The sequence below is a fragment of the Cuculus canorus genome, chromosome 1, assembly GCF_017976375.1.
Source record: "Cuculus canorus isolate bCucCan1 chromosome 1, bCucCan1.pri, whole genome shotgun sequence".
NCBI lineage: Eukaryota > Metazoa > Chordata > Aves > Cuculiformes > Cuculidae > Cuculus > Cuculus canorus.
The window spans coordinates 141,851,584-142,818,163 of record NC_071401.1 but is presented as its reverse complement, the minus strand read 5'-3'; the positions used below and the strand labels follow the sequence as shown (position 1 = coordinate 142,818,163).

General features: G+C 42.2%; 11 protein-coding genes and 1 pseudogene across 48 annotated transcripts in view; 7 read left to right on the top strand and 5 right to left on the bottom strand.

Annotated features, from left to right (window-relative positions):
* WNT5B (Wnt family member 5B) overlaps positions 1–11,619 on the top strand; it is a 78,987-nt gene extending 67,368 nt beyond the window's left edge. Inside the window, exons 4-5 of the mRNA XM_054071733.1 lie at positions 2,716–3,008; positions 11,065–11,619. Coding sequence (XP_053927708.1) covers positions 2,716–3,008; positions 11,065–11,523 — 752 coding nt within the window. The 3' untranslated portion in view covers positions 11,524–11,619. The remainder of the gene's footprint in view (positions 1–2,715; positions 3,009–11,064) is intronic.
* Positions 11,620–19,899: 8,280 nt separating this feature from the next.
* Positions 19,900–67,004, top strand: ADIPOR2 (adiponectin receptor 2). Of its 4 annotated transcripts, none has more exons than XM_054083715.1 (8): positions 19,900–20,035; positions 44,154–44,384; positions 57,091–57,210; positions 59,103–59,274; positions 59,934–60,120; positions 61,177–61,364; positions 62,585–62,778; positions 64,297–67,004. In XM_054083715.1, exons 2-8 carry the CDS (start codon positions 44,217–44,219, stop codon positions 64,426–64,428), a joined length of 1,161 nt encoding a protein of 386 aa, XP_053939690.1. In that variant the 5' UTR covers positions 19,900–20,035; positions 44,154–44,216; the 3' UTR covers positions 64,429–67,004. The 4 variants fall into 4 exon arrangements, with proteins under 4 accessions (XP_053939690.1, XP_053939680.1, XP_053939706.1 ...); XM_054083705.1 differs by lacking the exon at positions 19,900–20,035 and adding an exon at positions 27,047–27,138; XM_054083731.1 differs by lacking the exon at positions 19,900–20,035 and adding an exon at positions 28,606–28,629.
* Positions 67,005–75,590: 8,586 nt separating this feature from the next.
* CACNA2D4 (calcium voltage-gated channel auxiliary subunit alpha2delta 4) lies at positions 75,591–208,629 on the bottom strand. 2 transcript variants are annotated; one of them, XM_054067780.1, is made up of 39 exons: positions 208,206–208,629; positions 202,550–202,631; positions 196,210–196,326; positions 194,645–194,704; positions 192,933–193,095; positions 190,601–190,732; positions 189,483–189,543; positions 188,729–188,879; positions 185,207–185,281; positions 183,871–183,960; positions 176,422–176,535; positions 175,289–175,367; positions 173,100–173,233; positions 169,965–170,042; positions 168,595–168,675; positions 166,129–166,203; positions 165,096–165,182; positions 161,761–161,832; positions 157,683–157,744; positions 156,966–157,033; positions 156,782–156,827; positions 155,233–155,330; positions 153,406–153,499; positions 151,909–152,004; positions 149,238–149,365; positions 145,914–145,994; positions 103,192–103,253; positions 102,006–102,020; positions 100,061–100,105; positions 99,066–99,128; positions 93,359–93,429; positions 92,454–92,529; positions 90,568–90,620; positions 89,527–89,582; positions 88,068–88,088; positions 82,344–82,461; positions 78,233–78,345; positions 77,528–77,610; positions 75,591–76,765 (listed from the first exon to the last, which is right to left on the bottom strand). In XM_054067780.1, exons 1-39 carry the CDS (start codon positions 208,310–208,312, stop codon positions 76,679–76,681), a joined length of 3,294 nt encoding a protein of 1,097 aa, XP_053923755.1. In that variant the 5' UTR covers positions 208,313–208,629; the 3' UTR covers positions 75,591–76,678. The 2 variants fall into 2 exon arrangements, with proteins under 2 accessions (XP_053923755.1, XP_053923746.1); XM_054067771.1 differs by lacking the exons at positions 75,591–76,765; positions 77,528–77,610; positions 78,233–78,345; ... (1 more) ...; positions 88,068–88,088; positions 89,527–89,582 and adding an exon at positions 171,285–171,302 and having other exon boundaries at positions 89,604–90,620.
* Positions 84,218–88,061, top strand: LOC128852273 (uncharacterized; annotated as a pseudogene).
* On the top strand, positions 107,037–131,073 carry LRTM2 (leucine rich repeats and transmembrane domains 2). Of its 2 annotated transcripts, XM_054067790.1 has the most exons (5): positions 107,038–107,826; positions 118,387–118,518; positions 119,967–120,128; positions 123,862–124,452; positions 126,315–131,073. In XM_054067790.1, the coding sequence occupies exons 3-5, from the start codon at positions 120,062–120,064 to the stop codon at positions 126,767–126,769; spliced, it is 1,113 nt and encodes a 370-aa protein (XP_053923765.1). In that variant the 5' UTR covers positions 107,038–107,826; positions 118,387–118,518; positions 119,967–120,061; the 3' UTR covers positions 126,770–131,073. The 2 variants fall into 2 exon arrangements, with proteins under 2 accessions (XP_009555386.1, XP_053923765.1); XM_009557091.2 differs by lacking the exon at positions 118,387–118,518 and having other exon boundaries at positions 107,037–107,826.
* Positions 208,630–225,115: 16,486 nt separating the features above from the next.
* On the bottom strand, positions 225,116–271,980 carry DCP1B (decapping mRNA 1B). 2 transcript variants are annotated; one of them, XM_054055889.1, is made up of 9 exons: positions 271,788–271,980; positions 270,432–270,472; positions 266,619–266,746; positions 245,196–245,262; positions 242,887–243,022; positions 237,834–237,962; positions 236,244–237,083; positions 229,786–230,034; positions 225,122–228,005 (listed from the first exon to the last, which is right to left on the bottom strand). In XM_054055889.1, the coding sequence occupies exons 1-9, from the start codon at positions 271,938–271,940 to the stop codon at positions 227,925–227,927; spliced, it is 1,824 nt and encodes a 607-aa protein (XP_053911864.1). In that variant the 5' UTR covers positions 271,941–271,980; the 3' UTR covers positions 225,122–227,924. The 2 variants fall into 2 exon arrangements, with proteins under 2 accessions (XP_053911931.1, XP_053911864.1); XM_054055956.1 differs by lacking the exon at positions 237,834–237,962 and having other exon boundaries at positions 225,116–228,005.
* CACNA1C (calcium voltage-gated channel subunit alpha1 C) lies at positions 256,300–737,535 on the top strand. Of its 23 annotated transcripts, XM_054055139.1 has the most exons (50): positions 256,300–257,217; positions 332,932–333,254; positions 336,906–337,010; positions 539,598–539,737; positions 546,415–546,554; positions 565,678–565,839; positions 567,660–567,856; positions 586,454–586,557; positions 594,095–594,267; positions 617,175–617,265; positions 626,441–626,467; positions 627,783–627,943; positions 628,750–628,975; positions 636,054–636,261; positions 637,078–637,198; positions 639,107–639,221; positions 641,059–641,179; positions 641,307–641,376; positions 647,451–647,583; positions 649,324–649,453; positions 653,327–653,386; positions 656,784–656,890; positions 659,400–659,487; positions 660,484–660,591; positions 661,294–661,346; positions 661,452–661,598; positions 662,506–662,707; positions 663,144–663,302; positions 666,282–666,392; positions 683,639–683,722; positions 684,340–684,423; positions 704,195–704,227; positions 707,265–707,393; positions 711,035–711,100; positions 714,261–714,352; positions 715,119–715,284; positions 716,185–716,312; positions 718,197–718,293; positions 719,942–720,044; positions 722,255–722,356; positions 723,822–723,949; positions 725,065–725,214; positions 726,151–726,503; positions 727,380–727,406; positions 728,822–728,950; positions 729,416–729,525; positions 731,490–731,593; positions 735,582–735,905; positions 736,172–736,304; positions 736,534–737,535. In XM_054055139.1, the coding sequence occupies exons 1-50, from the start codon at positions 257,088–257,090 to the stop codon at positions 736,563–736,565; spliced, it is 6,486 nt and encodes a 2,161-aa protein (XP_053911114.1). In that variant the 5' UTR covers positions 256,300–257,087; the 3' UTR covers positions 736,566–737,535. The 23 variants fall into 23 exon arrangements, with proteins under 23 accessions (XP_053911114.1, XP_053911195.1, XP_053909669.1 ...); XM_054053694.1 differs by having other exon boundaries at positions 256,301–257,217; positions 736,172–737,535; XM_054053786.1 differs by having other exon boundaries at positions 256,302–257,217; positions 725,080–725,214; positions 736,172–737,535.
* Positions 737,536–745,947: 8,412 nt separating this feature from the next.
* Positions 745,948–773,679, top strand: IL17RA (interleukin 17 receptor A). Of its 4 annotated transcripts, none has more exons than XM_054055682.1 (13): positions 745,948–746,098; positions 753,920–753,944; positions 756,557–756,703; positions 757,539–757,663; positions 758,718–758,844; positions 761,139–761,186; positions 761,278–761,435; positions 762,605–762,682; positions 763,121–763,196; positions 763,282–763,296; positions 764,424–764,525; positions 766,280–766,321; positions 766,947–773,679. In XM_054055682.1, the coding sequence occupies exons 1-13, from the start codon at positions 745,973–745,975 to the stop codon at positions 768,461–768,463; spliced, it is 2,586 nt and encodes an 861-aa protein (XP_053911657.1). In that variant the 5' UTR covers positions 745,948–745,972; the 3' UTR covers positions 768,464–773,679. The 4 variants fall into 4 exon arrangements, with proteins under 4 accessions (XP_053911657.1, XP_009555384.2, XP_053911783.1 ...); XM_009557089.2 differs by having other exon boundaries at positions 766,944–773,679; XM_054055808.1 differs by lacking the exon at positions 764,424–764,525.
* A 143-nt stretch (positions 773,680–773,822) lies between these two features.
* Positions 773,823–775,570, bottom strand: TMEM121B (transmembrane protein 121B). Its single transcript, XM_054064978.1, is given in 4 exon segments — positions 773,823–774,050; positions 774,053–774,114; positions 774,116–775,029; positions 775,072–775,570. Coding segments are annotated over 4 exon segments (1,431 nt in total). The 5' UTR covers positions 775,438–775,570; the 3' UTR covers positions 773,823–773,961.
* Positions 775,571–783,078: 7,508 nt separating this feature from the next.
* Positions 783,079–792,470, bottom strand: HDHD5 (haloacid dehalogenase like hydrolase domain containing 5). Its single transcript, XM_054056033.1, has 8 exons — positions 792,321–792,470; positions 792,030–792,230; positions 791,157–791,269; positions 789,867–789,960; positions 789,352–789,385; positions 788,789–788,963; positions 788,282–788,470; positions 783,079–787,685 (listed from the first exon to the last, which is right to left on the bottom strand). Exons 1-8 carry the CDS (start codon positions 792,411–792,413, stop codon positions 787,316–787,318), a joined length of 1,269 nt encoding a protein of 422 aa, XP_053912008.1. The 5' UTR covers positions 792,414–792,470; the 3' UTR covers positions 783,079–787,315.
* Positions 792,471–801,385: 8,915 nt separating this feature from the next.
* ADA2 (adenosine deaminase 2) lies at positions 801,386–822,560 on the bottom strand. 6 transcript variants are annotated; one of them, XM_054055997.1, is made up of 10 exons: positions 822,370–822,560; positions 821,030–821,355; positions 817,839–818,064; positions 810,753–810,963; positions 807,512–807,639; positions 806,292–806,382; positions 805,878–805,986; positions 804,740–804,897; positions 803,699–803,901; positions 801,386–802,854 (listed from the first exon to the last, which is right to left on the bottom strand). In XM_054055997.1, the coding sequence occupies exons 2-10, from the start codon at positions 821,340–821,342 to the stop codon at positions 802,746–802,748; spliced, it is 1,548 nt and encodes a 515-aa protein (XP_053911972.1). In that variant the 5' UTR covers positions 821,343–821,355; positions 822,370–822,560; the 3' UTR covers positions 801,386–802,745. The 6 variants fall into 6 exon arrangements, 5 of the variants coding, with proteins under 5 accessions (XP_053911972.1, XP_053911946.1, XP_009555381.2 ...); XM_054055971.1 differs by lacking the exon at positions 822,370–822,560 and adding an exon at positions 821,770–822,276; XM_009557086.2 differs by having other exon boundaries at positions 801,388–802,854; positions 822,374–822,529.
* A 30,035-nt stretch (positions 822,561–852,595) lies between these two features.
* LOC104055897 (chromatin remodeling regulator CECR2) lies at positions 852,596–947,241 on the top strand. Of its 2 annotated transcripts, XM_054055466.1 has the most exons (19): positions 852,596–853,055; positions 902,508–902,602; positions 923,249–923,432; positions 924,178–924,317; positions 924,813–924,917; positions 925,526–925,575; positions 927,865–928,034; positions 928,779–928,856; positions 933,586–933,742; positions 937,176–937,305; positions 937,590–937,627; positions 937,731–937,822; positions 938,089–938,215; positions 939,576–940,003; positions 941,188–941,316; positions 941,438–942,254; positions 944,331–945,738; positions 946,583–946,688; positions 946,970–947,241. In XM_054055466.1, the coding sequence occupies exons 1-19, from the start codon at positions 852,855–852,857 to the stop codon at positions 946,973–946,975; spliced, it is 4,461 nt and encodes a 1,486-aa protein (XP_053911441.1). In that variant the 5' UTR covers positions 852,596–852,854; the 3' UTR covers positions 946,976–947,241. The 2 variants fall into 2 exon arrangements, with proteins under 2 accessions (XP_053911441.1, XP_053911500.1); XM_054055525.1 differs by lacking the exon at positions 928,779–928,856.
* The last annotated feature ends 19,339 nt before the right edge of the window (positions 947,242–966,580 follow it).

The window sequence follows — 966,580 nt, the reverse complement described above, 5'->3', positions numbered from 1 at the left end:
CTTGGACCATCAAGTCCAACGATTCCTATCTGCCACTAAACCATGTCCCTGAGCACCTCCTCTATCCATCTCTTAATTACCTCCAGGGATGGTGACTCCACCACCTCCCTGGGCAGCTTCTGCCAGTGCCCCATGACCCTTTCTGTGAAAAATTCTTTTGTGATGTCCAGTCTGAACCTCCCCTGGTGCAGCTTGAGGCCGTTCCCCCTTGTCCTGTCCCCTGTCACTTGGGAGAAGAGGCCAGCTCCCTCCACTCCACAACCTCCTTTCAGGTAGTTGTAGAGAGCAATAAGGTCTCCCCTCAGCCTCCTCTCCTCAAGGCTAAATTGCCAGCTACAAATTTGCTTTGTATTAGCACAGGGTTTCACAAGCATTTGTCCAATCCCACCTCCCAAAAAAAGCCATAGTCTTCCAAACTTAAGTCTAGCAAACACCGTGGTTTCTTCCGCTTTGTGGGCAGCGAGGGGAAAAAAACAGCCCTCACTGTGACTTGCTTCAGGCTCTCTCAGCAGCCTAACTTGCTTGTGCAGATCCAGGGGCTGCACGCGGAGTTGTCCCACTGCTAGATCTGAAACGTGGAGGTGCTTAAATCATGGACAATAGAAGCGCAAATCTGGTCTTTGCTTTCAGTACAGGGGTCTCCTTAGAACTGGAAGGATGCTAAGCACCTGGAGCCATGCGGGCTCTGTTGCATAAGCTGCAACAGTGGGAGGTCCTTTCCTTGTATGTAATTTTATCTCCAGAGATGCAGGGAGCTCTCTACTTAATAGGATGATTGGTGTGTCTGCAGGGCTCTTTCCATGCAGGCACAGACTGGTAGGGGCAAAACCTGCACATTGGACCGTTATCTTAAAATACCCATAACATACAGAACAAACTAGATGAGGAAAAGCTGGATTTTGCTTACTGAAAAATGACCATAACTCCGGTATGGGCTAGTCTCCGCTGAATCGCCTTAACTAGGAGTCTCTCCTCTTTACCTTTAGGATCAGGGATGTTGCAGGGTCGTAGTCCTCTCCTTGTGACCTGCTAGTAAAGCTTTTCCTTCTATGCTATGTGTCCCGTAGCATTTTATCAGCTTTGTGCTGTACTCCAGAGCAGAAGCCCTCAGTGTGCAACTCTCATTTGGGAGAGGGGGAAGAAATACCCACGAGTTATTCTGCAAGGGTAGATGCCATTCACGGCCTTGCCTTTGTCTTGGGTCATTACCACTAAGCTGGTGATAAGCTGCTATTAATTACAGATTGTCAGCACATGCAAATTAGAACAAGAGCATACCAAAAGCATCAGCTCAGTCCCACTGAGCGAGCTGCTGGCACTGAGAGCCTCATGGGCTGGTGACAAACTGTTCTTGGAGGATCTGCCCTCTCAAGTCATTCAAATTTGCTTGAAAGCGTTAGAGGGTCGCCTTTTGCTGGGGTTTCATGTAAGCAGCTTTTCACAATCAGATTGCTCATTCCAGTAAAGCTTTGGCAGTTGTTCACTTTGTCACCTGAAAGTTCGGTGACCTACACAATGACTCTAAAGGTGTTGGTTTAGCTATTCATTACTCCATGTGGTTAGAGCAGAGGTGTGGACTGCCTCTTTCTCCTCCTCACCCCCTTCAGACCCACAGCACTCCTGGTGCAGTACGCTTAGCCTCATGCAGTGTTCTGGCTGCGTTGGTGCCCCGGTCAAATTGGGGCTGAATTGCTGCCAGGAATACATAGCTGGAGACCCGATCCAGCTGCTTGGCTCAAAGCCTAAACGGTATAGAGAATCCATTCCAAGCAGGGCAGGCTCTAGTAAACCTGCTAATGGAAAGTATTTTCATTTATTATTATCTACATGGGAAAATTTTACTTGTTCTAGCACTACAGTTCTTTGGGAGAGCCCATGCCTTGATGTTTTTGAGTGAAAAAAGGGTTTCCTTCAGTTTATCTCTAAACAATTCTCAGCTGATCTTATGTAGACCAAAATAAGTTCCATGAAATGAGGTGCCCGTAAAGACTGCTTGTCCCAATTAATAAAAACTCTTCCAGAGTGATACCTGGCTCAACCAGAATGGTCCTCTTGCACAGACCTAACCTCATTAGTCATTCTCAGTGATTATTGGCAGATTCACTGGCTGAGGCAGCAGCTATATTTCACCAAGTTGAATAACCCTCTTGCTGCTTGAAAGTTTCCTTCAGGTTAAAATGGGAGGGTAAAATGGGGTTGATCTGAGGGGAAGGAGACTGGGCAGTCCCTGCCTATGGTGTTGCTGTTTCTTTTGGGCAAGGCCTGGAGTTTCTAGGGCTCTTAAATGGTAAAATAAAAATAATAACCCTCGAGGAGCAGCACCTACAAATTCATGAAGAACATGCTCTTCTCAAGAACATTCCTTCAGGCATCAGCAGGAATCTCAGACCCTTGCTTGGTGTGTGACAAAGAATCAGATTTTGGTTTGATCCTGGTTACACAGAAACTGCCAGTTTTGGACTGTCAATTGACTGGAGCTGTTATCGTGAAATGAAAACAAAACTGGGGTACAAGCCTGTGTTAGGACAGTTCTCCTGCTACCAGAACAGCTTGGTGTCCATGTGCTTGACCACCCATTCCTTTGTTCCAGTTGATAGGTGTACCTTTGCAGAGCATACTGTGTCCTACTCTCCAGAGCTCGTTCACTTGCTGCATGTTGCATTTGTTAAATGAGATCTGTCTCTTGTTAATTTGCTTCACGCATCTCTCTTACAGGTAGCCGAGAGACTGCTTTCACCTATGCTGTCAGTGCCGCCGGGGTGGTGAATGCAATCAGCCGGGCTTGCCGGGAAGGAGAGCTCTCCAGCTGTGGCTGCAGCCGGACTGCCCGGCCCAAGGACTTGCCCCGAGACTGGTTGTGGGGTGGCTGCGGGGATAACGTGGAGTATGGGTATCGTTTCGCCAAGGAATTTGTGGATGCCAAGGAGAGGGAGAAGAACTATGTGAGAGGTTCAGAGGAGCAGGCTCGCATGCTGATGAACTTGCAGAATAACGAGGCTGGTCGCAGGGTAAGACAAATGCTCACTCTTTCCACTTTCTCAGAGGCAGATTTAGAAGGCTTGAGACAGACAGATGCCAAATTGCTGGGAAGTTTGATGAGGGATAGTCCCAGTGATTCCCCAGTAACTCCCTTGAAATGATGTCTGGTCACATTTTCTGCATTTTTGTGAATATTGGAGACAATATTGACAGTATTGTATTATAATTTTAATGGCAGGCTTCCACTGCCATTTTTTCGGTCTGTTGAGATACTGTATGGCACACCTGTGCAGACACATAAGACCTTTCTGACTAAACTAGGTGCTGTCGCGGTCCACTTTCAAGATGTATGTCTCAAAAACTGGACCCCCAGAGTTACCAAAGTGATGGGCTGGTGGTGAAGAGGAAAGTATGTTGACATCTACTGCCATTGTGAATTTTGGTGAATATAAGGCCAGAAGCAAACATCAAATCGGGCTGCCTGGCTATCTCTGAAACTTATGCCGTGCTCAGTTACCTCACTATTGGGCAAAATTAATAATTTGCGTCTAGGTGACAGACATTTTCTAAGACTATGCACAATTTTGATCTGGAGACCCATAGGGATGGAGAATCCATCATTTCCCTTTGTAGTATGCTACCATCATTAATCACCCTGTTTCAACACTTGCTTCATTATCATTTGAATTTATCTAGCATCAGCTTCCAATGAGCTCTTTCCCCAACTTTTATGGCTAGATTCAACAGCCCTTTAGTAATCAGAATTTCCTCTGCATAGAAGTATTTATCTAACGTAATTTATTCACCACTCTTTCTTGATGAACTAGACTGAGCACTGAAGACTCTCACTTTCAGATGTTCTCATCAATTGTCAAATCATTTTCATGTCACTTTAGTGCGTACCCTTTCAAGTTTTCCCATATCCTTTGAGAAACTGGATACCCAAACGATATGTGGGTTCTAGTATTGGTCTCACTGATGCTGTAAATGTAGGTGAAGTTGTATGTACGTTTGCTTTTGAGAAAATTCCTTAGTCTGTGATTAATAGCCTGGAAGGTGTAGCATCATTCATATGCAGAACAACTGTATAATCTTGCCTCTTTCCAAATATAGAACAGGAATGCTTACTTGAAATTTGTGCCTTTTCCACAGGTTGTTTAAAATTTTTATCCTTCTTTCCTAGTAGTGAGCTTTTATAAGGTTAATTTTATTTCTAATGTATATTATTCTATTAATTGTACTTAACCTTGCTTTTTTGCACATTCTTAACTAATATCCTTAGTCTACTTATCAATTTTCTGGCCTTTTTTATTTCTAATTGTTACTGAATTATCTTGCCCCTTCACATGTATGTTTGTCTTCTGTGTGCAATTTGGGTTTCATTTTGCCACCAAAGATGATTGGCTCTGTTTTTGGTTTTTTTTGTTTAATTGTGAAATCAATGTGTCAGGTTCAAGCATTGCAAATATTCCATGCTTCTTCTGCAAAATCAGATTGGGGTAAATTTGCAGTAGGTAGAAAACTGTGGACTTGAAATCTGCAGAATGCAGTGGGTTTTGATTTGAGGTTGGGGTTTATTTTGACTTGGAAGGGCAGAGGGTCTGCATTTGCTTAGAAATAGGGGGGCATTCCTCCGCGGAGTTTTCAGTGGTATGAAAGTGATGTTCTTCTTTGCATTATTCAGTTTGAACACCTTACATGACTGGAATCATGAACTTGGATTACTACAAATAAATATTCTGCCTAAAATAGGGAGTTAGTATGTTATGAGACTTTTTAACAGCCCATCCTATTGCCTTGAGGGAACTGGAGACAGAATATGGCCAATAGTTGGAGGCAGCAGTTGAACTGTAGTAACAGCTATATTAGAAGATTAGGTCAGAAGATATTTGCACCGCAGCGTAGGTAAAAATCTGCTCTTTCTTGTTACTCGTTAGATTGGAAAGAATCTCACTGAGCTGTGATTGCAGAGGTTGATACAGTTTTAGATGGAAGAAAGCTTTGTCCTGCTTTAAGGACACAGCTAAATACAGTTATATCCTGCCTTCACTGCAGTGCAGAATGTTGTTGAAGTTGTACTTGGAATGCTACAGTGCCCATGCTTCCTTGGACTCCATAGACAAGTTCTCAAGGCGATTTTTGTCTCTCCAGTTAACACACGACTTGGACAAAAGCTTTTGAAAGGGCAAGACAGTGTTATTTCAAGCTTGGTTTTTGTAGACTCTGTAGAGCAGATGGCCATAGAAAATAACCTTAGATTAAATGAACACAAGTCATTTTAGATTAAATTAAACGGAAGTATGAACCAGTGTGTAATTAAGCTTGTGGATTTCAAAGAACAAACTCTGATAAAAAAAGGGAGCCAGTTAGTAAATGCAGCCGAGGAACTTGATGTGAAGGAGGTCTGGAACTTTTTCAAGTCAAGGATGCTAAAGCCATTACAATTCTGCATGCCAAGCAAGAGGAAAAAGCTTGTAGGAAGAACATCCAGACCTCACTGAATGAATAACTGCCACAGAGAAACTGTTAGGAGTAGACTGAGAGCCTACTAAGAATGGAAAAAAACCCAACTGATAGCAAATAAATAACGAAAAGCTCTGTCTTTAGAGGTCAAAAAGTGTAAAGATGAAGTGAGAACAGTAAAAAAATAACACTGAGTCAGAACTTGCAAAGGGTAGTAAAATAAACAGGGGAAGTCTTTTAAACTTTGTAAATTGGAGGAGACGGGAAGAAAGGAGGCTGCCAGTCAATGGTGATGCATCTGTGTTTAAAGACAGAGCAATTTTTGTCCCCAGAGTAAACAAGTGCTTTACTTGGGGATTCAAGTCAGAATGGGGGTCATTGCTTGTGAGGAGGGAGTACTGTATGTCTGCTGCCCAGTGTAGATGTCTTTGTCCTCAACTCTTCTGCCTAAGGGAGTGAGTGCTCAGTGTAGGGTTTTTAATCCCCCTGGGACTGTGCTTTGTGGGGGAAGCCAGGCAGGATGCCCTAGGCAGTGGTTGGCAGTGGCCCAGTGGCCAATTGTGCTGGTACCTGGTGGCAGTGAGGAGGGCACGAGGAGGCAGCTGTCTTGTTCAGACAGGTAGAGGAAGAGGAGCTGAGTGGCAAGTACTGAAGTTTGGGGCGAGCAGGTCTAGGATCGATGAGATGATGCAGCAGAGTGCTGTTGGAGGGGAGTTTGGCATCAGGTCGGATGATTCAAATGGGAGTTAAGTTGCAGCAAAGGGTTAGAAGAACAGAGTGCTCTGGAGTAAATGAGGCAGGGGCTTCGGAGTGGATTGACTGGATGAGGATTTGGGAGTGGTGAGGAATGAGATGCTGAGATTGGGAAAGGAGATGAATATGAAAGGATCTGGATAGAGTTGAGATCTGGGGTCGCTCTGAGATGGCATTACTTCAGAGTTGTCTGGTCAGGATGGTATTTAGCTGGTACTTTCCACTTGGCTCCTTCCACCAGAGTGGCCTTTCCACTTGGTTCTTAGAAATATATTTGTATGGGTGAAAAGGAGAAAGTCTAGAAATGGAAATCATCACAACCAATGTGGAAGCAAAACTCAGACAGCATAAAGCTCTCAAGTCACAGGGAGTGTCCGCTTTCTTTCCTGGATGTCTGAAAGAGCTGTTACCTGGCAGCATGGGCAGTGTGACCTTCACAGTGTTTACACGAGGACCTGGGGGATAGGATGTCTTAGAGGAAGAGGCAAAATGGGAAATCATATGAGAAGATTTTCTCCAAGACAGATCACACAGTCATTTAGAATATCATTGTTTTCCTAAAAAGCAAAATAGATGTGGTAGGTCTTGTTTATCTGAGCTTCTGTGAGATGTTTGATGTATTTCCCACATGGGAAACTCCTGGTTAAATTAGGAAAGATAAAGAAAAATGCAGCAGTTATGAGATGGATGAGAAGCTGGTTCAAGGACAGACATCAGTAAGTTGTATCAAAGGACATGTCTTGATCTAACAGAGTTTAATTAGCAGAGATTGTCAAGGGCTTGCCTCAAGACCAACACTTTTGTTTCTCAGCCTCAACACAAGAATTAGGAGTGGGCTGATGACATTTGTTGATGTTACCAAGGTGGCAGGTATTTTGAGTACAAAGCAGAATCCAAATAAATAAACAATACAACATTAAGACAATCATTTGAGGTCTTGTATGGAAAACATTTTTAGTCATTAGAAAATGAGTCGCAGCATGTCATCTACAGATGACTGCAGACATAACGTGGCTTGGAAAGTGGTAAATATCACATAATGTGCTAGGGAAAGTCTTTTCATAAAACATGGGAGAATACTAATGCTATTGGATTAAGCTCTCGTGAGGCCCCAAAATAGTATATGTTCTCATATTCCCAAAATGACCTCAGACTAGAAAAGGCTTGTTATGGCTCACCCAAGGGATAGGAATCTTTTCTTAAGAAAGTGGGCTAGAATAGCTTGCCATGTTTAGCCTAGCAAAGTGAAAGTTGAGAGAGGATATGACTGATGTCTGTGTTAGTGGGAGAAATAATAGGGAAGGAAAAGTACTTTTTAAGCAAAAGGCCAATTGGCATAATAGCAAATGGGCATAAAGTGAATACATTTAGGCTAGAAATTAGAAAAAGATATTTTATCTTTGGAATAGTGATCAGGATAATCGTGGCTGAAAACCTAATTGCTTTTAAAAGGGCTCTCTACATTTAAAGATAATGTTATTTGAAGCAATGCCTATAACAGCAAGAGATCATACTTAATAACCGAGGACATCCCAACTAGTCCTGCATGCTAAACTTCTGAGATTCTGGTTTTGGAAGTGGCAAAGTGCACGTGTAACTCCACACTCCTGTAAGCTAGTACTGAAAGAAAGGAGTACTGGAGACACAGCAGTGAGCACTGCTAAGTGGCCACCAGGTGCCATCCCACATACAGCCTTTCCTCACTTTCCCAGCTAGTGTTTCAAGTGATGTCTTCTGATTTCTAGGCAGACTTTTGGCACATACCCTCCCCTCAGTTTCCTGTGAGTGAGAAAGTTCTCCTTGAACCCTGAGGAGCTCTGATGGCAAGAGAGAAGATTGTCCTTTCTCTCTGTGGTTTTCAGAAGGAGCTGAGAGGGACCGGAGGGGACCAGAGATCTTCTATTTTTCAGGCAGTGCTGACCCCATCATCCCTTCACTCCATGTCAAAGTCCTTCTGGTGGCAGCTCCTGGCTTTATTGCCCTTATTTGTTTGTCTTTGTCTGTTATCTTAATGTGTCCTTTCCTTCCATCTGTCTTTTTCCTCCAGTTGCGTTCCATTACCCTCTGTTATTTCCCTCTATTCTCTTATCTGTTGTCCTGTCTGGTGGACTGTGATGGTCAGTCCTTCTGCACTGTTTACCCAGTCAGCATATGGCAGGCTTCAGTCATCAGTCACTTGAGCCAGTGCCAGGAGAGCCTGGAAGGGGGTCTGGCTAATTGACCACCTAGGAATACCCCATTAATTCTCTTCCTGTTCCCATTCTTGCAAGAAAAGAATTGGAAAAGAACTTGGGCTTATGGGAAGGGGTTTTAAGCCTTTCCATTAAGAAGCATTTTCAACCTGCTTAAGTGGCATGGCCATCGATCAGACCCTGCCCTCAGAACTGCATGTAGGGTCTGTTATTCTTTACCTTGACCTGAGCCCAGTCAGAGAGGAATTCTCCAATTTCCTTTTCTTTCTCCCCATCCAGGAAGCAGAGGGGGAGTTTGGAAGAGCCATTTAGCGGCTGAAGCTATGGTTACCTCTGCAGGATGTTGATAGTGGGAGCTATGGGGGGCTGAGTGGCGCCATGCTTACCTGTGATAACTGGTAGCATTTGCGTTCCCCAGCACAGCTACTACCCACATGGGCCAGATGTTTTGAGCATCAGTCGCTTAAAGCCAAGTCGGAACAAACTCAGTCCCATGACATTAACTGAGAGGGATCGAGTTGCAGTGTTTTGCTAAAGGAACAAAGCCCAGGATTAGGAAGAATCGTAATACTTTATAAAAACACATGCAAGGGCAAGGGAGCCACGAGTGGCCTGGGACTTGACAGAACCATAACCCAAAAGTGCTAACACAAGCTTATAACAAGCAGGCTGGCAATGCAGTGAGGATATAGTAAGTGTCTGGGGCTCGGGAAATTCAGCTGTAGCTCTGTCTGGTTATAGTACAGCAGGAATCCTTAAGTAACAGTGTGGTTGGTCCTCTGCAGTTGTAGTTTGATCCAAGACAAGTGCTTAACTCCCAGCCTGTAGCTGTTACATTGCACTGTGAAGGATTGCCTCAGTAAATTGAGCTCCGAGGAGCAGAACTAAAGCTTCTCTGTTTTAAGGACTCACTCCATTGACTTTCTCAGGAGGTGGATTGGCTTCCATGTGATTTAGCCATTAAGCCAAATTGAATCTTCACTAGCTGTAAAAAGCACTAGATATTAGTTAGGCGAGGAGCAACCAATTATTGTAGGAGAACTGACCTCTTGCTGCTGGTCCAGAACATAGTCTTAGGCAGAAGGTTTTGCTTGCAGTATGCTTGATTGCCTTTAACACCTACTCCTTGGCACTTGAATGCGGAGAGCTGGGAAGCTTTCCACTGTGGCAGTGAGTGAGGCAGAAAAGAAACCCCAGTGTTCAGCTGCTTTCTTCAGCAGACCTGGCTAAAAGACATCACCGTCTTCTTCAGAAGCGATTTTCTTCTTTCTACATCCTAGGGTTTTTTTGTTTCTTTCCTTGATCCCCCCCACCAGATAGAGCTGGTGAAGATTTCTGCAGCTGATGCCAGATAGCTCCACTTGGCCCATGGCGCCTGGCAGAGGCCCTTCCCTGTGAATGTGCAGGGTGCAGGATGCTCATGGGAGAGCAGATGTGAGCAGATGTGCTGGTGAGAGCATGAGGAGCAAGGGCTGGGAGGGGTAAGCTACCATAATGCAGCATAGTTCTGATTACGTGGAGTTGCCAGCTCTTCACTTTGCAAACTGTCACTGCCTGTGAGTGCTGCCAGGTACTTGTGTAGGGTGCAGTTTTGTACTTGCTGCTGAAATCTGTGGAAAGAACAAACCCAAGCTGCATATTCAGTTTATTTTGAGCTTTGTTGTTCTAGAATATTTTTCAATGTCTCTCTCTCTCCTCCCGGCTGGTGTGGGAAGGAGCAGAGTAACCACCTCTACCCTTTACATTGTGTACTTGATCTGCTCAGGGTGCATCACTCACACTGGCCTGAGTTTTCAAGACTTCGTTAATTTTGATGCCAGATTTTCAGCAGTCTGATGCATCTACGGCCCCCGCAGACTCCTGAAAACGTAGCTGAAAGTATCTTGGAAGAGAAAGCACCGAAAGCTTGTGTTTGCTGTTCAAACAGTGGGCTCTTCTGCTTGGAGACAGTCCCGTTGGCGTAGGGCAGTGTCTGGACACAAGGTGGCGCAGGTTTGCAGTTAGGGCTCGCAGCTCGGCTCTGCTCTTGAAGGTGGTGGGACCTCGAGCAGAGGTGACCTGCTCTGCTCCACGGTAGAGGTGGTCATCGTTCCCACCACTGCCACCCCTGCTTGCTTCTCTCTGGAAAGCGATGACGCCCCTGGACACGGCTCCTGAACACCCACCATCAGTGGTGATGGAGGGAAAGGGTGTGGGGCTGTGGATTTATTTCAAAAGGATGCAGATGTATCCCTGCAAAGATACTGTCAGTTCCTGGTGTGGGTTGTAGGAAATGGGCAGGTTCCCAGGTGTTCCCTTTGTACTGAATGGAAAAACGTACACCACAATGGTGGCCTGTGAGACTGGGGGAATTTCCACACAGAGAGGACTCTTCCCTTTTTTCTGGCTCTTTACCCTGCCATCAGGTCAGAAATCCGCCAAGGGAAAACAAGGTGGGGTTGGGAAGTCATGTTTGGAGGCAGTGTAACCAGAAATAGAAGTATGTAGGGAACAAGAACACACAGCAGTCGCAATAGGAGGAAGAGGAGACTTTTGTCTCTTCTGAAGGGCAAAACAACAGACACGGGGGGATAATCAAAGCGGTTATGAAAACATGATGAATTCATTGTAATTAAGCCAGCTGCCAGCGCAGCAAGAATAAACACAGCTTTGCCTGATTGCTTTTCTCTTCCTGCAGGCTGTGTACAAGCTGGCGGACGTGGCCTGCAAGTGCCACGGTGTGTCGGGCTCCTGCAGCCTCAAGACCTGCTGGCTGCAACTGGCTGACTTCCGCAAGGTGGGTGACCTGCTGAAGGAGAAGTACGACAGCGCCGCTGCCATGAGGATCAGCCGCAAGGGCAAGCTGGAGCTGGTGAACAACCGTTTCAACATGCCGACGCAAGAGGATCTGGTCTACGTTGACCCCAGCCCGGACTATTGCCTGCGCAATGAGACCACTGGCTCGCTGGGCACTCAGGGCCGACTGTGCAACAAGACCTCGGAGGGTATGGATGGGTGTGAGCTGATGTGCTGCGGACGGGGTTATGACCAGTTCAAGAGTGTCCAGGTGGAGCGTTGCCACTGCAAGTTCCATTGGTGCTGTTACGTCAAGTGTAAAAAGTGCACAGAGATTGTCGACCAGTACGTCTGTAAATGAAAAGAGCCACCAAAGCAACAAATCTATATTATATAAATCTATATAAATATATTTTATATTTGTATAAATAAACAGATGATGATAATAATTAAAGAAGCTTATTTAAGAGACATTTTGGTTTTGAAATTTCCCCCATCAGGCCATCTGGTTTGCCGTTCCTTCAGTTCTGCTGGGGAGTTTGTCTTTGGGTACAAGTCCCCTTGGATGTTTCAGTCACGGGGAAGAAGCTGAAGAGGTGCTGACAAAGCGAACTCCTCCCTGCACATAAGCACACACTTATTTCATTACAGACACAAAGCCAATGAGAAGGTGAAGAGCAGATTCTTTCTGCTCCGTCTTTGGTAAATCTCAGTTTCAAATCCTGCCACCCCACTAAACCCACTGGGGAATTCAGAACCAATTCACGGTCCCTTTAAAGGGCTTTGTTGCGTTAGAGGGAAGCTTAGCCAAGGCTCTTCTACAAGAATATGGTTTAAAATCCAGCATCCTGTAAACCATTCCTGGATGCTGCGCAGACCACAATGTGGTGGAGGAAGGTTTACAGCCCTGCTGTTGTAAGGAAGAAAGGTGTGACCTGTGGCTGACCAGGGCACAGCTTGGGAATCGCCATGAAGCCAGCACCTAGCTCTTCTGCACCGCCTGGGGAAAGGGGAAATCTGTCCATCTCAGACTACATGACTACGTGCATGAGGGAGATTTTTTTTTTTTTCCTTTTAATCCTATTCAGAAACTTAATTTGTCAATATAGAAGAGAAGCTGCTGGTTCCCAGGGATGTTTGCAAAGGCAATATACTTCATATTTTGTCAGCAGAAAGAGGTATTGCACGTACACACATGCACATGACTGCATAAGCACTCCTCATACCACTGCTGGTTTTCCTTTTTGAAGTGGATACAGGTGGTCACCTTGTTCAGCTCTATTAAATCCTCCTCACCACCATCCCAGATGTATATTTTGTCTTTAATATTAAACACCCCTCAATGACATTTCTTTCCCTCTGTTGCTTGTGTATATGTGTGGTTTTGTTTTATTCTTTTGGTGGGGTGCCTTTTAGTTTGCCACTCTGTATTTCAGAGTCCAGGGGCCATGCTGTTCCCCGGCATAAGCTAACCACAGATACGTTCGCTCCTAGAATGTGGGTGTATGTTCACCGATGGAAGTCTCTTCTGTGTTTTTCCTTGGTAATAAAAGAGTATAATAAAATTGTACTAGGGCAGAAGGCATTACTAATGTTTGCTAATCAGTCTTACCACATTGGGATTTTAGTAAAATCCAATTCATAAAGCAGGGAACAAATGCTGCTTCTAGCACAAGACATTTCCTATGCCTCTCAGCATCTGCAGAGTTTCTTTGCAGTCAGAACAATCAAGAGAAGCCAGTCCCCAAAATATAAAGGTTTGCTAATATACATCCCCTTTGTTACTGACATTCCAGCGGTGTTGGGGTTTTTTCTACTGTAAATTTTAAAGTGCGCAAAATATGCCAATAAGCAAAGAGCCAGTCAGAAAGATTATTATTTTTATATTAAACCGCTGGTTCTTATAAAGCATTACAGTTTTACAGATTCCACCATTTCAACCACCAGAGAAGAATTTATATGTACCTTTCATACTTCAAATATTTGAGGGCTCCAGAAAAGCATAAGGAAGAAAAATTATGTTTAATAATTAGGAGCTGTTGTTTTTTTAAACCAATGTGTCCAGTTTTTATTTTATTTTTTTTAATCCAACAGGCAATATATTTGCTGGCATCCCAGAATGCAGTTTCTTGGAATATAAACAGTGGCCTAGATTTATTTTATTATATAAAATCCAAAGCCAGTGGTATTGTAATTCAAAGTAACGGAAATAGTTTTCCATGCATGGAAAAAATGTGAGTGCAATGGCCTGATCCAACTCCCATTAAACTTCAGTGGGAGCTGGACTGAGCCCAAGATCGGATCAAATGTGTGAGCTATTCACTCCTGGGATACTATATGTTTCTAGCCCAGTAATAAAACTTACTCTACCTTGGATACATCTAAAAAAGACCTTTCCTCCCACCACCCTCAGCCCTAGTTCTTGTCCATCCTTATTGTGCCAGTACTTAAAGGTGTCGGCTATTTGTATATGACACCCTCAGGCATTGTTAATATGTCTAATAATTCAAAATGATTTCATTTGGCCTTTCCAGTGAAGACCACACATTTAAGGGATTCGCAACTCTCCTTGCAGTTTGGCACCACAATTAATTTTGTGGGTGTAAACAACTTTGGGAACAGAAAAATGGGCATTGTTAGGGCTACTATTCGTCTGAGTGTCGCTGGATATGTTGTTCTTGTCCACCTAATATGTCATCTGGATGGAAAAAGGATGATTTTTGGCCTTTTGTCCCAGCACTCTGGACCTCCAGCAGCCTGGATGAAGACAGCAGTTCCTATTGAACTGGGACCAATAGGAGAGAAGTGACCATTGGACTTCTCCCCCTCCCACCCCTCCCTTTTTTTTTCACAAGACCGAGGTCTCAGTCTTCTCAACTTTCTGGGAGTTTTCTCTCCAAAAATTTGATCCCACTTAACTCTAGCTTAAAACTTAATTTCCATGGCGCCCACACATGAAAGAACCTCCTTAGGGTGGTAGTTAGTATAAAATAAGAGCACAACTGGTTTGGTTTGATGTAAAGCCAAAGAAAGTCAAACAGAAAGCTGCAGCAGAACTACTTCTTTACCATGAAAGTTAAAAAGCAGTGGATTTTAAGTTGTGCCTTGTTAGATAAACAGAGTGGTAGAAGGATGCAGGAGTAGGGAGCTAAGCTTGATCCTGAGCCCTTGCCGACTTTCTAATCTTCAACAAGTTGCTTAATTTTTTTGCCTCCAGCCTCCTCCTGTATGAAACAAGGAGTGAAATATCTCCTTTTCTGTAAAGCTCTTTGAGAAATCTGGCTAAAAAAAACATACTTGAAGGCCTACCCTCTACGCTCATTAACTCCGGCAGGCAGTCGTATCCCCATTGTGCAGGGACATGCTCGATTCAGGACAAAGAGGCTCAGTGGCTCCTCAGAGGGTCAGATGTGCGGAGGTGGTTGCTGGAGTGCTCAGCAGGAGTCTCAGAGAGTCTGTTGCAGTGAAGCCCTGCTCTGGCACAACACTGGAGGGAAGTCCATTCTACAAAAGAGAGGTGAACTTGGGGCTTGTTTGTTTATGGGTATGGAATATCTGGTAGCAAGAGTGAGGCTTAGGAAGGTTAGTCTGGTTTCCGAATCAAATATCTGCCTGCTTAAATTCTGTTTGCAGTTTCATACGGATAAGATTCACACAATACACTATTATATAGTGTGTGCTGGTAACTGGCTGCCACATTCCAGCCCTGAAGTCACTGCACTTCAAGGCTGATAGAAATGACCACCCGTAAGTCATGTAAAACTAAAATATTTTGGAGTTAAAGGCACTATGCAAATACACGGTTATTGCAAGTCAGTGAACATCAGCTCCTAAACGGAGCAGAACAGGATGCAAATCTGTCATCATTTTCCAACTGGCTAGTAATACATAAGTTATAACGTGAATGAATGAGGCCTTAGTATGTTCTGCTGCAAGGTAAGCTAAGCAATGGCTGATCCCAGAACAGAAACTTCCATTTGATATTAATTGTGGTAGAAAGATAGTGGCAGCATTGTGAGAAAGTTTAAATGAACCTTTTAATACTGCTCTACTTTAGGCACTTGCATCTCTTGGAGGCTCCCATTCTTTGTCCCCAAAAACTCTGTGCCTACCCAGAGCTCAATGTAACACAGAGACTGCTGCCTTTTGCAATTGAGGAAACAACCTAGTTGAACCCAGACACACAGCATGAAGGTAACTTACACTTTCTACCAGGACCCAAGTTTTGTAGCCCTGACAAAGCACAAATGAAGCAGATCTTGTACAGTCCTATAAAATCAAACATGCATGGGTCTCTCTGTGCTTACTTGACCCCATCCAGGGAAAAGCCTAGTAGGTTTAAATTACGCTGTGGGAGCAATTCCTAATCACCTGTGGCTACAGAAATACAGACAGTATTTTCATCATCTGACACAGACATAGAACATCCCAAGGAGACCTTGGGAAATACCTTCCAGTGACTAAAGGACATTTCTGAAGTGTCTGTCAACGAGCTTTGCCAGAACTAGCTGCTTATATGGCCATTCACTTTCATTTAGCTTTTGTTTAACTACACTTCAGGTTAAATAGTTTCTAAAAGATACTCTATGAAATCAAGTTCATTGAAGGGCGGGCTCTGAAGAAACCATCGTATGGCAGACAGTGAGCAGATATGAACATAATATTGGATCCCCTTCTTCTCAAAAAATAGAGTCTGGCTATGTCTAACCCATGGGATCCAAACATGTGTCTCATCTCCTAAGCTCAGATGTGTATCCTGGCCATCTCCTGACTCCCTGCCAGGGCAGGGCAGGCACCAATACCCCACATGCAAAGGCTGACTGATGCAGAGACCACAGAGAAGGTAGCCTGTCCCAGCTCCAGTGCCAGCGTAGATAGCTGGTCACTTTGTGACTGGGCCACGTTGTGAGCACACCAGCTCTGCAGTCTAAATATAACCAGCCTCAAAGATAAGCAAAACAGACTTCTGTGGCCAACAGGACACATGCCAGAAAGGACAAGAAGAAGGTCAGCCATTGTAAATCCCCAAATAACAACAATCAACCCCCCAGGATAATAAAATAATCACAGCATGCTCATGCCTTCCACCCCATTGTCAGTCTCCTGCAGGGCCTGAAGCTGTTACTATACCCTGTTATCTCTTAGCTCTTTTTAAGTGACAGTTGAATTTATCTGGGTTTTTTTTTGTTGTTGTTGTTTTTTTTGTTTTGATTTTTTTTTGTTTTTTGGGGTTTTTTTTTGCATTGGGATACAAAAAAAAGGGATAACTTACAGCATTTCTTCAAAGATAGAAAGGGGGAATAAATAATAGAGTTGGGAGTTCTCTTTCTCTGTGAGCAGGGATAAAATGCAGCAGCCATAAAATGGAGTACTAAGTATTGCCCTGAAACACTCAAGCTGGATATCTGCCCCAAGAGTCACAGCAACCTCTCCACGCTGCTTGCCCAAAGCAAGCTGGGTCTGATGGCTCAGTGGCACCAGCAATAGCTCGGTCTGTTTGGAATGTGGTGACTGCAGCAAGCATGAGCCTTCAGCAGCAGTACAGAGTACGCAGTGAAGGTCAGGCCCTTGGTGCTTTGAGAGGAGAAGATGACTTTAATAAGCAAGGAAATGCAAAGAGAATGAGCAGGCACCGTTTAACTGGGAGGCAGGGAGATGATGATACCTCCCCCAGGCCCTTTCCCCGTTAGTGCTGACCCATAAGGCTGTCACATGTTGCAGCCGTCCTGGGGAATTCAGAAGGGGGCCGTTCAAGTATGTTTGTCAACAGAGATTAGGCAGGTCAAAAACTTGCAGAACGTCGGCATATGCTGAAAAAAAAAAAACCAACCAAAAGGTCCAGGCTCTTCCTTACCCTGGGGCAATTTTATTCCACTCATAATTTGTCTTTTGGCTCTTCCTGGAATGCCATATAGTTGTGTCACTCCTTCATGTGACTGCAAGAACATGGTGATCACACAGCATGCGTAGGACAAGGCATTGCTATGCAAGAAACATTAAAATCCTGCCTTTCAGGAACAAAAAAAAAGATGTGGGGTAGACCTAGGGTCACCTAATGACTCTCACAGTCACCGTGCTGGAGCAAACTGTAGCCTTGCCCCATTCACAGCCCCAAGGAGCTGCACAAGTGCTTGGCCATTACTCTTCTTGGGCTGAGAAAACATCCAGCCCAGGTTTTTAGAGTGGCAGCCCTCTGCAATTGACTGTGATGAGTCTGGACAGTCTCAGGTTCACCAGCAAATTTGTTCTCCCTTGCTGGGGAACAACAGCAGAGTTAACTAAAGACCTGCCAACTTTCACAAAGTGCGGGGCTACGTACTTAGGACAAAACCATTCAGAGGCAGATTTAAGGCAATGAATATCTTATATTCATGCAGTAGTTTCTAGAAATTGTCTATAAATGCTCAGGAAATACATAACTCGTGTTTTAAAAAATGTGTCTTTCCGCTTGAAGTTTTCCCCATATAGCAGAACACAGCTTTCCTTTTGATTTCCAAGCTCTCAAACCAGCATAAACCACTCTAATTCAGTTTATTTAATATCTAGTGAAGCAATATTCCTATCTCAATTTCCCTCTTAATTGTCTGCACCCATGTTAAGTTATGGTGACAGGAAATGACGGATGAAAACGACATGCAGTTTTTGTATATATTTTTCATCAGTGGAGTTAAAAATACTTTAAAATCATTAGCAGCATTTTTTACAGATGAAATACTGAAAGACGGAGCAGGAAATACTTCATCTGACACACACAGGGTGGAGCCGGAGCAGGAGCTGCAGCTGCTGCTTTCCCTGCCACTGTAATGGCTGTCAAAGAACATTTCAATGTATTAAACTGTAAATACATGTAGTAGTGCAACTGCGATGTTCTGTAATTACTTTGCTTCTTTCAAAATAACAAAGATTTTAATGAATGTGTGAGATGCAATGTATTTTAAAGTGGATAAAGGATGTTTTATTAGCAGGAATGGCTAGTAGTTATTTAAAATTGGTGAGTATTAGGGATAAAAATGTTTCCAATATTTATTTATAGGGATAATTTTGGTTACATAACTGTTTTGTTCAGTAGTTTGAGCTAAAATTTCTGGAGGTGGGTACAATTGTATTGGAGTGTGGCTCAGCAGAGCACTAAAGTCCATAAAGCAACACAAATAACTGGCAGACAGGTCCTCCCAGATCATCCAGTTGTTATCCTTGGCAGCCGTTAGGATCCTCTCCTCAAACAGGATAGTGTTTTAGTGTTTTGACTCATCTCACTGTACAACACACAGACGTAGGTTTTCCCCATCATTTTCCCCGAGGAAAAGGGAGAGCCTTGATCTCCAGGTCAGAGAGGTTTTCCTGCTGTTCTGCCTACGCTCCCTATCACTTAACAGAGGAACCTCTTGTTCTCTTTGCTGTTCCCCCTCCACGTCCCTACACCAGACATAAGCGTTTGAGCCCTCTCACACAAGCTAGGCTTCCCAGATACCTCCAGCGGCACCAGGCTGGGTAATGCCATCTGGTTTTCATCATCTTTCTGGTGGCCTCCTCACCCTGTACCATGCCCTGGAACACGCAGGTCAGTCCTGAGCATTAAATCCCCACCCAGTGGGGCCTCTTCCCAGCTCAGCAGGACCCGTGGCAGCTACCACAGCGCCTGGGGATCCACCACATCTCCCCACCCCAGCGAGTTCCATAGTGTGTGTCTCAGCCTGGGTGGCTCCATGCTGTCACCATGTGCAGCCCCTCTCCACGTCAGCAGGAAGGGGGGTTTCCGTGACACCACTTTTCTGTAGGAGAGGGTGATGCTCTTGCTGCCTGCTCAGGGCTGAGAGGAAGCAGCATCACGGTGAACTCCCCGCATCCCACTGGTATGAGAAGTCTTACTGTTACGAAAAGCCCGCTATTAAAAAAAGTGGAATATTTCTATTTAAGCTAAAGCAGAGTTAGGTTTCACCCAAGCAATTGTGGTTTTTGAAAGGCAGACAGAATGTCCCTCTGACAGTGTTTTCCCAGGCATTATTCTTTGGAGACGATCACACCTTGTGTGCAGTGTGATCTGTGCTGCACAGGGGTGTCTGCTGTGGGATCACCTCTGCTCGGAGTATCTCCATTACCCCAAGGTCAGGCAGAGCTGGCTCCAAAAGCTCAAAATGAGCAAGATTTGACTGTTAGGAAGATCATAACATTAAAATTAGTCCCTGGAGAATAACAGACTATGCATAAGCTCTCTGGGAGGAGAGCTTGTCAATGGGGGACACACCCTGTCCCAGCTCCTGTCTGGCTGCACACGGTTGATGGAGATCTCCTACGTGTTGCCCAGGACTGATAAAGGGTGTTTGCTTTCTCAGCCCCTCTAAAACGAGCCCTAGGGAGTCTACTTCCCGCCATTTTCGGTGCCAGTCCCACCCCGTTGCCTTGGGGGCCGGGCGGGGCGGGGCGGGGCGGGGCGGGGCGGGGCGGGGCCCCTTCAGTCCCCCGCCGTCCCCTCCCGCCTCATGCGCGCCGTCCCGCGCCAGCGGAGAACAAAAGCCCGCGCTAACGTCACTCGCCGCCCTCGGCCAATCAGAGCCGGCGGAGCGCTCACCCCGCCTTTTCCCACCCCGGGCCACGCAGGCACTCAGTGCGCATGCGCACTCCCAGCTCTCCTGACTACATTTCCCGAGATGCAGCGCGGCAGGCCCTCCCCTCCGCGCTGCCGTGCGCAGGCGCGCTGAGGCGTCCGCCATTGGCGGCGGCGGCCTCGTGCGATGATGACGCCGTAGGGCAGGGAGGAGGTGACAGGGCCGGGGAGGCGGCGGTGGCGGTGGCGGCGGCGGGAGCAGTTGCCGCAGGAGGGGGGTGGCGGCGGCGGCGGGCAGCACCTCCTGGCGGGCGCTGGCCGTTGCCAGGTGAGTGCCCGGCGCGGGCCCCGCGCGGGCCCGTCTCCTCGCAGCGCGGCGGGGGCTGCGCGGCCCGGGCCGGGGGGGTAGGGGGGGCAGAGCGGGGACCCAGCGTTCGGTCCCGCCCGGGAAAGGCAGTGCTCGGGGCCGCCGCTGCCCCCCAGTGAGTGAGTGACCGGGTTCCGTGTCTGCGGCCCCGCGGGAGGGTGTTGAAACAAGTGGTTTTGCTCTTTCCCTGAGAGAACCAGCCATTCGCTCGCTTAGGAGGGGCGACAAAGACATCGAAACGAGTGGCAAAATTAAGGTGCTCAGGATTGTGGAGAGGGGACATTGTGTGTTTAATATCCATTTACCCTTTGTCCTTCACTGTTTAATTTTTTTCTTTTTTTTTCTTTGAGCTACGATATGGCCAGGGTAGGAAGAAAATGACAGTCTGTATTTGTAATTTTATTAATTAATTCTTAATGCCTTATTTTATTACAGTTTTTTTTTTTGTTTGTAGCTTCATTGTCTCTTGAGCAGATGAAATACGTTGCCGCGGTGATGGATATTAAAATAAGATTATATAGCAGTTGTATTTGTTGTTTTATGTGGCTGTGATTACTCTTGTATTCCAGAGTTACAGAATAGCTACTCTGTTAGACGAGAAGAGAGTCTTTTTTTTTTTTTTTTTTTTTGGCAATGCCGGATTCTTTGGCTTTCTGTGAACTCTGTGTCAGTGAATGTTTGAGGACCTGTGGGAGGGTGGCCAGAGGCCTAAGAGAGCTGAGGTTGTGGTCAGGGTGTTTGCTTAAGGGCATGAAGGAGCTGGGCTGGAGGAGGCTTTAGGCCAGTGAAGCGCTGTAAGTGGGTCAAGAGCACTGTAAGTGGGTCTTGTTCGTAGCCTCTTATAGACTTGTTGCTTGTCAGGACAGGGAAATCTGCTGCTGCTGGTCTTCCTGAAGTCTTTTTATGGAGGCGATAAAAATAATAACTCCTGAGCTTGCACAATAAGGGAACTTTGCCTTGTCCCCAGAGCGCTCTGTGTGTGTGTTTGTGTCTGTGTCTGTAAACACCCGAGTTACCAACAATAGGTAATGTAAATATTCGACACTGGAGTAGCCACAGTATGGGTATTTCTAAGTGACAGTTAAATAAACTTTTTAAAAAGTTGATTTGTTTTTGTCCTGAGAGAATTAGGCATTGATTTCTCATTTGCTTAGGATGGGCAACAGACATTGAAACATATGGTAATCAACTAGAAGACAAAGAATATATGACAGCTGTTGTTCTTACTGAGCTGTTCAAGCAGCGTTCGTTTATTTTGTGCCTGTCTTAGCCTCACAAGTCAGTTCGTTTAGTGGCTTTAGTAGATGTGTGTGTTGGCATTTGTTTAAGAAAACCATTAATATTAAACTAAAACTTTTTTGACTTACTGGCCTGGTCATTTTGTGTATGTAACTATTGTATGCACTGGTCATAAAAGCTTTTAGATATTTGTTATTTAAAGATATATTTTATTCTTAATGCAGCGCTGAAGTTCTTCAGCCAGTTGTATTGTCTTGTGTATTGCAACTGTCTATTTTTTAAAATGGATCAGATTTTATAAGACTGGTCAGGTCCTCTGGGCAAACACTTCTGGGCGTAATCTGGTTTTCAAGATTTGAGGTCTTACTGTGTAATTTGAACACTTGTTTTCACTCCCTTGTTCTTATTTTTGTTAGGTAGTGCTAAATGTCCTGGCTGTGGTCTTCACAGATCTGGAAGTCAATGAAGAGCTGTGTAGTGCACAGTCCTCTCTCTGAGTTGTATTCTAAAAATCCTCGGCATTCAGAGGCCTTTTTGTACTGTTGCAGTAGTGAGGTGCTTGGTTTCTACAGAATCTTAGTGAGACTATTTCAAATTTGGTGGTAGCTGCTGTAACAGAGGGAAATATGTTTCTAATCGACAGAACTAAGTTTTCTGTTATGGAGTTATGGGTGCAGCATGCTCATAAAACACAATTTGCTTTCCTTTTTATCTTCAGCTAAGAACTACTACTGTTTGTAGGCAAAAGAAAGGAATCGTATAGGGGTACTGGCCAATTCCAGTGGTGAAGATTTTATGCTGTGGCTCTTGTGTTGTAGAGGTAACTTATGTGTAAACTTCAGCTGTACTGTGACACTTGTGAAGACTGAGAGTGTGTGTTAGTAAGCAACTTGAAAGAAGTTCATTGTTGTGTTGGAAGTGTAAGATTAATTGGTTAGCACATGGAAATTACTCCCTTGTCTGAGCTGACAACTGAATATGATTAAATAAGCCTGTGGATACAGTTGTTGGCAGCTTTGTTGTGAAAAACATGCCGAATAGTTGCCGATGTGGAAAACTGAATCAGAAATAGTGATGGAGGAGCTAAAAGCTGAACTCCAACTCAGTCCAGGTTTTCAAAATGATTTCTGAGTATAAATCAAGTAAGAAAGAATAATCTGGTGTCAGAGCAAAGAGTGTATTTTTGGCATATTTCTTAAAGCCAAACCTTTCTTGGTGAAAATTCCTCCAACAAACTCTTATCTGTTGTGTGCATGTTCTCAACCATAAGTATAAAATGCAGTGAGTGTGGGAGCTTAAATTGTGTCTGGTATTCAGGAGAGCCAGGCACAACCAAAGGCCTCCCCCTTATCTTTGCCCAGCGCCACCCGAGTCTTTACACCCATGGAGTTGTATCAGCACTATTGAACTGGTAGCATCGCTGTGAGTTTGCTCAAGTGACTGGAGAGCAGTGGTTTTGGCAGTTCTGGGTGAGATTCAGGCTTGAAGTCTTGTTCCTGGATACGAGATAGAAAGGCTGGAGTTTGAAAAGCCTGTGCTTCTGATTTGTCGTGAAGGAAGTCTAATGAGAATCGGCAGGGCATGTAATGCAAGTGTTTTTAATGCTTGGATCTCTGCTGTTATCTTATGTCTTCAGTTGCATGTTCAAGAGCTGTGTCCAGCATTCATGTAAAAAGACAATATTAAACATGAAAAATTTTTGGTTTTACAGGTTTCTGGTTGTGTAACAGTATTGTCCAAGACACTGCAAGGAAACAAGGCTTGCTTTCCTCAGTGGAGATGATATCTGTGCATGAGGAAAATCTTGATGAGGAAAATCTTGATGAGGAAAATCTTGATGAGGAAAATCTTGATGAGGAAATTTTAGGAGGTCATTGGATTATTATACCATCAGCAGTTCAAAGGCTTAAATAGAAGTTCTGAAATGGAAATAGCAGTTTTGAGTATTTATGATTTGAAAGTGTGTCTGAGTCATTCAGTGAATTTTCTGGCAGACGATGTTGGTAGACTTGAAAAGATGTTGCACTAGATAATGGTAGTGATTATGAAAAAGTGTTTGGGACAGTATTTAAGGGTAATATTACTACTCTAAATTGTATTCTCTGATAAAACTTGTTTTAAGTGCCTTATCCATTCTACAAGGCATTGTATTTCAACTGGTTGTACTTAACAAGGTGACCGACTGCCTTTGCTTTTTAAAGCAATATGTTTGAAGTATGATGCTGCAGATCAGTATGTAAAGCAATAAGAAGCAGGAGGTGAGTTGTTTCTGTGTTAGTTCCTACTGCAGTGCTTTGAAAAGAACAACCATGTGGCAACAGCTGGGAGCAAGAGATTCAGACTTTCATCATCAGATAACTGTAAAACTGAGCTGAAGTTTAACTTGCCTAGTGATTACAAATATTGTCTGGAAAGTTTGTGTCAGTGGCCTGACTTGAAAGTAAAATCTTTTTATCTTAGACTAGTTTGAAGATGAACCTCAAAGTTTCCTTTCAGGGCACAGTGACAATTTTTGTATACAGAAGACTGCTCACCACCTTGTCATGTGGCAGCACGTGTGATGATGAGCAGACAGCCCCTTTGAGGAAAAGAGGTCCCACAGCTTACACTACTGCTGCTTGATTTGAGAAGGAGCAAAGTACTTGAAGTGAGGAGATGTTGACAAAATTTAGGTGCTCAGAATTTTGAAGAGGGAATATTGTATGTTTAATGCCAGTTTGCCCTTCACTGTGTTTTTTAAGTGGTGTATGTTTGAGTTATGATATGGTCAGGGTAGGAAAAAAATTACTATCTATTTTTTTTTATTGGTAGCTTAATGGTTTCTTGAGCAGATGAAATATGTTGTAGGGGTGGTGGGTATGAAATAAAATTAGATGGCAGTTGTCTTTGTTGTTGTATGTAGCCATGATTACTCTTGTGTTCTAGAGTTACAGATCTCTGCTGCTCTGTTAGAGGAGAAGAGTCTCTTTTTTTGGTGATGCTGGATTCTTTGGCCTTCTGTGAACTCTATGTCAGTGAATGTTTGAGGACTTTTCAGGGCTGCTTTGTGGTTAAATTGTTGCAGAAAGTGGCCTTTAAATGTATAGGTAGATACAAGGTTTGCTATACACATAATTATAAGTGTAGAAAAATTTGCAGCATCGTTCAGATGGAGTTCAGTAGCTGTGAAAATGGAATGGAGTCTGCTGGGATGTGCCAGCTGCTATAACGCTCTGTGAACAGGACTAATTAAACCCTTTTGAGAAAGAATATAGTCAGGCACAATTTGCAGGAGGAAAGTGTTGGAACAGGCAGAGCCATAATCATTAGCTCTAAGTTACCTTTAGACAGCAGATAGTAGACAGTTTACTCGCAGAATGGATTGAAAGTCAAGTCTGAATACAATGAGTACTGCAGTGTCCTGCTGGCATGCTGGCAGGTGGAAGTACATTGCAAACTTCTGTTGAGACCTGCTGCAGGAAAGACTACTTCGTGGCCTGCACTCCCCCCCAACTAATTCTCTTCTTTCTGGCAGTATTTTGGCTCAGAATGATTAGCATTCATGTTTCTTCTTCTAATGCTGAAACCTGAACTCCAGTATAGATGTCATAATGTTACAACGTTGCCTGCTTTTGAATAGGTCATGTAGAAATCTAGCTGTCTTTGCCAATGAGAACTGTTGTTTTTCTAGATGTAGCTATGATCATCTGCATATATTCAAAGGTAAGGTGTGGCTAGGCTAACTTATCATAAATACACTAAAGCCATTTTTCATATCTTGTCATCCAATTTTCCTGCTTCTTAAATTAAATGCTCTTTTGGTTCCCATTTGGTTCCATCTGCTTAGGGGGATTTCGGAGACTGCTGTTTTTTGTTGGAAGCCAAGGTCAGTTTTGTTGCTCTGTGTAGGTCTAAAGGATGATATTTCTTATGCTACTGATTTTGTTGGGAGATCACTGTCTGTGTTAAGCAGTTTTGCAGCTTTTAGGTCCTTTGTTTGCTGATGGTTATGTTCATTACTTGACTAGTATGATTTTCTCAACGTGTTGCTATAAGCGTGGTTTAGTAAATTGAGTGTTTATGAATATTTAAATAAACAGGCTGTTTTTCTGGAGGGAACATGCCATGGATGTGTTTGCCGTATGAAATGTTTTCTTTACATAATTCTGTAGACTTTAGTAAGGTACTTATTTGTGCTCTTTTGATTTCTTGTGCAAACTACTTGGTGCTAGGTTTTTGGACCTGTGGCCATGCTAAGGATTTCAAGCCAACCTATATCTAGACATTGTTTCTGAGATTTTGTAAAATGCAAAACTTCTGATGAAAACAGAGTGATTGAATTGAGGCGTTAAAAGCTGCCTTCCGAGAGCAAATACCACCTCTGCCTTCTGAAATTAAATCTGAATGGTAGAATTCCTTTAGCTAGTGGTAAAATTCCTCTAGCTAATCTTTAACTCCTGCTTGTACTAGAAATACTTGTGTCTCTGTTTCTCAGTCTGCAGTGTGAGCTGCTTTACAAAGCTACACTACGCAATGCAAAGATAAGTGAAGCTGAGAGTGGCTATACTCTCAGTCCTAAGAGTATTGGCAAGCTTTTATCTGCAGGGAAAGTGATTTTAGCATTTGGACTTTAGTGGCTAGCAGGACTTGAAATGAAGAGCCCGTGAACATGCATTTTGGCTTCTCTCGGCTGACAGTTTAGGTATGCTTTTGTTATGAGGAATACTGCAGTGCATTTCCTAGTGCACTGCTCCTGAGATTTAGTAGTTGCCCTTCTCTAGTGTAAACTGAAGGATGTACTTTTGCTGTTTTCCTTTCTAGTGCTTAAATTTATGTTTTGGGCTGCGTGGCTGGTGGAATTTGTGTGCATGTGCATCATACTTAGATGATTACTAGTGCTGTGGAGATTAGTTAGTGGTGGTGGGATCTGGTACTTTCTGACATCATGGCATGATGCAACAAATTTGCTTGTGAAGAACAGTATGCTTTGCCAGTTGTGTTAATTTAAGCAATTATTTGTGTGTCTGTGTTTTCCCTAGAACAGCTTATAAGCGTTGCAAGGCTGATAACAGCAATATTCTGCTGCTCTCAGTATTAATCTCTTAAGCAAATAGTTTTTCATTTTAATGGAACATGACTGTTGAAATAGAAGGAAGAGCCTGTTCTTAATTCTTATTAAAGTAGCTGTGTGACAAAGTGCCAACTGTTGGCTTTCTGCCTGCTGTACCTTCAATGGGGAACAAACTGGACTGTTTTCTGAGACTGGTGTCCTAAGAGTTGAGAAAAGCATAACAAAGTCAACAAAAGCTTTACTTAGTGTTTTTCTGACCTTTATATAGTCCAAACTAAGAGGAGGATGCTGGAAAAAAGCTTGTGTTCTGATCTTAATGTCCATGGTTAAGTGCAACTGCTCTTTAACTTCCTGTTCTGTTACTTTTTAATAATTGGCAACCATAAGACTTCTGCAGCATTACAGAAATAGTTCAATAATGGATGTGTTATAAAAATCCTTTCCTTTTTGCGAACTTTACTAATGCAGTGAAGGAATTTGCTAGGTAGCTTAGACTGGATTTGTAAGATACTTCTTAAGGGGCAATTTTCAGGTAAGTTTTTGGTATAGAAGAGAAATGCTGAGTTCTCTGACCACCTGATAATTATTGATAATTATGAATTATTCATTTAACTCCTATGAGGGTTATAAAGTAATGGTTTTTGATGGTGGTTTGGTTTTTTTTTGTTGTTCTCTTTTTTTAGGTCATCCTCCAGAAACACAGTGCGTAATTTGCCAAAACTTCCTTTTCTTTTTATTAGAAGTTTTTGTAGGTGTGCTGGCGTATCAACTAGAGGTAAGGAGAAGTGAGATCAGTAATAAAACATTAAAACTTTCTAGGTTACAAAATCCAATGTTTGATTCAGTAGGAGGTGACTTGTTGCTAAAACAATTGAGATGATGTATATTGGTTTTAGCTACTGTATCTGTAAATCTTCTAATTTGGCCTTGATCCTATTCTCTGGAGTTTAAAGGCAGGATGTTTCCTGTCTTCTGCCATGAAGACAAACTCTGAATTTCAAGTTAAGCTGGTCCTTGATAGGAAGAGAGGCTGACCAATTATCACAATACTTGCATAAATATTTCTGTTCGAAATATATAACTGGTGTGTGATGCCGTTGAAAGTGCCAGTTATGCCAACTGATTTGGAAGGACTCCAGTGTGTGGGTCAGTTTAGGGAAGGGGAGGTGATACACATGACTGTTGGAGGCGATACCTAAAAATCTCAAATACTCTGATAAAGTCAGGGTTGATGTATCCAGGTTATGCTCTGCATAACTGTGGATAGTGAAAGTCTGCTTTGGGTTTTGAGCAGCAGTCTTAAAATGCTGTTGGAAAAGTGGTACAAGATGCTCTCAGAAGGATGTTAGGTTTCATTCTTCTATGTAAGCGCGTTCCAGCTGACTTTTTCTGTGTCAGTTAGCCAGTTCAAATACTCCCTTGTTACACATCACAGTAAAGTCATTGTGAAAAACAAAGTGTGATTGCAGAACCCATGACTGTTTTCCTCTGAAAAGTCATATCTTGGCTCTGTTTCAATAGTTCGTTATTATATAAGTGCCCGAGGGCTTATCTGCCTGCAAGACTCACATGAATGTTTTGTGCAGTCTAAGGTCATCCTTGAAAAGGTACAGTTCCACATTCCTCTTCTTTTAGCAGTAAGTATGATGTGCCCAGTAGTTCTTGTAGTACCACCAGAAATCTTACTACCTTTTGAAGGCATTATCTGATGTAGAGATTAATATTCCCTTAAAACTCGTTGTTCCCTCCTTGGAGATCCTGTTCTGATGTAACAGAATATTTGAATACTTTCTCATTTCAAGCTGAAGGGAGTCCTGAATTGGGTGGTAATCTAAGCTATGTCTTTGTAATAAATGAACAGTTTAAAAGCATTTTATTTGTTACAACATTCAAAGTCACAGGTTACGGTGGTGGTATTTGGGGTTGGCCAAAGCATAGTTGCATAATGCCTGTTGTGGAATGACCTTTAGTCATAGCGATGATGGACTAATTCAGAATTACTGGCACTTAAAATTAATTACTAGGCAGACATAAAAAGGGAAGGTGTAGAGTGTATGCATTAGTGCTGCTTGCATTGTCTGCTGCTTCTTCAGGGGATGTGACAGGTAATAGACCTGTATCAGCATATTGTGCTGATGGTGATCCAGTTGCTAAACAAACATGCAGGATGTGTATGCTAAAACTGCTTCTCTTCAGTGATTGTCCGGCTGTCTCTGTTCATCTTTGAACTTCTGATTTGATTGTGCTGGAAATTTTGGTTCATCTGGTAAGTTGCCTAGAGAACTGGTTATACTAGAGGGCAAGTGGTCTGTTAGTGAAAACCAGTGCTTTCTGTTGGAAATATTGAATAAGGAGGCCGTACAACTAGGAGGCTTTGAACTGTTGGGTATAAGACTTAGACTTGTAAGACTTACATGGTTTAGAAATATTACCAGCACTTATTGTACATAATGTAGTACATGTAGTGTTTGAGCCAGCTTTTCTGACTTTGTATACTACTTACAGTATGAATCAAGTAGGTTGTGTAATTTATAAACCTTCCCTTCTTCGCTGGAGCGCAGTGAATGTCACTTTGAAGCTGGCTTGTGAGTGCTGTGTGCTTTACAACTCCAGTGACACAAGATCCTAAGATAAACTCAGTGTTTGTCTAGTGAAATTTTTAGGCTCTAACAACTTGTCATGAAACAAAGCAGAGAAAATGGAAATAGATTACAGGAAAAGTCTCTGCATTCCTTGCTGTTTTCATGCTGTGATATTTATGTTGTAGAGGATCCCTCCCAAGCTCTGACTTCAGACTCTTATGTGGACCAAAAGCAACATTGTATATGTGGCTTGATCAAAATATTTTCTGACTAATTTTAGGTGACCAGATTAACATGTAGATTAATGTATTTGACAGTAATAAATCGGTTTTAACAAGTATTGAGGCAGATGTTTGTTTGGCAGAGAATTTGTATAAAATATGGTATCTGGAGTTACATTTTATGGAGAACGGTGTAGCAGAGATGGTTAAATTTCTTGCTTTCCTCCTTTTTTTTTTATACAATTTAGCTGTAACCATGAGGAGTTTTAAGTCAGTTATCTTGATGAGTGAGCCTACAAAAATCAAAGGATCCTAATTTAAATTGAACATGTGCTTTTTGTCATTTACTATAAATGTTTAATAGCTGCTGTATAGCATGCATACTCTAAGGATTTTTTTATTCTTCCATGTCTGTGTGAATTCATTAACTAGTTTTAGGCTAACTTGGAGAAATGGCCTCATATGTATTTCACATCCTTCTTGTAGGAATACTGGACTGTAAGTTTTCCAAGCTTGAATACAAACATCAAAAACAGTTGTAGGTTTGAGGTGAGAGAAACTGGTCTGTGCTTCCTCATCGGTAGCACAAATATTTGTAAGAGAGCAGTAACAAATTGGAGACTAGGAATACTGGGGTTTTTTTGGGAAACACATTTTAGTGGTTAAGGTAACTGCTTTGTGCTACTCCAGGGAAGGTACAAGATCTGTTTTTCATTGTTCTGAACTGCATTTCTCAGCACTGAGACTTAACGAGAAATTTGTACATTTCTGGAATAAGTTGACACTTAAGGTGACAAGCTTGGCTTCCAAATTGGCATTGGTATTTGAGGTGAGTGCTAGGTACAGGCATGGGCATATAAACCAGTCAGACACGGGACTTCAGTTAGTCATTCTTCTCCCCATCAGGAGGGAAACTAGCAGTGAGTGAGATATTTGATAGGGTTGGAGTTTTTGGTTGATTTTTTTTTTTTGTGGGTTGTATTTTTTTTTCGGGTTTGTGTTGTGGCTTTTTTGTGGTTGTGTGTTTTAGTTTGTTTTTTTGGGTGTTTTTTAAGAAAGTTTTTCCTTAATCATTTGCTCCTGCTGTTCTGACTTTGGCGATTGAAATCAATGACATCAAATTGCTACGGCAATTTAAGCACTGTTTGTGGAAGAGGGTAAAAAGCATAGTCAATAGTTAACAGATTTTATCTAATCTGCCAGTAAGAACCAAAATAAGGGCATACTGAGTGTTTTGATTTCTTTTATTCTCTGGGAAAAGGTGAGTCATTCCGTTGAAACTTCAAATTCCGAAATAGCTATAACATAAACTAGGCAGGGGTAAACAAGAAGTCACTCTGACTCAGGATCCTACCTTCATTCTGGACCTGCTGCTTAAGCTTGTGCTTTTGCTTAAGCTTGTGCTCCTCTGGCCAACCTTCTATGTGTAATGAAAGTTGGCTGCATGATATCCACACAGTTTGCCTCCAAGCCATGCTGAAGAAACATATTTACATTCTTACTTTCACTTGCTTAGTTTTCTTGCCCTTGTGTTTCACTCATTGCTAAAGTGACAAGACCTCCTGCCTGAAATGAAGAGATGAAGAAGGTTTGGGCTCAGCAGATTGTGTTTTACTGAGGTTACGTTGATCAATAGTATGAACGTTGTGCTATGGGTGTATTCATGGTATGGTTCACTTAATGTCCCTAGGCTGCAGGATGAAGTCCTGGCATGCGTATGCCAAATGTGCCAGGCTGCAGCACCTCTTGCCGAGTCTTTGACTGTGCTTTGTCCCTAACCTTTCTATTTAGACCATTGGAGTCTGAAGCCAAGTTGCAGGACCACCCACTAGTCCCAGCCAAGCTGGCCATTCAGAGGAGAAAGAACAAACTTGGCAAAGGAGGTTCTGGCAGCTATAGGATTTTTCTGTTCCCTTGTCCTCTTATATAAGTCCCTGGCCAGAGCATCTTGGGGTAGTGCATACTGGCTTCTTGAATGCCTTTGGGGAGTTACTGACATTGTTAGGGTGCTGTGCCTGATGTCCCTGAGAAACTTTCTATTTCAACTCTCATCCTTTCTTCTGTGGAGTTCTTTCATTTCCTGTCTCATAATCATTTGACTTCCTCCCTGTTTTGTTTTTATTCATTAGGCCCCTTGCAGTCCTTCCTCAGGGAAGACTCTGAGGTTATAATAAGGGTGCCCATCCCCTAAGGAATGAAACAGCTTCTATGCATGAATATATAAGCAATGTATGTTACGCATCCATTGGTATTTTAGGGGCTTCTAGAGTTATAGGTGGCTTCATGTACTTAACACACTTTGATGGATTTATCCTGTCCAGTTTCCTTGTGAATCCTCATCCTGTAGCAAGGAGTTCCAAGGTTTACCTGTTTGCTGTGTCAAGAACAGCTTCTTTTTGTGTTTGAGGTTGTTATCTGTTAACTCTGACCTTATCTTGGCTGATAGACAATGCTTGGTATTTTCACTTGTTATTTTGGGTGGCTGTGCTGTTGTTGTAGACATGAAGATTAGGAAACCTTGTGCTGTGTTGAAATCTTACTGCAATTTTGCGTGGTCAGCTCTGGTTTTAAATAAAACTTCATTTGCTATTGCAAAGCAAATTCTCACATCATTTAATAAATGTGTAAAATGTCATGTAAAACATCTGAACTATTGCTGATTATCTAGCACGTTGTAAAAATAGGTATTGGATTTTGTATTTCATAAATGCAAGGCTCGTGTCACTTCATACTCTTGTTTCCTTAGTTACAGCTGCTTGCTTGTCTTCATAGGTCTGGCCTTGCTTCGTTATCTGGGCAGGTCAAGTGTCCTCCAAGATTTTATTTCTGTTCTCTTCCAGCATACTAAATTAACAACACTGACTTTCCTTAGAACTTAAAATCTGTCATTGCCCACTTTTTTTACCGGGAGCATGCATGCCACTGCTGTTTTGTCAATACTGGAAGAACCTTTTGTGCTTTTCATAATAGTATCCCTCGGGATTTTAGAAGTGGATAAGGCAATGTTTGTGCTCTGTTTACACCTCAACCCTGTATATTGGCTGGGTTTCCAAGTGAACCTTTGGCATACAGATTAGTGGTTGACTCCTACATGTAAGACTCGGTCTCTACAAAGAAGCTTGGCCTGTGTTTGCTCAGTATTGGTGACGGCTGTCTGTGCCCATCAAATATATCTGAAGAGCTGTGTTGTGTCTCAGTCACAGCCATGGACAAGGTAGCTAGTCTTTGCATCAAAATTAGCTTATTTGCTAACAGAAAGAAAACAAACTTCAGCTAGAATGAGATCTTATTTGCCAACTCCTTTGACAGTAGGTGTTGTGTCACCATAGGGTATTTTTTTTTTTGTCTTTCCAAAACAGTTTATCTGAACAGTTCTACGTGTATTAACAACCCTTACAAATGTAGTTGGGCTGGCGTAAGAATATCTTCAGTGAGTATTTGAAAACCAGGACAAGTAACTATTCAGTAGTTTGCTGACCCAGTTCTTGCTTTCTGCTTGCGTTCCTCCTGTCTGGGCCCTTGTCCAGGAAATCAACCCAAATTCCTACCCTTCCTACTTGTAAGAGTGTGGGTGCTTATCAACTTGGCCATGTTTCCTTCCTGTTCTTACGGCTTTTTAAAGAAGTCAAGTGTTTTCTATGATGTCTATAATTTCTTTATGCAAACGGAAAGAGAAGATGGTGACTGCTTAGCTCACTGTTTTTTGTGATTAGGTACTGTCATAGGACCGTACATACCTGTACGAACGGGCCTTTGGTACAAACAGTGACCGGGTCTCCCTGGCAACAGAATTCCTTCTGGGGAAAGAACGTGTTACAAGTTCAGGTGACCCATTTGGTTGCTTTTCCTGAGGCTGCTTCAGACTTTATTATTATATTGTAATTTTCCTGTAACACTTTATCAATGCTCTTCAGAGTTGCAAAATGGGAGAAGGAATGGAAGACTCCATCTATGTTGTTATGCTCTTGTTTATGGGCAAAGAGGCAGCACCACTTGTGTATATGTCTGTGTGTATAAAAACATGCATAAATGAAGCTGAGAATCTTTTGTTAGTGTAATGGAAATCTTAACAGTGACTCAAATCATTAGCCCGGATTTAATTGTTAGAGGAAAAAATAATGAGCATATTGCATTAGAGTACTTATATACAGGAAAGCATTGGCAAGTGCAGCTAAAATTTTAATAGGTACACCATTCAGATTCTGTCCCTTCTCCTGGCTTTACTTCCACCCTTACACTGTTCCTGTGGGTCTTTAAGTCAGCAGCTTTGGACTGCTGGACGTGATAGCAGGAGGTCATCAGCCTTGAGTAATTTATTGGGAGGAGTAGAAGATGTTGATGTTGCCTTTTTCTTCTTCCTTCCTTGAGGATCCACTTAGGTTTGTTTTGGTTTTGTTTTTTTTTTTTTTTTTTGTTTGCCAATATGCTTTTACACCTCTTTTCTTTCTTCATTGATCTACAGCTCCAGGCTGTTTCTGAATTTACTATATATGGTGCTTTTTAGGCATTTTAGTTGCTTTTCCTTTGTTATCCCTAAAGCCAGGTTTGTCCAGCTCCAGGCCTGCTTTTTTTTAACTGACCATTAGTGAGTTGTTCATAACCATGAGGTCTCTGGTAGCAAGACTGTGCCCTGTCTGTTAACCCAGACCTGTACTCCTCTGCACCACATCCTGTCTTTCTGCTTCTCAGAGCCTCTGTTGTCCTTTTAGGCCCGTATTTCCTGACATCACAGTAAATACTTCGTTCTGTGGAGGATAACTGGAGATTATAGTACACTAAGGTAAACAAAAGTAAAATAAGTTAGTTATAGTCATCTAGTTAATTAGAGAAGCTACTGTCACAGCTAAACCAGGTAAAAGGCAAGTGAAAAAAGGTTCAGACAGAGTAAGCCTGACAGGACTGAGTCCTGAAACCTTGTGGCTCAGTGTGGAGCTCATGGCCTGCTGCTAGCACTGGTTGTGCTCTATTACAGGGCTGCGTGGGAATGATTTCCGTCTCCCCCTCCCTGTTCGATGCTTGCAAATTGCTGCCTATCACCCACAAGTCCAGGAAGGGTGTTGCAAGCCCTCCTATGACTCAAGGCTCCTGAGCAGGACGGAGAAAAGGATCCTGGAGGCAGCCCCTCTTCTCTATCTTTTCTTGCCTTGTGGTGATCTGTGTAGGTCTGAAGGTAGCCAGTAGCACTTTATTGTGTTAATATAGCCACCATTACTTAGTGTAAGTGCTTCACGTAAGTCTTGGTTTCCTTTATGAATTTTATAGTTACAGTAAATGCTGGGTTTTGTGGGTGCTAAAGGTAACCTGGATGTCTAACTCCAGCTTATTCTGATTTGTGTTAAATTAATGTTTTATTTCTGTAATAAGGTATTTTTATAAGTGTAAATATTGTCTGTTTCCTTAGAGGAATTTTTTGCTTAATCTCCTGTGGTGACTGTCTTCTGTTGTGAGTTATCTACTGTGAATAGTTTGACATAACAAAATAATCTTTATTTTCCTTTAATGGTGCTGGCTGTCATTCATCGACGTTACAGCCAGTCCTCATCTTACTAAACAAGCGGTGTAGCTCTGTTATCAAAGGGTGGATTGCAATTACATGCTTCAAGGTAGGGACAAGTATATTTTTCACTGAAGGAATATAGAAGTGCAGTGCTCATCACAACAGCTCACTTACCGCATTTTTTTTCTTGTTATTTTAGACAATTCCAATGTGTGTTGGGGGTTTTTTTTAGTGGTGTTGGTGTGGTGGGGATTTTCTGGAGTTGGAAGACTTATGAATTACACTTCACCCCCCTTACCCTGATATGGAAATATGAATGCGTCAATAAGTGATACTACTTCACGCATACCATCTAATGTGTATAGTCTCAAAATGCTTCCTAGTTACTTGAAAATTAATTTGGAGCGTGTTTGTAGTCTGAAGCTGTTTCAAACTTAAAAGCTACACTAACATAGCTGTGCCCATTGCACTGCAGGCTGTGGCTGTATTAGCAAAAGACCTCTGCAGGGAACGCAGTTATACTAGTGAAAGTTGTTGTGCCAAGGTGGTAAAACAAACCACAGCAAAATGAGTCTGAGTGTCTTGATTGACAGCCTATTTTCATGTTAAGATAAATGCTCACTCAAAGGACTTGCATTTACGTGATTAATAATTTTTTTTTTTTTTTAGAACTTTAGCAGTAATCTCGCAGGGTATAAGATGACAGTGGGTGTTTTGCCATCTCTTCTGCAGGACAGTAGAAACTAAAAGATTGACTGCACGTCTCTGCTTTTGATTTATGTCAGTGACATATTTTGATATCGGTGTACTTGGTCTTGTTTCAGAATTTGAGATGATTCCGAACAATGTCACCAGGAAAGAAACGTATACCTGAAAGAGTGTCACTAAACCATAGAGGAAACTGAAAGTTCACTTCAGCTTATTTCTTAACTCTCGACAATGTTTATCTTTAAAAAGAAACAAATGATTCTCTGGCTATTGCATTAAGGAAGTTAAGATATGTAATTAATAAGTAGCTTTACCAGTCTTGTGTAGAACTTCAGCCATTTGACTAAGTCTGCTTCTGATAGACGTAAATTAAGTGCAGTCTTGTTACAGTAGATCTGTCTCGTTTGCTTGAGTTTTGATGGTTAAGAAAGTATCTGAAAAAGATGCTGCACTGCTTTTTTGATCTTAGATTGATATAATACTGTGGCTGTGGTTGTTGGTTATTCCTGCAATGTTCTTGTAATGTTTATACTACAGAGAAGTAGCAAATATTTAGCGTTGTCCCACTTGTGGCAAAATAACATTATGGTTCTTGGGTAGAGGAATATATGCTGTTTTCAAGTGAAGAAATGCCATTGAGCCTAAGTGAAGGAGTGAGTTTCCTTTGTTCATATTTTTTTATGGATAAGGGTATGCAAACATATTTTGTAGACCAAACCTGTCGGCCACAAAATAAAACACTGATGAGCAAGCTCACAACCTTATGAATAAAGTTTATCAAGGTTATCAGCCAACCTAGAGAGTAGGTGCTTCCAAGGACTGTGGAGAGTGTGATGATCAGCTTTTTGCAACCAAGCTTCTGAGATCCTGACCGCTGCATTAAAATCAGTAATCTTAATAAGGTGTCTGATTTGCTGTGCCGGGTGTGGTCTGTAGCTGGTAAACAGGTCATAATAAAGGCCATGGTATGTACATATATGACAATTAAAGGGTTGGACCAGCAGGTAACTGTTAGTCCTTAGCAGGTTAGCAAAATACTGCCTATAATATACATAAAGAATTAAAATCTCGGGTGTGTGGTCCTACCCTTTCTGTCATGTTCTCTGTTCTGCCTCTCTGACAGTGTATTGAGCCAATTCAACTTGCTAGTTTTAAAAAGAAAAGGATTATCTCATTCTCCTCCCTGGGTTACCATTTTTCCAGATTGCCACTTGGGACGGGTTGTGAGAAACATCTGAGTGCCTTTGGTGGGGGGGCAGTGATGAGACATGAGGCTGTTTGTCCACCCAGGGGAGAGTGGGGCTGCCCCCTCTTGGCACCAGTCAGCCCTTAAGTTGTGTCCAGGCAACCCAGTAAGAATTACAGAAGGCAACTGTCTTAAATGCTTTCCTGCTTGAAGTTTGCAGCCTAAAACATGTGTATTACGCTTTGGTTTTAAAAGCAAGGTGGCAGTGTTTGTTTTTGTACAGTTGCTCCAGGCATTTTCTTGAGGTTTAAAAGATCTTGCTTCAGTTTCTAGAGAGATTCAAACACACAGTTCCTAGGAGAGTGTTGTACCTGCCAGGGTAGACAAATGTTTGCCCTCTGGATTGCTGCTGTTGATCCTGGTACCTCTTACATTCTCATGTAAAGATCCTCTGTGTAGAGGAGTGAAATGAATGTAACTTCAGTTTAGTAGCCTAGCTCTGGATTTCAGTGCCTGCTCCAAAGACTGGTTTCTTCATCTTCACCCAGCAGTTCTCTGAATTGGGTGTCCTTGAGGCAGTAGTTAAAAGGATGTATTCTAAATTTTCACTTAAGAGGAAAGTAATGTCTAATTTCAGTCTTTCACTTTTAGGCAGTCTGTGATCCAAAGTGTTACTAACAAAAATCAACTGCATATTTTTTGTCATTGGCAACCATCAGCATAAGTTGGTATGAGTTAGTAACATGCCATAGAAATAAAATCATAAAAGGCCACAAAGATGGAATGTTTCTCACTTGGAGAAACTAGAAACTGAGCCATTAAAGCTGGGGGGGGGGGGGAGGGGGGAAAGAGGAAGGAAAGAACCAAAAGCAAGTTTTCCAGGTCTGGGCTGTGTTTTTTTGTGGAACATGATGTGAAAAAAACTTGAACTTCTGTTGCTCATTTTGTACTGCTTTTGTGGCAATTCTCTTGGTTTTGGTTTATTGAAGAGTGAAACTAATTTACAGCAGTCATCCAGTCTATAACAACCGGACATTGTGCACTGGGGGTGGGCCAACCTCTGACATAAGGCTTAATGCAGTTGCAAAACCGGGGTCCTGTTTGCGGTACAAATTGGACAAATGTTGTAACAATGTAATGGGATCCTCTGAAATGGAAGCATTTTGTTACTGTAGGCAGGCTGCTGGCTTGTTCCCTTTCTTTGGATCCAAATGCATCAGAATATGCTTGATTGTTTGCCTCTGCAGCCTGCTGTGAAATAGCTTAAGCTGAACTGTCCGGTGACAGTTTACAAGTTACAAAGACAGCTTTTTGGCCACTGACCCTCCACGGGAGTCTGTTTGTTTTGTAGATGTCTCTTTCTCTAGGGAAATTACATCTAAGAGAAGAGGTGCTGGATTACTTCCTTACTGTTCCTCATTGTTAAAGATGACCTCCAAAGAATTTTTACAGCCTGATTCATGCTTTTTCTTTAGGGTACATTGAGAGAACAACATTTTCTGTGATCTTCCTCTTTCACCTGTTCATACATACCCTTGTTTGCTTTGGTTTTGGCTATAGTTTTGGAGAATATTTGGAATATTGCTGTAGATGTTTAAATCCTTGAGATAAAGATGGACCAGTCACTGAAAAACTAAGGAATAAAAAAGGATGAAAATCCTTTATTTCAAATTATGCAAGGGGTGATTCACAAATCTACTTAAAATATATGGATTGCTTATCTCTTCTGCTTTGTTTTATGCGCAGTGAAAAAAGCAGCCAACCAGCAAATACCCCATATAGTTAATAAGTGACCCAGCATGGGTTAGCTGGGCCACAAGTACGGTGATGCTCAACAGGAGTCTTAACTCATGTGATGCAATGCTTGCTGTCTGGCTTCCTCATCCTCTTTCCCTCACCCAGGCTGTATCCTCCTGCCTTGTATTGGCACTGGTGCTTACCTAATTTCCCTGGTTAAATGACCAGGGTATCATATAGGCAGAAAGTTGAAGATGACTCCTGCCCCTAAGAAAGCCCCAAAACACCCAGCGCCTTGCCAACAGCTCACTGTTGATGAACCTAATTGAGCACTTGTGTTGGTGCTAGGGAGTAGGGGAACCAGATGGTTGATAGGATGATCCCATTGTCACCTGAGAATATTTTAAGCTTGTCTGTGATGTTACTGAATACTGTTGTTGTTACTATACTATTTGGAAGGGACTACATGTGACAGAACCTCCCTACCAGAGAATAGCAGTAGAAATACAGTGTGCCAAGAAAGCTACATTTTGTCTAGTCTGCCTTGTTTCAGTCAAGGTAGCCAGAATCAACCATTTTATAGGCAAAAATTCCATTCTGTCACCATATGTAAGTTGTGTTCTTCTCATGAACAGTCTGTCCATGGGTAATCATAGAATCGTAGAATCATAGAATGACCTGAGTTGGAAGGGTCCCACAAGGGTCATCAAGTCCAGCTCCTGTCTGTGTATAGGACAACCCCAACATCCATACCATGTGTTTAAGGGCATTGTCCAAATGTTTCTTGAATATTGCCAGGCTTGGTGCCATGACTGCTTCCCTAGGGAGCCGTTCCAGTGCTCCACCACCCTCTGAGTGAAGAACATTTTCCTAATATCCAACCTAAACCCACCCTGGCACATCTTCCTGCCATTGCCTCAGATCCTATCATTGTTCACCAGAGAGATCAGTGCCTGCTCCTCCTCCTGCCCTTGTGAGGAAGCAGTGAACTGCTATGAGGTCCCCACTCAGTCTCCTCTTCTCCAGGCTGAACAGACCAAGTAACTTCAGCTGCTCCTCATATGACTTCCCTTCTAAACCCTTCACTAACTTTGTGGCCCTCCTCTGGACACTCTTCATTAGCTTTACATCCTTCTTATAATACGGCACCCAAAACTGCACACTGTACTCGAGGTGGGGCTGAGTATGGGAAATACTTTGCCATTTGTACTTTGCTAACAGTTCTGGAAAGGGACTCCTGCCTATTTTTTTTTTATTAATATTGTTATTAAGGCCTACTCTAAACAGCTTTGGATTTGGTAGTTATTCAACCCATAGGTGGTTTACTGTTCTCTTAAATTTACTGTTCTCTTAAATTTACTGTTCTCTTAAATTTGCTGTTCTACTGGCTACCTAGTGATGCTGTCACAGTTGTGATGGTCCATGGACGCAGGCAAGGGGAGTTGGTACATTGAGACAGTATCTCTTACAGGACTTTTCAGGTGCTCGAGTCCTTCATTAAATATTAATGAACGTTCTGAGAAACAGCATAGCCTGAAATTTTCATGATGACCTTTTGTTATTTTGATAACTAAGCTCTGTTAGGGAGAATGAGCTAAGTTGATGAAGGCTTATCCAGTATATATACATTGCTTATGTTAGTTTAAGGGATGCTTTGAAAAAGATTAGCAAGGCAAAAACGTGCAGTGGGTGCCATTGCCATGAACAGGAAAGTTTGTCAGTTATGTTTTTGATCAGTGAGAGGGGAATGGAAGAGGATGCCATTTTCATTCTTCTTCCAAATACCGGAAAGAAATAAGTTTGAAGGGATAGTGCTTGTGCTGCTTGCAGAGGAACATTTTGGGAAGAGCTGGATGCTGAAGAGACTGCTTTGCTTAGGAGTCAGAAGGGACTGACTACCTGGGACTGTTTTACCCTAAACAGGAAGTTGCAAATCTCTTAATTTTAGCTACAAACGCTACCCTTGGTGCACTTTCTTTGCTTTGCTACCACGTGGCATTGTTTTAGCTTAGGTAGAAAACCAGTTGAATTATGGCAATTTAGAAGGGCTGTACCACTCATTCTGGAGGATATTTGGGATGATCTTACAGAGTGTGGTAGAGTCATCTTGTTGTGTTTTCCTTGTCATCTTAAGGAGTGTAACTGTGTGTTAAACGTGCTCTGCAATTGTGGATGTTGACTCCTCCAACATTGCACAATTGCAGTAAACTGCTGAAATAGTTTTGTCTTCCGATTCTGTTTTTGGAAAGACGGTGACTATCTGTCTACAGCCTGAAGCTGGTACTGTCTCTCTTTGCTGTGAGGTTGGCTTCTGAACTGAGATGAAGCGAAATGAGCAGCTGGGAGTGATGACCACTTGGGCTTTGTAGGTTGTGTGGTGGCAGCAGCATGTTGTAGGCTAATGGAGTCCTATATTTTGTGTTCGTAGACTGCATTTAGACCTATGACTATTAAACTGGCAAGTCCTTTCCAAAAGCCGACTTAGCCTTAAAAAAACCAAACAAACCAAACTCTGTAGATGCTTTTCTTAGCTGATTTTTGAAACACAACGGGAACTCACTGATTGATCTAGCCGTTGATGTTATGCTTATTATATCTACAATCTTTAGATGGATTTTAAGCTGTTCGTGGCAGCTTCCTCTTTAAATGGAAGCTAATTTTAATGAAAGCTTTTTTTTTTGTTGCATGCTGGGAAAAAAAGTCAAAGAACTCAAATATAAGATTTATAATCTCAGTGAAACACAAAACAATCTCCCAAGACCTCAAGTGTTCTATAGCTTTTCATTTTCCAGGTTTTGTTTTCATGAACTGCCTGGCCTTGGAGACAGAATGGGGGAATAATTCATTCACAGTGTTTCAGCCATGGTCTTCTGGCTAGGAGCTACTGACCACTCTTAACCTTCTTGTTTACTTACAGAAAGGTCAACCCTTCACTGAACTGTGGAGTCATAGAAACTTTACAATAGAAATTAAAGACTGTGTCTTTTCATAATCTCTTCTTTTCTTTCAGTGGTGAGCAAATAGTTCTGGCTATTAGCCACTGTTTTGTATTCAGGCATGTGGTTTTGGCTTTTGTAGTACAGTTTTTCTAAAGGACTAAAACCAAGCAGCAATGCTTTCTGGGCTATCTTTCAGCTTGCTTACCATTGTATGCTCAGTAAGGGCAAGCATATTTAGCACTAAAAGGATCCTGCATGAAGGACAGCATGGAAACATCTTAGTTCAGTGAGCAATTTCACTGTAATTTCAAGAAACAACAACTTCTATTTCTGCAGAGCTCTATGGTTCATCTCGACGGCTGAATGCAAATCTCAGTCGCTAGAGGTGAAACGTATCTTTTGTTTTTAACCTTAGTGATTGTTGGCAGCAAGTGCTACTGAAGTAAATCTTTAAGGCCTGATTTTAGAAGACTCTTGGCATTCTTGTGTCTTCTTGCATTAAAGAACCTTTCGCAAGCATCTTGGCCAGCTGCAGTTAAGCCTGTTGTGTTGGTTGTTACTGCGTCTGTTTAAGCATTACTCCCACAATGTCATAGAGGTGATGTAAGGACATGCTCTTGGGCAATATAGCACGTAGTACAGCACACAATGGCAGTTCTATTGCTTAAAGCTGGTAGAAATTAGAACTAGTAAAACTTGTTGGTTAAATGTCTAATGCAAATTGAACAATCCATGAAACTGCCTATGGCTGTTTCAACGAACTCTACCTGTTTGCAGTGTTGTGTGGAATATCAGGCAAGGTGTGTGTGTGTGTTTGTAACTGTTGTTTACAAACAACTGCTCTGCTTATGTTCTTTTTGGTTTTTTCTTTGTTTGATCTGCAGCTTCAAATTGGCACAGTGTCCTTTACTGACATCAGTCTCCTATAAGTTGCTTTTTAAATTAAGGCACCCAGTCACTTTCATTTTAAACTGTAGTTCTTGTTGCTTAGTCTTTTCTCTCTTCCCTAGATCTGGGAAGTTTTTCCAAATGGTAATGTGGTGATGTCTTCATGTTCTTGCGAGGAAATAGGATTGTGAATTGACTGCTTGAAATATGACAAAACCGGTCAAGATTTCAGTTGTTCTGTGGCTTTCTAAATATTTGTTCGTGGTCTTAAAATCCACTTGCTTAAATTCTTCTTTGGGCTTCCTGAGTAATGTTAAACCTTGGCTTAATTCTCATGGGCTGTTAGTCCTGTGGCTCTTGTTCTTACCAAGTAAACAGCTGTGGCCATTTTAGGTGTTACATCTCAGATGGAGGTTACTGACCTTGTAGTGGAGCTAGCAAGAAGGTGGGCATACCATCTGCTCTGCTGTCATCTTGTAAACTTACCTTCTTGGGCGATTAAAGCAGTGTGCCATACTGAACTCGGGCAACTGAGGTATCATTTAGTGCTGCAAAGTCTGTTACCTGCTCATTAGCAGCTCTCTTGTCTGGGGGATTGCCAGGCAGCTGAGGGGGTATAATATTACAAACTGCTGCAGCAAAATTAGCTGTAGCACATTTGTCAGAACTGAGAACTAGCTTGCAGTGATCGTATGTAAATGAGATTAGTCCCTGAAAGGAAGGAGTACATTATTTATTGGCTTTTTGGAGGTGGCATTGTATTACAAGATGGCCAATATCAATATATGGCTTATATTTTTTAATTTGCCCTCCTACATTATGACAAAGTTCAGCATCTTTTATTTGGCACTAAAACTCCAATCTAATTATGCACCCTGGCAAGTTAAAACTAGTTAGATGGGTTATCTTAATGTTATGTGTTAGTCACATCTAAGTGCCTAGATGCTACAGTAATTTAATGACACCAAGTGATTAGTGCAAAATGAACAGATTCTCAAAGTCATTCTGAAGCCTTCTGAAGCTGAGTGCTGATTCACGCTGATGGCTTCTGGCACTCTGATTTCTAAGTGCTCTGCCTGTTCCTCCCAAGGCAACCAGCATCAAATGGATATCTCTTGCGTGGCTATTGAAGTGAGCACCGCACAGTGATGTAAGACATAAATAGGTAACCAATAATACTCTTGGATGAGGACCCAGATTAACAGGTTGGCATTAGGTAATCGTCTTCAAATTTACTTAATCTTTAGCATCTTGAGTTAAATTTACCCCAAATCCTTTTTGGGGTGTTGCAAGTTTAAAATATAGTTACTTTTCTCAGTAGAATGTATACTTTTCTGTGGGGATTATCCATTTATGATTGCTGTGATGGAATGAATGGTGTTTAAATCTGCCTGGTCTAATTCCTTATATGAATAAAGGTACAGACTTGTTGGTAGCAGTAATTGTGAATGTGTTAATTTAAGCAAGGGAAACATAATCACTGTGTGTACTACTGCCCTCTTTGCAGTCCATCTAAAGTTAGTTGCTGCTTGAACTCTGCTTGCTTGCTACTATCCAAGCAGCTGCACCAGTACTTAGTGTCCTAGTTTTAGTGAAAACTAGCCCAAATTAATTGAAATGAGCTTTATAACAGCAGAAAGCTGACAGTTAGAGTTTGTTATAGCTAATTTATTTGTAAATAGTATTGACAGCCCAGTGTTTGCAACTTTAAAACTAACAATAATAATTTGTAAAAATACAACTATACTTCTGTGAATTTACTGTTTTACGGAGCCCCCCCCGCCCTGTCATCTTTCAAAGTTTGTGTTTAACCTGTGTTAGGATATGAAAGTATTGTGTTAGTGGTGACAGATGAAAATTCCTTGTCCCAACAGTGTGGAAGTCTGTATAATTGATCCTGGGGAAGCTTGGACACATATAAAAGCAGTTGTCACAGCAGTTTGGTAGCTTTTAAGCATGCTCTTCTTCCAACCAACTCTTAACACTCTTCATTTTAACTTCAGTTTAGTTATACAATGTGTTTGTCTTTCAGAGCCATAATCAGCCAAACCGAACCAAGAGGAAGCAGAATATTTGAGAAGGCTCCTAGCATCTCATGAATGAACTAACGGAACTCGATAATGCTCGTTATCCAGAGCCAGGGCTACGGCTCAGAAAAGGACACATGTCTGACACTGCAACGACACAGACAGCCTTTGAAGAGGACAGCTCTGAGCAGAGGCTTCTTTTAGTGGAACCACCTCTCTGTTCTGACCAAGAAAATGTAAGTTCTATAATTATGTTAGGTTTACTAGGGAAAAAAGAATTTTGGCATAAGTGATTTAGTGCTTGAAGTTAAGTTCCTGAAATGTGACCCGTGAGCCTACAATCTCTGTACTTCCTAAGTAATTGTTATAAACTCGGGAAGATGCCAGAAATATTCAGTTGAATGTGCGGATGACAAGATGGGGCATACGTGTAAATTTACTAGCTTTGTGTTTTTTATTCCCTCCTCAAGGAAAAGAGATTTGTACTCGTGTTGTCTGTTCTGCAACTTCCAGTTATTTATAAGTGAAAGGAGAAGATATATTGACTCTGCCTGAATGTAATCTGAACCTTGGCTGTTGTCTTAGAGATTAGGACAGAAAAATCTGTTTGCAAGTATTTTTGTTGCAAGAATGTCCATACTGGATTAGAGCAATATCCTATCTCAGACAGTGGCCAATAAGAGGCTCATAAGGAAGAGTACGGGGTGGGAAAACATGTAGTGTTCCTTCCCTAGGACACCCTTCCAGCCTTTAGTAGTTAGTGGCTCACAGATTTCCTGAGCCAGTGGCAATGTTCTTGAATTTTTAGTGCATGAGCCTTTGTAGATTTTAGCAGCCACAACATCCTGCGGAAAGGCGTTCCGCAACTTAATTAAGTATTGTATGCAGGTAGTGTCTCCAAGCATTGGACAAAAGTACCTTCTGGTTAGAGAGTTTCAGAACTGTAATTAATGCTTTTGTCCGGATACGTAGATGGGTATCAGTACAGTTAAGTGGAAGAGGCATTCAGCTTAGGCTCGCTATTAAATTTACACGGCTTAATGAGTTTAGTGTATCAGCTCAGTCATAACAACTTGTGTAGTTTTAGCCAGCAGCAAAAACATGCTGATGCCACTTAACATAGCCTTCAATGCAGAAGAGCTAGGCTGTTGCTGTAATTACATTTGCCACAGATTCTGGGTGTGTGCATGGACCACTGTCGTGGTTCAGCTGACCTGAGAACCTGTGTTAGGCTATCTGAACTTGACTAGTTTGAGTCTCTACTGAATTTAGTTTCCAGTGTCTTTGTAATGAGAAATCAGAACGGGTATTCGTGGTTAACAGGCCAGGGCAGTGCACGGTAAGTTGTACAGTGCTAAAACTTCTATGGGACGTTCTCAGTATCCTGATAACAGGAAATACCCAGAGTCTTTTCCTTTGCATTCTGTGGAAGGTTGTAAAGCATGTGTATAAGGTGCAAAGTATTAGTCAACAGCTGAATTTGCTAAGGTATGAAAAAGAAAAATGGAGTTGTGCTACCAGGTATTTTTAATACACATATTTATCTGACAGTGTGTTTGGGTTTATCCTTTTTGAAGACCGTTTCCATTCTTGGGTCTGAATTTCCTGGTTCAGTAATTTGAGTTACCTGTTGCCCACAGATGGAATAGCATAAGTGAAAAGTCCGTAACTGATTATGGCCCGTAATTCTTTGTGTACAATTGCTTAGCCGAATAGAAATTATTAGGATGAGTTAAAGTATTTAAATTTAGAATTGTGGACATAAAATGGTTAAAATACTCTCATTCTCTCTTCTGCTTTTTCAGGCATTGTCAGCATGTGTTAGCCTTTTTTTCTCATATGTTTGCTTTCATCCTTAGGACAAAAGCATGCCTTTATTTTGCTTTGGCTCACTGCAAATATTTAGCTTCTTTGTAGTTGATGTCTTTTCTCTGCTGCCACAGAGATTTGATTTTGCCATTTGGGCCTTGCTGTTCTGTCTTGAACTGTGTAACTTTCTCTGCCTTATATAGCCTCCTTCTTTATTGACTTTTTTTTTTTGGCCCAAACTTTTTATGTCCTCTGTGATTTCTTGTTTTTAATACTTTTATATCTTTCCAATTTTTTTTCTTAAAAGGTTGAATAATTGATGCTTCAGATGGAGCATCCCAAAACACTCTGCTGTCAGAAGTACCAATATTAGCTTGCCAAATGGCCTTCATTATGTGACTGACAGCAGTGTTCTAATTCTGGAAAAACCATTACACTATATATCTGCCTCTGTCTTTTATAAGCCTCAGCACAGCTGTTACTCAAATGCCAGCTAGGATTCACTTTTTTACTTTGCCATACTTTCTGGCTACATGCAACTGCCACCAGTAGAGATGACTCACCTCACCGCTTTAAAAGCATGATTTTTCCTCTGGCTTTGACGAGGCTCTTGTTTAAAGAACAGTAATATAAGGTTATTGTTCTTCCTACTACTAAGGCACACAAGCTAAATGTAGCCTTATAAAAGGACTTAAGTTGTGCCCCCTACATTAGCCTTCTGATGGCTAAATGCAACCACATTGAAGTTGATGGTAACAATCAAGGAATTCCTGTGTTGGAAAAGGAAGGTGGATGAGAGCTATATGGTGTCTTGATGGTAGAACCACCATGGTCATTTAATATGCTTTTAAATGCTTCTACTTTTGACAAGCTAATCTTATTTGCTTTCTTGAATATCATAATATAGATGTATTCTAATGCACCTGATATTTCCCCACAGCTTACTGGGTTTAAGGTATTAGTGTAAACAATGTGTGCATATTTATCCTGTGATAATATTGCATTGTTTGCTTTTCCTTTTGCCTCCTATTAGCCTATTTATGTCATTGCAACTCCTTTGTATAAAATCTACCCCAAACTCTTCTGTACAAGATTTCTTTCCCTCTGCCTACTTGTATTACCCACTTTGTTCTCTGCTTGTAGGAGGAAGCAGTCTGAGCTCTTAGGAGATAGTAGTTGATTTTGCTTAATCATTTTAATAGTGTTTTTTAAGGACGGATTTACAAGCATACTATTGTATTGCTCAGAATTATTTTCCATCTTCCCCACAGCTTGCATTATATACTATCTATTTCTAATTTTGATGGGCCAAAATACTGGTCCTCTTAAAAAATAAAGCACCTTCATGGAAAATAAATATAGGTGGTTTAAAGACATCAAATTTAGTCCTGAAGGTTTTTTTGAGGCCTTTGTCTCTGACACCAGTAACCTATTATACCTGGGTGGTTGCATAGCTGTGAACTAAAAATTATATAAAAGATCCTACTTTCTGTAAATCGTGATATTCACTAAATACCCATAGCAAAGATTTACAGGCTGCATTGAGCGTGCTTATCCATAATGATAATAAAACAGCTACATCCTGCCAGTGCTGTTAATCTGACAGTTTTTTATACTGATGCTTTTAAGAAGATATGGATCATATATGATCACTATCCTTTTACATCTGAACATTTTTAGTCTGTATTTTATCCCATAACTCTGTCTTCTCTCTAGAAGTGCATATATGTTCATAGATTATCTCCTCTTCCAAGTATCTGTTCCAAAGAATAGATAGATATCTTGCTATCTTTTTTTTAAATGTGCGATTGGCAGATGAGAACCTTCTGTGACTTTGAGAAATAGTGACCATTTATCTCAATGTGAAGGATTTGGTGGTGAGAAAAGGATCAGGCAAGCTGCATAGTTCTTCTCTTTTAGCAGTGTAACTTTTTTTTCCTTTTCTCTGGTTTACATGTGCTGTATATGTGCCGCTAGGGCATTTTTTTTCAGCAGGTGCCTCCCTCCTGTAGCATGCTGGATTGCCTAGCCTTTGGGGCATAATCTTCCTGTGTTAGTGTTTCTGTCTTGACTGCCTTCTGTAATTCCAGCTTTAATAGTTCCTAAGGAAATATCTCTAACTGTGGCCTTAAGATGGCACAATCAATGCATGTGACTTCTTATAATCTGATGAATGATGTCTTAATGCAGCCCTAAAAAAACTGTGCTTTACCTTTTCTTTCCATACTGTAACCCGTCCGGTCCGTGACAGGAGGTAAATAAAAGAACAATTTTCTTTGCCTTTATTTCAGTCACCAGGCTTTTGTGTTCCTGAACGATGATTCCTTTCACACAGTTGAGCTGTGTTGTGCAGTTGCCCTGTGTGGCAAGGAAATGCACCCTTGAAGGGGTGACCTGTTGCTCTAAAGTGTTTGATAACTTACGGTGCGGGTTTGGGAGAAAGTGTGCGTAGCTCTCAAGCCATCTGAATGGACGGAAGAAATTTGAGCAAATACTTACCAGAATTGCTTCTCAGGGACATGGGTTTTGACTTCAAGTGGAACTTACTTGACCTCTGACAAATTTAATGATACCTGCAGGCAGAGTATTCCTAGAGCACACGGACCAAAGCGACTTGAAGGGAGACAGAAGGATCTTACAGATTTTCAGATAAAAAAAGTTTTAGAATAATTGGAAGGGAAGCAAATGACTCGAGGCTTTTAACTTGAATCATAGAATTTACTCAAAGCCTATTCTGTTACAGAAGTGTGTACATTCTATCTACAAAAGTAGACTACAAAAATAGTTTTGGTATTGACAGAAGAGTGCACAGAAATTAATGGAATTGTCAACTTGTCTTTATGGTACATGCTATGTGTGTTAAAAAGATTTAAGTGAAATCTTGAAGGCTGACAATAGACATTTGAGTCTCAGGAATAATCTTTCTAGATCTGATATTCATAAATTCTGTTTGCCATAAAGTTTTTCCATTATAGATTTATTTGAAAGTTCCTTGCTCAGTTTGAAACCATTTAGCTTTATTTTCAGTCTAGCATTTTACTGCTTGTATGTGGAATTACAATAAAAAACTTGGCATCTGCTTCTGTATTTGCCTTCTTCCTGCATTGCATTGCAAGTTTTGTTGGTAGAAGTTGTCTTCTGAGTGTGTATGGGAGAGGCCTGGCATAGCAGAATCTGATGTCCTACTAAAACACGTTGGCTTTTGTTTTAATCAGATCATGTTCAAAATTCATTCTGTAGACTTGTTTATCACCTCTTTCTTTCCTCCATTTTTGCTGCTCTTGGATAGAATGTTATTTTTTTGAAAGCATGTGAATTGGCATTTCACTTCAGATCAAAAGATCTTAGTATTTGAATTTCTCCTTCACTTGCTGTTCTGAGTGCTGGAAGTAATGCATATTTTACTCAGACCACTAGTCACTGCAACGAGTGCTCAAATCTAATGTCTTTCCCTACAAATGTACTTTTTTTTTTTTTTACAGCAAGGCATTTTTGGATACACAGACTACAGTATCTTCAAGTATTCCCACTTAAGCAGTACAAATACATGTGAAGAGTCTATGGAGACAGTTTTCAGGCTTCACAGGCTTGAGTTTGTTGGATGTTGATGCATCATTCACTGACAGTTGATGTGCCTGGTTTATTAGCAGGCTTTTAGAGCTTGAATGTCTGCAGAAAAGAACAGAAACTGGTGACCTGGTCAACCACGAGTAGACAGTGTTCTGCCCAGAGGGCTGTTAATGTGAGAAATGGCCATGTTTCTGTCTACCCTGTCTCTCAGAAAACTCCCATGTGAACTAACAAAAAAGTTGTAATAGGTTATGGCTTGTGGAGTTGCAGATGGGATCCACTGCCTCCTGTTAGTCTGGAAGGCCTCAGCCCTTCAAGAAGGGAAGAGTTGGTACTCTGCTGAGTTTGCTGCCTGCCAGCTGGTTTTGTAACCATTGCGTGCTGTGCTGTGTGTTGAAATGAGGAAAGGGAGGGAATGGTTTTATTTATAACTCACTGGCACTACTGTTTCCCTTGACAAGGGTTAGATTCCACAGTTTTCGCTTTTGTTTTTCTGGAGGTTGTATCTGCCTGATTTGGGCAGTAATGGGGGATGTGGTGGCGTTTTGGAGCGCTATAAGAGAAAACATGTGTTGTACTGGTGGGTTTACTTGCAGCTTCCTCAACTGTGTTTAGATTGATTGACTGCTCTTATGTTAAATTCAGCAGTACGCTTTTGACCTCTCTCTTTGATTATTTTTTGAACAGAATATTTTCCGTAAGCATGCTTGTTTTGTTTTGCTACTGTCAGGATTAACAATGACAGAGGAGCAGAAAATGGCATGTGAGAGTCTTCTGTAGTAGAAGCAATTCCCGCACGCTTTTCCTCAAAGTGTACTGATGAGCATGTGTGGGTGTTAAGGCCTTTGGCCCTTGTCAAGTACTGGGCATTGACAGAAAATCAGTAGTTGCTACTGCTTAGAGATTCCACAAACCGTTTCTATCTGAAGATGTTTAATGAGGGAGCTAGGTCTAATAAGGGTGTATTAGTGAAGTCGCTGAAGCCAAAATGTGACTTTGTCCTAGGACTATTTGCTGAACGAGTGTTAAACGTTAATGCTTGTTTTTAATGAGTGCCAGCAAGCAGTCACCCATGACCAGTTGTATAAAACTGTTTCCAAGTGCTATATTAAATGGAGCGTAGCTTTTATAAGAAGGTGACCTACAAAGGAGAAATACTAAACTCCAGGAACCTTCAAGTACTTAACATTTTGACCAATAGGCTGAAAGAGTCTTTGGCACAGTGCTAATGAAAGACTTTTTGGGCCAGTGACAATAAAAACAGCAGCACACCCTGCTTAGAGGGTGAATGTAGTTAGCCTTTTGGAAACTGTGGTGTGTCTATGTTTACAAGTCTGTCAGATTAAGAGAGAATGTAAACTCTAAATGACAAAGCTGTTACTTTAGAATAACATGGTATGTGCAGAAATTAAGGGAAGTCAGGGCAAGTTTTAAAGTAATATGCTTTTCCAGTTAATTACTTACAATCTAAGGAACATAAGCCGATGAAATTCTGAAAAATGTGCAACAGGCTTTTAGGAGAAATGTCATGGCACCACCTATCGCTGCTTTCCCCTTACGAAAGACCAGTTGATAAAGGTCAGTTCACAGAATGTGTTTTTTCAGCAACTCCTCTGTGCCAATCTGGCTAGCTGAAAAGGATGTTACAGGACTGCCATTAGAAAAATAGCATTTTTATATTGTAGACTTGAATGTATCTTGGCCATTATGTTGAATGCTCTTGAGTTACTGAATCTGGCATGCTGCCTCAAGAAACATTAAATGACTTCAATGTCATGTTAAACACTATTAATCATTCATCTGATGAGCTCAGATAAAGAAGAGCAAAAACTCCCAAGTCATGTCTAGACTTTGTGACTTCAGTTTAATATGGAGTATAACAGTGGTATTGTAAATGCAGCGACATGTGTTTTCTAACTTTCATTTTAAGAAGGGAGTTGTGTATAAGTACTGAGTCATATAATATCCCATGACTCGGTATTAAGCAAGACGTTTGCTTTTTCTGAACTATCTGTCCTGTGTAGCAATGATGTGTCTGTACTGTGGCAGAGTTCTGTTGGGACACAGATCAGGAAGAGAGTGGGAGAGGCTCTATCGGTATCTGAAGGAGGCAACAAGAACATCAGAACAGATTCAAACTGCATCACACTCTGGAAATTCATGTGATGGTAGCTTTAAGGCACCAGTGACATCTTGGTCGTGAATTGGCATCACAAACAGGTGAGCTTTGAGACATGGCTGGAACTTGGTTAACTTCAGAGCTTAATATTGCATAGCTACAAGCACGGTTAGTTAAGGCCCCTGAGTAACTGAGTGATGACTCTGTCCAAAAAGGAACCCTGACATGGAAGAGTTCTGCCCTTTCTGGGTTTGAGGAGACTCATTGCAGTTACTAGTGTTACTGGTTAATGAGTGCAGTCCTGGTTCTGCATCAAATAACGTAAATGCCACCAGTGAAAACCACCAGATTTCTGAAAGCGCATCCTGAAAGCTGCTGGGAGTTTTGAGAGTATAGCAACCTATTGAAGTAGTCATTAGTTTAACTTCCCTTAATCCATGCCTAACTAGGTCCTTAAGCACATTTCTAGCTGATGGATGCTACAAAAAGGAGGACTGGAGATCATTTGGTATCCAGTTTATACGTGTTGAAAAGAAACTTGGCCTTGAACGTGATCCCCGAAGTATTCTGCAGTGGATCTCTAAACCAAGAGCTAATGCTCCCTTTCTTTTTGTTGCACTGTGTTGAGCTCCTTAAATCACTTTGTTGCCTGAACCAACTTTATGTAATGGGAAGCTCATGTAGCAGAACTCAGAGTAATTTCTGCCAGATTAGTAGCAGATCAGTTTATCAACCCAAGGATCAGAAAGGTGCCAGAAGCAGTGTAAAGAAAGATGGGAGTAAGGGAGGAAAGTACCACTTCTGACAGAGTAAGCTTCTCAGGAGCCTCTATTCAAGTCTGACTTACGTTTCAGTTTGCACACTCTGCTGAACACGAATTGATGAAGTTGTCTAGGGATATTGCAGTCTGAAGGGATGAGCAAGAGCTTGCTTGTCACCTGTGAAAGTAGGAGTCGTGTGCAAACTCTCAAACTCTTCAGAAATCTTTAAACTGACATAAAGAAACTACAGACCTAGAGAACCTACCCCTTTACCACTTGAAGTCCAAAGAACACAACTTTCTCAAAAGCGGGGAAAGGGTTTCTGGAATCTGGGGGTTTTTTTTGTTTTTTTTTTTTTTTTTTTTTACTGTTGTGAGTTGACTCCTGACAGGCTTTTCCATTAATAAACAGTGTGTCTGTTAACAGATTTGAGAGCAATAGTGTGAAAACTGTTCATCAGTATGAGAAGGACAAGCTGTTGTAGTAGACAAGAGAACTATATTGCATTTACTAGAGCAGGTTTTACTGCGGTTTATTCTTTAACAGGGTCTTTGGCTATGTGATCTGACTCCTTCAAACTGTGTTCAGGCAACAAATTCTACTGCTAAATGTAAGCTTTTTTTTTTTTAAATGGTTTATGCTATTGCTATAAAAGCAATGTTAAAATAAACTTTTGTAATGATAGGCACTGTGCAGTTGGGCTCTTAGGTTTCTTGCTTGTTTGGCGCTCTTAAGTCTAGATTTTGCCATTAAACCTTTTCTATCCCTACCAAACCCCACTCTGAAAACCTTGTTTAGATGATCTGTCCCTGCAAGTGTGTTGCCTGGAGCTCTGTACAAAGTGATATAAGTTTTATTTCTACGTCTTTCTTTTACTTTCTTGTCTATCACTGTTACCAAAAAAGAATCTGGGAAACTTCTCAAAATAAAGTGAATATGGATAAACCAGTAAACTATTTTCTTCTGGCCATTGTCACTTGTCCTCGAAGTTTAGTTCTCAGACTTCTGTTGTATAACTTCCATCTCATTAGGAATCTGTACTATGTTGGTAGCTTTAACACTCTATGAATTTGCAAGGGGGATAGGATTAAAATTGGAAGGATTGTTTGGCATTTCTATGGAATTATATATTCTAATATATTCTATGTTATATATTTTGGACCCCTAGAGTGTAAGTATACAGAAGCCACGATTTCTGATTTGTAAGAGGCTGATTCTATGCATTGCTGCATATGTGCAGCAGAAGAATGACAGCTGATGATTGCAACCAGTTTGCTTGCTACAAGTGTGTGAGGGTTTTTATTCCAAGATACTCTAAAATGTTCTAAAGACATCACAGAATTTAGCCAATATTTGAGACTGCCTTTAAAAGAAATTGAGTAAATTACATGGTGTAAAAGAACGCCTGAAATGTTAGCTGAATGAAAATCCTTTTGTCCAATGATCTAGAGAGTACAAAGGCAAAAGTTATTCTGGAAGCACTTGGGTCAGGATATACCATACCACAGGAGGAGTGGAAATACTGTGTTGTTCTGGGCTCTCGCTCCTTGTATGGTCTTAGGCAAGTGAGATTATTTACCCAAGGTGTTCCCCATTTTAAAATGTGATTCTGTGGGCAGAACTTGGAGAGAACAGGAGCTAAAGCATATGCTTGCTTGTGTTGTTATATTCTAGAAGTATTCTTGAATTTCTGATACAGTCAGCCCAAGAGAGAATGTAGTTATCCTGTGATATGGAGGAACTTGTGACAATGGAAATTTTATGACAATACGCCTTCTGAACAAGAAAGTGTTTTCCCCTTTCGGTCATTGTCTGACAAATGAAGGTCAATAGACTCTTGATTTCCAAATGAAAACTGGCATTGGTGTTGCACTCAAACTATAGATTTCTAGCTTCCGAGAAGTGCAGTTTACTCTTCTTTCTAATGAGACATTATGGGAAGGAGTTAAGAGAGGCTGGATGTTCCAGAACAGACCTCATTTTGCCTCCTTAGCAAGAAAAGAACTAAGAAGCTGATCTTTGTTTTTTTTTCCCTTGAATGCTAATTTTGCAATTTAATGGCAGGAAGGAGATAGTAAAATCAATTCCATTTTCTGGCAGTAATCTGGACTGTATAAATGGTATGAATTCTTTTTATCACTAAAAGAAGCTCAGTAATGATTTCTATGTAGGCACGTTGCCAAAATGCAAAGATTTTGGACTAGTTCATAAATAGCTGTGCTCTTCGAGCTTTAGAGTCTGTTCAAATTTAAACCTTCCCATCAGTCTAGAAATAGGAGTATGTGGAGAGGGGGAAATGAACATTTTTTGGCTTTGAGTCACTGGGCAGACTGCAGTGAATACAGGCTTTGATTCTGTAAGGGACCTTTTGTCCTTCAGTCCACCCAGTTTCGTAAATTGAGGATTACTAACTTGTTTACCCCATTCCAGCTGGTCATTGTGTGTTGCTAGGGAAAGGAATTCTAAGGTAGCTAAAAGGCATAGCAGTTCTTGTATCAAGAACACTGGAACTTACAGAAAAGCAAGGCTGGTGTTTAAGGTGTCTTGGAAACTGAAGATTTCTTTGATTGTGCAGACTATCGTAAATGTCTTATCCAGACTCCCATGGCAGAGGTCTTGGACTAGATGAACTAGATGGAAGGTTCCTTCCAACACCAATCATTCTATGTCTCTATAACCTTGAGTTAATTATTTATCATATTGAAAACTGAGAATCCTAACCAGAGAGATCCATTAGTATAAAAAGCCAGTAAAACTGATACTGTGGGAAGTAAAGTCAGTGAATGTTGTTGAGTAGGAATGAAACAGAATTTGGTTTTTATTAGCATACTTTCTCGTCCAACAAGACATGTTGCTATTTTAAAAGGATATTAAACTTTTTTACATCTTGATGTTGCCTGATGCCTTTCTCAGTAGAATTAATGGGATAACCTAGGCAGTAAGAGTGTATTTAATTCTGTCTTATGCTGCTCTAGGATCTGCCTAGAGCCTATCAGTATTGGTATGGATCATCTTCTATAAAATGTGAAAACATTGTCCAGACTTGCTCAGATGGGGCAGTGACTGGAATGATAAATGAAGGTGAGTAGGCAGTATAAGGGATGTGGATTATGTGAAAAGATTAAATTAAATCGAGTTGTCCTAATGTGGACAACATGAGGTCATACATAGCATACAAAGGATGTATACTATGTACTGCATAGCAGAGATCTGGATAAGCAAAATTGGGTCAAGAACTACATAAAGGGGAGATTTCTTTGAAAGATGAAGCTTTAGTGGCTACTGCAAGCGTTGGCTACAGAAGCAAGTATCAGCGTGTCATTTCTCTTTCAAAAAACAAATATCGAAGAATGTAGATAGCTTACTGTAGGTTGGAAGAAGTCTCCTTTCTTTAATAAAAAGTAGAAGCTTAAGCAGTTTGTTCAGTTAACCAGCTCTGATCTCAGACTAGAAGTTCGGGACACTAACCTGAACAATACTGATAAAAATTCTTAGGTAAAGTATGCGAAATTATATCTTGGATTATCAGTCACTCTGGATGGCATTATTGATAATTAATATTCATTTTAAAGTTGTTAACCTTGATATGGGAATAGTGTGGTGTCTTGTAATATGGAGGAGGCCAGTCTTCCTACAAATTGTGAGGGTTTCTTGGCTTGGTCATGAGGTGTGTGACAGCTTTCTGTGTGAAGCCTGAAGGGTACAAAAGGCTCATTCTCTCTTAGCTTTCTTGAACTTGTTTACCTTGGAATGGAGTCTATGATGGGCCATGAGCATTTGTAGTAACCAAACAGGAATGTTGAACTCTGTGGCCCCCCATGCTTTTTTCCTAAACAAGAAAGCTAGCGTGTATCATAGTGTGTAGGTGATGTCGTAAGTTCACATAGGGTAGAAAGCTTCAAAACCTCATGACTCCTTCCTGTAAAGTTATTAGTAATATGTACCACCTGAATATTCAGGCTCAGTGATTTTTTTTTTTTTGGTTGTTTTTGTTTTCATAGTTCACTTGGAATACCTTGGTTATAGATGTTTATTTAAATTTTGCTTAAAGTTTTCATGCCTGTTACTACTTTTCTTTGATCGCGTACCTTTGTCCAACTGACAAAAGTTTCATACTAGTTTCTGAAATGCCTTGAAAGTCAAACAAATGAGTAAATGTCTATTACTAGATTGAGCTGAACAGAAGCATCAGTTAAACGGAATAGATCTTCAGGTTCAAACTAAAAATTGAGGTGAGGTACTTCTAACAAGGTAAATGGATTCCTCTCCTTGGCTTGCCTGTTATTATCCTAAAATGCCTGATGTATTATAGAGGCATTAAGGCAGGCGTAGTGATATTGAAACATAAAATAGGAAGTAATCCTTCCCTAGAGGTGGGAAGGCTGCAGGGCTCAGACTCCATATCTGGGCTTTAATGAAGCGTAGCTTGCAGAAGAACACTGCTTTCTTCCAAACCTAGTGCAAACCATGTGCAAAATGGATTAGACACGTGAGGAGTTTTTAGATGCATAGGAATGTAATAATTTTCTTGCTGATTATCTTGAATTCCTTCCTCAGTGCAGTACAAGGAAAGAGGACTTCTTTATTTGCCAAGGCCTCAAATCATAGTTGTGTATGGAAAACAACACTGCTTTTATCTGTTTGTCTTTATAAAAAACATTTTCTCTGTTTCTTTCCCCTCAGTGTTCTGAGGATGATAAACACAATGATGAGTCACCTCAAGAAGATGAAGGGTTTATGGGTATGTCACCTCTCCTGCAAGCCCACCATGCTATGGAGAGAATGGAAGAATTTGTGTGCAAGGTAAGGACATGTGGAAACTACTGAAATTACTGAAATAGCTTCTTTTTTTAGGATGCTCCAGTGGGCAACAGACTGTGCCTGCAGCAACTACACTACTAATGTGAGAGCGAGCAGGTACACACCATCCTTGAATGGGCATCTCATGTTATAACTGGTAACATTACAGCTTCTCAGGATCTCAGTCTGTCATAGATGAATAAATTGTAAAGCCTGGAACAAAAGAGATTGTAAATGAGACTCTAAAGCTGATCATGCAACTGAGGAGTTTGTCTTGAGAAACACCTGTGAGTGCAAAGCAGAATAAAAGCCTTCTGCTTCCAATGTTTCTGGTTCAAGGCACTTTCATTTACAAGGTCGTTTTTTTTTCAGGTTTCTTCAGACTTGCAAATATTTTGCTTTCTGAATATTTTCTATCAATTGTAGAATAAGCTTGGTTCTGTACTTGAAAGGAAAATGAGGCTCTGTTAAATCTATATCCAAGTAAATTTGTTGTAGATTTTGTAATTGCTGACCTTGGCTCAATTTTTGCTGTTTTTCACAGCCATAGGGCTGTATCAGTCTCTGACCTTTCATACACTTGTTCCTGTTGGTTTTATGAACTACTCTTTGATATTTTTACAGAGGGACTCCAGTTACTTGGTGGTCTTCTGTGTGGGGGTTGTTTTGTAGTTTGTTTTTTTTTTTTAACTAAGCATCTTTTCACTTTTTTAGATGTTCTGTAGGGTGGATTGTATAAAATGAATTCCCTCCTGCTGTTCCTACCTCAGTTCAAACATTTGGTTAATGAAGTAAACCAGTTAATTTTCATGTGTAATGTATTTAAGAACCCAGTCTTTAATTGGGTTGGTTATTTTGATTACTTTTGTTTTGCATCCATGAAGGACTGTGGAGAATCAATTAAAAAACTCTGTGCTCTTGTTGAAACTGAAATAAGAATGTAGCTTTTTAAACTTAGTGTTTCAGGACTCTTCGGGCTCGCTCCTGTATTATTAGCCAGGCGGCAAATCTGAGGAACACTGCAGAAACAACCCCGGTACATAAAGCATTTCCCCGATACCCCTCTGCTTGGCAGTGCTGCTTCTCAAGCCAAATTGAAGACGACGTGTATCTTATTTTACTGAAGCAGTGTTATGAACATCTGTGTACACTTTTCTCCTTTGGAACCAGCTGCAAGAATAGTTGTGTGCACATACCCTGTCTCTTCCTCTAAAGAAGAAATCTGATGGAATTGAGAGTCATGGATCTATTGCCTTAACTGATCTGTCACCATTTCTTTTGGGAATGTGGGAACATTTTTTTCCAATCCGAATAAGGAATTAGACACTTCTCAAAGGACTCTGGCCACTTCATGCTTTCTGGCCCATATTAGTGCTGCTGGGTAGCTTTTTTGCTAGACTGCCCCAAATGCTAGCAGATATGTAGTCATAGTGGGTTGTGGTTGGTAGAACAGACTTTTACCTGCTTATTTCTTGGAGACAATTAAGTGTAAGTTTCTTCAGTTAAATGGAAAGGATGATCTGTGAAAATAACAAAACATGGAAATGAATTAAAGGCTTTCCCTTGATGTAAAGACTTTCCACTCATTAGCAAAAAAAGCCCAGCAGCTTTCCTGTTCAATGAATTGCTGAAATATTTCTTTCTTAGGGTGATGCAGCTCAACTTTGTAACGATACTGTTTTGAATTTAGGAACAGTGACTTAAGCATTGTATTTCAAGTGTAAAGCCTCTTCCCCAGAGACGTCCCATCAACCCGTTTCTGCTTACTATAAAATAGATTAATTATACTATAGATTTAACTCCAACCGTTTTACTAATACAGGTTTTCTGACTTTTGCCATATACATCAGTGGAACTCAATTCCCTGCCTTTAACAAAAATCTTCTAACTTCTAGGTATGGGAGGGACGATGGAGAGTCATTCCCCATGATGTTCTACCTGACTGGCTAAAGGACAATGACTACCTGTTGCATGGACACAGACCACCCATGCCTTCCTTCCGGGCTTGTTTTAAGAGTATCTTCAGAATACATACGGAGACTGGTAACATCTGGACACATCTTCTAGGTATTTTCAGTTTGCTCTAATGCTAACTTGTTTCATTCCTCTCTTTCTTTGAGAGCAAGATAAAAAGGGGTGAGGTGGTCAGCATTATCATTCCATTAGTACTTTAACAGGTTATTATCCCTCTTCTAATTTTATCTCAGCATGATTGGATGGGATTTCCTTAATTATGGGATTCAATACAAAGGAATGAATTAAAAATTTCCAGGTTGTTAACAAATTACTGGTAGGTATTCTTTATTCCCAAGTGTAAGGTGTTAATGGAGATCACATTTCTTGTCACAGGAACACACTTAAGTTGCACCTCCTGTGAGTGGTTTTCAGCTTGCAAGGAGCCTTGAAGGGAAAGGATTTCTTTGAACTACGCCCTTCTCTCTACATTTTGCAGCAGATTTTTTTTCATTGCTCTTGAATGTCCAACAAGTTGTCAGGCATCTTACAAAACAATTAAAATTATAGAATCCATGCAAGTCTGTATTGCATCAATCTGAGGCAGAAATGGGGTTGGAATGCATAGTTGAAGTAGTTGAAGTACATTATTCTGCATGTGTGCTGCTGGTTGTTGCGCACCTCCTATGTTTAGTGCTCCTGTGTATTAAAGTCATGCTTTCGGAAAGAGAAACTTCCAGTATGTGTGAACTGGACATCTTTCTGCTTTTCAGGATGTGTGTTCTTCCTTTGTCTGGGAATCTTCTACATGTTTCGGCCAAACATGTCCTTTGTAGCACCTGTGCAGGAGAAAGTGGTTGTTGGATTGTTCTTCTTGGGAGCCATACTCTGCCTCTCCTTCTCATGGCTTTTCCACACAGTTTATTGCCACTCAGAAGGTGTTTCCCGGCTCTTCTCCAAGTAAGTGCTAGAAGACAGAATAGGACAAATAGGAAACGGGTGGGAAAACAGGGTTGGGATTTATGCTGGAGCACCGGTATAGGAGTTGTTCAGTCCATGACTGCATGTACTTTGGAAAAGAGTGTAGCAGAAACCAAACGCAGCTTCTTCTAGTTGTTTCAGCGCAAGTTTTTGTGCTGTCATTTTAATCTTAAAACTCTTTCATTTTCTGCTGTTTGGCAGGCTTGTGCTTGCATCTTTCTGCTGTAAGTAATTTATCTAGAGCTTAGTTGCAGGACTTTGAATTTTTAATGCAACTGTCACTTCTTGTCATGTATCAACTGTTTTGAGTAACTTTGAATCTTAAACTTATGTAAGACATCTCCACAATGTGTATCAAGGCATTCTTTTTTCGGCTGACTGCTAAATATCTCTTATTTCCTGAGATTTCTTAACCTAGGACAGTGTAATCTGTAAGACCAGATTACTAAAGTAACCCAGCAATTAAATCGCCTACTGAAAAGTTAACTTACATTGTTTTGTAGGAGCATTTGTCAGGGTGTGGAAAAAAAGCAGTGGCTGTGGGAATTCCTTTTCTTCACTGGTGTATAGAAAAGCACTGTGGGTTAAAAATTGTGAAATTACTCCCCATTGCAACATTACTCCCCAGTGGTCACTTAAGCTGATGTCTAAGTTACTCGTGCTTGTCGGATACTAAAGTGCTTGTGTTGGCTCTTCTTTCACTACATACTGTGTGCCCTTTTTTGTGTTCAGAGGACTCTTGTGCTGCTTTTTTCCTCATCTGAGTTTCCTTCAAAAAAGCTTTGATCTAAGGGCTGCTTTATTTATTGCTGCTGACTGTCCGAAAAATGGCCTTACTAGCTGTCTGTCAAGGTAGTCTGTTACTGTAGGAGGGCACTGGTGGAAGAGTTGCCGTCAGGAAGTAAGTTACAATAGCGAGAGTAACTTCATTTTGCAATATAAAACAGACAGTTGGTTTACTAAAGAAGAGAGTATTGTAATGAGGACTACCAAAGATTCACATTTCTTATAAAACCAAATTTTGTTTCCTTCTAGGCTGGATTATTCTGGCATTGCACTTCTCATAATGGGCAGCTTTGTACCATGGTTGTACTACTCCTTCTATTGCAACCCTCAGCCTTGCTTCATCTACTTGATTGTGATTTGTGTCCTGGGCATCGCAGCCATAATTGTCTCACAATGGGACATGTTTGCAACCCCTGAATACCGGGGTGTAAGGGCAGGTAAGATCTGAAGTTAATTGCTTTACTTTTTGACTGCCTTTCTTCCTTTCTACTTGCCACTTGGAAAAACAGTCTTGGGAAGACTTAGGAGAACTTCAATTTTATAGAGAACTAATACTCTTGGATTGGGAGCTTGATGGATTTTCTTTCAGTGTTGATTTATAGCCAGCTGGATGCACAGATAAGGGCTGGTGCAAGTCCTTGAGGTGCATTCTTGAAATGGGCAGTAACATATGAGGTAGGAAAGGTAGTGCAAAGTATTTCTAGCTGTATCTAGCAACTTTGCTCTCTCAGAAAATGACTGACTGCTTGGTGTGTGTATGTGATTATTCCGTCTACAGTTTGTCTTGGTTTTGTAATACTAGACTCGGGCACTAGCAAATCATTGAATGATTGAATTAATCTGAATGATTTGCCTAGGAAAAATGTATGTTTAAGACAGAGAGCCTAGGTTTTATCTTAACACAATCAAAAGAACAAAACCAGATTTGATTTTGTGTTCTGAGGTAGGAAGAAAGCAAGCTTTGGGGGCAGTTTTGGAATTGGAACAAAGCTGGGTTAAATAGTAATATTTCATGTTAATTAGCCTGAACATGCTGTCTATGCTAACTCTAGGTTCCCTGGGCAAGCTACAGGTGTACCTTCAGTGTATTCAGCCTTCCAAACTTAAAATCTGGATGGGACATGATTCTTTCCCCCGCACACACTTTTTTTTTGCAGGATTTCTGTGCTTGCTGCTAAAATCTGAATGAATAAACCATGTTCTCATGTATGCCAGATCGGATGAGCCTCAGATGCTACTTTACATTTCCTAGGACTACTTGTACAGTATATGATAAATAATCTCTTTGTCTCTCGTTGTCTTGTTCTTGAGAGCTTATGGTAAAGGGAGACATAGTTCGTGTAGTCTCAGTGCCCTCTATAGTCCAAAATGTGGAACTGGCTTAAAGTACGTTAAAGCTGGCAGACACGATCATTAAATGAAATATTTCAGTATCTGCTGGAACATAAGTAGCTTCTGGTATATGAAGGAAGTTTATGCATTCTTTAACTTCCTCTCCAAAAAAGCTCTTCTGGAGACCTCCAGCTTCCATAGTTATCACCTTTCTGCTGCTTTGGCAAATACTGAGTTCTCCCTCCACAGCTTTTGTGTTTTCATTGTCTCCCTTTACCGCCTCTGTTTTCAAATCTGACTCTCCCACATTTTCTTTACCTCCCAGGAGTATTTCTAGGTCTGGGTCTTAGTGGGGTTATTCCCACCCTGCACTTTGTCATCTCTGAGGGGCTCCTGAAAGCAGCCACAATGGGGCAGATAGGCTGGCTGGCACTCATGGCATGCCTCTACATCACTGGTGCTGCACTATATGCTGCCCGCATCCCGGAGAGATTCTTCCCTGGCAAGTGTGACATCTGGGTGAGTCTACAGAATGACTGGAATGAGGAGACCAACATGAAAGCTGGTTCCCCTTGAGGCTGGAGGATGTTGTGGCGATGTTTTCTTATTGCAAGTATGGAACTGGTGCACCAGAAACATAGGGTCATAAGGGGACAAGCAACTGTGGGCTCTCTGAGCCTGGCTTACCTGGTGCCTCTCTTGCTGAGTGACCACAAGCTGACTGGTCTGAGGTAACTGCTGGTGTGCAAATTCACCCCAGCACACTTATTAGATAGCTTTAGTAGATGAGTAAGCAACTTTGTGAACATTTTTGTGTCTGTTGAGGGTCCTGCAAACACACATCTTACCTTGCTTCTGTGCAGAATGGTGTGTAGTTATTTTTCTGTTCAGCATTCCTTGGGATCGTCACCACGTCTGGCTTCTTATCTTTTGCAGCCAGTGAAAACGCTGTATAGAGTTGGTAGACTTTGGAGGGATCTCTGATCCAGAAGAAGGAAAGTGGGATGAGAAAAAGTGGGTGGGTAGGGGAAACTTGGGATAAGAGAAGAGATCACGAAGATTGTAGAGGGAAGATAAAAAGAAAGAAATCTGGTGGAGCAAGAATAGAGATAAGAGGGAGGTGGACCTTTGGAAGGCCACTGTGCTTCCACTAGGATAGTTAAAGGCCCCTAAAGAAGATTAGAAGTGAGAATGAGGCCTGAGTTGTTTTGAGTGGCTTTTGCACAGCACCAGTTTCCTAGATTTGTTTAAGTGGCCAAACTAAGCCTCATTACAGTAATGAATTAGGCTCCAAAAGCGCTGGTGTACCACCAGCTTCTCTCCAGGCTTCCTGTGGAGCCTGCAAATGCATACTTACAGAAATTTTTCAAGAGCATTTTCTGTGTCAGTACAGCTTCCCTTGAACAAGGGCATGCTTTGTCATCTAGCTCCCTCATGGTTTTCATTCTGCTGTATTATAATCAGTAGCATCCTGAGCATTCATTCAGAACATCTGATTGCTTCTAGGTTTTAGTATAATACATGGGGGTTGGGGTGTGTGTGTTCTGTTCTGTTCCTCTGTGGCAGAGAAATGAAATACTAACGTTCTGAAAAATCCATGTAGTAAAATTTTATGCCTGTAACCAGAGAAGAGTTTGTACCCGTTAACTGGGTGAGATAGCCCTTTTATCAATAGACCACCAGTGTGTGTGGTACAGGAACTCATTTTGAAAGCATCCTGCTTAAGCCTTTTACCCGAAATCTTGGAATAATCCTTGCCCCTTCACAAGGATGCGCTGTAGCATTAATGTTTGTTACGTTCTTTCCTTTGACTCAAGGAGAGGGCGGAGGACGTGAGTGCAGTTTGATTATTTTGCTAATGATAAGGAGAGGGATGGGCTTTTAGTACAAAATCTGAAGAACTTTGCAGCTTGTGGATTGAGGTACTGCTACGTGTTACTGTGTACTTCAGCTGAATGTGTGGTGGCTTTTTTGGAGGCAGGGTAGCACAAGAACCCGGAGTACCTTCGCTGAACAGAAGTGTTTTCTTTTCCGCAGTTCCACTCCCATCAGCTCTTTCACGTCTTTGTAGTGGCTGGCGCTTTTGTGCACTTCCACGGCGTTTCAAACCTCCAGGAGTTCCGTTTCACAGTCGGAGGAGGCTGCACAGAGGAAGATGGGATGCAGTAAAACCAGCCTTCAACCCAAGATCGTAACCAAAACAGTACCGCGAGTGCGGTTGAAGCATACAGGCTAGCAAAATGAATACCTAAGAAGAATCCAAGTTTCAACTGATGGGGCGTGGAGCTTCATGGGGATTCTGACTAACCAAGATAAATCCTATACCTCAAGCAATGGAATAGATCAATTTGAAGACCAGGAAATTCCAAAACCCTAATTTATTCTTGGGATCTACAGATTGAGCTACAGAGGACCCTTCCAAATCGGCTTCTGTTCAATGCCATATTGATTTGTAGAAGTGGGAGGGATAGCTTAGCAGTTTCCTTTTTTTAAAAAAAAAAAGAAAAAAAAGGTTCAATTTATATCCTCTTGGAGGGTTTGGGAGTTGATTTTAGATGCTCTTTTGGGAGAAAAACAAATTGTAAATAAGATTTCTAACTTTCTGTTTAAATAAAATTTATATAAATGTTTTAAACAATGGGTGGGGGGGGAAAAGGGTTTTTGTAAAGAATGCAACATGCAAGTACCACACACTGTTTCAATTTTGCACAAAATAAATGATTGCAGGAGGACCAGGTAAAATTCCCAGGAGTGAAGCATGTTGGCCGTGCATATTTTCCTGGTGGCCAGCATGCCCTGGGCGACGTGGGGTCCTGGCCCGCAGCTGGAGTAGGTTCACTATGAGTACACAAGGGTTGTGAAGGCTGGATTAATCACGTTGTCATCCAGGTCACAATGTTAGCAAGTCTATTTACTCGAGTAACTCAAAAGACACATCTGCACCTTGCCTAAGCGTGTGGGACAGCTGCCTTCCAAGCTTGCGCGGCCTGTGTAGTTTTGGATAGTGGATCGTACAGTAAGTTGTTTTGGTTCTCATCATATGAATTGGATCATGGTGGGATAACTGCACATGAAATGACAAACAGTCCGACTCCATCAGTGCCTGCCTATACCCAAAGGCCCCCCTTGGGTGTTTTGTCTGAAGGAATTATGGTAATGCACTTGTCAAAAGACAGTTGAGCATGTGAGGGGAAACAGAGGTAGCGTTAAGATGGACTGGAAAGAGGAAGCTCTGTGCTCCAGGACTTGGAGTTAACTGTTACTGCAGACCTCAAGCACATTACCTTCTCATGTGTCAGGTTCCATATGCCAAGGGAGTTTGCAGGTTTTTCAAGAGGAAAAATCCACAATTGGCCCAATGCAGTTCCATTTTTTTTCCTTAGGTCTGCTTACCATCTGTGCTTTAGCAATGGGACTGCTGGTATTTCTTAAACGTAAAACTAAGAGTTCAGTTGGGTTGCTGTGGAGCAGACACACCTCCTATATAAGGGGAGGTATAGACCCTTCTCTTGTGTAATTGATGTAGCTTGATCTTTGGAGCCCATTCAGAAGCTAGACTGAAGGGGAGAATCTTTGGAGTCGTAAGATGAAACTTGGAACGTTTTGTTTGTTATGGCACAGGTATTGCTTGGAGTGTTTAGCTGGAAATTCAGAGTAATTACCTCTCATAGATGAGTTAAACAGCTCATAAAATGCTGTATTTCACAAGGAAGGAAGGTAAAGGGGGGGGGGGGGTCTTGTTGTTTTTTTTAAGACTCCTGCAAGTTTGAATTTTCATCCTTCAAGAGGAAAATGTGGATTGCAAAGATCTTCCTGTACCTTCGATTATCACAGTGTGTTTTGGGGAGTTACTTTGCCTAAGGGAGTCAAGTAGAAGCAGAATGCCTTTTGCAAGTTGATTGGATATTAAGGCTTCACCCCTCAAATGGAGTCTTTGTAAAGCCTCTGGGAGCAAGATCAGCTGCAGAAAGAGGTGCTGCAGCAGTCTGTGAGCTTAGAGGGATGTGTTCTCAGTAGGATAACTACACTGGATGCCTGTAGGGCCAGAAGTTGTTTATCACAGGTCTGTGTGGTACTACAATGAAGTAAAGAGCAGTATTAACTTGGATGTAAGGGCTAATAGCACTGGCATCCCTGACAAAGGGGTAAGAGTTGCCTGGCAGGAAGTATTCTGGTGTTTGAGAAAAGCATGGTACATATCAGAATGGGAGTTTTTTGTAAGGTGCTTTGGGATACCTCTGTAACAGTACCAGCAGAAGTGGCAGTCTCCATCCGGGATCATCCCACCTTCACTCCTTCAAGGGTGATTGTAACCTGGTCCTACGCAGCACAGAACTATTACAAAAACACAGTACTCCACCTGCTATTCTTAACCCAGTCAGTCTCTCCGTTCTAGAAGTTTGTGTGTTCCAATGAAAACAACCTAGCTGTGCACTTTTCTGTAGCTCTTGCTGAGAACTCTTCCCAGGTTGGCACCTGAATGCCTTACTCTCAGCAGTCAGAGGCTTGCTTGCTCTGTGTGCAGGTTATTGCCATAGAATAGTTAGGACCTACAGCTTCTTTCCCTCCCCATTAAATAGTGGCCTTGTTCAGTATATTTCTTTTTAAAAATTGCTTACTGTTGCAAGCAATGAAGCACATTCTGGGGTTTTGATGGCTGGGGGCTCTGGTGATGGTTCCATATAAGATGGGATCTTACTACTTGCTGTATTCTTAACTTCTGCTAATAAAAGAACCAAATGGCATATTGTCTGGTTTGGGTCTTTCTGTGCTGTGTGTGAAGTTTGAAAGAGTCTCTCTCCCTTTCTTCCTTCCCAGCGCAACACTTCACAGATAAAAGGCTTCTGCTGGTGCAGAGGCCAAACTGATGCCCAAAGGCCTGTTTACAGGTGGTTGAACCAGTGCTTGCTGAATGCCTCTGAGCAAAACCCAATTTGTGTGACTGAAACATGAGTTGTGCCACATCTTATCCTCTTGATGTCCATAATTCATGTCAAGTATGTGCCTGGTGTTGACCTAAGAGGTCAGAATATAAACATTGCAGCAGACAAAGGTGTTCATGGACTCTGCTGCCTTCTAGTTACAGTGCTAATCTTGAGGGAAATTGGTTTTTCAAAAGTCTAGACTTCTTTTCAATGCCCACTGGGGTTTTCAGCTGTGTTACTGGGCTGATAGCGGTGTGAGGGTAAGGAGGTGTTCTTAGGTCTGTCTGGTGCCACTACTTTGTGAAGCTGCTCATCATAAAAATTCCCCTGACATAGAATTATTCCGAACTTGCAGAGAATAAAAAACCTGGGATAACATTTTTCCTGTCCGGTATCTGCTTGTTTTTGACCTGGGAGAAGTGTGGTACAAAGAGAAGAAACTCTGATTTATGGACAGCCTTGGAAAGCCAAAGGTGTGGCACCGGGGAGGGAAAGCCTGCAACGAGGAAAATGGGCAGAAGTGACTGAGGTGGTGAAGCGCAAGAGCTGAGGGGAGAAAGAGGGTTAGCCTGGAGAAGAGGAGGCTGAGGGGAGACCTTATAATTACTCTCTACAACTACCTAAAAGGAGGTTGTGGAGAGGAGGGAGCTGGCCTCTTCTCCCAAGTGACGGGACAGGACAAGAGGGAATGGCCTCAAGCTCTGCCAGGGGAGGTTCAGGTTGGATATCAGAAAAAAATTCTTCACAGAAAGAGTCATCGGGTGGTCGAGTCGCCTTCCCTGGAGGTGTTTAAGGAACGGGTGGATGAAGTGCTTAGGGACATGGTTTAGGGAGTGTTAGGAATGGTTGGACTCTATGATCCAGTGGGTCTTTTCCAACCTGGTGATTCTGTGATTCTGTGGGTACTGGAGAACTTGGTTGTTGTGGACAATTTTTTAGGTGAGTTGAGATTGGGAAGAAGAGACGTTTAGGAGACCTGGACCAAATTCCTAGTGTAGAAGAAATGCCTTCCAGCCCGTACCCAGGTAAGGAGCTGATGCCTTCTCCTGGTGTGCAGGCTAAGGGCTGGCACTGACCAGAACAGCACAGGCCTGTGCCTGGAGTGGGGCCTTCTGCTCCCTCATCGCTGTTCCTCAGCTGTCAGCAAACATCTGTGAACTGCCTGGGCAAGATATGCCTAATCCTTCTCTTGTATTGGTTCACACTGAGCTTGGGCATCTCTAGCTGTGCTGCTTAGCAGTTACTTGACTCAGGGTATACGTTTTGCAGTGACTTGTAAGAGAGCCAGCTCCAGCAAATGGCTGTGACAGCTTGAGGTTTGGCATGGATTTTATATTTTTTCTTTTTAAAAACACAAAACAAATTCAAGGAGTGTGGAAAGCTTTGGCACCACATTACGCATGGATTACACTAAGAAAAGCTGCCATGTTTGAATGTACATTGGATTTATTCTGTTTTCAGAAATCAGGATGATACTTAAAAGTTGCCTGGGAAGGCTAAAAAAGCTTTATGCACCACCTCTCCTGCGTGTAGTTGTGGTCATGCTTTGTCCTCTCCCAAGAATCGCTTGTTTCATTCATTGTGGAGGGTGAATTTATCCTGAGTGTGGATTAAAGCACTGCCATCGAAGTGAATGTCTAAGGTCATTGCCTAACTTTTTTAGGTACTGGAAGTAAATGAAGCATATAATTAGGATGGTGGAGCTGAGTTTGGTTTAGTTGAAGGTATTAGAGGCTTCCCTGCAAAACTAAAGTTCCTCCCCTACTGCCACTCCTTTTTCTTCTTTACCCCTCTGTCTCCTATGTGGCATCAAGTAATTTGTTTGAACCAGACTCTCCTTCTCATCAGTGCTTATATATTTGTTTGGAGTGCCTAAGCCAAAATTCTCCAGGCTGATTTCCAGGAGGTCTGAGCACTGATGTGCTTTGAATAAATTTTCCTGAAAAGATCAGCTCCCTGGAAAAGACGTGTGTTAATTCCTAGGTCCGTGTTGCTCTTTGTCAAGAAGGAATATCAGCCTCAAGCTCAAGGCAATGTCAAGTGCATGACACCGTGTCACGTTCGAGTACTTTAACAACAAGCAACATAGGACAAACACACAAGGAAAACCTGGATCATCTTGTTCACTGTTGGGAAGGCAGGCTCCTTGGGGAAAGATGGTAGCATGCAAGCCCGGCACTCCTGCACATGCACAAGGGGATGGTTTGATTGCTCGGTCTTAATTGTGGCATTTCCAGGAGCGTCGCTTTTGCCTTTGTCTCCTCTAGCAAAATTCACTTTCTGAGCTGGGAGATGTTTGCACTGGAGCCTCAAGATGCTCTTGCTTTTTAGCAGCTTCATCTGTGGTATGGGTACAGCTGGGCACAAAGGCTGTTCACAGCTGGCATAAACCCCAAATCGGTCTAGTTGTAAACGAGATGAGAAAATCATGGGCCTGGCTGGTTTCCCAGAGCAACGACGCATTTCCCTAATGGAGGTAAATGATGCCCAGACCCGCTCCAACAGCTATCTTTTGTTTTCATCTCTAACCATGCTGAACCTGTGCGTATGGTTTGAGGTTTGCTTTCGTGCTGGCTGGAGCCAAGCTCCCCTCTACCGCAGCAGTTGTTCTCTGCAGCTGACACCAGACCAGGCAGCTCCCTCCTCTGCTCCGCTTGCAACAGGAGCAGCCGGGGCTCTGGGGTGGCAGCTGCTGCTGGGAAAGAAAAATGGGAAGCCATCCCTCCCGGGAGGCAGCAGCCGCTGCCACCACCTCCTTGCCTACTCCTGGCTGTGACGGCCAGCCTGGGGCTCTGCCTTGGCTCTTGCCCAGCTACCCTGTCCTGCTGCCTGCAGCCTTTTTTTGCCGCCTATGCCAGGGAGACTCCTGCCAGTTCTGAAAGTGATGCTCTGTCCCTCTGAGCTGGGCAGTGGGGAGTGACAGCAGGTTCCAGTCTTTGCTGCACAGTGCTGGAGAAAACCACCGCTGGCTGAAATTTAGACAAGCAAGCACAGCTTGGGATTTTGGCTAGCGTGTAACCTATAGCATCAGCGTACTTGCTGTTGCCAGCATAGGGACTTCCTTGGGAGCTTCCCGATCCTTCCCTGCTGCCCATGAGAGGCCGGCCGCTCCCACGATGGCCAAGGGGTGGCAGGACCTCTGGGAATGCTGGCAGCCTCCTGCCACCATCCGCAGCCTTTCCTCATGGAGGGCTGAGGAAGCACTTACGTGCATCCCTGTGCTCCTCAGAACGCTGGCGGGAAGAACAAGAGCGGCTGCTGGCTCTGGCGGGGCCAAACGGAGCTCAGTGCACAGCCCTCTCCTACCGCCGTTGGGAAAAGCAGGGTGCCCGGGCACCCAAAGTGCGAGGCGGCAGCAGGAGGCAAAGCAGGAAGAGCTAATGGAATTTCCTGTGCAGCCCACAAGGTATTTACTGAAGAAATGTGCTTGGTGACATTTGAATGGGGCTATTACAGTTTGCGTCACTTGCAGCTGACGAGCTGCATTGCTGTGGCTGATGTCATGGTAAGTAATGACAGCAGCATTTGCTGTCTGAGTGACTGGAGGCGTGAAGGCTCTTTTCAAGTGTGGTCAGAGGTGGCATAGGGGCCTTGCAGCTGGGGCAGGGCAGGCCAAAGGTGTGGGGGAAAAACTGTGCTGAGGGGTGGGGCAGCTCCCCAGCATCCACGGGCGACAGGAGCAGCAACCTCCTCCAGCAAAGGGTCCAGCCAGTGATGGAGGCACACAGTGCATGGAAGTTTGATGCTTCTTCCCTGCTTGCTTTGGAAAAATTGCTTCATGCAAAAGTGCATGCGACGTTTGGCCCCTCTAACCCCACCTCCCCTGCAAGCAGAGGCATGTAAGAGTGCAGAGTTTCTGTGCAGAAAGTACCAGTGGCTTTGTCAGCAGAAAAAGCGTCTGTTAGTAGAAAAGACTTTGAGGTGCTCTAGTCTGAGAGGTGCCCATAGAATGGTTTGGGTTGGAAGGGACCTTAAGGATCATCTAGTTTGAACACCTTCCACCAGACCTGACTGCTCAAAGACCCATCCAACCTGGCTTTGAACACTTCTAGGGAGGGGGCATCCACAAATTCCCTGGGCAACCTGTGCCAGTGCCTTATGATCCTCATGGGGAAGAATTTCTTCCTAATATCTAATCTAAATCTTCCCCTCTCCAATTTAAAGCCAGTCCCCCTTGTCCTATCACTACATGCCCTTGTAAGAAGTCTCTTCCCAGCCTTCTTGTACTTCCCTTCATGTACTGGAAGGCTGCTATAAGGTCTCCTCCAAGACTTCTATTCTTCAGACTGGGAGAATAAAACCATAAAACCAAACGAGACTGTGGTATTGGTCCTTTGCTGTGACAAGGGAGGGCATCTCCCTCTTTGCTCTACTTGGAGTGTATGGCTTCTCCATGCAGCTGCTGTCGTCTCCAGCCTGCAACGTGCCAGGCTCTTGCTGAGTAGAAGCCAAATCAGACCAGTCTGCTGAAAAGCTGCTGCTTTTGTGACTGCTCCCAATTGCAAACAGCTGCTGTAAATCCAGGGCTGAATTTCCTACTATTTTGTAAGATGAGGTCATACCCATCTGGCCATACTCAAAGGTGTAGTCATCTGTCTGCTCTGTCCTAAGGCATGATTGAAGGGAGGGCACATGTACACAAAGCTGTGTGAGGTATGTGTCCCCCTTCTCGCGGCTTGGACGCCCTCATTGCCCCTTGCAGCATTTGGGAGGGGACACGGTTGCTTCAGCCTGCGGTAGGGTGTTTCTGAAGCCCGTAAGGAGCCTAATGGGGAGATTTCAGGTCCCTTCCCAGTTCCCTCTCCACCTATCCGGAGCAAATTGACTGCAGATTTAGGGCTTGTGAAGCCTTTGGTTAGTGCGGCAGCCAGACACGGTTGGGTGGGTCCGAAGGACACCCCTTGCTGCAGAACACCGCCTGTGACTTTTCTCCCATCTAGTCTTGCCTTCATAGAACAAATCCTGGTGCCTGCAGTTTGTGTGCTTACAGGGATGGGCAGGGACTCGCAGGAGGTACAGTTGTGATTTTTAGTGCCATGTAACAATGGCAGCGGGATGCTGCTCGGCTGGAAGTGAGAGATGCCTCCTCTCACAGCTGCTCCGCTGCTGGTTGAGTCCTGTGGTCTCAGATCTCTGTTTGATTTTCTGACCTATTTTCATCTGCTGTGCCCAGCATACGGCTGAACAACGTTGGGAGCTGGAGCAGCTGCTCTTCCCAGGGATTTTTCTCTCACTGTAGGGCCATGAACCATTATCTCTGCCAGTCGAGCAAAACAAGCAGTGGAATTTGCTTAACTCCATATCAGAGGCAAGAAACGGGTATACGTGCTGGGGTCTGCTTTGCTGGGGGGAAAAAAACCGGCAAGCCATACCTGGGCACAGCTCATCCCGCCATGGATCAGCAGCACCACGGGAAGAAAAGGGCTGTGTTTGCATCCTAATAAATAGCTGAGACAAACCTCATGTACAGAAGCAGAACTTCTCCCAAGTGACAGGTGATAGGACAAGGGGGAACGGCCTCAAGCTGCGCCGGGGAAGGTTCAGACTGGACATCAGGACAAAATTTTTCACAGATAGGGTGATTGTGCACTGGCAGAGGCTGCCCAGGAAGATGACTGAGTCACGATCCCTGGAGGTTTTTAAAAGATGGGTAGATGAGGTGGTTGGGGACATGGTTTAGTGGCAGATAGGAATGGTTGGACTCGATGATCCAAGAGGTCTTTTCCAACTTGGTGATCCTATGGTTCTGTGTGTCTCGGGAGCACCAGCCGCTGTGGCCAAGCACACCTGCTGAGGTTCCAAGGGCAACCATGAGGGGGAACTTGGGAGACTTGCCTCCTCCTCACTCCCTGCAGCAATTCCTCTGTTCCTCCAGCCGTGTGTCTAACGAGTCACACCTCCTCTGCGGGCAGCAGGGAGTCTCCCACAGACCTCAGTGCAAATGGTGCAAATAGAGCTTCCCAGGGACCCTGAAGTCTCCTCCATCCTCCTGTGCAGGAGGTGGGTAAGAGGAGATGCCTAGGATGTACGTATCAACCAATGAGCGCAACTGCATGGGCTCTCACTGAAGCACAGTGGGAGCGAGTGGTGCAGCCTCGTTAGTGGGCGTGAGAAGACATCTCCACCCACGGACCTGTAGACAGAGGTTGGAGAACTGGGCGGCAGGAGTGGGGCACCCCCAGAGTGGCCCTGGCTCAGGTGGCAGGGGACTGTGGGGTCATATCTTACCCTCACCCCCTCGCAGGTGCCACTCTCCTCTGGAGAAACACCAGTACATTTCCCATTTGTTGCCATCTGGTTTCACCGTCCAGTCCCCAACTCAAGCCCTGAAGTGTGAGTGGCAGGGGAGGTGTTTGTTGGGGGGCACAGGGACACTTGGGGGGCATCTAGTGAGCAAGTGTGGCCTGATGGGTTGGGATGCGATCTGTGGGATGCTATTGGCACAGGCTGAGGTGAGTGCTTGGCAACCACCAAGCAGCCAGCCATGCCCACAGCCTGGATCTTGCTGCCCAGCGGGTGCCTGGGGAGGCGCTGACACAGCAGTGCTAAGAATCATAGAATCATTAAGGTTGGAAAAGACCTCTAAGATCATCCACTCCAACCATCAGCCCCTCACCACCATGACTACTAAACGATGTCATGAAGTGCCACCTCTACATGTTTTTTGAGCACCTCCAGGGAAGGAGACTCCACCACTTCCCTGGGCAGCCTGTTCCAATGCTTCACCACTCTTTCAATAAAGAAATTTTTTTGCACTCCAGCACCGACTGCACGGAGGGTGAAGTTCATCCTTCTGCTGCTCACTGCAGCAGCTCAACGCTGCAAATGGAGCAAGTGGCTCCGCAGCCTGTTTCCCAGAGGGTGCTCAGGTTTTAAGTCAAGGCCTGTAGCAAAGCTTCAACCTTATTTTTTGGTTTAAGAAATTTAAGATCTTTAAGAAAAAAGTTCTCACGGTTGTCCTATTCCCTCCGGTTACAACCTATGCAGAAATTCACTGAAGAAACTAAACTGAATTTAATTGACATCTTCACTCCCGCAGTGCAGGTCTCTTATTGTGGACTAATGCACCTGAAATCAAATGTGGTTCATGTATAGCAGGGCAATGTGTATTTATATCTCTTTTTTTAAGCTGCGTGGAGATGAGACTGCTAATCCTTTCTGACAGGGATGTTGCCCTTGAGAGTGGTGCCCCGGGAAGGCAGGCACCGAGGGCAGGCGCACAGAGCTGTGGGAGCTGTGCCAGCTGGTGGGGGATGCTCTGAGCCGGTGGCTCCTCTGTCTGCGAGCAACTCCTGACTCCTTGGGCTTGACAGTAGCCCTTTTCTCTCCACACTGCCTTCATCTTCCTTGTCCGATTCTGGCTTTGATAAGGTCACTGCATCTGAAGCCCGGGAACATCTCCACCTCCAGATTTACTTCCAGTAGCGCAGCCGTTCCTCTCATTTTTGCCCTAACACCATCTCCAGTGAGGCAAAACTCACCACAGCAGGAGCTGTAACATCCTGAAAAATCCCCAACAGACTTGGTTGTGATCAGTGCTGTCCTTTTAGTGTTGGGTGATACTGGTGACAAGAGAGGCAGCATCCATATTAACCCTAACACACCTGAGGTGTGTTTGTGGTCTCCTGCTCATGCTGGGAGAAGGACAACCTTCGTGTGAGGATGAAGCCCTTTCCCATAAAACTGCCCTTTGCAGCAGCTGCTTCTGGGTCTAACCCCGGCGGCAGCAGTGGCTGTGTGAGTGGTGGCTTGGTGGGCTCGGTGAGGAGCCCCACAGCTCCACGCACACGTTGAGGGCAGCATTGTGGGCAATGAGTGAGGAGGGTGTGGGTGCTCGCCCTGCAGGAGGTGGCAGCTCGGTGTGATGAACCATGTGACAATAGGGGGGTTGGGAGGGGTGCAGGAGGCTCTCAAAGTGGCTTGCCTGGAAGAACAGGCCAAGGTAAGGCACTGAGTTGCTACCCGGCTTCCTCGGTGCCACTGCAGCGTACCAACGGGTGCTGGGGTGGCTACAGACAGGGATGGTGCAGAGCTCAAAGTGAGTACTTGTTTCCATCTGTAGCCATTCCTCTGGCATCCCTACTCCTGGCACATACCCCACTGGTGCCAGGACCCCTTCTCTGCCCAAGGGGTGACAGAGAGCCATGGGCTGTGGAGTGCAACCAGCTGAACTGCACGGCCAGGTGCTCTTCTTCCCATAGCTGCAGTAAAAACAGTGGTGTAGCGAGAAGGAGCGCTTCTTTGCATCCCCATGAGTTGCCAGAGTATCCGTGATGGCCAGGCCCCTGCAGCTGCGTTTGCAGTTCCTCCACTCGCACCCTGTCCCCATGGGCTTGGAGGGGAGAGGAGTTTCTGGGAGTGTAAGGTTGCGATTAGCATCAAATATAACATGATGAAGCTTAAGTATCTATTTAAAATATGCCATATATTTTGTTCTTAACAAGACGGTATGGAGCAGTTCATACAAAAAATAAAAGGAAATACGGGTGCTCCCCACCCATTGTCCATAAAGCTCTGTGAGAAATGGCCTATGCCCACCAGCTGGGAATGCCAGGCTCAGGCTGCCCGCCCTGGGACAACCAAAGGCAGCTTCAGTGAGCAGGGTAGTGCTGCTCCAAAGGGAAAATTGCCCATTTCTTAGCTGCTTCTGCAATGAAACTAGCAGGCAGTGGGGAACATATTCCCTCTTTTGGTGAGCTGTACATAACCCCTTCCCAGGGGTAAGTCCACAACTACGCAAGAATTCAGATGCTGTGCTAGCAGTTTTAGGAGGTGTCTCCTCAGTTGAGTAGCCGTAGCTGCAGCTAACTAGTCAAGCCGTGCTACTTCCCATCGTCTAGTTGCATGTTAAGTTAGTGCAGTTCAGGTTAGGCTCCACATCCTGCCCCTGGAATCCCGGTTGAGGACCACCCCAAGACCAGGAGATGCTGCCTACTTGCTGGGAACCACTTAGTGCCCTGTTATGGCAGGGCTGTGCCTGGGTTGCTCCAGTCCTGGGTGCTCAGAATCCTGGTGGCTCCCACATCAGACAGTGTCCCCTGTTCCTTCTGCTCTCCGAAGGCCAGATCTGCCCCACTGAACTCTCTGCCTCCTAGGACAAACTATCCCAAAGAGGATCTGAGGGAGGCAGTGTGATGGTGAAATCCGAGCCATGCCAACCACCTTGGCCATCGCATCTGTGAGCTGATGGCCAGGAGGAGCAGCTCCATAGGTAGTCTGCTTGGAGCCAACCCTGCCGGTCCTCGCACAGGCCTTCTGCTGCAGACTTTTGAGGAAGAAGCAGCTTCCACCACTGGCAACACACTGAACATTGTGGAGAAGGACACAAGACATGTTGTGCTGTGTCATTAACACCTCAGTCTCCTCGAGGAGTCGCAGTGGGCGTCCAAGAACAGCCTGTGACCCCTATCTCCGCCTCTTCCACCACTCTGGTCAGTGGCAGCCCCCTTCCTTCCTGGGTCTCTGCCGCATAAGGTGTGTTGTTGCAGGCAGTGTCACCGCAGGAGCAGCGCCAGGGGCAGAAGGAGCAGTGTTGGTGAGACGGAGACCTCGGCAGCGCCACCACAGTCTTGGGCATTTTCCTAAGAGACAGGAGAGGAGGTGTCAACTTGCCTATAGCCAGGACGGTTGCTGGCAGAGGGAAGGGAGCCTGCTCATTGCCTTTGGATGGGGGAGCTATGCCTGTGGCACAAGACCAAGAGGAAGGATCACTGGGAGCAAAGAAAGGGACTGGTTTGATGCCCACGGGCCATAGCAGCTATCTGCAAGCTAGGAACCACCCACCTCCCTGGCTCTTGCCATGCTCTGCCCAGCACCCCGATTTTTATCCCTCAGCCTCAGAGGCTGCAGCAGGATCAGCTCCCATCTTCACATTCCTCCCGCAGCTCCTTCCAGAGTCCCTTGCCCACAAGTGGTCACTGTCCCTGTTCCTGGCCCCACAGGGCAGGGACAATCAGCTGTGATGCCTCGCACGCTGTGTGAAGGTGCCCAGGAAAAACTCCTGCCAGCCTTGCAGGTGAGAGAGCTGCCTGGCTGACCAAGCCCAGGTCACAAGGGCTGCTTACAGGAATTGGGGTTCTTCCTGTAGGTGAACCCTCTGAAGAAACCCAGCAGCTCTGTGATGTTAAAGCTCCAGCCCTTCCCAGGTGAAAGTAGTGTGACCATTCTCCTGCTAGGAAGCCCCTAGGGGAGTCACACAGCCGTGTCTGGGTCCAGCCAGTGGGGTGGACGTGCAAGACACAACGCAGGGGTGCAAGAGGAGACATATGCACATGGGCACAGGCACATCCATGGTGAAACCCAGCTGTGTGCCCTCCCCCCCGTCCTGTGCAGCCCCTCGGTACCTCAGGGTGAAAAGCATGGCACGTGTCTGGGCGCCGCCTCAGCTTCTGGGACCTCATTCGTTCACACTTCACAGAAGCGTTATGTGCGAGGATGTTAAGGAAACTGGCAGCAGCAGGCAGGGAGAAGGAGGATGACTGCCACACAGACCCATGGGGCCCTGATGCAAACTGTCTATGGGTAACCACACAGCCTGGGAGACAAAGTAAGGAGGACAAAGGAAGGGCAGGTCACCCTGCATGGGCTGGAGACATCTCCAGGTGCTAGAAGGCAGCAAGAAATGACAGGCAAATGAAAGCGGGCAAAACACATAGAGAGAGCTCAGCTTCACAATGACAAGCTGCATCACATTGCTGCCCTTACAAGGAGTGAGGGATGAAGATCCACCAGGGGTGGGTTACAGAAACACCTAGAAGCACTGCTGACCCTCTCTCTTGGCCTGTCCCACCCTCATGTTCATACAGTGCATCTGATAGCCTTGGGTGGAGGTGACCGGCTTCTTCTTCAGGGACTGGAGGGCAGAACTGTCACCCCCTCTTCACCACAGCACAACCCTACCCACTCTGTGTCTCTTTTCCTGGCTGTCTCACAGGTCAGGCCATGCCCTCCACCCCATGACAACTGTTGGAACAAGTTTTCCACCCAAGCAAACATGGAGACAAAATGGCCTGTGGACATGTACATCCCTGCTGCACGTGGAAGGATATATTTGACCTCTTTTACATCCAGCAGAACAGGTGGGAAGATGCTGCAGTCACAGGTGGCATCTATGACAAGGACCAGGAGGTTACTGCTGGCAATCTGTTGTGCCACAAACATCCTACAAAAAAAAGAGCATATGGGAGAAAACACATCCCTCCTGCTGCAATTTCAGAGTGGCTGCCCTAGCATCACCTGGTCCTGTCACACCTTTTTGGTCTCAGGAAGCTCCAAATTGGCTCGGATTTACAAATACTAGGCAAAAAAAAGCCAAAATCAAATGCAAAACTCAACCAACTAACAAAGAAACCTCCATCCAACAAACAAAAACGAACACAAGCCCTCCCAAACACATGGATCAGCATCAAAATGGGGCACCATGTCACAGTAGATGACACCTGAGAAGGCCTGGCTTCATTTAGAGCATTCAAGCAGACTACAGAAAGGTCCAGTGACGAGCACAGGCACATGCCAGGGAGAATGTGTCTAGATATTATATTTTGCCCGATGACACGCACATGAGGGCTAGGACAGCATCACTGCCCAATTGTGCAGGCAGCAAAGAGCTTGTGTGGGCAGAGCAGGATGAGGGCAGGCATGTGTTTTGGCTGCTTGTAGGCTTGTGTGCATGTGTGTGGGCAGCTCAGGCATGCCTCTGTCCTTACGAGTCTGTGTGCACCTGTGACTGTGGGTTTGCACACTGGCACATGTACGTCTGCTGCACGCCTTGGTGAGCATGAGGGGGCAGGGGGTGCCTGTCCAAGCATATAGACAGCGGTGTTACCGCAAAACACTGTACGTCTTGGCATCGCACCAGCCCGTGCCAACCATCCGCCTTACGCCTTGCAGGACTTGCCTGCCTTCTGGCAGTGCAGAGGCTGCAGCCAGCTGAAGCAAGGCTGAGCTGCCCACGCTGTCATCCTTTATGTACAGCCCTGGCAAGGAGGCTGCAGGCTGGTCTGGGGCTGCTGGGCACAGGGAAGGCCAGGGACAGTGGGCTCAGTGTGCCTATGCTGGTGGCAAGGCTGCAATGCTGCAGCTATTACCTGGCTCTGTGCACTCCCAGTCCTGCTAACCCCCTCCCAGCCAAGGGAAAGGGCTTCTAGATCAGAAATACAGGTTTGTGAGGATACGATTGGGTGCTCCATCCCTGGAAGTGTTCAAGGCTGGGTTGGATGGGGCTTTGGGCAGCCTGATCTGGTGCCCATGGCAGGGGGGTTGAAACTAGATGATCTTTAAGGTCCCTTCTAACCCAAAGTATTCTATGATTCTATGACCACAGCACTGACCAATCTTACTGCACTGGAGAACTGCCCTTTCTCCCTGGTTATTCATCATCTAATTTTGGTGCGTTCTAGCCCCCAGGGATTTTTGCATTCACTTTTAGACGTATTAAATATCACATGCTGCAGCATGGGACCATTTAATTATTATTCCTGGCTGATGACTGCTTTAGGTGCTTTGACAAACAGGTATTAACCCATACACACAGTCATTAACCAGGATAGAAGTGCTCCATGCACCAATCTGCAAGTCATCATTTTGCCCAGGATGGAGCATCCAGCCTTTTCTTGGGCCACTGAGAAACATCTGGGCTTGTGAGTCATGATGGGGAAAGCCTGGGTGCCCTAGTGCGCCAATGGCTAATGCTCCACAAAGCCTGCAACAGGGCATGTATCTCTCCTAAACATAAATGATGCAGATGTGATGTGCCCAGTATGTAGATGGTGCAACTATGCCTGTAGCTATGAAGGAGCTGAGCAGGACTGATGGTGCTGGTGAGATGCTGCTTCAATCTCCTGTACCGTAAGTCAGTGAATCAAGCAGGACAGACAGTGGGAGACACGGGGTTTATCATAGAATAGAATCATAGAATCAATTACATTGGAAAAGACCTTTAAGATCATAAAGTCCAGCCGTAAACTTAACAATGCCAAGTCCACCTCTAAACCATGTCCCTAAGCACTACATCAACACACCTTTTAAATACTTCCAGGGATGGTGACAAGCACTTTCCTGGGCAGCCTGATCCAATGCTTGACAACCCTTTCAGTGAAGGAATTTTATCTGATGTCCAGACTAAATCTCCCCTGGTGCAATTTGAGGCTGTTTCTTCTCATCCTATTGCTTGTTACTTGGGAGAAGAGCCCAACATGCAACCTCATTACAGGTAGTTGTAGAGAACAATATGGTCTCCCCTCAGCCTTCTCCAGACTAAACAACCTCAGTTCCCTCAGCCAGTCCCCGTAACGCTTGTATTCCAGACCCTTCACCAGTTTTGTTGCCCTTCTCTGGACACGCTCCAGCAGCTCAATGTCTTTCCTGTAGTGAGGGGCCCAAAACCGCGCACAGCATCCAAGGTGCAGCCTCACCACTGCTGAGTACAGGGAGGGTGATCACTTCCCTACACCTGCTGGCCTCGCTATTTCTGATATAAAGAAAAAAAAAAAAATCATCACCCTGAGATTATTCAGTGCCTCCCCAGCTTCCACCACTCAGCAGGTGGCTGTAACCACCACAGTACAAAATAACTGGGGTGGAAATGTCTGCCAGCTTTCCGAGGGAGGGCAGATGGGTGCTGGGCCCCAGTGAGGAGAAGGCACTGCAGCAAGGAGGAGAAGGCACTGTCAGACCCGTGATGGAGATCTTTGCAGCAACAACTTATCACATGAACGAGGCAGTTTGGGCACTCAGGTGCTCTGGATCATAGAATCATAGAATCATAGAATCATAGAATCATAGAATCACAGAATAGTTTGTGTTGGAGGGACCTTAAAGATCATCCAGTTCCAACACCCCTGCCATGGGCAGGGACATCCCACTAGATCAGGCTGCCCAAGGCCCCATCCAACCTGGCCTTGAACACCTCCAGGGATGGGGCAGCCACAGCTTCCCTGGGCAACATGTGCCAGTGCCTCACCACTCTCCTGGTGAAGAAATTCTTCCTTATGTCTAGCCTAAATCTGCCCTTCTCCAGTTTATACCCATTGCCCCTCGTCCTATCACTACAAGTCTTTGTGAACAGTTCCTCCCCAGCTTCTCTTCTTCAGGCTGAACAACCTCAACTCTCTCAGCCTGTCCACGTACAGGAGGTGCTCCAGCCCTCTGATCATCTTTGTAGCCTCCTCTGGACCCATTCCAACAGCTCCATATCCTTCTTACGCTGAGGATTTCAGAACTGGACACAATACTCCAGATGAGGTCTCACAAGAGAGGAATAGAGGGGCAGAATTACCTCCCTCGACCCGCTGGCCACAGGATCTATCCAAAGCTTATGCACCTACACAATACCTTTTTGTCACCAAATCTTCAATCTCTTCTTCTAAAACATTTGGCAAAGCCTCGTTTTCCTAAAGTCATGCTGACTAGTGCAGGCTGTTTTCATAACCTTTAAGTCTTTCCTGCAGTGGGTCCAACTGATCCTAAAGTCAAACTAAGCAAGACTGGTATTTTTAAAGAGAGATTCCTGTCAGATCTGTTTGGATGCCTCATGTTAAGAAAAGCTGGACCAGCAGAAATTAATCTTTCTGCATGTGATACAGAGCCATGGAAAACAGACTCTTTTCACTATGAGTTTTCTGTTGTTTTGCACTGTTCATTCTTTCATGAAAATGGAAAATAAAAAAAAGTGGACCTGTGTTTTCAGCTTTTTTTTTCTCTGTAGAAAAACAGAAAAGAAGGAAAATGAAAAAAAAGAGGAAAGGGAAAGCTGAAAGCATTGCAAAAAGGAAAATTTTCAAAGGGGAAAACCTTTTCCAGAAATGTCAAAAAACAGAATAAGTTCCTTTCTGAAATCAGTGGAATGGAAAGATATATATATTTAAATGCATTTCCCCCCATTCTACAGCCACCTCTGCTTATCAAGAGATGGTTATATTTTTTTCTTTTTTTCTTGCTAAGTGGTAACTTGGTTATTTGCAGCTCCTTATTGTCCAGCGTGGCTGCTTAGCTCTGTGGCCAGAGCTGCAAATGTGACATTGACCATAGGATGGGCAGAGCAGCAGGTGACTTCTCAGATTTCAGCTGTCATTGATGGGCTCTGCAACAATGCTCATGTGCTGTCATGAGCTAAGAATAGGTGCGCAAGCCCCTAAATGAAAGGGAAGCTGCATTTCTTACTTTTGGCAGTCTCCACACTCAATCAGCCCGTTGGTCTCCTTGATGGCTGGCTCATACACGAAGACAGGGTACTCGGTGTCGCAGGGCTGCAAAGTGTCATGCTTTTTGTGCCTATGAGCTGCAACGGTAAGGAGATGAGGTGAGAAATGAATAATAGAATCACAGAACCATAGAATCATTTAGATTGGAAAAGACCTTCAGGATCATTGAACCCAACCCTGAAACTAATACTGTCAAGTCCATCACTTAACCATGCCCCTAAGCACAACATCTACTTGTCTTTTAAATACCTCCAGGGATGGTGACTCCACCATTTCCATGGGCAGCCTCTGCCAGTGCCTGACAGCCCTTTCTGTGAAGACATTTTTCCTGATGTCCAATCTAAACCTCCCTTGTTGCAATGTGAGGCCATTTCCTCTCGTCTTATCACTTGTTACTTGGGAGAAGAGACCAACATCCACCTCTCTACAACCTCCTTTCAGGTAGCTGTAGAGAGTGGAAATGTCCCCCCTCACCCTCCTCTTCTCCAGACTAAACACCCACAGTTCCCTGAGCCGCTCCTTGTAAGACTTGGGTTCCAAACTTTTCATCAGCTTCGTTGCTCTTCTCTGGATACACACACAAATGAAGGGCAGAGGATCGTATAGGAACAGTCTACACTGGGATGGAAGCATTTAAGTCTAGTGATGTAGGCTGGAGGAGCAGCCCTGCATTGCCCCTTGGACAGTGTAAGTACCTATCAGGGAAGGAGAATGAGATGCTGCAGAAATCAGCCAGGCAGTGATCCCTGCTCCCACTAGGTGGTGTGGGAAAACCGGACTATGTGAGAAATGTGCCAAACATTCCCACTCGCCTCCCTGAAGCAAGCCCGAACCCTTCCCTGCTGAAGCCCCAGCCATGAACCCCGGCAGCCACAGCAACCCAGGGACTCCTGAGGCCACCTGCACGGGGGCATCTGGGCTCTCGTACCCCAGTGTTCAAAGGAGAGGAGGTCTACTGAATCAGCAGTGTTTATAAAAGTCCCACTCCTCAGCCCTGGTTCACACACTTATTTAAACACTCAGAGCTGCGACTGGGCTGGTCCTCAGTGCCTGTGCTGAGGGATCTGCCTCTGCAGGGACCCTTTGGTGGGGTTCTCCATCAGCTGCTGATCCTTCCTGAGACCACTAACTTTTCAGAGTAAGCCCACAGTAGGCAATTTGAGAAACTGAATATGTGTCACATTTAAAAGAAAACACCGCCAGCAAACGGATCCGGCCTGAGATCGCAGGGAAGCAGATGACAGCTCTCAAGGACCAGCAGAGACCTGGCTAATGTGTGGTGCTGGATCCTGGAGGAAGCCATCCACAGCAGAGGATGGGACTCTGTGGGACTCTCACATTAATTCGGGGATGAGAGAGAGCTGAATCGCTTTACTGAGCCTCCCTCAAGAACCAAGGGCATGCTTTCTGGGAGTTCATCCTTGCCTGAAACTGACTTGGGCTCTTCCGGCAATTTTCTGTGGCCAGATATAGCCAAGCCACCTCTTACCTCTGTAAGACACAGAGGAACATTCCCAATGGAAATACAAAGCTTTATTGTGAGGGGAGAGGTGGTTGTGGCTGAGCCAACAACAAATATGAGAAATGGTTTCTTCATCAGCTTTGGGTCTGAGCACAAAAGACTTGCTCTGCAGCCTTCCACCCACACAGTGGCTGCAGGCAGCACTGCTGGGGGGATAGGCAGAGAAAAGAGTCCTTCTGATGAGGAGGAGAACAGCTTATCTCTTGCAGCAGTGGCATTGGTGATTTATAGAAAAATGCAGCAACACAGGCTTTAATCAGTAAATGTATTGTAAGAAGGCACCAAGAGGGCATCTGTGATCCTGATGCATCCCTGTAAAATCTTCACTGAGATCTGTGGTATCCTCTCCCCTGACACTGCTGGGGCACACAAGAAAGGGGTAAACACCACCCCATGGAACTTGCCCTCTAAACAATGTGGATTATGTGAGAAAGTGAAAAGCTAGATGATTTTCTCTGGTTTTTCACCATGGTGATTCAGTGACACAAAACATCCACTTAAGAGCCGGGAGCTACAGCCCAACCTCTCTCCTTTAATGCCTTCCCTAGGTGAATATGAGGAGTACTCAAACAACGTGCCAGCAGTCCAGAGTCCCCCATAGCTGTGCCCTGTGCTTTTCTTCTGAACTCTCAAAAAATGTAACTTGTAGGGCAGCCTCCTACTTAAATCCTCCCAGAGGGTGGGACCCACCTTTCAGTATCATGGTTAGGTTCATCTTGCATAGATCCAAAAGCATACAGGTCTTGATTTCAGCATGATGCCTTGGTCTGTATTCGTCTTGGATTCACACTAAATTAGTCAATTAAACTCACCTTTTTGGGGTCTGGTAGTGACTCTGCCATGAGCCAGGAGCTGCCTGCCTGTGTTCTGTTAGTATTTGCCATCCATCTGTGCAAGCTCCGCACTAGAAAAGCACTGAAAACCCCCTCCCATTTTTGCTAATGCAGAATGCCTTTGAATAGTACCTGTCACAGGGATGAACAGTCCTGAGGGCATTCAGAATAAGCAGTACAAGACCCTGTTACTGAGGTAGATTTCAAAGGCTTAGACATTTCTGATGAAACACGCAGAATATATCCATTCATTGTAAAGACAGAAGCGTCAAACGCTTTCTGGCTTAAACCAGCTCCAGGGCTGGTAAGCATATTCTGGCCAGTGAAGTGCCTGATGGACTAAAGGAGTGTGAGGAACCAGAGTGGGAACTCTTTCCTTCAGCCTTGATTCACTGTACTAGCAGCTGGGAAATCAGCCCCAGACTCTGAAATAGGTGGCCAGACTACCATAGCCTGGGCCAGGGTCAGACCTTCGTAGGGATATGCTTGTGCCAAGACCACATTGGTCCCTCATCCACGAACCATCAAAGTCCCATTGTGTTACCCCTGGATTCACAGCACTGAGAGACTGGAGCTGTCACAGCTGTATAGCTGCTCGCAAGAATTTAGCATGTTGCTCATGTCAGGAGTGGCAAAGGGTCCTGACATAGCAGAGATTTCATCCAGGTCCTCATTTTTCCCCCATTCCCGGCAAAGAATGACATTCTCCACTAGCTCCAGCCTACTGAGGTAGTGTCATCAAAGTGGATAGAGTTAAAACCATACAAAAAATGGGGCAGAGGGCTGATCAGACCACCAGCTTGTAAAATATGGGATGGAAGGAGATTTGAGGCTCTCCAAGCCTCAGCCAGCACTGAATCAGGGCCATTGTGCTGAATGTGGGCTTGGAGAACTGGGCCTCAAGGGCAACTAAAGAGACAGTAAAACCCACACCCAGGATAAACCCCCACCCTCCACCAGTGCTTACCAGCACTGTTTGCTGGCCTGACCCACACAAATGAGCAAGAGCTGTACCTCAGCTCTGGACACAGGACCAGAAAGGCAACACTTAAGCAGTAATTCTGGGGCAAACTGGAATGTGGTGGCACTTACTGGAGCAGCCCATGCTTCTGGAGGCAAGTGTTGTGAAGTACACTGGGTTTGATGCCTTCAAGGGCAATTTTGCAGTGCAGCATGGGCAGTAAGTCACAAATAGAGGTTATGTTTGTGTTTGCAATCTTTCACAAATATCTGTGATTTGACTTGCTCTGGCTTAGCCTCACCACACGCACCAAGCTGTATTTTTAAACTGTGCTAAACTGGCACAAGTCCCCTGCACAGACCATCTTGAATCAGTTTCTTGGCACAGACAAAATGAAAAGAAGTCACTTTAAAACCTCTTAACTTCTGTACAGTGACAAGACCTATGACACAGATTATGCTTAAGCCTTCTGCCGCTTAATTTGCTTGGAAGCAAGGCAGCTACAGCAGTATTGAGAAGTTCAGAGGATCCCAGTAGCTTGTACTTCATCAGCAAAATGCTTGGGTTGAGCCTCTGCATGCACATGCTGGACATCAAAATGCTATCATCGCTCTGAGAGTCTGGTGGTCAGGGATTATTAAGCAGTCAGAGAGGCTGATAACAAGTTGCAAACTTTATAGCAAAGAGTGAGTTAATTCCAGGCTGTCATTGCTACCATCTGCACTTCCAGAAAGACTTTGTCAGACATTTGGCAACCAATCCTTCTAAGCAGCAAAGGCAGCCACTGCACATTGTTATGAACTATACAGCCCAGATTATGAACTCTTTCCCACCAGCAGTAATCAAGGATAACTGCACCCAAGTCAGTGGCTTTACTCGGGGACACATGAGACAAAACCTGCCACTTAGTTACAAATACAGAACATAATTTCATCAATTCTTTTGTAAAATATCCTCTGTGTACATTACTATGCAGTCAAAAAGAAACCTTTGTGAGCTACAGAATTCTAGAAATAGTCCTTTCTAGGCTGTATGCCTTGGCTGGAAGTATTTTTGTCTTAATTAAAGGCTTTCAGACCTGTGGTGTTGTCCATAAAAGCAGACAATGTTATAAACACAGAGAGGAGTGAGATGCTGAGAACAGTGAAAAAACTGTGGAAGCAAACATGCCTTCTCACTACCTCTGAAAAACAGATTTGCATGATTATTGCAGTCTGAATACATCATGCTCGTATTCTAATGGCAAGTCTCGCCTTCCCAGGAAGCAAGAGAACTTGGGAAGCAGAAATAGGCTCAGTGCTGCAGAGCCAGAGGTGCACAGTCAAACACTAGAACCCCAACCATTAATTCCCCTGCACATATCCCTGAATAAATGTGTACTCAATTTCTCTCCAACAAATGTCTCCTTTTCTCCATGCATTTTGCATATACCAGCCTTGGCATGCAGTCAAGAAAATGTTAACATTTCTGGCAAAAATCTACAGCTCCTTCTTAACAACATGTGCAAACCATTTCTTCCAACCGCAATAGTATTCCTCCACCCTGCTACTCTCCCCTCCTCCACGGATACTCATTTTTTTCATCCATAGTCACGCTCTCTTTCTCTTTCTTTTCTTCATAGAGTAAGACACATTCCAACTGTCATTACTTGTCTATCTCTACCTCACATATACGTCTTTCTGGGCAGAGAGCAAATCAGCAAATACAAGTTGGATATGGAAGCAGGGAGATACAAACAGGGTCACAGTCTGGACTCTGTCTGGAGGGATTGCTAACTAGTGTGTAGGAACAGATTAACGAGCCAGAGCATATACTTATCAGTTGAACTGCTTGAAAATAATTCTGTGTTATCCTGGAGCTGGGCTGGGATTCATCACAAGAAGCTAAGTCATGGGGTGTGGAAAAGAAGACTTAAGTTGCCTCTCGACAGCTGAAGTCTATAAGACTGATAGAGTTTTTCTCGCGAGAAGGCACAGGGTTGGTCTTTGGTTTTTGTGTAACGGCCGAGAAGAACAAGGCAGCTGGGAACCAAAGTGCTTTAAGGACATGCCATGGTACACAGGCTACAGGCTCACAGTAACTAACAAATGATGGTTTGGTCTGTGCCCACAGTCAATGAGGAAGCTACTGTGTTCCTTGTTTTACTGACTTCTCAGTGACAGACCTTCAATCAGCAGCTGAGCCAGCTAAATAAGCAACAGCATCGCTTGCTTCTATGCAGAGCAGGGAATTCAAACCAGGCACAGCCTTGTCCCTGCCACACTCTTCTGCAAGTTCCCCACTGTCCAAGAGGTGGAAAAAAGCCTTTCCTAGCCTGGGATTTCTAGCTAAATCCCCCTCTTTTCGCTGTTAAGTGGTACTACTTACAGTGATGGAAGACTGCCTTGGCTGGAAAAATCGCATAACACACACAAACACACAATGAAGATGGAGGCACATGACAGTTTCACATGATGGCAGTGCAGAGAAGAGATGGATTTGGACACCGCAGTCATGGAGGTGATGCAGCAGAGAGATGATGAAAGCACAAAAAGAAATGGTGATGAGCAGGGCAACAGTGAGAACCCCCTCCCTTTTTGTCCCTTCTCCTCAAGCAAAGTCTAAATCAAACTGCAGCCATTTAGCTGCAGCATCCTCAGCATCTCCCTTCAGAATCCTCAGCATCTCCCTGCAGTATCCTCAGCATCTCCCTGCAGAAACACCAGGTCTGTCTGTCCTCCAGAAAGAGCAGTCCCTGCTGTACCACTACAAGTACTGCACTTGCTCATCTGACTTTTTCCCAGGATTTCTGCACGGACACACTTGCATTATCCTGATGTGTGTTAAGCAGCAGCCAGGGCCAAACAGAGGATATCTACAGCTTCTACTGGGATCTCTGGCAATCCTTATTGGAGGAAGTGAATGGGACCTAAACAATATCCAGACATTGGGCTGGATCTCTGAGTAGGAGGAAATTTTGCTTTCTAAAAATGACTGTTTCCCCATTAATCCAGGAGAGTTCAGTGCAAAAGACTCAGTCCCATGGTTATCAGGGAAGGTACCACTCTCTCCGCTAAAAGTACCACTAATACTGAGTAATTAGTGAGGACATAGTAATGGCACTTACATGTCCTCGAAGAGCACTCCCCACCTTTCTCTCTGGATTGTCTCTGGGCCATTAAGGTCCCCCTTGCCTGCAGGGGCAGGGGTAGGAACTCAAGAGACCCCTGGAATGTTTTTAGCAGGCAGCACTCAGCTGCATGGCAGGTCCCTGTATTTCAGCCCAGTCATACCCCTTGCTGCACTTGTGGCAACATCTCCTCTCTTCCAGAGAGAGTCCAATGGGCATGGGAAGACCTCAATGTCTTGTTAAGACTTACAGGCTTCTGGCTAGCTTCCTGAGACACGTGCTGGGCTCCAGAGAGCCTGCTGCTCCAGCCCTGCTCTCTCTTGTCCCATGGATTACCGTCAGGAAAGGCGGGAAGGAAGTATGTCCAACCCAAAGGTTTTGCAGCTGACGGTCACTCTCATCAAGGTGAGAAGCCCTGGTAAGAAATGCCTTCCCCCATCATAGCAGTTACCCTGAGGAAAGCAAGCAACATGCTCCGAGCCGCACACACCTCACTCTGACTGCTCTGGTGCTGTGGAAGCCTGAAATGGGGGTGGAAGTTGCAGGAGACAGTGGTGGTGGGACCTGGAAGCTGGATTCCAGTGTCCACAGAAGGAGAGGTGGCAGGGCAGATGGCAGGCTCCTTGCACGAGGCCAGGCTTGCCCATCCAGCTTCTTCTGCCACCAGCAGCTGTAGCACTCACGTGCTATCGGGCTGCTGGACTTTTGAGTACTCACCATCTGCCAAGTTGTCTGAGTGCCAGAAGCTACTCATGTTAAACTCCAAAAGGAAGCTGTCAAAAGAGCAAGAACAGAGGATGATTTTTCAGCAGCCTGGAAGGATGCAGGTGTCAGGGAGATGGCCCCGTTGCCTGGTGAGTATCAGTTCTAAAATGTTTACTATGAATTTGCTGGCAGTGGAAGTCTGAGTTTTCTTTTTGTTTTTTTTTTTCTTTACTCCCCACAGGATGAGACTGTAGCACTGTATCATGGGATCTGTACTGTGGAATAACTGAACAGGCTTTTATTTGAAGTGCATCGCCTACTGTGCAGGGCGCCCTCCCACTGAGTTCAGCAGCCTTTAAGGTTAGGAGGGGATCCAGTCACCATGAGACCTGCCTGAGGAGCAGGCATGGATGTCATCAATAGAGCCTGTACACTGGCAACATAGAGCTAGCTGCACATCACATGGAATTATTCTAAATTACACTCAAGCCCTAGTAGCTGGATCTTTTCCACACCTTGACATTTGCACACTGAGCAAACTAAGCCATGGGACTTGCATCCTCCATCCTTATTTGAACTTGAACTCTGATTCCCTCCCATCAGTTTGAGGTTAGCCTGAATCCATACCTTGATTCATGGCCTCCCTTCCCTGCTTCCTTGCCTGTCACTCAGACCTGAGCTCCATGGTTTCCTTCCTTTAGCCTTCGACTCCTGCAAAGTGAAGGTGTGCATTTGCTCATCGCGGGCAAAGGAGACAGGCAAGAGGACTTTGCATCAAGGATCTGCGTGGGGCCCCAGGAGACCCAAGTCCTATTTCTGGTTCCACCACTTTGTACTGAGTGACTTCAGGTAAATCCCAGACCTGCTCCAGGCCTCTGACTCTCAAAATGGGAATAGTAATAGCTTTCTATCTCCCAGGAGCAAGGCACTGAGCTGAATGTCAGGAGAAGGCTGACAGCAATGCTCTACGCAAGCGTCTCCAATTGCAGCTTCTTCAGCTCTCACTCCCATTGGTCTGAGCCTCCCAAACACCCCCAATCTTTTGGTACTCACATGAGGAAATCACTTATCAGCCATTTCACTGCAGCTAGAAAGGCATAAATTGGCTGGAGAACAGAATAAAAAAAAAAGAGAAATACCATAAGGACTTGGTCAGAGAGTTATAATTGTTATGCAGGACCCCACATTTCAGACCAATTCCCTCTACAGATCAGAGCTCTTGAAGACAGACAGGCTGGAAATTCAAGTTCTGAGCATCACTGGAAAATGTTCAAAATACATAAAAAGCCAGCTGAGCTGCCTTGCTACTAATAATATCTTCTCACCCCCTCCCTGTCAGGGTCAGGGAGTTTATCACAAATGTATGAAGGACTTTGAAGATGTAATTGCTTGATGATTTCTCTCCAGTATGGATGACCTTGAGAGCTCAGAGCAGAAGAGAAACACAGCTAAATGGGACATCACCAGTTTAGGATGCTTTTGTATTCTGAGAGCAAGTGGTGTTTCTGGGACAAGTGATAGCATTGCCCAGGATTTAGTATCATCTGCCATTGATTGATTACGCTTAACTGTGCTTTCATCCAGCTTTTCCTCAAGATGGCATGACTTCTATCATCTTCCTGCTTTTCAGCTACAAATTGGAAATCCGGCATTGTCCCAGGGACAACTAATCTGCAGAGGATTCTGCTGCTTCTTTTCTTCATGGTAACCATATCTAATTTTCATCCCTCCCTCTCATAATCATGCCTGTATACTTAAACCCAAAACACATGCGGCAGTCACAGGATGCAAGATTATGTTCCATTACAGCTAACTGACTTATCTTCAACCAAAAGAAACCAGCAAATAGTAAAATATATAGAATTTTCACTGATTTTTCCTTTGAATGATGCACGTGAAAAATGGTCTTTTTTGATTTCTTCATTTTTGAGGGAGCGGAAAGGGAGAGATAAAGGCCAAAGACTCACCCTTTTATTCTCTTCTCAATTGACCTAATTTTTGGCAGCTCATATTTTATGACATTTCTTTCAGTGACCAAAATTCTTGAGGACATGATCGAGGAATTATTTTCACTGTGATTACAATATTTTGTCAATCTAGCTTAAGTACAGCTATTGCCAAAAGGGTTATACTATTAAAAAGCTAACACATTATTAAAAGCTAACATTTTCTTGCAAATTCTTTTACTGGAAAAAAATGACCACATAACACTGTAGGATGCACTTCCAGCACACTACATTTTGCAGTATCAATAGAAGACAGGAACAGCAATAAATGCATCTCTGTTTAGAGTTGCTTCAACTAGTCTTAAGTGGCTTGAGCGTTCAGTAATTACTTAGTTCTGCCTGACTGAGGCCAAGTTAGGAAGGCAGAGTCAGATTAGATTATTAGTTTGTATCAGACTAAGAGAGGTTGCTTTTGGGTACTGGCAAAACTACTCTCTCTGATAGCATGTTCCCTGGGCTATCAGCATTCCTTGGCAGCTTTAACCCCCTCTCTCTGCTGCTCCAAGCCCACTCATGCTTCCATGAGAGGCTGACAGCTTTCTCCCAAATGCTCTGTTCCCCCACAGTGAAATTCTTCTTTTTGAACTGCTGAGTAAAACCATGCCCTGTAAAACTATTTCTGTTTGTTTCAGCTGCAAGTTGGTTCTTCAGCTTTTAGGAGAAGCTTGGAATACTCTAGGTCCTGTTCTTTCCTTGATAATTGTAATTTTCAGTGAGATCCTGTCGGCCAATAGAGAGCCGATAGAAATCACTGTCAGTGGCCATCACTGCCTCAGAAATCTGCTTTAGATGAGTTTGGACATTCCCATCACTTGAAAGCAAACAACTACTTGGTTCTTTTGGGGACGGTGCTACATTAAGGTGGTGGAGACATCCTAGGAGAAAGCCTCCACAGCCAAGTGCAGAGAGGGCTGCTTGCCAACAGATACGTACGCTGAGCAGAGGCCGGGCACCGCTGTGGTGGTGGTAAGGTACTTTGCACATCGCTTGATAATCATACATGGTTACCCTGCAATCGACACAAAACGCAGCAAGCTGTCAAAAGCAAGCAAGGCAACTGCCTACAGGAGGCACATGTCAGCGTGCACTACTTTTCCTGTAAAAGTTTCTGTATGGAAGAACTGAAGCAGTGGCCTGCTTACACGTGTCTTTGCTGTTTGGTCAGTGCTGGATTTCACAAAGCAAGAAATACAGACCCAGGATTAATGTAATTGGGTCAGTACAGAAGGAAACATGTCCCTAATTTCAGATGGTGAGCAAACCAGGCTGCGGGGCAGAATTATAATTGTATCTACCTCAGGTCCCTCTAGTTCTTGTTTTCAAGGCACTGAAACTGTGAACTCTCTTTTGTCATGGGCCGGGGTAGTGGAGTGAGACAAACAGAGGTATTTTTAGGAGAGAGAGAAATGTGCTCAGCCAGCTGCAGTGCGACATCTGGGGGGGCTCTCAGACAACTGCTCATACAAAGGTTTTCCAAGTGGCAGGAGGAACTGAAGCACTTTATGCAAAATGCCAAGAAGTGTTTCCCATAGCATCTTGCCCTGGAAAAGACTGAGGAGCAGCTGCTTTCTGGCAAAATGGAGATCAGGAGTAACTGTTTCTCTTGGTGCTTCGCAGCAGTTAGAAACACAGAGGATAAGGAGAAACAGGGTGTGTGGTGATGACAGCTAAATAAGTCAGGGAGGGGGCAGGTAGCTAAAGGAGCTCTTGTAGTCGAATAGGAATCACATGCACGTGCATTTTCCCCTGCTCAGTGGTGCTGCTTATGGGGACCAATATGCTCTGACCGACACAGCAGCTGAAGAAGGAGAAGTACAGCATGGAGATCCCCCACTTACCGCCTGAACATGCCCATGTTTAGCAGCTGGGTCATTACTGAGCCATCCACTGCACCAAAAAATTTTCCAGTCTGCAAGCAAAAGAAAGGAAAAAAACCAGAATAAACTGTCAACAGTAAAATTTCCAGATCCTTGATGGCTCTAGCTGATCTGTCTGCAGGCCTAGTACACATAGTGAGTGTTTTGCAAGGAGGTAATGTCAAGCTTTGCCCTTTAGCTGACTGGAAATCTTGAGGGAGGACTTCCCCCATCACCAGCTGGGCATCCTGCACCATTCCTACTGTCTTGGAAATGATTTAGCCCACGTAAGTCTCTGCAGCTTGTGTCAGAAAACGGCAGACTCTCATGCTGCAGAGACCCAGGCATATGAATTCACTGGGATCTCCTGTAGGTTTTCGTGCATCCACATTCTGTGGATCTGAATGCCTGAATCTCTTCCCCTTGAGCCTCTCTGCTAGCCCGCAGCCACAGTGGCTTTGGAAGCCTCTGCTCTGCTGCTGCCCTGGGCAAACTGACTCACCACGCTTAAGTGCACCATACATATTTATTTAGGTAGAAAACACAATTTTACAACTCACTGCTGTGCAAGTTCTAAGCAGGCAGTAACCCAAACAACACAATACACAGCAAACCATCACTTTAACCTATAGGGTGTGCTGGCACAGCCAGAGCTGTTGCACATCCTCCACCCACGTTTTGGGGGGCAACAACCCCCAAATCCCGCTTACATGCCAAGACTAAAAGCAGTGCTTGTGGCCCTCTAGTCCCATTTACATTTTGAAATCAATAACCTAAAATACAATACCAAATCCAGGGAACACTGCTCTGAAGATTGATTCAAACAAACAACATTTCTGGCTTTCCTGATCACTAATCCATGACAAATCTATTGCGAAAATGATTCTAATCTGCCAAGTCCACTGTTTCATTTGCAAACAAGTAAATAAAACACTTGCAAATAATAAAAACACGGATATGAGCTGTTCTCTCTCTGTTTTCCTGGCTCATGAATCTTGACAGAGTAAATAGCTCCTGTACATTACGGAGCCATTCATGCAGTTTTGGGGGACATTTTACTTTTCTACTGGTAGGCTACCAGTTGTTTAGCATGTATTAGTAGATGACAGATTATTTCATCTATTTGAGTGGGGCATTTCCACTAAAAAACTCCAAACCTTAGGCAGATTTACCTAAGATCATACAGTAATCATCTAACAGTAGTGGTACATGGTTATGAGCCTCTTTCCAACAGGCTTTAGAAGGCATTTTGATGTATAAATCAATACAGAATATCAACTTCCCTTCAAGCATTCAAGCTGTAATCATCCCAGAAATAGTCAAATATGTGTGAGCAAGCGCTAACTTTTTTTCACCTCCCTCCCTCTTTCAATCTGATTAGGGGGGGTGAAGAGGCCAGCTGCTTCCATTTAATACCAGTCTACAACCCCAGCAGGAGCCAGAGCTGTGGAATTTAACACAGTGCAAGATGCAGCTGTTGTGTCAAGGCTAGAGGGCCACTGCAGGATTGCAAATGGGGTTCACCCTGTTCCAAGATGCTGATGTCTGTTCTGCTTTCTCCAGGTAGGGCACTGTTCTTCTAGTATGAAAAACTATTAGTGTAATTGAGAGTAAAGCCTAGGGAACATGTTCAGAAAAGCATCGGCAAACTGGCCTTCAACACTGAATCAGACATTCAGAGCTTGGTGTTGTTTTAGGTACCCTGTGCAGATAGTAACACAGGAAAGCATCACTTGGCATAAACCAAAATGGTCCTGTGCTGAAGCTGCATTTTGCAAAGCAGCTCTCATTACTACCTACTTCCTCCAGTGACTACCTGCTGATCTTCCAGACATCCCTCTGCTATGTTTCTCCTAACTCCCAGCTCTGGGCAGGTTTCCGCAAGCCCTTGCAATATCAGAGGTTCAGAGCACAAAGCATTGCCTCCGACATCCTGCGTGACATGTAGTGTATCACATCCTCCTGTAGTGGAGAGTACACAAGCAGAGGTGCAGCCTATGCACAGGAAAGAAGTTGCATCCTGGAACACTCATATGGGTCACAGGGTCCATCACTATGTACAGACATATGTGTCTGTGATTTGTTGGCTTTTATTGACCAATTTGTACTTTTGGTACACACAAAAGCTTTAGACGAACGGGATCTGCCAAATAGGCCACACTTTAGGTGAGTGGGCAGCCTCTACTCTGCATGGCTCAAACAAAGCCAAACCTCGCTTCTCCACAAGATCTGCCCAGACCTGGTAGGATCTTGGCCTTTTAGTTGACAACCTGCACCATGTATCTGGAGTCACCTGGGCAGAACTTGCAGACATACCCTACAAGATGCCTCAGTGAGAAGGCAGCATCCTAAAGAAAGAGATTTAGCTAGTGAGGGGACCCTGGATGCAGCAGGCGGAGGGAGCTCCAAACCTGTGATCCCTAGCTATGCCTCCAGCTGGCAGTGAAAGGCGGCTAAAAACTCAGGGGCACTCATGGGGCCATGGCTGCAAACATTAGCAGAAACATAGTGCAGAACAGCCCTCACTTCAGCACAGCCTGGGCCTTTCACTTCCCTTCCTCTCCTGCCCTAGATCAACTGGTCCTCCTCTTCATGCACTCCCTTCTCCTGGCTCTGGCTATTAACTCTTTGCTCCCTCCATGATGAGTCTGGATGTGGGGATTAGTTTGAATTAAGAGATTACCAATTCTTCCCCAAGTAATCTTGCAGGGAGCTTCCAACTCATCACTCATTAAAATCCCAAGTCCCTCTTTCTTCCATGGTGGCTTCTGGCTGCCTCTAAGCTTTCTCCTGCCTTCAGGTAGAGGTTATGAGAACCACCCTCCCATCCCGATCCCCTATCCCAAGGGCAGAGCAGGGCAGAGCTTACACGAGGGTGTCCTCACCCTTCACCTACATGAAGCTACTCTGTTTTCCAGTGTAGTCACCCAAGAAAGGAGGTTTGGGCAGCAGGCAGCCCTGGGAAGGCAGTAGGCTGAGTGCATCATAAAGCACTGCGGCCCCAAGAGACTGAGCAGAGAGATGGAGTAAGACATACACAGACACTTTGACATCACTCTACTATTCATAGTTTGCACTTTGCCCTGGAAAGCAGGTGTTTTGGATGTCAAAGCTCCTTGGCTGCCTTTGTTGGGGAAGCAGGGATGCAAGTGGGGCCCTGCTTGTGCTGGAGCCACCACACCCCACACAACTCAGTGGGGCAGATGACTTGATTGTGCACCCTCTCTCCTTCTGCCTCTGATAAGCTCCATCCCACCCTGGCTGGTGCGGACAGGCTGGCCTTTTCCCTGCCACTGGGCTTATAAATTTACCCAGGCAGCTGAACCACGCTTGCTGGTTCTGGTGTCAGATATGAGGCAGGGAGAGAGGGCAGTGAACCACCTGAATTCTCCAGAAAGGCAAAACCCCCTCAAAAATCTATGTTCCGGATTTCTTTTTTTGCATTATGTTAAAGGATGTGCTGAAGGAAGAGTGTGGGATGAGGTAGGGAAGGCCTACAAGTGAATGTTGCAAGTGATCCCATGTAGCAACATTTGGGTAGCAAGGCTATGAGACCCAAGATATTGATTTAATAATGCTGCTGCTGCTGTCTTGAATTTTGTGCAAGGCTTAACAGTGTGGACATTCATGGTGCCCCTGGGAAATAAAAACAGTAACTAGAACAAGATAAAGAAATCAGAAGAAAAGTAGTGGTGAACTTTCAGAGGTCAGGGGAGGTAATAGCTGGAGGAGATGACAGCTCTGGTGCCTGCCAAGATGCCTGATCTTGGAAGCATGTGGATAATGCTTATCATTTAGCCAAATCCACTGTAATGCCATGTTTCTGCTAGTCAGATCTTTCAGAGATGAGCTTTTCGAAAAACCTGTTTTCCACAAGATGCAGGAAAAAAACCCAGAGACAGAACCCAGGAAAGCAGTGCTGAGGATGAACAGTAGATGCAGTACCTAAAGGGTGTAGTTGCCTTGATCTATGGACACACTCAGTAAAGTACCTTTGAAAATGCCATTGAGGTAAGAGGAGAAAACAGTGTCTCTTAAGACAACCAGCCCACCCCAAATACACAAGAGCAAGGATCCAGTACAACTTTAATGTCATTGAAGGGGCAGTTTCACTGGAATATTTAGTGTGCTAGGTCAGTCACTTTCCCAACAGAAAGCAGGTTGATTATTCCTTGCAGTATGCCCCCTTGATATACATCTGTATCATTCCCTGGTGCCACTATATCACTGTTTCATTTTGCTCTGTGAGTCTCAACAGTTCTCATCTTGGCCCCTCTGAACTTACTGCGTAGTGCCTGCAGAATTCATGATCTCACATTTTTCTTTTGCCAGCCTGTTCTGAATATGCTAACCAACACAAGCCCAAATGGGAATCTATGGGACTTTCATAGCTGATGTTTTCCATCTAAATATCCATCTAAAAATTCCTCTTCTTTCTTTTCTGTCCCACTTACTTTTAGATCAATGCCCTTACTTCCACTTCACCCTTTAACCATAACTTGTTTAACAGCCTTTTGTAAGGGACTCTGTTCAAGGCTTTTAGGAAAACTGGTCATCCATTCCCCCTTATCTCTTGATTTACTCACACTTTTAAAGAACTATAGCTGATAAGATAGGTTTTCTCCCTTTATAGAAGCTGTGTTGCTTGTCCCAGTCATATCCATTGGGTGTTCTGTTACTTTAATTTCCATTTCAACTTGTTTGTCACATCTTGAAGAAAGTAATTTCTGGGGTCAGATCTACTGCCTTTTGGAAATACACATACACTATTTGTTAAACTCCAGTACTATGGCAATTTTAATGAAACTCCACACTTTTATCAGTAGCAAAACTGCTTCATTTCCCATTTCTGCTATAAGCCCACTCTTGCTACTGAATTATTGCTTTGTACTTTATGAGACCGTTCCAACACATCACTTTCTGACATCCAAATCTATGGCCTTTTATTATTTTGAAAATATGCTCTGTGGTGAATTTACCAGGGAGCAGAAAAGTATAGATACACCGTGCAATGCTGGTAGTATTGACTTTACCCAGGCTACATGAAATACCGCATCACAAACCGTACCTCCTCAGCTCCTCAGAAATGGCCGTGGAAGCACTGGCAGTAAGAAGAAAGGAAGCAACTTTTGTTGCTTGTATTTTTATTGCTATTCTAAGTCTTCTTGCTTACTCCTTTCACCTCTGCAAGCCCAGCAAATCTTCTAGTTCTTCAGGTGTGCTTCTGTTTCCAAGTTGCTTAAATGACTTCATCCTCCTTTTTGCCTTTGGCATTTTGCTCTTACCATCCCCTCACTTTCCTTTCCTGAAGAATGCCTACTTTGGCTTTAGAGGCACTGAAAAGCACCACTCCTTTCCTTTCCCTTCCCTAGTCAGGGCGCACCTGCCTTCTGGGATTGTCTCAGATTATCTTTCAATAGCATCTGTGCCAAGGGAAAGGAGTCTAATTTCCTCACTTCTGATAAACAGATATTTTGACTAGTTCCTTCCTTATCACTGCAAACTCCTTCCTTTACCTAGGATGTGCTGTCACTCTGCTGGGAGGCTTCCTGCTCAGCACACAGCTGAATTTAATTATACCATGGCCACTCTTATCACACAATCGAAATTCACTTGTTTTAACCAGCTCTGGTGGAGTATTTAGGAAGAAGCAAAGCGCAATTCTTGTCCTTCACTCATGCTCTCTTACCTCTGCAGGTCTTTTGGAAACAAGTATAAAGCCGTTATTATCAATGAGGAAGCAATTCAGAATCTGTAGAGATGAAAGAGAAGGAACATTTAAGACCTTTTTTTCCATGGCTGTCTGGTACGTACCACTGTGTGCAGGATGGAGTCACGTGGGGTTGTGCTTACAGCAGCAGCCTCGGTATTTCCATGTCTAGCCCAACAGCTCAGCTACCACGAGTTTTACACAAGTGACTTTTCCCTCTCTGCCTCCATTTTGAGGTGTTTAGTTTGTTAGCTGTCACAGAGATTGTCTCTTGTCAGGGCTGTGTGCAGGCCTTGCAGGCTCTGAGCCACATTTAAGAAGACAAGGCATCCTGCAGGAGGTGACAGGTTATTTGGAGAACACTTCTCCTTAATAAAACGGTATCTAATGCTTTCCACCTTCAGATTTCGGAGTGAAATAACCCTCTCCTCACCACTGAACATCATCATCAGTGCTGGTCTTATTTTTATTTCGCAGAGCAGGAAATGGAGGCACATAGTTTAGATGAAAACCTTTAGGTCTCACTGGGAAAAACTAGGATACAGAGGAAATCCTACATGAACATCAGAGGAATATTCTCTGTTTATCCAACTCTCTAGGACAGATGAGATGCCTAAGACCAAGTTTGAAGCAGTGGCATAAATGCAAAGAGGGGTCTCCAGCATACGTGTCATGATAACAGCCACTCTGTTTGGCAGACCTGGGATGCCAGTGAGACTTTGAGGAGATAAACTATCCTTAGAGTCACTGTCTGGAGCTCCCATGCCCCTTCCCAGGCTCAGCTGGTGTCTCGCGGCTGAGGGGAAGAACTAAACTGTAGGTTTGTTTCAACCACGTGAGATCCTGCCCCAGCGATGCAACATCTCGTAAGGAGGTGACAGGCAGTATTTTTTGGGGGGGAGAAAGAGATCACCACAGAGCAGGCAGTCAATTGCACCCAGAATGGGTACAGAGAAGAAATCCGTGCAACTTACGTCATCTTGACAGCTTAGCGGACAGGCACCATCCAAGGCACTGCACTGGAAAGGAAAAGCAGGGAATTAACCATGGTATGATCTCATCTTACAGTCTCCCTCTGGGGACTGCCAGACTAAAGGTCTCCATTCTAGCATCCCATAGGCTCTGCAAGTTAGCCGGCATTTCTACCAAGATAAGTTCTACAGTGTGCACCGGTACCACCTCCAACAGCTCATGTGGCTCTGCATGTTCCCCACCTCTGTGAGCAGTGCCCCCTTTGGTGGGAGCTCTGCCTTCCCAACACACTTCAGGCACTACCTATACAGTTTGAACAGAGACTTGTTAATGAAGAGGGCAGCATCAAACACTATGGCTGTGAAAGCAAAGATTATTGTGCACCAGTCTGAAAACAGCATACATTTCAGCATTTGCTAGTATCTGGACTAAACACATGGCATGGTATTTTAGATCAGGATTCTTCTCAGGCAGGGATTTTTTTTGTTGTTGCTGTTGGTTTCTTTACTCTCCAGACAGCTAATGACAAAATAGGATGTGAATGGTGCTTGTGTAGCCCAAGGCACCATCCATTTGTTTCATTTAGGATTTTTGTGTACCAGACTTGACATGTGTTTCACAACACTGAGCCGGGTGGGGACATGAGGGGTTAAGTGGTGAGTAACAAACCCCTTCAGGTGATTATTGATTTCATAATTGTTCCAAGTTTGCCTTGGCTGTGTGTGTCTGTCTCTTTGTGTTATATTTTAATGCTATTTTCTCTAGCAGTGGAGAGAAGAAAGCTGACATGGTGTTGCCATTTCTGTACACGGGGTCCCCTTCCTGTCAGAGGTTTTCTGGGGTCAGGGAAGAACACTGACGTGTTACGTAGACTATCTACTCTCAGCCTGCTGCCCTTTACTTCTGTAAAACTCATATATAAATCCCAGCCCCTTTTCTGGATGATTCTCAGTAACAAGAGGTGAATTTGCCACTTCAAGCCACAACAAGGTCACTACTTTCAGTTAGAATTTGCTTCTCTTCTTGCATTATATAGGGAAAAACCCGAACATATTTGGGTTTCTGTCCCTCTGCTCAACTTCACAGGAGGCTCAGAGATGCCTGAATTTGTTTCAAGCCCTGTGGCTTTGAAATATCACGTACTCTAACTGGCTCTTTGAGACTCTGGGGATAATGGTTTAAAAACACCCCTTTACCACAGTTGCAAGCATCATCTCACCCCTGCCTCACCACAAAACAACATCGAGTTGTTTTGTCTCCCTGAACATACACACAGTGATGGCCCAGTACTTTGTTCCTGGGTGGTTCTTTCCTTTGGTCAGCAGAGAAATCTGGCCATGGTGAACCACTGTTATTGCCTTGGGGGATAGCCAATACAGAGCTCTGAGCTCAGAACAGAAACCTGGGTAAACCAGAGCAGTTTCCTGCAAAAAGGACCCATATCTCACAGCAACTTCTTCCGTGGTGTGAGGAATGAGCCTTGCTGCCACTGCTCTTCCAGACCCAGAGAAGCTCCAGCAGTGCCCAGTGCTGAGCTGGCTGAGCAGCAGTGGCAGCACGGTGAGGAGCCCAGTTTGAGAGTGCTGGCACTTTGCAGGGAGCCCGTGAGGAGAGGACGGAGTTAAACCTGTGCTCCCCGGTTGCTCAGTGACCATGTCCACTGCCTTATGGGCACAACTCCCTCTTCAGAGACCAGCCTACCTCACAGCACCCTCCTGCTGGTGGTCAGGTCTCTGAAATGCTGCAACCCAGGCACTTTCAGCTTTGCCAGACACTTAATTACTGTGAAGACAAACACAGTCTATGACAGGGCTTGGACCATCTCCAGCGACTACAGACAAGGGACAGTGCCTATAAAACACTGGCACACAAATGGCAAAATTACGAAGTCGAGCTGTGGTGAGGCACGCTGGGATGCCTCCCTGTCTCCAGCTTTTGTCTACTTACATCACTGTCATTGGGCTGAGAGACGGGAGGCACAGCGTGGACATCCAGAGCAGCACAGCATGTGGTGAAGCAGAAGAGAGAGACAGAGAAAATAAAATCTGTTAGTCATTCTTCTGTCGATCGGTGGTCACGTCCTGGGAAACCATACGCAAGCTTTGTTCGTACCAGCACCCACCAGGGCTGCAGCATGCAGGCACTTGGCATGCAGGTCTCTTTTCAGCTTCTTTAATAAGCCTGCCCAGTTTCACTTAATGTCTATGTGGGCTTGTTTGTGTGAGAACTGCCTGAGTATGGCTCTCAGGAGATTTTTAAAATGAAGCTCTCTGCTGACACTTCAGGATGTGCTACGTGCTTTGCAGAAGTCTTTTTAGATCAGGTTAGGTTTATGCGATCTCCCACCTGTGAGGATGCTCCTGCCACTGCAGCCAGCTCTGGGCTTTTCCACTACCCATGTGTACTTGCCTCCTGCTGCCCTATCCTCTCTATCATCCCTGTCTGACGGCAATTTCCCCGCATCTCTATCTGGTGGCTCTATTGACAGCAGAGAGCTGCTTCTGCTGAGTGGTCTTTTGATCCTGCCAGTCTCATCCTCCCAGTATTCTGCCCTGAAAGCAAAGCCTGCTGGGAAAGCCCCTGCGTGGTAAGGAAAAGGTGTTTCACTTTTCCTGCCTCTCAGACTGGAGAGCTGTTTTAATTATCCAACTTCTCTCAGTCCAGCAAGTGTCCAAAATTAGGACAACACTCAAAGCTTATCCCTGGAGCAAATAATTTTTATTTTGGCAAGCTAGTAGCATTTTGTCACAATTATCAAGATGATAAGAGAGGGCAGTAGATTTTTTTTCCATGTGCCCAAAACTGCAGATTTCCATGAGGTTTCTGAAAGGCTGAATGAACAGAAACATATTTCCAGAATTAGATGTGTCACATGCAGCAGAGCTAATGCCTGGCCGGGATACTGACACTGTCAACATGGCATTTGTGGAACAGACTCATGGCTCACACGGCATTAGTGCCATCAAAGGATTACGGAAATGTGTGACTTCAAATTAATCTACTTCATAAATCTTTTAATAAGAATTTTACAAAAGCCCTTGTCAAAATGTCATTGTATGTGATGTAACATAGCATTGACCTCGCCACCAAAGAGCATTAAATTGTTTTTCTGCATTATTGCTGATGTTCCTACCTGTTGCATGGCCATCCAAAACTTGCGTTGGAGCAAATCCAGCTTAATTTGCACACCCACGGCTGTGAGAAACAAAAAGGTGGGGAGGGTAGAATGAGGACCGTGCAAGAGAGAGAAAGAAAAAATGCAATTAGGAAAGAAGGAGCAAATATTCACCCAAAGTGATGGGATGGAAATTGCAATTGCAACCTGCTTCCAAGTGTGAACGGTAAGCATTGGGGGATCAGCGCTGAGTCAGACTGCCGAGTGAGAGTCAGAGGTTTAACAAGGTAGAGAAAAAGGGGACACTGACTGTACTGACGTACTGATACCTGCCTCCCACAAAACACTATGGAACTACAGCCAAATTATCAAACAAACAACAAAAATCCTTCCCCCACCTCCACGAGAGTGAGCGTGTGAGCTTTCATCTTTGTCTTTTGCAGATCTGCCTGGCCAGAGTGGATGTTTCTGTTCACTCCAGCCTTAGCTCCTACATCACACAGCATCAATCAGAAATAAAGTAGGCCAGTGTGAGGAAGGGATTAATTTAAAAACCCACCTGTCTCAAGGGAAGACCACAGTGATTTAGATTGCTCCTAAGCCACTACAAAGCCCCCCAAAAAAGAATACCACTTGATGGAAAAGCATCGGTTAGAAATAGTGCTTTGTTACCCAGTCCCAGCCTAGTGCACACTCCACTGAGCAAAAGCGTGTGTGTTTCTTAATGAATTGCGTCCCAATTTCTTAGCTTAATTTCTCTTGTATTCCCAGCATCGTGTTCCTGAAGTAAGGCAAAGCTGCACATGAGAAGAAACAGAGCAGGGTCTCCCAGACTGAATAACCTAGCTGTCCCCAGTTAGGTTGCCTATAAATACGTGTAATAACCGGTGCAGCCGTGTGCAGCCTGGCATGGTGATGGAGAACAACAGGGCTGTGTGTCAACTATTTGAATCCAAGAGCTCTGCAGGAATTACAGCCTCAAGCAGGACCTCGAAATAGAATATAAAGTGCAAGTGAGGGAGAAAAGAAATGCAGAGAGGAAGAGTTTGAGCCTTTTCTCACAACCATGAATATCAGGCGGATGGAGCGTTGCTGTTTCTACAGATTTCCTCTGAATTAGCAGAAGCTTCAAAGCGGGGAACAGATCCTTTAAATCTGAATCACACCGTGTGGGTGCTTTTAAGTTAACAGTATGATCTGATGCTCTAATTCAGACGGGTATGAATTAAAAGTGGAGTATGCAGTGGTATATTTTCTTGCAGCATGAAGAGAGACCCTGGCACCTTGCGTCAGTTCTGCCTTTTATACTAGTGTCACTGTCCTTCTCATCACATTCCCACTGATGCTATATCTTACCAAGTCTCATTCACAGGTGCACTTCTTGTCCAGCTTGCTCTGCTGTAGGCTGAACCTGACTGCTTGTACATGGGGGAAAGGAATGATTTTGTTGAGCTGTTTTGCTCTGAGCCTCATGGAGCATAAACCAGACAAAATAAAGAATGCAAAAAAAGGATGAATGATGGGGCTGACTCTAGCCCAGGTGAAGATTCATCAGCTTCAGTGCGGCTATTTGAGACAGAGTTTGGCTTGGTGCCCTTGCTGACAAATTGGCAGTCCATGACAGTATTGTTGCTGCTGAGTCTGATGAGGTCCGTGTGTCTGACTTGGTAGTAGCTTTAAATAAATTCGTCATTACCCTTTAAAACCAGCTCAAGAAAGACTTACTCCCCTTATCACAGCAGATCACATCAATGGGACAGAATAATACGCAGGGCATATAGTTTTCATAAGACTCGAAGAGGAGTTGATACCTACATAACTAACCTTGTAATGCAGAACTTTACTGAGTGGTTCATGTCTTTGCCAGTGGGAACATTTATCTTCAAATTGTTCTTCAAAGGGAGCTTTACCCCTGGTTTTGAATCCTTGCCTCTGCACATTACGGCACAGTCTGAAGAGGTCATTGGAAGCAAAGCTGGGGACTATTCTGCCTTGTAGCCAAGTTTGTCTGTATGGTACTCATCAAAGGGAACCACATCAGAGGGATTGCTCCATGCTCCTGTCTGGCAGCACCACTCCTCACCAGTTGGGGGGGACTGGCAACTCCTGGCAAGAGCTGTGAGAAACATCCAAGCATTCATGTGACCTGAGGAAGATGTGTGAGCTGAGGAGGAACAGGTCACAAACACCCTTCCAGTGCTAGTAACAAATAGCTTCCTGGGTGCCTTTAGGCTGTTGGTGAGGATGGGTAGAAAGGAGGAAAGCAGTGATTCAATCTGAGGTAAGGATGATGCTACAGCTCGGGTGAGGGGGACAAAACCAGAATAATCCCCATGCTCTACTTGTTCCAAATTATAACTGATTGTTAATAATCCTTTCTGCTCTGGTAACTAAGAGCATGCCTCAGAGCAGGAAGATCCAAGGTCCATTAAATGGCTCTGGTGTGCAGCACAGCAAAAACCATAGAGTCCTCAGAGAGACTGTGGCTCTTTGTTCTATTCCTACTTATGTGCAAACAATCTATGCAACTGTAGAATCCCAGCAATGAAATAACACATTAGAACAAGCAATGCTGAACACCTTGCAGAGCTAGATATTGCTTCATCACATCAACATGCTACCCAGACCTGTGCGTAACTTTCCACCATCAGGAACCTGCCTGCAAACCCAAGCAGTGCCTGCTGGATGGCTGCTTTCTCTGGAGTTGTGTGTTGCCATTCACTGTGGAGATAAGAGCCTTCCCCTCCACCTGTTCATCCCTTGTTGAGCATGTCTGCCTCATTAGCTCATCTTCTGCTTGTCTCTCTTTCTGTCTGCCTTCCCTGCCTTCTCTCTTTGATTATCCATATGCTGTTTTTATAAGGAGCTTTCCCCAAGATTTAATTCTTGGGCCTGCTGCATGATGAAAAGGCATAACAAAGAGTCACAAGATTACATCCTGTAGAGTGCTTATCAAGATGTACCCTACCATTCACAACCTGTTTTCACGGCAGACAGTCCAATGGTTAAATAAAACCCATGATTCAAATGGAAGAAGGTGCCAGAACAGCAGAGTAGTCCAGCCTGTACTGTCCATTTGCTTTCTCCATTCCCTATTTCTGGAACATTCCTATTTTCCCTCTCGAGCCAGCAGCAGAACTACCTCACTCAAAATTTTACTTCAAGTTCCCTAAAATTTTTACTTAAAAATTACTTCTGGGCAAATGAAAATGAATTAAAAGCCCAAACCAAGGGCAGTCTGCTTATGGTACTGGATCTGACAGACAATGCAGTTCAAGCGGATCAGCAAAAGAGTAATTCTCGCAAATGTGAGCTTCTGAGGTCCTCAGCAAGCTTGAAGAAGGCAAGCAAGGGTCTGATTTTGTAGGGCCAGGTTGCAGAAGCCCCTGAGAGAGCACAGAGGGACACCTGACAGAGGCAGCGCATGGATTCGGGTGCTTATTGCACCCGTGTACTGGCAGACTGCGTCGGGCAGGGCAGGGGATGCCTCTGTCACTGCATGGATGTAACTGTATCTACACTTGCCTAGACATACAGCTAAGCATGCTCTCCCTGCTGCGCACCAAATTCAGAGAAGTGAACTGTGGGTGCAAATGCTCCTCTCTTCCACCCATTCCCCTCATTCCAGCTAACCCCTACCAGCACTCCTCACATTTTCCCTGAATACCCAAGAAAACAGGCACTGGGTTGTGCTCCACCCAAGCAGAGAAGCATTATAGCAGCCTGTTTGCTCTGCTGCTAGGGACACTTGCTACAGCCAGGCAGGATGTAGCCAGCCTATCATGGGCACCTCTTGCTTACAGACACACTGCCTTCTCCTGCCATCTCCAGAGCATCAGTGGGAGGGGGGTGCTTTGCTTCTGAGCCCTCTGGTTTCTCCCCTGCTGTCTCCACTTCACTGCAGCTGCTTGCTTCACCCCTACACAAAACCCAGAGCTCGTTCCTTATTCTCGTGCCTTTCTCTCCAGGTTCATTGTCATCAGCCATACCAGGCAGGGGAGGGATGGACCGGGGGGAGGAGGCATTCAACTCAGTGCCTCCTCTCATAACCTGTGCGTGACCAATCTGCCTCCCAAGGGGCAGCAAAGGAGTTCACCCTGCTCCAGCACCTCCTCACCCCTCTTCGAGCCCCTCGGCTGCCAGCATCCGGAGAGATGGCGGCAAGCGGAGGAAGAGAGAGAGAGGGACTGACAGTGGCTGCCTTTTCTCCAGGATGGGTTAAGTGAAATGAAAACCTCCTGAGCTCCTTCCTCTATGTGTTTCGGAGCAGATCTTGCCTGCCTGGCAGGGTGACTCCTCTGCGCTGTCTGTGCGCACTACTCTGTGTGTGTGCTGCTGCTCTCGCAGATGTACCCCCAGCTGTCACTTTGCCGCACGCAGTTGCTCCCTCTCCCGCCTCTCTCTTTTCCTCTCCCTCTATTTATTATTCACGGAGGATTACAGTCCCTTTCCCACGCTGCCATCTCGCCGTGCGGCTCCTCTGCCCCCTGTGCAGGGTGAGTGGCTGGCAAAGAGGGGCTCCTGCCAATTAGGGTCCACTGAGAGCCCAGCCAGCAACAGAGGGACTTTCTACTGGATTTGCTCTGGGATTGTACCAGGATCGCTGGAAGACCTGCCATTCTCACAGCTGCCATTCTACTTTCAGCTCAAGAGGTAAGTAGAGGCGTTCCTCTTTCATATTTCTCCCCCTGCTCCCCAGCTATGTGAGATCAGTGGGGCTGCCCCTCATGAACTTGCTTCCCAGGGCAGGAGAGTGGCAGCCAGGGCAGCACCGTCTGCCAGACAGCACGGTGGAGAACTCCTGGTTGTGCAAGGCTGATGAGCTGAGGCACAACAACAACCCTGTCACAGATGCTGCTGGTACTGGTTCCAGTCCAGTTGCAGTGTGGGCAGCTAGGAGCAACTTCTCCCAGCTCTGAATGGTATCACCATCTTTTACTGCAGCATGGGCAGCTCAGGTGCAGCTTTGAGGCTAAGGGTTGGTGCTGTGGTCACTGGGTACTGGGCAGTTCCCTGTGAGCCCTGGCTTTTGTCCCCTTCTCAGGGCTGCAGAGAGGGGCCAGTATACAAGGTGCTACACATCTGACCTGTGGTGGCTTTGCTATGTATCATTTTGGTATCAGCAATCTTAGTAAGAACAAACTAAACTGGAGAAGCGAGGACCAAAACTGGACAGGTCCAGCATTCAGTAAACAGGTTTTAGGATGAAGGGAATGCATACACATAAGTGCGTGGGTATGTTCAGTTCCACACACAAAGCCCACAGACACAACCACAAGACATGAGGTGAAGGATGCTTTATCACAAGCAGAACCAAAATAAGTCACAACTTGCTTCCAGCATTCCTGCAGGATGAGCCTGTGATTTCTGAACTTTTGGGTGGAAGGCACAGCACTGAGAGTGGGGGTGAAACACAGCACAAAGAAACTTCACAGCCTTTTCCAGCACTGCTTGGGAGGAAAGGGGAAGAGTAATGTCCCAAATGAGCTGATGTGAAGCCACCTGTGGATAAGAATATGTATGTGAGCATTAGCATGTGTGTGCATATATACACGTGTGCATGTACACACATGCACAGACACGTGTACATATACATCCCGCACAGGGCATTCTGCCCCCCTTCTCCCTCTGTCTGCCCAGCTTATTACTGCCACTACATCTCAAGCTAATTAAGAGAGACATGTAAAATTGGAGCTCTCCTGCTTTGGGAAAAGAGGATGTTTGGAGCTGTTACTCCAACCAGGTCATGACCGAGCCAGGCCCATGATGTGGACTGCCAGATAGAATGAATGTGACACATACACCATATCCCTGATGCCACTGGTACTGAGCAGGGCATAGCAGTGGCTGCTGCCGGTGCCTGATCTGCCTCCCAAGGATGGAGAGAGAAATGAAGCCCTCATTTGGAAAGGGGCTGGAGCAGCTATATTGTGGGGTATAAAGAAGCAGGGGTTGAAGAACCCTTAAAAGACAGGGGAACCTTAAAAGGCACACAGGGATGTGTCACAGAGCAGGGGACATTTCTAGCAGTGAAGAGGAGAGGGTGCCTTTCCAGAATCAAGGACCATTTTTCTTCTGGCTTTGTCACTGGTGGGGGGTGGATCTTCTTCTAAGTGCTGTGGGCAAACAACATTTGCAAGGGAATTATTCCACATGAGAGAAAGGCTTGCAGGAGTTGTCTCCCTGTCAGACATCAGTGCAGTCTCTGTTAGTGTGTCTTGCCCGCTTGGAGGAATTATGCTAAATCCTGAGCAACGGGGTTGTTTGCAAAGAGAAAGGAGGGAAGCCCTCTTATGCAATTTTTATACCAGATCATAGCTTTACCCTTCTCTCCAGCAAAGTGAATGCCACACGCTAGCAAGGTGCACTCCCAGCTCAGATATCTTCATGAGATACTCCAGCTTCCCGCTCTTTCTCTGGCTTTTCTAAATCTGATGCAGAAAGAATTTTCTGGACTTTTCATCACCACAGAAACTTGATGAGGGCAAACCTGTGTCTCAGTGTGGTCAGCAGCAGCACAGGTCTGTCCATGAGGATACCTGGACAGGAACAGCTAGGGAGCAGCAGAGGCTGGAACAGGATGGTGACAGGCTTAAGCTTGTGGGAGGCCATTTCTGGGCAGGTCTTTGGTGACTTTTCAACACTTGCCTGTTGCTGATTCAAAAAAAAGAGATGAAGCAGTTTCCTTCACTTGCCGTATTTGGTTGCAAGCAGCTGCTTACACTATTTGACATCTGTCCCAGCCCTGGATAGCTCAAGACATAATTCAAATGACCATACTGGGATGCTTCTACCAACTGGGTAATGCTCCAGAGTGCTACACCATGACACACGCTCCACTTCTCAGTGGGAAGGAGCTGGAGCTGGAGTTCTGGGGTGTTTCTGCCCCTACTGCATGGAAATACCTTGTAACACATACTTTATTCCTGCCATGGCTTTACGAAATTCTGGCTCATAAAAATGCTTTATGTGGCTGAGGGTATCTTAATAGAAAGAAGAAATTGTTTCTCTACAAACCAGTACAATTCCAAGCTGGAGAGATGGAAGGAAAAGTTGCTTCACCTGCAAGGGGTGGGATTACATGAAATATGATTTTATTCGCATTGCAAAACCAAGGAGCTGAAAGTTAGGAAATGTCGGGATTGGGAGCAGGGTGCCATCTGCATGAGGCTGCAGTCCTGATAGGTAGGATCACACACTGTATTTCCACAAACTGTTTCATTTGGGGCATCAACTACATGGTGCTCAGTGAGTGGAGCAGAGGGCTGTACTTTTATTCTTGGTACTGCAAAGTGTGTGCTTGTTTTATTTGTTTACTGCCTGCCATCCAAGCCCAGCAGGCAATACATCATTATTCATTGTCTTGTGGTATTCTGAAGATGCTTGCTGTTACAGTTTCCCTATAGCTGATGTTAGGAAATTTATGTTCCTGATGAGGCAAGAGAGAGGGGTTATTTACCTTGCTTTTGAAGGGAAAAGAGACTTCCCCTTTAGCCACAGAGGGAGGGAGCAGCAGGTGCAGGACCAGAGCCTGAGGCATCTTGGCTGTTGGTGCCATTGAGTCCTCGAGACCATACCAGTTTGCGAGCTAAGCTGCCAGCATTTTGGAAAACAGCTGTGAGTGCTCAGCAGTTCTGCAAAATGGCCCCTAGGGTCTCATGTTGGGCACCCGCAAAATTAGGAATGTACAGACTGTGGCCACATGCCAAAATTATGGTTTAATGTTTAATGCTGACCACATAAAAATAGCTTTATTTATTACAACATCCTCATTGTTAGCTTGAGTATCATATGTCCTTTGCACTGAGTATGGGACAGGGTCCTGTGAAAAAAAATTAAACAGCACTTGCTTGGAGAAGCAAAGGCTGTGTTGTAATGCATATATGCAAGTGGCCGAATTAAGGTTGTGCAAGTATTAACTCACTTTTAAGCTCCTGGCTTTGCAAGCCAAATGGCATATTTTATCATAAGGCATTTTTTTTTTTTTAAATGAAAATGACACTTTCTTGATTCCTCTTTTATGAATGGGAAAACAAGAGTCTTTCCATTATTTATACACTTCAATGCCTCATAGCCATCACAGGATGGACTGAGATCTAAATTTACAGCAGGGCCACTCAAGTCTGAACTTGTTGACTGAAGACAGGCCCTGCCACTGCACTCCTCCTCACTCCAAGGAGATTGAGAAGCTGGGAAGCTTCCTTCTCTATTGAAGCTCCCCTTACATGAGGAATAAAAAGGTAGGACAACATCCTGAGTCTGGAGAGAAGCTGATAGAGGCAGCTTGACCTAGCGCTCATCACTTGGGCACTCTTTCTGCTCCTGATGAGGCTCTCTGCTGCTGGTGCTCCACAGAGCAGGGTATGCTGCTGCTGTTTTGCTGCAATGTGCTCCATGTGGGGTAAGAGGAGCTGAAGGTGAGCCCTGCTGTCCTCACTACTTGCATTTAGTGATTCTGATGGGATTTGAATGTTGGAATGCCTGTATCTCTTCTGTGGCTGCAAACCCTCCAGAAAACTCAAGTCATGCTAGATTTTAAAACCTTCCCCAGACTCAGCAAGCTTTGTAGCATGGGGCTGTGATGTGTGTACTAACCCAGATGCATCCAAGTATCCTGGCATCCAAGGATCCTGGCTGGAGCTCTGGATCGTGAAAGCTGTCACCACGTCTTGCTGAGCTATGGGCAGTGTTCCCATTGTAAGAGTGGAAGTGTGTCCCAGAGATCCTTAGGACTCTTGGAGCTACAGACAGCAGCCTGGACCCCATGCAGTTTGTGTGGACTTTGCGGGGATGCCCTTCTTGGATGCCCTGGGAGGGTGATGGAGGCAATGGGGAAGGGGAAGAAGAGCTCCAGGCTCTCTCTAACAGGAAGCACTGCCAACCTCACGCCACAGTGGCAATGAAGTGAAACACATCTATGCAATTCACTAAGGCAGAAAAAGGTGTACTTCGGAGTTCAGTATAACTGCATCATGTGCAAACAATGAGAGTCAACCTTTCCTTGGGAGGTTTGCTGGGACCTGTGTGTGTGCTGGGTCACCGACCCCCCTTACTATTACAGCAGAGGATTTTTACTGCTGGCAGCTCGTGCTCTGCCCCACTGCTCTGCATGCATGGATGATCCCTGCCCCTGTGAAGATGCCTGGGGGACAGACTTGTGAGGTGAAATGGTACTGAAGTTCTTCCCTCATCCCACCGTGGTTTTTACCTCCGCTCTCTCCTCCTCCAACAACCTAAGTGCAAAGCCGCTACCCTTGCAGCCAGTGGTCTGATTCTGAGAGGCCAGCAGCAGGGGAAGCACAGCCAAGGTGCTGGGTGAGAAAGAGGGGGTGGGCCTCTCTCACTCAGCAGCTTAGGTGGCAGCAGTTCTCCATCATGTTGACTTCTCCACTAGAAGCAAAAGTAACAAGAGTCGAGCAGTAGAAAGGCTAGTGAGCTTGAGGTCCTGGCATATTTCAGAATACAGAATATAAAAAAGGGCAAAACCAGTTCCCGGGCTAATACAGCCATGAATGGTGACAAATAAGCAGGTATGGGACACTTTGTGTGCATGCAATCACCTGCACTTGTAGAAGGTCACCTGATTTTAGGAATGAGGAATCACAAGGAGAAAGGCATGTGGCTGGAGTGCCTTGGCCCCTGTAAGATATAACAGGTCTTTCTTCGTATTAACCTGGAAGCTCCTTGATTTGGCACTCTGGCTGGGCTGTTTGACAGATGTCTGACGTAGCGCTCCAGGGACAGAACTGTGAACTAAGAGTTTATATTGATAAAAAAGCCTTGTATTTTCTTACCTTGCTGGTAAATTGATGCACTTCCAGCTACTACTCTATGCACGTAAATATATGTCTCATCTCAGACAGCCTGGCGCTTCCCCCTGATGGATCTGCTGCATTCTTTGCCCCTAATAAGAGACCCATGGAAGGTGGTGGGCCATCTCAATATTTCTGACCCCTCAGAGAATACTTCACAAACGTGGGCCCTTATATATATCCTTCCTCTTGAATACCACCCGAATAAAAACAATAGAGAGATTACTTTGGGATCTGTAGCACCATCCAACTAAGAAGTCTGGAAAATACCTGTGTGAGGTTTGGGGAGGGCGATGAGAACCACGGAACCAGGATTCTCCCACCAAGCCATCTTCTCTGCCTGGAGCCTCTCCCTGGGATATGTCACCCACCCATCCACCCCCCATCCACCCCCACCCAGGCAGGCTTGGCAGGAAGGAGGGAGCGGCATTTTAAAGGCCAGCAAGCTGGAAGACAATCCCAGGGTGCAAAGGAAGAGCTGGGAGCAGAAGGGTGCCTCCCTCAGTCAAACCTACCGGGTTGGAAGCACCTGCAGTCCTTCTGTCAAGGGGCTGAGTGCAAGGATTAAGGGCCTGAGCTACTACTGGCCATGGGATTAACCCCTGCAGGAAATTAAAGTTGTAGAGAAGGCTCTTCACTCCATAGCTGAGAGAAAGAGAAAAACTGGGATGTGGATTAGAATTGGCAGGGCTGGGCTGGTGACAAGCCACCACCCACAGCCAACTGTTCTCGGCTGGATCAGAAAATGCTATCTCAGTCTTCATGTAGACGCCCCGCTCCACATCTCACTGGGTTACCAATTTTTGCCAACAGTGTGAGAAGAACAAAAACATCACTCTGTGGCAAGAAAAAGAGGAGGAAACTGAGTAGCCAGCTCACGTGTCCCTCCTCTGAGCCACTCTCCAACTTCCTCACCCGCTTCCCTTCTCAGTTGCCTCCGTTAGGCATGGAGGAAACACGCACGTGGTCTGTTGTGTTCAATAATACTCTGCGAAGATGCTGGCACACACATGGCTGGATTCCTTCCTGTCAACTGCCCCCTCAGCTCTCCTCCTCCTGCTGCTCCAGGCCTCCTCCATACGCTGTGCTCTCACTGTGCTGGGACTTTCCTGTCACTCCTGTGCTGGATATCCCAGTCTCCCTACCTGCTTCCACAGCCTCACTAGGAATCCCACTTCTCCACAGCAATCTGCGTCTTTCACAACAGTGCTACTTGTCATGGTTTCCCTTCTGATGCTTTGTGCTTTCTCAAAGGGTTCAAGAAAGCTTGATGCCCTTAGTATTTCCAGCAACTCCAGACTTGCGTGCTGGTCCAGGAGGCTTGGGATGCAAATATTAGGATGTAAATATTATACAGGGTGAGGAATCAAAAAAACTGACTTCTCTCCTGATTTTGCCACAGGCCTATCAGGAAACTTTGGAAAAGCCCAGCCCAAACTCCTTTATTCTGTGTAAATGGTAAGCTCTATAAATCCTGTTCGCAGGAGAGGAGAGCATTTACAACTCCAAGTGATCCAGTGCAAGCACTGTACTTGGCACCCTTGAAAATAGCGAATGAGGAACTGACTTGGGCTCATGATGAGGCAGCAAAAGCTGGGCAGCTGAAATTTCAGCCAGCCAAACCCAGCAGCCATTTCTACCTCTCTTATAGTTTACCTCGCCATAAGATGGGGATAAAGTTAATCTTTTGTTGACGGGCTTAGTGGGGAAACATTTTTTAACACTAATCACATTTGCATTTCAGAGGTGCCTACACATGGCACTTTCAAAGATCAGAAGATTTTTGATCTCATCACATCCCAGAGAACAGGGTGAAGTTTTTTTCCCCTACACTAAATCAGGGATTTGGCAGAGTCCCTTACAATACTAAGTGGTATTACATGCTTTTTACTTATTTTACACCTTTTTGTATGAGGTGTTTTTCTTAGCTGTGATCAATCACTGCAAGTCAGATGGCACAATTTCTTCTGCAACAGGATTTCTAGTGTGAATTTAAAATGTGCTTTCCATTGATTGTGACAGCACAACACTAATGAATCCTGAACGCATGTGTTAATAAATCAGCAAGTGCTGGCAATGAAGCCCCCAGCTATTTAGCATAGAAGCTCGCCAGGGCACTGTATGTCTCTAAAGTGCTGCTGAGCTTAGATGTCACCTCTGGGTGCTTTTGCAGTCCAAATAAATCACAGATGAGGAGCTGCCACTGAGACAATGTGACTTTTTGTGGTCAATAATTTGCTCGACTGACCTAGATTTGTTGGGGGACCAAGAATGGCCATCATCTCCATGCCATCTAAACCCTCTTGTGGAACTGTAAGGAGCACAATTGCCCACTAGGACTCATCAGCCAGGTTACTTCATGAACTTCCAGTTGCTGTAATCAGACCCCCCTGTATGCTGTATACCAACTCTTCTCTGCTAAGGGCTGATGAAGGAACAAACATAGAACAACATGCTTTAATCACTGGACTCTGGGGTACCACTGCATTATGGGTGATGGTAATAAACAAGAATTCTAAAAGCAACACAGAGAGGGGAGGGAAAAAAAAAGATAATCTCCTTAAAGTGCCCTCCCTCATCCTGCAGCTCTTCTGATAAAGGCTAAAGCAATTCAACATTGGAAAGGGGAAAGGGACTTTGCCATCTCTTGTCAAGGGAAGTGCGGGGGAGGGATGAATGTCTGTGGGTACTTCCTGATAATTTATTGCTGACATCTGTTGCGGCCTCTATTACCCACCCTTTTTTAATATAGGTCACCCACAGGCCCTGCCAGTACTCGTAAGCCAGGTTGTTAAGGGAGTCTGATCCCTGAGCCATGATCCAAGGGTTAGTGCAAAGGACTAAAAGGGATAATCAGAGACAGAGGTTTCTGGGCTCTATTTCTGACTGCAACTCATCCTAGTAACACAGTCACCCGTGTCTCTAGCCTCAGTGTCCCCATCTGGAAAATGGGATAACTAACCATCTACCTAGAGCAGAGGCACTACTGGCTACATCCTCAGCCTTACTTCTGGGAGTTATTACATACAAAGAACAACAACACCTACAGCTGTTGTAACAGCCATTCATAGAGTCGATTGAAAGCTTTGGATAGAAGGTGTCACAGAACTGGGAAATGTTACTAAAACAGTATGTGGAAACAGTAAAATGAAACACTCCTCACCTTCACAGTGTGCTTTTTGGGACCTGACTTACAAAAGCTAAGGCTTTCAAGTGATACTGCAAACATCACTTGTGTCTGGACAGGGAGAAAGGAAGCACATGACAGTGATAATGCCTGCTGTAGCTTTCATGACCTGGCAAATGCTGCAGAGCCATTACAATCTCCTTAGCATCCCCCCCAGCAGTAAAGTTCCCTGTTCTAGCTAATTAGGGGAATCCTCATTAGAGAGTCCTCTAGAGTCTGACAGCAGGCCAAATGTCCAAGTGGCACTTCAGCTCAGTGTATTTTTGGCCGCTGGAGCCCATGGGCCAGAAATGGATGATTTCATTCTGTTGCTTTGAGCTGAACCTAAAAGAGTTGTCTTTCTGTCCTCTCCGAAATGGCAAGAAGGAAAGGCCACCACCAGCCCCACAGGCTACTCTGTTCATTTCTCCACAATCTGGGAAAGAGATTCAACTCCAAGCACATGGAAGAAAGCTCTGGACACCGTGTCCTGTGGTTCACAGGGCATTCAGCTGACATGTTGCTGCAGGGAGAAGGAACCATCTATTAAACCTGGAAGAAAGACTAATGGCTGGTCTGTGGAGTCCTTGGGTGACTCCACAGCATTCAGAAATTCAGCATTGCTGATCAGCCTTGAGGCTTCAAACCCAGGCAAGGCCATGCTAGTTCAGAAAGGATCGTGCAGTGCCTCTCCTATGGGATTCGGGGTGCCAGGGGTGCCACTCCTAGCTCTGTCAGAGTCCTTGCTGCTGGAAAAGTCCCTGGCTGTCAGACTGAAAGCAAACAGACAGATTTGGTGGTGCTCTGGACAGTCTTGAGATGTGGGCAGGTGCTAGTTACCCCTGGACTACAGGGATCCCAGTGCTGCATAGGCAGTGAGTGCAGCTGTCCTGGTGCTTTGCAGAACAGAAGGCATCTCTTGGGCCACAGCAAACCAGCTAATTAAGTCAGAATTCTAAACAAGTCAGAGAAAATCTTTAAAAAAGAAACTATCAAAAATTCTCTCTGCCTCCTTGCTCTCTCCCAGCTGCAAAATCTTAATCACTAAGGGTCTAACACGCTTATGGGCAATAGACACGTGGGAGAAACTGGGTTTTTCTGAATCCTTGGAATTAAAATTTCCATAAACATACTATTTCAAGTATAAATGCAGAAGCTTACTGGTCCTTGCACTTTGGCAGTCATCTACTGCTCTGCCACATGAGCATATGTTATGCTTGGAGAAGCAGGCAGTTTTGTGCAAGACATGGATGTTGGATAAACAGAGGTCACAGAAGAGGCCCCGGTACATGTGCAAGCCCAACTGTGTGCACACATTTGTGAATGTAAGCTAAGTTGGTGACTATATCTGGATACATACATGAAGACAGCTGCTTCAAAGTCTTAGAAACATGTATGAGTGCATAAAGGGTGGCTGCTATCTGTGGGGCAGAGTCTGGTGTTTATACGACATGCTTTTAAAATAATCTTGGGTTTATCAAGGCGCCTCCATCTTTGTGCGTGTTGCAACGCAGGAGACAACATTAAAGCCTGAACAGGTGTTAATCACTATGCACTGTAATAAATTCTAAACATAGGGAAAGGGCTTATTTATACACGGCTGCTCCTCCCACCCTGTACTCTGTGCTTGAGCCTTGGTTCTGCCTGAAAGGAAGAGGCATCCATGAGGTACCAGAAACCAGCGCATGAGCTGAATTTTCCTACCTGACCAGAAGGAGCTAAGGGTAGAAAGTCTGACCCTGTCACCATCTTCACTACTGGGTATGCTGATGATACTCCAGCCTCCCACCGTTTCCCGAGAATGGTGTGGCTGAATTGCACAGAGCAGCAAGAAGGACATGGGGGTACACCACCCCATGGCCTGAGTGGGACCCTGGGCTGAGGGGAGGCTGCAGAGGGAAGCCATGTCACAAAGCACCCAAGGAAGCTGTTTGTGTTTTTTAAAGCTTAGCCCCCCTGATTGGAGTCAAGCCAGCTGATACAGATGGGGTGTTACAAAACAGAGCCAAAAGGCAAGAGCACAAGGAACAGAGCTATCTATAACTATGACAGAGTTAGATGGAGCGAAGGTGGGGAAGAGGCAAAGACAGAGCGAGGCAGGCAGCCCCTGATGCTGAGAGCAAGGACACAATCATTCGGCAATGGGATTTGGAGCTGATAGACTCCCGCTATCCAGCAGGCAGATAAGGCTCTGTGGCTGTCAGCTTAACTCTGCCATTTATTCTTGTGCTGTAGGGAGTTAAATAGAGCACACGGAAAGCCTGCTGCCGGGGAGTGAAAGTCAAGGAGGGAGAAGGAAGGAAGATACTGTAATTGGGCAGTACCCAGGGAGTCAGGTGCGAGTGGCTGTGGGCAGAACCCCTCCAGGTAAGTGCTTGCAGCTTTTCACTCTCCTCGTTGATATTGACAGCCAGGGACAGGAGCTTCAGGGGTGGCATTTAGGATGGAGATATTGATATGGGGAAGGCTGAAAGTCTCCTTCTCAGCCAGCTCTGGATGGGGACAGATATTTGTTTTGGCTTCTCCTTCAGTGGGGACTGCAGGGATGGGGCTACATCTCACTTTGTGTAGTGGGGGCTGCAGCAGGTGAAGGTTGGGTCGATTTCGGTGCCGTAAGAGCTATTCATCTATTTGGTGCATTGGCATTCGGGTATACGATCTAAATAGCCTTGCAAAATGTACTAGTCCAGGCGCCAAACCTGCTCATCTTTCTCATCAAGATGCTAATTTAAATATTTCCTGGTGGTTTACATTCCCACATAAAATAAATCAGTCATGGGAGCGTGGGGGAGGGGGAGCAGCTGGCACGTGTGTGGGGAGAGTGTGCTGGTGGTAGTGTAGCACCCAGCTAAAATAACGGCTGTGAATATTGTTAGAGCCCCTTGGAGAGGATGGAAGATGGTTTATTTCTGTACCATGGTTGAAATGTGTCCATCTAACTGCTGCTGTGATTGTGAGTGGCATATCAGAATGCAAGTAAAGGGACAGGAGGGTCCATGGTGTTTCCCCTTTTTCTGCTTGCCTATATCCAAAAGGGAAACAAGAGGCAAGGAGAAACCTGTTGTCAGTCACTTATTGTCAGGGGAGAGTTTATGGTCTTTGGGTTTCTAATTAGACTGAGTATTTTTCCTTCTTCTAATTAAGATGTAATTCGTCTCTTTTCAACACTCCCACTCAGTCTCCTCCGCCCCAGGTCCTTCCTTCTCCTTCGAGGCTTGCTCACTCTTCAGCTCCTGCTGCAGTGTGAAATCCCCAGGCTGAAGCAGTGCTCTGCTCAGCCCTGTTATAAGCCACCACATCCATTTTACCTTAAAACAGAAAGGAAGCTCTGGTAGGGAATACGGGAGGTGGGGTTAGGCGAGAAGCAGCTTGGCAGCTGCTGGTGCCCAGACCTCAGTGAGCCTGAGCTGTTCGTCAGGGAGAGGATGCACAGGTGGTACCAGCCTGTGTAGTGGTGAAAGGGAATGAGCTGGAGTCTGCTGCATTGGCAGGGTGACCTCAGCAATTCATCAGGTTAACCTTGAGCATGAGGCTAATGTAGCAGCCGTAGCAGGCTATTCATGCACAGGCTTTTCTCTCTGGTACTTGGGTGAATCAGACCTTACGTCTGCACTGTGAGGTTCAAAGTGAATTAACATTGCACCCTCGTCATGATGTGCCTCCTGAAACATCCTCCACCTCACCTTTAAAATGGAGCTGATGCCTCAAAGGCAAAACTCTAGCTAGGGAGGGGAAAGGACAGTGCTGTGCCCAGCCCCATACCCTGCACAGAGGGAATTGAATCCCACCCACTCTGCTCTGCTCTCCCCCTCCAGGACTTGGCAGGCAAGCTACAAGGTCATTCCTCCTCCCTTTTGGGCCGTGTGCCAGGCTGGCTGGTGGATGTGAAGACACGCTGGAGAAGACAACAATGCTGCCTACAACTGCTGGCCACAGGTGGAGGAGCCGGTTCCTCATGAGGTGGCAAGAGGCTTGTTGTAAGTAATGCCTACTCAGGTACTAAGTACGATGATCCTGTTTGTAAAGGGAGTGGAAAGAAAATAGGTCACATCAGGGTTAAGAATAGGGGAGAGGGACAGCTAAGAACAGAGATGTTTGAACTAATTCCTGTTTAGAGGCCAGGCTAGGTGGGAGGGAGATCGAGACTCTGAAGCTGAAGATGGGCTTAAAGTGGGACAGCGAGTGATGATAGCTTCTAAATTCCAGCGGGCCTGGGAGGTGAGAAACAGTGAGACAGATACCACTGCACAAAGATCTACCCTGAATGTTTCTCAGGTTGGTATCCCATAAGACGTAGATTCATTTCTGTGGCAGGGGTTTATATGTAGGCTGTTGAGCAAGGCTCCCACCTCTTTGTGGCAGGAGTCATGACAGATTTTAGAGGGGAATGGAGGATGCAAATGCAGAATTCTCCTACTGGGCACTGCCATATGTAGTGAAAATCAAGAAGTAAATAAAGAAGATCTCTTTTAAATTAAATTGTAGTTCAGCCTGTGCATCTTCCCAGTGGACTGGAGCATCTGCTGCAGTATCCTTGAGCACAGAGCAGACTGCTAGGGCACTGTGGGGCTTCAGGGAGTGTACCTGCACTTCAGAGAAGCATTTGGGGACTGCAGCAGGGTAAAGGAAGTACTTGGACAGTGTCCATCACTACTGAGTGCCCCAGCAGCAGAGCAGATCTGTGGTTTCCCTTGTTCCTGCCTCCCCTGAGCAAATTTGAGGCTGCCACTGTAAGTTGCTAGGGGAATTATTTCCTTTTCCAGAAAACAGGCATCTTTGTAATCCATCCTCACAGACTAGACTGCAATATAAATTATTTATAATGAATGCTACCGAGCCTTGACTTAATCTGATATACCTGGATCAGCTTTCTGCCACCTACTAGAGTCACCAAACACTTCACAAAGTAACTTCATCTTCCCCTAACACAAAAGCACATACTACTCTTCCTTCCATAGAGCTGGAAGACAATTTCAAATTCTACCTATTACTTTCCTCCCTTCCCCATCGAGCTGCATCCTAACCAGTGCAATGAATTCCTTGGTCTCAGCTCATATGCTAGTGGATGCAACTCTTGCAGGGACTGAAAATGAAATCAGACCTTCTCCTCTCTATTATTTTAGTAAAATATTTCCAAGGGCACAAAGCAATATATAGGTAACAACAAGACATTTCTGGCACATCCTACACGACTGCAGAAACTTGGCATAAATCCAGTTCCTGAACATATCCACAGCCAGCTGCCTGAGACTTTGTTCCTACCAGCTACTGCCAGCAAACATACTGGTTGACCCCACAGCCACCAAGTTGGGGCCAGTGGTGGGTAGGTCTTTTGAGAGATAAGCCCTTAAGAGAATGCCACTTGTATAGCATTACACACAGTCTGCTCTTGCCTTTCTCAGTGTACAAAGCAACTAAGTTTTATCTCATCATCACAGCTGTCAATCTATTATTAATACTGTATTTTTGTTAAGCATCCAGGAAAAGACAGCGTCACTTGAGTGACTCGCAACTCTATCCCTTTCCTACTCTAGCTCCCATTCTTTAATTCTGTCCCTACAACAAGAACGCAATGCATTCTGAAGAGAGTTAAATATCAGACAGACAGTACCTGCACTGTGCTGATCCACAGGCTACAATCTGCTTTTATGGCAATCTCTGCTGTTGACCCCAAACTTGGCATGACAAGAAAGCACAGAAGTGGTCAGCATAAAGATATCTTGTATTTCACCATAAAGATCTGTAATTATCATTAAAAGAACACACAGATTGGCACAGCCTGGGCTGATGTACACCTGAGATCTCAACTGGAGGACAGAAAAAATTGTTGAAGGAGTTGTAAAAGACTGATGAAATCAAAAAGAGCTGAGACACTCTCTCTGAACACTTATCCCTTGGTGCTTAATCAAGCCATAGAGCTTGGGATCCAAACTGTGTAGTTCCCCTTGGGCTACCAGTCCACAAATCGGTCCGTTCTCACAAGGATTGCTGGTAACACAAAAAGGCATTACACAGGATGACAGGGTTTGTGTGTGAAGGCAGCATCACTGACAGAAACCAAGTCAACATAAAAAAAAATGGGCTATGGGTGAGACTAAACTCTAGAGAGAGTGGCGTGAGGGAAAAGAGGAAGCGCATGGCTGACTGCAGACCTGTTCCATGCAAAGCTTCTCCAGAGCATGGTTCTCCACTGGGTCCCTTTCCTATGGCAGTCATTTCACAATTCCTTTGGAGTTAAGAAACACAACACCTGCTTGTTGGATCTTTGGAAAACAGCAGGAGAGAAGAATCTGCTTTCCAGTCCAGGAAAGAATGCTGAGACAATAGATGGATCCACTTTAGCTACCAATCACTCCTAAAATGACTCTACCAATCCCAAGTGATATTCTTCTCTGAGGAAAAGTGAAGAATGGAGAAGATAGAGCATGACATACAGAAAACCTGCTTCAGTTTTAGTCAAACGCTCAAACTTGTCACCTTAAAAGACAGTGAGGGAGCTGAATTCACTTCCCACATTGAAGAAACTAATCTCAATTCCACAAAAGAAATTAAGATGAAGGATGCAAATGTTTTACATAGACTGCTTAAACATAACTCCCACTCCTCTAATGACAGGAGGCACAAAGCTCGCTTTCCTGTTGCTGCTGCTTCTTTGTCACAGAAATGAGAGTTTTAAAAGCCATTGGCTTCCAGGGAGTTGGTAACTAGTGCTCTGGTGCCACTCACAGGATCTGGGCCCACATCGGGAATGGTGACCCACAACAGCTCTAAAAAAAGATGTTTTGTGGATTGTCTGGCCTTAGCTTTGAGACACTTAATAAGAAAGGGTGTGTATGCTAACCCTTTTCTAACATCCCTTTATTTAACTAACAACCTCCAATTTTCTTCCTCACCTTCATTTCTATGGACAATTTTGGTCAGAGGTGATACTTCTGGGCTATTGCTATGGAATTCAGAAACTATTTTGAGAGCAATGGCAAGTAGCAGGTGTCCAGTGGTTTAGGGTCTCCTTGTTACTTTATAATAGCTTTCTTGGTAATACAATCTAATTAATAAAAAAATCTCTAGCCACAAAGCCCACACAACATACCGTAGATATGGAAAGAAAATGATACCCTGATTTAAAGTCTAGCTTAGACCTGAGTCTGATCCATCGCAAAAATTAGGATTCAAACTGCAGGAGTACAACTGAGATGTAGGTTGTTTTGTTTTCACATTTCTGGAAAGCTTTCCACTAACATGCCTATTTCTGGGAAAAAAACAACAATCCAAACCCAAACCTTCTTCAATACTTATCAGTTCGTCTTCCCTCAAAGCTGACTGTTGAGAAAGAGCTGTCCTTTATTTTAGGAGGCACTTTCCACCACTCTCTGCTACATTCTCCTCTGACAAGTTCCAATGCTCTCTTATGTGGCAGGAAAGTCATCTGGGATGCTTACTTCCCTGTGAAATTGGAAGGATATCTACGTGTTTTCTCTTAAAATAAAGATGAAGAGGAAACTCATCTTTAGCAGTAAAGATGCTAAAGTGTCAGCAGTAAAAGGATGTAGCTGTGAGGAAGCTCATTACACTGCAGGACATTGTAGTGAAGAGTCTTGCTGTGAGGGTCATGTTGTAGCTATAGCTGTGTTCAAGTTGTGGTGATGGGTAAGGATGGCAAAGCACTGTTCTAATACATGTACTCTCTCTTGTTTGCTTTTCACCTACCAGTGCTTGGCTGTTGGCTGTCGCTATGTGCTGCTGACTCCTTCTTTGCTTGCCCTTCCTCCTGCAAGTGTAATAGTGGCAACCTGGAAGTGGACTGTAGCGGCTTGGGCCTCTCTTCCATCCCCTCAGACATCCCCACAAACACCAGGACCTTCCTCTTTCTCAACAACAAACTCAGCATCCTGCCAGGAGCAGTGTTTTCCAACCTCTCTGCTCTACAGAGGCTGGATCTATCCAACAACTTCTTGGACCAGCTCCCTCAGAACATCTTCAGTGACCTGGGGAACCTGACAGAGCTCCAGCTGAGAAACAACAGCATCCGGGCCTTGGACAAGGACCTGCTACAACACACGGCCCTGCTGCGCCAGCTGGATCTCTCCATCAATGGCCTGGCCCAGATACCTTCAGGCATCTTTGATGACCTACCTGCTCTCCGCTCCCTCTCTCTCAGGTCCAACCGCCTGCAAAGCCTGGACAGGGTGACCTTTGAACCGCTAACCAGCCTGCAGCAACTCCAAGTTGGGGATAACCCCTGGGAATGTGACTGTAACCTCCGAGACTTCAAGCACTGGATGGAGTGGTTCTCCTACCGAGGTAAGTGCTCATGCAGTGGGGGCGAAGTGTGGAAAAGCTGGTTTTCCATGGAAAGGAAGGACTTTGTCTAAAGCAGGCAGAGAAGAAACATGAGCAGATACATCTGACAGGTCAGGTTGACCTGAATGCCAGATCTTAGCCAAGAAGCATGAGGCACATGCTACCACACTAAGAGACAGTTTAGTACCACTGCACCTTCGTATAGCAACACTGCCAGGCTGAGAAGTCCTCTGTAGCCCCAGATCTCGTTTCCTTGTTTTGTTTCCAATCTGAAAGATTACTTCTTTTGAGAGAGAGAGAGGGAAGAACTATCCTCAAATATCAAAATTTTAGGATTATGAGTTCCCCTGACCTTTTCTGCCTAAAGAGAAGAAATGCTTTTCACACTTGAAAATAACTATCCTGTTCTCTTTCTTAAGTCAGGAGAACTAAAGGCCAGATTTGGTTGTAAAGCACCAGGTTTGCTTTCAACAAAAGAAGCCTAGTAGACAGTTCCACTTAGCAAAACATTGCAACTAATATTAGCATACCTAAATGCTCAAATTATCAAGCCAGACTACAAGTCAGACTGGCAATAAAATCATGATTTCAAAACAAGCAGTTTTTGACAAGTTTGTGTTTCCGGCTTTTCCTTGTAATATGGAAGGCTGGAAAGATACATATCACTTAGCATGAATGCTGATGAGATGACACGCTTTCAGGAGTCACGACTCAAAGAAAGATGGCAGATTTTAAAGGGATGACAATTGAAGGCCTGACCTTTTGTTGCTGGAGTCAATGAGTAGGAAAGGGTCTCAAATCATGCGGAGAGCAACAGTCAGCTGTCACATCATCGCTGATCACAGCCATGCTGCAAAGAGATTATCTGTACCTATGGCTTCACTGCACTCTGAAATATGCAGTTGTCTGAGCAGAACCAAACAAGCATAGAAGTGCCACTTTCCACTTTTTTCTTTTTGTCTGTTTTCTTTCTTGACTCTCTTATCACAGAGGAGATAGAAAGCACATGGAGTTAATTTTGCTTTTTTTTTCCCCTTACAAAGAAATTGCCCAGACTCGCTCAAGCATTTGTTTCAACATCTGTCACCACATTCGCAGAGGGTGGATGGATTAGTGGTTAGAAGATGGGACTGTGTGTCTGTTGTTATTTTGAGAAGATACAGCCTGGTCCTATATTTTTTCTTTCATTTCTCCTTTTCTAAAATGGTTCTACTGACACTTACATAACTCACTAAACTGTATGAGGCTGACTTAATAGATAGTTTCAGAGGGCTTTTATGTCTTGGCCCAAAAGATGTCCATGCAGATATCATGCGCCATGAGTTCTACTGTGAAATCCAACCTAGGCAGAAGCATCCCAGACAGCTGTCATGGTTGATACTGTTCCAGCTGTAGAGGGGTAAGGCATGCAAAATATCTCCTAGTTAGGCATCAATAGTTTTAAAGCATATCATGTGTGTTCCTTCTGTCCAGTGCCTGAAGGAGCACCTTCATCCACATCCATCCACCTTTGACAGGCACTGTGGATCTAGCAGGACATGGAGGTCTGCAGATCCCCCTGACTTCAGTGTTACCCTTCAACTTTAGAAACTTCCTGCACTAGATCATGGCTGCCTTTTGGGGATGGGAGAAGCTCTCTGAATACTCTTGCTACTCCCTTACGTGAGGGATTGGATTTTATAGCCACACCGCTACAATAAAGCAGTTCCCGGCTTGATAACCACAAAGCTTCTATGCCTGACTTCTGTAGGGCAAATCCTTAGCAGGTGTGAATGGAGTCATAAGAAGTTACACGGCCCAAGGATCTAGCTCTGCCGTCACTGTGAAACTGTGGTTCACTCCTATTATCTCTATTGGGACAGGTGGGAAAATCGACCAGCTGGCATGTACCCTGCCCAAGGAGCTGAAAGGAAAGGATATGAGAATGGTGCCCATGGAGATGTTCAACTACTGCTCCCAGCTGGATGATGAGAACAGCTCTACAGTGCTGGACAATACTGGCCCACCCTGCACTAAAGGAAGCCCAACTCCTACCAAATCTAAAGCAGGTCCTGAAGCAGAAGTGGAGCCCAGCGTGGGATGCCCTCAGAAACAGCGATATAGGCCTGTGAGCGTGCGCCGGGCTATTGGCACTGTGATCATCGCAGGGGTCGTTTGCGGGATTGTTTGCATCATGATGGTGGTGGCAGCTGCTTACGGTTGCATCTATGCCTCCCTTATGGCCAAGTACCACCGGGAGCTGAAGAAGAGGCAGCCCCTCATGGGTGATACAGAAGGTGAACATGAAGAGCAAAAACAAATCTCTTCTGTGGCATGAAACTTTTCTAGGAAGGAAGAGACAGCAATGAACAAAGGTATCTGAGAGCAGTCAAGTATGGGGTTCTCCCAAAATACATCTTCCCAGACAGATAGTCAGACTGTGCTCTACTCACCCAAGTGGTGCAACATGCCTCTGGGGGGTCAGGGCACATGGCTCAATTTCTGTTCCTCTGCCCCAGGCCCATTTTGCACCCTTTTACCCTTGGGCCCTACCAGACAAATAAAGTAGAGTCAGACCTCAAGTGCTTGTTGTGCCTCATGCCCTTGCACAGAGCTTCCCTTGCATGCCTGCTGTGGAGGCAGCTGGCACCTTATGGGAACCTGTGTCGTTCTCTCAGCTTCAGTCCTGAGTTGTCCTGTCAAGAGCTCTTTGCAAACAGAGAGCAGCTCTATGAAAGCTTGTGTAAGGAGCAGGACACCAGCAGTGTCCCTGCTTTGCTGTTAGGGTCCTGCTGTTGTGTGACAGTATGTTGCTGCCCACTCTGTGAGTCAGTGCTGCTGAGAGCACATTGGAAAGGAGGGAAGGCCTCTAGGGGATGACAACAGTCAGGAGGAGATTGCCCTTCTCACTTTTAGAGGTGGAAAAATACCTATATCACTCTAACATGCTGCCAGGGAGCACAGTGTCCCTTTTTCTGCTACTGGCCAATTCCAAATCTGCGAATGGACACACACATGTCATCTGCTATAGGTGCACAGATACAGACTCATTCTCACGCACACAACCCCTCTCCCGACTCATTCTGATCCCAACACACACACAGTCAGTCCAAGCTCCAGACACTCAGACACCCCGACCTGCGCATGGGGAGTCACATGTACCCATGCTGATCTGCCCTTTGTGTGCAGCCGAGAATACATTCAGCCACTATACCTTACTTTCATCATAATAGTGCATAGCACCTTCTGCTTTGGACAAAATACATGCCCCCTGCCATGAAGGAGGAAAAAACCCCATCTCAGCCATAGTGCAGAGCCAGGGAAAATGGGCAGAGAGGATGGATAGAGACAAAGTTATTAATGTTACAGCACAAGTCTATGGAAATAAGTATGCAGAATGAAAAAAAAAATGTGTTCTTGTTATCTACTTCATGTTTTCTATGATAAATTGAGAGGGTAAGGACATGAAGTCTCCATTTGGAAATGTTTGATTGGCAGGGCAGAAGTGGGTCATCAGGAAAGGCTAGAGGAGATGACGGCTTACCTACCTTGGTAGTGTAAACCATGGTGAGGAGTAGTGTCAGCCTAAGGTAAGGTGGTGGGAGAAGAAGACACACAATCCAAGAGCTGGCATGAAAGCGCAAGCACAGGGTGCGGAGTATGGTTATGCAGCTGGTGTGACTGAAGAGAGGGGGCACAATCCTGCATGGTCTTCTGAAGGTGAAGGGTGAAACCTGGATGACAGCGCGGCACAGGTGGGAGAGCACAGCATAGCCCACATATGCTCCTCTCACCATCGGTGTTGTGTTCACTGCCATCCACAGCTGCACATGAGTGTGCCCACACACACAATTGTGCACACTGCCACTGTCACGTAGGGTGACTTCCCTGAACCAGACTTAAAGCCCTCAGACTGCAGTGCCTCCTATTAGTCTTAGCTCTTTCTGACCTGATGGGGAAAAAAAAAGTGAGGGGGGGAAAAAATGAAAGGAACTCAACATAAGGACTCATTTTGTATCACTGGAAGTGCGATAAAATGCTGTCTCCAGGGGAGAGCACACATTGCCATGGTAACCTGCTCTAACCCGTCACAGTGGGTATTCCTGGGCGAGGAAGATGACACCGGAGGTCGTGCATCCACAGTGCCTGTGGATGGTGTGATCCCTGCCATCAGGAAGCAAGCTGGCAGCCAGCCCAGCTTTGCAGGGTGTTTCACTAGCAACCTGCGTTCAGAGCCCAGCACGCACTGCAGGTGGACCCTGCCAGGGCATGTCACCTCTTTCCCCGGCTCCAGCTGGATCCCATGCCTTTGGACAACTCACAGCCCTCCTGCTTGCTGCTGCTGGATCCCTGTGGAAGCAATGCACGCTGGCTCCTCACCTGCTTCTGGTTTCATGCAGGTGGTTGTAATATACCATGGGCACACAATTCCAAGTCTTTAATCAAAGCCTGCAGTGGCAAAATCTCTCCTGGCCTACCCAAGGCCACCAGACGGAAAGAGACGGAATGCTCTGGACTGTTTTAGCTTGACTTCTCTTTGACATAGGGATGCGTGGGACAGGAGAGGATGTTCTTCGGGAAGCAGAAGACCAGGCTGCCCTGGAAGAAGAACTGGGAGAAGCAGTCCATCCAAAAGTGTGTGTGCACATTGTACTCCTATTCCCAGCACACTGCTTGTGGGGAAGAGGAAGAGGAGGAGGCAGGCTGGCAAGATGTGAGGAGGAAGGACTCTTCCCCCATGCACTGTATAGCCACTCCAACCATCCCATCTGCTGCAATCGTAGCCTTCTCTAAAGGGCGGAACTGGTGCACTGCAGACTCTGTATGTGTGTTACTGCTGCTCCACATTCCCAGCAAGCCAGGATTAGACTGTCTGCTGGATCCAAACCTCTCCCCAACCTCCCTCTCAGGGGAACTTCTCCCTTTACCATACTGGACTCCATAATCATACTTGAAATGGGACTTGAGTCAGAGCGGTATATTTATAGATCTATATTTTACTTGCATCAGAGAATGGTGAAACATTGCACAAAACAAAAGGGATCTATATATGTGTGTGTATGTGTGTGCATGTGTGTGTATGAGTGAATAAGAGTGAGTGAGAGACTGTTTTTAATGGGATAGACTAGAGATAAAATGAATGGGAGGGAGGCAGGGGAGAACACAGGGATTGGAAGGGAAATCCTCCTTTCCCTGCAATTTCCCTGTGACCTCCTCCTGCCCTGATAAATTTTAATTTGTTGCTAATATTTTCTATATCTCGTGTTGTGAGGCTGATTATGTCCTTGCCCATCCTTTCCCTATGGTTTTCATTTATAAGGCAGAAAGTCTGGATTCATCTCAACCCTGGACAAGGGACTTCTATGTTTAGAAACCCACCTAGGAAAGGAGAAGATGGGAAAGGGGAGAAAAGTGAGTTGCTGAGAAAAATGAAGGCTGGCTGCTACGGGGAGTCCCATTGGAAAGCAAATACTGTGCTTGGAGGGACAAGGACCTAAGCTCTTTCATACAGAGCATAGTAACAGGGTTCACTGGGAAATGTCCTCTTTATAACACTGCTTGCAAACGAGCTCTTACTCTGTTCGCCAGCATGCCTGGAATGCAGGCTGCCCTGGTGTGACTGAGCTGCTGCACCATCCACAGGCCCTCTAGGGAGTATGGTACCCACCATGGTCAGAAATGAAGCTCTCCTGTGGGATGCTGGATGCAGAATGAGACCCAGTGTTCCTTGTGTGCCCAGGCAATAGGTTCCAGTGCTGTGTGGGGACAGGGGCTCCCATTCCTCCTGCCAGCATGGCTAGGTATGGAGGGAACCCCTTTGAATTTGTCCTTGCTGCAGGCAAGTGTACCAACACCACATGCAGGTGCCTGCCTTCAGGAAATGGTTGTCTGAGGCAGGCAGGTCCAACATTCACCAGGGCGACGTAGGGGCTGGCAGGGCCACCAGAAACCCCCCTTTCTGCTCCCACAGCTCCCATTCCACACCCACCCACCTGTGGTAGAGGCAGGCACATCTCTTGCAGGGAACAGATGGTACTTGTAATTTCTTTTTCTTTTTGTTACTGTTTGAGGGAGAGCAACAAGATTTTCTAAAATGATTGAATGGAGGTTTCTTTGGCATGAGACAGAAATTTTTAAAGGTATATTATATTTCTGGCTTGTTGTTACAGAAGAATAATAAAGAATGTATTTTCCTATGCTCCTTCTTGTTTAAATGAGAAGTCTGATAGCAACCTTCCCTCTCCCCTCTACCCCCTGCAAAAGCAAACACTGCAGGGATACAGCTGGCCAAATGAAAAAGCCCCTGAATTTCAAAATATGCGTATGCTTCTCTGTATACAGTGTTTGAACTTGGAATGAACAAGCACACATATACACACACATACACTGTATCAGTGTAAGTTCTAGGCAAGCATGTACCTGTAGTCAGGGTGAGGCTGTAGGGCTAAATACACCGACAGTCAAGGTGAGACCCTAGATTTAGAAACACACACACACACACACACAGTGCTCCAGGGACAGAGACAGACAAGGGCGATTGTGTAACAAGGATAAGATACTGTGGCAATCAGCTCATTACATAAAAGTAGAAAGGGCCAAATTAATCCCTAGTGTAAGAACACAGAAGCCAATGGAGTTATATTCAGGTCAAATTAGATTCCAAAGGCTTTTTTTTTTTTTTTTTTTTTTTTTAATTAGAGCATAATGTTCAATAAAACTTACAGTAACAAATAGTGAGCTATGGGTTCCTATATCTCCAGATTCCTGACACTCCTGAGCAAGGTTATTTTGAAATGAATGGAAATTGCTACCTAATCCTATTGCACCCCCAAGTACACAAGCTGTCACCCCTAGAGCTAAAAGAGTCTCTCCACCAGCTGTTCACTGGCTAGGTCTATCACACATAGCTAAGAAGTTTAAATTCCCCAATTCTCTACTTTCAATGCCATGCACAGATAATTCATCACGTATTCTTCCTGTGAGAAAGAGCTCATCTGGATGCATATGGAACCACAAAAGATGTTAAACTCTGCCACAATCAAACCCTTGTGCTACATACTCACACTCCAATACCCTGTTATATTCAGTCTGATCTTATGAGAGAAACTGGGAGCAGAACCCACGTACTCCTAATCCGATAACAGCTGAAGCATCTGTTCTGCTGAAAGGTATGTGCCGCAGGAGAATCACCATTATTGTTTAACAGTATGGTGTCTATGACACATAGTTTAATCTAATTTTACCATGTGGGTAGAGGAGCACACATAGATACCACTAAGCAGTTCATATAATACCTGAAATATAGTGCAGAAAAAAAGCAAAGCAAACATGCTCATCTGATGACTCTAAGCTTTTTCAGTTTGTGAATTATCTGGGAGCAGGCTGTGATTTTCTGCAGTTTGATTATCCTCCGTTGGGCAAATGTATTTGCCCTGTACACATATCTACTTATGCACACATGTAACTCCATATATAAAAACATGCAATTATGTATATGCATATATAATACTTGTAAAATACATAAAATAGAATTCCTCCTCACTGTCTTGTTCACAGGCAGCTTGCTGTGCTGGCTTGAGCAGCATTTGCTAGCACTGATTGGAAGCACAGGTCAGAGGGTCAGCTTCTATCCTCTGATTAGACAAGAGCAAGTCCTATCATGGGATTTCCAAGGACCAAAAAGCCTTCCCTCTGCAAATACTGTGGAAGGCAGACAAAAGAATACACATTTTCTATGGACTATGGCTACAGAATGGAGTGAAAGTAAATAAAGATTTCCTGTGCCATTTGTGGGAGCTCAGCACATCAGTAGCAACCCTGGAAATCTGGGGACAAGGCAGCTCAGCTTTTCTCCCTTTAGAAAGTGGGGGAGAAACCATCCACGGGGGCTAAACCTCTCCTTCCCACGGTGGCACTGACTTGCGGCCAGGCAGAGGCCATGAGTGGGGCACCTGGAGACAAGGAGAAAGCAAAGCGTGATGCTAAGAACAACTCTGCCTTGCGTGGCACTTCTGGACCGGGAGAACAACATGCTGCTCTTTGTTTTGGGCTCCAAGTTGAGATTTGGATTTTCTCTGTGTCCTAACGGGAATAAACTCATTTGTTATAACAGTTGTAGAAAATCAACTCGTAAAGGGCATCGAATGAGTGACAAATGCAGCTATTTCATTTGAGAAAATACTCACAGACGATATGCTGAGATATTCACCCAGCTCTGTGTCAAGCTCAAGGGAAATATCCAGAGTAACAACAATGCTTTGCATTTCTATAGTGCTTGCCTTTGGCAGCTCTCTTGGAGCTTGCAAACATTAATGAATTCACAGAGGCAGAGATTCAGAGAGTATAAAGGCCAGAAGGTACTTTAGATCATCCAGTCTGACCTTCTGTGTATCGCACGCTACTTGGAAAGTCTGTGGAAAAGAACCATAAACATTATTTGAGGGTGGCAGAAAATGCCATGCTGTGAAAGGCTTAAAGAGCTCAATCTGTTTAGCTTATGAAACAGAAACTAGAGATGTTATCCTGTAGGAAGTCCAAGAGTCAGTGTTTAAATGCAGCTAAGGTGAATTTTCCAGAAAGTCATCTACCTTTGATTTGAAAACAGGCAAGAGATTAAAAAAAACCTTTCCCCTTGCTACCTTACTTCAATAACTATTCAGGCTCACTGTTAGCATACATGCTTCATATCTCCTTTGAATCTGTTTGGTTTCACTTTCCCATCATGTGGTTTTGTTATGCTTCTCTCCTCTAAATTTAAACAGCAAGTGTTCAGAAACCAGCATCTTTCCCAGTGAAGTTACTTTATACTCTAATCAAATAATCTCTCAGTCTTTTTGGTAAAATAAGCAGATGGAGTTAATTAAGTCTTTTGCTGTAAAGCATTTCCTCTGGAACATATTTGTAGCCTTTTCATAGGATCATAGAATCATCAGGTTGGAAAAGACCTCTTGGATCATCAAGTCCAACCTTACCTATCAACCACTAAACAATGTCCCTGAGCACCTCATCTACTTGTCTTTTAAATACCTCCAGCGATGGGACTTAACCACCTCCCTGGGCAGCCTGTTCCAGTGCCCAATGACCCTTTCTGTGAAAATTTTTTTCTGATGTCTGGCCTGAACCTCCCCTGGAGCAGCTTAAGGCCATTCCCCCTTGTACTGTCCTCTATCACTTGGAAGAAGAGGCCAGCACCCTCCTCTCTACAACCTCCTTTCAGGTAGTTGTAGAAAGCAATAAGGTCTCCCCTCAGCCTCCTCTTCTCCAGGCTAAACAACCCCAGTTCCCTCAGCCACTCCTCGTAAGACTTGTTCTCCAGCCCCTTCACCAGCTTCGTTGCTCTTCTCTGAACACACTCCAGAGTCTCAACATCCTTCTTGTAGCGAGGAGCCCAGAACTGAACACAGTATTTTAGGTGCGGTCTCACCGGTGCTGAGTACAGAGGCAGAATGGACCTGCTGGCCATGCCGTTTCTGATACAAACCAAGTTGCCATTGGCCTTCTTGGCCACCTGGGCACACTGCTGGCTCATGCTCAGTCGGCTGCCAATCAACACCCCCAGGTCCTTCTCCTCTGGGCAGCTTTCTAGCCACTCTTACCCCAGTCTGTAGCACTGCATAGGGTTGTTGTGGCCCAAGTGCAGGACCCGGCATTTGGCCTTGTTAAACCTCATGCCACTGGTCTTAGCCCAGCGGTCCAGCCTGTTTTTGTCACACTTCTTCTAATTTCTTTCCAATTTTTCCACCTCCTTTTAAAAGTATTCTCCTCATCTCTCAAAACCTTTGCTCTGTTCTGTATGTATTACCTCACTATTGCCCTACAATAGTAAATACAACCTTTCCCTACACCTCCAAACCAACAACTTCTCACAATAAACTGGCTAGGCTGTGTGACCGTTGTTCCTACTTTATAGATGGAGGCGTATAGAAACACTAGGGCAACACGTGAACAAGTCATTTTGAGGAAGTCAGATTATGGGAAACTACTTCTGATCCCACTCAACCACATTTATAGTAGTATAAATTCTCTGGATTTTAAACAAGAATCTCCAAATTTATGCAATTTTTGGCAAGAGAAACATCTAGCCCTTTATTTAAACTGATGGTCCCCTTCTTGTAGCCTCCATTTTCTCATCCACTCATGGTTTCATACAGTTATCTTTCAGAAGTAATTACCAGATGTAAATGTATTTGATTCCCCAGTTATTCTTTCTCTCTCCTCTTATTTTCATCCTCTCGTGACTGATCATCCCCTTTTCAGAGACTGTCTCTGACCAGCTGCTTTTCAGATTCTCCCTTCTCTGATCTCCTCAACTGTCACTTCTCAGCTGCCACAAAACACGCAAGCCCCCACATCCCCATCTGCTTTTTAAAGGCTTGTTAACATAAGCAAGGGCTTTTCTGCTCACTCTTTACTTTGCAAAACCCAAATCAATCATGAGAAATCACCACGCTGTCAAAGGCTGAGAAGGGGCTGAGGTCAGCACCAACTTGTGGCCTTCCAGGTGCTATGCTGGGGCTTTCAACTGCATTAACAAGTGTATTTTTATTCAGTCATGACTAAAATAATGGAAGTGTATTTTTATTCAGTCATGACTAAAATCATGGAACGCGTCAACTATATGGCAAAAAGGCCTGGCCTTGTATCCAAAGGGAGTGCAGAAGTGAAGAGGGAGTGCCCCAAGCAACTGTCTTACAGCTTGTTTCCTTACTGGTAGTTGTACTGTGGCACACTGAGACAAGGGACTTCTGCTTTTCCCTGGTGATGGAGAAGGGAGTGCAGGCTAGCAGAGTCTCATCTCTTTCTGCTCAAGGTGCCATCGCTTTCTTACAGACTTTTCAAGCTCTAGCTTAAACCCATTTGCCTTTTTACTTCAGATTCCAGCTAAAGATGCATTACCCTAATGGCTAGAAACCCTCTTCTAGTTTTGAACCCTAAATATTTTCATTGTCTATATACAGTACATTGGCTTCATAGAACCTATGTACGTTAGTTTAAATGTTTCCTACAAGATGCAGTTATTACAGCAATCCTATCTGCTGAAGACTTTCTTTCATGTGGTTAAACAGCTGGGTTCTCCCGGGCTCCTCCTAATGGAGATGCACTTCCCTTTACTCTTATCATGTTTCTATCCTGTTTGTACATGTCTCAGCCTGTATTCCTCTGGCCAAAACCATAACAAAACTAGAAGGAGAGGTGTCAGAGAGCTCTGGGCAGGAATGCTAGCACATCTCCATCCCCACTGCGAACACCTTTCTAGTTACATTCGAAGATGATATTTGCTACATCCACAACTGCATCACACCACCACTTGCCATCATCCTACTTTCCTAATACAAAAGATTTCAGCATTTTACCAACATGTTTACCAACTTTGTCCTGATGCGTTAAAAAAACCCACATTCCTTAATTTGGCAAACAGATCCTGAGAACATGCACATTTTAGAGCCAAAGGCTAGAACAAAGGAAGAAAAGGGTGGAGCATAGCAACGTATATCTGACACATGACCAGAGTTGCTGGGAAATGCTGAGTCTACCCAACTGCCTTGCAGCAAGGATCTTAAGACTGAATTTGGTGGACAAAGCGTCTCTAATTTTTGTGTGGGCATCAGGGGGCAACACAGCCTATGCTGAGGATACTCACTGAGACTTGGCAAAACAGGCCCAACAGTTCCCAGAAGACAAGGACTGCCTCTAGCCCTGCTTGCTGTGCCTCCCCTCATAGCTCACAGAGTTCCCAGCTTACAGAAGATTTCTCATATTAGTTCTTAAGAATATGACCTTGCCTGTTGTACCACTGAAATTCATTCTGTTTCTGGTACTCCTACCAAGGTCAAATAAGGCTTTCTCTACAATATCCTGCTCCTTTCTTGTACTAGAGATATCTTCTAGCGTTGAAACACCAGGACACTTTCTTACTGCATATTGCTTGCTATCTGTGCCAGTGTCAAGTTAATGTTAGCACAGACCAATTCCATAGCTGACCATGGGAGAATGCTACAACTAATCCTTTGCTAGACAGGTGGTCTTGCTGCTGCCATCATCCTTTCCAACTTCTGCCTCCCTGCCCCTTACAACTTCTCTACCTTTCATGATCTACTCCAATCTATTGTTTCTTACATAGCAAGTGCTTTACTAAAACACAGAGATGAGACCTTCAAAATTTCTTTTCCTTCCAGGAAAACGGCCATCTGAAAGGAAGCTATTGGGTTAGTCTGGTATGATCTAGCATTAGTGAACTCTTATTGCCTGACTTTCCCCCTAACTACTTGACCATAACTATACCTTCCTTCAAGATCTCCTCTAAAGTGCTACAAACATTACAGAGATCACAGATCTGAGACTGATGAACTAATTTCTCCCCCTTCCTTAACTCTAACTGCTGAATTTCCCTTTTCCAGCCTAGATGGAGTAATCACTGTGAGTGGAGTTGAAAAAAAATCCTTGCTACAAGCCCATGTTTGCATGCCACCTTTCCTGAGGCCAGAGAGCACCCAAGCCCAGCATTGAATGCACAAAGCAGCTTGAGCTGCTTATTCCCAAGCTTGTTTCTTTCCCCAAGGATGATGTTGCTGTCCTTATCAATAATTTGACAACAGAGTTGTCTTTGGTTTTTGGCTCAGACTATAGTGTCCTTGATCTCGACTTCACTCTTGCTGCCCAGAAGCAGCTTCACTTATTTTTTTTTTCCCAAATAGCTGAAGAATCTTTTGCTGTTTGTTTTAGTCTCCTTTACAAGGTCTAACAGAGCTTGATTTGCAAATAAACCTCACTTTATCCTACATTTCCTGACCTCTAAGATGTAGCTTGCTTTGCTGTCTGTTCTTTTTCCATTCCTCACAGGCTCTCTGTAGAGCTAGTTTAAGCAGCCTAAGATTTGCCGGTGGTGGCAGACAGATGAAGGGCAACAGAATCAGGCTTTGCCATTTACTGACTCCTCACAGAAATGTGGGCTCCACATTTCTGAAATGTCCCCAAAAGCTGAACTTCTTCCTTCCCACATCCCAGACTTTGCACTGCTGCCTGTGAAAACAGTGTCAAGACTACCCCTCCACATGCTCCAGGTAAGCAGTTTTGTCCACATCTTGCCTATCTTCTGCACACACATCTCTCCCCTGCCTTCCCACTGCCTTGGGGAAACCTGGCACTTCCCAGGGCTTCCAGGCAAGGGTTCCTAGCCAAGCTCTCCTGCAGGCAGAAGCAGCACGCTCACCTTTCAACTCCCCTTTCCTCTCACACTCTCTGTGCCTCACCACCCAACAGCAAGCCCATACCCACTGCAAACTACCCATCATGCAGCATCTCCGGATGCAGATTTGCTGGTAGTCCTACAGAGTAAGGATAAGGGGGGAAAAAAGGACAATGGTTATCAGTGCAGCCTCTGCACAGTATGGACAGTGAGAGCACAGCGTATGAGCATTAGGGATAACCATGGAATATTTCTGAGAATGTTATTGCAATAAAGCTCTAAGCAATCTGGTCTGATCTCACAGCTGACCCTGCTTTGAGTAGGAGGCTGTCTAGAGACCTCCTGAGGTGCCTTCCAACCAGAATTATCCTATGGTCCTATGAACAGCCTTCTGCATCCCAGTGAGGGAAAGAAGGAGAAGCAAAAGGTCTTATGAGGGGAAAAGGCTAGCAGTAGGAGACCCATTACATAGCCTTACGATGAGAAGATTTGTACTTTAAGTGGATAGGTAGGGCAGGAGAAGAGAACTCAAGAAGGAAATAGGCTGAGTTTGATGGTAAAAGGAATGTATCTTAGATGCAGACTAGAGATGTCCTCAGGTCTGCTAAATTCCTGTGATTCTCACCCTAGAAAACTTGTCTCCTTGTGCCTTGGCTGAATTTAAGCCAAACCGTCTCAGGAGGTATTTCCTATAACCTCTTCTGCCATAATATCTACCACCTTCATCCCTACAGACTGCTTCTGTGATCCCTCTCAGCATCTTCTCACAGGACATTGTTTCTCTACTGAACTACAGGTCCTAAGACAGGTCGTGACTTCAATTATACCTATACCACACCCCAGGCTATGGTCCTTGCATGGACATCACTACATTCCTCCATGTACTGTAGATGCATAGATATGAACTGCTGTGGGGGAAACACACGAGTGAGGCTTTGCAATCGGCCTTGAAATCACGTAGGATTTAGGTGTGCACCCTACTTGGTCAGAGGTGTTAATGCCACTTGCTTGGCAGTCTGTGGATCTTCACACAGCTCTGAATAGGAGGTCCTGACTCGTTTGTGACCCACACAGTTTGTCAGTCCCCCTGAATGCTGGGTGCATATCAACAAACTCAACACACCCAAACCAGCTACATATTGACTACACCTTCTCATCCGCAGGGATTTCTTATGGGCATATCTGCATTCACACACAGAAAACACGTGTGAATTTGTAGCCTCACTACAGACAGGAATAAGTGCAAATTGCTCCATGAATATATGCATCCTTGCACACTCCTAGTTATACACACAGACTGGCATCACAGACACACAGCACACTGCAGAGAAAATGATTGTGTTTGCAAATACGTGCTCACTTGCACAAATCCCCTCACACAATATGCATCTACATATATCCTACATGCAGTGTGCTCTCAAAAGCCCACGTGGCCCTGGGCAGAGATACAGTCCCTTGCTGATGCTGGCTAGGCAGGAGTTAATGCAAGAGGGGTTAGGAAGGAAATTAAAAGCAAAAAAAAAAAAAAAAAGTTGAAAACCCAGCACATGATTCTTCTATCACATCTGTGAATCCTGGAGTGCGAGAGTAATTGTCTGCAATGAGTCAGACCAAAAAGCACAAGGAAATGGTTGCTATGGCAACCCTTGCACTGCTCTAATTCGGCTCAGAATTAAAATGATATCAAATAATTTGCAAGCAAAGGAAACATGGCAAAGATGCTGGGTGCCAACCTAAAAAATCCAGCTATATGCAAGCCTCTTCTGAGCCAGTGTCAAGGGCTCTTTTCCCTTCAAGCATGACAGCCATGGCAATCAGAGGAGCTATAGAGGCGGCAGTGATGAATAACCTTAGGCTTGAAGATTTCTGCTATGTACAGGCAAGAATGGGCTCCTGGCCTGGACCTCCAGCCTGGAACAGGCTCCACGACTGGGAATGTCCTGGACAGATGCCTCAGTAGCAGGCAAAAGAAATCCCACTGCTCACAAGTTGTTATGGTGCACCATTGAGAGAATACCCTGAAATAGCTGGTGAGGGCATGGTGTGGGCAGGGTCATAGAAACTTACCCACAGTGGGGGAATTCTATCTGGGCTGGGTGAAGCTTTGCCTGTTCGGGCTGAGGAAAGGAGGGCTGATTCACTTGATTTTTTCTTCCTGATAAGTGTGCAAACTCTGGCACTCAGCTGAGACTACAAGGAAGTATTTATTCTACAGAACTGGCTGTTGTCTTAGTTTCCTCCCAACCAAGGGCTCATTCCCAAGGCAATAGGCAATGATGACACACACAGGAAGGAGGCACGATCTGTGTGCTGAAGCTCTGAACAATAGATACACCATGGCAGAAAAGGAAACTGCCAACGTCCAGCCAGGATGTGGAAAATGCTACAGCAGATGTGTCAGATACCTATTTTCAGCATTCTTCTGAGAATAAAATAAACATATTTGACCCCCTTGTCACCAGTAACTGTCTATGCATGGAGATATCTGGATGGAGCTTTGCAGGCAGAAGCTTATTCTTTCTGCCTTTTCACTAAACTGGCAGGAGGATAACGAGCTCTGAGCATGGAACCATGTGGCCCCAGCTCTGACACCAAACCTTGGCAAAAGATAGATCTTCTAAGATCAGAGCCAGTGCAAAATAAGGCAACCATCTTACTTTTTTCTGGCTTATGGAATAACTAGTATCTGCTCCAAAACCACCCAAAACAGTAGCTTTTACGCTCACAAATCTCTCCCCCAACGCTCACTATGTAAAGTAGAATGCAGTGGATGGCAGGCAGGCAGGCAGATGGACAGATGAAAGATACAAGAGACACTGGTTTTGGCACACCCATGGCATCGTGTAAGGTTAATATCCTGGCCTGTAGACTACTGCCTCAACCCACAGGCCAGCCAAATGTGTACCAACAGATAACGTCCTCTAGACAGATATCCCGAGAGATGGAGAAGGCATGACTACTGTTAGTACTAAAATCTCTAGCATTTCTGCCTTACTGAGTGCCCTTAATGTTTTCTACAACTGAGATTCAAGGCATAGCCTCTTCAGATGTCTTTCATTTTGTCAGATGAAAGGGATGCCTGAGAAATTTCCTGGGCTTCAGGGAATGCCAGGAGGGAGTAACATCAGGCAGAAACCTGATATAGGGGGTGATAGGCTAAAAATGTGTTGAATATTCTTTCTTCCTGTGCTACCACTAGATGCAGGTGAAACCATGATTTCCATAAAGGCACCCAGGTGATGCCTTGGGAACTCACAGAACTCCCAGCAATGAGACAGCATTGGCACATCTTTCAGCATCAAAATAAAAGCATCATTCCTTCTGCATACTGCAAGACACATTCAAGAGATCAGCTGCTTTCAGGTTTTGTATGGGTAATGTTATGCCAGTCTCCAGGTCAGTCTAGTGAAATAATTTTAATTCTCCAGCTCAGATGCAGTTATTCCCATGTAAAAGGTGCTTATTCCCATGCATTTTAATAGTTTCTACAGGTGCAGCTGTCAGTTTCTAGAGAGGAGGTTGAAATGTTTTATCCACTCAAGCAATAAAACTGTAGGAATTATGTGTAGATTAGTTTGAAAAGATGCCACAGCAACATAACTGCTGAAAAAGCCACCCGCAACTTCTCTCTCTCTGCTTGCTGGTAAGAGACAGCAGGCAGCCAAAAGTGGGGACCAAGGCAGAGGATGGAGACATGTCAAGATGGTTAGTAATTACTTTTCAAATGAAGAGCTTCCATCAGAATGAGAGAGGTTGGACTTTAACCAGTGGTATAATGGCAAAATTACTTCCCATTATCTATTTTTCAGACTGATTGATTTCAAATACTTTTGAAAAAAATCTAAGCTTTTTGAAAATCTGCTCCTGCTGTGAGTACAGAAAATACTGTCTGAAAATACTGCCCTTAACTCAGTGTCCCAAAACTCTCTGTAAAATAGACTCTATATCTCTTCACTCACCCTTGTCTGAGCTTGCCCAGGACTCTCCTCAAATACATCTGTATATACTGTTGGTGTCATGAGATAATGATTTAGATATGCTTCAATCACTGCAGATAAGAACTAGGAGTAATTTCCAATATGAACAGAGGAAAGAGATAGCATATAAAATAAACCTGCATCTCTCAAGTGCTTGTTTGGATTTTTTTTTAACTGGGCACCACGGAGCCTGTGAACACCCTGTGGTTTGCTGGTATCAGCTGCTTCCCATCTCTGAGATACAACCACCATGGCAAGGAGCCTAATGGAAAGAAACTCCTACCTGCCCCTATTGGGACTGGCAGCCAGCTGACAGCCATGTAAGTTGAACAGTGAGAAGCTCAGGCAATGAAAGAGACGTCATACACAGCCCAAAGTGACAGCTAAACTCCTGCACAGATTCCAGCAGTTTCACTGGGGCTTTAAATCACTAAAAGCTTCTGTCAGTAGCTACATGTGATTTCTGTAGCATATCCCCTCAAGATCAGAAAGCCCCAGGCTACTGACTCACAGGAGAGAGCAGATGACAGTGCTATCTGGGGCAGGACTTGGCTTGGAGAGAGTGCCATCACAATTCCTTATTTTTCATTTCCAACAAAGTTAGTGTGCGTGAAAGGTACTGGAATGACATCCCAAGAGAACAGCTGCCTTTAATTAATTATAATTAATCATCCAGGCATTACTTAATGTTTGCATAGTGCTTTGAAGTGTCGAAGCACAATATAGCAAGTAGATGTTACAAACTCCAAGAAACAGGCATAGCCAAGGTGCAGGTAGGTTTGCCTGTGTGGCTTCCCACCAAAGAGACCACACCAACTCAGCTTACACAAATGGACCCTGTCTTGGCTCCACTATGTCCTCCAGGAGAACCTTAAACCCTTCGTTCATCCCCCCTGTGCCCCAGGTACACAGTCTCGGCCAACAGGAGAAGGAGAGGGATGGGTGAAACAGGGAGAGGATAGGGCAGAGGAGACCACTTGTTGCTCCTGAATTTGGCCACCTCCTGGTCTGTCTTTGTGTGGAGTAACTCCTTTGATGGCAAGAGTAGTATCTCAGTCTTACCTCCAAATATGTTCTGAGATTCCCTACTGAGCCAAGCTAGACTGAAACAGTCTTAAGGAGACCCTGTACTTTCCCTTCCATCTCTTTCCTCAGCGCTCAAGCCTGGCTGCTCTCTAATCCCAGCTGATTGCTCCCTCGTGCCCAGATGACATCCAGGCCTGTGTCATCTTCATGGACACTTGATTTTACTAGTTTGCCTTTCTCTGCCTTGGCTGGAGACTGCCATTCAGCTGCCAGAAGAGAAGGGGCCCAATGCTCCTTGGCACTAGCATTCTCCCCATGGGGGCAGTGGGGATGTTGCCCCCCACCTCCATAGGAATGGCTGTAAACCCTAGAGCTTAATTTTTCACTGTATGCACAGTGAACATTTCAGAGCTCTTACAAATTCCCCCCCAAGCAGTGTCAAGTCAAATAAGTGACAGTAACAATGAGTGGCAGAATGACAGGCCTGTTCATATCATCTGTGCTTCTACAGGGGCACACAAAAAGCTTCTATTGTTCCCCTTTCACAGAACTGTAACACCATTTACCCACAAACTACAAGTTTACCCAGATATTTGGCCTTCCAAATCAATAAACCAATGTTGGGTACCAAACTGACTTCTGGTAGTATCCTAACTCTAAATAAGCACAGTATCAAGCCTATTGAGGGCTGACACCATCAAAATAAGAAAACCACAACAATATTCATCATATTCTGCTCTGATTGCCTTTTGTCATGTCTCTACTTCCTCCCCTTCCCTCCCCTCTCTCCTGTAGCCAGAATGGTATTACAGCACTGCCTAGCATCCTTTGCGCTGCAGCCTCCATTGTGGGATGAAGTCCCCCAAAATTAGGTCCTAGCCACTCAGGATGATGTGGATACTCCACATCAGTGTGAGGTGAGGTGAAAAGACCTACATCCTTACTCTCGAAGCTGCTGTCCTCAAGATCAAACAGTAGTGAAACAGGTAATGTGACCACAATTCTTTTATCTTCCTTTTTGTTATTTTTTTTTTAACCACTACTGGTATTATGAAAGATTCAGACAATGAATCTAGTCACTACTAGAAACAAAGCAGATGGTAATGTAGTACTTTTTTGCTCCCTGAAACCCCACAAAATGTGTTGCAGATCTGCATCCAAGGCAGCAGATGGGACATACATCAGCAAACCCTTTCACTCCCACTGAAGTCAACAGGGGCTACAGCTGGGGGCGTGAAGGATTTTGGACCCTTTGGGAGAAATTATTTCCCTCTGTGCTGCCTTGCGGCCCATACTTTGGTTGAAATATGCATAATTTTCCTCACCACGTAAGAAACAGGGAATAAAAACACCCAGCGGAATGCACCACATGTCAAAGTAAGCAGAAGACGCTTGAGGTCAAGTCACCTAAGTGCCTGCTAGGGGCAGGGATTGTGGTACCTTTAGGGAAAAAGCAATCGAGATTTAATTTCTGTGTATCAACTTCTGTGCTCACTGAGGATTTGTTCCATAACATTCCCACAAATGACAGAAATTTTTCCTTATTGTTAGTGTTTTAATGTGATTTCTTCTCCTACCCTCTGCTGCTTTCTCTGCTCTCTTCTTCCCTCTACAGAGGATCCTGCCCCTTCACAGCATGTCCACACAGTCAATTCAGCATTCAGCATAACTGAGGGGGTGGAAATCTCCACAGGGGTTGTGAAAAGCTCTGCTAACGGAAGAGAAATGGCTCTGTCAGGGGCAGATCCTCCTGTCACTTGTTCTTTCTCCAGCTCTTCCACCTAGAAGTTTGCTTCTTTGCATTTATACTGAATGCCAGATGAACTGTTCGAGTGCTTCTGCTCTAACTCACAGATCAGGAAAAGGAAGGAAAAGAACCAAGAAAATACATCTTTTTCTTTAAAAAAAATGCTTTTTCTCCTTCCAAATTCATGCTTAGAAAAAAGTTCCAGTGCTGCACAAAGACCCTTCAGTGCTATTTCATTCTCTGCTGGTTACATTCATAACATTGCCAGCTGGTATCAGTTTTGAGAGCAGTTTCTATGACCCAAGCACCCACTTACCATGAACACGGGTCTCTGGACAGACTTCACAGTAATTTTCTGACTTTGGGCTTGAAATGGTGGTAAATTAGTGAAAAGTGCTATTTCATAACACCCCTCCTTTGGCTTATAAGTACTTTCTCAATGCTCAGCTGATACTTAAAGAGTAGTACACTCAACTGGAATTTACTGAAAGCCTGGAAATTAAGGAATGCTTTATAAGATGAAGTTAAACTGCCATCATTTTACTGACTACTACTATGGAAGACCATTGTATCCCACATAACCTAGGCAAAAGCAATGGTTGACTCTCATTCTGAAGATATCTGCCATATGGTCTTCTCTCTACTGGATAGTCCTGTAACAAAAGTCATCTCTGTTCTACTCAGTCATCCCTTCCACTGTACAGGACTCCATTAACACTAACCATTGTTCTACCAGCAGCTTTGCATCTTGGCATGTTTCTGGTGATAATTACTCCATTACCTGTTCTGTCAATCTTTTTCCTTAGTAAATGCTTCCAGGTCTAAAAAAAATTCCACTGAGCTACATCTTCTCTTCCCCAATACTCCTACACAGAACATTTACATTGGATATGATGCCAGCATTATTGATTAATGTTGATTTGTTTCATTAAATGGCTGCTCTATTTAACTTGTGGGTTTACTGTACTTCAGTAAAGGCTGAAGCAATTGCTGCAGAAAATATGAGAAGCTTCAAAAGCTTTGGGGTTCTGTTGGAAATAATACGCTTCATGAATTTTCAAAAAGTAGACACAAAGTCTAGTGAAGGCCTGCCAAATAGGGTTTAAAGTTCAGATATAGAGATAAGTTAGGCAATCTATGGATTGGAAATCAAGCAACAAGCCCATTCCACTGGCAAAACTTGTTTTCCAGCTGAGATAATGATAGAGAAGAATGAACATACTGTTATTGCAAAACCCAATATGACTCCTGCAAACAGTTCAAAAACTGCTTGGACTTCTCAACACCCATGCTCCAGGGAAATAGGCTCAATCCACAAATTCACAGTCATGGAAGATGGGCTTCCATTCAAACAGCCAGTTTCTCTTTCAAAAGCCTATCAGCCATTCAGTACCTGTTCTATTATTCTCTCTTTAGCCTAGTTTTCAACATCACAACTGTTGTGGCTCCCGTCATTTCCCTTGAATGACAAGCTAACAGCTCTCAGCTCCCATTCTGAATACAAGATGCAACCATTTCATTCACGATAGAAACCAGAATGTCCTACCTGCAGCAATACCCATCTTTCCATCCACGGATACAGCCACAGCCGTGCTCACTGTCACCACTTGTGGTAGGCCACCTCCCTCTGTCAAGACACAAATAGAGCAGGCTTGGTTAGCTTGCCACCAGAGAGGAATGAAAACACAGCAGGAGCAGCTTGCTCATATGCTTTCACATCCAGGCCAGTGTGTACATGTGCCTCAATCCCAAAACATCCAGGAGTCTGAAGAACTACATCTTTCAAAATGCATACGCAACCTAAGGGGCTATGAGTAGGGTTTTTTTCTTCTAGATAATGTCCCGTGATAAAAAGTCACAACCTCTGCATGGAATACAAAGGACTTGCCTCTGCAATTTGAGAGCATGGCATTTGGCATGTAGAGCTTCTCTTTGGCCAAAAAGCTGCCTTGTTTCATGCACCAGCTAAATGCTGTAGACAGAGTGGAAGCAGGACAGGTAATTTTGACACCAACTCTCACACAGAAAAGACCAGGCTTATGCCTAGCTCTGTTACCCAAACCAGGTCAGCACTACAAACTGGAGAGACAGGCAGCACTTCAAGGTTCTTCCAGGGTGCACTCCATTTTAGAAACAAAGCCTTCTGGGACTTTTCTTCCTAAACTCTGTTGCATGACAGAGTTAACAGATCCCAGGATCTCCTGATTATCCTTTAGCTGCTGCTTTAAGCATCCTGTAGGTCCTGTGTCACATCTGCCAGCCACGTGCTGATCTCTTAGGTCCCTTAGGGCACTTAAAATAGCATGGTTGGACAGGTTTAAGCAACTGAACCCCACCTCCCTTCTCTTTGTAAGTGCAGTTGTTCCAGCCTGCATTTGTCCATGCGACAGATTCAATTCCTGTGTATTTTAAAGTGATTAGATTAGGTTCAGCTGGGGCATCTCTTTTGGAACTGCCAGGGGACAGCTTGAAGGTCACCATGATCGATTTAGCCTGCAACTAATTCCCTTCTTGCATGCTGTATGAAAATCTTTTGTTCAGGCAGATGAGTCAGGGATTCTCTCTTTCCCAAGAGCTTCAGCATTTGTTATTGTTTTCCATTCCTGCCTCCATCATTCTAGGTGGTACCTACTGTGTCCAGAGCATAATTCACTGTTTACCACAGTTTAATCTGGACTCTCTCACTCAATATTTTAGACTAAAGCTAGATTAACTAGCTCAAGGATGTCAGAAATAGTAAAGCCCTTCTGAAATAAATATCCAGCCTTTATGCTCACGTGCCTTGAGCCTGATCCTGCCTTTATGGTGAACCCCAAATGTCTTGCCCTTCCTAGGAGGGGACAAAGAAGGAAAACACACTTAGCATCTCTAGGAAAAAAAAAAAAAAGAAAAGAAAAAGAAAAACAACACCTAACACAGGAGAGATCTATGCTGCAAGAACTACTTGTCAAGCAGGGCCTTCCTTGATGTCTTCTCTTCGGGACTTTTGGACATTGGAAGGAGATGCTCTGGATAAATTATTCTGATGACCTGCAGCCATTCCTGCTGGTTTCCTCCCCAACAAGGAGGTCTTTGGGCTCTTCCCTTTCTGTGATAAAGAGTGCATCTGAGATGAAAACCCCATGTCACAAGGCAGGCATGTACTGAGTCATGTGGAAAGCATGAAAGGGGGACTTTGGCATCTAATCATCAAGAATTTCTTAAGAAACTGGGAGGCCTGTTCTGGCCAAAAGGCGGGGCATCGTTGCTTCATTGGGAAGGTGGAAGGGCCTAGACTCTGCTCTGACAGCAAAGCAATGAGTATTATTTCCTGGCTCTTCACAGGCACCTTGTGTGATCTCATGGATCACAGTCTCTATAAGGTCAGCTGCTCATCCCTAAAGGGACAAACAATCTCCACTACAGCTTAGAGCAATAAGGTCTTCAGGGTCAGGCACTACTTCTTACAATATGCCCATAGGGTTTCAGGTAAATGGAGACCTGGGCTTGATTGAAGGTTTTAACCAATAGCCATTTAATACAAAAAAAACGTGGCAGCTGTTTGTCTTCTGTCTTTATCCATGCAAAGCTACCTGTGATTTCTAAGAAACCTCAATGTTCAGCCAGCAGTGACTGCTGAGGCCAGGGTAATGGGTGCCTTAGGAAGCCCCACAGGGTGTCACTGCATTTTCTAACCCACGCCCTATTCCAGAGAGCAAAGGCCATGCAGATGAGTAAAAGGTCCCTCCTACCATGCATCCCCCACTCTTCACATTTGCCTTTTAAGTGAGATTTAAGGGTGCTGGGCAGAGAGATGCTTTTATGGAAGTTTTCAAGCGTTTTCTCTTTCCATCCTGGTTCATCTCTTGCCTCCCAGTCTGGTTTTCTCTTCTTTGCTAGTTGCTTTTCCACCCACCAGCCTCCCACCACTGTACCACAAAAAGCTTTAACAGCTAAAGTGCTGAGCTCCGTGACAGAGATGGAGTGCTAGGGGCCAGAGACAAGCACGTAGGGGATTTCTGCCTTCTGTGTAGGAGTGTCACATGAGTATTTTGTTTGGATTGTTTCTTTCTAGGCTGTTCTGCTCTCTTCCAGCCTTTGAGGAGGTCCTAGCTGGCCCTGCAAACTCACAGGAACCACCAACAAGAGACACTGAAAAGCTGTTCCCTGCTTCCTTGCTTTCCTCTCATGCTTGAACTCCTCAGCTGGGCAAGAGGTGTTGTGGTCTAGCAATATGATGGGAAGGACACAGGGCATGAATGAGATGCCCTCACAAAAGGAAGCTATGGAAAATCCTTCCCCCTTTTCCTCCACCATCTTCTGTAACAAATCCACCCTTTCCTGTTACGAAAAGTAGCGATGGGAAAAATTACACCCTCTAAACTTACACTTCCTGACTGAGTGCTTGCTGATACTTCACCAATCCCAGCTTATATTGTCATCCAGTATGCCTGATGATGTTCCTTTCCAGGTCTGGTGACACCTACGTGTATCATTCCTTCTGTGATACATTTACCTTCTTCTTCTCACAGTTCACATGTTCTCTAGCCCTGCAAGGACCTTGTGTTCCTCCACATTCTGCCTCCCTAAATCCTTCAGGTTATCCAGGTCCTGCATTTCCAAATGTCCTTCAATTCCTCTGCAACCTCACTTTATGCAGCCCCTAATGCCTTCCCCACCACTTGGAGCTTTATCTTTCTGCCGTGTCCTGTGTCTTGGCCACAGCAGCCTCTATGCTGGTGTGAAGGTAACACCAAGAGGCCAAGTCTCAGAACTTCCCACTAGGCAAACGGCAGGCATAAAGGGATTGGGACAAGTGTGGCATGGGATGTGAGATGGGAAAAGCTTTCTCTTTCTCCCTCCTCAGATGTGGTTTTCAGGTTGGGGTTACCTGCATCATCTTCTGAGACAATGCTGTAGATGAAACTCCCAGGGGGATGTTCAGCTGCCCGGCGGTACCACAGAGGGAAGTGGTCCATGGTGAAGATACTTTCTTTGTCCTTCCGTGTTAGGAATTTCCTGCAGGGAGAAAATCCAGGGCAGTCTTTGTATAGGGTATGGAGGAGTGGCAGCCCTCCTCAAGGCAACACAGCCCGGAGCCTTCTCTTTTTTAGGATGAACAATCTCAACTCTTTCAGCCTGTCTGGGAGGTGCTGCAGCCCTCTGATCATCTCTGTGGCCTCCGCTGGACTTGTTCCAACAGATCCATGTCCTTTCTGTGCTGAGGACTCCAGAACTGAATGCAGGACTCCAGGTGGGGTCTCGTGAGAGCAGAGCAGAGGTGCAGCATCACCTCCCTCTCCCTGCTGGTCACACTTCTGACGCAGCTCAGGATACGGTTGGCTTTCTGGGCTGCAAACACACATTGCCAGCTCATGCTGATGTGGATGGCTCATCCACCAACACCCTCAGGACCTTCCCTTCAGGGCTGCTCTCAACCCATTCTCCTCCCGGCTAGTGTTTGTGCTTGGGATCACAGAATATTTGGTGTTGGAAGGGACCTTAAAGATCAGCTAGTTCCAACCTCCTCGATATGGAATTGTTGGAACGGGTCCAGAGGAGGGCTACAAAGATGATCAGAGGGCTGGAGAACCTCCCATACGAGGACAGGCTGAGAGAGTTGGGGTTGTTCAGCCTGGAGAAGAGAAGGTTCCCAGGAGATTTTATAGTGACCTTCCAGTACCTGAAGGGGCTGCGGGAAAGCTGGGGAGGGACTGTTCACAGAGGCTTGTAGTGATAGGACTAAGGGCAATGGGTGTAAACTGGAGAGGGGCAGATTTAGACTAGACATGAGGAATTTCTTCACGATGAGGGTGGTGAGATGCTGGCACAGGTTGCCCAGGGAAGCTGTGGCTGCCCCATCCCTGGAAGTGTCCAAGGCCAGGTTGGAAGGGCGTTTGAGCAGCCTGATCTAGTGGGAGGTGTCCTGCCCGTGGCAGGGGGGTTGGAACTGGATGATCTTTAAGGTCCCTTCCAATCCAAATCATTCTACAATTCTATGATCGCCCAGAACCAAGTTCATCTCTCGCCCTGGGAACTCCGGGGTGAATTTCCAGGTCTCCCTCGCTACCCAAACGCCTCGTACCCGCCTCGGGCAGGCGTGGATGTGCCTCCCACCCCGCGGTGCTGAGGCCCCCCCGGCTGGGCAGCCGCCAGCCAGGCCCGCCGCTCCAGCCCGGCGCCCGCCAGGTGCCGCTGTTGCCCCGGGCGAGGGCAGGGATCGGGCGTTTCCCCCCCCCCTTCACCATTCGCTACTGCAGGAGAAGGTGGAGAAGAGGGAATTCGGCAGCCTCCTGCAAAAACAAACAAACAATCCCAAACCGAAAAGAAGAAAACCCCACCCCAAACCGAAGGTCATGCTGCTGGGGCTAAATGCCAAACACCCAGCGAGGCACGGGCTGAAAGTCCTTGAGAAAACTGTGTTGGTGCTCCTGAAGGGAAGAGGATGAGTTCTAAGGGCACGGCAAAACAGGGAGTGGGTGCTCGGGAGAGACCTTGTGAAAATCAGGTCATTGGCTTCCCTGGAGGTCCCTACATCTCGCCTGACGAATCCCCTTTGTTTTCAGGCTCTTGTTTTGCTGTATGTTTTGCCATAATCATTCCTTCATAAGGTTCCTTCCTTTCAGGGGATTCCAGAAGCGCCTCTCATGTGATGTGTGGGGTCCATCACTGCAGTGTGGTGACTGCAGCAGTTTGTAACAGAGTTGAACAATGCTCCTGATGAGCATTGGGGGACAGGGAATCATCATATTAGTCTCCTGCAGCACGCAGCATTTTTTCCCTCTTTCCCTTTTTTTTCCTTGTTGCTACTCTGACTTACCCAGTCTGCCTCAAAAATATGAAGAGTGGCACTTTTCAGGCACAGCAAAGTGCTCTGCCTTGAGTGTATGACTCCTGTTTGGGGAACTCGGGGGCAGTGAAACAGCTGCCAAGAAGCTAAGGACTGCCGCCGACACTGTCCCCTTCTGTTCCATTTGCTGGTGTGCCTCTGTGACCTGTCCTTTCTTACAGCAGCACGCACCAGCCTGCCTATTCAAAACACAATAAAAATGCAAACTATACCCTTTCCATGTCAAAACTCTTCACGGAATGCACACTTCTGCCTTGAGGGAGAGGACAAGAGAATGAATTGTATGTGACAGATGTCAGTCACATCACTTAATGGCTCACTGGAAGGCACTGAGACGCTACTGTGATGTGCGCAATGTAAAGAGGCAGAACAGAATAAACCTTGAAGAGGAATTGAGACAGAAAGATCAAACCTAGCCAAGCTGGAACGTCATCAGGGTGCTGGAGTGCAGAGCCTCTGCACTGCAAAATGGCCCTGGAGAAATATAGTAACTGTGTAGCTGACTGAAGTCAGGGAATGACTGAAGGTCTTCATTGATATGAATGTACTTTGGGACAGTATTTTAAGAAAACAATCAAAAGGACCAAAGGACCCCTACCCTAACTCTGTAAATAAGTACCAATGCCTTCAAGGTAACGCTGCTTTCCTTTCTGTTTCCCCAAATACATTTCTAAGGCTGGTGGTGATTTTGTGCTGCAGTTTAGAGGCTTACCTGTTGGAAATTTTCTCAGAGCCCACGTATAGGGAACTTCTCATGAGTCCAGCCCGAGTGCCCAGAAATGCCATCTCAACACCTACCTCAGACTCCCTGTGGAACAGAAACACATGAGCAGAAGCAAACAGTTTTCAGAAGAACAGCTGTTTCCCTGTCCCAGGGTGAGGGTCTTTCGAACTGGAAGCCACCCCTGGAGATGTAGTCCCAAGTTCATTTGCTATATAACTCTTTTACACCTGGAGTGACACTGGCTACTCCCTGCTAATCGTTGTTACTGGCTAGCAATTGGCAGGTTTACACTTCTGTCTAGATTCACACCTTTGAAGTCTGCTCATTTTATTCTCTTCTAAGCAGATCATGAGCTCTTCTCCTCCTGCTAGCCCTGCTCCAGGCTACCCTCTTGAGGCTGAAGTGAGGGAGAGGAACAACGTAGAGAGAATGGCTGTGTCAGGGATGCAGAGGATGGGCAGGGTAGCAGAATGACTCTGAAGAAATAGATTGATTTTGATGTGTCTTGCTGGAGGTATTAAGGGTACAGATGGGACAGCTACATGGTAGAGAGCTGGCTGCAGTGCGGTGGCCTTAAAGTGGGGAGGTCTGTTGATATAGCTGTTTAAAGATGTGCTGATATTTGGGTGTCCTAGCATGATTACCACTGGTTTAGCTTCTTTTAGTGGTAGGGATATTGGTAAATTAAATGGGGATAGGAGTCCCATGGCCACATATCTGCATAAGCAGCATGTTGTCTGCTGAAAGAAGATCTGTGTGACATGATACTAGATTACAAGCAACAAGTTCCTCACTGTAAATAATGAAGTAGAAGGATGTTTCCTGAAGCCAGCCCATCCACTCCCTCCCTGAGGCTCAAACTGAAGACAACACCAGTAGAGACAAGATCAAACTCCTTTTTTTTCTTTTTTTTTTTTTTTCACTGCAGGTAAGGGAGCACATTCCTTGCTACCTGAGATGGAACTTCTGCTGCAGTCACCTAGGAAGTCAAGCCAAGCCGTGCTGCTGCCATCCAACGGGATAACTGATGCGTTAGGAAATAACTCACAATAACTTTAAACTGAAATGGTCTTAGTGCCCTAAGATACCAAACTCTTACCAACTAAAGAGGCAAATAGAGTGCATCTGAGTTAGGTGCTGCAAAGAACTGGTGCTGAAGACCACTTATAGTGACACCTCTGGATCATGTCATTCTCCAGAGGTATTCAGACGTGGGTTGTATTAATGTTGCATTACCAAAAAACCCCTCACCAAACTAAAGGCTGTTCTGAGAGGGCCCATCCTGTTGGAGTCCACTCCCAAGAGACACTCTTTGAGTTATTTTTAGAGCTATTGAGCTATTTATATCAGCTTTTTGATCTATTTCTAAACTTTCTTGTCTGCTGTACAAGGGTCTGTGACTGTTTTGGGCACTGCATAAGCCCACAGCACCTGGACATGCTTTTTCCGTGGTGTTTTACCCAGATTTATTTCTCATACACTTACATGGACATATTGAGGGCTAGTGTTGTCCAGTAGGCCTCCATGGGTGCAGTGACTACTGCATCAAACAGCACTTCTTGGACCAACTCCTCATCACCTAAGAAGATGGGAGAATAGAAAACAGAAGAGAAAGATATGTTACTCACTAAGTGGAAAATTCCTTGTTAAGGAGCATCTGCCTGGCCAGGACAGTGGAGCAGTGTGGCACAAAAGAGGCTTCCTCTTACAGGGCTGAGAACAGGATGTACAACCCTGGGTGGTGGAGAGCACAGGAACAGATGTTATAACTAAGATTGTCAGACTGGTTCCCCTGTAAACTCAGTGGAAGCATTTGGGTTTGAAAGTATGGGCAAATGAGATGTTTTCAAATGAAGTTACTCATCAGAACTTCATTCCAACCTTCTCCTTTGTTCAACAGGCTGTCCGCAGTCATTGTCTCAAATCTCTGGCTTGACCTTTCTTCTGGGTGCCCTGTAGAGAGTATGCCAGCCTCCCCATTCCACTCAAGAAGCTTTCTTCAAAACCACTGGTGACTTCTTCATGGCCTCTACTCTGTCTTTGTCTCATTGGCTTCTCTGTTAGCCCTCCTTCCTTCCTGTAAGTCTCACAAAACACTGTCCTGTCCTGGTTTCCACCAGATACTCAGGTCAGTCTAGGCTACCAGTCTAATCGACTCTGAACTGGAACTTAGAGGTGCTTAGGAAGCTTTGAAGTATCATCATGTGCTAAACTACATACTCTAACCCTCCATTTATTTAACCTACTTCATTTCTGTATTGCCCTGTTTGCATTCATCTCCTGTGAGGATGTGATGGCCATTGTATTGCAGATATTCCCCTTCCAGTGCTCTTGTAGATGGAGCCATCCCCACCATTTCAGTGTTTCTGTATCCACTTTCTGTGCTGAGATCTGGAGTCTCCCCTAATGTTTTCTCCCAAGTTCTCCCAGCTTCCTTTCTCCTTTCTTTGTCAGAGCTGTTAAGATCTATCTCTCCATCCTTGTTGTCTTTCAGACTTCAAAACCCAGAGCTCACCACCAGATCTTTCCCTCCCCAGGCCCTACATGTCTAGGATGTGTCCAAATCCTATTTGTTTTTCCTCAACAGTACTTCCAAGTCTACACGCTTCTCATAGCTCTCCTGAAATTTTCCTTCTCCACCTCTCTGGCTCTTCAACTTGTATCTCCTCTTTTCAGCCTGCTCCAAAGACAGCAGGACTTGTCTGCTCTCACTGAGAGAGGAACAACTATTGGATTACATTTGAATTTAGTTTTAAGAGATTCCCATCCTGGTGCAAGGGATGAGCAGCAGCGGGAGCAGAAAAGATAGTAACTCCAAAAAATTTTTTTCCTCATCAGTTACCATTTGTGTTTAGAAAACAAAATTAATAATCCTTGTTCTGAGAGAATGTACAGCCCTTGGAGGATGCTGCCTGGGCTCTGGGGAGAAGAGGAGTCACAGCAGCTTTCCTGATTCCTCTTGCCATCGACCCCTCTAGACCAGCTGGTCAGTCTGTCTGAAACATGGTGTGCAACCCCTGCCAAGCTTCATTCAAGAATTTTATCTTTCAGTATTTCCTATGCTGAAATCTTTGATAAGGCTGAGTTATGTGACAACTTTGAAATGGAAAAAAAATCCTCTGATGGAGACAAGGAAGTGGATCCTCAGCTCATTTCCATTTGTGAATTAAGCTGAGGTTAAGTTCAGTCCTGACTTGGTGAGCAGCTGCCAGAGGAGTTCAGTCTGACGCCAATCAGTTTATCACAGTCCCCTCTCCCCCATGACGGGTACAGGGAAAGCCCAGCAGGGCCCTTTCAGTGCCTGTGACTTACATTCCAGGTCAGGCTCCTCTCCGGTGAGGAAACGGATCACAGCCTCCAGCTGGCTAAGCTTCCGGTGATCTGGATCAATGTCAGTGATGCAATAAATCCTGGTGGGGAGTGGAAAAGAAATACACAAGGGCAAAGAGAAACAACAGTTAAGCAAATGCTTGTGGAAAATAATAATGGCAAACAAGATTCAGCAAGAAAACTAGGGCTGCAAAGATTTTGCTGCTGCTGGATGCTGTGCCCACTCAAAATCTAACAGTGTGGCTATTAGTCAAACACTGCCAGCAGACCAAACACCAATTAATCTGGCTGCTGTGCTTTGCAAGGTTGCTGTTACATTCTTCAGTATAAGCTCACATTGCAACGCAGCCATCCTAAATCCTTCCAGCAGTTTTCTGTGTTGTATGTTGTGTAAGATGTCTACCTGTGTCTCTATAAACAATAACAATGTGATGGAGGGACCTGAAATACAGAGTCATGTGCAATTTGGGTGAGAACAGAAAAAGCAAAAGACAGAGAAACAAAATGTGATATGAGAAATGATCTTGCAGTGTGATATAGTGGCAACAAAATCTGTCCCAAAGTAACACAGCTGCAGGAGCCTCAGGTCAACAGTCTGGGGAGAAGCAGAAGAATGTATTACAAATGTTCTGTATTATAAAAGAAACCAGTCTTCTAATCCTTCTTCCAATTTTGACCACTTCTTTGTCAAGATAAGGGAAGTGAAGGGGCTGTAAGAGAGAATTACAACTCATAAAAGGGCCTGAAAGGAGTGATTTATGAGAGAAGTCTGAGAGAAATGAATATGTAAAGTGTGGTAAGCTGACACCCCAAGTTAGGAGTAGAAGTCACTGCTTGTGTCTGAAATGCGCTGCCTGTGAAACTTGACAGTGTAATGGGAGGTGTGAAGGGATGCAAGGTTTCTTGAATATAGTTATTTTGGCTTTGATACAGGCTGGGTTCATGTGCTTGAGTGTAACTGAATGTTGGGTTCATGAAAATCCCAAAACTCACAGCAATAAGTGGAAAGTGCCATGCTTCACCCTGTTCCATATCCAAACCAAGCAAACCCATAAATTATGCTTGCTATTGAAACAGGGGTCATAAATCACCTCCATGTTCACTAGAAATTAGGTCTAGGCTCAGTTCAGAAAAATGCCAACTAAAAATAAGCTAGGATTTAAAAAAGCATTTCAATCTCTTGCCAAGCTTGTAACCAAATTTTCTGACAGGTCTGACATACTGTAGATTTTGTAGCACAATTCTGAGCAACATGAGGAGAAGCAAAATAAGTCTGAGCAAAGAAGACCGAGGATAAATCTTGGGATATGTTCCTTAGCAGAGGGACATGGTGGCTTTGGTGGAATCTCCCAAAGGAAGAGGTGGAACTGAATCGCCTGGAGATGATCAGGCCATTGCAGGTACAGTCGCTGAACAACAGTACTTATTCTCTGGGCCACAGAGGACAGTGAACTCAAGCCACATTGCTGGGAACTGAAGCCAAAATCTCATGACAAAGTCCTGTGTCATTGATGGGATTTCTTCCACTTACCATTCATCTGCTAAAGACAAGTCTGGCTGGAGCAGGTCGTGCAAACCTGGAACCAGATAATACACAGAGTATTTAGTTAGGTAGCAGGCAGGTAAATACCAGCTGTGAAGGAGAATTGAAGCAGTGGGGTTCAGAGTAGCTACCTTTTCCCTTAGGACAGCATGGCTGTTTTAGATTAACCTACCTTCTTCCACTGAAGTGTTCCCCAGCAGAATGTACTCCCCATGTCCCCTGGACAGCACAACACCCAGGCTGCAGGAAGGAAACCGGAGGGCTTGTGAGCAAAGAGAGATGTAATCCCTAAACATGACACTGCGTTCCCTGCAATTACAGCCCTTAAAGACATTAACTCCCTCCACAGCTATCAAAGAAAAGAACATCATCAAAAGAGGATTAAATGAGATCCGATTTCAGCACAAGAGGCTCAGGAACCTGTCTGTAGAGGTATTGGGCATTTTTGGTGACAATGTTTTGGCCAATGTTGTAGATTCAGGTCAACAATAACATTTCTCAAATCTGTGCCAATTTCAAACCATTTCAGCTATTTTTACATGATTTCTTATGTGACATTCTATAATTTTCAGTTTATAACCATGTTTTGTTTAGATCCTTAGACCAAAAAATAAAACATACTTGGTGGAACTGAAAATTGAACATATCTCATATCTCTGAAATGAAAAAACATGCTTCATCTAAGGTATATCTTTTGGACTCTGAACCTCAGATGAATCATAATATTCCTTTTGAGTTTACTCCAAACAATATTTTAATGGCTCTAGTAACAAAGAAGTTATTCACGCTGCTCTGCCTGGGAGTCGTAGCCATTTTTATGAAGAAAAGGAACCTGTGTTCTGTCCGTGATGGCAAACACTGTGTTGATGTCATGTGAGTCCCTGCTCACCTGAAGGGTGTGCCACTGATGTCCGTGAAGAAATAATCATTGGTGAGGAAGAGGACTCGTTTCTGGAATAAAAGCATGAATAATAAAGTGAGAGACTGTCTGACAGGCCAAGGCATAGTGATGATGGGGGCCTGGGATATACGTCCCCAAGGCTAAGCAAAAAGCACTTGGTCATTACCACACTTCACACCCTGCTAGGGCTGGCTGGAGGCAGGGATGAATGTGTAGTATTCAGCATATTCAGCAACTTGTGACTTTCAGGATCCAGGCAGCCACTCTTTCTTTCCATCTAGGGCTTCAGTTGAACCCTTCTTTGCTCTACAGCTCCTGCAAAGGTTGCAGGAAGGTGTAGGGGAAAGCTGCCCTCCCTCTCGCACCCTCCGAGTCAACATGCTGGGGCCCTGCTGCTCTTCTGCTATACACTGGACAGAGCAATCATGATGGCTTTGCACGTCATCATCATCCCAAGCAGGAGGGGGCCTCAATGGAGCAGGTAGGAAGGAGACATGGGGTTAGAGGAGAGGTTGGATGGCAAACCTGCCCACTATGTGGGTGGGCAACCAGGGCCAAATCTCCCCACTCGTGTGGGAAATGCTGAGATTCCTGACATTTGCTTTCATGCCAAACTGGGACAAAAAATTAACGTATTCCAATTCTGTTAAAAAACATCAGTAAAAGAAGCGATTTACATTTTCAAATTAAAGAAAAGTGCTGATTCAAATCCAAGCCTTTTTTGATTCACATGAAAATATTTTTTTCGGACTGACATTTCAACTGAAGATATTTCAGACTATTGAAAGCTGCTTCAGAACTTCAGCTGTTTGCCAGACTGGCCTTTTCCTGTAGGAAAGTGTTGATTTCAGTGGAACTCTTTTCCAAAGGAGAAAAGTTTTTGGAAAATTTCTGTCCAACCCTTATGCCAGCATCTGAACCCTAATATGTTTAAAATCCCAGCCCCAGTCTGGAAACGAGGTGAGAGAATATGTGTGGAAGACAGGGAGTGAACACAGAAAACTCAGTGTTCCCCAGGGAAGGTTATGCCTGCTCTAACGTGCTCAAGCTGTGCAGCAGTGGAAGTGAAGCAAGGCACAAAGGGTGAGCCAGCACCAGCTCCACAATGTGCCCTGATTTTGTGCACACAGCCAAATGGAGATGGGGGTTATCGTTAGGTGAGGGGGAGGCAGACAGTTAAATTGCCTTGCCTCCCTTTTCTCTCCATGCATGGCAATCATGTACTGCTGACAAACAGGGTCTGAATCTGAGTCTTTTTCTGAGCCAAAGTGTTCCAAAAGTGCTGTGATACCACCAAGGAACAGGGCATGTTGGTGTTTTGCTGGCTCTGGTGAAGGTATGGGAAGCATGAAGGTTCCCTTTCCTTGCCAATCTGATCTGATGGCAGAAGGGAGAAGGCACGGGGAAGGAGACCCAGGAGTTGTAGGCCTGCCACTGGGGGAAAAGATGCAGTAGAAAATGGCTCAGCGGTGTCACTACTCTGAGACTCTTTCCTTCACCAGGGCTTGTTCTGCTCATCGTTTGCTCCCCTGACCTGCCCCTCTTCCACCCATACAGCCACTCAGCACTGGTGCCTTGTGGGAGGGAGGATGAACTTCTCTTTATGCATGGTAAGGGGATGGGTGGCCAGACCTACCCAAGACAGCTGGAGGTATCACCACTCATGCATGGGAAGGGAAAGAAGCAGAGATACCCTGGAGCCAAGTGGTACTGAGGAAGATCAGGCAGGACTTCGCCACATAGCAAGGGACAAGACAAGAATACAGGTACATTGGCAAAGCGGTAGGATGGCCAACTACCAGCACCTGCAATCTGGGAACACGTGTAATTCCAGGTTTTGTATTGTCACTGCACTAGGCAGTCACTCCTGGCTAAATATCGTTATGACTAGTCTACCACAGCTTCTTCCCATGTCCTCCCTCTTTTGCTTTCACAAGCACAACCTTGTTGTCCCCTAGCTGCAAGCAAAGGCAGTTTTGCCATCAGATCTCTCTTACAACTGCCCTTTGTCTTTGATCTGTGTTTTTCTCTCTCTATGTCATCACTTTCTTTGTTTCAATCGCTGTGTGGCTTCATCAGCTACCAGAGTAGAAGTGGGAATTGCTAAGTTTCACTCCCAGTCCCCACTCTGTGTGTGCTCTGATAATACCAAAACTGTCACATACTCAGCTTCAGTCTCCTATTATGCTTCATAAGGCTTGCAGAGTTGCAGAATAAAATAGGTAATCTCTCTTACCAAGGCTACTTTTTGTTACTTTTCTTCCCTGGGTAAAGGAGCAGAAAGATAACCCTAAAATATTGAACTAAAAAAATATCTTTGGATGACTCAACAGAAATGTTATTGAGGACACACAGAGACAGAGGAAGAGGTTAAGCTAGAGAAATAAGCAATCTGTATTTACAAAGACTAGATCTTGCTGGAAATCCCCGACTGCTTTTCTGACAATGACATAGATAACGGATGAGTGGCATAAAGGGCATGAAACTTATCTGGGTTTATATAAAGCACTTGAAATGGCTTCTCATGAAATTTTATTCCAAAGAATCAGTTGCTGTGGTCTTAAATAAGTACCATAAACAAAAAGAAACAGGAAACAACAGGCTTTTGAGGGAAAAAGACCTAATGAGAAGAACAAGACTGTCTTAGGAGTCCTGATGTACAGTGATCTGCAAGACAAAATAAACCAGAATTTCTCTGCATACTGAGAAGAAGTCCCAACTGCCCTAAAAATTAGCGATATTGGGCAAAAAGAAGGGGTGGGATTCATGGTTAAAATGGCAACTGGAAAAAATACATAAGAAATCTGGAAACAAAGGTGGCCATTCCGGTGCAGCTGTGGGAGGGAGAAAAAATTGATGGGACAGCAGAAAGGAGATTTGGGCATCCCTGCTCAGAAATACCCTATTGCAGAGAACAGATGCTCTCTACAGAGTGACGTGGAAACAGTACACAAATTTTTAATTTGAGTACTTATAGTAATTATTATCACTAGTGGGGCTCTAGTACTTGTGTACCAGAAATTATATAAGACAAAAAGGGCACAAAAGTAATTGCTGAACTGATTGGACTGAAAAGTGTGCAGGTATTTAAAATGTAGATGTTGCCAATGTGCAGCAGAGGAGGGGCAAAGCCTTTAGGTACCTGATAGCTGCAAATGCCAAAAAGAGAGTTTAGTTACAAGATCTAGTAGTACAACCATTCAGAGGAAATGGAGGGGTGTCTTCATAATGAAATGGCATAATTTCAGCAGTAGTTGTGAGGAGTCGGTTTGTTGGAATTGGTGCGTGCTGTGGCTCAGCATGTGAGCAGTTCAGCTCTTGCTATGAAAAATGGAAAATTTTCCTGAAATATGGAAGATTTCTGGGCAGTATAACTTGCAGGACTCTGGAATACTTCCTAACAGGAAATGATGAAAGCCAAAATCTTTAGGAGAGTTAAATAAACGTGAATGAAAAAGTACCAGTGAATGTAAATGCAGAAGACAATTTTGCACTCATTCCAAGGGAAGGTGTATAACCCCGCATTAGACCTGGTAGGAAACATTGAAAAGTCTCCATTTCACTGGGACTTTTCATAAAATGTCTGTAAATATTTGCATAGAAATTTAATCCTGGACCTGGATAAAGAAAATCATATTCTGACAGAGTGGGGGTCAAAGTTGTAATGAATGTGTTTAGGTAAGGAAAGGGAGCTGAAAAAGAGCCTCCAAACCTTGTTCTGTCTAGGTCAATTCAGCATAGCCTTCCCCATTCTAAACTCTTGAAGATCTCCAATTCATTTCACAGCCCTATAAACAATGAACAGCAAGCTCTTTGACTTTGTGTGGACAAAGTAGGGAACCGTGAGACGTTTCCAATACCTTTGCAAGAGTAGAACGTTGGCAGTTGTAAAGAGCTCTTCTAAGGATGCTCTATTTTATGTCTACAGCACGTTAGATACATGGTGAAACAATAAAATCCTAACACTCAGAAATGCTGAGTATTAAAACCTCATCCTTCATGGTTCTTCAGCATCCTTTTCCCATCCCCTCTCTTGTGTGACCTGAATAGAAGGATAATTTCTTACCCCTTTATCCACCGGGACTTTCACATCCATAGAGAGGTAGCCCGTTTCCCCATTGATCATGGCAGTTCTCAGCTGCAGAGGTGAACAAGATCAGTATTAGTGTCTCCAGGCAGGGAAGGACAGGAATTAATAGAGCTACTTGTCTTTAATGTACAGGAGCTGGCAAAAAAGGATGACTCTATGTGTCGCCTCCTGCCATCCCCATCCTCTTTCTTCTTTTAAACTGAAAACCTATTCTCAGTGGACAGGATCCATGTTCAGGCAGGCTGATAAGTGACACAGAATAATAATGGCTTATGCTGATAACTTGTTGATGTGCCTCTTTTAGTGAAAGGAAAGGATCCGGAAGATATGACATTGCCAGTCCAAGTTTCAGACTTCACCTTTGGCAGCCAGAAAGTCATTAGTGCTTTTAGAGCTTGGAAGAGGAGACACCCAAGAAACTCACTAACTTCTCCAGACTGCTTCCAAAAATCTTGGACATATTCTTTAACTGATTGATAAATTATAGTCTGTATCCAAGCACTACTTCTGAGGTGCAACAAGACAGCTGTTTAGCACCGCAAAGCAAGACCATGGGATAGCAGGGTAGGTGGCAAGAAGACCACTTTATTCATCTAGGTTCCGAAGGCAAACTGTCATTTTCAGTGACTCCCAGCCTCTTGCAAGAAGGAGCCAGGGAATTTTTCCACAACTGGCTTTAGCTTTCTGTGGAGCCTGCCAGAGCATATCAGGCTATTTCTTCAGCCTGGATAGAAAAAAAAAGGTGGGAAGTACCTTATTCATTCACTCAAATTGCTTCCTTACTTCCAGAGACAGGCCTCCATTCAGGTGCTGGCCAGTCTCAACTGCATTTGCTTTACAAACCATAGTTCTGTATATTATGGCTGTTTGATGTAGGTTATTTAGAGACCTAGAATATAAAATTTGTGTTTCCCAAGGCCCACGTCTTGGAAATCAAAACACTGACTAGTACTATTACTGCTTTTTGTCTAAGAACATTTGACCTCCTGCCAGAGCCACAGCTTACTCTCTATTAGTCTGACAGCCTGCAGCATTTACTATGGGTTCAGTTCAGATATTGTTGTTTCATCCTTATATTCTTCCTGAGCGTCAGGCATCTGCTGTTGCCTCGTAAGGCAGCAGAGAAGTGAATCAGTGGATATTCGAGATCTCCCCAGCTCCAGCTAGTCTGCAGGCAGGGAACTTGTCCTGTGCCCAGCCCCCAGGTGACAGTGGCTATAGGTTGGTGGCACAATCCAGGCTTGCTGCTTCTTCCCCAACAGCTTCTCTGGCACTGAATAATCAGTTACAGTCCTGGTGTCTGGGAGCCACCATAATGCTCTGTCCCTTTTAGGCAGGACACATCTGGCAACAGCTGGCCTCCACTTTGAAAAATGCGTAGAGAGTTTGGATGAAAAGGTTGTCTGGTGCATGGCACTCATTTCTGACACCCCAAACAGCAAACTCTTCTGCTCCAGGGCAATGAGTCTGTGCGGTCTCCATCACTGGCGGTGAGAGGTGGTGACTGCTTTTCCCTATCTGTTGTGTAGTTTCAAACCAACACAGACATACAGTTCACCTGAGGGGTCTCACAACATCTAGGTGTTTTGCCACTCAGTTTCAGCTTGCTTCTTCCTTGCAGGCTAATTGCTTCTTAATGATTCTGTCAAGGCTGTAGAAAATCTGTTTGGGTGACAGCTCCTAGAGAGCTGGAAAGGATTTGTTGAAACTTCCCTTTCCCCCTCACACTGAGAATATGCCTGTGGTGCTTTACAAGCAAGCCCAAAGTTCCTTGCTCCCCAGCTACAGATAGTACTACTGGTATTTTCCAGGGAGTGCCGTCTTCCCTCCCCTAGATTTCTTTTTAGCAGCTGGCTGTATTACACATCATTAGCACTTGGGCATATTTTTCCAGTCTGAATTTGCTGCTTATCAGTGTTGCTGAGATTATACTGCAGCTGATGTTGAGTCTGTCATTGATCTAATATCATAGCTGCAAATCTGAGTGTTGAAATGTTGGCAGTTTCCTGCTGCAGTGGGTGTATCTTGAGAGTCTCTAGCCCTGCTGAAATCACACTGCAGATATCGTTTGCATCACTGAATGTCTTTATACCCTCAGTGACTGCAACCTTTCTTTCTTCTAGAAGATGCAGCACAGGAACACAAACTGGCTTTGGTTTTCATGCCTCTTTTGACATTTTTTTCCACTGGATAGTTTTACAGATAGAAACCTCACACTTCGCATCAAATTTGCATTCAGGTATCAATGTTAAAGCTGTTGGGAACCTGCATTTTTGTGTTCCCACTTCATGTAAAGACTCCTATTTTTAATCTTTCTTTCCACGTTTCCCACCCACTCCCCTCACATTTGCTCTCTCAATTTGCCACTCTTGCACTTCCCAAGTTCCTTTGGTGTGGCCCTTTGTGCTTGGCCTGCACCGGCAACCATAGCTACTTTGATCTCCTTGATGGGCAGTTCATTTGTCCTACCTGTTTAAGTGGATATCTATAGCATCAGATCCGTTTATCTCAGCAGTCTCCCCTGTAATCCAGAAGCATATGTCCCACAGCTAATTCTATCTTACTCCAAATTCAGTTCTTATCTTAGTAACTTAAGTATCTATACTCTCCTAATTCTTCTGAGTAAAGGAATAGCAGCCACAGAGAAATCTCTCTACTTTCTCATTATATCTGCATTCCTAGTTGCTCCACAATGCTATGTGCAGCTGTTGAAGTGCACACTGTTTCTTGTTTATCACTTTTTAATAATTTTGCTTGAAAGACAGTGGAAAAAGTATTTTCTGATCTTTTATCTCTGGTCAGCTATTGATTTCAGTGCCTCCACACCTGTGCAATAAGGCGGTTTATGGAAATCTGTTTTTCACAAGTGTCTAAGTCCATCATCCTCTTTATCTATTATGAATGTCGACTGCAAGCTTTAGTTTCTTTTTGAATGCACTTTCTTCATTGTTGCAGATCTCATTGGTAGAGTGGATTCAGCTATATCTCACATAGTACAGGTATGGGTAATGTCATGGGATGCTGCCACACTCCAAGCTATCTTGGCTTTGTATTAAGGCAGCATTTGGGCCAAATACGCACAGACTGGCTTCCTGGAGCACTCTACAAAGTGCTTCCTTCCTCCCAACAGCACTTTCCCGCACTATTCTACAAGAAGGAAAACTCATACTGGGAAGGAAGACAAGCGATCTGTAGGGGAGTATAATTCTTGCCCTCTTGTAGACTTGCTTCCCCACCCCTTCCATACAGGCACACAAAGTAATTGAAAGAAGGAACTAAAGAAAAGGGTAAATTCACTTTCTGATACTCACTATTTCATCCTGGTCTTCCCATTCCACTTCTGAGAGATCTACGCTGTTGTAGTTTGGCTTAGGCTTCAGTTTCTTTCCTTCTTTATACTGGCATTTATTAAGACAACAACAACAACAAAAAAGAACCACCCAAGTAAATGACTAGAAAACTTCCTAAACTAACTCTTTAAGAATTGACATCTAATTTGAAAAACAGAGGTGTCTCATTCATTCTCTGACTGTTAAGGCAGTGTTTGGGTTCAAGTGCCTTCTTGGTCCCATGCCATGTATTTCTTCATGCAGGCAGTGTGGGGCTAGGACAGCACAGGTGGGAGAGGCTGTTCCAATAGTAAGGGACATGCAGAAACTTGGTTAAACTTGTAGATAAAGATTACAGCCTCTTTTATAGTATATTCTTCTAAATAGATCAGTACAATACATTTGCTTTCAGGAAATAATTTTTTTCCCCCAGCTAAGAGTGTAATCCCATTAACAATGTAATACCAGCAGATCTTTTCTGATGGGGATGAGGCTATGGCTCCACTGATAGAAAGGTAGGCATTTCACTAAGGGCTAACTGATGCAACAGAGCTATTTCCCTGTAATCATCTGTGTGAAGGAAAATGTGTGAAGCAGAGTAAGAGAGGCCAATTTTAGGTGGAGGATAAAGCAGTGCCTTTGCCTAGCTTTGCCATGCCCCAATCTGGAAACACTGATTGTCCGTTCTCGTCACCTAGTGACGTAAGCACCAATGCCTTTGCCTCCCTGTGCAAAGCTGCCTTCTTGAAAACAGGTACCATGAAGATTTGTGGTGACAAATACAGCCCTCCCCTGCTCTCTCATGGAGTACAGACAGGTTACCTTACACTTCATACATGTGTGTGTGCATATATACCTCTGTGCACGTCAAATTGATTTCTCTGGCCCTCATGCTTCTGGATGCCTTTTTGTCTGAGTCTGGTAGCCTTTACATCTTGATAAAATATGAGAAATCATTCCTGAAAGCCACCGTTTCCAAGTAAGCAAAGGTTATCAAATTCACAGCTGTACGTACCAGAGGACGGAGGTCTGGATGTGAAAGGATGTAGCCATTATTGGTGTTCAGAAAGGCGTATCCATGGACACCCAGCTGGAGAAAGAGTCGTTAGAAGAATTAGTGCTTTAGCTAGAAATACTGCTTTGTAACGGGTGCCACTTATGCCTTGGCACCACTGATATTGAGAAACATTTTCTTTTTAAAGGTATTGACCAGAACAAAATTTTATCCATCCCAAACCATTTACCTCCAGATCTCTGGCCACTCTGTCTGAGCAGGCTGACTATGCTTAGAAGCATAAAAGGATGGGGAGGTAGTTGATTTGTGTACACATTCAGATAAAGATGCTCTCCTAGAGTCTGATTGTCCTTATGGACAATTACTACACAGAGAGAGAATAAGCCTTCCACAGCAGGCGCAGAAGTGCTGCACATAGTGGTGGCAATGGTGGTGAACGTAGTAAACAGTATGGAAACAGTGGTGATAGGTCTTTATGCCTTTCACTACATATGCACAGCAGTGAATGAACAAGTGAGTGTGAATCTCACAGATGGCTTCCTTGGAAACCTGGTCAGTTTTCAGAGGAGCTCTGCATTATGTTTCATTGTTGGCAAGACCAGACCTATCCTACGCCAATTGTGCAAGCCTGTAGTCTTAAAATGCTTTCTAAGGAACAGCAAAATCTAATAAGAGCAGGCACTGGCTAACCTGATCTGCAAGATGTTTCTGAGAGAACAATTACTCTGATCAAACCCATATATAAAATAAATTCCAGCTAAAGTCTGAGTTGCTCAAAACCTATTGCACTTGGCAGAACAAGAGGTGTCTCAAGGAAAACAAGAATGGCTAAAGTTTCTATCTCCAAAAAAATGTTGCAGCTTTATGTTCCTGCAGAGACAACACTGGAGGGATAATAATAGGAAAGTGGGTAGGTAAGTAATTTACAATCCCCCTGTGCCTTTTTAGAGGGAATGGATTCTGTGTTTCACACACCTTGGATCAAAACTTTGGATTCTCTGTGTGTGAAATGTTTTCACAAAGCACACTAAGCTCAGCTCAGTGTGGCAAGAATCAATCCATGATATTGGATTGGGACTTCAGCAAACTTCATTGTTGTTCTGTTAAGGCTGAAATTTCCCAGCTCAGTAAGTGTGATCATAAATGTAACTCTGGAACTGCTCCTTTGTAACCTTTATACCAGGGTATTCAAGTTGAAGATCCCAGGTTTCCAGACTGGACTGGAGTTGGAAGATCTGGGAAGTCGTGTCCTGCCTCTGATGTAAAGAAATCCTTCAGATGATTTTACCATCTTCCCTGGCACTGCTTGGAGGAAATACCAGTGTCTCCCCTTGGCGCAGAAGAAAGATTATTGTGACACATGGTCTTTGAGTGATGTGGAGGGAGTTGAAAAGGTGTTAGTCTTATAGTGAAAATAAACATGTATAAAAATTGAAGCTCATGGACAAAGTTTCCTCAGACCCAAAACAGCTAGCTTTTGCATGTGCCCCCACACTCATAGTCCCTGGGTTGCTTGAAGGATCATTTCCTACAGCTACATGTGAATGGTCTGCCCTGCATCCGTATCTGGAAGTGCCACATAAATTCATAGCTTCTGATAGCACTTTCAGTGCTGTTAGGCTTCAGAAATCAGATTTTGGACAACTACCTAGCTGCTAGTAGTTGTCTGATAGTTACTTAAGAGAAATGGAAAACTTTAAATGATTTTGTGGTGATCCTTGGATTCGCTTGCTGTCTTCTGTGCAGACTGATCGAACAAAAGGTCACTGCACAGAATTTACAGCAGAAACAAAACTAAACGGTGGATCTCATGTGTGTGTGTTGCTACAGATGAACATTTTTTTTTTGATATGTTGGACATAGAGCTAATGAAAAATTGCTGGACTAACAATTCTGAAGGGCAAATATGATATCTAGGTACAGCACAGGAGAGTAAGAGCCAACTTTCTGTACACTGTCCTGCCAAGAAATCTTCATGGTGATCTCTAAAAAGAAACCTCTAGGCATGACTGTGGAGTTGGCTCTCCATAGTCCTTTCAGTCCTCCATTTTTCTGCTAAGAATATTGACAGTGAAACTAGTTTATTTTTTGACAGCTGGCATGGCAGATTTGGTCCACTGGGAACTGGATATATAACTTTAATTCTTCTAAGATGGGCTGTCAGATCTATATAATCTCTGAGGGATCTAAGTTGGTGACCATTAAGATGCAAAATCTCCATGACCTGTTGCCAGTCTACTAGATCACCCAGTCCTTGTGTTTCTGAAGCAGCCTAAGAGCTTCTAGTAGTGAGTAATTTCCAGTGTGCTAGCTATGTAGAAACCACACGTCATCACATCCAGCACCTCTTGCCTTATGCTTATAGTTCTTCCTAAAGGCAGAGAAATAATCTTTCAATCATATCTGTGGAAGAATGACTGGTGACTTTGCTGTGCAAAATAACAAATTACATTATTTCTGTCTTACCTTATACCGTGGAGCAAGTTTTAACAGCTCCCTCAGTGGCACATCGGAGCCCACCACACCCAGGAGAATGCCATGAGATCGCTTAAAAACAAAGGAGAATCCATTTTTTGAAGAAAAACTTTGATAGCTCTCTAATGGAATATACATCGAATATACATACATTGCCTTCCTACTAGTGTTTCACGTGATCTCTCTAGGCTGGTATGGATATGAATTCATTCAAACCAACTAACATAATTACTCCGTTGTTTAGGGAGAGGAACATTTCTACCCAGTACTTGTCAGCATTTCTCACTATGATTCAGAATTAATATAAAATTATGACAAGTTTTGAGGGCAACCCCCTGTATTCAGTATGTGCAAATAACAGTAAGGGCAAGTCAATCATGCAAATTAGCATGGATGCATAGCTAACTTGGGCCAATTAAACTGAACATCAAGTACAAAATTGTTAACCATGGAAAAAAGAATGCAGGAAATGCGGAACTCGTCGTTTAATAAACATCTGGGTGGCATGATGGAAAAATGACACACAGGCTCTCACTGCAGCACTGTGATAATACAGTTTAAGGCCAGCCTCAAGTGTAGAAGGCAGACAATTGTTTGTAGGACCTCAGGTGTAGAGTTTATCCCTTGTACAACAATGGTAAGTACCATCCATCATTTTACAAAGATGTTGAAAAACTGAAAATGTTATGGAACAGTGGAAAAAGGTTTTCAAAACCCAGAGGAAATGCCCTGGACGTCTAGATCGTTCAACTTTTGTGTCTCATCAAAAGATAGACAGGTTTGACTTTATTGCAGTGTAGAAGATGCTTCCCAGGGCGATACCAAAGGGTACAGGCTTTTTAGCAGAGAAACCATTATGACAGAAAGGTGAGACCAGGAAAACTGAAATTGGAACTTAGATGCCAATTTTTAATGGAGAGTGAGAAGCCACGATGGAGAGCTTAGGGATGGATGTCCTTCAGTGATACTTTTGCCAAACACAAGTAGTTAGGCTCATGAAGGACCATCTATATGTAATGTAAAGGTCTGCAATAAAATGCACAGACTATACAAGGTAATGATCTCTTCCAGCTTGAAACTTTATGAGTCTGTGAATTAGGCTTAGTTTGAAATTGGAAGGGATGAAACAGGCAGAAGTGTCATGCTTAAGGGGTATTTGTAAGAAATATCATTGAAAGGAAATGACAGGCTATCATTCTGACAGATAAATTATCAGCTGCACACCCTGCCAGAGGTCTACCACCGTCCCAAATGACCAGTCCTTCTTTCAGAAACCCATTGGCTATAAAAACCCACAAAGGTCTGATGCACCTTTTCCCCTCTGCTGGCTGGAAGGAGAGCAAAGCCTGTGATGTACTCACCGTCTCATTCTTTTTGCTGAAGACTGGCATAGCCACTGTTGTCATGAGCAACAGACTTTGAGCTTGAGATGCAAAGAGCTGCCACAGAGCAATGAACCGTGTGTTAGCAAATGCAATACCACAGATAACTCGAATGAAAGGCACTGGAATTCCCAAGGACCCCAGATGCTGATTACAATTAGCCACCTCCTTGCCTCCCACCCCCCCCCTAAAAACAGATGGCAGCACTTTTCAACACTCTGTATCCAAGAGGATGACAGGGATGATGTAGGGTGATGAGCATGAGATGAAAGCCAGTGAAATATGTTGAAGCAGGAGACATTAAAGAACTGGGAAGAGATGGGAACCTGCAGAAGCAGTGGGAAATTTATACCCACCACGCACTGGAAGTGTAGACATGAGTACTTATGCAACAAGTGTAAAAAACACCAGCACAAGGAGAATAGAATAAAGAAAAGCAACAAAAATCACAAACGAGATAACATATATATTGCAAACACATGAATACCACAAATGAGAAATACCACAGGCAAAAATCTAAAGGGCACAAATGTACACAGAGCTTTCTTATATGCAATTGTTACTCAAGCATCTAAGCTTAGGAAAAACAGAGACAAAACCCACGACCCAAACAGATACAACATGGTGAGACATCTCTACGGGGGATACAGAACACGCACATACATTGGGGTAACAGAGGCTCTCAGTACTGCAGAAGACAGATGCTCTAAAAACACACAAGAAAGGACGTAGAACAGGCAAGACACATGCAAAGGAGTCTCCCACACATTCCTAGCTAGAAAAAGAACCTAAACCCTCCATGCCAGTAGCATTTCCCTTCCACTTCTCATTTGGTCGAGTAATTAGAAAGAAATAACCTCCTTTCTCCATTACTGTATACACACTAGGAGCCACTCCATAATCTATGCAGTTGCTTGACAGAGATTTGAGCCTAGTGTTTTGAGCTACTGGTCTGGATGACCCTTTGTGGAAAATTCCCATTCACAGGAGCTTTCACAGTAACACATAGCAAGTAAACTTCTCTGGCACTCACCAGACACGTGGAAAGAAAAGATCCAGTGAACTAAGCTACTGCACAACACAGACAGCCCTACCTACTCTGAACCAACAGCACAGCACAGCTCTCCAGTACATCCAGCATTTCCTCTCCTCTTCTTGTCAGTGTAAGATGGTTCATTCAGTGCTGCACCTCCCAACCCCCTCCAGATGTACAGGCCAGCTGTGGCTGTGAATGCTGGCACTGACACAAGAACTGGCACAAGGGAAACAACGTGCTCACAAAACACAGGGTGAAGTTACCTCCTCAGACTGTGGCAGCTAGTGAGAGACAGGGATGAACAGATGAGCGAATACATGAATGGAAGAATGAATCAAAGATGGGAGAGGTTGGGGTTGAGGAAGTGAATGGCAAGCCAAGGAAAGAGGTAAGAAAAGTGATGCAGCAAAAAAAGTGCAGCAAACAAATCCTTGTGGCTGCTTTGGGAAGCCTGATCCCATACACCCATGCCAGGGACAGCATGCCTGCTACTAAAGTGAACTTCCTGGGTAGTTAGCAGCATTTCTGGAGGTTTTGCTTAGCTTAGCATGCTTAAGTACCATGTCCCCAGCTCTCACCTGGCACAGTTCCTGCAGCAGAAGACAATCCCCACATCATCCTCATGGAGCTAGTGTGCCACAGCTGCAGCCTTAATGGTCAGCCACAGCACAGAGGCGGGGAACAGTCGCTTCCCACAAGAGCATAACTCCTATGCACGATGATGGCGCAAGCCTGGCTGCTTTGGAGGTATTTCTTAGGGTTCGTGTGGTCTTACCTTTAAGCACAGCATCAAGCAATGCCACATGGGACCTGGACTTCCATGTTCCCTGCTACAAAGCTAAGCTCAACCCCTAATTTGACTCCAACACACAGAGAGTTCAGGTCTCTCACCATGGATCTTAAACCTAAAAACTGTGCGTTCTCTCCGGCTCCTTTAGGGCTGTGGCAGACACCTTAAAGCTGCTGCTGGCCAGATTGGAGCCAGTAGCTTCAGTCCCACAGTGGGATTCTGTATGGAAACCTTCTCAATGTTTCTAGAATATATTTCCCGTCAGGTAGTGTAAACAGTCCTGAGACCTGAGGTTTGTTTCTGGAAGAGGGGAATCAGGAAGAGATCAGCTCTAGCTGTCACAATTATGCAGACACTTCTCCGTGGCGTAGAGTCCAGTGTAGGAAAAAAGCTATATCTCCCTGAAAGCACAGAGAGCCTCAAAAGAAGAACTATAGCTTTCTTTTTCTGCAATGTAAACAAGGATGGAGACAGAAATTGTGGAAAGTCTTCTATTTGGGGAAGTGCAGGGGAAAGCTCCTTCAGTGGTGGTCTACTTCCTTCCCTTCACTCCTTTGGGTTTTAAAGCTGCCTTGGAAACACCACATTTTAATAGCACCTGCTCATGGTCCAGGTGTCTTAATTCTTCCTGTAGGGCAGGCCTGAGACAAAGCAAGGGTCATCAGAAATTCTGACCATCTGGTCCTTTCTTTCCCCTTCTAGAAAGTCTGATTTGTCCTTTACCCACAGGGCTGAGCACAGGGCTGCTGTGGTGCTTTTAGATCTTGCTAGACCGAGGAATGAAAGAGTGAGCCTGCTTCCCAGACTGAGATCTATATGGTTGAATGGCAAGCAGCATGTTGTTAGCTACTGGACTGAAGGAAATAAATTTCCGTGACCTGTATCTTGAGCTGTAAATAATCTTTCCTGTGAATAATCCTTTAGAAGGTAACCTGCTTTCACAGGAGTACTGCTTAAGTCATGCTGTGTCTGTGTGATTATTCCTGGGCTCCTGGGTCACTGCAGATTCAGACCTGAGTCTGCATACACATCTCAACTCCAGGAGTGAGCAGAAAGAAATACTGTCTGTCTCAGCAGAGCCAGAGACCTGTATTTTCTATCAATCAACGAACTCTTGGTTTTACATAAATTTCAGGTCTATATTTAGATTCCGATACATGTAAAATGTTTAGATGGGAAGCTAGGACAAGATATATATGCCTAACGTACCAGCTAGGTGCCTAACACCTTTGTCGGTTTGGCCCATAGGCCTTACTGTTAACTAAATATCTGTGCTGTAGGTCCTTACCGCACTGTCCATGTAGGCTTCGGTCCAAATAATGTCGTGATCATGGTTGATGACCATGGGGCGGCTGAGCACATGCAGGTACTCCATGACGTTCTCCTGGACATCCGCCAGTGTGGAGATTTGAGTGTAGTAGCCTTCATGGAGAAACAGAGGTATGAGTCACTCTGATAATGTGTCTTCTGTATTTTTAAATGAGTGTCCATGCAAAGCTAGAAAACTAGATGTCAAAGACTGCATCTACCCAGATGGTTTATCTGCTTTTCACAAAAAGTGCCTTGATGTGGCTTGTGTGCACAAGCTTCAGTGGATGTGCGTTTCTGTGGCAATCTAGTTTCAAAGCACTATCTCTGTTCTTCCCAAAATACTTGGACCAATGCTCAAGACCAGAGTCTTAGTATAACCAGGATTGTGCCAAGCAAAGTAAAATGTTGCTCTAGATCTTAGGAAAAGCCATCTATTAATCAGGCTGTCTTTGGTCTTGAAGGCCAAAGATATACAAACAAGGTATTCCACCAGGCTACTCACCTGCCTGGTTTTATTTTAAGCCCAAACTCTCAACTTTTCTTCCAGGGTTTTCCAAGCACTCTTCAGTCTGCCTAGTTTTTAAATCCAGCTACTTCTGTCTGCCCATTGGAAGCAGAATGTAAAAGTGCAACTTACTTATTTCCAGAGCTTTGTCCCTGCAGATGGACTCTTAGCAGTCTTAACTACCACAAGAAGTACAGGGGAAAAATGTTTCAAGTTATCAAATGGTCCTCAAATCTAGCTGCTTAACTGATTAGAGATGCTAACACGGCGTAATGTCACAAGAACCCTTGTCATGCTTCTCACCACATAGAAATGATTTGTTGTACTTGGTATTGGATGGCATATACCAGATAAATAACTTTTGTTATCACTAGGAAAGCTCTGCCGTGTGAATGGGCTCATGAGCTTTGTGATGTGGAAACAGATTTAGTGTGCTTGAAAACAAGGACTACGAGAGCTATACAATATGTTGAAAGAGGAGAACCAAAATCAGTGAGCCTTCTGCAGACCTCAAGTCTAGTAAGTGAGAATTCAAGTGCAAAGAGCATATTTTTATTCCCAATTTGGTTATTCAGGAAAATCTGTTCTCACATTTTATGGTGAACCAACAGTTCCATGAATTTCTTGTCACTAATCTAATGGCTGAATATGCAATCTGAAATCCACGGTTTTGTTTCATCCACCAAAACCTAAAAATGTTACCTGTGATTTGTAGTGCTAATAGATGAATGGTTGAGCCTAGAACATCCCCAGCTCAAAGACATTTTGCCAGCAACTCGTCTGTCAGTTATTTTTAACAACAAATGCACCCATACATTTTGTAGTGGGATGGAGCCACTGCTCAGACAGGAAGGAGTCAATATACCTAGCTAGTTCAGCCCCCATCTCCGGTTTTCTCTTCCTTTCCCTGTTTAAGCGGTATACTGATGTAGCAAGCATTGCTGATTATCTCCAGACACATAGAGGCCAAGTCATGGCCAAATAAGGTAGCCTTTCCCCCCTCCCCCCCCTTTCCCCCCTTCCTTTACCCTTGCAGACTCTGTCAGGGCTAACTGGACTTTTTATCTGACCCCAAAATCATAGAGGTGACTTGCCTACTCTGAATGGATTTCCCCATTCATTCCATTTCATGCCAGCTAGAACAAATATTATTGTTGGGGTGGGAGTAACAAGCTATTCTGGTACTTCAGTGAAACCACTGGCACACAAAGAATTTGGCCAGGATATGGAGGTAAACCTGCAAACCTTGTGAAAAGTGTTCTAAAATCTTCAAAGAAGAGATGTTCATTTTACATCTCAGCCAAAAGATGTCAGGCTTTCTGACAGAGTTGGGTTTTGACAGATTGTCAAAAGTCAGCAACTGGGACACAATAAGCACAGGGACTTAGGTGGACTATAGCCAGCATGAATCTCGGTCATAGTGTCCCTTGGCACCATGACAGGAAAATGTCGCGCCTCAGCACGGAGAACTTGTGTTAGTTGGACACAGGTACACTTCATGTGGACTAGCAGGGTCTGGTTTTTTCCCTAGTTTGTCTTCCAGTCGAGGGCTCATGGGCCCCAGCTCTAGTGGGGAAGACTCAGAGGGGTCCAGGGCCCCATGGGTGCAGTCCATGTGTAATGTGTGTGATGGGGGTAAGGGAACCATTCTCATACAGCACCTTTGTTGTTGCAGGCAATCCATTTTACATTGGGGGCAAAAGTGACTTCCCGTCCAATGAGGTAAGTGAAAACACGGACCTGAGAATAGAAATTAAAAGATAGAGGCATTAGGCTGTAATATGCTACCAAATCCAAGTGGCTGAGGTTTGGCATCCTGCTCTACACTGATGTGAAAGCCTGTTTGTGGCACAGAGCAATAGCTCTGCCTTCACATGGAGACAGGATCTTCTTGCTCCATTTGTTTCACATTTTATGAGCTGGAACTTCATTTCCAATTACAATAAGTTTAGAAAGCCAAGTAGCACCCGAGATCATCTGAATAGCAAGGCAGAAGTGCAAATGCTGTTTGATTTTATGATAGCAGCTCTGCCAGGCCCTCAGCAACCACATGCAGAGAGGTTTATAGCTCACAGGAATCCTTTACCCAGGGGAACAGCTGGCCACGTGAATAATTTAGAGAAACCTTCACCATTTCTCTTGTCTTTGACCAACAACAAAAGAGCCAGTCCTGAAATAAACTGCTTTAACAGCTCCATGCTCTGGTGTCTCAGTAGGCTGCTTCTCTCCCTTTGTGCATTGTTGCTAGCTGGGATGAAGTAAATAAATAAATAAGGAGGGTTTAGGATAAGCCTCAGTCTACTCCACTTTCACAGTCTGCTCTGCTACTACAAGCCTGTAATCACAGACCTCAAAGTAAATAGGGCTGAAAGGTACCTGGAGAGGTTGTTTGGGCTGTTCTGCTACCCACCATAAAAACTGGGAAAAGAAAAATCTTTCCCAAACAGGACTGAATGGGATTAAAATTCTTAATATAAGTGGGTTTTTTAATTTTAAAATACTCAGCTCAGTCTTTATCATCTTATCAGGAGAATGTTTTGATTGCCCATTGGAAAATGAAGTATATGAAAAAAAACCTGCACAGATATCCATTTGTGATCCTACGACCTCTAAAATCACTGCAGCAGGCTCCTGCTAGGCTGCTTTCTTTTGTGTTTACAGCAGGATGCATGCAGGTATTGGAGGATGTGCATGCACAGCTCTGCCTGTCATCCTGGCTCATGCTCTTCTATTCCCACCACAGCAGGGTAGCACCTTTCCTTGCCCTTCTTTGTTTATCACTTCCCAAACAAACCTTCCGATCTGGCCAGTTGTATTTTTCAAACACAGCTTCATAATCCTCCACTGCTCCGTCTGTGATCAGCATGATAGCTTGGTTACACAAGCCTCCTTGACCGGCGTCTCTGAACTACGAACAGAGAGGGAGAGCATTAGATGTCTCAGCACAGGCCATTTCCATGTAATTGCAGCATATTTATTCATGATGGGCCAGACCCTGACTTCATATCGCAAACCCCACACTGTGCTCAGAAAGAGCTCCGCTTAAAGAAGGACTATGTGTGTATGCTGCATATAATTTTTTTTTATTTATACAACCCTTCCTGGCACATGTGGACACAGGAGGCTTTACAGAAGTAAAATAATATAGGAAAAATGAGTGCTGTGGAGGAAGGGTGCAATTCCCTGCTGCCTCACATCTTGCACAATCTCATTCGTTTATGCAAAATAACTGTTGACTGACCATAAACACTTCAATTCTGATTTGACAGCAATAACTGCAGCATTTTATGTCAGAAAATGTGAGAGGAAGGGGAAATCAGACTCGTTAGTTCAGGGTAAATCCATCAAACTGCCAAAAAATAGCAGAGAAAGGCAGGAACACATGAAAAAAGAAGGCTACCGGATAAAAACTGAAATATGTTATGAATGTGCCAAAAAAAGAGACTATACACTGTAAGGACAGATGACCTGTTTGTTATCTGTGCCTAAGTGATATTTAAGGTAGAGTGGAAGGACACTGGAATCTTGGTACAAATGTTGATGTGTTCCCAAGGACACGTGGAGAGGAATTGAAGAGGCGTGTTTCTTACGGGCAAGCCAGACCCTTCCTGTTCAGCCAGAAAGACCAACCTTTGAATGTTGCTTGTCTAGTGCTCCTGCAGAGCCATTTGCCCTCTCATACCCTCCAGTACACTGGCTTTAGAGGACCTTGCCTTCTGCAGCACCAACACAGGTTTTGAGTTAGCAGTCACCAGCAGAGGTAGCAGAGGATATCAAGGCACAAAAATGAGCAGCTACTTTGCCGCAGTTCCTAACTCATCGTCAGTGTGCACTTCTTCTTGCACAGCATCTCACTGCTTCTATGTTCTGAGCAAGGAAAAGTCTAATCAATGAAGGAAGATACAGAAACTGATGCAGAGTAAAAAAAACATGGAAAGAGGAAGATATGACAACTCTGCACAAGAGATTTAGGAGAGACAATAGCATGAGATGGAAATTGTGTGGGATACTAACTGAAGGGTGACTAAGATCATATCAAACAGCAGCAAATTAAAACGGGAGAAGTTTAAATAAGAGAATATATCTTATTATCTCATATCTTATATATCTTATAAATGAGGAAAAAGGTATCCAAGTGGCAAGACTGATTGCATAAAATAAAAGCAGGCGCTGGATGGCGGAACAAGAGCACAGAGTGTGAAGTGGGACTTTTAACATGTTTTAGGCTTCAATTCACAAGTCCTTTCTGATTTGGGAATGCTACATTAGGACAGAAGGCAAGCGCATTTACCAATAATGATGGTACTGTGGTTCCACTGCAGAATAACATCATGAACATTGATACTTGGAAGCCAGCTCCAAGTCCAGATTTCTCCAGTCATTTCACCACTCTTATAGTTACTTTTTTTGATTGTCCCTTATTATGAAATTACCAAGGTCAGTTCCAATACCACCATAATATCTCCTTCCACCATTGTTTATGTTATCAGTCCTGCCTCCTTCAGCAGTTCTCTTAATATCACTGAAGAACCTCTTACTCTACTGCAGTAAGTGTGGATTCAACATCTTCTAGATGACCACACATATGAATTCATCTCTCCCTGTTTCATGATAATCCCATTATTTGTATCACTAACCAGAATCAGTAGGTGATCATGAGAGAGAAAGGTGGTCCAACAGGGTCATTTCTGACTAACTGTTCTCAGGCAAAACATCCATGCAAACTACCGAATCAGGATGAGGTGACTGAGTGCTCTCCTCTTTCATATTACCGGATCAGCACATTCAGAAAGGAGACAAACTGTACCTCTGCTGCTCTGGTCATGCCAACCCAGCAGTGAGAATCTTTTGTGTCTTTCTCAGAGTCTCCAGAGTCTGGCATTTCCAGAGATCCAAAAAGCTTCTACACCTTGTTCAATGCAAAAATATCTAACAGTGCCAGCTAGAGTATAAGCGGAGCTCCAAGAAGGGTCAAAGCACATCGCCTTCCAGGCAAAGAGACTCAGGGCAAAGGCTGAGGATGCACAACAAGAACAAGCACAGGATACTCTTAGGTGCAAATCAAAGGGGAAAAGCAGTTGACATCCACAAGGGATTCTACTGCAGACCACTAGGCAGGAAAAAGACAAGGAGTCTCAAATGAGCTATTCCTAGGACAGGGATCAACTTTGTGTAGATTAGCAGAGAGAACGGCTGGTGCGAGCATCCATTAAGGAGGCACAGGCCTATGATGGTGTGGGAGGTGCTGTTAGAATGAGGTTCAGGTCACAGATATGGGAATCTTGTAGTTATGAAAGCAGCTTATTCCAGACTGTTGCAATCTACAATGTGTTTTGTTTATACAATTATTAAATTAACACTTATTTAAGGTCACCCACAATTTTGTCAAACTACTTAAGACAGCTCTTCATGTAGCTTACTTCAGGACTCATAATACTGAGATACTGAGAAATTAGATGCTGTACCAGAACCAGCAATCTCCTAATTACAGGAGTAGATAATATTTTCAAGAGGGAAAATGAGATCATCAGTGTCATAGAAACAGAGATTAAAAAGACAGATTTAGAAAACAAATGAACAAGAGGTAATCCCTGATTTTTAGTTCCTTTTGTGGCTGGCTGCAGCTGTAGCAAATGGTCTGACAGGATTCACATCAAGCTGTGAGCATAATTCCCTGCTCTGACTGAAGTCTCAGGAGCGTGAAAGAAGGGGAGATGAGGAACAAGATGTCTACAGAGCAAATGTCTGAAGAGATGCAACCTAGATCTGTAGTTGGTGAATGAGGCACAGAGCTACATATTCTCCTGTATAACTTTGGTCACATTGCCAAAAGTAACAGTCATGATCTAATTAATTCAGGGTCATAGTCTCTTGTACTCTCCTGTTTGCTCATTGCCATTTACTTTGCAGTTACAGCCTGGCACAGAGTTACTAGTGAAGCAATAAGCATAGCTCGGTGATGTGCAGGGATGCATGCTGATTATATACACATCTGGCCAGATGACTGAGCAGCCCCTCTCTGTCTCTTCTTGTTCCATTCTTATGCAGACCTGCCTCCAGAGTGGCCTCCAGAATTACTGAAAATCCAATCTTAGTTGAAAGTGTCTTTTTGGTAGCAAATTAGCAGTAGAGAAGGAAACAGAAGGGCAGTGAAGAAGAAACAAGAGATGGCATTAAGCAAAATGGCATAAACTGGTAAACAGGAAATCCTGAACTTTGCATATCCTGAAAAATATGCTGCAGAATCCAGGTCCATGAAAATGCAACTGGAATCAAGGGAAGACTTATGAATGTTCAGAGAAGAAGCAAGAAAGGGAGAAAAAGTGTACATTGCCAGATAACAAAAAACAGAGGGAAATGGTCAAGCCGAAACACTTTATAGCCTCCATACTTCATCATCAAAAGGACAATATTATAATGGCTGGGTACAAGCTGAAGTGATAAGAAATAACGAACAGAATGACTGAATTACAGACAGAGTCACAAAGTGGTAGCATTAAATAAAAAGTTAATTGAAAGCATTTGAATATCTTTGCTCAACAGGAAGGGAAAGAATTGTAGAAGGCGTTGCTGGACTACTTGCCTCATGGGCTGAGACCTGATTGGGACTGTATGAAAACCCAAAGGATGAAGAGGGAACCAGCAGAAAATGTGTTACAAGAAGAGAAGAAACTAGATGGGTAAATTGTCTTTAAACATCTAGCACTTTGCTAGAAAAATTACTAACACTGTCCTCCTGTGCATGTGCAAATGAAACGCTTTCCCACAGAAGTGGGGCATGAGAGGCCAAAACTTCCTTTGATTACCCACATGAGAAGGTGGGCTTATTGTTTTTATGACACCCGTTTGCTCAAGTTACACTGAATTTTATGGCTTACTGAAATCTAGTTTATGATCAGTGTCACTGTTTTTTCACCTGTAGCCATTTTACAGTGATTGACTCATAATTAGCCTCAAAATTTATGTAAGGTCTGAGTTCTGCAGCAAGTCAATGTACCATTAAAACAGCTTGGTGTTAAGAGGAGACATCATTCCAAAGTGTCTTTAGAGAGCAGAACCTGGGGTTTCTTTTCCACCACAGTGTCAGAAAAATAGCAGATTTCAAAATACTCTGAGTGAATCCTGGGAAAGGAGGACTCATAAAAGTCATAGATTTTGTGCTATCTAATCCTAAAAGATTTGTATGTAACAAATATATGGATGTATATATACTAGGATTAGGGATGTGTGTTTGCATATGTGTATATGTACACACATATCTGGCCTGTCTATAAAAAGTTATAAAGAACTTTACATTGAAAAGTATAGTCAGAGGCTCAAATACTGCACAGGAGCTGGAGAGGAATACTGGGGAGACAGATCAGCTGGATAAGAATTAACAACGTGACAGCATTTGAAGAAACATAACTGTTGTCTTAGGTTGTGTTAAAAGGACTATGGTGTGTAAAACAAGGAAGGTAATTATTCTGCTCTGCTTAGCACTTGATAGCACTCAGCTGCAGCACTTACATGCTGTTGGGAGGATGGTGTCTCAGGGAAGGCAGACAGAGTGCAAGCAGCCAACAGAAGAGCAGCAGCCAGAACAAAGAGTATAAATCCTACAGGAAAATGGTGAGAGGACAAGAGTGTGCCAAGCTTGTTGAAACAAAGATGGCAGTGAGCTAGACTAAAACTTGATAAACAAGAAAGGAGCTCAAAAGATAGCACTAGATGCCTGAAAGTTTTGAAGAACTCTGTAAATGTGTGCTTAAGACCACTTTTCCCTGGGATGCATATTTTATTGAAACCACTTGATCTGTTGCTAATTTGAAACAGAGCGTTTAAGTGGTTTATTGAGCATGGCAGAGAGGGGCAGAGGAGGCTCTGGCTAACTGTTCTCCTGAAGCTGTTCTGCAAATTACATCACAGATTAAAATACTCCCTGGCTAACCCAGAATGTAATGGAGGAAAACAAAGATAGTGGGACACTGTGCTCTTCTTCAACTCCTCTCTGCTACTCATACCTCACCGTGTAGGCCCCTACTGGGCTATTCATTTGAAAAGCAATTGGACTGAGGGGAATTACCAGGGAAATTTCGCAGTCATTTTCATTACAGATATTATTACTGGTTGTCTGTTGTAATCAGCAAAGCCTGTTTCATCAGTGTGATGTAGTAATTTTCATTTTCATTCTCTTGTGTATGCTCCTGTGAACAATAACAGGACAGTCTGTGAGGAACTGCTATGATTACAAGCTGAGAATGTGAATTTTGTCTGATGGGAAGGGGGTGGGCAATTCCACCAAGGTTTCCCCTTCTCCTGCCTGCATTACTATGTCAGTACAGATTTGTTTCAGGGCACTGATGGAACCTTTTTCTGCCTCTATTGCTGTTATAGATCTAAGAAGCTCTAGGAGAAGATTTCAGGGAATCCTTAAAGCATATGAACATTTGGCAGGTGGTACCATTTTGCCTTAAGCTGTGGTACTCGTAGAGCCTGGGGTTCTCCAGCTGGTGATATTAAGGTACTCTCTAAATGGGGCCTTACCAGGGAAGCTACAGTTTCGGGAATATTGCTGCAGGACAACAGGCACATTTCTACACAAGCATACAATGTATGTGCAGCCTCTGGTGCTGCCTTATGTGCACCGAGACACTATGTCTTTCTGAATGTCACTAGGCAGACAGGAATCCTGGGATGAGTCCGCAAAGTGACTTGCAGGAGGTCCTGAAGGTCTCCTGCTGCGTGTGCAGCCATCCCACAGCTGGTTGCAAACAAGAATCCCAGATGATTGCTTCAGCGACCTTGGACTGAGGTCCATTTTGCCAAAGAGGAGGCAATCATGGTACATGCTACAGCAAATGACATGCTGCAAGAAAGCTGTGACCAATGTTACTGGGAAAGAAAGCTGCATAGAAGAGATAGATAGCTGTTTGCACCTTCCTTTGATGACAAAATTACTGTTTCTGAAAAGACTGTTTCTGTTCTGTTTCATGGACAGCAGTTCCCAAGGTGCAGAGAAGCACAACACCAGCAGTCACAGAGAGAAGAGACACTTTTCTTTATCTACAAATGCTCAAAGAAAAAATGGTCAAATGCCCGAGTCAGTTGCCTCTCCCCAGATCTGAGTTGATAATGAAAGGCATCAGTGGAGCAACACCTCAACTTGAGTGAATAACTTCAGAAGGTTTTATCACCACTTATTACTCCTTCCCTGGTCATCTTGGTAAATATCTTCCCCCAAAGATGTTGAACCATTATTAATAGGAATGCCATCGGCCTGTTACTACAATGCCAAGGCTACACCACACTCTTCTCAGGCTATTATTAAAACCATTATGCTTCTATTGCCACTGACAATTCAGCTCAGCTACCACCAACCCTGGGTTCAACTCTGATTGTGCTTACACAGACATAAATTAGCAGCAGTATTACAATAGCCAAACTTAAACTTTCACTTTGTAAAATAAATAAGATTGAAAATCCTTCCCAAGGGTGTCAACACCATCATTATGGCCACTAGCATAGTACCATGTACATATTTTTGTCAGCAGTATAGGCATTGGCATCTTTATGCCAATCCCGCTACAGACAGTGCCATGAAGAGGTAGAGGTGTTCAGCTGCTTCTTTGTTCTCTTTTTCTTTTTTAACATTCCTTAAGAAACAGAGTTAAATGTTTACCTCCATGGTACTGAAGTCCCAATTGTTCACATAGGGCAGTGAATTGTTTACAATTCTTATCACAGGACATGATCAGACTGACTGATTAATTCTCCTCTGTCTGTAAATTCTTCCCCAAGCACTGATACTCAGCCAAGTGACATTGAAATATATCTGAAGCCTGAGAATAGCCTTTTACATCTTCATCATCAGCTCCTTACAAAGGCTCACTAATAGCATTACTTATGACCAGAATTATTGCCCTCAGCTGATCAGTTGTATTTTATTGCTACCATATATAAACAAGGTGCCTGGGTGTGAGGCTCATTAAGGAAATACTCATGGGGCCACAGCCTCCCCAGCTCCTGATCCCTGCTGGGCACGGATTGGCAGCGTTGAGGCATCACACACAAACCAACATCTCCACGAAGCTGGGTCACCCCTGCACACCACTTGTTGTAAATTTGGGTTCCATGAGATCAGCTCATATTGCCTCCCCTGCAGCACTGTGAGGGATGTGCCAAGACATTAGATGTAGAAGGGAAATTAGAGGTGGACAAGGACACTTGTGCCTGGTGCAAGCATCAACACCGACTCTCTTACCTCCCTCAGGATTTTGAAGGACTCTGTCAAAGCCTTGTTCACAGTCCCCACTCCTTTTGCCTGCAGTTCGTCTACCAGTTGCTTGAAGTGCTGGCAAGGAGAAAGGGGGAAAAGGCAGCCATGAGTTGCAGGTAGGGTGCATTCTGGGACCAAGGGAGGAAAGGGGAACTTGGAAAATCTGTGCCATTGGACTCCTGATACATCACCACTGCTGTCAGGGCAGTGCAGCACTGTAATGGATGGAGGCAAGAAAGTCAAGTGGCCACTCCATTGGTGTGCCTTCATGTCACACGCCTTTGCTCACACACCCAAGGCACAACAGCATTTCTCAGTTTGTGGGCTGCAAACCACTGGCAGTACATGAAGTCTAATGAAAGGGACAAAACTATCAGAAATTTGACTTTTCCTTATCCACTCCTTCAGGAAAAAAAAAAAAAATTCCTGTACATGCAAGAGCAACAGGATTAGGAAAGAGGAAAAAAGTCGAATGCATGTCTCCTATTTAAGAGACATTGATCTGGTTGTAAACAAAACCCCCAGAGAATATGTTCTGCAAGTTAATGTCTAAAAAGGCTTAGGGATCCTTTGGGAAACTTCAGGAGACATCACTCTTTGCAGCCATACTCCATGACCCAGGGCTGAGCTGGGAAAGAGATCTGAAGAGAAATATGGTTGTTGAAGACATGGAGGGATGTGCTGCCTCTGTGGTTTTAATATATAGAGAAAAAGGAAGGAAAACCCCCCAAAACCAGTAAGAAGATGTAAAATGTAAGATGTAAAAATACAAGGCAGCCCAGAGGGTGGTGGAGCAGCCGGATGAAGGCTGAATGCCTCAGGGCTGCTGAGCCCTCCTAGATCAGAGCAGCAAAACCCCTCATCAGAGAAGTCTTGCTGAAAGTCCACCCTGGTGAAGGATCAGGCCAGGCTGAGAATGTGTTCACCAAGAAAGGGATGATTTTTATCTTTTCTGAGGGCTGAGGATGTAAGGTTTCAGAAACAGAGAACCTTGGCACTCTGCACTCTGTTTTTCCACAGCAGCACGAGTTTTCCACTCTTGCTCTGGTTGCAGTGGTGCACACTGCTGTGACGCAGGGAAGCTGGTTGCTGGCATTTAGCCAACCAGCTGACCCTATGTTGCAGTGGCTTCGTGCAAGCAAAGGTGAACCAAGGACCCAGCACACACCACTGAACTGGGGCTTGTTTCTGAAATGCACGCCCACATGCTTCTGGGAGGTGACTGTTTCTTGTCCCTGGTGTTTCATATCACAGCATCTTAACCCAATGTACTACAATAAGAGAACCAGGTGAATAGCATCGATAGGAGTCTGGTACTCACCTCTCTGTTATCTCTGTCTGCTTGGACCAGGATACCTTTAAAACAGGGTTCGATAAAATGGACATAATCGTTGTACTGCAAAAGAAAATAAAAAGAAAGGGATGGAAAGGGAGAAAATTCACAAAATGGATTCATGTACTAGGTGACTGTTCAGAATATAGTATGGTGCATTATGCCACTTATACATATTTCCCTTAAGAACTGTTTGTAGTGATGATGGCAAATTATAATTTTGATAACTCTTGTATTTGTTTAATTAATGAGCTAATTATGGTGCTTTGATGAGTACTATCTGGGCATACCTACACATACAAAGTTACTTTTTTTCACTTGCATTGTAGATAATTACTTTGAACTGTTAGCTTGTGCCCCTGGCCTTGTTTCTGGCACTATTTGCACAAATTTTGACTTTGAGACTTATGAGTCCCCAGACACCAGCTGAACCTTGCAAGTGGTTTTGTAGCCTACTGCCTGATGCCTCCGCTGCACAGCTGAATGGCAGCGTATCAAGTTACCACACAGCCACCAAACTGTGGTAATTTAGTGGGGCGTATGCTTCTAGCCCGATACATACATGGCATAAAACATGCTAATGTAAACATTTTTCCTGCAGGGTTCAGAAGAGCATAATTCATAAGACCATGGTTGTCAGACCATTGATGCTCAGCTCATCAATAGGAGCTGAAGTCAGACTATAATGTGCCTGAGCCAGTAGGTTCTTAAGTACAGTAAGGGAAAATATTTATTATATGCTTTATCTCAGATTGGTTTTGAAGAATAGAGGATATTTCAAACTCCTTAATGTTTTCCCTCCATTTTTCTGCCAACACTGTTCACTCTTCCATCTATCCAGCTATATAAAGACATACCTGTCACCACTGGGGTTTCTAACTATCTTACACAATAAGAAGCAGTCAACAAAATTAGACTTCGCATGTCAGTGACCATGCCCTGACAAAGTTTTATAGAAAGGAGCCTGGAGAAAAAGATAGTGCTTAAATTAGCTTTGAAAATTAAGATGTGAGCAGCCATTTGCCTTTAAACTTGTGCCACTGCCCCCCAGTCTTGGTGTGGATCATAGAAAAGTTTTTCTTTCTGTGGGCAGTGGTGGTGGTTCCCTGTGGGTGACCAGTCCATCCTCATCTGGGCCAAGGCTTAAAAACGGAAAGAGTCACAGAATCACAGAATGACTTGAGTTGGAAGGGTCTCACAAGGATCATCAAGTCCAACTCTTATCCCTGCACAGGAAAACCCACAAATTTCAAATTTATATGATGTGTCTGAGGGTGTTGTCCAAATGCTTCTGGAATATTGTCAGGCTTGGTGCGATGACTGCTTCCCTGGGGAACTGTTCCAATACTCCACCACCCTCTGAGAGAGGAACCTTTTCATAGTATCCAACCTAAACTAACCTGATCACCTTCTATGACAAAATCACTCAACTACTGGATGGGGGAAAGGCTGTGGATGTAGTCTTCTTGGACTTCAGTAAAGCCTTTGACACAGTTTCTCACAGCATTCTGCTTCAGAAACTGTCAGCCTCTGGCCTGGACAGGCGCACACTCTCCTGGGTTGAAAACTGGTTGGATGGCCGGGCCCAGAGAGTGGTGGTCAATGGAGTTAACTCCAGCTGGAGGCCAGTCACAAGTGGAGTTCCTCAGGGCTCAGTACTGGGTCCAGCTCTGTTCAATGTCTTTATCAATGACCTGGATGAAGGCATTGAGTGCACCCTCAGCAAGTTTGCAGATGACACTAAGCTGGGAGGAAGTGTCGACCTGCTGGAGGGTAGGGAGGCTCTGCAAAGGGATCTGAACAGGCTGGACTGCTGGGCCGAGACCAATGGGATGAGGTTTAACAAGACCAAATGCCGGGTCCTGCACTTGGGGCACAACAACCCTATGCAGCGCTACAGACTGGGGGAAGAATGGCTGGAGAGCTGCACGGAAGAGAAGGACCTGGGGGTGCTGGTTGACAGCCGACTGAATATGAGCCAGCAGTGTGCCCAGGTGGCCAAGAAGGCCAATGGCATCTTGGCTTGTATCAGAAATGGGGTCACCAGCAGGTCCAGGGAGGTTATTCTCCCTCTGTACTCGGCACTGGTGAGACCGCACCTCGAATACTGTGTTCAGTTCTGGGCCCCTCACCACAAGAAGGATGTTGAGGCTCTGGAGCGTGTCCAGAGAAGAGCAACAAAGCTGGTGAGGGGGCTGGAGAACAAGTCTTATGAGGAGCGGCTGAGAGAGCTGGGGTTGTTTAGCCTGGAGAAGAGGAGGCTGAGGGGAGACCTTATTACTCTCTACAACTACCTGAAAGGAGGTTGTGGAGAGGAGGGAGCTGGCCTCTTCTCCCAAGTGACAGGGGACAGGACTAGAGGGAATGGCCTGAAGCTCCGTCAGGGGAGGTTCAGGTTGGATATCAGAAAAAAATTCTTCACAGTAAGAGTCATTGGGTACTGGAACAGGCTGCCCAGGGAGGTGGTCGAGTCGCCTTCCCTGGAGGTGTTTAAGGAACGGTTGGATGAAGTACTTAGGGACATGGTTTAGGGAGTGTTAGGAACGGTTGGACTCGATGATCCAATGGGTCCTTTCCAACCTTGTGATTCTGTGATTCTGTGATTCTGTGATTCTAAACCTCCCTGGCACATCTTCCTGCTATTCACTCGGGTCCTATCATTGGTCACCAGAAAGAAGAGATCAGTTTTATATCCTTTTTCTACTGCAGCACCCAAAACTGCACAGAGTACTGAAGGTGGGGCTGCACCAATGCGGAGTGGAGCGGGAGAATCACCTTGCTTGATAAGCTAGCAGTGCTGTGCTGGATGCATACCAGGACACGGTCAGCCCTCTTGGCTGCCAGGGCACTGCTGGCTCATGTTCAACTTGCCGTTGACCAAAACCCCAAGATCCCTTCCCACAGGGCTGCTCTCAAACCTATCGCTCTCAAGTCCGTATGTATATCCAGGGTTGCTGTGTATCAGGTGCAAACCCCATTTGCTCTTGTTAAACTTCATGGGGTTGGCAATTTCCCAGCTCTCCAATACATCTAGATCCCTCTGCAGGGCCTCTTTGCCCTCATGAGTGTCAACAGCTTCTCCCAGTTTCATGTCATCAGTGAACTTGGTTAGTACACTTGAGCCCTGCATTCAGGTCGTCTATGAAGGTATTAAAGAGTACTGGTCCTAAGGAGGATCCCTGCAGAACGCTGCTAGTGACTGGTCACCAGTCTGATGTAACTTCACTCGCTATGACCCTTTGAGCCCAACTCAAAGGCCAATTGTTCACCCACTACATTATGCGTTTATTCAGCTGTATGCTGGACATTTTGTTTAGGAGGATACTGAGAGAGACAGAAAGATTACATCAACTCGTCTTCCTTGGTCAGCGAGGTGGGCTACCTTGTCATGGAAACAGTACTAAGCCTTGTAGTTACGCCACTGTAGCACCTGTAGTTTACTAAGGAGACTGAAGAGTCAGTATGAGGCACAAATACGACAACTCAGCACTGGAAATGGGACATACTTACTGCAATGATGTTGACAAAGTCATTTTCTCCCAGCGTATCTAAAATGGTGACTATGGTGTGTTTGGCAATGGTCATCCGCAGGCCCTTCATGCTCCCACTGACATCCACAATGATGACAATGTCCTTGGGAGAGGTGGCTGCTTGGATGTACCTTTATAACCACAAAAATACAGGGAAGCAATGTGAGCATACAAGAGAGAGGAACACTGGACGTGATGCTGTAACACGATACTCGCACCAGCATAACACGTGCTGCGAGCATGGCTATACAGCAGGGTCAGACTGGGCATGCAGCGGAGCTCTTCCTACCAACCTACTTTTCCCACTGGCCTCAGCATCTCAATTCCTCCACTGGTAAGTGCTGGGCCTGCTGTAGATGTATGGCCAGACTCAGATGGCTTGAATAACTAAAACCTCTTTTAGCCATGTTGAGTGGGCTGAGTAAATGCCCCACGTTTCTGGAGTTTGAACAGCCCCATCCCTTTGGTTGCAGAATTATAAGGAGGCTGGAACAGAGGGATACACTGGTGGAGATTTCTATGTAGCACATGTTAGATGCCATATGGAAAGATGGTACTGGCAGGTGGTAGGGCTGCCTAACCTGCTATTGCCATGGTTTATGTACCACTCTTCTCTCGCAGGAGCAGCATGGGGCAATAACTGACAATCAGCAACTCACCGAGGTGTCGCTTTGGAAAAGAGAGTGAGAGGAGAACCGAAAGGTGCTTTGACCAGGTCTTTCTAAAATTCTTACCAGCCACGATTCCTACAGTCAAAGGAGATGACTCCATTCTCGTCTGGTAACCACTTTATTCCTGAAGGGAGCAGCAAAAGGAGCAATCAACACACATAGACTGACAGGTATTTGCTTCCCACTCCGCAGGCACCCACACTTCTGCTGCTCACCACGGAGACCTGGCTACCCCGTGAGGGCATGAAGGTCTGGCCAGTGATAGGAGGGGCTGTTCTGCAGAAATACAAGCAGGACTGCATGCTCTTTGGCAATTCTTAGTGAACTGTTTATTACATTTCTATTAAAAATATACCTAGATATAGTCTGTTCCAACTTGGGGAGCAATTGCACTTAGTTTGAACTTTCTGGCACTTTGATGCAGTTCTCAACAACATCCTTTGCTCCCCAAGGATGATTAAGAGCCTAAAAAAACAGCGATAGTGACAGGGATGTGTCCCAGATTCCCTGCTAAAGGCTCCGTTCACAGCCATCTCTGCTTTCCTCTTCTACAACACGTGACAAGTCACAGAACGAGGGCATGCAGCCATCTGACGAAGTAGCCACCAGACCAAGTTACAGCTGTGGAGGATCTCGTGGATTCCTCCGAGCACAGGGCCTCCCTCTTGTGCTGTGACCTTATGTGTCACTCGCAGCTGGCGCGTGGATAAACAAGTCAGGCTGACCAGCTGCATCTGCCATGTGTGGCCTCAGAGATGGAGAGCGGCTGTAGCTGCCACTAAAAAAACACAGGGAAGCATTAGGCAGGGAGCCCTCCTGCAGCCTCCACACCCTGCCTGTCAGATTTGCAGGTCCTGCCATGGTGTTTTGTGAGGTTTTTGGAGGGCAGCCTTTCTGAGTCACAACCCTGCAAGCCAGCCTCTCTGGTGTTGCAAGGGCAACATGCCCTGGGGGCTGATCCACTTGGGGAAAAAAGGGTCTATGCTTGCTGTGGACAATGTTCCTTCACCCTAAGTAGCAGCAGCAGCCCATGTACTGAGTATTTTGCTCACTGCACCCTGCCCTTCATGGCGACACACCGCCCCTAGCCTTCCCACACTGGGCTCTTCCACGGCACAAACTCTGTCCTGCAAGACTATTCTGTTGCGCTAAAAGAGTGAAGGTGATCTGAGCCCTTTTACCTGGATAGAGCCTGAAGAATCCAGTGGAGCTGCCAAAGTACTGCCAGGTCAGCGTGGGATCCCTTTCGAAGTTGTCCACAAAAATAGGATTCAAGGCTTCTGACATGTAAACACCATTCAGGATGGCAGGGTCTGTGGGGGAAAGAATAGGAAATGGGGGGAAAAATGTGTACAAAAGAGGGGGAGGACATTCGCCATCCCTGATGGAGGAGGGGGACAGGAACAAAGGCAAGTCCAGGAGGAATGCATTGGATACATCATTCAAGTAAATCCTGGAGAGTTGGCCACTACAGGTGATCTCAGCTTTGTAATACACTGCTACCTCATTTCTTTCTCTGGTCTTGTCTGCCCTTGGTTATTACATCTGGTTGGAAGAAGGCTCCAAGAGACCCAGGAAAACAAGCACAGTGCTGAGCGCAACAGGCATAGCACACAGACAGGACTCAGCTGCTACCTAAGAGGGGATATGTGGCTGTTACAAGGCAACTGTCTGATGCACCACTTAGGGAAATAGCCTTTCTACAAAGAATGTTTACATTTATGCTAGCTGTAATTACCTAAGACAGAGGAGCTTTAGGTTTTACATGCCATTTCCCTCTCTCTTGCTCACTCTCCTCTTTTCCACAACAAGTCTTCTTTTCTTCTTCGCCTGCCCTTGCTTTCATAAAGCTGAGCTGTCCTCCCGTGACCCTGTTCTCATCAGGATCAATAGAAAGTTGCAGATTTGCAAGAACCTGGAAGAGGCAGTGTATATTTGATGTCCGTGTTGACTCATTGCCTCAGGAGACCAAACAGAGCAGCAGCAATAGAAACAGGGAATTATAAGACACTGGTCATTCTAGGATTAACTGCATTAATGTTGAAAGGGATGAGAATCTGACCTACCACTTCCTCTTTAGTCACTTTACTAAAGGCAGTTTTGGTCAAAATAGGGGAAAAATTGAACTGTGACTCCCCAGAGATGAGGCCAAAGTAACTCATGCAGGAAGGGAGCCAGAAGAGCTGTAGAGAGCCAGGCTTCCTGCTGTCTGCAAGAGAAGGGGTGAGTACTGCCAGGCACTTCTCCTGGGTGAAGCACTGGGCATGGAAGCAGCCTTTCTCTTCCTCCATCTCTTGGTGATCCTCCAGGCAGAGCCAGAGCCATTGGATGGGTTTTGTCTCTCTGTACAGACCACAAATTAGCTAGCTGGGCAGGGTCTCTCTGCTGTCAGTGACAGCAACCATTTGGCCAACTCTTTCTGGATGCTGTGGTAGGCAGCAGACTACTTCATGTAGCTCTGCGGTAGATACCCACAGCCAGCTCTGCTGGTGGCTCTATTGTAAGCAAGATTTTAGTGTCCAAGGCTGTCAGACCAGATGGAATTAATTTGAAATTGTGGGAGAAATAGAACTCCTGCTATAATCCTTCTAAATAATATAGCAGCTATGAACACAGTCATAGGCATCTGCCCTGTTTTGGTCCTGAAGGCTGTAAATGAGCTCCATCTTTTAAAGAAGTAATGATGCCTTTTTTGTATTGCCAAAACACATGCAAGGGGAAGAGCTGATAGGGAGACATGCAAAGACTCAGTTCAGGCAGCTTTGAATGTTGTCCAAAAAGAGCAGTAAAATGAGGACAATCACAACTGGTGTCTCAGCCTGAGGGTTCAGCAATGTGTCAGCCAGCCTGGAGATGGATCAGTTTCTGGTGTGTAGCTGGAGTGGTATGAACATGCAGATGCGGAAGACCAGGCACAGATGAGTCCATGTGAACCTTGGTGCCTCCCTAGGCTCTTGCACCTGCCAGCGTGCCAAAGGCTTGCTGAGAAGGGAAAATACCCCAGAACAGTCATGTCCCAGTAGCAGTTGTGAATTACTCCTAGTCCGCTATGGATATGCTCACTGGGAATTAAAAGTATCCTGGTGAGATGTTAGTGCCTCATAACACAAAGTTACTTGGGATCTGATTTTTCAGCTGAAATCAATGAAATCCTTGGCACTTAAAGACATTTGTAGGTCCAGCCTTTTGTACAGAGTAACAATTGCCAATAAATTCACATCACAGACCTTTTCACAGCTTCTTTGGTTGGATAGATGAACCCTAAGAGACTACACTGCCTACCTAAGACGTAGGGCTGTCCATCATTAGAGGTCTTCCAAGAGCGGATTATACCTAAGCCCTGTCACAGTGACAGACCACAGCACACACATGACTGTGCCCGGGGACAGTACCTTTCCAGCCCTGTTTTCTTTTCTGTCAGTTGTTTTTTTTCTAATCCCATTTTTTCTTTCAGTATTATTGCTTTTAATTTCCACAGCAACCTACTAGCAGTAAGAAAGGAGAGGCCACTACCTTTGTTGTAGACATTGGTGGGGAGCTGGATGTCACTATATGTTGTGTTGACCAGCAAGTTATTGAAATGCTCATTTGGCTCCAAAATGAATTCATCTCCAAGCTCCACATAATTGTCATTTTCATCCTTCTCGTTAATCAGGACTGAGTTGTAGTAATCAAACTGTTGATGAAGACAATGGAAAAAAGAAAGGCAACGCAATAGATTAAGACAAACTATTACCAGTACTGCTTGAAAAGAATGCTCTTTAAAACACAAAAAAGGGACATCTGGATAATTTAGGCTTCAAACAGGATCGAGATGAGCAGCAAACAAGACCCATTACCAAATGAAAAGTGTCAAGCTGCCGAAATAATGGTTTCTGCCCAGTTTCTTATTGCCGGGTGCCCATATGACTGAAAGCATGATCATAACCCACAGCAGAAGAGCCACCTGAGAGCAAAAGGACACAGTGACAGATTCTTGTGGTCTCTCAGAGGTGTTTAAATGACTAGCCAGAGAGATGGAGTGTCTCACTAGGGCTGGCTCCCTGATTTGCTACAGGGCAAGCCAATGCTGACCTTACTTGCCCTGCCTCTACAGCTGTCATTTGCTGGAGTTAACTCCTGATGTACATTCAGCTGGGATTATCCTCTCACTCTGTCAATCCAAGCAGAAGGTGCTCATCAAGAGTAAAAGATAAAGCAAAAGGTGCTCAAAGACAGTGCAGTTTTCCCCATACAAAGGTCACCAGGGGTTTAGTGGGTTTGATCACTTTAGTATATTCAGGGCACTCTTCACTCTTGGATAACAGATGTTATTAAGATGTTTTTGTATCTAAGGGTAGAAGCTATTTAAGGATTTATGTTCAAGCACTAACAGTAGTCAGGGGTGTGTGAACTGTGTGTGCAAACACGTGGTCATGTACCTCAACCCACCCATGGCCCTTACTGTGAATGCAGCTGTCCCAACTAGAATGTCTGTAACGTGATTCTTAAATAGAGGTAGGAGAGGTGAAATTGGTATGTAGTTTGATTTCAAGAAGCATTTTCATTCCCACTCTTTCCCAGCATAGAGAGATGTACTTGCAGGAGTAGCCTGTACATTTGCTCAACAGTCTGTGCTTGTACTGTGGACAGTGCACTTCATCAAAGTTTTCACTCCAGTTCCCTTCACCAGCAACAATCCTGTAACTTCATTACAGTTTTTAACAGAAAGCCAATTATCCGAATTGCTTGGACAGCAACAAGCTTTCACCTAACAAGAAATCCTGACAAGTGGGTGTCTGCAGGCTAGGAGAAAAATTATGGGAGCTCTTGAAAAATATGGTGAGAATCTCAGGTCATTTGGATTAACAGTTTTGCTGTGGGTATTTGTAACAGAGTCCTCCTCATTGCTCATACACTCTCAATTTTTAGCTCATTTTTCCAGTCAAGTAACCCACAAAGCACCAGCTAATTTATCACATAATTACAACATTGGTATGCAGTAAATGTAATGCAAATAACATCATGCAATGAGCCAAAGGGATGGACCTCCTAGGTGTTACTAGATTTGGGATCTGCCAAGGGAGTTGCTTACTCACACTGGTTTCTAGATAAGCTGAGTGTCCTGAAGACAAGGAAACTCCTAACTTGTCCAGGAGCCTGAGGTGTCTGGATGCTGCTAGGCCTGCCTTTTGGCTAGTCTTTCTGAGGATGTCATATTTTGTCACAGATAGGGGTAAACTTACCTGCAGTGAGGAGTTGTACTCATGGTTCAGATCTGCTTCTTCTGCTGCTTCCACCAACCTCTGATGCAAGCACACAGAAAGAAAGATGAGGGCATGCTGTGAAAAGACCTCCAGGAGCACTTCCAGCTGTGTGAGCCATTCACACGGTTAGTGAAGAATGACACAACTGCCCCCTTCACCACAATACACTCACCAGGCTATAAACCTCTCTCTTTCTCTCCTTTTCCGCTGACCTGCCATTCTGTGCTGCAACTTTACAGCTTGGAAGGTATATTCACAGCTATTTATTACCGACTACATCCACACCTACTTACTCCAGGGTCCCTGCTAAACCCCTGAGCAATATTAGATATCACAGGACATATACAAACAGAAACATGTCCATTTAGAGAAACAACAGCCAGACATTTATTTTCCATGGACTCTTCCAAAAAGCCATGGGAAAGACATTTCAGATCCAGTCTGATGTCAGTATCTCATCAAAGGAAAAGGCATTGTGGGAGTCTCAGTCTGGTATTGTTATCAAGACAAAGACCATGACGTGATTTTGTAAGGGGCTCAGCAATGCTCTGGCCACTTATGAGCTCTTACCATTTATGGGAAGACATGTAATCAACTAGTATTCTCCAATATGATGCCTCAGGGCACTGATTCTCAATTGGCACTGACTGGGAAGGAATCCAGCTAAACATGAACATGTTTTCAGAGTTGCACAATCCACAACAGTCTCAGCAAAACTACTTTTTGCTCCTTCACAAAGGATAAGGCAATCCAAATATTGAAAAAGTCTGGCTATGAATTTAATGTTCTGGGCCAAAGCTCTGAGTCTAAATGTGCCCACATTTCACTTTGAGATTCAAATGATGTGTTTCTGGATGATTTTTCCAAATGAGATGCCTTAAACAGTCAAGGCTCTGTGTCTACAGAAATATGCTTTGTATAGTGGGTAAATATGAAGGATTATAATAGATCCTTAGGTGCAAGAAGTAAGAGGGCCTATAATGATTACCTGCTTTGATCTCCAACAGAGCAACAGCTAAAGACCTCTTGCCACCTCCTCCACACTTTTCCATGTACACATCCAGAAATCCAAGCACCTTCCTTGCAGCTTATGTTCAGGGGCTGCAGGAATTTCTCGAGCCACACACACAGCTGAAACAAGCTACCAGTCTTCAATATCTCAGAGGGCATTATGTAAGGATGAACTTTATTTTCGCTTGTGAGAGGTTTTTTTACTCTTTTTTAAGCAGCCACACAATCAAAACTCTTTTCTCCTAAAAGAGTGTTCATTTCCTCATATTTATTCCTGGACTGTTTTTTTATCTTATTTCCTACTTTAGGCTGAAGGAGAAGCCAGTATTACCTTGTCTGAACGCCCACATCCTCCCACCAGTGTCTACTTAAAGCTCAGAGCAAGCCAGCTGCACCAGCAGGCATTTGATTGGGCAAAGAAGTCCTCATGCAACCTCTGTGCCCACACACTCCTGGTACAGGCAGAAGGCCTGCGTCTACTATTCTGCATCTGACAGGAGATGATATCTTTCCTATAGGCCTTGTGGTCATACCTCAACAGCTTCAACCTTTCTGCGAAGCATGCTTTCCATCTGCTCTGAGAACTTCTTCACCAGCTCCAAACCATCCACCTCTTTGATCTTCAGAGTTGGCTCTACATCTTTGTACTTCTACCAAAGTGAAAGCAGAAAATCCTGATGAGCAGGAGGCTTATAAAGAGAGGGGTGAATCTACCATTGTTAGCTGGGTATTGTCATTGGTGAAAATGAGGGAGAGTAGGACAAGGGCAGCTTTCGAAAACCTAAAATACATGTTGTACTTATATAACATTATATGCGTCACATACCTGAAATTTACTTAAGGCAGAGGCTGGGGCAAGGGAATGGAGCTGTATGCTGTCATTACATCACCTCCTACACCGTATGTGCTCTGGGGCACTACTGGGAGAGATGTCATGCTAGTGCGTGTCCCGTCCTCCCACAGTGCTATCGTAGGGGTAACAACTTGTCAGGTCTGCAGCAAGAAGAGTCTGCTCAGTGCTCAGGTGGGAAACTGCTAAGGAAAGGTCAACGAAACAGTTATGCTGCTATATTCATCACGCGTGAGCATGATTTGGACCAGAGCAGTGCAGAGGTGATTCCCAGAAACTAGGAGTTACGAGCATGGCTACTTAATGCTGCCTCCGCTGGGGAAGATGAGAAGGATCTGAATCTGAAAACAGCACAAGATAACCATTTTTTTCTGACCATGTTTCATATAATCTAGGCATTAAAAATCTCAGAGTACTCCCAAACTGGGTAACTGTAATCTGCCTCCCTAAATCTGCCCTTTCAAGACTAGATATAGTGGCCTTTATTTCTCCATTTCAAGAAGTTCCAAAGCCAACAGAGATAGGCAGAAAGAAAGACTGAAAAAGCCTGTAAAAGGACACAATACGATTAACCTATTTCAGAAAAGACAGAGCCTTATGTTCTCAGCAACGTGGAAGCACGAAGGTAACCGATTGAATTTCCTTGGTCCCTCATCATCGATTCTCTCAACAGTGAATACACATCCCCTCCATCTTCATGTTGTATTAGCACCATAGGAGCAATCTCAGGCAAGTCTGGACTTATTGTACTGGTACAAAATGAAGTGGTGAAAAGGGTAAGGGAAAATTCATTGACCATCCAAGGACAGCCTTGGGGATGGGTCAGGCTGAGGAGGTAGAACAGAAATAGCAGCAGCATCCAGCCTGCAGCAGGCATGATGAGGAGGCTGCTCCCTCTGCCTGGTGTGATTAACAGCAAGGGTTTTACTGGATTAAAAATGCCAGGCCTCGCATCGCCTCTGCTGCAGCTGGGTAGCTGGGACAAGCCTGGGGGAGGAGGGAGGTTGGGTTGAGTGTAACCACGCTGCCAAAAAGAGGGATGTGCAACAACAACCCTTCATCTGAGGTCCCTGGCTGCTGACATCCCAGCTGGTGCCTGTCCCATTTAGCTCTGTGTCATGGTTTTGTCTAGAGAGAAGTGATCTGTGCTGTGCTAGGCTTTAATCAGGCCCTGCTCGGGGGGAGGAGGGTAATCTCTCCTGGGAACGCTAGTGAAGGGGGGGACTACACCAGCACGGGCAAGCAAGAGCTTTACAAAGTGACCTGCCATCGGTCGTATCTTGAATTAAAAACCTTTATACCTCTCAGTTATTTTTAATGTGCTTTTGACACATTGACAAGTGGATATTATTAGGGTAAAAGTAATCATGATTAATCACAAACAGTCTGCTAATGCTGTACACATCTTAGCCCTGGGAACTAGCCAAAGCTGGAAAGACAAAACAAACCCAAAGAACTTTCTGCAAAAGTTTCAGTTGGCTGTGAGGAATTCACCAGGTTGGAGCTTGGATCCCCTTTGAAATTTTTTCCAACAAATGATCCAGCACTCAGTTTTTTATCTGTATTCCTGCCACTAAAATCTCCTGCTATTAATGAGTATTCCTTAGAGTTCCCAAAGGAGGGCAACAGGATAGTACCTGTGTTTTCAATACTGTTACCAGACACCATGGCTGAAAGTAGGCAGCAAATGTCAATACAGGTGCTTGTAGAAGACTAAAATTGACCTGAGTTTAGGGTTCAGGTTATCAAATCATTAAAATTTACAAAACAGGAATCAGCTACAGGCTTGGGAGAACTAGCTGAAAGGATCTGATATTGAAAAGGGATTAAAAAGTCAACTCTGATCTAACAGACAATCTTTTCATATTCATCTAGTACGTAGTATTCCCTTAAAACAGCAGGAGCAGTTCATTAAGATTCTTATTCCACAGTGATGGGGGTGGCGATTTAAAAGTGGAAGATCCAGGATTCAGTATCCCAAGTTTTATCTGTGAACAGAGATATGTTGCCAAATATATGTTCTTGTTCCCACCTCCATGAAATTTAGCCCATTGAAGTGCACAGTGTTGCATTACTAGTGAGACTATATTAAGAGTGTGAAAGACATTCCTTTCATCTTCACCCAGGAAAATGTCTTGGCCGAACTTCTTTAATTTGTCTGTTCCTTGCCACATAGTTATATGCGGTGCTTTCTAGTAATTACATAGCTGGAGCTAAGCCCTGCTGTCCTTTCTCAGTCCTATCCCTTAGGAAAGGCAATCGGAACCTCAGCTCCAGAAGGAAACTGGAGGTAATGCTCAGAAACACTTACAGTGCATCATTAACATAATGTAGTAGAAGAAAAGTTAAGTTTGGCTCTGCTGAAGCTGATGGTGTTTCTATCACTCCGAGGCAAGCCTTGAGAAGCCCCGAACCACCATGGTATCCTCCTGGCATGGCTGCTATTGGTGGCCTTAGGCCGTTGGTCGTTGCCTGGCCCACTGCAGCAGTAGGACTGTGGCAAACTGTTCCTTAGCTCTGGGAGATGCTACTGCCCTCCTCCTACTCAGCCTTTCACACTGCCTCTTTGCTGCGGCTATGTTGCCCTCAGCTGTCCTAGACCCCAGCCAGCATCTTAATATGGATCCATTATCTCTGAGCCAAGCTGATATGCCAGACAAGTGCACAAGCTTATTTTAACCTCTCCTACATAACAGTCAAGAGAATATAATGAATGCTTTAGCCATCAAACCAAAACCACTCTTCAACTTTTGATAATCTTGTGAGGTTTAATTTGATTATATCTTGACTGCTTGGGAGAGAGAGCTACCCAGGGGCTTCCTTAAAGCTCCCTGATACAAGCTGAGAACCTGTCCTTGTGGATTCAAGAGATGTCTACTAGTTCACCAGGTCTCTGTGAGCAATCAAGCCAGTAGAAATTCGAGTGTTTGAGTGTGCAACATGATATTAGGGTTCTTCTGGGGCAAAATCAAAAAACCCCAAAGAAATCCAAACAAACTCAAAGCTGCAAAAGGAAACATGCTTAATATTAAAGAGAAGATTAACATGCAAACTATTGAGTAACTGAAAATTGATGGCTCTCAAAGCAACAATAAGCTCGTTGCTTTGAGCCTATTAGACACAAGGGAGACATGAAGTCGAATATGAAAGGTGCTGTTCTCTCTCAGTTTGTATTTCCTCAAAGGCAAAATGCCTGTTGACTTAGAAAAGCGCTGGGGAAAGAATTGTCTCGGCCTCGTACACTGTGCTCCCCACCCTTTCTGGTGGTCTGCATATAATCATGCACACACAGAAATACTTCATGTGGAAAAGAGGCAATGGCCCAAAAAGAGAGAGTTGCCTGAGGACCACTTGTTTGGATTTTTCGGACTTGATATGCTTGGCTCCTCAGGCCTGAGTTGCTTGCAGTCAGTGCCAGTGCAGTGATCCACACAAAGCCATTTGGGGTCTGCCAAGGTACATCTCACGGGGTATAAAAATGTTGCCTATTAGTAAGGGATCGTCTGTGTCCTCCTGAACCTGTCCTTCTGCAGTGCTCTAAGAGTCAGCGATGAACAGGGAGACTTCCAGGATGGGTTTTTGCTTTGAGTTGCTGATTTGTGAGAAAGTATCTGACCAGTGCTTGCTGAAGATCTAGAAGCCAAGAGGACTGTAGAAGTGCTAGCTGGTCCTCCCCTGTTTTCCTAGTCCCAGGGAAACAAGAGGATGTCCCTGAGACTATTTCCCTAGTCCCAGGGAAATAAGGGGAAATGAAAGAGCTCAAGAAATGGGACTTGATGGGTGAAAGGTAAACCTAAGCTGTTTAAAATGCTTAAGTAAAGTTAGGCCAGTGCAGGACATGCATTTAGAAGATGGCTGTGCCGGAGAGTATTAGCAGACCAAGGTTGAATCAAGCGTACCTTTACTCCATTCTGGAAGTGGTGACAGCGATTAATTGAAGGACATTTTCCCTCTGAGTTGGGGTTGACAGTATTCCACTCACGGGTGTCCAAGAGACTGTGCAAAGCACAATTATTCCGTGCTGCATCCAAGCCCCAACACACACAAGAGCAAAGCAGACACTTTCCTCTCTCCAAGAACAAAACCATGTGGAGATGGGCTGTGGCAGGCAAGTGCGATTATTTTATAAGGCTGTCAGACCACTAGGAAAATATATTTCTGCCTTGACTCCCCTTGACGTGAATGCTAGATTAGATTTGGTTACATTCAGGCTTCTTTTTCATCAGAAATTAGTTTCCTTTGCTTCCAGTGAAGTATACCAAATGCTGATAGAGTTCTGAATTTTTGTTCAAGATCTGTTTGCCGTGACTGTTGTCATGTCAGTTGTGCTATAGTAGCATCTATAGGTCTCATAACCACTATTCCAAAAGGGTTGAGATCCCAAAAGTCAAAACATATAGTGTTGACAGAAGGAGGTGAAATAACCTGGTTCAACGTCTCCAGAGGGCCAACACAGCACAGCTGTATCGATACCCACCTCAGTGCTGCCTCTGCCATCCTTGGCCTCCGCAGTTAAGGTTTGCAACATTAGTATTTTCAAGATAAGCCCTGTTTTGCTTAGTCCCATTGGGACACCCTCAATCTTTAGAAGCAGCCACAGAAGAAGCACAAGTTGGCCGTGTTGAAGCTGTAAGGAGAAGACATATTGGCTGCAGTACTTCTTCACACGATTAAACTGGCACCCTCCGCTTTTCCCAGAAAAAGCTGGTATCTGCAGACTGTCTGCTGGACAGCTAATACCTATACAGCGTTAGACACAAATACTTGACTATCAACCCTAATCTGTACCTCCTGTCTACTGGAGCTCCAGTACCCACCAGAGATGCCATAGCATGTCACTATGAATCTGACAGTATCACCTGGGGACCCTGTAGAAGAAGAGGCAATGTAGAAGCATCATTGAAACTGATAAAAGCCAAGCTTTTTCCTGCATTGATATCACACTACAGCTGCCTTGTGATTAGGGCATGAAGTACCTATACCAGTGCAGAGCTGATAATCAGTACAGACCTTTGTGATGGACGCTGAAGGCCTTTTTTGGCCAAGCCTAGCAAAGATGATGCTGCAGGAGGTGCTCTCTTCCTCCAACCAGAAAGCAACACAGTGGGGACAGGGAAACTGAGGTCAAGGCAAGCCAAATGATATCTAGATCCCATTTTGCACTGGGATGTGGGTGTCATTACTAGTCAGAAGACAGAAATCAGACACCTAAGAGGCCTAAGAGGCAATGTATGGCTTGTGCTGAAGAGAAGATTCAGAGAAAGAGCAAAGAAAAGGAACTGTACAGCTACATGAGGTGGAGAGGGAGCTGTGCCCCACTCCTCCTTAGCAGCCACAAGGCTCCCTTGAGCAACACTTGGGAGGTGCTGATTCATGCAGACCTGCTGCTGTAGTGATGAGTTCACCGAGCCTGAAAGAGAATCAGCCATTCACCCCTGACTTCAGGAATTAAAGGTAACAGGGCATCTTCTCTACAGCTGCAAATGGAAATATTCATTTAAAGCCCCTGGAACTGCACTTTTAATGCAGGCAGAGTTTAGTGGAGCAGTGCCTGTGGTTTGGTGACCAAGCCAGGCATGCCAGAAATGAAGCAACAGAGCTCTACACCTCAGCAAAATCACAGCGTCATGGCACCTGCCTCAGAGACCCCGTCCAAAGCAGAATTTTAAAAGCACAATTCAAAGAATTGATGAGTGGTTAGAGGAAGACAGATGAGGAAGCAGAAATAAACAAGAATGCCATCTGGAGAGCTGCAGGAGAGGACAATGGGGTGATGATGAGCAGGTGAGTGATGAGCAGGAGGAGAGAGACTGATATACACCTATATTAGGTGGATCCTCCTCTCCAGTTCTTGGAGAAGGGCCACAGAGCGTCACTGTGTGCTTATGGATTTGAACCGGCATGGTTTTGAAAGTTAGCTGGAGACTTGTGTGTTTTGCTTTCTTCCATCCCGGGGAGAAACATTGGAGGGCAACATGGGAAGATGACGTGAAGCCAAGGGAACCCCCGCAGCTTTTGCCTACCTTCTGCAACAGGAGAGAGCCTGAATACTTAGTCACAATGGAGTACAGATCCCCACCAAAGGCATCTGCCCAAGACTTCACCCTAAAATAGAAAAGAAATAAAATCAGCATTAATAATTCAAAATCAGCAGAACTGTTTACTTCTTCAAGTGGGAAAATTCTCCATCATGATGAGTATGAACCCTTCCTATAATTCTTTAAGCCACTATAGGTGACAATGACACTGCTTTCTCCCCAGACTGCTAGGAGGAGGCAAGACCTGCTCTTGGACATTCTGCCGAGGACATTGCTCACTGAGGAGAAACACTGAGTCCTGCTCGTCTCGGTCACAACATTTTGACTAAGAGAGAAACTTGTCTCGCCTAATTTTAGAAGTACAAAGGTTGTACATTTGGGCTTAGGTATCTTTCCATTTCCTCTGTTGTCAGTAAAGTGAAATGAATAGCTCTCCAGACACCTATTTGTCTTCACTGACTGCAGACAGAGCCTGGGGTGAAGGGCGAGACATCTAATTTCAAGGCAGCTGAAGAGAAATAAGTGTCAGACCTTAAAGAAGTTGTCAAGATTCACCCCTTGGATTCAGTTCCTAAAGCTGCATGCGGCAGACACTAACGAGCCAGATGAATTTGCTGTTCTCAGTGGAGGTACTACAGCTTGATAATGCCAGAGTAGATTATACTCCTCATCACCGCAAAACAGTACTCGTGTTTGTGCCATCCTGTAAGTAACTGATGATAGCAGTAGCACGTGGACAACAGAAGAACGTTTGAAGAGCAGCCTGAACATTGAGCCATCCAAATCAAAATAGATGGCTCTCGTAACTGACAGAGCACTTTATCAGAAATCTGTTACATGATTCACATTAGGCAGTTCCACCTACATGCAGTTCCTTCAACAAGGATTCACTTAGGAAAGATTTATTTAACGGAATAAACGGCCTTTTCCACTTACTAGAATACACTACTTATTTACAGGGTGCAGAGTCTTACCTACGGCTTCTACTAGATTTCTTCCAGTCCTAAGAAGGCTTTAACCTCAGGGCCTGGTTTCCAAGAGCACTGCACCACTTCTGTGGCAGAATAATACACCAATACAGAGAGGAGCTCTAAAGTAAAGCCGGCACAAGTGGAATAATCACAACAGCAAACTTCAGAAGCCTGTTTAGGCTCCCCTCTTGCAAACAGGGACAAATAGGCAGCTATAGGGGATGATATGGAGCATACATACGGCTTCTGCTCTGAACTGCACCTCTCTCCACTGCCTGTAAAAAGAACATAATGAGAGAGTGGGTGCCTTTTTAATCACTCCTTAACTGGCAATGAGGAATTAATTTCTAATCACTGTGATCTAGCACCAGCTAAAGCAAACAAGAACAAGGCTGCTTCTTCATTTTTCTTTTTTTTTTTTTTTATATTGTTCTCTGCATCTTATTTTGATAGGCAGAACTTTTATCTCTTCATTTCATTCTTAGAGAAAAAAGAATATGGGCATTTGTGGTGGGACAAGGATATATTGCCCCATATCAGATTTATTTAACAAGTCTAGAATAAAAGAGGAAACGTGAAACAGGGACCCCATGGGATACTTTCCTGTTTGTTATAGTGATTAATGCATTCCCTGAGGTATGAGAATCTCTGAATCAGCTTTTAACTTGATGCCCAGCTGCTGCTGCTGGTTTTATAACTTCTATGTATGAGATGTTTTGTGTTGATATTAACTAATATTCTCCAGTTTTCCCACCTTTTACTGTAAAAATGAAGAATCTTAACATGGAGTTTGGGATTATAGTAATTTTAGCAGGGAGATTTATTTTTTCTTCATTTTCCTCCACCAAAAATTAGGTGCACATGATCCTGATCTTTTGTGTCTGCGGCCTATTCCTTCCATCCCTCATCATTTTTCCATGCAGCAGTGTGGAAGAGTCTGTGACAATAAATTCTGACTAGTGGGTGCTGTTGGGCAGCTTCAGCGAAAGATGCTATTATTGAGGTAAAAGGTCCATGATACAAGCTTAGCAACAATCAGTCAGTAGAGAAGCCAGTCACAGACAGTTTCATGGGAGACCCAGCTCTGCTGCTTGTGGAACTGTTTGTGAAGTCCTTAATTCCACCACGACCTGGGATTTTCCACTTTGATCACAACAGAAAAAGGGAAGATCTTTTTTTTGCCTTTGAGGGTGTGGCAAAAGAAGCTAAAATGTATGAACCTTGAAACTTCCAGTAACAGCAGAACTTGAGATAAAAAAAAGGTTGGGGTTTGTGTAATTTCGCAGTTCTTGTGCAGGTACTATATGTGTTGGATGCTCAGCCTAGGAAGGTTCTCCCAGCCCATCGGAGGCAGCAGCCCCACAGCCACTTCTGAACTACAGCTCTGGCTCAGCGGCTGATATTTCTGCTGGTCTCAAAGCAGAGGAGGAAGGAGGTGCAAAGGCAGGGAGAAGTAGAGAGAGAGAGAGACGGAGACTGGCAGCTTTGGAGGACTGGTTGGAAATTTCAGAGGCACAACACAATGAGAGGGCACTAAGATCCCAAATCCCTCCGTGACAGGGCCAGAGAGTGAGAAATTAAAAATATATGGTGGCATTTTATGGAAGTTCAAAAAGAGGAAAGTGAAGAGGCAGAAATACGCTGGCATGTGCATATTTAAAAGACAATTACTTGCCAGGGAAGGGAGTGACCTTAGAGTGCTAGGAAATTAAGGGCAGCCTGCTGAATTTAAATAGGTTTCTTTATTTTCTCATAAACAAGTGGGAGAAAGAAAAGATCAGTCTAAAATTCATCACTTTGCACAAAATTTTTGTCTAAAGTTGCGGGCTCTGCTCACTCAGAAGCAGATACATAGAGGCAGTAGGGGCAGCCTAAAGAGGCCATAACAGGTTGATTTTCACCTCTCCCACCAGCATTTCTTGATGCTTCTGAGCAGCCAGCCCCAAATCCTCACTATCCTCACAGCTGCAAGCATCCCTGCCTATACCACGGACAGCTGATGAGTAGAGCAGTGGCCAAGAGAAATGAGGTGGTGGTTTCTATGCTGAACCTTCACCACAGACACGTTACTAGTAGTTGACTGAGCAGATTTTTTGCACCACTGGAGTTAAAGCTGGATGAGCTTTGCAAAGATGTGAGTAAGTTGGCAATGAACCAAGCATGGTGCAGCAAAGCCAGACACGATTTGGGGAGAAGCACAGGCCAACTTTGCCTTGTGTCACTTAACTGTGATTGAATCCAGCTGGTGTTTAAAAGCCTCTTGTTTTGTGTCACCAAAATGTCACTGTATAATCCATGGAGCAGGTCCATTTTCTGCTGATTTACTCCCTTTGGTCTTCTGGGCAATGTGTTCTTCTACTGAAATTTCATTTGAAAAATGCAACTTTTGTCTTTTCGTTAAATTCATGAATGGATTTGAAACACCAGGGATTAATTCAGCTGTTGGCCCGGTGCTGGTACCAAGGGAGAAAAGCTCTTTTTCTATTGTTGATTCTTCATTCCTGTATGTGAATAAGTTCCATATTGTGCAAAGTGACGTGACTCTTTTCTCAGCAGTAAAGGCCTATCACATTATAATCAAACACATCAGAAAAGGATTTGGTCAGAGATTGCCTGCCTGTAATGCCAGCACTTGTATTTAGTGGCAAAACCAGCAGAAAGGGCAGACTGACTTCTTAATGCCACACATTTCAAGACCAAAAGGTATTTTGATGCAGTATTTACCCCGAGCATGGAAAGCTGACTTTTATTTTACACGGTTTGAAATAATCAGAGGTTGGATACTATTCTGTATAATATATGTGTCCTTTTTTGTCAAACCTAAATGAGAAGGACTTTGCTGTGCAGCGGAGAATAAACTTGGTGGCAAAGTTTCCTGAGACTTTCCTCCAGTTAAAATCAGAACAATGCTTGTTAATCATCATAGAATAATAGAATGGTTCGGGTTGGAAGGGACCTTAAGATCATCTAGCTCCAACTCCCCTGCCATGGTCAGGGACACCTTCCACTAGATCAGGTTGCCCGTAGCTTCACCCACCCTGGTCTTGAACACCTCCAAGAACGGGACATCCATGACTTCTCTGTGGAACCTGTTCCAGCGCTTCACCAGCACCACAGTAAAAAATTTCTTTCTAATACTTAATCTGAATCTTCCTTTTTTTCATCTTAAAACCATCGCCCCTCTTCCTATCACTGCAGTCTTTGATAAAGATCCCCTACCCATTTTTCCTGTAGGCAAATTGTGACCACATCGGCTGTATTGGCAAGCACATCTGCAAGAGTCTTATTGGCAATTTTTCAATATAAGCCATTTTCTCAATCTCAGGAAAGGGCTGACTTTGGTTGGTTTAGTATATATACCCTCCTGAAACTTGATGGCAGTGTTGTCTCCTCTCCAGACCAATCATCTGTCCTGTACAAACCGACCTATGCCAGCTCCAGAGAAGCTGCCCCACAACTTTTACCAGCCATGGTGCTGACATTTTTAATCCTTAAAGGGTTTAACTTACCTAAATCAGCTTAACAAGGCAAAGTTTTTATAAACTGGGTTTTCTGGGAGCTGTTAGCCTCCTGGTGGCTGCTGGGGCAGGCTGCACTGCTGGTGGGGAGCCTTCCAGCAGTGACCGTGCGGGAGGAGCTGCTCGTGCACACCAACACGCACGCTAGTGTGGGTGCCCTGCGAATCTACATCTAAAAATGTGCAGGAAAATTCCCTGCATGCGCACTAGCACCTGGACCCAAATGCAACGCAGCATGTGCTCAAAACATGGCTGTTTGTATTGCAGTCCAGCTTTTCATTTTCTATGCTCCAGAGCTTTGGGAAGGGCTACTATGTCCTTTGTAGTAAAGTGGAGCAGGAACAAGCAGGAAAAGCTGCTGTGGAGTCTTTCCTCTCTGTAGCCTTTCTCCTCTAACATCCGCTGCCATCTGTACATGAGAATAAACGTGTGCGTGTGTTATGCAGGCTACGTACGTGTGCACAAAGGCTTTTTTAAGCTGCCCGTGTATCAGACCAGCACAAGGGATCAGAGCTTCAGAGGTGCAGACCTTGCACTGCACCACCTGGATCTCGTGTGTGTTGAAGAGATGTGTCTTTGCTCGAACACCCCATGCGTATGCCTTCTGACCAGATCCTGACCACTGCTATGCATCTCCAGGGTGTCCCCAGCAGGCTGCAAACCAGCAGCATCTGCTGGAACTGCTCTGCTAAACTGGGGAGCTGTTAAACTGGGGCCACTTACACCTGCTTCCATGGTTGAATCACTGCAAACTGCAGCAGTGGTGGAGTTTTACAAATGTGTTTTTAAATTGGTTTTGCCTTTTGCTGCCCAGTACGTCAAGCAGAGTATTAATAGACGTGAAAGTGCCTAAGTAAAGCAGATGAGCATCATTGCCCTGCTTGACAAATGGAGAAAAAGAGGCATTACATCCTTTCTAGATCTGGGAACTGAACTTGTGGATCGTGTGGCTGCATCCTTTTCCAGAAGCCATTGTCACCATCGTAAGAAAACTACAACCCGTTACTCCTGCAGCGACGTGCACTGCCAGAGAAGCCTGCACCCACAGCGCCTGCCACTGCCAGGGAGGTACTGCCACTCATCCACCCATGCCCATGGCAACACTCACTCCACACCAGAAATGCCCCGTGCCAGAGAGAAGGAAACACTTACGTCTCCAGCGGGATCTTTGTCTGGGCCCTGGTGGAGGGCAGGAGGCAGAAGAGCCAGAGCATCATCCACGGGATGGCCCAGGGCCCCATCCTCCATGAGCCAACCATCAGCAAGGGGACCGGCCGGTGTGATGAGGGGACTCCTCGTCCTTCCTGCTGCCCCGGGGGAAGTCCCACGTGGCCCTCGCCATGCTGCTGGGCAGGGTGCCCTGCTGCTGTGGGGCTGAGCCCCGGGGTCACCCCGTCTGCCTCCGCCCTAAGGATGTGACTGCTGCTGCCGGGCGCCGTCAGGAGTCTCCAGCGCAGGGCAGGTGGCCAAGAACCTACTGGGGACCCTTGCTGGTGGGCACCCACAGGTGCCGTGTGTCTCCGCGCCCCAAGGAGTATCCGTGCTGGGAGGGAGCTCCGTGCTGAGAGCCGCAGCAGCTACGTAATCCCCCGCCAGCCCCTTAATCCCCTCGCCGAGCAGCAGCAGCTACAGATTTAGGGAAGTGGAGTGGGATAAAATCACCCAGGATTACTCTGATTCCTGAAGACGGGTCTCGCTTCTCCAGCCGGAGGTCAGGCCGTGCCTGCTTTAAAGGGGTCGTGTCCATACCCTGGAACAAAACCCTTCAACCTTTGATCTCTGTCTAGCAGGCCTCTCTGCTGCACTGCAGGATGTTGGAGGGTCACCTTGACACCGTCTCCTCTCCACTGGGAACCTAAGGTTGGGACCGGAGTGTGGTGTGCACGGTGGGCTCCTGCAGGCACTGGCCAGTTCGTTGCATGCCACTGCTTCATGCTGAGGTTTGCAGAAGACCAATGAGGACGTGCAGAGCCAGTGCCTTGGCATCATTCAGCACAGGTCCTGCCATGTCTGGGAACCTCACACAGGTGAGGGGAGAGGAGAGAAAATGGGCAGCGGGAAGCGAAACCAGCAAGAAAAAAAAAAGGACTCTGCCAGTTGATTGATCGTCTCCTAATGTGAGCGATTATTTATTAATAGTCGAACCTCTCAGTTTGGGCAACATTCAATTGAGATTGCCATCCTCTCATCTGTGTCTAGAGACCAATGAATCAAAGGAGCCAAATGGCTGAACTTGATGAATAGCAGCAAGTAGCAAACTGCACACTCAGATGAGGGGCGTGCGATAAAAGCTCATTATTGTAATGAGAAATATGAATTATAAATAACTATAGATACGGCAGTGCAAAGATTATAAATTACTAAAGTGACCTGTTGAACAACTTGATTCTATGGCTAAGGATTAACCTGTTTATTTATTAGGATATCTCCCAATCATCATTAGCACCTTTACAAATGGCTTCTCTAATATGAAATGCAAAGACACTATAGATCTTTATATTTCTTATAAGGGTGTGGAAGGGAGAACTGGCTGACAAAACATGGATAAAACTAATGCACATATTATAGATGTGCTACTGAGTGCAGCATTGGTGCCGCACATTAAATGGCATAAAGGAAGTGGCAAAGGAACTACAGAGAAGGGAATAAAACTGTGAAACATGGAATAGAGGTTAAATTGTACAATAAGGTGTCTGAAAGCCCAGGGTGAGCAATTAAGTAATGAGGGGAATAACTCACTTCAGGATAGGATGGTTTCATCATTTATTACAATCTTTATTCCAGATTTAGTATCTTTTTTAAAGTTACAATCTCATTCAAGCAGAGGTTGTGGGCCTGAAGGGCGGAAATTTCCATATGATGTTTTTAACTTTGTGTGAAGGGTTACACAGGAAAGTTGAAATGCTTCTTTCTGCCCTTAAGAGCTACAAACGAACAATTTTCACTTACACAAACACTCTAGAGACAGTGTCTTCAAGGTACCACACAGCTGTACAGCAAAAATCGTAGTCAACATACGAAGGCAACGGGCAGAGCACATTTGGATCTTAGTAATGCATTTATCAGGTGGCCAAAATGCAATATGGGGTCTTTTGTCCTGAAAAGGGGTACGTACAGACCTGAATGCTCCAGGGGGAATCTAGAGGAGAGCACAGTACAGAGAAACATCTTCTCAGAAATGATCCTTGCAGACAAGGAGTGCAGTTTTGCCTGTGGGAACAGAAGAAGGTGATTGCCCTTCCCTTGACTCTGTCCTCGTGCTGCTGGGGCTGGGGCCCACATGGCCGGCTTCTGCTGCCTCCTCCTCCCTCTGCAGCCTGAAAAGAGGAGAAGATTGCTCTTAGAGGAGCTAGGAAGACTGACCATCAAGGTCTCATTTCTCCATATTTACCAGGATTAACAACGAGGGGTACTGTCCGGAGTGTCAGGCTTCCCCGTCTGAGGGAAGAGAGGAGAAAAATTCATGTTCAAAAAAAAAATCTGAAAGGAGATCTGAAGGCAGAAGAATCAATGTTTTAGATAGCGTTTTCTCTCCATTTTGCAAGGAGCCATGAGCAAATAGTTATTGCGAGTGATTTTTGTAAGATCTTTTCACTAACCCTCCCAGCCACTCTGTGCTATTTGCAGCTGGGACCCAGTTTAATCCAGATGGGTTCTGGCAAGAGCCCTTGTCTGGATGTGTTTGGAAAGCCTGAAACACTGATAGAAAACACAATGAGACACGGCAACACGCTGAACTGGGAGAACCAAATCCCTTTATTTGGATTTATCTCATTTACTGGATATATCTCACTTAACCCCTTAACGATCTAAAGTTGCAAGGGAGCAAGACGAAATGAAAATAGCACAGAAAACTGAAAAAGCCCAGGTGACTGGAGGGCCCTTAATGCATGCATTGAGGTACTTCTGCAGAGCTCAGCCACCACAGTGTGTGAGCACAGTTGGAGCACAGAGAGGAGATAAGCGACAGCAGGGTCTGATTGTGAAAAAAAGAAAATTAATCCCAGGAGAAAGTATGAAAGCAAACACTTAATGAGAAGTGAGAATTTAAGGGTGCAACACATACCGGGTGAGTGAATAGAGCAAATTACAGCTAAATTTGCAGAACTATGGGTCAATTAAAAAATGCCAGTGTGATTTTGTGCTGTATTCACTGGCAAGGGGAAGATTTATCAGCTCTATTCATTTCTGATTTTACTAGAACCTGAGTTCAGTTTGGATTATCTTGTTGTGAGAAGATACTCACAAATATCAAGACCAGACAAAATAAAAATGTAATCAAACATTTTTTTTGATGGTGCAAAACACTGGTGCAAGCACAGTATGAGGAGAGTTTACTAAAAATAGTAGAAATCCTCATTTGTTTAATGCATTCATGTGGTGACGCTGACCTGGAAATGCCTGAGCAGACTAATGTGTAGTCTTACTGTGGGATAAATAGAAGAATGAGGCAAAATGAAGAAATGGGACCTCTACACTGAACATCACAAAAAGCTGATTAGAAAGATGTGCCAGGCAAATCGCAACCTCTTGAGGCAACCTCTTTGCATGCATAATACTGGTCACTAAGGCATGTGTTGTAGTGGGCAAGTATCTCTTTGTTAGGAAGGCAGCTGGAACAGGGAATACAGCAACAGCCTTGGACATATCAAAGAGATTAATATGCAGGAGATGAAGCGCAGGCAGGACAGTCCTGAGGTATCCAGCTCATTATGACGCTACTCCTGTTTGCCAGGTTTATCGTGCTGGACCTTGTCACCAGACATACTTCTTCCCCATTACAGTCATGGTGCTGGTCTCCCAGCTGACCCATGCAGTGGGGCAGGGGCACTCACTCCTGTTTTGTAAATACTATGGAGCAGTGTCTCAGGGCCAACGTGGAGTGGCATCAGGATCCCTTTTTTGCACACTGCATATCAGGACTGGGGAACAAGCTGCAAGAGATCAGCATTGACTTGTTTTTCAATCTGGAGACACCAGGATCTTGCTGTGTTCCTGCCATCACTGCATACCTCAAAGCAAGATTTTGCTCCATCATGATCCCTAACTTAAAACATCTGGGATATAATCACTTAATAAGAATAATTAGCTTTGATTTTGAATAACTTAAAGCAAAGCACTATAGGAATAAACTACGCGATCTTGTTCGCAGCAGATGCATTTATCTGAGATCATAATTTTGTGCCTCTCATTATCTCTTGGCAAGACTCCTTAGATTAGATAATTATCTGGGTAGAAAAGCTCCTTTCTGCCTTGCTCAAACATTCTGATTGTGAATCTGCTCTCTCAATGATGTTTGAACTTGTGTCCTGTTCAGGGGATAGGGAAAGCTGCCTGGCTGAATAGGACTTGGGAGGGTGCTGGTCTACAGCAGCTGAATATGAGCTTGCAGTGTGCCCAGGTGGCCAACAAGGCCAATAGCATCCTGGCCTGTATCAGAAATAGTGTGGCCAGCAGGACCAGGGAAGTGATCATCCCTCTGTACTCAGCATTGTTGAGGTCACATCTTGAATACTGTGCCCAATTCTGTGCCACTCACCACAACAAAGATATTGAGCTGCTGGAGTGTGTCCAGAGAAGGCTAAGGAAGCTGGTGAAGAGGCAGGAGCACAAGTGTCATGAGGAGCAGCTAAGGGAACTGAGGTTGTTTAGTATGGAGAAGAGGCGGCTGAGGAGACACCTTATCACTTTATATAGCTACATAAAAGGAGGTTGTGGCGTTGGTGGGTGTTGGTCTTTTCTCCCAAGTAACAAGTGACAGGATGAGAGGAAACACGCTCAAGTTGTGCCAAGGCAGGTTTGGATTGGCTATTACAAAGTATTTCTTCACCGAAAGGGTTGTCAAGCACTGGCAGAGGCTGCCCAGGGAAGTGGTTGAGTCACCATCCCTGGAGATATTTCAAAAACGTGTAGATGTGTTGGCAGTGTTAGGTTAAGGGTTGGACTTGATGATCGTAAAGGTCTTTTCCAACCTAAATGATTCTATGATTCTATATGAGGATGGTGTCTCTGGCCTGCCTGAGTAGGTTTAGCTGTTCCTTAAAGTGGTTTGGAAAGCACTTGTGCAATGTTTTGCCAATATTAGAGAATTTGATCTCCCTGTCCCAGCAGCCGCCAGGAGGAGGTGGCCCTTGCCAGAGGCAGTGATGGAAAAGCACTTTCAGTTGTGGTTTTACTGGCTCATCATTCAAACCTCTTCTGATCAGGTTTCGGTGCTGCAGAGAGTTAGCACTCACAAGCTGAGTTTGCAGAGGTGTGGATTTAATAGCTGAGTGGGGATGGAGAAGAGGGCTCTAGACTCACTTCTGCATGAGTGCTGATGCTGCAGGCCCTGGCTTGGGGGCTTGGGAGGTGTCTCTGCTGCTCAGCACTGCCCTCCCTCCGGGTTTGGTCTCATCAGGGCTTGTGCAATCTCAGCTGAGCTCTGGAAAGCTGCAGTGCAATAGGGAGATGCTGTTTAGTCTAGGACTGCATCGTCCCCGTGACTTGAAGCATGCCTGGGACCTGAGAAATCTGGATTGGTGAGACCTGGAAGATGTTCAGCCCTGGGTGGTGCTGGGTGAGCACAACCTCTTTGAGTGCCCCCTTCTCACCACAGTTAATGTGGGAAAATGATATCTGCCTCACTCCCAGGTGGGTTTTGGGTTTTAACGGCACCTGTGTGCAGGGGCAATACTTCCTGCAGTCTGAAGCTGCATGTGGAAGAGTTCCTCTGCCAGCGGAAACCAGGCCGATGAGTGCTGGTGGCCACAAATAGACCCTGCTATACTCCACAGAGCGGGTACACAAAAGCTTTTAACCATGGGAATGAAGTTAATACCTGGATACTTCACCAGGATCTGTGAAGAGCAGGACAGATTCACCCCTAGTGTAACACAAGGCGTGAGGACATAGAGAGTTGTGTCCTGACCGACATATAGGCAGATGTTATACCACTGAATTTCTTCATTTCAATTTACCTCAGGAGTGGTGAATAACGGATGAATATCTGGCCTGCAGAGCATCATCAGGAGACATCAGGATAATGTGGACCACACGTACCTTTTAGACCCTACATTCCACCTGAGTGCTCTAAACATCTGCCTGCAGACCCATTGATCTGCAAGATGCACACTCTCCCTGCTGTTTATAGAAGCAGACACATAGGTATCATATTAATTAATGCCTTTGGCTGCTTACTTCGCCTTTTTTCCTTTTAATTCTTTTTTTTCCACAGCTCCACTCTAAATTTAGACTTCTTTAAATACTACAAGATGAAATTAACATTTTTATTTTTTTGCCAGCAGCATTTTAAACCCTCATCAGGCACAGTGTTCTGAGCAACAGAACATTTATAGCATGGAGGGAGACACCAAGGGAGATTAGAATGTACAGGAAACAAAGAGTACTGAAGCATCTTCCCCCTGTCTTGGAAGGCAAGATAAAAACAAAAGAAAAAAAGGAAAATGAAAAATAAGTGAAAGCAAGGTGCTCTGTTTGGGGAGAATTGTGAGTGGAGAGCAGCCTTCCTGAGTGCTTCTACAAAAGACACCCAGAGGGAAAGTCAACTTTATTCCTATCTGTCTACTGCCAAAGGGTTAAACTTAATCTTTTCCATTTCAAGTCCACATGATGTGAAGGAACTTGATTAGGAGGAAGGAAAACCCCATTTTAAAAGAGATTAAAGCCTTTTGTGATAAAGTGGCTGCACTAGAACAGCTTTTTTTTTGAGGGAGGAGGCTTTGCTTTGTGGGGAGCCACAGGAATAGTGGTGCCTGAAGTGACTAAGTAAATTATGCCACTTATTCTTCTAATCTCCACAGCCGCCGAAGACACTTGACTCAGTGCACGTCTAGCAACATCGTTTGTGTTGCCAAATCCTTTGTATTAAATGCATGATGCGATGACCCTATTCAGAGGACATGCTACAAATACCTCCTTCTCCCCGCTCACTGTGTTAATAAGGATTCCGGATTTTGCAAGGTTATCACACAGAGGTATTTGGGCCAAATTAGGGTTGCCCCAGCCTGACTGTGCTAGAAAGAAGGAGGGTCCCTCCTCTCATGTATTCTTCTGTGAGGGTCAGCAGATGTGGAGGGAGCAGAGATGAGTTATTTGCCTTCATGATCTGACTTTACGGCCTCACCTATTTTCTGAAATCCTGATGAGGATTTATTAGGTAACGGCTGTAGCGTGCTTTGGAAATAGAGGGTGCCCTCTAATTCTCTACTCTCTTGCAAAGGGAGATAGTGTAGCCCCTGGGGCCAGGTACCGTCTTCTTGCTTGGCAAGCATTCTACAGGGACAAGGCAGCAAACCGCTCTGCTTGCTCCCCTTGATTTATTTGGGTCACACTGCCAGTGGTCCAGGGGATGGACTGAGCCCACAAGGACGTTTTATCTGCTCCCTGGCAATGAAGGTGGGTCAGAGAGCCAGCAGAGCTGGGCTGCAGCACTCCGCAGCTACAGCACTCCGCAGACCTCTCTGTAGTGATCTGGGCATTAAACATCTGCCTGTCAGGAAAAATGGCATCAATACAGATGAGCTGACTCTCCCCAGTATAGCATCTGTGGGCCACAGGCTGTGTGGCTGCGGGTTTGCACAACGTATACAGCAGTCATGCCTGATCCCTCGGGAAGCTACTGCATGCTACTGTAGCATAAATAAAGGGCAATGTCTAGGCAGAAAGCATTTTTTCACACACACACACACACGCACACACACACATATATATATAATATTTCAAAAGATTCCTGTTAATTTTATTTGTATTGCTGCTGACACTAAGTGTCCAGGCAAGATCTACTACAGAAATGCATATCAGCATTGCACGAGTATTCAGAACTCAATGGAAAATCTTTAAGGTTTGATTTTTTTCCCCCCATTCCTTTTGATTTCACAGAAGGGAGCAGTTTCCCAAAATTCTAGGTCACAAATTATAACATTTCATGTTTCCCTCCTTTGAAAACAGGACTGTTTTTTACCCACAAAAATCAGAGGCTATCAGTTTCAATATGATTAAAGATAAAAGCTGGGCTTTAGATACATTTTACCACACATTGATGTAGGTGTAGATAAAAACAGTCCATTCTTTCATGAATATTAATGAAAATATGTTTTGTGATTTTTAGGCAACCATCAATTGTTATTAAAAATATCCTGGCAGTTTCGAAGAAGAGAGAGGGTGGGGGAAGGGTCCGCAAGGCTTTCCACATCTGATTAACATCATTTTGCAGCAGCTTGCATTTTGCTCCACAATTAATCTGCAGCGAGTGTGAAAGGTGTTTCCCTGACCTATGGCTGCTCTGGGAACAGTCTTCAGCCCAACCGAGCACAGCAGCACTGGCACTGTCTCCTTTTAACCTCTGGTTATAATTCCAGTCCCTTCCCGTCTCCCTAAATTGTCTCTGAGTCTCTAATTAGCCCAGTCATCTGCCAACTTTCATAACACACACTCACTCTTCCTCCCTTCAACATCTGACAGCATCTCGCCTGGTGAGCAGCTTTCAAAGAGATTTCCCCTCCGCCCCGCGGGTCTTCATGCTGTGAGCCTGCCCTGAAAGGATGAAGATGCAAAGCATGTTGTGCCCAGAAGGATCATTAAATGCCTTCTTTGATTTCCTTCAAGGAGCACAAATTAGCTGAGGAAGCAAACCAGTGCATTTCTTTCTAGCAGGTCTTGCTGATGTTTTTCAATCTCTGTTAGCACGGGATGATAGAGCAAGGAGAACCTTGCGGTGGATGGGGTGTCTCTGGGTTGCAGCCACCTCCTCCCAACATAGGTGCTGGCCAAGGAGAAGGTCCACCCCCAGGAAAGCGTGGTTTATGGGGATTTAGGCTGGTCTAGGCACATAAGTTATGAGAGCAAATAATCTCTCTCTTACCACTGGAAGGTGCAACAGTGTGCAAAACTATATGTCTGAAAAAATCAGTGTCCAGCAACCTCGCTTATTCTGCTTACTCCTGCCGTTGTCAGCATCTGGGCAACATGTGGGACAGTCACTAGAGAGGCAGGGACAACTTAGCAAACCATTTGCTTGATAAGGACAGAGCAATCTGCAGCACACTTGAAATAAAACTAAGAACTGCATTTACTGTCTGTGACAAAAAGTGCAATCTCGAATTACAGGTGCTATACGTAAATAAATAACGCATGTGTATATTGCAAAAAGGAAAATTCTCATTTCAAGTTGTGATGTCTGTCTAAAATCATCTGCTGTTTGCTAAAGAAGCACTCCAACTGCCTGCCTTCTGCTTCGCACAGTGGAGGTTGAAGTTAACATCTTTCTGAGCCAGAGGCTCATGAAGTTTCAGACAGAAGCCAAACAGTTGTGCCTTGAGGGATTCCTTCACAGGAAATCTGATGTGCATAAAGTAGGCAGAGCGGCACTGAAATCTCATTAGTGATGGTTGCTTGCTGCAGCTCTGACCTTAGCTTAATTTGTTCAAGTGATGCTGGAGTTAATTGGCATTCTCGGTTTGCTGTCATTCGTTTTTTTCTAGCTGCAGTTTAAACCTAGCTCTACTCTGCTCACCAGGACTATAAATCCCCTAGAAAGAAAAAGCATTACCTGGCTTTTCTTGTACTTTAAGATACGGCCTTGCACTCTGACAGCCATTAAGCCACTTTATCTCTGCATAGGGGCCAAGATGTCACAGCAGGCAGCAGTGAAACTGGTGTTGTATGCTGGTAATTCTGGTGGAGCGCTTCTGCTCTGAACACCTACAGCAGCCGTTAGACCACATTGTCTTTGTCCATTTTTCATGTACTGCATTGCTAGAAATGAAAACCACATCTGAGACACTGCGATGGATGGAGTCAGCAAAGCTGCTCTGACAATGCCAAACTAAGAGTGGTGGCAAATGCTAGTTTGAAGGGGAAGGTGCCTGTGCTGCCTCTTGCAGAGCATCTGAGAACTGCACCTAGGTGGGAAGGAGAGGGATGACAGCCTGTGCCAGCATGGGCAACCCATCACGGTGTTGGTGGAGTGTCTCAGGAGAGCCCTGGCCAGAGGTAGGTGATGGTTCATTGCAGGTGCACATAAGTGCTCTCAGCTGAGCAGCTGTGGCTGTGCAGAAGTGGCTGCGACCCAGCACCAGTGGCCTGCCATGCTGCACAGAGACCTGCCTTTTTAGCATTAGTGGTGTATATAGTCTAGATTATTATATCAGGCAAGTTTCCCCCTGTGCTTTCCAGCCTTATAAGACTACCAGCCACTGAGTGTTACCTAAACATAGGGAGCCCAGTGCTAGAGGGAAACTTTGACCAAACACAAGAGGTGGGTATTACAGCTTATGCTGTTAGGCAGCCTTACAGTTATCTGCCTTCCGTCCCTGAGGAACAGGGCCAACCAACTCTGCCAGGATACTCTGCCTGCTCAATGAGGAGGTGAATTCCTGAGATTACATGAGGCCCGGAGACTTAGAATTCATCACACCTTTCAGATGTAAACAGTATCCAGGAGTTAGCAAACTGCTGTGGCTATTGCCACAGTCCTCAATTTCTCATCAGCTTTGTCCCATCTTTATTGTGCCATAAGTTCCCACTTGTGTCCTAGAGGTTTTCCAGAGCTCTGCTGATATTTTTTCCTGTGTGCTAATGTCTGGCTTCACATCTACCAGCAGCTGCTTTCTCCTTGTCTACCCAGGAAGAAACAGAAAACGCAAAGGTTATTCGCTTCCAAATCCTTCCCTCCAAGGATGCTCTGCAGCAGCAAAGGGCAGGCTGTGCTATTTCTCATCTCACCACACAAACATCTGGTCAGGGTGATCAGGAAAGAAAGGAGCTCACTCTTTTCACAGTCCTCCCAAAATGCTGGGGGGAGGCGGGAGAAGGCTTTCAGATACTGCATGCTGCTGGTTAGACCTAGGCTAAAAGATGAAAAAGAATAACTCGATGCACCTAGAGTGGAATAAGATAGAAGCAGAGGAGGTTGATGTAACTAACACCTCTTAGTAAGAATTCATTGTTTAGGAGGGTTAGGAAAGCTGAAAGGCTAGAATAGCTGTGGAGCCCTTTTCCTGCTTCTTGGCAGAGAAAATGCACATTAGCTGGATTTAGTACGGTGCTGCACATGTTAACCAAGTAGAAAATTGTTATTAGCACTAGAAAATTGCAAGCTGTGCATATGGCATTTCAGGGCCAATAAGGTACAGAAACAAATGCAGATAATATGCTTGAGAGCACAGTGAGATCTCAATCTCTGTACAGGGGCTCTATGTAGACAAAGTGAAAAGTTGCTGGGTTCAAGAGTTAGAAAGATGTTTTTACTCCCACAGTGGTTTTCAGCATTGCTAGGCAGTGCTGTGCTGGGCTGTGGGCTTTCTCTGAAGCACATAAACTGGGGTGCCAAAGGACAGGGGCAGAAACAGATCTCAATAGTTCAAGAGTCCAACCTGTTCTGGCAAACTCACATTTTGGGAAAGTTGCTAACACATGGGAGATTTTCCCTTTTCCTTTTTGACTGAAAAGGGACTTTCTGTTAATTCCAGTCTTTTCTGAAATGCCACTAGCAATTGGTCACCTCTGGATAGACTGTCAAAAGACCTTTGAGACTCCCGCTAAGCTGATGCAGTCATTTGGCAGAAGAAACAAATTTCTAAGGAGGAAGCACAACAGCAGCTTTGTCAGCAGCATGTCGCAAATCGCATAAGAGACACCGAGCAAAGAGCTGAGGGAAGAGCAGACACTAATGGGACAGGAAGGATAACGTGAAACTTGCAACAACTGGCCTCTTTAGCATGGTCTCTATTACACAGCTGGAGAGAGTAGATTTCAGAGCAACGGTAATTTATTTTTTGATCAATACAGGAATTGCATATGAAAATACTGTCGCTGTTCCATTTCTCCTGCTGGTTTTGTTCATTTGTCTGACTAAGAACAAGCACAGGGCACATCAGGCTGTCACATGCCAGCCTGCAGGATACTGCAGAGGAAGGGAGAAGAGAAGGGACTCCTGCTGGGTCATATAGCACCTGCAAAGGGAAAAAATATAACATCAGATATCCTGCATTTGTCAGAACTCATTTTTGATAGCTGTGCTGCTGCTGTTGCCTTTATCTGTTCCTTGCTTTTCCAGTTTTTGCCACCTACACAATATGCTGATCCCTTATGAAGTGCTGCATCTGTGAAACAGAGCGGTTTGGGCTGGACTGAAGGATTTTTCTGTTTGCCGCAAACAGAAATGAAGCGATGGAGAAAGAAATTAAGCCCTAGTGAGGCAGAACTGAGTATCAGTCTCTACCTTTGCCTCTTGAATTCTTCTGTGACTTCCATAAATCCATTACGGAATGACTCTTCATGTCCACTTTAAATGGAAGTAATATTTTCTTCTCTTTTGCTTTGCGAGGGTAATTTGTAGAAAAAACACTTCTAGGCACTGTGTAACTGTCTAGCTATTCGTTTGAAAGGACTTTTAGAGCAATGCTGAAGACAAGAGAATACATATAAGAAATAGAAATCCCTTAAAATCATGTAAGAGTTCTCAGCCAAAGATGCTTAAGTGGATTACAAAATCATCATTATTGTCATCCTTTCAAAAAAAGAGCAGATCGCTTTATGATAAGTATTGATCAGACTACTTCTGTCCCTCCGTACTGTGCATGAACCTGCCCATCTTTCCCACCGTCTGTATATCCAGACCTACCCTCTCAGCACCAGTGTAATTAAACATGGTGGTATGGCGTGACAAGAAAAGCCTCCAACTTTTCTCCTTCTATCACCTCCTAAGTGGGTATTTTATCTCTGAAATCTTTCCATTTCACAAGTTGTTTTCTTCAAGGCATGCATAATAGCACTTGCAGAGTTCTCTGCTTTGCAAAGTCAGCTCTGGTTGGAATGCCTACTCACGTCTCAGAGATGAGGCCCTACGGTCTTCATCTTTGGTCATCTGGCTGGTTCAATGCATTTGACACTGAAGAACATTTGTCTGCTGGAGTTAGTGACCTACTGCAGTCAGGGATTAGTTTAAAGTTTCTTCTGAACTTTAATGCTCTCTAAATTTCTGCTTTTACAGAAGGAAGTGAAATTTTTCATGAACAAAACTGTTTCATTTGTGCTCTTCCATCTCCCCGCTTCCTCTTCCAATTGCCACACCTTCATTCCTGTACCTACAGATGAGCTGAAAATTCCCACCTTTCACTCCTGGTTTTAATTATTTTTTTTTTTTTTTTTACTGTACATAGGCAGCATTTCTTCATAACTCTCAGTCAAAAGGGTTAAAGAAGATGAAGAATCTCCGGTTCTGCTTCTGCTCATTCCTTCGACCCTTCCCTTGATGTAGGTCACATTTTACAGTTCCTACAGGGACTTTTCCCAAAGACAACAAAGCTTTTATTTCTTATGGTAGTCATCATCTTCATCCTTGCTGATGCTGCAATCATCCAGACATTCACCAGTTGTGGCATATGGTTTTGGTAACACATGATGATGGCTTGTACGTGCATGGCAGACATGGGCAAACATTTCCTTGTGAGCAGCTGCTTTGGAGGAACTGGAGGTGGGGATTATAGGAGCTGAGGCAATGGTAGGGAAGAGCACACATTATCTGGAAGCACTAGGTTTGGGCTTTCAGGTGTAGAAAGAGGAGAAAGGAAAGGGATATTGCAAGAGGGTGAGACAGCAGCGACAAGCAGTTGATCTGCTTGCAAACATAGCTCTAAAAGAGACAGGAATGGTACCTCCGTTGCCAAACAGCAATCTTAATGTATGGGATCCCTGAATGATGTTATGCTTCTACAGCCTGATAGATCCTCTAAATTCAAACTCTCAGCCACACGCCACTGTATCCATAGAAGAAGCCAGAAGAGGCAGGACTTCCCTGATAAGAACCTGAGAAGGGATCCTCAGGCATAGAAAAAAAACCCCTTCTTAGATGAATGAGAAATGCATGCACTTTCAATAAGTGGTAGGTCTGCTCTGAGTGGAAAGAAGGTGGCTGTTACTGCGCCAGGCTGGTAAGAAGCAGTAAAAGTGAAGGAAAACAAAGCTTTTGTTCCCAGCCTGAGTAGCCCTGTGCTGGGCGTGCTACCAACAGCCTGCACGCTCCTTTTCCTCTTCCCTCTAAACACATATTTACAGGCAAGCACTGAAGAAAAACACACAGGTGGGGAGGCTTCTGACATAATAATAATAATAATCTCTCTATTTTAGTACATTTCAGAAGCAGATTTCAGGTATCAGATGAAGAAATACAGTCCCAGTGGCTCTACCCACAGTTAATGTGTTGTAACAGAGATGTACAGCAGCACAGTTCAGGGCAATTCATAGCAGCTCTGCATTCAGCACATGGGTCTATGCAGCAGGCTGCCAGCACTTGGGCAAGAAAAGTGTTACTATTTATGTATGTATAATCTAAGGATATTAGCATCCCTCTACATACATGGTAGAAGCTGTAGGACTTTGCCATCATTTCCCACAGTTCTCTTATGGCTTGAAAGCAGGCTTGAACTGAAGGAGTCTATCCTACTCTAGTCTAGTCTAGTCTCTTGCCCATAATAAGATGTCACCCTTTCTATTTCTTGACTTCTGTTTAGTCACCACACGCTAGAGGCTTTTTTTCTTCTGCCTTTTTTGACTGGTGGCATTTGTGCAGACACATTGTTCTGAACTCAAAGCTTACTTTGCTTTTTGCAGAATTTGTGTCCAAATATAGTAAAAAGGGCTTTAAATTAATACATGCCCCGAATAATCTTAAAAATGTTTTTTTTTTAATATATTTGTGACTGAAGCTGCTACTCTCTGAAAATGTGTGGTGACTTCCTATTGTGTACACCAGGTGTTTATTCTAAACTCATTCTTTGGAAGTTTTTAGGATGTTGCTTACCTTTTAAAAGGAAGAAGCATGGAGATTACTTGTAACTCAGATTCTTTCTGAAACAGCTTTACAGTAAAGGTAGTCACACTTTCTCTAAAAGATACTCTTTAAAACTGCCTAAAAATATCTTTTTTCTCTCCCCTCTATCTTTCCAGTGCTAATTTTCTGCTTGTTTCAGTAGTTTTCTCAGCTACACATACAAAAGCAACCTGGTTCCAGATTCACTTTCACTTCCATGCTGGGCAGATTTATATCTGAATAGCCTGTTCAGGTTTGATAGTACAATCTCCATGACATTAAAAAAAAAAAAAGAAAAGGAAAAAAAAGGAAGGGAAAATTCACCCAAACATCCGCTGTATTGTGAGGAAAAGTAGGGACTGGCTTTGGTGTCAGTACTGGTTCAGTACAAGATAGAAGATGGTGGCAGTGGGGAAGGTGTTTGCAAAGGCTAAGTTTAGCCCAGTCAACCTAATCTCCTGAGCCAAATTAGGTTTGTACTGAGACTTGCCCTCAAGAGGATCCTGTCTTTCCACTGGCTCTGAAGAGAGCCTGGAGAGATTAAGCTCAGGAACAGTAGTCACCCTTTCTGGAGGTATCTGCAAACACTCATGGATTTCCACACAGACCAAGGTGAGTTAATAAAGTCACATCTTGATCTTTGTGGCATCTTACAAGTCTTACAGAAGACGCAAAGGCCTTTTAGATCCCAGTTTCGTAAATGCCTCAAGTCGGTTTAAGGCGCTACTGCAGCTCAAGTGTCCTGCCTCACTTTCCTCACCCCACATTCCACCCACTTACACCCTTGGTTGCACACTCCTTTCCCTACACCAGTGCAGGTGCCTGGGCTGCTGCCCACTTAAGTCATCTGGGTTAAACCCAGCCTTGGTGTGGAGGGAGTCTTAACTTGGACTAATTCTGCTGTAACACAGTTTACCACAGAACAGTCTTAATCAAAACCGAAAAAAGGAGAAAAAATAAAAGAAAAAGAAAGGAAAGACGGGTGTGGGAGCAGGGATGAGCAGCTAGGAGTGGGTGGCTGGGACAGGCTGCCTCTTCAGCAGCAGAGCCAGCTTAAAGTGTTTATAAAGCTACAGCTTTTGTTTCTTCAGTGTCTTGCACAACCCCATTTTCCTCCTCTTGTTTGTATATGCCACGCTCCCTCTTCCTATAATCCCAACTCAACTGCACACAGATTTATGTCTAGGGGCCAGAACAAGCTTGTCAGAGATACGCATAGCAGTTTGGAAAAGGCAAGGACTTGTAAGAGTCTCTTCAAAGTCTTTAGGATTAGCAGTGAAGTTTACTGTAGGTTAACTGAGGATTAATTTTTTAGTGTGCTATTCATCTCCAGGACCAGAGCTTTCCCTTTTTCTAGGTTTCAGCAATCTTCTGGGTAAAGCTGCAGTCTCATAACATTTTCTACATTGGAGCCTCAATGAAAAATGTCTTTTAATTTTGCCTTTTCCTCAGCAAAGATCTGCAAGTTTGCTAAAATATTAAACCATGATTTTAGTTTAATATCCTAAAGGGACAGAGATATCGAGAATACTTGCTTTCATGACTGAAATTCAAAGCTCAACACGTTTTAAATAGGCTGGAGAGGAGGCAAAGCATCCTGCCTATTCAGCTGCATCCTGCTCCTGGAAAAAATTATTTTTCTGTACAATTTTAATTATTCCCTTTGCAGCTACAACAAGGAGTAGAGAGAGGAGCAGCAGAGAGCTAATGAATAAAAATCAAATTAAGGATTTGAATTTTCTGTGAGAAGGGCCTGAGGAAAGATTTGGATGCCATCACCAATATTATGAATTTCCATGATAAACACTGACAAGAGACTATGCTTCATTATTTCCCCAACTTTCTACTCCTCGTCTCCTCACGCCAGTTTAGTAAGTGTGGAATTTCCTAAGGAAGTCGAGAGCGGTTAAATGGAACTACACTGATTATAATACCAATTCAATGATTAACACATAAAGCATGGCTGCAACTTCTGCAATTCTTGCTCAGACCCAATGTACAAGGTATTTATTCTACTGGAAAAAAAAAAAAAAACAAACCAAACCAAACCAATCCAAATTCAGCAGTACATCAAGAAATACACAGATAATAATAATAAAAAATATTACCCAGGCATACTGTGGAAGCATCTAAAGCAGAGTCCTTACATACCTTCTGATTTTCTGCTTGCTAGCTTTTTTCCTTTATCAGATAAAAAAGAAAAACAGACTCAAAGAACGGCAATCCTAACTGCTGTGGACTTCTCCTCTCCCAAGGCCTTACTAGCTTAAGAGGTCCCTAGTTCTACGCATCTTTAAAAAAATAAAATAGGGGAACCCAAGTGTTCAGAACCACTCTAGCTCAGAGGTCATCCTGAAATAAACTTTCTGGTATCGTGCTCAGACCTGGCTGCGTAGAGATAGTCCCAGCCGACAAAAAGACTACTAAACAAAACACAATATCAAAAGGCAGAGTTTTCAGTTTTATGTGAGGCTCCAACTATATTGCTAGAAAAAAGCCTTTTTCCTGAGACAGATACTTCAGTTTGCCATAGAAAGAAAGGGGCATAGCACAGTTTTACACTCCGTTATGACTCCAAGCTCAGTCTCCAATTCTCAAACGCCTTTGGAAAAGCAAATCCTGCCATGTGAAATGGAAACCTAGACAAGAAGTTTGGCTTCATTTCTCAATAGAATTCTCTCACTACTTCTTCTCTTCTGCCTACAGTCATTAAATTCAGATTTTCTTTCTAAGCCCGCTCCATCTTCTTACCTCTATTGTTCTTAGTAAGCATGCAACTCAGCCAAATCAGCACCTCTTCTTTAGCAACTACCTTTTTCCTCATTTCATAAAAGGCAGATTATGCCTCCTGAACCATCCTAGCATAATACAGTGAGAGAAATCAAATTCCATCAGTGTTACTTGGTGTAGATATAACCAGAAGAGAAGGCAGCAAGAAAAAAAACCTGAATTAGCTCTATTCTTGTCTATAAATCTCAGCTTGTCAAGCATAGTGCCAATACTGCTGTTGTCATAAGTGTCAAGAGTTAACAGAAGATGCTTCAAAACAAAAATGTCTTTAATTTTTGTAAAAGATACCTTACTCTGAAAAGCAATAAATAAGGATGTTCTAAAAGTATCTACTTGCCTTTTTTGTAAATAAAAATGTTTCCCCCATGACTAGAAAAGCTATCAGAACCACAGCTTGAGATGCTTAAGGATTATTTTTACCCACTGATTACAGAAGTTCTTTGTGTCAAATAAGGTCCTAACTATGTGTCCCATCATCTTTAAATTGTACTCTCAGATAACCCAGTAACACAGACACCAATTATGCATGTATTTAGTTTCATACAAACTCTTCCATGCAGATTCCAATTTCATCCACACCAGTTCATTCAGAAATAATAACAATTAACTCAGCAGAATCCAATAAATAATAATGGCCACATAAATTATTACGGCTACAAGATTAGAATTAGTACTTACTATGTTTAAAGTCTGTCCTTCCTGGTACCTTCTCAACACGTTCTTTTCATTGAATGTGCAAGAATCGTAAGAAATTTGGTAACAAAATGGAACTAGAATATGACTTGCTCTCTGCAAGTTACTTAGTGCAGGAAAAGTCTAGCAGTTTTGTAGGCACGAGTCTCTTGGGGTTATTCACTTGTGTATACAGAAAACAGTTCTTGACTTTTTAAAATATTGATTTAGAGCCTTTCTCAAGGAATGTGAGTAAATCCCTCCTCTCATCCCCCCAATCACATTTTTATACTAGAGAAAGGCCAGATGTATGGAGGTGGGGGCAACTGTTTGAATCGTTACAACAATTCTAATTGAAACCTGCATCCTAATCTACACTGAAGAACCTACACAGATGAGGCAGCTGAGTTGTGCCTATATCAACGCCCATTGCAGAGGAAAGTGTATATTCATTTATGGATTTCAGATTGGGTTCTCTGCACTCACAAAAGAAATGCCTCCTCAGCAACAGCTTTGGCTTCCTAAACTGTAGTAAATGGGCACTTCAGCAGCAGATGCTAATAAAAATATACATAAAATTTCTTTGAGTCATTTATTCTAATTGATTTAAAACCTCTTGTGTCTTCTGCCAAGTGTAAAAACATTTTGAAGTCATACAAATACAAGTGACCCAGCAATTCTAAATACATAGTCCATGGTACAATAAAATTAAATCAGCACATAGTAGGGATTATCCATTTTATTTATTTTTTTTTTTTAGAAATGGATCAATGGAATTACTGTGTGCCAAGAACACACTAAAAATTTAATAGAACTTTTACACCAGGTAGCCTTCCCCTTAACAAAGTTGTACATTGCTTATAAGAATGTAGATTGGATCTGGAATAATAGAAACATGAATCCAGTGTCATCCCAGAACAATGTTGATAGCAAGTACATTCACAAACAAACCCTCCCCCTCCAATTCTTCAAAACACCTGCAGTCTCATTTCTACATCTAGCAAAAAATATTCTTGTTAAAATAGAAAAGGATTTTTCTACAAAACTTTCGGGGAAAGTAATTTTTATCTAAATTGCTTTTCAGACAACTAAGTACGGTGATAGATCAGCCTTCCCAAGACTCCCTACCAACGTTTCACCTAGGTTTCCACGTTCCTAAAAACAGTCCAACATTGCCACCATGTGGTCAGAGATGGTCACGTTCATCGCGACAGTTGCCTATGACGTCTCGCGGAGGGAATCCATGACAAATACCTAGTCAAGGAACAACCACAATGCAAGTAAAAAAGGAAAGTGAGTTCTGAGAACTGAGTCCTGATGCAGGGATGCCAATTCTAAGTATGGAGCAATATAAGAAAAATAATCTAAGATCTCTTGCGATTAAGTCTTCAGTATCGTGATGCTCCCCCCTCTGAAGGCACAATCTGTTTCCACTCACTTCTTTCTCAGTACAGCATGTACTTGCCAACAAGCAAAATCTACGTGTATGCATAATGCCTAAAACCATTCACTTCTTTAAACATAAACGTATTTGAAAAATCTGAACTCTTTTTCCTGGAGTTCAGGGAGCAAATGAAATCGAATTTTAAAATCATCGTTCACATAGCCTTTTTCATTGATGCCTTTCTCACACTGAAGAGATATGCTTCATAAATAATATTTAAGAAGTTGTCATCATTCTGAAAAACAAAACAGGCAATTGTTAGTGCATGATAGGCATTTCGAGTAAAGAGATTAGAAGGTTTTGCCATTTCACGAACTAGATACTTTTCCACCTAATTCTATTTTAAAAAAGCCATCAACAGGAAGGCTTTTCCTCCACCAATAAAACATATTATTTACAAGCCTTAGTAGCAGTCTTGGAAGAATTGGAGGTGAATATAAACTTTACTGCAGCAAACATGGCTGTATCTCTATAAGAAGTAAAGAGTAGACAGAAAGCAGATTTTCCAAATTCCCAGTGGGTGAAACTTGAGTCCACGATTCTTCCATGATAACATGGTGATGATACAACCCTGTAATTTCCTCTCTTTGCCCTCATTTAGGTAGGGATTTTCCTAAGTAGTTTCCTCCATTAGGTCAGTGTTCCAAGCATGTCTGAAGGAACAGGGAAACAGCCTAGGTTTTGATCATATACTACGTCCTACCTGGGCAAATCCTTGGATCTTGTTTAGCTCTTTCAGACTTAATGCTTCTAACTGATGCTTCTTAAGATCATTTTGTAAGAACGAGTCAACCCACAATAAGAAAGAATGTCCTAAGTAGCTCAGATAAACATGAGGATAATTAATTTGAGAAAAATCAAGAGCATCCAAGATTGTAGTTTCATTTAATGGAAAATAATAGGTAAGCAATTGGCAGTAAATAATTTCCAGGTATCTCAGCTAATCCTAACTACTACCAAGAACGGCAGGGTCAAATATACATCTCACAAGTACAGTTTCAGAGGGTAAAATCAAATTTTCCTTCATTAGTTTAACTTTATTTATGATTTTACTACTTCACAGATACTCAAAGTATGTAAAGACAGGACAATGTGATATTTTTATTTTTTTAATTCTAAACTGAAAATACAGGGGAAATGAGAAAAGTCTCTAGTTCGTTAAAGATACTATTTTATTTCTGGGACTATTACTTCAACCGCATTTTAAGTAACTTCAACATTCTAATGACTTTTATTTCTATTCCACAGCCATACAAGCATAGTTTTGGCTAACAAATCGGACTGTTAAACCTGTGTCTCTATTCCTTGTGCTTTGTAGCCAAGTCTTTAGTTACACAATCTCTCCTGAACTTCGACTCTTCAGATATTGATCACAGGGCAACTTAAATTACTCATATCATCCCAGAGCAGTAAACAATCATCTCATACATAATATTGTTAATGCTTTGACACATTTGAACCAGAAGAACTGCAGCAAAAGGAATTTTAGCCTCTGAACTAGAGAATTATATTGAATAAACTGAACTAGTGTATTTTTAGGTTATCTAACTCACACGTTAAGTTGCTCACACTCATCCTACAGTTTTAATTTCCCATCTGAATTCCTCGTACTGCTAACACACATCTCTGAAATATTTGGCAGCTAGGATAATCACCCATTATTTATCCTTAGCTAAAAATATAATAGATATCTCTCTGGCTCGCAGGGTGACCTTATGAAGCTTACAGTCATCTTTGTTCTTTTCCATCAAATTTATTACTTTTCCTCAACCTGAAATCAGATGCATTAATCAAAATGCAGTTCAGCCAACACTGTGCAAGGAGAGGCTGTCACATACCTGTCTATGCCATAGTGCTCCGTTAACCCAAAGCCATAAGTAGCACAATTCCCAACCCATATTTTAATTATTCATTTAGCTTCTAGACAGACAGACAGAACCAATGAATTATAGGGTGCTCATATCAAAATGGGAATTGGGATTTTAATCAAAATAGAACAATTCTTGTTGCTTTACCTGGATCAGATGTAGAAGTGTTTCCTGCAGCTGCATCTTGGTCATTGAACTGTTGTTAACTACAGATGGCTCTGGGGTTTGCAGTGGCAGGAGAAGGCTAGCTGAGCTAGCAGCAGGTTCTTGGTTTGCTGCTGCTAGCCGCGCACTTTCATTTGCTTTTGGTGGAGCAGGCGTGGACTGAGTGAACACCATTGGGGACATCAACAAAGTAGGAGTCACAGTGGCAGGAATGCGTTGAGGGGAGATTACCTGTTCATATAAAAATAAAGACATCAATCAAACCTGTCTACTTATGTGAATAAAGATGATGAAGACTGCAGACCAACTGGCAACAGGTACAGAGACTGCTGGAGATCGATACAGTTATGCGAAACTCCAGTTCAAGACCACCTATATAATTTATTTCCAGCTTAAAAGGTCTTCCATCCAATTTGAGATTGCACCAATGAATTCAAGCATGATTAAACCTATTTGACAGGCAAATGATCTAAGGACAAGAGTATTTTATCACAGACATCAGACTACTACTAAATATCAAATCTCTTAGAGAATGCAGCTGTGAAGTCTTCTACATAGGGCCAGCAAATTGTTAAGTTTAATTTTTGAGAATATACTTATATGCAAATACCACTACTAAAGACTAATCTTTATTCTAAATACTAGAAAGTATTTTCCAATTATAACATTCAAATTACTTTATATATATATATTCTTCTCATTTTACATAAGGAAAGTGAAAAGAAACAGGAGATTAAGTCATTTATCTAAACAGCTGCACTGAGCTGGTGGCACCGTCAGAAATGGAACCAACTCCTAACCAACACTCAGGTGACAAAATCAAAAAGGCCCTCAAAGAGAAGGAAAGCCTTGATGGTGCAATAGTTCTGCAGGTTCCCTCGTTATCATATCTGTGCCAATCTGCAAACATAGGTGTCAAAGAATTTTTACCTTTAAATTTTGCAAAGCGTCTTGGAACACTAAAACACCCAGAACTAGCAAATACTGTCAGATATAATATACAACATAATGGAAAGTTTATTCATTCAGTTTGCAGATATTAGAGCTCTCTCTAGGTAATTCTAGTAATAAATCTTAAGCCTAGTCAGCCATCTCCTTGCTATTCAAGTACCTCTTTTTCAAAGAATAAAACATACAAATTCATACAAGCTCACCACAGATCTTTTGGACTGCAGCATGATTTACTGCTCCAGTATGAAGGTAAAAGGCTACTGCATCACTTCACTCTGTGTCCTGGGTTAATTTTGATTTTGAAGAAAAATTAAAATAGGAAAATAAAACCTGAGATTTATCTCCTAGGTGTGCAAAACAACATAATTCAATACTAAAGAACATTTATATTTTTGTAGTTTGTCTTACTCCTAGTTATGATTGCTCTAATGAAGACATTTCTAAACAATGTTAGACTACAATACAAAAAGAAATAAAAAGAAACAAGGAGGACTGAGACCTTCCGGTGTTTCACACAACACTTCAGGAAGTGGAAAGACTAGGGATCAGGAGACTCATGGATACTAGAAAGCATGCAATATGCATCTAACAAAAATCTTCAGCACATTAGGTAAATATTGCTTCCGTTTCTCAGATACAGAGTACTACTTAAAAATGAAACTCTTGACCTAAACTAAAGCTTTTTATTTCTGCCCATGGCATGTAATCAGAACACAGACTTTATGGTTTCTATTATAAGCTCCCGGATGAGTTAAGGTACTCCTAACTCCATGTAGATTTGCTTTGACCAGTAAGGTAGTGCATATGTTTGTGTACCTATGCTTGAAAAACAATATTCATTTTAGAAGAAAAACAATGTAAGTCCAAAGGGACATCCCTCTGTGGAACGAGACCTTCAGACTGCACAGATGTTCTTCTGTAAATGAGAGGGTTGTTCTCCTGCCTGTGGAAGACTGGCTACCTTCAGACACTTATCACAATGCTTCTGCTCTACTCATCCATGAAGCTGAAGTAACTTCTCTTTAATTTACCTCAAGCAAAATTGGCAGGGATTGCTTAAACCAGATGATTCTTCCTAATGTGATTTAAAGAATGCATATACAAACTGCTCTCCAAGGGCAAGAACCTCCAGCAAAGGGATGGCGGTGAACAGCTGGAGAAGATAAACTGTTCAATTAATACAGCTGAAACTATGACAGACTACGTCAAAGACCTAGATGACACGTCCTCCAAAATCAGAAGACATTTCTCTCGAGTCCAAGGCAAATAAACAAAACCTGAAACAAACTGTGCTCTTAATAATATACAGCTACTACAGTTTAACACATGTAATGTTGTGGTTTAAAAGACACTTGAAAAATTATTTGTTTTCCTTGGATAAAAATGACTTTTTGGTAGGACTTGCCAAGCATATGGAAACTATATGGAATAAGCAATATTGCCATCTACTGGTGACACAGCTAACATTGACAGGTTACCACAAAGCTTAAAAATATTTATCCCAGAAGAAAACCAGAAAAGATATGTATTAGGGACCTGGACAGGCTGGAGAAGTGGGCCTCTGAGAACCTCATGAGGTTCAACAAGGCCAAGTGTAAGGTCCTGCATCCAGGTTGGGGCAATCCCCGTTTTCAATACACGATGGGGGATGATGTGCTTGAGAGCTGCCCTGAAGAGAAGGACTTGGGGGTGCTAGTCGATGAGAAGCTCAACATGAGCCGGCAATATGAGCCTGCAGCCCAGAAGACCAACCGTATCCTGGGCTGCATCAAAAGAAGCGTGGCCAGCAGGGCCAGGGAAGTGATTCTGCCTCTCTATTCCCCTCTTGTGAGACCTCATCTGGAATACTGCGTCCAGTTCTGGAATCCTCAACTTAAGAAGGATATGGAGCTGTTGGAACGGGTCTAGAGGAGGGCTACAAAGATGATCAGAGGGCTGGAGCACCTTCCCTACGAGGACAGGCTGAGAGAGTTGGGCCTGGGCCTGTTCAGCCTGGAGAAGAGAAGGCTCAGAGATTTTATAGCGACCTTCCAGTACCTGAAGGGGGCCTACAGGAAAGCTGGGGAGGGTCTATTCGTAAAGGCTTGTGGGGATAGGACCTCTGTTTCTTCCTACATGTGCAGAATCCCATGTGCATCAAGTGCTCCTCTGGAACATGAACATCTGGTGGGTGCTATGGGCATCTAACTGTTTTTAGTGACATTCCTTAAAACTAAGAACATTTAATTTAAGAATGGTTCTGGAACTTTAGAGACAGTTACTGTTAAGATGAAGCTGGCTAAAATGCTAACGTGACTTTGTCTTTCAACTTTAATTCAGAATTTTTAAATGAATGTTTATCTACAGAATCTTAAATTACTTGTCTAAACAAGTTTAACGTACCTATTGTAGTCCTCCTCCTCTGAATGTTTACAATCTCATGCTGAAACAGCCATCAAGACAATTGAGAGGTAATGGTGCGATGCTCACACCTAAGATAGTAGGTACCATGCACATGTTCAGAAGATGTAACACTATGTACAAAACACATTCTTGATGGAAAATGAAAAAACGAGCTGTAAGATAAGTGGCTTTCTGAAGGAAAGATAAATTTGTGTCAAGGTTATTGTAAGCACTTTTAAAACCATAATTCTGATTAACATAAACACTTGAGCATGCATGTATCTATAATCACAATAACTCATGCTGAACACTAAGCATATGCTTCAAAGCCCACTGCAGATGAATGCTTTCTTTTTGCATCTTAAGCACAAGTTACTACCGGCATAAAGAATACTTCACAGAATAGAATAGGGCTGGCATCACACCAGACTGAATGCGTCCATGTTCAGCTTTTGCTTTTTTAATTCTTTTTTTTTTTTTTTTTTGGTAATCCATCTCTTCCTTTCCACATGGGAGACCACAGTTCTTATACCACATGGAGATGCAGCAGAAGCCAATTTAAACTTGAACTTGCAATGTGTCAGTTGTAGAAATGACTATTGCTTTCATTCTCTCAGTGCTGCTGATGGATCTAGTGTGTTCCTTTAATACAATTTTTCCAACAACAGACACTGTCCAGATACCTTTCTATTCCTGTCAGACATTTTAGAATTTGCTTTTTCTGTGTGCTGAATGAGTGTGTAAATGAGGCGATACTAAAAGATAAGTAATTACAGTGGACAAACCTTTTGCTGCATTTGTTGTCAGAATCTGTTTCGATCAATTTTGCATGAGCATGTGCAGATATATTTATGCCAATTCAATTTCACTCGAATGTCTGTCTGCAGGCATGGCAGCACTTACAGTCTTTGGTCTATAGTGAGGATGCTATTATACAAAAGATTAATCTTGGTGTGTTCTTTTTAAAAGTTGTTCTATATTTTTACCTTCCAATATTTTTTTCAAAAGTAGGAACACTTCATATGGCTAATTAGTGGCATTCCACAGGAATACAGATTCGTTCCTTCATTTTTAGCCCTCTCACTTTTTTTGCAATCTGCTGCATTTAAGAGGCCATCCCTTCCAAATTACACAGCTTTAAATATCCTAAACAATAATTAGTCTTAATTACATCACCATTTTTATTCTATGCATTAAGAACAGTACTAAATGCATCAGAAGAACTGCACCTAATACTGTTTTGATAGCATCTGTGGCTGTTTCTACTCCAAAAAGCCACTCCTAGGCAGTCTCAATCTACTTGGTCTGCTCACAGCAATGCAAAGTGAGATTGAGAGTCTCCTTAGTTTTTTTGGTTTGTTTTTTTTTCCTTAGGGCAAACTTGCTGCAGTAACTGCAGTGAATGAGACTCATTCCAGTCAAGAGTTTTCTCTCAAGCTATTGTACTATTTGTACTCAAGCATAAAATTATTGAGATTGCATTGCTGGCATAACCTTCTTTTTCAAATATACACAAAGTCATCAGACATATCTGCATCAATACGGATTTTTCATTTGAAAACATATCAGGATAATTGCCATTTTTTATTTATGCATACTGGTTTATAACGTATAGCTAGGCAGTTGCCTCATTTCACTTTTACCTTCAAAGTAGGAATGTGTTATGCCTCCATACTTTTAGTACATTTACCAGTGAATCACACTATTTCTTTCATTTATAGCAGGCAAGTTCTATTCCCAGTGAAAACATAAGTAAATTTTTGTGACTCTGCATCTTTTTTTATTCATTAGTGCTCCATTGGTAATTCTGATTACTATCTGTAACCAACTGATCCTGAATAATTTCAATGACTAATCCCCCCAAAACTCCTTCACGCTGATTCAATTCCTCTGACCTTTCTCACGGAATGAGAAATCTTGACCTGTCACAGAGTTAGTGACAGACATATCTCTTTATTGTTAGATGACTGTTTCAGCCTCTTAACATGTAAGACAGCTACGTGTAGAATAAGGAGGATTCTTGGAGAATGCTCAAGTCATCTGTAGTCTTTCATTTAGTTTTGAAGAAGTTGCAACAGAAAATCTTTTGAACTTTACACTGAAAAGATGAATGCTTCATCATTTGGGTAAGTAACTTCTCGGCTCCAATACAATACAAGTCAGGCTTCAGTACAACACAAGTCTTTTGGGCACTCCGTCCTCAATACAGGAATTTAAAAGGGGCTTAGTTGCTTACTCATCCCCAAACAGGATATTTAAAGACATTCGAGTGTAGAAGATCCTACAGAGAATGAAGTTGTTAAAAAGACAGTAGTTGTCCAGGATGGGGCATTTTGTTATTGCTCATGATGCTTTTCTGAAGAACAGAAAAATGTGCTCATGAGAGAAACAGTCTCTTGACATCTCCTGAATTTTTTAAAACACTGGTCTGACTTTTAGAGTCACAATCACCAAAATAAAAGGGTTTGGGATTTTTTGAAGGCATTCAGGTATAATGCCTTTTTTTCAAAATAATACATTGCAAATAAAAAAAAAAAAAAACTAATGAATAGTTAGAAGCAGCAGTTAGAATACAGGATAACTAACTCAGCAATATACAAATACTTAAACCCCCCTGCTGTTAGAAAATAAGTGACCTTTTTAAGCATCTTTAGCACTTTCCGCAACTGGCATACGAAGGAATGCATATGTGCACAGAGAAAGCTATGACTGATTTGTAAGAAAATAGAATTATTAAACCCAAAATACTACACTCAATAACCAGAAATTACACACAACAGTCTGAGACCAAGTATGGCAACTGAAAACCAGGTGACTTTTCAAAGCGCTTCTAGAAAAAGCCAAGATTGCAGTAGTTTTGGTCATTATCAATATGCAAGAGGTGTAGCCTTCAGTACTCACAGTATCACAGCTCAGTTAAGCATAACTTACTTGATGTTGTTAAATTATCATCTTCAAAATGAACAATGTGCAACACGTAGCAGTACAGTAACAAGAATACAATGGCCAGAACAAACCAAAAGACTAACCTTACAAAACTCCGAGTTCAAAAGATCGTTAGATTTGTCTTTATTTACTTATTTTAAATTCTGAAGTTGCCCATTTACCTGAAAGAGAGAGCTCTGTTTCTCAGCAGCCGGTGCCTTTTCTATCCAGGAATCCAGTGGTTTCAGTGTATTGGTATTCTGAGTAACAACAGGAAACTTAGCTGCCAGAGTTGGTCTGCTAGATACATGCAACTGTTGCTCCTGTTGCACTATTTGGAGTTTTTTCAATAACTCTTGAGGTGAAATCACGCCAGAATTGGCTGCTTGATTGCCAGAGAGAGAAAGTGGCTGTCTAGGAAGTTTGGATTGTTCTTTACCAAGTGTCTGAGACTCCAAAGTCTGGCCTCGTAGGAAACCATTGAAATACACCAAAGGTGGCTGGCTCATATTATTTACTGGTGCTGTTGGTGCTCCAACAGCAGCAGGAGTCCTGCTGAACACAGAAGCTGTTGAGTTTGCAGATCCTGTTGCACCAGGGTCCATTTTAGTCACTGACCCTGACTGACACTGTAATTTCTGTAATAAGCTTTGCGTGCCAGCAGTATCCTGAACTACGTGAGATGTTGCAATACTATGAGAAGTCACAGGCTGGAAGAGTCCTGTGAAATTCTCACCCACAGGGTGGATATTGCCATTTTCACAGAGCCGGTTCTCAGGAAACTCAGCAAGTGGATGAAGGTCTGTTCCACGCACCATAAGCTTCTGAATGGCAGGGCAAAGCTGTTTCTCTGCAGAGGGTGAGTGCCTGCTAGGTTCTTCATAGGACAGTGAACGTACCACACCCTGCTTAACAGGATGATTTTCTTGATGCTGTTTACTAAGAGGTTCTGAGACATCTGGCTTTTCTTGTTTGCCAAACAGTGCATTCAAAGACAAGTGCTGCGGTTCAGGATCCACATTCTGCGAGGGGATAAACAAAAGGAAGTAAACATAGTTCCTTCATGTATAAGTTACATTAAGTGGCAACAGTATTCAAGGAAAGCAGCATTCAAGGAAAAGCCAAGCAGTATTCAAGGAAAAGCCAAGATGACTGCTATGCTCTTTTCTCCCAAGAGAATTTTTAATAGTTTAGTCACAAAGGAAGGGCAAAGAGACAGTTGTCAATGTGCTAATGTGGGAGAAAACCAGTGAATCTGAGATAGCAGTGGCTTCACTTTAAATACCATGAAAGAGCATCTTCCCTTTTAGCCATCAGTACAATACTGTTAAGAGAGAAATCTCCCCTTGTACGAAGCAGGGCCACTTTTTCTGTATCTCCTTGTCACAGCTGAATTCAATTTTTAGGAGTCTGCAGTGTAATTTAGCTTGAAGAGGTATCAAGAGACTTATTTATTTAGGTTAACTTAAATCACCTAAAGAAAAAGAACGCAAAAGATGTGGTCCAGCAATTTACTAGACCAGCTTGTGATCAAAGCAGCATCTGAAAATGTAAAGACTTTCTTCTTCTTTGTATTCCTGTAATTTACATGCTTCCATGATACATGATGAGGGTTGGGAGCCTTTTATAAAACAGATTAATCATTCATTAAAATAATTCCTTACTGTGATTCTACCTCAAATTCTTACACTGACCTTCTGACTCAAAAAAATATTCCCACATGGCTACTTGACTACAGCAGCACTAGTCAGAAAACACGAAAACCATTTTACCTTGCTTTGCTGAGATATTCGTTGATGCTGATTTTCACTAGGCTTCACAGGGATTGGTTTGATTAGGTTGGGGTTGTTATAGATTGCAGAAGAACTGGTTATTTGTTTTGGCTCTGAGCAGGTCTTACACTGCAACAGAAAGGAAGTATTTTTTAGGAAGTGGGACAATATCTTTTCCCATAGTTCTGCTCTATAATAAAATCCAGACACAGTCAAGTACTCAATAACCAAAAATGGTAGTTGCAGCACTGATTATGAAATGTTTATGCTATTGAAAAAACTATAACAACTGCAACCTAATTTTCTAAAACCACAAAGCATATGTAAAAATAAGCATTTGGTTCCAAGGTGCCCTGAGTATGAGGCTTCCCTATAATTTAAATGTCAGTTCTCTTTCTTACTGTCTGCTTTTCCCGCACTTAAAAAATTATAAATAAAAGCACCTTAGAAACCAAGCAACAGACATGCTTTTCCTGCACCAGCAGGCAGCTAGAAGTTGTTTAGATACATGAAGAATTCATGTGCCCATAAAGAACATTTAAAATGCTTTTTGTTTAAAAATTGTAATTAAACTCCAACTTTTTTAATAGATATTCTACATTGGGAACTTGGAGAATGTGTATACCTGCACAGAAAAATAATTGAAGATTTAATCCATTTTCAGAATCAATATGTTTTCCTATTAAATATATGACACGATTAATAACAATATTTATAAAAATGGGCTGAGACAGATGATCAAAAGTGATTAGGGACGTGGAATGACTGATATATGAAGGGAAGGGTATGATTTAATTCAGAAAAAAAACCACAGAAAAAGCTGCATGAGAGTGAAATAATAAATGGAATAGAAAAAGGTAATTAGAAAAAACACAAAATAAGGAATTTAGACATTGAAACTAAATTGGGTATACAAGGACTGCTATTGTCAGCAGAAAAGAAAACAGTATATTGGAAGTCATTGTCACTTGATAAAACTGAAACCAAGAAACTGGAAAGACTTTTTAAAGCACAATCTAACAAAAAAAGTTAATCCTATTTAACAAGAATATCCATAGTCCATTACCTGAATTTGATGGGCTCTGAATTCTATGCCACAGGACTACTGGTTGGGTAAGGAATGATCAGTTTTGGTTTCCCATTCTTGCCTTCAAAGTGTGCATTACTGGGGACATAACTCTGGACTGGACACACAGCAGAGCCACTGCTGTGCAATTACAGAAATGTCAGTGTCTTTTCCAGAACTTTCCAAGAAAAACTATTTAGGATGAAAATGTGCTAGGTGAGAAAATAACCCCCACTCTCAAATATACCAACCTGATCATTTAATCCATTTCTGACACCTACCGCAACAGGAAAGACACAGAATAAATATATATATATATATATATTTTTTTACATGTTGGATAACATACTCTCAGATATTGCAATTTGAGTTCTGCAGAATTTAAATAAATCCATTTGGCCCTTACTTCTCCAAGATACTTAAATAGGCTGACTTCTTCTTAAACTACGAATACCTCAAATTCCACTGGCATACTCTGCATGGTCAGAGAACTAAGCATATAAAAATCAGATGAGAAGCAGTAGAGTTTAATAGAGTTACAACTACATAAGCATTTTTCAGGACAAATTCCACAGCAAGATGAGTGAAGGACATTGACCTGACTTGGTCTCATTTCCATGATTTGATAACATAGCTAGTAGGCTGGTATCGAATACAGAGAAGTATGCTAAAGAGGAAAAAAAGCCTGTGATGATTTCAAAGGAATCTGTCACTACTGGTGCTCAGAATATAAGGTCATTTTGGTAGAAGAGTAGCACAGCTTGCCTTGCTGATGAGTAAATTAGGAGTACCAGCACGACATTTTAAGCAACTGCCAGGTGGACAGGTAAAGAAGCTATCAGATGCCATCATCATCAAACAGCAAAAAGCAGCATAAAGGAAATGTCACCATGATCTTTAGTGACAGAACCAGGAGAGCACTCATCAGCCACTCATCACCACATCCGATGATTACTACATCTTGCTTTACAGGTCTGTCCTTTAGTAATGCGTCTTGTCGAAGCTATGCTCCTACAAAAGATGCGCAAGAAATCAAAAGGTTGTAAGATCAAGTCAAAGAAATACTATGCAACATTGGAAAAAAAACCCAGAAATAGGTGGTAAACATCAATCAAAAAGAACAAGACCACCACTTAAGATGCTTTAAGCACTCTTGGTATAGTCTTAGATAACCAAGGCAAAAAAACTGCTCTGTGTTGTGAGATTTCATAGCCTACCTTGATCTCAAGCTGAACAGAACACTGTCAAAGGAAATAATGGACAAGCATGGTACCTCAGCATTGCAGTTCTCGTTAAGTAAATACTGTGTCACATCCCAACCTCATGCTCTGCAGCAAAAATCTGACTTCTAGATGTGAGCTGTAAAAACCTATCAAGTACAAGCAGAAGTTGCTATAAGGTTTGATACAAGGACAGAAGGCCAGCCAAGACCTGATGGAACTTAGGAGAGCAATGTAGATAGATGTCTATGCTGAAAGTGATGAAGTTTTGAAGTTGTTGGAGCTAAAAAGCCCTGGAAAGTGAGGATTTCTACCTCACTGATGTAAACCAGGCACAAGATCATGTTAATGAACAGTCACATGATAGTGTACAAGGTGCTTTGCAGAAGAAAATAATAATAAAAAAGGATGGAGGGCTATGTAGTTTTTTTGTGTAATCTGTAAATGTGTGACTTAAATTGGGAATAAGAGTTATCCTTCAAAGTCCATTACACTCTTAAGAAAAGTAATTTCATCCTAGGATTTAAAAATCCAGCAAATTTCCTTACATGCTTTGAAAATTGATATTCTTATTCTGCAGCTCCCAACACTTTTAAAACGCCCTCTTCTCCAAAACCATACAGAATTAAAAAGAGAACAACATATTTCAAAACTGATTCCAGAACATCAACATTATAAGTCATAAGACATACACTGGCTAGGACGTAGATGTCATAAAGCAGACAAAAAAGCATGTATGCTTGAAATATCATAACAGTAAACAAAAAAAAGAGTTGTCACTGCCTTTATTTATTGCATTCTTCCTAATTTTATATTACTAACAAAACAAGAAAAAACACACATATACACTTCTTAAGAGGTCTGTACTCTTAGTACTCATGCCTCAGATGGAGAAGAATTTTCATGTTATTTCTTTAGCAATCACTTAAATGCAGAAAGATTAAAGATGAATTAGAAGCAAATTTGCAAATGATCTTATTTGCAAGGAAAATAAAAATCAAACCCCTACAGTTTAAACAACAGATCTCCTAGGAATTCCTATCCTTTGTCTTGATTTTCTGTGTGCTCATGCAGAAATGGAAGGTAATTTTTTCAAAGATTTATTGCCTTCTTCTCATAGAATCTGAAGCCAGCCTAATATTTTTCCAGTTTTCCATCTGCGCTTTTTTCTACATTTATTTAATGAAAACTGCTTAAACATTTCATGTCTCAAATCACACTCTTTTATACCAAGACTAGATATTGATTCAGTGTTAAAACAGAAAAGATACCAGGTTTTGGATGTGTTCGTTCACTATAATACATGAAATCCCTATTACAGAAGTTATGAAGGTCCTAAGCTTCAAAAGAAGCCACACCACAACCAAAGGGGCTACATTTCACCATAGCGCAAACAGATTGCTATTACCCTTTTGAGGATCTTATTAGTAGCCACATTTGAGAAAAATAACTTTCTCCTTTCTCTTTAAATTGCTTATGTTTCATATATATCTATATTTCTAGACTCTGAACACTTACGAGCTTTATTATTGCATGACAACACATGAAATACAGGAAACAGCAGTAGGAACCTGCAGGCTTTGTAACAATGTGCAGCATATATATGAATAGTTTAAATTATTAGATTTTTTTATTCCCCAAAGTAAAACATTTTTGATTGCTCAATAATACAGAACATTATTAGTCCATTAGTTACTACTTTATTTAGAAGCCTCAAAAGACCAAAGCAGCACACGGGCTGAAATCATACTACATTTCAACCTTTTAATTTCCTTCCATTAGTGCTTGAAAGTAGCTAACCACAATTAAAAGCAGTAACTTCACTGTTAAAGGTCTCCTCTGAAGTAAGTTATCTGTACAAACCACAGAAACTAATAGCAGGTTTGAATACCCCACCCAGAAAGAGGACACAACTTCAGGTGCTATTATGCAATTTATGCTTGTTCTTATCCTCTAGCATTCAACAAATAATCAATCATATATATACATATTCTCCTTTCAGAAGGTTTTATTGATAGCATTCATTTCTTTTGAATCTTTAGCAAATCCTGACAAAATCTTTCTATCAGCCACTTCCACAAAATCACAGAATCATAGAATGGTTTGGGTTGGAAGAGACCTTAAAGATCATCCAGTTCCAAATCCCCTGCCATGGGCAGGGACATCCCACTAAAGCAGGCTGCCCAAGGCCCTATCCAACCTGGCCTTGAACACCTACAGGGATGGGGCATCCACAGGTTCTCTGGGTAACCTGTTCCAGCGCCTCACCACTCTCATGGTGAAGAAATTCTTCCTTAATGTCTAGTCTAAATCTGCCCCTCTCCAGTTTATACCCATTCCCCCTGGTCCTATCCCCACAAGCCTTTACAAATAGCCCCTCTCCAGCTTTCCTGTTAGGCTCCCTTCAGGTACTGGAAGGTCACTATAAGATCTCCTCTGAGCCTTCTCCACGCTGAACAGGCCCAACTCTCTCAGCCTGTCCTCGCAGGGAGGGTGCTCCAGCCCTCTGATCATCTTTGTAGCCCTTCTCTGGACCCAGTATGGCAGTATGTAGAAATTAGTCAAAAAATCATAGAATCATGGACACCTCCCACTAGATCAGGTTGCTCAAAGCCTCAAAAAATGAGAGCACGCTGCCCCCAATCAGTTTCACTTCAAGTAAAACTAAAAGCAAAGGAAACCAAAACCTTTTAGTAAAGCATGAGCAAGTTGACATCATACTATCACCAAAAAGAAATGTCTTCTTTTAACAGACAGCAAGTCCCACCTTGGTATATTCATCTTTGGCCTTGGTGAGCATCCGTAAGATATCCACTTCCTTGTTATTAGCAGAATTCATGATCATTGGGGACACTCCTGTTCCTGTGCCCTGCTGTGCTTTGAATTGTTCCTGCTGAGTTAGGCTGAAGGTTGGAGGTGAGAGAAGAATATACAAGACACAAAACATATAAAAAGATTAACCACAACTACTTTAAAAAAATTAATCAAATCTCAGATATTTTCACCCCTCCCATCATTAAAACGTGCATAATAAAGATCTATATTAAAACGCAATGTGACAAGACATGAGATCCATTTTCTCCAATCTTGAATACACTAGGCTATAAACTAAAATTTCTGTAACTCAGTCAAAATTTCTATATCCAGAAGGAGCAGGGAATTTATAGTGTTATTCAGTTCTGCTGATGGTGGAGGATGGTAAACACACACAAATCAGTCATTAACTACTAGCAAATGACCAATTTCCTGCTCCAGCTGTTTTATTATTATTATAGAATACTGAGAATTAAAACATGCAGCCAATTGGCTGAGCGACAGGGTATTTTTTATCTATATGCAACATTGCTATTATAAACCACTACATGTGGTTTACAATTGCATGAACCCTCTGAAAACTAGTTTTTATTGTAGTAAATTACCAGTTTGAGAGTATCTAATCACCACCAACTGAAACTTGAGTTAGTTAACTAAAATTAGCTGTCAAAAACCTGAGTTTCCTAGGGTTCATTGCTTAATTCTGTAAATTCATCCCCATCAATTATTTCTTGGGTCACAACTGACTCATTTTAGAGCTATAAAATATACAGCAAAAGCAACAAACCCCCCTAAACAGCCCCCCACCATTGTCACAGTCTGTGTTTCACAATGTTTTGTCACTGCAAAATGAAAAGCAGCAGGTATTACTTTAAAAAGAAACATAGTGGAAACATGACTACCTCCCCATCCAGTATTTTGTAACAAATCCTATCTAGAACACAGCGGTACAAGACTTAAAGCATTTTGCTATGGATCGAGATGTGTGAGGATGAGCCTTGTTTGGACTTGTACTGCAGGGCACACAAATGGGCTTTTGCACTCTTAGTAACTTTGGCAATCAAAACTGATGTCACTTCCTCAGCATGCCTCTGGCTACAGAAGCTGTTAAGAGCGGGAGAGATGACCTGAAAAGGAGAGATTCTCAGGTTTGACAGTGCCTTTGCATTGCACTCTGTTAGTACATAATGCTGTCAGCTTGCCTCTATCTGCCTCCCATGGCTCTTCTTGGGATGACAAAAGACCTGGCTCCACGTCATCTCTCCTACTGTCCCTTAAAAGAATTGTAACACAACATGTCCAACCATACATACTGTAAGCAATCAGTGTATCCAATCTCTGCCCATTCCTATCAGGCCCATTCACTGTATTCTCCACATTATACCTCTAAAAATTTTAGATTAGCTATGTTGCTAAAAATCTGTAACACTTCAGCTCTTTCCTCTTTCAAACAAACAAGAAAACCTGCAGAATATAGTCATAAGGAAGGGATCATTGCAAACAAGCCAAACATCAGGCCAAGCAGAGGACAGAGCAGAAGAATTAGCCCTGTCCATCCTAGACATGTGAAGAAAGCATTACCCATGGTATCTTTAGATAAAAATACAGCTGAGAATACAGTGCTGTTTGAAATTTTAATCACTGATTAAACTTTGATTGCAAAACTATAGATTGCATAACATATATAAAATATTATTATTATTATATATGTAAAAGTAATGATTTAGAAGCTAATTAAAGTCTTGCTTTATATTCCAAAAACAAAGTGAATTTTGTAGATATTGCTAAGCAATGAGGAGGCTGGAATTCAGACGTGATGCAGAAACAGGATAAAAACAACAGAAGTTGTATTATTACAGTATGCCTTCATGATAGGCTGCATTTCTATTGATATAAGAAAAAAATAAGGTAAGAGGAACATTAAAAAAGAACATCTCCCCAAACTGAAAAATACATTAAAACCCCAAAGAATACAATTCTGCAAAACAGAACTCGGAGTCATCAGGAAATAAATCAGATGAAGAGTTACACTCTGATGTAGCTTGAAAGCTGCACAGCAAATTATTAAAAAAGTATAGCAATACAGTGACTTATTTTTGATTATACAAAATGCAGGTGTGTAACAATTTTACTTGCAACAAAGTCTATAAAAATAGGTTTAAAGTAGAAAGGTATGACCATCCTAGTCAGATAATGTGCATGTATGTACAGAAATACATACATTAAAAAAAGCACAAAAAGTCTTGTTTACCCATCACTTACTTTTTCATGAGCTCTGCAATTCTTTGGCATTCTTCCTTATCATAAAACCAAATCCCATATATGGACACTGTAAATGCACATCAAACACAAACTATGAGCATCTTCTCAAATAGCAGTTCTACCTGGTAGATATTTTAAAGTGACCTGTAAAGGAATTTTTAAATTTATTTCTGTCTTAAGTTTTCCCCATCTATAAACATAAAAATGACACCTCAGATCTGCCAAAATCAAAAAATATCTAAGGCATACCTCTAAGGATATGAATTACAAGCTCTTGAACCTGAAATAAAGGCAGAGGTATTTGATCCTTTTTTTCAGAACACTAGAACAGAGGTTTTTTTTTCTTCAAAACCTTTTTCCTCTGTCATTTTTTTCAGTTGTCATATCATACCCATCAGACTCCAGTGGCTAGTGCCCTACAGGTAGTGTTGCACGCAAATATAAGCAAGATTTGTTTAGTTTTCAACACTCTTCATCATCAAAGTTGTTAGAGTAGTACTAATGCACTTACGCCTCTCTGCTGATTTCCTATAATGCTGCCTATTATTTTCACCATCAAAGAAGTAATTATCTGTAGCCAACCTCAGGATTAGAAAAATCTATATCTAAGTTCAGATCTTCACTAAGGTAAGTGCCTGCATCTTTGCACAGCAATGGCAGAGTCAAATTTATTAGTAGTTCAAGATTCTCAAAGGTACACACCGCTAATGAAACCATCACAATGGTAACAGCCATAATGGAACTGTAGATAGCACAGCTTTCACCATAACAAACAAGACACTTTCTTTTTACACTCATGACCACGCTATATATCTCTTGTAAGACAGCCTGGGAATAAACGTACAACACTGCCTGAAAACAGTCTGTCCATATTTGTCAGGGTATCTGTCCTATTTTTAACCTCAGGCACAAATTTCCTATGAGAAGAGGAAGGGAGAAGCACTTAAAGGGTTAATATAGATCTTCCCCTCTCTATCACCACAACCTCAAGTAAAATCCACATTCCCTTTACATGACATGAACAGCCACTCTGTTCCTTCCCCTTCCCCCCTCCTATCACACTGCAAGGAAGAGCTTTTCCTTAATCTTACTAAGAAATGGCAATTCCTAACATGTCTTCAAACACAGTAGGGGCTAGATTTTATTTGAAAGGGGCATAAATGGACTAAGTACCTGTTTAAAAATGACTGCAACGCTGATTCTGATCATGTAATATTTCCTAGTATTAGCAGAATCCTAAAATCATTCACTTCTTCAATTTCACAGAATCAAAACCATGGCGTATAAAATGTAAGTCGGCTTTGTTAATGTTTGGAAAAAGAAATGAATGCGCAGCTGTTTGTAAGACACAAGTGTAATACTTATCTCCATTCCCGCTCAAATTTTCAGCCATGTGTTGTCCTTTATATAACTAAAAATGGTTCAGCTGTTTAATACAGCATACTGGTGAAAAGCCTAAAAAAAAAAAAATCAACAGCCACCCTGTAGGCACACGATAAGGAACTTTAAAATATGCACAGTCTTTTCTATGATTATTCAAAAGTGTGATGAAGATTTCTATTATTGTCCTAGGAAAAGGTAAGTAACATAATATGCACCAGTAAGTTGTACAAATGTGCAATACAAGACTTGATCTGAACTGCACAAATAATCTCCTTTTTGTAACAGATATTAATATTAAAATGTGCATTTAAAATAGACATTAATATTCTAAGACATTCCAGTAAGCATCCAATAATAAACTGCAAACCTGTAGCAAAGCATGTGAATGATTCACAAGGTTCCAAACTACCAACCTATTATGCAAAACCAAACATCCTCCTGACAAAACACATTTGAAAGCCTGTTGTTGTCTCTATTTATTACAAATAACACTATATTCTTCAATGCAATAATGTAGCAAGCAGACTGAAAACCCCAGACAAGCCAAATTTGTTTTAAGCAAGAATCTTCTTTGTTATAAAAGAATCCTCAATGTAGAAGAGCATTGACAAAACTTTGTCTATCTGCTCCATCCTCTCAACCTAATCTTCTTCATGTCTGTCACAGTTGGTGGCATCGACAATATGCAAGACAAGTTGAACAGTTTCACCTTTTGGCCAACTGATCAAATACGTCGAACGCTATTTATGAGTATCTGAGAAATCTGCAAGCTGACATTCGCATGAAATCTGCAGTGCTTCCGGCCACTGAAAGCTGAAAGATTGGAATCAACAGCAGAAGCAAGCTGGTTTACGTCAACTCAGTGACAAACATAGGTAAACTGTCTGATTACCGATGTAAAAAATATTTCAGGTTTTACAGAACTACAACTTATATTTTTAAATACAACTCAAATGCACACCCATTCCAGATTGCAAAATAAGGACACTCACTATTGTCTGCCCCACCAGACCAAACCACCACCCCAACAATATTTCATATCTTAACTGCAGCTTTAAGTCAGAATTTTGCAGCTCCAGACACCCTTAACCTAGATGTTAGCTAAGCTTCACATCTACCCACCGACCCACCCTGACTTTCTTAACTCAGTCAAATGGTACTTCCAACCTCGACTAGGAAGCACAGCTGAAAGTAGGCTAAGACCAAAAACTCAACAACCTCTGAGCTTAGAGCTCACCCATTTAGTAGTGAAACCTATCCAAAGAGGACAATCCTCTTCTTCCTTCCACACTCCTCCCATCTGTCCAGAACAGATGAATGTTTCAGAAATACACTGAGAGATAATCACACAGCCACTCTATTTGTTGTGGCACAACGTACTCTGAGCTCTTTTATGCATGAGAACAAGGTACCCATGAGAAGGCAGTAACTTGGTAGAAATCTGAGATGGCAAGTATCCCAAGTACGCTAGCCTATGTTTTCATATTGAGTGATCATCACCTGGAGTAATCATGGTGTAAATTCATACTACAGTACTATATTCTGCTATAATCTAAGTTTAAGGAAACAAAAATATAAACAATTGTAGTGATAGTAGTAAAAATGTGTATTAATAGCCATTTTCTTGATTAACAATGAACACAAAGTGGCAAAAAAGATTATTTACATGTATGACAACACACAAATCCCCAGAACCAGCAATAGAATCTAAGATGATTACAAACTGTAATTGTCAACTAGGAACCTGGTACACTCTCCGCTAACAAAAACTAAATACACATAGAATACAAATTTCACTACAAGCTTTCTACTAGTATGAAAACACTGCATGTCTTATCAGGATTAAATCTAAACAGATTACTCTTATCCGCCCTCCATCTCCATCAGACTGTTCGACAAAAAGGAAAACCTGATCTAAGTATCATCTGTAGGGTGGTAATTTCACTAAAATGTTAAAAATGAATCATTAAACAGTGGAGGCACAACTGAATCGCTAAACAGCGGAGACAAAGAAAATCCTTCTACTGCAGCATAAAAAAGGAAATATTAAGTCACTTTTAGGCCCAGCTTCAGATATAAAGTTATCCAAGAAGATGTTATTGTGAAAGAAAAACAGAAAAAGAAAAAACAAATCAATGACAAGTATCTTCTGCTAACCAAGTGAGCCAGTTACATGAAAAGTAGCTAACAAAAGCCCAATAAAGAGAGCTAGCGTTATACTGACAAGATCGTAGACATCTATTCATCCATTTTCAACAGTTCCAAATTTACTAAAAGAAATGAGATTTCAGTAATGACTGGTCACAATACAGGAAAAAAGGGCACCAAAGTTATGATGTTAATAAGATTACACAGAACTAGGAGGATATAATCAAATCAATAAGACACAATTAATCTTGAAGAGGAATAAACTAAATAAATTACTTAAAGCATCTACTTGAAATTATTAAATATTAAGAGATATCAGTCCTTAGAATTTTTAGAATTTGAAAAAGGTAGGTTAATCATTAATTGAACCTGAAAAATATTAACATTGTGTGAAGCCCATTTAATAGAGCTCAGAGATAAAAATTCAGTAAGTATATTACTTAATTTTAAAATCACAACTGCAGAGCCAATTCTACAGCTTCCGTCTTACAATTTTCATTTTTTTGGCTACAGATTTCTCCTGTCCTCACAAACACTAAAGCACTCGGTACTATTTATAAGTAGAAGCTGACAGCTGCTATCTACCAGAATTGTAGATGACGATTTCTAACCTCTCAAAAGCTGAAACATTTATTTATTTATTATGATGAAGAATTTCTTATCAACTTCCATAGTTCATGCTAATTATCCTACTAAACAGAAAGGCATTTCCTCTAGGATTATTTATTTCACTTTTCATCGATCTAGCTTCAATTTTCAGCTATTAACATTTTTGTCTTCTGTACAGACATTTGCATTATCGAAGTTTTGGGTTCAGTGTATCTGCTATTGCAGATACAATTAAGCTATTGCTCCCCAGACTGCACACAGTATTTAACATTGGTAAAAGGAAATAGAGATATATCATAATGAATGACTAAAGAATCTACTGTACCTAGAAACTGTTTTACACTTGCTAGTATTAAAAATAAATACATAATTATTCTTCAACTTTCATGTTTTGTTCTTGTTATCACGCTTCTTAAGGTACTTTATTCCCTACATATGGCCTAGACTCTTGCTCCCAAATATGTAAATCTAATCTGGGATATATTAAAATGCACTTTCTCCACACTTATCTTACAAGATAGCCAGATTCCTTGACACTGGTCATCTTTTCTCTGTGCTACCTACCATTCAGCTAATATTTGACTGTTCAGCAAACTATCAACGCTTGCATTTTTTTCCAGCACTTTTTAGAATACTGCAGCCTTCATTTTGCAGGATTTACTGAAAAACAGCCAAAGAAGGTTATATACACAAAAAATAATTTTTAATCTATGAATTCTTAACTTAAAACATGAATCAAGGCATGCCATGTTAATTTTGTGTTTTTCTACTCTCATGCAAATGTGCTCACTTGGTCCATAATGCCATCTTTAAAATTATGATGCAAGCATATGATGTTCCTTCCACTTTGCTTAAGCTCAAGTAGGGAAGGAGACTTGTTTGTTGAAGCTCTACAGCCTGCTCTGCAGCATAAAGCAGGAGAGAACTGCAACAAAGGAAAGATGTTATAAAAATCATGCTGCTAAGGCAGCTGCGTGCTATCTTGGAAAGCTGAATTTCATCTCTGATGCTGCCCCAGAGATATTATGCAACGATACACAAGTTGTGAAATGTCATCTTAAGTGGCTGTCACTGATTGTGTATGTTTCATTTCTCAGTGTTTGATTTGATGTCCTAGATCTGGATGTAAGATTTGAGTTCATGCTCTGCAAAAGCACCAGCTACTTATAATCACAATCTAAGTCTGTAAGAAGTGTTTTTGAACATGTGAATGAGAAATACACTGGAAAAAACAGGCTTGAGTAATATAAAGTCAGGCACCCTGCATTTAATTAATCTCTGCCACAGAATCCCAATTTGTAAAACGGGAAGAATACTACTTCTAAGCTGAGTAAGGTACAACAGTTCAGCTTATTCATGGGTTACCAGTTAGTATACAGATTAGTGCCACAGAGAACAATAACATAAGAAAAAGCAATTAATAGTTCTGTCCCTAGTGCCGAACTTCAGTGGCATCTAATAAAGCAAGAGGCCCATATCAGTAATGAGGAAAACCCAGCATACTGAGTAGCCACTTTTTACATCAACATCATTCAGACCATTTGATAACTGAAGCAAAGTCCTTATTGCAATAGAAGATGACCACATAATTTAAAATTCCATATGTGAAAAAGAGAGATTGCACAAGCAACATTAATTTTGATGTTTGCTAATTCAGGAGCCTTAAAGTCTTTTCATTCTTTACAGCCTTAAAGTTCTTGCAAACACAACATTTTGCTTAGCTATTTCGGTATTTAAAAAGAAAACACTAAAAAACAATATTAAATTTTATCATTTTATACCACATCAATAGTGATGTGGTTCATCAACAGGACTGGAACTTTTAGGTCTCTTGCTTCTCTACATTGCATAAAGCAGCATAACACAAAATATATATAAACCAAATGTATTCATTTCTACAATTTGGGGAATCAGCTTAAATACATCACATTACCTCTGGAATTTCTTAGAGGGGAAATTAAATTTTTATGATATCCCAGGCACAAAAATGCCAAACTGAAGCAAGGTAAGAGTTTTTCAAACAACAAACCCCTGTATTTTGGTATGAGTTTAACCTAAATTTCTAAAAAGCTGCTGAAAGAAAACCAACCTGGTAAATTGTCAGACACTGATTCTTTCATTTAAAGGTTGATAAAGCTACTGATCCACTTAATTGTGGAACTTTTAATACAGTCAGCGAAAAGGATGACTTGGTATTTCCATTATTTCAAATGTTCAAAACTTTATATATGAACAAGCAGGAAAAAAAGCCAGTAACTAAAGGGAAAAGAACGCTGCTCAGAGATATCTTAATGCAAACTCACGGATCACACATGGAGAATGAAAAGCTGTTTTTCAGCTTGGTCGGTCAAATTCAAGTGAGGGGTGAACTGTTCAAGCATCTTCATTAAAAAAAAAAAACAAACGCCTCAAAACAAGAAGAAAATATACAACAACAAAACCCCCAATACAATTCAAAAGCCCCTCAAAACCTCTTTCCCTAAAAGCAGATGGTTTGAGAGTGGGCAATGATTGGCAACATTACTGAAGTCAAGAATAGGTTCCTCATCACCATCTGTTTAATTCTGCCTGGAACTATGCCTGAAAAATCAACACAAGAAACAATTTTTTGTTAACAGGAGGGACCCTGAAATATTCCTGCCATCTTCTACAAGCCATGAAAGTTGGGTGACCAATTTGCAGACCTAGCAAACAGAGCTAGCAAACAGTTCCGATTTCATGAGGCAAAAAAGAAAAAACTGAGATGGTGGATTGTTTATCACACCATGTCTGTGGCTCTACTGTGCTAGCCTGACTTCAGGCAAATTTTTCATCAAAATTTACCAGAAATTCTTTATAAAAAACACTAACTCTGTAGCAGACATAAACAAGACTGGCTCACTAGAACGTCCCTTTAGTTGCCTCAAAGCTAAAGTAACGTTAGTATTGTAGGAAACTTTAAAGCCCATTGATCCATTTATTTCCATGAAGCTCAGCAGACAGAGCAGCCCATCATCAGGTTCTTTAGCTTTTGGAAAAGAGCCCAAAGGCAAACTGAATTTGCAAGATATCCCCTAAAATTGCATTCTGTTGATGCTACAAGAAATTTTTAGTCACGACACAGGAATAGCATCTATGTTATGATCCATCTGGCTTACTGCATTTATTTCCAACCTCCCCCCCCACTGGTCTTCCAGTCACATCCCCTGACATTGCATCATCAGTTCCAAATAATTTTTAAATCATGATGATGCATGACATAGAAACTAAGGCAGGAAGCCTGTAGATGCCAGACTATCAATAATTTCTTAAGTAACAAGTTGTTCTTAATAAATGTTTTATTGTTCTTATTCATGAGTTGTTCTTAAGTAACAAGTGGTTCTCATTACTATTTCACAACAGACTTCTGAAATGTCCACATCAGACAGGAGCTCTGCTGCCTTTAGTAATGGAAACGATTAAACAGTCTCACTCGAGGAGTGTAAAAGCTAAGAGAAGAGGTATTAAGATTAAAAATTGTGAGTAAAAGTACCATTTCATTTTCCATACAGAAAACTGACAGACACTGACTTTAGAAAGGTAAGTGAAGAAGTCTGCAGCAAGGCTAAAAACTAAATGCAAAATCGTGAGTCAACAAAAGCATCCTTCCTGTGAAAAACATTCCATCAGAGAATAGTTCAGTGTAAAAGAAACATGACACCCCAACATCTGAAGCTATTATCCGTACTAGCTTACCAGTGCTCCATATTCTCTACTAAGTTTCTACAGCAAACCATAAAACATGTCTTCAATGCACTGAAATGAAGCCAAGCCCTGATCTGCAGGAATCATCTGAACACAATGGAAAAATGCCACTACACAAATCTAGGCTAAATATATATCCATAACTTCTGTTAGCAGGAAAGTTTACAGTAACATAACACTACCGCAAGTGGAAGAGTAGAAAAAAGTGCTTTTCTTGATTCTGTGCAGATCACATCATACCTAGTAGCTAAAAGCAATAACTCTCCTCCATCAAGGAGAAGGAGACAACACTTCCCTTCCAACTTGGAGGCAAAAAAAAATAATTTTGCTTTTATTTTAAAGAATAGGAAGGAGAGCTGCCTTCACCTTTGCTATTTCCAGTCTTTTTATTTCGATGCTGTCCTCCACTAGGGTAAGAAAAGCAGCAGCTTCTTTGTTGTGGAGTAAGTGGGCTTCTAAGTCCTGTGGAGATAAAGCCTGCAGTATTGTATGTGACATGCATGGTTGATAGAGAACTTATCAGGATATGAACATCACAGTTTTAATTTATAATTGAGTCAAATCTGAAAACAGATTCCCTATAATTTTTAGTACCTACCAAAGGTGAACACACATCTCTAATTGCAGATCTACAGTTAAGTTCAGGGTCAAGTTCTTTTCCAAACTCTTCTGATGCCCTTTTTTTCAGTAAAATGGAAAAAAAAGGAAAAAGAAAAAGGTAAACTATTCTAACATCATCTAGGTACTCAATAGCATGTTATTTTCCCTGAAACCTGAATATTTACTATAATCAGTCTGATGAGCTGTCACCCCAAATGGTTTAACTCCCACAAAATCATGAACAACTTCAAAAAGGGCTTCATGAGGAAAATAAGCAACCTTAACTGTAAATGATGTTTCTAACTTTGCCTGTTGTGATCTCATCTCTTATTTATTCGTTGCATACCTTCAGAACCTAAGTAATGGAAACACATTCGCAGATCTGGCCTAAGTTCTTAACCCGTGACAACAAAAGTCTAAGTTGCTTGTATATATCTACATGTTCTTGTAACAAGTAACACCTAAGAAATACCATAAGATTAACAGAATTATAAAAAACCAAATACTGTATTTTTTCCACTTCCACACTCTGTACATGCCATCACTTTGGAGGCAGAAAATTTCTTCATTTTACGTACACCATCTCTATTTCTGAAATGGTTAGAAAAAGAAGGAAAAAAATCAACACAGAAAAAAAAGGGAAAGATACAATCAACTACGCCTCCTGAAATGTTAAAAATTTAGTTCACACTTACAGCATAGCATATGTATTTTTTATTGGTTTGCCACAGCCTCGTAACATGTTACATTCAATACATCAAAAAGTTCTCTACTGCTCTGTAGCCCTTCCTTATCTTACAGTAAGCTTCTACATTGCCCTCAATAACATCTGCTTACCTGTAGAGTTGCTGTTACAAATTTTTAAGTCCATATGATTTTTTTAGTGATACAATGTGATTTCATGGGCACAGAAAGGACCTTCTCTGTTTTCACATAATGACAGGCAAACAGTAATAGGTTTACTCCAGTTGTGGGTAGGTTCCTGCTGTGCTTAAGCTAAAGTAGATAGTTGCACCTTGGACCCTCTATCGTTCACCTATGCCCACTGTATTTTTACATGCTTGAAAACTGAAGGATCATTACATTTACTCTCAAAGTATAAATAAAAATGTTTAAAATCTATTTCATTACCTACATTTTTCTTGTGAAAGTCATAATTTTTTAGTTTATTTTATGAAGATACAAATGTGGCCTCTTTGAGCTACATTATTGCTTCTCCCTTTTGATGCTATAATTCTTTTTTAATGTATCTGTATATCTTTAAAAAATTTATTTTAACTCTTGAAGATACTGTTCAGATTACTGCAAACATTAGCAGTTTGCTGAGTTTTCTACTTTTTCACACACAAGACATGCTGTGTATGTATGTATATTCCAGAGGGAGAAACAGAATGTACTCCTGAGATCAAGTTTGTCACCAAGAAAATCGAATTTAAACGGTAACCATTTCCTTGTTTTAAACATGTAATCCACCAGAAAAGCACACATTTATCAAATTCATTTTAGATTAGCAAGTAGACATTTCACAATAGCAGTGCTGGGAAGTACCCTGCAATTTTTAAGCCCTGAGTATGGAACAGAGATATGTTTCTATTCAAATAAAAATTTGGAATTTTGTATTAGGTTATTTTCATTACAGCAGTTGTATTATTTTCATACAGAAAGTAAAAGTGCCTATTTCATTTTGCTTCAGCAGTCAGCAATATTTTACTAGCTCATGCATAAACCTTTAGGGATAAAACATCAGTAATAATCTCCTTCTGCTTTTAACTCTCTCAGTGCAAATTTGAACTTCTACTATGTCTTATATTTGAAAGAAAGAAATGCAAAACATTCATGTGAGAGAAAAAATAAAAACCAAAGAGAGATGACAACAACAGAAGCAAAGCACTGCAGGAAGGCATACGATACCTTACATAAAAATCCAATGTTATTTCTCTCCTTTTTTAATTATTATGAAATTTTATGAACCTCTTCATTGAAAGATGCTACATATTCCTGTGTAGAGGATTTAACACACACTACACAAATAATATTAAAATTGTACAGAAAGGCAGCTTGTTTGACAAAAAAACTGGTGGAGCTGAAACTAAAGTCCATATCCTGTCTAAGACAATGACCAGCACCAGATGATTCACAGGAAGAATCTTCCTAGTGCCTTTATTGTTGACTTCTGACCTGAAGCATATGCCTTATATCACTTACATTTTTTTCCTCTGGCTCCAGGATCTCTGGTTAGTTTTGTTCATATAAATAATATCTCTGCTATGCAAAAGGATTACTGAAACAGTCTCCAAAACATCTAGGAGAATGCATGCCCACAATAACGAAGCTAGCAGGTTAGCCCCACGTTTTTTGTCTTAAAAGATTGCTTTTCATCAATACACTATGATACAAAGACTTAATATTTTATAAAATTTTATTAAAACAAGCTCTGCATTGCAAAACCAACAGCTGGGCTGCAGCCACAACCACTAAAGTGCAGCAGATAACAAATAATAAGCCCAATGCTGTTACTAGTTTGTTTGCCAGTTAAGACAAAAAAGCAACACTGCATTTGCAGCCTCAGTGGAATTCCACTGGAACAGCCGCACCGTGTTTCTGTATAGAACACATTCCTTGTCCTTTAAAGGGTATGCTATCTTATACTTGAGAAGGGTTTGTTTCTTTCTTCCTCCTGTAATTTAAAAGTATTGTTTACTGCCGATTTAAGGCTTGTTTTGGTGAAGAGAGCACTGATGAGGCACTCAAGAGCTTGTATTAAATCAATACTAGACAGAAGTGAGCAGTTTGTATATGCACTGTGGGATACACTTGTTCACATATTTATCTTCCATGTTTTGAAAGAAGGTTACAATTATTTTTATATATATACACACACTTATAAAAGAGCGTTAGTGAGCAAGCTCACATTCCAAGTGAAGTTTTCTGCCTATGTCAGGAGCGAAGTCCACCCCCTCCTAGACAAACCTATTTTTTTCAAACACAAGAGGATATTATCAGAGCAGTCCGTGCTGATATACAGAAACCAGAGATTGTCATGGCTTGGTGAGGTGATGTGCTGACGGGTGGATGGCGCCCATTATCTTCACTTCTCAATCCAAGTTTTCCTGAAAAACCACAGGGGGAGGAGAAGGCTCCAAATGAACATAAAGCACAGAGGACAAGCAAAGGATTAGGAGTGAAGAGCAAGGAAAGGAAGAATAATGCAAGAGATATTGCAGAGGTTTCAAAGAGCTGGAAAATAGTTTCTAGATTAAAAGACCAAGCTGTCAGTAGTTCAAAGCAACATTCAGATTTTAACTTAGGTACAAGGCAAGTATATAAATAACTCTAAAGTAAGAAACAATTGACAAAAGGAAATTGCCTTCAATATATATAAAAAATATACTCTGGTACAGCTGTTTCAATATTCGTTGGAATTTTAAAATGTTTCAAGCCCTTGTTCGGCAAGCGTATCATCCGCTACCCAGCCACCAGCCAGGGGAACCCGAAACGAAGTACAAAGGGAAGCTGGTGCATGAAACTCAGCTTAACTGCTTCTACATCAAACCTGGAGGTAAGACAACATTACCCAATTATGCGTATCTACCTGCTGGGATAAGTATTCCCTTTCTATTTAAATAGAATGGCTTGTATAATGTATGCAACTATGCTAATAACTCATAATTGTTGGGGACAAGGTACGGTGAAGTCCTGTATGCATGATCACACTGCCACAGGATTTAGGGAATTCTGGTAATTCTCAAAACTGTGGCATTAAGTAGGTGAATGGCTTCTCTTGGTAATATATTGTCTTTTGAACATCTAATGCACATTGCTTTTCCACTTCCACTTTGACATGAGAGCAAAAAAGTGGTACGTAAGTATGAGGAATGAGAAAGATGAAGAGACTAAGAAGTAAAAAGCAAAAGCTCAAAATATTAAATGCATATGTGTGCACATGAAGGAACTATCCTGAAAAGGGGCTTAAGTGAGAGATTTCTAAAAAGCAGCTAGCTCTGTAATATTTTCATTTGCAGAAGAAATACGTAGGCATTCATGTACATATTTATGCTGATTTGGAAACATCTACCATTTTATGCTATACAAGGAAGTACGTATGAAGTAGAGGGTGTACAGGTAGTCACATCAAAATAACCTCTTTAAAAAACCTCATCTGTTCCAACTTGAACTTTTGAGCTTTACTGCATAATATGCCTATCTTATCTTACAAAGATGTCCGGAATTCCCAGTGCTGGCAGTACACTCTCAGCAGTAAACGTCCAGACAAGCTAATGTTGCTTATATGCTGACATCCATAAATGGGAAAAGAAGACTGTGCCTAGAAGATACATGCAGTATTATATTCCTTCCATTCTATACAGAAACTCACCCACAACTGCAGGATGCCTTATACATGCTTTTAATTCTATTCCATACACTTTTCCTACCAATCTGTTTTCACAGGCAGGGATACACTTCCACTATACGCAAAATAATTACCAGCCATCGAAAAACTTCATAGCTTTGTTATCTTGCCTGCATAGCCTGTTTCTTCTCACATGACATACAGTTTCTCTGACTTTCAGATCGGACTCCCATCACTCCACATAAATTAAAACCATTGTCAGGGATACTGCACTTCTTTTCTTTATTTTTTTTTTAACCAACTTCATTACAAAAGAGAAACATATCATTAGATCAAAAAGATGGCTGCAGTCATCACAGTTACAGTTGCAAAACTTGCTATCATTGCAAAGCAACTTTACAAATGCAAAACATTCTAAATTGTTTGCTTTGCTCAGACTTCCACAATAATGGTACCAAATACTCAGGGTAGGAAGGGTGAGGAAGAATACCTCTTTAGGAAAATCTCTGAATTGAGCGAGGTGACAAGGGATATGGTTTTACTGATCAAAACTTCATCTTAAGGCCTTCACAACTAGTATGTACAATTTCCACTGAAAAAAAATATATTTTACTTAATTTAAAGGAAAATAGGAATAATGATGTGGCCTTAGAAAATATAACTTCAGAAATACTAGCACAACAATTTTGCTTTAAAAATAACAAACAGAAAGGACATATTACAGTTCCTCCTCTGGTTTTGGGGGGTTTTTTGGCTTTTTTTATTTTTTTTTATGTATTGTTTTAATTTGAATCCTAAAAGCCTAAATTGCAGAACTACATTTATTTTCCACAAAAAGCACAAAAAATCCCAGCACTCCAAAGTAGAATTACCCAATACAAGTAAATCTTAGACCCACATTAATAATTTAGTTTGGTTGTGGCCTCTGCAGGTCACTTAGTCCAGCCCTTCTGCACAAAACAGGGCTAGCATCAGTAAGATACAGAGTTAGGAAAAGAAGAAATTATGATCAACTAAAACTTACCACAGAAAAGTACATGCTATTGCACTTTTTAATTAAAATTTTTTTTACAGTAATTTGCATATATGCATACTTCTTTCCAACAAATTATCCTGTTCCTTTCACTACATTAAAAATGCAATCCTACTTCCATAGACTCAAGCAGAGTTTAGCTTAGAAAAACAGATTGCATACTCTAGAACAGGCATCAAGATCATGATTCCCAGTCTTAAAAATCGCCTGCCTTGAGCCAGCACTGCTGCACATCCGTCCACACCTGACTGCAAAAGTGTTCAGTTATGCCATCAAGTTACAATGCTATTTTTAAATCTTGACAGGCAGGCATTAATGATTTTTAGGCATCCTCAAAAATTAAACTGAGAGACAAAAAGCACAAAATCTAATATATAAATGTGTGTATATATATAAAAAATTATGGGTTTATGCATTAAAATGTAAATCGATATCGTTACCATCTCCAAGGAACGGTTTATTATTTTTCTTGTCATTCTGATGGAATTTTTACCATCTTCTAAGCACATTAAAATCATTACTACACTGAAGTATAGAACGCAAAGGGAAATGTAGTAATGCCTTTATAAACAGATAATTTCTGAGTGTAGGTACAAGCAAGTCACCTAACTGAGCACTAGACAACATTTCACATGAAAAAAAGATTATCATCACTATGCATCTGATAAATAGCAGGAGAAATAAACTTATTTGCTTCTCTCAAGAAAATTAGCACACGCCAAATGACAAAATCATTGTTGGACACAAACTATAAAATGAGTTTAGAAAAAAAAAGCGCATGCAACATGACAAAGCTCATTCTGTCTGAAAGTCGACCTCAATCTTCTGGGATTAGAATCAACTCTTACTACAATGTTAATGTATTTTCAATATGCGTATTTTCCTTTTAAATTAAAAAAACGGGAAATAATACCTATGTTTAACATCGTTAGCATTCCAACGCTTTCAGCAAAACTGAGGTTTCACTTTAAGGTCAATAACATCTAGGGAAGACAATTGTGACCTCTGCTGCTGTTTCTGTCTTGCTGGATGCATGATGAATTTTTATAAAGCTGATCAAAGGAGAGAAGGTGGAATGGGAAGAAGGAAGAGTGATTTGTTTATTACTCAGAGACAAAAATATCTCCAAGGACGGAACCTCAGGTAAACTACATGCATTCGTATTCTGAACAAATGGCAGTAGTCAGTCCAGGCAGGCTTTTTTTTTTTTTTTAAAAAAAAAAAGCTTTAGCCAAATCTGTTTAGCAAACAACAGGCTGAGAAGAACATACCTCTAATGAGGGCAAGGCCTTTCAGCCAAAATTACTTTGAATTTCTATAGTTTGAGCCTTCATTTTTCAAACACTTTTGTTCCAAATTGACAAAGATTTCTCGGAGTTTTAAACTACAGAAACATTTTCTTCAACAAAACATGCAGATTCTAGCAGGCCAGAATAATAATCCTGCAATCAAACTTAACCTCAAAAAAACCCTGTTTTTAAGTCATTTGGCTGTGACAAAAACATTGCGTTCTGCTTAACGATGCAGCAAGAGGAAGCCATGTAATTAATATTTCTGTATCAAGACCTGAGAGATCTGAACCACTAAATTTAGAGAAAAATAATACCAATTGAATGAAGTTAAAAACGTTTAATGGTATTTGTTTCAAAATTCAAAAAGACCAATAAGCATTTGGGGAATAACCAACTGAACACACACTTCAATTTACTGTTTTCATCCTGTTGGGGTTTTTTGTTATTGGGTAGATACTGTATGTTGGCAGGTAGTAGGCTGATAAATAACGCTCTCAATTTTAAACTGAGATTTTTACTGAAATAAAAAACCAACTAGAAACTCTATTACATCATAAAAAACCAAAGCCTGGAATATCTATTTTGCCTATCTCAATGGAAACAATTGAGCAAGTAGTTGTTTGTTGGTCAATACACAAAAGGTTGAATCTAAATATACACACAAGTAAATTTAACCACTAAACAGTGGTTTCATTATCAAATAAAAACAAATTTCAGGAGAAATAAGAGATTTAAAATACTGAATTATAACATATATCATGCAGTACAGATTAAGAAGATATTTCAGGGTAAAAAAGACACTACCGTATCCAAAAGAAGACTGATTTTCATTACATATTCATTTTCCATATCACTCAAATTCTATTACTTTTGTCTCCTGGCTTCCCTTAGAAGTGAACTTCTAATAGTCTTCAAACTAAGATGTTGTTTACAAAAGAAATGCTACTTGCAGGGTCGATTCAGTGGGACACTTGTAATCCATTTAGTATTTTTTACCAGAATATAGTTACTTAGAAGGGTGAACTGAAATAAGCCATAGCCTCCAAGAAGATGAGTTGTTCTACTTGGAAGGGCTCTAGGATGCTGTAACATAGAATGTAAGAATAAAAAACAATAGTTTGAGAAAAATATCTACTAATATCTTTTCCTAAACATTTTACAACCACTTGCCCCCCAGTATATACTTGGAAAAATTTTCATACATAAAAAATTACAACCTAGAGGGACACCCCACCCAAATAAAACCAAAAATTTTGGCTACTTCTTTGGACAGCTGGCAAACTTTCCTCTCCCTCCCACTGCAGCTCACTTACTCACACGTCTCTGATGTGTGGGTATCTGGGAAAATAATACTAAATTTTCAAGGTTCTGATAGATGTAGATGGCCAACTTAAACAGGTATGAGGTTACGTACTTATCACAGGCGTCTAGATGGTTTTACCAAAACCAGGCATGTCTGCTCTGCTTTTGTACCACTTCCTGAACCTCAGCAAAAGCTGAGAAGTAGACTATGCCACATCTGACTAGGAATCTTCATTTAGTTGCAAGCCTAAGAGACTACATGATCAAAGAAAGGCTTTGCTACAATTGTGGCACATAAATGTAAAGTAACTTCTATGCCTAAACAGGTATAGAATCTAGTGAAACATGGCATATTTGTTCATTTGTAATGGAGTTTCTTTCTCCACTTGCTACAGCACCTAATTAACCTGTATCAGATCAACCATCACAATTGGGATACTATTAAAAGGTATTTTCTTGTATTTTTCCCTGGCAGCTGAAGCACCCAAGGTGAAGCTAGCTCTAAGATATGCAACTTTATAGCCACCAAATTCTCCGTCTCCTGTAAACGTGAAAAACAATGTTCGGTGATGATAAATCAGTCAAGAAATAATTCACTGACACAACATACACTTATCACTGTATAATATACATTTGGGAATAGTTGCAAGTAAATTATTATATAGCTGGTCAGTGCTAAAAGAAGAAAATGAAGTCATTTACGCAATAATTTAGAGTTAGACATTCCTTCGGAACTGTCTCATATTAAACAGCATTAAGCCTTAGGCAACAGGCTCTAAACATTGGTTTTCACAATAAATATCAACAAAGATTAAGGGAAAAAGTAGTAATATATAGTTAAAATTACTCAAATATAGAACTCAGGAATTTTTTTAAAACCCTTAAAATGTTTAGATTATCTAAACCAAACCAGAACTACTGTGTTCCTCAAAGCATCTAAAATTGCACTCAACTACGTAAGTGTAAAGGTCACATTGAAAATACCTATTTGATCCATAAAACTTCTGTTTCTTGGTGGACAGCAATTTCTGCTGGCAGTAAAACCGTAATTTGAGATTCCCTCCTGGCTTTGAAATGAATAAACCTAGCTCTAGCCTAACAGATTTCCCAAACTAAACTTCTCTGTGAAATAGTGGATCAGTGCAAACATTAACTGGCATGGATCCCAAATCCAGCCTGGAAAGTCCTGGGATTAGACTGTAGGTGTCTGGAACACAGTGTTTAAACAGTATTTCAATTCTAGATGAATTCTTCTATCATGTGGAATGATAGAAGAAATAAAAAAAAAAATAGAGTAAAAAAAGTAAGATCAAAAAATATTCCTTTTCTTATTTTAAGTATCCATAAAACTTACATTTCTTGTGTATAATTCTAGAAAGCTTTTTCTATTGTAATCATATATTGGAGGCAAAGCAGTCTTTACAAAATGATAGCTATACCACGACAAAACGTTGACAGAGTTGTTCAGTACACAAGTACCACCTTTTGCTGCCAACAGCATTTATTATAGAGCGCGTGATACAACCAGCCACAGATATTCAACTGTACTGAAACGAAGTCAGTTTCAACAAACATTCAGAATGCTGAAAGCAACAAAACACTGGGCAGGACTTCCCTATTCCTCCCAAATCTTGCTTTTATATTTTTCTGAAATTTACATTGTAACAAACCCCCAAAATAAGTCCTGTTATATAGGAAAGCAACCATATCAATCAGAAAAAAACAGAGGAAACCCTGCAAATGTTATTATATCTAATAAGGAGATATGTATGAAACGTACGGTAAGAAGTAACCAACTCAAATGAAAGGTTAGAAGAAGAGAACGTCTTTCTAGATCCAGTTAAATATTACTGCTAAGCTTCCTACTGTTTTGCCAAATAAACAGCTATTACTGAGTATTCCTTGTTAGTATCAGGAAGCAAGAGATAAAAATAAGACTAGGGCCTAAAACTCCAATTTTTGATGAAAACTGCATTTAGTAAGGAAGAAGCCTGAAACCTTAGCTTTGCAAAAATTATAAGGACAAGTTGCACAATAAAGCAAAACACAAGGAAAACATTCAAAAAGAAAATTCAAGGTGGATATTCAGAATGGTGTTTGGATGAGACCCCAGTGAAAACAGATACTTAATATGGAAGAGGTTCCTTTATTTTATGTAGCAAAGGCTTTGAAATACACGGTAAGGAAGGGCTAGAAGTATCTGCATCTCAGTGGAGAAATCACCATGTGAATAATCTGTAGGGATCTAAAGAAAACCTGGAAAAGTCAAACAGGTTGATAAATAACTTTTCTTCTCTGGGTCTGTAGCGCCAGTTTGCTCTGGAAACAGATTTTTTTCAATGAAAATCAGAGAAAACAAAAGTTTTTCCTTTGAAGGTCCAAGACCTTCAGTTTTCTTGAAGAACTAATGATTAAGCCTTTGTAATAGTATTTTAGGAAGATAAATAACTAGTGGGAACATATTCCTGTATCTGGAATACATCTGATATTAACTGAAATCCTAAACTGGTGTAATTTTTTAGTAAAGCAAATGTGAATCTTCTCTCAGTGAACAGAACTCTCAAATACAAAACATATAGGTTTACCTAGGCTTAGATTGAACAGCTAACTGTGGTAAAAATTAGACCCATAGACATCAGCTGAAAACTACTTTATAAAACCTAGTAGTACACTGGTTGTGAACCTTGTTATTTGTTTTTTCATGGTTGCACTGTATCATGGGATACAGCTAGGAGGTCAAGAAGCTGTCAGATGTTGTGGCTGAGAGACCCAAAATGGAAAGAAACATGTTATTTTCATGTTACCACTGGGAAATCATCAGTGGAGGTACTGTGGGTTCACCCTAGCCAGCAGCTCAGCCCCACATGGCTGTTCACTCCCTTCTCTCAGCGGGATGGGGAGAGAATTGGAAGGGCAAAAGTAAGAAAATTCATAGGCTGAGGATAAAGACAGTTTAATAGTTAAAGCAAAGCTATGGATGCAAGCAAAGCAAAATAAGGAATTCATTCACTACTTTCCATCAGCTGGCAGATATTTAGCCATTTCCAGAAAAGCAGGGCTTTATCATGTCTAACAGCTACTCGGGGAGACAAAAGCCGTAACTCCAAATATCTCCTCTTCCTCCTTCTTCCCCCAGCTTTACACACTGAGCACAACGTCACATGGTCTGAGGTATCAGTTCAGGTGAGCGGTCCTGGCTGTGTCCTCTCTGAAATTCCTGTGCATCTCCAGCCTACTCACTGGCAAGGGAGCATGAGAAACAGAGAAGGCATTGATGCTGTGCAAACACAGTCAGCAGTAACTGCCCTAAAGGAACCATTGCCTAAACAGAAGAACCCAGAAAAGAAGCCTTCTCACTTTGCTGTTGCACAATTAGCCAAAAAGCCCTGGACAAGTTACTTGAACACAGGCCCACTGCTCAGAAGGACACATTAGTGCTCAGCTTTGAAACCCTGTAAATCTGAAATTCTGACATCTCTCAGTGAATAAACAGCTTACACCCCTTAACCCCCCCAAACAAAAGCTAGTAAAAACCCCAAACTAATCACAGTTTACATGTAGTACTCAGACTAAAGACTGTACTACTACTGCACATCAGCATAGTTATGACAATTTCTAATTACTCTTTATACCAATTGTCTCAACAAAAACGAAAAATTAATAGATCAGATTTCAAAAGTTAGATATTAGTATATACATACATAAATTTTGAATGGAATTTCAAAATGAGGTAAGAAAAGATTATATATACATAGAAAAGACTCTTCAAAATCAGATAAGATAAATAGGTCCCACGGTACTTAAAGTCCTGATGTCTAGTCTAGGTTAGCCTGGAGACATCTGCATTTCTTTTCAGTTTCTTTGGGAATTTCAATACTTTGTCAGCCCATCAAATACTCTCAAAACCAGAAGTTTCATTTAGGTTATTTAAAATATTATTTCTCAATTGTTTCTACCACACAGTGTGTGTGAACAACAGTATTCCCTCTTGATACACTTTCCAACTCCCAATTAAGTTTATGAAGTAAAAAGGTCTAGCAGATTATTGAACTAGGCTGCTTTTATCCTGTGAATTTCCTCTGCTTTTACTTCATCCAGAGAGATCACTTCCGCATCACAGTTTACATAAAAGATTCTTGCAATCTGTTTTTATGCATCAAGCACAAAGTCATACTACAGCTCTGCTTTTATTATATTTATATTTTATTTATTATTTTATTATATTTATTATTTTATTATATTTATATTATATTAGTATTTATAACTGCTCATTCTCATATAATTGCACATTGTAACAGTCTGTATATATATCTACATGTGAAAGTACAGCTTTCTCATGTCTTCCACTTATTTCTGAGTTTGCCTGACATTCACTAATTCTTATATTAACAACAATCATGAAAGATAAACACAGAGCCCAAAGTAATAACTTTGTCTTTCATCAGGGTTTAAATTATGCACAACACGATGTTGTCAAGAGTTTCCCTGATAGTGTAGAAGTAAACTGACTTCCAACTCACTGTAAGGACAGTATTCTGGAGCTGGAACAGAAGACATGGTTTGAATTTTTATGCAGAAAACCAAGTCTACAAATATTACTTTAACCCCCAGTATATCTGCATTATGGTGAGGGTTCCCAACACTGACTGGGATATATTCAGAACACACACAATATATCTGTGAGTCTCTACATCCATCACATGCACAACCATATGAAAGTCTACTATTTGTCAGTTAAATGAAGAGATTACTGTTAAGCAGGTTCTAATAGTTTTTTTAGAGAGGTGGCATTTTAGGAAGCACTGAGTGACTCTTGTCTTTCAGCATGTCAAAAAGCAAAATGTGTCCCATCAATTTTAACTGTTAACCAGCTAGTTTTAGCCCTTGAAAGCTGCAGTCTAATCATTTGGACTTCCTTAACCAAGAACAGACTCTGAGGCAACGACTTCTTCAGCATTTAACCCAACATATCACATACTTACATCTGGCATTTCTGTACAGTAGAAAAGGGTCCTGCAGCTGGAAATCAAGGTCTTTAGTAATAGGTTCTGTTCGATTTTCCATGCTTAGTCTGTTCATAATTGTGAAGCCATGCCTTGGAGAAGCTGATCTGAAAATGATCAGTTAGAAATCACATCAAGTCAAGGAAATAAAAATAGTACCACTAGAATTTCTTTGTTGCACAGTTCTCCAAAATAATTTTATTTCTAGGGGATACTACAAAAAAAAAATTTTGTGGTCAAGGAAATAGCAATTGACTCTTGCAGCATTTCGTGCAATCTTTTTAATTATGTCAAAATCCTACATTATGTATGAGAAATAGTAGAAGCATCATTGATCTCTCAATAGTAGCTACAAAGTGTATGCCAGATCTGTGATACTACCATTGGAGGTCAAAGGACTTAGTCACAGCATAATCAGATCTGCATGTCCAGTTTTGACTTTAAGTTATAAAGCTTACAATTTGTGAACAGGGAAGATGTTACAAAACACCACTTTGTCACAGACCATCGGCATCCCATTATCCAATCATCACCATCTACGCTATAGTTTCTTGCTGGAGTAGAAAACAGCAATTGAAGCAATTAAGTCACGGGCCAGAGCAAATATATTCTTTAACACTCAGGTTAACAAATGCAGCTATTAATAGCAAACCCATCGATTTTCCATGCCATCTAAAGTGTAAGAACAAAAGTGAGAGTGCTGAGACACTAGAACATGTTTCCCAGAGAAGCTGTTGATGCCCCATCATTGGAAGTATTCAAGGTCAGGCTGAACAGGCCTTTGAGTAACCAAATGTAGTGAAAGATGTCCCTGCCAAGGGTTAGACTAGATGATCTTTAGAAGTCTCTTCCAACCCAAACCATTCTGTGATTTTATAACTCTAAATCATTATGCTTGTTCATGGGGGTTTTACCAATCAAGTCAGTTAGATACTTTTTATTAATGTGAGCTGTTAAACCTATCATGATCCTGACAGGAGATATTACTTTCAAACTAAGTATGACAATAAAGGAAAAGATGGTGGCTAAACATTTGTGAAAAGTGCCATCTTTAGTATTGCTGGTGGGTGGACTTCTCTATGAAATCCAAAGCATAGGAACCTGCATTACAGGACTGGAGTCGACAGAAAATTAAATGAAAGAGGAGCTCTTAACAAGAATCCTTGTTTCCAACAGTCACTACTTCACTTTTAAAAAGCCAAGCAAAGAAAGAGAAAACAGTCCATTTCTACTAGTGTTGACTCAGTCAGAAGTCTGATTTGTCGGCCATTCCTCAGAATTTGCAAAGGTGAGAAGGTGATAAATAAGTCTGCTCAAGTAAAATGATCACTTTATATTGTGGCAACAGTAATGAAAAGCAACAAAGGCAACACCAGCAGTCTTCAATGTACCAGTCTGTTGGCAACTTTTTATCCACAAGACTTTATGACTTTGTTCAAAGCCACAGGAAATTGAAGTTAAAACCGAAGGGGGGGCAATGTATGTTACTGGCAACTCAGAACCTATTCCACACTGTTGCCTATAGGCAGGTAGGGTAGAAATCTCAGCCGTCAATGGAAATTACCTCAGCCAACGAAAAAAATAGTGAAAGATCACAGATGCTAGAAGTGCCAGGTTACGCGTCATCAGTTTTAGAGTCTTAAAACCACCATACCAGAGAACTACTAGTTCTGCTTTGCAGTACAGAACTAGCCACTTCCACCTACTGCTAGCACTACTAAAGGTCAGTTCTTTCCTCTCGTGGTAGTAATTATAACAGCATCTTATCTCTACTTGCCTGAAAGTAGTTTAGAAAAATTACTGATGACAATTTCCACTGCTGGTACAAAAGCGCCCAAAAGATTAAAAGCAGCATTCCCACTTCACACAAAGCTCACAGTCTCCTGGGCCTCCCTGTCACTTCACACATATATCTCTCACCTTCTCAAAACACCTTCTTGTCTTCTCAGTTCTCCTACCAGCTCCTCAGAAACATAAATGTTGAAGGAGAAAGTTTTTGCTTTGGTGTCCCATCCCAGCAGCTACTGCAAGATCCGCTTACTGCATTATTTTCTGATCTTAATAATAGTCACAGGGAAATGCTGGAGCACTAACTTGGAAACCTAAATGTAGGGCAGGCTTCGCAACAGATCTTAAGTACATGCTAGAATAAGCAATGTAATCACTGCTTTGAAAAGCCACAACCAGAGCTGCTGCTAAAGGAAAGCATTAAACGCATCCAAATGTTGGATGAAATATGCATGAAAAAAGAATAATCACACACAAGTAGTACGAAAGTTCCCTAATTAGGGAACACAATACTTCCTAAGTTCTACCATTCCCTTACTTTAAGGAATAAAATTATTTATTCCATGGAAGGGGGTGTCAGATACCTTTTAAACAGTAAATCATAGAACCATAAAATAGTTTGGGTTGGAAGAGACCTTAAAGATCATCCAGTTCCAAATCCCCTGCCATGGGCAGGGACATCCCACTAAAGCAGGCTGCCCAAGGCCCTATCCAGCCTGGCCTTGAACAGGTCTAGGGATGGGGCATCCACAGGTTCTCTGGGTAACCTGTTCCAGCGCCTCACCACTCTCATGGTGAAGAAATTCTTCCTTATGTCTAGTCTAAATCTGCCCCTCTCCAGTTCATACCCATTGCCCCTAGTCCTATCACCACAAGCCTTTGTGAACAGTCCCTCCCCAGCTTTCTTGTAGGCCCCTTTCAGGTACTGGGAGGCTGCTATAGGATCTCCTTGGAGCGTTCTCTTCTCTAGGCTGAACAAGCCCAACTCTCTCAGCCTGTCCTCGTATGGGAGGTGCTCCAGCCCTCTGATTATCTTTGTAGCCCTCCTCTGGACCCATTCCAGCAGTTCCATATTCTTCTTATATTGAGGATTCCAGAACTGGACACTATACTCCAGGTGGGGTCTCACAAGAGAGAAATAAAGAGGCAGAATCACCTCCCTCAACCTGCTGACCACATTTCTTTTGATGCAGTCCAGGATATGGTTGGCTTTCTGGGCCTTGAGTGCACATTGCTGGCTCATGTCAAGCTCCTCATCAATCAGCACCCTTAAGTCCTTCTCTGCAGGGCAGCTCTCAGTCACATCATCCGCCATCGTGTACTGAAATCAGGCATTGCCCCAACCCAGGTGTACGACCTCGCACTTGGCCTCATTGAACCTCATGAGTTTCCCACGGGCCCACTTCTCCAGCCTGTCCAGGTCCCTCTGGATGACATCCCATCCTTCCGGTGCAGCAACTACACCACTTAGCTTGGTATCATCTGCAAACTTGCTGAGGGTGCGCTCAATCTCACTGTCAATGTCACTGATGAAGATATGAAACAGCACTTGTCCCAGTATGGACGCTTGACGGACACCACTCGTCACGGATCTCCATCTGGACTTCTAGCCATTGACCACCTACTCTCTGAATATGACAATCCAACCAGTCTCTTATCCGACGAACCATCCACCCATCAAATTCATATCTTTCCAATTTAGAAAGAAGACGTTGCAGGGGACCATGTCAAAGGCTTTACAGAAGTCCAGATAGATAAATGCTATGTCCTAGTTAAAACAACATACGAGATTCTACGGTTTACCCATACTGAGATATAAATCGTGTTTGGAAGTCTAATTCAAATGTAAGGTGATATCTCCTTCCTAGTGATTTCTTCCTCAGATTTGCCTGTGCCAATTTCAGGGATTTTTTACTCTTGAACTCATCCAGCCATGCTCCATCCCAGTTAGCTTTTCCACACCTGCAGGTTTCACCTGCAGACATTAAAATCTTATGTCCTCACCTTGTGTAAACAAACAGTGTTCCCTCCACGTCAGTCTTCTCCTGAAGAAAACGAAAGTTAAGAAAGTTGAAATCAGGGCAGCATTTGCTAGCCGTCAGCAAGTCTCATCTTTATCTCTGTTTTACCAGTACCATCAGTTACATCTCTCTCACCTAAGCCATGAAAAAGTAATTAAACCCAAATTCATCAGCTGGTAGTGAGAGACTAGAGCTAGCTAGCACAGGACACCATATAGTGGACCCAAGTTCTACAACAAAATACGAAAAGCCTAAAGTCTCACCACCGTGAGAATAAACACTGAGCTGGATTAAGGCTCAACTACCTCTGAAGGGCCACCCAGGCCAGGTTCTAGGAGAGGATTTTCCAAACAGTGCCTGCCCTCAGGGGCAACACTCAGGACAGGGAAATAGGAAACCACACCAAAGACAGATTGCACAGGTTCTTCAAATACAGGACCTAGGCCTCACCATTGCAGCAAACCAAGAGCTATCTGCAAACAGAATGTTAAATTACCAGGAGATTCCTCAAGCTAACGGCTTTTTTAAAGTCGTAAGTACCCTTTTTATTTGCAACTCAAGTTAATGATATTTTAAAGAAAGTAGCCTTTTTGTCTGCAACTCCAATGCACTTTTAGAGGTGTTTTGGTTCTTTATATATGTCTGGATCACAGAGGCTCTCCCGAGGGCCTGATTTAAACCCCACTCCCCTACAGCCCTGCCGTGAAGCACAAAACCTTTAGTGCCTCATGACCTTTTCAAGACCTGCCTCCAAGGCACCACAAGGCTTCTCATGCTCCCAGAGAGGCTGTGCCTCACCCAAGACACCCAGGCCTCTGCCAAGGCCTGAGGCAGCCCCTCAGCCCACCCCTTGCACCTTGGCCATGGCAGGGCCATACCCCTCCCTATGCCCAGCCCCTCACAGGGGGCGGGGCCTGTCCACAAGCCCCACCCATATATAAACCACGCCTACTTGGTCAGGCCCCGCCCCCTCAGGCCCTACTTAAGCCCCTGCCAGCCCCCCTTAAGCCCCGCCCCTGTCTCAAGCCCCGCCTCCTACTTAAGCCCCTACTCCAAGCCCCGCCTCCACTCCAAAAGCCCTGTCCCTTGCCCCAAGCCCCGCCCTCCTTCCAAGCCCCGCCTATGTAAGCCCCGCCCCGACACAAGCCCCTCCCCTGGTCCAAGCCCCGCCTCCCCATCCAAACACCATCTACCCTGCCCAAAGCCCCGCCTCTCTGCTTAAAGCCACGCCCACTCGTCTAAAGCCACGCCCTCTTCAGGCGCGAGCGCTTCCCGCGGCGGGCAGGCGCGGCGTGTTGGGGGGGGGGGGGGAGAAGGAGTGAGGCGCGTCGTGACGTACCCACTCGTTGGCGCGGTGGCCGAAGGTGTAGAGCGCCACCTGGCTGGCCACGTCCACGATGCTGCTGATGTAGGGGTCGTGCTGCTGCAGCGCCGCCAGGCTGATGTCCAGCCCCTTGCCCGGCACGGCGGCCCCGGCCACCGCCGCCGCCATTTTGCCTCCCGACAACAACACAGGGTTCCTAGTAGGCACAACTAATCCAACGCCGAAAAGGAAGGGCTGGTTCTTCTTCACCCCCTCGTCCCCGCCTCGCGCGACGGGAGAGCCGAGCCCAGGCGACTCAATCGAGCGCCGAGCGCCTGAGTTCAGGATCGCTGCCGGTGGGGAGGCTGTAATGGCAGAGCCTCCGCTTTCGAGGGCTTCTCTTCCCTCCGGGCTGGTACCCCTCGTTCCTAGGCCGCTCCCTGACAACTGGGGAGGTCGCTGGCGGGGCTGATTGTCCAGAGTGGCAGCTGTGAGCCCTTGGCACCAAAGGCGATGGGATGCGCTGCCGGGTGCCGAGCAGGGAGTCCTAGAATCATAGAATACTTTGTTTGGAAAAGATCTTGGCCAGCAGGGTGAGGGAGGCCATCCTGACGGCAGTGGGTGTAAACTGGAGAGGGGCAGATTTAGACTAGACATAAGGAAGAATTTCTTCATGACAGTGGTGAAGCGCTGGCACAGGTTGCCCAGGGAACCTGTGGCCCATCCCTGGAGGTGTTCAAGGCCAGGTAGGATGGGGCCTTGAGCAGCCTGGTCTAGTGGGATGTCTCTGCACATGGAAAGGAGGTTGGAATTGGATGGTCTTTAACGTCACTTCCAACCCAAACTATTCTGTGATTCTGTTCCTCTGTTTTGAGACCCCAGCTGGAGTTTTGTGTCCAGTTCTGGAATCCTAAACATAAGAAGGATATGGAGCTGTTGGAATGGGTCCAGAGGAGGGCTACAAAGATGATCAGAGGGCTGGAGCACCTCCCATAGGAGGACAGGCTGAGAGAGTTTGGGTTGTTCAGCTTGGAGAAGACTCCAAGGAGACCTTGCAGCAGCCTTCCAGCACCTGAAGGGGCTACAGGAAAGCTGGGGAGGGACTGTTTACAAGGACATGTAGTGATAGGATGAGGGGGAATGGATATAAATTGGAGAAGGGAAGATTTAGACTAAACATAAGGAGGAAATTCTTCATAATGAGTGTCATGAGGCACTGGAAGCTGTGGATGTCTTACCTCTGGAAGTGTTCAAGGCCAGGTTGGATGGGACCTTGGGCAGCCTGATCTACTGGGACATGTCCCTGCCCATGGCTGGGAAGTTGGAACTGGATGATCTTTAAGGTCCCTTCCAACTCAAACCATTCTATGATTCTATGACTTTTGAGATCATCAAGTCCAACTGCATCTGTCCACTACTAAACCATATCCCTGAGCACTTCACCTGCCTGTCTTCTAAACACTTCCAGGGATAGGAACTCAACCACATCTGTGGGCAGCTTATGTTAGTGCCCCTTAGCCTAAGAGGGAGAAGGTGTGGCATGCACCATAGTGTGCAGAGCCTCAGGAGAGCAGGAAGCCACAGGCCAAGGTGGAGCTGAAGCCACTACGGGTGTACAGGAGAGGCTGCACAGTTAGCACGTGTGTCTGTAAGCATACGGTTCTGCAAGGATGCGTGTACTGCCTGTGTGCTTACACGTGTACCAACACAGTGCATGCACAGCTCTTGAACAGGAAGATCAATGGTTCAGATCGATGAATACACACAGTCTGTATTTGCCAGCATACATTCACAGACTTCTGCAAAGAACTTAAGGGAAATAGGACACGAGTGCAAACTAAGCCATCATACAACCCCCCTCTGTGTGTATATATATATATATATACACACTCACACATATATGTGACAAGCATCTGAAACATAAACAAACATACTATGATATGGAGATATACAAACAGTAGAGGAACAGATGGCCGAGACATGAATTTAGGTACCATATTTTCCTATCAGACACACATATTTATTATTAATCTATTGATATCAATAGTTTACAGCAAATTAATGAGCTTTCTGTGCCATGCAAATAAACTCAATAAGTACTTACATGTAAAAGATTTGTTTAATGTCTAGCCTGAACCCCCTGCGAGAGCAAATTTTTTTTCTTATTTTGTCACCTCAGACTGATGTAGCAGTTTTGGAAGAAGTTACCACCTTCTATATACAGAAGCCATAGGGTGATATATTTCCTTCCAGAGAATGGGATACCCTGCAAGAAATAAAGGCAAAGTTGATGGATGCTATCTTGTTGGTTTGCAGTGTCCCCAACTCAAGATTTTTTAAAGAGCAGTAGCTGGACACGGGATAAAAACTGCTGTTTTGTTTTCTTCCCTCCTTTTCACTCTAGGCTTTGAAGAGCCTGAAAGGCTTCTTCAGAAAGGACACAGAGAGACACTGTTCTTTGAGATTCAGGAGAGAGCATGCAACTTTTGTTGTAAGCCCAGAAGGCCATTAAATTTCGCCTTACTAAGATTAAGGACCTACAGATTGCTCTGCAAACATATACTGGGAGAGGAAACCTTTATATGTACCCTTTTATTGTAATCCATCTCACTCTTAGTTCCTCTTTTTCTAAAGCTACCTTGTTTCAGTTGGAGCTGTAATGAAACAGAGCTTTAGAGTTTAGAAGTTTGTAGGTGGTTTTTATATACTTGTGGTAGGAAAATGGCTCTAAGCAGTTCCATTGCAGTGCTCTGGCTGACTTACAGATCCTGTGGCAGCAAGGAAGATGTATGGGTTCATGGTGGACAAGGGAAGCTGCTATCCTTGGTCTGGAAATGACCAGAATAGAATGAGAAAAAGAGAAAAGGTAGTAAGCAGGGAAGATAAGTCATATTGCTCAAATAGACTTACAATTTTCTCTTATTGCTGCTTAGATAGTCCTCAGTTCCCAGTTAGGCTCACCTAACCACATTCCTCCTCAGTTCCCAGTTAGGCTCACCTAACCACATTCCTCCTCATGTGCTGGAGTTTCTCCTTACTGTCTTATCTCCAATTCTTGGCAATTCTCCTGCTTACAAAAAAATGCTTGCAACCAAGGCATAGAAAGCTCAAACTCTTGGATTCCCATTCCTGAAGTTTCCCTTTCTAGATGCCTTTTCTCCATCCAACAATAATACTTCAAAAATTATGTCCTGCCTTTTGAGTTTTTTTTTGTTGGTTTTTTTTTTTTTGGTGTTGTAAAGTCCTGTAAGGAAGAATGTGTTATGGAAACTGTATTTCAAATGCTATTCATTTGAACTGAAAATACTTACATATAGCTGTTATTGGGCATGAGAAAGCAGTATACAGAATTTAGAAGATGTATTGCAGCCCTTTTCCAACTGAAAAAAGAAAATGTTTGAAGCAGGAATAATGCGTCTTTCAGCATATACAACTTGCCTTGTTTCTGTTGTTGCTCCTTTTGCCAGGCCACATAGTAACCAATATTTGAAGCCTTGCATGTTTGTTATGTCAGAGAGATAGACTGACTCGCTAAAGCGTGTTTCCTGTGTCTTCTCTTGACATACAAAGATGGTGGAGTGTCCTGTTTCCTTGAGCTCCATGGAAGCAAACACAACTGTGAGGTTAAATATTTTTAAGTAGGCCTGTCAAAAATTTGGCGTGTTGGTTTTTAGTCCCCTGTGTTGATGCTTCTTTAGAACCACTTCCCTCCTGGACTGCTGCATCCCTTTCTGTAGTTGGCCAGACGGTTCTCTAGCCTTGTGTTTTGAGTTAGCAAACTTGTCAAGGTTCTGATCAGGCCTGTTTATATTTTCTGTTGCACTGTGAGGTAGCCTCTGCTGCTTCCAGCTGTTTTGCTGTATAAGTGGAATGTAATTGCTCCTTCCATTTATTTGAACTCAAGGTACTTAATAAAGCCATTAGTTCTGCCCTGCTTTATGGGATCATTGGATAGTACACTAAAAATTTTCCAGTGAAACAAGATCTTGTTAAGAAGAGAAACACTGTGAATTCTCAATGCATCTAAAAAGTTAAGGACATTTTGGCAAAAATGTCACAGCTGAAAAAGGTTGATTCTTTAAACTGCAGTTATTTGCTTACAGTCAGTAATCCAGTAGTCCATAATAACTATCAAATCATGTTAGAATGATTTTGCTGTAATTTGTTTATGAAACAAAGTAATTTTCTAGCTTTCAAAATGTCATAATTTCATGAAGTATATAATTAGAATGTCACATTTTTGTCTTCCACCCACCTGGATACTATTCTGTTGAAAAAAAAATCCACACCTATGCTTTTGACACAGTATGAAAGGGATTTTGTGTAGGCAATATCCAGACTGATTTAAGGCAAAATCCACACAGCATGACATTCTTAAGCTCTCCATTAATAATAAACATTAAGATGGTTAGGCCACACCTTTTCACAAGGATTGTTCAAATAGGTATTAGCTTTTGCTTCAAATTCAAGAATCTATGGCACCTGTAAAGACTAAGCCATACCTCCTAGGGCAAATTATGGTCATTGAGTATATGATTTTATGTGAATATGTTTGATGGCACTGCTGGGCATACACAAACCCTGTCCCAAGCCCCAGCCATTCAGTCCTGCCATTCTGGCACTGTGGTACTGTACTGGCACAAGTGCATGTGTGGCCACAGTGTGAACCAGTCAGACTAGGGAAACGAACTGACAGAAAAACAAGTCTTCATACTGCTGCTGAGATCACAGCTTCAACTGATGGATTTCCTATCTGTTCACATTCAGTGCTTTCTCTAAGCAGCAATTTTTTTTTTTTTTAATAAACAGCAGGAATTGCTTGAGAAAATATAGTGTTGAGCACCTTGTTTGCTTCACTTTCTCATCTCTAGCCCCTTTGGAGTTGTTATTGCATGGTAGTTGCCTTTTCCTTTCTACTCCTTCCCTGAAGCTGTCAAAATTTTCTTCTCAGTCTGACTAGGGGCACCACTGCTGCTGAGGTGCTGAGGCAGTACTAATAAGCTCCTCTTACCCCATCCAGAGACACTTGAATATCTTTGTGTGGTGCTTTCCAGCATGTCGGCTTCCTGGGGAAGAGTAGGTGGCTCTTGTGGAGCCAGGACGATGCCACAAGGCTTGGTTACCCATGCTCCACATATTTCTGGGGCTGTGCTTGCAGGTCTGCAGTATGGTACCTCTCAGTTCCCCTGTGGTTTGTGCTAAAGGCTGGTTGCATACCTTCCCAGAAGCTATTGAATTGTACAGTCTTTTCAGCCCACATTTATTACAGGCTCTCAGTAGTTAGCATTAGAGTGCTTTCCTCATGCTCAAAAGTTAAAAATTGTTGGTTGTACTGCTGGACCACTTCTTAGCTCGAGTCCTAATGGTTATAGCAATTTTAGTCTTTTTGTTAGTAATTTATTACTTGCTAAATTCCTTAACGAGTGTAGGGTCAGGCTATGTAGTTTCATCTGGTGCAGTTATTAAAAAAATATCTCCCTGTGCTAGAACTAAATCTGCTTACTTTCATTCCAATTCAAAACAACTCTCCCTCCTGCCCCTAAATAAATGCCAGTGCATTAAGTTATAATAGTAACGTGCAAATGTTTGTCTGTAATGTTGCTCCCTTGTGAATTTTATGAGACTGTTTTGAGATTATCTGCAAAAGTTAGTCCACACAAGAATGGGATAGTATTCTTTGGCAATCTTGGGTTTGAAATTCTGTTGTTATGTATACTATGTATGAAATCATAGAATCTCAGAACGGTTTGGGTTAGTATGAACCTTAAAGTTCATCCTGTTCCACCTCCACTGCCATGGACAGAGACACCTCCCACTGGATCAGGTTGCTCAAAGCCTCATCCAGCCTGGCCTTGAACACCTCCAGGGATAGGGTTTCCATGACTTCTCTGGACAAGTTGTTCCAGTGCCTCACCACCCTCACAGCCACAAATTTCTTCCTAATATCTAATCTAAATCTACCCTCTTTCATCTTTAAACCACTTCCCGATAATTAACTGTAACTTACTATGATTTTCAGTTGAAAAATGATTTACTATGCTTTTCAGTTTTCTTCTGCCTGTAAAATCCTGGTTTTTTACCAATAGACTATTTTTTGCTTTGACTTATTTTTTAGTAAATGATCCTGGTAGCAAGTAACTCTACACTTTTTCTTTTGCTGTGCATTTATTTGCAAGATACTGAGCTTTTTTAATAGGCCCAGCTTCTGCCAGTGGCCTAGTTGGAGGAGAACTAAAGGAAAGTTCCCTACTATTATTAATTGAACTACTATATTTTATATATAACGTCCTACATAGATATTCTTCTGGAGTGAAGAATTCTTTTTTTTTATTTAGCTTTCTTCACTTTTAAGAGGACATAATCTGAGCTGAAAAAAAACCCAAACCAACCCAACAAAACTCAGAAGACGACTATTTTGGGAGGAGGAAGGGAGAGGCTGTATCAATATAATGACATTAAATTATAGTGTTATACAGAAAAGAAACCTTTCTTGTGTATATTTAATCAGTAAAAAATTCTGATTTTTGTCAGTCTTAGATTTTCAATGTTTTAAGTGACTGTATGATTTCAGTGCCTTATCCTTCAGTAGAGCAGAAATGAGAAAATTAAAAAAGATTTTTGAGCATGCAATATTTTTTTTCCCCAGTTATACCAGTTGACGTAATAAGGGGTGTTACCTTTATCTGTAAACTTTGCCTAATTTCTGTAATTATACAATTGTGAGTACAATTCTGTCAGCTCTTTTAATCAAATTCTATATTACACCTTCCAGTCTCTCTGTAATGCTGATAATGTGCTAAACATACACTGTTGATTTTCCTGTTATAACAAAAAGTACTGTCAAAATTTGTTGGCTTTTTTCGCCTTCTTTGTTTATTTAATATAGCAGAAATCCTTGACTTCCTTCAGTAATATTTCTCATAAGGCTTAATTTTACAAGTTCCTTTACTTTCATCCCCATACTTCTTTAATTACAGTGTAAAAAATTTACACTGGATTTTATTGTGAGAAGGCAGCTGTTTTGGGCCAGTACTTTAGTTCTTCAGTAATTTTATCATTACAACTGTATTTGCTCATAATCAATAAAATAGTGTTGATAATCATTATATTGTTGCTGTCCTGATAAACTGCCATAAGCTGTTTTGATCCATCAGTTCTTTCTTTACACAACTGGTTGACTAGACAAATGACCAAAATACTGATGAGGATAGGGTATTCCTGCTATTCCCCACAGGTTAATAAGATATAACAGTAATTATATCTTACCTAAGATAATCCCTTTCCAACCGCATCCTTCTGGAGCTCTAAAATACCTATTTTCTGGTTAGTTAGATGGCTTCATTTATTTAATTCATAATATGGCAAGACCCACTAGATAATTACATGAAGTCAGGACCTCATTTTTCCACCTCACCTGGTGTTGAAGCTCTTGCCGTATTAAAGAAATGTAGTCATAGCAGAGACAAGCTGCAGTTGCTGCTGCGAAGAAGCTGGTAGCAAGGCTGGAGAAATACATGGGCTGAATCTGGTGAGAGGGCTGGGATAGAGTGCATAGAGAATTGTGCCTGTGGTGCCAAAGTATCTTTTCATAAAAATTAATTCTGTACATTGAAATCAGCTTTTTTTTCTCTTTCCTCTTGAATTAATTGATGAAGTAAGGAGAAGCTCTGAACAACCGTTACACCTGTAGCTGTTAGTGTTACTGTGTGAAGAGACTTTGCATTGTTGCTTTCTCAACCAATTGAAGTATCTTCTTGGGTTTTGTTGTGGTTGTTTTTTTGTCTTCATTGAAGAATGTTGGTGTGTATTAAAGACTGATAAAGAATTTAATAGCCTTAGCATAAGTGAGTGAAATTAGAGTCCTTTAGCAATATTGAATTCTAAGGAGCTGCAACAGATAAATGATGATATAAGGAAGGATCCTTAAAGTTAAAATAATCAAGCAAGTAAAGTAGATTTTCTGTCTTAAACATTCCTCCAGTCTTTTGTAAGTCTCTGCTTACAAAAATTGCTGTAGGGAAATTTTTGTGATGCTGATGGCTACTTCATATCTGCTCCTGCAGGTGGTAAGACCTTGTGAAGGTTCTCCTAAATATATCTCCCATAGTTAAAGTTAGACTTGTACATGACTTTTAATTGAGGACACTTAACTTATAATAGCATAGTCTTTACATTTTGGTATAATGCTTTGGGTGAACATTTTTATTTGTTACTGCTTTTATTTGGCTAGTAAGTGTCAATTAGAGATTTATTTTTAAACAAACTTTCTTTCAAACTGAAAATTGACTTTTTTGTTATGCAGCATGTTGCAAAAAGGATCCACAATTACCTCTATGCTTTAAATGCAATTACTTGCTTCTTCCTGAAATTAAGGAATGCTTAATTTTTAATTTATTTCTCCATTTTGGTCATTATTTCTGTTGCTCTAGTGTTTGTAGGCATGGGAAGAAAGGCCTGGGTAGAAAAAGGAGCTCAGATTTGTGTAACTGCACCAGAAGATAAAACTTGATAACATTTGAAGTGTTGCCCTTGGAAACAGTGAATGCAGTCTATCCTTAGTTTTTAGGAGGGATGAATTTGGGCAAAGGCACCTTCCAGCAGGCAACCAATAGAAGATTTAAGCACTTTGAATGAGATTTTGATATGGAAACCCAGGATATTAGCACCACAAACCTCCAGTGGGCATCTGAGACTCGGCTTATTACACTTTTGTGAATTTGTTTCCCCCATTGAATTCTGAGACCTGCGAAGGCGTTTGGCAGTCCCTCTCCTACAATGTGATTTTGTCATTTTCTGGTGATGCTGTGCTATGTCTTCTGTCAGATTAAATTTACAGGCATATTACCTTGCTTGACAGAAACATGAACTACATGGATTTTTCAAAGAAAAACTTCCATAAGCAGTAACAGGCCAAGGTTTCTTTCATCCTCTTATTTTTTTCTGCTGGTTTGCCTGAATCTGTTAATTTTATTATCATCCTAAATTAATCTTACAAATATAAATTTCAATTGAACTTGCTTTGTGATCTACAGTGAAATTGCTGTGTCATTTATGCAGTAGTAAACATAGTAAGACCATGTAAAACTAAAACAGGTTCCAGATATTTTTTGTTAGGTGCTTCTGTTATTTACTCTTGACTTACTACTGAATTTTAAGAAAAGATCTTTCTGAAAGTTTTAAGTGGCTTCTGAGGGAGTTCAGTTATTAGCAGATCAGATAACAGAATGTATTTTATGGTTCTTCTAGAATCATAGAATGTTTGAGGTTGGAAGGGATCGCTGGAGGTCATGTTGTTCAACCCTCTCAAACAGGGTCACCTACAGTGGATTGCACAGGACCTCCACTACTCCAGGGGCGGAGATACCACAGCCTCCTTCAGAACTTCCCTGGGCAGCCTGTGCCAATGCTTGGTCACTCTCATAAGGAAAAAAAAAACATATTAAAAAAATTGTTTCCTAGTGTTCAGTGGGAACCTCCTGTGTTTCAGTTTGTGCCCCTTGTTGTGTCACTGTCTCTTGTCCTGCCACTGGACACCACTGAAAATAGCTGGCTCTGCCTTCTTTGCACCCTCCCTTCAAGTATTTGTATGTATCGACAAGATCTTTGTGAGCCTTCTCCAGGCTGAATAGTTCCAGTTCTCTCAACCTTTCCTCAGGGGTGTGATGCTTCAGACCATTAATCATCTTTGTGGCCCTTCACTGGACTCCCTCCAGTACATCCATATTTCTCTTCTACTGAAGAGTCCAGAACTGGACCTAGTACTGCAGGTGTGGCTTTACTAGTGCTGAGCAGAGGGGAAGGATTACCTACTTTGACCTGTTGGCAATAATTTGCCTAATGCAGCCCAGGATACCATTCACCTTTCCTGCAGCAAGGGCAGGAAAATGACACCTCATGTTCAACTTGGTATCCACCAGGTTCTTTTTTGCAAAGCTGCTTTCAAGCTGAGTGGCCCTCAGCATATATTGGTGAATGGGGTTGTTCCTCTTGAGGTGCAGGACTTTGCACTTCCCTTGTTGAACTTCATCCAGTTCCTGTTGACCCGTTTCTCCAGCCAGTCAAGGCTGCTCTGGATGACAGCACGGCTCTGGTGTATCAGCCACATCTTGTAGTATGTATCATTTGCAAACGTACTGAGGATGCATTCTGTTAAACAGGAGTTTAACATCTTAACCAACTCATTTAGCCCTTATTCAAAGCAATATAATTTCCCCCTTTTGATATAAAAGCCAATGTACTTGGTTTCATCTCTGAATCCAAATGAAAAGACAGGGAGCAAGGGAGCAAAATGCATGAGGCAACTTAGTAGATTGGATTATAAAGGAAAGATAAGGACTGGAAGAGAACTAGTGATAGTATTGTGTTATTGTTGATATAATACACAGACATACAGATTGGAAAAGCAGGATGCATGTGGAGTCACAGCTGACAAGATGAGAAGACAGAAGAACCAGGGAGAATGGAATGGAGTGCAAGAGCTGACGTGGGACAAGGCTTGCTGTGGTGGAGCGAAAGGCAGGATTAGTGTGGGGGCAAAACTGAAGGAGGCTTGCAGACAGAATAAGATACCTACTGGGAATTAAGTGAAATGGAAAGGGTGTTGTTGTGTAGATCTTGGGGCAGAAAAATTCAGGTAGATTTTATAACTGAAAGTAGAGTATTAGAAGTGTTTTGATGGAATAAAATGCTGAGCACAAGGATGGGTAAACAGTGTGCCATCATTACTGGAAACTGCCCTTCTGCCATGATCATTTTTTAGGTCACTTTAATCACTGCTTGTGACATGACCTAGTTGGAAGTGGTTGCTGTTACAGAACAGAACGTATGGAGAGTCTCTCCTCACGCAGCACTGAGCAATTAGGAACCAGATACAGCATCACGGGCATTTTCTGTCTCTGTCTCCGGGTGGTTTCTGAGGGATACAGAACAACAGGCGTTTTTTCTGCCTCCTTGAGGAAGACGTGGATTTAAGAGTTGGAGGAGATGTTGGGTGACCATCAAGAGAAATGTTGTAATAATTCAGGAAGCATTTATGAAAGGATAAAGCCTGTTAGAAAGCATCTATGTTTTCCCTACTACATGGCAACAGTTGCCACAAGATATAAAAGCCCCCTGTACAGTTTCAAGAGAGATGATACAGTCTACCATTTTCAAATGTCTTAGTATCATTAATTCCAACAGATAAATAGCACTTACATTTTATCCTGAAAGTAACTGCATGTCAATAAAGTCTGCTGCTTGAAATATGGCTTAGGATATAGAGGGAGGAAAAGGCGTAGGGTACTATTTTTAACATTCTATCTTGGATATTGCTGTTTGCAAAAATTATATAAACCAAGCTGTTTTGTCTGAGCTTTTGGTAGTATATGTATGTGTGTTTGTATACAAAGAAAACCCACCCCACAACAAACCAATCAGGCCTAAAAGGCGAGAGGGGCTCGTTTTACTAGTCACTAAACATTTCAAGAAATAAAATGATGTAAAGCTTTTCTGAAGTTTGATTTCCTCTAGCATTTGGTTATCTGCATTAACTCCACCAGTGATGACTCCATTTTCATTCTCCTGTAAGTGAATAAGATGGCTTGGTTTATGGGTTTTTCCTTTCATGTGGTGAATCCATTTTACTATGCTAGGAGAAAATTATAACCACCTTAAGTCTGTAGTTTCATTGATTCTCAGGTGTCCTACAGCACTGAGGAACTTGGTCTTTATTCTGTGAATGACAGCACTGTACTTAAACTGCTACAGTAACAGGGAAAAAAAAGGTCCCAAATTTGTCATTTCCATAGAAGTGACTCTGAACAGATCTTTGATTTAAAGCAAAAATAGTAGTAACAGGAATAGAGATTCCACAGTTGGTTTATAAGGACCAACCACCTGTCATGAACAACTTTGTCCTGCAGGGTAGACTTCTGTGGGATCCCACACAGCACATTCCTAAACAAGCTGAAATACATCCTGAATTCCAGAGTAGTGATTCCAATGTTTCCCTTGCTCACTTCTCTCAGGATGTTGAACAGCAGAATATCATGTTTGCTGCAGCCTAGGATGTCCTTGACCTGTGCGTTGCCCGGCTCTTCATCCTTTTTCATGACTAACAGGTTGACCACCTCTCCTAGCCATCTCATTCTTAATCTGTATCAAGAAACTGTAATCAACATCTTAACATGACTATTCACGCAAAGGAATTGATTTCATGAAATGGCTAGTTCAAAATTACAAACTAAAGAAGTTGAAATAAGTTTCTAAAACTACTGGGTAATTATCCAGACAGAACTGCTTAAAGCTCTCCCACTCCTAATATTAATAGGAGCCACAAAATTCCCATGCTGACTATGAGGGGAAAAATCAATATCAGCAAACGTACATACATATTGATTTATCTTCCCTTTTGGTTTTCTAATTTAGTAAAGGCTACTAATGCAACATTACAGAAAGATTCTCAGGAGAGTAAAAAGGCTAATAAGATCAGGTATCACTGTTTGTTCTGTGGAAGCGAACTGACTTTATGGTACATAGTCAACTATTGAGTTGCCCAGTACAGGAAGGCCAGTGCGTACTTTTGAATCATGCATGTATCAGAGGGCATTCTTCCAGGCAAGTAGACTAAAAGAGGCCATCAATATGACTTTTTTGGATTGCAGACCCAGCATGCTATTAGGACATGCAGGTTAGAGAGCAGAGGTCCCAGGAACCAAATACTAAGAATTTTTTTACCACGTAGTAGTCCAAGAAACATTGTGCACGTATTTGAGTGTTCTATTATACAGGTCTGTTCAGAGCAGCTAGTAACCTTTGTCAGACTAGGTTAGAGGGGAGTTTTATGATCATGTACACTTTCTTATGCAAATATTTGATTTTTAAGGTGTTTTTTCATGTGTTGTATGAGGAAAAAGAAATACATTACGAAAATGATCTCTTACTCATTCTGAAGAAAGTAAAGGGACGCAAATGAGGAGGGGGAATGTTTTTTATGATTTTAAAACTGAAGTTAATAACTGTTCAGAAGACTAGAAAATTGTCATGTGGGAAAATAATTTGGCTATAAACACACATTGCAAACTTAGAGATGAAATTAGGTCATGATATAGCGCAAGCTTCTCTGTGTTTGAAAGAATATGACCATTTAGAAATAAATATTAATTTCACATAGACTGTACACTTATCACAGACAGATCAATCTCAAAACGCTATTTCTTGCACTGAATGTTATATCTTAAGATATTTAACCTTATAACAGAAATATATACTCCTTGTTATGTTGAAACATGGAAGTGCAACAAGTTATAAAAAGGGAACAATATTGTCTGTATTCTTACTGGACATCATCTATTATATATACACTGATTGGCAGGTACTTCCTACATTCCACATAGTTGAGTTTTTTCCTCTTTTTGAGGACAAGACATTCATGATGATGCAGTTAAAAAGTAGGACATTTCCTTGTCCTACCAAAGGACAAGGAAAAAGCAGATTACTGAAAAATAAGACTGAATAATTAGGTCATTGAAGGCCCAGGCTTATAGAGGTATTTAGTGTCCCAGAAGAATAGCTGATAATCTGTAGTTACAGGATGACTGTAAAAGTTGAGTTCTGTCTACCAAACACCAAATTCCCATTTTTTTTCAACTTTTAATTAATTTGGCCATTAAGACATTTTAGTAGAGATGCAAATAGAAGAACAATCTTTGTCCCACTGTATTTGATGGAAAAAAACATTTTCATTAGTCAGTTTTACTGGACCATCAGCAAGTTCTTGCTTATGGAAAGGGATTACATTTTGGTCTGGAGTACAAAAAGACAAGATGGCTATCTCCAAATGACCATGACATAGTTTATAAATGACTGTGTTCAGACTGCTTTTGCCCAGTTGTCCATCAGCAAAGACCGTGATTACTGTTTGGAGCTACAGTAATACTAGTTTGGCTCAGTATAGAGATGTGCCTTTTTCTAGGGGCAGAGATTTTACTGTAAATATAACCTCTTTACTCAGTCCTTTGGTTCCAAAGACAGAGCAGATAAATCAATATCACAGAAGTAAGGTATTCCAGCAGTTCTGTGAGAAAGTAGTACTTAAACGTAACTTAAATATTGTAAGACACAACTCCATGGAAACAGAATTTCAAGTTTACTCAGCCAGGCTTAATTCTTATTACTTTCACATAATCTTTTAGATATGATTTTCTTTTTATGCATCTCCTGAAACACACACCTTCACTTACCCCCAAATTTAAATATATATGTTATTACTGCACAGCTGAAACATTTCTATTCATAGCCCTTATTTTGCCATTTGAAAAACAGGAGTAACTGATAACAAGTGTAGGTGATCATACTGTTCCACCAGCCCTGGAAAGAAAACACAGACTAAACCTGCAGAAGATGTGGAAGCTATTCTCTCTGAGCAGAGGAGTGCTAGAGCTTCAGGTGTGGAGTTCAGCCTAGCTTCTGAGGTCAGTGATTCTTGTGGTCTGGGATGTTTTTGGTCCCATAGCTTGTTGTTTTTCCGTACTGAGCATATAGAAGCTACAATTCTTTTTATGGAACTTTTATTTGAGAAGATTCAAGTCTGTACATGACAGAAGGTCTTGAAATCTGGGCAATTTTGCTTGTCAGATTGCAAGTTGTAGCTCTGAAGCATTTACTACTCATTTTCTTTGGGAATTTCTAATACATGAATTTTTTAATATCATAGGGAAAAAACACGTCTTACCCTTCTCTTAAAAATAATTGGGGTTTCCTGCCCTGACACCTGCAGAATAAATTCAACCTGAAACTTCAGAAGTTTAAATCTAAACAGTTAAATCTTTGCTATCAAAACCTGAAAAAACATCTTGTGGCAGTGTTCCCTTTTAATGACATTGTGTAAAAAAGTGTATTTTTTAAATTAAAATCAATTTACAGGGCGCCATTTAGTAACACCATAGTTCATGCGTACTAATATGGATTTTCGGTTATTTCATTACAAACTCTCAAATAACTTCACAAATATTTCTTAGTGATATGCAGAAATAATATATTCATCTTATTTTGAAGTAAAAATAGGAAGAAAAAGGTTGCCATTGGTCAATATAACTAAAGAAGCAAGATACCCTTGAGATTAGATATGAAATAATGTACCAAGTCCTTTGTGTTAACATTTGAAAAAGCAACTCTTTGTTCCTTAGGAAAAATTTAGTGGCTCCATCTTTGTTTAGGACTGCTGAATCATCTTCTGAAATCGACATGATTCTTTGACTTTAGTGAGTTTTGAATTGGGTCTCTCGTTGTTGCTTGCACAGTCACAAAATCTTGTTTAGTGACCAGAATATATATGGGTTTTTTTACCCATCGTGTTGTTTCATAGGTAGTGCTCTGCATGTCCTGCCCAGGTACCTGGTCATTGAATCAATGAGTATTTTAGATATTTAATTAAATAATTTTGGACTTGTTAGTGGAAAACCATGAACACCCGTTACATCTTGTTGTCTAGAAAATCACTTGTCAACGGACAGACTAGCTATCAAGAAATAGTTCTGGATAGCTCCTAATGGAGGACTGTCTTGATGCTCTTTCTTTAGGTAAAGATTTCACTGACTCTAAGTTAAATGGACACTAGCAAGCAAAAATTTGCATGGGGAAAATCTTTAATGTATTTTAGCCACAGGCTGCATTGTTTAGAAATAATTTTTAAGAGGCACCACTGGTACTGTTTGTTTATCTTCTGCTTTTCATTCTTATTATAATGATCAGCGTCATTCTTCATTTGTAATCACTTCTGCCTTTTATTTCTTATGCACTACTCAGCTGTTCTCAATCTCATGTAGCTTGGTAGATGTTGTTAACCTCTTTACAACCAAGGATTTGCCCATATTAATGAAATACCTCTGAAGAGACCTAATGCATCATCTGTCTGGACAGTTCTCTGCTAGTGATAAAATAATGAGAAGATTCTTCAAAAACATTGCCACTGTTCAGAAGGTTTGCCAGTAGAAATACTGCTAGAACTGCATGTAAATGATGCAGTTTCCCTTACTGAGATATCGGTTAATTTTTCAGGTTTGCGGGGACACTGTTCTTCCTTGGAATTCTTCAGGGATTTTTCAGGATATATATCATTATGCTTTACTGAAAAAAACTGTTTCTTGATCATTAGTTTTCTAATCTGAGGAAAGGAGGCCTACTTGCATGCAGCTTTTGCCATCACTGTTTATCTAAATGTCTGAGTGATGCGAGCAAAATATATGAAACAGATAAGTCAAAATTCAATCTCAGAGAGTGAGATGGATGGATGGATGGATGGATTCCCATACACGTTGCATCCTGTCATGAGGAAATCTGCCTGAAGATTAAGAGAGTTTGCAGCCTTGTGTTCTCCCAGATCTTTCATTACTTCCAAAGATCCATGAAGCTTTTACTGCAAAGAAAATCTTTTCCACCCGAAGTTCACAACAAGGTTGCCTGTCCTGCTTAATCATAGAAAGCCATGTGCATGCCATGATCAGGTTTCATTCTTGTAACCATGTCTCTTCGGTGCTCTCTTCCCTGTGAAATGTGGAGACCAGGACCTTTGGGGAGAGGAACACAGAACATGGAGAAGAAAGATTGATTTGATTCATGGTGTTACAAGAGGGTAAAAATCTTGGGGGCACATCTAGGCAGAGACACGACTAGAAGTTAGCAGGGAGATGTTGAGTGTTTTTTTTCTGTTTCTGCGAGTAGATGTTAAGTGTTTCTTTCCATTTCTGCAAGTTTCAATGGTAAATTGCTCTACACGTACAAAACTATTGTACACATACACACACCCCAGTCTGGGAACAATAGCTTCCACAGTGCCTCACAGATGGAAGGGAAAGACAGGGAGACGTCAGTACAAACATCCCTACTAACTGTATACGGTGGCCAGGAAGTAAAGGGTGGAGGACATGACAGTTTGGCTAAGTCAAGATATGTCTAGAAACCAATATTATGGAAGAAATGGTCTTTCTCTTTTTATGGTACCCTAAATGTGGTCTGAACCCAGAAAGCTAAGTAGGGATAAGAATGGAAAATTAAGAAGATTCAATACCTTAAATAGTCCCAGGTACAGAAGAAACAAAGATATATAGTGCATTATTTTTTCCTTCATTTTTTTTTTTTTTAAGGGTCTGAGGAGGAAATTGGGAAAGCTGGTACATCTCTTTTATTCAGTAGTGAATTTTAAGAGATACTCTGGCTTATCTTTTGGAACTTGAATAGTTTTCATGTGTTAGTAAGCTACTGGATAAGAGAAAGTATTTGTAATAACAAAGGTCTTGAGCAATTCAGAGGTCATCGATCTTTCTCTGATTAACAGTTGTTGTCACTTGGGTATGAAGGATGGCCACACTGTCTTCCTCCATGTTTTGTTGTTATGAGAGTAAATGATTCAGAAGCACTTTTATGTACCACTTGTAGCAACTTCCATGTGTTGGCCCTTCATAGGCTGACATTTTAGTCAATGAGGTCATAATTATCCAGTAGTTTTCCCCCCTCCTTACAACTCATGGCTCAGTTCACTTGGTGGGTTTTTTTTTTTCCTTTTAGAGTTAAAGATAATTTACTTAGAGAGGGGAGTGCAGTGTGCTTTTTGCTTTGTCAGATATTCTGTGGCATAGCTAGCTGCGGGTAAGTGGTACTGTGAGCCCCTTCTGGAATCACTTCTTACATTTAGGAGAAACAGGGTGATGGAAAACATATCTGCTCCCATCCTGCTACATGCATGCTTTCTGATGAGAGATGATAATTCAATTGATGACGCATTCATGATGCACGTTGTAGTTTTTCAAGTCCAGTTCTGCCAAATGTGTGAACTGTAACAGGCCAAATGCAGTCTTTTATTTTTGTCTACAAAGAGCTGAATTTGGCTTTGGCATTGGTTCTAATTGTTTAAAGTACAAAACTAACTTTTTTCCTTTCTTTTAAAGCTATACAAAGGACAGGGCTGCTAGTGTTGCAAAATAATTGAGTCAGAGCCTGTTGCAATCAAGAGATGATTAGTTTCTTGTGTTTTTGTGTGTTCTGATGTGAATTCAACCGATCTATTATGTCTGGTTTGTGTTCCTGGGGATGCACTATTTTTATGTGGAACTTGCAAAAGCAGACACAGTTCACTGATGTTTATTAATGACCTTGTCTTGTCCTCTAAATTATGGACAGTCTGCTTTGAACATGGGGAAATGCTACTAGCAGTCATTATGCGGATGTTCGGGTTTTTTTGTAGTTGTTTAACCTCTCCAAGGCCCTGCTGCAGTTCTAGATGTAAAAAAAGAGAGAGAAACTGAATTATGGGTGTTTAAAGCTGAAATATTTATAGAAGCAGTTTTTTATTTAAAAATAGCATTTGTGCCTGAGAAGATCAGATGTACCACTTCAGTATGAAAAACAAAACCAGATTTCAGTTGATATTATTAATAGAAATTGCATGGAAATTGATAATGTAATTTAGCTGAAAATATTTTCTTCCAGTCTAGGTTTTGGAGTGTTTTTGCATTTCTAAATGTTATAAAGAAAATAAATAAGTAGATTTTGTATTTTTATATAGTTAGAGGTTGCACAGACAAATAGTTGAATGGCTGTCTATTAAAGAAGAAAATATATGGATTATCATAACATATGCGATAGAAATTAGATTTTTCAAATTAAAACAGAGGCAAGTGATATTCAGAAAAATAATTTTGCTTACTATGAGAGGATGGGATTCCCATTTATCACAAGCTATAAATTAAGATGAAATTGCGTTCTAGAAATAGGTTCAAATTTAGACTGCATTATTTAGGATCAAAAGTTTATTTAATTACCTGTGAGAGAAGCTTGCGTCGACTTTCAAAATCCATCCTTATTAAAAATGAAAAGCAACAATATGTGAAATCCAGAAGTCATTATTGATTTGAAGTCACTATTTAGGTTCATTAACATTTTACCTGAATGAATGTCAAGTACCGCAGGATGTGGCCCAATTGATTTTAAGGTGGTGGCAATGGTTAATGCGCCCGTATCAAAAGTGTATCCCAAATTAAGTAATTTGGAAATGTTTCCTGATTTGAGAAACCATATATTGATGGGACTGAAGGAGTAAAAAAGTATCCTGTGTTTCTCCTTTAAGGCTCAGGCAAAGAATGTAACATACTGTGCTGTTTTTCAGCTCAATGAAAGAAATTCTTCCACATGTTTTGTAAAATGCAAAATTACGATATGGAGTAAAGTAAATGGCTGTTGTGAGTTACTGCTTTTCAAATACTATCTTAGAGCACACTTGGGGGAGGGTGAGGGAGACAAGTGCCCTTGGAGCAATGATCCACAACTCCAAATCAAAAATGTAAATTTGAATGTGTTTTGAAGAGAGGTTTTGCTCCACTTCCTTCAACGTTTGAAAGTATTCCCAGTACTGTGACAACACACTCAGACAAAAAATTTGAAGAAAAAAAAGTCTGTCTAAAACTTTTGGTACGAACTATAGAAATCAAAGCCTGTCTGAACAAAGAAAAATTCCTGCTTCATGTTTCTTTAGAATGACAGATCTCCTTGGCTTGCAACCTCCTCCCCAAAACCAGCATGAAGCAACACCCTTGATTAGTCAAGAGAAGGCAGCATGCAACCATTAATATTAACTGTATCACACCACACCATCTGGCTCCACCAGCTTGGAAATGATGGTCTGTATTCTTTAGTCACAGCTGACAGGAAACAGCAAATTAATTGCAAGTACAATTGTCATTTACCTTTTACCTCTTATTCTCGACTCTCCATTGTCCACCATTCATTTTGCCTTTGAAAAATGTAAGACTTCTAACTGTATTGATTGATCAATTTCTATGAGAATATTTGTTGTATACTAGACCACTAAGTATGAAAAGAAAAAGAAGTAGGTAGAAGCTGGTGTGAATTTTAAGTTTTCTTTTAAAAAGGACACAAACTATTTTTTAACTACAGATTTGAAGGTATACACTCTTCTGTGAGGGTCCATTTAACATTTACTCTCAGAGATATTTATGGACAGAGAGAGGAAGGAATGTTAGCTTGTAAGAATACTGCTAGGCAGCTGCCTACTCATCACTTTATTTCCCAACACATAATTGACCTTTGCTTTATTTGAAAATGCATTTGATCTTACCTCCATAAGTATGGTTTTGTTACAAGCAAAGTTGCCAACATCCCTGCAATTTAGTCTGGTTCAATCTGAGCATAAAGAACAAGATCTTATTTGCTGTCTTCATAGATGCTCTAAAGATTAATTAGCCCATGTTTCACAATGCTCTAAAGAGTTAAAAATGCTATGTAAGCAGTATAGTTTCGTTCTTCACTCTAGAGTAGCCCAGCTTTTAATTGCTCTCCTTACCATGTTACCAGGAATTGAGCTCTTGCAAAATAAGCAAAATCAGTCGTAGTTATTAATCGAATGAGACTTCAAGTAGAATTTAGGGTGACAACAGATGCAGAAAAGCTAGTGAGCAGATTGCATCCTTCTCCTGGAATAAGTACTGAGCCAACAAAACTATATGCTTTTGGTTCCACTGTGCTGCTTAATGCGCTGCCTTTCTGTAACTGCAACATAGATCTGATAGCTCAACAATTTATGGTCACTTTAGATTTCACTGAGCCTTTTAGCATAGTTTAGAGGACCACGCTGATCTCCTGGTCTTATAATTATATTCTGACCAAATTCTTACAATAGCTAAATAATTTCATGTGACATTTTTCAATTCCAGTCTCAAAATATGATGTGTTAATTCAAAATGAAGCTTTAACTCAAATGTCAGTTCTATCTTTGTAACTAGTAAAATGATTTTTAAACAATTTTTATGTGCTCTGAAGTTTTTTCAGTGCAAGGCATTCTGAATATCATCAGTGACTATATTTAATGCTGCTTCAGACTATGGGAGCTCCATCTCAAGGACTGAGAAACTTAGAATGTGGGGAGCCACGAGTATGTTCTTAGCTAGAGCCAGAATATCAGCTCAAGCTGATTGCTCCTTTGTGTCACTCTTAGGGCAAGAGTGTGATTCATCACTTCCGTTTTGCTGAATACTGAAGTGCAGATGCATCTTTATAGGTTAGGTTTTATACTTCCACTGAAGACTGAATGGCATCCTGATCTCATTTGTAATAATGCAAGCTGGGAGTACTTGGTTAAAACTGATTGACCTACATCAGTATGCTTCTTGTACAACATCCTGTCAGATTCAGCAGCTTCACTGGAAATTGGTTTGGTCTTAGCAAATACATGTATTTAGTTCCCTTGAAAAGTATGTGATTTCTCATGCACTAGGGAGCATGTCTGGATTCTAATTGTTATTCGCTACTAGAATGTTTGTGAAATAAATTCACCGAACCTGCTTAAGCCACATGCTCTTCCTGTGTGAAAGTTCAGGCATGATGTATCTTTCAATGAATGGTTAGACTTGACCATGAGCCTGCTTCCATTTTGACAATAATACCATCTGCCATTCTTTCATAGTGTGCTTGTTCCTGTCTTTGTAACTCTCTTGATGACTACATTGTTTTGATATGCTAGGCTAGTTAAGCTGCAAAAATGTAGTTTAAAAATAGCTGTATGATTTTAAAATGATTTTTAAAAACTGGAGGAGCACAGAAGAAAAGCTTGTTTATATATGGTTATAAATCTATTTCTATAGTTCTATTTCTGGTAAATTGAACCTATCTGATACACTAGAGTAGCACAAAAAGGAAGATTTATGTAAGTATAGATATGGAGTCATTTCAGGCTGTGGTCAGGATGATCTTACTGGCATGTCTTTGGTTCACTGGGTCAAGCAGAGTTTGTTTTATTTTTTTCTGGCTTTTAGGTGCGTTGTCAAACATCACTCCTCCCCCTTCTCTGTAGCATTCTTTGTCTATCAACCTATATTATTTCGAGAACAGAATTTCCTTTCTAGTTTCTTCCTTCTTCAATTAACTCATGTCTTTTACTTCTAGACGTCAGGCTGCAAAAACATCAGCACAGTAATGTACGGCTAAATACAGATATTCAAAATGTGTAATGTGTCAGTCCATCCCCTGGGCACAAGTCTATGCCTATTCATGTTAGAACAACAGTCATGTCTTATTAAATTAGGTACTCTTTGTGCAACCTGTGTACTGTGGATTTCCTCTGCCATACGCTGCATAAGCTCCACTGTTGTGCTTGTGCTGATAAGAGTTCCTTCCTCAGGCTGCAGTGAAAGGCAGCAGCCCCTGTTGTGCATGGTAGCAGTTGCCATAAACACGACAGTCTTGAATGGAAGAGAAATGGAATCAGAGGGATGTAATAGTCCCATATTATTTAAATATTCATTTTCTATATTCTCAAACTCTACCAACCTGGAACTTGCAGATTATACATTTCCTTTGGGATTAACAGGGAGCACTGACCAGCAGAAAGCTGAGGATGTCGATGCCTCCATTTTCCTGTCTTCCTCCAAAGTTCAGGCTGTGTTTCTTCAGGAGATGGCAGCAGATGATATAGTAATTGTAAAAGTCAGAGGCTTTGCTACAAAACTTGGAAGGGTGGACACAAATTCCCTTATTTCTGTCCAACGGTCACTCAGTTAAATAACAGAATGATCAAGCCTTTTCTATAATGGTGATACAGATGGAGCTGAGCAGGATTTCTGAGCAAGATTTGGAACCTTTTTTGTTCCTTTGATGCAAGAGAAGTAAAGGAAGGTGGCGAAGTACAGTTGAAAGTGAATGAACAGTTTTGTTTCACCTGTTCTTGTTTCATAATTGTAGTATATCAATAGACATTTTATACTGATTACAATAAAAGAAACGTCAGTGAAGGCTCATACAAATTTTGGCATTTTTGCCCCTTTCAGTCTTAGACAGAACAGCTTATGTTGGGAGGGACCTTGGACCCTGCTTGAAGCAGGGAAGGGAACAGATTGCTTAGGGTTTTGTTCGGCTGATTTTGAAAACCTCCAAAAGGTGCCCTTCTGAGAAACTTGGTCCAGTGCCTGACAGCTCTAAGAGTGAAAAAAAGTTTTCATTATGTCATTGGACAACCCTGTATTTCAGTTTATGATCATCACTTGTATCTGTCTTACTCTGGAAGTCTAGAAGAACAACATAAGGAACTGGGTAGGGAGGCTTCTTCAGGGAGTTAGTTGTTAAGGAGCTAGGTCTGAAATATTTAGCTTACTTTCACTTACTCAATCTTCTTCTGAACTCAGAAGACTCAAACTGTCTCACGGACAAGTAAATGAGGTATAAAAGACATCTCCTGACAAGGCAATCAGAGAACAAAGTGACAAGTGCCACCTCTTCTGTTCTCTCTACAGGTTGTTCTTTTTTTCAGCATTGGTTAGATATTTATATTTTTTTTTTCAATTCTTTTTTTTCTATAAGATTACTTAAGCATTGTTATATTTTATCAGCTTATTGGTCTAATGTCCAAAAATCTGGATGAGGATCAAGGCCTGAGTTATTTACAAAAATACAAGATGTAACTCCTATTTCTTCCAATTTAAGAAAACAATGCAAACATGTGAGGAGGACAGGACAGAAAGGAGGTATAAAGGCAAGGAATGATGTGATGCAATTGCATATGCTTACTCTATGGGTAATTGGCATGAGCTTTCTATTCTCTTTTGAATTATTTTTTTCTTATTAAAAATTATCAGTTTTCCTTTCCATAGTGTGAAATAATGAATTAAATAAAGACTAAAAAGAATTCATAGTGCTGTGAAAATAGTGTTACCAGTAACAACTCGGGCAGCTTTAGCTGGTGATGTAACCTGTTCTGAAACTTACCTGTTTCCTTACTTTGCAGAATAGTGTAGTTTTGATTAGCTGGTAGGAAAGCAAGAAGCCTTCCCCTAACAGAATAAGATTCTGTTACTATTTTAAGTTCCAGCAAAAGGTGGTCTTCCTCTAGTTTTCACTTACTCATGCTCAGCCTAAATCAAAGAGGATATTAAACCTGATCTGGAGGGCTTACTTCTTGTGATGCATTCTTTTACATAAAACAGCGTTGTGTGTGTGTGTGTGAGTATGTTAGCAGCTTAGCTTGGTTATTCTCAATCTCATGAAGTTCTTGAGAGGCAACTCTAATAAACTAGTGTACACATTGATGACATAAAATAACTGAACTCAACTATTTATGTTAAGGAAATACAAAGATTTCCTTCAGACCATGTGGAACTAGTGAATACAGATTTTAGCGTTGTTTATTTGTTTCATTTTGCTTGTCTGAGAGGGGAAGAGATGAAAGTGGAGACATAAATAAACTGCTCTGGTTGCATGCTGGAAGGGTAGCTACAACGTTTTTCTCGTCTTCTAAAGCTACAGGTATTTTTTAAGAAACTGCAAACATAATGAACGTTTCTCACACTATGTTGATTCAAAATCTACCATAGTGTATTGACCCCCAAATCAATTAATGCTCTTAACTTTGCTGCCTGTCATCTATTTTACCACGTATGTTCCATCAAGGTTCCACTGCAAGCTAAGGAAGCTTTAGAGGGCATATATGTAGGAAACCATGCACTGCATATTGCTACAAGTATTTGGAATATGCTGCGGCAGTTGTGGAGTTTACAAACAGTGACAGCCACAGAACAATTTTTAAATTAAAGCTCTTTGAATAATTGCCGTGTGCAAGCCCAAATCCATGCAGTTGGAGCAGGTTTAATTTATACAGTGTTCAGGAACCTTTCCATAATGCCATTAGCATCTCTCCAGCAAAATACACTTTGAAACACTGTTTCACACTTCCAGAACTTCTGTAACACTTATTAAAGTCACACTAAATGAGCTTTTGGATGTCCTAGGAGAACCATTAGTCAAGATGGAACCATAATGAAATGTACTGTTTTAAATTTGATGATTTAACCAATCCAATTAGGGTCTGTGTAGCATTTACTTGTGTTTAGATGATGATTTTATGGAAATAAAGAGAGCTATTTTGAGCAATCTGTTGGAACTAATTTTGTTTTAAAGGATGGTTTGCAAAGAAGGGCTTTAGATCACTTGAGTGCAAGGTTTAGGTAGTATTGAGATAAACATTGCTATGTGTCCATATTATCTTTAACTTAGAACCCACTTGAATTGAGCATAAAATCATTACTCCACTAAACACAGTTACCAATAATTTTAACAGAAGGCACCAGGAGAAATGCAAGATGTAGAGCAGTCGTTAAGACTACGTAAATTAAAGGTGCCGCAGTTGAAATAGTCGTTGATTGCTGAGTGAGTTGTGAATTTCTCCATGTTGGAAAGAAGTAGTCATGAAAAAAGCCAGAAGATCACCACAAAGATTGTGTTTCAAACAGATACACTTACTGAGCAAATTTAGTCCTTCAATATAGAAAGTCCGATGGTGCAATATTAAATGCCTGACATTATACATAAGGCAAATATCACAGTAAATAACTATACTAACGAATTAATCTAATCATATTCCTAGTGGCTGATATATGTATTTTTAGACCATTTTATCTCATTAGGGATTATTATATATCCTCCAAAATCTGTCAGAATTCCAAACTGTTGGCTTCCTTGAGTTTGTCAATAAATTTCTATGTCGACAAAGCAGATTTATAAAGTTCCAAGACTTTAAATGCCAAAAGAGAAGGAAGGAACTTGGTCTTATAGCACACCCCTAGGATTATTTTTTTTTCTTTTTTTTTTGAACTCAGTTTATAAGTTTAATATTTGGAATTGGTTGTACAGGCTAAATATAATTTTCTGCGTTGCATTCTTATTTTGGTTTTCTGTAGTTTTCATTGTTTAATAATTAGATCCATGGAGGTTTCCAAATGCCAACATGCTGTAGTCCTTCTGGTTGCTGTAAAGTCTTCCTTAACAGCTTGCAAAAATGTAGTCTTTGAAGAATCCATCCCTTCCCAAAATAGTCCTTCTTTATACTGGCCCTAAATCTGAACTTACACATGGTACTTAGATGCAAACAAGATATTATACATACTATATATTCCTCAGTATTTTGTAGAACTATGTTAGAAGATTAGAATGGTAATAGCTTGTTCAATTTTGTGGTGTAAGCAGTGGCAATTACCTAAGATACCCTCAACAGTTCGCATGATGGTTTGGTTTTTTGGTTGTTTTTTTTTTTTGGCAAAAAGTGTAGGCTGATTGGATTAAAAATCAATTTTTCATTGTAGATCTTGTAGATATTGTCAGGTCATGTCTTTTGTTTGACTGATGATTTTAGACTATATTTAACACTAATTATTTTGCTTTTTTCTGTTGGGTTTTTGTTGGCTTTTGTTGTTTTTGGTTTGTTTTTTTTAATTGGCAGTAGCTAATGATGAAGTGCTGAGTTTAAATCTCTTTGTATCAGTACACATCCCAATCTAGATAGGCCCAAGTATTTCTTATTTAAAATAGAAGTGATGGAACACTTTTGTTATTCTCAAGTTTTTCCCTTAAGCTTTTATGGTAGAGTCAACAACTGTCCTTTTCCCTTTCTGAGGAACAGAGATTAATTCTGTTTCAAAATTCTGGAAAGGTGTTAGACCTTCTTCAGTGGATTAATTACTGCTGTGGCTGGGTGTCCGTGAAAACTGCCACAAGTTCTCCTCAAGTCTGATAAGCATACCTGCATTTATATTTCACTTGGGAGATGCTACACTTTGAATCTGTGCATGAATTCATACAATGCTGCATAGAAATCATTAAACAGTAATCACGTGTTTACAAGAACAAATGTTGAGCTCCTTCATTTCTGCAGTTGGAATTAAAACAATCACCACTGCCACCACCCACTGAAATCACAGATCATAGCTGAAAGCTAAGCTTGCTAGCAAGAATTGAATAAAATCACGCTTTCAGATAGCCAGGTTGCTATCTAGAAGTTTTTGCAGCCTAGAAAATCAAAACCTACTTGAAGACTATCGACTTAACTTACTTACTTCTTTGTCTAATGATAGTTTATTTCAATTACTAGCTACTTTCTTAGCCAGTTGTCAATTATTTCATTCTTTCCCTTCTCCCATTTAGATCTAGTATTGTCTGTTGTTTACCAATATTAGGCCTTAATATGCTTTAGTAGGCCATACAAACATCCTGACAAATATTGTCATTTTCCTTCTTTTTGTAGTTGCTTGCTGACATGTGAATGTAAATGTGAAAGCTAATGACTGAAATTTCAAAGCAAAATAACAAGTCCTATTAATTTTAATGTGAAAAATAGAGCTAAGTTTTCCAAGTTGACTTCAAAAATCAGTCTTTCTTACTGTATAACATTTCAAAGGTTCCTGTGCATATGGCACTATTCCAGGTTTTAAGAAGTGAAATCACCTAGACATCCTGATCATCAATCTTCTTTTTGTCTTCCATCACATATTTCTTTTTTTTCTTGAGAAAGTCTCCTGTCTTCTAGCTAGTTTATAGTTTTGAAAGGTCTGCAGTTCCCTGACCACACTTTGAATAGCTTTAGATAGGACTATAAATTGCTTCCAATTAAAATTAAGCAACCCCACAAAAAAGTGAAATTAAGAACATTTTCAGAAGTCTGTACTCATAGAAGTGAGCAGGTATTTTTTTCAGTAATAACTAGGGAGTTCAAACAAAGAGGACGATACTCACATTTTTACTTGATATGTAGTTCAGAAGAATTAAACATAACTTTAAGAACAATTCTAAACAGAGCAGTCCTGAAATATGAGGAAAAAATTGCTAACATCAATATTTGATTTAAAGAAAATACAGTGTAGTCGTGCAACACCATCAAATAACCAATGTTTCTACTATACAGTGTATGAACCAACAGCGCAGTATTGTCAGCAATGGCAGAAGTTGTTAACACTACCATCATGTTAACATGATGTTATTCATGCAAAATTATTCTTTCAATGTGTGCAATGTATGCAGGACTGATTGGGCTATTGCTTTAGGTTTGAGTGCTCTGAAGGAAGCGGACACTAGGCAGAAACCAGAATTATTGACAGATTAGGCTTTGAGAAAAGGAAGGTCAAAGTCTTCATGCAAAGATTATGCTGGTTTTAGATCCCATTTATTTAAATCAGTGAAAAAATCCCATATTTTTCAGTGCAAGAAAGTGCTGATTCTTACAGGAAGCCTTCTCTGTTTGTTGTCAGAGGTGCAAAACCTTAAATCTGTGGGGAAAAAGAATACCTCTCAGAAAAGCAAAAAAAAAAAAAAAGTAAAAGCTCTGGCATTGTTTCTCTGAGCTGGCCCTGGGAAGAATCACATTTGTACCATGAGTCTTAATACTATTTCTGCAGATAAATACATTTCTTTTCCACTTTTGAATAATTTCTTATTTTATAGTAAAAGGCATTACTGCCAAAGTAGTGTGAACATAATCTACTGCAATTAGATAGCTAGATAACTTATGCAGTAGGCCCAATGAAAACCCTAGATAATTTAAAAAGCACTGAGACTGCTTAGAGAAGCCTTTCAGATAATTTTGGAAGTTACATAAATAGTCCAACGCAGAGTTATTTTATGCTCCTGTCTGTTTTCATCCAATTGCTTTCCAGGTCTATCTGCAAATACAGGATGACAGTAACTCTTCTTTTTGAATCAAGGAGACACTCTCCTGTGCAACCTATTCAGGTGATTTCTGTTCTGAAAAGGCACGTGGGTTCCAATACTGAATTTTGAAGAAGCTGTTGTTCAGAGTGTAGTCTATCTAGAGCAGGGTAAGAGAGGGAAGTAGTACTACATTGTACACAGAACAAAAAAAAAATTCCTGACGTGTAGAATGGAGTGTTGCATGTTCACATTATGCACCCTACAAATCATCTTTGACACTTTGTAACTTTAAATAGCTGTTTCTCAGAAATCTCTGTCCTGGTGCTTTATATGGCGCTCATGACTATTGTACTCGGAGCAATAGCAGAACAATATTTTTCCTCCTAGCATTCCTGTGGGGTAGAAAATTAGTATCTCCACTTTAGAGCTGGCCTAAGGCTGAATATACATTGGATCATTTGCCTAATCTATAGGCATGTGTGTGGAAGAAGTCTATAAGCACAGGTTCAGTCTGGTGTGAGATACCCATTATGCCGTCCATCGTACCTCTGAATCTGCTGGCTGCTATATCAGGCAGGGACTAAGAACTTTCTACTTTTCTATTGAAAGAACAATTCTATCATAAATCTTTCATGATATTTCTCTCACTTGTATGCTCATCTTTGGGCTGCCTGTGGGGGGATTTAACTCTGAAGAAAGCCAAGTATGCTCCCCCTTCAGAAGGCCTTAGAGCTGCTCAGAGTATTGGAAGTTCAAAAATAATAGAAAGACTTCTTGTCCTCTCAGTCTGCATGCTTTGCCTTTCGAGTCCTGGCCCAGAACACTCAGGATTCAGAGGCTCTGCAGGGAAGGTCTGTTGCCCTCCCTGAAGTCTCCAAACTGCTGCTCTAGCAACCCTAAAAAAAAAAAAAAAAAAAAATCTACTCTGTGTTACTCCTATGAAAAATGGAAAGAAAGTGTAAAGAATGGAAAGAGACAAGTTTTAGGCCAATTGAATTTTCCTGGTTTCTTTGGACAGTAACGCCTTGGGTTCTTTCCCATGAGAATTATTATTAAATGTGAATTTCAGTAATTGCTTTATTAAGAAAAAAAAATCTTACAAGCACTTTTACTTCAAATGCCACCTCTTCACCAAACCAGTTTCCATGAATGACATCTTCTTAGTATACTTTATCTGAACAAATACTTTAGAGGAAGGCATGATGTTCACTCTTACGTCACTTGATTCTCCTTCATTAGCAGCATCTTTCCATCTTAATTGTACAATCAGGTCCTTTCCACTTCTCTGTATAGAATATTATTTGCATCAGAATTGCTGAGTAAGGAAATGACAAGTTATAGTAGAATTTTATTTATGCTGAAGAAATCAATGCCAACTAATATTCTTTTTTCTTGTTCTATTTTTCTTCAGTATCTGATTTTTGGTAATTGGCCCAACTTGTGTCCCACTGTGGGAGCTTGGCAGAGAGAGAGGGATAAAGAACAGAGAAAAGGATTTGTAGGTGGCAGGGACAGCTTGTGTATGTGGCTGCATATGTATGTGAGCTGGCATAAAGCAAGGCTATGTGGATGTTAACTGTTTAACTAATACTGTATATAAATCCTTAGCGAGACGAGAACACAACCCAACAGGGCAAAAGAAATATTTACAGGTGTCCCACTGGTATTTGATTTCTGTGCAAGAGTGATCAGCATCCACTTAATTACTTCCCCAGGGATTATGTCCATGCAAGGGTGAATCACACAACTCTTGGTTGACTCATGGTTGAAAAAATGGAGTTAGCACAATCCAAAATGGCAAGTAATTGTGGCCACAAGGAGAAAAATAAAATGTATATTTACACAACAATTGTAGGCAGTGAAGGGTTTGCTGTTCATTCCTTCTTATAATGATGAAGGGAGGACATTTTTTCTTTAAGAAAAAGGCAACTCAATTTGAAAATGAAAGTTAATTAATTGCCATTCCACCTCTAGCTGTGATCTTGCTTGATCTGGTAAGTTAAACAGGGTAGGTGCATGTGACATTATTAGAGAAAAACTAGGCAATAGAGGACAAAGTATTTTAATTGCTCAGAAGAACTCTTCCTCCTGAGTCAGAAATAAAGCTGAGCCTCTACATGCTGTCAATGGCAATAGGTTGTTGGTGAATTACCCTTTGAACAGCATCTAATGCAGAACTTATGATGATCAGTGGTTATTAGAAACCAAAACAACCTCTTTTTTTGGACAAGTCCTTTGGCTGCATCAAGTTTTTGGTAAGTGCTTTACATCTGTTCCAGCTTGTCTTGTAGTTCCAAGTGGATATGTTGTTTTCTTGTTTCTTAGCCTACGTCTGTTAGGTGGTGGTGTTTTCTATTATGAGTTCTATCTTAAAGCCAGTTAATTTAAAGTGGTGTTGGGAAAGTCTCAAAAAGAGACAGATGATATGTGCCACTGCAATCCATTTGTAGGGAAGGCACTAAGTTCGTTTGATGGTAATTCCTTTATAGATGTTTTGCCAACTTTAAAATTTTCTTTTTGTAGTTGAAATGGAAAACTACTTGAAAAGGAAGAACCACAGTGCTTTAAGTTCCACAAACAGTATTGCACGCATGTGTTGTTTAACGGATACTCCGTTATCATGAGGATTTACAGCCCCAGGTTTGCATGTAGGGCATTATATTCTGGACATCCACCTCCGTGGAAGTCAGAGTGGTTTCGTTTCTCAGGTTGTGGCAATTTCTGCAGCAGCTCCTGAGGGGTGTTTCAGAACTCTGCATCTGTTGTTTAACATGGCAGCTCAGAGAGTCCAGATACATTTAACACACACTGCATTCAGTTCGCATTTTGTTTTAGAGGAGTCATTTCTGCTCTCTACGGAGGCTTCAATTGGAGAGGGCCAAATGACAGGCATAAGTAAGGGAAGCGGTGGGATACCAGCGGAGCACTTTGGTGTTTCCACCAAGGATTTTGCAAATCCTAGCTCGATTAATCTGTTTAAACATCTGTGCATCCTCTCCTCTCTGCAACTCATCCCTGGGTACGCCTGTATCGCGATGGATCGATTCGCACCCGCATCCCGCTCTGCTAAAACCGCTTCGGCAGGCGATATCGTGCTCCTTGAAATGCAGCTCACTCTCGCATTCCCGAGTGGAAACGCAGGGCAGAGCCCACCCCGCTGATAAACCGGATCGAGCCGCGGGGCTCGTGGTGCGGAACACGGGGCTGGTTGCCACCACGGCGGGTGCCACCGCTCCCCTCGCCTGTCCCCCCTCTCCAGCTCGCCTCCTTGACGTCATGTCTGTAGCCAGGCTCCAACAGGCGCAGTGAAGGCAAAAAGCAGCCGCGTTAAACTTTCAGATCGAGTCCGGCGGCTCCCAACGCAAGGGGCGGGGGGGGGGGGGGGCTGCGTGCAGCCGCCGCAGCTGGAACATCTGGAAGCGTTCAGTGTGTCTGTCTGTCGGCGGGGAGCGAGGGCGCTGAGGGAGGGGAGGGAGTAAGGGGCTGGGACTCTGCTCTCTTCCTCTGCAGAAACAGCTCCCTGCCAACACAACGCGCTCAGAATGGCTTTGAAGAGGAGGAGCAGCAGCGTTTGAACATCTCTCTCTTTTCCTTTTTTTTTTTTCCTTCCTCCTTTTCTTACTCTGCTAGTTGGTGGATTTTAAAAAGACGTTTAACCTTCAGAGGTTTGTCCTGGATGCTTTTGCTTTTTCCTTTTTTTTTTTTTTTTTTTTTAATCCTCCCCCCTCTCTCTGGTTTCCCCCCTTCCTGTTCTTTTTTATGGTTTAACAGCCAGAGGTGCTGTGCTAAATTCTTGGAAGGGGCCCGGATGTACTGAGGATGCATTGCAATCTCACTAAAGGAGGCAGTAGTGGAAAGGATCAGTTTTTGGTGTTTGATGCAATAATGGGAATCAGGTAATAATAAAAGGGGAAATACTGCAGCTCCATTCTTCCTTGAATTTTACCAAGCCGATTTTCGGAGGGATTAATCTGGACTCCTTTTTAAATGGTCAATGAAAACAAGAGGATGTACATTCCAGAGGAAAACCATCAAGGTAAGCCTGAGATTTACCTCGGAGGGTCTCAGCAACCCTTCCCTCCCCTCGCTTTTGTCCGTGCTCTCCCGGTTCGGTTCAGCGGCGGGCGGGGAGGACAGCCCTTGACAGAGGTTTCCATGCGGAGCACACGGTTCCTCTCCACCGGGAGACCGCCGCAGCCCCTCGGGGAAGGGGGACTTAATAGGAACATTCCCCCCCCCCAAGCAGAGTAAAGTTGCATTAAGTCGCCCCCTTGAAGCGGAGGGGCGAGGAGGGCGAAGGGGCTGCGCGGAGCCGCCCGCTGGTCCGTGTCAGAGCCAGGTTTAACCCACCGCGGGGCTGAGATTAGGGGATCTTGCCCAATTAATGCCGTCCCGGTCCTTCCTAACGCCCATCTGGCTTCCTAAGGGACCGGGAGAGGAGTCCTTCTCTTCTCTTTTACGCCGTTTGATCTCTCACACGAAAGGGGAGGGGAAAGGGGGTATTATCTATTTCCACACATACACACGAACCTACCGAGAGAACGAGGGGCACCGGAGAGCGCCTGTATTTAATATTAAAGTTGGGTTTTACTTGGGGCAGTGATTTCTCGCCGAGCTTCTCTTAGGATCGCCCGCATCATGGATACCAACCCGTGCTGCTGTTCCTTGGCATTGGCAAACGTCCCCAAGCTATTCCCCGTAGTAAAACTTTGTTTGTCCAAACTCCAGAAGCCTTCCCCCCCATCCCCCACCCAACCCTGAACTGCCGTTCATGAAGTTATATTTATCCTGTTACCTGCATGTTGTCACCCCCTCCCCTCCCTTCCCTTCCCTTCCCCACCAGCCCTCGCTGCACACACATGTCGGTGTTGCAGAGCAGGCAGAGCCATTTCCATCTCTGCGAGAGAGGAGCAGTGCTCTGGCAGGAGGGAGCTGCTGGACTGTTTCTCTCTTCCCAGCAGAACCCCCCCCCAGCCATGGCCAACTTCTTCCCCAGCATCCTTCCCTCGCCCTCAGCATCCCCCTGCAGGGCAGCCTCGCCCTCCTGGGCCACCTTTCTCACCCGCAAATGTGTCCCTGCTGTGATAGAACACCTGGTCCAGGGGTGCCTGGGAGATAGCGGCCTGGCAAAGCCCCCCCAACCCCTCATCCCCTTGTAGGGGCAAGCCAAGAGGGTGCAGCTGGAGAGGTGTGTTAGCACTGTGACAGCCCTTAATGGTGGAGAGGCAGTGGGTTTCAGAAATAACACCCTCCCCCCCTTCCGTCCAATTAAATTCACATTAAAGAGGAAAAATAATCCCAAGCCCCCCACCCCTAGCCACTCTGTCAAAATGAGGTGGGAGGGAAAGGGAGCAGCCCCTGATCCAGAGTGCTCCTTCCATGTGGGAGCAAGTCCGCAGCACATGCATTCAGCAGACATAATTGGGCTGCTCTTCCTGAATCAGAGCTGATAAAGTGGACGAAGAGCTCAGCCTCCATAGCAATATGCCAATGCTATGGCAACCTAAATCCAGCTCCCCCCTTATCAGCTGCAGTGATTATATAATTGGAGGAACAGTTTTGCATCTGTCTCTTGATGCGGATTGTCATTACTCCCAGGTGAAAGAGCAACTTCTAAAGCAAACAGGAAATCAGCCAGGTGGAAGAAAGTTGTGTTCCTTGATAGTGCTTGGGTTGCCATTTATTTACGACCTATTTTTATTTTGTGCAAACAGCACCTGAAAGGTTACATTGATCAGTAGTTGAGAGAAGACCTGGTGTCAAGGAGATGGGAGTAAACCAATCACAATGTGGAATGGAGTAATTAAAGCAACCACAGAGAGCCAGTTGCAAGGTGGAGATTAAACAACAAAAAAAATGAGTAGAAAGCAAAGCTGGGTCAGTCTGCTTCTTGTAAGAGGGAAGATTGTTTTGGATAAGTCCTTACTCGTATGTCCTTCTCTGTTCTTAGCAGTGAGGTGAATATTCCAGGGAATATCCACAGAAGACAAATTTTTATGTCTGTGGTTGAAATTTGAGTGACACAGGTAGGCCTCTGCCAGCAGCTGCTGTCTGCACATGCCTGTCCGTTATCAGCCTACCTGAACAGCCTTGTGCTCAGGAGCCTGGGCAGCACGGGAGCTGGCGAAAGAGTGGCTTATTATAAATAATTAACAATCAATCAATCAATCTAGAAGCCGTTAGTCAGATTGTGAGGACTGTGGGGAAGAGGAGTTGTATTTGGAAGTGTTTTGTTGACTTCTTCACTGCTAATTTGAGTAGGTTTGTAATACACGCATTTTACGCTTTTGAATGTGACTTTGTACACTGAAAATCTTTCATCCTACACGAAGAATTTCCTCATTTTTGGGGGATGTTAAAATGTAAGTCTAGTGTGTTTTCATTGCAGGCTCCTATTGCACAAAGAAAGGGGAGCTGACAGTATTATTTGTTGATGCTGAGACACTTCTCAATGTTTATTTTTTTGCTACACAACGGAATGTAATTTCATAACAATTAATTATTCATTATTACCATAAAGCATGTGTTTATCCACAAAATTTAAAAAACGCACCCGATGAGCACAAGAAAAAGCTTTCAAAAACTAACTCCATCACAGTTAATGCACATGTGGGACCGGGTGGAATCCTAGATGGGCATCTTTAATGCATTCCCTCATAATAGTTTGAAAACTTGCTCTCATAATATAAAACGGAAAATCAGTTTGCAAAGCCACATCTTACAGTCCTCTCAAGGGAGGGACCAGAATGAGTCAACCTGGCCTCTGGTGTTGCAAGTTTGAATCTCAAACATATTTTAACCATCTAGTTAAATTTCATTGCTTGCGATTCTGGCATTCGGTGGGAACTTTCCTGGTGTGATTTGGTGACCACCCGGGAAATGAAATAAAGCCAGTAGCTTTTTCTGTGTTTTCCAGTTCCAAGAGGAGGTGGAGGTGGCAGAGGGTGGGTGGGGGTCCCGGGTTCTGCCTCTCCCAGGAGGTGGCACTACAGGGCTGCGGAGCCTGGAGCCGTGGAGGCGCTCTGGTGGGGTTTGGCAGAAGACACTTCTGGGTCTGCTTCACCCATCCCCTGTTTCTCGGGAGGAAAGGCCAGATGTAGCACTGATAGATACGGATCTATCCCGGAATAAAATTCATCAGGATTGAGGAGCCCCTGGTAGGTTATTTATTGCATACAGTAATGAGTGAAAAGCCATTTCTGATACCACGTCTGAACTACGCTTCCTTCAATTTCAGATAATGCCTTTGGGCTTTGTCCTTATTGCACATTTTGAACAGATTTCTACCTGCTGCTTGTAAAAAAGAACCCCCTCAGGTATTTGTCAGCCATAATTAGGCCTTCTTGCAACCTCCTTTCCTAACCCGCACATATTCTGTTCTTGAAATCTTTTCTTGTAAGATGCTTTTTTTTCCATAGTCCTTGTATCTTTTGTATGTGTTAAATTAAGAACTAATTAGTATTCCTTTTATTTCTCAGATGCCTATTGATAGTGGGAGGCTCAAGTCACAAGCATAGTCCCTAATGCATTTTTCTGACCTGAAGTGAGGGTCAAACCCACAAATATTCCCCTTAACTTTGCAGGTATAAATTCAGAGATGACTTTGTACACTTCACAGCTGATTTCAGCTGAAGGGCTGAAATCTGTCTCATGCTGTGCTACAAGACAAAACCATTGGAGATACGGACTAGAATTTATCGGGTATTTGCTTTAATTTTCTGCTCTATTTTCAGAATGACAGTTTTATTTCCTGTAATTTTTAGGGGCAATGCTTTTACATGTTAGAGGAATTGTGCTCTTTCCATGGTGGCAAAGTGATCAGATTATCAAACTCAGTCTTCATTTTTAAGTATTTGTTTTCGTGCTCTTGATTTACTGTAAATGTTTGTCTGAATAGGCCTTAGTTGTGGGTCGTGGGGAGTAGGGCTAAGTGGTTTGAAACAGTTTATCTTCAGGATTTACGGGGAAAAAGTCTGAATTATCATTTTAAAATGCAGCACTAAAATTCCAACCCCCATTGATTTAACAATAAATGCTTGTAATTATAAAATGTGATCTTCTACCTCAAAGTTCTTGGGAACATTCCGTAAATGTTAAGCATTTATTTCAATTTAATATGAAATGACAGTGTAATGTAAAAATATTTACTAACAGTACTGAAGCAATCTGCGTAATACAGTGAACTGCATTTTCTTGTGAAAGCTGTCAGTAGAATCTTCAGGAAAGTATTTAAGTGCTTTCAACCATTTCCTATCCTTAAAAGGAGTATTTAAGTATCCTGCTAAAGGCATGGAATTTGAAGTGTATACTTCTGAAAGTTTTTCCTTGAAATGATCTTCAGTGGTAGAGACCGATTTGGGTTAGGACATCATCAGTGTTCCTGCTGACTGGTTCTTCCTGAAGTTTGTGAGTTTCTGCTATCACAAACGCTTGTGAAGTCCTGGCTGGTATGCTCTGCAATCAAGACACCTTTATGAACCCACTCTCAGTTGCATCTTTGCTCTGCAATCAAACAAGTTTTTGGGGTTACATTTGTGTAATTCACTGCAGGAGATGTGACACATCCTTGCCACATGGAATCAATTTATCCTACCAAGATATTTCCTTTGAATTATTTGTCTTACTCTTTTTGTTTTGTTTTGTTTCCTCAAAGCACTTTATTTTGTAGAGAACATGTCCTATAACTGCATTATTATCATATATACTTAGGCTTCATTTCTTTACATTTTGTGGAAAATGGGTCTGAATTAATCTGAATGGCAGATTAATCTGAATGGCAATCACTCTTAAGTGTACTTTTTGCATGTGTGTGTACACGTGTACAAATTGTCATTGTGGCCATTTGACTTGTTGAGGACTGTCTTGCTTAACCCTTTCTGGAAATGAATTCAAGGAACAGCCTCACTGAACTTCAGGAACAGCAAATGCAAGTCCTCTTTGAGGCAAATGTGTTCTCTAAATTTATTGTCTATCAACCAACATAACAGATGTGGCTATGTGCAAGAAACGTCTCTCTTAAATTATTGAAAACAACAAATCAGATGAACAGTGAAGAAAGCTTTTACCAGTGGCAGATATATGCTTTAGAAAACATAATGTTATTAAATGGTTTCATTGCCTCTATTTTTTTCCTAAGACTGTAGACAAACCCAATATATTTTTTTTTTAGTCAATCATTTGTCTGAAACACTTGTTTTTTATTGATGTAGTGGGGGGGAGATGAATTTAAGACAGTGTATTAATTAAAATGTTTACTACTGGGTTTCAGCATCATTAATTTTATGAAAAGATGACAATATTAAGCATTCAGATGTTGGTAACCACTGAATGCTTTTCCTTTTGACATAGTTTATCTATTATCTAATAAAATTGTTACAGTTTTTTTTCTTGTAGTTTTACCAATGGAAGCTTAAGAAAGTAAGTTAATATTTATCATTTTTAGCTAATTTTTCCTTTGTTGGAGTAAAAGCTGCTTGAGGAATTTTGTCCTCATCCTTCCCTTTTTTTGTTTTGGGCAAGGAAGTCACAGCCAGTCTTCCAGTACTTCTGCTGTAGAGCAGGTGTAATTGTCGGTGTCAGAGATGTCCTTCTGGGAGCTCTGAAATATAATGATGATGTTATATGATTACAAGGGCACCTGTTATTATTGCAGAGTTGTCATGCAATAAGTCAGGCTGTAGTCAATAGTACATAAAATCTTTGTCTGAAAGAGTCCTTGAGACAGTTTTCTCAGTTTCTATGGATGGGACATAATGATTAGGGTGATACAGACTTTATTAAGAACTTGAGAGAGTTTCAAGGTAGCTCTCTTTCATATCTAAGAGTTACAGGTATCTCTGTATTTTATATAGAGATCTCAAGAACAAAAGGCCTTGCTGAATTTCTCCCTGAAACCTAAATATAACATTAGTAGATTGTATGGATTGGATTGTTTAATATAATATTCATGGGGTGATGGGGGGGAAAGAAAGGATAAAAGATTCATATAAGTATCATAGAAGGTGACAGAAGATGTGATGAAATCAGATTTTGTCTTTATTTTGTCATACTGGCAGTTGTCCAGATATCAAGGTGAATTATTGTGACCTAGAGCTGGGAGATTATTAGCCCAGTTTATCCTCCAGAGAAGCTTGGATTGAAGGGAACCCACCAATAATGTCTTTGAAGCTGGACTGCTCTGTATGTCACCTTCTCAGGCATCTTTCTCAGAAAGGATAGTTCTGTGAGACACTGCTCTCACTGATATGCATTTCACTTCAAATAATTGCATTTCTAGGGAGCGGGGATTAAGTAAAATCATAATGTAGGGTGGAAGGAACATGCAGAGGCCAGGTAGTTCAACATCCTGCTCAAAACAGGTCTAATTAGATGAAGTTGCTCAGGGCCAAGTCCAGTCAAATCTTGAATGCTGCTGAGTGCAGAGACAAACTTCCACAAACCCACTGGGCAGCCTATTGCAATATTTAACTAACCTCAAACTCAACACATTTTTCCTAGTATCTACTCTATATCTTTAAATCTCTGTATTTTAAGATGGAGAGCTAGTTTATAGCTAAACTGTGTTTCCGTGCTTAATCGGACATAGTGGCCGTTGTTGAAATTTTGAGAATTTGAGGGACTTTTGCCTTGATGCATTCTACCAGTTCCAGAATAGTTTGCTTGGTTTTTAGGAAATGTTATGACAGTTTATAGGTTAAGTGAGGCAACCCTGAGAGTCTCGATTGCTCTGATAGACACACTGAGTTTTTAAGTGCGTTGTGTTCCTGCACTGTGCTAACTAGCTTTCATGCAGAATTGTGGCTGGAGACAGAGACAGGCACATATAATGATGAGATAGTAGAAATCTATGAGTAGTTCACTTTAATGTTCCGATACCTGTTAACATATCAGGCCAATAGATGAATCCCGCTATAATATATAAACATTTAGGTAAATCTAACTACTTATTGTTGGTATAAACATACCCACACATAAAATCATCATGGAAGTGATAACTATAGGGCTTGAATCCAAACAGGATTGGCGTCCTAACTTTGATTTAGATTCATTTTTCCCTACTGACCAAATAAAATTGAGATAACTATTAGTGGGTGTTCTATGGGATGTATATAGGAATGCTAAGACTGTGTATTTTTAGTGGATTTCTGCAATCTTCCTTTTTCTTCTGTGTGTGTACTTGGTTGTTTTAGTCTCAGATATTGAATTCTAAGTCTCAGTGGTTGTCTCAGCAGGCAAAACATACAGAATCCATGAAAAAGATTTGAGTTGAATTTCCTTGAACAGCTGGGAGGAGTTTAATATTAGAGTACCAGTTAAAGTCTTGTCTGTGTTGGTGGGAAAGGTTATTTAACCTAGCATCTGTAAGGAAATAGAGGAAGTCTACAAGATTCATCAGCCTCCTGACCTGAGCACCAAAAAAACTTAGCACAGATAAGAGGAAGAGAAAATTTGCTTCTTTGATAAAGGACAGAAGATTTAAATAAAGTAGTTCTTAAGAGTGCCTGGAGATTTAATAATTTTCAAACCAGACCCAGAAATGAGACCAAAAATCTGGCTAATCCCATGGGAAATCTCTTTGCATCTTGTACATAAGTCTTAAGAGCTAATTGTTTTAAGGAAAAAATTGTCTGAAATCCATCTAACTGTCAAGGATGCTTTATCGTATGTTTAAAATATGCTTCTCTAAATGGTATTGTTATTTATCTCAAATTTTTCAGGTTTTCAGCCTGTGATGTGGATGGTTGCCTTTGGGTATTTTGGAAAAAACAATTAAATTTGACTGAACATGACATTACAATTACAAAGTAAATATGCTCTAATTGAGTAATTAACTCAACATTTCTTCCTAAAGGCACTGTAGGAATGAATTCATGTTGCTGATCAGATTTCAGATTCTTAATTCCAAAGGAGAAGAAAAGACTCCTTTTCTTCACTATGGCTGGCTACATGTAAGACTTCTTGAAATTCCTCAGTTTATGAAGTTCCATATGAATTTTTCATACCTGAGATGTTCTTGCACTTTCTGTCAGATGAAATAACCTTTTAAATATATAAAAAGAGTACCTGTGTCTCTTTGTTTGCAAGTCAGTCCAACTCTGTTAGGTACCAGCTATATTCTGCTTCATGCATTATTGACAAAAAGTTAATAACTCTGAAATTGATATGTGCATGGTATAGCTATTAGTAGCAGAGTTCATGCTTTTTAGATACAGAAACGCTGCCACAGAATCCATGTGAATTCAGGAATTAAAATTGGTGTTTTTGAAGATAGTGGAAAAATGAATTATTGCACTTAAATACACTGCATAGTGTATTTAAATACTCTGCATAGTGTATTTATCTTGAAATTTATGTTTAAGTCTGATACAGATTGACAAATATCAGAAAGCCAAAAGTTAAGACTGGTGTGCAATGCCAGACTTTGCAGTGTTTTCTATCTTGTAGCTTTCATACAGCTGCCAAAAGACTGTTTTCCATGTAGACCCTATCTGTAAATATTAGAAACTCAGATTTAGTTAAGTATCAAGAGGTCTGATATCCTCACGATGAATTTAACATTGACAGCAAAGTTAGCAAATTAAGTCAGATAAGCCCAAGTGCCACTAAGAAAACAAAGGAAATCTATAGTATTCATTACATTCTTGATCTGTAAACAGACTTCTGTGTAGGGAGGAAAGCTTCACCTGTGTGCAGAAATTCCTGTAATGCCTAAATTGCCTTTTATTGCTGATTGCATAGATGCACAGAGAGTTTTCAGGCATAATTTAAATTTTAATTGATGGCTTTAGAGAGAAGTACAATGCATTTATAGAGTGAAAATGGATCAGGCTTAATTGTGGTTTGAATGGAACTTTTGCAAGACTGTATTCAGGAGCAACAGGTAGGAGTAGACTATATGAAATTTTGATACGAAATTTTTACATCACTTTGCCCTAAATGAAAATTTTAAGTGAAAAACTTGAGATTTGCAGACATTAGTTATATTTGGTGCAGACAGTGTCAAAATTGAACTCTTAAATTAATGAATGGCTTGAGTGATATAACTCTAATATCTCATCTGTCCCATTCTCACTGGCTTTGGCTCAAATGAACAAATTCTGCGAGTGTGGAATGTTTGTTAGCAGGTGTTTGGGATTGTGGTAGTCCTGTGCAGAGCATTACACTCTGCTGAGCTCTGAAAAAAACATTTCCTGTAGTTTTCTTTGAAGAGAGTTGGTTGTTATTTGTTAAAGGTAACGGAGTTTATTGCTTAAATCAGAATTAGGGGAAACCCAAATTCTTGGTGAGTTCATGAGGGACTGTGTTCAAGCTTAATTCTTGTTTTTTATGATTTTATATTTTGACCTAAAGAGTTATAGTTTAATTTTAACTTTGGATTTGAAAGCAAATGCAGTAGCACAGCAGTGACTAGAATAAAGAGTATCTTTTGTCAGTTTAGCCATTATAGCAAAAGTTAGAAATAAAAGCAGAAAGGGAAAGATTAAGATGAACTTGGCTTGAAGACTTTTATCTGCTTTAAGGCAAAGAGTGTCAGGAAAAATCATAAGAGATGAAATCTTGCGTCGTAATTCACATCCAGTGATAAAAGATGTTATGCCAGGAAGTCAGACAAAAAATAACTAGAAGTACTTGCTACTGGCAGATCCTTAAAAAAAACCCCAAAAACTTAAGTATTTTAAAATAAAATTTATAAAAGTCAGATATCAAGATTCAGAAAATTTGAGCAGGGAGCTCTACAGATGCTTGCCAGAATCTCCACAGTGTATTAGCACATGGTTGAAATTTGAAGTGCTTTAAAATGGACCACATCTTTAAATACAAATAATTCAGCAAAACATTGCAAAAATTTTAACGCTGAGCATGCAACTGCTGTTATTCCTATGAAACATTATGCTTAGACATGTTCTTAAATGCTTTTAATTTGCAAAGTGAGTTACACAACTTACAATATTTCTGCCAATAGATATGTACTTGACTAGAACACACATACTGCTCTCTTAATGTAAAGCTTATATGGAAGTAAGATCTAGTTTGAATTTTGTGGTACATATGGGTCAGCAGTTTTCTGTGTGTTTTTCTAGTACTTGGCATTCTTGTTGAGAACTTTTCTGTTATCTTGCTTTGCCTTGACTTTGCTCTTACTTCACCAGAACAACTTTTTTACTTTGATTTGGGGGTATGCATTTTTGGCATTGTGTCTGTTGTGATTTAAGGTGGTTTCTCATAGAGAACATTGCTGCATAGAATACAGAGCTAGGTTTGACTGAACGTTGCTAAAGATGTTGGCATGCATGCTGTAGGGCCACAGAATGCATTATTTGTGAGAAATATGGATGGGGAAACCCTATTTGGAGTCAATTCTACAAATATCAGAGGGCAGGACATTTTTTCTTATAGCATATGTAAGTGGTGTTTTGATGCTTCAAAAAGAATATGATGTAAGCTCATCCAGATGGCTTAATGTATTGGTGAATTTTATTACTTGTCTCCCTATGTCAGTGCTGAAATACTACTTTAAAATACTATTTAAAGATAGAATTACTGTAGAAGATGGAAAGCCCCATTTGTCATCTTAGGATTTAAAACTCTAGTTCATGTAGCTAGTTGTTTTAGTAACAGCAATAGAAAGTGTCTAAACGTGATTCTGCAGCTACAAAACACCAAACGGAGAGGTTTGATGGATTGTGAGGTGCTATTGGGCAGCTTAATGTAGAGACTAGAGTGCAGACATTTAGAGGATCAGACTATATTTGAATTTATTTCCGTGTTAAGATATAAACTTCCAGGAAGTCAGTTATACCTCCTAAAAGGCTGTATTTCTTTCCTCTTGAAAGGTAGGAAAAGAAATGTTTTCTGTGAAGTTATCTAGCTATGTTGCCACATATTTACACAGTCATGATCCCCGTAGTATGAACATCTCCTAGTGTTAAACACTCTATTGCTCTTCCCAACATGCCAGGTCAATAGCCTTGGAAAATTAGTTTTCTTTTTCTCCGGTAACTATGTTGTGAGTGTGTGCTTATGTGAAGGTATTACCCTGGGAGGCAGAGGAAAAGAAATTAATATGGCATTTACTTTTAATAAGATGTTACAAAATGGTGCATGGTTACTGATGTCATCAAGCCTGTAACACACAATGACATGGTGATAGTGGGATGGTTGATCAATCTGTCTGGGTGTAAGCCAGGGAGAGCAAGCCCTGCCCTGATTGTCCTGACTGCACAAGCAGGTCTGAATCTTGTGGTGTGGTCAGAATAGCAGGTTGGTTTGTTGTAATTGTCCAGCTGTGGTGATCCAGTGGAGGGCTCCCAATGGTCAACCCTATAACAAAGGTTATCCCGTGATTTGCAATATACCTCTGCAGTTCTGCTGACTCTCCTTTCCTTTGCCTTTGTGCCTCCCTTCTCTGTATAGTCTTGTCCAGAATAAACAACTCACACCTACTTTTTTCCCCACTGGCCCCAGCTTTTCAACATCCATACCCACATTTAGTGGTTTTGATACCGGTACCTAGCTTTACTTGGCATTGCTGACACTGTTACCTGGGTGCTGTTAGCAACAGAACTCCAATACTTCCCTTCAGCTAAGTTCGTTCTCTGCTTCAACTCTCTCTTAACCATGTGCGAAATCAGGCCATTCCTCACAATGCTACCTGTAACTCCTGTCAGCTTCTCACTTTGTCATGTTCGGTAATTTCTTATGTCATAACCAGTAATTTTCCATGGATTTTCTAACTGTATTCAGTTACTCATCCCAGGATTGAGTAATCTGCCTGCAGCCCTAATACCAAGTATTCTGAGTAGTCTTAACTTTAGAGAGTGCTGTATATTAATAAGAGGATTCTCTGTACTTATAACCTTTCCCTGGTGATCAGCAGTTTTATAGTTAGGAGATGTCATGGTCATGGAAGGAGATTAGTATCTTAGGCAACTGGAAACAAATGATCAAGCAGGTTTGATCAGAGATCCACAGGAGTCAGTCCAGAGGTTCTTGGTATGAAATTGGAAACAGTTACTTTATCGTCAGGATATGTGGGGTTTCACTCTGGGATGCAAGCTGTAGCGATAAAGTGTGCTTCTCCTGAATGTAGATATTAACCTGATCAAATGTGAATCTGATAGAAAAGGGGACTGCTGTCTGTACTTTCTGGGGACTGTACATGTTAGGAAGTGGTGTGCACAGAGTGTACTTGCTGCTAACGGATAAGAGGAATTGTGTCTCTCTCTTCCTCTCAGCTCTACACATACTTATCAGTAAGCACCACCAGAGCTTGAATAGCAATTTAGCTCTACAGGCATTTCTGATTTTATCTGCCATCTTTGCAGTGTGCATCATGGGGCATTTTTATTTTGTTTTCAAATAGTTGGGAAAAATGATCTATGCCCTGGAACCATTAGAATGTCTCAGAGATGTCTGCAGTTGGACTGTTGCCTACACAGTTCTGTATATGTATAGGCTGAAGCATAATTTGCTTAGTGGACCAGAATGAATAAGTGACTGTGATGGGAAGGATCTAGCTGTGTTATGAAAGATTTGGAAAGAAATAGCGTGGTATGAATTAAGAGAGAAATAGTCTATGTTTTCAGATTGTCATTCTTCATATAGTAAAACTAATTATTTGGCATAGATTTCATTTTACCGCGCTGTAGGTGTTTGAATTGTGTAGTTGGAGCTAATCATCAAGAGTTCATGTGTAGTCAGTTGAGAGGAAGGCAGCCGTGGCCACAAAACATAACAGATATCTAGAATAGCTGGAGTAGACTGCTTTTTTGAGCTGCTTAGCTGAGTATTGACTATATAGATAAAATGTAGATGACTAAGTTAGACTAAATGCCAAATTTTAGATTGCTAGCACTACTGAAGTAAATTCCACCTTCTGTGTGTGTGTTGTTTTCCAATTTGGTTGTCAACAATACACTGAAGAAAGGAGTTACGTGCTTTAGTAAGTCACCTGTCTTTCAGGTGACCTATGTACATGCAAATAGATTAAATGTATACTTCCTGCCTGAATGCATGTCATTAAATAAAAGATTGTTGAAGAAAAGCACCACCAAAAAAAACAATAACTCAGGAAAAAATACCTTTTGGAAATTCAGGGAAGCTGCTTCCTGAGGAATATTCCAGTCTCTACACGGTGAGAACGATACATTTTTCGCCATACTGTGTTTTGGAATGGAGAATATTGTGAATTCAAACTAGGTAGCTGCAGGAAGGAGATGGGGCTTTTCAGGCGATGTCAATAGGGATGGTAAGCATGTCAGAAGACACAGCATCAGAGAAACTGTGCTGTGATCAGCTCAATCTGCTTCTTCTAGCTAGTGAGTGTCATTAGCCAGGCTGGCTGGAATGTACAAAATTTACAAGGAAATATTAATAGTTAGGTAGTAGCAATGTATGGAGAGTTTTCCTCAGTAACTCTTTGGTTTGTGTGTTTTATGCTTTTGGGTGAACAAATACAGCATGCCTAATTTGGAAAGGGCCATTTTTTAATCATTGCAAACTCACACAGTAACACGGCCCTGAAGAGAAGATAAACTGAGATGCAAAATTCATTTGGTCTTATTAACTTGGCAACTTTATCCAACTTGGAGCATGCTGGCAGACAGGCTTCTGCCTGCCAGAGCTTAAAGTACCAGGCAAACTGCTCTGAGTCTGCAGTTTCAACAAGAAGAAGAGCCCTGGTCCCTCTAGGATGCAGCCAGGGGGGTAATAAAAATGTATTTCATTCTGGTGTAGTCAGGAGAAAAGTTTAATCCATCTTGGCAGCGCAGGGCAATTTTTATCATTGTAAATAAAGGGTGATGCACTCAATTTCTTTATATATTCATAATACTGTAGTATCCCAAAGAATATCATAGAAACATAGAATAGTTTGGGTTGGAAGGGACCTTAAAGATCACCCAGTTCTAGCCCCCCTGTGATGGACACCTCCCACCAGATCAAGCTGGCTAAGGCCACATCCAACCTGGCCTTGAACACCTCCAGGGATGGGGCATCCACCACTTCCCTGGGCAACCTGTGCCAGTGCCTCACCACTCTCATCGGGAAGAAATTCCTCCTTATGTTTAGTCTAAATCTGCCCCTTTCCAGTTTATTCTCATTACCCCTCGTCCTATCACTACAAGTCTTTGTGAACAGTCCCTCTCCAGCTTTCCTGTAGCCCCTTCAGGTACTGGAAGGTCGCTCTAACGTCTCCTCAGAGCCTTCTCTTCTCTAGGCTGAACAACCCCAACTCTTTCAGCCTGTCCTCCTATGGGAGTTGCTCCAGCTCCCGGATCATCTTTGTAGCCCTCCTCTGGATGCGTTCCAACAGCTCCATATCCATCTTATGTTGAGGATTCCAGAACTGGACACAATACTCTAGATGAATGTATCTTTTCAAAATATCTTCTCACTGCCATGAGCAGGGATATGAAGATTTTCTGTATCGTCCTACTATCTATTTTCCCAGAATTTATAGCCCCGATTCTGTCATGCCACCCTTTGCATAAGCTATATAGTGACCAAACACTTGACGTGCCCTGGAAGAAATATTAGCTGCTGTCCTATGGACTATGCACAGTAGCTATTAGAGCTTCGTGAAGAGCATCAACAGGAAATTCTGCTTACAGAAAGTGAAGTGTAGTGGGGTAGACCAGTTCAAAGCAATATTTACCCTTCTTGGAATAAGCTCCTTCTTGTGAAATGCTTATAAAATAATTGAAATTTTTGAATTCAAATTTCAAAATTGAATTTTGAAAATAGGAAGTAAGGGCAGTTTTCAATAAATAATAACAATTAAAAAAAGTAGTATTTCTTATCAGCAGCTTCCACTTTAAACTTTCTATAGAAATCACAGACATATGCTACTCCTCTATGGGAAGTTTTCTATAATTTTGCATAGGGTTGGCTATAATGTTTTCTGTCATCATTTCACCATTTGATTTTGAATGCTCTTTTACTGCCTGTGCCTGGTAATGATGACTCAAAGCTTGAGACAAGAGGATGTTTCAGGAAATGTATAGATTTAAGTGGGAGTAATTTACTTAAAATAACACAACTCTTTTTGTAACAGTACTTTTCTGATTAAGCCATTGTGCTGCAAATAACTTGAAATAAGGACAACAATGGCAATCCCCAGTTATTGTGTGAAAATGTTGCATTTATCCCACTACAGGCCTCAATATGTTGAAAAAGATACCATTTTACAGAGAAATTTCCAATTGATGTATTTTAAATATCATCGTAACAGCTTTGTGTTTCCTACTGTCTTTGGGCTGCCTGTGGATAAAAGATTTTTGAGGACATCTGCCAAGATGAAGAATCTCACACATCGTTTTCTGAATCCTTTTGTTTGAGCAGCAGTGGGAACATTAGGAAAGTACCCAGGCCTGACCTGGGGAGGCAAAGTGGAAATGACCTCTGACATTTCACAGTAAAGTTTTCCAGTAGTTAGGTCTCCTTGTTCTTAGCAGTGTATACCTTATTAGACATCTGAGTATGCTTAGTTACGGCTACCAATTATTTAATCTTGTAAGAGTTCTTCCAGTGTGTTGAAAGGGTCATGCGATGTCAAAAATCTTTCCTATGCTCATAAATTCTGATATTTTTTTTTAACTGTCTCTTATATACAACTATATGATTTGGATGGTTTTTGTCTCTCATTGTAAGACTTTATCCCACTACACATTTGCTGGTACATCTTTTTCTCAGTTCTTTAAACTACTTTATTATTCTTTTTGAGGTGTGGATTCTAGAACTGAGGTCTGCCATGTTATGTTCCATAGTAATGGAACACTGATCAAGGTATGGTACAGACACGTTACCTGGGCTTTTGGGGTCAACCTGCCAGTTCAAACTCATGGAGGTCTCCGTTGTCTGTGTGTTTGTTCACTCTAACCATTTGTTAGCTGGCTCTCAGGACAAAGCAGCTCAGTCGTGAAAGAGGAGTTAACTTGCATTCATGCTCCACTTCCAAACAGGGAGGGCACAATACCGATAACAAGCTACAGAGGTAGAGATGCTTACTCCTTGTAAATAGGCTGCATGTTTGGGGTTATTGTGGTTTGTGTTTTTTTGGTTTTCTTTTTTTCTTTCTTTTCCTCCTAATGAGCAGCAGAAATGTAGAATCTCTTGACCAGTGTTCAGATACTGTGGAGGTAGATGGTTTGTGGGAAATTCCTTGCCTCTTTTGTTGTGTTGATGCTATGAGGTGCAGAACACCCCAATTCAGGAACACAGAAGCCTCGGTTTCACTGCCTCAGCTGTGATCTGAAAACTGTCAGGAATGATGGACTTGGACCAGTGGTTACAGTGTTAACTTGATGACACTGAAAAAGTATTGCCCACTGAGTTCTAAGCAAGTGCTCTACAAAGCTGGTGTTCATCTGCTCTTGCCACCTTTGCTCTGGTACGTGTAAATTAAGTAATAATCAATGAATCTGCTTTTGTATAAGCAGGATTTTTTTATTTTTAGAACGAATCTATAAAGTCTGTCTCAAACATCTGTCTGCATCTACTGCAGAAAAGGTCACAGAGAAGCTGGTTAACAATGTTTAATAAGACAACTAGAGACATAAGAACTATTTCAAGGTTACGTGTTACAGTGTTCAACATAAGATGTAAGCCAGATACTGTTTTTTTCTCATGTAGGTGCTTGCAAATATTGGCTTTTGATATTTTTTCCCACCTTTTGTTAATTTTTGCTCTCCTCTTTTTGCTACAGTTGCAGTCTTCTGATTTTAGTGCCATATTTAGTTTGGAAATGCTCTTAACTAGCAAGGCAAGTCAAGAGTGCTTGGGTTTGCATCTGGATATTACATATGCTTAGTGTTCAGACTTAGAACATTCTCCAAGAGGATACCAGTAAAGAAAATATGCTACAGAAAAGCCTGCATGTAAGAGATAGAACATACTACTTTAGCTACCAAACAACTCAGTAAAATTCATCTATGCAAAGTGACTATAAAATTATGACTCTAAATATGCTACGATGCCTCTAGATCACAAACAGCTTATTTAAGTATGTTGTCTTTCTTCTTTTTTTTTTTAATTGCATTTTAATATCATCCTGAAATTGAAACAAGACACTGTTTTCCTTTGTTGTATAGCATGGTTTATATTCATGCGGTTAGTAATTTTCTGTGGGTTTATTTTAATGGAGGTTCATGAGGGCTTCCTTTTTCTTGCTTTGCAGAACACATTGCATATGGAGCGTACTCTTTAGATTCTGTGGATGAAAGGAAATAGAAGGATAGGACTGAGGCAGCATATTTTTTTTCTTTCCTCAGTTAAAATTTTGCCATATTTTCCATGACAACTTTCTAGCACCTTAAAGGTGCCAAGCTACAAAGACCCATCCTGTTTGAATACTTCTATTTTTTTCTAAAATTATTAAGACATAAGATAACATTAATATGACTGAAATTCGGAGAATTCCCAAACTTATCTATTTTCACTTCCTTAATTCTTAGGATTTAGTAGAATTTTATGTGTAGTCTGTTTCAAAACTTTCCTCTTTGATTGCTTTTTTCTGTTGTTTTGTTGGTCTTTCACCAACCGGCAGGGAAAAAAACAACAAACCCAACACATTTTAAAAATAGAAAAACGTGTTTTTTAGAACACTAAGATTAATAGCTGAAATCAAAGTCAGTTTTGACACTTGAAACATCTTTTAATAACTTTTCCTTTGAAACTGCCTGCATTTCAAGAAGGGAGTGCATCTTTAATTTATTAGGATATTGCATGCATAATCTAAAATTAGGTAAATGCAGTTTAAAATAAATTCTAAGTTTTGCCTTTCTGAAAAGCAACAATTAGGTTTTGGGTGGCTTTGGTTTGGCGTGGGTGCTAACAATATAATTTACAGGTGTCTGGTTTTCACAAAGTATAATGTAGTACATATTTCTTAAAATTATGTATGTTCTTCTTAAATATTAAGTGTACACATCTTAGGTATGTACTTCTTAAAATAAAATATATTCTCTTAAGTTGTATGCCCAATACCTGAGTGAACCTTTGATTTGGATGTCTACTCTGAACAGTCCTTGCAACCCTACCCACAGACTCAGAGATAGCAGTAGCGTGCGAAGTATGGTGCTGGGTAGCTAAAGGAGTTGATGAAATTTGACCACTTAAACGAGGGGGCAAAATAGGAGGAGGGGTGTGGACCAGATGGCTTTCAGAGATCCTTTTAACCTAAGCTACTGTATGATAATATGGATTAATGGCTTTCTGCTGTGGGTATAAGCACTGGGAGAGAGGGCTGGCAGGGAATACTTACAGATATAGGGAGTTTAGATAGACACTCTCTTTTTTATACATTTGTGAAGCCCTTTCTAACAGACTTTGCTTGCTGTCTGCATTTGTGCAGCTGAAAACTGACCCCATAAACAGCATGGGGAAGCAAAAAATTCAGCCTGTAAGAATTTGTACTGTTCATTTTTTGTCAGGGCTGATCTACATTTAGATCTGGATGCTTTTTTTTTTTGTGTTGCTTTGTTGGTTTGTGTGTGAGCCTGTCTTTATTGAAATTCATATTGTCTGTAACTCAGATACAAACCTATATAGAGAACTCTTTGTGCTCTTTAGTCATCATCTACCTGATGTAACTGGGAACAGACTGCTATTTCTGGACTGAGAATACTATGAGTTGTGAAAGAATTGTGATTGATTTTTCTAGGATGAAGAATCATTGAAATTGCAGGCTTTGAATTATTTAGATATCATACATTTGTACATATTTTCCAAATTTTGGCACATGTTTTGAGCCAAAAGCAGCTGTAGAGTTGCTCTGTACCTTGTGCACACATATGCGTATGCATGTAACATCCACATATAAGAGGGAGTAATTTCATTTAATTTAATCCACTTAAATTTGATGTACAATTAATCTTAAATTACTTTTTTACAATCTGAAGAGAGATTGGCACTTCCAGCAGTTGGTTTAACTTGTATTTCAGACATCAGTCTTAAGAACAGAAGAAATAGTCCTCTGTGCTGACTACAAAGGGAGCTTGGACAAGATTTCTTCTATTAAAATGGTTTAGGTGGGGTGTGGCAAATCACAATAACAAGTTTGTGTGTTGATTTCTATCTCACTCTGCATTCACAGACAAAAAAAAATGGAGACCATTTAATGCAACAAAGATTATTTTAAACCTGTAAAAGATTCATTTCTGTAAAGAAGTTATATTTAGATTAGTCAGTAAGTGAAGAGTAGTCATTCACCAACAAGAAAATGATGAGCAGTTAAGTTGACAAGTTTGACAGAAGAATCCAATCTACTGAGTTACAGTTAATCTCCAGAGGAATTTTACTAAAGGCAAAGAAATTTCACCAAAGATGTGATTGATTCCTGTATCCTTAATGACAGTAACATTATTTTAGGTGAATAGTGTAAAAATATACCTTTAAGCAAGAAAGTTCTTTCTTGGTGCCTCCATTTGAGGATCTGTGACTGGAATTTGTCCAAGAAGCACATTCATCTTCTAAGAAACTCACCGTGATGTGTATGCATGTTACTGCAAAGATTTTATACTAATGGGTACCCTAAAATACTTTTATTTTATATGTATTAATGCACTATATCATGAGATGTGCCTCTATAACTGACTCAAGTGAGGAACCTTCCTTTTTAATTTATATGCCAGTTGGTGTTAGAAATGCCTTTGAGCTTCGCATTCCCTGGGAGATTGAATTATCACAGCAGAACTACAGTTTTACCTAAAAGCTCTTGCTAACCATTCCTTAAATACATGGCTAATTGGGTTCTCTCAGGCTTATCTGAGATGAATACAAATACTGTTATAAGTTAAAAGGATATTTATGTCACTAGTTCTTTGTTGCTAGTTTTGAGTTTCAAGGATGTTTCAGTGAGCTATATTTGAAGGAAAGTATTCCCTGGCTTTATTTCTGAGCTTTAAAGTAGGTACCACCAGAAACATGTCTCAAGAAGCCAAAAAGAATTCTTTGTGGGGTTTTTGTGTTTTCGTATAGCTTGAAAGCCACAAGAAAATGCAGTTGCTTCAAAGGAAATTGGCCTTTTTCCACCTCCCCCACCCCTTCCAGCCTAATAAATTTATCTCCTAATAGAATTTGTAGTCCGGCTGAACTGTATTATTATAGACTTCTCTGGCTCTCTTGATATCTACATCAGTTATCAAACTTTTAATATTAAATAGACGCTTACCTTGGGGCGTAACATTTTAGTAGGCTCCAAGCTTTCCCCCCCACCTCTTTCTCCACTCTAAAAAGAGACCTTACCTGCCACTGTCGTTCTCTGGAATATGTAGTTATAGAAGAGAAAATCGGAACTTAGAAGGACTTTTGTGACTGAGGATTCGTGGCTTTCTAGATTCTTCTGAGAAAGATTTGACAAGATGTCTGTTTGGAGAAGGAGGCAGAACCAATTGTTGCTTTACTTTGTTTTGTTTCAGAATGGAAAGATAAAACTAGAGAAGTAAAAGAAGGAATGTTCAAGTGATAAAATCTTACATGATAACAATACCTGCTAATTAGAAGGAGAGAGAAGGAGGATTCTAACACTTCTGTTATTGTAAAAAAAATGTAAAAAAAACCAGTAAGAAAATAAATTGCTTTTTCTCTAAGGACAACGGTGTGTCTTTTATTAAAAAATAATCCAATGCAGTGTACCCCTCCCAAAAAAACCCACCCCACCCTAAACAACTGAATTTTTCCTTTAAAAATCTAGCATTTTCCCAAAGAAAAGTAAGAGAAATGTTACGAATTTGTATCTTGGTGCCTAGATTATTTGCATGTCTAAGATAGTGCATATAGAGGAAAGATGGGGATTCCAATATACTCTGATACAAGGTATTTTTGTATGAAGAGAAATATGTATGTGGTGATTTCAGGGGCAGAGTTGTCCTATGATTTATTCCAGTGTTGACAAGGAGTTATTATTGCTTGTATTCTTCTTGTGCCTCATTTCACAAGCCAGGAATCTGTTGTGCTGGATGTTCCAGCAACATAGAATAAAAGTTTGTCCCTTTCTCAGAAAATTCAAATCCTAAATAGTGTTGACGAAGTTATGATAATTTACTATGTAGTCTCTATAGTTATTTTTCAATCATAAATATTTAACTTGGAGCTTGTGCACTTGCTCTCTTCTATGAAATGTACTTGTTTTTTTCACATTGCTAATAGCTCATAGCATCTTCTTATATTAATGGCATGCAGCAAAAAACCTTCTGTTTGGAGAAGGGAGATAAAAGAAAACAAAAATGTAGTAGCAAATGAAGCATGGTTCTTGAATAAGATTTTTGTTTAGATTTTAAAAAATGTTTAGTCTCAACTATGGCAAATGTACTGTCTTAAACCATGTATCTTTTATGTGTGTGTTCTGAAGCTCCAAAACAATTTACAGGAAAAATTCTTTAACTTTCTTATCTGTGCTAGGAACTACACACTGAATTTTAATCTCACACGATGTTTAAAAATGTATGTGTATATTATAAATTTTATTATAGATAAAGCCATGGTTCACGTTGCAATCCAACTTTCTTTATAACTCCTATCTCTATGTATGAATTACCCCCAGAAAAATGTTTTTGAAATAAAACTGGTTTCCCTTCACCTGTCAGCATTAATGTATTGTCAACTTTTTTTTTTTTCCCCCAAAAGACAAGTAGGGAAAAAATATCTGAATGATGCTTTAAAAAAAAAAAAAAAAGGAGTTTTATGTGTGTGCAGCCTGCATTTGCTACAGGGAATTTCCAGGGATGCCTACAATTTCCAGATTTCCAGAAAAGTCTGTTTTCTTATATAAATATGTGGGTTTATTTCTTGTCAAGATTTTAAACTTTGTATATTGCTAATTGTTTTTGTCCTGAGATACTGAAAGACTTTTAGACTTTTAGAAAAATGTAATTGCTGAGTGACATTTTAAAATGTAAGAAACAGTTCCAGGTTAATCAGACCGAGTGCCGTCACTTTCTTCCCCTGTGCAGTGAGGAACATGCATACTGAAGCCTTAGAATGGGCTGATGTAGCTGTGATGATCTACAGGTTTGAGTGAAGCAGAGTTTACTCAGATGGGTCTCCTTTGATAGACTAACTGGCGGAAGAAATAAATAAGCTTTCTGTGCAAAAGCCTTTGTTCAGATCAAATGTACTTTAGACTAAGAAACTGCTTCTCACTATAGATTCTGCCTCATGTATGTGATTCCAGAGAAACGTGTGTCTAAAGGACCTAGAGTGTGGGAGGTATTGCTACCGATCCAGGAAATCAAAAGGTGTGCTTCATTATCACCGTGATTAGAAAGTGTTTTGCTAAGGTATATCCTGAATTTTTCTTACTGGAAAAGCCATTGTTCCTGCTCATTCACTAAGAGTATGATGACAGATATTCCCTTTCTGTTCTTTGAAATAATATGTACACACATATGTATCTATATACATATTAAAACATTTCTGTAATATTTGTGTATGTATAAACATGAAGATGTGTACATATACACTTGAAGACTGTTATCATACCTTCCTCCCCTCTCATCCTCAGGAGCAGCAGGCCAAGTTCTAGAATTCCCATTTCTATCAGTTTGCCTCATACCTCGTTTTTTCTAGGCCTTTGGTTGGTGTTCTTGTTGTCTTCTGGGCTGCCTGAACTGAGCCGTATCTTTCCTGGAGTGTGGAACGTAGACTGCCCACTGTATTTCAGCTGCAGCCCTGCCGGTGCTGAACTGAAGTATTGCTTGTAGTGTTGCATAGATTTAATCCCTGTTTATATTCTACCTTGCAATGATTGCATTCTGTGAGAAGGCAGAAGCATGGCAATATCAGCTCCTGTTCTTTTGAGGATCAAAGCCCCAAGGCTTTCTGAAAATAATTCGGGCACGTTATTAATTTTGCTTAAATACTTCGTATTTGTCCCTGCTGAACTCCATTCTGTTTCTAAGACATTTTCTCCAATTCGTGAAATTAATTTTGATTTCAAATCCTGTTCTTCGGTGTTCTTGATTTACCTCCCGGCTCCATAGTTACCTGCTCTTTTATTAATAGTATTCACCATTTCATCATCCAGATCATTAAGGAAAACATTGAACAGAATTGGATCCAGGACAGGCACTTGGGTACATCCATGTGATACATCCTCCAATTTAGACTGTGTACCAGTGATAACTGATCTCAGGCATTTGCTGGTTTTGTTTTCATGTTATAGCAGTGTTTCCTTAATCATACGTCCCTAGCGTCCTTGGGAAATGGTCATGCAGGACCTCATAAAACTATTAATAACGTCAGAAGACGTAGAACCTACTGCTTCCATCTTGCCTATGACTTCTGTTACCCAGTTATAGAAGGAGTTAGTTTTCTTTGACACAATGAATTCGTGAAAGACATATGCCTGATGCTTTTTAGTTCTTGTCCTCCAGGTACTTGCTGACATGTGTTTATCTTACTTATTTCAGACTTCTTTTCTGGAGGCTGAAGTTAGTCTGGAGTTAGATTTCCCCTCTCTCTACTTTTTTTTTCCACTGGGGACTCCACCCTTTCTCAGTCCTACAAGATCTCTCCTGTGTTCCATGAGTTCAAACCAATGGCTAACAGCTCTGAGCTTACCTCAGAAAGGTCTTTAAATATTCTAGGACATTCTAGGGTGTGGTACCGAAGTAGCTGAAACGTGGACATTATTTAAGTAGTTTCTCTCTTGTCATTTCTCTTTCACTGTTGGAAACGATCCCTCTTTTGGTTTGGGGAGTAATTGTGCTAGTTACCTGCTCTGGATGTTTTTTTCTTTAGTAAAAATTTATGCAAAAAGGTCATGTGACACTTAAGCCTTCTTACAGTCATTTATCAAATACTCTCCATTGGTTAATAGATCAATCTTTTCCACATTCTTCCTCATATTAACAGATGATCTCATACACTGACGTTTTTGTGTGTGTGAGAGTATGTTATTCTTTGTGTTTCCTGTTAGGCATCTCTCTTTCAGAACATTTTTCTTGTGTGCTTAAAATTGTCTTACACATGATCCTAGTAAGTGTGACTAGTTTCCTGCTTTCTGTTTACTTTCGGTGTTTGGTTGAGATATAATGGTTTAACCAGTTTTGTCTTTCACTGTATTCATCTCTTTTCTGATCTGGAGAGAAATGCAGTTGTGCAACGCAGTTTCAAGGTTTGCATTTTTAGGATTCTGATGTTTTTAAAGTGATGAGGAAAAAAGAATGGTGGCACTCCACATTGGCATAGCTCTCTACTTCCATTCGAAGAACTAACCTAAGCACAAATTCCTCTAAAACAAATGTGTGGCTAGCTAGATGAAGTCAAGAAACATGAAAGCTGTAATTCCATTGTCTCATTAACTTGCCCACTTTTTGTATAAAATGATCACTGCTTTTTTTTTTTTTTTTTTAAATGATGCTTTTGAGATACTCAGTAGGTGGCATGACAGAGAGAATTATTAGAATGCAAATAGTGCCTATAATGGTATTAATGGTTATCACTGTAAATTTTAATAATGATTTTCATAGAATCATAGAATGGTTAGAGTTGGAAGGGACCTTAAAGATCATCCAGTTCCAACCGCCCTGCCATGGGCAGGGACACATCGCACTAGGTCAGGCTGCCCAAAGCCCCATCCAACCTGGCCTTGAACACCTCCAGGGATGGGGCGTCTGCAACTTCCCTGGGTAATCTGTGCCAGTGCCTCACCACTGTCATGATGAAGAAATTCCTCCTTATATCTAGTCTAAATATGCCCCTCTTCAGTTTATACCCATTCCCCCTACTCCTATCACTACAAACCTTTGTAAACAGCCCCTCCCCAGCTTTCCTGTAGTCCCTTCAGGTACTGGAAGGTCGCTCTAATGTCTGCGTGGAGCCTTCTCTTCTCCAGGCTGAACAACCCCAACTCTCTCAGCCTGTCCTTGTATGGGAGTTGCTCCAGCCCTCTGATCATCTTTGTAGCCCTCTTCTGCACACACTCCAACAGCTCTGTATCCTTCTTATGTTGAGGATTCCAGAAATGGACGCAAAACTCCAGATGAGGTCTCACAAGAGCAGAATACAGGAGCAGGATCACCTTCCTCGCCCTGCTGGCCACACTTCTTTTGATGCAGCCCAGGATACAGTTGGCCTTCTGAGTGATGACCATTTCAGTGATTTAGTTGTAAGCTTAAAATGGCAGGTATTTTGTGCAACATGGTTCATTTCCCATTGGATAGCAACCTTATCTGTTATTTTTCTGACTTACAGGTCTCAAAAAACCAGAGTTATTTCTGTTGCATCTGCATTTGAAGTAGTTCTGCAACCTTGCATTTTTTGCAGAAATGAAAGTCTCTCCCAAAGACTTTGTAATCAAATTCATTCACTTATATGGAGTTTTATGTTTAATTACTATTCAAATGCTTAAACTCATGATCTGTAGCACAGAACTACTTGAGAGAGAAGAGTTTTGTGCACCAGCTGGACATAGGCAGTACAAATTCTTGCTAAGGGTGGTAGGGATTAGCAGAATGATAATGCTGGGTTCACAGTGCTTAGTGAGTTGTTGCAATTGGGTGGGGGCTGAATTTCCATTTCCCACTTCGGGTCAACTTCCAGCTTAATAACAGTGCAAACAAATATGATTAAAGTGGTTTAGGCATTGTGAAACTTCATTTGCAGTGGGGAAATTAATTGAAGTATTCTAACTGCTACATTGCAAAATGAAAACAGAAAATCCATCAAAGTTTTGTGTTGTGGGAGAAGTGAGTACTATAGGTGAAATTAAGCATAGTGCTTCGCAAGTTCAGTATGAGTTGTGTTCTGCTTACTTCCTGGGAACTAACACAAAACATTTAAATTATAGGGTAGAATTTAATTCCCTCTAAAACTTTGGCTGTACTGTCTTTGAAAATATTTTGCTCAGTTCTTGAATGTGCTTTCTGTGAAGCTTCAGTCTTTAATTTAAGCTATTTCTATAAAATGCCTGTAGAACAAGTCCTTTGTCACTGCCATTACTTAGTACAGATAAAGTCTGCTGTCTTTGAGCTTCATAAAACAGACAGTTCTTTATCAATAATCAATATTTGTGATATATGTTAATATAACTCTGCTGTTACTGACTCATCTTTGAAAACTGAGACCAAGCACTTCTTTATGGGACTGGTGATAGTGGTAGAAGCAAAAGCAGTGAAACCACCAGAAGTTCTACCCTTACCTTTGCTGGTGCATCAAACTCAAAATGCATAGACTTCAATCCTCATGTGAAACCTAATTAATAAGCAGTAATAATAGAGAAGCTTGGCACATCTGCAAATTGCAGAAGAATATAGCAGCTGTTTATTTTCAGGACCACATGGTCTAGTCAGCATGATAAGAGCACAATGGTGATAGATCAGCAAGTTTTCTTTTACTGGAAAACATACATATCTTTCTTATCCACTCTAATGGGTCAGTAGTAAAGAAGAGCTGGAGTTGGGGAATAATTAGAGTAAATTTACATTTATTTTTCTTTTCAGCATGCCTCAGGCTAAGGAGTTCTTATAGATGCTAAAGAGAAAAATTGCATCTGGAACTAGTCTGAAAATAAATATGTATTCCATGAGTAGTGCTGTATACAATTTGCTTAGTCTTAGAAAACTAAACAAGTTTGTCCAGCAGTTGATTGCCTTCTTCATCGAGGAAATCTGCTGAGCTTGTGTGATTCTGAAAACTCTTTTTCTTCAGTTTCAAAATCTGAGCGATGCGAATGAACTGTTTTCCGTTTCTTGTTTCTTTCAGCTTTCTGTTTCACATATCAGACTTCTCTTACTCACCAGCTTCCTTTGGCTGCTTTGCAACTAGGAGATTTTTCAGTGAGCAGAGACAAGTTCTAGATTTTCCTGCTATGCAATGAAACTATAACAGCCTGGAAATCTCATGGCAATGCCTTACATGAAATTACATCCGCTCTATCATGTCCTTCCTTGAGATTCAGTGAGATGAATTTAAAAATCTTGCATGCTTTCTAGGTAGAGGCATATCCTGTTGCACTCTGTGTGTCAATGTGATTTATTTATTTTACCTGTTTTAGTTCATTTGTAATGCAGTCATTGCTGTGATATCTTGGCACTGTGTATCCAGCTATGAAATATTCATCTTGGGTCATTATTTCTGCTCAAGAACGGTTTGCCAGTTCCCCGTTTTTGTGTGTCTTTCATTCTCTATTTTAAGGAAAACAGGGTGTCACGTGGTCTTCTGTTTGCTTTGTCAAATAGTGCATTGGAACCCCTCTGATATATTTAGCCCCTTTGATCATATTTCTCTATAAATCTAAAGTGGAACACTGTCAATAATAGATGGTGAGTTTTCTTTGTAATAGAAGGTGATCTGACTCCCCTACTGAGTTTCTACTATATGGTTCTTGCATGTACACTTTTTCTGAAACACAGTCTCTGCTGATCATATGTAAGGGCAAACACAATCTCTTTGGGTGTGCCGTGTTTTGAAACTGAAGTCTGGTTTCATAGCTCGTGAAGGATTAGATCTGTAGACCATTTGGTTTTCCTGTTACCTGTAACACAACATATAGACCGCAGGCAAACTCGCAAGTCCACAAAAAAGATAAGTAATCTCTTAAATCTTACATAGGAGGTATCTAAACAAGACATTCTTCCTAACTGAAGTTTGATGTTCACATAGATTTTATGTTGCACTTTTCTAATATGATTTATATTTTCTTTTATGAAGTCTGTGGCAAAATTCAGTTAATCTTTCACAAGTTCTCACATATGTCAATCAAAGTGTACTCTAAAGAGTAAGGGAGTCCATTTTGAAGTTTAAAAATTCACTCATGTTGAAGTTTTAAATTGAGTCACTGAAAAAGCCTCATTGAAGAGATGTAGGTGCCTTAACTCTCTTTACTGAAACAATGGAACAACTGCACTAGCTTGAAAGGGTGACTTTCACTTTTTGTACTGTCAAGACCTTTTAAATATGAGCCACATGTCACCTTACATATGTTCTATTATTATGATTGGTCAAAGTCATATACTCCCTCAGTTTTGGATAAAAGAGGGGACTGCAAAATTTGGGACTGCTAGGTCTTAGCATTCTCGTTAATACATGCTTTTTTAAGTAGAGTTACTGTGATGGTTTCAATAGTTTGTCTATTGTAAAATCAGCTTATCAGCATAAGGAACCTGGACCACTTTCTAAATATAATTTCGTTGGTCCAAACTATTCACACAGCATCTTATGGAGTACAAACCCAATAAACCTGACTTTGAGTTTCAGTTTCTGCTTCAGTTTACCTTTGAGTCAGGCTGTTCTTAGGCTTATACATATTTTCCGTTTGCAGACAGAATTAAGCGCATTGTTAAAGTTTTGCTTTACCTTGAAGTAATCTTGAAAACTTAAGGATTTTTATGACAGGGCTCGAGAATCTCATTTGTGTGCTTTGCAATGTACTAAATAGCATAATGCAAACTTTTAACTTGCAAAATGCATGGATAAGAAGAGGAAAAGGAGGACAGTTTATTTTCTATGTATCCCTGGAAACTGTATTGATTGGAGGCACTTCTAATAGCTCTGTGTCCACTGAGTCTTGTTGAGAGGCTGTTGCTAAATGAATGATGGTAGTATTAGTCTAAAACAAAGAGTTTGAATTAGAGGAACAACCTGGTAGTATGTTGATACCCTACACTTAAATGTAGCTCTTGATTTTACTGATAATTAAGATTTTTAAAAACACTGTTTCTCTTTCCTGCACAAATTAAATTTATGTTAATTTATGTTCTTTTTTTTTTTTTTTTGTCTTTCATAGGTTCCAACTATGGGAGTCCCCGTCCAGCTCATGCCAACATGAATGCCAATGCAGCTGCAGGGCTTGCCCCAGAGCATATCCCTACTCCAGGGGCAGCTCTGTCCTGGCAAGCTGCGATTGATGCTGCCAGACAAGCCAAACTGATGGGTAGTGCTGGCAATGCAACAATATCCACAGCTAGCTCCACGCAGAGAAAACGGCAGCAGTATGGGAAGCAGAAAAAACAGGGTACCACCACAGCTACACGTCCTCCCCGGGCACTGCTGTGTTTAACGCTGAAAAATCCCATCCGGAGGGCATGCATCAGTATCGTCGAATGGAAATATCCTTTTTGATGTTCTCATTTGGAAAAGAGCAAATTGTTTGTGTGCACATCGGGCACGATTCATAAGTGTGAAGAAATCAATACATGAGGTTGAAAGGCACCACTGGAAACATACGGTCTTAACTGATATAATTTATGCTGGAGATAGAAAAGTTTTAGGACTGAAACATCAACTATACTCTTGTGTGAGAAATCATTAGAAGTATAAATGATAAAGGTTTGGGGTTGAATTCTGCTCTTTTGAAAACACGTGGCCCAGGCTGAAATCAATTAGAGACAGACAAGGTATCTGAGGCCAGAATTGAATTGATTCTATGGAATTGATAGCAGCTGCTGGTTTTCTCTTCTTTTTATTGCAGGCACTTAGAGATGCTGCCAGTTCAACAGCTCTGTTACTTTGAATCACACACTTTTATTGATAAACACGTGACATTGCACTTTATACAGTACAGAGGAAAGAATGGGATGAAAGAGGAGGAAAAAAAAAAAAGCCTAAATGTATGTGATAAGACCCTGAAAAAGTGCTAAGGTCTTTTAATTATACTGAAATTCCACTTAATCTAGTAAGGCTTACTAATGTATGGTAAGAGATACCGATTATGTGGAAGCAGGGGAGGAAAAAAGACAGTTAAAGTAATCCTGCAACGTATACAAATGCAGTACAGGGCCAGATCTAGTAGTCTGAACAAAAGACAGACTGTGTCACAGGTGATGAATGATAACCACTAACACAGAACTGCAGAATGTAAGGGTCAGTGCTGCTCCTGTGGAAAGTCAGTAAGAGTCTGGCCATTGGCTTCATCATGTGGAAAGAGCAAAGCCCTTTTTAGTCACTCAAGTCTGATCAACACAAGCTGGAATTAATGTGTGAAATGTAGCCTGAAACAAATTATAGTTCCCTTGTCTCCCCAAAGAGAAACCAATACCAACCCTGACCAGCACTTATCAGAAAATAACAAACTAATGGGGTTCTTCAGTAAATACAAAAGAAAAAAAACCTCTTGTTAGGAATAGATAAGCATATCAAGGGAAGGCAGCACAGAGCTTGACAATAGTTAATGATAAAAACCCAAATGATGTCATTTAAGACAACAAGATAATATTGTTCCTTGAGGGGTCTGGTGGGATGTTAGGAAGACAAAAACTGAAAGTGAGTATAGTGGGTCTTGCTGACATGGACATATTTTTCAGATGAAGAACTTGTTAAAAATGCTCCTGTCAGTTTTTAGATGTCCTGAAACTACCTGTGTGCCTATTCCTTTCTTCTTCAAATGCTAATTTTTAATCCTTCTTATTAAGTTTGCTTCATTTTATCCTGTCTGGCATAGCTCTGATACTTTAAGCATAAAATGATGGATGATGACTAATAGGATGAAGCTGAATATTGGTTTACTTGCCAACACCCCAGTAACCACATGTCTTTAGAGAAAGGGAACAGAGTGACATTTGATAAATGAGTAAGATCAGCTATGAATGATGGGAATGATGTGTTGTAAAACAGGATACAGCACTGCTGAGATCAAGAGAAGACCAGACAATGTGATTAAAGCAATCCAAAGATGCTGATGCTTGCATTTTTTGGATTTGTTTGGTTTTAGGTGAGTTGATGGAAGTTTTTTTCCATCAGACCCTCTCATTGGACATTTAGTGTTTATAAATATGAAACACTTCAATGAGAAGTGAAAATATCAAAGAGTTATGATAAGGTTTAATTTTATTCCATGCTCTGACTTTTCCTAATTGCTAAAAAATTCTGAGGAAAGCTTAGCTTAATTGCTGAACCACTAAAGTCTAAGCGTAGTAGATACTAAACAAATAAAAAAATGATACTTCTGTGGCGTGTCTTACTCAGACATTATAGCATTAAGAGCCTGAAGGTGCAATTGAGTGTAAGAAAAAGTGAAATTAAGTAATTACTATATTTTGCTAAGATTTAGCTGTTTATTTAACTTTTTTTCCTGTGTGCAGTGTATTTTTAGATTTTATACCACTTTATTTTACAGTGCAGAAAGAGAACAGAAGAAAAAAAAAGTGAATAAACAGTGATAAGTTAATAGATAATAATCCTGTCAAAACCAAAATGTCTAGGAAAAAAAATTATTAAGAAAGGGAAAGCCTATGGAAATTCAGGTCTTTACACAATAAACATTGCACATACAGCCTGAGGTATATGAAAAGTGCTGTTAATTTCACATGTAATCCACCTACCCGGATCTGTTCTTCCTCCATGTTATCATACATCTCCTATCATTCATAGGTTCAGGCATGGTAGTCTGGAGAGTTTGGAACCCTTTGACTCTTCCTTATGTGAAATGCAGAATGTATCTGAACGTACATAGTGGTCAGGGGCCTGGATTTGCATATATCTTGCAGTTCAGGCTGCTGCACAACCCTATCTCCAGTTCTTTCCTGCTAAAACCTGCTGAGAACAGTAGTCTGCTGACCAAAATCATACATGCAGCTTTGACACTTGGCAGTGCTGCAAAGCCAGTCCTGTCGTAGACAAATTCATGCTCAAATGCACTCTATGGCACGAGTTATCCTTGGTATTCTCCCTGTCCTATCCTGCTCTTCATTCCTCTCCGCAGTACTGGTGAGTTATCCCAGAGCTAGCGCCCAGGGTGTTCTTGCAGGCAAGTAAATATAGACAGACTGTAAATCTGGTCTCTAGTCTTGAGTTTGGAGACACTTCACAGCAATTAAGGTTAAGGAGTCCACCAAAGCAGATGAAGTATAGTGCCAGCAGATTGGTCAGCAGAGAAATGTCCTTTGATTCCAGTGGACGGTCAGTGGGGTATCAAGGTTGTGCAGCATTTATTTGTTGAACATCCCAAATGTTTGCAGTTTCTTGCCCCAACATATTTGGTGCCAGGCTGAAATGCCCTTGAACTGGTGCTTTTTTCTCTGTCATATGGAACTCTTAAATTCTTCTTGTCCCTACTACACTGTGTAGGCACATTTGCTTTCCCTATGATGCCAAATAAAATGCAAATAAAAGAAAAATAAATACTCCCTAAAATATTTTTTTTAGCAAAACAAGTGTACACGTTAATGTGCACTATAAGCACAGTTTGGACAAAGCCTTTTTTTTAACCTTAACAAACATTATCATCATTTAAACATCTTCTAATTAAAAGAATGTGTGTATATATATACTGGGCCCTTGCATTTAACTTTGAGATATGAGAGGGAGATTGGGGAGAGGGAGAAATACAACAACAACCAAAAAAACCCCAAAACTTCTGTTAAAATTATTTCAGGATTTGTAAATGCAGATGGAAAAGACAGAGAGAAACTAATAGTAAGAGGAAAGATGACAGTCCTTCTAGAACAGGCTTCTGCTATTAAAAAATAATACAGCCACCTTTGAAGGAAAATAGGGAAAACGCAATCTAAATAAATAAAAGAAGAAAAAAACTTTTAAGAAATCTGTGTTTACTCTGGCACGCGACTGGCCTACACTGCTTTTGACATATTAGGAAGATTCTTGGCTGGGAGCTCCTAAGAGCACTTAAAAAAGGCATATGTTTCTTTTCAGAATATAAGGGGCTTGGAATGTTTTCTTTAAACAGAATTCTTATAAATGTTTTATTTTTTCTTATTTGTGTGTGCACATTTTGGAACAGTTTCCTTAACTCCATTCCTCAGACCATTTGAAATAATTATTTTACTGACTATTTTTGCCAATTGTGTGGCCTTAGCTATCTATATCCCCTTTCCAGAAGATGATTCCAATGCCACCAATTCCAATCTGGTAAGTCCTTGATCATGTTTAGTCTTGCTATTTTGAAAGTCCTTTCTAAAACTGACAAGAGAGACTGTTGAAGCAAGGGACCATAAATATATCCACCAAAGATGAGAACATAATAAAGTAAAAATTGTTTTTGAGTGCTATGCCTCCACTATTCATGCTAGCACCTATTTCAGTAGAGACTGCTTTAGAAGAGAATTCTCCAAAACCTTTGTGAATGATGTATCCTGATGTTTTGGTTAACAAATTTCTGCCTTCTGCAAAAGTGCTTGGTTTTTGCAGGAGAAATGTTTTAATTGTGGATTATATGGTGGTTTTTGACTTACAAAGTGCCATTGTGAAATTGATACTGTCCTCCCAGGTGATAGATGAGAGCAAATATTGATGACTGATCTCTACGAAAATACACTAATGCTTGTAATTCTGTGGCATGTGTTTTGTTGAGCAATATTTGTGGTTTTGGTTGCTGTGGTTTGGGGATTTTCCCCCTCGTGTTGGGGGAATATAGCTTTTCCTCTGTCACCACCAATACTAATGCTGGTACTTTGGGATACAGCTATCCATACAAAAAGGCGAGAATGTTTACTTATAGCTTAGCATGAAGACATAGCAAAGAATTCTGTTCAATAAGGACACCACAACTCTGGAACATAATTCACTGAATTAGCAGAAAAGATTTTTCTTCCTCTCAAATACATGAACAAATCTCCTACTTGTCTGGTTGGATCAGGATGAAAACTTGCTCACAGAGTTTTAAGCGCTGGGATGTTGTTTCCTGATAAAAAATTTACTGAGACGTAAGAAATATAAGAGCAACAGAAAAACAAGTGTCATACTTCTAAAGTAGGGATAACTGGGATGGCTGACAGACGTTGTAATTAAAATGATCCATGCTGTTCTTGGAAGTCAGTCATTTGATTGAATATCTTTTGAAGTTGTATAAAACAAAATGTGAACTTCAGGAGTTTGCTGGAAGAGCACTTGCGTGTTAAAAAGAAACCCACCCAAAACAACAACCTCCTCAAACCTCAAAAGTTCTAATGCCCACAAAAACCGCTGAACAAAAGAATTATTATGTGGTGCCTTTCCACTGTAACTCCTTAAAAAAGTTTAAAAATAGGAGCAGAAGGAAATAAGTGACTGTTAACTTTTAACTGTTGTCTGTATTTACAGAATATATGAGTTGGTCTTGTTTCTCTTTTGCTGTTATCTCTACGGCAGCTTGATTAAGTGTTTAACAGTGAGGAGTTAATAGTGTGTATGTTTAAAACACTTCAGTATGGCATCTTTCAAAAATAATATCTTCTGTTAAAAAAATCAGATTCAATTGATCCTTTGCCTATAAAAGACAGTATGGTGTTTATTGCATTCTCTGATTTGCAAGGTTAAAAGAGGGAAGTGAAGCAGAGTTGAAGGTTAGAGGAATCTTAATTTGTCTTGAGTTTAATTGAGTGTGGTTATTGGCCTTATTTCAGTGAGGAGGCTGCTGCCTAATACTAGGTTGAGAGTGTATTCATAATTGAATGAGGTATATCGAAACTGTTCTACTATCAGAAAACATATGCACCTTGTGAGCTGAGTTGCTATTCTTAGCTGGTTTTCTAAGACATCTTTGCATCATTTGGTCTATCTACCAAAACAGTCATGCTATTTGTGAGTAGGATTTAAAAATCCCATCAAAACAAGTATTATCATCTCAGGAAAATTTAGAAATGTTATTACCTTGAGGGTGAGGTAGCATATGAGTTTATCTAAATAGCTGTTTCACAGAAGTAAGAGAGAAGAAAGTCAAATGGGAAGTCTGCTTAACTACGCTTCATTCTTTGGGTCTTAATGGAAAAAGTAATTAAAAATGGAAAATGGGATATTTAGTATCCCATGAGGGGCTTGCACTAGTAGAGTTAAGACTGTTCTACGCTATAGGTCAAACCCTGGAGCTCTGACTGCTCAGTAGCCTTTGGTCTTGTGATCTTCTGTTAGTCTCGGTTTGCTTTGTTGGGTTTTACTTGTGTAGGGTTTTTTTTGTTGTTTATTTTCTCATGGTGCTATACATACATCTTGGCATGCATTTACTGCTGTTGGGAAAGAAACTTTTTAAGTGTATGTCATATGATACATTCTGAAACTTTCACAGAATTGTGAAGAGTTGTACATTGTGATTGGTGAGTAAAGTACTGAGCAAGGGGAGGCAAATGGATGAGATAAGGGTGAAAAAAATGTTAGTTGTGTTTTGGAATGGGATGAAAGACTAGATGAAATGTAGAGTTAAAGGAAAGCTATTCCAGATGGCAGGAACTGTAAAAGAATGGAACCTTAGTCTCAAAGAGCCAAACTGTACATGGAAGTGACTAGAAAGAAGCTAGGGTTAATTATTTGTTACTGTAAAAGCTCATGTACTCACTTGATTTTTTAAATATTTTTTTTTTTCTACCTGTGAGCATGTATTTTTCAGTCAGATTTGTTTTGTAGCCATGAAGTCTAAAGTGCCAAAGGCCATAGTCTGAAACAGGAAAGGAGCATATGTCTGCAATGTGTGCACACAGGTTAATAGAATGCACAGATGTGTGTACTATGAAGAAGTGTGAGTCTGACCAAATATATACAGAATCTTCCTAGCTGCCCAAACGAAATTTTGACTTGTGTAAGAGCTCTTGACTCAATTCTATTTTACATTTTAGTTTTTTCAGGAGTAAATCTAACATCAGAAACTCCCACATACCTGGTTTGCTGAGCCATCCCTAGCTTCCTGAGACATAAAGAAACTATCTCCAGAAAAAATACCATGGATAGTAAATATTTCAAAAGGTCTGAAAGTGACACAGTAACAATTTGCCAATAAGCTGCCACTTTTCCCTTAGGGTCTGAGTATTCTTTCTCTAAGGTTTCATCATATTTTTTCAAACAATGTTTTATTTGACGGCTGAGGTAAAAATTCAGTGACTTGTTTTTAACAAGCTAGTGGAGTAAAGGATAGTGAGAGAAGAGAAAGGAATCATGTGAGTGTCTTTGTTTCCTTCTCTCTGTAAAAGCAGCGAAATGATAGCGAAATAATGTTTTGATAAATAATTGCTCTGTATGAATTTAACAGATGTGATCAGCCATTGGTCATATAGGAAATACTTATTGCTAGATGTCTTCCACAGAAGGCTTGAAGATGCACACGCCTCATTTGGCTGTAGAAAACCAGTAACCTGTAGTAAGTCCTCCTTTTTAGCTAGCCTTCTCTTGAGGTGCAAGACCTGTTTGATATCATGCCACAGTAATTAGTATGAGCATGGGAACTAAATACAAAATAGTCCAATAAATATTTCCTTCCCTTTTGCATTAGTGATGAGTTGTGGTTAGCTGTTATGTATTACAAGTTTAGGCTAAATACCACATGAATGTTCTGACCAGTTCTCTGCAATCTGGCTCCCTATAATGATAACTCCCATAAATTTTCAAGCCATTTTTATCAAGTCTAGAGATGGTAACCTGGATTGTGAAGCACTTTTGGTTTTCAAATGCATATTTTTACTAAACCCCAGATTTCTTATTTTTATGCTCACTTGTGTCTTTGTCACTGGTTTTAAGAAAAATGCCAGTACAATATAACATGATAGTAACTTGAAATTGGCTGGAGCAGTTTTGTGTTTTAGCTGCAATGTGTACACTGGAAAACTATTGAACTTGCACAAATTGAGGGGAGTTGTATTGGATGTAGAATTTTTTTCGTATTAACGAATACCAAATTCTCTGCTGAGACTTTCCTTAAATTTACAAGTGAAGAAAGCTCATGCATGACCCTGCAAAGAAAAATTATGTATTCTCTTGATGCAGTCAGGAAATTTGAACTAGTTTAAGGGGAATTAAAGTTAGCCTGCATGAGAGGTTGTAACTGATATGGAGGCTTTCTGCTTGTTATCCCTGCAATTATGCATTAGAACAGAGATAACGTACATTTAGAAATAAAACTATAGACTGCCCAAGATAGGAAGCTGAGAGGAAAATGCATCTGTCACTTTACTGGCAACTGCAAATGGCACAAGCCTGGTCAATGTCACAGCATGGTGATAACATAATGAGGTTAAGACCAAGGTTTAAAACACGTTCTGTGGAAGGCGACTCAGTCGGTTGTTTATGCTTTGAATAAACAGCAGGAGAAGATTTCTTGTGCTGTTTTGATAGCTCTGCTTTCCCTCCCTAGTCCTTATTACAGGAAGGAAATCCTGTTGTACACTAATTAAATCTATAAAAAAAAAATTCTTGTTTTTATATGTGTACTTATACTGGGATGTCACCTTCAGATTCATTTGTTAAACCTGAAATAGGACCCTGTGAAAGGAAAGATGGGATTTCTGCTTGCTTGTAAGTGCTTGTGCCAGCTGGTGTTTGTGGGAATGCCTGCCTACAGAGAGGAGGCTTGCCTTTCAGGCAGGTATGGCTGGTTTATTAACTGGTGATTGCGGTAGTATCCAGTTGAGCAGTTGATTCCTGTTCAAACAAGAAGAAAGTTTTTTAAATCTTTTTGTATTTGCAGTAGACTGACACAATAGGTGTGGATGTGGCTATGCACACACACACTAGATTTCTAGGTATTGGCATAACAAAGTAGCATTTTTTATATCTGAGAATTCTGGAGTCAGCGTATTGAGCAGTCTCTCAGTTTTTCTTGTGCAAAGTCAGAAAGTGATAGAGAGTAAAGTGGGGGTGAGGGAGTCAGGAAAATAAAGGATGGATTTTCTGGATAAGGGTAAGGAAGAATACTGCATAAAAGCTTTTGGTTCTCTCACATCATTGCTACCATTCTCCTGTGTCACAGTTCACAAATACAGTATTAAGTTATGCTAGCATTACAGGTGAGGTGGAGTGGGACAGAGTGGATATCAAGCTAACAGGCTCTGATGGATTTATTACCTTGGGCCTCATGCCAGCACTGCTACAGCTTGGGGAAATGAGAGAATTTGAAAAGTGTGGAGTAAGCAACAGAAGCTGGAAGAGCATGACTGAGGAGGCTGGAGAGGGACGGTAGTCAGGATGAGGAGAAGAAAAGAGGTTGTTCTGAAAAATCCTTGAGGACTTATTCCAGAAAGACTGTGAATCACTGACCTGTGTGATACTAAAGAAGTTGAATGTGGTGGAATTTAGGCTTAACATTTCCCAAAGTTCTCAGAAGCCCTGTCTCTGGCAGGGAGAGGCTGATACTCAGCGTCGCTAGCAGTAGTGAAGCACAGGGTAGAAGAATAATCATTGGGTTTGACAGAAGACATTCAAGTTTGTCTGCTGGTTCTGGTGTTCGCAAATTGTGTGGCCGTGGGTAAGCTGCTCTCTCCATTCTCCCATCTGTAAAGTAGGCTGGTTACTGCATTCACAGTGAAAGGTAAATAGTACCTTACATTACACAGATCATTACAAGGAATGCTGTAGAAGACTGTCAAGAAAAGAATAAAATCTGTGATAAAATCCAAGGCAGTGGTCACTTACTGAATAGAAAGGGTAAAAAGTAGGTCAGAGGTCTCATTTCTTTGCTCTGATGGAGGCAGAATTTAATTTCCGCACAGAAGCGCGTAGGACTGCATTGCTACAATTTGCTCATCTGTGTTGAATTAATTTGAGGGGAACTCTTGACACTTATTTTTGCAGCCTTTGTATCTTTCTTTTAATATAGTGGTGTCATTTCTTCAGCTTTGTGAAGATCAAACTGGTACAGCAGAGATTAACACGCGTATGTGTTACTGGCAGGACCAAAACTGTTGGTTTCCTTGGGCAGGCCTCTGCCACTTGAGTTGTCCAGGTAATCAGCAGTGGTAAGAGGTGATTCTCTGTGTGGGCCAGGTGAAGATAGGGTGGGGAAAGTTTAGCAGCGGGATTCAGAGGTATTTGCCCACAACAGAAGAATGCCTGGTTCTGTTCCAAGGAATATGCTTGAAGGGCTCTTATGTGTCTTTGGAAAAAGGAGTGGGGTTTTTTTGGCTCTTTCTCTCCAATAATGCCTCCTTCTGAACCTCCCTCAATCTCAACTACAGTTGTCTGAACTATCACTCTTCCTCAGTTCTGCCATTTCTCTTCCTTTTCTTTACTGTAAAAAACCTGAAGTATGGGCTCCATCTTTCTACCATTTCACTCAGTTTTCTGTCCTGCACAGGGCTTGCTATTCAGTCCCAATCAAATCCCAAGCTTCTGCTTCTCTTTATACAGTGATCCCAGTGTCCTCACTCAGTCTGTGCTTGTTGTTGTGTGCCATCTCTTGATCTGTTCTGAGAACTCTCCAGTCTATGTGTCTTTATTTTTGTTGCCTTTTTAATTTAATAACTTTGCTTTGCCAAGTAATTTTTATCCTTCTAGTCCAGCTTCCATCAGACCTGTCCCTTTTGCTTTCCATTTTTCCTGTTAACTGCATTCTCCCCTCCACAGCAGTTTCAAATGTTACTCACTTGTTTTCCTATTTGATCTTCGCTTTGTCTCCCTGAACACTTCTCTTGTTACTTATAGTCTTAAGTCCCTTTCCACTCCTAAACCTGGTCTCTGTAACCAAGCAATCCCAATGTTCCTTCTAGATTCTTCTTTCTTATTTTCCAACTCCATTCTCAACGTTTGGTCTTCAGTTCTGAGTCTGTCCCCTGTTTTGCCTTTAGCCCTTCTACTTTTGAAATCAGTAGTGTCCTTCCCAATGGTATCTGGATGCCGGTGGTAGAAATACCGAGAGGACAGCCCTAACTCAAAATTCAGTTGCTTTATTCCAACTTGATTCAGACCAGTCGAGAACAGTTATTATACGGGTCCTTGAAAGCCTTTCTAGCCCTTGCTTACCTCTGTGGATGTGACACAGCCATTCTGGTCTGCAGAAACTGTAAATGCCTGATTAGTTTAGTATTTGTAATGACAGTTTGGGTGTTAAGTCTTAACAAGTCTATGCGGAACCTGGAGATTTTTAAAAGCCATTCTGGACAAACTTAAGCGAGCAGGCAAGGCAAAAGATGCAGCCTTGGTAGTAAGGCCATTAATCTGGCAATTCATATCACTTTGTTGTAAAGAATAGAATGGCTAAGGAAAATAGTTGTTGAGCTGTTTTTTTTTCAACTTGGATAAATCACTGGATATTGTTAAACTATTTTGTCTGAAATAAAGAGTGCACAAATATTCAGCTTGAGACAGAAACCAGCTTGGAAAACTGTACTATTAACTGGCAAAATCACCATTCAAAGCAGCTGAGAACAGTATCTTAATAATGGAAAATGTTGTGTAGCTTTAACTGAAGTAGTGCTACTGATTCACCTCTGAATCAGTGAGATATTGAAAAGTGGCATAAGAGGCTTCTAGAATTAAGTAATGAACTATTTATAATGCTGTAACAATATCAAGAACATTGATAGTGCACATATGTTATACAGTATATAATGTAGTAAAGATAAGAGGATTAAGAGATACTTTTTCCAACGGGAAAAAGTAGTTTTCAGGTAGGATTTGAAAGTGAAATACTTGCCTTTGAGACAAAATCAAACTTTTCAAGAAGGGCTATCCTGGTTTGGAGGAGTTGCAGAGAAAGGACCTTTGTTTAAACAACTACAAGATTGATAGAAAAAATGGATACTCCTATTTGCTTAGAAGTAGGACTGTAAGTGTAAGTTGTGAAAAAAGGTTCTGTTACACAAACTAGTCCTAGTCCATGAAAACAGTAACTTTAAATTTGCAGCTTGTATGTTTCTGTGTGATTTTGAAATTTTAACTATATATTGTAGTTCTGATTGATGGGAAGTTCGTTGGTTTAGTCTAAACATTAAGCCATTTATCCCATTTCTTTAGACAGCTCTAATTACCACTTTCCCTTTCTTTATGTGTATGCTTTCTAAATCTCTGACTTATCAAGTGTATTTCAGATTTTTTTATCAGGTGGTAATTATTCTTGTTTATCAAACCGCAAGTTCACTCTGTAGGATGCCTTTTTTTCAACTTTTTTTTTTCCTCTGTTCAGGAAAGATAGGAAAAATGTGGAAGCAGGTCAAACAAGAGATTCTTGAGTACTGTTGTTCTCACTGTAGTCTGATTCCTGTCCCTGCAAAAGTAACACTCTCTTTTAAAAGCAGTGGAAATTTCCAAAATGGCAGGTGCATTTTGTATTGTGTTTTTGGCACATGTATCCTTGGTCCTCAGTAAGTCTGTGGGAAGTTAGACTTCTCTTATGAATTCATCAGAATCCTTTTGATGATGTTAGGAAATAAGCATCTCTAGAAACTCAATAGATGCTTTTACATGTGACCTTTAGATTCCTTTATGTATAGTTTATATTATAACTGCTCTGTTTTTTCAGTAAGGCAAGTGTCTCATTGACTTCACTGGAGTTTACGTGACTAAGTCACCCAAATCCTTCCACTAATTTAGCGTGTGCTATTGTCACACAGTTGTTGGAACATTGAGCTTTGTTAACATCTACAAAATTATTGACTCTAAAGGCAATAGTCCTTGTACTTGTGAAAACCAGAAAAAAAACAACAACTTTTCATAATTCCCTTAGATGAAAGAATGTATGTGCTGTTTGCTAGGGGGCATAATTGCAGAAAGGAAGAATATGTTTTGTATGTTCATCAGAGTTTGACTAACTGTTCCTCTTGTAGGCAGTTCCTATTTTTCCCATGTTTTCTAACTCTAAAAACACGAGTTTTCTAACTCTAAAAACACATCCATATGTGATAGCAACTCTTCAGTCCTCATGGCTGAATGATGGACAGCCTGTTCTTCAAAGAAAGCTAAGACCATCTTTGAATTTCACTTTTGAGAAATGCTGGACAATTTATAAATCACTTTGTTTACAACCTCGTGGAAAAAAAAATCCTTTTCTTTCTTGCACAATAGCCATAAAGAGCCCATAGTTATCAATTAAATGTGTCAATTAAAAATACAGTGTTGGAAGTTCAGCATTTGGGAGAGGACTTTCAGACAGCAGCAGGAAACATTCATTAAGATCTCTTCAGTATGTTACATTTCTGGCAGATGCTGGCAAGCTGGCACAGAAGGTTATATCCTTAAAACATCCTTAGCATGCTCTGTTTCCCCTAAGCCTAGGAAGGGGAGCTGGACCATCTTTGGATTGCAGTGTTTTTCTAGCCTTTCGCTGTAACCTTAATGATGTGTGATGGTCTGTAGGACACTAAGGAATGCATATTTTGCTCAGTTGAGACACTTTAATGTAGTATACCTGTAAAGTTTCATATGTGCATGGTGTAAACAGATGCCTTGATGCTCATCGTGAGCGTACATGTGCTGATCTCTATTGCGGAATACCTGTTGAAAGGTGCATACCCGCTCTTTGAATACTCTTCTGTTGTTGCTGGTAGTGCAGTTTCCTCACAGTCTTTCTAACAGTGGTGTCAACACCTTTAGCCTCGTGTGCTAAATTTGCCAATGGCAGGAGCAAGATGCTCAACTCCCACACTATAGGCTTTCCAGAAGCAGCATGTATGTAGTTCCCCAGCTTGCTGTGTTGGCAAGTGCGCAACTGTTTTTTTCAGCCTGTCTGATAAACTTGTGGTAATGGAAGGTTTGGGATTTTGGAATTCTTCCTCTTCTGCTGGCTTGCTATTGCAATTTTTTTGTAAAACTTGTATTTAGATAGCTTATATTAGAAACTGAAGCAATCCTGTTTTGCATATGATCATCTTCATCTTGTATGCTGAAATGTTTTTCTAGTTAGCAATAAATGTGTTTAATCTCTTACTGTTACTCTTTGATCTTGAGCATGGTGACTTCTTTTTATATGGACATTTTTAAATATTTTAGTTCTGTTACATACTCTCAAATATAAAACCTCAGACAAAACCGGAACCTGCATGTTTTTTTATTATTTTTACCCATTGAAAGCACGCACAGTGCTGTTATCCTTCTGAGGCCTTATTGTTTGTTAGAGTAACTTTAAAAGAAGAATCCCTGTTTAAATGAGATTATACAGCCAAACATGTGGTCACGAAAGATTTTTAAAGATTTAGTTGCATAACTGTTTCACAATCTAAACTTGTGTTTAAAAACAAACAAACAAACAGAGAGCTTCTCTTTATGGTCACAAAGATAATGTTTGAATTTGAACAAAAGGCACATCAATGCCCTTCAGGAGTAGTTAGCTGAGATGAAAGAGTGCAAGATGAAATAACATCGAAGGGAATGAACAGCTCCTGTTCACCTCCTTTAACTGTTAACACTAACTCATAGCAGTGACAAACTAAACCTCAAACACACATAAGATTTGTAATACTGTAGTGACAGATATTGTGGCATTTAACGGTTAAGGATTGCTTTTCTGTACAACAAGGAAATATGCAGCCTCTGCTCTTTAAAGCCACTGCTGTCCTTGCAGTGAAGGGAGGGGAATAGAAGATATCCAGCTTCCCATGTCTTAAATGCCCCAGGTGCCTCCTTAGTCCAAGAAGCTAACTAACCATTTGCTTCTGCAAACAGTGAAAAATCATGTGCAACTATAGTAATGGAGCAATACTGTATTTTCTATAAATAAACTGGAGTTTTCTATAAAATCCAGTGCTGCATGTCAAAGCAGGGAGAACAGTAGCTGAAAGTTGGCACCTGCATGTAGATGTCTGAGCTGGATGTGCAGCTGTGGCGTACACCTTATGTTGCATTTCTACCAGCAAATAACTGATAAATCTCCTTTAAATCCAACAACTTGTATCCTAATTTTTAATAAATCATTAATCATGATTAATTATTCGTTTATCCAACCAGAACCAAGTTTTAGCGGTGAATCAAGTCACTGACTTTTTTATAGCTCTTATCTTATTTACTGTTTCCTCACTGTTTCCTGCTCCTCATTTAACAATTATATAATTTCTATCCATCTCAGGGTTGTGATGCTTTCACCCTCCCAGAAATAAGTTGTTGTTTATAGCAATGCAAACTCCAGCATTACCTTCTATTTACTTAATAAAATGTTTGTCACATTTCTCAACATACTTAAAAACTAATTCCAGTGTCAGCCTCTTTTTCTTTATATTGGATATAAATATTAATGTCCAAATCTGTTTTGTCTCCAGTTTTCCTTGTCTCCATGATACAACCAGCACTGCTGCCACTTTGTTTCCCTTTGCAAGCATCAGGCTTTTGCATGCAAGTATTGGATATTCCATAGGGAAGCAAGGAAGGAGCAGATGTAGCAAAGTTGAGTGTTTTAGCCTTTCAGAGTCCATGTAATATGAAAATGTGTTTGAGTCTTTCAGATGATCTTTCTATAGTGATATCTTAAGGCGTGAGAGAAAGAGAAGGGAAAAAAAGAAGATGCTGAAATGTATTTTTGACTCTCAGAGGGCCTAATTCTGCTAAGTTTGAGCATGTACGTAGCAGTTACCTTACAGAGGATATGGCTATATGAAGGACATAGTGTTTCAAAGGTTTAAAGAGCAGGAGCTAATCTAGGGACAATGCAATGCAATATTTGAGAGCAGCAAGTGCTGATACAACTGTGAAAATATTTCTGATAAATATCTCTTGAAATAAATTCAGTCCGGGCTGACAGGTCCTCTGGGAAATGTTTACCTTTGCTTTCACATTTCAATACTGTATTGAAAAAAGAGACCACAGAGATATTGATTCCCCTTTCAGAGGAAGAGAGATCACAGCTTGTATTCAAGCTGCTGCTCATGTGCTGTGCTCTGCTCTATTTATCTTGGTTACTCAAGCCCTTTTCCATGGTAGGCAGGTAACATTGTTGGACTCCGATATGAATCTAAAGGACTGTGTTTAAAACAGTCGGTGTTTTTGTGGTTCATCTCCTGCCTCTACTGACCATACATGAACTAACATGGCTCCCAGCCTGTGTGCCTGCTGCTGCTCTTCAATAAAATACAAAGGAAGGTTTCATTGGATGGTAACTTACACTTTTATTCCTTTTCTTGAATCATTGGTTCTTCATTTTGTCTTGGCTTTTTAAAAAAGTCTCCGTTGAACTAATACATTGAAGCAGAACTTATGAAGAACATGGTTCCACTTTTGCTAGGATCCACTTCCAAGACCTTTTTAGGGTCCAGGGTTATGGATGTTTCTGGGTGATGCTCATAGCAACTCACACCACCGAGAGGCTGTGTAATTGTCAGGCCTTGTGCCTGTCACTTCAGTCTTTAACAGAAGTACTCACTTACGCTAACACAGACGTTCAGGGTAACAGGCACCAGTCTGGAGGCTTCTCCCTTGTCTCTGCGTACACACACTGGAGCAGCTGCGTGTGTAGGAGGAGTGCCTCTTCTTCTTCCTTGCACCTTCCCTCCTGTATCACTGGGATGGGTAGCAGGTCGATTTGACAGTTTGTGCTGGAAAGGAGGCTGTTGAGATAGTGGCAGAGCAGGTAAGACCTTTCACTGTTCTCCCATGTGTGACTGTTCTAAGCTTTGATCAGGACAGTGTTGAAAATTGTCTAATCAATGTGTCTGCACATATGGACATAGGACTTGAACGCAGCTAAATACAGTAATAACAACGTTGCTTTGTGTGCCTCTGGCTACAGAAAGTGATGTGCCTTTACTGTTCCAGCCCAGAAGGCAAACTGGGCTCAGCAGAGCCTTTGACCTTTTGAAAGCATGAAAATCCATAGGGAGCTGAAAATGATTCCTTTTTTGTTAAACTGCTTAAAATAAAGTGGCCTATGACCTCTTGAAAGTATGTCTGACCCGGTGGGATATGGAGAGACCAAATGAACTCAACCATAGCAGAACTCAGAGGGAGGCACAAACTCAGATTTTAAGGCAACCCCCAATGATCAGACTATATTGTAAAGTGGGAGGTAGTGATTTCAAGCATCTAGTCTTGTCCACTGATCATAAAAATTCATCCAGTAATTCCTCTATCAAGAAAAGGGAAGATATATATAGCAGATGTGTAAGGACAACCTCAAGTCTAATTTTAATCTGCTTAAGAACAATATAACCTGATAAGAGATAAAGCTTTTTTTTTTGATTGCTCCATACATTATTCTACTAGTATACAAATTTACACCAAGAATGAAAATGACTTTCCTAACTCCATGTAAATTCTGACAGATTGTACTTGAGTGATGGCTTAATTGTCCCTATTATAAGGACCATGACTTTTACTATCTTTTCACTATTTCCTGATGATAATTCTTATGTGTCTGTCTTCTGAAAATACTAATCAGCATAATCTTTGAAAGGTGGACATTGGAGGTAGATAAAGTTTTCAATAATGCTCTCACTAGCACAGCATAGAAAAATAATGACTCTTCTCTGGTTCAGGTTTTCTCCTTGGGCATCATGAGCCTTATTAGCCATCTTATCCAAAAGCCTTGCCTTGATTCTTGTTTTTGGTTGACCTTGGACATGATCTGGAAGCCACCCTGAAGAACTGTTGCTCTCCAATATGTAATGACAGTTTGATAAGTTTGGCCTACATTCCTTGATCCCAGATATACACCTTTCTTTTTGCCTATGCTGACAGACATTGTTCAGTAGTTCCCAATTCCCTGATAAATGCTCTTAAGCTTGTGCTATTCTAGCAAAATTGGAAGCACTCAGATTGATCTGAGTTGGTAAGTGGGTCTCAATCAAACAGCTTGCAAAAAACATGTTGTGTTTCTTCTGCTGTTTGGCTACTCTTGTCATGTCTATACATCTTCTCTCCATCTTACTTGCTGGAGTCCCACTTTGTATACAAATAATTATGTATTTATTCTGTTCTGCTATCAGTAGATCTGTTTTAATTGCACTAGAGAACAAGAAAGACTGATTGTGGGCTTTGAGTCTGTTGTATTTACTTGCCATATTAAACCTTGTTATTTTAAATTTCCTGGACTGCATCAGAAAAGCAAGAACTGAATGGTTGTAAACAAATACAGACCGTACTTCCTAAGACAGAGATGAGAACATATTCTCCCTCATCATACATAAGTGTGAAAAGCGTTGATGATTGTAAAGCAAACACTGAGCAGAAAATGGCTCATAGAATAATGTACAGAAAAAAAGCACCAAGTGAATTTTAAAACACCCTCGTGTTATGCCTGCCCCAAAAGAATTGTACAACAATTTGTTCAGACATTTAATGTCAGAAAAAGAAATTGTTCCTGCTTAAGGGTATTTGCCATTTTCTGTACAATAGTGAAATACTGTATACAAACTCTAAATGTTTTGGAATCTAATCTCATCGTGTCCATCAAATGACCATGCTCGAGGTATTTATTGATGAGGCTGGATAAATCCTAGCTGAAGAGAGCACCACTTGTCATGGAGTGAGTAAAATCCTGGGCATGATGCCAGACTCTCAGGGACAACTTTGCCTTGATGACATATAGTGATTTGTACTTGTCTTTGCTTCCATCACAGAGTGCTAGAAGAGGGAGAAAGGAGGAAGGATGAAAGCAAAAGCTCTATATGCTTACAGGGATGTTATTTATTTAAAAATTAAAATTTTCTCATTACCTCACCATTTTCTGAGGGAAAAAAAGTAGATTCCTAATTTCATTTGAAACTATATTGTCTATGCCAAACATGAATTGGATACGATGGTTGTGATAACTCTTTCTCACCCTAAATTATTTTTTTCCTGCTGAAATACTCATAATCCTGTGACAACAAAAGCTAGTTTATATTAAATCATCGTAGACTGGTCTGCTGATAAATAGACTGAGTTCTTGATAGAATTTTTCTTGCTACTCAGTGATGTTTTGTTCCAGTGAGCAAAAGTTCATTTTCCAGTCTGCCTTCAGTGAATCACAGAGAAGTCTATACACTTCAAACATGGAAAATGACTGACACATAGAAGCATTTTATGACTTTCAATATAGTCTTTTGTTTTCGTAGCTTATTAAAATGAATTTTGGCACTTGAGGTGAGAAACTTGTGCAAGGACCAGTAGTTTCCACCTATTCCATTATAGCCTCACAGGAAAATAGCATTCCTGGACAAAAGTTGAGTCCAGAGAGAGAAATGACTCATTCTTTGTACTGTTTTCTCTGACATTACTTCATGAACAATCAAGAGGTTTAATCTGAAGTCTGACTTTTATAGGAATGCAGAAAAGTTTACAACAATTCTAGGGGAGAATGGAACAGGGATTTGGAAGATATGTCCTTTGTGGGTTAATAAATACACAAACTGCATCAGTCTGAGGAATACTCCTGAGCTCAAAATAACTAAGGGCTGGGAGAGTATGTGGGAGAAGAACATTCCTGTCCTGTCACTGATCTTCCTTTGACTTTTCACTATAGTCACTCTTGGAGGCACAGTACTGAGCTAGAGGAACACTTTTTCAGGGGTATGGGGAAGCCTGAAAACCAGAGCTTTGGGATTAAAAATCCAGAAAGAGTCCAAGACTTTTTGTTTTATGATTTTGTGCCAACCTTCTGCTGGCATGGAGGGGAAGGAAAGAAAAGGAGCCAATGTGTTTTGAATATCTGAGACTCATAATACTTAAACTGTCTTTTAAGGTCAGTAGTCTTTGCCTTTTACTGAATTTGGTTTAACAGACCATAATTGCAAGTGAAGCTGAAGATTTGTGGGTTGCTGCTGTAATTGAATCTGAGGAAGGAGGAAGGTTCAAGGCTGTCAGCTGAGAAGCTCATCTTGAGACAGTAATGTAGGAGCTGCCAAACTCAGGTAGACATCTGAAAATGCACTTTTGCCTCAAATTGCTAATTTTGTTGGTAATAAGCTTTGGCTTCACACATATTGTAGACTTAGAACAAAATGAATTTAGGAAATGCAATGTGAATGTGACCGGTAAAATTATTCACAGGGAATTCGCTTCTTTCACATCCCTTCTCATGGGTGAACTCTTCCCAAGAATGTCACTTTAATTCCCTCTTATTATTTTCTTAATAAGGCTGCTCGTCAAAGCTGTAGCTTGTAAGCCCAAAGCACCAGTGATTCCTGCCATGAAATAACTACCGTCCAGATATATTTAAGATGACCTTGCTAACTTTAAAACTTAATTCTGTGCTTTCCTCAGTTGTTCAGGATGCTGTTGTGGATTGTCCATAGCACTGAAATGAAAGTGGTCTTCCAGTTATATAAAAAAATATTTGCTTTGGGAGTTCAGTAATTGTAAAATAGTATTCGGCAAAAATTCTTCATCTCAGGATGGTACAGAGTTGGAAGAGTGGTATTAAGCTGAGGTAGAAATCTCAGCTAGAATTTGAGAGGGAGGGAGGCAGGTAATATCACAGTGTCAGTTCATGCATTTGTGATATAGCCCTCTATTTAATACATATCTTTTACCATCTAATTTTGTTTTTGCACTGCGGTTAAGCAAGAGAAATTGGAAATCTGTGAAGTGACACCGTGAATCCTGCATTAGAGTCTTGGCAATGTAGTGTCACAAAGAAGCTTGACTCACCGTCAGACTTGTGACAGTTCTTCTATTCTTGATGTCCTTCAGTAGCTTTATTTCAAGAAGTTTACAGTGGAGAGTCACATACAAGGACTATAAAGGAGATAGCAGGACCCAAGACATTTCAGCCTGTCTCCAAGGAAAAACAGACCTAGCAGCACGGTCTAGATACTGTCCCTATTTTCATCAATTCCCTAGCAAATTTGAGTCCAGATATAAGTGTCCCAGATATCAGAAAAATGGATCTCTCTAAGGCCTCAGAAACCTTGCCTGAGCAGAATCCTCAGTCTTTCCAATAAAGTTCCTCATTAGGGAACTTAGAAGACAGCTTACAGGAACAGGCTATGCTTGCTATTCATGCGCAGTGTCAACAAGTACCAGCTTTAATCACATAGGGGTATTCTACCCATTTTTAGCAAGGTATCTGCTTCTCTTTTCTCTTCTCAGTTTCCGTGTAGAGGAAGCACAGCACCACTTTGACATTTTTCCAAAGTGGCTTAGTAAGTTTACTAACTGTGCAGAGGTCATCGTGTAACCCATTCAAAAGTGGGTAGGTAAGAACTTTGAGGCAACTGTGTTCACTCTATATCAGCTGTGAAAAGAAGTTTCTCTGGGCTCAGAAACTAGTCTGGGATGAGCTCTGCAGCATCTAGGTCAGTCTCTAGTATTTTCTGAACTGAAGGTCTCATTGCTGAGTCTTCATGTTGGAAAACATCCTGCTGTTTTTTCATTTGGTTTTGGCATTTCTCGGATTCTCTAGGAAGGCAGTTCAGGAAAATGATTCTGAAAGCCAATAAAAAGAAGCTGAAAATGGGTTTTTTTTCCATACACTATTATATCACCAAGATGACCTTAGAATACAGACATTGATGCATTCCAAATCAAGATTCTTTTCTCTATACAACCCCTCCTGTTAAATTTTGCTGTTAAATTTATCTTTTGTTGATAAAGTTTCTTTTATGGACCACTAGTGGTTGCTACTGATCTCTTGAGGTGGTTAAAGTAATCTAGAGATGCTTGGAATTGAAGTTCTGAATTTCTAAAGATGGGCAAAGAAGAACTGCTGTGTTACATAACCTCTGGTTGGATTTACTTGACTTCTAATTGGCCATTGTTCTCTCTGTATCAGCAGATGTGAAGGGTGATTAGCATGAACCATGTTCTGGATCACTGAACTTTTGGGAAGCTCAGATTCAAACCAGGGCAGATACATAGGAATTCATCACACAGGGTCAAGAAGGTCCTAGGTTCATACCCTATGTGTAAATGTTGATGAAGATGCTTTTTTTTTTTTCATGGCCTTTCTTGTTATTTCATTCCCATTTTCACAACTTTCTAAGTAGATAACTGACATGAAAAAATGATCATCCAGTCACAGCTAATAAGGAAATGAGTGGTATGCTAATTGTACATATGACAAAGGAGTTACAGAACGGTTATAAAACTGCTTGAGCTGAAACCTTCCAGTAAATGATTCAAATGGATAGTCCTAATTCAACAAGAACAAATAGATCCAGTAAAAATATATATGACCTAAATTATGTGAAAAACACTTACTGTAAGGTCTGAGTATAAACACGTTGATAACTACTCTTTATTTAAAACTACAGAAGAAAATGTTTTTATTTTCGTCTGCAAATTAAATTATTTCATTAGCAGAAAAATGGTCACCAGCAATACAAATTACTTGTTTGTTTCTTGAAAGAACTTTATTGGAAAAGGTAAGGAAGCTGCATTTTCTCATATTCATCTTGGGGTTTTTTAGGCAAAACTATATCAAATAACATGAGCAAGATAATGTGTACTGATTTTCATATTGTTAGTTGTGGGTTTGTTTGTTTGTTGTTTTTAAGTGATATCGGTGCTCTCAGAAATGCTCTGTCCCTTCCATTATGGATATGAATGTTTGTGGTATGATTGGCAAGTTATTAGTTCTGAGCATATGTCAGTGCTTGCTGCTTAGGATAGAACATGTATGTATGTGTTTGGGCAGATAGTGTCATCTCTTTTTAGGTGAAAACGGTGTAGTAGCAGTCTACCTCTACCAGGGGTTTTGGAATTGGAGTAATAGGTTGAATTTCAATAGGCTGGAGCTGATTCTAGAATAATACCCTTATGAAAATATCTTCGATACAGATTTCAGAGAAGCTGTCTTCTCGGGTTTTGTGTCTTGTGTGAATGCAGCCTCGTAGTGAAATAACACTTGAGTAGCACATAGCATTTGCTTTAGCAGCACAGAGTAGTGCACAGATTGATCTGTGCCGTGTATGCCATTAGACTGCAGTAAAATTATTTAAAGAATCGAAGCTGTGAGGAGCCTTAGTGCTAGGCCAGGTCCTATTGTGCTACGCATTATAGAGAATAAAAGATGATCCCGTCCCAAATCTTTCAGTGTAGTACTTGGAAGAAGCAATCCTGCATAACTCAAAGTGTTTTCTTAAAGCGCTACGTTCTTTTTTCCTGAATGTGAACAAAGAATGTGTTTTATCAATAGAAGCTGACATCCGAGTGAGTTTATCAGCCTATCAAGAGCTGTTTCAATGCAAGAGATGTATCATTGCAAATTAATGCTTTACATGCCTATATTTAAGAATGCATGAGTTTACATAGCATTTTCCGTTTCTCAAGCTGTACAAAGTTAGCAAAACAGGAGAATGGGATTTAGGTCTACTCTGTTATAGCACTATATCTGTCAGTGTAATATTGATCTAATTTTTTTCCTATGCTATGTTTTCTTGAAGGGTTGAATTGGAAGAAAAGGTGTCTGTTGGCCCTTGAATGTTTATAAGTGCAATCAAATATCATTGCCTCAAACCAAATTATATTAAAATATAAGAATGTCACAGGAATTTTTTTGTGCTTCATAAAATTGGCTTTGAATTATGATAGCTCTGTTTTCACCTACATATAATGCATGCAATACAAAACATACGAGGAAGAATATTTTAATAGAAAATATGCAACATTATTCCAATGTTCATTGTATTCTCAATAGAACAACTTGTAGACCATGTCCGATTCTTTGTTTTGTGAAGAAAAAGAATATGGTGCTAGTGTTATCTTCAGGCCACGTTTCATATCACTTTTTGTCTTTTCTTTTCACCAGAAGATGAATCCTTAATAGTTGCACTATCTAATAACCCACAGTAAAAATATTGTGCCACCTTTGCTGCATGCCACATTTAAATATAAGGTAGCAGGCTGAGATTCGACAGATGGTATTACTTCCATGCACTGTTAAGCTTGCTGCTCCTGAGGTTTCAGCCAGTGGCACGTGCAGGTGTTCCTTCCTGTCTTATTGTGCATAAAGTTAATTAGGGCTTTGAAATTGCTGATGCATACTTATGGGACCCTCCTTTCTGTGATTTCTATAATGTTTAATATTCCAATTATCAACCATTCTGAAACGCTAACATCATACACATGACCACTGATTTGAAGTGTGTTTTGGCAGGGATGAGCATGCTTTCATTTTAGAATTTCCTTAAGTACTCTACATAGTTATTCAGATTGTGTACGGGTAGCACAATATGATAGGGATATGGAAGAAAAAATGTCATTTACTTTTCAGAAGAGGACAAAGTAAATTTAAAGCAAGATAAACCAAACCAAACAAATGCCCCATAAAGTGGGATTTTGCCCAGGCTTTGCTGACCCTTTCCCCTTGCCGGAAATAAATGTCATTAGACTCCACTATGTTACATCACTGGCAAGTGTTCAGAACCTATGTATCTAGCCTCAAACTGGCTCATGGAGGATTGGAAGAGCATTCCTGCTGTAATTAGCCAGTCCATTTGCTACAGAATTTCTGCTTAGATTTTGTATTCAGGTTCTCCCTGTGCCTAAACCTCTTCAAGTTTTGTGATTCTATGTTTGAGAACTGTCACAACTTGAACTGATTAAGCACCAGGAATCATGGGAACAGATACAGAATTTTGAAATTAATTTGTGAGTAGTTGGTTTGAGACTGTGGCCAAAGGTGTGTGTTTTTTAATTTGCCCAAAGTTTCCAATCTTGTGGTGCTAGATTTAAAAATAAATCAGGAAAGTGGACTAGGTGAAGAGAAAGAACAATAGTCTCTCATTGCCTTCAGATACTTCACAGGTAGATAACAGTTCCAGATTGGATGAAGCAGATTCTTTTGAACTATGTATTATGATAGCTTTGTTAAAAAACAGTAAGAGTGCCTGTTAAGAAAAAGAAAAATGATTTGTAACCAGCAATTTGGAATAAAATCATCAAGGTAAGTATCCTTATTTTGTGGCCCTTGGAGTTCTGCTTTCTCCTCCCTTCCTCAACTTCTTAGAGCAAATGGTATATATACCTTAAATTCTACATCCCATTCCTGGAGTCTAAAACTTAGAGGGAGATTTGCTAATACACATTTACATGGTATACAATGTTGATATAGGACCAGGACAGAGAATGAGAGCTTTCTGCTGCTTAGAGTGGTTCAAATCAAATAAAGGAAAAAAAAAAAAAAAAAAAAGAAATAATTCAACTACAGTCATTGTAGTGAGTCACTGTCCTGAAGACTTTATGTTCTGACACAGTAGGTGGATTAAGGCAGACTCTTCCATTTTTTCTTCATGCACGACAAGTCATTTGGAAGAACTGTGTAGCTGGCAGAGAAGAGGTGTGAGCATGTCTGTCTCCTTGACAGGCCTGACACTCTTCCAGCTACATTAGGTAAAATTAACTGTTTGACTAGGGGCAACATCTAGTTTGTGCCAAGATAAGGAAGAACATGATTTACCTTGATATTGTTTTCTGTAGACTTTATAGTACGTAATTGTATTAAGGGTAAACATATTTGCTAGCAACACAAGTATTTTTGCTCTATTTATCTGTAACTGTGTGCAGAAAGTTGTGGAAGTCTTATAAAGATGTTAAACTAAAAGATTTACTGATAAAACAGCTTGGTAGCTGGACTTCAATGTGATAACGTAACAACTATCACAGTTTAATTTTACCACTTACTTTGACTTTGGGCATCAGTGAAGTTCCTTGCATCTCTATACTTCCCACATGCTAACAAATTTCTAAACTAATCCACTGGTATGATGAAGATTTCACACTTTCCTATGAAATTTCAGAAGTTGGCCACTACCCAGTATTGGTTATCAGACCAGACTAGTGATTTGACTGTATTGGATATTACATGAGTTCTTAGGAGAAGTTTGTTATTCTATTTTCTGACTTCCTATGTATCAGGGTGGTAGAGCTTTCGTCCTGTGGTTGTACTTGAAATTCAGTAGCCTGAATATTGTTGTCTTTGATCTTCTGGAATGTCAAAATTCATATTCTTGATAACCCTGTGGCTGTACTTTGGTATTAAGACGAAGAAGGAAGACTAGCTCTTTTTGTGTCCAAATATAGTGTAATCTAAGAAGGATTTTTGAATTTAAGAATGGGAACATGGGATTTTAAAAACGAGCATAGAGTAGTGCTGTGCTGAGCTTTAGGGTGCTTCATGAGAACATTGCAAATGCCAACATTACAAAAGTTATTTGCTTTCTTGTTCACTGTCCTTCCTTTGGCAGAGGACTGTAATTGTGTATGAATATAAGAATGGAAAAGGAAAAGCCATTATAATCTGAGAAAGAAAACAATTTTCCTCATTCCAGTTCACTTAGGCTCTAGAAGACATTGTATTCATGTGCATTCCTTTTAAAAACCTCACTGAAGTTCTGAGCTCCTTCATTTCTTGTGGCAATGGATTCCAGTATTGATATAAAAGCTTTTGTTTATTTAGTCAGGCTCTTCTGCTTCATTTGTCTAGCTCTTTCATGAAAAATAGAAGCAAACGTCAAACAAACTTTGAGAAGCACATTCTTGTAAAAAAAACCAACAAACCACACCTTTATTCTTCATCCTGACGTGAAAGTAGGAACTGTATGCTCAGCACTTTTGAAAATTAAACCACTGCTTTAGATGCCTAAGTATAGACATAGAATGCTAACTTCAAGCAGTTGCTTTACAGATTTTGGTGAAAAATAAAGGAAGAGGGCAGACTTAGAACTTTCTTATCAGGACTGATGAAGGCAAATAGGGCATCACAGAAGTTACCAAACGGTGGCAATATCATATCATTTGCTCAGCCACCCATTTCAGTTTGGAAGGTAAACTCACCTGCCTTGGGATTCATGCTGGTATACTAGATGGTGAAATGTGGCTGATGAATCACAGGCAGACACACCGCACGCCACTTCTTAGGCTCTGGGGACAGTTATCTGCAGTCATGCAAAATTGCTTTTGCAGAGGATGACTCCAAGTTGTGGCCATAAATAACTTATCTCCAGGTTTGCCTATGAAATCAAACTTTTTCCTCTGCACGTGGGGCAGCAGTGAGCACAATGCAGCTGTCCCCCAGTTGCTCCAGTCCATGCTGGAGCCAAGTGATGCCTGTCCATCTGCTACTCTCAACTGCCCTACTACCTCTTTCTTTTCCCTATGCTAATATTGTGGCTGTCAGGATCACAGATTAATCAATGAACTGGTTGAAAAGCTGGAGATAGTAGAGTGATAACTATTTCTTATAATGCTGGTGATTTTTACCAGTTTATAATGGCAGAAATTCATAGAGCAACACTTCACAGAGGGCTAGGAGTACTTCAGCTATTAAATGAGGGCACTCTAATTTATTAGCTGAGGTGTTTTGATGGCATTTTACATGGTGTTGTTACTGTGAGGCTTGAAGGAAAATGGTTAAAATGTGATTGAAAGTTAGATGGAAAACCAAGAGAAGTCTTAAACTTTAAAATCGTCCTGGAGAAGGCTATTTAAATGGGTTTTGCTACAAGAGTAAATTGAATACAAGAATAAAAGTATAAGTTCGACACAATAAATCACAGAAGAGAACTAATTCATTAGAGCCTAAAAAGAACTTTTAAAAAATGGAAATTCTGTCCAAACTGCATTAGTGGATTGGAGAGCAAGTTATGACACAACCTGAAAATGATATTTATTAAAACATAGGAAGATAAATACAAACAATAAAGTGCTCTGAAGATATGATGTAAGGTAATGGAATACATAAACAGAAGCTTCTGCCATAGTAGCAGATGACCTAGAGAATTCTCTGTAGCGTAGAAAATACTGAGGAAATTGCTAATTTCAAAGCATTTTTTTTAATAGGGAATTTTAGTATGGCCTCAACTGAAAGTAAAACTTTTGGAATAGCATTCATGTCTTTTTGTGCATTTGCAGTTTGATCTGCTCCTTTACTGGGTCAGGATTGTCTGGAGGTTTTTTTTGATTGAGGTGATGGCAGTTTGCTGACATTTAGTGATTTATTTAAGTACCTATATTAATAATCAGAATATAGGGGAGGAAATGAAAGCACCAGAATCAAATTATGTTCACAGAAGCATTTTGAACAGATGGACAACAACTGAGAAGTTTGGATCTATATTTCAAAATCTGGGATGATTTAGGATATTATTTTATAATATCTTAAGTCAGTCTCTAGATCTAAAGCATGAAAAGAAATGGCAGATATGGGTGAGGAAACGTCATGCATACACAAAAACAACTGTGATCAAAGACTATAACTTACCAGAAAAAAAGAAAATGTCCCCAAACTGCTCAGACTTTGAGACTGAAGCTATTTAAAGACAAAATTCTTTCCAGACCTGAAGTCTGCTTTGAGCCCAGAGCCCATCTTTGAGTGGGAGGCTGGATCAGGCAACCTCCATAGATCCCTTCCAACCTAGATTATTTTAATTCTTTGATTCCCTCTGGTCTGTTTTAGTGTAGGTACAGGGAAGTACATTTTACCCTGGGCTTGTGCCAGATGAACACAAAGGCATTGCAGCTCCCCTGGAAATGCCTCTTTCTATGGTGCAACTCGCCACATGTAAGTGTACCTCTCAGGGAACGTGCTGACTGGCATGTATGTTGGCAGTGGGCACAGGGTGGGTAGGGTCCCAGGATGGTTGCCTGTACAGTCAAGAGCTGCGAAGCTATGAATGCTTCCAGGAGTGAAGTGAGAGTGGGTGGGTTAGGATTTGGACTCCCATTCTGCAGCATATGCTTTGTAAGTGACCCACTGAGCTTGTGCTCTGTAGGAGTCTTGAATGCTACTTAATCTTATTCTGTTTGGGAATTAGGTATGACGAGCAATGTTTGCAATGGTTGGTGAGTTCACCTACATGGATATCATATCCATTTTCGAAGAGTAAGCCAAGTTGAAATAATTTTCCTTTTTGAATAATCTGGGCAAAATTGTTTAAACTAGCCCTTGGTTTTTAATGACAGTCTGTGTTCATCAGGACATCTAAATCTGCTTAAAACTTGACTTGTTGTAGGTCTCTCTGCATTGTTTGATGCCTAGCAACCATCATGAGGGCTAGTATTTTCATCTACTTTCCCTTTGAAGTGTTTTCCAGTTTCTTCTAGCTAGAGTATGGAATAAAAACAGCCTGAGAGATACTTACCTCTGTATGTAATAGCAATAGCTGATTTTACGTACTTCAGGGCAAGCTTACTGTGGTAGGAAGCCCTCCAAATCATTCTTTGTTATTCTAATATTATGATTTGGAATCCTTGAATTTAATCTCTTGGAAACCCTTGCCATGCGTGTGATAGGAAGATGTGAGGATTTGGGCACTCTGTGTCACTTACGAAAAAAACCAGGTCATTTGCAGGGAGAAAGAGAAACGAAACAACAGTCTAAGAGGTTAATTTTCCCCAAATTGTTCTCCAAATGTGTTATCAAGAGAAACAGTCTTGAATGCTTTCTAAATAAGCAGACAGCTTGCAGACACAAACAGTTTTTCATCTCCATGCTGTTCAGACAATAATCCTATTTTCTCAATATTAATAACTGCAGGGGCTTTAGGGGAAAATCTACTCTTGCAGCAGATGTTAAACCAAAACTGCATAGCCTATATGCATAGCCTTTATATGCAAACTTCTTGCTTTCTTTCTAGGTTTCAGTTGGAAATTATGTTATTCAAGTATCGTCATGTTTTTTTAACACTCTTAGGAAGGTATAGTGCCTGCATAACTTGAACAGTATTGTGAGACCTGTATATGTATTTGCAAGTGATATTTGCCTATTGCATAAGACTGCTTTCCTCAGTAGCGGCTTAGCAGGATTATTTCTCTTAGCAGTAAAGTAAAAGAAGGAAATAACTATGTTTGTTGCTTTCTTTTAAATCAAGTAGATTTAGAATTGACCATCTACACTGATATACTGTAAAGAAGTTAAATATTACACTTAATAGCTCAGCTAGGGTGTGCTGGAGCTCGTAGTTCACGTAGGTTCTGCAGAGGCAGTGTGGGCCACCCTGAAGAACTCTCAGTTCACTTAGATAACAGCAATGCTTGCTTTAATGAAAACACAATTCAAAACCATGCAGGAGCCTCTAGTCTTGTAAAATGTTACTTAATTACAGTTCATGGAAAACTAGTAAGATGAGATGATTTCTGCCCATATGAGACTTTGATGGTGATGAGCTATTTGTGAAGAGGAGATGGCTTAAAAAAAGCACCAATCCTGGAGCTAGATCCTCAGACCATGTGTGAACTGGTGTCACCTCACAGATATCAATAGGACTAGGTTATAATTGTTTGAAAAGATGGCTGTAATGTTAAAAACAAACTTAACTGTGGTGAGGGTGGGGAACAACTTCCCTGTAAGCTCCTCTTCCCTGGGCCTTTCCTTATTTTACTACTTTCCTGCAGTCTTCCCATCTATGTGGTCTCCTTTTTTTTTTTTAATTTAACAATCATACCAAGGAACAAAATCTATTTGTGCAGTTACAACACATTTCAGGAGACTGTCATCAGAGACTGGTTGATGTAGCACAGACATAAACTAAGGCTGTATTACCCGAGTCATATGAAGTATCTTGTTTGAGTAAGAAAAGATCTGCAAATATTCTCTCAGATGGTGACTGAACTTTGCCTAGTGGAGGTTTGGGGTTTCTTATCTGTATGCCTCACTTTCCTGAAACATTGTAGTGCAAACTGGTTCAGTATATTTTTAAGCAAATTGAAATTAAAGGTAACAGATAATTGGCTGTCTTATCCAATGAGAAATACATACATGTTATCTCTATACTGAGCCAACGGTTGTTCTGTTTCAACTTCAGACACTGCACTGGCAGTGTGTATTTGTAATTCAATCAGTACTCACTGCGGCTCAGTCACATCACAGGTAAAATTTTAAAGTATTAATTTATGTATATGGCAGAAAAGGTCATCTGGGACACCTGTTGTATTTCTTGCCTTTGAAGTACCAGTTCTGTTTCAGAAGCACCTTCAAATGTTAAAAAACATTTATATCTACTGCAAATTATATAACAGTTAATGATACCCCTTAATTTCCTTGCAAACTTTAGTTTTGGAATGGCCTACTGTCCCAGTTTTGGCTGATTATTCCTTTTAGCAGTTCCATAGTCTGTGTGTTCCTCAGGGCATGAGGACCAAGGAGATTAGGAACATCATCATCAGAGTGTGTTTGTTAAAGTGTTGAGTGGAAGGAAGGTGGTTGAATTTTCCTGAAATGGCATCATTATATTTGCCATCGTATCTCCCCTATATGCCAGCTTTTACTTAGGAGCCCTAGAATCTTGTGTTGGCACATTTATACAGAGATGGAGGAATCAAGACAGCAGGTGAGTCTTTTTTTACAGAAGTCTCATTTTTAAGGCAGAGAACAACCAGTAGCTGTGTCCTCTAACTCAGATCTAGCCTGGAGAAATGTGACTTTCCGACATATACATTGCATAAATACCAGACTGGAACTTTCTGACTAGCGTGTATTGCAATAGGCGCTTTATATAGCAAAGTACACTGCTAGCTTCTGCAGAAAAAGCTTTTTTTCCTTCAAACAGCTCAGCAACTTAAGTGGTAGCTCCTCTACCTAGCAAATGACCCCACTACTGGGTTACAGAATATTTCTTGGCTTTTTACCTGTGAGATATATTCTTGGCAAACATAATTAAACACAGTGTACAAAAAGTGATGGGGACTGTATCTACATCCACAGTTAGGACAACCACTAGAGATCTGCAAAACAGACTCAAGTGTGGTCTGCAATAAATCAATCATTTATACATAATGACGTATCTCCAACAGGAAACCTTGAGAGAAAACAGTTCTGTAGCCTAGTTGCTAAGCCATTTAAAAAAAAAAAATAAGATTCATGTCCTTAAATAGACAGATTAAAGATCTGTATTGAGATCTCCCAAACCCAAGATGAATGCTGTAATCAGCTGCGGAGCCACTGGTTTTGCAGCAGGTAAGGGCTCTCTGGTTTTCCTTGTAGACTCCAGAACACCCTCATCTGTAAGAATGATCTGTTTCACTTAATTTTAGACTCTTGCATTAGCAAACTAGGGACCTATTTCATCCTTAGATTCAGTTGTTTGGGTCTAGATGGTGCCTCAGTGTTAGAGAGAAAAGGTGGCTCCACTCCATTTTATCTATATGTTCTTCTCTTGCTGCTGTTTCACTGTGACACTATGTGGACAAAAGATATGCATCTATGTACCAAACTACTTGTAGATAGCTTCTCTTGGCAGTTCCCCATATAAATGGTCAGAAAGAATGATGAAAGCCAGTAATAACAGAAGTACTGCTTGCATTATTAAACTTCCTTCATTGTTTTGAAATGCCTCAAGTGTATAGAAAGAGGAAAACTTTTAGAAAAAGGCCTATATATGTTTCACTGGGATGTTTCAATCACTGTAACCCTTATTCAGTGAACTACACTAAAGTAAGTGCTCAAAAGCCTTATAAATAGTCATAAAGATTGTAAGCAGCCTTTCTGAACCCAAAGCAGGCTAATGAGAAGCATTGATTTAAAGGAATAGAATAAGTTTGGCTCAAATTAGTAATGAGACAAGAGAACATTTCACTGCTTCAATAGCTTGTGTGAAATGAATTGGTGGCTCCAGTCCAGTTTCTAGTAAATGTTTCACTGCTACAGCAATAGTCTCTCTATAAATCATCAGTAGTGCCCACATCAGAAAAGTCACCACTAATATTTGACCATAATTGGCTCAGTGAACATGTTCATGCAGGATTGTCCTCTGTGCCTTTCAAAGGAGTTTCTCTTTATTAATGTTAAAAAGCATTGGCAAAGAATTTGAGGGGTTTTGATGAGTGTTGCTGCACATGTTCTTTGGGTAAAACTCCTTAATTTCTCATTCTGTAAAAGTTTATTTTTTGTCTAAAATTAAAATTAAATGAAAATGAAGTGGAGGAGTGTAAAGAAAGGCATTGGACTGCACAGTCCTGACTTTCTCCTCTTCTAATGGTCGATGTTTTAATTATTCTTACACTGCTGTTTTTTCAGTAATATGTACAATTGTATCAGTAGCATTCTATTTCTGAAATCCTACAGAGTTTCTGAATTATACAGAAAACATCTTCTGCAATTCTTTGTTCTGACACTTGCTGGTGTTTTCTTTACCTTTAATACAGTAAACGTGTTTTATACTGTAAAAATTGTTTTGAGTTAGCTGATATTTCAAGTTTTCCTTATGAGACAGATGTACTGTCTTGCTTGCTGTCCTATCGCTTGCCCTAGGGAATTTCCACAATATGTTCCCCTTAACGTAAGCTAGTAAGTTATGCTTGGTCAAGCTGCCTGTTTGTCAGTTAAAAAAAAACCTCTTCAGGGTCTTAAGAATCTTACATTTGTGTAACAGTGTGGGTATAAGATCTTCAGGACCATGTTATTAGAGCAGGTAGGACAGCCGTTACAAATAGGTGAATCAGTTCGGTTAAAATTAGAACTCTGTTCTTTACCAAGTCCTTGAACTAAACCTAGATCAGATTACTTTGGAAGCAACTGCCAATTCTCTCACAAATATTTAATTGGAATCACTCATTCAGGACTCTGATCTTTCAGTTTTTTTAAGCTCTTGAAGTTAATTTGCTTTTGTTAATTTTCACATACTTTGCACTTTCATGTTGGCCCTTTGTGCAAAATCTGCATCACGAAAGGGTACCTTTTCCAGCCACACCAGCTTGAGAGGGACCAGAAACTTTCTCATGGAACAATAAAACCAAACCAACCAAATACAACAAAGCAAGAAACAAAAATTCCCACATTTGCTCTTGAAAGACTTCCTTCTGTGTTAAAAAACCAAAGAGGTTTGGTAAGGGTTTGGGTTATCAACCAGTTGGTGTACTTAAGAGAACCTCGGGCCTCTAGTGGTTTTAGTGCCACTGTTTGGAGATAAAGAGGCTTTCCTTGTTTGAGTGTAGTAGGCATATCTAGCAGCCAGTTTCTTTTTTCCAGTCTCTTTTTTACTGTGCTTCAGACACAATAGTACGCTATTAGCATTAGCAGACAGTTGTCTTAAAGGTCATATGAAGTCAGAGAAGTGTATTCCTCAGTGATAATAAAGTAAAGCCAGAGCTGACACTTCAACAGTGCCAAGGGAAATGCAGTCTCTGTGTGTGCATACATGCACCTGAATCAGAAAGACAGTCTCTGCATTTTTTCAGAACACCAAAATAACTTCATAAAGAGTAGGTTCCACAGAGAAACATAGTATTGACTCTTGAAATGAGAATTTTGTTCGTTTGTGTTGAAACACTAATTAATAAGCGTCAATAATCCACATGCTGCGGCTAGGAAACTGTGGCACCAAAGCCTATGCCAGGTGCATTTGTATAATCTTTTTGCTTATGGCAGATTGAAAAAATAAAATTATTTGAGATATCTGAAGACTAATTCACTAAGAAGGAGCTGGATAAAATCGTGGTACTTTTTGCTTCACCTCACACTACTTTATTGCCATATGCCGTTGAAGATAATTAGTGCGTAATTCTTTAGAGTGGTGTGACATAGAATGCTAGGAATGGTACCTTTATTAGGTTATTTCAGTATTTACTCTACAGATATATTTGATCTAATTGGGGGCAGTCAGATAAAAATCAGGGGGAAAAAAAGCAGAAAAAAGGTAACGGCCCAAAGGCACTCCCTCTGCAACAAATACTTAAAGGCAGGATTTTGTAAGGCTGTTTTCTCACTCAGAGCTACTGATCATGAAGTCCTAACTGGAGTAAACCACAGCAATCTAACTCAGTCACGTCTGCTGGGTTATGCTGCAGCCCATAATCTGTTTATGTTAAACATAAAGTTAAAAACATGGGAGTCTCCTGCAATGTAGAAGGATGAAGCCTAGACTGCACAGAACTGGACGTGAATCACACACAAATCAGTGTGCATCAGTGGAGCAGAAGTAATGATGTGGTGGTTCTCACACTGAAGGTAGATTATCAGTTGTGTGCCCATTGACGGTTTAAAAAAAAAAAAAAAAAGAAAAGATAAACTATTTACTTTAGAATAAAGTTTGTTTACATTCCCTAGAGCAATACTTAATATTATCCACATTATTATGATGATGATGATAGTGTGTACCTTGAGGTCTGTTCTGCCTTTCCACTCCTATCTAGCATATTGGCAGATAATTCTTTTCAGAAATTAAAGCTGCTTCCTAATGAAGCTAATCTTTGGAAACTAATGGAGTTTCTAAAACATTGATAATAAAATATATTACCTGTAGGAAGATGACTGTCACATCATGTTCACTGATCATTTTCAAAGTCAAGAATAAACTGCTATATTACGTATAATAGGACCTTCAACACTAAAAAGAAAAAAATTCTAACAAAGGTGAAGAGAGCATTGGCCTAAATCCTATTAATGTATATGATTTCTGCCTCTTGGCTCAGACCTCTCTTATCTCAGCCTGCTCTTATCTCATGTACTTGATTGTGACTTCCTCAGCTAGTTTCAAACTCATCATCTTCTGACGTCTGCACCTACATATCACCCATTTGAACCACAATACTGAGACATATGTTCTGCTTCCAATTCTGGTGTAGATGCAATTGGCTGAATAGGACAGAAGCACAGAATCTCAATCTTCAGGCAAAATTCTATCAAGGTCCTGCCTCCTTCAGGACTCTAAGGTGTGTGAAATGGTGGATGTTCACAGAAAAAGTTAGAGGAGCTGGAAATGTGTGCGATGACTGTCCAGGGGCAGATGGTCATGCAATGCAAGGTGTGCTTTGAAAGCAGGACTCACGAAAGAACAGAGGGTGGAACTCAGTGAAGAATCATCATAGTAGGAGGATAATTGCAGTCTGTACTCAAGAGAGTTCTAAGATGCTTCTATCCTTAACCTGGAAAGCTTGACCTTGAAAATAGACTCACAGGATAAATTAGGTTAGTAGGGACTTCTAAAGGTCATCTGGTCTAAGCCTCCACTCAAAGCAGAGCCAACTTTGAGGTTAGATTGAACTTCATAGATCAGATTGCTCAGTGCCATGCCAAGGTGAGTTCTGATCTTCTTGCAGGATGAAGATTCCACAGCCTGTCAGTTTGACCACATTTGCAATGAAATGTTTTTCCTAAGATTTTATTGGAAATGCTGTGGTAAAGTTTTTCATTTATGTAAGGTCTGTTCTGAATTACATCATGCTGTGACAGAATTGATATACATGTAGCCTGAAACTGTTTGCAACTTACTCTAATCATTCAGGATATTTCAGCACTAATTTATTTTTATTCCATTCAATTTTTTTTTCCTGGCAAACTGTAGTTACAAAAGTAGAGAAAATAATTCCTTTCTAAATAATTTTTAGGCAAAAAAAAACATTAGGAGAGGTATCTGAAGTCTTAGGAACTAGATAGCTCTTTCTTTCACTCTTAGTCTTCAACATCTGTATGTTTCTTTGGGGTACCAAAATGGAAGGTATTATTCCTTTAAAAGAAGAATTTGGTTCAGTTGATTAGCATGAATTTTTTTATGAACATATAAGGTCATGTGATCTCAAAATTGCACTAAAAAGACTTGAAAAATCCAAAACATTTAGATTTAATATTTCTGTGCTAATATATACCTGTGAAAATCATGCTGTTCTCTGCTCCAGCAAAACCTATATATAGAGGAAATCATTATCTAATACCTTTTCAATGTGTCAGGAGTTAAATATCTGTATGTTCAACTCCCTTATGTAGGCAACAAAGGCCTAGAATTCAAATTTTCAATTTTTATTTCAGATTATTCCTCTTTAGTGGCTTTTATTCCAGAGGTTTTAGAGGAATGTGTCATTTTCAGTTGCAATCACATATGGGTAAGAAATGCTAGAAACATTTTGTGTATGTGTGTTTTGGATGGCTTCTAACGATGTTTCATGGTCTTTGCCATTTTCTGTGGGGTAAATATATCTACATATATAGAGATATTTCTTCAGTGTTTCTTGACTGAGACTCTTCTAGCCAAATAGCTTTCCTTCCTATATAAGCATCTTTGCACCAGCTGCTTGGTTTGGATTTAGTTCACCTGTACTGCTGCTTAATCTGACTTAATTTTTCTGGGATATGCCTTCTCACTTCACTCTTCCTTTGGGGAACTAAGCATTCGTTTCTTGTTAGTTTTATTTCAGTTTATAGTTAGCATTGTTCTTGGACGATGTCCATATCCAGAACATGCTAGACTCCTCCTTTCTGTAAACCTTCTGTGTAACAATAGTTTTTCTTTTTCCTCAGAATAGAACTGATGTGAGTTGCTTGTTGTTTGAATGATCCTGGGAAGGAGAATATTATGATGCTAAGTGTCATTGCTTGAGGAATGGAGATGGAACAAATAGTGTGAAATAGAATATCTGAGTTGATGGCATTCTAATCATGTGAGAAAAGCCATTTCATAGTTAGAAACTGTCTCATAATCTTCAGCATAAATACATTCACAGCTTGAATATTCCCATCTCTTCCATCATCTCTGTCAGTTCCTTAAATCTCATTCAGGGCTGTTTGAGATGTGCCCTGAAAATGCAGCAAGCATGTATGTCACGTCTAGATCTGATGAAATAGCAAGCATAATTAGAATGTTTTAACATGTTTGTGGTTGCCGGTAAATCATTAATCAAAGATTTAACAGGAATCTGTGGCCAGTGTAGATTTGAATGTGTGTAAGAGGCCCAACAAAATCTTTTAGTGTTTTTTGTCTTTTGTGAATTCTTTTTTGGAGTAGGCAATGAAGAAAACATGCAGAGATCTCAAAAATCTTATCTGGGAATCTAAGTTTTATCTTCATTTGGGGTTGGACAGTTAGGGAGCAGTCCTATTTACACAGTAAACCACTGAGAAAACAGTAAAGTGCTTCCAAGATGGATGTATCGATTGATCCTTTCTTTCTGTCAGACTCAGATCTAATTGTATGGTTTGTAGAACTCTACTAGCCTTAGAGATTTGTTTCACCCTTGATATTGCTCATTGTATCTGCAGGTCTCTTTATGTAATGTGTTTTTCAAATTAGTTGTTCTTTGCTGGAAACATCTTTTGTCTTTATGTGGAATTTGTACGTCTCTTATGATTTTATATTTAAACATGCTTTTGTTTAGAGACTAGCAGGGATGCTGTTTCCTTTGTACTTGATAGTGTGTAACATACCCTAACTTGTATATGATGATTTACATCAACCACATGTGAGGCAGGAGTTAGTAACTAGTTGCAGGACTATGCTTGGGTCTTAGGTGGCAGGTTTATTTAGCAAGCTCATGTCATGCAGATGAAACTAAAGGCACGCTGTTGCTACACTGAGGGGTAAAGTAGCAAGGTTTTATTTTCAGGATGATTGTGATAAGCAAATGCTTCTCTCTACATGTGCGTAAGAATATTGCGATAGGTACATGGAGCTAGTCAGAACCCTAGATTTCTACAACAAATTTCAATTAAATTATGAAATGAATGATTTCATTTTGCTCTGCAAATTAGCATGCAACCAGAGGAGGAGGTTTTGTTTGGTGTTTTTAGGTTTTTTTCCTCACAAAGGAAATTGCCTGAAAACTAACATGTTTCGTTAAATATTTTCTTCATAATTGCTGGCTTTGTATATAAAAAAAAAAATAATGTGCTGAGGAAAGCTACTGGTCACTTAAGTTATGAGGCATTATCACTAACTTAGAAGATCTGGTAGATGAAAACATCTTGACGGTTAGACGTCAGTAGTAGAAATCAGATGTTCTTTTGTAACACAAAATGCAAAGTCATGCCTTAAGGTCTAATAAGAAGAAATTTCTGGTATCATCTGGAAGAGCTTTTTTTTTTGTGAAAAGCTAATATAGTTGCAGTTTGACCAGAGCATGAATATGAATTTCCATTGTAACTTAGCTGAGAAGGAGGTTAATGAGTTGTATTAACAGAAGTCCAATAGAATGAAAGAGGTATTAAGCCTATCATACCTGGTACTTCACAGGTGATGGTCTTTAATGTTAGATGTGAATGAAACAGAAAGTCGGGAGAGGAGTAGCAGGAGGAGTAAGAGAATGGAAACACACATATTGATTGCAGTAGTTTCACTAGTCCTGCTTAACAAAACAGAGCCGGAGAGGATATGTAGTGACTGTAAATACTAGAGAGCCTCAGCTGCAAAATGGTGACCATGTTAGCAACAGCACAGCCCCGTCTAAGAGTTTGTCAGATCAGTCATTCAGTTGTTGATTTATCATATACTGGCTTCTGTGAGAGAAAGCCATGTGCTGAATCATGGATGAGGCTTTCTGCAAAGGTCATGTAGAGATTCTGCTGTGTGCTTCTCCACATCTCTCTTAAATAGCCAGTGTAACATCAGACAAACTCAGGAACTGAGTTTTCCCCAGTTACATGTTTCAAGTCACACTGTTGTGCAAGGTCCTTGCTACAATCCCAGGGGAATGGTGGAAGCTGAGCTGAGCAGAGGGCGAGCATCTCGGAGAAGCAAAAAGAGCTCAGGTCTATGCATGTGGAGGAACGCTCTGCTGTTATGTACAAGTGGTGACAAATTTACATAATTTTCACAGTCTATCCTAGTTAAATTGATGTCCATGTTTCTCTTTAGAGCAGCAGTAAGTCCAATAGTATAGCCATACACATGTACTATTCCATTCAAATATCATGGACGGCACAACTGCTTTGGTTTTATACACTAATAGAGTCCAAAGTTGCATCTGCAATTGTGACTTGAAGTAGGGTTTGCTTTTTCCTCGGTAGTTGGATTAAATGGAATATTGGTCACAACTGATGAGGGCTCAGCTAATAGATTCTGTGGATATATGGGTTTCCACAAAACCGGGTTGAATATGTTCTCCAGTATCCCCTTCCTTGCAAGCAAGATAGCGTCCCTAAGGTGCTAATATCTCAAGATCACTTTGAAATTTTATTAGGCTTTCCTGGTGCTGTCAGTTTGTGAACAAATATGGCCAGTGTTAAAGGAGCACTGAAAGAAATCTAAACATGGCAAAGGGCTGATAAATGCTTGCTTTTTGGACTCTGTTTATTCACAAGAGTCTGCAAATCCCGTAAAAACAATTGCATCACAACTGTGAATAGGGCTGGTCAGGACTTTTTTTCAACTGAATGTTTCCATCTGAAAATATGTGTTCACAGAAAAGAAAGCTTTTGTAGTAACCTACCACTGTTTACAAAAGTTAAATCAGAAGGGGTTCTGAAATCTTGGAAATCTTGGATTGATGCAGGGCCACATCTTGTGTTTTCCAGTCTTGAAAAAAAGTAAATAGGAGATTTTATTTTTTTTTAATGTAAGAGGGATGGAGGAGAAAAGAGAGAGAGAGAAACTGAATAGCGAAATAGAATGTATAATCCCCCTGTGTGAGCGACATATTGTACGACCTTGTGCCAAACATCTTTCAGTTTCTTGTAACTGTATGAAGATCTAGCTGATTTGATCAACAAAAGTGTATTATAACAAGGAAAGTTATACTGAATCTGAGATGAGTTTTGTGGTAAAAGAATAACACTGTGAATGACAGCTCTTTGAAGTGTGGTGGGTATTTTTTGCATAGGTTCTTCAAGAAAAAAAGCATAAGGGATAGTACTTTCTGTCAGTCTTCTGCTAATAAGTTTTGAGTTTGTTGGCAAATTTTAATCAAAATTAGCATGTAGACAGAGATCTCAAAGGTGTTAAGTCCCTAAAACAATTATCAAAATAGTGACTGATTAAAGGAGAGAAACCCTGTTAATGGCCCCTCTGAGAGAATGGCAGAGAAAACTCATATATTATCCATTGACCTGAGAAACAGCCAGCTGGGCAGACAACGCAAGCGTACAAGTCAAGCAACCAGCACAAGAACAGTACATCAGCAAAGAGCATCTGTGACTCCAGCCAGACTTATGCTATGCCTTGCCCAAACAAGAAAGGTCAATGAGGTTTGGAGCAAATGAGGAATGTTGCTGTTCAGAGACAGGGTAAAGGAACACTGAGAATAGTATGGAGAAATTATATGAATACAGTGAGGAAGAGAAGGTTTTTTTTGCAGGTAGCTGGTATTGCAGGTATCCGGGGAAAGGTGGAAGATCTAATGGAAGCACAATAGGAAGCATGGAGTGAGTTAGGCTTCTTGTTGTGGAAGTGGAGGAGGCAGAAGACAGCTGGGGTAAACAGCTGTTGCAACACTGATTTTATTAGTTCTCCTGCCTCAGGAGCTATTTAATTTTTGTTTTGGGTGCATGCGTGTGCACTGTTCCTCCTTTTATGAAGAGCTGAATATGGTAGAGGTTTAGTGCTAACATGTCTGTGTAAAGATCCTCGTCTCAAACATAGATTTGAGTAGTAGAAGTTTGATTTTAAATATCATACGTATTTCCAAACTCCATTACTGAGAAAGACAATAATTTTTAGGTTTAATTTTTACTCTGTTTTGCTTGTCACATCAAATTTTCTTTAAAAATTATAATTAGAGATTTGTGCTATATCAGAGACCTTTCAAAAGAATCATAAATCTCCATATTGAAGAACCAGATGTTCTTTGATGCTGCCCAACATCTCTGTGTTTTCCATTATGCCTCTTATTAGTTGAAGTAAAAGGAAGTGTCGTTCTATCGTTCTACCTTTGCTTTCCTTTTTTTATTAAAAAATAATTATTTGAGGCTGTGTATGGAAGTCAGTGTTTAATTTATTATTTCATGTTGGTTCATTCTTCACTTAAAATCATAACTAAAGCTGATCAAATCTTTCCTTTTCTTCCCAAGAAGTAAGATGTTTTGGTTTTGATGCCAATTACATAAAATCTTGGATAGAATTTCAGCAAAACAGGTACAGATTAGTGTAAATTAGTGTGTACACAAGGCGTGGGAGATATGTGATCAAGTCCTTCATCTGCTCATCAAAACACAAAAGAAAACAAAACTTCAAACACTTTCATAATGTAAATGTGTTGTTTTCCTGCTAGCCTTACCAATATTCCATATGGATAACACTGTTTGTCTGAAGGTGATAAGCCTGTTTCAATTAAATACTCTAGAATAACTAAAAAATAATAAACAGTAGAAAATATAGATCTTCCTTGTGATCTTGTGATCTAAGCCTTTCAAAATGGTGTATCTAGTTTTCAGAATGCATTCATCCCTATGCAGTAGCGCCCTAAATCATTTCGGGAAAAAATGGTGGACCTTTGTAGGTGTTGTGAAGAAATTAGTTTAAACCACCAGCATGGAGAGATAGAATTGAGGCTGGCTGGAGGTTGGTGAGTCTCGTTGACTCTCTTAGGAAGTAATTCTCAGAAGGAAAATGGTTTAGAACTGCTGCAATGGATCAACAGGCTGATTTCTAGATAATTTTGAGAGCTTCCCATGAGGTAGTGACCACTCTTGAAGAGAAAATTCTGCTCAGTTCTCCTGTACATCTCTGCAGGAAAGCCACCCTTCAAAGGGGCAACTAAAATGATTGACTTGAATCTAAAGATACCTGCTGGAGCTTTGCATGTTCATTATGCCCACTTTCTGCTTTCATAACTGACTCAGACCTCAAAAACTGAAAGACTCCTTAAACTGCAGTTCTTCTCAGAAATTTGACTTTGTTTAAAAAGAAAAAAAGAAGTGATAGGTTGTCATGTTTCTCTCTATAAAACTTCAGATCAAATATATATTTAGATTACAGATATTTTTGCTGTCATCTTTGCAGACTTAGCAAAGAAAGACAAGTCTGATTCTTTCCTACTTGTGCATCATCACCAGTAATATTCTGCAGCATAGATTTGACTCTCAACGAAACTTAGACAAGCCCCTTGTTTTCAGTGCAGTTTTACAAGTGCTATAAACTTCCAAGCCTGACGCTTGGAATGAAATGAAAACTTATATGTTGATATATAAGTGAAAAGTGAACCTGACTTCGATAGACACATTTCTTTCTCATTGATAGAAGAAAAGAAATTTGAAGCAACACCTAAGGCAATGTTGTATAGTCAGTGTTCCTGTTGATAAAATTATTTTTATGATTTGCTTTGTAGAGAAGAAACCACAAAGAATTTGTGAATCTTTCAAGTATATTTCAGTCAGTTACAAGTTTTTAGTGAGAATTAGCTGCATTCAATGATGCTAGGGAGGATTTTACTCTAAGTTTGAGATGGAATTGGAATTTAACTGGTAAAAGAATTGTTCACGCTGAAATGTATATGCATTCATGTAAAAAACATTTTAGAGGTGTACTTTTGGGCCAGAAATTTTAGTATTCTTACCCAGTCAAGGGACAAGAGTAGAGTATCCTGTAACTTACTGAATTAGTTACAACTGAGAAAAAACACAGAAGTGTCTGGAGAAGGAAAAGGTTAAATATGTCCTCATGGAAAGGTAATACAGAACATTTATTTGAAATGTATAGTTTACTGCTAATGCCATATAACTTCAGTACATAGAGAAATGGCGATATTATAAAGAGATTTGGCCTTCTAATGACTAAGTGCTCCTTCCTTCCCAATTATGGGAGTAAGAGATGGTCATGCTACTTAATTATTCAAAACAGAGAAAGTGATGCAGGAGGCAATTTCAGCACATTTCAACAAAAAAATACTTCCTCAGATGACGTAACACTTTTATGGTGTTTTTAAGGTGAAGCTTTCTAAAACTGAGCAATGGTTCAGTAGAATTTGAAAGACGAGATCAGTGCATCCTCATTCTATGTTCTGTTTTGCCCACAGGTCTCATCAGCAGTTTTTCCTCTGGTGTGCAATCTCTAAATTTTCATTAGAGAGACATTTGTGTTTTGCATACTTCCTGGTATGGGATTCCAACTAGATGCTTTCCTGTGCTTCTGTCATTTGTTATTGGAACACAAAGCTTTTATTTCTAATTTGCAGTGAAATAGTTTAATGTTATGGCAGCTGTTTTCATTTATTTCCTGGGGTAGCTGTTGTTTTAACCATATAATATAATGTAGATTTAAAAAAAAAAGTATAAATTGTTTCTTGAGGCTGGAAGAATATATATAAATTGTTTGAATTTATTTGATATTTTAATGCCAATATTCTGGAGGTAAATTAATAATCACTTTTTCTTGAATGTATTCAATTTAGCTAATGCTCCTGGGCAGCAACCATATCCCCTAGAAGCTTCATGTAAATGTGTGGTAGTTATTTGTATCTAAAATACCAGGTTTTGTCTTCCATGGGAAACTCCAAAATTCAAGTAGAAAATAATTGCAAGTTGGAATATACATCCAACAGTTTTTCAATGAAAATTCAAAGTATAGCAATTGTTTTAATGGTATCAAAACATTTTGATGGATTTCATTTCCATTTTCATATTGTACTATCTCACTAAGTATAATATATATTATTTTTATATATACAATTACAATTAATGGTTTAAAATGAGAAGGAGTAGATTAATTGCTATGTTAAACATCTGAAGTGGAAAGCTTTGACAGTTTTCTGTCAAAAATTTATTTGATGTCAACATGTGTGCAAAACATTGCAGTTTTGATAAAATTACGAGAGAACTTTTCTGCTGTTATGTTTTTGGGGGTTGGTTCCTTTGCTTTTCGTTGTGTTGTTGTTTTTTTAAGCTTTGAAAGATACTGAAAGACTTACAGTAGGTAACAGAAGTGCAGCAGAAATAAAATAAGAAAGACGTAATAAGACCACTTGTTGATGGCTGTTCCCTTATTTGCCCTTAGTGCTTTACGTATTAAAGCTGGAAATAAGAGCTCTACTTTTCTGACTCTCTCCATACCTCAAACTTCCTAGGTGCCTCTGCAATTCCAAGTGATGAAATTGTACTCCAGCATAACCAGTAGGCATTGCTGGGTTTCACTCTGTGTATCTAAGCCAGTGTTCAAGGCTCTGTTTGGATGTTGCTGATGGATTTGCCATGGAAGGCTCATAAGGGAAGCACCTCCCTCTAACTAGTTAAGCTCTGGGAAGACAAATGAGTCTTGTGTGTGGCACAGAGAACAGAACGTCTTTATAAAGTCATGCCACTTCATGCTCCTCTTAGGGGGAGCTGCTAACTGGTACCTCCATATATGCGAGAACTTGGCTCAGGCTAAGGAATCCCTAATTATATTTTAAAAACAAAACTAAGAAACTTGAGGAGTTCAAAATAACTCTTTTGAACTTCAGAAAACATTGTATCTCTGGAAACATTCCCTGGATGGGTATTTGTGTTTCCCAAGGGGATGCTACAAGAGGGAAAAATCAAGTCAGACACTTTCATTATTCAAGATTGTGGCTTCCTTAAAGTTATCATCGTATTCACAATTCCTTTGTGTTTTTGTGGGAGCTGAAGCCCATCCGAAAAAAATTCTAGGCTGAAATCAGCAGAGTTAAGCTACAGTTATACTAAGTGTTCTGTGTATCTGGCTATGTTTATATAAATTAATCTTATCTAATACTCACAAAGTCAAAATGTATTGTCAGAACAAAGGGAAGAGGATAAGAATGGTTATTCTGACTAGAACGGGTTTTAATTTTAAGTTCCTTCTAAAAACAAACAGTCACTAGTAAGAAATCCAGCTCTCATTGTTTTGACTTTCTTTGTATTGTTCTTGTTTAGTTTTGAAAGTAATTTCCCACTCAAATTTGATGTTTTTATATTGCCTTTGTAGGGTGTCTAAAAATATATTTTAGAATATTCTCAGTAAATCCGCTATTTCTTTATGTCACTGTTTCAAAGTTCCTTGTGCACAAGGATGTTATTCCAGTTTTTCAAATCCACCATGCCGCTATTGATTGTTTATTGTGACATTTTCCACTTGCCACTGATTCCTAATATGTATTGAAGAAGATAAGTTGTCTGTTGAAACATGAGGGAAAAAAAGAGAAAATGAGAGGATCATTTTCATCACAACGCAACTGATGTGCTGTGTCTTTCTAAACACTGGGTTATGTACGGCATAGAATTTTGGGGGGAAATATTATCTGGGCTGGGTGCTTGGTGTAGAAGGGGACTGAATGTTTTGATCAGATTTTACTGCTGCTGAAACATGTAGAGTCTGCAACATGGAGATGTCTTAGAAATTCCTTTTTTGTTGCCAAGTTATTCACTTGAAGCAACAATGTTCGAAAACCTCCAAATGTTTCGTTTTAGCATTGGAAGTTTATATTATTCTAATCTGAAATTACTTTCCACTTCATTATTGCTTTCTGGTTTATGTTATTACATTTTGTTTTCAGTTTACAAAAGAAGAAAAAAAAAAATCTTTCCGAGTAGAAAGAATTAATGTTTATTCAGATTGTCCTTACTCAAAAAAAAAATTAAAATTTCTTTTTTCTAATTAAATAAGACATTGTTTATTTTGTATATTGATATAGACTCAGTATTTCAGCTGTCTAGTTTTTCCTGTGAAAAGTCAGCTGGACAAGCAGTTTGGCCCATACCTGCTGTATTTCTGCCATGGGCTTATCCATTGAAACCTCTGAGGAATGGTTCTAGAGAATCCAGTAGCACAAACCCATAGAGATATCGGAGTCAATAACTGTAAACTACTACTGGTTTAGGATCACATTTCGTTTTGATATTTTAGTTTACTGGGACTCTTCCAGCTTTCTCTTCCCTAAAATACTTGCTCCTCTGAAGAGAGGTGCTACGTATTTGTCTCTCCATTTGACCTTGGGATGAGTTTTGGTTGGGTCTTGGTTTTTGTTGTGCATTCATCTAGTGACCAGGAAGAAGCAGTGAAGACCACTTTTTGTTTTCTTAGCTGTAAAATTTATTAACTTCTGTTAAATAATTATTTGCTTCAACAACTTTTTCTTCCTGGGTGATGAGCCTTTGCGATATTTGCTTCCGTAAACCCTGTTGTGGTTAGGTGTGGCGTATCTTGTGTTCCCATGTCTTCAATATGGGAATACCAGAGTCTGTGTTTTGTTGCACAATATTCTAAGCTCCATTTTCTCGTATTTTAATGGGCTCTATTGCATAGTGAAGGGAATGCGAGGAAGTGAAATTTAAATCAATTTTTTTCTTATCTACAGGACAGTTCCTACACAGATGATGTAAAACTATCAGAGCTGCCTTGCTTTTGAACTCTGCTGATGTAGAGATTTAGAAGGTTTTAGTCTTTTGTCCATCAGTTTCTTTGAATATTCAGAACAGATTTATCTCCTTTCCTGCTTTTTAATCTCATGTTTTCATGGATCTGTATAAACTTCCCGCTGTCATTTATTGGTAGTTTTTGTTGCATAGGAAACTGTGCTAATTTTAAAAGGTGATCAAAGCCTGTGGAGTATAAACACCCCATAACTGCTGAGATCTTGAGGGAGTTTTATTATTATTTTGCCTGTTACACATGAACATCTAGGAAAAAACCCTGACATCTTTATTTTTAGGCCTTGCTAATTCTCAGTCTTCTCTTAGTTGCGGGCTACCTGGCAACAGCTGATTGCCATGGCAACGCCGTGCTGATGAGTGAGGCTCAGCCTGTCTGTTCTGTCTGGGGCGTTCTGATAGATAGAGAGCTGCAGTAGCTTTATGGCCACTGAAGGGCATAAACTGACAGACTGCTCGCTCGCTCGAGATGCTGCAGTGTTGCTAGGGACCGGCTGCATGCTGTAGAGGTGGAAGGAGAGGGAAGGAAGGAACTTGTTGCCTGGGGTTCATATTTTGTTGGGAAATAGAGAGCTATTCCTGTAGAATTAATCTCCTCTTTTGAGTCATTCTCCAGACTCTCGATGCACTCATTATCTTTCTTTAGTTCATGACTGCAATTGCACTGGTACCTTTTTGTATTCCTTACCCTGCTTACTGAGAATTCTTTTTCTTTTACTCTTTCTGAATTTTTCTCCCAGCCTGTGATACATCCTGGTTATATTGAGATGGTTCATGCCTGGCATTGTACCTTCTGCAAGACACCATGACAGAGTATTTACTGATGTTAGAGTTTTACCTGGGACTTTAGTGCTGAAGCTATAAGCCAGAGCAGAATTTTGACCATTTAATGTAATGAGGTTAAACTAGCACAACAGGAAAGCAGCTATTCATCCTTTTGTAAACGAATGTAATACTTAAGAAATTTAACCTCTGAGCTAGCATTATTATTGTTTGCATTTATTCCATGAACATTCAGAACATATAATCTATGACTTTCTGTTTTCCGGGATGTTGGCATGAAAGTTTGCTAGAGAAAGGTTTTAGACAAAGACTGTTCTCTCCTCTGAATGTTCGGGCATATTGCTAGCATTTCTACCAGCTTCGGATTGCTCAAACTTCCATATCTTGGTTTTAACTCAGTGGGATGTGACTTAGGCCTGACTGCTCTTCTTTGCAACGCTGATGTAAATTAGAAGTGATTGGCACCTATGCATTAGAAAGATGTTTTTACTGAAGTTCTCCTCAATGTGGCTTGAGGATGAGCTGATTTCAACAAAAGAGATTCTACTTTTACAGCCATGGGATCCTTCTTGAGTACTGAGGACTGCTAAGAAGAGATGGGATCCACTTTACAAGTGGGTCAAAAGCATCTTTGCCAACAGGCTGACCAGCTAGGTGAGAACTTTAAACTAAGAGCAATAGGGATAAAGAATGATGACCCACAATCAAGTGAAGAAAGTGTGGACTGAATTCATAAGCAAAAGGTGCTGTATTTTGCAGACAGGAGATACACGTAAGCAAAACGGACATACACAAGTCCGTAGAACCCAATGGACTGCACTCATGAGAGCTGAGGGAGATGCCTCTATCATTATGTCACTTCTTTTGATTATTTTTGAAAGGTAATAGGAATAAGGGGTGTTCCTGAGGAGTGGAAGTGTGTTTTTTTCCTCTGTAGTGTGAAAACACAGAAGAATTATATTCATAATCTGATCCAATCATAACAATAGAAGAAAAAGTAAATTCAAGAATGCCCTCAAACTCCTAATCAGAAGCTGATTTTCTTTTGGTTTTCCAAAAATCTGAACCTACTAAAGACTGTACATTGAAACTGAGCCAATGTTACTTACAGAAAAGCAGACTTTTTTTTCCTGGAAAGTTTGCAAGTTTCAAAACTTGATTTTCCTCACAGAAGTTCCTATGGGAACCAAAAGGCTACTCTAAACAGTCCTCATTTAAATACACTACCTACCTGTCTGCCATTTCTTTTGGGCTGATGTCAATTAAACCAAACTGATCAATAAACAACATGTCATGAAGTTCTTTGTTGTCACTGCCTTTTTGAACAGGTGAGTGAGCTATGAAGGGAGTATCCTTTCAGCAAAGGGAGCAGCCAGTGGCAGGTGTGCTAATGGTCAAATTCAGCAGGTACTAAGTGGCACAGGGCCAGAGCCAGTGCAGAGGAAGATCTAGGATACCAGGCACCCTCCAAAAACATTTGTGAAGGTGAATGCATCCTGGGAACTCAGTGGGAGGCTTTGCCTTGTACTTGTGAAGTGAGTGACAGCAATGTCTCATGGGTCTTGCTGAGCTTCCACCAGCATATTCAAATATTCAACTTCTTACCTGGGAAGGAAGCATGCCATTTGGTACGCTATTCTTGGCAAGTAGATCACTGATGTTTGTCTTGAGATTTCCCATATTGAATTTGGATTGGTAGGTTTGGGATTTTTTCTTTTTTTTTTTTTTTTTTTTTTTTATTGTTGTTATTTGCAGTTTCATGTCCTAGACTTTATAAATGTTACTATTTTTTGTGTTCACTATTTTGAGGGTTTTGATAATGCAGAAGTGAATGTTTCTCATTTTTACCCAACAACACACAAATATATGCTATTAAAATCCAGATATGTTTCCAGTCATGTTACTTTGAGGGCCTGTACCGCATTTAAAAGCACTGACTGATATGCTCATTTCCCTTACCGGTCAGTGGAATAGAATACTCTGTGGCTAGTCTGGTATTTAGTAACTGTCATTTCTGCTAGCAGTAATAAAATACTGAGGGCTAATACTCAATTCTGTACTTTAGCTTGTCTGAAATTCCTGGGTTGGTGTGAGTTAGAGAAGTAATGAATTTGTAAAACACGTCTTGATTTAGAAATTTTGGGGATTTTCCCATCTGGACATTTTGGGGGGAATTTGAATGTGCCTATGTATATATTACAAGGAATTAAATATTTCTACCATTTACTATTGCTTTCTACATTATTCATAATTCAAGGGTGAAAAGCTGTTTTATGTTTTATGTGAAATATGGTGATGATCATATGCATCTTTGAAGCAGCCACGCTTATTTATTTGGATTGAGTATTAAAGGATTTGCTATAAAACTTCAGACAAATTCTGGTTGATAAGCACTGATTGAGAATATGATGTTGAGCATCAGTAGCAGTAAAACCAGTTTCTTGGTCTTGGTGGGTTCTGCGTTGTTGAATCCCGTGAATTAAATGATTTCCTAAAACAAGATAGTGATGTACTTGTGGGAAATTACTTTTTAAATAAAACCTGTAAGAGCACAGAGTTCTTGTAAATTCCTTAGCTATGTAATGTAGCAGTCATCACAATCTCATTCCACGAGTAATTGATGTTTACTCTAAGTTTAAATTTCCCTGGTAGATTGCTGAGTGGAAGTCATAATAAATAGGAATTCTTAAAGAATTTAATTAGTACAAAAGAATTTAAAATGTTCAATCAAATATTTATGATGAGATTCCTTTCCTTTTTGATTCAAAACTTACAATACAATTTGGAGTTGCTGGGTGGCCTTTGCAATTCTTGGTAATAATTTTATGGTTTGTAGATCCTATTCAGGCCACTGGAAATGTTAAGTTTATCTTATATTGAGGACATATTTTGCTCATTAAATACCTCCAAGACTCTTATCTTTTTAATACTTAGAAACTGAGGTTATGACTTTTGTTTCTTCTACTTCAGTTGCAGGGATCCAGAAGTCAGCCTAAGCCCTTAATGAGAGACTTGGGAACACTGGGATTCTTTTTGGTATATGTAAAAGTTGTCATTGGAGGCCTTAGACAAACCTTTTAGAGTAAAAGAATACTTGTATCTTACTATTAAGAGTGAATGAGGTATCGGAAAGAATACATAAACAAAAGAGAAACATGAGAGAAACCTCTAATAATTCAAATGCTCTTAGAGGATGAGAAGTTGGCAGCACTAGGCTGCATTGTGTTCATAGCGATAAGATAGAAGATGACTGACACTTTTGAAAGATAGGGAGGAAAGGATAGGTTGCTGTGAGCTTTGCAAGAGATACTTCTTTTAAAGTTGAGATTTTTCATACAGCTATTGGGAGAGACTTTATGAATGTTCATCTGGGTTTTTTTCTGGATATAATTACCCTGCCGACATAGTAAACACTATGTTTTCTCAATAGCATAATCTGTCCAATAAGCTGTTGGCAGGATGGAAGATGCTTTAGAATACATCCAAGCTACAGCTATTTTTGCGGTCATAGCATTGTTGCAGGTGGGTGCTTGTACTTCATCATTCCTTGAGAATAAAAGGTTTAAAAATTTATAGAAAAATAGAGCTATTACAAATAGGACCTTGTCATTAAGGGAGAAGACTGTTGTCCAGGTAGGCTTTTAGAACTATATTCAAAATTGTAACTGTGGCTGAGCCACAGTTTGTTGTCTCTTGGCATCCCAGTTCTTGAAACTCGATGCTTGAAAAATAAAAAATTCTGCTTTTCTCTCATTTCTATAGGCCTGGGAGTACCTTTTGTTAGGAGTTTCACTTGCCTGCCACACGCAGATTCCTACCAGTTCTTTCTGAACTCCACTTCGTCACACTCTGCCTCTCTTATCCTGAAGCCTCTCACCATAGCTGGGATATAAATACCCCTTGCAAATACACAGCACTTCAAAACTGTGTGGAGCACTTAGGAGAGGAGAAGGGCTTGGGGAAGTTTTGGGCAGAAATAGAACCCAAGGTGCCTTCCAACGCTAGCTTTGAAGGGGGTACCATCAATTGCCTTTGAGCAACAGAAACAGAAAACAAGGATATATTTGGATTGATTTTTTTTTTTTATTCCCAATGCATTAAAGTCACTGGATGTGTAACTTGCCTAAAGAGAGAGCCAGGGGACCTTTCTGATTCACAGTGCTAGAAAGAGGAGTAAATACTGAAATTATTTAGGAGAATGTGTCTATGCAACTATTTATTGTAAATTACAACTATGGAGGAGAGCCTGAATCCTTTTATTTTTAACTGTGAAGGGTTGACAGTGTGTTATGTAACTTCAAAATATTGCCCTCATGCTTTCTTTGAACATCTCACTTAAAATCCAGGAACAAGAGCATATGAAAGAAAAGTGCTTTTCTGTGTTGTATCATCTGTACTGTGTGCTTTGAGTCCATCAGGCTGGACTGATTACACAATGCTGTATACTGTTGCTATCACAGATGCATTTTTGCAATCAAAAATTTCCTCTTTCACAAGATGAAAAGATATTTTCTTAATGTTCATTACAGCATATTAAGACATTAGTGCCCAGACCCTTTCAGTGCATTAGACAGAGCATTGTCATTCTTTTTTTCTCATCAGATGAAATAATCGGTTTTCTGAAATTGCATTACCTTCAGATAAAATAGGGAAGAATATGGGCTCAAGCTTCGACAATCAAGGCTTACTTTAGATAATGCAGTTATCCACTTGAAATAGCAGAGTGAGACAGCTGAGCCATTGCCACGTAGCAAACCAGCTGAAGACAGGGCGATGCTTTTGTTCTACAACACTGCATGCCTATTTTAAGACAAAACCTAAGGCAAAGGTCAGCCCACTTGTGATAAACTTTCGAGTTGACTTTGCATTAATAGGTGAGAGACAAGAAGCTGTTAAGAAAAAAAGAAGAACATTGTGTTTTCCTGAATTTTTAGATTTTATACAGAACCACAGATGTTTGTGGCACTCTACAGGCAAATAGAACAATAGGTCCCGACATTGAGGAATTAAGACTACAGTGAAATGTTACACAGTAAGGGAAGACAGTATTCATAGGGAGATTAGAAGAAAATGTTTTCACAGGAGTGCAGTATCTTGTAATGTGTTTATTACACACATTTTGATGTCTAGCTCTTAAAATGTCAAAGCAAAGCTATACTTAATACTGGAAGATTGTGACTAGTGTCCCAGAATGAGGGTTGAGCTGAAGGTCATTGATAGAAAGATGCCTGAAAAAATAAGAGCTACCAGCTGTCTGGAGATGGAAAGATGACAGACAGGACCTGGGAGAAAACTACAAGCAATGGGTAGGACATGGCAGAAAAAAATTGTATCCTGCTGCTCACCAACAACTAAGACTAAGACTAACTATGTGTCCCTGAAATTTTAATTGGTGACAACTTACGATGATATGATCAAGCATGATCAACATGTGAAAGATCAGTGACACATCTGAATATCATCTGGATATAAGGTTTATCACATAGATTTCAATTTTGGTTGCCATCTCAACCTAAGGAAATGGATCTATTTCTTGGTACATAGTTCAAGGCTATTCAAAGACTCCATTTGCTTCCACTCTCCCATGAAAAATTGTCTGTTTTCCCTTTGATATTCTTGAGAGTGAAAGGATAGTCTATTGTAAGGCAGTGGAAGTGACCAAGCAGTCAGTGGAGGGAAATAAAGAGCAGGGGAGAGCAGTGATCTGGATGCAAACAAGAGATTGAGGAAGCATTTGGTCCATTTAGGCTCTATGTAAATAAGCAAATAAAGCAAAGTGGGAGAATTTTCTGTTAACAGCCTACTTGGCTAATTGACTTATATAAACTTCAGAAAGCACTGGTTTGGAGAAATTGTCCATTTCTGTTCAGGCAGCTTGCAGTGGGGCTTTTCTCTATGCTATGGAGGTAAATGTTCAGAGTTTCACTGGAGATGCTCAGTTGAGCCTTCAATGAGTTTTATGACTAAAATGAACTTGCTGCCTTTCCTTGTGAAACAGAAGGACAGAGAATATTTTCCAAGTTAATTTGAATTTTACCCTCTGATCCAGGAAGTGCAAAAAACTGTTGACAGAAAAGAAAGTCTTCTGCAGATATCTTAATACTGCTTCCTGTTTGATAACTGTGGTGTTGAATGTCTTAAAAGAGACTCCACAGGGAAGTGTAGTTTGCCTATATTTTTATCCAAGTGCATGAAGATCAATGATTGAGTTAAAGCCATTTCTGCATGACTCAGTGAGGCACCGGCCCAGGTTGCCCAGGGAAGCTGTGGATGCCCCATCCCTGGAGGTGTTCAAGGCCAGGATGGATGGGTCCTTGGGCAGCCTGATCTTGTGGGACGTGTCCCTACCCATGGCAGGGGGGTTGGAACTAGATGATCTTTGAGGTCCCTTCCAACCCAAACTATTATGATTCTGTGATTCTATGACTTGTACAGTATTTGAACATGGACAAGAGAGAGAGTGGAATTATCATTTTTATGTACCATGAAATCGTTAGCATTTGTCATCTGCTTAGCACTACCTCTGTATTGAAGTAAGAGATGGGGAATGGAACCATAATTGTATATTGCAAATAAAATTCTGAATTTAAGTGGACTTGGAAAGGCATTGGGCACTGGCTGTCAGGTGTATTTTAGTCAAAATAAAGACATTCATCAAGTTTAGGGGGCTGTAGTTAAGATATGTGATTTTTCAGATAGGAGTGCTGAACTGGAACAAAATAAAAACATTGTAATGGATGTGCTTTTTCCAAATACATTTTGAACTCAGGAATCTTTTAATCTTGATTTTATTTTTTTTTAATTAACCTGCCTAGAGATGCCCCTGAAGATCTTAGGAATCAAACTATATGTTTTTTCTCTGATAAACTTAATTTTTGGAGTTAATAATTTTGCCTATATTAAAACCTATCTAAATACATTTGGCATGTAAAAACAACAACTGGAATGCACATAGTTTGCTGCCGAGAGCTGTATTTCTTAAACAAGAATAATCAAAATTTACCAAATACATTTTATTGCATCATAACAAAGATAATCTCTAAGGAAGGTCAGCCCCTTCCCCCTCCACGTGCACAGGAAAATGCTACTTTCCTGGCTTAATCCTGATTTCCTTAATCAGTTTTGACTTGGTCTTATTTAAACAAACACTTTACTAACTTCACATTGACTGAAGAAGGAACAAATAATAATGTGGGAACTTGGCCCTGGAAGCTTCTTCCTGGTAATAGAATACTATGGAAGTATGTTCTGGGATTAGGAGAGAATTCCATTGGAAGAGGTGATGTGTTTTCGAAGTGAAGAAAGTACAGTTAGCAGTCAGACAGTCATTCTCAACAACACTTTGCATAACAATAAATAGTTTACACTTCTATAGGTCTTTTCAGCCAAGAATCATGAAGTGCTTTACGAAAAAGGCCACATATTATTATCCACATTTTGCAGACAAGAAATCGCATTAAATAGTATTTGAAGTGCAGGTCGAAGGTCTCAAATGAAGCAGACATGTCCGAGTTCACAAAGAACTTTTTAAACTCGGAGACCATCCTGACAATCCTTATGACACGTCTTTTTAGCACACGAACTTTAGCAGATTGCAGTGCGGTTTTTCTAAACTGACAACTGTTTGGGCTTTATGGTGGCTGTTCTTAGTTATACAGATTTGCAATCATTGCCCAAACGGAGATTCAGGACTACTTGGCAATTATATCTTTCAGAAGTGCTGCTGGGCAGTCATCAATGCTTTTAGTTGAGTGAACAGATTCACACTTGGGCGATTGACCTGTATATGGGAGCTGCTTGTTGTCTTTGTTTTTTTCCTTTACTGTCCTGATAGTTCTTTGGTTTACTCTGGAATTTTTGAATGCTTCTTTTAGGAGTTTGGTATCTTTACATAGCATTTAATTACTCAAATATTTCAGTCACCAATTTCAACACAAGAAAACAAATGCTCAAATTATGCAGAATCTGTCATGAAAAGTCAAATTCTTGCTGTGCTCGTCCGCTGTCATTCTAAGCAACTGCACGGGATTGTGTTTGGACAAGCATTTTCAGATTCAAGTGCATGGTTCAGTATTAAAGATAGACGGTCTAACCTCTCAAGACAGCAAAAATTAGAAGCCAAAATTTAACTCTAAGCTCCCTGATAGACCTTATTTGAAGTCAGTGGGAATGCAAGGCAGCAGATTAGCCTTCCCTTCCTATCATTAGCATCCTTCAGCTACACTCTCTTCTTTCAGCTGAAAGCATATTATGTGTCTTTGGTTTACATTCTCTCAGTTCTCTTTCTGTTGATGGTTAGTTACTGTTTTAGTGCCCTCAGTTCTCTCGCATTTTTATTCCTTGTCCATTTAACATCATAAAATCTTTGAGACAGGGACCATCTCAGCTCACGTAGAAATGAGATCTCTGAAGTGATAGGAATTGAGCTTCCATAAGCACTCTCAGTAGAAAAAAGATAAAGCTTCAGGAAAAATAATAATTCCTACATCTTAGGTGATATGAAAAATACCATGCAGACTTAAACTTTTACAAAATCTGCTCGAGAAAGTGCTTAAACATTTGCTTGTCTCTTTGTAGAACTGCTGCACAGGCCTAAAGTTAATCATATTCTTAAATGCTCTTCTGCAGCCAGAGCCTAAATTATATTCTGTTGCTGTGTGATAATTTTTAAAAAAGAAAACCTGCATTAAAATGAAGGTTTTCACTACTGTTATCCTTTGTTATTTGGCAAATTGCACAGAGAAGTCACTGGAGAAATAAAAGGCAAAAGGACAGGTAAAGTGGCATAATTGACAAACATTGACAAACACCAAGAGAGTCCCACTGAGACTAAATCTCATTAACATTGTTGTAGAACTGGACTGGGTAATCTCTTTCCTGATTTCCATTTTGCATAGAGAGTTAGTCCTCACATACAGTAGTAGCACAGAAAAGTCCCAGCCATGCAGTTTAAGTATTTTCTTTATTAACCTTTGAGAAATTCTGTTTATGCCCTGCGTTGTTCATTTGTACCTAGCAAAGTAACAATGACGAAATTGCTTCTTAAAAAACAACAAACCTCAAGCAAGAATCCCTCCACATTGCTGGGGAGGTTTTTGAAGTTGGGGAAAAACTTTGTTCTGAAGCCATACTGTACTGCCTTTGACCTGTGCATCAGTAATGTTTTTGCTACTCCTTTGCTATTGGTCTATTAGTTTCATTAACTTAAAGAATGGAATTATTTTGTTGGCTATAGGCAGACTGCAAGATCCAACATCATAATATGATTATGGTTAGCTAATCTGATTAATGACAATTCACAATGATATGATAGACATTTGTTACATGTTTTACCATCCAACTGAATTGTGCTATGTGACTGAGTCCCCAGTGGTTTGAAATGGTAAAACAAAATAGATCAGCATGTAAAAGATCAGTGACACATCTGAATATCATCTGGATATAAGGTTTATCGCATAGATTTCAATTCTGTATATGAGTAAATGTAAAATATAAAATGTGTATGAGGTATCCTCCCAGACTTGTAAATACAAATCGCCTTGTCATTAGATAAGTATTAGCAGTCTGCATTGAATTCAGACGGCAACCTGATCTCACATAAGATTAAGTTCTTCTTAGTGAGTTGATAGCATCTGGGATTAGGCATTCTTTTTCATTCATGGAAAACTGAAAAGAAACACTCATTCATCATCAGAAGAGGACGGCTTCTGTGGAGCTGTATCATTATATAAATCTACCAGAAATTAATTCACAAAGGATGCCTGCAGAATACTGCCACAGGAAATGAGGATCAAGGAGGCCTTCTGCATGTTTCTGTGGCATTAGGGGTGTCAGGAATCAAAACAACACATGTATCTGCTTTTCTTCACGGGTTTTCACAGAGAATCTGCTGAACACACCCTTACGTTTTAATATGATCTCTCTCAGCTTTTAGTTATCTGTTGCTCTTCAGTCTACAGGTAGTGTGTTGAATTCCCTGCTATGGTAACTTAAGATCTAGACGTTCTTCTATTTTAAGTATTTCCTTTTGCCATTATCATTGTCTCTATACTTTTACCAGAGTCATATTCTGGAATTATATTAGCAATTAAGTAAAAAAAAAAACTAAATATGTTTTTTTTAAAGGAAGAATTAATAAGGCCAAGAAACAGCTGGATAAATTAGTCTAGACTAATTGAGGAAGCTAAGGTACAGAAATGCTTGCTATATGTTTCCAGTGATGTGTTGTTGTGATATGACTGGGAAACAATTCAAGCAGGGTACTTTTAAAGGTCTGCAGAGAAAGGATGACACTAAGAATCATGTTTGCAGATCACAAGGATATCAGTACAACCGTAAGATGCGTGTATGAAATGGCAGTGCTTACAGGATTGATTTGGAACAACTTAACATGATAACCTTAAAAATAACTGTTAGCATATCCTCATGTTGTTCCCTTTCCTAAGAAAACAAGTAAGGATAGTTCAGAGATTCCTTTGCAAAATCTTTTACATTTAAATTAGAAAAATAAACGACTTGCACAGTATAATTAATCCACAAATACAACCAGTTTTAAACATATATATATGAAATAATTCCTGGGAAGTAGATAAAAATGAGGGATGAAATAAAACAGAAGGAAAACCCTATAGAATTGTACTAAAACACATTCCTTAAACAACTGTATTTTAGGGAAGAACTGATCAGGAAGAATGATCTTAACAATGTATTTATTACTTGATAATTTAAAAATACAAGCTGATAAATTTAAACTTGCAATTTCCAGCAATGTATGCTCATGTTAGCATGAAATTGAATCAGTCTTTTTCCTGCCTCTATTCTGTCTTTATTCTGTACAACTAGATTCTCTTAGTCAGAAATAATCCCTGTCTCAGAATGCTTTCCTCAATGTTGTAAAAATCCTACCCCTCTTCAGAGTGAGATAGAATTTTCTCTAATTCTGATCTGGAGCTGGAACACTAGCTGAAGGAAAGAAGCTAATTTTGTTTTGCTTTTCTTTTTTAAATATGCTTCCTCAGATACAGGTTTCATTTCAAGACAACTGCTTCCCAATCATAGCAGCTTCATTTATCCTTCTGCAAATCTTTATGGGTATTATCTGACCTGATCTTCAGAAGCAATTAGTAGAAATGGACTGAAAAGACTATTTCCAGTCCTTTGAGATGTTTGCAGCATTTCAAATATTGACTTGTTTTGTAGATGGACAAGTCTTTCAAAGTAAAGAAAGGTGCTCCTTCTAGAGTGGTAGGTAAGGTGCTCACTTTCCATGTTAAGGTCTAAGCTTTCTTGGAGCAAAGTTTTAAACTTCCTTCTCCCATGAGAATATAGCAAGTTATTTTCTACTTATCTAGATTTCTCTTACTGCCAAATTAAGATTGGTTGAGCCATTCTCTTTTTTTCAGTCCAAGAATCTGTCTTTTCTGATAAAGGCATAGATGTTCTTTTGAAGTTTTGACTTCAATATATCAACCTCTTTCTGAAAAAAAAAAAATCAAATACTGTATTTGAAGATCTTCATCCAGCTTTCAGAAAAAACATGGTTGGAAGGCCTTCTCTCTGGCAAGGGAGTCAGACTTCAGACAGGGCTCTGTCTCTCAGAAGATGATGTTTTCCCTGTATAACGGAGATCATAACACCTGCCTGCCTCATACAGAAATTATGAGGATGAACGAATTTATGTTCATGCATTAGTAGGTATTCTTCCTAAAGCTAAAGACTGCCTGAGAATGAGGTCTGACCTTGAAATTTGATGTAGTACTGTTACAGGCAAAATTTACCACAGAGAGAATTTGCCAACACTCTTTTTATCACCTACCCAGCTGTTTTTCTAAATTGCAGCTCCTTTAAAATTACAGTCTAATTCATCGATAATTCAGCAGTGAAGTCTTACGAAGAAAACACTAGATGCCATTTTGAATAGCTCCACTATCAAGTGATAAGCTATTCAGAGAAGAGAGTGGGAATACTGCTGAGATACTCTGTCTCTGTTACCAAGGGAAATTCAGTTAACACTAGAGAAAACGACAACACAACAGGGCTCAGGAGATTGTTTCACAACAGACCTTTGGTAGACACATAACAGAATGACAGGAAGGGAGAGGGAAGCCTGTGGGGCAAATATATCGATGTGATCTTCTTGCAGCTTTGCAGGCTTATCTGGGTATTTAAATCCCACAGAAGAAAAGCAGATCAATGCATAAACCAGCATATTGTGCATGAGTGCAGGAGCTGGCAACCAGCCACGCTCTGCCAACGCTGCAATTAGTGAGTGTGTGCTAAACGGATGTGTGTGTGGGTATCCCTTTAGATTGATGCTAGGCTTAACTCTGTCGGGATGGCTGGCACAGCACAGGACCCGAGCTCAGGGTGCTGGTTCTCTGCATTTGTAGATGCGTCTGTCCTGTCTACTCAGAGCATCTGCTCATTGTGCAAAATGCTGTAGAGGGGTGGTTGCAGCAACATATTTATGTTTTCTGGTTTGCTGTGGCAGAGTAAGTTTGATATTTTGGAAGTCTGTCTATCCTACTCTCTTTTTCTGAGCATGCTTTGCTGTCTGCCAAAACATTTGTAATTATGTATCTGTGTATAGGCACGAATATGCTATATGTACACTTTAATGTTGTAGTAATACCTAATGGGTGAGACAGCACATGTTAAATCAAGGCTAGATCAAATGGATTACATCACTGCAAATGATTTAACTTGTACAGCAATTCACTTGCCTTTATTCTTGGTTTGCACTCTTCTGACAGGCTTTTAAGCTTAAGAGTACTTTTGAAAAACATCCCAATCTATTGTAAATTTTCTTCTAGTAAAAACATATGAATGAGATTATGAGAGGACCTTGGGCCAAAATACTGTATATTTGTAGCTTCAGCCCTTTTTGTGACAGAAGATTAAACCATCTAGCAAAACTGTTTTCATGGAAAATACTTGAACCTTGGAACGCACTCACAATTCCCTGCAATGCTGCAAAATCAGCCCTGAGGTGGAAGCCCTGAGGTGGAAGCCCTGAGGTGGGCCCTCCGTGGTCTGTACAGGCCTGGGCACATACAAAATTTGAGGTCTTAGAGATGACAAAGTCATCTTCTTTTTCAGTTCTGATTGTGCTTGCTTGTCCACTCGATCCTGGCAGTGCAGGTCTTCTGTCAGACATATTTTTCTCCATGCCCTCTCCTTAAGTCCCTGAATTTAAAATAATTATCTACCTCTTTTTCCCTTAGACTTCCTAGGGAATTAGCTTTTTTGTTCTGTACCATAAAGAGAACAGCCCTTAGAGTCCCTGGATAGGGTAACAGCTGCATTTGTTTTTCAGGGACCACCTTGTAGCTATGAAATAAGCCGCTCTGTGCAGCTGCTGTTCAGCTCTTGATGGGAAAAACTCACCTTTGCCTTGGGGCTGCTATCAATGTTAACTGTGGTTATTTATATACAGTAATGCTGTAAGAACAGCAGCCCCATCCTGCTTAGACTATCACTTTGATGCCAGCAGAATTAGAATAGTGCTCTTATTTATAGATCACTCTCCATTTCTTGTTCTATTCTGTCTGTTTAGGCTAGGAATTGTTCATTTAAACATAAAATTTCAGTTAATACTAAATAAATAACATAGTATTAAAATGCAAACAGTTTAAAAACAAAGGCAGCATCCTACTATCCTTCTCTCTCCTACACATTTGCAGACTCAGAAGGGAGGCTAGGAAAGATGCAGCATTAATAAACATAAGGCCAGCAGCAATCATTAAATAAATATAATTTTAAAAATCCCCTTGATATTTAAAAAATGCTGAAGGCTTTTGTTTGATAAAAAGTGGGTAGGAATATAAAATGAAATGGGTGCTGTAGAGTAGTGAATTCCACTGTTGAGAAATCAGCCATGATAAAGTACAAAGACCCACCACTTCAACAGGCAGCAGTGAGATCCCTGGAACAACAACGATGTCAAGTCAGCACAGTTTCTGTGCTATTTAGGGTCCCAGTTCCAGCTGGGGTTTTAAAAATTAGTGAGGTCACTCTCAAGTCAAAATACCACTCTGAGCAGCCCTCAGAAAGCACTAAGGGCAGAACAAATATGATGACACTTTGTTGAACAGAAGAGCAGACAGACTAGTCCATTCTGAACAAGCTGCAAGCTTTAGAGCTGCTCTGAAAAGACAGAATTACAGCACTTGCAGCCACGTGGTGACCAGGGCACGTGTAGCTGATATGAGGTTGACATGGGATAAGTAAAGGTACAGCATATTCAAACTATGCAACAGTAAAGACATTTTCCATCATGTCTTCATGTCTCTTTCCAGAGAGAGTCAAAATTGATGTCAGGATTCAGCTCACTTGCTTTCAGCTTCTGTGAAATGTCGGAGGACCACAAAAGTGGGAGCCAGGAAGGAAAGTGGTGAATCTTCCAGTTCCAAACTGAAGTGCTCACCTGCTATGTTCGAAATCACGAGAAGCTTTAAAGAAAAGAATACTTCTTTCTACACATGCTGAGGGTTGTAGAGTGGGAATTATTTTCCAAATACACAATGTGAAGACTCTTGGGAGTTACAAGACTCAAAAGAAGCTTCTTATTTAATCTAAATAGATGATGGATCTCTGAACAATGATGTATGTAACAATCGCTTGTGCAAACATAGTGGACTCAGCTTTAAAACTGAATAGCTTGACTAGCAATAGCCCTTTAATCACAGCAGGACAGAGTTCAGCTCAAGCTAACTGCCCAAGTATTTTCTGAGCTTCTGAGGAAATCTTTGCAGCTTGTTCAGCATTCTGGGACTCCACAACCATGCTCGTGGCAAAACATCTGTAATCTATATTCAGGCATAGCTGTGTGAATACTGATGTGTGCATATCTGCATGCATGGAAACTAGTGGGGAGATGCGTATTTTATCTACTCTCTCTTTATACACATTCATTCTTTACAGCAAAACCAAAGTAGTTTATATTATTCATTTCTCCTTTTACAAAACATGAGTTGGAATATTTTGCAGCTACTATCAGGTCATATGTAATGGAAACTCAAAAGTTCTTCCAAATGAATGTGGTATTGGTGGTATTGCTGGTATTCCTGGCATCATGTAAGCAAACCTTCATAAAGAAGAGGGTTTTTGCTCGTAGATGGTGTGAATCCATACCATTCATTTATTACAGACCTTTCATATCTAATTGATTTTTATTGTACTTACAAAATGGAAATGCATTAAAGTGCATCTCCATTTCACTTATAAGACCAAGAGCCAATTTTCTATTCTATGTCTTTTGAGACTCCTCAGTTGTCTTCCATAATTGGATATTGGGAGTGTAAACAATTATATGAGAGTATAAGAGGATTGATTTTTTTTTTAATACAAAGTATGGTGTAAACATCTTGGAGTTTATATGGTGCCTCAATGTTTCCAATTTCTCCTTTTGCATTGAATTTTATTTTTCTAATTCCTATTTATTGTTCAGTTTTACATAATTTCTTAAAAAGTAAGATATTAACAAATGTGACAGTTTCTAACACTTGCAAATGATGCGGTCTCCACAGATTTTAATGAGTCAGTAGGGTATCAAGACACTCTAAAGGGAGATCACAGTTTTTAATGTAGAATAGTGTTCTATAGCATCTAGAGGCAGCACAGCCCATAGTTTTCCTGGGTTTTGTCTTTCTGTCTTCCCCCACAAAAATTTCACTAGCAAGATCACATTGCTATACTTTGCAAAAAACTTCACTTACGTGAACTATTCTGAAAGTCAAGGAACATCTGTTTAACCTTCCAGATCAAACCCAGGAGCCTAACTATCCTAAGATATTTTTATTGAAATGCAGATTTCATACTGTTCAGTCTATTTTAATGCACACAACATTTGAACACCGTAGCAGTTTGCTTTGAGTATTTCATTTGGAATGAGAGTGGCTCTTATTTCTGTTGGTGACTCATTATGGAATTGGATTATGGGGATCACCGTATTATATCTAACCACATGCATACTCCTTGGATTCACTGTATACTGGAAGGCTGAGAAACAAGTCTTACATTCACACTCATTTATCTTTGCTGGTTTTGAGGGACTAATAATCTGTCATTCCATCCTGTTTCTCCCAATGAATAGGCCATCCAAGCTTTGGAGCTGTAGACAAGTTACTCAAGCAGAAGGTCAGGTAATATAGAATCATAGAATCATAGAATAGTTTGGGTTGGAAGGGACTTTAAAGATCATCCAGTTCCAACCCCCCTGCCATGGGCAGGGACATCCCACTAGATCAGGCTGCCCAAGGCCCCATCCAACCTGGCCTTGAACACCTCCAGGGATGGGGCAGCCACAGTTTCCCTGGGCAACCTGTGCCAGTGCCTTACCACTCTCGTGGTGAAGAAATTCTTCCTAATATCCAATCTAAATCTGCCCCTCTCCAGTTTGTACCCCTTCGCCCTCGTCCTATTACCCCAAGTATTTGTAAACAGTCCCTCCCCAGCTTTCCTGTAGGCCCCCTTCAGGTACTGGAAGGTTGCTATAAGATCTTCTCTGAGCCTTCTCTTCTCCAGGCTGAAGTAATAATGTGGCTGTAATATTTGGACAGCCACATGACATCACTTCATCACTTTGTTCTGAAGGCCATGCTTTGCTACAGGAAGGAACAAATTCGTCCAAAAAAACCTTAAGTTGGAATGGTGGGCCACACAGGCAGATCGTTGTCCCATGGAACTCACATTGTTGCTGCTGCTTTATAACATATGCTGAAACGTGTATCTAACAAACTTCCCCTTCTCCCATTCTCATCTTCACCCCTGTGTATGGCAGCTAATTTCCATAGCATTTATTAGGGCATTAACAGGGAAGATTTTGTGTCCCATGATGGATGGGCTAGTGCAGTGTGCAAAGCACATGCTATATATCACACTTTTTCTCATTTCCCCCGCAAGTTCCTTGCTGCTGCAACAGTTTGACCAATTTTCACTACAATTAATAACATGCTTTAAATGCTGCAGGCCCTGCTTGCATCAGTGATAAGAACTATATTTTTTTGTGAAAGGGCGAGATAATATTAGCAAGTGGCTTCTCCTGTGATGTCTTCAACATGTTGCTAATCTGTAAATACCTGCTCCTGTCAGCAACTGAGGGCCTCCTGTCGTGGGTAACGCACTCAGCTTCCATTGATTTTGGCAGAAGCCAAGGATAATCAGTACCCTGCAGGACAGGCCAGAAGTGAATGCTCCAGGCAGTGGGAGCACAGACGGGTAATCACAGTGATAATGAAAGCAATAGGTGGCTGTCTGTGAAATATCACTTCTCGTATTGAGTTTGTCTTGAGAGAACAAGAAAAGTTTTGCTTGAATTGTGTATAGCAACCACTAAAAGAAAAAATAAAAAAGAAAAGCAGGAGAGAAGATTATGCATATTTCAAGTTCTTGTTCTCAAACAGCCATGCTAGGGCAGCTCAAAGGAAAAGTCACTGGAATTCTTAGACACAAGAGAAAGAATATTTTCCCATTGGCTAAGAGCATCATTATTTCAACTGAAAAAAAAAACCCAAAAAAAACCCCCTGAAAACAAACAAAAAGCCCAAATTCAGCTTGAGGCAGGATGAAGAATTTCTGGCAAGACAGTTGCATGTCAGTAATAAGCAGTGGAAAAGCCTATCTTTTCATATGAGGCATTTAACAGCCTTGAACTAGGTGTTGCTGACAAGGGTATTGCCACCTCTGGTAGCTTGTTTGTCTAATAGTAGAGAGGGAGTGGGAGTACAGTAGAATGATGTAAATCTAACACCGAGGAGAATATTTTTAGGATGGAACTAGAGGGTTAAGAAGAGATAATGACAGGAAATTTTAGCAGGGTAATTTTAGACCTGAGGGGAATAGATTGTGGAACAGAGAAATGGTGAGAACCCTATTGTTGACACATTTAAATATAGACTGGACAAAATGTTAATAAATGTACAATAGGGAGCAATTTGACATTGTGCTCAAGGAGACAGAAATGATGCAGTAACGAGTCTTCTAAGACTGTGAGGTTCTCTAACATACTTTGTTGTGAACTTTGTTTCTATTTAAACATGTTTATTTTTAATATAAATACAACATAATTTGTCAAATTTGTCAAAGTGAATTTCACTTTTGCTTTTTTTTCATTCAAACTTTACACTTTTGATTTCAACCCACTGTCCTGGTCTTGGTGTTCTTGTAGGGCAGAGGACCCTCTGCTGACTTGAACCTAGTGAGTGCATAGGCAGTGGTAATTTATCTTTTTGTCTTTAAAGGCACTATCCTGTTCAGTTTCAGTAAATCACTCAACAAGTAGCTCCAGAAAGGGGAATGCATTCAAATATGGCCTTCTGAATCTGAAAACCCACTGAAACGGTGGAAAGAAGGAAGGTTTATATGGAAATGGCTAGATCTGTTAGGTATTGTGCTTTGTATTTTCTGAACCTCCTGTCAATATCCCACAGTCATGAATCACCAATACTAAACTGTTGAAAACAACCAGCACTATCAAAAAGATCATTTTTTAATTTGCAGGCAAGACAGTGTGAGAGTGGTGGAGCTGCCATCTAAGGAAAAGATACCTTCAAATGAATGCATGTTTTATATGATTGAATTGTGCTAATTTAGGTTATCCTTTTAAACCCAAGCAAATATTAAAAAAATTGTGTTTGCTTTAGTATAACATGTTGAAAGATGGTCCTTGACATTGAAGTTGTAGGTCAGGTGTAAGAACTTAGTGTAAATCTAGGGAAAAGTACCTCTCCAGTGATATAAAAATAATTTATATTTGGTACTGTTTTTCATTCTGCAGGAGTTCCAGCTATTTTGCAGATACCATATGTGTGATAAAGTCTTCACTTCTTACTGAAAGGAATTTATTGCTTACAGTTTGTTGGTATACAAAATATCCTTGACATTTCTATACATACAGGAGAAGTCAGTTGTTGTCCAGAGAGTTTGTATGCTAACAACAAACGTGGTGCAGCAAGGGAGACCTGAAAAATGAGGTTGACCATCTTATGGTTGTAATATAGCTGAGTAAAAGTCTTTAATGTAAAAATCTAGTGAGAAAAGATTTCTCTGCTATATTTGCCTCAGCATGCTAAAATTATTTTAACTTGAGGATTTCCTTCGTAGTATTTCTCACTACTCACTCTGACATTTCACTTCTCAGCACATTCTTTCTGCTACTTTCTTCCTGTCTGCTAGCCACCGAGGTGGCCACTTCCTTTGGGACACTACCACAGGCCTTCTTGAGTGAGGAACATTACTGATCACAGGTGGCATCCAAAAGTGTAGGGTTCAAAACAGATTATAAGGTATCCTCATTATTTTAATGTACACCAGAATACTGCTGCCTTTCTGAAAATATACAGCTTGGCTTTCCCAGTCAGATAGGATCATGACAGCGCTAGTAAATTAGAGATGGTATGTGAGAAATTTATAGCAAATCAAAGGGAATTACCTTCCTGTAACATTTTATGTTTAGCGATTCTTAATCACAGTACTTAGGAGTAAAAAATGTTCTGCTATTGATATGTAATGTTCATTATCTCTAAATTTTATATAGCAAAAATGAATTTTATGCATCTCTTTCTTAAAAGATGTGACTCGATTACATGGTAGCAAACCTCCTTGAAATTCTGATACTTGTCAACAGTACAAGACAAAGTAGTTCTTAAAAGATATGTGGCAATATGGTTTTAACCCAAGTAGCAAACCAGAGAAACATAGTATGCTACTGAGCTTCTTTTTGAAGAAACCAAGTGCTGACATAGTTCAGTATTACAGTTACACTAATAGACGATCAACTGGAAGCAGACTTGTGGAAACCTGATACTCAGTCTCTGTTTTAAATTCTTCTTTACAGTGCTCATTATCTTCGTTATGGTCATACCTTTTTATGACAGAATATTAGATGAGAACTTGCAGTTAAAAATAATGGTATTGAGTTTTTCCTTCATGTAAACTGAGTTGAGCTTTAAGATGTAAGCTGTTCATCCTAAATGGAAAGTACTGAATATTCAAATTTTCTCACTTCTTCAAAAAGAGCATTCTTTGCCTCAGTTCTGAAGTGGAAAGAACATCGTTCAGGTTGGGAAGGCTACAGATGTCAAACATTTAATCCCTGGTCTCTTAAACTATCGAGGTCCCAACTAGTGTCTGTTCAAGATAATAGCTTTCCTAGGTATGTTTTCACCTGGAACATTTCAGTATTGAGGGCTGATGGAGGATCTGCTGCACCAATGTCATGCTTACATGGTATGATTGATACACTGACGTGCATGTTACCACTACAGCTATGAAGGGGTTTTTGTGGTGTTTATGAGAATTTTTGCCTTGGCAAGTATGGAAGGAGAGGGTATACGGCAGATAGTTTAACCTGCTCCTCAGCGAGTCTGATGGCGCTGGAAGTGAATCTGTGAGCATGTACCTTGGTGATTTCAATTCTTTTCTAGACTTGTGTAAAGAGAAGGAGAAAGGTTTGATGATGTGTCTAAGCTCGGGCACAGTGATTATCAAGTATGAAAGATATACAGGAGGGAAAAAACTGAGTGGTGAAGAGCTCTTCTCTGTAGAGGCATTACTTAGGAAGAGGGAAAATGTTTGGGATGGGTGAATGTTGGTAGCTGTAATTAAGGAAGGGCAGGAAATTGGGGACATCCTGAGTTCACAGGACACACTATAAAACAGAGCAACGCTGAATAAAAGGCTGACCGTTGCTAAGCAGAGATTTCTGTAGCAGGGACAGAGGTAGATTGAGGAAAAAGTAGACAAGATTTAACATTTATTGTGTTCTGTACTTCACATTAATTCTAAAAACATGTGAAAGCAACTGTGTAGCAGCCAATTCTTTGTGTCACCCCCTGTTCACCTGCCCTAGAAATGTTTTTTATTAAATGACCTAGATATATTAATAATATCAATTAAAAGTAAAGGAGAGGGAACATAACTGTACGTGTGAACTCCTTAGCTGACAGGAGCAGAGGAACAAACAAACCTACAATGAATACTTCTTTTTGTTTTCCTTTTTGATAGCATAATTGCTATTTATACAATGTTGTTTGAAAGAACTTCTGCTGCTCTTGAGAACCTTGTTGTAACAGGCTTTTTGTAGCACAGTGGTTAGACATAGCTTTGTTGCGTTCATGTCTGCATGCTGGTCGACACTCAGTTGAAGTAGACAACCTCAGTCTGTCAGAGCAAAACCACATATCTCCTCTCATTTGCATTCTACATGCCATGTTTCAATTTTCCATCATTAAATAATAATTTGTAGCTATGTAGAATCTTTTATTAGGGATCTCAGAAAGCTTTATGAATATTGTATGAATGAATGGAGACTTGCAATATGCCTGTGAAGTACAACTAGGTAAGAGTCATCATCTCTGTTTTATGCAGGAGAAAGATAGGGCTTTAAAGCACAGGCAGATAAAGGCTCTGAATTTCACCCCCAAATTGTGAAAGCACTATGTCACAGCAAAACAGTCAACTATTAGACAGTTATATTTGCAAAAGGCTGGTATATGTGTATTCAGGTGGCTTGACTGCAGTTTCAAACTGAAACCCTTTTTCTTCAAGGTCACGTAAGGAGCGAGAAAGAGAACTGATGTCTTAAGCTTCCCTGTACTGTGTTTTAAACATAGGCTATTCATCCTCCTTGAAAGACTGAAATTAACAGGGAAGTTGGTATATCCCACTGAGGATTAATCCTGCTCAGAGCTTCATGTCGGCTTCTCTGATTTGTTTTTTTTTTTATGTTTGCCAAGTGTTTTTTCTCACGTTGTCTTTTCAGTTGAATTGTTCCCCATTGAGTTAAAAATAAATGTCAAAGAATAAGACTTAAAGAAAAATCTGTGTGTTTCAGAGCTGTCTGCTTTCCCCAGGAAGTACTAGCCAATTAATAAGGCAGAATGAGGGATTTTGCCTAGGGAGCCATCATGAAATAAGAAGTGTGTATAAATACATGCGCAAAGAGACACATACAAACCCATTAAAAGAGCATTTCATTTGGACAGGATTTACTTATCAGTGCGGAAATTTATGAGGCACTGTAGAGCATGGACAAACACAAATCATGGGGAGGAAGCTGTTTTGAAAGGCTGACAAAGTTTTCCTTGTATATTTTTTTGCTAGTGCATCAGGAAGCATCAAGAAGACCATGAAGCTGTTATTGGTTAAGTCTGTGCCGCAGAAAATCTGAAGCAGTCGTTTCCCCCCAAAACACTTAGGAAGATGTTATAATTCATTTGTATTACTATTTCCATAATAGAAGTTGTTTTCCTGCGTCATACAGCTTGAGTATCTCTCTCTGACCACCTTCAGTAACAGTTTTAATTTTTCTCTGGGTGGAATCCGCTCTGGTATCTGATTACACTTAATATTAAGTTATTTCCTTATAGCTAACGAGACTTCTGGCTGAGATTCAAACCAAAATTTTATGTATTGGCTTTGTACAAGTTGCCTGTTACTTCTATATGATCTGTGCATGTTATGTTCAATACACATTCATCTTCAGATTACTCATCCTTGTCTTAATCTTCTCCACCTAAAGTATTCTAAGAGTTATCACACCATGCCAGGTGGGGAAAAAAAGGCTTCTAAAAGAAGGACTCACCATTACAAATGCCAAACTGTTAAAAGGAATATCTCACTTTCTGAAATCTTAGTGATTACTAGTGGCAGAGGCAATAAGAATCATCTTTAAAGTGATTTGTGAATTATTAAATAAATTTCTTTCAAACTGCTTTATTACTCATAGGAATTGTATCAATCAACAGTGAGAGCTAAATTACTAGATCAGTCAGAAAATATTGTTGCAGCTGAAGAATCAATGCTAATTGAATCATTAAGGCATTATTACATGAAACACAAATGGCTAAGGCTGATAACTTTGCTCTGCTTGATCTATAGTCTACAAAGAAGATGTAATACCAACAATTGTAATGCTTGATTGTTCTCCTCCTATGCATCATATTTTCTCAATACAGTATTTTCTCTGTATTTTTTCTTGTAGATCGCTTACTAAAGAATTTTTAAAAAAGGAAATAAAGCTGGCTTTTGATTAATACAATACACATTTTCTCTGTAGTTCAGAGGTCAGACTTTTTTTTCAGCCAGCCTCCCTTCAGCAGTGAAGTTCAGAGCTGGGGGCAATTTTTGCTTGAATTATTTTTGCACTTTGGAAGAACATTGTTAGTGCTGCTCTCACTACGCTAGTTGAAGCAAGGTTGCATCTGATGTAAACTCATGACAATCTGTGGTAAGACTGGCATTGGTTAAGAGAACTCAGTGCCTTGGGTCTCCTCTATATGTGTGTTTTGCTCCAGTTCGTTCTTCACTGTCAGCCAGAAGAGTTTGTTTTTAAGGCAGGAGATGGAGGATGAGGATCTTTCAGTATCCTTGAATTTATCAGGCTATGGTCACATAGGAGGAATAAGGATGATTTGGTATCTTCTGATTGCTGACTAAGCCCTCTAACACATAAATAACTACGGACAATTTTCTAGAATTTACTCTGTTGCCATGAGATTTGATGAATATTTCTCTGTCTTCAAACTGTTTTAATTCCATTGTGTCATGGGTAAAGGACGCTGATAGTTAGACATCCTATGGATTACATATGTGGGTGAGAGAGAAAGTGAGTATGTGCGAGTGATGGTGCATATGTGCTCGTAGAGGTGATGAGGCTAGTATTTAGGTGGGTAGATGGAGGCTTACTGAGGTAGATGGGAATGAAAACGTCTATGTGAGAAAGAAAGTCTGTGAATATGTAGGTTAGAGTGGGTTTGAGATAGTGTTTTTGTTTTGATCTTCCTACTCTTTTTTCAATGAGCAAAACAATATCAGGTTTAACATATGTGCTTGCCATCATAGCATGATTTTGATATATGGGGTATGCTTTTTTCCCTATCTTGTCCCACGAGTAAAACTTGCAGCTTGTATGCCAGAGAAACCCAGAGTATATCCAGCCTCTTGATTTCTCATTCTTCTGGAGCAGGGGCATCATTTCAGTGCATAAGATAACTTCTTTTGCAAATTGACATCTTACGCACTCATCAAAGGTTTGGACAAGTGTAAGTGCATATGTGTGTGTGTATATATAGTGATCGGCTAAAAACCCATATGGAGCTGGAAAAAATAAGTCAAGGAATCACAGAGCCCAAGAATTACTCTTTAATTCTGAAGTTCATTGGCTGCATTAAGAAGATTAATGAGTAGAAGAGCTTGGTGCCAGAAAAGGCCTGGAGTGCACCTTTTGAATCTGTGTTAATGTAATTTAATGGGTAGAACAACACAGCTGCATCACTTTTCTTTTTTTTTTTTTTCCTTTCTTTTAAAGTAAACATTCTGTTTTGTATTCATGCTGATGGCTCTGCCACAACCTTTCCAGGCAGTTTGCCTGCCAGTCCAGTGTATCAGACGGGAAATTTATAAAGTGCTTTCTTCTTTCTCCGCCCTTTCCACATTTCTGCTCCTCATCAGTGCCCCAAGTGATTGGTCGCCAAGTTCTATAATCACAGGACTGCAGATGCTCATCATCCCAGGCTGGTGTAATATGGCACAAGATGCAGTGGGGAGGCAGCTAAACATCATGCAATCATTTTCATTCAAACCAGAACATATCTGAAGATTTTTTTTCTTCATTCTTTTTTCCCTTCCCCACTCCAGTCCCTAGGCCTGCATAATCCGAGGTAATGCAGCAGGATAGGCATGCATTCACGTTTCACCCAACAAAGTTCATATCTTAATCACTGTTTGCAAAATTTGGGTTTGTCATTTGGTAAGCAAATAAATCCACAACTGTTTCAAAGTACCCACAGGTATGCAATGACTTTAGAGAAGACATTTCTTGGCATATCAGATAGCTAAGAAATAATTCCTTAGGTCAAAATTTAGCTGGGGTACCAGGCCAACAAACATACTGTGAATATGTGGAGCTTATTAGGAGAGTTAGAGATCTGGTACAAAGTCTCCTGCTGCTACAGAGAAGTGATCCCTACATAAAACAAGAAATTTCTCAGTTGCAGCCAAGTTCTCATACTAATTCACTAACAATTCTTGCAGCAATTAATTTTTTTCTTTGGATATTCTTAATTGGCTAGTGACCGGTTCCTACCTCGTTCAGCTAGAGGTACTACTAGCTAATGCAGTGAAAACAATATGACTGAATTGAAAGATTCACAGACATTCCTAGATCATCTATTTTGTGCATTTCTTTTTTGGCTTTCCAGTAAGGAACTGTCTGCAGTTTCTTCAGACCTCTGAAGTTTATTTCATGGAGCCTGTGGCTAATCCTGCTGTCATTATTGAACTTTATTCTGTGTTTTCAGCAGGCACAGCATTTGATCTATCAAAAGTGGAAAAAAAAAATAAAAAGGGAAAGGAAGTATCCTAACATCTCTTTCAAGTTAGTTACAGGTTAAAAGCTCTAATATATAGGAAAGTGAGGCCAAGGATAAAATGCAAAGAAAGTCCTGCTCATAGATAGTGAAGAGCGTAAAACAGCATAAACAACATATAAAGGTAAATATGCAGAAATCAAGAAAATCTTTTCCATCATTGGTGATTGTGACAAATTTTAAATCCCAAATTCCTTTTACAGGTATGATTCAAATTCTTCCTTGCTCTAAAGCTTATTAATTTCTCATAATAAAATAAGTGTGTTTTGCAGTTGATTTTAAGAGGGTTTAGTCCTCCATGTTTGAATAGCAGAGCTCAGAAATATTTTCCATATATGTACATGAAAAAATGGAAAAAATACTAAGAGGAGACAGATGCGCTTACCAAGAACAATGAAACCTATTTCCCTGGTTTGGAGGTGCACCTTCAGAATGTGACTGCATGTTTAAATGTGGCACTTAGACCATCCTTAATATGGTTTACATGAGAGCTGCTGGGAGGATAGTCCTCACACTCAGATAAAGCTAGAGATGATCTTGCCTCCTAAAGAAGTCTAACTTTGTGAACTTAATGCTACTGCATTCTCCTTGCTGCCCGAGTTCTGTTCAAAAGATACATTGTCTACTGATTGCTGCCTCTGGAAGTGTACCTTCTACTAGAATTGGTTTTGACATGTATCTGGGTAATGGGTAGCAGAGGACATAGGAATCTGGGAAATGCTCAGAACAGAAAAACACCATGTAGTTCTCTATTTCTGTTTTTACTCTGTTTTCCTTATTTTTCATTCTGTCCCTTGGTTCTCGTCCAAAAATAAACCTGGACATTTCTTCAGTTTTTGAAATGCTTTGATTTTAAAGGCCCTTCCAGCAGGTAAAATTAGCTTCCTATAGTAAATCCTGAACAAAGTCTTAAAGAAAACAGGTGATGAAATTTTTCAGCATTGGATCTTCAGAACTTCTTAGGCTGTAAACAGATAATCTAAGCCATCCAAGGCAAATCTGGCCTGAATCCAAACCCAGTGTCTCGATAGTTTGAAAATAGTTGTTGAATTCTTCCACCATTTTCATTTAGGTGGGCAGCTTCTGGTCAACCATTCCATATGTCCTTGCATGTTGTCCTTTGCAAAATTTCTCCTACTGTTAAAAAAGCTGTTGCCTGGGATCATTGGCAATAACAGACTTTCTGCTTGGTCTGGTGCTGGTGATCAGCTGTGTTGGGATCTATGAAGCTAAGTTGAGTATGATGAGTGCCTTGTGGAAAGCGTCTGTTGGATCAGAGGTGTGCAACTTGTTGATGATGGCTTAAGAGAAATGTTTTGAACGGAGCATGAATGGAAAATAAATTTACTGAATTGAGACTGATAATTTGGTTATGAAATATTCAGACTGGCTTCGGTGTTATGGAGAAGTAGTAGGGTGCACTGACTCTCCATTTATTTTCCATGTCTGCCCTGTTCTCTTTGCCATAAGCTGTGAGTGATCTGTGCAGCTTTGTCTCTTCCTAGCTGCAGCTGCATAACAGTAGCAAAAGAGGACAATCCAGTTGCTCTGTTTCACATCCTACTTCCTTCCTAGGCTGCGGAAGTCAACAGGAGAGCACCACCCACATCTTCCTTGGGGCACCATGGCATCTGCCAAAACACAGTCCCCTTCCCCTCCAGAGACACCTGGAACAGCTAAGGACAGGGAAAAAAAGGGAGAACAGACTGATAGCAGAAAATGTGGGATACTGGAGGCATTCAGTTTTATAGACAAATAGCTGAAAGTGCAACCGGTCTGCAAGCCATATCCCGAATGTCCTACCTTCTGCTGCTTCTGGCCTCTGTCCACAGAGGTCTGTCCAAGTGCTTAAGCTGGTAGGGAATTCTACTGTCCTTCATCCTTTGTGCCCAGCCCTCTGTGTGTTTGTCTTTGCAGCCACACTTTCTCTGCCCCTGTTTCCCATGTCCTCTCCCAGGCTGGGTGATAGTGTGATATACTGTGTCCCTGAATCTTGGTGGCAGTCTTGGTAAAGAGTACAGCAGCACTCAGGCTGCTCTAACTTGACCCTGTTAGCCATGATTTGTAAGGGCTCACACGCTGTGGTACACAGCATGCTGCAATTATTTTATTCCCCTCTGCTTGCTGTAGCTCAGACCCCTGGCTGGCTGGATGCTGGCCAGGGCAATTCTCTGCTGGCTGGTGGCTTCTTTGTTTCAATACTGTTCTCAGTATTTATTATAATATTTCTCACTTTGCTGGTAGACAATGTGTCCCAAAGCATCTACTGTGAGCTTTCTAAATCAGTTCTTTTAATACTTACTGTGAATTGATTAGCTTTTGCATTATTTACGGGGGGATATGACAGTGCATCATATTGATGTTGGGACGATGAGAATCATTTCATTGTGCAAAGCTGCATTTGCTGCCTTTGTTGCTGAGTGAATATGTGGTTGGATATCGGTCACATTCTTCAAACTCTCCAGTAGTTTTTACTTTGCTTGAAATTGGATCCTGTGACAGTATTAATTAAAACTTACGGGTTTCAATAATTTAGGTACAGATTCTGCCTTCAGCTATCTGTGTACTTTTCACAAACAAGTAAGAGCTTTGTGTTTATTTTAGATCCATCTGTCCTCATCTTCCTTTGATTTTTCAGAAAGGCAAGTGTTCTTGAAATTCAGTGCAAAATATGAGGAAAAGAAAAATATAGAAACCTTCTCTAAAATTTAGCTCTGGATAAGGCCCTGAGTTTTCCTCTTCTCAGATTTTACTGATTGTAGGATCAGATTGTACAGATCCTACAATCGTGTCTCGGGAAAGATTCAGATTTAAGACTTTTAACACTCCTGAGCTATTTTGAAATGTAAAAATACTTAAAATGGCTCAGGCAGAGTCTCCATTTCAGGATAATCATCCACGCACTTTGCATTCCTCCTCAGATAGTTTATGCTGAACGTTCTCTTAATCTCACTTGCTGTAGTGCCATCTTCTTTGTAAGAAATAATAAATCAAGCTCATGGTATTCTCTCCTCTGCCCCCTACTTTTAGTCCAAGGCCCATGCAACAGTGAGCTGACCCAGGCACGCAGTGATGGTGCAGGAATGTCAGGAATCTCTCTGATCTGTTTCCAAGGAAAATTTCCCCATGACATGGCCAATGAGAAAGAAAACTTTCCTTTCCTTTGTAGCAAAGCTGAAGCCCTTCCTCCGCTCACCGTCCTCAATATATTTAGCTTCTAACTGCAAGCAAAGTGCTGGGACCTTGCTATCATAGGAGCTGATGTGATACCTGCTGCTCATTGCCACCCTATGTGAGAAAATAGATGATAATGGAAAGGTGGTGGCACTACCTGATGAATGAGAGTTGTCTTCTTTTACCGGCACAAACTCTGTTACCCACATGCAGGCTTTACTCTGCCCAGTGAGAGATACCAGTGATGCTCAGGTCGTGCCTTTGATCTCTGAACGTTCATGAAAAGGGAGTGTGAGGTGAGGAGTAGTGGCAGATGATCCTTCTCAGCCACTGCATTAAAGTTGTGTTATGCCTTCAGAGGGGGAGAAGACTAACTGATATTTGAATATTCATCTGCACTTCTATGCAAAGTGAAATATTTTAGATACTCGGATGATGGGAAAAAAAATCAACTGATCTAATTAGAAGAAAATCTAGGTCCAGGCCTTAACTAAAGTTTAAAGGTGTGATGAAAATTAGGCTTCTACATCTTTCATCTTTTTAAAACCACACTGCCTTTCTGAATATTTAAATACAAGTTAGAAGCATATTTTCAGAGACCTGATTATCACGTAGTATAGTGATGCAAACATTTTGCTTAGTCCTCCTTTAATAAAGATGTCACAGCTTTGCAGTTCTTCTATATCTATATCTATATAGATATATATAGATATATATATATCTATATTATCTATAATGTCCATCAGTTTGACTTCAAAACAAACTTGACTGCAAGTACTTCACTGTCTTTAATACATAAAGCTGTATCACATCCTTGTTGGGCAGGCTAATATTGTCACTTCTCTTTTAAGAATAAGGAACAGAATGATTAAGAAACTTGGCTTAATCTGCTGAGAAATTCTGTGGTAAAGCTTCAAACAACAAGAAATCTTGGCTAGCAGTTTAATTTTTTTTTAAGTCTTTGGTTGTCTCTGGCTTTAGAGTGTTCTAAATGACAGATTATTATTCTTTTAAAAAAATAATTCTTTTATTTGAAAGAACTGCAAGGGAAATTAATTTATTCCTTTAGTTTCAAATTGAAATTTAATTGCATTTACAAATATACAAACCAGGGCTTATTTTAGGGTTTTCTCTCTTTCCTTTTTAGCAACAGAACACTGTTTTTGACTAAGAAACAGAGAAAATGAAATTAAGTAGAAAACTCAGGTTAGGAATTTGGTGGTAGGGATGGGTAATTATCCATCCTTGAAAAATAGAATAATATCTGGGGGAAAATTTTAAAGCAGAGAAAATTAATTACTTTCTCTTATTCAGTTTGCATGCTTCAGATGATGAAAAAACTTTGGGAATTTTCTTCTTTTCTTATATTAAAGGCAATTCCCTGTTTCCAAAACTGAAAAATACGATTACAAAGAAAATGTTTTCTAGAAACAGGCACACTGAATAAAAGTAGATTTTCAACCAAAATGATGGATTCTTTTTTTTTTTGATAAAACTCTTCTTTTTTCAGCTGTCTGAGGCCTTTGTCTAAATCAAGTCAGAAAATGTCATTTTAAAGTTATATGTTTTGTTTAAAAGCATTAAAATTTTCACTTTTTTCCCCCGCATTGCCTTTCTATCAATATTTTATACAATATTAAGTAGATACATTGTTGGGTCTTAGCTTTGGTGAATAAATGTTCATGCAATGAAACAATGGTGCACAAAGAAGTTCCATTTAAAAGTTTTAATTTAGCTTTATTGAAAGTAGTGTCATACCCATGGATTTATTTTTGTAATGGATCTTTGAAACCAAGAGGTTTTCAGGCAAATGAGGGACCAGGGAGTTCTATCTAGAGAGCTAGAGCTAGTAGAGTCTTTACAGTATATTGACAAATGTATACTGCTACGTGTGTGAGCCTTAGTAGTGAGTTTTCCATATCTAAGCCCACCAGAGGAAACAGTAAATTACATAAATTATTGACATTTGGGGCAATATTAGCCAAAAACAGTCTAGATTCAAACAAAACAAGTCTCATAACAAGTCCGGGAACTGGGGGTTGTTTAGCCTGGAGAAAAGGAGGCTGAGGAGAGACCTTATCATTGTGTACAACTACCTGAAAAAAGGTTGTAGAGAGGTGGGTGCTGGCCTCTTCTCCCAAGTGACAGGAGATAGGATGAGAGGGAGTGGCCTCAAGCTGTGTCAGAGGAGGCTCAGATTGGACATTAGGGAATATTTCTTCACCAAAAGGATTATCAGACACTGGCAGAGGCTGCCCAGGGAGGTGGTCGAGTCCCCATCCCTGGAGGTGTTTAAAACACGTGTAGATGAAGTGCTTAGGGATATGGTTTAGTAGTGGACACATACAATTGGACTCAATATTCTCAAAGGTCTTTTCCAACCTAGTGATTACATTCTATGATTCTTTGAATCTAATGAAAAATATAGTTATATTTGTACTGGATTTGGTAAATAATTTCAATTTTAAGAAATGCAAAAAAATTGGTCACAGTCAAAATAGTTTGTTATTTTTAAAATAGATTGTATTTATTTTAATGTATAAAGTGATAGGAAATATTTCACCCAACTTGAAATAAGTTTTCAGCTTTTAATTTTCCTGGGGGGGGAAAAAATATTACCTATCAATCTGAAAAAAAGAGTTTTCAGCTGATATCTAAGCCAAAAAAAACCAAACAATACCAGCAAACATTTGTTTTCTTTCTGTATATTAGGGAAAAAATCTGAATTAAGATAAAAGATCCACAGTGTAACTTCACTGTCTCGCAATATCCCTCTTCTCCAATCTTGTGGAGATTTCCTTCCTTGTATGTCTATCCATGCTTTCTGTTTTCCTATGTAACATATAATCACATACATATAATCAGCAGTAAGCTTGCTCACAGGAGACCTGAAGGCATTAAAACAACTTTTTAACCACATCAGATCCTCACCATCTTCATTTTTTTGCCTGTTGTGGCCAGTCAGAAATTCATGGTAATGGCTGAGAACATCTTGCACTAAAACCGACTGCTGTTCCAACAGTACAAACCACATGTGTTAAATGAGACTCTGTCTCATATTGATAGGGCTATTACACACCCATAAAAAATCTGTGTTCTATTCAACAGAAAGAAATGGTGTAACATAGACATTAAGAGCCAATTAAAGACAGTGTCATTATAAGCAATCTTCTTGTTGAGTATCTAACACAGCTCTGTGACTGTGTCTCATCCTCTTATGTTGAAAACCTGATCATCCTGCTGCCAAAGGATAGAATACACTGGAATTTAGGTCCATTTTATCTTAAGTTTCAAGTGTCAGCTCCTGGCTGCCACCCCTTTTGTGATGTTTGGAGTTATATGGACTGTTCCAGAATCAAAAACACGCCCATCTCAATCAGTGATAAAATAGTCCCCTGGGCTAAGTAATCTTAGTGGTATCCCAGCTATAAGGGTTTAATTTTAAACACGTGTATATTAAAAAAAAAAAAAAGTTAAATAAAAAATTTGTTAATAAGAGCTTTTCCAAGAATCTGTGTGCTCAAGCTACTGAAGTAGTAGAACATACAGCTGTTTATCTAGTCATGCATTTATATAGCTATCTGAGCAGGAACTCATCTTCTCCCAGTTTCCTCAGGTGTAAAAACAAAACTTGAGCTAGGGAACATAGGAGCCATATTTTCCTTTGTCATAAATTTTGTTCTAATTTTGTCCATGTTAATTTACATCTTTATTTGATATGTTTCTGGGGGTTTGATGGAGCTTCCAGATGGAAGAAGAAGGAAAACACAGATTCAAGTTCCATCTCTGTCTCCTGAGGACTACATACTCAAACCTGAGTCTTTCATATGCATGTAACTTTCATAATAGCAAGAATTACTGCAGGAAGAGGCTGCGTTTTGTTCTAATCTGGAACAAAAAATAAAAAGAAGTATGAGAAGTTTCCATGAAATGTAATCTATACTTTCCAGCTCTCCCGGTTACAAGATGGAAGACAAAGTCTTATGATGTTAAAAAAGTTCACTTGTATTTAAACACAATATAGAAATTATGTGGAGGGAACACGAACAATACTTCCTGTAAACATCACAGAATATACAGGCAGTTCTGTTGTTCCAAACCATGAAGTTTCTAAGAAATTTCAAATACATTTTTAGTTTGTTAAGAAAGTTTGTTAAGGGAAATGTTTGGTCAGGAAACAGAAAAATAGGGAGGGATATGGAATAACAGTCCTTTCGAGAGTCCAAAAATAAACATTTCTGTTCATGCTGCTTTCAAAGGCATGTGCTCACACAAACTAACAAACACTCCTTTGGGAGAGTTAGCAAATGAGGACATTTTTGTGGCAAGCTTATATTTTTTGGCCCAGCTTCTGCTTTGGCACCTGTTTGACTTGGCAATTTAAACTCCTTTCTGAAAAATGGGGTTTGTCTTTTGGATATTGGAATCTCAGAGGGAATTTGTGATACCAGATGTTTGTAAACAGCCTTTGTTCTTCTACAAATGTCCTTCTAACCCCTGTAGAATTTAAGACACACAGAAGCCTCCTAAGCAATGACTTGTGCCATTTCACTGACTTTTCTTCTATCACCACAAGTAATAATAAAAGCAGTGGAATGAAAGCTCTAACAACCTGCTGCTTTGGCATAATAGCTTGGAAATACTTTACCCATAGTTTGTATGCACCTGGTGCACTCTCAGATAAACATCCCAAGCAGGGACCAGAATAAAAAATATACTCAAATACGTATCTGAAAGCACTACAAATTATCTTTGACATTTATAGCATCCTAGCTACATGTGTTCCTCACATCTGGAATGTGTTGGCAGTTGGTCATACAACTTTCAATCTCATCTTTCCTAGAGATTTCCAAAAAAGGTCTTCCTGCAGCTCTGTGAAGGGTAAAGAAGAGGAGGCATAGAACTGTAGAATCATAGAATATTTTGGGATGGAAGGCACCTTAAATATCACCTAGTTCCAATCCCCCTGCCATGGGCAGGAAGACGTCCCACTAGATCAGGCTGCCCAAGGTCCCATCCAACCTGGCCTTGAACACCTCCAGGGATGGGGCATCCACAGTTTCCCTGGGCAACCTGTTCTAGTCTCTCACCACTCTCGTGGTGAAGAAATTCTTTCTTATGTCTTGTCTAAATAAGGCATAATTGTTTCTAGGTGAACAGATAACGACCAAAGGGATCTGGATCTCTTATCTTCTTTGCATTTTAATTTTCAGTAAATTTGTAAGAATTAGGAGTATAGAGAGTGTATGGTTGGATTTACTTCCTTGAATAAGCTTGTTGGTTCCTCAAGTATATCATATTTACTTGGGAGTGGCCATCATTTGAGGCATCAGAGGAAGATTAAAAAAATCAACATTCAGGGGATGTAGCGATCTTTCTGGGCTGAGGAATAAGATTCCTGTTCCCACAGAAGCACTTTTTGGACACTGACAGTAGCTTGCATTGTTCCAGATGTTATTAATAAAGTTATCTGATACTACTGCATATCTTTTGGCCTCCTCTTGTGATGAATACGTTTCTCAAGTTTAGTGTAGAAAGAGTAAGAGAAAATACATTAAGCTTCTTTCAAATTTACTGAATTTTAATTTTTAAATAGTGTTAGGAGTTGTATATTTCTTTCTAATTTTTTATCCTGCCTGCAGTAAGTCTTTGCATCCTCTACTTTAAAATACAGTAAGTTGAACTATAGAACAACGTCAGTTTGGATCAGAACTATGGATCTGGATTAGCAGGCTTTCTTCCGTGGCATACTTTGTTCCTTGCTTCTGTTTTCAGTGCCCTTCCTGACTGCACTTTTGAACTGGTTTGGATGCCTTAAATTATTATTAAATCTCTGCCCTTCTGTTTATAGTTCTAATTTAGGTACCAAATAGATTATTTAATGTCTAGAGAACTTCAGATCTTGTAGATGTTTATTAGAATTTGGTGCAGACACCAGAAAACTTAGGAAAAAAAAAACCTCAGCTGGAACCAAAGCGTAGCATAATCTTTTACAGATTGGCACTCTGTCATTTGACCTCTCTTTCCTCCTTTATGGAAGGTCATCTTATAGTGCTAAGTGCAAATTTCAAAGTAACATTTATGTAGTAGTGATTTTCAAGCTGTTATGTTTTCCATATTGTCCTTGGCCTGGTGATTTGGTTGTCCCCTGTAAACAGAATGACTCAGATGCTGTATTGAGTATAGAATTGATCATGGCAAAACTGTCAGTCTGAGAAGTTCAGCTCTTTTTGAAAATATCTTTTCAGGCTTCTGCAGGTTATTTGATGAGTCAAACAGAAGTGGCTTGCTGACTTACAGCATCTCCTCAGCCAGTGCTGACAGCAGGCTAAGGTCTACATATCACACTGATCCCTTACGATGTTCACAGTAGAGCTAAAGGGCTCAAGATTTATGCTAGGCTTCCATACAGGGAATTCACCTCATTGCCCTACTCAAAAGGAAATCTGCTAGTAGTCTCTTTAGTGAGGTTACTACATATGAATTAATTTTAAAAGATTTAAAAGATTTAAGAAGAAACTGTCTAATAGGCATGGTGGTGTTGGGCTGATGGTCGGACTAGATGATCTTAGAAGTAGTTACCAGCCTTAATGATTGTGTGATTCTAATTTTCTGTTGAAGTATATGTGTCTATGGAAGGATGTGTTAAGCACTGTATCAAATGAGTTACATTTTCCCCCGTCCTGCAGAATCACTGTCAGTCTTTTGAAAGTGTAAGAATATCATTTGCTTAAGCTTTTGTTCATACATAAAATCTGATAATAAGAGTCTTGACTAACATTTTAATGTACAAATAAAGGGTCAACTTGACCTTAGGGTAACAAAAAAAATGTCCATATTCACTTTGCTGCTGTAATTATTTCTAAAAAGGAATATTTTAATATCTCTAAAGGTAAAAAGACTTTTTCAAACAATAATATTTTTGATAGATACACTTTTTTGTACAGACATCTCTTTTAAAATATTTTGGCAGTTAGCAATTCCCAAGACCACAAATCGCTCGCAAATCTCAGCCAAATAATTTAGCTCTTACATACCACAGTCTCTTAGGGTTGAATGCTCTTAGCAACTATTATGGCTTTATTGGTCTGAAAAAAAATGAACAAGTTGGAAAACAAGCAGGGACTGCTGAGTCCCAGTCTGGAAAAATAATATTCCCATTAGCATATTCAGGTGACTATAACAGTTGCGTAGATTTTGGGTGATAGAAGTCTCTCTTTGCTGATCATAAAATAATGCAGGACCTGTATTTGTGAAATTTTGTATGCACCCCCTCAGTAGTACTTTTTCAGCTGATAAAATGGGAGGAAAAAAAAATCTGAGTTCACTGTCTACAGTGTGATAGACAAAAATAAATGGACCATAACTTAAAATTAAGTGATGGGCCTCAGGTTTCTCATGTCATATGTATAAATTCGAGCAGTCATCACAGTGCTCAGGCATAAGTCCTTCTTTTCATGGCTCTATGTTTTTCTATGTTCCATATCCAATCCACTTATTCCTACTAGTCAACTATTTTTTTTCATGCTGTTTGTTTATCTTGAATTATCACCTTACAGCCAAAATGAAAGGTGGCTCTATATTAGGATTCTGATAGAGAAATAGTGCAGTTTTGAAACGAGACCTCTGATTGTCCACACTTAGTACCTCTTGGCACATTCCTCTTATCTGGTTTTGGTTCATGTTAAATAGATTCTTCTCAGAAGAACTGAGACCAAAAGCTCTAATCTAGGTATGTATCCAGAGGACTTAAATTTCTAAAAAGAGTATGGGAATCTGAACCAAGGATCAGTCTTCTAGAGAGTTTATATTACATACATATAGGGGATGTTTAATCCAGGAAAACAGATTAAATTTTATCTGAAGTAATAGTGGAACTTCACACAGTGGAGATATAGGGGCCTGAGTACCACCTGCTCTGACCTATTAATCTTCTTCTCTCATGTTAGAAAACTTTGTCATGTAGATGCAGTCAAAGAAAGCAGTTTTTGAACCAGCAGGGTTTCAGTGTTATTGTAAAACTATCATGAACCATTCTCTTTCTAATTCTTCTTTCCACTTATCCTGATGGGATATTGTACTGTATTTGATGTTGAAAATAAGGTAAGCCATTGGAGACCAAATGGGAAATATTGTCATAGGACAATAGACTTTCATGCTTCCAGCTCTGCAGGCAAAGAACAGGTAGTTACTGCCACTGTTGAACAAAATTATATGACATATGAAATGCTAACCTGTCTTCCTAGTGCTCATAGCGGTAACGTGTAATTGCTACTACTCCTGTTCTGGAAGGTCATTCAGGATTGAAGCACAGATGCTCCCATCTTGTCCTTGGTGTGAGGACAGTTACAGAATGAAGAAAAGGCAGCCTGGTTTAATGGGAGCCTGCTGCTACTGAACAGCTACTAAAGGAAATTCAGGGTAGTATGTTTCTGAGTGTTCTGCTACTATGAAAAGAAGATGGAAGGATAAGTGGCTTATGCTGTTACATTGACTTGAGCCTACAAAACAAAGTGACAGAATTTTTTCCTGTGGCAGTTTTGATATCCTATTTATCAGTAGCATGTGGCTTCCATTTGAGAATTATAGTATTAAAGAAATAGATGGGAAAATATATTTTGCCCTCTAGGGAAGAATGTATTCAAGTGCAAGAAATGTAGAGATCAGTATTCTAACTAACTTCTTTGTGACTTCAGGTAAGTCATACTTTCCAGAATTTTCAAACAACAATGCCTGAAATTGGGCAATTGCAATATTGAAACTTGTCTAACTAAATGAAAGAAACAAAGAGAGGTCAGAGCCCTGCATGCAGACAGAACATTTTTCTATTTGACAACTTCAATTGTGGGGAAATGATACCATTAGGGAGAAATCGCTGCTTTCAGAAAAATCATTGGGTTTATGCTGTCGTCTGGTAAGGGACGCCTTTAGAGTCAGCTGTTTGAAAATCCTCTTGTAAAAATGCAGCGAGTTTCCTATGTTAGAGGTATATGAGGAAATACTAACTTCCTAAATCATGTAGATAACACTTCTAATACAGTTCTGTCACCCAAAGTTAATAGGGCTTTCATCAACCAGAGAGTGGAAGCACACCTAATTGCCCAAAATCACTGATGATTTACTACATAGGCAAGTGGCAGCATGCACAAACGACCTGTAAATGACATTGCTAAAAAGCACTTTTTATGTGCAACATCAACTTCCTCTTGCTAGGATACAGTAATGGGATTTCTGTTTCTGTCTGCCTTGTTCTGGTTGGCTGGAATCCACTTATAAATCCGTTGCTGTTTTCCTTGCGGAGCCAAGGTAGATTCTTACTGCTAAAACCCATACGTGGACTTTCAAGGTCTCATTGTTTGAGATCCAAGCATGCTCTTATTCTCCTCAAAAAGATCTGAGTATACCTTTCCTGTATTCTGTTCTCTCAACAGGAATATAAACATAGATTTAATTCTTAAAAGGCACACAAACTCTCTTTTTTCCCCCCTTTGTTACTGGTAAACTCGATGCTAAATACAGTTCAGTAAGACTATACCTAAAGCTTCAAGCAAAATTCTTACAGAAACTACAGTTCTGTATCTCCATGGACAGCAATGCTCTGACAAAGTGGAAAGTGGCCGTTTCAGACCATGTTCATGTAATACAGTGAATTGGAACATTTTTCCTACCTGAACTTTTCAACTCACTTTTTCCTTGCTGTCCTGATGAGTCCTTGGCCAATGTGCTGCAGGCTAGCAACAAGTATAATCTCTAGGGTAAGGAAAGAGTGCTCACGCACTGTCAAAATACTGACAGTTAAAAAATGCTCCAGCCAGCAACTTGTTGGAGAGCAAGCAATGAGCAAAATGACTTCAATATGCAGAAGAAATTTAGATGCCCTGAGGGAATGCTAATTCAGAGAGATAGTGATAGCGATTACTACTTGATTTATAATGTGGCTTGAAAAGAATCAACAAAACGAGGCCTGCTGCCTGCGTGTACACTTAGACATACGCTTACAATTCAGGAAGGAAGACGTTAACTTAACTTAATGCTACCTTCTCGTCCTCTGACTTCTTCTCAGAGTCCAGGTGGATTCTTTTCTGTCTCTGATTAAACTTCTGTGACCTCTTCTGTTCCTCCTGTTTCCACTTTGTACCTTTTCTTGCTTCACCTGAAAACTTACTGAGTTAATATTTAGGAGCTGCTGCCCCAAGTGCTGCCTCCTCCCGTCTGATAACACCTCTAGCCCATTTCAGTCTGTCTTCTTTCTTCTGGGTTCTGTTATAACTGCGCTCATTAAGGTCTGGAGAAGTTTCTTTGTGCATGGATCTTCTGTCCTCTTTGCCACCATGAACTCTTTTCCTTGGATGTATCATTGATAAGTTTTTCTCTACTCTACTTTCCAGTCACTCCTTTACATCTTCCAGCTAATTCTTCTGGCCCGCTTAAACTTCAGTTTGGAAAGGAAATTGCATTTTGGCATGTTAGCCTGAAATACTGCTGACCCGTCATTTAATTTCAGCTGTCTGACATGCTCCATGCTCAGTCCTCTTCTCTTTGGCTTTGCAATGTTTCTTCTGCCACATTCTCTAGAAGGGAGACAGAAAATGGAAGGATAATCTGTGACTCACTTGTGCAATGATGACTTGCAGATTTCCTTCTTTCCTTCCTCATTTTTTTTCCCATCCAACCAATCTTTTATTTCACTTTCTTCTTTAAAAGAGGGAGAAGTCATTTGTAAATTGCAATGAATGCCTCAGCTCGTATTGCAAAGCGTTTTTTAAATATTAACAATACTTAGAGCATTTCTCAACTTTCATCTGCAGAGTGTATCTAAAGGACTTTTTATTTTTGTCAGAAAACATAATCTTGTCACAGAGATTTTAGAGCCCTAATCATGACAGCACAGACAGGGAGATTGTATACCCTTTGAACTCTGGTTTTCCTATTAGAAAGCATTTGGAACTTGTGCTTGTGTGCCCTGCCTCACCTCCCACTCCCTCCTCATTGATTAAACTATGTTAGATTGTGGAGATACGGTAATCTGATGATTTTTGAATACTTGAAGATATTTGATTTGTTATTTGGGATCCGGGATGTCTTATTTAAGTGGGTGATTGGGAGGGAGGGGTATAATTTAGTATTGCTCTGGACATTTTTGTACTGAGACTAAGTATTCTTGAAGTAATCTTAAATTTCTGGGTTACACAGTTACCTTGCTGGGTGTATTTATCAGTAGCTGTCTAGACGGATAAGAGAAACTCACGAAAGAGAAATGAGGGAGAGTATTATATAGTTTTAGTTTAACGTATTAGCTGGTAGCTTTGTTTTGAATATATCTTTTGTTTTGATTTATTTTGATCTGCCCATGAATTAGTTATTGCCCTATGTCCTATAAGTAGAATTTATGTCACTGTTCAACAGTCATCACTTGACTACGAGACTTAACAACATTTTCAGGTTTTCCTCTTTGACATTTTTAGGGTAAATATGTTTTTCAGTGGCTTGGGTTATTATGTAGTCAAAACTGATGTCAGATAGAGCTGCCCAGAAAGCTCATCCATGGCCTGTGACATCTCATTGCTGCCGGCTTGTCACCTTCACCCAGATCTGTGACCGTGTCTCACATTCTGATTTTGACCTTCCTAATTTCTGCTGTTTCAGATATGTGTACTGTCTCTACCACATGTAATCTGCAAAAACCTTTTCTGTTCCTTTTAGAATTTCTCACATAGTTTGCCTAGTGCTTTTCACTTCTGACCTGTGTAATAGCTCTGCTATTTGAATAACTGGCCTTACTTGAAGAGATGTTGTCACTAGTGTCAAGTCCTGTCAAACCTTAATAGTCCACGCTCATAAAAAGTGCATACCAAGCCACACTTCTGTAGCAGAGCAATTCCTGTCATGAATTTGGATTTGAGGCCACCTCTAAAACACTGAATTTGTGAAATTAATAAATTGAGACTAAGTTGATACCATTCCACTGACTTTCCCTTTCAGATATGCTACATGCAAGGTCTCAGTAGGGAAACAAAAGTCTTTTGGACTTGTGATGTCTAAGCAGAACAACAAATACAAATCCTTTTAATCCTGATAAATGTTTTAAAATGTTGAGAGGAAGCTATAATCTGATTCTATTCCCTGGGATGGGTATAATAGTTTCATGCTACACGGGTTCTGAGTTTTCTCAAGGAATGCAGGAGCAGATCTGTGAATCCACAAATAATTGAAAACTGTAATTTACGAAAAGCAAAAGGTCAAGAAATTAATGTAGTTATTAAAATAAAGAGATTATTTGCAGGTAAAGGATTCTATTCTTAATAAGATTAAAAAATTGGAAAAATCTTAGAAATATGGATTGGGAGTTAAAATTTGTTAGAGGACTGATCTACCAACATTTTATCATTCTTCAAGACAATACTGACTCTCACAGCTCATAGAGCATAAATCTGAAAGGCTGCATGATTCTTTAATATTTCTTTAAGAAAGCAAGCTACGAATAATAAAGGACACATTCAACCTCCTTTTTTATTTATTTCTGAAATGTAATATATTTTATGAAATTCTATAATACATGTTGCAGTTGGAGTGAGTTACTTTTTAAACTTTTTTTTTTTTACAGGCAAGAAGTATTAAGTCATTATCATAAAAACAAAATGTGTAACTTCTAACTAAAGAAGTTTAGCATGTTTATGTTGCTAGCAATGTGTGTTTGCACGGAAGAAATTACAGAAAGCTGACCCCATACTGGGAAAATTCCTAATGTCCAAACAGAATCCTAAACAACTTAAAACAAATATTTTACTGCATGAATTTTTAAGGTCATCTTACATGTTCTGAGACAATATTGCACTTTGGCAAACTGAATAGTCTTGTGCCTCCAAAACATTTTTGGTTTTTTTTCAAACAATACTCTCATCCCTAAGTCGTGACACATTTGCCCTATTTAGTATTTTCTTATATAGAACACTGCAACTCCATTCTTCCTTTTGGGGTTTCCTTGGTGATTTTTCATTGATTATTCAGCCAAGACACCTTGTCACCTGTCATTTACTTGGTGAAATTTGGTTGTAGTACAGTGTCAAAAGGATTCCCTCATTCAGAATGTCTTACGTTAATCAAGTTATATCTGTATTGTTATAATGTACATGTAAATATGTTACATTGATATATATGTACAGATATATGCTTTCAGAAGTAGTGAACTACACCTTATATCTCTCTGACATGTCAGAATGACTAGTATGCTTTGCAGTGCTCCAAAATTATTAGGAAGATTCCCATCTGAAATATTCCACAGTGAAAATCAGCAATAGCCAAATTGGAAATATCTCTCCACTTCAGTCACTTGTGTGCAGACAATTAAACAGAGCAATCTGAGGTCTGGATTTGATACAGGTGAGTGCCCAGGAACCAAACTCCAGTGAGAGATTTCCTGCAGAGAAGAGAATCAAAATCTAAGTGTCAGAAAGCCAGTGGCAGTGAGAAGCCTCTAGCTTAGAAACAAAACAAAGCACTGTTTGTTGTCCTCAATAATATGATTATCCCAAAGTCGTGCTGATTTGCAACTCATCATTACGTCTCTGGGAAAAATGTGCTTGAGTACATCCACAAGGACAGATCTGATTATCTTAAAAGTCTCTTCTAGCCTCACAGTACTGTGTGAAATCCTAGCTTTGATTGAAATTGCTGACAGAACTACAGAGTTTAACACAACCATGGCTTCATCATCTGAATCCATCGCCTTTATATATAATCATTTATACATTAACTCCTCTAAAAACAGCAACAATTCCTCGTGTCTCAGAGGTGAGGTGGCTCAATTCATCATCTTTTAATATTTGAACAGGGTACTTTGTAGATGTGAAGTATTATTCTCAACACTTAACTGCACACCTGTATTTTAAAAATATGTCTCAATTCCTTTTGTTTCCACTTAAATGAATGCGATGATAAAGTCTTCTTATGGCTATGGTGTGCCTTCACTTAGGATATCTTCTTCTTCCTTCCTGTATCCACTTGTATTCATATTTTTGTGAGCTGTATTTTTTGGTAAAGAAAACTGTATTCTGTGATGTGTTGTGAAGTACCTTGCCATGTGAAGGTCTGAATCCAGGTGAGAGGTCTCATTTTTACTGTACTGTTAATAACAATTGGCAATGCCACGTTTTACCAAAAGTTTCTTTAGTCCCATACTGACAACACTTAACACATTACATCATTGTCACAATGTTTCTATGAAATAAGCTAGTAAATATTTTTAGTTCTACAGCATAAATAGAGAAATCGAGTCAGAGAAGAGATGGCTGGTGAAGGGATGCGATGAGGTGATAGAGCTGAATTCTCAAATCCTGTTCTGGCTCCCAGGACAATGTTGATTTCCCGGGGCAAGCTGCATTAGGAGCTGTACCACTAGATTTTTCCTTTTAAATGGACGGCACTCACTTTATAAAATAATACTTTACTGGCCTGATGGTCTGCAGCTGGTTATTAAGGTAATTAAGTTTGCCCATCCAGCATTCAGGTTACTGTGGGTCTGGAGTTTGCTCTGTAGCTTATTGCCTTTCTTGTTAGCACGTTAAGGCTGGCTTTAGTTTTCTCACACTTTAATTGTATTCGAAGAGAGCTGTTTATATCAAGCTCCAAAATGGATTTGTTTTCCAGTGCTTCTCCTTTGTTGCATATTAACGTTTAATTAGCAAAAAGATCCTATTACCTCAGCATTAAAAGTGAGAATAGCTAAGGGGCATGCTAAATATAAAATTAGAGGTACAGTTAACCTTTAATCTAGTCATAATGCTGTTACCTAAATATTATTATAACTCCTATCATAAACTATGATCTGATTGATTTTGAAATGTTTATACCCAGAGAGTCTAGCACAACTTGTTTTTTTTTGCGAATACACTGAAGTCAAAATGTCTGAACTAAAGAGACAGCTACTCCTAACAAGCTTTATTTGGGGTTTTCTTTGGTTCACGTGGCTGGTCTGTAATGTCCTTCCTTCAGAATGGGAACTGAGCTGGAATCCAAGTTGTACTTAAACCAAGCAAAACAATTCTCTAAGCATAGTTTAATCACCCATAAATGTTCTCATGGCTCTGAGGACCATCTTTCAGTGGAATCTGTTTCTGAAGGAACAGCAGGTTTTTCTGCTGTCATTCTGGAAATTGTGAATACATAACTAAAAGATGTGACACAGAAACACATAGGAAAACATATTCTTCTCTTCACTTTTTGTTTTGAGGTGAGAGGAGTTAAGCCAAAGATTAGATGGAAGTTTTCATAATGGGGTGCATACAGAATGGCAAAAGAAAGGGCTCCCAATATGCCCGCCGTTCTGCAACTTTAAGGAGAGCTTTCCTATTTATTACAACTATTACCACAACAGTTTAAAAGGCTTTTGGAGCCAGCCATGCCCTCTGCAAAATCGCTTCACTATTTTTTCCACTTAGTTTTTGTTGCTAAGTTCTGTTTCTGTACATGACATCTTTGTGTTTTGTTTTGTATTATGATGTCTCAGCAGCAATACTTCATCACAGACAGTTGTTTTGATATCCATGTATTAATATAGCAATGGGCATCTCATACATCTCTCTACTTTAAATTTGGGCCTGCTATTAAAAATCATGAGTCATGAAAACACAGTAAGGTCACTAGGACTTTCTGTGATAAGACATACGTCTGAAATTTTTTGGCAGCACATAAAATATGTTTGATCCAGCTTAGAAAAGACTAAAATTCGAGATACTGTTTAATTAAAATTATTATGCTTGCCCTTACAGCTTCCAGTTGAAAACTATCTTTATTATTCTGGTTTGAATGTTGAAGCTAAAATAGTTCAAAAATCACATAATACATTTGTTTTTGCAGTCTAGGAACAGGACATCTCTTGACTGGATTAGGTCAGTTTCAAGCAGTTTGCAAATGAAAGAGGATTTCTTTGGCTTGTATTGCTATTTATTAACATATTTTCTGAAAACATCATTTTAACACAGAATTTGTCTTTTGAAAAACTTACATTTTCCTCCAGAAATTCTTTACCATTGTTTTCTTTTTCTTGGATGAAAAAGTATTTAATTTCAAGTCTGGTTAATATGAAACAAGGTCTTCCATTGTGTTAAACTGAATAGGAACATCTTCCCATTGAGTCAATGTGCTGTTAATTTCATGAGCTGGTTTAATGCCTCAGAAGAGAGGTATCTGCTACATCCCCCCTCCTGTAGGGACCACTCTTGGCATGTAGCACACTCACAGCCTATTCTCTGGTTGTACACTGAATGTCTGTCATAGAAGATGTAATTCCTAGAGTATGGCATATCGTGTATGACTGATGTGAAACACTAGAAACACTTCTAAGAAGCAATAAGACACGTTGCAAGAATTCACACTAGTATTAAATGAAACCTGAAGAATGAGTTTTCAGTGGCTACTGTCAAGCAGAAATAGTTCAACAATTCCAAGTAATTCTTAACATCTTCCAAGTAATCTGAAACAATTGCTGGAAAAAAGTAATTCTTAAGGACCATCACCATGTTTTACATAATAAATTGCCTAAGAGGTGGTTGTCATTCTGAGTGAACAAGTATTAAAAAATGAATCTAAGAGGAACCACATTTCTTGGTATGAAATCTTACAATGCAGACTAGAACACCTATTAGAAGACTATAAATATAATTCAGATTCCTCTGACCGCCCTGCCTTGGCAGGGTACAGGTAGGCTGCACTTTCTAAAGCATACAATTGCCGTTAGTATATTGATTTTTGTGGTTAGTTCAATGACTAGCTACTCTTGGGACTTTTCCCTTTCTCAGATATTTGCCAACATTGTTTTTATTGTATATTAATTAAGTTCTACCATTTATTCAACTCTTCAATGATGTTGCTGGGACAGATCTAAAGATTTTCTGCTAGGCACCAAGAGGAAAGCTGAATGAAACTGCTAATTCTCTGCATTTCAGTAGTTGCTTTGAGTTCTGGCCCAAAGTTAGAACCATTGGCCAGATAGCAGAGAATGCCTTAAGGATTGGGTCGAGGTGAACCAGTCAATATTCAAGGGGAAAAGCAGTGAGCATGTCTTGCCGTGTACGCTAACAATTATGAACAGTTCACTGTTCATGACACAGGCAACTCCATGTTTTCCATCTGCTATTGTCATGCCGTAACACCACTGTTTGGCCTCAATCATGGAAGATGTCTTATGGTCCCCTGCAAAAAGGCCAAACTCATCTGCTGCAAGGGCAGATGGAACTAGTAGGTGGGCTTATTTGGACACAGGGAGACAGACCTAAGGAGTATACTTGACAGCTTCCAGATGATAAAAAAACAGCCAGCTCAGGTACAGATATGCATAGCTTTCATGTTAAAACACCAGTAGATGCAACTAGGATGTTTCCCTTTCTAAAGCATATGATGCAGCTTAAATGGCTTTTGCATACTACAGTATTCCTTTGGCTTATGTATTATATTTGTCAAATTTCCCTGCCTTCCTTTGGGTTTGTATGCTTTCCACTACGATTTTAAATTTGTCCTGTCTGGATTAGCTGTCCTGATTCCTGCTAGCACACAGTATGTACTGTACATTTTCTTTTTTCTCTTTTAGTGCAATGGGGTATTTGGAATGAGAACATATCCTTCAGGATAGTTCAAAAACAATGTCCTCTTTGATATTACAAGTCTCTAAATATTCAAACTGAGCAGAAACACCTGAGGGTGGACCCTAGCTTTTAAGTCACTTTAACCGAGCAAAAGAAGGTGAGTTATTAGTCCTCTGTCTGAGTGAGACAATTCAAATGCTTGCTAAAGTAAACACAGCAGATAGCAAGGTGGAGATTTTCAAAGCTGTCAAAGAGATTTGGAATCCCAAAACAGATGGCTTTGAAAATCCTATCTTAAAAGTTGTCAAAAAAACCCAAAACAATAGGGAAAGGAAAGGTAATTGCATGAGACTCTGAGTAGACTTAGTCTTTCAGGCTTTGTCTTTGTTGTTTCTCACTCCCTTAACAAATTTTTTCTCCATTCAAATCAGCGCTGCAGCAGGACACTTGATATTGGAGGTCTTCTGTCCCCTCCCCCTGTGGCTCATCTGTCTTCTGTCCCCTCTTCTGGCTCATCCTCTCCCCCCTCACTGCGTTTTATAGCTGAGACCTCAGCTGTTGCATTGCAGGAGCTCCCTCACTGTTCTATTACTAATTTGTGTGCGGAGTCCTAATTACAATTTACCAAAATGTTTTTCCATTTTCTATCTATCATGTTCTAAGTCTATAAAAGAGTGGGTGAGAAGACTTGTCAGTAAGTCACACCTCTTCCATTTTTTAAGCTGTATTTTTAGTTGACTGACTCAGATGGACTTGTGCTGTCAGAACATCTAAAAAGCCTTACCCAGTGTATGTGTATCTTTCCATGATCAGTCAGTTTGAATTCAGGATTTGAGTTCACGAGGGGATGTGTTTGTCTCCTCATCTTACCGATTAATTTAAATTTACATGTTGTTTCAGACTCCTGAAGACTTAGACTGGATTTCATGAAGCTGTGACTATGACATTTTGCAACCTTACCAGTTGCTTCTTCCAATAAATAGTTTCAGGAGTAAGCATTTGCAGCATGTGGCCTGATTGCTGTTGATATGTAACCTGAAATTTAGCTGTAATTATATTTCACGTACCAATGAGTGTGTGGTCCCTGCAATGACTGTGAACTTTTTTATTGATCAGTTGGTTTGATCTAAGGGGTTAAAAGAACTTGATAGGATATGGGAGAGAGATTAGTCACTGCTCTTGTTTAATTGCTTTCATCATTTTTCCCTGTCTAGCACTTTTTACGATGCTGCTGGGTTTTCATATGGTATTCTTTAATAATGCTCTGTGTTATTGACAAATATCTGTAAATTGTTTTCTCTGGTGATAATATTTTATTCTTATCTTTTACTTGCCTGCTTGCGTATGCCCACCTGCACACAGTAAATATGCTTGCATGAGCATACATAATCCTTTCTTAGAAAATGAAACTGCTACAAAGTCTTCCCTATCTTCATATGCCAATCAATCTGCATAATAGAGTACCTTCTTTTTCCAAGAGGTATTCTAAAGACCCATTTTAAGTTGGAAGCCCAGCTCTAAACACCCTAAAGCCAGAAAAAACACAAGTTTCTTATCTGAAACCTTGCAGCTAATGTGATTGTCAACAGAGAGGTTCAGAGTGAGGCTCTGGTGTGAGGAATTGCTCCTTCCCAAAGCATATGTCAGTCTTAATTTAAGTCACTTCCATTATGGTCAGAGCGTCTTAAATGTTTCATGCTGTAAACATCCTTAACAGGAAATGATTCATTCCTCATTGATCTTTTCTGGCAGCTTGCTTCCTCCCTCCAGTGGAGTGGAGAAGTGCACCTTTGGGTTCATCTGCTGTATAGCTGGCTATTTCAAAACCAGTATGGACTTTAGTGAAGCTTTACGGAGCTTGTCCACCAAGGAGAGTTAAGGGCTGAGTGTTTCATGTCTCCTTAGCATGAAAGCTCACTCTGCTGACTGAGTGATAGCAAGGATGGGTCTGACCCCAGCTGTCCCATACAAGGTAATAGGAACTATGTAGTATCACTATAAGGCGCTTTATTTCTTTAGCCTAATCTTTTCACAGCATCTCACGGAAACCAATGAAATTCCTCTTTTCCTCTCATTCTGTCTTTGGTACCATAGTTGCAGTAAATTTCTGCCCAACTCTAATTCTCCCTTCTATTTATACTTTTTCTGGTGTTCATACTGAAATGCCCGTTCAGAAATGCCTGTTATGAGAGTCTTTGTGGTCATCTTCAGTTTGCAAGGTTTCTACAAGTACATTACTAGTTTTGATGTCCAGTAAAATGAAAAAGCACAAGTCTGCTTGCTACTCTGAGTAGCACAGTATGGAAAGTAGCAAAACGACTGAAAGCCCTGGTGAAGAAACTTACGTCTTCGTTTCTCTTGTGCTAGAAATAACAGGAGCAACCTTCAGAGAGCTGCATTCCCTGCAAAACCTGACTCATTTCTCAGCTGAACTAAACACAGGAGTTTGTGCTGATGTGGCCAGTGCAGGTTGCTCTTATTAGAGCAAATTGCCTCTGAGGTTGGGCTCCCACTGCAGACTGAGGCAAGTGTAACTCAAGTTGTTGTGCTGAGGGTCAGAGAGCTGCCCAGCTGTTCTTCATTCCATTAGAATTGTAGAAGAACCAGTTCTCCTTGGGGCAGTGTGAGGGATAAGAGTGTGTTTCCCTTTTTTTTTCTATATAGAAATGACCTTTTCCCCCCTCGGAGACAGATATCTCCTGAGCTAACAGCTTCTAGCCCTGCCTGGCCCTTCTGCAGGAGTGCCCATGTGAGTACAGCATTGAACTGGTAATCTTTGAGCTGGGATGTTTTCTGTAGCTTGAATTCATCCTATTGAGATTGCTGATATGTTTGTTGTTAGACTTTGGTTGTTATCTGATGTATGTATTTCTGGTGTATGTGTAGTTTATGGAAAGACTATATTTTTCCTGTGTTCTGTCCCATTTACAAGTATTTCTTTGTACGGGCTGCACAGTGTGTGGTAACAGCACTGCCACTTGTGTATGCAACAAACCGGGTGGGGGAGAGGCTACCATACATACTAATGAATGCACTGCTTGATTTGCTGCTATGTAGTGGCTTTTACAGCTTTTGTTGAGTGATATTTAGTATACCTAGTTGGAAGAACTGTGACTGTGAAAAGCTAGAGCTAATAGGTACATCTGACCTGAAAATCAAACTATAAACTGCAGGGCAGTGTATGTAGTGTAGACAATTTTAATTAAAATCTGTTCAAAAGCCATGTAGCTCATTAAAATAGGGGAGACGCCAAGTTGTCAACTTGCCAGTCAAACTAAAAGGGTTCCTATCCATCAAAATGGACCCATTTGAAAAATATGGTTTATTGATATTCAGCACCTTTGAATAATTATGCATTAAATGTGTCTGTCCCATGAAACGACACCACAGTGGATGGAGTTGTGCCTGGCAGGCTGATCCTTCCTGAGTAATAAAAGAGACCATGAGACAAATACAACATGTGCCTTAGGAGTGCTGGAGGGCAAAGAGCAAGGCAAGAGATACTCAGTGGGCTGAATCTCTGCTGATTTCAGGGTCTTTTCAGCCTGTAAGTTTTGTGATTTCTTGTAGACATCAGGGACTTTGTGTAGGTGTGACTGGGCCATTTGAGTTCATGGCTACCTAGTGTTATGGTTGTGTTTCTTGTTAAGTCATTCCCACAGTGTGACTATGGGATCTAAGGCAATGCAATGGGTGTGTGTCTGTAGTAGATGCATTTTAATTGTGGTGTGAAAGTGCAGGTTTAACCCATTAACAATTATTTTCAGTTTGCCCATTAGGCTCTATGCAAAATAGTATTAAAGATTACTTAAAAAGAGTCTAGTGAATTAAACAGCATCATTTCTGAATGTAATTAACCCACTAGTAACTGAAACCACATTTTTTGTTCCGTCTTACTCTTCAAAGGTCAAGGTTATTCATAGGTCTCATGTTAACAGTGATATCCAGAATTTTGACCATTTAGATATATTATATCTTTATCATACAACTCTGAAGAAGAGCAATGCTGTCTACTCTGATAATCTCAAGGAAAGGGCTCTGGAAAACTTGTTACAAAAAAGTTGTAAGAAAAATAAAACGGGAAAATGCCTGTTGTACTATGGTAACATCTTTTGCTGTTGGTGTTTAATGTGAATTATATTGTCAGGTTTGCACGATCCAGCTGTTCATTTTACAGACAGCAGGGAAAGCAAATGATCAGAGTTGCACAGGAAGGCTCTGGTGTAGTAGATAAATATCTTTGACGTCCTTGATTTCTGACTAGCACTATAACTGCTGGACCTTCCTTCTCCTCCAGCAGTAGAAATACAAGCCCATTTTCAGGGCTTTTGGCTGAAAATGCTGCCCGGACGGTTTCAGGCTGTCAAGAACATCTGATAAATGTCAGTTGTTTAGCATAAGCTAGCTAGAGCCCTTACAGCTGTGCAAAGAATGAAGTATGGAACAAACTGGGAGCAGTGTGTGTTGAACTTATCTTGGCAGGTCTTGGATCCATTGTTCTCTTACCTGCGTCAAGGAGGGGTGGGTTATTTTGTTCTGTTTAAAAAAATTACCACCAGTATTTTCAAATCCTGAAGGAAATTATTTGGAACACTCAAGGAAGCTGTTTCAATTTGGTAATGTTGCAGCATTTCCACCAGCATACAACTTCAACGCATAATATTGTTGGATCATACTTCCTGTATTTACAAACAAGTTCACGTACTTGTATGAACTGTAAGTCATGGCTATAAGGAAGACAATTCTTCTTTCCATGGTGTTACGGAATTGTTACAGTGTTCTAGAAATGGCCATGTAGATGTGCAACAGCTGGGGAGCGTAGCAGAGATCAAGACTTGTTCTTCTGCAGCGTTGGTGTTAAAGTCACAGTATGTTGCAGACTTGAAGAAATGCTAAACAGAAAGCCAGTTCAGGGTGCTGGGTGTATGGAAAGTATGGAATGAATGTTGCAGGGCTTTTGTTTTATTTGTCTGTTAGCCTTAAACAAAAGCAAAACCATGCTTCAGTGGTCATTTCTGGTCCTCATCCGGTGGGTAGGTACGTCTGCCCTTTACTTGCCCCTAACTGTGTTTCTGCCACACCTCTTGCACATGCACGTACTGCTTTCGCTGTTCTGCGGTGAGTCGGATCTGGGTGAAAGCTACACTGGTACAAGAGCTATGACTGGTTTTCAGCAGAGCTGATCCCTCCTCGGGTGAATGGGAAGAGGCCTGGGATCAGGAGCTAAGTGGGCAGGACTGCCCCTTCAGGAATCAGCCTGTTCTTAGATATTGGCATTATGCTTAATGAACAGCAACGCAAAAGCTACAGCATTCAAAATGTTCATGGTCATGAATTGGAAGTCCTTGTAAGATTTGGAATGTTAACCACTCTAATTTCAGGAAATGCATTGTTCTTCCCTAAATCACTCTTTTGGCTGGTCACAATAAGCTTCACATATTGCCATTTAATGTTGTTACAAGTACTATCCTCCCTCAATTCTGATGGGAAGGGCTTCAGCAAAGGATGAAATAATGTTGTGGTGGTTTTGTTGTTTTTTTTTTCTTTAATCTCTTCCCTGCTTCTCAGGAGGTTTTGTGATGCTAATGATTTGAGGATGCTTGGAAACTGTTGAATCTAAAGCAGTGTAGGAAGACAGAGTGCTCTTAGAAGATACAAGGAACCTTGCTAATACAACTTTCACTAATTTGCCCACAGGAAAAATGATGTTTCCCCTGCTATTTTTAGCAAAAAAATCATAGCAGAATGCTGCAGTGAAGGTTTTTTTATTACTTAAGACTTCATTGCTTTTAGAAATCTACCAAAGGATATTTACTGTTACATTATGAAATATTACCATAAATAACTAACACTCTAAAAGACATTTGGAAAATAAATGAACAAAGTACTTTGCATGACACATTGTACTTGCTTTTCTTTTAGTGTTGTTCATTTACTTAGTACCTAAGAAAATTTGGGAATTTTCCACGTGTTTAATAATAAAAGATCTGAGAAATGACTAGTCTACAAATTTAGAGACTAAGGTAATTTTGTCACACAGAAAAATAACTCTGCTAATCTCTGTGAAGTTGTACTTGAGCGTCAAACTGATGCTGGAAAAGTTAGGAAAATAAGCAAAAACTAGGAAGAACATAGGTTATTTTGTATGGCTGCTAATAACTAGGTGAAAAATAAAGCAGCTTTTTTGGACTTCCTACAAAATGGATGCTTTTGAGTTGTAAAATATTGCGTTATGTGTGTATTAGGCTTGTCTATTTTTTAAATTTTTTTTATTTTAATGACGAGTTGAAATAGTCTATTCTGAACACAAGTATTTTGACATCATCACTTTTTTCTTGTTCTTTCAACTATCAAGATTTTGTGGATTTTAATTGTTTAATCCAATCATTCACAAAGTATTTTGCCACAAAACTGGTTCTATAACGAAGTTCCTTCATCACCAATTGTTTTACCACTTTTTCTCATTTCATGCAAATCAAAGTTAGTTTTATTTGTGGTATGCAGCTTTCATGAAGATGTACTTTAGATTTGGCCTCATACCTTAATAAATGTGTACTTTTTGTTTCCTGGAAAAAATAAACAAAACAAGCTATCTAAAAAGCAGTGGGTTGGAAACTAGTTTTGTGTATCTTATGCATTCCTCAAGAAGCTGGTTTCTGTTTCAATAATATGATACATTTGAAGATTAGAAAAAAAATGGTGACTTGAAAGAATATAATATCATTTTAGAAGACTAGAGGTTAAATTTTGTAGCACAAGATTCCCTTTCAGTTTAAGGAATAGTGGAATAGTGAACATAAGGAATAATGTTTTCTTCTTTGAAATAGCAAATTTTTTTTCTTTTTTTTAGAAATATTTATATCGGCTATTTAGGTAGCTGGAGAAATTGCTAGCACCACCTATTGGCTGAGAAATCCTTCCTAAATCTACATAGATCCCATTAATTTCTATACAAAAAAGGCATGTATATAGTTGAAGCGGAAATATCTCTTAACAGACAGCTTTCAACAGGCCATTTCATTCACTCTGTTTTTCAATAAATATAGTAATTTAATAATTAGTTGCTAGAACTGAGAAAGATTAGAAGCTTATTGCTTCAGCGTGAGGGCTTTCTTCTTCTGGGAGTGTACCTAAAGCTGCTGATTGTGAAGAAAATCCTCAGGCTGAGCACACTTATCCACCAGCTGTCACTTTGTGGGGACATGAGGAAGTACTCAAAGATTCGTGCATCCATTGTTTTTTTGCCAAAAATTTCCTGGTTTTAAACCATTTGTACTCATCTTCTCGTAAATAAAAGGCATTCAGGGAAAAAAAAAAATCCCAGCCCTCCTGCCTGAGCCTATTTCTTTGAAAAACCTTTACGCTGAGCTGAAGCTTTAGCCCTTCAGTAACTATATTTTAAATAGAACTATGCTTTTCTCTTCTTTTTTAAAATGGATTATTTATCCTTCCATATACACGAGCACAATTGACACAAAAGGCATTAAGAATATTTATTTATTTCCACTCCTACTCTCTTGCTTCTCTATTAGCATTATCTCCTTGGTAACACATCCCATGAATTGTGTCTATGATATGCCAGTTACTGCAGTTCGCTTAGTGTCTTGCTACTTAAATATATTTGAATTTTATCTATGAGGTCCCACTCTAAATGGTAAACTTCTTTTTTTTTTTTTTCCCCAGTATTTTGAGTATGTTTCTTTCTTGATTAATTTTTTGTCTTCATTAATCACAGGTGTAACATGACCCCTTCCTCTGAAATGAATGACACTGAATTTAATTTAATTGGAATTGCTGAAAAGATTTTTCTCTTTTTATCCTATTTTAATATCTAAAAAAAAGTTCTGATGCATCTTTTTAGTATATTAATACCTCATCCACATATGTTTATGCATAAACTTAACAAAAAAGACAGCAACATCTTTTTTTCTCTACAGTACTCTTGTGAGAGACCTTACTGACTTTATTTTAAATATTTGATAATGTGTAATCAGAGTCCATCGGCGCCTAAAGCATTGACACTTTTAATGCCAGTTATAGGTGATAAGGATTTGTCTTTTGTAGAGGGCTAATCAGACACGTTTTCATAAAATTTTTTGAAAACTGTGAAGGTCTGCTATGTTTCTGTAAGAACATTCTGTGTAGGGGGTCCTCACAGGGAATGAAAACCTAGTTACTTATTTGAGATGGGATAATATTAATCTCTGTGAATATCTAAATTGACTTTGATGCAGGCTACTTGAACTTGTTAGTTTCGGCACCAGAGAGAGAACCTCTTTAACTTCCTTGTCAGAATAAAATTAAATTGCACCCTGGAGATATTTCTCTTTCATCTATTAAAACGTTATTAAATGACTCCCCAAATAAATGCAAGGACACAGAAATTAAACCCAGGCCCTAAAAAAAGTCCATTTTGAACCAGCCCTCTTCTGTGAAAAATTGTCTTCGTTGGTTCAGAATTTTCTAGTAATAAGAAACGCTATGTTGTTTAGTTAAAAAATTGTCTTAAGTCTGCCAAATATCTCAGTGGCTCTTTTCCTTTTATAGTAATGAACGTAGCCAGAGAAGTGAAGGTATTCTATTCTGGCTCCTGTGGCAGACACTACCTTCAGCGTGCCCTGTCCAGCCATACAAAGTAGAGATCTCAGAAATGGCTTTAGATACCTCTGCAACACAGTCCAAAGGAGCTCAAAAATCTACTTGTCACTATCATCAGGGCTGTCTTCAATATATATTTTATAAGAGAAAATGGAGAAAATAATGAAAGCTATCTTTGTAAAATACGTTAATGTTAGTATTCGCAAAGTGACACTCTAGGTGGTCCAGACTTCAGAAATGCAAAGTGTCAAAAATATGCAGTAGTGAGCTTGAGATATTGCAGAGGACAACTTCCATGATTTAATGCAGAGATAATCCTGGTGAGATAACTGAGTATTGGCTGCGTTAGGGGAAAGAAAGCTTGGCAGGAATAACCTGCTAATAGGGCTTGTATGTCTCAGGTGCTTAAAAGCAGCTTAATAACCTACAACTGCATGTGTGGCTGTACCTCTGTGGGGGTATGTGTACAAATGTGCGTGTCTTGGTGACAGTTAAGTCATAGTAAATACAAATGAATAGGCAAATTACTTCTTGTTGTCAAGATTGGATTATGTTGAGCTACTCTGTTTGTCTCACCTGATTTATTCATTGGTGGTAAAACTGACACTTGTCTGCATGGAAAACATCCAGAAAATGGTAATAGTGTCTTGGCAAATAGATTAAGAATTCACTTTAACTCACTGTTAAAAGGTTTGGAGTAGTGTTGTCAAACTCGGGCGTCTGAGACATTAGGTACTTGTCCATGTAGAAGTAAAGATGTACTTAAAGGTGAAGTTTTGACGCATTAAAGGCTTATGCATTTCTTTGCCTCGTTGTTGTCAACGCTCTGTGCCAGCTGTTGATAAGATTCTTCATTCCAGTAACTTGTACGTTGAGACTTGTGGGTGCTTTTCACTGAGTAATCCTTATTTTCCTTATGAAATAGGGTTTAGTAAAATAGGGGTTTGCTTCTGAGTTAGTAGAACTTCTGCCCAAAATGTGGGCACTTCAGTATATAACTATAATAGTCAATTATCATTACCCTTTGTGACTGGAGTGGTGGTCTATGTGCATGGGAAATGCCGAAAGTGGGAAGAGCAGGATTGTCAGAGAGCGGAAATAATTTTGGGGCCTTTTAATCATTGTTGTGCCACATATCTTGGAGAAGATTAATAAAACAATCTGAGGACAGATATAAGTTAGCTAGCAACCCACGAATCTGCACTTCTAAATAGCTAGGGAGCCAAATACTTTTGCTGCAGCAAAGCTGGGAAAGGAATGTCAGATTCTTTTGCTTTCAAAAGATTTTTGAGATTTATAAACTAGCCTTATACATCTTGGCCACTCTGAACTTACAGGAAAGAGCCTGAGTCTTTAATGTTTCTGGTAGAGTGTCCAAAATTTGCATCGATATTTCTCAGCAGTGGCTTGGGAATGGCACAGTGATCTCACAACTAGGAAAGGAATGGGAATGGAAAGAGACATATTAGTTGTGGGGAGAAAAAATGTTGAAAATTTAACATAGGCAGGTTGAATTTTGATCGTATTTGCAGATTTTCTGAACTCATTTATTTCCTCCTGCTTGACATGTCTAAATTCTTAATGCCAATTACCCACAACTGTGAGGAAGGCAAGAAGGGGAAATTACCCTAGCTGTCAGCACAGAGAGCTGCACTATTGACAAGGAACATTTACCAGACGTAGTTAAAGGTTGTTTGCTTTATCAGCCACATTGGCTGTGCTATAAAAGAGATACAGTAATCTTTCACACCAGCTAAAACTGGCAAATATAAAGCCTTTGATGGAAACAGACACTGTTATTAGGTTGCACATTCATCTCAGAACTTTCTTGTTTTATTATTAACTATATCAAGAGCATAAAGACTGGCCAGACAGCAGACACTTGGATTACAGGCTTTACTTCCTTTCTCCTGCCAGGGCAGGAAGGTGGTGTGCAGAACAAATCCTGAGGAGCTGGAGTTTGGCTAAGAGGAGCACTGATGTAATGCACTACTTCAGCACACCTTCTGGATATGAGAGAAATCTGACCCCACATCTCTGTAGGAGCCCTTACCGTGTGGGTTTTTTTTTCCTCCTGATAATAAATTGCCCTCATATTTTGGGACACCCTTTTGGTACAAGATCTAGTTTTGTTTTTTTACTGTTAGTTGTACAGGAAGTTATGAATCTGGCCTTCTGACTTCAGGCATACAGAAGACTTGCAGAGTATTGAGCAGTGATACTTTTGAAAAATCTCACCAGACTTTATCTGTTTTGTGCTGGACTTAATTTCCAAAGTCAGCACAACCATTCCAGTTGATCTATTGGGTATTATCATCGAGACCATAAGTTTAGGCTACCATAATTTTGTCAGAATCCAATAGGAATCATCCTACAGACTTGGGTGTCATGACTCAGGCAAACAGCACAGATCTGTACCTGAAAGATTTAGCTTACAAGTGCATCCAAATTTGGCAAGCTCTGTGTGTGTGTGTGCATGTGTTTTATCCATGTGTATTTTGCATATGTTTTTTGTGTTGCTCTGGAGGTGTTTGGATGAGTAAGAAAGATTTGCCAAGAAGCCTGAGAGGATAAGCTTGCAGGGATACCATAAGATTATAGTTTGCGTGAGTGGCAAGTGAAAGGGCTCATCCAGGTATCGGGAAGGATTTAAAGAGCATTAATCGGAATGAAGAAATTGGGTCAGACAATCTGCAGCCCAGGCAACAAGGACAAGACATTTTACTGTCTTCCAGCTTCAGGAACTACTCTGAAGGTAGTGCTTTTAGAACCAGGAATTTAATTGAGGCAATGAAATTATTGGTTTTCCTTGGGAGTTCTATCAATGCACATGTGCAAACATGTGTCTCTGGCAGAAATTACGCTGATTCTATGCAGAAAAATCTTAACAAAGGTTGACAATGGAGGCTTCACGGGAGTCTTCTTACAAGACTGCATAAGGGAAAACTTGGGTCGAGTCCAAAGTTGAGTTTAGAAGAAGTATAGAAAATAAATACTAGTGTAAGTTACCGTAAACCAAAATATTTATGCTTTTTTTTTTTTAGACATTTTTAGCCATGTAAAGTAAAAAAGTCCTAATTCCCACTCAGTTCAGCTCTCTGTTTAGAGGCATACTTCTGCTACGTAGCTATGGCTCAGCAGAGTAAATTGTCCAAGTTCTCATCCTTGGTGAACCGAAACTATTGGTTTTTGTAAACATTTTAAATATAAGCAGAAAGTGCCCTTTGGCTTACAAACTCTCCTTGGGTTAACATTAGGACCTGTCAAACAAACATTCAGAAATTGTAATGAAAAGTTGAGGTACGTAATGTAGATAGGCAAATCAGAGCCATGTAGGCCTATGTGTTGCAGGGAATGCAGGAAGGTAGTCAGTCTTTGTAAGAAGAATAAGAGACTAAATATAACTTGATTTTTAAATGTTTCACTAGAGATGGCAAAGTAAAATATTATACTGTTCATCTCGGTGTGTGGAGTACAGCTGTGTCAGTGACAGCTTCTTGTTAGCTTTAAGGTAATACTGAGGAAGTGTGTCTCCTTCATTTGGAAATCCAGAGTTGCCAGAGACCTAATGCAGAGATGCATTTCTGGCCATCAATGATACCTCAGAACTATTCGCAAGGAGAGGAGATTTTTATATATATGTGTGTGTGTGTGGCAATCACATTCTATTTTGGAAAAGTAAATTACCCTACTTGATATTTTTTTTTTTTTTTTTTTGTGGTTAGAGCTGCATACTGTATTCACTTCTAGTCTTAAATGCTGTGCAGCATTCACTCCTGGTGGTGGTTTTGCGAGTCTGGATCTCTCTTGCGGGTGTATCCACTTCCTGGGAAGGTCCCCATGCCTAGAGCTCATTTAGCAGAGAACCTTGCAGTTCCTCTCTGCCCAGACTCACCACGACACAGCTTTTGTTGTTCTGTTTCCTGAATTGACCACCTTTCTATTCCCGCTGTTCATAATATGCTTCTAAAATGAAGACTTTTATGAAGTCAACTTCCCTAAGCTTCTTAAAGACCTCTTTTACCCTTAAGAAGGGCACTTTTTTCAATAATCTTCATGAAGTGTCTGGGGACTTCAGCCTGTTCCCTTTGCATGTGTCCTGGAAATTCTTCTTTGCCAAGATCGAGTGCTTTGCGTTAAATACTTGCCATAGCCTTTGTTGGGTTTTCCCTCGTCTTTTGATAGCTGAGTAGTATATGAGTTAGCTCCATACAGGGTTAAACCGTGACCACGGCCTTTGCATTATCTCGGGTATTTTTGGAGTTGATGGTAACAAATGTATTGATCTCTTTCCTGCTGATATGTAGCTCAGTCTGTGTTGAACCAACTCCTCATGTATGTACAGTTAATCCCCTTTACTATAGTCACTTTGCACCCTAGAGGTGATATATTTTGAGGAAAAAAGCGATGATTTCTGTAAGTACTCTTTTTAAGTTAATTTTAAATCTTTCAAATTAAAAGCTGCTGTTTACTCTGCAGCGAGTATTACTACTAACATAAGGTATTAGAAAATATTGTGTTTCGAAAACCTCTGGTAACTGTTTTGTCTCAGCATTACATCACACCCATTTTTATCCAATACACTCACTGTTTCTAGGAGGAAGTGAATCCCTTCTATTATGGCTTTTTCACTTCTGATTACACTGCAAATCAATTTTGTATGAACAGTACTTGTCTGAAAGTATGCAAGATCTTCTGAGAATACCTATAAATCCTCTTCTTAGCAGCATTGCTAGTGAGACTAGAAGTAGAAGTTGAGAAGATGGAAATCATGGTCTACTGATAGCTTTGTCACCTTAAGAGCAGTCTGCTTTGATGAACTCTGGGTGAGGCTACATCTTAAAGCCATTTGGGGACTGCAGTGATTTGCAGGCAGAAAGGGCTTTTGTTATTTCTTTAATGAAAGTATTAGCCCTGTCCTCTCCCATCCAAACTTTTTTCTCATTTTTCAGATAAACCTCTGTATGGTTTTTTTGTGAAACTTCCTCTAGTTTGGGTCTGCTGTCTAAAAAACTTACTCTCTTATCCTAATGTTTTGTCGCGGTAACAAAGATAAAAAGGGAGAGGGAGCAAGTGAGTGAAGGAGTTTTGCTGGCCAGACTTTTTTTAGCTTTCTTATTCTTCAATATGAGAAGTAAAAACCTCTTCGCCCCCCAGCCCCTGGTGAGGTAACGCAGGTCTACCGCAGATGTTCAGAACTCTGAATTAGTCCATTGTATTTATAATCACAGATGAAGGATATTAGGATTCATTGAGAGTATTTATTTTGAGTTATGAAATTACATGGGCTGCAGAATTTTGAGTGATTTCCTGTATCAAGTCAGAATTAAAGTAGAACATAACTTCTAGCAAAGAAGCCCATACTTGACATATGACATCAAGGCTCAGAGAATCCATTGTGCCTCAATAGTTTGCTTCACGATTTTACCTTTTTTTTTTTCTTGGTTATTTGAGTCACGGCACAGGGATTTGTGAAAAGACTATAAAGAAGGGCGTCCAGGGCAATGACTGAATCCTCTATTGAAATTCGTACCAATCTGAAGCAATAATTATGTCTTCCAGTTTCTGGTCACTACTCAGATTTTCATCTAAATAAGATGCACTCATGCTTGTAATGTGATTCCTTTTCTAAACTAATAACAATAATATAACTAGAAACAATAGTTTCAAACTGCACCCAAAATTTTACATTGTTCTATGTGTCATTTTGTGTAATTTGTCTGAACTTTGATAGATTTGTTATTTCTGATTTGCTTCTCTTTTCACTGTTGATGTGGTGATACCTGTTTCCTTGGGCAAGAAACGTAATTTTATATCCAATGGCATCCTCTTAATCTAGCTTGCTGCATATGTATAGCCCATTAATTTGTTCAAGCAATACATTAATGAAAAAGAAGACCACATATAACTTTTCCTTCTCCATGTGCAAAATGCGTCTTTAGGGGCATATGTGGGTTTTTTTGTTTGTTTGATTGGGGGTTTTTTTGTTTGTTTTTTTTTTTTTTTTGTTTTACGGTACGTGGAAATAATCTTCTGTTTATGTATCTGGCACTGAGGTGTAGATCTCTGCCTCAGATTCTGCTGAAATAGTTAGAAACACTAGTTTTTTTCTTGACTATTAGAAGTAGGCAAAACATATATAGTCTTTAATGGCTTAAAGAATAAAACTCCAAATGAATCTTGTAAATTTGCTCACCAAAGTTTTTCAGAACTATTTTTAGTTGTTTGAACATGTTGACTCTTATATAAGATTTATTCAGAATGTATAAACTATTCCATAAATACTCCCAAATGTGAAAGAATCATAGTTTTGCCCATTTTGTTTCTGTCTTTCACGTTCTAAAACAGGCTATGGGAGCATTTCAGATATATTTCTGTAATAGTTGCATGAAGTTCTAGCACTGATTCATAAGCATACATCATATGTTAATAACGTGGCAGGGAAGTGAAGACTTGGGCAAAGAGCAATATATACTATTTGGTGTGTGTATGCATTTATATAAGCTCTCTATCTTGATAAATGTGTGTTGCTCTTTTTTTGTTGTCTGTTATATTGAAAAGCTGTGACTGCGCTGGTGAACTACAATACAGCTATTTGATCACCAAGTTACTCTGTAACGTGTTTAACCATGACTGTATCTGTATTGATTTTGGTAGCTGTGCTAGAGTCAAGCTTGGTTACAGAGAGCAAAGTTGGCTTTTATCCAGCTATCCAGAGAGGCATAGGTTGTGCTTGAGCCCAACCTTATGTTCTCATGTTTCTCTGCCAGTAGAGGGAAAACCAGAATCTGATTAAAACCTGTTGAGGAACTCTGGTCTGAAATACAGGACTGAGCTTTTCTGGTAACATTAAGATAACCTTCTTAAGATATCTTAAGATCTCTCTCTGTTATGCAGGATGTTGAGAGTCTAGTAATGGTACTTGACTCTGCAAGTGTAGCTCAGTCTTTTTATGTGGGCAAAGTTACAGCTTCCAAAAAAAAAAGGAATTCTTGTCCCTGACCACTGAAAACTACTAAACTTTATTCAGTTTGCTACTTCTTAGCCCTTACTAATTTTAGGTATGATTATGCATATCATTGAAGATGAAGAGCTCAGGAAAACCAGGGGGTTTGATCTGAGGGGGTGTGATGGTAGGGCAACGGATTTCACTCTACATGTTAATGGCATTTTGTCTGAAGTGCTTGCAGTGTAATTAGGATAGCCTGGTCTATCTTTTGCTATACTTTATTATTCATGTGTAGCACTTAAAAGTGAATAGAAAAAGCTATTGACGTATTTCCCTCTTGTTAATAAAAAAAAAAAATGCTTAGGGACTATCTCGTGACAACTCTAAAGCGGTGTAAAGCAAATGCTCTGACACCCATAGCTTTAATTTGACCACTGTCTTCCCTAAATTCCACTGATCTGGAGTGCTACGTGAGAATCATAGCTGTCTTCAGTAAGAGGAACGAGATCTTGGTTCCTGATCTAAGTATCTCATGCACTGCTTCCTCCAGGCAGAATTAAGAGCTGATCTGACATAAGTGTTTCCAAGCATACAGAGAATAAATAATAGGGAAAGGGGAAGTGTTGGAGAGATTTAAAACAAAACAGAAAGCTTTCCAGCCTTGCCAAGCTAAATAATTTTAAATAGTTTTCTTTTCAAGAAACAGAGTTAACGACCAGCATTGCAAATGAGTGAACACCTCCTGAATATTAATCTGTTCTTCTTCCTCTCTACCTAGGAGAGGGAGGAGGAATTACTTTTGCAGCTGCACCCCCTGCTTACCCACTCTGAAAGTGATTGCAACTCAATGCATAAACTCTGTTCTTTGATATCTGTATGTTTCTTGACCTGGTTCTGCAGGGCACTGCAGAGTATGGGAAGAACCAAAGCTTAATTCCGCTTTCCTAAATGTTTCCCAGGTGTTGCCAGTGGTGGTGAGTGGGACTGCATTGCTCCCAAACATTCCAATACCATAACTGTATTTGGGGCTGCTCATGACTAGCTTGATAGTGATTTGCAATGTAGTTGTAACATGGAACATACCGGATTTAGTTAGTGCCACCGCCACCAGTTGCAATTTAATTGTTGATATCAATACCAGGCAAGGTAAATCAACTGTTACAAAAACATGATTGAGTGTCTTTGTCCCTTTACCTGCAAGTGGGAGGGAAATCTCTGGTGTTCTGCTGTAATGGGTCTTAGGAAAAAACCTTTTATTCTTTCCTTGTTACCACAATAATTTTGACTGTTGCACAGTGGGGATGGAGAGCTACGTGAGGAAAGCTGAAATGCCAATATGCTTAATGTCTACTATGAAATCAAGACGTGTTCAGTCTGTGGGCTGATATGATCTGAAATCACTTAAGGGGGTCATGACTAGGCAAAGCCCGCCAAAGCTAATTCTGCTTTAACATCAGCGAGAGAGGGCTTAAAATGTCTTATTATGTATCCGAGAGATTAAAGCATCTAGCTAAAGACCCACACAATCCCAAAAAGTAGTGTGTTGCACACAGGATTTCCACAGAAAAGAAATACAGGAAATCCTCCAGGGGGAAAAAAATGCTTAAAAATCTCAAAACGTGGATAAAATAGCATCTAGTAATAACAATGGGAAACAAATGTTGACAAAAAAACAGGGCTCGGCGCTAATTAACAAATATCAACCTGCTTCTGAAAACCTATATGAGGCAACATAAGCTGCTGTGTGACTCACAACATGCATCAGATGAAGCAAATTCCAACCCCATTTTACTGGTGTCTGGAGATAAGCTATTTCAAAGATGACAATTTTGGCAACAGCAGTTTTAGTCGCGCTTTGCATAAAGGAGGTATTTCAGACAGCAGCCACCTTTTGGGAAAGATTCCGTGCCTGGAGCTGGCAACACCTGTGATTTGGGTTAAGGCTGCATGGTTATGCTGCTTCTCCACTGTAAGGGGAGCTGTTGGGCCCCTCCACAGGTTGTGAGTAGTGAAGGAGGAAGCAACAGCCTCCTTGATGTTCCTGCTGGCCCCGACTGACCCTTTGCTGCCAACTACTTCCCTCGCAATCAGGAAACTATTCTGCTCTGTAGATTTTGAGGAGAAACTACAATTTTGCCCACATTGCTTGATTTTCCTTTTTAAAATTCAACATGGCATTTCACTTCGTAGATTCAAGTTATTGAACCAACGTGTTTCAGGTCAATTTGATGTTAATGTTTGCTCGCTTGAATTACTGTGTTTCCTTGCAAGTGTTCCAAATCTGGTTATTGATGTCCCTGTTTTCTTCCTGGGCTAAGGCTTTCTGTGGGGCACTCTCTGTTATGAAAGCCTTTGTTTGACCTTTGCAGTATTTTGAGACTTGTATATACTGTGCAAAACAAAATGCTTTTATTCAAAGTGTAACTTTGAGTTTCGTTTTGACATTAATGTCTAAATGAAAAATATTGGCATTTGTAGTTGAAATTTTCTGGTACTTCATGTTCTACAAAATATGCATGATGTTTTGGCACACTTCTGCAATAAAAAACAGTGCTGAAATATCAAATGACGGTACAGAACTTCCCATTTTTTACTACTTCTGGTTTTGTTTACACTATTTCAGCCTTGGTGTACTCAGTCTGCTCTGCAGCATTACAGAACCCCATATTTCATACCAATCAACTCCATCAAGTCTTCAATATGTCAATAGTAGTTTATATATACTCCTACCAATCCTACAGAAACAGAAGGAAACATTCGTTGCCCAACTAGTAGTAAGCAGATAGTAGCAGATAGCAAGTGCTGATAGTAATGGTGTGACAGCAATCCTCAGTGCAATGTTACATCAGTAGTGTTCCCGTGTGAGTGACTTATATGAAAGTTTAATCAGAAAATTTAATAAATATATTTGTTCAAATAGCTCTATCTACATTGTCTCTCATAAGTCTTAAATCAAACTCATAAGTCTTAAACCAAACACCTTCTCCTGTGATAGGGACTGCCTCATGTTTTCTCTTAACCTCTGTCTGTCACTGTATATGTATTTATGAACCAAAGACAAGCCTTCCATGCTGGAGTCATACATTTTCATTAATATAGTTTCCTGAATATTTGCATGTTGTCAAATATTTCATCCCAGGTCATCAATCTCTCCTTTAATTGCCACCGCTCTCTTGAGAAATAAGTGTTCTGCTCAGATGGTGTTATTTTTTGTGACTAGTACATTTTCTACCTTCTTAATTAGTCTTGTAGTGCTAAAATAACATTTAGCTTCTAGGTCCCATGCAAGATACAGCTGCATATGCAGTAAAATATGAGGAGACATTGCATTCTCAGTTTCTATTTTCTTTCTTTATACACCGTCAGTTTGACTGCAGCATGGCTATAAAATTGGGATCTGGTCCTGTGGCCTTCATGTTATTTTATGAGTTTTAATTAAAATGTAGGTTTTCCTGAAAATCCAGACTGTCTTCTGATGCTAGTTCACAAGTCAGTTTACCTAGCTGTAAAATAATAAGAGGTCAGTTTAAAATAAAGAAAAAACCCCACCAAAACTAAAGGTAATATCTTTAAAAGGTTTTATTTGTGATTTTATCGAAAATTAACCTTACACAGAACAGTTGTCCAATAAGCTGAGACACAAAGATTCAACTGTTCCACTGATCCGCTTAGGTTTTTTTTTCTGAATGATTACTAAATCCCAGTCTTTTAGAGGTCTCATCTAAACAGACAGCAGAGCTCAGCACAGATGTCTCCATAACCCAGTGTACTCATTTGTGCTTCCTTGGTCATCTAGCGTGGGATAGGATTCGGCAGTAGGTAGATTTCTCAAATAATTTTCTGAATCTTAGCCTGGAAGTGTTTCTTACTTGACGCTAACCTAAAAAAACACCCAAAACCTCTGGTAGACTAGTTGGGATACAGACATGTAATAAAGGCCTCTACCGAAAACCTGGGAATTTGAATTCATGATGCATTTTGTGTAATCCCTTATGAGAGAATGGAAGAATACATTCTCCTGAAATAAAACAGCTATGATTGGGCCTGACTGCTGGTTGAAAACACTTTCATTCAACTTTTTAAGTTTTGCTTCAAGGAAACAGGGAATAGCCATTTGAGCAGAAGATGTTATCTGAGCATTTCAACACTTCTCTGCCTGCCTGAGCTGTCTGCTGCTGCTGTTGCTGTTTCTACTGCAGCTTGGCGAGGGGCTAAAAAAGTTAGGGCAGATGTCACTAGTGAAAATGGCACCTCGCAGCATCAGCAAGCGTTCCTGGTGTCCTCAGCGATGGCAGAAGTGTCAGAGCTCTGCGGTGTTGTGGGAAGGGAGGTGTTTGGCAGCTGATTGTGCTTGACAGTGATGGGAATAGGCTTGGGAAGGATGGATGAGGTGCCATGGGGTGGGATTGTGGATGGAGCAGGGGTGAGCAGGGGTAAAGGCTGAGTCCTTGGATCTACCCTGATGTGGCTGGAGGCTGTGCTGTAGCTGCAAATGACAGTCACACAGGGGTCATTGCCTGCAGTTCTTTCCCATATGAAAGAAACAATACTTTTGTGGAAGAGAAGTGGCTGAATGATTGCAAGTAGGTCAAGTATAAACTTATCTGTCCATTAAGTGAAATATGGAAAATATTGACAGCTTCCTACTGATTGCTTTTGCCCATTTTTTTGTGCTGCAGCAGGTTTGTGTTTGGAAGAGCAGAGCTGCTTCCATTCAAATTACCTTTGAGTGACTCAGTTTGCAGCCCTATGGATTGCTGCAACAATCAGACCACTTGATGAAATTATCCTCTTCCACTGCTCTTAAAAGGAACAGACAACAGCTTTCTTCCCCATCTAAGCATTGTTTCTCCTAAGCTGGTCATGGATTTCTGACTGGTTTAGCAGCTTGTGCTGCAGTTTCTTAAAACGCACTGGTCCTTTCTTTTTTGTTCTGAGGAATTTTTAGAAACAGTTAAGGGGTATTATTCAGCTACAGGAGGATACGAAGCTATAAAAGATTTTTGTGGGTGCTGAAACAATGAAAAAGAAATTGCAAGTTGGTAGCCATGAACTGTAGTGTTTTGACTATGTCCCAAGACTAAAAAACAGCCAATACAGCAAAAAAGAAAGAATACTCAAGAAAATAAAGTCTTTTTCTTGTACTGCATCCTTCATGCAGATACTTTTTATAGATTTTTCTCTTGTTTCAGGATCAAGATCATAGTTCCGATTTAAACGTTATTTTCCCTGCACGCTTTTTTTTTTTTTAAATGACTTAGAAAAAACTGTGTAACAGGACAACTTCCTTAAGTAAAGGCAGAATTCTAACAAAACAAGACCATATGGACTCAGTCTTGAGTGATAATTGTCTCTTGAAAGAAAGTGATGACTCTGAGGTCTTGGATGTTAGCAGCTTATTTCCACTTTAACTGAAGTCAGTTGGGTTTTTTGTTCCACTGAATTCTGTGCAAGAGGACCCAGGGTCTAGGTGAATGAGTAACAGTCTGAGGACGAAGGTAAAAGGGGAGGGAGTGGATTCCTAAATGTTTTCTTTGCTTATCTTACAGTGTCATGGGGGGGTTGGTAAAAATAAACTGTCTGCTGCCTAATATGATGTTACGCTTTTTTTTTTTTAACAAAAGTGCATCACAGAAATTGTCTCATGTCATTTAATGTTACTGTGACAGCATAAACCTTTAACATGTGTTTGGTTTAGTGTTTTTTTCCCAAGCGGTTAATTTTTCTGAAGGACTTAAATAGTAGACATGATAATAGACAACCTGACAGTATAGCTTTGAAATTAGTATTTTGACTGAAAGTGGTGGTTGTTTTTGGAGATTGGGGTTTTAATGTAGGAAATTGATATCCCCCCCAACTGGTTAGATTGAGTATTTGAAGTTGGTGTTTAGATTTTGAGTAGCTTTGTTATCCATAGAATTATCATATACTTTACCATTTATAGCTAATATCTATAATATCATTGTTATGCTAATCATAAGTAGTAAAAGTGCTAGTTCTTTCTGTACCTTCTCTTTGTCTTCAGCAAGTAAGAGAAATGCCAGTTGTGTGTAGGTATACTCAAAAAGTTTGGGAATCAAGTTTTTATGGATTAGCGAGCTATTGAAACATTATTTAAAGGTGTATTTGTCCTTGTTCTTTGAAGTCAGTAAATACTGAAACTTGTAAATCTGCCTTCTTATTTTAATAATAGCATATAAGGAAATATACCTGCATACTGTTTAACTGTAGCCAGGTGTCTGGGGTGCAAAAGGAAGACGAATATTAAAGCTCCACAATAGCACAAAGCAATGTTACCAAAGGATTTGAGATGAGAAGTAAGGCTGAATACCATTTACAGCTGAAACTGCAGTGAGGATTTCCAAAGGCACCCTCTAATCTGCTGAGTGGGAATAGCGACCATTGCTGCCATATACAGAAAATATTGTCACCTCCTAACTTGCCAATGCTAAATATGTTCTTTGGAGGACTTCCATTAAGCAGCTGACCTAATACGACTCTCTTCTGCTCCTAAGACCTTGTGATATAGCAGTGCCAGGTGGGATGCCTGTAGGCTGTCAGTGACATGCTGAGATACTGGAGTCCCTGGTGCAGGGGAGGTGCATATCAACTTTGCAATAAAAATCTTTTGCAGTAGGATGATACGAGAGAGGTAGCAGTTGCCAGGGCCTATGCACGCTTCAGAGAGGGGCAACAAATAAGGAGCCCTTGGTCAGTAAACAGTTCACGCATTCCCACTGAGTCTATTCTGCTTGTAGCCTTCATAATTTGGTATCGTTGTTTTACAGTTCATACCCACACAATCAAAAGTAGTTTCTTTATTGCTGCAGAACATAATTATAGGCCTGACAGGCTCTGACAAGTTGGTAGAGACGTTTATTCTTGCAGCCAGCAGATGCTTAAATGATTTTGTATTGGAAAATGCTGCCTGTGAAATGTTCTGTCTTAGTGCCTGTTACTAAACTCAGATTCATAATGAAGTCTAGCATCAAATATTTATGTTAAATCACTTTAATCTGTAAATAGTTTTATCTATAAAAGATAAAAACAGCTGAGAAAATTAGTCAGGGGGAGGGGTCAGAATTTTGTATTACAAAACAATGATGTGTTTCTTTTCTGGTCTCTTAAAATTGTTACCCACTTGGCATTTTATTGTTGACTTCTTTCTTTGTATCCATTGCTACATGAAAGATGTTCATGTTCTGCTGTATTAATAGCACTGTAACCTATCCCTTTGGGGTCACTATGTATTATTAAAATCCTCTCACAAGACCCGTTTGGAAAAGGAGAAGGCTTTATATAATAACCATGAATCAGTCATGAATAAAACAGTTTTCCACAGAGTTGTCCCAAAATCAGATTGGTTCTTATCATGAGAAGCCAAAATTTTATAGACTGACTTGTACCTGCATAGTCCTCTCTACCTCCGAGTTTAAGCTGTGTTAACTTTAAAAAAGAAACCAAGCAAACAATCCCTCATTTGCTGTGAATTGACTTCAAGTACTTGGAAAGCCACGAGGAGGAGAGGGATGTCTTCAGCTGTTTGAGCTCTTACTCGGACGTTTTGACAGTAACTGAGTTTCTTTTAATGAGTCGAGTCATTATTTGGAAGCTTCAGTAGCTGGCGATTCATCCATAGCATGCTTGAATCTGAAGGTGACTGCAGTTGGATCATATGGAATTGCACATTCCCTAAAGATTTTAATAACAACAAATCTCATTCAGTCCACTTTTTCTAGCTTACACACGCTCTAACGAAGGGCTCTTGCAGAGATCTTGCTTCCCCTACCATGAGAGGGATGCATAAATTTCAACAACTGTTGAATTTTGTTTTTCATAAGGTTGCTGAAAGTAATCCCTTCCTAGCCACTAATCTGACCTACTTACTATAAACTGATTTTTCTAGGATGAAAGGGCCACTCTTTCCTCTGGGACTGCTGCAGTGGGACTCAGATTATTTCATGGGTTTTATACTCTCATCTATGACTGCGTAATTTTGAGACTATCCACTGAAGGATTTGTATAGCCTGTGTGACTGATATCTGTATATCTCAAAAAATATTTAAAAATGAATAGTCTTGGTTAATTCCTTTCCAGTTTGGAGAAAGAAACTTCTTGTTTCAGACATAGGATTTTGTTGTTATTTCCTCATTCATTTGTGTTTGTGGGTGGCTAGTAATTTGTCAAGGGAAAGCTCAATTGAAAAAAAAAAAAAGGAAAGGAATTTGGTTCTGGAACTAACGAGACTGTAGATCTGTTTTTTCTCTTGTAAATGTAATCTTACAAGATAGTCTTTGCTGCTCTGAAAGTTGTGACATCGTTATCTGGTATTTTACTGTGTCACTGAAAAGCAGGTGTTGTAGGAAAGCTTGGACAAGGGAAAAGGGTAGTTCAAGAATGACACCAAGAAGACTTGTTTTTCTGGGCAGGGACCTTCACCTCTGTATCCAGCAGACCATTGGAGTAAGAAGCAGAGTATTGCATGGAAGTACCTCTGTGATTTCTGCTTCCAGCTGCATAAAGCTCTGAGATAAGCATGGCAGTGCCTGCAGACCGTCAGGTGGTATTCTTCTCTCTGGTTCCGTTTCTTTTCTAGTCATGCACGCAAGTGGGCTTTCTTGTTACAGTGGCTATTTGGGTGATGCCTTAAGGAATCCAGATGAGACTATATAAACTCCAGTTAGAAAATCTGAGGACAAATGTCTTTGAGAGGAGATAAAAAAGCTGCTTCTTACCAATGTTACTCAGACTTGTGTAGGTTGTTCAGCTGTAGGTAGATACCATGCCTCCACATGCTGTTTTCATAGAGGCGCTGAGAAAGCTGAGGGATGGTGCTGTTTACATGTGATAAAAAGGAGACTTTGAGCTGTGGGTTGGTTCACAGACTGCCAGCACGACAGTGTTTGTTATCTTACCGGCTCTCCCAGCAGCTTCGTATAGACAGTGGCTAACATGGAAGAAAGATCTGATTCTTGAGGACTCCTCCAATGAGGACTCTGGAAGTGAAAGGGCAATTTCCCAGACCTCCTCAAGTGAAGCAAAACAATAATGGTATTGAGTGGCGTTTGTTCTCTCTGGCAAGGGTCATGGAGTAAGCATGAGACATAGTGCTTTGATTTCTTTATTGAAATCTTGGAAGGATTAAAGCCATTGAGCTCTCCTTGGCTGATGAATGCATTAAGAAGGAAGTCCAAACCTTTCCTCCAAAAGAGTTTTATTGTTTTGATTTTTGGGTCCTCCATGTAGCACTTCTTCCTCATATAGGTCTCATAAATCTTTTGGTAGAAAATAAATTTTGTCCCAAATTCAATCAATAGAATCAATGCTACTGTTTTCCTGCATGCTGGCAGTTACCAGTAAAGAGGAAATAGTTCCTTGGATTCTATAGGAGAAGGCGCTTTTTTTTTTTTTTTCTGAAATAAAATAATGAAGACTTGAAAGGAGAATTGCAGACTATCGCTTCTTGCAGACAGGGATAAAATGCGTAACTGCCAGATATACTCTAGACTGGATGTCATTATAGGAAGGTATTTCTTCTTACACTTGACTACTATATCGCTCTATTGGAGTTCTTATATCTGTGTAGGCACCTGTGAATTAGCTTGCAGAGAACACTTTTTTTTCAGGTGTCTGCCTTTAGTGTCTATGAAATTCACTGACAACAACAGTACTAGACAAGTCAAGGAGGAATTAAAGAATTATCGGTATGTTTGCTTATAAAACACACACTTTGGCTTTCCACCGCTGCTTGCAATGTGCAGAGACTCTTGATCCTCGTGCACCACACGCTAACCTTCTATGAGAACACACTTACCATGTGACTCCTTGTTTCCTTTCAGAAACTAAAAAATAATGATGTGGTCATTTCACTGAATGTGTGCTGTATTAAAATTATTATAGAGTCTGACAGCAATAATCCCAAAGGCTTGCTTGGGGCTATTGAAATGTTTCAGCTTCTGATGGGAGCCACAGCTAAAACTCTTAATGTAATAAGAGGCATTAAGAATATAAAAAGCCTCTAGCAGGTATTTTAAGCATTGGAAGGTCTGCTGTTATAGCCTGTAATCACATATTTACAGTGCTTCATTACTCTAAATTAAAGGCGTGATAAGCAAAACAGCCACTTCCTATAGAAATTGAGAGAGGGCTGACTCCCTTGGCTGAGCAAGTGGCTATATTGTTCAGAAAACAAGCCAGAAAAGACCTATTTGTTCCACCTTCTGGGGAAAAAAACGAAAGAGGAAAAGACTGAGGAAAAATGAAAGGAAGGAAGGGAGCAAGGAAGCAAAAATAAAAAAGAGAACATGTATGTCTTGCCAAAGATGATGTTAAGATTCCATAATTGAATATGGCAGGTGGCGAAATGTAGAATTTAAGTTTCTTTTTTAACATCAAGCTCATGCACAGCACAGTCTATATTAACTTGCAACTTTCTCTTTATTATAGTCAGTAGTAAGTAGTAGACATGTAGTTAAGGTCAAATTACCGTAAATATAGTTAATATCTCTATTTCCTAACAAAGGAATGCTTAATATTGAAAAAATAAAGTTATAACGTCCTAGATTTTGGTATTTGATTTCCAAAAGAAAATTTAAAAGAATTAAGTACAGAAAATTATTTAAAAAGGTTTGTAGCATTAGTCCTGGGAAGTTACATAATTATTTTGGCAACTCTGTAGCCTGTATGCATGTGCTACTGTAGACAGAAGAATACAACCGACCTAAAGCTGTATAATTTACCACTTTATTTGCCTTGCAGCTAAAGATATATTTCAAGGATTAATCTACCTAGAAAGTTGTTCATGCTTTTTGCTGCTAATGGTGTCTACCCATTCAGGATTGGGTCGTCCACTGCATTCTAGGCTGTGCTTGCTCAGTGGTCTTGGACACAGCTACATTGTGGTGTAGACTGAGAGCTGCTCTAGTTCCCAGTGTGAGAAGCTCATAGCAGGAGTAGATTATGCACCTTATGGCTGGAGATCCAAATGACTGACTGTTCTAGCGTGCAGAAATTCTTGAGGCAAAGGCCTAAGGCGTCTTTGATGGGAAAAGTAAGGAAGCTGATATTAGGAAATTAGCACAGTGCTATCTAGGCCAGGATGCTATCGTAAAGAGAGTAGATGCAATCTTGGGATGCATAACTGGGAGAAAAGAAGAAATGAGAGAACTCTTCAGTCTTACTGAGCATTGGTAAGATTTTAGGTGAAACAGTGAGACTAGTCCTAGGTAGTACGTGTTAAAGGTGTGCGCCAACTGCAGAGAGTGCAGAGGAAGAACGATCAAAGCTCGAGTTGCAGTTCAGGAACGTGTAGTCCAGACATAGGAAGTGCCGACTAGATATTAGGAAAGAAATTTTAATAATAAGGATGGTGAAGCTTTGAAATACATTGCCAAAGAAGGCAGTGGAGTCTCTTGCATTGGAAGTTTTCCAAAAGACTAAGCAAACATCTGTTAACAATGATGTAAGTGTGTTTGATTCTCCCTTGGAACGTGGAGAAGGAGTCAATTATGCTTAAAGGGATGAAATAAACTAGCGATTTTCAAACTCTGGGTCATGCTACTCTTGAATTCAAAGGAGTCCTAAAGTGTTAGCAGTGGCTACATCTAACGGCATTTGACCTTGAAATTTCTGGCCTTCACTCACATAATTTTTGTGAGAAGATATATAATCCAAAAGGGAGTTGTGCTTTTCAGAAGATGAAAATCATTTTAATAAATGGCTTTTGAAGGTTTTTCCTGGTGTTCTTACTCTGTGATCCCACGGAACTGCTAGAGTAATGCAAAGCGAAATGGGCAGGGCAGATCCAAAATTCAGATTTCAATTTAGGTTAATCTCTAGTACTCTTTTTTAATGGATTAAAATATATAGTTGTGATTGGTGTTTAAAATTGTAGCAGTTTCTCTATAGCTACTCAAAATCTTTCTGCAGAAAGACATGAAAAATATTGTATTTTTCTCTTAATATAATCTATAAAATGGTCAGAAACAGTACCTCACTGCCACGGACAAAGAATAATTATAAATGCTCTACCCTACAGACGTTCTTTTAAAAGGTATTTGTGTAAGACAAATTGTCTAAGACAGAGCATGGCAAAACATAGGAAGTTTTGAAAGTGTACCATGAAAAGATCTCCTTTTAAGTCTTCGTAACAGAGGAAAGCTGCTAATTCTGAAACTTGGACACAGATGAAACCATTTCTACAGTGAATGAGTGAACTATGAACTAGTACATTTAGGGGAACAATGCCTGAGTGAGAACCACTGCCCATATCTTAGGAAATGACCATGTATTTAGGTAATTTAAACCTGAGGTTTATATTAATGGCTCATCTTTGTTACTGGTTCTTAATCATAGAATCATAGAATAATTTGGGTTGGAAGAGACCTTAAAGATCATCTTATGCAATATAACAAAAGCATAAATTAATTAACACTGGAAGTTTCCTCTGTAGATCATCTTGGCCAGCCATGTGCACTGCTGACTTCAAAGCTGAATCAGCTTTCTCGGAGGCTTCTTTCATTTGAGATGTGATTATATCCAAGGATGGAGATGCTACAGCCTCTCTACAGACACCTGATACAGTGTTTGATCAACCTCACTGTACATATGTAAAACAAAACCAACCCCAAAGAAAACCTTTTATCAGAACTTTTCTTGCTGTAATTTTTTGCTGTTGCTTCTTATCCTTTTGTTCTGTAGCTTTGAGTAGAGTTTGCCTCCACTGTCTATCCACCCTCACATTAGGAAGTTGCAGTTGAGGGCAGTAGCAATATCTCCCCCACAACTTTAGCTTTCTCTAGGCTGAGGAAACCCAATTCTTGCTCCCTGACCTCATGCATCATTTGCTCCAGCCCCCTAATCACCTTGGTCTGGCAGTATTTGGTGTGTATCTTTGGTGGGGAAACTAATGTAGCCTCATATGTGCTGAATAGGGAGAAATGACCATTTTACTCTAATTTTCAGCATCTTTCCTCCAAATGTGACTTCTAGATCACTTTAGCATTATCAAGGTGATTCATATTGCTATTAAACATCTGCCATGCCCAGTTGTGTTTCCAGGTGATGGAGTAGCAGAAGGATTCCAAATTTTCTAATCTTTTCAAGGAAACTGAGCGGTGGTTGGGGCTTTTTGTAAAGAGTTGCCTGCTCTTAGTACCAGACATCAATATGTAATTGTCTTAATTTACCACAGCAAAAACATCAGTGTTGAAAATCTACTTAGACTCTGGTCTTAAGCTTACCATGTACAGCTCATTTTACACATGGTGCATGGTTGCAGCTTCCAGTAGCGGAAGACTTGTGCTTATAGAATGTATTGACAAGTGTCTTCAAAAAAAAAATAACAGCAACAAAAAAAAAACAGTAGTGGAGGATTTGTCTCAATTTGAGTTCATAGAGGTATTTCTAAATACAGGGCTTGCTATCCCTCAGTATCTCTTGCCTGGCTGCTAAGATCAGAAAACTCTATATAGGTCTAAGCACAAATATGAATCTCATCTTTTTTTTCAGCACTTGAGGTATTTGGATCCACTCTTATTATTATTATTATTATTTAGGCCTGTATGTTATATTTTCATATGATATTTACAATCATATTTTGCCTTTTCCCCCATCCTTTCCTTTCTCTGTTAAGAAGTCTCTTGTTTATTCTTTTCTTCTCCTAAGCTTATCCCTTCTTTCAACACTAAAGAAATGCTGTGGCCTGGTATCTTAGATGCATTGGTTGAACATCACTATAGTTATTAAAAGGAATTATGGCTTGCTTTATGTGTATTGATACATGAAATATAACTGAGAAACCAGGAGAGGTTTTTGTATAGAGCTATTGATGAAATTTTCCTCTCTAGAGAAAAAATGCTTTTTAGAAAAAAGCTGACATGGATAAAACTGATTAATGAGTTCGGTTTTTTTCCTTTTTTGCTTTTTTCCTGCATACCTACCATAAGGTATTTTTGCTTAGCATCTGTGTAAGATATTTATATAAAACTCAGACCCTAGTAATGCCTATTTTGGGCTTATCCTAGGTGGAAAAATATTTTAAAACCTTTCTGGTTTACTGCAGGGTACTTTCATATCCAGTCAGTAGGCAAGACAATGCTTTTTAAAATATGCATATACTTTTACTAAGTTTTTGTCACTGTTTTATTGCATCAATAGGAAGGAAATAGAAAAGGCAAAGCATTACTGTATTGCATGGCTAGACTTGCTTTCTTCATGTGCTCCGATGCACACGTGTGCGGGCAAATCCATTAATTAACTGCAGCTGGCACTTCTCCCCAAGATAATTATGGGTCAAAGTTTCTAATAGATATGCTGAAAAAGAGTTGGAGCAGATGTAGAAGCTACATAGGACTTGTCCCAGGTGGAAGTACTCACTGAAGTGTGAGACATTACTGATGACCTGATCAGTGCTGCTTTAAATGCAAGATGCGTGTTTTTCTCTGAAACAGAAAAAAAGACTAATAAAGTGAGATGACAAAAAAAAATATTATCAATTTGGTGGTATACAACTACAGTACCAATGAAGACAGTAAAAGCTGTTTTAAATGTCTGGGGACACAGGAAAGGCTTAACTGTTGAATGTGGAAGTTCTGGAATGAAGACTATAAACTGATCTTATTCTATGTGGAACCTAGTTATGGCTCTCAAAACATGAGCTCCTTTAGCTGCATTTGATTCCTGTCAAAAAGAGGCTCATCATTTCATAGATACATTTTTGAATCTTTATTACCAAAGGTGTGCCTGGCATAATTATGTCTGATTTGATTCTTTAGCAAAGAGGTTCTCTGGAAAATCTTACCTGCAAAATGGTCTGATTCTGTCATTATTTAGATTTGCACTGTAATACAGTGATAAATGCAGCAAAGCCTTCATTCTAAAGTGATTTTTTTTAAAGGCAAGATTCCTTAAAGATTAAAGTATAATTGAAAAATATACTCTGAAGTATTCTTTTTACTAGTGCTTGACATGAATTTTTCATACGGAATGTATGTTTTTGGTAGGATGAAGAGCCCAGGGCAAGTATGCAGAAGTACAAACTGCTTCAGCATTAATCACAAAGTATCATTACTGGCCTAATGATTCTGACTTTTGCTAAGATTGCCAGGATGAAGGCCTCTTGGCAATAATGGTGGCTGATATACGGATAACTGTACTAGAAAGGGAAATTATTCCAGGATTTCAACTTATTTCTTTATAGTAATGCCCCCATAAGCAAGGCCTTTGTAACAGATTAGATCTTTGACACATGATCCAGACTTAGATGATATTAGGAAGTAGCTTGAACTTCTTCCAAATACAGTATAAGTCATGTTGGCAGAATGTTGGTGCTTCTTACTGTTTCCAGCTACCACTTTGTTTTCTGAGAATGACAAGATAAGGATTTTCTGTGGACCTCTGCAGCTGTCTCTTTCATATTATCCTATCACTTCATTTGATCAATGCCAAATGGATAAATTTAACACTATCTAGTAATTTCTACAAGCACTTCTTCTTGTTGTCGTGGTTGTAATTTCATAGTTTTCTCCGAAAAACAAAAACTGCAGGGAGAGGAAGGGAAAAGAACGAAAAAGAAGAAATACTTCACTGTTGTTTGTATATTAGCCCCACGGAAGTTTCAAAACCTGGGAGAATGCTCTCAAGTGTTAACAAGAATTGATCCATAATAAGCAAGCTTTAATTCCTGTATTTAATTTCCTGAGACTCTAGTGAAATTGTGGGTTAATTCAGAAGGATTATAATTTCAGCCTAAGTACCATCTAAAGATGATGGAAAGATGATGTTCTAATCAGCTATGAATGCTCTTCATAAATGTGACTTTCTTGTCTAGGGTAAACCAACACTTTAAGAAAGAGCTCTTAATTTTTGTTACTTGTGACATAAATACAATAACTTTTGCTCTTGCCAAAGGTTCTATGTCCAAATAGCTGTCTACTTACATTTCTCAAGAGCCAGTTCAGTGGTGCACTGAATAGGAGCAATTTCAGTCTGTTAGTCAATCTTTGACAATTTTTGGCAGCCACATGGAGTTTTCAGCGCTCTTTTACAAAGCATGGTTGCCTAGACTTGACAGGAGTTAAGAAAGCGGTCAAGGACTGGACTATTTGGGTTACAGAACTTGTTTCTGGCATCGAATCACCTTAATCCCTGCCAATCTTATTTCATTTTTCAGATTTCTATGGATTATTTTCACCTTTTCTTCAACATCTATTTTCCAGCTTGCTGGCGATGCATGATCATTTTCTTTCTCTTTAGCCTAGCCTGCTTTAAAATGCTGCTCCAGGGACTAGCAAAAATGGGTTGCCAGATAGTGCATTATCTCCAATTACAGCCAAAAAGTACTCCTTAAAACAAACTCCTTAAAAAATGACTATTGTGAAAAGAAGTCTGAGCAGTTGGGGCAGTTGTAAGCATAATTGTGAGTACTTAGCTAGGATAAGAAAAAGTGTAAATATGTTTAGAGAGTGTTCTGAGTGTTTTTTGTTTGTATTGCTTCGGTTGTTTCAGTTTTCAGTGTTGTGGTTTTGGGCTTTTAAGACTGGACCTTGAAATATAGAATAGTTTTTAAAATCTCTTTTTCAAGCCTAAAATATTGATTCCCAAGACTGACAGTTTTGATAGGATTCTTTGGAAGTTACTTAATTCTTATACTTAATTTCTCTTTGAAGATAGTAATTCTCTAACCTCCCCCACTATTAAGTTGATCATTTGGATTCTGTTTGGCTTTGATAATAGTAGTTTCTGAGTAACTCATATGGGGTATTTTACAAGATGGTGTAGCTAGTGTCGAGGATATTGAAGTTGCTATGCAAGAAAATGTGCTGATGCAGGAGATCAAAAGCTTAAGCCTTAGGAGTTTCTGCTGATCGTGTACCCAATTCTGAACTTGAACAGAATTTGTCCATCATATCAGTTCAGCAGACATCTGCATTTTCATTTCTGCAAAATTCTGTCATACAGGTAGGCCACTTTTTTTTTCTCATTTTAATGAATGTAGTTGAAATAGTAATACAAATTCATCGTGCTGATGGATGTTAACTGTTGGGCTCAGTATCAACACCAGATAAAAGGCTGTAAGAACAGGTTTTGTGTCTTTCATGATGAATTTTCCAGCAGATGTTTTAGGACTACATTCCAGGTTACAGTGTTTGATTTGTAAAAAAAAAATACCTTATATTGCAACAATCAAGCCACTTAAAGTTAGAAGCAAGACATGCAGATTTTATAGACAGATCATCTTTTTCAGTGTATCTTTCTGAAATCTGTCTTCCCACTGAATTCAAGAATGACTAATTTACCAGCACGAAACAAAATCAAATATGTATATATCTATACATATGAGCAAAGATACTTGTAATGTGTTTGAGCATTGCAATGTGTACTCTGAGAGACCTGTAAAAAGCACTGAGGTTTAGGTGGCAGAATAAGTTATCACTCTGTTGTCAGTTGAGGCATTCTTTCTTAAACTTAATCAGGTTACTTCCAGGTATTCAGGTCAGAAAGATATATGGTCATCATTTCTTGAGATGTCTCTTACAACGATTTTGGAACAATTGCAGAGTCAGTTTGAGATCTGGTTTCCTAAAAAAAAAAAATTAATGAAATACAAGTGAAGAAGCAGAATGCAAACACTTTTGTTCATGTTTCACTGATTGCACGTATTTGGAGGAAATGTGTTTATTTCTGCCTGTGTTCAGTTCCAGGGTCTACAGTTCCTATTTTTAGCAGCCACGCGCTATTGTTAATCTGAGATTTTTGACTATCCCATGAGTCAGAAGGTCTGACTGCCCAGAGATACATGAGTCAGACAGGCAGGAATAGTCTGTTCTTCTTCAAGACACCAGGAGACATAGATTTTAAAAGGACGTTTCATACTTAGTGAACAATACAAATGGAAACATAACGTATAAATAGAAATCCTTTTACCCTTCACATTGGATTCTTTTCCTGGGAAACTCTTGTCCTAAAATTGTTACTTACTACACTATCTATTTGTATATGAAAAGAGAGAGCTTGTCACCCTTCTTAGTCTTTTCGTATCCCCTGTCTGTTGGTTAGTTAATGTATTTCTAGGACACATAATCCTCTAAATATGACATAGCTATTCCCATGGTAAAAGATGGAATACATAAGAAGCCTGGAGAAAGGGGTGTGGGTCGGTGAGAATTTCGTAATCATTTCAATTTTTCTTTCAAAATTTTCTCTCTGGGTAGGACCAATTCCATCAAAACAGCAAAGATGAGGAGGGGGTGTTGGTCCTGAAGTTTCATCTACAATGTATTTTAGATTTTAATTTCAAATGATAACCTTTCTGCCTATTTATGGCAGTAGGAAACTGGTAATAGCCACTGAGCTAGGTATAACATGTAATCTAGGTATGGAACAGTACCCCGTGAAAGGATGAATGTTACAAATTGATATTCAGCCCCAGCCTTTGCAGAGTTTCCCTGAAAAAGGTAGAAATGTCCAACCACCTATAAAACTTTGTGGATTCTGAGCTGGGATCAAGTTTAATACATAAATGCAAGATACGAATCCATGCTGGAATGCTTGGTAATGGAATAACAGACTGTTGGCAGCTCAGCAATTAAGGAATGAAGCAAGGATACTATTAGTCAAAGGTCATCAGTTAAAAAAGCTGTCTAAATCACAAGAGACTAAAAGGCATGGTGGTTTTCAGAGAAGTAGAGGTTGCTGATCTTGGGTCTAATTAGACCGTCTGGGAACACAAACAGCACCAATTGGCTGCCCTTTGGTCAATATTAGCAGAAAGCCATAGGATGAAGATTAAAGTTACCTACTCTTTGGGTGAAGAAAGCATGGGAATCTCTAAGAATCCAGCAATTCTTTTTCAGAATGTTACTAGGTGATGCAAGGAAAATGCGTTTTCTAATACGTAGAGAGGCATTCTGAAGACCTCCATGGGTTTCCAAATTGAGTGAGAGCTTAGAATGCTCAAAGTCCCATTTAGATTTGGTACAGACAAAAAAAGTCTCATGAAACAATTTGGACAGCTAACTCATCAAACTATGTAATGTCCCGTAAATGAAGCAGAGCTGAATGAAATTTGTAGTAAACTTATTCCAATTATTTTTGAAAGATAAAACTAAATGGTTTTTTATTTAGCCTTTAGTTTGATGTCTGTATTATTCATATCATCTGTTAAGCTCTCATAGGACTTGAAGTGGTGCATGGTTTTTTTGAGACAGATATCTTCCACAAGACTATGAAATTAGAGTAGAATAGAATAGTTCAGTTAGAAGGGACCTACAGTGACCTACAGGATTGATCAAAAGTTAAAGCCTGCAACTAGTAAGAAAACTTATTTGAACTACCTGAATTCCTAGAGCTGTCTGTTCTTAATGTGTTTTTGCGAGCCACTTCTTTTTCTGCCCCATAGTCACTTGGATGTTGTTTGCAACGGGATAATTAAATCTACAACTGACAATACAGAAACATCCGAAGTGAAAGGTTGCCTGAATAAGGGCATTGTCTTGTAAACAGTAATGGTTTTTTCATTGCTGGAGGCATCAAGATGTACAACAAAATTCATCCAAGTTTAGTATTTTCCCACATAACAATAGGAAACACACATCCAGACTTCATTGGAAATGGCTCATCTGAATTTCAATTGTCTCTTCCCCTTCAACAAAAGTTCTAGAAAGCATTGCCTTTGTCAAGAGGACTAATCAGAGCCAGCAATTTGACAAAGATGTTGTTGAGTGTGCTAAGTCAAACAGAAAAGTCTGTACAACAGTTACTGATGGATGTCTGTATTGTTCCCAAAGATGGGGCTTTTACACATTGTAACGTATATGTGTTTTGGCACATACTTGTTACATGAAAAGTGCCTTTAAAGACGGTATTACTTTCATTTCTTTCAGCCAAGGGATGCCTGTCTGATCATGTGATAGGCAGAGATTAATAAAAGGAAATTAACTTTGCATCACACGCTGTCTCACCTCAAATGTGTCATATGACGTTCCATTGAAATGAAATTGATAAAAGGACTATTAAAACTTTCCCATGTTTTTTACAGGGAGAGCAGTTACATCCTTGCTTTTCCTAACATTTGTTTATCTGGACAATTTCAAAATTATTGCATGCATTTAACTTCCCTGTTAATGTTCTCTAGTTGATCTGTTATTTGATCTCAAGTCAAAGCTACTTAAATCACAACAATGTCCATCTCAAAGCCAGGCTTAAGCAAAAAAAAAATCAATAAAGCTAAGAAAATGGTAAGAAATGTTCTTTAGAACTTCTTTTGCAGAATATATATTTAATTTTGATTAGCTCATATTCATCCCTAACTCTACCCCTTTATAAATACATTAAATAAAACTAATAACTCTTTCAGTGGTGAAATTTTCCTAATAAAAACATTTGAAGAAACTAATTTTGGATCCAGAGCTAAAATTAATTTCAAAACGGTAATTTCAGGTGGAAGCAGAAATAATAGATTAATCTACTATTGAGTATACAGTTAAAAGATCAATCCAGGTGATCTGCGAGTAGAAACAACACGAGTTGGTTGATATTGGATATTAATATTTTTAATTGAATTCTCATGCATATCAGCAAAAATAGTTAACCAGCAATCTATAGATTTAAAGTATACTAAGCTGTTAAGGAAAGTGTAAATATTGCGATCTCTGTGGGGCACAATTCCCAACAATTGCTCAATTTACCGAATAAATTGTTTGCAATAATTCTTGTGCATCACTGTAGATTTACAGGAGTAGTCAGACTGGTATCACTGTGTTTTTCAATAAATGTGTAATTCCAAGCTATGTTGCCTTACAGATAAGGGGCAACATTGATTTTGTTAACAGTTAAATAAAGAAAACTTTTGCACCTCTTGAAAAGAGCTGTATGCTTCTGTCAGCACAGCAGTTCTAGACAAGGGCTGGGGAAAGAGTGAAAGTGAGTTTGGGACTATAGTACTTTGGAAGAACTGTATGAAAGCAGGGGTTTGGAGATGCAAGAGTACTGATTTCTTTTCCTGGATAAATTTTAATAGTATGATATGGCATAGCAAATTATGTTAGTGAAACACTATGTAGAAGGTCAGAAGATCTCGCGTGTTTTGATCAAACTGCATGGAAATGAGCCCTCACTAATCTGCACTACACTCAGGTCAAAGCAACCACATGTCCCCTTTGTTTTCGTGGGGAAAAAATCCCACCAAACAATCAAATAAAAAAAAAAAAACCCTCCAAAAAATCCAAAACGGATCAAATCCAAGGCAGGAGGACATGCAGGACTGGTGAAAAGCAGAATGAACCTGTTCAGGCTGGGTCTGAAGAAAATGAAAACTAAGAGCATGGACTCCAAATCGGGACAGGAGAGAGAGACCCCTGGTTGGGACTCACTCCTCTTCCTTTGTTATCCCATCTGTTCAGTCCTTTGGTCTGTCTGGTTTAGTGCATGTGTACTGCTCTCTACTTCAGTAGCAAGCAACCTGAATCCATTTGAACACCCACGAGTTCCCTGGACAAAAATATTCTCCATCCAAAGTGAGAAAAATCGAATAGTGATTACAATAGGAACCAATATATCTGCTAAAGAAAAGACGACCTAATAGATTATTTTCAAATATTAGACAAGTAGAGGATTCCTTGCTATTAAATATTATCGCTTAAGTCTCTTCTCTTCTGTCCATCAAGCGTTACTTTGTGACAATCTTCAACTCCAAGATAATTGTTAAGTTTTATTCAAATTACATTACTAACCCTGTAACTCGTACTGTGCGTAATCTTAGCTATTTAAAATGATTCTGTGGGAGGGATGGTTTTCAATTTAAGCCAACATTTTTAGCCTTTTTTTCCCTCCATTGTGCAACTTCTAACATCAAGTTCTAACAGACGTATCGATGATTTGAGATAATAAAAATCCTTGCTAAAAAAAAAATCATCCCTTTTCTCTTGAAAATGCTGTGCTAGTATTGTTAACTGCTCTGATTTGGGAAAAGCATCCTCTGAAAGATTCATTGTCACTCGATTGATGTTGATTTAGTCTTTAACTACAAAAGCATCTACTTTCCATAGTTTTATCATGATGTGTAATTTCTTTTCCATGCTAAAAGAGATGAAAGATTTTGGAATTTACAGTTATGATCATTAATAGTATTTTCTTTTACAGGAGCTGCAGTCTGTTACATGAGCAAAAGAAAATCTTGCTAAATTTCTCTTGCCTATCTGCTTGCCAAAAAGTTATAGTCTCCAGCTGGAGTTACTCCAGATTTTCACTAATATAGATAGAATTAGAGTGAACTGCAAATGTTTCAAGATTCAAAAAGATCTTCAAACTTTAAACCTGAAATATAAGTTTCTGGTATTTATGTACAATGATGAAAATTAGAGAAACCTCTAATAAAACTAACAAAATTAACTCTAGCAAAAAGTCAATGCAAATGAGATTAAAATTGGGTGGAATGGAAATGATCCTTTTCTGTCATATCCAAAATCTGGTTTAGGCTTAATTTTTGCCTGAGGGCAGGAGCAAAGATAGTGTTTCTCAGGCATTGGTTATAGGTTAAGTAAAGTCGAGAGTTTGTTGTTGACTGTTCAGTAGCAGTTACCTTGACTGTGAGTAGCTGTTGTCAGTTCACTTCATAGATTTGTCCAAATAGGCCAGTTTATATTGTGAAGGGTGATGTATATCAAACAATACAGTTATTATCCGGTGGCTAATCTGGAGAGAATAAAATGGAAGCTGCATGCGATGAGGAGAGATGTGAAGGAAGAACACTCATATTCAACCTCCACAGAGAGGGGGTAAACAGAATCAACAAATATACGTAAGAATTATGTCTGTTAGAAGGAGCAGGATGAAATCTTTCAGCTCTCAAAACTAGATTTACTCTTGTTACTGAGGCTGGTTCTGCCACTGATCATGTAAAAATCAGAGTGTGATTTTATCATTTAGTTTCATCCATTCTCACTGTAGAAAGGTAAATAACAGTATTGTTTTAAAAGTAAAATTTTGTGGTAAACCTTCATAAATATCAGCACAAACCCATATCTATAGTATTAAAATAATTTTATAGCAGCAAAACCACTTAAGATAATTTGATAAGGTGCTCTGACTAGAGATGAGTGAAAGTCCTTTTTAAGTCCTTGATTAAAAATTTTGGAAGAGAGAGGAAGCCTGGGGAAGAATTCGTGTTGGACCTACTTATTGCCCATGCACTATTTCAGAGTCCACTTCAGTGGTCTGACAGCTTGCACACATTGTTCACAGATCCTGATAGCCGCATGGTCTGTATTGGTAGAAGGACTGATACCATATGGAAAAGATTAAGAAGTGTGTGATGAATGTATAATCTTATATGATATTTGATAAGAAAAAAATTTAAAGCTTTTTCAAGTAGGGAAAGAAAAGTATTACCCAAAGGTCTCAGAATATCACTGTTTCTAATACTGTTGGCAATTGGGTGCAACTTTGATGGAAGTCTTTTACTTGGATGTTTTCAAACTCCTTCTGAAGGCAGATTTGATGAGAAATCCAAGATTCCAGTTAGTTTTCCTTCTTTTTGCTGCTAACAGGAATAATTTTATAAAATCTCTAATTTTAATTCATGTACTTTTGCTTCTGCTTTTGTATCTGAAATTTGTGCTTTTGAAATTAATGTGGTTTTCTAGAAATTCCTGATTGTAGCGAGGATAAACATGATTAAAGGAGCTCATAAATAGGTAAATAATCATTTTTTTTCCACAGATGAGCTAGGTGGAAATCTCATAGTCGAGCGCTTTTTAGTTGTCTAAAAATTCGATTTAAAGATGCAAATTTAAAATTGTATTACAACCAGGGAAGCCTCGTTGCCAGTTATATAATTAATCCACTAGATCATGCTGCTACTTAGCTCTGCTGTTAAGAAATGTGTGTCTATGTAGCTTCTCTGAAATGGGGCCTCCTGATGAGATAATGTATTAGGGAACAATGATGGGTTGTTATATAATGAAACCAAACTCCCTGTAATCTATGGCTGTGCTGGTTAAACAGAAAAAAAAGTGCTATTCAGTGTATTTTTTCAAGTAGTATTATTCTGTGCTTAGCCCCTCCTTTAAAAAGCACTGTAAAATAGCTTTCTAGGATCCCTTTTGCAAGGTCAAAAGCCTACTGCTTCTTGTTGCCAAAGCCTAAATGTAAGCAAGAATAAGCAACAAGTAGATAAAAGGTTGAATTGTAAGAGAAGAGAGACCAGTGTTTCAAAACATACAGGTACCTGAAGATGCAGATATGTGTCTAATGAGATTTTTCTAAAGCATCTAACCAGGTTATGGCCTGGAAGATGCATGCCTTACTTGGTTAGTTGTGTCTGGAAATCTCAATTGGCTCTATTAGCCAATATTTTCAGTCCTCTCCATAGCTTTAAAAATTTGGCTAAGGGAGCTGAAAATCTGTTTGTTCTAGAAACCTGGCAAGTCCTGTATGCCCCGAATGTTGGGGAAGTTCCAGTGATTTCCAACAGCAGATTTAGTTATCTCTCCTCTTGGTTTATAGGCGTGTGTTCCAGACAGTGCAGATCATTACAATAGCCAAGAATTCCTCTTTCTTTTATGCTTTTATAGTACCTGTTCAACGTGGTAAACTGTTTTGTCAGGTGTGTATACTGCCATACAAACCAGTATGCAGGCATAAGAAATCAAGATACTCTATTTGTATCTTGATTTGTAGGTTCAGGAACACTAGGGTAGAGAGTGAGATACATGTATGTGTTTGCTTTCATTCAGTTCACAGGGAGCCTAAAGCCTGGACCTTTCCAAGCTGTTCCTGCTTTGGTTCCCACTCAATCTAGGGAGCAAAAGCAATCATATTTTTCTGTTTGGCTTCTCCAGTTCTGAGGTTGCTACCTGGTATAAATTAGTTCCATTTCAGTTTTTTGTGAACCATATGTTCGATTTTGTCTTCCACCCTTAGCATAGACTTCTGGTTGTCACTATCTCCTTATAATCAAATGAGATAATGAGGTATATTATTTTTTGAATCCTTTATTCTACTTATTAGTAAGGCTAGACATTGCATGCTCCTGGTCCAGGAGAACTGGTCAGGGATTGTCCTGTATAGAAGAGGGCTATTCCTTTATAGAAAGTTAGATTAGATTACGCGAATGCTTAATCATTAAAAACAAAAGCCACTAAATAGCGAATGAAAGCTGGAAGCTAAAAAAAAAAATCACTTTTTCTTGGCCTTTCTATGAGTATGCAAGTCAGTAAAACTCATGTTGTAAATGCAGAAGGCCTAATGATATAACAGGCCTTCAAATCTCCCCTCCTGTTTGTGCTGTTTCTCTAATGCCGATTGTATGCTTTTTCAATAAAATGTAACTGATCAGAGGAGACAGGAGGAAAGAGACGGAAAGTAATCCAAAGCCAGTGCTGCTTTATATAGGATTTTCTAGCTGATTGGATTCATAGTAAAGAGGACTAGGGAGAGAAAGCCATTTAGTGGCATTTATTTTTAAAACATTATTTTATGGTGGAGTGGATACTATTGAGACAATAACCCTATAAATTTAAATGGGAAAAAAAAAATCAAACCAACCCACCAAACACAGAAAAAGACTCTTGATTTATGAGGTTTGAATGTAATTATGAGAATTCTGATCAAGTCTAGTCCTGAGATGGTAATCTTATTTCCATAGATATGGAGGCAAGAAGGTAACAAGAAGAATGTATCTGTTCTTCTACTCTGTTTTTTTAAAATCAAAACATGTGGCTTAAATGGGTCTTTGGGTTGTTTATAATTAAATTTTCCTGAACAATGCAGGAGTTGCTCATTTCTCAACTGTCTGGGGCATCTGTTTTCACATACTTCAAATACAATAAAGATTTTTGTTGCGTAGGGTTTTTTTTCTTTTTGGACTTCCTGTACAACAAAAGTAGAAATGGATGTGAATTTATAATTGGATCTGCCTTTTGAGTACAGACAGCTGAAATAAAAACTACAAGAACCAAATTTTGCTGTTAGTTATTCTTAGATAATCTCATGGAGCTCAAATTCTACAACTGTAGGGAAGAGACAAAACTATTCTTAATTGTTCTATGTAGAGCAGCTGTGTCCTCTAAGGAAAACCTAGTTTAGCAATCCTTCGTCAAAATGACCAGAGATTGGTATTTTTCTTCAATCTGCCTTGCAGTCAAGCTCTGACTCTGCCATTTTTGATAGAGTTGGTGTCAAAATATTTTATTTGCATGATTTTTCATCTTCCTTATGGAACCTGAATTTTTTTAACTTTTCAATCAACTGCAAGCTGCCTCAGTAACATGAAAAACACCCACAAAGTTGGGACACTGGACCATTAACTATTCAAGGAGCTAAAAACTCTTAAACTTTTGTCACACAAACTCATACTGGCTTGCAGTCAGAGATTCTTTGGGGTTTTTTCCCTGCTGTTTTTCATAAACTTCTCCTGGTGCTTGGAAACAGAGTCTGGTCATTCTTTTCTCAGTAAAGGCATTTAGTATCAAGATGTTTATCTTCATTTTGCTAGTCAAATAGAGCCAGCTTTGTTGTCCATTTTACAGTAACTTTACTGAGCTTCTCATGTTAAATCAATGTGAGGAAAACCTGTACCGTTATTTTTAAAGTATTTCAGTGGTATTGCAGCCTGCTTTTTCTCTTTCTGCTTCTGTAATTGGCCAGAGTGAGCATAGTCTTTTAATTTATCACATGATTCAGAAAAGATAAGTTCTAAATGAAGCAACTCTATGATCATTTGAGGAAAATGCCCAATAGCAGCACAGTGCTACCACACAGATTGGGTTTTTTGTTTGGGTTTTTTTTTTTTTTTACATATCAGAAATGGTACTATCTATCATGCTAAAGGAAAATCGTGTCTTCAAAGATGAGTTTCAGTTTTAAAGTATTTGGCTTTCTGGTTTCCTAGAATTTCTCTCTTTTAAACTTCTGCCATTATCAGGACTATTGCTTCAAAAAGGACATTTTAGACTCTAAAAAGAAAATTTTTACTTGTTTCTGAAATAGTGATAAACTGAGGATTTGGGATGTACCTGCAACACTTCACTCTACACGGAAGACTACATTGTCTGTATTTCAGATATTTTTTTCCTTCACGCTTCTGGCTTTTCCATGTAAAAGTCTGTCATTTGGGGCAGTTTCTTGATTAAGAATAATTTAAAACCTTTTGGTTGTTTCTGAAGATGGCTGAGTTGTATTCTGGTGGGGTTTTTTTGGCTGTGGTTTTGGTTTGTTTTACCAAAAAAAAAGCAATAAACCACTTTTCAAAGACAAGTTATTTTCAGATAAGATGAGCAGATAGTTCACAAGAAATAAATGGAGGGTGCAAAGAAAATACCAAATTAGATGAGCAAGTATATTTAATGCTGGGCCAGTGCAAGGAGTTAAATATTGCTTATATGTAAGCTTTTTGTGGCTTCACATACAATTAGTTCCTCTTTCACTGTGTATTGATAGAGGAATTGTCTTTACAAATAAGTAAATAATAATAGTAATAGAAAATCTGTTTTCCGCAGAGCTATTCTTTTCTTTCTATTGTGGGGAACAAAAAATAGATTATTGAAATTTTTTATATGAAAACTTTCTTAGGAGAAGGTGATTGGGCCTTGTAGGATAGCACTTCTCTGCTTCAATTCCCTATCTTTTTTTCTTCCTCTGTCAACATACGTCATTGCACCAGCTCTGGTTTGAAAATCCACTTCATAATACAGAATTCCCTTAGGAATGTGTACATTAATATCTCTTTCAAAGAGACTGATATATCAGCTTTGGAGAATTTTTTTCATCGCTTAACCAAAATTTCAGAAAAATCCTTATTCTCTCATAATTTGCATAATATTTTCTCACTTCTCAGATCCATGAGTACTGTTACAGTTTCAATAAGCCATGGAAAAATATGCCTATGTCATATGATTCTATGAAGCTTATTTTGCTTGAGTAATGTTTTGAATATAGTCTAGTGAGTGAAATTTATTAATAGTATGTAAATGGTGCAGTAAGAATGGTTTCTATTATATTCACTTCCATGTCTCTCTGCACAGATCTGTAGCCTGTAGAAGTCTATTTCTCTTTTTTCTTATAAACAGATGTAGTAATATGTTGCACACAGCAGTGATTCTTTCTCTTGATTCACTGCTGTAAGACTTATTTTTTCCCTAGACTTTTATTCCAAGATAAAAGGGGGGAAAAAAGCTAATGATTGTGACTATTTTGCCCTGCCTTTTCCCAAATCAATGAAATTGCTCTGCCAGTACACACAAAATTATGCACCTTTTTTGTTTATAACTTCTATATCTAAGAACAGTACTTCAGAGTTTTGAGACATCAGATTAGACTCTGATTAAAGTAGCGTACGTAGCTTAAAGGATTAGAAAGAGTTCCACACAGTCCAGCCATGAAAACTGGTTAGTATATATAAGCCAGTTTAGATAAAATAAGAGGTAACTGCAGTCCTCCCACAAAACTCAGATGAAGTTCTCTTTGTAATTCAAAAATGTTTGGCCACTTTTTTTGTCTTAATTTTTCATATCTCTGTGCTTTGTGCAGAAGCATCAAGAAACCTTAATAAAGACTATTCTGCAGACTCAAGAGATTATGATAAGTATCAGACATTCTGAATGCCTGTCTGAGTCTTCAAGGTATTTGCAGTTTGCCCATGATTAATTTCCAGCTGGCTCTGAAGGGAGCAGCTCAGGATGACAATTTTTCCATAGTAATGTAGCTGGAGGTACATTTGTTTTTTTCACCAAACAGACCTTGAAGAAAGTTTTCTCCCCTTTACTGGGATTTCAGTTGGTGAAGCATTCTTTCGATTTTTCCATCACAGAAGAAGGGGGGGAATCTGCCCTCCCCCCACCCATCAACCTCTGTCATGTCTTTTCTTATAGGTGATATTGCTCATTTGCTTGCTTAAGGTGGTGGTAGGGATTGCTAATGCATAATACAGGGTCTGCCAGTTGCCCTTTTGCTGCTGATTCACCTCTTAACTAACGTGTGTTTGGTGTAAACAGGTAAAATGTCAGGGTAGCTGGAAAGAAAACAGCAGTAAAGTCAGTTAGTTTGACTAAAAGTTACAAAGGAAAATCTACTCTTTATCATACCTGACCCAGCTCTTGGTTGTCAGTTGGATTTCAGATGTAAATGGTGGCAGACTGTAGCTGCATTTATTTTGCTGAAAAGCTGAATGGTAGTAGCATCCTATCGGAGGCAACTGTAATTACAACCTCTTGCTCTAGCACTGTGCTTGAAATCTCAAGGGGACACACTTCCCTGTAATAACTTGGGGAATCACCTCTTTGTAAGGAGGCTTGATTGTTTTGACAGTCGTGTTCTTCATGGTATTTTGAGGATTTGTACGAGAATGTAGAAAGTTGCAAGTAGCATAAATGTGGAGCTTCTGATTGATGGAAAAAATAGTTGGGGAAGTTTTGAGATTTGTTTTAGATGAGAATGAAGAAATTACCTGCACCTTTAAATTCTTTAAAATTAAATGTATGCATATTTTCATCCAGCTACTCCTAACCATCAATTAACATCATAGTTAGTCAGGAGATGAGGAAATGGAGTTGTGAATTTTTTTATTGTTATTATCTCCATGTTGGTCATTTCTCTTACATTTAGAAAGCTACCACTTCTAGAACATTCATAGTACACAAAGAACTTGCCAGCAATTCCCCACATAGCTACAGCAATTCAGGACGCAGGATATTTTCAGAAGAATATGTTTGATTTTATAATATGATGAAGAAGAATGGGTAGCTATTTTCAGGGACAGGCATGCTTCATCTGTCTCCGTCTGTTATTTAATTCTGAATCTCAAGAAATATAATCTATGGTAAAAAAAAATTAAGACTTGGTTTCTGTAGGTTCATTAGTGAAGCACAGATCCCTCCTCCTAGCCAATATTTTAATCTGTACTTCAGTTTGACATGTTTAAATCTCTTATTAATCATTTGGTTTAAGACAAACTTAACTAGCATCCCAGACAGTTAAAAGGAAATCTGCCCAGAATGAGAACTTACTCTTTTTGTGGAACTGAGGATGTAGTTGCACATAACAGAGGATAAGCAGTAAAAGTTGTCCCTGGAGTAACAGTGAACAAATCCTTGAGATAAGACTACATTTACATGTGTTCAGGCCTTGTGGTTAAACACCTTCCCTGGAGGTGTTTAAGGGACAGGTGGATGAGGTGCTGAGAGGCATGGTTTAGGGAATGTTAGGAATGGTTGGACTCGGTGACCCAGTGGGTCCCTTCCAACCTAGTGATTGTATGATTCTATGATTCTATACCACTTGTCTGCAAAGTGGAACCCCTTTGACGAGTCTGTTCTAACACTAAATGCCTATTCCATAATTTTGCTTTCAGGGAGGCATTTAGAAGACCTTTTCTAAATAAATTGTGCGGCAAGTATAAGGCAGAACAGAATATCAGCTGGAGATGCATTCTCAGTTTGCTTTTTCTGCTGTCTTCTTCATAAGTTGCCTCTGTAACATGCGATTTTTCCTCTTTTGTTCTTGCTTCTCAACTAGCTAGCTGGTTTGGCATCTTATACTCATGAGTATTTTTAGCATCTCTTGAAAAACTCTGAGATGGATTCCTGCTGCTGATCAGCCAATTGCTGTGTTCTCCAGTAGCTGTCATCAAAATATCTTCTTTCTACTTCTTTGGTACTTTTTACTCACCTGTTTTTTCTATTCAATGTCCGTAATATTTATCTGCTAACAAATATTCCCTGGTTTTGGGAAGAAAGACATATGAATTGTAGTGTGTACTGTTTTGCCCAGGCTCTTGGCTTGTTGTTTAAATACCTGTCAAAAACTTTAGGGGTGTATTTCCATGGTGATTGCAACATGTTTACTGTAGTAGCAGCCTTGTGTATTTATCGCACAAGAGGTCCCTTTCTCTCTTTGTATGTCTTTTTGTGATACTGAGTGTGCCTTGCAGTAATTCTAACAAAATAACCTGTGTACTTAATGCTTTGGGATTTTTTTTTTTGTTTTAATTGCAGAATAACTAAACTAAGAGAGCAATTGTCTTCTGAACAAGGCAGGCTGCAGGGGGTGCTTGGTTGTTGGTTTTTTTTTTAAGACTTATCCAGTGCATCTTCTGATACAATAGTCCAGAAACTCACTTTAAACTCAGAGAAAATGTTCTTAGTTATTACAGGCTGTTTATTAGCAATGGCAGTTTTTGCATCAAAACTTCCCGAACCATCCTTCTGCCAGGCCTCTCTCATGATGCTTACTGGGAACATAGAGTGTCTGTGCAATATTTACTGCTCTGTTCCAGGGACGTTTTATTCTGAAGCTTTTGCAAAGGTAAAAATGAGTTTGAGGCACAGGCAAACAAGTAAAAAGCAAGCCTCAAAGTGAGGCAAGATTGCATTCACCTCTCTCATTACCTGTAGTGATGTATAACTGCTTCTGTACCTGCCCGGTTTTTAGTTCACAGTACGAACGACCAGGTATGCATTTACAACTGGGTCAAATGAGGACAGTCTTTTACACAATTTCAGTAAGAGAGCTCTGCCACCTACATCCCTGAAATGAATGACATGTTCTTTATTTCTTCATAACTATTCTCAGTTTTGAGGGCTAGATTTCCGACCCCCTAAATACATGAATTGGATTCAAACCAAGTTTCTGAATTAGCAGACTTTTCTGGAAAGCACTCTAGGAAGCACAGAAACATGAACGATGAATTTTCTTCACCTCGGCTTTCGGAGACATGGTTGCAAACAGTGTATGTGGCACTGATAGATATTCCCCCAGGTGTTGCTTAACCTCTTCAGCATCACCCTGGAGAGTGTTTTATTGTAGGTTTGTTACTTCTTCTGAGCCTGTCCACTTCTATTATTTCCTAGTCATGTGGGAAAGATTAAGCCTTGCTATATGCTTTGCTCAGTAACCTGGAGCAACAGCACCTACACACCACAAATTTGTCATGAGAGGATGGAGCAGCGTCTTGGAAACTCCTGGTTTACAATAGTAACTTCATATGCAGAAAACTCTGGATATCAAGTTTCACAGTAAGGAGCACATATTTGTGCTGCATGTGCTCAAAATGGGGTTGGGAGTAAGGAAAAAAAAAATAAAGTGCCTACTGATGATATCTGCGAGTTTTCAGTCCCGTGATACTGCAAGGCACTGTAAGTAGAGGGAAGAATCACTGCTCTCTAAAGTGAGGAAACAGTCACAGGGAAGCCAAAGGTCTGACTGAGAATTTCCAGTCTCACTGACCTGGTTGTGCATGTGACTGATGCTTCCTGTCTCATGTCCTGTTGCTGTCACAGCTTTATGATGTTTATCTTAAATATTTTACTGAAACTATATTTATGCTCCTCTAGAAGCTTACTTCTTGTCCATGCAAAGCTTCCACTGATGTCAGAGATTTTGACGTGCAAGGAGTAGAGCATCGTGCCCTAAGGGAAGCTGGTTTAGAACTGCTCAACCCTTTCCTTCTTCTAATTCAGAAGAAATACATAAAACTTGAATTTCTTATGTGAAAAGATAAAGCTTTTGATTTTCAAAAACAATCAAATGGACCATGGTAATATCCCTAAGGTTTTGTTTTCTTCTGTTTTGCTAAGAAAAAAAAGATACTGACTAATGTATCTTACATTTTGACAGTGCCTTACTTTAAACAGAAACTAATTTAACTGAACTCTCAGTTAATTGATTTAAAAATATGAAAAAGCTCAACTAGGGTGTGCAGTCAGCTTTTCATAGCACATCCCGGACTCAGTTACCATGGCACTGCAAAAGATTTTTGTCGCCATGGCAACCTCAGGTCGGCTTGTCGCACCTTTTATCTTATGCAGACTGAAAGCAGCAGTTTGTGGTATCTGGAGTTAATATGCTGAGGAGGAGGCAGATACGTTACCAGAGAGGTGTTGGGTTCATTGTGTTGGGGTTTTTACCCCTGCTTTAAAATTAATCAGTCTCTTAATTATTGCTAATCAGGCCAATGGCAGGGGCTAACAGTAATGGGTGAGTGGAAATGGCGCTGCCTGGTGGGTTCATTGAGCGGCAGGGCTCCCCTGGGTGCCCCGCAGCTGGGCAAAATCTCCCCCTTCCCCTCCTGGTGAGCAGTCATTGGAGCTGGAAAGCCGTGGTTATGCATACTTCTTGAGATACCTTTGCAGTTTGTTACTCTGGGTGTTTTTCTTTGCTAAACCTACAATAAGATGGGGCTGTGTTTTTGGTTCTCCTTATGCTTCACGTTTAGTCAAGCTGCTTTGGCTAAATGCTGGCTTCAGCCACAGTCAGCTCGTGCCTTGGAGCCTGCCCTTAACCTCCCCACCATGCAGCTCTTTCTCCTGTCCATCAGTCTTCCCTCTTGCTGGTGGCTTCAGCTCTCATTTTATCTGTGGTATGTCACTGGTAGAGCATTTTCCTGCTGTTTCTGTGCAGTAGGCAGCCTAGCTCGGAGGAGCTGAGGGTGTCCTTCACGCAGGTCAGAGAGTAGGTACAAACTGGAGCGCTGGGAAATAATGCTCCATGTTTACACTTTCTTCCTCAACTCACTCATCGTGTAAGTGCCAGGCTACTTACTTGGGGAGGTGGAGCAAGCAGTATTTTTTACCTTTCTGGTCCAGCTGTGCAGGCTGCAGTGTATGCTTGTATGGGATTTTTTGCTCGTGCTTGCTCATTCCTGTCGGAGCTAAGCAAGGATATACCTTTAGGCACAGTTATTAGTGTTAGAATTGTTCCTCTATAGCCATGAAATTTGGGGCTACAAGAAGCTGCCTCCTTGCTGTTCTGGCCCAAGAACTGCTTGGCAAAGCAGAGCACAGGAGAGTGCAGTTTCAGGACACCTAACCTCCGTTGCTCCCTCTGTCTCAAAAAGTCTTACTGGTGATGGTCAGGCCCTGTTGCTGCAAAGCACGGATGAGTTCCTGGAGCTGCAAATAAAGAAGTGTAACTCTGGCAATTTGGTGCTTAAACCTTCTTCAAATGAGCTTTCATACACTCATTACTTTTTTACATTGAAATTGTAAGGGCTGTGAGGGTGGGCTGGTGAAGAAGACTGGTGGGTAGGAATAAAGGAAATATTTTCTAATCCCAGAACAGATGGAAAACTCTGTGTTGACCTTTTCAGAGCTTTTGTGTGCTCTAAGGACAAAGTAGCACATGCAGCCACAAGATAGTTGTTTAGCAGCGGGTGTACGTGATGCAAGGTGAAGCCTTTAGTTACACCATTGACTGAAAATGGCCAATGCTTAATTCATGTTAATAATGATTTCTGAATGTTTTGTCCACCAGAAACTTCCTTTGTAACAGACGGTCTTAACGTGGACTTTCCTGACTGCCTGTTTTTAAAGCAGCACATACTACAAACTGCAGAAATAAATAAGGTTTGCTTTCTATGATGAGTAGACTGTCTTCATATAAAGCTGGCATCTCTGAAAATATTAGGCAAGTGGTAGACAAATGGCTGTTACAATTCATTTAAAGTGTCCCCACATTTTTCATAGGTATTGTTTTGGATTCACGCTGGTGTCTCTAAGATGCATTTATTCTTCCTTTCTCTCTATCTGATGGACTGATGGAAAAAAAAAAAACCTCCAGAGGCATGTAGATTTATTCAGTGGGGTTTTCTTAAGCAGAGTTTTCTGCTCCCTTAATGTGGAAGGAAAAAAGTCCCCTCCACCCAGTTACAACTTTTCCTAATTTCTCTTCTAGTTAAAGACTAATGGAATGAAAATCAGGGCCTAGAGGATTTTTTTGGATCTCAAAATAGATTTATATTTCATATGGACACAGGCTTTAGCTGTCTTATTTTGTCTCTTAACTTAATGATGAAGCCAAGGTGCAAAGTTTGGACCCAGTTTTGGAGGACAAAAGTTTGTGTTGTAATGAATATATTTGTTAAGGTATTAAGCTTTCTGGCTAAATTTAGAAAATCTGCTTTAAGATTCAGAAATGACGTTTTTGTATAAAGCATTGATACATAAATCCGTATGCTTTTAAATATATGGATTTCATTTAGCAATTTGACAGCCAGAATTGAAAACACTTAGCTAAGACAGATATTGCCCTGTTAAATATCAGGGAGAAAAGAGAGAAGAATTAGAAAAGATGGGTACCAGATGTAAGACTACGTTTTAGAGTGATCCCAGCATTAGAGGGGAGTGCTTCCTTTCTCACCTGTGCACTGGCCCCGCTGCACTGCAGTGGAGCGGCTTTCCTGCTACTTTCCCAGCAGGGATAAAGTTCTCATTTACATTTCAAATGTTGCTTTGGCAATACATTGAAAGACAGAAATATATCCACTTGTAAAAATCCAACAGCTTTTCAAGTTGATCTTGATGTTGGAAGCTTCTCTGTTTATTTTCCTGTAGCATTTGTGTTCAAGAGAAACCTTTGCCTGTTGGAAGGGGCAATTACTTGCTCTGACTGCGGTGGTTTTCAGTGCTTAAAACAATGCTTAACAAGTGTGTAACACCCCTGTACAGTGTTTTCAGGAATTGCTCTGTAGCAACAGAGGGAAAGAACAAGCAAAGGCAGAGCATGCTCTGCCTTCTGCCTGAGTTGAGATAAATGACAGTAATCGCACAGACAGTAATCTGGCCTTTTCTGCTCTGCCCACCTGCTGCTGCTGTTGTCATGCTCTGCACTCTGCTGCCATCCTCCGTGACAGCGGTGCCTCCGGCTTGGCACTGCTGGGAATAATTAGGGGTGGCACAACTCTGCAGCTGCTCTGGTGGTAAAAGGAAGGGTGTGCAGGCAGAGATGGGGTGAAGAGCTGGGCTGGAGCCAGCATAGCAGGAAATTATCTGAGCTGTCATTCCTGCAAACAGTGAGTGTTTTAGCTTTAGTATTAGCTGAGGGCGTGAAAGAGGGAAGGTTTTCTATCTGGAAGTCTGACTATATTATAGGGGGAGAGGAAGGGGTATCGTGAAAGTCCAGCCACGGTTGAAAGTGTAGATTGCCATAATGTAGCTCAGAAGGCAGGCCTTGGCATCTTGAAGTATGACCGTGATCCCTTAAAGTTTCTCCTGCCCTTCACAGGGCAGCTCTGGGCTTTAGTGGAATTGTCTGAGACAGAAATCCTCCAGTGGACAACATGCTGTTTGAAAGGGCAGGCACTGTCAAGCTTTCAACACAAAGGGCACATCTTACAGCACTTCAACACATCCCAGCTGTAGTTATTGAGAGGAGGGGAACCATCCAAGTGTGTATTTTTTTTATTTTTATTTAATAAATGTTAACGGAGAATTTAGGAATATAAACCCCACTGGATGTATCTAATTGAAAAGATTACGGGGAAGATCAGGTTTGTGACCACCCGAGAAATCTGAATGTATATATAGGTCTATGGCACCTGATGAAATGCATCCCAGAGTCCTCAGGGAGTTGGCTGATGTGGTTGCCAGGTCACTCTCCATGATAACTGAAAAGTCATGGCAGTCAGCAGAAGTCCCTGGTGACTGAAAGAAGGGTAACACTGTGCCCATTTTTAAAAAGGGTAGAAAAGATGACTGGGATCTACTGGCCTGTCAGCCTCACCTCTGTGCCCTGAAAGATCATGGAACAGATCCTCCTAGAAGCTGTGCTAAAGCACAAGAAGGACAAAGAGGTGATTTGAGACAGACAGCATGGCATCAGCAAGGGCAAGTCCTGCCTGACCAACTTAGTGGCTCTCTGTGATGGGGTAACCACATCAGTAGACATTGGAAAAGCAATGGATATGATCTATCTGGACTTCTGTAAAACCTTTGACATGGTTCTCCACAACATCACCCTCTACTCCACTCTTATGAGATCCCACCTGGAGTATTGTGTCCAGTTCTGGAATCCCCAATATGAGAATATGGAACTGTTGGAACAGGGCCAGAGGAGGATTGCGAAGATGATCAGAGGCCTGGAGCACCTCTGCTATCAGGATAGGCTGAGAGAGTTGGGGCTGTTCAGCCTGGAGAAGTGAAGGCTCAAGGGGGATCTTATAGCAGCCTTCCAGTACATGAAGGAGCCTACAAGAAAGCTGGGGAGGGACTTCTTACAAGGTCAGGTAGTGATGGGTTGAGGGGGAATGGTTTTAGATCAGAAGGGGGAAGATTGGATTCAATATTAGGAAGAAATTCTTCTCAATGAGAGTGGTGGAACACTGGCACAGGTTGCCCAGGGAAGTTGTGGATGCCCCATCCCTGGAGGTGTGCAAAGCCAGGTTGGATGGGGCCTTGAGCAGCCTGATCTAGCGGAAGGTGTTCCTGCCCATGTCAGGGGGGTTGCAACCAGATGGTCTTTAAGATTCCTTCCAACCCAAACCATTCTGTGATTCTATGATTCTACGATTCTATGAGTCATTCTATCTGAAGACTAAGGAATGAGTGAGTAGGGTTGTAGGATATGTTGATAGAATAGCAAGTTGTAGGGCACAAAGGTCTCCCTTAGATCTGAGTTCACAGACTGAATGTTGATGTGATATTAGGGCTAAGCAGTGGCTTTTAACCATGCAGAGGTCAGGGGATGAGGCAGAACCTCTTTGTAGAGATGTGAGATGTTCCTATTAATGGGATGCATCAGTGCTTATGCTGGGCCGCAGCATGTGCGGTCCTTACTTTATGTCATCTAGCTATTTTAGGCTGACCCTCTCAAGTTCAGGATAAATAAAGGATAGTTCTAACAAATATAAAATAATTAGGCTTGTTCTGAGGACATACTAACTTACATTGTTTTGTAAGTATACATGCTTGCTTTTATGTGTGTATATATTTACGCATACATATTTAGTGTAAAATTGTACACTGTCAAGACAGTGCATTGTCATTTTGGGTTGATTGATTTAAACACATGTAACACAAAAGATTAATTTTCCACTGTAGATAAGCTTAGAATTGATCTTCAAATATTAAATAAATGGGGATGGCTACTACTTTTCTGTGCCTTAATTGCAAGGGTGAACTTGTTACTATTTGGAGACTTTTTACATGGAAGATACTTAGAATCCATTATCTGAGCTAGTGCCTTTGATAGGCCTTTGTAGGTTGTGTTTCTGAGTTTTCCCATAGTTTTCATTGCTCTTCTTTGACTTCTTTTACTCAGTCCCTGTGTGGTATCCAGAACTGAACACCTAGACCTGAAGCTTTTCAGTAGAACAGAAGGATAATATTGCATGATAGCTTTTATTATCTAGATCAATATTTCACTTTCAGTGACCAATAAATACTCCTTATGAATTGGAATGTAATCTCTAAAATAGTGTTCCTATCTCTTTACACTTTTCTTTTCCTGTAAGTCTTGTTTTCTACATTTATGGCACATAAGAACTCATTCCATGCAATACCAAAGTCACGTTATACAAATTGAATCTTTCCTCTTTTTCTTCACAAGGTCTGTTACCAGGTCCTAGAAAGAAACTAGATTGATGTGACATGATTTTTTTTTTCACAACCAATTCCTGCTGGATATTAGTAATTACCTTTCATATAGTTACAAATGTTTCATAATTTGTTCCAGAAATTTAAGTTAAATTGACTGCTTCTAATTCCCTTGCTTCTTCTTTCGTGTCTTTTACCTTTCTCTGTGTTTTGGTTTTTTTTTAAAGGTGATGTCTTTTGCCTTACCCAGTCTTAATGAGTCCTCAAAATAACTGCTAAAAGCTCTAGATTTCATCAGCCACACCTTTAGGTTTAGGCTGGGATGAAGTTCATTAGGTCTTGATGATTTGAAAACAATTAAATTTGTTCCCTATTAATCTGTGGAGATTTTTTTCTGTTCAGAGACTTAGATCTTGCTTTTTTGTGACTGGAATTAGATATGATAGCTGTCTGATGAAAGCTTATCTTTTGTGATTATCAACATATAGAAAAACATTATCAACTCGACCTTTTTGACATCATGCATCAATGATTTTCATAGCAGAGTACTCTTGAGCCTGCCTTTATTGTTAATGTCTTTATTGAATGATTTCTTGATGTTTCTTGTTGGTTGTATCTAACTTTGTACTCTGGACGCTCTTAGTGAATGACACTGCTTTAATGTAATCTCAAGCTTTTGTACTTTTGCTTGGTCTGACTTGGTTTTCACTGCTGGTTTGCTTCCTTTTCACACTTCAGGTCAATGAAGAGCTCACAGTCTAGTCAGGCTTACTGTGTGACTTGTCTTTTCTCCACAGTGAAGCAGCTGGCACGTAAGGCCATAAGAGTTATTTCAGTTCAGAGCTTCTATCTCTTCTTAATGCTTCTTTCCTGAGACCATCCCTTGGAGTTCTTTTCTGACAATCCTCCCGGATTACTGAAGTGTGCCCCCTTGAGATCTGTTCCTTTGACTTTCCTGTTGTGCTGCCTTCCCATTCTAAATTGTTAATAGTGGAAAAATTAAGAAATCTGAATACTCTTAGCTTATGCCTTTAACTGATGCCACGAGACTTCTTCCTGTTTCTGTATTTATTTGTACAAGTCCTCTCCAGTTGTCCCAAATTTGACACACATAAGAGGCTATTTATTCACATCACCTACCTTATTGGGGTACCCAAGTTCACAGGTTAGTCTCTTGGAATAGTAGATGGAAAGAGGTGGTGTGTGCATGTTAGGAGAGTGTGATTCACAGGCCACTTCAACTCTTCCTTGAGTTACCATCTAGCAGAGCCCCTCTGTTTTCTAGGGGATGTAAAAGGAGACTTAATTCAGGCTTCTAAGTTTGGTGCTCAGAATTAGGTACTTTTCCATGTGATGCCTCTCTTTGCTTTCCCCCTCAAACTCCATTTTAGCCTTACTCTGCATTGCAATGTCTCTTTAAGACAGAAATGGAGGACCTGAGGGGAGGAAATGTGATCTAGAAAGTCACCACACACTGTACAATCTTCTGCATTCTGACTGATAAATTATTGTGTCTTCAGAGTGCTCTGGCATGCAGTGCAATTTGTCCATGTAGCAGTGATGATAGGTTGTCCTGAGCTAATAATCAAGACCCCTTTGTTTAGATTCCTCAGCCTTTTAGGGAAGTCTTAAGAAAAGAGTTCTTATCTCTTTGTCAGATTTTATTCACATTTTATCATAAGCGGAGCTAGCTTTTAGCCTTGAGAGTTTTACTGTGATCATGTTAAGCAGCAATCCAAGAAAAGAAAAATAATCAGCATCATTTGCAGTGATTGTGCATTGCAAGAGAATGTGGTTAATCGAATGTTGCAAAATGCTTAGAAAAGGAAAGCTGCCTTTCTTGTCATACATCTGAGATCTTGGTGCCGCCAAAAGCAACAGTGTGGTTTTGCCCTGGAATTCTCTCAGCCTTTCAGCATCGGCATATGATTTCACACTCTGTATCTTGTACCTAGTTATCTTCCTTCCATCTTGCAATCAGGGTGCCACCAAGAACGGTATTTCGGCATGTGCATCCACAGCCTGGTACCCTGTCTCCCACTCTCCATCTTCCATAATACTCCCTCATCATATAAGCTGAAAAGTTTCTTTCAAATTAAAAATTGGCTGGCAGGATCACAGGGGCAGTGCAATAACTTAGCTCTTGAGTTTTAAGCCTGTATCTTTAGCTACTTAATTTTGATTATTTAGAGCAAGACTATTAACGGGTAGTCTCATTCTTGAGGGATCGGGACTGTTTTGTCATGGCAGAGTGACTATTGATGGAGCAGGAATTGTTCCATGGCTACCTGATGGCAAAATTAGATGAGGTTGAAGGTGAGTTGACTCCTCTTGAGTTCCTGTAATAACAGAATGCTTTCCCTTTCTCAGTATGATCTTCAGCTCAGCTGTGTCATCTTTCATTTCAAATGTAAGGTTCCCTTACTGATGTTTTAATTCAATTTAATGAGCTCACAATTTAATAGTGCTCACACTTTGTTTTCTTGACTTCATTCAATGTAAGAGATGTTTTGGGCTTCAAGATTACCTTGTTCTTGCTCTGATGATTTGCTTCATCATCTTAGTCAAACTTCATGTCTATGTTTTAAAATGAGTTTCAAGCAACCAAATTAGTATAGAGGCAGTCCAATGTCTCACATACATAGTACTTTTAAAGAGGTTTTTCAATTGATTTCTGTGAAAGTAACTTTTTCAGTTTATCAGGAGAGGCCAATTTAGCAAACCCATTTTTATTTTCCAGTATCTTCTCCCTTTTTTTTTTTCCTGTGTCAACAAAGCATAGCCCATTGAAACTGTTGACTCTAGCTCCATTAGATATTACAGTATGTACTGTACTACTAGTGGCACCATAGAGGTAGTCATTAATATTTCCATGAAAACAATATTTTTCAGAGCAAGTGGATTCATAAAGACAGAATGAGTTCACATCACAAGTTAGTTTTGATTAATTTTTCAAGACAAGTGTTTTTTGGGGAGTGGAAACTTTTTCCAAATTTGCAATGCATCCACTTTGACCTTTTGAAGATTTAAAAATAGTGCTTTTTTCGTTTAAAAATGACCTTTCCTTTAGGAAGTTAAGCTAATTACCATTAAAAACATTTCAAAGCCATGAAGTTTAGTATTAAATCTTTTAAGCAACCTGAATAGATTTTTTAAAAAATCTTCCTAGTTCTTGTGGGACAGGAAAAAACATTTTTGCGCAGCTGTAGCTGTTGGGGCCACTGTCTAGCATGGAAGGTAGAAGACTTTATTGATGCAGAATACGTGTTTTGCTGATGGTTTCGAAGGAAGAGTTGTGTGGTATTTTTCTGTTCAATTACATAATCTGGAAAGAAAGAACAAATCACTACACAAAAAAATAACCTACTGTAACTTTTTTGTAGTTGTAGATCAGCCACCTGCTTAACACTGTTAGCAACATCTTCAGAAGCAATCCTGACCCTTAAATTGGGAATTACGCTTGCCATAACTGAAGCACACACATTTAAGAACCTTTTTGCTCTCTTCTCCACTTTCTCATGAGATTTCACGTGTGTTTTGTGAGTGTTTAACAGGCTGTGGACTGAGGTGGTGTACTGTTACATTAATGTTTTGAAAAAATCTTATGGGAGATCCAAAAGAAGAGCTTGTATTCTGCAGAGTAAAGAAGTATCGGAAGATGTGCAAATGTTTATTGCGGAAAGAGCTTTTCTAAATTAACTCTACTGTCTTACAGCGAACACCACAGCTATTTTCGTTATGCTCTACGAAGTTATGTACTTCTCAAGTAACATCTGCCAGAGTGAAGACCGACTTGAGTTTTCCAAAGCACTGTCTCTAGAAGATATGAAACTTCTTTGGCCCATCAGATCGTGGTTATTCAGTCTTGTATTTTCCTACCAGGGTGTGCTACCACATTTTGTTGAGGGCCTCAGGTAGTCCTTGCTAGTATCCCTCATCTGAATGCTTACCAGACTGTTGTATTTTGATCCTACCACCTGGAGCTTGCTTGTTCACATGCCCTTACTTTTCCTGATATTGTGCTGACTAAAGTTGTAAGCTCTGCCATATTTAACAGGTAGAAGTTTGTCTACTGGTGTTCCTTGTAATGTGAAACTCGTTTGCCTTCTCTCTTCAGGATCGGTGCTAATCACTTAAACCCTGCCTTCAGCCCAGGTGTTTTAAGCCTCATATTTATGCTTTTTTCTGTAGATGCACTTTTGATATATCTGCAACTTTGTAAGTCGCTTGTTTGAGTGGCATGTAACTCAAGCATAGAGACTTTCATAATATGTATGGATTCTTCACTGTATTTATCTGTTTTCTTTCTGCCGTAATTCGCTAGACTCCTCCTTTTTCAGTGTGTTTTTAGCTCCACGAGACTTCTGAACCATAAAGTCTGGTCCAGACCTGCTCTGGGGTCTTTGTGAGTCTTTTTGTGTTTCTGGCATATCTGTAGGTCTTCGTGAGATTTGAGGTAAAGGCCCAGTTTCTGACCTCTTTGGCTCCTTGTGTGTACGTTCACCACTGATCATGTCCAGACGCTCTGCAAACAGTTTGACAGGATGGTTGAAAGAAGCTCCCTGCAAGAGAAGCATCAAGCCTTAATGAGTGCATGCTTGGCATGAGAAGTACAAAGCAGTATAGATGACTGTGTGCTGAAGCGTCCCATGGAAACTGTGCATTGATAAATTTCTTTAGCATCCATGAGGTCTTAAACCTGAAGCAGCCAAGACCGGTACTTCTGTAGATAAAGGTCTAAATCTGTGTTCTAGAGTCATCACCAGGATCCTGGGAGTAGAATGAAGAAAGAGGGTCCTGAGTAAGTCAGTAAAGGTCAGAACTGGTAAAGAGAAAATAAAGATGGAGAAAAGGAAGATGAGAAAGCAACTGCTATGAAACCCACTTTCAACAGGGGACTGGTTGGTAATTATGACTATAGATTCTAGCTTTTTCATCCTTCATCCATGCCTGATAAGTTTCATTAACAGAGATGTCTGCATTTTCTTATCAGCTATAGTACATTTGCACTGACCTTATGGAAGGAAGACAAAATTACAGCATCAGTGGTAGGTAATAATATGACACACTAAGCTTCTAAATTAGTGTTTTCCGTATTGCATCTTTTGCACATGGTGTGATATCAAAGTTCATACTGTCCCATCAGCTACTCTTAATTTACACAGGATAGCACCTTCAGTGATAATCTTTGACGTTGTCTCTGTTATAGAAGAAAACTGAAATTGCATACACTATCTATTTTCCTGTCAAATCCTTGCCAGTTATTATGTTTAGAACATGTCTGTCATGCAACTTAATCTGAGATGCTATGTATATTGTGAATTTTTGTGACAGGGCAGGGACAAACAGCAGGTAAGGCTTTAAGCCTTCATAACTACGAAAGTGGGTGGGGTGCTGAATACATGAAGTCAGAGTAAGAGGAAGTTCAAGGGGGGGCAAGTTTAAAGCTGGGACATGGAATAATTCACAGAATCACCAGGTTGGAAAGGACCCACTGGATCATCGAGTCCAACCATTCAGTATAAGTAAATTTTATCTTACTCGGGAAGATACTCATTCTGAAGTCACATGGCAGAAGATTGAGGAAAGCAGGTAGAGGAGGGCCTGCTGCAGTACACCTTAATCGTAGAATCATAGAATCACAGAATGGTTTGGGTTGGAAGGGACCTTAAAGATCATCTAGTTCCAAGCCCCCGACATGGGCAGGGACATCTCCCACTAGATGAGGCTGCTCAAGGCCCCATCCGACCTTGCCTTGAACGTCCAGGGAGGGGGCATCTACAACTTCCTACAACTTTATGTATATATACACATAAAAGTAGGCAGGTATACTTACAAAACAATATAAATTAGGCTTGTTCTGAGGACATACTAATTATTTTATATTTGTTGGAACTATCCTTATTTATCCTGAACTTGAGAGGGTCAGCCTAAAATAGCTAGATGACATAAAGTAAGGACCGCACATGCTGCGGCCCAGCATAAGCACTGATACATCCCATTAATAGGAACATCTCACATCTCTACAAAGAGGTTCTGCCTCATCCCCTGACCTCTGCATGGTTAAAAGCCACTGCTTAGCCCTAATATCACATCAACATTCAGTCTGTGAACTCAGATCTAAGGGAGACCTTTGTGTCCTACAACTTGCTATTCTCAACAGCCTCAACTCTCTCAGCTTGTTCTCATAGCGAAGGTGCTCCAGCCCTCTGATCATCTTCGCAATCCTCCTCTGGTCCTGTTCCAACAGTTCCATATCCTTCTTATGTTGGGGATTCCAGAGCTGGACACGATCCTCCAGGTGAGGTCTCACAAGAGCAGAATAGGGGAGCAGAATCACCTCCCTTGACCTGCTGGCCATGCTTCGTATCCTGGGCTGCATCAAAATGTTGGCCTTCTGGGCCATGAGTGCACATTGCCACCTCATGCTAAGATTCTCATCAATTAGCACCCCCAAGTCCTCTCGCAGGGCAGCTCTCAATCGCATCATCCCCCATCTTGTATTGAAACTGCAAATTGCCCCGACTCAATTTTAGGACCTCGCACTTGGCCTTGTTGAACCTCATGAGGTTCACACAGGCCCACTTCTCCAGCTTTTCCAGGTCACTCTCAATGATATCCCATCTTTCTGGTGTGACAACTGCACCACTGAGCTTGGTGTCATCTGCAGACTTGCTGAGGATGTAGTCGATCTTGCCATGTATGTCATTGATGAAGATGTTAGCAGCCCTGGTTCCAATACGGACCCCTGAGGGACACCACCTGTCACAGATCTCCATCTGGACATCGAGCTGTTGACCACTACTTTCTGAATATGACCACTGTTCTTATCCACCAACCAGTTAACCCATCAAATACTTCTCCAGTTTAGAGAGAAGGATAGCATGTCTGTCAACAGTGCTGCTTGTGACAGTTTTCAGCAGTACTGAAGGGATCACACAACTTAGCATGTCCAAAAAGGATTTCATCACAGTACTCTTATTTCCAAGAGACATAAGATTAGTTTAGTCACAAGAGCCTGGTACTGAAAAATCATGTCCCAGGTTTGCAGTTGGTTGGCTTTGTTTTCTAGGAAGAAACATCTAACTTTCCCGAGCCTATGTTTAACAATCCATAGATGAGAATAATTCTTATTCATCTTCCAGGCTGCTGAAATTTTTAATTAATTAGTGTTTCAAAAATGTTCTGGACTATGCAGATATGAGGCATGGTAAAGCACTGCTATTATTTCTTAACAGTACATATGTACCCTCCTTACTTTTTTTTTTTTGTATCTGTAAAAAAAAATCCTCTGCTGCAAGCTACGGAAGCTGGGTGGTGTTTTAGTCTATCATCTCATACGAACCTTCCAGCCATAAAAAAGAACTGAGCCAGACACTGAAACGTTTACAGACACTTTTCAGTAATCGCTGCAGTTAATAGAAACTCCAGCTGCTTTAAGAGAAGTCTCAGTTTGTGGCTGCATTTGAATTTAACGTGCCATGAAACCATTCTGACATGCACAGAGCCTGAAGCTCTTGCTGCTCAAACCTTTCTCCATGAAGCTGAGAATCCTAATGAGAAATGAAAGCCCCAAGCTAAGGATCTCTTGACAGGCTGTTGCTGTAAACAGAGCAGAAAATGCACCCCAAGGTGAGAAATCCTCTTTAAAAGATTACTCTGCTGTGGAAGTGGAGGTATGCCAGAGCTTCTTTTAATGACCAAACTGTTTGGAGCTAGGTAGATGCTTTGGTAGCTGCTATTTGATGAAGGAGGAAAATCCTAAAGCATCTTGAGATATTTCTGCAGCACTGCTCTGTGGCTGCTACAAGAGCTTCGAAGAAAAACCCTTCCACTATTGCAGTGTCTCTTTGCTGATCTTTTTTTATCTTCCCACCCACCAACCCCTGAAGTCCTAAGTATACATCGATGCAAAGGTTGTTGGATGTACTACTTAGCAACATTTTGCAGAAGTAAGCCAGGTCGATATTAACTATGACATACTTGAGGTATCAGGGAACGTTTGAGATTAAGGTCTGGACACATTTCACCAGTCACATCTTGTGAGCTGACTCAAACAGAGGGCAACACGTGCCGCAGCACAGTGGTGCCCTTCCTCCTAAGCAGGCAGGTGGATCCTGCTTCAAATTCAGGGCAAAGAGGTTACACTCAATCAAAATCTATTTCTGGTATTTGTGTTATTTACAGAGAGAGAGTCAGTGCAAGGCAGCAAATCTTGCTTAAATTCTTGGTTTGTTAAATTGCCTCAGAAAGCTGGCTCTGGTTTATGGTAGGTCATTTTTAGTGGGATGGCTGCTGCCAAACAGGTATACTGGTGTGGTCATGAGCTACCTATCTTAGCAATACCCACTCAATTTTTTCCAGAGGGATTAGCATAATGTTTTCAAGCAGATTAAGGGTGAGAAAGTTAGATGCAAAGCGCTGGACTACTGTAACCTCTGTTACTCTGCACAATATAATCTTGAAACAAATGTACATAGTACTACAGCAGAAGTGAAAATTCCTATATAGTTAGAATGTGTTTTTTCTCAAGGCATTAGCAAAAACAGTGGACTGTGTGCAGATCTGATTCAGTGCCAATTTAGAGATGCTAAATTACCCTGGGTGCTTGCTGCTTTAGATCAGAAACTTTGGGAATGGTTTTATCTTTGCTAAACAGAAGGGTTTAACAAACTGGAATTTATATAAAAATATACATAATTATGCACATACATAGGTATATAAATTAATGTGTGCTAAATACACATAGAAGATCTGCAGAGAGAGAATTATTTCATGTTTGTGTTGATGTTGTTGCCAAACTGAATGAACACAGTAAATTCAACAATGCTCTCTGATCACTGTTGTAATCAAATTGAGGGTAAATAATTTTGGCAGAGATTCTGATTTCTGTCAACAATTATTAGTCAAAAATATATTTGCTCTTTCACTGAAAAACAATTTTTATGTATATCACCAAATTTAGCTACTTCACAGCATATTTTCAGTGTTAGGTGTGTTCATGCATTATGCCAGCTGCAGAATCCCCAGTTCTCTTTAATAAATAAATGTGATTATATATTTGTACCTACCCTATCTGGTTGTTCAATGTGGAAATGTACTTCTTGTGCTGTAATTTTTTTCATTTTTTGCTCAGTAGTGGTAGATGTGGGAGAAAAGCAAGCCATATGGAATTGTATCTTTCTGGAAGAGGATTTGCAGGTTTTTCTGATCCCTTATTTTGAGGTTTATTTGTCCCATATACTCGCGCGTCATTCACTTTGAGTGTAGATCACACGCATAACAGAAAAACTGCTCACTGACTTTCAGCTAGTAAAAGTTAAAGATATGAATGGTCATCTGTAACCAGAGAGTGTCCTTATACCCTAGCTCTTGATCTCCCTTTTTACTAACTCCTCGTTCTATGTTGAGCTTAAAATCTCCTCATACATTCTGTTTCCTTGGTTGTCTTATTTGCTTAGCAGAGCAAAAGAGCTCATCAAAGACATCTGAATTCTTTTCTGGTACAGCTAGTTTATTGCATACAGAGAACAGTGTTTTCTCAACAGAAAGCTTGCAGATATTTTTGATGCATGTGTTCTGAAAAAAGAACACATTGCAAAAATAAATTCAAATCCATTTGTAGGTTATTTCTACTCCACAAGGACAGTTTACGGTTACGGAATTGGTATTAATAGAAGCTGTGGGGGTCCTACGTAGTATTTTTTTCTTTCTGAGGAGAGAGGAACAAATTCAGTAAATCAGACTATCCATTAGCCGGTTGGAAAGTCGGTTATAGAAACTGTGTTCTTTCTATCTTTCTCTCATAAAGGGAGAATGAGGCTTGGGAGGTGGTACTTTGGAATACCTAAGAAAAGAGTCATGAGTCACCTCATCATTGCTCATGAATGGGGTGGTTTGGGTGGTTCAGGCGTCTAGCTTGGCTATTAGAAATCATTTTCCCTTGTCAGAACAATTCTAGTAGCAGGGCTTTCTTCTGGATTTAGTGGCATTGAGTTATAACTTGCTGCAAATTCCTTGTAATACAGAGGATCCTTTTAGCTTGGTTACAAGATATGATAAAATTTATAAGAATTCCTTAGGAGGATATTTGCATTCATATGTAATACAGCCTGAGAGACTTTGAGGGGGATGATCTGTTGAGAAACCTTAAAGCGAATGACATCACAATCGAGAGGGAGTAAGAATTCCCTTTTTCTGTTCAGCAATATGAGTTTTTTAACAGACACAGCAAAGCAGTACCATAATCGAAGCAGCAGCTTTTACAGGTGGGGGTCTTTTTTTCTCAGTTTTTGTAATGTGAACAAGCACTAGTTCATGGATTTGGAATAGATATGGTAAACAATATTGCTAAAATCACTTCAGGACATCTTTAGGAAAAAATAAACCAAACCATCTGATTATCCATCACTTATCAATAAAAATGGAAGACTGTTGCTAGTTTATAGTACTGTATGGAGACATCACTGAGCTCTAGGAGCCTATTGGCTGTGCTAGCAAGAAACCTACAGCAGATGCCATGTTGTTTGTTACTGGTGGCACCTTTAGAAATCACAGAATAGTGAACAGATTTTTCTCTGAACTAGTGGGATTCAGAATCAGTTTCTTGCAAGGTTTATGGTAGCAAAGTGTGCATTTGGCACGTGAGAATAAAAAAGTGTGTTCTTTATGTGCTGGCACCGCTACTTCATTGAGAAATGCTGACAGGAACAGGGCAGAGTCAGCAGTGTTAAGCAGAAACGAAGGAGAGCATGTGAGCCTTGGCTGCATGAAGGAAATAGTTGAAAGCACTTGCAGGAAAAGGAGCTTCAGGTTTAAAGCTATAACGGAATGAATTAGAAGAGGATGAACAGATAGAGGAGATAAGACACTAGGCTATATAGGGGAGATAAAGGTTAGAGCATCTTTAATGTGTATGACAGACTGTAGGCTTCATTAGTAATTTCTCTTATTATTATAATTCTTGCAAGTAGGTCAAGATACGTCATTGTTTTATAGAAAAAAAAAAAAGAAAGTAGTGCTGGATAAATTGTGCAGTCGACAGTATCCTTTGCAGATACATGTTACACAGACCTGGCCCACCTCAGCCAGCATTCTGTTTCTTCCTCAGAAATTGTGAATTCATCTATGTGAAACTTATTTTCCAGAGTATCCTGAAAGAGATGAGTAGTGAAGGTTTGGTTTGGTTTGGTTGTGGTTTGATTAAGCTTAACCTGTTCTCTGGGCCCTGATACAGAGGCTGACTCTCTGTGGCATGTGGCATCGTATGGCAACAGCATCACTGCCAGCCTGGGTTAAAAAATACTTGGTTTGGATTCAGAGGCTTGAGCATTGATGTCCTGGATTAGATGAAAGGAAGGAATTTTAACACACCAGAGCAAAATACTTTTCTGCATAACATGCCATTTGACCCATGTTACAAATGGGCAGATTACTAAGAGAAAATAGGACTTATATTTGAATAAAAATGTTGATTGTTCTGGTTTGGATAGGATTACACGTATGTCAGCTCCCTTTGTCAGGAGGCATCAGAAAGAAATCATGCTGGTATGCAGCTGGTTTAGAGTACCAAGATATTCAAAGCTTTGTGGAGGTCAGGTACTCGGATTTTCTATAGCTCTTTTATTGCATTTGCATATGGAGTGACCGCGTTGTTGGAGAGTTAATTGTTATTCTTGAGAAGGGAAGACTGAAAGCAAAATCTGGGAATGTCACAGACCTCTCTGATCACTGAAGCCAAGTCTCCCAGTGCTGCAGGCAAACCACAGAATAACCCCATAGAGAGGCTGTCCTAGAACCTCACTTCTTTTCTGGTTAGAAATCTTTGTCCAAATTCTTGTTTGAAATGTAAGCATGAGCTATTTCTTGTGCCACTGTGTGCTCTTGGTTAAACAGATCTTCTCTCTCCCTAGTATTTAACATTATTTGTGTATAGACAGCGATTACATCCCCCCAGTATAATGGTATTACTGGGTAGCCTCAGGTGGAAAGATTACACACCAAACTCACCCCAGTATTAGTGGGCATGCATTCTCTTACAAGAGAAAATAGTGTAGCCCTACAATTTGGGACTGTGTTAAGGAATTTGAAGTGGTAGACCTTTCAGTGTTGATAACGTCCATGCTTATTTCGTTCCTCTAATCAAAACTGATGAGTCATTCTTCTGTGCAAACCCAGTCCTGTGGCCTGTCAGCAGCTTCTAGGAGAGAATCGTTTCTGAAGAAATACTGTCACTTCTGTAGTGCCACTCATCTTGGCGAATCGGAAAATGGTTTCCAAAATGGTATTCAAACTAGTTAGGAAGATTATTTGCCCAATCCTGAAGTGAAGCTCTGTCTCTGTGGCAGCACTTTCTTTGCAGAGCACTTTATTACCGCCTTGAGAATAAATGAGGCAAGGATTAAATTTACTTAAAACTGCAGGGTAGACCTAATGTTTTGGAGGAGATGCTGGGAGAGGTGATGTACCTGCTTCTGCATGAAAGTCTGTGAGGTTTCCTCTTCCTTTTTATCGTTTTTTGTCTGATAACTTTGCAGTTTCCTCAGACATGTCTGTCATGCCTGGCGGAGCAGGAAAAGGCCTTAATGGTAGTGCTGAGTCTGTTTGCCTTTCTTTTTGATTAATTTAGGCTTTTTGATTAAGTGACAGCTTTCATCACTTTGAGCAGCCGCTCTCTGACAAGGCAATTTATGGATGCATTGGCATGATATGATTAGGATAAGAACAGTAAATATCAAATGAGAGTGATTTAGTTTGAAATTTAAACAAATCCTCCTCCAAAATTCAATGTTCATGCTGTTTCCATATACAGAAATATATTTTATTTGTTTGCTGAGCAATCTAATACTCAGTGCTCTTTTCAAGGATAACTGCTGCCATGCAATGTTGAACACTAAAGACAAGATATTTAATATCACTGTGAAATTTTGTCTAGGTTTCTGGAAAATCTGAGATAACTAGATATAAAGAAGGAAAAGTTAGAGTTCAAACAGCTCTTTTGGTGCTTCTGACTAGTATTGAATCAACAATAATTAAATGTCATGCTCTGGTTAATCAACAGTGGTTAATCTTCAGCTACCAATGTAACTATCTCAAGTTCAGAGCTTACAACCTCTCACTGGGTGTCTTAACCCAACTGTGCAGACACAGACAAGTCCTAGTGATTGACACAGCTGCTGGAATTGGCTAGAAATTTTCTGGAACTATTTCACTTCTAAAAAAATAAATTGAGCAAACCTGAAGTACTTAAAAGATGTGTGATAACTTTGACAAAATAAATAAAATACAGAAAGAACAGATGCAGAACATTTTAACGCTTTATTTCTAGATTTTTTGAGCAGAATATTTTTATTTTTTCATTTTGAAATATTTGTTTTGTTTTCAACAGCTATATTGATGCTATACAATATAAATAAAACCAAAATAAGTTAGAATGAAAGGTTTTAATTGCTCTGAAGAGAAAAATTATTTGTTTCAGTTTTGCGTGGGAAGACTTGAGAGTTTTGGGGTTCCTTCCTTCTGTTGGGGATGTGCTTAAGTATTACAGACTAGGATGTCTCTGGGACCTGCAGGTAACACCAGTGCTAGCTGTAGTGTAGCTATGTACAGTCCCATAGGGACAATCTGAAGAATGACCAAGATGAGTGAGGAAGATTCTGGGTCTGCATGACTCTACGATCACTTGCAAAATTCTGTTTGGATATGATACTTCCTCTGGACAGGCAGTAATATGAAGCGCACCAGTCCCAGCATGATACATTTCGATAGGCATGTTTTCAAATAAGTGTTGAGGAAAAGGAAGGACTAGAGCCACTTCAGTAGCAGATGCTCTAGGTGCATGTAACAGAGCATCATCAGCAAATTGTTGTGTTCTGGTGCCCAATAATGGACTAGTTGCAGGTCTTAATACTCTCTAGCAGCTGGTGCTCCAGCTCTCAGGCTGCCAGCCCGGGACAAATAAGATTTAGAAGCTCATGAAGTTCTCAAGACTGAAGCCAAAACATGCTTACCTACCTCATTACCTTCCTTGGGAATATTCTCAGCAGATCCTGTCCCTATCCTTACTGAAGTGACTCTCTCAAATGTGTCACTTCTTTGCTCTCTGATACTCATTTTGCTCTTCTAGAGGTGAACGTTAAAGAAGCATATCGTTCTCGTTTGGTAGTTAGTTATAAGAACAAATCTTGGGTGGTCTTATGCATCATGAGAGCTTCCTGGAGGGATTTCCTTTCTGTTCTTACTTTTGTTCTATGTGTCATACTAATTGCCTTCAGTTTGAAAAATATTGTTTGGTCTATCAGTCTTCCATTGGTTTGTTTGTCTTGGGCCTTTAACAAGCAGGGAGGTAAACAAGCAGGTTTTCTTACTTAATTTGATAAAAATGTGTAAATTTCGATAGAGACTTAAATAGAAAGAAAAGATTAATAGAAGACTAGTACCAATTAAAAATGATGAGTGTTTTTGGTTTTTTAAAGATGCGGTAATAGAGCAGTGAAATACCATGACATGTGGCGAAGACATCGCACCCAGATGGCTGTACATGTTTGCAGACTTTGACAAAGGTCACCCAAATGCCTGTGGCTCCAGGGTTCTGAAATTCCAATGTATTTATGCAGATTCCTGAAAAAAAATTAATTTATGAAATTTCTTGATAACCCTGCTAATGATGAGTTCTTCTTAAAAGTATTTCTTCCCTCCTAGATAGCTCCATCTGATACAAGACTATCTCTCAGACTGAATAGCTTTGTTTTAGACCTTGTTCAGAATACCTTGAGGCCTCTCAGGTTCAGTCTTGTTAATAAACCACCCTCAATTTGCAGCCATGAAACTGGGCAGCGGAATTCATTATCTTGTTACAGAGAAGCGCACAGTGAAGCCAGAAATTACCTAAAGGGATGTGTGTAATTTCTACTGATTGAGAAATAGTATTTTCTATTCACTAGGGTGGTAAATCGTGGTATGGAAGTTTACAGTTCACTGGGGGATTTAACTCTGATTCATGAAGGGAGGGACAAAACTTTGCTAAGTTAAAAAGCCCCCTGTTAGAAAAGAGATGGGATTGGTGGATAAATAACCTAAACCTATTTATGGATAAATAAAACAGATATCAGGATTCAATAATGCTGTTAAAGATTAAATGTCCTGAATGTTAGGAACTGGTTTTCCTGGAGTTTAAATGCAGGGGAAGGAGTTGAAATTTGTCTCTTTTTTTGACTTGATATTTTGTAGGCAGACCTTTTAATCATAAAACATAAATTCTTGCTCAAAGCTTCATGCCAGACTCGGTGATTTGAAGGGAAGATCTATGTAGAGTTCTTCCCGATGGTATGCAGGTAAGGGATGACCCTACCCGCTGGCAGGAGTTGTCGATGCCCTGTGTAGTGCTCTTGTAGCTTCTGGCTCAACAGCTCAGCCAGATAATCCTTCCTCCCTACTGATGCGAGTCTGTACCTGGCCAGCCTCAGAGCTCTGGCTGTGCCTGGAACTCAGCTAGGCTGCCTGTCTCCAGAAATGCTTTTTCCTTTAGCGCACGCTTCACCAAACAACTCTTTGTGCTCTAAGAGGCTTTGTGGGCCTAATACACTGACCCTAAGGTTAGCCGCAAAGTCAAGTGAGCCCTCCATTTTTTCCTGGTGGGCTGCAGTCCTTTCTAAGAGCTGGCATAGCCTTACTGCTTGGAAATCTTAACCCCTCTAGGTTAAGTGTATGTATATTCAAATTCTCAGGCAGCTGTGAGTTGAAGGATGCATTTTTGTCCTGGATTCTGTCTGCCTGTCTTTAGGTTTTTGCTTGTAAGCTGTTGCTGTATGTGTTGGTTAGAGACACTCGGACACTGGGACATCCATGCTTGAGAGGAGAGTGTATTGACAGAAGAACCAGGAGGTACTAAACGTGCTAAATCCCAGGAGGCTGGAATTAAAAGAAAATTACCACGAGTTGAAATGGGTGCACTTTCCAGCAGGGTGTGCTACTTACAGAGCAGGCATAACAGTTTCTTTTTCACTGTCTTCATGTTTCTCATTCCAATGTGCCTTTTTTTCTTTGTGAAGAGAGGAATTAATTAAAATTGTAAACATTAAGTTTATAGTGGGCATAAATTGCACTCAAATTCATGCTTCTAAAAAATCTATGTACTTGTGGAATTATGGATATGTTGTTAGCAGTCCATTCTTTTCCCTTTAATATATAACCACTCCCCAGATTTAGGCAAGCCAGAACATAAAATAAGGACATATGTAAAACTGGACTTTCTGATCCAAGCTCATTTTTGCTTTTGGCACTGACTTTTTGAAGTCAGATTTGCAAGTAGTTGCCAAAACTGTGCAGAATGTCAGTGGATGAACACGCTTGCAGAGCAATGCATGAATGCATTCAAGTGCGCATTTGCACAGAACTGTCTCTCCAGATATTAGGTAGGTGTAAACAAGTGACAATTTCTGCATACATGAGCTGAGAGCATTTACAGATAGTGGGAAAAAGCAGATTTTTCTGGAGGCTGTTAGGAAATGTGATCTCAGATCCCTCTTTAAGACAGCATCACTTCTAAATTGAGTTTACATCATCCATCTCTATGAAATATCTATAAGAATTGGCTTACTCTAGATTTATAGGTCTTTTTGCTTCTCCTTAGGAGGTTGTATTGAAAATATTTTTCTCCGTTATCCTTTGTATTTATACTTGAGTACTGTAGTGTCAGCCACAAGTGGGCTGTATACATCCTGAGATTGTAAGGAGAAGCAAGCCCCAGAGCAGAAGAGTGCAGGTGAGAATAGAGCAGAGGCAAAATTTGCCTTGGCTGCTCAATGAGAGGTCTGATCCAAGAACCAAAAATGGTTTTTACTCTTGGTTTCCACTCCTCCCTCACTAAATAATAATCCCATGCACCTCATTTTTCCTATTATCGACTACTTTTAAAATATGCTGTCATTTAAGAAAAGAGGCTGGGTTCTTACAGAGCTGCTTTCCAACTCTTGTACTGGTGGAAGCTTCCTAGGCAGGTTGCAACTGAAATTCTAATGAGGGAATGGAAGGGATCCAAATTATGTTGTGAATTTACCATTGTTGCAGCCTTCTGGCATGGTATTTGTACACATGTTTCTTAGATTTGAGAATTGACTTGGGCCCAGTACATGCCAGTAACAATTTCTCCGAAGTCCTTAGGAATTATTAGTTCCAGTAACTAACATTCCATCCCTGCTCTGCTATAGTACTGTAGTTTGATGCTTTGTACTGTAGTTTGAAGAAGAACAGCATTGGGTAGTATTTCATATAAAATGAGAATGATTAGAAGTTGTATTGTGTGGGTCCTTACTGTCCCTTCTCCAGGTCAGACCTTCTGATTTGTAAGTGGAGAAATTTGTGTTTGTTTCTAACATCACAGCCAATTCTAAAATGTGACCTGCTTCCCAAGCTGGGCTCTTCTTGGTTCAAGTAGAATGTATTGTTCTAAGACACAATTAGATATTGATTAACAGTTTTATTGCTAGTGCTTAAGGTACAGTGGAATGTAATTTCTTTTCAGGATGCAAACAAGTGGCCGCCTCTGTTGTATTTTTTTAAAAAAAATTCATTTAGACTGATATTTTTAAAATTATTATTATTTTTACTGCATTTCACTTTTAGGCAGCTATTTTTCAAAGTACTTTGCTAGTCTAACTAGTCTGAGGTGTGGAGTGAGCCTCTCTGCATACAACTGCTGTTACTGAAGACCTGATCACCTACAGCTTTGTTAAAGTTGAATGAGATTTTTAAGTGCTTAGGGACCTTGTAATCAGGTCAGGGATATTTCTTTTCCTGTTTTCTGCCTGATGTGGTGGGTAGTCTTGAACACGCTTTCTCTGTTGTGGTCCTTAATTAGGCACATTTCCTCCTGTGGCTAGAAGTGGTCTAACCACAAAAGCCTCAGGACCTGGGGATCACTTTTAGGACCCAGCTGCAGGTTGTAGCTTCCTTCCTTGCTTGCCTCCTCCTCTCAATCAGCAGCAGTATATTCCCACAGGAGAAAAATGCTTCTCTTAGCTCCTGGACATGCTTGTGTCTACAGCCATCGCCTGGCTTTTTATATTGATGCAAGAGGAGGTAATCTGTAATTTGGGCAGCCAGCTGCATTCAGTCACAGCTGAACTGTGCTTTTGAGAATTATGCTGCACAAGCTGCTGTGAGGTTTCATAGATTCTGCAGGCAACTGAGTGGAAAATATGTTTGGTTTGTTTTGGGGTTTTTTTTTATTAATACTTTTAGGTAAGCTTGGCTCTGTGTGTTGGCACTCTTAGACACAGCATGTAGCAGCTTATTGCCCACCAGGAAATGAACAGGTGCTACTTCAGTTGATACACATATCCTGGGAGAGCTCTGACATGGTTTACTACCAAAATAATGTTCAAAACTGGTGTAAATTGGGCTGGTGCAATACATAGGAATAAACATTGCCCAGGAGAGCTGTGTGGATCTGCCTTAGAATGAGGAGACTCCTTTTCATTCTTACTCTTCTTAGGGTGAAACACCAACCTATAGATACATGTCGTGTGTTGTAGGTTCAGGTCTTCCTCTTGTCACAGCTATTTCAAATGAGGAGTAATTTGAGCAAGAAGACATAACTGCAGATGGGGGACATAAGAGGGTCTAATGATAATGTCTGTGGAACGGAATGTGGTATTTTAGTCCCATGCAGCAGGTTCAAATATGAATAGTGGTAACCTAAGGATTTCAGTGGTGAAAGTATATCCTCACATACTTTTCTTTGTCACTCATATCTTCAACAAATATGTTGGATGTTTTACTTCATACCTTTATAAAAAGGTGAGCAGCTTTCTGTAAACCCAGTACGGCACATCTTGCCACAACCATGTTTCCTGACTTCTGTGCAGTCAAAATCTAAGCTTTATGCCCACGTGGATTTTTAAACTGTTGCATGCACATATAATGACTTTTAAAGATCTCCCACAGAGTGTTTGATGTTTGGTTGGCTTTTGTTTATGTTACTAGTAGCAGCTGACTAAAGATATGTTAGTGTCTTCTGGGGAGGCTTGTATTTGTGCATAATATATTTTTGTATTATTTTATAACTGTTAGGCTATTTATGTTGCTGTGTGTTCACAGTCAGCCTTGGTCTAAATGCATTAGAAATTATCTCCTACTATACTTCTCTAAAATTTGAATATGGGTATTGAACAGTACTCTTGATGGATGCTTTTAAAGTGATTTGAAAATTGTTAATTTCTCCTCTTAGTACTGAAAAAAAACTGATCAACTTGTCTAATCCCAAGAAAATCCAGATTCAGTTGCCAAATCAGTGGCTGAAACTGTAGCTGCAATATGTTGCATACAATTTGTCTCAGTAAGAGATTGTTTTGCAGATGGAAATGATTAGCAATAAAATGTATTGTAATAAGAAAGCGTGCTAAGGTTACATAAGTTCAAAAATACACACTAAAACCAGACTGTCGTTTGCCTTCTCATAGAGTTGACCCCATTAAAAATGCTTGTTGTACTGCAAAACATGAGCAGCCATCCTCTGTGTTATCTCCACTTCCCTCCTTTTCTTCAGTCTCCTTCCAGTCTTTCCTTTCCTCCTTTTATCTGTCAGTTCTTCCCAATTAACGTTTGTGTTTCCCACCTTAGCCTCTACTTTTCTGTTTCTGCAGGAAATACTTTAGTCCTTCTTTATGGTTCTCTGAGATGGGATGCGCAGAAAATACACGTACCTGGTATGGTTCACCCCAAAGTGCAGTCCATGCCGACTAAGGGATCAGTGCTGCTATACAGAGCTGCGAATAAGTGCATGTTGTTGTGGTAACAGGCATGAAGGTTACCCTTTGCATTTCTTCCAGGAATGTCCAGACAGCAAATGAGTAGGTGCAGAGAGCACGCTTAGTTAATGATAAGTCATACTTTTCTGTTCTTGCCTTAGATATAGGAAAATAACTTTTCTCCCATAGCAGGACAAAGGCAGGTGAGGAAGCTGGAGTTAAGGAAGATCTCCTTTACATGACAGTGTTAGTAGCAGCTGTTCCCTTATCCTCTGTTCAGAATGACTGCTCTAGACAGGAGTATACATGTACCCCTGACAGCGTATTGCGTTGCAGTAAGCCTGAAAAAGCCATTTTGAATTGGGTTGCATTAGTGGAGGACATAAAAGTTTGTGTGAAGCTGCTCAGTGAAGATTGTAGTTAACAGAAAGGATCAGTCCACTGAGGAGAGGAAAAGTAAGAAAAACACTTAGATTGCCTTCCCTCATCTTGCTTCAAGGGTAATTTTCTGACTACCCTCAGTCTTGTTAATCATGTACAATAAGAACTGTACAGAAGAAAAAGATAATCTAGCTTTCTCATTCAGGGAAGCATGAGTGGGATAAACACCAGAGCTTCTTCATGAAATTGTTTTTAAAATCACAGCTGGCACTAGGTAGGGATATAAGGAAATAACTACCCTCCATCTTTTGCTATGCATGGATTACAGAAGATAAAGGATTATATGAAACTAGCAGGTTCAACTTGTCTTTATCATGCCCTAGGATTCATCTGCGGAATACCTTCATGCAGTGTGTTGTGGATATCTAGAGTACACAGAGGTTCAAGAAGAAACTTGGCTTGTTCACAGAACAGAAAGCCACCAGAGTCCATTAGGTGCAAAAATACTGCGTGTGGCTCAGTAGGTCCCTCAGCTAAGACAAGAAGTGCTCTGTAGGAGGTACCACTGAGGTTTGCCTTCATCCTGGACTCTTACCTGAGCAGCTGCTATTGGTCACTGTGAAAGCCAAGATAAGGGTCTAGGCAGATCTTTCATTGAACTGTAGCCTAGTATGGTTGCTGTATTTCTATTGTCTTTTCTTTCCTAAGCTCTCATTATTACTCTGAAGTATTACTTCTATTATAAGCAAATGAACCTGTATTTAAAATATGATGTGCTCCTGATTCAAGCTGACACTTTCATAATACACCCAATCTCATGTGGCAGCTAATTGATCTAAGTGTGCCTCTCTCCTTGTTTTCAGTGATTCTGATCTTTCTGACCCACGCTTTGATAGGCTGCCCATCTTCATGTAGCAGTGGCTGCTGATTTCTGTGCAGTTTAGGCTTTTCTAGCTCACAAGATAATAGGATTGAATGGCGAATGATAGGATTTGTTTCTGCCCCCATTCTCCATCATCCTCATTCTCTCACTTTTTTTCATTGGATAACTGCCTCTATCTTGTGGTCGCTGACATGTAGAGTGCAATTCAGCTGCCTAAACTTGGGCATGTTGTGCCATTTAATGTACCCAGAATATCCTGCCTGGCCTCCGGGAGAGATTGGCTCTCCCATAGATTGTGTGTCTGATCTGCCAACCCAACATGGATGCCTCAGAAAATTTGTTTTGTAAATGTTTCTCTTTGGACAGCTGAAACCTGTCCTTTAAAAAAACCTTTATTTTTCTTTAGCAGTTTTAAATACATCTGTATTGCCTCTATGTTTTGAATTCTCTATTTTCTTCCTTCAATAATGTCTTTCTCTGTGCTTTTCTTTAGTCTTCATACACCTTCCTTTTATACTTTGCCCCTCCCTTCCAAGCTTTTTTGAATTTCTCTTTTCACTTCCCCTGAATATCTCAATTTCTTATTCACCTTCTCTTCATGATCTTCCCCTCCCCCAATTTTGTCAATGTGATTGTCCTCCCTTTTTGATTCATGGAAAAAGGTTGTCATCTTTCCGTCAGTAAGGCATTTCAGATCGTGTGCTGGAATTAGTAAGCGGTCTGTATAGTGAGCTCTATATGCATGTGTGTGACTAGAAACTGTTGGGAGACTGTCACCTCCCGAGGAGCTAAATTACAGAACAAAAGAAAATCACTTCAGCTTTAACCAATTACTTTGGGCTTCTAATATGCCTACTAGCTAAGCTGCAATTGGGATAATTCATTAATTAAATCATCTTCCAATAATAGCTGTTTCTATTGAAACAACTGCATCTCTCTACCTCTTCCTTCCGTCTGCCTTTTGTTTAGAGTATGACTCAAATGCTGTAGTGCTGAGGCTCTTCTGAGCACCTAGCCGAGCCTATAGACTCCGTTACATGGTGAAGGATGAGTGAGGGGTCTGTGTGAAATGTGCCATCTCTTCAGCCCTACCACAAGTGAGGTCAGGGCAGCCTGGTCCTCCAGCAGGCAGGAGTGCAATGCTTTCTGTGAGGTATTCCAAGCAGCTGCCCTTTCCTCACTCTCACCCCTCCCCTGCCTCCTCGATCCCCAGAACCACAATAGCAAAGCAGTTTCAAATCCACCATGGAACGGGTTAAAATATTGTTGAACTGCAAGAGTGAGCCCGTGTTTGTGTAATCCCTCCACAGCCACCCACTGCCTGAGCCCCAAAGGGAAAGTCTTAATCTCCTTATATGGGGATCTTCTTTTCAGAAGAAAGTGGTCAGAAAGTGAACAGTGTCTGTGTTCAATCTGTGTGTGTGCACAATGCTGTCACCTTCTGCTTTACGGCTCTGCAGAGTTCGATGTAGTCTTTCTCCAAGGTGGAGGGAAGTAGGGGGGTCAGGGCAGCTCAAATACTGCTGGTTTTAGTAGTTCTGAGCAGTTACAAAGAAACCTGGTGGGTATGATCTTTACTTCTGCAGATGTTTTGTCAAGACTGGTAGAATTCCCTGTTTGAATATAGTGGTATTATAGGTTTGCTCCTCCAGCACTACTGCCCAAAATGACTCCTAAATTTTTCTCTGATTTTTTTTTTTCTCTTGTTATATTCCGGGAATGGGCCACACGTGTACGTATGACTACCCACACATACACTCATCTTCGTAATGCTGCCCTGCTCACTAGCTGAAGGGTATCTGAATGTGCAGGGGGCTTTGGGATGATTATATTTCCTTTTATGGGGATCTTTGTAAGTGTGGTTTTATAGTGATTCATGTTTTGGCCAAGGCTTGTCCTCAAGCCTTTTTTAGCTTTTTCAATTAAAAAGACTGTTGCATTTAGTTGGTACAACTATCAAATGAAAACTGATGCTTTGTATTTTTTCCCTTCTTGCCTGCCTTGATCTGTGCAGTGCTGCACATTGCGCTGGTGGGGAGGAGAGAAGGAAAAGCGCGCATGGGACGTGGGGGTGGCTGGTGGGTGCAGTTAGGACTGTGTGCCAGAGACCTGCCCTGTCAGTTCCAAGCCACCTTCTATGGACTGACACCTGCCAGTCAGTCAGAGCCCACAGCTTCTGGATTAATTTCACTGCTTTACTCGGAAAAGGTCATCGGGCACTGGCAGAGGCTGCCCAGGGGAGGTGGTTGAGTCACCATCCCTGAAGGTACTTAAGAGACGGGTAGACAAGGTGCTCAGGAACATGGTTTAGTGGCAGATAGGAATGGTTGGACTCGATGATCTAAGAAGTTTTTTCCAACCTAGTGATTCAATGATTCAGGGAGAGAGGATCTGTGCTCTGCAAACAGGCTCATCTCGGAGCCACAGCCACCTTTGGCACCCTCTCCCATGACCCTGCTCCCTCTTCTGCCACCTGGGATGGCCCTGGGGTGCATCCTGCTGGGCAGTCACAATCTGAGCTAGAGTTTGGCTATCCCAGTCAGGTCTGCACTGGAGGGAATTTCCTGTGGCTGCACGGTTTTAAGTGTGTTCCTCTGGCTATGCATTTTCACTATGTTCCCCTTGGAGTAGCTGCATGGAATCAAAATGCTGATGCAGTTTGCCCTGCAGACTCAGTGTGGCAGCTGCCCGACCCCATGGCATTGAGGAGAATATGTAGGAATGTGTGTGCTGTGGAGGGGAAACTGAGGATGAGCACAAGATAAGAAGGATGAAAAAAAAGGAGCTGGCAAGCTGTGTGGCACACCCATTGCCAGCCCTGGGCTCTGGTGTGTTTATGACTCAAACAGCTCAGATGCTTCCTTTACTGTTTGTTTGTTTCATGCAATAGATGCAAATTATGCTGCTCCTTCCACACCCCATCCTTTCTGCCTCCCTGTAAAAAGTGCTACATTGAAGGAAAAGGCAGGTTTTGCAGAGAACAGAAAACCCTTAAGCTTAAGGCCAGAGCTTCTTTACGTGGCAGACCTTGCTTCTGAAAGCAGAGAGCGCAGTACCAGGATGGGCTCTGGGGAAACTGAGGCATGGTTTGGCCAACAGCTGGTGTCATCACACTTTCCCCTGTAATCTTGATTTCATGCACGGACAGGACTGCCAGGGAGCTGTGTCTGCACATGAACTAGCAGTGCATTTCCATCTCTCAGGTGTGAAGGAGAGGCACTGCCCCCATGCCGATGTTTTCATTGGAGAAGCCATCACAGAAAGCCTCAACTTGTGGAAATGCGTATGCCACACTGTGAGCCAGCAGTCATGTGGTCGCTGTGCCAGGTATCCACTGGTGATATGAGCACAGCACTCACTTTGCCATTAGAGAGACAGTCATTCAGTTGTATTTCCTAGGTGAGATTACAGTTTGAATTCTCTCTACCCTGGCCTGCCTTTCCTTAGGATCCTGCAGTAATTTTCCACCGCCTTAAACTGCTATAGCCTCAGTAGTGCCCTGCAGCAGTACTTGCACATCAGCATGTTTACTCTGGAGACTTAAACATTGCATGAGAGCCACAGGTAACAAGAAGTGATCGAGTGGGATCCAGCTGCTGGCTTTCATTTCCATCAAGTTTGAAGTGAATTCATTCAGTGACTTCCAGCTGATGCTTTCCATTTCCATTGGTGATGCAATTGCTTCATCTCTTTAGAAGAATGTGAATTAATTTCTGAGGGATTAGACTTTTCTCATCAGCCTGCCTGTGACCCCTAGCAGTACTAATGCTGCAAAACCAGACTTGGTTAATCATTAGGCTTTTAAAGAAGATTTCAAAGTCTAGTTACTTGGATTATCTGCAGCTGTTGCCAACACTTGGGAAGAGAACCTGTAGCAGAATGGGACATGGTTGATGTTCAGTCTCTCTTGCACGTATAGCATCTCTTCCTTATAAGAGTAAGGTTTGAGAAGTGCTTTTTAGCTACACCAAGCCTGTTTTAAGTAGCAGAAAGCAGAAATGACCTCATTTAAGGGCAGAAAGGTTTCTGTTCATTTCTCCAGCAGGTATAAAGATCACCCAAATATTTTCAATACGTGGATGAGAGCATGCCTTATGGATTCAAGCTTAGTCATGCGTAACAGGTGCAATTCTTTTACTTTTGATCCTTCAAGCTATAAAGGTCCTGTTCATTTGAAAGACGCTGTTATTACTTTTAATATAAAAATGTTAGTACTTCAGCTGTCACATTGCATTAATACAGTTAAATGTGTGCGTTCCACCATATGACTGGTCTGGAGCTGAATGTGTCTTTCATTTTCTATGATTGCTAGCATGCTTCTTAGTACCTCATATAGCTTATATTTACCTAAAGTACATTTGTTTTAGAGGGAATGAGCTTTTAGTCATTACTTGAGCAGATACGTGTCCCACCGATTTAAGAAGGGAATCCAGAGTCTGCAGCTACAAATGTAGCTTTTTCCTTAGTCTTTCCTTTTAAATTGGTTGCACAGAGTTTAGATGAGGTGATGTCAAGCAGCATACAACAAGCAATGACTAGTACTTTTATAATTGGTAGGACCTCTACAGCAAGAGAAGACAAATTAACTTTCACTATCTCTGTGAGATAGAAAATTTCATTCTAATGTTTTACTTCAAAATAGACATTCAGCAAAGTCATAGTAAGAAAAAAAATTACTATATCAGGCAGCTTCTCTGGCTCTCAGTATGGAACATTTTCCCTACAACGCACTTTCAATTATTTGTCCAAAACCCTCCAAAATACCCCAGCAATAGATCTTCTGAACTTTCTGTTGTAACACTGCTTGATATCATACTGGAGCTACTTGTAAAGATAAATTGATGCTTCAGTGGAAGTTTATATTTTCTTAATTTAATGTCATTACTCATAGGTTTACTACTTCTTGCACAACTCAAAATTCCTCTCCTTTCTTGGTGTTTATTGCCTTCAAACATTTGTCATTTCTTTTCATATTCTTTTTTTTTTTTTTCATTGTCTCTAAGCCAAGGTCTGTGTATTTAATTTTCTTAGCGTCTTCTTTTAAATCAACCCCTAGATGTTCTTGTTTCTCCTCTGCTTTTGCTTGATAGGATTTTTGTTTTAGTTAATGAGATGTCTCAAAGTGAATGAAATATCCCTGAGTGTTCTACATAGGGCCTGAGTCTCCCTGTTCTTTGGTGTGCTGACCCCAAATGCAAAACCTTTTTAATGCATGGGGTTGTAAGAACATCAAAAGATCTGTGAGCAAATGTGAGAATCCCCAGATACTCTATTTATTATGTATTATTTATATACATAAACTATCTTGTGTAATAAGGGTCTTGACATAATTTATCTTCTGTTTCTGGGGAAGCCAGCACTTGCAGCTTGCAAAGGCTGCTAATCTACCTGTGCAAATAAATTGTGCACGCAGAACAAATCTCGTGTTGAATTTAGTGTGGAGGCTAATCTGAACTCTGTCACATGCTGTGTGAATGTAGTCAGACTTGCTGTCTGCATGTTTCTGTCAGGAGTTGTAGACTTGTTTAATCATAGTTGTGTCATGGGCCACCGAAATCCTTGAAACAGCCTTACCTTATCCCCAGCTACGCTGAGTTTACTTTGCACATCTTGAGTCTGAAGCTATTTTTCAAGGTTATTAGAGGGGCAGTGACATTCTTGCAAGGTATGTAGAAAAGAACCTGGCAGTGATGGTTTTGCACCGTTGCAATCCATAGCATCAGATATAATCCTCGTAGCCAGTCTGTGACAGTGGCTAATCACTCTGTATAGAGCTTATTTCAGTCTCCTGGTTCCAGCCTTTAAAGCTACCTTTCCTCTGTTTTTCTGATTTCTGATCTGACAAATGTTTTTAAACATTTTTTAATTTATAACCCATGGCATTCATTATTGATATGCACTATTTTTTCTGGAACAAATGAAGGTGTTAGGCAAATATTTCCCTATAATATTCCAGTAAGCTAATTGTGCAAACTTGATGTAGCGCCAGAAACTGGATTTTGTTTACTGCCATTCAGTCTGGTTTTGCATTGGATGTTTTTATGCCCATCAAGTTTGAAGTGAATTCATTCAGTGAGTATTATCTCCTGAGATGCTCTGTCAAATGCTTATAATTCAGATAAACAATATCCACTATATTTCCCGCAGCCACTACCTTTAGAATTCTGTAACAGATAGTCAAATTTTTCTGGCAGTCTTTATTCTTGAGACTAGTGCATCTGAAAAAGTTGTCCCACTCTTCTATAGATTAGAGCTGACTGACTATGGTCTGCAAACTCTAGCTTTGTGTTTCAGGTGGTCTGCAAAGAATTGTCTAGTTACAAAGTGCAGTCTCTTCCCCTAGACACTAAATTTCGTTACAAAGAGTTAGAGTACATTAAACACATTTTTTTTAATACTAGTCATGTATATAAGCTGTTGTTCTACTTGCTACAGGACTGTGATCACCAATAAAAGGGAAAGCAATCTGTATAACAGCACGAGGAAAGGATGTTGTGTTTAATTAGTTTGTATTAAACTGTTGACCTCCCTGCAGAACAGAATACATGTTCTGGTAAGAAAGCTCAGCATCTCTTTGGTCTTTTAAGATCTGCACAGGGCGTTAGAAAGTGTTTTTCCACACCTCTTATATCCACTGCTTTTGCTGGGATTCATTGCAGTTCCACTCCTTTTATGCACAGAAGAACTTCTCTGTCTCTGTGTTGCTAGGCTTACATATTCTCCTTGGGGAATTAGAGGGCAAAGAAAACTTAACACAGACCACTGCACTGGCCTTCAGCTAGTTGGTCTGGAGATACCTCCTTCCTTGAGTTCTCCTTGCTGCATGTCTCCTGATGTTCCCTCATGAGATGCAGTTCTTGTCTTTGATTGTTGCAGCTTTTATTTTAAACTTCCTGTTTTGATCTGCTCCAGTTTGTTGCCCTGCAGAACAAAACGGAGTAATCATCAATGTATCTATGCATCTTATGCTTCATAGGTGTGTAAGTGCATTGTATTCTCAAAGGGTTTCTTGTATTCATGTATTTTCCTGCCCTGCTGAGCAACATGTGGTACTTGTCCAGCTCTTTTCAATCCTACAACTTCGTTTCTTTCTTGCCATGGGCTCTGTGCATCTTTCTGGACCCTTTTTTCCTGTGTCTGTAGTTTTGCACCCCTGGTTTCCCTCAAAGGCCACATTGTACCTTTAGTCTCTGTGCTGACGCACATCAGGCGCATCTTCCTTCTGTGCAGGGGCCCACAGCTCATTGTTTCCTTTCTCGTACTCTCCATTCTTCAGCATGGAGAGGATCTTTTCTCCTCCCGAATACTTACTTGCCTTGTACCGTGTTCCTCTGCCCCTTGGATCCCTTGTTATCATGGAAACAAGGGAAGCATTGCAGAGAGCTAGTGTTATGATGCCTAGATGGGAGAAAGGTAAAAGAAAGAAAACTTTGACTTTAGTTCTGTGTTTTTATGATTTGGAGACAATTACTGAGGCACTAAGATGTGGGCTCTTGTAAGCTGTAGGTATTCTTCACTACTCCTTGGCTTTGACTTGTTCCCCATTTTTTTTTTTTCCCAGACAAATAAATTTCTTCCAAAAATGCCTCCTGAAACTGTAAAATCACATTGCTTGCTCAGTCAAAACTTCCTTTACCAAAGCAGGACAGCTTGAATACAAGATCCCTTGGTCCATTTTTTCACCTTTTCTAGAAATCAATATAAGAAACTTCAGATATTGGAAGTTTTGCTTTCTTATACTGTTCTACATACTCTCTAATTTTTTAATTTTTTTTTTTTTGTTGATTTGACAAAAAAGTTGCATATTAAATTCTTACATAGTAGAACATAAACATACTTTTTTTTCTTTCTCCCTCTCTCTCTCCCTCCCCTCTAATATTCCCTGCCCGTGGCAGGGGGGTTGGAACTGGATGATCTTTAAGGTTCCTTCCAACTCAAACTCTTCTATGATTCTACGATTCATAGTTACAGTAGGTATATTATTCCATTTCCCCCAAGTGGGAGACAAGGTCTGTCTCCTGCATATAAGTAATGTTAAAATTTGCCTTACTTTGTAATTCCATATTTTCTTCATTAAATAGCCTAACAAGAACAGTTGATAAAACTCTCTATTAACATTAGTTCTTTAAATCTCTCTTTAGGACAAATATCAGTAAATTACTGACATAGGAAAACTGATGTAAAAATCAATTAGATAAGAAAAAAAAAAAAAGCTATACCATGATGGTAAATTTTGGAACATGAAGAAATCCATTTCTTAGCTCATTTTTACCCTCCATTAATCCCAGTAATGCACAAGTTCTTTCACAAGTGAAGGCAGATAAAATAGCCACATGAAGAATATCTTTATATGGCTCTGACCCAGTTAGCTGTCCTCAGCTGGGAACCACAATGCCTTTTCCTCATTTTTTGCCAGCCTGTGTTTTTTCTAACTAAATTTTTCACCTGCTGATATCTCTAATTTTGTATTATTGCTCCTGTTATTGCTGTCCTAGGAGATTTATTTAGTACATGTTAGCGTCCTCTCCTGTGGAACTTTCCTGATGGAAAGAGCCATACTTACCTGGGTTGCGTTGGCTAGCAGATGCTCCATTATAGGAAGAAATTGTCCTTGCCTGCTGTTTCTGCACCAGCCAGCCAGTTTCTCTAGTTATTTGTTTATACACCATTTTCCTATTTTCCCTAACTTTTGGTGTTTCATGCACATATTTCACTGAGTTGTGACTTGCAAGGAGCCAGTAAACTAGGGAGATGTTGGATAGCTCTTCCACCTAACTGAAGCTGCAGAGGATATGGTAATGATTGAATGATAGAGGTGTGATACTGTGGGAAGGACAGAAGGGGGGGGGCAGCTTTGTGAGACAAGACTGAGCGAATATAAAGCAGACTAATAAGATGATCTCAAAGCTGTAGTTCAAAAAGGACCTTTTTGATTTTGCTTATGTGCTACCTCAGAAGATGCTTGTGTCCCTATACCAACTGTTTTCCCATGATACCAGTCAGGATTTGGGAAGGAGGGGATAACTGATGCTTTTCAAAGTGCCCTCAACTTTGGTTAAACAGCTGCCTGGTCTGTAGTATCTAAAGGTTGATTTGAAACCTTTCATCATTGAACATGGTGAGTTGTCTCAGATTAACTGTGAAGGACAAGGTCACACGCTGGCTTTAGATCAGGCAAGTGGGAGTTAAACAACGTGGCTTGTGAAGCATCGTAGATCTGTTTGAACAATCCTGAGAAAATTTCCTGTTATAAGATTGACTGTATTCACCCAGCCACCACGGGACAATAAAAGGAGAACAGTGTGCCAGCATGTTCTGCCAGTGCAGCTGCTGGAGTCTGGTATCTCTTGTTGTGAGGCCTGGCTTGGAGCTTTCCCAGGATTAAATTGCTGGCACTCGCTGCATTAGCAATGAGCCAGAGGAAAGTCCAGGTTGTCTTTGCTTTGTGCTGCTTTGTTTAGATCACCTGAGCTCCCTCTCCCCAGGATGCACCTTTCTGGTCTAAAGTTAGTATCTCTGCATACTGCATTTTGCTGTCCTTGCACTTGGTTATTTTCTGCTTCCTCCTGCTGATATAGGTGGAGGTCTCAGATGAACATGCTCCATGTGGGTCACTTTATGTCATCAGGAGCTGTGATGATAAGCCAAGTTATTAGAAATAATCTTCCTGCCTATTAAGAAAATATTGATGTGAGTGTGCATGTATGCAATTGTAGAGAGAGCAGACTTGTACTTGTAGCCAGGTCACCTTGGGGATCGTGAGCTCATCAACAGTGACAGCCCTACGGAATCAGTCCAGAGTCTCAAGATCCTCAAATACACAGTTTTTAGCAGTAAGTGCCACCAAACCATCTACTGAAGTTGGTAATAAGGTCAATGTGGATGTGCACATGCACCGAAGGCATTTCGGAAAATGGTACCACAGAGCAGGAGACAAGCAGTTTCGAATCCTAAGGTTAAGTGGAACCTTACGTTTGGGACTCCATGAAGTCTCTTCTTTTAACCTGGAAAAACCATGAGCAGTATTTCAGCTGAAAACAAAGTAAAATTTAACCCCAAGGCAAACCCATTTTCAAAGCTGTGTACAAGATGTCTCAGCTTGTCATCAGAAACTGCACTCCTTTGACAAATGCACCAAATTTCGTTTCACTGCAACTACTCCCCCTTTAGTGAGCAAATGACACCTAATGAATTTCTCTGGTTCATTTTTACCCACATCTGGAAACCATAATGACTTTCAATCCAGCTTTTTGCTTCCTTTCATGACGAAGTGTCCAGAACAGTCTGGCTTCAGGAGGCAAAAGACAAGCCAAATAACCAAACCCTACCCCTTTTTAATCTCCTTCCAATCCTGTGGTACCAGTCCCTAAATCAATGTGGTTAGTTGTATGACTTTCTCCAAACTCGCAATCTTCAGGTTCAAAGAAAATGGATTTAATATAAATTTATGATGGACAGCTGCATGGTGAAGACTTATGGGCTGATTATCTTCTGTCCTTTTTTGCATGCGCTGTGAAGTGCATGTGCCAGAGACTGATTAAAATTTTGAAATGCCTATATTGCCCATCTCAAGGAACAATTATTTCCTCATTTATTTCCTGCAGTCTTGGAAGAGGAGAGATTGGCTTCAGAAAGAAAAGGTTGATGCACTTATCTGTAATCTGATGTTCTCATCTCTACACAAAAAACCCCCTTGCACATTGTACATAGCAAGCTTCATCTGCAGCTTCATGTATTTTCCACTCAGGACTAACCCAAAATAACAAATTCTTAACACACAAAAGTACAGAGAAATACTTCCTAGCATAACCATCACCCAGGACTGTGCAATGAGCCTTGATCCAAAGGACTCTTGTTCGTTTCGAAATGGGCAGGAGAGGGGAAGTGCACTGGGCAGAATCCCAGTCTTCAGGGCATTGCTTAATGCACATCCATCTTTGTGTTCACTCCAGCTATAAAGAAACAGTGACGTTCAAGATTGCTCTGCACCATTTGGGTCTAAATGTATTTCCCAGCTGCTTCCAAATTCTATACCTGGAGAAGGAAATCCAGGCTCAGGGGACTGAAAGAGTTCTTGTGGTGTGCCCTGATGTGAAAAATGGGGGACCAGAAGACTGAGGTGTGCTGTGTAGCACATCATGATTTAGTTATAGCCCAGTGATCAAGACTTATGTGCTGGATCCTGGCTGCATTTCCATCTTTCCTTGATTGCACCAGTTGGAGGGTGCTTAGCATCCTCTAGCTGCAGCAGGAAGACCATTTGTGTTCTGAGTCTTGCTTATCCAGTCAGTGATTTCATCCTTACACCAGCTGATGAGCCTTGAGCCAATATGCAATCCTGTAGCCCTCACTGCTTGGGCAGAACTGCGGTTCTCCCTTGAAATCACGTTCTTTCTCTTTGCTGAGAAGTGGGCTGCCTCTCTTAGCAGCCTGGGGTCAGGTTGTTGCAACCTACCAGGCTGATAAGACTTGGGCTGGCCCACGTAGTTGCTAGTGCTCTGTGGGTTGCAGCTTGCCTGTCTGGACACTAGTCTGGGGACATTATTACATCCAATACAATATCTCTTTGTAGTTACGGGTTTACTTTGCAGAGAAACATGCTGTGTTGGTAACGGAATGCAAACTTCTGGTTAGACATCACAGGGCCACATGCTACTGCAATGTGTGACTGTATAATTTGGATCAAGGTGACTTTATTTGAAACTAATTCATTTTTCAATCTCATTTCTGTTTTGCATACTCTGGGGATGCATCTGCCCTCCCTGTCCTGCTCCCGTTTAAAGAACCTCTGGTCTCTCTGATAGACTTTTTTTTTTTTGCTACTAAGCACTTGAACAAAAACAAAAAAAAAAAAGAAATCAACAGGTTGATTTCTTAGTGCAGAAAAGATGGCACACTTCTGAAGCGTTTGGTTAGTGCTTTTTTTCCCCCAAAAGACTAAAAAGAGAACTCCTTGGGTTTGGAAGCTCATTTGGAGGAAGGAAATGGAGTCAAAACTGGCAGTATTTGACAAATAAAATGATGACTCAAGTATTAGGAAACATTCTATCTGTAAGGCTGCCTGGCTTGTAGAAGAGGCTTAGAGGAGAAATAGTGGAAGATCCATCTGTATAATATAAACATAATAAAAGTACAGTGGATGTTGCAGGTGAGAATATGTTGCAGAGCTCGATTCTATTTCTTCATGTACAACTGTAAAATTATTCTGACTTTCCTTTCCGTGCTATTAGTAGCTTTGCTTCTGCCAAGATAAGAAGCATGTGTCTGTGTGTGGTGTTAACCATCAAATGAAAAAAAAATGGAGCTCCTTCAAGTCTAGGGGTGAAAAAATGGGTAATAGCTCTTTCTTTTCTCTGTTCATCTCTGGAGGCATTCCACCTCCCCTTATTCTCTCATTCTTCTCTGCTCTTTGTCAACAATAGGAACAGAAATGGCAGTTTTATATATAGCATTTGGGGGCCTCTGAGCTCAGCAGCACATTCTATTGTGGTTTTGAGGCTGGAAAACAATGGTTAATGGGGCATTGTGGAAATTTCTGTCTTTGGCTGCCAGCGTTAATAACTGTAAGAAATGAAACTTGGGAGAACTCAACAAATCTCAAGTTGTGATGACTGTAACACCCGGGCTGAAACTTGAGGGACATTGTGGCTATACAGATTAGGCATAGTAAGAAACTTTCCTAATTAGGGTGAAGCTTTTAAAAGTTTGTATCATGAAACATAAGAGTCTTCCTGACCGTTGATCACGTAAGTATGTTTTTGAGAAAGAAGTTACAACATTGTTTCTCCTGCTCTAAAATTATTTTTTCAAACATACAAGTAGTGTTACTGGCTTCAAATGCAAGGAGCACGTAGACATGGGGGGGTCTGCGCAATGCAAGTGTCATTCTTTGATTCCAAAGATCTTAAATTTTGGAGGGCTTTGCCCCAACTGTGACCAAAACTCCAACTATATGCTTGCACCAGTCTTTTCTGCAATTTGGCCAACCTTTCAGTGAACATACCTCCAAATTATTGAATATACGTATGTGCAGTTTGCATACTTTATCAGCTGTCACGGTGCTGTAGATCTTCATGATATGTGGCCTCAAGATGTTTAATAAAGTATTAGCCTTTAATATTCATTAGTCAGCTTAAATGTTTGTACAACTCAGGGAAGATCAATTATTGATAATTAGATTATGGAAATGTATCTAAGCTGATTTTAAAAGTGTTTAAGCAATAAAATGTGTCTATGGCCAAGATATTAATTAACTATGAGATACTGGAATGGACTCTGCTCTCAATTTGTAACTCCAGGCCAAGTTAAAAAAAAAAAACCAAACCAATCATACTTGTGAAAAAGCGATGTAAGAATGTGGGCTTAAGGTTTATACATCTAAGTTCGCATATGTCATTAATAAACTGCAAAGCTGTGAATCGCAGTGATATGAATACCTGAGAGCAACTTTCTTCTCACGTGATACAAAAGCACTTGAAATTCACTGGAATGCTTTGATAATAGCCTCAAGGTTAAGGCAGGACGAAGCTCATGTTAGGTTATATTTAGCCCAGGTCCTTGACTCCAGGATTCTCTGCCCTGCTGGTGCAGCTGCACCCATCTCTAATGACCTTCAATTCACATTGCAAGATGGATTTAATTTTTGAGACCTTTGGAAGTAGGAACTGGGTATGGATGAATTCTGGTGAGCTGCAATGGGTGTTGCATGCACTCAGTCTAATCTATGTATCTTGCTAAATCTCACAGTTTTACCTTGAGTTTCACACTATTTTATGACAGCCCAGTCTTCCTTAGTTAGTTTGCTTTCAACTTTAATCTGAAAATGGTAAAATTCTAGCCTGCGTAGTTTGAATCAAAGAAAAAGAACCCTAAATGCCCTTCTGCTGTTCTTAATAGGTCCTTTTAAGGCAAATTTAGGATTGGTATATTTATTATAATAGTTTGAAATAGATACAGAGTTTACAGAAAAAAAATATATTTGAAAAGAGTAATGACAATATGCAAGAAAGTGCAAAATGTGGTGTAGAAGACCTGATTTACAGTCTTCCTTAAAATTTGCTTGAAAAGGAGCAAATCAGGGGATGTGTTACAGGGAAGTTTTGTGGTTTTTCAAAATAAAAAAAATTATCTTTTTTCCTATCCATTAATGAAGCCGGAAGCAGGGCTACTGGAAACTACAGGAGCTGTGCCGGTGTTCTCATAGTTGGAGCAGAAATCACCTTTTGGGGAGAGAACTGAACTGTAGATATCCTAGAGGCATCTCTTCATTCTAGTCACTCTCTTATGAAGTACACTGTCAGGAACGTGTTGTTTCTCTCACCCTGACTCAATGCACTAAATATTTTGCTCCTTGCTTTGCATTATCAAAGACTTGGTAATTCTCCTGTTGCTGTTTTCTAAGTGCTTTCACAGTATGAGTTACGGAGTATGGATGATGGAAAGGGCTTCACCTGTGACAGAAGCCTTGCTCTGCTGTCCCTGCAATGGGCAAATGGAAGTTTTAAAGCTGTGTTCAATTAAGCTAGAGTGACTGAATAATGTATGTTTCTCAAATTGAGAGATTCGGAAATGGAGTTGAAGTCTGAGGAGGTCTGTATTGTTTTTACGTCATTCATCTCATTTCATGCTGTCTGCGCTGGAAAGGAAGGATGAGTGCCACAAGTAGGATCTGATCCTGGGAAATTAATAGCAATATTCAGAGGTACATCATGAGTTGGGCTCATGTGGTTTTCTTTAGTCCTTTAGCTTCACATTTTTAAAAAATACCTTACTAGGAATACTTGCCGTTTGTGGCAGAGCAGAATTGCAGCCACTGTGCTACTACCTCCCTTTCTCAGGGTGATGCTGAAAGCTAAGAGTTGAGTGTCAGTGTCTATGCCTCCACTGCTCTGCACTGTTCTTTCCACTCAGGCCTGATGCTGCTTTCTAGCACCCTGTCTTATCTATTAGCGTCAAGCAGAGGCTTCCTCCACATAGAGCTTCTCTTGGTCTCTCGAGGTGAATGTTGACTTTCAAGTACAGCTGCTGCATACAGATCACAAGGACCACAGAAGACCCGTTGAGATCCTTGATTTTGCCTATACTCATGAAAGGGAGGGAAGGAGGAGTTGGAAGCTGTTTGTGCTGATGTTGATGACAGACAGGCGAGTTGAGTATTCAGCAAAGCCTTCCAAAGGCAATGGGGTTGTCTAAGTAGCGTCCCTTTCTCAACTGCTCTTTCTACATTCTAATAAGTATAACCAGATCAGTTATACTAATCATAATCCCCTAGAAGCCCAAAGTCTACAGTCGTGGAAATTTACTTCACCATTCAGTGTACCACAATATAACCAAATAATTATGGTTTTAATATTTGGTACTGTCACCCGGAAAAATAATACTCATAAATTTCCCGACAGCAAAATCAAATGCAACCCCACTTAATTACTATCAAATAAACAATGATTCTTCCTCCTTAAAATACCCAAACATGCTCATAATTGGCTAATTAAACTACTATATAAAAGATTATTCAATATAAAAGAGCGATTGAGAGGCAGGCAGAGGAGGAAAAACAGTGAAATCATTATCTTCAGACACACTTCTTTCTCCAAGGAAGCTAGTGAATCCTTACAGGAGAGATGATGGGTAGAAAATAATAATAACAGCAGCAATAATTAACTTGACAGCAATAATTAGCTAATTAAAACTAGTATGTTTGTTTTGCTGAGAGAAGACCACATGTTAGAAGATGTTTACCTCTTTCTCGGCATTTTTACCCTGCGCGTTGCAGATGGCATTGGCAGAAGAGGGGACTGAGCAGAGTTCTGGGTTGTGCCCTCTGATAGCCTCAGCTCACTGTGTATGATTTGGGTAAATTTGCATAGGCCAGAGTTTTTGTTGTTGAATAACTAATTTTAAGCAACAAATTCCATGTTTGTGAGGAGCTTTTGAGTAAGCCTGAAAAAATAATGCAGAAGAGGTACTCACAAAACCAGTCTTGCAGTGCTTTTTTCTGCTGTAGAGAGACTAGTTTCCCTAGTCGAGTGCTTCTGTGAGCCGAGTATCCCACTTAAAGCATCACTGTGCCTGAGAAGACTTTGCTCATCTGAAGCCTAGGACAGAAGAAATTCGTAGCATCACACCTCCTCCCTTTTTAATATGACTTGAAACTAAAGTCTCAAGTCTTTAATGTGACTCTGAAGCAGCCATTAGAGTGAAACTACAATTTAGTGTGTCTTCTGCAAGTTGGTAAGAACTGGTTAAAAAAATTATCATCTCTCCCTGATGACTGGCGGTCAGTGTGGAGGAAACTTCTGTTGGTGTGTAATTTCACGTAGACAAATTGGTTTGTTCAGATTTTCTTGACATACCTAAAGAACATGTGTTTCACTGTTAGGAGCCCTATAGGCTCAAAATGTTATGTAGATTTAATTTATATTTCTATTTTAAATTTATTTTTATTTATTTATATTTTCTATTATTTATATTTAATTTATATTTCTATAGGCATACCAAAGTGATGTTTCTTAATTTCTGTATCTTTTCTGTATTCCCATAGCCGTTGCCACTCTTGTACTTGAACATTGCCTTTCAGCTCCCAGACAGTAGCATTTGTTTCCTATTTCCCTGCAGAAACCAGGCTGAGGGGTTTTCAGTCTCTTCCCTCCATCACCTACCCCATCTAGCAAATATCCTGCACAGATGTTTTGGTTATTCCGTGTTTGTTTTTTAAGTTGAATTACCATTAAAAAACAAGACTAAAAGGCTTATTTGTTAACAAGACAAAGAACACAAAAGTTGTTAATACTATTCAACAGGATGAAAAATGCAGGTGCCTACTGGATTATGGAGACAAATGACCTTTAGTGATTGTATGAGTCAGATTAATTCTTTTCCAATGTTGTAAACTGGTCTGCTTTACTCTTTTTCCTTTAGCAGATTGGCAGAGGACATAGATCTATTGGTTGTCTTTCCTCCCTCAAATCTAATCAATTTTTATAAGGCTTTTCTGGATTTTGGTGTTAGATATGCTGCTGGTTTTATGATCACTTGTGATGTGCTAAAGTGGTAACATTTCTGGACAAGCTTTGCAGAGATGAAGCATGAATTTTTGTGCCTTTCAGATTCTGTTTTCTAAGAGCTGTCTGGAGTGTGTGGGCCTTGATATCTTGAATTGGGAAATAAATTGAAGTGATACCTTAATCACTGTGTGGTTTACCTTTGCTGCCATGTCACTGAGATGTTTACAATGTTGGAAGGGGAAAAGTGCATTTTGTTTAAAGACTGCTTAACGAGAAAACTGCTTGGTGGTTAAGGGGAAAAGGAGAAGAAATTGAAATGAAGCCTAGGTTTGAGGAATACAGGAGGGATGCCTTTATAATTGATCAGACTTCCTGAGAGCACCTAGCAGGCTCCTCCTTCTGGGTAGCCAGGTGAACAGCTGGGTTGAAGACCAGGTGGGCCAATTTGGAACTGCTGCTGGAAATTAGGCATAAAGGGGAATTTAAGATAATAAATGGTTATCTACCACAAACACAATGGTTGTAAAATCTAGTATAAAAAGTACAAAATTATTTGCTTACTAGGAAAACACAACTCTTTGCTTTCCCACTGAAGACAGCAAGAGCTACTGAATAGCTCAGGAAATGTTGGTAGGTGCTTTGGTGTAGACAGAGCAGACAAAATTGGGACAGATGGTTTTTAAACTGTTGACTCTGATTCACTGATTTGCCCACCGTAGGACTGGTTATAGTATGGGGAAACACGGCTGTGAGACTTTCGAGGGTTTTGTTTTCTAGGAATTAATATAGAGTCATTTTGTTCATTGTACAGGGTTAGAAGATAAGCAACTCTTGCCTCCAGAAGTTGGGAGCAGCGATTTGGAATACTTTGTTGTCATGTAACCTCTGCTCAAGTGACTTGATGAACAGTCACGTGATATCACAGAATTTCCCTGCAAATCAGGAGGGGAGGGCTAGAAATCAGATGTGGGGCCAGCACTAATGGTCTCTCTGTGATGTTAAAGAAGAGCCAGAGGACCACTGATTCTTGTTTTCCCCCAAGCTGAGTCTGGCTTTGTACTTTATTCTCTCTTGGTGCTGTCTTGTATGGACTTTTCATGCCTCCTTGTTGGCCCCTGATGACTCCTAAGGACTATATTTTTCTTGTATGGTTCTATTAAATAAAACCAGTCTATGGATTAGAGCGTTACTGTACTGTTTTGTCAGTGGTTTGGAAATACTGACAGAATGTGACAAAAGGGTGAGAGGGGAAGAGGGTGCATTTAAATAGGAGTAATAAAGAAGGGTGAAAATGGGAAAAGTCACAGAAAGTAGGACGAAAAACAGAAGCCATAGAGTGTGAGGAATAAAGAGACAGAAAAAATACAGTAATAAACGATTAATTTGCAAAATGCTTTTCAAATGGAGCTCTTCTCTTGACTATTTCTATGACTGCTCTTGCTGCAGTTCTCCATATTGTCTTGTATCCATATCAAGAGCCTCTGGAGACAGCAAACTGTTTCCTTATAATAGGCATCTACCTTATGTGTATTGTAAAATGCCGTTGTCTCTTCTCATGCAAAGCTGCCTTGACTCGGACCCTACGTTAAATTGCCTTTCAAAACCACGTTCAACTGTCAAGTGCTTCCAGGAGAAGTTAGACAAATTGCTTTTTTTTTTTTTTTGCTTGCACATATTTGTTACCTTCTTTAAGTATCCTTCCATACCCTTCAATACCCTTCCATATATAAGGGTTCAGATACCCTTCCATATATAAGCACCCCTTATTTCTGTTCTTTTCTGCTGTCTTGTCTACGTAGCTTTGTCATTCCTGGATGAGTTTCACAGTCAAGTAGTCTTAAGATTTTTATTGTTTCTACCCATGAAAAAAGTAGTGATTCTGTCGAGCAGAACCCTTAGGCTAAATTGTATTTTCATCTACGTGCATGCACCACCACAGAGTACAGTGCTGCAATCATCTGCTTCACTTTGAGACAGCTTGGCTTCCTTCTGTGTACTCTTTCAAAAGCTGTATCTGCTGTGCTGGCTGAGAGCTAACTGCTTGAATGAGAGAGGGAAGAGAGACAAACGCATCTATTTTCATATAGGATGCTCCTTTCCTTATGGAAGTGGAGGCAGGTATCCACACTTTTCAAAACAGGCAGCAAAAGTCATGATTTGTTGCATAGGTGGCTGTCCTTATATACCAAAGGCGTTTTAGTGGCATTTGGGAGCTAGGTGTTTTAGAGGAAAATTTGACATGTAGAAAGGTTGGCTACCTTAGGATAAAACTCAACAAGCACCAGGAAAAGTTAGTGCCTCTGAGCTTATATTGTTGTAACTGAAATGGGACCTGCAAGTACTCCAACAGAAAAATCTGAATGTGAATTCTTCCTTCCCATGCCCTGAGAGTCTGTTTCTTATTGTGCTTTGGTTTACCTTTTCTTTCTTCATCCTCATTTGCCTGTATCATTTTTGTTTATCATTCTTTGGCCTTTCTAGCATTAACATCACCAATTAATATAGTACAATGTAAATACCATGCACAACCCTATTATCTAATAAACAAGTGTACATGTTAAGTATTAGAACATGATTAAGCAACTCTGAACACATCCTGTGTCCTAGATCCTGCATGACTCATATGTCATGGCAGTTAATAACCAATCAGCTATAATTGAGTAAAGCAGGAAAAAAGTATAATACCCAAAAGGAGGGGGAATGGTGTTTTGGTGTTTTTGTTTTGGGGTTTTTTTTGTTTGTTTGTTTTTTAAATAGCACAGGGATTCTTTTCCATTAATAAAAGAAAATAGATTTTTGTGTTGCCTCCATTTAAAGATCTGTGAATGCTATGCATTCCTTGCAGGCAGATAGGGAGTATACAGAGGGATTAAGCAACTCTCCGCAGGAATGCAGGCGTGCTGGGCAGAGATACAGCTTTTAAATGAGACGAAGCCACTTAAGAGCTCAGGCTACAAAGTAAAGAAAGCCTCACCACTTAAAAAAATGCAGACAATGGGAATTTCTCTAATAGAGGTAGGCTGTATTTGCCTAGCAGAAATTAGTCAAAACAGAGAGAGTGACACTTCTAACTGATGAGGGAAAAGCTATTGGGGTGTTAACAGGGCATCTTATTAAATTATTCTGAAAGGAAAATTTCCTAAGGAGTCTTGGAGTATTGGGTTACAGGGCAGTGCAGATTATATGATACAGTTTTAGGCCTTGCTTGGAGGTGGAAAAACTCAGAGGCTAGATATAAGAGGAAAGTGTATCCATTAAAATATATTGGTGTTCATAGGCTTGTATTTGTGACAGCACGTATTTTTTTCCTTCCTAACTGGGATGAATTTCAAAGAGAGTGAAAATCAGAAATTGATAGTAGCTTTTACTCTCGGGTTCTTTATTCCTAAACACCAACATATTCTTAAACAGTTAAAGAATAACTACTAAAACTGCAGTATTCCTCTCAGAAATTACTGCTTGGTACAGCCCCATAAAGATTGTTTTAGAAGGCTGTAAAGCTGCCCTTGGGAGAGTGCAAAGTAGGAGTCTTGGTGAGGGAAGGGCACTGCGGGCAGACCTGGGGCTGGAATGGTGCTACATCTGTCTTTCTGGGGACCCACAGGTTTCTGGTGCACCTTCCACTGGTTACTGGAGGCTGTGATTTCCCTCCCTGTGAAGATCTTACTCGCTCACACTGCAACACCCCAGAGCACGAGTCTCAACAAAAAGCTTACTGGTACAGATTTGTAAGAAGTGTGGTGAGTTTATGTTAGGGTAGAACGCTTACTGTCAGTAGAAGCCAATAGTATCTCCTTTTATTTATGACCTGCTCAGAATTTGATCTCGGATCTCCATTTTCATCAGTCTACCCACAGCATGAATTCCTCTGATTGCTTTTAAGGAGGAGTGTCATGGCCTTAGCAGTGATTCTATACAGTGCCTATTTTACAAAAGAGATGTAACGATGTATGCCTTGTTGTGCACTCAGTAGGTGCACCATCTTTTTATATAATTGGGTTTTGTTCTGTGTTTTAAAGAGCAGAGGCTTACTGCATTACTTTGTCACAGACCCGGAGAATGCATCCTGTCAGATACTGGTTTAGTCAAACCGAATCACAATTTTGCAAGGGCTACTCTGGTTTCACAGAGAAAAAGATGGTTGCAAAAGGTAGGAGGAGCAGCAGTTTGATGCATAGGATCTAATTGAACTTCATTAAGACCCCAGCAACTGGTCCAACTCAGGGTTTGTAGATGAAGCAGCAGAACTCTGTTGTGCAGAGAAGTATTACAACTCCCTCTCTGTCGAGTATACATGCAGCGGATTCCTATGGTGCAAGCCACACTGCAGCCTTCTGTATGCCAGTCAGCAGTCAATTGTAGATTAAGTAGCAATGAGGAAAAGCTGGGAGGGAACGTTTTATAAGGGCTTGTAGTGGTAGGGCTAGGGGCAGTGGGTATAAACTGGAGAGGGGCAGATTTAGACTAGACATAAGGAGGAACTTCTTCATGATGAGAATGGTGAGGTGCTGGCACAGCTTGCCCAGGTTGCCCCATCCCTGGAGGTGTTCAAGGCCAGATTGGATGGGGCCTTGGGAAGCCTGGTCTAGTGGGACATGTCCCTGCCCATGGCAGGGGGACTGGAACTGGATGATCTTTAAGGTCCCTTCCAACCCCAACTATTCTGTGATTCTATGATTAAGGAGGTTTTAACAAATGAAGCTACATAGCAGCTACAATACAATAAATTCATTATGCTATGATGTATTGTTTCATATCCTCCCTGGATTTTAACCAATGTGGCAACAGAAGGCTGCTAGACTAGTGTTTGGATGGTTTTTTGTTCAGACATAATTTGCTGGTTGAGGGAGAATTTTGGTGCTTCTGGTCCCCATTTGTGCTCCAGTTGTGTTTGCAATATCTTGGTATTGTTTTGATGTTACAATGCAAATGTCAACAAATAATATGTGTATCATTATTTGTTGGAATAGTTGATAGAAGTAACCCAAAAAAATACCTTTCTCAGATAATGAAGTTTTTTCGGCATCTCACAAACATTGCCTGGTATGTACACTTTATCTACAGCATGGAATAGCAAAGTATCCCCCAAGATTCCACTATCCCCCTCCTGATTTTGTCCTAAGGTGGTAAACAGGTAGCTCCAATTTCCAAACTTGTCCCTCAGTTTTGAACAGCTTGTGTTTTAGAGATGGAGGCACAGACACATATGGTTTTGACTAAACCTCTGGAAATCCTTGTATACAAGAAAAGTGGAGTGCAAAACAAAGGAACAAAATAGAGACAAAAGCATAGACAGACAGACAGGAGAAACAGGAGACAGGAGGTAAAGTGGAAGCAACCAAGTGGGACAAATTGGGGCAGAGACAGCAATATCTCCATTTTCATCCACCAGGAAGTAATCAAAGATTTCTAAACATTTAGACAAGGTCTTCTCATGCTTGTCAGAGGTTCGTCTTCTCTAAATTGCTATTAGCTTGTTAGCTGGTTAAGTCAGCCAAGTCAACGTGCCAAGCTTCTATCCCTAGAGGCATCACTCTAATTAGTCAACAAACCACTTGGTGTCTCTGAAAAAAAAATAATCAGGCTGTCATTGTCTTACAATGAGTACTAGATACTGGAATATCTCAGATTTTTTAATACCTTTATCCTATGTATTTCTCAAATTTCCCAGTTGTGAAACTGAGGTGGTTTCTCCTTTGCCCGTGTGGTTATGATTTATATTTTAATCTTTTCATTAATGTCTGTGAAGTCTATTGCAACCCTTGGCTGAAGGAGACCGTATTTATTCAAGCTAGTGTTGCTCCTTTGAAGACTTCCATGATCTATGGAAATCAGTAGATTCGGTGGTATAAGCCAGATTCTCAACAAATGCTGACTCTCTCTACTGCTTGTAACAAGAAAACTCCAGCATTGCTCCAGAGACCTAAGAAGTTCAGCAATCCACTAATCCCCAGATTTCTCTAAGTCTAGGATTAATTAAAATGTGCTCAGCAAAGCTCATAGATTTCTGCTACAGGGGCTCTGTGGACCCAAAGCACAAGAGATCAAAAGAAGACTAAACATTCACAAGGTCGTGTTCCCAAATGCCCTGCAGAGGCAGATCCACCAAGGAAGAGAAATGCCCACCATAAATATTGGCAGCCCAGATGAAGATAAGCCAGAACAATTATAACTGAGAATCTTCTCAGAGAGGGGAAAATACCTCCACTTAACACAGCTTCTACAATGTAATCTTAGAAAACCTGAAACTACAGCTTAAGGACAGAAAATCTTAGTCCATTCCAGTGTGATTGCAGTGACATTTCTAAACTGACCAGCCCTGGGGAGAAGCCCGAATTCTGTTTCTCCCAAGAGAGCTATTGAGCTCCTTTTCTAATAATGACTTATGGAAGCATTCCTTGAAATCTCAAATAGCTAACAGATTTCTTGTGTAGACCTGCTTTAGCTGAATGAGTGACAAAGACATTTTGAAAGGCTGTTCACTCATGAATACAGGACTGTCCCATGGTGTCTTTCTGTCCAAAACCAACAGATAACCGCCTCCCTGATGAGACAAATGTGGCTGAATCTTGTGGCCCTGGATATCTATTACATCCTCAGAAATGCAAAAACCAAGGCTAGAGTGATGTCTTAGGAGGCCACTGAGTTATTCTGCCCTATGGGAGGATTTAACCTCTAATGATTTTAAGTCCATAACTTCCCAGGCAATGTACTCTGGCACAGCCCTATCATCAATACTGGGCATCCCAAAGAAAGGTTTCCTTATTGGCTGTCTTAAACCTTCTTTTGTGCCAGTGTGAAGCCATTACTTCCTGCTGTGTCCAAAGTCAATGCAAGTAAATGAGTTATTCACCTTAACTCTGTAGCAATCTATAGCCTTGCCTTGCTTTTATGCTGAACAGTGTCACAGCAGTCTTTCATGTCAGGTCATTTTTCTGAGCCTCAGAAGATCCTTGTTGCTCTCCACTGGTCCCTCCCCAGTCCATCCATGTATTCCTTTATTCACAGAATTTCAGCAGAACTTTCCCTCTTGCTCAGAAGGACTTTTTTTCTTGCATCCTGTGGTTTGTACATTTGTTTACACATCCCAGTGTGTTGTTTGCTTTTTTTATTGTATTGCAATAGCATGATGTTGAGTTATACTTGATCTGTGATTGACTTGTAGCACCTGGAGCCTGTTCTGAAGATCTAAAGTACTAAGGTGATGACACAAACTTATCCTTGGTAATCTCATCCGTGTATTCCATGAATCCTCCTAAGGACGATCACAAATCAAATGAAGCACATAATTAAGGAAAGCCAGCACAGATTCACCAAGGGCAAATTGTGCTCTCTGTGGCAAAGTAACCCACATGGTTGATGTGAGGCAAGCAGTGGATGTTGTCTACCTGGATTTCTTCCAAGGCTTTTTGATACAGTCTCCTGCAGCTTCCTTTCGGAGAAACTGATGTGTTATGGTCTAGACAAGTGGTCTGTGCAGTGGGTGGGAAACTGACTGACAGGCTGCACCCAGAGAGTGGTGATAATTAGCTCCTTTTCAAACTGACAGTTAGTCATGAGTGGGGTTCCCCAGGGATGAATATTTGGCCCAAAACTGTTTAATACCTTTGTGAGTGATCTGGATGACGGGATCAAGTTTACCCTGATGATGTTCGCTGGTGATACCAGAATGAGTAGAGAAGTGGACACTTTGGAAGTGAGATCCACCCTGCAGGAAGACCTGGGTAGGCTGGAAGAGTAGGCTAACAAGAACCTTATGAAGTTGAACAAGGACAAGTGTAAGGTCTTGCATGTGGGAAAACATAATCTAGAAGTGTAGCATGGTCTGGAATCTACCTGGACAGGGAAACAGCTCTGTGGAAAGGGACCTGGAGATCCTGGTGTACAAGCAGCTGAATATGAGCGAAGTGTGCTCTTGTGGCAAATAAAGCCCAAAGGATGCTGGGTTACATCAATAAGGCCATCACCAGCAGAGATAAAGAAGTCATCATCCCACTCAGTGCTTGTCAGGCCACACCTATAATACTGTGTTTAGCTTTGGTCTCTGCTGTACAAAGATGATGCAGACAGGCTAGAGAGAGTCCAGAGAAGGGCCACAAAGATCATAAAAGGACTGAGAAGCCTGCCATATGAGGAAAAGCTATAAGAGAACTGGATTTGTTCACCTTTGAGTAAAGAAGGCTTAAAGGGGACCTCATCACCATGTTCCAGTATCTAAAGGGTGGCTACAAAGAAGGTGGAGAATCCCTTTTTACAAGGAGTCACATGGAAAAAAACAAGGAGTAATTGGGTACAAGTCATTCCTGGGGAGATTCTGACTGGACACAAGAGAATTATTTGCAATGAGAACAAACAGCTGTTGGAATTGGCTTCACAGGGAATTGGTGGATTACCTAACACTGAATGATTTTAATATTTGGCTGGTCAGGATACTGGGTTATCTTGTCTAGACTGTGCCTTTGCCAAGAAAGGTTGGACCAGATGATCCTTGAGGTCCCTTCCAACCTGGTAGTCTATGATTCTGCAATTCATCCTTTTACTCAGCTCTAGAAGATTCTGGGATAATTTAGACCTGCTTGTCTCACATCTGGGAAGTTATACAAGAGATTTCACTGTCATTTCCTTTGCTCTGTGTAACAGCCTGACTAAACATAATGTAGTAGTACAACCCATCTAATGGCATCACTTCTTGATTGAACATTTCATGAAGGGAATGACTGCAGAAGGGCAGCTAATTAAAATTGAAGAAATTTTGTTAATTATTTTTTTTTACGGCCTTTGCCATAGGCCAATGGTTTCATAGTCCTCCTTCCTTGTTTCGTTTCATCTCCTTGTGAAAATAAATTGATGTGGAAATAACACAGAGTGAGACAGCACAGGAGAGTGAAACAGGATATGCAAGTGACAGCTGTGGCAGGAAGATAAGTTGTGGAAAGTAGTTTGTGGAGTCATGCTCAGCAGCTTGAGACAAGTCCTTGTGACATGCTACCTTAGTAATGTTTTTCTACATCTTCATGAATCATGATGGGTCCTTTAAGGAGGGAGTGGTCATGAGAGGAAAAAAATTGCTTTGGAAAGTTAGAGTTTAGACTGAATGAATAAAAGGGGGAGATTTCTGCAAAACATAACAACATTTGCAAAAACTTAATCACAAAGTCTTTTCCCATCTGTAAAATATTCTATGAAAAAAAAATATTAGGTTGCTCTGTTTGTTCTTGCAGTCCTTCAAGGAATCAGAATAAACTATGGACTGAGCAATGCTTATTACCTGTGAAACTTGTTCTCCTTCCACTTTGTGTTACTAATGGTACCAAAGATAATCAAAACTGAATGAAAGTGTAATATCAAACCCATTTTTCACTGTTTCTGTTTGTTCCTCTTTTCACCCTTTTTGCTCTCCAGTACGTTATAGCAGCGTATTCTATTTAAGTATAGTTTATAATCAGTTCCAAACAATAGCACAACAGTGGCTTAGCACAGTTTGTGGACAAAAAAAAAAAAACACTAAAATCCCCCGCGTTTGTGCAATTCAAATTGGTGCTACTATAGGAGAATATTCCTGGTATTACTGGGCCAAACCTTGCTATACTTACTCGGGTTTTACTCAGTTCTTGCTCATGCAGACCTTCTAGAGGTTAGCAGAAATTATGTCCAAATAAGGACTTCATTTTAAATCTGTTCCATGAGGGATTTCTGAGGTGTTCACAAAATCTGTATTTTTGCCCTTTTTTTTTAAAAAAAAATAACTTAGGCTAAGCTTATCATGCAATGTATCTTAAAAGTTTTACCTGTAATAGCATACTATTCATTTAAGGTATTTCTTGCAATATTAAATATATAGTGTGATTTGATGTTTCTGAATTTAATGTGGTAGTCTTCAGTTACACGCAGTAAGCATTTCATGTTTGACTGGGAGGTAACAACGTGATAGGAGAATAACTTTCTTACAAAGGCATCCAGGAGTTTATCCAGCTCTTGTCACTTTTGCACTGGCAGCAATGAGCCCAAGTTTAATGTGCATGACCTAAAATGTACAAAAATGAGAGTGGGGGAATGGAGGGGTAAAAAGCCAAAAAGTGTCATGGGATGACACTGTACAGAGTCTGAGAGGGTATGAGGAATATGTACTGAGCACAAGAAAACACTTATGCCCCACTAAAGTTCAAGTACAGGCATTGGCTGCCTTTTATTTCTGTGGTGTGAGCTGGGACTTAGCCAGCAGCAAGGCAAAAGTGATGGGTTTAGTGTCCTACGGATCAGTCAGAACTCGTCAGGATGAAAATCTTGGAAGACATCCAGTACAGCAGCCTATAACATTAATAGCATTAAAAATAATTTTCAGGCAGATCAATATGAATCCCGTTTGCTTAGAGCCTGAGGGGTGATCGGAGAGAGAGGGAGCCTTGGGAACAGAGTAAGTGAAAACACAAAGCATGTAACATCTTATTTTCATCAAGTGAACACAAAATCTTTGAAATCCAAGTCCATTTGGCAAAATGCTTGCCAGCCTCGAGCGGCAGTCTGTCTGACGTAGAGGAAATCTGGCTGAGTTCTTAGAGATCATTTCACCGGGAGTGACCTCCCAAGCAACGGGCGTCATAAGGATTTGACTGTAATTGATGAAAGGGAATTCTCGTTGCGGGTGGGATTTGTGTTTTTTTCAGACAGGCCAGCTGAAACCTATTTTTCTCTTTAGATGGGGATCTTGCGTCCTGCAATACTTGCAGAAGACAAAGCCACACTTGAAGCCAGAAAATGTAGGAAGAATATGCCTTTTTGCAAACTAGCCAGAAGATAATCAAATTGAGTTTAATCAAAGAGCAGTATAGGATATTAATAACATTCCTGACCTTTTACTGCTCAAGGTCTAATATTTTTCTTAGGTTTTAAGTTTATCTACATGAAAATACATATTGTCTTAAAAGTTTATCACAGTAAGAGAAAGCACAGGTACACAGGATGCCTCTCCTCTGGCATGAAAATTCATAGCTCACTATAGGTCTTTAAGAAATTTCACTTGCGAAGTGTGGCATAGGTGAAATATTCACTCCTTATTAATGCCTGAACCTCATTAGAAATCCTTCTTCCTTGTTTTTAATGAATTAAATGCATTAGCCTATTTCAGAGCTGTTTCTATTCTTTCCTCCTGCGGATTTATCAGTCAGGCTAGTGGGAATCTAGGTGTTGTCTGGGAAATTTCAGTATTTCAAAACATATTTCTGTGAATATTAGAATAAAAAGTTTGGAGTATTCTGTATAAGATATTCCTCCTCTCTACTGTCCCTAAAGGAAATTTCTCAGAGCATTTCATTGCAGAAATAACAGAGCATTATGTTTAAACATTTTTATTGAACAAAAATATTTTAACATTCCCAGATCCTTGTGTTTTGCTTGCTTGAAGCAAATCCAAATATTTTGTTATGACATGACCCTGTGTTACTCTGCACCCACCCAAGCGCTGCTGTGGGATTTGTGAGGGTGATCCAGTGTCCTCCAGGCTGAGGTCCCACCAACCTGACACCTGGTACCAGCCTAAATGGGGTGGAAGATAGTGGCATGGTTATTAGTTTGCTCCTTTATCCCTGCAGTACACACACAAGCATGAAACGGATACTTGTTTTACAAGAAATGAAAGTGCTTGCCCCAGTCTGACTTGGGGGTGGGGCAAGAATCCAAATTCCACTTCCAGCTTCTTGTCCATGGATCACTTTCAACATCAACAGCCACTACAGTGAGGGTCAGCGGAGTGGCTGGTGGGAGTCAACCAAGGGACAGAACTGGCGAAGAATATTAGTTGTTTGGGTTATTTAGTTAGCCTAAATTAGTAAAACCTGCTGAAAACTAAAGCACTTCTTTCCCTTCTTCTTGCCAATGAGAAATCTTGCTACTCTGCAGAGCTGCAGCCTTGTAAGCTTTATCTCTTTAAAAGTATGTCCATTTCTAGTCTCTGGGCACTGCCAGGTCACAGTCATGTTTTTAATTACCAATTAGACTTCCATTAAGGAAATAAAATGAGTTCTATGTGCTGGTTGTCAAAGGGCCTTACAGCTGCTTCATTTCATGTGCCTTGTCTGTTCAAGTAGCAAGGAAACAAACAGAATCTTAGTTGGGCGTAGCAAATAAAAACTGAAAACCTTTCCCTCACAAAAAGAAAGATAGAGGCTAAGATGGAGAATCTGCAAGGACTTTTCATTCTTCATTCCCTTTAGTTGTGTTTTTCCTGTCTGTCATGAGCAGTGTGAACAGAATGTTAAATATGCCATTAAGATACTCATGGAAAGAAAAGGTCACATACACGTACACACTCCATCTCTGTCTCTCTCTTTGCTTCTCTGTCATATGCATGTGGTACGTATTGTGTGTTTGTATGAATGTGTACTGAGAGATTCCAACCTTAGAACATTGAACTTTGGGACCAATTTATTTGCTTAGAAATTTCAAGAAGGAGAGGTTATAAATAGTCATAAATTCAGTTTATTTATAAAGCATGCCCTGTCAAGCATCACTGCACAAACAATTATAGAAGAATTGTAGTAGATTAAAACCATAAATTAGAGCATCATAAAATGCACAAGAGTGATTGGATTAAAATGCCTTTGACAGAAATGTTTTAAAAGTGGGATTTGATGAGCTCTTCTGGGTGGTCAGTCAGAGAAAAGTCTGTGCTCAGTGGCCTATTAAAACAAAGATTCATGGCAAGATTTCTGCAGGGAGTGTTTTGTGGCTCCCTAGTTCTCAGCTCAGTAGTTGAGAGTAAATCACAGAGGGTATAAGTTGTGCTGAATGTGGCTGTGCTTTCATGAAAAGCCCATGTTTGCTGACATCTGATCCCATGCTAGCGGCTCAAATACTTCTTTCTTTGGCTGTTCTCACTTTAGTCCTGCTAGCACTCTGCTTTTCTGAAAACATGCCCTACGTCAAGGGCTTGCATGAGAGAAGCGATGTCATTCTGTCAGTTCTGTATGTGGTCGTGCCCCTTCAAACTGGGATTCCCCCTGTAAGGCAGTTTAGAGAAGGTTTCTAATTCCTTAGTGTGACCTGAGAAGGTATAAAGGAGGTGAAGAGAAATAGGGAATTCATCCTGGTTTTACTGAGTTACCTATAAAAGAATAATACTTTCCATGGTAAAAATGATAGCAAACTTCTCCTTAATTTAGACTGCATTGTAGTCTAACTTAGCAAGTACTAGAATTACCCAACACCTTGTAGGAACAGCTTATCTTTAAAAAGAAAATAGCTATCTGAGAGAGAAGATGTTTTATTAAAATAAGGATATGGAATGCAACTTTGCACCCCTTATCCATGAGTGGACTGTAAAACCCTTGGCACACAGAAAGTCTTGTTTTATATGTAGTTCCAGAAGAGTTTACCATCCATATGTTGAGCTCTGTTGGAAATTCTGTGCTTCGTTTTGGGGCCCAGTTTTCGGTGATCTCTTAGAAAAGATGACATTAGGCCATTAGACTAGAGGGAATTGATTTTTAATACTGATTATAATAAAAATATATAATAAAATGGAGCACTGAAATATTTTATGGCCGATAGACTTGTATATCTCATTGTATATATGACTGAGTTCAAACACCTGAGTATGGTAAAAAAGCCAGTTTCTAACTAACTTGAGTCATTATTGTGAGGTGAATGAGACACAGTGTGCTTTGTGGTGATCTATTACGTGTAGCTGTCATACTGGGGCTGCTCTCATTTAAATGAATGCTTCTGGTACCCTGACTTTAATCAGTGGTTGGTAGACGGACAATTGACTGTGGTGTTTTAAATGGCTGTGTTAACCTTGGGAGAAGACACTAGACTGCCTCCCTGCCCTTGAAATTACGTGAAGGAAACTAGTAAGAAGCTTTCTTCTAGGGCTGAATTTCATTCCTAGGCACGGTAACAACACAGCACCTAGCAAGTTTTTAATTTCTATCCAGAGATCTTAAATGAGACTCTCACAGTCATAAACCTTATACTGCCCTCCCTAATGCTGCTTTCTCTTACAAGGGTAATCTCTTATTGGTCTGATCTGAATTTAAAGTGACAGTTCATTTCAATTTAATCAGAGTAGTGGACCAAAGCAAAAGAAACTAGAATACAAAATTATTTGCCTCTTCAGAACTGTTCAGGTTTGAATGTTTGTACATGGTCCGTTTGGATGACTTCAATCCTTGATCATGTCAAAGTAAAAATGAGCCCATAAAGAACACGTTCTCTGGATTTAATTCATACATAGGCAGGATCCTATTGTTCTCTTTTAGTACTAAAAAGAGGAAATGTTGAGCAACAACACCCAAGAGATTTCTGCTACAACTCTAAGGAAAAGTCTTATATAGGGCAGACGTTATCTAATCAGTGCCAGACTCCAAATTTTAAGTCCAAATGGATGCATAACCCTTTATCTGAATCTAGAAGGGCAAGTGACTGACCATCTCTATTGTAGAGAATAAGCCAGTCCTCTGGGAAGCATTGAAGTGCCATTGGAAAGGAAACAGCTGATTTGTTAGCTTATTCTGAGGACTAGAGGTGCATTTAGAATGATTAGATATGCAATAGAATTGCAGAAAAAAATATAGGTTGAAAGGGACTTCTGTGGATTGTCTAGTCCAAATTCCAGCTTGAAGCAGGGCTGTCTTCAAAATTGAATCAAGTTACTCAGAATCTTCTATAGAATAAAGCTTTCAAAATCCTACTCCTGTCATATTGTGGTCCAAAAAGTATCAGCATGTCAACCTCCTCTGAAAGGTAGGTTTCCCAATAATTACATTGTATAGCTGAAGCTTGTTTTTCTACCTAATGTTAGTAAAAAATGTAGGTGAAATGGTAGTGAATCAGAACAGTAATGGCATTCATCATCTGTATTTTTGTTTGAGTGAGTAAGGAACATATGGCTCACTGAAAGGGAAGGCATGGTTGTATAAAGTACCTAGCACAGAGGATTGACCCCCTTTGTACCTTGGCTTTGTATTACAGTTGGACTCTGACACAAAATGTAATTCCACTGAACCCATAAATAAACTCAACTTGATCCTTGCCAAAGTGTTATAAGAAAAATAAGGAACTTAGAGTAGATCCCACAACAGCACTATGCATGAAGTATTTGTTGTTTTGCCAAGGAACTCTAGAATATAGGGCGTGTGTGTCAGGTCTGTAGTCATTCAGAACTATGAATGTCCTCTCTTCATTTCAGTAGAAGTTCTTTAAATGTATTTTAGACATGTTTGATTATTTAGACATATATGATTATCATATATTACCAAAGGCTGACTTGTGCTATGTTCCTGTTTTGTAATTGCTCATTTCATATTCATGAGAAGTCTGCCTTTGTCTGGATTATTCTAGTGTTGGACACTTTTAAAGTAGCTGCATATGACAGTATCTCCCATTTATAGGTGTTAGTTAAAAGGTGGTGTTTCTGTAGCTCTTGACATGGATTTAACTTTGCTTATTGTAAAGCCTGATGTTGCATAGGCACTGCCTTTGGTTGGAGCGGAGAGGAGGTAATGCTGGTCATATTTGGAAATATAACCTTTCAGAAGATGTTCTAACTTCTGTTTACCAGTGTGTTGTGTTATGTTTAGTTGAATATTAGTCACTTCCTTCATCTTTGTCAGGTAAAATCAGATAGTATTCTTTTGCTTGATCTTTGGAAATATGCTTTTTGGGGAACAGATAGAAGAAAGAAAAGAGTGTTTTAGGACCAGTAGTAACAGGAGTTATGTTCAGCAGTATGCTGTCTTATCATCCTTTTCTTTGTATCAAATAAACAGATATAACCACTTGTTTCTGCAATGACAGTGATTTTAAGAAGGAAAGAAAATATCCAAACATATTCTCTACTTGAAGTTTTATCCCCTAATGTGCTCATGTAGTATTTTCGTGCATACTTAGTTGAAAATGTCTGTTAAGTAACTGAATATGTTCAGAAGTAACTCCATGTCAACAAACATGTCTTAACATCTGCTGTATTGAATTGATCTGTTAAGTGCACGTGTGTGGCTCTTCCTCACCGAAGGTCAAAATTATTAATGCTTACAGTAGCCTTCAGGTCAGCATATTCATACAGTGAGGATATCCACATCTCGGATGTGATGCTAACTTGTAATCCAAAACCATGGAACCTTTTTTCATAAAGTCTCTGGGCTCCCTTTCCCAGCACTGCAGTTCAGTCTCCTTACTGCCCATCAGAAAAGATTGTTTTCCCTACTAGGAAAAAGTCTGAGTGCTTCCATTCTGATCTGTATCTTTCATAGCCTATTTACGCAAGTAATGCCAAAACATCCTATATGACAGAAGCCATTAAAATACTGCTGTTTTCCTTGGACTACTGGGTATTTTCATAACTGAAGAAACGTATTCTCTTATGTTTGAGGAAGCACTAGGGAATAATAATGCAGACACTGACGTAACTTGGTCTAAGGTCAAATAGGCAGCTTCATAAAGGTTCTAGCTGTGCCAGCCTTGCTGGACATTACTTCAAATATAGAAGGTTTGGTTTTTGAAACGTGGTTTGTAACAAGCTGAGCAGATTGCAAGCAGAGAGGGACAGATTCGAGAAAACCTGTAGTGACTGAATTTTACATTGTAAACTCTCTGGACTGAGATGTACAAGATGTGTAGACCTGACTGTGATTTGAGCCTTGGGTAATTCTTGCAAAGAAAACATAATAATCTAGTAGTGATGCCAGGTGGATGGTGTTGGGAGAGGTAGGATCAATATAGAGTGAATCATTGAGGACCGTTCCTCAGAAATAGCACTGGTCTACTCACTTCTGATGGGAGAAAAGCCATATGACACCCTATAGTAAGTCATTTGCTTGGATTTCATATTTTCAGATTCTTTTATGAAGCCGCAATGTCATCAGGTGCAGTTTAAAAATTATAAACAAAGCCAAACCTATGACGTCTTTAGAAGGCACATGGGATTTGAGGGGTTTCATGCTTAATACAGTAATCCTCTTTTGGAAATATATCTTAGAGCCTTAACAGTAAGTTAATGTTTGTTTCTTTGTTAAGAGTAAGATGATGTACAATTTTTTTCTTGGCAGTGTTAGTGCTGGCTAATCCATCAGCTGGGGTAGCTGATACTTACGTCCTCTGTCTATAAAAATAAAACAACCTCCCAAAATCAGTGGTAAAGCCAGCCCCAGAATGTCTGTGTATGCTCCAGAGACTGGCCAGTTTTCTGGAACTTTTGTCCTTCCTCTTCTTCCACTTATATATTTTTGGGGTTTCCCTCTGTTTCTCAAAACATTTTTATCACTATTGCCCAAGCAGGAAGCTCCTGCTTTGTAATTCTTTAACCTGCAATATGTTTCATGTTCCTCAGCCACATCAGCATGGTTCCAATTTCTAAGTCACAAATGAAAAAATACCCTTCCCTCTTTCTTATAGCTCTAAAATAAGTTCTTTCTCTTTCGAGGCTGTGGTTTGGATTTGTGTTTTAAGGGGCAGTTCTGTTGCTATCTCCTTTCCCTCTCACAAAGGTAGTGGGGCAGCTGCCTTGCTGTCAGCAGGGAACTCTCTCAAAGAGAAATGCTAATATTGACTGGCTTGGTTTTAAAATGGCACCAGTGGGCTTCTCAGAATAGTGGAGGTTATCGATGCTTTTCAGTGCTATGTCCCTTGGGAGCTTGAAACACCAGGCCCTAGTCTGCCTAACCTGTGAAAGCAAAGCTTCAAACGAACAGACAGAAGTATAGATGCCCATTTAGCAGAGGCAAATTAATTGTTCTTTGGCTGCCGAGGGCAACAGATACTCCTCTCATTTCTGACCTGAGGGGAAGGGTGGTGAGTCATGTCTGTGAGTTCACCAGGCAAGGTGGCATCAGAACTGACACCACAACCCAGGTTCCTGGGAGCCCAGGAACGCTATGTCATTACTGAGTTATGCTATGTTCATAAAGGCTCTTGAGTTTTATGATATAAGGCAAAAATGGAACACAAATTAATTTGTAGGCTTTTCAAATTCTTCTTGAGTCTAAGCAGGAGTAGCTTCCTGAAACGATCGTGGAGTAGCTGCACTGTTTAATCTCTGCAGTATTTTTCCTTCGGTTTTAGGTTCTGAAATCATTAATTTAAGTGCAGAGGATCATAAAATCTCTCTCCTCTGCTCAGCATCCTGTATCCTATGTTCATTTCAAAGGCCTTTATGGAGTTCTATTTTTTTATGGATCTTTCCACCTTAATCAGAGCATTTTAAGGAATTTATTCAAGCAGCTTGTAGTTGTGCATGTATATATGCGTAGATCTATGTATAGGTATGTATACACGTGTGTAATATTTTGGCATATTATTGCCACAATATCATGGTTCAACAAACAGCCTTACTACAATAACAAAAGAGGAGCCTGTAATCCTATAGGCATGTTTAGAGGCAAAAAGGTATAAGACTCCTAAACCTGACCAAATGGAACCTCTTTGTTGTTGAAATACTGGCTGCTCTGTGCAGTAATAAATATAAAAAGAAAACAAGGTTGTTCCAGAATTTTCCCAAATATTTGCTTCTTTGGACTTTTGATTGCATTATTGTAGATATTTCAGTGAAATTCATGGAGTGGAAAGGCTTTCCTGGCTAGGTAGACCTTCAGAGCACGGCACTGCAGCTGCAGAAGAAGGAGAAAGCCAGACAGTGTTGGCAGCAGCCTTTGTCCCAGGGTGCCCAGAGATCAAGGACAGTGTTTGTTGTTAAATTACCGGGCTTGGGGGTAGCTTTAGGCCTCCTTCAGTTTATCAGCCAGTCTGCCACAAATTGGACTCCTTGGTATCAGTCTCAGCTGTGACTGCCAGGAGAAGTTTTGAGGAAGTCTGTTTTTTAAGGCAAACAGTGTTTCTCCATGAGGCCGTATCTCTGATTACAGAGTTGGATTCAGCATAAACTGAGTGCACAGGGCAACCTCAAAGGCAGTCTGAATGAAAGAGTGGTCTTGGACCTACTGTGGCCCTTTTTGTGGGAGGGAAAGAGGGCTTGCCCACAGCTGTGGAAAGCCCTTGGCTGAAACAGGTAGAGACCCATTAATGGACTGGATTGCAGCAAGAGAAGTCTTTGTTTCTGTCCTACAAGGTGTTCATTCGTCCCTAGTAAGGCCATGTCCATCCTAGGCACATCACTCCCCACTCCTACTCTTAGTTCAAAGCAGGCTCTTCCCCCACAGAGCCCATTTCTGTCTCCCTCCAGCCTCCACTTGTCCTTTCAGAGACAGAGCATCCCTTCCCAGACAGAGCTGCTGTGGGCTATCTGCCTGCTGTGTGGGTTAGGGTCTGGCCTTGTGCCATGCTGGTAGAAGCCTGTGGCAGCACAAAGGTGCAGGGCAATCAGAAGGATTTGCTGTGTAAAGACTTCCCATTGCACATGATTTTGTTGTGGGCTTTTTTAAGAAGTTTCGTGACAGCTCGTCTCATTTTACAAAAGTGTGCATACAGCTTGATCATTTGGGTCTGTTTTATTATGATTTGTACACCAACTAATACCCATTCAGTTGTCCGTGGTAGTGGAAGCAGAAGGGCTTTCTGGTTATTCCCTTCTAGGAGCATGCAAGCCATCATGGAGCTCTTTTCTGTGGCCAAGCCCATGTCTGGACTCCTGGTTGTCAGCACTTATGTGCCAATTCCTGTACTGAATAAAATGTGCACTTACTATTTGTAGAGCTGGGAACATAGTAGTCACTAGTCTTGTATGCTGGGTTTTCCTCCTCTGAGTTCAAGGGGAGTGAAATCCATAGTGTGCTGACCCGTCTCCATCTAGGATGACAATGGCGAAATTCTGTGCTGTGGGAACATTCAAAAGATTTAAGACTGGATCAGATAACTACAGAATTATACTTCTTTTTAGGTATTCCCCATACTAAGCACCGGGGAATAGTACTGCAGGCATTGTGAAACCATTGTCTGAGTGAAAACCATGGTATTTTAAAGCACAAACATATGCCTGCTACTGTCAGATGGAATTTCTCAGTTGTGTAAAATAACTATAATGTAAACATGCAGATGAACTGGAAATTGCTCTTTTGAGTTCAACAAGATTGCTAGTGAGCTGTTAATTACCCGGAGCTGAATGGAAGAGACTCAAATGGGCATCTGTGTTAAAGGATGGAATGATTTTCTGTTATCCTGTTCACTTTCTATCATATGAAAGTGTTACACGTGCATTCAGCTGGACGAAAGAACAGGGCAAATGCAGTTTGGAGCTGAAAAAAAAGACATAGTGACCTGCCTGATTGTCTTGCTGGGTAGGACCTAGGACATTTTCATTTGTATTTATCTCATATTTTTATTTCTTTAATGTGAACTTTTAATAACTTGGTAGTTTGACCTTGTAAGGCCCTAGTCTCGTTTTGTTATTATCTAGTCTTCAGGTACTTATTTCACACTCAACTTGCCATGCAACATTTTTGTAGTGATTACTTAATGCTGCAGTTTCTCTTCTACCTAAGTCCTCACTGTTTCTGCGACACCGATATTCTTATTCCACACTGGGGCTAAAACCCCAGAGATGAGAGATAGTGACCCTGTGAACTGACTCCAAAAGCCTTCTTGTTGGTCCTCAATTAGGCTGTACCATCACTGGAAGTGATTTTGTTTGGATATGCTTAATTGCAGCCTGCCTTTCATAGGGACACACACATTTCTGATGGAATGACTAAAAGCCTGTAGCATTAGTCAGTCTGATCTGCAAATCATTTATCACCAATAGTCAGCCTCCCTATTCCCCAGCAACAGAAAAGGGAATCCCAAAGAAGGTATAGTTTGACACATGCATCAATCCCAAGTGGGCCGCTCTATTTCTCCCCATCTCTCTCCACAGCATTGCATCCAGCAATGTTTCCTCTCCAGAGGTAGAAGAGGACTGGATGGAGTTCATTCTGATGACTGATGATATTTGGCAATGTACTCGGTACAACTGGGTGCTAGAACATGCCTCTTGATCTATCTCTTCCTCCTCTGCACAGGCCTGTGCAGTGGTCCATGCCTGCCAAGCCAAGGGCAGCAAATTTCAGAGTTTAACCAAAATTTACTACCACTGTCCTGTCAGACTGGCTGCAGACAATGCAAGGGTGAGGAGAAAAGCCCTCTGACAAACCGTGCATGTTAGATGTATCTAAGCAGCAAGACAGTGAGTTGGAGGCTGCATGGGTGGACTGTAACAGAAAAAAAAAATGTCTTTATCCGTGTTTTGTCAGCCACACTAACCGTTCTCTCTCTTCTTCTCTTATCTTCCCTAGGAACGAGTGGAATATCTCTTTCTCATAATTTTTACAGTGGAAGCATTTTTAAAAGTAATAGCATATGGACTTCTCTTTCACCCCAACGCTTACCTCCGCAATGGCTGGAATTTATTAGATTTTATAATTGTGGTAGTAGGGTGAGTACCAACATTTTGTCTGTGAATGCACTGCTTGCATGGGGATAGTGGCAACCTTTGGGAGCATGCAGGTGTGTGAATGCCTGATACTTTATATATGGGTAATGTTAGAGGTTGCTGTCCGTCATATTCCTCCTACCATTACCATTTTTCCTTCCTGTGTTAATCCCTCTACTCCACATGTTTTATTAAGTTTTACTGTGTAACCTAGAAATACAGTTAACTTGCTGGTCTTCTGCAAGTATAATTTGATTCACACAGATTTTGGTGTGTAGCAATAATTTACCTTATTAAAGGATGAATAACCATTTGATGTGCATTTTCTGTCTGGTATTCTTTGCTGCTTAGGCTTTTCCAAGGTTCTTAATGGTTTGCAAGACATGGAAATTAAACTTCTCTTTGGGAACAGGGATAAAAAGAGGAAGCACTGCAAGGCTGTTTGACAAAGTCAAATGCCTGAATATGCTTACCTGGAAGAAAATCCCTTTGTTTGTAAATCTTTCTGAATATTAAAAAAAGAATACCTAGGTGAGATCCTTTAACAAAGATTAGAGTTGGATGACAAACTCTGCCATCTTGTGAAGTCTTACTGATTTTTCTCATTGACAAAGATGGATGGAAAATTTAAATCCCAGGGTTTCATGCTTAGAAATAAAAGTAAGTTCTTCAGTTCAATTTTGGTTTTCTCCTGGTGATTTTAACACTTTTGATTTTGACCCTTTTAATATTTTAACCTTTCTAAAGACTAATTTTACTATTGTATATCAAATTACTATTTTGAGCTGCAATCTTTCTAATCCCCTTATTCCTCTCTGTGTCTTTGAAGCTTGGTGTTTAATTTATTTGAATAAAATCAAAATAAACCGCCTTCTGCTTCTTCTAGCTAAGGATAAGAGATAGACAAGGGGTTTGAATTGTGGTTGTTGAAGGGAAGAGGTGAAGGGTAAACTACTCTTGAAGACAAAGAGAATAAGTATTTCTTCCTCTGAGTAATTTGTCGCATTGTTAAAGAGTTTCATCACTCACAAAAACGTGCAGCCTTTTCATCTGTTTACCAAGGAAACCCTGAATTAGCTCCTAGGGAAATCATCAAAAGGGACACACGCAGTCATCAAAACTACCTCTTAATTTCTGCTCTAAATCACAGTTCGTCTAGCTTCTTGACCATTTTTGTGGTAGCCCCCAAAAATTACATTAGCAGACTACTGTGTGCTACACAATCTCTCCCACTTCCCATCATCATGGGGAAAAGTGGATGAAATAAGAATTCCCAGTAAGGGGGCAGGAAGATAGGCTGGAACTTGTTATTAGTCCCAAGACCTCTCTGCCACCATGTAAGTATAATGTTTCTGCATATAGTAGTGCCCAGTTGTCTTTGTCCTTCATTCCTACCCACAGGCAGAGGATCCCACAGCAAATCAGTAACGGGAAACTGGCAAATCCCCAACCCCTCCCCTGGCATTGATGTCCAGTTCTGTAACTGGTACTGCCTTTGATTGCCCTCAGATGTTTCATCTTCTTGGGAATTGCTGCTTAAGTTGAAGAAAGACTGAAGAACAAAAGTCCTGTGACAGTGATTATTCCCTTTTCATTTTTATAAGAGACTTCTTAAAGGAAAGACATGTTACTTCCTCTTCTTCCACTGGAATGTGAAAGAGCAAGGTTCCAGAAATCACGGTGCAATGTTATATCTAGTTTAAGCACAGTACTTTCCAGTTTTCCTACTAAGGCAGTTAATCAGCAAGATGATATTCACACTGAAATAGATTCCATTGCCAATGACAGAAGATGCAGCTTTCAGCTCTTCTGTCTGCTCTTGCCTCCAGCAGCTCTCAGTCACTAGATGGGGAACAAGAAATATAACCAAGGAGGGATAATATGAGTATAATAAACATAGCCAAAACCCCAAGGTCTCTGTTAAATAATAACAATCTCAAGTGACAGATTCCACGTCAAGGCCAGATGGGTTCCTTTGATGTTTATCTGTTTAAACTCACTCATACAGTGCCATAGCCTAGGCTCGTGAGCTGCTTTTTCTCTCCACAACCACTCTGCAGTATTGCTTTGAAGAAAAATGTCTGTGTAGGGTTATTAATCAGAGACTTTGTGGATAAGGACAGTATTGGTTAAGATTAGAGCTCACGCTCCAGCCTAATGAGGCACAACCCACAAACACTAGCAATTAGTCAAATTGTTTCCTGCTTCCTTCAGCTTTACTGTTCCTCTTTAGGAAAACAGAAAAACTTTCAGATATAGTAGTGATGTCCTTTAATTTTAGAATGTTGGAGGAAATTTCTGTTGGGAGAAGACTAACTTGACAATGTTGTGCTAGAAGAATATTTGTCTTTTCTGGCACTCCTGTGGTTTGTCTGCCAAGTGCAGTCACTCTCCAAGGACCCATAGCTTCTGCCAGAAAAAAAGGTGTCCTAATTTGAACGACAGTCAGACTTGAGAAGGTAAGTAGTGAAGGTATTTGAAAAGGACCTGAAATTCAGAGCAGACTGGAAAATGTGGTCAGTCTGTCTTTCTGAAGACCTGTGGGGAGTTTCTGAAGGGCAGACCCAAACACTTTCACACTCACAAATTGCAGGTGAACTGTAAAACAGTGTGAAAAAAATGATTGTACTTTGCTATTTCTTTATACCTGTGAGGATTCAGCTGTGTTTTTCTGCTGGTTTTTGGCCTTAGAAATATCAAACCTTCTGTTTTCTCTTGATATTCTGGAGGTCTTCGACAAGTTCTTTTTTTAAGCTATGAAAATCAGTGTGCCCTCCCCATAGAGGAAGAAATAAAAAGCTGTAGAACAGGTTACAACCCTATCTTGTTGCTGTTGGGGTCATCTAGCAAAGCAAAAATCTTTTTGATGTTTCAGATGTTAAAAAGAAGACAGAAAAATATAAGAAAAGCAGTGAGGTTAGCTTCATACCCCAGAAATAACTGTAAGAAAGAAAGTGGAGTAAGCCTGTACATGCATGTGTGTGATAGAAAATTTTTTTCTGCTTTATTGTTCTTGTCTCTCAAATAGATTTAGTCTAGGTGTAATCATGTTGCAAGTGAAATTCAGAAATAAAGATGCTGTTAATTGCACTTCATCAGTGGAAAGTACTAAAGTACTGTGTGGAAACTAGGCATGAATTTAGGCTGGCAGAAGGTAGTCACCTGGAAAGAAATAAGACCGAAGACTGATTTCTATATTCTATTTTGTTTTTGGTTTTTTTTATGGTGAGATTTTCAGTGGCCGCAAGAGATTAGCTCTCCTGCATTTTTATACCATCCAAACTTTGATTTCTCTGTCATTGCTCACACTATGCCTGGAGCAGCTGACTCGCCTACTGAGAAGAAAAGGAAAGAATCTCACCTTGCTCTACCATACCTACTGTAAACTATTCCCAGAGGTTTTCTTCAAAGAGCAGATATTCCCATGTAAATATAGGCTAGAAGGGCTGTGGCCTCATGTTTTGTGTCAATAGCTTATCATCCATCCAGCTCTTTTAGGATTGGAAAACAATTAGCTAAAATCTAGAGCTGATAGAACCTACAAATTGTGCATAGATTTGTTTTTTTTTCCTAACAGAGGATAATAGAACGGGACTCAGAAGCCTTACCTTTCTTCTGTGTTTTGTTATTGGTGCTATTTCTGAACAGGCCTTTTTTTTTTTTTTTTTTTAATCCATGCCCCTCCTCTCCGAGGTCATAATAAGTTACAGCCAAAAAAGCATGTGATAGTTGTAGCCTCTGAGTCATAGATGTCTGCCCATGCCCTAATTCGGGAGGCAATAGGGATGATGAGGTAGGATTGATAAGAAGTATTATACATGTGCAGAGTGGAGTAGAGATTTAGGCCACATTGGGCACAATCTAGGCCCCAATAGAAAAGAAAAAAAAGATCAAAATAAATGAGAGAAAAAGTTACATTGCATTAGTAAAAAGCAGGATTAGTACGGGAGAAGTTATTAAGCATGGAGTAAATGTGTTAAAGCAAGATTAGCAGGAGTAATGCAATTCAAGTTTAAATGTAGGTTTTTAAATGAAGAGCAGCAGGAATTACTGCAAATTATTCCTAAAGTACAGTAGACAGATATGACTGTGGGTACCTCAAGTCAGCATGTTTAGCACGTTGACGTTGGAGCATGCAAAGAAGGCCAGCTGGCCTGCAGTGAGGCTGCATTAGTCTGGAAAGGAAGGTTCTAGCTCTAGCGGAGTGAGCCATCCTACTGGTTAGGTTTCTGCTCCTGAATTAATTTAGGACATGTAGAGCTTTTCTTAGTATGCAGAATTCTAGAGCAGCCCATAATTTGTTAATTGCATGACTGGCAGGAGAAGTAGCCCTGGTGCCAGCTGCTGAGAGCTGCTGTTTGGTAAACTGTGAGGACAGTGATAACAGGGACTGGGAGAATGGACCCTCAGTTTTGCACAATTGCTGACTCATAGTTCCTTGAGATTATTTTGTCTACAGCATTGCAAGAGAGCTGAATAACAGCATAAGAAATCTTCTGCAGTGAATCCTTTTTCTTCCAGGGGATCCCAGGAGACTGTGACTGTTGTATAGATATGTCACTCATCATCTGCTATGGGAATTCTGTTGACTGGGAAGATAGAAACGTTTGATAAGAAATGGAACGCATTTCTAGCTTAATCACTAGCTTATTGAATATGCATTAGGCCAAGTTTGACCTACGGAGTTTCTATTATGAGGACCAGCAGAAAATTGTAGCTGTATAATTTGTGTACACAGCTTAAAAAATACACGCATTACTGTAATTCATGTTCTTTGCATCAGCTCTTGTTTATTTCTCTCTGTGATATCTGTAGTCGATGCAGTGTTTCTCATAGGCTCGTTTTTGTCTTCTCTGCATCCTGCTTCTCAGTCTGCAACACCTACAAACTCAGCACACAACCTCCCCACACACAGTGTTTCCCACGCTCGTTACCTAGTTGTTAAATCTTTCTGCAGTGCTTGATGCTGAGGCTTTGAATAGATCCAGTTAAGAGTTCCTTGGTCACAGTTGACAAGTTTTATAAGACACTCTATGTCATTTTTTTTTTTAAGTGCTTAAGAAACTAATTTCATATTTGCACTACCATAATCCACGTTTTTGTGTGGATTTAGCGCTGAGGAAATGTGTTGGCTTAGATGCTTTTGTAAATAAGTCCTCTTTTTTTCTATTCAGGGCAAACTTCCTATGTTCGTGACCCCATCAATAAATTTTAACCATGGACTGCGGGAAGTGGGGCTCCTTGTAAAGCAGTCAAGCAGATCAGTCTCTGCTTCATATGCAGTCTGGTGGCTTTCTGTGGAATATGCCAGTCTGGTCAAGTAGATGAGATCCTGGCAGAGGCACTGCGGACCACAAAGTCTGAGAGAGAAATCCGTCAGTGCTTGAAGCCAGGCCACTCCAAGTAGGCTGTTTCTGGCATCCCAGGCAGCCTCTTTAAAGTTACCTCTGGTACCTCCATGGCTTGTTGTGGGCCGGGGGGCCTCTGCCACTTGCAGGCAAGCCTTTTCTCGGAGTGCCAAACATCCACTTAGAATGGAACAGCTTTTAACCTCTACTGGATTTGGCTGGGTTCAAGCTGATAACTTCAAGGCTGAAAGCAATGTCATTAGCAAATTCGTGAGGAATCCATCCTCCCACAAAGGTACTAATGTTTTACCAGAAAAATGGAAGCTGCTTCTTGAAGCTAATTTATTAAATCAAGTTCTTATTAACGCATAGGGTGAGCCTTCAGCTCTTTCACAGAAGAATATTGTCTTTTCTGCTTTACTGTGGCTTTCCAAATGCGTTCTGAGTAAGTCAATTTCTCCTTAAAGCAGCTACTCCTACTAGCCAAGATAAAATATTAAGACTGGTATAATAAAATATACTAATAATAAGACCCCTACTGTTTTGTGCTTTCTCTAGCCAATGCCTCAGGGGATTTACTAATGGATACACAAGCACGTAATGTCAGCGTACTCCCCTATCTAAAAATTGGCGTCTTGAAGTATACCTGAGTTTTATGCCAAGTGACCTTGGTGAATCTTAATTCCTTGTAAAATGGGTGACAGATAATTAATGATTGGATTAATTACGGATAATGATTTTTTTCTCTAGATGGATTGTTGATTAATGAAGATAGCTAAGTATTGGTGGCAGAAAGGGAAAAACCTAAAATTTGTGCTTTCCTGCCTTTCCACCCTTGTCTCACAGAGTATGTCCAGACTACCTAGTCAGGACAGTGTGGAGACTGCCCTCAAAATCTGACCCACATGCTCTGCTGTTGGTGATTAAAATTCAGCATGAGGCATTGCCCAAATGGCCATTTAGAAGCACCTGATATGCCCCAGGACAGGGCAGGGAACCCACACCAACATACCACCAGGCAAGCTGGTCACTCATGTCATCTGTAGCTGGCTGTGAGGAGCCATTAGGAAGGAGAAGCATGTCGTGTTTATATCTGCTCCACAAACAAGTTTTGCAAGTTTTGTTTTGCAAATCATATAGACATCACCATTAAACTGCTGCATATGGGAAGAGTCTGTCTCTCCTCCACCATATGCGAATGTCGACTGAGATGTGTGATACTCTTCACAGGTCTGTGAGATAGTTCGGGTGATATGATGATGATGATCTCTATTCCTGTTTTGCCCAAGCCTTGCTGTCTGCCTACAGATTGTTTCCTCTTTCTTTTTGCAGGCTTTTTAGTGCAATTTTAGAACAAGCAACCAAAGCAGATGGGGGGAATTCTATAGGAGGAAAAGGTGCCGGATTTGATGTTAAAGCACTGCGGGCTTTCCGAGTATTACGTCCATTACGGCTGGTGTCTGGAGTTCCTAGTAAGTAAAGTCATTGTTTTGCTTTCATGTATGTCTGTGGTGTAGCATAGAGCAGGAATAATTTGTTTAGAAATTTTGAAGATGGAGCGTGATGCAGATTATTTTTGTTGTGTAGGGGAAGCCTTTTTTCAAATTAATGTAGATTCATGGTAAATATGATACTAATCAAAGGATGATCAAACCAGAGCTGAAGGGGAATGGAAGTTTCGTGGTACATTAATCTGATTGTGCAACCTTTGTAAACAATGAAAGTGGGAGATCCAATATTTTCATTATTTCAAGTGAAAGATCCTTTAAATAATTGTGAAATTACAGTAAATTGTTGGTATTATAAGTACTTGACCTTGATGGAGATGCTGTATGGTTATTTGTGTTGATTTTGGAGGGAGAAAAGCTTTCTCATTAAAATTGCATTTTCTTCTTTGCACATGATATTCTAATCAAGAGCGCCGGGAACAATTTAGAACCAACAGGACATAGGGCAATGACATAATCATGTTCTCTGCTAGCAAATGCTTAAATTATTTCTAATGCCTCTGAAAAAGTCTTCAAGCAGCTTTTGATAGTCTAACATCCATTTTCTTATTTACAATGAAAGTATGAGTAACTGAAAGTCTGGTAATTCTATTGTGGACGTGGAATATGGACGTTGCAGTGTGGGAGGATTATACCATTTGACTTAAGAGTTTGATATAGATGAGAACTACTGGCATTTTGGAGAGAGGGTTAATTGAAAGCTATTATTGCTGTCCATGTTCAAAGCAAGGAAAGGTATAGTTAGCAGGAAAGGGGTTAATCTTCTCCAGAATAGCTGTGGAGTGAGCTTTGTTTATTCTTATTTGGGAAGCTTGCTAGTTTAGTATCCTAAAGTACTTCTAATCTTAGTCATTCTAAAACCCAGTTGCCATAAACTCTGTGAGATCAGCTTAAAAATCATTATTTATTTGTTGAGGGGGCACGGAAGTGTAAGGTTCTTTATCTTTGGCTTGTTTTCTCACCCACGAAGTTATATTAGAGACATGTTTGCAGGCTTTTCTCCACAACCATAAAGGGTAGAAACTTTTTAAATGAAAGGAGAGACTCTTTGTGGGAGGAGCTGAAGTACTGATAGAAGCAAAAAAAAAAATAAAATATTGCGACATTTGACAACACTACTTTTTAGTCTCACAAAAAGCCATGCTTGGTAACCTGTCTGCAAGGCCTCAGCTTGTGCTCAGCTTGGTGTTACTGTGAAGATCAGTGGGTGAGTAGAAAATATTGAAAAGTAAATGCTGTCTGTTGGGCAATTAAGGACCTTTCACTCTGATAGAGAACTACTATCCACTATTCATGCCACCTCTGTTAGGGATTACTGCAGTGTGTTCATTCATGCAGACAATAGTGTGGCATGCTAAACTTTCAGCTGATGTAGAAGTCAGCTCTGATTCAGGCCATGTTTGTCTCATGAAGCGTACTCTGTTTGTGGTCTTCAGTCTGCACTGACACACAACTTAATTCCTGGTTGTAAATTAAGGTTTTGTTTTTCTCTCCTAGTCTTTCATCACTTTCTAGTTTTGTGCCCATTGTTTGGTAAGAGGAAGGTGTTTGAATTTAAACATCTATGGACTGGAGCATTCTTGGTGAGATGCTGCTTACATTGGGATGTGTTCAAAGTGTTGTTCTGACACGGGCTGAACTTAGCTGTGCTTATAGTTCTTGCTGTTTTGGAGAACAGCATTTGTTTCCCAAGACAAAGGACTTTTGTTGCCACTGGTCAAGTCTTTTGACTAGTGCTCTTTGAGAAGCTGAGGGAGCCAAGCCTGATGCCCATATGCATATATGATCTTGATCCCAGTGTAGACAATTTAATAGTCTATTTCTGGGTTTACTCATCAAGAGAAGTATTTAATTCACATCAGAACAGAGCAAGGAAGCCTGATGCCTGCTAACAAATATTTGGTCTAGACAATGACATGCAAGTCTAGTGTGAAGCAGGTAAACCATCAACTTGACCTGACAGACATTCTGTGTTAGTCTTTATGGGGATGCATTTATTGAACCAGGCTTCTTTGGGGCTGGTGTGGGTTTTAGAAAGCCTACAGAGGTATGTGGCTAATATAGCCTCAATCTTCACTGTGCATTTTTTAATTGTACAAATGCTTGTTGATTAGCCTAGATAGATGTTATCACATCCATATGTATTAGAGTGTAACATTTCTCATGAGGCCTTTTAGATAAGATTGCCTAAGCCAACCATAAATAGTATGTTACAGGATTACATTATTACATAATAAGTTAGTGCAGAGGTTTAGAATTCAAATCTCTGGGTCTCTGTCAAGTTCTGTCCCTGAGACATTGTAAACACTAGTTGGTGAGTTACCCCCATTGCACTTGTGGTGTATTGCCATCCGTAAAAAATACCTTTGCTTCCTTCTCCTTCAAAGTTAGAAGAACAAGTCTTACGAGGAGCAGCTGAGAGAGCTGGGGTTGTTTAGCCTGGAGAAGAGGAGGCTGAGAGGAGACCTTATTGCTCTCTACAACTACCTGAAAGGAGGTTGTGGAGAGGAGGATGCTGGCCTCTTCTCCCAAGTGACAGGGGACAGGACAAGAGGGAATGGCCTCAAGCTCCACCAGGGGAGGTTCAGACTAGACATCAGGAAAAAATTTTTCACAGAGGGTGTCATTGGGCACTGGAACAGGCTGCCCAGGGAGGTGGTTGAGTCGCCTTCCCTGGAGATGTTTAAGGGATGGGTGAATGAGGTGCTGAGGGGCATGGTTTAGGGAGTGTTAGGAATGGTTGGACTCGATGATCCAGTGGGTCCTTTCCAACCTAATGATTCTATGATTCAAAAATGTAGTAGAACTTTGTACCGTGAGGAGGTGACCCACGCGGATTTGTCATAACATTACATGAATGTAACATGCAGTGGAGTTTCTTCTCACATAACAGACTCTGTGAGTGTATGGAGCAGCACCTGATTAGTAAGAGGGGATCCTCTGGGTCATTGTCAGCCACCTTCTGTATGGAAAGGCCAACATCTACTGCTTAGCTTGATGTCCAGATGCAAATACCACCATTTGGAAAAAAAAATAAGAAGCATAAAGCACAATGATTCTTATAAACCAGATTTATGAAACATGGTGAATTTTTGTGTGCAAATCTTAAACTCCTCAATACGGGGGTTGGGAAATAGGTTGTCTGAGGTGGAGAGATTGGCTTGTAGCATTGAATCATTTCTGAGTTAGAAAGAAGTTTGCATGGATTTTTTTGCTTTCTGGCTAAATCCATTGGAAATAATCCATTTAAAGAGGGACATCTTTTGTATTCAGGTTCAAGCACTTAAAGACCTGTTTCAGAATATTGAGTTTCCACGTAGTATGATTCCCGCATAGTAGGGGGAAAACATGAATTACCTTCTAAAGTAATTTACTAGTGTCTGCATTATGCAGATGGAGAGAGTGATGCAAAAGTTCAAAGTTTAACACTTTTTAGAAGGGGCTTCAGATTCTGTGTCTCATTGACTACCAGTGCTAGACACTTGGGTCAACAGGTATTTGAAAGCTTCAGATAGATGGATAGAGGATGTTAGTCCCAGAGCTGAAAATGCTTTTTCTTTAAGTCCTGTCTATGCTTAGTTCCTGGGACTTGTCTGTCTCTTGCCAGAAAACATCTCAGCTGTGTAGCAGAGAATTCAGGGACTATTTAGTGCAGGAAGTGATTAATCTGTGAGCAAAGTTGGTTCAGCCACAGACAGAGAAGCAAAGGTACCTTTCACAATCTTTGTCAGGATCAAACTGTTCCAGCCCCAAAATTAATTTAGTGCATGCTAAAACCAAAAGGGTTTGAGGTAGATAATCCAACAAAGCCTGAAGACTACTTCTGGATGACTGTTGTGGGCATGCAAGTATTTCTTATTCTTTAGGAAAACATACGATACTTTTATTCTTTGTGGTTATATGGACATTTACAAGACCACTTGTCATAAGGAAGGAGACAGACTTTCTGTTTAAGTGATGAGGCAGACGTTTTTTGCTCATGTCACAAAACCAATCATAGCATTATGGGAGAAGCTTTCAAAGGCACTGAATTTAATGTCCTTGGGTCCCAATAAAAAATTACACATTTCCAAGCAGTGCAACAGGGATCGGGTGGTGTTTTTAAAGAGAAAAATATAAAAAGGCAGTTTGACTTCCTTCTTGAGAATTTTTTTTGGGGTCAGAAATGCAGTTTTGGTTGTGACTCTGTGAAATGCATGGCAGAGCAATAGGTTAGATACTTCCCACAGCTCTCATCCCAGTGCGGACAGTTGCTTTGTGAAGAAAATAAAATTAAAAAAAGGGATAATTAAGCAAACTCTTTATTATGATTTCTAACAGTTTTTAAAGTTATATTGCTTCTGGACAAATGATCCACTCCCAGTCTGCTTAGCCTGGCAGTAACTTGTAAACTAATGGTGAATATTCTCAAAAGCACATGGACAATTTCAGTTTCAGAGAGGTAAATCTCCTCCAAAAATTACACGTAAACACTTTATATTATTGATACACAGGTCAGACCTCACTGTTCAGCTATTCTGTTACTGCCATACTAACATAATTCTTGTAGTTCATACTGCAATCTCCTTGTAAAAAGAAAATTCACATGTGCATTAAAGCACCCATCTTAATGGAGTATTAAGATCAATATATTGGTTTGAGAAAGCAGAGAGAAGGAAAACAATTCCCTTGACATTGACATAAGTAGACAAGTGCAAAATCAGCATAGATACCAAAACTTAATCATCTTAGTATCTTGGAAACTGTTACCCAGTTTGTCCTTTGTCACTAGTTTTTTAGTTAAAATGAAATAAGGCAAGAGTTTTCAAGCATGAATAGCATGACATGACCGCCTTTACATGTGTTTAAATAACTGACTAGAGCAACTAATTTGTAGAAAAGATGCAGCTGTTGAAGTCAATGGTTGCTTTGAGTTCACGTGAAAATTGGGCAATTTCAGACAAGGTGAATGAAAAATTTAGACATTTTTAGATTTAGATCTGCCTCGTTACAGTTAGTCCTCATTTACTCTGAAACGCTCTTTATTAAAATTTACAATGCTTTCTCAGCCACAGCAATGTTCTCTACCCTAGATTCATTGCAGTGTTTTCTCTTTACGGCAGTCATCTTCCATCCTTGTCCCAAACTCTTTGGCATTAATCAGATTCTTTCCCTGAATGTAGTATGTAGGACAGTATCATGTCTTTACTTGCAATGTCCTGGTAGATCTGAGCCATTTAGGTCTGTATATAGGGTGCCACATTCACCACATAGAATACTGAAGATGAGAAGTAAAAATAGCCCTAGAGGGTTCTATGAGAAAAAATAACGTATGAGGGAAATTTTTGCCCGTTTAAGTGATGCTGGATTGTCAAAGTCAACCATCAGAGTTTGCTATTAATTTGCCATGGTGTTGCAGGTAGGTGAAACAAAGAAATCCCAAGGGTGATTGGACTGGATTCTTTCTCTTTCTAGTTTTCTCTGTGTGGAACACTAAGTACATTCTTCATAGTAAATTACAGACAGAATTTTTTGGAGAACTCAGAGAAAACTGTTTACAAATGTTTACAAGACGTTTAGGCTATCAATTACGTTTTCCAATAAAGATTGTTCTTAAGTCTAAGACTGGCAATATTTCTTTTTTTTTCCCCCAACCTAATTAGGGAGATTATTAGATCTAATCTAATAATTTCAAATCATAAGGGAATTCTGTTTGTACGATCTCATAATTCAAAGATAGCCCTCACTGAGAGAAAAGTATCAGTGTTTTTTTATAGCATAATATAGAGTAACTTACAGACTTTAAGACAATCGGAATATGTCAGACTCACCATGGTACTCCTAACATAAGACTAAACAAATCCTCTATCTCATATTTGATTCCAGGACTCTGATTTGCTCCTGAATAATTTATGAAAAAAATGGGGTGTTGCTGTTTTGCCTATCAGAAGGTCTTTCATTCAGTGGCTCACATTTCTTGGCCATATTCCAAAAATAACTGTTTCTATATATTGAATAACACATATTAGTTCTCAGGTTTTAAGCACATAATAATTGACAGTCCAGTGAACAATTTTTTTGGATGTCTATGCTTCTGGCAAAGTATAGTTGACAGTCATCTGTTTTGCACACGGTTTGTGTGTATACACTGTCACTGATGGGACTTAAATTTACCCTCCTGATGCATGTGAGGTTGTGGTATAAACAGCATACTAGTGGAGAATCCTGGTTTGTCTTCAATATAAGGAGATAAAAGTGACCTGATCAAAGCTTCCAAAGTGTGCAGGTTTTGTGTGTAGATTCAGAAGACGAGTAAACTGGAGGAGACAAGATACTTGGCAGTTTACTGCCACCAAACTTATGTAATAAAGGTCATTGACAACAGATACAACAGATTGCAAATACATTTGGGCAAAATTTGGCTTCCAAACCTTAATTCTGCCTTGTGCTTTGTTGTTGCTGCATTTAAAAATGTTAACTTTCACCAAACCCAGTTTCTTTCTTTTCTCTTGGGCTCTGAAAGTTGTAGGGAACGTGCTCTCAAGCAGATTTCTTAAGTTGTCCTTCATTCTTGAACAAGGCTTCCTAAACATCTGTACCATCCTTCCAGCACATACAACACCATGTGAGGACAAGTTGAACCACCTTTCCCATGTCATTGCCTAGCTGGTTTTAATCTCAAGTGGCAAATTTGTTTTGCTTTCATTACAAATGGGAAAGGAATAGAGGAAAAAGGAAAGAACAGTCTGAACCAAACGTCCTCATTAAGCTTGTTTCTTCATAGTTAACTTAAACCCTACACATTCTTGGAAATCCTTTATTTACTTAGCTCACTATTACTCAAGAGAGCAATTTGATTCCAGCATAACATCTCCCATAGGTAAAGATCATTCCTATAAGCAGGGCTTACACAATAAGGACCTAAAGCAAGTTTCCTTGAGTGGTACCGCCTGCAGAATGATGTAATTTATGGCAGAAGAGCTTAACTCGGTGTAGCAAAAAAGGGGGCTAGTTATCGTCATAAAGAAGATTACTCAGAGAGGCACAGGCTTCTTGTTGTAACAAAAATTTCTCTCATATTTAAAGAATGCAAATGAAAACAGGGAAATATTTATTATTTTCCCTTGGCTATGTAGGTTTTTTAAAAATAGCGCTAACTACAAATGTACCAAATAACTGTGTCAGCCTTTGTCCTATCAATTACTGTGTGTGTTGGCATGATTACTCAACACGTCTTCATAACATAGCAAAACAAAAAATCCCAATCATAAAGTGGGACCACGTCAGGGTGTAGGCAGTTGCTTTCAAATGAAGAAAATAAAACCCACACTGACATCAAAAACAAGACAGAGAGATAGTCAAAAAGTCCTGGCTTTCTGTAGCAAAAGGTTTTTCAGAAGTGCTCTGGGTGGATCGAACTTTCTTTTTAGCACCTCTTTTGCATTCTTCATGTAATGCCCAGAATTCTTTTTCAGAATGGACATAGGTCACAGCTCTGAAAGAGAGCCCATGCCATGAAGATGCTTATCCTAAAGCATCTGAAAATCTAGGAGTGCCGTCTGCTGTCTCCTAAGAACAGTTTGCGTTGTTGTTTAGATATGCTTTTGTCTGCACCATAAAGGAGCAGAAGTGTACATACAGATTTTAGCTAACTGGTAACAGCAGGAATGTGTTGGGTTCCCAGTTGCTCACTTGTAATTGCTGGCTGTTGCTGTCTCCGTGATGAGCATGGGAAGATATTTCCATTCCAGGTCAAAATAGCAAGTATATGATCTGCTCTGGTTTTTTCTTACATTTTCTCCCAGATCACATCTCAGCTGCATCAGATGTCATCCCAAGCTTGGATGAAATGTCATTTCATACTTTCATTCCAATTGGCTAAATTTTCAGTTGCTTATTAAATTCATGTTTTGTAAGGAATTATTTGAAGTCTTTTGTTCATTTTCTCTAAAGTGAATGTACGTCTAATCATTTGGTCCTGAACTGTTGGGACTTTTTAATGTGCCTGAAGCTTTCTCATCCTCTTTCAAAGAGGCGACTAACATGCTGGGTAGCATTTGTCTTGCAAGCAGGACACAAGAGAGTTCATGGAAGAGTGTTTTGTTTAGGACATACGGCGGTGCACAGATGCTTTGTGACTCTGGCATTATTTGAATTAATTCTTTTTGTCTCAGCCTTCCAGAAGTATTGTTAGATGCTTCTGGTCACGGTTGTGGTTTTCACAAACCATTATCAAAATATCAATAAAGCACAGAGCAGCAGACCAGTCAGAGAGTTCTCTCAGCCAGCAAATACATATTAAGTCTCCTGTTTAGTCTCCAAATACATTCTTTTATTTCCACTGATGCTCTGAATTTGTAATAACGTTGCATCTTGTACAACTGCTATAGAAGAAAAAAAACCCAAAAAGCACACTGAACAGAGAGGAGGGAAATCTGAGGAAATATATTTAAGAATTTCAGTGGCTGCATAAATCTGCTGGAGACCTTCCCTATCCTCTTTAATCTAGTTTCTCTAAAATAAGCTACTGCCTTCTGAATTATATCTGCTTTATATTATTGTGCTAGTTAAAAACACAGGGATATTGGCTGGTATGAACAACTGATAAACTTTTCTATGCTTAAGTTGTTCACTGGTGGAATTAAATAATTTGTTGTTCGTATCATAGGGAAGTATTGACCAAAGTCAAACTATAGCCCACCCAATCTGCCCAGTCCTTTAACATTTTATCAAAGTTTTCATTCTGCCAGGGAAAAGGGAAGGAGATCAGACATCTTTCTTAATCTCCCTTTTTCCCAGAAGCAAATCCAATTCCTGTTTAACACATGTAAAAATAACCTATCCCATATGTGTTTTTCCCTTTGTTGCAACTATTTTTTTCAAGTTGTCTGAACAGCTATGCCTCTTACTTTTTCAGTTTTAGATTATCTTCTCCTCGTTTGCCCTGCCACATCAGTCACGATTCAGAAAACATCTGCTAAACCTCTGCAAAGAATTTTGGTTTTAAACTTTGGTGATGGTAAAGCTACTCAATGATTTTACATCAGAAGCATTTTCGCTCATGGAGTAAAAGAAATAGAAAAAATTTAACATTTTATTTTATTTTTGACCCCCTTTTTTTGATAAGGCTGACTAAATTTTGTTTCCTTTAGGACTGTAGAAATTCACTCTCATTAGCAAATTATAAAATCTTCTCCCTAAACTTTTTTCAAGCATCTCTTGTTTCAGTTGGGTACCTTTCTTGCAGAGGGCACCCCTTGATTACTCTTCACCCCTTGTTGAAGGCAGTAGTACACACCTTGAGTGAGAAATGGGATGCATCAAACCCTATATATCTTAGAAGTATAATGTGTTGATTTGTTTTCCTTTGTATTACTGTTAATGCATTAAACTAGCAGATGACATTTCTCTCTTGTTTTGCTTTGGCTTTTGAGTTTAGCAATTTTTTCTGCAATAATTACTGTTTCTTGTTGTTCAGCACATTTTGCAATTGGTATTTTCTCATAGGTTGTTGCTTTCCATTGGTTTTTAATAAGTATTGGGAGTTACTAAAAGATAAACTTCCTTTTAATCAGGTTTGATGTGTCAGAAATCAAAGCAATATATGCAATTTTATGGCTATAAATTGGAGAAGAGAAGATTTAGACTAGACATTAGGAAGAAATTCTTTACAATGAGGGTGGTGGGGCACTGGCATAGGTTGCCCAGGGAAGCTGTGGCTGCCTCATCCCTGGAGGTGTTCAAGGCCAGGTTGGATGGGGCCTTGGGCAGCCTGATCTAGTGGAACGTGTCCCTGCCTATGACAGGTGGGTTGGAGTTAGATGATGTTTAAGGTCCCTTCCAACTCAAACCATTCTATGATTCTATGTATACATACACATAAGCTTTTACAAAGGTCTGTTGTAAATCTAGCAGTTCTGTTGTTTCGTTTAAACAGCACCCAATGAAAGAATTTAGGGCTGAATCTCACCTTTGCACTCACAATACAGATGAAAATTTAATCTCAAGGTTTAGCCTGACTTTTGCTTTTAACATTCAAGTGTTGAGATCATTATTTCACTTTAAATCTCTACTTTGGACGGGGCCAAATTCCACTCAGATTTATATTTTTAGATTTCTGCATCTGTAAAGAACTTAATTTAGCTGTTCAGTTTAAAGCAGGAGAGCCTTATGATTCCTTCTTGACTGCTTATTATATGTAAAAGGAAATTGGAAATAAATACATGTTTAGTTGCAATGCATTCCAACCATACAGACACAGTCTGTATGAAAATGTTTTGAATTATGCAAGTCATAAAGGAAGTTGCAAAGAAAGTAAACACCAATAAAGAACGATTATTTTGTCTGACAAATCATCTTTGCAAAAACTGCAACCATTAATTTTTCTGTCCAAACATACTGAAGCTACTTAGTGAGCTAAAGGAGGTTTTGCGTATTATATAAGAAGCCATTTTTTCCCCTACAGCTACTTTATTATCTGATGGCTGCAAGCAGAGTTTTAAGTCTGATTAGACTTATAGAAATCAAAAGTAACAGTCTTACCAGTGTAGCAAAGAAAAAAAGCTGGAGTTTTCAGTATTCTGAGATGGGACTGCTTAACCACTGAATAGATGAATCCCTTAATCCAAAGTCTCTTCTTAAAACTAAGTTGTTCAGATTTGTATCACCATGTCTTTTAAAGGATTTTGGCATTGTATCGTGTTTTTTCATTTACAGCATTTTTAGTGGTTTGAAAAGACAAAACGATTCCCACGTGTGGATCGAGACAGTTAACACAGCAATGTTCACACATTGTGTGGTTCACATAAATTCTTTCATTACCTAATCAGGTAACTTTCTGGTTTTAGGTTCTCAAAATACTCCTGAAAACCCTGTATGACAGTGTTTTTAAAGATGTCATGCTATGTCTCTCTAGACTTTAGTCCCAACTACGCCCATTAAGCACTATCCAAAGTTAAGACGTAGACTGAGTCCTCTTCTCCAGGTCTGTGTAGCCTGGTTGTTATATACTACACCACACTTCTACTATCTCTTTAGGTAGCAATCTAAAGAGTAAATTTTAGGGTTTATCCAGTATTTTGTTGCAGTTTTTCTTTCATGGAGGGTAAATCTTAGTGTAGATCATGCTATGCCGGTTGTGATAGGCTTGGAGCATTTAACCTGCAAAATCTGGTTTTGTCATCAGTATACTTTTCTCTAAGTACTACAAGACTGTAACTTTATCATGCCTGGATGCACTTTTATGTTTGCAGGATCCCTGTTAAAATTTATTACCTTGCTAGCTTTTACCCTTTCTAAACCTGTTCACAAGTGATAAGCTAGAAAAAGCCTCAGAAGAAGGAGCTCAGATAACTAAAAGACTATTATTTATAAGACAGAAAGTATTATTTAGCAATGAATCAAAGAGGGCTAATGTCCTCTTACCTGGGGAGCTATGAGAATAAGCAGTTAAAAACAATATTGTTCATGACCCCAAAGTTTTGGCAAGTTTATAAAGGCATATGTAACCCACCAGTCATTAGTCCTCCATTTAAATGCTGGTACACTCCCAATTGACACCCAAGTGCTTTAAGCTTGTTTCTGTTACCATGATTCTTTAGCAGTTACAGGTGTCCTTAGTTCCTTGCCTCAAAAACTACATCCTTAGGACACGGTAGTGTGTGTAGTCATTCCTTAGAGCTGTGTACAAACAGCATTTGGCATTCTGAAAAAAAAAAAAACCCCTCCTTCATCATTAGTTCAAGGGTTACTTAACTATTGATTTGAGGGCTTTTATGCTCCCTTGACCAGACTAACTGGGGTACAGCATTTTGACATGTTCCTATACAAGTTTTCTGACTGAATCCAGCAGCACAGGACTAGACCAAAACTTGCTCCTGTATTGAAGCTTCAAAGTCTGTTCTCTGTCACAGCTGTGCTTGAGCAAGAACAAATTAAAAACATGGAAGTGTAATGGATCATTTCACTGAGAACTGGTGCAATCTTCTGGCCAGACTGTCTTTGGTTTTGCATAGCTGTGCAGGGAGGAGGCAAATAAAAGTTCTCCTTGTTTGTGATCCTTCACAGTGATTAAGTATAAACAAAACCTTTACAATGAGCCCAAGAACAATTTTCTTAGAGAGTCCATGATGGTGCTGTCAGTAGAAAATCAAAGTTATTTCCTGGGAAAGGATGACAGCTGATCCTTGCTGGCCTAGGAACTGCCACAGCTCCTGCATGCCCTTTACTTGCTTTACGTTCAGCCCATCTTTAGAAATCCCTGTCTGGCAGTGAATTTGTGACCTCATCCTCCTCCCCTTTCAGCTTACGTCTGCTTTACAGTGCATTGTGGTCCTTGTTCAAAACAGCCTCAAAGTTAACTTGCTGCACTTCATTTGTGGTTTTGATGAAAGTGGTCCTTTTTTCTGTAACGTGCAATTTTCAGTTTTCAGTTTTCAGTAGGCAGTTAGTTGCTGCTTTTCTCTCTGTGCTCCTTCTCTATGCACAGGTAGCTGCTTGGGAGGGACACTACATCCTTTTTTCGTTGGTTTTTTTTTTTTACATAGGAAGTGTGTAGATCTTGCCTGGACCTCATCCTTGGCTGAACTGAGTCAGGATCCAGTGGATAGAGAATAAAGTTGAGCTTGTAGGAACTACGTAATGTGTTGAGACTGGAAAGATGAGCAAGGTCTTCTGGTCAGCAAGTAACTTGATAAAAAGTGAACACTTTGAACAAAGAGCTTTTTAAAAAAGCGTTAAAGCTTCCCAGGAGGGATGCTTCTGTGAGTGATAGTAGAGGTTTCTTCCAGCAGAGAGGCAGAGAGCCTAAGGCAGCATGTGCATTTACCCAACCATCCTCCTCAGGCACCCAAAACTGGAGCCAAATGGTCACCGTGCCGAGGGCAAGCTGTGTTGTTTGGCTGTTAAAGTTAGGGCACTTGACAAGCAGAGGATACTGAAGATTAATTGCTTCTCAAGAGAAAATGATCCAGAAGAAAGAGCTGGGTTTGTTGTGGCTTTTGTTTTGGTCTGCTGTTGCTTTCTCACCTCAAAGGATGATGTAAGGGTGATATTGCAAGACTTGACAAATGTAAAACTATTATGTCCACATACACATGCTCATTTGTGTGAATACTCTTTCAAGTGTGTGTGTATTTCAGTTTGAACAGTCAATGAAAACATGGTTTGAAAATAGAGGAATGAGAACACTGGGAGCAGATGCCAACACTTTCTTTTTCTATTCATTCCAGCATGTGGGTTTGAATTGCACGTTCATATATGTTTAAAAGGCAGTAACTACTCCAAAGTAGTCACTGTTCAGCTTGAAAAGTGTCTTTCCTAATTTTTCTTTCTTTCCACTTCAGCTAGTTTTGTTTTGTCTTTCCTTCCTATTCCAAGGCCTCCTCTATTATTCTTGAAATAGAAATAACATCTGCAGCCCCAAGAATGCTGCACTACACCCACAGAATTTGCTTTATCTAACAATCTGCCACTAATATTTTGAGACTCCAGCAAGACAGTGAAGGACTAACTCCATGAACTGTTACTGTACAGCTGTCCCTAACTGAACTATGCCATATATATATATAATGCCATGTATATATTCCTATCATATGCCATATGATAGGAATGGTTGGACTAAATGAACCAAGAGGTCTTTTCCAACCCAGTGATTCTATGATTCTATGATATGACCTTCCTTTGCAACACTAGTGGGGAAAGTCCTCAATGTTTTCCCTCACAAATTGTTGAAGATATACTTATCTAAGATCTTACCATTTTGGTGGACCATTTTGTGATAAAAATGTCTGTTATTTTTCAGGCTTCCTTTAAAATTGGTATAAAACTTTTCATATTTATAAATATTTAATGTTTTTCAATTTTTCTTAGCCAATACCTAAGTTTACTAAATGATAAACATCCACTTTGGGGAATATTGCTGGTTGTATTGCTCATGCTTTGCAAATAGAGATAACTGCAGTGGCAGTCTCTTAGTGTATCATCAGAAATAACTGTTATTTATGGGAAGGCCTAGTTCATGGCTGGGGATGGTGCATAAACTCAACCACTCAAGGGTGGTTCCCAGAAGTGATCTGACTCAGGCACTGTGCTGAGTCACAAATTCTCCCCGTTCCCCCTTTCTTGCAGAAAGCAGTAGCTTCCAAATTGTGTTAGCAGAAAAATAATTATCTCCCACACCCTTGACACTGACTTAAGTAAGAAAGTCTCTGTATGTGTCTGTGTGTATGTATGTATGTATGTTTCAGAAGGCAGGAGAGGTGTGGACGGAGTTGAAAGTCCTCTGCTTTCCCTTTTGTTTCTGCTCATTCTCAGAAGGTCATTTGTATGAGACTGCCTGCTCATACTCCTTGTTCAGGCAGCACCTGATGGAGGTGAAATATACCTCTGCAAAACCAATGTAGTAGTAGACTGGAATACGCTTTCTGTGAAGATCTGGACTACTAATACTATTAGAACAGGAAACCACCCTGACCAGCAAGCCAAATTTGGTCCAAAACTGAAGATGTGAAAATATGAGATAGAGCCGAGCTGTGCTTGGAAAGGCCAAAATGTTTTTTTTTCCAAAACCAACCTACTATTAGTTTCTTGGATATGTTCCACAAAAAAAATAATGCCAAGTGCATTTTAGCAGCTGGGTCCAGTGCATGGAGGCTTTGTGTCATCTTGCTGAGCATTGGTCAAAGTCCAAAAAAGCTTGTAAGTACATAATGGGGTATGCAGGTAATCCCATTGCTTTAGGTGCAGACACTTGCGTGCTTAGAGATAAGCATGTTCTTCAACAACCTCCTGAACTGATGAGACAACAACCAGCTCTCCTCATGACTGTCTTCCTGAGAGAAAAATACAGCATCACATAATAGTACTAAAATACCAGCAGAATCCCTAACAGTTTTTTTATAGCTTTGAGAAAGATCAGTGTTGCTTGGTGTAAGAGCTCTTCCTTCTCTCTTCCCCATTCCCTCTTTTCCCCAGTTGTGCCCTAAACCTTTGACTCAACGCAGTCCTCTAGAGGCAGAAAAGGACTTGACCTGGTATAAAAAGCAGAGTGGTTCACATGTAATAAATACATAAAACGTTTTATCAGTGTAAATGAATACTAAATTCTGTGAGCCCAGTGAATGGCATTAATGTTTTTTGCTTGCTGAAACATTTATGGAGTCAGTGTCAGCCAAACAAATGCAGCTAAGAGGGGTTTTTTAAAGGTAAACTGAAGTTCTTTTAAAATAAATACTAAGAGCTGTTTAAGATCTTCAGTTATTAACGGAAGAAAAGTGTGGGCTGAAAAACTGCAAACAATCCCTTTTGTGGCACTTTCCTAACCTCTGTGAAGTTCTCTCTTTGTCTAGCCTGGGGTGAGTTCCTCAAGGCAGGTGCTGTGCCTTCACAGATGTCTGAAGAGTGTCTGGCTCGGGAGAGAGCTTCCACTAATACGTACACTTAAAATGCTAAATATGTGAAAAGTTTTTATTTTTATGTTACTTATATATAAATATATAAATTTATTTGCTTGCCAGGACAAGTTTATGCATTTATGGTTGGCCAATGATGGCATTGCCAGCCTCTGTAAAGTACTGTAAAAATACAGCTCTTCACCCTCCTGCGGGAAGGCAGTTATTGGCATCACCTACTTGAAATCCAGAGGCCTGCTTTTCCGTCTTATCAGGTCACCAGGCATTCTGATTTAATTATGATTGTAACCTGCAGAGCTAATTGCTAGGAGTGCAAGCCTTACCTCCACAAGGGAAAAAGTGTTAAAGATGTGTGATGGTGTAGTAGAGAGAACATCAGGCAAGTGGAAACTCTATTCCCCCAGTATTGTGAGCACCCATGCTGGGCAACATCTATGTGCCCAAGTATGCAAAGATTAGGAGCATGCATGAGTTTGGACAGAGAATTTTTTTTTTTATAACTTCCAGGGACAGAGCATGGGAAAGTGTGTAGAAGTTCTCACTATAGTTAGAAAAAGCTTTGTGCCTGCACATAAGGGGATGATTCACCTTTATTTACTGTAGTCAAAAATGTATCTTTTCATCCATAGACACTGATCAGCACCTCCCAGATTTTATAACAGAGATTTGAGATGTTTTAATGCATGTGGTTTTTTATTTAAAAAGTATCTCTGTTCTACCTATGACTCTCCACATCCCAGTTCTTTGATCTTCCTCTATCTGCTCCCTTTGTTTTCCCCCTTCGCTATTACACTGACTTTTCTGGTTGTCCAGGCCTGGTTCCTCATGCCATTCCTTACAGCAGCTATTCATGTCGTAAGTGACTGCCTGAGCTGAGAATAAAGTAATTTACTTGTAGCAGCTATAGTGCAGCAATAAGCTTGACAGCAACACAGGGGGTAGCATGGTGATGTGCAAAGATCCCTTGCCCTTCTACAAGTAACATTCATTATATCTTCTGAGGGGACAGTTCTAAACTTGCAGCATAGTTAGTGGTTTTAAACTCCTAGAAACTCTCCAAGTACTCTAATGGGAATGTATGTAAGCTTGCTAATTAGTGGCATCATCTAGATTTAAAAACAAACTGTCCTAACCGAAGTACTGCACAGCACACATCAATTTATGCTAACAGTATTCAGTATCTCATCTCTTCTTCAGAGTTGTTTTATTATCCTCAAGAAGCTTTTCTCTAATAATGCTAGCTGAAGATCCTGTAAATCTTCTGGTGGTACATATTCCGCTTGACTGCCTAAACACTTTGTCATCTCATGTTTATGGTGCAAGCCTTTGATTTCACAAGCGGTCCTTTGTTAACACAAAGGACATCGGTTTGTTGCAGATGTTATCTTCTCTGGACATCTGTAGTAGCACTGAAGCACTTTCATGGCATGGGTAATAATGAAGCTACATTTAAAATTAGTTAATTGTGGTGTCTGTCTTCAGTACCTTCTCAAGAGCACTGGGTATATTCTATGCTGAATCAAATAATAATAAAAAATAAGGCTAAATTACAGAAGACCTGGTATTAGATCTCTTGACCTTGTATTCTTGACTACATTTTGGATCAACAAGGCTCCTAAAATCACTGAAAATGGAGGCCTTTTTGTGTGTGTGTGTGTAGATTTATTTGAAGCTACAAATACTTCAGCCTGCAGAGTTTGGGTTTTTTTGGTCATATTGTGGCCATTGTAGTCTTTTAACTTTCTTGTACCATTGTACATAGTTTGGGAGAAGGTGGGACATTGTTTTAATTTTCTGGTGAATGTTACATTCAAAACTGCTGTGAAGTATTGGAATGATGTGGCCTCCAATTAATTTTCTGTATTTAGATTTAGTAGACTGACTGATATGAGTATCTAGGGGAAAAGGTTGACTGCTCATGTAATCACAGCAATATTTTTCCCCCAGAGATATTGCTTAACCAGAGTAAGTACCTAGAGGTGACTGAGTGAGCGAGAATATTCCACTTTTCTATAGGATGAGCTTTGATCTTGTCAGAAATGTACTTCGTATAAAGATCTCTTTGTGAAAGCCAGAATGTTTCATGCTGAAAATCACTACCTTTGTATAGTGGCATGAACCTCTAACACATAACTTATCGTACACACCTGAAAAAATGTTCTAACTAAGGGGACACTGGTAGCCAGCTTTAGATTACTAGCAGGCAATGAATGATTTTGCTGGCCTGGCAGGTGATGCCACATTTAATTGCTTCTGCTGCGTTCCATTGTGGCTGGGGAGCAAACACAAAGTCTCAGCCTTAGCTGTGAATTGACAGGCAGGTTGCCTACAAGTGCAAGTGCTTGTGAAGAGATGTGCCATCCTTATTAGAAAGTATTTAAATTAGTAAAAAAAAAAAAAAAGTCATAAAAATGAGAATCTAAGATGATAGATTTAAAAAGTTAACTGTTATCACAAGCTCTTTCAGCAGATGTATAAGAGACATTTACAACTCATGAATCACAGTTTTCAAAAATCACAGCTAATATCAACTCCTCTGTGGAGATGACAGCATTTGCAGGAGCTGTTAGTGGCTTCCAACTCTCAGTCCTAGCGAAATCATGAGCTTGTAATTGTTCTGATCTGGCTATTTGTAGACTATAGAGTTCTAGAGGTTTCTCAAGACTTCCAACATTAATAACTTGCCAGTGACACTGGTTGTCATCACTGCCACCAGTGATGATAACCTTAAGACATTTGTAAATGCAAATCCTTACTAAAGGCTTATGAGGCTGGCTTTGTTATTCTGGTTTAACAAATGAGGAGAAGGAGACAGAGAGAGGCCAATGAATCTATGACTTGAGTCTGCTACATCTGAAGGTACAGCTGCTTAGCTCTTTAGCAAACTCAGCTACAAGTCACCTTCCTCAGGCCATTCTGGAAATGTTTGGCTCGCTCACAATTAAAACTTAGACCAGTATCGTGTAATAATATTTTGTTTATACCACATTCTGGGGGCCTCAACAGCATCTGTTACAGAGCGATCCCTACATCTTGGGACAAAAGCAGCACTGCTGGTTCTGACTCTCCCTGTGTTCAGATTGAAGGCAAGTGAGGTGGATCTTGTGTACAGGGAGATACTGAGGGCCATGAGCTCTCAGTCAGTATGGGTCTGGAGATTGTTCAGCAGCTCAGGCTCTGCCTGAGACTGGCTTGACCTCTGGAAGGACCCAAAATTGGAGTAGGAACACTACTTCAGTTTGCCATCTCTCCCCATGCTCTGGAGTACAGCTCTGCAACACCCCAGCATTTGCTCTCTTGCATGTCTCACTGTTCTTGTCCTACATTAGTTCTGGTTGTTCCCGCTTTTCCCATGCCTTAACTCTCCTGAATACTGTCTAGGAATCAGCTTAGAACTGGTTTTCAAGAACAGGCAAAGTAGCTAACTTGTTCCCTCTCCAGGGTTGTGGTATTTTAGTGACAGATAAGGTAGTGTCTGTTTTATTTTAGTCTGTAAAATAAAGGCTGTGATGGTAAATCTGTGAAATGTTGAGGATCTTCTAGAGGAAGGTGATCTGTAAATGTACATCTTTATGTCATTAAGATAATGAGTTCAGGTGAGAAAAAATGAAATAAAAATGGCACAATATTGTACAATTTATAGCCTCTCAAAATTTTGTTCTCTTGCTAATCAGTGCTTCCTTCTGTTCTCTCTGCAGGTCTCCAGGTGGTTTTAAATTCAATTATCAAGGCCATGGTCCCTTTGTTGCATATTGCCCTGCTGGTGCTGTTTGTCATTATTATCTATGCCATCATTGGACTGGAGTTATTCATGGGGAAGATGCATAAAACCTGCTACCACGTGCAAGGGGGACTAATAGGTAAGGAGAACACAATATCATACATACAAAGATTTTCTGAGGAAGGCTTTCCCATTATATAATAGAGAAATTTTTGCTAGCACAGGAGATGGGTGGCTATTGCTCCTTGCTGTGTACCTGTTTGGGGTTTCACAGCGGTGGTTCCTCTGTTCTCCTTCTTGAATATGAAGAGATGTAAAGAGACTGTCTTTAATGGTGAGAGTTTCACTTGCACATCTTGGGCACACGGTTTTCCTGTCTGTACAGGCTACAAGCAAAACAGTCAATTCTCATGGAACACAGTAATGGACTTCTTAGTGTAGACCTTTGGCACTACAAGCTGGCCTGAGTTCTTTAACAAATATCCCAGAGGCTCAAGCAACACTAAAGTAGTGATGATTTCACCACTACAGACTGAGCTGGAAATGAGATGGTGTCATGGAAATGAACAACTCTTATATTTTATTATTAATCTTTTACACAAATACATCGTCGTTTTAAACCAGAATATCTTAACTGAGGCCCAGTACCTTTTTTTTTTTTTTTTTTTCCCTCCATCACAGACTGTAACTGTGGTTAAAAGTGCAGCTAATAAGAAAACAAAATTATATTAATGGGTGGAAACTTTTTGCACCAAATCCATCAGGAAAGAACTTTCAAATTATTTACAAAATGAAACATTCAAATTTCAAACTAATTCACTTGTATTGTCACTCACTCTTTCTCATTTGATTTACTCAACATCAGTGATTCCCCACATAGCGGTGGATGCCAGTGTCTAGGCCCCAGTTCAGCTCAAAACTAAGAAAATATTGTGCAGCACGAAATTGCTTTATATCATTGGCAGATTTAATTTTCTGGAAATTATGCTAAAAGTGTAATGAAGTATCAGTCTGGTTTACATTTTTAAAGTGTATACGTCTTTCTTCATACTATCTGTAATTATTACACATTACAGCATCTAATTCTAATAATGCTATTTCTTGCATGCTTTAATGTTCAGAATGCAATCAGAACTTTTGAAAAATCACGTTTTTTGCCATACAAGATAAGAGACAAACATAATTACCTGCTCCCACAAACCTGCATACCTGCATCAGTTATAAACATAGCAATAGGTGCTGAAATCCATATTTTTAAAAAAAAATAAACAGTTGCAAGAATTTTTGTCTACCATAGCATTTTGCATACAGCAAAGCATCTAGGCAGGCTTGTTTCATGGGTTCTCAGATTTTTGGAAACACCTGTACAGAATAAGGAGTGGATAATCCAGGAGCAGAGCCTTATAGAGCTTGTGCGACTGGACTATTGATAGAATGCCACACAGCTTCTAAACTCCAAAACAGTAGAGCTCCAGAGACCAGAGACTCTCTGCTGTAATTTAGTACTAGCCTGGGACCATACTCGCCTGTCTCCAGAGCACTGAAGCCTGTCTCCTGCAGAGGTTCAGTCTTCTTCACACAATGCCACTCAGTGCTGCAGCTCCCTTCCAAGATTGACTCAGATGCCCGTTAACTGGCAGTATGAGAACAGTGGTCATAACGTGCGGCCTAAAGAAATGTAATAGACTTGAACAAATGTTTCCTCTCATGTTGGAAGATATCTTGATTTTCATTGTAAAATTTGACACCTCGGACATTATTTTTACAAAGAGAAAGTGAAGCACAACAAAACATCCTTCTGGCCATTAAAATTAATAGTTTCCGGTGCATTCCTACAGAAAGCTGTCAAATTCACTAGAAAATGTGTTTGCTAAAATGCAGTGTCTTTCACTCACTTATCAGTGGTTCAAATAGCAATTAGTTGTATTCATCTCTGTTTTCTCTCTCCTTTTCTTTAAGATACACCTGCAGAAGATGATCCATCTCCCTGTGCCCCTCAGTCTGCACATGGGCGGCAGTGTCAGAATGGCACTGAGTGCAAGGCAGGTTGGGAGGGACCTAAGCACGGCATTACGAATTTTGACAATTTTGCATTTGCCATGCTGACGGTGTTTCAGTGCATTACAATGGAGGGATGGACAGATGTACTGTACTGGGTACGTATCCGAAAATGATTAGCTGAAAGGCCTGCTCACGTGCTCCTGCTATGTTCTAACTTTGGGGCTTTAGCTATCTTGCTTGCTTTATGTAGTGAAGGTATGGTTGTGAGCATGGAGCTTTAATTAGCTCAGAATATTAGTGGGTAAAATGGGAGGGTTTATCTGATGCTGTTAAATCAAATATAAATGTTGACTTTCCATTGATATTTTAATGTTGAAAGATGGCAAGTGGCTGGTTCATTTGAAGATTTGCAATATACCTTTGTTGAGCAGAATGTCACATAAAGACCCTCTCTGTAGGAGTGAAATATCTCATACCTCTCCACATTACTGATATAGAAGTATTTGTGACAGATAACTGTACACTCTACTCATGGCATTAAAGTTACAAAGGCATTACACTGATCGGCTTGTGGGTTCTATAAGAAAGGCCTCACAAATCCCTTCTCATGCCAGCACTGCTCCCGATTATAACCTTTATCGTAATAATATTAGAATAAATTCTCCTCTCTGACAGTAGTATACATGATTACACTTTTAGCTGAAACATATTATCTTTAATCTGAATGCACTCTCATCTTGTCCTTTACCCTAATTCTGGAAGTTTCAATATCTTTAATTTCTACCTTGTAATTCCTAATGTGTTGGGAAATACAATACAGTGGCAAATGCAATTGCAGTGGCAATACAATTTTACTATAGGAGTTAAAATCAGATTTGCCTTTCACCTGTGAACCAGATAAAAACATGTTTCTGGATTCATCTCTTGTCATCAACTTTTGCAGCAATATGTTATGGTCCAGGAACTTAGTTCACAGACAGCTCCTTCCTGCCTGTGTAAGGCTAACTCAGGCTTTGAAGACTGTCATATTATGACAACTGGTTCTCCCAAGATGATAGGATATGCCACAATGCATGATGGAATTTACCTCAAGAAGACCCAAACCACAGAGAAGGATAATCTAGACCGAGGCAGCTTGCACTGTTAATCAACAGCAGATTCTCTCTTAAACATGAGCCTGAAGCTGCCTTCTCCAACATCAGTTTACAAGATTCCTCTTTGAAGATTTAGCTTATCTGCAATGGATAGTCTCTGTGTGGAACAGCTAGCAGTCATCTCTTTATCCTCGTAAATTTAGATTAGAATTGTGACTCTGGCTTCATTCTAATGCCTGAGATAAAGGGCAGAGATCAAACCACGAGGGGAGTCTGGGTCTCAGAGAACAAAAATTACCTATACTTGAAAAGAGGGTATAGATTAATAAAGTACTGAAGAAGAACAGAAGTTAAGTCAGAAAAGGAACTGGGAAAAACTACTTCACAGCTCAGCTGTGGCTATGTGTAATGTGCCTGTCTTTTTATCCCGCTTAGCTCATATTCCTGCAGCCATGTGTGATTGAAAGGATTTGTAGGTAGTGCAGGGGAAAGAAGAGAGAGTAAAAGATATCAAAAATAAACATGAAAATAATTTTGACAATGTATACTATTTAGTACTGTGAAACCTATCCACAACTTATCATCATTTTCTCCAAAGGCCAATCCTCACCCTTTTGGGTCCATATATCATTTTCATGGTTGGATGTGAATTGTTCCAAACTCAGTTAACAGTTATCTAACAATAGGAGTCAAAATTACATACTCGATGCTAAATGATTTTCTACTGCTGCAGATGGTCTGATTTTTTTCTTTTTTATAGTGTCCCTGCAGTAACCTGGATTTTAGCTGTTGATTTCTGTTTGGTGTTCAGCAAGATTTTTTCACTGATTTCCAGAGCTGTTCTTTTTTCTTTAGAGACTACATGGCAAACTGAGACCTGACACTAATTGATGGTCATTAATTTTAGAGGCATCCATATAGTTAGCCTTTCAGATTATGACTTTGATAGAATATTTGCTTTGGAAATAAAAGAAATATTTGTTATTGTCAGTTCCAAGTTATTCCTAGACAAGAATACGAAAGATAAGAGTCAGCATTACAGATTTTGTAATTGAGGAGGAGGAAAAATTTTAGTTTGTAAAGGAAAAAAACATATCACCTATTTTTAAAGGCCATGAAATACAAAGTTTGAGTTAATACCTGAACACCTGAGGAATTTTAGTAAGTGGGATAGAATGTAAACATACATTTTAAACTTAGTGTGAACAACTGTTTCTTTAATGTCTAACGCATACTTAACTCTAATCCCTGGCCTTTGTTTCTTCAGCTAAGGATTAAGAGTGAACTTGTCATAGACAACCCATGGGGGGCTGCATCTCCTCAAGAGAGCAGAGATAGCAGGTTATTCTCTTCTTAAGTAGATAACACTTTGAAAGATCTCCTGGATCCACAGTGAGGTCATGGAAATTAAAAATTTCTTTATTAGGAAGTAAATCCAAGGAGATAATTAAATTAGAAATCCAGACTGAAACATCCCCGCTCTCCAACTGAATCCTGAGACAGGGTTTGTTGTCCATTTTACACTGAATGGAAAGATTTAAGAACAGTATAACAAAATGCTGTTTGCAAATCAGACAACTTTGCTGCTGAAAATTTTAGGTGATCATTTTCAGAGGTTGTTCCTTAAAAATATAATGGGTTAATATTAAAAGTGCTGCACATTCAAGGTTCAAGCAGACTGTTAGGTTCTCAGCTCCTCTGCAGTTCAGAGTAGACATCAAGGTCTGAATCTGGGGTCCTGCTGGAGTCAATGGCAAAATTCAATTAATTTCAAAAGGTCAGGATCTCACTTTCTATTTTGAAAATATTGATCATGCTTTTGAGATTTTCCACATGTAGTCAGGTGTACGATGTGAGGACTTACAGATACCTAATCAGGGCCTTGGTGTTTGTTGTGATAGTCTACCAAGGACATATATGTGGGAATAGGGAATTTTCATTCCTCCCTCCTTAAATCTGAAACTAAGAGCCTGACCTAAAACTCAGCAGAACAACAGATAAAGCACTGGCTTGAAATATTTAGACAATGGAGCAATTCCCTTGGTTTGAACTTTTCTGTAAGTACTTTTCAATTATATTTTCCTTTTTTCTGAAAAATACCTTTTGAAAGGTATCTAGATCTCTGTAATCATGTTTTAGCATGTTGCCCTGAAAAATGTACTAGCAATTTCATGTAGCCTATATCTATCTTGTGCCACGCTTTGCAAGGTTAAATCCTGCGTATTTAAAACTTAGAAAAACTTAGCTGTACAACTTTCCACAAACCCTGGACTCCTAATCTGCTTAGTAGCCAGATTTTACCTTCAGTTTCCTGCCTCCTTCTTCATGCTTCCCCTTAGGCTTCCTCCAGCTTTTCACCTTGGTAGTGAAAGCTGTCTCCTCACTCATGGAGTACTATTTCCCAGCCTACAATCCACATCCTCACAAGAAAGATAATCAGAGACAGGAAAGCAATAACTTTTTTTTCCCTAAAAGAACTTGACATCAATAAGATCAATACACTTTTCCAATCTCCTCTCTCACTCAGCAGATAAGACATGTGAGTAGATTGGTTTCTTATGAAACATGAAAGAAAACTGTTAGAGAAAACAGTATGACACTGCTATAGTGGCAAGTAAGATTACTTACAAGGACCCAAATTTTTAATGTAAAATAACTGTATTGGACAAGATGAAAATCTGTGCAAAACAACCTTGTTGACTCTTCACTGGAGATTTAATCTTTGTTGAAGGGAGCACTAAGTGTTTATAGGAGCACATCTCCTACACTGTCGCAGTCTTACAAGGTCTACTTTCTCCCACTATAACTGCGAGGTGGGTTTGTCTCCTATTCAGGTAGTTCATAGAATCATTTAGGTAGACAGTCACCTCTTATGATATGTCACCTCACAATATTTCCTATGCACTGTAGAAAGTTTGAGCTTATTATTCTTAAAGGTCTCCTTAATGTGTTATCAGCCAACATTAGCAGCTCACTCACTTGTGCAGGCCAAGGTCCATTTCTGAAGACCTCTCAGTCTTGGAAACTTCCAGCAGCAGATGTGAATGTTACAAATTCAGTTATTTAGTATTTTGTAATCAGTCTCTGCTGCAGTCCATTATTTCTTGTTGTCTTGTTGACTGAGGAGGAAAATTAATCCCTGCGTAGTTTGAAACATCCTGTATAAGTATTTGTAGGCATTTTTTGTCTTCCCTTAATCTTTTTATTATTCTGAGCAGACTCAGTTCTTTCACCCTTCCCTAATGGGACTTCTTTTTAATTATTTTTAATCAGTTTGTTACTGTTCTTCATAAAAGCTTTGCTTCTGAGATACAATTTGGACAGTGCCCTGTTTCTAGAAAGGCTTTCATCTTAGTGTGAAATGTGCTTTCTGCAGCTGGAGCCCTGTGACACTGCACGCAAAACTGCCCGCTGCGAGCCTCAGTTTTACATGCCTAGTTTCTCCTCTCCCCTGCATCTATGCAATTATATATTATATATATATGTACATACACATAAAAATGAAAATGGAGTGCAGAGCAAGTGCAGAATGCAATCATATATTGTTGTATTGGGCTGTTCACACTGCTGAGTAGTGGAGAAACCTGGTCATGAGATGCACTTTATACAGCTTGCTATTACAGCTTTAACTTTAGGATTGAATTATTCTACTCAGTCTGCTTGATGATTATTAATAATGAGCAGCCTTGAGCCTACCATCATTTTTGGAGTATTGACTTTTTCCCATGTCATTTGGACAATGCTTCAGAATAGTTGGCCGAGTCTTCAAAAATAACATGTGATGCCTCCAGGGACAGTTTACCTCAAGGCTCTAACTGTAAACTAAAGAGTGTGTTATTACTATAGATGGACTGAAGCCAGGACTGGATGAGATCCAGGACACTAACTTGTCCCTTGAAGAGATGCCTGAACTGGCACATAAAAAGTCAGCTCCCTGAACTTTAACTGAACAGTCCTTGGTAGGCTTGCCCAGCCCCTAGGCAGGAAAATGTTTTAGTAGTCTAAAACAGTGCAGTAGAGCCACCACAAAGTAGAGGGAGCCACGATGTGGTGAGGTTGAATCAGTGGGAACGTTCAGAAGCCTCACATCCTTAAGGACAGTGTCAAGTAGCATGTATAGATGAAGTGAGTTGAGCAGGCTGTCCTGGAAGATCCTTCCATCTGTGAATCTGTGAGACCATACTTCCAAGAGCCACTAAATGAGCTTGAAAATAGTTATTACAGTTACAGTTACCCTTACAATCCCTATCATGAAATCAAACCAGAACAAACTGGACAACAGATAAAATTTGCTTTGCTGACAGCATTGACATATCTTGTAAGCTTTTCTCATCCCCCTACAGCATGTTGCAGCCAATGAGGAAGATGATATGAGGAATACAGAGATATTGCCACAAAGTGGAAGACATTAAACGCAGAGCTGCAACCCTCAATTTTTACCAGCTGTGTTTTTCCTTCTAACCCTTTATTCTTGCAGCACTTAGGCTTGAATTAGTAAGGCTTTCCACACCAGAGAATTATCTGATTCTAAGTATATATCTGTCTACATGTTTCCATGGTGTTTATTCCCCATCCACCCCCACCCCTCCAAGCAAATGCTGGGTTTTTATTGTTGTGGGGTTGAGGGGTTTTAATCATCTTTTTGGCAGGGTTTTGCATGGATGTGAAAAATTTACAAAGAATAAGCACGCAAGTATGAGCAACTCATCTTTGTGACTGCAGAGGTTATTTCGTCTCTGTCTGCTGTATCAGTGGTGGGTAAGGGGAGAGGGCCCATAGTTCAGAGCACTGAAGGGCCACAGCATTAATGCACTGAAAAAAACAGTGTCCACACTTGATTTGCATAAATGCTGGCCTAAATCTGTTTTCCTTTTTCTCATGAACAACTGCACATGCAACTATCATGGTTGCCTGTACCGCTGCCTTGGCAGCTACCACAAAAACCTGCTACGGAATATTTTTCAATGCAAAATTTGCATTTACTGCGTGAAAAGAAGTTTTTGTGAGCCCTTCAGACCTCAACTTTGGACCTCTCAGTCCTTTTCCTCTATATGGGAAGAAACTTTCCATTAAAAATAAGCTGCTTTGGGTTGGTTATGGGGAGGTGTTAATGGAGACCCTCTGCCCAGTGCTCCTGCGTGGGAAGGACCTCTTTAATAGCCCTGTCTTTCTGTTGCCCTTTCTCTATTCTTTCTTCTTTTGTTCTTCCTTAGACTGTTTCCTAATTGCTGCTGTCTAATCACCACAGAGACCTTTCTTGTCTTTAATCTTTTATCCCCAAGCAATAAAATTAAATGCTGAGCTACTGGGACACTTATGTATGACTTAGGATTTTAAATGTCTGGATGCACTGCTTCGGCCCTAGAACCAGTTTTTCAAGAACTAATGATCATTGCCTTCTGAAGCAATCATCCACAGAGTTAAGTTAGGACTCATATCCACTAGACAAATTCACAAATAACAAACTCTGGTTCATTATTTAGACCCTGGGATAGAAAAAAACAGGGGAATATGCCCGAGGTCAAAACACAGAGGTGGCTCTAGAACTGACTATATATAAAACTCATGCTTATTTTGAGTTTAATTTGTTTCAACATCTTGTTTTCAAGACAAAGGGCAATCCAACTAAACCCTTATCAATCCTACTGTAAATAATAAGTCTTTCCTGCCTGCAGAGAGAATTGGTTCACTAATATTGGCTTTATTCGTTGATTTCTGTGGGACTTCTGCCTTAGCAGGACTTGAAGGCTTAGTATGATGGGTGTAATATAAGTATATAGTTTAGCTGTGCCTATGGCCTCCCCCAGAACTGTCTCCTTCTAATTCTAATCCTCTGAACTGGAGGCCTAAAAACATTATTTGGCACATCTCCCTAAGCATACAAAGTGACCAGAAGCAGAAAATGAGGATTTAGGACTCAATCAGAGGAATATTTACCATGTAACACCCACATTATGGACTTAAAAAGCATATCTAGAAGAAATCAGTCCTGGACGCTGTGCTGATCTTGCCTATATGGTGTTGCTGAAAAAAGTCACAAGAAAAAGAGAAGGTACAGTCTTGTCTGCTGATAGTGCAGTTGTACCTTATTCAGACCCTTTGGTAGTAGTTTCTCCAGTGAACCTCCAGTGTTTATACAATATGTGAGTGGCTAGTGTGCCTATCAGATGAAGGTTTCTTAGCTGTGTGCTATGAGTTCTAGATATTGTACATTTTATTTGAGAATTCCGGATGTGATTTCACAACTAAAAGCGGTATTCTTTATCTAAAATGTAGAATGAATTTCTAGGAATATCATCGATTGGGAGCTGTCTACAAAAGAAACGGATATTCTCATCAAGTACAAAATAAGAATTGACAGTCGTGCTTCCACTTATTAGAGAGGGTAGTGATTATCTACAGCTTACAGTACTGTTTTCATTATCTTTATTTTTAAGGACTTAATTGACTATGTAAATCAGTAAGCAGTATGTGCTTATGTATTCCTGTGCATGCAGCAATCAGTGCTGTTCTGATACACGTGTGGTAGACACCGCTATCAGTCTGCACTGAGACAGATAGAGGCAGTTATAAAACAGCAACACAGTAAAATAGGCAGAAAATCCTTTCTGGATAATCAACCATGCAAACGTAAATACAAAATAAGCAGGGACAGGAAGGGATAGCCCAGAATTCTAAGATGGAATGAAATTTTTAGATTTGGAAACCCACCATCCTAGGGGATATTTTCATGCTTGAAATCAGCACTTTATTCTTTTGGAGTGAATTTCCAAAGCCTTTAAAAGATGAAAAGGTTTTTAAATAACTGAGCAGAAGCGAGAGAGAGAAGTGCTGCTGTAGCTATAATGAAAGAACTATCAGCCCTGTGGCTAAATAGCCTTTGGACTTTCGGATGACTTTTTCAAAGATCAACCTTTTCCTTTTAAATGGAAGAACAGCTATACACACTTATGTAGGAACAAGGCAACTCACGTAAAACAATGTAACTTTTGCCTCTGGTAGCCTAAATCCAAATCCTGCCTAAGTCGCACAAGTTCAAATAATTTTTGGAGGTCACTACATGGCATTTCTGCTAATTCACCCAACAAGCTAAGCTACTCATCTAAATAGTCATGTGAGGGAATGGAGAGCTTTCATGGGTGCTGTTTCCTGTATAGGGACCTGACTTTGACAGAACTTTGCAGATGGTTCAATGACATGAACCTCTTCTAAGTAGATCTACTGTTCAGGAATGAGTATTGTAATAAGAAGGCAAAAGTAATGTCACTATCCATGTTAGCCATTGAGTAGGGAAGTGGTAGGGGAAATGGCTTGTTGGCCATCTATACCAACAAGCAGAATGGATCAAGAGCAAGGGCTTGGCATACTAGACAGCTTATATTTGTGGAAAGTCCTGAACATCTGCTCAGTCTGGGTCTAGTGTATTTGAGAACTCTCCCTGTGTCAGCGTATGACCCATTCTTTACCAGCTGATCTGAGTGATACAGAATCATAGAATAGTTTGGGTTGAAAGGGACCTTAAAGATTTATCTAGTTTCAAACCCCCGGCAATGGACAGGGACACTTCCCACTAGATCAGGCTGACCAATGCCCAATCCAACCTGGCCTTGAACACCTCCAGGGATGGGGGCATCCACAGGTTCTCTAGGTAACCTGTGCCAGTGTCTCACCACTCTCAATGTAGCCTCAGTGCAGGCTTTTGAGGGAATACTTTAGAGGGAATTATTTATATCCCTGATGTGCAACAGTTTCAGCACACTCTAAAATGCAAGTTGCTTTATCACTTGGCAATAAATGAATTTCAATATTACACTTTTGAGTGACATGCTCTATGCTAAACTCAGTTGAAATAGATTTAATTTTCTTTCTCTGTTATGTATTAAGCTTGGAGAAGGAGAGTGAGGTGGCAAAACAGGAGGCTTATTGGAGCTCAGAATTTGTCTTTGATGTAAGGAATTCTCACTGTGTAACTAATGTTTTCAGTGGGAGTTCAGAAATCCCTGTATTGCCAAACATGCTGCAGAGGTATGTAGACCCCTCCAGCTTACACAGAAAAGCAGACGAGTTCCACAAGAAAGCACAAGAGCAGAGGTGGGGTGGCAGGAGGTGTAAATAATAGCTTCCTGATTATTTCTGTTTTCCTTTTCCCTAGGGCAGTTGACTGTAGGAATTTCCTAGTGGTACTTGCACTAACAAAATTTAATATGCTGAGATTTGGTCAAAAAAATTAACTTTTCAGGTAATTGATTTGCCATGGTAATCCATGTCCCTTTAGAACATTACTAGTGCTAGTAAATGTTGCAACTTTGTGAAAACAAAATCCAGTAACGCTGCTGTTTTCTTTAGGTTAAGGGAGAGCCTAACTTTTTTCCTTCTATTTTGAAATGAAAAGCCTGAAGTCAAATGTCTTTGCCATCAGTTGAAACTGTACAGTAAACTTGCGTGAAGGCTATTTAAAATTATAGATTTAATTAAGAAATAGTAAACATGCAGAAGTCAATGTTCTCATCCTAACTCTCCAGCAATCACTAACTACCGTGCCATAGAAGCATGGGATCTGTAAAGATCTTCAGCAGAAATAGCTTTCAGTGGAAAAAACAGTTCTGTTCAGTCATTGTGTGCTACAGACATTTTGAGCTACTGGTATTTGAATGCAGGTTTCCCCCTCTCAAGCAGAGATCTTATATTTCCCATAGCAGTGCAGTTTGTTAAAGGATAGCTGATGTCAGCATAGAGTATCAGTAATTTGGAGATAGGTGGTTTAAAGTTGTTTTTTTTTAAATGGGTCTCAGACTTAATAGTCTTTCTCAGCTGAGAAAGTATGCATATCCTTGAAAAGGGGGGACCAGTGTTTAATGAGTGATGAAAATATGACTTAGTGGAATAATCAAATAAGCTTGGCAAATTCTACTAGTAGCATTGCACTTCCTGCATACTGTATGCCATAAAAAGCAAATACAGGTTTCTTTGTACTTTTTGTGTGTCCTTCATTGAAAGGACTTGATATAACAGTAAAATGGTGTTCCGCTGTGATTGTATAATTTCAGAGAAGGTCAAACGGGTATTTTACATGTTTTCACTTTGCCATCAGGTAGCTGACATGGTTATAAGGCGGTTTTACTAGATCTCCACTCTTGCCTTGTTCTTCAGTAGGTTGCAGCAGCCTGGTACAGCTCGTCTGCAGGACTCCTATCTTTACACGTCTCCCCAGGAAGTTCAAGTCAGTCAAGATGTATCTTTTGCAGGGTTATACGCTCTCATGCCTCTGAGGTTGAGCCCAGCGCTGGTTTCACTTGTCTTCTCTATAGTGGTCTGTGGGAAGCTTGGTCAATTCTGGAAACTTCACCCTTTTGTCAGAGACATCAGACATCATAGCAGTTATCTGTAGCTATAGTCAATTTTTGTTCTAAAATAAACCAGGAGTTACAGTTCACCTGAATCAGAGCAAGTGTACTAGGATGAGGACTTCTACGGCTGATTCAACATGGTCTTTGTTAGCATGGGTGAAGAAGCCACCTCTGCGGACTCCATCTTCTCAGATCTGTCTGCACCCCTCCCCTTCTCTCTTCCGGACTTCTGGAACATGACTAGTGCTAATAAATGTTGCAGCTTTGTGAAAACAAAACCATTGCTGCAGTTTCTCCGATTCTTTCTCAAGCATTCTCTGTTGCAAATTAATCTCCTCCCTTGACGCTTCTGTTGTCCTCATCAAGACAGTCCTTTCTCAGTTAACAGCTCCATTTAGGTACTGCAGAGAGTTCTGTACAAATTGCCAATATTTCTAGTTCAGAGTGGAATTTTAATTTGCCCTTTCTTTGCCCATCACTACAGAACAATTGGAGAAGCAAGGTACAAATAGGAATCTTATTATTCCCATTGCCCACATATGGTGAATCTTGCCTGCGTTATTTGCTGTTATTCTACAGTGACTGTATAGCAGAATAACCTTTCTGGAGAATTCTCTGCCCCGGTTCATGATCACTGTGCACTTGTCTTCATCCGCTCAGTTTTGCCTTTATCCTGAAGAGACTCTGAAAAGGAGGTTATGGATGAGGCTCTGAGCAACCTGATCTAGTTGAAGATGTCCTTGCTCACTGCAGGGTCATTGAAGTAGATGACCTTTAAAGGTCCACTCCAACCCAAACCATTTGATGATTCTGTGTTTATGTGTACGTATAGAATGCACATACAGAATTTGTAAAATTCCATAATTGAGGTAATACAGTTTCACTCCAGTCTCTGTCTTTTTCCCTTGAGTCAATTCTGAAACCTTAAATTCCCACTCTTTATCACCTGTCTTAAAGAATACGGAAGGCTGAAAGAATATTTCAGGTTGACAGGATGCTTCCCGTGATGCACTAGGATGTCTAGATTGAAATGCTTAAATCTTTTTGTCATTTTTTAGTCACTGTGTACATTAAACTCCTAATTCTTCCCAGGGAATTTCAGAAAATGAGCTCCTCATCATTTATTTCTCCCAGTCCCGTGACCTGTTCCATTCAAGCAAAGCATTTGTGCATATCAGTTCATTTCTGCTGGTAACAATTATGTTGACCATTGACTTCAATTGAATTATTCATATGCCTTAAATTATGCACATACATGAGTGCTGGATTAAAAACCAACCAAGCAAAGACAACTAATTAGATTTTAAATACTGAAGGATCTGCAAGGTGGAATCTTCATCCTTAGGATAATAATACTCTTAAGACTAAATCCAGCTTTAAGGGTAAATGATGAGTAAGAGGAAATATGATCCTTTTCTTGCTTATTCTGTGAATGGCAAAATGAGATGGATACATGCTGTGTATAGACCTACATGAGGTGTGTGTGGAGGCCAGCCAGGAATTTCTCAAGTAAAAATGTGCTTTTTTCGTATCTTTATTGACATGGCATGCAGCAGCCTCATACTATTCAGGCTCAAAACTGATGAGCAGATTCAGGCTCCCTAGGACTTCAGTGCTGAATAAGTAGTCAAATAGTTTTCTCCACAGGCTGGAAAAAATATGGAGCCTAACATACATAGAAAGTCAATTTTAGTAGTGCTGCTCTTTACTGTACCTTTAGTTCAGTGTCACCTCAGTGAAAACTTTCTGCTGCTCCTTTTAAGCATTTATAGTTTTTTGAAAATGTTGGGAATTGTGAATAACAATGAGTAATTTCCTTGTTAAAAGCAATATTATAAACAGCAGGGCTTACAATAACTTGCAAAATGCATAATATCTCAAGTATTACATGAAAACAAAGAGTACAACATAAGCAGTGTACTATTTAGAGATCAGAGATCCAGGTGCAGGATTTGTTGCCAGAGATAATCAAGAATAGTGAAGTTTTGCATATTTAAGGATTGGTTTATTTTTTATCACGGTCTCAATAGTCACAGTCCAGTTACCTACCTATGAGTTGCTTAAGAGCATGATCGGTAAAGTGACAGCTGTCAGATGTCTTAAATCTCTAAAAATAAGAAGTTACGAGAAAGGAAGGATTCAATCTTGCGCAAGTCCTCTGCCTGCTCTAACTACTAGCAAGAGCTTTCAAGGCAAAGACTGTAAGTACTGCAGATTCGAGGTGTTATTAAGCCCAAATCAGCCCTGCAGTTGAAAAGTTAACCAGAAGAGAATGATTTATTGAACAGTTTCTTTTTTGTTTCAAGAGCTGTCTCAAAAGTCATGCTTCAGCTAGTTACAGTTGTTAGTTAGATGTTCTTAAGAACTTCCAGTAACATCCTTTTGCAAATTTGGGATTAATGTTTTGCTCCTTCACTGTTTCTGGTGATAATATATATAGCAAGAGGAAAAGTATAAAAATGAATCTTTCAAAGTTTTTCTTCTTTAGTGGCCAAATTTATTTGGACACTTTCAGGGAAATTCATCCCACCTTAGTTACTTCTGAAGGGTCGCATTGGTTTTATGAGACCTTTTTTGTTCCCTAACTGTATGAATGCAAAGCATTTTAGTCCGTTGTTGAAGTTTCAGAAACAAAGCAAAGCTTTAACCGTTGTGAAAGTGGCGTAAAGATATAATGGAAGGCAAAGAAATAGTATAGGAGTTAGGAGTACTTTCCTTTCTAGGCCACATAGCCCTTGCATGAAATGTAATATTTACTGACCATCTATAAGGTAGATTTTTTTTTTCCTTTAATATTGTCAACACAGACTTAAATGTGAAAGGTGAACTTCCATCCTCTGTTTATTTTAATTGGTTTTGTATCCGAGTTCTGCCTAGAAAATTTTGGGGAAACACTTTTCCTTCACAATGCAAACCAGAACATCATCCTATATAATAACTTTCTAGTGTTGTTTAACCAGAGGTTAAAGTTGTACTTTTATGAGCATATGTGTGAATGAAATGCATTCATCCAAATATTCATGGGAAGGGAAGGAAAGAAGCAGTGGAAAAGGAAAACTAATGTTTTAATCTAAACCTCTCTACTTTCTAATTGATCAGTGATAAATATATAAAACTCAAATTAGTATATGCATGGCCCTTTGTATATCACCTGAGCCATACGTGCCAGTAGATTACCCATTGAACTTAGATCTAAGCTGAGGAAATCACTCCTATGCATCCTTAAAGTTATGAAGTTGTGTAAGTACTTTTCCTGAAAAAGGTGGATTTTGAAATGTTTGAACAAGAAGATATATTCAGCGATAATTGTTACCTCTTCTTTCTGCTCTCTCCTGCTCCCAATATTCTCCAATTTTATATTGTTACAAGAAAGACTTGGTTTCAACTAGAGATCTTGCTACTGGCCATAACTATTACATTTGGCTAGATCATTTCCTGAGGCAGTGAATTCCACAGATAGGTTGGATGAAATAGTATTTCTACACCAAATTTCCAAATCTATTGCCCTTTAATTTTATTGAGTACTCTACTCCTCTTGATTGAAGGTACTCTGTGAAAGGTTGCACACTTCATTATAGAAGCACTTGACTTGTATTTAAAACAGGCTATCATAACATTCTATAGTCATAGGAAATGATTTAACAATTTACTCAAGAAATAGAAGCCTACCCCTGGTGTCCTACCTAAGTTACTTTCCATTAAGCTGCAACTCTCCAGAATTTTTCACTGAACATGACAGACTTCATTCTTTTCTTCAGCTTGTTGCTGTCTGGTGACTGTTGTCCTTCTATGATGGATTAAACTTTTCCTGTAGCTTTCAGTTATTTTGTACGATGTTTGGCAGAAAGTGTCAGGGTGTGGGTATGTGAACTGTAAAGTCAGCAGATTTTAGTGAATTGTATCTATCCCTCCCATTAAGTGACCGAAAGACCTCCACTATTTGCTTGGTGATGTTCAGCCATTATGTTAATAGATAATGTGCTTCTAACATTATCTTTGAACTGTGCCTGTGTAAAGAATGAGATACTTGCAAAATGTACCAGACTTATCCCTGGGGGAAAAAAAAAGTCTCAGAACAAGTAAAGCTTGCATGTCTCCTGAGGCTTTACCGATATGTCTTCACCCACTTCTTCTGAAGAACCAGAAGACATAGGCACAAAGGTCTATTTATAGACATAAATAGACTTTTATTTCTTGGCCTCTATTGAAACTGCTGGCTGTAAGTGTGATCAGCCAACTTCAGAATTAAAAATCATGGTACTGTTTCTAGGAGATTATCTGTATCATTCAGAGAAAAACTTTCAACTGGATGTTCAAAGGGTCTAGGACAGCTCTCCATGGCCAGCTCTCCATAGAGTTATCCCTACAGAGAGTCAGCTGTCCTGCGGAGAGATGGTCACAGTGGAGAGCTGGATGCAGAGTTGTCCCATGTTGAAATATTATAGTCACAATAGTAATTAAGGATGCTTTGCAAAGGAAAAACTCTTCTCCACAAGGTCCATCTTTTATTTATGATACTGGATGGTTTCTTTGACAGTACCCAGTGAGACAAGATATTATCCCACTTTGCAGATTGGAAAGCTGAAACATAATAAGCCAAAAATACATCCCTGTGGTGCCAGAGAAGGTATTTAGCAAATGATGAGAAGGAATCTAAGGTCCTTTGCTTCTGAGGTCTTTAAGAGATGATGCATGAATGTTCAGAAACATACCAATTTTCTCACTGTTGAGGGTAGTGTGATGAATGTTGAAATGTGAGCTGTGAAAGGTCAGGCAGTGTGACTCAGAAAGCAGAACTATTTCTATAAACAATGATCTGAAGATTCCCGCCAATGCTGGGTTTCCAGCTGACCTAGCAGTTGTCCCATACATGCTTACAATGACATCAGGTTGCAATCACTTCGACTACTGTAGCTGGAATATTATAATTCAGACCTACACTAGCTGATATTCTTTGTTCAGAACTGTAAATTCTACCTTTTCTGTTGAGATTCATGCAGTTAATAATAAACACTTGGGAAGAAGTAGTGCATTTGGGGACTAGAAAGCTGAACATGTGTCAGGAGTTGTGCTGTCTGTCCTACAGAGGTAACCTATAACTGAACAATTTTCTGTTCACTGGAAACAACTGTACAATATATATTTCGCAGATCTCAGCACTGTGCAAATAGTAACACTCCTGATCTTGTCATGGCCCTCTGCAACTTCTTCACTTCTATAGCATAATTAGGAAAAATCAACTCTACCACCTAAGTTACACTTGCAGTTGAAAACTTCCAGCTGCAGTCAACAGGACGTGTATGCATACACATATGATTAATAACTGCATATTTGCAGAATGATGATAAGTTTCCAAAAAGCAGGTTCACTTAAACACAGGTGCAAGGTTTTTAATAACAGTATGGGAGCATTGTTCAGTTGAGGACTACCTATCCTGAACTTCTAGGATACTTCCATTTTGGAGGAATCATTTCCAGATATTTGGAAGGATGCAATCTTAGCCAAGAATTTAATATTTCTTAAGTGTCAATACGTTGCTGTTACTGTTTTGAGTGAGCCTATTTCTTTTTTCCCCTGAAAATTCTGCCAAGCAGACTATATCTCTGCATTTCTCATGCAGATGTTTTTCAAGAGCAAATAGTGAGTTGACAGTGTGTTGTCACCTTATGAAAGAGGGTGTTTAACGTAAGTTACCAAATATATAATATCAACATACAACATGGATTTCTGACACCTGTGGCTCAGTCCCACAATGTCTGGAATATTCCTGCCTTCTACTCAAGAAATTGAGATGTGACAGCATCAAATGTAAGAAGTCCAGCAACACAGAGACAAACTCATCTGTCTGTCAAATACTAATGATTTCTCTGCACTGAGGGAGGTATTACTGTTTCTGTTTCTCAGCTTCTCTTTTACGTATGTGACTGGGCAATGAAAAGGAGCTGAAGAGCTGACCTCCTAAATATTCAGTCTGATAAGTCCCAAATGTACCAGAATACAAGTCTGTTTTTCAGGACTAATTTGTGCTGATGCTAGCTGTTATAATTGTTATGCAATTGTGCAGGCATTGGGAATAGGCAGAGTACATTATACTCTAGTTATAGACTTTACTGGGCCATGATGGAATCTTCTTGCCGTCTGCCATTTCTTTGTGCCAGAGTAGTACAAAAGGCACCCTGACATGCACCTGAATTCTGCACCTGGCACCCTAGCATTTGCAATTAAGGATTCACTTTTACCACAACTTTGAGAAGTTCTACTTTTCCAGCTGACTTTCCCAGCTGACGAGAAATAAATCCCTTGATAGATAAATACCTTATAGCTGAGGCTTTTTTACCACACTTTATCCTAATTAGAAGGAAGTCAAGTCATCGTTGTGCCTGTGCTGGTAAATTCTTATTGCAGTTTTTCAAAGTCATCTATACACCTTGTTTTTGCAAGCTCTTTTATATAGATAGTGGTCATATTTTCCCTATCTGATTTCTCCACTATGATTTCAAGTGACTATTTGCTTCCACCTTTATATACCATGTTGTTTTGTTCTCTTTAATGCACTAATGAGTTTCACACAAGAGATGCCTACTGTTTGGTCATGTAGGATGAAATGTGGCTTGCAAACAAAAAGAATAATTAGTATTCTTTATAAACTAACTGAATGTTTCTATAAAAGTATTAAAAGGGAAGCTGGATAATGGGCTTAAGGAATGTTAGGTGTTCAGGTACTCTCTTCTGACCACCGAATGTATTAATCCTGTGAGGAAGGAACCAATGAACTGTCTTCACAGAGGCAGATTTTGAGCTTATTTTTTAATGAATCTACTTAAGATCAGTCACACCTGAAAAAGTCCTAAGGTGGGGGTCTGGATTGGCCCACTGACTGTGTACTATTGCCAGACAAGAACTTTAGTGACAGTACTTTGGAAGAAAAATGGATAATGGTCTTCCAACCACAAAGAACCAGTTATATTAGTGTTATTCTTCTGCCTTGTCTTACTGAAGGTCTGAAATTCCTTTTCCGAGTTGTTGTGAATCTTGAGTCAGATTGCCTCCAGAGTGTGTCTCAGTGTCCATGTATGGAAGAATATTTCTTCTGTGATCACAACAAATGCTTAGGTTGCAAAGGAGAGAGCATTTTCCTGGAAGGAGAGGACAACATACGATACAGTTTTTAAAAGCATGTAAAACAAAGGAACCTAGACTGCTTTATGCCTTTAGGTACTTTGAAGTGTGCAATTTACATTCATAAATCACTTTAGTGCTCCTGAAAATGTTAAAACCATCTGTTTCTTTAATGATGCTATGTCTGCCTCAGGAGATAAGTCTTTATGAAAAGTAAAGAAGAAGGAACTCTAGTATTTTCAATACCATCATGAAAATGAGCTTCTATTCAGGCAACCAGCACCTTTCCAAAATTTCAAACTTTGAAGGAGACTTCAAGATAAAATAGTAATTATGTACTTGACGCTTTTAGAATACATACAATATATTATTGCATGTTAGAGTTGCTCTAAACATAATACCAGTTCTGGTGCTATAAGTATAGTCTGCCTGCCTCATTTGCAGCTGCTTGTACTGTGACAGCCAAACCTTTGCTCGTGTCATTCAGTTTACAGTCTGAAATTCTCTGAGTATTCAGTTGCGCAGGAATCACATTTTGAAGGAGGGATTAACCCTTCAAGAAGCAAAAGGAAGTTTGTGAGAAAACTTTAGAAAACTTTTGACCAGGTCAGAACATGGTGAGCCTTGAAAGAACATTTCTCAAAAGCACACATCTACTGTACTCACCATGGTAAACTGTGAGAGCATTGCCAGGGGAAGATTAGTATTATTAGTATTCACCCACGGTTACTGCACATTTCTCTCTGAGGTATGCATACCTGTGCTACACATGGGAAATAAACATGATCTGACAACACACTGTGGCAATGCTTAGCAAAAACTAGCAATATTTTCACTGGCAGCAGAGTCTTACATATGTGCAATGTTTAGAAGTTTAGAAGTCATTGGATGGACCCTGTGGTGCTGTAAGTAAACTCCAGAAAGTTACAGTCCACAGCTCTGAACATTCAAAGAAGTGTCAGTACAGCACGTGGTTATATCTCAGCCTATATTAATCACTGCTTCTAAGGAAACAGCTAGAAGGGAAAAGTAATCAAAGGAGTGGTCACATCCAGAAAGAACATGCAGAAACGCTTGCTATGATTATGTGCAAACCAACCACAGACTCTGTTTACAAATCTTTCCATCTGTTCCTTTGCCTGATCATTTCTGCTTTCCCTCTCTGTCTTCTAACTTTCCTTCGTCTTTCCAGATGCAGGACGCTATGGGCTATGAGTTACCATGGGTGTATTTTGTCAGTCTGGTCATCTTTGGATCCTTTTTCGTTCTAAATCTGGTTCTTGGTGTGTTGAGCGGGTAAGCTGACAGTTTTGGTGTCCTTTTTCCAATGCTACAGGGCAAGACTCCATAATAAGGGTTCTTCCCTGTCACCAGGACTCTTTTGGAGGTATTAAAAATGTGAATCCAAGGAAGCTTCACATCAGCTCTCAAATATTTTGGCAAAATGTTCAAACATTGCAAATAACAATTCAGGTAATAAAAGAGGTGTTATTCTCTGAAAAGAAATTCAACCTCAGGGCATTCAAAATTCTTAAGGTCAACCTGTCATAAATTTCCAGAAAATGCTCTATTAAAAATCTTAATGCTGGTGACTTGGGATCTCTTTGGCTGGAGCCTTGCAGTGCTCAGAACCTGAGCTTGTCTCACTAATTATCATTCCACTCTTCCAGGTCAATGATGCCATAGGAAGGGACTGGCCCTGGATCTATTTTGTTACACTAATCATCATAGGGTCATTTTTTGTACTTAACTTGGTTCTCGGTGTACTTAGCGGGTAAGCAGTACCAGGAAAATGTTTTATTATTGTTTATTTTTTAAAATTTGTATTTCTATTCCTACTGTCTGGTTAGCAAAACGACGGGCAGTGGTGGGTTGATCTCAGGAACCTTAATAGAAGGCCTAGGCAATTGTGCCAATAACAAATTATGGCATTCCTAATGGCACGGAAGGAGTTTTTGTCTAAATCAAAATACGAGACAACTCTTTGCCTGTAACATGTTCCTCTGCCTAAAACTTCTTACCGTATTCTTGTGGGATGAGAACAATGCTATGCTCCCCTGTGGGCAAAGTATACCACTCATCGTAGAAGAAAGGGTTTATAGTAAAACCTCTGGAAGGGTCAGTGGGACTGAAGGCAGAATGAGAGCATGAGAGAAATCCCTTCACATTTGTGGGATGGAATTCCTGACAAATTATGAGAAATTTGTCATTGCTTAGTATCTCTAAACTCTGCCTAATGAGACACTATTTTCCCTGGAGTATGCCTTGGGCACGTTTCTTCTTCAATAAGCACATCTTTTCTGTTGTGCAGATTACAAGCCTAGCATCATGCAGAAAGAAATACCATTTCCTTCTGATATTTTCTAAGGATGAACACAGAAGCAGGAGAATTTCTTTTAGGAGATCTAAAGATCGTATATGTAGCTTTGATTAAAAACAACTGATATTGTCCCCAGTAGTTAAAAATTTTACTGCACTTGGGGAGCCAGTTAATTAGAGGAATCAAGCCAGCAAACAATCCTTACAAGATTTTTAAAAGATCTCCTAGAATTGGGCTTCTAATTCCATATTTGGACACAATTGTGTGCCTACAGCCATTTTATGTATATGGATAAATATGGTATGAGAACTTTTTTTACATGCTCTTTTTCTTTGTTTCTAACATCCTGCCTCCTTTAGTGAGCTGTAAATGAATTTGGTCAGAGCCTGTACTTCTTGCATGAGTCAGTAGCCCTGAAGTTCCCTGTCTTATACTAATAAGAGAGGGAAAATGATCTCTGAGCAGGGAAGAGAATTTGCTGCCTCTAAGAAATTATGTTCTCAGTACTTGGGCCAACAGCACAGGGGCAGTAGTAGGACTGGAGAATATCAATCATTGGCCATCCTGTAAAGAGACAGGTAATAGCAGATCTACAGGATGCGTTACTACTATCTTCATTACTGCATTGAAGGAGATATGCAGCTAAAACAGCTGCTGGGAAGAGAAGTGTTTCCAAGCAGTAATGGTAAAGGGAAAAAATCACCAGTAATGAAGTGTCAGGCAATAGTCTGTGTTTGGATATCTGGAGAGTGATACTCTGGGTACATTTTAAAACATAAGCTCCTTGTTTCTCCAGGTGGATACTCTGATCAGCAGGTAAGGCTGTCAGCGGTAGTGGAGGGTGTTGACCAGCTGACAGAGGGAGAGGGATCTGTTGCATTAGAAGTACACTCAAGAACGATATAGGACAGTGGTTAAAGAATATATAGTATCTGATTGGATGAACAGTGCCTATGCGCCCAACCCTGAGGAGTGCATACTGCTGATACAATTTACCTACACTTGGGTTTATGTAGTACGTGATTAAAGACTGAATTTCCTCACTTATTTTTCGACTCGAAGAAGTGTTTTGGGGCCTAAGTCTGCCTCCTGACATACTGCAGCTAGACTGCTCACAAGAGTTAGGGGTAAGAAATGGAGACAGACTGTGGAGAGAACTGAGATCAAAGATGATGTTCACCTTGTTTAAGCTGTGAGTCATTCTTTCTGGCTGTGTTCATAGTGTTATTGCAGTTGCACTGTTTTCTGCATTTTTTTTCCCAACTAGAGAAAAGTAAATTAAACTTATGAATTTGCAATCATGAAAAAAACACAGAAATTATTGGATAAATGCTCCAAATATTTCTTTGGCTAAATAAGCAGTTATTAAACAATTAACTTTCCAAAGCAGTTCTAAATTCTGCTGCATTGCAAAGTGTCTTCACTTCGCAGATTCAGCTTTTTTTTAGAGACTTGCTGCTAGTCTGATCCATCTAGATGATCCACCTGTCTGTTCTATGTAGATACAAAGCAGCATTCCTGGGCATCTTTGTACATCAGTTATGGGCATCTCTGATTTCTTCCTATTTATTTATTTCAGGAATTTCACCAAACATCTCATCTAGGTAGACTTCATCAATGACAGATTAGCTTAGGTATTTTTAATCACTTCTGAATACGTAAGTGTAATTAATTGTACTCACAAAGGCACTTTGATTGCACCTGCAAAATCAAATGCTGAGTTCTGCTCTTCCTAGAGAGCTCATTTGTAATTTGTTTCTCCTCAGGTATGTCATCCTTTCATGGTCCTTCTGGTGAATTTACTAGTTGCTCTCTAGGCTAAATGGTATGACAGAATACTGCTGGGCCGAGACCAATGGGATGAGGTTTAACAAGGCCAAATGCCGGGTCCTGCACTTGGGGCACAACAACCCTATGCAGCGCTACAGACTGGGGGAAGAATGGCTGGAGAGCTGCACAGAAGAGAAGGACCTGGGGGTGCTGGTTGACAGCCGACTGAACATGAGCCAGCAGTGTGCCCAGGTGGCCAAGAAGGCCAACGGCATCTTGGCTTGTATCAGAAATGGGGTCACCAGCAGGTCCAGGGAGGTTATTCTCCCTCTGTACTCAGCACTGGTGAGACCGCACCTCGAGTACTGTGTTCAGTTCTGGGCCCCTCACCACAAGAAGGATGTTGAGGCTCTGGAGCGTGTCCAGAGAAGAGCAACAAAGCTGGTGAGGGGGCTGGAGAACAAGTCTTATGAGGAGCGGCTGAGAGAGCTGGGGTTGTTTAGCCTGGAGAAGAGGAGGCTGAGGGGAGACCTTATTACTCTCTACAACTACCTGAAAGGAGGTTGTGGAGAGGAGGGAGCTGGCCTCTTCTTCCGAGTGACAGGGGACAGGACAAGAGGGAATGGCCTGAAGCTCCGTCAGGGGAGGTTCAGGTTGGATATCAGAAAAAAATTCTTCACAGTAAGTCATTGGGTACTGGAACAGGCTGCCCAGGGAGGTGGTCGAGTCGCCTTCCCTGGAGGTGTTTAAGGAACGGGTGGATGAAGTACTTAGGGACATGGTTTAGGGAGTGTTAGGAATGGTTGGACTCGATGATCCAATGGGTCCTTTCCAACCTTGTGATTCTGTGATTCTGTGATTCTGTAATATTCATCTGTAGAGCTGTAATCCTCTTCCTGTCTTGACTGAGGATGATATAAAATTCCTGTATTCCAAAAGAAATATTCAGTTAGCAGATCACAAGTAGACCTCCTCAAGCTCAGGGAAAAGGATTCCACATTGTTGCCATAAGCAATGAAGCCCCTTACAGAGGTACCTTGAGAGCAGAGATGTTCACGTCAGTGTTATCTGTTTCAGTCAATTAGTGAGAAAAAAATGGCAGCATGTGTTCGACTTCCAGACCTGCACACCTAAGTATATGGATTCACATTCATTTTATGTTTTGCCTAACAGTGATCCAGATCCCAGGACACAGGCCAAACAATCAGTTGCCTAGGGCAATGGAGGACAGGAGAACAGCCATTTTTTCCGCTTTGAGAAGATTCTGGAAAAAACAGTTGGCTGCTTTTGATGCTCTTACTGCCAAGGAGGAGATTAGAGTGAATAGAAGGCTGCCTTGCTTGTAGCTCCTCCTGGAGCATTTTTCATGACCTTTCAGGACTTTTTACTAGTTTTCTATCCCCTCTTCCAACCCTTCCCATTCCTTGATGTACTTGTCAAGGTGAATGAGATTTGAAGACTTAGAAGACTTCTAGCAATAAGCTAGGGTTTTGAACTGCTAGGACCATTCTGTTTTGCTCACTTTTCATCTCTCCTCTAAATGTGAGGAATCATACTGAGATCAGATATAGACAAGAATTACCTATATTCTATCATCAGGACGGACAAGACAAATTTTTTTCTGAAACTGCACAGCATACAGAGCTCAGTGTTTATATGTGTGGTTTTGACTCAGTCTAACCTCACATGGAAGTTACACATTTCTGCAGAATACTCTGGGTTTTGGTATTCCCACTAGCAGATGTATCTTGTAGTTTTCTGGCAGAAGCAAAGGAAAGTGAAGACAACTGATTCTAGTGAAAACAACCAGGTTTGCTGACTCTTAAACTGATGTTCTTTTGTTCACTGAAAAAGAGACAGATTGCTTGGTAGTTCTGCAAGCACTTGTCGACCTTATCCTGACGTGATATTGCAATCTTTTTGAGAAGGCCACCTGGAGACTCAAGATGGCACTTCCATCAGAATGCTTATTTGGTCTTTGACTTCCCTGCTGAAACTGCAAACAATGACCATTTATTGCCGACTGTGATGTTGGCAGAGGTAATGTGCACACCTACCTGCAATAGGAACTGGACTGAGGTTACCAACTCGTTTCACATGGGATGCTAGATTACCATTGATAGTAATTCTTGGTTGTGAGCTATCTTTGCCTGAGTACAGGCTGGTATTCCACATGAGAAGTGGTTTCAATTGCATTAGCAATTTTCTGAGCCAGCTGTTCTCAATGGTTTAAAGTTAGTAGTGCATAGAAATTAAGATAATTTAAGTAAGTTGTCTTCTTTGGAGAGTCATGGATTATGACACATTGTACAAAGGAAAAAGATGCAATTTTGCAGATCATTTAGACTAGGCGATCACAGTATTTTCAGTTGTGCCATTAAAGAGCTAGATAACAAATTCACTCCTCTGCAGACGGATAGTGTAAGACCTCGTGCTAAAATCTCACAGTGGTTTAGTCAGCTCTCACCTAAACCTGACTCTCATTTTAAAGAGACAATAAATGAGGACTGAAAAGACCCAAGTACACACACAGCTTAGATGCATCTAATATAAGTGATCCATTTCAGTGCAGAGTAGGAATTTCACTTTCTGTACGCTGGGCTATTTCATGATGTTTTCTGCTTTGGTTTCTAAAACAGCCCCTTGCAAGTTATATCTGTGCCAATATAAATAGTTCTCATTTGGAGCTGAGGGCTCAGTCCGTTTCAAAATTGGACCCACTTGTTCTATATTCTGAAATACCGGCTTAGGAGCCAACTATAGAAATATTGGGATTTGATCTATGAGACTTAATAATATATAGCTTCATTCAGTGATATGTTTTTTGAGAGAGAGTTAATTCATTAATTTGAATAAGACACTGTGCGAAACCCTGAGGAAAGATGTTATTGAAGCTGAAAATATAACTGTTGTTGATCGATTTTTTCTAAAAGTCTTTGTACTTTTTATTATTGTTGTTGAAGGGTTGTTTGTTTGTTGGTTTGGTTTATATCTTAAATAGCAAAATATTACTCCTAGCATGAAAACAAATTCATTTTTTAATTCTTCCCATGCTTGCCATAGCTGTTTCTGCCTTGAGACAAAGTCTGGTCCCAGAGTTGACTGTGATCTGCCCTCAAGCCTGAGAAGCCAATGATTCTCTTCTTCATTTCCACTTTCATTATCACGGTCCCATGGGATGGGCTAAACCCTCAGAAACATGATGGGGTGAAGATAAAACAAGCAGACTTTGTCACATACTTAGACTTGAAATGAAGGCATCATTGTATTTTCATTCTGCTGGTTTTGTGTACAGCTCATAATATTGAAAGCCTGATCCAAAGCCTGTGAATTCAATGGAAATCTGTGAGTGGATTTTGGACCAGACAGGAGGGAAGTACTTCACGAGCACCGTTAGGAACTCACCTCCATTTCAGTTGCTTGAGGACATTTCATATGGCACTCATTAGCATTTTGGGTAGGATTTCCCTAATCCTAATATTATCCCACCAAAGTTAGTGGTAGTTTTCTCATCTGATTTGCAAGACCAAACCTAGGACAAATATTAGTTGCAGTTGGGTTTTTGTTTGTTTGTTTTTTAAATCCACTCATTGCTGACATTCATCGGCAAGGGTAATGGATAATGCATTGGAGGGAATGACTTTACCTCTCATTTCCAGAGGGCCATATTGTCTGCTGTGTGTCCCTTATATAGTCATCTGCTTCAGCAGATATAAGACTTAATGCTTAAGTACTCTTGGTCCAATGCTTTTCACAATCATTAGGCTTGCTTTTTGAAATACAAGCACTAAAAGCTGGTTTAGAACTGCAGAAGAATCTCTAAATGGAGTTAGATCAGCATTTCTAGGAAAAAAATAGTGCGGTATAGGTGTGTCTGAAAGAGAGGGAGAAAGAGCACCATAGCCAAAACCACGAAACAAACATAACACAACTTAGTTCATAACTAAGAAACACAAAGTTCTTATTTCTGTGTTCTTTGTTTTAAGCCTATATTGTCAATAATGGTCTTTCATAAAACTCATCAAATGTCTACCCAGCTCTCTTCCTGGCAGAGTCCACTAATTGCTTACCCATGATCTTTCATGCTTGTCTATCCAACATGAGATTGCAAAAATAAGTTTCATGTCAGATAACAGCCCTGAATACTGAAAGTTTTCACTAAAACATTAAGGCCTGCATTTTCAAATATGTTGTCTGGTACTGTGAGTGAAATTGTCTATAATTAAGTGTATGCGAAATTGTGAGTACCATTAATTACACTTACAGTTAGCCCCATTTAGTTGTGATTACAAATATAATCTCAAGGACAGATTGAAACCTGGCTAAAAATTACAGCAATCATCTCACTCTCCAGATGTCAGATTATTGTCAAACAGTTTATCATTTAATTAAATTAACCATTACTCATATAGACATTTATGGATAACTGTGGAGAATGTTGAGTGGTAAAGGATATTAGAAAGTCTATGGTATTGTACGTAAGTGTTACATATGCCTTTTATTTGAATTGTTAATCAGATGTTGAGAATGAAAGGATTAAAAAAAGGTATTCATCTTTTCCTATGCACTGGTAAAAATATGAGCACTCCAGTTGTTTTACTTGTGTCTGCCTTGGAAGAACAGAGAAAGCTGGATGTGCTATACAGGATGTGGAAACTTTCTAGAGGAAATTAATCTAACCCATTGTTTTTCAATCTCTTCCTTCCCTCCACCAATGTCCTGTCCTACCCTCCCTCTTGCTAGGGAGTTTTCCAAAGAAAGAGAGAAGGCTAAAGCTCGAGGTGATTTCCAGAAGTTGCGGGAGAAACAACAGCTAGAGGAGGACTTGAAGGGATACTTAGACTGGATAACTCAAGCTGAAGATATTGACCCAGAAAATGAAGATGAAGGCATGGATGAAGAGAAGCCTCGAAACAGTAAGCAATTTTCTTCTCTCTCTGTGCTTTTAGCAAGGGACCTTGTGTCCACCTGCTGTAGTGCTGAGATGGCTTATAAGGAAGAACGAGTTCTTTCTGACATTCTCACTATGCTTATATATGATTCCTGTTTAATTCCTTTTGGAAACTGTGGGAGAGAGAAGAACGTGTACAATAATTGATATTGTTCTCCACATCCTCAGCTTCTTATCTGTGATTCTGACATAAGATCTTGATATTAAACAGAAAAAAAAAAAAAAAAAGATCAATTCCTCTTAGTAGAAGTCCACTTCTGGGATAAGTTTTAAGATTTACATCTGCCTCCTATTCATTTACTTAATTGCAGTTCAGTGTTGCAGGCTGTTGATGTATGGTTAACTACTATGAAAGCAAAGGTTTCTAGACAAACCAGTGCTACAGTATGAGAGAAGGTCTGGATTAGCCCTGTTGTACATTAAGTGGACCATCTATAAGTCCGTTGAAATCAGTGGAATTATGTTTTATTTTGCCAGGCTGGAATTAAGCTCTCAGACATTTTTTTTGTAAGGGAAATCTTGCTTACTCTTCTCTTTTGGAGTTTAGAAGATGTTTGTGCAAAGTTAGAATTCACCAACTGTCTCTTCTTCTTAGAAATCTTGAAGAAGGAAAGGCCTGAAAAAAAGCAGCAATTCCCTGTATTTCATTACCTTTATTGAATCTTCTCTTTCCACTTCTTTCTTTTTTTTTCTAATTTAGGCTGTGTAACTTCAGAAACACCTACCACTTGTCATTGCAGGTTGTGCACTTGGGAAATATCAGAGTTGAAATCTTTAGCTTTCACAGTTAATGGACACTGGCTTTACTCTTAGCTTATGTTACTGAAATGTGCCTTTTACCAGTTTTGATTTTGGAAGAGAAGACGTGAAAACTTTCTGTAGAGAGATCACCTTGCGTAGCAAATAAGCAAAATCCATGGGATGATCCAATCAGAAACTTATGCTCTAGTAAGAGGAAGATTGGGCATGGAAAAGTTCTGCCTACAAAGTAAAGCAGGACTTATATCAGATGTTCATGATTTTGGGGAGAGTAAGCACTACTACTGCCTCTTGGTGCCAGAAGTTCTTTTAGGAAAAAATCTGAGGTCGTTTATATTAGGTCTTACTCATGATAGTTAGGTATGTTGGCACTTCATAGGGAGTATAGCTTACTTTCATAATTTGACCTCTATAATTACTCAAATGAATTTGTTATTCTTGGACAAAATTTAGTGCTGTGTGTCCTACAATACTTGGAAGGTGATGTCTACCGCAGTGGGCTCCAATTAGTATACTTATATGACAACTGAGTGGAGATGCCAGGGATTGGATTGCACATAACTCCACTGAAGTCACCAAGAGTTTCCCTTGACTTCAGTGAGAACTGGATCATTTGTATCATATCTCCTCTTAGAAATATACCTGCTAAAGAAAAGTGTATCCATAGTGGAATGGTAGTGTGATGCGAACCTGCCATCATTACTAGCAGATTTGAAGTTTTTCCTTTTTAATTAACTCACAAATAATGCTGCTTTGGTAAAAGAGTTGTAGAATATGTCAGATGTGGATTCATTGCGTGGGGTGGGGTCAATCAACATTTGAACTAACAAGCTCCTTTTATGTATGGTGATGTTAAGAAATGTTAAGAAAAAATAAAATTTTCACCTTGCTTTTAGTTCTTTCTGTTCAGCTTAATGAGATGAGTTTTTTGAGATGTTGTTTATGAAATGAGTCCTCTTGCATCTGACAAGTTCTCTAGAGTTTCCCACAATTGGCTGTTAATGACAGAATTACATATGAACCAATTAACTTGTTACACATTTCTTTTCCAAACGAATAATGAATACAGTGTCTTCAATGTCATTGGTTCCGAGTGTCAGGTCTAAGGGCAGTGGTTGCTGACTAGTCCCTAGTACAGAGCGTATCACTCTCCATGACATCGTGGCTTTGGGTCACTTGATCAGTTTTTGTTACATGACGGACCAAGCTTGGGAGCAGATGTCTGCAGTGCTTAGTGCTGTACGGTAGAATTATGCCTCTGTTGAGATAAATTGTTGAGAACGTGAACAAAGGCTGTGGACTTATTTTGGCCATGTACCAGGGACAGTGGTCATGCTAACAGAAGTCTCTGCATAAGAGAATAGCAGAGACCAAGCAAACAGGCCACACTATTAAGTTTATTTGCATATTCTTCTGACATATGTGTGCCATCTAGAACTGACTGTTGATAGCAGTATTCTTCTTAGCACCTGTAGCCTCTATCTGTGAATGCTAAATTAATATTTCTTCTAACTTTAGTGTGTTACGCAGTGCTTGACAGTGTTCCAACCATAGGCTTTTTTTATTATGAAAGTAAATGGTTTCTGTGCTGTTATCCTCAGCAGCACTCCCCTACCCCGTTCCAAAGCCAATAAAAATACTTGGGTGCATGCCTCCACCCAGAAGAGTTGTGGAGCTTAAATTCTGGCCTTTTGTATTTCATAAATCACCCTTTTTACCCTGCCAGTAGTGCATTGTATTTACTTTTGCAGAATTGCAAGTACCATATTGTTTAAGCTCTGTTGTATTATATTTCTTGATACTTCTGGATTTCAATCTTTATTCACATGACAAGTGAGAATGTATTTTCAAAGCCAAATATCTTGCAGACATCCTCTTCTATGATGTCACATCACTTCATTGGTTGACATGCTTATCTGTCACGTATGTGACACGGGAAGAAACTCCTGGTATATTTACTCTACCTACCTATGTGATTCTACATCTTGACTATGTTGCTGCCTACAAACATACCTTCTGCAGAACCATCTTAACCTGCTCAAGTGCTGTAGATTAGTTTACTAACCAGTTTGGACAAGGTCCATCCACTCTCCTGAAGCTGAATCACTTTGCAGCTGTATGGCTTCAGAGATATCTGCTAGAAAACGGGTTGAATGAACACTATGTAACAAAATTGAAGAAGTAGAGGCTCTTTCCGTAGTGGTCTTAGCTTAAGTTAATGCCACCAAAAATGTGCCATGAGTAAGGAACAGAGTGTTTTGTTTGGGCTTTTTTTTGCGTGTTATCCACTGTATTGAATGTTTTGTCATTGCCAACAGTCAATCACCAGTAGGGTTAAACTGAGGGAGAAAGATAGTATTAATTCTCTTCCTAAACCTGTATACAAAATAAGCTCCAACTATGAGAGACAGATGACACAGCAGTTCAGGCACAGTTGTAAATCCCCTAAGGAATCCCTTTGGCTCTTTTGGCCCCAAGACATTTGAACCCCACCTACTAGCTGTGCCACGCTTTCATTATGGACAGTCCAATGTCTTCCTTGTCTTCTTGTGTTTAGGTCTTGCTCAAAGAGCTCTGTTGCCCAATAAGTGGCATCAGCATTTCTCCCTAAAGTCTTCTTCAAAGCTCACTGCATTCTATATCTGGTACAACATCCTGAACTCCACAGCAGTTAATGCTCCTTCCCAGCACACTTTTTTCAGTGATGAATTAATTAATAATGTTGACACTTAAGGTGTAGGTCCTGAGCCTTTCAGATAACAATTCACTGAAGTGCACAGTGCAGTTCAGACCTCCTGAAGCTGCTGATTTAGCTCAACAAACTTTAAGGGTTGCCTTTGGATTTGCTACATTGCATTAATGTTCAGAGCCTATGGATTCTGCCTGAACTCTGACAGTGACTCACACAATTATTTTAGAAAAGCCACATGAGTTTTTGTTTCTCCAGTTTCCCCTTGGAGGCTATTTGGAGGTTTGGGATTATTTTTTTTTTTTTCAAAGAATATCAGAAGAGTTCAGAAGTTTAATTAAAACATACCTACATACCTACTAAACTAGAGTCTCAACTAGTATAAACTCTTGGATTCAGCAGTTTACACCATCTAGGCTCTCACACAGGTAGTCTACCTAAACTGAATCACCCCAAACACAGAATATCTGCTTCCAGTCTCTTCTCTGTCCTTGGCTGCCGAGGCAGGTTTTGCTGTCATCTTACTCTGCAAAGAGGAATGTCTGTCAGCATGGGAGACATGTCCTAGAAAACAGAGAACACAAGGTGGAAGGGAAAAGAAATTCACTTGCATTGCTATTTGGTTTCTCTGCCTATGCCGGTTCTTACGAAATCATAAGTCATATTTCATATATGCCACTGCTTCCCCAAAGCTGTTGACCCTTGCCCTAAGCTTCATTGGGTATTTACAGTCCTTAGTGAGAAGGACTACAACAGTGAGAACCTTTGTGAAGAAAAGGTTGAGAAAGGAAGATAAATGCAACCAGAGTTGGACGATCTGTTCAGTCTTTAGCTGATGCTCTCCCTAGCAGAGGTCTTGGCATTCTTCTGAGGCAGTTTATTACCAGTTGTGTCCACGTGCATAGAGGGGCATTCACAGAACAGTCTGAAATCATTCTTTGTGTTCTGGGATGTTTTGGGAAGTGCATGTTTAAGGCAGTTTTTCGTTGTTGTTTGCAAACATGATTTTGCCATTATGGCAGATGTGAGGTGGGAAATGTGAAAAGGCTTCTGGGGGATGTTTGTGTTGATAGTTTTCTTCTGTGCCTTTTCTCTAACGGGCCTTCCACACAGGAAGAAAACACTAATTTGACAGAGGAGAGAAACACATGTCAGGGCACAAAACAGCTACTGAATTTCAAAATTACATGATAGCAAAGAGAACCATTCCTCCTGTTGCCACAGTAACTGGGAATTTTCCCTTTTTTTTTTATTTCCTGAGAGTGGCCTGGAATGCATCTGTGTTGCTGTGGGCGGAAGCAGGAAACCTCAATCCAACCCAGACTCTCCTCCTATTGAAATTAATTGGCAAAATTGCCATCAACTACACTGGGGTCAGGAAAAAGCTGTGAATGTGCAGGGAGTAGTAATTTGATGGTTTTGACTGCTCAGGTTTTGCCATCCCTCTGTTTCCTTCTATTTCAGTGCTGTTCGGTGCTGCTTTATGCAATGTAAGTATGACCAGATTAATGTCAATAAAGTCCCTTAGATTAGCAGAACTCACTGCTTCACTTGGGATCTGATAACAAAGGCATTCTGTGATTCAAGACAACTCATTCTTCTAGTTAAGTCATATCCAAGGTAGCATTGTCAATTCAAGAGCTGATTTGCAAGTAGCTTACCCTACAAAAATTTTAAGCCTAATCTTACTCCAGGGCTCAGTTCTAATGGGATTGACAGCTGTAGATAATCAGGTTTCCATGTACCACAGCAGAAAAAGCAGTACAAATCAATGTGTTGCCTATCAAAAACATGCAGCAATACTTCAGACAGTACATTAAATAATGCAAGGTGGGTTGACTCTACGTGCAGATTTATGCCTCAATTAAAGTGGTAATATAAAGTGTCCAATTGAAGACAAAAAGTACAGAAATAGAGGCAAGTTCTAAAATATGTAGAAACTAAACTGTTTTAAAAGAAAAAGTCTTGAGTCTTCACCTTCAGAGCAATTATTGTAGTGCCTTAGTGACCTTTGGAAAGTTTGTTAACATCTGAGTTCACTGCCTGTAAGGAATAAGCTGTGACCTAACTTTTTGGTGAGCCACAGATTTTGTCTTACTCCAGTGTTACATGTGAACAGCACTAGTCATGACAAGGCAGTAGAATGTATTTAGTCTTAGGTTTATGAGAGTATTCCCTAGGAGAAGAAGATTTTGAGACAAGGAGGAAGATTTCAGCTGTGAAAGTAAAAAATTTAGAAGAAATTGGGACCTCTTGGACAACTAGAACTTTTGGAAAATCTGTGCCTTTGATGGAAGTGCTTTGTGTTTCTGAACATCAGGACAGAAATGAGAGCAGGAGACCTGATAGGTCAAACAGGAAAAGAGAAGAATTTGAGAACTCTAGAAATAGAAGCCTCAGTAATTTCTATCCAAACAGGGTTTTATTCCCAAGAGCTGCAGTAGTACATTGATTCATTACATAACAGCGATAAAAGCATGACCACCTTTCTCTAAAAGTTCATGTTTCTTGGGATTTATTTATCCAGTTCCTGCTGATTTGACTTCTTTTTGCAAGCCCAAATTTATACCAAATACTGTTGATTTCAGTGAGGTTATGTACTAAATGCTTTCCGTTGACTTTAATGAAAATAGTCACTAACTCTCTTGCAACCCTTGGGCAAAGTTAGCTTTTTGCAGCTGTTGGCTATAGAGAGTTTTGTGTACAGATCTAGTAAGGATATCAAGATAAAAGAATACCAACTTGTTCAAATTTTACATTTAGTAATGTCATAGGTCAGCATCCTTTGTGGATCCAGAATCCTGTGCTTAGTGAGCTTACGAGGAAGTAGCTTATTATTTTCAGTTAGAAAAAAATAGCATGGTGCTATGGGATAATGTCTAAGGCAGAAAGCACATAACAGGGTTTTCAAAAACTTGGTTACAGGCTAGAATTTCAGAGTGGCCTGAAAAAAAACTTGATCCATTTTCTGTGATGAAATTTAATGGGGAAAGGCGCAGCTAGGGAGTTAACATGGAAGATACGGTGTGGAAAGTAAGAGAGTACGTTTACAAGAAGTCTATTTTCAATTCAGACTGGTTCATCACTGCCTTAAAACTCACGTTGTCTTAGTCTACGAGCGAAAAGGTAGTAACTTAATTTTTGTCTCCTGTTTGATAGAACACACTTGAACTTCTGTTGATAGCAAGTCAGTTCATCCTGATTTATTCTAGCTTCATCCACAGAATTTGTCCCAATGTATTTCTCATACATATGGAAGGACATCGGCAACCACCTCTTTACAGGCATGCACAGCTTGATATTTCAGAGGATTTTTGCCTATTGTCAAAAAGTAATTAGAAAAATACACGGTGTTTGCATGGGATTTAGGACCATCTAAGCCAAACTGTAAGATGAACAGGCTGGAAAATGAAACTATTATCAATTGGTGATTCAAGAATGGTATCATGCAAACTGATTGCATTCTGCTTTCCATGCATAAATACAAGGAAATAAAAGCCAGTGTTGTGAAATGATTTATTATCTGTCAAAATCTCATCTAAAGAGGCAGAAAGTACAATGTCATCTACTTTTATCGTTTTCCACTGATGTGGAAAATAATCATCTGGTAACTAAGAAAAGATTAGATACAGTGTCAACAATTGTAGGCATTTCACAAGGGCAGCTGATAGATATTTCACAAGGAGTTTAGTGGCTGTGATAAATTTATTCTCTTTCACCTGGAGACAGAGGGACAAAAGAGGTGGGGTTTGGTGTTCACTGCACCACCAGTTTCTTCTAGGGGAGAAACACTCCATCTACTCAGCTGCAGAGGTTCCAAAACATGTTTTGCTTGGATAGGGGTGAGAGCAACTCCCAGTTGTGTGTTGTGCCGTATGCATGCTCTGTAGTAAACAGTCTCAGTGGTATTTTTCTACGTTGCCAACTTTTGAGGTATATACGCCGCTTTTAATATAAATAAAATCTGAGGACATTAAGAGGCCTTTGTAAATAGTAAGTCAGCCTTGCGTTTTTTTGTGTGGTTGTTCTTCACAGAGAAGCTCAGGCTGCAAAATGCTGCATGGTTTGTGCTACAGATGTCAAGCTTGAGTCTCTAATTAGAATACTGCCTAGAAAAACCTTCTGGGACATTAGTTCTCACATTGGGCTGAATCACTCCTGCAGTTCTTAGGCAAAAATCCTACTGAAGTAGTCGAGGAGCTTGCCTGGGTAAGGACTCAGGCCTCAATCTGTTTCCTTTGAGGTCAGAAACAAAAAAATAAAAGTGTCAGGGTGTCCAGTATGAGGTCTTGATAATGCCAGAGGCTTCTCTGTGCTCACACGACTTCAATGTTGTGTAGCTGTTATCCAAAGAAAGAGCATGAGAGACTTGGGATCCCCAATCCCTTGCTGAATAGTCTGGATAGGACTGTTTGCCTCGTGCATAATTCCATTGGCTGAGATGCAGTTGTATCTGGCATGAATTTGACCCGCTGTCATTACAAGCGTTTTGCTTCCATAACTGCACTTAAGGAAATGCAGGATCAGACCCAAATAAACTTATGTCCTAAAAAGGAAAACCAACATATATCAGAAAAGAATGATAAAGCATTTGTGAGGCTTCACAGTGATCCTGTCGGTCGCTGAAGTAGCAGAGTACCTAGGGCAATGGTATTCAGTCCTGTAGGTGAGTGAAAGCAAAGGTACCATTTAAAAATGTTGTTTTCATTGTATAACTTTCTGTGCAGATGAAGTTAAAAAAAAAAAAAAAAAATCATTTGGGGTGATTCTGCTTCCACTTTTGCCCCATGTTCCATCAAAGTCGACAAAACCATAATGCCAAAATTAGACTTTTTCCTCTTGCAAAACAAAACTGAAAGTAGACTTCTCTCCTGACTCTTCACATGGTACTTTCTTTATTATTGTGAGTGAAAAAGTGCGAAAGCAGTAGGACCTCATACTTGATTGTTTTGTCTTTCTCCCCATTTCCAAGAGGAGAAAAGAGGGAAACAGAGAGGGAAAAAAAAAAAAGAGTTTTCTAAACAAAAAAGTGAACTTAAAAACTTTGGGGTTTAAGTTATACTTTGAAATGCATCATACCCAACATTGGTTCTTTGAAATAGACATGCAGGTTAATATTTGGAGAGGGAAGAAATGTTGTTCTTTGTATAATTTAAAGAAAAACGCACAGAAAGGCTAAATGATGATCTCATGGTTACGCACCCTCTCAGCTCCAATGCCATAATTTCTCACACCACTCCTCTGCCCTCTAAACCAGAATTTTGAGCTCGAATTGTATCATATCAAATATTTACAGGTTTGATCAGGGTGTTTCTGAACTATTTTCCTTCTCTGGGAATTCACCATAATGAATTCACCATAAAGTCTTAACAACTTTAATAAATACAGTTCTTGTTCCTCTGAATGTATGGAGGGTTCACTCTGTTTAAGTTAATCAACAGAGTTAAGTTTTATTAGTAATATATTTTAACAACCCATTTTTTATCAAAAAGCATCATTTAGGTACATTTTTATGTAGATTTCACAAATTCACAGGTTTTCCTCTGGCTGAAAGGAAGCTTTGATTGTAAAACAAAAAGCAAACAACCATTTGAAAACCTTCTTCTCCTTTCTTCTTTGCTGATGGTGACTACTGAGGGTAGGTGAATCCCATCTAACCAAAGGAGGAAGAAGGTTAGCTCAAGCCTGTGTTTTGTGTCAAAGAACATTAGGGAGAAAACGATTTGTTTCCTCTGTTTGAGAGGAGAGCAAAGGAAGAAAAAGCTGCTGGAAGCCTCAGGATAAAGCCATGGCCAGTGTTACAATCTATGATTCTTTGGTGATTTGTTCCAACATAGCATCAGAAGGTCTGACATTGTTGGGTAAAGCAGGAAAAACACATCTAGAAAGTAAAGCAAGAGTAAATCTTCAGTTTGGAGAAGGCAGGCTGAATTCAGGCCTGTGTCTGACTCCAGCAACCAGCTTCATGAGTGAGTGTTGGTGAATAGTGACGGCTCCAAGATAATTGATTGACCCTGAAAGGGTCACTGCAAGGAGCATCTACTAAATCACTGTGTTGCTGCTGCCCCTGTTGCATGATAGAAGGGAGGGCAGTGTGGAAAGCAAAACTCCAAAATTGTGCTAATTGCTGCCTGCTGGGTCAATTTTTCTTCTTACCCCTTTGTGGGCATCAAAAACTATTTAAATTAGATGAGCTCCCAGGCTGCTGTAGTTCATGTCTGAGGGAGAACCCTCTTCCTGTAAGACCTTCTGTGACTGAAAAAGTTTTGTGTTGATCAACACACACACACTTTCTGTCTTGCAACTGAGGACCTGGCTTGTGTTGTTCAACTTACATTTTTTTTCCAGCTTCTCCCTTCCCTGATTCTTGTAAAATGGAGCGCAAACAACATTACAGTCAGAAGTGCTAGAGCAGTGATGTGTGACCCACTATGGCATATAGAAGCTGACATTAATGTTGATAGGGCATTAAGTTTATCTACTATAAAAGCTATTTCCCTAGCAAAGACTGTCTGGTGAGATAGCACCTCGGTTTTGCCGCTGGAAGGGAGAGTTATGTTGATGCAGGAATCCTCTTTTAGTACCAATATGTTACAGAGAAATATCTTTAAAGGTAAGGCTTTAGAGAAAATCCATTGTTTTTATAGCTGGAGAAGACACCTTTGTGTAAATAAATAAATTAATCTCCATCTGCCCTGTTGGGAAGTACTTCTTGAAGTTGTTAAGATTTACTCACTGACACTGTGATTCCATTTCTCGAGAAAGGATGCTAGAGTTGGTGAGAAAACTGCCATTGCCATGCCTTCTGATGGATTGAGCGTGCTTTATTCCCCATCATTACGGAGACATAGTGGGTATTCAGTACAAGGATCTCCACAGAAAATTTTGAGAAGAAATGCCACAAACTCTCAAGCTGAGTATTTATATAGCAAGGCTACTTTTTATTGGATGCCTAATGTGTCCTATTAAATGTTTATAAGGGCACTTACAAAGTAGTTTTAAAATCTGTGGAGTGCTCTGCAGTTCCTGCTGAAGTCAGTGAGAATGACCATGATCAGTGTTTAAAAACTGGTTATCAGAGCAGATGAAGTTTTAAGAGTTTCTTCATTGAGAATAAAGCAGCTGATAACCCGAGGATTTTTTAAATTGGTGTAAAGAACTGTCAGGAGAGAGGCTGTGGTGTTCAGTATTGGTAGTTGAAGGACAGGGAGCATGTGTTTGGAGTTAGAAACAACTGCTGGGGGTGGGAATTAGTGGTATTATATTAATGCCAGCCAAGATCAGAGCTATAATATAACTGACAGTGTATATACCCAGATTAAAAGTGTGTGTGTATGTACTTCCTTTCTTACAGGAAAACAATTGATGGAATTCAGCTGCCTAAACATACTCATCTAATGCCAATTTAGACACTTCATGGTACCCAAGGCCATTGTGAACTGACAGATAAAATGTAACATCTGGGGTTTGTACTTTTGTGGTGCGATAGCTGGAAGGGTGTATCCTAGGTGGGATGTCAAAAAATGTCATCCATTGCCTCAGAAAAGGTAACTGAGTGTGGTTAGTCCAAAGACATAGGAAAAAAATGGTACAACTTGGACCTTTAATGTGGATCTTATAAGCTGAATGTCATAGAAGTGTTCTTGGTAGATACAAGGATCAACTGTAACAGAAACTGTTCTGGTATGAGCTTTTTTCCCATTCAGTCTAAGTGTGTATTCGCCATGACCTATCTATCATTCTCTTTTTCTTCTCTGATGTATTTTCTAGTATACCTTGAAGATTCGTGTGCAGGAAGATAAACACTGAGGCCCAGACCTTGTATTCCTTGACCCAGATCAAGAACTCTGTGTAAGATGTGGTCAAACTGGGACGCCTCCAAGAGACCAGGACTGGCTGAGGGAGGCAGGAGCTGTATTAGCAGAGGTCTCCTGAGAAAATTGTTACATCCTCTGCTTTTCCTGCCCCTGACTGCAAGGTGGCTCGAGTAGTCTGTCATTCTTAAATCCATTCACAAGCAAGCACACAAGAAGGCAAAGCTAATAGTGTTTAGTTTTAAATGCAAGTGGGGTTATAAAGCTGTCCTTGCTTTTGTGAAGGCAGTGCAGTGAAGCAGTCTGATGAGCTGTAGCTGACAGGAGGCGCGGGATGTTCCTGTGGCAGAGCTCAGAGACAAGGAGTCTGGGCAATGTTACACAGTTGAACTGGTATATATGTTACTGAAATGATAGCCAGTGCTGGTGCAGCTGAGAACTGGCAGTGTGAATGGCACTCAGCCCTTCTCAGCAGTTTGACGGGAAGCCTGGAAAGCTTGCAGCGAGACCTCAGAACAGGCACAACCCTGACGGAGCAACAGTCATGCTCTCATTCTGTGTTCACTCACTTCTGCTTATTGGGCGAGAAACTTCCCATCCACTCCAACAGTCTGCTAATAGGATAAAAATCTCTAGTTGTATTTGCTTCTGGGAAGAAAAGCAGTTCTCTCCATTTCAATTATCTCATGAACAACATTAAGCCTGGAGAGGTGACAGAGGAAGGAAGATGTTTCCAGCTGAGGAACTGAGCTGAAAGTAGCCGTGGCACTGAATCTGCCTGCTGATCACAGCAGCTCTTCCGTTAACAGCATTGTAGAGATGGGTCAACAGATAGAGAACTGGCCTTCTGGATCTTGAGGCCTAAATTCAAATTCAGCTTTAGGGCTCATGGGCATTTGTAGTGCTGCTCACATCCTCATTTCCATTTACAAAGTTCCTAAACCACAGTATGATGCATCTCAGTTCTTGTCTGCTTCAGGAAGGACTGCAGCCAAGACATGTCCTTCTAACTGCAAACTATAGAGGTCTTGTAGGGGACTCAAGGATAGGTGACACAGGGGTAACTGGAGATCAGGATGTTACCAACTACCTTAATATCCATAAGCTGAAGTAGCAGACAGATTAAGCATCAGAACAAGGATGTAGTGGCAGAGTTGCATGGATCCTCACAGATGTGCAGGTCAAAATGTAAATGTATTATCTGCTGCGTAAAGAACCACGAGCAGAATAACACGGCTATGCCAGGTCACGAATGACTTGCTTTAGCACAGATGTGTGAGGGAAGCTTGCTTAACACCTGCCCACACTAAGCTTAGCTCAAGCTGTTGTTATCAGTCCCTCACCCTCCTGCACACTAGAAGTATTTGCAAACTAGGAATCTATTATTTCAGGGCCACTATAAAATGCCTGTTTCTTTGGCTTGGGGAAATTGACCTGTTCTCTATACCCTATACAAGAGGTGTAAGGGCTTTAATTAGAGGTTTGACAAGCTAACTTTCAAGGCAAAACTTTTCAATTCTTTGCTCTTCTCCTGGCTGCACAGTAATGCACAGCCTGCCCCACTAGCATGTCTCATGCTTCTGACTCATATGATATTGTGGTAATAGTGTCTAGTATCAGACTAGTCATTATGTTAGCAAACCTGTCTGAAAAACACCACATGAAGGAGCAGCACACAAAATTACGAGCACTTTATTTACTAGGCACAGAAGAAATGTAACAGATGAGGGTTTCAAAACAGAATTCTATGCACATTTCAGAATAGGAGAGGTGATTTCCATTTCACATCATGAAACTGAATAGAATCTATTCAGTGTGATCCATAAATGCAACTACAGGGGTCCAGTGCTTTCACACAACCCTGGCTCTAGAGTGACCTAGATCTCATATATGTGTTGTTGTACTTGTCCATCAGTGAACTGACTCTACATTAAGTCTTCCCACATGCAGGAAGCACACACTACTCCTTCAGCTTGTGGAGTAGTATTTCAGATGAAAATATTCAGTCACTTGTGTTTTCCCATAGCCCCTTCACTTGTGGCCAGCCTTTGCCCAGTTCCCTTGCCTGTCCTTTGAAATAATTCAGCCCAATTTCTCCCTCACGTTCACTTTTCCTTTTTTTTTTTTTTTTGTGATGTTCTTCCAACAAGCGCCAGCCTCCAGGAGAATAGTTGCTGCCATCTGTGCCAGACATGGTCCTCAGAGAGATCTACCTTCTTGTTGGCACAAATCCTTAGTTCCCTGGCTGCAGGATTGTGTGAGCTCCTTCAGGGAGTGATTTCCGTTGCGAGCTACCGGGGTATGACTCCCCATACACTGCACTGTCCAGACAGTCTCTACTGCCCTCACATATCCTCTTACATGTAATAGCTCACAAACTGTAGGCCACTCACCAAACTTTCAAGCATCACCTACCTTGAAATAGCTTGGGACAGACAGAAGTGTCATAAAACAGCTGGAGCTGCATCTCAGTCACTTTGAAGCTTAGCAATCTAGGTGGCAAGCAGCACTCCCCAGAGAGTTTCTGATGGCCTAAGCAGATCAAGTTGAAACTCACTTCTGTAATTTTTTTTGCTTCTCCTGGACTCTGCAGGGAAGATGGATTTACAGGGCTGTGAACTGAAAGAACAAAGATGCTTTTGTTGAAGGAGAGATCCTCATCAAAGTTACTGATTCACCACCGAGGTGTATATTTGTGTGGGTGGGCGGGTATGGAAGTTCCTCCTTGTACGGGAACACCAGGAAGGCGTAGCCTTCTTTAAAACTATATTTGTGCTTGAAACTTATGTGTTGGTTATTTTCATTAACAGTAATGCTAGTGAGCAAAATATGAGCAGCAGCATGATTACTAGGGGGACAAAAGCAATCAAAGCAGGAAGGTTTATTTCTTACGGTTATTGATTATACAGTCTTGAGGGCACTTTGTTTATGGCTAGTTATTTTGCTCATGATCGATGTTTATCACTTCCCAGTACGTTATCTACAGTGTTTGCAGTTGTCATGCCCCCATTTCAAGGTGCCTACCAGACCAGCCTGTGATAATAGAATCCTTCTGATTTTCAAGTGAGATGCTTCTGCTTGTTGTGCCCATGTATCATTTTGTGGGGTAGATTCAGGAACATTTGATGGCGCTGCTGCTTGTCCAACTTTGCTCTTTAAAACTCAAGAAGAATGACAGAGAAATCTTGCAGAGCCATTCCGAACATGCTGTTGTGATTTGTTCACCATCACAAAAATCTATTGAAAGAGTCATAGATCCTCAATTGTTGCGTTTATCCTTTTTTTTTCTTTTTTTTTTTTTTTTTTAATTAATTGCTTCGGAATTATCTCGGGGACCAAATAACTTGCTAAAAAGTATTAGGCTGACACCAGAAACTTATATAAACCACATCTGGCAAGTAAATGCCTTGCACTTTGGCACATTAGTTGTTGTTACTAGAGAGGCAAATAATTTAAGTCATTTATCAGACAAGAAAACCGGTTTAGGATGTCATAGGAGGATCCAGTCCAGGAGAGAGTCATCTTTCAAGATCTGTTCAGGTAGCAGCTCTGTCACTCTGTGACCCAGCCCATCTGTTCTTCTTTAGCCACAGGGATTAAGAGAGTTACTTCCAATGCACTTGCAGGCAGATACTCAACAGTGGATGGACTCACAGACCTAGATATTTGCTCAGCAATACAACCAGTTGCCCAGGGGAGAGTCTTTGGTTTGTCCTTTTTAGCAGAGAGTTAGATACCTTTAGAGAAAGCCTGCTTTTGGGTGAATCCTACATCTTGTGCTTATGAGACATTTGAGATACCACAGGTTAGGCAAAGAATAGTATTGCCCTTCAGGAAGGAAATGTGAAGAGGTTTTTAAGTTCTTCCTTTCAAGGCCAGAACAGAACATGTGTGAGGTTTACAAAGGGCATCCCTTGGCAGGACCAGGAGTTAGACTGTACCCATTATGTGATCGTCTGTGTAATGTGCATTCCACTCATCGGCTGAAATAAACAAATACTTGTGGACTGCTGCATACTACTGTCAATATTGCTATAAAAAGAAGAAAAATAGCAGCTGTTTAAAGTAGCTGAGGAGTTTCTTATACTAAAATAAGTCCCTGTAATTACTGGCAAGGTAACGCATTTATAGGTGTGCAATATGCGGTAATGACAGATTATTTAACCATAAGTCTGCACAACTGGTACGTATGGCTATCTCTCCTGTTCTGCATTGTGCATTACATAAACTCACTTAGCCTATGGCTATATCCCTTTGACATCATAGGATGTTTATGTGCACGTGGTGACACTCTGGAAGGGGAGAAGGACATGTAGAAACAAGTCTTCATATATAAGAGATATACATTGTGATTTATATTGTAAATTACATAGTTTATCTATGAATGAAACATTTGACGATATGACATTCCATCTCAGTATTGACAGTGTTCCTACTTTCCACTGCTTCATTCAGTAAAGAGTGCTACACTGCATCAGTCTTCTCTGACACAGTCCCATACTCAGCCTGGTTGTACTGTAGTGACCAGTTACTCCATACTAGCTGCAGCAACTTTGCTACTGGTTCATGGTAGAAAGTCATTTTACCAAAAGACTTTTTCTGTTTGACTCAAGTGGATAAAGCTGGCAATCATTTTATGGTGTTCTATCACTATCCTAGATTCTGTCGCTGACCTTAAGTAAAATTGTGAATCAAGCACTCTCTCCTTGCAGTCATTTCTACATAACCCAAAATTATGTTATGCAAAGTGTATATATTACATGTATTTAGTGTAATATTGTGTGTATAGCACTGTCTGTGTGAGCATTGGTTTCTGATCCCTTGGTAAGCATTTTCCATGTATTTTCATTTTTTTTCTGAATAATTTTTACTGTGCTAGATTCGTTGATGCTTTCTGTCTAAATTTGGGAGGTATGTAACCACCAAGACCCTACATATAGTTCAAGTTTCCTTTCCAATGGTCCCGTAGAAGCTTCCTATTGCAGAACTCCTTTTCAAAACAGAAAACACAAAAGAGTTCCCCAGTCATATCTAGCATATTTTCCTGACAAAATCAGCAGGTCTACAGAAAACTAATCATTTACCTCTGCACGGTTTACTTTCTGCATGCTGCTTGCATTTAAGACATACTCATTGATTGTTCCCAAGACACTGTATGCACGTACAGAATTATAGCTGTATCTTATTTAAATTAATGAATAAGATGAATGAGTGCAGCATTTCCAAAACAGGCAATGAGAAGAGGAAAGCTAGGCAATATTCATGTATTAATTAAAATGAGAGCTCTCTACTGAAAAAATATGAGTCAATTGATATTCTGACAGCTGCCCATAGACTCATTCATGAAATGATGGGCATGAGAGGCACCATGGGAAGCAGGGTTTTTACTGGAGAAAAAGTCATTCAGTTAATGCACATTCTGTTAAAGGAAGCAGCCTGGATATTGCAATTTATTCTTGTTGTGCTTGATAGAAAAAGAAATCTTAAATCCCAGCTGGAGAATTCACAGGACTTCTTTGCTCTTTACATTTGCTTTATAGTTCTGCAGAGTCCCACTCGGGAGACATTAGCATCAGTAATAGCTATAGTACTTAGCGCTTATTGTAATGTGTTTCATCTGCAGATTTCAGAGAGATTTGCAAGGTGAGTGCAGAATTATTATCCCCATTTTAAAGAAAATGAATAGATGAATAGAAAGGCTTGGTCATGTGGCCGAGGTAACACAATAAGGTGAAATGGCAGTGGAGTGCTATCAGGTCCTTCTGACCTCAACATCAGTGAGAGCAGAGGAATTGATTTAGACCCATATTTGCAGAGTAATTCAATACCAGTAGAAACTGGAGTGTTGGAGAAACTGGAGTCTAAGTGAGCGTATTAGAAAACACGATTAAGTATGTTGTTACTTCTCTTAATCTGAAAACTCACTATGGGTCTTCTTCAATATGAGTGAGTGTACTGTTGGATAGTCATACTGTTTCAAGTCAGGCACCTGACACAAGAGCATAAGATAAATGCCCATCCTGTCCATACAGTTGAGGGAAACGTCAGTATGGCATTCAGAAAACCTGTGATAGGATTCAGTCTGCCCCTGTAGCCTGACTCCAACAGCCATCTGAAGTCAAACAATGTGAATAGCCTCTGACATGACCGCTTCTAAAACTAATGTCCAGATCTGCAGACTCATGTAGTAATGCGTCCTATTAAAATCTGTTAAAAGTTTATACTTCATCTATGTTTGTAGAGCTGCACAGCCTTTGTGAAGGCATAATCTTCTCTTGGTCTTAAATTGACTCAGTATTAAAGTGAGATTCAGCAACAAGTGTGGCAACTTTATATAATCTGTGGGCATAAATCTGAGTATTAGAATTACTTCCACTGCTGAGCTGCCACAAATGTCATAAATAAGAGATGCAACAGTGGCAATGATATTTCTGAACTGGGAGCAAATACTAATCTTCAAGTGTATTAAGGAAATATTATCTCAGGGCTACACAGAAGGGCGTTTGCTTGTGCCGACTTTCTGTTTCAATGGTTGGCTGTCTTTTGGCAACCTGCCATCTAATAATTCATTGCACGTCCCTGGGGCACATCCATTTTTATTGGAGGAGGGGCTTATGTTAGTGCAAGTGTAGAGCTGGTATCAATGCTTCGCGTCAGAGACGTGGAACAGGGGCTCTCAAAGGGTCTCACACATCTCTCTCTCTCTAGCCAGGTGCAGATTGTAAACTATTCTTACTTCTGTCTGTGGGTCTCAATGATAGAGTATCTCAGATTTGTTTTTAAGGAAGCTACTACATAGTTTTGTTTGTTGCTTTGGTCGCTGCAGGAATGCTACGCAAGTAATGCAAAATTGTGGTTTATGTAGTCCAGGAGAAAAAAGTCTACATTTGGAGATGTGGCAAAATGTGAGATGTGGTAAAATGTGAGATGTGGCAAAATGTATGAAGTGGAAAGGCTTCAGAAGCAACTGTAGAGAGAGTATAAAACCTACTGGCCCTTGTGGTTTGCCCTCTGTTGAAACCATTAGATACTTGAAGGCCTTTAAAAAGTTGTTTCACTTCCCTTTAAAAAAAATGCTCTGCTCTGCTACCCAGAGAAAATATGTGTAACTAATGGGAGATTTCATCAACCAGAGTGAATTATGGATGTGAAGATAAATAAAAAAGAAGATACTGACGTGTAAGCAAAGCCACTGGGATTTGCCCCAGGAACAGGTACACTGGAACATGTTGCCCAGAGTATTCATAGATGCCCCATCACTGAAAATGTTCACGATCAAGTAGGATGGAGCTTTGAGCATACTGATCTAGTGGAAGGTGTCCCTCTCCATGACAGGAGTGGCAAAATAGATGATCTTTAAAGTTCCTTTCCAACTCAAACCATTCTATAACTCTGCAAAGTATGTAATGTCTTCTATGAGACCGGGCCCTGCGTTGTTAGTGGTTCGCTGTACCAGTTTGGTTGAAGCAAGCTGCTCACTCTGTGTACTCATTGCCCACTTGGCTGCTCTGCTGTTCCTGTTGTAGTCCAGCAAAGGAAAACTATCTGATGGAAATGTCTCCTTACCCTTTAACAGCCTCCTGTTACTTTGCATGGAGGAATGAAGATGCAGAGTTGTTCTCTCCTGTCAAGAAGTCACCTATACACAACAGGGATATTTAGTTGCTTGACCTAATACCTTAGGGTGTATGTAGGCAGTCACATAGTATGCACAGGGATTGATTACTGCCTTGCCCATGCTGCACTTTGGACATTGAAGTGCTTTCAATGCAAAGTGTGTGGTATTTAGAAGATTTAATGGTTTATTTGAAAGCTGGGAAGTTGGGGGTGCAGCGGGAGGGGGGCTCAGAGAGAGACAATGCACCCTCTACATCTGGCAGAACCAAGCCCCCTTGGGGATCTTTCATTTGATTATAAGTGGTGGATTTCTCAAAGCTGACAAGAGAACCTCTCCTGTAATAGTGCCTATGTCACTGAACACACATGGCACAGGAGACAGGGCACCAAGATTTCCACTGCTGAGTCCATCTGTCCCCCAGTAGGAGGAAATGTGTATTTGCCTCTTTTTTTTTTCTTTTGTCCCAGCTCCCAAAATTACAAGGAGGAAGTGGCCAGTGAGATGGCATACTCTGTATACCATCGTCCTAAACATAACTCTGGTCTGGACTGGAGCCCACCATTTAGAAAAAACATCTCTTCCTGATTAAAACATTCCTGTGGTGGATTTAGCACCAGCATTCTCGGTACATGGCTCCAGTAATTAATTACTGAGACTGAAAAAAATGCCCGCCTTGTTTCTAGACTGGAGCCGGGGTGTGGGCGCAAGGTCTATGTCTCTGAGAACTGAGTCAGATAAGAAAACCATTTGGGCAGTATTTGATTTACTTCCTCTCATAATCAGCCCCATTTTATACACACCTCTTCTGCGACATCTTCTGTTTTCAGGACTTGTTAACTATCTAAATGAACCTCAGTGCCTGCACAAATGGTTATCACCTAATGTTGAAGGTGATGTGAGGTGCCAGGTAAAATAAGTCGGTTGCCCCACTGAGTGCATAGCACACTGCGCGATACAGTCCTAATCTCTTGTCTGTCCTGACCTTTTACTTCTAGGCCACGATTCCTCTTATACTTGATACCATCTTAATACTTTTTATTGTCCTCAACTTTTTCCATCAGTGAATGCCTGTGAGCTAGTACTAGCAAGCTAGCCTGAACCAAAGGAATCTCTTCAGCCCATGTGCTGCTGCACCTTGCATCCCTCACTTTAATTTGTCTTTCTGCTGTACTAAGATTAGGGCTCTGCGCATGCACATCTGAGCTGTGTGGACTGAGGACCATTGTGCATAATAGGTAAAGGACCAACATTAAATAATGCCATGAAAAGCCATCCAGCAGGAGGACATTAAAGGGCAAGTGCCAGATGTAAACTGAAATAGAAATCGTGAGATATGTTGTAGGGGCGTCCTGGTTTGGTATAGGCAGTATACCTCTGGGTGCTTGATGAGGGTTGTGTATCTGGTGAGATGGGCAAAGACAGAAGTGTGATTACCCCAACAACTTTCCTTTAGCAGCAATGACAGTTTCAAAAGGTTTTCTAGATGTTGGAGCAGTTCAGGAAGGAAGCAAAGGAACATAATTAAAAATTGGCTAGTCCAGATTCTGACCCTAAGGGTCAGGAGATAACATGGGGACAAAATTGTGATTGACTTAGTCTCATTAATTTCAGTAGGTCAGGCAGCCAAAAAAGATTAATTTTGCCATTGATATCACTGGAAAAAGAGTTTTACTCATAAACTTGAATTCAACAACTTCTGTTCTCAGAAGTCAGATATAAAAAAGAGCAGAAAGCAAGGAAAAATTATCTTCTGATGATCTGTTATAATATTTCATACTTCCATATACCTTTGGTTTTAATTTTGTACTTCTAATTCACATGATGAAGTTTTCAGTCAGAAGTGGATGTCATGTGTAAGCTGAGTTCCTTGTTTTTTTCTTTTGCCTGTCACTGGCTGCATGTTCTCTATTGATGTCTTGTTCCTGGTACTTGACACTGACCATCTTGTCTGTGAAAGGAGGCACTCCAGCTGGCTTGCCTGATAAGAAGAAAGGAAAGTTTGCTTGGTTTAGTCACTCCACAGAAACCCATGGTAATGTTCCACTGCACTCTGTGTCTACACTTCGTATATCTGTGTGTGTGAGTGTCTATATATCTCTATACAGGCTGACATATGATATATCTTTGTATACTTCTGCATGCGCGTGCCTTGCTTTTTTTCTATTGCTTGTGCAGTGTCTTCTTCATGCACTCAAGATAATGAGCTGCTCTGCAAATCAATCTCTTGCTAATGTCTTCAAAGTTGTTTTCCATTTGCAAATAAACTCAAATATGTCTTGAAAGTGCTTTACCTCATCTTCAAAGATGACTTGCAAAATATCAGCATTTTGGGCTTTTTTTCCTGAAGGACTTAGTCTGGACTGAAAATTTTAATTATGAATGTTGTTTTTTCTTACAGCTTACTTCACTGTTTCATGTGCGTCAAACAGGAATTCAGCTGATTCCTTTCTTTGGCTTTCCAAACAGAAAAGATTATTAAAACATCCAGTCTTTGTAAAGGAACTGGAATCATTAGAGTACAATATTTCATAGTTATGTTAAGAGTACTAGAAAGTCTGTTATTTCATGTAGTCCTAAGAATACAGCACAAGAACCTTAGATTTCCCAAGACTTGTAGGCATGTGAATTTTTGTGACGAGATGGAGGAAAGAATTCATTTTGAGGCATATTTTTACCATCATGCTTTCAAAGCAGGAACCTGAGACCTCTTTGGAAGAACCTTTTGACATCTTTCCAGCCTCAGAAAGAAGACTTGGTTCCATGGCCCATTAAACATCTGCCCAATTGAAATGTGGAACCTAATTATTATGCATTGCCTGTTTTTATGCTGAGAACCCAAGAAGAGATACATTCTTAGTACTGAGTAGTGTATTCTTAGAGGCTGTTAGAAGCTAATAGTGCATGCTCTCAAGTCTCATCTGAAATATGTATATACACACCAGGCATCTAAGAGATCTATTTAACTTCTCCATTATTCTAAGTATCATTTTTTCATTTGTTTTGTGTATTTGAAAAGCAGGGAGGAAGGAAGAGGACACATACTAGATCCTATCCACTGTCCTAACTTACGCTGAATGATTATAAATTAAGGAATTATTAAAGCTCATATAGGAGCAGGGAGATAATGGTGGAATGGAAATTGTGATTTTTTTTTTTTAGGATCTGTAGAAGCAAATAAAATACTGAGATTTGATAACAGATAGAAGACATAACAGATATTTGATTCCAGACAAGATAGGTTCACACCTAAGGTTGCTTTCGTTTGATATTTGTTTTGTGATACTTCTGTAAAAGCCTATGAGATTCTGCTCAATTCTTAGTTGGTGAGTGTCAACGTGAAATCTCCACCATAGTCCATATTCATTAGCTTTGATACTAACAGCTGAATGGGTCGGAGAGTCTGAATTCCCCATTTATCCCTGTAGGTCCAATCTATGAGTGTAAGATTGAAACATATTAATGGTTATTATATGACAGATGAGCCATCAATATTTATTTACATGGTACTTGCTATCAGGCTGACAGAAGCTGTTTGGATACCTGTCAGTCTGGCACTTTTAACTTGCACTCTACTCATCACACAAGAGTTTGGGGAGGGCAGTGAGATGGTTGGTCTGGTGGAAGTAAAGGGGCAATTTTTTTAAGTGTTCCACTGAATTAAGCAAAAGCTTTTTTGTTGGCTTTGCCAGGTTGTCTAATTTTCAATGGTTCTCATTCATATAATTTCCAGGAACTGACTCTGAAAGAAAGAGGCAGCTGCTTCTTCCCTTTTCTTGAGCATTTGAATAACCTGTTTGTGTTTCTGAATTCTATCTGCCCAGCCTGGCCTGTGCTGGGAGGTGCTAGACTTGCTCAGCAAGTTGCTTAAATCCTCAGGAGCTGCAGCTGAGGGTCTTTTCATGAAGCCAGTTCCTTCACTCATGTGATTCACTAATAGATGTGCCAGGTTCTAATGGCCAACCCTCTCTTTTTCTTCCCTTCGACTCTTACAGTGAGCATGCCCACCAGTGAGACTGAGTCCGTGAACACAGACAACGTCCCTGGAGCAGATATCGAAGGCGAAAACTGCGGTGCTAGGCTAGCGTGAGTACATATACGCAGATGTATGTATGTAGGGGTTGGATTAAGCTTGGTGGGTTAAAGCCAGGGTAAAAGTCAGGCTTTTTACAGGGAAGGAAACCCCACAATGTGTGAAAGTGCAGAAGATCTATTTTATCCTGGTTCTTATCTTAATTGCAATGTGAACTCACTCTAGACATTAGTGAAGATCCTCTGGGTTTACATAGATGTAAATAAAGAACAGGATGCCCAGGATAAGCAGATGTGGTTTTGCATAATAGCTAAGAGAAGAAATGCTGGATAACAGTGTTCTTATTGTAAAATTCCTCTTTGATTGTAGATAATCAAATCCAGTATATGCAGACCAAAAACTGAAAATGACTGGTCTATTTTAATTTCTCTAATCATTCTTGTCTGCTTTACAGTGTCTTGTAATAGAAATACATGGGTGAGGACTCCCACCCTGCAGCCTGAATTACACCCTTGAAACACTGAACACAATACTGCAGTGACAGCAGTTAGGAGAGAGTAATGTCTCCTTGAAATTTCACCGTTGTAGTTAACGGAGATGCTCAACAATATTTGAGATGGCACTTATGGAATACTATATTATATTGTATATTTTTTAGCATCACAGACAACAAAAATAGACAAGAAGAGTCCTTTCTTCCCTTTCACATGACTTGAACCAAAATGGACGTTATGCTATGGGGGAATATGTTAGTCCCTCCAAATTTCCTTGAAGAACAAGCTAAGCGTATTAGTGCTACAGCTTCTACCATGCTGGAATATTCTGAGACTCTCTCCTCTCCTTGAGGATTCCTTGAGCTCTTCATTGCTGGTCAAATGTTCATCATAAGTACATAAGAAATGCTCTATTTTGTCAGACCTGTGGTCCAGCTGGCCCAGTGCTCAGGTCCTGACAGTGACAGGATGACAAGTGCACATTTCCTATATATCGCACATTTCCTATATATATATATTATGCACGTAGGCCATTTCCTATTTTCCATTCCCTTTTTACTCTTCCCAAATTCGTGCTTATTGGATTAGAGATATTAGACGGCACACTTCTGCTTTTTGCCTTTAGTGGAGATTTATAGACCTGTTGCCTGGAGATTTATCAGAACCCACTACAGCTGTCTGTCCTCACAGTCTCCTTTGAAAATAAGTTCCAGAACTTCACTACCTGCTGTGTAGACAAGTAGTTTCTCGTATGTGTTTTAAGATGATCTACTACTACTTGCAGTCAACGTCCTCTACTTCTAATGCTGCGAGATTTGGTGATCAACAGTTTCACATTCAGCTTATCTATCACTTTCATGACTTCATAAACCTTCATTGTATCTCCTACACATGCCCTTGGCCCTCTCCTCTACAAACTGATGAAGGGGAGATCTTATCTGCGTTACAAGATGTGATATGTGGAATACATTGTAAACTCAATCAGCTTTCCTGTAAGCATCAGCCAGTTGCTTACAAACCCGAGGAGAAATTATCTGTGATGGCTTTTCTTCACCTGCTTGCTGTTGCCTACCTGCTGGCTCTGGTATGTTAGTTTAGATTATGAATTCTTTTCTGAAGGAACCAGGCTAGATCTGTTTACAGCAGTGAGTCTTTTGTAGCCCTCCTGTTAGCACCCCACCAAGATACTTGTGCTCTTGTTGTGTTACCGGAAGCAGCAGCTGGATATGTGACCATTTCTTCCAGCTGAATCCAATTTGGAGAACCATCTCTATTCTGCAGTTATGGTTCCCAACGGTGAATCCCCTGGTTCTACATGGAGCCAACAACTATGGCAACTGTTACTGTAAAGTTGCATATATATTTAATATATGCAGCTTGCATTCATTTAATGCTCTTAATCCTAAAGGATCCTAAACCACTTTGTGAACAGTACTGAACTGTGAAATGCAGGGGTTGTTTTCACAGTATTAGAGTTCAGTCACCTTCCAGGTAAAATATGGCAGATGTTTAAAACCAAAGGGCACAAGTGTATAAAGAGATGTATGAGGGACAGCTTGTTTTGCACTGAAATTGCATGGGGAATTTTGGCAAGAAGAACATAATTATCTTAGCTGGGATGTGGCCAGGAGAGCTGAAGTTAAACCAAACTTTAAACATAATCATGTCTTAGATTGGAGTTTACTTAAAATAGCCCAATGTGCCCACAGGAGAATGGCAGTACAGTGGTCTGGCACTACATTAGGAGAAGTGATGGCTACATCCAACACATTTTAAGTAAGAGGACATAGGAAAATTACAGGAAAACAGAGCAACTTAATTTCTTCTTCCCATACATTAAATGTTAAAACAGGGCCCTAAGTTTCACCAGAGCAAGACTTGCAAAATTCAGTGAGATAAACAATTTCCTTGCCGCTTTCCACTTCATTTGAAAGTGGGTGATGTGTAGTACAGGGAAATGAAGTCTGTGATTGAGAAGGATTTTTTTTTACCTCTTATCCAAGGACAGTTAAGATCCTCAAGGCCTCACTCAGATTGCTTTTCATCTCTAAGAGACAGATAGGCTCCTTCAGCCAGGAAAATGAATGGCTGTATTTTTATGTTTTAAATTCTGGAGTGAGATACAAATTTTGTCAACACTTCCTGGTTTTACAAAGTGTTTGTTTCAAACTTGTGGAGCTGCAGATTCCTCAGTTACAAGTAAACTCAGATCTGCCTTTAATTATGAGGTTCAAAATAATTTCTGGTTTGTTTTGTTAGTGCATCACACACTCAGGCAGAGAGAAAACAGCTTTCCTGGTTTCAAGAAGTATTAAGTCCTTGTCTTCTCACTGAACTGTCATTTAAACCTCCCATAGACCAATATTCTTGCTAGAACATATAAAATGTAAACAAGAATTTATTTGAATGAGTATTTCCATTCATTGGAACGTGACTAAGAGCATGAGAACTTGTCCTGGTGTTCAGTGATAGATATAACTTCTGTAGGAAGTCTGTTGTGCTTTTCAGATTAGTTCCTCATCTAATAGTAGTGACTTTCAATAATCATTAATAATTGTAGTCATACCACCCTTATTAGTCTAGTTCAAGATTAGACGCAGACTTCTGAGCAGTCATCTGCCCTCCGGATTTTGTTTTTACAGTTGAAACAGCTCAACCAGCTTTTTATTCGATTGCTGAGTTTCATCTATTGCAGATAAGCCCTCATTTTTACCAGCCTGCTAAAGTCACCTAGTGGCCATGAGTCCTCGTTGCCTTGCTATAAACATATTGTTTCCCAGAGGGCAGAAACTGCACTGGGCAAGCTGCAACCAGACATAACTGAAGCAACAGGGAGATTTCAAGTCAAAGGTAATATATTTATTTTTTTAGTAACATCAGGATGCTAGGTCATTTAACCACCCCATCACCACCACAGCGGCTACAGGTTGACCTTGCCATCAGAATATGCTCATGGTGAAAGGAAAAAAGTACCCAGGAACTGAAAGGAAAAGCATTTTTATTGAAGATAACTTGGAATTACTGGCTGTTCTTTCTGTTCTTATAAAAAGCTGTAGCGTTTTGAAAGGCTGGATCCGTGAGTGACAGAAAGATCTGCTTGAGAAACCAGGCTCATGCATGCCTTTTGGAAAAGGAGGTCTCTGACAGCCTTTCTCAGCTCCACAGAGACATATGCTGTGTGAGATCAGGAGAGTACCTCTCAAAGACAAGCTATCTCCTACTGATGAATTGTCTCAGAGAAGCTTTTTATTTCTATAGTATCCATACTTTAGAAACTGCCTTCATCAGCTGTGCTGTCTGGAGCAATGCCAGTCTTCAAACCAGCAGAAAGAATTTCAGGAGGGATCTAACACCTAATCTCTCTTTGCTTATTGTGTAAATCCAGTTTCTTACACCTAAACCAAAAATAAGACCTCATTCAGATTCCTTCTTGGTATAATTCTGCTGCCATCAGGAGATCCATGGCAAGGAGTAATTCCCTTTCTGAGATGGGTGTTAGCTTTATCAGGCATCTGATTTTGAAACAGGTTTTTGTAAGGTTCCACAGGACATTGAAAAGTGTCACACAATTTCCATAGTCTGTCATCCTCATCACGGTATTGCCTTGTTCTGCACTGGCATCAGCCCTGCAAGAGAAACACAACAGCTTTTATCCTCAAGGACAACATTTGGAATTGGAAATTATCTTCTGATATGTCACAGCTTTAATAACATGTTACCTCTGGGTACAAAGAAACATGTTTCCTTTGCAATAAGCATCACTGGGATAATCCCAGAACTAGTAGCAATTGATTCCTATTTGCAGGATCTTTTACCCAGGACTTCCCGAGAGTGAGTAATTTCCCTCAGCCTCTATGGTTACTGCTGTGCAAGACTCAGATTCCTGAGGACAGGCTATTGCTCATAATCAGTAGTAATCTGTTCTGTGCAGGATGTCAGCATATATAATCATCCAATACAACCAGAATGTTAATTTTCTAATACAACCATACAGCTCTGGAGTGCTATAATGGAGCCTGCTTTTATACATATGTATTAGCTAACAAAAAAAGACCTTTGTGTAAACTAATGTTCCATAGAACCTCAATAGAGAAGTGAAGCACTTGAGCTCAAAGGGAAAGAGAGCTTAAAATTATCTGCTTTCACAGAAACAATAAGCCACTTGGCATTTTCACCTTGGCCTGGATTTCCATACATTTTGGGGACAATTCCATTGCTTTTCCACCCAAGAGGGTTAAAACAATGAAACAGGATAAAATAAAATGAACGACTTACACTGCTTTCCAACTGAGAACATGAACAATGGAAGCTTTCCCTGGCAGCTCAACCGTCAGTGATTTTCCCTTGGTGCTTTCTGTCTGGGAACATAATTCCTGTGCAGTTCTTGTGGTGATCAGTGTAGTAGCCAGTGGTAAAGGCAAAAGAGTTGATTTCCTTGCAGGTATGCTGTAGTCGCTGCTAGTTTTCACCTAGTAAGATAGCCTTCTTCTGTGAGGACCAAAGTCTCCATCACATGAGGTGCAGTGGTAAGAAAAGTCTAATAAAAGCTCCGAAACCACCGCTGACTTCAGCAGTAAAAACACACAGGGTGGACCCTTATGTGTCAGCCTCAGCTACAGCTCCCCAATTTATTATGAGCAAGGTGCTTTTAATATTCACAGTCGGCTCTAGATATGTGTCTAAAGGACAATAGCATGCCCTTGTGGAGGAGGAATTATCTTCCTACTTCAGATTCTGTGACAGGCCTTGCCTGTGACTTGCCACGGGGAAAAGCAAGATTATTCACTAAAGGCTGAGGTGCTGGCTTATTGTCTCAGTCTGTAAGAAAGCCTGTTGAATAGCAAACCAGCTCAATTTTAAGCTAGACAGATCCAGTTTTCTTAAGGATGTTCTGTAGATTCTTACTGCTGCTGGCCAACAACCACCTTTCTCTTAAAACCAGTGTCACTCACATCAGGTCAGCATGCTTTTGAGTCCTTATGCAAGAAGGTCATGAATGTAAAAATCACCTTTGACTTGTGTCATTGAAAAAGACATTGCTGTGTGGACTCTCCTGAAATTCAGTGATTGCTTCAGCAGGAGGACTTCAGTCCACAGCAGAACATAAGTTCTCCAGGGCCAATCATCTGTTTTGTTTTGCTCGTAGCATTTAAGTAATGGTCAGGAATGATAAATGGTAATTGCACGTCCCTGTACAGCTCCCCAGTGTTAATTGCATTGTGCAGAGGTTAGCAGGCAGAAGGATGGAGGCTCATTGCTTCAGCGTGAATCGCAGAGGCATAGCTGAGGGTAGAACTTAGCCCTAACACTTTATTTGACTGAGAGATTACCAGGAATGCAGCATACATTCCTGAAAATGTCATGTCACTATATGCTCTTACCCCAGTAATATGTGGGAAAAGGACCCTAGGGCAGGCATCCTCTCTTCAGGGATGCCAGCATCCTGACTAGAAGCAATGCAATGTCATCAGCAGGAACGGAGAGATGGAAAAAATATTGTGCTGCTTGACCAGTAACTGCATGAATGCACTGTATTGCACCAAAACAGAATTGGTACCATACAAAGTATGTGTTCTTACAATTCTAAAATCTGTAAGATTCATCAAGCGCAACTCTTTGGATGTTTCCCAAAGTTGTGCATAACCTAGAGGCATAGAAGGTAAATTTCTGTGTTACTGCTTTTCTGAGAGCTTTTACTAGTATCCAAGGGCTTTTGTAAGTCCTCGTGAAGATAGTTGCCTATAGGCAGGATCATACAGTGTAAAAGTAGTTGTGACCAGCATGCCAGATAATTTCATGGTCATATTCAGTAATTTCTACACCCAGGAAACAACTGTAATGTGGTCTTTCTGTCATGCTTGGAGACTATGAGATTTTTCCAGAATTGTTTATTTTGTGTACAGTTATACAAAATCTGCAATCCCCGTTATACAACAGTGCCACATCCTTCACAAATGCATAGTTTATCTTCTCTGGTGTCCACCATGAACAGAGAAATGAAGACTTTATCTCTCGGATTGTGAGATATCTTGCTATATTTGGATTATGCTGATTGTCCTGAGTTTATGTTGGTAAAAATCTTGTAATTTCACTGTCTTATCTGTATGTGGTACGTAACTACATACGGTTTGAAGAGTTTTAGAGATTTAAAAAACAGTTAGTGAAACAGTAGAGGTCTGATTTTTGTGTTTGTCTTTCTAAAAGATAATCTGAGTTACATGGTTCCTATGATAAAAACAATCAGTAGTGATCTGAAGTGGTTTTGTATAGGCTTGCATATCATGATTTTAAACAATAGTTTCTCAAGACATTCCAGAGCTGGACACAAATGGGGACACTCTCTTTCTCACAATAACATAAAGTTCCCAGGACATCAGGGATACAAGAGATCTGTGTTTGAACTCAGCAGAGAATCTAGTCCACCTTGAACCCATGGCAAGAGCCAGTTTGGACTGTCACAAAGAGGCTATGGCAAGGCCCCAGATCCAAACTATTTGACAGCTCCTACTGACACCATAAAGGCATTTTTTTTATGTGATGTGGTTAACCCTGGTTCTGAAAGACGGAAGATTCTTGATCATAAGGGTCATTTGAAAACTGTGTTTCAGATTCAGGCATAATGTTTTCAGAATCAGTTATTGTGCAGTTTATGTTTCCAAAATTCCATTTCACTCTTGGATTCTGCCTCTAAATATAAATCTCTTCCTCCTTCCTTGTCCTGTTCTATATATATAGCACACCCACATGTGATAAAGCCTTCTGCCATAACAGTAAGGCGGGGGGGGCAGGCTGTAGCTAACCTGTGGGAGCACTGAATGCACTTGGCTGCTGCTCGTAATGCTCCAAAGATATAATTATCACATGCATGATGAGTACTACACCTGCCACATCTCTTTTGCTTAAATAAATAAAAGATTCCTTAAATGTCACACAGCTCCCTTACTGGGAAACAATTAGCCAGAGCAGTCACCAGAGGACTTCACACTTCCTGTCCTTCACTTTCCACCAGACAGGTTCCCCATGGTATCTCTCTTGCTCTTCCCCCACCTTCAACCATTTCCTATGAAAGTCTTCACTGTCTTCTTTTTGGTGCCCAGCTTTCTCCTTCATTGTGATTTTTCTGTTCTTTTTTCTCTCCTCTTTCTTTGTCTGAGCCTTCTTTCCTGTTGCCTGCAAATCTGATCCATTACAGTTTGTAGGTAGTGCTTATCAAGCAAGAATTCTCAGCGAGAAGTTAGGGTAACAGCATTAAGGATGTGTTTTGTAGGTGCTTCACTCATCATCCTTGTTAAAGCTTGCCTTGTCTCTGCAGCATAATTTAACGTTCTTTTCAACCAGTGCATCATTTCTTCTTTATCAAAAGAGTTCTTGCATGTGTCTGTAACCACACTGCTGCTTAGTATGTGGCCTAGACAAGCTGCCTGTGACACAGCAGGAATGATGTATTCAGTGCAAAGGCTTTTTTTTTTTGGCTTGGACCATCTGCTGGTGAAATGTTCCTTTCGCTAAAATCTCTTTCACATAAGGAAACTGACCCATCACTGATTACTTGTCAGTGACTGATGTCCTCAAGCAGGGACATGACCATTTTTAAGACTGCTACAGAAAGCAGTGTTAGATGCTTTGAGAATTACTTTGTCCCATGTCTTCTAACAGTGAATCTGTTTTCAGCCAGTACAGTAAGACCTTTGCTGACAGTTGTAAACAATGAATCCCTTTCCTATCATAGAGGGAGCCTTAAGAAATGCTTCAACCCAGCAGAAATATCTTTTTCGTAGTCACTCCCCAGATTCTCATTTCTTCTGCTATTCGTAGTGGATTTCGCAGCTTCCTAAATCATCTCTGACTTCTGTCATTGCATCCACAGAGCTTTATTTCTGTCTGTGCACCATTATGTATGTACCAAAAGACAGCCAAAGAGTTCAAAGGCTTTATAGGACATGTCAAGTGGAGCAAGGTAGAGGTTAGAGAATTGAGGTCTACCTCTAGCTTTACCTGTGACTTCTCATAAAAGGCTAATGGGATTATTTAGGTGAATAAATCCAAGTGCCTGGAATTCAGTATTTAAACACATATATAGTGGGAACAGGGCCAAATTTTCAGGAATACTTAATTCCTAAAATATCACTGATAGCAACAGAATGTGTTGACGCTTTTGAATTCAAACTAATTTACATAGATAATAAAGAATAAGTGTTAGTATCTAAGTTTAAAATATCCACCATGCACTGTTTTCCCCTCAGTTGCTGGGAAAATGAATTATTTTTCCTATGGTTCCATAATGTGCTTATATATCCTGAAGTGACAGGTGATGTGTGAAAAGCAACGAGTCTGTCTGTATAGAGTCATACATATTTTAATATAAGGAAAAAACCTAGTGACTAAAAGAAAAAAGAAACATACTTGTAAAATAAATTTGGTAGAAGATGTAGAGTTCCCCTAACATTAGACCAGCCTTTCACCCAGGAGAAAAGCTATTTCATTGGTGTCTGTAGGCAGAAGAACCTCATCACGGCATGACTTCTTCATGACTCCTGCCAAACAACAAGATTTGTCTCTCAGGGAATTCTAGCCTTGCCCAATGCTTACATTGACTTTCAGGGGATTCAGGAGAGATTCAGCAATCTGAAAAATTAACTGAGCATAGCTTTGGCTCTGTCTGTTGCTATTCTCATAAAAGCCTGGGAGGTATGGGACAGCTTCAGAAACTTTAATGGCAATTCTTATCTTTCAGGCATCGGATATCCAAATCAAAGTTTAGGTAAGTAAAACCAACACTTGCTTTTTGTCCTTTTTATTGGGTTTTTTTTTTCCTTACTTTGTGAAGTTGCAAGCACAAGCAAAACTTTCTTGTATCATCACATGGTCACGTGTACACACATTAGCACAAAAGTACGTGCAGAAGTATGTGGGATTGCTAGGACCCTAACGACAACATGAATGCGTAAGTGGTTTGCCCATTTTGAAACTTTTCCAGATCATTTCTTTTCCCAAATCCTCTGCAAAACACACAAATCTTATTAAATGTTCATACTAGCTAGACTGGGTACCTTTATTAACTGCATAATTAAAACAGCCTGGATTTGATTACTTGTTAAAACATTGCAGATTTCTTGGCCATTGTGCAATGGCTTCAGTCTATATTGATGCTGAACCCTGACTTCAAGCAGAGCCATAGTTAATCACTGGAAATCATGTGTAAGAGAAGACTAGTTAAAAAAAGTTCTTTCCTCCTGCACTGTTTATGTATGTGTGTCCCTCTACACATGCACACAAACATATACATATACGTATATAATATCTATATAAAACTATTAGATTTATTATACAGTGGCAAGTGTTGCCTGGAAACTGGTTGCTATGCAAGTTAAATTCTGAAGAGTAGGAGGTGTGTAATTAGCTTTAAATATCTTCTGTAGTTAGTAATTACCCTGAGAAATCAGTGACACAAGGGGATGTGCTCATGGAAGACAGACTTTAAAAGGTCTGTTGATTAGCAAATGGTATCCTTAGTTCCAGGCATGAAGGTGAGACACTGAGGTCCTCTGTGTTTTGGTTTCCAGTTCAGAGTTAGCCCTCCTGTTGGGCTTAGTCTTGAACATTTCCGACTGTTAGGAAGATTCCACAGATTTTATTTGACTTCAGCTCTCCAAGGACTTAATCCAAAGGTCCATGGTATACAGTGGATATCTTTTCATTGACTATCCTGAGGCAGGACCAGGTCCCATTGCAGGTAACAAGCATTAAATACACAAAGAATTTTTGTAGGAACTAAAAAACCTCCCAGGGTAGCTGTGATAGATGTCTTAATCAGATTAAGACATTGCTTGAAGAAGTTTATTCACCCCTGAATGTTGCAAATTGACTTAGTACTAACTTTAGTCCTGTAGTTAAAAGAAGGATGATCACAACTGTGAACTCAAATGAGAATAAGAGATCATTTCTTAGGGTGAACTTTGAAGTTATCCTCTACCACTTCTGAACAATAAATCAGACTAGAGTCTCTCTTGACAGAGATTTGCAATAACCTAGGAATCCCTATCTGAAAATAACTTTTCCTTTTCCAATTTTTCAAGCCGCTACTGGCGCCGATGGAATCGGTTCTGCAGGAGAAAGTGCCGTGCCGCTGTCAAGTCCAATGTTTTTTACTGGTTGGTGATCTTCCTTGTGTTTCTCAACACCCTTACCATTGCCTCTGAACACTACAACCAGCCAGACTGGCTCACTGAGGTCCAAGGTGAGGAGAGACTGATGGTTCTGTTTATTGTGGTCAACGTCAAAAAGAGGGGCTGGGAGAGGAGCTGATGCATTAGACCACAGAATATAAAAGGAGCATAGACAGCTACAAATAGTTCTCTGTCTGTGGAGGATATAAAGAATACAAAAAAATATATCTGCCTACAAAGGGAGAATTTTCAGGGAAACATAAGTTCCTCATTTCCAGCCAAAGCAGTGATCCACTGGATGTTGGTGAAATGAAGATCTTATGTTAAACATGCATTTGCAGCAACTGGATTTCCAGTTTCTGGATGGGTGCTGGGAGCCACAAGTTCTCCAAGATTTCCGCTGAAATTATGGTTATGATAAATTCTAGTTACCAGAGGGGTGAGGAAGGAAGAATGGTTTGTAGAGTTCTGTCTGTAGAACAGTTGAATCCTTACTGGAGGTGAGAGCAGCTGAAAGGCTTAATTAAGCAACAGTAGGTAGCACAGCAGTTCTTCTATTCCCACTCTTATCTGCAGATGACAAGTGTGATGAGGGGTTGTGCACAGGAAGGCATGTCTCTGCCATGGAGGTTGCGTGGTTGTGTAATACATCACAGCTGTAGGTGCAATACATAAGAATCGCTATATGCATCTTTGTAAAACATTTCTATGAATGAGATGCCCACACTTATTAGGTCCATGCTTTGACCTAAATTTACATGAGGCTAACCTTTCAGACTGATACCAGAAGGGGTTTCTTACAGTCAAGGGCTAATGGTTATCTATAATGATCTTTTGACTAAGTTCCATTAATCTGTTTCTGTTTGTTTTTCATGAGACACTGCCAACAAGGTGCTGCTAGCTCTTTTCACGGCAGAGATGCTGCTGAAGATGTACAGCCTTGGTCTTCAGGCCTATTTTGTGTCCCTCTTCAACCGCTTTGACTGTTTCATTGTGTGTGGAGGAATCCTGGAAACAATTCTGGTTGAGACAAAGATCATGTCACCACTGGGCATTTCGGTGTTAAGATGTGTTCGACTCCTAAGAATATTTAAAATCACAAGGTACTGTAGTGCTTCCGTGGGAATGAGGGAGGGCTGTGTTGGTGATTCTCATCTTCTTCGGTTTAGGACAGCATGAGGAGGGCCACACAGGCTGGATGTCCCTGGTGTGAGTGGTAAGGATTGATGAGGGGTCTGGCATAGAGGCAGGCCCCTTGATACCATGCGGATTGTTAAAATGATATCTGAAAGGATAACAACATGAGCTTACACTTTACAGTTCCCTGCAAAAGACCAAGTGAAAACAGAAGAGCAAATAGCCTTGTGACCTTTTCTGTTGCTTTATAGTGACAGAAAAGAGCCTGAATGACTGCTTCGAGCCAGAAAGCAGTATGACCGAGGAGCCTGTGCCAGCTCCAGTAGACTTGACAGTGGCCTGAGTGGGGGATAGCACAACAGCAGCTATAGGCAAAAGATGCTGCCAGCCCTTCTCCTCCAGAGGAGTCCAGCATGAAGCAGCAGCTTTATGAAGAAACCAGACTTTTCCAGACTCCAGTCTCCCCTGTTTATCCTTTTCTTTCTTTGTTCTCTCCCTCTGCATAAAGGCGCAGCAGTGTCTATTAAACAGTCGCAGCTTCCTGCAGTCAGGTACCTCGAAAACACCAGCTTGGTTTGGCAGGAGTCTTTCAGCTTGAGGAAGGGTGGTAGGAGAGATCAGCTCCCAGTTTACGCAGATGGGGTCTCTTTGAACCATTTATTCAAGTGCTCTTCCAAAGCAGCACAGTGTCTGCCTTTTCACATGCAGGCATCAGACAGCACCTTATAAAAAGCTTCACTGAGATGGTGAAAGGGTGTGTTTTGTGCAAGCTAAGCTGTGAAAACGTCCCCAGAATTGCTGTAAAATCCCCAAAGGAAATTTCTGACAAATCTGAGATAAAAAACACAGCGTATGAGAAAAGCAAGACCAAAACTGGAAGACAGTCAAGATGGCAGAGCTGAGAGGCAGAAAAAACAACAGACTTGGACTTGTGCATATTACGAGATTTACCCTTAAAGCTTTTGAGCCCCAGATCTCTGGCAAGGTGAATGGTTTTCAGGGTCAGATGGCAGAGACACAAAATCAGCTTACAGTCATAGAAAGAGAGGCCAAAGCAAGCCTACAACTGTTGAAAAAAAAGGTGTTCTACTTAGACTTGTGATCAGAGAAGAGGGAAAAATGTTCCAGCTAACAAGAGTTTCCAGCAAGAGAGGAATCTTTGCCCTTTCAGGAATAGTGAGGATCTCTGGTCTGGTGACTGTTTTTCCTGGATCTTTGTGTCTGAAAGCTATCATCACTGAGTCCCAGGCCTGGTTTCTGGGGAAACCAGTAGCTGTTTTAGGCATTGGGTAATCAGATACACCCAGGGCAACATACCAATAGCTATAAAAGCATAAGCTTCAACATAGCATCCGAGAGAGGTCATTGTTTTTTCAAGACATTTCTCTACTCCTACACAAAATATATAATCTAGCTAAGAGAATTCTCTAAGAGAAAGGCAAATGCTGAGAGAATATCATTAATACTTTAGGAGGCTTGAGTTATTGGAGTATTCAAATATTCCTGATGTTTCTGGCAAGGATGTACTGTTGGAACCAACCAGCAGTAGGACTGGTTATATTTACCTTTATTGTGCAGCAGAACTAAAATACAATTTTTCATGGAAGCAAATGTTACCTGGAATACATCTCCTGCAGTTTGTACAAGGACCTATGTGTAAAGCACAGAGTAGAGGAATAACTCATAATGAATAATGTATTAATCGGATTTTGCCTTCTTCCCTGTTCCTAAAATATTGGCAAGTAGGTTGCAGTAGTCTCAGGTTTATCTATGGTTTTTAATTATTCATCATTTTCTTCATGATTTTTCCCCTCCGTGGGTGAAGTTCACCCTCATGTGGAAGGCCCTAGCACAAGCCTCCAAAGCAGGCCCACTCATGTCTTACTGCAGGAGAAAATATTTTGGCATTAAAGCGAAACTTTTCCCTCTGATGTTCTCCAGTAAAAAACAAATTTTTCCATTATTCACTCAGCTCTAAATACAATGATGATTTATTAACAACACTAGCAATACTGGTAGAATACACCACCTGAGTGCAATTAAAATACAGAAGGACAACATCGTAGAAAGCTGAGAAGGGTAGGAGGAATGATAGTGTAATGTTTTATGTCAAATATATATTCATAGCAGTGACATGGAGACATAGAGTAGAAATGGAAATAGTGCTAATCAAAGGCATTAAAAAGGCACAAAGCAGGCAAATTACTCTGGTGACAGTGTATCAGTAGGCAGCCTAATCTTTAAATATTTGTATGGATTTTCCATGGTAAACACCAAGCCCAAACAAATTCCGGGTGCATCAAGATGATGCACTTCTGAGAAAGACATAAATAGAGCACCCTAATATAATAGAAGTAAATAAAGGCATCATCAGATGAACAATGCATCATTTTAGAAACCACGTTTAGAATTTCAAGAGCAAACATTTCTTCCAAAATTATAAACACTGTTCAGAATCTAGTCTTATACATTAGACAAGCAAACAATATAATCTGTTTTATCCTCCCTAATTTTTACAGGACTGTGCAGAAAATTCTCATTCGTTATGAAGAGGCAAATTATTTTATCATTATAAATAATCCTTTATGGCTTTATAAATTCTTATATGTAGTCCTTTATACTTAAAAAAAAAGAATTTATTTGCAAGAATGTACTGAAATACGTGATTTTATACCTAATCCTATCACTAGATACAGCACTGCTAACTGTAGGGAGGAGAGACAGGGCACCTTTTTTGTACCTGCTTTCAAAGTGATTTTATATTGGGTGAACAGCGTGGGAAGCTTTCTTACAATGAGACTACCAGCTGTTGTTACTGTTTTAGGCTCTGCATCTATGATTGCCAGTATCATAAAGACATAGTGGAAGGCAATGGAGAGGAGAGGGAAAAGAATAAAAGTACGCATTAAGTTCTAATCCAATTCTGCAATTGATTTTTGTGGGAGATGTTGAACAAACCATTTAACTTGTCTGCATCATTCCTCCATTTTGAAACAGGGATCATAATCATGTCGTGCTCACTGGGACTTTGCAGTGCCTCATTCACTGGCATCCTCAATGTTCTGAGATCTGCAGGTGGGAGATGTTAAGAAGCACATTCATTTCCCTATAAGTCTGAAGCAACAGCAGTGCTTTCTCTCAGACCTCTCGTTATATGCTGCCTGGTCCAAAACCTCTGATTCCGTCCTGCAGTGCCATGAGATTTATTATAACTGTTTTTTCTTTGTAGTATATCAACCAAAGAGGACAAAATAGGGAAAGAGTTTTCTTTTGTCTGGGCTTCAGCTGCTACTGACTTTAAAGCTTCCTGTTTCATTGAGAAACCTCAGACCTCGCTTTGAGGGAGTGTTCATGTTAGCTCTGCTACTACCTGATGTGACAGATGGTAACCTCGGGTCAGGCTTCTAGGACACTAAGATAAGACAATATTTATTTTCACATCCTAGTCAAATCAAGCCTACCTTATCCTCTCCTTTTTCCTTTTTCTTCCCTCTCCCCCCATTAGTTTGTTTACTTTTCTAATGGTGCTGTTTTTCTAGGTAGCACTCGGTGCACAGATAAAGCTGCACTAATGTTATCACCAAGTCATCTCAGTTAATTGCTTTAGGTTTGATAGTTACATATGAAACCGAATCTCAGTTATTGAGCCATTTGTAAAAAATGCAGAGCTGATAAAAGTCTGTGCAGTTGCACTCTGAGATAGTAAGACATTTAAGCTTAAAGTGAGTCACTGGGAATATTCAGATGTGTAACAGCTTTACTGTATGCCTCTTAACGGCAGTGCTAGGGAGACCTAGAAAATGTGTCCAGGTTGAGATTGGAAGAGTCAGAGATATATTCTGTATCCCATCAATTTCTGGTTTAAGGATGCTGCAGTCAGTTGAGTTTAATCAGAAATTATTTTTTCCCTTTTTCTGTGTAATTTTCCCTTCCTCCCGAGGTGTGAAAGTATGTGAAGTGTAAGCATAAATGCAAATACAGTGAGCTGTTACATTGCACATTCAGTGCAGACATTTGGTGGCACTGAGCCTACAGCTTCCATGCCCTTACCTTTGCTGTGTAGTTTTTCATTGCTCATCTCTCTAATTGCAGTTAAACTTTAAAGCATTCTAGTTCACTCTGAAGTGCTGAAGCTGGACTGGAGGGAAAAAATCACAGTTCTCTTTGAAGCTCAGCCCTTGGAGATGAACCAGTTGCTGAACTTCAGAGGACGTGACGGTGTCCCTCTGCAGATCAAATTGCTAACCCTCATGAAGTGATTGGGCTACTCAAACATTCCTGTCTTCCATGGGACAAGGAAAGTCTTCTTTTACTGACACTTTAGAAATACTAATTTAACTAGGATTTTAGGAACCTTTGTCTCTAATGACTAATCTGCCTTCAGGACAGGTTTGTATATTGGAGGATCAGGCTTCCTCAGAGGAGCAAGAGTGCTAGACATGTCTGCCATCCTTCCCAAGTGGAACTTCTTATCTCTGAGGAAAATAAGTCTAGAAATTCAGTCCTGTAAAGAGAGAAATGTTCGCTGTTATGTGCTTTGGGAGAAGGGAGCAGAAAACTTTGGCCACAGTAGCACTCAAAGCATGGTGGTAGGCCACAAGACATGATGCTGGAAGGAAGACTTAAGAGTTTACGGCAAACATTGCCGGCTTGTTGAACTGTGAAATCTTGCTAGTAATGAGTATTCAAAATAAGGTGATTGGAAGATGACGGCTAAGCTTCAGCGCAGTCTGAAAGCTCTGTCAGACTCAAAACTACGTAAAAGAGAAGTGGTCATGACCAACTAAGCAGTAGAGTGGGAGTGTTTGAGCAGGTATAAGGCCAAAGTGAAAGTTACTTCATGGGTGGTATGGTGGATTCTTTAGAAAAATGCATCCTTTTTCTATCACACGGCTACTCTGCAGGCTGACAAAGAGTGCAAGCAAACTGGTATGCTGAAGCAGACCATGCTGCTGTCATCTCTTTGAATCCATAAATGGGACCACAAGGGCAAGAAGATACTTTCTCTGCATTATGCATCAGCTTGGTTTGGACACAAGGCTGGATATGCTGGGAAAGCAGGTCTTAGCCACCCCCTTTCTTAAACAGTAGATGTTCTAAAAGCAGAAGTCTGAATTCCCTGTCATTTTGTGTGACATCACAAGTAATTTGACCTTCTTTCAGTAAGTCATCTAAGTGGGTTTCACCTTAGTTATAGCCAAGAAATTTATGTCAGTTCCAGATAACAGAAGAAACATCTGTTGATTTTGGTCATTGTGATCAGCTGGGGTGTTGGTGCCCTGCGTATACTGGACATACCTTATCCAGCTGTATTTGGATCTAGCTCTAGACCTTTCCAAAATGTTCTGTCTGAGGAAGTATAGTGGGTTTGATACCCCAAAATTGGTGGTAGTCTGCTCTTTCCAGAGCAAAGGAAACTCTGGACTTTATTGATGTAGATCTGGAGTCTCATTTAAGGTCCATATAAAACAAGCATTAGTGGATGTGAAGGACCTCTAATGCCTTGCTCATACCTCTCAGCCCTGGAAAACTTAACAGCCTCTCTCTCTGTGACTGAGCCCAAGCACATACTCACACATACCAGATTTTGGACAAGCTTGTATTTGCATCCAAACTGTTTCCCCATCTGCTCTTGTTAGCTACTATAGGCCAGGTGAATGGAAGTAAATCCAGTTGGCAGCCAGTCAAAATTGGTATTCCCCAGGGCCCGACACTGGGGCCAGTTCTGTTTAATATCTTTATCAGCAATCTGGACAGGGGGATCAAATGCATCCTCAATAAGTTTGCAGATGACACTAAGCTGGGCAGAAATGTTGATCTTTTTGAAGGTAGAAAGGCTCTACAGAGACATCTGAACAAGCTTTATTGATGGGCCCAGACCAGGAGGTTCAACAGGGCTAAGTGCCAGGTCCTGCACTTGGGTCACAACAACCCCATGCGATGCTACAATCTTGGGGAAGAGTGACTTGAAAGCTGCATGGCAGAAGAAGACCTGGAGGTGTAGGCCGACAGCCAGATGAATATGAGCCAGCAGTGAGCCCAGGTGGCCAAGAAGACCAGTAGCATCCTGGCATGTATCAGAAAAGGTGTGGCCAGCAAGACGAGGGAAGTGATCGTTCTTCTGTACTCAGCACTGGCGAGGCCACACCTCAAAAACTGTTTGCAGTTTTGAGCCCCTCACTAAAAGAAAGACATTGAGCTGCTGGAGTGCATCCAAAGAAGGGAGTGAAAGTGGTGAAGGGTCTGGAGCACAAGTGAGGAGTGGCTGAGGAAACTGGAACTGTTCAGTCTGGAGAAAAGGAGGCTGAGGGGAGACCTTATCGCTCTTTACAAGTACCTGAAAGGGGCTTGCAGTGAGATAGGTCTCTTCTCCCAGTGATAGGACGAGAGGAAGTGGCCTCAAGTTGTGCCGAGAGGAGGGGTTAGACTGGATATTAGAAAATTTCTTTACAGAAAGGGCTGCCAAGCTTTGGAACAGGCTGCCCAGGGAACTGGTTGACCCACTATTCCTGGAGGTATTTAAAAGACCTGTAGATGTGGCACTTGGGGACGTGGTTTAGTGGTGAACTTGGCAGTATTAGGTTAAAGGTTGGACTTGGTGATCTTTTCCAATCTTTTCCAACCTTTTCCAACCTAAGCGATTCTGTGATTCTCTGGAGTAAGGTATTCTGGCTGCCATAACATCTGCGAGTGTTGTAATGAGGTTGGTTAGAATGTAACTCACTGAAGCGCAAGAACTAATCACTGTATATTGACATAAGATTTGCAGAGCCTTAGGTGGAGAGTGCTGCAGTAATCTTCTGGGTGTGCGTATATGGTAGGGGGTGGAGAGAATTGTGTGTGTACATGTGTGGTAGTAAAATTACTCATTAGCTGCAGTAGCTCTCATTATCTTAGAGAAGTACATCAGTGATTCACTGCTTAAAAGGGTGTTTGGAAATGCTTGCTTATATGCAGAAGGCAGCCTGAACCAATATCCTGTACAGTCCATGCACACCTGTCTTGGATTGAAGAAACTTTAATTGCCTCTATTTTCTCTCCCAGATACTGGAACTCCCTGAGTAACCTTGTGGCTTCACTCCTGAATTCAGTCCGCTCCATTGCCTCCCTGTTGCTGCTTCTCTTCCTCTTCATTATCATCTTCTCACTCCTGGGCATGCAGCTCTTTGGGGGCAAGTTTAACTTCGATGAGATGCAGACCAGGAGGAGTACATTCGACAACTTCCCCCAGTCTCTTCTCACTGTGTTTCAGGTAAGGGCAAGACTGGTCCTAAAGTGACCAACGCATTATGTTTTTATTGGGGAAAAAAAGAGCAGGTCCTGCATCCTTCCCCTGCAGCCTGACAGTCCCTGAGACTGGACATCAGGCTAACAGCTCCAGGAGCAATACACCATGGTATGCTTGCCAGCACCGGGATAGTCTCTCCTGAAGTGGGGAACCAAACCTCTGTAGGTAGACAGATCACCAGGTCTTAGCAAGGTAGGACAAGAGAATGGCCATTGCCAGGTACCAGGGCAGCACCAGCAGTCCAAAGCCCAACCTTTGAAGCTGTCCTCCCACTCCCACATGGGGAGGACAGATATGGTCTCACAGCACCAAAGACTATCCTTTAAGATGGCTGAAGTTTTGGGAGTGATCAACCAAGAGATTAGGATCATGCAAGGTGAAGGGAAGTGGCAGTGGGAAGCTGTCCTGAGGGTTGTCTTCGGTGCTATAGGTTGTGCAGTTTGTCTGAAACAACTGACATGTAGGAAGGAAATGCCTGCCAGAGGTGGGGAGATTTGAGCAGAGTTGTCTGGGAGAGCCGTTTGCCTTCAGGCATCATCTCCAAGGAAACACCTCTTTTTTTAGTTCGTTTTGACACCTAGAGCACAGGACCTCTTTGCATTCTCCCAGTTTTGCCTTTTTTGTTGTTGTTATTTTCTAGATGGACACAACTAAAGTCTCCAACCATCCTGGGGGAGGGGGTGTTCTCTAGGATAGTAGAAATCTTTGTGTTTATGGGGTTTTCAAATTCTCTGTGTCGTCTAACACTGTATCCCTTATTGGTGGGAATGTGTCATTTAGATCCTGACTGGGGAGGACTGGAATTCGGTGATGTATGATGGGATCATGGCTTATGGCGGCCCCTCTTTTCCAGGAATGTTGGTCTGTATTTACTTCATCATCCTCTTCATCTGTGGAAACTGTATCCTTTTATGCTAATCTTTTCTCCAAGTGGGGCTGAATTTAAAGCCAGCCTTTACTACTTTGTTTTGTCAGAAAATAGTGAATTTCATACCTTACATTTTTACCTTTTCCCTAGGTCTGAATTTTGGTTTACACTGCCAAAAGTTAAATAGGGTTGTTTAATTTTAGCTATTACTAGGACTTTAGGCATATAAACAGTTGTAAAAGCCAGGTATATGCCAGTTCCACATGCTACATTTTATTTAGTATCTTTACATGTTTAGTGGTTTTATTTTTCATTCCTCTTAATTCCCTCATATGATTTCCTTTCTTGCCTTCTCCAGAAACTAATCTACTATACTTGCTACATATTTTTGCTTTAATTGCCTTTCCAGTAATATATTCCATGTGCTTTCATCCAAGCCTTACATGGAATAAAAATATGTATAATCTCCAATATGCTATATACAAGTGCTGTTATAGGAGTGACATATGTGTGACATAACTGATTTATGTGAGATCATATATTAGTTCATATATAAACTAAGAGGAACTGTGTTCCATTTCAGATACTGCAATCTGTGTGTTCTACTAGCAGAAAATCCTGTGCTCTGTTGTCTTCCAGCCTGTGCTGGTGTTAAGTAACTTCAGTTGTGTTTGGCTCAAAGGTGAAGTGAGGGCATTGTACATCTCCCAGGGGATACAAAGCACATTGCATTATTAGGCTGTGAGTGTCTTTCCACAGGAATTTGCATATACCATAGAGCTATGGTTCTGTTCTGTATCTCAGTTTGCTCCAAATTTGTTCATGTTTAGTTTCTCCTTCCCTAATAAATGGCCCTCTTGTGTCAGAGGTGACATTTCTTTCTATACTGATTCTTCCATAAAGCCACCTTGCAGTCCCAGCCTAGCTCCTCTGGCCTTTCTTCATAATTCAGATCTCTCAAACTCTGTTATTCGACATTTCAGTTGACCTGCATGCCCCTTCTTCAAAGTGAGATGGTGCAATTCCTCTTATCTGAAGGTCGAGAGAGGCAGTCTGCCCGACAGCTTAAAAAAGCTACAATTTGGATCTCCTTGTGAACTGCAGAGGAAAATGTGAGCCAGCTCTACATGCTGGCTGACTTTGAGCCATTAGACCTTGGAGCACAGGGAGGGACGTGTCTTTATTTCCAGACTAAACCTTGAACTGCGGTTTATTTAAAAGTTGTCATGGTATGATTAGACCTATTCTCAAGAAATTTATGAAAGAAGATGGTGTTCAGATTTGTAACACAAGATCTGACCACTAACTGGCAAGACAAGAAACAGCTACATGGGCATGACTGGCCATGCATGAACTCTCTGCTGGAACATGGTAAAGTTGTCATTTCAACTCTTCAGTGCCCAGAATTCCTTTTTGATTGCCTCGGAAGTGCTAGTGAGAGCACTGTGCTTGCTGTCCATGAAATTCATTCATGTCTATAAGAATACCCAGAATGAGGTTGTTCAACAAAAGAACATAGGCCAAAACTGGAATATCGAGATGCCTTATGGCATGAGGTTCTTGAATAGAAGTGCTTTAATAAGAGTGGCCTGAGCTGTCAAAGGTGCAAAGCATTCAGCACTCTCCTCATTTTCAGTGGGATTTGTTGCAAGTAGAGACAGGCTTATGGAAATCAGAATCTAGGTCTGAACTTACACCTTTTATAGTAGTCATTCTGTTGTGAAGTTTTAGAAACCTCATACAGTGTGTTAGCCATTTGTATGGAGGGTGTAGGTTTTTGCATACTGGATATATGTATCCTGAACATCTGCAGGAAATGGAACTTTGGAAAATCAAAGAGACCTGATGACAGGCTGCTAAAAATTTTCAGTTAAGAAACCTTTGGTATAATATTGTTCTGCAGTTTTCAAAGCCCGTTTTCTTTAAGTAACGCACAACCAGATATCCTGCTGAATGTATTTTTGGCCATTGCTGTGGACAACCTTGCTGATGCTGAGAGTTTAACATCTGCACAGAAAGAGGAGGAAGAGGAAAAAGAAAGGAAAAAGCTAGCTAGGTAAATCCATTTGCATACACCTATCTACACTCATACACATGTATTTCTGTGTGTATAGTTACACATACGTTATGCACATGTATATGTGCAAGTAAGTGTGTGTGCCTATGAAATCTGTGTGTGTAACTTCTCTGCAGGAGTATATCATAGAATCAAAGAAACAGAGAATCATGGAATGGGTTGGGTTGGGTTGGGTTGGGTTGGGAGGGACCTTAAAGATCATCCAGTTCCAACCACCCTGACACGGGCAGGGACACCTCCCGCTAGAGCAGGCTTCTTAAGGCCCCATCCAACCTGGCCTTGAACACCTCCAGGAATGGGGCATCCACAACTTCCCTGGGCAACCTGTGCCAGTCCCTCACCACCTTCATTGTGAAGAATTTCTTCCTAATGTCTAATCTAAATCTTCCCCCTTCCAATTTAAAGCCATTCCCCCTTGCCCTGTCACTGCATGCCCTTGCAAAAAGTTCCTCTCTAGCTTTCCTGTAGCTCCTTCAGGTACTGGAAAACTGCTATAAGGTCTCCCCAGAGCCTTCTCTTCTCCAGGCTGAACAGCCTTAACTCTCTCAGCCTGTCCTCATAGCGGAGGTGCTCCAGCCCACTGATCATCTTTGTAGCCCTTCTCTGGACCTGTTCCAGCACTTCCATATCCTTCTTATGTTGGGGATTCCAGAATTGGACACAGTACTCGAGGTGGGGTCTAGTGAAGGTAGAGAAGAGGGGCAGAATCACTTCCCTCGCCCTGCTGGCCATGCTTCTTTTGGTGCAGCCCAGGATATAGTTGGCCTTCTGGGCTGTGAGCGCATGTTGCCGGCTGGTATTGACCATCTCATTAATCAGCACCCCCAAGTCTTTCTCCACATATATATGTATATAGATCATATATGTGTGATTAATATAATTATATATGGAAATACATAGATACACATTTATATGTAAAATAATTCATTTAAAGGACAAAATGTTATGAGCTGGGAGTCAACACAATTGAAATGTTGTGACTGTAGGAAAGTATTGCTGGGTGACTGATGAGCTTCCAGGGCATCAGCAGAGAATGAGTATGAAATGGTGTCAATGTTACAATCCCATTTGAATCTCCCTATTACCTCCTGATTGTTTTGGACCACAAGGCATATTTTCAGACTGCCATTCCCATTACACAAGGTTCAGCAGTTTCCTTCTCTTTTGAGGCCACATGCTGTTCTTTTCTTGCCAGTTCTTTTAGTGTTTCTGCAGACTCTTAGGAGGCAGGAACTGGGTGTAGAGCTTCTCTGTCATTCCCAGCTGCCAATACTGGGGAAGCCTCTCCTTACTATTTATTTCTAATCGCTATCTGCCAGGCTGCTCGGGGGGAATCTCTTGTTCACATCTTTCTGCTTTGTCCTGCATGCAGGTCAGCAGGTTTCCCTGTGTCTGGGAGTGCAGCAAGGGGTAAAAATTTGTAGGCAGTGTAGTGGAAGTCCACAAGATATGGGTTGAGAACGGTTCATGTCTGTCATTGGGTGAACAAAAAGATCTTTGGTGACAAACCTAGAATACGCATGTGCACAAACACACAGGCACGTATTTCTGCCCCGTGCGTTTGCACACCAACCCACCCACACAAACACTGCCACTGAGAAAACTGTAAAATAAAAGAAGGATATATAGAATTAGAGTTTCTGCCTTTGCCTGCAGATGCAGACAAGATGGAATGGCTGGTGTGTAAGCTGGACTCAGAATGGAGGTACCAGACAGCTGATCATTCTCATGGTGTGAGCTGTAGTACATGAGGTTCCTGAAAAGGACAGCTTTTCACCTTTGTAACTCTTTGCTTTTTATCTTGTAAAATTGCTAGGACTGCTAGTCCTGAAAAGAAACAGGAGATAGAAAAAACAGCTGTGGAGGAGGAGACAAAGGAGGAGAAAATTGAGCTGAAATCGATCACTGCTGATGGAGAATCCCCGCCTGCTACTAAGGTAATGTCTGCTGCCAGCCAGCTCTCTCTATGCATTGATGGCACGAACAGCTTGGGTTTCTGAGATCATGAAAACCCTCTGCCTTGGCTGATAAAGGCTTTGCTTCTTCTCCTTCCATTTCTATCAGATCAACATGGATGATTATCAACCCAATGAAAATGAAGAAAAGAGCCCATATCCTCCAACAGAAGCACCAGGTATATATCTTCTTCCTCTTATCACTGATTTGACAAAGGGAAGTTCCAGTTGCTAAAGAACATAAAGCCAGATTGTGGTGGCAGGTTTGCTGAACGTGTAATGTTTTGATGGCGGGACAGGATGAAGCTCTTGCCTGTGTTTGCACAGATATGGTCTTAGTTCTTTGCAGTCCCTATACTGATTAGTCATATTTGACTTGGTTCTCTGTAAAGTTCTGTATTTGGAAACAGAGGATAAAATCAAAAAATGTACAAATCTCTGTATATGAAAACATACACAACTTTATTCTCAGTCTATTTTTTCAGTACTTAGTTATCAGGGGAGACTCACAACAGATACTTGTGAAAGGCGATGTCCCAAATGCCTTTTTGCATTTTTTTCTCACCAAAAAGACAGTATGACTTCTTAACATAATTCTAAAGGCATAAGATCTCAGCCTAGAACTGGAATAAACAAGCTAGAGGATTAGTTAGTCTAGTTTTCAAGTCAGTTGGATCTAATTAACTTCATCCTCTGATACTTAAAAGATCAGTTGAAGAAATCGCAGAGCTTCAAGAATTTTTTTTCAAGAGATTGTGAATGGGGGTGAGATTGGAGTAGAAAAATTGTAAGCTAGTGAGTTCAACTTCCATTCTTGGAAAAATGCTGGAACAAATGATTAAACAAACAATATGACTGCAAGATAAGGAGATGACTAGGAGCCAACATAGATTTGCCAAGAACAAATCATGTCAAACCACCCTTATTTTCTTCTGAAAGAGGCTGACAAGACTTGTAGACAGGAGAAAAGAAGTAGATGTCAGATTCTTTAGTTTTGCTGACTCTCTCATAGCATTCTCATAAGCTGGCTAGAAAAACATGGTCCAGATGATAGGGAGAGAAATTGATCAGACCCTTTACGGGGAGAGTAACGATGGTCCATGTGAGGTTACGCAGCCCAAGGGCCTGTCCCGAGTTCAGCTCAGCTCATTGTTAACGACCTGAATGATGGAAGAGGAAATATGCCTATTACATTTGCAGATGACATGAAGCTAGGAAGGACGGGAAGCATGCTGGAGGGCAGCATTAGAATTCAAAGAGCTCTTGTGGAACTGGCTAAATGGTCTAAATAAAATTGAAAGTGCCAGGCTATATACGTAGACAGGAATAAACAACCCACAAATAAAGATCTTAGGTGACAGATATTTAGGTAACAGTCCTTGAGAAAATAATCTGAATCATGTGATCACGAGTTCAACAGGTGCCAACAACATTTTGCTTTCTTTCAAAAAGCAAGCAAGTAGTGAGGTTTATAAGCAGTGAGGACATAACCCTTTTGTCCAGTATATTTTTCTTCTAACAGGCCAGTGAAAGCTAACCAGAGCAAAGCAATTGTTTTGTTCTGTTCATGACTATAAGATCTTAGCTAGGGTATCATATCTTATTTTGGGTACTCTGCTTAGGAGGAATGGGGCTGAATTGTAAGGACCATTGAAGAGCATAGCAAAAACAATGCTAGTAGGAAGCGTTGAAGATTGAAAGAATTGTGGTCATTTGAGCTAAGATAAAAGCTTCTTGCAGGTAGGAGGGGAATTACCTCCATTATGAAGATGTAGCAGGTTTAAGATTCACACCAGGGGATAATTTTCTATTACAGAGGCTAGAAAAGATATGAAGGTAGTTGTGGAAGCCCAGCATCACTGAATGCTGTTAAGAACAGGTCATAAAAATACCTACCAGAAAAGGCTTAGATATAATAATTAATTGAACCTGGGTTAGCAGAGGCATGAACCAAAGGGCCTTTTGTGATCCTTTCCTGCTCTACCCTTCAAGGATTATGTAACAAGCTGTAATAGGTATTAAAACACATTATCTTCCATTCTGTGTTTCCTAATAAATGTCTGATAATATAGATAAAGAAAGACACAATAGTTCATTTTAAATAGATGGACAAGAGTTTCAGACAAGCAAAAAAAGAAAACTGTTCATTGCATTTGATCTTCAGTACAAAAAATCCCATCTCGCTATACTTGTATTCATCCATAATTATATCCCATTAATCAGGAGCAGGGTGGGGCAGATCATTCTGGCTTTAATCTTCCCAGTACCTCCATAGTCACAAGCAGATACTGGACAACTATCCCCAGTTGCTAAAGTGTTTATGGGAGTCTTTAGTCAGAAGCATAAATTCAAACAACTGATACAGTTCTGTACCTTTTTTTCAGCTGATTTGGATTTGTGTATCATTACATTTTTTTCAAGTGAAGATACAGTCACCTGTATATCAAATTTAAGCCTACTTGATGACAGAATTGTGTTTCAGTTACCTTCTGTGGATAGCTTAGAAGAAGTCCAGCATGTGAATTATATTGCAAAAACTACATCTGCAATTTATGTTATGCGAATTTTATCTGCAGCTGTGCATAGGATAAGAGTGCAGAAAATTAAGTAAAAAACACTTTTAACTCCTGCCTTGGGGTGCCAGGCCTTGGCTTAGCATACTTTTGAACAGAAACTAAAATTTGAATGGATGGTCAGGTTTTCTCCCATCTCGTGAAGTATTAGAAATCCAAAGGGACAGCATCTTGGTTATTTGCCACTGTATGATGCCATTTTTAAATAGGCTTATTCCCTGAATCATTTATCAATTCTTTGTGAAGAGTGAAGTTACTTTTTCTCTTTTCCAACCCTCTGAAAATCTTAGTGTTTTGCTGTAAATGATCTCTAAGAGCTCACACAATTACCCAACTACTTCTTTAAGAGTTCATGGAAGTCAACCATAAGGCTCAGATGCACTGAAGTTTTGTCAATCCCTTGTTAGATCAGATTTACCGTAGTCATCTATTCCATTCTGCTGTATAAAGCTCAGAAACACCAAGGCCCTCTCAGAGCTGATGTGGCATGCGACATCTACCTTATGTAGTCAGTTTTGGGGAGCAAGGCTCCAAGGCTTTCTCCAGTATTAACCACCAAGAATTCCCCAAACCGCACATGTACCCATCCAGTTCCCTTGTAGCCATCTGACCAGTCCAAAATCCTTCTGCTGATAGCTAATTTGTCCAGCTATGCTACAGGAGATGCTGTGCTGCCACATAGGGCCCAGCTGGGAACACATTTTCTTGCCCACTTGCATGTGCATCCATTTCAGCTGTGCTTGAGTGAAGCACCCTGTTACTTCTTAGATGCAATCAGCTGGTTCTACCTATTTTCTGGTTATGATTTAAGCTGTTAATGCCTATGACCTTTCCATAGCTGTGTACCATTCCATCCTCTGAAAACATCTCTCACCCTAACTCAGTGTTGAGAAGCAACTTTAAATAGTCATTTCATTTGTTTTCCCTTTATTTGTTCAGCCTACCTTGCTCAATTTCCTGTTTGTTTCTGCTGCCTCAACCAGTTTTCTCAATAACCTCTTCTGACTCTATTTGCTACGCAGTGTTCCTCATGGCCTCCAGCATAGTCTTTGTACTTGCAGCTCATCAGATCACCTATCCCCTTTGCTGGAGGGAGAGACTAGCTCTTCCAGAGATTCATGTACAGTAGAAGGATTATTATGATGATATGTTTATTACAGGAAGACAGCTAGTCTTGCAGTCGAATACAGAAACATACAAAGCATTCAAAATGTTAGATGAAGGTAAAAGCTTGGGATGATTCATGGGAGCTTGAAGGAAAGCAATGTCCTTACACCACAATTCTGGTCTTTGTACAGTAAAAAAACTCCTCGTCATCGAATTTCTCAGTGATGCTGCACTTTAGCCTGTGTGTGTTCACGGCTTCACAACCAAAGGGCATTACCATTCCAATGAAGCATAATTCAAGATGAGAGTTCCAGATTTGAATTTTCTTGAACTTCAGGAGAGTTCTAACCTACATCTGGAGTTGGCAGCTCTTTGCCATGTTTCTTTCTGATTTTGTAGCAACCTGGAATAGCAGAGTCACTTTTTAAACACAAATATACCTTAAGTTTATAAAGCAGTCAAAGAACAAGTGTTGGATTGCAGCCAATGTGCTGCCCAGCCCATCTGTGAATACCGCCTTTACCTTTGCTTCTACAGTTGCTGGCAGCTGTGCAACATGTTGTTTCTATATACAGGTAGATAGCTTAGGTAGTGACCTGAGCTGAGGCTGTAATCATGTTATTGTTTGCATATTTGCGCCTCAGTGTTTCTTTTCTTCTGTACCATACTTTAAATGAAAAATAAATTCTTTATTTATGGCTTAGGAACTGAACTTGTTTTCCAGTCTGAAGGTACGCGGTTGCCTGAATCATTAATATATTTCTTGCACACACAAGAAAAAGAAGAGGGGAACAATGTTCTTTATGATCTTCAAGGGGCCGATCTTTTTGTTAGAGTCCATTTTCCTAAGGCATTGTTCCATACTCATTTAAAAGTCGGGTTTTTAAGCATTCATCTAAGTAAAAGAAAAGGAATCATCTAATAGCAAAGGCACAGAACAGGGGCTCAGAATATTAGTCTTTTTAAGTAAGAGTCTCAAATACCTCATGTGATTATGGGCCTTGGTATTCTGGAGTGTTAAAAAAGAAAAATAATTTGCTTACCCTGCTCATTGTCAGACTGCTCTGAAACCTGTAGGTAAAAGGTGAAAGGGCAAGGTATCATAATGTTATATAAATATGAGCACTAGCATTAATACCAATTTTACGAGTACTCTGCACAGAAGTACTTTTCAAAGACTGTTTCTTTAACTAATAAAGCCTGCAGAAAGAGCATTTTGAAGTATATTACAATACAAAACTGAGCTTTTAAAAAACAGCATGCATAGAAAAGACCACTTTTCTCTTGTCTCTGGCATCTAGATTAGGATCTGCACTGATTAATCTGTTCTTTCTGATGAGTCCATTACCAGATCAAGTACAGTACCTGACCTTAGAGGAAAAAGTTCTTCCTGGAGTTTATTTCACCGTATGGACTCAAGATAAACCTTTTAACTAGAGTTTCCTACATTGCATTGTCTGAAAGATTAATCACTTGCCCCAGTTCTGCATTTTTTTTCCTTAAAGGTGCACTCTGATCTACACAGTGCCTGGAGATCTGCTCTGTAGGCATCATGTTCTAGAGTCATAACTTTGTTCCCTTTTCAGTCTTCCCCCCACTGAATCATGAAAGGGGACAATTTTAAGAATTTCTGATTCCTGTAAGTCAAAGTGCCCATGCTCCCTGTTTGCTCTGGGGCATATGTGCACTCATCCAGACACAATCCCTGATGTGGCAGTGGCTCCATAAGTAGCCACACAAAAGAAGAAAAACAGATGTTGATAAACTGGAGGGCTAGTCTGAAGAAAATGTTGCCATTCAATAAGGATGAGGTCTAAGTGCCATTCTTGGGAATAGTCAACAGCACAAATGCATAGAGACGGGGTAGGCAGCTGTTCTGTGGTAAATAATCTGTGCTTTATGTAAATCAGAAACTGATGGCAAATCAATGACACAGTGTAATGAAAAGAAGTGACCATGAAGGACATTTAATCAGGAAGATGGTATTATAAGATATAAGAAGCTCTCCTCTGCCCCAGTGAAAGCTCAACTGCAGGTTAATCTTGCAGATAATCCAGAGGAAAGTAACAAGAATAATCAAAGACCTAATGAACACAGCACCTCAGGAAAGACTGTTGTTTTGCTCTAGGAGCCAGAAATCCTTTCAGAGGGATGATAATAGTCCTTAAGTATGTAAAACCCTTCTGTGAGAGGAAGGCAGTTTTCTATTTTCTATGTCCATGGGAAATAAGAAAGTAGATAATGGGTGTAGACCATAGCAAGAAAGATTTAAGTCAGTTATTAGAAGAAGGGTTTTGTTTTGTTTCTTGCAGGAGGGACAGTGAAGCATATAAGGAGACTTTTGTGAGGATATTGTAGGTTTACAAGCATTAATGGTTTTACAGAGTCTAGATCAATGTCTGCCAAGGAGAGTACTTGGCAGCGGAAACTTGGAGAAAGGAGGTGGACAAGGAACCTCAAGCTTTCATTATCCTATTTCAATGATTTTTAGTTCTAGTTATGATAAAGACAAAAGTTCCAGTGCTCCAGAATGGGTTGTATTTTGCATTAAAAGACAAAAAATGTTCTTGCAGCTGAGGAAGATGAGGAAGAACCTGAGATGCCTGTTGGCCCTCGGCCTCGCCCAATGTCTGAGCTGCACCTCAAGGAAAAGGCCGTACCAATGCCTGATGCCAGTGCTTTTTTCATCTTCAGTCCTAACAACAGGTATTTAAGACACTCCTTAGCAGGAACAAGGAGGCGACAACAGGTACTTCTTTCACACTGGGTCTCAAAGGTTATGTGGTGGAGAGATCCCTTCCAGCAGTTCATTCCAGAGACCTCCTTTGACTAGCGTCTCCTTTAAAGGCCCTGGCATGAAATCTTCATGAAAGCACAACTGTAGAAAGCCTCCTGACAGTATTCAATGCGTGTTCATGGCACCTCCAAGGCTGATTGAAGATTCAAATCATGAAAGGTTTCAAAATAAGGGACTAGAAGGCTAGTCAGTAGTTGGAATTCCCCAACATATTCAGGTCCAAACTGCAAGCAAGCCATTATGCAGTCAACCAAGCTTGAGGTAGGATCATCCTATCTGAATGACTGCCTAAAATCCATTCCCACTAGGGAGTTCATGTGTTTCTGCTCATTCATATGTATCAAGAACGGACATACAAGAAAAAGGAGGAGAAGGAGGAGAGTCCATAGCTCTGAAGTGAGGCTGGGAAGTGTAATTCTTCTCTCTCATGCTCATCTTTTGGGCTCCTACAATGTGGCTTCACATTGCCCCACCCGTCTTTCCAACAGAAATATCTGAGACCAGTACTGTGAGTGAAGTGCTGAGCTATGACACAGGGAAATAGATCTTTCCAAGGGTTCAGAAATGAGCTCACTGCCCAGTAGACTGTGTAGCACCCTGAATCCCAACATATCCCTTGAAGATTTGGCCTCCAAACACAGACCCAAAGTAAGACAGGGCTATAAAAGCACAACTGAATTCAGACCCAATCTTTCCACAACAAGGCTTGTGCCACTCCTCCTTGAGTATCTGCAACACAGAGGGACTGATGATGGTTGGGACTCCTGGACTCTAACACCAGCTTTAACACCCACCCACTGACGTTTGTTGAAGAAGTAAATTAACCTCTGCAGTCATCTGTAAAATTGCTATAATAGGAGGCTTAAAGGCCAAAAGCAGAGCTAAATAGATTAATGAAGTGCCTCTAGAATTATGCCTAGGACTGTTACGAGGTTTAACTCCTCTTATCCTGTTACCAGTGTATGGAAGGTGCTGTAATGGTCTCTAGTAAGCATGCTGCTCTTTGATGGGAGACATGCTGCTTCTTTACTAGCTAGTTTCACGCTGACAGCGCCAAGCCCTTTATATTAGGGTGATGTTTAGCAGACACCCTGCATGGCATGTTGTCTTCCCAGAGGCCCCTTGCAAATGCCAGCCTGCTCTATATCCACTTGGCCAGATCTGTGCCTTGTTAGCAAGATAGGTGCCCCATAGTTCCTGTGACACTCCAGCCCCAGCTCAGAAAGAGATTGGCCACCCAAAGCCTGTTTCTGCTGCCTTCTGCCTAAATGAGTGGGGAATGGTTTTGTGAATGAAACAAGGGATATAATTTCGAGTTGGCAGGTTTCAGACCACATCTCAATCACAAAAGGCTCTGTCAGGAGGGAGTGACTGTTCTCCATTCAAACACACCAAGTGTGAGTCCTGCAGGCAGCTGATCTCTCTGTGTCCATCCCTGCGTGATGTGGAAAACCAAGGCTGCCCATCACCCAGCAGGCTAAACAACTGCTGCCTGGGCCCATCGTTCTTCCTGCTGCTGGAGCAGAGGGAAGCTGCTCTGCAGAACAGTCGTTGAGTGCCAATTCTACTGTCAAAAGGGAAAGGGGAAATGTTTCTCAGCTCTTGTTGTTCTCTGAAAGATAAAGTTGTGCCTCTCCTCTCTCTTGCAGGTTTCGTGTCCACTGCCATCGAATCGTTAACGATAACATTTTCACCAACCTGATCCTATTTTTCATCTTGCTCAGCAGCATCTCCCTGGCAGCTGAGGACCCTGTCCGACACCTCTCCTTTAGGAACCAAGTATGCTTTCCATCCTCTTTCCCTTGCTGTGTATTAAAAGTATGGTACAAGCACATCATGAATTGAAGCCAGAAAAGCCAGAAAAGACTGCATCAGAGGCTTTAGGAGTGACTCGCTTGCCTGGTTTGTGCCTCTTGAGGGCTGTGTGAAATCCTTGGGTTTTGCGGGGAACAGCAGTCAGTGCAGAATTTGGCCTCTAGTTCATTTCAGAAGCGTGTGTAGGAGACTGAAGGACAGGAGGTTGAAGCAAAATTATTGTTCCCTGTGATTAATGCATTAGACATAGGCTGTAGAAACATTGATTGAGATAAAGATAATTCTAATTTGGGGGATTTGCAGATTGCCTTAGGAACATTTGCTCTCCTGCCACATGCTTTCCTTTGAACTAAAAAGCCGGTGTAAATCAGGAGTACTACTCTTGAGTTTGTTGCAGCCACTCTGGGGAAAATTGGGGTCATCAAGGTTAGAATCGGGCTATATGAACACATGCTGCAAAGCTATCATTAAATTTGAGATAACCCTCAGAAAATATGCTGTGCTCCACTCCCCACCAGCCTGGAGGAAGGAGAAGAAGGTATTCAGGACAGAGATACATTCTCGCCTTCTTTCCTGACCATTCTTATTAGCCTTATGAAGCTTTCAGTGTTCCCTTAACTTTGATAGTGGTTGTTTCCATTAATTTGGGTTCATTGCAGAAATCGGACTAGTCAGCTATCACATGCAAGACTTCTCATCTGTGGTGCCTGTAGTGGGATTTTGGTGCCTTTATGCTGGAAGAATCTGCTAGGCTTAAAGAGTGGGCCCAATTTTTTTGTTGTTTCCAGTAAAACCTTAATTTAAGCCTCCGCGTTCTACCTGCCTGAAATATCCCAGGCTGAGCATGCATTTAAATGCATGTGTGTGCAGAGAAGTTAATGTATATTTATTCCCGAGCTTATCTCAAAGCTGCTTTGCATTTTTTCCTGAAGGAGGGTACTAAAAACAGACAAACCTGTGCCACCAGTGACCCACTCATGAACAGTTGAGTGTGCCCATCATATAGGGATAAATGTATGTCAATATATGTTAGTGCTGCAGCACATTGTCAGCTGGCGTATGGGTTTCTGACATGCTACGCAAGCTGCTGCAGAACCTGTAACAGAGAGATTTAAATGAGAAAAGAAGTATTCAAAGCTGGTTGTCCTGGATAAAAAAGCTAAAGATTTGGGGCAAAGCGTTGTCTTGTGCATTTGAAACCACTGATGTTGCATGAAATCTGTGTTTAATTTTTGCAGGTACAGATGTTTAAAATGTGTCATACAAGGGGACACTGACGAGATGTTTGGGTTGCAAATGTGGTCTGCCTTTACACTCTGACAGTAGAACAGTAAGATTGTGTCCCGCCCTGTGCCCACACAGAGGCCTGGGAGAGAAAGAAAGGAAGAAGGAAAGCTGAAGGCAAACTAACTGCCTTTACCTTCGCTCTGGGACAACGTGATCAGGCATTAAGCTGTGCACAAGGACTGATGGAGACTAGTTCTGCTGTTGACACAAACTGTCCCAGAGCAGGAGGACAGGAACAGACAGTCCAGCAAATGCTAGTGGAGAGGCTTGAACACTGCTTCTGTCCTGGGGTGGGCCAGTGGCTGCATCTTACTTGTGTCACACAGGACTTGGGCAGCAAGATTTTGGAAGTGCTTCCCTAGTCTGATCAAAGAGCCTTTAAAGCCCAAGCAAGTCCTAAGACTTTATGTGCTCACAGTATTCTCCTGTTTGCACCCCGGCAAGGTGCTTGTTCATTTTCATATGTTCTAGAGTAAATTCATACTTAGATAATAATAGTTATACCCGCTGATAAATGGTACTGCCTGCACAAGTGGAGCAGTGATCATTTTCATTAAGCATGATTTCATCCATAAGGGACATCTTTACTAGTTATAGCTTTGGGGCCCGTTTCACCTGTCTGTTCTGGCTGCTTTGCAGTGCTCTGGTGATGTAAAGCAGCTGTACGTAACGCTTAATCATCAGCTTTAATCAAGTTTATGGCTGCTTTATGTTGGTGGAGTCATATAAAGCAGCCCGAGAGTAGCCATGAATCTGGCCCATTGATTATAAAATTATTCCATTGATACAGTAACCAAATTGCAGGACCTACAAGGCAGCAATGCAAGGGGATATTTCCAGTTATAATGAGCGTAAATTAATATGGGATGCAATTGAGAGCTGTCCATCCTTGAAATGCCCCTTTTTAATTTTCTAAGCTGCAAAAATTGATAGAGCCCCCAAGACAGCCTTGAAGAACTGAGAGCAACTTGAGGTCAAAAATTGAGCAGTGATCTGAAGAATTTAAGTTACACGGTAGCAGTAAGTGATACATCCTCCCATTTGATGTTCAGTGTTTGCAAATTAGTGCGATCTAAAATAACCCTGTAGTTTGCAGTAGTTACCCTACTGCCCATAATGTTCCAGGCTGTAAGAATCTAACCACTTATAAATTTGAGTTAGGGTAGGAGCATTGAGATACAATAACACCTGTGGAATGGAAGAGGGCAGTTCACTGCTCTGTGTTTATTAGTGTTCTAACAGTAAAGGTTTAAGTTCAGCAAATGATCTGTTTTCTACAGTCTCCATATATTAGCGTTCTCATTTAGAACTTGGCTGTGCTAAAACAACAGTAATCCAAAGACACAATACTCCTGATTTTCACCATTTGTAGTGTATATAACACTAAAATGCTTAGGATATTGGAATGGATATCAATTGTCAATTCTGGTCCCATTAGTCAATTAGAAAGTTCCCATTTGCTTTTCCGGGTTGTCAATTGATCAACAGTGAAAGGTGTTTCTGCCCTTGGTGCTGTTTCGTTGAAAAGCACTTTACGCTTCCAGACTTCTTGTTGCCTTCTGTGACACTCTGGGGTCTTTTTGTGGTCTGCTATGCATGCCACCTCTATCCTCAATCACCAGGCCTAAGTTCATGGGAATGATAAGAATTTTAGCTTGCCTATTAACCCAGGATGCCAACAGAAAGATGCAAGATTCAAATTAGGCACCTTTATCACTTGACCAGGTTATGGTTGCAGTACAACAGAGCTGGGATTCTGTTTAACTGGCAGTGTCTTTGTTATTCATCCTAATCCAGGGCAAATTGAGATAGAGAATAAAAAAAAACGGCTAAAGCATGAATTTGCGATTTGCTTTTTTCCCTTTGCAAGAAGCACGGAACAAGCCTGAATGGAAGTTAGTAGGAAGAATCTCATGTTTTCCACTGAGAGACCAGGCATCCTTGTGTTCTCAGTTTGGAAGTCTGTTTGGAAAACCCTTGAATCATCTGTTCTTTATCAGATTAGATGGGTTGGTAGATAAGATAGGTAAGTAGGTAGGTAGGTAGATAGATAGATAGGTAGATAGACAGACAGAATCATAGAAAGAAGAAAATCCTACAACCAAAAGTTATTTGCTTCTAGAACCCTCAGGGGATTGTAACTCAGAAAAGATTTCATGTAATGTGCTGCTTGTCCTCTGTGCCAGGACCCTCACTGCATTCAACAGGACATCATTATGAAATTGTTTCCTTTATAGTCCTCCTTGTTCCCTTGTTAAAAGGCATATGTATTTGATTTTGAACTGTGATTTCCCATTCAACTGATCAGTCACTGATCTACCCTCCCCACTCCTATTCCCTTTTGGTTTTTACAGATTCTCTTTTATTTTGATATAGTTTTTACTGTCATTTTCACCATTGAAATTGCTCTGAAGGTAAAGTGCCCATCTTGTCTACCATTACTTGTTCACAAGCTTACTAGTTTTCTGCCGCTATCTGTTGCTAACACACACACCTATTTGTTCCTGGGTCATGCTCAGTACCACTAACCCAATTGTGCTTATTTTTCAGATCCTAGGCAATGCAGACTATGTCTTCACTAGTATCTTTACATTAGAAATTATTCTTAAGGTAACCAATCTGAGCAATACACTCGTTTTCTCTTTTCTTTCTATCTTTCTTGCTCTCTATTGCTCTCTTTTTTTTTTTTTTTTTTTTTTTTTTACCCATTATTATCTCTACACAAAGGATTGTTTATCTTTTGGTAGTTGCTTTAAAAGTTTTCTGTGAAATTTTGATATTCAAACATGTAAATCAGGGCTTATATCAAAACAATGCTTTTTAGGGGAATCCCAATGAGAGGATGATCCTGCTGGGAAAAGTAAAACGGGACCAAGAAAAAGACCATCGCCGCATAAATTTCTCCCTTTACCCTGGCCAGTCTTTACAAAACAGAATTTGTTTGCTTTGCACAGAACCCTGAGCATGTACACCTCCTCTTACACATACTACAACCCAAAGAGAAGGTCTCCATTTGTCACAACTCATGAGGCCATGCCAGAGGGTGCCTGATGACTTCTGTAACGTTACAGGATGCACGGTCAAGTAGGAGACAGGGACCACAGGGCAGAAGATCACTTTTTAGGTAGAGAGAAGTAAACCAGAATATAAGTCACTGAAACACCAAGGGCAGTAGCTGAGAATGAAAATTGCTGCATCGCCTGTTTGAAACCTGGCTTCCCATTTCCCAGGAACATGCTCTAAATCAAGAGAAATGTACAGAAGAATGGTTTAGCTCTGAAGAAAATAAAAATAGGCTGCCTGGTTCTTAACTCTAATTTTCCTAAATTGCTAGGCTAATAATTTAAATAACAGTAATTGAGCAAAGTTCTGGCTTTCTAAATGCTAGGTTCACTTGGCAGCTTGTTTTTTTTCTCAGCAAGCTAGTTCTAAATGCTGGCAGGCAGTACCTTAGAGTTACTCAAATCCAGCAGCTCAAGACCCAAATAACAGTATCCGTACTGAAGGCTGGCAACTAGGGTGGCCCCTGCGTATTTTTGTGGAGAAACGTGCCTTTTAATATGACTTAAAATCACCAAAGCCGTAATGTTCTCCAAGGAGATATATATATTATTCTTGTGTGCTGTGTGTATCTGTATATACACAATAACTCTGAACGTACACTTACTAAGTGGCTGATGAAAAAGCCTATCAAGAAAGGAAAACAGCTCAACAGCAACATTTAAAGGAAAAACGTAGTTCAAGGTCCCTGTTTGAGCTTACAATTACTTATTCTGCTCCCACTGAAGCAAATGGTTACACTGGTAATGACTTCAGTGGAAGCAGAACCTAACCCAACCCATTACCATATTGCTCTGTTTTCATCAGGGGAGCGTTCTGCATAATACCTGAGCCTCCCTGGTGTCCTTCTCTTCACTTCAGTGGATTTATACCAACACCCCTGGATATTCTCTGGGTTCAAGTGAGAGATGAGTGCAAGGACTACAAATGTTTAAGAAATTTTTCTGTTCTGGTCGTGCCTCACAAGTTTCTTTGTCTCTCAGTGCTTGTTTCTCTGCTGCCTTGTAATGAGCACAATGTTTTGAACAACAGCAAAGTTAGAGCAAGTTGTAAGAAACAAAAGAATAAATGTCCGTAGGCTGTTCAAGGCTGTAGAGAAACAAGCTTCCTCTGCCCTCACATTCCTGATGACACCTCCAAGCCTCACACCACCGTGGTGGAGTTTGGTAAATGTTAGCAAGGTGATACCCAATTTGGTTTGTTTGTTTTTTTATTTTAATTGGCACCTTAAAAGTTTGTTCAATGCCTCAGATGGGAGGCAGGCATAGATTATACACTCTTTGAAAGTCTTTTCTGAGATAACAAGATCTCTCAACAGGCTTGAGAGAACCACAGTTGTATAGAACTTGATTTCAATGGTGTCTCCTTTCTTTCAAGATTGCCATACAAAATCTAACCAGTAAAGGGCATCTTTACCACCTTTGTTATGGCAAGAACCCCTCCTCTTTTCCCCAGCTGAATGTGTCTATAAGTATAAATTCTAAGTCAAGACAAGAGTTTATACTTCTTCCCCTACTAAGTTCTGTCTGGCTGATTGATAGTCAGTTCCCTGATGTCATGGATGTTTGGTGAAAAAAAAATCTAATATACCATGAACCCTTCCACCCTCCTCTGAATAAAGTTGGCACAGGAGGCATGGCTGGAAACCACTAGCAGGTATGCCTTCCTGATTTATTACTGGGATTCAGAATGTTCCAGTTTGAACTTCTAGATCAAACTTCTCAGCTGGGAGTCTGGCTAGAGGTTTTCATTGAGAAGCAGTCTCATGGTGTCTGTTTCAAGTTACTTTAGACACCTAATTTAGAGGAGATTCAGAGGACTAGATTTAGAAGCCTGTGTTCCTAACACAGGTAATGGAGGAACATTAGCGGTTGTGGGGATGGGATTTCTTCAAAGCAGCTACATTACATTGCTCACCAAGTGTAAGGTAGGTGGTACAAATACCCCATCACCTCACATCTTTAACTGTGCCAGACTCAGTCACATTCTGTAGCTGAGCTCAGCCTAAAATTCAGATTCTGAGTTCAGAAGTTTTTAGGTCACGTTGTCATGTGACTGAAAGCTATTCCTGTTTACACTAGTACTTAAACCAGTTCTGGAGCTGTGACATCCTCTTCAACGCTAATAGCTATTCAATGCTCCTTCATACCACAAGGCAGAGTCACTTGTAAGAATATGTAAAATTTTTCCCTTCCTCTACCAGGTGATATTCATAATGATTACCACCACAGAGTAAGGAATCTTACTTTGGGCTTCATGAGGAAAACCAAGGGGCAAATGCATCTGATTCTAAAATAAAAATAGAAGAAGCTGAATAGGGGTAGGAAAAGGGATGCAGGACTGAGATGAAAAGAAGGACCATAGTGCAGAGAGCAGAAATCCCTCCTGTTGCTTCAGTTCAGCTCTAAAGCATCAAATCCCTGAGGACTTCTTTTCAGAGGGAAGAGAGCTCAGCTGTCCACTGCAGCTGGTCTAAGCACTGAAAATCATTACAAAAGAGCTCTTTTTAGTTCATATTTTCATTCTATTTAGCTAAAGAAGCCTTTATACAATACAGGCATCATACTCACAAGTGTCCTCTGCCATTGAAGAAAAAGGGAAAAACATATGATTGCAAGGAGTAGTTTTTATGAACAGTCATTCCGCTGCTTTGATGATTCTAGGTGCTATGTACTCTATGTACTCAAAGTGTGTATCTTCCTCACTGAACCTACTATTGGCTTTCCCTAGTTAGGTCTTTCATAGTTATCTTACTGTCTTCACTCTCTTTTCTTTCAATGGGGACTCATCTTCTCCTTTGGGGCTTGGGGGAGGAGTGGGGGGAGTAATTTTCTGCTATGTTAGAAATACTACCCCTTCCCAATTATACTGTGAGCACAACCAGAAGGGCTGGGCTTCCGAACGGATACTAATGGCAAAGTTTGTGTCTTCATGCACCTTCCTGCAGATGACGGCATACGGGGCTTTCCTCCATAAGGGCTCCTTCTGCAGAAACTACTTCAACATCTTAGACCTGTTGGTGGTCAGCGTTTCTCTCATCTCCTTTGGGATCCAGTGAGTGAGCCAATTTCAACTGGCTGGTTTTGGGGGTGGGGGTGAGGGGGGGATCACCGGGCCAGGTTGACACCTCAAGCTCATTGTCTTATTGGGTAAGATTCTTCTCATGAGCCTGGAGATATTTTTCTGAGATGATTCAAGACCATTAAAATTCATTCTCAAGGGGGGGTAGGGTAATAACTGGGAAATGTTACCCTAGTGACCTAAAGGGGGAGATCTTCCAAAAAGAGGGAATGAGAATAAGAAACTTGGTCCACTGGGAATCATGACACTTAGTGTTGTTCCAGGATCTCTGATTCACTGTATCAGTTCAGAACAGTTAAATAACTTACTGTTCCCTCCCAGAGCCCTCATAACCTCTCTGGAAGATAGAGTGATAATGTTTTGCTGTTTCCTAAGATGTTGTGGGTCTTGGTTGATGGAAAACCATTAAGGGCTTGAAAAGCTGTGTGAGAATTTTCAGAGTACTTCTTCTGTCATACCACTTTGCGTTGGTTAATTTGTTAATTTTCTTAATAAGTTTGTAGTTTGTTTGACCATATGGAACTCCATGTGTCAGGGAGTTTCCTAAGTAGTATCATATCTGATAAGACATAAGATCCCCATTGTTACCGTTACAAGTTAGCAGCTCACACATGTTGTGTGCCAGAGCTAAGTCCAGCAGGAGGATTTGTCAGATTCATTGGGCTTTCAGTCATGGTTTTAAGAATGACACAGTGCTCATTTTGGCCTGATGTTTCTTTCTTACATATATAACTCTTACATACATGACTCTTAATAACGTTAGCAAACAACTGTTCCCAAAATCAGTAGGATGGGCTGATGTCATACAGTGTGGAGAAGATTCTCAGTCAGGGTTTTAGTCTTGGAAGATGCAGAAAGCTCTGTTGTAGCAGATAGTTGTGTTCAGTACTTTAAAATTGAGTAGATAAGTCATCCTAATCAATTCAGTGGGAGTTTCCACATCCTTAAGTACACTCTTAATAGATTTGTGGGATCACAGGCTAAACACATTGCGGGATCATACTTCATGTGGATGGTATACCTTTAATGCTGGAATCACCTGGAGTTTCCACTCGTCTATGAAAATGTCAGTGGAGTAGTTCTTTGAGCATTATCTGAAAAGTCTTAAGATGACTACATCTTGACACAATTTCCACATCATAGATATCTACAGAGTATTTGGCAGCTTGCCTTGCTTAAAAAAATACCCTGTCCGTCTTCCATTCCCTTCATTACTTCGGCAGAGATCATAGAATCACCAGGTTGGAAAAGGCTTCTTGGATCATCAAGTCCAACCATTCCTGTCTGCCACTAAACCATGTCCCAGAGCACCTCATCTACCCATCTTTTAAACACCTCCAGAGATGGGGAACCCACCACCTCCCTGGGCAGCCCCTGCCGGTGCCCTATGACCCTTTCTGTGAAAAACTTTTTCCTGATATCCAGTCTGAACCTCCCCTGGCACAGCTTGAGGCCATTCCCCCTTGTGCTATCACCTGTCACTTGGGAGAAGAGGCCAGCACCCACCTCGCTACAACCTCCTTTCAGGTAGTTGTAGAGAGCAATAAGGTCTCCCCTCAGCCTCCTCTTCTCAAGGCTAAACAACCCCAGTTCCCTCAGCCACTCCTCATAAGACTTGTTCTCCAGCCCCTTCACCAGCTTCGTTGCTCTTCTCTGAACACGCTCCAGAGCCTCAACATCCTTCTTGTAGCAAGGGGCCCAGAATTAAACACAGTATTCAAGGTGCGGTCTCACCAGTGCCAAGTACAGCGGCACAATCACTTCCCTGGTCCTGCTGCCCACACCGTTCCTAATACAAGCTAAGATGCCATTGGCCTTCTTGGCCACCTGGGCACACTGCTGGCTCATGTTCAGTCAGCTGCCAACCAACACCCCCAGGTCCTTCTCCTCCATGCAGCTTTCTAGCCACTCTTCCCCTAGTCTATAGCTGCGCAGGGTTCTTGTGCCCCAAGTGCAGGACCCAGCATTTGGCCTTGTTAAACCTCATGCCATTAGTCTCAGCCCAGCGGTCCAACCTGTTCAGATGCCTTTGGAGAGCCTCCCTACTCTTAAGCAGATCGACACTTCCTCCCAGCTTAGTGTTGTCTGCGAACTTGCTAAGGGTGCACTCAATGTCTTCGTTTCAGGTCACTGATAAAGATATTGAACAGGGCTGGACTTGGCACTGAGCCCTGGGAGACACCACTTGTGACCGGCCTCCAGCTGGTGTTAACTCCATTTACCACAACTCTTTGGGCCCAGTGAAAGCCAGGAGAATGTATACTGAGCCTGCACAGATCTTGAAACAAGGCCTATAAAAATAACATCGAGAGTAGTTTCCTTACCCTTGAAGTGCTGTAAGAAAATGTTGACTCTATCTGTCCTGAGCAGTCTAAGGCCTTGCAGGATTCCAAACAAGACAGACTGGATGAAATCCATCTGCCCTTGCAGCACACCCTCTATATTACGATTATCTCTTAAACCTTCCAATACTTTCTTCCAGGTCCAGTGCCATCAATGTGGTGAAGATCCTGCGTGTTCTGCGAGTCCTTAGACCACTGAGGGCCATCAACAGAGCCAAAGGACTAAAGGTTAGAAGAATCCCAATGCATTCAATAAACTAAAAATTAATGTTATTTCAGGCTTCAAAGATTTTTGCAATGGTTTGAGTAGTTCAATATCTGCTCTAGATGAACCTGCTTTTGCAGGGAGGTTGGACTGAATGATCACCAGAGGTTCCTTCCAACCTCAACCATTTTGTGATTCTGCTGAAATACAGAATCACATGATGGTAGAGATTGGAGGGAACCTCTGGAGGTGGTCTTATCTAACAACCCTCCTCGACAGGGCCACCAAGAACAGGTTGTCCAGGAACATGTCCAGGTGGCTTTTGAATATCTCCAAGGAGAGAGGCACTCCAGCCTCTTTGGGAAACCTGTTCCAATGCTCAGTGACCCTCACAATTGAAAAAGTCATTCCTGGTGTTCAGATGAACCACCTGTGTTTCAGTTTGTTCTCATCGCCTCTTGTCCTGTCCTGGGCACCACTACAAAGAGTTTGGCTTTGCCTTCTTTGCACCCCTCAGGTATTCGTGTATGTTGATAAGATGCCCTCGAGCCTTCTCTTCTTCAGGCTGAACAGTCCCATCTCTCTTAGCATTTCCTTGTGAGAGAGATGCTCCAGTCCCTTAATCATCTTTGTGGCCCTTTGCTGGACTCCCTCCAGTACATCCATGACATTCTTGTACTGAGGAGCCCAGGACTGGACACAGTATTCTGAGTGTGGCCTCATCAAGGCTAAGAGGAAGGATCACTTTCAACCTGCTGGAAGTTATTTGCCTAATGCAGCCCAGAGTACCATTTGTTGTCTTTGCAGTGAGAGCTCATGTTCAGTTTGGTGTCCACCAGGATCCCCCAGGTCCTTTTCTGCCAACCTGCTTCCCAATTGGGTGGCTCAGCATCATCGTGGTGTAGTTTGCTAGGGTTACAAATGGGCTTACAAAACTGTTTTAAGTTAGCCCTTGCTGTGTTAGATAAACTCCTTCCTGAGGGATGTTACTTATGTTCCTGTCTCCCTATTATTTGCAGCATGTGGTCCAGTGTGTCTTTGTCGCCATACGAACCATCGGAAACATTGTGATTGTCACCACTTTGCTGCAGTTCATGTTTGCCTGCATTGGAGTTCAGTTGTTTAAGGTAAAACCACTGGGCCCATTCACTCATCCATTACAGTGAATGTATTACAGGGTGGGAAGAAAAACAGCATGAAGAAGCCTGAGGAAGGGGAGGTGGAGTCTCTGTGTAAAAAGCAAAACATTTTGGGCACTGTCAGCGTTACCTGGGCTTCTGCTACCAGCAGTTCCCCAAAATTGGATCAGGTATATTCAAAACTCCTGCCCTTCATCAGTAATCATAAGAATTCATTAATGACATCAGTAACCTCCTTCTTCCCTAAATAGCTTGTGGCATGGCTCAGTGCCAAGGAGGTGAAGGGGGCTATTCTAAAGGATTGGTACATGCAGGCTGCCTACTCCCCATCATGTAGAGGAAGGGACATGACAGATAATCACAGGATTGATTCATTTCTTTCTGTCTTCTTTTATTTCTTTGCCCTTCACCACCCTTCTAACAACTAGTGTTCTACAGCACTCAGTGGTCGTGCACCTTAGAATGTACATATAAAATTACCGCGCATGCAGGTGAAAGTCTGTGTTCTGAACTTACCCAGATGCAGGCAACTCCCAATCCAGTTTGCTAATATCTACGTGCAAAAAAAAGCATGTAAACATATTCATAGTTGGTTAAGCAAGTAGTAAATGCATCTGCTCGTTACATGATCTGCCCTAACCCTTGTGTTGTCAGCAAAGGAAGCTTCATTCCTCTTTCTTCCTTTTCAAGGGCAAGCTGTACAGCTGCACTGATAGCTCCAAACAGACGGCAGCAGAATGCAGGTGGGTCTGAACTTTCCAATTAGCCCCCTTCATTGACCACCCACTGTCAGAACTTGAACTGACAGTACAGTTGGGCCACGTTCTCTCTCTGCTTTCCATCCACAGAGGGTACTACATTACATACAAGGATGGTGAGGTCAACCAGCCAATGATACAACCCCGGAGCTGGGAGAACAGCAAGTTTGACTTCGACAACGTCTTGACTGCCATGATGGCCCTTTTCACTGTTTCAACCTTTGAGGGCTGGCCAGAGTGAGTGCTTCTTGGACTGGTGTAACACTAGCAATGACCTCATTCATTTCAAAAAAGAAAATTCAAATGCAGAGCATGGTGTTTCCCATTATGAGTATTTAAATAAGTCTAAAGTATTAAATGCAGCAATAGAAGAAGCAGTTACTATATTATAATGTGTTATACTTCATCAGTTCCTCAGGGTCTGCAGTAATTGCTGTTCCTATACCTGTAAACAGTACACAGCACTGTCTATAGCACTTAAAAATAATGATTACTAGTAGTAGTGTGATAGCAATGTTTGTTACAAATATTATATATAAAAAGGGATAAAAAATGCCTGTCAGGCACTTACCGGTATTGCTAGGCATTGCAAGTTTCCTGATGGAGCTGGCAGGGTAATATGAAACACAGCAGTGCTATTTCTGCAGTATGGGCAGGTGTGGGTTGTCTTACTAGGTTTTACTGTCTGTGCCACAAGGGCGAAGGACTCCCATAGCTCCACTCTGTCAGAGTGACATGGTCAAGCAGGGTTTCTGGGGACTGACCCTGGCCCGTGTCACCGGGTGATGCCAACAGCAGTGCTAAGAAATGTTAAAAGTGTTGAGATCCCATTTTCTCACAAAACTCAGTTCTAAACAATGCGGACTCTCCTGTCTTCTGTTAACTGAAAGTCATGCATTATTTTAATTGTTCGACTATGAAAAGCATTTCACCCTGAAGAGGTTCAAATGTGTAAAGTTAGTAAGAGCTGTGTCCTCTCTTTTGCAAGAGTTTACACTCAGATCAGTGCAAGTCTGCACATTTGTGAGTGAATTAATTTTGATACAAGTAGAAGAAAATCACAAAGTTAAAGTTTGTAACATCACTTTTAAGTCCTCACCGCAGTTGCAGATTTTCTCTGCATTGGGCTCCTGTTTGCTTTCAGGTTGCTGTATAGGTCCATTGATTCCCACATGGAGGATGTGGGACCCATCTATAATCACAGGGTTGAGATCTCCATCTTCTTTATTATCTACATCATCATCATTGCTTTCTTCATGATGAACATCTTCGTTGGTTTCGTCATCGTCACATTTCAGGAACAAGGAGAACAAGAGTACAAGAACTGTGAGCTGGACAAAAACCAGGTAATTTACAACAACTTGTTGCCACTAAAGGTAGAAAATACATTGAGAATAAGCATTTAAGAGAGAAATACATACAAAGAGGAACATGTGAAGATTGCCAACAAGATAAAACAGTGAGCTGGCTTTACTGTCATCTTTCAGGAATGAGGTAAAAAAACCTCACACTCAAGGGACAATATTTACTTAAAAATTTCTGCTGTACCATTTGATTCACTGATAAACATGACAGCATTATCTGGCCAAAGTAAAGGCATATGGAACATTTCAACAGGTACGATATGTACATAAATATAATGACCTAGAAGAAATTCTTCTACCAAGCATTTTGATTTCAGTAAAAGACTTGAAACATGTTGTATTTTTATTATATTTGAATGTAGCTAACCAGACCTGTATTTTGGGTTTGATTTTTAAATCTACCCTGCCTCTTTCACAGCGCCAGTGTGTAGAATATGCCCTGAAAGCCCGACCCCTGCGGAGATACATCCCTAAAAACCAGTACCAGTACAAAGTTTGGTATGTGGTCAACTCCACCTATTTTGAATACCTGATGTTCGTTCTGATCCTGCTGAACACCATCTGCCTGGCCATGCAAGTAAGTAAGCAAGCAGAAAACCTTACAGGTAATGAATTATTAGACTTTGTTGGGGAAAAGGTAGAAGTGGCCAAGGTTGAAACCTACTTTCACCCTGCAGGTGATGCATTATTAGACTTGGTTGGGGAAAACGTAGACATGGCCAAGATTGAGACCAGCTTTTACTTTCACATCATGTATTGAGGGAGAAGGACAGGGACATGATAAAAACCATTGTACCACATTCATTCCTGATGACATTTGGTTAAAATAAGGAATCTGCCACTTTATCTCTTCCTGCTAATATCTGCCACTTTCAACAAATCTGTTTAAACTCTTTAAAAACAAATAAGTGTGAAAAACAACCCAGCAGTTACATCACAGGCCTGTTCAATGGCCACTATAATAATAAGTGATTTTTCAGTACTGGCTTGTCTTCTATGAAATGCAGCAATAAGCCCAGAACTGCCACTCACCTATCTGAATTTTAAATTTGGTGCTTTTCTGTGTTAAAAAGTAGAGAGCAAATACTTGGTGAACAAGGTAATCAAGGAAATGGGATAGAGAGTTGGAAGGTCCTATTATCTCCTTTATTCTGGGTTAGGAACCATTGAAACTGTCTAGAAAGAACCTCTAGAGACTGCATTGTCTAGCCTGTCATCTGAAGGCAGGATCAGCTCCACCTAAAGCCTTCCTTGATAGGTATTTGCCTAACTTGCTTCACTACTGACGCTACTAATTGCTCTACCACCCATTATGCTTCCTCGCTGTGTGAAGATTTTCTAAACACCTGATGTGAATCCACCAAAGAAGCTTTGCAGCTGAGTCTACAAGAATAGCAGCCAGAGGTAGTAGATTACCATCTCCAAGTAGAACAACAGTTAAGAGGAAAGAGTCAAAACCTTTACTAAGTAGCCAACTTACAATAAAATAAGTCTTACATTTATTTCAGTGAGGCAATGGGCCTTCATAGGCACAATGAAGTCTGTACTTTCCTGGCTTGTTCCTTCCAGCCTGTCTCTGTCCAATGCCTCCCTCACCTCCCTTTCATTTTCAGTCAGACTCCCAGACTCCCAGCTGCTGAGCCTATCTCTGCACTCCCAGTTTCCTTGGCCACTTGAGCCCCATTCTCTTCTACACTCTGTCTGCTTAAAAGCTAGTCTGCCTGTCACTCTTCTCTCTAAAACCCTTGCTTCCTCCTCATTTAGTCAGTCTCTGAACTCTCTTCCCTGGTTTATGGCCCAGACAGTCAAGATCCCCAGTCCTCAAACAGTCCTTCTCTTCTCACTACACAGACTTCCAGTTGCAGTTCCCCCTCCATGGACCTCCTTTCTGGTCTCTCTGTGCCTTTTCTGTTTGATTATCTGCTATGCTTTGTTCCCTTCTCCAGTTCCCTTACTCCGAGTCCAAGGTCCCATGCACTCCTACACCAACTTCCCTATTGACCTTAGCATCCCTCCACTACATCTTCCACTGGATAAATCCCAGCCTGCCCCACTCCCAGCATCCCCTCAAAACTAGCCTCAGTTTCCTATCACTCACTAACAGTCTAAGTATATAGTCACAGTCAATTTTCACCTTGTTTTTTCTTACTGTTTCCAGTCCAATCTCACCAGATTTCTTGATCCCTCCGCTCTATCTGGTCCTGATCTTTCCTGTCCCCATTGGAAAGGCTCCCTCTGCTGTCTCGCCTGGGGTACCAAGAAAGGAGTGAGGCAGCATAAGCACAAGAAAGTGCCATGCTTTCAGCTGAAGTATCTACTGTCTTACTCTCATGAAGCAATAGAGAGAGAATATTATGTTCACTCTGAAGCATGCTCAAATGATGTGACAATGGTGCACACCCAGGGCAGGTAGAGCTAGAAGCTGTGAGATGTTTCTGAGCCCACAGGCAGGACAGCATCTCTGGAGATTCTAGGAAGTCTACATCCATCTTGAGAAAAGCACATTTTTTCAAAGACTTGTACTGTGGCCACATATGTATCAGATGTATTAAAGAAAAAGAAACACAAAAGCCACATTCCAGCAAAAATCCAACTTTTTAAGCATAGTCCTGCAGGTACTAATGACTTTCAAAGAAAATATTGCAATAAATTTTGAAAATGCCTCAACAATATATTTTTCCCTGGCCTGGCTTTCAGCTGCAGCTGAATTGTGTTAACTGAAACTCCTTTAAATAAATTACCCTGATCCAATGCAGAATATGAAAATTCATCCCAGCTGGTTAAAGCTTATGAAAGTCAAGCAACTACAAATGGGATCTTATAACATGAACTGGAAGATGACCTTAGAATAAGACAATGTAATCAGTCTCAAATATAATGATCTGGAAATAGGGATATGAAGAGTGAGGTGGCAACATTTGCGGAAGACACTATTTGAATTAATCAATAGAAGGCAGAGAGTAACTTCATAAGATCTTAATAAAGTTAACTGAATAGGCAGCATGATTGCAAATTTAATTCAGAGTTGACAAATGCAAGATAATGCATATAGGAAAGATATGATTTGAGCTGCTTGTGTACTTTGTAGAATCCTGAGTTAAATGTAATTACTTGGGGAATAGCTTAATATCATTATGGACAGCTCAGTGAAACCCCCTGTTCACTGTGCAGTAGTAGCAATCCAACAAAAAAGTAATCCAAGCGTTTCAGGAAGGTGAGATAAGAAACACAATTGGAGATTGCCTTATACCATTATGCAAATTTATAATGAGTCCACAACTGGAATGGAAACTAGTATTTTGGTAATCCCCACTCAAACAGATTTTTTTTTTTTTTTAAAAAAAATAAGGAATCCAGAGCCAGGTGGTAAAAGTATCTACAGGAATGGAAATGCTTGTGTGTGAAGGGAGGTGGGAATTCTGTATTGAAAAAATGGAGCATGAGGAGGTTTTCTTTAGAGACTCTCAACATGAAGGGAGATCAGGAGAGGCCCTGTGGATTCCTATCTAGCTGGTATGTCTGTTCCTCACGCTGCTGCCGGGATGCTATTTTTCAGCACTACGGTCAGAGCTGCATGTTCAAGGAAGCGATGAATATCCTCAACATGCTCTTCACTGGTCTGTTCACTGTTGAGATGGTCCTGAAATTAATTGCCTTCAAACCCAAGGTAGGTGCCATAGGTATAGAGTTTCCTGGCCTCTGTGTGTGTGTGCATGTGTGCGGGGCAGCTGTGAGGAGAAGGAGGAGGTGAAACTTTCTGATCTATTACCCCACCAATAACTGAGCTGGACAGTTGCTCTCTGGATTGGAGTCTCACATATACTTAATAAATTTTTCACACTGGAGAGTAGACACACTAAAAAAAAAAAAAAACAGCCTAACAAAAAACCCAAAGCAAAACCAACCAACCAAACAAACCCAAAGCAAAAAAAAAAAGCAACACCTGCTATAGGAGAAGGTTCCTAGTTCTCCGTTTTCATTAAGTTGTAATAGTAGTACTATGATAAGGCTATAACATGTTTTCCATTCTGAATGTTATTCTAATGCTCTCTCTGACTTTCCTTATATTATAAATAGCATACCATGATTAGTCTCCTGGCCCAAGTGAAGTTAATCAAGCATGATTCATTTTGAGTTATGAGCTTTGGAAAAAAAATATCTCAATGATAGTTTGGATTACTGTAGTTTTGAATTTAAGACTTCATTGATACTATACAATATCCCGGACTCTCAGGTCCCACCTGAAAGTATTTTCCTGTCCATTGGATCATGGCTAGTATAGCTGCACCGTGGGGTATGATTATGACCTACAGGTTCTCCCAGTTAAATTGACACAGCTGCTGAAGGACAATGACAAGGACTCTGACCTCATATAATTTAGGAGGCTTTCTTCTTTGGTGTTTAAATTCAGTGTTGTGCATAAGTAGTGGAATCCAGACACCTAAACACAGGTACCTCATGCAATTTCCTGTCTTCGGTGATAACTTGATACATGGAGTTGTAACCTGAAGGATACCATGATACATTGGGATTGGCAAATGCTGTCTGAAGTGTCAGTTATGACATTGGTAAAGATGACAACAACCATGTCTGAGTCATGCTTATCCTTCACGTTAAACATTTAGATGATCACTGAAGTTAAGAGCTCCTCCTAGCTCTAACTTAACTTCTTCCTCATCCTCAGCTCAGAAAATTTGCTCTCCAGTTCTGCTAAATTCAATCTTACTTTTTCTTGCTAATTCTGTGCTGATTTTACTCCCACCCAGGCCCCTTCTCCTTCTTACACACTTTCTAGGAATTCTTTTTAGAAGAGTCACAATTTTCTTTTTTTTCTGAGCCCAATATCACTACCCTTTCTCAGATGTAGTTCTCTTGAAAGTTAGAGACATCTTGAGCACTTCTGGTGAAGGACTGTTCGGGAGTTTTTTTGTGAGATCTCAAACACTGTCTTGGCAAACTCAGAAATACCATCATCTATTTCAGAAGGGATCATAATTTTTAGGAGGGATCTTCCTTTCACTTTTGAGAGTTTGCCATGTCTATTCTCAAGCAAATCTTTCAGCATCTTGTAAAGGCAATATCTGCACATTATATACCCAGAAATAAATCTCCAAGACTTTGTAATGTTTTGATTTCATAGTTCTGCTTTACAGGAGATCCTTAAATTTGAGAAAGATTAGATTCTTAGCAGAATTTACTTTGAGCATTTAGGGAAAAAGTTCAACCAGTTCAAATATTGAGCCCTGTACGTATACGAGGAAAGCTCTACCTGACATTGTTGCCTCAAACAGTGAGGAATTGCACTTGATGATGTTGGAGTTCCTTTCTACATCCTGTATCTTACTTCCTTGCATTCAGTCTCCTTTTCAAGTTTTGCCGCACAGCAAAGTATTAAACAAAATCAACTGAGGGTAAACATGTATCCTCTGACTAGCAAAACATTGGAACACATTGCCTAAAGAGATTGTGGGATCTCCATAAATTTAGGTTTTGACATTAAGTTAGGGGAGTCTTTCTTTAGAAACAGTTTAGGAGTGTATAACCTGCTTTGGGACAAGGGAATGCATTAGATTATCTCACAAGTTCCCGCTCAGTCCAATTTTCCATGATTCTGCAATTTCCATCTTAAATCCTCAGCTACTACACTATAGTAAAAGTGGGAACATGAAAGTTTTCCTTGTGACCAGAATAGCAGAACATAAACAAAGCATTCTCAAGCGAGGATCAGACAACAACCTTGGATTGGGTCCTGCCCATCCTAGGAGAATACCCAGCTAAAAGAATACGTCTGTTTCAAATCCTAGTCTGGTCTGCGTACCAAAAATTGTACTAACTCTTAAACTGTTATTTTAATTAAATACCTTCAGGAAAACAAACAAAATTTTAAAAAAATTGGAACCACGGGATTTACAGGGAAGAAAAACAGGGGTGAACTTATGAAAACAACTTATACAGCAAAAAAGTCTTGCCTCCAGCAGTATATTCACACTGGATTATGTTGAGTACCAGTTCAGTGACTCAAATTTGGAAACATCAGAATTCCTTGCATAACATGCCATTGTCTATTCACTACAAGGATTTGGCCTGCAGCCGTCACTCCCTGCTCCACATTGACTCCACCTGCTCTCCAACGGAAGATGACCCAGATGACCATTTGCACTAATGTGGACCAACACTGGGGGACACAATCTGCTTCTTCTTAGGTTGCATGTTAGGATTGAAGCTGAACTTGCATAGAATATGTTCTGATGTGGAAGTCTCCCAGCACGGAGTATGTTGTTACCTCAGCCTTCTGCTTGGCCAGACCTTGTGTCCTGTCACTCAAGGTATAAAAACAAACTACAGTTGAAGATGGAGATTGTGCCCAGTAAACTACCTGGAAGAGTCCAAAAGGATTTCATTGTTACCTGGGTGAACATCACTATATAGCCATCATCCCCTCATCTATAACCAACCAAGTCCCCCAGACAAAGAAGTTATGTACTAAGCGATACTAGTGTTTCCTAGATGTGAAATGGCAGACCTAAATGCTTATGAGATCTCTGCTGAAGACAGATGTCTGCCATTTCCTGAGCAATAAAACACAAACTGGCCTTTGCAAAAGCTGCTTTGTCTCATTTTGAATTTGTGCCCAAACATCACTCTCTTCTATCCAAAGAGTACCCTAAAAGAGGGAGCTGTAAGCTTTATGACTGACAACAACAAAGCAGGAAACTTGGGTAGCTGAAGGGTTTGTGTCCTCACCTTAGCAACAAGCCTCAGGAGAATGTGAAGAACAGGGCAGAACTGAGCACAGAATTGAAGCTGGCAAAATTTGTTCTGTTTTCTCCAACTTTTTGGTACAAGTGCTGCAGCCAACTTCCAGCTACAGCAAGCAGTGCAGTAACTGACTTGTAACTCTGAAGCAACCACCACAGAGTCTTCCCCTGCACAATTGCTTCTGAAAAGCGCCTTGGAATAAATGTGTGCAGTAGCAATGAAGGATCACAGTTTTGTCCATGCATGCGAAGTGGAACAACCTGCTGTTATTTCATCCCTTTACCAGAGAGAATCGCTAAGGGAACTGGGAAAGGTCTCTGAGGTGCTGAGAGCTGCTATCATCCTAGCTTCTTAGAGAAGTCACCACAGGGATGTGCCCATGCAGAACAGATTTAGAGGAAGCTTGGAGTTCTTAACATGCAGAGTTCCTGCTGCAGGCGGTGTTGTGACAGTCACTAGTGTATGAAGTACTATAATGCACTACTGTGTTGCCTGTTTGTTATGTGCTTTACAACAGAAAAGCTGGCAGTCTCTGACTGAATAGATTTTTTACTTTATCCAGTTTTTATTTCTTCACTCCTGTTCTGTGAGGAGTCATCTTTCTTATTGGCTGCCCTTGATAGTAAAGGTGGAAAAAAGCAAACGCAGTCATTTGCCCAGACGTTAAGTAGGATCACATATGTGCCTGACTACAAAGAATTGGCACGGATAATCCAGCCCTGCAACTAGTTATTGTGGTAAGAGCAAGGATTCACTGATTGAAAGGCAAGCTGCAGGAATAAGGAGCCAAGTCTGTCAGAGGCCATCTCCTAACACTTACAGAAAGTACCTGAAGGGGTTAGAAAGACAAGGGCTTTCCTAACTAAACATACTGTTACTGTTGAGATTGGTTGCTCCAGTGAGCAAGTCCTTTTGATACCTGTTCTTTCTGTTGGCCATCTTCTGTCAAGAGCGTTTTTGTTTGGTCTCCAGGGAGACTATAGAGAAGAGAGGTGTGTTAGCTGGAGCAGCTGCTGCTGGTATAGATAGTGCATGCCAGACAGGGACAAGGCCAGCCTCTGAGAGCCCTTATGTTTCTGTGTGGCCCATTTGCTGGTGGAGAGGATCAGTTATCCCAGGTTCCCAGGTTTTTTTTTCCGGATAGATCTATGCACTGTGTAAGACAGCTCATCTATGTCTGATGCAGTCTTGACAGAAGGCCATGCTAACAACAAGCAAGGGAGTGTTGGCATGATTAGGGCTACTGATAAAGAAAACATCCACGACATGCCCTGCATCCCCCTTCAGAGTGAGGCAAAACTCCCAAATGGACCTGACTGTTTGTCTTGGAGGAAGGTCATAACTGACTCAAGACTGGTTACTTCAAAGAGACAGATAGTCCATAAGTAACACTGTTGAGCCAAGGGCTTTTGCCGCTTTGTTTTTCTAATTTTATAAATTCACCAGACAATTTGGTGAACTTTTTTCCAGTTCCTGCATGGAGCAAACTGCTTCTGCTCTGTGATTTTTCCAGAGAAAACTGCTAAGGAGAATGAGAGGTGCTCTGCTGTCTGAGGTGCTCACAGCTACCACTGTTCTAGCTTCTTAAAGAAGAAATCCCACAAGCACCGGTCTGTGATGGACCAGCTGCTCTACAAAACCTGCCTAGGGTTAATCTTTTCAACTCAAGCACAACTTAAAATTCCTATTCAGATGAAGCTGCACCATCTGTCAACTTAAGTGCTAATATGAGTATGGATATTCCTCCAGGAATTTCAGATCTTTCCAGCTCCCTGGAATTGGCTGTTTTACTGTTGAACCACATCTACTTTTTCTTTCAAGGAAACATTTCATCTATCCTCTTATTAGCTAGAGTAGGACTAGCAATCAGAGAGCTATGAATTTTCTGCCCCTGTCATCTCAGAGTAGGGAAGACATGTCAGTGGAATGACTCCCAGGCATAAAGTAAAGCACGTGTTCATATGTTTTGTTAAATTCAGGTCTGCGTGTGGAAAGGGAATCTTGGGGATTTCCTCTGTGGAATTATGACTATCAGAGAGACTACAGACCACAAGTCTACTCTGTTTACCAGACACTGTCAACACCTTTCTTCCCTGGGTGTTTATGGATGTTACTTGTAAAGCAGTCTGTAAGAACACCATCTGTCCTGTCTCAGATAGTTCAGTCCCACATTTATCACTGCTACTTTACTCTGAATTCTTGCCATTCTTTAATGTCATTTTCATGTAACAGAGTTCAGACTTCTGTACGCTGTTTCAAACAAGTTTCACATTCAGTACAAGGCACATAATCCCATGTGATCCCAGGAAATGCTATGACCCTCTCAGTAGTGGAAGTCATGAGTGTCACCCATGGTTATTTCTGGGTCTCTATTTACTGATGGATCTACGTGTTTTTAGTGTTTCTTTCTCCCCTGATGTATTTGCCCTTCACTATTCCTCTTTAAGCTCCTCTCAGTCATCATTTATCACGTGTTTGATGCACTGGCATCTCTTCTCAAACCTGCAAAATGACTCATCTGTTTTTTTCCCTTTTTACTACTCTATTTCTAGTACATTTATGCCTATAAACAGATCTTTGAACAGCCTCTCTTGAAGTCACACTGGCTGCTTTGTACTACTTGCATTCTTCTTTCTAACCATAACTTGTTGTTCCTTGGTCAAGACAGAGTCTTGACTTCAAAAAAGTGACATTTATATCCAGTCTATCCTCTTGCACTACAGAAACAGGTCTGGTTAATTTTGGAAGTCTAATGCTCTTGGTACATCTTCATTCTACTGTCTTTAGAAATAGCCTAGAGCTTAGGATTCTGCCCAGGCATAATTTGTCATAGTGTTTTATTTCTCCAGTTAATATGGATAAAGCAAAGTAAAGACATTCTGCACTGATGAAAAAATATCAGGAAAACTGGTTACAATTGAGTGGTCTTTTGCCCAGTGATGAAAAACACTTCAGGTCCACCCAATACACATAGGAAGCACATTTAGTTAAAAATTGTATCATCTAGGTTGAATTATGGTAGCATAAGTTAGCAGATTAGGTTGTGTAAATATATATATGAGCCCATGGTGCAGGTAGCTGCCTCCTTTTCATGGAGTTTGGCCACAATTCTGGTTGGCAAATACCTCTTATTTTGCAGATTTTCTTTGCTGGTTTTGGCAGGTTCTTAACCAAAGTAGTTATCCACTTGTTTCCTCTCCTCAGCTTCAGTATTACCCTTTCGGTTTCGGAGGGACAGCATCTAGACATGGAGCATTTGCTGACTGAGTCACCTACCCAGTGCAATAGGAAGGACAGTCTCTAGCCACCACCTTGCTTTTGTTCGGAACAAGTGTTTTAAAAGGCAAAAGAAGGAGTGAGATGTAAATATGTTTCAGAACCTGTGGGTGAGTAAAAAATACAGGTGTAACAGGTCTGCCCTTAGCTAGCTAGTTACACGACCCCTGAGCGGTCAGCGTCCAACTTCTTAGAGGGACAAGTGGCGTTCAGCCACCCGAGAATGAGCAATAACACCTTAGTCAACAAATAAGTGGAGTGCTTGATATTAGGTAAGAAATAGTGAGCATGGAGAAAACTAGAAATAGTGAGGTAAGAGAGTCCATGAACTGCACAAAGCAAGAGAACTAAGCAAACAGGAAGGACTGTGTCTGGAGGGGAAAGAGAAACAAAACCTGGAGGGGAGGAAAATACATACACAGATAATGGACAGGAGGAATGGACTGAATATCATTAAAGGCAGAAAGAAAAAAAAAATAAACCAAAGACCTTGAAAGAGAAAAGTACTAATAAAATGGAGAAAGAAATAACTGGACAAAAAGTGGTACAAGGAAAAGAAAAACAGAAACAGGGCTGAAAGGAAAAGTAAACATGAGAAGGGATTTTTAGAAAATTAAAAACCTAATTAAAACCCATAGCTTTTAAGCTAAGGAACACCTTTTTGTGCTTCTACATTTTATTGAAGTTCCTTGGCAAATATCCCAGGTCTCCATGTTCAAACACATCAGTATCTCAGACACAGAGCCTCACTGTCTACCCTCTCATCAAAGTAATTTGTGATAAAATTTGGGTGCAATGTATTTCTCTGCTTCTGTGGATTAAACTCAACCTCACTGCAAAATGCATCACTGTGTTACCCCAGAAATGCTTTCTTTTTTTCACCCCAAATTGTTTTCTGAGAGAAGAATGAATCTATTATATATTCTTCTTGATCTTCTGTACAGCCAGTAGCCCAGCTGGGATTAATCTCAGCTGCTCCAACAAGATCAGCAGCCATATGACCAGAAACCCCTGTCATCTCTGTAGTGCATGACCAGATGCTGACTGTGCTGTCAGTCCAAGGCTCTCAAGAAGGTGCTGAATCAGACTCAAGGGTTGTGGAAGTACACTAGAAAAGGGAAAAAAAATCTTACCCACTCATTAATCACTCCTCTGCTTTCTCTTTGGTATGATTACCTGTCTGCCAGGAGTTTCAGGCATTTTGCATAGTATACATGTCCTGTGGAGATTTGACTATATGGTCTTTCATGTCCACAGATCTGAGAGGAAGAATGAGCCTTTTTTTCTAAGTCTTTTCTGTAAAGTTCAATACTGAAAGTACATTTGTCAGAGCGGTGTGTTTAGGTGATTTTGATGTAAAGAAATATTTAGGATAATTATTCCAGACAATGATGATCCGGTCTTCCCAGTCCTTTACACCCATCAGTGGGTCGGACCAGAGCGTCATCAGGTAGACTTGCTGCTGGATACTGCTTATTCAGCAGAATGTCTATCTGTCCATATGTTCAGGGGGAAAAAAAAACAGTGAAAGGAAAGGCTAAGAAAGTAACTGAGCTTCTTGCAGCACTCTCACAACACTCTCATAGCAGCTTGTCATTGAGACTTTTCTATCAGAATGTGGAAGGACATCCCACCAACCAAGGACCAAAGCAGCTGCGTTTTTTTTTATTCCAGGCCTCAAATCAAAACTACTCAGGAGTCTGTGCTGCCAACATATTACAAGGAAGTGACATGAAAGAAAGAATCACATTCTGGTGTTTTAGAGTGCTGGCCTATCAAGTTAAACAGTACACCTGATGTAGAGCCTCAAACAACAAATCCTCCAGTTAGTACAGAAAAAGAAAATTTGCAACAAACCACTAGAGATGGGGTTGATTTAGTAACAGTTTCCACAAATGAGGAGTCAGGAAGCAAATAACTGCATTCTCTGTCATGTGGAAGTACAGGGAATCCTGTTTGATACTTCTGGATTTCAGAGTTCCTCACCAGTTCCTGAGGGTGCGTGGGAGGGGACGTCTGGCCATTCCTGACACTTTACAGGAGAAGAAAGTAGTGCCAGACTAAAGTTTTTCTATTGTGCATATGTTTATATTCTGAGATGGCATAGGCGTGACTCCACCTAAGCAAGTCATGCAGTATGAAAAACGTGTAACTGGAGAAAATAGACAGATGATAAGAAATAGAATTTTGCATTAGATCCTAGCTCATACTTCTAGTTGAATCTGAGTCAGGAAGGAAGTACCAAAGTCTTCCTTTTCAACACCGGCTGACATCTTGTGTAAAGTATACTGCTCTCCTTCCCATTTGCTTGTGGAAAATGTATGCTGTGGAAGGGTCACAGCAGAGTTGATCCCTATTGGGTTCTTTGGTTGTGGCTTCAAAGAAGAGCCCAAGAATAAAAGGAGTATACAATACAGAACAAACTTCCCTCTTTGCGCAAAAAACTTGTCCTTTCATGTTGTGGTGGAAGCAAATGATGAAGGACAAAAAGGCAGTTCGATCTGCTGCTTCCCATGTTGCATTTGTTGTTTAAATGCAGGATGTTCTCCTTCCTGGAGGATGAGGCCAGCAATTTGCTGCGTGCAAATAGATCCTCTAATTACTGTATAGAATCTGTGAAATTTCAAACACTGATCAGACAGAGCTATGCAAGCCTCCAGCTTTCTGAAGGATCAATTGAGAATTCAGTTGGCAAAAGAAAAAAAAGCTGTTAAAGAAGCTGTATAAGAGCTTCAATGAGAGAGGACTTCTTCCTTCACAGCAAACCTACCCAGAAAATTTGCATATTGCTGCAACATTGTGACAGATTTATTTTCAGTCTGGCACTTGGGGGTTTTAATGTCATTATAAATGATGAAAAATAATTATATGACTGCACAATGCAACAGTGTGGGAAGTACTGTATTAGCTATTACACTTAATTATTTAACACAGAAAATTACTCACACAGTGTTAAAAGCCCAGTGGGATGGTGAACTGGGGTCTCATTCACAACAGCATTGACAGCATCAGCAGTAGCATGTAAAGTGAACAGCTTCAGGGAAAAGCGACTTGCTCTCACCCTCAGAGGAGAAATCCCAACCCTCTATCACTTAATGTGAGGTTGGTTTAAATGGTCAAAAGTTCTCACAGATGTGAATCTTCTCTTCACACAAGAATGATACCAGATAGCGGACTGATACAGTGCCTGTTAAGAACTGTTCGTTGTGTTAGGAAATGCCATTTCCATGGCCGAACGGTCACCAGGATGAGGTTTTGGAGTGTTGATTTCTCTTCTCTGTCACGCATCTGGCTTTTGTAGAACTGCAGAAAATTTACTTTTCTACATTTTTCCTTCCCCAAGTATAAAATGAGACTAATGATACTCTTTTGGAAAGTTATGATTGATGGATTACATGAAAGTAATTATTATTTTATTAACTAGTGTAATTCATGTAAAATCAAGCTTTTTCTGAAAATGGAGAGAACTTAGGGAAAAAAAAAAGAAACTATTCAAAAACCTATTTCTCATACCTACCAGCCTTTTTCTAGAAGATTGTGCCTTTCTTCTAGTGATTTTCCACTATCCACACAGCAACCATGTCAGAGCTGTCCACAGCGTTTTCTGATAGTGCATTCAAAGACAGAGAAGCTATTCCAAGTCCAGCGTCATATTCAGAATGTGTCTTTTCAATTTCTTGCCACTCTCTCATCTTCCCACAACAGTAAAGTAGCTCTTCACTCTGAAAGATGTGTCACTTCTGTTCTTACAGGTTGAGTTTTGCTTCTTTTGAATCATTGTTCCCTGGGCTGAGATGTCAGTTCTTCTTTAGGAGATAGACTGTCTGAAACAGCAAAGCTCATGTTATTCCTCTTTTCATAGGACTGTTTCATGTTGCTAGTTTTGTTTATTGCCTTCAAGAATTATTTGTTGACTTTCATCAAGACCTGCTTTTTCTAGACCTTGCAAAGTCTTTGAGCATTTACAGCTTCTTCCTAATGGAATTGGACAGCAAAATTCTCATGGAAAGCATTTTGTGATAAATGATCCGTTCAGACACAGCAAGCCATCACACTCACTTTTCAGTTTTTCCAGTAAGACTGGTGTTGATTTGGTTTCTCTGCCGAGAACAAGCCTCATTTTTGACTGCAGGGAAGTAATTGTTAAGTTATTGCAATGTAATTACTGTTCCTGAAGAAAAAAGCCCAGCCTCTCTCAGGATATCACTATGCCAGAATATACGTGTAGAAAAGTCAAGAGCGTTTATGTTATTTTTCTTGGGGGACAGCAGAGTTTAAGAAAGCACTTTATGTTACTCTACCTCCATTTCCATGCCTTTATATCAAGGAGGCCTTAGATGTTACTGTTCTAAGGTATTACTCACACTCCCTTAAAAGGCAGCTAAGAGCAATCCAGGCCAAAAAAGACATCAGGGTCAGCTAGTTGAATCATCCAGTTTCAGCATGTTTCATTGTTAACATTTCCTCAGGCCTTGTCAGCATGTTGCCTTGAAATACGATCTTTGCCAGTTCCAAGAGATGCTTCCATAATAAATACTTCCATATGGCTTTTGCCATGCTTCTTTCCCCAGTCTTTGAAGGACCCGGGAGCATAACATTGCACTTCAAGCCAGCACTGCAAGGCTGAGTGCTTGTGTCCTAGTAGCCGCTTTACCATAAATGAAATATGGAGACATGTAAGATAATTGTACCATCACACAGGTGGGCAAGGAGGGGCTCGTAAGACCATCTAGAAAATACAATTCTGCCAGGTTGAACTGGGTTACAAAATCTGGGAATGGCAATTCCCAGTTCAGAGGACAGGTATGACAATAGTTTCACTAGGCACATCTCCCCAACATTGTAAATTTTCAGTAGGTGCGGAGAGCATAAAAAGAGGGTCTGTTGTGACACAAGAGATTATTAGCCTCCTTAAAAGTTCAAGTTTGCCAAGCAGTGCTTTGAGGACCGTGGTTCAGACAGGTTCTTCTTTTCCTGCAGTGAAGATAATTGCCTGCTGGAAGCACAGGTGAGAACCAGAATTTGCTTTAAGACCTACAGGCTCTCAAACAATAAGCAGAAGGTGGTCACTTAACAGGTTACAAGCTACCTCAGATTTATACCACTGACCTAGAAATAAACATTTGAGGTCTTTTTCAGATTACAGAGCCATTCAGGTTCCTTAGCTCCTTTGTTTCTGACAAGTAGAGTGTCCTCTATGTCCAGACAGGCCATCAGATGCTAAAGATACTTGTCTGCTTTCACCAACATCATCACTGTGAAAGACAGCATAAAACAGAGTGAGAGAGGATAAAGGAAAATATCAAAGTTATTAAGCACCTGTCTTGATCTATAAGTTAGTCTTGTTTTCCTATGGAATAAGCAGAGAGAGGCAGCAGGCTTCTTCAGAACTGATCAAATCTTTGGAGCAGTCTGGGGAGCTACGAATCTCCTCACTCCCTGTCTGCTGAAAGATTTGACAGAGTACAGGGGTGCTTGTGCAATTCCCTGCAGCAGTGACTCATTACAGCAACTGGTGGGTGAACTGCAGGGAGTCTGTGTCTCAGAATTAATCCATCACTGGATGAGAGCTGATAGATAGTATGCAAATAGATGCTGTTTCCCTGCAGCCTGTCAGGAGCTCCAAGCAGCTGCATCCTCCACTTTATTCCTTCTCTATTAGGTTCTGCTAATTTCCCTGATTACTGTTATGGCTAAATGGTATCTTAGCATAACAGAATTTGCATCTGACACAAATCTCCATTTGGTGTCAGAAGCTATTGTAGCTTTGTAAGACTGTTTAAGATACGTATGAATCAGTCAAATCTGCTCTGAGAAGGTATGCCAAGAATCACGGTACTGTGTAAATGTCATTTGATTTGATACTGTTTTCCCATAACACTGTCCCTTTTGCAAAAATACTTTCAGGGAAAGCCTCTTTTAATGAAGTCTGAGAACTGACTCTCACAGCTCCAAATAGCCCGCAGCATTTACAGAAATAAATTCGCATACTAAGCAACCATCGACTAAATTAGCAGTTCATCTCACTTTGTAAATCCCCAGCAAAGTCTGCTTTGGTGCCCTTTACAATGAGCAGGAAATTTTTGCTAAGAAATCACAGTGAATATCAGGATATCAGCCTCTTTCTCTCCTTCCTAGGTACTCTTTCCAGCTGATTTAAGATTGATACTTCTTTTCGTTGTTTTAATATGCAGGTTTGTTTCAGATAAGTGGTAGTAAGGTTCTCCTGTAGTTTGCTTTCCTTTTAGGCTATGTAGTTGTCTACGCATCTTAAGTTCTCCTCCTTGGTGCTTCATTTCTCCATACATACATACATACACACATGCATGCATGCTTAGCTTTCCCTTTTTTCCTGTGACATTGCAGCATCTTCTTCCACTGGGGACCGTCTGACCTACATTCAGATCCCACCCAGTGAATAGGCCTGACCCTTGCTGTCTCTTCAGAGACTTTTGTCTCAGAGGGGTTTGCTAAATTTTGCCTGCCACCTCATAAGAGACAGAAATGAAAACCTGGGACTAAGCACATAAATAACTGTACCTCAGTTAACCCCTGCAGCTCCGACAGGGCTGGATGCTGGAAACCGAGCTGGTACCATGGCTCAACAGCACCCTTCCTCTGATGATTTCCGTGCTTCGGTGTAGATGCATAGCTCTCCAGCCACTGCATGTTCTTATTATTGTCCCCAGGTGACCCGGAGCTCAGACCTTCACATAGACTGTAGTTTTTCCCTACTGTTAATGATGCTTCTTAGATATTGCATTTAGGATCACATATTTACAAAAAGTGAAAGAAATGGTCTCCAGAGATTTCAGTGGCTCCGCCTGTACCAAAACAAACCCCAGCTTCTTCGATGGCTAATCTCAGCAATGAGGAAACATACAAATGATTGGCATACTCATTCTGAAATGCTACGGATGTCTGCTCCCCTGGCATAAACGAGATTCCATTCCAGTCAGCTACTGCATATTTATGCTCAGCCTTTTGTTAACTTATTGATCATGTGATGATGCAACTATCCTTTGCTACCTTTGGGGAAATAAAAAAATTGAGAAAAAATATACTCTAAAGGTGGGGCTATTTCATGCTTCCTGGATATTCAGTCCAATCCTCCTGGTCTCTTTCTGTCCTCCTTTCTCCCCAAAAGCTTCATCGATCTCCAAAGACATCCCACAGAAGAGGGTGACTACCATTACCCAGTAAGCCCTTGAGGCTGCCATTATGTGACATGTAATTATACAGCTAAATCAGAGTCAAGCGTCTCCCTTTAAGGGTAAAATATGGTATTACACTCTAAATTCCTGTACTGCAAAAACAAACAGTGCCATCAATTCATTTCCAGTCAGACCTCCACCCCCTTGGGAAAAGTATACAGAACTTTCTGATGGGAAAAATATTTTCTAAGTACAACCTCTTCATTAGAGCAAAAGCTCTTCCTTCATTCAGCTTGTCTTTCATTAGCCACCCTGGTACCCTCCAGTGAGGAATGTGGCCTGAAGAGGTACTTTGAGGTTGCAAGAGGGAAGTCCCCAAGGGTTTCACTCTCAATATATACTCATAACTCCCAACAAGCTTATGAGGTCTGAGCCAAAGCTAAGTAAACACATGGCCATTTGTAGGTAAATGTCTCTAAGAAGGTGGATTTTTAAGGAAGGATTCCATTACCTTGCACGCAAATGAAGGGTCTACATTCTCTGTTTTCTCTGAGCTCTCTTACTGTGAATAATATCCTCCTATTTTCCACCTTTCTGTTTGAAACACAGAAGGAGCAAATGAGGAGGAAAGGAAGGTTTTAAAATTAATGTTTCCTTATTTCAACGCTGTCCTGTTGGATGTGGGGTTGAGTAAAACTGCATTCATATCCATGGTTCCTCTCTCATCTAAGAGGTACAGGAGGAAGAGAAGAGCTCTCTTGAGTTCACCTTACAGCCACACAATAGCATACCACAGTAATGCTCTTTCTGTGATCCCAGAGGAGACTAGCCCATGACTTTCAAGCAAGGACCTATCTGATGAGACTCAGCAGAGCATTCTGGGAGAAACCAAACAGTGTAAACCTCCACAGAAGTTAGCAGAGTGACTCCAGATGTGCCGTGGTGTCACAAAGCTCCAGAGCAGCTATTTGTGATAGCAATGAAAAAGAGACATTTTCTTTCTAGGCATGAGTCTCTTCTGAGATGTGCTGTGTCGGTGCAGTGTCATTGCTTTCAGTGAGGTTGCATTACTGCAACTGAGAGCAAAATTTAATTCACTGTCTTCAGTGGTCGTCTGAGGACTGGATTTGATGCTGTTTGTCACCTGAGTTTTGTACTAACAGCAAATGTTGTTTTAGCAACAGCAGTAGCTATTGGGCTTTCTGCCTGGAGTTGCTCAGTAAAAAGAAACAATGAAATTGTGAATTTGGTTATACCAAAAAGATTCTTGCAGTGTGGCGCCAATCACAGTAAACATAGCTACCTATTCATCACCATAGATTTAAAATTAGATAGTCTTTGTTTTCATGGGCAAAACCTGAAGAACATGTTTTGGATCTTCACCCTTGTAGTTGCCTAAAAGCAAACTCTGGGGTTTTGTGGAGTTGTTTGTGTTCCTGCTGAAATCCTGAAAAGTTCCTAAACTATGCAATTTGAGAAGGAAATGGAAGATAGCCATGCTATTGAATGCATGTATTCAATCAGCATGAGAGCAGTGCCACTGCCTTCAGCAGGACTGTGCACATGAACAGGGGCAGGAGGATTGGGTCTGTTGTCTTCTACTCTGTTCTTTTTGATCCTGCAAGTGTACGCTCTGTCAAGGTCACATCAGGCTGCAAAGCCACTTTTTGCAACTCTGTATGGTCTCTGTCTGTCCTTTATTCAAAATGTGTTTGCCTCTACAATTTAATCTGTTGTTCTCTCCCTCCCTTTCCTCTTGGTGAAGCCTAATTACAGTTTTATTCCAGGTCCATCTGGTTGCTAACGATGCTGGACACCACCACTGAATTCATTCTAATATTTGTTGTGTATTTTCTAGGCTGGACGCTGAATAATAATATTCTCTGAGTTTGCTTTTGCTCCTGTTTCCTTCCTCCCTGTTGTAGCTAATTGTGTAGTAATGCGTAGCCATGGGATGATTACTCCTCCCAGTGTAGATCTGCTACGATTTGCCTGTTTCAGGCTGCAGAATTAAACACGCTCTTTTCTGGTTTTCTGGAGAAGATTTCAAAGTCCAGACTACCAGCTCTCTTCGTTGATGTGGAACCATCTGGGCAGTGGCTTCCTCTACTTCATCCTTTTTTGTTTTTCCTGCCCCAGACATAACACAGTTTATAACTGTGAGTCTCAAAGCATCCTGGAGGCAATGTTTCAGCATTTGGAAAGACACTTTTTGCCAGGACCTGCTCCATGTGATGGTTGAACCCACAGTAATTTCAGGTTCCCAAGCCTGGCTTGTGCAGTGCCAGTGCTTGGGTTTTTTAATTTTTTTTTTTTTTTTTTCCTCCTTTTTGCTTTCTGCAACACTGCCTGGGAACACAGACTCACACTTTACCCATGACCTGACTCTCTAGCTAAGAATAGCACTCGCAGTGCAACTTGGGTTCAGTCTCACTGGAGACATGCTGCAGCTGGGAAGCAGGGAGGTCAGATTAGCCCGTGCTCACAAAACCAAACACATAAAAGGAGGATGGAGAATTTTATGTGTGCCTCCTCTTAGGACTGCAGAACAAGGAGAAGAGGCTGGCACAGGTGTTCAGTGAGCAAAGATAAGTTTTCTTTGCTCGCGATGTTGACTTGTCATACAGAAGCTCACCTCCTGGCCTGAACAGGACCTTTTCCAAAAGGATCCTGTATCCTTATGGCCCACCCAGCTGAAAATCATGCAGGATGAAGATGGCAAGCAGTGCTGGTTAGCATCTCCTGAGCCCTGCTTAAGACAATGAGATGTTTGAGATAGATCCCAAAGGGGTTTAAAGTGAAGGGGGCACAGTGAAGGTACAAGTTTAGCACATGTTAGCAGATATGGCTTAGATTATCCCAGACAGCTGATGATGCAGTGATGCTGTGGTGCTATCTCTACTGTGAGTGAGCAAGAAGTCTCACTCTTAGGACATGCTAAAGCCAACTTTGCCCTTGTCCTTACCGCTTCCTGGTGGGATACACCAGCATGTGCTGCATTCACACTTTCACTTTGAGGTGCAGACGTGCTTTCAGAGTAACAAAAATACCAGTCCCACTTACTAGTTTCAAGACAGGAGTGAAAGCATTAGTAAGAGAAACTGTTAGGCTAATCGCTGTTGTAACACTCATTGTAGCTGGCTAAAGATAAAAGTGACGACCAGTGAGGTTTAAACGGCAGATCCTCAGCTCAACTGTGCCCTCTGCTCCATCATGACATGGCAGCCAGACGTTTCCAATGCCAGCAGAGAGCATTACAGCTGGAACATGGACTGGTGGATTGATATTCGCACTGGCAGAAGGGGAGAACTTTTTTGAGAGAACCACATGATGCCATTCTTTTACTATACCCCCAGTTAAATCTAAGCCAACTGGGGAAGGGTGCTGTGTTGCTAGGAATCAGAGATGTCTGGAGGAAGTGGTCCTGCAAGCCCTACTCCTGTGAGCAGCCATGCTCAAAGCGATCTACGTGACTTCCCTTCACCCTGCCATCCCAGAATCAGAGGGGAGAAGTGGCTGCCCTGGGATCACATTAGCTTGATAGCGGCTGCTCACACAAGTCAGGGATTCCAGGACTGGGTTACAGGTTGAGAGTCGACAAGTAAACTTCAGAGGAAAACCTTCAGAGATATCAGGGCAGTAATTCTAATGGTAATTTTGAACTGTTTTTGTCTGTCTAACATTCCTTTTTAATCCCCATCCTGCCTGCCCCTTCCTTATGTAGGGTTACTTTAGTGATCCTTGGAATGTTTTTGACTTCCTCATCGTAATTGGCAGCATTATAGACGTCATTCTCAGTGAAACTAATGTGAGTATTACTCTACCCTCCCCAGGATACCACCACCTCCTCCTCCTCTGCTGTTCCTTCTTTCTTTCTCTCTTCCTTTATCTTTTTTTTTCTGTTTTTTTTTCCCTCTAGTCATGCTTTTATTGAACTTGCCGTCGTCCTTCTCCTTCTCCCAGGGAAAAAAAAAAAAAAAAGAGGGGGGGAAATGCCTCCTTCTTTTTCACTTGTCATAGCTGGCCCCAAGGCTGTGACTGGTGAAAGTGCACAGAGTTTGGGGTGTGTGTGCTTTTTTCCCTCCAAAAGGTAGACATGCTTGAGTGTAACTTTCTGACTAACCAGGCTTTTGTTGATACCCTCCATCATGTGAAACGTTACAGAGGTTTGAGCAACCAATACTGTAGAGTGGTAAGAGACTATTTAATATGCCCACGTAACCTCTTTCTTTTCTTATTTTTTTCCTCTTCTCTCCCTCTTTCATGCTTTGTTTTGTTTTGTTTTGTTTTTTATTTTATTTTATTTTACTTTTTACTTTTTTTCCCTCTTTTCTCCCTTCTCCTCTTTCTCTCCCTCCTCTCTCTCTCTCATTCTTTCTTTCTCTTCCTTTCTCTCTCTTTCCTTGGCTTCTCTGCCACATGCAGCACTATTTCTGTGATGCATGGAATACATTTGACGCCTTGATTGTTGTGGGTAGCATTGTTGATATAGCAATCACCGAGGTGAACGTAAGTAGCTGGCGTCTGTCCATGATCGTGCCTGCTCTAACATTCATTTGTCTTTCCCGGGTTTTTTTTTCCTCCCCCTTCCTCCCTTCTTTTGAGTTTGTTTTCAGAGCTTTTTGTTTTGTTTTTAATTTCTTTCTTCTTTTTTTTAATTTGTTTTGTTTTCTTTTTATTCAGTTTTAATTTTTGGAACGAATTAAAGGACTTTTTGACTGTTGCATCATTTTCTTCCCTTCATAATCCTCCTGGCATGAATTAAACTGTATAGCAGGAAAAGTGATGGGAAACGTGGAGTGTAAATGAAAAAGCTATTTGTACCATGGGAAGCTGCTAGAATAGTCCTAGGCCAGCACTTTGGTCTACCCATTGTTATGCTTTGCTTCCCATGGCTGTTCAGTACTCTCCACCCCACAGAGGTCTAAAGGTCCCTTCTTTTGAGGTGGAACTGCGGGAACCAAACCAGGAATCCTCCCTGTGCCTCCTCACCCAGCCTTCCTCCAAAACAAATAAAAGACCAAATCGTGTCTGTTTAGAGGAACCTGCTCCTCGTGTTAATTTTCTCATTTGAAAAATGTGCATAAAATGAAAAAAAAAAAAAAACAGAAAGCCCCCCCCCCCAAATCCAAAATGACAGAGATTCAAGCCATTTTTTTGTGTTTGCAACCTGGTTTGCTCCATCTCACAAATTCCACCAACACAATTTATGCTGATCAGCCCAACTGGTGCCCATCTCAACAGACAGGTGAAGGTTTGAATGAGCCATGGAGACTGAAATGAGCAGCTGGTGTTCAAGAAATAAATCACATCAGGCAAACTTTTCCCTCTGTTTTTTTTTTGGAGGTGGATGGATATAGAATTACAGGAAAAAGAGACAGAGGGCAGGCAGTAAACACAGATTCCCGAAAGAAAGACCAGTGAGTTTATGAGCAGAAACACTGCAAAATCCAGCTTAGCAAGGCCAGGAAAATAAAGATTGAAAGAAAATTGCTGTAAATATGTTAATGAAGAGCAAATTGATCATGAATTTGCAAAATGATATGTCTGTTGAATAAACATTTTAGCTTGGACTTGTGTACTAGGCAATCCATTGCAAGCAGAAAAGTGACAGCATAGTTTTCACTCAGTGCTGTGTTTAGGGGAAAAGGTAGGCAATATTTTGAAAAAATCAAAATGCCTTACTTGGAACTTTCCAAGCAAAATTTTTTCATACCTTTGTTCTAGTTTAATTTCTCTTCAGCTTAGTTTTCTTTAAATTCAGAAACAGGGACATTTATTCAAGTTGTACTATTTTGATTTAGAATAAATGAAATATTTTATTTGACACTGGTCTATTTTCCTTGTCTTTTGAGAGAATGGAAAATAGTTTCTAACTGAAAATTAACTTTTCATTTACATCTCTTAAATGTCATAATTTCTGGACACAAATAATTGCTTACAACATCTTTCCCAGAATGTCGTGAACAATTTTGGTTACCCTTTTACTAAAGAGATATAAGGACTTGTCCATAGAAGCAGAACTGTACATGAATACTGAGGAAATAAGCACAGTTAACTGGAGATGATTTATTCTAATAATCAGCAAGGTTTTCCTCACAGATGTATGTGAAAAGTCTTCTAAGCAGAAAGGAGGAAAATCCTTGTGTTTTGATAAAGAAATGGTTTTCTATAATATTCAGAAACCCTGTACAGAAGGGAAAATTTAATGGATCTTTTTGAACAAATTCACAGTAATCTCCTATAAATTAAAGAACTTTTTATGTCATGGGTTAAGACACTTTGATATACATTTCATTAAACTTTAGTCACCTGAGAAGGAGTCAGTCACCCATGCCTCCTCTTAAAGTTTGTGGAGAGAAATACACACCTACTGGGGCCAACTGGTACCTTCCTGTTTATGTCTATAATAGGGAAAATGAATTGCTCTTCAGAGGTATCTATCCAGTGACTGGTGAGTGTCTAGGTTTCTTAAGTTCGTCTAGACACCCAGCTCTCAGGTGCTAAATTTAAGCAGGATAAATCACATTCATTCTCAGCATGTTGTTGAGAAGGTCACGCTGCTGCTAATCACGCTATGTTCTGATCTTCAGTCTCCAGGGCTATCTGTACTGGTGTGCTTAATTACCACTGACAAGGCTCCCTCTCTTTTCCATTCCCTGTCTAAATTCAAGTTCATGTCAACCAAGGCCTACAATCCAGTTTTCGGTTATAGAAGTCTATGAGAAATGGGGGCGCGCCTCTGTCCAAGCAACCATCACCTGTCTTAGTTGAGGAGGCAGCTGGAGCGGCCTTGACTCTCTTAGTAATGGTTTTGAAGGGTATTGCATGATGGTCCCTCTGTTTCCTCTAAAGAATCCTTTCCTTCTATACAGTTTTTACAGATTTCTGCACATGTTTTTTTGTTACCTGGCATGTTTAAATCTTCTCTTTTTATCTAGGCAAGTCCTTTGCTACTAGTTTCTAATGTTTGTTACTAAAAACTTGCACAATCCTTTGATGCACTGATAAATGAGCAGCAGCTATGGATGGAGATTGTACTGAAATGTTCTGAAATCCCTTTGCACTTATAACCCTTATTGAATAAGAGAATGTTTTGTATGTTGGTTTGTCCTGTCGGATTCCCTTCCTGCTAGCAGCACTTGATATGTTACATTGGTAGCAGATGGGCTTTGGAAGTAGCAGCCCATCTTGGACAGACAGTTGTCATCTTCCCAAGCAGTGTGAGGCAGTTTATCAGATACACTTCTCCAATTCTCCTCAGGAGCTTGTTGCTTTCTTGCTGTTTGTGGGTTTAAGAAAACCCTGCCTTGTGTTTCTGTACCCTGTCTTATCTTGTTCCAAGACACCTGGAGTCTGAAAAAGAAAGAAAAACCCTAAAATGCCAATTAACTCCACTAATTGGAGGTGTTTCACCTGGTCAGGTGCAGGTAAGATGTTTCTGCCCAACTCCTTAGAAGCTGAAGAATTTTTGTGGTAGGGTTTTGGAAGGTGTTGCTCTTGGAGCGAAGGGACAGCTTTTATTGTGGTCAGTTTGGGAAAAGGGAGACACTTGGCACAGGATAGTTTGACATGTGGCCACAGGCACGTAAGCCTGATTTCTCTGTGAGGTTCACTAGCTGTTTGCACCCAGGGCAAGCATAGCCAGCAGGTGCTGAGCTGTGATAACTTTTAGTTGCGATGGGAACCCTGACTGACAGGCACCACAATGTGTGTGTAGATATTCTTCTGCATCTATTTGTGCAGTCCCCCATGCTCTGTTTTGTCCTTTTGACAATCATTTTTATTTCTTGAAAAGGAATTTCCCAGACCAAAACCTTCGTTAAGATATATGTGAGTGTGCACTTCATTGGTTGTAGTCTATGTTCCTGAATGTGTTTGGATGCCTGTTGTATGGGCTACAAATTCATGAGAGATTGTACAGACGTGAATTCATGTGTGAAGGAAAGAAAGCGTGTTGACAAACATCTGTATTTCATACATAGTTGTGTTGGGAATGGCTGTTGATGGAGACACATAGGTTGTGGTGTATGTAACTGAGACTATGAATGTTTTTTTCCAAGCCAATGCGGCTATCTTTCTGTGCAAGTCTGACTTGCTTATGAGTGGGTGTTTGTATCTGAGAGTGTCCTGTATGTAGGCATGTTCGTCTGCATGCCTGTGGGTGAGTATACACTTGCATGGTAAGCTCAGCTTATTTTTGTTAGCATGGCTGTGCATTCAAAAATAGTGAGAAGGCATGTACTCATGAGGTAGGACCCAGGTTGCCTTCAGCACTTCTGAGTCCTTTAGGAAGCCTCCACGTAAAACATCTCCATGAGGTAGAGATATGTCAAGTGATAAGTCCAATCGCATCATGTTAGGCCCACTTGTTTGCTGCAATTTGGGAACATCTCAATTCCCTCAAACAGCTTCACAGACACACAGAGGTACATCTAACATGACTGAGTAAGTGCAAAGGGCACAGGGCAGGTTAAAATCTGGTGGGTTTGAAAACTTCAGAGTGGCACAATCTCTGCCCAATTCATTTTTGAATTGCCTTGCTTTCAAGCTGCTTTTTCAGAGCTCTGCTTCTCAGTAACTGTTACACAACTAACTTCGTAGCCACAAAATGAAGAATTTTTCATAATTGTCTGGAAATACTCATTAATTCTGTTTCGGGCCACTCTTAAGCCATTTATTAAGTAACTAAAGAGTGAGAGGAGGACTTTCTAATCTGCTATTAGAAAAAGAATTTCCAAGGCGGAGACTACATCTACAGTGTGACAGCTTCTTTTAAGTATTGAGTCCAAGAATGTCTTTAGGGGAATAACATGAAAGATGATGTAATATATGGGGCCTAGGAGGTAGAGCCTGTGGGTTGAATTCCATTATTAGATCCCTATACCTCAGTCTCCCTATCAGTAAAATGGAGATTGCTATTATTCCCTACATTAAGAAAGCATTGTCATCAATATTTACAAGACACTTTAAGATCCTTAGGAAAAAAACATTAAGATGGTAAAAGATGGTAAAAATTAATACCAGCTATTACAATAACAACAGGAAAGAGAATGTTATAGAAGTTGAATAAAAGCCAGGAAATTTGGAGTATATTGTCCCAGAAGTAGCCCCAGGCAAAGGCTTGTGTTTCCTTCCTTTCCGCATCAGCAAACACAGCCTGGAGTTGAGTGCTGTGAAGCTGACTGACAGCTTGCTGTCTCCTCCTCCAGGCAAAGAAAGTCGCTTATTAGTATTTGTTATGCTGTGTCAAAGGGGGAAATCAAATTCGTTTTGTGCTCTGTGCTGCACTGCCCGGTGTGATGAAAGAAAAACGGTCAGGCCCTGAGTCACTGCAAAAGCTGCTAATGTGGCTATCTGACACGTCTTTGGTCCATAGGGTCCTTTTTCCATCGCTCTTACCCCTTCCAGTGTCAGACCAAAGACTCACTGTAGCTCAGTCTCCGTTTGCCACCAAAATGACCCTCATAGTGGTGCCCACTGAGCTGGATGAGTCCCTGTGTCCCTCCATCCAGCTGGAGCAGGCAGTTCGCAGTGTGCAGATGTGTGAGAGCTGCAGAGGCATTTTCAAGTGGGAGCACGTGTGTCTCCAAAGCACCAGTGCAGGTACCAGTGGCAGTGGGATTGTAACGTGTTTGATTCTGTCTGTCTGTCTTGAAAGGATGTTGTGGAGGGAGGGCTTGCACCTACCTGTGAGCCTGTTGCTGAGGGCTTCTGCTGATGCCTCTGAGCATGTCTGCGTGTGCAAATACTTAAAAAATCAGCTGTGTCTGGGAGTGCATGAGGATGACTGAGCAACCACGTGGACTGGTAATCATCCCACCTGTTCCACTCAGTGACCATACTTGCATGTTTGACTGTGTCTGTGAAAACTGCAGGAGGTACAAAGGAGAAGGAGGTTCCTGTGGCAGATACATGATGCGATACAGTAGGTGTGATGAGCCAGGGGGTTATGCATGGGTACGAGATGAGAACTATCAGGATAGGGAATTGATGACTTGCCAGCTTTCGTGAAATAATGGAATATTTCCCTGCCTGCATTGCCTTCCTGTTGTAGCAGTGCCTGTTTTCCCAAGAGTGAGCAATGCAACTGTTTTGAGGGTTGATGGCAGTGGTGGGGTTTTTTAATGGGAGAGGTGACAGGAGTTAAAAAAAGGAAAGTACAGTGTTGTGTGTGATATGATGCATGGTAGCATCTGGGACAGGTAGTACCTGGGTGCTTGAGGAAGAAGGTCAGAGAAACCCAAAACCCATCTTGCAGTATTATTTCTTCTAGAAAATATCGGTTAGGTCTGTTGTGCCCAGGCCTGCGGTTTGGTGTTTGTCTGTCAGATAATCAAGAGAGTTGAGTACTTTATTGTCTTGCACTTCTGAAAAGGTTTCCAAGTTCTAGTAGGAAGTCAGCAGAGGGTTGCAGCTTGGTTGCTTCCTGAGTACTGATGAAGTAAGGCCAGAGAGATACTAAAGCATTCAGCTCCCAGGAATTCTTGGAGACCTGTGCAGTGAATTCTTCTTTAGTCTTTTTTATATCTGAAGTAAAGCAGCTCAGGCTTAAATCAGGCACATGGGGCCTTTTCTTAAAGTCATCTTGCTTTTGTTGTCAAGAGGCTTCATATGATTTGTCATGGGCTCCTGCTCCCATTCTTTGGAATATCTGACAGCCTCTACTCAAGCCTCCCTCTCACCTTCTCCTGCCCTTCTCCCTTTTAACCCACCCCTTGCCTTTCTTCCTTTTCTCCCTTGCTTTCCTCTCCCTCGTCTCCAGCCACACTAAACCTCACAAGTTCATTTTCACCCTCAATCAATGTGTCTGAAGGCAGAGAACCAGCTTAAATCCTGCAGTCCTTATTCAGGCAGAACTGCCCTAGGGCATTTTGCTAGTGCAAGGACTGGAGTGGTTGGCCCCTTTGACACAGTCCTGTACACACACACCCCCCCACAATGGGAGCAAGGATCGGTGGAAGGACGACATACATCTAGCCTACACCTCAGTTGAGACTGGCATTCATCTCTGTCGCTGCGTCTGTCTGTCTTTCTGTCTCTGCCTGTCTGGTTCTCTCTGCTTCCATGCCCTTTGCTGCTCAGATTTTGGCCTTAAGCTGCCACTGGACCCAAATCTTTGCAATTCCTAGAACTTGCAAGCTCATTTACCCAAACATTCTGGAAGAGGCAGAAAACACCCCCCTCCCTCTTTCCTTCTCTCTCTCTCTTTTTCAAATGCCATCTGGGTAGCAGAGGCCTCTAAATTACGTAGCAAAGGGCTGGAGAAGCACAGTGGCTTCTTTTGACATCTTGTGTTTGTCATACCTTTACTGCTGCCATACTAGAAGTTGTACATAGTCCTGAGCTATCCCTGTGTGCGTGTATATGTATGTATATATGACTTGTTTACTTTTTGGAAAAACTACTGATAAAATTGATGGGATTGGGGGTGGGGGGGTGGGGATGGGGTTGGGGTTGGATTTAGTTTGCTTTTTTTTTAATATCTGGTGGTGATTTTCTAGCTAGAATAATTCAGGTAACACACCAAGGTGGCCCCAGCTTCTGTATGTAGGAAGACGCGTTGAAGCATGGTTGTGAGCTGCAGCAGCGGTAAATGCTAGTGCTCTATTTTGCCTTTGGTGAATATCAGAAGACCCTCCCTGAACTCTTACCTAAATTAGGCTTAGATCGATTTGAATTTTATCACCTCCTGTACTTAATCAACAATTCTAATGCATGTTTTTCGTCTTGTGTTGGTGAGAAATAAGTATGAGTCGGTGAGAAATAAGTATGATAAGACTATCTGACCACAACCATGTTTGAACAGGGTCATGTTGTTGTTACTTACGTATATTTTTGTCATGAAGATGGGGCCTCTTTTTTTTTTTTAATCTTTTGGCTTAAAAATGTTGGTATTCTGAGTGCGTTTCCAGAGTTCTTGGTGTGATTTGCCCATTCAAAGAGGTGATTTTGGTAACTGCACAGCTTCTTCTGTAACAAAATCTATTTGAAATGCAGGCAAACAGAAAAAAATGTATGTTTTTTTTTTTAAAAAAAAAAGAGGACAGTAAACATGAATTACTCCTTCCTCAGTTTACCTGAGTATTTGAGCTGTTACTGATGACTAGCAATATAGCACCATGAGAAGAAAGCATATATTTCCCACTTTGAAAGACACTTCATACTACTCAGTTTTGAGGTAATATCTCAGTATTATGATTTCCACAAAACTACTTGTTGTACTTGACTTCCAACATTATTCCAGGTGCATGGAATAATCAGAAGGTATTTTAATGCAGGGGAGATTTAAGAGTAGCATAAAAATAAATTTGCCTTACTGAATAAATTTAGCTACACACATACTAGTTAATCAAAATATGAGAAACAGAAGATAAAGAATCCAGGAGAACAAATTCTTAAAAGCTAATTGAAAAAGCAGTGAAAAGAAAAATAGATATCCCTGTAGCTGTAAGAGTTGATGCACAAACCTGTCTGGAGTCCTCCTGAGCTCTCTTTAAAGATGGTGGGGCATGGCATCTCACTGACTGCACTGAGGAATGGATTGTGCTTTTAATTACTGCAAGCTTTCACATGCCCTAAATATTGGTGGGTTTTAAGGCTTTTACAGAGGTCCTGTTTTCTTATTTGACTGTAAATCATTGTTAGAATAACAATAATAGCTAATAGTAGGAACACAAAATACCACAGGCCTTGTCCTGTGTTGGTTCAGTGGTGAAATAAGTGTGTGACATGTTCATTTTAGTACAAAGAGTTCTTTAAAAAGTGCATAACCAGCTGTTCTGACCAGTGTTTAATTTTTCTTGTCATTTTTCTATCACATCACATCACCTTAAAAAATATTACAATATTCTGGCATCAACATTTGTAATATAATACAGTTATATTTCATTTTCCTTTTAATTCCAATATGTTTTTCCACAAAGCTAGTTAAAACATTCTGAAGAAAAAAATAATAAAAAACATTAGAGCTACCTGAGGCTGGTTATATTTTCCATTTGCTCACTAGCCAGTATAAATAATTCCTTTTGCCTAGCAAACGTTTCTTTTAACTTTCCCTGAACTCTATTAGAGATTGTATCTTTATATGAATCCATAGAAATAACTCTGACTCCTATTCCTTAGATTGTCTCTGAATATATTGATGTTAATTAATGATAGCTACCTAAGCACCATAGTTAAATGGTCAAAAAAAGGTGCTCAGCTGAGTTCAAATCCAGCTAATTCTGTCACCTAGGGCAATTCCTTGAAGCAGTGAAAGATGTTTTCTGGTATTTAATTCTCTAAGACCTACTTTGCTAAGAATGCCCAAGGAATTTTCCAGCGATTCTCTTCTCCACACGCAGATTGCAGTAATAAGGGGTGCACAGTCCCTTGTGTTTCACTCATTCACGTTTGCAGTAAAAGCTTCTGTTCTTCATTCAAATTACAAGGGCTTTTAACACTGGTCCTCCAAGACCTCATTCTGTGCACCATCTCATACTATTATGCATATTTAGAGATCTGCTAACTGGTTCCAGATTGCACTGCCAGTTGCAATGAAAGCAATGAACGTGATGGAATGGGGGAAAAGACACAAATATTTTACTTGTTTTCCTCTTTAGTTTTCTTTTCTCTTCCATCTTCTTATCGCCTGTAACTTTCTCCAAATTTTGCTGAAATCTTGGGAAGCAGAGATCACGTTTCCCATTCCTAAGAGCAGATTTCAGAAAGGCAGTAATTAGTTCCCCTTTACCTACCGTATCAGTGATTTTTCCTGTCTGTCTTCAGCTAAGGTACCATGAGTTCAGGGGAAAAGCTGTTCACCTTTGTGAAGGCTTTTGTGCCAGGCACTTCGGCAGCAGTGCAGCATGGTGATGGGTACCATTTTGGAAACCTAAATGCACAGAAATTTTTGAGGTTGCCATTCTATAAAGACCTGATTATGGGTTTTTTTTGCTGGCAGGCAAGAGAATGTGGCCTCCCAGCCAGATTTGTGATCAAAGATAAACACATATAAACCAATTTTACCCTTTCTAATATAGTTAATGTAGCATCCTTATTTGATCCTGCCCCATTCCCTCTACCCTCATATGTACCAGCCAGGCAAACATAAGGGTTTTCTTCTTACTTCTCACTAGACAACAGTTTTTGAAATGGCTGTGCTCTTACCTTCCCTCATTGGGCTGTTCTTTGTGGAGATGGTCTGGCACAACATGCCAACAGAATGACTTCTGCTTCATATATCTTCCTAGATGTCTGCTAAATGGGATCCATTCCCTGCTGTGTCCAGATGACGTAGCTGTAGAGACTGGATTGCTGCTTACGGTCAGATAATTGATGGCCAAAAAACGTGTCTCTGGCTCTAACTGCTAGTAAAACTGTTGCAGAATAATAGGACATCCCAGCTAGTCACATCCCAGTCATTCTCTCAAAATCCGGTTTTAAACAAGAGATACCAGTCAGCAGTGCTGTCTCCTGAGCCTTGTTTGAGTGACTGGGAGAAAATCTGGTTCACCCCAAGCCAGATCAAGTGACATCTTTTCCTAAGCTGAACAGGCTTGAAGGCAAAGATGCCTCAGCAGTAAAGAAACACTTGGCAATAGAAAGGCACTAAAACAAACCGAGAGTTAGAGCTAGGGATTTTGAGGCTCAACTGTTTGCCCAGACTTGAATATAGTAAATGACACACAGTGAGCATTACATATCATCTAACTACCCCTACTATTTTTTTTAGCCAAAGAATTCATCAGATCAGTAATCATTTATTCTTGGGAAACCTGTAGAACAAAAAAATGTTGCTCACTAACTTTGTAACAGCCACCTGCCATCTCCACATTACCACTTCTAACGTGCTCTGATATTGTCTATGATTGGCATTTCCAATCCCAGAATGGTTTGTAGGCTTTATTGTAACCTATACAGAAATCCAGTATGACTCTGTAGGCTGTTGTATTCTAGGAAACCTTGTGCATCATCATTATTTAAATAACTTTGTAATTTAAAAGGCAATGAAAACACACAGGCTGGGAATTAAATACTAACTGTTACAAATCTCAAGTGAAAATGGTCCATAACAAACTCTCTCTTTGGGCTGCTGGTAACTCTGCCTACTCTCCCTTGAGCAGAGGTTTACTACCCAAAAGTAACAGGGGCTGCTGGTTCAACTGTATCTATTGCCTCTTGCAGTCTATAGCCCTGTTGCATTTGAAGGAAGGTGGATTGGGTTTTCTGCTGTTTTCAATGGCATGTGCAGTTTTCTTTCAGCACCTTCATCAAAGCATAAGATGGCTTATTCATCTTCACCCTGTCCAAGAGGCTTTGGGCTTGCCAAAGGAAGGATTGAGGCAACACTGCATGCAGAGTCTTTGAGCTGGTGGACTGCCTGCCTGCCTCCCTGGAAAAACCTAGTCATGACCAAGTCTCCATCTGGCTCCATTAGTCCCCAGAGGAGGTATCATCCTGAGGAAGTGGATATTTTGCTGCAGACTGCAGGCTTCCTTCTGACCTTAACACGACCAGTGTAATTATCCATTGGTTACACAGGGGTTGCAAAGATGCTACTCAATCTTCCTTCCGGATTCACACGCTCCTGCCAACTGCACCTCAGTAGACCCTTCATACTGAGCTCCCAGCAAGCCTCTTCACAGAGGGAGCCCTACAAAGTACAAAGGTGTCCATCCTCCTTCCTGCCCGAGGCAGGTGACCCTACCCGAGGAAACCCTATTAACACTGATACACAAAGGGGACCAAGTTTCAATCTCTCCTTCGTTTTTCCTTCTTCTTTATCATTTTCCCAGACCATGGAATACTATCAGCTAATTAATAAGGAATTAGCATATACCTTTAGAAGTGTTCAAACAGCCAGTGCTCTGAAGATAGGCACAGCCATGACAAAAAAAAAAAAAAAAAGGGACATGCTTTCAGGATTTTGCTTGATTCCTTAAATTATCGGCCCTCAGGGAAGATGAAGCTAGTAGATGTTACTCTTCCTCTCAATACTAGAGCAGTATTGCAAGGCATTGGAGACAAGGAAAGCTGCTGCCTACCTGTGGCTCAGGAAACTCATCTTAGAGAAGAACTCTGCTGCCATTATTCTTTCCAAGACAGGCTGTGGGATGTTACAAGAAATGGAAAAATCCTTACCTTATACAGCACACATCAGCATGTATTTAAAGTAACAAAATGACTGCTATGAATGCTTTGAACAGTCTCTTTCTTCCTTTTCATTTCAAGATCAAAATCAGTGGCATGATCTTAGTACACAAGAACCTTAGCAGGCCAAGCCGTGCCATAGACCATCTCTCTTCTTGAAGCCTTCCAGAGCAGCTGTTCTCTCACAACAGTGGTACAGATAAGAAGTCAAGATGATGGATTTATTTGGGTGTTTAGGATGGGAGAACCTGCATATGAAAAGAACTGTCATTTGTAATTAGTAAAAACCAGCCAGATACAGGCTGTGATCCTTTTTGGAAAACCAGCCCCACAGACTTCCCTCCCTCTCTCCCTTCCACACAATGAGAGGGGAAAGAAAGAAAAGAAAAGAGAATAACGATCAATGCAAGAGAGAATATAAAACTTCCTGAAGAGGTGGAGGAAAAGAAGACTACCCTTTCCAGCACAGTGATAAATACACTGCCGGATGTGGTGTTTAGAAGCCATTATGACTTTGCCATAGTAAAGACAGTGATGCACACTGGAGTAGTTATGGACAGTAATGAGGTAACCATTGGCATGGATAGTAATAGAGCTGGAGACCTGGGAACTCCAGATACCACACTTGTACTCTCTCTGTCTTGCTCAGTGGTCTGGTCTGTTCCCAGCGTCATACTCCTCAGTCTGCTCTGGACCAGGACGTCCTGATTACCTCCTTCGGGAGCCCTGTGGACCAAGAACTGGTCAAGTGAAAAGGCAAGTTGAATGAAAGAAGTCCACTCCGTCTCACAAGGCATCAGGCAGAGGTGCTCAAATAAGGAAAAACTCCACTCAGCTGATACTCAAACTGGACAATCCTTGAAATCATTCCACCTGTAAAACCAAAGTAAAAGGTCCTGCATGCAAGTAGCCTTTCAACATCTATTTTCATGGCTCAGTTTTTCTTCAAAGCCTTTCTATCCAGTTGTTCTAGGGCTTTACACAGGCAAGATGCACCTGCCTCTCTGAGTCAGATCAGTACTTGTACCTGCAGATAAGCACTACATCTCTGATAGCATTTAACACATGCTTGTTTCTCAGGTGCCCCCCAAGCTTGATTACCATAAGACTTGAACTCATCATTTTCCCAGAGTTAATGAGAAGGATTATTAAAACATCCTGAAAATTAAGAATAATTTGCATAGCCATACTTTACCAATTGTTCTCCTCTGCTGAAAGTCATGGGGAAAAAAAGAGCTTTCAGATGCGTAAGAAGTGACTCAGTCATTAACTGTCCAGTAATTGTCAATCTAGGGTAATCTGCATAACCAAATTAAAGCAAATTACTTTCCTTATACTTACCTTAAGTACATGGAACCATAAGATTACTGCTTGACAATTTCATGGATATATATGAAATTAATTAATAAGCTATTCAAATTTGTATTATTTGCATATTTGTAGCTAATTAGAAAAGCAAGCTCTAGAATTTCAAAATCTCAGAATACATAGGAAATGAAGGAAGACAACTGATAGCTGCAGGACTCATTTGCTTTAAAAATTACCTTGACCTTATTAACTGTATTAGAAATAGACTTTTGTTGCATATGGATATGCTAATATCCCCCCCTGAGATCTGAGATCATGTGGAATCCATGTGAGGTATAAATGCATAAATATTGCATTTGTATGAGCTAGCACTTTGTGTCTATTGACCCGTATGAGTTAGTGCAGGCAGAATCGTAGTGGCAAACTTCATTGCAGGTGTCATAATTTTCCTAAATCGCCTTATTGCACTAAATAAAATTTTAATTCTGTAGGACAAGAGATTTCAGTCACTTCTGCAGAGCTATCTGAGGAGTAGCACGTTACATTGTGCTGGAACAAAGCACTTTTCCTAGGGTAATCAGCAAGGTGTGTATCATTTGCCCCAGTAAAGGCAACATCATACACCTTGAATCTCTCTTTTCTTGTAAGATGACACCCTTTTCTAATAGGCACTAAAACCAAATCTCAATTTACAAAAACTATCCAAAACACTGGTGCTTCACCCAGGTTAAAGTTTCGAGAAGGCTTGATTTTCTTGTGTCACAAAAGCTCCTTGTAATTGTAACATTTTTCAGTTTTAAAATGGGATAAAAATTAATAATTGCAAAATTTTCAGTAAAAGATCATTCTAACAGAAATAACTGAGGAAAATCAAAACATTTGCTTAAGTAAAGTAAAAACAGTTTAGTCTGGGACTGACATTTTCATCATTATTTAAAGTTTCTAATTGAAATGAAAACAAATTGAAATCTGAAAGGACAAAAAGTGATATTTGAATCTTACATTTCTTAAATGCTTTTTTTTTCAAAATTGACATTTCTCAGAACATATCACTTTCAACATCTTCTAATGGGACATATTTTTATAGAAAAAAAATATTTTGACTGGTTTTATTCAAAATACCCCCAGGAATTCTCCAAGAATTGCACTTAATGGAAGAATGCAGAGTTTGAGCAGCTTGCCTCACTTATATTTTATTTTTTTTTTACCCCTAATAATTTGATTTCACTGTAAAGTTGTGGGAATTGAGAATTATGCCATCTGCAATCCAATAGTACTCCCTGTCAGAGAAATACCAGATACATTTCTGCCTGGTCTTATAACAGTTTCACAGACTTTGGTGGCAGGTGGATTATCTCTAGAGTTCTTATGATTAAAACCACACACAGCAGTGGCAGACAGATGAATCTGGAGGGGGTTGTGGTAACTCCCCAGTGTAACAGGAGACTATTACCTGACAGCAGCCAGGTTGATTTGAAATCCTGACTCTCTTTCCAGCTCTCCACAAAGACTTACGTTATTCAGACTTTCGACACTACAATGTCTCCATGGCACAGACAAATCCTAAATCTTTTTCTTTCCCTATATCCTGGTAAATTCTTGTTCTTGAAGTTCATGTATCTCCAGAACTGTAGTGCTGTTGGCTTGCATTTGTCCTCTTTGTGCCCTTTATATCCAGCCAAGATGGAAGTGGCTGAGCAGCCGAAACAGCCCATAAGTCCTTTCTTACTTCCTGCAGCAACAAAATCAAATGACTGTTGCTCATCAGGTATCCCTTAACGAATCTGCTTTTAATTCCCCTCAAAATTTGATCTATATTTGTATTATGAATTCATTTCCCCAGAACATCTCCCTCTGCTCTTCATTTTGTGTCCAAGAAGATCAGAGACACGGTATGGCTAAAGTAAGCAGGACTCTTGGAGGACCTCTACATATAAAGAACTTGAGCTAGAAAAGACTGTTAGCCGAGAACAGCAAAGTGCAGCTACACAGCACTGCAGCCTGCTCAGGCAAACTCTACAGTCTGGATTTTTAGAGGCATCCTTCCTCATCCTTCTACTCATTGCAGTGAGTATAAAAAGCAAGAAGTGAACATCTATCACCCCCTTCCTCGAGGGAGAAGACTGACAGACTGATAGACAAGTTTCCGATAGATATGGCATCTTCATGGGTAACTTTTCATTCTCCAAATGTCAACAGAAATCAAGTAGCTACTGCAATTGGCCTCCTAAGAGCTTCATCCACAAGCCATATTTTCCTCAGTGGAGAAATGCCATTATAGATTGTTCATCACAAAAGGCAACATAAACATCTGAACATTTGTTTTCTTCAGAAATATGAAGATACTCTGTCATATCATGGTGCAGAATTCTCAGGCACAGTTTTCTTCTCATCTTTTCAAATCTAGAGTTAGCAGGCAAAATTATAAGGCTGCCATTGTATTGACTGAGAAAACTCTGACTAACAAAGAAACAATAACACTGTGCCTTTGGCTGCTTATGCGTTTGCCAGATCAAGCCAGGCCAAAGTTCCCTTCAACAGGAAGGTTGGATTCTGTCTTACAAAAAGATTTCTCCCTGTGAATGGAAGAAGTCTGTCAGGAAGTAAAAAAGCTATCAGCAAAGAAGTTATAGTTTTCAAATACTGGGGGGAAAAAACAGTTTGGACTTCCTAGCAAAGACTGTATCCTCTGAAGGAGCTGAACTCATCATCTTCAGTGTGTCCTGTGGTTAAAACATTACTACCATCAACAGTGCTGGTAATGGGAATGCCACCTGCCTGTACCATTATCTGAGTGACAGCCAGTCTTCTATAACTACCAAAACATTCGACCTAGTGGTCAAGAAGCCTCCTCGAATATATTCTCTAAATATATGCTGGACAAACATAATGGAACTCCTCTTCAAGCATTTCTAGGTGGTGCTTCTCTGGATAGCCATTATAGTTGTCAGCAAACCAGTCAAAAAACGCCAGGGAACTCAAACTTCTCAATGTGGTCTTCCATCTTGTGTTCCACGAGATGAGGTGGGATCAATGTCTCTTCTGTGGATTTTTCTACTGAAACTTCAGTTTTAATCTATTTATTAACAAACCTTTTTTTTTTTTCCAAATCTTTATCTATCCAGAAGATATTCTAAGCTGTGGATATTTCAAGGAGCTTTGATGCTACCATGATGGTACAAAGTGTTTAGTCTTTTTGCTCATGTTTTGCTCCTGTCTTTACAACTCAGAAAAGCCAAGTCATCCCTTATCATTTCAGAATGGATTACATTCCAGCATAAACATCTGATATTGACTGTTACACATTGCCCTTGAAACACTGAAAATAGTTCTCCTGGAGTGCAAATTTTATTCTCTCCTAGCTTCCAAAGCGGTCATGATATAATCAAGATTTGGAATCCCATGAACACAACCTGTTAAAAACTATTTCCTCGGCTTGATGGCAAGATCAGACACCAAGTCTGATATGTGAGTCAGGGTGAAGTTTCAGGAGACACTGATGTTCCCTGTACCCATCTGGACGTGGTGTTTTCTTTGCAAGTAGCTACCAGTAAGCCTCACTCCCAGCTACCAAGGTGCAGTATGATTAGCAGGAACACAGTACTATCAGTTACCTTATTCAGTGCTGTGGTCTTTGAGATTTAAAATATCTCTCCATTGAATAAGCCTGTCTTCTTTCTCAGAGACTTCCTTACCTGGGATCCTTAATTCATGATGATCATGAAATATGCCTTTCAATTTTGTGCCTATAGAGGCTTTAAAGATTAGCGGCAGCTCAAGCAATGTGTCTCTTTAAAATGTTGGTGCTTTTGTACGCATTGAACATAATTAAAATGAGATATATGCAGGCAAGAGGAGGAGCTTTTCAGACATGCTTCGGGGATGCCTCAACCTTTATCCTGCTGAATCTTTGCTTTAGCTTTTAGAACCTGCTTTTCTGTTTCTTGACCTCTTCTGCTCGTTTATTTAGTTTAATAGTTTCATTGCACTCATCTCCAACACTGAGTGTCTTTACGCAGACTCACCCTGCATCCTGTGTTTCTCTTCTCACTCTTACCCTGCAGACTCCATTCTATGTCATTCTTGATATGCCTCTGGACTTGCTTGTGATGTATACTTCAGGTCCCTTTTCTTTATGATGGAAATGGTGCAAAGCACCACCTCTTGACTGATCTCACTGTTATCATTGTTCCCCTTTCTCATTTTTCTCATTCAGCTACTTGTGCCCCAAATGACAAGAGTAGGGTCACGTACTTGAAGTTCATTTGCAGGTTAGACCACATGCAGAAGAGGTGGCTGCAAATAAAACACAGTACAACCAGGGTGACCTTCTCTTAAGTGGTGTAGTTTCTCCAAAAGGTCTTTCAAAAGACAATAAAAAATCAGGATTTTCAGTTCTGTACATGGTTCTGAGATCTGTAGAAATGAAATCCTGTCTGCTTTGGACAGACATTAAACATTGGCTTTAATTCCAAGTACCTATCACCATGCCTCCATTCCTGTGAGCTGATATGACTACTACATTCTCAGGTGCCAGGTGCTTGTGCTTGTCCTAAAATTGGCATCCCACAACATTTGCAAGGTTGAAGAGTCTCATAAAGTCTAGCAATCATTTTCTCAGCCTTACCATTAGGAATGGCCATGCTTGAAAGACAAAGTAACAGGTTCTCAGATATCTCTGCTCAGGATCATATGGTGACTTTTTGGCACCAGTGGACAATGGTAGGATTTGACTCCTCCTTTGTAGCTATCAGAAAATGTATTCAGCAGCCCACAGATGGAGCTTGATTTCCACCTCACTCATGCATAAAATACTGTATGCACAGGTATATCAGGAGCCTCAGCCCACTGTGCTACAGTTTGTAGAAATACCACCTGACTGCATTAATACAAACTTTCCTGCACTGCTTTTGAGCCTTCACTGTAAATAGTAATATAATATGCTTCACATTTGATGTCATCTTATAAAACATATGCCAGTTAAGGAATAAGAGAGGAGTAAGTCTACCTCTACTTCACTTTCTTAGCAGTTCCACAGTTAGTCAGAACCTTTGGTTCCTAGTTTTCCATCATGTTGTCAACCCCTATGAGTTGACTATCCCATATAAGTGGTGCCACTTATATAGTCATACATTTTATACAGATTTTTTTACTCTGCTACATTACTGTTATCCACAGTTTCTGATTAAATACTGATAATAGAAAAATGACAACAAAGATAATATTCCACAGTAACTTACAAGGCTTCTTCAGTCAGTCACAGATGCACCAACACTGTCAGCCAGGAAGGACTGAGAATCCTGAGAGGTGCTGAAAATTTCAGGCTACCTTCAGTAAGTTTGAAGGGGGTTTGTACCTCCTACCAGAAATGCAGCAATTAGCAGATTAAAGCTCCTCCTATTGTTAAAAAGATATTTGCTAAACTAGAAAAGGTAGCCGGATGGAGCAGACAAACTCATTGCTGAGAAGGAGAATTTTGCCCAGCAACTCAAAATCAAAATCTATGCCTTGTATCTAGGAAATGTCTCTACGGGCACTGCTCCTTTATTTGGTATTCAAGTCAACTTTTGCCTGTATGTGATCTGAAAAGAAAATACAAGAGCAAACGTGAAAGAGGAGGATAAAAGCAAGGAAAGCTGACACTACCAAACCAATGCGTTAACCCAAAGACTCTTAGATGATTAGGTGTACCTTGGGTTTTTAATTGTTCTTATTTGCCTGTATCACCAAATAGGCTGTGCATCCAAAATACGGTGTTTATTTAGGTAATGCATTGTCAGTTTGGTTACCACAGTATCCTTAGATAGCAGGAGTACGTTGCAGGAGTCCTCCATGGCACTGGAGGTGAAGAAGAAATACGTCAGCTTCAGCTTCACTAAGGTAGTCATGGGAAGCAATGACAGACAAGTCTGGCATATGGGGCATGTGGTAGAGGTTAGGCCTGCAGAATTATGATCCTATCAAACTGAAGGACTCCTGATAAAGCCTCTTTTTTATTTAACTGTCAATTGTGCTTCTTACACCAAAGAGTATTTGCAGTCTTGGGCGTTTTTTAGAATTGCTTTCCATGTTGGAAGTGGCCCCAGAAGTTAATCACAGGATGCCAGCCAAAGTGTTTGCAGCAACTAGATTCTTCCAGGCATGACTAGGGCTCAGCTGAGCTCAGCCTGGCCTCAGAGGTCACATCCATCAGGTCCCTGGAGTTTTGCTGTGATGTGGGTGAAGGTAAAGCAAGCTAACCAGCTTTACCAACCCACTTCCCTCAGCAAGTGGTGGGTATTGTAGGGTTGCCAAGAGTTGATTACACTGCTCCATCACACTGTCTTAGTAACGTTAGCCCCCAGAACTATGTGTAAGGTAACAGGGATATATAAAGTATTGCTTTGGCACTGGGGTGTTACAGGTTTACAAATCAGATTGATGCACTAGAAGCTGGCTGGTCCCTGTGCAGACATGGCCAAGATCTGAGCTGAGGAGCTAAATCAGCCCCTCTGTTGAACTTGATAGTAGGGATACAAAAAGCATTTTAACAATACCAGTACCTCCACTGCCTGGATTCCAGGATGTTGCACACTCAGAAGATACTGGGTGTACTTCACATCTGGTGGTAGTGGGTACAGCTTACATCCAGTTCAATGGGAGTTGTATGTCGTTCTGCCATGGCCAGCTTTGATCTTGGGTGTCATAGGGAATAAGCCTAGCCTCTTGTGCATTTCTTTCAAACTCCCTTTTGCCCTCTTCTGCCATTTTGTTTCTCCTGTGTTAGCCAAGACCTAGTTTACCAGGGCTCTTGATTGGAGACTTATTACAGCTTATTTCTGTCTGCCTTTCTTTAAAGCCAGCTGAACATACCCAATGCTCTTCCTTTATGGTAAGACTGAAAATACAGACCACCCTCCCAGCTTCTGTGACACTCTTTCTAACACACTCCTTTATTCTCTTCCCCGTGATCACGAGTTCTCTCTCCAAGCCCAGCCTAGTTATTTGTGCATGAAGCTGCCATGTTGTGTATTGGTGTGAGTCTGGTGTTCACATGAGCTGTGAATATGCTGCACATGTGTATTTCTTGTGCATCCTGAGCTTTCCTTTGGTCAAGTTAACTGTCGTTCTGCCTTCTAATGAATTACCAAGAGAGAACTAGACCTGGTAAGATTTCTTGTTAGCAACAAACTATGTCACTATCAATGTGATGATGAATGAGTTTGCAATGTGACTTCATGTCCAAGCCTCCAGACTAGAAAGGATTGGGACCTCAAAGTTCCTCTTCAATGAGGTGATTCCCTGTAACATTTGAGTTCATACTTGGCCCCAAAATAAAAAGAGTAAGTTGTGCAGTAGTGCACACAAACACTGCCACCTTTGTATGCAAGGCAATTCCCACACCACGCCAACAGAGTTGCAGTAACTCCAGTCTCTTGATTGTCACTTTGCAGAACCTCCCTCCTCTGGCAAAGATATGCCTTCAAAAAGCTGGATGAAAGCCAGGAGAAAGCAAGCAAGACTATTCAAACATCAGCTAATCTGTAACCACCTTGTCTTAAAATGACCATAATCTCCTGAGGCATCACTGAATGCTTTTGGTTAAGTGGTTCAATGCCAGTAAGTTGCAGATTTGTGACAGGGAGGAATTTGTTCTGTTTTATCCACTGCTTAGACTTTGCCTTCTCCAGGACCCTAGGAGGACAGGAATAATTTTCTGCCTACAACAGCTGGGTCCTCTCAGCAACGAAAGGTGAACAAATGATAAAACCTCTGTCCAGACCTATGTCCCAACTTGTTGCCATCCAAAGGGCCAAGCCAGCAAAAGCAGCAGCAGGTAGAATAAGAAAATACTTTAATTTTTTTTGGTCACAACCACAGCAGTACTGCTATCCACACAACTTTTAAATTTAGACTTCAAGTCTGTTTTAGGTGGTATTGGAGTTTAGCTTCTTAGAGAAAGTAGAAGGAAGGCCATAGGATCTCTTTAGGATTGGGAGAGGTATGTGACCTTATAGTTAGTCCTCTGGGACTGTAGTGCTGAGAGTATTGAATGCCGTGAGTTTTGATTTGTTGGAGGCTACACTCCTTCCTGCACCTCAGAGCAATTCCCTCTGAATCACTGAAGCTTCCAGCCTGTTGTACAAGTCAGAAAATGAGAATGATGTGAAATGTAGACAGCACTCAGGCTTTTCCTTGACACAGCCTATCCTCATAATGTCTTTCAACTGCTTACTGCACAGACAGCGAGCATCAGCCTTTGCTGTGGACTGGAAGAAGCTAACCAAAGTATCCACTGGTGATCCACCACAAATAGGCAAATTGCAGCTGGGATGCAATCCTGAGCTATTGCACATAGCACTGCGCTTTCTGTGCCCGCAGGGTTCACACACACTAGCAAGCAACTATGTCTTCTGTGTGCCCCCATGGCTTGGGCATGGACCCAGCTGGGTCCACAGAGCTGAGTGCCATCCTGGCCTGGAAACAGGAGCACACTCAGCACACAGGTGCACATTGTCATCTGGACATTTAATCCCAGAAATGTACATCCAGGTGCTTCCTGTGCCTTGGGTTTTATCAGGAGCAGACAGACAAGCAACTGCTGTTTTCACTGCCCAGTGACAGGAAATCCAAAGGGTCTGTTCTCTCTTGGTTTACACAGTGGTGAGTAGTTAACAGCGGGGGTGATCTGCACTGTTTCTTCCTCCTAAATGTGGCTCTTGCGATGGCATTTAGACTCAAACTGCAGTGTTTGCAGCCTGGGTGGGGACAGAGAAGGGGGTTCTCTGCACTTCTTTGCTCCGTGGCAGGTCAAGTGGCAGAGTGACAGTGTTATCTCCCTGTGTGACAGGAGGTCACATTCCCACAGTGCTGCTAGCGGAAACTACCAGCTCCACAGGCTTCACACAGTATTTTAGGGGGGTAATGAACGGGGAAACATGGCATTTTCTGTGCCTTGCCTCCCCTCAAGCTAGGCAGAGGGTCCACTGCTGAGGTCCGGTTAAGCTGCCACTGCAGCAGTGCTCAGATGGACATGACCTTCACATGTGTGAAGTCCGAGGAACATCAGGAGCTGGTTTCAAGCCCAGGGGAAAATGCTTAGGGACAAAGCAGATGCTGTGAGAAAAAAAAAAACAGGCCAGAGGAAAGACTATTTTAAAAATACTGCACGCTTGAACAGTAGCAGTGAAGCCAAAATAAAATGTTTTTAAAAAAACAAAAGTCAGTGCGCAGACTGTGGGAAATACAAAGGGGTCATGAGAAATGCGAAAGGCCCAAATGCAGAGCAGCAGGAGCGAGTGACCACAGCCCAGCTCCCAGAAGCATGGCCTCTGCAGGACAAGCACAGCAAGGTTGCCTATGGTGACAGTGATGACAGCAGCTGTACAGGGGCAGAGCATGCCGTATTGTCCCAGGGTTTTGCACCTTGGAATAGACTTGGGACCTGCTACTTTTTCTCAGCAGAACAAGAAGCACATGGCTGATGCCCAGCATCAGATTCACCAGAACTGCTGGCTAAGGCACTTGCTGGGGTAAAAAAATCCAAGACAGGTCAAAAGAGAAAGTATCTTTCTCTTCCAGTACAATGCCAAAGGAGAACTGCATCTTTCCAGTGTGAGGAGGAGATATAACGGAGGAGTTTATAGTGTAACATATCCCTAAGTCCCAAAAGTCCAGGCAACCTGAAGGGAGAGGCTGATGGCCTTGGGAGCCGCCATAGAGTAGCCTCACCACCATGGGAAAGAGGAGAGAGGGGACAGGCTTGACCAGTCAGCCTGTCCATGGAGTGCCAGGGCAGTGCAAGCCCAGGGAGCAGTACCAGGACAAGGAACAGTGCAGTGAGCTCTCGGCATAGCGTCCTTCGTGGCCCAGGGCCCCCGTTCCTCCTGTGCTGTTGTAACTCCTGCCTCTGTGCCAATGGCTTCCAGAACGCAGAGGAAAACTCTCGCATCTCAATCACCTTCTTCCGACTCTTCCGCGTGATGCGTCTTGTGAAGCTCCTGAGCCGAGGGGAGGGCATCCGGACGCTGCTTTGGACCTTCATCAAGTCCTTCCAGGTATTCCTTCATTGATCTCTAAGTAAGACCTAACTCCTTTCTATTTCCTCTCGGTGGCCCCTTGGGGAGGGGTTTCACCCAAGTGCCTGAGCTCAAACGCTTCTGGTCGGAGCTGTGCACACCATGACACGTGCCATGAATGACAGTCAAGTAAATGGGGCTTGCAGAGAATAAGTGCCTGGGTAGAAGTTTCATCTTTAAAGCATGAGTAATTGCTTGAGACCTTCCTGAACAGCCTTGATAATTCAGTTCAACTCAATTACCGCCTGCCTGTAACCGTTCGATCTCCTCTTTTTTTTTATATATTTTAGCTGTATTTTATATCTATTGCTTTAAGCAAAATACAAGGCTATTGGGAAAGCCTGGGTCTCTATTAAATTTCCCTTAAGCTTTGTTTTGAGGATTTCCGGTGAGTATTAAAGGCATGTGGTCCCCATGCTTTCATCAAGGAATAATTTCTCCTCTTTAGCCCCACATCTTTGACCCTGGTGATGATGCCAAGGTATTAAATTGCTACTGCTTTTGCCCCAGAGGCAGGTTTCATTTCAGTGGTAGGCAAAGTACCAGAGTAGATAGGAGAGGACAAGACTGGATAAGAATCATCACCTCTAGGGGAAAACAAACAACAAGAGATTACTATTTGCTAAAAAAACTGCTCCCAAACAGCCCCTAAACTAGCCATGTATAGAAAAATGGTATTTAGAGATGAAGCAGAGACCTGCATTTTACCTGCTTGAGCTGGATTTACTGGGCCAGTGCAACCTGGATAAGGGCTGGGACAGGTCAAGAGGAAATGTCAGGGAAATACAGCACAGGAATACAAATGGTGGTCTAAACATGACAAAAGATGCAGGACGCATCACTGGATAAAAGCAAAGAGGAATTTGTTCAACTTACAAGTCTTGAAACAGCAACTATACATCCCTCAGCCTGAGGCTTTAGATGGTTGATAGCATTCGTATTGACTCAAATGGGAAAGGAGCTGATCTATGCTTTAAAACTTAAATCTCATCAGCTACAACACAAGCTGGGACTGAAGCCTGCAGTGCAGTGAACCACCACAGCTTCTGTCTCTGCTGGCAGAAGTAGCACACGTCAGGGAACAATCTAGACCTTTTTCAGTGCAGCTCTCAGTTGAACTAGGTAGCCAGACCATCAGGCTCATGCAGAGGACTCTCATTTTGCACACTTTGACTGCCAGACAATCTAATATTGCACGGCAGTTTCCTGGCTTATCCATACCAGAAGTGGCTTTTTCCATTGCTTTCATGGTTGTTAACTTTCAGGTTGTTATTTGAGCAGCTCCAGTGGGAACCATTTTGTCTGCGTGCACAGGAATGAGACTCCCTTGGCACAGCTCAGCTATTACTGATGCAAGGAACAGAGTCACACTTTCCAGTTCCTGCTTCTCCTCCCCTGGCCCCTGTGCCCCTCCAGCCTCTTTAGTAAAAGCTCACTTGTATCCTGAGCTCAGCTTGCCACAGCTCTTGGCTGGAGAGGATGAGATGGATGGGAAAGGGAGTGCCTGGTACTTCCCTCCAGTGACCTTCAGACCTCCTTGATTGGAAGTCCCTTTTAGGCAGGGTTGTAGGGTGATGGGAGAAAGTATCAAGGGAGGTATCTTCTATAGCAGGGTAAAAAAATAAAGCCACTTCAAGCAAGTGCCTTTTCCCTTGAAAGCCTTTACCCATTTATAACATGGTATTCTCTGCTCAGAGCTCCTCCTCTTGCAACTACTGGGAGGCTTCTTCTGTAGCTTAGAATAGCCACTGTGCAGAGCTCTTAAATCAGCCACTCCCACTGTCAAAATCTGGGATCCCTGCGGACTCTGTCAGGCACAGGCTCTTCTCTGTGTCCCCACATGCTTCCAGGAAGTCTCTCTGCTTACACAGGGCAGCTTAACGAGCAACAAACTTGTGCTGGGGATCAGAGCCCATTGCCATGTTCCCTATGCATGGTGCACATACAAGTTGGGGCATCAGTCAGAGGAATGTGGGCTGGGAAAATGCTCAGCAGGGTTTCCGCCTGCAGAGATAACAGCAGAGCCCAGGATGGTGAGTGGGAGGGGTAGGAAGTGAGAGGGGTGCTGAGGGCAAGCCAAGGCCGTGGGAGTCACAAAGATGAAGCGGTAAAGCCAAGGAAGGACAGGGACGCAGAAGAGGAGGACAGAGCCAGAGGAGTGCAGTATGAGAAGTGAAGAGCTGAAGGAGACACGGGGAATAAGAGGCAAAGATGATTAGGAAGGTGCATCAATGGACAAGAGTGGGCTGAGCAGAACATGGAAAGAAAGTAGAGGGCCAGATGGCCAGAAGAGAAGATTCTTATCCCATCCCTACTCAAAAGACAGAAGAACTGGTGAGGATAAGCACCTCAAGTGCTGTCTGAGCATCGCAGGAGCTCTTCTTAGGTCTTGTGTGTGTCAAGTCCCAACTAGATCATCACATGGGATTGAGGGCCAGTCCTGAGATGAGGTGTCTCCACTGACATTATGGAGTAACCACACAGATTTGTCTGACCTCATAAAATACAGAGGAATCTGCCCCTGAGCCTCAAGATTATGATTACAGACATTGTTTAAAGACTTGATTTTTTTTGCAATTTTAATATTCAGATCTCTTTTATATTATTTCTGCTGATCTTAGTCAAATCTCCCCAGTGGTCAGTGAAAATTTCTCTTTGATTCTTCTGTAGGATTAGCCCTGTTAAGTTTAGGCCTAGGTACAAAATATGGCAATAATCTTATATTAAAAGAAATAGTGACATTGTAGGCTTTTTGTACTCTGTGAAATGGGTCATTCAAAATCCAGATCGGGGACTGTACTCACATTTTTGGGATTAACGTGAGTATGAATTACCACTGAAGTAAGGTCTGGAAATCTCTGGTCTGAACACTACATATTTCAAAAGCAACAGAATAAAACATTCCTCCTCAATAGCTTGAGTCTGTGAGGTCCTGAGCTGTACCCTTGACTTCTGTCAGTTGGAGAGGAAAAGGATAGCACTCAACACTTTTCTGATCACATTGCCTTCTTCCCTAGGAGGCATCTCTGCCTATCCAGGCTCTGCTTTTCCTCTTCAGCAGTTGATCATGGATGCTTAGTGCATTGCACACACCGTCACAGACACTTGACACTGAACAGGGAAGAAAGCTGATGCTGCTTTAGGTCCTTAGGATGGTACCAGCTGTTGCAGCAGTCTTGAATTTGGATCTTGGCAACTGTTGCATTTTTTATTTCACCAGACTGGATCCAGGAAAAAAAAAAAAAAACACATTGCCATTAGCGCTATAATAATATGAGAGTTTTCTCCTCTTGGTAAGCAGCAGTGTACACTGGTTTTGTCCTCACTTTTCTCACTCCGTCAAGGGCAGGACTGACTTGAGGGCAGCACAGCTGGACCATCACAAGTGGGAGCAGAGTCAGAGCCTGCCTGAGCTGGGTGGCAGCAGGGTGGTGGCGTGGAGGGCAAGCAAATGTGGGCCTGTAGAGGCATCTAGTGGCCACCTGGACAAATTACAGACTCCACGTTTGGGACCAACCTCTGCCCAGTTTCCCAAAGCAAGAAGCATGAACCAAGCTCTAGTGTGCCAGGCTCGGTGGAGACATGGTGCTCTCTCTTTTTTTTTTCTTTTCCATTTTTAGGCTCTCCCTTATGTGGCTCTTTTAATAGTGATGTTGTTCTTCATCTATGCTGTGATCGGGATGCAGGTAAGTGATGCTAAAGAGCTCAGTTGTGTCTGTCTTCTCCTGTTAGGGTTTTGGGAGCTCACTTATAAAGTATCTAGATCAATGTATGGTTTTAGGGGCTTACAAGAATGTCTTCACTCAGTAAGGTAAGATGGCAGCTAAGCCTGGTTGTAAAACATTGTCTGCCTATGCACTTCCAACAGAAGCACAACACACTCTGGAAAAAAAATTACGCATTAAATGGCAGAATGCAATATGTAAACAGTGGAAGACCCATGCCCGCCCTCCACAGTCTCAAAGGAATACCCAGCAGTGGTGTCAAAGATTTGCTGTCTCACTCGTTGGTTCAAAATAGTTGTTTTAGTGGGCTTATGGCAATGCTGCACTGAACAAACCCAATTTTTCTCTTGCATCGTTTTCATACTGGCATAGTTTCCACTGAGTTGTGAAGAGAAGCTTTTGATTCACATCGGTGAAGGTAAACGTAGGATCAGACCCAGCGTACTGATACTCTGTATTTGTGCCAATTCTTCAGGAAGCTGCACCAGTACAATACCCTATTCAGTTTACAAAATTAACTTGGAACCAGCCTGAGCATTCAACTGTGTAAGAAACTGATGTTGCATACAGACCATTGAAGAAAGCAAGTGATATAGGCACCGTGTGTGACAGTCCCAGCCTTTTTTGTTGTGCTGCTTTTCAAACTAAGCTTCACTTTCCACTTTGGTGTTAATCAAAGATCTTGAGACAAGTCAGCCATCTGGGACCAGAGACCAGAGTATAGAAAGGCATTGCATAATTGCTTCCAGAGGTCTTCAAACATGACAGGCTGCTTTGTTTCACAATGCAGACAGAATTTGTAACAAAAATCATCTGACCTCTCTGACCTTGTTTTAATTTGTTTCCTGTTATTGTAATTGCATCTTTTCACAGGCTCCATCTACCCTCCCTCAGTTTGAAAGATGAAACTAATCTTTTCTTGAATTATCACAGGTTATCTCAACTGCCCTTAGTAATTATAGCTGTCATTTAGTCTACTAAGCTCCTACTGTAAACTTGCCAGTCTTCCCTGTAATACTTAACTAGCTCAAATGGCCACTGTCTTACTGGATTACCTGTGCTGTACAACAAATCACTTGAGAGTATTACGTTAAGAGTTATGTAGCTACAAAAAGCATTAAAAAAGGCTTTCAAGCACCCACACAGATGGGGTCTGCAATGATCAGGGCACTGCCAGGGCTAGATATTTTGTCCTGTAGCTCTATTCCCTTTTCTGCCAGCTAGTTCTACGTTGGCTATTTAATCTTTGGTTTATGTTCAAGCCTCTGTTTTAATCATCTCAGCAGCCTGAAGATCATACATCTGTCTTTCACACTGATCTGTATTACTAGATTGCTTCCTTTCCTCCTGTCTTCCAATGAGAAAACCAACTTTTCTAATTTTCCCTTTTTGCTTAGAGCCCATAGACCTGTTATCATCAATTTTTGTCCAAATGGCATCTCAGATATTTTGTGTACTGCTTTCTTCAACCTGCTGACTATACATAGAGTTCCCTCACACACAGGGTCACATAGGAAGGAAAATCCTTCCTCACTCCATTAAGCAGCTACCTTGAAAGACTAGATGTACCAGTTCTGACAAAAAACATAAGAATTTCCCACATATAGGAGACCTATCACTTATCTCAGCTACTGACCTGACTTGGAGCATAAAAACATTCAATCCTTGCTACCTAGTGTGCCCAAGTGGAAAAATCCAAATTGGTGCTGATGGATGAAGCTACTCATATCATGGCCCAGGAGGCACAGACTGGAGAGGCCATAAGAGAGGAATCTGTACCTACAGCTGCTGTAGGTGCCTAATGCAAAGAACCCACAGTAGCTGCCACCAGTGACTTGTTTGAGGGGAGCTGGAGGGTTCAAAGGTAAATCAGACTTCCAGCATGGAAAGTTCTCTTGCCTACACATGCTTGAAGTGAAAAACATGGGCTGCCTGAGCTCAAACTGCCTCTGAGTATTTAAACTGTCATCCTGCTCCGCCTCGGTGCAGCTGGGTCTGTCACTGCTCCCCACAGTGTGGGAGCAGCCAGGGCTGGGAAGGGCCCACATGCCCATGAGGAACCTCTGCAGGAAGCCTGCCATGTACAGACCCTCCCTCCCATCTGGCATGGCCTCCTCGCCATTGTCTCTGTGCTTCTCTCCAAGTTGTTTCTCTTGGGGTGTTAATTATCAGTGACATTTGCTTGAAAAGAAGCTCCATGTTCTCTGGGAGCTGCTCTGTTCCTGCTGCTCGTTTTGGCTACGAGATTACAGCTCTCAGTCCTTAAGATCTCTGTCACATTGCTATCGATGGGGAATAAATAGTCCTGACTGACTATGCTGTTCAGAGACCTTTCTGCTCGGCAAGGTTTGTTAAGCTCTCAGTCCCAGTGCCTGAAAATACCGAAGTTATATAAGACTTTTTCAAAGAACCCTGAAACTCACCTGAACTTGGGACTTCACATCCAAGGGCAAGCCCCTAAAAAGTTTGCTGATGGTTGCAGTCTTCATGCCGTGGCTGGATGAACTAGTTGGTGCAGAGACAGTTCGTTGGGCATGGAAAGAAGGTGTAAGCCATCCTTGTCTGGGCCAATCTAGTAATCATCTTCACATTGCAGCATTCTGGGGGTCCCTGAAACACCTGCTGGTGACAAGAATGGCTACGAGAAGGGCAGGCATTTGGACAATCTCTAGATACAAGGCAATGCACTTTGCACTGTTTTGGGAAGACACAAAGCACCCCACAGAGTTGGAAGCTCAAGGCTTTGCAGCTGCCGGTCTTTTGCTGTTGAAGACAGATAAGCAATGAAAGAAGGAGCCTCTTTCTGTCTTATTGTTTTGTTTCAGCTGGACCCTCTCCCTGTTAAATAAGGCCCCATATCACATATTCACAGTGTGTAAACTAAGAATGGATATCTTATTTTAACAAAAGATGCCCCTTGTTACAATATGAGTGCTTTCAGGTGATAAAGCACAAGCAAGGGAAGCAACTGCAAATATGAAAGACCCAAGGAAACATTTTTTTTAAAGGAAGAACAGATTCTGTTCAATATCATAGTCAGAGTGAGGCCAAGAGCTACAGGTGACAAAAAGATTTGGGGATTTTGCAATGCTAACCTGAAAAGAACTCTGCTTTCTGCCAGGTGTTTGGTAAAATTGCGCTGAATGATACCACAGAAATCAACCGCAACAACAACTTCCAGACGTTCCCCCAGGCAGTGCTGCTGCTTTTCAGGTGGGTATCTGACAGCTCTGGATCGTGTCAGTCTGGGAGCACGATTCCTCTACTCTTGGGCACAACCTATCTCCTTCTACCATGTCATGTTCACAAGGTGAGTAGAAACATGTTGTCTCTTAGCAGGGGAGCCTAGAGTTACGTCAGATGAAACGACCAGTCCATTAAGCCTTGTACCCTACCAGCAGACACTGGCTAGCTGGGGAGGGAGGCAAGTCCTCCTACTCAGAAGGAAGTTAGCCAGTTTTCAGTGCTCTGAAATGTTGATATGCATCACAACCTCCTCCTTTCGTTCAAATTAAGCCAGTATTACTTCCATCTTATTTTAGCAGGAAAAGCAACATGAGCTCCCGCTTGTGCTTTGGCATGACCATGCGCAGCTCAGCTTAGCACATCATCCAGCTCCAGCTGCGGTGAGGTGTGCTGGGGCCAGGGTGGGGAGTTGACACAAATTCAAAACTCGCTCCTCGTTTTCAAGTTTGTCCATGCAGTCTGTAGCCATGCTGTTTGGAGCGTGACAGCCCCGTACCCAGACTAGGCAAAGCCAGTTAGGAACAACGTGTTGATGATAACAACAAAGCCAAAAAGAGGAGCAGAATATGTCAATGTATGTCAAAGTCCGGCCCCCAGTCTAAGTAGCTCTTAAACTGACCTCAGTGGCATAGTTCCCATTAATGTTCATGAAAGCAGGAACAGGTTGCTAGTGTGCTGGTCTCTCTCACATCGAAGGTCACTGCTGTCTTTCCTTTCTCTTTGCCATGCCCAGGTGTGCCACTGGTGAGGCCTGGCAGGAAATCATGCTGGCATGTCTCCCAGACAAGAAGTGTGATCCAGAGTCGGAGCCAGCCAACTCCACTGAAGCCGACCACTCCTGTGGCAGCAGCTTCGCTGTCTTCTATTTCATCAGCTTCTACATGCTCTGTGCCTTCCTGGTGAGTTTGTCCTAGGAACCAAAACCTGTCTTCTGTCAGTCTGAGCCCCTGCCTCCCCAGATATCAGCACTGCACAGCAGATGAATGATCTCAAAGAGGGGAAATCTTCCCATGGGATCTTTCCAGGCAGTAACTTTTCAGTGACAACAGCCTCTGGTCACTGCCATTCCTGCCTCTCTCCAGCTCTGTGAGATGCTCTGCTTCCAATCCCCCAATCCTTTGTACACAGCAAAGGAGCACTCTTCCCCCTCCCTCTCAATGAGAAAACAAAATTAGCGTGTTGTGGGCTGTGCTGAGACTAGCAACGCCTCAGCCACACTTCCCACCTTCCCTCCTACCTTCCTTCTGGCTGCTGAGCAGCTTTTTCTTCCCCTGCCAGCAGCAATGACTGTGAGAATACACATATCCCACTTGCATCTGCTCTGTGTTGGCAATGCAGCATTGCTCAGAGGCATAGCACATGCTCTGCAGCTGGCATCAGTGCACAAAACTCTCCCAGTGAACAGCAGCAACATTTTAAAAGTTTTGGTCTTGGGCCAGAAGAAAAGACTTTTATCTCAGCCCCACTGCCTGTAGAGGATAAATCCCAGGCTTTCCCATCACTACCCCATTTCTCTGGGCAAAGACACAGGTAAAAAAAAAAGCCATCACACTATGTCTGAGCATTTTGCAAGCTTGGGCCTCTTCCATTCAAAAGGAAAGAGAAAAATGTGACCAGCTGAGAAGATCCCAGCTCTGGGATCTTCTTATTTAAGTTGGGGTGCTGGCATGGGGGAACAGGGAACCCACTTCCAATGGCTTCCTAGTTTTATGAGTCGAAATCCAAACCTCAAATGGAGGACCCAGTAAAGTCTATTGTTACCTGCCTCATCCATCAAGTCACCTCTGTCTTGTTTGCAGATCATCAATCTTTTTGTAGCTGTTATAATGGATAACTTTGATTACCTGACACGGGACTGGTCCATTTTAGGACCACACCACCTGGATGAGTTTAAAAGGATCTGGGCAGAGTATGATCCTGAAGCCAAGTAAGTAACCCAACCTGGTTATCAGAGTTCCTCAGGAGAAAACCCTGTTGTTTACTGTTACCTAGATCAAGTGCAGTAAGTGCCATGTTCCTCTCAAAGGATTTCTTTTTTTCTGTAAGAATCCTAACATAGGTACCTCCATGAGGATTTGCTGGTGAAGCCATAAGCCAGCACTGCAAGAATACATAGAAAAATCTCAGCATTTAGGCTGCACTGTTACCTGGAAGGACATTGCTTCACTTTAAGTCAGGGGGAGATAAAGACTGTTTGGAAAGAGCAGCAGGAAATTGAGCAAAGGATTGTTCAAAAAAATGTTGCGTGTTTTGGAGATATTGAGCTGTGACTCTTCTATTTGACTTTCTACTCACAGGAGAGCTGCTGTGCTCAAAGCTCCATTTTGTCATTTGTCATATAGGCCCATCACAACCTGTACCTTCCATGACTGCATTACATTGTCTGCAGGGTTATTCACATCAGCAGACTTGCAGGGATTTAAAGTTACACAAGAACAACTCGCACAAGAGCTTAACTGACGTTGAGTATTATCTGCTCTGTTTGACACATGCTTAGGCTTAAAGTGCACTTAGATCCCTGTGACATTACCATACAGTTGACAGTTGTAATTGCAAAACCCCCTTCATAATGCAGAAACTGTGGAAAGAGATCACAGTGTAAACTAAAAGCAGAACTCTTTAGGAGACATGATGTCAAGATTAATTTGAGCTCAGGTTCTGCAATACGTGACTCCATGTCACAGTATCAGTGACACATAAATTGAAACCTTTCTCCTCATCCATGGTAACTGCCCAGAGAGACCTTTAATATGGATAGGGGATAAGTACAGAATTCTAATCAATATACTGTTTGTTAACAAAACAGATGCTGCTATTTGTGCTTATTTGAGGGCAAGACTGCAGTGTTTGAAAGGCATATAATAGATAGCTGCTCAGTCCAAATGACATCCTGTTCCTTCTCATCTATAAATGGGAAGCTCTTTTGCTCTTTCTTAACTCTTCCCTATTCATGTCTCATGATTGAAGCCCCACCTCTGGTTCTGGTAGCTCTCGTCCCTCCATGAGATGCCATTTACAGAACTTAAAAGAAACCCAGCTGCTGCTGTGGAAGAAGTTCAGCATTTTGTTTTGCCCTGGCTCCAGTGACAGCCTAAAGCATAAACAAGTATCAAAAGACAGTGGCTTGGGGCTATTTATTTGGAAGTAAAAGCAAGAGGAAAAAAAGAGACCCTTTGCACTTCTGTGCATGCTGTAGCCCTAATTAGGACCGACATGCAAACAAGCAGACGTAGATTTTGAGCAGATCAGTGGTGAGAGGATAGCCACAAACTGTCCATTCCTGCACTGAGGAACTGCAACATTCAAAACACTGAAGTCAATTCCTGTGAGTATTGACTCATGTATGACTGACGGCAGTGTTTTCTGTACCAGTAGGAGTATATGAGTGCTGGGCAAGTCCTGAGGAATTGTAGAATCTAGAATGGTTTATGTTGAAAGGGACCTTAAAGATCATCCGGTTTCAATCCACCTGCTATGGGCAGGACACCTTCCACTGGATTGGGTTGCTCAAAGCCTCATCCAGCCTGGCCTTGAACGCCTCCAGGGATGGGGCATCCATGACTTCTCTGGACCTGTTCCAGTGTCTCACCATCCTCACATTAAAAATTTTCATCCTAATATCTAATCTGAATCTCCCCACTGAATGTGAGAAGTCTGAAATGATGTCTTCAGCTATGCCTGGGCTACAGGGAGTGGCAGCACATGGCCAGAAAGATCTCAGTGACCATCGCAGCTGCATCCACACTCTGCAGGTGGATCAGCAGGTCACCCCATGGGAAGGATGCAACCCTCACTGCGCTTTCTTCTCTAGGGGACGGATCAAACACTTGGACGTGGTGACACTACTCCGGCGGATTCAGCCTCCTCTAGGCTTCGGGAAGCTCTGCCCTCACCGAGTGGCTTGTAAAGTAAGGGTTGGGGAAGGCGGGGAGTCACAACTAAATAGCCTGCGGTGGCATTTGATACCCTGGGAGCAGGAGCGGGTCAGGAGCATGTGCTTGAACCAGTCCCCTGGCCGCCCCATGCCTCTCTCTGGCTCCTCTGGGAGGTGACAACTCAGCCCAGGGCCAGAGGGTCCCCAGCAGGAGGATTGCATGCTGGTCAGAGACCGTTGCTCGGCTCCAGCCCGCTCTGCAGCCAGGAGAGCATCCGTGCTAACAAGAGCTCTCCAATAGCAAGCGCTGAATCAATGTGAATCTGAGGTATCGAACGCAGGTCCCACAACAGATTAATAGAGACAGGACAAGTAAAAATGCCTCTGAGATTTAATTTGGGTGAAGCAGGGCACCAAAACCCTTTCATTCTTGCATAAATAAGTGACAGATATTAAATAGCAAGGTGAGCGTGGTATTAAAATATAGAAAGGGCAAGGACAATTCTTCTGTGAAAATGTCTCGCTTGTTTCTTTGGTTGTGAGACTCCAATCTATGAAAAAGGACTCTCTCTAGTGAATAATGGCATGTGTATAACCTTTCTGCTTCCTTCACTTGAAGTTCTCTGTTCATCACCATGCAAGTCCCAGAGTTTGTATGTGACACTTGCAGTTGTTTTTTATATCAATCTCAGCGCAAAATACAAAGCCTGGGGTCTGTATATAGAAATATATGACTCTGTGGCCTTCTGCCAATCCCTTTCGGTCTGCTGTCTTGCAAATGTTTGTTGCCTCAGTCTGATTCCAACCCCATAGTCTATGGTTGCAGTGGTAGCGATAGTGGGCGACATCCTTTCCTCCAATTTGGTACTGAACATGCCTGTCACATGAAAGAGGCAGAAGACAGACCTCAAACAAATTGACTTCTGAAAGCCTAACAGTTCAAACCAAGTCCCTAGTGTCTCTTACCTCCTGAGACAGAAGTAAGCACAGAAGATCTGTGACTCTGCTACATCTGTCTCAGATGTATGTTGTTAGCCTCACCCAAGTTCACCCTGCAGCTGCAGCAGTGCTCAGCACTCACTCTCTGTCCTACGTGGCTTTACAGAATTACTGCAGAGCAGACATAGCCTTATTTTAAAATGAAGAGGAGGAATAGCTGGATAAAGAAGACCAGCTTTCCTGTTTGGTTAATCCTCTTTTTTCCAGCCTGTCACTTAAAAGAAAGGTTCTGGCTCTCTGTTTATACATATTTGCAGCAGGTACAGCTTTAATGCAGGTGAATTTGCAAGTGCCTCACGAGGTATCAAAAGAATCAGTTTGCTTCTGATAAGAGTGAAAGGTGTAATTTAAAAGGAAAGTGGTTTGAAGACTGGAAGGAACCTCGTCCGTATAATACATTGTGGGCAAACACCCACTGGCCACTGGGGAAAACAAAGGCTTGAAAGTGATAGCTACACTGAAGAAAACAGAGTGTTTAGCGACGGCAGAGAAACCCTAGATGGTTGGGACCATCGGTGGATAGAATAAGTACTTTTATAATTGTGTAACTAAATCCGCAGGCCACGGATGTGCACTTAAGAGAGGTGGCAGGTCTGGAGAGTATCACGAGGGCGTAAGGAAGAGTTTGCTTCAGTCCATGTGTTGGCAATATGATCGTTCTCTTTCTTCTCCTTACTCCACAGCGCCTTGTTTCCATGAACATGCCACTGAACAGTGATGGAACTGTCATGTTCAATGCCACTCTCTTCGCGTTGGTCAGAACAGCACTGAGGATCAAGACAGAAGGTAGGAAGCTTGCTCACTGCAAGGCTACAAAGGTAGCTGAGTGATGTTCACACTACAGCATGCTGAGCTGGAACACAACAATAAGGACACCTCATGTAAAATGATCCCAGTTACTCATATGCATCATACAGTACAAAAACCAGTGTGAAGATGTTTGGAGGAATAATATCATTTAGGGAGAGAAAACTGTTTCCAGTTACTTATTAAGCTGATGCTTCCCATGGTGTTGTCTCAGATTATTCATCACATTCTTTACAACGGTCTCAAACTCAAATCATTTTAGATCAATGTGTGCTCAAACAGCAGTCAGGAGAAGGAAGAAGGGCAAAGAAGCCTCTCCTTGAGGAAAATGGCTGAATAGCTGAGCCGCTTTTAGACCACATTACCACTGATCTTCCAATCTAAGGGAGGCGAAAGAGCTTGGACTCGAGGCTCTCATCTCACTGAACTCCTGTGCTTTCATTAGCATAAGTTAACATTCCATTGTAGTGATAGTGGTGTTGCAGGCCTAAAGACAGATGAGATGTAAAAGGAGTGTTAATAGCTTTGTACAGGCCAACAGGTATAGCTGGGGAAAGAAGACAAGATTTTGGGATCAGCTTGTCCTCTTTGTTGCACCCTCTCACCTACTGTAATGAAAGATATTGGTCCTGAGTCAAAACCTGCTTCGTGTATTAATTAGATGCTCTAAAAGTGTATGGGTCTGTAATTCACAGCTAAACAACCCTGCCTCAGGAGTGGCTGCATCACATTTCAGGCATGGGGAAAGAGAGACAAGCAGAACCCTAGCTTACTGTACAAGGATTATTCTGACAGCTGAGCCAAAAAAAAAGGGTGGCAAAATTGAAATATTAGATTAAGGCCTTGAATGTAGTGCTAAACAGAATTTGGCTGTAGCCAAAGAGGGTCTCCTGAGGAAAAGCCAGCCACAACCCCTGTCGGACATCTTGTGTCTTACAAAACAAATAGCCAGAAAGGACACAATTTGCTTGTCTGTCTTAGCCTCAAATTCCTGGAGTCATTGCCAGTGAACTCCTGGGACACCACCCAATGCCTCGAACTGCTTGCTTACTTTCTTGCCTTAGCAGGATCTTGTAAGTGGTTAGGGCAGGAGTTTGGAATTAATCCTTCTGAATCAGATTTCTGCCTTTGATGCTGTCCATCTGTTTCATCCTCAGCAAGTTAGTTAGTGTCCCTGTCTTCACTGCACCCTGTTTAAAGAGCTGCAAGCATGCAGAGACCTGTGCAGCACACCGAGGAGCTTTAATCCTGGGTAGCAATAAGAAAAGCTGCGGGAACAGCAACATTAGGAGGAAAAGATAGTGTTTTAGTACACATAGCAAGAGTAGAGAACTTCAATTATAAAGGATTTGAATGTACATAAATAAAGAAATAAAACTGTAAGTGAGTCATTTGGGAGGAAATGAGTACCTAGAAGGAAAGGATATCAATTGAATCCACTTCACTCATTCTCAAAGGGGTATTGTGGCTTGATTAATGTCTCGCTTATCTCAGAGCCCCTTGGAGGAACATGTAATATCTAAGTTCAGACAGTTACATAAAAATCTTGTTATAGCCTATACTGTTCTCCAGAGACACAACCATCCTAGGACAGTCCTCTGACTTGCATAGTGAAAGCCTTGCACATGCCTGGAGTGCCTTATTAGAGCACTGCAGACTCTCCAAGGCAGACTCCTGGCACCATGCGAAAAACTTGAGATCTGCTGGGAGGCAGAGATCACAACAGGTAATTGCTGGGAAGTGCTGCAAGCAGACACAGGTCTTCAGATTTCTAGATACATCTTTGCCACCCATTATTTGTGTTCCTCAAGGTGTAGTTTTCCGCTAACTGACCTCTATTCTCATCATATTTAGCCTTCACTGGATCTCAATTAAAATCTGAAGTGTTAGATGTGATTGTTGCTTTTCAGAATGAAGTAGGACCAGTTCTGTTGTTTCCGTCTGTTGCAGACTATAGATTAGTAACACGGTCACCTTCCTACCCAGAGATGACTATGCATATTTAGGAAGAAGACCTCTTGCTGTGAGAGGACTTTAGCAATGGTCAGAGCATCTCTTTGCCCAGAACTTTCCACTATTGAAAAAGCTCTGGTATTTTCCTTCCAAGATTGCCATTGCTATGCCAGACACAAAATCGCTCCTCTGCAGGGCCTGCTTAATTCCTGTCTCTGATGATTTTCACCCTGCAGGTAACCTGGAGCAAGCCAACGAAGAGCTGAGAGCAATAATTAAGAAAATCTGGAAGCGCACCAGTATGAAGCTGCTGGACCAGGTGGTGCCCCCCGCCGGAGGTGAGTGCAGGATCTTGTCCCAGTCTCTGAGTCTCACTGTCTTTTTTCCCACCTGACATATCCTACTGCACTTGGTGATCATCAGGTGGAATACGGGGCCAAGCTTTCTTCTACAGGCTGTTGCCTGTATTTCATCAGGCTGATATCTGCTTCTGCCTGTACTAACATAAATAATACATTCCTTCTACAGAGGAACTATGGAAGGAAGAAAGGGTTTATAAATAGGAGTTAGAAACCTTTATTCCTAGATATTTCCCGAGTCTGATCATAGGCATTTGCTCTCCTGGACATTACCTGGTGCCTGCTGTTACCTGGACATTACCTGTACCTGGGGCAAAGGAAGCAGGCAGAGCTCTAAGGACAAGGATTTGGACTTCACCTAACTGCATAAGAGCCATGGCCTTATGCTCAAGTTAAGGATGCAGCTCCATTTCACAGCCCCTTCATATTTAGCTAAACTACGTTTACTGTGGCATACAACCCTGTTTTTTAGCTCACATAACTGCTTTCTATTATAATACCTGTCAAAGACTCAGGTACGCAGGGACATTCCTCAGCCAGTCTGAACTGATGTAGCAAAGTGCTGTGGGTTTCTACGCGGCGTCCATGGTAGACTGTAATTGCCAGGTTTCTGGGAAAGGCCTTTGCTAGGCTTCTTGGGAGCCCAGATGCATGGCTGTCCAGCGTGGCCTTCACTGACCTTCCAGGTGGCTCCAGGGGCTATACCACAAAACAGCATTTGGCAGTTATTTAACAGCTGCAGATCTTGAACTTTGTCTAGACTGCTCTGAAGTCAGTGGACCTTGTCTTATAAAATATCCAGTGGGTTTGGAGAAAGGAGGAGAGTTACCTGGATAAAAACTTAGTGCACCTTTTGGCACATTTATGGTTTGTACTGAGTGAGAATACAGCAATGCTTGCGTTTCTGGGGAGAGATGATCATTTGGGTTCATTCATACCCATGCCAGGCACAACCAGAGAGAATTTCAATGCAGAGAAGGGTGAGGCCAGGTCTGAGACAGATGGTCAGTCAGATGCTGTTGGTGAGCCCAGACTCTGAGTATGTTACCCCAGACTATCACAAGACAGGGCAGCATGTGCTGATACAGACTGGGAGGCTGTTGCTACAGCAAGATCCTGTGTGGTCGACCAGTACCAGAGACTGCAAAGGTCAGAAGCACTTCATCAAAAGCAACAAACATCCAGAGTTGCATACCTATAGGGGTTCTCTGCCAGCAGAGCCGGTCTATCCAAATGCCACACACACATCTCCTCCCAACTACTTACACTAAGCTTTGGTTCTGGAGAAATCTCTTCCTTAAGCCCTGCATCCTGATGTTGTTAAAAGCAGAGATGTACTGCGGTGCCTGGTTTCTGCTTTAAATAGCAAGGGTCACATTAGCAAATACACTGTTTAATAGCAGTTGCTTTTTTGATTGTTTTTTATTTTAATATCCCTTTGCAGATGACGAGGTGACAGTTGGCAAGTTCTACGCCACTTTCCTGATTCAGGAGTATTTCCGGAAGTTCAAGAAACGTAAAGAACAAGGACTAGTGGGCAAGCCTTCCCAGCGCAACGCACTCTCCTTGCAGGTGACAAACGGGCACAGGATGAGTGGGGATGGTACGGTAGAGGCACATGACCCCAATTCCCTCTCAACCATTCTGGGGGCTGCAATGAGCTATCCCCAGTGGAAAGGAGCTTGTAGACCTCTTGAAGACATCAATCCTTTTGGATAAACACAAATGTGTCACAGGCCACACCCTTTAGCTCTGGAGGTGGAATGCACAAGTGAGGTGTATCCATAATTTACCAGTCTGCTGGTAATATTTGAAATTTGGGTTCCTTTTGGAGAACTGGTATGAAATGTCCAGCAGATATTTCATTATTACCACATTCATTTTACCCTTTCTGAGGAGATTCCGGGAGAGCACATTGCAAGGAGTCAAAATCAGTTAAAAAGCCAAAAGCACATCTGGATGCTAGGGCCATCCAACAGATGGGCATAAGGCTCTGAGCCCTAGGATCTGTTCAGTACTCACGTGCTACAAGTTCACTGGGTGGATTACCAGACTGTGTTAAAGAGTGAGAAAGCTCCATTGACTGTACCTGCAGCACCATTTGTGCCCCCTGAGTGTAGAGTAAGGAAGAAGGGTGAATCTGGAACTCTGGCAAGCTAAAAAGTGCTGCGTTGCGGGCACAGATACAGACTGAGGTCTCAGTATACCCATAGCATACCTCCCTGGATGGACTCCCTGGAACAGATTCCAGTCAGTGAGGCGTTTGAGGACTGTACTGGTCCAGATGCCAGTAGTTTAGCTATTAAATCCATATTTAAGCTGCTGATTAAAGAGAAGAGATTTTCAGAGCTGCCGAGTACATGGTTAAGCTGGAACTGTGGCTGTCTAGGGCTTGTCATTGTTGATCTGAGAACCCGAAGCTGAAAGCATGCAGACTTGCTTAGTCAAGCCTGTGGATTATTGTATATGTCCTGTTGTGATGAACTAGGGGACTAGCAACAAACATTCCTTGGTTGGATAGCTAAGAGTTTCTCCCTCTCTAAGTTGGAGATGAAAGAAAAAAATTTTGTGGTGTTTTTCTAGGAGCTGGGGATGCTATATTAAGTAAAAGGGCTCCATGGTGCTTAGATAAAAATAGCACTGCTTTTATTTCTCGTATACCCACTCGGAGATATGAAGCTCTGTAGTTTGCTGTTTTGCAGGCCGGTCTGCGCACACTTCATGACATTGGGCCAGAGATCCGACGAGCAATTTCTGGAGACCTGACAGCTGAAGAAGAGCTAGATAAGGCCATGAAAGAAGCTGTTTCTGCTGCCTCTGAAGATGATATCTTCCGGGTAAGTGCTGAATGAGTTTACAAGCTGAGACTAGACCAGCAGCTGAGCTCAGAGTGCTATGTTCTCTTTTGTGCATTGTGTATTCCACCTGGGCCCTCCTTCTTGTTTTCTAGACCCTACTGGAGAACAAAATGGTAGACTCAGAGTGCCAGGTCCTGAGATCTTTGCACAATTTTTGTCCCATTTTCTTCTCAATGAAAGTTTCCAAAACAGATCACTTTAGTCATCTTACAGTTTGCAGAGCAGCAGCCAGGCACAATTCAGCATTTTGTTCACTCCTCCTTTCAGTGGCATAAGTAGCATTCCTCCAAAAAGTATACCAGAACTCAATACAGTTCCTACAAAAGGAGGAAGTTTTCTGAGCAGGTTACCTAAATCTTCTCTTTCTTATTTCATTCGTATTTCTTGTAATTGTCTCCTCTGGTAATATTTCCTCTCCTTTGGCATTTTCCTCCATTCCTTATAGAAAGATCGTCCCTTTCATTCCTCATCATCTAAATAGTACATAACTGGCCCATTAAATCTTTTTTCATTTGTTTCTAAAGGTGCTTAATAGTTTCTGGTGCTCTTCTCAAATTCCATCTTATGTCTAAAAGGCACTTTGCAACTGCACTATCAAAACCAAGAGCAGTTACCTGGTTCTTGCATCCCTAACCAGTCCTGCTCTCTCACAAGACTGGTGTAGAGGCACCTTTGCCTCACTTGTGCATCTAGACAGGCCACTGAAATATCTTAGAAAGCTAAAGCTTTAACAGTCTGTGTGTACCTAGTTTCTCTGAGAAAGGTGCCTATGCATGATGCTCTGGCAGAGAGAGCACCAGTGCCATCATGCACGCTTTGGTCCTAACTTTTTTTCCTCAGAAGGCTAAGCAGGAAACGTGGTCCTTGCACGCCTTCTTACTCACAAAGGGAAAATAATTTCTGTTTCTCTGACAGAGAGCGGGAGGCTTGTTCGGAAACCATGTCAGCTATTACCAAAGTGATGGCAGGAGCGCATTCCCCCAGACATTCACCACCCAGCGACCTTTGCACATCAATAAGTCTGGCAACAACCAGGGAGATACTGAGTCTCCATCTCATGAGAAGCTGGTGGACTCCACCTTCACTCCCAGCAGCTACTCATCTTCAGGCTCTAATGCCAACATCAACAATGCCAACAACACTGCCCTATGCTGCTTCCCCAACCCACCCAGCTACCCCAGCACTGTCAGCACAGTGGAAGGCCATGCGGCCCCCTTGTCACCCACCATATGTGTGCAAGAGGCTCCTTGGAAACTGCCTTCCAAAAGGTAAGCTTCACAATAGAGAGCGGGTCAAAGGACCAGGGAGAGGAACATGCATGCAAACACCAGAGCACTGCTGAAGTCACCCACTAGACATTGCTCAGCCTGCAGCCTGGATTGCGCCTTCTGGTTCTCCGCTTGTGCCAAAGCCCATGGTGCGTCAGTTAACCACTGGAAAGAAGCAGCACTTTCACTGACTGAACACACTTGATTTCTTTGGGTTTCATCATGCAGAAACCTTTGTGAGAACCAAAGGAGCCTTGTTTATCCCTACTTCACCACAGGGAGGTGTTTTGTCAGCTGGTAACTAAAGCAGAGAGAGACTGCAATTCATCTCTTAAGCGCCCAGTTGGGAGCTTTGTGGAAGTCAGTGTTTTTTCTTTCAGTGGGTCATATCCCTACAGATGCTGCCAAAGGCATCCTGGGAGGAGGGAGGCAAAATTTTTAGAAATGCGATACTGTGCAAAGCAAAGAAAATCCCCTTCTCTGGACAGCTTTCAGGCTGACTACACACAGATGACAAATACAAAAGGACTATCATTTTTATTGGTGAGGGATTTTTTTCAACCCCCTTTTTAAACAGCAGGAAGCAGCTGAATTTTTTTTTTCAGTGCAGAGAGTGGACAATGTGAAAAGGTGGAGAAAATCTGCCCCAGCAAAGACAGAATAAGACAGTAAGATAGAGGAAATCCAGTGGGTACAGAATTACCCCATTAAAAAAAGCCCAGCAGTTTTTTTATTTTGTGTTTTTCTGAGGGAGGTCACAGGAATTGCAAAACATGTTACCATCTGCCCTCCCCCTTGCTGCTTTATGGTGGTATGAAACTGCTAACATGGTATTCTTTTCTCTCTTTGCTTCCTTGGGCACCTTCCTTGAATTAGGACGCATTACTACGAAACACTGGGATGGTACGTGTTCTCACTCATGCTATAATGCTTTCTGAGTGTAAGACTCATTCTTTGTCCCATTGAATGTCTAAATCCTCATTAATGCTGAATATGAGCTCTTCTTTTTTGTGTCAGTAGGGCTGAAAAAGAGGTAATGATCATCATGACATCTCCAAAAGTACTCCTAACTCAGGGCTTTTCTGCCCAGGTAGCAATGTGTGGGCTGTTTCTAGCTGATTTCTAGATTTGGGTTTTTTTTAAGAGTTTCTAGTTGGGCTCACACATATAGGCACACTCTGATCACAGCACAGTGAAGTACACCCTGGCATGTTCCCACAAAAATTCTGTGTGGTTTTGGCTAAACACAGGCTGTTGAATAGAGGGAGCTGCCATGCACTGATTTCTTCCCTCTGCATCCTAGCAGTTTTACTTGCCTCCCACCTCACAGGGAGGTCACTCCAGCAATGTCCTACAGGCGGTAGGACAGTGCATATGCACATTTCTCCCAGTGCTCTTTGCTGAAACCAAATGATAAAATAACATTTCCTATCCAGTCCCTGAAAGGTGAAAAAGACCTGCCACACTACTCTTTTCTGCGAATGCCAGTAACAGGCTGACGTTTGTTCCAATGCCTTCATGTAGGTATCTCCAAGATTCACAGTGCCTTCAGATTTTACTTTACTCCTCAGAAAAACAAACTCAGAATGAAATGAAATGAAATGAAATGAAATGAAATGAAATGAAATGAAATGAAATGAAATGAAATGAAAATGAGGGCCAAGACGTGAAACAAAGGGACAAGGAGGAGGCAAGCAGGGAAATATGGGCTGTCACGCTTAAGGGTTTGAACAGATCCCATTGAATTCAGTAGAAGCAATCTGCAGTTAGTGATGAGAGAAAAGGGACCAAAGATGGAGAAGGCAGCAAGGAATGAGAGCATCAGCAGAAGGCAGAGGGCAGAGATGGTTCAAAGTAAGGGATTTGGGAGGCAGAGACCATACGCCACAGAGCTGAGAGGGTTCCTGTTAGTGTCTAGGAGGCTTCTCTGCAATTGTAACCAAGGCTTTTGGAACAAGGGAAAAAGCTGTATTTCCAGGAGCCCATCTTGGATTTTACTTTGCGTTCAGTGAGGTATGTCTATAGAAATGAGTTCAGAGTGATGTGCATGTTTACAGAGTCCATGTAGTCACAAATGACAATATGTTTACAGTAGTGTTCATCATTGATTTAAGAAACTGTTTCTCTGAAAGAGGACACAGGCAAAGGTTGTTGCTTTGTATGAGTAAACTCTGCAGCTCTGTTCAGTCATTGATTTTTTTCTGTGAGAGCTCTTCAACATTATAAAAAACTGAAACAGATGGAGCTTGTCATTCTTGTCGTTATAACAGGTTGTCTTTACCATCTCCATATCTTGACTTGTCTTTTTTGCTCATTAGCTCCAGTTCCAGAGACAGCCAGCTGGCAATTGTTTGCCAAGAGGAAGTGTCTCAGGATGAGACTTATGATGAAAATTTGAATGAAGACATTGAGTACTGTAGTGAACCAAGTCTGCTCTCTACTGAAATGTGAGCTTTTGCAGATTTAGTCAAGGTGTTTGGGTGGTGCTTTAATTAAGGGGGAGAGATGGGAAGAAGTGATGTTTTCCTACAAAAATTTGAATTTATGAGATAAGGCTGGATGACTTCAGTCAGACAATTTAAATACCAGAAAATAATTTTAAAAAATACAGTTCAGCCCTGAGAAGTAACATCATATTTTACGTAGGATTTTCCTTCTCTGGTGAATGAGACATCTGGATGTGCAGGGCCTCCCCTCACATTCACTTCTAGAACCTAATCATCCCAGATCTCGTCTTTAGAGCATTCTCTGTCTCATGGTCTCTGTTACTGCTCCCAGACTAGTTGTAGCTTGAAGCTAGCTTGCTATTGCATTCATTTGATAGCATGATCTTCCTGACTTCCCTGCTGAAAGAGGGGTTATTCTGTCCAATATCAGCTGTTTATCTAGAATCCCTCTGCTCTGCTTTCCAGGCTTGCATACCAAGATGATGAAAACAGACAACTTACTCCACCAGAAAACAACAAAGGAGAGGATGCCCGGCACTCTCCAAAGAAAGGATTTCTGTGCTCCTCAGCACTAGGTAACCTCTCAGTGTGGCATGAGTGTTGTGCTTTCTTCTGCCTTGACTGAGTTCTCACATCTCACTGGAGGAATCCCAGCATGTGTGGGCATGAGTGTTGCTGTTTGATGCATTTAGCTTGTGAAACCAGGAATCCTACGGCGTGCACACGATGCTTATCATGCACGTGACTTTACTGACATTGTGCTCTGTCTGTAGATGAAACTGTGGCTGTTTGGATAGTCTATGAGATCTGTTTGGTTAAGGCCACCTATGAATTAGAGAAGTTTATCAGAGTACTGATTTGCTCTCCGAACAGTCACCAGGGAGTCACTGGATGGGCTAACCTTCAGTATACAGTGTTCTGTTCTGTGTGTATTCATTGAGGAGAAAGAGAGGTTGTCTCTTGTGTCTGCTGTGAGGAAAACTGTGAATTTCAGGTAGAAGTTTGCTTTCCACTTTAATTTTACCTGAAGATTTTCAACAGCTTGAGCGTGCAGACTACAGTCAGGTAAAATGCATGAATCACATGATCTTATGAAAGTATCAGGACAAACATGAGAGTCTGGAAGAAATTGAGCTGTTTTATGTAGAATATTTTTCAGCCTTCTTCCTGAGTACTGGTGTGGATAAAAAAGACGTTTGGGGAAGAACCAGAAAGAATCCTGTATATGAAACAAAGTCCTACAAAATAAAGGTGATAGACTAGGTTATTGTGATGTTTAAAGTGAAGCTATTGAGTCTACACACAAACCCTTCAGGATATTTGTACAATTGAGTATTTTTATAGCATTTATTTTATTTCAAAACTTGAAATATTAGGCAACGACAATTCCAATATCTATCAGTAAGGCCAAATTTGCAGTCAGTCCTTCACAGTATGCTTCATCAACTACATCATGGTGAATATTTATATACTGATGCCATACTCATTTTACTAGTCTTTTTCTTTAGAAAGAGGAATTACTTTTTATGTGCATTGTAGCATTGGTTCTCTGGATTGTAACACATTTCCTTCAACCCCTGAGAGGGCCTTTTCTCAACAAATCAATATTATAATCACTTACTATTTTCAGAATTCTAATTTTCTTTCCTTGTTTAGAAAACTGTCAACAGGATTAAGAAGTCCACAAAATATTTCGGTGTGCCATGAAGCTCTGTCCTTACTATTGGCTTTGTCATTCTTCAGAAGTAAAGCCTCTGCACTTGTTCAGAAACATACTTTGCAGTACTTTTAAATCCCTGCATAGGGAGCACCTTTCTCGTATTTACAGGAGTAACGTTTAATTTTATAGCAAGTAAACTATTTAGAGGGGCTATTTCAATACACCCCTCAATCTTTTTTTTAAGAGAAAAGAAGATTTCTTGCCTCTTCTCTTCTTTCCAAAATCTGAAAATGCTTTATGTCTATGTAAGCAGCCTTCCATTCACCAGTAAATTCAATCATTGATTAATTCACTTCCAGCTGACCTTGCTAAAGACACAGCCTCATAAACTGTGGTATGTCTGGCAGCTAAGGGACACAGGTCACAGGCAAGCAGGAGTCTGATGTCACTTGAGCAGTCTGACGTCCTCTCCTGCGCATTGTGTACAGCCAGGCACAGTGCCAGAGTCTCAGCTGCCATCATCAGTCCTACTGACGCCTTTACCTGAACCTGAGAGGTCTGAGAACACTTCCAGTGCTTGGGAGGGAAATAAGCTGCATAGTATCTACTAGGACAGTGTTTTAAAAGAGGGAAAATAAAACTTATCATCCAGAGTTTTATCTGGCAGCTTGCTAGTGTGGGTTGGTCCATGATGTTTGACTGCGTTTTGTAAATACAAATGCTTTGCAAAAGGCAAGGTGTTCAGGAAAAGTGGACAGAGCCTAAAATGTGGATGGTCTTGCTGTATCTCCAATGGGAATGTTCTAAAAGAAATAGAAAACAGATTGCCTATAGTGTATTATGAGTGATGGACATGGTTGTTTGTAATTGCTGTTTCAGGTCGAAGAGCATCTTTTCACTTAGAGTGTCTGAAAAGACAGAAAAATCAAGGTGTGGATGTCTCGCAGAAGACAGTTCTACCTTTGCATCTGGTACATCATCAGGTGAGGGCCCAACGATGTGGCCAAAATCCCACCATCTTCAATGCCCCTTGCACTGCACCCCAACCAACTTTTTAAAAAACATTTGGGATAGTTTCTCACCTATATCAAAGGTCCAATTTTTAGAAAACATATTTGCCATCATTTTCTCATTCCTACTTTCAAGATTTTTATCATTCCCAGGAGAATGCTGCAGGCACTTGTCCTTTAAAGTGAGCAAAGTTATCATTTTCTGATGTCCATGAAAAAGTAAAATAGAAAATAACTAGAAGATAAAAATAGCTACCCAAATGGCATGCTGTCACGCAATTACACTGACTTTGATGGTAGTACGCGTAGGAATAAAATCTGCAGGGTCTACTTTCATGTTAATTAAAGGTAACCAGTAACTGTAATTAGTAATTTTAAAATGTAAACTGATTACATGTAATTAATCAGCTTCATAAGCCCTTTGTAACTGTATTCAGCATCCTACCAAATGTATGCTTCGGCACGTACCTAGATGATTAGCCAGCTGTCATAGTCTAAAGTAGGTCTGTGTCTTTCAGTCTGATGATGCCACTTTCTGTCACCATAAAAGAAACAGGTGCAGATGGTAATGCCAGCCTTGCAAGGGTGTCCTTCTCTGTGCAGTCTCCCAAGACAGAATGGCCTCCCCACCTTCTTAGGCTGCCACAGAGGTAGAAAATGCCATATGGCAGGGGTGGGAAGAGTGAGAAGTCAGAGCAGAGGAGTAAGATACGAGCACGCTTGTGGCCACTCCCAGCCAGTTATCCTTTAAGGACTGAGCTCCATAAAGCAGTGGCCTGCTGAGCATTGCATCTGTGGGATGGACAACCAGCAAATGTGTAGGAACAGGGAGGACCCTTCCTAGAGCAGCAATAGCCCTCCTGAGACTTTCCTGTCCTCCCACAGCAGGCCAGACAGAGGGGACACATGTTTCCCACCCTCTCAGCCCACTTGGCTGGGAGAATCACCACCTTCCAATGTGTACAAAGAAGATGGAGCTACTTCACAGAATCACAGAATCACAGAATCACAAGGTTGGAAAGGACCCATTGGATCATCGAGTCCAACCATTCCTAACACTCCTTAAACCATGTCCCTAAGCACTTCATCCACCCGTTCCTTAAACACCTCCAGGGAAGGTGACTCAACCACCTCCCTGGGCAGCCTGTTCCAGTAGCCAATGACTCTTACTGTGAAGAATTTTTTTCTGATATCCAACCTGAACCTCCCTTGACGGAGCTTCAGGCCATTCCCTCTTGTCCTGTCCTCAGTCACTTGGGAGAAGAGGCCAGCTCCCTCCTCTCCACAACCTCCTTTCAGGTAGTTGTAGAGAGTAATAAGGTCTCCCCTCAGCCTCCTCTTCTCCAGGCTAAACAACCCCAGCTCTCTCAGCCGCTCCTTGTAAGACTTGTTCTCCAGCCCCTCACCAGCTCTGTTGCTCTTCTCTGGACACGCTCCAGAGCCTCAACATCCTTCTTGTGGTGAGGGGTCCAGAACTGAACACAGTATTCAAGGTGCGGTCTCACCAGTGCCGAGTACAGAGGGAGAATCACCTCCCTGGACCTGCTGGTGACCCCATTTCTGATACAAGCCAAGATGCCATTGGCCTTCTTGGCCACCTGGGCACACTGCTGGCTCATATTCAGTCGGCTGTCAACCAGCACCCCCAGGTCCTTCTCTTCCGTGCAGCTCTCCAGCCATTCTTCCCCCAGTCTGTAGCGCTGCATAGGGTTGTTGTGCCCCAAGTGCAGGACCCGGCATTTGGCCTTGTTAAACCTCATCCCATTGGTCTCGGCCCAGCAGTCCAGCATGTTCAGATCCCTTTGCAGAGACTCCCTACCCTCCAGCAGATCGACACTTCCTCCCAGCTTAGTGTCATCTGCAAACTTGCTGAGGGTGCACTCAATGCCTTCATCCAGGTCATTGATAAAGACATTGAACAGAGCTGGACCCAGTACTGAGCCCTGAGGAACTCCACTTGTGACTGGCCTCCAGCTGGAGTTAACTCCATTGACCACCACTCTCTGGGCCCGGCCATCCAACCAGTTTTCAACCCAGGAGAGTGTGCGCCTGTCCAGGCCAGAGGCTGACGGTTTCTGAAGCAGAATGCTGTGAGAAACTGTGTCAAAGGCTTTACTGAAGTCCAAGAAGACTACATCCACAGCCTTTCCCCCATCCAGTAGTGGAGTGATTTTGTCATAGAAGGTGATCAGGTTAGTTTGGCAAGATCTGCCTTTTGTAAACCCATGTTGACTGGGCCTGATCACCCGGTTCTCTTGCATGTGCTTCATGATAGCACTCAAGATTACCTGTTCCATGACTTTCCCTGGCACTGACGTGAGACTGACAGGCCTGTAGTTCCCCGGATCCTCTCTGCAACCCTTCTTATATATGGGCACAACATCAGCCAGCCTCCAGTCTAGTGGAACTTCCCCAGTCAGCCAGGACCTCTGGAAGATGATACTTCAGCTTCCTCATGCCACCATGCAGCTCTAAACCTAGAGGGATGGGATTCTGCCCCTCCCAGCATCACTCAGCCAGACTGCAGGGTTAACCTGAAATAGGTATCTAGCCTCCAGCTGACAACGCTCAACAGCATTCTTGTGTCTACAAAAATGTTAGCCTACAACAGTGTTTAAAACAGTGTTTTAAAGGTTGCCTCTGCTAAGCGTAATGGATTCAGTTGCTTGTGAATGTCTGAAGCAGTATTCTCATGAAATACTCATGCCTCAGATTTAGATCTTAGAAAGAAAATTTTTACTGTGAGGGTGGTGAGGCACTGTCACAGGTTGCCCAGAGAAGTCATGGGTGCCCCATCCCTGGAAGTGTTCAAGGTCAGGTTGGATGAGGCTTTGAGCAACCTGATATTGTGGAAGGTGTCCCTGCCCATGGCAGGGGGGTTGGAACTAAATGATTTTTAAGGTCCCTTGCAACCCAAACCATTCTATGATTCTATGATCATAATATGTAAATGTATGCAGCTGAACTTGCAATCTCACTCTGATCAACAGGGAAAGAGTATATCCAAAGGGCAAGAATAAGTCTTGTCCTACAGACAGCATTTTCAGGCAGGTATCTAAAAGAGGCAGGAGGCTTGCTGGTAGCTCTGTACTCAGCTTACACTAAACACATAACCTTTGGATAGCTACAGCTGGATGAGACTAACTCCAACCCAAACCAGAGGATTCTTTGCGACACAATCCACATGCTTTTGTATTTTCTATACATTTATTTATGCTCATACTAGGCAATAGTGAGCTTTGTGAGATAAGCCTATGATTGTGACAACATTACTTATGGAATATGGCAGCAGTCACCATGACTAAGGCATCAGATCAGCCCTGTGCAACAAGGGACTTCTTGAGAAATTTATTATGAAAGGAGGTTGGATGACTCAGAGGTTGTGTAGATGATTACAGGAAGGACTGAATGGCTCAAAGTATAAACGTCAGATATTGATCTTCCCACTAACAGCAGATGCCTGAACATCCAGTGGTGGATTTATAGTAATTGCCAACTGCAGACACATCTAAAATTCACATCTGGTATCCGTTCAGGTTCCACAGTAGACACTTACAAAGAAACATAGCAATTGCCAGTAAAAGCTAGCGGTATGGGTGGTAGCAGTGGTGGGAAAATGAATTGCTGTCTCACCCACTGGAGAAGAGGTGGTGTTTCTGGCAAGGCTGTGGGGAGTGGGGCTGCATCCCTGCTGTCAGTGCAGTGCCTCCGGGGCTCAAGAACCACAGGCACGAGAGTTTTCAGTCTGGTGCTTGGCCCTAGCACAGAATACACCATTTAAAGGAAAGCTTACAAAAATGAGTTTGCGGGAAATGTCCAAACCATTCCAGGAGCTGGCAGCTGTTTTCAGAAGCCTCACAACACTCCAGGCCTTTCTTGGGTGGTTTCTCCAACGCCTCCTCCTTCCAGCACTGCTGCTAAGAGCAGGCTCTCACTCGACTTGTTCCTCCTCTGTCTGCAGGCGTTAGCGGTGGCTGGCCTGAGTCCCCTGCTCCAGCGAAGCCATTCCCCCACCACGTTCTCTCGGCTGTGTGCAACACCCCCCGCGACACCCTGCAGCCGTGGCTGGCCGCAACAGACCATCCCAACTCTGCGCCTCGACGGGGCAGAGTCCAGTGAGAAGCTCAACAGCAGCTTCCCATCAGTACACTGCAGCTCTCGGTACCCTGACAACAGCAGCTGCAGCAGCCCGAGGAGAGCCAGGCCAGTCTCCCTCACTGTCCCCAGCCAGACCGGAGGGAGCAGCAGGCAGTTTCACGGCAGCGCTGGCAGCCTGGTTGAAGCGGTAAGACTGCAGAGTCACAAAGGACATGAGCACTGTCAAAGCCAACTAGAAATGTGGCCCTCGGAAGAGCAGGGCAACAGATATATTCTGCCCACAATGCCAAGAGTAGGACTAGCCATCTCCAAGCAGGGGTTAGCAGCGTGAATGGGTGAAGGACCACTGGGGAAAACACAGCAGTAGAGAGGGTTGTGATGGGGTGCGATAGGGCTGATGATGCAGAGTACTAACGTATGTCTTTGTCTCTGGTTCCCTACCTGCTTTTGAAGGTCTTAATTTCGGAAGGACTAATGCAGTTTGCTCAAGATCCAAAGTTCATTGAGGTCACAACCCAGGAGCTCGCAGACGCCTGTGACATGACAATAGAAGAGATGGAAAATGCAGCAGACAACATTCTCAATGGTAACAGCAAGCAGAGCCCCAATGGCAACCTCTTGCCTTTTGTTAACTGCAGGGACCCAGGGCAGGACAGTGCAGGAGAGGAAGAGGAAGAGGTGCAGAACCCGGATTGTAGAAAAAGTCAGGAGGAGCTCAAGGACAGCAGGATTTATATCAGCAGCCTGTAGTTGCCAGGGCTGGAAGCGATGCTGGTTTTTTATTTGTTTCAATGTTCCTAATGGGTTTGTTTCAGAAGTGCCTCACTGTTCTCGTGACCTGGAGTAACCGGAACAGCGTTCTTCATTCATTTCTGTTGGGACGAGTCGCAGAGTTGGGTGGTGTAAGAAAGCTTTTCAGGAGTGGATATAACCCCAGCACGTGTCCATGAAAGAAGAGTGAGGAGGAGGAGGAGAGCCAGCTCCCTCTTTTTTTCAGTCCCTGCACAAGGAATGATGACTGCCTCCCAAGCACGAAGGGGAACCTCAGCTTCCCATGGATGGCCCTAGCCAAAAGGACCCTGCGTCAAACGGGTGTCTTTCAACTTTGCTTGTAAAAATCATTTTGCACATATTCTGTATGAGCCTCACCGTCTCCATAAAGCCAAGGCCCTTTGATTCAGAAGGAGAGGAAGACTTCTTCTGCTGTGGATTCCCATACCGCAAAGGGGAGGAGGAAGCAGAAGAAGCCCAAAGGTGCCCAAGGGGCAGGTGGCAATGCTGCCCAACCCTGCCGAAACTCCCAGGCAGCGGTCTCTGCCAACAAATCCAAGCTCAGGCAGCCACCCCTGCCAACCAATCAGAGCTCAGGCAGCCTCTTGCCAGCCAATCCGAGCTCAGGCAGTTTCCTGCCAACCAATCAGAGCTCAGACAGACAGCCATGCCAGCCAGTGGGAGAGCAGCGAGCAGGCTCTGTGGCGGGGCTGAGCCAACCTGCCCCACACTTGTTGAGGTGGTGGTGGTGGGCTTGTGTAGATCTCTCCTTGTTTTGCAGTTTGATATTTTCTTGAAAGCATGTTGCAGTTTTTATTTTGACTATTTTATTATTATTATTATTATTTTTGGAGGGAGAAGGGAGTGTTTACATTTTGTAATCACCTACCTTTTGTTTTGGTTTCTTTTCACCTTTGCAAATGTTAAATTGGTTTGATCATGTTGTATTATTTAAACTGGGTTCTTTTCTCCATTGAAATTTGGTAGAAGTATAACAATAGGCAAGTTTTACCAACCATTATGTACACCAAGAATTTGTAATTTTATTTGCTAGTAACTGAAACCTCCTTTTTTTGTTGTTGTTTTATAATTTAAAGATAGTAGGCAATGCACTTGATATAGTCTTGCACATTTGAGTGATTGATTTGGGTTCTTTTTAGTGCTAAGTATATATGTGAGTGTGGAAGCAATACGAGGGAGTGTGCGTGTGTGCGCGTGTGTGCGTAAGTTCTCCACATCCTGGTTTGAGCTGCAGAAGATCTGTATCTGGGGCCATTGGAATGCAAAAACAAACCACTGTCTCTGCTTTTGAAAGGGGAATCAGTAACTCTTTGCATTTTCTGTTCCACAAGATATGCAAAAACAATGCAATAATATTAATTTTAAAATACAATTGTAAGTTGTGTTGGCATTAAAACTGTATAGAAAAAAATTGCGGGGAGGGGAACAAAAAAAAAAAAACCAGAAGGCGTTACGCTTCAATATATTCCGTGTGATGTTTTATTGCATTGATAATGTTTCTGTTGAAGAAACCGTTATACTTGAATTCAGGTCAGTTTCAGTATTTTTCAAATATTTTTTTAAAATGAATTGCGATTGTGCCAAGCAAAGATAATGAATTGAATTAAGTTTGTTTAAAAAAAAAAATAATCACTTCTTGTATATTTTGCTGCATGTCAAGTGAATCATTTCGTATTTGGAATGTGCCAAGCTTTACCTTTGAACTTTTAAGTGCTTTTCTACGTGTGGTTGGGGAAAGGGGTACTATTTTTTTTCCTTTTTTAATTTGTAAAATGAACAAAGTGTACCTGGTGTAAGTAACTATTCTGCAATCCACTGACAGGTTTGAACGTTACTGATTTTGCATATCTTGTGTTCATTTTCCTTCTTCCTCACTCCCTTTAAACATGCACGATGACTTTATTGGTAGAGAATCTTTATTCCTGAGACCAAGATATCTTATTCATGCTTTGTTCTCTTTCTTTTGCTCAGTTTCCCTAAAGGTCTCATCCCACTCAAGGGTGTCAAGACCCCCAAGCCCATTTGGCAGATGCATCCTACATGCTCAGCTGGCACCAGCAATTCAAGGAGCAGGGAAATAAAAATCTGCTTTCAAATTTCTTTTATTAAATAGCTGACTCTGACGAATTATAACAGGATCCTGGGATAAACAAATGCAAGAGGCAGAATTGTTAGCAAAGTAAAATTTTCTAACTCTGTTCTAGACTGAAAGCAGAGGGTAAGTGAGGGAGAGAACTCTGGATCATTGTTTAGAAGAGTTGCTGCACTCTGGTCAAGATGCTGATGTTACGTGACTCTTTTGTGTCCCTATGCACAGTCTCATCCCTCTTCCCAGACTGTAGTGGATTAATCACACTGATACTTGGCCCTAACCTGTGAGACAGGCTGAAAAAACAGGCAGGTATTGTTAGATTTTATGCAACTGATTTTTGTCTAGACTTCTGCTGTTTTTTTCTCCCTTCTCAAGACGGTTCACAAACTTTCAGATCTGTACTGAGCTAGGAGGTGTGGTCTGACTCAAAGCTAAACTTCTATTCAAATTTTGGGCTCTACAGATATCTGAAAATATCATTTCTTGCATGTGTTGATTACATTATTTTTGTGGTGCCCTTGTTTTTCTTCTTGATTCTCTGGGGCATACAGCAGAAATAGCACAAGGTATTTTTGACAGTGCACTTTTTCCAGTATCATTTTCAACCACCCAGTAGCAGCTCAAGAGACCTTGAAAAAACCCATATCCTTTTAAGCTAGAGAGATATGTATCCACTTATCCAACCATATGGCATCAAAGCCCCAATTCAAGACTTCCCTGGAGAAAGTAACCAGCTGATGTCAGTCTCATCCTTTCCATCCCTCATGCCTGTATCAAGACAGGCACGCAAGTGTCTGCCTTTGAGAGTTTGCTGCTCCTAGTGCTGAAGTGCTTCAAAGCTACTTGAAAGGAAATAGTGCTGTGCCTGGCTGTTTCTGAAAATGAAATCAGTCTAAGGGCTCTGTATCTTATTTTCTTCCATTAGAAAGTCCATCTGACCTTCCCAGTGAGAGACAGAGGTGCTCTCTGCTCCTGAGAAACTAAGTACTGGTCTAAATTAGTGGTGGCAAAGGGTATTTCGGTTGACAGAGCATGTCATCTTTTAGGATTTTTCTTGATAGAAAAGGATTATGCCCCATCTGTATTTCTGGTGAAAGGTGCAACTCCCTTAGGGGTGATAGCCAACAACAGCATGCAGAAACCCCACTCTCTGCTGGAAGACCCCTTAGGTCCTGCAAAGTGGAAAACATGGCCAGCAGAGAACGCAGAGGGCTTCTGGGGCTTGAGGGGCAGGTGTTAAATTTAGTAATTGCTGGTGCCAGCCATGCAAATTTCTCTTTCTGGGGAGGGTAGCTTTTTTTTTTTTCATTTGAGGTACTTCCAATATGCACATTGTAACAGGCCTGAGCAAAGAGCTACTGCCTCCTTCAGGTGAGGTAGGGTCTGGGGGACGGTGGGAAGACAAGGGCAGGTTTAGTTCCGGGAGTGTCCTTCTTTCCCTGTGAATGGAAATGGATGCTGGGTACAATCACTGTTCTGTGGATGGAAGCTTGGAAGGAACTGATGGCGGAGGAGTGGCATGGAAGGAATGGAAAGAATGGGGAAAACGGTCTGTTGTTTGCTACTGAGCATCTCTGACTTGCAAGAGTACACGGCAGACTAAAGATGTTTCTTATATAAAAACAAGCCTCCTCCCTGTATCACTCCTGCTCATTATTCCAGGCAGTACTGGGCCAGCCACACCAGGTGCATTTATTTTTTTCTTCCTTATTTCTGGGTGGCTGACGTGATGGGGAAGAAAGTGGAACTCATGACCCAGAGCTGGAGTTTCGTTATCCACAGACCTTTTCTGCATTATCTGCCTCTTCAGCTGGACATGTGAACAATGATGGTGTAGATGCTGCTGCTACTGCAGGGGTCCTGCCTGTTTTATTACCCTGCCCACCACACCCCAGCGCGGAGGGACAGCCAGAGAGGCGCCATGTACAGAATCGCATCTATTTCTGCTTTGTTTTCTGACTCAGAACCCTGCCCCCAATGACTACAACAATGACAACAACAACAACAAAAAAAGGGCAAATGCATTTTTTACATTTCTTGATAATTTCCAAAGCAATGTATCATTGCTTTCTTTAGACTGATGCCAATATAACAGTTGTATGGGTCTCAGCCAGGCTCCTGTGTCTTTTCTGCCTGATAGTTTCAGATTGCTGTATGAAAAAAGTATGCGTGTTTGCACACAGACACAATCGTACAAGGTGACGACGCCGTGAGCCCGTGGAGTTGTTCACCCGTGTCATTGATGAAGTTGGAGGCCTTGCTTCATATGTGTAGATGAGAAACCCCAACCCATTGGTCCAGTGAGCTGAAGTGAAGCAGCCCTACTGAGACAAAACTGAATATCCTAAAATGTATGCACCGTCCTGTTGTGGCTGTCCCTGAAGGGGAATGTGTTCAGCAGGGGCAGGGTGGGGAAGAGGAACACGGAATGGGGAATTTGGAGCACAAGAAAGTTGATAAGTAAATCCAGTCGGGGGTTTCTGGTAGCGGTGAGATTTTGTCAGTTCCCATAATGAAAACTGTAGTGCATATAAAGAAAATATTCCAGGCTGTCAGAAGCCCCAATTCCCATCTTGCTAACACAGATATGAAGGGCACTAGTGGCCAAGGAGGTTGTATTGATACAAAGAATGTAGAAAACAGAACTGAGCCAGAAAAAAAATATTATATCTTTTCTCCATTTATTTACTTCTCCAAAGAAGTCTAAGAAATATAAATTTCAATAGCTACATGGAGTTTCCTTTTTTTTTTTTTTCTTCTGAATGTTGCAAAGTTTTAAAAGTTTTGTTCTGGATTAGCAAGCCCAGGGATCCAAAATGCTTCCGATGGGTCCTCAGTCAGTGGAGCTTTGCTCTTTGTTGCTGCTTTGTTTCTGGACAGCTGAAACCACTATGGCCTTGCTGCTACAGCACCCTGAAATGGGGCAGGTGAGGGCAGAAGCACAGCTGAGAGAGATGTCCTGTACGGAAGACAGACTGGGCTCCAGTTGCTTTCAGATAAGTCAGTAGCATTACACTGGAATGGGAAAAAAAACCTTTCTTGATATAAACTTTAGTGTTCTAGTTAAATCCTTCATTCTTCCCCAGCCCCTTATGGGGGAGATGACATAACTGTTAACACTCAAGCATAAAAAGCAGGCCTTCTTTAGGGGCACAGGGTTTGATTCAGTTGCCTAAATGTGGGAATCTTCTGCCACTTGAGAAACCCTATAGTACTCTGCCCAGTCTGCAACAGCTGGTCCAGGAAGACACATCTCTTCCCCAGGGCTGGTGTCACAGCTACCAGCCCCACCTGGACAACAGAGATCTCAGGTGGCAGGAGACAATTAGGCAACTTAATCAAATTCCTTTCTAAAGGGCTAATTGAGAGAAGCAGCACCAATGACTGATTTAATAAGGGAATCCTCATTAGCATCACCAAGGGCTTAGGATCGGGAGCTCATCTCCACACTCCTACCATATTGTTTTTCTACCCCACATCACAGAGACAGCCTCCACCGCAGCAGCCTGAAGGTCACAGTGCTCTGCCCAGCCCTTACATTAGGTGAGGGTTAGCAGCTGCATCCCAGGCCCAGAGGAGCATGAAGCAAGCCCTGGCAAGTGTAGGCTTCACTCTACCCAACAACAGATTTTTCTGCCAGCATTCGAACAGCCCCTTTCCAAAGCATTTCTCTGTTCAAGACAGACCCACTAACTCAGACACTCTGCATTAGCCTCATTTTTCAGATTATGAAATACCCATGGTTTCCTTCTGCATTTTGCCCAGCCAGGCAAAATGCAGACTCTTTCCCAAATGGGCTGTAGTGCTTTTAATATTTTAAGCATCCTACGCCAGTCTGCTTCCATCTCAAGCACCTAGGTAGACTGGCAGCCAATACTACCTAAACATCGTCAACCTTATGATCGCTCATAGAAGTGATTGGTTCAGGCTTATTCAGTCTTGACAGCTTGAATGTGGAATGATTTTGGAGGAGGAGTGAGATTGTAAATATCTCTTTGACAAACATTGCTGCATCACACACAAAAAAAATGAGGGAGATACTTTTCAAACTGCCTTAAAAATCAATTACGAATGATGGAATCTCCCTCCAAACGATTGCCACTTGGTAGAGCAAGGGATAAGTTGCTTTGGGTGAATTCTGGCAAGAAGTGGTTGGAATCTAGTGCAGTTTCAGGAATGAAAGTAGGAGTTGATCTCTCACTCAGTCTGAATTCACATCAGCGCCAACGACTGAGCACTGCAGGATCAAAACTGTTTAAGATCGGGGGGGTATTGTATCTGGCCTGTATCTGCATGGTTTGGGTCTTGCCCAGCAAGGCACTGCATACCTGTGTTTCCCGGTGACTCCAGGGAAGATGGGGTTCCTCAGCACCTCTTAAGTTCAGGCCCTGGAGCGTCATTTCCTGCTCTGACCATCAGCTATAAATGTTGATAAATATAAGTGTTTTGCCTTCACTTGAATTGCCCAGAGCTGTAAAATGACCTCTCTCAAGTATAAACCAATCCAGATATAAACCTCCTCTCCCGCTCTTCCCTACACTCCCTGCCCACCCTCCTAGCCCTTCCTTGCACCTCCACCCAAGCCCTTCCTTGTCTCAATTCTTTACCTCCTTCCACAATTTTATATCTAGTTTTCATGAACCCACAGAAATGCTTTTGTAAATAATGCTGTACAGTTTGTAACTGTCATGTAAGCCTGTCATCAGTGCCAGAGTCCGTCTTGCCCTCTCGCACGTTTTAAAATCAACAGAGGAAAGCTAGAGCGAATGGCCCGCCAGTGAGCTATAGGGTCATCTCTGTGTGGGACAAATGTATATTCCTGTAAGATTGCATTTTTATCCAAGGAATGATGTTATTTTAAAATTGCTAATAAATTTCTAAACAATGTCCAGATTTGTTTAATATTGTAAATGTTATCAGCACTCTTATGATGTTGGTCCCTTATCTTAGCAGTGGCTGAAAAATAAGACAGCTTCCTGCAGCCCCTTATTTCCCATCGCCAGTCCTGCTTGCTGTTCATGGGCTCTCTTGTGAATTTAAGGGGCTACAGAAGAGTCTTGGACAGTCACAGCCTGCCTTGTTAAACAATAACTTAGGAAAACCAATCACTGTCTGTACTGTTATCACTACAGAAATTCTGCCATGTCATGATGACCAAAGTGTGACTCAAGCATAACCACATACTTCACATTTCCTCCACAGGACTGTTTTTATCAAGCATATGCATCAAAACTCTGAATGCCTGCAGCCTAAATAGTGTCATTAGTATATACATAAGCCACAAAGCTAATGGGATAATAATAAGTAACATATTACGTGTTTATTTTTTATGGAGCAGATTTGTTTTACCATGTTTATCAGGCAATTACGCCGCAACACCAGCTGAGCACTGAATTTCCTGTCGCAGCTCTATATATCATAGTGTACTCAGTCCGAGTGCGTCGGTAGAAGATCAAGTGAAACAATGCTTAAAGAAAAAAGAATGTTTTTCTTCAATTACGTGTACATATATTTTTTTGCCCTGACTTGCACACAAATGTCAGACCTACAGTCTTTGCTGCTACTACTAGTTAGCAGTGTCACAAAATGATAGAACGCAGGAAGTGATTAAAACCCGTGGATATCACCAGCATGAGGCAGTGGAATGGCAGAACCATCAGACCAGCCCTCAAGTAGACACTGGCCATCACAAAACCACATGAAACCACGTCAGTGAAAGCCCAGCAAACAGGTCAGCTTTGCTCAAAAGCTCACTGAGCTGAAAACCCAGCTGAGCTCCCTGGAGCTGGGATACAGCTTTGTGTGAAAGCCATGAGGTGAAAAACAGCAAAATCTGGGTGAAAGCTGCCTGCAGGTGTCCTGAAGAGTGGTTCGAAACCTGTGAGACGGCTGAAACACAGTGAGCATCAGGAACAAGTAAAAGTTTAGCACAGCCCACAGTGCATCAGATGCATTTAGAATTGCCCCATGACAGAGAAAACACAGCATCCATCCCTAATGCTTTTTAATCATAGAATAGTTTGGGTTGAAAGGAACCTTAAAGATCATCTAATTCCACTCCCTCCGTCATGGGCAGGGATACCTCCCACTAGATCAGGCTCACCAAGGTCCCATTCAACCTGGCCTTGAACACCTCCAGGGATGGGGCAACCACAGCTTTCCTGGGCAACCTGTGCCAGTGCCTCGCCACTCTCATCATGAAGAAATTCCTCCTTGTGTCTAACCTAAATCTGCCCCTCTCCAGTTTATACCCATTGCCCTTAGTCCTATCACTACAAGCCTTTGTGAACAGTCCCTCCCCAGCTTTCTTGTGGCCCCTTCAGGTACTGGAAGGTCACTATAAGGTTTCCTGGGAGCCTTCTTTTCTCCAGGCTGAACAACCCCAACTCTCTCAGCCTGTCCTCGTATGGGAGGTGCTCCAGCCCTCTGATCATCCCTGTAGCCCTCCTCTGGACCTGTTCCAACAGCTCCATCTCTTTATGTTGAAGATTCCAGAACTGGACACTATACTCCAGGTGGGGGTCTCACAGTAGAGGAACAGAGGGGCAGAATCCCCTCCCTCGCCCTGCTGGCCACGCTTCTTTGGATGCAGCCCAGGATACAGTCGGCCTTCTGGCCTGCAAGTGCACATTGCCGGCTCACATCGAGCTGCTCATCAACCAGCTGCTGCTGTCGGTGTTTAATGGTCAGGGCAGCGGCGAGGATGCGCACACAGGAACTTGCCACTCCTAGGTCTATTTGTGAAGGCAAAGGCAAACCCCGGGATAACCTCAGGTTTGGCTCATTAGCCCCAATCTCATCCCACAGCCCCGCCTCTAGCAGGACCTCAGCCCCAGACAGGATTCACTGGGGCCTCACAGCAACCCCAAGCGCGGAGAGGAAGACGCTGCCCCCCCCAATTCCCTCGGCTAAACCAGCGATCACACGTGGTGGGCGGTCTGGGGGGGGAGGCCCTAATGCGGCCTCGCCCATCGCAGGCCCCGCCCACCGCTGCACTAGCCCCGCCCACTCCATAGCCCGCAACTTGTTGCCTTAACCACACCCGGTAGCAAAGCTCCGCCCACTGCAGCCATAGCCCCGCCCACCTCACAGCCTTTCCATTGCTGCTTTAGCCACGCCCGTGTCAAGCACCGCCCACCACTGCCCTAGCGCTAGTTCATTAGCCACGCCCGCCCATTGCAGCCCTGGCACCGCCCACCTCAAGCCCCGCTCATCTCAAGTCCCGCCTGTCCCTGTTCTAGTCCCGCCCATCTCGTAATCTGGCCAATGCAGCCCTAGCCCACACGTAGTCCCGCCCACTGCAGTCCTAGCCCCGCCCACTTTGTAACCCGCGGCCCCGCCTCAGGTCGGAGCCCGGAAGTGTCAGGGCCATGGCGGGTTCGGCGCCGCGGCGGCAGCCTCTGGAGCTCGTCTTCTTCATCTTCTTCATCCCGCCCGCCGGCGCGGCCCTGCGGTTGCTGCTGGACGCCGCGCCACCTTTCAACTGCTCCCAGCCGGTAAGCGCAGCGGGGTGTGTGGCTGCGGGGTCCGGCAGGGGCATGCGGGACTCGGGGTGGGGGGGAGAGGCGGGGCTTTGGAGGAGTGCAGATGCGGGGCTTTGGGGGAGGCAGTGGGGGGCTCGAAGGGGGGCAGATACGGGGCTTTGGGAAGGTGCAGGTGGGGGGCTTTGGGGGGGCAGTGGGGGGCTTTGGTGGGGGCAGATGCGGGGCTTTGGGAGGGTCAGATGCGGGGCTCCTGGGGGGAGATGCGAGGTTTGGGGGGTAGGATGCGGAGCTGGAGTCCCCGCGGTGCCCGCAGCGGGCAGAGCCAGGGAAGCCTGGTATTCGTGCTTCTTATGGTACCTGCGATGGGCGGCGGGAATGTGGGTTTCCACGGGCAGTCCGGGACCGGGAGAGAGGTGAGGAGCGGGAGGGAGGGCGGCCACGGCGGGATGCGGGAGCCTCTTGCCCACTGGAGAGAGTGTGAGGATGAGCGTGGTTTCGCCCTCCCGGGAGAGGATGCGGGGCCCGGGGTCTGTTCTGCTCCTTCCTGAGCCGGGAGCCCCGAGTGTCCCTCGGGCGAGCACTCGGGAGCCTCTGCCCGGGGAGGAGGCTCAGGAGGTGCCCGAGGACGGGTCCCCCTCTCCGAGCCCCCCGGGGGGGGCTGGCAGGGGGGACTCCGAGGTTGTGATCCAGCCGTTCACCTTATCCTTGAGTCAGTGATGTTGCTTATTTAAGGACCCGTACCTGTTTGGGCGGGGGGTGGTTGTGGTTAGTGTGGGCTGTGTGTATCAAAGCAACTGTACACAGTGCACACACTGCCTTAAGTTAATGTTAAACCCTAACCATAAACACCGCATGATTAGCCTGACCATGGAGTGGCTGCCAGGAAACTCCTGTCACTAAACTTCTGTGAGGGGCCTGGCTGAAATGTGCTCCAACTGCCTGAAGTTACTGAGCAGGATGCGAGTGTCTGCTAAGGGCTGAGGTTGCCTAATGTCCTGGATTTTTTAACTTGTTCCTTGCAGCTAAGGGGTTTTTAGGAGGAAGCAGGGAACCTCTGCTGAAGGAGTAGGTAAACAAACATTATATCTACTTGAAATTTCAAAAAGGCAGGGCTTAAGTTGCCTTTTCTACCTGTGAAGTTAGACAGGGAGGATATAGTTTGAGAGGTGTGGATGTGGTTTCTGCGTAAAACGCATACTAATCAACCTGAGCTAACTTGGGCAGTCTGAAGTATGAACCACTAGCCTCTCTCTGGGGCTTTTGGGGGGTTGTTTAGGTTTTATGGGGTTTTGTTTTGTCTTAAGATACATGTAAAGTATGTGTAGGAGGGAAAAGAGATCTGGTTTTGCCTTTTCTTTTTGTTGATATGGCGCATGCATAAAAAGGTTGATGGGCAGCTGTCTTCTAAGCTAGAAAGTTTTGTTTGTCATAATGCACTCTCAGCAGTCTAGCGAAGGCAGCTAGTCAGATGTAGCTGTAGACACACGTAAATCAAAATGCGTCCTTTAGGATGAAAACATCTATAATCCTTCTGTATGTTTCCTATCCTTTGTCTGTTCTACCTCCTTTCCTAATGTTTGACCATATATTTACCCCTGTTTTACCTGACCTCTGCGTTGCTGCCTTCACTCCTGTTTAAAAGTAAGATGGTTCAATTGTGCAAGTTTGGAGTTACAAAATGCAAAATCTTAGCAAAGGAGAAAGAGTACGTTACAGTATTGCTTAAGCATCTAACATAACCACGAGCGTCCCAAACATTGTTAGTCACACAGAGCTTGACAGTAGTACATTACAGAGTTTGTGAGTCCTTGGATGCTTGGATTTTGACTGACTTTGTCTTCCTGGCTGAACCTCTTTCTTTAGGGAGCATGAACCACAGTAACTCAGTGAGGAGTTCACCAGTACTTCGCCAGCTTTCATGGAGTGCACGTGTTGCTCCTCTCTCCAGGTGTGCTCATAGATCAGTGAATGTGTAAACCTGCTGCTTTGACCTTTTCTTTCAATAAGCTGTTGACAAAAATGCAGACAGACTTAAGAAGAATGAGTTGTCTTAAGCCCATGAGCCGCCTCTTCAGAAACAATTGAGAAGGTGCTGACACGTATAGTAAAAAAGTACCATCAACAGAAGCTATGGCAGTTGAAAACAATTTCCTCTTCCCTTTCTGTCAGTTGCACTGTTTTCAAAGGATGAGTCAGTAACGCTTCCAATGAGTGACTGCAGTGTGGTTTAAAAGGGAAGCAGTTGCTGAGTAGGGTTGGTGAGACCCACTTCCTTTTTTGAACCCACCGCGCCTGTGCTGCTGTTACCAAGTTTCAAGCAACAGTGGTTTTGTTCAGCAAAACTTTCAGGTGGCAGAGGCTGTTTTCAAGATGCACTGAAAGGAACGTGTTATATCAGTCTAGGTAGACACCTATAAATTGCAAAAGTAAAACTAAATGGTCGTTAACGGCTCATCTTATTAAAATGACAACAAATGCACTTAATGGGCCTTATTCAGCACCATTCCATCAAAACTGCTCTGCTATAAGGCTGAATAGCACAGCTGCAAATCCAGTTCCTTCTAGTAACTGTTATTCGTATATGTCATCTGCAGGGAGGTGACATACAAGGTTTTTTTCTATGCGCAGGGGAGAAACATCCTGCAGCCTAAATACACAACTGGTTGTTCATCATCAAGTGTTTAATCGCTGTGTTCAGTCATTAGACCATAACTGTTTAGTGGCATGGCATACCTTGGTGTCCTGGAGAAATACAGTGTTTAACCCTGCCATCTTTAAGGGACCGAATAGGCGTACATAGTTTGGTCTTCGAAGTCTGTCGTGCCAGCTTGATATGGATATTCACTAAAACTCTCTGGGGAAGAATTCTAGCATCTCTAATGAAGATGAGCGATGGTAGTGCTCTGTGAGGAAGACATCATCCTCCTGTGTTCATTTTGCTTGCTGTTGACTGACTTCTGTCATTCCCCTCTGTGGTGCCTGTTTTTTGTGTAGGTTGTTACCATAAACCATGATCACACTTAATGCTGCTAGAATATTTCTGGACTTCTTGGCATGAAAAGGATCTGTGATCAAAACTACCAAAATACGAAGAAAACTTTGATTTTTGTGAAGAAACTTCAACTTTTGAGTTTGATTTTTCTGAGAATTTGTATGAGGGCAAGAGGAAGACTTAGAAACTGCAGAGAAAAACACTTAAAAATCAAACAAACTTTCTAAAAGATGGTTGTTTCCTACCAGCCTTACACAAATCATCTGTCAGCAGTTATTCCTGTGACGTGGTCATGTCCTATTGATCTCTGATTCTTTTAACTAAGGAATCAGGAAAGGAGAACTGCAGTAAACTTCAAATCAGCCAAGCCTCAGAAGACATGTAGAGTGGCTCATAGGTAATAGACAGATCTTGGAAAGCTGGAGCCATTCCCGTTTAGCAGCTGCTCTTTAAAGGAAAACTGGACGCTTGCCCAGCTCACTGCAGTTTCTTGCTAGTTACCACAGCATCCTGCTGGGAAATCTTGGCCTCCTATTAATTTAATTGAATTGTTATGACATGGTGCTGTTAAACAGTTTCTCGTTTTTTTCTGGATCCATATGATTCTCCAGGGCGTATGATCTCTTCTTTTCTATGTAAAAAGCATGAAAAATCTTGGGAAAAGGAGCGAAAGAAACAGTTACCTAGCTTTCCGTGAAAATACGGCAAGTAATCATGAAGAGTTGACGGTGCCTATCATCCTCTGCTGATAATAGTTTCACAAGTCACCTCACAGTCACCTTGTGCTCATATTTATGCCTCCTGTGTCTGTAGCTTTGCTTGTTGGGCCTGAAAGGCAATAAGAAGCTGATGAGAAGAGAACATCTCATTTTAAGCCCCTTTTATATTCAAGTGCAGAGCGTGTTGCCTGGCTGCGGGCTACATCTTTAGCATTTCTGCAGACCTCTTAATTTTTATTCCTTCTCCTCCTGTTTGTCTGCTTGTCCATTGTATGCAGGCTGACACGTCTCAGTTCTGTCAACACTTCTTACATGCTTCTAGATTTATGTGAGTGAGCAGAAACAATTGTCGCTGTAATTTTATTTCTGTTGTATCATCTAAATCTGTGCTTGCTCATGTAGGGAGACCAGGTGAAGTCTCTCTGCTGACCACAACTTTGTTAATGCGTTCTGAATGAGCCAACACATCAGATGAAGTGTTGGGTTGGTTGGACCTTTACAAGGGAAAACCAGCAAGTATGCCCCCTGCTGCTAAGGAGGTAGCCAGTGCAAATCTGGAAGTTGACTTATTTTGCTGCAAAACTGACTTGTCTTTTTCTTTAATTGCTTTCTGGTTTTTGGATGTCATTCTCTGGAGCTACACTTTGTTGGTGTAAAAGCGTGACCTCAGCTGCAGCCCAGTCCAGTTTGCCTGGGCAGTATCCAAAAAGGAAATAAGGATTTTGATGGTATTTTTCTAGGTATCCTTTGGGGTTGATATATCTCTGCCTGGATTGTGGCTTTATCTTGTCCTTCTGTTATCTTCGCTTCCTTATGCAAATAGCGAGAAATTCCTGACTGGATGAACTGTTGTTCTGGGCATTTTTGGCTGTTAGGTCATCCTAGTAGTGCTTTGGGGACTGGGAGGGGAGTTGATCAACAATGGAGTTGGTGCAGGCTGCCGTGTGATGGGAGAATCTGTCCCCCCTTATGGTAAACCTGCTAAATTCTTGACTAACTGATGGCAGCTTAAAACACTCAAACATAGTCAGCTGCACATAAAAGGTTACTGGTATAGCAGGTAAATAGACATGTGGGGAAAAAAACATGTGTAGGTAGCCCCTTGAAAATCCTGAGGGGGGTTGGAGAGCTGTGGCACGCCAGAAAAACTTGCTGTCTGTCCCCATAGAAACCCAGTGTTGAAAGGTAAGGGATGTCTTAACTTTCAGTTCTGAATCCTCATCAACCGATTGATGGTTTCTGATTAAGCTCTTCACTTCTTAATGAGTGTCAGAAAGGGCACAGCCTCATTGATGCTGGAGACATCATTGCAAACACTTTACCTGGGATAATAGACCTGGAGGAAGAGATAATCCATTTATATGCTGTGCTGGTTCAATATTGATCATAAAAAAAGAAAGGGGAAATGCACTTCCTCACTTAACTGTGTTTTATCTGCTAGTGAACAGAAAAACAGGCACTCAAATATGTTGCTGCTCTTTAGGTAAATAATGCTTTATGATTTGTATAAGGGCTTTATCATGATGCAATTCATAGTTACTGATAACTGCAATGGAACAAGGACAGAATGACTGAATATTAGGTGACAGATTTTAACAGAGGTCATTACATTACAAACAAAAAAGCAGTGTTAGTAGACAGTTATTTTTTGTTGCCTGCTGCGGGTTCACCCCAGCCAGCAGCTCAGCCCCACACAGCCGCTCACTCACTCCCTCAGTGGGATGAGGAGAGAATTGGAGGGGCAAAAGCAAGAAAACTCATGGATTGAGATAAAGACAATTTAATATATGAAGGAAAAGCTGTGTGCACAAGCAAAGCAAGACAAATTCATTCACCACTTCCCATTGGCTTTCATATGTTCAGCCATCTCCAGGGAAGCAGGGCTCCATCACATCTAACAGTTACTCAGGAAGAAAAGCGCCAAAACACTGAGTATGTCCCTTTCCTTTGTGTTCCCCCAGCTTTATACGCTGAGCACAATGTCGTATGGTCTGAGGTATCCCTTTAGTCAATTGGGGCCAGTGGTCCTGGATGTGTCCCCTCCCAAATTCTTGTGCACCCCCACCCTACCTGCTTTGGGGGAGCAGTTTAATGAACTTTAAAGGCCTTGATGCTGTGTAAGCACTGCTCAGTAATAACTAAAACATCCCTGTGTTATCAACACTGATTTGGTCACAAATTCAAATCATGGCACCGTACTATCTGCTCTGAAGAAAATTAACTCCATCTCAATCAAAACCACTGCACCTGCTTGTGCAAGGGGCATTGTCAGGCTAAATAATTTACCTAAGAAAGTCTGATCAAGCATTTGAAGTGTTTGGAGTATTTTTTTTCATACTTTAACCTGCTTCTCTGTATTGGTAGTTACAAGTTATACTTTTCTCTTTTTCAGTGATTTTAGTTTAGCTAGTTTAGGTTTGATCAGTATTTGCTTACTTGCTTCCTAGATTTTTACTTTATCAAAGGATTTAGGTTTCAGATGCTATGTAGGAGTGTTCTGGGGTGGGGTGGAGGGGAAGGAAACCTGATTTGGGAGGTACAAACTTACAATAACATCTCTACTAGCTATACTTGTAACCAATTTTTATTAGCCCAACAGGATTTATATACCCAGTGAAGGACTTTATGTACATTTGTCTGCAATAATTAGGTGCAGTATAATTGTGAGGGTGCAGTTAAGACTAAATTGGTATTTACATTTAAATTGATCAAGTTGATTCCCCTAGTTGTGGCTGCTCTGACCTTTTGAGCACAGAAGGAATTGCGAAAAGTACCTCTTCTGTGTCCTTTCATACTGACCTTAAGTTCATGAATTTATTTTGCCCTTGGTTATGTTAGAGCTCCTCTGCTTCACCCAGGGCACTCCTACACAGCTTTTGGGGCAGCTTTATCCCAGTGATGGTGTCTGATGCTGGCCTAATGTCTATGAAACCTCAGCTTTGCGTGCCGCCGTGGAGGGCATGTTCACTACTGAAAAGGCAGGGCTGGCTTTTTCATCACCCATCCCTGAAAATGTAAATACAGCCTTGGATAGCCATGGCTACACTGCGTTAATAAGCTAAGCCCCTAATACTCTTGGAGTCGACCTTAAGTTGCAGACAGGTTAAAAATCCTGCTGCCTTGCTTCCTCCACTGGAATGAATGATTTTGTGGCAGCGGTGTAATAATATCTATCTTTATATGTCAAGACATAGGAAAGGAGTGGGAGGAAACCTTGCCCTCATCTTGATTTATGAAGTCAGCGAAAACTTCAAACTTCTTATGGCTAGGGTTTTGCATCACATTACCCAAGCAAATTCACGGTTTTTCCTAATGACCGTGGGGTCTTCCAGTGTAAATGAAACATACCTGGGGAAACCACGCAGAGCCCACATAATTTCTGTTTGCTTCTTTATATTCAGGACATCTTCAATCTTATGAAATATGAAAGAGTCTAATTCTGATTTTTTTTGAAATTTTTTTTTTCATTCATAGGCTGATACTCAAATATATTTCTAGAAAACAAAATCACCATATCCCACTTTCAAGCCTGGCACTTACTAAATGTTGATCTTTTTCCTGCACCAGGAAAGACCAGCCACAACTGATATAGGCTTTCAGTTCAGGGGATGCCCCACTGCAGGCAGAACATAACCCAGTGCTTCAGTGGCAGTCCTAGCTGCAGAGAGCTTGTACTTCCAGTCAGATGGGCATAGACCTTGCAAGCATTATCATTGTGACCACTGCCAGGCAGCAGTAACTTAAAGCAATGGTGTTTAAAAAATATGCCTGTCTCCTTCAAGCAGTCTTTCATGTCACATTGTTTTTTGTTTCCACAGTCCTGGATTTTTGAAGGTTTTTTGCTATCATCATCTTGCTTTTTTGCCTCTCCATTTCTTTTCATTATTGTAACTACTACTGTCACAGATGCAGTTCAGCTGTGAATGGTTTTGTGCCCTGTGTACTTTGATATTCTGATTAAAGTTTTGTGCAATGTTTCTTGGTGTTTAATTCTTCTAGCCTGTATGCGCCGCTGTTCACTGAATTGTGTTCTTCCTGCTCATCTCCTGCCACCAAGCAGAAAATTACTGTCAATCCAGTTTCTATTCTGAGAGTAATAATATTCTTTCTTCTCCCCCACAGGATTTAAACTGCCTCGTAAGAAACAGTAAGTAATTTTTACTTCACTGTGCTTTTCCCTCAGGATCATGGTTTTTTTTTTTAACTGGGTTCATGCAAGGAGTTCTTCCTGCTAGAATCAGAGAGATATAAAGTGAAGCACTGCTATGCTTTGCTTTGGGAATTTTCAGTTTGGTGCATAATCAGCTCCAGCTAAAAGAGGAATGAGAAGTTAAGTCTTTCAGGATACAGTTTGGAGGTGGGGTGGGTGGAATACAATGCAACTTGTTTAGTTTTTATTTAAAGCTAGGGTAGTCATTTTTTAAAGAAATGGGAAGTTTAGGACAAGTTTGTCAGTAAATTTTCATTACAAGCTACTATATCTATGATATTATTTGAAAAATTAATGTATGAAGTAGAATAAAAGGATGTAAAGGGGTGCAGCTGAGAGCAATTCCTGTAAATTATTGGGTATGAAGTCCAACAAATTAATGTGATGATCTTAAAGGTCTTTAATAACCTAAATGATTCTGTGATTCTATGAACTGGAAAAGGAAACCAGAATTACTGCAAGTCTTGCTGAACAAATATGTTGGAGACAGCAAGTGTAAGGGATTAAGGCTGAGAAATGGCACAGATCTGAAACACTTTAGTACAGTAATGGGCAATGTCCTTTATAAAAGGAGGTTTTGCCTTTGTCCATTTGGTACACAGAGGCATCTGCATGGCAGTGCAGAACTCCTTGACCTTTCTTTGTTGTTCTTAAGGCTCATTTCTGCCTCAGTGCCCAACCCTGTGTCGTACTGGCACAAGTATTTTTATAGCCATGCTTGGCATGCCAGATCAGGAAGATGATTATGCTGAAAATAACAAGATTTTAAACTTTTTTTGGCAGGAGAGGAGTTGAGTGGGATCAGATTGGATCACATTTCCCACTGGCAAATTGCCATTGGAATATAGCTTGACAACACAGCTAAACCAAACGGAAGCCCCACCATTAAAATGCTGCCTTATTTGAATATTTGATGTAAATTCTGTTTTACGGTTCTTGTTATGGTTTTCTGCTCTAGGGAAAAGAAAATTTTTTATTGCTGAGTATGCTCTTTTCTGAAAGGTACTTTAATCTTAAGTTTTCTGTAGTATTTTGGGGTAGGATGAGCATTTGAGGATTGTCTAATTACTTCCTAAGCCCCAAACTGTGTTGTCACAAGAAGGGATAGTGCCCATTTTTCCTTGTTCCCATTTTTGAAAGTGTGTTTGAGGGTGTGGGGAAGGAGGGGCTGATTGTGCACTGTGTAATGGGAAAGTGCTGCTCTTATGTATCTCCCTGCCAGCATCTGGCTGTACACTCACACTGCTTCCCTTGGGATAGCGCCAGCGGTGGTGGGCCTGCAGGCTGAACTGCCTCCTTGAGCTTTGCCTGACAGTAGCTCACCAAAGAAAGGGGGAAATCTTCATTTGGCAGGTCATTTTTATGAACTAGATCATCACACAGCCTTGCAAGGGAGTAAGTGGAAAATGTAGCTGAGAGAGCAACCTTTCATTAGCAGCATGGGTTTCTGTCGGTTAAAACTGGTATCAGGACATGTTTTCCTTTTGAGGAGTCAAACCTAAAATTTTTTTTCACTTGCTTTTCATTATTCTCTTTTCAATATTACAGTGGTTACAACAAGTAGCTGATGAATATCATACTGATCTCTCCAAAGCCTCTATAATAGTTTTACCTTTTTGCTTCTTTTTTTGATATATTCAGTGATCACACTACCCTGTTCCTATGATTCATAGGCTGCGTGACACAACTTATGCTCAGTAGTTTTTTCTGCTAGTTTTTCAGCAATGCTGTTATAAATAAATAACATTATAAATTCTCATTAGGTAGATATGACCTACACAACATGTGCTGAGGTGTATATCACAATGTGTCAGGAAGTGTTTTGTCTGAATAGGTCCATGATAGAAAGTGACTCAGTTCTGTTTAACTTGACAGTTCTGCCTTCCCCTCCCAGCAGGTCTGATGGTTACATACTCTCTTCAGGGTTTTTTTATATTTACTTCTAGATTGTTGATATTCTCTAGAAAAATTCATAGCATTGGGCCTAAGCTTACCCTCACAGAGCTATTTAAAAGATTCAAACAGTAATGATTTCCCACTTGCAACTCCTCCTTAATTTGTCAACCTAGTTCTTCCCGTTATTCGTGCTTCGTTGATATTCAGGAGAGCTATTTAATATGCTCTGATAAGTCAAATGTCTTACAAAAATCTAAGTAGATCACATCTGTCTAACGCCTGTCATACCTGATTTCATTTTAGTTAGTGCTTATCTTCTAACATAGGTCTGTTTCAGCAGCAAGGTATGGACTGCAGGAGATACTGAGTAAACTTACTTGACGTGTTTAACCTGACTGCATTAATTGTGGTAATTGCTAATGGATCTCAAGGAAAAGAGGAAGGGTGAGTTACTAGGATGAATAAGTTCAGAATATTGCAGACAATTTATAAAGTACTTGCACACTGAAAACTGCCCTTCTGAGCTCCCAGACCAGCAATCTTTCACTCAGTTTTGCCTTCTGAGTAACCCTAACCCAAACCGCAGACCATATTGCAATTGAGTAGAGTATCCTCATCCCCACTCTAAATGGTAACTTTCATTTGCTGGACAGGTACCTGCATGGAGGCAAGCTGGATGCAGGTTCGCATGTGGACTCCTTCTGCTCCAAGCAGTCTTCACGTATCTTCTGACGTTTTCCATCAGATGGATGGAAACTTGCTCCCCGTGCTTCGGATAGAATGGAAAGTGGCCACTGATGGTAATGGGTAGTTGTTTAATATGAACATAGAGCAGAGGAAATGGGTGTGATCTAGTAAGGATAGGGAGGAGAATTATGACTTGAAGTCTTTAACTGATCTAGTCATGAAAGCAGAGCTTTGAAATTTGGGGGGTTGGCTCCTTCATTTTGTTTGGTTTGGGTATGTTTTTTTCTTTTCTTGGTGACCAACTCAGGGCATCGTGTCTGCTGGGTATTCAAGAATTTAAAATGTTTCCACTAGTGTGGGATAATAATATTTAAAACTGGAAAGCAGATAAAAGTGGAATCAAGTGACCCATATCTTTACTATGGTGTCATGAAGGCACCTACAGAACAGTCACTGAAAATAACGAGGATTTACTTAGCAGTCTGACAAACAAAAATAAACCACAGGTTTGGATGCGAGTTGGGAATTTGTACTACACAACTACCTCATGAATTCCTAAGTTTTGTGTACAGTCCTCTAGAAGGGTGACCCAAAATGTGCACAATCACTCACTCACAAAAGGAAATATCTTCTGCATATCCTTGAGAGGGATAAACACAACATTGAACCTGTGGAACCGTCAGGGTGCCTGAAAGGATGAAGTTGCCTTCTACTCTGCTCCTTCATTTGGACAGATGGAGCTCTGGCTGTGCAGGGAAATATTTAAGCTGATAGTGCTGTTAATCAACCCTGCATGCTCACTTTTTCATGGCTAGTTGTCTTTGTGTTGGGATCTCTAGCGCTTCAAAGGAATAAGGCTATGATGAGACTAGGCACAGCGGTAATCTCTGTGGAGGCTGCCACCTCTATACGTGAAGGTGACATCTCTCTCTGTCCCTGTGCCTGCAGCTAGCATCCAATACCTCCAAGGGGCAGAGCTGGCTGTTATGCAAGTGAACAGTAATCAACAAGTTTGTGCCCAGTATGACTTTCAGAACAACTTGCCACTTCAGGTCCGTCCAGATGGAGGCCGGGTGAGTGCAATGGGCTCCAAACTACTTTTTCTAGTCCATGGGTTTGTTTCTGCTTTCACTGTCGTACAGCAAGGGTTTTGATTAAAAGTATAGTCTGTTAGAGTTGATGAAATAATCAAGATATTGAGCTTTGAGACATGCTGTCATTTCCAATTTGTTTTACGCTTGTTTGTAACTGTCTACAAGCTGCTTTCGTATCCTGGTTTCTTTCTCACTCTTCCTGTCCTTCGGGTTTTAAGAATTGTTGCTCTCATTGCCTAGCACATGTCATCGTTCTGGATGTTGCCTAAAGCAAATAATTGTAGGAGTTTTTGTATTCTGCATGACAGCTGTGACATTTGTAGCCTTCCTTTTAACTCAGTCCTCCCTTTTACTTTCACTTGTTTCTTATATTTTCTTGTTGTTGAAAAAGCCCCAACCTTGGGGGTTGTCCTTCGGCTTACACTTAGTCTAGGAAACTCATCAGAAAAATGCTAAGCGTCCACAGCTTCCTTTATGGATCAATGGGAGTCTGAAGTTTGTTCCTTACTGCTCAGAAGTGGGCCATAATTCGCTTACCATCTGGAGCCAATATATTTCCTAGAATTTGCATAATTGATATGTGGAAAACAGTGTAGTTTAAGAAAATATGTATGGAATAGGCAGGTAAAGAACTATGTACGTATAATTGCAATTCCAAATGCTTAGCACTTGCGTAGCACTGCAAGGTTCATACTACACTAGAATTTTGGTCTCAAAACTGTGTGTTAGCCTTGTTTCATTTCATTTCAAAATGTAATTCAGTGGAAACTCCACACAGTTGTTTAGCACGAAGCTGTTGTATCAGTTCAGAAATCCCAAGAAATAACTGTACTTTCTCATTCTGAACAGAAGAATTTGAGATAGACCAAGGAATTGGTATGTTTAGTACATCTGAGTTTCATAGTCAAGCTTTAGAAAAAGGGATACAAGATGAGGGAACACAGTGGAACAAGGCCAAGTCAGCTGTTAATTTCAGTGCCTTTGTAGGACAACATTCTCATTTTAAGTCCTTGTGAATGTGTTTTGTTTTCAGTGGAATTTCACTTTTGATCGTTTTGAAGTCGAACCTGGCCAGACTTACCAAGTAACTGTGTACCACCTGCCCAAACTGAGTGTAGATGGAGACTACAATCGCAAGTCCACATCTTTCACAATGCCTGGTAAGAGAAGCTCTAGTTTGCTTAGACCTCAAGCTTAGGACTGTGGAGGTTTGTGGACCTGTAACTGAGGACTTTTTTTGCAGACCCCTGAATAGTGAGCAAGTTTGGCAGTAGGCTGACAGTATTATAAAAACCCATTGTCCTTTCTGGAAGCTGCTGTTTAGAAGGTCCATAGTGCTGGCCTTACCTACAATATATCCAAAGTACACGTATAATTTATGCTACAAGTCATCATCCTGTGTCCAATGGTTTGCCAACTCTCTGCTTGTAATAAGGTGCATGTGCAGGGACTAGAGGGCTATACCCTTTGGTTTTGGTTGGCTGTAGTTCCTTCATGGAAGATGTTACTCTAAAAAAATTTTGTATGCTCTCTAGAAAGTTGAAAACTGGTATAGTTGTCCCTCTAAGAGGCTGTTTGAAGGCAAGTAACATCTGAATTTTGTTCCTGAAATGTTCATCTCTGTAGCAGGCACAACGATATTTAATTTACATGAATGGGGCTGTAGAGTAATCTTTTATGCTCTTTGTGGTCTACTGCTGCAACTTGTACTTAATTTCAGATCTTTCAAAGTTGCCTTTCTGCTTGTGGAAACTGGAAGTACAGGCCAAAATTTCCAAATCAGAAGGAGTAAAGTCTGGCTTCTAGTATTAAATATAGACAGGTGAAGTTTGATTTCAAAGTCACAGTTTTGCTTAATTTACCAAGAAACTTGATAGTGTAGTGCCTGACCTTTATATCTGTATATGAAAATTATCCTGTAAGCAAAAAAGTTACATTGTTTTCCCTGAAGATGTTGAGCATCTGCAGTGCCCTCTGGCTGCACTGACTAGTTTATAAATACATGGCACTTGATACAGCTTGAAAACTGGTTTGTAATTTTCTTCTTAACTGGCTCATAGTTGTCAACATGACACTTTACCATTTTATAACAAAAATATGTGATGTGTCAGTCAATGAGCTGGAAAAGGAAAGGGAGCGCTTGGTTTTCAGCCCTATTATCTTTTCTTATATATGGTCATACTGAGGACTTCCTGGCTTATATCCTTCACAGCTTTTCAGAAAACTGGTGCATTGTGTCAAGCTCAGCAATTGCAGGGAGCTTTGATTAGAGATTACATGTGAATTACAGGGGCACTATGTATTTTCCAACTTTGAAAGTTGGAAATTTAAGATATGCAATGTTTTCTTTCAGCTATTTGAGGGGGTTGTTCCTTTTCCGTTGTGTCCAAACCCTGGAGGAGAGGCATAGTTTAAGCTGAGACTTGTAAAACCCACATTGCTAAGTGTTGAATATGTAACCCTGGATTTGACTCTGAAGAAAGTCTCAGAGGTCAAGGCCAATCTGCTAAATATGCAAAGAGAATTATAAATGTGTAAGGGTGTTCAGGGATCAAGAAAGGTTCCAGCCTCTTGTTTTTCCTGGGGCAGAATGCTTTTGGAGGCATCTATTGCTATGGCACTCTCAAGGTCCAGAGATCAATATAAAGTTTTAAATCCACTATGACCCTGTCTGCACAAGTCTTATCTTTTCAAGAGTTAACAAATATTACTATTATAATTTCATTGTATAATTTCAGTCTTTTCTTGTTATGTCTATTCTGGAAAAAAACAACTGCCATAAAATCAGTGGAGGGGCTAGTTTTCTGCATTAGAAAGTATACTTGGGAAGGACATGGATCTGTTAGAGCAAGTCCAGAGGAGGGCCTGGAAGATGATTAGAGGGCTGGAGCACCTCCCATGTGTGGACAGGCTGAGAGAGTTGTGCTTGTTCAGCCTGGAGAAGAGGAGGTTCTGGGGAGACCTTATGGCAGCCTTCCAGTACCAGAAGGGGCTACAGGAAAGCTGGAGGGGCTTTTTATCAGGGAGTGCAGGGGTAGGACAATGAGTAATGGTTTTAAGCTGAAGGAAGGGAGATTTAAATTAGATGTCAGGAAGAAGATTTTTTTCTGTGAGGGTGGTGAGGCAGTGGAACAGGTTGCCCAGAGAAGTTGTGGGTGCTCCACCCCTGGAGGTGTTCAAGACCAGGTTGGATGAGACTTTGAGAAATGTGATCTACCGGAAGACGTCCCTGCCCGTGGCAGGGCGCTTGGAACTGGGTGATCTTTAAGGTCCCTTCCAACCCAAACCATTCTATGAAATCAAGATTGATCTGCTGCAGAATTTTGCTCCTGCTTTGGAACAGAGGTCTCTATTCATCAAGGAGGGCTTAGTTGGGTGTTTGGCTTCTGGGAAGAAAATGTTTTTCCTAAGTGGAAGTATGATATTTCTGACTAGCCTCTGCTCTTTCTTGCAGACTGCAGGGACCCTCTAATGAAAAGAACCGTCTCATGTATAAAGACAGGTAAAAAATTGTTTGAATCATGTAGATGTGGATGCCCTGTTGAAATGTTTCTGACAGTTGAGAAACTTGGGAATATCTGCACTACTTCCAGGCAGTTTGTGGGAACCCAGGATCCAAGGTAAAAGTCTAGATGATACAACTCTGCTTGTGAGCTTTAACCCATGGATGGAGCCAGCCCGATACCAAATTCACGTGGCCAGTTTCCTGAATGAGATGAAGTGTAAAATAATCACACGTGATTTCACTGAGGTAATTGGCTTCCTAAGTTATATCCTCTGTGGTAATTTAGACAAATATTTGTTTAATGGTTGCTAAACAAGAAGTTGGAGCCATGGTATAGGAGATGTAACCAAATGCACTTGTACAGCAATTTTCAAGGAATTATTTTCAGAGATTTTTAGTTGCCTTCGGAAAGGGGAACTCTATTTCAGGAACTTGGTGGAGAAAAGATCAAAAAGGGGGTTTATGATGCATGGTGCAGTCTGTACACCTCTGCAAAGAAACCCCAAATTTGATATTTGACTATCTGGGCTTTATTACCTTTGTCAGGTCAGTGCCTGGGGGATAAGGATAAATAAATTAAACAAAATTGAGGTGTAACATTTCCATAAATCATTAAAGTAGTTTATCAAATGTGATGCCTGGAGGAGAGGGGTGTTAGTTAAATTTTTTAGATCAAGAATTGAGTGGTTTTGTAGCAGATGGTTCAATCCAACTGAGAATCAGTTACTCTAGGTCTTACAGTCTGTATTGTTGAGAATCTCAAAGTAGATCCAACATGTCTTCTGACATAAGAAATATCCCCCTCCAGGCATCTGAGGGAGGAGAAATGTTGAATGTTTGGTACCGATCTGCACCCTTCCTTGAGGGGAGGGCAGGACCAACGGTGCTGTGTGCATGTTTCTGTGGCAGGGTAATATACTTTATTTTGGAGTATGTATCTACTAGTCATTGTAAAGAATAAATTTAGTTTGTTGTGATAGTGGTTGTGTACAGCAGGTAACAAGGACAACTTATTTGTCTGTTCTAGTGTCAGAAGCAGCAGTGTTGACAGCATTTTAATTAAACAAGGAAGCTTGTTAATGTTTACACACTACATAACTGAAGACATTTACATTGTTAAGAACTTGTAAGTTAAACACATTTGAAGTTACACAATAAGAAACATCCTTAATTGTTTCCTGTTACCTGTGCAAACTTAGACTGCTGTCTTAGCTCTATTACCATGTCTGGCACACGGAATGCCTGTGGTGGTGGTGGCCAGACCACTTATCCATTTTGTTCATTGTGGGCTTCTTGTTAACAAGACATTTCTGCGTCTTTGGACCACTGCATATTCTCATGTCATCTCCTTTTCTTTTTACCTGATTTCATTCCGTTTTCTTCTTTCTCTTGTAACTTGTGTCTGACTTCTGCAGGGTGGGCTGCAACAGCAAGTGAATGTCACAATCAAAATAGAGAGGAACATAAGAGCTTGCTGTGACTATGAAATACAGGTAGGATCTCAGTGTTGTCCCTGTGCTATTCCCTCACGAAAAAGTCAGTAAGCATCTTAGGAATGTTCTGCTTTTTGCACGATATTTTGTTCTGAGATTGGCTAATCCCTAATTACCTGTATCAAGGAAATTATTATTGTGGCTGAAAGAATAATTTTTTTATATAACTTTTATCTGTGGACAGTGGCTTTTCCTTAATATAGAGTTGCCAAGTCAGAAACTATGGAGTGGAAATGGCAAGTGTTAAACCACAGGAGCTTGTTGTTTTCTTAATGTATAGTGTAAGCATTCCTGATTAATTTTGATTTCTGAAGGGAAATGGGAATTCTGTGTCCCTGTGCTAAAATAGAGGGAATATAGAGGCAGGAGGGAAGTAAAGTGGGGAACAGAATTGCTTTTAAGAATATCTTCTGGTTTTTTAATTTATTTCAACTGCAGATTCAGCCGTTCTTTGCGAGCTGTGGCACGGACTGTCTGAGACACTCTGCTTTTATCCCATGTGCTCCAGCTCCAAGTGAGAACTGCTTTTCAGTAAATTAGTTTCCCATTGTCTTACAGATGAGAGCTGAATTTTTAATGTAACTTTTTGTCTTTTGCAGGTTCAGACCCATCAGGTAGGAAGTTCTTCCACTACTCTGAAACTTTTCTTGACTTTTCCTGTCATATAGAATTAACAAATTATCATCTCTGGGAATGACTCGATGGGCAGGAAATTACCCCTTGTAACACTGAACTCAGAGTGAATTGTTAGGAGTTACTTCACCGTGGTTTAATAAGGCAAGTTCTTGTATGCAGTGTTGTTCTGATTTGAGCTTAGAAATAGCTTTCTAATAGAAAGCTAGAATTAGCTTTTTAACTTTTTAGCTAAGTCTCATCTAAGTAACTTCATTTGCTGAAAGTTAACTATACATTTTTCAGACGGTGTCAGTCTCCAGAAGTGATAACCCTTAAAATTTATGATTTATCACCAAAGTAACAGGGCATTAATGCTTTCCCACAGGGGAGAAATTGGGGCCACAACTGCGTGCATTCAACCTTCAACCAAGCTGGGAAGAGGGGCTAAACTGTGACAAGTGTGAACCTCAAAGAGCAATTTTTTTAGAGATGCTTCACTTGCATAAAATTCTTTGAGAAACAGTTTTGACAAGAAGAGTCTTAATATAAAATACTTTCTGTCACTTTGCTCAGTGTTAAAAGAATTTGCATAATATAAAGCAGCTTTTGGAGAGAATAGCTTGCATATATTCATTTTTATGAATCTTGAGATAAATTATGTGCATAATGATTTGACATCTTTTTTTTGGCTGCAACGACACCTGTAAGGAGCTAGTTTGCCCGAGATGTAAAAAGAAAAAAACATCTGTAGATTGAAAAAATACATCACCCAGAATGGTGGTTTGTTTTTTTTTTTAAGATGGATTATGTGAACAAGCACAGGGGCAGCATGGCTGTCAAAGCTGGATAAACAATGCTGTTAGGAGAATATTATCTGCACTTTCAGTCTACTGCACATATGGTTCTCCATGAAGCAATTTTATGGTGTAGATCATCATCATGAAATCAGGAGTTTGTTTTGAAAAGTGGCTATGACGTGTTGCAAGGGTGAAGCGCTGGGCAGCCTGTGGTTTCGGGCAATGCTAGGGTCATTCTCTCTTGGTCCCTACTGCTCAAGAAAGACATGATCTTTGGTGAAACTCTTATCTGTGTAAAGCAATGTTCAAGCACTGTTTTTGTACTGCAGGTGACATGTTTATATGGTTCTACTGGTGTATTACTGGTATCTGTGTGTTACTGGTGGGATCGGTCATAGCGGGTGTGATTTGTATGACCAAAAAACGAGCAGGTAAGACTCATTTCAGCTCGGAAGAAAAGATTCAATGCTAAAACTAGCTTTCCTACTTCTATAACTTTTCCTATTTCTATTTTCTTCCTTGCTGTTCTGATGTCTTGCTACTGAGATAATGCCTATGTAAACACCTTCTTCTGTTTTACACAATGAGACTTCTAACATGCAAATGGCATCCACCTATTTAAGTCTTTTGTGAATCACAGTCTGATACTCCATTTTCATAGTGCTTCAGAGCTTATGAGGGAAAAGAACTTCATAGTTCATCCCTTTGTTTCCTACAGATAACTAGTTATCTTTTCCAGGTTTTTTTTCATCCTGCATTGCCTAAGAGTTTTGCAGAATGGAAGCTTTGTGTTTATCGTGGAATCATAGAATCGTTTGTGTTGGAAGGGACGTTAAAGATCATCCAGTTCCAGCTCCCCTGCCATGGGCAGGGACACCTCCCACTAGATCAGGCTGTCCAAGGCCTCATCCAACCTGGCCTTGAACACCTCTAGGGATAGGGCAGCCACAGCTTTCCTGGGCAACCTGTTCCAGTGCCTCACCGCTCTCATGGTGAAGAAATTCTTCCTTATGTCTAATCTAAATCTTCCCCTCTCCAGTTTATAGCCATTGCCCCTCATCCTATCACTACAAGTCTTTGTGAACAGTCCCTCCCCAGCTTTCCTGCAGCCCCTTCAGGTACTGGAAGGTTGCTCTAAGGTTTCCTTGGACCCTGCTCTTCTCCAGGCTGAATAACCCCAACTCTCTCAGCCTGTCCTGGTATGGGAGGTGCTCCAGCCCTTTGATTATCCTTGTATCCCTCCTCTGGACCCATTCCAACAGTTCCACAGCCTTATATTGAGGATTCTAGAACTGGACACTACTCCAGGTGAGGTCTCACAAGAGTGGAATAGAGGGGCAGAATCACCTCCCTCGCCCTGCTGGCCACGCTTCTTTTGATGCAGCCCAGGACACGTTTGGCCTTCTGGGCTGCAAGTGCACATTGCTGGCTCATGTCGAGCTTCTCATCCACCAGCACCTGCTCTCGGTTGCATCATCCCCCACCCTGTCTTGAAATCTCATTCTATATTGTCTGGACTATAGTCTTTTCCATGTCTCCCAAAATCTCTACAAAATTCATTGTTATACTATTTTGAGCTTAAATAATGTTCTATCAACTCAGATAGAAGAAAAACAGGGCACAGAGGTTGACTTTGAGCAGGCTGGAAAATCAGGTATTGAAGGACTAATTCCTAGTCCTCTGTGCTGCAACCATGAGGCAGTTAACACAGTGAAACTGTGCAATTTGCTTGTTTTTTTTACCTGAGAGGAGTAATTGAGATTGTTTTGGGAAATTTAACATCAAGGTGTAGCTAGGGACATTTTAGTTGCCTCCTCAAAGAAACCTAATAAAAGAAAAAGTTACCTTTAAAAAAGCCTCCTCTTTAAGGAGAGCTAGCAGAACAATTGGGGGTTCTGTCCTTGAGAGACTGGCCAAATCTTGCAAAAATGGAGAAAATTGATTTTGACTGCATTCCTTCTCCTTTCAAAAGAAAGGTTTAGCATGGTACACTGCAAAACTGGCTTCAGAAGAGTCTTTGTTCATCTAGCATATTTTTTCTGTTAGGCTTCTCCCTCCCCATGTCTTTATCTCTGCACAATTAAAGACTTTTTTTTTAACAAAATCTTTGGAAAGGGTTGTTGTTTTAAAGGTTTAATCTTATTTCTTGGTTTTAGAAGTAATAGTGACTTTCTTTCTCTTCCAGGACACCAGCGAGAGAAATGGAACCACAATGAGTTGCAGACTGGTAAGTTGTGCTTTGTCAAGGGCATTTAATGCATTCTGGAAGTCTCACACAATTGTTCACAAAGAACTCTCATAGGCTCTACTACTGTATTGGTGCTTCTCAAAACCAAAAGGTTTTATAGGATCTTTTAGTTTAGCTAAAACAAACTTTCAAATATCCAGTAGCCTTGGACAGAAGATACGGAATTTGGAATGCCATATCTGGCACATAAAAGATAATTGCTTTGTAAAGTGGTGAGGCTTTTGACCCAGCTCAGGCTTTACTGGCAAAAGAACCCTTACTAATCATCTAAGCCATAGCAACAGGAGATAGTTTTGGGGTGGATGCTCTTGGTGCTCCAGCACATAATATAGCTACATTTGCAAGATTTTCAAAGCGTGTGTAGTGAAATTGTGTGGTGAAATTTTGTGAACCATCCAGGCATTATTACAAATCACAGCTCCTCTGTCTGGACTTTCATATGAAATTGCTGCAATGAGATGTCTGCATGTGTTACCGAAATAGCTTCAAAACTAGTAGTTGCTAGAACTTTTTGTTACTATCATCCTGTGTTGATTGCTGCTGGCTTGCACCATTAAATTTTCAGGAATGTGACTGGATTGAATATTTTTCTGTCTTTCAGCAGCACCATATTCCGACTTTCCTCTGCCACCCTTGAAGCCTCGAAAGGTTTGGATTGTGTACTCTGCTGATCACCTACTGTACGTGGATGTGGTGCTGAAGTTTGCAGAGTTTCTGATGACTGTCTGTGGCACTGCTGTAGCCTTAGATCTGCTAGAAGATCATCAGATCTCAGAGTTGGGGCCATTGCCCTGGCTTACTCGACAGAAGAAGGAAATGGAAGACCTATCTTCAAAGATTATCATCTTATGTTCACGGGGCACCCAAGCTAAATGGCAGGCCATGCTTGGGAGTGAGCCTGTGTGTCTCAAACAAGATCAGCAAAAGCCTATGGGAGACCTGTTCACCCCAGCCTTGAATTTGATCCTGCCAGATTTCAAGAAGCCAGCCTGTTTTGGAATGTACATAGTCTGCTATTTTGAGGGGATAAGTAGTGAGGAAGATATACCTGATCTGTTCAATGTCACATCCAGGTACCAACTGATGGACAAGTTTGAGGATATTTATTTTCGGATTCAGGACTTGGAGAAGTTTGAACCTGGGCGCATCCATCGAATCCAGGAAATCACAGCTGAAAATTACATTGATACCCCTAGTGGAAGGAAGTTGAAAGAGGCAGTACAGAAGTTCAAGAACTGGCAGACTGAGCACCCAGACTGGTTTGAGAGTGAAACCATCTGCCTAGATAATGATGAGGAGTTGCAGTCCCTAAGCAGAGAGAGCCAGGTGGATTCATTGCTAAGTGAACAGGGTGGAATTGTGAAACACCAGCTGCAGCTACAGGAGCCTGACCCTAACTGCTGTTATGTTGTGAACCTCCACATGCATGAAGGTGAAAGCAGAGGCTGTAAACTGCAACCTCAACTTAATCCATGTGGGGATCTGACTTCTCGGACTATGGTGCTTCCTACGGATGAGGCTTCTCTAGTTCAGGTAGTGGAGCCAGTCTCTTCCATGGAAGATAGAAATATACTTGCTCATCATGTGCTGAGTAATGAGGACTCTATGGAGGGAGTTCCTCTTCTGGAGTCAAGGTTTCCTGTGAGGAATAACATCATCCTCCATGATGACTCTGAAGTTTCAGTGGTAGATGATGACCAGAGTCCTGAAAACCTCTCAGGTGAACTGAGACACCATCTGAATGGACTTATGTACTCTCTTTATCAGCAGCATGTCATTCCATCAGAGCCATCTCTCTGCCAAGAGGAGGCTGACAGGCAACAGCAGCTGGTCTTTGATGACCAATGCAAAGACCAAAGACAGTCAGTGCAGTCAGACCAGGGATACATCTCTAGATGTTCTCCTCTGCCTCCTGATGACCTTGTGGAGGAGGAGGAGGAGGAGGAAGAAGAGGAGGAAGATCAGGAAAACCAAGTGGTTTTCCAGGAACTCTCTCCAGAGGTCTTGAATAGTTTAAAGAGCCTCCAGCAGCAGCTGCTTTTCCAGGACATTCAACAGAGCTCTGACTGGGGGTATCCAGCTGAGGTGATGGACAGTGGTCAGTCTTTGGAGGACTGTTAGTCTCTGTTTGGGACCTGCTTCATGTGAAGCACAGGGATGGAAGGTGGTAGCACACACAGTGCTGAAACTGCATTTACAACGCCATCCTTGTCCTTGTATTATCAATGACTTAACTGGTGGTATCTTCCTATCTGCTGCTAGGAGACAGGATTGCCTAGCAGTCTGGTAACATTACTTTCAACCTCTGGAGTGAAGCAATGAATATCAGCCACTCCAGTGAAAGAACAGGCAGTAGTTCTCTTCCTTGGGCAAATGTATTACATTGAATCTTCACTGATGGAAGAATTGTTGTGGCTTATTCGCTTGTGCCTTCAAAATGCCATCCAGCTGTACTGGTTCTCTTGCACTGGATAAAAGTCATGGACAGCGTTTGGAAAATAGATAACATGGCAAAATGTACGTTGTCATTTTAATACACATTTTGTATTTTTTGTGGTAAATACTGTGTTAAAGATGTGTGCCTTGAACTTCAACTAGGTTAAGGCTGTCTTTACCTGGTTGATACATGTCTGGAGACTTTCTTTTGGCACTCATTCATTCATTTGGAACTGCATTTTCACAGCCATTCAGAAATCAAACAGAGTAACTGAGCAGTAAGGGGAATAAACTTCTAATTAGAAATCTCCATAACTCTCCCTAGTGGGAAGTACATGATTGAAAGCCAGCAGTAAGAGGAGGAGGGGAGAGGTGATAATATACAATGGTTTTCAGGCTGCTTATACAATTATAAGAATACAGGATTACTGAATCAGGGGTATCTGGTGTATTTTCTGATGCACTGCTGCAGTGCTTTTGGACATCTTGGCACCAGTGAGACTTGAGCTGAAGATGTAGATAGTAACACACACTTAAGGAAATGAAAGACAATTCTGGAGGGGAAGAAAGTGTAGCTTCAGCAGATGCTATTTTAGAGCGGAGATTATAACTGTGTTAGGGGAGGCTGAGCTAAAATGAATGTAAAATGCATTTATGTGGTGTAAACTCAGGCACAGATAGTTCATTGTGAAATACTTTATATTGACTAAAGGGTTTATGTTCCAGGAGCAGCGATGGGAAATGTATCAATTCCAGAGTTTTTCAAAGATTTAAGCTTGATGCACTAGAAAAAGTTGTTCTCTGCCAGTGATTGCATGTTGGCCTATGTAGCACTGACTGAGTAGTCAAGGCTGGCGTTACCCAATTTGTTGTCGTGGTTTCTGTAGTCCAGCTTGCTGGATAACAGCTTGGGAGATGTAAATACATGCAGGCCTTCCCCCTTTGTTCAGACAAGCTTGTCATCTTCCTGTCCTTCTAAGTTAACTTGTCAAAAAGTGTTGAGAATTTTATTTTAGCTCTTAAAAAATCTGGTATCTTAGAAGATAATCTGTTCTTTTGACTTGAAACCAACATTGTAATATGTATATTTTATAAATCTGTGTTTATAACTTGTTTTACTCCTTAAATTAAAAAACAAGAATACTTTTTGGATATATTTACCTAAATACTTATGTTTTCAGTTCTGCCTCGCTCGTTACGTTACTGTTTCTTTTGGAGAACTGAGAGCTAGAATTGAACTGCTTGACCCAACCTTCCTGCAAAGTGTTTTAGTTGTGTCCAGTTGAGCTGGATGCAGCTAGGGCCCCAAATTTCTCGGAACTGCATGTTCCTTCAAAATGGGTGTTAAAGTTTTATAAGTGCTTTTAATTTCTATGCAGGGCTGCACAGTGAGACAGGACTGTTAAGACAGCTCGCTTTCTCTACAGCCAGATGTCTGGAAAGAGCAACAGAGAGACAGTTCCTGCACTGATCCAAACTTAAGACTGGCTGCCACCTTTGTTTCCTGTCTGTACAGGACCTAGAACCCATCAGCAGCTGAGCAAGAGGCAGCTGCGATCTCAGTGCTTCTCCAATGTATCAAATTTGCAGATTATGTGAGTAATTGTCATCTTGACAATCCCACTCCTTAAAGTTTCTTTTATCTTACAGCAATTAACATGTAAATCAGATTTTTTTTTTCCCATGAGCGTTTTTCAAGTGCTATGAATTCCTATAGATCCTTTAAATAGGAAGCTCAGAAGTGTCATCTGGATTTTCTTGCTGTAGTCATTCTCTTCTCAAATTACTCCCTTGGTGTTACGGCTTTTAGAATTCACTTTCACTTACCAGAAGTTAGTTTGAGGAGAAAATCCAGATACTGTTTTAGCCATCCAACATGAGAAAATCAAGTTACTGCATCCTTTGGTCCTCAAGTACAAAATTGAATAGCCCAACAATACTCAAAGAAGGGAAAAAATGAGCAAAATCAGTCACAAGTTTCTGATTTTATTTTAACAATCTTGCTTTTTAAAAAATACAAGTTCTGATTAATGCCAAGGGGATGCCAAGAGTCTGTTGACCATAGGCCTTACCTCTCACTTCAGATTCCCCTCCTGGGAGTAGTAATATCTTTTGTCGGGATAGCAAAGAGTAATAAAATGCTAAACAGCTGTATTGTGTTACAAGGCTCGTAACAGAATCCCAAGGAACTTATGTCTTAGTATGGCACAACTTCATTTAGCAAAGTGTTATTGGCCTGGACCAGTAATTAAACGTTGGCAGAACATACAGTAGGTGTGCAAGGTGCATCGGGTGAGGTATCGTTTGCACTTTAATGGTACCACTATCTATTTCTGCTGCAGATGGATCTATTATGTAGCAGAAGGGTTTAAATGGAAGTGAGAGTTCAATTACCAAAGGAAGGGAATTCAAAAGGTGGAGCGAGTTTATAAACAAGACTTCCAAGAGAGTTAAATGCTTCTCTGTAGTCAGTGACATGGCAACAGAGCTGCACTTTAATTGCAAAGGGGCTCCTGTACATCAAACTACTTGGAGAGCTTTCTACTCTCCAAACAGCACACTTACCAACAACCTAAAAACCATGGCACTACAAAGAACCACTTATTCTACAAAGGAATTCTACACAACAGAAGCATTATCTTGCAGGGTCATCTGTCCCAGGCAACCTTTGTATCCACAGCCAAATTTGAACGGTGATTTCACTGTCAATGGCTTGAATATATGCCATGGCTAGATAAATTTCATATATGCCATTTTCTCAGTTATGTCTTAAATGGAAAAAGGCACTCACTGTTGAAACAGCAACTTTGTTACATGCTGTGAAGGGGTACTGACAAGTAAGACTCCTTAATAATTCTGTGATTTTTCTAGTGTCTCAACTATGCTTACGCTTCAGTGTATCAGGGATGTTCTACACGCTTTGGTGCTATTGTGAACTTGGCCGTAGAAGAAGCAAAACATAGTTGGGGGTAAATAGCTTATTTCCTACACCTTGTTTTTGGCAATAGTTTGGGCTTTCTTTCTTCAGCTGTTTGACTGAAGTATGGAGTACTCCTAGGTACAGGTATCATCTCATTCTCTCTTGAATAATACTGTTGTTCTTGCCAAGCTTTTGCTATCTGTTTAATGCTGAGAAAAAGGAAGGTGCAAGGAAACAAGTATCTGTACAAGCATAATATACCTGTCATTACACCTCCTCTAGCCAGGAACTTAGCATCCCCTCGACACATTTCACATCACATAGGAAAAGTTCACAGTACCAAGTTTTACAATCACAGTCACTCACAGCACCAAGATTGTCCAGACAAAAAGAAGTTACTGAAGAGAAAGGCCACTGGCCAAAATTCACACAATTGCCCACGTATGGGCTCAGGCTAAAAATAAAGCACTGGTGGGAAAGCTAAGCCCAGCCTTTGCTGACTCTCCATTTGGCGTGAGGAGAGCAGCAAGTCACTCATCCCAGCTGCAGCTCTGAACAGAAGAGCTCTATTGCCCATTTTTTTGTAGGGGCTTTTCTAGCCCCTTGAAAATCATCAGCCACCTGGCAGTTAAAGGGGAGAAGAGCCCCATGGCACCCCCACCTCTGCCTGTGGGAACTGGAAATTACCAGACTGTAAACATTTTGCTGGAGCAGTCCACTGGAGCAGGCAGTTGATCCCACTCTGTGAAAAGGAAGGCGGGACAGAGGCTCAGTCCACTGAAGCCTAAGCCCTGAAGAGAATGGATGTGTGTGCAGAAGTCTGGGCTGTGCCTGCGGTCCTGCTGCTGGCTCTGGATAGCAGTGTTGTGCTTTATTCCCTTTCCCACCAGAACAGCTTGAAAAAAAAGGCTTGGGACAGGAAACTGGCATTTTCCCAATGAATGCAGCCTTGCCCAGATAACAAAATATGGGCCTGGGAGGGGCAAAGTGCTTCCTCCGAACTCTATGCTCCTGCTTCCATTTGGCTGGTTCCAGGAGCAGCTGTAGCCAGCAGAAGAGCAGGCCTTGACCCCCACCAAACATTCATGGAGATAAAAACAAAAGATAACTGTTTCTATGAGAGGTTACTAACAATTTTTTCCCCACCGACCCTTAACTACATGCACATGGAGGACAGGGTGCTGGTGTGGGGACTTCCACCAAAGCTCGGGAGCATTGTGCTGAGAAGTGAGGGTCACCAAGCGCAGGACCCACCCCCAGCAGCCCTGACAATCCTCTGCTCTGCTGTTTGAGAGGGGGCAGTTTGCAGGCTTAGCCCTGTCTCTACTCCCTCAAACAGACATGAGAGGGGGAGCAGAGGAAATCTTTCCATCCTTCCCGGCTCATATAAAGGGAGAACCTACATTACATAAAAGAAAACCAACACTGATCCCATAAACATGCATATTCACAGAGAAAGGAGAGCCCCAGCATGTGGGTGCTGCTGTCTGGAGTAAGCAGTAGGCTGCTGTAAACCCTGTTCTCACCAGAAATAATGTCTCGGTGGTAGCGAAGGGGGGTATAAGCCCCCGGATTATGTGTCCATGCTTGATTCCTGTATTCCTTTAGCACGTGAAGTCAAAATAAGATGCAAAACGTTGAAGCACAGAGGTAGAAATTTTCAGCTTAGAGAAAGTGGCTCCTAGTTTTGGAACAACCAGATGGCCGATGTGCTCCGAGAGGTTCCCTAGCAGGTATGCAAAGCCCCTCTGCAGCGTTGCTGCTGAGAAACGGAGGTGGCAGCTTTGCAAGGCCTAGGAAAACCAACGCGTGCTGCTTTTTGTCCTGCCCGCACCCCAAAGGCACGTCTCTGCTGGTCAGACCCTTCTCACATCCCCTCGTTGTAGTCAGCAGGAGTTCTTAAAGGAGGGGACGGAATCTACCGGTCCCTGCTGTTTAGGAGGAAAAGAGAAAAAAACCTAAACCTTTACGGTCACAACACAACACGATGTCCTGGCGGGGAGTGGGATGGGACGAGCGGGACCCTCCAAAGAGCGCAGAGAGGCAGAAGCTTGAGAAGAAGACTTGTCACAAAGCGCAGGTGCATTTTTGGAGGACAAGACTCTGCTGTAGGCTCCTGAAGGGTTTCTCCAGGGGAAAAGGAGGAGGAGGAGAAGAGCCCGAGTCCCCTTCTTCCCCTGCTCGGCCACGGCGGCGCGGGAACCTGAGCAGCAACGCGGAGCCACCGCCGGGAGCGGAGCCGCAGGCGGCGGGGAGGGGACCCTCAGCCCTGGGCGGTGACCGCCAAGGCGTTCACGTACCCGTGGGGACCCACGTCGACATCGGAGAGCCCATGCGCCAGCGGGGCGGCGGCGGCGGGGGCGGCGGCGGTGGGTCCGTACTTGGCGGGCGGCGGGGTGGCGGGGCGGAGGAGGCAGCAGGTCTCCAGCGCCTCCATCCCTCGGCAAGCCAGGAAGAAGAGGTTCTTGAGCATGAAGAGGGAGAGCGGCTGCTGGTAGCGCAGGAGCAGGAGGCAGCGCAGAGCCAGGAGCGGGGCGTCCAGCAGCCCCGCGGGCAGCAGCAGGTGCAGGGCGAGGCGGGCGGCGCCGGGCGGGCGGGCGGCGCTCAGCTCGTAAAGCCACAGCACCGGCGAGGCCAGGCAGAGGAAATAGACGGCGATGAGGAGGTAGCGCAGCGGGGCGGGCAGCGGCGCCGGCCGCCCGGGCTGCAGCACCAGCTCCAGCAGGGAGAAGCTGTCGAGCAGGTCGAGGCAGGTGGCGAGGAAGGCGGCGGCGGCGCGGTGCTGCGGCGGGGGCTGCGGCGGCAGGAGCAGCTGCCCGCAGCCCTCGGTGCCGATGGCTCGCAGCAGGCAGTACAGCAGCGGGGCGGAGAGCGCCAGGGTGACGCGGAAGCCGGTGGTGCCCAGCGGCAGGCGCAGCTCGATCAGCTCCAGGATGGACGTGCCCAGGATCAGCGCCGCCTTGGGCGTGAAGGCGATGGAGTAGATGAGCCAGGCGAGGTGCGCGTAGGCGAAGTCGCCGCCGCGGGTCGGGGCGCCGGCCGCTCGTCCCCCTGCCCCGCGGCCGCCGGGGGGGCCGTGCAGCAGCAGCGGGTGCGGCGGCGGCGGCCCGGGGGGCGGCGGAGGCCTCTCGCGGCGGCGGGCCCGGCTGTTGCGGCAGAAGAAGATGCCCCATCCCGCCGCCAGCACCAGGTCGGTGGCGATCCAGCTGCACCAGTACAGGTCGGTGACGGCGATGAGGTAGAGGTCCAGCAGCGCGCCCTGCCCCAGCAGCAGCACCAAGGACAGCGCCTGGAAGCCCCAGCGCCGCCCGCCCGCCGCCCCGCCGGGTCCCAGCGCCGCCGCCGCCGCGCCGCCCGCCGCCCCGCCGCCCGCTGCCGCCGCCCCGTACAGCTCAGCCGCCGTCATGCTGCGGCCCGGGCTCCCTTCTCCGCTGCTGTGGCTGCTGCTGCTGCTGCTGCTGGGGAGCGGCGAGGCGGCGGCGGGCGGCGGGGCGGCGGGCGGCGGCACCAAGGGCTTGCTGATGCTGATGCTGTCCTCCTCCTCTTCCTCCTCCTCCTCCTCCTCGGTGCTGCTGCGGCGGCCCGAGCTGGACGCCGAGCCCCGCCGGCTGCCGCCGCTGCTGGAGCCCCCCGGGAAGAGGGGCTGCCGGTCTGCTGCGTGCGGCGGCGGCGGCGGCGGCGGCTGGAAGGAGCCCGAGGAGGAGGAGACCGAGCGCTGGTTGGAGGCAGCGCGGTGCATGGTCCTCCCCGGCCCTCCGAGCTCGGGACCGACGGCCGAGCCGCGGCCCCCGGACCGCCCCCGGACCGCCCCGGCACCGGCAGCGGCGGGGAGAGCCCGAGAGGCGGGGGCGGTGCCGAGCGGCGGCAGCTGCGGGAACCGGGGCGGGCGGCGCCGCTGGCGGCGGGGGGTGGGGAGGAGGGGGCGGGGAGGGGAGAGCGAGGGGGGAAGGAGCCCCCTCCTCTGGCACAGGGACACAGCGCGAGGACCCTGGGCTGCTGCCTCCCCTCCGCAGACCCCCGTGAATGGAGCGCACCCCCCGCCCGGGAGAGGCACAGCCCCGCGCAGGCTGAGGGGAGCGGCTGAGACCTTATCGGTGTCGACAAAAACCTGAAAGGAGGTTGCAGAGAGGCAGATGTTGGTCTCTTCTCCCAAGGGACGGGCGAAAGGGCGAGAGGGAATGGCCTCAAGCTGCACCAGAGGGGGTTCAGATTGGACATCAGGGAAAATTTCTTCACCAACAGGGTTATCAGGCACTGGAGGCGGCTGCCCGGGGAGGTGGCGAGTCGCCATCCCTGCGGGTGTTTAGAAGCCGGGTAGATTAGTGCTTAGGGGTATGATTCAGTAGAGAATAGGTACGGTTGGGCTCGATGGTCTCAAAGGTCTTTTCCAACCTAGTGATTCTATGATTCCACTATTCAATCTCCTCCTGATGTCTCTAGGCTGATCAAGACAAAGGCCAGTGGCCCAGGGCAGGGCCCGCAGTGGGGCTTTCACAAGGAGAAATCAGAAATTCCTTGTGGCTGTTCCTCTGTGACACTGGACATTCGGCTGCCTGCACTTTTGGTTTGTTGTAATTGTACAGGAAAGCAGTGGCCTTTACCCTGCAGGTTTTCTGAGCTGAGTCAAGCCACATACTGAGGGCTCTGCCTGGCTTGCTGTGATGCGACAGTGGCTTTAAATTTGGTGTGAGTAGCCCTAAGGTTCCTGCTTCTACTGAAAGCATCAGTCAGGGCCTTTATTCACCTGCTAAGAATGGCCTCAAATTCAGCCTTCCTGCCTGGATCTGTGAGTGCTAATGACTTATACCATCGTATTTCAAAGTGGCTTGATGCTTGGCATCCCCCATCCTACGTTCCTGCCTGTGCATACGGATGATGAGCCAGGTGTTGCCTGTCAATGATGCGAAGCATGCAGAATAAGCCATACCCACAAATGGCTGTATTAACTACTCTTCGTGATAAAGATCCAAAATAGCTTGAATTTTAAGGGTGTTGCTAATCAACACATGGGGTTGAGTGAAACCCAGATACTTAGTGCTGGGAAAGGACATCCATGACAGCAGTGACAGCTGTCTGATAGGTTGGTGCAGGCTCCCTGAGGAGCCCTGCTGCAGTGAATGTCACTGGCTGCTCTTGACAACAAGGAGAAATCAGTCTGGGGTACCAGGAGAATTCATGGTTCTGAAACAAAGGAAAAATTGAGAAGGGGAAAAGAAGAACTTGAGGCGTGTTAACACAGAGATTTCTTTAGACACGTAGCGATAATTAGGAGGAAAATCGGGAAAGAAGAAGAATCAGCAAAAGCATTACTATCAATGGAGACTGGAGCGAGGGTGCACGGATAAGTTTTCTAAAAGCATGGTCAAAACAAAGGGGAAAAAAATAGGTAACTGGAGGCCATGCAACACAATGTGGTTCCTTGGACAGTGCAGTCCTGAAGTGATACAGTCTATAAATCATAATAGAGACGTGTAGGGTTTCCTATGGTCTTCCACGCTGGTTGCCATCCTGCTTTAAAGTCCATGCTGCTGCACCGCTGCTGTCATTACCTGCATGGCTGGGTCACAGCTAGGATGGGGGACACGTATTTTCTGCTACACTCATGTTGTGTTTTCAATGCTTGGATACACTTGCCAAGATTCAACCTTGCATCAGCACTACTTCATTGCCTTCCTCTAACTCACCTTGTCATGGTATGCAGCATCAGATGAGACTGAACAGGCGTGCACTCTCTTGCTGACTAAGGGCCTTTCTTCCTAATTCCGCATTTCAATTAGCAAATAAAAATCTTTCATTTTAAGAAAGTCAGTAATTCAAGAAGAAACTTCAGCGTTCAAAAGAACAGTCCATCCTGGAGGGTGACGAATGGGCTGGTGTATCATAGCCTGGTGCCAGGATGGAGGATACCCCACGGCAAAACAGGCACGGCACCTATGCGGGTGCTCATGGAGGGACCAGAATGCATCAGGCGTCACTAGGCTTGTAACTGTGACGGGCATCACTGGTATTCACAAGTTTAAGATCAGGTGAACCCAAAGAAGGCCGTTGCCATTTATTTTCCAGTAAGAGACTGCATGGCAGCCTGACTGGGGACCTCTCACAGCAGGTTCCCAACACCTTTGTGCAGTGCTGCCAACATTTACTATGGGAAGCTCACGAGCCTCTGCCGAGGCACTTGATCGAGGCATCACAGCTCCAGCATCCGCTCTGCCATACAGAGCCACAGGGCTGCCCTTCCCCAGAGGATGGTCCTCACAATCCACACTCCATTTCAACACCTTGGAGGTGCTGCCACGTGGGTACCTCTGCAGTGATGCAGGGGATACTCTTCACTCTACATTGTTGGAGTGTGGTGCTGGCCCATAGCCACCCAGCTTGGGAAAAGAGTGAGCTTTTGCTTGAAAGAAGCAATGCAGCACCGCTCTCAGCTGAGCAGCTTAGTCTGAGTCATTCAAGATGCAAGAAGACAGAGAGCAGCGAGCTGCCTCTCCTTTCCTTGCCACATACAGTCCCATCATGTTTGCTTTGCTCTCCAGCCTCTCAAGGTATGTGGACTTCGTGAGAGATGCCACCATGTTTTGCCAGCACGACTTTCTCTCTTTGACAGACTTGCCTGACAAAGAAGAACAACTCATGGCCAAACAATTGCTTTGACCCCCTGTTTTGTATAACCCCACCAACACCTTGCTTAGGGCTCTGTTGGATGATCTTTGTTATACAGGGAGTGTGAGGCTTGAGGCCTTGGCCAAAGAGGATGTTTGTTGTCTGAGCTGCTGTTTCAGGTTCAAGAAGGGCCCAACGCTACTCTTCAGCTGGTGTCAGGAGTTAAGTGGTTCAGAACAACCCAGCAGTGAGGGTTTGTGAACAACACTGGTGGCTGTGTCTCCCGATTTTGTTTCCAGAGAAAGGCTGGGTTAGATGGCAGTGTGTGTGTGAGACCAAGGGTAGAGGGTAAAAACACATTCTTACATACCACATCCTGGTCTTTATCTACAGTGAGTGCACCCACCTGACTCTTCTCAGCATAAGTCATGCATGTGGCATGATTAATGTGTGGTCAGTCCTGAGGTTTAGCTGATCGGGTTTGCTTCTACCAAATTCAGCTGTTCCACTGCAAGAAATGCTTTCACTTCTGCAAGAGGACATGGAGAGAAAACCAACCATCAATTTAGGCCTCTCAGGGCTACAGCCCACACACAGAGAGGGTTGTTTCTGCCCTACCTGGACAGCAGACAGTGATGGCTTTACCTTGTTGGGTCTCATACTCCAGGTTTCCTGGGCAATGTGCACCCCGGGCATTGCAGGCTGGACACACTCACTTAGCTGCCCTGGCAGCCTGCCCACAGGCACTTGTGTCTCCTCTGCTTTCAGTACAGAGGCTCGTTTCACAAAGCAATCCCTGATTTCAGTACACGATAGGGGATGATGTGATTGAGAGCTGCCCTGCAGAGAAGGACCTGGGGGCGCTGGTTGATGAGAAGCTCGACATGAGCCAGCAATGTGCGTTCACAGCCCAGAAGGCCAAACGTGTCCTGGGCTGCATCAAAAGAAGCGTGGCCAGCAGGGCGAGGGAGGTGATTCTGCCCTTCTATTCCTCTCCTGTGAGACCCCACCTGGAGTATTGTGTCCAGTTCTGGAATCCTCAACATAAGAACGATATGGAGCTGTTGGAACGGGTCCAGAGGAGGGCTACAAAGATGATCAGAGGATTGGAGCACCTCCTATACAAGGACAGGCTGAGAGAATTGGAGTTGTTCAGCCTGGAGAAGAGAAGGCTCTGAGGAGATCTTATAGCGACCTTCCAGTACCTGGAGGAGCTGCAGGAAAGCTGGGGAGGGACTGTTCACAAAAACTTGTAGTGATAGGATGAGGGACAATGGCTATAAACTGGAGAGGGGAAGATACAGATTAGATATAAGGAAGAATTTCTTCACCATGAGAGTGGTAAGGCACTGGCACAGGTTGCCCAGGGAAGTTGTGGCTGCCCTGGAGGTGTTCAAGGCCAGGTTGGATGAGGCCTTGGGCAGCCTGGTCTAGTGGGAGGTGTCCCTGCCCATGGCAGGGGGGTTGGAACTGGATGATCTTCAAGGTCCCTTCCAACCCAAACTATTCTATGATTCTATGATTTCACAAAGGTTTGGGTGTGTTTCTTGCCAGACTGGTGCTTGTCCCTTCTGCTGAGGTAAGTGCAATTGGATGGGGTTCTCTGGGCTTTGGAAGGGATGGGCTGTCACCCACAGCTGGTCTGCCCACTTGGGGAAGTGGGTTCTGATGTGCTAGCCAGGTGCTGTGGAAGCTCAGCTCACAGGAATGGGGCGAGCGAAGCACCTGGGAAGGGGCTGGGTGCTAAGCAGGCCTGCCTGGGTTAGCGCATGCTTGGTGATGGGGCTTGCATCTCTTGTACCCTGCGAAACACAGTCCTGCTGGGCAGGGGTTGCGTGAGCAGGGCGAGAGGAGCCTTATGGAGATGGTTCTCTGGAGACTGAAGGATCCTTGCTGGGAATGGGGCGCTTGCAGCTACGAGGTAAGGAGAGCTATGAACAGGGATATGGGCACTGGAAAAGGGGTAGGAGCTCAAGGGCTTCCTTGGGTTGAGCATGGGCTCCAGCAGGGCAAACACTACTCAAACAAAAAGGTGAGATTAAGAAAAGAGCTTATTTCTGTGGAAGAAAACAGAAATTGTGCCTGTATCTTAAAATGAGAGCGAGGAGAGAAATGTCTTCTACTTGAGAAAGCACTGAAGAGCTTTTTGTAGCGTACTGTAGGATGAGATATGACAAGCTGATGCTTCCTGTGTGATCTAGTTATTTAATGCAGTGTGCGGTCTCTGGAAGTGTTAGTGCTTAACCATTACTGTTAAAACATTAAAAGGCTAAACTATAAATAGCTTCTACTCTTCAGCAGCTCCAAAGCCATTTCTGGCTTCTTTATGTATTTATGTGTATGCATAGATGTCTGTGTGTATATGGATATTTAAAGGCAAGCAGCAGACAACAGAGTTTTGCCAAACAGTCATGCAGAATATCTAAAATGCTTCTCTTTCTAGTTTACACTACTAGTGGAAACAAGTAGTGTGCCCTCAAAAATACCCGTGTTGGGGAAAAACAAAACTTTCTTGATGGCAGAACTCAGGAAACAAAATAATGATTCAATTTCTTGGGGGAAGGAGAGAAAAAAAAATAAAACAGAGAGGCAAATATATGCCTGAAAGAAAGACCAGAAACTAAATCTCTAATTATACCCTGCAGTAAGCTCTCAGAAACTGGCAGCAGTGGGAGGGAAGAAGGCAAAGCAGAGCTCGGTGACTTTGAGCATAATCTGCTCTAACCATACTTAAAATGCTTTTTGTGTGGGAAAGGAAGCTTCTGGGATTCTCTGACACATGCTTTGTACTGCGTTTATCTAATCCATATGAATGATCAGGGTTGCTGGTACTGGCAAGCGTAGAAGGGTTTCACCTGGCCAGCACCAAAATTGAAAGACACCTCAGTTTGTCCAGTTCTGAACGCTGAGCCTTTGTTACTAAACTGTTGATCCAGTAGTATGGTTTGGGGAATATAGATATTCTTCAAAAGGGTATGAAAGTGTAACTATCTATTGCTTGTAATTACAGTTCAATTCAGAGAGCTTTCGATACTGGTATAAAATGCAAAGAGATGTTTTTCATGCTTGTAACATGTTAGAGGCTTGGAAAGTGAGGAGGATTTGGGGGTTGCTCTTACTGTTTTGGACTTAGTCTTAGCACACGGCATGTATTGGAACTGATCTTGAGGAGGAAGTAAAAGTTCTTAGTCGCTGAATTGACTGAAAGGGAAAAGCAGGTTTATTATAGTGAATTACAGAAAAGTGCTTTCTTGATTGGACAGTTTGGTTCCTAGAGAACATGCAGCCTAGGTTAACACCAGCTGCCTTGTTGGTGTGGGGTTGTTTGATGTTCCTAGAGAACACCAGGCTGCCTTGCTGGTGTGGGGTTTTAAACTGTTGCAGATCCATAAATGTCTTTAAGTGCATAATTTTCATCAAATTGACTGTCTGGCTGGAAAAATCCATAAAAACTAGTGCTTTTATAGTTGAGGTTAGGTAGATGTGGTAAAGAAGGGTTTGGATATGCTCCCTGAAGGGCTACGGTTTGTACCAGGGTGAGCAGGTAACTGCTTGGCTTGTGTTCAAGGCCCACCAGAATCCATTTCTCTAGTAGGCATTTCCCAATGCATCCACCTGGGAGCGAACTGCAACTTGAACAGGGCTCTCAGTCCTGCTTGTTCACCTTGTTCCTTCTACAGTGTTTCATGATGCCAATATTTAACTCTGCTTCTTGCATTAGTTAAGGATTTCTGTGGGACTCTAGCTTCCATCCGAGGCTGTCTCCTACAAGGGGCATCTTCACCCTAGCCTGCCCTTTTCTTTTGATGATAGTGTAGTGATTAAAAGCATTCAAGAGGTTCTGGGTTTGATCTCTTTCTGACTAACTAAACCTTCATCTGCCCTGCCTTGGGCAAGTGCTCCAGCTCCCAGAGTACTGGATAAAAGGAGAAGACTGGTTAATGCTTTTTATATTATTTATTAGAGGTCGGGGACATAGGTCATTTCTCCAAGATGTAGAATACAACTCAATTGCTCTCTCTGCTGATAATGAGAATCCTTATCCAGTCCCTCAAAAACTGCTTTTACTGCATTATCGATTGTTCCTTTCAATGTTAAGTTCTTGGGGCTCTGAAACGTGCTTGTTTTGCTGTCTAGTGTGCCTCCTGTGATCTGTGAACTTTGTAGATGGAATACCTGGTGGAATATCTTATAAGAAAAACACAAGTGAATTGGCTGTTTCTAGATCATTAAAGCTGATTGTTTTCACCTAGTAGGACTTTTAAATTTCCATTTACTGAAACCCGTCAAAGCTTTTGGCTTTAATCTGGAAGTTTACCAGTTAGTATATGTCTCCCTAACTCCACTCCCCTTTTTTAAAGGCACTAGGGCACGGCTCTTGTGAAACAAGTTGGCTTTCTTTTATGATCACTATGGGTTTAACATAAAGCTTCTTGTGGTAAGGATACCTTTTTATAATGGAAAAGGCTTGTTCTTCATCTGCAATAGCAGATTAAGTTGGTGGCATCTAGCTTGTGGCTTCTCCACCATTACAAACAACTGCTTAGGTCAGGTCACAACTAAAAGCCCATTCTGAAAGCATCTCCAATACAGGTGGCATCTCAAAACTAGTCCTGACTGTGAACAGTTAGGACATCACAGCTTGTGATGTGTCTTTTTATTTCCCCCTACAGAGTAGGAACGGTCAAAGTTGCACTCATCTCACCTGACTGTGGCAAACACAGAGCTTACAAGGGATTACAGTTTGGCTCAGTCAAAAGAATTGCTCAAGGGGTATCTTTCAGGGTCGTTCCCTCAAGAAAATCTAAGAATGGCTTGATGAACAGAACAAAAGAACAGAATTTGTCCTGATAATCTTCTAGGTCAACGATGGGAAAGAGACTGGGGTAATACCCATGAAAAACACACATAGCAGGTTACAATTTATTTCAAAGAAAACATCTTTTATTATTTTACAAGTGTGCTAAATCAAAGGAGCAAGTCTGGAACTAGGTTGAAATTAATACAAAATCTAAAGTAATCACAGCTTTTGATTTCTCTGTAACCACTCTGCTACAGTGCACAATATAATCTGAACCATTACCTATTTATTTGACGGGAAAAGGATACACTGGGATTAAGATTGGAAGAAAATGGATAGTAGTGTTATATGACTCCCTGAATGGCAGGCTAGGAGTTGCATGTGTCCTGTGGAATTAAAGGAATTGAGTTCTCTGGCCACCGTGTTATGACATAAAAGCTCTCTGCTTCAGATCCAAAAGAAGGTCTACCCCTCCTCTGCATCCTCATTGCTAGTCTCAGTTGCCTCACCTCACTGCATACTCCCTTTCAGCTCGACTAAAACCCGTCCATCTGTGGAAGATGGAGTTTTTATGATCAAGTCTTCACCATGTTTGTTGTACAGGGCAGTGCACCATATAAATATTAAGTTATTGGATCAGCAAGTGAAGTTCCCTCTCCTGCTTGGTCCCATAATCTGCACAGAAGTATGCTTGCTCCATATGAGAGAAATATGGCTTCAGAAATACCACTTCGGTGCAACATGTGAGACAGAAAAAGTTTCATTCCAGCCATGCTTGAAGCTAATTCCAGGAAGCTGCAATTCCAAGGAAAAAGGATCTCACTGAAATCTAGCAATAGCAGATTTCCATAAAAAAACTGCAGATAAGCTAGAAGCCTGCACAGCACTCTAGCACAAAACTTGTGGAACGGAGGAGACCTGACAAGCACTTTCTTCTGCAGAAATCTTCTGCAATCAAGTCATTATGCAAGAGCAGGCAGAGAACCCAGATTTCCTACTCTATTGACTGTGTCCATGCAATTCCTAGGCAGTGATCTGGACAAAGTGCAGTGCTTCAAGTTGGTGAGCAGGGGAAGAGGGGAAAGGTCTCGGTGTTGCTCAGACCAAGGACAGCCAATCGCACTAAGCAGTGTACAGACCAATAAGCAGAGCCTTCTATGCAACCTCACTTGCTAAGAACTGGGGAAAGGGCACGGGGTTCTTCCAAAATCTTTCCCCTCTCTTCTGCCCAATGTCAACTCAGAAGTGAAGCATTTAAATTCTTTATTGCTGAAGCTCCTCCTATTCATTTTTAAGACTTCCAGAACACTGTTTCAACACCACTAACACGGTAAAGAAAAATACAGACCTAAAAGCAGACTTGGAATCTGAAGCAGATTCACATCACTCAACTCACCTCCACTGCTATTCCAAAGATGGAAATGCCTGGCTCACTCCCTGTGTAAATGGAAACCTCTTCCTTTCTTGAAGGAAGTGCTACCTCCTTTCTCTGGCTGAAGGAGGTAACTACCTCATTTCTGGCTGAGATGTGCCATGCACATTAGAAAGTGCTTGTGATTTCTCAAGATTCTTCTGCAGACTCCTTCCACAAAGCTACCACCATCACTGGGGGGCCAACAGGACATTTGGGACAGCTGATTCAGCAGTGCTGCACCCCTCAGGCAACACCGGTTCAGCAGCACCTTGGTTTTGACTAACTGGCACCACAATCTCAACAAGTAACAAGAAAGAGCTCTGCCAAAGGTTACTGCACCCAGATGGACAGATCTTAGTATTTCTGCAGATAAGTACCCGCCAAACTGAAGGCGTTATTGCCAGCAACCAGCTCTCTGAGGTCTATTTAATCACAGCCTAGAAGACCATTCCAAATTAATCCTATGGAAGTTATTACCCAAGTTAGCAAATATTGCAAGGAAAGGGAGCATCGCTTTTTCTGCACTGTATATGACCTCTGAAAAGTGAGGCTAAGGGACACTGGAGCTAGCTTATGAATAAATGGGGTTTGGGTCTCTGGTTTCAGGCCTTGCACACTGGGCCCACAACATAATTGTGACTGCAGAGATGGTCTGGAAGCTAAAAGAGCTTTTCTGTGTTATATGCAAAGTCCTTCCCCTGTAATTATCCTTCGGGAACAGGAGACAAGTTCTTATCTGGTGTAGGTAGAAGAAATGGTAATTTCTCTTTCTCTCCAGTGGAAGGCAAATAATTCAAATCTAAGATTGTGTTCCTCTCATTACAGCTGCTTTTAGAAGCAGCCAAGTGCTTCTTGTTTTTATAAGACAAAGGAGGAGAATCCCAGCTAGTGCTAAGAGAGGAAGAGTCTGCTTCGCACTGTGGATTTAACAGGAGGGAAATTCATCCATGGAGGTATTTTTCTGCTCCTACTCAGAAAATAAGGTATAGAAAAAGAAGCCAAAGAGAAGGACCTCTTTGCCAGGGTCACTGACAGAACCCTTCAGACACAGATCCTGGCATAATAAAAGAGCCTGCTCTGCAGTGTGACCTTCCTAGGAAGATACATCAGTAGTGAAAGGATGGAAAGCTGCTGAAGCAAAATGTCAGTGCACATGGATGCTGAGATTTTAATTAACAACCCGAAGTTCTGCGCAGAACATCTTGTTTGTACCCTGCGTATGGAGCTGCTTGGTAAAGCAGGAAGGAAAAAAGAGGAGGCAGAGCAGACCTATTTCTGATCTCTCAGTGTGATGTGAGCTGAGCATAACTAGGAACACTAACTCTGTTGTGCTGGCTCCAACAGCTTTCCATCACATATGCAGGCTGACTTATGCTTCTAAAATTACAGTGCTCCTCTGGAATTAAGACACTTATCCTGAGCTAATCTTTTACATGGAGTTCCTCGAGCAATGCTTGCTTAACTTCTTTGGACTGTCTAAAGAGACACGAGGCTTGATCTTTCTCTTCAGAGCCCAAGCTAGAAAAACAGAAGCAACGGAAACTGCATGTCATTAGGGATATGAAAATATTCCTGGGCAGGCAACTCCCAGCTGCTAATTCATGTATCGGGGACTACCTGCAGGCTAAAGGAAGAGGAGTAAACGGGGATCAGACCAGATGAGATATCCCTGAGTTGAAAACCACAGGAGGAAGAGAGGCAAAGAAATAAAGAACTGAAAACCAGATACATTTGTACTCCTAAAGATAAGAATTGGGGACCTTGGGCTTAGGTACCATCCTGGCTTGATGATTTAATCTTTCAATCCTTGCATACAAGGAAGGAGCAAAAGTGGTTTGTGACTCTTTCTGGTTGGCCTTTGCTCCAAAGAGGGGCCACTCTTTGGAAGCTGTGCCAGCTGGGGCAGGTAGATGTCCCTTGCAACATTTGGGGTCAGGATGCATGCCAAAACAGCCTCTTGCTGCAATACTGAGTTCTGAGCAGACAAGTCTAGAAATTCAGACTCTGTGGTGGCTTCCTCTGCTATTGAGCGCAGGCTGCTGGCTCCCTAGTGAGATGCAAAAAGGCAGAAGTGTTCACAGAATGCTAAATAGGTGGGAGAGGGAATAATATAACTTTCCCTTTGGCCCTGCAGCAAGTTGCTCTGGCTACTGCAGCTTCCTTTGAGGGGCCCTGCCTCTTCGTAGTTGCCAGAGAATTGCAAAATGGGACTTTGTTTCAGATACACAGTGAGGCAGTGGCAAATCCCCAAGCAAATAAAATTTGTTAAAGTCCACAGGCACTTATTCTTCATAAGGAGAATGTTAAGTCTTAAAGCCTTCCCTTGGCAGCATTACCACAACACAGCTTCATGTCACAGATTGGACTAATAGTACGTTGTACAAATGGCACATTGGCCGACAGCAGCTCCTTGCACAGGAAAGTTTCATTGCGAACACATCATGAGGGAGGAAGGTGGGCTTGCCTGATCTTCACGGACAAACGGTGGAAAAGAAAGAACTTTAATGGCTGAAGAAAGCTGAGATGGCTGGGACAAGCCTTCTCCTTATACCCTGTTTCCGTTATGGCTCAGTTATTGATGGCAGCAATGTACGTTCACAGTTGAAAGCCTGCTGGCAGCTGTCAGGATTGCAGATGAGTAGCAATAAAAGCAAAGGGCCTTTAGTGGTGAGAGAGGGAGTTGTCTTTCATGCTGGCTAGATTAGAATATTACCCCAGGTGTCTCCCCATTCTGCCCCTCTTCCCTTTCCAGTACATAAAATCCCTAATGGTAGATCTTTAGGCGCATCTGTGTTAACCCTAGCTCCAGTTCTCCTTCTTGAAAGCAAGTTTCACAGCATCATTCACATCCTGCACTATGTAAGATGCCTCCACCAGGCAAGGGTCAAAGCAGAAGTCCCGATGACCATGGAACACTGTCTCCATTGTGCACTTCTCTGTGTTACTGGGAACATCTGCATTGTGGCGGTAGACCCCAGTGCAGACCAGAATCGACTCGCAGCTCTCCACTGAATTGTTGCAGTCCTCTCTCAGCTTGAGGTGATGCTCAGTTTGGGGACTGGTTGCCTGTGGGCTCCTCTTCACTCCAGCCTGGACTTGGTTCTGGTGAGCTGACTTGAGGTAGTTGTTGTAGAGGTTTGCCCCATAGACATCGGACATGGGGTTATCCCTGGATAAGGTCACAGTGTGAAACAGAAATGAGAAACTAGCCCATGCATCAACTTCTGTCTCTGGTAGACTGGGATCAACGCAGCACTAAGCAAGGAACTGGGCATGAGGCATTTGCTATGTCAATAGAACCACCCAGACTGAGCCAGTGAGTCCACCCACTGGTGCGTCCTGTTCAGCTGTGGTGAAGGCCACACGCTTCACAAACATCCTTCAATGAGGAAAAGATGAGTCCAAAGCACCCGTAGTGTTTTCAGCCATTACTGTAATGCATTCCCTACGAATCCAAAGTGTTTAACCTAACTGGGCTAATGGTTCTACACCTGAGCCTCTTACCTGTCCTTTAATCCAGTCATGTTGCATGCACGTAACAGCTTTGCTAGGCTGACAGGGCCCTTCAAATTATTAAAAGTGAAAGGTGCAAAAAGCTAGCAAACCTCTGTCCGAGGATGCGAGCCTGCAGGGACAACATGAGGGGTTTGGAATTAATTTTAGAAATACCCATTTAAAAAAAAAAAAAAAAAAAAACCACAAACCACTCAAGACAAGTCCTAAGGAGCTCCCTAAGGAAACCAACAGGAAAAAGCATTCTCTTACCCAACTGCATAGAGGCGTCGTATGGGAGACTTCCAGCCCTGTTTCTCTGCCTGCTGCTTTATCAAGTATTCGGCATAGCGGTAGGTGACTGTGCTGGGTTTGCCAATCAAGGCCTCGTACTTCAGCTCACGGCCTGTCACTTTCTTGTAGATGTTCTCCAAGCAGAGAAGGAAAGTGCCATGGCCAAACCTGCTCCAGAAAGGAGGTCATCAGTATCCTCACTCACACCACTGAAGTAGAAAAACACTCCTCAGTGAGGAGAACCATCTGCTGTGGTCAGGATACTGCCTAGTTTGGACACGGTATCCACCCACACGCAACTCCATATGCAGTGGTCTGGCTTTTGTTTCTTTAAAGTTTTAGGTTTTGTTTCTCGTGCAGTTTTCATATGTCTGCTGCTAATTATGCCATACAGCCAAACTCTAGTGCTAAAAAATGTAGCAAGAAAAGATCATCTGCAGGAGAGATGTATGAAATAGGCTGAAACAAATACCATAAGTGTTTCACCTGGGCATCTTGGCTTCAGCCATCCACAGGAGATCCATGTTGCAGGCAAGGATGGGTAGATGCGGGTATGGTATATCCTGCAGCTCCGCCCCAGGGTTCCCATTGCTCAAGAGTACATCAATTATAAGTTGCAGGCTTGTCTCCCACCTCACTGGCTCACCAAACAGAATCACCCCTGGAAGATTTCAAGAGAGGTTTGGAAACACAGCATCCCAACTACAGGACCCACTAGCAAAAGCACCCCTCTTCTGGGATACCCAGGCTTATTCAGCCACTGCTGGAACACAGCTGGTGCCAGGGCTCCAGTCTGCCTACCACTGCACACCATGCACCGCTGCTTCTGGATGCTAGAGCATGGCACAGAGAAAATGTGGGTTTGCTCTTATCAAGTCTCTGCTTCATTCTGCATGAGGGCAGTGAAGCTGCCTCTTGACTGTATCATCTAAATAAGCTGCCTGTGGATAGCGATGAGCCGACAGCACGTCATTTGCTGCAGTCCCAGCTGGCTTGGCTTGCTGTTATTTCTGCTTGCTGTTCATATGTAAACAAAGGCTACTGCTTACCTTCTATAGTGGGAAAGCCAGTGGTCGGAGGAGGCTGCCAGAAAAAAAAATGAAGGCTGGGTAAGTAACGCAAAACCTAATGTCATCTCCAAAACAAAACTAAAAATGCTTCCTTTGAACCTGCCAAGGCAGTCCCATAAAGAGGCAGGACAAGGCCACCTGGAACCTTGAAGAAAGATTTCCTCCACACACCACCACCCCCCTCCCAGATTGGATTTCACGGATCTTGCATTCCTATCTCAGAGCTGGAGATGTCAGCCAAACCATCTTACGACTCATTACAAGGGATAGCAACGAAAGAAAAGCATTGCTTGAGAAAGGAGAGGCTCCTGCCCTAACTGCAGGAGCCAACGGTAGAAAGAGCAGAGATGCTGGCTGCTTAGTCCCAGGCTCTTGCTAAAGAAAGCCACTAGCAGCCAACTGCTCTGTGTCTTTGCAGCTTCTCCCTCCCACACTATACGCTGTAAGCACCACCACACAAGACCACTTGTTCTACTGATGCATCAGGAAATTACCAGCTCTTTCGGCCTCCGGCTCTGATCCACCATGTCTAGCAGGGGATATGCCTTCCTCAGTGCCTCTATGGTGATCACATGCTTGAACCCCAGGCTATTTCAGACCATCAAGGAAAGCTGTGGAGACTTGGGGTTTTTAAGTGATTTTTCTTAAAGTAACTTGCAGAGCATATACAGGATTGGCAGGGGGGTTGGAACTATATGATCTTTAAGGTCCCTTCCAACCCAAACTATTTTATGATTCTAAGTCCTAGAACAGTTATTTAACCTGGTAATGCATAACCTCACAGCTTTCAGTCAAACTCTGTGCTGCGCTTCAACCTACAGGTGGCCCTAAAGGTTACAAAAAAAACCAGATTGAGGTAATTTAGCGTGTAATCAGCAATCCTTGGAACTAGGCAGAGCAAAACAGAATGGATGTGCTCTGGGAGACCTTTAAGGCCCGGGTTCTCCTAATGGTTCAGCAGGCAGCTGGCCAGGCTTCTCAGTTATAAGCAGAATCAGTCAGCCCTGAGCAGCTCAGCTGGTGAAAAGAAAATGCTGTGTGCTGATAAAAGTACGCAAGTAACAGATGAGCTGCATCTTCCTGCAAGAATGCCTTGCTCCTGACTCACATCACCAGCCTTGGGGAAACCTAGAGATGGGCCAAAGTTTTCTACCGAACGAAGTTAACTACAAGGTGTGACTCTGCGTGTACAGGCAGAGATGTCGCAAACTCTGCAGGCAGTTCTTACCTCTTTGCAGACGTGGGATATGTCAGACCTGCTATGCCCTTGCCTCAGCCAGGCAACACGCATGTAGATTGTAATTTAGACCACACTGCTGCACTAGGACACCCTGACTATATTTGAGTTCCTACAATGGCTGCCGTATTCCCAGGAAAACCTTAGCTGTGGGAGAGTTTGGAGTGATTTCTAATGCACTTTGCCATGAAAAAATGGGAGGAGCAGAATCTTATCTCAAAAGTGAAAGAGGCCCCGGGAGTCCTCGTGGTGACATCCTATCAACAGGAACAGCAATCACAGGAGCGGTAATCAGAGCGAGAAGCCAAACACAGAACAAGGACAGCCTGGAGATGACCAAGATGGAGATCAACAGTCAGTGCCTGCATTTAAGCCTCTCCGTGTGCTTCTCCATAAGATGAGACCAGTGACCTTTCTGTCCCCTTGCACTTCTACAAGCTAATGGAGCAAGTGCCAGAGGTACGGGCAGGGCAGAAGCAGCAGCTTTTATCTGGGAAGCTGCAGTGGGACATGCAGGGCACCACGGGGCACGCGCAGCAAAGGATACTTCTGGGCATTCTCCTCCACAGGCCCTTGCCCAGCCACGAGCATGCACTTCTCATGGAACTGGCTGAAGAGCTGCAGGGGGCTGTGGGACAGGATCACCTGCTCCGGTGACACCTGCAAGAGAGAGGAGAGGCTGACAGGGTGGTATTCACAATGAAGATTTTCTCCCTGCGGTTGGGTCACATCACATCCACTCCCTGTGTTCCCACCTGCCTCCCTCCATCCCTTTGGGCTGAGGCAGGGCTGGTCACTCAGTGTTGCTGCCACCTCCAGCCCTTCACCCCTCCCAAGGAAGTGGTGGGCTCCCTCCTCTTCTTCTGATACTGAAAATGCTGGCAAATAAACTCTCTAAGATTCACTTTGGAGTTTTAGAAAGCAAACATCCTTTATCAGGTCTGGGCACCACGAAGAGCGATCTCCATCAACCGCGTGCAACAAGACAAGAGCTGCGACAGGACGTGTGTCCCACTGACAAGCACGGGGATAAATCCTCCCAGTCAGCTTATGCCCATTCTGTTACTTTCCAAGGATTATTTTAATGTTATTATGAACTTTGCAATAGCCAAAACTCTTGCTGATTTGCAGTTTTTGGAGCCAGCTCTGCCTGACCTTGAGATAGGGAGGGAACTCCGAGCAGAGGTGATCCCACAGCAGACACCCCTGTGCAGCACAGATCACACTGCACGTAAGGCGTGATCGTCTCCAAAGAACGAACAGTGCCTGGGAAAACACTGTCTGAAAGCAAACACGCTGTCAGAGGGACATTCTGCCTGACTTTCAAAGAAAAATCTCCAAGCAAAGCCACTCCAGCACCGCCCGGTCCTCGCCCCCGTCCCCTTCCCACGCCGGGACACCCGATGGGGGGCGGCGTTACCTGCATCCCCAGCGCCCGGGAGATCTCCTGGGCCTTGGCCGCCCTCAGGCAGTTCCCGGCGTTGGTGAGGAACACGACGGGGACTCGAAGCCTCCCGCTGGTGTCCGCCAGCCTCTGGAACGCCCTGCGAGCGGCGGGCAGCGCCTGGCTGCCCCGCACCAGCACCCCGTCCACGTCCAGCAGGAACCCGAACGCCGGCGGCTGCGAAAACACCGGGAGAGAGCACAATCGCACGCTGTCCCGAGCCGTTTTTCTCTCCTTTTCCCACCCCCGGTCCCTCCCGCGGCTCACCCTGGCCCCCGCGCAGCCCCGGCGGGCGGGCAGGGAGCGCAGCAGCCCCCGCGGGGCGCGCCCGCAGCAGCCGCGCAGCGCCAGACCCGCCATGCGCCGCGCCGGGACTACGCGTCCCAGCGGGCAGCGCGGCGCCCGCCCCGCCCGGAGCGGGAACGGCTTGGGCTCGAGCCGGAGCCTTCAGCCCAGGCTGCGCGTGCCTGTGGGAGGCACGGGGAGGGTCCGTCCGGCGGCGTGTTCTGTGGGACAAGGGTGTGCGGGGCTTGGCGCGGGCTGTGCGATGGGAAGGGGAAGGGGAAGGGGAAGGGGAAGGAGAAAAAGGGGGGAGAAGGGGAAGAAAAGGGGAGAAAAAAGGGGGAAAGGCAGGGGCAAAGGGAAAAAGGGGAACGGGAAGAAAAGAGGGAAAAGAAAGGGGAAAAGGGGGAAGAAAAGGAGAAAAAGGGGAAGAAAAGAGTGAAGAAAAGGAGAAAGAGGAAGGAAAGGAGAAAAAGGGGAAAAGAAGGAAAAGGGAAAAAGGGGGGAAGGGAAAAGGGGGAAAAGAAAGGGGAAGAAGGGGAAGAAAAGGAGGAGGAAAAGAAGGGGAAAGGAAGGAGAAAGAATCTGATGAAAAGAAAGAGGAAAGGAAGGGGGAGGAAAAGGAGGGGAAGGGGGAAGGGAAGGGAAGGGAAGGGAAGGGAAGGGAAGGGAAGGGAAGGGAAGGGAAGGGAAGGGAAGGGAAGGGAAGGGAAGGGAAGGGAAGGGAAGGGAAGGGAAGGGAAGGGAAGGGAAGGGAAGGGCTGGGCTCCCACATATATTGTAGGTCTCTTGACCCTGCATGCACATTAACGTATAATCATATAATAGTTTGGGTTGGAAGGGACCTTAAAGATTATCCAGTTCCAACCTCCTGCTGTGGGCAGGGACACCTCCACTAGATCAGGCTGCTCAAGGCCCCATTCCAACCTGGCCTTGAACACCTCCTGGAACGGGGCATCCACAACTTCCCTGGGCAACCTGTGCCAATGTCTCATCACCCTCATCATGAAGAAATTCCTCACATCTAGTCCAAATCTGCCCCTCTCCCATTTATAGCCATTCCCCCTCATCCTATCGCTGCAAGCATTTTTACAAAGTCCCTCCCCAGGTCTCTTGTAGGCCCCCTTCAGGCTGCTATAAGGTCTCCTCACTCAGAGTCCTCTCTTCTCCAGGCTGATGGGGCCTTGGGCAGCCTGATCTTGTGGGACATGTCCCTGCCCATCACAGGGGGAGTAGAACTAGATGGTCTTTAAAGTCTCTTCCAAACCAAACTATTCTATGATTCTATGGTGACTCAACCACCTCCCTGGGCAGTCTCTTCCGGTGCATGATAACCGTTTCAGTGAAGAAATTTTTCCTAATATCCAATCTGAACCTCCCCTGGTGCAACTTGAGGCCATAAATGAGCACATGTGTCATCTTCTCTAATCACCTCTGTTTGTAGTCTTTCCGTATCTCAAGGTCAGGCAGAGCTGGCTCCAATAGCTCCATATTAGCAAGAGTTTTGACTGTTGTGAAGTTCATAATAACATAAAAATTCCTCCTTGGAAAATAATAGAATATGCATAAGATTTCTTGGAAAATATATCCATATGCAGTTAAGTGGGACATACATTCTGTCCCCAGCTCTTGTCTTGCCCAGGCCTGATAAAGGGTGCTTGCTTTCCAAAATGAGTCTTGGAGAATTTATTTGCCTGCATTTTCATTATCAACTCTCCAGGGATGAATTGTCCTGTCTACTTTACAGCAAAAGGCATGGGCTTGGAGTTTGGGGAGAGAAGCTGGAGACAGCAAGTGGTTGAAAAAGCAGGTGTTGGGAACAGCACAGAGGCTGGCAGGGCTTGGCACAGTGCAGGAAAAGAGAATGCACTAGGGAAACAGCCCTGCGATGGAAAAGGTGTGCAAAATCACTAATAAGAAGAGATTTGAGCAGCAGGGGAGTGAGAGGCTTAGACACTTCCAAATCAATTACACCAGGCCTGGCAGGGGTTTATCTCACCCTCCCAAAGTCATGGAACAAGGCACACAAACCTGTTTCCACTCTCATAGTGGAAGGCTGTCAGTTTCGTGAATGAAGCTGCCCCAGTTTCACACAGTCCAGTCCTTATGGAAAGACATCTCCAAGGATATAGCCTGGTTTCAGTCTAAGGTTGTTACAACTAGCCTTGCTCGCAGGGTGCATGCCAAGTACCTTCCCTGCAACTTCTCACCTTTGCTGTCTTTCCTCAGCCTTTTCTACACAAACTCGAGTCTTCTAGTCTTTTTGCTGCAGATCATAAAGTTTTCTAAAACTCTGGTCATTTTCTGCTCTCTGACAAACTATGTCCCAGTGCCTACCTTTTTCCTGTGGCGTGGGACAGAAATCCTGATGCTGAACTCAGCTGAGGCCCTCCCAGACCTGAGGAAAGCAAAAGGTTCACTTCATGTCCATGGAGACAAAACAATGTTTGTTTGCTTTCTGGCTAGGCTTAAGATCTCCTGACTCCCCTGTTACGGCAGGTTTAACACATACGATTTTAGGCATCAGTTACACAAACAGTGTAATTGTTTTGGTTTATGCTTCAATTGCCATGAACACTAGCATTAATTCAATTTTGACCCGCTTTAACACTCACAGCCCTTTCTACAGAGCTATTAAAGCAGTGGCAATGCAGGGTTATACATTTGTGCAGATGGTTATTCCTCCTTAAGTGCCTTTGCCTTAACTGAATTACCTACCATTTATTTTATATAATTTTCTCAGCTTGCCAGGATCATGGTAATTTCTCTGAAGGAGCAATGGAGAGGCGGTTTCTAACCTCTGCAGGTGAGGTGGTGTGTTCATTAACACTGTTGGAATGCAGATCCTCTTGCTCTGGCAAAATTTATGCTTGTCTTGGAGACAATACTGAAAGTATTCAGCTCCAGCAGGCCCTGCAGAACCAGGCTTCAAATCTTCTTCCACTAGCGCAAGGGAGCCAGTTACAGGTATGTTGATGTACACCTTCTCAACTACTCCCACACCCACCTACAAACCAGGGATCTCCCATCCAGAGACCTTGTTTCTCTGGGGTGCCGATGAAAAATACTGTCAGAGAAAGAGGCAAAGTCTCCAGCATTTCTCAGCTATCCACTAAGGCAGTTGCTCCTGGCAGAGAAAAAAATTTGATTGATTTACTGTGATTCGTGCTTAAGTATTGACTAACAGTTGGATTTATGGCTCTTTAATGATACAACCACTTGCAAGCTAGACGGGTTGTTTTGGTCACTGATCTCAGCACCTCTAGTCATTGAAATCAGCCTGCCCCAACTGTGTTGCAGGGGCCCATGAGTCACAGAATGGTCCCGGTTGGAAGGGGCCTTTGGAGATCATCCAGTTTAACGCCCCTGCTAAAGCAGATTCACCTGCAGCAGGTTGCACAGAAATGCGTTTAGGCAGGTTTGGGATATCTCCAGAGAAGGAGCCTCCAGCACCTCTCTGGGCAGCCTGTTCCAGTGCTCTGTCACCTTCACAGTAGAGAAGCTATTCCTCATGTTCAGGTGGAACTTCTTGTGCTCCAGTCTGTGCCTGTTGCCCCTAGTCCTGTCGCTGGGCACCGTTGAGAGGTGTCTGGCCCCACCCTCCTGGCAGCTGCCTTTTAGATACTAATAAGCATCTATAAGATCCTCTTTCAGTCTTCTCCAACAGCCCCAGGTGTCTCCGCTTTTCTTCATAGGAGAGATGCTCCAGTCTCCTCATCATAGAATCACATAATGGTTTAGGCTGGAAGGGACCTTAAACATCATCTAGCTCCAACCTCCCTGCAGTGGGCAGGAAATCTCCACAGCCACCCACTGGACCCTCTCCAGTCTCCTCGAGTCCCTTCTTTTTAACTTTTCCTATTCCTGAGACTTATGAAATAGCTCTGAGAGCTCTGAGAGCCAGTTCCCCACAACAGAGAGGACTTCATTGCAAGAATGTTTAGCATGCCTACATAGTTTGGAGGTGGAGGGAGTGCTGTTTGTGCGCTCCACCTGACCTGCACAGCCAAAGCTGCTTCGCTGTTATGCCAGAGCTGAGAGAAAGCAGGGCAGAGATTAACATCCCGCGCCCTCCCTCTCATCTCCGTGGACACGATGGGGGATTTTTTCCCGTCCCGTTTTGTTCTCGCCTTAGCGGCGCCTCCCCTCGAGTCCGGCAGGGGTCCCCGCTGCTCCACGGCGCCGGCACTGACGGCTTGAGGCTCACCTGGATCACCTTGAATGAAAATATCCGATCAAGCCCTAATTGTGACAAATTACATTAGTCTGTAGTCTTGCAACTTGCAACTTAATCCGGGCTGCTCTTAGGCTATGGAAACCAGGTGAGGATAAAGAGATCCCTTCCACACACAGAGGTGTGTGTAGAAGACCTAATCTTCCCTACTGGCTCCATCCCACTCTGCCTCCCTAGCCTGACAATGAGCATGCTTTCATTCCCAAAGCACTTATGTACTGTCATCTACTACTGCCTAAGGCTTTTGACAGATTAAGCAGGCTAGTCCCACTGCATGTTCAGCGGTAGCTGAAAGTCCTGAGGAGAAATAACACCTGGCCTGCGATACAGGAAAATGTTAAAATGAGGTGCAAGAAAGAAGACCATGTTGGGATTGTGTCTCATTGCCCCACTATTTCCCATTCCTAAAGAGAAGGTTCACTGGACCTTCACATAGAATCATAGAATAGTTTGAGTCGGAAAGGACCAAGACAGCGGGGTTGGACCTAGATGATCTTTAAGGAAAGGACACATCCCACTCTATCAGGCTGCCCAAAGCTCCATCCAACCTGGCCTTGAACACCATGCTTCTCTCTAGTTCACACACGAGGTTACTGGTGTACTGGAGGCTGGGTTGGTGGAGACAGTGGTGTTACCAGGCACAGTATCCACTGCAGAAGAGGTGTCCCCAAATCATGTGTGTGCCCCAGTGAACGTTCCCAGCAGGCTGGCAGAGCTGCTGTGTTTATTTTTACAGGGAAGGCTGTCCAACAGGCTGAAGTGCTTATTTTTAAACCAACACGGAGGGCGTTTGCCAGCGGTCGGGCACAGGCTGAGCCTGGCTTGTGGAGAAAGACAGTCGCATGGCTGCCCAGCACCCCACCCTGCGGCGCCTGCTATAGCTGTGGAACCTCCGTCCTGCCAGCACCAGCAGGCAGGCTTTAGCCTGTCACCCCTGAGCTAAATGCCTGGTCATGTAATTTTCCCTTCAAGAGTTGAGACTTTCTCTGTGACTCTACTAGGTGCTTCACATTTTGCATATTATACCTGGATGAGCCTTACAATTTCTTCTGCAGGCACATCTGGCAACAGCCATATCCCCTAATATCCCTAGAGATGGTCAGCCACAGGAGACTCCCCCTTCTCCTATCTACACTGTACTTACATGTTCTCCCCACCCCCTTTCATAGCTGCCTTTAAAGACAAACAAAACAGGCAGTTGCCCACAGCTCTCTCCCGTGGGTTCCTATGTAAACTTTGCAGCTCTGTTTTCCCTGGACTCATAGCCCTGTCATCACACCCCCCCTTCCTGACCTTCTAACATCCCCCTTGAAAGCAGCCATACCTTCCATCTCTTTTCTTTACCGCAGAGACTCTAATGAATGGCCTGAACGAGCCCTGCCCCCTCCGTTTATCTCTTCTCTTTCTCTGCTGCAGCCTGCTTATGGAATGATGGACAAGCTAAAGATTGAGAAAATACAGTAAAATGCCTTTCTTATCCTGTAATGACTAAAAAGGGGGACACAGCCTGATAAAAATGACAAGCCAGAAGAACTGAGAGCCAGACCCTTCACCTGCCTGTCCCTCAGTGGACAGAAAGCACTTGATAGACTTGCCATGATTGCAATTGCTGCAGGCCTGGAAAGAAAGGAATTAAGTACTGAGCCAATTAACATTACAAGTTTCTGGTGAAAGAAATGTCCTTCCACTGCTTGTGAAGAGACTGATTCAGAAACTTACAGGAGAAAAACCTGAAGCAGGTGAAACGTTGGAACCTAGTGGGAAAACATCTATAGCCCTGTGTTTTATGGCCAGAGAGTTTTGCTTAGCATCTGACATCTGTGTAGTGCCACTGCAGTGATGGAGGCTCACATGACATAGAGATCGACCTGCTCACTTGGGCCTATCCCTATTTGCAACCAGCTACTTTACTTCTCATTTTTTATTGCCATGATTTTTGACAGCAACTAATGGTGCTGGATCAGCCATTTCCGGACAGTGAGCGACCAGGAGGCAAACATTTCATTTGCTAAAGCACCTCGAAGTTGATTTGAGCTGCTCTGCCGCAAAACACTAATAGACCTGTGACAATGTGTGCTGTGAACAAAGCCCTACGAGCCTCCCACTTAGACAGATTCAACCTGAAGAGGCCACAGATTGATAGGGGAGATAACACGCATAAGGTTGATGTATTTCTATGGCTGCTTCAAGTAAGCAGCACTAAGAAATGCAGATTTTCTGCTCTGCTTTCTTGCTCCTGCGCCCAGATGGAAGCTGAAGTGGGGTACTTTCTGGACCTTTGGGTCTGCCCTGCTTAGCCTCCTGCCACCTTTATGCCTCCAGCCCTAGTTGTCCAAATACAACTTCCACCTCAGGTCTTCAGGTTCTCTAGGTGGTAGGAGAGAGAGCACAAGCAAATCATGTCCATTGGGTGGTCTCTGTATGAAAATGTAGCCTAGAACTGGATGCAACTTAGGGGGTTGGTTTGGTGAAGAGGGGGCCTGGGGGACCTGTGTCATGTCTCTGCCAGGTTGCTGGGGCTTGACTCCACAGCAGTTACCCTCCTGCATCAAATAGCCTTTTTGCACCATACTGTGAAGACGTTTCAAATCCCCTCATAATTGTACTCCAGACTGAGTGAAGGAAAACATGCCCCCGCCACTGCACATCTCAGATTAACACCTCACATGAAACACAGGTATCCCCGGTTCTTTTTAACAGGAAAAAAAAGATACTAAAACCCCCATACTGGAAACAGGTTTAAAGATTTAAATATACACTATGTTCTGAAAGAGATGGGCAAGGAAGAGTTATATGTGATGCATTTTGCACAAGAAATGTGAGCAGGGAGCCAGAGTACTGAGGGTAATGCAACAGACTGGCAGCAAACCCCTGAAAATGCTAATAGCTGAGTTTTAGTGAAGCCCCGTAGCCAAATTTATATATCTTATTGCACTGTTTTTTCTTAACTGCTGCAGTCCAGCCTAAATCCCTCCTTTTTTGCACACCTAGAGTTAGGAAGGTGGGGATGCAGTCTGAGTTTCTCAGTTTCCACCTTTCCACTAAGCTAGTCACAAATGCAAACAGACCCCCGTAGGGTCACGTGTCACCTTCCTGAAAGCTTCATCCAGGATGATCTGAAGATCATGCAGATCCCTACAAATTTAAATTACCAGCCATTTCTGCACTGTAATTCCAAACAGCATAACTCACTGGTGGCTCCAGACACTGGGACCCATCACATCATGATTCTCAGTGCAAAGAAGGTAAATGACCAAGTGCACAACAGGCTTTTCCTAGGAAGGCGAGAACAAACTGGACACAACAGGTAATCTAGTCCCAGTAAGTGTTTGGCAAACAGAGATGTAGGTAACGAGGAGGGAGGACTACCTGTAACCAAAAGGCAATCAGTTATTCAAGCCCTCAAGAGACTATGTGCAGAAAGAGCTGAAACCTTTCCACTGTGGCAGAAAAGGAAGGGACATGGGCCAACCTGTGCTGAGAAACTCAGCTGCCCACACACTGGCTCTATAATGATTATCTTCACCTTGGCAGCTAAAAGGCTTACTTAAGAGAGAATCAATTCATAGCAAATAAAAGATCTTCCTCCATCCATATATAGCAAAGCTGAAAGATTAGGGGGCTCAGAGGGACTGGGTTTTTGGTCAGTGGTTAGCAGCCATTCCACATGTTTGCAGCCATTTTCCTCAGCAGCATTACCAACAAGGCATTTTCCAAAACAGCACTTATAATCTAAAGACAACCAAAGCCTACCTTAGGGACTTTAAACTGAGCTCTGTATGCAACACCCATAGAGAAGGAAGAAAGGAGTCTCTACTCTGGCTCCTCCTCCAGTATAAAGCTTCTCCCAGGACCAAACCTGCATCAAGGGCCTCTCACCACAAGAAGGATGTTGACTCTGGAGCGTGTCCAGAGAAGAGCAACAAAGCTGGTGAGGGGGCTGGAGAACAAGTCTCATGAGGAGTGGCTGAGACAGCTTGGGTTGTTTAGCCTGGAGAAAAGGAGGCTGATGGGAGACCTTCTTGCTCTCTACAACTACCTGAAAGGAGGTTGTGGGCAGGAGGGAGCTGGCCTCTTCTCCCAAGTGACAGGGGACAGGACAAGGGGGAATGGCCTGAAGCTCCGCCAGGGGACGTTCAGACTGGACATCAGGAAAAAAATTTTCATGGAAGGGGTCATTGGGCACTGGAACAGGCTGCCCAGGGAGGTGGTCGAGTCGCCTTCCCTGGAGGTGTTTAAGGGGCAGGTGGATGGAGCGCTGAGGTGCATGGTTTAGGGAGTGTCAGGAATGGTTGGACTCAATGATACAGTGGGTCCCTTCCACCCTAGTGATTCTATGATTCTATCAAGGCCCAGGAAAAGCAAAGAGCAGCTGCTGGTGCTTCAGATGAACGCGTTGTGTGTGTGGGCACAGAGAGCTGGAGTGGAGGCAGCTATGGCTGAAATGGACTAGGATGTGAGCCACTCATCCCCCTCAGTTAGTAAGATGTGTGACTGGGTTCTCACATTTTGCTTTAGGTGGTTTGCATTGCTGGTTTCTGCAATGTAGACACCTTTGATTTGTTGTGAGTTTATTTGTGTTTGGTTTTTGTTGGTTTTTTTGTTGTTGTTGTTGTTGTATGGTTTGCTTTTTTTTTTTCGTGGTCCAGGATAACTAGAGATGAACTTGCAGCCTCTGAAATGTGGGCAATTTAACATTAAATATATGGGCTGTGAGGCTTGGTCTGCTTCTGCAATAAGGGTATTTACCTCCTGCCAAGGTGTTTTAACCAAGGTTGGTGGAAATAAACACTATGGCCAGGCAGCTTGGGACTGTTAGCAGAAAACATGAAGACAGATGATTTGACCAAGCTGATCAGATCGGGAAATGACAGCCCTCACATGTCTGAAGCTCTGAGGAGGGAAGTGTCTTTCAGCAGAAACCTTTGTATATTCTCCCTTGGCTGAGGCAAACCGGCACGATTGCGCTGAAGTCAGAGAGACGCACTGGTTGGTCCTGGCTGTGTGCTTGGGGTATGGGTACCAAAGGATTTTGCTGAGTTTATTTAGTATCCTGATTAACATTACCTTTTTTAATCTCCCTGCAACTAGTTCTTCTCCTGATAACTTTGATGTGGTTAAGCAAGGGGATCTACTTGTCCAGACACTATTTATTGTGCAGTTCCTGCAATACCTTTTTTGACAAAGAACTGGAAACTACAAAGGTCCAAGTGAACACATTGGATATGCATGGTGTGAAAGTAGTTCACCAAGGTGAAAATCTGTTGGAGAGGCTCTGAATAAGGCCACATTTACGCTTTGAGTTAGGCAACAAAGGATGGTGGTGGAACCCTTGAAATCAAAAGATACTTACTGCAAACACAGAGGTCTGTGTTAACATGGCCCAGTGCAGGGTGACAGTTTTAATTAAGCTGGAAATAGGAAGCCAGGTTTTTTTTTTTTCTCAGCTGAAAAGTGTTTTAGCTTCCTTGTGACCAGAGAATAGGAAAAGAATTTGCAGTAAAAAACCCAAGCCTGTCAGCAACTAAGACACCTCTTTTTGGCTTTATGATTGCTGTGCAACCAGGCTTAAATGTTCTGGGAGCAAGTTCCATCAGCTCGTTTCCACCCATGGTAAGTCCTGAAATAGCAGGCGTCAGACCTATGACTGGTTCTTCGACCTAGCAGTGCTATTTTGGCAGCAGGCCCAGGGTTAAACATAACAAGAGTCATTTTCAGTCCTTGGTCTCCTGAAGGTCAGTGGCCCAAATGGTTGGATGTTTGTCTTAGCTGTTTCCGGACAAGGTCTGCATTTTGTAATGATAAGGTGAAATTCAGAGATCCTCATGCTGGCAGTCTCTTGGTAACTCTAATTAGAAAGCATGTTTTTCCTGAATAAGGATATCAGGATTTGGTCAATGGCAATTTTTAATTGTTTTGACTATTTTGAGTGGGTTGTACTTCCGCTGTTACTACAAAGGCTCACTGCTCCATTTTACCTCCAGTCTATGACTTTCACAGGATAGGACAGCTCATTCTTAGCATTAAGCCTAGCTTACCAGAATCACCCATTGCCAAGTAAGACTTTTAGGTTTGTTCATCTGCTCAGATCACATGGAAGAAGCAGTCTCCCTTTTAGCAACATGCGTGGCTTGCTTCAGCTGGCCAAATGCCTTCTGAGATGAGTCTCCTTCCCTCTAAAGCTCACTCAAAAAGCTGTCAGAGAGTTCAGCCACAAACCGGTCCCATTTTTTCTGCCAGACCTCTTTGGCCCTGGCTTTCTCATCTGGTAGCATGGCACTGTATCTGTGAAGAGGAGAAAAGTCAGTATCAGAAAGCTGAGAAGCAGGGCAGCTCTTTCAAGATCAATGATCAAAATGAAAAGGCAGGATGCAGCAACAGATTAACCCTTGCAGGACATGCCTACACCACATAGAATAACATAGTGTAAAGAGCCTTGAGCTCCTCCTGGCTGGGCTTATGCTGGAACAAGAAGCATCACGGTCATATCAACAGTCACAGAGACCTGTTCCACAAGGACAAATAGTTCAGTCTGCATAAACTGGTGACTCTCTGGGCAGTATTTTTCATCCCTCTGGCCATGCAGGGACTTGGAGTTGCTACGAGGATTGGCACAGGATTTGGCAAACAGATAGACTCTAGGAATGTGCAGTAGGACCCTGGGCACCATACCCCCACTATTTTGGAACACTCAGAGCCATCCAGATAAACAGACAAAGTGGTTAAACACACCCGGACTGCATGCTGGTAGATTGCTTCCCTGTGATTCCATAGTGGGCCATGGCAAATGCTGCGGGAAGTCAAATTTGGGTGGAAATAAGCAAGCGATACAAAGACATAACATATTTCCCATGCCCAGAACCAGGTGCTGGAAGCAATTTCACAAAGGATGGAAAAGGAGGTATAAACTGAGACACTGAGTTAGAGAAAAGCACTTTAGGGCTTGAGCAGGGGAGCCTCTGGAGGCTCAAGGAGGAGACACACAGAGGGGACTTTTGGATTAGCAGAGGCCAGTTCATGTGGCAGAGAAGATTTTGGGGCCAAAACCCAAATAAGGCAGGTTTCCAGAGAGCAAGCTGATACTCCCCTTAGCATTATTATGGCCATATGAGAAAGGTAAGGAACTTACTTTATGGAGTTGAGTGCAAGTTGTTTTAAGGTCCTCAGGTCTGCATTCATCCCTCCGATGGCCATGAACACCTCATAGAAGTCATAGGAGACGCCCTTTGCTCCAAAGATAGGAGGATCGTCAGGGCTGATCACAATGGGGTGTCCTTCAGCCATGAGGTTGGCTGCAGGGTGGCTCCTTAAGTCAGTTACCAACAGCAAGACCTCGATGAGGAAAGGTGGGAGACAACACCACATCAGGTTATTGCTGTAGCTATGTGTGCATGACAGCACCCATCGCACTGCGTACCTGCTGTAGCTGCCTGTGTCAGCGGGTAGCCATCAGGGACGATGAGCCTCCAGAAGCTGTTCAGAATACATTCAGCATTCTGCTCTGAACTGCTGCTGAGGAACATACTCATGTCCAGTATACAAGGAGATTGGTTTCTTAAATCAATCACCTAAAGCAGACTAGTTGGATTAATAATTTCTGCTTATTTATAACAATTGACTGTGAGTGTTTCAGGATCGGCCTTTTGGTTAGATATATGCCAGGACATCTGGAGCTGCTATCAGGGTTCTCTTCCCTCAAGTCTCACACCCGTACATCCCTAAGCCAGACCATCCTTCCTGCTGTGCCCAAGGGACGATGCACACCACACTAATGTGCTGCGGAAGAGTTCCTCCTGGTTGTGAATTCTACAAAATCAAAAGGAGTCCCAGTTGCTATCTCAGCTTCTCAGGCTCTTGTCCTCCTGGCTTTGAAGTATTTTCCATTATGTTTCTCCAGGCATCTCCCTGGTTCTTGGCCTTATCTCCTCTAGGGAGGACTGCATTCACAGGTTCCTCTGAATAGGAATTTAAATGATTTTGAGCCAACTGGAATTACAAGCCTTATAAAACAGTGTGTATCAGACTGCAGTGTAATGCAACACAAAAGAAGCTGAACCAGCCTGGGTGCAACAAAACATCCAGCTGACCCCAGTTCCCTGCTGCTCCTAGCTCTGAAGGAAAATCTCATTCCAGCGTCCCAACCTCAAGACCTAAGCTTTTACCAACATACCTGGTTGGAGATGGGACAGACTTCTACAGGAATATCCCTCTTCAGTGACAAACTTTTGGCTACTGGGTGTTTAATGAGGGCAAGTCCGTGGCCAATCCGGCTGGTATTCAGTAGCAATGCATCCAACACATTATTGTCTACAGAGGTGCCCTGCCAGTCTGAACAGAGACAGGTAAGAATCACTTCAGTGCTGTGAGGAAATATATCTTCTCAAACTGCTAAATGGCTGTGTTAATAAATATCTCAGTTGCAAGGTGAGAGTGTTGCTCATGCTCTGAGTTCCCACTTTGAATTTTAAGTGAAAAAAGGAATCCAAATCTGCTCAGGGCATCGCCCAGCATAGAGAAACCCATTCATCTCACCTGGCTTTAGATGTGCACAGTATTGCTCTTACAGCTAAATTAATTATGGTGGTCTCCATTCACAGTCAATGGAGAGAATGAATAATTTCTGGGGAAATAATATTATATACATCTCATCCTGTGCATTAGGATGAGATGTGTTGCGCCTTAGAAGCGCTTGTTAGTGTCCATAGCTATAAAGGGAACCTAGGGTAACTAGTTCAGATGTAAATGTCTTGTATATAGATGTCAACACACAATAAGCAAAACACACACGTTAGAGAAAACTGTCATGCATGGTTAGGATAAATATCACCCATACGGACCGAATAAGCTATTGTTAATACATTGCTGCAGGAATGAAAAGTAATGACCAGTCACTTCGATGAGTGTATTTAGCCAAGATTTGAGACTGGCTCAGGCATTTCTTCACCTTAAAATGTAAAATAATGGTAGAGGAATTCTGCTGTCACTGTGAATGGGAGTTGAGTGCTGCTCTGAGGAGGAAATGGCTACCAGCAATAACTCTTGCAGCATGACTTCATGTTATACACAGGGCAAAGATGCTGGGCAACATAATGCCTAAAGTTAAGAGCAGCGAGCAGGTAGGGGAGGTGCCATGTAGGTTTGCTACAGCAACAAGCTGATATGGGGAGAACCGATTCTATACACATGCATACACACACACACACACACACACATTATCTTCATACAGCCAGGCTTCCTTCTGCTGTGCCTTGCAAGACTTCACCTTTTGCCTCTGCAAGCAATAACAGGCTTTGAGTCCTCGTGCTTACCAGTCTCCCCAGCATGGAAAAAGTATGGCAATTTGACCCCCAGGGAATACGGGATAGTCAGGGCATCCTTCAGCTCCCATAAAGAATGACCTTCATCCTCATCACCAACCTGGGAGAAAGAGGAAAGGTATTTTTGAACATTGCCTGGGAGATGGTGGGACTTACAGCTATGTAACACTGAGGTGCCAACCGTACTGAAATTGCAGTGCTGGGGGTAGAAAACTGATTTTTTCAGAGGATTTTGTCACTTAACCTCAAGAAAATCCTTAGCTGGAGGATTTGTGATTGATTTACACTGATTCCAGTACAGCAGCAGAGGATCTGTCTCTGGTATAAAAACATATGCCATATTTCACATGTAGTTATATCACACCTCTAGGGGTTAACACGAAGCCATGGAAGAAATACGGTTACCAGGTCGAAGCCTGCAAGGGTGTCTGGGAAGTGGGCTCTGAGTGCCATAGCAGTGACGACGGCTTCTTTAATCTGGGAAACATTCAGCATCCTAAAGGGCAAGAGAGAGAAAGCAGTGCAGAGGCTCACTCCCATGGGCCTGCCTTCTTTGGGTTTGAGTTGTGAAAGGAGGCCCCCAGGGTAGTTCCAAAATGCAAGTTGCTCCTGAGTCTGACAACCAGCCTCAGGCCTCCAGTGTAGCAGCAGTAGAAAATTGATATTATGAAAGGAAACCTCTGAATGATCAGGAAATGCCTGGCTAGACCCTGCTGTCACTTGAGTTGAGGCATGCTTGTCTTAAGACTCACCGGCTTTCCCATCTACCAAGCAGGGAACACAACAACATGGAGGGAAAATGTTTAATTATTTTTCTTACCTCTCAACAGTTATGCTGTGAGATGGGACTGTAGTTGCATTTCAAGAGAGATTTAAATTCAGATTTCTTCCAGCCCTATCAGACTTAAACATCACAGTGCAATTTGCAGACCGACTCTGTCCGTACCCAAGCTGGCCAGAGGCAAGCCAGCTCCAAACTGGAAACGGCATTGTGCCGTGCTGGAGTAAGTGCTGCTGAGAGATCTGCTATATTTGCTTAAGATCACCCTACATGACTTCATGGCATCTGGCTGACTTGGAGAACAGCCTTGTGCCCGCTTATGAACAGCAGCACGAACATACCGTACAAAGGCTGCTGGGAGAACAGCATTTGCAGGGTCCCGTGAGGACCTTGGCAATACCAAGTGCCCATACTCGGGCACTGCTGTCACTGCTTCAGCTTCTGTAGAGAGGAGGAGTATATCCAGGCTTGGGAAGAGAGCAGGCACAGCTTGGGCATACATGCATGCCAGCAGCCCTCCCCTTGCTCTTTCTCACACTCAAGGGCTCATAGACGCTTGTCTTTCTGGCACACACCATGAGGTAATCCTGGTCACTTTGCAAGTACACAGACTTCTATAGATGACTTTTCATCCTCGGCCTGTTACATGTGCCAGGGAATGCTTCAGGAGTCAATACCCGGGGTCTGACAACGACAACATACAAGGCATTGCTAACCAAATGCGGCACCTCATCCCAGCCCTCAGCATTGCTTCCCCTGGCATGGACCCCTCTCTCCCCACCACTGCCTCTGCCATAGCACAGCCAGACACGCGCAGGTTCTCTTAGCCCCACTCAGCCTCTACCTGTGTGCTGTAAATATAATCTTGGCTCCAAGAAAGTCAGGGTGCTCCTTCACAAACTGCCTGGTCACATCCCGGTAGGCTGCCACGGACCATGATTTATTGTGCTGGGTGCCATCGAGTTCATACACCTGCAAGACAAAAAGCACATGGCAAGCAGAAGTTGGAAGAGGTGTTTTGTTGGAGAATGGGAGAAATTAACCAAGGAAGATCTTAAGAGAAGCAATGTGCTGCGGTCCTGGAAACAGGGCAGAAAAAAAAGCAGTTACATTTGTGCAGAACATTTTCTTCTTGAAGACTTTACCAGCTGGCAAGAACCAAGGAGTTGTTTTCCTCCCTTCTATGTGATACAAGAAACAAGTTTCTCCATGTTCAGACATGGCAAACAAGCGCTCTTGAGTACTCAGAGGAGACCATGACCTCTTACTCATGTCTGTATCAAACGCTAGAGCGTTTTGTCCAGCCGTCTGGCAGCTCACACACACTCTGTGCCTTGCAGTTGCAGTCTGTCAGCCAAGGCAGCCCCAAGGCACACAAGGGCTGAGCTCTATAAGCTACCAGCTGGGTTGGGCTTCTGCTCCCCTCTGCCAGAGGTTTGATTCTTGACCTTGAGTCAGTTGTTTAGTCTTGCCACGCTTTCCTAACTCTCTGGCTCCAAACTGGGAAAAATAACCCTTTTGGCACATTCTGTCTCATCAACTTTGTGAGTTCCTCACTACCGGGGCTATACATGGAGCTTTTACTCTGATTTCAGCAGAGATGTAGACCCTGCATGCCCCGATTGATACTAATGCATAAAGGCCCTGCCTGGAGTGGCTTATGGTGGCTGAAATCTTTCCATCTGTTCTCTTCTTACCCTTCTCACCTTTCTTTTCTCTTTCACCCTTTCCACAATTCAGCTGGTCCATTCCACCTTCTTACTTCCCCAGTGGTGCTGCCCCTTGCAGCAATGCCCCTTGTCAATCCACTGCACCCCTTCATGCTATGGTGTCCCCTGTGTGGGCACCAGAAGCTGCAGGACGGCTGCAGACACTCAGAGGGAATTTTCCCCTACTGCAGACCACGGGAATGTGAGACTTTACACAGCTGAATGTGCAAACACAGCTGGGTTTGGGAGGCTTTTCCACAATGTTTGCTGTTTCACACTAAATCCTGGCTTTCATTTACTTAACTTCAGGGGCTGCTTCTGGTGGGCTTTGCTGCAACGAGAGCTTTTGCAGAGCATCACTGATGTTGTCCCAAGCCTGGTAGAGGATCTCCAGCCACACAAGCATCTCACTATTTCTATCACACCCTGCTCACCTCGACTTCCATGGCAAAGCATTGCATTTCCCTTTCCTCTTGTCCCTGCTCCAGCTTGGCTGGCACTTCCCTGACTGTCTTGCCTGTTGGGGCCAGCAGCCCAGTACACCTCTAGCTCCTCGCAGCCCTTGCAGTGCTACCTGGGCTGCAGGCAACCTTCCTGCTCCTTGCAGCACACCAAGCTGCTGGGTGCAAGCAAGCCCAAGGGCTTTGGAGGCTCCCACGCCTGGAGCCAGCATTAGGGGCTGGATGGGAAGCTACTCTTCCCTGCCAAGCCTCTCTTCAAAAGACATTACAAGCATGTCTGAGGGCTGCCGGTAAACGGAGGGTATTTTCTAGTCAGGCCCACGCACTTGTATCATCGCGGATGCTCTTGGCCAGGAAACCTGTGTGACCTGAGGAGATGCCAGCGCTTGCACTGTCTCACGGCACAGGAGTTTGACATTGCTGTTGTTTTCTCTTTCCAGGTACCCCAAAGACAGATGGTGACTGAGTTCAGACCAACTGGCTCATGACCAACACCAGAAAAGTAAGATACATATAAGCTTTGTAGTCTTCTGCCTCTCCTTTGTTGTTTTTTTTTTTCTTTTCAATACACCCTTCTTGTCTTAGGGACAAAAGAGTGCCAGCCTGCAGCCTTGACACTGTGCCCTATTTCACCATGGGGCCAACCCGAGCCACAACAGGGCAGGGTTAGGCAGCCCTGCTCCCCAGCTGTTAGAGTTGAGGCAGGCACAAAGCCAGATCAGACTTCAAATTTGTCACAGAACCTGCCTGTTCGCTCACAGGGTGGCTATGGATGCCTGCCCAGCAGCAGCGGTGGTTGCTGGGGTGCAGGCATTCGTCTGCAGCTGGCTGGAGACTGACAGCCATTGCATGCAAGGGCAATGATTTAAGGAATTTCTTGGCAGGCACGTTTGGGAGTTGGGCCGCTGGCAGGGCATCGGTGGGGCTGCTCCATCCGCCTGACGCTGCAGTGCCAGCAGCAGGTTGGTGCCTGTGTTCCTGTGGATGGCCCACCACCCAGTCCTTTAGGTGCCACCAGACGGACTTTGCACAGCAGCTTAATTCCTGTTGCAATGGATTCTTAAGACTTTGGAGGTGGACAGTGTAGTGAGTAGTGGCAGCCCCAGTTCCTTTGTTTTGGCAAAGAATCTACCTTTCTGACAGAGTTCCCACCCCCACGCTGCCCCTCAGAGCTGGTCTGGAGAACTGGATGGAAAAGTTATACTTGCAGTGTCAAAATTGTCATCGGGAAAGTGGGAACTGTTATGGCCAAAGAACAGTGGTAGGGTCTGCTGGTGCTTGGGAAGGCATTGGGGCACCCTGGGATTGTAGGACTATGTCACCCACTGCAGAATATGTGCCTTAGAAAGGTCTAAACTATTACCAGCAGATTTTAGTGCTAGTGGCAATGAAAAGAGCAGTTCTTACTTCACATAGCCAAAACGTTAGGTTGCCTACAAACTGTGTAACACTGGGCTTTGCCAGTCAGTTTACTGGCCTGTTCAGAGAAGACATTTTGAAATAAGCTGTAGATTTAACATAACAGAACTCGTCCAGAATAAGTCTCTGTTCAAGGTGGGATTTTTTTCCAGAAGAGCTACCACAGAACAGGTGATTCTGGTGCAGACCAACAGAAATGCATCTTCCCAACCAGCAAGGTTTTGACCCAGCTGCCAGTCAGACTGTACAACACAGTCTTGTGCTGTTTCCACAGTAGGTATCTTCCTGAACCATTAAGAACAAAGTATCTCTCCCTTTCAAGCCCTTGCCTATGCAAATCTTCAACAAAGACCTTTGAATATGATCAAGGTTATCTAGCACCCTTAGAACAGCAGGTATGCAAACATCCAAAGCCTAAATTCAAGATAGGGCTTGAGAAAACTTACACAGAAATAAGGATTTAAAAGAATACTAGAGAAGCCAAAAAAAAACGTACCGCAGGCAGGATAGCTCTTATCTCAACATACTGTACATTATCTTCATAGAGCTCCAGCAGCCCTTGGTAGAAATAGGCCTTGAACACAGGTGCATAGCAGATAAGTCCAGAGGCAATGAGAAAGACTTCTTCAAATCTTTTCCAAATGAAAGTCTGAGAAGGGTAGGCCAGCTCAGGAGCATCCGTCACCAGGGTCAAGTTTCTCAGCAAGCTGTAGAAAACAGTAAAGGGAAGAGGAAGAATGAGAAGAACAAACAAGTCAATGGCAAAAAGCTGTCAGCTATCAGCTAGGTGTTCAGTACAGGAGGAAACAGGATTCCTCCAAGATAGGTGTGAATTTTATTGTCAGAGACCAGCTTTGTGGAAGTGACATTCTCTCACCTGCACGCTCTGGGCTGCAGCAGGGTAGCAGCTGAAGGAGACGTGTTCTTTGGGCAGGACCAAGAAAATGTGCAAGGCTGTTCCTGCCACAATAGGGGCCCAAGATGTAACTCAGAGTCTGTTGGCACTGCGATACATATTGGCCTAATGATGACTGGTACAACTAGGAAGCATTCAGTTCATTTTTCTCCACCTATTTTTACTCCTCTAATGGCTAGTACAGCTAACAGCTGACGTGTAAAAAGTCATACAATACAATTCAGCTGCAAACAGGGTAAGATTAGGTGTTCAAAACCTGCCCCTTCCTTTTTTGAAGGTAAAAATCTCCTGGAGTAATACAGTTATGAAAGCAAGTATTATGTTTCTGTATCATAAGAATTACACTCTGCTACCCAGGAGTATCCTTAATCTGAAAGTAGGCTAGTATGTTACTCCTGCAGGCAATACATTCTCCCAAACATCTTCAATACACATAAAAAGTTACAATACCTGATCCTCTGTTCACCACCTAAAGGCAGACAATCTCTGGGAGATGCCATGTACTGAGCCACCATCAACTTGCTTACTAAGCCTGTAACTTGCTCTGGTACCTTTGTGTTGTCAAAATATGTCACGTAATATAAGCAAGGGGAAAATTACCATGAATCAGAAATCCTTTGGCTCCCCAGTGGAACAAACCTGATATCCTTCCTCCCTTGCCGATAACTTCTCCAGATTTGTCTGCTGGGAAACAACTGATAGGAATTGCAAGTCCTGGCTTTTCCTTAGTGGCACAGAAACATATTTATTTCCTCCATAAATTCAGCTGGCATATGAGCCTCTTTCAGAAATACAGAGGGCGGGCGGGTAGTTTTATCAAGTGGAGTTTAAGGGAGCCAGTAATTGTAAAATTATCTAGTTGAGGGTCACAGCTTGCATTTAGGACAGGATGCACATCTGTGTCAAAACACTGTCCTCTGACAAGCTCATAGCCTTCATCCCACCCGAAGCCTTGCTTCTGGCAAGCTCTCCTCCCTCAGCTGGTGGCCACCTGACAAAGAGTTTGTAATGAATTTCTCAGGCTGATGGGCAAAGTCTAAATGGCAATATGGGGGTGATTAACTTCATTCCTGGAGGGACAAACTGAAGCCATTTCAGCAAACTACAGAGGTGGTTGCTTGCAGGCATGTTGGGTTGCCAGCCTGGCCACGCCTGATGTTTATCTAGTGTCAGGGGCTAAGCAGGTTCAGATAGAAATACCTTCAACCATGCTTCATCTTTCATCCTAGTATATTGTTTCCCCTCAATAACAGCTACTGATCTTTAATACTGTTTCATGTTTGATGTCTTGGCCCCCATCCTTGTGCAGTGCTTTGCTCTGTTATATGGATGATGTGGGTTTGATTTGTGCTCTTATTATCTTCTTCCAAGAGGCTTCTGTGGATGGAATTAAAAACCTCTCTTCTACAGATGTAAAATGTGATCTGGTCCAAACTCATAAACTAAGACATCCTGGGCAAGGACATCCCCCTGCCCATAAAATGGAGCCTGTTCCCCCAGTATTTGCCTTCTATTTCACTCTCTAAGGACCCTCTTCCAGCAGCTGCAGTTTCATTTCTTCTTCACTTTCTTAATTACTTTGTTGGGAACAATTTTAGAAGCAAAACAGTATATAAAGAGATGCTTATACCACATTAAGGATGATATTTTAAATGCTCAACAGTCAGGAAAATTCAGAGTTAAGGTTTCCACAGCAACTTGTCTCTGCCCTCGCATGCATGACAATAGGGGCTTTGGTGCCATTGTCACAGGACACTGGGCAACCTTAGCTACTGTTCAGTAATCCATGCAACCAAAAGGAACCCAGCTGGACCATGGCAGGATGGGCAGCGATTTGGGTGGGCAGTGCGAAGCGTGCAGCAGTGGGAGACACCACAGCATCACCCTAGGAACCAGCAAGGAATAGCCACAGGCATCTTGAAGGCACTGATCCAGCTGCTGGAGCTGTGGTGGAGGCCAGCCACCAGTGGAAAGGGTGTGCTGCAGCTCGGCAGGGAGACGAGAGGAGGTTTCAAATGGGAAGAGCTGAGGAAAACAGACTTTTTTTTGCCTCCCTCCTGGCTGAAGGGCAGCTCCCTACAGCCCTGCATGCCAGCAGAGAGCACCTGCTCCAAGCTGAGAGCCGAGTAGGGCTGTTCCCACCATCCCTGCAAACACCAAGGGAAAAACCTCCCTGTGGATCAAAAGACTGTGCAAGCCCGTTCTCGCCACCCTGTGCAGCTTCGTTTCCAATAAGGGTGGGTGGTTAGTTGGGCTCCCACCGCTTTCTCCCCTTGTCCTGTGAGAACACGGCTCCTCCAGCAACGAGCGCACACAGGGCTCCCCTCCCTGCCTTTAAATCTAGCTGTACAAACTTGTGGTTGTTTACTTAGCCTGTGCTCTTGGGCTAGAAACAGCAATAAATCCCCATACTGCCCTGCTCCTAAAAGCACATAAATCAAACTGTGCTTTTTTTATAATCCCCCTCCCTTTGAGACTGATTATTGATCCTTATAACTGTTGAAGATTTATTGCATAATAGTGATCCATTCTTGATAACTGGATAATCTCCTAAGGGTTCAGGGGTTTTTGCCATCAGTAGCTCATGCAGATAAGCAAAGCTTCATAAGAACGTTTTTGCTTCTTTTCTGGAACGGGCCCTCGACAGTGATCAGGTGCAGACTACAAATAGCCTTCCATGTCATGTCATATATGCACTGAACAATGCTATTGCAATGCATATGCCCAAAGGGGCACAGCTAAAATGACCAGCTAAGGATTATTTATTTTCAACTGTGGTTTTGCTTTCTCTTTTCCTGTTGGTTTTTTTTCCCTAACTCTTTTGCTTTCTTGTGCCGTATAATGCAGAAGCAAACAGTTTTGCTGTCTTGTTTTTAAAGGGATTATTTTTCCTGCTTCTTTTTTTTCTGTTCTCAATGGATAATTATACCCCTCTCCTCACCGTAGTATCTGAATGTCTTCCAGTGGTGCATTAAATAGTGTGACTAACATCTGTCACATGTGGTTCATTTGCTTTCTCTCCCTCTCTTGTCCCCTCTTCTTCTCCCCAAGGGGAAACTTGTAGCAGGAGTGGAGTGCTTTGTTTCTGTAGTGGGTTTTTATGCTTTTTTTTTCCCTTGTAATGCACACACTGCCCTATTTTCCTGTTAGATAAGGCAGTCAGGGGACACAGAGGGGAAGGTGATGGTGGTCCAGGCAGCCATAAGTGCCCAGGGGAGTTGTCCTCACAGCCTCAGCATGGTGTCAACTCCCTCACAGATGACTTCATCTTGGTGATAGAGAGCTCCACTGGGCCGCTGGAGCTGCACTGCTGGCCACGGCCTTAATCCTTGAGCTGCTGACAGTGGGGGTGTGCAGTGGTATTTCACAAATATCTGGAATGTCAGTGCTGTTTCCTTAAATACCTAGGAGCATGCTCTTTCTCTAGAAATGGTGGCCATTCTGTTGTATCTTGAGAAAAAAATGGCATTTTCCTATATCGTAATTGATTGTGAAGTAAATAAATGAGCATTTTTTTTTTCTTGGAAGTCTCAAAGCAAAATTCCCTTCCTTTCTCTCTCTCCTGGTCCGCAGTCTCCTGACTCTCATTATAGCATCCTTTTGGAAGCTCACCAGTAAGAGAACACTCCAGGCTCTTGGCCTATAAGATGTGTGTTTTGAATAGGTATGATTAAACCTTCTTTTGAGGAAAACAGACAAAGAGACTTCCTTCCAAAACACACACACATATGTATTATATGCTGCATATGGGCCTAAAAATGCGAACAGCAAAGATGTAATGCAACCATCTCTCTCCCTCACCCCTTTCTGGTCAGGCATGCAGTAAGGCTTTTACCTTTTACAGAGGTGCAGCCTCTTGGAAACATTTCCATTGTTCCCTTCACATTTGCTGATCCACCCTGTCTTGCATGAGAGCCCTTCTCTGCTGCCATATTCCCTTGATACTTTCTTGAAACCACCCAACTATCCATCCGTTCCTTCCTCTGACATCTGCTTTCTCTCAGCTTGTCAGTGCTCAAGGGCAAAGAGGAGTGCAGGAAAGAGGTAGCCTGGGATGCACATGTTCGAGAGGCTGGGAGAGTTTCCAGAAACTGAGAAGCAGAACAGATTGGGGCCTATTCCTGGCTAGAGACCTATTTCAAGGCAGCCAAAAAACATTCCTAACCCCTAGACTAGTACCCGGGGATTAGATGAAAATAGGAGGGGAAGCGCCTCAATGTGGCTGTTGTTCATATGTTTGCACATTATGTGCAATGGCTCCTCTGTGATTTTTGTGGTGATGAGCACAGAAGGGCAAGAAATGAAGGGCAACATACTCAAATGGGTAAACTTGTGCTTGGATCTGGTATGTGTCTGCTGAGGAAAATCACTTCATTGCTCTCTGCCTCGGTTTCCCCTCTGCCCTTGGGGACACCCTTGCAACGGAGTCTGCCTTGTGTCCCTGTGCAGTGCCTGCCACTTGGAAGTCCTGTTCTGATTTGTGGCTACCAGACGTTCTGGAACATGTAATACAAAAGAATAGGGATGTGATAACACTGCCTCTGAAAAGACCGTTGTGTTCCCAAAGAGGACCATAGAGAACCAAACAATGCACAACTCCACCCTTGTAGGTGTACAGGGTGCCATGGCCTCTAGCCTCGGCCAGAAAAGGATGTCATATGCTACAGAAATACAACAGAAAACAAATACAAAGGGTTGCTCCTGAGGCAGTTCTGAAAAACTCAGTGCAATTGCTTGGGCTTTAAGGAAGTGAAGCTGTTTCAGGATCCAATCTCTTGCACATTATTTATGGGTCTCCTGATGGGGTTGAAGAGACCTGATGCCATGGTCTTTCCCTCATTGTTAGTCCCAGCAGAAATGGAAGGGAGCTAATGGAGAACCAGTTTTCTGCATGGAAGATGTAGATAAGTCACTTTTCACTGGATCGTATTTCTTTCATCACGTTAGGGCAGTTGAGCCTCAAGGTATAAAAGGTCAAAAGCTCCGAGTCTGACACTGCCTCCTCCTTCCCTTCTGGAAGTGCTCAGGAGAAGGGTGGTAGGTGTCCCAGAGAGTAAGCTTCCTCTGCCTTGCCTCCTGCTGTTGTTGTGGAGGGAAAATAATACCATGGCAAAGGTTCGGCAGCTCCTCAGCTTCCCAATATGTCCTCCTTCCCAGATCTGCAGGGCACAGAGCCCAAACAGCTTCCATGTGGAGGGGATACCAGCTCCCTAAGTGTTAATAAGTCTGTATTAAAAGCACACACCCTCACTAAAGAGTGCTATGTAAAATCCATGAAAGTTTCACTTAGGAAATGCCATAATTAGGGTCACCCACGTCACCTTAATCCAGCTTTCTCCTCCTGTGTTGGCACGGCAATATTGTCTGTAGTTACATGACACCTCATACTATTTTCTGCTGTGGGACCCCAGCTCCCTGGAGCACCACGGATGGCAGTGCCCTCTGAATGGATCGCTACTCAATATTGTCCTTTGTCCTCATCACTCAGTGTCTGACTTCATGCATTATTTAGAGTGCTCTTTCCACCCCACCCCCACATCATGCAGAACTACATGCTTCCTCCTGGCCTTTCCTCTTGGCCTTTTCAGTAGGGCTTTGTCCCAGGATCAATGGCCCCTGGATAGAGAGACAGGGCTCCCTTTTCCTGCCACCACTGGTTGAAGGGGGAGCCAGGCTATTCCCACCCACCTGTAAGTGATTAAATGGTAGGTGTCTGCCTAGCAGCCAACTAACACCTGGTCCTGATAAAAGGCTTCCAGAAGTTAAGGTAGAAGCTGCCTGGAGGGAAGGGAGTTCCTGTGAGAGAGCAAGTGATGCCTTGGGGAGCCATCTGAGGTGTGAGCTCCTGGGCAGCTATAGGAGCCCTTGCCTGTAAGGGGAGAAACTTTGTTAGCAGAAGGGTGTTGAGCGTGGAGTGTCACCAGGCAGGTGGCGTGTGTAGGGTTCATTGGCTCAGCCAGTGCTAAGGTTGAGACCTAACAGCTTGTCTGAGAGTAGGAGGGCAGTTCCTAGTTCCTGATGCTCGAGGGTCCTGTTGCGTTAGTGCCTCGTGCTTTGATATGGTGGGGTTTCAGAGGTAGCCCTCAGGAAACAAGGATGGTGTTTGGAGGAGGCTGGGTTGGATTTTTTGGGGGGTTGCTTTGGGATTTTTTGCTAGTGGAATAACCAACATTAGTGGTTTGCCCAGATTCTTGCCTTGAATCAAGACTATGATTTTTACAAATGACCTAACTGTTGTTTGGGAGAGCCTGTTTCTCAGCTATTTGAATTCCTTATCTTATTCCCAGGTACCTCAATGGATGAGGCAAAGTCTTTCAGTGTGCAGCCCTGTCCCGTATGCTGGGAGCACATTTGGCCCACGTGCTGAGAGGTGAGAGTAGGTCACGTAAATCTACTGAAACCACTATTATCAACAAGTCTGTGCAGAGGACCCGAGTAAGGATTCCCAGGGAACTTCAATTTTTATCATCCCTAACTCTGATATACTTAATGCTGCAGCCTTCAAATTCTTATATTGCTACCTGCTTGTTCTAATTATGCATCACTAAACAGAATTCCCCCACTTTCAGAGCAGCAAGCAAATGGGAAAGCTGGACCACAATGATCCTGTTGGCTATATACTACCATCATGAAGCACTGGCAGGCTTTCAACTCCTCTTCACTTACCCACTATCAAACTCGGTCACGTTGCGCAGCTGTTTCCGGTAAGTCTCCAGCAAAACCCACTGGGAGCACTGGGCTGGCACTCGGTGAGGAGGGTGAGGCTTGGAAAAGTGAAACCGAACCGTGCCCGTGTGCGTGAAGCAGATGTAGCAATTGGGGAGATAAGTGGCATTGTACACCAGCCAGTCCACATTCAGGATGGCATAATCATGCAGGTGTAAGACAGCACCTGGGGGGAAGGAAAGTATATCCTAATGAGACAAGGCAGCTGAAAAGAAGGAATGGAGTTTTAATGTGATAATAGTTAGAGTTTGCCCATCCAGGGGCATCTGGAAATGCTTCTACATAGCTGTGAGTGACCTCTCATAGCAGAGAGATGGAGTGGCTGCTCTGTCTCCCCCATGCTGGGGGATGTGGCCTCCTCCACATCAAACACAGGGCAGGCAGAGCGTGACAACTCCCTGGGAGCGGAGGGAGGGAGGAAATCAATAGGGAGCTCTGCTTCTCCACTGGGATGGAAAATGCTCAGAGTTATTAAAGGTCTTTCAGACAGACTTTGCTGTGAGCTGGCTCAAGCCCCACTGATTTAAAGAGGAACTCGCACAGTGGGCAGCAGTTTATAAGCCGTACTAGCTGACTAGCAGACCTGAAGAAAGTCTCTGTATCTAAGCTGTTTGATTCCTAGCCTCAATGTTTGCATCTAGTCTGTGTTTCTGCTTTCATCTCTTTGAAACTCTGGTGTACACCAAAATCCCAGATCATGACGCACTGGGGACTGCATGGGATCATGACTGCACGTAGGTGCAGAAGTACCCTCTACTTCTATCCCTTATCAAAAGCACGCTCACTTATGTCCTACATCTGTTGCTGGCCACCATGGAGGACCTTTTGGGATGCCCTGGTATTGTGCAGTTTGTTGGCAACTGCCAGTCTTCCTGGCATAGGAAGTGTCCTCTGCAAGTTCATCTTCATCAGCCCATGATTTTGTTTTGCTAAAATCTCTCTTTTTTTTTTTTTTCTCCTTCTAGAGTCCTTTCACTATTGGTGCTTGAGCTAAACTTCACCTTTGTAAGGGAAGATACTCTAGAAGTTAGTCTTAAATAAATGTATCTTATTAGCCTAGGAGAGACCTCATAACTCAAAAGGCTTCAAAGCCATTTTGACTAAAGGGAGAACATCAATATGAGGAACAAAAACCCAAGACTGGTATGCATGTGATGTCAGACAAACTTAAAGACTATCATCTGTAGTGGACTAATATGAAGTTTATAATCTCTCGCTACAGAAGGTCTGACTGTCGAGATGCTGGGCAACTGTGGTTGCTGCTTTCATCAAAGTTAGTGTGGCAGAACGGGCGTGCCACAGCTGCCTAGATCTGACCCTCCTCTCACTGGCAATGCCACCCTCTTTCCTATGTGAAAAGCAATAGCAATTACAATAGTGCTTGAAACAACAGGAATTCCCCAGGGGCTCTGATCAAGACTGAGGCCTCTAAGGCTAGGTCCTACTCAAGTGGTTACAAGGATGTGATCTTGGCCTTAAAAGGCTTACAGGTCATGCAGAGTTTGAGAACACATTTCAGCATATCCTGGATTTAGAAGTTTTTTTTCCTTGTTGTTTTGATTCCTCCTTGGTATCAAAGATACCCCATTGAAAAGAGGGTTACTTTTAGCTTCCTTACTATTTAATTTGGCAATGAGAGGGTAATGGCAACTCTGACATCCCAGTCATTTACAGTAACAGTTTAGGATGCTGCAAGCCAGGGATCCTCATTGGACACCAGAGGCCCTGGCAGGGAGAAGCTGAGAAGTGAGGAAAATGGCTCTTATCCATGTGCCAGTATCATAGCCTTGCAAGTGAAAAATGCTTCTGTGGAGAAGCTGACTACCAAATCTTCCAAAGCAGGCCACCAGCCTGTTTCCAGGCAGCTATGTGCACAAGGCCGTGGAAATCTACATCTAAAGAGAGAGAGCCTCGAAATATGGATACAGTGTTCAAAGTCACAGGGGTACTGGTGATATCTGATGTGACTGTCTTGTATCTTTAGCTTAAGAAGGCACCTTATTCAAATTATTCTTTACTGAACTGAGATATATAGAGAGACTATTCAGTTAGGGTTCAAGGTCTTCTTCCTATGATCATCTCAACCTCCTGCTTCTCTGAACTGTCAGTGGCTCAGGGACAGAGACACCAGGCTTCCTGCTACACAGCCCAGGTGGCTTGGATTCCCACTTAGCTAAAAAGATCCTCTCCTCATTTCCATCACAAGCTGGATTACTGAGCTTTCAAATGCCTGCTCATCAGAGGGTACACAAGGTGATGTGGTGAAGGTATTGGACAATCTCACGGCATTGTTTCATTCAGAATGTTCCAAATGCTTTAAACTGTATGTGCTGTGTATGCTATGCCCTTTTAGTATAGGGCACAGCAGCCCATTAGCACATGGTTTGCTGCATGACAGGGAAGAAGTGACATTTCCGAACTAAAGACTAGGAGAAATGACTGCCCTTATAAGAGGAAATCTCCTATAAATGCATGGAACAGAACCTGATTAAGGAAAATCAAATGAGAGAATACAGTAGTTTCTGTATCTTATTCTGCAGGCCACACCAACACAGGCTTTGATTTCCATTCAATGGATAAAAAAAATATGGTGTTGGAGGTAGAACCTCTTCTGTTGTCCCCAGACTTTTCCAGTAGACCTCCAGGACTGCTACAGAACCACCTACACAAAAACTTATTAGGCGATACAGCACTTTCAGCTAAGAAGTGGGCTAAGGCAAGGTTGGTAACGTGTCTGTGGAATGTGTGGAAAAAGGAAAGACCCTGGCTGGAACATGCTGTACAAGTGCGTACAAGAGTGTTTGTGATGTCTTGTTGTCTTTGTTTCCTCTGCCCTTTCTCCACACTTGAAAGCCTGAAGGATCCATATTGTAAGTAATAGCAAATGCTACAATTGCTGGAAATGTGCATTCATCCAATCCATCCCCCTCTTCCTCTCTCCCCCTGCCCCATCCCCAAGTTCAGAGGCCGGGCTCTTCCTGGAACCCAGCAAGCACTGATTTACTGTTCTTGTAAGCTTGCCTGCAACCAGAGGTCTGCCACATCTCCTTAAGCTTTGTCCCAGCTCTGGCATGGAAAGAAAAGTGCAAGAGGAGGAGGATGAAGACAAGCAACGCTTAGGTCAAGCCTACCTTTTGGCATGCGTTTTAAGATGCTGAACACTGTGCTCTGATCAATGAGGCCTTTTGCCCGAAAGAAGTGCATACTTGGAGGAAACTGTCCTGTAGCCATGGCTGTTGCAACCTCCTTCTTTTTGAGGTTTACAAGTTTTGTGCTGAGCTGCTGTTCCTGTATACTCAGCACTAAATTGCCACCTGTCTGATAGGCTTTCTCCTCCTGCATCAGAGAGTCCCGGTCCTTCCAGAGTGGAGTGGGAAGGCAGAGGGAAGCCAAATTCAGGAGAAGGTACGCCAACCTTATGCTTTGCACAGTCGGAGGATTCATCTTGGTGCTGCACCTGATAGGGGGATAAAAGAAAAATTGGAGCACTAGCATAGGTCAGAAGTTGACATTCTAATAATGGCCCGTTGGGATGTTAAACTGCTGGCCCACCCTGCAGAAGCAATATGAGGAGAATATCTGGTACCTGTTTCCCCCCCGTGTTTAGGATGATGCATGCATGCATTCATCACGATGCTCTCTGTACACAGCAAGATTGCGGGCAAGGTTGTAGCACATCACACAGACCTGCAACCCGGCAAAGGTCTCATCCTAGAATGGGGGAGTGGTGAGGTCAGGACTCTGGCATACAAGCTGGGATAGAGTTCTCCCAGAATAAGTGATGCTGGTGACAAGGTGCCAGCCATGCTGCAGGCATCCCAGTGAGGGAAGTAGAGAGCCATAGCATGTGAAGGTGATATTGTGTTTTCACCTGAACTAGTTGGATCGTGATTCCCTGCATTCATAGACCTTGTTGCACCTCTGTAGTATATTCCAGACATTGGAGGGGTTAATTTATGGGCAGAAAACCTCTGGCTTCCTCTGCAGTGGTAGAGGTGTGTCTCTTCCTTGCAACCCCAGAAGAAAGAGGATGGAAGGGAGACTATGGAAGTAGTAAGAGATCACAGAAGGCAGGCACATGTGAACTCTGAGAACTCTGCCCTTCCCCAGAAAAAGTACAGCTGCAATATAATCCTTCAACACCAGGCTTCAGTGACCTTCCATGCCAATCCGTCCAGACCAAAGCAGGCTGGAGAAAGGCTCAAAATTTTGACATAGTCTCCTGTGAATAACATAGTAAGTCCCCGCTTGTGCATGTGTTTTCTGCTTCCAGCCTTTCCTCCACCCGCAGTGCCTCCAGCTCCTCAGCCTCTGCCCCATTGCTGGATCCTGGGAGAAAAAGATGTGCTGGGATAGCTACCTTCTGGGAACAGGGAGGGCTATAGATGCAGCCCCGTGTCAGGCCTGGCTCTGAACTTAGGGAAGAAACATCCTACAAAGTGCTATCTTATCCCTGGTGAAACTGACTCACTTACTGTTAACTTTCCTCCTTCTTGCATCCAGAGCGCATCCAGCTGCTGCCCGAGAGAGAGAGCAGGGAACAGTTATCTCTTTTGCAAGCTGGCACTGTCCCAGAAAAGATAAAGAGGCAGGATCTATCCTGGCGGTGCAGAGCGAGGAACCTACTGGCGCAGACAGTTCCTCTTCCTGTGCCGTCGCTTCGGCTTGCTCAGCTTTTATTTATCCCCATCCCTACTGCTTCATGAATATATAAAGAGTAGGAGGAGGCAGGGGAGGTTATGAGAAAACAGGACACAGACGCGCAGGCAAGCAGCTGAAGGGAGCTGAACTGGGGGGGGTGTGTGTGCAAAGCAGTGGGGTCAACTATGGGAACCTCTCCAGGTCCTGCACAGAATAGAGGTGGACTGTTTAACCCGTCATTGCCTGCCTGCAAGGCAATTGAGACTTGTTTGTGCAGCCTTCCTGCATACTGCAATATACACACACAGCTTTTAAATATCATGGATGAAATGCTTAGGGATGTGTTCCCCATATGGGGAAACACTTAAGCCCTCATCAGGCTGTCCCAGGAATACCTGTGAGTTTGAATGTCTAATGAGATGTAGAACACCGTGCATTTAATGCTGACAGCACTGCAAACTCTACTTACTAACGGGGTTTTATCCAAGAAAGCAGTAATTTGTAGAAGTAGTTTTAAATAACTTTGCCCGGTCTTTGCCACCTGTGTGAACCAGGCAGATGTCAATCTTAACAGCCACACTGGGGCTGCATTGGGCACACAGGGCTAAACTTGTTCCTGAGGATTAAATCAGGTGGAGGTGGATATGGTCTGATTTAAAATAAAAAAAAAACATCCCAACAAGTATTGCAATGTCACCGTTTTATTTTGCACAGTTGAATGGACTGAGTTGCAAAGTTATTTAAAGCAGATGTTACATAAACAGCTTCCAGTGGAGAACAAAGTCCATTTGGTTTAATTTAATCAAAATTTAAAATATTTTAATTTTTTTAATAAAAAGAAAGATCTCATAACCCAAGAGCTATTTAAAACAATCCGCAGTAGTCACAAAGACTGTTTCAAAGCAGAGAAAATAGAATTTGGCCAATAATATGCTAAATTTCATTAGCTGGCATCACTGCAGCAAATTGGAAGTAGATAGGCTCCGCTAGGTATCCCAGCTGAACTTTCACCAGCCTTCCCTCCTTTCCAGGTCCCTTCACCTTTGCTGTCACCAACTTTAGTCCCAGTATCCATGCAGCTAGGATCCTCCAGTGCCCTCCAAACCCTAGGTGGAACAGTGTGTCTGTAGGGTGGCAGAAGCTCCCTGCCCACTCCTCAGCAGGATAAGGTTTGTCTGGAGTCCCAAGATGATCCTGCTCCTAAAGGGAGATCAGAGGAGTGGGAAGACAACCCAACTATGCAATAGTCTCCATAATTGATGGAAGCAGTCCACAGAGGTATGGGGAAAGACTGCAGAGAGAAGCATGTGGAGTGGAAAAGGGATGGTTCAGCAAGGACAAGCATTCTATCTAGAAATACCTTCAAGGGAATAATATAAGTGAAGGAAGGGATTTGCTCTAATTATCTTGGAGTAGTAAAGTCTGGCATTAAGACCATAAAACCAAATTTAGGCTAAGCAGTTAGAAAACCATCTCTGCGGTGAGCAGTTGGGTGCTAAAGACTGGTTTCCAGGGAGGAACATCAAGAGGGGATAAAATGCTGTGCAAAGGACCTCAAATAGCAGCTCAGAGCCAGGCAGGGGTCTTGGAAATGCCTGCCAGAGCACCTCAGAGATTTGCAGCACTGGTTCATCTGATCAAATAGAGTTTGAAAAAAACAAAACTAAAGCCCAGTGCTAAAATGCTTCTTTAATGGGACTTTTCCATGCAAGCAATCACAGCCATTGCCAGGAGAGTGCTGTACAGATGTTGCAAGAGTTGTGCTAGGAAATAAGAAGGTGTTTGAGATGCTTTGCTCTCTATTAAAACATGGTACACACTGAAAACAAAAATCATGGGGAGCCAGCACTGATGAAATAAGACCACAGCTGCTTTTAGGCATGGTCTGTCTGGACATGGAGGGTGGAAGGAGGGAGAAAAGGACAACCCAAGTCAGCAGCCAAGAGCCTCATTTGTGGGAGGAACTGGGTTCCCCTAGCACCTGCAAACACTTACAGCTCTGGCTTCAGACCTCCATAGGAAATAAGGCATGGTATAGGAAGGCTTGCCCTGTATAAAGGACCAACAAGGAATGTTACTGGGGTCATTTCTATGCCAACACATCTCTTAGCTAGTTTGAATTCTTGCTGAGGAGTGGGTAGCCAGGCTGGAACTTGTGTAATAGCTCTGTACGTCTGTCTATGAGACCGTGATTGCAGTTCCTGTCCAGTCTTGACCGGCTCCTGAAATAATCTTAAACTCCTTGGCTTTCGTCCCACTTGCTGTTTAGCTAGGGCTGATAGGTGCACCAGTCATCACTGCTCCCTCCTCAAGTGCTCCAGCTATTCCCTGTTATCTTGGGGTGCTTCTGGCCCATGCTGACTTCTTGGCTGCTGCAGCTGTACCTGGAAGTGCCCAAAAGCCCTGTTTCAAAGCTGTCATGGGTACGTCTGTGCAAGCTGCAGGCACACCCTTGCTTTATGCCCAGCTGCACATTAGATGCATAAAAAGCTTTAAATAGCTGGTGGCCACCACTTAGCGTTCTCAGTGAATTCCCTTTTGTTCAGTTTCAGTTCCCTATGCAAGCCAGAGTTTTTTCAGATCTTTAGAGCTTCTTGGAGGCAACAACTCCAGCACGTTTCCCCAGCTCTTCTTCCCACATCTTCCCTGCTGCTGTCAGAGTTGGGTGTCTGCTCCCACCATTCAGACCCTTGCCACAGCAGCAACGCAAAGGGGAGCATGGACACAGTCCCCAACAGCGGGGTGCAGCAAGCACCACAGAGGCAGCCACAGCATCAGGCTTGCAGACGTGCGTTTTTCACTTCGTCTTTCGGATGGGTGTATCACACTGTTTTGCAGCAGCCTGTGGAAATCTTAGAACCTCCACATCTCTGCTAAGCCTGGGAAAGAATGTGGTGCCAGTCCCAGCTCCAAAGTAGTCCCAGCTCCCAGTTAATGCCTGCAAATGCTTAGAGCATGTAGAAGTGATAAGTGCTATAAATTATTATTAAGAATAGGCTGCTCCAGAATGTTTGGGATGATTAAAACCTCTCCCCTGGCCTGCTAAATAACCTCTGCTTTATTCTGGCTGGGCACAGGTTGGAATTTTTTTTTTCTATTCCCTGCCCCATTGTGCCCAGCCAAGCAAAAATATGGTCCATTTCCCAGCTAAGCAAGGAGATCTGTGGGAGCCCTGCAGCAGAAAGGATACTGGGTCATGCTGGCAGCAGTGCTCCCCAGCCTCCAGCTCACCCTCAAGGTGCTCCATTCCTGTTCAGAAACCCTCCCTCTCATTTGCTGCCCAACCATGCCTCCATCCTCTGTCCTTCCACTCCTCCTATCCTACATCCATAGCTATTTGATGAGTTAAGAATAAGACACTCTGAGATGCTACAAGAGTTAGGAATGGAGAGAGACAGGGAAAGAGCTAAACTCCTAGGTTAACAATGAATTACTCGTGGAGAAGAGTCATTGATTTGTAATCATTTCCTAGCTCGCAGATATCCTGAGACAAGGTGCTTTTGGCTATTCCCAGCACACCTGCAAAAATCTAAATCCATCTTGCTTACAAAAGCAGGGTTGATCACTCCAGGAGCCCAAAAGCTTCATCGGCGCTCGTTCTCTAATAAGTGGAGCTGGTGGAACATGCCAGTGGCAGCCTGTACCCATGTTGGGCTGCTGATGAGCTGCGCTTGCAAATAAATAAGTCAAACTACATTGTTTCCTCCAAAGTCACCACCTAGAGTTGTTCCCTGCTGCTGTCACCCCGTAACAGAGAGCCGGAAAGGGGAAGGACAAAACAAAGTGAGCCAGTGTGTATTAGCACCCTGTTGCTCTCAGAGCAAACAGCAGGCTGCCAAGGGGTCCCAGGGCAGCAGCTGAGAGCCCTGGACATTTGGGAAAGAGGCTCGACACCATCCAGGAGCCATCTCCAAGGTTTCTGTGCGAAGGCTCCTAAAGAATATTAGCAGAGCCTTGAGTTTATTATTCTTGTATCCTCTCCCTCTCCTACCTACTAGGGGCAAAACTGAGAGCAAACTAGGCAACCGAAACATCCTGAATTGTCAAGAATGCCTGACTCACTCTCTCTGGAGAATGACTTTAGGGAGGGAAGAAGCCTAGTGTCACTGTGGGAAGTGTTTTCTCCCTTTTTGCATTAGTCACATCAGGTTTCCTGCCTGCCCTAGGTATCTATCCATCATCAGGCTGTGATGTCTCCCACAGACCAGCTTGGTTTTGAAGGGGTTGGCCCTAGTATAGCAAGCAGAGCAAAATTAATTTGACTTCCCCAACGAGAACCTAAAGCAAACCACATCTCTGTCCTGATCCTCCCACCTCTGCCCTGGAAGTCCATCACACATTGATACAGAGGATCTGAGTTCATCTCTGGTCACTCTGCAGCTGTGAGCATCCACGTGACTTCTGACAAGGCACCGTGTGTGTACAACCATCTCCTCATTGTGGCTCTCCATTTATCTATATCCAAATTACCCACGTTGCTCCACCATAACATAGACTTCAAGCCTGATCAGTAAGAAGCACAAGGCCTTGCAGTGGCACAGCACCATGATTTCTTAGAATCATAGAATCATAGAATAGTTTGGATTGGAAGGGACCGTAAAGATCATCTAGTTCCAAGCCCCCTGTCATGGGCAGGGACATCCCACTAGATCAGGCTGCCCAAGACCCCATCCAACCTGGCCTTGAACACCTCCAGGGATGGGGTATCCACAGCTTCCCTGGGCAACCTGTTCCAGCATCTCACCACTATCATGGTGGAGAAATTCTTCCTTATATCAAGCCTAAATCTGCCCCTCTCCAGTTTATACCCGTTTCCCTTCGTCCTGTCACCACAAGCCTTTATGAATAGTCCCTCTCCAGCTTTCTTGTAGGCCCCATTCAGGTACTGGAAGGTCGCTATAAGATGTCCTTGGAGTGTTCTCTTCTCCAGGCTGAAGAAGGCTGAGTCTGCCCGCCTGTCGTCACATGGGAGGTTCGCCAGCCCTCCAATCATCTTTGTAGCCTTTCTCTGCACCCGTTCCAACAGCTCCATATCCTTCTTACATTGAGGATTCCAGAACTGGACACAGTACTCCAGATGAGGTCTCACAAGAGAGGATAGAGGGGTAGAATCCCCTCCCTCACCCTCCTGGCCATGCTTCTTTTGATGCAGCTGGACTTCTGGGCCGCAAGTGCACATTGTTGGCTCATGTTGAGCTTTTCATCCACCAGCACCCCCAGGTCCTTCTCTGCAGGGCAGCTCTCCATCACATCATCCCCCATTATGTACTGAAATTGGGGATTGCCCTGACCCAGGTGTAGGACCTTGCACTTGGCCTTGTTGAACCTCATGAGGTTAACATAGGCCCGCTTCTCCAGCCTGTCCAGGTCCCCTCCTTCCAGTGTGGCAACTACACCACTCAGCTTGGTGTCATCACACCACTCAGCTTGGTGTTTCTCTCCCTTTCACCCTAGGCTCTCAGAGAAGACCCACCGGAAGACACATGGGCTACACCGATTCCCAAAGATAAGGCTCTGCCTTATGTTCTAAGGCTCCAGAAATGCTTCAGGAGAGAGGGCTGTGGAGCACAACAGTAGTTACATCAGCCTTCAGCTGCTCAGAAGTCACGCTGCTCTGTACGGTTTCTTTTCCTCCAGTGCATGAAGCAAGCAAGTCGACATTTAAAATGGGTTTATACTAAAAAATTAACAGTGGTGAGGAGCATTTTAGTTAAAACCCGACTGCCCAGAAGTGTCTGTCTTGTAGCCAAGTTGCATCCTGCCTAGGCAAACTGCCAAATTTATTAAAGCCTCAAGATGTCAAAACAAGGCTTCTGCCTCGTTCCCTTTACAGGTACCCCTATATACCACCACCATAAATGCAGACACTGGCCTCAAGCCAGCTAGCGCCAACAGCGCTGCCAGCAAAACATCATTCTCCCAAGCATTACCCAGCTTCTTAGGCAGGGTTGCACTCTTCTGGGATTTATAGTGCTATCAACTGTAGCAGCACCTTAGCAACAGAGCTTAAAGCAAGGTGAAGGGTGCTCACCACAGCAACAGTCACCTGCCCAGGGTACACACTCAAGAGCAGAACCCAACCACTTGGGATTATTACAGAGAAAGCTCAGGGCATTTCTGGCATGCCTAGACTTGTTCATCCTGTTCTTCAGAGGCATTTCAGTCCAGCCCGTAACACTTTGCCTCTTGTCCCCTGGCACCTCCCAACCCCGTCCTGCAGGTAGTGATATGTGCAATCTTACCTTTCCCAAAGATGCTGTGTTGCACCAGGAGATGCTCTTTCACCAAAGCATTACAACACTACCTGCGCCACCACAGCAGGCAGAGAAGTCCTCAATGTATCTCAGCCAACCTAGGTGACAAGAAAGGCATGAAGCACGTAGTAAGTGTCACTTTTGCAAGCCCTTTAGCAGCAAGCTGCAATATGATCGCTGACCTCACAAAGTGAAGCACAGACAGAAGGTGCAAGGATTCAGATTGAAGGGTCTTCAAGACAAATATCCCATGCCTTTTGGTAGTCATGGGAATTACAACCACTTCTCAGCCCACTCTGGGAACAGATAGCTCAAGCCCACCTTCTTTAAATCACTGGTGAGAAAGCCTTGGCTCTTGAACCTCACTGTCAGCTCTGAGAATGGCTCCTGTGTGAGTAACACACTGTGCAACAGAACAGAGAATGTGCTGCTACAAGGTCTGCTGGGTAACCTGGATAATCAGCTCTGGGAGGGAGCATGACTGCAGGGACCAATCCCTCTGGTTTACCGTGAGATCCCGCTCCACCTCTAGGATAGTTCCCTCCAGAGTGACATGTTAGGAGCCCTGAGGAGCCATTATCACCATCTGCCTAAAATTCCTTGTTTCCATGCCCGCCTTCAGTGTGAGAGACAGCCCTCATGGCTCTAGCACACATTAAGAGTTCGGTATGTGGCACATACGTGCAGGAATGCTGCCCATCACTGCTTTGCATTATAATATGCGAGAGCTGCTTCCTTTATATTCTGCGTGATGGATATGTTCTCTGCAGACAGACAACTCTATTTCCCATTGTGGTTTCACTGTGTTGGTGACAGCCAAGGCAAGATCACTAGCAACATCAGGGATGTAGGCATCGATCAGCTGGGCCAGCTGCTCCATGGGGGAAGGTTAGCCTGGAGCTGGGGGTGGCAGGAAAGCAGGCATGGGGCCATGGCCAGACTGGCAAAGGCACCATCCCACAATACCCAAGCAAGAAGAGGAGAGCAGATCTGGTGGTGGTAATCAGGTTCAGCCAGTAGTCCAGGGGCTGCTGGGCAAGTCCATAATGATAAGACAGATCCGAGGTCAAGTGGTGGGCTGAAGTCCACAGGCCAAGTCCACATAAACAGGGTACATTGCACAGGCATGGCTGCAACACAGCTGCAAGGTAACCCAGGTGGAGACCAAGTGCAAGAGTCTCAGTTTACAAGCAAAGAGTAGGACAGGCCCTCACTGAGGCTTTTTAGCAGAGCTTTCTCAAAGAGCTCTCTTCAACACTGGACACCTGCACAATTATTGAAATTAATCTCTGAGCCCAGAGAGCCAAACCCCCAGGGGATGCACTCAGGGCGCTGACACCAGCTACCCTGCTGTGTAATCCTTCTCAAGACAGGTGTAGATGCCAGGGATTAATATAAACTGCTGCCGATCTCCATGCTCAAGTACCACACTGCTGCAAAAGCCCATGATCACAGCATCATACATTTTAAAAGAAAAGCCCCTTATCAGACTCCACTCGTCTGTACCCCAAGCTGTCTGCCTGGTTGGAATGAGCCTGTGTTCTACCTGGTGCTCCTACAGCAGTCTAATCCTCAATTCTGCTTCCTTGAATACCACCAGCCCCTGCCGTAGTACAAACTGAGGCAAGCCACGCAGTAGTGCTCGTGTACTGTGGTTTCACCTTGTCGTGCCTCTGACTTTTTTACCCTCTTGCTTTTGATCTGACGGCATATGCAACTTAAGGCTGGCTGCCATTTCTTTTCCATCACTGTGAGTTGTCTACAATTCTGAGCTCTAGTTTCCCTGCCTGCCTGTGTAGGGCACCCTCTGCAGAGATAAAGACCGGGTACCATCAATGCCACTTCCCCTACCTTTTGGGATGGTATAGGGCGGTGAAGGAGCCATGTTTTGTAGCTTCCGAGCCTTCTGCAGCAGCAAAGATCTCAGCTCTTACAAAGTTTTTGCTCTCATAGAAAGGATATGGGAAATTGCTAAAAAAGGGGGGGATTGAATAGAAAAAATGCCAATCCTGTAAAAATAACTGTGTTTTAGCAAAGTTTTTGAAACAGTGCTGGGGTCAGAAAGCAGCGCAGTGCGTCAGAGAGAACCCTGCCTCAGGGGTAATACGTACGTTCACACACCTTCTTGTTCTAAAATAGTATTCATTATTTTGCTATGGAGAGAAATAAGCCAATCTGAACTTCGAACTGACTCCAGCAATTCTGGTAGTTTTTGTTTATTCACCCTGTTGTGAGTTGGGCTTGAACCAGATCCTGTCTGCATCTCTCTTGGGTGCTCAAAAACCACCTTTGGGAAATGACAGGAATTCGTGCCATCTCACCAGTCCTTGAGGAGAAGAGGGGGCTAGCAGCCACCAGCACCCTTTCTGGACCCTCTTTTAGGACCAAGATGAAGATATATCAAGGTAGGGATGTAGGAGGGACAGCAGTGATAGGTTCAAATATTTTGGTCTAAACTCTGAATCCAGCTTCTGCCCTGCGGAGGCCACACTGCAATACAGAAAATCAAGTTTAATAAAACATGTGGAGGTCTGTACCACAGCCACTGAGACTCAGCCAAGCTGAAGCTTGTTGGAAAGGACTGTCTCCATTAGCATGAGGAAAGAAGATCCAACAACTGCATTTAGTCTATGGACATCTTAATGTCTCCGAAACCACTGGCCTACCTCCTCATGCCGTCATCCCAGCCCTGTGTGCTTCACTGATTGTTGTGCTGACATAAAGCTGTAACTGCCAGCACGAGGACTGAGGCCAAGGGGAATTCACTGAGACAGTCAGGCTCTCCTGCAGCCTGCCAGCTCCTAGGTCTGCAATGGATATTAATCACTGAAGCTCAAGGAAACGCACCTTAAAAAAAAAAAAACAACCCACCGTCTATGCTGAGGAGGCAAGGCATGTCCAGCCTGTTGAAATGACATTGTAATTAAAACATAATAAAAAGTGGCATTTATCGATGAGTTGTATTAACCTTGTCTAAAACCATTTGGACAAATTAAAACTCCTCTCGGTCTTTTCCTGCCACGTTAAAAGCAGCAAGGCATGAAACCGATCAATAACACTAGCCACATTAGCTCTTTGTTTGGGGCAGAAGAAAGCTTTGCTGTTGGAAAGCTTCAGCTGGCATGGCTTCAGCCACTGAGATGCTGCCTCCTGGCCTCTGCCAGGGCCCCTGCTGGCGAGCCCCAAAAGAGATTGCCAGGGTACTTACATGGGCACATAAAGAATGCTCCCAAAAACGCTGCCGGGGACCAGCTGTCCCACTCCGGGTGACACTTCCAGGTCATTTGCATGAGCAGATATAAATGTATGCTCCAGAGAGTGCTGCCAGGGGCTGCTGCCAGGGTACTCGCCTGGGCACAAAGCAGCACAGGCCTCCGGGTGAGACTGTCACGGCCCCCGTGCGTGCACATCACACCACCCCTGTGAAGGTGCTTCACAGCACCCGAGCAGCGTGGCTGCAGCAGGGTCTCGTGTCCCAGCTGGATCACTCCCTTATGCTCCTGTGCCAGCTACAGACCTGTAAAAAAAAGAGAAGAAAGGCTGCCAGACCTTGAGCTCTTTCCTTTCCTCTCCCAGCTGCGTCTGTCTCTCTCCAGCCACACAACAGCTGAGCAGCTCAGCACCGCACCAGCTGCTCCCCACCTCCAATCCTCTCTTCTAAAGCCTACGTGTGGCCACCCAGGGGACACTCAGTGCTCTGTCCCTTTGGCTGCACCCTTCTTCCATAGGGCTCCAGTCCTCACTGCAGATGTGGGGCTGACCAGGCAGCATGCAGCAGCTGGGAAACGAGTGGATACCTTGTAAGGAAACTCTAAATACACCTAAACCAGGTGGGCTGGATAAGTCAGCCCCGCATGTGCCTCCTCCCTGCACAGCCAAGCAGGGTGGGTAGGAGTAGGCAGGAGAAAGACACAGGGACAAACAGGATGCCATGGTCTTCTTGTCTGCTGTTGGGGATGCTCGCAGTTAGTCACAATTGCTGATGATGAGGAGTTATTGTGGTCTCTGCTAAGAACTGCCCCAAAGGGTGCACTCACATTTGTTGTCGGGTTTGTTTGAGCTGTAACCCTGGTGCTTCCCCCTGCGGTTCTGCCATGGGCAGAGTGCTGCTGTTCTCCCCACTGCTCATCTACTGTCCTTCATCAGACACTGGTTTGCCATAGGCTGTTGCATGTGTGAACACCATGAAGTTTGTGGATGTGGTGGTTTAACCTTGGTTTTTCTCATATGATCAAGTAGGCACCAGGCTGGTCCTTTTTTGGGTGCTGGTAAGTCATTGGTCTTCATCACAACTCACAGCATCCAGCGACGCAAGGGAATCACGCTCTGGCTTCCAGCAGGTTTCAGCGACTGCCGTTGGTACATGCACACTGCTGGCACAAGGTGGGCGCCTTAAGGGCTGCTTAAAACAGATAAAACGCTTCTAGAGAGAAAGCGTATAGGATTTTTTTCTTTGGAAATGCCAGTGCAGCACAGTGAAACCAACTTCTGGGAGAAATAAAACTGACAAAAAGAAAGTTTGCCTGTTTGCTTCCTGCCCTAGCACGTAGTTAAACTGTGGAACTCACTGCTCCAAGACATTTGTATAAGGCAAAGGATTTTTTGCACTTTTTCACAAGCCCCTAGTACAAGCCCTTACTGGAGTAAGGACTCTGTGGGCATCATCCTCAAGCCATCCCTCTAACCATCACCCTCAGGACTGGCCAGGATTACATTGGGGATATTTTATTCTCAGCAGTTTAAGTAGAAATAGAGGAACTGCTTTGTGTTGGATCAGACTAACTCTTCCTCTCTTCTAGCACTCTGTTTTTGCCAGAAGTCAGCATCACAGGCAGTGACACAAGAACCTCCAGTAGGTAGGAACAGGAAAATATCCCTACTTACGAAACATTTTCCAAGTTCCACAGGAGAAAGTTGAATTCAGCTTTGGTAAGTAGCACTTACACCACTATGAGCTTTTAGTGCTTTAATTATAGCTTTTAATATTGCCTGTAAAAATGTGTGACACCTGCTGAATTCTTCTGTGACTCCTGTTGAGATCCCTGGGCTCCATCACACGTGACAGAAGCAGGTTCCACAGGTAAGATGTGAATGGTGTACAAAGATAATGCCTTTTATTGTCCTGATACTGTTTCTAATGTAATTTATTATCTTCAGATTTCACACAATGAAATGGGAAGATGAGTTTCCATTGAATCTTTGTGAGTTGCTCATTCTTTTATGGAGTATTATCAAGCTGCAGCTGTGAGGGCGGGAAATAAAAAACTTTGACTCAACCCTGGCTGGGAAGAAAAATGTCTTTGTTTTTATTGTGTGGTTCTGCTTCCCATTTGTATTCAGAATTAAAAGTACTCTGTCTAGTGACAAAAGTAGGTTCTTGATGCGTTTTCCCTTCCTACACCCTGGTTTTGCCCCATCTCCTTGCAAAAGCAATGCCATTGTAGGAGATTAGTATGAAGGGTTAGCGAGCAAAATCTGCCACGCTGACAAAGACCTATGAAGAGGAAACCCTGGTAAAACCTCAGGCCTCCTGTTTAGTTTGCAGGGTTGCAAAACATAAAAAATCCCCTGTTTAGTAAATTGGGGAAATGTGGTCCAGACCAACTGAGAGACAGATGTGGAACCCTATGATGCCAGAGCTACGGACTTGCTTTCCAAGCTAGAGCAATACACTAAAATGAAAAATTCATTACCCAGATCTGTGAAAAGCAAATAAAGCTCAGCCTTTTCTAACCTTGACATTTTCCAGACTGCTGGCCAAATCCATGGGTAGGACACACGCACACACATCCACCCCCACCCTTCAAAGGGCTAGCTGGTCCAACAGAGAATGGCTTTCAGATGTGACTTATCTTCTCTGAATGAGCTCTGACACCACTGAGTCCCAGCGTACGGGGCGCTGTGCATCTATGCTTCTAATTACTAAAACCGGCGATGGATAATGTGTTACAGCTCTCACTGTGCACTGTTATGGCGTAGTCCCCAAAGACGCAAAACAGAGAAAGAGTGGGTGAAAGCAAAGTGCAACAATTAGTACATTCATCTGATGGAAGACCATTTGCTTGTGCTATTGCCAATTGCTCCACTTAGCCATCGCAAGCTATTTTGCAGACAGGATCTGCTCACTGGTGTGAGGCTGTCCTAACACCACCCTCCTTGCTGTGTGTTTTTTCCCTGTCCTCCCCCACCTCTGTCTATAATGTGACAGTTTCTGCCAAACAATGTTAGTGCATTAGCCACTTTTCAAACGATTGCTTCCCCACTGGGTAGGGTCTCTTCAGAGGGAGAGGATGGAGACTGCAAGCCTTCAGCTCCAAAGAGATTTTCCCCTCTCGAGTTAGTGGTATTCCCTGAGCCCTGCTGATGAAAGACACAGATGTGTCTGCAGAGGAGCAGCTCTCGGTGTCTGCCTCATTCCCCAGAGCCCTCTTCAGCCAGTTTGATGTCTAAGTGGAAGGGAAGAAAATAAGCTGACAGTGGGGTTACCACCCAGATGATTTTCTGAATTGATTAGCGGCTTTTTCATAGGTCTCACAGCCATACAAACAGCAACCTCGCCGGATCTCACAGGCTAAGTAATGACCTCTGCTAGGAGAGCTCTAGAGAAAGACCAGCCATAATGATGTGCTGCTTCCCTAGGAAAGAAACAAAGGAAAAGCCAGGGGAAAACAACATGAAGGGAACTAAATAATAGCTAGAAAGAGGCAAGAGAAATGCAGCTTGCAAGAGTGAGAGGAAAAATAAACACCTTTCAGCAGCAGCTCATTTTTGACTCCAAATTGTATTTAAAGGAATAGGCAGGCAAAGAAAAGAGAGCTCAGACCACAACTTCTTGAGGTCAGGTCTGTGAGTGTGGGACAGCTCTGTCAGCAGCTAAGGGCCTTCTTGGGGTGTGTTACGATAGAGGTGATGTTGTAATAAAATCCAGATCCCTTCTAGCTGTCACATGCTTGCCTGCCCACTGCCACCCATGGGATGGACAGGAACATCATTAGCAGCTCCAGCCATGGCCTCCATGTCAGGCAAAGCTGAGCCACATGGGGTAAACATCGTCCCTTATGTAGAGTTCTTGCACCCCAAACTCTCCTGGCCATGATGTTTTCAGCTCAAGTGGTACTGTCCATGCTGCAAGACCTCCTGCTGACCCCAACTGCATGGCCCCTGGCCTTGGCTCTCTGTCCTGCTGCCATGTGGGGAGAGCAAACCTAAACTGGATGTGGGAGTTCAGCAGAAATGGACAGTTCTGCATGGCCAGCTCTCCACAGGACAACTCTACGTGGGCAGAATTAGGGCTAGGGCTTGGGGCTCCCCGAGTAGAGTTGTTCCTGCAGAGAGCTGTCCTAGACCTGGAGCTCAGGCTGTGCCCACGGGGTGGAAGGGGTAGCCCCAGCAAGTGGCAACCTTGGCCCCACTAAGTCCAGCGATAGACCTGGTGGGGCTGCAGCCCCTGGGTCAGGGCTGCCCGACAGTCTGCAAGTGGGAGCAGTGGGCGGCAGCACTGGCTTTCAGTGCATTCTGTCTGTCTGTCTGTATGTCTGTCTGTTTGGAGTCTTGCACCCCTCTCGGGGGTGCAGATGGGAGCCACTAGGCCAGGGATGCCAAGCCATATCACCGCTCTCTCAGTTTCTCCCACCGTTTCTGAGATGGAAGACTTTCCTTCAGCGTCTTTGGGCAGCCCCACTTGTGGGGAAGCTGCATGGCAGGCAGGGAGGGTGGAGAAAACTCTCTGACTTGACTACAGAGCACTTTGGGGTCCATAAGTGCCCCATGCAAAGTGCAAGTTTCAGGTGCCTCTGGGCAGAGAAGAGACTTCAGCTGGCCAGGCTGCAGGTGTCACCCAAAGGTGGTGGGTTGCATGAGAAAGGTGAGCTGTGGAAGCGGGGAGACTTAGGCTTGACTCCAAAGGACCATGTTAATTTGGATTAGATACTAAATCTGACTTTGAAGGGGAACGAATGGCACAGCCTTCCTAATCTTTTGCTCCTGCCTCCTCCTGAAACCCCAAAACAACGTGGATCAGAAGAGGGAGGGTAAGAAGGGTGCTGTGGAGCCTCAACTCATTGCTCTTTCCATCTGTGCTGTGCTAGTTCTGCCAGAGGTTTTTATCTGACAAATAAAAAGGCTGGAAATAAAACTCACACACACTATATTCCCTCTGCAAGTGCCCCACACCTAGAGCTGCAGTCTGCCACTCTCAGTGCCTCTAATTAGCTAAGCAAGGCAAGCACTCGTTAGACCCACCTGGGTCATTCTGCAACACGGAAAGAGGAGCATTAACCCCCGAATGGCTCCAGAATAAATAGATGAGAGGCAGATTCGTTCCCTGCAGCTGCCTGTCTACCCTAGTAACAGTGTCCTGGGAAGCCGGGCTTTGGAGCATGGTGCCTTTGAGTGGTAGCACTGCCAGGATAGATGTCATTGTGAGGAGGCTGGATGTGCTAACAGTGCTCTTTCTGCTCCTTTGCAGACTCCAATCTCTCTGTGAGTTGTTGTTGGCTGCGGATTTGGAGGAGAACTTTGGGAAGGGGGAGAGACTTGTTATAGCACTGCAAAGTACAGTGCTGCAATTTTATCTGTTTTCATGCCATAAGTGCTTTGCTGGTAGAGTCTCCTGGAGTATATCTGTGTGGGAATAGAAGGAGGCTCTGGCACCATGGGTATGACAGTAGTGACTTAGTTCGGCTTGGCAGTGACCTGGTGTTTCATAGCCATAACTTCAGAGAGGTAAGAAAAGCCATCCGCCAGGTTAATAATAAAATAAATTGTAGATGTGTTTTTTGTTAAAATTAGGGCTGAAGGGTAAGCAGGCACCAAAACTATTCCCTGTACTATCATACAAGCATTGCTTTTGCTCTATGTCAAGGCTTCTGTCAGATCTGGAATTTCTTTCAACTGTGGTAGTGCATCAAGGCCCAATCTAGATCCTCAGGGTACCGGGTACAACACAGACGTGTGGGACAAACCAATCACTGCCTCGGGCTGTTCGTAAAGTAAGTCTTCAAGTAAAGACATTTATATACTGGATTCACCCAAAATGGGAAAGCAGAGTAAGTTGAAGAATAGAAATAAGTGTGTGGTTCCTTGTTCAGTAAAATTCGTTATTATTTTTAGGAAATTGGTGCTAAACCACAGAAGGCATCTGTCTGGGAAAGGACAAGAGAGGAACAGAAGCAACTGCTCTGCCTGCAGACAGGAGACAGTGAAGAACACTAAGAGCCAGTAAGTGCTGAAAAGAAAATATGACTCTGTCCTTCTCTCTCTGGTACAAAGAAACAGCATGGGGCACAGCAGCTGCAGCAGCCAGTAGCAGGAAAAGGATGGAGAGTGCTTAAAATACTTCGTGGCTCTGACTGAATCTCAGGGCTGCAGAGAAGTTTTGCCTTCCTCTGTATCCACCACCCCCTCTTTAGCCTTCTTTCTGCCTGTAGCACCAAAGGGCATTTCACGAAGTCCTGTTAATAAAATTGTGTATAGCTACAACTGTGCGTTAACATCTTCATTTCACAGAAAATAATCTTGAGCCATAGTGATCACGTGCACTGACAGCAACTTGGAATACTAAAACTGATAGCATTTAAAAAAAAAAGGATTACTATTTATGCTAGTTCTTTCCCTTGTGTATTTTTTTTCCTCAGGTGGATCAAAGGAATTAGTGTGGCTGATTTCTCTTTTATTTCAAGTCATTTTTACTTTTCTTTCTGTTTGTTAATATTCCCCAGTACAGTCTTCAAAGTTTGGGTTGGGAACACTACAGGGGAATTCTGACTGTCAGTTTCGTTTATCTTTAATATCACTATTGTAATGGTATCCAAATGTTTTGCTGAATTAATTTTTGCTTGGTTTTGATTTCAGCTTGACTCCTATGGTGCTACATCAGAGCAACGGTACCCCTCTCTCATGGGAAAGAAAAATCAATTGAGAAAACACTTGGTTTGGGAAGATGAGGGTAGAGTTGTGATGGGTATTTGGAGATTCTATTTACATCAGAAAGAGAGGAGAAGGAAAGAAAGCAAAAATAGTGAAGTTGTGCCTCTCTAAGCAAAGAGACTCTCCAGGAAACCACGGTCTTATGTGTGTCCCCTTTCTGAGGCCACAGCAAGCTGAGAACATAGAACTAGAAATCATTTAGGTGGCTGCTGTGGCCTAGAGCTCGTGGGCAGCCTCATACTTGTGTCCACATGGCTGACAGCACAAGCTGTCATGGAACATTATATGCCATTGGACTAGCGGACTGGGAGGGAGATGAGCTAGGAAGAGAGCTCACTCCTGCTAGATGCAGTGGCTGCTTAATAGCTTAAATTAGTGAATGGCCCAAGGAGTGCGTATTGTCACCCCAACTAAAAGGCTCAACAAATAGGTCCCACAAAAAAAATCAGGTGTTTGCAGTGAGCAATGCTTTATCCTCTGTTGGCATCACTCCCACTTCCAACAAAGGGAGCAAAACACAGCATTGCCTGCAGTGCGTTCCTGCTTGTGCCGTTGGGCCAGTGAAGATTGGAGACTGCTGATGTCGGGTGTGCCTACACAGTCAAATGAGAATGACTCTGTCAAGGGTAGGCACATCCACACTAGCTGTCAGCTCGCCAGCCGAGTAATAACAGAAGCGAGAATCTTTGTCACTGATAAACCAAATTCATTCTCTAGTGGGCTGGTTCAGTTCGTGCTGAAGCCTACGCTGCTGCCTCTTCACCACTTCTCTACACATGCTGGCTTGGAGACACGTTCCCCATCCCACTTCACTCCAAACACACGGAGGTGTTCGGCGGGAGGTGCTGAGCTGCCCGCATGGAGTATGGCTCAATACATGCACCCAAAAATCACCCGCTCGCCTCCTGCCTCTTCACAACCTCCAGATCAAAGAGAAGTGGACTTAAACATGAAGTATGGCTGGCAGCTAGGCAATGCTTCTTGACTCTACATGATACTCTACAAAAAGAAAGGTGGCTTTTGTTTCTTTGCTCTTTGTAGAGTCTCACTAAGAGGAGCAGCAGGATAGGTATGATCTTGTGGCGTATGAACAGTGTGTCATAATTCTCCCAGCTGCGGTGGGCAAGAGAGTGGTGGGCTTCTCTGTCATGTTTCCCTCATGCTGGTGAAGGTGTTGTCCCATCTAATTGCTTCACAGAGAATGTGGGCTCAAGCAGTGTAACTGGGGAAAAGCAGTCGCTGCAAGCCAGGAGGGCCAGGAGGAGTTATATACATCTCAGGTCATCAGAGTTGCATGCTACCACTTCCATAAATGGGGGCTTGCAGGACCCATCTCATCTCTGGAGACTTTCCCCTGTCTACTCTCACCACTGATCAAATGTACAAAACATGTTCCATCCAGAAGTATCTCCACAGTATGTTACTAACAAGCCATTTCTCCTCCTCCCAGCAGTCCAGCTGCCCCTAGCATAGACCGTGTACAGAAGGGCATATTTCACCAGAGGAGGGGGAGATTCATTTTCCCTCCAGCTGAAGCTGTCTGGAATTGTTTTAAGACCAGCAAAACGCAATTGCTCAGGTTGCAATGTGCCCAGAGCACATGTGCCCAAACACTGCTATGGGATTTTTAGCTACCAAGACTGGCTAGGACCTATATACAATATTACATCTTCAAAGACAAGATCTGTGGAAAATGTCCCTCTTTCTTCCCCAAACCCATACCTGCTGCCCAGCATCATGCCACAATTGGTTCAGCAGTGACCCAGAGGGAAGATTGTTGACTCTGGACATGCTTCCCATGTTCTCCTAGGCCTTCCTTAGAGGCTTCCCAAGGCTTCCTGACCCGTATTGAGACAGCCCACCTTAGGAGAGCTTGCACAAACCAAGCTTTCTCCCCATGGAGTCGACATGAGGTAGCACGCTTCATGTCACTGATGAGGACAGCCCTAGATGGGTGTTCAGAGTAACAGGAGGCGGTGGGAGGATTTGCTATCTGCCTGACATGCTGGCTTTCTGATTCAAGTTCCTTAACCCCCTCAGGCTCAGCTGTGACTCACTGCCAGTATTTGATCATATTTTCAGAGAAGGATTAATTACGCTGTATTGCTTGTTCACATAACAGACCAGTATCATCTTCAAAAGCCCGTCCTTTGGAGGAGGAGAAAGGAGACATGCCCTGTAATTTAGTGACCATTGCTTCTAAATGAGAAGGTTAATAGCTTGACCACTTCATATTTTAACCCCCAAGCCTTTTTCTCTCTCTGATTGTAAAGCATAATGGTTTTTATTCCCATACAGTAGTCCCCTGTGGGGCTTTATCTAGTTATGTAAATCAAAGTCTTGCTGCTGCCTTTTGGGACTTGGGTGCAGACTCTGCCCTCAACCAGAGTATAAAATGGGGTTGCGTCCACAGCTACCAGCACAGCTACCCCATTTTATCTGTGCTTTTCTGGGAGTGGCCCCTGGGAACGGGCAAGGGAAAGGTGGCCAGTCACATAACTGGCAGGATGGTTGGGTGACAAGTACTTTTGGAAATCAGACTGTTTATCTAGGTGATGGCATACAGCATTAACTTCAAGTGGTTCTTAGAAGGGCAGACAGCATCTTGGAGGCTGAGGTGGACACATGGAGAGGCTGGCATACGTCCCTCTCTTCCCAGCAGGTAAATGAGGCTTAGACATGATGGTGAACCAGGGAGGCTGGAAGCGAGAAACACAAAACTTGAAAGCTATTAAGTGCAAAAGAAAAAATAAATCAGCCAGTGCTTCTCCCTGCCAATGAAGGCATTTCTCCATTATATATCTAACCAGTATTTTCACTAAGTCACAAATTTTAAAGCAATTCAGGTGCTTCCATGGGAGCAACCTTTTCACAACAGCGAGGTCATTTGCAGCAGGAGCCTTGTCTCAAATTCACAAAAAAGTGAAGGTGCACTGGCAGAGCTATTCCTCTGGCCAAGGCTGTGATATGTTTATCAGATCTCTGTTTAGGAGCCTGCAGCATCCCTCCTGCCTAATGCCTGCCTCTGAGGTGTGCTAGCAGCTTGTATTACCATCCTATTAGCATGGGAAGTTCTGGACCTGAGCCTCAAGTGTTTCATGAGAGGTAGTAAACAAAAACCAGCTGGTGGAGTCAATGGATGATAGTGTTGGCAACAGTGCAAGCAGGTCTTTTCAATTCTACACTTCTGGCTTAAACTATGCTAGGGACCAAGAGAGGTGACCAGCCAGTGTCACTGCGCGGCCCAAGAGAGGCGACCAACCAGTGTCATTGTGTGGCCTGTCTTAAATGCATTGCGTGCATGAGTCCACACCTCTGAAAGCCTCAAAACAGTAGAGTTGCCGTAGAGGTCACAAAGACTCCATCAGCCAGACAGGGTTACTTCCCAGCAGACAACTATTTAATTGGTAAGGAGACCACTAGCATGCAAATCACGCCCAGCAAGCAATTCTTTGGGCAGCTTCAGAACATTGATTTTTGTGGTGATTAGAGCCAAAATCTTGCAGAAGCATGTGCAAAACCATGCCCGCGGCCCGAGTTTCCTGGATTTAGTATTAGATGTGTGTACAAAGCAGTATGCTGAGAGGAAGGGAGAACCAGGGGGTCTAAGGAGACAGTAGTACCCCACATCACTACTCATAGTGTCTTAGTACACCCTGTGAACTGCAGCATGCGTAACAGAAACAGCCACGCTGCCTTACAGCCCCCCTTGCCCTTCATTCACATTCACTCAGGCTGCATCATACCCTGGGAGTGACTATTTCTGGGCTGGGTACCAGGCTGAGGTACAGGAATGTTCTGCTGATGCCTTGGAAGAACAAAGATGCTGTAGGCAAAATGCAAACTGTAAAACTATTTCCCAGTACCTGTGGAAATGCAGTAGGAAGGCCAGTCTGCCTTTTCTGGGCTGTCACCTCACAGCTAGCCAGGCAACTCCTGTCTCAGCAGAGGCAGATACAGAAGAGGCTGGAGTGATAAGGGGCGAAGGCAGCTCCTCAGCCCCATTGCCAGCATCTCTGGTCTGTTCTCATGCACATTTGGCAGTCATGGAAATAGTCCCTAAGGTCAAGACTGTGGTCCTATGGAGAAGACAGGCTTTCCTTTAACCCATCAACAGAAAAAGCTGAGTATCTGAAAACTCCCTAGTTACACACAGGACTGTTCTGGGAAAGGTGTGGAGATGACTAACTGAATTAGTCACTGGTTCTTTGCCTTTGAGGCTGGGTACTTAAAACCCCTTCACTCCACAAATCTGCCAGCCATCTCCCACTTCAAGCTGCCTACAACCACTTTTCTCCAAGTGACTTGACATCCAAAGAGGTTTTGAAAGTCTTTCAAGGACCTTGTTCTGACTGAGACACTCCTGGGTTATGCCAGAGGAAGTGATGCTTGCTGTTGTCCTTGCTCTGGAACCAAAGATGTGTCTAAACCAGTTTAAATTGTGTTTATGCTGCGTAAGTTTAATTATACATACTAAATTAAGTAGACCAATAAAAGTGCAGCTTAAATTGGTTCAAGAGCCACTACATTAGGGATATGGAAATAAGTTTTGTTATATGTCAGGGAAACTTTTTTTCAAGTAGGCCAGACTCCAAACTGAAGCCATTACCAGGAATGTCAACTCCCTGTCTTTCGTATTTACAGAGAAACTAGATTAAGTCTCTCCAACTCACCTAGAATAATAACGTTTAGCATGCGAGTAGCATTTTACAAATTCAAAGCAATAAACATTGAGACAGCATGGTAATGAGAGCTGACAAGGCACTAGCATTAACTGATTAAGCCGTGCAACTTCCCTAAGGCGCCTAAATATGACCATTCCCACTTTATAGATGAGGACAATATATATTTATTTATTTACTCAAAGGAACAGAGCAATGCAGTGAAAGAGCTGGAACCACAACTCAGTTCTGCTAATGTTGGGACGGCTGCTCTGCCCTCTGGGAGGTTCTGCCTGATTTCTAGAGCCCTGAGTCAGTGTAACAACCATTCTTCGCAAGACTTAGAAATGAATTACTTTTAATTTCTGTCAACTGCTGTGGAAGGAATGAGATTTGAATATCTCCCTAGCCAAATGTAGCAGCAACAAATGGAGATATTGGTGAGGTTGAAAAAGGACAGCGGTCAAGTTCCACCAAGCTAGTATTCAGGAATTGTGCTTATGGCAGAAGTAGCCTAGCAGGAAAAGCAGCTAACAGGTGGATGTCAAAGGAAGTCTTGGAAAGGACTGTATTGGCATAAAATATCCTGGGTTTTGCCTTTTCAGCCCCCGCCACGGCTGCAGTAATTGGTATGCACACAACTATCTCATTTTTTAGTATGTGTGAACTTAGTAGTTTACATCAACATCACACCTGGCCCAGAATCCTCTGTGGGGAGCACATCTTTGGCACCAGTTCTGAACAGAAGCCCTCTTGCTCTGTACAGGTGGGTACCCAACAAAACCTCTCGGAGCTGGATGAGATCAGTGGCTTTAGACAAGAGATCAAGCTTTCTCTCACATCACATCTTTAGGTCCAGACTGTGGAAGGCTGGTTACAACAAAGGAAATTTCAGCTGCACTGCCAGAGCTGCTTTGATACCTCTAACGCCCATCGAAGAAGGTGTTGAACAGAGAACTAAATCGCTATGGGTTGTAAGCAAAATGGTTTCTAATTCTCCTCAATGAACGCAGTTTTTCTCTCCTGGAGTGACTGATGAGAAACTCCTCTATGCATGGAGCACTGCCCTGCTGTGAAGCATCTTCTGCATTTCATCTGGGGCTGTTCTCTTTGCCTGTGAGTGCCTTGCCTCCTCGGTGCGCTGCACCTGAGCCAAACAATCTCAGGCTGCGGTGACGAATCCCAATGAGCTTTTCACTTCATAGGCAGTCTATAGGAACCAGTAGTGGAGCGCACTGTGTGCATATCAGTACAGTTGCTAACCACTGGCCTGGAAACAATTAAAATATCTCTTTGTTTACGCCGTAGCACTGCTGCCTGTGGAATAGCTGCAGACAGCAGAAGCAGAGGAAACCTGGAGAGACATGAAAGTGTTTAGGTTTGCGTGTCTCTCTCTGCTCTGCTTCTAACCAAGGATTCCAGGGTAGATCGCTAGCTCCCCATTTTGTTTTGCGGCCATCCAAGCCAGTCCGCATCTGACTCATCTCTCTGCCAGATGTACGGACCAGCACTCAGCAGCAGCTGTCAGCATGGCTAACCACAAGTGAATGCATACGTCGTGGGCCCCTCTCAGTGCTACCCTTTAGGGAAGATTTTGAAAGATCCAGATTCCCTGGCTTTAAATCCATTACCACAAATTATCGTTCGCCTGTTGATTGCTCTCTAGGGGACAAAACATCAAGTTGCAACCTGTAGTTTTCAGCCCCAATGGATTAAGAGCAGAAAATCTGTTGAGACCTAAGGCTTAGATCTGTTGGTTTGATATGGAGCTCAGTAAAGCACATAGGAGAGGAGCCATGGTGGAGGATGCTCTGCCACATCAGGGCTAGCCCAATTCCCAGTGGGTGGATGCTTTTCAGCTAAGAGAGCGGTGCAAACTAAATATGGCACAATGTTGCTAATTTACCGCCTAAACTGATGGTATTATGCATGGCTGCTGTCATGCTTCATGGAAAGAGTGGCTACACTTCAGTAACATGAAATTACTCCTACTTTCCAATGGTTCCCTCAGCTGAAAATAGTGTTGTGAAGTAAATAACTGGGAAATTACAAAGAGCATCAATGACTGTTTTAGATGCTAGGTCAGGTTCACAGGAGCAATTGCTTTCATATTAAATTGTACGTTGAATAAATTGAATGAGTATGGCTAGATGAAACAAAGAGTGCACCTCTATTTTGCAGTTGCACCCTCTGCTGCATAACAGCTTAGGTCTATGCCAGAGAACCTGGATGATGCTTTCTGACCAAGCAACATCTTCTTGAGCAGATGAGCCTCAAATCCATATCACCCATGATGCAGGCTGCAGGAATCATGGAAACTGGTTACTCAAAGGTAAAGAGAAATGTACGTGTCCCAGGTAAATCTTCAGTTCTGTTTATGTTAGCTGAAGTTTAAATATAGCTGTATTGCTACCAAAACCCAAGTTCAGCAACAGACCATGTGCAAGCTAGTTCACTGAAGCACAGTGCTATATAAGTGAGAACGCTAGTTTTGTATTGTGCTACTCCTGTTTCCTGCTCCTGCCTCCCATGCTTTCAAGCATTGTCTGGGCAGACCCAGTTCCTCTCTTATGCCTCCACTCAGGAGCTGCTGTTTGTGCCCACCTCTCTCTTCCCAGTTCACTCTCTGCCTTAACATCTGGCTCTCCTTTTTATTGACTCCTTCATCTTTTCTCTTGATAACTTAAATTTTCACATTGTTAGCCTGCTCATACCTCACATCTGGTACCTTCTTCCTCTCACCCTCTCACCTTCTTATTCAACCCTGAAGCATTCCACTCCTCAGCAGAGCCTCCTGCCTGACCTTACATTCACTATGTATTTCTTCCTTTTTCTCTGTTCAGTTTCTCCCTCCCTCACTTTACCATCTCTTTCAGACACTCCCAGCTCTTTGCCTTTCTTCCTCTAAGCATTACCACTCCTTCCACTCCCCAATCTTTCCTAATTAGAAAGCAGATGTATAGACTCCTCCACGTCCCACCTGTCACAGCATTTACCACTTTCTCTTATTCTCTCCTTCCCTTGTGTCTCTCTCATCCTATACAGTCTCTTGACTGCACCCATGTCCTCTGTTCCAAACCTGTTTTCCTCTCCTTCAGTATTTTCTTGTCAAAGAAACAGGACATTTCCTCTTCTTCCACGCCTGTTGGCGTTCATGCAACTTATTTCAGCCCCTTGTGCACCACAGCTGTCGCTACTTATAAAGTCACAAGTAGTGGCTCAAAATAAGTATTTATCAAAATCCAGCATGGCTTTCTTCCCTTGACCATCCTGGTTTAGTTACAGGAAGCAGTTTTCTCACCTGTTTTCATACCTCTTCTGTGACCTCTCCAGCTGCCTCATGAGCCCAGCCCCATCACTACCCAGAAAAACCTGTTCCCTTCTTTTCACCTTATGTGCCTCAGTTTCCTTGACTTCTTGTTTGAGTCAGAAAGACAGATCAAAGGATTAAAGACAGAGCCCTGGATGCTAAGTACTCCAGTTTTTGCTCTGTTCAGAAAGGCTTTTCAGCCATGTTATGTAAACTACAAAATCTCTTTGCTCAGGAGGCCTTGAAAAGGGAAAAAGGAACTCGAAGATGGATCAAAATACATGAAGGGTAGAAGTGGCTTGGGGTGAAAGCAGATGGCTAAAACACAACTGTCTTGCACTTCATAACTCAGAGAACAGCAAGAAGCAAAGGCAGAGAGATTTGCTGGTGCTAGACTACTGAAGGAAGTCAAAACATACACAGGAGAAATAAAATTCAGATATGTTAGAAAAGGGAGCTGAAGCGATTCACACCGAGATGTAAAAGTTCTATTTTGAAGAAATGTTGGGTTTAATCTATTCTTAAATTGTTTCCCCTGAACTAGGAAAAACTGAAACTCCAGAAGCCCCATGTTTCTGAGAATGTGTTGCCAGCGCAAACAGAATCTGAGGTTTGGCTGGTCATTCTGCAAGTGCTTTTGAACCCTTACAAGGGAAGACAGCAGGTCTTTCTGTACCTAGCTTATAGAAACCTCGTCAGTGGGACTTTAGCTTAGAGCCATGAAGTGAAAATACAAGGAAGAGTTTTTTAAAAGAGATCCTTATTAATGATAACATCACTTCAGCTGGTACAGAACTGACCTGTACCTGTTAATAAACCATTCCCTTTCAGAGGTGATCTACAAGAGATCTACCTATCTTTAACCTAATACTACATTTAAGCTTTGCCAATCAGGCACATATTGCAGGTGTTTCCAGAGAAAGTGGGCAGTATTCCTCTCTTCTTTTTGTTTCAATGTGAAGTGATTTGTCATACAGGAATGAGGACATTCAGTCACTGCATTTCCTACAACCTCTTAATTTGCTTTTGGTACTTTGAATTTAGCATTTTTTTCACAAGGAAACAATCTCAAAAATCCAAAGACCAGACCTTGAACAACAAAACCATGAGACTTTGAGCTTCTCATTTTGGAGATCCTTCTTAGTGCAGTTCCACATGGTACAAGGACTCAACTTACAGACTGTTTTGGAAGAAAGAAAGAACAAAAGCACAGAAGATAGGGGAGGGGTGTAAACATGGAGGGCAGTGAGCACTCAGGATTGGATATTGAGCTGAAAAATCATTAGGTAGGTGAATCTTACAAATGACCTAGGGAAAAAGAAATATTGAGAGGAAGAATATAGCATACTGGGAAAGGACACTGGTCAGAGCAGGCTTTGGTTATGTTAGTGATGAATGGGAAACTCATAACCAAAGATGGCCTGGAAGGGGAGAAGCGCACAGGTTTGTGAATGGAGTTATTTATCAAAGAAGAACTGCCATATTATACTCATCAAGTCTTTGCCTACTGTTGAACAGCAGTGGGAGAACAGAGATTTTTGTGCTTGAGTAATAAATCTAAACAAGGGGTTTAAGAACAGTGTAAGAATGTGGCAAAATGAAGCAACCTTAAACAATCATAGGCAGCCCCCACCATCCTTGCATAAAAGGAACAGTATAAGAGAAAACACAGTCCGACAGAAATAATGGGAACGATAGAGGGAGCCAAATTAATTAAAAAAAAATGTTAGGCAAAACTGGTACCATAACTCTTCTGGCAAAGAGAGAGATTAGGAATCTTCATCAAGGTTCACAAAATCTTAGAGGAATAGAGAATGGGGATATTACAAAGCTATTTGACCGAGTGTCAAGAGCAAGTAAAGATGCAGCAGTAAGATAAGCCATGGCTGGACATTACAGGAATTCAGAGAGGAATGCCAGGATACAGCAAGACAGAAGTGCAATGTAAACTCCCCTTATCATGGCCAAAGCACAAAAAGCTTGCTCCATGGAAGAATTGAGCTTTAAGGAATACCATGCATTTCTGTAACTGGCCCAAAGGAAACTATGTCTGAAGATTTGTCACTCCAAGATTTCTCAAGCAGCACTAGCAGTATTTTATAGTAAACCTGTATCTCAACATGGTTAGCCTGTACCTGTACTCTCCTCTTTCTCAGTTATCTTATTGTAGCTGAAGCTGGTACAACCCAAGGCAGGCAGGTGCAGTACATGGAAAATCAGATACTGCCTTGCTCAAGATCAAGTCTTGGAGTCATCGTACCTTGAAGCAGAGTCAGGCTTCCAGGATAACATGCTGGTCTCCGCAAACAATAAATTAAGTCAAAAGGTTTTTTAAGAAAACAGACACAAAGACTGTACTTAGAAATATAACCAGTAAACTGGTTAAACAATGCACGTTTCAGCAAAAACCTTGGTGGGGAAAGCCTAGGAAACCTATGCTGTGGGTGTGAAATTTACAGCAAAGGAGAGCGAGGTCAGCATCTAACGAATAAGAGGCCTGATGCTACGTCTTATATCTCATCTTCTTTGCCACTCCATTTCCCAAGCAACCCTCAGCTCCACAAAGAGCACAACAGCTGCTGTACCACATCAGCCCAGCAGCCCTCCTAATCCAGTCTTCTCACTTCAGCAGTTGCCACTTTCTCTGATACTTCAAAGAAAGGTGCGAGAAACCTCATAGTGGACAATTATAGAATAACCTGCCCACAAGGGAAGTTTCTCCCTAATCCCTTACCATCAGTTCGTGGTTATGCTCTGCCTTGAAGCCTGATGGCTTATATCCCTTCTAAAATTTATTTATATCCTGTCTAATGTGACCGTGAATGTTCTCAGTATCCATATAAATGTCTAATCCTTTTCTGAATCCTGCTAATCTCCTGGCCTCAATGAAACCTCATGGTAACAAATGCCATGTGTTAATTACACATGGTACAAATATTTCCTTGCACTAATTTAAATTTGCTTCCTTCCAATTTCACTGGGTATCCCTTGATCCTGCAGTATGAAAAAGGGCGATGAAAGTAGAGCTTGTTCATTCTTGCCAAGCTGCAGTGCTGTCTAGATTTGTTTCTTCTCCGAACTAGCTGTTCCCACCCTCGGCCAAAGTTTTCCTGGGTCAGGTCATTAGGCAGTGGCCTAGGGCACAGCACAGAGCTCATGCCTTCACCTTATTCTCTGCTGCCAAGTTCATTTTGAAGGAAAACAGAGAGAGGAAACCCTGAAAGTATCAAAATACATGCTTGAGACTGCAGATTCTGAAATCTGACTGCTTTGTGTCTGCTAGTATTAGCTCAGAATCAACAGGATGACACTGACTGATGACAGTGGCCTTTCCTTCTCTAATGCCTCCAGGTCAAAGACAGAGCAGGACATTTGAAACGTGCTTTCCCCTTAGCCTGCTCCAGACTATCTTCTGGCTGCTCCTGAGAAGGGAGGTCCCACTCTCCCTTCCACCCCATCTCAGCCAGGCATTTCACTGCTTCCTTGCATCCTCACTGGTGATTAACAGTCCTCGGGTTTTGTCCAGTTGGTTCTGGACTAATTGCCCTCAGTCCCAGCCTGAGCTTTGCATATCTCCACTCTGCCGTCCTGTTCCATGCCCTCCCATTTGGGAGTGGCCGCCCATCACCCTCGGCTAGTCGGAGATGGCATTGGAAACAGCAAGGGAATGTAAGGTGTGAAAAGGAGAAGCTAAAAAATGAGAAAGTTAACCAAATAAGGGAGAGGGGAGAGGAAAGAGGGGAAGGGATAACAGGGGCAAACTGAGAGGTTGTAAAGTGATGCAGTGACAGCATGCAAAGCTATAACAGCTCCGTGTTTCACTGGAGGTCTATGTCTCATTAGAGCAGTCCTGCAAAGAAAGCTCATCCTCAGTGTTGCTGGATATTTTTCCATAATAGATTTCAAAACAGGGCAATACTAACCATGAGGAGAAATGGAGGTACTGGGTATATTGGTGAGACACTGGAGTGCCTCAGGGCTAACGAGGGTGTCTGGCTCCTTGCCACAGCAGCAGCCGGTGGCATACAGGTCCCACTTGGGCTCCCTCACTCAAAAAATACAAAGTAAGAACAGAAATCCTGGAGGGTTCCCTCTTTGCTGTGGCAAGGAGCCAGCCCCAGCAGCTCCCCACCATGACAAGAAGCCACAGCCACTCATGGTGACCAGCCAAAGAGCTTGGGGTGTGGGAGGCAAGGGCTGAGACCCAGTCCTGGGCAGCCCCAGTGCCTGGCAGACTGGAGCAGGAGATCCACTCGGGCTGAGGGAAGGGGCTGAGGCTGGACACTAGTGAAGGTGGATATGAAGGGTAGAGCCAGATGACTCCTAAGGTGAGGGGCAAGACGCAGGCTGGGACTAGAGGCTCTGTGGTCAATGGATATGCTCTCTGAGACCTGTGAGTCTTACAAAAGGAAGCGTTACAATTTAAGGGGTGATAAAACCTAATGCCACCCTGCTCCATTTCCCACCTGCCATGTGCTTTCTCAAAATGTCCATTGGGAATTTCCAGCTTTGGTGAGGCTTAGGAGGCAAAGAGGACAGTAAAACTAAATGTGGTGACCAGTAGAGGTACCATCCAGGACAATGCCTTTGTTTTCTTTCAGCAGTGGAAGAGAATAGCTCACGGCTGGATCATGAGGTTGAGAGTGAAGGTTTTAGTGTTTTTTCTCCCTTTAATCTACTACAGGATTGCTCGGCAAAGTTATTTCGTTGCTGGACATCTCAGTTTTCCCAAATACGCCATGAGGACAAATCTCACCCAGCTTGGATTGAGGCTACGAAGGTTAACCATAGAACAGTTTCGGTTGGAAGGGACCTTAAAGACCACCCAGTTCCAACCCCCCTGCCATGGGCAGGGACACCTCCATTAGATCGGGCTCACCAAGGCCCCATCCAGCCTGGCCTGGAACACTTCCAGGGATGGGGCAGCCACAGCTTCCCTGGGCAACCTGTGCCAGTGCCTCACCACTCTCATGGTGAGAATCTACCATTCTTTGCAAAGCACAGTCCCGGGCAGCCGGACAGCCAACCCCAGCGCCCCGGGAACGGGGGCAGCGGATCCAGCCGAGCTGAGGGAAGGGGCTGCGAAGCCCGAGGGGGGGTGACAGAGGCAGGAGACCCCCAAGGCGAGGGGTGACCCACAGGCAGAGGGGTGCGTGGAGGCTCCCCGTTCGGCGGGGACGCTCTCAGTGGCTTCGCTCCGACGGGGGAGCGAGCGGGCACAGGCCAGACGAGGCGGGGGGTGGGAGGTGGGGCCTTTGCCCCCGCCACGTGGGGAGCGGAGCGGACGGCGGCACCGGCCCCGCAACAGCCCCCATTCCCCGTTCCGGGACCGCGCGGCGACACCAGTCCTCTGACCACGCCCACTCCGGTGACCACGCTCCGAGTAGGCGTGGCCGCGCGGGAGAAGGGGGGGAGCCCTGTTGTTGTGATACTCGCCGGCTCCGCCCCCTCCTCGTGCACGGCCGCTCTGCCCCTCCACCCACCCGCCTGGGCTCCGCCCACCCGCCCTCCACCCTCATGCCTTTTGTCCACACCCCGCGCGTCCCCTATGGCCACGCCCCCATCCCACTCTCACCTCCCCATTGGCCCGTCCTCTCAAAGCCACGCCCCTCTACACCCTAAGCCACGCCCTCTCACCGATAATCCACACCCCTTTGTCTAAGACACGCCCCTTTCATCCTGCAGTCACGCCCATCAATCACAAAACCACGCCTCCCCGCTGAAACCACGCCTCCATTATCGAAGCCACGCCTCTTTCTTGTCGAAACCACGCCCCTCTATCGCTAAGCCACGCCTCCGTTGTGGAAACCACGCCCTTTCATCCTAAAGCCACGCCCCTCCCGGGTCCCCGAGCTCCCCCCACCCCCGCCCGTCCCGGTTCCATCTGTTCCCGGTGGCGCGGCGATTGCCCTGTAGGGAGGAGGATGGGTCCTCGCAGCGGCGGCTGCTGCCCGCGGCAGGGACAGCAGCAGCAGCGCCCCCACCGGCCCTAGCGCCCCATGCGCTGGCGGCAGCGAGGGGGCAGCGCGGGGCCGCCGGGGGGCGGCCGCTGAGCGGCGTGGCGCCGGGGGGCGGGCGGAGCCGGAGCGGCGGCACGCAGCCGGCTGCCCGCGGAGCGAGCGGGCGGGCGGCACGGAGGCGAGGCAGCCGGTGGCCGCGGGAGATGTGCCCGGAGGAGGACGGTGGCTGCGGCGGGGGAGGCGGCGGGGGAGGTGGCGGCGGCGGTGGCGGTGTGGCCGGTACCGGCGGCCCCGAGGCGTCTGTGGCGCTGGATGAGCTCCGCTCCTGGTGGGAAGTCCCGGCCATCGCGCACTTCTGCTCCCTCTTCCGCACCGCCTTCCGCCTGCCCGACTTCGAGATCGAGGTGAGAGCCCCGCACGCCCGGTCGCGCCCCAGCCCGCGGGCGGGTCCCCGGTGCCCCCGCGATGAGGCGGGGGTCGTTCACCCATCGCGCATCCACAGCCCTTCGGGGAGACGCTGTCTCTCGGCGTGATGCAGCGCGGAGGGACTCCGCTCCGCGGCAGATGCGACAACTTTCGTAGCTCCGATCTAACTTCTTGATCCAACAACTTTCGGCGCGCCCGTCCCGAGGCGGCGGCGCCAGGCAGGACCCCCCCCTGCTCCCGGTTCCCCGGCTTCGCACCCGGCGGGGGCAGCGGCGGGCGGAGCGGGGCCGAGCCGCATTGTTCCGCCGGGCCGGTGTCCGCACACAAAGGTTGGGGGGGGGGGGAGGACACGGAGCCGGCGGTGGGGTCCCCCGTGCTTAAAATGGTGGCGGCGAGAGGCGGTCCCGGTACTCCCCCCCTCCATCTCCCCCACGGGTGTTGTTGGAGGAGAGGGGTGGGTTGTCCCCAGCGTGCTCAGCCTGTGCCCGAGTTGGTCCCTTTTGTTGGGGAAGGTCCCCACCTGGCCAGGGTCGCCACTGTGGTTGGCCGGGGCGGGGGGGGTCGCCGCCGAACCGGGGCAGTCTTTTTCCCGCATCCCAGCAAAGCCCGGGGCTGCTCCCACCGCGCCGCTCATTGTGCGGCTCCGGGGAAGCGACGGTGCCTTCCCCACCGCCTCCGTCCCCCTCACAGGGAAAACTCTGGGCTCTCCTACCTTTTAACCTATTTTCCTCTATAACTTTCTCATGCCTTTTTTTTCCCCCCTTTTTTTTTTTCCTATTAATTCTTATTTTCGCGTGCGTGGCTAATGTTCCGTAAATATTTTGTGCTCCGGCTACAAACGTTACAAACAAAGTGTGCCCTGGTAGGAAATCTTTTGTGCTTGCTGTGAAAAGCTATTCTTGCCAGCGCGTTGGCAATAAACCGGGTGAATAACGTGGTGGCGTGTTTTTTAAAGACAGCAATTGCCCCATGAATGCGAATTCCAAAGATGCTTAAAAGTTCAATGGGATGCGCGAAGCCCTAAAGAGCAAAACTCCTCGAGCAGGATGTGAATTTCTGAAGAGGGGGAATCCCTTATGCGGTGCGAAATCTTGAAAGGGGATAAGGTCTCTCAATGATGCAACTTCTTGCGAAAGGGAACTCCCCTCCCCCTCCTATTGATGCCAAACCATTAAAGGGGGAGGCTCTCCGGGCCCAGCAGCGCAAAGTCTTGAAGGAACCTGAATTTACAATGATAAAAGGGCCAAGGCACTAGCCTTTCACCTTTGGAGGCAATTAGCATCTGGCTTGCTTCACAAATGAAGTAAATGTGGGCTCCCCTTTGGTTCCCGGAGCACGCTTTAGGGTGGGGGAGTTAACATCACTTGGGAACAAATTAACTTGCTTTTTTTGGGGGTTTTTTTGAGGGAGGGTTGCCCGGGACGAGGAGTGCGTGCGGGTTGGTGCTGGGGGTGTTGCAGAGCAGAAGCAGCCCACCGAAAGTGTCACCCAAACCCTCTCCCTGAGCGTCTGGCAGGAATGGGGTTTCAAAGGATGGCGTTGGTCCGAGGGATGGTGGAAATCGTGGTTCCAACCAGGATGCTGCGAGAGGATTGGATGGATGGATGGATGGATGGATGGATGAGGCTGTCAGACCTCTGTCTTCAGGCGTGCAAGGGTAAACGTCCTTCACCGCGTAGTGCGAGCAGCCCAGCGCAGGCGGCTTCTAAACTTGTTGTTCCTTGAAGCTCACCATCTTGTTACCCTTTCCTGGTGTAGTTGTTCGAGTCTCATTGCTGGTTTCGGGGATATCTGGGAACGGCGTCTCGCACAAAGAGCTTGCCCACACAGTTCACAATCTGAGTCCGATGGCCAGCGAAGGGATTTACACTTTTTTTTTCCTAAGAGTACTGCTGCCTGTGATTTCTGATTTGTACTTTATTCAGCTGCATAAAGAAGGCTCCCCCTTGGTTCTGGTCCTGGGAATGCTGGTGCCTGTTCTGGCTGTCTCGCTGCTGCCTCTGAGACGGGCTTTGAGTTTTAGGGGTGTCTGAATAAAACAGATGTGGACGTTCCATCTAGGTGTTTGGTGAAATACTAGGACTTGAGGCAAACATTAGGGAGAGATAAAACCCAAGCCAGCCATTAAAATTGAAGCTGTGCTCATCTACAGATGGTTTAGCTTTGGTTACTGTGGAGAGGTGTGCTTGTGGCTAAAACGTGAGCGGTTTGAGAATATACTGCCCCTTCCCTCAAAAGTTACTGTCCCTGGTGGATGCTAACCCAAGGGGGAGTGCCCTGGTCGGTTTGGATGCAAAGTAAAACAGGTGGTTTGAGTGAAGCTGCTTTCTTACGTGTGGGAGAGGAGATGGAGAGCTGGGGCTGCTCACCTGAGCGGGTTTCATTTGGAGAGTGATCACGTTCAAGCTCTGGAGCTTCATGGCAAATGGCTGTCTGACTGTGTCCTGTACCTCTAACTGATGGCCTTGCTCTGGATGCAGCCAGCTCTTCTGGGAGGATATTTTCATCTTCCTAGGAGGGCTGAGCTCTCCTCTCGAGTCAAGTCCTGGCTGATGGCTTTTTCTTTTCGTTTTTCTGATACTAGTGTATCTCCAGAGGGGGAGTTTTATGCTTAACTCTTACAACATTGTTACAAAAAGTGAGTTTTAAAGAAAACTTAGCAAATATCCCTTGCTCTCTCCCCCCAGTTCTAGGGGAGGGTGAGGTTAAGAGTTTCACTGCTGCGGCCTCTGGGGTCCCCAAACCAGACAAAACCTGATCTTCTGATAGGTTGTTACTGTTGTTTTTGTTTTCGTTTGGTTTTAAGATGTAGTTATCGTTTGGCTTTGTTTTTCTCTCTTCCCCCTGTACAGTTTTTTTCTTCTGCTGGGTCTGCCCATAGCTAGCTGGAAGGCTGTGTAATGACAAGCCATCTGGACCCATTTCTCCCATGCGGAGCAGATTCGCTGATGGTATTTGAGAAGTTTGGGGGCTTTAGTGCAGGGAAGGCAGCACGGAGCTCTTTATTTTGTTTCTTTTTAAATGCAAACCTTTCCTCCTCTACTTATTGGCCCAAAAGAAAGTGAAGCTTCCAGATGCGGGGCTGCCATCTGCAGCTGGATGTCAGAAACCTGGGAAGCAGATGTTTTGTTATTCTTTTTGCTGGACCAGTGCGTAAGTCGGAGACCGGGATAGGGGTGTCCAAAACTGAAAGAAAGAAGTGCATCCATCAGGCTGGGCCCTGGGCATTGTTCAGGGAGGGGGGGTGGGTGCAGCCAGCCCCCATGCTGGCTCTGGCAGATGCAGGCGCCTGACGAGGCGCAGGGCTCCTCTTTTCAAATCTCTGCTGCAGCATCTCCCAGCGAAGGACTCAGGAGGGCTTCAGCTACCGCCAGCGGGTCAAAAGTTCAGTGGGCCAGAAGCGGGTGCTCCAAGGACGCCTTCAGCTTCACGCTGTGTTTTTTACGTGGATCTCTGAGGATGGCAGAGAGCACTTCTGCCTTCTGGGATTGGTTTCCTCCCCGTTTAAATGGCTGCCATGTCAGCCATCTGCTGTACAAAACTTTCACGCCCCTGCAAAAGTGGGGTTTTAGTTGTGTTGGTTTGGTTGTCGTGGCTTCTCTCTCAGTGGTTTGTAAGATCTGCATTGAGTAGATTTGTCCTTACCTACTCTAACAGTATTCTAGCGGGAGAAAGCCTGTCATTACAGGGCACGTCATTTTTTGGTAGGCTTTGCCCTGACAGACAAAAAGGATGCTTTCTACAGTCACATTAGTGCAGGCGATGATAGGCAGTGATTTGTTTCCCTCTGTAAGACTGGACTGTAATGTGGGACACCTCTGGTGACAAAGTCTCTCCTGGCCGCGTGCCCTCCCCTCTGCGACTGAAATATCCTCCTGACAGCTGCAGGGACTGCCTGTGTCGAAAATATTGGGGGAATGTTTAACATTTTCAATCGTATTTCAGCACAACTTGAAAACACTGGACAGAAGCCAGCGTGGCACGGCCACCCAGCTCTTTGGCATGTGCTCCCAGGAGCTGTGGGCCATAACATTTAGGAACATCTGCCTGAGTAGGTCGAGGGGAGGTGACTTTCAAGAACATGCTTGAAAATAGTCAAAACGTTGTTGTTAACTTAGTTTATTTGGAAAAGGGGGAAAAGCCACATTACACAGGGAAAACATAAATCTTTTCCTGTGGTTTTTAAAAGCACCTTTGGGCAAATTGCCTCTGCTGTTAACTTCACTACGGCTTTAAGATGCTTTTCCTTGCCTCTTGCCCCTTTCTAGGACTTCAGGCTCTGGCTCTACCTTTAGGTATGTTCTTTCCACTCACAGACAGGGCATCACTGCTCTTGCCCACCTCTTTCCTCCTGCAGTGTGGTATCTGCCGTGTCGGTTCTTGAACAGGCTCTTTTTGTCAGGAATATTATGTGGCTGTTGCAAGACAGCGGCTGCTACTGCTCCCGTGGGTTCCCCAGGAGTAGGAAGAGCATGGAGAGAGGGAGAGCTGTGCTTCAGCTGTGTGAAAGAGAGCAGAGAACAAGGGGTTGTTCTATCTGTGCAAATGAGGCAGACCTTCAAAAGCAAAAATATTTTTTAAAGTGTTAAACTCCACATGTGTTAGAATTTTAATACTTTGGAAAAAGTGTTTTTCCTAATGAGGACAGGATGGTCAAATATGCTTTGAACCTCCACGGCTCTGTCATGTTAGGTCCTGCTGAAATTTCTCTCTTGAGCCCCTTGCTCTGTGCCCTCCAAGTGGATCCCTTGTGATCCTTGGCACAGAACTGGCACAACCTTCCTGTTCTGTCAGTGGTTTGTACGGAATTAATTGCACAGGCAGTGTGGTACTGTACCCAAGTGCTAAGCCTTTACCCCTCTATAGCTATTCTGGTCTGGTACTGCATTATTCTTTATATTACAGTAGCATATACAGCATCTGCTGATGCCTTGTCGTGTTGATCACAACTGAGTTGGCCAGGCAGTTTCTGATCAGAAATGTTCAGAATCTTAATTAAGATCAACGTGACAGGTAGGTGCAGCTAGCCGACCGAAATGTCAGTGAATTCATGTAGGTCAGCTCTGCTCATGGAGGGTGAGTCTGGCTAGTTTAAATGCACTTTCAGAAGTGTAGTTCAGGCCACTAGGCTGTCCATCCTTGGTGGTAGGAAACCTTAAAGTGGAAAGGAGTGGACACTGACTGTCTGAAACAAGAGTGAACCATAGATCTGCTCACTAAAACTTCACTCTTTGCAAAGCACCTGACTTTAGTAAAAGCAAATTGTCTGAGGAAAATTAAAGTAATTGACAGTGCAGGGAGAGGTTCTGTACGCTCTGTAGAGATGGTTGGGGAAAAAATGGTCTTAAACATACTGAGAAGAAAAAGTGTTAACATCATTGTGCAGAGATCCTCATTTATGGACAATGTATGAATTTGGGTTATACACCCACTCCACGGTGGCTCTGCTTCCCATGAGCAGCATCGGCTTCACTGGAGTAGATGGTGCAAACTGGTATTTGTTGTTTGAAAATCAAGTTTAAAAACCCCAAAATTTAATGGAGGTTTATTTATTGTTCTTTCTACATGTCCCATCCACTGTTTGGTTTTGTTGCTTTAGCAGTGGGGCACTGCTCCTTATCTCTGTTCCAGCACCAGTTCTTACTTTGTTGGTCTTCACTTTTGCTGCCTTAGTTATTCTGCTCATAATAGAATCATTAACACTCTACACGTCAGTATTGGGCTCTAGAGTTCATTGAGATTAGTGGAGGGGGAAGCAGAGAGATACTTCTTGGAGCTGTTGTTTCGAGTGGCCTGTAAATTGGAAAGCTTTGTATCAGTTTCCATTTCAAATGCAAGTCACATCTGTCCCAACTGCAGATCTTAAACTTTTTAACAAGTGTTTACATTTTATAAAACGAGACTCTAGTGTAACTGGATACAAAAAGAAGGAATAGGTAGTTCAGGAGGCTGATATGCGAGTTAAAGCATTATCTTAAGACTATGAAAAGAAGCAAGAAGGGACTGCGTGTAGCCAAAGGGTGTCTGAACAATGGATGAGGAAGGTTATTTTGACAGCAACGTTTTGAATGGATCTGAGTTAGGTGACAGGGAAGTTGGGGAATGACTGTAGCAGTTGAAGGCAGCAGAGAAAGAGGAATGCGGCAAGAATTTTTGAGATTTGGATGGAGTACCTGGAGGATGATATTAGAGATTTTTTTGTAGCATTAGTAGTTGGAGGCGATTGCCTCTTCTGCTGGCACAGCTGACTGAAAATCATGTCTAGTGCTACATGACGTGTTTGTGTACCCACAAGTTTAACCCTTTAACCTGAACTTGTTTAGGAAAAAATTTAAGATAAGCTGGCGCAAGTCCTTCCTCACAAGCAAAAAAGAATAAAGTATGTTTTGTGTAGTAGCTTAAATATGACTTCTCAGTTTTCTTTGTTTACAAAGACTCACTACCACAAACCTGTACCAATTCAATACAGCTGATGTAAACTTCTGCGTAGTGCATCTAAATTAGGCCTCAAAAGTTTGTTCCTTTTGGAATTTGCCCTAACCAAACCAGCTAAAAGTAACACCTTTAAAATGTTGCAGCTTTATATGTGGACCTGCTTAACTGCAGTCTTTCTCTCCCAGCGAATAATGCCGGCAGAGCTGTGCCATTCTGCCCCTGGCATCTGTTAAGTGCCTGCATGAAGGGTGAAGAATTAACTTTTGTAATGGCAATGGATGCTTTCATAGACTTCTTTCAGGCAAAAATCTCCTCAAGGAAAGGGCTATGGGCAGAAATGACAACAGTCAGACAGCTAAAAGTTTCCGAGTTAAAAGTTTATCGTGTAAACCTTATTGTAGGAAGGTATGAAAATTATTTTATTTTCCCCCTCTCGTTACCAGAAGCAACAGCATCTGCTGCGGTGGTGGGAACAATGCAGCCTAGTGATTCCTCCTTCCTTACAGTAGAGAATCCTGTTAAACACACAAGGCTGTGCCTCAGAGTGTATCCTTTCAGCAGGCTTGTTCCTTTTAATGGGTGCCCATTCCTGGGGTCTCCATTGTTTCACCAACAATAGCACTAGGGGCAGCTGATTTGGTTGACAGAAAATGTGTTAATTTAACAGATCTATTCCCTTTAGCCGATCTCCTTCCTATTGTGCCCCATTTCTCCCCCAGTTCCTGGGGAGGAGGGCCCCGAGAGCAGACTCTGTTAGGTGGAGGGCTCCTGCAATTAGGAGGGGTTTGCAGCCTTTTGTGTGAGGAACAGAAAACAGCTGATGGGGGAAAGTGTGGTTTGCTCGCTGCCAGAGCACACATTTTTCTGCTTTTTTTTCAGGGCTTCTAAGTCCGCCTTTACCAGGGAGACTGATGGCAGTCAAGGTCTTTGGTTTGCTTCAAGGTGGCCTCGCAGACCAACGTGGCAACTGCTTACAGAGCTGGCTAAACTTCTTGTTGAACTCTTTATGCCCTGGAAAAGCCTAGTTAAAACACCAGCTCTCCAATGAAAAAACAAAGCTGCTGTATCACGCAGGGCAGGGCTGCTGGGGGCTGGCAGGAGGAGGCAGTATGTAAGGCAAACACTGAACAATTTGAAACGTGAGGGATGTAGTGGTCCTCGGGCTCCCTCTGCTCTGGTTCAGGCCACCAGTTTAATGCAGTTTTGGAACTGATCCGATTTAAGTGGTGCAAGTGCTTCACCTGAGAGATACTTACACTGGTTCAGGTTTTCCCTATATTTTCATAGCTTAGCTCAGCAACAGGATGGTGAGGATGCCTCCATTGCTTTTCAAATTAGCGTGGTCGAGCCCAAAGGGAAGGAGGGCACGCCAGCTACTGAGGGAGCAGTGGAAGCCTAAGCTTTGGGTCTGGGGGCTGCTGGCCACCAGAAGGACAATCTGGTTCCTCTTTAAGCTCTTGCCCTGGCTGGCTGTGCAGCTGATTATGTGGTCTGTCCCTTCCCTGGCACCAGCCCAGCTGCTTACTGGGATTTTGGGGGATTGCAATGCTCTGGTGGGAGCAGGACTTTGTGCTTTTGGTGGCCGCAAGCTGCTGGTCAATCTGCCATGGCTCTTGAAACTCTAGCCTTAGTTTAGTACTGGTTGCCGGGGCGGGTGATGTAAAAGGAGCTCTGGAGGGTCTTTCTCCTCCATGTTGGTTAAGCCGTTAATACTCTGGCTTTTTCTTTTCAACTAAGCCCACTGGAAAGGGGTTGGAGCTTTGCAGGACCAAAGGGTTGGAAGGAAGAGCTAGTTTTCTCATATCTTGTGAGCTCTGTGCAGGGAGTTGTGTGGCAGCAAAAATATTTATATATCCATAACACAAGGCAAAGAGGGTTGTCGAGTGTTTTTTATTTTCTTGCTTGGGTTTTGTGTTTGTTTTAGGAGGCAAAGGGTGAGAGTTCACTTAAAGAGCTTGACTCTTAATAGAGCTTGTCATTGTTGCTAATATAAAACAAATGATGAGCATGGGAGAGGAGTCAAAGGCTCCCTCTTCTGGTGTGCTGGGAAGGTTCCAATGCTGAAAAATAAGCAACACCCCAGCAAACAGGAATCTTTCCATGCTTTCCTGTGTATTTTAAGACCTCACTTTGGCCTAATGCTTATTGGCCCAGCACACAACTTGCTTAATGACAATAAGTAACATTAAGGGTGCTCTGTAAAAGTGAAGTGCATTTTCAAATGCAAACTACATTGTACCTGCAAGTAAAAGTGAGTCCAGGTTTCAGAAGGGTTCTCAGTCTGAACATGGGGGATGACAACCCTTCATGTCTCCACATATGACATTTCTCAGTGCTTCTGTTCAATTCCTCTCTTTTCTGCATCCTCCTCTTGCAAAGGTCATGTCTTGTCCCATGCAGCTCCCAGGCCATGTGTGTGTACTGGCATGTAAACATGCTTGGGAGGAGCCAAGCGTGATACAGAAACTGTGTCCAAGGCTTAAGCACTCCTCTTGATTTTGGTTGAGCCAGCCAAGAATTCAAAAACTTCTTAATGGCTGATTGATGAAGAAATGTGCATAAGGATTAATACTTTGTTGAGATTTTTAGATGGAGTTTCTAAGAATTCTTGTATAAACTGCAGTTGTTGAGTACCTCTGAAATTAATAGGATTTTTTGGTAGTAGAGAAGTGACTTTTTTTTTTTTTTCTTTCCTATTTTTATATTCTTCACTGGAGGGTTTGACAACATGTGGCCATTTTCCTGTGTTGTTACTTTGGACTCATGAGCGATGTCTGGTGGAACCAGAGGACATCAATTCTCAAGCACCCTTCCCACTGCAGCTCCTGCCACCCATCATGGATGGCAATAAGACTGCTCACCCGGATTAAAAACCACAGCACTCTTTTCTTGAAGTGAGCTACGTCTAACCAGGAACCGTTCACCCAGCCAGTTCCCTCTGCAGCCCCACAAAGGGGTTGTACCAGCATGACTGAAGAAGTGGCACAGGAATGGAAACAGGCAGTGGGGAGGGGAAGGGCTTTTTATAGCTGACCCTTCTACTGAAAGCATTGCTTATCATGCTGCAGCCCTGGGTAGCAGGTGGAGTTAGACTTCACAGGTAACGAGGTCGTGCAGCAAGGGGGACACCTGTGGAGGAACCTTTATCTGCCTCTCTAAAAAGAGTTTTGGTGTTGGTTTTTTTGGTACTGTATTAAGGCTTGCTATATTTCTTGTTTCTTTTTTAAGTTAACATTATGTTTAGAAGACGTTTAAATTGAAGTCGATGGTCCTTTGAATTGTTCCTTCCAAATTCAGACTCAAGCATACATTTGAAATCAGTTAAACTTCACGGTAGCTGACAGTCTTGCACAAAACCAAGACATTGCAAAATGTTATTATCTTTCTTAGAAATCTAGGTGCTTCTTTTTTTTTTTTTTAAAAAAAAAAAAAAACAAACAAACCCAAACTGTTCTCCCCAAAAAATTTCCCTTAGGCTCTGGTCACCCAGAAATGCAGGTATCTCTCCGTCAGGATTTGCCTGCCTGTGCTGAAGTAGCCTCAGCAGCTTGCCTTGTTGGACAGGGCAGCCATGTAGAATAAACAGGGAATAGCAGTCTCAATTTCCTTTCTTTCAGCCCAATACAAGGTGCTGAGGCACAGAAGACTATTTTGCCCTTAAGATAATTGTGTGTTGGAGAGGATCAAAGGGCTTGAGGGTTTTTTTTTTTTGGTTGAAAGGGGATTTTCTACATGGACAGCTGCAGTAGTGCATTAGTAGTGCAATGGATTATCTTTCCATGATCTGTAGGGTCTCAACCAGCTATCGAGGGGCCCTGCTGAAGGCTGCTGCTTGGGGGAGGTAGAGTGAAAGTCTCCTGTAACAGGGAGACCTGTAATGCCTAGGAGCTTCGACCACTTGACTCCCCCTGCCCCAGCGGGTGGGTGGTGCTGGATATTCTTAGACTGTAGATAGTGCCGCGGAGCATGGGGAAAGAGAGTCCAGCTCTTGCTTATGATTAACTGTAGCTGATGCCCTGCATCCACCCTGCTCTCCGATGGAAGTGCTTATTAAGGAATGTGAGAAGGGAGCTGATTCCAGCTGCTGTGGTGTTCCCGTAAAGGGCAATGTGTAATTTGGGAGGGTGTTACGAATCCCTCAGCGGAACAAACTACTCACTGTAGTAAGTGCCTGACCTGCCAAATGCTCGGACTTTCTCATTTTGGGAAGATTTGGATGATGGCTGATCTGCAAATAGCTGTGGCACCGAGAGAGAGTCCCTTCACGTGCATTGATGGGTATCTGTATCCTTGCTCTGTGCTTTTCTGTATGAGGAGAGGTGATGCATGTGGCCTGAATATGACAAGGGTGGCAAGAGGGGATGGGACAGGGCTGGGTGCTATCAGAGGTGGAGATCAGGTCATGCTGTGCCTCCCTGACCTGGTTTCAGGGCTGGGGACGAGGGGGCTGGAATGTGCACTGTGAAGCTGTCAAGGAATGTGGGTCCCCAGGTGGCCACTTCAGTTGCTTGAGCTTAAGTCAGGCTCAAATTGCATCTGCCTGCTGGTTAATAAGTGGTGGGGTAGCTCTGCTTCGGCAGGTTCTCCTGTGTGCTCTTCCTAAGGTAGCAGGATGTCAGAGATAGGGGGGTGAAAATACTATCTTGGTAGCCAGTAAACTTCTCCCTTTTGCCATTTTTAGAATTTTCTGCTAACTTTAATGACACAAGTTTTTTTTTTATTATTACTTTGGGGTTTTGTTTTTGCGAATAGTGAAGAACAAGCCAGGAGGAATCCAGCTTTGTATTTCAGAGCTGGTCTTTTTTTCAGGATGGGCAGTTAGAAAGACTTGTCTCTCGTTTGGTTTTTTTTGTAAGTGGGACTGGCTTCAGAATTAAAGGATGAACATGGACTGCCATATGATGTTGTGGTGTTTTTCCTTGGAGGAGCAGCTACAATTTATAATCATTGCCTAGTCTGTAGCCAGTTGGCAGGAAGGCTGCTGTGAAGGGATTGATTATTAGTGGATGCTTCATTGTGCTGTCCAAACCTGAATTTCTTGATCTAACCAGTTTCCTTCATTTGGAATGACTGTAGTCAGCAGAGAAAAGAGAGGGAGCTACATCTTCCTTTCCAGCAGTGCTGTTTCTTGTATATGGGATATGCTCAGGAAAAAAAGATCAACAAAAAGCGTCAACAATTCAGTGTTCTCATAGAAAGCCAGCTGGCTGGCTGGGGACTGCTCACAATTTTTCCTCCCTCCTCTTGGGATTCTCTCTGTATTCATATTCAGCGTGGTAACTTAAACAAAAGTAGTGCTAGAGTCTCCGCTTTTTTCCTGGGAAATGTGCTGTGAGAGTGGAAGCATCACTGGGAAGGAGATCTAGCTCTCAGAAATGGGAATGCTCGCTCTGTGGTGTGAAGGCACGCTGGCAGCTGCAGCAATTGGAGCTGAGTTAGCATTGAAACTGGTAATAGAGGATGTACAGATGCAGCAGCACAGGCTTTAGCTTGGACAGTAACATCTGTTGGACTCCTCAGATAAATGCTGGGATGGTTTGGTTGTGCTGAACCACATCCTGCTGCACCTCCTCTGATAAACCTCGGCTAGCTAATTAAAAGTTAGCATGTGTGTGGCTATGCAAAAAGCAGCCGTGCTGCTGTTACATAGTGGAGTAGCTGGCACTGCTCTTTGGATAAGGCAGTTTCTGAGCTGGGTCTGAGCAGGAGCAGTCATGCAAGTAAGCAGCTGATGGAGGAGGGTGATATGCTGGGTTTGGACTGGACAGCACACCCCGTCTTGACTGCCTCACTGGGCTTAGGCTGAGCCGTAGCAGTTGGACGAGGACAGCAGAGCTAATACTTAAAAAGTGGAGAGGTGGGATACTCTGTGCCAGGTCTTGGCAGTACGATCCTAACCCTCTGCTTGTCTCCTCCTTTCCTTCCTCTCTTCCAAAGCCCCTCTCCCGACTGTGTGGAAGTGTCCCAGTTCTTGCAGCTGTGTTAATTGTAATGGGTCATTTAGTCCCGAAATCCCTGTTTAAAAGGGGCAAGTCCTTGCCTCGTGTGACAGCTGCTGCCTTGCACTTTTCCCCAGGCTGGAAATAACTGCATATGACACAGGAGCAGAGCGCCGAGTGGGGGAGGGAGGAGAATTTCTGGCTTCCTCTTAGTGCTATAATGGCTTTGCTGTGTGACTCTTCTCCCATGTGGACCATAGCAGAGTCATGCCCCACATATTTAGCAGATCTCTTATCTGGCAGTGCCTAGACGATACGCTAACAACCTGGCACTCTGTGGGCTCTGGTCGACTGGAGTAGTCTTGGGCATTTGGGAGCAGGAGAGAAGGGATGTGCAGTGGTGGTGACACAGGACCTTTGCCTGGAGCATCAGGGAGCCTCTCTGGAGCCAACATGCCCATCTGTCTGGAAAGGGGAGCCACACTGTTTTGTACAAAGGCAGAGATGATGAGAGGGAAGGCAGAAAGGTTTCCACTCTCTGCTCCCATCTCTTCTCCAAAATCCAGAGCCTTGAGCCCATGGAAACCTGGCCAGCTTTTCCTTCTAGCTGAAGGGCTGTCTCCTGATTGGAATGACAGCTTTGAACTGGAAGACATTATTTCATTAGCGTTCTAATCAGATACAGAGATTACCTGATTGGCTACTTAATAATTAAATGAAGTTGCCTGTAATTCTTTGAGCACACACAGAACTAATTAAATTAACCCTTCACTGCCCTGCATCCTGGGGTGCACTTGTGTGACATGGAGAGGGTAGCTTCCCCAATGTGGGGACTGAGCAGAAGGGGTTATGGTCTCGAAGTAGCCAGTGCTGGACCACCAAGGTGGTCTTATCAAGTGCCTGGAGAGGAGAGGATAACACTATTACACACTCCAGTTTAGGTAGTGTTTGGCCTTCCTGGTAGGTGATCACTATATGTGGTAATGGTCTACCAACAAATCTTGTCCCCAAATAGCCTAGAGAATGCTTATGGTAGTTGGTGCCCAGGTATGTATTGTAAGCCAGACAATGGCTTTGTCTCACCTAATGAAGAGTGACATATTAGTGAAGAAAGATGCACTTCACAGCTCTCGGGAAGAAGGCCTAGCGGAGGTTGGAAGACATTCTCCTGTACCTTTGAAGCATTCTTCTTCTCTGTCCCCACTGGCACACAGCCGCAGACAAGCCAGGACATCTCTATGCATTTGACAGGATTCTCCACTAATAAACTTCTTGTTGACCACCTATTTCTCTCTACTGCTTCAGTGGTTGCTTGAGTAACTACATTTTCCACATGCTTACAGGAATACAAGCATGTTTCCTATAGTTTAAGGAGAAAGCAGAAATCCTATCAGTGCAAAACCCTTCCTTTATTGTAGATTTTCTTTTAAAAAAAATGTGAAAAGAGTTGTAATGAGAAAGTTTATCTGTTTTCCAGTCTCACATTTTCCTGTGCCAATGCTGTGCCCAAGCTTTCAGCTTCTGTAATGTCAGAGGTATTGCACAGTTTGACATTTATAGTGAAAAGCTAATTTTTTTAACCTGTGAGGATATTGCTATAGTATTGAAGACATGGTGTTCAATTATTGCATTGCTAGTGTGAAGAGTCAGCATCTATAGTTTTTTTTTAATCCATTTTTAGTACTGAGCACTGGGTTGAGGGAACAGGAAAGCTATCTTATAATGATCCAACTCTGCTCCCTTGCTGCTGCCACTATCTCCTTCTAGACTTTGCCCATACATGTTAAAATGCAACTGTCAAATTAAGCACATTTCACTGTCATCCAAGACTAAACTTGGCAGAGAAAGAGCCCTTGGACCTTCTGGGCTAAGTTAACCATGCCTGTCTTCAGCTACCCCAGTAAAGAATTGCCGCCCCTCTGTTTGTGGCATGCAGAAGGCTTTCTGCCTTACCCATGATCCACGTTGCTGGGTCTGTGCTCTTCCTCTCCTATGAAGACTAGTGGTAGCAGCAGTGCCCTTGGAGTCAGCTGGTCCTCAGCAGAGGGATAAATATCTGAGCTGCTGCTTTGTCTTTAAAATCTGGCTTCCACATGACAGGCAGCCTGCAAAAACAGGTCAGGAGACAGAAGAAAATAGAGAGGATGGGAAACAAAAGGGCAGCTTTCAGGGTAATTAGATGGTTGCCGTGCTCTGTCTGGTAGGGAGCATTCTTTGCTGAGAAATGATCTCCTGTGTTGACTCTCTACAGATGTGGGTTTGCTGACAGGGTTTAAAGAAGAGCAGAGTAAGCAGAGAGAAGGACCAGCAAGCCTCGGGATAGTGTGTCCCTATTGATCCATGAGATTTAGCATCTCCATTTCCAAGGGAAGCCATTGGACCTGTTCTCCCTACTAGAGAGAGTTCTTCCTTTGCTGTTCTTCCTACACATCCTGTGGCAGACCCAGAGCTATGGTACACACCTCCAACTCTTGGCCCGGATCTCCTGGAAGGTGCTACCCCTATTTTGTAATCAAGTGGGCAGGCATAGATCTTAAAAGTGTGGGGTTTGGGGAGGCAGAGGAAATGGGTTCAGCACATGCAGGGTCAAGCATGAGCCCAGCTGCAGAAGGCAGTTAGGTTTTACTATTATTAATATTTGATGGTGTCCTCTTGTAAAAGGGCTGTAAGGAAGGCTAAGCAGGTCTGTGCCTGGCCTGTTTTTGCAGTAAAAAGCCACTTTCTGAGCAGATTTCTGAAACAAAGGACGTTCTAGTGTGTGGTGGAAGTGGCCATTTAAATGCATCTGACCATAAAGATGCTGCCTGCCAGCAATTTTGATATCTGAGCTAGTGGCACCCACTCCTGTAGGTAAAACATGCTCAGTGGGGCAGAGCCTGAATGCCAGAGATTGGGTTTGGGGATGGAGTTCAGGGAGGCTTTTTTAACTCTTGTGTCCTCCTCTTTGTTTTTGTTTATGGGTTTACAAAGTCAGATTAGCATTTCAATATTGGAGGGAAAGGCCCTTGGGCTGTGGTGGAAGGTGGCCTGGTTTAGCCGGTTTGGGATTACTGCTCCTTTCCTAGCAGCCGTCCTTCCCGGCTCTGGTGAGGAGCATAGCCTGAGGCTTCTTCCTGGTGGGAATGCACCCAAGCTGCAGCTACCCCTCCAAGCTGAATCTTAAGGTAGAGGGGCAGTGTCAACGTGAAAGGTAATTAGCTTTCTTTTCAGGCAAGGATAATTATTTAATGATTTTAAATAGTAGGACTAGTTCTGGGGGAAAAAACCCAAACCAGCTTTGAATCTAGAAGCTGTTCACTTTGTAGCTGCTGATCTAATAGACCTTGCCTCTCCACAAACTTGGCTTTGCTTTAATCCCAGGGATCTCACATCCACATTCTTATTACTTTAATAAAATAGTGTACTGATTAAACAGAAGCTTTTGTCCCTTTCCTCTCCCTGTCAGGCACAGTGCTATCTTCAGTCACAGTGGTGTAAATTTGGAGCAAGTCCAATGAGTTCAAGTCAAGGTACTCCAGTTTTATGCTTTAATTGGAGAAAGCAGTATCTTCTCTGAAACTAAAGTTTTATCTTTGGGGATATCCCTTGTTTGTTCCCTGGCTGTTGCACCGTGTGGTACCCAATCTGTACGCTGAATATGGAGTGCTATAAAAAGTGCTGCTGTAATGCAAAGCTGTTGCATGGGGTTGAGCTCGCAAACTTAAGTTTACACAAGAAGCTTGAAGAGGTAACTTAAGCATAAGAACTTATTTGTCTTTATTGCTTCTTCATTCTGAAGAAAATTTGAAGATTTTGTATAAATCTTCTCCCAGTTTGAAAGGCTCGTGCTGCCTTCCCCCCGCCCCATTAGAAGAGGGCACTGTATTCTTGGCAAAAGGTCAGTCTGAAAAATAAATCTCAGCTTGTAGCTATCAACCAAAAGTGGTTTGAGTGTGGGTAAAAAAATATTTAGACTAGCTTCACCTTCGTGGCTGTCTCAAGTCAACTAATTTTTAATTCTAATGTAAGGCTTTGTTACTGCTAGTACTATAGGCTGCCCCCCTTCTCATGCTAGGGCACTGCATACCTTAATTGCTCCTAATTTCTCGCTCCCCTCCGTATTACTGTTTGTCTGCTGTCTGGGAGAGAAGCCGTTGCCAATATGTTAAGCTGTTGAGAGAATGGGGAGAGATGAGATGAAGGTATTGTTATGCTGGGAGGTGTTAATTGGTGCTATCAACCACTTGTTTGATTTCTAGACAATAACAGTGCTTGAAGTCGTGTCTAGGCTAAACAAATGGCAGGGGCTCCGCAAGTTCTCTTTTATTTTTGAGTGCTTAATTCCCCAATGGCACCCCAAAAAAAAAAAAAATAAGCAGGGCTATATAGAGTGGAGCCAAGATGATGTGCCTGGGTGTTGAGGAGTTAGCTGAGTGTACTGCACAAAAGGTATCATATCACTTGTGAGCCCTGGCCCAGCCTGGTGGCTTGGCAGGGACAGGATGAGAAAGAGGAGATGCTGAATTGCGTGGGGATGTTTCTGGGTTCCTTAGAAGTAGAGAACAAATGTACTTAAGTGATGTTTTCTTCTGTGATGTAACTTGGTTAACTGGCAGGTGCTTGATGTTATGTAGGGCAGAGCCCTCTTGTAGGACAAATACCCAGCTGACTCACAAAACCTCTTATTTGTAGTTTGGTATTCCAGCCAACAGAAAGGGCAAATGAGAGTCTCCATTCCTCCCTCTGTAGGAGGCAGGGGGGCACAGGCTCTGACCTGTGGCACCAGAAGATTGGCTTCATCCTCAGCAACCGAAAAGGAATCCTCTCCTCTGCTGCCCTTTCATCAGTAACTGGGAAATAAGGAATCATCCTGACTTCCCTGATTTATTTTTCTGCTTTTGCTCGGATGAAATAAGAAGTAAGATGGGCAGTGGCACCTGCTGCAGCTTGGAGGCATCTTAATCTTCCTTCCACCAAAAAGTCCAAAGTGTGTTGAACATTACTCAACCATACCTTTTTGGGGACCTCATAGCATTCATATAGACACATGCATCCAGCCCCAAATGCTTGTTCATTGCATTCTTTGGTCATCATGGGTGGAGCATTCCCATACTGGTGTCCTACCCTGGGTGCAATGGCTTTGCTTTGCTTGTCGATTTCCTAACCATTCATGGTGTGCACCTGGTTTTGTGCCATCATAGGTGGAAAACAGTCTGAAAGAAGGCATCTGAACAGAGACAGCTGATGCTAAGCAGAAGCTGAGACCTTGAAGGTGTAAATGGTCTGTGAAGACCATTATGAAGGGAAAGTCAGTCAAGTCAAGTCTTGATTTCAGGGAAGATTGAAAAGGAAGCCCCAATATAGAATCACAAAATATACATAGTCAGAAGGAGCATCTGGAAGTCTCTAGTCCAGCCTCTTGCTTGGATTGAGGTTGCAGTCAACAGCAGACCAGGTTAACAATGGTCTGAAGAATGCATAATGCATTGTTTCTTTTCCTGCCGTAACAAAAAAGAGCAGAATTGTCATGAGAGCTGTTTTAAGAGAACGTGTGGCAATGCATGGTATGAAACTGCTGAAATTCAGCTTCAGCAGAAGTGGAGCTGGGAAGCAAGGGTGCGTAGTTGTGAGGCACGAATACATCTTTTGTGGGTGTTGTTTTGAAACTTCACTTGAACTGTGACTGGTAATAAGAAGGGGTTGGAACCTGCTGGTTCTTTTTCTCATTCTGTAGGGAATGGTTTGCCTTTGAGAGATGGTTGCTGCTTGTGCACTGATACTTTGCTTCAGGAGTCATTATCCAAGCACTCCAAATGGGACCTGTGAACATGCAAAACAGAAGCTGTTGCTTTGCCAGAAACACCTTAGACCAGACAGGATTTTTTTTATTTTTTTTTTTTTAATTATGAGTGAGAATAGGTAGAGACTATCTAGTGTCTGCATCCCTAGCAGCACTTTCTTGGGTGTTCCAACACATTTCTTTGTAGGGCCATACTGGAATAGGTCAGGGACCTGATCTGGAAGGTGGATAAAATAAAGCAAAACCCCTCAACTTCCCTTCCTTCCAGTCTGGTTTTTTTTTTTTTGCCTGGATTAGTTTTGTGAGCTGGCTCATAGAGTGGCCTGGCAAACAGTTGTGCTGGCCATAATGTAGTGTAGGATTTGGAATAAGCAGTAGGAATGAGAAAATAGGTAAGAATAATTTGGTGTTCAGAGTGGACTGTCATGTCAGACTGGTCGTGCAGGGCTTCATCGCTGTGAGCGGAAAGAAATTGATCTTTGAGAGATGAGAGGAGTTTATTTTAGACTGGCATGAATCATTCTGAAGGTGTCTCTCTCTTCCTCTGTGGATAATGGAGAGCAACTAAGTGCACCAGTTTAGACTTAATCCTCATTTTTTGACTCTCGTATGTTGAAATTTTCTTTATTAAAATGCCTAATAATGTTCATAATGCTTCACCTACAGTGCTGTTGTAAATATAGAAAATGTCACCAGCTAGAAGCAGAATCCCAAACTTGTTAACAGGGCAGGGGCAGGTGCGAGCAATACCATGAAAATCCAACTGCTAACCATAATATGACTCGTCGAAGAGCTAGCTATTAGCTCTAGGGAAAATAAACACACTTTTAACTGCTTGCCGTTGAGTAGGCTGCCCATAAAATGGGGCTGTTCCTGCATGCTTTTCGGTGTTTCTGTCCTGCAGTGAGGGCTTCAAAGAGCAATATTCCCTGCTTGCCTGCTAATGTAATTTGTACTTGAGCTCAAGTGGCAGCAGTGGTAGAGAAGGTGTCTGCTTCAAACTACTGTCATGAAATGTTAGTGAGGGGTTTATTGTACATTATTGTTTTCTGTGTTGAAACTAATGCCAAATGATTACAAATTCAATTACTTGACAGGAAACTATAGATTTACAGTCTGTGCAGCCTTTAATGCATCGCCTTGTACCTGCAAATGATTGTTTTTAATTACAGGGTCATATGCTTTTTTCATGGGAGAATGGCAGTGCCCGCTTTGGGGCAGATGGTGCTGAGTATAAAGCAAGGCTGTACACCGAATAAAGCTGTTAGCTATGTGGTTCTCACCTTGTTTTCTGAAGAAATTTGAAGGTGGGCAGGACATGAGGGCTGCAGCGGGAAAAGAAAGGCTGTCTTTTGGCTAAGTGAGGGAATACTGCCATGTCTGTCTAGCCAGTGGCAAGGCAGGTGTGAAGCCCTTGGCTTTCCCTTCTTGTGCTCGTAACCTAAGAGATTACATCCCCTTTTCACCCATGTGTTCAACTTGTTATGCTTGAAACCTGGAAATGATCCAGGTTTCAGAAGCTAGATTTTGGAGGTTTATTTTTTTAACTGAGATTATTTTGGTTACAACAAAGGTGTCGAATGGGTGGAAGTGGTGTAGAAATAGAGGAATAAGAATGGATTTTGCCAACAGAAGCATACTGACATGGAGTCGCATGTTCAGTCTCAGCACTTATTTTTGTCATAGAGACTCAGACTAACTTATGGCTCTGGTTGACCCTTCACGCCCCTTTTCTCACAAGAAATCTTCATTTACCCAGCTTCATGCTCTTGAGGGTGCACTCTTACCACATGTATTTGATGGCAATGCTCTCCTCCAAAGCAGCTCTGGACATGTGCTCCCGCAAGCTGTGGTAACACAACTACTTGTGAGCCATTGTGGGAGCTGGGAAAGAACTTAGAGGCTGGGATGGGCTCCACATTGCGTCATGGATGAGCCTCACAAGTTAGTGTGTTGACTAAAGCACAGAGGGCAAAGGCTTCTTCAACTCCCCATTTGCGCTGCAGAGCTTCTGCTTGGGTCTCTGATTCCTTCTATATGCCTTCATCCCTGACTGCTAGTAATCCAGATGATCCAGATAAGGGCATGTTTTTCATGCTCTGAATTATCCAGCTGAGGAACAGCAGTGGGTGCCAGCTAGTGTACTGAGCTAAACTGGGGAGATGTGTTAAAAAAATGCCGAGAGCTTGCTGCTGAAGTTGAACTTTGTAGCAGTGCTGTGGGGAAGACCCTGCCCCTGCCACAGGCTGTCTGAGCAGCTTTGAGGCACCTTTTTCTTCCTTGCTTTCTCTGCCTTTGGGGTGTATTGCTACCTAGCCAACCTCTTATAGGCCTCGGAAAAATAACAATTAAAACTCCATTTTGTTTTAAATGCTGTCTTAAAATTGTCAAGCATGGGATTTGTAGGATTCTCATTGAGAGTGGGTAAGAATCTCAAACAGAGGTGCAGCAATGGATGCTTAAATGGAGTTGTGAATTTTGCTAGCATTGGTCATTTTTTTTTCTCCAGTTCATCGTGTGTTGAATCAGATTAAAAATCATTAACTTGTAAATAGGTTGAGAAAAGAATTAATGCTTATTGGATTGAGATACTACGTGGAGGCCACCACAGAAAAAAAGGTCTGTGAAGCGATTAATAGCTTGTTTGGTGGCTGGGCTTAGAAGTGATGTGGCAAGCTAGGCATAGGGATACGTAAAGAATAAGATGGATAAAAGTCAATATTGAACAGCTGTCTTCACTTCATAGTCTCACACTCCCAGGTACTGAATTAAGTGTAATGGAGATGTGTGTGATTACTCATTTAATAACTATTACAAGAGATTTGAATAATGAGACAGACCTCAGGTTGCTTTTACAGTCCTAAACGTAGCATTTCATTCTTCACATGCTGTCACCTGAACTCTTAGGGAGGGTCAACAGTCTTCATATGAAATAAGAAGTAATAAGTGTAAACTGTGTATCAGTGTAAAAACTAAAATACTCCAGCTGGAAACGAGTGAAGAGATGACGCTTTGGGTGTCTTCTTTTGGGTGAGGACAGGAGGGAACAGGGGGGAAAATATGAGCACCAGTAGAGAACATGAATAGAGGGAATTGCCTGGGTCAGCAATATGCACGGTATCATACTTGTTACAGATATGAACTGTCTTGGTATGAGATGACATTGTGACTGTGAGATTACCAACAGACTCAAAATTATAGGAGGTACAGCTCTGACTCAGAAGACAGATGGGTTTTCTGATAGACATCTGTAAGACCTAACTTTTTCTTTTTAATAATCTAACCATTGTAGTCTCAACAGATCCATGGTTTGCAAAAAATGCAAATTTCTGTATGTCTGATGAGGTAGGTTGTATGCAGTGGATGTTGTCAACAAGCTTGCTGGTGCTGCTTGTCTCTTCGGGGATAATAGAATCTGGGAACAATTAAGAGGCAGTGTAATCAGTTCCTGGGGGCAGAAGTGTACCCTCTTGCTTTTCAGCATTCCCTTGGCTGACTCATGAACTCTGTTGATTGACTTGGGAAGCAAATGAATCCAGCTCTCCTCCGCAAGGAAGAGTTATGGAGGCAAGGTGGTGAGAGGAATACATCAGATCTAGGGCAGCTCATGCCCTTTCTGCTGTGAAATGTGTGGAATTTACAATGGCTACTTAGCTGCTAAGCAAATAGGATTTTTTATTATTATTATTTTCATATGAAGTTCTGACCATTTTTTGAATTAAGAAGTACCTATAGCTGGAAAATGCTTATGCATGAGCATAGAGGACGGTCTTGGCAGCTTGCTAGAAAATTTACTGTAACTGACTATAGTTGCCCAAAAATAAATGCAGCCGTAAGAGTCACAAGCTCTTCTTATATGCTTTGGTAAATGAAGGAAATAGTGTGTTTGAATTCACAGCTCCTTGGGCTACCCTCTTGTTATCCAGCCATTCCCAAGCTGGTAACCACAAACTTCGATTTGGAGTGCAGGTGGACACCCCTGCTTTAATGCACTCTCTATTTCCACGTTCCCTTCGCCTAGGAATCCTAATGCATTAGCAGCTGGTTAATGAGTGCAGGCAGGCAGGCAGGATCCCCAGGAGCCAGGCAGCATCTTGGTCTCACAGGTGAGACACAGTGCAGTGCAGAGGGGTTAGGTGACCTGCCAAAAGCTTCCATAGTGAGTGTGGGCAGTCTGCAACACAAACCAGATCATCTGCCTCCCAGTCCTACATGTGGAAATCACAAGAATGCTTAAAGCAGGAGAGTACTCAAAACGTTTCTTTTTTTCTTTAGTGTTACTTAGTTCTTTTGCCAGAAGTGTATCCTCTTTTTTTTTTTTTTTTGAGAGTATTGTATTTTGGTGGTCTGCTTTAGGTATTTACTCATCTTCCAGGCACAAAGCTAGGAGATAATAGCTTGCAATACACCAAAGCGTGTTCAAGGAAGAGATGGGCAAGATGACTTGCCTTTAACCAAATTTCGTTTATGATATCTTATATTCAAGGACGAGAAAAAAAGACCTGTGGTAAAAGAACCTCCCAGAGGCTGAGTGGGCTGGTGACAGGGGAAGCTGCTGAAGGGGGGAGAAGAGATGAGCCCATGGAAAATAAGCTCCTGCTCCCTCAAAAACATGCATGCAGAATGATAGCGGGGTGGGTGTGGGGGCGTGTAAGCAAGTAACATCCCAGAAGCTGGAAGAATAAAATGAAAAGGCAGCAGGATCAGCCTGCAGATGAAAGGCAGCCCCTTTAACATTTGCTCCCGGACTCCGGCAACTCTCAGCAGTTGGCTGGAGACTAAGCTGGACGGTCCTGTGGAGCTCCAACAAAGGGACGAAACAAACCCCCGTCCCCCGGGGCCCCCCTCCCCGACAACGCGTGAAACAACTTGATAAATGATTGCTCTGTCAGGGGAAGAGGGGATGGAGACGTCTGGGAGCGCAGGGGGAATGTATCTAATTCAGGCGTGAGGGGAGCTTGGGGTTGGGAGAGGGGAGCAAGAAGAGGGGCGGTGGAATGGGGATGCAGTGGTCCCCTGCCTTGGCAGCAAAATTAATAAGCGTGGAGAAGTGGGAAGGGATGGGCAGCTCTCCGGTGGGGTTTCTCTGGAGCAGGCTTGTTCTCACCGTGGCCACCCGGGCTAGGGTGGGTTCCCCTGCCTCCATCTCCCCAAGCCACCCAGACCCCTGCTCCCATTACCTCATTTAATGGGGATGGCAGGAAATACAAAACTCCCCCCGCCGCTCCCAACCCAAGCCCAATAAGGGCTGCTGATAGCATTGAAAGCTGCAGAAACAGGAGCCTATGCCCTGGCTCTATTCAAGGGAACATTAATTACCCTAAAACAAAAACAAGAGGAGTTCACAGCTGGGGCCCAACACCTCAGATCGCACTCCCTCCCTGCCCTGCTGCTCCTCAGAGTAAGTGCATGCCAGCTATTTATACAGTCTCCCCTCCCAAATGACTGATATTGGGCCTGGAGCACCCTCGCTGCCTGACCCTCCGCCACAGTGGCTTATGTTGGCAAGGATAGGAGGGAGCAGTGGGGAAACTTCAGCGAGTCCTGCTGGAAGCAAATCAGGATTTGGTGGCAGCTTATTTTTCTCCCTCCCCCACTGTGGGAACAGAGCAGAGAACTTAATTTAGAGCCCTCCCGAGCTGCCGGTTAATAAACGCCTGATCCAGGAGGCAGCTGCTGCCACCACTTACAAGGTGACCCAGAGCCCTGTTCCAGCATGTTCCAGGCCACTGTGTCATAAGCACCAGTTGCCAGGAATACAGAGCACGGCAACATGTATAAATAAATGAAATGGGGTTTGAGTGCACTTTTGTGTTTGGCTGATGAAGAGCAAGGGCCTGGCCTCAAGAGAACCAAAAGCTGAGTCTTGTTGTTGTTTTGCTTATCTGGTTGTTGTCACCCATCCAAACAGAAGCTGGCCCTAAGCCTTGTTCTTGTGGCACACTGGCAATAAATATGGTAAAAAATAAGTAAAATATGGAGGCTACTCGTGAGGAGGAGTGCTCTGAAACATGTAGAAGTCAGTGTTTGCCAACTGTCAGCTCCAAGAACATCTTCTCTGGAGAATTTAATCTCCCCTCAATGTTGTCCTTCCCCTTCTTCTCCACACCACTGTCCCGAGGTCTGCAGTGAGATTAGCAAGTGCTTTGGCACAGGATGAGAAAACTCACCTGAAGTGGTAGCATTGCATTCATTTAGATTGCTAACCTTCTGACTTCACTGTAAAGATAGAAGCTAAAGCACCAAAGTACTCAAAGCCCTCTAGCACCTTGCTGAATTCATCTTCTGTCTCCAGAGCATTAACAAATTCTTCCAGAGTTCATAAGGAAGTAATTTTGGAACAGCTACGCATATGGCATCAGAGCTGAGAGATGCCTCTGGAAGCGTGATGTGAGCAGCCCCTGCAAGAATCCAACAGTTGGTGTGTAACTCTTCTGGGTAGCCACTTGCACTCAATTTGGGTTGAGTGAAATGATGTGTGGCTAAGTTCAGTAGACCTATTTATAATGTAGAGTGGCCTGGTTCAAGCACTTTTGCAGATTAGGAGGACAGGAGATAGGGAATTAGTCAATCATTTGAATGCTCTACCTAGCAATATGGAAGAAATGTTGGTGGCTATGCCTGCTCTCCTTTTGGTCCTGCAAAGACAATCATTGCTTTGGATTTTTATAGAGCTGGCTCTCAGGTCTGATAACTTTCTTTCACTTTTGGAAACATGGTACAGTTTACCAGATTTGCCCTGTATTAGAAAAAAACCCAACTATATATAGATAGACTCTGAGCTGTTAGGTTTGGAGTATTAGGAAAGGAAAGTAGAAAGAGGTTTCATATAATATTATCTTTATGTTCTTTCTCTATACTTCAGTTTATTTTCTGTGAACCTGAAAAAGTATCAATAAATAACCATTAAAACCACAAAAATTAATAATAGTATGAGCAAGGTAAAGAATTATGTTCTTTGTGATAATTTGCACTGAGCTGCAGCACCCAAGTTATGAAAGCAGACACTAGAAGCTTTTTAGAGAGTAGACTTTTTCTTGCAATCTAGCAGGGAACAAACCTTGTCTTGTAACATTGGATTTTCACAAGTGCATACAATGGTCAGGAATGTAGGCAACCTGTTTGCTTTTCATTTACTGCAAGTTGCCAACTCATAGCACTCAACCACTACCATGCAGCTTTTCACCAGCAGCCTTGTTGAATACTCTAGGCAGTAACCTTCTCCAGAAGGCCAGAGAGGACAACTGAATGCAATGATTTCTCTTAAAGTCCCTGCAAGGTTTTACCAGAACTTGTAGGCTCACATAGTGGTAGTTGTTCGTTGTTTTTTGTTTTGTTTAAAGGAAGTAATTTCCTACACAAAAGGGAAGTATTTTTTCATGCAAGACATAATTAAACTGGAATTCATTGCCACAGGATGTTGTGGATGCCAGAAGTCGAGATAGGTTCAAAAAGCAATTAAACAAATTCATGGAAGAGAGGTTCATCGAGGGCAATTAAGCACAACGATACAATCTCTGGCACAGGAAGTCTTAAGCCACAGCTTGCTGGAAGATGATGTGTGGGGGAAAGCCTTATAGTGTGCTTGCGCCATTCTTGCACATCCACCAAGTATTTGCGGATATTTAGGATATTGGGCTCCATGGACCTTTGGCCTAACCAGTCTGATGGGTATATTCATTTGTTGTGCTTGAGACAAAATATATGGTATCCCAGTTTTTCTAAAGAAATGTTAATAGCATGTAGAGATGCATGTGACCTCTGGAGTCCCTTTCTGTGTCCCTTTTTTGCAAGAAAAAAGCAGAATCAAGACTAGGTCTTCTGGTGGACAGAGATGGGCTCACAAGGAGAGGGGAGCAGTGGGGAAGAGAATAAAATCAGGCTGCTCAGCCACTATCCTGCTGGCACATGAAGTGCTGTGCAGAGCACGTGGCGTGGTGATCATGGATGGGCTCCAGACACATTGCATGCCTCCAGAAAATGTGTGCCTGCTTGAGTCCCATCTTCTAGTAACCTGCCCTCACCTGCCAGCAGCCTTCTGGTTCTGAATGGTACACTCAAAATACAGTGGGCTTAAAATGAGGCTTAATAGCACATAGGTACATAAAGTGATTCTTCAGATGGAAAATAACTTGACTTTTAGCCTCTTATTTAGTTGTATGCTTCCTGCAGTTTTGTTTGGCTCAGAAATTTAAGTGAAGCACTGTTAATATGACATTGCATTAAGTGCTGTTATTTAAGGTAGGTAACACGCGGTGCTTCGTTATTGGAAAACACTTGATTTATCTCAGTAATGCTGCTTAATTTATATTGAGAACTGTAAAAGCAATAACGAAAAAAACCTCAGGTCCTCTCTCCCTATCCTGAACAGGCCTGTAACTGTAAACCACACGCTGCACTGCTAGAGGATATGTATCAGGGTGCCACAGGAATCAGAATTAGTTGTCTCAAGTTGATGATTCGGAGAAGGAAACTGTGTTAATTGAATTCATGGATGTTAAAAATGCTAAAAGAATACTATTCAAAAGTTCAGGAGCCGAGAGAGAGAATAAAAGTATAGGTAAAAAAATCAAGTTGGAAAGCATATACTGTCATATCTGGAGATAAATAATCTAAACCAGATCTAGCTGGTGGGAAGACCCGAGATGTGAGAGCAAGTGTACCATCACTTGTGACTTTTGGTCAAAATCAGTATTTCGTGTTTTACTCGAACCTTCAGTTCTTGAAGATGCTTTGAAAATATGATGTAAGTATATCCCCAGTTTAGAGGACTAAATTGAGCCCAGTGTTGGTTGTCATGCAAAAACATCTTATGAATCCAGTAGGTCACATTTGTTGTGGACCTGTTGCAGACCTTGTTCTGAATGTTTTAGAGCAGTAAAGCAGACCGCTAGTTCAAGAGAGGCTATAAGAGCATAATGTTTCATGTTGTTTTTTTTAAAATGTGTGTTAATACAAAGGAAAGATACTGAGTGTATATAAATGAATGTTATACCATAAAGTGTATTAAGACTGGCAGTAACCCTACCCTTTTGTGTAACCATACTTGTGGTGTGCTTGTTTCTGAACACCTTAATACCAAAAAGATTTAAACATTGTGTGGAAGTCAGACTATCAACCAGAATAACAGTGGGAGAATGATAGTATTGTAAAGAAACGCTGAAAGGCCTCGATATATTGGATGCTTACGTGTATCTAAAGGACAGGCACCAAGTGAGTCAAGGAATTGGGTGATAGAAATAATAGGCTGAGCGGGAGGAAAAGAAAATTGATTCTGAACACAAGGAAAGGCTCCTGAGCAGAAATACGAAGCTCTGCTCTTGATGAATTTCTACAGGATAAATACATTGAAGAGAGAGAGAGAGATAGGAGAGAATATCCCCTGAATAGTCCAGGTTTAGAAACAGGATCTTGCTTGACTTTTGTGTCTCTGAATGTTATGCTGAATAAGATGAATTGTAAAGCAGGGGATGGTTGGTATCACAAATCAGTAGTGAGTTCATCTCGCTAACCAACATTAGGAATGACAAATTAGGAGGGTGGAAACACTTCAGACATGCATTCCTTTGATGGACTTGAGTGAAGTTCTAAACAAGTCACTTAGGATTTACTGGAAGGTATGAGAAGGAATTAGATGGCAAATATACAATGATCTTGCTTAGTGAGTCAGTGCTCCGTAGGCTAGCCGGCTGTGCTTGGTGCACAGTTTTTGATGGAGGTGTTTTCCCTCCCCAGTACAGGGGAGAGGCTGGCATCTCCTGCAGTATTGGTGTGGATGGCCATCAGGTCTCACACCCACTTTTCTGTTTGCCTAAAATGACATGATGTGGGCTGTGTTACATGACCTGCAAGGCAGATGTGCAGCCCTTCTCCTCTTCGGTCCATGTTGTGATGTCCACTGCAAGTTTTGTCTGTGCATGTTACAATTCAACAACAGCTATTCTGCTTTTATGTCCCCACTCTAATCTGAATGGATACACAGGTGTGGGTAAAACCTATGCAAGAAAAGCGCATTTGATTTGGATGAAGGAGTAACTATAGAGTTAATACTGCCTCCTACAACTTTTCAGAGAAGGCTGAAGGTTTTAGGCATGAAAAGCTCTGTTTCTCAGCATTATTTTTTTCAGCTGTTCTTGTGGTGACTTAAACCATCTTTTCCTTGAATGCAGCTCACACAATGGAGTTAAAATCATGTCTTGGTTTCCTTCCTCTTTCATTTTGAGCTACTTCCATGTCCAGGGTTTGTCTGCCTCTTCTCTTTGAACCTTCTGGATGAGGCTACTGGCCCGGCTTGTTTTCTTTTTCTGAGTTGTACCTAATATTAGATACCTTGGAAGAAAGAGTAAAATCCTGAAAAGACAAGTGGGAAAATTGCAGAATTCTCTTTGTCTCCAATTGCTGACTTTGTTGATGTTCTGTGGGTTTTATTCTTAGGATTATTGCTTCAATAAATACCTTGTGGAGAAGAGTTCTTTGGGTTAGTTCTGTCTGTATGGGTGCAGCAGTATTTTCTTTCATCACTCCCATATCTATTGTCTTTTATGTAGTTGGACAACCTCTTGCTCCTGTCTTATTGGGAGAAAAAGAGGGTGGGAATGGAGAATAAGTGCATCCAGATGGCTTTCTCTGCCTGTTTCATGTATCAAATGCTTGGATCATTTCACCTCTTGCTTATCACCCCTTGAATGCAGACCAGAAATTTGAAAATCATTAGAGCTCTTATTCAGCAAACTTTTTAATGGGCTGTAGGCTGTCCAAAGTAATGCTAACAAGGATTCAATGAGTCTGAGTTTTGTAATGTGCGTATTTTGTAATTGAGTTCTTTGAGCATCCTTCTGGAGCTTTAATTTATGTCAACTCTTCCTGGACTTTTTCAGTTTCCAATATTTTGTTTTGTTACAAAGACAAATGGGTTGAATGCAATGTTCGAGACTGAAATTGTGTTTTCCACATTATTCTTTATCTCTCTCTACTACAAAGCTCCACATCTGGTTTGTGGTTTTGACAATGACTGGAAACTAAGCAGATGTTTTCCCTGCGCTGTTCATGAGGGCGCTTAGATCTTTCTCTGAATGGTTACAATTAATGTGGGACCCATCCATTTCTACAATTAGTTCAAACTCTCCTTGCCAATTTCCATAACTTTGCACTCATGCGTACTAACGTTTATTTGCCGTAACTTGAGTGGATCCTTCGGATTTACTTTTTTTACTTCTCACTGGTTTTAACTAACCTACAGAGCAGCTTCATCAACAATTTTTTCTACTTCACATTGTATATGCCCTTTTCCAGATCATTTAGTATATTAAATGTTGATCATAGTATCTACCCCTGGGACTTCCCCCATTAACCTTCTTGAAAACTGGCCATTTATTCATGCTGTTCGTTTTTTCTAAATTAGCTTTAATCTATTGACAGATGTTTACCTCTCACCCCATGACTAGTTTCCCTAATAGGCTGTGGTAATTAATATTACCAAAGTCTGTTTGAAAATTCAAATTAATTATATCTACCAGTTTTTCTTTAACTGCTTTCTTAACTCTTCTTACAGAAAATATGGAGGTGCCCATTTTTCATATGGAAATGCCATGCTAATAACTTCTTTGGTATGGCATTAATCTTACTTCCATAACTACCCAATTGAGCCATTTTACCAGGTACTAAAGTAAGGTTTACAAGTGCCTGTAATTCCCAAGCTCACCATTGCATTTAATACACAAATGCACGGTATCACCTGCCCTGCAGCTTTGCCACTTCCTATTTAATTTTAATGATTGAGCTGCCAGCAAAATACATAATACAATGCTTTGCTCTTAACATTATTTGAAACTTGGGCAAGTGCTACCTGGGCCAGTTTGTTTCCAATTTAAATTAATTTTATGTGACTCCAGGCATCAGTGGCAGGCTGCCCTGTGTTTTTACTGCGCCTGCATTGAACTGCTCGTTACCAGCATCCGTCAAGGGCTCCTGCAGGATTCAGCGCTCTGTGGGTGCCATGCCCTCTTACACCAATTTGTTTGGTGCAGCCAGCACAGCCTCTCTCATATGCTTCTCCCTTTGGAGATACATTGAAAAGGTCTTCTGAGTATCTCAACAACCCCTTACCCTCAGACTTTTGCAAAGCTTGAACAGGTTTGTTCAAATTGGAGACTTCCGCTTTTTAATTCAAACAAGCAAGTAATAAATCGCCGTTTAAATACGCCTTTAATATTTTTGCCTTTTATGTTAGTTGGGTTATCTCTGGATCTTGCTACAGTCTTGAAAATTTACAGCCAAATTTAGTCTTTACATTCAGTTTTTTCTTCTGTACATGTTTAAGCAATCTATGGCTTTGATGTACATTTGCTTGGATTCATTTTAATGTTTTATATTACAAAATCATATTTCCTGTTTAGAGAATAAACTATTTGCTTATGACCTGTATTAAAGTTAAAAAATTGAATTAAAAATGCACTGAAACTTTCAAAAACCTGTTTGATGATAATGTTTAATATTAATTTGTGTTAAATGAGATGCTTTGCACCTAGAACTGATTTACTGCAGTTAGCCAACTGACATAGTTGGTTTCTGATCTTCAGTTTCTCTGGGATTCTATGAAGTCAACGTCTCAGCATCTCACGTAAAGTTTTTTATTTAGAAATTGGAAGAAGAAAGCAAGGTTTTGGCTTGCAGCTCAGTGCTCCCCAGTGCGCTAAGCGTTGTGCTCAGGTTGTAGGTAGCTGCTTGGCAGCAGCCACATCCTCCTGTGTGCTGGGCTGCATTGCCCACAAGTGACTGCGAAATGGGCAGGGAAAGGGTGATCCTCCTGTAAATTAACACAGGAAAGAAAACTCAACTGTCTGATTGGTTTTAGGATTGAAAATCCTAAAATGTCCCTGTGCCTGATCAGCAGTGATGTCCAGTAGCTGCTGCAGAGCTGAGTGAGCTGAGGGGGGGATGCAGGTAGGGGAGTGGGGCATCAACCAGACAGTGTTGCTATGAAATCACCCATGAAATTTCATCCAGGATGAAGAGAATGAACTGAAATGAAGCACGTACTCTTCGTTGCTCGCAGATGGGCTCCACACATGTCAAGGCTCAATTTATCCTATCAGTAAGGTCTATTCTGGGCTCCTCTGTGTTTTCTGCCAGTTCAGTCTGGGAGTCATTTTACACCTCTTGGCAAATATTTGGTTTGGATGTTTTTCAGTATAATTTAAATGATTGATTAAAAGTCAGAGAAAGCTTCAGCTCTTGCTGGTTATAGTAATTTTAAATTTAGCTTTGTGTTAGTTTTAGTATATTAGGGTATCTTAAGTATTTAGATGTAAAGCTTCAGTGGATCCAAACAGCTGCTATTGCTGTTCTTGTAGACTTTGCATTAGTGCTGATATCCCAAGCCAGAGCCTTTTTATACCTCCTTTGGTGATCCAGTTAATATTCAAATTATTTCAAGTTTATAATCCTGATAACGGAGAGAGGCGGGGGAATTCTGGAAGAAAGAAAATATTAGGCTAAGCATTGTTTGTTTATTTCTAAGTAATCAAGTGTGACTTGGATGTAGACTCAGATATCGCAGCACTTGGCGCTTTATACCCTATCATCCTATTTATCTACCACCCAAGCAGTGTCATGCTGATTCTTCCCTGTAGTTTATGGCATTGTTCTTCAGAGGCATTTCTAACTTTTTGACTCCTTAAATGCACTTCCGATGTCTTCTATTTTGACTGGCTTCAAAACTTTTTCCCTTCACACCGTACGTTTAATTTCCCTGAGCTGATTTCCTGTGATGGAATCATTTCCTCTGTCCCTGCTGCTGTGGTTACATCCCACGCTGTGTCTGGTCCCAGCAGCCCATGAAACACGGTCCTTGGCACATGAATGCCTGGCATTTGCTATCCTAACTGTGCTTCTTCAGACACCATCGTGCATCTGAGATGTTTAAAGGATTCAGCCTCACAGCTTTCTTGTGCATTAAGAAAATATTTTCTCAATTTTGTGGAACAACAAAGTGAAATGCCCAACATTATGAAGGAAGTCTGTGGCGCAGCTGGGAAATGAACTCTGATCTCCGTGCGTCTGTCCAGTACCTTCATTATGTGATCATCTCCACTGCCTGGTCTCTGATCTTGAAGTTGAACTAGCGTGTCACACTGCATTTTTCATCTCTTTTTTCTTACCTCTGCTTATAGCTTGAGGCATTGGAGGAGAGTGGAGTCTTCACACGTTGGAAGTCTTCTTCAATACTTTTCTTCTATCCCCTCTTTTTTGCCTTCCTTCTTACATCCCAAGTTGTGTGAAATCAAGTCTCTATTCCCTTCTATGTCCGAAATGAAGTTTTCTGTATTCATATATACACTTGCTGTTAGAAGTTTCATCTCTGTTCTCCGTTTTAATGCTGTAACAAGTTGGTTTTTTCAATTTCTAATATTTTGTTTTGGTTTTAGTACTCACATTTTTATTCCTCTATGCCATTCAGCACTAGGCGACCAGTGTTTTCTGTGTTTGCCATCTGAATCACGTTCTTTCCTGTTCTGTTCAGATTTTACTATCTCCAGCCTGATTCAGCATGGAATTCAAACCCTTTTCTGCCTTGTACACAGAAATGGATCTACAGGGTTAGATCAAAGGTCTGTCTAGCACAGCATCCTGTCTCTTGTTGTACAGCGGATACCCAGGGAAAAGTGTCAGAATGGGGCAATAGAGCAATGATACTTCCCTTCACTGTGCTCCCAGCCTCTGGCTCATATTTGCAGTTCAGAATCTTCTTTTTGTATTTAGTAGCCCTTGATAGATTTTTTTTTTTTTCTCCTGCCTTCTCTTAATTTGCCTTCTGTGAACCCATGTAGACTTTTAGCACCTGCGATACTCTGTGGCAAAGAGACAGGCAGATGAATTATTCTTTGTGCAAGGAAGTGTCTCCTTGTATTTTTTTTTTTTTGTTTTATCCTGATAATTTCATTTGATGTCTGTCCATTCTTTTTTTCAGAAGGGACTATGAGCACTCACTTGCCATGCCATTTCTGGTTTTATAGTCTCCTATTGTTTTGCATAATTGTTTTTCCTGTAGAAGCTGTTTCATGTGTTTGATCACTGTTGTTGTCCTGCTCCGGCTTTTCAGTTCTTCTGTCTTTTTTTTTTTCTAAATGTGGGGACCAGAACTCCATGGAGTGTTCCAGGTGTAGATACACTCTGCATTTGTACAGAGCTATAATGATGTTTTATGTTCCTTTCCTCGGCGTGCCTACTATTATTAGTCAATTTTTTACAACTTCCACTATTTTGTTTCTACTTTTAGGGTTCTGCACTCCTTTGCCCAAGCTGCATCCCTGCTGAACACTTCCTTTGCACTTTTGCTTGTGATCTGGACCCTGACCATTACTCTTGCTTCACCAGAATTTCCTTTTTCCTCCTGCTTCTCCCTTTTTATGCTTCCACCGTATCTAAAAGAGCTTCCTTCCTTCACTGCTCCTACCCACCTTGATCTCTAAATTCCTGTCAAAGATTCATACTACAAAGCCCTTTAAAAGCATCTGCTCTTTTCCCCCCTTATCTAGTATACCAGCAGTGTCAGGCAACTTTCTATTATGCTAGAAATAAAAAATGCCTCAAAAACGTGTGCCAAGCTCACAGAATGTAAATCCGCATATGTATATCCAATCCACTCTTATTTTTTCTCCTTTCCTCTTCACCATCTGTCTTCTAATCTGGTTTCTGTGTGCCTTAAGGTATAATTTTACACCAGTCCAGTTAATTCCAAGTTTAGTTCCATTTTGCACAGTTTAAAAATTTCTTTAAGTTAATAGACCTTAATCTGCTCACACCGTGCACGGCTTCTCAAGGAAAGCAGCACTGCAGTTTTTTAAGAAGCAGTCAAGGGAAGTCTGGGGCCTCCTCTATTCCTGTCTGGGAGCTTTTGGATAGAAATCACTCAGATAATATCTGTAACTCCTGCATAATAAGCCTGACGCTCCTTCTCTGTGTTGGACCTGCCTGACCACTGATGTGCAGATATGCAGCCTTCCAGATGTGTTGGATTGTACACAGGCAGACTCTGTGAGCGGTGATCATGTGCAGGGGGCTGGAGACGTACCAAGCGCATAGTGTTTGCTGCTTATGTTTTCTGCTGGGTCAGCACATAAGCATTTGTCCAGAGTCATCCTGGATGAGTGGTCCTGGCTGGATCTGTAAGAGCGGAATCTGCCATTGGGTGCCTTCCTATGCAAGTCCTGTTATTGCTCTGTGTTTACAGCAGTATGACTTACTGATGCTGTATCTCTACTATGAATTATTAAAATACTCTGATTCCCTGAATGTGTACAGTCCCTTACAGTTTTAACAAAACAGGGTTGTGATGGGCTCTGAGCATTTGAAAAATCGAGTGTTGTGTTCAGGTGTGCCCCTATGGACTTTAAACCTCAGTTAGAGCTGGGAATATGCATCATCTTGTGGATGCAGTGAGACAGGAGCAGTGCCCTTCTTCCCCCTTCCTCCGTAACAGAGAGTTTAGCTGAAGTGTGGTTTTGAAGTTCAGCAGCATTTCATTCTGCTGGAGGGTTGCTGAAGATGTATCATTATGTTTATACATAGAGATGCAATTCACAGAAAAATCCAAATCGGATGTCTTCCTTCAATATATAGCTACACGTGCTACAATAATCAGTTGGACTAAATCTGTTAGCTGAGCATTACGTTACATTAGGAATTAAACTACATTAGGAATGGATTAATGCTGCAGTGGTCAGAGGTCTAGCCTGAGAGCTGTTAGGCTCAGTTTTAGTGCTCTGCATTTGGCTTCCTGTGTGATCTTGGGCAAGTCACTTAGCTTATCTGTGAGAAGCCCACATGGTTGTTGTGAGGTTAAATGCCATAAAGATGCATGAAATCCTCTTGTGTCTATGTTACTTAGCTTATACAGAGGCTGAAGAAAAAGTTAACTAAACCAGTCCTTCTTTGTCAGCCCTTGCTGTGTCCCAAATGATCTCTAGGGTTAGAAAAACCCTACTCTTAAATGTTCCCGTGTAACCAAATCTTACAAATATTCTTGCATAGGCTGTACCTGAATGAATGATTTTTGCACTTAAATGATTAGCTGTTGAATGCAATGTTTATGATTATATTGGCAGCGTGCTCTGCTTCTGTAGGGAGTGTGGCTCAGAGCCATTCTGCTGTTCAAAAAGAGAGAGAAACAATCAGTAACCCTGACTGCCAGGCAAAGGAAGGATGAGGGCTGGAGCAGACAAAAGCTTAATCTTTCTCTGTTTTTCTAAGAGTTTGAGCTAATCACTGTTAACCAACACTAAAACATCTGAATCATAAATCTATTCAGCTACTGCATGACTTCTAACAAACAGAGTACAAACTGTTTGTGCCTTAGATATTACCTCCGGTGCTGAGCCATGCCTTGCATTTATCTCACATATAACTCCCTCTAGTAGGCTTTGCAGTTATAAAACAAAATTTCCGTAACACTTTCTACATTTAAGTTGTCAGGGCACCCTTTCTGTGGTAGCTTCCTTTAAGATAACTCTAAGCAGAAGATGAAATCATGGCAAGGAAGTCCAAAGACCACTGATGCAGCCTACACACTCATCGTTCTCCCTTCTCCCCTCCCACCTCTGCAAGAGCCGGGACTCCTGCTTCCCACTATTGTGAGAATTAATCTTTTAGTGTTCCTTGATGCTTTACCTTCCACACAGCCAGTAAGCACAGAGTGGCTGGAAGGTTGGATGTATGTTCAAAGGAATAAAGAGCAATGGATCAAACTGCTCTAGCTCTTTCACAAGAGCTGTAAGGAAGATATAATCATTTGCTTTTTCTATGAAAAATAATTATGATACCTCAGTTTATGCAAAAGTGAGTCTGGGCATTTTTGGATATTTTTTTTGTTCATTCTCAAATCAATGGACAGATTCTGTACAGAAGTAGTCCTGAATGCTATTCCTTGATTGCAGGCTGTGAATGTACTCCTGTGTCAAATGAGGCTGCCCACAGTAAATGCATAGGTGGAGTTTTTTCAACACCAAAATTTATTTCAGAGGAAAGGCAGGAAGCAACATTACATTGTTGTGGTTGGATAACTTTCACCTGTGTAAGAAACCCTGGAGTGAGCAGCTTTTATAGTCTAGGGTGTAGGATATGGTTTTGTTTGTTTGTTTGCTGCTTCTTCTGTTACAACTGGGTGGAAGTGGCACGGAGACTATTGAGTTAACATTACTTTCTGAGATTTCTGGGTGCTAGAACAGAATGAGATGGGAAATAGTCTTTGGAACTCCTCTGGCTAAAGCTTTATTAGCGAGGCTGAACCACAGGAAATGTTAGCACCCATCAACGCAGTGGGATTGAGTCCCCTGAGACTGACCAGGTCAGGCACCTGCACTCATGGACAACTAGGTGTTCTAGAGAGTAGCAGCATGTGATTACATCCAAGATGTGCTACAGTGTGTGTGGCTGTGCTCAGTTTTGGAAGATGTGAGTCTTCGAAATGCTGTAGTGCATAGCACAGGTAAGGCTCTTTGTGCTCTCTTTTAAGGAGGTTTGGAAATCATGGCATTATTTTATATCTAAGTGTTTTATGCTCATCGTAAATTTTGAAGGAGACTAAACTATGGAAACTGAAACATGAAGAATACTTAACTATAACACTAGGTGGGGAATGGCATGCTTCTGAGAGGATGCTCTAAGCCACTATTGGTTTGCACAGTGGAGAAGTCTAGGATGATTACTTCTTGGAAGGAAAGCAGTGATCTTTGTTCCCAGCGCTGAATGTTCTGCGTTATCTCACACTCTTGGTAGTTTTCTGTATTTTACCTTTGAAATGCTTCATTGTTTTTTTTTAAATTTAATTTATTTTCTTGCCTTTAAGTTGTATTTAAAATTCTTGCCATAAAATCAGATCCTCTAGAAGAAAGCTGTTCTTTGAGAGTTGCCTAGCCAGCATCCTTTCCCTAAACCACAGGCTTTCTTAGTTCCTTAGTTTGCTCCTTTTGAGCAGAAATGCCAGACAGGATGAGACGTTTCTTTCACATCTGAAAAGAATGTCATTTGTAATGTCGTGATTCAGGTTTCTTGCCTGTACGAGGTGCACAGTGCAGGTGTCTTTGCTGCTGTCTATGGGACTTATTGTTTAGAGAGGTTTAGCAATCCTGCATAGAAGAGGACCTGCCATCCTCTTCTGTTTCAAGGAATCTGTGAATAGTTAATCTGGTTCTCGTTGTCTTACAAATATTAAGCCTCATGGGAGATTTAGGTATTTGTCTCTATTTTGTGCGTATTGAAAAAGAGCAGAGAATAGTCAAGTGGGTTGCCTGGAGTCACCCAGCCTGACAGAGCTGGGAATAGTTTTCCTGGCTCCCAGTACTGTACTCTAAACCTCAAGATTAGTCTTTTTTGAAAAGGATAATCTGTACGTTCAAAGAAGGCTTTATAAAGCTCCCATTAACCCCAGTGCCATACCTAGTGAGGAATCTAATTTATGTTCTGGCAAATGAAAGCAGTTTCGAAGACCTTGGTGCTGCGGGTCACTGTCAAACCTTCAGGGTCCGTTGCCACCGGTTTAATTTTTATCCTGCTTGGATTCGCCTCTGTCATTCCTGAGAAAAGAGAGGCAAAACTGTACTCCTGAGGAAAGATTTCCAGAGACATCCAGTTGTGGATAACTAAGACCAAGGGTCACGCGTGGTTTTTTTGCTATGTTTAGTTAATGTACAGAATGGCTAATGTTCCCATTCCTTCCTTTAAACAAAGAGATACCTTCTAGCAAAGCTTTTTCTTTTTTTCTTTTTGTATTTTATCACTTAGTCAATTTCTGAAGATGTGAATTCCAGTGACTGGTAATGTCCTTTCAAACTAAAATGTTGGACTTTAGAGTTTACCCCCAAGTCCTTGATCTACCTTGTCTGAATGGTAGAGGAAATTTTTTTCCAGTTTTCTTTTATTGTCAAGGTAGAACACAGCATCTGAATGTTAAAGAAGTAGCAGTACATTAACCTCAGCCTTGCTTTTACTCAAAGATTGCGAGTGTTTTACAGGATTGGCTAAAGATTATCTAACTTTTTGGTGGGGGAGGAGAGAGAGACGGACAGAGATTTAGCTCTCATCACTGAATGCATGAAATGAGAATAAAAGCCAGAGCTTTCCTGATCCCATGCTTTACTAACAACACTTTTACAAGCTGGTTATATAATTATCTGTTGCCATATTTTTTCCTCTCACTTCAGACAGATCAGCTATTTTATCCAACCAAAGCATTTTGTGCGGATAATCCGGTGTCATCATTTCTGCACTAAATTGCCGAAATAAAGCTGGCTATTACAATTTACAAGATGTAATAGACCTTTGTTTTCTTAAATAATCTGTGTTGGTTTGTTTGTTTGTTTCTTATTCTGGATGGCAGAAGAGAATTTAGGAGAAAAAGGTATTCCAACTAACATCTGTATAAGTGTTACAGCAAAAGGCCTAGTTTCCTCTGCATCTGGGCAATAGTTTACTGCCCTTCTCTCAAATTACAGTATGTGTTTTAAGAGTGTAGTTAGCATTAACATTTATGAACATCATAATAATAATTAACATTAATAATAATTTGCCTTTGCTGGCAGTTGTAACTATTATTGTGTAAATGGCCAAGTGTTTGTAGCTATCTGCAAATTTATTGGCTGTAAAGACATTAAATTTAGCTAGAGAAAAATTTCTGTATGGCATATGTGTTGAAGAAGATATTCATTCTGTGCTCTGGAAGGAGAGCTACAAGCACTCCATCACCTTTTTTATGGAGCAGCACTGCCAGATGTGGAGTAAAACACAGGGCGTCCACCTCCGCAACACATGAAGTGCTCTGTCCCATTTCCCTTGGCAAATGCACAGGCAAGCTGAGCTTCTTCCAGACACGAGTGGAGGTGGTGGTTCACGGCCACCTCTGGCCAAGGGGCTTCAGTCAGGCCAGTTGCACGGCAACACTTGTGCAAATGTAGAGTTACTTGCAGTGTGTCACAAAAAGCAGCTTCTGAGATTTTATGCTTTACTCAGCCTAAAAATCCTGGCTCTGCCAGCTTTGGTTTTTTTCTGAGTAGAGGTTCTCTCCTCTGCCTTTCCTCAGCTGTGGGGAAGGGAGTGGGAATTCCTGTGGGGCTCTCAGCTTGTCTCCTGGCTGCTCCAGCAGCAATCGGTCCCCAAGCAACCCTTCTGGGTCCTGTTTGGGTTTTTACGAGCGTCCTGTGGAAGATGACAGCTCAGCAGAGCAGGGCAGGTCTCTGTCTTCAGCAGGACAGCTGAGGAAGCATGGAATTCCCGTGTAAATTGGGAGGCCTCCTGTTCCAGATAACCATCGCTGGGGGATGGAGGCTCTGAGCCCCAACCAAGCTTTCAAAGCTCTGGAGGGCTTTTCTACATATCAAATGAAACACAGATTTTTTTGGCCAGGGCTGAAGGTAGAGTGTAAGCACTGGAGGAGGTAACTTCTCGTGTTTATTTTGACATTGGATCCTGCAGTGACGTGTGCTAAGAAGCCAGAGCTATGTAAGGAACTGAGACTCGCATTCCAATATTACAACAGGCTTGAAACATTTCCTATGACAAACCTATCGCTTTGTGGATGTATCGCTCATTAGCGTGACAACATCTGTGTTTCTTATACTAATAAAAAATATTGTATAAAAGCCATTAATTTTTGTAGTAAAGTATGTCTGGACTGCATAAGCTTGGAATAAGCTGACAGAGTCTGACAGATAAGCAAGGTGATGCTTTTGGCTATCCAGAGCAGTGCAGACAGTTATCCAAGAGTACAAAAGAGATCTGTTAGTTGTGGTTCTACAAACTGTTATGCCATGGAATAGATGTGTGTTTTTTAAACTCCTTAGGCTCCAGACTAAGCTTGTTGCAAGCAGGCAGTTCACACATCAGAGTAGCTGGCTGGCTGCATCATCAGGGCTGATACTGGTAGGCACCTATTTCGTACTTCTGCAAATTCATCTTTGCTAAATTAATAGAAAAAAAATACTGGAACTTGGATTTCAGCTTAGCGGTGCAGTGGAATTCATCCACCATTCATCTTGGCCATGCACAGTGGTAGAGACCCATAAGGTAGCTGTGTGTGGCTGCAGGCTCTCTCAGCAGCTTTACTTTTGTCTGACTCTGAGCGAGGAGGAAGAGTTTTTTAATGCCGATAGCACTTTAAGGCAGATCTCCCTGCTGAGCAGCCTGCCAGGGTTTGTTTGTGGTGGGTTTCACTGTGGGCTGTGCTCCCTGCAGCATCCAAAGGGGAGGCAGAAGAATGGCTGGCCACGGAGATCAGATTAAAGGGAAAAAGCAAGGCTTTAGAGCCTTTTTTTTTTTTTTGTCTTTATATATTTTATGATTTCATCCTGCTTTTTCAGGCAAGAGTGAACAGGGACCTTTCTTCCCCAATTTGAAAACCAGGTTGTCGTCTTTTTTTTTAGAGGCAGAAGAGATGTAAAGGAATCGACTGAACCCTTAAGGGGATTATCTGGGGTTTCTGTTTATTTTGATGCCCATGAAGATAGTTTTTTTTCATGGCTTGCTTATCAAATGACAGCTAATAACATCCTGGAGAGGGGGGGCATTGTAAATGCTGGAGCACCACTCACTGTTGCAGGAGAAGTTTTGTGGTGAGAGTGCAAACCAGCTGCACAGCTTGCGTGCCATGTTGCATCAGCAGTGCATGATGGCAGGGAGTAAATCCCCTAGGAGTTTTGGCTGGTGCGTGAACTAGAAAAGAGGAGGTTGGCTTAGGTGGGCCAGTCTGGCTATATCGAGAGCAGTGAAAATCCTCTTTAAAAAAAAATATTTCCCCCATAAGTCTTGAAATCTTTGCAGAAACTTTAGCCAAGCAATCCATTCCAGATTTTGGCACTCATCCTTTCCCTTCCCTGTGCTCATGCTGAGCAGATAAGCGCAGTGGCCAGACCTAAAATGAAGAGCATCTACAGTCTGATCTCATCCTCCCTTGCTGCCTTTGGCTGGAGAGGAGGAGGAGCTTTGAAATCGGATTATTACTTCGAGCCTCTTGGCTTTGGAGCTACAGACTGTTCCCCACGTTGCCAATGGGCTTAAAAGCTTAGCAGAACTCCCACTAGGTACCCAGGAAGCCTCTTACCGCAGGAGATGGTGACATGGCAGGATCAGCTGTTCTTTATTTATCGTGCAGCTGAATCGTCTGAGGAGGGACCATAGCTAACCTGGTGATGTTCCCATAAACAACGTCAAGAACAGGTAGAGCTGTGCTGATGATGTTCCCCACTGATGTGACTGCACTCACCCAAGGCACTGTGTAAAACAGTTGCTAAGATTTTTAGTCTTTAGTTGCTGGTAGTACTTAGCCCATAAATAGAAATGCTAAATCCAGCAATTGTGGAGAATTTGGAGTTGTTCTGGTTTGGTTTTATCAGCAAGGTACTACTGGCATGGGACTGAGAGCACTTAAAAATATATAATCTATATGGTATTACGGGTTAGCTTCAGAATGGTCCCAATCTCTAGCGGTCTGCTCTCTAATTTCCCTAGCCTGTCTTCCCAATAAAGAACCCCAAAAGCCTAAACCAGCACAATTAACAAGTTTAACTATCTGAGTAAATCTGATACTCCATATCAGCACAGCTACCAGGAGAGATCGTGTCTAGGTGATAATAAATGATATCTTTCTGAGGACGAGGCAAACAGGATGCAATTCAAGCAGACTTTTGTTTCCTCTTATGCTTTTGTGGCTGGAGGTTATTTTCAGCTAGAAGAGTTGAACTTGTGGCTTGGCCAGTAGTGGTCAGCTACTTTCTTTGTGGGGGTGTTTTATTTGTTGTTGTTGGTTTTTTGAAGTGTGTGAACTCAGTGCTTTTCCTGTAAAGGCAGGGACCCCTGATTAGAAATTTAAGTAGACTGGTGTTAAGCTTACTTTTCTTGATTGCCCTTCACAACCCTCTTGGAAGTCTTCCATGGGGTCTGCAAGAGGTCTGCAAACTTCAAACTGGAGACCATCAGTTATGCTGAGCCTTAAATTTCTGTCCTGGGTATAGGCAGTTCAGTGCCCAGTGTGATGCTTGCCCCTCGGCCAGTATAACTGGTTTGTGGGAAATGGTGTAGATTAGCTGCTCTGAATGAAGAGGGGATTATTTTAAAAGGGAGGAATGATCCTTTGGAGGAAACTAGCAAGGTCACCAATTGCTTTGGCTGGTAATAAAACTGCTGAGAAACAAAGACGACAGCAATGACATCAAGCGTCGAGCCTTTGTGGTTTCTCTCTCAGCCTCACCTCTATGTGAAGCATGCCTCTGGTAAGGGTGCTGGGGCTTGTGTTAGTTTCTCCATCTGTAAAATTGTTCTGTGTGTTGTTGTGTGCTTCCCCTTCTTTCACAGGTGCTGCAATGCTTTACTGAATATTCTTTATAGGCTTTGATACTCTAGGATGAAAGCCGCTCCAGAGGCATAAAGTACTAATGTCTAAATATTAAACAGAAACTAATTAATTGCTTTTTACTTCAGAGCTTCACATGAACCCTGTCCATCTGAAAAGGGACTTTGCAGAGGGAAGAAATGAAATAAGCCACAGTTTTACATCTTTTAGGTGCTTCCGATGCATAAACTTCATACGAAAAGTAATCTTTTTTTCCCAGTTCACTTGCACTGTGGGCAATATAAGCTAGGAGGAGAGGAAAGCTTTATTAGCATCAGTATGCTGCTATGGGGCATGAGGAAGACTGGATTGATCAGTCTGAAATCTCTTTTCAGTACAGTTTAGCCACCCAGCTTGAGATGGTCATATTTGTTTGTTTTGCACAGCAGTGAAAAATTCCAGTTGGAGAGCAAGCAGCATCATGCTGTGCAAACAGCGGAGGGTCCCAGTCCCAAAGGAGAGATCAGGCAGCAAGTTAACATGGATGGAGAACAAGAATCCACAACTGTTCTGGCAAGTGGGGTGGGTGGTAGATAGCATGGTGGTCTTAGATTTTTAAGCACCCTGTTAGACAAGCTAAAGGAAAACAAAAGCCAAGTATGCCTATAAACCAAGCCCAGAAAATTCTCGCCTGACCAAAAATGTCCATTGACATTGGAAAAAGTTTGCATTTTCAAACCTACTTGGGCTGAACTGAGCAGAATTCAACGTTTGTGTATCCCCTTTCATAGCTTAAAGGGAGCTGCTGGAGGATGGCTGAGGTTATCCATCACACTGCTGGCACTGAGGGGGAGCACATGGGATTTCTTCTTTGCAAACAGCCGTAGTGTGGAGGCAATATGAAAAATTCTCCCTGGCTTTCTGTTTATAACCATCTCCCTTTATACAAAGCTGTCATCTCACACGTCTGCTTAGCCCTGGAGTAACATTATGCCCCTATTTACAACGTGCTTGAAATAGCCTTCAAAATCTGCTCACAGAAAGTTGAGGGAGATAGAGGTCTCAGAAGGCACTGACAGACATTATGGGGGGACAAGAAGAAATGGGAAAAAGTGATAGCTTTGCTGCTCCTGCTTTTTGCCCCTCCACAAGTGCTACTCCCCTTCTGACAGCATAGTTTTTCTCCTCCCTCAGACATTTGCTCTTCATCCCTTGCCCCCAAGCACACAATTCTTGACAGCTTGGAGAAGAGCCAGCACCACTGCAGGTGCTGGGTGTCGTCAAACCTGTTCACCTCTCATCCCTAAAGGCACTGTAGAGGGCCAGCTCAGCTTCGTTTCAGCTCATGGTCCCCAGGGCGTGAGGTGAATATGATGTTGTTTACTTGAAGAGAGCTATGGACTTGGTTCTTGATGCCAGGCGCACAGGGAGGGTGTTCAGCACCCACTCTTTCTGCTGTGGAAAGGTGGAGTGGAAGAGTCGGGGACCTTTTGGCTCAGGAAGCTGTAAAGCCCTGGAGCATCATATCAAGAGAGGACAGTGTTGCAGGCTTCTGCAGGACTAGGAAAGCTAGGAGAAGCACATCCAGCTGCAGACATGGATAATGCACGATGTCTCAAACTAGCCACTTAAGATAACAGGGCTGTGAGACTCTGTCAGGATCAGAAGCCATAATTTCTTCCTGACTTGTCAGTTGTCTAAACCCACTGCTGCTTGTGCTTCTAGGATATCGTGGCCCAAGGAATACCCCTAATTCCCTGCAATGCCCTTCTGTCTTGTCATGCAGAGCAGGGCCCTCTCAGTAGGTTTGACAGTTTGAAAACTATTTCCATGTGACAGCAGCAATGACAAGCAGGGAGAACATGGCACCAGCCTGCAGAAAGCACTCTGGCTGCTGGGTGGGGGGCATGTATTTTTCAGGCATTAAGAGTATGTCCCTCGGGGCTGAGTACACCGACAAACCAACAGACTGAGTTGTGGGGATTGGCAGAGCATCTGGCTTGTGGTGTAGCTGGATCCCGTCACCTCAGCTCCAGGACCATGCCCTGCTGTTCATTGCATTGGCCTTCTGCTGCCATTTAGAGTGAATTAGCTGGATGTGCTCTGTGGCTGAAAGGAGTGTGCCACATTTTCAATCTGGGATGTGTTGCAGGGAGCAGTGGTCCTTCCCCAAGTCCCTGCATCCTAGGATGGCTGGCTCTTTGGTGGAGGGGACAGGAAGGAGCTCTTGGCTGGAGATGTGAGGCTCACACACCATCTTCAGGCAACATGGGAGTAAACAACGCTCACTGGAAGCATTTCAGACCTGCCATTGACTTCTCATCTTCCTGTGCAATCCCAATAATTGTACTGTTGCATGAACTCACCTAACTCTTGCCCAGGTACCTGTTGTCATTAATTGTCCATGAGGGGAAAAGAATGTCCTGACACTGTTTAGTGATGGCATTGAAATTTCAGTGCATGGGTTGGGACTGGCTCAGCACAGCCCACTGGTAGCTTTCAGTGATCTTCTAAAGCCTCTGCAAAAGCCTGTTGAGTCACTTGGGAGCATTGCAAAGGAAAGCTGATAACGGCAGCGGTATGGAAATAGAGCTGAAGGGATTGGGGTTTCTAAACTGATGGCTAACTTGAACAAGGCTTAGCTGTGCTTAAACTGGTTATGTCCATCACATTTGGTTATAGATGATTCAGCTCCAGCAGAGAGGAAGCCTTTAAATTTGTTTTTTTATGTCAGCACCCAGCCTGCTCATGCTGGGCTTCCCTGCAGCTTTGAGGGAGCCCATCTTCTGAAACGAGGACCCCAAATTTTGCAACACCACCCTCTGAGCAGACAGGAGTTTGTGAGGAGTTGGAGTCTGACCAGCTGCTTTCCATAGTTCAGAAAACCAGCACATGCAGCAGCCCTGCTGTCACCTCTGTGCTGGTGTTGGTGACAGTGGCATCACTGCTGTCATGTTTGTAGACTCATTTATTTGCTTTTTCCTGAGAACCCGATCATCTTTCCTCTCAAAAGTCTGGGCAAGATATCGCAAAGGGGTATAATTCGGGCAGCGTGGGACTTGGGTCACCATGCATCCAGAAGCCACAGCACTTCTGTGCTGTCAAGAGCAGACAGAAATAGTACTCGCAACAAATAAATGCTAACAGCAGCTCTAGAGGAGCAGTGGTTTTGGACTCAAAAACCTTTGGCCAGCAGCACTCCAGTGGGTTTAACCATACCTGCCAGCCGCCCGGCGTGAGGCAGGCAGGCATGGAGCAGTGCGCCCTTCTCTCCCAGCCCACCCCTGCCAGCTGTTTTCCCAGGGAGGGATGGGTCAGTGCCCTCTTGCCTGCCCTGGCTAACCCTTCCTGGGGCCATTGCTCCTCCTGCGTGAGGTGGTCAACCTTGCTCCAGCATTTTCCCGGCAGCCCTTGCCTGGCTCCGGGGATTTAGTCCTGGGCTGGGGGGGAGGGAAAGACGTTAAACAGGCTTTTCCCTAATGAGGTGTGACGCCAGCTGGAGAGGGGGAGAATCCTGCTTTTCTCCTGTCTGTTGCTCTCTCCAGCTAAAGGAGGAGGAGATGTGTGTCCGTTCCCCCCCCCCCGCCCCGCGCCCTTCCTCTGCTGATTTGCTGCCTCTTCTGTTTCCTTTCTGTGCCATCCCCAAAGCGTTTTGGCAAGGTTCAGATTTCTGTGCTTACAGCTCAGTGCTCAAAGAGAAAAGGGGAAAAACAAAAGGATTGGAGGCGTGGGGGGGATGGTGGCGGAGAAGAAGCCCAGCAGCTCCCTGCTTACCCTCACCAAGCCAGAGGAGCACAGGGATGGGCTCCTGGGACAGGGGTTGCCCTGAGGACCAGGTGGGGAGGGAGTGGTGGCCTCTTTCTCCCGGGAGTCCCTGGTGTTCTTCTCCTGGGAGTCCCTGGGGTCACTTCAGCCACCTCTGCTCAGATGCACTGCTCGGGCACCATGCTGCGTTGTTGGCTGTCTGTTGTTGGAGGGAAGGGCTGGAAAACTGAAGTTTATTCCTTCTGCTGCAAAATCTGGGCTTGTAGCATTAGGTGAAACTCCGGTGGGGGTGTCCTGACTCTTTCATGTTTGCATTCTTGAGATGTTAAGGTTTGCTTTGCATCCTCCTGGTCCCTGGTGTTCCCGCAGCACTCTGGGCATGTGGGAAAAATCCAGGATTTATTTGTTTTGGGTCAGAAAGCTGGAGAATCTACTGGGATAGGAAATTGTGACATTCAGTAAAACAGGGCCAATGGACCCAGCCCTAGGAAATTAAAGCACGTCTTGCTGTTCTTACCCTTTTGCAAGCAAAGAACATGTAGGCGAAAACTTTAAAGGATAATGGCAATATTTTTTTTTTCCAAGACAACTAATCACAGTAATACTTGGACTGTGCCTTTACTAGAACCCACTGGCACCAGTTGTGACTGTCAGTAGGGACCAGGGGACCAGAATGGGCTAGAGGCAGGACCCATGGCATTGGGGAGTGCGGTGCAAGTGCTTTTCTACAAAGGTGCTGACAGCCTCATACCTACTAATGACAGACCTTCAGATAATGCACCTACGTTAGCCCTATGCTATGCATGTGCTGATTAATCCTCTCTTGTGCCAGAGACCTTTAACGCAGCGTGGAACCGGGACTCTGCCCCCACCCCCGCATGGGGCTGCATGCTCAGTACCCTTGTTAGCCAGTGGCTGTGAGGTCTGAACGCAGCTCGATTGAGTGCTCAAATGGGTGCTGCACCCACCATGAAGGCAGGGACAAGGAGCACCCATCTGGGAGGAAGGAAGCAGCAATAGAGGGGAAACTCCCCAGCTTAGTATTTTAAGGCAGAGTGGTGAGTGTCTGTCCAGGAGGCAGCGCCTTGCCCAGTGCCACAGGAATGTCCCCCAGCTCTCAGGGTGAACTGCCAGCTTGGAAAACATAAAGGTCACTCCTGGGACTGGAAAACAATTGCTGGAGATAGGGGCTATCAGAGCCCATGGTGGCCACTGCTTAAGGAGTGTTAGTCAAACAGCAGGCTGAAAAGGCTCATGGGAGGCAATTTAAATATCCCTTCATACAAAAGGCTGTTGCATCCTAGCAGAGGCAGGCTGCTGACTGACAGCTTTAGTGTGCAAGTGTACCCAGATGAGGGAGAGGCTGAGTAGGGGGGAATAGCCTAGCCTGGAGGCTTATTTCCCTCCCCATCCCTTTATTCTGGGTCCTAACATGTCATTTTTCACAAGATGCAAGTTTACTGTGTGTCATTTTAGCTCAAACCAGAGCACTGTACTAACACCTGGGATGTTTGAACGCTTGTTTTTCCCCTTTCAGGTATGTTTTGTTAGAGGGCAGATGTCCACTGCAGTTGTTTACAAATAAAATTAACAAACACCTCCAAAATACTAGCTGCTTAGCAAGTGAATTCACTTGATAATTGCTATTTATATGGTGTGATTACTATTTATATGACAATAATATCACTCTCTCCAAGGGATGGCAAGCAGCGACTGCATTTTTTGTATTAACTTGTCATTAAGTGGGGTAGTAATCTAGAGGCCAGAACAGAGATCCTTGGGACTTCTCCTAGCTTTGCCGCAGGGACGCTATGTCAGGCTTTGACTGCCTGCTGGCCTTTCCTTGCCTTGAGTTTCCACATATAATAGGTGCGTTTAATACATTCTTCATGGGGCAGGTGTCAGGCTCCCACTTAGGGGGGCTTTGGATGTTGCAGAAGAGGTAAATAAGAGTGGTGTTCATAATGAAAATATGCCATTAATACATTTCCAATAAAAAACTACAAGCAGCATTTAATCTGCAATCTGTTATCAATAATTTTATTACCACAGTTACTGCGGTCTAATAAAAAAGCACTTTCTCTTCTTTATTGGGTAAGTGCCAGAACATTTATCCTTTATTCTCTGGCCATTAACCTTTATTCTGTAGTCATTAGTTTAGCTATTTGTGTGACAGTCTGTTGAGTAACATTCAAGAAGGAATTTGTATTCAATCCATTATTTACTCTGAAACCCAAAAAGAATAGCTTCTTATGCCTATATTGTTTATCCATATTACATCTTGCTAAGTGCTGTATACTGCTGATGGTAACTCTTGCAGGAAGAGGGTTTTTCCTTAATGTGGGTGATTTTCTGGCATATAAATATAATTGTGGCTAACCTAGTATTTTGAAAACAAAGCTTGAAATTGCTAGCTGAAAGCCCGATATTTTTCACCATATGTGTGAAATTCGTAGCAACTATGTTTCAGAAGTTTATCCTTTTTTGTGGATCAGTTCCTGCATCACACTTTGACGTAAACTCTTATCGTGTTGAAACAAGCCATGATTCTCTCCACCACTGTCTCCATCAAGGGTTGAGGTTTTGGGTCGTGTGGTCTGACATCCCTTCTTTCTCCCTTACTGGAGAAAAACAAACAAAAAACCAAAGAGAAATAAGTCAAATAATCAAAATGCCTGCTTTTCTTTGAGGCATTTTATTGCTAGCTTTCAGCCATTTCTGCCTATCCATCTGAAACTGGTACTTCTCCGTGTAAGTGGCTTTCAGGGCTATGATTTCTAAGGATGTCATTTAAATGAACTCACCGGTCTTAGCAAGTGGAAAGCAAAGCAGGAGAATGGAACTGTTGATTTCTGCTCATCAGCTGTATATGGGAGAAATCATGGGTTTCTTATTAAGCTAAAGTATCTCAACCTCACTGAACCCTGTTTTTCTACTTCCAGACAAAAGCATTAGTCTTCTGGCTGGAGAGTGACATTTGGTAAAAGCCTTTCAAGGTCTTCCCATAAACTCCTGCAATGAAGAGGCAATAGTATCACTGCTTCTAATGATGGGGAAGGTCAGCTTACCCAGTGTATGCTCTGCTGCTGTACACGTACTTGAGGCTGCTTGGGTCTTTTTAGTCCTGATCATCCAGCAGTAAATTTTAAGGAACTGGTTTAATAGTTGGATTTTTTTTCTCCTTTCTGCTCGTTAGGAACTGGAAGCTGCTCTTCACAGGGATGATGTGGAGTTTATCAGTGACCTGATCGCCTGCCTTCTTCAAGGTTGCTATCAGCGCAGAGACATCACGTGAGTAACCTCGCTCTACGGCTTAAACACTTTGCAAGGGGAGTTAATTAACACGGTCACAGGGATGTTTCACGGTTTTGGAGTGATGACATGGCAGTGATTGACAGCCACCATCAATCAGGCCAGATGCTTCACCAAGTGGAAAGGAACTCCAGCTCTTCTTGGTTTGAGTTGTAGGTTTTTAATTTTATAGGCCCATTGTTAAGCAAAATTCTTTGTTCAGATCCCATGCAAATGTATTGGATGCTCTGCTGTAGCACAGATGCATACAGTGAACATTCACATCTACTGTTACACTCTGCGCTCTATTTGGTCAAACTAGTAATATCACAGTAAGCCTTTAAATCATCACATGTGTTTTCAATCACATATGTTACATCACATGTGTTGTGTAGAATAAAACTTCCTGCGGGCACCTTACTTGCATGAAAGATCCCATTGCTTTCCAGGGGGATAATTGTAATTATTTTCTTAGAAATAAGAGGAGTATTGGAATCCGCTCAGTTGCAGTACACTGCGAAGTGATTTGACGCATTCTCTTGATATGTTAACATATAGAGACACTTTGCTAGTGTTCACCAAAGTAGCCTCCCAAAATCAGACATCCTTAGAATATAATTCTTTAGAAGCTCTCCACTCATGCAGTGAAATGTGCTCCCAGTCATAACGAAGGCTTGTTGCAATGTGATTTATTTGTTCTTCTGTGGATCATGTTAATAGCAAAGCATAATTGTGGAGAGGAAGACAGCCTGGCGACACTTGTAGTTGCTTAGGAGAGTTGTTAAGCAATCCTGCTGCCTGAGATTCCCCTGTTGTGCAGAGGATTATGCTGGTGCATAAGCATAACCGTAGGTGCTTGCATTGAAAGCTCTAGATCTAATTAAAATCATAGAATCATAGAATGGTTTGAGTTGGAAGGGACCTTAAAGATCATCTAATTCCAAATCCCCTGCTGTGGGCAGGGACACCTCCCATCAGACCAGGCTTCTCAAGGCCCCATCCAACCTGGTCTTGAACACCTCCAGGGATGCGACAGCCACAACTTCCCTGGGCAACCTGTTCCAGTGCCTCACCATCCTCATAGTGAAGAAATTTCTCCTTATCTGCCCCTCTCCAGTTTATACTCATTGCCACTCGTCCTATCACTACGTGTCTTTACAAAATGTCCCCCCCAGCTCCCTTGTACACCCCCTTCAGGTACCGATTACATTCAACAAAATTTATATAATATCTCTCTATATATATGCGCTTACTTAAGTAAGTTCTCTTGCATTGCTGGGTTGACATTTGCCATAAGTGGGTATCGGGACTTGAACCAGGCAGCTGCATCGCATTTACTGTCTCTGGATAGTGTGATGAGAAGCTTGATTATAAAGGGACTGCAATCATGTATACCTCCTTCATCACAGTAGCCACAGAGCAATATAATCTTGCTTATAAACATGCCGCAAGTTTATTTCTTCACACCAGAAAGTAGTGGTTTTAAGTTTTTTCCCCTACTTAGTAGTTGCACCATCTGATTGCCTCCCCCTTTCTCAGCTGTTTTAACTAACAAAAGTCAGGGTGAGTCACTAGTCACTGGGAAGTTGTCTGTCTGCTTGGAAGTGTTACACAGCTACACATGGCACAAGCTTCGGCACAGCTGCATGGCTCACCTAGCAGCTCAACCATGGTTTGTTATTCTTTGTTGTGTGTAGGTCCCAGATTGTGCTTGTGTAAATACTGCTTTGGTTAACTCCCAAGATGCAAAAGCCGCAGGGAGGTGGTAACCCAAGTGTGGTTTTGTGCAGGCCGGTCAGAGTGTATGTGCAGGATAGGTAGGTACCTGTGTAGCTGTTGCTGCGTGTCTCTCCATACATGAGAGTTGCTATAGGAAATTGAGGAGTGTGAAGTCACGTAGTGATGTTGTGAGAATTTGTACCTCACCTGAGCAGCTGTTCTAGGGAAAGGATGAAGTGCCTGAGGAGAAACCTTCCTACATTAGGAAGAATTTCTTCACTATGAGAGTGGTGAGACGCTGGAACACGTTGTCCAGGGAGGTTGTGGATGCCTCATCCCGGGAGCTGTTCAAGGCAAGGTTGGGTGGGGCCTTGGGCAGCCTGATGTAGTGGGATGTCCCTGCCCATGGCAGGGGGGGATGGAACTATGTGATTGTTAAAGTCCCTTCCAACCCTAACTATTCTATGAATCTATGATTCTACAGCACCTCCTGTAGAAGGGGGCTGCCTTGTGGGCAGGGGAATAATGAGAAAAGTCTTTTCTGCACAGGAGATGAGGAAAGGAGCACAGCAGGAGCTGCATGGTGGAAATGGCTGAAGGAATAGGTCAGGAAAACTGCCTGTAGCCACTGGAATGTTAGGGAGGTGGGTTCTGGAGCACCACAGAGGAAGCAATGAAGGAGGCTACTTGGAAACAGAGGGAAAGGTGCTGTATGCAGAGGGATGTCATGAAAAAAGAAGCACTAAGATGTAGTCTAAATATGGAAATCCATAAATAAATGAGAATAAAAATTATGGCTTGAATAAACTCAGAAACAAGCTTGCCTCGCTGTGTTTCACACTTACAAACCAGCCATGGAATATTTCTCTGAAATGAATGTGTGTTTTTAAAGCCTAACATTCTCCTTGTTTGTTACATATTTTTTCCCAATACTGTTGGTTCCTCTAACCTGAGGCATAATTCTTGCCTGATGTGCAGCTTCCTGACTGTACCTAATTTGTCCCCAGTCAGTGGGAAGGCGTTGAGTCTCGAATTGATTTTTTGGGCTCTCAGCAGATAAAGACGTGCAAATGTAAGAGGCAGAATTTGTGTGTACTTTTAAATCTGGCTTCTCAAATTGGACCAGGACTCTCTATTTCTCTGTTGCAGACAGATAGTAGGCATCTGTCTCATGTGGGAAAAATCAGCAATTTCATAGGCCATCACAGTGGCCTTAACACAGCAATTTCTCCCATCATTTGTGCTCTCCATCCTCCGGCAGAGACTGTGAGCTGTTAGTCTTTTGGCTGCAGACTTTGCTCCCTGTTACACTTCAGAGGAGAAGGTAGGAGCTTGTTCTCTTGCTCCTGGGCTGGAGCACTGCAGCTCAAGCACAAGATGCTTCATATAACTTCATATAAAACATAGTTTATCTCCCTCCCTGAGAGGTTTTGAGGTTTAATTAGTTTTATATCATGTCTTACCTCTTTGATGGTCAAAATGTTATCCGTCTATGCTTTCTCACAGTCTGTCTGGGAGCAGCTTGTAGTTCTTGTCACATCTGTTTTGACGGCGTGCAGAACTTGCGGCGGAGCTGGGCTGCCTGGCTTTAATCATGCATCATAGAGGGGTATAAAACTGTCACATACCTTTGCTAATTATAATGTGCTCTCAAGTAATTTTGGAAGTGGAACCTAGCTGAGAGCCCTTCTAATGCACAATTTAACGTACTCTAGTTTGATTTCCTTCTTATTCTTTGAAAAGAAATGAGATTAATACTTTTGTAGGATTCTGTGATTCTTGGTTTTGAAGTAGAGCGAGTTTGCTTTGATTTTGATATTCTTTATGACAGATTCATTTTTTTGTTTTGTTTTGGTTTTTTAAATTACATACTAGAAAGGACTGGTTTTACCCTGCTTAATGGTTAGGGAGTGTTGAATATCTGGTTAACTCAAGTCTTTCTTTGAGTCATGGATATCTGTGTTTAACTACAGAGACTACTTAATAGGATGCCATATGATATTCTCCAATTCCTTATTTTTCATAACCTACCATAGCTGTCGGGAGCACTCTTCATTGACCTGATTCTTTCTGTGTTAAACACTTTGGAAGATGGTAATCTGCATTTCTGCTTTCTAGCATCTTTAGCAATGACCTTGTAACTGTCCTTACCTGGCGTGGGGTGAAATTACCAGGACAATTTCTCTGTTGTTCTCCTCTTTTTGCTCTCACTCAAAACACTTCTGTGCCATGATCTACAGCTTTTGTTGTTTTATAAATAATCTTCACAGTACTCACATACCATCCATACCGTCTAACTAGTAACCACGTAATAACTAATTACAATTACAGTTACAATTATAATTACAAACTAATTTCAAGGCACCATACGCCTTGAAATGTTTTATGTTCTCTTATAATTGTTTCAAAATGCAGCTGTCTGGAAAGTGGGGCGTGATGAGAGAGAAAACACTTAATAGAATCTGGGGTTTATAAAAAATAAATAAATAAAAAGTTAAGCAGTTTCAAAAAATACTGATGCTTGCTTCAGATTCTCTCAGATATAAATTGGGCAGCTGCATAGTCCCTAGGGGCTGCCACTTTAATTCCAGCAGGAAATGCGACTTGATGACTTGTATCAAGACAGGAAGATCAGAGCTTCAGCTAACGGCAGCGGCCACAGCAGGAGCCTTCTGCAGCTGTTTTTAAGTAAGAAGTGATGTTGTGACATGGATGTGTACGCTTGACTAAAATAATCCAGAAAAACTCCTGCTGTTCAGCATTTCTTTGGGTGAAACTCATTTTTCGCTGCTCTGTTATTGCATTTTTGCTATTTTTCTAATGCGATGGCATAAAAAGTTTCAATGACTTTATCATATTGCTCATTGGGAGACATTTTGTATGTTGCTATTGTCCCTCAAAAAGCATTTTAATTGCTTAATATGGGGGTTTTCTTAATTTTTTCAACATGGACAAAGGTGCCAGAAAGTGAAGAGAAACAAAAACAATATTTCTGCTCTTGTCTATGCCCCATGAGATTTTTTTTTTCTTATACCCCAGGAGACTGGTCCATCACTGTAGCTGAAAACTATCTAATTGACTTCTGTGGCACCACAGACAATATTTGCTTCCTTAGGAACCTCATTTTTTTTTTCCTTGTTATTTCTTCCTTTAATGCATTGGATTGTTTTCCCCTGAGTGAATCTTATGTTTTGCACACACCTTAAGTTCTTTCTGGATCTGTAAACTAACTGTGGCGTCTTTGGCTTGTGTTTTGCACCTGATTTGTTCTAATATGGATAATGAGAGGATATTCCGTAACTCCTCTACCCTCCCCCACAATTGTCTTAATTATTTCTCTCATACCCTTACTGGTGGCAATGAGAAATAGTCCCAGTGTGGCATCTGAAGAGCCATATTCCCTCCTTTTTAAATTGCCAATCAAGACTCTTCAGCTTATTTTCTAATCTTTGTTCTGTAATCACTTATTTGAACTTTCATCAGAAACAGATAAGGGATAATCTGAAATCTTCTAAGCTATCAGGGCAAAATGCCCATTTGAAGACCATGTTTAATAGCTCTCTGAGTATTTCACTTCTTGCTTCTGCTTTATTGTTTTTGTCCACCCTTGTCTTTTATTCTGTGTGGACTGTGCCTTTACAAGCTGTTTTGGGGGTTACCTCAGGTCTCATGTTTTGGTAAAAGTGCCCTCAAAAAAACATGTAACATCTTGAAACTGCCCTTCTGCACATGACTATGTGAGCTATGTCTTTGAAGAACTGCTGAGTGCTGGTCTGGTCTGGTGTATGAAGTTGCATGTTGAGTGAGAGAGCTGGCAAACCAGTGCCAAATTTTCAGTCTCGTGGATACTGCAGGAAGAGCTAAGCCAAGGTACTAAATAATCTGAATCAATTCAACACTTCAGTCCATGCTGTAATATCTGCTTAAGCCAGCCTAGTTCAGTCGCAGCAGACCTGGGGACCACCACCCTTTGGAAAGTTTTAAGAGCTAGCCCTTGCGGTTGTGCCACCGACCTTGATTATAACAACTGTCTCAATGGCCCAGCCACAAATCACCTCACTAACTCAGCATCATATTCATGAATGCCAGGTGAATATCAACAAGATCAGCGTTATTTACAGTCTGACTTTTAACAAGCGCTGCCTTGCATATATCGTGGAGATTGGTAAATGGCCTCTGGAATCAACCCAGTATCGTAGGTGCAAAAGATACTATGGGGAGGCAAGGGAGATGAAGTGGCTACAACGCTCATCTTGAATCTAATATTAATATTTATTATAATAATAGCCAAGCCATGCAAGGTGAGCCTTTTAAAGGGTAAAAAGTGAAAATGAGACAGCTGGCAGGTGTTGGGAAAGGAAGGATGAGATTACAGCAGTAAAATAACACAGTCATTCAGAGATTAATGAGAAGCACGGAGGAATAAAATTATAGAGTTCAAGTATAAATAAAGCTAAGTAAATGTCTTTGATTCTCAGATGGATAAAATGAATCTTAAAAGAAGAATTTGAAGAAAAGTTGGTAGCATGTTCTGGAAGTGCTGTTCCATAGATGTGGTGGAGAGTGAGGACTGAAAATGGTGGAAGAAAAAGAGCATGAAAGCTGTGCTGTTATTGTCAGGTGGATGAAAGACAAAATACATTGGATAGCTGGGAAGAAGGAGTTATGCAAAACATGGACAGGGAGGAATAGGTGGTTAAACTTAAAAGGATGCATAGAGAACATTTAGTGAAGGGTCTTGGAGACTACATTGATGTCATCATGCCAGTGTCACAGTTTGAAATATGAAATGGACAGCTGTTTTTTTAAGTTCTTGATGTTGCAAACCAAATACTCTGGAGAGGAGAAAGAAAGCAACAATGAAGAAAGAAATTGCGAATCAAGTGAAAACATGAAGGAAGAAGACAAAAAATGATGGAGAGAGGACAGAATACTAAAGTTTTCTCCACGTGAAAACTTTACCCTCACTTTCGAGACTTCTATTTCAAGATAATAGTGCTCCAAACCACTGGCGCAGGACTTCTGCTCCAGCACAGCTGGTTTTGCCAGCCACCTCCCAGCAACTCAGCCAGGTTCAGAAACCACTCTGTAGTCCAAGGGTGAATATTGGAGAAGTTCTGAAATTGTTTTCTTGGAGCCTTTTCACCCCAGTGAGCTTGATGAACACCTGAGGCACCTGCTGGCCAGCTGCTAAACCACTACAATAATTTGGTGTGTTATGTCAGTCTCTGTCCTAAGTCACCTGTACTTTTAATTTTTCTCTCATTTTACCTTCCATCCTTCCTGAGTTTGTGTCTGGCTCAATCAGTGTAGTGGCTTAAGCTTTAGATAAAAGACTAGGAAAGACCTGCTCTGAAAGGAATCCAAAACAGGGACTTCTTTAGGAGGCATTTTTTCTATCTGTAAAAAAACTTGGTTTTATCCATTATCCCCAGAAACTTGTAATGTGTGGGGCTGGTTCCAAGTAATGAATTCGCTAAGGTTATTTGCTTCAAGGCAACCCCATGCTAGGTAATTTTTGCCTCAGAAGAGCCTCTGTTCTCCCACATAAAGCATATTTTTCTATGAGCAGCAAGGCACATAAGGGCTTATTTCATATGGATTTGTGCCATAATACATGCATGTGTCCTATTTTACCATCATCATCAAGACAATAACTCTAGCTTCTTCCCTATAGTGCTCATCATCACTGTAATACCCTAAGGTCCTCTCTACAGCCCCCTAAACAATTGGAAGAGCTTATGGCACAGCAATACTGTTGTGTTTCCTTATGGCTATGAATTGGAAGCGTGCTTTCTGTTGATGGGCACTAGGAGTGAACAATGCAGCATTAAGCTGGCTTCACTTGTTCTTCAAGGATCCAGGAATGAATAGTAAGTAATGATCCTCTTCCAGTCTGAGTGTGAGCACAGTAAGCCTCATTCCTGTTCACTCTTTCATAGGAGATGTATTTGGGTCTTTCATAAGTTAATTGGCTCCAGCTCCCAAGGGTTGATCTGCTTCTCTTCAGAAAGATCATCTAATAACAGCAGTAGAAAGAAAGAAAGAAGCACATGGATGAAAATTGGCAAGCATGTATTGAAGCCTGGTTGGATGCAGGTGAAGGTAATTGATGGGAGAAATGAAATGCCTTCAGACTCCAACCAAAGCACGTGCTATCTTACCAGGTCAGTTTACAAGGTGAAAGTTGGGCTCTAGGTATGTTCCTCTGTTCTGTACCATCCAGAAGTTTGTGTTCATCCCTGCTGAGACAGAGACTAGTATGGCTTAATCTTCATTTAATCAGGTCCAAAGTGGCTTGTTCAGCATACACTGCATGGTTGCTTGTCAGAGTCACACAGAATTAAGATGCAAAACAAGGGGAAAAGAACTCCTTGCCTTAATAGTCAAAGTCGAGGCAGTGAACGGCAGAAGCAGAGTGTGCAAGCAGCAGTTCTCACACTTCATTTTGTCTGTGTAGCTGTTGACATCCTTCCCTGCATGTCTTTTCCAGCACAGATCAGTATGTGCTGGCTATGCACCCAGTGCGCATGAAGCAGCCAGTCTCCCTTAGCAGAACCCTTTAGCCTGTGTCTTCTTAGGCCTCTCACCCCACACCAGTTACCCAAGTCCCTCCACCATTGATTGAGAGTTGGCTTCTCCCAAGATACTTGCTTCCCTCTTGAGCACCCAGATCCTCTGTCTCCTTTTTTATTATATCTTAACAACCTGTAACTGGTTCTTGGGTTAGTTAATACATAGTTCTGACACTGGTCCTTTTTGTTTTCTTTTTTGATTCTTCAAGAGATTGCTTTTTGTTATTCAAAGCTGAAAGTACTTGACACAGAAAAAGATGCAGAAGCCCCCAGGCTTCAAATACTGTCTTGGCTGTATGATCATTATGCCTATGAGTGATTCCCACCCTCAGTGTCTGATAAGCCTTGGGGAAGAACTGGGCAGAGAAGAATGCAGCACTCAGGAATTCCTGAAGGGTGCTGGGAGGTATCCACCCATGCAGGAACTGGAGGAGTTTCACCTGCTAATCAGGGTCTTTCAGGATCAGAATTTTACCTCACCTAGGAAACATCCTTCCTTTATCTGACTTCCTTTAAAAGGCTGACAGAAATCTAGCCTCTTGTCTGTCGTGAGGGAAAAGGTACCTCCTTTTGTTAAATTGTGCTCAGAAATGCCCAGGTCAGACAGTTGTATTTTGAAGTCCAGGAACTGCTGTGTCTCAGATTTATTACCTCATGAGCATGTGCTCTGAGGAGAACCTTCGTTCTTTGCTTTTCTGTTGCACCCAATAAGTGACATAATTTACTGACAACATTAAATCTGTCAGTGGCATCAGATCTGATGACTGCAAGTGTGCCTGTAAAATCTCCAGTTTGGCATCAGCACTGCTTAATCTTCTCTTGGTGATCTTATGCTTCACCAGGAGACCAGCTGTGCCCTGCAGATCAGTGCATTCTTGCTTCAGCTGGCTCTCTTCCTCTGCACCTTTATTTTGCGTACCAGTGTTACCAACCTCAAGTACTGATCATCATGACATCTCATGACTATTACCTTCTTGTCCTTCAGTACCAACCTATACTCTGTTGCATTCAATACACACCCTGGCGTTGCTCTGAGATTCAGGACCTCTTTTCTGCCTCCTGCCTTCCTGCCTTTGCCAGTGGCATCTATCACTCATTTTCCGATCTTGAGCCTGACAGAAAACTCTGCATTTCATGGTCGTGGGAGATTTTTGCCACTTGATCTGAGCATAGTGTCAGGGGAAAATTCATGTTCCCAGTCTAGCTGCAGTGATAGATCTCGTTGGATAGGGAAGCATTGGGCTCCAACTCTCCTCAGCTCCAACCCTATTCACTGACATGCCAGGGAATCCATTGCTTAATGAAACCCATTTTCCCTGGCCCTTACCCAGCCAAAATCAATGTTATCACATGGCAAGGGATGACATACACTTAGACATCTCTCTTGTATTCTCCCTCAGCATCACATGCCAGCTTGACACCAAACTTTCTTTAGGCATGGTAGAAAGACATTTTCCATTCTGTCATTAATTTATCTTAGGTGCTCGGGGTGAGATATCTTCTTTGCTTGGTCCTTTCCACCTTGAAGGTAATGTGTAAAGGCATCACTGCTTATACCACCTTGTTCTAGTACCAGCTCTGCTTCCCTTTCCGGGTAAGGATTTGGTAACTGATATTGCCTCTTTCTTGGGCTCCATCTGCTCAGCGGATTGATTCCTCAAGGCAAGAAAAGAGTGACTGGCACTTCTAGGGAAGTACATCTTGTCTCCTCTATGACTGATGGATTGTCCAGTGCAACCCCTGATAAAGAGGCAGAAACCACTCATTGCTTGATGGACATTCAAATCATTTTCCTGTTCAGACTGGCAGGATATCTGACAGACCCTCTTTACCAGGAGTTTCCTTAAGGTTCCTATATATTTCTAGATGCACAGTATTTCACAAGTTCAGCCATATCTCAAGGAACTGAGGTCTCCATTTTTAGGCAAGAAGAGGAAAAGTAGCTGCAGTACCATCTGCTTTCCTCCATGCTGGAACTGTGGTACATGTTTTAACATAATGGCCGGTAGGAAAATGCATGTTAGTGGCTGATTGCAAAGCTGGTTTCCTCTTGGAGTTTAAACCTCCCCTTGCTGCTCTCATGGGTTGTACATCACACTGAAGGAAACTGATTTGTTATTGCGCCCTTTGACTAATGGTTTCTGGGCAGTATCTTAAAGGTAAAGTTGAATAAACTGAAGTACAGAGTATCTGTGGGACTAATATGTTGACAAAGCTGGTCAGGTGTGTTTAAAAACACCTTTGGTGTGAACATGGTCATCCCGAGTCAAACTCAACAATGCCCGTGGAAAACAGCATAATCACAATTAATCTTGTTTATGCAATTACAATTAAGGAAAAAAGACAATTTTTTAAAGTGTCTCAAATAATCTCTTCTTTATATTCCTTCAAGGTAAATAATCCTTTCTGTTCATCACATTTTAAGTTTTATTTTAATCCCATTAATATTCTCTGAATCTGTCTGGGCAGAATACACGTCCTTATGCTCATCCCCTTTGCCCCTAGAACTTTCCCTTCCTTTGGTACCACGTACCTTCAGCTGTTGTTTGGGATCTTTCTGGCTGCTCTGGTTTTATTGCATCTCACATTCCTATTTCTTCCTTTCCTTAATCAAAGGACAAAAACACACAATCAGTCCTTGCTCCTAACTAAAAATCAAATGCAGTCCCCTGCAACCAGTATGCATCTAGTTAACCATATGCGTCTTCCTCATTCTTCAAGTACTGCATAATCCACCAGGCTTGGCAAATCCAAGCCTTCTTTCCTCCAGTGCTTCACATCTTCACACCAATTTCTTTCTTTCTCTGTCTTGCTTCGCCAAATAGGCTGCTGGTCTCTTGAGATGGGAAGATAGATGCTGGGCATCTGCTTGCTTCTTCCTGGTATTGTGTTGGAGAGGAAGAGGAGGAGGGACAGAGACATAGAATGGCAGCTAGGTGTGGGTGGAAGAAGGGCCATCAGCTCCTTCAAGTTGTGTTTCCTTCTCCAAAAATCACTTTCACCTTCTCACACAGGAGAAGCAACAACTTGCCTCTTTTTTGCCTTCCTGTACATTAAGGTGTTAAAGGTAGGGCAACCACACCAACCACTTGTGTGCCTCCTGCTGATCCTGAGGATGGCAACAAAAATAGAGCAGCCCTGGCTCACAGAAGGGTGCTTGGAGCTCCTGCAAGCAGGGAAACAGAAAATGACAGGACAGTTCAAACTAACAGGTATGTGTGATTTCTCCTGCCGGTGCTGCCTTTCTTTCACATAGCCCAATTAGCAGAGGTCACAGAGCACTGATTAGATGCCTTGGCATTTTGTGAACATAAAGCAGTGAAAAATCCAGGGTGAATGGGGGAGAGAAGATCAAATAGACACTTATCTCAGCACTCCTGTCTGTCTCCAGCATTTGCCAGCCTAAGGGAAGAGCCTTTTCAGAACAGGCCAACACGGGACTATGCTATATCTGTGCCCATATCTCTGCTGCTTTTCTGCCTTCTCTCAGCAAAATAACAAACAAGTCACTCCCAACGGCTGTGTTATGTGTTGGGTGGTTGCCAGATAGAGGCAGAATCACAGGAGGAGTGTGGGCCATAGGCAGCTGGGGAAGATCAGAGCATGTCCCTTTTGCCACACTGGTGTGAGAGATGAGTTCAGTTCCTTCAGCTGGTGTCTCCTTTCAGAGAGGTGGACTTGCTGCCTTATGTTCCTCGTGTGAGGTAAAAAGCAAGGCAGTATGTATCAGCTTACAGCATATAAAAGGGCATTTATATCTAATACGAGAGTTGATGAGTGTAGTCTAGTAGTGTTGAAGAACGCAAGCTGGAAACTTCCTTAGTTGCTCATTTTTAGTACCATGACTTGGAGGAAAAGTTTGCATGAGCAGACCTAGAACCTCCCTGACGGGTGGGTGGGCTGCTGTGGTGACCATGTGGCTTCTCCTTCTTGCATGTTCCCCATTTTTTGGGGGTAGCAAAGCAACACTCCCACTTCAGCTGTCATACCCAGGTTAAGTGGCTGCACTTGCTTCTGTCAGGCCAGCACATGCTCCTGTGGTGTGATCCCTTATTAGACTAGACAGCCCACATCAGCTCTCCATACTCCCTGCCTCCCTGGAGACACTGCCTCGCTCCATAGCTGTTCCTATTCTGCTTCTCTGTGGGATACAGCATATCTGCCAGCTCCCCTTCCAACTTCCCCAGTTTTTATTGTATGGAAGATTGCTTGAGGTAAGATGGAGGAAGACAAGGAGCAGGAGTGGAGTATTCTTAACTGCTGACAACCTTGTTTTTTCTTAGCTGACTTTTTCCCTGTCCTAAACATGAACAGCTTAGGAGTTCAGCATGTAGGGCGGGAGATTCTCTGGCATCCAACCACATATATTAGATTTCCTTAGCAAGATCAAGCAGTCCTTCCGCAAGAGAACCTCCTGTCCTAACTTTGTATTATGATGTTGAAGGAAAGATACAGAACCCTAACATCTCTAAGCATCTCTTCAGCATATTCTTGGTGGTGGTCTCAGTGCCACGTTTGAGCTCTGGAAGCAACTATGAGGTAGACAAATGAGGAGCAGGAAACAGAAATTGCTGGGGTGCTGAATTTACTCTGTTGTGCACTACTTGTATAGAAAACTTGGCAATATCTTTCATGCATGTGGAAACTTCTAATTAGTCATGTTTTGGATTGCTAAATCCAGGAATTAGACTAGTTTAGGGAAGAGCTGTCACTACTTGACATTTGGTAACCAGCTATATTTTTGTCCTTATATTTTGAAACAAAACCATGGTTGTAATGTAGAAAGTTCAGCAAGGCTGAAGACAAAGGTCACTGTATATACAGCTCAGTGCAATCCAACTCTGATTCTTTAAGTGTCTTTTACCTCTCCTTCACTGCCGATGCTGCTGATGGCTGCATAGGTAAGGCACAGAATTACTTGAGGTGTCAGCAACATCTGCATTCAGAAAACTAGTTCTAGCCAGAAGTGAAGGACAAGAGGCAGGCCTCTACATGCCTTATGATGGTCTTGTATTCCAGCAATCTTCACTGTCTTTCTGACAGGGAGGAGAAACTTCACTTCGGAACCTCGATAAAGCCCAGTTTAATTACTCCTCCACCCCCTATTTTGTGGTCTCATTTGGGGTCTATTAATGTGAGCTGTCCTCCTTTTGTTCACAGCCCCTCGTAGGCCAGCTGGTCTTCTCCAGACATGAATCAAAAGAGGGCGCTGAAAAGATGGATGAGCCTTGGTGTTTGTTTCCTCCATCTTGGAGGATTTTGCTGAGATCTATCACCAGTTTGGTATGGCCAGGAGTTACTGCTTCCCTTGAGACTGTCCCTGGATGGAATTTGTGAAGAATGTCCCCACCAGTGGTGCAGGACTGTGGTGCAGTTAGTGGCACTGCTAATTGAATTGGAGATTAAACGTGGATATTAAAGCTTAAGGTCATGATTCCTGGATCTTCTGCTCCTCAGTAACTTTGCTCTGCTTCAGTGAAATATTTTGAGGGACAGTCCCTAGGGGTGTTTGTTGCCCTTGAGCCTCTGCTGGTTTGACTGCCTTGATGACGAGTTGGCCCGTGATCTGAGGAACCTGTGCTTTCTGTTGGCTCCCACATCTTCTGAGCGAGCCACACTCACAAGGTTTGGCAGGAAATGAGGAATATACCTACCCAACCCTTTTCTCCCCTAGAAAGATACAGTAGGATCTTTTTTCCCTTCCATCACGCCTGACTTAGTTTCTCAGCAGAGTACATTGTTCGAAGGTAAAGTACAAGCTGGTCCATACTGCTTCTCCCCTACCTCAGATAAGAAAGCTCATTAATATCGTAAAAAAAAAAAGTCTCCATTGTTACATGAGAGCTCAAGGTCAGGCTGGTAGTAGTAACTCATATTGCTTCTAAGGTCAGCATAAGTTTTCTCTTTCTGACAAGCGACGATAGATTGATTATGGAGGCCCTTACATAATTTTTTTCTTCTGATATAGGCTTTGCTTCTCCTGACCCTGTTAATGATGTTTGACTGAGGTCATCCCAGCAAACCCTGAATCCTTCCCCATTACCTTCTAGAGGTCTTGCCTTTGTGCCAAAGCATTCTACACTTGTTAAGAACTAAGCTTTCCTGATCTCTGCTGTAGCAAAGAAGCTGTCTTCATTGGAGAGGGGAGAAATATCTTGAATGCCATCTGTCAGTTAATACTCTCATTAACACCTGAGTGACTCCCAGCAACAAGCTGGTGCATTTTTGCCAATTCGACTTAAAAGGTGCCAGCCCTTAAGGTGAAATATCTTCAGTCCGTAAAATTAATTCGATGATAAAATGTCTGTTCTAATAAGAACTTCATTTTTGTTGTTGTTTCTTTTTACTAGAGAGATCACAGAGGCAAAACCAGTTCTCTTGTGTGATGTGAGTTAGATGTCCAAGAAGTCTTTCTCCATTTATTACTGAGAACCTTCTGAAAGCACCACTTGTGCTGTATAGTTTAGGGAACCCAAGTTTTTTCAGCTTTTAAAGCTTTTACTATACACAAGTGTTGCCTCTATTATTTTTTTCTTACTGGATAGCTCTGTAGAAAGAACTACAAGAGTAATTAAATTCCTGTTCAAATAGTCTTTGAGGGAAAGGCCAAGCTCTCCCAGTCCTTTTTTTCCAATGTTCCTCCCACATATACTACATTTGGGCTGGAGGTGGAGGAGATCTATTGTTGTTCCTGCTCTCTGTCATCCTCCAGTTTTGACAGGATTCTTGATTTTACTCTCAAGTACAGAACAATATACTGTTTGGGATAAGACATAGGTCAGGCTTGCCATTTTCCCAGCAATTTTAGTTCAAGAGCATTTCAGTATTTACTCTTCCGTTGCATTTTGTAAATTAAATGAAACAAGAGACTTAAAACACTGTCAACATGATAGATATTCTAACTAGTGGGCCCAGGCAATTATTTGGAATCCGAACTTTCAGAGAAGGCTTATCTGTGTGTCCCAGCAGTATCTGAGTATCATTGAGCGATTTTTGTCTCCAGTATTTCCAACTCCTTACCCTAATGTTTCTTTTAATCCAATATTTACTCCCACAGGGTTGAGGGCTGGGGGAAGAGGGGGTTGGAGGGGAGTGGAGAGAGGGAGGGCTTGTAACAAAACTGGCAGCAATAGACCAGATAGGGAAGTGTTCTGTGACAGTAATTCCACACTTGGGCCATGGCACCCTGCCTGCGGGAAGTGCAGAATGACACAGGGACTCTCTTACTGAATCAGTGTTTGTTTTGCTTTTGTTCTTTTGGCATGATTTTGTTTACAGTTTCCCAGCCAAGATTTGATTTACTTTGGAGACTTTAAAACTAAAAGCACAAGTCACTTTGCTTCCTCTGGGCATGCGGATAGAAAAAAAAGAAGCATGTGTGTGTACACATAATTCCAGCCCCTACAGCGCTGGGTTCACCCAGAAGGCATTTCACACAAGCTTTGCCCTACGGGGTGCCTTTGGGGCTGGGGTCTCTAGGTGCAGCTGTTCGCTCTCAAGCATGCACACCAGAAGCTCTGGCCAGATTTTTCTATATATCATATCGACCCTGTGAAATTTTCACTCTCTCTTCCAGCAGCCTCCGAAAGACCCCCTCTGGGAAGCTGGGCATGGTGGTGGGCAGCAGGATGAGGCTTTGATCCGCACACTGGCCAAGCTTCTTTTTCCAATAACAGTGTGGCCCTGTGCGTTAAAACCCCGGGTGATGGGAAAGGTGCCTCTTCTGCATGCAGGGGAAGCCACCACAAAGGCAGATGCTGAAGTGGGATCGCCAGGCGGGGGAGGAGTCCTCAGTTCCCCTCTCCGGGAGCCCAGAGAAACCTCCCTCTTTGCTAGGCAGCCGGGCAGCAGATGGCCAGGCTGCAGCGCTGAGCTCTCGGGAGGGTGTATCATTTCTTTGACTGTTCTGGATGCTGATACCCATGTTGGGGAGGAGCCCCTCCTTTGGCTTGCTCCCGTCTTCTTTATGCCCTGTTTTTTTTGTCATCTCTTACTAAAGATCACAGACAACTTGAGCTGCAACCTCATTGGTACTCTTGTGGATTGACTGCTGTTATTCCTCCGCTTTGTCGCAGATGTACTAGGTCGCATACTTCCCTGTGCCCCAGGTTTCATTTTGCATATTTGGAGGTCTGCAATGTATGAGTAAAACTTTCAACCATGGGTGTGATTCAGCTTTGATGGCCTGTCTGATCATTGCTGTGAAAGATAGGGACCTCTGGCAATGACCCTGTGGTTTCAAAGCACAGCCAGGAATGAGGCTGGGAATTGTACTGGGCTCATGAGAAATCACCTGCGTCCATTTGGGATTTATTGCATAGATACACAGGTACTATTCCACCAATTCCCCACTACAGCTATCCAAATTGCTTTTGCACATTGAGCGGCAACTGCAAAGTAAGGGACGTGACAAGTGAGGGAAACTTTGTTTTCTGAAATATTAACAGTTCTAGTGAAGTTGGAATGGGAAGAAAGACAGTCAGTAGGAAGCATGAAGTTTTACAATTACAGAGTACTCTAAGGTAATTTTTATGGGCTCTAGTAGGGAATTTCTGTAGTAGTTTTCCTTGGTTAATGAGCTGTATGGAAAATGGTTTTGCTGTATGGCAGGAGGTGATAGAAATCTTTGAGATACCGCAACAAACATTGGGGCCCATGACCTTACTCTTTAAAGAAAATTTGCTTCTGGGAGCCCAGATTCACTTTCAGGGGAGAGATGATTTTCCTTTACAAACATGCCCTGAAACAGAACATGTCCATGTAGCAGTCCATTCTCCTTGGGAGTATTTGTGGAGAAAACAACATTGCTGACTTAACATTGCTTCTCTTGGTCAAGTGTTATTACAACTGATGCTGAGAACCTCAAGAGAAGAGCTACATCTATCTCCTCATCTCAGTGATCTCCTTCATGCCTTCTTCCCACCTATAAAAGGGTTTTTGGAGGTTCTCAGCTGCAGCAGAGACTCTAGGATTTGCCACACCTGCAGGTGTATCACTATCCTGTTTGTGAGCTGGAAAAAAAGCCTGTTTGACAGACTGCATCCAGGTCATTCCACTCCTAGATCCTGTCTGTTTGATTCTTGGTTTTGAATTTTATGGATAATGCTAAACAATTAGTCCTGTGTATTTTGCTTTGCATAGGGAAGAACTCCAAGGGCAGAGTTTGCACAGATTGCTGTGCTCCCTGCAGTTTTCTCCTTTAAACGAGGGGAGCTGTTTCGGAAACCTTTTTCAAAGGGACAGGCTATGTGAGACTAACTTAGGTGTAGCAGGCATATTAAAGATGAGCACCCCATATTTGTCTGGAGAAAAGAGGCCAGCCTCCAGGAAGAGGGAAAATATAAATAGGGTAAGATTGAGAGTGATTGGGAATGCCTTGAGACATCTGGTTCCCATCTCTGGTTCTCATTTCTATCCTTATTCAAAGCGACAAATGCACAGTAGCTGACTTTGAAAACTGATGGGGGTAGGAACTCAAAGTACTCTTGAGAACAGAGCTTGTAATGTATTGGACACTGGGGTGGATGGCAGAAATTTCTAGTGTTAGCCACTTACACGAAAGTCAAACTCAAACCAAATTGATTAAGTCAACAGAGCCACTCCCCAGGCAGAATGAGAGTTACATAGGCAAAGATTTCAGATGATCTAAATTGAGGGGCTTCCTGAATAAGTTTTCCTTGAGAGCAGCCAAAATGGTAGAGCAAGATGTGAACTCATGCAAGTGGTAAAAGCGTGTCTGATCCATGGTTTTCCTTCTCTTTGGTAGAAAAAATTGTAGCTGGAAAAATAGGAGCAGATAAAGCCCTGCTACTTTTGTAGCTTCTTCCTGGCATCCTATGTCACCCACTAGTTTTTCAGATTCAAGGGAAACTGTTTTTTTTCTTTCCGTTTTATTAGATATAGCCAGAACCTCTGTGTAAGATATGATTAAATAATCCTCTGCCTTGAGCTGTGACAGAGTTGAACAACTGAACTCAGGAGGCTGAAACTTGGATGCTCTCTGAGAGCTTAAAATCATCCACCTTCTGTGGCGCACTAAGCATACAAGTACAGGTGTTGCTTTCCTGCTTTCAGGAAAAGATATTCTCATCACTGTTTCTATTCTTGAAAGCCAGAGTCAGACCTTTGGTTGTTTTTTCTTGTTGTAATCTGGTGGCTCTAATAAATATCTAAGTTGTGTGTCAACAAATAGCATTCTCAAAGATAAAAAGTCTATGAAGATAATCTGGTATCATGCTTTTTGCCAAGTTGAAGTCCTTGCTGGAAGTTGGATTGGGTCTTGAGGTATATGAGAAGGGTGTTATGGGAATGCACAGCTACTTCAGGTAGGTGTACTGTGCACTGAACATTTCCTTGTAAAAAAAAAAAATTATTGCTGTAGTTTTTACCCTAAAATTAGTACTTGAGGCATCACAGAAATAATTTCGTGAAACAGCCCTCCTTTATTGTGTTGACTAAACTTTGTCAATGTAGGAGACTGTTTCAAATTGCATTTGTTTGATTGCTGATTATTAGTGGGGCAAAACAATAACACTTGGAAGTATTGATGCTTTGCTTGTGTCATGCAGAAAAGAGCAAGCTCCAGGCTGCCAAAGACACTAGATCCGGGTACATTCAAGCATCTGTTGTTAAACACAATCCAATTGCTGGTAAAATTCATCCGGTGAGAGCAGTTATCCCTGAGAGGTCAGTTTGCATTTGACGTCAGAAAGAAGCGGGCTGGTGGGGAGTGATCTGCAGGGTGGTAGAATCGACTTCTCTCCACTCAAGGAGGGAAGGGAATGCTGCCAGGTGGACATGGCTTGAGGAATCATGTAGCATCTGTTCCTTCGTTCTTGCAGTAATCATTCAGTCATAGTTCTTTCTAAGCAGTCCAGTCTTTACCAAACATGTGAAGCACCCAGTCGAATAGCTAACTTCTTGTTGACTTTTAACAATCTTACTTCAGCTGGATTGTGCTCCTCTATCTCTTTGTTCAAAAATAATAGCTTTTGTAGTAGTTAGCAGTTTCTCAGGCAAATGCAATTCTGTAGCATTGGCACGGTTCCATTAATCATATAGAGTAATCCGTTTGTGCCAAAAACCTATCAAGTTGAGCTGCCTTTTTGAGAGCTGGTGGGAATGTGTACCCAGTGGTGTTCTTGCCGGCATATGGACTTCCTATGTGTGCAAGAATGGCTGAGGCATGGGGGGGGTCCCTCTTTGCTGCACTCAGGGTACAGAACTCGAGCTGAGGGAGCCTGGCAAGTCTCAGGAATCAAGATCTTAAGCAAGTTTTATATTTAGGACACATGGCCTCACCAGCCCTTTCTCATTCCCTCCACCGAAATTTTCAGCAGTCAATGTAAGGACTTAAGTGTCCTTAAAATATAGATAAGAGTTCTCCTAGCCTTGAACTCTTTGAATGGGGGCATTTACCCTCAATGCCAGATGAGAGTAAGGAATGTATGCTTCCTTGCGTTATATAGTAAACTGCTGGTGAGAAAAGGGGGTCTTCACATGGCCCAATTAGCAAATGAGAAAGGTTGTTTGAGTAGCAGTATCTATGAAGAGCTCAAGTGTTCAGCTTGGTCATCTGGAAGACTAGAGAGAAGAGCATCCTCTGAGCTGAACGTGTTCAGCAGGTACGCTCGTGCTGGGAATAAGCCTTGTTCTGTGGCAGGGTCCAAGCTGTGTGCATTAACCAGGCTATGCGGATGTCCCACCAGAGCCACTTGTGGAGGAACAGGCAGAAAGTGGCAGCATCTTTAAGGTTGGGAGGAGAGGATAATGGGGACCACTGCACCAGTACGGGAAGCATACAGCAGCAAAGCAAGGAGGAGACAATCAGTTATGGAAAGTTTCAAGCCATTGAACCAGGCCATGGAAAGCTACTTAGAGGCAGAGAGAGGGGCAGGGCTTGGCAGTAGGAGAGGTGGGAAGCAAATGGAACGCTGAAGAAGAGGATCTCTGCAGGAAATGGAGAGAGGCAGAAAGGGATCAGACTTGGCTTTATTGCATTTTAGTAAAGAGTCAATGTTGATGCTAGGACAAGGTACTGCCCATTGATATTCAGAGGGGGTGAGGCTGAGCTATATCATATTTAGCCTGTTCTTTTAGCTTGGAAAGAAATAATAGTAATACAGAGTCCTGCAAGCTGTGCGTGTATAATGTGAAATCACGCAGTGTTGCAATGAGATTGCTGTGTTTGGGGAACTTGAGTTACAGAGCTACACATAACCACAGCTGTTGTAGAGCATGGGTTTCTTTCAGGTGTTAGCTGTGTTGTGTTTGTTCCAGTTGCTTGGTTGCAGCAGGTGTTTCTGGCATGGTGAACTACAGTGAGTGTGTGGAACTTTGTTTCCTTGGTTAGATCACAGACATTTCACAGCTACCTGGAAGACATCATCAACTATCGCTGGGAACTGGAGGAAGGGAAACCCAACCCCCTGCGGGAGTCCACCTTCCAGGAGCTGCCCCTGCGCACTCGGGTCGAGATCCTGCACCGCCTCTGTGACTACCGCCTTGATGCAGATGATGTCTTCGACCTCCTCAAGGTGCTTTGAGCAGCAGGGAAGTTGGGAAACAATGTGGCCACAGAAGATGGGCAGATCAGTGAATGTGCCTGAGGAGAGAAGGGTTGATGCTATTAAGTGTATTTTAAGGCCAGGTACACTGTAGTGGGTCAGCAGTTCCCCATCTCTTTCCCTGCTTTGCAGAGGACCCAAGGCAAGCACTCAGAACTGCTCTTGTGGCCCTTGCCCTGCATGGATGTATTCATAACACAGGAGTCTCTAAGTAAATTGGTTTCATTGGCTACTCTTCTTGCGAAGAGTGAATTTGGAGATGCTCCAAATGTAATGGCAGGGCTGTGAGAGACGACACTCCTTGCTGAGGGGTGATGTGAGATAAAAGGATGGGGATGAAGTGTACTGGAGGAGCTGGGGGAAGGTTGGTGGTGGGGAGGGGGAAGGGAGCTTCTTAGAGCTGTGCGTGACTGTCGCCAGCACTAATTAGACCTTCCCTGTCAGAAGCACCAGAGATTAAATGTTAAAATGAGAGAGGCCACTCAAATTAGAGATGCCAATCTAAATCCGTCTCTGGACAGAGAGGGAACTTGTCCTTCCCCCTGGAGTAACATTTTCCCAGCTTGGCTGGAGGAGCAGCTGTACTGCTGCTGTGGCATGGTGGGAGGAGAGGAGGGAGGGAAGTGTTTGCTGAGGGGTGTCATCATGTTTTGTGTGACAATGTGGCCGCTTTTCAACTTGTCACCGTCTGGCGGGGGGTTCCCTGTGGGCACAGGGCTTGGACGCCGACAGCCTCCGCGTGGAGCCACTGGGCGAGGACAGCAGTGGTGCCCTGTACTGGTACTTCTATGGCACACGCATGTACAAGGAGGACCCAGTGCAGGGGAAAACAAACGGAGAGCTGGCTCCAGACAGGTAACAGCCCTCCTATACATCCTCCCTTGCAGGGGGCAAAACAGTGGATCAGCGCAGCCACTCCGCCTGACTGCTGTTGTGTCAGGGGCAGCAGCAGGGAGCGTGCAGCAGCACCAGGGGGGAGCCTGGGAGAGGGCTGGGGCGGTGCGGGGTGAAACTGGAGTTGCCAAGCAGACTGCGAGCTGCCCTGTGTCGCACATTGTGTCAGAGCCAGCCTGCAGCCTTTGTGGCACCAAGAGAGCCTGCTGTGGGAGCGATGCTGCCTGTCCCACTGCATTCCACTCCGTCTGCCCCGCACTGTGCTGGCGGCTCCCAGATTCCCAGTGAGTGGGAATCCTTCCTCTCCTCCCCTCCCTGTCCCATTGCTGCTCTGATTTAATCCTTCCTTTGGTTGGGTTCCTAGCAGCTGTTCCAATTTCCCTGCCCTTCTCCCATCCTGTCAGCCGCAGTTATCTTGCTCAGCAGATATTTCATGGTGGTTTTGCCATTTTGCAGAGGATGTGGGGGGCAGACAAACACCCCAAATGTTCCTGGGAAAACGGGCAAGAGACGAGGGCGACCCCCAAAGCGGAAAAAACTACTGGAGGAAAATTTGCTGAGGTATGGAAAGGTTGTTCCTGCAATAGACCTAAAATGCATATATTCCCAAAGGGAATTATAATGTATTTCTGGGGTTCCCCCAGTAAGTATGTATGTATGTACCACACAGCCATAATTTCAATGCATCTCTGAAGTGAAGCAAGCTCAGACTTGGTGGATGCTTTGATCACTCTCCAAAGAAAATTCTGACTGAGCTGGAAGCCAAGTTTGGTAAAACAGTGGGTATCACACTTCCAACTGCCTCACTTCAAATGCAGTTCTCCTGTGCAGTGCTAGGAGTTATGCTTCTTTGGATTTTACTGCATAGCACTTGAAGCCAAAAATCCTGGCCACTTGAGTCAGTATAGATTTTGGGATGCTTCCCATAAGAACTGAAATACTGTCCTTGCCAAACTCCAGCCTGCACCCTTCACTTCTTAAAATTGTATAAGGCTATGATCAATATATTTGTGAATATATATATTGAACCTGTCTTCATGCTGTTTTTTTCATGGTTTTGCTGTGCATTGAATAATTGCTGCATCCCCCATTCTTCCCCTCATAAGTGCTTGCATTTCAGTGGTGTGAAGTAATCTATTGTATCACTCCTTCTCTTTCTTTTTTGGTAGGGAGAAGGCAGAAGAGAACTTGCTAATCCGCGAGACTCAGATAAGAAATGGTAAAGAGATTTTGCAGGGTCAGGGTTGATATGATCAGCTAAAATGGCTCTTCAATTATCAAAGCCCAGGAAAGGGAGAGACTTGGAAGGAGAGGTTGGTGTTACAGGCTGCCTTGCAGCCAGGAGCCTGAGCACCTGTGAGCTTCCTGTCTTATCATGGATTATTGTGGGATGAAGAAATGTAACCAATTGGGTTACACTAGACCTTGGAGGCCCACCTACACACTGAAACTGATGGAAATGGGCTGTGAATGGCCCTTGGTCCACCAGGAATGAGGTGAACACAAGCTCCTGTTTGTAGTGGGTGCATTTTTCGGACTGGGAAGAGAGTGGGGTCAATGATGCCAAGATAGGGAAGGAAGAACCTTTTTGATTCCCGTCACCTTTCCTTCCCCGTGGTCATTGGGTGGCTGAAGTCAGTAATAATGGCTTGGAGACACCCGTCTAAGAGTTAACAATAGTTGCCAACATGATGTTAAACTGAGTCAGAGGGTGCTGGGACTCATTTGTCATACATGGGGATCCATTGGCTTCCAAGTAACACAGGGGCTCAGCCTGCCCATTGCCCCATAATAAAAGGCAAGGGTGGCATTGTCTTTCCCATGGCTCTTCCCCTTTGCCCTTTGTCTTCAGATTTCCTGGCGTCTGCTCCAGAGCTGGCCAGCAGAGCCAGAGTGAAGCATGTGAGGCACTGGGGTTTTATCAGATCATTGTCTTCCAGCAAACTGTGTCACTTCAGATGCGGAGTAATCTTCTGGTGGCACAAACAGTGCCTTAGTTCTGGTTGCTGTTGAAGCAGGTCATCCATAGGCAGCTGGCAAGGGAAGGGGAAACGGGGAGCAGACTCTGAGAACAGCATGCAGGTAAGCTCCCTGCTGCAGGTGAGCACGGACAGCTTCACATAACTAGGGCAGCAAAAAAAACAGCACATGGTTGCTCCTTCTGCATCTCAATTACCAGTCCTTAGTGCATTAACTTGAGCTGAAGCCAAGGGGGGCTATAGGCTGGCCTGTGACCTGTGCTGCTCACTCTGTGCTGCTACTGTGGCACAGAGGTTTTCGACAGAGGGCAAGTGGCTTGAAGAAGGCTGCAGCTCTGCAGTCTTCCTGGGTCAACCTGAGAGCTCACATGTCAGAGCTACTGGCAGCTCAATCTATAAAGGGCCCAGGGTCGGTTTCAGAGAGAAAGGGACTTAGTTTTTTTCCTTCTATATATTTTTCGTAGTTAATTTGCTTGAAAATGCAGTGAGAAGCTACATGACATCTGCCGGTTGGGGTGGTGACAGTTGTTTTCTTTCCAGTATTAGCCAGTGGCTAGCTCTAGAAAAATCTAGAGGGAGCTGAGATGTCCTCAGCCTGAAGAAGCTTCAGGCTTCAGAACATCTTCCCCCCTGCAACGTTTTTTTTTGCTTAGAGAGTATCCCGAGGCAAAAGCTGACAAGTTGCAATCCATGAGGTTTCTCTGCTCTGTGTAAACATTTGTGGAGCAGGAACCACATTCCTCCTCTCCACATGGGTGTTCTAACCACTATGCAAAGGAGTCCTTCCTTCACAATTAATATTCAAATGTTTCATAGAAGGAGGAAGAGTTCAGAGTGTCTCGGTAGTTGGGACGTGCTTCAGAGCAAAGCGAGGTTTGCTTCAGATCCCACTCTGGACTGAGCAGGAATGGGATGTGAACTTTTGGAACTTCTCCCTCATCTGGCAGCCCAATGAAACCCATCCTTCACTTCCTCTTCTGTTCTTTCAAATGCCTGCAAACGAAATGTTTCATTTGGGGAGGATGGGAGGTTTAACTCAATGCAGAAAAGGTTTACAGTGCTAAAAAAAAAAAAATAAAAAAGAAAAATTGGCTTATTTCAAAAAACATTAATTTTCAATGCTTTTATTCTGCTGCCAGACTAAATCAGACATCTGCACTACCCTATGTCCTGCTCTGGCTGACACACTCCATTACAAGAAACAAATTAAATCCTTTTATCTGCTCCCTCTTAACTGGAATGGAGGCTTGCTACAAGGATGTCACACTACCCGTGTGTTGCAAAGTGCCACCATTGCTTCTCCACTAGTGTACTTCTGTGTCTTGACATCACTTTCAGTGTCACTAGGGGAGGTAGCAGTGCTTCTGGTGGCTCAAGAGAGCTTTGGTTCTATAGCAAAGAACGTTTCTTATAACAGTGGCCATTGGCAGTATTTTTGCTCTTCCTGAGCCCTGAAGAGAGGAGAAGGGATTAAAGAAAAGTTGTTAGTCATAACTGCTGTGAAGATAACATCTTTTATGTTGTTGAAGGATCCCAAGGGCCTGGCCGTGGGACATGGTGGCTGCTGTGTCAGACGGAAGAGGAGTGGAGGCAGGTCACAGAGAGCTTCAGAGAGAGGACTTCCCTTAGAGAGCGGCAGCTCTACAAACTCTTGAGTGAAGACTTCCTGCCGGAGATCTGCAACATGATTGCACAGAAGGTGAGGAGACATGACATCCTGTTTACCTCTCTATGACCGCTTCCAAGAGCATGGACATTTGCTGATTGAAGGAGAGCTAAATCCAAGCAGTCTGTCACCATGTCCTGCTCTCTTCAACTCCAGCCTGCAAGTGGTGTTGATGTGGGGGCTGTTTAGCTTGTGTATGGGGAGAAAGACTCTTCCCCGTGGAGTGGCAGGGCTGGAGTCAGTAACTAAGGACCTCGTTTGTGATTGCATGACACCATAGGTAGTGTGGCTGAAGGGGTTACTGTCTTCAGCCATCTTCTGTTTCCCTTACCTGCTAGCAGGAAACCTCTGTCTGCTTTTGAACTGCTGTGATTTACAGCCTAGCTTTTCTATGCAAACTACCTCTCATTTCACTTTTACTGCCATTTCTCAGCTGACTCTACTGAAGGGGCAGTGGCCGCTTTAGCTGTCCTACCTAAGTCCGCATAAGCTGTTACGTCGGAGCCCCAAATCTCCAAAGGTTGTTGTCTGTCAAACGAATGTTTTCAGGTGGGACAGATTTGGAATGGGATCCTTCAGCTAGATGGCTTTGTAGAATGGGCTCTGCAGTGTGATGTTCTTGGATTGAGTTCAGTTTGCTTGTTTGCTACCCTTGTAAAGCTAATAGGGATTTCATGGTCACTTCTAGCCCCCAGAGTTTCTCCTGCCAGTATCACCGATGTGCCCTAATTTCCTCCACTCTCTTTTTCCTTCCCTCAATTCTCAACCCTGTTTCAGGAGAAGCGTCTACAACGGACAGAGTTTTCTCCCAGGTGGATGTCTGACCGTCAGCCCATCAAACCAATCAAGCAGGAGGTGAGGGGGGGTGCGAGGGGGAGGCTGACTGAGGGAGGCGAGAGCAGATGCCTCCTGGGGGAAAAAATAAACCACAGCATCGCTATTCAGAAGGAAGGAGTCATTTGAAAGTGCTTGTGCTGAAAGAGAGATGGGTGGTAATGCCCGTCAAAGGCAGGCTGACACTCGGGGTTTCTATGGCGAGCAGGGAGGTGCTGCCCTCTGGATCGCAGAGGTAACTGGCCTCGCTGCAGACTCCGGTGCAGCTGCATATGGAAATCTGTGCTCAGTCTGGGGAATTCCACTTCAATGAAAGTGCTGGCACATTCGAGGCAGTTCAAAGAAAAGTTGAAGAAGGATGAGAGAGCTAGAAGAACCGGCTTACAAAGGGAAATGACAGAAATTCAGCCAAGGGGAAAACGTGAGGCTGCAAACACATGAGAGTGTAGATAGTGCAGTGGGAGAGAAGAATGACTGATGCAGTACAGAGCTGAGCTAGGAGGGGGTCAGCTGGAAATGGAAGTCACAATTTAGACTGCTTAAAGAAATGCTTATCAAACTGCAGCCTTGTCAGCTGAAACGGCTCTTTCCGTGCCTCTTCACCCTCATCCCCTCTCCACCCCATCAGTGTAACAGCGTGGCTGCTTGCGGGTCTGTGCAGTGAACCAGACCCAGAAAAATGACTGGAGTTAAATATAACCTTTTTTCTTTGGTCAGGGTTATTTTTAACGTAGATCAGCTTTCTGATCCAGTTCACCATGCAGCCCACAACAGTCACGTTGGCACAGCCAGGGGCATGGTACAGCAGAGATGGGGGGTCTTTGAACTGGCAACTGCTACCCAAAGCAATCGGTCAGGCGACACGGGATTAGCATTGGAGGAAAAAATTGGCTTGATTCTATCAGGCTGTGGCATAATATCTCGCTGTAGATGTGGTGAAAATGTAGTCACCTCGTGTTTTGTCAAACCCTGGGAAATTAAGCTGCAGGGAATATTCCACATGAGCCTGGATCAGGGGCTCCCACAAAACAAAGGAGAAAGTACAGTTCCCTGCAATAAATGTAATTACTTAGAATAGATTAATAAAAGAAAGGAAGAATCTCTCATCATGCTACAGATAAAAGCCTGCCAAGAGGAAAATAAGACCTCAACAACGGTTTGGGGCCAGAATTGCTCTCTGCAAAGCCCACCATGCAGGATGCACGGGGACACGTGTTTGTTCACAGGCAGCAGAAATCCCAGAGGAGGAGGGGAGTGGGAAACACATGGAGCCTGAATGATGCTAATCAGTACCGCAGGTGCTCCAGGTCTGTGGCAGCAGAGGGCTGTTAATTGCTGCCTGTGGGCCAGTGAAACATTTCCAGCAAGCGAGGGACCCTCCCAGCACTCGCTGTGCTGAGGCATGGGAAGCCAACCAGCAAGGGTGGTGATGTGTGTGGCGCCCTAGGAGGATGTGGCAGTCATCCCTTCCATGGAGGCAGATGAGGAAGGTGCCTTATGGCTTCTTCGCCCATTGAAAAGTGGGCAGCAGGCAAATCTGAAGGAGAAAACCTCAGCCTGGTGCAGGGGTGACCCCTTCCTCCATACTCTGTGAGCTGGATGCTGCTTCAGTCCGACATATAACTGCTCCGTAGGCTCCTAATCCTGTAGGGGATTTCTCAACAGGTGGTTCAGATTAGCTCCTCATTAAAGAGCTGCCTGAGCAGCACCCTCATTAGGGCAGCGCTGCGGAAACTGGAGCAGGGAAGGTTTGGAGGGTGAGGGGCCGGGGCGCCCACACCTCCTGGCCTTCTGCCCCTGAAGCCTGATACCCACTGTCTGGAGAGCAAAGCAAAAGGCAGAAGTTTGGCCCTTTCAGGTCCTACGAAGGGGAGGCAGCGATGTCACGTCCTGGAGTGCTCTCTGGCGGAGGGAAGGAGGTGGTGATGCCACAGTCACAGATGTGAGGGGTGTTTTTTATCCTCCAAGTAGAGAGGAAGCTGAAGGAACATCCCTTTGCCACCTCTTTGTTCAAGAAGGAAGTTTAACTTGTGCTGTGTTCTTGTTTTTGTTGTTCCAAAGGGCGGCTGCTTCCATCACATCTAGTAGGAGTTTACTTATTTGTGTTTGCTTAATTTCTAACCCTGAGCTGAGCACCCTCATCCCCAGTGGGGACACCAGGATGTAGATCTCTCCGAAAATCAGGCTATTTCTATGTCTGAAGTGTCTCAAAGAGCCCATTGCCACTGTTTTTGCAAGCGCAGTTGTTGCGGGCATCTGCTGCGGTCCTTAGTGCTTACTATGGTGCGCTTGTAGCTTCTGCTTTTCCCTATTCTTCTCTTCCTGGGTCTGCTAGGATGACACTCTTTCCTTTGGTTCATATTGTCCTGTTGCTTTGTCAATGCTGTGTTTGTGGTGTGTTGATGTGGAACATGCTGTGGATTCTATGTTGCGCCATTACAGTATAGGGTGCTGAATGCACCCTGGAAGCTTGGAGAGGTCCTGGTGTGAGCACTGCAGGCTGGTTGTTACATTCGTGTTTTCATAGGGTATTAATGATGGAAACTGTATAAATCCAGGGGAAGGGAAGGTCTCACCTGTATACCAGCAAATGAAGAAATTAGTGTCACACCAAGCTTGCTTAGATCTACTGGGTGGAGAACCTAAAGGCTGATGGTTACATCCTCAATAAAATACCTTGGTGGCTGGTTCCTGCTCACCTCTTTCTCTTCCTAATGGCTGCAGAACCTGATGTGGTTTTTTGGTTCCTATTGCAATTTGAAGATTGATCTAGAATGTTAAGGGAAAGCTGGTTGATGTTGATGTTGATCAAGATCAGGCCTGAAAGAAAGACCTTTGCAGTGCATGAGTAGAAAATAGGGTGGTAGAGTTGTTGAGAAAGCAATAAGAAAAGACTCAAAAATGGGAATGTAAAACTTGGTTCTGTAGGTTCTTGACTTCTTGTACTTGGCATAGCAGTTTTGGTCTTAGGCATCCCAGTGCTTGGATATTGATCAGTTGTAGAAGGACAACTGGAATGATTAGGCAGATTGCTTTATCAGGAAACATTTAACCTAATTACTGCAACATGGGAGTTTCATGTAAGTGTCTGAGGAAGCCCATAAAGGCTGGAATGTGGCTGAAGAAGCAGAGAATTTATGCTTGCCCAGAGAGCATAACTAGGAATAATTGAATGGAACAAGGGGGTGAGAAATTAACTTTAGACTAAATGTGAGGAGAAACTGGCTAACCTAAAGGCATGTGGACTCACAGAATGGTTTCCCTAGGAAGGTGGTGGAGGAATGAAGTATTAATATTTGGCAAAGATCTAAAATGGAAAAGAACATGAGCAGAGTTGCCATGTGGTGAGATTGGGCTGTGAGATTTGCCTAAACAGGACCAGCACAGACTATTTTTGCTGTCCCGTCTGTCCCTACGTGCAGGATATGGTCCTAATGTCATCAAGAGTCCCATGACCATGTCTTGGACGCTTTTCCATGACTGCTTGTGGTTGAAGTGTATTTCTTTCAATATATTGCTGCTGCTGGAGACGAGGAGATAATACATGATGCTCGTCCACAGAGAGCTGCAGGAGAGATTGCCGGGCAGTGCTGTGTAGGGGAAGGGGAGGCAGAGGAGGGGATGAATGTACGGAGAAACCAGACAGCATTTCTAGGCAATGAAAAGAGGACAAAATAGTAATCATGGTGCCAGATTTTTTTTTTCTGGGGATTAATAATGGGCCTGGAGAAGTTGATGGTCTGAGCAGCAGCCAAGGGACCCCAGCTGATTGCTAATCCTCAGGAAATGCCTTCTACCTAAGTGGTGGTTGCTGGTTATTCCCTGTAAATGAAGGTGGAGAAAACTGAATGCTCGTTGTTCTTTTCTGGTTGATATTCCATGCTGATAAGGCACACTTACCTTGTTCCTACAGAAATAAAAAGAGATGGGAGTGGCTGATGGAGGACTGATTTCTTTTTCTTATCATTAAATCAAGCTAATAAATGTAATTCCACATTTCCAATATACATACCTTGCACTTTATTGAAGAAACAGGAGCAGGCAATCCCTGGTCTAGGAAGCCTGCAGTCGTAATGGGATCAAACAGAGCGGTGCAGCCTGCTGGCAGTGGGGTGGTGAGGAAGTGGGGCAATAAAGAGCCAGGCATCCTTGAATAAGGAAACTGGTTGGGGAACCCAGGAGGAAAGCTGTCCAAACAAACAAGTGAGAGCTAGTTCAGGAAAGATTAGCACACAGAAAGGTGGCCTCTATTTTGAACAGGAAAGCAAAACATTCTGAACGATACTTTGATGCAAAGCTGTACCAGTCTCTTTCCCTATCCTAAGTACTCTGTGTTTCATGCTGAGCCAGGTTCAACAAAGTAGTCCTTTCTGCTTACACTCGCAACTCGGGGCTCTGCTAGCTGGAGGGGCAGATATGTTGTATGGGGATGTCAGCACACAAAATCCTTTTGCCCAGAAGGAAAATTCATGCGGTGCGTCCCTGGCAGAATGGCAGTTTGTCTAACCATCACTTCTTCCTTTGTCCCTGCATCGTTAGGGTTTCATTGCTTCACAAATAACTTTCCTTTACATGTTGCTTTTCATCTGAGAATTCATATGTACAAATCCTTTTTTTTCTTTTTTTCTTTTTTTTTTTCCCCAGCCATTCATCATAGGTGTGCTTTCATACTCGCTCAAAGTAAACCTGCCTCTGCTCAGACTTGCATAAGCCAATGCACTACAGTTTTTGGTGTGTCATTTTGTCACAGGTAAACCCGAGTGTGCTGAATTCAATGGAGAAGCAGAGACGCAGGGAGGAAGAGGAGGAACGCCAAATCCTTATAGCAGTGCAGAAGAGGGAGCAGGAGCAGCTGCTAAAGGAGGAGAGGAAGAGAGAGATGGAAGAGAAGGTCAAAGCTGTGGAAGGTACATGCTGCTGGTGTGAAGCAAGGGTGGAAGCTTTCAAAGCCAAGATTGAGATCTTCAATTAATATCTGCCATTCACATTCTCCTCCTACCAGACATGCTAACGGGAATATATTTTCTTGCGCTTACCTCAGATAAATTGGCTTGACTGTAGTTCCTTTTCCTTTGTCCATCTCTCTCTACGTGTTGTTGACTGTTCTGTAGTGTGACCTTCAGCTCTATCTTCTTCCTCAATTCAGTTATTTTCTCCCTTGCCCCAGCTGTCTTTGGTCCTGCCATTTGTGTTGTTCCTCGATTTTCTTCTTCTGTTTCTCCACTAACCTCTGTTAAACCTGTGCGCAGGGTTAACTGGCTTTGCTCTTGCTGAATAGCATATAGTCCTTGTGGTCTAATGCATGATGAAAGGAGTCCCTTTGAGGAGAAAGGGTAGGGGACATTGGAGAGTAATATTTTTATATTTTGCTACTGGGCTCATCAATTGGAGAGGACCAGCCTAAATAGAGCACCGGATGTGACAACTTCAGGTGTTGATCTTGTTTATTCATGGTTTTGATTTAAAGGCTGATTTAAACTGTTCTGCAAGAAACAACTAGTTGTGCTTAATACATCAGATCAAGGCATGGACAGCAGGTGTTCAGACAGTACATGTAGGCACTGGTGTCTAAGAGCAAGTTCGTTTCTACCATCTTCTTTCTGTCAGCCTCCCTTACAGCAATTCCTTTATCTGCTGCTTTTGCCACAGTAGCTGGCTCAGCTGTTGCAGTTCCAAGGAATCTTCAAAATCTTTTCTGCAAATCTTCAGAAAGCTGTTCTGATAGTGGGTGGCACTATCAGTATCATGCATCCTTAAATGGATAAAGAATCAGAAAAGGAAAAAAGATTAAGTTCATGCAGATCTTGTAAACTTTCCACATGAAAACAGTCCACTACCAGATGTTTGGTAGCAGACCAGATGTTAACTAAGAATACTTTCTTTTACCTGCTTACCTCTCTAACCTTTAGAAAATCCAATTACTCGCAAGGCCTTCATATATTCCTGGCTGCCAGTCCTGGCTAATCCAGTGCTTTAAAATCGGAATCATCCAGCTTCCAGATCTGCACAAGTATCTGTTTCACCTTGGCAAACTGCATATTCTCTGTGTTTTAATTCTCCATCTGTATAGACAAAACTAGTCTTGAAGTTCCAGAAGAGCTGCAAAGCTAAATTTAGTGTTTAGCATTGCTTAGGTGTTGTTTTGGTTTAAGGTACATCTTTTTCTGAGTAAGACAATCACTATATATCACCTGACGTGAATGCACCAGAGCTGCTCAAAGAAACTGGCATGAGATTGAGCTGCAACTGTTTTAAGCCAATTTAGGATACATGAGTGTTTTACTTGGCAAAGGGGGATTATTTTGGTTTGTGCAGTTTTTTTCAGTTTAGTTCAAACTTATCCCTGGTCACTTTAGGCCAAATTAGAAGTCTCCTTTTAAGCTGATGCAAAAGCTTTTTGGAAAGGTAATTTAAATGGCTGGCTTTTTCAGTTAAATCACTGCAGTATTTTTCATGCCTAGAAACAGCAGCTATCTGGAGGAAACTTTGGCTTCTTAACCATCTTTCTTTATTGCCAAGCACACACTCTATTAGCATTTACTTTCATGGCAGTTCTCGTGATGGACGGAAAGTAATTTGAAAATGAAGTAACTTGTTTTGCTTGCTTCAGAGTTGTTAAAACTGGACATTGAGAGATTTGGGGGCAACAAAGATTTTCTTGTATTTTGCAGTTCTTTTGGAATTTTACATTAATTATGCAAGGTCATCTGTAGAGCAGGGATGTGAAACACAAGGTGAAGTATCTGCTCTGTGATGAACTTCATCAGCACTTCACCTGATTCTCAGTTTTGGACCTTATGCCTGGTTTTAGATCATGTTCCTGATTCCAGTCTGGGATTTCACTTCCCCCAACTCCAACACATGCCCATCTGCACTTTCCTGATTTTGAGTTAAATCGGCTTTCTAGATTTCTATCACAATAGCAGGTTAGAGTTTTCCAGTTCTCCTCCCAGATGCTGCTCCAACATTATCTCTCACATGTATGACTGTCTACCTTTTTAGGGCGCAGGTTAGATTTTGAAAGCTGGTAGCTACAACTCAACCCAGGCCAACAGCATGGTGGCAAGCTCTGCCAGTGATCTTTAACATGCTGTATTAATAACTTACTGTGGCAGAGGGACTTGCCATTAATCCTGTCTAAGGTTTTCCTTTCGCTGCCCAAATCATTGTGACATGTTTTTCTCAGTTTTCTTACTTAGATGACGTGATTATGGATGTCTAAGTGCTAATTTTCTGAAAGAAGCATGCAAGACTGACCTGTGCTTAGACAGGTTGCTAACTGCATTTCATTGGACTTCTCATCATTAAATATTATATTAGGTGTTGATAGATTCTGTAGGATATCCAAGATGCAAGTCCTGTCCTCCCAACTTCAGTGCTACTCTGCATCTTCAAAGGGGAAATTTGGCATTTTCCAGAGATGGAGCCTCTGCTAGAGACTGTTAGCCAACTCTTCCCATCTTTCTTTCACTGTTGTTGTTCCACTGTTGTGCCCTGTTTTCTGGGGTGTTACTCCTATGACACCGCTCCTTAAGCTTTACTTTCACAGGTTTCTGCTCCAACAGAAAGTTGGTACAACCACAGGTGTTAAGCAAGTCAAGTGAATTCAGATTTCCTATAAGAAAAAGGAAATGAGGTTCCTAAGAGCCCATAAACTTTCTATTATGAATCAATCTGTTAGCCAGCTGTCTGGTTGCAAACCACAGGTTATATTACTAACGTTGCTTCTTCCTGTCTCACCTCTTAAATCAAAGCTGTCCCATTGGCCCTCCTGTGTGGTACTTTGCTTGCTCTGGCTGCTGGCCATGAAGGCCTACCTGAACAATAATCCCAAAGGTAGCCATAGTGGTGGAGGGTGTTAATGACCCCAGTTATTCATTGCCACCCACCTGGCAGAACTTCAGCCTTCCCTTGGCACTGCCCTTCATCCACTTCAGTGCAAAACAGCTGCCATGAGTTCACCTGGTTGAGGTGAAGCATCTGATGCAACTTAATAAGCCAGATCTTTCCATTATGCTGATCTATGCCTAGGTCTGTGCATTAAACTTCTGTCCTGGCACCGCATCATGATCAAGGAATTTGTCTGGAAGCTGCCTAGGGAGGCATTTGTATCACAGTAATGCTCCAAAATCCGTGACTGTAAAATCAAGAGAAATTGGAGGATTTGTTGACGGTGCACTGTATTCTCACCTCCTCTGCTTCTGTGCTGTTGCTGCTTTTTCTGAAAGAATGAGAACATCTCATTGGAGTTCTTGAGAGCTTCAGGAGCTCCCTTCGTTTTCCCTGCAAGATGATGTTGACGGGGAGTGCTGAATGTTTTCTCACCTCTTCTCACCGCAGAACGGGCCAGGAGGAGGAAGCTTCGTGAAGAGCGGGCCTGGCTGCTGGCACAGGGGAAGGAACTCCCCCCTGAGCTTTCCCACTTGGATCCCAGTTCCCCTACCAAGGAAGAGCGAAGGACCAAGGATCTGTGAGTATGCAGTTAGTCATGCAGCACACAGGTGCATTGTAATGCGTACAAGGAGGAGAGGAGTGTGGTCATGCACAGGAATGAGTATGGAGAAATGAGGTTGGAGGACAGCAAGGAGTAAGGTGGGAAACATCTGGATTTGGTCCACACTAAAGGAGTGTTTGTGACCAGGCCTATTTGTCAGTATTGTGGCACTGTGCACAGGGTGGCAGGAAAGATGAAGTACGAGAGCATGTCTTCTATGTCCTCGGTCTGCATGTTCACTGTTGCGCTTGCCATTACAGCTTTGAACTGGATGATGAGTTCACAGCCATGTACAAAGGTTAGTCCTGCCCCAGCTTTCCTCTTTGCATGACTTGTTCAAAGTGAAACACTTTTCCTGGGCGTGCATGTGTAACCATTCACTTTTCTTTTGTTAATGCCAGTTCTAGATGTAGTAAAGGCTCACAAGGACTCTTGGCCCTTCTTGGAGCCCGTCGATGAGTCATATGCTCCCAACTACTACCAGATCATTAAGGTATGGAGAATGGTCCACCCTTGCTGACTGAGGCACTTTGGCTGAGATGCAGTTTTTGGAAGTGTTTTCAAGTTTTGTGAGCTGTGTTGCCTTCGCAGTCAAACTGCATGACCCCAGTAGTTTTTTCTAGCCTTACAAATAAAGGAAACTAAACATGAGACACTGCCTCTTGGGAGAGCACTTTCCTCTCCTTAAGGAAGATAGTTATGGCTTCATATGGTCCACTGTGCTTGCTGTAACTGAAGGGAGGTTTTGTTGCATTTCAGGCCCCCATGGACATCTCTAGCATGGAGAAGAAGTTGAACGGAGGTCAGTACTGCACCAAGGAAGAATTTGTGGGCGATATGAAGACCATGTTCAGGAACTGTCTTAAGTACAATGGTGAAGGCAGTGGTAAGAGCAGTAAGATGTTAAATTCATCTATTCACAGTAATAAGTCAAAGCAAGCACTGATGTCTCCCTACTTGCCAATACTTGGTTTGTGCTGCTTATTCTTTTAGGGTATTTTGAGGAGACCGGAAGAAAGAGTAGGAGCTCCTGAGTATAAGGCCAGGTTTTTAGCACAGTTGTCTTGCTGAATTGGGGCTTGTCATACTAAGGCACTCCCACATTGGTAGGTGGTGAAGGCAGAACATACGAAGAAGATAAAGTCTGTTTCTTTCCAAGCTTGTTCCTTTGCGCACTTGTCTGTATGCTCCTTTGTCCTGTAATATCTAACACCGAATTTGAAAAGCATCAGAGTCTGGTTAGCCCCTGGTATTTGTCGAGTACCACAGAAAAATGAGGAATGAACCAGGCTTGTCGCCCTTTGGATGGAAAATGTGGATTTTAGGTTCCTTGGCTGTTGAATGAACATCATGACACTGCAAATGGGTTTAATTGCCATGCCAATTAAAATTCTGCGTGTTGCTCGGGTAAGAAATCAGTCCCCATATGGCGGGTCATCACTGCAGACTGTGTCTCACCAGCACTGCCTTGAAAGGGAAAATAGAGCTACCCAGCTTGTCGCTGTGGGCCCCAAGTGAAAGCATGTCTGCACTGCCACTGGGAACACTGTTTACTGAGGAACTCCTGAGTTAGTTTTGTGGAAACAACTGGGAAGTCGTTTGCTTCAAGCCCTGGTCATTAACACCTCTCACATCACTTTTCCTTCCTTTCAATTAAAAGTAGGGCCCCTCTGAGCAGAACTGTCCTGTGGAAATGACGCAATGGGGTCGCTGGTGTTGGCAATAGCTTTTGCGTCAGTGTCAGCAAGTACTTTGGAAACCACACGTGGATAAATATGTTTGCTCATTTTCCTCTGCCTTGTAGCATACAGCAGAGATTTGAATGAGTCCACAAAGAGTCTCTAAATGTAATCAAATAGCATTGCTGAAAGTTCACATTTCTTCTCTCGGCACTCTGCTGGCTAACTGTGCAGGTCACTCATCTCTGATGCTTCTTGTAATGTAATTCTTGGCACTATGCTGAAACATTGGGTTAATGCTGACTCTGCAAGCCGTGCCACTAACGGCACTTCGTCATGCCTGTGTGCCTGTCCTCTGGTGAGGTTACTGAATAAATCTGATGCTGCTTTGCTTATCAAGCTTAAGAACATAAGCTAAAGTTGACTAGTTAGATATAAACATCTTCCTGAAAGACGCTTTGCGGAGGGGAGATGATTTATCTGGTATGGGAAGTCTGATGTTGCTTCATTGTTTCTCTCTGTAAGGCTCTGTCTGTCCCTGATGATGATGCTTCTTTGTTACTGCAGAATATACCAAGATGGCTTACAACTTAGAAAGGTGTTTCCACCGAGCAATGATGAAGCACTTCCCTGGGGAAGACGGAGACACAGATGAGGAGTTTTGGATCAGAGAAGATGGGAGACGAGAGAAGAGGAGCCGACGGACTGGTCGCTCCAGCGCAGGCAGTGTTTGGACTCGGTCGCGAGACCCAGATGGACCAGGCAAGAGGCAGCAACGCCTGGAAAATGGAGGAAAACCTCCACCATATCGAGCTACACCCAGGGCTCCTGCTTCTTCTTCCTCTTCCTCCTCCTTCTCCTCATCCTCTGCAGAGGATCCAAGTGGCAACCCAATGCAGTCTTCTCAAGAAGTGGGCCCTTCCAATGGGCGAGGTTTCCCTCACTCTCTGCAATATGGCAGCATGCCTAGCCCTGTGCCACATCCCAGTCAGATGGTAAGGAGCAGTTTCTGTTGTTTATCACCCATCAGGCCTGTGATAATAAGAGAAAGATAATGGGGAATGAATCTCTCTACTGCGAAATCCCTAGTGCCTAGCAAGAGCCTTCTCCAAGGGATTAAGGGGTCAGGGCTATGGTTTCTACAACTGACACTTTTCAGCCTTTAGATTTAAACTGGTACAGTTTCAGTCTTTGCAACACTAGATGGGAACAGTCTCCTAATGTTTCCCTGCGTGGGCTTGCACTAGCCGTGGTCCCCAGTTCTCTTCTCTCCTTGTAGAGGCAATTACTCCATTGTGCATGGAAAGCAATTATGTTTCATCTCTTAATGTCCAGTTTATGATGCTGAACACACCAGTCTTCTTTTGTCCCTGTTGTTTACAGATACCCAGTATCTGTGTACCTCCTGCATTTCATGCCTTGAGTATTCATAAAAGCAGTAAATGAAATTGAACGCAAGGCCACCCTGGACTGCAGCAGTGACCTCCGTTTAGCCCAACATTTCTTCTATGAGTTGCACACACTCCTCATCATCCTTCCCTTTCTTTTCCATTTTAACTGGTGATGTCTTTTGGTGTGGTGTATAGCTGCTCCTCTGAGATTCGGAATAGCCCTCACCCTTATAGCTAGAGGTCAAATGAAATTTTTAGGGCATTTCTGATGCAGATAGAGGGGAACACTAGGAGGCCTGGAGGCAATGACTCTTTTGAGGGAAATCCGGCACATTCCCTTGCTGTCCTGCTTGCATGCTTATGTGATCCCCTGCTCTCCTTAGAGCCAAATGCTGCCCTCTCCAGTCTTCTTCCTTGCTCCCAAGTAGTTGGGTGGCAGGTGAGTGTATCATGAGCTGAATGCAGTTGGAACACATGGCTGGGGTGTGAGGTTGGCTTTGGCAATAAAGCTGTGTCACCTCATAAGGAGGAGACTATGGGTTTTTCTTGGTATCTCCAAAAAGCCCATCTGCTCATAGAATTATAGAATGGTTTGAGTTGAAAGGGACCTTAAAGATTGTCTAATTCCAACCCTCTGCCATTGCCAGGGACACCTCCTGCTAGATCAGAATGCTCATCTGTGTGGTTCCTCCAATCTTGGCTTCCCCTCACCTGCGGCAGCTCTGCCACTTTACTGCATTTCACAAATCTTTTTATTTCTCCTTCCTGCACTCCTCCCTGCCCTGCAGAGACCAGCCGTGCCGGGAACATTTGGCCCCCTGCGTGGATCAGATCCAACGAAACTCTACGGTTCGCCACGAGTGCCTGAGCCCCATCCTGGAGACCTGGTCCAGCAGCACCAGCACTTTGCCATGCAGGTAAAAAATGCTGCAGCCAAGGCAACCTGCAACCCGGGACCCACAGGTCCTCTGCACCCCTTAGTGTGATGTGTCTTACAGAGACCCACCTTGTGTCTTCCTCTCTCTCCCTCCTCTCCAGCCGGCTGTGGGATTGAGCGAGCACCGTGGGCACAGGCTGGCCGCCCCGGAGAAGCAGGCGTGTGCAGGACCGACCCACGTCTCTGGCCTTGGTCCCCGGCCAGGTGCTCTGCAGCTGGGGCGCATGAGTGGTCCTCCACCTGATGCCGTCTACCCGCCAGGCCAGTTCCAGCAGGGCTTCCTTCCCCCGAGGCACAATGGGCCTCCTTTGAGGCAACCAGAGAGTTCTGAGGTCCCCCCGGGGCACATGTACCGGCCCTATAAGTACCTGAACCGTGCACACCCAGCCCTGTGGAACGGCAGCCATGGCCCTGCTGGCCAGGGCACCATGGGGCCTGAGGAGAAGGCACCCATGGGGCCAGGACCTTCGCTCCAGCCCCGTGCCATGGGTCATATGATGGACCCCCGGGCCATGAGGCCACCGCTGCCTCCCAGCCAGTGGACCGAGCAATCAAATTTCCTACCTCATGGGGTGCCTCCCTCAGGATATATCAGACCTCCTGGGAAAGCCACTGGCCAGAGGATGCCGCAGCCACCAGGCACTCTCTTCGGGGGACCGCCTCAGGTTCAAAGAGGGTGCCAGGGTGGAGACTCCATGATGGACAGCCCGGAGATGATCGCCATGCAGCAGTTGTCCTCCCGCGTGTGCCCACCAGGTGTGCCTTACCATCCTCGCCAGCCGCCTCCACCACACCTCCCCGGACCCTTTCCCCAGTTGGCTCATGCTGCCTCTGCTGCGCAGGCCCCAAAACCCATCATGGGGAATGGGAACTCACAGGACCCCACTGGTCAGACCATGGATCCGGAGAGCAACCAAGGTAACACCTTGAGTGCCCACCTGCCAACATGGCACTTCCTGCCTGTAGTGCTTGACCTTCCCTGCCTGCCCTTTCACTTAGAATCGCTTGATTGGAAAAGATCTTTGAGATCACCGAGTCCAAGATTGCTGCAGAGCATCACCGCTTCCCGTGCTGGGGCAGACCCTCTGCCCACCAATGTGTACTTGCGGGGAGGGTGAGGGAGGACTGGCAGGCTCTAAACTTGTAGGGCTCCAAATTTCAACTGTCATGCAGATGCGCAAAACCTGTGTCTGTAAATGTGGTTTTATTTGGATTTGTGCCACTACAGAAGCAAAAAATAGGTCTTCACTTTCAGACTTACCAGAGTCAAAATTAAACAGTGAGGCTCAGCAAAAAAAGCAGGTTTTTTTCTAGAAAAGAATTAAATTATTGATTAAATTGTTGGACGCGTGTTTTTTACACACATTTTTTTCTAATCTAAATTGGAATATATTTTGTACTCCAGCCATCGCTTAGATCTTTATAAGGCTGCTTAGTTTTACTGTAGCCTGCCAGAGGGGTCCCCCCTGTCCCCGTTAACCTGCAAGTTATCAGCTTGCCTTGGGGTGCAAATGCAAAGCATAGGCTGTGATGCTTCTAGAGCTCACTTGGAGTTATTATGAAAGTTGGATCTGCAGAGAATTAGGTAAGGAAATAAGGTGTTATGTGACTAAATGGTTTAAATATACTTCCTTCAGTATATGTCAGTATGGCTTCTCCTCTGAAGTGTACATGTGCCTTATGAACTCTCGACATCTCAAAATCTTCACACACAAAAAGACTGCCCAAAAACCCCTGAGCAGCTGTGTCAGTTCAGGTAGGATGGCAGCATGTCTTGTGTGCCGTCATAAGTTTCTTCTAGGTGAATTTCATTTGTTCTAACTGATAAACTAGAGATCAAAAAAAACCTTAAAAATAAAACAAACCTAAAGTAGAGATCAAAAAAACCCAGAGATCAAAAAAAAAATTTTTTTATTAATTCTAGCCCGTAAACTAGAGATCAAAACCCTTGCATCTTTTATCGATCCCTTGTGTGCTTTGCACGAAGAGGAAACTCTTTCCTTGTGTGGCATTGCTTAAAAGTTATCATCATTTAACTCAGCTGGATATAGAACAGAGACTGGAGGAGAACATTGAGTAATTGAGGGGCAAAGTATCTGTATCTCCAAATCACAGTTGGTTAAAATGCAGCTGTGATAGACTCCAGAGCATCTCAGTGTGTGGTAGCACTTCTGCCCAAGTTGTGGGCAAGTGAGGTTTGTGGACCAGAAGGGGCAACAGAGCCTGAAATCAAGCTACCATTACCCTGACTTCTTATCTTGCCGTCATGTGGACCCCACTGCGGTATTTCCCAACTCTGCTTCTCCATTAGGCAGCCTCTGCACACCCATGTGTCAGACCAAACCCACATATGCAATGTTACTCCAGTGTAGGTGTGAAATCAATGGCTTGCAAACTACAGAACACCTGTATCTGAAGGGTTCAGTCCACGTGTACCATCTTTCCAAGAGAAGTACAACCTCATGGGTAGTTTTAATTTAAAAGTGCTCTTTTTTTAAAAGAAGCACGTACTAAAGGTCATCCAACTTTGCAAAAATGCACTTCAGAATTGCTAAAGTTCTCCGAAGGGAAGGCTGTGTGGCGGGTGTGGAAGGAAGGCTGCAGCCCCACAGGTACCATGCTCCAACATTCCTGTGGAGAGGTTTGAATAGAGGACACGACATTTTAGGTTTTGGAGTACCTGCAATGGGAGAACCTGCATGGCTTTAGAAAGCCACTCCTTTTTCTCTTCCATTTGCACAAAAGCGGGTTGCTCTCTCCATCCAGATGTTAAGAGACTTGTCAGGCAGAGCTGCCCGGCAACTTTTGGTCAGCAGCAGAAGAGGATGCTGGAGTTACTTTGATAGAACCTGTTTAAGCTGGCCGGAATTACTCTTTGGCACGTGTGCTTTGGGTGAGGGTGAGCAGTCGTGTGTGTGTGTATTGGGCAGGGAGGGACAATTTCTGGAATTAGACTGATGTGTGACTTTTTTCCCCCCCCCCCTCTCTTTCCAGTGGAGCCGCCAGCAGGAGTGGATGAGAAGGCTCAGTGCATTGGTATTCCTGATGGGGCCTACACCAAACTCCTACCTCATCCCAAGCCCCCGCTGCCCATGGAGTGCACCAGGCGTGCTTTGCCCCCCGATGGGGAGGGGGACGGCTCCAGCGTGAAGGGCGACATGAAGGCAGGGCAAAGCAAGGGCGCGTGGCCAGTGGAGAGCGGCTACACTGGTGGCCCAGGGTGCATGAGGGACCTTGTCCCCACCTCCGAGAGAGGGGGTCCCCTGCCTGAGAATGGTGCAGCAAGCGAGGGGCCGACAGCCAGCGCCGAGGGGAAGGGCCTGGCCGCCAACCTCCTGGAGAAGCCTCTCTGCAGCGGAGGGAAGGCTCTGCCCGAAGCAGCTGTGCCTTGCGTGGGGCAGGGCACTGGCCTCCCCACCATGGATGCCAGCTCTGTGGGGGCTGCCCCCAACCAGTTCCACCCTCTCTACATGCCTGGTCTGGAATACCCGAATTCAGCTGGGCGATACCACATCAACCCAAGCCTGCAGGGGTTTGGCCCTGTGATGGGGGGAAAGCCGCCTCCTCCTGCCTCTCACCCGCAGCATTTCCCTCCGAGGGGCTTCCAACCAAACAGCGCCCACCCTGGAGTCTTTCCCCGGTATCGCCCTCCCCAGGGCATGCCCTACCCCTACCAGCCACAGCCTCAACCTTCCTACCACCACTACCAGCGACCGGCCTACTACGCCTGTCCACAGGGCTACTCAGACTGGCAGAGACCTCTCCACCCCCAGGCCAGCCCTAGCGGGCACCCCACCACCCACCCGCCCCTGGCCAGACCCCCTTTCCCAGACCGGGGTTCTGCCAGCGGCTTGCAGGGCTGTGAGGTTCTGAGCACCGCCCTGGCCTCTCCCAGCCGCATGGACGTAGCGAGTGCCAAAGAGGTTTCTCCAAGCGATGGGCAGGATCTGGGACCTGAAGAGGAGAAGTCTGAGGAGTCCCAGGAAAGGCCGGAGAGTCCCAAAGAGTTCCTTGATTTGGACAACCACAACGCCGCCACAAAGAGGCAAAGCTCAGTGGCAGCGGGGGAGTTCCTCTATGGAGCCCCACCACCGCACCTGGGTTCGGGGATGGGATTCAGCCCACCCGCTTTCCCTCCCCATGGGGTCATGCTGCAGACTGGCTCTCCTTATGCATCCCGACATCCCACTAGTCATTTCCAGCCGAGGACATATGGATCGCCCATGAATGCTCACCTGTCTCATCATCCGGCCTCTGGCCAGGCCAATGGCCTCTCTCAGGAGGGACCCTTGTACCGCTGCCGGGAGGAGAATGTAGGTCACTTTCAGGCCTTGCTGATGGAGCAGAGAGGCAGTGGAGGTGGCATGGGGGGGCCACCCCAGGACTTGTATAGACCCTCCGGGTAAGATCATGTTTTCTGCAAGAAGGCGAGGTGGGAGAGGGGTGATGCCTGGGTGATGATAAGCGTTGGATATCATTGAAAGGGTATGGCTTGAAGTCAGAGGAGATGGCAAGCAAAGTTGGAAGGCTAACAGGCGACTCTTAGACCCTTGGACTAAGAGGCATCTTAAGCTGGAGAGAGTGTCTCATTGCAGCTCTTTAAAGCAAGTAGTAATAGCCATCATGGAGACCTGTTAGCCTGTCCCATCCATGCCCACACTAGTGCTTTGTTTTATCTCACAGTCTTTTGTTAATGTGTCACCTATCATTGTGTATCTCTTCTTCAAACAGGTTCTTGCCATTTTCTTTGCAAGAATTTTATTGCATCTTTCTCATAGTGGGGCAGACTAGCTCACTAAAGTGGAAGTTCGCCTTTTGTTATGAACTCCTTTATTTTAACACTGCCCTGCTTTCTCCCTGCTTTTGCTTTGCCCTTCCTCTGTCTCAAATTTCCCTCACAGAAAATTACTTCTCACTGAGATTGTGCTTATAACATTTTATTCCTGAGTGGAAAATTCTGCTGCTCCAAAAATTACCTGTTCAGATTTTATAAATGTGCTTTGACTGTAACTGTTTTGTTAAAGTCCCAGCATCACAGTTCTTCTAGTATTCCCGGGGGGCTTAGCTTGCAACTAAGCCATTGAAGGAGTGGCGTGGATTAAAGTTTGTGTTTTGGAGGGAAGCCAGAAAGAATACACAAGATGCATGCTTGTATGTGGATGTTGTATGTATGCGTTCAACCAAGTAGATGAGATTCGCTCTTGATGTTCATGTGCTAAAACTCTCTCCATTCAACCTGGCTCCAGTGTGCAAATGCATCAGGCTCAAGTTCCTTTCCCGAAGATGCCTACAGCAACCATGTCCCGGGAAGATCTGACGCCACAAAAACCATCAGCATTGCCTCTGGATCAAGTAAGGGCTACTCAAGAGAGCAGGGTTGAAACATGAGTCTTTCTCTTCCCGCTAGTTAAAGGAGTAAAGTGTTGTATGAGTGTGGGAAGCATTGGAGGAAGCTGGGAAGTGAACTACTGCTCTGCAGAAGAGTTGGGGACATCTCTATAGTCATAGTTTCTGTAAAACAGAACCTAGGAGGACTAATAGAGCTAGCTTTGAACTAGTTGTATGAAGTCCTGCGATTATTCCTTTCTAAAGCTGCCAGTTAAAGCCCCCAACTCTTGTTCTTCCTCTTCCAGAGCTAGTCCGAGGAAGGAAGGACCTCATGAAGATGAAAGCCACACGTGATTTGGACAAGGGGGAGGAGGGGCAGGGCTTCCTCCCGCCCTCCCCTCACCCGAGCAGCATGTAGCTTCCTGGGTCCATGGAACATGGTGCCACAATGGCTTTCGTGTTGGAAACCTGGAGTGGTGCTGGGCCCCAGCCAGCCAAGCAGCTGGCTCACCACCGCAGGGCAAGCATCGCAAACTAGTGGCTTTCTGTGACCAGAGACTGCGTCTCGTTCAGGGTTTGAGGGGTTTTTTTGGGTGGGGAGGGTGGGGGTGGGGGCGGAAACTTTAATTGACTGCTAAACTCAGGTATATTTTTCAGGGTGGAAGAGGATGATGGTGGAATTTTACTTGTAGTATTAACGTGTGTGTTTTGGAGCTGGATCAGTTTACAGAATTTAACCTGTTGCCTTTTTAAATAAATTTCTGTTGTTGGTGAATGTATTGTACATAATGGGGGAGGGGGTGGGCCCAGCTTGTAGTGGGCTTAGCACTGGAGGAATCCTTAACTGTTTACAATCATATCACACTGAATCTTTCAGGATAGGGTGAAGGTTTGGGAGGAGCTAGGAGAGGTGAGGGAACGTGTGGTGGATGACTTGCTGTCCTCCTTCCTTTCCTCCGCAACCGAGACATGACCTGATGGTTGGTTGACTTGAAAGTAGGAATTGCTCAGGAGCATAACATGTCCTCCTCTTTCTCTTGTCTTCTGCCTCTTTCCTCCCTTAACCTCACCTCTACCCCTCTGGATCCAGGGCCTGAGTGCACTTCCAACTCTTGTCATCATGGGGGAACAAGGAATCCAGGACCAGGAATTGAAACCAGGACAGGACACTAGCATTGTCGCTTCTGCCTTTCTGACAGGAGAAATGTATGCTCTAGAAAACAGAAAATGGCATAACTGGTCATCTTAGACTTCTTCCAGTGAAACTGGGGCAGCTGGGGGTGGTGTAGCACATATCCAGTAGAACAAATTTTGTACAAATCTGTACTACCCTGCTCCAGAAGAGAGGAGCCAAGTCCTCACCTTTCTCTGTCACTTGGCTATATTCGTTTCTTAGCAGCAGTGAAGCAGAAAGTACCCCAGAGTTCTTGACCACTCTTGGTTGCCTATGAAGGAGGATCATGAGGCTGCTTTGGGGGACCAGTTAGTTTGCTGCTGTGTGATCTGTTTGTTGGCCTCTGGACTTGGATTTGGCGTTTGCAAATTGCAGGTGAATCAGAAAGCACTGATTTGAAATCAGCCATTAAGGTGGCATGGCTCTGGGTGTGAGGGATGAGAACGCTGCCTGCTGGATTTGACTTGATTTAGCTTTGTCATCATTGATGATGTAGCAGCAAGTCCTACATGGCTAGTGACAGTTTCCCTTGGAGGCTTTGTGCGGTCTGTAAGGGTTTTCCTCACCAGTTTCAGGGCTTCCCCAGTGCTTCACTGGGCACTGATGCTCAAATGTGGATTTGACAAAGGAGTTCAGTAGGTATCGTATCTGCAGATGTTCATTTGTGAATTAAACCTAACAAGGAAATAGAGCTGATTATTCTTGGGGGAGCTGGGGTAAAACAAGGTGGAGTTGCTATATGACGACATTAAGCAGCAAGATCTGCTGGGGCCACAGCCCTGGTTATTCTGCTGGCTGCAGTCAGGGGTCAGTGGTACAGTTAAAAGGATGACGTGCCAATGTGTTGGAGAATTCGTGCTAGCAAAAGCACAAGTGGCAGAAAAGTAAGGAAAGAGCAACATGTCCTTTTTTTGTCTACGGTACCAGCCAGGGGAGAGTCTCTGTCTCTAGGGTTCTGGAGGATTTTTTTGTCTGCCTTGTTGTCTTGGATGATGCCATCACCCATATCTTTCGCTGGATTGCACTAGCATGCACGACTGCACTGCCTTTGTCCTGCTGTGTAGATCTACTGTGTGCTGGCAAAGCCGTTTGAGCAAATGGTATGTAGCATCGGACTGAGTCATTGCTCCTTCTGCCCGAAGCTTTTGGAAGCACAAAAGGCTTAAAAGATGAGAAATAATCTTTCCTGAAATAGTTAAAGCAAGGAAGAACTGCTACATATTGGTGCCCTCTTGCCAATGAGTCTCGTTGCTCTTTGCTACAGCCCTTTTGCCTCAGATTTGTGTAGGGACAAGGCATTTTCTATGTTTAAACAGAAATTAAACTCTTTCTGCATTTCCCACAAGCATGTTTATAAACACAGTTGTTCTTACTGCTGCAGCCAGGCTGTAAACTGGAGCTGTTCTGTTCTTGGTCCAGTGAGCTGCCCAGGACAGCTGGCTCCTCCGCAAAGGGAGACTTCAATATAATGTGAATTACTTATACTATCCATAGATGCCATTGCATTATGAAAGGGAGATAAATTTTTTGTGTGGGTTTTGATTATTTTTTGCTTTCATTTGAGTTCATCTGTCACTGGTAGTTTGGTATAAGCTGGAATAGATGATCCTGGAGGTTGTCCTTTGAGTGAGAAGCAAGTAACTGCTCTCTCAGCCGAGAACATTATGCTATGACTCATCCAAATTTGTCCCAGATCTGAGGGTCTGCTACTGGCTCTTCTGCTGGTATTGGTTTTTCAGAGGTGCCTCAGCTACTCGGAAATGCAAATCCGACTCCTTCCCTGAATGGAGGTACCGAAGCAGTAGTAGGTATTTATGAAAAACTGCAAGTGTAACTGCTCTTCAAGAGACTAAACCTAGGAGGAATGAAAACACGGTTGATTCTCCTTGTAGAGAGATCTTTAGTTCATTGTAGGTATAAAAATAATTGGAAATAGCACATTTAAAAACAGAGGAACTGTAAAATATAACTTGTAGCAAAGTATTTGAAATTCTGGAGATGAAAATGTAGATTCTGCAAACAACCCCTGCCATACTTCAGCCTGTCTTATGTATAACAGTTAGCCAAATATTTAAAGTGCCTTTCATTCAGCTCATTGTGAACTTTGTGGAACAAGAGGTTTTTAGAGGCTCTAAAAAAAAACCCAACCAACCAAGCTGAAGCACTCTTGGCCTTCAGTTGGAACTGGCACTGAAAACATGGTTCTAGTGGTCATAAGTATTTGGACGAGCACCAAGCCCAGATCAAATGAGGGGACAAATAAGGAAGCACGAATTGCTTGTGGCCTGCCTAGAGAGGTGTAGTAGAGTGGTAGATAGTGGTAGAAAGTCAGAGGATCCTATATGGAGCGTGCGACATGAAGATATTATCCCTTACCTGACATAATGGAGATCTGGGAGAAGGGTTTGACTTTTGCAGATGGTAGACAAAACAGAGTAGTGAAGCTGACACCTCCTGGGAGGATTTTCTAGGGAAATGGCTTTTGATATAGTCAGTAATTCTTATTAAAGTGACTAAGAAGCTGCTGTTGTGAGGACACATGGTTTATATTAGAAAAGTACCAACATAGAATAGTGTTAACTATGGCTGGACTCTTCAGGGCTATCCTGGAGACAGGGCATGCTCAGAGAGAGCTGCTTGTGAACTCTTTGCTTGGAGTTTCCAGACTTTCAAATGCTTTGTTTGTAAATGTTTGGTTTCTTGGGATTTTTTATTTTTATGTTGACACCTAGGGATGCCCCCAAAATCAGAGCTCTGTCTCACTAGGTACAATCTCAGCAAATCACAGATTGTGGGCATGGGGCTGACAGTGGATTGCTGGGGTGAAACACCAGTGGGAATACACAGGAAGTAGCAGAAAATGTGAATTTTATAGTTCATAGTTTCCCAACTCACGCCGCACAAGAGCTGTTTGGTAGATGTTGTGAAAGAGACGGGTTTAAGGGGGGATGTAGGAGAGAGTAAAGCAGCAGCTCTTTATGTACAGAGTTGTACTTTTTGCCGTGAGTTTGTATACAGTGCAGGAGAAATGTAGCTGCATTAAGAAAAAAAAGAACTGGCTTTTGAGTACCATATTTGTTTCACTCTCTTAAATAATATCTTAACACATACACAGAGAATCTGGACTCTGGTTAGAAGCCCTCTTTCTTGTCTCCAAGCATTGTTGTAGTATAGTATAGTATATTATCAGTTAGTCCTTCAGCAAACATCTTGAGCGAGAGACTTTGCAAGGTTTCCTGTAGCTATTTCTTTTCCCATATGGAGGATGTGTTTTGCTGTAATTACGGATTTTGCATTAAACAAGACTATATAATACCTAGGACGAATATTATATTGACCACATTTGAGCACACCAAAAATTTTCCGATATTCTCAGAAGAGCTTTGTACATTACTCAGGCTTTTAAGCATTTTACTTTCCCCATTGCCTTGCCCTGATGGGGTGTGTGTTTCCAAGTTCCCAAGGGGTACAATTGTCTTTATAAATGCCATTATACAAACTCTGGAAGCTTCGGGCATCTTGAGCACTACAGGCCCTGGCAATTCAACTTAAGTATTTCAAGAAGGCCAATCACTGAGTCTTCGCAGTCATTCTTAGCCGTGTCCAGCAGAAGTTTGCAGTCTATAAATCCCATGGCGTGACCTGCCAAACCACTCAGTAGCAATCCAAGGCACCAGCCTGCAATGAGAAAGACAAAAGAGGAAAGTAAATTTGAAGCTTCAAGGCTCAACTGGTTTGATTTGTGACTTTGAAGTACATGGAGACACTTTTCTTGGAAGGGCTTCTGATCCTTTCTTGTCTGCCAAACGCCTTTCCCGTACAGACTTTCCAAAATGACTCTCCTGTGTATATTTTTGTAAGTATGGTTTCTCAGGGTCTTGGAGAGCTATCAGCTTCTTGATGTCTTATCTGAAAGCTAGGCACACAGGCTGTCTTTCATTCAGCAGACTGGAGCAGTTCTCCTGCAGCTTCTCACCCCAACGCTTCTCCATTTAAATTGAAACTATAATTAGGAAACAACCTTTTTTTTTTTTTTTTCTTCTACTGATCTGTCCATCTCTTTGTTCAGTCAGGGCTGTTGTTTTCCTCTCAATGGCTTTGTTCTGCTTTCCTTTCCTTAGGAGATGGTGTTGCCATGTGCATTGTGGAGTTTCAGAGTGGGTGCTGAACTGAGCGATAGGAAAGAAGCATCCTGTGGATTGGCCTGGAGAAGGAAAACAGGGGAATTTGTGATGTTGATGTCCTCACTGCACAGCAATTGTGCAAATGTGCAGAGAATCCCTTTAAAAAGTTTTTACTGTGGTGAATTGGTGGCAGAGGAGTTTGCTCTTGCAGAATTCCTGTTTCATTTTAGGTCCAACGCTGGTGGTTGAAGAGCAGGTGTGAGAGTGCTGTATCCTTTCTGTAAGACTGAGATTGAGATAGTAGGCTGTGAAAGTAGCATTGCAGCTGCAGGGCATGTGACAAGCTTTAAGAGCACGTGCTTATTGTAACCAAGAAGGCATCTCAAACATTGACCTTCCAGCCTTTCCCCATCTGTACCTGTTTAACATACAGATGGGGGTAAAGCACACTTGGGCTTGGAAGGACCCCTGCTGCCCGTGCGGAAGGAAAATGCTTTTAACCAGTACATAATGAACTGTGCATTCTGGTTTTCACTCTCTGTTGCCCACCTCCCTCTCTGAAAAGGAGCTGGGGGGGGGACACACACTTCCATGTGTCTCCAAATAGGAATAAGGCTCGATCCACTCCTCGGAAGGGAATTCAGGACAGGGCTGTATGTATTTAAAACTAGACAGTAACATCTGAGTGTACCTTTGAAAGGCAGGTGTAGCCAGCTGTGTGATGCCAGACCCTTTCTGATTACTCCCCTGCCTTGACTCACATGCAGTATTTAAGAAACTATGGATCATTTTGTAGTTTTACTATTGCTGGCCTTGCATCAGCTTAGGGTTTTCCTCCTTCATCTGCAGCAGGGACCTAGGTTTGTTTTGGCAAAGGTCTTCTTCATTTTGAAATGTGGATGTCAAAGAGGACCGTGTACCCAGGAGAGGGCAAGAGCTACATCCACCAGTGGAAGAGGGGACCAAGGATTAACTAGGGCTGAGGACTAATTGGGATTTTCACCAACTCTAGCAAATGCCTCTGTCCTTTGCCCCATCTATTTGGAAACACTTGGCTCACTGGTAGAAGAGTAATAAGTGGAATATCTTAAAAAGGGACCTGGCCCTGCATGGGCAAAATTCCCTTGTTGTGGACAAAGTTAGAGCAGTTGGCCATTAGGGACTGCTTGGGCCTTCAAATCAGTAAGAGGCAAGCAGACATCTAGTGCACTCAAACACTGTTGAGTGTGTCAGAGAAGCGATTTCCCTTTCTGAGGCCAGCCACACAGCTACAGGAGCTCAGGCCTCAACTTTTAGTCTGGAAAGTCCTCTAATCCCCTTTTGTGTCATGCACCAACACTTTCCCTCTCCTTGCTTCCTAGCTTTCAAGTTTCTTTCCCTCTGCTCACTTTGCTGCAGTCAGTTGCTGTCAAATGCAGAGATGAAAACTCACTGCTCAGGTGAGCAGAAGGGCAGAAGGTTGAATTTGCCAGCTGTCTCCTCTGCACACACATATAGAAAGCAGGTGAGGAGTACACATTTATTCTCCTTATGAAGGTGTTCTTAGTGGGTCACTAGTGTTCTCCTGCATGGCCCCAGGGTTTCCCACCCTGACGTGGTGATGTCTGTCCTTCTGACAGCACAAGAATTTCATCCTGGCCCCTGTGCAGGTTTCCCGCACATGAACCTGGCAAGTCTACCTCCAAGGGGGCGTAGGTTGAAAATATATACTGTGTACAACCATGAAAACTGTTGCCTCTCTTCCTTGATAGATCAACGAACACCACTGCCTGATTTTTTCTGAGCAATAATAATGTGCAGCAGTGCAACTTTGACCTTCCCATATTGTTTCAGGGAGTGGATGGCTGTGAAACACACTGGAGGGGCTTCAGACTTCAAGTGGGAAGCAAGGTGCTTTTTGTGGCCTGCATTTTACCCATGCCACGTTCCTGCTTTCCCAGCAACTGTTGAATTGATTTAGGTAGCCCTGGGAGAGCTGGTTGCTTCCTCGTTAAAAGGGAAGGGAGCAAGGTACTAAAGTTGAGCCTCTTCCATGAAGCAGAGTCCATGGAAGAGGGTGCCTGTTGTTGCCAGAGATTGAGGGGTGGGTACACCGCTGACTTAATGCATCTGGGGAAGAAGAGCAACCCACTTCTGCTTGCCTTGGCATTGATGGGTCAGCTAGCAGGAGAGCCTCTGCCACTACGTCCATTTTTCTGAAGTTGGGTGATGTTTGGATTTTTTTGTATTATTGTAAGTTTGTAAAGAATGTAATCTGTCTGTTGGGGGCACAAGGAGAAAATGGGGGCCTTTCTCTTTTTGGGTGAGGCTGTTCTTATGTTGCTGTGTTTTTCTGTTGTTGGGTGGGGAGGGGGTCTAGCGGTCACAGGGGCAAGAGCCTGGCCCTTTGTCAACTGATTGCAACTGTCCCAGGGCAATGGAAGGGTGAGATGATGCTGCAGCAGAGACCTCCCACACCAAACTGTGAAAACAGCCCCTGCCTGTATCCCTCGGTGGGGGGAATCTGACCTGCATGGGGCTTTGCACTGGAGTGTTTTGCTGGGTGGTAGGACTTAACATGCTCAAGGGCTGGTCCTGCTTGTCTTTGGCTCAGAAAGAAACTGAGCTGGACGGCTGCCCATGCCATTTATGAAAGGTTGGATTTGATAGCCTGAATTTCTCAGTGCAAGAAGGAGGTCACAGTAGAGTAGTTTGCCCCAACATTCCTCTCTTCAATGGGGGAAATCAGGTGCTGCACCTCTCCATCGCCTGGTGCCCGGGAGCCCCCGGCTCTCACCCTGCCTCCCTCCCCGTCCTGTAGAGCACAGTGTCAGGGATCCCCTTTTCTCTCCTGCTGCTGCAAAGTTTTGTGAACTTTCCTGGTCAATACTGGAAAGGGGAATGCTATTTATTTTTATATTGTGTATATTTTGTCTTGGTCTGCTGATTACCTTTGTTCCCCAAGAGCGACAGTTACCTCAATAGTTAGTTTAATACCGTGTGTTGGGTAATTTTTTTAAAGAACTTTTTTAAGAGCTTGATCCTTGGAGGTCTGTAGATTTTATTTCCATATGAATTGGTTATTTTGTATAAAGTATGTTCTTAAAATAGCAATCACTCGTGCTGTATGTGTGTTTTCTTGTCTCCTGGATGGTCTCCCTCTTCCTTTGTAAGGGGGGAGTGGATTGGGGAGGGAGGGAGGGAGGGAGGAGAACACAGAGGGCTTTTTTTCAGACACAAAGCCCTGGACTGCAGTCAGACACGGTTTTACCACCTGAAAGCCATTTACAAGAGAGCACCTGGCAAGCTAATTGGGATCGTTTCCCCTCCCGAAACACAGCTGTCTGCCTACAAACAACCCAGTTGTGGAAATGAGATGGTGTCGCTGCTTTCTCCCCGAAGTCCCTGGTGGCCTGTGGGGTTTTTTTCTGCAGGCCAGGTGTGCTGGAAAGCCTGCCTCCTGCTCCAAAACACTTCAGAGTCGTGGGGCACAGGTAGTCTATTCCCCCACACTCATCCCAAACCTCTTTGCTTTAAAAGGAGTGCCTGCCCTTGAGTAAAGCCTACAGAGTGCTGCTGCTGTGAGGGAGGAACTAATGTAGCCTATGCAGTTCCCCTTTGTGCTGCTTTATTGCTAAGCAGCATAGACTATGATGGCCCTCAGGAGCTGTTAGAAGAATGGGAAGCCTTTGGAGCTCATGTGCAGTGGTTCAAATCCATATTGGACTCAAAACGGCACTTGCTGTTTGCTGTTTGTAAAATCTCTCATGTGAGATGTGGCAGTGGCTGCAGCCTTCCCAGCAGAGAGGTGTTTAAAGACAACATAGCTCTTCCTCACAGAGGTATCAGCATCAATACCAGGAACCGTTTCATGAGGGAAGGCTCTTGTTGTAGGTGCGTGGAGGCAGCTTGCACTTGGACCTTGCACAGTTGGTCCTTGAATAAATAACTTGCTCAATTTTTCCTGATTCAGCAGCTTTGCATCAGGACAAAATCAAGGCAATTTTCCTTAAAAGTTGGTGCCAGCAAGAGGCAGCATGAGGGATGAATGGCAGAAGGCCAGGGGCACGAAATCTCCTAGGCTCACACTGCATGCCCCCTTCCTTTTCCTCCCTGGCTGTAGCTGGTGAAAGCTCCCTCTGTCTCCTTCAAGGCTAGTAACAGATGCTGTTGCTCACATCTCCTCCTGCCAAAACAGATTTGCAGTGTAGCCTGCTTATGCCACAGGCTCCATCTGCCCCTCCTGCAGGAGCCTCACTGGGGCCAGAGCTGCTCCTGAGCGCAGGATGCTCCCCCAGCTCAAAAGCTGCCTCTGCATAGAGGTGCTCATGAAACATTTGGCTGTGATGCAGGACCCCACACTTGCTGGCCAAACTAGGGGCCTCATCCTGTCCTTGTAGCTCTTCTTTCCCTCTGTGCAGCCTAAGCCATGAGTTCACCCCCTCAGTCCACCCACATTTCACAAAGATGGGTAATGAATCCCAACAAATGAATTATTCAAGAGCTGACAATAAATCCCCGATGCATCCCCCACTCCCAGGGCCCTTAAGGGACTCACTTCACCCTCCGTGGCTTGGTCTGAGACTTATCCTGTCACATGCTTGCATATTTTATGTGCAAAGAAGCCCATAGGAACACATTTTGGCACTTTCCCATCCCTGGGCATTTGGAAGAGCCCAAGATGTGATCTGTTGCACCCTGGCATCTTGAGCACCCCAAAACCACCAGCCAGGCGTGGTAGCTGCCCCTGCTGCCCAGGCCAGGTGGGTGAAGCCAAGTATCCCCATGCACATTTCCCAGCTTGGCTGCAGCTCCAGGCACTGCAAAGGCTGTTTAAAGATGTTGGCTCCTCCAATCCGGGATGAGGTAAGTTGTTCCCAAGGGTGAGTGAAGGGCTGCTCTCTGTCACGTATCCCCCTTCCTTCTCTCCCTGCTGCAGGGGCCAGAGTTCGAGGTGATGAGAGCAAGCTGTCCAATTTAGGAAGGGGAAGAATTTGGTCGCCCCATCAGTCCCAGGAAGCGTTTGGGTCAGAGGGGATTGGCAGGGCAAGGTTTCTAATCCTGGGGCTAAGCCAGCACTGAGCAGAGTTGGTGCTAATTGGAACCAGTCCCAGGGAAGGGGCAGAAAGTCACTGCTTTTAGAGCTGCCTTGCAGCCCAAGCAAAGACAAAGCTTATCTGTGCTATAGGAAATGCCACGTCCTAACCTTGACAAGATGCGATCGTGAGTGTAACAGGCCGTATCGAGCTAGGCCACATTTCCCCTTGATTTTTTAACTTTCATCCTATTTTTTGCTATCCAAAATTCTCATTTCTTCTCCTTCTTCCTTCCCTCCGTGGATTAGCAAAGCTACACACTTGTACTAAAAGCAAGCTTTCCTGAGCTCTCAGGCTGAGGATTTAAACTCAACTTCCTTTCTAGCCTCCTTTTCCCTGAGAACTGGGATGCTTGCCACCTCTGGCCTTTTGTCTAGCCATGTCAGAGCACCTTGTTAATCCATGCAGGCTTGAATTGGGAATGGGTGGATGAATCGGTTTCAACAAGAATCCATTTAGTCCCCAGTTTCTGTGTGGAAATAAATGACAGCTCCCACGTCTGTCACAGGGCAGCACCTAGGGGTGCTCCAACTCCAAAGCTCCAACTCCGAAGTCTTCTAGGAAGGCTTTGCTAGAGATGCTGGTCTTTGGGGCAAGTGCCCAACAATGAGGGAAAGAATGGAGTGCCCTTAGCACCTATCAACTGGTTTAGAGACCTTTTTTTTGTTGTTTCATGTATTTCCCTACAAATAAGGAATCCTACAGGTTGTTCCCATCTTGAATTATCCTATTGGTCACCAAAATTTAGCAAGGGAGACACCAGTTCACACAGAAAGGTGAGACTAGGGCTTTTCCTTAGAGTAGCTCTGGAAGACTCAGACTCAGGATGAAATGAACGGTTTCTGTTCACAGAAATATTTGGTTTAGTTATAGGTACTGGAAGAAAAGATACTCATAATTACAAGATTTTAATTTTGTCCTACATTGAGATGTAAAATGCAATGTCTCCAAGCACCCAAGGATCTCTTGAGGGATGGGACTGTCCTGTATCACCTCCATCCCTCAAAGCTGCAGCTTTTGTTCAGTGGAAGAAGCATAAAGCAGAGAAAGGTGAAGAAAAGCCACTCACCGCGTGGGCCACTCACCGCGTGGGGCAGGCGGGAATGGACTCACATGCCTTTCTTCCAGCCATAAGCTCAGTCAGAGGGTGCAGGGTTGTTTTATATGTATTTATACACACACATAGTTGATGTTAGGGTCTTCCAAGCAGTAAGAAAAACTACAAACTTGTTGTGTAACAAGAGCCCTTAAAAGCCAGCCCTAGATGGGGAGCCCTGAGGGCCCTGTGCTTGCCCAGCACAGAGATGATAGAGTGGCTTTGCCAGAAGAGGAGGAGGAGAAGGTAGGAAGGGGCAGAGGCTCACTGTGAGCCCGGAGCAACGTTTCAGGGCTGCATTTCAGGGCTGCCCCTTCTTCTGTCGGCACCAGGAGGCCACATGTTCCCTGCCCACTGTTCTTTTGTAAATTCCTTTTGCAAAGAAGCTACAGGGCAGAGGGATCGTAAAAAGTTCACCCCCTTGTCACAAATGCACTCATTCTTCCGGGACCAGTGGGCAAAAGTTGTTTGCAATTTCCTCAGGCCATGACCTTTGTTTTGACCATGGCAGAGGAGGATTGCAATCCATCAAACCCTCCTGGGATGGGAGAGAGGGCTGCTGTGGAGCAAAGGGGGGGGCACAAGGATGCTGCTTTCCCCCTGGGGTTTGGTCAAGATGCAGAGGCAATGCCTCACTCCTTGCTCACCTGACGGTTTGAGTTTCCCAGTGGGGATTCAGTGAGGGAAAACTGCACCACATGTGCCACACGATACGTTCCTGCCAGAGAGAGATTTGAGAGTGTTTCTTTGAATTTTCTTTCCCAAGAGGGATGCTGGATCACGATTTGCTGCATCAGCAGAGTGCGGAATGATGTCTTGCAGGACTTGTGCCTAGAGGCAGCGTTGACCAGCTGCATCAGGACCGTACTTACAGCAGCAGCTTGAACAAAATGGAAGATGCCAGATTTACTGCTTCCAAAGCCCTGGCTGCTAATGGTCCCTGATGTTTCCAGGCTGCACAGGCTTTTGGAAGATCCTGCACCTTAAGAGTTTTGTTAGGAAAATCAGCAGCAAACTAGAACCATTCCCTGGGAAATGGCTCTAGCTTCTCCACTTAAGTTCCCTGGGGGTCAATGTGTCCCAGGAGCACATGTTCCCCTGTACTCCGGTGTCCCCTTTGAAGACATACCTGCATATGAAACAAATCTCCCCTGAGGAAACAAAGCCTGCGCATACCAGTCAACCCTGCGCTTCCCTTGGCCATCTGCCCTGTCTCCCTTCCCTCTGATGTCTGTTTCCCTAGGGAAATGCATCCTACCACACTTCCCTGCTGCTAAATACAGATTCCCTTGGGAAGTTACTCTGTCATGAACCCTCCTTGGTCAAGCCCTCGGAGACTCCCTAAATTTGAGGGTCAGAAGGGAGGCTTTCAGTATTTCCCCTGGCCCCTTGTGTAACACCAAGCACAGCCTTTCAACCCCCAACCCACCCTTTTCCAGCCTGACCACTTGCATGGGAACCAGGGTACTTTCTTTTCCTAGGAAGAATCCGTGTTCTCATTTCCAGGCATGGCAGACCATGATGTGGCAAAATGTGCTGCTTGATTCCTTGTTTGATAAGAATCTGTTGAGCTCAGGGAGGAGAAGAAAGGACAGACCTTGCGCTGGAGTCAGGCACAGCCCCTCAAACTAGGAGGACAAAGACAAACCTACACATAAGCACTCCAGAAAGTCTGTAGGAGACAAACTAGACCTCTTTGAAGGTATCACCCTTCCTTCCCACACCAGTCACTTTATAGCCTGCATGCCTGGATGTTGATTATTATTCCCTGCCACAGCTCTCTGCCTCACCTCTGGTTTTCCCATCTGCACCTGCGCACCACTGCCTGATTCGCACCAAACCTCTTCTCTGCCCTTGTCTGCATGTACATTCCCAACACCCAGCTCAGCATCCAGCTCCCAGAGAGCCAGCCACTCCTCATCAAACCCCACATCCCCCCACCTCTGGCTGACCTGCCTCCTGCCCTTCGCTCTGTCTGTCCCAGTGGTAGCTGGTGGTAAGAGACTCAGGTGTGAGACAGCTTTGAGGGCATCCAATATCTCCTTGCTTCCCTCCAGCTGCCAGGAAGTTGTTCCAGACCAAGTATAGCCCTAACAGTCACTAGAAGACCTAAGCCCCCCATCATCGGTCTGTCCTCTTGAGAGGATGCCCCGGGCAGGGCCAGGAGCAGCTCTTTCTCCAGGCTTCTCCAGAAGCCTACCACTGAAAGAACATTTTTGAAAGGGTCAGATCAGAGCTTGTTTTGCTGATGTAACCCACTGTGAGCCAGACATTGGCTCTGAAGGAAGAGAAGGCAGCGACCATTACACGGGCAGGGCACGCATGTTAGAAGCTGTCTCATGTGTGCAAACAATAGGCACATCTGTGAGCATCATACAACGGGGATGCCCGTGATCTGATGCGTCGGTTCAGGGAAGTTTCCCTGGTCTGGGGCCTTGCAGGGACAGGCTTGCTCCTCTCGGCAGGGACAAAAATACCTAAATTCAGGCCCCTGAAAGGACAGAAACCTGCCAGCAGTGCTTATTGCCAAAGCTTGTGGTTCTGGCACAAGGCTGGGCAGGGCTGGTTTTTCTGATTGTCAAGCTGCAAGTGATGTTGTTTGACAGTCATCTTTCATTTAAAAATGTTGCCTGTAAAGAAGAGCTTCAATGCCCTGCCTGCTCACATGGCAGGGGGAAACAAACCTTTTCTCTCGTAAGAAAATCTCTTGGGTTTTTTTTTTTTTAAAGCATTTGAATCAGCAGCACTGGGATACAAAGTCTTTGACGTCCCACCACCTGGTGACCACCACTGCGGCTGAACAGGGCCAGTGACCCTACGTTTGGGCTGTTGTGCAGGGGATGCTGCACCCTGGGTATTGCTTGTATTCAGACTCCACCACTGTCAAAACTTCAAACACTGCCCCTCCTCACCACCCTGTGCCCATCTCAGAGGGAACGTCATGCTGTCTTGGCTCAGGGCACCCATTTTTCAGGCTTCATTGAAAGTAAACCCAGGGCACATGCCCCAAAGGTTATTTTCCTTTCACCAGCCTCTACTTTAGCTGATCTGCCTCCAGCCCAGGAGACCCTCTATGCCACAACTACAGCTCCTACATTGCTCAGAGTACTTTGGAGGGGCCAAATCCAGGCACCACAATGCTCGCCCCAGGGCATTAGCAGGTGTGGGAACAGCGGGAGCAAGGGCTGGACGCTGCTTGGTTCTGCCAGCACGTATTTTTTGATCTGGGGCTGATGCTGCCTTCCTCTTTTGAAAGAGAAGGTGTGTGAAGCATGGGAAACAGCAGTCATCTAGCTTTGGATTTTCATCCCCTGCTCCCAGTCACGCATGTCTCTGGGCCTGCCCTATAGGCAGATGTACGGCGGATGCCCACACGCCAGATGTCCTGGAAGATCAAAGTTGCTGCTCAGTGCATCCTCCACTCACACATGTGCACACACCCTCCTTGTGCTTCCCAAAAGGCTTATAAGTTATGCTCTCTATCTTCTCTCCAAGATATTTTTCTTCCTTTCCTTTGTTTGCTTTCCAAACCCTGGTTCGTCTTTGGCACTCCCTGCAGCCTGGGCCATGCCAGCAGGGAAGGGCACCCTTTACTCCCACTGACAGCATCTGGGGGGGGTGGGAAGGTGGGGAGCGGTGCCTTGTGGGTTCCCCATCCTAATTCTCTGCCTCTCGGATTTGCTACTTCTTGAGGTGAGAGGTGAAGGGACTCCCATCATCCAGGGGAACTTTGTGGTACCCCTGCACCTCCCACCTCACCCTGCGTGGCTGAGAAGAGCTGAGGGGTTTTATAGCTCCATGTGGGGACCAGGCAATCCCCCTCAGATCCCCTTTTATCCCTACAAATTTCTGCAGCTCTCTTAGTATCCCCTCATAGTCCTTTGGAGGGGGGTTCCCAGTCTCAGCCTCTGGGAAGCCCTGAGATCCTTGGAGATGCTCCGGGGGCTGAGGGCACGGCAACACCTCTAGCATAGGGCCTGCTACTTCACTATGAGGGTGGTGAGACACTGACCCAGGTTGCCCAGAGAAGCTCCGGATGCCCCATCCCTGGAGGTGTTCAAGGCCAGGTTGGATGAGGCTTGGGCAGCCTATTCTAGTGGGACATGTCCCTGCCCATGGCAGGGGGGTTGGAAATGGACCATCTTTAAGTTCCCTTCGAACTCGAACTATTCTATGATTCTACACTCACCACCGTGGAAAGCCTTTTTTGGCACCTCAGAGGTCACCACAATGGGGTGCGCACAGAGCAGAACACCACTGGGGTGCAGGAAGAGGATACTGTCTGTATCATTAAAAAAATAAAATAAAATAATATTTATTTCATCTTGAGCTCCTCCTTTTTTAATTTCTATTTTTGTCTGTGTTTTACAATGTACATAATATTAACACATTAGTACATAATTTATAACTAAATATAGGTACTGAGGGGCATATGCCCAAATATATTTATTTACTTTTACTGAGAGGAATGCACAGTCAAAAAAATTAGGAGCCCACTGGCCTAAATCACCAGCCTAAAGCTAAACCCAAAGCAAAGCTGAATGCCAGCACCTCACTCAGCAACATGGAGAGAGCTTTACATTACTAAAGCAGCTGTTTCAGTCATCTCCAGGGGCTTGCTCTCTCCTTGTTTTCCCCACCGCTACCTAACGAGGGGTACTCACTTTCCCCACCATTCCACTGCATCAAGTCAACCCCTTTGCCTCAGCCAACAGACAACCCCTAAGTTAAATGTCCTCTTGCCCAGCTCTTCTTGAAGAAAAACTGCAGGCTTTATTTCTTTCTGTCTGTATTTCAAAGAAACACTGTGTGCCCAGCTGCCCAGAGAAGGGTCCTGCTCCCATCAGCCGTTGGGCTGGGAAACCAGCATCTCTCTGCCCACAGCAGGTGCTGGTTAGCTACAGTTAAACCTACAGCTACAGCTGCCAGAGGTGAGTGCAAAGGACTGACTGCCCCACATGGCTCTCCAGCTCATTTTGGATGACAGCAAAGCCGCAGTGGGTGATGCAGAGCCATGGCTGTCACCAGGCACTGCTGTGCCCCTCCTGTCTTCGACAGCTTAGGACAATGACCATACCCCTGTGGGTGGCCAGCCTGTCTACGCAGGCAGGGTGAGAGGCTCTGGCCCCATGTACGGGCCCAGGGAATGGACACTAGCCCGCTGCCTGTCCGCCGTGGCAGCAAGAGCCATCTCCAGCCCGGCTACCCAACCAGAGCACACAGCCATCGCTTCCAGTCGTTGCACATCGCCAGTGCTTAATGAAAAAGAGAAAAGCAAGATGAAAAAGGCATGATTAGTACAGAACAACAAAACTGATCAGATGTGGGGAGATGTGGTACCGATCTATTAAATGAGGAACAGAAAAAAAAGCCAGATGGTTGCTCCAATTTACAACTCCAGATGACTTCACAAGAGGTCACTTATTGGAACTGAAAGACAAATGGTTTAGCCTGGACGGAAGTAGACACGTCATGCTGCCAACACAAGGCATATGAGGCTGAGCAGCTTCCTGCTGCAGGACAGCACTGACATAGATGAAGAAATAACATTTTTAGTTGTTTTTAATAGGTTAGCACCTGCTGCTGTTTTGCAGGTTTTAGAGCCCGAGTGATGTCATGTGCATGCCCTTAGTGAAGAATATTTCCACCTGGACACAGCATGGCACAGCTGCCTCTATGGCTTTATTGCTACAGGGAGGATGTGAACATCCTCAGTGTTAATAGTTCTTATGTGCCTGATCCTAAAATCCAGCAATGCTGTAGCCTCAGGAGACCTTGCTGTTCCACCAGCATTTCTTCTGCTGAGGACCATTTCTGTGCAGGGACTTTTCCCCCTCCAAACAGCATTTGGGGAGTAGCTGAGGGGCCACTGTAGGCATTGCCCTTGCCATCAACGCAAACTTCTTATTGCTGTCTTATCCCACCACATCATTCCACTGGCAGTTCGGTAGGGCTACAAGAGCTGCTTCTGCTGCTCTGGAGCAGCACCTGCTTAGCAAAGGCTGCACAGTGAATGCGGTGGGTTTAGACGCCTAAATGCAGTGCACAGCTTTGGAGGAACAGGTCTTTGGATGAGGTTACCCACATGTGTTTTAATCGCATCCATGCCTCTGCGCAATGAGTGTGCCTTAATGAGCAGATGCAAATATGCTTTCAGAGCCATGGGGACAGCTGCATATACTTTTGTGTGTTGTGAAGGTGGTGTGTAGGTATTATCTCAGGTGTCTCACCTCTGGCATTTGTGGATCCAACAGTACCATCGCTCCAGGGTGTCTGGTGCACACCAATCAGTACACGAGTATGCAGGGAGTGCGTGGGGCTGCTCACTCTACACACAAGGGATGTGGAGACTTGCCTGTCTGGGCAGTGTTTAGACCTCAGTAAACATAACCATCAGAGAGTAAATTATTAAACAGTTTAAACAGTTGCTTTAGTGACCCCAGTTTAGCCTAGCATCAAAAAAGGACACAACCTCAATAGGCACATCTATTGGAAAACTTTTTTAACCCATACGTAAGTGATCTGAGGAGCCACTTAATTTCCTTATTTGAACAAAGTAGTCTCTCTGTGTTTTAAGAGCAGCATAAAATAGCTCCCCCCTTCTAAGCGCTAAAAACCTTCCCAGAGGTATCTTGAATATCGTGACTGAAAGACAATCAGCTGAAGTCAGGAGGAAATTTCTTTTCATCATAGACTACCAGGACCACTTCTGGATTCTTGTGTCTTGAGACATAGAACGCTGCTGCTGCTGTTGTGTGGCCCTGGGCTGCTGCATGCAAGTGAGAGTATTTTGGGAACAGGGAAGAACACCTGTCACTCAGAGGCGGGTGCTCCCAGCATGGCCGAGAAATCGGTGTCTTTGCAGTGGGTGTGCCAGTGTGTCCACGTCCCCATGGCACAGTCGTGCCTGGGCTGTCCTCTGCAGAAAATCGAGATGGTGGTGGTTGGAAAAGGAGCCAGGACTCACTAACTAGGATTTGGTTCTGCCTTGAAGATGCTGGAAAAATCAGATTCAGGATCCTGGAGCATGGGGCAAGATCTGCTTTGGACAGGGGAGGTGCAACGAGACATCAAAGCTGTTTCTTGATGCTGTGTCATGTGTCCTTTGGGTGCCCTCGTCCTCATTAAGCCCTTTGTGTCTCAATGAGGTCTCTGCAATTCTACCCCACAGGTGGTGGCAGGGATGCCTGGGAAGTTATGCAGGCAGCGAGTGAAAGGAGTCTCTCAACTCCTGCTGTCCCAGCTCTGGCTAGTGGTGCTACCGTCTTCCTTCAAAGTGTTCTGAGCTGAGAGCAGAAGTGTAGAACAAGCGGCTGCACTTAAACTGCTCACCATCATGTGCATGGAGGAAAAACACTCATAATTTCATTTTTAGACAGATGTAATTTTCTTGTGCTCCCAGTCAAGCATTGCTTTGATACTAATTTCTAGCATTTTGCTGCTGATAGCGAGGCTCCCCTCTCTTCTCTTTCGTTCGGAGAGGAACGTACCAGCTTTTCTGCAGAACATGTTCCAAGAAGATTTTGTCTGCGGTGGGTCCCCATTACAGGGTTTCTGTGACCATATGGGTAAAAGTGACCTTTGCTGGGAGAAAGTTGTCACAATTGCACTGCAGGCAATGGTCCCAGGGAAGCTCAGTAGAAGCTGCGCACGTGTGGATGAAAGAAGAGTTCTGCAAAAGATAACTGCCCCTCTGAACACCTCAGTATGTCCCTCTCTCCCTTATTTGTGTTCAGTTCACCAGCTAGGGCAAGCTAGAACAGTTGCTCCCTTCTCCTCTTCCTGTCCACTTCCAACTGGATGTCAAGATGTGTCTCTGCTTTTGATACCTTGCAGCCATGCACAGCAGATGTAGATACTTGGGGGGTGGCAGCTCTATACCAGGACCTACCTGCTAAGGGGATAAGGCCAAAAAGTGGGGAGAAAAATAGCCCTGCTAATACACAGGGCTGAAAAACCTATATGGGCAGCCAAGAGAGGAAGGAGAAAGTGTGAACTTCCTGCATGCCTTGCACCTGGTTTGGGAGGCAACAAGTCTTACAAACCTTGGAGGTTCACGCTATAAAGTCAAAGCCGCTCAGAATCCAAAGATCTTCTAAGCTCTCTGGTAAAAGACTTCTAAGGAACAGCTTAACGTGAAAAATAAGGATGTTTCTGCCACTGGTAGGTGGTAGGATGAAATTCAGGATCCTGAACAGCCCCAGGGTTTACAGTTGGTACTAGGTGTTTAGCCAGGGGATGTGGGGGGCCAGGGCTTGTCTGGAAAAAGGGAGCCGACCTCAAGCAAACACTATTGGGATATAGGATGGGAAAGGGCCCTCAGAAATGCTGGAAGGGACTACCCTTTCACTATGCAGTTTCTCACAACATATCAGCCTTGAATGACCTAAAATAATGTGGTAGCCTTGATTTCCACAGCTTTGTTCCCATCATGTAACACAGGATGG

Coding starts and splice junctions, on each gene's coding strand:
- LOC104055897 (XM_054055466.1), top strand. CDS start 852,855: ATGTGCCCGGAGGAGGACGGTGGCTGCGGCGGGGGAGGCGGCGGGGGA. Junction 937,306..937,589: donor GAGCGAAGGACCAAGGATCT/GTGAGTATGCAG, acceptor TTGCCATTACAG/CTTTGAACTGGATGATGAGT. Junction 937,628..937,730: donor GTTCACAGCCATGTACAAAG/GTTAGTCCTGCC, acceptor TGTTAATGCCAG/TTCTAGATGTAGTAAAGGCT.
- LRTM2 (XM_009557091.2), top strand. CDS start 120,062: ATGCTGCCTACAACTGCTGGCCACAGGTGGAGGAGCCGGTTCCTCATG. Junction 120,129..123,861: donor GAGGTGGCAAGAGGCTTGTT/GTAAGTAATGCC, acceptor TTCACCTACCAG/TGCTTGGCTGTTGGCTGTCG. Junction 124,453..126,314: donor GGAGTGGTTCTCCTACCGAG/GTAAGTGCTCAT, acceptor CTATTGGGACAG/GTGGGAAAATCGACCAGCTG.
- CACNA2D4 (XM_054067780.1), bottom strand. CDS start 208,312: ATGGTTGGCTCATGGAGGATGGGGCCCTGGGCCATCCCGTGGATGATG. Junction 202,632..208,205: donor ACAAAGATCCCGCTGGAGAC/GTAAGTGTTTCC, acceptor TTTCTATTTTAG/GGTGAAGTCTTGGGCAGATG. Junction 190,733..192,932: donor CACCAATGTCTACAACAAAG/GTAGTGGCCTCT, acceptor TTTCCCCCACAG/ACCCTGCCATCCTGAATGGT.
- IL17RA (XM_009557089.2), top strand. CDS start 745,973: ATGGCGGGTTCGGCGCCGCGGCGGCAGCCTCTGGAGCTCGTCTTCTTC. Junction 746,099..753,919: donor CTTTCAACTGCTCCCAGCCG/GTAAGCGCAGCG, acceptor TCTCCCCCACAG/GATTTAAACTGCCTCGTAAG. Junction 758,845..761,138: donor CACATCTTTCACAATGCCTG/GTAAGAGAAGCT, acceptor TCTTTCTTGCAG/ACTGCAGGGACCCTCTAATG.
- HDHD5 (XM_054056033.1), bottom strand. CDS start 792,413: ATGGCGGGTCTGGCGCTGCGCGGCTGCTGCGGGCGCGCCCCGCGGGGG. Junction 792,231..792,320: donor GGGGCTGCGCGGGGGCCAGG/GTGAGCCGCGGG, acceptor GTGTTTTCGCAG/CCGCCGGCGTTCGGGTTCCT. Junction 788,471..788,788: donor GCTGAAGCCAAGATGCCCAG/GTGAAACACTTA, acceptor TTTCTGGAGCAG/GTTTGGCCATGGCACTTTCC.
- DCP1B (XM_054055889.1), bottom strand. CDS start 271,940: ATGGCGGCGGCGGTGGCCGGGGCCGCCGTGCCGGGCAAGGGGCTGGAC. Junction 237,963..242,886: donor CCAAAGATGAATATACCAAG/GTGGGACTTGCT, acceptor TTTCTGTTGCAG/TGTAAGACCTGCTCAGAGCC. Junction 237,084..237,833: donor GAATATCTCAGCAAAGCAAG/GTAAAATGGTTT, acceptor ATCCCCTCGCAG/AATGTGGATCCTGAACCGCA.
- CACNA1C (XM_054053694.1), top strand. CDS start 257,088: ATGTTTCAAGCCCTTGTTCGGCAAGCGTATCATCCGCTACCCAGCCAC. Junction 647,584..649,323: donor ATCTTCAGTCCTAACAACAG/GTATTTAAGACA, acceptor TCTCTCTTGCAG/GTTTCGTGTCCACTGCCATC. Junction 726,504..727,379: donor TGGAAACTGCCTTCCAAAAG/GTAAGCTTCACA, acceptor TCCTTGAATTAG/GACGCATTACTACGAAACAC.
- ADIPOR2 (XM_054083715.1), top strand. CDS start 44,217: ATGAATGAACTAACGGAACTCGATAATGCTCGTTATCCAGAGCCAGGG. Junction 44,385..57,090: donor TCTGTTCTGACCAAGAAAAT/GTAAGTTCTATA, acceptor CTTTCCCCTCAG/TGTTCTGAGGATGATAAACA. Junction 57,211..59,102: donor TGGAAGAATTTGTGTGCAAG/GTAAGGACATGT, acceptor TCTAACTTCTAG/GTATGGGAGGGACGATGGAG.
- ADA2 (XM_054055997.1), bottom strand. CDS start 821,342: ATGAATCCTCCGACTGTGCAAAGCATAAGGTTGGCGTACCTTCTCCTG. Junction 805,987..806,291: donor CCCTTGCAGGCTTCGACCTG/GTAACCGTATTT, acceptor TCTTTCTCCCAG/GTTGGTGATGAGGATGAAGG. Junction 803,902..804,739: donor TCTGTCCCATCTCCAACCAG/GTATGTTGGTAA, acceptor TTCCTCATCGAG/GTCTTGCTGTTGGTAACTGA.